This window comes from Dermochelys coriacea, chromosome 1 (genome assembly GCF_009764565.3).
Source record: "Dermochelys coriacea isolate rDerCor1 chromosome 1, rDerCor1.pri.v4, whole genome shotgun sequence".
Lineage (NCBI taxonomy): Eukaryota > Metazoa > Chordata > Testudines > Dermochelyidae > Dermochelys > Dermochelys coriacea.
Window position 1 is genome coordinate 106779641 of NC_050068.2, and position 1153433 is coordinate 107933073.

Consider the following 1153433-nt stretch of genomic DNA (forward strand, 5'->3'; position numbering starts at 1 on the left):
GAATTTATTTCGTGCAAACAGATAAGGCATAATCACAAAGGAAATCCCAGACAGAGTGGTTATATGGTATGAAGGATTATATGATATGATGAGTTAGTTGGAGTCTTTGATGGTCACAGTTAGGAAAGCCCAAGAATCTCTTTTGAAATTCCTGAAAGAGATATTTACAAGAGTCCATAAAACCCTGCAAAAGTATGACCAACTGCTGAGAAGAAAACACAGGTACTGAAGAGAGAAGAAATGTTAATACAATATTTTTACAAATCTTTTAAGCCAAAATAGGTAATAGGCCTAGCAATATCAGCTTCTCTGGAACTGAATAACATAGCAATGTTTTATTAGCGCTCTTTTTCTCCCTCCTCCTCACAGACTGAAAATCCTGCTATAGATAAAGGAAGTTAGAGTCATACAATACCCTTCACTTCAATTTCATTGAAGGCTTTTCATTATATACAGCATAAGTAGATGATGTATATTGTTTTGGTTTTGCAAATGAAGAGGAGATTTTTAGGGAAACTAAACTGAACATGCTGGGTGCAGGGGGAATAAAGATAAGAATGAAATGCAAAGCTACCCGAAGGAGACATATTAGCAATTAAGGAACATAGATTCCTGTTACATTTATCACAGCTTCCTTTGTGTGATCTCTGTAGGGATTTCTGCATCTTTGAAAGACAGTTCTTATCAATAAGGCCGGCTAATCTCCTCCAAGGCATAAATAGATGTCAGGAGATCTATCCCCTGCTCCTTGGAGTCACTATTGGCTTGAAGGTCTATCAAAAAAAAAAAGGAAGATAACTTAGTATGCACATAATTTGCCATTGATTTCATTTGGAAATGTAAGTAAGCATAGGAGGGTGCAGGGGGGAGAAGATGCTTTGAAGGACACTGTTTTAAATGTTGAAGCCTCTCTTTCCTGATTGAAAAGTAAGGGTCAGTTTAAATTACAGCAGTTGGTCCCTATAAAAATAAATTGTGATTGATTTATCACTCTGTCTTACACTGGTTGTAGCTCCAGTGAACTCAGTGGGTTTACACTAAAGCTGAAGTATCATGCTTTTGAATTGGGTCCAATAATTGTAGTTGGTTTGGAGAACTCCCAAGGGACCCACCCCTTTAGCAGAGAGGCAACCTAATCCCCTGTGGAGGCACTTACCTGCAGCAGCAGGGACTAAAGTCAGCAACCGGCCTAGAGCCAACAGGCTACTGCTTGAAAGATCTTCCTCAGGTGCACAGCAGAAGAGGGGGCAAAGAGCAGCTGTGTCTCTACCCCTAAACTGGAGAAGAAGCTAGGGATATTTGTTGCTCCTCTGAAAAAGTGCTGGGGCAACAGAGGAGTGCTTCTCCTCTTCTGCTCAGGTTCTTATACTGCACCCATTCCCTTGGTATCTGAACCCCTGCTTTAGAGAAGCTCAGCACTGACACTGCCCACCTATTTGAACTCCTAATTCAATGACTTGTGCCTCTTGGCAGCCTTTGCTCAGGAGGAAAGAGACAGGAAATAGGGTCTCTGTTTCTTTCAATCCCCCAGGTCATCCAGGAAATAAATTCCCCTCCACTGTGAGAGAGAGGGTCTATGGGAGTCAGAGGCCCTGTTTTTTTCTCTCCAAGCTCCAGGTTTCAGGAAGGGGGGAAGTGGGAAGCTACACAGGTCCCTCTCGCCTGGTCTCCTGCCAACTGTGGCAATCTCAGGCTGCTGCTGCTGTTTCCGATAGTAATAGAATATGCTTTTCAAGCAGGCATTATCCCTCTAAACTGCTGCTGTCCCTGCTGCTTGGTGATACAGTAGGAAATCATGTCAAGAGGGGAAGCAGGGTTTTTCCTTAGAAAAGGGAAGGGATGAAAGAGGGGAGGGAAAACTAACTGAAATGAATGTCAAATTGATCACATATACTCATCCGACCTTCAGCTTTCTTTTTAAAGGACACCAGTGAATCTCCACAGAGCTTTAAGAGCATTCATCTCCTAAAGAACATGTCTGCATCCCAGTTAGCCTATCTCCTTTCATTGAAAATACACTGTATACCTCTAGCACTTTATACTATATGCTCAAAGCAATTTATACACATTCGCTAATCTTCTGATCACCTCACGAGGTGGGAAAGTATTTGATAGGACTATTTTACAGATGGGGAAAGTGACACTCCAAGAGATTGTTAGTGACCTGCCACGTGAGGTTGGGCAAGTCAAAGCCAGGATTATAACTGAGAAATTCCTGAGTCTTCCTTTTGCCCGTGACCCACTAGACTATGCTGTCTTCTCTCTATTTGTTTATATTTAAATAAACCAACTCATCAGTTCAGTTTCCTTTCCCAAGGAAATCTCAGGTAAAATGACACTCTTTGGTAAAGATTTTAAAGGGGAATAATGCAGGAATAGAAGGAAAGAGTGAAGCGAGCCAGGCAGCACATGAACATTTGCTGATCCCTCAGTCCTCCAGTAAAGGCTGCAGAAGCCACTAAAAGGATGGATTAACTGGAAATTTTATGGACAAGAAAAAGGAAAATATGTAGAACAAGATACACTTGGTGTGTTCTATATGTAGACTTCACCAACTCAGTAACAAATGTGAACTCCTAAATCACTGTAACCGTCTTTCCATGGAGTCACAAGCAGCCCCCTTGGGCTTTCCAGTCTATTTTGCCACTCTGGCAAGCTGGACTTAGTGATAAATGGTCTCTTACACCAAAAATCACAAAATATTCTGGTTGCTTCCAGTCCCAAGAGACCAGTCTCTCCCAAGAGAGAGCTGCTGTTCTCTTCAGTGAGGCCAGAATGTCAGGCCAGTTCTCCTGACTCCTACTTTACTGTTCCATGCTGCCTTCTAATGGTAATATTAATGTATCTATTTGAGGAAAAATAGATGTGTTGTCACTACCAAAATATCTTACCTATCTGACTTCCTTCAATTGGCTGCCTGTTAGTCCCTCTTTCAAGAATAACTTTCTTTTCATTGGGCAAAATATTGAAAAACTATACTTCTTTATATCTACTTATATTTGCCTGTACTCTTGCTCTTTACTTTTTTTCCCATTTTGCAAAACACTTGGAAAGTGTGTGTGTCAGGGGTGGGGGAAGCAATTTTACTGAATTCATGTATAGGCAAAAATGAAAGACAGAAAAAAAATGGAAAACTGCTTCCCTGTAAAAAAAAAATTGGATTTACAATATGTAAAACATTGTCAAAGATTGCTTTTTGTATTATCTCCAGCATTTGAATAGCATGTTATCCCCACCTATCGCTAATACTTGAAAGATTTCTTGTAGATTGGAAGACATAGATTCTGTTTGCAAGCTGACAAAGTCTGTTCAACATTCCACTCCAACTATGTGATCAGGTAACTTAAAAGAATTCTGATGCACTTGGCAGCTGTACTATGTTTAAAAATAAGGGCCTGGTAGAACTTATCTGCTTTATGCAGGATCTTTTCCTGTGACAGCTGAAGGCTTGATGCTAGAGAGACTGTTTGAATAGTTATAAATGTTCTTAATGTAAAATCTAATATGCCAGAAATGCATATTAATATAGCTGTTGGGGATTTTTTTTTTGTAAATTCTGTCTGCTATTTGAACTCTTGTAGGAATTTCATTTTAAGATTAAAACACTTACTAACTGGGAAAAACATGAATTTGCATTTTTTGGCTGTACAACAAATAATAATCTAAGAATTTGGATATTATGGATGTATCAGTGTTGGAATGAACTGGATTAGTGACAATAGTTCCAGAAATCTAAGTAGATATTCCAATTAAAAATTAGTGTTCAGTACATGCTGTGGTTTTAGCTAGGGCTGTTGATTAATTGCAGTTAACTCATGCAATTAACTCAAAAAAATGTATCTCAATAAAAAAAATGAATCGCGATTCATTGCAGTTTTAATCTCACTGTTAAACAATAGAATACCAATTGAAATTTATTAGCAATTTTTGCATGTTTTTTCTACCTTTTCATACATATATGATTTAAATTACAACACAGAATACAAAGTGTACAGTGCTCACATTATATAATTATTTTATTACAGATATTTGCACTGTAAAAATGATAAACAAAATAAATAGTATTTTTCAATTCACCTCATACAAGTACCATAATGCAATCTCTTTATTGTGAAAGTCTGACTTAAAAATGTAGATTTTTTTTTTGTTACATAACTGCACTCAAAAACAAAACAATGTAAAACTTTTGAGCAGGGGTCAGCAATCTTCGGCACGTGGCCCATCAGCATAATCCGCTGGTGGGCCGTGAGACATTTTGTTTATATTGACCATCTGCAGACACAGACCCCGCAGCTCCCAGTGGCCACAGTTCCCCATTCCTGGCCAATGGGAGCTGCGAGAGGCTGTGCCTGCAGACAGTCAATGTAAACAAAGCATCTCGCAGCCCTCCAGCAGATTACCCTGATGGGCTGTGTGCCAAAGGTTGCCGACCCCTGTTTTAGAGCCTACAAATCCACTCAGTCCTACTTCTTATAAAGCCAATCACTAAGACAAACAAGTTTGTTTACATTTAGGGGAGATAATGCTGCCAGCTTTTTATTTACAATGTCACCTGAAAGTGAGTACAGGCGTTCTCATGTCACTTTTGTAGTCAGCATTGCAAGGTATTTAAGTGTCAGATATGCTAAACATTTGTATGCCCCTTCATGCTTCAGCTACCATTCCAAAGCACATGCTTCCATGCTGATGATGCTCATTAAAAAAATAACGTGTTAATTAAATTTTGACTGAAATCCTTTGGGGGAAAATAGTATGTCTCCTGCTCTGTTTTACCCTCATTCTGCCATGTATTTCTTATTATAGCAGTCTCGGATGGTGACCCAGCACATGTTCGTTTTAAGAACACTTTCACTGCAGATTTGACAAAACACAAAGAAGGTACCAATGTGAGATTTCTAAAGATAGCTACAGCACTCGACCCAAGGCTTAAGAATCTGAAGTGCTTTCCAAAATCTGAGAGGGATGAGTGTGGAGCATGCTTTCAGAAATCTTAAAAGAGCAACACTCCAATGTGGAAACTACAGAATCCTAACCATCAAAAAAGAAAATCAACCTTCTGCTAGTGGCATCTAACTCAGATGATGAATGTGACTATGCATCAATTTGCACTGCTTTGGATCGTTATCAAGCAGAACCCATCATCAGCATAGATGCATGTTCTCTGGAAGGGTGGTTGAAGCATGAAGGACATATAAATCTTTAGCGCATCTGGCACACAAATATGTTGCAATGCCAGCTACAATAATGCCATGCAAATGCCTGTTCTCACTTTGAGGTGACATTGTAAACGATAAGTGGGCAGCATTATCTCCTGCAAATGTAAACAAACTTGTTTGTCTGAGTGACTGGCTGAACAAGACGTAGGACTGAGTGGACTTATAAGTTCTAAAGTTTTACATTGTTTTATTTTTGAATGCAGTTTTTTTTGTACATAATTCTACATTTGTAAGTTCAACTTTCAGGATAAAAAGATTTCATTACAGTACTTGTATAAGGTGAATTGAAAAATACTATTTCTTTTGGTTTTTTACATCACATATATTTGTAATAAAAATAAATATAAAGTGAGCACTGTACACTCTGTATTCTGTGTTGTAACTGAAATCAATATATTTGAAAATGTAGAAAACATCCAAAAATATTTAAATAGCTGGTATTCTCTTAACAGTGCTATTAATCACAATTAACATTTTTAATCACTTTAACTTTTTAATGGGGAAATTATGCCTCTATACTATCTCTTAATTTCTGTAGGACTTCACTAATTTCAATGGGGGAATGTTCTTTCTTGTTGGCCCTCCATCATGCTAGCTGTCTAGATGGGTTAAAAAATTAACCTAAACCTCTAATATCTATGTTTATCATTTTGTTATTTTAATATGACTCCCAAAGCTAAATGCATGTATTCCATCTTCTCCTTTTTCTGGTTAGAAGAATGTCACAAGAAGGTGAATCTTTCAGAGTATACAGTGTGGCAAAGGTGAGATGTGAGGGAAGAGTACAACTTCCTAACATCTCCTTTCTGTCAAAATGTTGAGGGGCGGGGTGTCATCTTTTAGGAAAATATTAGGAGATATCCTTGCACTATTTTTGTTTTTCACTTAAGGTGAAATAAACACACAATATTTAAAAATATTGAGATTAGACTTTGCCTGTGTATCTGGAAAGTAAATACTAAAGTTTTAAAACACATTAAAATATATTTATTTCTATCTAGCCTTGATTAATCATTTTTTTACTAACTCAATAAACTAAAATGATGCAACTACTAGAAAAAATGTCTTCCAGAGACATCATCAGAAAATAATGTCAAAAAAGAGAGGAACTGTTTTACAGTCCTTAGTAGTAAAATTCTTCTTTGTCTTACCTATAGCTGTTACTCCCATATTCCAAAATAACCAAATCCAGTGTCAAATCAGCTTCTTATCCTGGAGGGTATGAGGTTTTTTATGAGTATCGATATCATACTTGAGAGCTGTGGGTTGGAATTTCTCAGAACAGACCCTTTGTGTAGTTCAGTTAAGATATTATTGGTTATTTACTTAACCCACTTCCAGACTGTTCTTTATTATTGCTCCAAATGCTGCATTTGTGTTTTGAATCACTGTTTTTGGAAGACACAGAAAGAGATATTATGAGTCTCAGTATTTATTTATGAAATGATTTGGGACTTGAGGCCCTGATTCAGAAAAGTAGTTCATCACATGGTTGACTTTAGTATTATTAATATTCTTCAAGTTAAGCATGTGCTTACGTGTTGCAGTAGATCAAAGGCTAAATGACTTGGCACTGTCTACATTTTTAACCACTACAAGGAATTCTCCAAATCAAATAAAATTTTGTCTGTGTCCTAAATATATCTGGCATGTTTGGCAAAAATGCAAGAAATCATACTTACACATTTGAAGATACCTCTTGTCATAAATATAAAGGGAAGGGTAAACACCTTTAAAATCCCTCCTGGCCAGAGAAAAAGCTCTTTCACCTGTAAAGAGTTAAGAAGCTAGAATAACCTCACTGGCACCTGACCAGAATGACCAATGAGGAGACAAGATACTTTCAAAGCTGGAGGGGGGGAGAAACAAAGGGTCTGGGTCTGTCTGTGTGATGCTTTTGTCAGGGACAAAACAGGAATGGAGTCTTAGAACTTAATAAGTAATCTAGCTACATATGCGTTAAATTATGATTTCTTTAAATGGCTGAGAAAATAAGCTGTGCTGAATGGAATGTATATTCCTGTTTTTGTGTCTTTTGGTAACTTAAAGTTTTGCCTAGAGGAATTCTCTATGTTTTGAATCTAATTACCCTGTAAAGTATTTAACATCCTGATTTTACAGAGGTGATTCTTTTTACTTTTTCTTCTATTAAAATTCTTCTTGTAAGAAATTAATGTTTTTTTTCATTGTTCTTAAAATCCAAGTGTTTGGGTCTGTGGTCGCCTATGCAAACCTTCCCCAGGAAGGGGGGTGCAAGGTTTTGGTGAGAATTTTGGGGGGAAAGACGTTTCCAAATGGCTCTTTCCTAATAAAAAACCCAGTTAGACGTTTGGTGGTGGCAGCGAAAGTCCAAGGGCAAAAGGTAAAATAGTTTTTACCTTGGGAAAGTTTTAACCTAAGCTGGTAAAAGTAAGCTAAGGAGGTCCCCACATCTGTACCCTAGAGTTCAGAGTGGGGAAGAAACCTTGACACCTGTAGAGGTACCACAAAGGAAAACCAGGAGATAACACCAAAGCTATGCAAAAAGACTTGATGCTGTAGCAAAAAGTCACATTTTGGCTTTTTGCCAATTTTGCAAACAAAGTAACGTTTCCTTTTTATCTGTGTAGCTTAGCAAGTTTGGCATAGACTGCTCCATCTTCACAGAAACCAAGAAACTGCAGGAAAATTCTATGAAATTCAGAAGATACAATGAATTTACTACAACTGTGTTTTGTTTAGGGAGAAGGGGGCAAGTAATGTTAGTGTTCTGAGACAGATGGCTTAGGTAACTGCAGTTTAGGCACAGAACAAATATAAGGGCACTCGTCTTCCACAAGTTGCTTCACCATTGTTATCCATTTCTGAGAGTGAAAATACAATTGAATCCAGTGGTTTTCTTCTCCAACTGGCTCCTGTTGTCAAGATATGGTATGGTAAGAAGCTGATGTGATATGGACAGTAGTCCCCTGGGACTACATTTAAACTTACCAAACACCTGTCAGATGGCAAGAATTTTTAATCACTGCCAGCCTGGGCTGGATTTGAACTAGGGACACAGATTAAAAGTCCCATATGTATAACTGTGTGAAGCTCTCTAAGCTTGTTTCACACAAGTTTCAGCAAGGAGTTCTAGTGAGTTTATTTCACATTCATGTCTTAGAAAGAAGAAAAGGAGTACTTGTAGCACCTTAGAGACTAACAAATTTATTTGAGCATAAGCTTTCGTGAGCTACAGCTCACTTCATCAGATGCTTTCAGTGGCACTGAATAAATTTGTTAGTCTCTAAGGCGCCACAAGTACTCCTTTTCTTTTTGCGAATACAGACTAACATGGCTGCTACTCTGAAACCTGTCATGTCTTAGAGTTTCAGATGAGGGCCCTTCACTCTCTTTTCATGTCTCCGTCCTCAATCTCAACCCTCTAAATATTAGCAGCTCTTTTCTAATCCTTTCCTTATCTTATCTTATCCATCTGTACTATTCCTGTTTATCTTCTAAAATAAAGTTGTTTTCCTACTGTAAGTTAATTCGCTTTCTATTTATCTACACCTTTGTGTCTCAGCTTTTCATCTCCATTCTAATACTTCCACTTCCCCTCTACTTTACATCAGTGCATTCAGTCCCACCCATTTTCAGATACATTTCCATGACAAAAATACATGCTAGCCAGAAAAAAGTACTTCAGTGGAAAAAAATAGAAATATTAGATTATTTAACTGCAAGCAGTCTGTATTTTTGCTGTCACCACTTTGCTGGAAATGTCTTCACTCTGTCTCCTACTTTGATATTTCAGAAGATAAAAGGTCAGTTCATGATTACAAAGAGATTTCAGCAAATAAAAAGAAAATGCTTGTTGCTTGATCTTGCTAGATACCAGATGAGGCAGGAGCAATGCATGGGAACAAAGCACATGCACTGAACATATGAAATTGTGCTGAACACTTATTTTCAAGTCCCTTTTTGTCACAGGCATTTGTGACTTGTAATTCTACCTTAGGTTTTGGTTTTCCTTATTCGTTAATGAGGCTGGAAAAAAGCATCTAAACATTAATTGTCCCAAACCTGCACAATCTAATAATTGATTTTTTTAAAATTAAATTTAGTTGACTCTCAAATGAGAAAATAAATAGTCACTCAACATTTGAGATGGAGCTGTGATGGGTTGGATCACAGAAATGCCTTTGGGAACTGCCAACTGATGTGCCAAGACTACTTCTGCCCCTACTTTCTCTGCCAGAACCCTGTCTTGCTGAGCCAGACATGCCAGTCTGCTCCAACACAGACCCAGGGTCTGAACTACGTGCCCCAAAGCTGCAGACTTAACTGAAAGCAACTTAGGAAGTGTTCCTGTCTTTAACACTCAGATGCCCAACTCCCAATGGGGTCCAAACCCCCCAAAATCTGTTTTATCCTTTTTAAAGCTTATACAGGGTAAACTCATAAATTGTTCACCCTCTATAACACTGATAGAGAGGTATGCACAGCTGTTCCCCTTCCTCCCCCCCCCCCCTGGTATTAATACATTCTCTGGGTTAATTAATAAATAAAAAGTGATTTTATTAAATACAAAAAGTAGGATTTAAGTGGTTCCAAGTAGTAACAGACAGAACAAAGTGAATTACCAAGCAAAATAAAATAAAACACACAAGTCTAAGTCTAGTACAGTAATAAAACTGAATACAGATAAAATCCTCACCCAGTAAGCTTCCTTTTACAGACTAGTCTCCTTCTAATCTGGGTCCAGCAATCACTCACACCCCCTATAGTTACTGTCCTTTGTTAAAGTTTCTTTCAGATATCCTTTGGGGTGGAGAGGCTCTCTTTTAGGCATCTGAAGACAAAATGGAGGGGTCTCCCAGGGATTTAAATAGACTTTCTCCTGTGGGTGAACACCTTCCTCCCCCTGTGTAGAATCCAGCTACAAAATGGAGTTTTAGAATCACATGGGCAAGTCACAGGTCCATGTATGACTGAATTTCTTACCAGTCAAGCCACATTCTTGGGAAAGCTCAGATGTGGATTGGCATCTTCAAGATCCATTGTCTGTTAAGTGCTTCTTGACTGGGCATTTAACTTTCACATTCCTTTCTCAAGAAGCTGACCAAAGGCTTACAAAGGCTACTTAAAAATCAAGCCAGTACACACCCAATATTCATAACTTTGAACACAAAAATGTCATATATACATTCATAAGCGTATTTCTATAAGCCTTATGGGGGGCACCGTCACCGGAGCTTAATGCAAATCTCAGATCTGAATGCCTTGTGAGAATGCATCAGAATCGGACACATGACTTAGAGATTAATTTTGTGTCTAAGCCCTGTCCAAATCAAAACCTAAAAGGCCATTTAAATTTTCTGCCTTATCCAATTCTTCATTGGAACATGATATTGCATGTGCTCTGATTCTTTAGAAAGACCTTAAAAGGAATGTTCTTGTTCCCTTTTATGATGCTAATGCTGCCAGCTCCCATGGAGGGTGGAGGACTGATGGAAGCAGTTGCATCATCTCTAACATGGAACTTAGTAAATCACTGCTATTCTTCCTATCAGTGAGGCAAGAAGAAAGCCATCATGCTAACAAAGAGGCAAGTGGATTCCAAGAGCCATTGGATTCAAATGACAGGTTTCAGAGTAGCAGCCATGTTAGTCTGTATCCGCAAAAAGAACAGGAGTACTTGTGGCACCTTACAGACTAACAAATTTATTTGAGAATAAGTGGGTTTTAGCCCATGAAAGCCTATGCTCAAATAAATATGTTAGTCTCTAAGGTGCCACAAGTACTCCTGTTCTTTTTGTGGATTCAAATGGATCTTCTCTTTTGGCTCACAGTAGGTCTACTGAGGCATACTGATGATAGAGGATTGAATCTTCAATGGTCCCTTTGTCACGTCATCAGAGAGAATACATGGAAAACATGGAACTTAAAATGGTCTTAAATAAGCTCCACTATTGTCAACACTTAATTTTCTTGAAAATGGCCTTATAACACCATAATTTTGTCATTGACTTTAGGCAAAACCCTTGTAAAATATTACAGCACATCTCGAATGAATTTTTCGTCATGTCCTAGCCAATGTGAAAAGTACAAGTGCTGCCATGTCCCTGCAATGTAAATGAATAAAACCAGGTGTGTATTGCATTTAACCAGAACACTGACAATCATTTCAATATATCCAAAAACTATAGCTTACTACATCTGCTTTTGTCATACCTTCTTTCCCTTTCTGGCTTTACTCCATAAAAGATAAATGGGGTGTCATCCCCGCTCCATTTTGTCTTCAATGTTTCCTTCCTCCCCTCATCATTCAACCAGTCTGTTTCTTTCTTTCTTTTCTTTCTTTGTTCCAATCCTGGAAGACTCTTTTTAGAAGACTCAAAATTCGGAGGCCCACACTATCCAGGGGAAATCTTCAGGTGAAAAGTCCACCTCTCTCCAGTTGCTGGGACAGGGGAGCGTCCTGTGATGTGCTCAGAGGCTCCCTCTTCTGTAAAATTTCAAGCCTTACCCCAAACTCCTTTGGTTGCTGGAAGGAAGAAGAAGCAATCTCTCTCTCCCCTTCCTGGGAGACAAAGTAGCTGGTAGGTCTCCGCTCCTTTATCTTTCAGACAGTCTTCTGATTCCCTCTAGGAGTAGAAAGTTCTGGTGATATCTCTGTTATAGTCTCTCTCTTTTCCCTATCACCATCTTTCACTTTTGGACCTCTCTCCCTAGTGAATAACTCCAATGTCTTTCTCTGCTGCTTTGCCAGTCAGTGGCAGAATGAAATTAACCAGCTTGTTTTCTGTTTCATTGCTGCCTGCAGGGTTCTGAAAAAATGCAGTTTTTATGCTGTTGCAGCTAAGTAGTGTGTCAGCAGAATTAGATAGGTAACATCAGTGAACCTCCCAGACTTAACCAGACTGTAATCATCACAAACATAAGGGCTAGAAGCTTTTGTTTAAATAAAACAGAGAGCTTAGGGTATGTCTACACTGGCAGAGATTTTTCGCCAAGAGCTTCGTCGCTGATAAAAAAGCGCTTAAAGAAAACCGCTGTTGTTTGTTCACATTGTCTTCCACTGGTGGCATGGCCTGTTCACACTTGTGGCACTTGTATTGCCAGTGAGAACAGTGCACTGTGGGTAGCTATCCCATAGTGCAGCTCTCCCCCTTCTGCCGCTAGGTCTTGTGGGAAGGCAGAGGGGATTGTGGTGCATCATAAGTCTGGGCTCAATGCCCTGTGATGCACTGCTTTCTGTCCCAGCATTCCATGTATTTCCATCTTCACTTTGTGGCATTTTTCAAGGTCCCTTGTTTTCTGCTTTCCCTGCCACATCTGTCTGCAGGAATGGATCTCACACTGCTCTCCACTGCTCTGCTATCTCTCAGTAGCACATCACGAGTGGCAGTGGAGTTATTCTTGAAGTTACAAAGGCAACAGCAGTCACAATCACCTGACATGGTGTCCTACATGGAAAGCAGTAACATTAGATTGCTTTTGGAATTCGCAGAGTAGCTGAACACAGTGGAACATCACTTTTGGGCTTGGGAAACTAGCACAGAGTGGTGGGATCACACCCTTATGCAAGTCTGGGATGACAAGCAGTGGCTGCAGAACTTTTGGATGCGAAAAGCCACATTCCTGGAACTGTGTGCTGAGCTTGCCCCAGCCCTGCAGTGCAAGGATACCTGAATGAGAGCTGCCCTCTTGGTGGGAAGGAACGTGGCAATCACAGTGTGGAAGCTGGCAACTCCATACTGCTACCAGTCAGTTGTGAACCAGTTTAGAGTGCGGAAGTCAACCTTTGGGGCTGCGTTAATGCAAGTGTGAAAGGCCATTAATCACATCCTGCTGCAAAGGACTGTGACTCTTGGCAATGCGCGTGAAATTGTGGATGGCTTTGTGACAATGGGATTCCTTAGCTGCAGAGGGGTGACAGATGGCACACATATTCCAATTCAGGCACCAGACCATCTTGCAACAGAGTACATCAATCAGAAGGGGTACTTCTCCATGGTTTTGCAGGCACTTGTGAATCACCGTGGGCATTTCATGGACATTAAAGCAGGGTGGTCCGGAAAGATGCATGACACATGTATCTTTAGGAACACCAGCCTGTACAGAAACTGTAAGCAGGGACTTTCTTTCCAGACCAGAAGATCATCACAGGGGAGGTCAAAATGCCAATAGTGATCCTGGGAGACCCGGTGTACCCCTTAATGCCATGGCTTATGAATCCATACACGGGAAACCTAGATAGCAGTAAGGAGCGGTTCAACAACAGGCTGAGTAGGTGCAGAATGATCATTGAATATGCATATGGCAGATTAAAGGTGTGCTGGCGATGCCTATATGGCAGGTTATATGCCTGAATGAGGAAAATATTCCCATGGTTATAGCTGCGTGTTGTACGCTGCATAATATTTGTGAAGGGAAGGGTGAACGGTTTACTCAGGTGGACTGCCAAGGCACAATGCCTGGCTGCTGATTTTGACCAGCCAGATACCAGGGCTACTAGAGGGGTACAACGTAGGGCAATAAGAATCAGGGATGCCTCGAGGCAATGCTTCGAAGATGAAAACCAGTAATGTTTGTTGCTGTGCTTGGGACTACTATGGTTAATTACATCTGGGCTAGGAAGCAATTGTGATTGTTAAGGCCTAGGATTCAATGTAAGGAACTAATTAAAGTGCCTGTTGATTTGCAGGTGCCATGACGTATCATACCTTGTATGGAAAGAAATAAAGAGTGCTTATAATTCAAAAATCTTTGCTTTTATTGCCAAATAAACCACAACATCACATGGACTTACACACACATACTCACTGTTGGTGGGTGAGAAGGTACTGGGGGGAGGGGGCTGATTTTCATAGCTAAGAATAGGTCCAGCTTTCATTTGAAAAGCTGTCTGCAGGGGTGGAGTGTAGAGGAAAGCGTGAAGTGCCAGAAAGCAGAAAGGAATGCGCAAGGGGAGTTTGGAGAGTGCATGGAAAAGAGTTCTGAATGTGCTGAAGAGGAGGGCGGGCACACATCAGTCTACAGTGTTACGAGAGTTTGGATCATGTCGGTTTGACTCTCCAGAACTTTAATCAGCCTCTCTGTGGCACCCTTTTTGTAAAAATCCTTCTCTTCTCTTTCTTGCTTTTCCCTTTCCCTCAACTTCTTGCATTCAGTGTTTTCTACCTCTGACTGCTGCAGCACTATCTGGAACATATCTTCCTTGGTCCATCTCAGCCGTTTTCTTATCTTGCACAGATGCTCTGCTGCTGTTGGAGGGTTGGTTCTCAAGGTGAAGTCTGGAGAGGCATAATTCACAATAAACAGAAGCGCTGTTGTGAACTACACACAGAGAGAGCATTGAAACAGTAACATTAATACAAAACTGGTAACATACCTATCGCTTTCTCAGTGACCCTAGATAAGCACACATGAGGCAGAAGACCCCAAGAATTGTGAATGAAACCGGGGCAGGGGCCTTCTGTATTGCAGAAAAGCAATCTGAAAAGATGATGGGGCATTTATTGGAGGCAGCACTCTAAACTTTCCCACCGTTTTCCACAGGTGGCAGTCACTGTGGAAGATATCTCACTCCTGAGGGTAATCAGGAAAGCAAGGGTGCATCTGCTACATGCTTGTGGCTTCTGCCCCAGTCCCTATGCTGCTCATTTGTATGCAGTTTTGGTCCCTGCCCAAGTAATTTCAGAGTGGCGTGGGAAAGTGTCTCTCAATGGAGGAAGGAACAAAGCAGCTCTGCCAAGGAACCTCCAGCAGAGGATTGCTGAGTACCTCCAGGAAAGTTTCCTAGAGATCTCTCTGGAGGATTTCCATTAAACCTTGGAGTGCATCAACTCCCTGTTCTGCTGTACTGCCTAGCCGTGCGGGGAAATGCCCATCACACAGAAACAAAGCCAGCCTTCTACATTCTCTGGCATCAACCCATTTCAGAACTTTACAAAGCAAAACCACTTACCGGGGTCTCCTCTCCTGCTTCTGTCTCACCAGAAGGCAACTGCAGACACTGGCTAGACACGTCTGGAGTGGAGAACAGCTTCTGATTGGCCGCATCAGGGGCTCCACATCTTCTTCAGCCTCCACCTCTTCATCAATGACTTTCTCCTCTGGTTAGGTCCACTTTCCACTGGCTCCAGACCCACCAAAGTATCCACGGTGCTCTTTGCAGTGGACGTGGGGTCACCACCTAGGATAATGTCCAACTCCTTATAAAAGCGGCAGGTCTCGGGCGCAGCCCCGGAGTGATGGTTTGCCTCCCTCGCCTTGTGGTAGGCGTTCCTCAGCTCCTTCACCTTTTCTCTGTATGACAACATGTCCCAGTCATATCCCTTTTTGTGCAAGCTGCACGCAATCTGGCCTTAGGTATCAAAATTCCTATGGCTCAAGGGCAGCTGTGACTGCACAGCCTCTTCTCCCCAAACACTTATCACATCCAGTAGTTCTGCAGTGGTCCAAGTGGGAGATTGTTTGCTGCATGGAGCCACCATGGTCAGCTGGGAAGATGTGATGTGAGCTCTGCACCACGAGCAAACAGGAAGGGAAATTTCAAAATTCCTGGGGCTTTAAAGTGGGAGGGGCAGAAGATTTTTTACCTGGCTTCAGGGCAGCAGTGTTGAAACTCTGACCAGAGTGGTCAGGATGGGCATTGTGGGACACCAATAACAGCACTAAAATCAAGCACAGTGTCTACATGGTTACTACAGTCCTAAAGCCTTGGTTCAAAAAGCCGTATGACTCTCAGTGGGGTGCTTTTATTACAGCACTGCAACTGAGGCATTTCGGCGCAAAAAGTGGCTTTGCAGTGTGTACACCTCTGCTGTTTCAGCACCAAAAGGCTGCATTCTGGTGAAAAAACTTGCCAGAGTAGACCAAGCCTTTGATTCCTCAGTGATGAATGGCACTTTCCCCAGGAAAACTTCCTACCCATTATGGAGGAGTGACTGACTGAATTTTTTAAACACAGTACAACAGTATTGATTAGCAGGTTTGGTCAGGAATTTCCCACTCTTTTGTTACATACTACAGATTCATTGAAATGGAAACTGTCCATGGGAAAGGGTCTGTTCTGACAATCTCCCAATATGAAAATTTTTTGAAAAAAAAGTTTTGAAATTGTCAAAATGGGACATTCTGACTTTTTAAAAACAGTTTCATTTTTTGGTTTAAATGTTTTTGTTTTGAAATTTTAATTTATACTAAAAGCTAGCTAAAATATTTCAAATTAGCTAATCAAAATATTTGAGTGACCTGATCAGAATTTTTTTCAGATTATCGGTTTCTGAAAATTTTTGAGCTTGTTGACTTTTTATCCTGATCTGAGACCAGTAAAGCACCTGAAATCTCAAACTCTCATGGGATCGGAACACAGTTTCCTGCCCGCATCTATTAATTAGTCATGGTCCAAAACACAATTGTAAGGTAATAGGCTTGTTTGGTTGGTTGGTTGGTTGGTTTTGTGTTTTAATCTTGGTGTAGTAAACTGATACTGTTCTTTATAAGAATAAAATGTTCAGTTTGGCTTTATTTACAAGAATAAAATGATCAGTTTGACTTTATTTAAATAGAGGTTTTAATGGTCTGTCTTATTTTCTGAATAACTTTCTTCAGATTAAAATCATAATTCAACCCATGCACTATTGCCAATAAAATACCTCTTTATTTTTAAAAGCTATTAGATCTTTAGGTTGTGAACATAATCTTTTCTTACACCATTTTAAAGTAAAAAATGCTTTCTTTGGTTAATTAGCTCTACCTGGCTACCCACAAGAGGATAACTTTGTAACTGTATCCAAATAAAAAGATTCAATTGATTTTTCCATGCCCTATTAAAAATTCATCAAGAGCCTAAAAGATTAAAATAAAAATAGAAAAATTCCCAGACTGGGCTCCAGGTGAGAATGAGAACATCTCTTCAAAGTCTCACTTAATGGGATGGCTTTGCATTCTTTAGTCTTCAATTGCTCTGAAGTAATGATACAGCAGCTAAAATGAGAAATTGCTGTTTAGTGCCCAGTATAGTCCTTTGTTTTGTGTTTTTAACCAAATGCAAGATGAGGTGACTAAGCTGAATGCAGCCTTATACATTATTCATAAGGCTTGAGCTAACACGATCATTCCTTTTTAGTTAAAGCTACTGCAAATAGCATTACTATTCATTTTAGCAATGGTAATACTACGAAGACATGTTAATAGGGAATGTCAGAATCTTAAATCTCCAGTGCTATTTTCACAAATCTATATACATATGTAAAAATATTTTCAATTAGCAAGTCTCTATATTTTCAACCTTGCTAGTCTCAACTTAATTATTTAATAACACAGAGTAAATTCAAATGAAGTACAAAGTGAAATAGCTTATGTACATTTATACAATATACTCATTAGACCCAGTCAATTACATTTTGTTTCTTTCCCAGTCTTGTATTGAAAGAAAGTAATTAATGGTGAAATCCTTTTTAATGGGTGGCCTTTCTGACAAGTCTCCTAAATTCATGCCACTTTCTGCTTGCTTGTGTAACCCACATGCTTAATAGGGAGATATATTTTTAAGAGAGCAATAGCGAAGTGGGGGAGAAATGAGTTGTGTCTGGGTCATTTCACTGTTGCTAGGCTGATGCACCATTAGCACTCCACAACCACAGGGTTCTGAAATTGGGTGTGGTAGTTTGGATTCCCTGTAGCCCGACTCATACTCCATTAGGGGAAAGTAGCTAACTGAAGGTAGGTCTACGCTACAGGGCTAAGTCAACCTAGGTTACGCAACTCCAGCTACGTGAATAATGTAGCTGGAGTCAACGTACCTTAGGTCGACTTATTGCGGTGTCTATGCTGTGCTGGGTCAATGAGAGAAACTGCATAGGTGCAGTGCTTTTGACTCCATGGTGATCAAAGACTCAGATTCAGGTGAACTCAACCTAAGCTTTTGGGAACTCTGAGTTACTTTCCACTTTGTTTCTGAGGGGACTGAGCTGTTGAGATTTAAGTCCACAACCACAGGGTTCTGAAATTGGGTGTGGTAGTTTGGATTCCCTGTAGCCCGACTCATACTCCATTAGGGGAAAGTAGCTAACTGAAGGTAGGTCTACGCTACAGGGCTAAGTCAACCTAGGTTACGCAACTCCAGCTACGTGAATAATGTAGCTGGAGTCAACGTACCTTAGGTCGACTTAGCGTAATGGTGAAGATAATGTATGTGGATTATGAAGGAGCCTTATGTTGTCGAAATTAAGGTATTTGTTGTTTCTTTATCATTATAAGATTTTATAAAGTTGGTACTTACGAACTAAATTCATTCCTTTTGTTCTTTTTGGATTTGATTGTGGAGAGGGTGATCCTGTGTAATCCTTGTTGAAAATCCTCAGTGACTGAATTCTGGGTTTCCATGTGCTTTTTTATAGGAATTGTTTTTAGGCACTAGGAAAAGGGCAGTGAAGTAAACTGTAACTCACCCAAAGGTTACACTTGCAGGCCAAAAAAAATCTCGTTTTTATCTTCTGTATTCAGGCCAATTTGGATATTTTGGATGTTATTCATTATTTGTATTATACTAACACCTAGCAGGTCTAATTAAGATCAGGGCCCTGTTCTACTCAACACTGCATACATGTTGTAAGAGACCTCTCCAGCCCCAAAACTCTTACAATCTGAACAGATAAGACTGATAAAGGAAGAGTGGTTATCCTCATATTACACAAGGGACATTGATGGACTGAGAAATTAAAATGATTTACCCTATGCCATGCAGAGAGTCTGGCAAAGATGGGAATTGAATCTGGTGATCCAGAGCCTTAATTGCAAGACTTCCTTGGGAAGGACTTCGTAATGGGCTGTGAAAAGATTCTAGGAATCTGCACATGGTCAGTTTTAACCTGTTGGATCCTGAGTTATGTTTGCATGTTCACAGAAGAGCAGTGGTCATGAATGGTCATTTTTCTCATCCACACCTGGCTAGGTTGTTGTAACTTAATTTTTCAGGTGCAGAACTTTGCAGACTGACTGCAGACTTGTCAGCTCCCCATTTGAATGCAATATTCTCTATCGGGGCTACACCTGAAGTCTGCTCAGGAAGTTTAGCTATGGCAAAGTGTAGCACTGTGCTTATGAGCAGTGCTTCCCACAGGAAACATGTTGCACCTCTGCTGTCTTCCAGTTAATGTCCATATACTATTCAAGGTATCTATATCTCTCTGAACAGTTTGGGCTTTGTATAGCTTAAGGACTAGCTCTCTCTCCTTGTGTCCTAGCCTAGCAGTTAAGATCCACAGCAACACTCATGAAATAGACTCTAACTGTATTTTGTTTAAAAGTTGGGGCAGGGCATTTTAAATGGAGGATCCTTGTCTCTGCCACTTGCTCAGTTTTGCTCCAGCAGAATCCATATTTGATCTTTCAGGAACACTGTAATGCTTATTTTTCCTCCCTGGGTTTTCGTGAGAGAGAATGAGGGCATGGAGGAGGAAGGGGTTGATCTTCAGTGTTGGTGGTCTAGGAGTTTTTATAGGCTGACATGGCTGTCAATTTGGATAGTTTTGTGGATGTATTTTTATAATGAATGTATGCCTAGAACTTAGAAGCCTTTTACCCTCTATTTATCTTGATTTATACCACACCCATACTAAGTCACTTAGGTGTATTTGAAAATTTTACCTCTAGCCTCATTTCTGGGGTACACTTGTTCTTGATTAAAGGACCTTGTTCTGTCAGGGTAACACCTTAGTCCCCTCTTCCCCTGATCGTATACAACCTACCATTTTCACTGGTACAGACGTGGCAGTGATTAGTTATATGGTTGATTACATTACAGATTCACGAAGGATCATGTGATCCATAGTACTATGATAAATCATCTTTTGAAACGGAAGACCTACCTTAACCCCCTTCATCCTTGACTCTAATTGTCAAGGCTGGGAACAATCATCAACAGCTGAAAGGCAAGACAACTGGGTTATGGGAAGCATGGGGAATAGTAGGGACAGAGTTCCATCCTGAGCAAGGGGGCTAAAGAATGCTGTAAGTATCAAGGAAATCCAGAGTGGCAAGGAACCTGGAGTGAGGGGCACAGGAGAAATAGCTGGGAGCTACAGGGCAGGGAAAACAGAAAGAGGCTTACTGGGGGAGGAGGGCGAAGGGGAAGCAAGTGGGGAATAAGCTAGCACACAGGTAAGAAGCTGCAGTTGCATGACCAGTGGTGCGCAATGGAGTGTAAATTCCAATAACACATACAGACTGTGCAGCTTATTTTAAATCTTCCTTAGCTTTTGATATTTTTATATGAAATGCACTGACCCACATTAAACTATTATTAAAAAAATCAATTCTGTCCTGAAATCAGTGCACTAATTCTCTAGAAATGCCCTGTGCATAAACAGTGAAACTAGATTATCCAGCACAGCTGCAAATCTAGTTAAATGTCATGCTGTGACTTGCTCTCTTCTGAAGATCTCATTTCTAGGGGGACCGGTTCATTTTTAGTCTTCCCACTGGTGCAGCTTTCAGGGGGGAAGAGATCAAGCTATTAGCAATCTTCTCCTGCAGACAGTGCTAATGGAAGGTCTATTGATAGCTTAGCCACTGTGTTTCAGTAATGAAACCTATGTTCTCAGTCAGGCAGACACCACTATTTTAAAAAGTGAAATTAATACATCTCCTTTTTCTATTCAGAGGCTTTTCTTCTATTATTTGAGGTTTTAAACTTCAAATATTAAGGCATATGAATAGGGCCCTACCAAATTCACAGTCATGAAAAACGCATCATGGAACATGAAATCTGGTGTCCCTTCGTGAAATCTTGTGTGCTTTTACCCTATACTATACTGATTTTATGGGGGTGACCAGAGTTCCTCAAATTGGGGAGTTGCATATTTAAATAGCTGAAATCATTAAATTTTCAATTTTTAAAATCCTATGGCCATGAAATTGACCAAAATGGATGTTGAGTTTGGTAGGGACCCACCTATGAATATCTTCTGACTTGCTTTATTATTACCTTTTGAAAACTCAAACTAGGACAAAGTTTCAGTCTAGTGCTGGAGTTCCAAAGTACGGCACGCACTGAAGAACGTGAAATGTGGCTTACCAGTTCACTGTTATATGCTCACTAAACTTGTTTTTTAATCTTAAGTGAAAAATCTGCTGTTCTTCCAGATCTACAGTAAAAGGCATGCTTAAAAACCTCAACATTGCACTGCTCATCATTGAACTGTGAGCCAGTGACATTACTACTAGCCAAAATATTATAAAATGTAAGAAAGACATTTGGGGGGGGGGGAATTTTCATTAAAAATTGTTCCCATTTTCCAGCCAGCTCTAATTCCACATGTGCTAAATCTGTACAGTAATATCAGGGTTTTAGATTCAAATCAAAACCCCATTCTCATAGGAAGGACAAGATTTGCTTTCTGATCTTCCATGAAAATTGCCAGTCTCCCACACTCATTTCCTCCATTTCCATTCTCAAGCCCCAGTTCTGTTCTCCAGTTCACAAGCTCTCTCACTGGATCTTTCCTCTTCCCGCCTGAGAGTATTTTCCCCACATCCTCCTCTCTGCCTCTCCTCCAGGCTCTCCTCTGCCTGCTTCCCAGTCTTCAGCCTTGTATAAGCCCTTCCCACTCTAAAGTGCATTCTATCCTCTGCTTTCTGCTTAGCTTCTGTTGAGTGATTCTTCTAGCCCAAGTGCATTGCATCCATGATAAACACAGGCTGCAGTGACAACAGAGAGACACTCAGCAGTCTCCCTCCCTGCAGCTCCCAGAGGTCTCTCTCCCCCTCTGGCACTCTAATACATGCTTTGTCTTGACATGACATTTCCCACAACACTTAAATGTCACCTGCCCCCAATTCTTTGGTTTGTTGTGCTGTGCATTGCTTGGCTGTCACTCCTGACCCAAGAGGTTAGTTCTCAATACATCTCGTTTGTTAAGCACTTTGGGATGGAAGAAGTCATTATTATTAGTGTTCAGAGATGAGATTGCTTCATATGAGGCATGTGTGTGTGTCCTCAGACCCAATCACATCATAAGGACTGAATGGAAAGAGGAAGTACTTGAGAGCAAAATGAAAGGGAAGCCTGGACAACACAATGGAATGTTGTGAGAATGAGTTAATGTTTGTGAGTCCCTCAGTATAGAGACTGGTTATATACAGAACATAGCATATCTAAGTTTTTTCCTAGAGCTAGTTGCTAGATCCTTAGCTGCAGGTTACAGACACTAGGAGGAAAGGTTTCAGAGTAGCAGCCGTGTTAGTCTGTATTCGCAAAAAGAAAAGGAGTACTTGTGGCACCTTAGAGACTAACAAATTTATTAGAGCATAAGCTTTCGTGAGCTACAGCTCACTTCATCGGATGCATTTGGTGGAAAAAACAGAGGAGAGATTTATATACACACACACAGAGAACATGAAACAATGGGTTTATCATACACACTGTAAGGAGAGTGATCACTTAAGATAAGCCATCACCCACAGCAGGGGGGGGAAAGGAGGAAAACCTTCCATGGTGACAAGCAGGTAGGCTAATTCCAGCAGTTAACAAGAATATCAGAGGAACAGTGGGGGGTGGGGTGGGGGGGAGAAATACCATGGGGAAATAGTTTTACTTTGTGTAATGACTCATCCATTCCCAGTCTCTATTCAAGCCTAAGTTAATTGTATCCAGTTTGCAAATTAATTCCAATTCAGCAGTCTCTCGTTGGAGTCTGTTTTTGAAGCTTTTTTGTTGAAGTATAGCCACTCTTAGGTCTGTGATCGAGTGACCAGAGAGATTGAAGTGTTCTCCAACTGGTTTTTGAATGTTATAATTCTTGACGTCTGATTTGTGTCCATTCATTCTTTTACGTAGAGACTGTCCAGTTTGGCCAATGTACATGGCAGAGGGGCATTGCTGGCACATGATGGCATATATCACATTGGTAGATGCGCAGGTGAACGAGCCTCTGATAGTGTGGCTGATGTGATTAGGCCCTATGATGGTATCCCCTGAATAGATATGTGGACAGAGTTGGCAATGGGCTTTGTTGCAAGGATAGGTTCCTGGGTTAGTGGTTCTGTTGTGTGGTGTGTGGTTGCTGGTGAGTATTTGCTTCAGATTGGGGGGCTGTCTGTAAGCAAGGACTGGTCTATCTCCCAAGATCTGAGAGAGCGATGGCTCATCCTTCAGGATAGGTTGTAGATCCTTGATGATGCGTTGGAGAGGTTTTAGTTGGGGGCTGAAGGTGATGGCTAGTGGCGTTCTGTTGTTTTCTTTGTTGGGCCTGTCCTGTAGTAGGTGACTTCTGGGTACTCTTCTGGCTCTGTCAATCTGTTTCTTCACTTCAGCAGGTGGGTATTGTAGTTGTAGGAATGCATGATAGAGATCTTGTAGGTGTTTGTCTCTGTCTGAGGGGTTGGAGCAAATGCGGTTATATCGTAGCGCTTGGCTGTAGACAATGGATCGAGTGGTACGATCTGGATGAAAGCTAGAGGCATGTAGGTAGGAATAGCGGTCAGTAGGTTTCCGATATAGGGTGGTGTTTATGTGACCATCGCTTATTAGCACCGTAGTGTCCAGGAAGTGGATCTCTTGTGTGGACTGGTCCAGGCTGAGGTTGATGGTGGGATGGAAATTGTTGAAATCATGGTGGAATTCCTCAAGAGCTTCTTTTCCATGGGTCCAGATGATGAAGATGTCATCAATGTAGCGCAAGTAGAGTAGGGGCATTAGGGGACGAGAGCTGAGGAAGCGTTGTTCTAAGTCAGCCATAAAAATGTTGGCATACTGTGGGGCCATGCGGGTACCCATCGCAGTGCCGCTGATTTGAAGGTATACATTGTCACCAAATGTGAAATAGTTATGGGTCAGGACAAAGTCACAAAGTTCTGCCACCAGGTTAGCCGTGACAGTATCGGGGATACTGTTCCTGACGGCTTGTAGTCCATCTTTGTGTGGAATGTTGGTGTAGAGGGCTTCTACATCCATAGTGGCTAGGATGGTGTTTTTAGGAAGATCACCAATGGACTGTAGTTTCCTCAGGAAATCGGTGGTGTCTCGAAGATAGCTGGGAGTGCTGGTAACGAAGGGCCTGAGGAGGGAGTCTACATAGCCAGAATTCCACCATGATTTCAACAATTTCCATCCCACCATCAACCTCAACCTGGACCAGTCCACACAAGAGATCCACTTCCTGGACACTACGGTGCTAATAAGCGATGGTCACATAAACACCACCCTATATCGGAAACCTACTGACCGCTATTCCTACCTACATGCCTCTAGCTTTCATCCAGATCATACCACTCGATCCATTGTCTACAGCCAAGCGCTACGATATAACCGCATTTGCTCCAACCCCTCAGACAGAGACAAACACCTACAAGATCTCTATCATGCATTCCTACAACTACAATACCCTGCTTAATTCACTGCTGAAGTGAAGAAACAGATTGACAGAGCCAGAAGAGTACCCAGAAGTCACCTACTACAGGACAGGCCCAACAAAGAAAACAACAGAACGCCACTAGCCATCACCTTCAGCCCCCAACTAAAACCTCTCCAACGCATCATCAAGGATCTACAACCTATCCTGAAGGACGAGCCATCACTCTCTCAGATCTTGGGAGATAGACCAGTCCTTGCTTACAGACAGCCCCCCAATCTGAAGCAAATACTCACCAGCAACCAAACACCACACAACAGAACCACTAACCCAGGAACCTATCCTTGCAACAAAGCCCGTTGCCAACTCTGTCCACATATCTATTCAGGGGATACCATCATAGGGCCTAATCACATCAGCCACACTATCAGAGGCTCGTTCACCTGCGCATCTACCAATGTGATATATGCCATCATGTGCCAGCAATGCCCCTCTGCCATGTACATTGGCCAAACTGGACAGTCTCTACATAAAAGAATGAATGGACACAAATCAGACGTCAAGAATTATAACATTCAAAAACCAGTTGGAGAACACTTCAATCTCTCTGGTCACTCGATCACAGACCTAAGAGTGGCTATACTTCAACAAAAAAGCTTCAAAAACAGACTCCAACGAGAGACTGCTGAATTGGAATTAATTTGCAAACTGGATACAATTAACTTAGGCTTGAATAGAGACTGGGAATGGATGAGTCATTACACAAAGTAAAACTATTTCCCCATGGTATTTCTCCCCCCCACCCCACCCCACCCCCCACTGTTCCTCTGATATTCTTGTTAACTGCTGGAATTAGCCTACCTGCTTGTCACCATGAAAGGTTTTCCTCCTTCCCCCCCCTGCTGTTGGTGATGGCTTATCTTAAGTGATCACTCTCCTTACAGTGTGTATGATAAACCCATTGTTTCATGTTCTCTGTGTGTGTGTATATAAATCTCTACTCTGTTTTTTCCACCAAATGCATCCGATGAAGTGAGCTGTAGCTCACGAAAGCTTATGCTCTAATAAATTTGTTAGTCTCTAAGGTGCCACAAGTACTCCTTTTCTTTTTGAGAATACAGACTAACACGGCTGCTACTCTGAAACCTCTGATATTCTTGTTAACTGCTGGAATTAGCCTACCTGCTTGTCACCATGGAAGGTTTTCCTCCTTTCCCCCCCCTGCTGTGGGTGATGACTTATCTTAAGTGATCACTCTCCTTACAGTGTGTATGATAAACCCATTGTTTCATGTTCTCTGTGTGTGTGTATATAAATCTCTCCTCTGTTTTTTCCACCAAATGCATCCGATGAAGTGAGCTGTAGCTCACGAAAGCTTATGCTCTAATAAATTTGTTAGTCTCTAAGGTTCACAAGTACTCCTTTTCTTTTAGGAGGAAAGGGAGGTCAAAGGTGGTTCTAAGTTACCTTTGAATGGCCCTAGGATTGGGGCAATTTACTCTGGTCCCCTGACTGGTTTAGATCAGTCTCAATCCAACTCTAAATTATGCCCAATGTCATTTGTTGTCAAGGGGCCATTCTAGTAGCTGGGAATTATGAGGTATAAGGAAACCCTGCTGTGTGTCTCTCTCCAGGAGATATCCTCTATGCCAGAGGCTAGGAAGAAGAAAAGGAGTACTTGTGGCACCTTAAAGACTAACAAATTTATTAGAGCATAAGCTTTCGTGAGCTACAGCTCACTTCATCGGATGCATTTGGTGGAAAAAACAGAGGAGAGATTTATATATACACACACAGAGAACATATATATAAATCTCTCCTCTGTTTTTTCCACCAAATGCATCCGATGAAGTGAGCTGTAGCTCACGAAAGCTTATGCTCTAATAAATTTGTTAGTCTTTAAGGTGCCACAAGTACTCCTTTTCTTTTTGCGAATACAGACTAACACGGCTGCTACTCTGAAACCAGAGGCTAGGAAGGAAATGGTGGTATAGAGTGTCTGCACTCTACACCACCCAGGGATTCCCCTTATCCAGGGGCATCAATAAACCAGGTCTCTGGCTGTTTGGTGCTGCAGGATTGGCCCATAATTGGGCCCATAATATTCAATATGTGAACACTGAGAACAGATAGAAGAGACAGACATCAGGTAAAGTGAGAGCAAAAACAGCATTACTGATATATTTTCTTCAGTCAGTTGTGAGTGGGACAGATTCTGTTCTCACAGTGCTGTAAATCAGCCGTAGTGATAATACAGGCACAAGAATACATTTTTATACTTGTTTTCACCTATTCTCTTAAAAATAAAATAGCATTTTTGGTGCTGTTCTACTACTAGTTTTGGATCTTACTCTGTCTGTTTTTAAATTTACATTCTGTTGCATTAGAAATGGGACCACACTGCTTTGAACTTTCCTTGAAGATTAAAATGTAGAGTTTAGTAGCTCTTGGTGGTATGCTTAATGGACTTGATATTAAACTGCATTCTCCCATACTTGTACCAAAATAAAATAATCTTTAAAAATGGAAGTAAAAAGAGATTTGCAGTAGAGGTCATGAGCTATGGAATATGGAAAATCTAAACATCCCTCAGTTTTGCAAAAGAAAAAACTATGGTCAGTCTAAAATATAAATATCTGCATTATTCTTAGCTTTAAAAAGTGGGGGGAGGGGGGCAAAAGGGGGGTAATGTCTGATTCTGAGCCAGGAACCAGCATCTGCAGTTGAGCTTTTAATAGTAACAATAACAGCACAGGTGGGAAGAATGCCGTGAAACTTTTCCTTTGTATTCTTCTTTGAAACATTAATTAATCTTAGATTATTACTTGCTGCTTTCTGTGGAACTACTGACACTGAAATTATTACTAGTAAATACAACTAAAACTGTTGTCAAATACATTCTTCATCTCCCAGTACTGGTACAAATGCTTACCATAAGCTTCTTGTGCTTTTGCCATAAATTACCATGAGTATTGTCAATAGTACCAATTCCTGGTTATTCTTCACTTCCCTATGCAGTCCATAAGATATATTCCAGTTTCCTCTATAGCTGTAGTCAGTAAAATAAATCCTGTATTACATTAGTGTATTTTTGACCCCTCATGTTCTATTGAAGACCCAATGAACTAATGCACACTGATAATAAATAGGTTTCAGAGTAGCAGCTGTGTTCGTCTGTATTCGCAAAAAAGAAAAGGAGTACTTGTGGCACCTCAGAGACTAATGAATTTATATAAGCATAAGCTTCGTGAGCTACAGCTCACTTCATCGGATGCATTCGGTGGAAAATACAGTGGGGAGATTTATATACACACAGAGAACATGAAACAATGGATTTTATCATACACACTGTAAGGAGAGTGATCACTTAAGATGAGCCATCACCAGGAGCGGGGGAGAAAGGAGGAAAACCTTTCATGGTGACAAGCAAGGTAGGCTATTTCCAGCAGTTAACAAGAACATCTGAGGAACAGTGGGGGGTGGGGTGGGGAGGGAGAAATAACATGGGAAAATAGTTTTACTTTATGTAATGACTCATCCACTCCCAGTCTCTATTCAAGCCTAAGTTAATTGTATCCAGTTTGCAAATTAATTCCAATTCAGCTGTCTCTCGTTGGAGTCTGTTTTTGAAATTTTTTTGTTGAAGGATAGCCACTCTCAGGTCTGTAATCGTGTGACCGGAGAGATTGAAGTGTTCTCCGACTGGTTTTTGAATGTTATAATTCTTGACGTCTGATTTGTGTCCATTTATTCTTTTATGTAGAGACTGTCCAGTTTGACCAATGTACATGGCAGAGGGGCATTGCTGGCACATAATGGCATATATCACATTGGTAGATGCGCAGGTGAACGAGCCTCTGATAGTGTGGCTGATGTGATTAGGCCCTATGATGGTGTCCCCTGAATAGATATGTGGACAGAGTTGGCAACAGGCTTTGTTGCAAGGATAGGTTCCTGGGTTAGTGGTTCTGTTGTGTGGTGTGTGGTTGCTGGTGAGTATTTGCTTCAGGTTGGGGGGCTGTCTATAAGCAAGGACTGGCCTGTCTCCCAAGATCTGTGAGAGTGATGGGTCATCCTTCAGGATAGGTTGTAGATCCCTGATGATGCGTTGGAGAGGTTTTAGTTGGGGGCTGAAGATGATGGATGATGGTGATGAATCCTCAGCTGGTGATTTATCTAAATTGGATACTGTAGAAGTGTCTTTAAGGCTATACTGAAGACATTAGTTTAAATACTGAGCATGAATTGGCCCAATGATAGCTCAGGTGCATGTGATTCTGTTATTATCATCATGTGTGCATGCGGGGATATTTCCTTGATTTAATTGACTCCAAATAAATCAAAGGATGCAGATTAATAACAGTGAGCCCCATTCTCCTGTAGTAGAAGAATTGTTTCAATTTCAGCCAATGGTGCTCTGAGGTACTATAGGTGAGGCATGGAATCTTACTACATGTCTTTAGGACCCAGGCCCTTCCTGGCTGCTGATGTCTTGTGGGGAATCTGTCAATGCCTCTTTAAGGGAGTGCAGACTGACATCTTCTCTTTACGAATCTTCAGTACAAGCTCTGTTTAAAAAAAATCACTTAATTTTGACAATCTGACCAACAATTGCCCTTTATTTCATTTGCATGTGCTATTATGGGTTGGTGGAGCAACTCTCAGAGAATCTGGTGGCCTCAGTTGTCATTGGACCTTTGGCAGTCTAGGTATCAACCAAGGGATGTATTGAAATCTATCTGCATTGGCACAGGTATTCCTCCTGGCAGCGGATGAAGATTATGTGCGCATGCTAATATTAGATATGTCAGCTGCTTTGATACCATTAAGCATGAGATTGTTGTTTGCAGAGGAATCAACACTATGGACTGGGATGAACCTCTAACTAAGCATTCTCAGAGAGCGGAGGTGAGCAATTGCTGCTCGTCCTCAAGAGAGCTCTTGTGGGATTTCACAAGGTTGCATCTTGTTATTTCTAATTCCCCATTTACATGGAGCCATTGCTGGCATTAGAGAGGAGATGGAGCTTCCAGTACCTTCAGTATGTTGGTTACCAAAGCTGGTTGAGCAATCCAAACAGTTAGAATTTTTGATTGTCTTTCATCAAAATTTCAAATTTAACAGGAAAAATGCCATTTTGGTGAAAACTTTCATGAAAATTCCATCCTGTTTGATCAACTCCACTCAGTTCTAGGTCACTGGATACAGCCCAAGCTGTCAGTTGCCTACCCTTGTGTTTTGATGTGACTGGGCTATGGGGGAGAGTGAGCTGGCTGGCTAGCTCTCATTCGTGACTCAGCCCACCGAGACGTTGTTTGAAGGAAACAATGAGAAGAGATGGCAGACCTGATATTGCCCCACTGAGCTTGCCTGCCAGCTGTGGGGCAAATGCACAATCTAGGACTCTGTACTCCAAGCTGCTGTCCAGAGCAGGTAGCAGCTACAGCTGGATCTACCTTTTTATCTAGTTATGGGCAGAAGGTTTCACACACTTCTTTCAGGTGCAGACCTAGCAATGATCAGTCTTTGCATATCAACCTCTAATCTGGCTAAAAAATGCTCCTAATGATGTTCATATCTTAGACAATAGGGTTGTCTAAACTATTTTGAAATCTCAGATACAAACATGTGACTGAGAGCTAGATCCCTAATTTTTATGGATTGTCCCACCTGCCTGCAAGACTTTAATACAAAGATACAGTATGTAGTGCATATGAGTGGTTGCCATTAAAAAGTTGTCTTTGACCAACAGTTGCCACGTAGTGGTCTGGAAAGATGATTTATCTTTAAAACCAGCCTTCAAAACTCTTGAGATAGAGAATATTCAATTTAATGATGAGCATCTGTGTGGGATTTGAACAGTCTTCTCTAACATTGTAGTGATGAGACTGTGGGCAGGAGCAAGACTTTGGAGAAGTCTGAAACCCAAGGGAGTCAGTTTGATTTGCATTCAGAAAGCTAGAAAATTAAAGGATATTTGGCCAGATTCTCTGCTGAGTTTATAGCCCCTTTGCCCCACCCACATGCCATAAAGGGGCTGTAATCTGGGTCCAGGTGCCCTATTCTTCTGATGCACTGAGACTCTCTGCTGCTTCCAAGTGTGCTGCTGACTCCCCCTCAATCCCTCATCCATGGTACAGGGGGCATAATAGAGAAAGAAGGGGAAATGCCTGTGGAAGACTGTGGTAGAGCTTTGCTCCGTTATGTTTATCCTTCTCTGGCATAGAGTCCATTAAGGCCATGTCTGTGGCAAAACGTAGAGCTGCTAATCAGGAGCTCTAAGAAATGTTGGTGCCAGACTCTCAGAATCAGGGATCTGTGACTGGATCCCTGATACACCTTCCCCTCTGCTCCCACACTGCATCTTCCTCAGTGAGCTGAGCACTGGCGCAGAAGAGAATATTGTCCAAGCACCAGTTACCCAAGGTGATAGGTGCTTTCTATTACAGATTAGAGAGAGCTGAATAAACTCATATCCCAGAACAAGAAAGTATTCTTGTGATTCTGACATTAGCACTCTACTTTTGAAGAAGAAATAGGAAAAAAATAGTTTCTTACTTACGTTTCACAAATGCTTTGTGTTCAACTTTAAGTCATGGTGAGCAGTAGCGTATTCTGGGGTAACAGTGTTTTGATGGAGTAAAAGTAATGAATGTCAGACATGACATAACAAATGAACACCTCACTCTATCACACTGATGGAATTTCAAAGCCTTGGTTCCCAGTTCTTGCACTATACAAAATATTATATATTGTTTTTGTTTCTGTGAATTAAACACTAATGGAAAAGGTGCTGAGCAACTAAATACAAGGGGTCTGCAAACTGATTTTCTGCAACTAATAAAAAAATCTATTTTGAGGTTTCAGAGTAGCAGCCATGTTAATCTGTATTCGCAAAAAGAAAAGGAGTACTTGTGGCACTAACAAATTTATTTGAGCATAAGCTTTCGTGAGCTACAGCTCACTTCATCGGATGCATTTGGTGGAAAATACAGTGGGGATGAAGTGAGCTGTAGCTCACGAAAGCTTATGCTCAAATAAATTTGTTAGTCTCTAAGGTGCCACAAGTACTCCTTTTCTCTTTTAGAAAGCTGCGGTAGTTTATGTGACTGCTTTCTTTGCCTGACTAATATATCAAGCATGGTACTTTTTTTGTAGTGTGAAAAACTTTCTCCATTACCATAGTAATCTCTTGCATATTGGCAGAAGCTGATGTCATTCAAGGTATTATTCATTCTTAGTGAATTGGTATTCAGAGTGCTAATAAGTCTCAGGAAGATAAAAAGGACTAAGTATACATTCTGGTTAAACATGACTTAACCCTTTCACTTCACTAAGTCCCTGGTTGTGTATTTTTGTTTGTTTGTTTCTGTAGTTTTGCTAAGGAAAAGGTTAAATTGTCATGTTTACTTAGCACGATTTTATTGTAAAGAACATGCTAAAAGGCAAGATTCCCCCATCTGTCACTTCTTATTTTTCACACTAACTTTTCATTATACTTAAACTTGCTTTTTTAAAGAAAAATTGTTTTTTAAATACATTTCTTATATGTATTTGCCCAGCTGAAGTGCATCCTTTCTGTAATAATGGTAGGTAAAACTTATAGTGCATGTCCCTATTTGTCTTCAGAGAACTTTTATAACTACCGTTAAATGAATCTAAAACTTGAGTAATTTTTTCCATTGACTATTTTCTATAAATGTGTCAGGTACCTGACTATCTATTATTAAACACTTACAGTGTGTTTGACAAACAACAGGGCAACCTGACTGTACCACTGAAATGAATGCAGGGCTTCTCTTTGACTTCAATAGGAGCACGAACAAGTCCATGGAAGGAGACAATCCTTGCCTCAAGGTGCTTATAATTTAGATTCCTTTCTATATGTTTACAATTCCTTCGTGTTAAGAACAGCATGTGTCACAGATAGTACTGGAAGAAGCAAGAAAAGCTTACCTTAAACCTTCTCTTTCTCAGATCAGTTTAATGATTTCTTTATGGAATCTCTCAAATTATTTTGATAATATTAAACTTCAATCAGATTTAAAAGAGGCAGTTTTTTTGTACATTAGACAATACTCTAACATAATCAAAGCCTCATAGTATGGTGATTTAATGGACCCAGTTTTGAAACATTGGTATTCTAATTCATCCCCAGTGAAAATCTGATATATGTATTTAAATACAAATTGAAGGGTCTAAGAGTGTTAGATACCCTATTCCTATTAAAAGGTGTAAGTGCAACTCCTTTTGGCCCCTTAGAACAGAACATCCCAGCACTAAAGATCCAGGCTTTTATGCATCTAGCTCAACACTTGGTACCTAAAAACAAGTATTCAAGTATTTACATGCACAATTATGCATTGAGATTTCTACATTTAGGTACCCAAATTCACCTCCATGAAGTAGCCTGGGTAATATGAGAGAACCATTGCTTTTATTATCATTAAGGTCTAAGTCTGGTGCCATTTTTGCAGGTGAACTAGGATAAAATGCAATGGAAGTGCTGCCCTGGAGGCTGAAGAGCACTGAGCCCATACAGGGCCTCCACAACAATGTGCTGGCAGTGGAGAAGACTTCTGCAATGCTTTCCAAAATGCAGTGTGCAATAGGAGAAGTGAGCATTTTGATGTTCTAGCTAAAGGCTTCGTGCAAAGCATACAACTGCAATGTGAGAGGAAAGCAGATGGCCTTGTTCTCCCTATATTTGACAGGACTAAGCTGCAGCTCATTGTCACAGGTGACATAGCCCTATGAGTAGGTAATTTCCATTGAAACTAACTTTTAACATAAAACTGGATGTTTTGAGTAAACTAAACTTTTTTTTTTAGTGAAGTATCTCCTTTCCATGGAAAGCTGACTTTTTTCTTGAAAAACCCAACACCAAAACAACTGAAAATTTAGCGTGTGAAATGCTGTTGCAGTATCTCATGGGAGTTGTAGATTGGTTGTGTTATGCCCACATCCTTCTCCTAGACCCCCATCTTTCTCCTGTGGGATGGGGTCTCCAGCCACACTACATCTCCCATAGGGCACTACTGGCATGTGACTCCCATGATGCTCTGTAGTAGCTCATCAAGAGGGGAGACCATGGTGTGGGAGATGTAGTCTGGCCAAGGAGTCCATGGAGGAAGAATGGGGGCATGAGGCAGTTTAATGACAATACCCCTGAAGCACTGGGGCAGCATTTCCACATCAAAGTTTTCAGTTTAAAACCCTAAGTTTAAGGTGGGTGGGGTGGTTTGCATGTGTGTGTTTCCCTTAAAAGTCTCTAAAATGTCCATTTTTCTGTATTTGAGGAGAAAAACCTTTTCTGATTAGATCTATCTGTGATAAAATGTTGAGGCTGGCAATTATTTTCTTCAAATGCCACATGGTCCAATATGTTTATCAGAACAAGGCCCTTTTTACTCATTCTTTGCTCAGTTTTACTGGATTTGGCCCTAAAATCTTGGAAAGACACTTTGAAAAGCAGCTAAGATAGGAGTGCATTCAACCCTATTGTAAAAGAGAGAGGTGCTCCTACATCCCTTAACTGGTTTTGAAAATATCCCTCATAATTCTTAGAAAACTGACCACATATTAGATTTTCAGGTCTAGCCAACTGCAATATCTTAATAAGGGCAGAAAATATTATATACATCTGCAGGGAGGAGTGGTTGGATTAGAACTCCTAATGAAACCATTCTCAACAGGTCCTGCTTCTCCCCTGCTGGCATGCTGCACCTTCTCCTGGCCTGCTCTCCCACTCTGCTCCACATTTGCTTGCTCCCAGGTCCCACCCTGTCTCTCTTGCAGAAAGCTGCAAGGGATGGATTATTAAGAGCAGCAGCTAAAGAATAGGAACCTCCTGGCATAGAATTGAGATCAGTGGGAAAGTTCACTGGTGCTACTGTTCAAGGCTCTTTGTGGACTCAGGTGGACATCTACTGCCCTGTATAAAGCTGAGCACAATTGGGCCCCATTCTTGTTTGGTTCCTGGGCACTCCCATGATAAACATAACTAACAACACCTCTGCATCATTACACTCCATGGCATCAAGTTTTTCTTTGGAACCATAGCAGCCAGAGAGCTTTTAATGATACAGAAATTCTGGAGAACAAGAAGGTGAGCTTGGAAGAAGTGCTGGAGTGCCGGCTTAACTGGAGCCCGGGATTTGCTACCTGCTGGTAAACAGGACCCTTTTTTCACATTCACAGCAAGACGGCATGAAGAATAACATGGAGAAGAATATAAGTGACCGGAAAAGATTTTACAGGATTCCCCTACCTTAAAATAATAAGGATGTAGACTAGTTTGTAAAAGCTAAAAACACTGGTCATGGTGTCTTCATAATTTTTCTACTCGTATTTTACTTACTATTTACAGTAGTCCCTTGTAAATATTTAAATTAAAATAATTTCCTCATCTGTCTTGTGAATTATCCATCAGTCAAGGACACTGCTTTGTTGGTTCAGGCTTCCTCATACTGCTACAGCATCGGTTGATGTTTTTTATTATTTTTATAATGTGTACAATTGGATTTTGCACATGGATAAAAGAAAAAAGTAAACCAATGTATGGACCTTTTAATCGTGACAATGTCCCTTTAATTCTACGACCACCACGTTCTCACAGGGATTGTTTTGTTGGCTGCAGTGCCAGTGAGCCGATTCAGCTAATGGAAAGGTCATGTTTTATTATACCTAACGGCTTGGATAAATTGACTGAGGAATTTGTCAGCTCTGTGTATTGTTAAACTCCCTTGTACATAAAGGTTAATTTAACCTAGAGTATGTGTGATTTTTTTCACTACAATAACAGTACATTGCCCTTTTTGCAGGGGGGGTGGTTAATTGAAAGCACTTGCTTTCACATATGCCTCATAATAGATTAAAATATCAGCATTGCTAATGCTAAATGTAAAATATATTTAATTCCTGAAGAGAGAGTTTGTCATAATGTGCACAGTACATATGCGCCTATATCGTGTTTTCTGAATTCTAGAGCTGATCAGAAAATAGTTTTCTTTTCTATGGAAAACTTCAGTGAAAATGAAGGGCTCTTTCCCCCCCCCCCCCCGGTGCAAAATTAAGACAAATTTTGACTTTTAACTGAAAGAAAAAGGTTAACTAAAACCCAAATTTTTCATGAAACAGATCCAGTAAAAAAATGACCTGTTGAAATTAATTAAATCATGCTATTGGAAGTTTATTATGGCCCTTATCCTGCAACTGACTCTGTGGAGGACCCTGACTTAGTGTAAGTGGAGCTAATGATTTTAATGAAATGCCCTCCCAGAATCTGTTGCAAGATGGGGGTTTATCTTTGTAAAGCAATATTATGCAATCCTTTTAAATCCATTAAATGTTCTAGTTTAGTGTTACAATTACTAATAAGTATTATTGTAATAGTAATATGTAGTAGTTATATGCAAAACGTAGAGACTAGAGGTCATAACCAAGATCAGTGCCCCAGTATACAAGGCACTGTGCAAACATATCCTAAGAGACAGTGCTTATAATGAAAATGCTTATAGATAGTAAGACAAAGGGTGGGAGGAAAGTATCAATTCAGTTTTAGATGGGAAACTGATGCACAATGAGACCAAATAATATGACTAAGATCATGCAGGAAGTCCCTGGCACAGCCAAAATAGAATGCAGATCTCCTGACCCACAGGCCACTGCTGTAGCTACAAAACTATCCTTCGGCTCTTACATATTTTTCTTTTTAATTAATTTCGTTCACTTAGGTTGTGATTTTTTTAATGACAATTGCCCAGAGGTTCTCAGACACTGTACACAACCAGTTTTCTTATAAGCTTTAAGAATCATAGAAACATAGGACAAGAAGGGACCTTGATAGGTCATCTAGTCCAGGCGCCTGCACTGAGGCATGGGTAAGTATTGTCTCTAGATGATCCCTGACAGGTGTTTATATAACATGTTCTTAAAAACCTCCACTGACGGCGATTCCACAACCTCCCTAGGTAATTTGTTCCAGTGCTTAACTATCCTGATAGTTAGAAAGTTTTGCCTAATGTCTAACCTAAATCTCCCTTGCTTCAATTTAAGCCCATTGCTTCTTGTCCTGTCTTCAGTGGTTAAGGAAAACAATTTATCACTCTCCTCTTTATAACAACCTTTTACATATTTGAAGACTGTTATTATGTCCCCCCTCAGTCTTCTCTTCTCCAGACTAAACAAACCCAATTTTTTCAATCTTTCCTCATAGGTCATATTTTCTTGTCATTATTGAACTTCATCCTGTTTATTTCAGACCATTTCTCCAGTTTGTCAAGATCATTTTGAATTCTAATCCTGTGCTCCAAAGCAATTGCAATCCCTCCCAGTTTGGTATCATCCACAGACTGTGTAAGTATATACTCTATGCCAGTGGTTTTCAAAGCCGGTCCACCGCTTGTTCAGGGAAAGCCCCTGTCGGCCGGACCGGTTTGTTTACCTGCCCCATCCACAGGTTCGGCCGATCGCGGCTCCCACTGGCCGCGGTTCCCGCTTCAGACCAATGGGGGCTGCAGGAAGAGCGGCCAGCACGTTCCTGGGCCCGCGCTGCTTCCCACAGCCCCCATTGGCCTGCAGAGGCGAACTGCAGCCAGTGGGAGCCACGATCAGCCAAACCTGCAGACGCAGCAGGTAAACAAACCGGTCCAGCCCGCCAGGGGCTTTCCCTGAACAAGCAGCAGACCGGCTTTGAGAACACTGCTCTATGCCACTATTCAAATCACTTATGAAGATACTGAAGAGAACCCAGACCTAGGACAAATTACACCAGGATTCCACTCTATATGCCCTTCCAGCTTGACTGTGAATCACTAATAACTACTCTGTGTACACTTTTCCAACCAGTTGTCCATCCAAGTTATATTAGGTTTGTCTAAGCTATATTTCCCTTATTTGTTTATGAGAAACTGTTGTGTAAGACAGCATCAAAAGCCTTATTAGAATCAAGCCATTATCACATCTACTGCTTTCCCCCTATCCACAAGGCTTTCTACCCTGTCAAAGAAGGATATTAGGTTGGTTTGACATGATTTGTTCTTGACAAATCCATGTTGACTGTTACTTATCACCTTATTATCTTTTAGGTACTTACAAATTAATTATTTGCTCCCTTATCATTCTGGGTACAGAAGTTAAACTGTCTGGTCTGTAATTCCGCAGGTTATCCTTATTCTACTTTTGTATAGATAGGTACTATATTTGCCCTTTTCCAGTCCTCTGGGATCTCTTCCATCCTCCACCAGTTCTAAGAGATAATTGATAATGGCTCAGAGATCTCTTCAGCCAGTTCCTTGCGTATTCTAGGAGGTATTTCATCAGGCCCTGCTGACTTGAAGACATCTAACTTCTTCAAGTAATTCAAAACTTGCTCTTTTCCTATTTTAGCTTCACATCCTACCCCGTTTACACTGATGTTCATTATCATCTGACAGTCACCTGTTTGGTGAAAACTGAAACAAAGAACGCATTTGACACTTCAGCCTTTGATGCTTTTTCTGTTATTGTCTTTCCCTCCTCATTGAGTAAAGGGTCTGCCCTGTCCTCAGTCTTCCTTTTGCTTCTAGTGTACTTTGTAAAATGTTTTCTTGTTATCTTTTATGTCCGTAGCTAGTTTCATCTTGTTTTGTGCCTTGGCTTTTCTAATGTTATCCCTATGTGCTTGTTATATATGTGTGTGTGTATAATTATTCATCCTTTTTAATTTTACCTAGTTTCTACTTATTGTATGATTTCAGGTTGTTCAAGATCTCTTGGTTAACCAGGGTGGTCTCTTACCATGCTTCCTATCTTTCCTATGCATTGGGATAGTTTGCTTTTGTGCCTTTAATAAAGTCTCTTTGTGCCCTTAATAATGTCTCTTTTAAAAAAAGAAACTGCCAACTTCCCGAACTTTTTTCCCTTAAACTTTCTCCCCAGGGGCTCTTACCTAACAATTATCTGAATTTGGTGAAGTCTGCCTTCTTGAAGTCCATTGCCTTTATTCTGCTGCTTCCCTGTGACTGTTCCTTAGAATCACAAACTCTACCATTTCATGATCACTTTCACCCAAATTCTTCCACCTTTAAATTCTCAACTAGTTCCTCCCTGTTTGTCAGAATCAAATCTATAATAGCTTCTTTCTTAGTCTTTTTCTCCACCTTCTGTCTCCAGTGCTGTGACAGAATATATCCATGTGTCCACTTAGTAATAGTCTTCGTACAAAGTATGTCTGTTGAGATATCATTTGAAAACTCATAATTTGCTGATCATTATTGTCCTGGTAAAATGTCTGGCAACATTTTCCTTACTCAGAGACTTTCAGCAGTTTCTGCCTCACATTCTGTCTCAACCTCAGTGCAAGTGTATACATCTTTGATTTACAAAGCAACATCTCCTCCTTTTTTTCCTTGCCTATTCTTCCTGCAACAAACTGTTCCATTCTATACCAATATTCCAGTCGTGTGAACTATCTCACCAAGTCTCTGTCATGCCAACTATATTGTAATTGATTATTCACTGATATTTCTAGTATTTCAAGTATTACCCATACTTCTTGAATCAGTATACAAATATCTCAGATATTCATTAGATTTTCCTTCTATATTCCCTGTTCTTTTGTCCCAGCTGTGTCCCATGTTCCCCCCAGATTCTGACCTTTCATGCAGGTATTCATGTTTTTGACTTATGTGTGGGCTTTTGTCTCCTGTCCCGTCACACCTAGTTTAAAGCCTGCCTCACTAAATTAGCCAGTCTGCATCTGAAGATATTCTTCCTTTTCCTTGATAAGTGGAGCCAGTTCTGCTCAGCAGTCCTTGGAACAGCATGCCATAATCAAGGAAACCAAAGCCCTTCTGCTGACACCATCCATGCAGCCATGCATTCTTCTCCAGGATGTGTGTCTGTCTTTGCTTTGACCCCTACCCTTGACTGGAATACCATCTGTGCCTCTACCCCATTCAGCCCTGTAGTTATGTCCCTGAGCCTACCAAAAATACCTTGCAGTATCAGTAGTCCCCACCTGGATGAGCAGTATGGGGTAGGCAGAGGGCTGGATGATCCTCAGCAATCCTTCCATAATGTCTTGGATACAGGCTGCTGCCAGACAGACCACCTCCTGTGATATCATGTCAGGCTGGCAGCTGAATGCCCCTGTCTCTCTTAGAAGGGAGTCACTAACCCCCCCTCCACCCTTTGTTTCCTTTTGGGAGTGGTGGCTGTCATCCTCCCAAGCTTGGGGGTACATGGATTCTCTTCCTCCACCTTTTGGGGGAGATTCTGCAATGCCAGGGCAGCAAATTGTTTTTTTCTGTCTATGGAAAGTGGTTGGGAGTAGTGGTGGAGCATTGCCTGCTGCCAGAAGTAACCAGCAGCCAGGTTCCTCCTTGTGAAGGATCAGTTTCCTTTTTCCCTGGTGTTGCTACTGACATTCTCCCCAGTAGGATTGCTTCCTTAAACTTGAAGATCTCCATATGCATATTTTGAATGAATTATTCATGTGCATAGATGCTCTTAAGCCTGGCCACCTACTGTAGCTCTCTCACCTGCTTCCTGAGAAATTCTACAAGTAGGCACCTCTCACACTGGATTGTTTCCCCTGACTGGCTTTCTGTAATGAGGAAATTCAGGCCACAGTCTCTGCAATTCCACACGAGGACTTGGGTAGAGGCATCCATAGTTAGGTTCTTTGTCTGAACGCAGGTGGAGAAGCCCTGAGCAGTAGTGGCATTGCTGATGTGGCTTTTCCAAACCATGCAGATTTTATTCTTTTGCCCCCCCCCCCCCAAAACACCCTCTCAAGCTCCCCTTGGTTGCTTAATGTTTGGCTTTTAAGCCTTCGCTCCAAGATCAGCCCTGCTCCCTCATTAACACATAGGGGAAGGATGATCACAAGGATGATCAAGGGTGATCAAAGGACAAAAAGCTAGAACCTTGCTAGTGTGCACTCAGCTAGTAGGTTTCTGGCCTCCACTCCCCCACAGTCCCCAAACACACAATTCCCAGCAGGTCACAGGGTAAACTTTGAGCTAGCCCAAAGCAAAACCAAACACAAAAACAAGCTTGTCCATTCACCAGAAGAATTCATGCTCGCTCCTTCTTCAGCCAGGTAATCACCCTCTCAGACTCCCATTTTGAGTACTAAGGCATATTGGGCCAGATCCTCAGTTGGTATAAATCAGTGAATTGAATACAATGGATCTGTGTTGATTTATACCAGCTAAGCATCTGACTAACTACCTTTACCATATAGAAATATTGCTTTGTTGAGTAGAGGGTGGTGAGAGAGCAAACCTCTGAATATAGTAGAATGATTTAAATATTGACATCTACTCTTAAATTTGCCTATGCTCAGTATTAAAATGTCTATTCCCAATATTAAAATGAATTCACTAACTATATCTGAGCCTGTTTTAGCTCGGAGGCATCACTTTTGTCTCTAGATACCATACTTCCCTGAACTAATCATTTATAGAGTGGGATTAATTTTAATTAGGGAGACTGAAAACATATTTGGGAAATGCACAGAGGACAGTCTTTAGCTGATAGATTTGAAGCAAGAAGGTAATCATAGCAGGATGATGTCTAATTTGAAAAACAAATCTGATCATTGTAATTTGAATTGACAGTAGGAAAGATACTGTGAATATCATCCATATTTGAATGAAAACTAACTTTTTCTCCTTGACTTTCATAATGTTTTATTAAGTAACCTTGGTTAGAAACTCATGTCACTGGTTCACTGGCGCCAGCTAGGGCAGGCTGCTGCTATGTGATGTATATGTAAATAAAGATATTGTATTTTTTCTCTCTCTGAAAGGGCAGTAGCCCTCTGTGTCCTTCTTTCTCATTGCTTGAACTTCTTGCAGTGTTGCATGATCTCTCCTTTGAAAATAATGGAGTTTCCTTGTATTGCATCTTTCAGATGAATATTATACAGCAAACAGAGGTGATCCTGTGATGTGTATATTCTGAGTCCCCTCACCCTTTTTCCTTTACCTTGACCCCCACACTTCATGTGTTTACAGTACGTACCCTACTTGCCCTAATCATCATATAAGGAAAATGTTTCTTTACCTGTCAATTTATCTTCATCAAGACAGCCTGTCTACTGCTCAAGTTGTGTCTAGGTGGGCAAACTGGCTTGGAAACAAGGTTTGAGAATCAGAGGTGCCAGATCATGCACTTTTCCTTTCCTGAAATACTGTTCACCTAGTTCTGCCTTTCTTTATTTCCTTGCCAGCCCCAGCTCTCTCCTTCTCTCCTTAGGACTGTTTCTATACTCTGTGGCCACCCACCCTCCCTGGCAATTAACTCCCTTCCATCCAATCCACCTGAAACTGCCCACCCCCCCAGCCTCCAAATGTCACCCCAGCCTCCAAGCACTGCTTCCCACCTGACCCTATCCTCCAAGTTGTCAAACTGTATTGTTTTCCTTTTCACAGATGATTGCTGCCTTAGGAGGTGATCCATACACACAGTACAAAACACTTTGGGAACCCCTGATAGAATAGGTCTCCATCATCTCTAATTTCTAGGATTCTATGATAAAGGGGCTCCACAGGGAGTGAGATAAGCCCCAAGCAACAGACAGCAGTCGTCACTCCATTGCGAGTAATCCCCCCAGGGCACCAGGGAAGAGCAACAACTCCTGTTTCTCAAACACACAAGCTGGGATGTTATAACCAAAGAAACTGTGATATTTAAGAGTAACATACAAGCTGAATAGACCTTGGAGCAGTCTGGTGTTAGTCTGACTTGATTTCAATGAAAAAGCTACATTAAAGAAAACATACAAGTGATGGAAGCAGGTGAAAAGTTGTACAGAAATATCAAAATGCTGGCTGTAGAAGAACATCCAGCTGAAGAGTAGAAAATAGCCAGGAAAGCCCAATGGGCTGGGATCAGAAAAATGAGCTAATTCATGCCAAATATGGCAACAGGGAGGGTCACAAAAATGGCCTGAAATAGTGTAGCCATGGTAACATTGGGGGCCATCCAGCCACCTTGCAGTCTCAGTGGGCACTGGCAGCCAAAGTCTCACATGTAGGAATTGGCACACCATTGCACTGGAGGCCTGCCTACTGCTGCTGGGAAAAATGTGCTTTGTGCATTAGTATTTTGGAAACAAGCTTCCGGTAGGCACGTGTATCACATAACAGCCTGAAATGACTCCCAGTAATGAGAATGGCAGTTCTCTAGGTAGCAAGACAGGCACTTATTTGGTAACAAAGATTAGGATAGATTAACCAGATAAGGACTAATGACTTTTTTAGGAAAAGTGGCAATCATTTGGACCTGTGAGTAGAGATTGGCAGCAACTGTGAAGGTTGAAGGAAAAATTCCTCTTTCACTTCAAAGCACATGCTGTGAGCTTCAGCGGCAGCATGGGATACAATTTAGACAAGCTCCATGCAAGCTCAAACTGCAATTCTCCTTCAAAATGTAAGGTTTCAGAGTAGCAGCCGTGTTAGTCTGTATTCGCAAAAAGAAAAGGAGTACTTGTGGCACCTTAGAGACTAACAAATTTATTAGAGCATAAGCTTTCGTGAGCTACAGCTCACTGCATCCGATGAAGTGAGCTGTAGCTCACGAAAGCTTATGCTCTAATAAATTTGTTAGTCTCTAAGGTGCCACAAGTACTCCTTCAAAATGTAAGAGGCCTGGGGAATGGTCATGCCAATCTCTGCTCATCTCCTGCCTTATCCTATGTTTGTATGCCCCAAATGTCTGTTACCAACCTCAGAGTGCACACCACAGCTCCCAAGGGGATGTTACTTAGACTGCCATTCTCTAGATCACAAATTTCTTCCATTTCACAATTCTATCTGCTGAGCTACTGTGCAAATGGTATGCTCCAGGGGATAAGCAAGTTATCTTGTGTACTTCTTTGTAGATTAGGTCCTAAGCAAAATAGTAACCTAGATTCACAGCTATCAATAAAGAGTATGTATTTTCAGTAACATCCCTTGGTAGACTGTAGGCTGAATAGGAATCAATCCAAATTGTTGTTAGATTATATTGGAGTCTGATAAGAAAAAAAAATGCATTCAGTTAACATCACTGAGTGATTCCAGCTAACTATTACAATTTTATCCAGAACTGATTGTACTGAAGTCATGTAACAGAAATGTATTTCTATAGTGAACATTACCAACCTCAGATTTATATTTGAAATAATCTTTTTTTTTTTACTTCCTCCTATCTCGTGGGGTTGCAAAAGATGATTAGTACATGTTTTCATGTTAGCAAAATGATTAATACTACAAAATTGGATCTCTTCATATATACTGGAGGTTATGGCCAGTGGGAAATTGGCCTTTTATATCTTGCTGCATGTGAAAGTATCAGCTTTGGGAACAGAAACAATATTGCCTTTTTAATGAAATATTGTCCACTTACTTGTACAGTTCTGATTAATTTGTTATTTGTTAGGATATTATTTCAGTGTTGGCTGCCTGTTGGAAGTAAACTAAAAGTTCACAATTCATACAAAGACATGGTTTTTGTTTTCATTTTATTCAATTTTTGTAATGAGGTTAGTTGTTAATGTTGTCTACTGTTAATATTTTTCACATTTTTATTTAATGGCTCTGAGATTAAAACTTAGACTAGAAGACATTTGGGTACTCTTTTTGACTGTGCCACAAGCTTCCTGTGTAACGTTGGCTAGGTCACTTAATCTCTTTGTGTCTTTCCTCATTTATAAAAAGGGGATAATACTAATTGACTTCCCAGTAGTATGTAGTGAGGCTTAGCTCAATAATGTTTGTAAAGCACTTTGAGATCCTTGCTGATGCTGTAGAAATGCAAAAGATTAGGATACTAGAACGATGTTGGACTTCAAATGACAGTAAAAGTTGTAAGTCGCCGCAACAATGTATGGCCACAAAAAGGAGAGGTAATGTTAAACAATTCTATGGAAATGGGCAACTTCTCTCAGATCAAAGCTTTGTCTTGTTTCTCTGCTTCCAAAAAGCAGAAATATCAGTTCAACGAACTAATATTGGTTTTAGACACTATCATTCTGCTTTTGCTTTAATACTTGTGACTTGATCCTTTTTTGACAAAGGCCCCTATCTTGCAAAGACTTTCTTCATGCTTAAATTTACTCATATGAGTTGTCCCACTGACTTTCCCTATTCCCATCACCTCTTTCTTAGCAGGCCCAAATATACTTGCAATGTACGCCCACAGTCCACGCCTTTCAATTTATGGTCATGTTCGGTTTTGGAGGGTTGTAAGTCTATGGTCTTGGTCCCACCTCTTTTGTATCCCATGGGAGGAGTGAGGAATGAGGTTGTGTTATGGTCATGAACAGGCATTTCTTTGGTCTTTTAGTGTTTTATACCTTCCCCACCCAAGCCCCCTTTGCCCCTACTGACTGGTTGCTTGACCTTGGCTCGAGAGAAGAGCCAGGCCCTTCCAATGTATACTCATAGATTACATTCCCACCATACCCTGTAACACTTTAGCTCCATGCCATATCTTTTATCATTGTACTAAAAGCCCCATCTGGTTGTGGGAAATGTAACACATGGTGTCTTTGTCAGCCTGAGATAGAATTTTGGGTTTGACTTTTTGATACTCTTATATCTTATACTAATATGTGTGAAGAACAATGAACAAACAAGCTTATATGCTAACAGGGTAGTTTAATTATGTTGACAGGAGAGCTCTCTCCCTTCAGCACAGAGCGACTACATGGGAGAGCTTACAGCAGCGCAGCTGCATCAGTACAGTTGTGCCGTTTTACACTTTCTAGTGTATCTATGGCCCAACACACAACTCAGACTTCTACTAGTGTATCTGAGGCCTTGTTTACAGACACTCAAAAAGTGCTATAACAAAAATCGGTATTGCATGTTCACACTCACTCCCTCTGTCAGCAGAGCACATCCACAGTTGGGGCACTAGCATCAATAGTGTGAGCAGTGCACTGTGGGTAGCTATTCCACAGTCCAGCTCGACACCTTCTGCCTCTAGGTCTTGTGGGAATGTGGAGCGGGACACAGCACATCTTGGGACTGGGCTCAATATCCCATGATACATTGTTTTGTGTCCCAGCATTCCATGGGCTTCTGGCTTTCTTTCATGGCATTTTTCAACAGTTCTTGTTTGCTGTGCACCCAGGCACCTTTGTGTGAAGGGATGGATCCCACACTGCTCTCCTGTGCTCTGATAACTGTCATGAAGACATCGCAGATGACAGTGCAGTTAATCGCAAAGTTCCTAACTGAAGAAGACTTCCAGTTGCCTGACATGCTGTGTGATATGGATAGGAGCAACTTTAGATTGCTTTTGGCATTCACAGAACAGCTGCGAGGGTGGATCATCGCTTTTAGGTTTGGGAAACCAGCACTGAATGGTGGGATCATATCATCATGCAGGTATGGGATGATGAGCAGTGGCTACAGAAATTTTAGATGCAGAAAGCCATCTTCCTGGAACTATGTACAGAACTCGCCCCAGCACTCCAGCACAAGAACACATGAATGAGAGCTGCCCTATCGGTACAGAAGCATGGGGCACTTGCTGTGTGAAAGCTGGTGATTCTAGACTGTTACCGTGAGTCGCGAATCAGTTTGGTGTTGGGAAATCAACCGTTGGGGCTGTGTTAATGCAAGTGTGCAGGGCATCCTGCTATGAAGGACCGTGACTCTGGGAAATGCACGTGAAATATTGAACAGCTTTTCAGAAATGGGTTTCCCTAACTGCGGTGGGGTGACAGATGGCACGCATATTCCAATTTTGGCACCAGACCACCTTGAAACAGAGTACATCAATAGGAACAGGTACTTCTCCATGGTGTTGCAGGTGCTTGTGCATCGCCATGGGTGTTTCACTAACATCAGCATGGGGTAGTCCAGGAAGGTACATGATGTATGCATCTTTAGGAACACCAGCCTGTACAGAAAGCTGCAAGTGGGGACTTTCTTTTCAGACCAAAAGATTACAGTGGGGGATGTTGAAATGCCCATAGTGTTCCTGGGAGACCCAGTGTACCACTTACAGCCATGGCTCATGAAACCTTACATGGGAAACCTGGACCGCAGTAAGGAGCGGTTCAATAACAGGCTGAGCCGGTGCTGGGTTGACAGTGGAATGTGCCTTTGGCAGATTAAAGGCACGCTGGCGATGCCTTTATGGCAGGTTAGACTTCAATGAGGATAATATTCACATGGTCATAGCTGCGTGTTGTACATTGCATAATCTTTGTGAAGCTAAGGGTGAAAGCTTTGCTTGGGGGTGGAGTGTTGAGGCAAACCGCTTGGCTGCTGATCTTGAGCAGCCAGATACCATGGCTATCAGAGGGGCCCGGTGGGGGGCCAATTGAAATCAGGGAGGCTTTGAGACAACACTTTGAAAATGAGAACCAGTAATGTATATCTCTCTGATTGGTGCTGCAATGTTATATTACATGTAGTTTTCCTAGGAAGTAATAGCAAAAATAATCATTGCCTTACATTCCAGTAAGCAAATGATTAAACCGCCTGTGTATTATTAGTAGTACCTACTATCTCAATTTGTAGGAAACAAATAAAGATGAGTTACGGTTCAAAAAATTTACTTTTATTGCACAAGAAACAGCACTCACACACACACACACAAAGATGCTTAGTGGGAAAGGAGATACCAGAGAAGGGCAGACTTTCAGAGCTGTGTATAGGTCCAGCTATCATTTTGAAAGTTGTCTAAGGGGGTGGAGTGAAGGGGAAATCAAGAAGTCCTGGAAAGTGGAAAGGACTGTGTGGGTGGAGTTGGGGGGGCACAGGAAAGAGTTTTGAATGTCCAGCAAGGGAGGGCGGGGACATGTCTGCTCAGTCTGCAGCATTATTAAGGACTTCAGCATCTGCATTTACTCCTCCGTGACTTTAATCATCTGCTCAATAGCGACCTTAACAAAAACCTGATTTTCTTTTCTATCCTGTCTTTTGGCTTCTCTCCAAACCTTGTGTTCTCTTTTCTCTGCATTGGAGAAGTGCAGTACCTCCCGGAACATGTCTTCATTGCTTCGTATTGGGCGCTTTCTTATCTGGTGGAGATGCTTGGCCAGTATGTGTGGGGTGTTCCTGAAGGCAGGCCATATCTGCTGATGCAGAAGGAACAATGCACAGAAGCATGATTGTTAAGTTCACACACAACATTGAAATATATCAGTAACATACACTTTTTGTAACATAACAATCACCTTTTCACTGACCCTTGGCAAGCGCACATTTCTGTGAACTCCTAAAACATAGTGAGTGTTGGCTGCGGGGGGGAGGGGGGTGCTCCACCTGGGGAAAAGAGCACTCACTCTGCAAGGGTTGCAGTGAAGCTGACTAGGAAAAAAATTTCTAAAGTTCTCCCACACTTTTCCACAGGCACGGGTCATTCTAGCAGATATCTCACTGCTAAGAGTAAGCAGAGAAGCGAGGGTACATCTACTACATGCTTGTGACTTCCGCCCTGGTCCCTGTGCTGCTCCCCTTTCCCCCAGCACCTTCTGCCTGCTGGTGGGCCCTATCGATCAGCACCTCCCCCTCCCTCCCAGCACCTACCGCCTGCTGTGGGTCAGCTGTTTCGCGGTGTCAGGAGGCACTGGAGGGGAGGGGAAGGAGCGAGGGTGCAGCATGCTTGAGGGGAGGGGGCTGAACTGGGCAGGGAAGGGGTGGAGCGGGGGTGGGAAGAAACAGGGCAGGGCAGGGTCTTGAGGGGAAGGGGTGGAGTGGGGGTGGGGACTGGGCGGAGGCAGGGGGAGTCCCTTCCCTCCTGGCAGATTACAAACTTGGTGCCTGTGTTTTATTTTGTCACCAAAACAGGGCATTTTTGTGGCCAAAAGTTGCATTGCAGTGTTTATGCATCCACTGTTTTGTCAACCAAAGCTGCCTTTTGTCAACAAAACTTTGTAGTGTAGCCAAGGCCTAAGTAACAATGACAATTAGTATAAATCCATTATTTCAATTGACCCAGTATAAAAAGGTGACAAGAGCACAATAAAAATAAGAGTGAGAAAGTTACTGTAACACTTTGGAAAAAGCAGGTGACATGCAAAGAGATATCATCAGTATCTTTGAAGAGCCATTGTCTACTATGTCTACACTACGCAGCTTTTAGCAACAGGGCTGTGCTGCTACAGCTGTGTCGCTCAAAGGCGCACAGTGTAGCCACTGTTTGTCAGCTTTCCTGCAGATAAAAAGCTTCCCCCCCCCAGTGGTGTTACCATTGTTGGCAGGAGAGCACTCCTGCCGGCAAAGAACTGTTCACACTTCACTTGTCATCAACAAAACTTTTGTCTTTTGATGGTGGTGGTGGGGGGGGAGGGGGTTACAGCTCTGAAAGACCAAAGTTTTGTTGTTCAGTTGCCACTGTAGACATAGCCTAATTGTTTGACATGCTCAAAAATAGACTCCTGATAAAAAGGACTATTTTTTGTTAGGCTTCTGCACATTCTGCTAGGAAAGATGCCACTAGAAGAGTGGCTTTCAACTGTTCCAATACTGTACTCCTTTCAGCAGTTTGATTTGTCTTGTGTATCCCAAGTTCCACCTCACTTCAAAACTACTTGCTTACAAAATCAGACATAAAAATACAAAAGTGTCACAGCCACACCGTTACTGAAAAAATGCTTACTTTCTCATTTTTACCATATAATCATAAAATAAATCGATTGGAATAGAAATATTGTACTTACATTTCAGCGTATAGTATAGTATATAGAGCAGTATAAAAAAGTCACTGTATGAAATTTTAGTTTGTACTAACTTCACTAGTGCTTTTTATGTAGCCTGTTGTCAAAGTAGGCAAAAATCTAGATGAGTTAATGTACCCCATGGAACACCTCCGCATGTCCCCAGGGGTATGCGTACCCTGGTTGAGCACCACTGCACTAGAGCATGAGAATGCTGCTTGTAGCATGTGGATGGAGAAATGTAGTGGCATTTTTTTCATAACTGTATATCTTTTAAGAAGTACCATCTCACTGGGCTACAACTGTGATGTTCCCAATGTTTCCCTTTTGTTTGGCATTGTCAATTTGGCAGGGAATCAACCAGTTCTTTGTTGTGCCGAACAGCAACCAGATTGTTTGAATCGGAATGGGTATTTCCCCCCCTCCCTTTCCTTCAAGCAATTGATGCAAAGGGAGAAAGAGACAAGGAAGTTTGAAAAGAATCGTATCTTTGTAATTTGTACTATACATTTGGATAAATCCAAAGGGGAGAAGGGTGTGTGTATTTGTAGGAGTGTGTATGCTGTAAGCAGTATTCTCCGGCTTTAGTGGCATATTTCCTAGCAGAATGTACAGAAGTCTTGCAAAAAAGTCTCTGATTATGTGTTTCAGAGTAGCAGCCGTGTTAGTCTGTATTCGCAAAAAGAAAAGGAGTACTTGTGGCACCTTAGAGACTAACAAATTTATTAGAGCATAAGCTTTCGTGAGCTACAGCTCACTTCACTTCTGATTATGTGGAGTCTATTTGCGCTTCGCTGACTTTTTCCAAGTGTTAAGTACATTAACTTTCTGCCTCGTGTTTTTATTGTGCAATGGTCTTGTCACCTTATTGTATTGAGTCAATTGGAATAATGGCTTTATTCTAATTGCCATTGTTACTCAGAGTGAAGTAAAAGAGGATGTGGTAGGGGGATTGAGACCTGAGGAAATAAGTATGTCTGCACTGCTGCCAGGGCTGTAAATCCACGGATGGTAGCAACTGTGTGAACACCAGTGTAGACAGGCTGTGCTGTTGAAAGGGCCCCTGCAATCTAACCCTGTTCAGAGCAAGTACAGTGATTAAACTGCGGTCAGCCCGTCTCCAGTCAAGCGTCTACCACTGCTGCTTTGGCGCCTGTGGCAGGGACAGTCGGAAATTGTAAGGCAAGGCAGATGGGGGGGGGTGTGTGTGTGTGTGTCAGACTGGGAGGAGCACACAACAATGTGTGTGAGAGCCTGAGAGGGAGGGAGAACTAACAGCCTGTATGTGACAGAGAAGTAACTGGGGGGATGCGGGGGCAGACGTGTGTGTTTGAGAGAAACACTGACAGACAGCGAAAGTGTGTGTCAGAGATCGGCACACGCGGAGCCGCCCGCGCTCACACCTCCTTGTGGGAACGAAGTGCTGCGCGGCTGGGAGGAGAGGAAGCAAAGCCGCTGTTCGCTTCGACTCAGCCGCTGTAATTTGGGGGTGGGGGTGGGGGTCTCCCTCCCGCTCTCGTCTCCCCCTCTCGGTGCTGGGCAGAGTCTCAGCCAGGGGATCGCTCTGCCTAGAAGCGCCGCACCGGCGGAGCCTGGGACTACACGGGCCAATCCCGGGGCAACGGAGAGCGCCTCCCCGCCGGAGGCTGCGGGCTGCTGAGAGGGCCCCCCTCCTCCCCCGCGTCGGCGAGGTGAGCGTGAGGCGCGCGGGCGGGCAGCGAGGCCGGCGCGCGCGGGGGCGGCTTTGTTGCCCCGCGGAAGTCCCGGCGCTCGTTGCCTCGCGGAGCCGCGGGCGGCCGGCGCGCCCCCTTGCGCGGCCGCGGGGCCCCGGCGTCTCACCGGCCGGGTTGGCCGAGTTCGCCAGCGCCTGAGCCTCGGGAAGTGGCCGGTGCTGTGACACGCGTCGCGCTTTGTGCCCTGGGCGAGCCTTGAAGCTGAGGGTAAGAGACGCCCCCCCCCCCGCCCCTGCCCTCCCCGCGCCTTGCCACAAGCCGGGCGGAGAGCGGGCTGGTCGGCGGGAGCTGGCCGCAGAGGGGGCCCCCCGCCCGGAGAAAGCGGCCAGTTGCTAAGGTTACTCGGGGAGCGCTGGAGAGGGTCACACGTGTGGCCCCGCCGGGAAGGGGCTGGCTCCTGTGCTGTGCGGGGAGAGAGCCTCTAGTTTAGAGCAGTGGGGGGGGGGGCTGGAACAGTTTGTCTAGTGGGGGTGCTGAGAGCCATTGAACCAGCCTGTCAGCCCTGCACGTGAAACCACTGCAAGGCAGGGGGTGTGGCAGCACCCCTAGTCCCAGCACCTGTGAAATGAATGGGAAGCGGGTTTCAAAGAAACAAAAGGAAGGGTTTCTTCACACAACGCACAGTCAACCTGTGGAACGCCTCGCCAGAGCATGTCCTGAAGGCCAAGACTATAAGTGGGTTCAAAAAAAAAAAAAAAAAAAAAGAACTAGATAAGTTCCTGGAGGATAGGGTCCATCAATGGCTATTAGCCAGGATGGGCAGGGATGGTGTCCCCAGCCTCTGTTTGCCAGAGGCTGGGAACGGGCGAGAGGGGATGGATCACTTGATGATTCCCTGTTCTGTTCATTCCCTCTGGGGCACCTGTCATTGGCCACTGTAGGAAGACAGGATACTGGGCTAGCTGGACCTTTGGTCTGATCCAGTATGGTTGTTCTTATGTTATGTTATGTTCTTATGGCTGTGTTTCTCAATCGCCCATCCATGGACTGGCGCTGGTCCCTGAAATCTCCCTGGTACAGTTTAGGAAGGCAGTAGCTGGTCCCTGGTATCAGAAAGGTTGAGAGAGACTGCTTTAGGCTATGTCTACACTGAATACCTTACAGCGGCACAGCTGTGCCACTATAGCCCTGCTGCTGTAAGGTATGCAGTGTAGCCGCTCTTTGCCGGCAGGAGAGAGCTTTCCTGCTGGCAAAATCTCCACTCCAAGGGGAGGTAGCTTTGTTGGCAAGAAAGTGTCTCCTGCCGACAAAGTGCTGTCCACGGGGACAGGCATGGAGACGCTTTTATCATTAAAACTTTTGTCAGTCAGGGGTGTGTTTTATTCACATCCCTAACTTGGCAAAAGTTGTAATAACAAAAGTGCAGTGTAGACATAGCCTTAGAAGAAAAGAGTGGAGGTGAGAAAACTAGTCTAGGATCTGCCCCACATATCCTTCCTCAAATAATCTGCTCTAGTTTAATGACATTGCACTGAGCATCCTCCTCCTTTTCCTGGGTGGAGTAAACGGATAAGAGCACAACTTGAAGCAAGCCATCAAAACAGTATACATAGATGACTGCATTACTCCCACACCAGCTTATCAGCTACAAAAGATTATTTTTGTTTTTCTGCCCAGTCCCTGTAGGAAAGGTGCAGTCCAGTGGTGTGAGCATGGCACTCAGAGCTAGGAGCTCCTCAGTTCTTGTCCCAGCTCTAACACTAATTTTCAGCTAAAAGCCTGGGCAAGTCTTTGCTGTCTGCCTCAGTTTCCCCCTGTTTAAAATAGGAGTGATACCAACCTCACAGGGCCCTTGCTAATACTAATTAATTGGATAATGTACAAAAGAATGGCCATAGTGAGTGAGACCAATGATCCATCTAGCTCAGTATTTTGTCTTCTGACAGTGCCTGGTGCACAGAACAGAGCAATTTATGAGTGATCCACCATCTGTTGTCCAGTTCCAACTTCTGACAGAGGTTTAGGGACACCAGAGCATGGCTTGAGTCCCTGACTATCTTGGTTAATAGCCATTGATGGACCTATCCTTCATGAACTTATCTAATTCTTTTTTGACCCTAGTTATACTTTTGGTCTTCAAACATCCTCTGGCAATGAGTTCCACAGATTGACTGTACATTGTGTGAAAAAGTAATTCCATTTGTTCATTTTAAACCTGCTGCCTCTTAATTTCATTCAATGACCCCTGGTTTGTGTGTTATGTGAAGGGGTAAATAATTCTTCCCTATTCGCTTTCTCCACATCATTCATGATTTTATAGACCTCTGTCATAACCCTCGTCAGTCATCTCTTTTCTAAACTGAACAGCCCCAGGCTTTGTCATCTCTCCTCATATGAAAGCTATTCCATACCCCTAATTACTTTTGTTACCCTTCTCTGTACCTTTCTAATATATCTTTTTTTTTTTTTGAGATGGGTTGACCAGATCTGCATTCAGTATTCAAGGTGTGAGCGTACTGTGTATTTATATAGTGGTATTATGGTATTTTTTGTCTTATTATGTGTTAGCTTTTTTGACTACTGCTGCACATTGAGTGGATGTTTTCAGAGGACTATCTGTGGTGACTCCAAGATCTCTTTCTTGGAGTAACAGCGAATTTAGACCCCCATCATTTTGTTTAGGTAGTTGGGATTATGTTGTCCAATGTGCATTTCTTTGCATTTATAGACACTGAATTTCATCTGCCATTTTATTGCCCAGAGACAAGGTGGGTGTCGTAATAGCTTTTATTGGACCAACTTGTTTTGGTGTGAGAGAGTCAAGCTTTTGGGTCACACAGAGCTTTTCTTCAGGTCAGAACTCTATGTGGCTTGAAAGCTGGACTTTCTCACCAAAAGAAGTTAGTCCAGAAAAGATATTACCTACCCTCTTGTCTCTCTAATAGACTGATATGGCTACAACTACATTGCATATAACATTTTGTTGCCCAGTTACTCAGTTTTGTGTGATTCCTTTGTAACTCTTCACTGTCTATTTTGGACTTTATCATGAGCAATTTAGTGTCATCTGCAAACTTTGTGTTTATTTCTTTTCTAGACATTTATGAATATGTTCAACAGCACTGGTACCAGGACAGATTCCTGAGGAGCCCCACTATTTACGTCTTTCCATTGTGAAAACTGCCCATTCATTCCTACCCTTTGTTTCCTATCTTTTAACCCAGGGATTGGCAACCTTCGGCATGTGGCCTGTCAGGGTAAGTCCCTCGCGGGCCGGGACAGTTTGTTTACCCGCTGCGTCCACGGGTTTGGCCGATCGTGGCTCCCACTGACTGTGGTTCGCTACTCCAGGCCAATGGGGGCTGTGGGAAGCGGCGGCCAGCACATCCCTTGGTCCGCGCCACTTCCCGCAGCCCCCATTGGCCTGGAGCGGCCCGCCAGCGGAGTGGGAGCTGCGATCAGCCGAACTTGTGGACATGGCAGGTAAACAAACCGTCCCGGCCCGCCAGGGTCTTACCCTGATGGGCCGTGTGCCAAAGGTTGCTGATCCCTGTTTTGACCATTTAACGATCCACGAGAGGACTTCCCTCTTATCCCATGACTGCTTACTGTGCTTAAGAGCCTTTGGTGAGGGATCTTGTCAAAGGCTTTCTGAAAATCCACATATACTATATCCACAGAATCACCCTTGTCCACCTTTGTTGACCCTCTTTACCTCTTTGTAAAGCACTTTGGACATGAGACGTGCCAAGTATTATCTCCTCAGAGAATATAAATTATTTGGTTTAATTTGGGGATTTATTTTCTCCCCCCCTCCACCTTGTTTTTTATTCCTAGCTTGCTAGGGTGACTGTATTTCCCTATGCTGAATATGGGATACCTGGTAAAATTACTTGTATTCAAGTGAGTTCAACGGCAATCAATCAGAACTATGCAGTACAAATGTTCAAATTAACATCAAGTTGACTGAGCCCCTGTTAAAAATAAATACTGTGTAGTTGGATTCTCTTTATTTACCTTCTTATCTTTAAGGCTTTAGGGTTCACACAGGAAAGGGTGACAAACACACAGTCCTGTACATCTTTCTCACACAGTGGGGGTGACCAACTGACCCTCCCCTCCCTGCCCAGTGCTCTCCACCCTCCATGCCTGGCTGGACCCCCGGGACAGACCCGCTTCTCCTGGTACCTGGCGCCACATCTTTCTGAGGCAACGTGTGGGGGGCATGCAGGGTCACATGCATGCCCCCCTCCAAATTTCTGCCCGGGTTCACACCACAATGTGGCACTGGAGCTGCTTTCAGGCATGGGTGGCGGGGGGGTGGAAGAAGGGATGACCTGGCCCATGTCTTTGCAGAGCCCTCCCCGCACACACTCCTCTGTGACAGAAGCAGCTTGTCCCTTCCGGCCTGCACAGTGTTGAAGGTGAAAGGCAGCTAACACATCCAGGCTGCTGCTGGCCACCAATATAACCCAGCTGCCTCCTGTCCCCTGGCTACAGTGTGGGCAGGAAGGGGTTAAGTCCTAAAGCTGCATTGTGCACCAGGACCCAGGGAACCTGACTGCAGGGGCTACAGCGAACTGGGCCAGAGAGGTAGCTCAAAAAGGGAGGGTGCATAGGAGACGGAGAAGCCCTGTGCTCCCCGGGGGCAGGACCCAGGGCGGGGTGTGTGTGTGTGTGTGTGGTGTGTGTGAGAGAGAAGAGGGTGCTAAGCCCTTGCCAAGGGAGCTGCTGTGGAGCCTGCAGGGTCCAGGTGTGTACAGGCTGGAAATCGTTTCCTCCCCACCACTCCAGAGCTTAGCTGAGGGGTGGAATGGCTGCTCTGCCAGCACTTGGGGCGGGGGTTGGCACATGCAGGGCTTGACTCCCCCTGGCCAGTGCTCTGGGCTGTTTTCCGGGGCACCGGCCCAGCCAGGGGCAGTGGGGGAAGGAAGGAGCCTGCTGGCCAGGCTGTTGGTAAGCTGAGTGCTCCGACCAGGGGCTGGTTCTCTGCACAGCACTGGGAATGGGATGCACCATGTGGGGTGGGGGGGGAAGATATGGAGGAGCAGTGGGACTGGACGAGGGGGGGTGTGAAGGAGAAAAGCAGTTAGAGGACAGCGAGAGGGGAAGCACGTAAAGGGCCGATAGGTGGGAAACAGAAGCGACATGTAACCAGCTGCCACTTTGCGCCTGCCCACACTCACCAGCCACTACAGCATGCAGCCAGTGCCGTCCAAAAATGGGACAAGGTTTGGCATGCAGCAGGGGCTCTGCTGACGGACCATCAAGGGGAGCAGCCGGCCCCACGTACTGCAGCTTTCCCCGCTAACAGCCTTGCACCCCTACTCTCATCATCAGTCATTGAACCCCCGCTCAGTGCTGGTGGGAGGATCCAGCCAGCAGCAGGACCCACAAGTACTGATGGGGCAGAGACAAAAAATACCGGACAATCTGCCCATTTTAAAGAAAAAGTTGGGACACCTGCAGGAGGGCTTAAATATGAGACTGTTCCTTTAAAAATGGGATGTCTGGTCAACCTACCTTTCTCCTTCCTGGCTGACCTGGACCCATTGTGACTTTCCTTTTGCTAAGGAGAGCTGAATAGGACTCCTTTCAAAGCCTATCATTGCTGTCTTGAATTTGGCCCGGGAGGGAGGATGGTGGGGTCACTGCAGAGGCTCCTCCCTTGGGCTAAGTAGGCTGACTCCTCTGTATTCCTATCCATGCTGGCACAGGGAGCAGGAGCCCAGCTCAGAGAACTTGAACTTGTATGGTAGGATGTGCAGAGCTCTTAACTGCACCATTGTGGTAGTGATTTATTTGAACTACAGTAGCACCTAGAGGCCCCAGCTGAGATTGGAGCATTAGGCTCTGTACAAACACATAGTGAGAGACAGTCCCTGCCCCAAAGAGCACACAGTTTAAATAATCAAAGCAGGTAAATTGGTGGAGGAGAAACAAGCCTAAGGTGATATAGGAGGTTAGTGGCAGAGCTGGGGCACAGAACAGGGTCTCCTGACTGCCAATCTCATGCTTTATCCCATAGGCCATGCTGCCTCCCCATTGTAATTGCTCTTCACTGCAAAAGTGAAATTTGTTTGTTTGTGGTGAAACTGTGAAAAAGTGTGTAAATCCTGTCAATAATGTTTGAAATAGAATTTGTGGGATTATACTTAATGTTGAACATGAATGAGTATAATCGCCCATCTGGTCAACAGGTGGATAGACTGACTCAAAATTTTATAGTATATATTGTATGTAATCAAATATAGCTTGAGCTTTCTTGAAATTTGGCTATTTTACACTTGTTTAAGGCAACTGCATGACCAACACATGGCAATGCCTCACTGTGCTTGGAAACCACTGTTCTATTTCAGTCAAGCATGATGTTCCTTAAAATAGCTCCCTGATTTCAAAGCAACACAGTCAAGTGAGGAGTGTGTGTTACATGCTTCTGGGAAACATATAGCACCTTGAAGTGAAAATCAGAAGGCAGAGTGGGAATCCCTGTGATGAAGTGAGCTGTAGCTCACAAAAGCTTATGCTCAAATAGATTTGTTAGTCTCTAAGGTGCCACAAGAAATCCTTTTCTTTTTGCGAATACAGACTAACACGGCTGCTACTCTGAAACCTGTGTAACATGGTGTGCAGACAAGATAAATCTACTTAGTATGATGCTACACCAAGAAACAAACATTGTGGCAAAGCAAAGATGATACAAAATGCTTGTCTTGGTACCAAAAAAGAGGTGTGTGGTCCAAAGCCAATTTGAAGGAGTCAGACTCCAAACAGGGCAGCACAAGTTAAAACTGCCCCTAAGAGCTTGTGATCCACTGTCAGCTCAATGTGTAGTAGATCTCAGTTGCACTTACTAAATGCAGTAGCATAGCTACAGTGGTCCAAGGGGCACACAGTCCATAGGCAATGAGATTATGGGGGCCTAATTAGAGGGCTTCTGTGGGAGAGTGAGGCATATTATGTCTTCGGGGCAGGAGGGCAGCTGGGATGGGAGGGGTGGGGGCTTCAGCTGGGGTGACCATAGGTGTGAACAGCTGGCAAAGATGTGCAGAAAAGATGAGGGTGGGGGAGATTGCAGCGCCAGGGGATGCACAGAGGCATGGAGACACGGGGAAGCAGAGACGGGAGATGTGCTCCCCTTTCCCCCCCCCCACTCCTCCTGAGATAGAAGGTGAAAGCTTTGGCAGCTTTCCACAGGGCATGGTGATGGAATTTGGGGACTAAATCAGAGCTGGAGGAGACCGAAGGGGAGAACTGAAGGAGGGTTTGTGGGGACCTGAACTGTGGCTAGCGTAGGCGCCGACTCCGTGGGTGCTCTGGGGTGGAGCACCCATTGGAAAAAAATGGTGGGTGTTGAGCACTCACCGTCAGCCCACCCCTCCCCCTGATTAGTGCCTCCCAGTGCCTCTCCCACCGCCTCTCCCACCCGCCACGATCAGGGTGGAGTGCGTGAGGGTGGGGTGCGTGTGGGTGAGGGGGTAGGAAGAAGTGGGGTAGGGGCAATACCTAGTGCAGAGCTGGGGTCAAGCACTCCCCAGCACATTTGAAAATAGACACCTCTGGTGGGTAGGAGGGTGGATGAGGGAAGTGGGGACAGAAGAGGACCTGGAGAGCTAATTTAATGAGAGTCGTGGGAGCAGAGGGCTAGATTGAAGGAGGCTGGGATGGCTGAATCACAACTGGAGGGGAGAGAGGGGGGCCATGGAGAATCTGGGGGTCTGTAGGGGAGCCATGATGGAACTGGAGGGAAGCTAGGCAGGAATTTGGGAACAGGAGGGCTGATTGGGGTTATGGGGTAACTGAGCAGGAGCTGGGGGGACATGGGGGCTGGATTGGGGCTGCGAGGGAGATGGAGGGAGGCAGGGGGCTGGACTGGTGCTGGTGGGGGGTCAGATTTTGGAATCAGGAAAGAGGCCCCTAACCTATTGTTGCACTAGAAACTTTTGGGGTCTTGGTACATGATTGTCTACAAGTTTTTCTAATTTGTCTTCTGTCTACAGTTAACTCAGAGATGGTCACCGCTAATGACTACAGAACAATGTTGTAGCCTCTTATGAAATCAGCAATAATTAGGGATGCACTCAGTGATGTTTGGCAGCATCATATCCTCACGTGTTGCCAGCAGTAACAACCATTTGAGATGTTTAACATTGAGTGGTCTAGGCCTGCTAGTTAAGAATCAGTCAATTTAATATTGGAACTGCAGGTCATTGCACCTTTCTGAATGAAATATCGAATGATAAAATATTTCCAGATCTGTAAGATGAAAGGGTCTTCCTATAGTCTACTGCCATATAGCCAGCTCTGCATATTGAGAATCCAGCTTCTTCAATTTGTGAATTCTTATTAAGAATGAAGTACTGTAGTGCCCTAAATTTATACCTATTTCATTTTACTTCCCAGAGAAACTTCATAGAAATCACATGAGAATCCCAGAGTGTACAGCCAAATATTTTATGGTGATGGTCACGTGGTGTCAAGGTTCCTTCCCCACTCTGAACTCTAGGGTACAGCTGTGGGGATCTGCATGAAAGAACCCCTAAGCTTATTCCTACCAGCTTAGGTTAAAAAGTTCCCCAAGGTACATACTTTGCCTTTTCCTTGAACCCTATGCTGCCACCACCAAGCGTGTTAAACAAAGAACAGGGAAAGAGCCCACTTGGAGATGTCTTCCCCCAAAATATCCCCCCAAGCCCTACACCCCCTTTCCTGAGGAAGGCTTGATAAAAATCCTTGATAAAGACCAGTTTGTACAGGTGAATACAGACCCAAACCCTTGGATCTTAAGAACAATGAAAAATCAATCAGGTTCTTAAAAGAAGAATTTTAATTAAAAGAAAAGGTAAGAGAATCACCTCTGTAAAATCAGGATGGTAAATACCTTACAGGGTAATCGGATTCAAAACATAGGGAATCCCTCTACGCAAAACCTTAAGTTACAAAAAGACACAAAAACAGGAATATACATTCCATTCAGCGGAGCTTATTTTACCAGCCATTTAACAAAAGGAAATCTAACGCATTTCTAGCTAGATTACTTACTAAATTAACAGAGTTTCTGAGACTGCATTCCTGATCTGTTCCTGGCAAAAGCAACACACAGACAGACAGACCCTTTGTTTTCCCCCCCTTCCCGATTTGAAAGTATCTTGTCTCCTCATTGGTCATTTTGGTCAGGTGCCAGCACGGTTATCTTAGCTTCTTAACCCTTTACAGGTGAAAGGGTTTTGCCTCTGGCCAGGAGGGATTTTATAGCACTGTATACATAAAGGTGGTTACCCTTCCCTTTATTTTTATGACACGTGGTTAGTCTATTTATTGATATAGCTTCAGTGATGATACTCTGATTCATGTTTCACTGATGAATATGCATTCTTAGTTGATCTTGTTATGAGTACACAAGAGAACAACAGTGCTCTATGACTTTTATCCCCAGCATTTTGGAGGTGAAAAGTTTTACATGAAACCCTGAAATTATTGACAAACTTGACCCAAATTTGGATACTTTGTATGTAGTCATGAACATTTTAGAACATACAAAATAGTGCAGAATATACCTAATAAAAAGAATACTGGGGAGGGGGGCAGCATTATTTGTTTTCCTTTTTCGTGTAACAATCTATCATTCACCTTGCTATACTGTGCTCTGTGTGTTCTTACTTGCTAGTAGTTTTTCAATATTAATTTGCTTTCCTAGCTAAAACCAAGCTGTGATGAACTAGAAAATATCTGTATCATTTTTATGAATATGGCATACTTACTATGGAATGAAATCAAAGGAGGGTTTTAAGGGAGAAAACAGGAAATAAAACAATTGCAAAGATTATACACTTAGGGTAAATGGGATAATACACTTGGGCTTCAAAAGAGTCAAATAACAATGGCTGGGCCATCCATTAGGAGGAACCTACCTTGCTGGCTCCCACCAGAATGGTTTATTGTTCCCTTATCAAAACACAGGATCAAAGAGGATTCTAGACCTTCAAGATGCTAGTCTCGGGAAGGAGGAGGAGGGGCGAGTGGGTAGTCATCAAGTGGAGGCTGACATCCAAATTGACTGAGACACAAAGTGCAGGTCTATACTTAAAATGCTGTAGCACTTAAGTGAAGATGCTCCTATGCTACAGGAGAGCTTCTCCCATTGGCATAGTTATCTACCTCTCCGAGAGGCAGAGATGCTCTCTGCTCAACATAGCACTGTCTACACAGGGGGTTAGGCTGGTATAACTTCGTTGCTCAGGGTTGGGGATTTTTCACACCCTTGAACGACATAGTTATACCAATATACCGGTAGGTCTGGAGTGTAGGCCTGGCCAAAGAGAGAAAGGATCAGAGGGGTAGCCATGTTAGTCTGTATCCACAAAAACAATGAGGAGTCAGGTGGCACCTTAAAGACTAACAGATTTATTTGGGCATAAGCTTTCTTGGGTAAAAAACCCACTTCTTCAGAATCAGAAGAAGTGGGTTTTTTATCCACGAAAGCTTATGCCCAAATAAATCTATTAGTCTTTAAGGTGCCAGACTCCTCATTGTTTTCAAAGAGAGAAAGGAACTGAAGCAAGTAGGTTGGCTTTCCCAACCCAGAAATGAGAATAAGATGGAGTTACTTGAACTATGAAGTTATGCCTGGGTAACAAAATATGAGTATAGTACTCCTTATTTTGTTTTTTTGTTAACATGATTTCTTAACCGTTTATCCCCTTTGGCAATGAAAAACTATTTTGTTTTGAGGATTCTGTTTTTGAGTCACTTCAATCAGCTGCTGTCACAGGCTCCTGGAGAAGGGCTTACAGGTCCCCAGTGCTGCTGGTATGTGTATGTATGGTTCCCAGTATGTATGTGTATGTATGGTTCCCAGTGCTGCTGCTACTATGGTTGACACAGGGGGCTGCTACTCAGAGATCCAATCTAAGAGAAGCCAGACCCTGTGGTTCCTCCCAGAGTGAGGTGCAGGAAGCCAAGCCTGTCATCTAAGGCTCAATTTGCCCAGTAACCATGACACAAATAAATAGCTACATGGTACCATATTGGATACCCAAATTCCAGATGATTGAAGGGTAATATTCCTGAAGGAGGTGGAAATACATAGCTTTTGTGGGTAGTTAAAGATCAAAGCAGAAGGCAAGGCATTCAATAACTGCAGAAACCATTGATGCACTGACTATCACTGTGTATAACAAGACAAAAGAAAGATCAAACAAAATACAACTTTTTTTTTTATGTCTTGAAGATTTGGCCGTCTGTACAGTTGCTCTCTTGAACTCTCCATAATGTAACTTTGAGGCTTGAGTTCAAAATCTTGGGAGAGAATAGCTGCTGCAAAACAAAATAATTTCATTCAATGCATATAGCATAAATATGGATTAAACTGGTAATGAGAGGAATAATATTTAAAATGGACAGTTAAAAAAATTATAACTATTATTATTTGTATTGCAGTACCACTTTGTGGCTTGATCCCTGATTGAGATCTCTTTGTGCTAGGTGCTGTATATACATATAATAAAAGAAAGTCACTGCCCTACAGACCTTACTTTCTAAGTGGCTGAGGTAAGTGGAGAAGGACTGGAAGAGGGAGGACTTGGTAACAGCGATATATATACTGTGTTTGGTGATGAGCAGTCGTTTCAGCACACAAACGCTCCCTGTCCTTTGTCAAATGTTTTGTGGGCATCACAGCCCAAGTGAATTTTTAGGAGGGTTTTGAAGGAAGATAGTATAGTGGCATGTTTATGGGGAACTCCTCACAACCATAAGAGGCAGCATGAATTCCTTCTTTGTTCATATCATTTCCTGTTGTGCTGGAAAGTGTCTGAGAAGCACCGCCATAATCGACTTAACTAAAAATATGGACGCCTCCAAGGAAACCCAGATGACAAAATATTTATTTGGGAGCAGGAAAAGAGAAGCAGTGTGCGCTAGTGCTTGGAGCACAGGAGTGAGCACCACCAACTCCCGACTTCTCCTCCAGATTTTGACATTGATTTGTTCCATGACCTTTCACGTCACTTAACATCTCTGTATTTATCGCTACCTGTAAAACAGGAATAATAATAGTGCATAAAAAAACAAACAAAAAAAAACCACCCAACCCCTTATCATAGTAGTGTGAGAATTGATGTTTGCAAAGCTCTTTGAACATGTTAACCCAGCTGCTGAGTTAAGTTACTTTAATGCTTTACTTTACTTTAACTTTAACTTTACTTTACTGCTAAGATAAGTTACTTTATCTTATGCCTGGCTACCCGTGGCCTATAGGTCATTGCCAGCAGCTGGAGATCAGGCAGTTGCAAGGTATGTCCCTGTTCTCCTGGCTATGACCATTTTGTTGTGGGTCAGGATGGATATGGCATGGGTGTGATGTTGCACTCCATATGTTTTGTGGAAATATGCTTATGAGTGTATATATGATATAACTGGAATATGCTTTATGCAAAAAGTCTCTTGTAAGGTATCATAACTAAGGTTATAACCTACTGAATATATTCCTCCTATTTGTATGTATGTATCATTCTTATATCTGAAGCTAGAAATATGAAGTATAACTCTGAAGTCCTATTGTAACTATGCAAAGTGTGTGTGGGCCATTAATGGTGGTTTAGAATCTTGATAGCTCCCATTGACGAGGACAATTGGTTATAGATGGTTTATTTACCTGCAAGCCTTCCTGTGGACCAGCCTGTGGGTAATGAAGAATGAGTCTTACAGTGACATATGACCATGTCACCTGATACTGGAATCCATCTTAAATCTGGTACTTTTCCTTTTAGAAGGAGGGGCGGGGACCCACAGAGACAAAAGATTCCCACCTTGTGCCAAAGCTATAAAAGGGGGTGGAACACAACAAAGGCGGCTGCCAATCATGAGAACACCCCTGCTTTCCACCTAGGATGTCTGCTGGAACTAACAAGGAATGTACCAGGGGAAAGGATTGGGCCCAGACTAAGAAGGAGTCTAGTCTATGAAAGGTTTCAGAGTAGCAGCAGTGTTAGTCTGTATTCGCAAAAAGAAAAGGAGTACTTGTGGCACCTTAGAGACTAACAAATTTATTTGAGCATAAGCATTCGTGAGCTACAGCTCACTTCATTGGATGCATTTGGTGGAAAAAACAGAGGAGAGATTTATATACACACACAGAGAACATGAAACAATGGGTTTATCATACACACTGTAAGGAGAGTGATCACTTAAGATAAGCCATCACCAGCAGTAGGGGGGGGGAAAGGAGGAAAACCTTTCATGGTGACAAGCAAGGTAGGCTAATTCCAGCAGTTAACAAGAATATCAGAGGAACAGTGGGGGGTGGGCTGGGGGGGAGAAATACCATGGGGAAATAGTTTGACTTTGTGTAATGACTCATCCATTCCCAGTCTCTATTCAAGCCTAAGTTAATTGTATCCAGTTTGCAAATTAATTCCAATTCAGCAGTCTCTCCTTGGAGTCTGTTTTTGAAGCTTTTTTGTTGAAGGATAGCCACTCTTAGGTCTGTAATCGAGTGACCAGAGAGATTGAAGTGTTCTCCAACTGGTTTTTGAATGTTATAATTCTTGACGTCTGATTTGTGTCCATTCATTCTTTTACGTAGAGACTGTCCAGTTTGGCCAATGTACATGGCAGAGGGGCATTGCTGGCACATGATGGAATATATCACATTGGTAGATGCGCAGGTGAACGAGCCTCTGATAGTGTGGCTGATGTGATTAGGCCCTATGATGGTATCCCCTGAATAGATATGTGGACAGAGTTGGCAACGGGCTTTGTTGCAAGGATAGGTTCCTGGGTGAGTGGTTCTGTTGTGTGGTGTGTGGTTGCTGGTGAGTATTTGCTTCAGATTGGGGGGCTGTCTGTAAGCAAGGACTGGCCTGTCTCCCAAGATCTGTGAGAGTGATGGGTCGTCCTTCAGGATAGGTTGTAGATTCTTGATGATGCATTGGAGAGGTTTTACTTGGGGGCTGAAGGTGATGGCTAGTGGCGTTCTGTTATTTTCTTTGTTGCGCCTGTCCTGTAGTAGGTGACTTCTGGGTACTCTTCTGGCTCTGTCAATCTGTTTCTTCACTTCAGCAGGTGGGTATTGTAGTTGTAGGAATGCATGATAGAGATCTTGTAGGTGTTTGTCTCTGTCTGAGGGGTTGGAGCAAATGCGGTTATATCGTAGTCTATGAAAGAAGCTTATTGGAACATCTCTAAGGGTGAGATTTTACCTGTAAACAGTTTCTTAATGTATTAGGCTTAGACTTGCATATTTTGCTTGGTGACTTACTTTGTTCTCTCTGTTATTACTTGAAACCACTTAAATCCTAGTTTTTATACTAAATAAAATCACTTGTTTATTAATTAACCCAGAGTAAGTGATTAATACCTGGGGGAAGCAAACAGCTGTGCATCTCTCTTTATCAGTGTTTTAGAGGGCAATTTGAGTTTACCCTGTATAAGCTTTATACAGAGTAAAACAGATTTATTTGGGGTTTGAATCCCCTTGGGAGCTGGGTGGCTGGGTGCTGGGCTGGAGACAGGAGTACCTGCTGAGTGGTTTTCAGTTAAAGCCTGCAGCTTTGGGGGGCATGGACTAGAACTGGGTCTGTGTTGCAGCAGGCTAGCATGTCTGGCTCAACAAGACAGGATTCTGGAGTCCAAAGCTAGCAGGGAAAACTGGCTCAGAGGTAATTCTTGCACATAAGGTGACAGTCCCCAAGGGGTCTCTGTGACCGAACCATGTGACACTGGGCATCACTATGGTAGGCCCATGCCACCTGAAAGCTCCTCCATGAATGAGCTATTCTCAGAGTGCTAGATACACCAGCTTTCCATCTGCTTTGTGCTAGAATAAGGATAACTCTTAGGGTATGTTTATGCTGCAAACTAAGCATGGGCTCTGACTCAGGTTTAAACCCAAGCACCCCTGCTGTCCCCACACACCAGTCTGAACTGCTCCCCCTTCTACTCTGGTCCAAGCCCTGTCATTTTGCAGTGTAGACATAGGTCAAGCCACAGACCCGAGTCGGAAGGTCTGCATAGTACAGATTCATTAGTACAGCTGTGAGACCTGGGTCCAGCACTTTTAAGACCAGGTTTACAATGCAGTGTGGACATTCAAGCCCAGGCCTGGAAATACCGAGTACACAAGACTGGGACCCCACAGACCTGAGCTTAGAGTACAGTGTAGACATAGCCTGAGATGTCAGATAGCAAGGGAAAATTTGAGCAGTTTGTTATATTTGGCTTATGGATGAATGTGCTATGTGAGCTTTATTTAAAGAGCATTAGTGACTTAACATACCAATCTAATTATTCTTAAGGTTCTTATTCATTTTATGATTTTCTTTGAGCAAGGTATTTTATAGAAAAAGCACCCTCAAGGAAATCAAAACCATGGACTTCCAACTTTTTAATAGACAACTTTATTTCTAGGAGAATATAGAGTAGACATAAGTAATTAGTAACATATATGGATGTTAATTTTGTTCTGTGTTTTATGATCACAAAGATAGATGTCCTTGGTGTGTGTGTGTGTGTATAAACACACACACCCACCCACCAAGGACATCTATCTTTGTGATCATAAAACACAGAACAAAATTAACATCCATATATGTTACTAGAGTCAATCACCACAACCTAACTGAATATGGAGAAGTTGTCTCTATGCCTTTCAGAAGCTGGCAATGTAGGACCAAATTCTCCTGGGGATTACCCAGTGCAGGGGACATTCCCAGGTAATTTTGCATCACACTCTTCCGAGACCTTCTATCCCTATAGCCTAACATGTTAGGGCAACTGCATGTGTATTTCCCTTCTGTGGTCCAGCAATCATTCTAGGTTTATGGCTCCCCAGCTGTTGCCTCTTTTGGGTGAAAACATGTCTCTTTCCCTTCTGACTGGGATATTTCCAGGCTGCACAGTTTCCTGACGACACTGTGAAATCCCCAGGAAAAGATGGGCTGCCTCAACAGGTTTCTTTTGCCTTCCCTTCAGAGATGGTACACCGTGTAATTGCTACAAGTATAGGTTACCACACATCTCTTTTTAAGCAAACACATTTTATCCTTAAGATGAAAACATATTAAAAAACAATAAAAGAACCTACACACATGCTAATAAACTTACCAGAGATCACACCAACTCCACCATGGACTCTGGAAGGAGAGCAGTCCATGAAAACCCTGCACAAAGGTATTCCTGTGGTTTCAAGTTCATAATGCCCTTTTGCAGAGAACAAGAATGCTCATCAGTTTATGAGGCACATATGTCCAATTTGGGCCTCTGAAGAGACCATGAATAGGCATTGAGACAGACAATGGCTTTCTGCTCTGGCACAGCTTCAAAAGGATGGACTCAGATGGGTCATTTGAATTCCACTCTCCCCAAGTATTTCGTGGGAAATCTACTTTACACTTATTGTCCCCCAAATTCCTTGAAGTTCCTAATTCTTCCCAGAGATTGCATTAGTCATGTCTCCTAGGCCTGGTCTACATTAAAAAGTTAAGTTGACCCAGCTAAATTGCTCAGGGCTGTGAAAAATCCACACCCCTGAGCACCATGGTTAAGCCAACCTAAACCCCAGAACAGACAGAACTCAGTTGACAGAAGAATTCTTCCATCAACCTAGCTAACTCCTCTTGAGGAGGTGGATTGCCTACACTGATGGGAGAACCCCTCCCTTCAGTGTAGTCACTACCTATACTGAAGTGCTACAGCAGTGCAGCTGCAGCTGTGCCACTGTAGAATTTCAAGTGTAGATAAGCCCCTAGAGAACTTACATACAATTCATAATAGCACAAACAGTTGCATTTTTAATACAACAGACCCCAAAGGCACTAAATTTAATTCAATAAGGTTTAACTGAATAAGGTTTGGGATATTACAGGATATTGTTATTTCTGTCACAGTGAGCTGGTCTACACTACAAGGGTGATTGATTTAAGTTACGCAACTTCAGCTATATGAACAACATAGCTGAAGTCAACATACTTAGATCTACTTACTGCGGTGTGTTGACTTGTGCTTCTCAAGATGGAGTACTGCAGTCGATGCTAGAGTGATCGGCGGTAGATTTATTATGTCTATACTAGACACGATATATCGACCCCCGCTGGATCGATTGCTGCCTGTTGATCCAGCCGGTAGTGTAGACGAGCCCACTGTGGTGAAGGAAAGGGGGAGTGGTCATGGTTCCTTGGTGTTTCTGCAATCTTTGGCTGCCAGAATAGGTAGGCAAGTAGCCAGGAACAATTCAAATCGGTGATAAGGCTGCTTTAAATTGTTCTAGGCACCATAAAGCTATTTTTACACTTATGTTCACCAATCCTGCTTCAAGTGAAGCTTAGCTGGACCAGAGAATCTGGGCCATGATTTTTATTAGGTAATTGGCATACAGTTTCTCTGAGGGAACCTTACCGATAACTGAAGAGTAATATTTGAAGCTTTATTATAATGCTGCCTTTAGCACCATAAAAGGTATCTTAAGGTTCCTTTAATTTTTTTTAGGAGCAGAATTCTTATTTTCAGAGATTTGTAACTGGACTTCCAGCTGTAAGAGTTAATTCAATCTGAACTAAAACTCAGTCAAAGCCTTAATTCAGGAATGCAGTTCTGTTTTACAAATTAAAAAATAGTTTGACCTTTTAAGTTATAAGAATCACTTAATGGTTGTAGTCAGTTTGGGGTTTTTGTGTGTTTTGCTTTTCTGTAACTCAAAACTATTTAAACTTTTAGACAGATATTGCACATTAATGAACTACAATGTGGACTTGTTTAATTTAACGTATTTGAACAAACACATTGAAAGCGATTGAAAAAGTCTGGGTAGAACAGTAATGTAGGAATCATTTTCAAGTGTGGGATTGTATGTTGGGCCCACAGCCTTGTCACATCCCTCCTGTTCACAGTGAGACAGGCTGACATCACCAGTACCACCATGTAATGGAAGGGTGGCAAAAACTGAAACTGCTCTGCTCTTTGGTTCCACTCCCTACGCCAAACATAGATTTCCTATCCTGGACTGGCCCAACATGTCCCCAGAACCTCTAGCTGTTTCTCTTTCTTTCATTGCTGGCCTTTCCCTGTCTCCCATCTACTCTCATCATTGACTCTGCTCCCATGATCAATAATATTGTGCTAAATTGCCTATTACAGAGACCCTCAGTGTTCCATCCTTCCCATATGTCATTCCAACCAAGAACCTTCCTCTGGGTCCTGCTCCGTCAAGAGAACCTCTTATATCACATAACCCTGGGAGGCCCTGTAAATTAGACTTCAAGAGAGACTTCTTTTATCCAGGTTTCAGAGTAGCAGCCGTGTTAGTCTGTATTCGCAAAAAGAAAAGGAGTACTTGTGGCACCTTAGAGACTAACAAATTTATTAGATGCATCCGATGAAGTGAGCTGTAAAAGCTCACGAAAGCTTATGCTCTAATAAATTTGTTAGTCTCTAAGGTGCCACAAGTACTCCTTTTCTTTTATCCAATTATACCCCAAGAACCTCCTCTCCAATATATTTAATCTTTTCTTGAGTGGCAGGAAGAAGTCCAGGCAAAAGAGAGAGGTAAGTGTGAAAACACACTAAATATTTTCATTAGAATTTCAGCACAGGGCAGCTAAATATTATTTGACTTAGGAGTCCCTATATGGCACCAATCTAGAAGCTCCAAAATCTTTTAAAATGTCACTACATATGATTTTCAAAATAGATAAGGGCAGTTATAGGAAACTGAAAAATAATGCATGTGTTTTGAAATAGATGGTATTAACATACTACACCATAATTATTTCTTCAGTGATGTATTCTGTTTGTTTTCATTTTCCTTGAAAAAAATCTATTAGTTGACAATGAATGCAAGAAAATGTGATGAAATGATCACAAAGACAAATGTAAGCTTTTTGTACAATAATTGGGTTTAAATTTAAGGGATTGGTAACAGTTATTAATTTGTATTACAGAAAAGCATGCACACATGTACACACATGCATATGGAAAAATGTAACAAAAAATGAACAAATCTTCAGAATTTGGATGTGACATACCTGAAATAATTAAAAAATTTTCATGTAAATATTGCAAAGAATTGTCCTTACATTTTTGTGTACAACTAATTTTCATACAATCTTCATAAAGGCACAGCACAGGATTCTGTAGGGTTGCTAATATTCAACAATGGTCTCATGTTACCTCTTCGAAGCCCTGCTTAGTGCTCAGAATTGATCCTATGGAAACAGTGTCACCACCTCTTTCCCCCTTAGTGATAGGTCTGATTAGGAGACTCCCAGGTCCTTATAGTTTGGGAATGAAAAGATGGGCATAATACCTGGTCCCTCCGTAGGAATGCAAGGTGTGTGGGAAGGCTGCCTATGTTTTACCATCTTGGTCTAACTACTGGACCTAATTTAGTAATATAACAGAAGAAAACAATTAGTATTTGAGGTACAGTCGATGCTGATTTATGGGTGATGACTTCAGGCCCAGGAAGCTGATATTTCTAGGTATTAATGTATTCTTCTAAAGAGCTTTCATCCTTGCTTTTTAATTTAAGCAATTCATTGTATTACATAGAGTAGGAAATACTAAATAAAAATGCAACCATTGGAGTTGTAGGGAGATGCCATTTTTACTGGATTAACCAGAAAATATGACAGGCCAGATTGTGAGCTTGTCACATTGCTGAGCAGTTATTGATTCTAGTGAGACTATTGTGTGAGTAATTGCTCACCAGAGAGAGAGAGAGAGAGACAGACAGACTCAAAAGTTACTTTGAGCCAGTTTGTGTATGTGACTCACTCCCTTCATCTAGTCATAGCACACTTCACTGTACACTGAAAGGGATGGTGTTATTGTAGGAGTCAGTCACCAGGTGACACTGTTACATACAAATTCTTTTTCTGAATGTACAACCACTCTTCACTCTTTGAAGGAATGCTTGTATTGTTAATTCTGTGATGTAGTTTCTTTTGGGAGAGCTATGGCAAGCACCAAGGGAGTTTGCTTTTCGCATAATGGGAGTCAATTCTTCAGGTGGCATTCTTCCCTGTGCACATGGCATTAGTGTTTGAGCTAAGAACCCTGAAAAAGGGGATTGCCTGGAAGCCATGTATGACCACTTTTGTCCCAGGGCTGATTTATATTTGTAAATCAAGTTACTCAAGGAATATACACAGATTTTTTTGTTTTTCTAGTATCTTCTCCAATGGAAAACTAACTTGTAAGCTCCCACCATCTGTTACCACTTGGTAGTGGGATGGCAGAATAATACAAAGGCTAACATACAGCAAGAATTGTGGGAGAATATTCTTTCCTTGATGGGGGGAAGTTAAACACATTAATTCTTCCTTGTGTCATGAATAAAATAACCCATCTAGTATCTTACCATTATATCTTCTGATTTGCTCTCACAGTACATCAGTGAAGAACTAGTGCAGTGTGTGTCAATGCTGCCACTTTGTGACATGTTTCTATTTGGTAGATTCTAGGCTCTCTGCCCAGTTTAAGTTATTTGTACTGCTACAATACATGAAACAAAAGATGTTTAAAACACTTGACACTGACTCATAATTTTATACTTCAGCATTTGAAAAGCAAGCCTGAGACATGGGAGGAGATTAACATCAAGAGGCTGTAATATAAATATAGATGAACCCACTATTGATAATAGCAGTGTTCACAAACTGACTTTTTAGACATTCTCGGCAATGTGTGAATGAAACCAAAACTTGAACAGAGTGAAATTTTGTTTCTGCAAAATGTTTATCAGCCCTTCCCCCCAATTTAGGCTTAATTCTGTTGATTCCAAACAGCCTGGCATTTAGGCTGTGTGTGTAGTTGGAAGGGTCACTGGATCCATGCGTAAGAATTGGCTGGTTACCTCATTAAGGAGATGCAGAAAAGTTGCTATTCTGTCTCTATTTCAGCATATGGGCTAATGGAGAGGCATCATTGTCTCACACACAAGGTCCAGTTAACCCAATAAAGAGCCAGTCAGTTGGTTCTGGATATGGAAAACAACTGAACTGGAGATACTCTGTCAGTGCATGGTTGTACTGCTTTTTATAGCTGCTTTGTGATGTTTTTGCATTCTTCATCTTGTTTGTCCTAAAACACTAACAATTCAACGTATTTGGCAAAAAAAAAAAAAAAACCATGTAAAAGTGGTCTAAAAGACAGAAACTAACTACTATTAATTAGCAATCTTATCCACTTCCATAAAATCATAACTACCATATAGAAAATAAGTCAAAACGTTTTTCATGAAAAACAGCTAATATATATTACATTCTGTATTACATTTGTGGTAACTTAACGTGCATGGCATGTGATTATGTAGACTGGTCTTGTGCCTTCCATCACCAGAAGCTTGTAAAATTGCACAACTTAAATGTATAACTAGCTTTTAAACATTTTTATATTAAAGATGTAAATTTTGTAAATAATCCTCTAATTGTAGGAACATTTAAAAATTGCTTTAGAAACAAGATGTCTTCAGTTTCATTTATTTATTTTCTAATTTGAAAAGCTGTTAATCTCTAGCTTTTTTTTTTTTTTTTTTTTTTTTTTTTTACTAGCACTTGTAAATTTGAGCTGCTGGATATTGGCTAAATATTAACAAGTATCAGTTTGCACTCCCAGCTGCTGCTGTTGACACTGACTGCTGATAACTTTCCCTTCTCCATTTTCACAGAAATGAGGACTAGTGGGTGAAGATAAGGTAGGCCAGAGTTAGTAACATAACCAACTTCTGTAGGATTGTGTGGCCAATTGAAGAAGTGAGGCACCTAGGATAGTGGGACTCAGGCCCTACCTGCTTCTCCAAGTCCTAGCCCAGGCAGTGGTGGGGGTGACCACCATCAAGCCAGCAGGGATCCTCCCAAAATATATTGACTGGTTCCCCAGTTCACTCACCAGAGAAACATCTAAGTGCCCAGGACTGCTTCCTACTCTTTCTCCCTTGGTGCAGCTCCACAGTCCCCCCCAGGGTCTCTGGGGTCCTCAAGTGGCATAACTCCTGCTAGCACAGTCCCCTCTCTGGGCTCATCAGGCAGCCCGGAGTCCAGCTGGAGCTCCATGTGCTGTGGGTTCTGTAATCAGGACCTGTAGCAAATCACTGGACAGAGTCTACATCCTACCCCTTCAGCAGCCTGCCCAGGCTGGGTTGGGTTGCTTCCTTTTATACTCTGCCTCCAGGATGAACCTGTGCAGCAGAGTCAGAGGGGTGGGGCTTCCTCAGCCTGCAAAGCACAGTTAACCCTTTTGGCGCTGGTGTGTGATAGGTATACCCCATCACGGTTGCTAAAACACTTATTCAATATATATAAAGTTCTACCAATCACAAAAGATTGAACACATTACCCACCAAGTCAATAAATATTTCAGATCTTACCCAAATACACACTTACAGCCAATTCTTATTAACTAAATCTAAGATTTATTAAACAAAGAAAAGAAAGAGAGTTGCTATGGGGTAAAGATCATTATACATACAGATATAAATAAAGTTCTTAGGTCAGTTTCATGGCAGAGATGGTGAGGTTGCTGATTTGTAAAACTGCTTCAGGAAATCTACTCTTTTGGATCTTACCTCCTCTCCTTAGAGGTCTTCCTATGAAATCTGTGTTACTTTGGCTTCTGGAGTCAATGTTGCTGCCATAACAATGCAGAGCAGCTTCATGTGTATCTGATCTTTAGGTGCTGTAAACTGAGTGTGATGGCATTCTCTGATGCTGCTTTGGTACTGAGTTGTTTAAGATACTGTTTCAAAATAGTCTTACCAGTGTATTTTATGAAGTTTGAGCACTGTTGTTGAGATCCTGCTTGTTCAGGTTAGTATACGCTGGAGGATGTTGGAGAATAATTTTCTATGTGTTCATTTAGTTTTGCTGAAAACTATGACATCAACAGAGGTTTCTCACCTGATTCTCAAGGCCTCAGTAAGGATGTGGTTCTGTTTTTCTTGTCATTAGATTACATTAAATTCCTTCCCTGGGATGTTCAAAAGGAATGGAATACTTTTAAAAGGGGCATAAATGCATCCAAGATTATTTTTTCCCCCATTGTTTATACCTGCTACTAAGGGTAATTAAACTTTCTTTTTAAAATTGGTTTTAAAGGAATTGGAGAAATCAAATTAACTGGTCAGAAATTACCCTTTGAATTCATATGCTCAGCTCATTACATGGTTAAACAATTCATTCAATAGAGCTTTACTTTTTAATAAAATATTTAAAACAATGAATGGTAATTTGTGAACTGTAGATCAGCTACATTGCTGGAAGATTGTGATTAAAGTATATTGCTAAATTCACTTAACCACACATAGTTTAATGCACTGCAACTGCATCATATTTAAAACTGAATGCAGACTATTTTTGGCCTTCACATTACAATAGCAATATTTATAACATTTCCATGAAGAATGAGTTCCTGTGAAAACCATACCCTTCTCTTCTCAAATGGAGATCTGGGGATAGATTGTGGTATGAAGGGGGAGAAAATGGAGAACACAATGTGCCCTGTACAGAGATCAGCAATAATCTTTGTTCTCCATAAGAGCAAACACAAAGTCCAGTGGTGACACTTGATAAATGGGGCCATTATCCCATCCTTCCCACTAATCAGTAGATCTGAGCCAATACAGGGAATGCACATTGCATCCTCTCAAAGGCTGAAGCGTTTACTCGGGCTGCATGTACTCCCCCAATTCTCCTGGGCTTACAAAGACACTAGCAGCTACAACTGTGATAATATAGATACATATCCATCGACCCCTGACTGGCAATTAAAGCCACAGGAGATGCCATAATAGATCATCAAGTCAGGTAACCTGTCTCTGACATTGATCAGTATCAGGTGCTTCAGAGGAAGCTGGGAGCCCCCCTGTAATGTTCAATTAGGCACTAATATGTGCTGTGGAGAAGTTTCTTCCTTGTCCTAGGCGGTGAGGGGTTCTTGAATCTCAATTGCAGAGTACTCCTTTGACAAACTGGAGACTCTTATAATTAATCCAATTAACACCTTTTCCCCATAGGTTCTTCCCTACTTGTTAATGCACTCCAGACCCGTAAGAAGGCACTTCGCATACTCTGTATTAGCCCATACATATACTCAAAGCATTACACTGGGTATATTGTCAAGCACACAACTCTCCAAATGCAACAAAATCTGCCCATACATGCACTTAAACAATTTGGCATTGCTTGTCAAGCTTATTAACTCATTAAATAGCATTTAATAGAGTACCCACAATCTAATTAAATTATACAGTGCATTTATGACTTGTTTAATGAATTTATGCATTAAAATTATTCGGAGCTCCTCAGTGAGTTTAACCCATTTTACACCTTTTCTATATATTTTGTTTGGTTAAATAATGTTTCTTCAGGCTGTCCACATTCATTTCCATTGGCTGCAGTGAGTCACCTTTTGCTTAAAGCATGCCGAGCTAAATGTAGGTTTCCCTTATCATGGATTTCAGAGTAGCAGCCGTGTTAGTCTGTATTCGCAAAAAGAAAAGGAGTACTTGTGGCACCTTAGAGACTAACAAATTTATTTGAGCATAAGCTTTCGTGAGCTACAGCTCACTTCATCGGATGCATTTGGTGGAAAAAACAGAGGAGAGATTTATATACACACACACAGAGAACATGAAACAATGGGTTTATCATACACACTGTAAGGAGAGTGATCACTTAAGATAAGCCATCACCAACAGCAGGGGGGGGGAAAGGAGGAAAACCTTTCATGGTGACAAGCAGGTAGGCTAATTCCAGCAGTTAACAAGAATATCAGAGGAACAGTGGGGGGTGGGGTGGGAGGGAGAAATACCATGGGGAAATAGTTTGACTTTGTGTAATGACTCATCCATTCCCAGTCTCTATTCAAGCCTAAGTTAATTGTATCCAGTTTGCAAATTAATTCCAATTCAGCAGTCTCTCCTTAGAGTCTGTTTTTGAAGTTTTTTTGTTGAAGGATAGCCACCCTCAGGTCTGTAATCGAGTGACCGGAGAGATTGAAGTGTTCTCCAACTGGTTTTTTGAATGTTATAATTCTTGACGTCTGATTTGTGTCCATTCATTCTTTTACGTAGAGACTGTCCAGTTTGGCCAATGTACATGGCAGAGGGGCATTGCTGGCACATAATGGCATATATCACATTGGTAGATGCGCAGGTGAACGAGCCTCTGATAGTGTGGCTGATGTGATTAGGCCCTATGATGGTATCCCCTGAATAGATATGTGGACAGAGTTGGCAACGGGCTTTGTTGCAAAGAAAACAACAGAACGCCACTAGCCATCACCTTCAGCCCCCAACTAAAACCTCTCCAACGCATCATCAAGGATCTACGACCTATCCTGAAGGACGAGCCATCGCTCTCTCAGATCTTGGGAGACAGACCAGTCCTTGCTTACAGACAGCCCCCCAATCTGAAGCAAATACTCACCAGCAACCACACACCACACAACAGAACCACTAACCCAGGAACCTATCCTTGCAACAAAGCCCGTTGCCAACTCTGTCAACGTCAAATTCTGACGTCAAGAATTATAACATTCAAAAACCAGTTGGAGAACACTTCAATCTCTCTGGTCACTCGATCACAGACCTAAGAGTGGCTATACTTCAACAAAAAAGCTTCAAAAACAGACTCCAACGAGAGACTGCTGAATTGGAATTAATTTGCAAACTGGATACAATTAACTTAGGCTTGAATAGAGACTGGGAATGGATGAGTCATTACACAAAGTAAAACTATTTCCCCATGGTATTTCTCCCTCCCACCCCACCCCCCACTGTTCCTCTGATATTCTTGTTAACTGCTGGAATTAGCCTACCTTGCTTGTCACCATGAAAGGTTTTCCTCCTTTCCCCCCCTGCTGTTGGTGATGGCTTATCTTAAGTGATCACTCTCCTTACAGTGTGTATGATAAACCCATTGTTTCATGTTCTCTGTGTGTGTGTATATAAATCTCTCCTCTGTTTTTTCCACCAAATGCATCCGATGAAGTGAGCTGTAGCTCACGAAAGCTTATGCTCTAATAAATTTGTTAGTCTCTAAGGTGCCACAAGTACTCCTTTTCCTTATCATGGAGTTTATCATTTAATATCACACAAGTTTCTGTGGCTGTTTCTGCTTTTTAAGGTGGAACTTGGAACTGGGTACATTGGAGAAAATGTATCCATAATGTAACTCCATTGCCTTCCTTGATTTCACTCCAAGGATGAACTGGTTTATTGTTTTCTCTAGTGAGTTGTAGTTGGTTGCCACGATGTTGCTGCTACAAGTGAACTGGAAGCTCCAGGAACTGCATAGCACAATATGGTGTTTACTGGCAAATATATTGGTGAAGAAATATTTCCTAATGTATAGACAGACTAGTGAAAGCAGACACAGCTGTATTACATATTGTTGTGAATTTTCCTCATGATCCACAACATTTAGGAAAACACAAAATTAAAGTGAATGTGTCTCTTGCTGGCTTTTAAAGGCATAATGCTAAAAGTACTGAAACCATACCAGAGGCCAAGAATTAATTATAGCTTATTATTTAAAAGAAAAGCTTCAATATTTCTTCTTATGTAAACCAAACTGACACACTGCATTCAAATGGAAAATAGGTTTATTCCAAGAATTTGGAAAAAAGCAACATTAAATGTATTTCATGTATGTGATGCCTTAGAAAAAATGATTTCAGACAAATCTATTGATTGGCAAAATGAGCTGCTAAATTGCTACATTCTGAGCTGAGATTTACATGAACATACTCTAAAGTGGAACCATATATGGGTAGGAAGAAGTAGCTGTAGTCTCTGGTTATAAAGATATCTGAATTGGAATACTTTTATATCTTCCAGGGCATGCAAGTTCAATACACCTGTACTCAAATATCCCTCAAAAGGGGCACATTTCTCCTGCATATTAATTATTCACATATTCTCCTGAAAAATGTTAGTTTGTTATATTTCATGAGTTGCAAAATATTTCATGAACTTTTTTGAATAAACACACAGGAACTTCCTCAGCTATATAGTCCATGGGGAAATATCTGCCAATTTATGTTCTTATACATATCTTTCAACTATCTTGGAGATCTAAAAGTAATATCTAGCCTTTGAGGGACAGCTTGTGGATTTTAACTCCCTCTAAAATGTTGTCCATGAATGAATACATAAATTAAATTACACTAATCAATATATGTTGTTTTTAGATGCACTCTTATATACTTAAAAAGAAAAGGACTTGTGGCACCTTAGAGACTAACAAATTTATTTGAGCATAAGCTTTTGTGAGCTACAACTCACTTCATTGGATGCATTCAGTGGAAAATACAGTGGGGAGATTTATATACACAGAGAACATGAAACAGTGGGTGTTACCATACACACTGTAAACATGGGGAAATAGTTTTACTTTGTGTAATGACCCATCCACTCCCAGTCTCTATTCAAGGCTAAGTTAATTAAATTAAATTTTGCAACATGAATGTTATAAAATGTTTGAATGTTATAAAACCAGTTGGAGAACATTTCAATCTCTCTGGTCACTTGATTACAGACCTAAAAGTGGCAATACTTCAACAAAAAAACTTCAAAAACAGACTCCAACGAGAGACTGCTGAAGAATTAATTTGCAAACTGGATACAATTAATTTAGGCTTGAATAGAGACTGGGATTGGATGGGTCATTAAACAAAGTAAAACTATTTCCCCATGAAGAAGAGGAGTACTTGTGGCACCTTAGAGACTAATAAACTTGCTCAAATAAATTTGTTAGTCTCTAAGGTGCCATAAGTACTCCTTTTCTTTTTGCGAATACAGACTAACACGGCTGCTACTCTGAAACCTGTCAATATTTCCCCATGTTTATCCCCCCTTCCCCTCCCCACTGTTCGTCAGACGTTCTTGTCAACTGCTGGAAATGGCCCACCTTGATTATCACTACAAAAGGTTCCCCCCCCTCCGATCTCCTGCTGATAATAGCTCACCTTAAGTGATCACTCTGGTTACAGTGTGTATGGTAATACCCATTGTTTCATGTTCTCTGTATATATAAATCTCCGCACTGTATTTTCCACTGAATGCATCCGATGAAGTGAGCTGTGGCTCACGAAAGCTTATGCTCAAATAAATTTGTTAGTCTCTAAGGTGCCACAAGTCCTCCTTTTCTTTTTGCGAATACATACTAACATGGCTGCTATTCTGAAACCTGTCTTATATACTTAATAAATATTATTTGATGTATCTTCTTAACAAAATAAAATATTTATTTAGTGTCATCCAAACATAAGGTAGTTGCTGTTAGAAAGTGAACATTTACTCTTCTTTACCTTTCAGGATATTTGACACATTGGATATTTCCTATTCTAATTACAGAGAAGAAAACTGCAGAATCTTGATTAACAATATCTGTGGTAATTGTGGTTAAATGTTGCCTTCTTAACGACAACCACTGCTACAAATGCTTTAACTATACATTAAAAAAGTGTTGAATTAACTTTTGGATAATTTAGTACACATGACTGATTCAGTACAATCAAAATACAACTAAAGGGAAGTTGCTTCCAAAAATTTAAAAGTAGACTGAAGCATTTCATTGTGTATAGCAAGACTCTCCAATAAAATGAAAAATGTAGCATATTCTGGTGCATGGATTGAACAATTTCAGAATGTAGACATTCACTACTTGACAAATGACCTGTTTTAACCAGAAAACCACCTTGTGATATGTAATATATTTCATAGCAGAGAAAGTGTCACTTCTGTGACTGATTCTGCTAACCCACAAGTCCAACCAACCTTCAGCCTGTTTCCCGCTGTCTCTTTACAGCTCCCAACATACTTCTTTTTGCTGAACCTTTCAGCTAATGCAGGCTTTAACAGATGGAGCAGCACACCAGAGCAGGGATTTAACCCATTCATTCTCAGGCTGGTTGCCAGATAAACACAGTTTGTAACAGCCTTCCAGAATTGGAGTAAAGTAGCCAGATTATCAGCTGATTACGTTAGTTTAGCTCCATTGAAATTAATGGGGCTACATCTATTTATGGCATCTGGAACATGCCTAGGAAGTATACTTATCATAATGGTATTTATTTTGAATCCCAGTTTCTCTCAAGTTCTCCAGCCAAAAATGAAAAAAGAATTCACCTTTAAAGAAATATATAGAATTTAGGAAAATGTGTTCTTGTGGTAGGTTTCCAACATCTGCTTGGACTGTAACCATGAGTCCTGTAAATCCCCATGTGTATGCAGAATGGCTGCATTCCACAGGTGCAGGTTTTGGACAGTTAAAATGATTCATCTTTTTTCTTAAATCTCCCGTACCCACACAGAATTCAGAATTCAATGCACTGAATGAGGAAGGTGTTGATGACGCTCTTGAGATGCACCCGCCCCAGTGACATTTTGAGATAGTAAAAGACGACAGCCATCTTAATGACTTATGAAAATAGATTGTCAAAGGACAAAATATTCTTTGAAAAGAAGCAGATGAGGAGGAGGGAGTTCTGCAGCTGACATGTTTGACTTCATCAGAAAATCATATAGTTGGAGGTATAAGAGGTAGCATTTGAGCCTGATAGTGGGTGATAGTGGGCACAAAATTGCACTCTCAAAAATGGAGGCAGAGTGAGGCCACATTAAATATCAGCACCTCACTGTAGACATACTGGGCCCGATTCTCTTCTTATTTATGAGAGTGAAAATCAGTAGTAACTCCACTGTAGTCAACTGAATCACATCTGTCTAAAAATGGAATAAGGAAGTGAAGAATCATGCCAGCTCTCCATTTGGCCTCTATGTTTTTAACAGTTCAACACTTTTTTCATTTCTTCCTATACATATTTAAAAGAATATAAAATAGCACAATTCTCATTAAGGATCCATGATACTGATAAATATATTTGAGGGAGGTGCTTTTGATATTTCTTACCTCTGGGAAGAACCTCATAGATTCACTCCGGATTAGCTATCTATCTGCTTAGATAGCCTCCATCACCATAGTATGTGAGCCGCTTACAATCTTTTACTGTATTTCTTACTATTATTTATAATTACTAGTGAAATATTTCAGGTCTGATCCAGCAGTTCTGAGAAAGACGACAAAACTCCCATGGAAGTGGATGGGAGTTTAGCCTGCTTAATGAAAGCCAGGTTGGATCTCAATTTCATAATCATTTAGTGTTTTTTTAAAAAAAGTCAGGATTTCTCCTTGTCCAGTTCTGAACAAAAGTGAACTGGTTTTCATCTGCACATCCTAGACCTCTGAATTTGTATTCCTAAATCATTAGATGTGCCTACATATAAAACGCTGTGGCTCTTACTTCAATTGCATGACATGTATTGCTGGAAATCTCCAAAAGGGAAATTCATTCTCTACATGCCAAATATTGTCATCGTCTTCTCTGAGGGAAGTGTTCTTCCCAGTGGTACTCGCTCTCTGGTTCTTGAAAGAACAAGTGGTTACCTTGGATCCCATACTTGAAAGAAAATAGGACTATACTGTCACAACATTATTGACGTGCTGTGACACGTCACAGATAGGGGACCCACAGTAATAATACAAAATAAATGCTAGTATGCAACATGAAAAAATTAGGAGCACATACTATACCAGATTTGTTAGGTTGCCTCACTGAAATTTCTTAGATAAACACACTTTCCCCATATTGTATATGCTGCAAGAGCCTGAAAGAAATGGAGATCACTGGAAAGGAAGAAGATTAGAATGGCTAAAGAAATACCCCTGCTTTTCCTTAGCCTTTGATCATGTTGTGTAGCACTATATATAACAGTGAATCAGAGATCCACTTATTGTCTTGTTTTCTCCTGCATCAATTCCTGTGTAAAAATGATTAACAGAAGACTGAAAGCAGACATTGTGCATTTGTGGGTCCTACATGAAACCAGAGCAACCATTTGTAAATTGATAATATATATTTTTGTAGATGGCATAAGTGATGTCAAAATAATGAATGAAATACTGTAGATAGAAAGGAATATTAGGGTTGTTACTGTATGTGTAAATGATTATTCTTAAATTGAAAAACAGGTTTATGAATGGTATGCTTACGACAAAAGCACTAATCTGGGATTCTGTTACCATATTTAATAAGTCAGCCATTAAAGATCTATGTAGCTCTGCTATCAAAATAAATGACTATCAATTTTTTTGTTGTGCTGTGTTCACAGCTAGTGAAAGGTGATTGTAGACCTCAGAATGCTAATTCAGAAACATAAATCAATAGTTCATTTTGTCTTTTTGCCACTGTTAATTTTAGAAGATAGAAATGTTTACATGTTTCTGGCCTTGGACATGATTTAAGTTCCCTATATATTTATTTTTTAAAAAAATATTATTTGCCAGGGAAACAGCCCATACAAGTATACAGTAACTTAACAGGATAGTTTTTCCAAGGAAATAGACTGCTCAGAATAGGACATGTTGACTCACAAGTAATGAAATATGTGATATATAATACAATAAAAGCCTGGTGATAGGTGAACTGATGGACTAGCAGCAAAATTTCCTGAGGAGAAGGGCTTATGTAGTAGTGGGAGATCAGCTGGCTGCCTCCAATTTATGTGAATGAAAGCCATCCCTGCAGACATACATTTGAAAACAGAAGTACTGGACTGTGGCAATCACAACAGAAGGCACAAGTGTCTGGAGTGTGCTGTGACCTTGTGTTCAGACATATGTAGTAACATAGTGGCCAATGCAGATGGCAGAAATATAGAAGGGAAACCCAATGGGAAGTTTGAATGATTTATCTTTGATTGCCTCTCTTTTGTCATGTCATTAATAGTGTTCTGAGGAACAATAAAGGCTCCCTTTGATTAACATAATAGTTCAGTAATGCAAAATGTTGATGGCATGATGGAGTTTTGATGTGCAGGAAGACTCTGCATATCTGTATGCTGCTTTACTTATATGGATGAGGTTACTAATGTTAATGTAGATAGTAGTGATTTAGTGTAAAAGTTGCTGTCATAGAGAACTAATCACAAGATCTGCAGAACAGGCAAAATGCTGCATTGTAAAAGCGTTTTTAAAAATGCAATCCTTCATATTTTAGGTACAGTTGGTACATTTTTAAGGATCGCAGATATAATGGGAAGTGCATACAAAATGATTGCAGGGTGGCTCTAGGGCATTCACTATGTTGTTTGAAGCCCTGTGCAGGAACCCCTACAGCTACCCACTTCACTAAGCAAGTGGAGGCCTCAAGTTCATCATGGCACTGTCCAAACCCTGAGGCTGCTGTCTGTAGGGCTGGTTCCTAGTCATAAGTTAGAGCAGTATGAGGGCAACTCTGAAGGCCTTCCGGTTAAATGTGACTGGGAATCAGCATAATGTGGGGAGTTCCAGCCATACCCCATTCCCTCTGGCCATGAGCCCTATCTCTGTAAGTGGCAAGAGTAGCATAGAAACCTGTAAACAGGCTCAATTTGGAGGATTGTGGAGGATCCCCCATGCACAGAAGTGATCACTCTGGGCCAGAAACCCTTGCCCCGTGGTTAGAACCACTTAGCATAGTGGTGCAAAGTGGCTACTGCATGTCAAATTCTGGTCCTGAGTGTTCTACAACTTACTCAGATGTCATCTCTGTTTTGTGCTGTGACATCAATGCAAATATTTAAAGACATTTGTTTTAATATATGCAGAGTCTTTTTTGTATGTGTTAGGTTACCTTGTAGACTATACATTTTTATTCTCTGTTCTTCTTGATATTACCAGGGATCACACATGGTGATGATCACCTTAGAAATATTTATCATCATCATCACTATGGCAAACAGTGCTTGGGAAAAGATAAGCAGTCACCTTGCTTATTCAGCTTTCCATTGTATTAAAGAATTCACACCCTTAGGGCTGTAGCCTTATCTTCCTGTGCAGGACTGTGTATCTTCAAATATCCATGCCTGGATATGAGACTATACCCTTGGGTATAACACTTAAAACTTAGCACATGTGCCAGTCACATCCATGCTCATGATGCCTTGAAGTATCCAGTTCTACAAAACCCAGGTAGTAGTTTGAGCAAGTAGGCTGTGCATTGTTTATTTTGCAATATAACAGTTTGTAACAGTGAATGGGGAAATACTTGGTATATAATATTTTCAAACATTATTTTTTTCATACTGTTATTCTGAGTGTTGGCTACCTGAGTTGAGCATACTGAATTTTCAATGCATTGCCATCCAAAATAGCTTATAAATATTTGATGGTGCCTGGGCTGGTAAGGTGGAAGAAATTATTAAAGCACTACATGCTGTCATGTTGTGCCTCCTGTGTGAATACGACACCTGCGCTGCTGTCAGATGAAAACTGCTGTGTGTAGCAGCATCAGTTCAAATCCTTATTGTAGGGATGCTGCACCAGTGTGAACCAGGACTTGAGCAGGGGAAATTGCACCAGGACAAGGCAGTGTTTATATTAGTGCAAAGTGTCTGTACTAGGGCCCTGTCAACACTGGGAAAATAGATTGTGTTAGAAAATGGCTTAATGCAGTGTTGACATGACTTTCCACCTAGTGTAACATAACTTAAAACCTATTACCAAGTCATGGTTGACCCCGATTTTAAATATGATCTATTTCTGAGTGTAGACTTGCGCTAGAGGTTTGTGCGAGTGCAGCTCACATCAGTGGGACTGTGCTGGTGGCTAAAAATCCCAGTGTGGACAAGGCCTTAGAAAGAGGATTAGTAGGTCCTGGCAGGGAGTCAGACTTTGGCCATCCTGTGGCCAGAGCAAGGGAGTAAAGGGTGCATGGTGCCTCTTGACTCTCTTGCACAGTGTACCATACACAACTTCTTGAAGACAGGGGGAGCAAGTATCTCAGAGCTGCTCCATCCCCCCTCATGCATGAGAAGTGAGAGGGGACAGGAGAAGGAGGTGGAGTTTGGACTTAATGCCCCTCTTCCCCACCCCCAAACACACCCAGCGGTGTAGTTACATCAGTGAGTGGCGTGTATAAATTGCAGTGGTATAGACCTGTGGCAGTGTATTATCTTACTAGAGCAGCAGGGAGACCAAGAGGGAATTAACACAAGGATGACAGCTCCAGGGGTAGCTCAACAATGTTTCCTCTTGCTGTGGGCTAGATCACAAACTGTTGATCCTGTGTTAGAATTTGGTACAGTTTTAAAGAACCCAAGTATCTGATTTCACTTGGAAGTATTCCATGTCATTTGGAAGATGGTTTGTTTTTACCATGCAATGCTGTGCCTTGGTGTCCTTAATTATTATTTCCCAAACCGTTTTTTCCTCACAATAAGTATTCGTAGTGGAGTTAACACCAGCCATGGGGATAGTTAGATTTGCATAGGCATTTGCATTCCAAGATTTGTGGCATGGCCAGAAGTGGGGTATTTCTTTTGCTCAATTTTTCAAAAACATTTTGAGACTGGGGAGAGTGAAAATAGCTTTTGCATTTTCTTACTAGCTCCAGATGCCCCAAAACGTCTGGGCTTGGAAAGCTGGAATTTGGGGAGGAAAACAGCCCTTAGGAAGAAAATGCAATAAGGAACATTGCCTCATTCTCTGCACAGAACCTGCATCCAACAGTGTACAAGCAGCCTTGCTTCATATAGCACTGGATCCTGAAAGATACCGAGTACTTTCAGCTCCTTGTACTAGGAAGTTATTCTGGTCCATAGCTAGGTGCTACAGCAATGTAACTAATAATGATATTCAGCATCTTGCAGGATTGGGCCCTCACTTTGCACGTATATTGTGTAGTCAGTGAGGCAGGACTACTTACAATTTCCTGGCTTGATGCTGCTTTGCAGTAACTGTACACACTTGCCACACTGGAAACATATGGAAAACAATTAAGTTTCCAACATCCATTCTGGGTTTACCTTGCATCTTTGTGTTAAATACTCCATTAGAATATGATCTCTGGAAAAAAACCTAGTTTGATTTTTGTCCTATTAACTTAAAACAATTATTCCTCTTTCACAAATCCTAGAATAATAGGCTGAGTGAAGAGCTTCTTTAGAAACAGACCTTTTGTTAGCAGGAGCAGAGAAACTTTGCTTTGACCTCTGACTGAAATAAAAAACATTGTTGGGTAAAGGTGTTACTATGCTTTCACATATTATACCCTTTATAGAACATCTTGGTAGATCTCAAGTGATAGTTTTAACCTGGAAAAAGAAGTTGAGGACAATGTTGGACTCATTGAAGTCAGCGGTAAAACTCCCATTAATTTCAGCACCAGGATTTCACCTATTGTCTCTCTAATCTCTGAAGATTGTTGGAATACAATTCATAAGATATTTGTTTGATTATCTTACATAATACCCTGATATCAAAACTTCTGCAGAACATATCTTTCCCCCAAATCTGATATAGCATAGGTAATTTATGCTTGAGGGAATATACAATGACTGGAAATTTTAATCACGTTTTGATATTGTCCTTTAAGTTTTTCTAGGAACAAGCGTCTTTCATGGTTTCCGATGCTCTGTTTAAGTAATTCTGCACTTGCATAATTTAAAATTTATGACAATTCCAACTGGACTCAGAATCAGTGCTTTCTTCAGTTACTGCTTGTTGCCTAACATCTTGCTATCACATTGCAGTGGGAGTCTTGCAAATCAGTATATATAGACAACGGCCTATAAAGGCTATGTAGAACTTCTCCACAATGGAGAAAAAAAATCAACTATCTACCCAACATATTTGTCTATATAGTTACCTTTGCAAACTGTACTGAAATAACAGAATATTTTCCTGAAAACCCAAAGTTCTTCAGTTTCCCCACATTAACATTTCTTATTTGATTTCTAATATTTCTGTTATAATGGAAATACCCATATAAAATTGTCACACATATTCATTCTCTGGAGCCTGTGGACAGTTTATTTGTAAACCTTCATGGTATTTTATTTGGTTTCCTGAATCAATGAAATTAAGATTTGGTTTGTCGAGTTTGGAAAATAATATTAAAATCAGGGTATGGGCTGAACAGGGAAGTTTAGCCAATGAAAAATCATCCACAATCCAATGTCTGATAAGGAGGTTTAGATAATGACCAGCTGAGAGAGTTGACTTGGTAACCCACTGCCTTCAAATCAAAAGTCTTGTGGATTGTTTTAAAAATGAAAATCAAAAGAAGTTGAATAAATGCTTAGTGTGTAAATTAACATCACCACAATTAAGCAGCCAATAGTAATTGCAGATAAATCAGTCCCCTACTCATCAAATTCCAGCACAAGTTCTTTTGATGCATCAAGTGGCCAAGTAGACAATTGCTACCCTGAAGCTTGTTTCTGCTCCCATTAAAGTCAATGAGGATTTTGTCACTTCACTGGAAGTAGTATTTAGATCTAATGAAAGAAAAGGTAGAAGCAACATGGGACTGTTAAATAAGAAGCTAGATCATCCCCTTGTTTTCTGTAAATTGAGTGAACCGAGACCTAGTTGATCTGATCCAGAGGCTGAATGCAGAAGGGAGAATTTTCCTTTTCTTTTCTCATATCCTGAAGGAGTCTCCTGTGGTTGCACCATGAGGATCTGCCACTCATGGGGCCTAGCTCAAAGCCATCTTTTGTAGCATATTTATTTTTTCCACTCATGTCTTTGAACACCTGTGTGAATCCTGCATAAGATCAAACTTATTAGTACAGCATTACCTCACAATGTCCCACATCACATGGCAAAAGCCCTTCTAAAGGGGAGTTGCAGGCAGCTACCATTAAGGATGCATTGGAAGTTGTAGCAATCTGCATGGAAGTTGGAAGGAGGAACACAGGATGCAGGTACATGAAACAGCTGCATGACTCCTGGAAAATCCATTCTACTATTATGTAGAATGGGGCAACCAGAAGTAGTGCAGATATAGGGCTTCCAGGTGGATTTTTCTGACTTCTATAGAAGTCCAACAACTCAGGCCTTGTCTACATTTGCAATGATATCTAGGGTTAGTGAAAGGCTCTGGCAGGCAGGTGGCTCTGGCAACTCCCTGCTGCTGACGCCTTTCCGTGTGGTGGAGAAAGGTTCTAGCAACTCACTGCAGCAGGGAAAGACTTCAGCAGGGGGGAGCTGCCCCTCTTCTCTGTATCTGTAGTTATTTATCTTCGCCCCTCCAGTAGTGCTACACAAGTACTTATACCACCACCCAACTCTGAAGGCAGACCAGAGAGCAGCAGCTGCTGGCCAGGTGCTCAGCTCTGAAGGTAGAGCCACCACTAGCAGCAGAGCAGAAGTAAGTATGGCACGGTATGGCATTGCCACCCTTACTTCTCCACTGCTGCTGGTGGCGGCACTGCCCTCAGAGCTGGGCGCTCAGCCAGCAGCCGCCACTCTCCTAAAGCTTCTCACACCCTCTGTCCCTCCCACTCCCCAAATACATGCCCCACGGTTTGAGAACCTCTGGTGTAGGGTATATAGCCTAAGTACACATGTGTGTACTCTACTGACAAAGCAGTTTTCAGAGTAGCAGCCGTGTTAGTCTGTATTCGCAAAAAGAAAAGGAGTACTTGTGGCACCTTAGAGACTAACAAATTTATTAGAGCATAAGCTTTCGTGAGCTACAGCATCCGATGAAGTGAGCTGTAGCTCATGAAAGCTTATGCTCTAATAAATTTGTTAGTCTCTAAGGTGCCACAAGTACTCCTTTTCTTTTTGACAAAGCAGTGCATCACTGTCTGCACTGCTATTCAATCTGTGCTAGGGGGCGTGCAGTGTAGGTGCACTCTGTAGAGTGCACTCTACACTCTGCTGCAAGTGTTGAGGTAGCTTCAGAAGGTTAGAGGACTGACTTTTTCACAGGAAAGACACTTCTCTACTCCCTTGCATTGCCTAATTCAAAAGAAACTTCTACACTAGGAACTGCTGCTGCTGTTGTGTAAGGATGTGGAGGGTGGCCTCAGAGGTCAAAAAGATCATCCTCCTTACTGGAAGGTACGACAATGGGTTACAGGGATGAATGGGGTGTGGTGGTCTGTGGCTATCAGCAGGGTCTGGTTTCTGCTGTTGGAGTTATGTCAAATATAAATAAAATAATGTAATAAATTAAGAGGGTTTTTTGCCTTAATATAAAGAGCACCATAACTTTCTGAGTGGGAACTCTTCAGAATTTCCTTTCCCTTATCAGAGAGAGCTCTTTTGTTAGTTAGAAGGACGGAGATAAGTTACAATTCAAGGTCAACAATAGGTAACAAATACCTCCACTGCATCAGAAAATCTAGAGGAGAGAGAGGAAAAGAATAATCCCTTTGTATTAACACCACAGAAATAAGCTATGTGAGCTGCTGAGCAAGTCTCAATCACTACACAATGGTAGATGTATTGTGTTTCTTGGTCATACATATGAATTGGCTTATCTTTTTGGAGCCTGAAGTTTCAGTCAAAATGAATAGTCTGATTCTGTAACTGCATGAAGTTACAGCATGAAGAACTTGCATTTATCAATCTAATCAATTTTAGGTATTTATATGTATCAGCTGAGGCATGGATCAATGAAATTCCACTGTCATAACACAAATTGTGCTGTGTGATGGATGTTGTGCTGCAATTATAGCACACAGGGATGCAACCAGAGTATTATGAGGGTTTTGTTTGTTTTTAACATAAGGATGGATCAAACCTTAAGATATGCCAGAGAATAAATGAGGTTGTTGTTTACAGTAGAAATAAATTAGCTGAACAAAGTGTGAATTAATAAACAATTCATACATTGTCTCCTTTCTGAAAAATATTTATGTATATTCACTTTGTGGTTTCAGAGTAGCAGCCATGTTAGTCTGTGTTTGCAAAAAGAAAAGGAGTACTTGTGGCACCTTAGAGACTAACAAATTTATTTGAGCACAAATTTATTTGATCTTCCTAAAAACACCATCCTAGCCACTATGGATGTAGAAGCCCTCTACACCAACATTCCACACAAAGATGGACTACAAGCCATCAGGAACAGTATCCCCGATAATGTCACGGCTAACCTGGTGGCTGAACTTTGTGACTTTGTCCTCACCCATAACTATTTCACATTTGGGAACAATGTATACCTTCAAATCAGCGGCACTGCGATGGGTACCCGCATGGCCCCACAGTATGCCAACATTTTTATGGCTGACTTAGAACAACACTTCCTCAGCTCTCGTCCCCTAATGCCCCTACTCTACTTGTGCTACATTGGTGACATCTTCATCATCTGGACCCATGGAAAAGCAGCCCTTGAGGAATTCCACCATGATTTCAACAATTTCCATCCCACCATCAACCTCAGCCTGGACCATTCCACACAAGAGATCCACTTCCTGGACACTACGGTGCTAATACGATGGTCACATAAACACCACCCTATATCAGAAACCTACTGACCGCTATTCCTACCTACATGCCTCTAGCTTTCATCCAGATCATACCACACGATCCATTATCTACAGCCAAGCTCTACGATATAACCGCATTTGCTCCAGACAGAGACAAACACCTACAAGATCTCTATCATGCATTCTTACAACTACAATACTCACCTGCTGAAGTGAAGAAACAGATTGACAGAGCCAGAAGAGTACCCAGAAGTCACCTAACACAGGACAGGCCCAACGAAGAAAATAACAGAACGCCACTAGCCATCACCTTCAGCCCCCAACTAAAACCTCTCCAACGCATCATCAAGGATCTACAACCCATCCTGAAGAACGAACCATCACTCTCGCAGATCTTGGGAGACAGGCCAGTCCTTGCTAACAGACAGCCCCCCAATCTGAAGCAAATACTCACCAGCAACCACACAACACACAACAGAACCACTAACCAAGGAACCTATCCTTGCAACAAAGCCCGTTGCCAACTCTGTCCACATATCTATTCAGGGGACACCATCATAGGGCCTAATCACATCAGCCACACTATCAGAGGCTCGTTCACCTGCACATCTACCAATGTGATATATGCCATCATGTGCCAGCAATGCCCCTCTGCCATGTACATTGGTCAAACTGGACAGTCTCTACGAAAAGAATAAATGGACACAAATCAGACATCAAGAATTATAACATTCAAAAACCAGTTGGAGAACACTTCAGTCTCTCTGGTCACTCGATCACAGACCTAAGAGTGGCTATACTTCAACAAAAAAGCTTCAAAAACAGACTCCAACGAGAGACTGCTGAATTGGAATTAATTTGCAAACTGGATACAATTAACTTAGGCTTGAATAGAGACTGGGAATGGATGAGTCATTACACAAAGTAAAACTATTTCCCCATGGTATTTCTCCCCCCCACCCCACCCGCCACTGTTCCTCAGATGTTCTTGTTAACTGCTGGAAATGGCCTACCTTGCTTGTCACCATGAAAGGTTTTCCTCCTTCCCTCCTCCCCCTCCCCCCCCCGCTGCTGGTGATGGCTCATCTTAAGTGATCATTCTCCTTACAGTGTGTATGATAAAACCCATTGTTTCATGTTCTCTGTGTGTGTATATCATTCTCCCCACTCTATTTTCCACCATATATATCCGATGAAGTGAGCTGTAGCTCATGAAAGCTTATGCTCAAATACATTTGTTAGTCTCTAAGGTGCCACAAGTACTCCTTTTCTTTTCACTTTGTGGTGAGGGTGATAAGTTTTGAAGCAGGGAATTACATTGCATTAATTTGACTGCTTGAGATTTTTATCAGCCCCTCAGATAACTAAATTTCTCCTACATGTTTCATTATTAATTCCTAGACAGTGTTCATTATTCACTTTGTGTAGTTTGACAGCATTTTAGTTGCACAGTCTTTCAGCTTTGGCTGCCTAACTATATAAGCTATAAGTAGGAATTGTATTACTGAAGTAGCAATGTGTACATTTCCTGAAAGTGATTTTAAAGAAAATTATGCTATCAAAATACATTAAAAATAACATGCAAAGCATTTCCAAAACACAAACAATAAACACATTTTTCTTTCATAAATGACTAAATGTGTTTTCTGTGATAAAATTGAATGAATTGATAGGAAAATAAAAAGGTCTGGATACTTCCACCCTTACTCATATTGGGTATTTCATTCACAAGTAAACCCATTGCCTTCGATGGGATTACTCACAGACTAAGGTGCGCTTTTCGTGTGACAGGCTGGTAGATGGGCGGGGAGGGGAGAGGGGTTGCTTGCTCTCAATTGCACACTTTGACCATAGATCTCAGATGAAACCACAGTCAGTAAGTAGTCTTTTCATTCTAGTAAAATATAAATTGTTGTGTGGTGGAGTATACAGATAAAATTATTCTGATGTAATGTTGTAGCACCTGATTCTGGAAGTTGCTAAGCTTCTACACAGAGATGCTGAGAACCTTTCAACCCATTGGGGTTAATGGCAGCTGAGATGCTATGTATCTCCCAGAGGGCAATCAAAGCCCTGCAGGATAAGACTCATAATCCCCTATTTTTCAAATCACATGACTTCAGCAAGTTGTGCTATAGCAAAGTTAACATTGACATTTTGGACTTAGCAAGGTAATAATTCTGTGAAATCCAAAGCACAAATCAAAATGGGTATTGTTATATTTGGTAATTGACAGTATTAAGTAGGCCTCTTTGCTAGATTTACAAAGAATGAAGCTGTAGGGAAACCAGTGATAATTCATGCCAAAGATCCTATTTCTTTTATGTTTCATTGTGTTTTTGAATCCTCTGTACAAATGCTTTTAGAGAAAATTATGCCTGATGATGGTAGTTATTCTTCATGGATGTTTTCATAGTTATTATAGCAACTAATAATTCTTCTGTGTTTATTTAGACTGTGGTAGATTCTAAATATACTCAGCTAATCATTCATGTCAAATTTAAACAGTTTAGGACACACACTTCTCAGAATTACTTTGCATTTATTATTTCCAGATATACACAGCTATGAAATTGTTTTATTTAGATAAAATACTCACTCTTCTTTTCAAAATATATTTTACATCATCAGTTGCTAAACATAAATGTTAACTACTTAAAGGTTTCAGAGTAGCAACCGTGTTAGTCTGTATCCACAAAAAGAACAGGAGTACTTGTGGCACCTTAGACACTAACAAATTTATTAGAGCAAAGGGTTTTGGGGACAAACGTGTTTTCTCTTTGTGATTTGTTAACTGCATTAACATCTAAGTACAAACAAAACTGTGAAAGCAAACTAAATAGAGCCTGATCCTGAAAACACTTAACTTTACATGTGTCAATTTCGAGAACATGATTACAGTAATTTGAAATATAAGAATAAACATAATGCAACAGACCTGAAATCAGCAATAATCATGTTACAATAAAAATCAGCATAATAACGTTAAACATATGCATCTAAATTTGCAGGATTGGACCCCTCCTCCCCAAAGTATTTATTTTTAAAATCATATCCTAACACATGTATGGTTAAAACATGCATTAAAACTAGTTACGTGATGGGTATTTTGATCCTCCTAATCTTAGAAAGTTGAGGATGCTGCACTCCTGGAAGATGTTCAACATTTTGCTGGATTGAGCCCATAGGAAGATATGCTCAAAAATAATAAATCTGTCGCATTCCCTAATACTCTTATTTTATATGTTGATATTTCATTACAGAGGGTCAGTTCTGATTTACATTGTTTATTTTTGTGCTTCAATATGTATGAAATTTCAGCAAGTGGTTATGCTTGCCCAGAGACTGCAATTTTCTAAAAAAACATTTTTGTTAGGAACTAAAAAGGACCAGATTGTGCAGTGATACTCATAGGTAGATAATCACAAACAAATATCTGTTTGCCATCAGAGACAGTAACATTAGTTGAGCTCAATGAACACAGAGTGCAATCAATCAGAATAACAGCTACAGCTACATCATGTTAATAGAAAAGGAGTACTTGTGGCACCTTAGCGACTACAGTCCAGGCCTAAAGTAGCATCTCTATGGAAATCAGTGCCTTTCTGATTGCCTTTGTTGGCTAAGAACTGACTTGAGTTCCCTCTCTTTCTTCTTTCAGAGATTTCCTGATATGACCTGATTACTTACATTATCATCAGTTTACCTACCGTCAGATTATTTTGTCTGTCTGAATTACTCATCCTTCTCACGCTAATTTCCTGTTGTTCCAATAGCACCAGCTAGTGAGAGTATAGCTCATAAAATAGTGGCTGATTTTTGGCTGGCATATTCTTGTCAACTCTAGTATGTGTTTTAGAAGTTGCGGTGAGAAGTTGGAAAGTACTAGCAGGGAGTCAAAACTCAGCATATACAAAACAGACCTGAGACTCATGTCCGTATCTTGAAAAATGATCCATAAGCAAAGCTGCATTTCTGCTGGGAGGATACATGCCTCAGAAAGTAACCTGTTGTAGTGGTTTGAAAGGTAATATATCCACTACTGCTAGCTTTAGATAAAATCGGAGTTCTCATGCTGTCCCAATGGTATAAACTATCAAATAAAAAACATTAAAGCCACGCGTGTTATTTTGCCTAGCCTATTTTAATTAATATTTGTTTGGGCTCTTGAAACTTTAAATTAATGGAGTAGTCTGATAAATAATTCTAAAAAATGGCCTTTTTCCCCAGAAATAATACAACAACTTTATGGTACCGTTTTTAAAGACTGGCAAAAAATAAAGTCTGTGTTTGGGGTATGTGTGTGTGTGCCCGTAACTTAGCTTCTCAGGGACCCCGGACAATTGCCCTGCTGATGCCCCCTAATACCAGCCTTGTGTGCTAGAGAGAAACTGCCCTTCTCCCTTCCCCCGCAGCCCTCCTGCCCTAGAGAGGAAGAAGCTTGTAATAAACCCACATCAAACAAGATCTTTCTTCCATGGAAGCAGAAACTGTGCACACAGAAACAAATTCTCAAAAGTTTGAAAGATAAGAGCTTGTCTGCACAGTCTTAGTGCACATAAGCCAACGGGTAAATCTACAGTCTTCTGGTCTGCCATGCACAAACTGGGCCCTGCTCCTGCTATATAGTGTGTCAGAGTGCACCATGGAACTCTGCACATGGAAGCAGGGTCCACATGGATAGTTAGTGTGCAGCAGGCTAGTGCACTGCTGATTTACACCTGGCTTGCCGTGCACTATCAGACCATGTAGACAAGTCCTAAGGAAAATCATTGGAGCTCTGCACAAGCTCAAGGACTATACTAGCAGATCCAATTACAAGACTGAAGCTTTGAAGTGTAGCGACAGTATTCCTCCTTCTGGAGTCCATGTTGCTGAAGTAGACCTGTGTCATCCCTGGACAGGATGAGACCCTTAAAGAGACTGTTGAATCACACTCACACCTATTTCCTTTGCTTAATCTTCCTTATTAGCATTTTGCCTTTTAATTAGTTCTTCTTGGATTGAGTCAATAAGCATTTGAAGCTGTCATCCACACTGAAGACCTTAGGCATGAAAGGGGAGGTGAACGGTAGAGTTTTAGTGTTATTTCTGAATCTTCATCAGACGAAGACCACTGTTGTAATCTGGATTCCATTCCTGTTGCTTTTTTTTGCATGTTCTTTATCTCTTTCACAAGATTATTTAACCGTGTTCATGAACAACTCAAATTTCTCTTTGTTCTGAGAACGTTAAAAATAAATTGCTGTATATGGAGAAATCAAGTGTTGGAATCCTTTTATCAATTTCCTTTCCTCCCCACCACCATATATCTATAAAAATCCAAGAATCACTGACTTTGGCTATGGGCCTGATGTGGTACATGGAGATCTACCATTTGACTCTTGTGTGCACCCCCTTGGAGAAAGATAGGGGTTTGCAGTCTGCATTAGCCACACTTCCATGCCAATGATAAGGACAAGTGCAATCTCCTGTCAAGTTGTTAATGCCACTCTTCTGCTTTTCACGGCTTGTGTGTTCCTACATTACAATGGTTCTTTGAGGTTGAACAGGGTCTGTCGTCATGAACATTCATTTTAAATTAGGTGCATTCCCATCAGCTATCATCAATTTAGGCAGGGCTGTCAGCTTAGGCAAAATATGGTCATTTAGGCAACATTTTTAAAATTGTTAATTTTGGAAAGAGAAATAAAGAGTATGAATTGAAAATGAAATTTGTTCTGTGAAAGATTTAATATATTGCAAACTGTATGGCAGGAAGCCTGTATTGTAACTTTAGCTGAAAGGAAACAAATCACTTCACTGCTTGCAGTATCATTGTGCTTAATAGTGCTGATTCATTAGGGTTTCTGTTTTTTGTTTTTATTTAGAAGTTTTAACAAGTTTACAAATCCTTGCCATGTAAGTATCAGAAACAAAATAATCATTACAACAGTTACCTTTTGTTTAAGGAGATATTACATAGGAATGTAGTCATCAGTTCTTTCTATAACAGGCTATTACCATGTTCCACAATGAGCATCATTACAACACCTGTTATTTTTAATGATTTTATTAAATTGCATGAAATTACTATATGCACACATTTAACAAAAGAGGTATTTCTTTCAGATGTTAATATTAAAAAAAATTGGATAGGTGTGTTTTGGTTTTTGTGCAGGTGAATGTACTTTGTCCAAGTACTGAATAAAGAGTAACCAAATATCTAAGTATCTATCTATCCTCTATTTTGCTGAGTACATATTTGGTGCATTATTTTTTCCATAACCACAGCCTCCCATATTTTTTCAACCATTCCTCAATGGTTGGGCTATTTCTCTTTTTCCAGTGAGAGGCTACCAATAACTGAGCAGCTACTAGCAGATGAGGATTAATTCGTCATTTTCTTGTGCGACCATTTCTACTAAAAAACCCCAGGAGGATTAGCAAAGGGCCATTTTGGTAATAAATATCCAACAATTTGTGATATTTGGTTACAAATTGCATGAAAATGCTGGAAGGACTGAGCATGTCCACCAATATGCATGAAATCTCCTTTTTCATCACAAGTTCTCCAACGTTTTAAGTCAGTCAGTCTCCCTCCCTCCCTCCCTCAAAAGGGGTGCCAAATTCAAAGAAAGAAACAGCACTAGAACTCAGCAGTAAAGCTGAGTGAAGAATTTATTTTTTCAGTTCAGTGGCCAAACTGAAAAAATCTGGAAGAAAAAAAACCAAACATTTTTGGATTAACCCAAAACAGATTTTTTTTCAGTATTTCTCATTGAAATGAAAACACAAAACATTTCACTCTGCATCAAATTAAATGTTTTGTTTGACCTGATGTGAAATTTCAGTTTTTTAATTTCATTTCCCCCCCAGTTTTTTTAACTAAAAATACATTTTGGAATGAAACATAATTTCAAAATGAAAAGTCAAAACGTTTCAAATCAAAAATTTCAGAACCAAATGTTTCAAGTTTTTCTTTTCTTTTGGCCAGAACTATTCAGAACTATTATCTGAATTTGACCCAATTTTGTGTATAGTTTTGATCTGCCCCAAAGTGCATTTTTCGGCAAATAAAATATTTGTCCAAACATTTTGCCCAGCTCTACTGATGAATTCGTGTCCAAGTACTCAGTCAACACAAGAATTCAGGAGTCCCTGGTTCCCAAGGCCAGGTACAGACCATATGAATGCATTGTGCCACTTGCCTAGTGGGAGCAAACGTAGGATAACTAGTGTACACAGTGCACTGGTGGTTGCTTGCATTTTTGACACCCTATTGTTTAGAATTGATCCAAGCAAGGGTTCAAGGAGGTGGCAATTGAAACGACGAACTGCCCCCACTGGGAGCTGCAGGGGGCCATGCCTGCAGATGGTCAACCTCGACAAAATGTCTCACGGCCCGCAATCAGATTACCCTGATGGACCACATGCGGACTGCGGGCAGCAGGTTGCCCACTGCTGCTCTAGTGATCTTTCTACACTAAATGTTTCTGTTGTAGCTATCATCTGTGAGGCTGCACTGGAAGGAAACAGGGATTTACTAGAGCAGTAGTTCTCAAACTTGTGTACTGGTGACCCCTTTCACATAGCAAGCCTCTAAGTGTGACCCCTCTTATAAATTAAAAAACACTTTTTTGTATATTTAACACCATTATAAATGCTGGAGGCAAAGCAGGGTTTGGGGTGGAGGCTGGCAGCTCGCGACCCCCCATGTAATAACCTTGCTACCCCTGAGGGGTCCTGATCCCCAATTTGAGAATCCCTGTCCTAGAGGCAGTAGATATAGCTCTTGTGTGTCTGATGGGCAGCGGATTCATCAGCTGAAGCAGCTTTTACGGAGATTTCGGTGTGGGGGGTGGGAAAGCTATAGTTTAGATAAACTACAAAGAAAAATGCAGTTTTCTGCAGTTTTCTGCTGCACTGGTAAAGCACATTCAAGCTTTTTGTTTCCAGTCTGTGTGTAATGTTTTGATGATACATCTTAGAACACAGAAACCTAATCACTTAGGGTTTCCAACAGTCTCTTATTACAAGGGATGTCCTTTATTTTTTTATCTCTGTACAGCAAGATTGGGAGTTGCTAAGTGCTACAAAAAGCAGCAAGAAATACCCCTGGAGAATGTAGGTTGTTACTTCTTCTTACTACTACTACTACTAAATAATATCTAGAGAAAGGCTGAGGCGGGGGTGCTAGGAAAACAGTCCCTTATTTTTGAAATACAATGTTGGCAACCCTCATTTCTGTGACCATAACTTGAATTTCAATTGAGACAGTATTGTTATCCCACAGATGCAATACTACACTTAGCCTGAGGCAAACAATAGTATTTAACAACCGTGGTTAAGCAGGGCTTAAATGTGATTGAGACTGCAAAAGTTGTAAGTTAGTTTGGCAGTATAGAATGTTACTGGAATTAAAGATGTATTTTTAGCCCCCAGGAGGCATTGGCCTCTATTCTTCACTTGTATATTTACACATGGCTTCCATTCACTTCAGTGGGAGTTGCTCAGGTGGAAAAACTGAGCCTTTAGGTCTTTTAGAAACAAACTAGCTGGCCAAATTCTCTTATGTAACCTAGTTCAAACACAACTATGTTTAAACTTTGTGTAAATGTATTTGTGTAACATGTTAGCTTGGCTTGTGCAGATAGGCACTCTGTCAGTGAAATATTTTCAACACCCACTCATGCTAGCGCGCTGGTCCGGATCTGAATCTGGGGATGCCCTGATTTGCATATTAATGATGTGATAGACTTTGTGGTAGCCTTAAGGTCTCGTGTTTGTGCTGCAGCAAAGAGTGTTTTGGTCCAGATATTTGTTTTATTTAGGGCTGGATTCAGCAAATTGCACACACCTCATAAGCAGGGGAAGTGAAGTGTCACATTGCTCTTGTGTAGCCAGGAAGACAGAATCCTCTCTGAGCATCCCCTGGCACTCCCTTAACACAGGAATAACTCACCTCTCTACTCCCCTTCAGGGGATGTATCATATCACCCCCTCTTCATGACAGGCCAGTCATTTTCTGCCCAGTCTACAGGAAGGCACAAAGGGAGTAGTCTCTGCACTCCTTTGAGCACAGGGACTACAAATATATCTGGCCCTTCTGCAAGGCACAAAAAGTTGGGTGGGATGGCTCCTTAATTCACACACACCAAAGCAAACAAGTGCCAGCCACAATCTGACCCTTATTTATTTGTTTTCCTGGGACAGCAATATAAAAAACATATAGAAGCCGTGAAATTTGCAAGGGAGCAGAGTTGAGAGATGGAGTGGTTGTGTGTATTTTATTTTTTTCCAGTTATTTGAAAATGGTCAAATGAATTAGTTTCAAATTCACACACAATGTACCCTGGCTTTAAATCTCCTATGGTGAGATTTGATGTAAGTGCTGATGTTTCTAATTGAGCTACAACTAGTGGAAAATTGACTGCTGTAATAGTCATAATGAAAGATCCTTAACTACAGAGTTACAAATGGTGATGCTAAAATAGTGGGTGATTAATAGCAGGAAACAGAAATCAATATATATAAAACTGTTATGCTGCATGTACACCAGACAGCTGTTCACCGTACACTTGGAGGTGAATAGCATAGCTTGGCTAACATGTTACCATGTTGCGGAGTTGCTATGGCAATATCAAACCAATGAATAAACCACATCACAGAGACAGGGAGGTGAGTAAGTGTGAAATTGATTCAGTTGAACACAGGACTAGGTGGGAGACAAATTTGTCAGGATAATATTTCTGGTAGGAAATTGTATTTCTTTGTGCATTGTTTCTTACATTCAAGATCTTACTAGAAAGTTTTCTTTAAATGAAATGCATTTGAGTTAAATAGCACCGGAGGTAATTTTTTCCCCCCTCAGTATAAACACTATATGTTCTTCAACTGTCACTGATTGTATATTTCAAAATATGTAAGGCATTTAAGAAATGTAAATATACAGTAATGAACATATTCAAATGTATCATTTCAAGGCAATACTTTCTATGTAGATCTTTGAAAGAAATCTAGTTTACTATGATTTGTTATTAATATAAAATCTATGTGGAATAAAGTAACTAGACAATAAGTTGTGAAATAAGAGCCTTATTCTGCCATCAGCTGCAAGCTAATATTTGCAAAAGTTGTATTTGAAGACATGTTTTTGAATACCAGTCTTAAACTTGATGATTACTACTATATTTGAATGTGCAGTGACATCACAAAGATTTCCCAAGTACAGGTCCTGTTTTTAAAAACAGGTTTATATTTAGAACACACTGATGTAAGGAAAGGCAAATCTCTCTTTATACATTGATCATCTTGAGGTTGAATGTGCTTCAGTGCACTATGCTGTGATCTTTGTGTGAGTGATAGTATCACATTTCAGGACAGGATCTTTCTCTTTTAAAATTATTTTTAAAATATCTTGTGAAAAGAATGATTAAAATATCACACATAAGATATACTGCCAGCAGGACATTTCTGTTAAGTATGGAAAAGGAAATAAATAGCATACAAGCAGCCTTTTGATTATGATTTCCTTTTTCTAATTTATCTTAATTCAATTGGAACATCAAATGGTGATAAAGACTGTTAGTTTTGGGGAAAGTGTTGTTGCAAATGAACTGCAAGGACAGCATTGCTGTTTGAAGAGAATTCTGTATTATTTTCAAGTTGAATATTATTTGCTTGTATAAAGGATAATGGAATCTGTTTTAGAACATATTTATTTGGCTATCCGTTCTAGTTGTGGGTGGGAAGGCTGTTTGTAAATGGTTCAGTGCTTTAATTTGCCATCTTGCTTGGAATAAGCTGATACTGTGGATGTGCTTTGCTGTCTTCTTTCTTTTTCATTGCCATTGTGTATTTTGTGTACCCAATGTTTTTACTGAAAATGTTATCAAGAAGAAAATACATTTGTAGAATACTAAAACTAAATGAGGCAACATTGAATTACATTTTAAAAATGATTTAAAATTTGGTATGGTCTTATCAAGTACAACCAATAAGCTGAGGACTAAATCAGTTTGTCTAAAGTACTAGCATGTTATATATCCAGCTTATAAAGAAGCCAGCTGTGCTAGTGATCTCAGAGATGTTGGAACAATTTTTATAGTGGGGGTGCTGACAGCCATTGAACTAAACTTCAAACCCTGTATATGATGGAAACCACTTCAAGTCGGGGGTGTTGCAGCACCTCCCACACTCCTAGTTCCAGCACCTATGAGTGTTTTGGTTCCCTACTTAGTTCAACTCACAAAACAGAATAGCACAATTTGTGTTTAGACCAGAAACCAACATTTGCTTGCTTTTACTCCCCTAGGATAGATTTTAGAGAGCAACATTTGCCAGATTACTGGCAAATAACTTTCTGACCGAGCATGTTTTATCGTGGGATGGTACTATGAGTCCAACTAACAGAAACAGAGTCTAGATTTTCTCTTTACTCTTATTTTAAATGATGTTATTTTGCGGGTTTCTTTGGGGCAGGGATTTGAGTAAGAATAAAACCTTCTTACAACTTTGGTCAAAATAACATTCTTAAAAATCTTCTAATCAGAAATTTTCCTAAGTCCCTTTGCAAGAATGGCACTCAGATATAGTGAAATATTTCCAAACTGGATTGATGTTGAAAAGCAGCTGCATTTCTGGAGATTGAGCGTTTGTTTAAATTTGAACAGAGTCCAAAAAATGAATTACCGGTAATTCACCATGATAACTCATGGTTAAACAGGTATGAAAAGAAATATTTTAAGCCAGAATGTAGTTTGTGCTACACTCTATACACCATGCATGTATGAAAGTTTGGCTCTCTTTATTTGTCAGTGTGGTAATTTCAACCCTAGACAACATTTATTAATCACAATATTGAGGAATCAATCCTAAACCCATCTGGCACCCCGAATCACCAAATCCTGCATGGGGAAGGGAGAAAGAGCAGCTGCAACCAGAATGCTACTTCCCCATCCACACGAATAAGCTTGGAGTGGGTAAAGGAGTCAGTAGAGGCTTTGCTCAAGCACTAGCAGGCTGGTCCCCACAACAGAATCTGCATTAGTAAAAGGGCTGGCACAGATTTAATTTTCTCCTGGAGCAAGGGAGAAGCAGGAACCAGATTGAGAATGTCTACACTGGGGCTGGGAGTGAGCCTTTCAGCCCACGTAGACAGACTCATGCTAGCATGCTACAAATAACTAGCCATTAGAAGAAAAAAAATCTTCTTCCCGTAAACTGGGCAAATTTGTTACGGAATTAATGATACACAACAAACATGGAACTTCACTTTGTGACTTGTGCAGAGCCACTTTTCAGAATAGAATATTACTTTAAAGCAGAAGTCATATATGGTTGGGGGGAATGGTGCTCTCCCAAGGTCCATCACACGACTCACATTCCATCCACTCCTGATGCCAAAATGAGATGCCTCACAACAGATTTCTGGCACACAGAAGACATTTGAGGTATTTAGTACTGGAAGAAGAGGTGGTATCTATTCTCCCTCACTTTGGGCATGCAGAAGGGGATTGACTTAATTACACCCCAGCCACCCTTGAAAGCATCTGCTCACCAGCACCCTGCCCCAATATCTGCCACTTTATTCAGATATGAGTGCTAAAGATATTAGCTTGATGTTCTTCTAAAATAATTAGCAGTGGAATAGATATCACTGTTTCCATAACTTCCGGTCAGAGTTAACATCCAATTGAGCTGAATGGGAACCATTTACACTTCTTTTGATGCAATTTTTCAGACTCAGATAGACATGTGTGCATCAATGAGTTTGGTTCGCATTATGAAGATTTTCTTTACTATTATTTTATTCTGGCAGTGCCTAGAAATACTGGATAAGATTAGGGTGCAATTGTATTAGGAACCATAGACATACATATTCAAGACAGTTCCTCCCCAGAAGAGTTTACAATGTAACTAGACAAGACAGATAAAGGGTAGGTGGGAGCAGTAATCAGTTGGATAATTACTTTGAATCGGACTATGCCAGTTGATCAGTCAACCAGCATCTTTGTTTTTGTCCTAGCAACTGCTGAATGTGAACACAAAACAAAATTATAATAGGAGAGTGTTCTGGGTACCTCTACTCACTGCTAGGTGGCATCCTCTCCTCGCTGAATCTGGGGATTAGCTCTGCCAGCCTGACGGCCTCTTCCCACAGTTCCTCAGCGCATCATCTCACTCTCTTGGTTTGCAGCCCCTTTCTTATTCCTTAGGAGCTGCTGCGCCTCATCATCATGGCTTAGCTCTCCAACCAAGTCATAAGAGTCCTCTCTTTCTGGGTATGATCAAAGTCCTCCACATCCTAGGCAGTCCTTAAATCCACTGCCTCTGTGATTGGGACGAACAGTGCCGGACAATCTTGAAGATCACTGACCAGTTTGTGCCACTCATTCATTGGCTTCAAGGGGAACCAGGCCACCCTCAACTCTGGGTTCCACTCCAGGGCCTTATCTCCAGCAGTGAAGGTCTGGGTAACCACAAACCTTCCTGCTACTCCCTGGGATTACTTACTACCTTGCCTATCCTAGGCTCTCATTCTCCTCCCTTCTAGCCAAACCTCTTTCCTCTGTGCTACTAACCAAACCTTCCTTTTGGGTCAAATCTCCTTCTCTTCTTTGTCCCAAGGGAGGTGACTGCAGCTCTCCTCCCTATAGCCCCTTTTCTGCTACCAGCTCCCTGGCTTTATAGAAGCCCTTCCTGTTCCTGCACAGATGAGCTTGCCTTAATTAGGGTTCTTCTCTCAGCCTAAATATCCCCCAGCTTGCAGCCTATGTTAACCCCTTCTGAGTGAGTGTACGGAGAAACCCCATCACAAATATGCAGTGCTAAAAGAAAGTGTGTGACAACAGTGACAACAACTCAATTATATCACAAGTCCCCCAGCTCACAGCTGCTTCTCCCTCTCCCCAGCTGTCAGGCAGGTGCCGGCCAAGCTGTCAATCTGCAGTGGGTTCACAGATGTAAGCCCCTTCTGCCCCCGGCACTGACAGCCCAGCTGTGAGCTGGGATGGGGATAAATTTCACAGCAGGGAGCCTACCAGCAGTGAAATTGATATTCTTGTCAGTTTCATGGCTGCTATTATTTCACATTTCCGCTCCGGCTCCAGCTGTCAGCCCATGGGGGGCTCATAACTAGAGCCCCCAACTCCAATGGAAGCAGAATTGTAGTGTAGACACTGACATGATTAGGTAAATTTAAGCTGCCATACATTGACTTAACTCTGTAGTGTAGACCAAGTCTTTGAATCACATCCACTCTTTCAAAGCTATTTATAGCCTGAGCTTGCAGAATTCAAGTCAATCAAGTTTTGCCAATGACTTCAGTGCAGGATCAAAACCTTACAACAGATGTAATGTATTGGCATTGTATACTATGGTCCTTCCTGATCTTGTAAATCAGGATTAACTGTGCCAGAACTCCTAAAGAACCTCTAGGTATGTCAGGAACTGGTGTTGATCCTTCTGTAGGTTGCTGTCTAAGCTCTTAGAGTTTGCTCTAAATCAGTGGCCCAGCATGGTATTAGAGGACCTTTTGTTCTCTTTTGAATCATACATAAAAGAGAGATCTTGACAGTTTGCTTTAGTTAAAATTATGGTAGTGCTTTTTGAAACAGTAGGAGTTTTGACCATGCTGTCCTGGGCAAATCTCAACTCATGTAATTACATTCTTCCTAATTGCTTTCCCCATACTTTTTCGGTTGGCTACAACAGATTGCACTTGTTGTTCTACTGTTATGTAGTGTTCTGTGGTATTAAGCACTTGTTATGTCTACTTCATTGGTTGGGTGAAGTGATTAAACTTGCCTCTCAGGGAGTTGCAGGACTTAAAATACTTGTAGCCAAATTTTGTGGTCCTAGGTTGAACAAAATGCCATTTAGAGCACCACATAATTCAGGGCCACAGATAATTTACAAAGCATTTTGAGATCATGGGATGAAAGATGCCATAGAACTGTATTATATTTATTTATTGATATTGGAACTCAGTCTAGACAAATTAGCAGGGATGAGATAAAATCCTATTTTAACTCTTAAGGGAAACAAGGGAAATAAGGCTAAAGTCAATTTCTGTAACCGGGGTTTGAAGAAGTATTTACTCTTCATTTGTAAAAAATGTCAGGCATATTTTAAAAAGGGCTCATTTGATGTATAATAAATGTTTACCTTTGTGTTAGTAGAACACAGAGCATGCAGATAGTGGTGAAAAATTGTACACAAATATGTGAGTGGGTGGATGTGCATTTGCTTAAATGTAGCTTTATTTTGCTGGCAGTGAGCAAAAGCCTTAATTTTGCTCTCAGACAAAACATCATGTATACTGATAGCATTATATCAAGTGTTATTTCTGGATCAGATTCATATACAAAGTTTTAACCAAACCGGAATGTTTTAAATGAGCTATAAATCTCTGGAAAATAAAGGTTTGCAATGAAATCCGTGAGACAAATTTCACTGCTGTGCTGTGAGCCCACTATTATAATTAAACCTTAGGTTGCCATGGGTATATATAGATGTTCACTATCACGTTCACTTGGCTGCTATAATGAAATAGGGATGGCAACTTTGAGTGTTAAATTAATTCTATTCTGTCTTGTGTACCAAAGAACTGTAATTCCTCCATTTGTTCAATAACTCTGGGCACAATACTGCATTCCTTGTGCACCTAAAAGTGATTATTGGGTGCCTGAAGAATGCAAAATTGGCCCTTTATTCATTTAATAAAAATAGATTAATGAGCAAATTCTGGATTTTTCCATTTGCTGGCATTTTACATATTTTTAAGCATTTTGTTTGACCCAAAATAAAATGCTACATAGAATTTTTTTAACCTTTTTTCATTTTAAAAAATAAAAATGGTGGAAATTTTCTAAAGAAAAATCAGTTTTGAACCACACAATATCTACATGCTTCATTTCAAAAATGTCAGAATGAAACCTTTTGATTTTTTTTTTAGAATTGTTAAAAAGTTTTTTTTCCAACCAAACCAATTCAGTGTCTTGGACACAAATTCCCACCATATTTCGGTGTTGCTGTGATAGGGTGGACAAACCCCACACTTGGAAGATAGGGAGACAGGAACAATTCTGTGCCTGGAAAGCCCCATTTGGGCAGGCCTACTGGAAATGCTCAAGTTGGAGTAGGGGCTTAAAAGGGAGGCTTATCAGCACAGCTGGGTGGGTGGTGGAGAGAGAAAGTCTTGTATTTGCTGTTATAGAGTGACTACCCCAGGAGGGTGCATCACAGCTGCACAAAGCTGGGACCCGTGGCCTGCAGAGGCCCAGCGGTTGGGTTGCAAGGGACAACCACAGGCCATGACACACCATGAAGAGCAACAGGGTAGTAGGAAGAGACCTGGGGAGGGTGTTCGTGTTCAGTAACTGCAATCTGACATTCCTTATGGTGCTCATGAGGGCCCATAGGTCAGAACTTGGTGGAGTGGGAGGGTATGACCCTAAGCGTATCCCAATGCCTGAGGCCAAAGGGGCTCATTAGTGTCTGGCAGTAAATTTTAGCGGACCAGACCAGTTCAGTGTACCCTGACTCACTAATGTCATAATCTATATCTAATAGGTGTCATGTAAGATATCCTTGGAAAACGAATAACACACTGATTATTAATATTTTTACATAGTGTATGTACGATAAGCCCACAGAGGACTCTATAGTTGTGCTGAAAATATGGAATTGAAATGTGTTCAAACTAGACAAAGCTGGGGAGCTGGTAAAACAGTTTTTAACCAGACAAAGGAAAGGCTGACGCCTCTATCCAGGTGCAATCACAGTCTATTGGTTATTCATTTGCATATTGGAGGTTGCAGAAACAGATCAGTTTGCATTGTAGCAATCACCAACAGGAGAGGAACCAGCATGGAGCCTTATCATGCAGACCTCATGGCTCCTTTACTCAGCATGAACTGGAGGTGCACTTCAGAAGAATACATTTCAAATATTCAGTGGACTCTAAAGAAGAGAGGCAAAGAACCCCTAGATTATCCTTCAGTCTAGGAGACAAAGGAACCAAGAAATTTGATCTCCAAGGTGGATCCTGGTCAGCAAAAGCTGGAAAGGAGACTGTGGGTGAGAGAAACAACCTTGAACAAAGACTGTGTCCTGTCCGATTGTTTTTTCATCTGTTAGATGTGTGTATTCACTTTTATTTGCTTGTAACCATCTCTATCTTTATCCTGGTACTTGGTATCATTTAACCTATGTCCTTTTGTTAATATACTTGTTTTATTTTCACTATAAACCAACTCAGTACTGTGTGTGTTTACCCCAGTGAAGTTAATAAACTGTGATGAACTGACTCTATAAAAGAGGAGTGAACTTAATATCTTCTGTGAATATACAGTGATAGGGGCTGTGCATTGCAGTGAAACATCTCTGAGGAACTCGGGGGCTGGAGTTCACTGATTGTAACCTGGTAGGTGAGGTTTGTGCTGGGGAAGCCTTGAGGGGTTTGCTGGTGCAGGGAACTGACACACAGTCTAATCTCCAGCAAAGCTCACTCTTGCAGAGTCAGAGAGCTCACAGATTTGGGTGTCCCCAACAGCCTATTACAGAGGACCTAGCTTCCCCTACTCCTTACCTCTGGGTGGGGCTGCTGCCATGGACTTTAACCACTTTAACCACTAGGCAACACTTTCCTGTTTCTAGTTGCAGAATCTATGTTTTTCAATGAAAAAAGTTTTGGCCAAAAATTTCACCCAGCTCTATTAATGAGAACTATTGCTGTTGTTTGTAGTTTTTAAAACTATGTAACCTCGTTTGTCCTACTAGTGTCTTCATACCTTAGTTTAGATCAGGGATGGGAGAGTGAATCTATGACAACAAATGCTGTGAAAGAAACTTTGATTGGCAGTCCAGTGATTCAGACAGCTGGAGTGCCCAAGTATATGAGTCATTCAGTATGTCCCAAGTGTACATCTGGTTCTGAGGACCGCGGTGGGGTGGGGTGAGGAGGGAAGGATAGTAAGGCCAGCAGCAGTGCAGCTGAAGAGAACAAGTACCCAATGTGTTATGTCACAAGGTGAATTTGACAGTAGTCTCGAGTTATCATGGGATAAAGTTACACTCTGAGATTCTTTGCTGTTGAGTAAGATCATTGTTTTATTACATAAACCGTGTTAGAGGGCATTCTTTCAACTCCTTCCCTCACACTCTTGTTTTTGAGATTTAATCTTCCATGCACAGAATTATGAATTCTCTCTGGATGTTTTGAAGAACCAAAGAGGAAGTGGGGACAGCTACTGTGGTGATGAGAGTCATATAAAGACATGGGACCAGATTTTGAAAAAGCATTCAGCATCCAGCAGGCTCCATTATGACATATATGGCCAGATCTTCAAAAGAGTTCAATGTGTTGAGTGCTTATAGAGGGTCAGTCTGATAGCCAGCTGGCCTACTGGTCAGGAAATGGCTTCACACTTCTTTTCAATCTGCAACCCTGGCTGGGGTTCTACTGGGTCATATATGGCAGGTCTCAGTCTCTCCTGTGTGTTCCCTCTTCCTCCCTTGGATTCTGTCACAAAAGAGGGGAGGAAACCTTGGCCCTGCTACTCCAATGAGTGCCAACCAAAGGCTCTAAAGGGGTGTTGCAGTGTCCATTCATCGGTCCACCCCAAGTTACGTTTCCCCGGATCACCTCCTACTGGGCTGTCTCTCCTCCATTTGGGGCATGCCAAAGTCTTAGTAGTGTCTGCTTCATCTGTCAAGAGAGAACATCCCATTCTTTGGGGAATCTCGTTGTTTTCGGCACCAAAGGGTATGAGGAAGACAAATATGGATCACTGCTCCCAGAGTGGCCTTATCAAGGCTACAGTCACTCTGCCTGCAGCTCCAGGCGTCAGACTCTAACTCCTTCTCCCTAGTGGGCCCCAGTACCCTTTTAAAATTGTCCCTTCACTTGGAGCATTCCCTGCAGCTGTTATGGGGCAGAGCATCCCTATCATAATATTGCTCCATGCCTTGTTCTGGTTTGGTATGAGGTCCATAAACCCTATCACAGTGCTGCTGAACTCTTTTGAGAAACTGATCACTATATTGATGCCTAAGTGGGAACTGAGCTCTTTTGAAAATTCTGGCCCTAGATACAAAGTAGGAAAATAAGGGTCAAACTGACACGGAAGGAAGGAAGAACAGAGTCCTCTTTAAATTTGGAATCTGACAATAATCTAAAGTGAATACACACAGGAAACTGCCTGACAAAGAGCAAGCACAGCTTATAAAACAAAACAAAAATGGAAGGAGTTATGTGTACAAAGGGCACACTTAGAAGCTTTTACTATCTTGAAAAAAGAAAAGGAGTACTTGTGGCACCTTAAAGACTAACAAATTTATTAGAGCATAAGCTTTCGTGAGCTACAGCTCACTTCATCGGATGCATTTGGTGGAAAATACAGAGGGGAGATTGATATACACACACAGAGAACATGAAACAATGGGTTTATCATACACACTGTAAGGGGAATGATCACTTAAGATAAGCCATCACCAGCATATTTCTCCCCCCCCCCCCACCCCCCCCCCCCACTGCTCCCCAGACACTCCCGCCAACCGCTGGAAACAGCCCACCCTGCCTGCCACCACGAAAGGCCCTCCCCCTCTCCCCCCCCCCCCGCTGCCGGCGACGGCCCATCCCAAGCGATCACTCTCCTTACAGTTGATACTAGCTGGCAGCTGGCATCCTGGGCAGCTCCGCTTTGAGCTTTTGCAAAATCCTCATTAGCTTTCATTAAAATGAATAACTTGGTCATCCACACTGGATACCCCACTTCCCAAATCCAGTGGACCCGAGGACGCCAAGACAGCCGGGCTGCCGCCGCCGCCCGATGCCAGAGAGTGGGCAGCACAGATGCCAACCCCCTGCCCCCCTCTCTCCCCCCCCATGCGCCCCCAGCAGCTGCCATGCTCCATGCTCTGGGGACCTTGCAAAAGCTCAAAGCGGAGCTACCCAAGATGCCAGCCGCCAGCCAGCATCAAGAGCCAGAGCATGGAACATGGCAGCCGCCGAAGACACACAGGAGGAGAAAGAAAAGAACAAAGAACCAACATCTGTGCTGCCCACTCCCCGACACCAAACAACAGCAACAGCCCAGCCGCCCCGGCACCCCCAGGTCCACTGGACCCGGGAAACAAAATATCCAGTGTAGACAACCAAGCTTCTCCTTACAGTGTGCGTGATAAACCCACCGTCCCATGCTCTCCGGGGTGCCGGGGCGGCTGGGCTGTTGCTGTTGTTTGGTGTCGGGGAGTGGGCAGCACAGATGTTGGTTCTTTGTTCTTTTCTTTCTCCTCCTGTGTGTCTTCGGCGGCTGCCATGTTCCATGCTCTGGCTCTTGATGCTGGCTGGCGGCTGGCATCTTGGGTAGCTCCGCTTTGAGCTTTTGCAAGGTCCCCAGAGCATGGAGCATGGCAGCTGCTGGGGGCGCATGGGGGGGGAGAGAGGGGGGCAGGGGGTTGGCATCTGTGCTGCCCACTCTCTGGCATCGGGCGGCGGCGGCAGCCCGGCTGTCTTGGCGTCCTCGGGTCCACTGGATTTGGGAAGTGGGGTATCCAGTGTGGATGACCAAGTTATTCATTTTAATGAAAGCTAATGAGGATTTTGCAAAAGCTCAAAGCGGAGCTGCCCAGGATGCCAGCTGCCAGCTAGTATCAACTGTAAGGAGAGTGATCGCTTGGGATGGGCCGTCGCCGGCAGCGGGGGGGGGGGGAGAGGGGGAGGGCCTTTCGTGGTGGCAGGCAGGGTGGGCTGTTTCCAGCGGTTGGCGGGAGTGTCTGGGGAGCAGTGGGGGGTGGGGTGGTGGGGGGGGGGGGAGAAATATGCTGGTGATGGCTTATCTTAAGTGATCATTCTCCTTACAGTGTGTATGATAAACCCATTGTTTCATGTTCTCTGTGTGTGTATATCAATCTCCCCTCTGTATTTTCCACCAAATGCATCCGATGAAGTGAGCTGTAGCTCACGAAAGCTTATGCTCTAATAAATTTGTTAGTCTTTAAGGTGCCACAAGTACTCCTTTTCTTTTTGCGAATACAGACTAACACGGCTGCTACTCTGAAAACTATCTTGAGAGTTTCAACTATTTTTAGTGATATTCCCATTATATGTACAGGGGATATCTTTCAAACTAGTAAAAAATGTATGGGTGTGTGCTCAGTATAATTATAAGAGGAGAGTATTTCTACTTGATTATGCAGGAGACACCATTCTTGCATACATCATGTCTGAAACCAGAAAAGAAATGTTTTGTTTCTTTGTTTTGTTGCAAAGGAACCTTTCAGAGCACAAGAAACATGCTTTATTTACAGTATTGCAGGCTGGGAATGTGCTGCTTTATTTGGCTACATAAGAGTTAGGAAAAACACACACTAACTAAACAGGAAGTGTGTTTAGGGAAGAAAGGGCAGAAGATAGCCCCAATACATAATACTCTGAATAAACTGTTAACCTTTTGATGACCACTTTGCTACAGTTTTCTACTAGTGCTGTCAAAAACTGTCCATCAAAGCTAATTTTTGATGGAAAATTTGTTGTTTAACTAAACAATTTTTTTCACGGAAACCCGTAAAGTATTTACTGTGAGAAAATTCAGGGAGCTGTAGAAAAATCTAACACCAGAAAACTGAAATCTTTCAGATTTTCATCCCAAACCCAAAAATGTTTAGCTTTTGGCAACAAACTTTTTCTTTTCAGATTATTTACAAAAATACAAAATTTTCTATGGGAGAGAAAAGAGATTTTCTATCAACCAGCTCTATGGTGTCCACAACTCCAGCAGACAAAATCTGTATCTCAGAAAAGAAGCCATCTCTTCCTCCTCCCCCTCTTAAAAAAGCAGAGACTACTGAGTCTGTTATTGTTTTATTTATTTTAGTAGGACAATTTATTTATTGAATCTTCCTTTTACATTCTTCTTGCATACATGGTGCATGTTCCTGCAGTATGAAATTATGGTGATGTGTAATATTTGCATATTTGTTGAGGGTGGTCACTGTAACTCTATTGAAACTTGGCTTTCATAAAACTTGGAAGGAGAAGCCACTAAAGTTCTTTTCTAAAAACCTAAATAAATATTAATTTAACTTATGGGACACAGTTATAATTATATCCCACACAATTTCAGTTTTACATGCTCTTTTGGGACACATTTATGAACATCACAATGCACATGGGTTGCATGCACAGTGAAAGAATAAAATCCCTAACATGCTTTGATGGCTTCCCCCCAGGGTGGCACCTGGAACTGAGGTACAACTGAGCCCCCTGACCCACCAGCCTGTGCTCCCTCTCATGCTGTACTGCTGTGACAAGCTACAAAGCCCTCCAGCCTGCACTTTCACCAGCATACATACAGGTAGGGGCACACCCAGCTGCAGTTACAAGCAGGCTCTCTGACCAGCCCCTGCATGGGAAGGCTACTCCCACCTCCTCAAGCAAGCACCTCCTCTGGAGTATAACTCCAAAATTATACCGTTATGTGCTGCACGGGGAACTGTACAGCGCAAGCTCATAAAATTTGCCCCCTCCTGCAGTGTGGAGAGGAATATACAACAGCCTTTTTCCCTTGAGTTATTATTCCCCACACACTTTACTCCAACTCACTGGCTTAAATAAAACAAAAACAGGTTTATTAACTACAAAAGATAGATTTTAAGCAATTATAAGTTATAGCAAACAGATCAAAGCAGATTATCTAGCAAATAAACAAAAATGCAAACTAAACTTAATATACTAAACAGATTGGATATGAATAGCAGATTCTCACCCTAAGAGATGATACAAGCTGGCTGCAGATTCTTAAGGGGCAAGCTGCACTTGCTTTACAGCTTGGAAACCCCAGGTCTTTCATACACAGGCTAAACATCCATTTAGCCACCAGCTGTTTCCAGGAGTCTTCTTGCGTGGGGTGTGAAGAACATCGGATGATGTCACTCCTTCCTTTATATAGCTTTTGCATATGGCAGGAACCCTTTCTTCCCAAATTTTGGTTCCCAGACCTGTCTGTGGAAAAATATTGACATTCCAAGATGGAGTCTAGAGACATGTGGTCTCATCACATGTCCTTGTAGAGTCATACTACCATTACTCAGAGCATTCTCAGGAATGCTCCCCAGGTGGGAGATAAGCTTCTCCTAAGTCCTATTATTATTTCCTAAATGGCCCATTGCCCCAAATAGGACCTTCCCCACCCACTATCGAGACTGAAAGTATCTTGTCTAGTGGGCGTTACCCAGGTGTAACTACATTTGAAATACTGATACATAGCCAATATTCATAACTTCAGATACATACATACAAATAAGATAATTATATTCAGCAATCATAACTTTTCCAATGATACTTCATGACCCATGTTGCATACAATTCATCAAAATTATGCCACAATCATATCGTAATAATATCACTGTGAAGAATATGGGGTGCAATGTCACACACACAATATATATTCTCTTCCATTCTTACCTTTTATATCTTAGTCTACCAGCTTGAAACCAGCTACATAGCAAGGGTAAGTTTGACTATAACACTACACATGTTTCAGATTATCTAGCTAATGAATCCCATTACAGAAACACTTGTGATGTAACTTTTTGTCAATTTTTTGGTGAACATTTGTACAGTATGATAATTCTCCAGCTTTTTCACTGCTTATTTCTGGTATATTAGGCTGATATAGAAAATAGGTAGACACACTAATTCCTGATGTCAAAAGGGAGATTTCTTAACAACTAATTGTTATATTTCTTATATATATATGTATACACACACACACACACACACACACACACATTATTAGTCACACATTATTAGTTGTTAAGAAATCTCCCTTTTGACATTAGGAATATATATATATAATATAAAACACTTATTCTGGTTTAAAGATTACATGAAATAGGGTTTGCATTATGCCAGGACAAAAAACTTAAACCCCAAATAACCACGTAAAGAGTATGGAACAAAACCAAAATGTTACTTGAAAAAAAACAAATATAACACTGTACTTGAACTTCAGTGTTTCCTGTGGCAAAACAAAGTGCACGGTTAACCTATCATATGGGTATTTATGTATTTATTTTCAAAATTCTATAGTGAACTATCACCATAGGATGTAATTATAGAATTATGAAGATTGGAATAGAAAATACAGATGCTATCTATAAAAACAGTGAACTGCTGACTTCAATGGGATTTGCACAACTATAACGGAGGGCAGAATTGGGCCCGGTTAGTCATATATTCTTGTTGAATACTGACCACCTAATTCTGTCCCCAGTGACACTTACATAGTATACCCATGAGAGTCCCAGGCTCCTGTCCTTCTGGGAAAAGGAGGAGATTCAACAGGGGTTTTGCCCTGCAAAGTTGAAGGGGGTAGACTGAGTTAGGAGTAGGAGGGAAAAGGAATCAGTAAAGGTCCTTTAGATCCTCATTCTCTACACAAATCTGGTGGGGAAGAGAGTTAATATAGTCAGAGGCTTCATCTATTGGTGTTAATGGCAATTCTAACATATGATAAAAAGATTCTCCATTCAGGTTCCAAGCAAGTAGAAAGGGCTGCATTAGAGCTAGGTCAGTGCATGTGCTGAAGGATCCACTGACCCAACAATCAGTGCAAGCAGAGACCTTCTGCCCATCGGTTGGAGTAGTAGTTCCCAAACTTGTTCCACTGCTTGTGCAGGGAAAGCCCCTGGCGGGCCAGGCTGGTTTGTTTACTAGCCATGTCCACAGGTTCGACCGATCGCGGCTCCCAGTGGCCACGGTTCGCTTCTCCAGGCCAATGGGAGCTGCTGGAAGTGGTGGCCAGTATGTCCCTTGGCCCGCACTGCTTCCAGCAGCTCCCATTGGCCTGGAGAAGCGAACCGTGGCCACTGGGAGCCGCGATCGGCCGAATCTGTGGACACGGCAGGTAAACAAACCAGCCTGGCCCACCAGGGGTTTTCCCTGCACAAGCGGCGGAACAAGTTTGGGAACCACTGGTCTAGGGTTTGATCACACACCCATTGAAGTCAATGGGAGCTTTGTCATTGATTTCAGTGAGTGCAGAATCAGATCCTTCACTGTAAAATAGCATAAATAATATTAGAATGTACCATTTAAAATACACATTCTTAGCACATAGGTAGTTAGGCATCCAAATACCATTTTAAGTCAAGTGAGATGTGTGCTTTCACTTCCCTATGCTCCTTTGAAAATCCCACCTATGGATTCAAGGTATTTTACAAGTATTAACTAAATTTTAGTGCAGATCTGTGAAGTAAAGAATGTTAACCTCATTTTTCAGATCAGGAAAAAGAGTCACAGAGAGGTCATGTCATTTGCCTAAAGTCATGCAACAGTTTGCTGGCAAAGGCAGGATTAGTATTCCAGAGTCGCTGGCTCCCACTGGATTTCCCTGCCTCTAATACTGTTATGTGGGAATCCCTTAAATGAGAATCTTTTGAAAATAAAATCCTAACTCAGTTTTTGGAGCTTCCCTCCTATAGATGTCAGGTGAAAGTTTGGAGGTGAACGTGCCTAAAAACAGGATAGAAATAGAGCAAGGACTTTAAGAAAATGATCATCCTGAGCCAGACACCTGAAGTATTGCAATCAAGAAAATATTCTGTTTTTGAGAGGCACAGTATGCAAACAATGTTAAACTGGGCACACTAAACAATTTGGGTTGGAAGTCACAGGATAAAAATCTGTTCAGCCACTTCTTTAAGTTTCATATCTTTAGTGAGATAAGAATCTCAGTGGATAAAAGTTCTGATGGGAACTTATAAAACCTTTCTGGCATATATGGGGCATAAAATTTTATCAAGTTATTCTGGAATTCCGAAGGTTGCTTGACTAGGATGAGTATGATTTCATGCTGCTTAGTTTTCTGGTGTGCTATGAATTTCCTGTTTTTTTGTTTGTTTTGTTTTTTATTGGTCTAAGTTAACTTTGATTGTGTAGTGAATCTGAGAGTGTGCCTGAGAGAAGAAAATACTGATTTAATACTTTAATTTTTGTCATGACTCTCTCTATACATCCACCCACACATTTCTAATAAAACATACACCATTATTTCTATCTATATAAACATTTTCAAGCTAAAAACGTGATTAAAAATTATTTAAATTGAAATACAGAATGCTAAGTAACATGATACTATGAAATAGAGGAGTATGAGGGGGCTTACTTGAGTCACCTGTTAGACAAGAGGCTAAGAATCAATTAATTCACTGTGGTTGATTGATTGACTCCTGGCCAGAGCCCCTTCTGTAAGGGTCATTACGCACCTGGCCTTTATAAAGAAGCTGAGGGAAATCACTAGAAGAGAGACTGGAGCAAAAATAGGACTCTCCTGAGAAGAGAAATCCACAGAGAGAAGATCATCTTAAGAGAGGTGGAAGAGTTGTTAGTTCATCAGAGAAAGGAGAAGCTGGAATGCTTGAGGGAGAAACTAGAAACCTAAGAACCAAAGGGTGGCTGTGCGAAGCACAAGCTATAGGGAAGCAGCACATCTGAAGAAGCAGAAACAACTGCTTATTATGGGGTCCTGTGCTAGAATCCAGAGTAGAGGGTGGTCCTGGATTTCCCTACCAGCCGCTGTAGAAGGGGAGTGCAAGTCCAATGAAAGGAACATAGAGCACATTCTGAGGCTGAAGAATGACCCCAAAAGATGGGCTGAACAATAGCCAAATGGGTGGGGGCGGGGAGTTTGTGTTGGGATGTTTTATGAACTTTTAGACCTTCATGTTACCCTAGAGAAGGACTGAACTTTATGTGACTCAGCTGGAGGGCCAAGCCATGGTATAGCCAGTCGGAGGCAGACTGCCTACAGCAGGTGCTGGAGACAAGGGTCCCTTGCAGCATCATATCCTGACACAAGGGGGTGTTATGGGTGGTGCATACCTTACAAAGGGCTTATTTATGCTCCAAGATCTTCTGTATATAAGGCCTGAGTCCTGCAGTCATATTCACATAACCTGTGTAGGGTCCCATTGAAATCTATGGGGTTCTCTACAGGTGCATGGGTCTACCAAGGCTGAATGAGCAAGCACCTTAGAGAGTTGATTAAGAAAAAGCAGAAAGCCTACAAGGTGTGGAAGATGGGAGGGATTAGCAAGGAAAGCTACCTTATTGAGGTCAGAACATGTAGGGATAAAGTGAGAAAGGCCAAAAGCCATGTAGAATTGGACCTTGCAAAGGGAATTAAAACCAGTAGTAAAAGGTTCTATAGCTATATAAATAAGAAGAAAACAAAGAAAGAAGTGGGACCGCTAAACACTGAGGATGGAGTGGAGGTTAAGGATAATCTAGGCATGACCCAATATATAAACAAATACGTTGCTCAGTCTTTAATGAGTCTAATGAGGAGCTTAGGGATAATGGTAGGACGACAAATGGAAAGGAGGATATGGAGGTAGATATTATCACATCCGAGGTAGAAGCCAAACTTGAATACTTAATGGGACTAAATTGGTGGGCCCAGATCATCTTCATCCAAGAATATTAAAGGAACTGGCACATGAAATTGAAAGCCCATTAGCAAGAATTTTTAATGATTCTGTAAACTCAGGTTATAGTATGGCTGGAGAATTGCTAACATAGTTCCTATTTTTAAGAAAGTGGAAAGAAGTAATTCCAGGCCTGTTAGTTTGACATCTAGTATGCAAGGTCTTGGAAAAAAATTTGAAGGAGAAAGTAATTAAGAACATTGAGGTCAATGGTAATTGGGACAAAATACAACATGGTTTTACAAACCATCAAACCAACCTGATCTCCTTCTTTGAGAAGGTAAAAGATTTTTTAGACAAAGGAAACACAATGGATCTAATTTACCTTGATTTCAGTAAGGCATTGATATGGTTCCACATGGGGAATTATTAGCTAAATTGGAAAAGATGGGGGTCAGTATGAAAATTGAAAGGTGGATAAGGAACTGGCTAAAGGGAAGAATACAATGGGTCACACTGAAAGGTGAACTGTCAGGCTGGAAGGAGGTTACTAGTGGAGTTCCTCAGGGATCTGTTTTGGAACCAACCTTATTTCATCTTTTTATTACTGACCTTGGCACAAAAAGTGGGAATGTGCTAATAAAGTCTGCGGATGACACAAAGCTGGGAGGTATTGCCAATACAGAGAAGATCGTACAGGAAGATCTAGATGACCTTGTAAACTGGAGTAATTGTAATAGGATGAAATTTAATAGTGAAAAGTGCAAGGTCATGCATTTAGGATTTAATAAGAATTTTTGTTATAAACTGGGGACGCATCACTTGGAAGTAACAGAGGAGCAGAGGGACCTTGGAGTATTGGTTGATGACAGGATGGCTATGAGCCGCCAATATGATATGGCCGTGAAAAAAGCTAATGCGGTCTTGGGATGCATCAGGCGAGGTATTTCCAGTAGAGATAAGGAGGTGTTAGTACCACTATACAAGGCACTGGTGAGACCTCATCTGGAATATTGTGTACATGTTTAAGAAGGATGAATTCAAACTGGAGCAGGTACAGAGAAGGGCTACTAGGATGATTCGAGGCAGGGAAAACCTGTCTTATGAAAGGAGACTCAAAGAACTTGGCTTGTTTAGCCTAACCAAAAGAGGGCTGAGGGGAGATATGATTGCTCTCTATAAATATATCAGAGGGATAAATACCACAGAGGGAGAAGAATTATTTAAACTCAGTGCCAATGTGGATGCAAGAACAAATGGATATAAACTGGCTATCAGGAAGTTTAGATTAGACAAAGGTTTCTAAATTCTGAAATTAGACAAAGGTTTCTAACCATCAGAGGAGTGAAGTTCTGGAACAGCCTTCCAAGGGAAGCAGTGGGGGAAAAAGACATATCTGGCTTCAAGACTAAGCTTGATAAGTTTATGGAAGGGATGATATGATGGGATAGCCTCATTTTGGCAATTAATTGATCTTCAACTATTAGCAGTAGATATGCCCAATGGCCTGTGATGAGATGTTTGATGGGGTGGGATCTGAGTTACTACAGAGAATTCCTTCCTAGGTGACTGGTTTGTGAGTCTTGCCCACATGCTCAGAGTTTAGCTGATCACCATATTTGGGGTCGGGAAGAAATTTTTCTCCAGGGCAGTTTGGCAGAGGCCGTGGGGGTTTTTCACCTTCCTCTACAGTGTGGGACATGGGTCAATTGCTAGAGGATTTTCTGAACCTCTAAGTCTTCAAACCATGATTTGAGGACTTCAATAGCTCAGACATAGATTAGAGGTTTGTTACAGGAGTGGGTGGGTGAGATTCTGTAGCCTGCATTGTGCAGGAGGTCAGACTAGACAATCATAATGGTCCCTTCTGACCTTAAAGTCTATGATTCTATGAAAACAGGTGATTGCAGGATAGGGGCTGGCAATTGATGATATGGGCCTGAGTCATGAAATTTGGGTTCAGAATTAGATCCAAAACCCAACTTCCAAAGTTGTGGAGGGTTTTGGTTCTGTTGTTCCAATCTGCATTATTATTGCAACAATTGTATAAATAATAGTAGCCTTTTCATTTAAGCATTCAGATGAGGAATACACTTGTGCTGGCAACTCAGTTTTTGAAGCAATTAAGCCTCTCTTGTGGGTTTTGCCAAAGAAACAATGTAGCCACAAGTGGCTAAACAGGTGGAGAGTGTGATCACTGCTGCTGACCAACTAAGAACTATGTATCTACAATAGTTAATTGAGTACAATAGTCAAAAATAGTCCATTGAATGATTTTTCAATAGAAAATTGGGTTTTCAATTAAATGATTTTTTTTGTGAAAACCGTTTGCTCTGTGGAAAACTTCATTTTTTTAATTGCAAAAGCTGAACATCTGAAAACTGAAAGTTTGTCTGAAAAAAAAAAGTCAATTCAGAAATGCTTCCCCACAATCTCCTGGGATTTGTAGTTCAGGTTCCTCATGCTCCCATTCTTCCTGTGGGTTCTCCATCTAAACTATATGGCTATGGTAAATTGTGAGAGATAGGTTTCAGAGTAGCAGCAGTGTTAGTCTGTATTCGCAAAAAGAAAAGGAGTACTTGTGGCACCTTAGAGACTAACCAATTCATTTGAGCATAAGCTTTCGTGAGCTACAGCTCACTTGCATCCGATGAAGTGAGCTGTAGCTCACGAAAGCTTGTGCTCAAATAAATTTGTTAGTCTCTAACGTGCCACAAGTACTCCTTTTCTTTTTGTGGGAGAAAGACTCCCACAGTGTACCACATGATATACTGTAGTTGCTGATCAAGAGGAAAGACCATGGTGTAACATGGGAGATAGTCTACTCAAGGAACCAGGCCTGTAGAAGACAATAAAGACATGAGTTCTGGTGAGGCACCATGGTGGCATTTCTGGATAAAAATTTCTGATTTTTGATTATTTTTTTGATTGAAAACTTAGGTATTTTCCCCAGGGGAAAAATCTCATCTTCTGCCTATCTGTCTCCTCCATCCTCTGTACATTTTTGCTAATTTTGTGTATTATGCCCATCAATACATTGCCTTGTTCACTTCACAGGACTCTCACCCCTTTCCAGCACAGCTGTGAACTGAATCAGCACAAAAATGCAGAACTGCCTTATCTTTCCTTCAGAAACATTTGTTTTCCCAGCACTCCACCCATGGCATGACCAGCTAGCAACTTTCAGTTTGTATTACAAACTTCCTGGAAGCTGGTTCAGTTAAATCTAGGAGCTCCAGAAACATTCATCTTTCCTGACAAGTAAAGAAGTTCTTGTTTCAGCGAATGGTGCTTATATGTCATTCCTGAAGTTGATGCAATGATGAAATGGTTTGACTTTTTTTTCTCTCTGCTTTTATTCTGTGTTCTTTTTTCCTAATATTTCTGTAGGATTTGAGGCCTCATGTAAATGAGGCGTGCATATTTTTCTTATCTTTCAGATCCAGGAAAGTGCTCAAAATATACTATTGTGACTATTTTTATTGAGTGTATTTGTAAATCATCCTCAAGTTGGAAGGAGAGTTCATATATCAAACTGACAATGCAGATGGGCATATTCTGCATAAATTCCTGTCTCAAGTCATCTTGAGTTTTGGCAAGAAACAGAGATAAAGGACCTCAATGATATTTGATTACTGTACACTGTCCTAGCAAAACATTTCTCCCAAAGGTTAAAAGGTTTGGTATACCAACAGGATTAGAATCTAGTGACCGATTAGATTTCATCAGCCTTAGATAAGATGCTTGTAACCTTTATCTTTGTTCCCTGTAACTGTGTGTATGTATGACCATGCAGTGATCCTGTAACTACTATCATGGGGCTGGAAGAACAGCTAGCAAATGGGTTGCACTCTACATACAAGGTCCTTAACCTACTGAAACCATGATGACTCCAGGGACCAGAAAAAGGGACAAATCTGAGGCCCACCCGCAGAGAGGGGTAAAGATCAGGGTGGAAAGAAAGGGGCTCCTAGGAGCTCTCACTATAGTCAGCACTAAAATTGGCCCAAACTCTTTATGCATCTCTGAGCATGCACCCTACTTAATGCACGCTTCAAAAGAAGGTGTGTGTGGAGCGGGGGAGGAGGGGAACACCTCCCAGATTCAAAGGTGCTTCCTATCAGCTTGCCTACTAGTGCTTTCAGCAGAACTTCATTGGCTATTAGGAAAATTTAAATAGGCCCTTGGAAACTATTACTCTGACAGCCTTATGCTGAAATTTTATCTTGAAAGTGCTACATAATCCAAAATGTAGTAAATGAATGCTATCTGGTATTTTTAAATCTTAGCAGATTGAAAAAAGACATTTCTTCCCTTTCCAATGTTTCTGTATTTGGAAAATGCTTTCTTCCCCTCCTCTTTTTATAGTTTCTTATAGTCAACAAGCCAACATATTTTCTTTTTTTCACTTTTTTTTTTTACTTTTTGCAGAGTAGGGGGATAGTTATTTTAAATCAGCGCTGCAACTTTTTGACCAGTTCTATCAGTTCATTTAACTTTTGTGCTGCTCTTCTTTCTCAAAATGTCAGCCTTTTTTCATTATAATGAGGTTAAAATACCACCACATCTGCTAATTCAATGTGGTTTCTCCAAACACTTATACTACACTAGCAGGATTCTTTGTCTAGGTTTGGTCTAGGAGTCACAACAATGTTTCAAAAGCCAGAACTGTCTTACTTTTCCTTTATCTGACATGACATTATACGAACAACAACTTCTTGCTAATCACATAATACAGTTAGAAATATGCCATAGGGAGTTTGTGGAGTGCTATGAAACTGCTACTTGGGCAGTCTTTGGGTCAAGTCAGGCTTTTTTAAAAAAATCCCATTTTCTTTGAATTTGGTCCCATCTTTTCTTTAAGACAAGATCCAGGCACAAGGCCCTTTTAAGCCAAGTCAGAAAAGTGGTTCCCAGAGGGTATATTTGTGGTCTGTTTAAACCTACTCACTCAGAACATGGTAAGTGGGTCACTTGTAGTACAATTTTTTTTTCAGGATGATGAGAAGATCGCAATAGACTCATACAAGTTATTCCACATTGCCTGTTAAATGTTTTTAAAAGTCTTGCAGGAAGAAAGTGCGGGAGGGAAGTGTGAAGTCTGCCACCTTCAAACAGCTCCATTCATAGAATATCAGGGTTGGAAAGGACTTCAGGAGGTTATCTAGTCCAACCCCCACTCAAAGCAGGACCAATCCCCCAACTAAATCATCCCAGCCAGGGCTTTGTCACGCCTGACCTTAAAAACTTCTAAGGAAGGAGATTTCACCACCTCCCTAGTGGTGGTATTCCAGTGTTTCACCACCCTCCTAGTGAAAAAGTTTTTCCTAATATCCAATCTAAACCTCCCCCACTGCAACTTGAGACCATTACTCCTCATTCTGTCATTTGCTACCACTGAGAACAGTCTAGATCCATCCTCTTTGGAACCTCCTTTCAGGTAGTTGAAAGGAGTTATCAAATCCCCCCTCATTCTTCTCTTCTGCAGACTAAACAATCCCAGTTCCCTCAGCCTCTCCTCATAAGTCATGTGTTCCAGTCCCCTAATCATTTTTGTTGCCCTCCACTGGACATTTTCCAATTTTTCCACATCCTTCTTGTAGTGTGGGGCCCAAAACTGGACACAGTACTCCAGATGAAGCCTCACCAATGTTGAATAGAGGGGAACGATTACGTCCCTCGATCTGCTGGCAATGCCCCTACTTATACATCCCAAAATGCCATTGGCCTTCTTGGCAGCAAGGGCACACTGTTGACTCATATCCAGCTTCTCGTCCACTGTAACTCCTAGGTCCTTTTCTGTAGAACTGCTGCCTAGCCATTCGGTCCCTAGTCTGTAGCGGAGCATGGGATTCTTCTGTCCTAAGTGCAGGACTCTGCACTTTTCCTTATTGAACCTCCTCAGATTTCTTTTGACCCAATCCTCTAATTTATCTAGGTCCCTCTGTATCCTATCCCTACCCTCCAGCGTATCTACCTCTCCTCCCAGTTTAGTGTCATCTACAAACTTGCTGAGGGTGCAATCCATGCCATCCTCCAGATCATTAAAGAAGCTATTGAACAAAACCGGCCCCAGGACTGACCTTTGGGGCACTCCACTTGATACCGGCTGCCTACTAGATATGGAACCATTGATCACTACCCATTGAGCCCGACAATCTTGCCAGCTTTCTATCCACCTTATAGTCCATTCATCCAGCCCATACTTCTTTAACTTGCTGGCAAGAATATTGTGGGAGACTGTGTCAAAAGCTTTGCTAAAGTCAAGGAACAACACATCTGCTGCTTTCCCCTCATCCACAGAGCCAGTTATCTCGTCATAGAAGGCAGTTAGATTAGTCAGGCATGACTTGCCCTTGTTGAATCCATGCTGACTGTTCCTGATCACTTTCCTCTCCTCTAACTGCTTTAGAATTGATTCCTTGAGGACCTACTCCATGATTTTTCAGGGACCGAGGTGAGGCTGACTGGCCTGTAGTTCCCAGGATCCTCCTTCTTCCCTTTTTTAAAGATGGGCACTACATTAGCCTTTTTCCAGTCATCCGGGTCCTCCCCTGATCACCATGAGTTTTCAAAGATAATGGCCAATGGCTCTGCAATCACATCCGCCAACTCCTTTAGCACTCTCGGATGCAGCGCATCCGGCCCCATGGACTTGTGCTTGTCCAGCTTTTCTAAATAGTCCCGAACCACTTCTTTCTCCAGAGAGTGCTGGTCACCTCCTCCCCATGCTGTGCTGCCCAGTGCAGCAGTCTGGGAGCTGACCTTGTTTGTGAAGACAGAGGCAAAAAAAGCATTGAGTACATTAGCTTTTCCCACATCCTCTGTCATTAAGGCCCACACTTTCCTTGACTTTCTTCTTATTGCTAACATACCTGAAGAAATCCTTCTTGTTACTCTTAACATCTCTTGCTAGCTGCAACTCCAGGTGTGATTTGGACTTCCTGATTTCCCTCCTGCATGCCCAAGCAATATTTTTATACTCTTCCGTGGTCATTTGTCCCATTTTCCACTTCTTGTAAGCTTCTTTTTTGTGTTCAAGATCAGCAAGGACTTCACTCTTAAGCCAAGCTGGTTGCCTGCCATATTTACTATTCTTTCTACACATCAGGATGGTTTGTCCCTGTAACCTCAATAAGGATTCTTTAAAATACAGCCAGCTCTCCTGGACTCCTTTCCCCCTCATGTTATTCTCCCAGGAAATCCTGCTCATCAGTTCCCTGAGGGAGTCAAAGTCTGCTTATCTGAAATCCAGGCTCCGTATTCTGCTGCTCTACTTTCTTCCTTGCGTCAGGATCCTGAATTCGGCCATCTCATGGTCACTCCCTCCCAGGTTCCCATCCACTTTTGCTTCCCCTACTAATTCTTCCTGGTTTGTGAGCAGCAGGTCAAGAAGAGCTCTACTTCTAGTTGGTTCCTCCAGCACTTGCACCAGGAAATTGTCCCCTACACTTTCCAAAAACTTCCTGGATTGTCTGTGCACCACTGTATTGCTCTCCCAGAAGATATCAGAGTGATTGAAGTCTCCCCTGAGAACCAGGCCTGCGATCTAGAAACTTCCGTTAGACCTAGTAATTTTGTATTAGAGTCTTATTTTGATGCTGAATGTCTATTTAAGAAATTAATCAAATGTCCTCATGATTACCTACTACATTTGCTCCTTTTCTGGCACTGTTATAATACAGGCATGTTGATATATAATATCTCAGCTGAGTAAACTTTGATAAAGTGGAAAACATTCCCTCATTTTCCCAGCAGGAGTATGCATCCGATGAAGTGAGCTGTAGCTCACGAAAGCTTATGCTCAAATAAATTTGTTAGTCTCTAAGGTGTCACAAGTACTTCTTTTCTTTTAACAAGAATTCAGTAGGCCCAAACATATTGGACAGACAAGCCCATAGTGATCTGGCCAATAGAGAATTCCCCAGATGGAGGGAAATTCCTCAGGTGAGATAAAGCTGAAGTAAAATCTCTCTGCCATCCATAGAGAATAAGAAGAGCAGCCCCAGGGGTTAGAAGAGTGACTGGGAGAAAGGCATGCCCGAACCTTTCAGCACTCTGTTTGTTTTTGGTTTTTGTTTTCCAGTTGCCAGAATCCACCTTCGTGACCATAGGTAGTCAAATAGATAAGAGTAACTGTGAGGCTACTTTAATTCACACTGGTGCCTAGGTAGGTTTCTGATCAAACCAGAATAGGGGAGGTATAGGCATATACCTTTGCCACTTTCACTTTTTCTGCCCCTAAGCACAACTTGACCGAACAGAAAATTGGACCTATTGTGCTTAGATTGTGTAGAATAAAAGTAGTGGGTCAAATTCTGCCTACATTTACAACAGTACAAATCCAGAGTATGTGAAGTAGTCAGTGACATTAATCAAATTTACACTGATGCAACTTTCAGAATAGCAGCCGTGGTAAGACAATTAATGGATTTTCCCCATGACATGGTGGTCTTCATGATATTAAGCACATTCATAAGGTAACCCTGGCATGCTATTTTTTTTGGCGGGGGGGTTATGGGAAGCATATTTGGGGGCTGTCATCTTGTGCAGGGCCCTTATACCCCGTACATTACTGCTGATTGTTCTAGATATGTTCAGCAGAGCTCATCTCTGAAGCTGAATATACTAGATATACTGTAGCATTCCTTTGATTTGAAAGTAATATTAATGTGATATTGATATCAGCATAGCAGGTAACTCAGAGGACCAGCAGTAAAGGTTTCATCATGATTAACTCATTTGTCATTAATGTTGGTATAGAATAATGTAGATGGGAGTTACATTGTAATTTAGCAAAAAAGTATGGTGGAAAATAGTAAGCTACCTGACAACCTAAGATCTATCATCACAAAGGAATTATGACAGGAAAAGCTAATGACACAACTTGCCAACCTAAGGTTCATTCAAGTATCTGAGAAGCAAGATAATCCTAATGCTAATGCAAGCCTTTAAGAGTGTGTTTATGATTATGCATGCTTTAAGTCTTCCCTCCCACATTTTAAAAATATTTGTAATTGTTAGCTTCCTGAACATTATACTGGGACAGCTGCCTGGAGACCAGCTGTGTCATAGGGAGGAAACAGCAGATCTTTGGCTGTTTGACAGCAGATCCTGGTGCGTAAAATTAAATTCTTACAAATGAGAATGACTGATTGTGTCGGAATCAGAAGATCCCACACATTCAGCTTTCATGGCTACAACGTTCTTCTGCTCCCACTAGTTAGCATCTGGCATTGCATTATTCACTAGCTGATGAGTGGTGAAAAAAGTGTTTGCCAAAGCCCAGACTTGAAAGAGTTTGGGCATGGCAGTCATAGGCAGCTGGTGTGCTCTGACTGCAGTTTGCTATACTCAAAATGATTGTTTCACCACTACCTCATTTGACATATCCATCCCATTATCTTTCATCATATACTTTGCTCCAAAGAGCTGACAATCTTATTATGTATGTTTACAGAACTACTGAAGTGAAACTTTTGTCCCTGATTGGGGATAATATGCTTCAGACTTACCATGAGTACTGAAATATATTTTTGCATTTTAGTGTGTTTCTTGTAAATGATGAATATTGTCTCATATTAAAATCAATGGGACCTATGAAATTAAGAAAGTATACTTTGAAATCTCTGAGCCCAAGCAACCCTTTCCCCCCACTTTTGTTCCATTGCTCCAAGATAAATGTAGGTATAAGCTGAATATTATCCACAATTAGCTACCTTTGAATGACTGTGAAATTCATTAGATTAAAGATGTGCAGCACATGCCTGTCCCACTGACCAAACTGAATACCTTTCTAGCTTTTTGCAGTCAATGAGATGGGGGTGGATGGAATTTTGAAATATGTAAAATATAAAGATACACATTAAAGCAATTTAAAGTTAGCTCTGAAACTTACAGGTTAAAATTTAGAAATTTTAAGATGTCTAATGATGTTTATTATATGGAGTGTGCTCATAAGTTACTGGGTTTTGTTAAGAAGTAGGTTACTGGGGAAAAATCTTATGGTGATTTCGAAAAACAGTTGCAATTAATTACACTAAAGAGTTATTAAGATTAGTTCAGATGGAATCTGGGCGACCATATACAATAAAAATCCCAATTTTGTTTTGCAAGCTGCAGAAATTGCAGACAAATATGTACAAAATCAGACTCAAGAAGGAATAAGCCCCTGAGAAAAAACAATCACTCTGCACCACAAATTAAAAAGGATGAAGGGTTTAAAGGGTAAACCTAATCCGAACTTTGTTACTCCCCCCTCCCCCCCGAGTTATCCTAAAGGAAAGCTGGTTATCTGTCACAGTGTGGAATACCATGCCATATAAAGCCAAATTGTCCAAAGATTCAAACTGCCCCACAACCTGCACCCACTATAAGTGCCAATGTTATAGCTGTGAGTGCAGATGCTAACTCTGTAAGCACTAACACTACCACATTAGCCCCAAGAGAAGTTATGGAGGGAGGATACAGTCTCGTAAATTACATTAAATCTGAGTCTTGCGAGGGTAGTGAAGAATTTATTAAGAATGCAAAAGTGAATGGTTGGGAATGCTGCGGTTGGCATGACACAGCATCTGACATTACTATGGTTAAAGGATGGTGGAGGACAAACTGGCTGGCAGAAGCATAACCCTTCTGGCCCTAGCCAAGTTTCCAACTGTCTCTTTGACTAAGATCCATCTGGAATGAGGGGATTTTAGTGGTGAAATGGTGGTAGGCATTAGGGATTGACTTCCTGCAGATATTCTAGTTGGTAATGACATTATAACTAGTTTTAATCTGGTTAATGTAATAACTAGGTCCTATGGAAAGTACTGCTCTGATGCATCTGTCTTGCCTGTTGCCAGTGAGAAGAGCTGGGAAGGGGAGAGCTTTTGCTGTTATTAATACTACTTGTAAAACTTCATGCTGGAAGTGGAGTTTTATAAGGCTGTCAAGGTTCCTTCCCAACTCTGAACACTAGGGTATTGCATGAAAAACCACCTAAGCTTACTTTTACCAGCTTAGATTAAAACTTCCCCAAGGTACAGACTAGTTTACCTTTTGCCCCTGGACTTTATTGCTGCCACCATTAAGCGTCTAACAAATATATAACAGGGAAAGAGCCCACTTGGAAACATCTTTCCACAAAAATCCTCCCAAACCCTACATCGCTTTTCCTGGGGAAGGCTTGATGAAAATCCTCACCAATTTGCATAGGTAAACACAGACCCAAACCCTTAGATCTTAAGAACAAGGAAAAAGCAATCAGATTCTTAAAAAAAGAATTTTAATTAAAGAAAAAGTAAAAGAATCACCTCTGTAAAATCAGGATGGTAAATACCTTACAGGGTAATCAGATTCAAAACATAGAGAATCCCTCTAGGCAAAACCTTAAGTTACAAAAAGACACAAATACAGGAATATACATTCCATTCAGCACCACTTATTTTATCAGCCATTTAAACAAAACAGAATCTAACATATATCTAACTAGATTACTTATTAGCCCTTTACAGGAGTTCTGACCTGCATTCCTGCTCTGGTCCTGGCAAAAGCAACACATAGACAGAGAGAAACTTTGTTTCTCCCCCACTCCAGCTTTGAAAGTATCTTGTCTCCTCATTGGTCATTTTGGTCAGGTGCCAGCGAGGTTATCCTAGCTTCTTAACCCTTTACAGGTGAAAGGGTTTTTCCTCTGGCCAGGAGGGATTTAAAGGTGTTTACCCTTCCCTTTATATTTATGACAAAGGCGGTATGGGGGTAAAAATCTCTTAACCTCACATTTTACCAAATTTCTAGGCTGCAAAAAATTTGAATTGAATTGGCAACACTTTAAAAGTAAGTTTCACCAAGGTCAAATATAAAAATAAATATTTCTGAAAAGTATAAAAGTGAGATGGTTTAAGTGTGGGGCAGTATGTTACTTTTATTTCTGCTAAAAGGCCTGGTTTGCATTAAAAGATGAGCACTCAAACCCATTAAAACTATAGTTTGTTATAGTAATTTTTATGAATTGTTTTGTTTATTTTTCTTCCTGTGTCATTAGTACAAGCACCCTTTGCCTGTGATGAACCAATCGGAATTTTAACTGTTGTGGATTTTTGGTAGGTGTATATTTGGGGGTGTTTGTGGGGGCTTTGGGTGGGCTCATCTTGTTTAGAGCATGTGAGAGGCTATATAAACACAGATCTTGTTTTGTGCTTGACTGCTTTTATATTTCCTTGACCTCAGTTCTCATTGTTCTTTGAACCACATAAAAGTCTTATCAAGAGTGAAGATGGCTTTTTTTGCTAGCATGGTCAGTGATAATTGTGGGTGTGCAGTTTCATTTCACATGCCCTCCTCTGTGGAGGTTTATAAACTATGTTGAAATCCATGGATCATGGTAGCTAAATTTTTTAATCATTGTATTTCTTTTGTAAATCTTTCTTCAATGTTTTTTTTGGCTGCATTCTTAAAATTTGGAAGTCAGTTTTCAAATCTTCTTAAACCAGTGCGAAATAGACGCCATTCCTTCTGGACCTCTTCTTTATTCTGCATTATCTGTTAGAGCAGCATAGCAACATAAAAGCCTTAGACTGCAGCTGCCTGCCAAGCTTAAGGTAGCAGGTACCTTAGATATTACTGAGGTAACTGGTTGTGTTGATGTACACATGATGGTGTATGAGGACAAACAAAGGAGTGGATTTTTAACAGCAGGCTGTAATTTATTAAACTCAATAAGGGAGGAGCGCTACTGCTCTGTCACTCCTATTCTGTATACTCTTCCTATTAGGCACTTTAAGTGGTTCCATTGTAGGACGGTTACAAGGCTCCTTCCATATAACCCTTAACTCAGTGTAGACTCTCCTCAGCCTACCCAGAGGACTCAGCTTGCTCTTCTGAATACTACCATCTACACCCTCGCAAGGGCTTTGGCCTTGCAGCCCAGCTGCGATCCACCTGCCACAGTGTTCCCTCTAATTTTTCCTGCCCATGTGTGGAATGAATTTTATTATGTGCACCAATATGGAGGTGATGTGTGAGACATCACCTCCATATTGGTGCACATAACAAAAGTCATATGGTGGGCGCGGGGATTCAGAGTCTGGGAGGGGGCTCAGGGCTGGGGCAGAGGGTTGGGGTGCAGGGGGGTGAGGGCTCTGGCTGGGGGTGTGGGCTCTGGAGTAGGGCCATGGATGAGGGGTTTGTGGTGCAGGCTGGGGCTATGGCAAGGAGAGACGACTCCTACCAGCTTTCTCTCCCCACAGCAACACTGGGCTGGGGGAGAGAGGTGCCTCTCCCCATCATGGCAGCTTCGGGACTGGGACTGTGGGATAGGCACCCCTTCCCCAACCACTGCAGGTCCAGGTCAGGGCTTGGTTTGGGTCAGGAGATGGGCGCCCCTCCCCCACCCACGACAGGTCGGGGACTGGAAGTTAGGGGAGGGGCATCCTCCTTGTGACTCCAGTGCCTGCAAATCCAAACATCAGCTATGCTTTGGATATCTCCTAGAATCAGAAATAGACAGGATTAGTTACCTATTGCCATTTCCAGTATCCTCTTCCCGGGGTGGGCATAAGTCCTTGAATAATTAGATTTCCAGCACTCCAGAAGGAGCTGTTGACAGATGGCAACTAAATGCCCTACTAGGGGCAATCAGCTGGCATGTGAAGCTTAAATGCAACATGACCACCTTTACTCTTTGACAGGTTTCAGACTAGCAGCAGTGTTAGTCTATATTCGCAAAAAGAAAAGGAGTACTTGTGGCACCTTAGAGACTAACAAATTTATTTGAGCATAAGCTTTCGTGAGCTACAGCTCACTTCATCGGATGCATTTGGTGGAAAATACAGTGGGGAGATTTATATACACACACAGAGAACGTAAAACAATGGGTTTTATCATACACATTGTAAGGAGAGTGATCACTTAAGATGAGATCACTTAAGATCTTAAGTGATCACTCTCCTTACAGTATGTATGATAAAACCCATTGTTTCTTGTTCTCTGTGTGTGTATATAAATCTCCCCACTGTATTTTCCACCAAATGCATCTGATGAAGTGAGCTGTAGCTCACGAAAGCTTATGCTCAAATAAATTTGTTCGTCTCTAAGGTGCCACAAGTACTCCTTTTCTCTTTACTCTTTGAGTGTATCCTTTGTGTCCCTTTGATTGCATTATAAATGCCCTAACAATATCTAACTTCTCTCTGGATAGCATTCTGAACTGTGTTCAGTTCAATTCTGAAGTATACGTTAGCCTTTGTAGGGCCTTCAGTTTTTTCAGGGTCAAGGGGGACCCCAAGGCACTCAGCCAAATCATGGAACACCTTCAGTAAGTAGGTGCAATTGTCTGACCCTAACTTTTCTGCAAATAGGAGGTAATCAAGACAGTGCACTGCATTATGCAGGCCTGTCTCATCAACCCCCTGCAGCATGGAACTGCTACACAAGACACTGAGCACCCCATTGGCATGGCCTTATCAAAATAGTAATGTTTCTCAAACTGAAGACCCAGCAAGTTAAAATCTCTGGGCAGCATGGGAAGTAACTTGCATGCAGACTTGATGCCACATTTTGCTAACATAGGATCATGGTCACACTTTCTAACCATGGCCACTGTGGCATCAAACTGAACATTATTGAGGGTTGATACAGTCATTTACAGAGGAGCCCCAGTTCTAAGGCAAGTGATGGGTAATCCTGTTTTCTCTTTTGGCCTTTTTGGTACCATCCAAGGAAGATATACCAAGTCTGCCATTAGAAGGCTCAAGTATGGTCCCACTACTCTCTTCTCTGCCACCTCTACCAAAATTTTGTCCTACACTTTAGGCTCAAAGCCTTTAATAAACTTCAAGTTCTCAGCCCAAACATAGCACCTCACTCCCTTGTATGGGATTTGGAAACCAGCCAAAAATCCATTCCATAAATAAGCTGTGTCTGTCCTTTCAGAATATTCCATACAAAAGTCCGTAACACTTGTAAGTTAATTGGGGAAGGGACTTTCTCCATAGTGCTACCTCCCTCACTCCCCAGGTCTGTTGAAGTACTGGGCTCTTGTTGACCTGCTGTTCCTATCATATTGTTAGGCCTTTTTCTTTGCCCCTATAGCAAACAAGGGCACCGTACACTTCCTGCTGTGGTGTTTGTACTTGCAGTGGGATCAAAAACACTCCCTGTCATTAATTGCAGAATAAACATTGGATATTATACCAACAACTAGTGTCTGTGGTTTTGGCACTGGCAACCACTGTCTATGAAAGCCAACTGGTTAGGATGATATGCAGTTATACATTCTACCCAAAGGTCCTGTTTTGTTTTACCCAATGGTAATTCTCGCTCTTCTGACTAAAGTCTGTCTTAACCATGCTGTGCCTCTATATGTAGCATGAATGCTTGTTTTTAAGTCCTCATATTTGAATAAGGCAACATTTCTCTCATGGCTTCTCTCACAAATTATACTTGCGTATATGCAAAATGCCAAAGCCCAGTTCTCAAGGGTCTTGGTTACCGTAGGGGTTTGTCATCATCTCTATTTTCCCTCCACCTGAGCATCACAAAAAAAAAAGTTCCCCACAAATTCCCCTTTCCATATTTTTTCCTTTACCCCTTTGATAAATGCACCCCATGAGGCCTATCAGTTCTCATATAAGATCCCAGAGCTTTGGCACCCCTACCCCCACTTATCTTGGCAGAGATTGGGTATGATGTGAATCCCCAGGTGTAGTGCTGGAGCTTCTGTGCGATGCTGCCATCACCCCAACCCTGTGACAGTGTTGCCCCTCTGACTGAACAGGAGAAACCCTTCTTTGGCAAGCTGCCTAGCCTTTGGGCAACCAGGGCCAATGATTTAGCCCAGGGGTAAGCAACCTATGGCACGTTTGCCAAAGGCGGCATGCAAGCTGATTTTCAGTGGCATTCACACTGCCCAGGTCCTGGGCACCAGTCCGGGGGACTCTGCATTTTAATTTAATTTTAAGTGAAGCTTCTTAAACCTTTTAAAAATCTTATTTACTTTACATACAACAATAGTTAGTTATATATTATAGACTTATAGAAAGAGACCTTCTAAAACGTTAAAACGTATTACTGGCACGCAAAACCTTAAATTAGAGTGAATAAATGAAGACTCGGCATACCACTTCTGAAAGGTTGCCAACCCCTGATTTAGCCAATTTGTCCCATATCCCTTGTGTGAGTGTGGTGGGGCAGAGGGAAGATTCATAGCTGAAGGGGGAAGGAGCTGGGCAGCTACTCTTGGCACAGTGCACTGAGACTTGCAGCCTATCCCTTATCCTACTAGTGAGCCGCAGCTAGGGTTTAGACTGGACCATCATCATGCCAAGGGGAAGAGGTGCAGACCCATGGATACTCCATCCTTTAATTCAACCTCAGTTAGGCTGGGACCTTTACTGTCCCCAGACTCAGACTCTGAGTCTGATCCATATACCTCCTCCAAGTGATTTGGGGTCCCACCTGGAGTGGATGTACCTCTCTGTCTCAATATCAGCCACAAAGGGAATGGACCCAGCTGGGGTCCTGGTTCCTCTTCACTGCAATCTCCTTGTCCTAGTCTGCTCCTCAGGTTGGGATGGGGGAATCTCATCTCTGCCTCCCCTCCTCTTGCAACTCTTCATTTGCATAGGAGCCTTGCCTTTGGTCCTCATCTGCTCCAAAGGCCTGAGGAAATTGAGAATCTCATGCCCAATGGGATAGCTGCAATGTCCTGGTAAAGCTGTGTAAAGGAATCCTCACCCCCATCAAACCACTCTTAATGCATCCAAGAAGGCTGGACCTGGTCCCTCCAGGGCATGAGCAAGAAGACACCCCACTGACTCCAGCTGTAACTGCAGAGGGAGAGACTGCTGTCCTGTTCCAGCAGCTGAGGGCTGCCTCGCCTCCCCACCCCACCCCATCTCCTTCAGCCCAGCAAGACAGGGAGCCAGTCCCCACAGTGGCTCCTCAAGCGCATGGTCTCTAGCTCCCTTTCCCATGAGCTGAAGAGTCAGGGGAAGAGGACCCAGCATCTTGCCAGATCCTAGATGAACGGCTCCAGGGACAGGCAGGCAACCAACCACATTGCTGAAAACAGCAGGTGCCCTATGTGTCCCTTGCCACCTCCTCCCATGAGCAAGGACAGGTGGGAAGCCTGGTGACATTATAGCTGGTCCTGGCCACAGAACCCAGGGAGTCAGACATCCCAACACCTGTGGCAGGAGCCCCACATGTTTTTCACCCCCACTCCCACCCCCATGAGCAGAGAGATTTTGGAGAGGAAGCAGTGACATTACAGCTGGTCCAGGCAACAGGGAGTGGCAGCATCCCCAAATGTACCTATCCCTGTGAGCAGGAATGGTGTGGGAGAGGACAAGCGACATTCAACCTTCTTCCAGTAGGACTCCTGATCCTGGAGCAGGCTATGCTGCCCAGGTTGGGGAAAAGGGTATGACCCATAGCTGGAGTACACCACATACACATGAGAAATGGTGGGTCACAGAGCTTCTATCTACCAGCTGGGTATCGCTTCTCCTAGGTGAAGAGCCCACCTCAATTCCTCTTTGTCCTGTCATTCTGGATCTAGGAACCTGAAAAGAATCCAACCCAAAAGCAAATCGTGGTGCTGCTGGAACAATGAAAAAAGTCTCCACATAGCCCAGGCTAGGGTTTAAATTAATGAAAGGAAAGGTGAGGGACCAATCAGCTTCCTTCCTCCCCAGTTTAGCCAATGAGGGACTAGAGCAGGGATTGGCAACCTTTGGCACGTGGCCCATCAGGGAAATCTGCTGGCAGGCCAGGACTGTTTGTTTACCTACGCGTCCGCAGGTTTGGCCGATCACAGCTCCCACTGACCACAGTTCGCCGTTCCAGGCCAATAGGGCCTGTGGGAAGTGGCGGCCAGCACATCCTTCGGCTCACGCCACTTCCCGCAGCCCCCATTGGCCTGGAATGGCAAACCATGACCAGTGGGAGCTGCGATCAGCCAAACCTGCAGATGTAAACAAACTGTCACGGCCTGCCAGAGATTTCCCTGATGGGCCACATGACAAAGGTTGCTGATCCCTGGGCAAGAGACTCTGAAGTGGAGGTGCACTCCTGCATCCCCTCAGTGTGTGTTTTCCCTCCCCATTCAATTGGAGATGTCCCAGTTGCTGCTGGCCCCATCAAGTTTCCCACCCATTGAGGTAGATGCATGACAGGCATTCTACAACCCCTCACATGTAAGTATCGCCACAGTCCTGGTTTGTCCAAGGCAGTCCTCGATTTTCAATAGCTGCCCCAGATCGTTGGTGTACCAGCCAGTGTCCCAGGAATATAGACAGTTCTGAGAATTTCCCCAAGACCTCCAGCAAAATTGTGTCTCAGGCCTAGCAAGGGAGCTGTTTTCCTGGAGGGAAGGGGGTTGTTAGAAAATGATTGCTCCTTCTGCTAGGACCAGAATTGGCAGGCCTCCACTCCTACCTCTCCCCAAATCCTGTGACCATCTGCACACATGTGCCTCCCAAAAAACTAGCAACATCCCCTCAAGCTCAGCAGCTTCCCCAATCCAGCAACCCCTTTCCTGCATCCAGCCCCTCTAATCTAATGAACTCCCTTCCTTAATGTAACCCATCAAGCCCCCTTGCCCTGATCCTCAGGCAGTCCCCCAAACCCTAGCTTCTTAACAAAACTTTTACAAAAAAAATTGTTGAAGTGCCTTCAACTAAATATGAATAACAACAGATCATGTAAGTAAGTAGCTGCAGAATATATTACTCAGGCCCAATATTGGTAATAAACCACTGGAATAATTTGGGGCCTGAGCCAAGATCCACTGCAGTCAATGGAAACATTACCTGCTCCTGACTTCAGTGAGCTTTGGATCAGGGACTTTTAGGAATAATGCATTAAAAATACATTTGGATCAGGTCCTTTAGGAATAGTACATTAAAAATAAATACAGGTTTCAGAGTAGCAGCCGTGTTAGTCTGTATTTGCAAAAAGAAAAGGAGTATTTGTGGCACCTGAGAGACTAACAAATTTATTTGAGCATAAGCTTTCATGAGTTGCATCCGATGAAGTGAGCTGTAGCTCATGAAAGCTTATGCTCAAATAAATTTGTTAGTCTCTAAGGTGCCACAAGTACTCCTTTTCTTTTTTTAAAAATAAATAAAATCCCTTTTTGAAGATTTAGATTCCCTTTTAGCTTATTGTGTTAAAGCATGCTTTTCATTGTAAGGATTAAAATTGACTTAATATTTAGTGAGGACAGCTGATGTGCTGAGTGCTGTCCCAGACCACAGAATGTTATCTTAGAGGCTGAGCCTGCTGTTTTCATTCACACACAGCTCCCATTGATGTTGGTGGGAAATTGACTTGATAGACTTCACCAAATGAGTGCATTTTTTACAGTATGTTCCATTATGACACTTCAAAAAAAATCAAACTCATCTTAAAGACAATACATGAATATTTTTAAAAATGGAAGGCAAAACATTTAGGATTACAGCCATTCTCCTCCCCACCAAAGAAATGTGCAAGGCCTTATGTGTCATTTAAACTGCACCTAATCCTGCCTGGAGTGGATGCTGCCACTCTTGCCTTAAATTCACTGCTATGATTTATTGGATTTAATATTATACAAAATCTAGTCTACTGAAAATAATGCTTCCAGGCATGCTTCTCAAATATATGGTGACTCAATGAAATCCCTACCGATACTTTGTCATTGCATGACAGAAGACTTTTTTTTTGTTACTACTACTATCTCCTGATCTAGCAGCAAAATAGTCCAGCACAGGATAATCCAAATATAGCTTTTGAATCAACAAAGGCAGTATTTTAAACAGTCTGAATCTACTGATAGAAAAAACAAAATCCCTTTCTAGTCCTGAAGGTCATTATTTGAACCAACAAGGGATAGGATTACTCCAAAGGCTTTTGCATCCTAAAAGTCTCCTTATATGTGCCTTCAGCATTTCCTATCAGCTGAACTCTTTCTAATGGTCTGATCTTGTAGTCTTGATGCAATTCACCGAAGTGTAGCTCAGGTGTGTATGTTTTTCCTTCACTCTTAAATCTGTGGGACAACATCTTTTGGGAATGTCAGGCACTACTAGCTCCTCCTGGAACTCTGATTATTCTCCAGCCTGGCAGGGTTTTTGTTGATATCTACTCCTTTGTGTTGCCTTGTGGAACTTTCCTTTTCTACACATAGTAGCAATTTTTTTTGGACCGTACAGATCAAGCACTATTCCTTACTGCTATATACCACAGATATGAGCTGCCTGGTACTCTCACTTTTACCAGTTGCCGTAACACAGCCGACGCATATCAAGTTACACTAGTGTAAAGATTCAGGAATAAGTGAAAGGTGAATCGACCCCCAAATGAGAGCGAATGAAGAAATAAATTTAATCCTAAATCTAAACCCAAAAATGTACAGACTAGGGCCTATGTGTTTCTTTCAATCCTTGTGAATCAAAAGGAACCAAATACAGCTGAAACTAGGCAGGGGATGTTGAATTAAGGAGCAGTGACAGTGTCTCCTCCTTCTTTTACAACTGAAGAAGCTCCTCTGCCTCCACTCTATAGATTGGGATTCCAGGGGTGCAGAAGGCATGTGCTGGGGGCAGTGCTGCCCAAAGGATTCAGGAGGCCTGGGGCAAAGCAATTTTGGGGGCCCCTTCCATAAAAAAAAGTTGCAATACTATAGTATTCTGTGGGGCCCAGGAGCCTGGGAAATATGCTCCACTTGCCCCCCCCTCTGGAAGCAATTGGAGGACAGAGCTATGGAGCAGGGAGGAAATCCTGGCTCTACTGAAGTCAATGGCAAAACTGTTGTTGACTTAAGTTAGGCAAGGATATCCTCCAGGTACTTTCTGTGGTATATTCTCCCCTAAAAAAATATGAATATATATATAATCTATCAACATACTCTATATTTTTGTGTTAAAAATACCCTAGTTTTTTAATTCTGACAGTTACAGAAAAATATAGCCAGTAAATCTGCTACAGGTAGCATATTTACAACTGTAGCAATACATTTGTGAAGTATACAATTTCAGAGATGTGTACATTATTCATGGTGGTAGTACACGTATTTTGAATCATTAATTGACTTTGGGGAGAACAAATCTATTTTTTATTTCCAAAACGGGAGAGGGAGAAATTGAGCAAAAATTTCAAGTCCTATATTTTATTTTGACTATTCATTTTACATGTAGATTTTTTCTTCTTCTCTTGACTATATGTTAAGTATTCATGTTGCTTCAGAGCCTTTGGCTTGGTAAAAGAATCTTTATATTTCTTGGAAATGAAAGCTGCCATTAATATATTAGTTACCCAGCAATTTTAAATAATATTTGAAGCTTCTTGACACCCCGTATTTTTTTCAAATGTACAGTTAACTTTGTCATGATTAATATGTGTGCTCATATTCTGACTCCACAGTCACTTAAATTCATGACTTATATCCTCACTGGATATCATACTGATTTTTCAGTCATTATTTTATGGCTACAATAGCTTTTTCTTTGTAGAAACTTGCAAGAATTTAACTTTTGCTTTTTTAGGGCCATATAATTTCCTCCTCTAGATGGTGGTCATTGAAACAACAAGAGTAGAAATTACATTCTTATGACCCTAGTGGTGTGACTGGGTAACAGCATAGCATCTTCTCCCATACCCTGGAGCCTGTGGATGCTTTTTTATAAGAACAGCATACAATAAAGTTTAAGGGTGGGATGTGGCCAGGTGGAAGGGTTATGGATAAGACATTGTTGTTCTCTATGAGCCTCGTTCCCCAGCAAACTTCCAGGAAAATTCCCACATCCGTTTATGCTTAGTTTTCATCTACAGAACCTTTCATGGAAGAATGGACAGGGCATGAGAGCAAGTAGTGAGGCTATAACAGCATGACCCTGCTCTCAGTGAGTGTGGTGCAGGGAGCAGAATAGAAAAACTATCTATTACAAATGCTTCAGGATGTGTTTTGTTTTGCTTTTTTATACTTGTGGATTACAGGACATTCATACAGGTGAAGAGACACATCACCCTAGAGCAGTGATTCCCAAACTTGTTCCGCCGCTTGTGCAGGGAAAGCCCCTGGCGGGCCGGCCAGTTTGTTTACCTGCCGCGTCCACAGGTTCGGCCGATCGCGGCTCCCAGTAGCCATGGTTCGCTGCTCCAGGCCAATGGGAGCTGCTGCAATTGGCGGCCAGTATGTCCCTCGGCCCGCGCCACTTCCAGCAGCTCCCATTGGCCTGGAGCAGTGAACTGCAGCCACTGGGAGCCGCGATTGGCCGACCCTGCGGACGCAGCAGGTAAACAAACCGGCATAGCCCGTCAGGGGCTTTCCCTGCACAAGCGGAGGAACAAGTTTGGGAACCACTGCCCTAGAGAAATCAATAAGTTACTTTCTGTAAAAGCTGGAATTATTAAAATCAACCAACAGTAACAGATAAACTTCTATATAACTTGCATTTTTAGATGAGAAGTTTTAGGTAGGACAGCAATATATAACACTGCTAACATATCAGGGAGGCTAGAGGGGCACATTCTACAAATTGTGGGTATGTGTATATATTTTATGGCCTTGTCTACACTAAAGCATAGTAAGGTGATATGTCCTAGCTACATTAGCTCATTGGTGGAGTGACATTTGGTCTCCAGTGCACTCCTTGAGGTCTCTTCATTTGCTATATAGTACATTTATCTCCATACCACTTCTGCTCAAACCTTCTAGTAATCATTTGTTATGCAATTAGTGTGCTACAGACCCTTGGTATGGAAATCTCTTTTTAAGTCTCTGTCACAGTTAATGTAAGAAACATAGATCAGCTGAAAGACATACATCTTTTTGACTAGTTTGCCAACAATAGCTACCTTACCATAAACTGTAGTTTAGTTATCTTAGCTAATCTTTAGAGAGACAAGGTAAGTGAGTCTCTCTAATATCAACACGGCTACAACACTGTAATCTAATCTTGGTTGCTTATGTGCTGCCTTTCAGAATCTCAATGTTCACATAAACTCTCTTGATTGACTATTATTACTTTTCTCACTTACATGGTAGTCTGAACAGGAGTTAGAAGGAACATAGTCTTGGTCTTATGCATGCTGATTTTCTTCTCACCTATGTCATACATATAGATGAGAACACTGCAGCTCTTTGTGGGCCTTCCTGCAAGGAGATAAATACAATTAGGTCATCCAAGAGTAGTAGGTGGACCATGACATTACCTATTCAAATCATGGTCTGCTAATGTATGCCAGCAAATCCAGTCTATGCACAACAGACCTACAGTAGAAAGTTACAAAAGACATTTTGTCCCCAGACTTTGTTTAAAAGTCTCCTTTGGAAGATTTATTTATTTATCTATTTATATGAATACTGATAGAAAAGTCTTAGGAGATGCAGCAACTCAGCCACAGATATGTCCATTATTAGATAAAGGGTTGTGTTCATTTAACATAGTAATTACAACAACAGGACAGGTCAGGAGCCTCTCTGCCCAGTACCCATGCAAGCAATGATCTAAACAAAACAAATGCATGGAAGGGTTAACAAAGGTTTCTGATTAAATTACATAGTTATTGATCATAAGCTCTCTGCTTTCCTTGTTCGGGAGTGTGGAGAGGAATGAATAAGAGTGAAATTAGCAGGCCCCAAAGCAGCAGAAGGGAAGTAGTGGGGAGCCATCGTAGGCCGCTGGAGTCCACAAAGGCCATTCCGCCTCCTAATATGGTTGGTGGTTCTGCAGGATTCAGGGGGCATTTTGGAATGGGAAGCTGAGGAACCAGGAAGCAGCTGCCCTACTGTACATATAGAATAATACTGCATAAATAGTCAAATGGAAATCGGATGAAGTGAGCTGTAGCTCACGAAAACTTATGCTCAAATAAATTTGTTAGTCTCTAAGGTGCCACAAGTACTCCTTTTCTTTTTGAGAATACAGACTAACACGGCTGCTACTCTGAAAAGTGACATTGTGGCCAAAGAGCTAATCTGATCCTGAAATACATAAAGAGGGGAATCTTGAGTAGATTAGAGAGGTTAATTTACCTCTGTATTAGGTACTGATGCAACTACTGCTGGAATGTGGTGTCATCTTCTGGTGCCCACAGTTCAAAGCAGGATGTTGAGAAACTGAAGAGGGTTCAGAGAAGAGCAGCAAGAATGCTTGAAGTATTAGAAAACATACCCTATAGTGATAGACTCAAGGAGCTTGGTCTGTTTAGTTTAACAAAAGGAGGGTAAGGGGTGACTTGATTACAATCTATAAATACCAACATGGGGACCAAATATTTAATGATGGGCTCTTCAATTTAGCAGAGAAAGATATAACATGATCCAATGGCTGGAAGTTGAAGCTAGACAAATTCAGACTGGAAATCAGGCATATATTTTTAACAGTAAGAGTAATTCACCATTGGAACAATTTACCAAAGGTTCTGGTGGATTCTCCATCACTGATAACTTTTAAATCAAGAATTAATGTTTTTCTAAAAGCTATGCTCTAGGAATTATTCTGTGGAAGGTTTCTGGCCTGTGTTATACAGGCGAGTAGACTAGACCACAATAGTCAATACTGGCCTTGGAATCTATGAATCTAGAGGAGTGGGGCTGGGAGCTGAGAGTCTGTAACTCTCTTCTCTGCCCCGCTGTTTGACCTCTTCATGCCCCTGATATTTTAGGAGCTTGGCAGAGGAGCAGAGATGACAGCTGAAGACTCTCAGGAGCGAAGTTCCCAACCTGGCTCTGCCTTCAGCTGCCCCACCCTGTGAGCCACAGGGAGTTTGCTAGCTGGTCAGCAGCAACTGGAGTAGGGTTGACAGTTGTGTGATTTTCGTTACCAAGCTGCCTGGGCCACAGTTGATCAGGCTGGGCCACAGGATCTTTTTTGGGGAGGAGATGACGAGGCACACCAAGTGTCTAAATTTTAAAGCTTTATTGGTAAAATAATAAAATAACAGCAGAGTGCTGGGAATGCTCCCACGTCACTCAGGGGAAGAAAGAAAGCGTGAATGCCCCAAGCCCTAACCCACTTTCATACTCATACATTTACGACCCAGACTGGCCAAGTCTGGGTGTAACATCAGAAGAAGGGGGGGAGGGGAAGGTGGACGGGAGTGCTGTCCTGGGCCCAGGTCGTCCAACAATCTGCTGTGCTCTCTGAATTGCTCCAGCTCTCAGGATGGTTTTAAGTCCTGGGCTCCTTTGGGGTGTTCCATTCCATGACCTCTGTTCCTGGTGCTCTTTATGCCAGTCCAAACCAGCTTTCTGTGGTCTCCTCGACTTTCTCCAAAACACACCAGCTACACTTTGTTGTCCTCTTTGTTTTCCTCTGTGCTGGCCTTCGCTTGCCTTGCTTGTTATGAGCTGGCTCTACAGGTCTGTGTCTGTTCAGTTGAATCTTCCTTTCTCATGATTGGTGTGTGGATTCCGGGCCCCCCTCTTTCTTGGCCAGCAGCCAAGAGTCAGATGTGTTGTGTGGCCTTGAGCTGGCTGGAGTCAGCGTCTTATCTTCAGACTGAGCTTGCTAGCTGCAGTGTTGAGTTAACCCGTTCTCTGCTTTCTTCTTTCTTCTCCCCCTCTCTTGGCCTCTCGTACTCCTGCAAAGGAATCTTCCATTCCCCACTCGCACTCCTTTGACCCTCCCCAAAATGCTTTGCAGTGCTAGCAACAGCATTAGCAATATACAATGCTGATCTGCCTTCCCAGGGGACTCCCTGAGAGAGGGGGCCTTGGGGTGTGACAGCTATACCTCTTAGAGCCCTGCAGTTGTTGTCTCTTCCCACTCTCTACTTCCTGGTCTGTTTGGAGGAGCAATAAAGGAGGGCTGCAGAGCTCTTGGAAGCAAAGCTTCCAGGTCCCTTTCTCCTGCATCCTGATCAGGTCAGGCGGCAGCAAACAAAGCAGAGTTGGGAGATGTGTACCTTACAGTCCTGCACCTATCAGCTCCTGCAATCATCAGTATTGCTGACTCTTGATTTTTTGTGTGTGTCTTTTTCATGGAACCCCAGCTCCTGGAGTCATGATAATGTGACAATCTCAGCTTTCATTTTTTAAAAAAGGTAAAAAGTAAGTTTCTAGCCCTCATTATTATGGAGAAAAGCTTGAAAATGGGACCAGAGCACACCCTGAAGGCTATCAAACTAAGGACAAATAAAAATAACCTTTCATTTATTATCATCTTTTTTATCTCATGATTTTTAAGCAAAAAAATTGGGGCCTGGCTCATGCTTTTGAATGCTTGACATTGGCGATAGTGTTTCTTCTTGGACCGTGTGTTCCTCTGATAGGTTTGAGAGGTGAGAGGAGAGGAGAAGCGGAGAGGAAGGGAAGCTGGTAGCTGAATGTCTTTGATGAAAACATTTTCCAGCCCTATTCCTCCTGTTGTGAGCTGGGTTCTGTGTGTCATAGGAAACATGGAACCTAGTAACTTCCCTTAGATCCCTGCAGTTCTCATCCCTACCTACCCCCTCCATGACACTTGCTCACAGGAGCACCACTCTCTGTCCCACTCAAATTGCTGCTGCCTCAGATAATGAAGTCCCTGTGGTTCACAGGCCCTTGGCCAGGTGAAGGGGGCAGGGGAGGGGAGCTCAGAACTTCAATCCTGAGAGGCCTGTAGCTGTCAACTCTGCCCCTCTGCCTGTCCCTCAAACATACCAGGCAGTAGATCTGAGAGCTGCAGGGCTCAGGCTTTTGAGGTGGAAGAGAGCTGGCAGTGACCAGCTCAGCTGAGGAGTTTGCCCAGTGTGGCTCTGAGCAAGGGGTGGCTTGCAGTTATATGAAGGTTCACTACGCAGAGCCAAAAACAAGCCTTAATATTTTCTTTTTAAATTTTAGACCTTGCCATGTTTTGTCTTCATATCTCTTCAAATCCCCTTTTTCTCTACCTTTGTGCACAAAAGCATTCTAGGGCTTGAATTTTAAAATCAGGTCATTTTGGATAGCCTGCATATTAGAAAAACCTTGACTAAATAACCACAAATTTGCACCACAAATTTTACCACATGCCTTGGCCTGATATGTTAATTTTCAAGCCAGTGTAACAGTGCACGTGTGTTTTAAAGAGATTTGAAAATGAAGTGAGCTGTAGCTCACGAAAGCTTATGCTCAAATAAATTTGTTAGTCTCTAAGGTGTCACAAATACTCCTTTTCTTTTTGCGAATACAGACTAACACGGCTGCTACTCTGAAACCAGCTTTACAGAGAAACCCATCTCCAACCTTAATTATGGAATCATTACGGCTCCAGAACCAGAAAAAAGAGAAATTATCGACACACACAAAATATCCCATATCCCATGGTTTTAGTATCTCTCCATAAGTTTGCTTGCTTTCTGCATTGTTCAAGCTTTCATGAGCTCTTTTGTTTAAAATAAGTTTATCAGTTCAGTTTGAAATGTACTGCTGACTTTTGAATTCAGCATAGCATGATACTGTCTCTGGGCAAAGAACCCATTCCCAAAGAAGAACAGTTAATGAACTGTTAGCTTCAAAGCTTATAATTAGGTTAAACAAGTGCTGACATTACTTAGTTTCAGAGATTTTTCCCCTCTAAAAGTAACCTAGGGAAATACATACAAGACTTGTGTTAATGCAATGTTAAATGTGCATAGTTAAAATCACAAAAGGATCAATCCAGGAAGGTGCTCAGCACTCCCAACTCTCATTGACTTCAGTCAAGGCCACTCAGTATTTTCCAGGATTAGACCCAAAGTCAGGAAATGGAAAAAATAAGGCTCCCTTCACTTTATACATTCAAATGTGTCAAATTAGCATTACAAGATCCTATATTGTCCCTGCATGTGACAGAAATATATTGATAATGACAGGTAAAATTGTTTTTAGAACAAAGAAGTTCTGTAGCAGTTGATCAGTGCAGTTTCTAAGTTCATCCCCAAGTTCCACATGTATGAAAAATGTCATGCAAATTACCCTTGGGGTACTGTGTGATTTTTGCTTCTTTTTTAAACTATAGCTTGAGTCATTGCCCAATAATAACAGCTCATTCACTTTAAAGGTCTGGTCTTGCTCCCACTGAATATTGTGGTGCAAATCTAAAAACAGTTTACAATTTGACGTTCAGTGTCTAGTAAATTCCAAGCTATGTTGTGTGGCATCCTCCTCATTTGAGGATTTTCAGCATCCCATGAGGATCTGAGCTTTCTGTATTTTGGTTGGGAGGAGAGGGGATAATTTATGAGCTCCCGGGCATGACTGGAAGGTATTCTGTTACATTAAGCTCCTCAAATACTTGGCCCACTTTCTTGAGGGAAAACACACATATAAGGGAAGGCAAATGAAGCCTCCAAAGCTAGTCAAGATGAAACCTTTCATACCCACTCATATTTTTCTTTTCTGTCACATTTACTGAATTTTGTGAGTGTATGTGTGGACATGCACATTTTCTTCTTCACTTTCTTTTCAGATGTCTATTGATATTTAAAAAGGAAGCTCGGTTATTAATATACTATCAAGAAAATCATAGTAGGAGGTACCTCTGTAATAAACCATTTGAATGAAAGAAGCAAATGACCATTGAAACAGAAGAATTAAAACAGGGGTATCATTCACTATGGGGAAGGGGGACAGTACCCCTCAACCTTTGCTTGACCCCAGAATTTTCTTAGGTCTATATGTTTGAGTATGTCTTCCACTCTCTCTCTCTCCCTCCCTCCCCATTGGCACCCAGCCCCAACTTCGCAGGAAATAATATAATTACATGTAATGTTCTATATGCTGACACCACTTTGCCCTCCCCAGAGTTTTTCTGAAATAATGCCTCTGAAGCAAACACTTTGCTTATTTCTTGAAAAGGGACTGGAACTATTCTTGTAAGAAGCAAATAAGTTTATTTTGTAATAAGAGGTTCCACAAGTTTTCAAAATGATTGGTGAATGCAATGTGTACCATACAGTACATTTTATAATGTATATAAAAATCAGTTTCCATTTCTGCTCCATTTTTACTGAATGTAGGTAGGTTGCTAGTATTTATTACAGCTCTAATGGAGTGTGCAGTAACAGCCTTACTCCTTCCTTGTTCATGTGTAAATCAGCTTTTTGCTATGTTGAGGAATTTGCTCTTTATTTTTATGTCTGAACAAAAAGTGGCCAAACACAGAGAATTGACCTATCTCTATTGCTGCTTGCAGGAGCTGATTAGCCCACCTTCCTACACTTTTCTCTTATCCCTGATTTCAACAAACACTTCAGCTTTACTGAAACTTTCTCTATTATGTTTGAAACAACTACTGTCAATCTACTTTTCAAATGTACTCCCTTCCATTCTTCAGTCACTATGATCTCAGCTCTGACCCCTCTATTCCCTAAAAGATTCGAGAGAAGGTATTTTTTGTCCTCACTTTTCTGATCACCCCTCTCAGCATAGCCCCTATGGCTGCTTTTAATCTGTCCATGAATCCTTTCATAGTACTACTGAGATGGCCTTCTTTGGGTGGTTAATAATGGACTCCTGACTTCTGAATCAGATTCTTTTTCTTATCTTTCTAATTGGTCTTGGTGGTATTTTTTGTTTATTGCTCAGTCTCTATTGCTTGAGTGTCCCCAAAAGCTGGTATCCATAGTCCTCTTTTTGTTTGTCCTACCTCATTACTGCTTCTTTATTTCTCATTGACACTTCATATTTCCCCCTCTTTCCTTCTACTACCAAAGTACCAATTTCTCATCAGCTTCTGAGATACCTCATGCTATTTTCAACATCAGATACTGATTCTATTACTTCCATGCTGATTGCAGTCAACTCTACATCTCTCTCAACTTACTTTTAGCCAAGGCAAGTAGATAAAGGGATTGATGTGTCTGCTTCTGGCTATACTGTACCACAGTATCCTACTTGTGGCAAAAGGTCTTCCTTGTCATATGCATTTGACTTGATTATCATTCTTCTTAACAAAGTCTTTGACCTGATTCTGGGCTGAAAACTGAGTTTGTTGAAGCCCTGAAAGGTTATGGGTGGGGGTAGGGGGGAGTGGAAACGGGGAGAGAGAAAAAGGGATGGGAAAAAAGGTGGCTGTGCCACCTTTCTTGTCGCCCCTCAGACTCTGGAGGTGGCTAAGGACCAAAACAGTCCCCTGCCTCAGGGTGCACTAATGTAACTGCTACCTGCAATCACTCATTTTGGGCTGTTGCAGAAGTCCAGACTAGTTAGAGGCTACCTTTTCTTCCCCACTCCCTTCCCTTCCATAGCCATGCTTCCAGCATGCCGCTATTTCAGGGTCCATGAGCAGGGGAGGCAGAATAGTTTAGAGACAGTCTATTGGCTGTCTGCCACCTGAGGAAGCCCTTTATATCAGGAGGATTCCCAAGGAATTGTGTCTGTTTTGATGATTATCCTTGTATCAGGGTTATGGGGGAAGCCAGAGTCAGGGCCATTGTCATTGTTCCCAAAGCTGATATCTTTAAGTAGCCAATGACAATGAATGCTTTTTCCTCACACATGTAACTTTGTAAATCTCCACTAAAAGAATAATGCTAGAATTCATACTGACTATGAGTCAACCTCTGCTGGATAATAGAAGTTAGAGTTGGAAACAAGTTATTAGGATATCCAGTTCATAATCCTGTCAGTGAAGAAAAGTTTTGCAGTATGTTTGCTAGCCTTTTGTCCAGTCCAGTTTTAAATGGACAAAAGCAAAAAAGGAATTCCATAATTATCTTTTGGGAGACTCTTTGTCACAGGGTGACTGTCCCCTGTAAGAGGGAGCTGGATCCACTGCCACTTGTGACTCATCAGCTGTGCCCCAGTTGAGTTGAAGGCAATGTAAATGGGGAGAGAGTGACAGTGGAAGAGTCATCCAGGAAACGGACAGGTGAGATGTGCCTGTGAGACACACAGAGGACAGTGAGAACTGCCTGAGAAAGAAAGGAGAGACTCAGGGAGAAAAAGGAGCACAGGAAGAGAGCTGATGCAGAGAGCCATGGGGAAAAATAAAAGGTGACGCATGTTGTTGGTAAGGTCTGACTAGAGCTGGGGAACCCCTGCTGATTAACAGGAGAGTTTGGGCAGGGGGGGGGAAATAGGTTGGTGAGATGAAACTGAGGCCCAAACAAGAGGGTTGATGCTGGGGGAGTGGAGGTGGGGAGTGGAGAGGGTCCCAAGCAGCATGGTAAGAGGAAGCTGAGCTCAAAATAAGAGGGTTGATGCTAGAGGGTGAATCCCAGGAACAGGGAGGGATAGAACTCACGGACAGGAAAGCCTAGATGAGTGGAACAGTGTGGGAAGACCCCTGCAGCACGCCTGAGTGGAGGTTGCAGGAAGCTGAGCCCAGAACAAAGGGTTGGTCCTAAACTGATGTTCTCTGAGCAGGGGTCAGAACTAGGGATGCCTGTCTGAGTGGAACACTATAGGGAATTCCCTTGTGGGAGGCCTGACTTGGGGCTACCAGGGGAGAGTAGCAGGAAATAAGCAAATCTGAGAGCTTTCAGGCGAATGGCCTGGAAAGTGGAGCCCTGGAACAAGGGAAGGGAGAGTTTGAGAACAGACTGGAGATGGATTTTTGGAAGGATGAGCACAGAAAACTGCTATAAATCTGTTGTACTTTGGAATTTTGGGGATAATGGCTTTGTCATGAGGGACTATAGAACAGGTATAGAAATCTGTTAAGACCGGAGATGGGCTCTTGAACTGGACACTGAGAGAGAATGTGTTCTTTTTATAACCGGATCAAGGGGAAATTGAGGTAGGCACCTCTCTCATGCTTTGACCTGCCATAGGAGGGTCTCCAGAAGGAGCTGCCTTATCGTACTTTTCTACTGTCATTCCAGGAAGTTTTGCCTGATATTCAGCCTAAATCTTCCTTTTAATTTAATTTAATCTAATCACTCCTAATTAAATCCACACTGACCATCTCAAATACTTCCTTTCCGTCACTGGTTATTTCACCCTTCAAGTATTTATAGTGTTATCAGGCCCCAATTCAAGGTGTTGCTTCATAATATGTTGTTTAAGTTCTGACAGGATGCTTATGTCTGTAAGACATGCAGAAAACTTGGGTTCTCCCCCAAAGCAATTACAGTTTCAATAGACAGACAATAACAAAAGTGCCATATGAGACTCAGAAAGTGCTAGCTTAGCCTGATTTTGTTAAGAATAATATTTTAGTAAAGGATTGAGAGAGCTATTTGGTGTAGCATTTTACCACTAGGAGAGACATTGAGAAAGAGGTGAGTTTGAGGCATGATTTGAATGAAAAGAGGGGTGAGCACAGGTACATGGGGAGAGTTACAGCATGGAAAAAAGAATGTCTAAAGGAGAGAGTAAAGGAAGGAGGAAGAAGGAATGATGGAAATGGTGTTTATTAATAGAGCAAAGGTGGTGAAAGGGAATGTGGAAATGTGGGAATGTCAAATGGAGTTGACATGTAAGCAGTGTCTTGAAAGAGAGGCTGAGATGTTTTCATTTGATACAGAGATCTAAAGCAATCCACTAGAACAGCAGTCCCCAAACTTTTGAGGTCATGCCCCCTTACCGCTGTCCGTGCCCCCCACCCTACCCGTGCCGGGAGCGGGGCCATGGCTCGGAGGCAGGGGGGAGAGGGCGGACTGAGGTAAGAGGGCTGAGACTGGTGACACAGCTGAGGGTAGGTCTGGGGCCAGGACCCAGGCTGTGGCCAGGGACTGAGGCTGGGGTCAAGAGCATACCCGCAGCTGGACTGTGTTGGGGGCCAGCAGCCAGGCCCATGGCCAGGTGCAGCTCCCTTCCAGGCCTTCCCCCCAGCCTCAGCCCCAAGCAAGGAATGGAGCTGTGGCCTGTGGCCAAGGATCAGGGTTGGTGTGGGGTCAGGAGTGGAGCCATGCGGAGGCTGGGGATAGGGCCAGGTGCAGGAACATGGCTGGGAGTGTTAGGAGGCTTATTCCTTCACCCACTTACTTCCCTGATCCTTCTTGCATGAACAGAGAGCAACAATACCTGAAGTCCAAAGGTGCAAACAATTAGATGTTTATTGGGGTGAACTTCCAGTAAGCATGATTCCAGTTTCCTTCCTTAGTGTCCCCCTTCCCAGCTCTGACACCACAGAGCCTTACCTGTGTCCCTGTTCCCATTCCCCCCCTTAGCAAAACATGATTCCAATTTCCCCACCCTCTTTCCCTGTTCCCATTTTCCCCCTTACTTCCTGATTGACTGCAGACTATATAGTAAAACTTGAGTTCTGCTTAGCTATACCTTAACCAATCATTTTCCTGAAATTTAACTAACCAATCCTAACATATTGTAACATGATTATTTAACCAATTATATCCCACAATCTTAATTAGTTTACACCCAGCAAAATTAATTATACCACAGACAGATAGAATCACAGAAGCAGACAGAGAGTATAGAGACAAACAATAGGGAAATGGGGACTACAGTGATAGAACAACACAGAAATGAGGATTTCACAACTACATCTATAAAGACATAAGGGTTTCCCAGCTGTGTCTATTGATAAGTGAGTTCTTGCCAGACAGGATGCTATCAAACTAAGTTTCCCTTTACATCTTCTAGGCACTTCCCTTTCTCTGGAGGCGATGGGCATTATCAGGACAGGATTGTATTCATAACAGCCCAATAGCACCCTATTTCAATGTGACTAGTTTGGAATGTGAGGATGTGACCGGTCGCTTCCCAGCTTATGGCTGCCTCTGCTGCTTAGCCAGAGGCCTTAGCCTAAGAACAGGGCCTCAGACTGTCATAGTAAGAGAAGGACCTTACACCGGCAGACAGTGATTTTGATTCTTTTATACCTCTATAACTAGCTAAGTGATAAGAATACACCTAAATTCTTAGAGTATAGGCCTTTACAGACAGGCCTGAATATCTATATCCTAACAGGGAGAAGGACTGGAGCAGAGCTGGGGGCAGAGAGGGGTTGGGTGGTACTCCCTCCCTCCCTGCTCCTTTGCGGGGCTGGCCCAGGCCCTGTTGCACCCCCCCCCACACACCGGATGTTCCTCCACACACCCCTATGGGGGCATGCCCCACAGTTTGGGTAACTCTGCAGTAGAAGGATTCAGAAAGTAAGAACAAAATAGATCTAGGTTAGGTTATTGGCTAGTTCTATTCCTTGCTCTTTGGGTCATAAATTTGTGTTCTACATAATTTAAGAATAACCTCTCTGGAGATTTTATATATATGTAACTCACACATATTTGGGTTATATTTATAATAATATAATATACTAGTAGCTGAAAGCCCATGCTGTTGCACAGGTATAATTTGTAAAGGTAGGTAGGGGTGTGTGTGTAAGCCTAAATGTGGGCTCTTGTTTCCATGCTCTGTGTTGTATTGAGCAGTGTTGCTGTTCATACGTGTTCCCCAAAGTTTGTGCACAGAGCTGGCACCTGGTTGGAGGCACAGCCACCTCTTTGTTATCCCACATAGTTGTTATTTCCACCTTCTCTGCTCAACTGTTGAATTCCAACTGCCATAGAACCTTTGGACTCCAGCATTCCATCTGGTTCTCACTAGCCCAGTGATGACTGAACTGGCCATATTCTGAACAAAAAGAGCCGTCAGCCTTGACTGTTTTCATTGCTTCATGCTGACTCAACAGATATTCTAGGCTTCATTGTGCTACATAGATGGGGTGACAATCAGCATTTTATTTCTATAGATAATATAATTTTAACCCATAGATATGCAGATAGTTTAAGTTCTCCATGCAAGTGGTATCCTGTAATGCTGATTACCCCAAGAATCGAGCTAGGAATTTTTCATTCTTGAACTGTACCAGATGTGCACAGACATCTCTTCTTTTCAGTCCTTGAAACTAAATGAAAATATTTTCATCTCTACACTTTTCATTGTTAAAAAGGTAGCTCTCTGGAGCTGTAAATATTTCTGACATATAACACTACCCCTCCACCTTCTCTTCTGCTTCTGTCCTATACAGACTATTTTCATCTGTATTGACATTCCAGGTATGTGAATTATCCTGCAAGGGTGACTAAATGCTAGTCACCATCCATTCAGTAGCATTTCTAGTTTCTTGCGGGTTTCTCATGCTTTTTTTTCTTTTTGTACGGGCCTTAAGAATGTGAATTATCTTCTTTGTTTCAGCACAACTCCCTCTATTGCTTTACTTTGTATATTGAAAGTACCCACTCGATTATTTGAGTTAATGCAAAATTATTTTTCTCCACTTTTCTTAGTCGCTTTAAAGCCTACCTAACAGGCCCTGCTATTTTTGAATCTAGGTATTAGAACCTCTTCTGCTAAAATGATTTCTGTCAGATTCAAACAGGATGTCATCCTAAAATGTTTAAATGTTCTGTCAATCCCAAACCCTCCTCTCTGCACCATTAGTATTTCCAGTATCAATCTTTTTCTTTCTTTGTTTGTGCTTAGCACAAGAAGTATCTCTGAAATTACTTGTATCAATCCCATCCTCATTTCTCTCCCCAGGTCCCTGAAGAGACTGATGATCATATCATATCCTTCTTCACTTACTAAAACCCTTGCTGGGTTTTGAAATAATTGTTCCTGCTTTAATCACTTCCCATCTTAACAACTGCTATAGTTTTTCCAAATCTCCACTCTCTATATTTCAGACTGCAGTAGTAATGCTATTCAGTAGCTCAGAGCAGGACAATATCATCCCTGTCTTCCATCACCATCCCTGGCTTTCTGTCCATCTCCTAATCCAATTCATAATTTTTCTCTTATCTTTCAAGACTTTCTAATAAAACATAGAGAAAATAATAAATTGTTACAATCAGGCAGACACCACTGTGGGTCATGAAAATTAAGTTACAAAGTTTACAGGATAATGATGATAACATTCCATATAAAAATGCATGTCTGCACCTTTCTTCTGTCCCCCCACACCATATTTCATAAAGGAAGAACAGCACCTTATAGTCTCTGAGAAGTCAGGTATCTTTTCTTGGCATAGGCAGACAACTACATGGAAGATTTTGTTCTTTTCCCCCAATGCCCAGTAGTGTTGATGCCTGGTGTTTTGTTTCCAATAGGAGTTACTGAGGTATATCTGAACTCATTACTTTCAGCATCTATATAGACTCTTCCTGAACAAAAACACTGCAGATCTTCTTGTTGGTGTCCTTACAGGTAATATCACAAGGAAAGTTGTATACATGCACTGATAACTAATTTATTCAGGTAGAAGCAACATTTGTGGGCTGTGCCAAAGGCATGGCTAGAATCCTGGATCCGTGCTGCAGAGCTGGGAGGATGTGGTTTGTACAGTGGTGGCACTCACCTCCTTTCATCCCCCACATCATGGGATCTCCTGCTTCCATTTGGTGTCTTCGGATACTGTTGGCCTGGCTTTCCCTTACTTCCTTCTGTGCTCTTGTCTATTTGAGGACCTACCACATAGTGTCCCTGTGTCTCCACTTCCCTTCCCATTTCATCTAATAATTGTCATTGGAGATGTAGGAGGAATGTGACAGGATTGTCTTCCCTATTAAGTGTGGTGGCATCTAGGGGTCAGTTCACACATCCCACTCATGTTGCAGATTTTGGGAAGATTTCATGTATGCAAAGACATAAGAAATAAGAGATATTGGTAGAGGGGAAGTGGTCCTGGAATAAGTAATATATGTGAGAACATCAGTTAGTGTTTCCTTAAGGGTTCAGGCCAGGAACCCTGCAGAATGGGTGGGGCAGGGCTCCCTGCTCACCCGGTGAACTGGAAATGAGCTAGGAGAAGGGGACAAGCACATGTGACTCCTGCCTCATAACAAGGTAGGCAGCAGAAGGAGAAGGCTGCCTGGTGAACTTCTGAGCCTGAGGAGTAATATGGGGTGTGGAAAAGGCCAGGTGAAGGAAAAGCTGACTAACATTCTGCAGCTGGCCTAAGTTACAACCCAGCTTCAGAGGGGGGCATTGGGGCACCTAGGTGAAGAGAGAGTGACTGTTTAAAGTGCAACCCCATCTTCAGGATGGGGACTGAGAGGACCTCCTGAACAGGGGCAAGAGAGCAGACTGGGATTCTTATATGGACCTAGAGTGGCTTTGAACTGGGGTGACTAACAAAGTGAGTTAAACTTTGTAGAAAGACTTAATAACTCAGACCCCAAGAAGGGGGTACATGTTTCAAACCAATCTAGTCTGGGTACTTGATTAAAAAAACCTGAGGGGGTGCTGGGCATAATGCACCTGCAGAGCCATGAGGGGCCACAACAGGGTATGCCAGAAGGCAGCACTTATCTTCCCCAAAAGGCAGGCAGCAGCAGCAGAAGTGTTTCTCCTATCATTGCTAGGCCAAGGACCAAAAGGAGACAATACCCCATAAGGCACTACACACTTGAATATTCTTGCTATTACACCAAGCCTTAGCAGATTCTGTCTGCTTCTCTACCTAAGATTAGTAGTATTGGGAGCAGAAGCAAAAGCATTTCCCCACTTCTGTTTTCCTTTGGGGCCTCAGCCTTGGGAGAGAGGAGTGGAAGGAAGATCACCACCTCACTGAATAAAGCAGTCTTTATTATGGTAAGATAGGAAGGGAGAGGAGTGGGTGAAGGGAGGCAGAGGAGAAGAAGAGAATTCCTCTTGGAAGTCTAGGTTTGGTAGAATCCAAACCTTCTGCTGGGCCACAGTAGCTAGCTTGTTTCCAATGCTTTTCAAGGGGTCCTGTTGAGTCAGTTTCATGTAACTCATGTAAATCAAATTGTCTAGGATTTGGTCAGACCTACTTCAGAAACATTTCATAAAATATCATATGTGGTTTGTTTCTTCATCAGGTAGACCATGCAATTAGAGACTGTCTGTGGAGTAATTCCTGGCAAGCGTCTATAGGTGGTGTGGCTCATCCACAGAACGGTTCTTCACTTGGGAGCTTAGTCCTGATAAAGATTATCTGTGGTGTGGTCATCAATGGATAGATAGTGTGGCAAAGGTCTGATTGCCTAGTGTCATTTGTCAAAACACATAAGCAATTTTCATTTTGTTGCCAGGTGAAGCAATGCAGCCTTATACAAATAAGCAATGCAATGCAATTGTAACATGTGAAGGAAAATATCAAGCTTTGTTGTGCTGATTGGAAATGGTGCAAACAGTGTACTTCTGTCATGTTTCTAAAACAGCAGCTATGGTGTTTTCTCATTATTCAAACTGCTTTCAAATAGGTCTGCATATATCCATAAATTTTTACAATCATACACAGTGTATAAAATACTCTAATGTTAAGAGTACTATAAGGTAAATTGTTTGTGACACCAGAAAACACTAAAAGAATAAAAAAATATTTATACAGTACACTATATCAATATTTTAGCACAACAAAAGGTAACAAAACATCATTTTGGACAATGTTTTTGTTTACTACAGTATTGTATGAAATATTTCAAAAGTATTTTTTTTATAAGACAAGGAAGCTGTGACCCTGCAGCTCCTCAAATGAAAGGGAGGCAATAAGAATTGTGCAAATCTGATGCAACATCTGATTTTTCTGTAAAAGAGTTTATATCATAAGTCAAATGTCTGTGCTAGTTATGCCCAGTCATGACACATTTAAAAGATAAAGATAAAAGATTTTAAAAAAATCTCCAGTGCCATTATCAAACTTTGTAAATCTGCATCTGACATGGAATTTGCTCTCAACTAAGCAATCTTTTTTTCAGGAAGGTTAAACACAGTGAATAGCTTCTTAACATGAATCTATTTTTCCACATTTGAAGTAGTTTTTCATCGTTATAAGACATTATCTAAGAAAACTTGTGGCGACTGGGGGAGGTCCTGGATGATTGGAAATAGGCAAATATAGTTTGAGCAGGTCCTCAAGGAATCCATTTTGAAGCACTTGGAGGAGAGGAAAGTGATCAGGAATAGTCAGCATGGATTCACCAAGTGCAAATCATGCCTGACCAACCTGATTGCCTTCTATGATGAGATAACTGACTCTGTGGACATGGGGAAAACAGTGGAGGTGATATACCTTGATTTTAGCAAAGCTTTTGATACAGTCTCCCACAGTATTCTTACCAGCAAGTTAAAAAAGTATGGATTGGATGAATGGACTATAAAGTGGATAGAAAGCTGGCTAGATTGTCGGGCTCAATGGGTAGTGATCAACAGCTTGATGTCTAGTTGGCAGCCGGTATCAAGCGGAGTGCTTCAGGAATCTGTTCTGGGGCTGGTTTTGTTCAACATCTTCATTAATTATCTGGATGATGGGATGGTTTGCACCCTCAGCAAGTTCGCAGATGACACTGATCTTGGGGGAGAGCTAAATATGATGGAGGGTAGGGATAGGGCCAGAGTGACCTATACAAATTGGAGTATTGGGCCAAAAGAAATCTGATGAGGTGAAACAAGGACAAGTGCAGAGTCCTGCACTTAGGAAGGAAGAATCCCATGCACTGCTACAGGCTGGGGACCGATGGACTAAGCGGCAGTTCTTCGAAAAGGACCTGGGGATTACAGTGGACGAGAAGCTGGATACAAGTCAACAGTGTGCCCTTGTTGCCAAGAAGGCTAATAGCATATTGGGCTGCATTAGTAGGAGCATTGCCAGCCGATCGAGGGAAGTGATTATTCCCCTCTATTTGGCACTGGTGAGGCCAAATCTGGAGTATTGTGTTCAGTTTTGGGTCCCCCACTACAGAAAGGATGTGGACAAATTGGAGAGAGTCCAGCGGAGGACAACAAAAATGATTAGGGGGCTGGAGCACATGACTTATGAGGAGAGGCTGAGGGAACTGGGCTTACTTAGTCTTCAGAAAAGAAGAGTGCTGGGGGATTTGATAGCAGCCTTCAAATACCTGAAGGGTGGTTCCAAAGAGGATGGAGCTAGGCTGTTCTCAGTGGTGGCAGATGACAGAACAAGGAGGAATAGTCTCAAGCTACTGTTGGGGAAGTCTAGGTTGAATATTAGGAAAAACTATTTCACTAGGAGGGTGGTGAAGCACTGGAATGGGTTACTAGGGAGGTGGTGGAATCTCTATCCTTAGAGCTTTTTAAGGCCCATCTTGACAAAGCCCTGGTTTGGATTATTTAGCTGGGGTTGGTCCTGCATTGAGCAGAGGGTTGGACTAGATGACCTCCTGAGGTCTCTTCCATCCCTAATCTTCTATGATTCTATGATTTTCATGAAACTGTTCAAGACAGCACATCTGAACCTCCAAGACACTTGAAATCAGGTTTGATTTCAGTTCAGTATATGGTCCCAATCCAGTAAAGCACTTAAGCATGTGCTCATCTTTATGCATGTGTCTAGTCCTGTTGAAATCAACATGTTCTTTAGGACTTTGCTAAATCAGGGCCTGGGTTTAGACACACTGTGTCAATATCCTTGAATATTCAGAAACTGCAGTGTGCTAGTGCATTTAGGTTTGATCCATGTTTGCTATGGTTAGTCACATGGTAGAGCTCTAACTGTTGTTCATGTTTTTCTCTCTGTATCCAGAATTCCCTTTTTCACTGCCTAACTTCAGTCTAGAAAAGAAAAACACCCAATATGAGAAAAGAAAAACATCCAAGATGTCCAATACACCACTTCCTTTGTTGACTAAATGAATAGTTTTGCAAACTCATTAGAATTATCACCTGAAATTTGCCAAGTTTCAACTGCCTGCAAAAATCCCATTGATTCTTTCTTCATTAATCTCAAAAATCCTAATTCTTCCTCTTTGTTTTAACATTTTAAATCCTTGTTTATGCCTGGGTCATTTTCCGCCATGAGTACTGTAACTTCCTCTCTCCAACTGCTCCACCGTGCCCCTCTCCAATAGGGCTAACGGGGAAAAAAGAATTTTGTTTTGAGAAAACTTTTGAGGCTTTGAAACTTGTTTTCATTCTTCATCAGAACAAGACTTTGTGGAATATCTCAAAGAGAGAGAAACCCCATAATAGGCTATAGCCCAGTAATGAGGGTACTCGCCTGGGATGTAAAAGACCCAAAGGTATATCTTTGCTCTGCCTAATTCAGAACAAGGACTTGAAAGTGGGTCTGCCACATCCCAGACAAATCCAGAAATTCCATCCTGGACCTGAGAAACGTTTGCGATGAAAGTTCTATCAGAAATGACATGCTTCTGTGAAAATGTTTGGTTTTGAAGAATCAGCATCTTCTGACTGCAGATATTTTGTTGAAAAATTCCCAATTACTCTCTTATCTATCCAAAGTGCTACAGCTAAAATCATGTTTCGTACTCTCCAGCTGGACCGTGTCACTTCCCTTTTAAAAATTCCTGCCCTGGGTTTCTTTGACCTTCTATCTCAATTTTAGCTTCCACTTCTCATCCTCCAGGCTCTTCACATCTCTACAAAGTTCTTTAGCTCTGTTCTCATTTATCCCCAGTTCCCACCTCATTGCCTTCACTATGCCATTGTGACTCTTACCTAACCACTCCTTTGGGATCCTTCTTTCTTGGTCCTGCCAGGAGTGCAGGGGACTGTACTAGATGATCTCTCAAGGTCCCTTCCAGTCCTACGATTCTATGATTTTTTCACTCTCATTTTTGTGCTGTCTTCCAGACTGCCCTCACATTTATGCCAAAACTCCTCCTCGCCAGCAATGTGGAAGGCAATCAACCTTTCAATTTAAATTCTTCCTTATAAACCTATAACCCTTATAATTCATAAAGTGATAATCATTCAGTAAGCACCTAATACACTAAAAGCAAAACATATGTAAGATTTAAAATGGAAATATCATTAGTGGAGGCTAGTGCATGTTGTGTCTCTCTGTAAAAGGCAAGATTCTGCTTCCAGTTACTTCGAGGTAAATTTGGAGTCATTCAGTTGTTTGCAGTGTGACTGAGTTCAGAATCTGCCCTGTACATTGTATTCTTTTCAGGTAAAGACTGTACCTCCTTTTTTTATTACAGCACAAAGTACAATGTCTATCCTTAGCAGATAATAGCAAGTTGTCCTTTCTATTTTTCTGGCTTGGAAAACATAATATTTATGTAAACGTGTTGGATTCACAAATGTACAAGTTCCAACTAATATTTTTGCCACATTTGGGCCAAGCCATAATCTGATGTGTTTTCACAGCTGTAATTCTTCTGTGTCTCAAGACAAAGGCCTTTTATTGGCATTGCTCCCATCCATCTTGCTGAAGGGTTTACACAGAAACTTACTGCTTTTAGTTAGTGTGGATTGGCAGAGGCATGATGCTATTAGAAAAGACCATCTTTCTACTTGACAATAATACCATGGTTGAACCTATCAGGAATGTCACCACCAAAATCATTGCTGAAAGAGATCTTTTGTCAGATATGTTGCCATTTGCTCATTGGCTATGACTACCTCTGACTCTTAGATAAGATAGATATTTATTTTATAAACAGATATGGACCAAAAATGTCCAGATACTGATTGAGAGTGAGAGAGATACTGAAGAATGAATTAATTTGATTCTTTTGGTCTACAGTTAAATTTTAGGAGGAAAGATTGCATGGTAATGCAATTTCTTTGTTGTTTTTGATTGGACTTATTGGTATTTCCTTTTGTTATCCCTGTTATTATTTTTATTTTATTTTAAAGAAACATATTTTGGAATAAAAGAAATAACGGTAATTCATGGAAAGCAATTGTTATGCTGACAACACCTCAAAGCTGACGTGCAATAGTTAGCCATTAGTCAGGAACTGAGTTTTCACCTAAGGGGCTTGCTAATTGATCACGGGATGTCTGAAGATATATCAGTCCACCTTCTTAGAACTTTACAGGACAGCTAATAAAATTTGAATTAGCAATCATTACTGATTAAGTGGACCTGCTCCCTACTCTACTTATCAGTTAAAAATGGCATATGTGCATAAGACCAAGTAACAATATTTCAGACAAACAGTAATTCTATTTAGGAGTATTTGTGGCACCTTAGAGACTAACAAATTTATTGAGCATAAGCTTTTGTGAGCTACAGCTCACTTCATCGGATGCATTTGGTGGAAAATACAGTGCGGAGATTTATATACACACACAGAGAACATGAAACAATGGGTTTTATCATACACACTGTAAGGAGAGTGATCACTTAAGATGAGCCATCACCAGCAGCAGTGTGGGGAAAGGAGGAAAACCTTTCATGGTGACAAGCAACGTAGGCTATTTCCAGCAGTTAACAAGAACATCTGAGGAACAGTGGCGGGTGGGGTGGAGGGGAGAAATAACATGGGGAAATAGTTTTACTTTGTGTAATGACTCATCCATTCCCAGTCTCTATTTAAGCATAAATTAATTGTATCCAGTTTGCAAATTAATTCCAATTCAGCAATCTCTCGTTGGAGTCTGTTTTTGAAGTTTTTTTGTTGAAGGATAACCACCCTCAGGTCTGTAATCGAGTGACCGGAGAGATTGAAGGTTCTCCGACTGGTTTTTGAATGTTCTAATTCTTGATGTCTGATTTGTGTCCATTTATTCTTTTACGTAGAAACTGTCCAGTTTGACCAATGTACATGGCAGAGGGGCATTGCTGGCACATGATGGCATATATCACATTGGTAGATGCGCAGGTGAAAGAGCCTCTGATAGTGTGGCTGATGTGATTAGGCCCTATGACGGTGTCCCCTGAATAGATATGTGGACAGAGTTGGCAACGGGCTTTGTTGCAAGGATAGGTTCCTGGTTTAGTGGTTCTGTTGTGTGGTGTGTGGTTGCTGGTGAGTATTTGCTTCAGATTGGGGGGCTGTCTGTAAGCAAGGACTGGCCTGTCTCCCAAGATCTGTGAGAGTGATGGGTCGTCCTTCAGGATAGGTTATAGATCCTTGATGATGCGTTGGAGAGGTTTTAGTTGGGGGCTGAAGGTGATGGCTAGTGGCGTTCTGTTCTTTTCTTTGTTGGGCCTGTCCTGTGTTAGGTGACTTCTGGGTACTCTTCTGGCTCTGTCAATCTGTTTCTTCACTTCAGCAGGTGGTATTGTAGTTGTAAGAATGCATGATAGAGATCTTGTAGGTGTTTGTCTCTGTCTCAGGGGTTGGAGCAAATGTGGTTATATCGTAGAGCTTGGCTGTAGACAATGGATCGTGTGGTATGATCTGGATGAAAGCTAGAGGCATGTAGGTAGGAATAGCGGTCAGTAGGTTTCCGATATAGGGTGGTGTTTATGTGACCATCGCATATTAGCACCGTAGTGTCCAGGAAGTGGATCTCTTGTGTGGACTGGTCCAGGCTGAGGTTGATGGTGGGATGGAAATTGTTGAAATCATGGTGGAATTCCTCAAGAGCTTCTTTTCCATGAGTCCAGATGATGATGATATCATCAATGTAGCGCAAGTAGAGTAGGGGCATTAGGGGGCGAGAGCTGAGGAAGCGTTGTTCTAAGTCAGCCATAAAAATGTTGGCATACTGTGGGGCCATGCGGGTACCCAGCACAGTGCCGCTGATTTGAAGGTATACATTGTCCCCAAATGTGAAATTGTTATGGGTGAGGACAAAGTCACAAAGTTCAGCCACCAGGTTAGCCATGACATTATCGGGGATACTGTTCCTGACGGCTTGGAGGCCATCTTTGTGTGGAATGTTGCACAGCTGAGGTTAACCCACAGAGAACTTCCTAACAACACTACAAAAAGAAGGATTCTGGGTGGACTCCTCCTGAAGGTCGAAACAGCAGACTGGACTTCTACATAGAGTGCTTCCGCCGACGTGAACGGGCTGAAATTGTGGAAAAGCAGCATCACTTGCCCCATAACCTCAGCCGTGCAGAACACAATGCCATCCACAGCCTCAGAAACAACTCTGACATCATAATCAAAAAGGCTGACAAAGGAGGTGCTGTCATCATCATGAATAGGTCGGAATATGAATAAGAGGCTACTAGGCAGCTCTCCAACACCACTTTCTACAAGCCATTACCCTCTGATCCCACTGAGAGTTACCAAAAGAAACTACAGCATTTGCTCAAGAAACTCCCTGAAAAAGCACAAGAACAAATCCGCACAGACACACCCCTAGAACCCCGACCTGGGGTATTCTATCTGCTACCCAAGATCCATAAACCTGGAAATCCTGGACGCCCCATCATCTCAGGCATTGGCACCCTGACAGCAGGATTGTCTGGCTATGTAGACTCCCTCCTCAGGCCCTACGTTACCAGCACTCCAGCTATCTTCGAGACACCACTGACTTCCTGAGGAAACTACAATCCATTGGTGATCTTCCTAAAAACACCATCCTAGCCACTATGGATGTAGAAGCCCTCTACACCAACATTCCACACAAAGATGGCCTCCAAGCCGTCAGGAACAGTATCCCCGATAATGTCACGGCTAACCCGGTGGCTGAACTTTGTGACTTTGTCCTCACCCATAACTATTTCACATTTGGGGACAATGTATACCTTCAAATCAGCGGCACTGTGCTGGGTACCCGCATGGCCCCACAGTACGCCAACATTTTTATGGCTGACTTAGAACAACGCTTCCTCAGCTCTCGTCCCCTAATGCCGCTACTCTACTTGCGCTACATTGATGACATCTTCATCATCTGGACCCATGGAAAAGAAGCCCTTGAGGAATTTCACCATGATTTCAACAATTTCCATCCCACTATCAACCTCAGCTTGGACCAGTCCACACAAGAGATCCACTTCCTTGACACTATGGTGCTAATAAGCGATGGTCACATAAACACCACCCTATATCAGAAACCTACTGACTGCTATTGCTACCTACATGCCTCTAGCTTTCATCCGGATCATACCACACGATCCATTGTCTACAGCCAAGCTCTACGATATAACCGCATTTGCTCCAACCCCTGAGACAGAGACAAACACCTACAAGATCTCTATCATGCATTCTTACAACTACAATACCCACCTGCTGAAGTGAAGAAACAGACTGACAGAGCCAGAAGAGTACCCAGAAGTCACCTAACACAGGACAGGCCCAACAAAGAAAAGAACAGAACGCCACTAGCCATCACCTTCAGCCCCCAACTAAAACCTCTCCAACGCATCATCAAGGATCTACAACCTATCCTGAAGGACGACCCATCACTCTCACAGATCTTGGGAGACAGGCCAGTCCTTGCTTACAGACAGCCCCCCAATCTGAAGCAAATACTCACCAGCAACCACACAGCACACAAATAGAACCACTAACCCAGGAACCTATCCTTGCAACAAAGCCCGTTGCCAACTGTGTCCACATATTTATTCAGGGGACACCATCTTAGGGCCTAATCACATCAGCCACACTATCAGAGGCTCGTTCACCTGCACATCTACCAATGTGATATATGCCATCATGTGCCAGCAATGCCCCTCTGCCATGTACATTGGTCAAACTGAACAGTCTCTATGTAAAAGGATAAATGGACACAAATCAGACGTCAAGAATTATAACATTCAAAAACCAGTCAGAGAACACTTCAATCTGTCTGGTCACTCGATTACAGACCTGAGGGTGGCTATCCTTCAACAACAAAACTTCAAAAACAGACTCCAACGAGAGACTGCTGAATTGGAATTAATTTGCAAACTGGATACAATTAACTTAGGCTTGAATAGAGACTGGGGATAGTCTCTAAGGTGCCACAAGTACTCCTTTTCTTTTTGCGAATACAGACTACCACGGCTGCTACTCTGAAACCAGTAATTCTATTTGTGGCTAGCGAATCAGATTGACTTTGCAAGATGATTGCTCAGTGAAACAATAATAATGGTGAGTTGCACAGAGGAAGCAAAATCATTTTCCTCATCTTCAAGTACCTTGATATTTTCCAAGCATAATTTTCTTAAAGTTGCTATTCAACTAGTTGACATTTTAGTATAGGTTCTGCTGCTATAGTATTCGCTAAGTGGTAGTAGCCAGATGTCCATGTTTTGCTTGTGAAAACAGTGATGGAATCTGAGTGTTCATTTAAAATACAATGCAGGTCTGCCTTTTGTATGCCCTTAAACAACCCGGAACATGCAGAGTAATACATCAATATGCGTCAACATGTTATTCAGAGGTCAGATAACTAAATATATAGACATTAATTTGCACTTAACGCAGTTTAGTGTATATTTATAGCTGATTATATTTTCTTAGACATTTTTCTTATAATTAGAATTGTAATGGTTAAAATATGATTAGAAAAACATACATTTGTTATGTGTTCAATTGGTAAACCTTACAGTTCCTTTCTTCTGACTTCCAGTTCGGTCAGAAATAGTCCAACTATAAATACTGATGCAATTCACTACAGTCTTCAAAGAAGTGGCAAAATAAGAGCAGGTTACAGAATACAAACACAAACATTTTTAATTTAAAACAAGCCCACAGACAAACTGGAGAGTCTGGAGGTAGCTGTGAGCTATGTCCTCATTTTCACCTTAGAACAAACTGACAAAGGGATCTGTGTTGCTAAAAGGTTATTTTTGGAAACCTGTATCAATTTCCTATTCACACAGCAACTGGTGGCAACTAAAAACAATCCCATTTGAACACCAGCTAAGAATCTGGTCACATTTGACTCACAGACAACATGAATAAATAAGGTTTAAGATCCCTTGTGCTGCTACTTCACTGGAGCTCACTCATCAAGCTTAGTTTCATCAAGCTGCCATTTGAAAGCTATTGAAAAGCCATTAACTGACAGGACTGTGAGAGCCGCAGTGCAGCAGCACACCTCAGTGCTGGAAGAATGTGGCTGCAAGTGCACGCCAATTAAATTTTACTATTCCTGGGGATGTGGGATTAGGAGCAGTGTCAATCAAGTGTGTTACAATAGCACGTGCAATAGTCATGGTTCAAGACACACAGAGGTTTATCTTAACTCCAGCAGCTGGGTGAGAATGACTTAGAAGCATCTGCAAGATCTTGGAACAGAAGCTACATTAAATAACATATTCTGAGGTAAACTGGATACCTGAGGAAAGGCTCTAAATAATGTATTCTGTAGGCATGACAGTTGTAGCAGAAGAGAATGCTGAAACCTGTAGGAAGACTACAGTCTGAGATGAAAGAATGTCTCATTACCATTTTATCAAGTGCTGTAAGTAACAAAATGATTATTTTGATTTTATAATTGTCTCCGTTTTGTTGTCTGAGGCATCTGTATTTACTGCCTATGCAAAAAGTATCAGGGCAGATACTGCATGATGCCAGTTTGATAGTCATGGAAAGGAATTGTTACGTTGCATGTGAATATATGCAGGCAGTATATACTGTTTCTTCTTTCTCTTGTGTACTGAGAACTTCACTGTGTGACTCAGCTCTGATTCTAGAGCCCATATTATTAGCTTTCCAAACTTATTTTATTTATATATGTAAACAGTCATTGTTTAAAACACCCAAAGACAGGAAACATCTCAGACATAGATCTGTGTCATGGGTACCTTCAAGGACAGCCCAGGACCTGTCTCTGGTACCCAACAGGATTAATAAAAATGAAAATAAAGCCATAATTAAAACACATCATCTACTATACATCAATCCTCTATGTCCCCCCACTAGTATTTCAATCTGCAAAATGCAGCCATTCTGTGGGACAGACTCAAAAAATAAACTTTTACCCTTGAATCATGCATGCTGCATCTCTAAAAGACTCTGTTTAGGATCTAAGGGTATTGGTTCAGTGCAGAGCAATTTCTTATCATCTCTTTTTGGTATCTTTAACAAGGGTGTGCTTTTTCATAGTTCCAGGTTTTTTCTGAGCTAATTAATTTCTTTAAAAAAAGTCTAATGTGTGAATGGAAATAATAGGTGTCACAGCAGACTAAGAAATTATCACTTTACGTTTTGTTCCAAACAACCGTAATTACTTTGCTGGCTCTGGATATTTTCCACTGAAGGACTTTGAAAACTTCAGACTTCTTCTATTATTAATGTCACTGTCTTGTAATGACAAATGGGACAAATGCTGAAAGAGGTTTTCTCCCTGGATTATGGTCTTTGTTGACACAAGTGCACTGAAGGCCATTCCTGGAACTATTTTTAAAATAGTGTATTATTGTTAAGAAATGAAGAATGTTATTTTTCAGTGTTCTTGGCATGGAATTAAGGTACCTTGAAACTATCTTTTGTAACTCAAGGAGAAATTAAATATTCAGGTCTCCTCTCATGTGGATTCAGTGGCATTTATGTATAAGGCCCCCTGTTACTAATGAGACTTACCAACTTAAATTCCCTGCCCATACACATGAGCACAGATCACTTACTCTTTCTGTATAACTCTAATAAAGATTTCTAATAATCAGTTTATGGGTTTTGACATCGGGTTTAATAATGAGACTTTTGCAGCAAAACAAAGCATTTGTAAGATGTCAGAACTATGTTGTTGATTTGCCTTTATTCACTGTGATATTTCTTTACTAATAGCATAGCTGTGGCTTTAATCTGAAATTATAACCTATAATGAAATGTATGGACTATATCACTATAGAAGAGTTCTGAAAGTAGACTTCTAGATTCTGTGACCAATAGAAGTCCAAGAAAACAATAGGGGTTTATAGAGGTAAGTAGGCAAATGATGGATTCTTGGAAGCTTAGGTGTACTGACAAGGGAGACAGCAATGAAGGACTAGAAAATATGGGGTGGGTGGGGGGGAATGTATAACAGTACTGTTTATTTTCTATTATTTTGAATGCCTTGCTGCATTAATAAACTCTCTCTTTGTAAATCTGTATTTTACCGCATAAAATGTTTTTAATTTTCCACCACAATGTTTGACTTTTGAAAGTGATGGGTGCTGTCTGGAGCAGTGATAATGCCTTTTACTATATCAGCTTCTCCACATAGCTTTAGAAATGCACCTTCATCTCTGTCTGCAACTGGGGAGGAGGAGACAAATATAATGACTCTTCACTCTGCAACCTAATATCTCAAATTGTATTGCTGGGGTTTTTTTTCTTTTGATTTGGGTATTTTTGGCTAGGAGACAATTGGGATCAGAGCATAGGTACGGGTTTAGGGTAGAAGAGAGGAGAGGACAGGGTGACAGTACTGATGATGCAATCATTCTCAGGTCCTGGGAAAGCATCCTAACCAATCAGTGGTTAGAGTCTGACTTTGTCCTCTGTGACTTATGTGTTTTATCCATCGTGCTGCTGGTTTCTGTGTGTGAGAAAGAACAAGACAGAACATGTTTGTACAGAGCTCATTCTGAGTTTCTGTAGGGATCGGGAAAAGGGGAAATGTTTTACAAAATGAAAATTATGGATACAGATAAGCCAACACATTAGCAACTGCTCGTGCTGTTTGTTTGGCTTTGGTATTTTGTTTGTAATTTATATTTCTGAACTAAATGTCAAGAGCCACTGCAGACTGAGAGGTGGAAGGAAGAGAGTAGGAGGGCAAATGCTGTTCTGTTCTTACTGGACAGACACAGTAGCATTAGTGTATTTTACTGGCTATTCCTACATTAATTAAATGCACTGTTGTCATTGGGAGACTGTGAAAATGAGATGTAATCCATGATTTCATCCAAACATACACTACATGGGCCATTCACTTCACCACTTTGTTTGTGCATTCTGCCCAGATTGTGCCCAGAGCTGTCAATGCTGATGCCTGCCACTGCAGTTACTGGTGCCTGTCTGCCATCATGCAGTTTTCAGCTAAACTATCATGAGCCCCCACTTCCATAGGATAGGGAGCACATAGCCAGTACTTTAAATAAAATTAACACAAGCACCAACAAAAGCAAAATGAAAAAAAAAACCCACAAAAAACTACACTCTAAGTCCCAAACCCATTATTCCTTTCTGCCTGCTTGAACAGCTCATACTGCCACTACTATTGGCCTTCTGATTTTGTAACCAAATACCTTTGCTGCTTAGAGCTGTCATTGTTACTGCTGACAGTTGCTATATCATTTTCTGCTTGGCTATTTGCTGTTGTGAGCCACATTCCATCCCTGGCAGAGAGAACAGTGTTAGAGGGGAAATACTCACGTCATCTGCTTTCTGCTGGGTGCCATTCTTCTCTCATGCTGAATAGTATGACCTACAACTGTAAAATTAATGTAATTTTGAAAATTATGCAGCACCTTGCTTCTACACTCTTTGATATCGTAGCTCTAACACAAATCTCATAATATACATTGAACTTTGTTTCCTAAATACCAATGAAGTCAATGGAGCTAAGTTGATTTACACCAGCTAAGGGTCTGGCTCAAATCAATATATGCAAATATTATGACCAGCAGATATGAATATCAGAACCTAGTCACACCCTTGCTGCAACATCTCTGTTGTTAACAGTTTATCTCACTTAAGTATGCATGTGCAAGAGAGAGAGACTTCCATTCAGGCCAAATCATGTCAGGAACTAGGAAGAGAACACCCAATTCATTTTCACTGGTGACAAGTTAGGATTTGAACCCAGCTTTCCAAAGGTACAAAGTTAGTCAGTAACTGCCTGTGACATCTAGCCCCCAATTACCACATACTATCTGAAAAGGTGGAAAGAAGCTTCAGCTGGAGAAAGGTAATTACTGTAATTGACATGTTATAAGAGATTTTGCCTTTATATTTGTAAAAAAAATAATATTTCATAATTTGGTGTTTCCCTTCTCAGATAAAATAAGTATTAGCTTTGTCTCCACTGCTAGGAACCTTAGTTGTATATTTTTATGTGTTAAAAAGTTAAGTGTGACAAGTTATGTCTACACTACATCATTTACAGTGACGCAGTTGGAGTGCTTCTAGTGAAGCTGCTCTAAGCCAATGGGAGAGAGCTCTCCTGTTGGCTTAATAACTCCTGCCTCCATGAGAAGCAGTAGCTATGTCAGCAGGAAAAGCCATGTGGGAAAGCTGTGGAAGGTAAGATGGTCTCTGAAATAGTCAGTCCCCAATCCAAAAAATTCTTTGTGGATTAAGATCAGGACCTTGAATTCAGTTCTATAGTGAATGGGGAGCCAGTACAGTTTGTGAAGCATAGGTGTGAGATGTTCCTGTCAGCTGTTGTTGCTTAGGCAGTGTGCTGCTACATGCTGGTTCCATTCAGTAGAGCGAGTTGTAATCCCTTAATTTGAGTAAGTACAAAGTGTGACTCTTGATAGATTGATTTGAAAAGGAAGAGTGTGGCTTCCTAGTTAGTCTAAAATGGAAGGAATTCCTAACCACCAATCTGTGAGTCCAGGAGCAGTGATGACCAAAGACTTCACACTGTGCTGACATTGTGGTCTAATGTCCTTGATCACTGGGGAGGTTAAATAAGTGGAAATTCTTCAGCATTTTTTTCCTGTTCCTACTAATGTGATTTCTCTCTTTCCAGGGTTGAGCCAGAGCCAATATTTCATTCATTTACTCCATTATATCTGATGTGCCACAAAAATGACATGTTCTACATTTTACACACCACAGATGGGGAAACAGAGGACATGGAAATAAAATGACTTGTCCAAAGTCATACAGTTGGTCAATGGCAGATCTGTGAATAGAAGCGAGGTCTCCTGGCTATTAGACTAGTGCTTTACCCACTAGACCTCTCTTCATGGTAGCTTACAATATCATTATGTCAGCTAACTCTAGTGCCACAGTTTATTTCCACAGTAAAAGAGCTAAGTCATGTATACAGTATGGCTATAGGGAAAACTTACTTTTTCTTGTACATGCTTGTGACAGAGTGACCTTTGGAATAAGGTTACGAGTATTATTGAAATGAGATGATTAGCAGGACAGAGAGAAACTGTCAGCTGCTGCTGAAATTGGGAGAGATGGCAGGGGATTCCTCTCCAGGGGTGGTCCAATAAGAAAATTGAGACAAATTCACTGTGTGTAGGCTGCCACCGTGTGTGTATGTGTGTGTTTGTGTGTACAGATACACTCTTGTAAAGGCACTGGAAAAGAAAGAAAAGACTCAGCTTCCATTTAAAAACAAGGCAAATTTCTAGACCTTATGGATGCAGGTTTGAAGATATGAACTGAGCACACCCTAAAGGATCAGAAACCAGATGACCAATAAAATGAATCCCAAAGTTCTTGTTTAAAAACAATTATGATTTTGGGGGATCTGACTCACAGTGTTTGAATCTTCATCTTCACAATATTGGAATGAGCTATTAATTGCAAATTATTTGTTCAGTTTGACCACCAATTATGTGAGGGTAGGAAGGCTGAGGAAATACTGTCTGTTTCATATTTATAAAAAAACCCCTCTTGGTGTCAAGCTAATGCTCTGGGCATTCCGTAGATGAAAAACATTGAAAAGAGATAACAATACAATACAAAGGACTTCTCATCCTACCTTGACAGCTAAAGAAATGTAAGTTTATAAGAAGTGAAAACAATGGTTTAAAAGAGGGGAAAGCTTTAGTCAGCACTAGCATTATGGTAGCATTGTGGGTATCTGATTGAATGAAGCAAGATCACGTTTTAAATTCAACAGAGTCAAACACAAAAGTTCCTCTCTCCCCTAGCCCTGGCTACAGGCAGCACTACACCCACTAACCACTTTCTCCCTCTAACCCGAGCACTTCTGCAACCCAGCTAGGTGGAGGTATACAAGGGAAATTAATTGCAGTGTTGTCCATTCTCACAATTTTATCATGACTCTCACAACATTGGATAATTTCTCCAGATCTTGGATTTATATGACTATGAGAGAATCTCAGATTTCCCTCTTTTTCAGAAAGGAAATTTCTAGCCTTCATGGCTGGAATCATATTTTCTAGATTTTCTCTACATCAGAAATAAAAAGAATCTCAAATTTAATACTTTGAAGAGGTTCTAGCTAATTCAGGATTTTTTAATGCTTTGGGTTGGCAATACTGCCATTATGATACTTGCACTTCTGCAAAACTTCAGATGAAAAGTTTTATAGAAGTGTGGACCACCCAGCAGCTTCCATGCACTTCCATGGGAGCTGTTGGGTGCTCAGTGCTTTTGAAAATCAGAATGCTTATTGAGATGAATATATATGAATTAAGCACACATCTGTGAAAGTGTGTGTGTGTGTGAGAGAGATAGATTATGAGGGTATGTATAACACTTTTTGCCTACAATTGCAATTCATTGCTTAGAAAACGTATTTGCAGATTTAAAAGAGAAGATATTTATTACATTTTTATTAGGCTAAGTACAGCATGAAATAAACAGTAAGGGAAGCAATTTCCACTAGTTGGACATTTGAAGATCACAGGATTTCAAAATCCATACTGAAATAAGAATAGGTTCTATGTGTAACATTTGTCATGCAAACTACAGTCATGACCAGAATAGATTTATATTCTATCATTGTCATTTTGTATTCCCATTGTAAAATCTAAAATGTGCATGAGACATCAGCATTTTTTGTGAAAGATTATACCATGTTGTCATAAATATAAAGGGAATGCTAACCACCTTTAAATCCCTCCTGGCCAGAGGAAAAACCCCTTTCACTTGTAAAGGGTTAAGAAGCTAAAGATAACCTTGCTGGCACCTGACCAAAATGATCAAAGAGGAGACAAGATACTTTCAAAGCTGGAGGGTGGGGTGGGGAGACAAAGGGTTCTCTCTGTCTGTGTGTTGCCTTTGCTGGGACCAGAGCAGGAATGCAGGTCAGAACTCCTGTAAAGGGCTAATAAGCAATCTAGTTAGATATGTGTTAGATTCTATTTTGTTTAAATGGCTGATAAAATAAGTTGTGCTGAATGGAATGTATATTCCTGTTTTTGTGTCTTTTTGTAACTTAAGGTTTTGCCTAGAGGGATTCTCTATGTTTTGAATCTGATTACCCTGTAAGGTATTTACCATCCTGATTTTACAGAGGTGATTCTTTTACTTTTTCTTCAATTAAAATTCTTCTTTTAAGAATCTGATTGCTTTTTCCTTGTTCTTAAGATCCAAGGGTTTGGGTCCTTGTTCACCTATGCAAATTGGTGAGGATTTTTATCAAGCCTTCCCCAGGAAAGGTGGTGTAGGGTTTGGGAGGATTTTTGGGGAAAGATGTTTCCAAGCGGGCTCTTTCCCTGTTATATATTTGTTAGACGCTTGGTGGTGGCAGCAATAAAGTCCAGGGGCAAAAGGTAAACTAGTTTGTACCTTGGGGAAGTTTTAACCTAAGCTGGTAAAAATAAGCTTAGGCGGTTTTTCATGCAGGTCCCACATCTGTACCCTAGAGTTCAGAGTGGGGAAGGAATCTTGACACATGTACTTTTAATATGCTTAAAATCCCATAAACCTCACATTTCTTGGTATTCAGGCTACTTATGTCTTCGTTGCAGGGTAGTGATTCTGTAGACAGCAAATTGATATGACTATCCAGAAGATAAAATGAAAGACAATTGTAAAGGTCAAAGTAACATACTTTCTCACCATATTGCACAGCATGCATGAAACATTAAGATTCTGATATCACATTTTTGAGGCAAAGATTACTACAAGAACAGAAAATGGCATAGCATATCTCCATGCTTCTGAATGTGAAATGGTACAAACATTACCCATTCTTATTACAATGTTAAATCAAGTTTCAAGTTTTATTTTTTGCATACCTAAGATAAGGCACTGTTCAATACTGTTTTTCCCAAATCTGTCAACTGAAATCTGTAATTGGGACTTGCCATTACACAGTATATCTACCTTAAAACCAGAGGAGAATTAGCTATACATTTAGAAAGTAAACAATAGTATAAAAAACAAGTTCTGTGGTATGACCCCAGATATGTAAAACAACTCATACAGTGAAAAAGATTATCTAGTTTGATTCCAAAGAAAATAGCATTTGTGTCGATACTGAACGAGGCAGGTTTAGTGTGGTCAGAACAAAATAAATGGCCACTCTGATTGATGTTTTATGATTACACACATACCTATAAAAGAACACTGTCAAAGTAGATAGCTTCCTGTGTGTGTGTGTGTGTGTGTGTGTGTGTGTGTATTTTAATACTGAAACAGATTTTCTTTTAATATTTGGATGGGCATTTTATATATGTTATAAAGAATATTAAATATTAAAAGAAAATCTGTTACGGTATTAAAATTCCAGCTGCTTGGCATGACACTGTAAAAGACAGACTGTTTGGTCTGTTGTGATTTGCAGATGTACATGTGCAAGTTTGGCCATCACATCCATGTTGTCTGCATGATGGCACATCCATTCTTGCATGGTGGCATGGGTCTAAATTTGACAAAATTCCTGCTCCATAAGGTGATTCAGTGAGCTGGGAATTTGTCAGTTTTAATCTCTTGCTGTTTTACAAGAATGGAACTGGCAGGAAATGTGGACAGGAAGGCACAACACACAAGCATAGGGTTTATTGTTGGATTCCCCAGATGAGGGGCTGGGATGTGAAGATTTCTACCATCCTCCTTTTAGAATGTGTGAGTTTTCTACCATCAGAGAATACTGCAAAACAGAAAACATTGTTTTAGACATAGGCTAAATTTTGGGCTTGACCAGAGATCCTGTTAACCTGTCTCTTTGTGTTACTTTGTGTAAGATCTAAGGTTCAAATTATGTTAATTTATTTGGCTGTAGACAGACAATGAATATGAGGCAACATCTGATATTGTGAGCAGGATCAATTTTCTCTACTATTGTTTCTTTGGTAGCTTTGAGGAATCATCTGTACATTGGCTATTTTCTTGCATAATGAAGGAAATTGGAGTTTCTTGTAGATCAGCACTGATCCTATTGCTTGGATGTGTGCCTTTTTTCAATATACCTTGTTCAATGAGGATCTTCAATTTTTTGGCTTCTTCTCTTTTTCTCTGATAGTTCATGTCTGTTGTTGTTACATCCCTGAATACCTTGTGTATTATTACATATCACTATGAACTGTCATATGGAGATCATCTGTGTCCATTGTAAAGAGGGTCATTTCCTGTCATGCTAGAGAATCATATGCCCATTGGCACACACAAGTTTGAGAAGGAGGATTGAGGAGGTGGTTTTAAGCCATTTTTGTATCCTCTATTATCAGGGTATCTGGAAGCCTGCCTACCCTTGTTATTTAAGTTAGAGCAGCTTAAAGGTTACTATAACCAACAATCATTCATAAAAATCCAAGGGGCAGCTGAGAATAGCCAGACCCCAGCTCCAGCTAATACTCCAGCCAAACCCCACACATCCCCTGATCTTTACACCTAGTATGTACCCCTACAATGCGAGCTGGTATTGAGGAGAGAATAGAGCTCTTCCTCCTACTGAGTGTCAAGTGGAGAATTCCCTTATGCCAGGTGTATTCCCCGGGGTCCGCCTCCATCTGCTGTATGGTGGCATTAAAGGGCCACAGCAGATGAGAACCAGGTTCAGAGAATCTAGAGACTGAAAATTAGGAGGTCATCTTGCCCTTTAACCTACCAGCCCATCATTTCCTAGTGTACCTTTATTAATACTTTTATCCAGTCTGCTTTTAAATGTGCCAAGCAAAAAGGCGTTCACCCCTTCCCATGAAAAATCATTCAACAGGCTAAGAAATCTCACTCTATGGAGTTCTTTTTCTTGACTCATCTTAAAATTTTGCTTTATTAAATTGCACCCATTACTCCTAACTCTACTAATTTTCATTATGGTAAATTACTTCTCTCTCTCTTTGCTGTTCGCACCCTTCAAATGTCTGTTATCTTGACCCTCCTTAGCTAATACTTACTGAAACTATACATATTTAATACTTTCAATCTTTTCTTCATAAATCAGTCCCGCAGGCCGTATAACCCTTTGTGCTGTTCTCTTTGAACTGCCTCCAGTTTAGTACTGCTGCGTAGAACTGAACACTATATCAAAGATAAGTCTTAGACCTTGTGTACACTACACAAGGTAAGGTAAGTCAACCTAAATAACGTAGCTGGAGTCAACATAGCTTAGGCTGACTTATTGTGTCTACACTGCGCTGCATTGACAGGAGACACTCTCCCATTGACTTACCTTACTCTTCTTGTTCCAGTGGAGTACAGGAGTCGACCAGAGAGTGCTCTGCGGTCGATTTTGTGGGTCTTCTTCACTTGACTGTTAAATGACCCCTGCCGCATCAATCACACCAGTGTCAATCCCTAGAAAGAGTAGACATGGCCTTAGACTCATATGCGCATAGCTGGAGTTGCCTTACCCCTGTAGTATAGACAAGGCCTCATGACCATGATTGTCCCTTCTGACCTTAAAGTGTATGAGTCTAAGGCCATAATCATCCTGTGATCACCAGTACACCTCAATCTTTCTCCTCCTCTGTCAGTCCCAACTGATAAATCCCAAACTTGTAGCAAAAATTATTGTTATTGCTCCCTAAATGCATAACCTTACACTTTGCACTATTAAATTTCATCCAATTTTTATTACTCCTGTTCACAAAGTAATCCAGATCTTCTTGTATGATTGCCTCCTCCGTATTGGCAATACCTGCCAATTTTTTGTCATCCGCATATTTTATTGGCATATTCTCACTTTTTGTGCCAAGGTCAGTAATAAAAATGTTAAATAAGATTGGTCCTAAGAACGATCCCTGAGGATCTCCACTAATAGCCTTCCTTCAGCCTGACAGTTCACCTTTCCCATTGTAGTCTCCCCTTTAATTGGTTCCTTATCCATCTTTCAATTCTCATATTAATCCCCATCTCCTCCAAATTAACTGATAATTTCCCATGTGGAACTGTGCCAAATGCCTTACTCGGGTGGGCGGTAAAGAGGCACCTTACTCATTCTGCTGCTCGGGCATTTACTTGCCACCCCTCTCTACTAGCCACCTGCTGGCTGATCACCACACTTCTCTGAGGGCCTCTGTTCTGGCCCTCTCCGCCAGCTGCCCTGCTGGGCACTTGCTGCCAGCTGACTGTCAGTCACTTTCTGATGCCACTTGCCTTTCTGTTGTGACCTCTTCACATCAGTCTCTTAGTAATTTTTAGCTTTTAGCAGGCAGGGCAAGAAAAACAGTCCTACCACAACTGATTTCAGCTCAGACTGAGCATTTAAAATAACAAAGAGGCTCCTAATGAAGCCTATTTAGCTCTTTCTTTGAATAGTGTGTGTGTGTGTGTGGGAACAGGTTAAATCAATCCAGGGAGGAGCCTTGTGAGAGGGTCCTAACCTCCTGGCTAGGACACCTGTCCCCACCCCACTTACTTTCACAGGGCTCTGGTATTCGAGCCCCTGGCTTAACAAGGTCCTTTCAGCTGAGGGTGACCCCCTCACTAGAGACAGGCTAAGCACAGTCCTGCTTCCCTATATTCAAACACTAATGAAAAGGCTTCAGATAGCTTCTGCAACTTTGACTTAAAGTTATTCCAAGCCACCTCCTCATTCAGACCATGGAGTTCTTTGGTCCAGTTCACTCCCCTAACTAATTTTTACTTTTTTAAAGTTAGCTCTTTTGAAATCAAGGACCCTAATTGCAGATCTATTTTTGTTTATCCTTCCATTTAATTTAAACTGAATTAGCTCATGATCACTCAAACCAAGGTTGTCCTATACAACAGTTTTCCTATGAGGTCCTCACTAGTGAAAACTACTCATCGATACCAAATCTAAAATGGCATCATCTCTTGTTGGATCAGCAACTATTTGCTGAAGAAATTTGTCAGCTATCACATTCAGGAAAATCTGGGCCCTACTATTATTAGGCCCCACTTGTCCTATAATCTGGGAAGTTAAAGTATCCCGTAATCACAGAATTCCCATTAGTATTTATTTAATTTAAAACATTAAAGAGGTCTCTATCCATATCCAAATATCCCGGTGGGCTGTGGCAGACGCCAAGCACTATGTAATGGGAATCTCTAGTATCTTTTTTCCCTAAAGTGATTTTGTCCCAAACAGACTCTGTCTTATCCATTCTGTGCCTCAGGCTTGTATATTAGAACTGTCATAGAATTTTTGCCTATGTCTACTGTACTGTTAACTAGACTTTTGCATTGATACTCATCTTACTTTGTAATAAGCTCTCTAAAAGATTAGATTGCATATAGAACCATAATCCATTTGGCACAGGGTTTCCTTTCCTGGGTGCTTGCCAGTCTTCATGTTCAGAATTCGGAACCACAGTTTTCCTTTTGGTTTTCTCTGCTCTTATGTGATGTGTCATACTGAAAATCTTCTTTGTCTTCAACCATATGTGCCTTATTTTGCTGCTTGCGGGCTTCTGTAAAAAAAATGTTTCTGTTTTCCTCCTCCTCTTCCTTATATTTTCTGCAGCTCTTTCCGTGTCCTGGACTCTTCTTTTGATCCCTACCATGCTTGCTGTCTTAATAGTGGCATGTGAGAAGCTCTATGATGAAATGCTTCAGTGCTGATTTTGATCTCTCCTGTGTGTTTTTGTTTGCACGATTGTTTCTTTGCTGGGAAGCAGGTACTGTTTCTGCCTCTTGCTGGCCAGCATTTACTCTTCTTGATTCAACTTTTTCAGTTTCCTTGCTTTAGTGTGGGTTCACTCAGCATCTTAGCCTGGCAACAATATTTCTGGTTCCCATCACCATGCATATTAATTCATCCTTCAAAGTTACAAATTCACCCATGGCAGCCACCTAGCTCAGTGTTTTAGCCTGATTACATATGTGAGTTCTGACTGTCTTCAGCCTCTGTTACAAACCATTCACATGTAACATTCTGAAATGCCTGGGAATATTTCTGCAGTGCATGAGGGATCTGTTTTTCTGAATCTGACAGTGTGCATTACAAATGAATGTGTTAAATCTTTTGTATTTACTGAATGCTAGAAAATATTCCGTATATTCAGTTTAGTTGAAATGTCATAGTTTTCCCAGTGTGACAGCATAACAACAACAACAAAAAGACCAGAGATCTAGCTGATAACTGTGTAGGTTAAAAGTAGAAACTTTCTAGCAGTCACTTTCCCCCTTCTTTCTTATTCTTTAAGATTTCTTACTGCAAGCCCAGACTCTCTGTGCTTCCACTGGAACTTCAGGTTTCAAGCTTCTTAATTTTTATTTGCTGAAGATCTAATTATTTTTAGAGGTTTTTAAAACATTAAAATCCAGCCAGAGCTTCCGAAACCATGTTTCAGCAGAGGCTTTGAAAGTTACAGCAAACGTTGATGTGCTAATCTAATAAATTATGCATGTAATGTCCACTACTTACCTCCTAGAATCCAGTTTGTTCTTGTGACAGGGTGCACTTTCCCAAGAGTAACTGAAGAAAGCTGTAAAAGATGAAAATCTACCTCAAAGAGTCAGCTCACATTCTTTCTTCTAACCATTTTTTTTAAACCAACATTTGAAAAAAAGTGAGGAGAAAAATTAAACTGCCATGATTAATGCAGTTCACCTGACCATTATTTTCTGATCAAATAACTTGAAGTCGTTATACCTTGAACATTCCGACAGCGTTAATGTTTAATTATGAATGTACAGTTCTTTTAAAAATTCTATATCTCTTTTAGGCACAAACATCTTTTCCTTTTGAGATCAGCTACGTTTTTCTTCTTTACTGGTTTTTCTCTGCCTGCTGGTTTGTCTGTTAGGGTGACCAGATAGCAAATGTGAAAAATCGGGATCGGGGAGGGGGAAGTAATAGGTTGTCTATATAAGACAAAGCCCCTAATATCAGGACATCTGGTCACTGTATTGTCTATTGATATACTATGTTTACCACTAATATCTGAGCACTGTATATATGGATATAAATCCGGCAAGAAGAGATGGTGGTGTTTTTTTGTCATTCAGATACCTGTCCAATGGGAATTAGATTAATGCCCATTAAACTCCCTTCATGTAGTTTAGCCGATAATTAGTCCTAAACTTCTCTCCTCTCTGGGTGAAATTTATTGACCTGCAGTACAGTACACTACACCACTTTAATCTCACTGATGGGGGAGAGGGGCCAGGGATACTGGTGGTACGGCCCTCACTGCTTTTGCTTGTTGTATAGGGCTATGTCTATTCTGCACCTTACACCTGGTAAGGTTTGAGCCCAAACCTCCCTTCCATCCACATATACAACATTCTGACTTGGGTCAGGAATTCCTCAGGATCCAAGTCCTAGGACCCTGTTGAGAGAGAGGTTAGAGCCTGAGTCCTGCTGTGACTGGGTTCAAGCCCTATCATTTTGCAGTGTGGATGAAGGTCAAAAGGTCTGTGTAGTGAAGTATGGACACGTTAGAATGGCTGTGATTCCCAGGACCATTATCTGGTTTACAGTGCCAGTGTAGAGATACCTTAAGAGGCTTCTGCCCTTGTCCCAAATAGACTAATTAGATTTGGGCTGTTGGAGATGTGCTTGAGGTACTACAGGATTCCTAATTTAACCATCCAATCGCCCAACACCCCCTGCATATGGGACCAGATGGGTGGAAGTTATAGTCTGGAAGAGCACTGGCAGAGGGGGGCTACATATAATCTTGACGTTGCCAGTGGACTGGGTGCTGAATTCCATCCAGCTTTGTCTCTTGCACAAAGCCCAGTTACATAGGTTAGGTGTAGGGTGAGAGACCAATGGTCTAGTACCTCTTTATGCTGTTACTGGGCAACTATGGAATAGCTTTCTATTAGAAACTCCAATGCTGTCAAACAATCCATGGGGCTTGTTTCCCTTTTGTAGCAGTTTTTGTATTTGGGGGGACAGAGCACTTGAGATTGATTATGCTTATTCTGAGAATCCAGAGTGTGCCTTTGTATCATCATCTAAGAGACTGTGCAAGGACAACAGCAGCAGAGAGCATGTGGAGACAGCAGTTTTCCAGTCATCGGATCAAGAAGCATCAGCATGAGCAGATTGTGCCCATTCCTTTCCTGCATTCATGCAGCTCTGAGCACTGCCCACTGTAATAGGGCTTCCTATTTTAGGAAAGGCAGCATGTGAAACAAACTATTTGAATTTAGACCTCCTCCTGTTTCCATATCATATGTGTGCATATCTGCACATACATATATATATTTTAAAATATATATGTACATGTGTATACATACATTCCCATAGAGAATTCCTTTGCACATATTTGAAATCCATAGTTCATTGCATTTAAGGCCAGTGCATGAGTATATCATTGCATTGTTTTTGTTGGATTGGCTAGTAGACAGTTAATGATTCTTACCTAATGCACACAAAATCCATATGTTCCAGAGGGTTACGTGTCATAGCTCATAAATGAGAGAATAGAGCCCACCATTGTATTGGGTTCTTTATTATTCAGATTTCCTTCTAGCCCTACAAAGGTAGAACTCAAATGGTTGACTCGGTAATTTAAAGTAATAAATTGTTATAAAATGTTCTAGTAACATCGCTGAATCACTGATAGATAGATAATAGAGTCTATTAGAGAGCCTGTAGAGTTGATTAATAGTGTCCGATAAATACTATTTTTCTTGGTATCAAGCTGGAAATTGATTGCAGCTCCTGCTTACCAGTCTAGTCACATCAAAGGGCTTCTAAAGAAAAGCATACAGGAGTAAGGTTTTACAAGGGGACGGTCGCTTGACCATGCTCATTATTCCTCTTCAGCAAAGGCAGAGAAATGTGTTTGGCAGAAAATCAGGAAACTTTGTATATCAAGTAATTGAAGGGGCCTAACTTTGTAATTGCATCTACAAGAGCTCTATAGAACCAAGAACAGGAGAGCCAGATCAACTTTTTTGCTGAGACGCAATGTATTGCTCCGAAGACATGGCTTAATTGAATTCTTTACATGGAGGTAAATAACACTTATATTTATAACTCCTTGTTCATCTGCTTTGAAAAAGGAATAAAGCCATCTCACTACACTGAACACAATGCTGCTGACCAAACCAAAATACTTCAGCTGTTGAAGCGAGGTGAGTGGTTAAGAGCAGCGTGCTTCAGTAAAAGCCTAACAGATGCAACAGAATCGCTCTTGAACTTGTAAGTAATTTTTCCTATATTGACCAAAAGATTTTTAAATACATGTATTTTGATACTGACTTTAACTGTGCAATTTGAGATGGACTTACACTAATCTTGCTGCTTCTGTTGCTAAGAAGCATTTTTTTTCAAACTGAAAGGATATGAAGATGATGTATGATAACTTTTGATTTATAAAGAGGGCACCTATAATCACAGGAATTACTTTTACAGTGCAGGCACTGCAACTTCAGTTGGGCTGTTGCATACATATTACTGATTTTTCCTGCAGCAGCTAAACTCACTTCAGCTGCAGCAACAATGATAAATGAACTTTTAATCATTTCTTTTTGGTAGCAGCAAACCACTGCTGCAGCAAAAGTATGGAGTGAAGTAACCATGTGTAGCAATTATGTGCATTGCTGAAAAGGTGAGTTCGTTAATCTTATGATTAGAATCTGTTCTCTAACAAGGATCATCACCGACCTATATTAATTACCAAGGGGGGCATCTGCTGTGAATTAGCACAGCTCCATTGAACTTGAAGGAGCCACACTGATTTATACCTGATGCAGAGCGGATCCAGTACTTACAATGTCATTTATTGGTTAACTCAGAATTTTCTCACATCCGTCTTAAGTATTTAGCTAGTCACATTTTGGGTATACATTGGTAATATTATATTCCCCCAAATTTATTGCAATATAGAAGTCTAGGTTTGATTAGTTGCTATTTTTTTAAATGAATGATAAACTATTGTTGACAGAACATTGAAGTCAGTGGAAGTTGCAGGGGCTTGACCCCTCTGAAAATCAGGCCACTTTCATTTAGTTGCCAAGATATGGATTTAGATGTTTAATTTTAGGCTCCCAATTTTGAAACTTCTGACCCATGTATTCTGGGTGAACTTGATAGGGCTCCTATATTTAAGTTGCCCAACATTTACCATTATATAGATTCTTGTGACCTTTTCTTCTCAAAGCTTTCACATATCCATTGTTAGCGGCACACCTGGGAATTTGGCAAAGGGATAGCCCTTAAGCTGTGAAAGTGTCTTGTCTTTGTTCAGTGAAATCCATCCAGCTTTTGCTAAGATATAAACTGTCAACATCACAATTTTTCTTCTCTTGCTTGCATTTCTGAGGAAATTTTGGCAACCTGCCAAAATAATAACTAGACAAAAGTATTCTGAAACTGAGTTAGCAGCACTGCCAAATTAGCAGCAGCACACACTGTACTGGAACACCTGGGAGTTTCCTGAGCAGCTGTAGCAATGGCAAGGGGACCTAGCATATAGCCCCAATGATCCATGCCCCACTCTGTGTGCACTATGGGGCAGGAAGAGAGAGCTGAACTGGGCACCCTCTCTGCCCCATATGTAGCCCCATTGGTCCAACCCCCCCCCCAAGCAGATACTACGTGGGGCAAGAAAGATGGGTGAATTCCCTCCCACCATTCCATAGATACAACACATGGCCCCAGTGGCTCATGACATTCTCTGGAGACATCATGTGGAATATGAGCTCTCCTAACTCCCAGGAATGGGGAGGGAACCCCCTATGCTTAACAATCTATCCCTCAAGTGCCCACTTAATTTTAAGTGGTCTCCTACAGCTTGAGTAAGACCCTGCTGCTTAACAATCTGTTCCAATTTGTATTTAGCTTAGATACTCTGGTTACCTTCCCCAGAAGAGCTCTGAGAAGCTTGGAAGCTAGTCCGTTACAGCAACCAATGTTGGGCCACTAAAAGATATTACCTCACCTATGTTGTGTCTCTCATATCCTGGGACCAACACAGAGACAAAAACAGTGCAAACAATGTAAAAGAAAGTCACTTTTGCCTAATCAACAGCTGCACCCACTTCTCTTCTCATTTCAAAGCCACTGCCAGAGTGGGTGTTTTTATTAAGAAGAACCTCTATTGCTGATTGGCTATAATTTAGGAATTTCAAAATGTGCAGATTAACAGAGGATAACAAAACAATGCTTACAATAAAAACCAATCAGAGAGAAATCAAGGCTTTGTAAATTATACCTTTTTGACCTGTGCTGTACTGGAGACCATACAGGTTAACACAGCAGTATTAAGCTTAAAGTCTACAGTCTTTAAGGAATAATTGCACCTATAAATCCTTATTTAATAATTCTTGTATTATCTTTATACAATCTACACTTTTCCCTGTGTACATTTTACATTATATAACAGATGATTCAGTCCTCAAAGTTAAAATTGCTGTTTTTTTTTTTCCTTTTCTTGAATCTACTACTGGGTATATGTTTCACGAGTAATTGGATTTTTCCCAAAGTCTGCTTAGAAAAATTAAGTTTAGATTCATTCCAGATAACAGACATTCCTGGTACATTACTGACTGTATATAATTTTTCTGACTTATGGTGTATGTTTAAAAGACAATCTTTCTTAAAATATTATAACATTTTCCAATATAAACACAGACTATTGTCAATTTGTATCTTAAGCCTCCAGTCCTGCCAACATTTACCAACATGCTTAACTTTTCTCCCATTAAGGCGACTAGTCCCCCTGACTTTAATAGTAGAGTAAAGATAAACATGTCAGTGTTTGCAAGTTAAAGACCAATGTTTTCAATTGCTCTTGTAGTTTTCAACATACTACATTCCTATCTTGTGTCACAACAAAATTCAGATTCTTGTTACTGTAATCAGAAATTCATTCCAAAGGTTTTTATTTGGGGGGCATGGGGAGGCAACTTTGCTGTCTTATGTATGCAGTAGAAAGCATTATTCCCAGATCAGGACAGCATTTGTTTCTGTGTCTCACAGTAGCAAATTTGTGAAATGAGGTGAAAATCTGGATGTAAAATCTGGATGTACAAACACCAGTGGGAAACTGTGTTCTGTTGTGCTTGCGGACAATTCTGCAATGAATCTCCTATTTACTCAGGAATTTTTTGTTTTACATGATCATGCCTATAATTTGTGTTTAAAATTGGTACTCAGGCTTTTGTGAGCAAATTGCTACAATTATATCAACTGCTTATTCTGTAGTCATAATCGCACTCTTCATAAGGGTTTTATTTGGTCCCATGTCCGGTGAAGTAGTTCTATAATAGTGAATATCACTGAAATTGCTTTAGAATAACTGTGGCTTTCTTTTGTCCTGTTTTAGTTTCTAACAAATATAAAATAATATAATTTTGGCCTTTTGTTGGCCTTTCATATTTCCAGGTGGTTTTTCACACTTATAGATTCATAAGGGACATATAGTACTTACATGATGGGTACACATTGAAAGCCATCCTGCACTCTAGAGACTTTGGCATACTGCATCTGAGTAAATAAATCATACCTAATAAGCTTTTCTTAAAGGATTTGATAGCAGGCAATATTGTCAGCACGTTATTAATGTACAATCTTCTAGTGACAGTCATGATGACCTTATCAAACCACTTCAACAAACCGTAGCTTATCTTTATTTCAGATATTTTCTTATCTGATTATTTTGATAGGCAACAAATTACATAATTTATGTGAATTGATCCATAAGGCCCCTCTACTCCCCTGCTTCAAATCCCTTCTGAAAGCCCTTCTCTGCTGTGATGCTTAAATGACTTCAGCCACTTAATGATGGGTAGGTAGAGGGACAGGTGGGAGTAGTTGACTTACTTTCTCTAGTTAAAATAACTCTGTGTATGTGTGTGTCTGTGTATGTGTATGAAATGAAATGAAATGAAAATTATATATATTTGAGTGTTTCCCTCTCTCCCCGCCCTTCATATGTCACTTGTCTTCTTGGGGTATGTCTATACTGCAAGCTAGGGGTGTGTTTCCCAGCTCACATACAGTTATTCATGGTATGTCATAAATATAAAGGGAAGGGTAACCACCTTTCTGTATACAGAACTATAAAATCCCTCCTGACCAGAGGCAAAACCCTTTCACCTGGAAAGGGTTAAGAAGCTAAGATAAGCTCACTGGCACCTGACCCAAATGACCAATGAGAAGCCAAATACTTTCAAAGCTGGAGGTGGGGGACAAAGGGTCTGTCTGTGTGATGCTTTTGCCAGGAACAGAACAGGAATGGAGTATTAGAACTTGTTAGTAAGTAATCTAGCTAGGAATGCATTAGATATCCTTTTGTTTAAATGGCTGGTAAATAAGCTGTGCTGAATGGAATATATATTCCTGTTTTTATGTCTTTTTGTAACTTAAGGTTTTGCCTAGAGGGATTCTCTATGTTTTGAATCCTGATTTACAGAGGTGATTCTTTTACTTTTTCTTTAATTAAAATTCTTCTTTTAAGATCCTGATTGCTTTTTCATTGTTCTTAAGATCCAAGGGTTTGGGTCTGTGTTCATCTATGCAAATTGGTGAGGATTTTTATCAAGCCTTCCCCAGGAAATGGGGTGTAGGGCTTGGGGGGGGGGATATTTTGGGGGAAAACGTCTCCAAGTGGGCTCTTTCCCTGTTCTTTGTTTAACACGCTTGGTGGTGGCAACATAGGGTTCAAGGACAAGACAAAGTTTGTACCTTGAGGAAATTTTTAACCTAAGCTGGTAAGAATAAGTTTAGGAGGTCTTTCATGCAAGTCCCCACATCTGTACCCTGGAGTTCAGAGTGGGGAAGGAACCTTGACACAGTAGTTCACATCTTCCTGGCACTTCCAATTATAAGAGTCTGTATTTGGTTGCTTTGCACCCTCCAGCTTTGGTGTGGGGACTCAAAATGTGACAAGAGAGTGGCTTTTTGTGTCAGGTACGTGGTTTTGTAAAAATTTGCTCAAATTTGGCTAGGTTATCACAGTTAGCACAAAATGAGTAGAAACTTCTTAAATCTTCCCTTAAATTCCCTGAAGATTCCAAAATACTATTTTGTTAGTGTGTGTTGACTTCTGTTTCCCCAGGCAGGTAAAGTGAACCTATTACTTCCCCAGACTGGAGAAATTAATACGGGAAACACTTGAAGTGCCACACCTGGCTGCAAAAGGGTACTTGCAGATGGTCCGTGCTTTTACACCCCATTGTACTGGAGTAATCTAGTCTGGAAATGACAAAGACATTGCAATTATCCATCTAGTTATCAATCTCTTTGCTAAATGGAGATGGAGTAGAGGAGGCACTCTAGTCTACCCTTGTCACTTTGCCATCTAAAAACAGTAAGGGATCAAAGAGAACTTCTAGATTTACTTAATTTTTTTCAAAAGGTTAAACAAGACCCATCAGGCAAACCATTCTGTCAGTTTTTTCCCTGAGCCAACCAACACAGCTTTCATCTTGGACTGAGATGACTATCTCTGCCACTTGTGAACCCAGATGGGTAGATCCTTGGCTGGTGTAAATTGTCATAGTTCAAGTGATGCAATGAAGCTATGATAGTTTATACCTGCTGAAGTCTTCCTCGGAATCTTGCTGCTAGATTTAATCAGCAAAGAGGGGCACAGATCTAAATCACACATAGTTCCCCAGAGGCCTCTGGAACCTCCTCAGCAAAATTATCTGAAACTCAATAGGAAAAGATACTGCACTTGTCCTCATGGAAGCAACCATCTGGTCCAAATTAGATAGATTATTTACATGAAGCAGAGATAAAATGCACAACAAGAAAATCTTAAACTTATATTCACTCAGAACCAATCATAATCACTGGGATATCAACCAACTGGAACAGTTCTGATGTTCAGTGTGTGTGTGGTGGAGGGACAATAATTCTTTGTCTCATTTGACTAGCATTAGAGCATGATTTTCAGCACTGATTCTTCTCCCTCCTGTACCTTATTTCTTCTATTGCAGGCCAAGTTAAAGTTTTAGCACAAGGTGTCTGAAGTTAGGCAAGTGAAAAACTGAGGCAAACAAGAGTAATAATGCTTTTGAAAATTTTGTGTCCTGCTTTGTTTCCAGTTTCCTTCCATCTAAACATTCAATAAATATTTCAAATGTTGATGAAGATTTCAGTTTGTCAACTGGTGTTGACTCCCAACTGTCTCCTTGTGCAGCTATATTTTATTCTTTTTGCTTTCTGATATTTGGCAGCTCAATGCCAAGCACTGTTATACCATTCCATTTTAGCTGAAATGACTGCTAACACGAGTGAGCAAACACTTATCAATAAGAGTGCTAAAAAGTACGTTTTTATGCTTGATGTTTCTGTAACGGTTTCTGCATCTGGGCTGGTTGTCAGCAGTAGGGACTGAACTCTGGATTTAAAACAGAGGTCCCCAAACTGTGGGGCGTGACCTCACTATGGGGGCACAGAGGAACATTCAGGAGGGTGCGGCTGGGATCTGGGCCAGCCCTCACAGGGAGTGGGGAGGGAGTGCCACCCAGCTCCACTCCCAGCCCTGGCCCCGGCTCTGGCCCCAGCCTTGGCCCCCTTGCCCCTGTCCACATCCTCCCCCTCCTGGAGCCACAGCCCTGCTCCTAGCCCTGGGGGAGAGGAGGCACAGACAGGAGTAAGGCGGGGAGTGTAAGGTAAAAAGTTTGGGGATCACTGACTTAAAACTGCAAGCTTTTGCTGCCAGAGCTAAACAAGCCTTGTTAATCCAAAGCCACTGACAGACATACAAACTTCTATGGGGGCTGGCCACTAGAGTGGGACAGAGAGTGGCATCTGGTAAGCATGGATTACTGTACTATCCCTCCCTACTTTACTGTCTGGTAAAAATGGCAGATTTAACCCTGGGGAGCGGGGGAAGGAATCCTACTTCAGGGTGCATAGTGAATGACTGACTGAAACATAGTTACATTTTCAGTTTGTTTCTTCTTCAGTTCCTGCTATCTAACTTTATCAGAAGATTCCACTTGTAGAGCTAAATACAATGCAAAAAAAAAAACTCGTTCACATAGTTATTAATCTATAATGTTTTTTCTGGTTTTAATAGCTAGACATTTGCCTGAGTACCCATAGCATACTAATGAAATCACGATAGTTATGATATTTTGTTTTTTCTTCTCACTGAGTAACAGGAATTTGCTAACCCAAAGCAAGATGAAAATGCAAAGATGGAGGCACAAACATAAGGCTGGCATTTCACTATATAATATTGTCTTGTTTGTAGGCAAATGGTAACCACTCGTATTACATTGAATTATTTATGTCTCATCCGTCTCACATATTTGAACTCTCAGATCTCTTTCTATTAATTTTTGTGTGTATGCATTTTAAAGCATCCATTTAAAGTGAAAATACTTTTAACATGGATGGAATTAATTATGTGTTTCCATAAAGCAGATGATAGCAAAACAGGTGCTTCTCAAATAGCATTAGTCAATTAGGTGAAGCTTACATAATACATACTTCTAAAGAGTTAGATAGGAACCCCCAAGAAGTTTGGTGGGAATTTCATTAAACATTGAAAACTCAGTGTTATCTGACCTTAATTTGTTTATCTTTCATTTCTTGTAGGCTGTTTCCAGCTATGTAATGTTTTTCGAACACATGACATGGAAATTGACCAGTGCTTGCTGGAGTCCCTCCCTTTAGGCCAGCGTCAGCGGTTGGTGAAGCGTATGCGCTGTGATCAAATAAAGGCATATTATGAAAGAGAAAAAGCTTTTCAGAAACAGGAAGGACATGTGAAAAAATTGAAACATGGAAGGAATCACCGTATTCATTTCAACCTCGCTGATATGATACAGGATGCAATCATACATCATGATGACAAAGAAGGTACCACAGGCATTTAGCAGTAGTCTCATGGTTTATTCCTTTGTGTGGCTAAACGTTTCAGAGTAGCAACTACTTTGTGTCTTGCGGCATTATTTTAGACTTATTTTCAAATAACAGTAGCTATTTATAGCTAGAATACTATGTACTTTGCAATTAATATGCAATAGAGTAAATGTGTATTTAATATAAAACATTATGGCATATAATTTATGTCTTTGATGAAAGCAAATAGTGTTTTGGAGGCCTTAGGATGTCACAGTAGGATAAAGGTGTTTACAGAATCATAGATTTTAAAGCCAGAAGGGACCATTTTGATCATGTAGTCTGACTTCCTGCATACTGCAGCCATAGAATTGCACCCAGTTGTTTAGTGATGCTTCGAAATTTTTGTCCCTGTTTTTAAACAAAGCTCTTAAATAAATAAGTTTACTTCAAAGATGTGGCTCTGGTTGGGAGCAATTAAATAGTTATTAGGAATTGGTGATTCTTAAGAGGATGGACTTTAGCCACAGTGCTCAATGAACCCTGACCCCAAAGTGATGGTGGTGATTGTTGTGATGTAACAGCGTTTATGTACAGTTACTTGGCTTTATGAAACACTGAGATTAAAACATTGGCTCTGTCTGCTTCTGGATCCTCTGAGCTGGTCATGTGAGGTAACCTCCTGACAGCATAATTGATCAGATCCTGAGCTGTGTTTGAGTGCTCCGCACAGCTGGAGTGTGTACGTGCTTGTGTGTAGGTGCAAACGTGTAAGTCAAAAACATGGAGACCTGGGAGAAGGGTCAGAATCTGGGGGGAGCATGGGCATAACAGGGAAAAGGGAGAGACAAGAGCAGGAAACAAATTAGTAACATAGATGTTTGTAAACTAATGCAAGTATGGGGAATAAGCAGGAAAAACTAGAAATCCTAGTGAGTGATTACAACTATGACATAGTTGGCATCACAGAGGTTGGGTGGGATAGTTCACATGACCAGAATATTGGTATAGAAGAGTACAGCTTGCTCAGGAAGGATAGGCAGGGGAACAAAGGGAGGAAGTGTCGCCATGTATAACAAAGATGTACTGTATACTTTTGGACGAAGGTTGAGATGGAAATAGGAAGCAGATTTGTTGAAAGTCTCTGGGTAAGGATAAAAGGGGTAAAAACAAGGATGATGTCATGGTAGAGGTCTACTACAGATCGCCTACCAAGGAAGAAGTTGATGAGGTTTTTTTTTTTTTTTAAACAACTAACAAAATCATCCCAAGCACAGGATGGTGGTGATGGGGGACTTCAACTACCCAGACATCTGTTGGGAAAATAATACAGCAGGGCACAGGTTATCCAACAAGTTCTTGGAATGCATTGGAGACAAAGGTGGATAGAAAGCTGGCTACATCGTCAGGCTCAACGGGTAGTGATCAATGGCTCCATGTCTAGTTGGCAGCCAGTATCAAGTGGAGTGCCCCAAGAGGTGGTCCTGGAGCCGGTTTTGTTCAATATCTTCATTAATGATCTGGAGGATGGTGTGGATTGCACCCTCAGCAAGTTTGCAGCAGACACTAAACTGGGAGGAGAGGTAGATATGCTGGAGGGTAGGGATAAGATACAGAGGGCCCTAGACAAATCAGAGGATTGGGCCAAAAGAAATCTGAGGAGGTTCAACAAGGAAAAGTGCAGAGTCCTGCACTTAGGATGGAAGAATCCCATGCACCACTACAGACTAGGGACTGAATGGCTAGGCAGCAGTTCTACAGAAAAGGACCTAGGGGTTACAGTGGATAAGAAGCTGGATATGAGTCAACAGTGTGCCCTTGTTGCCAAGAAGGCCAATGGCATTTTGGGATGTATAAGTAGGGGCATTGCCAGCAGATCGAGGGACATAATCGTTCCCCTCTATTCGACATTGATGAGGCCTCGTCTGGAGTACTGTGTCCAGTTTTGGGCTCCACACTACAAGAAGGACGTGGAAAAATTGGAAAATGTCTAGCGGAGGGCAACAAAAATGATTAGGGGACTGGAACACGACTTATGAGAAGAGGCTGAGGGAACTGGGATTGTTTAGTCTGTGGAAGAGAAGAATAAGGGGGGATTTGATAGCTGCTTTCAACTACCTGAAAGGGGGTTCCAAAGAGGATGGATCCAGACTGTTCTCAGGGGTAACGGATGACAGAATGAGGAGTAATGGTCTCAAGTTGCAGTGGGGGAGGTTTAGGTTGGATATTAGGAAAAGCTTTTTCACTAGGAGGGTGGTGAAACACTGGAATGCGTTACCTAGGGAGGTGGTGGAATCTCCTTCCTTAGAAGTTTTTAAGGTCAGGCTTGACAAAGCCCTGGCTAGGATGATTTAGCTGGGGATTGGTCCTGCTTTGAGCAGGGGGTTGGACTAGATGACCTCCAGAGGTCCCTTCAACCCTGATATTCTATGATGTTATGACAAATAGGGAGGAACAGGTTGAGAATTTGAAAGTAGAAGGCAGCTTGGGTGAAAGACAACATGAAATGTTGGAGTTCATGATTCTAAGGAATGGTAGGAAGAAAAACAGCACAATAAAGAAAACTGATTTCAAGAAGGCAGACTTTATAAACTCAAGGAGTTGGTAGGTAAGTTCCAATGGGAAGCAAGTCTTAGGTGGAAAACTGTTCGAGAGAGTTGGAAGTGTTTCAAAGAGACATTATTAAGGGCACAAGAGCAAACTATCCCACTGCGTCGGAAAGATAGAAAGTATGCCAAGACACCACTCTGGTTTAACCAGGAGATCTTCAATGATCTGAAACTCTAAAAAGAATCCTACAAAAAGTGGAAACTAAATCAAATTAAAAAGGATGAATATAAACAAGCAACACAAGCATATAGGGACATAATTATAAAGGCAAAGGCACAAAACAAGATTAAACTAGCCAGAGACATAAAGGGTCACAAGAAAATATTCTTCAAATACATTAGAAGTAAGAGGAAGACCAAGGCTCACTTTTTTGTTTCAGTTTTCACCAAGTTTTACTAGAGATTGGACATCTAACATAGTGAATGCCAGTGAAAATGAGGTAGGATCTGAGGCTAAAATAAGGACAGAACAAGTTAAAAATTACTTAGACAAGTTAGATGTCTTCAAGTCATCAGGGCCTGATGAAATACATCTTAGAATACTCAAGAAGTTGAGAAGGTACCTGAGCCATTAGCAATTATCTTTGTAAACTCATAGAAGATGGGAGAGATTCCAGAGGAATTCAAGAGGGCAAATATAGTGCCAATATATAAAATGGGAAATAAGGATAATCTGAGGAATTACAGACCACTCACCTTAACTTCAGTACCCGGAAAGATAATGGAGCAAATAATCAAGCAATCAGTTTGCAAACAACGTGAAGATAGTAAGGCTATAAGTAACAGTAAGCATGGATTTGTCAAGAACAAATAGCTAATTGCTTTCTTTGACAAGTCTTGTGGTTAGGGGGGAAGCAGTAGATGTGGAATATCTTGACTTTAGTAAGGCTTTTGATATTGTCTCAAGTGACCTTCTCATAAAAAAAATTAGGGAAATACAGATAATGTGAGTGCATAACTGGTTGGAAAACTGTTCCCATGGAGTAGTTGTCAGTGGTTCACTGTCAAACTGGAAAGACATATCAAGTGGGGTTCCTCAGGGATCAGTTCTGGGTCAGGGTCTGTTCAATATCTTCATCAATGATTTAGATAATGGTATAGAGAGTACACTTATAAAGTTTGCAGATGATACCAAGCTTGGAGAGGTTGCAAGTGCTTTGGAGGGTAGGATTAAAATTCAAAATGATCTGAACAAACTGAAGGAATGGCCTGAAGTGAATAGGATGAAATTCAAAAAGGACAAATGCAAAGTACTACACTTAAGAAGGAGCTATCAATTGCACACATACAGAATGGTAAATGACTGCCTAGGAAGGAGTACTGCAGAAAGGAATCTGGGGGTCATAGAGGATCACAAGCTAAATATGAGTCAACAGTGTGACACGGTTGCAGAAAAAGCAAACATCATTCTGGGATGTATTAGAAGGAGTGTTGTAAGCAAGATAGAAGAAGTAAATCTTACGCTGTACTCTGAGCTGATAAGGCCTCAATTGGAGTATTGTGTCCAGTTCTGAGCACCACCTTTCAGGAAAGATGTAGATAAATTGGAGAAAGTTCAGAGAAGAGCAACAAAAATGATTAAAAGTCTAGAAAACATGACCTATGAGGAGATATTGAAAACATTTTATTTGTTTAGCCTGGAGAAGAGAAAACTGAGTGGGGATGTGATAACAGTTTTCAAGTACATAAAAGATGGTTACAAAGAGGAGGGAGAAAAATTGTTCTCGTTACCTCTGAGGATAGGACAACGAGCAATGGGCTTAAACTGCAGCAAGGGAGGTTAGGTTGGACATTAGGAAAACTTCCTCTTAGGGTGGTTAAGCGTTGGAACAAATTGGCTAGGGAGATTGTGGAATCTGCATCATTGGAGGTTTTTAACAACAGGTTAGACAAACACCTGTCAGGAATGGTCTAGCTATTATGTAGTCCTGCGTTGAATGCAGGGGACCGGACTAGATGACCTCTCTTCCAGTCCTGAACTTCTATGATTCTATATGCTCAAACATACACAGGGGGCTTTAAGCCACTTTTGTGCTGCCCAGTACTGGAGCTCTGCTGGCATTTGTCCAGTCCCTGGTGTAACTGATAGCATTCTGAGGGCTATTCTAAATTGTTCTTGAATCCAAATGCCAAAAGGGGAACATTTCTGGCAGATGAGGATGTCTGATGTTTGAGAACCTGAGCAGTCCCTTGAGCTGGTGGTTGTGAATGGGTGTAACAAAGGAGCTGCTGTTGTCTTTCATAGCTCCAATGCAATGTACATAGGGGGGACGCTCGATTTTGTGGGAAATCTAGCTTTGGGTAACTAGGCATAAAACTGCTCTAAGGCAGGATCTTGGCCAATGAAACATCACTATTTTTTGTATTAGTCAACTCCACCCTGCCGAGTTTGGCCTTACTTTACTACATTTCAGTGTGGTCTGTTGGACAGAATTGAATTCTCGCCTCCCATTCTCTTCTGAACCTTTTGCACAATCCTAGTGATTATGTATATTTGCTATTGTTTGAGAGCATCAGATTATGTATTTTGATTTATAAACAGAAACAGAAAGTTATGGATAGACACTTTGGTAAGTGCTCTTCACAGCATTTAGAAATGCAATTGTTATAATATACAATTCCCTCATTCAGTCCCCTAAACAGAGATGCCTATGATTTAAAAATTAACATCCTGACCACTCTGCATCTTCTCACAGCTCCCTTCTCACCAAAAGCCAGGCAGAATAGTAGATATGCTTTGCAGCATGCCCTAAAGGTCAGACACTTCAGGCTATTTAACACTTTTACTGAATGTATGAGCATACACAGTTCACTCAGTGAGTAAAACAAGTCCATACTGGCCCCTGAAAAAGCTGAATCCAGAGCAGAATAGAAAATCCAGCAGCCACTGAAAGTGAACAGCAGCAACATACTAAAAACCACAAGGCAGGGGGGAGCATGAGATAGGTTAAAAATAGGCACCAATATGGTATCCTGCCCCTTAAGAGGAGCTGTATAAATCTCTAGAAGCAAGGAGCCCTTGTAGCATGCAAACAGATCCATTAGACCTCAGAGGAAGGGCTAGGGCAGGGGTAGTCAAAAGTGGACCACGGTCCAAATCCGGACTGCCAGATGCTTTTGAATGGACCCCCAAATCAATTTATTTACTCATTATTGTTATTGGGGTTTTTTATTGTTTTCTCTGGCCTCTGGACCTTGACTATACCTTAACCAAGAAATATGGAATTTGACAAAAAATAATTGACTACCCTGGGGCTAGGGGTATCCTGACTCCTCATAATCTCAATACTTCACCCCCACATGAGGTGGCCAAGAGGTAAGAAAAGGGATGATGCTTCTCCCTGGCCAGCCCATTACCCAAGAGTGTGTATAGTCAGCAAATCCAGGCAAATACTTTGCTTCCTCCACCCACTTATACCTGAATCACTGTAAGGGGAGGGGGGGAGAGAAGAGGAAGAATGGAATGTCCTCACAAAAGTCCATGGAAACATGCATATTCATGATGCTCATTGTGCATTCTGGTAGTGATACAATTTTAGAATGTGTTACAGGAGACTTATCTGAGTTTATTGAAGTAGTGACATTGTAAACATCTCCCCTTCTCACCCAGAGAGGGCTGATTATTGATTGTGTTTATTTTATTATTGTGTTCAGGTAGTAAATCTTCTTTTATTGTCAGTAATCTGTCATTTTAATGTATGGTGACACTTGAATTTCATTTGTTCTTGAACTACTTTATATTGTGAAAAACCAAAGGCTATCTCTCCAACTTTAATACTCTTTTATTAACAATAATAAAAGGTGTACATGCACGTCTTAGTCCAAAATCTCTTTATTTTTATGGGTTGAAATATGACACAGCATTACCTTTGTAGTGTATATATAAAAGAGAATATCTGTCATACCGAAGAGCAAAAACATTGTGCTGTGTCTCATGTGAGCAGGTCTCAGAGTCCAGGATCCATCTTGAGCCTCAATGGCTGCACTGCTTTTAGCCCCGCAGCGTGAGCCCAAATCCATTGACCTGAGCTCCGAGGTGCGCTGCAGTGTTTTGTTTTGTTTTTGTTTTTGTTTTTTGCTGTGTAGATGTACCCTTAATGGCTCCAAAGAGTTCATTTGAGTGACTCTGGTTAATAGGCCATAATAGAACATCTCTGCCCTTATATGACTGTCTAGAGCCCTGACGTGTCACATTTAACACACAGAGCACCCATGCAGAGCTCATTGCAGTGTGTATGCTTTTAAATTAAGCAGGGTAATCATACATGCACACACATGCAGTATCCTAATATAACCATTAACCAGTTAATTACATGGTATGAAGGGATTTTCAGTGTTTATTTTTTTAATGCAGAATTGAATGTTATCAGAGCCCATGTTTTTCTGAAAATTTATATATTAAAGTCTCACTAAATGCACCAGATTCAGCTGAGGAGTTAGTAGAAACTTTCTTATGTTTTTTTGGGGTGCCCTGGAATCCATCAAACTATATATTTTTGTTAATTAACAAGAAAAACTCAAAAGCAAAACTGCTGAGTTTTGTATATTTTTTTCACCTGAGGCCAATAATTTAGGAGACACTATCCCTCTTCCCAAGGACACCTTTACCCTCAACAGGCCAAGTATTCTCTCTCCATTTTGCTTCTGTTTCAGGGAGCTGGCCCATGATTTGTAAATACCCACCACACACAAACACACTCACGCTCTTCACAGGGATAATCTGTTTCCCCATCTACCATCATTGGAATAGGAGGGGGACACCTATATAGATATTGCCCATTAATTCACTGAGTCCTGCTGCTTTAACAATGGCTGTTTCCTTAATTTTGAGACATGATGTTCCCCAGAATGCACTGAACTATTTGGGAATCACCTGAACAACTGTGACACCCAAAAGTCTCCACAAAAACTGTGGCAATGGCTGCTTGCTTCACTCTCTGGTTTCAAACAGTATCCGGAGTCATCAAAACTTCTGTGAACCCTTTTAAGCAAATGAGGGCTGGGTTTCATGTTGATAAGGAAATCCAGGACTAGCTTTTGTGTTTCATTACGAAAAGTTCACACACCTTTAATGTTTATAAATTGAGCAGATGTGGATAAAATTAATGAAATTCGTGGAAGAGCAACAAAAACAATTAGGGGGCTAGAGGGACAGATTTAATAGGATGAGAGCTAGATGTGATCTTCTTGTTTTTCAATACTTAGCCGAACAGTTGACCGTAGCAATCGTTTGCCATTAGGTCCATTCCTGTGCAGCTGCAATCTGAATGCAGTACTGGCTCTCTGCTGATTGGGCTTGAACAGGTCATTGGCCATAATCATATGGAGGAACAGTGCACACTAACGATTCCAATTGATTGTAGAAATCATCTTTGACTAAATCAGCTGATTCCTCTGTTGGCACATAGACTACTATAACAGCAATTGTTAATATGTGCAATAAGTAGTTGAGAAGACATAGGCATTCCAAGTTATCAAGGAGGACTTGGCCTCGCCTCACGGTAGTAATTCTACCCAGTATAAGTGGTTGGGACCTCTGGAATACAGAAATAAATAATCTTGCATCTCGTGGCACTCATGCTCTATCAGCCTTGCTTCCATTAGGCCGGCGATTGATATGCCAAGATGGTCCATTTTGTGTGAGGCAGCGAGCTGATGACCACACCTGTAAATAGTTACAACATTTCAGATTTCAATTTTGGTGGAGATCCTAGCTATGATTGAATACATTGTCATGATATACTGCAGACATGCTTGCTGACATCAGAGGACACATGTCCCCAGAGGGGCTTTGACATGAACCCATCACGTTTACTCCAGGGGAAGACAGCATCAGCAGGGCATCTGCAGCTGAGAGTAGGGCAGGGGCTTTAAGCCTGGTGCTTAGCGCTAAGTTATTCATGTTGATCACAAACAAGAGCGAATAATTGTCCCAAAGAATACTTTGTCCCACAGGGATAAGATGGAAGCGCAGTAATGCGATTCTTTTCCTGGTCTACCAGTACTGGTTTTACCCTGTGACTCAAGCCACTGAGATTTTCTTGGCAACTTCCTACACCTCGGGTAGCTAGGCACAGCTGCTGCCCTGTATCTTCGCCACTTGTGCTAGCCATCATTTTCAGGGTTCATGCAGGATCTGTCCACCTCACATAATGCCCAAGGTGCTATTTCAGACCAGCCTTCATTGCTGATAGCATAGCTCCAATGAGCAATTCCCTCATTCAGATGTTACACTTCTCCACACGATGAGGAGGTACAGGTCGGCCTCTGGGGGGAGATGTGATATTTACCAAGTGTTAATAATTTACATGTATTTGAACTCAGATTCCTGTAACACCAAGAATATGGACATAAACACCATCTCTTCTCAAAGGCATAGGTGGGTGGTAAGGGAAGTGTGTGTGTGTAACAGAAGGGAAATATATTTTGGGATGTGCATGCTGGGAATGTAGGGAGGTGCAAGAGGTAGGGGGAAATCTGGAGGACAGGAGGCTGGGGGAAACTGGGCTATATACTTCCAGTCTATTTTGTGCTGCTGTGTTGAAACAAAGCTAAAATAATAAACCCAGTTTAACTGGCCAATATGCTGTGAATGCTTTGCACTGCTTTAGAGTAGACTCAGAGCATACCAGTGAAGTGTGAGTCTTTTAGTTAATGTTCATGTATAAACTTTTAATTAAAAAAAAAAGAAAGTCCCAGATAAAAACTGCATTAAAATGGAACTGAGTTTTAGAGTACCTGTTAGTAATTTATTCTGTAGTGATGCCATATAAGGAAAGAAAATACAAAAAAAATCAAATGGGTCTTTAAGAATCAGTTTAATATAATTTTGGACCAAAAATGCTAAAAGATATTGATCAGAATCATGTGTTTCTTACATTGTGTCACTACAGGGCAGATATAAGTTTATCTGGATGCCCTAAATGTGCATTTTCATACCTTAACGTGCTTGGATTTCTTTAAGTTCACTTTAACTCTGAATTTCCTGGTTTTATAATGCTTTGAATTAACTGTATGCATGCAGTAGTGGCCACTGAAATGCCAGTGTTTGCCATTTGGGATACCACAGTTAGTTTCTTTTCTAATTAGAGGAGAAAAATGTGTGTCAGAAACCATTATTTGGTAACCATTGGCAAATGTTGATTTTAAGAGGAACCACTGTAAAAGCAAATGTGATTGATATATATGCATATACACATATAATGTAACATATATGGCCCGAATCCTTGAAAAGAAAAAGAATACATGCTACAGTTCACACATGGTGAGTAGTGAAGTTTATGGGATTTCTCATGGTGTGTAAAGTTATAGATGTGCATAAATCTTTGCAGAATTGAGATCATAAAAAGAAAAAAAATAGTTATACTTTAACTGAATAAATCTGAGGCTGCTGAAACAAATGCATTCTGCATTAGGAAATTATACTTATGTGTAAGGCTAAAACAGCGGACTGTCAACCACACAAGATGTTAGTAACTTAATCCTTTCTGCGTATGGAAAAATGAAGCATCCTATCAACCAGCTTGGGCCACCCATTGACAAAGAGGCTGTTTCAAATGCCCAGAAGGCAGAGGCACCTTTCAAGCCAGAGCAATCGTTCAATCTTGTAGGTCCAGCATGGTTGTTAAAGTTGTTTGGCACGGTGTATGATGAATTCAGCAACACAGGGCATCCTTTTGTTAGAACACTGAGAAACATAAAGCCTTTGGTTATTGGGTAACAGATGTTAAGTAATCAAAGTAACCCATTTCAAAGCAATCATAAAATCACAGGGAGATAAAATTTGAATACATTTGAATTTCTACAGGATTCCATATGTGCTTTTTGTCTTCTGTGCATGGTTTGTGCTCTATAAATACACTAAAAAGGTACAAGATGCACACTATACAATAAGGCACTTTCTTGTTTTGCAAAAAAAAGTATAATTAAAATGTAAAATATTATTTAATTGTAATATGGAAGATATATATTTATGAATTTGAATGTATATGAAAAACACACATTTTAGAAGGAAATAGCTAGGAGTATATAAGTCTGGTTTACAAAACTGGTTAATTATGATCATCTAGTCTGACCTACTGCACATTGCAGGTCACAGAACCTCACCCACTCACTCCTGTGATAGACCCATAACCTCTGGCTGAGTTACTGAAGTCCTCAAATCATGATTTAAAGACTCCAAGTTACAGAGAATCCACCATTTACACTACTTTAAACCTGAAAATGACCCATGCCGCAGAGGAAGGCAAAAAAAAAAAAAAAAAAAAAAAAAAAACAACAACCCGGGATCTCTGCCAATCCCGACCTGGGGAAAAAATCCTTCCAGATCCCAAATATGGCAATCAATTAGACCCCTAAGCATGTGAGCAAAACCCAGCAGCTGGACACCTGGGAAAGAATTCTCTGTAGCAACTCAGAGCCTTCCCGATCTAGTGTCCAATCACCTTGCCTGATAGTTGGAAGACCTGAAATTCAGCCTTTAAAGCTGGCTTATTCTTTTCAAGTAGGCCACACTTGTGTACATTAGGGATAATAGATTATATAGGATAAAATCCTTGTCTCATAAAAGTCAATGGGAGTTTTGCTCTTGATTTCAGTTGGGTCAGGATTTCACCCAGACTTTTTTAAAGACTACTGACTGATCCCCAAATGTGAAGATTATCTAATTTTCTGAAGTGTTTAGATGTTCCCTATCACTTTCATCAGCAATTAAGCTTGAAACTGAATTTGTATAAGGAAACTTATAACAAGAATTCAAATCATTTTAAGAATGTTTTCATTTAGTTTTCCTAAATGAAATTATTAGGATTGCAGCCTATATACTTTCAGATGCAGACTTTTTTCATAAGTGGACTATGATATAATATTTACTTCAATGGGACTACTCAATATCGATAAAGTTAATCATGTGAGTAAGTTTTTATAGGATCAGGGCCTGAATTTGTGTGTGTGTAGGGGTTTTGTGCTGGGAGAGCAGCTGAGCCTGATTAGGAGGTGGAGCTTTGTGCTGAGAGAGCAGCTGAGCCCTGCCTAGGGGGTGGGGCTTCTGACTAGGGGCCCTATAAAGGTAGCCAGCCAGTCAGGCAGCGGCACAGACAGCTGCAGCGGCACAGGAGCTAGCAAACAGAGCTCTAAACAGGGGAGTTTGAGTGGGAGTTTGGCTTGTGGTGCTTGTTTGGGCTTTGCTTTTGCTGGGGGGGTGTTCTTTTTGGTGTGGCTTGTGTTTCCCAGATTAACAGGATTTAGGTGGGAAGGAGATGACAGATACAGAGGAAGCTGTGGGAGTGACTCCTGCAGTGAAAGACACATTGAGGATGACTGGATGTGGAAGCTGTGGTATGTACATGATCCTGGAGTGGGGACCTGGTAAGAGTTTTTTCTGCATGAAATGCCGTCTGATAGAGCTGATGGAGGAAAAGATCCGAGGTTTGGAGATGCAGGTGGAAAGTCTCGTTGAGTTTAGGAAGGGGTTTGAGCAGATGATGGAGCAAAGATATGAGGTATCTGAAGGGAAAAGCTCAGACTCTCGGATGGAAGCAGGGCTGGGGAATTTTGAGGAGAGACTGGATGAGGAAAGTGGTCAGTGGAAACATGTGACTCAAAGAACCAGGCAGAGAAAAAGACGGGCTAGTGAAGGAGAAATAGAGCTTAGGAACAGGTTTGCAGAGTTGGAAAATGAAGAAGGGGCTCAGCAGGTAGTCGCTGAAGGTGGAAGGGTAAGGAAGAAGAGAAGAGAGGCTAGCCCTATAGAAAAAGGGGAAGAGTCAAGGGAGACTACACCAATTATGAGCCCCAGGAGGATACAGGATGGGTTGAAGAAGATTATAAGGGAAAATAGGAATGGAAAGAACTTGCAGCCAGAGGGAACAGGGGAGAGACTGGAGAATAGCACTGTCACCAGGAAAAGGCAGGTCTATGTGATCGGGGACTCTTTATTGAGAAGAATAGACAGGCCTGTAACTAGAGCTGATCCTGAGAATAGAAGGGTGTGCTGTCTTCCGGGTGCTAAGATAAGGGATGTAGACCTGAGGTTGAAAAGGATCCTCAAGGGAGCGGGAAAGAATCCCCTAATTATCCTTCATGTGGGAACAAATGATACAGCCAGATTCTCGCTGGAAAGTATCAAGGGAGACTATGCTAGGCTGGGGAAGACGCTTAAGGAAATTGAGGCTCAGGTGATCTTTAGCGGGATCCTTCCTGTTCCTAGAGAAGGGCAACAAAGGTGTGACAAGATTATGACTGTCAACAGATGGCTTAGGCAGTGGTGCTATAAGGAGGGCTTTGGGATGTATGGCCACTGGGAGGCATTCACGGACAGAGGTCAGTTCTCTCGGGATGGACTTCATCTGAGTAGGGAAGGAAATAGACTTCTAGGATCGAGGCTGGCACAACTGATAAAGAGAGCTTTAAACTAGGAATTGGGGGGAGATGGATGGGAGATGTCCGGAAAATCTCCACGCCAGATTTTAGCATTGAGAGGGAAGAAGATGAAGTAAGAAAGGATACAGCCATGGGTAGGAGAATGTATATAAGGAGCGAGGGCGGTGTGGATACTAGTCTAATAGGTTATAATGGCTGTAGAATGACTGTGCCTAATAGGGTACAAAATGTGAGCGAGGCCAAACAGCAAAAATTAAGATGTTTATACACCAATGCGAGGAGTCTAGGTAACAAAATGGAGGAACTAGAGCTACTGGTGCAGGAAGTGAAACCAGATATTATAGGGATAACAGAAACATGGTGGAATAGTAGTCATGACTGGACTACAGGTATTGAAGGGTATGTGCTGTTTAGGAAAGACAGAAACAAAGGTAAAGGGGGTGGAGTAGCATTGTATATCAACAATGAGTTAGAATGTAAAGAAATAAGAAGCGATGCAATGGATAAGACAGAGTCTGTCTGGGCAAAAATTACATTGGGGAAGAAAACTAGTAAAGCCTCTCCTATGATAGTGCTTGGGGTGTGCTATAGACCTCCGGGATCTAATTTGGTTATGGATAGAGCCCTTTTTGATGTCTTTAATAAAGTAAATACTAATGGAAACTGCGTGATCATGGGAGACTTTAACTTCCCAGATATAGACTGGAGGACCAGTGCGAGTAATAATAATAGGGCTCAGATTTTCCTAGATGGGAGAGCTGATGGATTCCTTCAACAAGTAGTTGCTGAACCGACTAGAGGGGATGCCATTTTAGATTTAATTTTGGTGAGTAGTGAGGACCTCATAGAAGAAATGGTTGTAGGGGACAATCTTGGCTCAAGTGATCATGAGCTAATTCAGTTCAAACTAAATGGAAGGATTAACAAAAATAAATCTGCAACTAGGGTTTTTGATTTCAAAAGGGCTGACTTTCAAAAATTAAGGCAATTAGTTAGGGAAGTGGATTGGACTGAAGAACTTATGGATCTAAAGGCAGTTGAGGCCTGGGATTACTTTAAATCAAAACTGCAGAAGCTATCGGAAGCCTGTATCCCAAGAAAGGGGAAAAAATTCATAGGAAGGAGTTGTAGACCAAGCTGGATGAGCAAGCATCTTAGAGAGGTGATTATGAAGAAGCAGAAAGCATACAGGGAGTGGAAGATGGGAGGGATCAGCAAGGAAACCTACCTAATTGAGGTCAGAAGATGTAGGGATAAAGTCAGAGAGGCTAAAAGTCGAGTAGAGTTGGACCTTGCAAAGGGAATTAAAACCAATAGTAAAAGGTTCTATAGCCATATAAATAAGAAGAAAACTAAGAAGGAAGAAGTGGGGCCGCTTAACACTGAGGATGGAGCGGAGGTTAAAGATAATCTAGGCATGGCCCAATATCTAAACAAATACTTTGCCTCAGTCTTTAATAAGGCTAAAGAGGATCTTGGGGATAATGGTAGCATGACAAATGGAAAGGAGGATATAGAGGTAGATATTACCATATCAGAGGTAGAAGCGAAACTGAAACAGCTTAATGGGACTAAATCGGGGGGCCCAGATAATCTTCATCCAAGAATATTAAAGGAATTGGCACCTGAAATTGCAAGCCCATTAGCAAGAATTTTTAATGAATCTGTAAACTCAGGAGTAGTACCGAATGATTGGAGAATTGCTAATATAGTTCCTATTTTTAAGAAAGGAAAAAAAAGTGATCCAGGTAACTACAGGCCAGTTAGTTTGACATCTGTAGTATGCAAGGTCCTGGAAAAAATTTTGAAGGAGAAATTAGTTAAGGACATTGAAGTCAATGGTAAATGGGACAAAATACAACATGGTTTTACAAAAGGTAGATCGTGCCAAACCAACCTAATCTCCTTTTTTGAAAAAGTAACAGATTTTTTAGATAAAGGAAATGCAGTGGATCTAATTTACCTAGATTTCAGTAAGGCATTTGATACCGTGCCACATGGGGAATTATTAGTTAAATTGGAGAAGATGGGGATCAATATGAACATCAGAAGGTGGATAAGGAATTAGTTAAAGGGGAGACTGCAACGGGTCCTACTGAAAGGCGAACTGTCAGGTTGGAGGGAGGTTACCAGTGGAGTTCCTCAGGGATCGGTTTTGGGACCAATCTTATTTAATCTTTTTGTTACTGACCTTGGCACAAAAAGTGGGAGTGTGCTAATAAAGTTTGCAGATGATACAAAGCTGGGAGGTATTGCCAATTCGGAGAAGGATCGGGATATTATACAGGAGGATCTGGATGACCTTGTAAACTGGAGTAATAGTAATAGGATGAAATTTAATAGTGAGAAGTGTAAGGTTATGCATTTAGGGATTAATAACAAGAATTTTAGTTATAAGCTGGGGACGCATCAATTAGAAGTAACGGAAGAGGAGAAGGACCTTGGAGTATTGGTTGATCATAGGATGACTATGAGCTGCCAATGTGATATGGCTGTGAAAAAAGCTAATGCGGTTTTGGGATGCATCAGGAGAGGCATTTCCAGTAGGGATAAGGAGGTTTTAGTACCGTTATACAAGGCACTGGTGAGACCTCACCTAGAATACTGTGTGCAGTTCTGGTCTCCCATGTTTAAAAAGGATGAATTCAAACTGGAGCAGGTACAGAGAAGGGCTACTAGGATGATCCGAGGAATGGAAAACTTGTCTTATGAAAGGAGACTTAAGGAGCTTGGCTTGTTTAGCGTAACTAAAAGAAGGTTGAGGGGAGATATGATTGCTCTCTATAAATATATCAGAGGGATAAATATAGGAGAGGGAGAGGAATTATTTAAGCTCAGCACCAATGTGGACACAAGAACAAATGGGTATAAACTGGCCACCAGGAAGTTTAGACTTGAAATCAGACGAAGGTTTTTAACCATTAGAGGAGTGAAGTTTTGGAATAACCTTCCAAGGGAAGCAGTGGGGGCAAAAGATCTATCTGGTTTTAAGATTCTACTCGATAAGTTTATGGAGGAGATGGTATGATGGGATAATGGGATTTTGGTAAGTAACTGATCTTTAAATATTCAGGGTAAATAGGCCAAATCCCCTGAGATGGGATATTAGATGGATGGGATCTGAGTTACTATAGAAAATTCTTTCCTGGGTATCTGGCTGGTGAATCTTGCCCATATGCTCAGGGTTTAGCTGATTGCCATATTTGGGGTCGGGAAGGAATTTTCCTCCAGGGCAGATTGGAGAGGCCCTGGAGGTTTTTCACCTTCCTCTGTAGCATGGGGCATGGTTGACTGGAGGGAGGCTTCTCTGCTCCTTGAAGTTTTGAACCATGATTTGAGGACTTCAATAGCTCAGACATGGGTGAGGTTTTTCATAGGAGTGGTGGGTGACATTCTGTGGCCTGCGCTGTGCAGGAGGTCGGACTAGATGATCAGAGTGGTCCCTTCTGACCTTAGTATCTATGAATCTATGAATCAGGAGTTTGTGATGTAAAGGGTACATGTAATTTGGAGTTTGGAGGTGCAATTCCCAGTGCATGTAGACAGAAATGTACTAGCTCAGTTTGAGTGAATGTGCTAAAATTAGCAGCGTAGACACTGTGGCACTGGTAGAAGATCGGGCTACCTGCCCGAGTGCAAACCAATCCAACTCCCTGGTCCGAGGTTGGGCAGCTTAGTTGAGATGCTGCCAGTGCCACAATGCCCACAACACTATGTTTTATTGTGCTATGCTATCTCAAGTTGAGCTAGCACGAGTCTGCCCACCCATATTGGGAATCTCACTTCCCAAGTGTAGTTAGACATACCCATACTTTTTTTAAAATCGTTTTAAAATTTCCCTTTAAAAGTTTATTAGTTCTACTTACAAAAATACAGGTACCATCCATTAAGATCATTATTGGCCTCTCAAGGGATCCAGTTTTGCTAGAGGTATAGAGTGACCTGAACTGATATGAAGCCTAATGCTGAAGTACTGCTTCATAGGCCTTGGTCTCCAACTTCCTTGGCTTCAGCCAATGAGTCCCTTCCATCATTTCATTCTGTTTTTTTCACTGTCATTTTTTGTTTGTTTTGTGTGTGCTTTGTTACCATAATTATAAACAATGTTCTACCTTAGCTTGGTGTGGCAAGGAGAAAGTAAGGGGTCACTTGTGATCACACAAACATGATACTGTGGAGTTAGAACAAACCAAACAAAAATCAATACCTCATATTTGGCAATTTGCCTCTTAACTTTAATGGGAATCTCCAATTCTGCCTTCCTTTCACCATGCAATGTGGTGTGAGGCTATAAACCAGCTGTACTCACAAGTCCACTTATAGATTTCATAGATTCCAAGCCATGAAGGGACCTTTGTGATCATCTAATCTGACTATCTGTGTAACACAAGCCAAAGAACTTCCCCAAAATAATTCTTAGATCATAGCTTTAAGAAAAAAACTTCCAATCTTGATTTAAAGATTGCCAGAGATGGACAATCCCCCATGACCCTTGGTAAATTGTTCCAATGGTTAATTACTCTCACTGTTAAATGTACACCCTATTTTCAGTCTGAATTTGTCTCCCTTCAACTTGCATATTATTGGTTTGTATACTTTTCTCTGTTGGACTGAAGAGCCAATTATTGATTATTTGTTCCCCATACAGATACTTACAATGTATAATCAAATCACCCCTTAACCTTCTCCTGGTTAAACTGAATAAATTAAGTCTTATTTTCTAAGCCTTGAATCAGTCTCATGAATTTTCTCTAAACCCTCTCCAATTTATCAAGATACTTCTTGAATTCTGTATACCAGAACTGGACACAGTATTCCAGCAGTGGTCACACCAGTGCCAAATACAGAGATAAAATAACCTATCTAGTCCTACTTGAAATTCTCCTGTTCTTGCATCCAAAGATTGCATTAACTCTTCTGACCAAAAGCATTGCACTGGGAGCTCACATTCAGCTGGTTATTCAGCTGACCCCCAATTTTTTTCAGACTCACTGCTTCCCAGGTTTGAGCCCCACATCTTGTAAATATACTTATATTCTTTTTTCTTACATTTACGTTCAGCCATTTTAAAATGCATATTGTTCGCTTTCGTCTAATTTATAAAGTTGATAGAAGATGGCATCCATTATTGCTGGCATCCCCTGAATCCTGAGAAAAATGAGAATTATTTTTTAAAAAAGACCCTGAAAGCAGAGTGACCACATCTGTACTTTTGTAATATAAGAGTATGCAAAGGAGGAAACCAGATTTTCATGCACCTTGCCATTGGATTCTCCTGCAATATTTTTCCCTTTAGGACTTCACACTCGTTTCCAATAAAGTGTTTTAATGTAATGGGAATACTTGTCTGTATTAGTCCTTTAATAGCTCTCCCCTTAAGGTTTCTCCACATCAGTGGTGGATTGCTCCATCAGAATTTTGTTTAAATAACTCTGGAAAACAATAGAAATTACAGGGTTTTTTATATAGACTTTTAAACTCTATAGAACGATTTTAAAAAAAACTTTTAAAAAGTTTCAATTTTTCAATTAGATTTTATAGGGCAGGCATGCATTGTGATTTGGGTGAATGACAGTTAAATGGAATGGGAAGAACTGGAGTCTCTGATCCTGGAATGGTCTGTGTGTGGACTCAGGGGTCCACCAGCATGGACTTCATGACAAAATATGGGTCAGAATTTGCTTAGAGGCCACTGGGGGTGTGAGATCTTTCCTTGGAAGCTATGAAGTTAAAACCAAATGAACACAATTTGGTATCAATAGAATGCAATAAATTATTTTTAAAAAGAATATTAGCCCTTTCCTCTTGGGCTTTTGCTGTTGTTATGTTTCTTCCCTAAGCCTTAATTGCAGTACGTCCTCCAGGGATGGCCAGGAAGCTCTGGTGTGTCAGAGGAAAAGACCTAGGACTATGTGTTCAGTGTTTTGAGGGGTTTCTTTAGCTCCTTCTTTAGCTCATTTTGTCTACGTTTTGTTCCCCAATAACAATTCCAAATGCAAAAAATGCAAGGCAGAACTAACATGCCAATATTTTAGTCATCTTCCTCTTTTCTGTCACTTCAGCTGAAAGAATAGTTTTTTAACACACTGAGATGTGTCCTTAACTTTCTGTAAAAACTTTTCTGTACCTGTTAAAGACCTTTGTACATCAAGTTGACAATGTACAACATCTATAGCTATGAGCCTGAGCTGAATAATGTACGTAGGTTATATGGCATAATAAATAGAAACTGGTTTTTTTATTATTGCTATTTGCAGGTTGCAGGTTATTACAGTGGAGGAACAGATGCTGGTAAAAATTCAGTTAATGAATCTAAAAAAATGAATAATTTAGCTTGATTGTTAACATGACTTGCATGTGGGCTATGAGCTGGAGAGGTCAGTAGTGAGGACGACATTGACAATTATTCTAAATATACCCATTTAAACATATAAGCCTCATGTACATAATTCAATGAAGATTTCAGCCAGACAGCCTGAGGCTGCGTATCACTTTTTTACATTGTTTCCTTTTGCTGACTATAATATTACAATATACGATATGTGACCTAGAAATAGTAGATACTGTGATTTTACATGAGCAACAATGAAATGGCTGCAGGAGGTAATTTCTTATGCTGTGCACTGTTTGGGGTTTTGATTAAATTCAGACTCAAAAGGCAAACACGTCAGCTTAATGACTTAATGCTGCAGCTAAGGTCTGTGCTTCACATTTCACAAACACAGCTACTGCTGGTATCTAGTGATAGGTTTTCAGATCTCAACATTTGCCCATAGAAAGTAGGGGAAGTATGACTTTTCATTTCCCTAAAATCAGAAGCATCTGTTGGAGACTCTGTGCCTGAATTCATGAGTAAGGTGACACAAAGGAGGGGTACATCTGGTGCCTTCAGCAAACTGCAGTGTATTTTAGCACAATAAGCCAGATTCATCCCTAGTTTAAATCCATTGACTTCAGTATGTTTACACATGGGATGGAATTGTACAATTTGTCTAAAGAAACATAGATGTATATGAATAGAATTGTAGAGAGTCAGGGCCAAATTCAAAGCAAGTAGAAGCACATGTAGTTCCAATGAAGCTTCCACTAAGCTGCCTGTCTGTGTGGTTCTAACTATATACTGTATCTACTTTGAAAAGGTAAATACACCTTAGATTTAAAAACTTACCACTTATTTTTAAATTCTGTTAATAACCCTGCTAAACCAGTAAGAGTGGACATAGGGCCTATTAGCTTGCAGAGCTTCTGACAAATGCCCCTTTGAAAGGATTGGAGGAAGCAGGGGCCACAGCCTCCAAACCCTGCAAATCCCAGGGATCTGGATGGAGAGGAAGCATCTACCATATGGATGTTGACCCTTTATGGTGTCACGTTGGTGTCTTTTCCCAAATGGTAGCATAACTGCATGAAATGTGCTGCTAATAGCTTTTCGCATCTAATCAGGAAATACAATGCATCGACATGGAAGTAAAATTATCCTCTAAACAACATTAAGTTCCATGCAGATATCTTCTTGTGTGCCTATTAGTTCCTAAGAGAGACATGCCTTGAAGAGCAGCTGTTCCCAGAATCACTCTTCAGCCTTTGGAGTGCCTCCACCTCTGAGCCATGGAACAGTGGCACAAGTTGTCTACAGTTGCATGGGAATGGGCAAGAGGTGGAAGAATCCTTTCAGGGAGATGCTTCCCATTTCATGACCACCTTATTTTTCTCTCTTCCACCTCTGTATGAGGGGGGAAGTGTGGAATCCACCATTACTTTTTACCAGTAGGGAGGAACTGATTGAAACAGAGAGAAATAGGGAAGGTTGGGACCAGCGAGCATGAACAGCTTGAATTGTTTAACACTCACCTGAAAAAAGGACTACATTCTAGGAAATACAGTAGTACAATTATATTACATTTTAGGAGAACAAATAATGGGAATAAAGAAATCTAGTGAGTGAAGTGCATAGGCAAAAAGAGTCTATAATTAAGGAAGAAAGACTGCAAGGAATGATCACTATGAAGTATGGACCAATTCTATACCCTTACGCATGTTGAATAGCACCTAACTCCATGATACTCCCATTAACCTCAGTGGAATGGCTAATGGAACAGTGAGCAAGAGTCTGAAATTCTAGCCAGTTAATGAGGGATTTCTTGTACCCTTAGGTGTTAAATAAAAAATCCTATATTCATAATAGTAAATGGCAGGAAACAAGCAAACAAAAATACTGTGAGCGCTTACTGGGAAGAACTGTGGGTAGTTCTTACAAAGCTTAGGGGGTCTTTCAAATAATATCCTGGAGCAAATAATATTAAAAATAAAGTATACTTGTTAATTTCTGATAAAGGGAATGAAGTGAAAGATGACTTAAAATGGCTGAGGTACTTAATGTTTTAGTTCTGTCTTTAGTGAGAAAAACAAAGAAAAGAAGTTTTAACATGACTAGCAGGTTAAAACAAAAATTAGTTGAGAATACCGTAATAAAATATTTAGATAACATAATACAAAGCAAATGATCCAAGTGATATGCATTCCCAAATATGAAAGTGATTACTTGAGCCATGTCTGCACAAGGAGTCCTTTACTGGTATAGGTATACTGGTGTACTATACCAGAAAAAACACTTCTAATGTGGCTGCAGCTTACACTGGCAAAGCTGTGCTTCTATTGATATAGCTTATTTTACCACCCCTGAATGAAACAAGCTATACCAAAAAAAAGTGAAGTTTTGCTACTCTAACTGCATCTACACTAAGCGCTTCTGCTGGCACAGCTATGTCAGTCAGGGATCACACTTCTTCACATCCCTGACTGACATAGTTACAGAAGTCTGTAGTATGGACACAGCCTTAACCCCTGTATTGGACCAACTATTAACTACTTAGAGACCCCAAGTATGTTAAAATGGGGGGACAGGACACATGGGATGCATTTAAAACTGACTTTTTTAATCACTGAAATATAAAACTATAAGCAAGTTAAAAATTTTCCTATATTCAAAACCAGTGCTTGTGCTGGGAGGCTAACTGACCCCAGAAACAAACACATTTTAAAAAAAGCTACAACTGTACAGGTGTCGGGGTCTAACTGGCCCCATGTTTAGACAATGAAAACAAATACCAATAGCAATATAAAAGGCACAAACACAACAAGATGGCAGTAAATGGTCTATTGCTTTGAACAAATGGAGCAAATAGATGACATATATTCTGAATATACAGATTTTTTACACTCAGCACTTCTTTTCTTCCTCAACAATGAGTCTTTGCCCCAGCAACAGCATTTGTTAAATGTGGGCTTGCCAGAAAATGTATAGGACAGTTGTGGCTTCCCCAGAAACTCTTCCTAGCACGTGTAGACTTCTCAGAAAATCATTTTGGCACTGTTATCTTCAAAGAAATTCAATTTGCTGGACAAATGTGATGAGACTCAAGGCAATTGTTAACTGGGGTCTCTCTTTTGGTAATTTTTTTTAAAAAAAGAAAAACCACGGAAAGTATGATGATAAAAACAATGCTGAAAGATTCATATAATATATCATAACTGCTGCCTCAAAATAAAAGCAATCCAAGGAGTTAGCTGAAGAAATCTTGGAGCCACGGGCAATAATATTTACAAACTTACAGATGATAGGAGAGATCCCGGAAGATGGGAGAAGGGCTAACGTTGTGCCCATCTTTTAAAAAGGGGGGAAAGGAGGAACTGGGGAACTCCTCAGCCTGACTTTGGTATCTGGGAAGCCACTAGAGCAATTTATAAAACATTCAATTTGTAAATACCAGGAGGATGAAGGGGTAATCACTAGCAGCCAGAATGGATTTACCAGGAACAAATCATGCCAAACCAGCTTCATTTCCTTCTTTGACAGGGTAACTGATTGGTGGGTAGGGGGAACGTAGTGGACATGATATACCTGGTCTTCAGCAAGGCTTTTGACAGAGTCCCATATGACATTCTGATAAGTAAACTGGAGAAATGTGGGCTCGGCAGAACTACCATTAAGTGGATACATAATTGGGTAAACGATCACAAACAAAGAGTAACTATTAACGGAATGATGTTGAATAGGAGAGAGATCTCAAGTGGGGTTCCAAAGAGATTTGTTCTGGGTCCAGTTTTGTTCAACATCTTTATTAATGACCTGGATGTAGATATCAAAAGCATACTGATCAAATTGCCAATACCTGCCAATACTTTTGAGTTGCCAATATTTTGGAGGATAGAGCTAAAATTCAGAGGTATCTGATAAATTGGAGAACTGAGCTATAGACAACAAAATTAAGTTCAACAAAGACCAATGTAAGGTGGAACGCTTAGGGAAGAAAAACCAAAGGCACAAATACAGAATGGGGGATAACTAGCTTGGCAGCAGCACTGCTGAGAAGGATCTAGGAGTTGTGGTGGATCACAGCTTCAACACGAGCCAGCAATGCAATGCTGTTGCAAAAATAAATAAATTAAATTGTAGGTTGCATTAACAGAGGCATAGCATGTAAGTCATGGGAGGTGATAGTACTGCTCTATTCAGCACTGGTTAGGCCTCAGTTGCAGTACTGTGTCCAATATTGGTAACCAATGTATAGAAAGGATGTGGAGAAACTGGAAAGCATCCAGAGGCAAGTGACAAAGATGATCAAAGGGATGGAATACAAGCGATATGCGCAAAGGTTGAAGGAACTTGGTATGTTTAGTTTGGAAAAGAGGAGATAAAGGAGGGATGTGATAGTGGTCTTCAACTACATGAAAGGCTGCTCACAAAACCAACACTAGCAGATTGTCTTCATCATAGTTTGAGAATACTTAAAGAAAGAAGAGGCAGTGGTATGCCTATCATGTTTTATTTAAATTTTTGTATGTTTGGTGTCCAAGAGACCCCCAAAGACCTTGGAAATGTAGTACTTTCATTTTCCCCATTGACTGACATTGAGGGGTGTAACTGACCCCATTCCCTTTTAGTGACTTTTTTTCCTACACCATAACCACAGCAGGTAGGATGATAAAACCAATGTGGAGAGATTGATCTCATACTGGTTTGTGAACAATCTATGAAGAGGCACAGGGTTGGCATGAAACTTTGTAATTTACATTTTTGCACACATTGGAATAAAACAGACCCAAAAGATAAAAACTTAAGATAAATCTTACAGTTGCTTTTGAGAAATCATGGAGAACTGGGAAGAAATGGAAAGATACCATATATGTCAGGGATCGGCAACCTTTGGCACGCAGCCCACCAAGGTAAGCCCCCTGGCGGGCCAGGCTGGTTTGTTTTCCTGCTGTGTCCACAGGGTTGGCCTCTCATCCCTTGGCCAGCACATCCCTTGGCCTGCACCACTTCCCGCAGCCTCCATTGGCTTGGAGTGGCAAACTGTGGCCAGTGGAAGCTGCGATCGGCCAAACCTGCAGGCACAGCAGGTAAATAAACCAGCCCGGCGCACCAGGGGCTTACCCTGGCAGGCTGCGTGCCAACACTTGCCGATCCCTGATATATATGATTGCAATCTTTGAAAACCAAATGAAGAATGAGCCTGACAGTTATTCGTAAATCCAACTTCAATCTCTTGTAAAATAATTCTACAAATATTTAGAGAAAAATGGCATAACTGCTAGAGGATAAGGAATCTTGATAAGACTAACTTGATTACCTGTGTATTGTGCGTGCACATGGATTTAAGGTACAATTCTGCTCCATTTGAAATCATTGGAAGTTTTGATGTTGACTCCAAAAGGTGTATGGTTGGAATCCAAAGATGTAGATTGTGATAGATGTAATATATTTGGATTTTATTCAAGTATTTGATAGTTGTATGAAATCCAATGCTGAAAATTGGCCAAATTGGATCTAAGCACTCTTGCAGGGACTGAGTTGTCTGAAAGTGTATAAATGAAGGATAGCAATGAACGGCATTATATTGAATCTCAGAAAGGTGCCTATTCAACTTATTGGTGGTGGGGATTAACATTAGGCCTAGGTTTAGTAAACATCTTTATTATCCACATCATTACTGGAAATAAATTGAAACACTGGATGATGTTTGGACAACAAAAATAAAGTTGATCAGTGAATTGTATGGAATGGCTTGTGAGTGCAAAATTAAGAGCTATAATAAGAATTCTAAGTGACAAGGGAAAGTGTTTATAAGAGTAAAGGTGACTTGATAAGTTCTTTCCTACTCCCATTGAATTGTTAAATCAAAAGATTCTACTGACATCAGTGGAAGCAGGCTGGAGCCCAATAAATCTACAAAATATTTGAAGTGTGTAAATATCAAGAGCATGAAGGAATTATTCAGAGTCAAACAAGTAAGTATAATAAGACATAAATAAGTGCAATTTAAGGGAACAAATTAAGAAACTCTTGGACAATGAGATCTTATTATGTTGCTTGCACTATTTGGAAACCAATTTGTGTAAACTTGACACCAGGTATGCTTTATATGATATGGGAGCAAAAAAAAAAAGACTCCACTCACGTTGGTGTAAATCAGAAGTAATTCTATGAAAGTCACAGGAGTTATATTGGTGGAGAACCTGCATAAATCATAGGAGAATCAGACAGCATATAATCCTTTCAGCTGAAAACTTGAGTAGAGTGAACAATTGTTTTAGCTGAGTTTGTTAACTTGGAAAGTCATGAAAAATCTTCAATGGGTGGCAAAGGAGACGTCTGTAGATTGGAATTTAAGCTAGAACAGGGTGGGGAAATGCTACTACAAACAATGGGTTGTTCTGATGTCTTATTGTTGTCTAAGATAGAAATGTTTTATTGCCCATCATTTAATGAACATGAAAAAGAGAGCTTATTAAATGTAAAGTAAATTGAACAAATATGGTAAAATTCTGTGAATTTAAAGCTTTGCATTAAATTTGCATTAAATTCTATTTGAATTTATAATAGTATATATATGATTGTGACAGAAATGCTTGTCTAGCCATTATAGAGTTGGAGATGGTAATACATGCTAGCAGAAAAAGGAAGACTCATTAATTCAATCAATGCACAAAGACTAACTACTGGTAGGTGTATGGGATGAGATATCTAATATAACAGTTTCCTGCACTCTCTCCTCATAATTGATTTGGCCTGAGTTCTGTCAATGAAGCAGCTAATCCAAAAAGAGAGATACAAATAAGTGACCACACCCTTTGCAAGAGAACTGTGTGTGTACATACATGTGCAGTAACTTTGCCTGAGATAAATGTGATGTATATCTCTTTCTCTCTACCTCAATCAGGATGCAGTCGAGGTAATTTTAAATCTAGGTTCAATGTATGCAGACACAGTCTCTAAGTATTTTTTGAAAACCAGCTATAATACAGAATACAGTAAACTCCCAGAAAGGGATTAATATGAAATATGGAAAATATATAGAGTAACCATTTAGAATATATGTCTGGTGAAAGTTTCACATGCAAATTGTTTGAGTCCATTTAGTTAGTAAATCAATATGCATCAGCTTGTTTTTAAATCCTGTTTCTCACAGACTTATCCAGAGTCCACATTTGAAATTGCCAGCTTCTTTTGCCGTATGCATACCTCTTCTACGTTCAGAGAAGTGGGGGAGAGGGACAACTTTGGCTACCATAACGGAACTCAACTTTGTCAAGTAAAGCAAAACCCAACCTTTGAAGTGAGCTATAGCTCACGAAAGCTTATGCTCAAATACATTTGTTAGTCTCTAAGATGCCACAAGTACTCCTTTTCTTTTTGCGAATACGGACTAACACGGCTGCTACTCTAAACCCCAACCTTGTTATCTCTTTGTAAGGAGATCCCTTAATTTATCTCCCCCCACCCCCTCCCCGTTCTCCAGGCGTTATGGAGTACACTGCACTAATCACAGGGGTACTTCCTGGTCTGTGATGAATAGAGTGTTGGTATTCATCACATTTACTTGCTTAAATACTCAGGGGAAAGACTGTCATTTGCTGCCTGGGAAATAGAGGAGAGGGAATTGCATCGAAGGAAGGGCTCTACCTATAGGGGTTATAAATAAAGTTGAAGCCCAAGTCAGTGAAATTATTCTTTTTTAAATAATTTATTTTATTGTTATAAAAGAAAAAGTGAAATACCATACAGCCGTTATTTCTCCTGATTCAGTTTACATCACAATTTTAAATTCAGGAAAACCAATGTCTCAGTTACACTGAGGCCATCAACATCTGACTCCTGGCTGCATGGGATTTACAAGCTATAAGCATAGGAAAAATGGGGCAGCAGTTTTGTTTTATTTCCAAGACAGTATCCTAGCAGAGATCAATGTTACTTCTACCTCCCAGGCAAAAATTTCTCAAAGTCAATAAACATGGAAAACTGATTTTTTTCCCCCTTTCGCATCCACCATTCTCCAGGAAGTTCATAATTTGTATAACTCTTGTTTCATGTGGGTTCTTTTAATTGTTCATTTTCTTTAATTTATAAATGCATTTGATTAAAGGAAGGGGTTTTTTGTTTGCATAATTCAAAAATTTAAAAAAGGTTGCTTGGTTTGAGAAAGTTTGACAGACATTGCCATAGATCACTGTGGAAATCACATCTCAGTCCCAGGATTGCTGTAACAAGAGATTAAGAAGTCTCAAAAAGGGTGTACTGTGTGTTAATGCTTGCTGTGAATAAATAATAGAAATCAAAAGGTGGAGGTTTGAAAGAAACCATCAGCAATAAGCAATATCACTAGTGGCAATCTGCTGCTAGAGAATGTATGTTAGATTAATAAAACAAATGGGTGAGATGATTTGGATGATTACATCTACTGATAACACTGCCTGAATCTTAAAATTTCTCTAAAACCAATCACAATACGTGTGCCAAAGTAAAAAAAAAAATCAATTCATTGTAGTTTTAGGGCCATGTTCATTAAAGATTTATGACAATTCTGGCTTGATTTCCTTGGCTTTTCAGGGCCTAAGAATAACATATGAAATCAGTATTCATCTGCACCAGAACACATTCTAGGCTCATCTTCATATAATTGGTACAATGTGAAAATTGATTGGTACTGGGGCATAGAAATGATGCCGAGGTGGCATGAATGCAAAAAGAATACTGATTCTGTCTAAGGGTAGGACAGTCACAGGGAGTGAGATTAAGATACCCTCTTAGGAGCCAAGGCCCTACGGCTGTAAATGCTGCTTGCTTGGCTGTTGGAGATGAGAAAGTGCTGGTTTTGGCTGTTTAATGTCACCGCTGATGGTCTCCAGAAGGAGCTGTGTTTCTATACAGAATGTGCAACTAGTTTCTTTCAGTCTGAATTACTTTCTGTAAACTAAGAAGAACAGCAAGAAGAGTTAAAAGCAAAATCTCCATTAGAAAGCCCAGTGTGTGTATTTCCTCTGTACTGTCTCCAGCAACTTTGGCAATAAAAACGGCTGCTGTCTTTCCCGCACAGGAATTGTTCACAGAAAGCTCTATAGCTATTGTACATTCAGCACACCATATGGATCTTACAATGTATACATAATTAGTTAGAATTAGTTAGTTACAATGTATACATAATTACTTCTGATCTCTTGGGCACCAGAGATGCTATCTTCTTACAGATTTGGATGAGAAAAAGGGAATATTCCAATGCCACATTAATACTTTATCCTTGACACATTTGTATGCAGAGTCTCTATTTTTATCATTGAGAAGAAAAAATTATGTCAGAAGATTGGAGGGTCAGAAGACTGCCTATCAGCTGTTTAAAATTTGAAAAGAGTCTTATGGAAAATGAGACCACAGAATCCATGTATTCCCAAGTGCTCCTTCTTCCTAGGTGTCTCTTTTGACTGTTTCAGGTGTCCCTAAGGCCAATTTTGAGGATGGTACATGTATTAACAACATTATTTAACAGAAATCACAATGAAACTCATATAGGCATGTAGGAAAATGAATCACTATAGAAGGAAAGATCAGATTGCTTTTGATCTTGAAGATATTTGGAAGGTTTTGAGGGGAAATCTTGTTTTACAAAAATCCTCCTTATAAAAATTATAACATACTCAGGAAAATAAAACTGTTCTTCAATATTTTTAAAAGATATATTATTTAAGTTAGCAAACAAAATATCCCCCTAGATAAGGAGTGAAATTCTCCTCTGTGCTGTGGGCTGAAAGAGTGCATAAAATCTGGGCTAACCCTGTGTACTCGGGTGAATTTCATCCATAATGAGTACATGTGGATTGTGGTTATTACAGAAAATGAAAGGGACATTGTTTATATCCAGAAAAATTACATTTTCCAGTGAGAACTAAGATTAGCATCAGCTGAGGCAAGAAACATACAATAATATTATCAGTAAAGTTCAATGGACTCAAACACTGAGGTCTAGATGCATAAGGGTTAGATTGTGTAGATGAAATGAATGTTGCCTGAAATTGTAAAGCTTGTTGTCATCATTTACTTCTGTGTGTTTCTCCATAGCAAAAACCAAACAAACAGCTCCCCCCCCACCCCGCCCAAAAAGTCTGCTCTTTGAGCCAGGTACTCAATGAGGAAATGGGAGATTCACAAGGCTGAATACCTCTGGAAAGCTCCTTTCTAATCAAGTAAAAGTGAGGGAGATTCATTTTATTACCTTGATCAGCATTGTCAGATGCCTCTCGGAAAGGTGATGAACATGTTGAATGGTCTTGGGAAACCCCAACATCAAATTACTTTATTTAAATGTTTTTCAGAACTTATGTACTCTTTCTCCTGCGTCTGTTATAATGAGGTTTTAAATTGTTTGGTATTTTCAGGCACTACTATAAGACAAATAATAAACAGAGAATCAAATTATCTGTTGGGGGAAACTCCCTTGAAGTCAATTGAACTGTGCTCACTTACATGCACCAAACAATTAGACAAAATGTGAGGAGGTCTCGTGGATTATTTCTGATTGGAGAAGTAATTGATGGTGGAATCAGGAATTTCTTTCATGCAATCCTGTTGATTTATAATGAATGTACAAAGTCCTGTTTCCCTGAACACAGTAGGACAACAGAAGAACTCTCTTTTCTCACAGTTCTGAACCCCTTTATAGTCATTACTGAGCTCAAAAGCTCTCTCTACAAAAAACACAACCCCTGACTGACAAAAGTTTCACTGACAAAAGCGTTGGTGTGGACAGCACTATGTTGGTGGGAGTGCATCACTACTCATTGGGGGTGGTTTAATTATACCAGCAGGAGAGCTCTCTTCCACCAGCATAGAGCGGCTATACAGGAGACCTTACAGCAGCCTGGCTGTATCATAGAATATCAGGGTTGGAAGGGACCTCAGGAGGTCATCTAGTCCAACCCCCTGCTCAAAGCAGGACCAATCCCCAACTAAATCATCCCAGCCAGGGCTTTGTCAAGCCTGACCTTAAAAACTTCTAAGGAAGGAGATTCCACCACCTCCCTAGGTAATGCATTCCAGTGTTTCACCACCCTCCTAGTGAAAAAGTTTTTCCTAATATCCAACCTAAACATCCCCCACTGCTACTTGAGACCATTACTCCTCGTTCTGTCATCCTCTACCCCTGAGAACAGTCTGGATCCATCCTCTTTGGAACCCCCTTTCAGGTAATTGAAAGCAGCTGTTAAATCCCCCCTCATTCTTCTCTTCCACAGACTAAACAATCCCAGTTCTCTCAGCCTCTCCTCATAAGTCATGTGTTCCAGTCCCCTAATCATTTTTGTTGCCTTCCGCTGGACATTTTCCAATTCTTCCACATCTTTCTTGTAGTGTGGGGCCCAAAACTGGACACAGTACTCCAGATGAGGCCTCACCAATGTTGAATAGAGGGGAATGATCATGCCCCTCGATCTGCTGGCAATGCCCCTACTTATACATCCCAAAATGCCATTGACCTTGGCAACAAGGGCACACTGTTGACTCATGTGCAGCTTCTCATCCACTGTAACCGCTAGGTCCTTTTCTGCAGAACTGCTGCCTAGCCATTTGTTCCCTAGTCTGTAGTGGTGCATGGGATTCTTCCGTCCTAAGTGCAGGACTCTGCACTTTTCCTTGTTGAACCTCATCGGATTTCTCTTGGCCCAATCCTCTAATTTGTCTAGGGCCCTCTCTATCCTATCCCTACCCTCCAGCGTATCTACCTCTCCTTCCAGTTTAGTGTCATCTGCAAACTTTCTGAGGGTGCAATCCACACCATCCTCCAGATCATTAATGAAGATATTGAACAAAACTGGCCCGAGGACCGACCGTTGGGGCACTCCACTTGATACCGGCTGCCAACTAGACATGGAGCCATTGATCACTACCCATTGAGCCCGACAATCTAGCCAACTTTCTATCCACCTTATAGTCCATTCATCCAGCTCATACTTCTTTAACTTGTTGGCAAGAATACTGTAGGAGACTGTGTCAAAAGCTTTGCTAAAGTCAAGGAACAACACGTCCATTGTTTTCCCCTCATCCACAGAGCCAGTTATCTCATCATAGAAGGCGACTAGATTAGTCAGGCATTAGACTTGCCCTTGGTGAATCCATGCTGATTATTCCTGATCACTTTCCTCTTCTCTAAGTGCTTCAGAATTGATTCCTTGAGGACCTGTTCCATGATTTTTCCAGGGACTGAGGTGAGACTGACTGGCCTGTAGTTCCCAGGATCCTCCTTCTTCCCTTTTTTAAAGATGGGCACTACATTAGCCTTTTTCCACTCATCCGAGACCTCCCCCGATCGCCATGAGTTTTCAGAGATAATGGCCAATGGCTCTGCAATCACATCCGCCAACTCCTTTAGCACTCTCGGATGCAGTGCATCCGGCCCCGTGGACTTGTGCTCGTCCAGCTTTTCTAAATAGTCCCGAACCACTTCTTTCTCCAGAGAGGGCTGGTCACCTCCTCCCATGCTGTGCTGCCCAGTGCAGCAGTCTGGGAGCTGACCTTGTTCGTGAAGGCAAAACAAGCATTGTGTACATTAGCTTTTTCCACATCCTCTATCACTAGGTTGCCTCCCTCATTCAGTAAGGGGCCCACACTTTCCTTGACTTTCTTCTCATTGCCGCTGTAAGGTCCATAAGTAGACATAGCCTGACACGCAGATCTCTACTAATACAATACCCAACAAAACCCCTTTGCCCACATGACTCTGTTGCAGGTGCCTTTGTTTTGAGTAAAAAGAAAAGCTCACTAGCTCACGAAAGCTTATGCTCAAATAAATTTGTTAGTCTCTAAGGTGCCACAAGTATTCCTTTTCTTTTTGTGAATACGGACTAACACAGCTACTACTCTGAAACCTTTGATTTGAGTGGTGGTCATATTGTTTCAACTACCTGGTACCATCAAGGACTTTAATGACTCCTTACAACTACCTTAAATGAAGGGCGGCATTTATGTCCACCATCTTTAGTGAGGTTTCACCCAGTTAAAACAATGATCTTCAGTCCTATCACATATGTTTAAAGAATTCTACACAGGATCGTCTGACAAAAATTGGTGGCTCATATTACAACTGGGAACACCACCTATAGTTAAGGTTGCCTAACACTTTACATTATAAGACCCTGTTTTCACTTTCTTTTAACTGTGCCCAACTTTAAATCTTTCAGGTTGAAATTTTCCATGACATGTCTGTTTACAACTGATTTTTTTTTAAGTTTCAACTACAGTTCTTCAGCCATTTCCAAGAATGAGATTAGGAGAAAATACATTATTTCACCCACGGTGAATAAAAACTTACAACCTTATAATCTTGTAATTGAAAAGCTCCAGCACCTCCATGCTTTAAGGAAGAGGGAGGTCAGGGGGTCACCTTGATGTCAGGGAGGGGCCTTTTGCTGTTCCCATGAAAATCCACCAAAATTCATCTGTTATAAACTAAATGAAAAATCTCAGTTCACACAAGCTTAGTAGAGACTTGTTAATTTGGTGGCTAAATTCTCCAAAGATACCATCTTCACTGAGCACGACCCAGGGGCTGAGCAGGACTTTCTTATAAAGGATAAGGCATCAGAACTGAGATAGGGAAGACTGTCTCTTCTGTGCTTTCAGTGCTCCGCTTGCTGGGATCCTGCCAGTGTGAAGGAGAAGGAGGAAACAGCCCGACTGGAATGCAAAGAGTGAGGAGTGTGTGTGTGTGTGTGTGGGGGGGGGGAAATAGGCACAGAAAGGGAGGGGGCACAGAGCCAGTCTAGGAGGAGTGGATAGAAACAGAAGGGGAGTGGAGCCAGAGCTAGGAGATGTGGGGGCAGGAAGCAGAGTGGGAAGGTATGGATAGAAGCAGAGGTGGAAGTGAGCAGAAGTCATGGGAAAAGGCTATGGATAGGAGATGATAATAGTGATTATGTGTTCGTATGTGTAATGTATTTTAATAATATAGTGCACCATATCTAAATTACATCTATGGAAAACTGGATAGACTTGTTGGGACAAATAAGAAATGATCTCAGCATTTACATAAAATCTAATCAAATCTTGATTCTCTTTCAAATATGATTGGTTGACTATATATATGTATCTTCAAGTAACTTTTAACTTCCTGCTTTAGGGCCTGTTCATCTCATCCTTAGGTAATATTCCCAGTAGCTTCAATAGGATTTCCATCATGAGGATTGGTTAGGTTGGCATAGTGCACCCATACAGTATTTGAGAGTCAGAAATCTGTGCGCCACTTATTCTTTCATAACTAGGGCCCTACCAAATTCGTGGCCATGAACAATGCATCACGTACTGTGAAATCATGGCCCACAATCAGTAGCCGCCTCTCTCTGGCCACCCAGCTCAGAAGGTAGCAGCGCAGAAGTAAGGGTGGCATGATAAGATATTGCCGTCCTTACTTCTGCACTGCTGCTGGCAGGATGCTGCCTTCAGAACTGGGCGCTCGGCAAACAGCCACTGCTTCTCTGACCACCTAGCTCTGAAGGCAGTGCAGAAATAAGGGTGCCAATACTGCGATCGCCTTAAAATAACCTTGTGACCCCCCTGCAACTCTCTTTTGGGTCTCCCCCATGAAACGCTGATCTCCCCCGTGAAATCTATATAGTATAGGGTAAAAGCACACAAAAGATCAGTTTTCATGGTGAGAGACCAGAGCAGAATATCCCCAGAGAATGTCGAGTAGGGATCTAACTGAATTACATTGGGATGTTTATTCTTCTTTACTGTGAGGTAAATACCATTTCCTTTACAAAAAAAAGTAGAGGCTTGTCAGTTGCTTTTGTGTGTTGTGGATTGTGACAGTTGATCCTATTTTAGGACAAAGAATATTGACCCAAACTACATGAGAGTTCACATCCACTGCCCTCGCTGTCTTTGTGATGTGAGATCTCTGTAGTACCGCTGACTCTACAGAGCAATAATGAAGAAAAAGAAAGCAAGCTAGATGGATAAAAACTTGAAGTGATTATTTTCTTTAATCTCATTTTTGTACGTGAATCATTCATATATTTTTGAACGTGATCTGCTTAATGTGTATTTTTTACTGGGTTTATGTCTGCAACAGATATATACGTTGTTAGTGGAGTAATCTCTGTAGTTGTTTTCTGCTGAAAAAGCAATGATGGCCATTGTCATTATCTCTGCAGAGATTTCAACTCACTGTGTGGTCACAAGAATCACAGATGTTTCAAAGTGTTTCTGTATTTTGACTCACTGGCAGGAGGGAGAATCCTGTTTTTGAAGTATTTTTTCTTCTTCAACAAAAAAAAATCTTTAGTTCTTCATCAAAAAACCCCTTCAAAAACAGACTCCAACAAGAAACTGCAGAACTGGAATTAATTTGCAAACTGGACATCATCAAATTAGGCCTGAATAAATACTGGGAGTGGATGGGTCACTACAAAAACTAATTACCCCCTGCTGATACTCACACCTTCTTGTCAACTGTTTGAAATGGGCCATCTTGATTACATTGGCCCCATTAGCACTACAAAAGTGATTTCCACCCCTTCTTGTCAACTGTTGAGAATAGCCCACTTCCACCTTAATTGAATTGGCTCATTAGCACTGACCCCCCACTTGGTAAGGTAACTCCCATCTTTTCATACCCTGTGTATTTATACCTCCCTACTGTATTTTCTACTCCATGCATCTGATGAAGTGGGTTTTAGCCCATGAAAGCTTATGCCCAAATAAATGTGTTAGTCTCTAAGGTGCCACAAGGATTCCTCGTTGTTTTTACACACAATGAGTTACAGTTGTAGATTTTAAAAGGTAATAAAAGTTTGTATAATAAGCAGCTTTGCGTATTCTTTGAGGCTGACCCATGCCAACAGCATGAAGATCTCTTGCTTATGTTTCAGAATCTTTGCCCCTCAGAGTCCAGACAGCATAAGGAGACCAAGCTTCTCCTTGTCAAGGATTTTTATCCCTCCTCAAGCCAGAATCCAAGTTGATGGGATAAGTTCATGCACAGGCCTCCCTTTCCAGGGTGGAGTTAGGAGTGCAATCAACAAGGTCTCTGTCCTTTGGTGCTACACAATGCCTCATTTGTCTTCAATGGACCATCCTGAGTACTGGATGAGCACTTTACCTTAATTTCTGCTTCTTTTTCCTGTTGGGTGAATTACACAGTAACACAGGTTTACAATTAAAACACTCAGTATAACTTTATACCACATATACAGATATTATAAGTAAGATTAATACATGCAGCATCCTACAAGCATTCCATAAAGTCTAAACACACTCTTATAACACTAAAATCTATTTTAAGTATACTAACGCACAGGTAAGCCAGACCAGTTTCCAGCTATGCATTTGCAGTGTTCGGCTCTGGGGCCTTGGCATGACCTGGCACCTGGTCTGCCAGAGTCACAATGTGATTTCCAAAAAGTGCTCAGCACTGTCCTAGATCTACTGTCTTTGAAGTCAGAGCTGAAATTCCCCTTGATATCAGTGAGAGCAGAGTTAGGCCAACACTGAGCACTTTGGGGAAAATCCACTTTTAAGGACTATTATACATCACTTTCCTCATTTGCAAATGAGGATTATACCTATATTGGAAGGCTGTAGCCATCTTAGTTCATTTTTGTAAAGTTCCTTGGATAGAAATTGCAACATAAAGACAACTATTAGGTGCCTTAGATACTGAAGAGGTGAAGTAAGAAACTATGCAGAGCATAGAAGCGGGGCAGGTGCCAGGAAGTTTTGGTGGTCTAGCTATTACAAGGCTTCTGAACAAGCTATACAAAGTGTGTGTGTGTGTGTGTGTGTGTGTGTGTGTGTTGAGGAGTCTAGGACTATGGCAGCTATAATGTAAGGGGAACAGTATATCCCCATCCCCCTTTGAGGGTATTCTGTAATGTTCATTAGTACTGATAGGGACAAAAAGTCCAACTTTTGAGCTTTAGCCCATAAGGGGATGTGTTGTGTGGGGGCGGGTGAGTGATTTTTAATCACTGGGTTCCTATAAATGAGAGGAGGAAGAAATAATTTGTGGGGGGTTTTCATAGATTCATAGATACTAAGGTCAGAAGGGACCATTATGATCATCTAGTCCGACCTCCTGCACAACGCAGGCCACAGAATCTCACCCACACACTCCTGCGAAAAACCTCATCTATGTCTGAGCTATTGAAGTCCTCAAATCATTGTTTAAAGACTTCAAGGAGCAGAGAATCCTCCAGCAAGTGACCCGTGCCCCATGCTACAGAGGAAGGAGAAAAAACTCCAGAGCCTCTTCCAATCTGCCCTGGAGGAAAATTCCTTCCCGACCCCAAATATGGCAATCAGCTAAACCCTGAGCATATGGGCAAGATTCACCAGCCAGATACCCAGGAAAGAATTTTCTGTAGTAACTCAGATCCCACCCCATCTAACATCCCATCACAGGTCATGGGGCCTATTTACCATGAATATTTAAAGATCAATTAATTACCAAAATCATGTTATCCTGTCACACCATCTCCTCCATAAATTTATCGAGTTTAATCTTAAAGCCAGATAGGTCTTTTGCCCCCACTGCTTCCCTTGGAAGGCAATTCCAAAACTTCACTCCTCTGATGGTTGAAAACCTTCATCTAATTTCAAGTCTAAACTTCCTGGTGGCCAGTTTATACCCATTTGTTCTTGTGTCCACATTGGTGCTGAGCTTAAATAATTCCTCTCCCTCTCCTATATTTATCCCTCTGATATATTTATAGAGAGCAATCATATCTCCCCTCAACCTTCTTTTAGTTACGCTAAACAAGCCAAGCTCCTTAAGTCTCCTTTCATAAGACAAGTTTTCCATTCCTCGGATCATCCTAGTAGCCCTTCTCTGTACCTGTTCCAGTTTGAATTAATCCTTCTTAAAATGGGAGACTAGAACTGCACACAGTATTCCAGGTGAGGTCTCACCAGTGCCTTGTACAACGGTACTAAAACCTCCTTATCTCTACTGGAAATACCTCACCTGATGCATCCCAAGACTGCATTAGCTTTTTTCACGGCCAGATCACATTGGCAGCTCATAGTCATCCTATGATCAACCAATACTCCAAGGTCCTTCTCCTCCTCCGTTACTTCTAATTGATGCGTCCCCAGCTTATAACTAAAATTCTTGTTATTAATCCCTAAATACATAACCTTACACTTCTCACTATTAAATTTCATCCTATTATTATTACTCCAGTTTACAAGATCATCCAAATTTTCCTATATGATTTCCCGGTCCTTCTCTAAATTGGCAATACCTCCCAGCTTTGTATCATCCGCAAACTTTATTAGCACACTCCCACTTTTTGTGCCAAGGTCAGTAATAAAAAGATTAAATAAGATTGGTTACAAAACTGATCCCTGAGGAACTCCACTGGTAACCTTCCTCCAACCTGATTATTCACCTTTCAGTAGGACCTGCTGTAGTCTCCCTGTTAACCAATTCCTGATGCACCTTTCAGTTTTCATATTGATCCCCATCTTTTCCAATTTAACTAATAATTTCCTTCATTCTTCCACTTTTGCCAAATTTATGGCAAGTATAAATATGCTTCCCTTATATTCTCCATTTCGCTTGGCAATTGTAACACAGTCCATGTAATTCACATTACTCAGTGTTCTGCTTCCCAGTTCAGTGGCAGTGCCAAGAACAACAGTAGAGTCTAAGAGTATTTAGCTTACAAAATTGTGTTTGCCAGAAAGCAAAGCCCTTTTGCAATTAACTAAATTAAATAAAGCAAAAACAAATTAAAAAGCAAATGAGGAGGTATGATGGTTTTATTCTACAGGTTTGAATTTATAGGAGGGTTTAGATTGTCTGTTGATTTTCAAAGCCTGAAATGAAATATGGAGTAGAATTTGTTGTTGTAACTGTCATTTTTTGATTCTTCCAAAATAGATGTATCATTATAGGTGGAGCATGTAGCTGCTCCTATATTTAAAGTTGCCTATCCCTTCCCATTATAAATCCCTGTTTTGATTATAATGTTATTAAACTTTAACTGTTTTAGCTGAAATTTTCTGTTTGGTGTCTGACTCTGATAGATTTTTTTTTTCTGGAAAATTTGATCAAGAATAGCTCAGAAAACATTTCAGAAAACAAAGCTCGTGAAAATTGCCAGTGTTTAAAAAAAATCTACTGAACAAACAAAAAAACACATCTGACCATTTTTGAAAACCTCTAGTGCTTCTGTGGTTTGTAGCAGGAACTTCAAATTACATAGCAGGAGAGCCAAGGCCTAAGTGTTCCATGCAATACCACCAAGATCTGGCTACGTTAGAAACCTCTTGTCAAGGCTGATTCTCCACTCTGGCACTTTGAGTGCAGAAGGTGGGGCCTGCAAGGATTCTAAAAATTAATACTGGCCATTCCAGGCTAGTATTAAACTCCCAAGGTCACAGTTTCTCTTTGACCTTGGATGGGTAGATGCTGCCATCACCCAAATGCAAAAAAAAAAAAAAAAAAAACAAAAAACAAAAAACAAACAAAAAACAAACCTTTTAGGAACCCAGGAAGGAGCACTTGGGAATTCCTTCCCTCAAGCCCTTTCACCCGCCACCTGCCTCCGGGAACAGCTGAGGAAGAAAAGAAAGAAAATTAGCTGTTGCCCCAGCTAATTAAAAAACATATGCACAAACCAATTAAGATACCAAAAATCCAATCCTGTTCTTAAAAAAGGTAAATTTTATTAAAAACAAAAAGAAAGAAAATACATTTGGAACTTAGGTTTTTGCTAGATTTTAAAAACCCACTTACAAAAATTAAACATCAAGAATAACCTTCTTGAGGTCCAGCTTAAAGGTTACAAGTAAAACAAAACCATTTGGGGTTAGCACAGAAGAGTCCATAAGCCAATAAGAAATAAACAGAGATAAACCTAATCACGTCTTTCTAGACATTTTCTGATCTACTTACATATTTGGAGTTCAAATGAGGAGTTTTAGGTATGATCTGATGATTTCCATACCTGACAAAAATCTTTTTGCAGAATAGTCTCAGCCCTGTCTCTGCTCTGTCCTCTCTCTCTGGAGAACAACAACAGCCAGACAAAGGGAAAGTTTTTTCACAATTTTAAAAAGTTCTATCCCTCCCATTGGCTCTTTTGGTCAGGTGCTTACTCCCTTCCTTTTACCTGTAGACTTGTTAACCCTTTACAGGTAAAGCAAGTAAAGAACAAGTACCAAGAGGGATTCTATAGCTAACTGGCTGTCTCGCTGTCCACAAAAGGGAGCTACCCCCCGCTCTCATTTATCACACCTCTAAAAAATACCATTTGCTCATATGCTGTAGAACAGATTAATCACTGACCTGCTAGTTTTGTGAATGCTCCAATGCACTCTGCATGCTCCCAGGTCTTGTTTGCCTGTCCATATCAGCATCTCTTGCATAGTGGGAAGTACACTGAACTGGAGGCCAGGAGACCATGAGTTCACATCTTGCCTCTGTGACAGATGGCAACTTCCTGCAATATATTTGGGAGATCTCACTGTGTTAAGTTTATGTATCATTGTGCACCAGGCATTGTATGCATTTCCATGGGGAAGGGTGACTGTAGCTTTCTAGGAACTAGGAACAGTGGAGGCTGATTAGGCAAATTGACTGAGGTTATAATACCTCCACTGAGGTACCACCACTTGCTGAGGCTCAAATATACTGGTTCAAATTGGAGTCTTCAGAGACTACTGACAAATAAAGGACTTTCAGATAAATAGCCTGACTTTAAACTGACTTAGATCCTTCTTTCTGATATAGCAAATGGACAGAACCTTCTGCCCAAGGGAAGATGGGATGTATTACTTGATGATTACTTGTTCTGTTCATTCCCTCTGGGGCACCTGGCATTCGCCACTGTTGGAAGACAGGATACTGGACTAAATGGACCTTTGGTCTCACCCAATATGGCCATTCTTATGTGGCAACCTTTGGCAGGTATCAGTCCTTCCAATCCTTCTCTAAAGTCCTAGGTTGGAGTTGGGGTGACCTCTGTTAAGTTCTTTAGCATGTGCTTAGGTTATTTTATTTTTAATATCTTTTCTTTGCATTACCTTCACCTTAAGAATAAATGTGCTTGCTTAGAAAGAGCTCTGTGGTAGCTCATAACTGCTGGCAATTACATTATTCATAGCCTTCAGAGAGTTAGCAGTGCACAGAACTTGGCCTGGTTAGGGAGTCTGGCTTGCTGAGAATAACATAGTGTATGCAGGGAACTGTGCAGCCTGGAAAAATCTCAGTCAGGAGGGAGAGAGACGCAGGTCTTCACCCAAAAGAGGTGACTGCTGGGGAGCTGGGAGCCTAGAGTGGGTGCCCTTACTGGACCACAGAGAGCTCACTGTGGAACCTGTGACAGCCTCTTTCAGTGACTGCTTTTAATATTTCTATGCATTTCACAACTCTTATATTGAGTGAGGCACAAGCTCCGGTGCAGAGCAAAAGGGGGAGATGGTTTGCAACTCCCCTGTTCAGAGGCTGAGAGCCATAAGAGTTGTCTTAACTTGTGTGCTCCTCTACTATGGGCCATTGCTGTGGCACAGAATTGCTAAGGCCCCATCATATCCCTAACCCATCATATAACTTCTCTTGGACCAGGGCCTCCTGATGAGAATGTGGAACCAGCTGTGCTTCTATAGAGGGCCTCTATGTTGAGGGTATTTCTCAGGGGTGAGGTCATTGTGGACTTCTTATGCCAGTTAGCCAGCACAAATGGGTTGCAGTTCAGGGGTGAATTCCCCTGATAATGTCTGGCCTTTTCATCATTCAATCCTACCCTGGCATGAACATTAATAGAGTGAGTTAGTCAATTCCTGAATTCCAAGTGAAAAGGTTATAAAAGCTATAGAGACCAAGGAAAAAGAATAAAGAATTATCAATCCTGACTCAGCACCAATATGCAGGGCTATCTTCTGCTCTGAGTTAAATGCCTGGGTTCATTTCAAAGGAGTTTGTTAAACATAACTGTGAGCAGAATGTGGCCCCAAATATCTTTTCAAGAATTATGCTATGTCAGTGATCAGACAATGCACTGTAGAGGTTGAATGGAGTGCAATTCACTAAACAGTGGCATGAAGATTAATTTCAGGCAATATAAGTTATGAACACTAATGTCAATCATTTAGCGAAAAAGCCTCTAGGTCTTGGGGAACTCTGCAAAATACAATAAAATCAGTTAACTGTGTTCTGCACTCACATGAACATGGTCTAATCTGGTGACTTTGACCTTGCTATAGAATATCCTGTGTTCAGAGTTACAAAAACACAACCATACTCTAGAGCAGGGGTTCTCTTTTTCTTTTTGAGGACCCCCTCAACAAGCTATAAAAAACTTCACAGCCTACTTGTGCCACAACAACTGGTTTTCTGCATATAAAAAACAGGGCCAGCATTAGCGGGTACCAAGCAGGGCAACTGCCTGGGGCCCCGTCCCATGCCACAGGAGTCCACACAAAGCTAAGTTGCTCAGGCTTCAGCTTCAGTCCTGGGTGGCGGGGCTCAGGGTCCCAGGCTTCAGCCCCATGTGATGGAGATTTGGCTTTCTGCCCTGGACCCCAGCATGTCTAATGCTGATCATGCTTGGCAGATCCCCTGACACCTGCTTGTGGTCCCCCAATGGACCCCGGATCCTTGGTTGAGAAATACTGCTCTAGAGAAGTCCTTGATATTGCTCATAGTTAGCATAGTTATCAAAGGTCCTGAACTGCCAGACATAGCTATTAAAATAAATGAGACAGGAAATGCTGACATGATAGTTTTACATATGTTATCTCAGAGGTTTGCATATATTATTAAATCTGTTAATGAAGATGATGAAAAATCAGGCTATTAACATCTCAGTGCTGAGTGCATTGGTGCATTAATTCTTTCTCCTTCTCTTTTCTTTGATATTTCAGTGCTACAGCTACTAAAGGATGGTGCAGACCCTCACACTCTTATTTCCTCAGGAGGCTCCTTGCTTCATCTGGTAAGAGTGATTGAAGATTAGTATTCGTGACAGTGGATAAATATGGCAAGATTCTGAGTAGCATATTGAGCATATTAACAACAACAAAGGTTTATCAATAATTTTTTATCTACACTGAGCACCACAGTGATTATAATTGCATCCAGCTGTGTACATGAAATACATGGTGGCATTCAAAAGGCTTATGTAGGGATGCATCATGTAGTAAGGATGGTTACTAGCAAAATCCAGTTAGATGTTTTAGGCATAAATTATCTGCACAGTAAATAAGAGCAAACGAAAAATTGCCTGCTTCGTAAGATGGAGAAATGCAATATTTCAAAACCTTCACAGAGTAGAAAAAAGATAATTTAACCTTCAGTTTAACTGATGTCATTCCTTACTTTTGATTTTTTTCACTGTTGATCTCCTACAAATGGAAATCTAACATAGTGTCTGCATTTAGATCACCATAGTTATTTGTATATCAGATTAAGAGATTAAAGGAAAAGGGAGCAGGTTTGTGTTTGCCATGTAATTAAGGGAGAGAGAGAGAGAAATACAGCAAATACACTGGTGTCCAGTCACTTTTAGTTATTGTGAAGTACAGGATTATAATTTGGGACCCACAATAGAGTTGTAAGAAGCTCTATGCTCCATGATGCATACAATGTTTTCTGTTTTGACCCACATAAATTTGCAGGGCACCTGAGTTTTGCTTTGAGGGTTGTGTCAAATGTTTCAATGCTCAGGAGAATATGACAAGTTTTGCCTGTTTTGAACACAAAATGATTAATTTGCCCAGATTCTTTCAGAAGGTTCACAAACGTTAGTGAAATGTTCATGGAAGCCTGCCTGGTTTTCTAGTGTGTTTAAAAAAGCCAGTAAAAAACATGCCCCCAAAATTAAGGGCAGTATAATTGAAAATCAGAATTCGATCACACATTTCTACTGCTAGCAAACCAAATAAATCTAGTGGAAGCAATCCCATGATTACTGCTGCTACTACTTTATATTCAGACAAGGAAGTTAGTAACTCATGTCTGTAATACCAAAATAAATCATATTCATCTTAATTTATTTTACAGAGTTTACCTGATCCACCCCTGCAGATGTACTGTTCTTTAAACTACATGGGGGTTCTGCCTGTGGGATGCAGCTGTCGGTTATATCTCTCACTGTACATGACCCTGATGCATACACTGAGTAAAAATCAGAATTTCTGTTCAGTGGTCAATTCCAATACTGCAACATTTGTTTTAATCCCAAACCTGCACAAAAAGTTGTCAAAATTTTTCAAGGGATAGAATATTTAGAAAAATTTCAATTTGGAAACAGTGAAATGTTTCATTTTGAGTCAGTTCAACATAAACCTGTGCTGAGGGGAATCTGCATTGCATCATGGCAGATGTAATCTGGCCAGACAGCCCAGTCTAAAGGAGAAAATGGAGGCCTTAATGCCAATGAGGCCATTAGCCACTATACGAAATGCAACTTAATGATGAATTGACTAAAAATTAATCATTTGGGGTCAGCTCAACAAACTGAAATTCATATTGAACCAACCCGAAACAAAATATTTTGTTTAAATTTTCCCAACAGAAATTGGAAAAATTTCAGCAAAATTGAAATTTTCCCACAGAAAAGTTTGATTTCTGTGGAAACTACATTTTCTGTCAAAAGCACATTTTGACTGAAAATTCCCAACCAGCTCTACTAATGTACAGCACACACTCCTTTGCTTCCCTGGCCAGCACCATTCACTTTGGTGCTGGCTGGACGCAGGATCTGTGGTGGAGCATGGGCTGAAGGTGATGTGTGCTACAAAAACCCATTGTCTTATGATATTTCTGCTTGAGAGAGCTCTGCAAAATGGCATTAAGTGATTCAAATTTATGCTGGATTTGAAAATATTTTTGTATTTTTTTGAGCGTTGACAATTTTTGCTTTGTCGACATAGAGGACCACCTGCCTCTGTGTGCCACACGAAGTTCACAGTTTAAGGGCCAAATCCTGTGTGTGCACATTATCCCTTTAAAATGAGTAGGGTTCTTCTTGTGTGAGTAAGAGAGCAGCATCCTTTGTTATGCACAAATAGCACAGTCCAAACATGATGTGCAGGACAAAGGGACAACTTGAAGCTTTGGTTTTGCTTTTTAGAAGTATTCTATATATGTGATGGGTTATCACTGAAAGACCTTACAGAAGAAGAATGCTTTAAGGGGAGAGATGAGTGTAGACAAACAATATGACTCCTTAATCTTTTCAATTTTCAAATGTAAGGTCCATGAAGTAAGAACCAAAATTTCAGCCAACATGCACCTTGACAAAAACATAATTTGAGAATAAGAGAAAGATTATTGAAAAACAAGTTTTCCCACAGTCAATTGGTAATCTCTGTGATAAATCAAGAGAGTTCAGTAAATATTGTACAGCACTTCTTTCTAGGGAAAAAGATCTTGCCTTTTTTGAAGTCAGTTGCAAAATTTCCATTGACTTCAGTGGGGTCAGGATGTCACCATAGGTACCCAGCCTTCATGTTCCCTTTTTCTTGAAGGCTGTGTGTAGCTCCAGGTCAGCCACCATAGCTGTTGGCCATTAGGCTTAGTTCTAAAACATCTAATTTTAGTTACTTGGGCCCAAGTTTGTTACACAAATGTAACCCTGATTAATTCAATATGGCTTCATGAGTATAACAGAGGGCAGAATTGGCCTCCTAAAAGTATACTACTATTTCAGTTTGCTTTAGAGAGACATATGTTTCCCATTTTACATATATGGAACACAGCAGCATTATTACACGGGCATATTACAGATACAGTGTAACCTTACTAGACTCAAGACTCTGACTCTGTGTATGGCATTCCAACTCCATTCCCAACATCATTTTATAATTTTTAGCCTTTCCTGTATGCTGTTGTTTTGTATCCTAAACCCACGTTGCCTATAGAGCAATGCAGTGCTGCCCATCTTCACCCCATTCATATTAGTTGTTCTTATGTCTTATATCTCAGAAGACCAGAAGAAAAAGGAGAAGAGAAAAATTAATTCTCTTCTCTGGCCTTGTAATTCTGTTGTTGTCTTTACTCACGTGCCAGTCACCAACAAAAGTGCTAGGGCAAGATTTTCAGAAGTGATGAGTGTTTTGGAGTTTCCAACGTGAGGCATCTTTGTAAACTATTGAGCAACTACCCTCTTAAAATGATACCCCTTTAAGGTGTGTGAAGTTGGACACCCAAAAAATGAGTATCTCAAAATTGTTAATTAGATCTGAAAATCTTGGCCCTCGTTAACAGCCCAAAAGCAGTATGGCTTGTAAGCAAGCTGTCCCACTCACATTTTAAAACCATAAGAGAACCTTCTCTACAGATTTTAAGTTACTCTATGTGGCAACTGGAAAACTCTTTTTAACTGCAGTTCTCAGTGAACTGTCTTTTAGGTTTTTTGAGCTTAATGCATCATGCCTCATTACATTCAGTAGGTCTCGTGGGGCCTGTCATTACATAAGTTAACACACAATTCCAAGAGAAGTGAAAACTTCATGCAGGCAGAAACATGATATACTGTCGAGTATGTAAGCTACTGACTTGGTTTCGTGAATATTGTTAATTCATTTGCAGCCAAGTTCTTATCCCATTGGAGACAATGGCAAAATGTGCATTGATTTCAATGTGACTCAGATTGACCCTCTTTTAAACACAGTGCCAATACATCTGGGGATCAGTCATGCTATAAACAGAGCAGACAATTTTATTTCAAGATTTTTTTAAATGTAACTTGGCATTTATTTAAAGATTTGCTCACTCAGATCATTTACGTAGCAGTTTTTAAAATTTAACTGATATAATCTGCTTTATGTAAGAGAAAAGGCTGATCCTTGAGGATTCTTTGCCATTAGCATGAGAAATCTGCTAACTCAAGAACTGAATTAAAAATATATTTACCATAAAATGTCATTAAAAAATTACTTACTGTTTCATTTCCTTTTTCCTCTGTGGCTTCTCCCCACTATACCAAAAAGTGATCTATTTCTTTGATAAAGGCTGTGGAAGATGCTGAATTAAGAGCATTATTCACATTTTTCCAGACTGCCATATTAATGTGCTTTAAACCTGCAATTGAGAGTGGGACTTTCAGAAGCACTAAATTTTGACCTAACTCCCATTGACATCAATGGTAGCAGAGTTCAGGCCCTAAGCTTTTTTGAAATTACCACCTAGAGTGTCCATTCTTTTAGGAAGCACAGAATTGTTTCTTTGGTATGTCCAGTCAGTCAACCATCCTCTCTAACAAGGAAGCTAATTACAATTGATTATTTTTGTTGCATGAAGTGTACTAAGAATGCCAATTCATTTCACAAAAGCCACTGAACAAACATCAGAGTGCAATAATTATTTTATTTTTATTACTACACATCTGGGCTGTTTTCAAACTCTGATGAACTATAGGCAAAAGACATTGTAGCCCATTGTTTATGCCTGTAGCTGTGCAGTCCCATCTGTAATTTGTTCCATATGAAAATTCTTAGGAAAGATCAGAGCCCTGGTTTGTAATGATGTAATTTATTCAAGGGTAAATTCTGTTCTCTGTATAGCTATGGAAAGCCAAGCCTTCTGTAAATTTGGATCCTACACTAATAGTATGTATTCCTTGCATGTCACAGAGTTTATTTCCATGGATCCATCAGCTCCCTGCAGAAATGGAAGCTTAACCTTCAATATATTATCTGATCACTTTCTATGTTATGTAGGGAATAAACACAAACTGAAAAAAGTTCCAGGGTAGCAGCTGTGTTAGTCTGTATCCACAAAAAGAATAGGAGTACTTGTGGCACTTAGAGACTAACAAATTTATTTGAGCATAAGCTTTCATGGGCTTATGTTCAAATACATTTCATAGCCCACGAAAGCTTTTGCTCAAATAAATTTGTTAGTCTCTAAGGTGCCACAAGTACTCCTGTTCTTCTTTTGAAAAAAAGTTCATTGATAAATTCACTTGTACTTTGAGTTAAGCCCTCTGTCTAATCTTCTCTTCTCTCTTTCAGTGTGCTCGTTATGATAATGCCTTTGCTGCAGAAATTCTAATTGACAGAGGAGTAAATGTAAATCATCAGGATGAGGATTTTTGGACATCAGTGCATGTAGCCTGTGCATGTGATAATCCTGATATTGTCCTGCTACTGTTAGTAGTAAGTAAAACAATTCAGTGCATTGTGTTCTTGAAAATGAGACATAGTATGCGAAAGTATGAGATCTAAAATGTTTGTGTGAATCCAACATATAATGTAAGTAATCGGATCAGTGAGAAGAATATATCCATATGTCATGGTTTTCTTTCTTTTTTCTTTCTGAGCGCAGCATATTTAGAGAATCTATCATAAGAAATTTTTCAGGTCTGTAAAGTGACTACAGTGTAAATGTCATGTAAAGGGTTTTTTTTGTTTTGTTTTGTTTTGGTTAGGAGATGATGCATCTGGAAATAGGTCAGTCCCAAATGGGACAAGCAGATAATTTCCTTTCTCTTCTCCCCATTGCTTGCTATTAAAGCCCAAACAGGCAGATAGTCCTATCAAAATTGTTTCTCAAAAGCAAGAAATATTTTTGGCATTCAGTTGCACTCAGTATTCATGAAGATATATCTGTGAATGTGATGAAAGTAAGAGCAATTTAATATTGATCTAACCAACTTTGAATCTATAGAAGAAAGAATGTTATGTATAATAAGTGTAACAGACACTACATTCAGCCTATGATAGATGAGCACTTTATTCTTGTTAAGCCTTTTCTATTTCTAAGGCGCCAGACTTTAAACTTGGCACATGGTATTGTGTGGATATTGGTCACTGTTTATTTTACAATGTAGTTTAAAGGGACAATGTCGAAATTGCCCAAAGTGTTATCTAACTTTGTTTTCTTGCTTATATCTATTTATAATATATAGCAAGAAAAAAGTACTCTTTTAATGACCAATTCCTGACCCCAAAGAAGACGAATGTAAAACTCCTGTTGAGTTCTACAGGTCTATAAGTATGTTCACACAAAATCCTGAATTTTAGGATAATAATAGGAATGTTTATTTAGACCCTTTTGAAATTTGCCTATCCCTTGATCTAGGCTATTCTGTATTACAAATACCACTAGAAAACTTATTCTAGAGCAGGGTTTCATAAACTGTTAAAAGCTGACTCTCGCTTAAGAAAAATGAAACTAATAGCGCCCACCCTATAACCCCACTGTGTGGTGTTAAAGGCCTACCCATCTTAATTCACACATATTTTGGACCCCATTGACTAATCTCTCACACCCTCATCCATCCTTTGGAAATGTAGATATGGATTTTCATAATATTATTGTTCCTCTCCTCTCATATATGCATTCAGAAGCAGTGAAATAGTTAACAGCGTTGCCTTAAATTGCCATCAGCATCTGAATTAGCACCTATTGAAATGAATGAGATAGTTTACACCTTTGAATTATTGTTGCAGGCTCTTTTCAAATTCAGGCAGCCATCTCTCTATCAGTTTCTCTTGGGGCAATTTTGAAAAATTTCTTAGCATTGTTAACAGCAAGAGAGACTCACTTTCTTAATTTAAATCTGAGACGCTGAAGAACAATTAAGAGGTCTGTGTCTGCATCTCATAACTAGTGCTTCATGACCCCATCTGGGGGGCATGCCCCACACTACCAGAAACACTACAGAGAATATCACTGTATTAATGTAGAAAATAAACCAATAGTGAACTAACCCATGTAACTCCCCACTAGCTCATCTGCTTCCTCAAATCAGAGCCCTTCTTGAAAGCCAGGAGGACAGATGAGCTTTGCAGTATTTCTTGACAGTCAGCAGAGTCTAAATCTGTCAGACCAAGGTGGAAACAGTTCTTGAGTGCAAGAACTATTTTCTCTCTGTGAAAATATCCTGTCATCAGACACTCCCATTTAAATTAGGGTACATTAGGTTGAGTGACTTTTCTGATCTCAACTGCTTTGGTACCTTCTGAGAAGGGAGGTGGTTTCTTACATAATCAAGACCTAATGTATTTAGAACTTTATAGGTCAAAACCAGCATATTGAATTAGATCTGGAAAAAAGGCAGATTATGATGTACAGGTATAATGCATTTCATGAGAACAACATGTCTAAGCAAGTAGGGTGGTGAAGTTTCCAAATATTCTTCTGACACACTCCTAATATAGAGTATTCTAGTAATCCAGTTTTTAGGTGACAATGGTATAAATAACTGTATTATGAACAAAATGAACTGTATCTGAACAAAATGATTGTAATATTCTTTAGAGGCTCACATGGAACAATGCATTTCTTGCCTACTACCTGAGCTTCCAGAACTAGCAGGGGATCCAGTCAATCATGGGTGACAAAAGTGGGCACACTCCCCTATGTAGGGAGCTCCCAAAGCTCCTGTACTCCTTCCAGTTGCTTTCACCAACCCACCGGTGTTATCTCTCACTGATCTGAGTCTCACCATATCATTTCTTAGAATCTTGGTGAGTCTTAGCCTTTTGTAATTTCTGAATTCATTTATGATTGCTGTTTTCCTCAAGCTATCAATTACATCTGACATCTGATTGTGATTTGTCCCATTAGGTGCAATATGTATTATGTATACTATTTTCTGGTTTTGTGTCTTGACTATATTATTATGTTCTTAAATCACAGCTGTCACATATGATAGAGTGGGAGTTAGCCACTATAAACATTGTCATTAATTTTGCCAAATACTGAGAAATCTCTGGCAGACGGTATTTGCACATTTTGGACCAAGTTCACTCCATCTTAACCAGTATAGGATAGTACTGTTTGTTGTGTATTCCTCCTTGTTTATTCCTCCTTTAGTTTGAGAAGACCACTACATTGGCTAAAACTGAGAAGTTCATGTTGCAGAAGCAATGAGCTGGTTCATGATCTTCAACCATTTATTAACACAAACTTTGACTGTATTTAATGCTTACCCTTTTTCCATAGACTGTTGTGTTGGGCTCTTCAAGTTGAGGGATCATGGCCTAAGACATTGTGAACACGTACTGCCATACAAATAATAGATATGTATTTTCTTTTCTTTATGACTAATTTACAGTATAAGTACAGAAATCTGAGTCACAAACAGTCAAGAGCATCTATTCCCTGATGAAATGGGGTAAAAAAATCCTCAAATATCCTATTCTCAATCTGTTTCATTAGAGAAATTATGTCTTTTTGAAGCAGGCAATATTTTCCTTATTCAAGCCTGCCATTGCTCCCTGGGTGAGATTTTCAAAAATGCTCAGTATTATATACTCCTAATGACTTCAGTGGAAGCAGAATTAGGGCAGTGTTCAGCACTTTTGAAAATCTCACCTCTGTACCCTAGGATTTTGCCTAGAACTGCAATAGAATATAATCCCATTATTTCAAACTGGGTCTATAACCAAAGTTCTTTTGCATCCCACATCATCTGTGCTTTGATCCCTATTTATTATAAATCTTGTTTTTCAAAAGCTTTTGTACATCTTCTGAAACATTGCAGCATATGAGGCTCTCCTATGTGTACTATAGTTGAACAAAACAAGAATATTTCTGTAATTATATATACACATATATTGGCACATTCTGCCCCCTTCCTATGTACTCAGCACTCCTCAGGGCAGAATTTGGCCCACACTACATAAATCACTTATTTTTTCTCCCAGGATTGGGAATAATAAATATAATCTTGTGGAAAGAAATTGTTAGATGAGCAGTAGTTTCTGAACTGTGACATAAATAATATGTTTAGTAACAATTCATCCAAGTGAAAATGGAAGTAGAAATTGTAGGGAAGCTTTTATTTCACATCCCCAAACCATGTTTGTGTGAATTTCTGATATTAATAATTACATTGCCTTGAGGTTGGAGTGTTTCCAGGTCTATGTCTAATGTGTAGTGTGGGATTGGATAATGTCCATGTCAGCTGCCGGCAACTTCTGTTATTCCACAAATTTACTATGCAGTTAAAAGAGTAAATAATACTTCATAAAACCTCATGAATTCCTTCATTTTGTTTTATTTTTTAAAATTCCCTTTTAATTTATTTGAATAAGAAAACAATTGCAACATTTTCTCTCTTAAAGATTGAATATGCAGGACATCTACAAGCTCTACATCTATAAATTCAAAGAAAATAGCCCAATCCCTCCCCACCATGGGCCAAATCCTGAAATTTTATCTTGTGCAAAAATGTAATAGAGGTCAGTGGGAAACTTGCCCAAGTAAGCACAATGGGGCTTCATTCTTGATTGGTTCCTATGGTCTGTAATAAATATGATTAATAATGTATTAGAATGATACACAGCAGCAATCAGTTATGCAGGGGTTTTTTGTTTATAGGCACACGAAAATAGTTGTGTATTGCAGAAACCAATTTCTTTCTAATACTTTCTTTTTCTGACATTACTAGAAAAACCAGGAAATTAATCACTATCTGTCAGCTGAGTGAATGTTGCTTTTGCTCAGCTGGGTTGTATTACTTGGAATTGATGGACAAAATTCAATTTTGGTTTAGGTGGTTAAGATTCTATTTGCTTTAAAGGAGTTGTACTGCGGCTGTATTTGATCCAATATCTTTTTTAAAAGAATTTGGGAAAACTCAGCTACTTGTGAGCATATAAGACAGAGTTCTGCTTGAAACATCCTGCATTAGGTTTACAGGAGCAGGTCTGCAATGTTAAACAAGTTGTCTGAGTTGTGGAACACCAAACAACACTGCAGTTCATTTGGGAATTTTTGAAATGCTCCCTGAATGAATAGGCAGACTTCCAATGTTGTTGACCTCCTGCTCTGAGGATTTCTTGCTTCTGCCATGAGAACAGACCATGTCACTTATGAGTAATGCAGCATTGAAAAGCAAATAGAACGAATGGTGTAAAGAGAATATCAAGTACTTTTTAGGCTTCCGTGAGGCTGGAATATGATTTATCCTCCAAAGAGAAGACTTTAATATATTATTACTTGCTGGATGGTCTCTCAGTTTAAAGGTTATTTTTTACAGAACTCTGATACTACCTGTATGTAGAAATGAACCAAAAAAAAAAAATGGGCATGACATTTGTGTTTGCATAAGCCCATGATCAGATTTGGCATTTTCTCTTATAAAATAGTTTTACAGACAGTTGGCCAAATCAATCCCTGGCACGAGTGAGTGAACTCTCATTGATTACATTGAGAACAATCTGCAAAAAGGAGGACTTGTGACTTCTTAGAGACTAAGGAATTTATTTGAGCATGAGCTTTCATGAGCTACAGCTCACTTCATCGGATGAATTCATTTCCACTGAATACACACTAGGACGTTTTGACACTTTAACTATACTGCTATAGTTAATGTGGGGGGGAGGGGGAGGAATCCCCTTCTCAACAACATAGTTATACTGGTAAAACTTTTACATTTTAAACCTTTACATTGAGGCTCACCATTTTTTCACCACTCTGGTATGGTAAAGGGGCCATAAAATATTAATTTGATATTACATTTACACCCATTTTTAGATCTTCTTAACAACTGGAGTGATGAAAATGAGCATTAGTTTTAAATGATAATAAGGCCCACAGACTATAAATATTAGAATCATTAGCCCATTATTAAAATCCAGCTATCCTCTGCAGTGAAACTCTACAACTTCACAAGAGGAACATTACACAACTGGTTAAAACAATAAGTAAATTATACCATATCTAATTGAAACTACAGAAGAAATTTAGATAGGCAGAATGTTATTATTCAAGTTGAAATTTGGGGAGCACTTTGAGCTTAAGAATCCATTCTTACAAAAAAAGTATTATGGGATATTTAATGATCATAAATGGTCCTGTTGTATATCTCATCTTAAAGGCAGCATCTCCAGAAGCACATTATTCTGAGCACTGTGCTGGAATAGGTTTCAGAGTAGCAGCCGTGTTAGCCTGTATTCGCAAAAAGAAAAGGAGTACTTGTGGCACCTTAGAGACTAACAAATTTATTTGAGCATAAGCTTTCGTGAGCTACAGCTCACTTCATCGGATGCATTTGGTGGAAAATACAGAGGGGAGTTTTATATACACACACAGAGAACATGAAACAATGGGTTTTATCATACACACTGTAAGGAGAGTGATCACTTAAGATGAGCCATCACCAGCAGCAGGGGGGGGAAGGAGGAAAATCTTTCATGGTGACAAGCAAGGTAGGTTATTTCCAGCAGTTAACAAGAACATCTGAGGAACAGTGGGGGGTAGGGTGGGGGGGGGAGAAATAACATGGGGAAATAGTTTTACTTTGTGTAATGACTCATCCATTCCCAGTCTCTATTCAAGCCTAAGTTAACTGTATCCAGTTTGCAAATTAATTCCAATTCAGCAGTCTCTCGTTGGAGTCTGTTTTTGAAGTTTTTTTGTTGAAGGATAGCCACCCTCAGGTCTGTAATCGAGTGACTGGAGAGATTGAAGTGTTCTCCGCCTGGTTTTTGAATGTTATAATTCTTGACGTCTGATTTGTGTCCATTTATTCTTTTACGTAGAGACTGTCCAGTTTAACCAATATACATGGCAGAGGGGCATTGCTGGCACATGATGGCATATAGCAAATTGGTAGATGCGCAAGTGAACGAGCCTCTGATAGTGTGGCTCACAAAGGAGGTGCTGTCATCATCATGAATAGGTCGGAGTATGAACAAGAGGCTACTAGGCAGCTCTCCAACACCACTTTCTACAAGCCATTACCCTCTGATCCCACTGAGAGTTACCAAAAGAAACTACAGCATTTGCTCAAGAAACTCCCTGAAAAAGCACAAGAACAAATCTGCACAGACACACCCCTAGAACCCCGACCTGGGGTATTCTAGCTGCTACCCAAGATCCATAAACCTGGAAATCCTGAACGCCCCATCATCTCAGGCATTGGCACCCTGACAGCAGGATTGTCTGGCTATGTAGACTCCCTCCTCAGGCCCTACGTTACCAGCACTCCCAGCTATCTTTGAGATACCACTGACTTCCTGAGAAAACTACAATCCATTGGTGATCTTCCTAAAAACACCATCCTAGCCCCTATGGATGTAGAAGCCCTCTACACCAACATTCCACACAAAGATGGCCTCCAAGCCGTCAGGAACAGTATCCCCGATAATGTCACGGCTAACCTGGTGGCTGAACTTTGTGACTTTGTCCTCACCCATAACTGTTTCAAATTTGTTGACAATGCATACCTTCAAATCAGTGGCACTGCGATGGGTACCTGCATGGCCCCACAGTATGCCAACATTTTTATGGCTGACTTAGAACAACGCTTCCTCAGCTCTCGTCTCCTAATGCCCCTACTCTACTTGCGCTACATTGATGACATCTTCATGATCTGGACCCATGGAAAAGAAGCCCTTGAGGAATTCCACCATGATTTCAACAATTTCCATCCCACCATCAACCTCAGCCTGGACCAGTCCACACAAGAGATCCACTTCCTGGACACTACAGTGCTAATACGCGATGGTCACATAAACACCACCCTATATCGGGTGTATATATATATACCCTACTGATCACTATTCCTACCTACATGCCTCTAGCTTTCAATGTAGTATATTCTGATACTACAGTTAAGTGCTGTGAGTCTATGTTACCACCTTACTCTTATGGCTCAGAGGCAAACCTGTAGCCCAGCAGGTTGTGCTTTTGAAGGTACATATTAAACCTGTGACTCAAAGTAAATATTACTCTGAGTGCATTGGATAGTTCCTAATATATTGTATTTTTGACAAGAGTGGTTTAATTGCTGGGTTCACCTGCTAATGGACCTTTTAAAACTTTAGAAACCACACCAGTTTTACATAAAGATGGAGAAGATGGGTGAAAGTTTTCAAATTCCACGTAATAGCAATAAGAAAGTAATCCACCAAAAAACAAAAGTGGGATGTTCTGTTACATTTGGTTGGTTTTAACATTGTGGATACCATTGAAAACATAGAATAATAAAAATAATGGTGAGTATGATAAAATTATGGGTAAATAGTTCTTTTAGCCACAAAAGTATGTTGTATTTGAAAGGCAAATCTTTGGACAAATAATCCACAATGAGTATGGCATGGGAGTATGTATCTTAGTCTCTTTACTCAAAAGAAATGAAACACCTTTCTTTCAACGCCCACTTTGTCCTAGGAGTGCCACAGATTTTGAAATTCTTCAATACTTTGGCTTGAATTCTCATTTACATAAAGCTCCCTTCACACCACTCTGGTAATGTAACAGCCTTAAAATGAGTGTAAATTACAGTTGTTACCCACTTTTAGGCCCTGCTACATTGCCAAAGTATCTGAGAAATGGTGATTTTTTTTAAACGGCCACAGTTGTAAAAAGTTATTACATGTAAGCAGCATTGTAGAAGGAAAGACCAGGACAAATAACATCTCATTGATATATTTTGTAAAAATTCAAGGAAGTGTCCTAAATTTTTTTGTTAGTCTCTAAGGTGCCACAAGTACTCCTTTTCTTTTTGCGAATACAGACTAACACGGCTGCTACTCTGAAACCTAAATTTTTCAGAACCCTTTGATAAGATACTTGCAGGGCCTCTCAGTTTTGCCTAAGTACTGCATTTTTATAGCTTGGTGTGTGTGAGATGCTTGTTATTAAAGGTGTATGAAGGATTTAACAATTAGAAATAATGATCAAGATGCTTTTCAATACTGGATTGGCAGAAGGGCTTATTAATGTGGAAGATGTCAAGTGGAGGAAGGATGAAGAAAAGATTTTTGGCCTCTGATAAGTGGTTGGCCTCTGCAGTTCATTTGAAGTTACAGTGGGCAGTAAGGTGAGTGAGATCCTCACTGTTAGAAATGATGAGGTCCTAAACCAGTGGGATCAAAAAGGAGGGGCTTGTGCATCCATACACTGGTATTTAGTTACCTTGTCTTATAAACATCATTAAAAAAGGAGCTTATGCTTATTCTCCTAATGCTTATTCTGTGCTGTAGGCACTCCTGAAAATTTCTTAAATCTGCAAGCATAGATTGTACTGCTTCTCTGTCCCCCTCTCTAACCCCCTCCAACCATTAATCAAGATTATACATAGCAATCATCAATAACTCAGCAATAAATAAACAAAAATCCCACCGGGCTTAAGGTTTTTAAGATCCCTCTTTATTGCCTTCCATTCCACTCATGGCTGGGAACAATGGGGAAATGATATCCAAAGCTGAGGCCCTCACAGAGAATATCTTTGCAGCTTCTCCCTCTCCCTGATTCAAGAGGGGGGAGAGAGATGGTCTTTCAGATAAGTAGGTCCCAGGACATTTACAAGGGGCGATGATCTTGGATTCTTGGAAGAGAGAAGGCAAATGAATATTCATGAATTTTTGAACTCATGAGTGACTGACTACAGGAAAACACAGCAGTGACATAATTTATCAAAAATTCAAGGGCAGCTTATCATGATGTGCAGCCCTAAAGATTGATGTGTAAAGGCAGTGAGAAGAAAACTGCTTCAGCAAAAAAATGGCTTATGGATTGAAAGCAGATGGTTTTGGTAAAGGGTAATAGTGCAGGGTTAATGGAGATAATAAAGAAGGTGACAGAAGAATCATTAAGAAGATCGTGTTTGTTTACGTGTACCTCTGCACTTTCTTCAGTTAAAATAACAGGAGGGGAGAAATGTATAGTCCTAAATTTAGAATAATTGGTGTAGACTTGGTCTCTGAGAATGAGGAGCTAATTTAATTTAGTGGACAACAATGTAAACTAATGAGATTGGGATACAAAATGAAGCATAGGCATTAAAGATTCAAACTGAAGAATAATGGAGATCCGCAAGTAGGGTTTTTTAGGGGGGGTGTGGATAATGAATTTCTTGGGACTGGAGGCTGTTGGTAACTCTGAAATGTTCATAACTCTGAATAAAACGTTATGGTTGTTGTTTCAAAAGTTTACAACTTAACATTAAGTTAATACAGCTTTGAAAATTTACTGTGCAGAAGAAAGATGCTGCTTTTAATAAACATAATTTAAATGAAACAAGCACAAAAACAGTTTCCTTAGCTAATCAAATCTTTTTTAAAATTTCCCTTTTTTTAGTAGTTTATGTTTAACACAGTACTGTGCAGTATTCTGCTACTTCTTTTGTGTGTGTGTGTGTGCTTCTGCCTGATTGCATACTTCTGGTTCCAAATGAGGTGTGTGGTTCACCGGTTAGTTCATAACTCTGGCGTTCGTAACTCTGAGTTTGGACTGTACTTGTAGTAGTTACATTGTTAGGTTAAGACACGACAAAAATAAATGCTGACACCAGTTTTACATCTTTCCTGGAAGCATTGTCTATGGGTTTTTTTTTGTAGAGTACTTAATCTGGAGGCAACTTGATAATATTCAAAACTGTTTTCTTGACCCAGGAGCCACAGTATGCAAATTAGGCACCTATTCTATTGAATGATTTGGTGGTATCAAATTATTACACTTTTAATCAGCAGCACTGTGTTTAGGTTTAAAAATGGAATGCGGCAACTCATGGAAAAAGAAAAGGACTAGCCTATGAATAGTTCAAGATGGATTTATTTTCAGAAAAGGTGTTTAAAAGACAGAACTGTTGACAGACTGAGCAATAAAGTGTTAGGTTCAGGAGAGAAAGGAGACAATGATAAACAGGTTCAGGAGAGGAAGGAGACAATGATAAACAAAAGAGGAAACTAAACATACTTTGGAGATGGGAATTAACTAGTATATGTCCTCCAATCATATGATGATAAGATTGCAATATATGAGCAGATTTGATAAAACCCACGAAAACAACAAATTAACCTACTAAAAATGCATAATTAGGGATAAAGGCCTTGAGAGGCCACATGGTATTCTTACGTCCCTTAAGTATTTGTGTTCTGTTTCTTCCTATAAAATACTTTGTTGCCCTTTTGAAATAGAAAAAAAATTCCGAAGTTTATATGCCTATATATTAGTTGACTAATTCTTTTTTTCATGCAAATAAACTTGTAATCATATAGCTGATAAATATGCAAAATATATGCATACTGATTGAGTGCTATATATTACAGGATCATATCAAATTTGATCAATAAGAAAATAATATATTATCATTTTTCTATAGCAGGATTAGGATATTGTGGTTACAGAAATATGCCATTGCATTCTGTGGCTAGAAAATCTTTTTAGTGTACTGCACTTCATGCATTACCTAGACACAGTAACTTCATAGTTCGAGTCTACTTGGATGGGCTAGTTCTCTAGTTACACTATGTTGTTCTGGAATCCAGTTTCCTTTTGAGTTAAGATGGCATTCTAAGCTTTCTAAGTACAGTGGTATTTCACACAATGACTTGTTTGTAGAGAAAAATAGATTTAATTACCATCCATCAGGAGAGTGTTACTCAGGCTGCATATTAACCTGCTGGACAGCACATAGCTTGAAGTCTTGGAATATCTCAAGGTTATTAATCACCCCTGTGAATCTAAAACATTGCATAAATGCAAATTAGTTGACTTAGTGTTTTGGAACTATTAGCTGCTTGCAGTAGCATAATGCACTTATATTCACAGCTACTAGATACTGTACACAATAATCACTTGTTACATGCCATTTAACCTCTCAGCATTTCCCACATGCAGGGAGACAGCATACATCCTTTTTTTTTTTATGTACATCATCCACATGTATCTGTTCATTTAGTTTTTGTCACCTACACATTAGTATCAAAGTGGCAGTAACCAGTCACATACATGAAACTAAGTCATTTATCCCCATGTGTCATTTGGCACCTTCCCTCTTTATAAAACAAAAGTAATTCTATGAGGAATCAATGAGAAGCAGAATATGCACTGGAGATGTACAACCAGTGCATTTTAGCTGCTTAGCAACTGGAGTTTGAGGCAGAGGCATTGCTTCCTAATCTTCCTGCCTACCCACACCAGTTTCAGCAACTTGAGGGGGAATGGGAAGAAGTCCAGGTTGCTAAACAGTTGCTCAGATTTTGCTACAACTCATTTATTCACCCAGTTAGGTTGTTCATTTGACCCTACGAGCTAGAAACTGCTCAGGAGCAGCTTCTCCTCTTTAGAGCTGTCTCTGGCTACCTTCTTAATCACCCTGCCTGACTCACTCCTGCTAGGGGAAGAAGAAATTTATCATAATCAATTTGAAGATGATATCCCGTTACATTGTTTGGAGTCCAAAATATGAAAGCCATGAAGAAAGAATGCAGTTAAGAACTAGGATCTATCACATTAGATCAGACTTATTGTCCCTTATGTCTGGCAATAGCCAACAGCTGATCTTCAGAGGAAGTTTTCTACCCTCACTTTTCTGGCAGTAATGCATCTCATTTGCAGTGCTGTACATGAGTGACATTCCTTTTTGACCCCTGCATGTGATCATTTTATGCTCTACAACAGCGATTGGCAACCTTTGGCACGCAGACCATCAGGGAAATCCGCTGGTGGGCCAGGATGGTTTGTTTATCTGGAGTATCCACAGGTTCAGCTGATTGCAGCTCCCACTGGCCACGGTTCGCTGTCCCAGGCCAATAGGGGTTGCGGGAAGTGGCGCAGGCCGAGGGATGTGCTGGCCGCCGCTTCCCACAGTCCCCATTGGCCTGGAATGGTGAACCACAGCCAGTGGGAGCTGCGATCAGCCGAACCTACGGATGCTGCAGGTAAACAAACCGTCCCGGCCTGCCAGCAGATTTCCTTGACGGGCCGTGTGCCAAAGGTTGCCAATCCCTGCCCTACAACATGAGTTATGATTGATCTTAGTTTGCATACTTACAAACATAAACAATGGTCAAAAAATAATCTAATCTGGTTTTAAATCTAACTAATGTATTTAGTTCAATGACTTTTTGTGGCAATAAATTCAACAGACAGACTACACTATATGAAGTGAAATGTTATTCCTGTGCGAAATAGAAGTACCTTTTTGGTTCTAAAATTAGCAGGCATTAACTTCATCAAGTGACCTTTTGTTCTCATATTCTGAGACAAAGACTGATCACTTTGTACTGAATCTGTCATAATTTTGAATCATTAAAATTAAATTAAATTTGAAAAGATTGTGTGCTTCTGAACTGTTATCAGAGGAGTTCAGTGCTGGACTTGTTTGGTTTAAATCCCATGTGCACGAGCAGATGGGGAAATATTAGAATTTAGTTTCAGTCACCAATGGTCCTTTGAAGGTCCCCTTGTAATTATTCTCCTTTCCTTGCCAAATAATTCTAGGGTTTACAAATCTCTTGTCATACACGCATCCTGTTAAACTTCCGCCATATTTATCGCCCTTTTCCTGACCTTTTAAATTTCTGTTGTTATATTTTAAGGATACGTGAATAAAACTGAATGCAGCTCCCAAAGATGGTACTGTTTAATATAATGCCATAATAATGTTTTATTAGCTGTTTTTCTATGCTTTCTTCAGTGCATCTTCACATCCTATTTGTTTAACTATTACACAATGGTCAAATGCATTCTTTGAGCTATCCCCAATTATTTTTACAATACTTTGAAAAATACATTTCAATTAAAGAGTTGAGACTGAAAGTGTGTGTTAGTGCAGTCCAGCAAGCACTCTCCAGATAATCACACCATTTACAAAAGTTTTACATCTTTTTTTTTTTAAGTGTGGAAATAAGCAGTTAAAGAAGACAGCCAGGTTTGCTCCTTTGTGGATCTTACATTGTTTCCCACTACCACATAATCCTTCAACACTGTCTATCACTCCACACCCAACATACCTTTGCCTTCTTGTTTGCTTTTGTAATAGAAAAGGAGGGAAGGAGACTAAGCTTCTACATCCCTCCAGGTTTCACCCACTTTCCTGATATCTCCTCATGATATCACTTCTTTACTCACATGTAGGAATTCTCCCTTTCCGCCAAGAAGTTTGAGCAACTTCTCTGGGGTGGGGAAGGCACTTTGCCTAATTCCCTTTGCAAGGCATTATCCCTTTTTTTTCACTTTCCTGAGGGCCAGGATGTGTCCTTGTCTAACATGGCTGTATCCACATCCACTTATGTGGTTTTGTTAGAGCTGCTGTGGTTTTCCAGCCAGGTTTTCCAAATTGCAGGAAGGGGTAGAGTTGGCTGATTGCATAAGATGGGCCATGGCACATCCTTTTAAGGTCTGCAGCACCTCACCTTGTCCTTCCCTGTCCCCAGCACACACTTCTTCAGTACAGTCGAAGAATTGTGCCTCGGATAGGAGTTGCTGAGGCCCAATGCTTCCTGATGTTCTCATGCTCGCTCTGGAGTTCTGAGCCTAAGAAATGGCACTACAGTGTGGGTATGTGCACTCCATTACAAGCTCTTTGTATTATTATATCGCTGTATTTTCCCCACTAGCATTCTTCTCCTCCATTAAATGGATTAAAAGCTGTCTAACTCAGGGATTGGCAACCTTTGGCACGCAGCCCATCAGGGAAATCCGCTGGCGGGCCAGGACCGTTTGTTTACTTGCATCATCTGCAGGTTTGGCCGATCACAGCTCCCACTGGCCACAGTTCACCATTCCAGGCTAATGGGGGCTGCAGGAAGCGGCAGTCAGCACATCCCTCAGGTGTGTTTCTAGTAGGGTCCCACAGCAATTGGTTCTTGTCCCTTTGCTAGTTCACATTTTTATCAATGGCCTGGAAGAAAACATAAAATCCTCCCTCATAAAGTTTTTAGATGATCCAAAAATTAGGAGAATGGTAAATAATGAAGAGGACAGGTGACTGATGTGGGGCAATTTGGGTCGCTTGGTAAGCTGCGTGCAAGCCAGCACTATATGTTTTAATATGACTACATGTAAATATAAAAATCTGGGAATAAAGAAAGTAGTCCATACTTACATGATGGAGGACTTTATCCTGGGAAGCAGTGACTCTGAAAAAGATTTGGGGTAATGCTGGATAATCAGTTGAATGTAAGCTTCCAGTGCAATGCTGCAGCCAAAAATGCTAATGAGATCCTTGGCTGCATAAACAGGGGAATCTTGATTACGAGTAGAAAGGTTATTTTACCGCTGTATTTGGCACTTGTATGACCATTACTGGAATACTGTGTCCAGTTTTGTTACCCACAATTGAAGAAGGATTTTGAAAAATTGGAAAGGGTTCAGACCAGAGCCACAAGAATGATTAAAGGATTAGAAAACATGCCTTATAGTGATAAGCTAAATAAATGAGCTCCGTCAGTGTAACAAAGAGAAGGTTAAGGTGTGTCTTGATTACAGTGTATAAGTATCTACCCGGGGAACAAATATTTAATAATGGACTCTTCAATCTAGCAGAGGAAGGTATAATACCATCCAATGGCTGGAAATTGAAGCTAAACAGCTTCAGACTGCAAATAAGGTGTACATTTTAACAATACAAGTAATTAAACATTGGTGCAACTTACGAAGAGTTGTGGTTATTTCTCCATCACTGGCCGCATTTAAATCAAGATTGGCTGTTTTTCTAAAAGATATGCTCTGGGAATTATTTTGATGTAATTCTATAGTTCTGTGTTGTTCAGATCAGACTAGATGATCACAGTAGTCCCTTCTGGCCTTGGAATCTATGAATCTGTGAAAATCCTCCTCCGCACACATTTCCATCTCTCCTTTCTCCTCCCTTTAATTCTCTCCCTCCCCCAAAGCTTTCTCAGTATGACCTGTGAAACCAACAAAAAAGAGTTTGTATAGCAATCCATTTAGGATATATGATGTTCTGAAAACTGGTAGGAAATCTTTCAAAAAGTGAATGACACAAATTTTTGAAATATCATAACTTCAAAACTCCTTTTCTGTTTTCCCCCCAAACATCCCAGAAAAAAAATCTATCTTATCGTGAAATGTGATATTTAAAAAATTCAGAGTATTGATTTCTTCTTGGTAAACTTGGATGTTCTGATTGAATATCAGGTTTATAATGTGAAATTACTTTAATTCTTAGTTAGCACTGCTCCATAACAGCTTTTGCCTTTGTAAATGCTCATTTTCACCTCTCTCAGCAGTATTACAAAGGCTAAAAAAATGTTGACATATCAAAACAGGTGTAAAGTCCAAGGCTCTTTTAATACATTGTTTAGATAGCATTTGAAGTATAATGACCAGCTTTGGTCATTCTGTTTGTTATAGTTAAGGCGGAGAGAGTACAGAGTTGGACATCCAAGGATATATCTTCACTGCCAAAAATTTTAAAAAGTGTGTTCTTAATTTGGGTTAGCAAACTCATGTTAAAGTAGTAGTGAAGACACTGCACCTAAGCTTTTAACTTGGGTTAGTAGCTTGAGGTAAAGCCTATAGAGTGTCTGGGGTTGAACTTGAGCTGCTAACCCAAGTTGAAAGCTGAGTTGCTGTGTTTTCACTACTGTTTTAACCAAAGTTACTTAATGTGGGTTATCTAACCCAAATTTTAAAAAATAACTTTTTTGGTAGTGAAGACATATCCTATGATAATAAATGGAATAAAACAGCTTGCATATGAGGAAAGGGAGGCAAAAACTGAGGTAACTTATTCTTGAGAGAATGAAAAGATGAAGTATTGATTCCAGCTAAGGCTTATGGTAAAGGTCATATTCTGTTTAAGGTTGTTGGACAACCCTAAAATGGAGAAATATGTAAGTAAGAAAAGAATATATATATTCTTTGTAATATATATATAGTAGAACCTCTATTTTAAAAACTAATTAGCAACTGAGGAGTTCAATCAAAAAGTTCAGAAAATTTAACCTCTCAAAATTACATTATATACAGTAAATAAGTTGCAGTATAGTGCTTCCTTGACCTTCAAACCATTGCAAAGCAATTTACACTGTATTCAAGGTATTCAAATATGAAGGGTTGTCAACTTGTTATTCATCCACATCATTTTCTTTATGTAATTTAATCTTTTTTTTCCTTTGGGGGAAAAATGGTTTGTATAACTGCTTCGTAAGGTTGGTGTTTGTAAAATTAAATTTCTACTGTATAACAAAACAATGTCACTTTCTCCTTTTCTAGAGTGTAACCAGAATAACTAGATTAATTTATAGGGTTTTAGAATTGTGAATGAGTGTGTGTGTGTGTGTGAATGTCGGTATATGAAAGAGAGAAAGACAGAGGAGGAGACCCTATTTATGGAAAGCTAAGTCAAAGAAATTTGTTTTTCATTTAGTTCTGAAAATAGTGAAGAATTTATATTAACTGATAATGACCAACAAAGTTCCGAGGGATGTATTTTAATTGTCTAAATATTAAATACAATTATTAAAGCCAATTTGGTACTAGTTATGTCCCACATGTATATCTATGTGTATACTGAATTAATAGGGTTTTCATGAATTCCCCTGGAAGTAATGGTGCTGAAATGCACTAAAATGTCAATGGCAAGCCTATAATTTTGGAGTTTATATTATTTTTTTAAATAATTATTTTTCTCCTCCTAGGATTGGTGGTATTAACTTTTCATCCTTTGTGTCTGTGATTAGTTTTATTTGATGTATATTTTACCATCAAGGATGTTATTGAAAAGACAGTATACGTCTTCACTGTTATTAGAAGAGTTCAGGGCCAGAACTGAGTTTTTCTGTACAAGCCTTTCAGCTGATGGGGAGAGTTTAAGTCCCCATGGTGCTTGAGTAGAGGTGGAAATGTTAGTCTTCAGTTTTCAGTCATCAGTGCTAATTCTTTTATCTTCTGACTGCATTAGTGGAACAGACCATGCCTGTCAAGCTAGCTGTAGAATGTGCCATGACAGTCTTTTTTTTTTCTTCTCTCTATTCAAATTCCTTCCCATGGCATGGAATTGCTTACAATTAATTGATTTAAAAATACCTTTCCCATAAATTAAAGAGAAATGACAACCTTAAAATAATTATTTTTAAAATAATATTTTATTAACTACATTTAAATTAATACCACAGAAAGTTGAAAGGAAGTGTGTCTTCAAATAAAAATGGGTGTTTCTGTGGAAAATGTGATATTAAATACTTGTATATCTATCGGAGAGATTTTATGAACAGTTATTATATTTGAATATTTATCTGTCTATTCTTACCTGTCCTAATTCATATTTATCAATGCTTTGGTTTGTTGAACTGTAATATTCTTTGCTATGCCTACATAGATATGCATGTGGATCTTAACTTGAAGATGACAAAGATTTTTCTGTTAATTTCCTTGCTTTATAAAGAAATTGTTGCCATTGCAGATCTTATTAGGCACCTGGCTCTCCTTGTCTCTCCCTTACTGTAGTAAATAGGGGACACCAGAGTCATAGGCCTTGTCTAAACACAAAACTTGTATTCCTTTAAAAATACCATATTTATATTATTATTATTATTATTTATTATTATTAAATTGTATTATCATAGTGCCTATGAGCCCTAGTCATAGACCAAGACCCCATTGTACTAGGTACTATATAAACACAGGGAAAAAAAGACAGTTCCTGCCTCAGAGAGCTTATAATTAAGGCTACGATTATGCCACGGAATCCGTGACTTCCATTGATCTCTGTGACATTTTCGGCCTGGAGCTTCCAGTCAGCCCCACCCCCACAGCTCTGAGCCCCTTACATTTGGTAGAAAAGAAAGAAGAAAAGAAAAAGATGTCAGAATTCTACAAATGCCATGCAATGTATTTCTTTATATAATTTTATTTCAATAAAAAGGAGGGAAAAAAAATCACCACTCCCACTCTTGAAAATTTTCCAGGATCAGTACTTAGGCCAGATTCCCATTTATATTCAGACTTCCCTATATGCCACTCTGGAAGTAGAAAAAGGTCTTAAAGGGGATTTAATTGTTTCTTCCCACTGTAAGGCTGTCTTTATTCTGCCTCAGTGGTGTAAAATGGCCTTAGGGTAAATGAAAATCACATCTCTTATCTTTATAATGTGTCTGGAAACCTATACTCCATACTAATTTAGCTTGAAGACAGCAATCGAGTACAATCAGTTTAAAGTTATTTTTATGAGTGAACTTGGTAAAAAATGCATGATTGTTTGATTCCAGCACGAAGTGATGTAATGGGAGACTGTTTCTCAGGGTTTTCAGAACCCAAAGCAGTGGTAACTTACTTTGTTTTTGTTTTTTATATTGTATAAGGAATAAATCAGTGGGGACACAGCTCCTCCATCTGATAAATGATTGTTACAAACCAGAGTGTTTCACCTAAAACTACTTTTTATTAGGTTTTGAGCACACACATATATGTAAGAGGTTCAGAGTATCCCAAAAATAGTTACCCAACGTGTGAGAGGGTTTCAAGTGAGTAACAGCAGGTCGCCAATGGCCAGTCGCCTTCTTGCTGGGGGTTAGGGTGTTAGAGACAAGTCTCCCAGGACTGCTTCCAGGAACTGCTTCAAAGTGTACTTTTTTACTTAATTTTTTATTGCTAACTTAAACAAAGCACGTTACTTATAGTGACTCCTAGTGAGTCGCCAGTTGTTCTAGCTCCAGAAAATTGCTTATTATCTCTTATTAGCAAAGCATTTTTAGTATTTTGAGACATAACAAAAATAAAGCTTATATGTCAGAGGATCTCAGAACCAAGGTAGCTGTCCATTCCCTCCCTTTCATTTTCATGGCCTGTTAACTTTTTTTTCTTCCTCCCATTCTGATTAGCAAAAAACCTGCAAACTGCAGCAATTTGACCTTGCCTATAAGAGCCCTGACAATTATTCCTAGCTATGTGGTGTTCTGCTTTTAATCAATGGTGACCAAAAACACACAAAATGTCTGTGATTTAGTTTGGTCAAATGCTGGGATTTACAGAAAAGATTTTTTTCATCATTCCATTCAGCAGTGTCTCTATTAATAAAATCAAGGTGAAAAAACATCATAAGGGACAAATATGTTTGGAATGTTACAGCAAACTGATAAGTTGAGCCATAATACACAAGTCTGATTTAAACAGGCTGTTAACTGCAATAGATTTGCATAGGTATGAATAAAAAAAATTAAAACAGAAAATCTCAGATAGATAATTTGGGAATATTCTATTTATGTATGAACTGATGATAAATTCCTCCTTCACAATTGTGAATACAAGGTTGCACCACATCTGAAATAATTAATTTGCTTTATATTTTCAATGTATTTATTGGATTTGATTCCTGACCTCAATGACATGATAAACTGGACATTCTTAATATAGCTGTTTTTTTCAAAAATTACTACTGATGCAAATAGAAGCCTTTAGACCAGTGGTTCTCAACCAGGAGTACACGTACCTCCGGGGGTACTAGGAGGTCTTCCAAGGTGTACATCAACTCTCTAAATATTTGCCTAGTTTTACATCAGGCTACATAAAAAGCACTAGCAAAGTCAGTACAAACTAAAATTTCATACATACAATGACTTGTTTATAGTGCTCTGTATACTATGCACTGAAATGTAAGTACAATATTTATATTCCAATTGATTTATTTTATAATTATATGGTAAAAATGCGAAAGTAAGTGATTTTTCAGTAATAGTGTGCTGTGACCCTTTTGTATTTTTAGGTCTGATTTTGTAAGCAAGTAGTTTTTAAATGAGGTGTAATTTGGAGGTACGCAAGACAAATCAGACAATGGATCACGTGATGTGTCCTGAATGGAAGCTGGAGGCGTGTAGGTAAGTATAGCGGTTAGTAGGTTTCCGGTATAGGGTGGTGTTTATGTGACCATCACTTATTAGCAGAGCAGTGTCCAGGAAATGGACCGTTTGTGTGGATTGGTCTAGGCTGAGGTTGATGATGGGATGGAAATTTTTGAAATCATGGTGGAATTTCTCAAGGGCTTTTTTTCCATGGGTCCAGATGATGCAAGATCCATAAACCTGGGAATCCTGGATGCCCCATCATCTCAGGCATAGGCACCTTGACAGCAGGATTGTCTGGCTATGTGGACTCTCTCCTCAGGCCCTACGCTACCAGCACTCCCAGCTATCTTCGAGACACCACTGACTTCCTGAGGAAACTACAATCCATTGGTGATCTTCCTAAAAACACCATCCTGGCCACTATGGATGTAGAAGCCCTCTACACCAACATTCCACACAAAGATGGACTACAAACCGTCAGGAACAGTATCCCCGATAATGTCACGGCAAACCTGGTAACTGACGTTTGGACTTTGTCCTCATCCACAACTATTTCACATTTGGGGACAATGTATACCTTCAAGTCAGCGGCACTGCTAAGGGAACCTGCATGGCCCCACAGTATGCCAACAATTTTTACGGCTGACTTAGAACAACACTTCGTTAGCTCTTGTCCCCTAATACACCTACTCTACTTGCGCTACACTGATGACATCTTCATCATCTGGACCCATGGAAAAGAAGCCCTTGAGGAATTTCACCATGATTTCAACAATTTCCATCCCACCATCAACCTCAGCCTAGACCAATCCACAAAAGCGGTCCATTTCCTGGACACTACGGTGCTAATAAGCGATGGTCACATAAACACCACCCTATACGAGAAACCTACTAACCGCTATACTTACCTACATGCCTCCAGCTTCCATCCAGGACACACCACACGATCCATTGTCTACAGCCAAGCTCTACAATACAACCTCATTTGCTCCAATCCCTCAGACAGAGACAAACACCTACAAGATCTCTATCAAGCATTCTTAAAAATAAAATACCCACCTGCTGAAGTGAAAAAAACAGATTGACAGAGCCAGAACAGTATCCAGAAGTCACCTACTACAGGACAAGCCCAACAACGAAAATAACGGAACACCACTAGCTGTCACCTTCAGCCCCCAACTAAAACCTCTCGAGCACATCATCAAAGATTTACAACCTATCCTGAAAAATGATCCCTCACTCTCATAGATCTTGGGAGACAGACCAGTCCTCGCTCACAGATAACCCCCCAGCCTGAAGCAAATAATCTCCAGCAACCACATACCACACAACAAAAACACTAACCCAGGAACCTATCCTTGCAACAAAGCCCGATGCTAACTCTCTCCACATATCTATTCAAATGACACCATCATAGGACCTAATCACATTAGCCATGCCATCAGGGGCTCATTCACCTGCACATCTACCAATGTTATATATGCCATCATGTGCCAGCAATGCCCCTCTGCCATGTACATTGGCCAAACCGGACAGTCTCTATGCAAAAGAATAAATGGATACAAATCTGACATCCAGAATCATAACATTCAAAAACCGATTGGAGAACACTTCAATCTCTCTGGCCACCCAGTAAAAGATCTTAAGATTTAAGATTTAAGATTTCAACAGAAAAGCTTCAAAAACAGACTCCATCGAGAAACTGCTGAGCTTGAATTAATATGCAAACTAGATACCATTAACTTGGGTTTGAATAGAGACTGGGAGTGGCTGGGTCATTACACATATTGAATCTATTTCCCTAAAGTTAAGTATTACACCTTCTTGTCAACTGTCTAAATGGGTCATCTTGATTATCACTACAAAAGTTTTTTTCTCCTGCTGATAATAGCTCATCTTAACTAATTAGCCTCTCACAGTTTATATGTTAACTTCCAACTTATCTGTATGTGTGTGTGTGTGTATATATATATATATATATTTCTTCTTACTATATGACAGGTTTCAGAGTAGCAGCCGTGTTAGTCTGTATTCGCAAAAAGAAAAGGAGTACTTGTGGCACCTTAGAGACTAACAAATTTATTTGAGCATAAGCTTTCATGAGCTTTTACAGCTCACTTCATCGGATGTATTCTTACTATATATTCCATTCTATGTATCCAAAATGTGTTAGTATCTAAGGTGCTACAAGTACTCCTGTTCTTTTTGCCAATATTGGTATGTCAAGCAGTATGCTATTGTGGTTGTTTATCACTTGTATGTACCCCAAATGGTGTAAAGTCCCTTATAGAGCAAATTAAAAACATGACATGGCCTCTGCTACAAATAATTATCAATCTAAGACACCAGTCCTGCAAAGAGTTGTATGGCTGCTTAACTTGATTATGCATGTGTATAGTTCCACTGAAGTCCATGGAATTATTCATGTTCTTAAGTCTTCGTAGGACATGGGCCTGATTTTAGACTTGACATAGATGAGAGTGACAATTGGGAGAATGGGTAACAAAAGGCCAACATTGACTTAGAAGATCATGAAGTTATTCTCTAGGTATGTTTGCTCACTTTGTTGTTTCCATAACAATTATGTTTTTTTTTAAAATGGGATGTTTAACTATTTGTGAATGACAATGAAAGCTACTGAATATTTTGTTTAAAACATTAATATTTATTCACATTTCTGAAAGAAACTCTAATTGTTCATGAAATATGATACCTTGGAGTCTCAATTATCAACTCTGATTAACTAACATACCTTGTTAATCAAAGGTCTGTCATAGCCCTTGGGGGTGGCAGTGATATAAGCCTCTATTGCAGAGGCCCTTCTGTGAAACTGTAATTCTGTAGACCTGTATTCTCTTTTCTTTCCCAGTCCTTTTATGCTACTCTAATGGAATAAAAGGAGAGGAAACAACATCCTTGAAATAGCTCCTGTGTAACAGGTATCTCCAACTGATGTACAGCTGTAGGAATGGAAGGGGACTAGCACAGAGCCAGTCCCCAGCATGGGAAGTATGACCAGAGCGTTATAAACTAAGCTATTCTTGGCTGCCATACAGCCCCAAGAAGCTTATTAGAGCAGCCCTGAGCTATTGTAATTTATGCTATGGGCTAAATTGAAAATTCAAGGTGTTCAAAAGTGGCTTAAAAACATCTTTGCAACCTCCTACCTGATCTGTTCTTGTGTCAAGACCAGGAAAGAAGGGATTGAGAATTACAGCAGTGGAATTTAGCAGACTTGAAACTCCATTGTAGTCCTCTAGTCCCATATCAGATGAGCCAGCCAGCTTTGGGGAAGAAGACAGCTGTCTCATTGTGGACTTGGCGGTCCCCTCTTCTTAGCCATTCAGACTTGGGAAAGCACCAGCTCTCTCTCTCCTGAAATTGGGGATTATCTGTGTCGTTGATATTCTAAGGATTTGGGGTGTCACAAAAATGGGGCACGGCTATAGAGGTAAAGGAAAAAAACCCAAAATGTAAGTATGTAAATTGGAAACTAAATGCAACAGACACATTATTTAAAAGGTCAATTTATTGTATTTCAGGAAAATACACATTAACTAGATGCATTTTCTGCCATCTTCAATAGAAATATTCAGATCAGATCAGAGCAAAAAACATTATGAGGAGCTCTGTGGCTACAGTTGCCAAATCACATGTGTACATTAGATTTTAACCCACAGTTGATAGAAGGAAAACATGGGTTAAAAGAGAATGCAGTCAGTATAATATACCATTGTAATGGAATAATCTATAAATAGAAACACTAAAGTGTAGGTTTTAATCAGGCCTTCTTGTAGCAAAATGCTGATAACTGTGAAATAGTCTGCCTCCGCAACGCCTGTTGTTGAAATGTGTTGGAAGTAAAACAATCATGCAAAGAGAAGGCAGCTGCTCAATCATTTTTATTTAATGTTCTATTTAATTGTCTTTCTTTGTGGTTTGTCAACATGAGAAAATTCCTTTATTTTTGTGAACCCCACTCTAAGTGCTGGGTGTTGCAGCATGAGCTAGTGAAGAATGATTTTTTGATACCAATGACCTGCATCATGAGAATACATAGGGCAAAGTTGTCCCCTTCACTTTTGCAAGTAGAATGGAGTCAAACTATTGGAGTTTAATCAGGAGCAATAAAAGAGGGAATTGCCCACACTTGCACAGATCAGAGCATTATGTTCTGGCCTCTACAAAGCTTTGCCACTGGGAAGGAGATGGGGTGGAACTATGGAGGACTCTGCAAGTCCTACTGATTTTTCCTATTCACAATTTGACTGGGTGTTAAATATTGCTTAAAGCTTTATCACCCACAGACTCCCCTCTGAAATGCTGCTGAACAGCTTCTGTGGACATCACAAGGCCTTTGCAAATCTCTTAAGATCTAATATGTTAGATCAGTTATACTCAGACTGAGGCTCACAAGCCACAAGTGGCTCTTTAATGTGTCTCTTGTGTCTCTTTGCAGCATATGATATTAAAACACTGTGTGAGCTAATTATTAACCATTCTTAGTTATTAACAAATCAGGATGCTTTTACTATGTTATTAGCTAATTGTAGTTGATAAAGTAATAATACTTGGTCAGTCATTTTGCTATGAGAATTATATATACATATAAATGTTAAATGAAACCATAAATTCACATACTATGACTCTTTTGGGTAATGTTAATCGCTAATTTGACTCCTGAACCACTGAGCTCAGAATAGCACTGTGTTAGACGGTTAGGGACCTTCCACTCATTTTACTATATGTGTGTGTGCATGCACCTACATTCACACAGACACAAACACTTTGTAATGAATGACACTAAAAATATAGGTAAACAGGAGGCCAAAGTGTAAATACATTTATATATTTTTGTCTAGTAACATGTAGTTTTAATAGCTTATGTAAAGAAACATTTTGTCAAAAGATGATGCAATTTTTCAAAAATTGAAAAAAGTGAACAGTGCTACTGAATAAATGCTGTCCTTTACATTTTGAAAACCTGAGTTCTATGTAAATATACTTTAGGTTAGAAGAGAACAAATAGAGTTTTTTTCAGTCTGTTCTGCATTTATTTGTCCATATCATGAAGCCAAATAATTTTTTTCTCTTAATTTTGCACAATGCCTACCATATTCTGGACCATCTGAAAAATAATAATAATAGCAAATAATACCTTGGGAGGGGAATGCAGAGCAGAGAGATTTTTTACTTCAGTCTGAGCTGCATTAACAGGGCAAAACTACATTTTCCTCTGTCCATCCTAATTTCATAGACATTTATATATGTCAGGCTAAATTTTATCCTTGGCTGCAACTATACAACCTCATGAAGCCAGTGATGGTGATCATGAGTAACAGAAAACAGTGTTTTGCTCATGATTATATACAATTATAGACAAGTGTTAAATAACATATATCCACAGGAATAAATTACTCAAAGAATTCAAATATCTAAAGTAAATCATATAGAGAACAATTGAGCAGCAAGGTAAAAATTTATGTTCTGAGAAAAATTGCAGAGGCTCCACCTGTGTATCAGAGAATAGGGACTAAGTGACTTATTTAGCTGTCCTACAGGTGGTTAGGGTGGAGTAACAAAGCATGGCTGGCAACTGAACACCAAGTCAGGCACTTGGAGGGAGGTCAGGGAACTCTGTCGGAAGAGGAGTCAGAACACTACATGCAGTCACTAGAGAACAGGGCTGTAGCCTGACATGGATGTTTTGGGCTATACTGATGCCTTGTGAAACTCTAGTAATGTCAATGGTGTTATACTCAGCTTAAATTTGTCTTTTCTGAAATATTTGTTTATTTTTGTCCAACTGATGTACCTAAAATTTCAAGTGTAAAGCAATGAGGGGCAGAAAAATCACTGGATGAAACTCTTCTTTTGTTGTTGCTAGATAGATGATCAGTGGTACTAGTTTATCTGTCAGGGTCCATCATTAGACATCCACAGTGAGAACTGGCATTCATCTTGGAGGCAGGAGATGTGGATTCAAATCTTCTCTGTGACTGTGGCCTTGTCTACCCTACAAAATTATGTCAACCTAAATTACATTGGCATGCAGCCACTGCAGTTATTACATTGCTTGTGCCTGCGCACACTTTACTCGTTGTGTTGGTGGTGTGTTTCGTCAGAGGTGGGATCTGAATCCATATCTTCTCCCTCCCAGGTGTGTGCCTTTATCACCGGGATAAAGAGACATTCTCTTTTTAACTCAATGATTATTTAAGAATTGATACAATGTGGAACAGCTTCAGTAGGAGAGATTGAAAGTACAGTAGCCTATAACCTAGTGGTTAAGACACTCACTTGGCAGGATTGCGATCTGAATTCAAGTTCCTGCTCCCAAGTGGGGATTCAAACCTGTGTCTCCCTCATGCATGAAAGTGCCTTATATATTAGGCTAAAGGTTATAAAAGAAGGACGGACACCATGCTCTTTTTCTCTCTTGGCCTCTTCTGATTTGCTGACAAGTTCTGAAAATGTTACTATTTACTAATACTGTTAAGTATTTTCTCTGAATTTTTGGTTTGCTGGCCCAACTGCAAAATCAGTTATTTGCCCAGCTGCTGTCTTTATTTTAACTGTGAAATATTTGTATGAAACAAAAACATATATACCCTGTCCCAGAAATTATATCTTGTATAGTAAATTCCAGTATTAAAAATTAGACTACTATTTATAGTACTGGTGCAAAATGCTGGGTCTCGCAGTAACAATACACTAGTGTCTGGGGCAATTACTGAGGCAATGTCAATGGAATTTTTGTCTTGTTTTTGCACTTAGTATAGTAAGTAAGTATGGTATAGTAGGATTATGCATGCAACTGCACAACGTCAGTTAAGTGAAAATGTAGCTCTGACAATACTTACAATGTGTTTGTTTGTTATTTTCATGCCCTGTTTTTTTTTGAACGGGAGATGTTTGCATGAAACATAGTTGATATATTTCAGCCATTTTGGCCACCACTGAAATGCCAAAGTACAGCAGTTAATGGTTTTACCCTTTAGGTCCTATATGCAAGTATAAGTTAATAGGTAGATTATCAGGCACAATGCATACTTCATGCATACAAAAGTATTTGGGAACCAAAAGATGCAGATAGATACTTAGTGGGAACTTCAAAGTGCCAAAGAATGTTAGATGATTTGAAAATCCCACTAGATATCTGTTTGTATCTTTTGGTGCCTAAAAATCTTTGAAACTCGGGCCTTAATGCCTTTCCTAATCTGATCTACAATACAGTGCACACTCTAGAAAGTCCAAACTCGCCATTTCATAAGAGTTTGGTTTTCTTTGTTAAGAAAATAATCAGACAATTTAAAAGGACATCTTATTCCTTATCTGTATGCTTGGCTGCACTAAGAGTTCTCCCCTTAGGACTGCTCACAGGCTCCACAGGGTTCCCAACTTCTATATATCCTGCAGAATTTTGGAACTCCACAGATTCTTTAGGTTTTCAGCCATGTGGAGGGAGGTTTTCATTTCTCCTTGGCTTGGCTCCATACTCTCCCTACATTTAATAAAGCATCAACTTAGCCATACAGATTTTACAGAGAACCACTCAGGCCAAGCAGACTGTATAAAACATATGCTGCTATGGCCAACATTTAAAAAATATTTTAAATAAAACAAAACACTGCCCTTTCATTAGCTAGATTTCAATACTCTTTAACTAGTGTTAAGACCCCTTTTGTCTCTCTGGTGTTTTAAAGGTGCCTGAAAAGAAAGTCAGAAACAGGTCCAATGAAATAGTGTAACAGGGCACTCCCCCTATTCTGTAGCTCTACAGTTGCTGAGTCAATGCTCCTGGGTGTTTCGGGATGGAGAAAGCCGAAGGTAGGGGCTGAGCAAGTGGCAGATGAGGCTCTAGGCTGGAGCACAGTGCAGTTGGTATCTTCTGTTTATTACCCCTTATGGGCCACAGGTTATTTTAGAGTAGCCATCAGTTTTCAAAGGGATCAACTATATTGGTGGTTAGGAGTGGTAGTAACAAGCTAGTTTTGAGCTAGAAGAACACACAGAAATAACATTCATGCCAACATTCCAAATCAGGGTACATTTTGGAGGGCTTGTAATTAAAAAGCATTTTGCCTAATTTTCTTTAACGTTTGCAGAGCAATTCTCCTTGGCCTTCAAAGCAACATTTAGCAACCTGAACTCAGTTGAATTATACTTGAATGTAACTAAAGAATAATTACATGATTGTTTAAGACCATTACATCTTGATATGGGTGCGTAACTGGAGTAACAGAAAGGATAGGTTTCAGAGTAGCAGCCGTGTTAGTCTGTATTCGCAAAAAGAAAAGGAGTACTTGTGGCACCTTAGAGATTAACAAATTTATTAGAGCATAAGCTTTCGTGAGCTAATGCATCCGATGAAGTGAGCTGTAGCTCACGAAAGCTTATGCTCTAATAAATTTGTTAGTCTCTAAGGTGCCACAAGTACTCCTTTTCTTTTTGAGAAAGGATAGGGGAAACCCTGATCCAGGTTTGCATTGTGAGACATGTTGAGGATCATCCAGACCAGTCAGAAGTTCTGTTAACAACTGCCCTGTAACTAGGGGTGTCTTAATGCTGTGTAGCTATAGCTCAGAGCCCTGACAGCAGTAACCTGCCCACAAGCATAAAAGTATCACCCTGACTCCCACCAGCCAAGTTACTCCTTGCAGAGTGATCTCAGGAGTCCTTCAATCCCAAGTCTCCCCCAAATCATCCTTCTCAAGTTCTTTACTACCAGATAGTTGGACTTTTCCCTTCTGGTTCATCACCTCTAAAGGAGTGAAACTAGCCCCCCAGTTATCAATTGACTTTGGCACATACACTCCATACAGTTTTCACACCAGTGACCTGCTTGGGGTAAAAATAATCAATGTTTATTTAATAGAAAAATCACAGATTCACAGATGAAATAGTAAAGAAAGGCAAACACATACAAATTACATAGAAAATAACCATAAAGAGACAACTTCAGGCTTTATACTTCTATATTAGATAAATTCCATCTTCTAGTACCAGTTACGTATTGCCTTTGAATAGTTTCCCAGTGTGCTCCTTAGCTCTAGGGGAGATCCAGAGTTCACAGACAACCCCCCACCTTTGAGACTGTTACCCTCAGTTCTGGATACCTTTCACTTCAAATCTCTTCCTTTTTAACAGGGTTTTCAGGGATTTTTTTTTCCTTTCTCTCAGACTGTGGTGATACATTCTGCAGGAAATCGCTCTCAACTTGATAGTGGGGCTGTCTCAGTGTCTTCCTAATAACTGTAATGTTCCATCATTTGCCTTTTCCTGGGTTGTACCATGGTTTGATATGTAAACGTTTGACTTGAGAGGTGCCCCTCCCTCATGGTGACCAGATATCCCAATTTTATAGAGACAGTCCTGATATTTGGGGGTTTATCTTATACAGGTGCCTATTACCCCCACCCCATCCCAATTTTTCACACTTGCTGTCTGGTCACCCTCCTCTCTCTGTTGTGAGGTACATTTAAAATTGTCATACAGGTCATGAGCACAGTATTCTATAAAGATGAATATATAGATTCATAAACACAGTCTGTATACATATCTCGTAATGACCATCAAGTTCAGATAATTACAAGCTTTCATAGAAAACCTTGTCAAAAAATTTTTATACACAGTAACATTGTATATGATCAATTGATTGTTTGCTTACTCTTTGGGGTTCAGGCCCTCTGTTTTCCCCTTGGGGTGTCAGGACTCACACATGGTCATAAGATGTGTAATTCTCAGGTAGTTGCCAAATAAAAGGTACTACAACTGGGGAAATGAGGAGGCCTTGTCTCCCACAACTTCTGCCATATAAATTTCCCATCAGTATGGGTTCAGGATTAATACAGCAGTCCTCCTTGTCCCTATGTCTCTTCTTAACATGCCTGCATCACTTTATAAAACCAGCTCTACAATGGGATGACCAATACTAAAGAAGGACAGTCCTGGTCTGAAGCTACAGATTTGACTTGGAGTGTCTAGATAGCTCATGCAAATGAGCTCCATGACCTCCAGAGACATGTAGGACTTCTTGATGATCATCTATCTCCCCCTGCTGATGTACTGAGGTGTCAATATCTCTAAAGCTACAGTAACACCCATGTAACAGTTCTTATGTGAAGGAGCAAAGGAGTCAGAGATGAGGTCTCAGTTGTCAGGTCTTTTGTTTTCCAATAATCTCTTGATTGCCTTGAAGGGTTGCATTAAAACTTATTTTCCTTTGGAGCAATCCAATTGTAGCCACTGCTGGGGGAGTGCTTGATTTGATCAAGGGTCAGATTCATCCAGCAAATCCTCTATTCATTCCTATGTAATGTAATAGCTGTCTCACTAAATCTAAATGTAATGGATATTTGGGAATAAAGATTTTAAAATATTATCCATTTCCAGTACCTCATATATGCCTGGTTAGACAGATATGCTTTGTAGTAGGGTAGTCTGGAGATTCTAATTATAAAGGCAAGTACAAAATAAAGGCTGATAAGGGCTCTTCAGTCATCAACTGTAGGACTTGGCTGATGAGCTGAACTTGATTTGGAATATATAATATTGATTAATTTTAGTTCCTTGATGAAAGCCTCTCATTAGGCAACAGTTGTTTTCAGACAGCTGTCATGAAGGGCTTACCCTTCAGAAAATCATGTAAGAGGCTGGAGGGGAGGAGAGAAGTTGAGAAGAAAATTACTACGTTCAAAAAAAGTGAATATTCATATGCCTTCATTTCAACTGTTATCCCTTACAGATAGCTGAAAAGGCACTATTGAAACAAAATTGATCAACTGGACTAGGGATTTATGTTTATTTAGATTTATAAGACATTGACAAAACAGGTGCATATCTCAAGTCCTTGTAGTTATTTAAATACACAGATAAACATAGAAACAAAACAGCCATCTCCAGAAGCAACCAAGTTTATCAAATTTTAGTGCCTGATTACAGGTACTCACTTAATCCTGCAAAGGCACCTGCCTGGGCAGATGATGCTTCTCATAGGGCTGTAGCTTCCTCTTGGGTGCTATAATTGTAATTCTCCTGGAGTCAGGTGAATACACCAGAATATTGGCTTTCATTTTAAAACAATGTACATTTCTAGTCCTTGTTCTGGAGAAAATATTGATAATATAAATCCTAAAGGCTCAAACATCTGAAGGCAAAGAAACAGGCCCAAATTAAAAAAAAATCTTATGATTTCTAAGCCAGTCTCATGTCTTTCTGGGGTCTGATTTGTGATTGTTTGAATCTTGAACCCTTTGTGTGACGGTATACATATACATTCTCTTGTAAGTGTTTGTGCACCCAGTACACTTGAGTTGGGAACTTTTGCCAGCAGTACCACAAGATGGCACATGCACCTTGTCTCTACTCATGCTCTCATGTGAAGACATGGCTGCTGCCTCCTTCTCAGTTCCTTCTCACTGCCTGTGGCAAGAGTTGGCAGTCCCCATTATATTTGATTTGGTTAGCCAGCATCTCTACAACTTTTAGTGTTCAGTGTTAGAATTAGTAGACTAGTTAGTAAGTTATAGTTTAGTTGTTATTCTGAAGGATTTTAGAATGAAAAAATCCCCAGGTATTAAGCAATGTGCCATGTGCAGGGCTGTTATCCCTACCATGATTAGGAACAAGAGCTGCTTGATTTGTCTGGGAGAGGATCATGTGCGGGACAAATGTTCTATTTGTACCTCCTTCCATATCAGGACAGAAAACAGAGGAACTTTCATCTTAAAGTCCACCTCATGTAAGAGGTGATGCGTCCTGCATCAGAGCCAAGTGCTGACCGTGAAGCAGAGGACTCAGCATCAACTAGAAGTGCACTCCAGCTCCTTCTTTTCAAAATGCAAGTCCAGTGATAAATGTCATGCTTCATCACCCCTGTCAGCCTCAAAGTGACCCAGACATTCTGATTCTGATAAAACTTCAAAGTCTCAGACTTCTCTCAGAAAATCTTCTGGAAGTCCTCCAGTTTGAGGCTTCAGAAATTTAAGCACTCACCGGTTCTATCTGAGGTGGCAACACTGTCTCCAGCTCATTCTCCTGTCTGGGTCTGAAAATAAATGTGGATGAATCACAGTTACAACTGGCACAGCACATAACCTTTGCAGGAGCACTGGCATAGCCAAGACAGTATTGGTCACAGATCTTCATCAGCTCTCTTTCTGGTCTCTGATAACTTTGTCCTAGTTGAGGATCTCCTGTCTCAGAACCAAGGCAAGTCTCTACATCTCTACCTTCAATCTGTCCGTGTCATGGTTTGGATGATCTCTTGTTGAATTCTTCTGAGAAATCATGCTCTTGAGAGTTTCCGAACATATTGGTAAGCAACAGAAAGAAATCCACAAGAGCCATGTACACAGCAAAGTGGAAGAGATTTTTTGATTTTGGCACAATCACACAGAGGTCACATGGACTGGACAATCAGTTGCACCTGAAATCCTCAGTGTAGCGATGTGAAGACTCATTGGTGCAGCACCTCCTGCTGGTTGTCTTGGGAATTAGCTTTCCAGCACTCAGAGTGCCTCCTGGTGGCTGGTGGCTCACCTGCCCCAGGTTCACTCCCAGACCCCAGTGCCCCTTTCCTCAGGGTTCTGCCCACAACAGTACCCCTTTACTCTGGGTCTCCCCTCCCAGGGGAACCCTCAACCCCCTCACCCACCTTGCCTCAGTGGCTACTGCCAGTCATCAACTAGACCCCACTCACTGGGGCAAACCGCAGTCTGTCTTGGCCACTCATCATTGGCAAGGAGGTTGGACCAGCTGCCTCTGCATAATCCCAGGCTACTCCTCCCAGCCTCCATACCTGCATAGGCCTCTATCAAGGCCTACAGCCTGGGGAGTTGCCAGGCTGGAGCTCCCTAGCTTTTCCTCCCTTTCCCCAGCACAGCTCTGTCTCAAGTACTCTTCTCTCCCACACAGCCAGGTCCTTCTCTCTCAAGAGCTAGAGAGAGACTCCTCCAGCTCCTGGTCCCCAGCCCTCTTATAAGGCCTGATTGAGCTGGCCACAGCTGTGGCTGCTTCCCCAATCAGCCTAGATTGGCTGCTTTTAACCCCGCCTACTGAAATGGGGCAGCCACCCCACTACATTCAGGATTTGCAATTAGTTCTGTAAGCCTTCACCTGGTTCCTGTTTCTGTACTACATCCACCAATAGATGGGTTTTGAATTTTCTCTCAGCCTCTCATTTTCTCAATTTTTGAAAATTCTACTCAACATTTACCCTCCTGTGTCTGATCCTCTCTAAACTCGTAGGACACCCCTGCCCCCAGTCCCCGCCTATGGAAACAGCTTCATTACCATTACTGTTTATGGAAGATGACTTTTCTAGTGGTGATCACTTTTGCTAGGAGTGTTTCTGAATTTCAGGCTCTTCTGGCTGATCCTCCTTTCCCGGACTTCCATAAAGATAAGGTTTCCTTTAGGCCACACCCTAAGTTTATGTCTAAGGTAGAGTCAGCTTTCCATCTGAATCAATTATTCATTTGCTGGTGTTTTTCCCTAGACTCCAATCTTCTAAAGCTAAGAAACACTTCATATATTGGATGTTCGTAGACCTTTGGTATTCTACTGGGAGCACACTAAAACTTCTCCCAGGCTTTTCATAACCTATGCTGAGAAAGCCAAAGGGCAATCAGTTCCAACTCAGCAAACCTCACATTGGATTTCTGACTGCATTAAGTTCTGCTACAATCTTGTTAAAGTCTCTCCTCCACTGAGAATAATGGCTCACACCAGCAGGGCTCAGTCCACTTCATCAGGCTTTCTGAGCAACCTTCCAATAGCTGATATCTACAAGGCAGCGATGTGGTCATCTATATGTACTTTTTCTGTTCATCCCCCAAACTTCTTGTGACAAAGCCAACTTTGGCAAATTGGTGTTACAATATTCTGAAGTCCCTCCACCTATAAGGAAACTGCTGATGAGTCACCTGCAATGAAATGTATATGAGCACAATCACTCCAACGGGAAAAAAGGTACTTATCTCACAGTGACTGTTGTCCTACCAGATGTGTTGTGCATATATATACATTACACGATGTTCCCACCTTTCCCCGCTACTTTGGATATTATGTGCAGCGGTGCGAAGGGACAGAAAAGGAGGTAGCAGCCACACCCTTTTTATGCCCTCACCTGAGAACACAAGGAGAACAGGGGCACATGCGATGCCTAGCTGTACTACTGGCTAAAGTCTGACTCGGATGCACTGGGCACACAAACGCTTGCAGTCAAATGTATATGCGCACAACATATCTTGAAGAACAACAGTTACTGTATGAATAAGTGACTGTTTTTGTTGGCAATACCAGAAAAAAGAAGGAAAATGAGATATCTGTCCTAAAGAGCTTACCATCTAGGTCCCTGAACCTGCAATTGGATCTGCTAGCACAGACCTGTGTGCCAATGTAGAATGCCACTAAAGTTGACCCCTCAATCAGACCTGCTAGTTAATGTGGTTGTGCACTGGAATAAGGGTCTATGCTAGAGGATTCAGTTGCAGGATTGGGATCAGGAATGAGAGTAGGTGCATGGTGGGTTTATTTTTTACTAAAATTTAAAACGCTCATTTATGATTATTGAAATAAAAAAAATGATCGTCTAACAATTGCAACAACTAGAATTTTTCTGGTGTTTAGCTTATGAAGTATATTGCAAAACCTGCCACTGTTAAATCTAATTTTAGCAGCTACTTCCTTATTGGTCTGCAACAATCAGAATAACCCTGGTAACAGTAATTGATGCTTCTCTTGGTCTTCCCACCCCCTCACCTCCTTCCCCTTCAGAACTGAAGTTGCTGTTACACTAAAATAAAGGTGTCTGATCAGAGGAGTAATGTAAGATTATAAATATTTTTATGTTAAACATGTTCATTGTTCAGTAATTTAAATACTTGTTTTAAAGTACATCTGGGTCAAGTTCTTGTTTTTAAAATGTGCACTGCTGTTCAGAATTACTTCATTATCCAAGTTCTGAAACATCTCTTATCTGTCTACCTGCAAGTTTGACCAAGCTTGACCTCCTGTTTCTGACTGGTTTGTCATAAACGTTTCTTAAAGAGGTGAACTAATGCAGTGGTGTCCCATAAAATGTACGGAATCTGAAGAATTCCATGTTATATCCTTCCCTCTATGAAATTATACTTTACAAAGGGAATGAAATACATTCTTCAGACTAACTTAAATGTCCTTCATTTCCTATTTTGTAATTTGTAGAAGGAACGTTGGTTTCTTAGCTCCAATTAGAAAGAAAATATTTTCTGTATAGATAAATGCTTTTTCTTGTGAATGTTGCCTGACATTGTTTGGATGTTAGTTTCATGCAGGAAAAGATATGTACTTTTAGGTTTTAAATTGTGCTTTTAGTAAATAAGCCCTTTAGATAAGAAAGTGTGCATTAGTTCTACCAAAAACAAAAAACAAAAAAAAATCCAACCAATATAAATGTGCTAAATACAAAATTATTCTGAATAGTGAAACAAGTACAGTAAAATAAAGACAGGTTTGAGAGTAGCAGCCGTGTTAGTCTGTATTCGCAAAAAGAAAAGGAGTACTTGTGGCACCTTAGAGACTAACAAATTTATTTGAGCATAAGCTTTTGTGAGCTACAGCTCACTTCATCGGATCCATTCAGTGGAAAATACAGTGGGGAGATTTATATACATAGAGAACATGAAACAATGGGTATTACCATACACACTGTAACAAGAGTGATCACTTAAGGTGAGCTATTGCTAGCAGGAGAGCGGGGGGAACTTTTGTAGTGATAATCAAGGTAGGCCATTTCTAGCAGTTGACAAGAACCTCTGAGGAACAGTGAGGGGTGAGGGGGAGAATAAACACGGGGAAATAGTTTTACTTTGTATAATGACCCATCCACTCCCAGTCTTTATTCAAGCCTAGGTTAATTGTATCCAGTTTGCAAATTAATTCCAATTCAGCTGTCTTTGTTTGGAGTCTGTTTTTGAAGTATTTTTGTTGAAGAATTGCAACTTTTAGGTCTGTAATCGAGTGACCAAAGAGATTGAAGTGTTCTCTGACTGGTTTTTGAATGTTATAATACTTGACATCTGATTTGTGTCCATTTATTCTTTTATGTAGATACTATCCAGTTTGACCAATGTACATGGCAGAGGCAGAGGTATTTTCCACCGAATGCATCCGATGAAGTGAGCTGTAGTTCACGAAAGCTTATGCTCAAATAAATTTGTTATTCTCTAAGGTGCGACAAGTACTCCTTTTCTTTTTAGTAAAATAAAAGTTAGCCAATCTTTTAAAGTAATCCTCTTCTTCAAATCCATTCTTCGAATGTGTTTTCATCATGTCCCTAGTGCTGATTCACATTTTTGAGACAGTTTAATAGAAATATGTATTTTAATGGAACCAGTTTATAAAATGATCAAAACAGTTCATGCTGTATAAACCTCCTTCCCATTCCCACCTACTTAGATGAATGTCATCCTAACCCAGAAGTTTCAGAGTAGCAGCCGTGTTAGTCTGTATTCGCAAAAAGAAAAGGAGTACTTGTGGCACCTTAGAGACTAACAAATTTATTAGAGCATAAGCTTTCGTGAGCTACAGCTCACTTCATCGGATGCATTTGGTGGAAAAAACAGAGGAGAGATTTATATACACACACACAGAGAACATGAAACAATGGGTTTATCATACACACTGTAAGGAGAGTGATCACTTAAGATAAGCCATCACCCACAGCAGGGGGGGGAAAGGAGGAAAACCTTCCATGGTGACAAGCAGGTAGGCTAATTCCAGCAGTTAACAAGAAAATCAGAGGAACAGTGGGGGGTGGGGTGGAGGGGAGAAATACCATGGGGAAATAGTTTGACTTTGTGTAATGACTCATCCATTCCCAGTCTCTATTCAAGCCTAAGTTAATTGTATCCAGTTTGCAAATTAATTCCAATTCAGCAGTCTCTCGTTGGAGTCTGTTTTTGAAGCTTTTTTGTTGAAGTATAGCCACTCTTAGGTCTGTGATCGAGTGACCAGAGAGATTGAAGTGTTCTCCAACTGGTTTTTGAATGTTATAATTCTTGACGTCTGATTTGTGTCCATTCATTCTTTTACGTAGAGACTGTCCAGTTTGGCCAATGTACATGGCAGAGGGGCATTGCTGGCACATGATGGCATATATCACATTGGTAGATGCGCAGGTGAACGAGCCTCTGATAGTGTGGCTGATGTGATTAGGCCCTATGATGGTATCCCCTGAATAGATATGTGGACAGAGTTGGCAACGGGCTTTGTTGCAAGGATAGGTTCCTGGGTTAGTGGTTCTGTTGTGTGGTGTGTGGTTGCTGGTGAGTATTTGCTTCAGATTGGGGGGCTGTCTGTAAGCAAGGACTGGTCTATCTCCCAAGATCTGAGAGAGCGATGGCTCGTCCTTCAGGATAGGTTGTAGATCCTTGATGATGCGTTGGAGAGGTTTTAGTTGGGGGCTGAAGGTGATGGCTAGTGGCGTTCTGTTGTTTTCTTTGTTGGGCCTGTCCTGTAGTAGGTGACTTCTGGGTACTCTTCTGGCTCTGTCAATCTGTTTCTTCACTTCAGCAGGTGGGTATTGTAGTTCTCCAATTCCTATTGAAGTCACTGTTTGTTTGTTTTTCTGTTGACTTCAGTGGGCATTGAATCATGTCCCTAGCATTTAAGCTCCTCAGAGCATAAGTCATGTCTTCTAGTAATAATAATCCCTCATTAGTAGTATACTTTTGCCACTCAGGTTTAAAGAGAGGCTGTCCTTAGTTTGTAGCTATCACTTTAATAAGAGTAAGAGTAAGCCACACTCTTATCACACACGCTTCAGCTGGTCATCTGGAGGGATAAGGAAGGATTTTTTCCCCTTAATCCACAATTGACCGGATGTATATTCGGTTGTTTATTTTTTAATTTTCCCCTGAAACATTGGGGATTGGCTACTGCTGGAAATAGAGCATCAAGTGAGGGCATATTAGGGCTCTGAGGCGGTGCAGAAAATACTCTTTCTTAGATGCTTGGGTGGTATGTCTTGCTCAGAGTCAAACAGATTACCACATTTGGAGTCAGGAAGGAATTTCCTCACAGGTCAGTTTGGCAGTGATCTTCGATGAGTTGGTGGTGGTGGGGTCACTTTCCTCTTCAGTTTTCAGAGTAGCAGCCGTGTTAGTCTGTATTCGCAAAAAGAAAAGGAGTACTTGTGGCACCTTAGCGACTAACAAATTTATTTGAGCATAAGCTTTCGCGAGCTACAGTTCTCTTCATCGGATGCATTTGGTGGAAAATACAGAGGGGAGATTTATATACACACACAGAGAACATGAAACAATGGATTTTATCATACACACTGTAAGGAGAGTGATCACTTAAGATAAGCCATAACCAGCAGCAGCGGGGGGGGGGGGGGAGGGAGGAAAATCTTTCATGGTGACAAGCAATGTAGGCTATTTCCAGCAGTTAACAAGAACATCTGAGGAACAGTGGGGGGTGGGGGGAAGGAGAAATAACATGGGGAAATAGTTGTACTTTGTGTAATGACTCATCCATTCCCAGTCTCTATTCAAGCCAAAGTTAATTGTATCCAGTTTGCAAATTAATTCCAATTCCATTTACAACACACACTTTGCTTCTCTACAAAAGAAAAAGGCCACTAAGCTATCTAAACTACTACATGCCACAAGGGGCCACAACAGTGGTTCCCGTAACCCACCCAGCAATATTGTTAATCTATCCAACTATACTCTTAACGCAGCAGAAGAATCTGTCCTATCTCGGGGCCTCTCCTTTTGCCCCTTCACCCCCAAGAACATGATGCAGTTCTGTGGTGACCTAGAATCCTATTTTCGACATCTCTGACTCAAGGAATATTTCCAACACACCTCTGACCAACATATTAACCCACAGAGACCTTCCTACCAACACTACAAAAAGAAGGATTCTGGGTGGACTCCTCCTGAAGGTCGAAACAACAGACTGGACTTCTACACAGAGTGGTTCCGCCGACGTGCACGAGCTGAAATTGTAGAAAAGCAGCATCACTTGCCCCATAACCTCAGCTGTGCAGAACACAATGCCATCCACAGCCTCAGAAACAACTCTGACATCATAATCAAAAAGGCTGACAAAGGAGGTGCTGTCGTCATCATGAATAGGTCGGAGTATGAACAAGAGGCTACTAGGCAGCTCTCCAACACCACTTTCTACAAGCCATTACCCTCTCATCCCACTGAGAGTTACCAAAAGAAACTACAGCATTTGCTCAAGAAACTCCCTGAAAAAGCACAAGAACAAATCCGCACAGACAAACCCCTAGAACCCAGACCTGGGGTATTCTATTTGCTACCCAAGATCCATAAACCTGGAAATCCTGGACGCCCCATCATCTCATGCATTGGCACCCTGACAGCAGAATTGTCTGGCTATGTAGACTCCCTCCTCAGGCCCTACGTTACCAGCACTCCCAGCTATCTTTGAGACACCACTGACTTCCTGAGGAAACTACAATCCATTGGTGATCTTCCTAAAAACACCATCCTAACCCCGATGGATGTAGAAGCCCTCTACACCAACATTCCACACAAAGATGGACTACAAGCCGTCAGGAACAGTATCCCCGATAATGTCACGGCTAACCTGGTGGCTGAACTTTGTGACTTTGTCCTCACCCATAACTATTTCACATTTGGGGACAATGTATACCTTCAAATCAGCGGCACTGCGATGGGTACCCGCATGGCCCCACAGTATGCCAACATTTTTATGGCTGACTTAGAACAACGCTTCCTCAGCTCTCGTCCCCTAATGCCCCTACTCTACTTGCACTACATTGATGACATCTTCATCATCTGGATCCATGGAAAAGAAGCCCTTGAGGAATTCCACCATGATTTCAACAATTTCCATCCCACCATCAACCTCAGCCTGGACCAGTCCACACAAGAGATCCACTTCCTGGACACTACGGTGCTAATACGCGATGGACACATAAACACCACCCTATATCGGAAACCTACTGACCGCTATTCCTACCTACATGCCTCTAGCTTTCATCCAGATCATACCACATGATCCATTGTTTACAGCCAAGCTCTACGATATAACCACATTTGCTTCAACCCCTCAGACAGAGACAAACACCTACAAGATCTCTATCATGCATTCTTACAACTACAATACCCACCTGCTGAAGTGAAGAAACAGATTGACAGAGCCAGAAGAGTACCCAGAAGTCACCTAACACAGGACAGGCCCAGCAAAGAAAATTACAGAACGCCACTAGCCATCACCTTCAATCCCCCAACTAAAATCTCTCCAACGCATCATCAAGGATCTACAACCAAATACTCACCGGCAACCACACACCACACAACAGAACCACTAACCCAGGAACCTATCCTTGCAACAAAGCCCGTTGCCAACTCTGTCCACATATCTATTCAGGGGACACTATCATAGGGCCTAATCACATCAGCCACACTATCAGAGGCTCGTTCACCTGTGCATCTACCAATGTGATATATGCCATCATGTACCAGCAATGCCCCTCTGCCATGTACATTGGTCAAACTGGACAGTCTCTACGAAAAGAATAAATGGACACAAATCAGACGTCAAGAATTATAACATTCAAAAACCAATTGGAGAACACTTCAATCTCTCTGGTCACTCGATTACAGACCTGAGGGTGGCTATCCTTCAACAAAAAAACTTCAAAAACAGACTCCAACGAGAGACTGCTGAATTGGAATTAATTTGCAAACTGGATACAATTAATTTAGGCTTGAATAGAGACTGGGAATGGATGAGTCATTACAGAAAGTACAACTATTTCCCCATGTTGTTTCTCCCCCCCACCCCACCCCCCACTGTTCCTCAGATGGTCTTGTTAACTGCTGGAAATAGCCTATCTTGCTTGTCACCATGAAAGGTTTTCCTCCCTCCCCCCCCCTGCTGGTGATGGCTCATCTTAAGTGATCACTCTCCTTACAGTGTATATGATAAAACCTATTGTTTCCTGTTCTCTGTGTGTGTATATAAATCTCCCCTCTGTATTTTCTACTAAACGCATCCGATGAAGTGAGCTGTAGCTCACGAAAGCTTATGCTCAAATAAATTTGTTAGTCACTATGGTGCCACAAGTACTCCTTTACTTTTTTCCTCTTCAGTATGCAGCATGGATTGCTTGCTAGCATAATCTGGGCATATCTCACATAATCAATTCCCTGCCATTGCAGGGGCCTCAGGAATTGGTGGTACCTTGGCCTTTCCTATTCTCTGCCTGTGGCACACAATAATTTATTTTCCTCAGGATTGAAATGTTTTAGTCTCTCTAAAGTCATTGAGTTAAATACAGGGGTATATGGGTGAAGTTCTATGGCCTGTGTTATACAGAAGGTCAGACTAGATGATCTAATGGTCCCTTCTGACCTTCAACTCTATGAAAGCTGCAAGGAAAAGTAATTAAATGTAATAGAAGTCACTTTTGTTTTGCAATTGCTGTTGATATAGAGCCACAGGGAGAAATACTTAAACTGAATAGAATTTATGTTTTCTAAAAGACGATACAGAACCCTTTACTGCAATCAGGCTTTCCTCAGTGATACAATTATATTTTTTTTCATGGAATAGCACAAATCTCTTGTAAAAATAGGATTAGATTTGCCACCATACTGCAACTTGTGACTAATCCTCCTTAACATGGAAAATATGAAATTCTGCCTTGGTTCTTACCACCAAGGAAGTGTGTGGCTTCATAGTTTCTGGCATAATTTCCCCCGACATCCCCTCAAGATAAACAGTCCTGGGCCTCTCTTAAGCAATCTGTCTTTATACCAAATTTTGAGTTGTATTTGTAGTACTGTGGACATCAGTCCTTTAGGGATTTCACTGTAAACCATCAAACTCATGTTCATTGTTTAAACCTTGTGACAAAGGTGGGTTTTGTTTGTTCTGTTTTTATCTGCACTTTTCATTTGGGGCTTCATTTTCAAATGAATCCACAATGTGAAATAAATGCTGTCCAGAACAAAAGACATTTGCCTAACTTCTTCTGGAAACTGTCCAAGACCCCTGAGTTTTACATATTTGCCTACAGAAACAGTAAATTGGTCCTAATATTACTGTACTCACAACTTCTGAAAACTTTTTTTAACTGTAGCTTTTAGATATAAAGATATAAAATGTTCTTAATTATTGCTTTTAGGCTGGAGCCAATGTGCTGCTGCAGGATATTAATGGAAACATTGCTCTTGATTATGCTATTGAAGGGACGGAATCCAGCTGCATCCTTCTGACATACCTGGAAGAAAATGGTAGGTCAGCTCTTATTTTGGATTTTTTACCCTTTCTTTTGGGGGGCAGAGGGAGGTACAAGAGGCCAGATCTTCGGCTGATGTAAGTCAGTACTGAAGTCAAAGGAGCTTTTTTTGGAAGGGGTGTGGGTTTGGGTTCAATCACAATAATGCTGACTACGTGTGAATCTCACACAGCATCTCATTTAGAGAGAGAGAGAGAGAGAAATTGGAAAACCAGCAGATTGTTTCCGATGGTAACCATCTCAGATCTTCTGTCCATTTATATGGAGACACGAGAATGCTAATTCAGTGCAGAGAAGCAGGCCAGGGTACTTTAGATAAAGATAAACCACTTAAATAAACAAACAATTTTGGCATGTCAAATCCAGGTACAATCTGAATTTACAAAATTCAGCAGTAACTACTTGTAGTTGCTATGCTTTCCTTTGAGATGCGAGGAGCATAGCTTCAGGCTGTTGTGATTGTCTTCTTTTACAGACTGTAAAATATTGATCATGCACCTATTCCCAATGGAAATAATGTATATGAAATTTTATGACTTTAAAAACTTTTAATTTTGCATTGATAGAATATTTTACATGGATTTGTATTGTTTAATGACAGATGACAGGAATCATATATCAGGGATACTTTGTTATTCACTAGTTTAATTCCAAATGTAGGTATCAGATCTGCAGCAATATCTGTAGCAATATTTTGGCTGGAATATGTCAGTTCTGTTACATTTACATTCATTCACATTGCAGTGAGATCTAAAGCAATTTATGTATGTGACATGCCATAAAGTATAAGACATATTTGATAAACAGAAATAAATAAAAGGAAATAATGTGAAGATACATTACTTAAATCTGATCTTAAATGAAGAAGTCCATCATAGCTTAAACCAAGTCAAAGCATCCTACCAATGGACACGTGGGAGAAAAGCTGAATTAAACTGACAAGAAGATGATATCCAATGTGTGGTTATACAAATATAATCAGTGGTGTTTCCAATGGTTCACATATCATGATATTTTCCGTCATCTTGTTTTCCTGTTGTTTGGAGAATTTTTTACATTTCAAGAACTTTCTTGTTGGAAAATTAGATTAATGTGTGTTTGCCAGTTGTATGAGCTGCTTGAATCCTCATTGCACTGCAATATGCAAAGAGCTGGGGCTGCAAGAACTTTGGCTAAAGTTGCATTCAGCATCCATATTGTACAGCAGAATGAATTCTATTTATTATAATACCAGTTACAATGGATCTTCATGGAAATGTTCTCTGGCCCCTGTGATACAGAAGGGCCAAGGAGCAGTGGGAGAGTGGTCGAGGGAAAATATATAAACTCTAGGCTAATTAAGGCATGATTCCCTGTAGACTAGAGGGGGTGGCTACAGGTTAATTGAAGCACCTGTAGCCAATTAATTGCCCTGTAAGAACCTACTAAAACCCCCTGCTTCATGCAGTCAGAGAGGAGGAGGAAGGAGAGAGGACTGGAGCTTGGAGGTGTGTTTTGAAAAACCAGAGAACCAGAAAAACCAGGGAGACCCTGCCCCAGCAGGGGAGGGAGACTCCCTTTCCCAGTGTTTAAGGACCGAAGGTACCCCACCCAAGGGGAAAGAGGGTAAGAACCCGCAGGGGCTGAGAGGGGCTGGGACTCAGAGTGAGGAGCAAACTCAGACCCCTCCCCTGCTTCCCTCCTTTACCACCTTCCCGGGCCACTAGCTGGCCTTGGGGCCCCAAGAGCAGGGGCAAGAGGTGGCATCTTAGCCCCTGACAAGAAAAGCACAGGACCCACCATACTAATATTGGCTATCTTGTCACACACCCCAGTCAGGTTGTCTGTGTGCTATTTTGCTTATAAAAGAGAAATACATAAATATAAATGGCAAATATTTTGGTGCTCATTTCAAAGAGGTTTGCTAGGTGCATTCCAATTTTTCTAGATTCAAGGACAACATATGGAACAGTGTCTTTGTATGACAAAATGTAGAGCTGGGGCAGTATTTATCATAAAGAGCATGGTTCTGGATGAGTGGTGGGAGGTTGTTGTAGGGAAAAAAATTAAACAGTGATACATCTGGCTCTGATTGCAACTCGGTGAAATCCTGGCCCCCCCTGAAATCAAACTCCTATTGACTTCAATAGAGCTAGGACTTCTCCCAATGCAGCTGTGCCACTGTACGCTGCTAGTACAGATGCTCTAAGCCAGTGGTGGGCAACCTGCTGCCTGTCAGGGTAATCCGCTGCTCTCATTGGCCAGGAATGGCAAACCACGGTGATTGGGAGCTGAGGGTGGCCATGCAAATGTAAACAAACTGTCTGGTGGGCTACTGCTCTCAGCAACTTAATTACTCCAGCCCCCGCAAGCAGCGGTAGCTGTGTCGGCGGGAGAAGCTCTCCTGGCGACAGTGCTGTCCAAACTGGCGCTCAGGTTGGTGTAACTTATGTCACTCAAGGGGGTGACTTACTCACATTTCAAGTGACATAACTTATTCTGACTTGAGCTGTAGTTTGTACACAGACCCAGTCTGTGATATATTCATCCCAAGGTGCACTCATTTTGCAGTTAGAGATCTTTTATTTTTAATTGTCATCTCAAACTTTTTAAACAGTCCACTGGCTTTATCAAAATGACAAGTGAAAAAAGAAAATATTAAAGAAAGGATATATGGTAATCTGGGAAGCATGAGTCATGCTCAATCACCGGGAATGAAAGTGATGCCAGGTTCTACTCTTTCTGTGAAATGACAAGAGCTGTAAGAAAAGAGTGCATGATTCCTCCTTCCCCACCCCCTGTCATGCTCTGAACAAAAGGCTACTTTTGGAGTAACACTATTCAGGCCCTAGAGAAAGTTGAAAAAAGATCTTTAATAAAAAGCATAACTACATGAATAGGGGAGTTGGATTGTACCCTAACCTAGAGAGACTAGTTAGGATGGCTTTCAGAGAATCTCCATAGCATCTTATTGAGTGATGACTGATTAGGGGGTGGGGCTTCTGACTAGGGGTCCTATAAAGGTAGCCAGCCAGTCAGGCAGCGGCACAGACAGCTGCAGCGGCACAGGAGCTAGCAAACGGGAGTTTGAGTGGGAGTTTGTATTTTGGTGCTTGTTTGGGGTTTGCTTTTGCTGGGGGGAGGTCTTTTTGGTGAGGCTTGTGTTTCCCAGATTAACAGGATTTAGGTGGGAAGGCGATGACAGATACGGAGGCAGCTGTGGGAGTGACTCCTCTAGTGGAAGACACATTGAGGATGACTGGATATGGAAGCTGTAGTATGTACATGATCCTGGACGGGGGGAACTGGTAAGAGTTTTTTCTGCATGAAATGCCGTCTGATAGAGCTGATGGAGGAAAAGATCCGAGGTTTGGAGATGCAGGTGGAAAGTCTCGTTGAGTTTAGGAAGGGGTTTGAGCAGATGATGGAGCAAAGATATGAGGTATCTGAAGGGAAAAGCTCAGACTCACAGATGGAAGCAGGGCTGGGGAATTTTGAGGGGAGACTGGGTGAGGAAAGTGGTCAGTGGAAGCATGTGACTAAAAGAATCAGGCAGAGGAAAAGACGGGCTAGTGAAGGAGAAATAGAGCTTAGGAACAGGTTTGCAGAGTTGGAAAATGAAGAAGGGGCTCAGCAGGTACTTGTTGAAGATGGAAGGGTAAGGAAGAAGAGAGGCTAGTCCTATAGGAAAAGCAGAAGAGTCAAGGGAGACTACACCAAATATGAGCCCCAGGAGGATACAGGATGGGTTGAAGAGGATTATAAGGGAAAATAGGAATGGAAAGAACTTGCAGCCAGAGGGAACAGGGGAGAGACTGGAGAATAGCACTGTCACCAGGAAAAGGCAGGTCTATGTGATAGGGGACTCTTTATTGAGAAGAATAGACAGGCCTGTAACTAGAGCTGATCCAGGGAATAGTAGGGTGTGCTGTCTTCCGGGTGCTAATATACAGGATGTAGACCTGAGGTTGAAAAGGATCCTACAGGGAGCGGGAAAGAATCCCCTAATTATCCTTCATGTGGGAACAAATGATACGGCTAGATTCTCGCTGAAAAGTACTAAGGGAGACTATGCTAGTCTGGGGAAGACGCTTAAGGAAATTGAGGCTCAGGTGATCTTTAGCAGGATCCTTCCTGTTCCTAGAGAAGGGCAACAAAGGTGTGACAAGATTATGACTGTCAACAGATGGCTTAGGCAGTGGTGCTATATGGAGGACTTTGGGATGTATGGCCACTGGGAGGCATTCACAGACAGGACAGTTCTCTCGGGATGGACTTCATCTGAGTAGGGAAGGAAATAGACTTCTAGGATCAAGGCTGGCACAACTGATAGAGAGCTTTAAACTAGGAATTAGGGGGAGATGGTTGGGAGATGTCCAGGTAATCTCCACGCCAGATTTTAGCATTGAGAGGGAAGAAGATGAAGTAAGAAAGGATACAGCCGTGGGTAGGAGAATGTATATAAGGAGCGAGTGCGGTGTGGATACTAGTCTAATAGGTTATACTGTAGAATGTAGAATGTAGGCTGTAGAATGACAATGCCTAACAGGGTACAAAATGTGAGCGAGGCCAAACAGCAAAAATTAAGATGTTTGTACACCAATGCGAGGAGCCTAGGTAACAAAATGGAGGAACTAGAGCTACTGCTGCAGGAAGTGAAACCAGATATTATAGGGATAACAGAAACATGGTGGAATAGTAGTCATGACTGGGCTACAGGTATTGAAGGGTATGTGCTGTTTAGGAAAGACAGAAACAAAGGTAAAGGTGGTGGAGTAGCATTGTATATCAATGATGAGGTAGAATGTAAAGAAATAAGAAGTGATGCAATGGATAAGACAGAGTCCGTCTGGGCAAAAATTACATTGGGGAAGATAACTAGTAAAGCCTCTCCTACGATAGGGTTGGGGTGTGCTATAGAGCTCCGGGATCTAATTTGGATATAGATACAGCCCTTTTTAATGTTTTTAATAAAGTAAATACTAATAGAAACTGCGTGATCATGGGAGACTTTAACTTCCCAGATATAGACTGGAGGACCAGTGCTAGTAATAATGATAGGGCTCAGATTTTCCTAGATGCGATAGCTAATGGATTCCTTCATCAAGTAGTTGCTGAACCGACTAGAGGGGATGCCATTTTAGATTTAATTTTGGTGAGTAGCGAGGACCTCATAGAAGAAATGGTTGTAGGGGACAATCTTGGCTCAAGTGATCATGAGCTAATTCGGTTCAAACTAAACGGAAGGATTAACAAAAATAAATCTGCAGCTAGAGTTTTTGATTTCAAAAGGGCTGACTTTCAAAAATTAAGAAAATTAGCTAGGGAAGTGGATTGGACTGAAGAACTTACGGATTTAAAAGTAGAGGAGGCCTGGGATTACTTTAAATCAAAGCTGTAGAAGCTATCGGAAGCCTGTATCCCAAGAAAGGGGAAAAACTTCATAGGAAGGAGTTGTAGATCAAGCTGGATGAGCAAGCATCTTAGAGAGGTGATTAAGAAGAAGCAGAAAGCATCAGGGAGTGGAAGATGGGAGGGATCAGCAAGGAAAGCTACCTAATTGAGGTCAGAACATGCAGGGATAAAGTGAGACAGGCTAAAAGTCGAGTAGAGTTGGACCTTGCAAAGGGAATTAAAACCAATAGTAAAAGGTTCTATAGCCATATAAATAAGAAGAAAACAAAGAAAGAAGTGGGGCCGCTAAACACTGAGGATGGAGTGGAGGTTAAAGGTAATCTAGTAATCTAAACAAATATTTTGCCTCAGTCTTTAATAAGGCTAAAGAGGATCTTAGGGATAATGATAGCATGACAAATGGGAATGAGGATATGGAGGTAGATATTACCATATCTGAGGTAGAAGCAAAACTGAAACAGCTTAATGGGACTAAATCGGGGGGCCCAGATAATCTTCATCCAAGAATATTAAAGGAATTGGCACCTGAAATTGCAAGCCCATTAGCAAGAACTTTTAATGAATCTGTAAACTCAGGAGTAGTATCAAATGATTGGAGAATTGCTAATATAATTCCTATTTTTAAGAAAGGAAAAAAAGTGATCCGGGTAACTACAGGCCAGTTAGTTTGACATCTGTAGTATTCAAGGTCCTGTAAAAAATTTTGAAGGAGAAATTAGTTAAGGTCATTGTAGTCAATGGTAAATGGGACAAAATACAACATGGTTTTACAAAAGGTAGATCGTGCCAAACCAACCTGATCTCCTTTAACCGATTTTTTAGATAAAGGAAACGCAGTGGATCTAATTTACCTAGATTTCAGTAAGGCATTTGATACCATGCCACATGGGGAATTATTAGTTAAATTGGAGAATATGAGGATCAATATGAACTTCAAAAGGTGGATAAGGAATTGGTTAAAGGGGAGACTGCAACGGGTCCTACTGAAAGGCGAACTGTCAGGTTGGATGGAGGTTACCAGTGGAGTTCCTCAGGGATCAGTTTTGGGTTTAATCTTTTTATTACTGACCTTGGCACAAAAAGTGGGAGTGTGCTAATAAAGTTTGCAGATGATACAAAGCTGGGAGGTATTGCCAATTCAGAGAAGGATCGGGATATTATACAGGAGGATCTGGATGACCTTGTAAACTGGAGTAATAGTAATAGGATGAAATTTAATAGTGAGAAGTGTAAGGTTATGCTTTAGAGATTAATAACAAGAATTTTAGTTATAAGTTGGGGACGCATCAATTAGAAGTAATGGAAGAGGAGAAGGACCTTGGAGTATTGGTTGATCATAGGATGACTATGAGCTGCCAATGTGATATGGCTGTGAAAAAAGCGAATGCGGTTTTGGGATGTATTTCCAGTAGGGATAAGGAGGTTTTAGTACCATTATACAAGGCACTGGTGAGACCTCACCTAGAATACTGTGTGCAGTTCTGGTCTCCCATGTTTAAAAAGGATGAATTCAAACTGGAGCAAGTACAGAGAAGGGCTACTAGGATGATCCGAGGAATGGAAAACTTGTCCTATGAAAAGAGACTTAAGGAGCTTGGCTTGTTTAGCCTAACTAAAAGAAGGCTGAGGGGAGATATGATTGCTCTCTATAAATATATCAGAGGGATAAATACAGGAGAGGGAGAGGAATTATTTCAGCTCAGTACCAATGTGGACACAAGAACAAATGGGTATAAACTGGCCACCAGGAAGTTTAGACTTGAAATTAGACAAAGGTTTCTAACCATCAGAGGAGTGAAGTTTTGGAATAGCCTTCCAAGGGAAGCAGTGGGGGCAAAAGATCTATCTGGTTTTAAGATTCTACTCGATAAATTTATGGAGGAGATGGTATGATGGGATAATGTGATTTTGGTAAGTAATTGATCTTTAAATATTCAGGGTAAATAGGACTAATCCCCTGAGATGGGATATTAGATGGATGGGATCTGAGTTACCCAGGAAAGAATTTTCTGTCGTATCTGGCTGGTGAATCTTGCCCATATGCTCAGGGCTTAGCTGATCACCATATTTGGGGTCCGGAAGGAATTTTCCTCCAGGGTAGATTGGAGAGGCCCTGGAGGTTTTTTGCCTTCCTCTTTAGCATGGGGCATGGTTGACATGAGGGAGGCTTCTCTGCTCCTTGAAGTCTTTAGACCATGATTTGAGGACTTCAATAGCTCAGACATAGGTGAGGTTTTTCGTAGGAGTGGGTGGGTGAGATTCTGTGGCCTGCGTTGTGCAGGAGGTCAGACTAGATGATCAGAATGGTCCCTTCTGACCTTAGTATCTATGAATCTATGACAACATATAAAGCAATGGTACATGATAACAATATTATATATCAAAACACTTTCAATGGCTGAACATACCTTGAGGACAGGGCACTGTAACCTGTCAATTGTTGAAGAGATGATTAACCATTTTGTGGGATTCATACATATCATACTACAACCCAGCTTCCTGAAACTGCAAATTTCACTAAATGAAAAAAAAAATTGAGCAGTATAATCAGAGAATATTTTCATTTTTTACACATTTATCCTAAACTTGTATGTTAAGACCTGGTTGACACAGTAGGATTAATGCTATCCATTTTGTGTTTTCAAAATAATTCACAGTAGGCCAAGTTGGTGCTCAGCTTTCAGTCAGTAAAGCAAAACTCAGGATTTAGACCCACATCAAAATCCTTTACCAAAGATGTATTTTTCCAATAGCCTGGGCCCAGTCACTTGTTAATTAGACTTCTGCAGTTAATTACATACATAAATTAATCTCTCTGCTGTCTGTACTAAAACAGTGGTGTTTACTTGCCATTGCCACAAAGTTTAAAGTCAAATAATCTAGTCTGAGTTGTATGTCATAGGCCACTAAACACCACACAGACACTCTCTCAGTAACCAGAACTGGTCCAAAATATTACAGCCTCAGGAGACTCAACACTTATGTGCCACAGACAGAGAATAAGGTGCACCAATGTGCGAGGCCCTTGCAATAGCAGGGAATTGGTTACATGAGATATACCCTCATGATCATAGCAAGTGAGCTGTGCCCCATGCTACAGAGTGGAAGGTGAAACCCCCCAAAGGTCCCTGCCAATCTGACATGGGGAAAAATTTCTTCCCAACCCACAGAATAGGGATTTGTAAAGAGTGTTTCCAAACTTTACACTTACACACACTTAGCTCCAATATTTACAGTACATTTCATGAGGTTTTTCATTTTTATATTCAAGGTATTTCTAGAAGTCCCTGGAAAAAAAATTTCTGAGATGGAGGGAAAAACTGAGCAAAAAGACTAAAATATCTGAGATCTGATAGAGAGGTTTCTCTTGAATCTATTTAAACAAACTCCCTTCTCAACTGTTCATTTTAACAACAAGATTTACTTTGGGGAAGGCCTGAAGTGCTAAATAACATCCATCGTATTAGATGCATATTCTCCTTCCTTTTTACCTTTTAATATTCCCTGATTTGCTGAAGATACCATGATTTAAATACATTTTCTCCTCTCCAAATATTTTCAAGGTTATGAAAGTTGTTGGCTGCTTTTGATATTCATTGCCTAACATCTGGCACAGTGTCACTAACATGGCACATCTCACTCCCTAGACAGGTAAAATGATTTACTACTTCTAGTGTTTCTTCGGCCATTCTAATGATAATTTTTGGGACACTGAAAATCATATATTTTGTTTTTCCCTTGTTAATGAGCAAAACAGCTTGTTTTCCTGTATCTGCCAAAAGCTGGATCTTTTCTTCCATTAAGTAATGTGTTGAATTAACCAGGACAATGTCATCAGCAAACGCAAGGTAGTCCAATTGTGCTTCATAAAATTTGTCCATAAAATTCCTTGGTTTTCTTTGATGGTTACTTTCTTCACAACATCATCAATGACCAGTGCAAATTACAGGGGACATAATACACATTTGCTTCACTCCAGTGGTCACTGCAAACAATGACTAATGCTGTTACCTTCTCTGGTTGCACATTTGTCATTATCATATAGATGCTTGATAACTATTTTTGCTGGTAGTCCATAGTATGCCACAATTTTCTAAAGACTGTCTCTGTGTATGCGTCAAAAGCATTCTGGAAATCTATAACATTTATCACAAGAAGTGCTTGTCACTCCGCACTGTGTTCTATAATATGTCTGAACAACAATATGGCCTTCACATGGTCTCACTGATCTAAAAACTGCTTGTTCCTTTTTTGAAGTTCTGTTTGTTTCTTGATGATGGTGCATACGATTTCCCCAGGCACTGAGAGTAACGTGATCCCTCTCCACTTGTTGCAGTTGGTAAGGTACTATTCCTTATCAATTTTACTATAAGGTCGCTCTTTTGCTGGGTTGGGTACTTTTCTTCATTCCATATTCTATCCAAAAACACAAGGGAAGTCTGGAGATCATTTCATCACTTGTTTTAAGCATCTCTTCAGTAATGTTATCCTCTTTAGCTGCTTTGCCATTTTTGAGTTTACTGATGGCTTTTCTACCTTCCATTATAATAACTCCTAAATCAATATCAAGCTCTATTGGTAGGTTTTTGTCACGTATACCTAGTAGTTTGCTTGATCTTGGTCTATATAAAACAGCCTGAAAGTGCTCTGCCCATCTTTTTCTTTGATCTCCTTCTCTACTAAGAGTTCTTCCATTTGTACTTTAATGGGGCTCCAGTACTGGTAAAGTTTCCTGTTAACTGTTTGATTCAAGGTTGTAAGATCAAATCTTTGGTTAGCATCTTCAGTGTCGTGATATTTGCTATCAGTACATGCCCTTTTATCTCTTCCAGCACTTCTTTTTACCTCTCTGGCTAGAGCTTCTATCTTTTTGCCACTTGCTACTCTCTTCACATGTGTTAGCACTGGTAAGTTTTGCTTTACACTTCTCTTTTCCACTGCTGCATTGGTAATCCATTTTTCCCTTTTATATTTCGTTGTTATTTGAATGGTCTTTGCACTTTCTAGATACCACTTGCTGATGTTTTCCCACAAAGTATCAATGTCTTGGTTTTCTAATGTTCACCTCAGGAGAACCACTGATCCTGTTCTTCATTTCAAGCTGAAAAGCACTTTTTGTGTTTGTCTTCAAATTGTGCACTGTTGATGTGTGGTCTTCTTTTAACTTTCTTCTTCCCCTTTAACTTGGTCTTTAGTTTAGCAATACCAAGATTATGGTAATTTCCCACACCTGTTCCTGTGTACCCATATACATCTGCCAACAAGCTGTAAAGCTTTCTTGAAATACAGAAGTGATCTACGTGGTTCTTTGTAGTACCATTTGTAGTACCATTTGGGGGAGTTCCATGTCATGTTATGAATTTCTTTATTAGGAAATATTGTTCCATCGATCACTAGATTATTCACACCACAGATTTCTGCTAATTATTTACCATTTTGCCACACTTACACATAGTTTTATCCAAACTATCATTGTTACTTCCAGCCTTTGCATTGCAATCACCCATATTCACTAGGATATCATGTTTTGGGACCTTGCTTAATACATCATATTACAAATTACAAAAAGCATCATTTTCAACATCTAGCTTTTTGTTGGTGCATAGCATTCTGTAACTCTTAGTTTGAAGAATGTAGTCTGAAAGCAAGATCTAATAATTCATTCATTGACTGATTTTCGCTCAGTTAGTGCCTGTTATGCTACATTCAACAGCATTGCTACTCTCACCACCTTCATGTCTATCATCCACATTCCTGGAGATGATGATGGCCTTATTTGTTTCTATAAAGTGTAGTTTGTTCAACTCTGTCCATCTACACTCATGGATTCCAAGGACATCAAGATGGTATCTGTCTGTTTCTTTAATTATCTGAGCAGGTTTAGTAGCTTTGTACATTTTTTTCACATTCCAAATCCAGTTTTCATTACTGATCTCTTCTTGAACAAGGGACTTTTCAGGACATTATCCACTAATGCACAAATATATAACAATGTAGTTCTTATTCATAGATTCATAGATACTAAGGTCAGAAGGGACCATTCTGATCATCTAGTCTCACCTCCTGCTCTATGCAGGCCACAGAATCTCACCCACCCACTCCTACGAAAAACCTCATCTATGTCTGAGCTATTGAAGTCCTCAAATCGTAGTTTAAAGACTTCAAGGAGCAGAGAATCCTCCATCAAGAGACCCATTCCCCATGCTACAGAGGAAGGCAAAAAACCTCCAGGGCCTCTTCCAATCTGCCCTGGAGGAAAATTCCTTCCCAACCACAAATATGGCAATCAGCTAAACCCTGAGCATATGGGCAAGATTCACCAGCCAGATACTACAGAAAATTCTTTCCTGGGTAACTCAGATCCCACCCATCTAATATCCCATCATGGGCCATTAGGCCTATTTACCATGAATATTTAAAGATCAATTAATTACCAAAATCACATTATCCCATCATACCATCTCCTCCATAAACTTATCGAGTTTAATCTTAAAGCCAGATAGATCTTTTGCCTCCACTGCTTCCCTTGGAAGGCTATTCCAAAACTTCACTCCTCTGATGGTTAGAAACCTTTGTCTAATTTCAAGTCTAAACTTCCTGGTGGCCAGTTTATATCCATTTGTTCTTGTGTCCACATTGGTACTGAGCTTAAATAATTCCTCTCCCTCTCCTGTATTTATCCCTCTGATATATTTATAGAAAGTAATCTACCCTCAACCTTTTTTTAGTTAGACTAAACAAGCCAAGCTCCTTGAGTCTCCTTTCATAAGACAAGTTTTCCATTCCTCGGATCATCCGAGTAGCCCTTCTCTGTACCTGTTCCAGTTTGAATTCATCCTTTTTAAACATGGGAGACCAGAACTGCACACAGTATTCCAGGTGAGGTCTCACCAGTGCCTTGTATAACGGTACTAAAACCTCCTTATCCCTACTGGAAATACCTCTCCTGATGCATCCCAAAACCGCATTCGCTTTTTTCACAGCCATATCACATTAGCGGCTCATAGTCATCCTATGATCAACCAATACTCCAAGGTCCTTTTCCTCCTCCGTTACTTCTAATTGATGCGTCACCAGCTTATAACTAAAATTCTTGTTGTTAATCCCTAAATGCATAACCTTACACTTCTCACTATTAAATTTCATCCTATTACTATTACTCCAGTTTACAAGGTCATCCAGATCCTCCTGTATGATATCCCGGTCCTTCTCTAAATTGACAATACCTCCCAGCTTTGTATCATCCACAAACTTTATTAGCGCACTCCCACTTTTTGTGTAAAGGTCAGTAATAAAAAGATTAAATAAGACTGGTCCCAAAACTGATCCCTGAAGAACTCCACTGGTAACCTTCCTCCAGCCTGACAGTTTACCTTTGAGTAGGACCTGTTGTAGTCTCCCCTTTAATCAATTCCTTATCCACCTTTCAATGTTCATATTGATCCCCATCTTCTCCAATTTAACTAATAATTCCCCATGTGGCACAGTATCAAAACCCTTACTGAAATCTAGGTAAATTAGATCCACTGCGTTTCCTTTGTCTAAAAAATCTGTTACTTTCTCAAAGAAGGAGATCAGGTTGGTTTGGCACAATCTACCTTTTGTAAAACCATGTATTTTGTCCCAATAACCATTGACCTCACTGTCTTTAACTACTTCCTCCTTCAAAATTTTTTTCCAAGATTTTGCAAACTACAAATGTCAAACTAACTGGCCTGTAGTTACCCGGATCACTTTTTTTCCTTTCTTAAAAATAGGAATTATATTAGCAATTCTCCAATCATTTGATACTACTCCTGAGTTTACAGATTCATTAAAAGTTCTTGCTAATGGGCTTGCAATTTCAGGTGCCAATTCCTTTAATATTCTTGGATGAAGATTATCTGGGCCCCCCCGATTTAGTCCCATTAAGCTGTTTCAGTTTCGCTTCTACCTCAGATATGGTAATATCTACCTCCATATCCTCATTCCCATTTGTCATGCTATCATTATCCCTAAGATCCTCTTTAGCCTTATTAAAGACTGAGGCAAAATATTTGTTTAGATATTGGGCCATGCCTAGATTATCTTTAACCTCCACTCCATCCTCAGTGTTTAGCGGCCCCACTTCTTCTTTCTTTGTTTTCTTCTTATTTATATGGCTATAGAACCTTTTACTATTGGTTTTAATTCCCTTTGCAAGGTCCAATTCTACTTGACTTTTAGCCTGTCTCACTTTATCCCTGCATGTTCTGACCTCAATAAGGTAGCTTTCCTTGCTGATCCCTCCCATCTTCCACTCCCTGTATGCTTTCTGCTTTTTCTTAATCGCTTCTCTGAGATGCTTGCTCATCCAGCTTGGTCTACAACTCCTGCCTATGATTTTTTTCCCCTTTCTTGGGATGCAGGCTTCCGATAGCTTCTGCAGCTTTGATTTAAAGTAATCCCAGGCCTCCTCTACCTTTAGATCCATACGTTCTTCAGTCCAATCCATTTCCCTAGCTAATTTCCTTAATTTTTGAAAGTCAGCCCTTTTGAAATCAAAAACTCTAGTTGCAGATTTATTTTTGTTAATCCTTCCATTCAGTTTGAACTGAATTAGCTCATGTTGGAATTAAATAGTTGCATCTCTGATAACCATTTTGAAAATGTAGGCATACATTCTGTGGGATATTACCCATTTTTGTGGATTTTCACAAAAATAACAGGACCAACATTTATTTGAAATGTTCTGCATTTCATTCACATATTCTGTTTCCCTGTACAGAAGTCACAATAAAACTCAGCTTAATTATAGCTACTGTAGTATCACTGTAATGCCTAATGAAATTAATCACTGCTTGAAGAAAGCAGCAAGAGGAGACTGCTTACCTAAGGACATCCTCTGGATACCCTAAACATTCTTTACTTTTGGGGAGAGGTGCTTCCAGTTTATTTGAGCCTTCATTTAAGGCACAGCCCTGAACTGAGAGGTGAGATGGTACTCTAGTGCCCAGTGGGAGCTTTGGGAAGCTTTGTGCTTTAAGTGGACACAGTGCCTCCTAGAGCATAGGGAGAATGTGGACTCTGTGCCCTCCTTGAAGAAAGTTCATTATCTGCTCTCTTCTTCCATCATTGGTTAGAGTATAGTGATAGACAGGGCCATGAACTTCCCACCCTGTGTGACTATTTGGGGGAAACTATCACTCTAGAGGCCTTCACTCTGTGAAGTGCTTGTGTTTAGAAGAGACTTGAAACTGCCACTGTGCCTTGTCCCCACACAGAAATTCAGTGGAATGAGCTCCTTGTGTTCTTGTTCATTCCTGGCATGCCCACCACAGTTGCCAACTTTCATGTGATAAATAAGCATCCTGACTTTCACAATAAGCCAAAAATCAAACTTATCCCATTTCAAAACAAGGCCAAAACAAGCCAATCCCTAAGAACCTCAACACTCTAGGTGACTAGATCCCCCCCACCAGCATGCAGTCTGGGACTGTGGTGGGCCTGCTGTGCACCCCAACTCTCTCCCCACACTTGCCCCTGCTTGCCGAGAGCCAATCCAAAAAAAAAAAGAAAAGAAAAGAAAAGCAACAAGCTGCAAACAAGCCAAACAAGCAACAAGTTACAAGTCAAAAACTAGTCAACAAGCAACTCACTAGCTAATTAAGCCAAAACAAGCCCAATTTCTGCATTTTTTTCCCATGGGTTTGGCATGAACTTGCCCTTGTAATATATCAACAGTGCTATATTTGTTCTGCCTCATTATATCTTTTGTACAGTGCATCTTAAACTTCTATCTCCTCTCACAATACTGAGAGGAAAATTGTGCCACTTTAGGAAATTGACAAGGAGGGATTGGGGGGAAAATAAGAAGGGGACAGAGAGGATCATGAGTGGTGACGGAAAATCCAGGCACAGTGTCATATATCACTAGTACTCATTAAAATATATAGCAATAATGATAAGAATGAATGCAGTCTAACACGTCTTTACATTTTCATCCTGTTTATACAATTTTGTTGCCTTGTTACAGTCATTTCTGCTGATCCCTTCCATCTGCTTCTCTTTTCATTCACATCATTCACAATCTGTGCATAGTGCACATCAGTTCCCCTCTGTTTCATATGTATCAGCTGCAGTTGTTCTTTGCACGTACTGAAATAACTTGATTTCTCTGCTTGTCTTCTCATTAGAGGTCTTTTAGTTTTAGTTCTGTCTTGGTAATGTGCATCAGTGGCATTGAGAATGTGGTGCATACAGGGGCACCCCTGAAATTTACCGGGCTCTGAGTGAAGATCAAGATGTATGGGCCTGAGGCAGACTTCTGCAAGCAGCATAGTATATTTGGGTGTTAGGGAAGGTTTGGTAGCTAGGGAGGCTTTAGGATGACTTTGTCATCTATGAGGGGGATTGAGCATGACATTCATCAGTGTGGGTGTCCTGAGGGTTTTGGTGGGGTGGGCTGGTGAACTGATTTCCTCGCCCATGAAATACAACAGGCAGGCAGCCTTCAGTTAAAGGTATGCCTTTCTTCTCAGGAACACCTTTATGAGAACTTATGAAGAGTCTAAACAGTAAGGAATACCCAAACAGCAACTATAACCAGCAGTTTCCACATACAGACCAGTGAGCAGGGCTCCGGCTCACACTCACATGTTTCACCCTTGCTGTCTCCTAGGCAGCCATTTATACTTCCCCTGCTCCCTCTAATAGTTCAGGTGTAATTGGTTGCAGCATTAACTCTTTAGGGTCTGGGCAAGGAAGTGCTGTTGTACCCTGTCACAAATGGCTTGGACCACTGGTCATTGCCAGGGTGGTGCGGGTTGGGTTGCCAAGTTGATCTTTCGGGATTGAGGCATGGGGTGAATGACAGGCTAAGTCTGTGAGGTGCTCAATGTGTTCTGCATTTCAATACTGACAGAACAGATCCTCTGAAAGTATGGGGTCCTGTGTAACCACACACAAAGGGACTCCTGACGTACATAGGACTACCCTTTCACTCCAGAACAGGTTTGAGGTGTCTTGGTTGGGAAGCGTGTGAAAGCTTTCACTGTGACTGTGTCTCATTTTGTTTTATGAAGAGATGACTTCTGTCTTTGGGAATGCCAACATGTCCCCTTTCTTGAGCACAATCTTTATTTAGAATTATGTCAATTTTGATTTTAAAGCAAAACTTTGTGTTTCAGTGGCATGTTAAAAATATCTGGTTTAAAGTTGATTGATAAAATACATTTAAAAGGGATGCTATTATTACTTACATTTCACATACAGGTTCCTTCTGTTTACTTATGCACAATGTTTTCCAGTAAAATTTGTAACAGTAAAACTCTGATATCGTGTATGATCCTTATGTTTGTTTTTCCCTTAGATTGAATTAAATATTAATACTTGGAAAGTGTTACATTTCTTACTTCCTTTCATGGTATTTAGTTGCATTGTCAATTAAAAGACTCAAATATAAATAGATGAAACTAGAATTGAGTAGCAGATTATTATGCAACTTGCTGCTTCCATCTTTGACACATGCCAGACAAACATTTGATATGTAATTTCTTTCTGAAAATAGGAGAATTCTTTTTATATTTCTGTGTCTTGGGCTTGAGCCTTTAAGAGAATTGTGCATTCAAAATGCATCATCATCATATAATCTTAGAAAACAAAGCACTGGTTTGTTAGAACTGGCAACATAAATTTGAACTCTATCTTGTATATCTGAAAACAAACTCGTATCTTTCTGCTTATAGTACAATGAGAATTTATACATACTCAAACTGCTATAACAAAAAACGGAAAAAAACATTTGTTGTGAAATTATTTTTAAAGAAATATCTACATTTATATCATTGTTTTAGCTAACTCAAGACTACTGTTGCGTTATACCTTTCCACACAGTACATGTGCAATAAATGTTTTAGTCTCATTATGTAAGTTTTTCCTAATTTTAACAGAACTTTCTATGCAATGAACAAGCTAAAAGAAATTGTTTGAGTATATTGGCCATTGGATAATATTAGATATTTAATGTACCTAACAAGTCTTTTATTATTACTCCAGGTGTGTGAATAATACATATGTCTTGTACTTTGAATGTTAAGGTAATGGTCTTTAAAGTCCTGCCTGAACTCTGGAAATAAAGACCTTTAAAGGTCACAATGTAAAAAGTAAAGAGCTAAATTCTGATGTGAGTGCTACTCCATTTAAGTAATTTAACTCCACTGACACCAACTCTAAATAAGGTCCAATTTTTGCAAAGAATAGAGTATAATCTGTCAATTTATGATAGCAAACTGGAGTGGTAATTAGTTTATAGCAGCATTCCTCTGGGAGCAGAGAGGATAGAACTGTTGGGTTTTTTTTCTGCTTTGAAACAGCAGGTAGAATCCTAAAGAGAGAAGCTAATAGTATAGAAGTTAGAACTGAAGACACCCTGTGGCATCAGACAGAAAAAGTGAAGCCACAAATAAGCATTAAGGCTTCTTTAAAACCAGCAGTGAACAAAGCAAGATAAGTAATATGAACAAGGAAAAGTGAGTTCAGAAGTGAAGAAGGCAAAGGAGAAAAGACAGATGAACCATGAGATTTAGAAAATGCTCTAGTCTGAAAGGTGACAATGGACACACAATGAAAAAGGTCAAAAAATAAAACCTCTAAAATCGTTCATGAAACCTGGAATTGTCCGCTCTGAAAGCCCTGGAAGACTTGTGTGGGAAAGATACCACACAAGCCCTAGTTATGAACATTTTTCAGACAAATATATTGATTGATAAATATTGTTTTATTCAAAATCATTGTCTTGAAACAAAGTATTCATGCTGGCCAATATGTTCTAATACTAAAATGTGTCTCATTGGAAAGCCCTGTTCCAGCAATTCAAATAAGGAGAAAAAGTAAACAGTATATTATCTCATGTGTTTTCCTGAAAATAAATTGTTGGAGTTGAGCAATTCAGCACCTGATAATACTGCTCTAACATCTTTCATGCAAGGCTCTTGAAGAGCTTTTTATTAATAAAAATGCATCCTAACAATACTCCCATGAGACACATTAGAAATGAATAAAATGTCACCATGTTAGCACTACAGCTCATTGAACTATCAGTTGTAAGTAGAGACTCTAATTTAGATTACTTTTTCTGTGTGAATCATTTACAAACTGATCCTTGATGCTCATCATGTGTTTGTTATCCACAAACATTTTGGCTGAAAAGTTTTCAACCAGGCAGCTGTTCTCAAACTCTTCACTTTGATTATTCTTTGTGGGGTTTGATTGGTTACTTAAGTCACGTGGTATTGTTTCTGCTCTATGACTGGATGAAAAATTTCTCAGACAAGAAGATAACATTTATTGATTAGTGAATAACGAATACAAGAAATACTGCACATGTGGATTCCCTTGTATATATGTAAGGTCCTGTATTTAAATTAAGAGCAGCCATTCCTCAAATATTTATGTGAACAAAAATCCATATGTGAAGAGCAAATAAGGGGTATTGTAAGCCAAACCACAATGCAGAACTCAGCCATGCATATATCCTATTCTAAGCACGTGAGGAAATTAAGATAATCTTCCTTGCCCATTACTCTGACCACATCAACCCATCTTTGAATCTCTCCAATTTCTTACAGAAACATCTATGTACCTCTCCTAAAATGGTTCATAAGGCCACTCTCTTCCCCTCCTACAAGTCTCTCCTCAAGACCTGCCTCTGTTGTGATTCCAATGCAAATAAATGATGACTTCAGATGGAGATAGCTGGCACTTAGTATATAATAAAAAATAGCAAGAGTGCGCGTGGGTGTATATAAAGTATAATACAAACAGAAAACTATATTAAAAGAATGTTAAGATTGCAAAATCAAGCACTCCAAAGTTAGAAAATTCTAGAATTAAAATTGTCCCTGCAACCTTCGTTCACCACCCCCCGCCCCTGTGCATATGATATGGTAAGATGGACTGGCAACTATAATTCTTGCATTTCCTCATATTTGAGTGTTTGAATTTGCAACCTTAATGTCTTTGTGTGTGTGTAATTTCCTAAGTGTTTAAAAAAGCAAACTAAAAAAACCAACAACCAGAAATTTGATCATGTAGATTCATATTGACATCCACATGGGTCATCAGCAGGGTCAGAACCTTTAGATCCACAGCACAGACCTCTGTCACTTGAGCTAACATTTTAGCTGAGAGCAGTAGTAGATTGTCATCCTTTATCTGGACTAGCACTGGAAAGAGGATAAGACACTTTGCCAGTGGATTTCACAGATGTTTGCTAATAGTAGAGGAATGTTGAGACTCGGGATTCTTGGATTCTATTCCAGGCTCTGCAGTAGTATGCTCTGATGGACACAGGCTTTCTCCCCATTTCCCCCAAGTTTCTGACCCCTTTCCTCCCTGTTTCCCTCCAACCTATCCTTGTCTCAGACCTGTCTTCCCCCTTTCTCCACCATGGACTCTTCATCTCAGTTTCCCCAACTCTCCCAGATTCCTCATCCCAGGCCCATTTTCATAAGCTACCTCCTTATCTTTCTTCAGATGTGTCCTTTTCTGTGATGCCAACAAAACACTTGATAACAGTTAGGTCTTTTATGTTCAGAGGCCACTGCCTATCCTCCTACCAACATTGTCCTCCTGTTTCCTTGTACACACCCTTCTGTCTGTCTGTATACATTTGTTGTCTCTTGTATTATACTTAGTTTGTAAGTTCTTGGTAGGCAGGGACTATCTTTTTGCTCTTGTCCATGCCATTGTTCTTGAACACTAAGGTAATATAAATAACAAATTATAATGTTGCCCCTTGGCCCAAGTGGTTAGCCAATTTTCAGGGTGTTGCTGGGTTGTTCACATTAGGGAGACAAATTGATGACCGGGTCAGGTATTTCTTTGTACAATCCTGTTTATTTACAAAGCATGTACAAATTCCTGTTTCCCTGAATGTAGTAGGAACAAACAACAGGAGGCAGTTTTCCCAAAATAAATTCTCTTTTGGCTTCTTCCCAGAGCCATGCTACCAATGCTTTATCCTGGCTTTCTGCTTTTGTACACACAGGTCCACCAATCAATGCCCCACCTCATGTGTTTGCAGTCAGTCGAAGGGAAAATCCCTCTTATTGGCCTTGAATTAGTTCTTGTTTAGCCAGTGAAATCCAGCTCTTTTTCATGAGGTTCAGTGCCTTGGGCAATGCTTTTAATGTTTCAGCTATCTTACTCCATAAAGGAGCTTAATTGCTTTTTCCATTTAGCCTGACCAATAGGTAGCTAGCATACCCATCAGTTTCAGTGAGGTCTGTGATGGCCCATAGATCAGACTTGTTTGCTGGCAGTCACTAACATAACATATAATACCTCCAACATAACAATAATACTAATTTTCCTTAACCAGTCAGTCCCAGTCTCCTCATTACCCATGCACCCATCTCCCAGTTACAGACTCCCCCTCCAAGTCCCTTGGTTCAATTGATTGCCTACATCACCATGCCCCTTTCCCCTCAAGTCCTGCTCTCTATTTTCAGATCTGACTATATCTTTCTCCACAATGCCTGGGCACCAGCAGAGCAGGGGGCAGTGAGACCATAGGAAAGCCAGTCACTGACTCTTAGTTCCTATGCCAAGCTCCGCAGTGGCCTCGGTAAATTTTAGGTAAATGTTGGTAAATTCTTTACTGACTTTTTATTGTCAATCACTGTACACATGTATTTTATATTTTATGGAGGGGGAAGTTTGGGGTGGTGATAGTTAGTGGGTGATAGATTGTTGTAATAAGCTACACATTTTAAATGGGGGACTCATTCATATATCCATCTGAAAGAAGCTTTAACTCAACCCATAACTAGGTTGGACCCAGCTCCTAACACCAATGAAAGTGTTTCGTAGCTCCTTTTGTAAAAATGTGTTTTGGGATGTACCTTTCTTTTTTATAATTTTCTTTCCACCTGTCCCATTACTGATAAGAATTTGGCTCCTCTGTATATGTCAGCTTTGTTTTCTTCCTTTATTTAACCTCATTGACTCTAATCACAACCAAACAGAACGTCTAAATGGTGTTTTCCCTTTGAAAGGGATCATGAGGGTCATTCAGTGAATCAGCCAGTAAATCTTACTGTATGAATAACACAGGTGTTTTTCCCTTTATTATTATTATTATTATATCTATTACCATAGTGTCTAGAAGCCCCAGTCATGGACCAGGACCACATTGTGCTCCGTGCCGTACAAACACATAACATAGAACAGTCCTTGCCCTAAAAAATGTACAGTATAAGTATAGGACAGGATACAGGTGGATACAGTCACACAACAGAAGGATACAGACAGACAGACGGGAGTACAAAGAAACAGTGAGACATTGGTCAGCATGATTGGCAGGGGTCTCAGCACACCAGCAGCCTAACTGTTGTCAAGTTTTTTGTAGGCATCACAGCAAAGGAGAGTGAAAGGGGAAAACCATATTCTTATCCTGTATAACAAGGTTGATCAATGAGAAGCAATTCATTTATATATGAACTTGACTGTGGGGGTCTCATTGTCCCACCCTCATAAAATTGTGCATGCAAGTATATTTTATAAAGGATATTCCCAGCTTCTCCCTGGGGAAGCATTCACTCCTAGCTCTGCAGATTCCCAAAATATTGTACCTTAAAACTGTAATTTTTAAGAATCAAAAAGCTATAGTATGTTGTTTTTGCTTTTCCTGTAAATTGATCCTTCCTAGTTCTGTACAGTCAGACTCATGACAACAAAGGTGCGGGGCGGGAGGGTGTTGGGGAGAAACACTCCACAGTCCTAATAACATTTTTAAGATTCTCAGGCATTTGTAAGATACAAATGTGTGGCATATACAGAAAACACATTGTGGTGTGATGTGGTACAGGTGGTTGGCTGATATCCATTTGTGAAAACCTGCACAATTCATTGATTTCAAGGCTAAAGTGGATCACTGTGATCATCTGATTTGACCTCCTGTGTAACACAAGCCGTAGAAAGTCCCCCAAATAATTCCTAAAATATATGATGATATATTTTAGAAAAACATCCAATCTTGATTTAATCACTTGCTTGTGGATGTGCTAATTGTGACTAATATAGCCATCCCAAACTCATGCTGACTAAAACCTCTGCTGTTCAGCTTCACCATCCATTGGGGAATGTCACAGACACATACAGGTACAATCTGGACAGATGGACTGCTGTGTCCCCTCAAATCTCCAACCTGGGATGCCTTTTAAACTGCTTTGCTCTTTGAGTGACCACTCATGATCCTGCTCACACACAGCCTCTTACATGTAAAATTACAGCTGAATTACATGAATGTTCTGGTCAGTCACTCATGAATTACATACATGGTGACTCCAGAAACTTCCCAGTCCCAGAAATGTGCATCTTTCACTGCCCAGCTCATACTGCCCAGCTCCTGGAAAATACCAGCTCATAGAGTCATTTCATCAATGGAAAATGATGTGCACAAGCCTTGCTATCTCAAGTGGAGATTCCCAAACACTTCAATCCTAATGCACTGGTTCAGATAAAACAATAAAACAAGTGTATTAACTGCAGAAAGATAGATTTTAAGTGATTACAAATAATGAGACATAAAAGATTTGTTACAAAGAAAAAAAATAAAACAAACTAATATTTAACTTAGCAAGCTAAATGGATTCAAGGCAAAGATTTTTCTCACATATGCTTTGTACAGTCTTTACTGGTTGGAAGCCTCCAGGCCAGGACCCCTCCCCCACTTCAGTGTTTCTTCAGTCACCCCCAGTTGTTTTCCATTGCTATTATATAAATTTCTCTCTTACATCCTTCTTCCTGATAAAGAATGGCTGCTTAACTAGGTGATGGTCCACTTGACTTTGTTGAAACCTGGCTGAGGTGTTGATTTGTTTTTTGTTTCCTGGGTAACTGGTTTGGGCCTGCTTTTCTAAGCTTGAACAGGTTACAACGTTATATAGTGAAATCTTATAACTTTGCATACAATATTGGCACACAGTTTACTAGGAAACAATGTTCAGCAGATTGAGTTTTCAAATGATACCTCAGAAGGCATACATTGTACAAAATTTATCATAGTTTTCTAAAAAGGATGAGCATAGGAGTACAGTCTGTCACAATGTCTGTTTTAGAATATGTATAGTTGGTGGTGTATTTTCCTGTTTCTTCCCTCTACAGAGTACTGTTAAAATTGCAGCTGCAAGATGCTTCCAAGGACCTTTGGAAAGATATAAGATTATTCAAAGCATGCCCTGTAAGATATAAGGATAAGGTATTACATTATTAGTATGGGGAGTGAGTATGCTAATGCCTGTGGTGAGCCTCCTGGTATGACAAGTGTGAACTAGGTTTTTCAAAAGGCTGAGGAGACTTAGCTTGCCTGAGTACTTGTAAAGACAAAAAACCATCTGACTTTTTGCCATCCCTAACTTCTTATTGCTTACTAAACATTACATAAGGCAAGAAATTAAAGGCATTATAGTAATTAAACATTACTGTCTTAATATTTTTGTCTGAGGGCCATGAATATTGATGGTGGTAGAGTGGCTGATATATATGTATTCTAGTTTATTGCTACATTTGTTACATTGGCATTGCTACTTTTATTGAGGCTTGAGAGACATGTAACCACTAACAACCTCCTGAAATAGACTTATCATTGTTTGCTGGTGGAACTGAGAAGAGGAAACTAATGACAAAATTCAAATTTCAGTAGTAAACTTAATATTTCAGTCCTCATTATATGTGAACATTCTTCACAATTAATTAATCTCTCTGTACTACAGATCAGTTGCAAAAAAAAAAGCATTATCACTGTCAATCGTGTTTCACCCCTCACCTCTAAAGTCTTTCAGTCTGCATATCTACAGGAGTGTGGAACTGGAGGGAAAAACATTTGAAGTGAATGCCATGAAATGACATAATTGGTGGTCTGGACTTTATTTAGGCCCCCATAAAAGTTTGGCTATTTAAGCCTCGGTGTTTATAAAAGAGTCAAGTCATTGGGATAAGAAGGTGGTTTGGATGGTGAGCAACAATCTGTCACTCTATTGTTAAAAGACAAGAGGAAGAAAAGATGAGAGGAAGAGGGAAGGGAAGTGGAATTGACAGTACGTAGGATACGATTGTACCTGTACATTTTATTGAGGTCTTTTAATCTGTGATTGTGAAATGCAAATCTGGACATAGGAAAAACCCTTGTTCTGACAGAAATAATGCATAGATTCTGTATTCACTGTGTGAAATTAAAAGTGCATTCTTGTCTACAACTGTCAGTCAATAGCAAGTAAGCACATATTGCTCTTCATTGGCACAATATCACCATTAACGGACCAAATGCCTCTTGCCTTATTCATGCAAATAGTCTCATTTACTGCCATAGGACTACTTGCATGAGTAAGATTGGTGTGATTTGTCTCTAGGTGTTAAACCTTATGTCAGACATCACCTAACTCTGATTTATCTCATTCTTTTCAGTCAGTGAGATGCTGCACCAGCCAAAATACAGTACCACAAACATTGTTATATCCTACATGTGAAAATTCATCCTTCACTTTTAGAATTAAAAGGAGTGCATGCATAAACCATTTCTTAACTACCAATAACTCTGATTATGAAGATAACTATAGCTTAGCAAATTATATCAAATTCTGTACAGGAAAACATTACAATTGTGCTGACATCCTGCATATCAAGCTTCAGGCCAATGTGAATTAAAATAGCAGCAGCATAAAACTCTATAAAATGGATATGTGAAAAAGGATATGGTTAAAGATTAGAGCAGTGTTCGAAATGCTAATAAAATAGTACTACATGTGCTGAGTTCCACAGTTACAATGGCTAATACAGGTTTCAGAGTAGCAGCCGTGTTAGTCTGTATTCGCAAAAAGAAAAGGAGTACTTGTGGCACCTTAGAGACTAACAAATTTATTTGAGCATAAGTGAGCTGTAGCTCACGAAAGCTTATGCTCAAATAAATTTATTAGTCTCTAAGGTGCCACAAGTACTCCTTTTCTGATGGCTAATACCTTTGTCAAATCTTTCTTGACTTTCATGAGTAGTCCAGGGCCCTAATCCATAAGCAACTATCCATGAGGGCAAGTTTGAGGCCCATTTGAGCAAAATGGGGCTATTTAAATGAGTAAGGAAAGAAGGGTGGACAATTTATTTTTGTACATTTCATAAACATTGAAAACAAAATAGAAGCTAAAGTCTTCATTAAAATGTGTAGGTAGAGAGAGAGAGAGAGAGAGAGAGAAAACAAGATCAATTTACTTTGATGGTGGAAAATAAACCAAAGGTTAAAATAAAGGCTCCTGTGCAATGTTTAATTCTGGATTTTTTTTTAACTGTACATTAGTTATGTTAATGTAGGAGGACAGGATTTGCCCACATATGAGATTTATTTTCCCAATACAGCAGTCTAATTTTCTCAGTTTAGTTTTATATTTCTTTTTAACAGTACTGTCCTGCAATGGCTATGAGGAGAGAGAGAGAGAGAAATGTATAAAGATATGAATTAGTGAATGTGGCCACTGGCTTTTAATATTAACACTCCTAGCACTCCACACCTGATTTGGAACTATTTGAATATCTATATGCAAATAAAACGTAGAACACGAGGTAGCCTTGTGGAAGAAATTATTAGGAAGAAATAATGGGCCTGATTCTCCCCTGCCTGGCATGTAGCGTAGCCATTTACACTCATGCAAATTGGGTTAAAACAGTAACATTTTATGCTCATTTCATATTTTTGTTTTGTAGGTATAAATGACCATATAGGGTGCAGGTCAGTGGAGAATCAGGCCCAGTATCTTGATTGATTATTGTATTATCAAAATGTAACTAATTGCCAACTTCATCACCAAACAGTTTTGTTGTACCTTGTCATGGGTTCATCTGAACCAGTGGAGTGTCTCACAAAGCTAGCTCCCTTTCATTTTATAGCAGGCAAACTGATACCCAACTTGAGATGGTGATCTGGGCTTGAAGTTCTGCAATATGAACAAAACAGTATTTTGCTGACTGTCAAAAGGGATAGGTTTCAGAGTAACAGCCGTGTTAGTCTGTATTCGCAAAAGGAAAAGGAGTACTTGTGGCACCTTGAGCTGTAGCTCACGAAAGCTTATGCTCTAATAAATTTGTTAGTCTCTAAAGTGCCACAAGTACTCCTTTTCTTTTTTCAAAAGGGACAGTTAGTGTTAGGCCCTGATGAGGCAGGGCTTTTGGGTTAAGATGGGGAAAATCCTTCCTCCCTTCTCCCAGGTTCCCCAGGACTGCCCCCTGGAGGAAGGCAGCAGACAACTCTTTTTACCTTGCGTGCTGGGCCTGATTGGCTTTTGCCTGCTCCTGACCCCTCAAGCCACTGGAGGACCAATTCTTAACAGTTCAGCTAGCAATTGATGCTGGATGATATTTTACGGGATCTCTTAGAGGTCTAAAGCCACTGTTCTCCCCCCCCACCCCATCCCCTTTTGAGTGGGGTGCATGGAGGTGACAGGGCCTCCAGCAGGGGGCAGTAAATGACTGGTACACCCTGTCACACACCCCTTTCCTCCACCCTAGTTTTGCTCTTTTCCTATTGAAAGCCCTTCAGGACAGAGATCAGGCCTAATTCTCCTCTCATTTGCACCAATTTTACACCTTTACAACTTCATGGCCTTTAGTGGCATTATTCATGATTTACACTGACGTGAAGAGAGTCAGGCCCATCCACTTGAAATGAATAATCTTCTCTGACATTATACAACTGAGGCATTTGTAAGTGAACATTTAGATGTGCCCTTCATTCTGTTCATTCAGTGCCTACTAATCAAACGACCAAAACAAAATAAGAATTCATAGTTGAAGGTCTGAATAAATTGGAAGATTTTAGCCTCTCTTTAAATGTTTTATTTTCTTCTGCACAGGTGTGGATCTGAACTCACTGCGCCAGATGAAGATTCAGAGACCTATGACAATGTTTGCAGATGTCAAACGACTTATATCAGCTGGAGGGAGCGTGAATCAGAAGAACGATAAAGGAATTGCATTGGTAAGAACATGTTGGCAACAAGAAGAAAGCCAAGGAAAGTGTGGGCCCCTTACTGAATGAGGGAGGCAAGCTAGTGACAGAGGATGTGGAAAAAGCTAATGTACTCAATGCTTTTTTTGCCTCTGTTTTCACTAACAAGGTCAGCTCCCAGACTGCTGTGCTGGGCATCACAAAATGGGGAAGAGATGGCCAGCCCTCTGTAGAGATAGAGGTGGTTAGGGACTATTTAGAAAAGCTGGACGTGCACAAGTCCATGGGGCCGGACGAATTGCATCCGAGAGTGCTGAGGGAATTGGCGGCTGTGATTGCAGAGCCCTTGGCCATTATCTTTGAAAACTCGTGGCGAACGGGGGAAGTCCCGGATGACTGGAAAAAGGCTAATGTAGTGCCCATCTTTAAAAAAGGGAAGAAGGAGGATCCTGGGAACTACAGGCCGGTCAGCCTCACCTCAGTCCCTGGAAAAATCATGGAGCAGGTCCTCAAAGAATCAATCCTGAAGCACTTAGAGGAGAGGAAAGTGATCAGGAACAGTCAGCATGGATTCACCAAGGGAAGGTCATGCCTGACTAATCTAATCGCCTTTTATGATGAGATTACTGGTTCTGTGGATGAAGGGAAAGCAGTGGATGTATTGTTTCTTGACTTTAGCAAAGCTTTTGACACGGTCTCCCACAGCATTCTTGTCAGCAAGTTAAGGAAGTATGGGCTGGATGAATGCACTATAAGGTGGGTAGAAAGCTGGCTAGATTGTCGGGCTCAACGGGTAGTGATCAATGGCTCCATGTCTGGTTGGCAGCCGGTGTCAAGTGGAGTGCCCCAGGGGTCGGTCCTGGGGCCCGTTTTGTTCAATATCTTCATAAATGATCTGGAGGATGGTGTGGATTGCACTCTCAGCAAATTTGCGGATGATACTAAACTGGGAGGAGTGGTAGATATGCTGGAGGGGAGGGATAGGATACAGAAGGACCTAGACAAATTGGAAGATTGGGCCAAAAGAAATCTAATGAGGTTCAATAAAGATAAGTGCAGGGTCCTGCACTTAGGATGGAAGAATCCAATGCACCGCTACAGACTAGGGACCGAATGGCTCGGCAGCAGTTCTGCGGAAAAGGACCTAGGGGTGACAGTGGACGAGAAGCTGGATATGAGTCAGCAGTGTGCCCTTGTTGCCAAGAAGGCCAATGGCATTTTGGGATGTATAAGTAGGGGCATAGCGAGCAGATCGAGGGACGTGATCGTTCCCCTCTATTCGACACTGGTGAGGCCTCATCTGGAGTACTGTGTCCAGTTTTGGGCCCCACACTACAAGAAGGATGTGGATAAATTGGAAAGAGTACAGCGAAGGGCAACAAAAATGATTAGGGGTCTAGAGCACATGACTTATGAGGAGAGGCTGAGGGAGCTGGGATTGTTTAGTCTGCAGAAGAGAAGAATGAGGGGGGATTTGATAGCTGCTTTCAACTACCTGAAAGGGGGTTTCAAAGAGGATGGCTCTAGACTGTTCTCAATGGTAGCAGATGACAGAACGAGGAGTAATGGTCTCAAGTTGCAATGGGGGAGGTTTAGATTGGATATTAGGAAAAACTTTTTCACTAAGAGGGTGGTGAAACACTGGAATGCGTTACCTAGGGAGGTGGTAGAATCTCCTTCCTTAGAGGTTTTTAAGGTCAGGCTTGACAAAGCCCTGGCTAGGATGATTTAACTGGGACTTGGTCCTGCTTTGAGCAGGGGGTTGGACTAGATGACCTTCTGGGGTCCCTTCCAACCCTGATATTCTATGATTCTATGATTCTATGATTCTATGTTGATTCAGATCCTAATCCTGTGAACATGCATTTGCTTCACTTTTCTCATGTGGGTAGTCTCAATGAAGTACATAAATATTTGCAAGTTGGGGTCTAAGGCTCTTGGCTTCAGAGGGGCTCTGTGCAGGTACAAGGGTCTGTCTATACAGAGACAGTTGCAGGATGGGGGATGATGGCCCCACTTGTGCATCTGTGCAGAGCCCCATTGAAATCAGTGTGTCTGCATGCTACATAAAGTAGGATCCAGTTATTGGTTTGTACAATATTTGGAATTTTAAAGTAGGTTAGTATTGCATCTATTTCATAATGACGTGTTTCTTACTCATAGTTTTGAAAACTTCATCTACATTGCACATATGCATCTATATGAGCCCTTGGACATTTAGGTGATGAGAATTTAAAAAAATCAGAGGCAGAAAAATATGGTATGGCACAAATTTTCAAGCCATGATTATATGACCTCCTGAAAAACACAGGCCCTAGAATTTCACCTCGTGATTAACTTCTGGTTGACCCATAACTTCTGGCTGAGCTAAAGCATATCATTCAGAAAGATATCCAGTCTTGATTTAAAGACTTCAAGTGATGGATAATACACCACATTGCTAGGTAAATTATTCGAATGAATAATAACTGTCACTGACCAAAATTCATGCCTTATACTATCATTATTTTTCAAAATTGCTGCCATTTCAACTGTCCAGTTTCATTGTATCAAAATAATATCAAATTATTGCTTCCAAATATTAAAAACAATAGCACAGCTATGATAGGGTATATCTCCATGTAAGATCTCTGGTATCATTATATACCAGGAGGGAAGATCAGGGAGTTTGTCCTCAGAATCCAAATATGGAATTTCCTGACTTTATATTCTTAGATATTTGTTGCAAATCTAAAATCAGAAAACAAGGGTCTCTGAAATGTTGTCTCATGAATTCCATGGTTTTAAAATATCACTATTGTCTTTAAAATATCATAAATTAAAACATGAATTGAACATGAGTAGCAGCAGGTGTTTACCTTCATGGCTGGGATTATCAAGGAGCTCAGTTATAGTAGTATGTAGCTGGACACAGCTGAAATCCTTTACTTCAAATGTTGGTCTCTATGTGTAGTTTACACATGGGTACGCATGCGTGCCATGCACCGGAGTTTGGAAGTTCTTCAAAGCAGTGCCTGTTGACTTACATGTGCAGTAACTTCCCTCGTGTTCCAACTAAGGCTATAATAGGGGAGGGTAAGTCAATGCCTCTCCAATTCCTTCTTATTGGCTCATGACCTGAGTCAGAATTATGTTCTCCTACAGTAACAACCTGTAAAATAAACTAATTGTAAATAGTTTTTATCTAGTTTATAAGTCATAGTTATTATAGTGTATAGTCTGTATAGGATAGTTCCCCCTTCCACCCCATTCGGACTATACCCAGAGTCCCAGAATTCAGGAATTGCATTGCCTTCCCTCATTCCTTCTCCATCAGTGATGTCAGTGGTGCCTGTACTGCGAGGTAATTCATACATCTCTGCAAAGTGCAGCATTTGTAGATTTTCCAGCCCAGAACTAGAGAGGTCCAAGAGCTCTGACTTAAGTTCCTAATGAAGGAAGCTAGGAGGCCCTGCTCTGACCCGGGCCCAGGAGATTCCCCTCCCCTACTCCCTGTACATTGGACTCAGCCAACTAGCAGCACCCCTCCAAGCACGAGCCTTGGAGTGGAGCCTCTGCCACTGAAGCCTAAAGACTCCTTGCACAGGGCTTCCCGTGAGAGAAGAGGGCACTCTCATGGATGCAAAGACAGATCCCTGCAGAGGACTGTCCATAAAAAATGCATTTCCTCCCCGAGCTGGTCCAGGTCAGTCGAGATGTCATGTATGGATCCCATGAACTGGCACCAAAGACCTCAGGCTCAAGGGCAAGACACAAAAGAAGAGGGATTTGGCAGTGTCAGCGGGACCAAAATGTAATAAGTGCTTGCTGGTCCCATCTTCCGGGTCAGGTAGCATCAATCAGTAATGCCTTATTTAGCCAAAGTACAACTGACTGTGATGGATGAGCTGGGTCCTTCTGGTGCTCCCACGGGAACTCCTCAGACTCTGGCCTGTATTGAGACTTTTGTAACACCGGAGGATATATTTCTCCCCTATCTGCTTTTGGGCCCTTCACTTCTGAGAGAAGTCTTTACCTCTCAGCAGAAACCATTCTCAGTGTCCCAGAAGCAGCTTTCCTCATTGAGCGGAGCACTCCGGTACTGATAGTATCACCTCTACTGACTGAATCATCCTCATAAGTGGAGGAATTGGAGGAGACAGTATCTCCAGGAAGGCCCAGGAGCCCTGATAGACAGTCGAGAAGCTATGCTTACTATCCCTCTGGATATGAACCCTCCATACAGAGGTGATACAGATTCCCTTGCAGGCTGCCAAGACTGATGGATTCCTTCTTCTGGCCCTACCGGGGCCCTTGGCTCTCCAGGGCAGGCGCATAGACTCCTCTCAGAAGTCATTTTCCTCTTCCCTGTCATCATCTGGTTCTCTCAGTGTACAAAGAGGCCAAAGCCAGAGCTGGTACCGCCAGTTCCAGTGGGGGCTTCTTTGTCTTCTCTAGATTATGCAGTTATCTGTAAATCGTCAGCGACAGGGTCCCACTGGAAGAGGTTCAGAACCCCCAACTCCTGTTGATTTTACAGCCACAAAGACTGACCAAAATAGACCTTCCAATTAACAAGACTATCTTGGAACTGGCCAGAATAGTTGGGCATACACTAGCATCATATGTCCCTACACCAGAGAGGCATTATTTTGTTCCTCCTAAAGGAGATAACTTTCTTTTTTCCCCACCCTGGCCCTAATCCTCTAGTGATACAGGCAGCCACAAAAAGAATTTGGTCACGCTACCAGAAGTCCACCCCCTCACAAAGGGCCCAAAGAGACTGGACCTTCTTGGGAGGAAGGTATTCTCCTCCGCAGGTCTGCAGTTTTGCATACGTAGTTACCAATTTCTATAAGCTAAAAATAATTTTAATACCTACACCAGCTGTCAAGGTTACTTCCCCACTCTGAACTCTAGGGTACAGATGTGGGGACCTGCATGAAAGACGCCCCCTAAGCTTATTCTTACCAGCTTAGGTTAAAAACTTCCTCAAGGTACAAACTTTGCCTTGTCCTTGAACCCTATGCTGCCACCAACAAGCGTGTTAAACAAAGAACAGGGAAAGAGCCCACTTGGAGACGTCTTCCCCCAAAAATATCCTCCCAAGCTTTACACCCCCTTTCCTGGGGAAGGCTTGATAAAAATCCTCACCAATATGTACAGGTGAAAACAGACCCATACCCTTGGATCTTAAGAACAATGAAAAAGCAATCAGGTTCTTAAAAAAAAGAATTTTAATTAAAGAAAAAGTAAAAGAATCACCTCTGTAAAATCAGGATGGTAAATGACTTACAAGGTAATCGGATTCAAAACACAGAGAATCCCTCTAGACAAAACCTTAAGTTACAAAAAGACACAAAAACAGGAACATACATTCCATTCAGCACAGCTATTTTCCCAGCCATTAAACAAAAGAAAATCTAATGCATTTCTAGCTAGATTGCTTACTAACTTTTTACAGGAGTTCTGAAGAGTATTCCTGATCTGTTCCCAACAAAAGCATCACACAGACAGAGCCTTTGTTCCCCCCGCCCCAGCTTTGAAAGGAACTTCTCTCCTCACTGGTCATTTTGGTTAGGTGCCAGCGAGGTTATCTTAGCTTCTTAACCCTTTACAGGTGAAAGGGTTTTGCCTCTGGCCAGGAGGGATTTTATAGTTCTGTACATAGAAAGGTGGTTATCCTTCCTTTTATATTTATGATGCCCCCCAAATCACAGATAGCATGAAATGCTGGCTGTGATTTCTTCCTGGAGCTCTAGGAGAAAACAGAGTTAATAAGACACATGCACCTCTAAGTATACTACCAACTGTATAAAGACTAACAATATTTTCTACATCTCAAGGACGATTTTAACCAGTTGATTCTGGGAAACTTTTACAGGAGAGTGCATCAGCCACTTTGTTAGAAGCTCCTGAGATGTGTTGGCTGTCAAAATCAAAATCTTGGAGAGCTAAACTCCACTGAATAAGTTTTTTGTTATTTCCTGTGGCGGTATGAAGCCACTGTAGTACAGCATGGTCGGTTTGCAGGTGGAAATGCCGTCCCCAAAAGTATGGGCGTAGCTTTTCCAGAGCGTAGACAATGGCCTAACATTCTTTTTCACTGACTGACCAGTTGCTTTTCCTCTCAGACAGCTTCTTGCTGAGAAACACTACAGGATGGAATTCTTGATCCGGTCCTTCCTGCATTAAAACTGCTCCTACACCACGCTTGGATGTGGTTACTAGGAACGGTTTGTCAAAGTCTGGGGCCCTTAGCACAGGGTCGGACATGAGTGTTGCTTTAAGCTGGTTAAAGGCCTTCTGATACTCTTTAGTCCACTGAACCGCATTTGGCTGTTTCTTTTTGATTAGATCTGTCAGTGGGGCGGCGATTTGGCTGTATTGTAGTACAAATCGCCAGGATTACCTGGCCAAGCCTAAGAAGAAGTGGACCTGTTTCTTTGATTTTTGGGACAGGCCACTTTTGGATAGCATCCACTTTGACCTATAGGGGGTTGATAGTTCCTTGACCCACCTGGTGTCCAAGGTAAGTCACTCTGTTTAGGCCTATTTGACACTTCTTAGCCTTAACAGTTAGTCTTGCCTCCCTTATGTGCTTGAAGACTTTTTGTACACGTTCCAAGTGTTCTGCACAGGAATCCGAAAATATGACCACATCATCAAGGTAGGTGACTGCATATTCTCCTAATCCCACTAGGAGACCATCTACAAGTCTTTGGAAGGTGGCAGGTGCATTCCAATTAAATTAAATTCATACAGCCCGACATGTGTGGTGAAGGCTGACCTTTCCTTGGCGGATTCATCTAGCAGTACCTGCCAGTACCCCTTGGTTAAGACTAAGGTAGAGATGAACTGGGCCCGTTCCAGTTTCTCCAATAGTTCATCTGTGTGTGGCATTGGATAGTTGTCTGGGCGAGTCACAGCATTCAGCTTACGGAAGTCCATGCAAAAATGTATCTCCCCATCTGGTTTGGGAACTAGAACCACTGGAGATGCCCATGCACTGCCAGAGGGGCAGATTACACCCATCTGTAGCATATCCTGGATCTCCCATTCTATAGCAGTTTTAGCTTGAGGAGACACCCGGTAAGGTTGGGCTTTAATTGGGTGAGCATTACCTGTGTTAATGGAGTGGTATGCCCAGTCAGTCAGTCCCGTGGTGGCTAAGAATGTCGGTGCGTAGGTAGTGCAATTCCTTTATCTGCTGTCGCTGCATACGCCCAAGGGTCATGGAGAGGTTCACCTCTTCCACGCCACCATCACTTTTCCCTTCGTAGTAGACACCTTCAGGCCACTCAGCGTAGTCATCTCCCTAGGCTGTAAACTGGCAAACCTTTAATTCTCTGGAATAAAAGGGCTTTAGAGAATTAATATGGTACACCTTAGCATTTCCCATCTCCTCCAGCTTTGAAAGTAACTTGTCTCCTCATTGGTCATTTTGGTCAGGTGCCAGCGAGGTTATCTTAGCTTCTTAACCCTTTACAGGTGAAAGGGTTTTGCCTCTGGCCAGGAGGGATTTTATAGTTCTGTATACAGAAAGGTGGTTACCCTTCCGTTTATACTTATGGCACCAGCTTTGCAGACTTCAAAGATAAACTCCCCATGAAAAGCTGAGCCCTTTTCCAATCTTTTATAGACAAGAGAAAATTAGTGGTGAACGTAGCTCTTTAGGTTTCAGAGTAGCAGCCGTGTTAGTCTGTATCCGCAAAAAGAAAAGGAGTACTTGTGGCACCTTAGAGACTAACAGATTTATTTGAGCATAAGCTTTTGTCAGCTACAGCTCGCTTCTTTGGATGCATGCATTGGAAAATACAGTGGGGAGATTTAGTTTAGTTTTACTTTGTATAATTGTATACAATTAACTTAGGCTTGAATAAAGACTGGGAGTGGATGTGTCATTACACAAAGTAAAACTATTTCCCCATATTTATTCCCCCCCCCCCGCTACTGTTCCTCGCACGTTCTTGTCAACTGCTGGAAATGGCCACCTTGATTATCACTACGAAAGGTCTCCCCCGCCCCCCACCGCCGCTCTCCTGTTGGTAATAGCTCACTTTACCTGATCACTCTTGTTACAGTGTGTATGGTAACACCCATTGTTTCACATTCTCTGTGTATATAAATCTCCCCACTGTATTTTCCACTGCACGCATCCCATGAAGTGAGCTGTAGCTCACGAAAGCTTATGCTCAAATAAATTTGTTAGTCTCTAAGGTGCCACAAGTACTCCTTTTCTTTTTTCATGACCCACACTGCAATCCCTAGGGATCTGCATTCCAGCCCCCAGGAGAACACCAGAGAGAGTCCTTTAGGCCACAAGCACCCCTTCACATGCTCCATAGTACCAGCATCTACCCAAGCCTCCACGTAAATAACAAAGGACTAAGAAGTCCTCTTTTCCAGCTCCTTGGACTGCCACATCTTCTGCCTCCTCACAGCTGCAGGCCCAGGGCCAATTTTGAGATAAAGGTTGAGACCCATGCATCACCACAGATGCTACCTGCTCCTTCCCCTGTCATCTTTGGACACCATCTTACTCTCTTTGCCCACACCTGGAACAAGATCACCATGGGCAGTTGGGTTCTGGAGATTTGAAAGCTGAAATTTAGGATGATTATGCTAGCATCTATACTCTTCTTCCTGCAGGAAGGAATGTGACTCACAGTTCTCAACATGATAGGCACATATTTTCACATAGATATTCACCCATAGTACAGGAAATTCCTCCACTTCATGGGTTGGTCAAGAGCACTACCAGTTTTGTGTCCTCCCCTTTGGGCTGGCTATGGCACCCAAGGTATTAATCAAAGTGTTTGCCGTGGTAACTGTTCAAATACGACGCACTGGATATATGGTTTTCCCATAGCTGGACAACTGGTTCCTTGTAGGCTGCTCTTTCCAGGAAGTCATGTTAGAAATAAGATTTCTTTGGCACCTCCTTACCACCTTAGGGGTTTGCATAAACAAAGAAAAGTCTGTTTTGTCCCCCTGAAGGACAATAAAATTTATAGGGGTGATGCTGGACTTAGTGTCCATGAGAGTATTTCTCCCCATAGACAAGTTTTATGCAATGAACAACTTGATCTTACACATTACAAGCTGACCGCAAACTATGATATGCAGGTGTCTTTCTCTGCTAGGCCACATGGCTACATGACACCATTCATCAGACTCCAAGCTTGAGATGTCTGCAAGCATGGCTCCACTCAATCTACCAACCAAGCAGAGATCACATTGACTCCAGTGTCACTGTTCCTACCAGAGTTCTCATCTTCCTTGTATGGTGGTCCAACCCACACAAATCATGATAGAACTCCCTTCAACCCTCCCATACCGAAGGCCATTATTCTGACAGACACTTCCGTTACAGGATGGGGAGCTCTCCTGGTCACCACACTGCTCAGGATACCTTGACCCCAAAAGAGACCAGACTATACATAAACTTACTAGAACTGAGAGCAGTATGCCTTGCGTGCAAGGGCTTCCTTCCACTCATGTGTACATAATGTCATACAATATCACCCCAGTGATCTGTATCAACAAACAGGAGTGAGATCTCCTCCTCTCTGTGGGGAAGCAGTCACACTTTGGAATGGAGGTCTCAAACTGCATTATGATACAAGGTGCATACCTCCCTGGGTATTCACAACCGCCTGGCAGAGACTGAGCAAATGCTTCTCCACAGAAGATGAATGGGAGATACACAACACTGTTCTAGCTAACCTATTTCCTTAATGGGGCACTCCCCCCTGTGACCTCCTTGCATCCCAGACAAACAGAAAGCTCCCCATATATTGCTCCAGGGAAGCCATAGACCGCAATTCAAAAGATGATGCTTTTCCTCCCATTCCTCTACTACTACAAATTTCTGAAAGATCTGTCATGGCAGAGCCACCATCATCCTCGGGGTCCCTACTGGCTCAGACAAGCCTGGTTCACAAGACTCCTGATGATGTCTGCATGCCCACCAATCAGAATCCACCCATTTCAGGGTACCCTAACTCATATGGGAGTTGATCAAGCACCCCAGCCCAGATTCACTCCATGTCATGGCCTGGTGTTTGGATGGGTGTCAGACAAAGAATGCTGGTGCTCCACCCCATTCAAAAAATCTTCAACCAAAGTCAGAAGGATTCCACTAGATCCTGCTACTGGGCCAAATGGCAGTGCTTCGTGGCCTGGGCACAATGCCATCAGTATTCGCCTCATACAGTCGGCATCCTGATCATTCTAGACTATCTTCTCTGCTTGAAGAGGCCCTTAGTTCACTGCAAGTACACCTGGCAGCATATTAAAATGCTACAAAATAGTATGCCTTCCCCCTTCTGGGGGTATCACAGCTCACTCCACGCAAGCACAAGTGGCCTCCATGGCATCCTTATTGGATGTTCCGCTACAGGACATCTGCAGAGCGGCTACTTGGAGATCTGTCCACACCTTTGCATTACACTACTCTCTCACTCAATCTGCAGCTGCAGGAGAGGCCAAAGGAGTGGCAGTACTACAAGAATCTCTGCTACTGACTCCCTCACACCCTCCTGCACTCTGAACACTGCCAGCTGGTCACCCCCTTGTGGAATACTCCTAGGGACCAACACTCAAAGAACAAATGGAAGTTACACACTGGAACTGGAGGGTCTTCAAGGTGTGTGGTTCCTATCTGTATTCCACTACCCACCTTCTTCCCCTCTGCTCCGGATCCTGTAGGATTGCAGTAAGGAGGGGTACTGGAGAGATGTCGACCCACACCACCTATTAGACCCCCAGTCAGGAACATAAGAGAAGCTACTGCGCATATGTGGGTCAGACACTATTTTAAAGAACTTCTGGATTTTGGTGCATGCATATCCATGTTTGGAATACAGATAGGTACTACATATCTTGAAGTACCTCCAGTTACAATAACTAACCTCCATTTTATTAAGAAGAACAAATATGCACTACAAAAAGAAGGTTTAGAGAGTCCATCTTTTAGTTTGTTGCACAAACACTGGAATCTGGCTAGCTCTTGAAACTTGGTAAAAGGGGACTGTGAGTGTTTGACTCACCACTGTGGTGCCTCCTGCTGGCCATCCTGGGAATTAGCTCAGGGTTGCCGGTGCATCCTCCTCAGTTGGTGTCTCACCGGTCATCACTCCCGTCTCCGCATCAAGGACCTGCATCGCTCCCCGGACCATATTGTCCTCTTCTGGACACAGCCCTCTGGCTGTGCCCCACTCTGTTCTTTCCCACCCATTCCAGGGGACTGACAGTCCTCAGTCTAACCACTTGACTCAGTGACAATCCCAGTTCTAGCCACTCATCTCAGTGGCAGATTGCAGTCCATGCACTGGCCACTTCCCTCAGTGGCCAGTGGGGGTAATGATGCGTGTGTGGGGGGAGAGTCTGGGCCCACTCACTACTCCAGGCCCCAACCCAGGGATCCTGTAGCTGGCAGCCATGTGCTGCCCCTCCTCCAACTCCACCATCTCCTTCTCTGGGCCACTTCCTCAGCACTTCTCCTCTGCTCTGTATCAGGGCCTCAGTTTGGCAGCCGTCAGACTAGAGCGTTCTCCTACTCTGCTGACCCTGCCCAGCACTGCTCCAGCCCTTTAAGCAGCCAGTCATCCTCCCTCAAACTACAGGGAGTGACTGCCTCTGCTTTGCTCAGCAGCCCCATCTTATATGGGCCAATCTGATTGGCTCCTCCAACAAACCTTCCCCTAATTGGCTGGCACTACAAGCCTTTTCCTTATTGACTGCCTCCCGTGCAGCCGCCCCAGAGTGGCTTTAACCCTTTACATCCCAGTGCGGGGCAGCCACCCCATCACAGGGATATTTGTGTTTGAATGTCGTTTATTTGGACTTTTGATTTCTGAACTGCATTTGTTGTCTGACAGCAAATAGATAGAGTGGACTATTTTTCTTTTGTTGCGGATTATGTTATGCAAAGCCTTTGTTTTGTGATCTGGGAGATAAAATATCCAAAAGGCACGTTTCAGCAACAGACTGTGTTAGACTGATTTCCTCCCTGTTCATTAATATGGAGTCAGCCAGTCTGTTTCAAAAAATTCTGGTAATGGGGTTTTTGCTATAAACCTAAAAAACCTGATAAACCTATCTATACAGAGACACGAGCAAAAATCCCATTTCTGGCTCACAAAAGGAAGCCTGTTTCGTGGTGATATCATCCAGAGTCTCTGTATTTCATGGCTGAGAAGTAACAGTTTTGAAATGCAAGGGAAAACTAAAAAGCTTTTACAGGATGTGAATTAATAAGATTGCAGCAAGTCTTTTTTTTTTGTAATGCTGTTGTTTCCCATACTCTCACTTTTTTTTCTGCTTATAAGCAACTAAATACATTTTATGTTCATTGAATGGTTTTCATGCCTGGAGTTGTAACGTCAGTCATAGTTAGAAGATGGGCACAAATTCCCTATTCCATAACAGGCATACCAAAGAGATAAACCTATCACCAGGATGACAGGCTGCATCAAAACCATGGCCAATTTATCAGAGCAGCCTAGTATAATAGCATCCCAAGAGTGATATAACTTTCTTTTAAATATTCAGTCCACACTTCTCAGCAGCAATGTGAAAACTACAAGTCTGGAAAAAGGCACTATGAGTTCTAGGCAAACCACAGTACACTAGGAAACAATGTGTAGTTCTGCATATTCATTATCCAAATATGTTACTTCCTGATTTGGCACCTCTCTGGCAGCCTGCACTGGTAGGGCTCTCACGGAGTGACTCATGCCATCTAGATATACATGTGTAGGAATATAGATATCTGTGTGCGTATACGTAGAGAAAAAACATGCTGGTTGGCAAAATGAAAAATCTTTGTTTAAAATGTTTCAGTCAAAAAGTGTTGATTTTCCCTAGGGAAGTTTTAAGCCAATTCAGAGTGACAGTTTTCATTCCTAACTGACATTTTGACATACAGTATAATTTTGTTTTGTTTTAACCAAAAGGTCAAAACCACATTTTAAGTCAAAACCAAACTTAATTTTTATGTTCATATTTCCCCTAGGGAAATCAAAACTTTTCATTGGAATTGGCATTTTCCCACCAAAATGCTCTCTGTTTTGACAAAACTGTGTTTTTTTGATGGGAGACCTTTCCACAGAAAAGCTCTGATATAGCTCTATATCTATGATAGTCTCAATGGAAACTATATAAATTATAGACATAGCTGAAGAAGAAATAAGTGGAAAAGAGAGCATCCAGTCCCAGCCCTGCTAAGGGTTGGTCCCTCTGTGCAGCTACTCTGGGCCCACCCGTCCCTAGCACAAGGTAACTACAGGAGCCTTTTTGCCAATAGGCAGCCATTCCAATCCTGAGTGCAGGCCCCTTCCCTACCTGCAACATTTAATGCTGCTTCAGGCAGAAATAACTCAGGAAAAGATATCAGTTGAATATCTATTGCCTCTGTAGAGGACAAGACCACATATAGTAGTTTCTCCCCTTCTCTCCTTAGTCCAGTTTGCTCAGAATCTTTTGGAATCCTGATTACATGGAGGTCTGGCAGAAGTGATTCCTTATAGCTGTGGAAAGGACAGCTATTTTGTACTGCTCTCCTCCCGCAATTCCAGGATAAAGCCCCCTGGTTTCTCTGACATTTGCTTATGGAATCAGAGGTGAATGCTTGGACCCATAGAAAATATCAGATTGAGAACAAATACCACTGATCTGTAATCTGCACCATTTCCTAACCTGAATCATTTGGGACATTTGAAGTACATCCCTCATGATAATACATGTTCTTATTCTCCATGCATAAAAACTGAGTTTCCAGGAGGAATCCCTAATGGCAGATTTTCCCTGATACAGTATCTTCCATTGTACTTTTGTCTATTCATCCATTTAGTTTCTAGTATTTTCATTATCCTACAGCCTCTTTCATGTTGGTTAGCTTTTGTATGTCCGTATATACTTGTCTTGTCTGATTTTATATTGTATTTGTTTTAATTACCGTCCTCCATCTGTAATGAAAATAATGTAGAGATATAAATGCAGAACACACGCAGGAGCCAGGCATTGAAATAAAAAATTGTACAGTTTAACTTCTAGTTTCCAAAATTAACCTTTAACAAGTAAGTCTATTTTCTGAGCTTTGTCTTTCCCTTTCTCCCCCATTCTTTAACACTTCATCCCATACTCTCCTTGCTGCTCAAGATGACAGTGGTTTCACTAGCATCTCCATCTCTCAGCTAAGTTATAATTTTTATTCTTTAATATATCATGGAGCTGGCTGGTCAAGAGTCCCAGTTCTAATCTTTTAAACATTGAAACATGCAGGGAGGTGAGACCAGAAAAAGAGAAAACAATACAGTGAAGTAAAATCAGAGGCTTTGTTCTGTGACTGATTTCCCCAGCATAACCTCGGCAAAGTCAATGAGCTTAGTGTCATTGTGTATTAATAAATTAAATTGGAAGCAGAAAAGCATCATCATCTCCTAAATGAGATTTTAAAACTGACAGAAGTAAATTAGGCCATGGACCAAGCTCTGTTGGAAAGTATGAATTTGCCTGGGCTCATGGAACCTGTGCAGATGCCTAGGATGAGAGCAAGGATAGGAAACATGAAGTAAACAGAAAAGAAAGGATGAAAATTATAAATTATAAGAGCAGAGTCTGGGTCAGACTACATCATTAATGTGACACTTGATGCTGATTGGCTGGAACTCTCCTTTGTTCTGATATTTCCTGTTTTAATTTCTAAACACTGAAAACCTCTGATCAAACTGGTTTTCTGCAGTGTTTGGAATACTGTTGTCAAATACTGGTTTTTCATTTCTCATTTTCATAATTTGCCCTTTTTTTGAAAGAAGAGTATTTCCTCCCCCTGACTTTGAGCAAGTTAAAATGCCTGCTAATCACATATGTCTTGTGAAAGTCTTTAAAATAATACACTGCTTTTGCATTATTCACAGCTGCACATAGCCTGTGCAAATGGGTACAAGGATGTGGCATGTCTGATACTGGATCATGGTGCTGATGTCAATGTTGTGGATAATCAGTACTGGACCCCTCTGCATTTAGCTGCAAAATATGGACAGGTAAAGTTTGATTTTTCTCCTGCATGTCTTTTCAGTGTATGTTGTAGCCTCCTTTTTCAGTAGTGAGCATTTTTAAATGGGAATATTTTAATGTATTAAAGAAGAACATTGTTTGGTTACATAAATAGAGTATAAAATAACAAAAATATATAATAATCCAGGCATCACTTGAAAAAAAAATATCATAAAATGGATACAGGCCATTAAAAGACAACTTGCTGTCCTCAGTTAAAAATAAATAAATAAATCTGCAAAAATTACATTTAAATTGAAATTTTTTTGTGGGGGAAGCCAAAACAAACATTTGTGCTTTATGTTTTGTTGCAAATATCGTACTTCGATGCCATGGACTAGAGTTTAGTCGAGGCAAAGCTACATAGGAAAGGAGCATCCACGAGAGGACTAGCAACACAATTGATGCATTCCAAGCCTGGCTTCCACAAAGCCTCCGAAACTGACATTCAGTGAGCCCTCTATTTATTGAAATGTGGAAAGGTGTTCTGGGCTGGATTTAGGAGTCATCGGAAGTGCCTTGTGTCTTATAGTATAAATCCTTCTGGTCCACTACTGTGCACCTATACCTGTTTGGATTATTCTGCTTCTGCTGGGAGAAATCTTGGCAGTAGCTGTGTCTGGGGTGGGGGTGAGGGTGGGAAGGGTGTGGGGGGAAAGCGGGAAGGGGGGGAGGTATGGCCAGACAGAATATGGTTTGAAATATAGCTGCAAAACCAGATTTCTTTTCTAAATTTTATCCCATTTCTAATGTCCAGTTCTAGCACTTCGGGTTGGAGAGAGCCATGCACTTACATACATAATTCAGGAATTAGACGTGTTTACATTTCTGATTGTTGTTTTTATAAAGTTTATTAAAAACTATAAATAAAAATCCATGTGGCCTACTGGGAGTCAGAAACTTCTTAATTCTAATCCTGGTTCTGACATTGATTCATTGTGTGACTATCAGCAAAGACATTTAGGTCCAAATTTTCAAAAGTGTCAACTAGTATTAGAAGCCCAACCTTTGGACACTTACGTGTCTCTCAGTTTGGGCACTTGAAATTTGTGGACACTTTTGAAACTTGTTTCCTTGGCTACCTAACCTGTAAAATGGAGATAATGCTACTTACTTGTCTAATGGTAATATTGTGAGGCTTGATAAAGAAATATGTGTACAAGACACTGAAAATATAAAGCACTATATAAAAGCTAAGAAAAGAAACTACGAGTATTGTATTACTAAAAGTCAATGGAGATAATTCAGTGCATCAAGTATAGTTTGACCTCTATCCAGTCTTTGATAGAAGCAGTAAACTCTTTTTTTCTGTTTCAGTGTTATGGATATGTCAGTTATTTATATGTACTTACACAGCTAAGCTTATGAGCCATGTGATGTACATTCTGAGATATGAAAGGAGGACAGCTGACTCTTTAGGGCATAAAACTATTTACAATGGGTTCAATTTATTTAAAAAAAACATTCTTCTGGTTTCTAGGCTAGGAAAGCTAGACAAGGTAGCCTGAAAGAATATGATGCCTATTTCATTTAAAAAAGCCCTTTCTGTTTCAGTATTCTTCACATTCAGTACTAGATTTTCAGATTGCATTTTAAGTACATAGCCAATTCCAAAAAATTATAAAGACAGAATTATTTTTGTAAATGCAATTCAAGTACTTATTACAAATATATAACAGAGTTGATCTGACAAACTGTGTACCTACGTTAATGCCCCACTTGCTAAATAATCTATCTTCAGGTTTCCAGAAACATTCAGAGAGAAGATATATTACTCAGAATTACACATTGGTTAGAGTTTTGTTGCTTATTAACTTACAGTGCATGTCCCCTTACTGTTTGTGTACTCCTTTTCAAGATGTAAATGGCTTCTAACATCTCCTTTTCCCTCTTTGTTCAAACAAATAATATCCTTCGTGGCAAGAAGCAAATTAGTAGTCAGGTAAAATAATGAACTTGAGACTAATTCTTCATAAGATAATTTAAGATAATTTAAAATAGTAACCTTTACTTCTGAAATATATTATACTTGTAACTCTGTGACAATAAGTATTAGTAGTTGGATAGTTTTTTTTCCAATACTTAGCCCAAAGATCATTGGGATTTATGTCATATGGTTGCACTATATTTGAATATTTTTGAAAAGGTAAATTCATAGCCAAATTTCCTCTCCCAAAATAAGCCATTTTTCAGCTGAATAAATGTAAATGGGGCACGAATGAGGATTTTGTGTGTGCTAATGTTGATTTGCCTTATTTTGTATTATTTTCTGTTTTCTGATGCCTTAATTTGCCCTGGGTGTATGTGTGTGTGGGGGGGTGAAGTTAATGGATATTGTGCAGAAAAAACAATGAGAACTCTTTCTAAAGAACGAACCCTGCAGTCCAAGTGAGGATCACTGAAAACCATCACCATACTGAAAATGGTGGGAATCTGCTACAGGGAGAAGGAGTGGAGCTAGTTGTGGGAAACCTACATGTTCTCTACAAAGCAGTGCTCTGCAGAGGCTCCCTGTAGGTGAGTTTGGTGGGCATGTCCTTTGGGTCTATGCGATGGCATACACAGCAGGATTGCTTAGGGTATTGAGGGCATTGCACAGCAGCTATGATCTACAGCTACTGCATCCCTGGGTACCTCTACACTGCATTCTAAAACCCATGATGGCAAGTCTTGGAGACCAGGTCTACAGACTTGGGCTTGCAGAGCTCACTACGGTGCTAGAAACAGCTGTGTAGACATTCAGGTTCTGGCTGGAGCTCAGGCTCTGAAGTCTGAGGAAGGAGGTGGGCTTCATTCAGAGCCCAGCTCCACTTCCTCTCCAGAGCCTAAGGTGGAGAATTCTATCCTGTATAGGCCACTGCAGCTCACAGCCCATTTGTTTGGGCTGCGTACAGTGGAAAGAATTTAGTTCTAAACATGTGCTCAGATACAGCTCAGAGTAATTTAATTTATAGACATTGGAAAGAAAAGAAATGCAAACATAATGGTTTTCCAGAATTTCTTAAACTGGAGAATAAATTATCTGACTTTAAGAACACACAATTTGCAGCTCTAGCATTTTGCAAGGCCTCAAATCCTCTCACATATAACTCCAAAGGAATTATTTATTATTTATTATTATTATTTATTATTTATTATTTATTTAGTAGTAGTAATATTATTTATTGTGGTAATACCCAGGAGTCTCACTCAGAAGCGAGGAACCACATTATTCTAAGTACTGTATGAACATACGACAAAAAATGGTCCCTGTCCCCATATAGCTGTGAACAACAAATGAGGAATATTGCACTGACACTCACTGCTGTTAACAAATAAAGTACATTCACTTTTCCCATGCATAGTTAATGAACAAAACAACTTTGAGTATATTATCTTATTAATACCATTCATAATTTACCATTTTGCTTAACAGATAACAATGACCCAGTGTGGGTTCTGTTCATAAGAGGTTACAAGCAAATCATCTTTAAATTGCTTTGTCAAGAAAGTCTCATTAGATGTGGAGGAAAATATTTAACCCAATGGATATGCAATCAGGGTTGGTTTGTTTTTAAAAAATTCATTCTTATAATGATATTTTGAAACAACTTTTACCCTCAATATGAATTTATATGCATCTGATATTTAGAGATCTGTACTGAGTGCTTTATTATAAATGTGGGGTTTTGTCTATGTAATGTGATGCTTTATGAGTATTGATAACCTTTTGAGAAATATATCAGCTTAAGGACAACCCCAGTTAAAATACCTTCCATGATTAATATACCTCAACTGCAAATATTTTTGAGGGGAAATTAGTTTATGATTAGCAATAAAATGTATTAATGGCATTTCCTGGAATGAGCTGAATAAATGTTATAATGTACTCTTTACAACTTCACCCTCTTGGAATGGGCTCTGTAATACATGTTAGCGGTTGGTTTTGTTTAAAAGTTTCACTTAGAAAACTCACGTGAGTGATAAATCTCTGTGTGTGAGCAGCATACTGCTCTTTGATGATCTGTACACAAACACATTTGGTTCTGGCTTGATACATGTTTATTACCATTTGTGTTTACAATGAGAATAGCAATATCATTCCAGGGGGTGATAAATTAATTTTATAGCAGCCTAGAATCTAAATGGATGAGACAGTTCAATTTAGACATGGGAAAAACAAAAATCTTGAAATATGGTAGTGTAGTCATAACGTACATAATTAATCCTTGAATGTGCACACAGAAGTCCACAATATTCTGTGTTTATGATTCTCTCATCTTTTTAAAAATATTTGCATAATCAATCTGAATTTTACCTGTATTAGACTAACATAGACCTGTTACCTTGGAAATTCTTCTTAAGGGCTTCTTTCCATTATGCTTTCTGGGAACATATCAGAATGGACAGATGGACCTTTTAGTTCCGTATCCTGTCTTTGATAAGGGCCAATAACGGATGCTTCAGAAGAAATCTTAAACCTTCACAAAACATCACATTTACAGTACCCTACCATCACCCCATCCAATCATAATATTATGCCTTGAGTCACAGTGATTGACAGCCTGTCAAATTCTCTCCTCACTGTTGTGCTTACAAATGCTATTCTTATTCATAAAACAATGTAATATTTCTTTGAATCCTACTAGCTGTTTAACTCCATAATGTGCTGCAGCAATGAGTTCAACAAGTTAACTGAACATTTTATTTCAAAATATTTTGTATTTTTAAATATGTAGATTTTTCATTTCATTTTCACCCTGCATTATGGATTAAGGTAACTTGGAGGGCTCTAGTCTCTCATTCATTACTTTTTTCTATCTCTATATAATCTTTTCTACATCTATTCTGTTTTTGTTTTAGATCCAGTGACCTAAATTTAATTGCATATTCAAAATTAGGAAACACTGTCCATTGATATAACATTTGAATATATCCTGAAACATTTTCTATGGCTCAATTCACTTTTTGGACCATTGTGCTCTAATCTTTATTACATCTTTATTGTGCTGCCCACAATGACCTAGATATTTTTTTCCTGGCAAGATTGAGTTGAATAATTCGGGACTAGAGCTCTGTATGGGAATGCTGCAGTTTTCTCCACAGTGGTGTTTGTGAACTGAACTCTGTAGGATGGTTCGAGAGAGACTGGCGGTAAACCAGCCCCTGCAGGCTTACATAACAGTTAAGATTTCAAATACTAAACCTCCAAGGGAACATTTCACCTCTTCTTCTATTACTCCTGACCAGGCCCCTGGACTGCTATATATTGTTGCCTTCTTCAGAAAAGTTAAATGATCTTCACCCCTTCACCTCTCTGCTGCCTCCTGGTCTATTAATCCTCTGCCTTTTGTGGCGTGCCACCTAACTCCTGTCCCATCTTCTATCTTTGAAGATGCCAGGCAAAACGATTAACAGAACTGCTAGCCACCAAGCTACTGCTATGCTAGCTTGGCCATGCACTTAGCGCAGAGTAGGTGCAGGGAGGAAAAAAGGGTTTCCATTTCCCTGTTGTGTGGGAGTAGGTCAGCCAGCTTTCTGGCCCTCCAAAAGAGCCTTGTTATATGGGGAAGTGGCTTTGCTTGACACACTTCTCTCCTAAAGACAGAAGATAGATGATTTGCCAGCCAGTTCACTGCCCATTAACAAAGGGCTACCGAGCTTATGAGGCAGTGGAGGATGCTACAGGAGACTACAGAGCCCTCCAGTGTTGGCAAATAAAGGAGACATGAGGATTTTTAAAAGGTATGTGTGTGAGGGTGGCTTTTGGTGGGAGAGATCATTTGAGAGCGTAGAAGGAGGCCAGTTGCCTGGAAAGATTTTCCAGAACCTTTCACAATTTTCTATGCTGTGTAAACTTCCTCTTCTTGAGTATATAACATGAATGGAACTTACAAACCAGGCTCAGTTCAAGAAAGTTCTGGGTTTGATATAAGCTTATTGCCCATTTCTGCTTAGAATCCATACAGCAGTTCAAATTGTTTCTTGTGCTGTATGCTGTTATGTAATTTTTGACACTGTATTTCATCTAAGATCATAAGAATGGCCATACTGGGTTAGACGAAAAGTCCAGCTAGCCCAGTATCCTGTCTTCTGACAATGGCCAGTGCTAGGAGGGAAGGAACAGAGCAAGTAATCATCAAGTGAACCATCCCCTGTTGCCCATTTCCAGCTTCTGGGAAACAGAGACTAGACCCATCCCTAATAAAAGAAAAGGAGTACTTGTTGCACCTTAGAGACTAAGGAATGCATCCGATAAAGTGAGCTGTAGCTCACGAAAGCTTATGCTCAGATAAATTTGTTAGTCTCTAAGGTGCCACAAGTACTCCTGTTCTTTTTGCGAATACAGACTAACACGGCTGCTACTCTGAAACCTATGCTGACTAATAGCATTTGATGGACCTATCCTCTTGAATTTATCTAGTCCTTTTTAAAACCCTGTTATAATCTTGGCCTTCACAACATCCTCTGGCAAAAAAATTCACAGGTTGACTGTGCGTTATGTGAAGAAATACTTCCTTTTGTTTGTTTTAAACCTGCTGCCTATTCATTTCATTTGATGACCCCCTAGTTCTTTTGTTATGAGAAGGAGTAAATAACACTTCCTTATTTACCTTCTCCACAGCAGCCATGATTTTATAAACCTCTATCATATCCCCCCTTAGTCGTCTATTTTCCAAGCTGAAAAATCCCAGTCTTATTAATCTCTTCTCATATGGAAACTATTCCATATCCCTAATCATTTTTGTTGCCCTTTTCTGTAGCTTTTCCAATTCCAATATATCTTTTTTTGAGAAGGGGCAACTGCATCTGCACGCAGTATTCAAGATGTGGGCATACCATGGATTCATATAAAGGCAATATGATATTTTCTGTCTTATCCCTTTTCTGCCATGCTGTTGCCTAATTACCTAGTTTTTTAAGGGCATCTGGCTGCAGAGGATCAGAGAAGGTGTGGAAGTGGGGGGAGACATAAAGTGTGTAAAGGAAAGGCAGAGTCATAGCCACGTTAACAATCTTAAAAACTTACAAGTCTCCAGATATAAAAGTGCTTACAGTTTTCCATGTGCACTGAAGATTCTCCTCATCCCCTCTGTTCTCCTCCACCTTTCACTAACCCCCATCTCACCCAAGTATAACTCCCCACACTGCTCTCATACCTCTTATAGACTTGTCTGTAGGACCAGGCACCTTGCTTTTGTGAGACTCATATGACCTATTGGAGCATAGGACTCCTGCCCTGCAGATCCTACAAGCCAACCCTCTTTAAACTTTTGGCCCTCGCCCAAAAAGCAAACAAAAAACAAAAAGGTAGGTCAGTAAGGTGAATTCTTAAACAAAAAAAAATTCTGTAATTTATTTTGACCCTGGCATATATTTTTGCAAAGTTTAAGGAGAGAAAATTCAGAGGTTGTGTAAGTAGGGTGATGTGGTAATGTATGATGAAGGGTTAAAAGGTAGAAAAAACTGGATGGTTAGTTCATTACCAGACTTTTTTTTTGAAGATAGTATTTTTGTAAAGGAAGAATAAAATTGTTCCAGGGTAATAACTGGTCTCCACTCAAGTATGTTTTCAACCCTAACTCTTTTTTTAAACAAAGAATTATGTTTAGGAATATCATATAACATGCCAGATGGGAGTGAAAAAGCAATCTCTGTTACTTCTACAGCCTTAATAAAATAGAGACTGTGCTAGTTAACCATACTTGAAAAGAAAAGAAAGCATCATGTGGTTTAAAATTTAGAATGAGCAAATTGCATGAGCTTCTGTATGTAAATTTACAGTGCTTAAAGATTAAAAAGACCATGAACCTCATTAAAAATCTTGAGCTGAAAATGGATGAATGCTGCGAGATTACAAAAAAAGGCTTTGAAGCTATATATTATCTATATAATATATAGTATATTATCATTATAACATCAGAACTAAACCATATGAAAAACATGGAAGCGAAGTATTAATTCAGCCATATTAAAGGTATACAGCTCTCCATAGCTGATCTAAAATCTCAAAAAGAAAAGGAGTACTTGTGGCACCTTAGAGACTAACAAATTTATTAGAGCATAAGCTTTCGTGAGCTACAGCTCACTTCATCGGATGCATTTGGTGGAAAAAACAGAGGAGAGATTTATATACACACACACAGAGAACATGAAACAATGGGTTTATCATACACACTGTAAGGAGAGGTTTCAAAGTAGCAGCCGTGTTAGTCTGTATTCGCAAAAAGAAAAGGAGTACTTGTGGCACCTTAGAGACTAACAAATTTATTAGAGCATAAGCTTTCGTGAGCTACAGCTCACTTCATCGGATGCATTTGGTGGAAAAAACAAATACTCACCAGCAACCACACAACACACAACACACACAACAGAACCACTAACCCAGGAACCTATCCTTGCAACAAAGCCCGTTGCCAACTCTGTCCACATATCTATTCAGGGGATACCATCATAGGGCCTAATCACATCAGCCACACTATCAGAGGCTCGTTCACCTGCGCACTACCAATGTGATATATGCCATCATGTGCCAGCAATGCCCCTCTGCCATGTACATTGGCCAAACTGGACAGTCTCTACGTAAAAGAATGAATGGACACAAATCAGACGTCAAGAATTATAACATTCAAAAACCAGTTGGAGAACACTTCAATCTCTCTGGTCACTCGATCACAGACCTAAGAGTGGCTATACTTCAACAAAAAAGCTTCAAAAACAGACTCCAACGAGAGACTGCTGAATTGGAATTAATTTGCAAACTGGATACAATTAACTTAGGCTTGAATAGAGACTGGGAATGGATGAGTCATTACACAAAGTAAAACTATTTCCCCATGGTATTTCTCCCTCCCACCCCACCCCCCACTGTTCCTCTGATATTCTTGTTAACTGCTGGAATTAGCCTACCTGCTTGTCACCATGAAAGGTTTTCCTCCTTCCCCCCCCTGCTGTTGGTGATGACTTATCTTAAGTGATCACTCTCCTTACAGTGTGTATGATAAACCCATTGTTTCTTGTTCTCTGTGTGTGTGTATATAAATCTCTCCTCTGTTTTTTCCACCAATGCATCCGATGAAGTGAGCTGTAGCTCACGAAAGCTTATGCTCTAATAAATTTGTTAGTCTCTAAGGTGCCACAAGTACTCCTTTTCTTTTTGCGAATACAGACTAACACGGCTGCTACTCTGAAACCTAAAATCTTGCATGAGCTTCCTGTTACTGCAAAAGAAATGTCATCAGAGTCTGAATTAGACCTTCTGTTGGTATTGTCTTTTCTGTGTATATTAGCGGGATCTATGAATGTGTAGAGCAAATTAAAATTTAAATACTATTAAACTCCAAAAGGTGAATGCACAGTAACGAGTTACTGTATACTGTGACATTTCCATACAGTGGTACCAAAATCCTAACAAGCCAGATTGTTGGCAATATTTCATGAAACCACCCTCAAACAGTTTACAGTGAGAGCTGTCAGCGGACGCTATTTTCGGTCGCCAAGTTTCAATCAAGATACAAGAACAGTGAGAGTATGGTGTAATGTGTGCCAGCAGATCTAATGTGCCCACCTGTTCCATGTGGTTTAGAATCCATGGCACAGAGAACTTTTATTCACCTTGCTTAGAAATAAAGCAAATGATAAAATAGTATATGCACGCTTGACGAAGCAGGAGTTAATAGCTTTATCTAGTATCACTATTAGCAAAACCAAACATGTTTGTTGCATATAACTTCCAGAGAAGAAATATCAGACACTGATAACTCCATACGTACCTGAAGAATGTCTGATGTTCTTATGGAAAAATAGTGTGAAACATATTATAGTGCTAAACATATTATATAAAATGGATTAAAACAGTGCTTCTCCAAATATTAAAAAATAAGAGAGAAAGGTAACCACTTGGGTACGTCAGTCTGTCAGTGGGTGTATATACAGTATGTGTGGCGCTGTTGTCACTTTTATATAGGAATAAAAGTCATCTGCTGTCTTGGACAGATCAGGATGTTGCAAATTGCAACAGACTCCAGTTACTGCAGTATTGCCAGTCCCCCCACATTCTAAAATTATGAGTAAGGCCCTCAAAAAAAAATTATGATTTAATAAATAAATAAATATGGAGTTCTTTTTAATTGAACTTTCTATTTATTTGACCTCTTGCTTCTGAACCTCTAGGGTTCATATTTTAAAGCTTTCCCCTGCAACTATCAGGGCTGGAAAAATACTTATTTTTGAAAATGCAAGCTGAGATTCTCACATAATCATGAAAGTCCAGGAGCTGAAGCTTTAAGTAATTCACTAAATATCAGAAACTCGTAATAAAGCTGTGAAAGTTGGCAACACTTCTGTGATGTTAAATTAGATTAAATGCAATTGTTAAATAGAAGTTCTCCATACTCTACTGAGAACACCGTCACAAAGTGCACTTGCAAATGAGTTTTATCAGAATAAAGCTTGAAAACTTAGTATGGCCAGCTAACTTTGTCTAGTTCCTCTTTTTTTAGGGAATTCCTAATTTTGTATTATATATATCTTTTTCAAAAGTTTATCCATGAAATAGCAATCCTTTAAATACTTCCCCCCCACCCCTTTGTGCATTCACTATGCACATTTCCCTGGGTTAAATATTGATTCCTGTATATTTGCATCTAAATATCTTTTTGATTAATTTCCATTAATTAGCCTAATCGCATAAATTGAACTGCCGCTTAGTCCCGTCAACTTCAACATTTCTTTTAGGCCACAACAGGGAATGTATCCCTTTCACTGACTTCTGATAGTACAGATTGCTGTACTATCTGTTCATGTTTACTTTTCGTATGAATACAGAGTTATCATCCTATTCCACTATGAATTGTGGTTTCATTCTGTTTGGTTTAACTCCATGCTAACCTCCATATTGAAATAAATGTACATAGATCATTATATTATCATATTTCAACATTGTAACAATAGACCTGACAGTTAAAAAAAGAAGAAAAAAGAGGGGAAAATATACTCAGTTTCACAATGCCAGTAGCTTGCATATCAAAGCAGAGTTTCCCCAAAATTCAATTTCAGAGCTTCTGCAAACACATTTCAAGATATTTTTCACTGAATTGAACCCAAAGGAGTAGGAATTGTTCAGTATTTCAAACTGAATAGAGTATAGTTACTCAGAGAATATATATTTTCCTTGTCAAGAAGTTGGAATCTTTCATTTATGGTCAGGAAATCTAGAGAATATTTTATCCAGGTATAAATCACCTCTTCCCTTTGGTCCTTTCTTTTCAGCAAGCATGATGATCCTCAGATACAGTGTCAGCATTTCCCTTCAGATTATATTCTATTGATTTCCTCCAAGCCAGAGAACCACTGTTGGGTTTCTATGTTTTCTCTCTCTCTTTCTTTCCTTTTTTACTATTTTTTTCAGAAGATTTCAATACATCTTTCAAATGCTAATTGAGACATATAATGCTAAGACAGGCAGAGGGGGTTTAACATAATACAAGTGACATTGAACCAGACATACACTTCTGTGCATTAAATTCAGACTATGTGCAGGCACAGTTTTTAAGAAATAATTTAAGGCTTTCAACTAAATATGTTAATTTGTGTGACATTAAGTTAACAAACACACAGGCTGCATTATGCATTTCTGTTTGACCATCACAGCACCTCAGTGGTCAATATAAGTAAGCTGTCCTTGATATGCTCAATTAATAACTCTCACTTCAACATAGATATTAATTGCACACACACACACACAAAGTTAAAGAACATTATGAAATCAAACACTCAAAATTTCAGATATGTCAAAATTAAGATGGCCTGTGCTTAATCCAACCTCTTTGGACTATGTATTATGATAGTCTTTAATTACATGATCACATACTATTTTTCGCACAGGACACCCAGTTTCATTCAGAGCACAGAATAGATGGTGTTCACTTAATAAGTAGCTATTCAATATTTTGTTTTCTTCTTCCTGTTCAATGGGCAGCCCCATGTTTAATTTACTGCATGCTATTTAACCCTGCTCCAGTGATTATTTTTTCCCCATGGACTTTTCTATGGAGCTCACTACTATAGTATCTGAGTACTTCACAGACTTTAATTAATATATTTTCACAAAATCCCGTGAGGTGAGGGGGTGGTGATATCCCCATTTTGCACATGGGGATCTGAAGCACAGAACAATTAAGGTCAAAATGTTCACTGATTTTGGGTGCCCATTTTGAGACATCTAGAACCTGAGTTTTCAGGTTCTAGTTTTCAGCATTGTAAAGCACAATATGTATTCAAGAACTCAAAGGAACTTGGAAGAAACTTGAAGCCAGAAGGAGGGGGTAGGGGGAAATGTTGGGTTTGACGGAGAATATATGGATTTGGACAGGGAGCAGGATTGAGGAATGGAAGGATTTGATAGTTGGGAACATATGTAAATTAGGTAATGCATAGTCATTGAATATGCAAGCTAGGACATTTTATCATTTGCATAAAATCTGCAGCTTTCTGAATATACAGCTTTAACAAGTGTCTCCCAAAGGGGGAAGGAGGAAAAAAGGCTGGGTGAGAGTAACACTGAAGCTTGGGAGCGTCATTAAGGGAACACTGTGAGGAATAAAGGCCTCAGCCAGAGCTAGTATCTTACCCTGTGTCAGCAGCTGCAGAGGATGTGTATACACCAAAGCTGGGAGTGAGCCTCCCAGCCCAGGTAGACAAGACTCCTGCTAGTGGTGCTCAAGCTAGAATGCTAAAAGTAATAGTGTGGACGTTGCTGCTGTGGCAGAGATGCAGGCTAGCCACCTGAGCTCAGATCCAGGAGGTTGAGTGGCCTTGAGAGCCTGAGCTGTCTACCCATGCTGGGTTGTTTGCTGCCATCAGCAGTGCAGACATGAGTAACTTAAGATCCTGTATACTACTTAGGTATAATGTCTACGCTATGAAATTAGGTTGAATTTATAGAAGTCTTTTTTTAGAAATCGTTTTTATATAGTCGATTGTGTGTGTCCCCGCACAAAATGCTCTAAGTGCATCAAGTGCATTAACTCGGCGGAGTGTTTCCACAGTACTGAGGCTAACGTTGACTTCCGGAGTGTTGCACTGTGAGTAGCTATCCCACAGTTCCCGCAGTCTCTGCTGCCCATTGGAATTCTGGGTTGAGATCCCAATGCCTGATGGGGCAAAAAACATTGTCATGGGTGATTCTGGGTACATGTCATCAGGCCCTTCCTCCCTACCTGTGTGAAAGCAACGGCAGACAATCATTTCACGCCTTTTTTCCTGAGTTACCTATGCGACGCCATACCACGGCAAGCATGGAGCCCACTCAGCTCACTGTCACCTTATGTCTCCTGGGTGCTGGCAGGCACGGTACTGCATTGCTACACAGCAGCAGCAACCCATTGCCTAGTGGCAGCAGACAGTGCAATAGGCCTGAAAACCATCCTCATCGTGTCCGAGGTGCTCCTGGCCGCCTCGGTAAGGTTGGTTAGGAGCGCCTGGGCAGACATAGGTGCAGAGACTCAATTAGGAGTGACTCGACCAGGTCAAAAAAGAAAAGGAGTACTTGTGGCACCTTAGAGACTAACAAATTTATTTGAGCATAAACTTTCGTGAGCTACAGCTCACTTCATCATTCTCTTTAGTCCTGCAGGCAGTCCTATTTTACCATCTTATGGTGAGCAGGCAGGAGATGAGGATGGCTAGCAGTCCTATTGCCCCATCTTCTGCCGAGCAGCCAGGAGATGTGGATGGCTTGCAGTCCTACTGCACCGTCTGCTGCCAGCCAGAGATGTAAAAGATAGATGGAGTGGATCAAAACAAGAAATAGACCAGATTTGTTTTGTATTCATTTGCTCCCCCCTCCATCTGTGAAATCAACGGCCGACAATCATTTTGGTGAGGTCTGTCAGGGGCACCTTGAAAACTTTAATGAAGATTCAGTCCTGCCTGAAATACCAGAAGGAGGAATAGCTTAGTGGGTTGAGCATTGGCCTGCTACACCCAGGGTTTTGAGTTCAATCCTTGAGGGGGCCATTCTGTATGACAGTTGTTTTTGTTTCTCCTTGATGTAAAAGCCACCCCCTTTGTTGATTTTAATTCCCTGAAAGCCAACCCAGTAAACCATGTCATCAGTCGCCCCTCCCTCCATCAGAGCAACGGCAGACAATCGTTCCGCGCCTTTTTTCTGTGCAGATGCCATACCACAGCAAGAATGGAGCCTGCTCAGATCACTTTGGCAATTAGGAGCACATTAAACACGTGCATTATCCAGCAGTATATGCAGCACCAGAACCTGGCAAAGCGAAACCAGGCGAGTAGGCGACGTCAGCGTGGTGACGAGAGTGATGAGGACATGCACACAGACGTCTCTCAAAGCATGGGCAGTGGCAATGCGGGCATCATGGTGCTAATGGGGCAGGTTCATGCGGTGGAACGCCGATTCTGGGCCCAGGAAACAAGCACAGACTGGTCGGACCACATAGTGTTGCAGGTCTGGGACGATTCCCAGTGGCTGTGAAACTTTCGCATGCGTAAGGGCACTTTCATGGAACTTTGTGACTTGATTTCCCCTGCCTTGAAGCGCAAGAATACCAGGATGAGAGCAGCCCTCACAGTTGAGAAGTGAGTGGCAATAGACCTGTGGAAGCTTGCAACACCAGACAGCTACCAGTCAGTTGGGAATCAATTTGGAGTGGGCAAATCTACTGCGAAGGCTGCTGTGATGCAAGTAGCCAACGCAAACAAAGATCTGCTGATATCAAGAGTAGTGACCCTGGGAAATGTGCAGGTCATAGTGGATGGCTTTGCTGCAATGGGATTCCCTAACTGTGGTGGGGCCATAGACGGAACCCATATCCCTATCTTGGCACCGGAGCACTAAGATGGCGAGTACATAAACTGCCAGGGGTACTTTTCAATAGTGCTACAAACACTGGTGGGTCACAAGGGACATTTCACCAACATCAACGTGGGATGGCCGGGAAAGGTACATGACACTCGCATCTTCAGGAACTCTGGTCTGTTTCAAAAGCTGCAGAAAGGGACTTTCTTCCCAGACCAGAAAATAACTGTTGGGGATGTTATTGCAATGTTGAAATGCCTATAGTTATCCTTGGGGACCCAGCCTACCCCGTAATGCCATGGCTCATGAAACCGTACACAGGCAGCCTGGAGAGTAGTCAGGAGCTGTTCAACTACAGGCTGAGCAAGTGCAGAATGGTGGTAGAATGTGCATTTGGATGTTTAAAAGCACGCTGGCGCAGTTTACTGACTCAGTTAGACCTCAGCAAAACCAATATTCCCACTGTTATTACTACTTGCTGTGCGCTCCACAATCTCTGTGAGAGTAAGGGGGAGACGTTTATGGCGGGGTGGGAGGTTGAGGCAAATCTCCTGGCCTCTGGTTACGAGCAGCCAGACACCAGGGCAGTTAGAAGAGCACAGGCAGGCGCGGTGCGCATCAGAGAAGCTTTGAAAACCAGTTTCATGACTGGCCAGGCTACGGTGTGAAAGTTCTGTTTGTTTCCCCTTGATGAAACTCCCTGCCCCTTGGTTCACTCTACTTCCCTGTAAGCTAACCACCCTCCCCTCCACACTTTGATCACCACTTGCAGAGGCAATAAAGTCATTGTTGCTTCACATTCATGCATTCTTTATTAATTCATCACACAAATAGGGGGATAACTACCAAAGTAGCCCGGGAGGTGTGGTGGAGGAGTGAAGCACAGGGAGGGATGGTGGAGGAGGGAAGGACAAGGCCACACAGCACTTTAAAAGTTTAAAACTTTAAAACTTATTGAATGCCAGCCTTCTGGTGCTTGGGCAATCCTCTGGGGTGGAGTGGCTGGGTGGCCGGAGGCCCCGTCACCACGTTCTTGGGCATCTGGGTGAGGAGTCTATGGAACTTGGGGAGGAGGGCGGTTGGTTACAGGGGCTGTAGCGGCGGTCTGTGTTCCAGCTGCCTTTCCTGCAGCTCAACCATATGCTGGAGCATATTAGTTTGATCCTCCAGCAGCCACAACATTAAATCCTGCCTCCTCTCATCACGCTGCCACCACCTTTCAGCTTCAGCCCGCCACTTAGTCGCCTCAGCCCACCACCTCTCCTCCTAGTGCTTTCCTGCACTCTGACATTGTCTGCCTCCACGCATTCATCTGTGCTCTGTCAGTGTGGGAGCACAGCATGAGCTCAGAGAACATTTCATTGCGAGTGCATTTTTTTGCCTTCTGGAAAGGAGAAGATCCTGTGATCCCTGAAACACATGCGCTGGTGGAGAAAAAAAAAAGGGACAGTGGTATTTAAAAAGACACATTTTATAGAACACTGGGTACACTCTTTCACGGTAAACCTTGCTGTTAACATTACATACATAGCACATGTGCTTTCATTCCAAGGTCGCATTTTGCCTCCCCCCACCACATGGCTAGCCCCTCCCCGTGGCTAATAGCAGGGAACATTTCTGTTCAGCCACAGGCAAACAGCCCAGCCCAGGCACCTCTGAATGTCCCCTTAAGAAAAGCACCCTATTTCAACCAGGTGGCCATGAATGATATCACTCTCCTGAGGATAACACAGAGAGAGATAAAGAACTGATGTTGTTTGAATGCCGGCCAACATACACTGCAATGCTTTGTTCTGCAATGATTCCCAAGTATGTGCTACTGGCCTGGAGTAATAAAGTGTCCTACCATGGTGGACGGAATAAGGCTGCCCTCCCCAGAAACCTTTTGCAAAGGCTTTGGGAGTACATCCAGGACAGCCGCAAATGCCAGGGCAAATTAATCATTAAACATGCTTGCTTTTAAACCATGTATACTATTTTAAAAGGTACACTCACCAGAGGTCCCTTCTCCACCTGACGGGTCCGGGAGAGAGCCTTGGGTGGGTTCAGGGGGTCCTGGCTCCAGGTCCAGGGTGAGAAACAGTTCCTGGCTGTCGGTTTCTCCACTTGCTTGCTGTGAGCTATGTACAACTTCATCATCATAATCTTCCTCGTCCCCAAAACCTGCTTCCGTGTTGCCTCCATCTCCATTGAAGGAGTCAAACAACTTGGCTGGGGTACTGGTGGCTGAACCCCCTAAAATGGCATGCAGCTCATCATAGAAGTGGCATGTTTGGGGCTCTGACCATTTGCATCTCTGATTTTCTGGTAGGCTTGCCTCAGGTCCTTAAGTTTCATGCGGCACTGCTTCGGGTCCCTGTTATGGCCTCTGTCCTTCATGCCCTGGGAGATTTTGACAAATGTTTTGGCATTTCAAAAACTGGAACGGAGTTCTGATAGCACGGATTCCTCTCCCCATACAGCGATCAGATCCCGTACCTCCCGTTCAGGTCCATGCTGGAGCTCTTTTGTGATTCTGGGACTCCATCATGGTCACCTCTGCTGATGAGCTCTGCATGATCATCTCTGCTGATGAGCTCTGCACTCACCTGCAGCTTGCCATGCTGGCCAAACAGGAAATTGAAATTTAAAAGTTCGCGGGCCTTTTCCTGTCTACCTGGTCAGTGCATCTGAGTTGAGAGTGCTGTCCAGAGCGGTCACAATGGAGCACTCTGGGATAGCTCCCGGAGGCCAATACCATCTAATTGCGTCCACAGTACCCCAAATTCGACCCGGCAAGGTCGATTTCAGCACTAATCCCCTTGTCGGGGGTGGAGTAAGGAAATCGATTTTAAGAGCCCTTTAAGTTGAAAAAAAGGGCTTCATCATGTGGACGGGTGCAGGGTTAAATCGATTTAATGCTGCTAAATTCATTCTCAACTCCTAGTGTAGACCAGGGCTTAGGGAGAAAATACCAGACCAGAGACCAGGAGAGGGGAGACACTTATCAGGACAGTTGAACCTGCTCTTCTCAGAAGTACTCCAGCTGAGAACAAAGAAACCAAAACATGATCTGGTAACTGTTTAAAGCAGACTTCACATCCTCACCTGCAGTGGTTCCTGAGGAATTTCTTTCTATCACTGCTTCATGCATCCTGTCTTCTATCCTGCCATTGGAGTCTCTTATCTGTGTCAACAGGCCTTACTGGCTACAAACTGGACAATATGTGTGCACCATAACCTGAGGTTTATGTAACTGAGCTATGTAACTTACCTAATCTTTAATGTGTGGTAGACTTTATAATATTAGTCTGCTGCATTTCATTTGTTTATCTGGGCTTATTCTTTAACTGTCTGTTTTCAGTTTTTTACCCCATGTTTCAATAGTTGTAAGTAAAGCTGTTCAGGGTGGATGACCCACCTTCTGTGTTTTCCTGCCCATATGTGCATGCTTTCTTGGCTCCTTGCATCATAAACATTGCTCCCATTAATAGTCACTCTTGATTTTCTTGTAAAATTTCCTGGGAGGACAAATGTCTCCATTCGCAGTTTGCAAACTGTTTTTCCAGGTGGAGGCTCTGCACATGCTTTTATAGGGAGCTAGTGTGCAAAGATGTGGTAGAATTTATGTGTGTGTGTATAGCCTCTATCCTTAACTACACACACTACAGGGCTTGGTATTATGGGTAGCATTTGGATTCAGGCAGATTCAGGCCCTGGCTCAGCCTGCCGAGTGCTGGCCCCTCCTAGGGAAGGGACATAGGGAAGTGAAGGCAGCAGGGTCTGCCTGGGGAGGAGCTTATGAGGGAGGGACATACAAAGCTGTCAATTAGCAGCAGTTTCTCTGACTCCTGCTGTTCCTGTCTATACGTATCGCAGAGATAAGGTGGGTGAGCTAATATCTTTCATTGGACCAACTTCTCCTGGTGAGAGAGATGAGCTTTTGAGCTTACAGAGAGCTCATCTTTTATCTATTACAAGCAGCTCAAACAAGAGCCAGTGTGACACATGCCTGCTTGGTGTGGTGCTCTGTCCCCCTCTAGTGGCACCTAGACCATTTAGGATTGACGAGTCTGCTACAGTCTTGGCTAATACTAAGCTTCAGAGGTTACACCTGCTCATTCTAGTCAGGTATCTCCCCACACTGTACTCAGGACAACAGAATTCCTGTTTGCCTTCCTTGAAGATAGACCCAAGAGTAGAGCTGGCTGGAGTATGGCAATTTTGTTTTGCAGCAACTTGGGGGTTTTGAAATTTGTTTTCATTTCACATTGGAAAAACCCAAAACTTTTTGAGAGGGGTGTCTCACTGTCTGCCCAGATGTTTTAGGGCCCTGGCCTGTTCTTCCTAATTCAGAGTGATCTGGGATGAAAACCTCTCCTCTGCATCAGGTACAGCAAGGAGCTGAACCTGGGTCTCCCTTGAGCTTGAGAGATTTCTCTCTCACTCTCAACTTTTCCATGAAAACTTCATAGAAACAGCATATTTTGACAAAATGTCATTGAATCAAAAATGTTTAGGCCAGCTGTACCTGAGAGCAGTATCTTTATGCATTTTTATTAAACAAGAATGCATAGTAACTCTAGAAGGACAGATAATTTAGTTCTACTGTATCATTAGTTCTTCAAGTGCATGCTTTTTCTACTAGGAGCATTCAGTCAAACTGTCCCAGATGGTAGTTTGTAGCTTGTTCATAATAAGCCATGATGCTAAATAATACATTTTTGACATAGCATTTTTAACTTTGTCTTCTATATGATCATAGGATTAACATTCTCTTATTTATATGTATTTCCTGCGCCTATGAATGATCATGTTTTTTGAAGCATTGCTAATTGACTAGAGGATCACACATGCCATTGCTTTTGTAGGCTGAGTGCATTGCACACACTACAGGCTCCTTGCATTCCTCTATTTCCCCACAAGCTCCCTGTGTTCCTCTTCCCATCCCCGAACCCTCCAACATACATCCTCCCTCATGCCAGGGCCTCTATGTGTGCCCTTTGTTTCCTCCTTTCCCCATTCCAGGGTTCCATGTCTCCTCCAATTTCATCATCTACCACATGCCAGGGGTTCTGTTCCCCATTCTCCCCCCACATGCCAGCAGTTCTGTATGTCCCCTATTTCTCTCTCCCCCGCAAGTCATTCAGAGTGTCAACATTTTAAACTCCATTGAGACAATGGACAAGCCTGAGGTGGGGGAGGGTGGGAGAGTTTTGTGATGGAAGGTGCTGATGGCTGATGTCAGCCGGTTCTTTGATTTATAGACAGTTGACCTGGTTGAAGTTGCTGGGTCTGTAACCAGATGCCAGGGGCTCTGTGTGTCCTCCATTTATTTTTCCTTTCCGATGTTCCAGTTTTCATCAAATCAATAGGGTTCTGTCCACTGATGTTTAGAGTATTCCTTAAAATTTTTGGAATTGATCAGAAGTAGGGTGACCAGATAGCAACTGTGAAAAAACAGGTGAAGGGTTATAGGCACCTATATAAGAAAAAGTCCCCAAAAATGGGACTGTCCCTATAAAAACGGGACATCTGGTCACCCTAATAAGAAGCAGAGTTTAAAAATTATTGCACTACACCAAAACAGAGAAACAGAGAAATGCCGTCAAGTTGAGTGTAGGGCTTTGCTTTGTTCTGCCGATTAACTTTGATGATAGAAAAAGTAGTCTTCCGTATAAAAAAAAGTATTAGTGCATCTGTGACCTCAGATGTATTATTATATATAGTTGAGCACTGAAAAGGAATTTAAGGAAATTAACTTCACATTTAGAAGAAGCAACTTAGTAATTATAGCATTGCCAGGTCACTCCCTAATTAAATTAATTTAGGCTGTGGAAATGGGAAGTGGTAGCTTTCTTCCACTGATCACTTCATTAAACCAAGAAAGGCCTGGTATCATAGCATTGAAAGCATCAATAGAAAATATAGTTTGTTGTCTCTTCAAGGATATGATTCACTATTACTCTATTTCAAATAACACTGATCATCTAATTATCACTACACTGGTTGTTGCTGTTTCTTTTTAAATGTCAGTCTAAGGACTGGATGTCTCTTGGGATGCTTGCCTTGGACAATAAAAATCGACTAGCCAGTTTCATTTTGAAGATTCCAGAGCATAAGAATTGCTTATCCAGTTTCAACCAGTAGTCCATCTCATTCTGTATACTGTCTCTCAGGGCTTGTCTACACTTAAAACTCTACAGCAGCACAGTTGTAGCGCTTTAGTATAGACATTACCTGCACTAACAGGAGGGGTTCTCCCATTGGTGTAGTTAATCCACCTCCCGAGAGGCAGTAGCTAGGTTGACGGAAAAATTCTTCCATCATCTTAGTACTCTCACATGGGAATTTAGATTGGCTTAACACCCCGAGTGACATAGTTATGCCAACCTAATTTTCTAGTGTCGACCAGGCCTAAGAGAAACTAGAGCCAGATGCATCAAAGGAAAGATGCCAGAAACCCTGTACTGGATAATTATGGAATAATCAACTCATAGGAGCTTTTTTTAGTCCCAACAATTTGGTGGTTGGTTTATCATTATGTAAACATGTATTCAATACTAGAACCGTAAAGTAGTATTTGGATTGCAAGTACTATAGGGAAATATTTATTTCCAATTACCAATAAAAATTAAATATATCTTTTAATGTATTAGATTTTCTAAATGTTTCCCAGCTTTTACATATAATTCAGTCCTGAACTATTGTAAACAACGGTAGGACTGTTCCTCTATCTGGACTTAGAGGAACCTTGGAATGAAACTGTTCATAAGCATTATACTGGCTTTTCAATATTATTTCTATAATAGATTTGTCTTCTAAGTTAAATATAACAATACTATACTGACAGAATTTAAAATCACAGATAAGAATGATTTTTTTTCAGTTACATTCATATAAAATGCCTGTAGTTATTCTCAGATCTTGTCAGATATTTTATAATTGTTTTTTCCCCACTATGCAACTGATTAAAACATCATTTGAACAATAGTTTTAGACTTTTCCTATGCTGTGCTTATTCCTGCCTCATCCTGAGAAGCTGATTATTTCCTTTATCACTCCTGGATTAAATTCTTTTAATGCATTACTTACTGATTTGTGAAGCAGGCTAATTACTAAACTGTACAGGATTCTGCTGCCTAGGTATTTTTTCATGCAGGTTAAACAGAAATATATTTCAGTGTCATTACTGCGTGAGTCACATTTAGCATACAGAATGTATTTAGAGATGTTGTTGTTAACCTGTGAGGCTTTTCACCACCAAAGATATAAATATATTTCAAGTAATTGTTTCAAGTAGAGCCAATGACATTGATTACTGTGTTCTCGTATAATAGAATGTAATATTGTATGCCACTTTGGGCTGGCTACAAACACAGTTTATATCATTGTCTCTGCTGAGCTGGTCTGAGTGCTGGGTTGAGTTAAAGGATAAAAATGGGGTGTAGTGGACTTCAAAACTTTTTCAAATAATATAAAACAATATATATATATATATATATATATATATATATATATTTAATTGAGTGGAAGGATGGTTTTAAAGTTAGGACCCACGAAATCTGGGTTTAATCACAGTGCTGCCATAAACTTCCTGTATGACCTTGGGCAAGTTATTTAAACTCTGTGCCACAATTCTTCATCTTTAAAATAAGGATAATAGTACTTTCTTTCTCCCGCATTTTGTCTGACTAGTCTCCTTAGATTAGACTGTAAACTCATTGGGAATATATAGGTATTCGGTGCATAGGCCCGAACTGAGGCCCCAGTTTCATTTGGGAAGTTAGATGCTGTTGTAATATGAATACTAATAATAGACCTCTTCTTAATCATTCTGTATCTAATTTATCTATGCTGTGGTTTATTTACTATTATACAGACATGAAATGGACTGCAGCAGTCCTGTAAAATGTCAAAAATGTTTATGTGGGAGTTTAGCCAGCAAAGGATATCAGAACAGACCTGACCGTTACTTAAAAAATATTTTTGGGATCAGCAGTGTTTCCAAAGTGTTCTAAGGGCTTGTCTGTATGGAGGATTAGTGTGCACTAAATTGAGGTATAAACCTACAGTGTACTAGCCTGCTGTACATGCAGGGTGTGTCTACACAGGGATAAAAAAAACCTTGGGCTGGCCTGGGTCAGCTCACTTGAGCTTTCAGGGTTTGGGCTTGGGGGCTGAAAAATTGCTTTGTAGACATTTGAGCTCAGGCTGGAGCCTGAGGGTGGAGGGTCCTAGAGCTTGGGCTCCAGCTCAAGCCTGAATTTCAACATAGCAATTTTTAGCTCCACAACCTGAGCACCGGGAGCCTGAGTCAACTGTGGCCATGCCACGGGGCTTTTATTCCCATGTAGAAGTACCCTAACCCTAATTCATCATGTGGATCCTGCTACTGCACGCTACAAATTCTGTAGTGAGCTTTGACTTACTGCTGTTTCAGACTAAGCATAGTATCTGAAAGCATAGTACATGAAGGGCTTGTCAACAGTACCACTCTTGTCAGTACAACTTACGTCACTCAGGGGTGTGAGAAAAACACACCCGAGTGACATAAGTGACACTGACAAAAGCCCAGTGTGTACAGCGCTATGTCAGTGGGAGAGCTTCTCCTGACAACATAGCTACCGCCACTCATGGAGCTGGTTTTATGTTGATGGGAGAGCTCCCTCCCGTCGGCATAGAGCAGCTATACGAGACATCTTATGGCAGCACAGCTGCATCAGTACAGCTCTGCACTGTAAGCTCGCTAGTCTAACATGCTCTAAGCCACACTCAGTGACTATAGCAGTATCCAGATAGTTAGTTACTGCACAGCAAGCTGGTTTTGCTGGAGATTTACAACTTAGATTGCCAGCACAGTAGTTCAATGAATAGAAAAGCCTCAAATATTTATATTCAGTAATTTAGAAAAAAAAATTATCCACTCAGATCTACAACATGGATCTAGACTCAGATATTCTGATTTCCCTCAATGTACATACCATTGTACATCAATATAATTGGTAGTATCGTTCATGCATGTAGTGAGAGCTGATTATTAAAAGAATAAATCTGACCTTTAACATTTATAATATTTAACAAAACAACGTTAAAGACTGTGGAGACTGAAAACTGATTTTATTTAGGGGCTTGCATATAGAGAGAACTTTACCTAGCAATATCAAGGCTCTCAGCAGAGCAGAAAACCCATTGTTCCACTGTACCCTGCAGAGCAATGGGTGACTTTGTGCACAGTCTATGTATTAGAAGTGAGATTTGTGTTAGCTGTGTGTTAACTAACATGAAATGGGGGATTGAGGGTGGACCAAGGGAAAGGTTCAGAGGTGTGGCCACTGGATCCACATTGACATTCAGATTCAATAGCCAAATGGTCACAAAGGGATGCACAAGGATTGTAGCCCTTGTTCCTGTCCAGGGACTGGAGTGGTGGTAGAGAAGGGGGTCATAGGACTACCCAGTGTTCTGACTGCTGATTGAGGAACGTATTTTGTTTCCCTTACACCCAAATGCAATTCACTTGCATAGGTGCATGTGTGTGGGTTTCACTTATGCAAGATTGCAATTATTCAGTAAGAGAAGAATGTATATTAGCAAGTTTCAAATTTGGTGTGTTCTGGACAAATGAAAAACTGACTGAATTTGCCAACAAAAGCAATGAAACAACCCTGTCTGCTACCTCACCCCAGGAAGTGTGGGCTGGAGGGGAGAGTCAATTCCCTTGAGGAACTTCGTACTTTTTATAAGTGTACATTTAAAAATAATTTCTATAATAATATTTATTAGCACACAACCATTCGTTATGAAGATATTCTTTTCACATATAGTATTTGGCACAAACACATTAGGAAAAACAAGGGTTAAAATTATTTGATTTGCTAAGGATAGATCCAAAGTTATCTGTCTTTTTGACTGTAGGATCTATAATGTATCATTAGATATTACAATTCATGTTATGTTAATTATCTCTACTTTAGTCATAGTCTCTATAAAATTGACATACCTGCAGAAGGAGGCATTTTCTGAAGACTGTGTGTTTCCTAGGACTGGCATACTATAGCTATTGTAGAAATCCATTCCTTTTTGGATGCAGCCCTATTCTATGAAGAGATATGTAAGCTGCATTTTAACTTCCTGCTTCTAAAGCATGTAAACGAAATTAGTTTCAAACCAAAGCAGCCAGGCATTCACTATCCAGGAGCAGGAGTTATAAAGTAATTGAAATTAGCAGTGATCTGCATAGTTTAGATGTAGTGATGTGCATCAAGGGTTTCCAGATGGGATTATTTCAACAGCAAGAAGCACTGACATTACAGCATGGCCCAAGACCAAAATTTAGTCTAACGCCAGAAGCTGCCGATTCTTCCTGAACTGAAATAGAATAAAATAAATGTTTTTTAGTACTACTACTACTTCTTTCTAGAATCACTGTTAAAGAGATTATGCAATTGCTGCTGAATTAGTTTGCTCAGTGACTAAGCATGTCATTTGTAATGGAAAAACACACAAAGATTTGTTAGGGGTTCTAATTGGTGAGCAGGGCTAATTGGATTTGGAATTCACTATTACAGTTGTTGTCCCTTCTGCTACTACCAGAAAGGAAAACCAGAATTAGAAAGGGGAGGAGCTTGAAGTAGTTTTAGAAAGAAATTATTTTAGCAGTATTCCATAAACAATATTTGCCTGCTTTGTATGAATAGATACTACATTTTATTTTTGCATTTCTCAAGTAATTTCTCATTTTTCTATTTTTTTACTAACTTGTTTGTGTCTTCCTCGTATTTATATTATTTCTTTCGGAACAATTTCCCTGTCATTAGCCTTTTTTACCATCATACTGGTCCTTCCATGACAAATTGCATCTATGCTACTAGCCTTCTACTGGCATCCCATCCAGGTCTCATTTTTCTTTAGATCTCTTCTTAGTTTGATCTAAAGCAGGATTCTCAAACTGAGGGTTGTGACCCCTCAGGTGGTCACAAGGTGGTTACATGGGGGTCGCAAGCTATTAGCTCAGTGGGGATGACATTTCCCAGCCCTCATTAAATTATATTATTCCCCCCATTTTTAATGTATGGTGGGGGGTCACACTCAGAGACTTGCTGTGTGAAAGGGGTCACTAATACAAAAAGTTTGAAAACAAGTGATCTAAAGAATCTTTTCTTTTCTGTCTGATCTACCTTTGTTCATTTAGTCCTCAACTGTCTGGCTGTATTTACGTTGTAAGCATTGTGCCTTTTATCATATATTCTAAGCTGCCCAAAGGACCTCTCTTCTTTTTTCAGCTGTGTATCCATGTGCTCTATAATACCCCACCCCTTCTTAGTGCCATTTCTTACTTCTTTCTTTCTAATCATTCCATTTATCAGACTAGACAATGTACAAGCAGTGTTTGCTGTACAAATATCTCAAGAGGCTACAATACAGTACAATGGCAGGAACTTCAAAAAAACATTTGTTTGCGGCACTCTTGCAAGATGAGTAGAAAAATTATTATATTGACAGTACGATATTGTGTCAAGATAATTTTTACTATTACTATCAAAGGGTCTGATAAACATAAAATATCCCAATTTCTTTTAGCTATGAAGAACAGTTTCCTCTTTGTACTGGTTAGGAGTCAATTCCCTAGTTTGGCAGTGACAGTACAGAGTCAGGATTTGCCTGCACAGGGAGTTTAATGTGAAGCTTTTTGATGTGCATCTGATAACTCACAGTATATACCAGTAGCATACACATGGGATGCCTCTTCCACTTTCAGTTTGCATCATGTGAACGCATGGTGGTGGTTTATGTGAACTGAGGGAGCAGAGTTCTCAAAGGTTTTCCCATGGTCCTTTGGTTCATGGCTAAGCAATATGCGTCATGCGATTGTTTTCCCTGTGAATTGTGGGAAGCCATGTGGGTTCAGGCCTTTTTCAAGTTTCCGTCTCTGCCCCATGCTTCCTTTCTGGGAGGGCTAGCACTATTTTTGAAGTGCTGCCAGCATGGACCAGAAATGCACTGTCCCGCTATGGTGGCAAGCATGAATAAACAAAGGCTGCTTAAGCTGTCTTACAACATTCAGACCTGGACACATTCAGCGTAGGCCTTTGCCTGCTGCACCACTCAGCAGATGGGGCAGGTGCAGAATATTCAATGGCAGCATCCCTGGCTTCTCCAGCAGCAGGAGAATGCTGTGAAGCTGTTGCACCAGGACGAGGATGCCGTGCTGTTGGAACAAGAGGAAGGTTCCTGGATCAGCAAACCTGTGTGGAATGGCAGGAGAGGATAATTCTGCAGAGAACCAGCAGTGGCAAGAGAATGTCAGGTTGGGGAGGGATACCTTTTTTGAGATCTGTGCAGAGCTGCCCCTAGACCGTCAGCAACAGCATACCAACATGCAGTGTCCCATACCTATAGAGAAACAGGTTGCCATTGCCTGTAGCCAACCAGTTCAGCATGAGCAGATCAACCATGGGGGCCATTCTTACGCAGGTCTGCTGTGTCATCAATATGGTACTGTCTCACCATGTTATAAAGCTGGGTAATTAATGCTCAGGGTATTATGGATGGCTTTGCATACATGGGAGTCCCAAAGTGTATTGAGACAGTTGATGGAACCCACGTACTTATCATTTGTCCCTGCCAGGGTGAAGAATTTATAAACAGGAAGTGGTGTTTCTCCCTGGTACTCAAAGGATTGGTTGACCACCCCAGCAGGTTTATAGACAAAAATGCAGTTAAATAGAAATGAGTTCCAAAAGTCCATCCTCAGATGTACCCTTCCAGATCACCTGCATTTTTGCCTGTAACCCTGCTGGGGTGGTCTGGAAGGGTCCATCTGAGGATTTTTTGGAACTCAGTTCTATATAAATTAATGGAGAAAGGACTGTTTGCCCCCAGGATCACTATGGACATTAAGGATATGGAGTTTAGTCTGGTTATTCTGGGAACCCCCGCTTATTCTCTGATGTTCTGTACCAGGCCGCTGGGACAGAAGAAAGGAACATTTTAACCATTTCCAGTGTAGTTGCCTCATGGTTGTCGAGTGTGCATTTAGCTGTTTGAAAGGCAGGTATCATGGCTTAGGGAATGTTTGAAAGCAGCAGAAGAAAAACCATCCTGACCATTATAGCTGCATGCAGTGTTCTGCAATTCAGTATTTGTGAGACCAAGAAGGAAAGCCTTTAACAATGAGGGAGAGGCTGAGGCTGAAGCAATTCAAGCAGCCAGCAAGGCATCTCTTAGAGAATGCTAACCCCTGGGGGAATATTGTCAGGGATGCCTATGGTTCGTATTTTGAGTCTTATGCTTGAACATGTGTAGCTACATCCTGTTACTAATCTGTGGAGGCAGGGGAGGAGGTTGGCATAGACTGTGAGCAATACAGTATTGCTTATGGGTGGTGGAAGCAAGATGTTGCCTATATACTTTTGTAAAACCATATGAATTATTTTAGCTTTATTTAAAGGATTTTAGGTGTTACATGCAGTGATGAGTTATAATGGACCAAAATGGATTTTAAATGTTTTTATTAGAAAACAACAATAACAAAACAAAACAAAAATGAATTGAACTGATAGATGCATAACAATGCCTTTTTTTTGAAAATTCATTTACAAAAAAATCTACCGACTAATCAACAAAAAGCAAACCTTTGAAGAAAACAACAGTGCAAACCAAACAGAAAGTGCAACAATGCAAACAGTGCAAAAAATAAGGTTGAGTGGTGTAGGCTTAAAATTACAGGTGCATATAAATCTTCCCTCTGCCTCGTCTTGTAGAGGGGGTTCTGGGCAGCAATTCAAAAATTTCAGGTGTTTTATGGGACTCAAATGACCTGGACTTCCAGGAACCAGTGTTCTTGATGAGCAAATGTTGGAGCTGAGTGGCGTATGGCCTTTGGAACAAGTACTGTGTGGTACAGTGGGGAGGAATTGCTGCTGGTCCTATTGGCCAGTGTTGGCCGGGAGGCTGAAGGATATGGCCGGGTCCTGTCTCACAGACTACTGGACCTGCTGGCCTAGCAGGAATATGTTTTATAGTAGAGCATCCTGGTTCAGGATAGTGTCCATAAGTTGCTTCTGCATCCCCATCTTTTTTTATGCTTTCCTTGGTCACTTCCATACTGTCCTTGGCCACTGCCATGATCTCCTGGGACAGCTGTATTTCTTTTCTCCCTCAGGGTCATCATGTACTGCCTCCACCTCTAAGCCAGTGTGGTCTTTTTCTAGGACTCTGCCATGAGTTCTCCAAAGATCTCATCCTGTCTTTCTTTTTTAATCCCCTTAGGCTTACCAGCCTCTGAACAGTAGATAGAAGCCTTGTCCTTGTGACTGTGGGAATATGGAAGGAAAAAAACCAGTTGCTTGTTGTTCACATTTTGGAGAGGCCATGATAGAATATTTTTTAGTATGCATATGTGATTATACCTCCCTAAGGTTCTTCCCAGTCTTGGGGAACCTTAGGGATAGTAAGTAATCTGAGTGTGAGTTGGCACGGGGTGCCCCAGGATTTCTGTCTGCTCTATGTGCTATTTGCCGCAGTGTGTTAATAGTTTAGAGGAGTGGGGTAGGTTGGAATTATGTTCCTGTTTTGGTTTGGAACTTTTGTTTGTGCATTCAAGGCATTTCTGTGGTGTCAGAGGAGGTGAGGGCACTATGGGGGGACATTGGGGTTGAACTGGACAGTTACCCCCTCTGTATGTTCTTTAGCCTGTCCTGACTCTCCATGACTTTAGGATAAGGCAGGTGACTAGGAATGATCTTATTCAAAAAGGCAGAGGGCAGATCAGTGAGACACACTCTAATGTTATTGAGCAGAAGTACTGTAGGAGAGCAAGGGGCTTTCAAGCTATACTGCGGTAGGGATGGATGTGCAGCTATTCCTTATAATGTGGGAACCAAGATCAAACAATTCCTCAGTCTTATGTTCTGCTTTATTTCTCCTGCAGAGGTGCAGAGAATGGAGGAAAAAAAATAAATAGGGTCCTGCAATGATTGCCAGCTAGAACATGTGTTAGAGGGCATTTCAACCTCAGCCTTCAACACTACTGGTTTAACTGGTATCTTTTCCGAACACGCAACATCAATGTCTACCTCATGTAAACTATGAAAACTAGCCAAATGTCTTTTCCTCTAACCACTGTTTTTTCCCATTATTTAAATGTGCTGCTGGACGTGGGGTAGGGTAGAGACTGCACTTGCGCCATATGCCAGCCTCCAATTTGGGCTGGTGAATGGACCAGGGCATGGGGTTTGTTCATTGGGCAGGACAGACAAGGAAAGAAGAAAGGAAAATAGGCAGATGGGCAAGTGCTCTCCATGCCACAGTCCTGAAAACTGTTGATAGTTGTGTCATTAGCATGAAACAGAGGCGAATTGACTTGACAGAGCAGCCGTCATTTTAGAAACATGTACTGGTAGGCTGAATGGGCAGCATTGGATGGAGAGAGGCAGGTGAGGGCTGGAAACTCAGAAGGTCATCTAAAATGGCTGTGGCCATGGGGCACCTGGCATAGAAGATAGAAAGGCAATATAGCATAGTAATAATAAATAATAAATTGTAAAACTATGTATTTACATGGCAAAGTTCCCTACAGGAGAATCTGCCTCTTTGATACTGGTTTGAGTTTCTGGCTGGGCTCAGGCTCAGCTGATGCAGGATAGGAATCAGGATGCATTGCAGCAAGGTATAACAGCAGCTGGCTTTCCAGCTGGCCAACATCAGGGTCCTGGATCCCAAAAGGATCCTAGCTCTCAGGGGACTGCTCCTTTCCAGCATCTTCCTGCTCATCCTCTGGTGGGAGTTGCCAGTCTTCTCTGACATGAGGTAGAGTGCAACCAGCAGGCTCCACATGCTGTCTTGGACGAGTTGTGCTATAATTGTGTAGGATCCAGTCCAGCTCATCATGAAACGGACAGGTCACATGGTGCCAAATTGCCTCCTTTTGTCCCTCATTTAATGTATTTACTCCTGAGCTCCTTGCTTGTTATCTGGCACTGGTCAATATCCTGGCTAGTGCCTCTCTCAAACATCTGCCTGGCAATATCCACAAAACGGACTTTATTCCAGTGACTGGCCACAAGAGCTTCCCCAGTTTCATCTGTTTTAACGGTCTTGTGTTGACAAGCCCTTTGTTAAATGTGCGGAATGTTTGGGATCCAGGCCATGGCAGGTGGGAGATGTTAATCTGTCGTTGCTGATGGGGTTACCTCTGCATGTGCAGAGTGTATGTATGCCTGGGATACACTGAAATTTGGAGAAGAAATCCTAGGTTTGTGTAAGAAGTCTACATTGTGTGCACCTCTTAGTTTATATGCAATGGTTGTAGGGTTGTTTGGGGCAGATGGACCATATCACTCTATGGCTTCGCATGGTATGGAAGTACTGACTAAAGAGACCTTTTAAATTGAATTGTAACTGTGATATTCACATCATACTTTTGTTACTTCAAAAATATTTTTGTCCTTTTCTAGACAAACCTTGTGAAACTGCTGTTGATGCATCAGGCAAACCCCAGTGTTCTCAACTGCAATGATGAAAAACCCTCAGGTGGGTGGTGAGCCATTAATGTTATTTATGTGCTAATAAATGTGATAGTCCTTTATTTTTCCCTCTCATCATCTGTATACTGTTGGCTTAGCCCACCATGCAAAGAGTAAGTTGTGTTGTATGGAGGCATGTGAATGCCTCAAAGGGAATTTTATTGCATAATTCCACCACAAGAATGCATCATGTAATTTTAAAGAGACTGACTGAAGAAGTTTTGAGAGGTTATGTGTTCATGAGATGCTGCTGTAATTGGGATGCTTTTCACTTCTCATCTTTGGGTTCTGAAGCTGTGGCATTATGCAAGGATCAATGCCTTAAAGGATCTTCTTAAATTTATAGAATAGGTGATGATTTATTCAAGAGAATTTATGTAGCCCTTCTGCCAGTAAGAGTTGGCAGCAACAAGGGCTGGGTTCAGTATCTAGGGGTTTCTTTTCAACAATACAACACAAAACCAGCTCGAGCCCCCACCCAGTGACCTGGGACAATTACACACCACCCCCTGGGCGCCTCAAGCACAGAGTCTGAGTGTAGCAAAAAAAAATTAATAAAAGGGGGGAAATATCTCAGCATTAATTTGGGAAAACACTGCAAACAGGGCTCGTAAACATAAACCATGAACAAAAGATCACCCCCCAAATAAGTTGGGCAGTGTCCTTTTCCCTCAGGTTCTTAAGTCCAGCAAAAGTCCCTTTAATATGCCTTTCCCTTCTCTGCACCCCACTCACAGTTGTTGTCCTTGATCAGTGCAGACCCAGAGTTCAGAGGTTCATCTGCAGAGTTTACCTCCCACCCTGAGTGACGGGGGGAAGGGGTAAAGAGTCACCTTACACCTGATGGCTGTTTGCTGCGCCTCTCTGCCAGCCACGCTGCTGGTCAATCGCTGCACCTCTCTGCAGGGCTTCTCTTAGGCCCTCTCCACTGGCTGGCTGATTACTGCGCCTCTCCACTGGCTGCCCTGCCAGCCAGTCGCTGAGATGTCTTCAGGCCCCATCTCTTAACACAGCTCTCAGTGATTTCAGCTGTTAGTGGGGGAGCCTCACTGCTGGTACACACTGGACAGTCTCTTGCATCAGAGACACTGTCCCAAAGCAGGTCTAACACTTAGGCCTAGGTATCAGTTATTTCAGCTCTTCAGTTTATAACAAGTCTCTCAATTGAGTCTAAATTAGCTCTTTAATTACACAATGAAGAGATGAAACGTCAAATGGTGTCTAAGGCCCTTAAGCAGGACCCACACCACCAGGTACAAGTACCTGTCCCCACCCACTCTCAACTCACTGGCCTTTGAAACTCATGTCCCCTGCCTAGCGATTACCATTTAGTTGAGGGTGAGTCTCTCAATCAGGATATGCCAAATACAGTTCTGCTGCCCTTGATTCATGCAAGGATAACAACCCTTTATTACTCCTGCCCCAATAACAAGGAGACTGGGATTCAACACCAGCCAAAAATGATCATTTGGGCAAGCAAGCCCATCATGCTGAGCACATAGGCAGGGTGGGTGTACCCATGCAAACGAGATCAGCCCCTGAAGTGCTCTTCTGCAGCTCATCACTAGATGTCAGGGAGTCATTCAGAGTCTGCTTACATGTATTTTAAAATAATAGCATTTCTTGTATACTTTATGTAATCCAAAATCATCCAAAAAACCTGAGAACATAATATAAAAAGATCCATGCATCAAATGTCTTCTTTATAACTTTTAGTATTATTTTTAGCATATATTTGATTTTCTTATTCCTTTGGAGACTTGATTTTGGTGGTTCCTGTCTTTCTCTACCTCCCCATATCCAGAATTAGATGCTACAATGTTGGATGCTCATCTCCATGATTTTCAGAGATGCTCAGGATTGGCAGGCCATAACCCGTGAGCCCTGATCAGGATATCATGATCAGCTCAGTTATCCCAGGGAAACATGTTTCCCAGTTTACTGCAACCCTTTATTTTTGCAGATATGGCCGTCCCTTGTCAGCTCTGCAGCTCCTTTGCAAAAACTGCCTCTACCCCTCCTCTGCGGCTCTTCCTTTTTCCTTCTTCCTCCACCCAGCAATTAGCCCATTGCTCCTCCAGGGTAAATGGCCACATGCTGCTTCTGCTCTTCATATAGGTTGATACAGCAGCAGCTGCTAAATGAACCCTGGATGTTTAATAATGTTGCAAAAGCAAAATGTCGCAAAAGCAGTTTATCCTGCTCCATAGTACTGCTGCTTTGAGGCACCTCTCTAGCCCACTAGACTCAAAGAGCAGCACTGTCATTGTCTCAGAAGGAAACGTCCTCAGAGTAGATGTGAGGAAATAAATTATTTTGAAATTGGACTGTATATAGAATATAGAAAGAGAAAATGGAAGTCTAGTACTGTAAAAAATGGAACAGTCTTATTGGCAGGCTAGGAGATGTAGCGTCCTCAGCATAATTCACTTTATAAATAAGGCAACGATTTTGTCACGGACGTCGTGGAAGTCAAGGATTCTGTGACTTCCAGAGACCTCAGTGACTTCAACCTGTGGTGCCTGGGAGCTGCAGGGTCCTCCACTGCCTTGGAACTGCAGGCAGCGGGGCCCCAGGAATTCTGAGCCACCGTGAGTGGCAAGGGGTGCTCTGCAGCTCCCAGCACCTGTGGGGGGCCGGGAGATCCTGCATCTCCCAGTCATTGCGGGCAATGGGGGACACCTGGAGCTCCCAGGCCCTACAGGCGGCAGGGGCCCTCCGGAACTCCAGGCTGCTGCACTCCTAGCCATGGGTGTCGGGGTGACCCCACAGCTCTGAGCCGCAGGCAGTGCGGGACACGCAGCTCGGAGCCGGGCCTCCCGTCTTCAGCTTGCATTTTGTCATGCTATTTTTAGTAAAAGTCACAGGTTTCCATGAATTTTTATTTGTCCGTGACCTATCCATGACTTTTACTAAAAATATATGTGACAAAATCTTAGCCTTACTTATAAATAAAGTATTAGAGGTGAAGAAGGCAGATACCCTGGAGAAGAGGAGCAACCAAAGCAGGGGTGGCCAACCTGAGCCTGAGAAGGAGCCAGAATTTACCAATGTTCATTGCCAAAGAGCCACAGTAATATGTCAGCAGCCCCGCATCAGCTTCCACCCCCACTCCCAGCCCCTCCTGCCCACTAGCAGCCCCACTGATCAGCACCCTCCACTCCCTCCTTGCACCTCCCGATCAGCTGTTTCGTGGCATGCAGGAGGATTGGGGGGGGGAGTAGCCAGGGCACAGCAGGCTCAGGGGAGGGGGCGGGAAGGGGTGGAGTGGGTGCAGGGCCTGTGGCAGAGTCAGGGGTTGAGCAGTGAGCACCCCCTGGCACACTGGAAAGTTGGCGCCTGTAGCTCCAGCCCTGGTGTCGGTGCCTATCCAAGGAACTGCATATTAACTTCTGAAGCGGCTGGCCACCCCTGAACCAAAGAAATGTCTAGTACATTAAACAAAGCATTATTATTAAAAATCATTCTGTGGAAGTGCAATACCTTACCTTCTGAGGAAAGGTTGCAATGAGTGAACATAAGCCATCCTCTTATCTGAAAACTTAAACCTTAACTCAGAATATTCAGATAGCACAAAAAACAAAGTTGCTTTCAGCACTTCAATTTGTGAAAATCAATATACAATTTTAAGTGTCAGACTGATTTGTGGGGAAAAAATACCAAAATACCATGCTTTCAATACTCTTTTTTGTTCAAAAACATTATTTAATTATTGTTTGCAGTGGTTTTGTTGCCATGTTGGTCCTAGGATATTACAGAGAAAACGTGGGTGCTCTGTGTAGCTCAAAAGTTTCTCTCTTTCACCAACAAAGATTGGTCCCATAAAAGATATTGCCTCACCCACCCCATCTCTCTAATTCTTCAGTTATGGCATTCAATATTTTTATCTTCCTGTAGTTCAAATAATATTGAATAGTTTAGCTCCTAGTAGAATGAGACTGGCTTTGAAGTTTTGTAATCAATGATGATGTAATTTCATACTGAAGGCATCATACATTTATTTTTTCTGAATAACCTAGTGCACTATTTTTGATAAATATCAGGAGCAGTGCTTGTCCTTTTGACAAAATGTTGGTATAAACCTTTGTTAAATATTAATCTGGTCTGGAGTTTTGAGTCAAGGAGGGATTTGCTGTTCTACTTTCTTTTGCCTGATAGTCTTGTTATGCCACTGTCTAGATATTGCAGCTTCTGAATTCATTGAGGAAATGCTGCTGAAGGCTGAAACTGTCTGGGAGGAAAAAATGAAAGACCCTTTATCTGTTTCTACTTTATCACAAGAGGAGCCATATGAAGAGATCATCCATGATCTGACTGCACTTTTCAATAAACTGTAAGGTTTTTTTATTGTTGAGTGTATTAAAGTGATAAAATGCTGGGGCAAGATTTTTCTGTAGATTGCAAGCACAGCTGATGGGCTAATTAGGATCCTCATTTTAGAAAATTGCTATATGTTTCTCTAGTTTTGGTCCCCTCTCTCTACTCAGTTGCTTTAATTTTGTAAATCAATATAGGTTGTAAGGTACAATAAGAAGAACCTAATGTACTGTTATGTTCATCAGTAAAAATTCCTGGGTTATTTTAGGAGAATTACTGTGGGGTACCATTTTAGACTCAATCATGCTCCCATTAAGATAGATGAGAATGAACTGGTAAAACTACCATTGACTTCCATAGGAGCAGGGTCATGTTCTGAGAATAAGAATAACAGAACCACCTATGGACAGAAGTAAAGACGGCTTCAGGTAGTTACTGATTGTAGTCTGAATTGTACCACATATGGTAATTCAGGTGGGAGGTGGAGAGAATGGTAGCATTCCAAAGAATGAACTCAGAGTTCAGTGACTAGGTGGAACACAGATTCAAGTCTCTCTCTTGACAAAAAGTTGGATTTTGATCTTTGTTTGTATTCTTGCAAATCTTAGAAGGGGGCACTCTTAAATTTGGGAAAGGTGGTGTAAACTGGGTGGCTGTGAGGGGTGTTATATAGCAGTGAGCAACACGTTCGGTCTCTTAATTGCTAATTTCCAGACATCATAATGTGTGGATTTTTTAAAAGGTGCAGATCATTTATAAAGAAAAGTGTAAGATTATTTCTGGTTGCTAGCAGGACTCTTTTGTCTGTGTGTTTGTATAAACTTTTCATTTTTTTTCTACATAAAACAACTAAACGCTTATACAAAGAGTAATAAAATAAATAAAGTTTAATGTATATATTATCACTGATGTTTAGTAGTAGTTACCATTTACGTTCTATAAAGAGTTTACAGACTAAATAAGAATCAGGAAGGAACAGACAATAGCCAGGAAATGCTTAACCCTTTAAATTCAAGGTTCCATGTTACACAGTCACATTTAGGAAAGATTCTATATTTAATACATGGTAGATCTGGAGTGTTTATTCCAGTTTGGGAATGTGTCTGTAGCAATCACTAATGTAGCTAGATGCTGGACAATCTTGGGTTTTTTGATTGAACACTAGTTCAGTGTTAGTCTACACTGGCAATGTTAAAGCACTGCTGCGGCAGCGCTATAACGTGGCTTGTGTGATCGCAGTGCAGCACTGGGAGAGAGCTCTCCCAGCGCTTCAAAAAAAACACCTCCATGAGGGACGTGGCTCCCAGTTCTGATGCACTGTCTACACTGGTGCTTTACAGTGCTGAAACTTGCTGCGCTTTGGGGGGTGTTTTTTCACACCGTCTAAGCGAGGAAGTCACAATGCTGTAAAGTGCCAGTGTAGACAAGTCCATCTAATCCTCATGGTGAAGATAGTTTGAAAATCATCTTACATAAAACTTGCATTATTCTCAATGAATAAGTAATCTTAACAATCTTAAAATAAAGTAGTTCAGCTTTCAAAGCGTCAAACATTGGTTTTGCATTACAAACCCTTGAATTTAAGATAGGCTTTTTTGTTTTCAGTGAAAACATTAATAACACCCTTATTGTAACAGTGATGATTTTTCCTTTTGTCATCCTCAATAAACACAGAACTGAAGTGAAAGTTATATACATACCAATCATTTTTATCAAACAATTTTCAACCTGTATCCTGCAGTTTTATGTGATGTGCGATTCTGAAAAGCAGCAAAATGGAGTTGCCTGGCCTGAGGACAACCTTACCTTTAAACCTACCTCTTTAAAAAAATAATAATAATGTGTTTGCTAGTTGGCTTTCCAATGACTCGTATGGTTATCAAAGTATCTCCAAATGCAGCCAATAATATTTTTGATTCTCTGAAACTGAACAATAGCTGAGTTTTAAAACTTGACACATTCAAAATTTTGGAATTTGTTACATACATAGTCTTTAGCAAAGAGTGCACAATATGCTAAATTGGAAGTGAGGGATGCTTTAGGAAAAAAGTTAAACATTGTCATTCTGTGCATGCACAAAAAGGTATATTGCTAAGTTCTGAAGTCATCTCTTTTACTTAGGTGCATGCATGTGAACTGAATTTTTCTGACCATGTGCACTTTTAAAAAGAGGCTAACTAGAAGCTGAAGTTTAGCTGTAGCACGTTGACCTGGACTCTTCCTGCCCCTTGACCAGCTTCCCATTCTTTATTCTCCTAACAGCTTTTTTGTTATGCTTGATCATTAGATTATGCATTCATTTCAGATTTCCTGTACTCTGTAACTTTGTGTCACAGATTGCACTCTGCCTTCCAGAGCTATCAATATTTGAAAGACTTGGTTGGGACACAGCACAGAGGCTGTGTGATCTTCTCTCCTCATCCCTTGCTTCCTAAAATGTAAAGGAAAAGAGTGACTCACTGAGAAATTTCCAATGGTTACCATTTATACGATGATAATGGAAATAACTATTGTGGAATGTGACCTTCATCCAGAAATACCTGTAAAAATTCATTGAAAAATTAAAATAGCTGATTCTGAAGATGAACCATCTGTGGAAGATGAAACTGCCTGACTTTATATTCTCTTTCCCCCTTTCTGTTGATCTATGTTTGCCCTCAGAGGCTCACTCTGGGCAGATCTAGTAATAATTCACAGGAGCAGGAGGCTCGTCCTTTTTGGGTACTGTGACCTAGGCTGTGTAATACCCAACCAGAGGAATTTAGACAGTGCTCTAGACAAGGGTTTCTCAAACTTTCTGATGCCAAGGACTGACTTTCAGCCTTCCTAAACTGTGTCAGGGAGATCTCTGGGACTGGCACCAATCCTCGGGCTGATTGTTAAGAAACACTGCTCTAGATTGATTCCTTCCGTGCAAAATCCATCTTTTGACAAAAGACAAGTCACAGTAGCAGGAGCCATGAGGATAATTACATTTTTCTAAACAAAAATATAATGAAGCTAACCCCAGAAGGGGCAGGGAACATCACACTTTTGTTTGTCCTGTATTCTCTCACAGCATTCAGCATTCACAGATACCATAACTTGGTTGATGCTTATAAGTTCCCAGATACCATAGTTTGGTTGGTGTTGTAGAAGTTTATAGGATTAGAACAAGCATTACAAATACAAATTGTGTCAAATTCTCTACTGCAGCATAAAGGGGCAGGAAAGCAGCTAGAACAGGCTAGCTGAGAATTCCCCTGCTGTGGGAGATCTCTCAGCGGGCACAGAATCAGCATATCTGGACCATGACTCACTTGGCCTTGGCATACTTAGAGCACAGAACAGTCCTTTCCCCACATCCTCCTGTACAGTCCCTTAAGAGACCGTTGTCAGATGGCATAAATTACAGAAGACCCCAGATTGCCCTAACTCAGTGGTGGGCAACCTGCGGCCTGCGGGCCACACGCGGCCCGTCAGGGTAATCTGCTGGTGGGCAGCAAGACATTTTGCTGACATTGACAGTCCACAGGCATGGCTGCCCGCAGCTCCCAGTGGCCGCGGTTTGCGGTTCCTGGCCAATGGGAGCTGAGAGAAGCAGTGTGGGCCACAGGGATGTGCTGGCTGCTGCTTCCCGCAGCTCCCATTGGCTGGGAAAGGTGAACCGCAGCCACTGGGAGCTGCGGGCAGCCATGCCTGAAGATGGTCAACATCAGCAAAATGTCTTGCAGCCCACCAGCGAATTGCTCTGACGGGCCATGTGCAGCCCGCGGGCTGCAGGTTGACCAACACAGCCCTAACCTATTTGCATGTATGTGCCATCAGAATCAGGGAGGTGTAATGGGCTCTTATATCCGCTCCCCTCCATTCTTGCATGCTGAGCAGATCTTGACTCTGGAGAGAATCTGTTTGTACGGCACCTAGTACTATGGGAGCCCTGATCTATGATTTAGGCCTCTCAGGGCATGTCTACACAGCAAAGAAAAATCCATGGCTAGCCCACGCCAGCTGATTTGGTCTCACAAGCCTCAGGCCATGGGGCTCTGGGATCCGGAGGGATGGGATGGTCCCAGAGCTCAGTCTCCACCTGGAGCCAAGAAGTCTCATAGCAATGAAACAGCCCCACAGTCCTGTGAGCCTGAGTTGGCTGGCTCAAGCTAAACACGGGGTTTTCTTTGTTGTGTAGATATATCCTCACTGCTGCCACAATACAAGTAATAATAATCTGGCAATTGTTCCTTTGATCAAGACCAGGGCCACAGCAAATGGTGGGTGAACTTTATCTTTCCCTTCCTGCTTTTGTTGTATGCTCAGTTCTGCACCCTATTGAGTTTTAATGTTCTGATATGAGGATATGTAGTATGATTCAGATGAACTATTTGTAAGACTAAACTGAAACAATACTTTGTAACTGTAACATATAGATATTTCTTCTGTTATAACAGGTGAAGAGTATGTAGTTGAATAGAGCTGTTAAAGTCATATTTTGAACAATATTAAAAAAGGAGTCAGTATTAGAAACCAATTGTCAATTGTCACTGCTCTAGCAACTGAATTTAATTTGTCCAATTTGGGTTTCAATTACAGCATTGATTTTGTCCAGAACAGTATGAACAGATGAATTGATGGTCAATATGTACTCCTCAATTAAAGAGAAAAGTTTTGTTGTCAGTGTGTTTGTATTATGCTAGGTTACCAAGCAGACATGATTTTGATGAGCAATCATTTGGCTCAGCTGACTAAACTCCTGGGACTGTGAAGCAATAATTCCGATACTGGAATATGTTTCTTTTCTTGTTCTTCCGTTGACTAATTTTACTATATGTGATTTACAAGAGTCAGATTAGGAAGCTAAATTACAAGGAATGCCAATAATGATTATATGTAAGTGCTCTTTCCCTCTCCACATATTCAGATTGTATCAGCAACCTCAAGAAGTGAGCTGTAGCTCACGAAAGCTTATGCTCAAATAAATGTGTTAGTCTCTAAGGTGCCACAAGTACTCCTTTTCTTTTCTCAAGTAGTTTGGGTTTTACAAAATGTGTTTGTGATGTACCTTTACTGTTTGCATTACTATCTGATCTGAATTTTTCTCATTGTTCTGATAAAGCATAATCACTCATGAATAAAGTTGAAAGAGAATGTTGGAGCATAACCCAATTAAAAAGATGATTTCACATTGTATATCAGACTTTCATATGATAAATATTTATTTTTGCTTGTTTCAACTAAAAGGCAAAATATAGGTTTACAATACTTGGTATCATTTTACTAAAAATATAAAAATCTTAGGCATGAAGTTCTCTTAAGAAGAAATTCGATTTTTCTTCTTCAAGTAGTGTCACTATTGATGCTGCACTTCCAGTGTGTGTATGCCCCATGTGCATTTGATCAGAGATTTTCTTTAGCAGTGCACATTGGCCCTGCACATGTACCCTAGACATCCTCATGTCCCACACCAAGCCTCCACTCTCAGAACCTTCTCGACCACCTCAGACTGAGACACAGCTTAGCGTGTCCTTATCGAGTCTGCCTTGGCTTCTTTGCCTTTGGTGACTTCAGTTTGCCTTAGTTTAGTTTAAATTAGTTTCATTTTGTCAGTTATTTAATTAATTAGTTGACTTTTATTTGGAAGATTGTTTGTTATTTCCTCCCTCATGGGAGCCCTTTCTCCCTGAGAGGTATACATCCAGTTCAGTGGGTTTTAAACTCTGCTTCACGTGCTGTAAGGCCATCCCAATCAGTGATGGACACTCTACACACATTCACTGTTTAGCAGAGTCACACATCCCACAGAAGTGTAATTTCTGTTTATCCCACAAGTCCAGGGCCAGTCAGAACTGGGAAATTAAGCTGTGGCTGTTAATGATGGAGTGCTCCCTTTGACCTGCTTTGGAATCAGGTCAAGAGAGCTCCTCCACACTTTACATCATTCTCTGCCACTTTTATCTCACTTCAGCATGCCCCCTGAAAGGGAAGGCTTCAGAGGCCTCCTCTAAAGGTCCCCAGAGGGGAGCTCTAACTCCCCCCTTAAGGAATCTACCTTGAAAAGACCTCGCTGTCCAAACAGGTCAGTAGCTTTGGAAGATTCCACTTAAAGCATGGTACAGTGGAGGCTAAGGATTCTTCTGGTATTCAGGGGGCAGAGATATCCCATAGCTCTAAGATCAAATGTTGTTTTATTCAACACCTTTCTCCAGACCAAAGGGAATAGTTCCAGGCTATTATTGCAGAGGGATAGTTACTAGTGTCCTTAGAAGCTGCAGATACTATGGCTTGTTCTATCTCCACAGCAGTGGTGATGGATAGGGCCTCTATCTCCATCTGTCTGGTTTCCCCATAGAAGTCCAGAATAGAATAGGATCTTCCATTTGATGGACTGAAGTTGTTTGTGGAGAATAGCAATGAATCATTCCACACACTACAAGACTCTGGAGCCACATTGCGTTCATTGGCATCTACACCTCTGGGAACAAAGGAAATTCAGTAGATAGCAAATGGCCCAAAGATGCTGTCCAATGCACTTCTCTGGGTTTAAGAGACCTTTCAAACCTCCAAAAAAGAGGCAGAGGTTCCAGAGAAAGAGATCCAGATGTACAAGTTCCCCTGAGGGTACATGGTCTTCCAGGGGGTACATCAACTCATCTAGATATTAGCCTAGTTTTACAACATGCTACATAAAAAGCACTAACAAAGTCAGTACAAACTAAAATTTCATACAGACAATGACTTGTTTATACTGCTCTATATGCTATATCCTGAAATGATTTTTTTAAGTTTTTAAGTGAGGTGAAACTTGGGGGAATACAAGACAAATCAGACTCTTGAAAGGGGTACAGTAGTCTGGAAAGGTTGAGAGCCACTGCTTTAATCCATCTGACACAGCAGGCTTCTTAAAAATGTCAGTTTTGACAAGATGGTCGACAGTTTGAACCCTCTCCTTTCTCTAGACAGTCAGCTGCAATTATTTGCCCATCTGCCCTGTTTGGCAACTGTCTCTCCGATTTCCAACAAGCTTGGGAATGTATCACATTGGCTGAAGTGGTGCTGCAAGCAATAACAATGGGCTCTACACCATCCACTTTTCCTTCCTTCCTCCCTCCTTAGCATCGTCCTTCCCCATTTCCTCTTCAGGGGCCCTTCTCATGAGCTCTTATTACAGTGTGGTCTACACTAGAAAATTAGGTTGGTTTAACTGTGTCGGTCAAATGTGTGAAAAATCTACCCCCCCGAAAGACGTAGTTAAGCCTACATAAGTCCCTGTGTAGACAGCACTAGGTTGACAGAAGAATTCTTTCATTGATCTAACTACTGCCTGTCAGGAAGAGGCGGACTCTTCACCGATGGGAAACCCCTCCCTCCTGGGGGGTGGGGAGGGAGTGCCACCCAGCCCTGCTCTGCCTCCAGTTCCACTGTGGCCTGACCCCAGCCATAGCTCCTCTCCTGGCCTCAGCTCCCAGCCATGGCCCCAAGCCCAGACTTAGTGCTGCCAGGTGCCTGGTTTTCAACTGGAAAGTCTGGTTGGAAAAGCAACATAGATCAGACATTTAAAGTCTGGTTATCTGCAGTAACTGGCCTCCGCCACTGGGGGTGGGGTGGTGGGAAGAGCAACAGCTGCTACTGTTGCTGCTGCTGGAGCCTGGAGGAGCACTCAGGGATAGCTCCAGCAAGAAAGGTACCAGTGCCTCCTCCATCCTGCCCCAGCACAGCTCACTCTCCCCTGCCCTGCCCCATTCACTCTCACCCTCAGAGCATGATTGCCCCACTCATTCTCCCACCCCAGTTTCTGGGGGGGGCGCAGACCAGGTAAGGGAAGGGTGCTATTGAAAAAGTTTGGAGACCACTAACTAAGACAAACCAATGTCAGTTCCACAACAGGTGAAACACTCCTTAGACTCGTGGAAGAAGGATCACAATGCAGGTGCAGGAGTTCCCTTCCTCCAACTGGTGCCAATGGTAACTGTAGCTAGAGATGTATCTCTGTTGGGATAGAGTGCATACGGCCCATATGGTACAGGGCTATGATTGCCCCAAGAAACCACCCTCCCCATCAACCTGCTGGAGCTCAGGACAACCAGAAATTCTTGCCTTCATTTTCTGCCTCTCATCAGAGACAAGTCTATCAAAATCATGACAACAATGTGGCCTGCATGTTTTACATTGACCGGTGGGAAAGGGTCAGATCCACTCTCCACTCACACTGAAGCAAGACAGTTATGGAACTGGTGGATAAGGCATTGCATAAGATTTTTGGCAGTTAATCTCCCTGGCAGACAAAACATCACAGCTGATGTTCTCAGCAAGGCTACAAATGGGAGTTGGACTCCCAGTTTCTTGTTGGCATATTGGGGGGTTCCCAAAAGTGGACCTCTTCGCCACAGCCAGAAACAAAGAATGCTACCTGTTCTGTTCAATTGGAGGCTTAGGTCGCAGATCATTGAGGGATGCATTCTTCCTTCCTTGGGTGGAGAAGCATTTCCTCCTACATCTCTTATTCTCCAGGTGGTGAACAAGATTAGACAGGACAAAGCCAGAGTTTCCTAATAGCCCCGACATGGTCAAGGCAGACATGGTTTCCTTACCTACGTCACCTAGCTCTCTATCCCTGATAAATCTTCCAGTCATTCCTCAACTCTTCTCACAGAGCACCAATCAACTGTTGCATCCCAATCTGAGAACGCTCCACCTCAAGGGGTGTCTCCTCACTAGTTTGTTGGGTTAGAGTCAGCTTGTTCTGCAGAGTACAGCAAATACTACTAACTAGTAGGAAAGAGTCTACCAGAAATACTTGCCTTCAGAAATGGAGAATATTTAGTCACTGGCATCAGCTCCAGAAAGTTGTTGATTCATTTAGTTGCTTTAGCAGCTTTTCATCCCACAATTTATGGGTTCTCAATGTTTGCTCATCCTACAACTGTACCATTCAAGAAAGGACTGGGAAAGCTTTTTCCACAGGTTAAAGTCCCCACTTCAGTTTGGGACCTCAGTTTGGTTCTTAAAATTTCATGAAGCTCTCTTTGAACCAATGGCAACTTGTTCATTATTGAACTTGTCGATGAAGACAGCCTTTTTAGTGGATGATATTGAGCTCTTTATTGCAGACCCTCATTTCTGCAAGGACAAAATTTCCTTATGCCCCAGATTCCTTCCTAAAGTATTCTCCGGGTTTCATCTGAATCAGATTATTTATCTACCAATTTTCTTTCCAGAACCACATTATTTATTTATTTTTTGAGGCTGATTTTGTCAGGAGGGTGTTAGCTTTCTACTAAGAAAGGACTAAATCATTCAGAAAATCTCCTCTAGACTGTTTTGTTTGCAGACAGGTCTAAAGGATCTGTTATTTCTGCCCGGAGACTGTGGAAATGGATCTCTGGATGTATTATTACTTGTTAAGGTGCTGCGTCAATTCCACTTCCTCCTGGTGTATCAGCTCATTTTATGAGGTTGCAGTCTGCACCTATGACTGTTAATTCAAAATGTCCCAGTATCTGAGATCGGCAGAGTTGCTACATGGTCCTTGGTAAATACCTTTTCTAGGCACTATGCCCTTATCAGTGACTCTAGATGGAATGCAGCAGTTGGCAATTCAGTTCTTTCCTCAGTTATGTACTTGATTCCGAAGCTCCCTTCTTCTTTCGGAGGTACTACTCAGGAGAAGACAAAGAGGTTACTCACCCTGTACAGTAACTGCGGTTCTTTGAGATGTGTCCCTATGGGTGCTCCACTACCCTCCCTTCTTCCCCTCTGTTTTGTATTTTCCTTATGAGACTTGGCAGTGGAGAAGGAAATGAGGCAGTTTGCTTGCACAGCCCTATATAACCTCAGTGTGGGACACAAGGATGTCTAGGACCTATGCATGGGCTGAATGGGCACTGCTAATGAAAATCCCTATCAAAGGTGTGTGGGACACACATGCACCTGAAGTAGAGCACTCACATCTCGAAGAACCAGATACTGTACAGGATGAGTTCTTTCTTCATCTAAGGGCTTGTGTCCTGTAATGGTATAGTTAAAGCAGCAAACCTCCCTTCCCCAGAGTGGATGGAATTATACCAGTTTAAAAGAGTGTAAATTGGTATGGCTTATTCTAATTCAGGAAATGAAATAAGCTTTACCAGCATAAGGCACCTTTATACTGATATAACTGCATCCACATCAGGGCTTACACCAGTATAACTGTATTGGTAAAAACCCATACCCCCTAACTAATGTAGTTACACTGATATAATTTTTCTAGCATAGACGAGGCCTAACACTGACACTGACTAGATGATAGATAAATACTCTGAAGTCAGGAAATGGTTCTTAGAGAAATGTTAACTTAGTCATATTGCACATACTGTATGTTTTCTGGCATATATTTTACAGCATAAATATTAAGCACAGTAATGAATACATTTTTAAATCAACACAAGAATACAAAATACAAGAGCTGTAATTTGGCTGAGTCAACATTGCAATGGGAAGCTTTTTGTTTTTTTCTTTAATTTCCTGGTGGAGCATTTAAATTTGTAATTTAAACACTCAAACATTACATTGATATGACAGTATTTTAATTTCTCTGGCATTTAAAAAAGAAAAAATGGAAATTAAGGCTTGAAGACTTTTAAGCTCTTTAAACTTAAATTTATTGGGATTGTGGAGTTTACAAATTCTACTTCATTTTGCAACAGTTTGGAAGAACCAAAATTTGATCAGGCAATGAGGATGATCTAAATTGTACAGACGAGAAATACTCTCCAACAGAGGTTATAAGATATGAGAGTCTGTTTCTACATTTAAATCTGTGTTTAAAGAAACTTTTCTACGCGGACAACTTTCTACCTAGTTAATAGCTATGCTAACTTAGACACTCACTGTAAAACCACTATTATATCTTTGACTGTCAGCCTCCAAAACATCCCTCGACATACAATCTTTTCAGTTTAAAAATGCTAGAAATTAGTAACTCAGGTGATATTTTGCAGCACATTTTAAAAATAAAAATCAACAAATTAATCTAATACACAGATGGCTCATGTAGTTAAAAATTAAGGTGATTATTCTTTGTATAGCTCACTAGGATTTTTCCAGTAATGTGTGCCAATAACAGTAGCACTACCTAGTTCAAGTAGATTACCCTTGATAACTGACCTTCGTGTCCAGTATGCATCTTCACTTTTGCCTCAAGCCACATAACTCCCTTAATGTGGTTAATTATCTGGTAGCAGAGTACAGCATTCTGGAGATGATTGCTCATGCTTAACAACACACCTGCATTAACATGAGATCTTCTTTCTATTGTGCTATAATTGGATTTTCAATTGCACTGTTTTTAACATAGGATTTTGCCTTGTGACTAACCTGCAATTAATTTTTATAGATGTATTTTACTAAAAGTCACTGTTTGGTGGAAAGATTTCTAGCTAAGTTGCCTATCTCTTTTAATGTTCACAGTATCTTTCTAAACCTAAATCAAAGAGATTTGTTTGTATGATGTGTTATCCTGTCTTTCCTTGGTTGGAATTCATGTCACATTCTTGTTGAAATACAAATTATATTCTAGTACTTTTATTATCTAGAGGCTTTTTAAAGTCTCTTAAGTACAAATAGTTTGTGTGGCATTAAGGCATAAATCAATATATTTTACACAGCTTTTGTTTAAGAACCTAGCCTGCGGTTTACTTACTACTCATATGTACTGAATTATCAAAGTATGTTGTTAACGTTAAAAATGTACAGTAATGAACCCTCCACAATTTATTGTGGCAATTTCTTTTTAAACTCAAAATATACCTAATTCGTCACAAAAGGAGTGGAGGGAAGTTTTTCACTTTGCTGCCTGAAGGTGTCTGCTATAGCCAGCTTCTATTTGCAACCCCTAAATCAGTTTCTTTTCATCTGTCTGCCTTGAAGAGCTTACACTCTAATTTTAAACATGATGCTACAAGTGCACATGCTGTGTCTGGGGATGGTTGGGTGTGCTTCAAATGGTAGGGATGGGATGGGATGAGGAAGTAGGAAGGTTACAGCAGAAAGATCCTGGAGCTGTGAACACTTACAAAGGGAATACCGTATTAATATTAATAACTTGCAAATAGCAAATGTTAAGATTTTAATGATGATCACCGTATTTGAGCACAACTTCTAATCAGAATATATTGGGAGCACTTGTAAAATTAGGAAAACATTCATATTATTAAACCAAGGAATTTTGTTTTGTTTTGTTTGTTTTTTCCTAATAAACACCAGAAAATTAGTTTGAAAATCCCTGCAGTCATGTGGCTCAAACTTTCCATTAAAAGTTTAGCTTTTGTGCTGACACTAAGTATTAAAAATTCCAACCCAAAAGGTCCAGAAAAGTTTCATTAAAAGGGAATTTGGCATAAAATGTAATAATATTTTAAAATTACGTTTTGATATTACTAATCCCACCATTCCTTAAAAAAATGTGTGAGACTATCAGCACTAGGAGCATTGCTTTCTGAAAAATAAAAGCTCCTTCAAAATATAGCCTCTGGAAAATACTTAACAAGATTATACTTAGAATTAGAGCTTCTTGGAGTAAAATATAATGTGTCATTTGTGTTGGTGAGCACTGAAGTTATTTGTTACTATAAACAAGGTACTTTTATTATTTACTAACATTTTAATATCACATTACTGCTAAAAATGGTCCTGATTCAGGAAAGCTATTAGTACATGCTTAAGTGCACCGCTATTCAAGACTGCACTTAAGCACCTGTCTAAAGTTAAGCAGGTGCTTAAGTGCAGTCCTGAATAATAATTGGGGCCACTATTAGGGTTGGGAGTCAAACTTCATTCCTTTCTTCTTGGGTAGCCAGGACACAGTCTCCAGGTGAAATCCTGGCCCTGATACAGTTAATGGCAAAACTCCCATTGACTTCAGTGGGCCAGGATTTTATTCTCCATGTCATCTTCCTTCCTCCGTGTTACCTCCACCTTCACTGTGGTTAGTCAAAGGAGACATATCCAGGAAACAGGGGAAACTGGGTTCAGTAACTCCTCTGCTGGATCTTACTGTGGTGGCATTTTTCAAACTCACCTGTATTCCAAGGTGTCTGGTGTTTAGTGTCCTGGGTGCATGACGTATCTGAAATCTTGTGAGAGCTTGCATGTCCAGCATTTTTTTAGAAGTGTGGTGTGCTCTGGAGTGTAAATATGGGGGGGGGGAAACTCCAAGCGCCGGAGTTAGGAATAGAGCTTCAGCTCATACAGCAGAGTGTTTGTACGTTGGCAGTCATTTTAGGTATCAGATATTTTCTTTTTTTCACCTTAAATATTATTATATTACTAATTCTGTAATAATATATATGGATTTTAAAACAAATTAAATATAGCTTATTTGCTTATCAAAAACAATACATTTTTATTTTATTTAATGCAATGACAGTATCTGTGTATCAAATTGTTTTTTAAATATATTATTTTTCAAAAGACTGTTGTGGAGGTTAATCATACATTTAAATTCAGCTTTCAGATTGCTTATTGATTTGCCAACCTAGCACCATCAAATACAACCTCATGCATATTCTATTTGGGTTGCTTAGCTTTTTTCTGAAGCAGACTTGCATAAAAGTGAATTCTAAATCAAAGTGCTTTGCCAAGACCAATGTATCTTTGGCATAGATCAGTGAGCAGTCTGCAGTTCTCATCCAATTTATGTTTCTTTTTGGATCAGGAACAACTGTCTCAAACATGAATTATATTTTAGTTTCACATTCATACTCTCAGTCTTGGCAATCTTCTGTTTGTCAGGCATCTTCAAAAGGAGTCTAATTGCTGTATTGATTCTCTCTGTAGCAATCCCCTGGCTTTGCCGATTGCCAAACAAGACAGTTTGCTGGAGAAAGACACCATGTTCAAAGATGCAACAAAAGGCTTATGTAAGCAGCAGTCTCAAGACACCGCATCTGACAATGTCACAGTGACTGACACAACCAAACTTGAACAGGTATATGTCAAGTTTCTTAAATGTCTTGGATCTAGAAATTTAAAATTGATGAACAAGAAAACACAGAAATGTAATCAATTTCATGCTATAAGTTTGGCTACAGTCATTTTCCAATAATAATTCTCAAAATTATTACACCTGAATGTCTTGGGATCAGGCTACCTGAAAAACCCCCTCTCTCGCTGCATTCCATGGACATAATTGTGATCAGCAGATGCATTTGGTTTTGAATTTTAAGTAATTGGTCAGGCACTCAAAACCTAGGGTCCTTTGCATGGTACCAAAGTGCAAATAATAATAGAAAAATAAAGAAAATATGCTTTTGTTCTCCTCTCTCTTGCTATAATTATATACACAGTGCTTTATTAACACATAAACTATGCAGTCTTTTTACTGGAGAGGTCACAGTTTAACATCCCATAACGAGGTTTCACCCAACTCATAACAATACTGTGAAAATCTGTGTAATCAAATATTAGTGTTTATATGACTGTCGCTAGTTTTACTTCCTTTATTAATACAATGATGGCTGCCCTTGACATAAGGGCAGAAAGAGACAGAAATAGTTTGTTCAGAATCTCTTCCCATTTTCTGTACATTCCAAACTATTTGTTGCTGATAATGTGTCCATGATATAGATCACAAGCAACTTTAAAGAAGGCTATGTGTTTATGAAGCAGTTCTGACTTCTATAATGTACTCAGCACTAATCCTTCTAAATAACATAATTTTTATTGTTGTGCAAATTGAGAACTGAAATTTCTGTTGAATGCAGTTGCTTTTAAGGAATCTTGGCAAAATGTTTCCATAACAGACAGAATGCTTTACGTTAAAAATAAAAGCTTTGAACATAGGACTTTAAATGTGATACATCTAAAAAGGATTCAGTGTAATTTATCCGTAATGTTTGTATCTTAACCTATATTGGAAGTAATCATATTCTGTTTAATTTTTCATTACGATATGCAGAGTCATTACTCAGGTTTTATCTACATATATTATTAAATGGACCAGCATGATATTTCACATGGTGCATGTCAAGCATATCATACATTCATAGGCAATATGGCATGTAGATTAGGCCTTCCTCGGGGGATCTGAGAGAAGATTTTAAACGTATTATGCTTGGAACATACATATTTAATATTGAAAGATATAATACTATTTTTGGTTTTGAAATCAAAAAATTACAATAGCTCAGATTTACACACAAGCACAAAATGTTAATATAGAAAATAACAAAATACCATATCCAATAAAATAAAATTCATATATCATGAAATCTAAGAGAATGGGGGTCAGATGAGCAACTGGGGGCTCTTTATTCTTTTTTTTTGTTTCTAGCTGAAATATGTTTTTTGATCTCAACTAATTTCCTGAACCCAATATGCTAGATCAAGAAGGCAATATGAATAATCACCATAGTTGCATAGTTGGCAATTTCTGTTCTTATCATTTGAGGGGGAGATTTTTCCCAGTACACAATTGAGATCTCTGGCATGAAATGGAGTTGTGTGTTACATTCCACAAGCAAAACTGCTTAGTCTTTTTGTTTGATTAAGCCATTTCTTTTGAAAACAGACTTGGCATAGAACTGTTGTGCCACATATTGTTGGCCACATAATGTGTTGTGGACTTCTAATGTACAATATTCAGTGGTTTCTTTTTTATTGCTGTAATGTTAGAATCACACTTTTAATCACACCGTTAAACAATAGAATACCAATTGAAATTTATTAAATATTTTGGATGTTTTTCTACATTTTCAAATATATTGATTTCAGTTACAATACAGAATACAAAGTGTACAGTGCTCAATGTATATTATTTTTATTACAAATAGTTGCACTGTAAAAATGATAAACAAAAGAAATAGTATTTTCAGTTCACCTCATACAAGTACTGTAGAGCTATCTCTATCGTGAAAGTGCAATTTACAAATATAGATTTTTTTGTTACATAACTACATTCCAAAACAAAACAATGTAAAACTTTAGAACCTACTCATTCCTACTTCTTATTCAGCCAATCACTAAGGCAAACAAGTTTGTTTACATTGACAGGAGATAATGCTTCCAGCTTCTTATTTACAATGCCACCAGAACATGAGAATAGGCATTCATGTGGCAATTTTGTAACCAGCATTGCAAGGTATTTACGTGCCAGATATGCTAAATATTCATATGTCCCTTCATGCTTTGGCCGTTATTCCAGAGGACATGCTTCCATGCTGATGACACTCATTAAAAGAATGTGTTAATTGAAATTGTGACTGAACTCCTTGGAGGGGAATTATATGTCTCCTCCTCTGTTTTACTTGCATTCTGCCATATATTTCATATTATAGCAGTCTCGGATGCCTACCCAGCACATGTTATTCATTTTAAGAACACCTTCACCACGGATTTGACAAAATGCAAAGAAGGTATCTGTTGGAGTATGTAAGGGTTAAGTAAAGACCTGGGTAACCGCTACCATGGTAATAGGGACTGAGGCACAGGCAAGCACTGTTCTTCCCTTGATAGATAAAATTGCCACCCTTTTCCCTTCTCTTCTGCTTGTTAAGGATTGATAAACATTGTAGCTGCATAAGAAATATGGTTGTCTGAAGGATACCCTTTATGTGAAGAAGTGTTATCTGGTCCCCTCCCTTCCTCTCCCAGCTACATAAATGAGCTCGGGTCATGACCCCTTCCTCCTACAATTACTGCAAAGGAATGTGTCTTCAAGGTAAAAATGTCTATAATATGCTTAATGCTGTAAACATTAAATGGGCGGGTATAATTATATTCAGTAATTAGCTATTAATATTCATTATATGGATGGTCATATTATCAAATAAGGGTTTTGGGGGTGTTGGAGTAAATGTGGGTATTTACATATTAACTTAGATAAAAAAATGTGATGTGATTAGTTCGGGGCTTACTCAACAATTGTGTCGAGGGGAACAAGTACCGCAATAAAGAAGCCCGTTTATTCAATATGCCTCTGGGTCCTCCTGCTCCTTCTTTCCAACTCTAACAGAACCAATGTGAGATTTCTAAACACAGCTACAGCACTTAACCCAAGTATTAAGAATCTGAAGTGCCTTCTAAAAATGAGAGGGACAAGGTGTAGAGCATGCTTTCAGAAGTCTTAAAAGAGCAGCACTGTGATGTGGAAACTACAGAACCTGAACCACCAAAAAAGAAAAACAGCCTTCTGCTGGGGGGTGTCTGACGCAGATGATGAAAATGAACATGTGTCTGTCCACACTTTTTTGGATTGTTATCGAGAAAAACCTGTCTTCAGCATGGACACATGTTCTCTGGAATGGTGGTTGAAGCATGAAGGGACATATGAATCTTTAGCACATCTGGCACATAAATATTTTGTGATGTCGGCTACAACATTGTCACACAAACATCTGTTCTCACCTTCAGGTGACACTGTAAACAAGAAGCAGGCAGCATTAGCTCCTTCAAATGTAAACAAACTTGTTTGTCTGAGCAATTGGCTGAACAAGAAGTAGGACTGAGTGGACACACAGGCTCTAAAGTTTTCCACTGTTTTATTTTTCAGTGCAATTATTTTTTGTACATAATTGTACATTTGTAAGTTCAACTTTCATGATAAAGAGAATGCATTACAGTACTTGTATGAGGTGAATTAAAAATACTATTTCTTTTGTTTATTACGGTTCAAATATTTGTAATAAAAATAAATATAAAGTGAGCACTGTACACTTTGTAATCTGTGTTGAAATTAAAATCAATATATTTGAAAATGTAGAAAACATCCACAAATATTTAAATAAATGGTATTCTATTATTGTTTAACATCACAATTAATTGTGCAATTAATAGTTTTAATCACACGATTAATCGCGATTAATTTTTTTAATCACTTGCCAGCCCTGTTTCTGATATGAATAAGATGATAGGTATCTATTGAAAAGTTCTACAGTGAAAGCAGAAATGAGAAAGCATAATTTAAAAATAAATTGGACAGTACTGAACTCCCATCATTGTGAAAAAATAAACTCGATCCTGACATAGAATCTCAAAATCATGATATAAAAATATAAGAACTCAAAAAATTATATCAAACTCTTACTCTGGAATCTGATCTCCACAATTATAAGAGAAAAGGATGACCTGTCTGTGGGTCTGGGAGCACAATATAGCATAACTACAAACTTTCTGGCACATCATTTGGCTTAAAAAAATCCTTAAAACTTATTATTCCATAGGTTGCAGAGAGTGAACAAATTAATCAATATATTTTGCTCCTAAATCTGCTTTGTCTCTAGTCTTTTCATGTGATTTTAAAGAGTCTCTGAGACCAGGAGAGAACAGTTTTTCAAGGTCTTTTTCCCCCCCAGGGTGATCTCCCTGATGTCTAATTTCTTACTAAAGATCCATATGTATCAGAAAAGATTTTCTAATGAGCAGGTTGAAACTGGTCAAACAGTTGCACAGCCTATAGTCTCTGTTCAATAACTAACATATAAATCTTAAAATGTTAATAGTGACAACAAAATTTGATTGAGGTGTCTTTGTCTATCCAGAGTGTATATTTTAGAGAATTATTATGGTATATGGTTTCCTTGAAAGTTACTACTTGATCTAGTTTAACAGTTATAGATGAAGGTCTTTAGGAATACCAGTGAGATATCTGCAATTGCTCTTTTAGGTTGGGTGAACAAATATTGAAATGCTGTTGGTAAAATTCACGGTGTCATGTGCACAAGATGGTTTGCTTAAGGGTAGGGTTGCCAACTTTCTAGTCGCACAAAACCGAACACCCTAGCCCTGACCCTTTTCCGAGGGCCTAACCCTTCCCTGATGCCCCACCCCTGCTCACTGCATTTATCCTCCCTCGGTGGCTCACTCTCCCCCACCCCCACTCACTTTCACTAGGCTGGGTCAGGGGGTTGCGGTGCAGGAGAAGGGGAGGGCTCTAACTGGGCGTGTGAGCTCTGGGATGGGGCCAGAAAAGAGGGGTTCAGGGTGCAGGAGGAGGCTTGGGACTTGGACAGGGATTTGGGGTGCAGGAGGGGGTGAGGGCTCTAGATGGAGGTGCTGGCTCTGGGGCTGGGAATGAGGGTTTTGGGGTGAAGGAGGGGGTTCCAGCCTCGGGGGTGGGGATGAGGGGTTCAGGGTGTGGGAGGGGGCTTGGGACTTGGGCAGGTATTTGGGGTGCAGGAGGGGATGAGGGCTCTGGGGTGGGGCTGGGGATGAGGAGTTAAGAGTGTGGGAGGGGGGTCTGGGCTGGGGAAGAGGGTTGGGGTACAGGAGGGGTGAGGGCTCTGGGCTGGGGCTGGAAAGGAGGGGTTTGGGGTACAGGAGGGGGCTCTGGGTTTGGGGGAGCCCAGGGCTGGGGCAGGGGGTTGGGGCTCACGGTTGGGGTACAGGCTTACCTCAGGTGGCTCCCGGTCAGCACTGCAGCAGGGGATCTAAGGCAGGCTGCCTGCTTGTCCGTCCTGGCACTGCGCTCCACATGCCCTGGAAGCAGACAGCAGGTCTGGATCCTAAGCCGGGGGGCCAGAAGGCTTCACATGCTGCTCCCGCCCACAGGTACCGCCCTTCCTAACCCTCCCCCCCACAGCTCCCATTGGCCAGTGCTTGGGGCGGGGGCAGCGCACGGAGTCCCGTGGCCCCTCGCCTACGAGTCCCAAGCCAGACCTGCTAGCCGCTTCTGGGGCGCAGCGTGGTGCCAGCCAGGACAGATAGGGATTAGCCTGCCTTAGCATCGCAGTACCACCGAACGGACTTTTAACTGCCCCGTCAGTGATGCTGACCGGAGCTGCCAGGGTCTCTTTTTGACCAGGTTGTTCTTGTAAAAAACCGGACACCTGGTCACGCTACCTATGGCTATATCTATACTGCACACTGCTTATGGTGGCATGTGAGAACATACACTACACGCCCCCTAGCATGGGTATAAATAGCAGTGTAGATGGTGAGGCACTGCTTATATGTGTAAAGTAAAGACACACCTGAATCCTGTGGGTACACGGCCATAGGTGCTGGAACTAGGGGTGCTACCACACCCCTGGGCTTGAAGTGGTTTCCATCATATACAGGGTTTACAGTTTGGTTCAATAGCTCTCAGCACCCCCACTGTACAAATTGTTCCAGCCCTCCCTGTATATGGCTCTCTACATGCCCAAGTAGTGCCTCTGTCATCTACACTGCTATTTCTAGCAGTGTAGTGTTCCGCTGCCACCCTGCTGCTGGTGCCTTTAATTGCTGCCTCCCCGTCAAAGCCTTTCACTGTCATGCATAGCTACATAATTCCATAGTGTGGATGCAGCCTACTTTTCATTGCTGTGTGTGGCTACACTTACCCTATATACTGTCACAAGAGGTGTGTGGTGTAGATGAAACCTATGAGTAGAGATTTTCTTTGATCAGTATTTATTGCCTGTTACTAGTACTGATCAAAAAAAAGTGACACATTCGTGAAAAAAATGTCTCTTTTCTTATCAAATGATGTAGAAATTTGGAATCTTATGCCACATATAATTTTATTTTGAAGACTGGAGGGAAAATGATGAGGTGTCAGAGTGAGACTAGTCTTAAAGTGGTTGCTAACACGCTGCTGTATGCTGCCCAAAGTGTGATAGAGTGAGCAGAGACAAAGCTTTATCCCCTTCACACATGTCACTCTATAGAGCCAGTTTGGTGTGCAAGGAATTAAGTGGCACTCTTGAGGCCAGCTATAAATTATTCCACTTCTCACCCCATCTCACCCTAGGGGAGCAAAGCAGGGGAAGAACTGTGAATCTCCGAATCATAAACCGTCCCAGGGCTACTCATGAGGGGGTGCATCTTATGCATTGCCCCTTACACAGAGCTATTCCTAAAGGCACAGTTTAGTCCAAAGACAATATATCCATTATTGGGGTGGCATTTTGTTATAAGTTCTGCTTAGACGTGACCCTGAAAATATGCATGTTGGTTCATTCTATAAAAGTCATGATAGTCATTACGTAGCACACATGCAGCTAAATGCATATGAATACTTTCATTTGTGAGTTCTATAATGTAAGCAGTTTAATCTTAGGAAATGATAATTTCATTTCAAATTAATTTTTTATCCCCAATACCTATTTCCTTTTGGCCTTTAATACTTCCTAATTAACATTTCTCAGATTTTTTTTTGCTTTGAATTGTGGTTTCTGTCAAGTGTATGATTTAAATTGGTGGCTCATTCATTACAAATAGAGCTGGACTTTAATGAAGACAATAATAGGATTGGTTGTGGAAATGACAAGGAACTGAATAGAGCAGTTCACTCTGAGCCTTTGTATGTACTGTATGTGATTGTGCTGTATGCTATCTAAAGGCATAACAAGTTTGAAAACTAGGAAAAATTCTCATAAGAGGTATGTCCTGATTCTAGCAAGCAGTAACAACAATGCATAAAGAAGAAAATAGAAAAAGAGTTTTGTTATTAAATCCGGACTTAGAGAACTGTCATTTCTTTTTGTGCTCATGTCCTGAGAGCTGTCATTTTTGACACAAATCTTGAGTCTGTGAGAATCTTTAAGGTGAACTGAAGTGTAAAGAGCTACATAGTTGATATTCTACAATTCTGAACTTGGTTGTGATGCTAGAGAAAGGCTATATGTTTGTAAGTTCAGTTTTATACTAACAGATGTATAGTTTTTGAATAAAGCTGGTAAACTATTTAAGACCCAGCAGGATTTGGTGGTTCTGTCTAACACCACAATGGCTTGTGTGTTTTTTTTTTGCTTGGCATAAAGATGAAGTCTGGGTGCCTTCAAACACTCTTTCTGTGTGTATCTTAAATCTAGTGCTCCTATTGATTGATTGATTGAGAAAAATATATATGTTCTGTTATTTCCAAAGGTTCACATCTGGGGAAAGACATATAGCATCAAATTCTGTTCATCTTGTTTACTCAACAACACAGCGGGTAGCCTCAGTGTCTGATTATCTCTGCCTTAAGATGACAATTATAATACTTTTTGTATATATATGTATAATCACAGTACCTTTTGGTCAATGATCTGCAAGCACTTTACAAAGGTCCCATTTAGTTCCTTTTCACATATGAAGAGACTGAGGCACATACAGGTTAACTGATTTACCCAGTCACACAATGAATCAGTGATAAATTTAGGAAAAGAACCCAGAACTCTGGACTCCCAGGGCCAGACACTGCACCTATTAAAGTAATTGGCAAAACTGCCATTGACTTCAAGCTTGGACCCTCAGTGTTGCTTCACTGATCACATTGGTCAATTACTGATGAAATAATATTGTGAATGCCATTTTCTTTTTCTTTTTATTAAAATGTGGATTTGCCAGTTGTTCACTTCAAACACACTTCTTCTAGGTGACTATTATCTATTTGTATATGTTCTTCTGGCATCTAGAAACATTAAACTTGTCAGCTGATATTAACAATGATACAACCTGCACTGTGAGCATAGTAGAATTCACTGCACAATGTATCAGTCTTTTTATTGTATTTTATAGCAGTTATCTTATGGTTGATTTATTGTACTTTTATAACATATAAGCAATTTTCTTTTTGGTAACAGAATTTATTTCTATAATATTTAGATTGTACGCTCTTTAGGCCTCTTATTTCCTTCTGTGTTTGGAAAGCACCAAGCACATTTTGGGTGCTACTGTGATATAAATAATAATAAAACATTATGATTCATACATTAGATGCTGAGCACCTTCCACTCCTACTGACAATTTAACTCCCGTCTCTCACTGAGTTTCCTCTGTTATGTTCTGTGCTGCTGAATTCCAAAAGCGTATTAAGTTCCATATGCTGAGAAGGATGAAGCTACAGTAATATGGGAGCGCTGTTTGGTGGCAGCCGATATGTGATTTACAAGTGCATTAACTTTTCAACTCTCTATCATCTTCATCAGAAATAGATAATGAAGAGGGCAGGAGTGTTCTACTTGAACTTGGAGTCTTGTCAGGTTTAGGAATTGCAAATAGCATACATGTACATTTCCATATACTTAAATCCCCATTAAACCCATACAGAATATATGCCTTAAAATTGATAATCTTTCTAATTTACTTCTGTTGCTTAAAATAAAGGATTAAGAGTTATTTGAGACGTATAGACAACTTTTTGGTTTCCTAATGCACAATAAATATGTATATCAATTGTAGTGTTTGGCACTTGTAATTGAAACTAGGATATTACACTGCAGGGTGAGCAGCTATGAAGTTAGATTATTTTAATGTATGATTTGTGTTTTCCAGGTCAAGTTAATGCCTCCAGCACCAAATGATGACCTGGCTACTCTTAGTGAGCTAACAGACAGCAGCCTGCTCTATGAGATTCAGAAACGTTTCAGTAACAATCAGATATATGTGAGTGGCTTTGAAACTGCTTACTGCAGCATTTTTATTCAGTTACCTACAGTCAACTTCAGTCATGAGCAATTAAAGAAAATAGGATTGGACTATTAATAATTCCAGCTAAGCAGAATTACTAGACACTAGGCTGGCAAGTATTGCTGACTAATATTAAGATGAATGAAGGAGTATGTGTGTGTTAAATTTACAACTACTCAAATTTAATTGGAAAGTCTGAAATTAGAAAAAAAAATGCTATAGCAAGTATGCACAGGTAAGCCTATATGTATATTTACTAGAAAATATGTGCGGGTAAAATGTGATAGGGGCATGTGAACTCTTTCCTCTTAAGCTATCAAGAAATTTCTGAGTTTAACTTTATGTAATCATAATTTTCATGCAGGCTTCTGATTACAATAACCGGAATGGAATAGAGATTTGGATAACAAATTCAGAAATCAGTATACAGCATTTGATTCCTTGTTACTTTTTCCTACAATTTACATGAATAATTCTCTTGATATTGTTATGTTAATGATTTAGACACAGTAAAATAATTACAAGATGCTTTACATGCAACAGATTTTTCTGTTCTTGCCAAGTTAAACAGAGGGAGAATCCAGTCAGCCGTAGATTATTTCAAAAGTAAAACCTGCATATGCATATTTCTGGCATCCCTATTCATAACTACTTACCCTTTTCTAGCTTATTGAACAGCTGATTAGGTAATTTGCATGTAAATTTGAAATGTCTGAATCTGCTTTAATCTAATGAATTGACAGAGTGTGGTTAGACCAGAGAAATGCAGAGATCCAGAATGTCACAAACAACAAGACACTGTAAATACACCTGAAATTAAATACAGAAGTTACATTTATAGGGTATTATGATATTGGTTGGTAGTAACAATGCTGTTCAGATGCTGAGATTATATCTATGCTCCTGCCTTTTTTGTTTGATATGTATCCTCCTTTTTATCTCATTTTCAGAGGTATTGAGCATGTGCAACTCTGACTCAAGTCAATGGGAGCTACAGATGCTCAGCATTTATGAAAATCAGGGCCAAGTGTAGGTTTACTCTTAAAATAGTTCACCTGATTTCTCATTCTCAGGATTGACCCTGGGTTTCTAAGGCTCCCCTCTCTTATTTATCCTTCTGGTATAATTAAATATTTTGATTTTGTTCAAGAGCACAATAGTGATCTTGAAGCCATTGATCAGTGCTGTTCTGGTTAACAGCAGCCATTTGTGCAATATGTGGTGATCACCATCGGAACTGAAAAACCTCTCATCCATTATTTACCTGGGCTCCATTATCTCAGAAGGGAAAAAGACCCTGGAGGCCATTTCCAAACCCAGATCTTCCTTACCACAGCACACATACTGCCATGCTCATTGAAGCTGTTGCAGAGAGTCATAAACTACATCTGCCCTATAAACAGGGGATCTAAGTGGGGCTTCATTCTGAGGGCAGGTGATTTTATTGTATCTCTCCTCCATAAGGATGTCCTGTTGGTGGAGAGAGGTGGGGCAGATGGTAGATTTGATTTTATTGTTGCAATACAGAAGTCCCATTTGTGAATGGCTGCTCAGGGGATATGCTAAATCAGCATAGTCTCAGGCCACAGGTCAGTGCTGCCTAGTTTTGTGTTTCATAGACTCTTTATACACTCCCATGCAGAACACTGGGTGAATGTAGCTGCTTTGTAAGGAATATTTGAAAAGGAATAACTGATATCTTTATGTTACTGGAAATATGGGTGCCTTGATAAGCCTAAACTATTTATGTAAATAGATTTTTAGAATGAACTAATGATAGGTGAATTAAACAGAACTTTAATACAATGAAAGTTTCAAATCACTAATACTATTATATTTTTGAATGGCATTAAAAGAATTTTGGAATACTAGTGGTTGCTGGTTTTCTAATGACAATGGGCCGGATCCTGGGTTTCAGTCAAGGAAAATGGTGAAGGTTGTGTGAGGAGACAGAGAATGGATGCAAAGGCATCTTTAACCCTCCCCCATCCCGGCCATGTGCTTTCCTGATCCTGGAACTGACTGGGGGCAGAGCCATTCTTTGGCATACATTAGAATAGCCTTCAGGGTTTACAGTGGGTGCCAACAGTCCCAAATGGCCCTTTTGGCATATGGAAATCAGCTGGTGGTTAGAGAGCCAAGGCCTCACCCTCTTACAGTTGGCAGCTAGTAAAGAGATGGCATAGGACTCACTATAGCATTTCTACAGCATCAGAGAATCACCCTGTGTGGGGGAAACCCTGCAGTGATTGGTTAAGAAACTGTCTGTCCTGGCTTTATGGCAGTTTTCCACAAAGGAAGTGACAGAGTGGCTCCAGGGGCCTGGGCCTAGTGATTTGACATAAATAATATTTTTGCATTTGGGCATCTAAATATTATAAAAAGCAAATGGCAGACTTTGTTGTGACAGATAATTGTTTGGTCCTTTTCACCAGGAGACAACACAAAACACACTGAGACAGTAGAGGAAAATTCTCTCTGAGGCCATTGCGTGTTTCCTTTGTCTTTTTTTATTAGGTTTTTTTTCCCATAGAATCATAGAATATCAGGGTTGGAAGGGACCTCAGGAGGTCATCTAGTCCAACCCCCTGCTCAAAGCAGGACCAATCCCCAACTAAATCATCCCAGCCAGGGCTGTGTCAAGCCTGACCTTAAAAACTTCTAAGGAAGGAGATTCCACCACCTCCCTAGGTAACATATTCCAGTGCTTCACCATCCTCCTAGTGAAAAAGTTTTTCTTAATATCCAACCTAAACCTCCCCCACTGCTACTTGAGACAATTACTCCTCGTTCTGTCATCTGCTACTACTGAGAACAGTCTAGATCCATCCTCTTCAGGTAGTTGAAAGCAGCTATCAAATCCCCCCTCACTCTTCTCTTCTGCAGACTAAACAATCCCAGTTCCCTCAGCCTCTCCTCATAAATCATGTGTTCCAGTCCCCTAATTATTTTTGTTGCCCTCTGCTGGATGCTTTCCAATTTTTCCACATCCTTCTGGTAGTGTAGGGCCCAAAACTGGACACAGTACTCCAGATGAGACCTCACCAATGTTGAATAGAGGGGAACAATCACGTCCCTCGGTCTGCTGGCAATGCCCCTACTTATACATCCCAAAATGCAATTGGCTTTCTTGGCAACAAGGGCACACTGTTGACTCATATTCAGCTTCTCATCCACTGTAATCCCTAGGTCCTTTTCTGTAGAACTGCTGCCTAGCCATTCGGTCCCTAGTCTGTAGCGGTGCATGGGATTCTTCCATCCTAAATGCAGGACTCTGCACTTGTCCATGTTGAACCTCCTCAGATTTCTTTTGACCCAATCCTCTAATTTGTCTAGGGCCCTCTGTATCCTATCCCTACCTTCCAGCATATCTACCTCTCCTTCCAGTTTAGTGTCATCTGCAAACTTGCTGAGGGTGCAATACATACCAACTTCCAGAACATTAATGAAGATTATGAACAAAACCGGCCCCAGGACCAACCCTTGGGGCACTCCACTTGATACTGGTTGCTAACTAGACATGGAACCATTGATCACTACCCATTGAGCCCGACAATCTTGCCAGCTTTCTATCCACCTTATAGTCCATTCATCCAGCCCATACTTCTTTAACTTGCTGGCAAGAATACTGTGTGAGACCGTGTCAAAAGCTTTGCTAAAGTCAAGGAACAACATGTCCACTGCTTTCCCCTCATCCACAGAGCCAGTTATCTCATCATAGAAAGCAATTAGACTAGTCAGGCATGACTTGCCCTTGGTGAATCCATGCTGACTGTTCCTGATCACTTTCCTCTCCTCTAAGTGCTTCAAAATTGATTCCTTGAGGACTTGCTCCATGATTTTTCCAGGAACTGAGGTGAGGTTGACTGGCCTGTAGATCCCAGGATCCTCCTCCTTCCCTTTTTTAAAGATGGGCACTACATTAGCCTTTTTCCAGTCGTCCATGACTTCTCCCGATCGGCATGAGTTTTCAAAGATAATGGCCAATGGCTCTGCAATCACATCCACATTTGTTTTGTTTTGTTTTGTTTTGTTTTGTTTTGATTTGGTAGCAGTGTGTCTGAAGCATTTTTCTTTAAGTAAGTCAGTGTTTGTGGGCAGAATCTTTTAAAAGCACAATAATAACTGAATTATTTGATTAAGAATATGTTGAAAAACACTTTTTGACGTTCTAATACAATGTAAAGCCAACAACAGAAGTTCACGTTATTTTTAAAAAAAGAAAAGGAGTACTTGTGGCACCTTAGAGACTAACAAATTTATTTGAGCATAAGCTTTCGTGAGCTACAGCTCACTTCATCCGATGCATTTGGTGGAAAAAACAGAGGGGAGATTGATATACACACACAGAGAACATGAAACAATAGGTTTATCATACGCACTGTAAGGAGAGTGATCACTTAAGATAAGCCATCACCAGCAGCGGGGGGGGGGGAGGAAAACCTTTCATGGTGACAAGCAAGGTAGGCTATTTACAGCAGTTAACAAGATTATCTGAGAAACAGTGGGGGGTGGGGTGGGGGGGGAGAAATAACATGGGGAAATAGTTTTACTTTGTGTAATGACTCATCCATTCCCAGTCTCTATTCAAGCCTAAGTTAATTGTATCCAGTTTGCAAATTAATTCCAATTCAGCAGTCTCTCGCTGGAGTCTGTTTTTGAAGCTTTTTTGTTGAAGGATAGCCACTCTTAAGTCTGTAATCGAGTGACCAGAGAGATTGAAGTGTTCTCCAACTGGTTTTTCAATATTATAATTCTTGATGTCTGATTTGTGTCCATTCATTCTTTTACGTAGAGACTGTCCAGTTTGACCAATGTACATGGCAGAGGGGCATTGCTGGCACATGATGGCATATATCACATTGGTAGATGTGCAGGTGAAGGAGCGTCTGATAGTGTGGCTGATGTGATTAGGCCCTATGATGGTGTCCCCTGAATAGATATGTGGACAGAGTTGGCAACGGGCTTTGTTGCAAGCATAGGTTCCTGGGTTAGTGGTTCTGTTGTGTGGTGTGTGGTTGCTGGTGAGTATCTGCTTCAGATTGGGGGACTGTCTGTAAGCAAGGACTGGCCTGTCTCCAAAGATCTGTGAGAGTGATGGGTCGTCCTTCAGGATAGGTTGTAGATCCTTGATGATGCGTTGGAGAGGTTTTAGTTCGGGGCTGAAGGTGATGGCTAGTGGCTTTCTGTTATTTTCTTTGTTGGGCCTGTTTTGTAGTAGGTGACTTCTGGTACTCTTCTGGCTCTGTCCATCTGTTTCTTCACTTCAGCAGGTGGGTATTGTAGTTGTAGGAATGCATGATAGAGATCTTGTAGGTGTTTGTCTCTGTCTGAGGGGTTGGAGCAAATGTGGTTATATCATAGAGCTTGGCTGTAGACAATGGATCATGTGGTATGATCTGGATGAAAGCTAGAGGCATGTAGGTAGGAATAGCGGTCAGTAGGTTTCCGATATAGGGTGGCATTTATGTGACCATCACTTATTAGCACCGTAGTGTCCAGGAAGTTGATCTCTTGTGTGGACTGGTCCAGGCTGAGGTTGATGGTGGGATGGAAATTGTTGAAATCATGGTGGAATTCCTCAAGGGCTTCTTTTCCATGGGTCCAGATGATGAAGATGTCATCAATGTAGCGCAAGTAGAGTAGGGGCATTAGGAGACAAGAGCTGAGGAAGCGTTGTTCTAAGTCAGCCATAAAAATGTTGGCATACTGTGGGGCCATGCGGGTACCCATCGCAGTGCCCAGAATCCTTCTTTTTGTAGTGTTGGTAGGAAGGTCTCTGTGGGTTAATATGTTGGTCAGAGGTGTGTTGGAAATATTCCTTGAGTCAGAGATGTCCAAAATAGGATTCTACGTCACCACAGTGGCACTGAATTTAGCCATATAGAGTGGAAATCTGTCAAGTTCATGAAAAAACTCATACAGATACAGACAGACATCATCTTCCTCTCCAAATGCAAACAGACGGACATCATACCAAAAGAACTGAAGGTAAAAAATCCATTACAATCTACATACCACACAGACTATGCTGACAGCTTGTGCCACACACTCTCAAAGAAACTGCGGAACCACCTGATCAACATCCTCTACAGCAAACAGGGAAAGATTAAGAATGAGCTCTCAAAACTGGATACTCTCATAAAGAACCAACCTTCCACACAAACTTCCTCGTGGCTGGACTTTACAAAAACTAGACAAGCCATTTACAACACACACTTTGCTTCTCTACAAAAGAAAAAGGACACTAAGCTATCTAAACTACTACATGCCACAAGGGGCCACAACAGTGGTTCCTGTAACCCACCCAGCAATATTGTTAATCTATCCAACTATACTCTTAGCCCAGCAGAAGAATCTGTCCTATCTCGGGGCCTCTCCTTTTGCCCCTCCACCCCCACGAACATGATACAGTTCTGTGGTGACGTAGAATCCCATTTTCGACGTCTCCGACTCAAGGAATATTTCCAACACATCTCTGACCAACCTATTAACCCACAGAGACCTTCCTACCAACACTACAAAAAGAAGGATTCTGGGTGGACTCCTCCTGAAGGTCGAAACAGCAGACTGGACTTCTACATAGAGTGCTTCCGCCGACGTGCACAAACTGAAATTGTGGAAAAGCAGCATCGCTTGCCCCATAACCTCAGCCATGCAGAACACAATGCCATCCACAGCCTCAGAAACAACTCTGATATCATAATCAAAAAGGCTGACAAAGGAGGTGCTGTCGTCATCACGAATAGGTCGGAGTATGAACAAGAGGCTACTAGGCAGCTCTCCAAAACCACTTTCTACAAGCCATTGCCCTCTGATCCCACTGAAGGTTACCAAAAGAAACTACAGCATTTGCTCAAGAAACTCCCTGAAAAAGCACAAGAACAAATCCGCACAGACACACCCCTAGAACCCAGACCTGGAGTATACTATCTGCTACCCAAGATCCATAAACCTGGAAATCCTGGACACCCCATCATCTCAGGCATTGGCACCCTGACAGCAGGATTGTCTGGCTATGTAGACTCCCTCCTCAGGCCCTACGTTACCAGCACTCCCAGCTATCTTTGAGATACCACTGACTTCCTGAGGAAACTACAGTCCATTGGCGATCTTCCTAAAAACACCATCCTAGCCAGTATGGATGTAGAAGCCCTCTACACCAACATTCCACACAAAGATGGACTACAAGCCGTCAGGAACAGTATCCCTGATAATGTTACGGCTAACCTGGTGGCTGAACTTTGTGACTTTGTCCTCACCCATAACTATTTCACATTTGGGGACAATGTATACCTTCAAATCAGCGGCACTGCGATGGGTACCCGCATGGCCCCACAGTATGCCAACATTTTTATGGCTGACTTAGAACAACGCTTCCTCAGCTCTCGTCTCCTAATGCCCCTACTCTACTTGTGCTACATCTTCATCATCTGGCCCCATGGAAAAGAAGCCCTTGAAGAATTCCACCATGATTTCAACAATTTCCATCCCACCATCAACCTCAGCCTGGACCAGTCCACACAAGAGATCCACTTCCTGGACACTACGGTGCTAATAAACGATGGTCACATAAACACCACCCTATATCGGAAACCTACTGACCGCTATTCCTACCTACAAGCCTCTAGCTTTCATCCAGATCATACCACATGATCCATTGTCTACAGCCAAGCTCTACGATATAACCGCATTTGCTCCAACCCTTCAGACAAACACCTACAAGATCTCTATCATGCATTCCTACAACTACAATACGCACCTGCTGAAGTGAAGAAACAGATGGTCAGAGCCAGAAGAGTACCCAGAAGTCACCTACTACAAAACAGGCCCAACAAAGAAAATACCAGAAAGCCACTAGCCATCACCTTCAGCCCCCAACTAAAACCTCTCCAACGCATCATCAAGGATCTACAACCTATCCTGAAGGATGACCCATCACTCTCACAGATCTTGGGAGACAGGCCAGTCCTTGCTTACAGACAGCCCCCCAATCTGAAGCAAATACTCACCAGCAACCACACACCACACAACAGAACCACTAACCCAGGAACCTATCCTTGCAACAAAGCCCGTTGCCAACTCTGTCCACATATCTATTCAGGGGACACCATCATAGGGCCTAATCACATCAGCCACACTATCAGACGCTCGTTCACCTGCGCATCTACCAATGTGATATATGCCATCATGTGCCAGCAATGCCCCTCTGCCATGTACATTGGCCAAACTGGACAGTCTCTACGTAAAACAATGAATGGACACAAATCAGACATCAAGAATTATAATATTGAAAAACCAGTTGGAGAACACTTCAATCTCTCTGGTCACTCGATTACAGACTTAAGAGTGGCTATCCTTCAACAAAAAAGCTTCAAAAACAGACTCCAGCGAGAGACTGCTGAATTGGAATTAATTTGCAAACTGGATACAATTAACTTAGGCTTGAATAGAGACTGGGAGTGGATGAGTCATTACACAAAGTAAAACTATTTCCCCATGTTATTTCTCCCTCCCCACCCCACCCCCCACTGTTTCTCAGATAATCTTGTTAACTGCTGTAAATAGCCTACCTTGCTTGTCACCATGAAAGGTTTTCCTCCTTCCCCCCCCCCCGCTGCTGGTGATGGCTTATCTTAAGTGATCACTTTCCTTACAGTGTGTATGATAAACCCATTGTTTCATGTTCTCTGTGTGTGTATATCAATCTCCCCTCTGTTTTTTCCACCAAATTCATCGGATGAAGTGAGCTGTAGCTCACGAAAGCTTATGCTCAAATAAATTTGTTAGTCTCTAAGGTGCCACAAGTACTCCTTTTCTTTTTGCGAATATAGACTAACACGGCTGCTACTCTGAAACCTGACATCATTTTTAGTATGTTAAAAAAGTTACTAAACTCTACTGTTCCTCAACAACTACAGCTATTATTTCAATTATTATCAGTTTGACAAAGCACCTCATGATATTAGAATTTTATGAATTAATTAGAAAAGCACTTGCCACCACACAATTCTTTAATGTTTATTTATATTTTTCTATAGAGTATAGTGTTAAAATAATCAGGGCCAATATGTGTTTCAGTTTGCTTGCTCTTATGTTCTTTTGTTATTATTCTTTATAGAAACTACTCTTCAACTGTCCCCATGTATGAACAAGGTTAAAAACTAAATACCATTGTAGGGATCAATGGTCCCAGATTCTGTTAAGGGTAGTCTTTGGTGGGTGAAAAACTGGGGTAGAGGTGGGTGGGAAAGGTGGTTTAAAGTCATCTTTAAATATCCGGGTTCCTAAGGTCATCCCGTCAGTGGTGTGCTTTCTGGTACAAGCTAGAGAAGCCTTGCACTGGCTGCTTGTGGCCCCAAAGAGCTGATATGGCAATCCAGTAAATAGACAACCTGGCCATGCCTCCTGTGTCAGGAACCTGGAGAAGTGTGGAGATATTAGCTGTAGTCCATTGGGAGCTGAGTAAGAAGTAAGGCACAAAGCAGTCAGGATATACTGGAGACTGCAGCCCAGTGGATTCATGTAGTGTGTGTTCTAATATTGCGGGTGAAATCCTGGCCCCATTGTAGAGAACGGAAATTTTATCATTGACTTCAGTGGAGTCAATATTTTGATTTTTATTTATATGTATGTAGGTTGTCATAATTATGTTGATTACTGTTGTTTATCCCAGTAACAATTTTTTTAATACCCATTCAATTTATCTAACTCTGCTAACGCTACTAGCATGGTCTATTCCATAAAAAGGTGATGGAAGAATTGGGTTGTGTAATAGGAACTTCACTCATTTTTGCTAAGTTTAACAAATGGTGAATCACAGATTCATTTAACAAATAATCTTACAATAATATATGCAATGCAATTCCTTTGTTAATCATTTTACTTTATGAAGCACTTAGTATTAATTACACTTTTTATAATAATGCAATCTGAATTGTAAATTTGGATCTTAGTTTTTCAGAGCAAGAATTTAAAAGGTTCTGAATTGTGGAACTATGAACTTGCAATTCGTCTGTTGATTACTGGATTTCAGATGCTTTTGTGAAAAGTATTTTCTGAAGGGAAATCATTAGCTTCCTGAAAGATCCAATTTATCACTTATAAACAAATTATAATTTTTTTCCAGACCTACGTTGGAGATATACTGTTGCTCGTTAATCCATTTAAAGAACTTCCAATTTATTCCATTATGGTAAGTATTTTCTTCTAAAAATGTTATAATGTAGATCCCAAAACACTATTTCAGTAGATCCCAAAGCACTAAAAATAAAAAAAAAGAAAGAAAAAAAGAAATACCTCTGTTCTTTTCATATTAGGAACATCTCATTTGAATTTTGCATTAGTAGCAATACCTTTAATTTTGTCTAAGGCGCTCAGTGTCTTGTTCATATCTTTACGAATGTCTTCTTCAGGCCATAAACATTTTTATTTTGTTTTATTATGTTGCCTGTTACTTATCTTCTTCTCCTTGAATGCTACTAGTATGAAACAGAAATCTTGCTAGAGGTGACAACAAGCAGAACAATATTTCATTCATGGATTATTTGGGTACCAGCAAAAAAAAGAAAAAGGGTACCTAAAAGTGATAGTTCAATTGGGCCTGGGCAAAGCTCTCTTTCACTAATCTTATTTGATGAAATCCAATCCACTTATAGATAAGGTGTCTGTCATTTCAGTATCAAAACATTGCTACTTTTGCAATGTGGGCAAAACATACATTTACATTATGTTTTACATGTCATGTTTCAGTCTAGTCCTGTCATTTTAGATGCAGTGTCAGTGTGAAGCATTAAATATTGCCTATTATTATTATTATTATTATAATATTTTATTTCTGTTATATTGAGATGGGGGCCCTTGTGCTTAGCACTGTACAAACATGTAGTAGTTTTTCTTGAAAGACTTACAGAGAGTTTGTAGTATTCAGAATCACCATTAGCAGACTGTAGGTTGTGAGTGTTTAAAATGTCACATGTATGACCTAATAGTAAACTGGGGGAAACAAATGGTGTAAAGTACATGTGGCAGGGACAGCAGATTAAAATTGGGTCCTTAAATTAGAAATCACCCACCTGGTCTGAATATGGAATTCCTCAAGCCCTTTCCTCTTAGAGCAGGACTGGGCAACCTTAAGGTAGTACAAGGGCACAAAATCCACTAAAACCCTTTGGTGAGCCACACATTGTTTTTAGAGGCTACCCCATTGCATAGCTCAGAAATGTTTGCAACAATACAGCATGTTAACGAATACATAAACATGTATTAACAGTGTAAAATTGAAGTCTCTGCATGTGCTACATTTTCCAGTTTCCTTCTCAGTGGGGGTCCTGCCTTATACATGAGTTGCATTCCAAGAGGCACATGCATGTGCAAGGGGTTCTCTTCCCCTCACTTTGCATTGCTGCATATGGCCTTACTGAGCTGCCATCTCTCCTAGAGTGAGCCTGAAAGAGGAAGAGGTAGAGGAGGCAGAATGAGGAGATGGCAGGGGTTCTGGGAAGCAGGAAGCTGGGTCCAAGACCTCTCCCCTCCCACTGGAGACACCAGAACTCTGAATTTGTAGTAGCTTCTATGGCCAGAGGGGGAGGTGAGGCAGGCCTGGGCATTAGTTATGTATTGAGTTTGTACACTAGGCCTCTGCTTCTGCCTCTTCTCCCAAAACCTGTGAAGTGCACTGCTGAAATTGTGGGGTATGGCCAAGGGTAAAGGGTTAGCCTGTCTATTTTAGCACATAACTCTTTGATCTCCTATGAGCTTGCCCACTGGAATTATTTCCACTTCTTCCAGAGTAAACTGTCTGCATGGTCATTGTGTATTATGCAGGTATTTCTTGTTTGGTCAGAATACAATGGCAAAACAACATGGCTGGTGCTATTTTGTCCCTGTTTTTGAAGTAAAAGTCAACAGGACCTGATTTTTGCCCTTAAGTCAAAATTATCATGAAGGACTTAATCATTCAGGCAGTCCATACTTTGTGTAACTCTACAAACCAACCATATTGTTCAAGAACGTAAACTAATCTCTTCCAACTAGAGAAGAAATAATCCTGGATCTACTTCGGACCTCCAAAGAGGCACTTCCTGAAAATGTAAGAATAAAAGAGAAGCTGGACATCATTGACCACAAAGCACAGCAATTCAGTAGTTAGGAAATAGATTCTCAGAAAGCACCATCATCAGTATTTTGGATGCTAAGAAAGCAGATATGGAGGAAGTAAGAAATCAAGACCCAATACTGCTCTCTTTGCAGGCAATGGGAGCTGTTCAGTTCACTTCAGTAGGAGTAGGTTGGTGTCTGTTCCAAAGCCCATTGAAATTAATGGCTATCTTTCCCATAGGTTTTGTTGGGCTTTGGATCATGATCCTACGAGTAAGGCCAGACAGGAGGAAGCATTAAAATCTACCACTGTAGAAGAAGGCTGGGAAATCCTGGCAGACTAGAGGTGCAACAAGAAACAATTCCCCTGACAAAGAGTTAGGTATACAACAAGAAATAGCTGATGCAGATGGTGGAACAGTCTAAGATCCTTTACTGTATACTGAAGAAGAACAAGGCAATCAAAATAGATTCTATTCCGGGGAAAGAGGAGACCAGACAAAAAGTAGACTATGTTAATTGTAGACATATGGGAATATAAAGAAATTTTACAAACATATCAGTGAAAAACAAATTAATAGAGAAAAAGCTGACCCAATCATAAAGGAGGAGAGAGTGAAATTATTCAATTTTTCAAAAATGTTTGAACCCTTAAAAAACCTGTTATCAATAAGAAAAATAAGGAAAAGTATTTTGAACAAGGGGAAATGAGAAAGAACTTACCATGCTCATAAATACCCTAGTAATATGTGTAGTATAAAAAAACCATGAAAGACTAACCTTTATAAAAATATTTATTGATTCGGTAAATAACTACTTAGACTGTGAACTTCACAGGGCAGGAACTGTCTTTTTGTTCTGTGTTTGTACAGCACCTAGCACAGTGGAGCTTTGATCCCTGTCTTGGGGCCATTAGGCAACATCACAATAGAAATAAGAATAATTAAGAAGCAAATTCTATTTCTTTAAATTTTTCTTGTTTTTGAACTCAAAATATTCAAGAAATACGGGGCCATTTTTTATCTAAATATGCGGAGAAAATATTTTCTTATGAAGATTACTGTGGTGATTTTGAGTGGTAACTTCTGATTGCCATTGCATTTCAAGATGGTAGGTTGGTTGGCACTAATTACAGAAATGTTCTGCATTTCCTTAGCTTATATTACATTGAATCCCATAATTGTTAGATGTACTGCGTATTAAGGTAATGAAAATAGATTGTGTAAATCCATAAACAACTATATATGCTGACATGTTGCACAATGTGACTAATTAGTTACTGCCCTTACTTTTTCAATTATTGTCAGTCAAAAATAGAAAGAAACATTGGGGGTGACAGTATTTTTTTAAAGCCACTGATGAAGTACTGAAAAGATCACGTTCAACAACAGCAATATTTCACATGTACTTTTTTAAAAATCACTTTTCATTATCTTTTAAAGCCTTTAGCTTTAAAAATACTCTAATGACCTCCAACACTTATTTCTAGTAACCTTCTAATTACTGAAAATAAATCATTTTATGAGAAACTTTTCTTTCACAGATGATATAAAGTACATGCTAGTGAACACAGATTTCTGTTATTGCACTTGGTGCCAATGTCAATTTATAATAATAAAGCAATAATAGCTCCTAGGAACCTACAGGTGTCATCTGGGCGGTGTGTAAGTAGTCCCTTGTAAAGGCAACAAGTACTATAATAGCCCAATCTTGCTACCTATATGTAGTATTTCTTTAAGACAATGCTAGGATATAAATAATAAAAAGTCTGATTTATTAGTTGGGAATCTGATCTTGCAAATATTTAACACATGAGTTCAGTAGGACTAGTCATATATATCAAGGTTTTTTTGAGGATCGAGTCTGTGGTTTGTAACTTATTGAAATATTCTGCTATTCATGACAAAAAGAAAAAAGGAAATATTCACTTTCCTGGATAAGTGAGTAGCTCTGTGTTATCTCATATAATACAGAGATACAGTTAGTGAATAACAATGGTACTTAAGTCAGGCTCAGCATTTTTCAAATGAGCTAAACTATAGATATTTACAAGCCAATTTTGCTGAAGGCTATGATTCTAATTAGTTAACAGTCCTTAAATGTCAGGTTTGTCTCAGAGGAATGTAGGCTAACAGTAGGATAACTGCTTTTTGCCATTTTTAGCCAATGAGAGTAGAGCATGCTGCTAATTATGTGTATTGCAGAAGTGTTTCTAAATTGCAAATAAAGTATTACTGGGAGACTGCTGTGTCATATAATAAATTAATTAACTTGTAACCTAATTTCATTGATCTCTGTCTTATTATTTCAGAGGGCAGCCATGCTATTTTTGTTTAATATTTTAAAACCAGGACATTGAAGGATTATCATGTGAACTATAAATAATGTAATTTAATATATTATCTGGTTTTTAACAATTGGTCAAATGTGCATGATTGGCCACCATTATTATAATTAAGTATTAAAATAGAATATCTTAAATAGAATTCTTGTGGTGATATTGATATATTTATTGCTTTAATGAAATGCTTTACAAATAGTTTTAAGGAACCCAAATAGTTTGTTTATATTGTCCAGGGGTCCTAAAGAAGCCCCTTAATGAAGAGATGAAACAATATTGGTTTAGAATTTGCCACCTGTGTTAATGTTCAGTTATTTTTCAGGTCACCCAACTTTACCTAAGTGACTCTGGCAAACTGTGTTCCTCACTTCCCCCACATATATTCTCCTGTGCTGAAAGGGCTTACCACATGCTTTTCCAGGAGCGACGTCCTCAATGCTTTATTCTCAGGTGAAAATCCATCTTTCTATTAAGTGATTTATAACTCATGCCTTTGAAATGTTTCCCCAGGGAAAGGACAAGCTTTCCTTTTTATTTTTCCCCTCCAATTGATTTACTCATCTGTCTCATATATTGCAACATAACAGTGTGAAAGAAAATATTTAATTCAATAAAAAGAAAAGGAGTACCGGTGGCACCTTAGAGACTAACAAATTTATTAGAGCATAAGCTTTCGTGTTCGTGGGGGTGGAGGGGCAAAAGGAGAGGCCCCGAGATAGGACAGATTCTTCTGCTGGGCTAAGAGTATAGTTGGATAGATTAACAATATTGCTGGGTGGGTTACGGGAACCATTGATTTGTTAGTCTCTAAGGTGCCACCGGTACTCCTTTTCTTTTTGCGAATACAGACTAACACGGCTGCTACTCTGAAACATTTAATTCAATGTAAATGTTATTCATTTTATTGGGGAAATATCAGCTTCATTCAACTGCATCTTTAATAACAAAGATTTGTCCACAATCCAAAATTGTTTTTGTTTTAGTTATATCAAACTGATTATGAACTAGGATCCAAACTAGAAAGGAGGGATTGTCCAATGGCTCAGATGTAACCTAGGACTTGGGAGACATGGATTAAAGTCCCTGCTCTGCTATGGACTTGCTGGGTGACTCTGAGCAAGTCTTTCTGTGCCTCAGTTCCTCATCCTGTAAAATAGGGATACAAGTATTTGTAGTTATAAATACTTTCTGGATTGTGGAGCTGCTTGCACTAGGGGCCATATAAATACCTTAATTAGACAGAACTGGCTTATCAAACAGCCTCATGGTTATGAAAATTGAGGTAAGTGAATAGACATAATCACATGTATACATTTCATTAAATTGTACTTTAATAGATCAATGTTTTTCTAATCAGTAGAAGCACTGTATATTCCCTGAGCTTCACTGAATCTAATAAGTAAACATTTGTGTAATATGTGTTCATTTAAAAAATACTGTGCACTTTTAAAAACAAAGCTGTACTTTTATGGAAAAACTAGCTGCTGATTGGCTGAAACAAACCATAAATCTGTTTTACAACATATTCAGAATGGAGATGTTACTGAACTGTGCAGGGAACAGTGACCTTTATGCAGCAGCAGAAGCAGCAGAAAATTATTATCCCGTGTTCACATTCTCTTTATTTATATTTTTATTGAGGTGAAATAATTTGTTTTGATACAAATAAGAAATTTCCTGGCATTCAGTATGTTTGAGGAAGAGCTCCATAGAATATGAACTCTCATTTCATATCCATTTGGGACATAACTGGTAGATTAATAGCATTGAGGGGTTGGCAACAATAGTGTATGAGGTGGAGCCATAGAAAAAATCTCCTTACATTTTGAAAAATGTCAGATACCAAATTAAGATACTAATGTATAATGTTGGCAAATGCTATAAATGGAGAGATATTCAGTTCAATAAAGAACTGGTTTAGTGACAGAGCAGATGATGGTGATAATTTTAGATAAGGAGGGAGGCGATAAGTGGTACAGCAGAGCTCAGGATGTTGAGCCCCAAGCCAGTTCATTCTAGGTTACAGTATATCAGTGACCTGATGGAGGGATGATGTTAGAGTGTTCTGCTGAGATCATTAGAACTTGATGTCTGTATGTTATATCCAATGCAATCCACAGATATACACATTTCAGGCACCTTTTAGTTGGACTCTAATTGGATCCAAAGTTTAGTATAGAACTGGAAGCTGAAGAGAGAAAGATTTGGTGGGTCAGATAAAAATAATTTCTAAAGCTATGACCTACTGGATAGCCTAACACTAAGAGTTAGGATCACTGGACAATACTCTTTCTCTTTTTCTTTAACAATAACTGAGGGTATGTCTACGCTGCAATTAGGCACCCGTGGTTTGCTAATGCCATCTGACTCAGGCTCGTGGGGCTCAGGCTCGTGGGGCTCGTGGGGCTCAGGCTAAGAGTCTGTTTAATTGCAGTGTAGATGGTCAGGCTTGCCTGGACACTGGTCTCTAGGGCCCTATAAGGTGGCAGAGTCCCAGAGCTCAGGCTCCAGCTTCAGCCCAAATGTCTACACCACAATTAAACAGCCCCTTACTTGAGCCCTGCAAGCCCAAGTCATAGGCCAGCTGCAAGTGTCTAATTGCTGTGTAGACATACCTTGAAAGACTGGGGGAATTGAGAATTTTCTGAAGTACTTGAAGAGATATTCAAAAGTTCTTTCCTGTCTGAAATCAGTTTAGATTCTACTATGTGCAACTGTAATATAACCCCCATCATGAATCATTAGCAGGGTTTGAATGCCGAGATTCATATACTTAATTAATGAATGCTCATCTTATTAATTAATTAATTAAATTATTTAAAAATTAAATGCTTTTATTACTTTAATTAGTTAGTTAATTAATGCCCATTTTTATATAAACCAAAACCAAAGCTAAACACAATTATTGTAAGGCCATTCCTCTTGGTCAGAAGTGGTCATGAGAAATCCCTTTATTAGTCTTATTAACATTATTAATAATCATAAAATATCAGTGATGTGATTCCAAAATGACACAGACACAGTGGCTTCTGAGTTAACAGGAATCCTTTATTTGTTCTCCTTGTGATATTTTCTTCTATTTCTGGTTCAGGTGGGTAGTCTGAACTATCCTACGTACCAGTGTAGCAGTAGAGAGTAAAGTATCTGCCCTCCACACAGGCAAGCAGCTAGCCCAGAATCTGAAGCATGCTGATCTTGTTACTCCTTGTGTGGTTTGTCTTTAGTAATTGCTTAATACAGTAAAATCTTGTTAATATGTACTAATGAGCAGGAGAGCTATTGCAGGAGGCCCTGATCATGTAAAGTGATTCACATGGATAGACTGTATCACCATGTGGAGTCCTCTTGAAGTTAAATGGTAATCCATGCTGGCATAAGGGTCTGCACATGCAAAGGGAATTAATGAGTTAGTGAAATGTATTAAGAAAAATAAGCAAAGATATTCATTTGTTTGACAAGTCTAGTCTAGTTTTACAACAAGGAGTTCAGTGCTGTTTTTGTGGTTACAGATTAACATGGCTACCCCCTGATCCTAGTCTAGTTTTAATTATTGATGTCAATGCTCTATCGTCTCAGCACAAAACATTTATAAAAATAATGGTGTTTTAGTAATAGTTCTTACTACAATAATCTTTACTAACAAGTGAAGAGAGGTTGTCAATTTTGAGTGCAAAGTGTGAGATGTGTAGATAAGCAAATTAGTCAGATCCCACAGTATTAATACTTAGCACTTTCATTGCATTTTCAATTGTCAACATGTTGTACTCACATTAACTGCTTACTGTTACACAAGAATAAAGTGACGCTACTATTGTGACCAGATTACCCTTTTTTTAATTCCTCCTGAAGAGTCTGGAAAGAAAGAAAGAAAGAAAGAAAGAAAGAAAGAAAGAAAGAAAGAAAGAAAGAAAGAACACACACACTACAGAAATGCTTTATTTTGTCTGCAGTACATCAAACAACCTAGTACATTTTTGGAAGACACTACGGCAACCTGGAAATAGTGTCACATACTGTACACTCTTTCATCCTCATCACCCTCATCAAGCATGTCATCTTGTTTTATTAGTGAAGTTAGTGTCTATCTTCTATAGCAGTGGTTTAGTTCAATTTTTTTTGAACTAAGCTGCCTGAAGCCTATGTGCAAGAAGGCATTTCCCATGGGTTTAGTGGCCTTTATTAATCATTTATTAATTACTCTTTCATTGGACACACATACTGTATCTAATGAATTCTGCATACAGTGTAACTATTATTGGTACAGTTTTTCTTGGCTTATATAGACATTTTTTTCCTTCCAAGTTTGTCCAAGAAATAGTAACCACCAAGTGTCACATTCAGGTAATGTGTTTTCATATTAGGAGTCAGTTACAATGTCTTTCGTCTTACTGTATTTTCACCCCTAAGCACGTGCTTAACTTTCTCAGTATTATAGTCCCAGTGACTTCAGTGGGACTATTCACATGCATAAAGTTATGCTTAAATACTTTCTGGCTCGGGGCTAGAGTAAGGTTGAGCCGGAATAGCACAGTTCTTGTTGTCTACTAGTGCCCTTCTGTGCGTTATTCTAGCTCACTTTGGGAGGGATGCGGGCAGATCATGGTGGTCTCTTATCTTTTCACCACTCCCTGTGTATGTGAGCTAATACAACCTGTGAAGCACAGACAAAAGGAGATGGTGCACTCTCTCCAAGGCTGGTGGAGTCTACCACTTCAACAAGTGCTTTCTGAGGGCTTGCTGCAGTGCACTTATCCAGACATCATTCAGGGAGGGCTGTGGCTGCAAAAACCTTATGCAGCTAGACAGCTCAATTAGTGCAGATTACTATCAATATATTTCCTTGTATATCAACTTCCCCACCCCCATGTCGCTTTATTATCTCTCCCTGTTGTCTCTAAACTTACACTTAGATTACAAGCTCTTAAATGCAGGGACTGTCTCTTCATTATATGTCTGTACAACTTTGATGGGGCTGAAGCCTCTAACTACTACCACAATACAAATACATAATAATAAATAAAATGGAGAGGAAAGGTCTCCTCCACCCAGCCTGAGGATAAACAGAGGGCTTCAGTGACTCCCATGGCTCCTGCCCTCTGACCTCCCCAGAGGGTAGAAATTTGTGGATCCATATAGTAAGAGATTTACTGTTTTCCACCCCTACCCACAAAAAACAACCAAACAAAAATCCAACACTACCCTATATTCAATCTTACTCTTTCGGTAAGAACTGTGGGCCTTGTTTGCATTTATGCCAAGGCTAATTTATATTGCTTCACAAAAAGAAAAGGAGTACTTGTGGCACCTTAGAGACTAACAAATTTATTAGAGCATAAGCTTTCGTGAGCTACAGCTCACTGCATCCGATGAAGCGAATACAGACTAACACGGCTGCTACTCTGAAAATTGCCTTCACAGTGGGTGTAATTGTAATTTGCATCCACTTTAATGGATCTTTACACTTCACAGAGTGTAGTAAAGGGGCTCTATTGCAAATGAGAATTAGGTCCTATATTTTCATTTTGGGATTCAGTAAAAACTTTTCCCCTGGCCTTTAATGTTCTCTATTGTCTTGCTTCAGTTTACTTCATGCACCTGATCTTCCCCTGTGCCTGGTCCTTCTGCTGATCTACCATCTATTTCCTCTCTTTTCCATCACATAATCTCCCCCAAATTAGCAAAAGAGCCAGTTCTTCTGCAGCTCATCTGCAATCTGTCTGCTTAATTAGCTTTCTGTAACTCCTCATATTTTCTCTTTTCTCATGCAAATATGCTTCTTCAGTCTCTTCCCTGGGGCTTTTGGTGTTATGAGAAAAAAATTTCCATTTTTTCACTCTAGAAATGACCAAACGTTTCCTTAGGTTAACTCGATTGAACTGCATGATGTTACACTAGTGATGCATTTAGCCAAATGTTGTAGGGTTGTGTGTAGATTTTTTTTTGCCATTTATTCAGTGTAATTTGTTTTGTTTTTTTTCTATTCTCTCAGCTGACTTGTAATGTTTAATAGAGGAAAAACAGTGCAGGGTGCAGTTTATGTTAAAATATAGTTAGATTGTACTATGTGCTTATTACAGCCAAGGGGTGGACTTCCCTGTATCAAACCAGTTTCTAATACATTGTTTTATTCTTGCTTGCTTAAGTTCTCCTTCTCCTCCCTTCAAGGCATGCATGGCTTTATAAATGCATTAAGAACTGACAAGATAAGTATTAGAATTATCCAGAAAGCCTAACTACACAATAGTTTATAGATGTCTTGGTGAGAGTCAAGCATTTTTAGCAAATTTAGCCACCCTTCTATGGGACATTAATGTCTAATTTGGTGATTAAAACAAAACATTTAAAACAGATACATCAGAGGAATTATTTTAGTCTGTTACCCATTTTAGCAACCAGTTATGTTAATATCCAATGGCTTAATAGCTAAATAAGCCACATTTATAAACCCAGTGTAAATCTGAAAAGGAGTGAGATTCTCTTCCCTTAAAAATGATAGACTGGGGAACCTAATTTTGTTTTGTTTTCTCAGTATTTCATCACCCCTTATTTTCTACTAGAATTAATCATCAGAAAGCATTAATGCATTATTGGGCATCTTATTTTGTAAAGTACATAATTCTGGTTAAAAAATTTTAGTGATGCATTATTTCCAGTTGCAAAAAAGAATTACATCTATCTCCAATGTCAATATTATATAACAATAAACATGTTTATATAAACACAATAATTGTATAGCTATTCTTAATATTCTTAATTATTTGTATTGCAGTAGCACCTAAGAAGCCCAGTCATGGACCAGAATCCAATTTGTGCTAGGTGCTGTACAAACTCAGAACAAAAGGAGAACTCCTCCCCCAGAGAGTTTACAATCTGCCAGCTGATTTTCTTCAACCTGTATATAGCTTAGTAACAGAATAGATTTTAGCATTAATAATTGGCACACCAGGAAGTGTTTAGAATTTGGGTTCAGAGGAGCATCCAAAAATTTAGTGCATATTTGTAGATTATCGGAATCTCTTGGGGTTCCAAACTTGGTTGGCAGTTCAAGTGAACAAGACTTCTATGACTTCTCATTCAAGTCATGAATGGAAATAGTGCAAGAATAACCTATTTTTTCAGTATTCTGCACTTCTGGTTCTAGTACTTTCTGGTAACTGAAAATAAACAACATTTATCCCAAAACTTCACTCACTAAAAAATCTCTGAGATGACAACTATAGTGTATACCTAATCTACTTTTAATGCTAGTGATGGAAAAACTTTACTGTGCAAAGCCATAGCATTGCATTCCTTTGAGATGTTACTGTTGGCCTGTTGAAATTCCGAAAAGATACTGGTCCTTAGACATTTAGGCACTCTGAGAGGCTCAGGGACACATTGTGCATTTCACCCTGACATGAGGACAAGCAATTGGATAATGAATTATATGGCTACTGCACATTGACTCCCTTTGTTTTCATTCATTTTAAACACTTGCCAATGAAAATGGCATTAATCTATGTGAAATCTTTTGGGAGCACTCATGAAACCTTCATGAAGAGGAGAAACTTGGAAGAGGAACTTCACTGAAAAATAAAAGAGTAGCTTTTTTCTTCACAAGGAGTGAGAAAAGCATCCAGCACCAATGTAGGAGATATTGATAAAATGCTTAGGGATGGTGGTTTACACACATGACATGTTTCACAGGCAGTCTCAAACTCAAAGTAAATAGGTTTCTGTTGAATGAGTGACAGGTTCCAAAAAGTGGTTTCAGTTTTCAGAGAAAAAAAATTGGGGCTCATTTTAGACATTATTTCAAAGCTTTGAATGTTCTGTTTAATATCCAGACAAAAAACCAAAGTTTCCCCAACAGAAACAAATTCAGTTTGTGGTTATGAGCAGCTATTCTACCTTGCATATAATGTAGCATGTAACTGAACAGAAATAAGCTGTACATATGTACTGCTTAGATATGTCGCTTTTCAATCCGTTCTCCTTATTAAAATTTGATATAGCAGTTGCACTACAAAATTTTCTTAATGTATTTCTCCTTTATGAAATGTGAAATATTTCTATTCAAAATGGCATCTTGGTGCCTCAGAGGAGTTGTTTCAGTGCCTTATGCCCCTATTCTTCTCTGTGGGCTGAGCTCATGGTGAAGGAAGAAGGTATATCATAGGTGTCCTTGGCCATTGTGTGTTCTGCCAGAGAGCCCAGCCCATAGAAGAGAATGGGGTATAAGCACCTAAACCACAACTCCCATGAGGCACCTTTCAAGTTTCGGTCATTCTCTTTTTTTTTTTTTTTTTTACAAAATGCAATATTTTCTAAGGAAATCAGAAAAAAATGTTGTGTCAAAAATCCAATTCTCAGTCAAAAACCAGTTTGAATGGAAAATGGTTGACCAACCATAGCCTACATCAGTGTTCACTTCTACATATTTATTTCTTTAAAAAGTCATGACATGTGGTAATAGCAGATTGGTCTATCAGTGTTAATTGCTTAAACCTGTTAACAGTTCCTTGTTTTCCCCCCTATATGACGGTGCTCAAGGTCCCAATATATTTCCCAAATGATGAAATCCCCCACCCCCACTTACATTTGTGAACTGTGGGACAATTCAGATCAACAAAAACATTAAATATCAACACTACAAAAAGAAGGATTCTGGGTGGACTCCTCCTGAAGGTCGAAACAGCAGACTGGACTTCTACATAGAGTGCTTCCGCCGACGTGCACGAGCTGAAATTGTGGAAAAGCAGCATCACTTGCCCCATAACCTCAGCTGTGCAGAACACAATGCCATCCACAACCTCAGAAACAACTCTGACATCATAATCAAAAAGGCTGACAAAGAAGGTGCTGTCATCATCATGAATAGGTCGGATTATGAACAAGAGGCTACTAGGCAGCTCTCCAACACCACTTTCTACAAGCCATTACCCTCTGATCTCACTGAAGGTTACCAAAAGAAACTACAGCATTTGCTCAAGAAACTCCCTGAAAAAGCACAAGAACAAATCCGCACAGACACACCCCTGGAACCCCAACCTGGGGTATTCTATCTGCTACCAAAGATCCATAAAACTAGAAATCCTGGACTCCCCATCATCTCAGGCATTGGCACCCTGACAGCAGGATTATCTGGCTATGTAGACTCCCTCCTCAGGCCATACGTTACCAGCACTCCCAGCTATCTTCGAGACACCACTGACTTCCTGAGGAAACTACAATCCATTGGTGATCTTCCTAAAAACACCATCCTAGCCACTATGGATGTAGAAGCCCTCTACACCAACATTCCACACAAAGATGGACTCAAGGCGTCAGGAACAGTATCCCCGATAACGTCACGGCTAACCTGGTGGCTGAACTTTGTGACTTTGTCCTCACCCATAACTATTTCACATTTGGGGACAATGTATACCTTCAAATCAGCGGCACTGCGATGGGTATCCGCATGGCCCCACAGTATGCCAACATTTTTATGGCTGACTTAGAACAACGCTTCCTCAGCTCTCGTCTCCTAATGCCCCTACTCTACTTGTGCTACATTGATGACATCTTCATCATCTGGATCCATGGAAAAGAAGCCCTTGAGGAATTCCACCATGATTTCAACAATTTCCATCCCACCATCAACCTCAGCCTGGACCAGTCCACACAAGAGATCAACTTCCTGGACACTATGGTGCTAATAAACGATGGTCACATAAACGCCACCCTATATCGGAAACCCTACTGACCGCTATTCCTACCTACATGCCTCTAGCTTTCATCCAGATCATACCACACGATCCATTGTCTACAGCCAAGCTCTACGATATAACCACATTTGCTCCAACCCCTCAGACAGAGACAAACACCTACAAGATCTCTATCATGCATTCTTACAACTACAGTGCCCACCTGCTGAAGGGAAGAAACAGATTGACAGAGCCAGAAGAGTACCCAGAAGTCACCTACTACAGGACAGGCCCAAGAAAGAAAATAACAGAACGCCACTAGCGATCACCTTCAGCCCCCAACTAAAACCTCTCCAACGCATCATCAAGGATCTACAACTCATCCTGAAGGATGACCCATCACTCTCAGAGATCTTGGGAGACAGGCCAGTCCTTGCTTACCGACAGCCCCCCAACCTGAAGCAAATACTTACAAGCAACCACACCCCACACAACAGAATCACTAACCCAGGAACCTATTCTTGCAACAAAGCCCATTGCCAAGTCTGTCCACATATCTATTCAGGGGGACACCATCATAGGCCCTAATCACATCAGCCACACTATCAGAGCCTCATTCACCTGCGCATCTACCAATGTGATATATGCCATCATATGCCAGCAATTCCTCTCTGCCATGTACATTGGTCAAACTGGACAGTCTCTACGTAAAAGAATAAATGGACACAAATCAGACGTCAAGAATTATAACATTCAAAAACAAGTCGGAGAACACTTCAATCTCTCCGGTCACTTGAATACAGACCTGAGAGTGGCTATCCTTCAACAAAGAAACTTCAAAACCAGACTCCAGCTAGAGACTGCTGAATTGGAATTAAATGCTTAGGCTTGAATAGAGACTGGGAATGGATGAGTCATTACACAAAGTAAAACTATTTCCCCATGTTATTTCTGCCCCCCACCCCACCCCCCACTGTTCCTCAGAAATTCTTGTTAACTGCTGGAAATTGCCCACCTTGCTTGTCACCATGAAAGGTTTTCATCCTTCCCCCTCCTTCCTGCTGGTGATGGCTCATCTTAAGTGATCACTCTCCTTCCAGTGTGTATGATAAAACCCATTGTTTCATGTTCTCTGTGTGTGTATATATATCTCCCCACTGTATTTTCTACTGAATGTATCCAATGAAGTGAGCTGTAGCTCACGAAAGCTTATGCTCAAATAAATTTGTTAGTCTCTAAGGTGCCACAAGTACTCCTTTTCTTTTTGCGAATACAGACTAACACGGCTGCTACTCTGAAACCTGTCATTAAATTCAGGGCAAACTTTAGCATTACCCATTGGTTCCCCTGATAAAACCATCTTCTCCTTCTTTCTTAGCATGTTGGTTCATACTAGTTGGGGCAAAAAGGAATTCTAACAAACTGTCTAAGGGATTAACTACCTTATTAATATTAGGTAGTTCCATATTGGTAAGGGACCAGATGCAGTCCATACACGCTTCATATATGGAACTGTTTGATAGCTCTGCCATTTCTGCCTACTACTACAGTAATGAACAGCATGGAAATGCATGTAATAAAAATATATTTCTATTTAAAAACAAAATTAAACTTCTAAGATAGACAGATCAGCAATATTCATTCTAAATTTGCATCAGTTTATGAGGCCCTTCTCTGACAAATACAGGGACCTTTTTCACGTAGACTCACATGGGTCTGAAAATGTAATAATGTAAGACAACTTTATGTCCCATCACTGCCATGGATGACTAGAAAGAAAGCACTGTTGTCAAACATCTCTTTATGTGAGTAGCTTCAATACTTAATTTAATACCATTTTCAAAGATTTTTATTAGGGCTGTCAAGCAATTAAATTTTTTTTGTGATTAATCATACTGTTAAACAATAATAGAATACCATTTATTTAAAAATTTGTGGATGTTTTCTACATTTTCAAATATAATTATTTCAATTACAACACACAATACAAAATGTACAGGCTCACATTATATTTATTTTTGATTACAAATATTTGCACTATAAAAACAAAAGAAACAGTATTTTTAATTCACCTACTACAAGTACTATCGTGTATCTCTTTATTGTGAAAGGTTTCAGAGTAGCAGCCGTGTTAGTCTGTATTCACAAAAAGAAAAGGAGTACTTGTGGTACCTTAGAGACTAACAAATTTATTTGAGCATAAGCTTTAATGAGCTACAGCTCACTTGTGAAAGTTGAACTTACAAATATAGAATTATATACAATCAAAACCTGCATTCAAAAATAAAACGATGTAAAACTTTAGAGCCTAAAAATCTTTGTTCAGCCAATCGCTCAGACAAAAAAGGTTGTTTACATTTGCAGAAGATAATGCTGCCTGCTTCTTGTTTACAATGTCACTTAAAAGTGAGAACAGGCATTAGCATCACAGTGTTGTAGCCAGCATCACAAAATAATTGCATGCCAGATGCACTAAAGATTCACATGTCCTTCGATGCTTCAACTACTAGTCCAGAGGACATGTGTCCAGGCTGATGATGGGTTCTGCTCGATAACAATAAAAGCAATAAAGCAATGCGGACCGACGCATGTTCATTTTCATCATCTGAGTCAAATGCCACCAGCAGAAGGTTGATTTTCCTTTTTTGGTGGTTTGGGTTCTGTAGTTTCCATATCAGAGTGTTGCTCTTTTAAGACTTCTGAAAGCATGGTCCATGCCTCATCCCTCTCAGATTTTGGAAGATATTTCAGACTCTTAAATTTTGGGTAGAGTGCTGTAGCTATGTTTAGAAATTTCACGTGGGTATCTTCTTTGCTTTTTTTCAAATTTTCAGTGAAAGTGTTCTTAAAATGAACAACATGTGCTAGGTCATCATTCGAAACTGCTATAACATGAAATATATGGCAGAACGCGGGTAAAACAGAGCAGAAGACATACAATTCTCCCCCAAGGAGTTCAGGGACAAATTTAATAAACTCATTATTTTTTTTAGACCGTCATCAGCGTAGAAGCATGTCCTGTGGATAATGGCCAAAGCATAAAGAGGCATACGAATCTTTAGCGCAGCTGGCCAGTAAATATCTTGGAATGCCAGTTACAACAGTGCTATGCAAATGCCTGTTCTCACTTTCAAGTGACAGTGTCATTAAGAAGTGGGCAGCATTATCTCCCATAAATGTAAAAAACTTGTTTCTCTTAGCGATTGGTTGAACAAGAAATAGGACTAAGTGGACTTGTAGGCTCTAAAGTTTTACATTGTTTTGTTTGAGTGCAGTTATGTAACAAAAAACCCTACATTTGTAAGTTGCACTTTCATGACAAAGAGATTGCACTACAATACTTTTATGAGGTGAATTGAAAAATACTATTGCTTTTGTTTATCATTTTTACAGCGTAAATATTTGTAATAAAAATAAAATAAAGTGAGCACTGTGCACTTTGTAATCTGTGTGGTAATTGAAATCAGTATTTGAAAGTGAAGAAAAACATCCAAAACATTTAATATATTTCAATTGGTATTCTATTGTTTAACAGTTCAATTCATCTTTTTAATTGTGATTAATTTTTTTTGAGTTAATCACGTGAGTTAACTTCGATTAATCCACAGCCCTAATTTTTATGTGTGCATCATCAGTACTCAGTATAATCCACTGACACCCATTATTAGTCAGCTTGGTTATGTTTGTTATGTTTTCCAAAGTAGCACAAAAATATTTTTCATTATCTTCTTCTTTTTGTAAAGCAGTGTCTTCTATTTTGTTGGTTTTAATTAAAACTCATATTTGGTTTATGAAACTCAAATGTTTTGAAAAATATTTCTGAAGTTTGCAAAACCTTGAACCACATAGAGATTCCTCATTCCTACGAGGCAGCATTATTGTTTGCAACAATGAGGCCAAGGATTGAAAAGGTTAGGAGTGAAAAACGTTGGTTGGGAATTGTGCAGAGGTTTGCATTGTCATTGCTATGTTGCAGCAGTTCTGTGAGTACTTTATTCTCGAAGGATGTCTACCTAGTAGCTTTCATAAGCACTGCATTCAGATAGTTATTTATTTATTTATTTATTTATTTGAAAGAGCTGTATCCTCCTCCCCCCCTTTTTCAAATTAATAGGAGTTTGTCTCATGTGACGACAACACAATTGGGCAGCAGACATTTTTCTGTGTACAGGAGGTTTCCAGTTTTGTATCCAGAAAATTCTTGTTGATGAGAAATTTAAACCCACACATTTAAAATCTAGAACCACAGGAGAACATCAAAAGTAGAAGTAATGCAACTTCTCTTCCAGAGCAGAAAAGTTCCATGTTTAATGTAGCAAATATGCCTCTTACATGCAGGGAACAGTGGTACCCATTATATGACATTTCCACAGATTTCCTCAAAAAGCTTATTTATATTTCTAGGTACAATGGAGTCAACACATAGGTCAGAAATGTGATCTATACACTGGTGTAAATATGAATTAACATCATTTAAATAAATGCAGTATTTTTGGATTTACAATGATATGAATGAAATTACAATCTGTCTCATAACTAGGAAGCAAAGTATTTCACTCAATATTTGCAGAAATTACCCTTAATGTTTTTAACATGTTTTCTAGTTTTCTGAACATTTTTTCTGAACTGAAGTTGCTGAAACTTCTTATTTTCAGACTCAGAATTGTTCCATATCACTTAATTATACTTTGTCTATCGTTTTTTCAAAACAAAATTTACCTTCCATCATTAGTTGTGTCAGAGAAGCACCCAGAGACCACAACCATAATCAAGGCCCCATTGTGCTAGACACCGTACATACTCACAGTAGGAGACAGTTCCTTCCCTCAAATAGCGTGAGAACTAAATAGACAAGACAGACAAAACCATAAAGAGGCACAGACTGTTGAAGTGCTTTGTCCAAGGTCACACAATACATGACTTATCCTGGACTGGAACCTGAGTCTTTGGCCATGCCTACACTAGAAACTTTGGTTGATGTCAGCATTAAGCCACTGCAGTTAGTATTCATACTTGTCTCCTTGCATCTGTGCTGTGCATACTCACCAAGAGTGCTTGTATTGACACAGAGTGCAGTGTATCATGGGTAGGTATCCCAGTGTGCAATCCACCACCGTCCAGCATACTGTATTTGGGAAAGTTTTGGCAATACATACTGGAGCCTAACTGAGTTGCGCAGGGATGACTGGGAGCAAGGGGTCAACCTCCAGTGTGCAACTGTCTCCATCCCATTATGTCACCTATATCCCATAATTTTCGCTCCTTTTTTTAAAATCCCATAAACCCACAAGGCTCTCCTCGCTATCTGCCATCTCTGACTGAAGCATGGAGCCTGCATTGCTCTGCACTATTGTCATAAGCATTGCAAGCCCAGGATGCACAATCCTCTAGTATTTGCAGAGCTGCAAGAATAACCAAATCATCAGGGAACATGATGGTTTCTCAGAGGACAGATTGCAAAATCTGAACAAATTCAAGGTTGTTGATAGCATTCATGGCGCAGCTGCACATGGTGGAGCACTGTATCTGGGCCTGAGAAAAGAGCACTGACTGGTGAGATTGCATTGCAATACAGGCTCAGGATGACAAACAGTGGCTGTAGAACTTTGGGATGCACAAGGTCACATTCCTGCATCTGTGTGCCGAGCTCTCCCCAGCCCTCCAGCATAGGAACACCAGAATGAGAGCTGTACTGCCAGTGGAGAAGCAAGTGGCAATCACACTGTGCAAATTTGCCGGATTGCTATCGGTCAGTGGGAAATCAGTTTGGAGTTGGAAAATCCACTGCGGTGGATGGGGCAGCATTACCATGCAAGTGCGCAGGGCTATTAATCGCCTCCTGCTATGCAGGACTGTGACTCTTAGCCATGTGCAGGACATAGTGGATCGATCTGCAGCAATGAGGTTCCTGAACTATGATGAAGCAATAGATGGCATGTATGTCTTTATTTTGGCACAACACCACCTTGCCACAGAGTACAGGAACAGAAAGGGCTACTTCTCTCTGGTTATGCAAGCATTGGTGGATCACCAGGGACAATTCACCAACATTAATGTGGGCTGGTCAGGGAAGGTGCATGACGCTCACATCTTTAAGAACACAGGACTGTTCAGAAAGCTACAGTCAGGGGCTCTTTTCCTGACGTGCGGATTACCATTGCCAATGTTTCATGGAAATGCCAGTAGTCATCCTGGAGGACTCAGCTTACCTCTTGCTCCCCTACCTTGTGCAACCATACACCAGCCACTATGACAGCCGCAATGAAACTACTGGCTCAGCCTGTGCAGCATGACAGTTGAATGTGCTTTTGAAAGGATGCTGGCTGTGTTTATTCCCAAGGTTGGATCTCAGTGAGAAAAATGCCCCAATGGGTATAGCTGCCTGCTATGTCCTGCATAATATCTGTGGGGCAAAGGGGGAAAATTTGCCACCAGGGTGGAGGTAGAACAGCTGTCTTCTGAGATTGAACAGCCAGACACAAAGACTATTAGAAAAGCTCAGTGCAGAGCTATATGGCTTATGGAGGTTTTGAAGAAGCACTTTAACAGTGAGCCACAGTAGTGCATTATGGTGTATTGAGCTCTACCTGGCCCTGCTATGTTGGGCTCTGTTAGAAATTGTATGTTTTTATGTACATGTATGCATATAACACTGTCAACACACCTATTCATTTTGCTTTGCTTGCTATGAATTTATGATTATGTGTGTGTTTGTCACTGATCCCGTGAGTTGTGTCACACTGCACAGTAACAAGCAAGTGGTTGCTTTCAGAACTCCTAGGCACTCTGCAGCATATCTTTTGTGTACTAATAAAGATGAAATTATGTTCCAAATAATAGAATTCTATTCAGTAACAAAATCAATGAAAAGAAAAATCTGTGCAATGTAAAAGAAAATACATTAAAACTTAATAAATTGATAGAACTTAATTTATCAAAGAACATTTGTGTCCATTTGAGTGACACATAGAGCTATCATAGTTCTTGCAGATCTGTGTATGTGAAGCTCTGGTTGTCCTTAATGTCCCATGGGGTCGAATGATAGGGATTGGGATGTGACCTCAGATGCCGGATGAAATGTTGAGGGAGGGTGTAACGAAGGAGGTGCTGCAAAGGAGTTCTCTATGACTACAAAAGGAGGCAAGGAGGGATTGTTGAATCTGTAGGTCCCCAGGAGTCTGCAGAATCTGTATTTGCTGCCAGAAAAGCCCCATTATGTCCTGGTGCATCTCCCTCTTCTTTTCCTGCTGGCACTCATGGGCCTTTCTCCTCTCTGCTCTTTCCTTTTCCAGTCTGTTTGCAATATTCACTCTCCAGGCCCTGTGTTCACACACTGATGCAACAGTGGATTGCAGGATTTCAATGAACATGTCATTCCAAGTCCTCTTCTTTCTCTTCGTTATCTGACATAGATGTTCCATGGATGTGGAGGGGGAGCCACTCAAGGCCACAACAGCAGCAGCTACAGATAAAAAAACAGAGGTACCATTGTCAGGAGAGTTACAACAGAAAGTGAAACTGAAAATCCTGAAATTACTTCTCTTGCTCCCATAAAGTTGTAAAAAGATGTGTTTATTGACACTTCTGCTTTGGAGTGCTTGTGCATGTTGTCACAGCACCAGCCATGGTGAGTGTGACCTGCCATGGATGGGGGAAATGAAGACAGATTTGCTTGGTAACATGAAACTATAAGTACTGGGCAATGACACTGAATGCTGGCACCATTTTCCATGGGTAATGGTGATGTGAGCTGATACCTTGCTCTTGAGGGTAACAAAGGCAGCAAAGACACAGTTGCTGCTGGCCTCCTGAAGCTACCCAGGTAGTCTGTGTACTACAATGGTGCCCACTGAAGTTATTGCTGACTGGTGTGGGAAAGTGCCCTGTCACTAAGGAAAAAATAAGGCTGCTATCCCTAGAAATCTTTGGGAGAGGATTTCAGTTTCATGGAAGTTTCATCAAGATCTCTCAGGAGGATTCAAGGAGCATCCCTGTGTACATAAACAAACTGCTCCGCATGGCCTAACAACAATTCTCTTGATTTGCCAGTATCCAGCATACTGCTTGCTCAGAAATGAACTATTCAGAGCTAGAATTCCCCCCTTCACCTTCAGATCTTCCTATTGGACATAAATTTGTAGAAATAAACCAGATGATAGGCTCATCAAAGCCTGATTTTGTTAACCTTCAGGGCATGGTGCAAAGTTTATCTGTTCACATTTTTGTCTGAGAGGTAGAGTATGATGTATTTTTGCTTTTATATCATTGTGGTGAAAGTCTTCATTATGCCAATGTTGTATTGCTTGCATGGAAGCATGCACATGGACTTGTAGTGGTTTTTTTGTAAAAGCTGAAAATATATATGGAAGATGTGTTAGTTACATTTTTACATTTCTTGGAATTCTCCAATTCTAGAAAAGACTTGGTGAAAAAGCCCACTGATCCTGGAAAGCCCTTCTTTAAGGAAACTACTGTTAGGAAATGAACTCTGGGATTAAAGAAACTGAATAATAATTTCTTAGAATAGTGTATTCAAATCTCAGGACATAGTCAACCAGCTAAATGTTGCTGAGTGCAAATATTTGGCTGCAAAATGTTAAGGATTGTACCCCCTAAACCAGGATTTGGGATTAATGGATTACAAATTACTTGGGGCCTGATTTTCAGAGGTGCTAACATCTAAAGCTTTGCTTGATTTGATTTATGATTGTTTAGAACTTTGATTTATGATTGTTCAGAAAAACTTTTTGCTCACTAGCATTCTCCGCTATAGAAAAGACTGCAGAGTCACTGCTATCCTATTTCTGATAACTTGATTGATGTTCTATGCAGTGAAGTGAGAGGATCTGTATTTTGTCTTGATATGAGAGAATAACAAGATGATAGAACCAGAGGACAAGTAATGCCTGAGGTTTGCTATTGTTTTTTCTGCTAGTGGCCATAGCATTGAGGAAGACAAAGACAAAGAGGATTTGCGAGGTAGTGCTGTCATAAAGGGAGAATGCTAGTGTTACCACTTAAGTGTGAAGGCAGAAATGTAAGGATGAAACAGAAAATAAAGGGGGGGGGGGGTACAGTACTAAGTGTGCCACCATTACTACAACTGTCCTTAACCAGAAAGGGTGATTATAAAATACTGGATGTTTGTGTAGTGGAGTAGATTCCTTCCAGGTCCAGGCTGCACAAGCTCTTCATTTTGCTGTTTGGGAGCATTCACTAAATGTGCTCTTACTCACTAAATTGGGGTGTCTGTTCTGTAACAGACCCCACAAAGAGGTGACTGTTATGTTAAGTAGGTTTCTATGCTAACTAACACCAAGTACATACATGGAATCGTGGCTTATATAAAACATAATGTCCCACTACTGCTGCTTCTTATCCCCTAAGAACACTGTGATATGGCATTGTTACTGATCCTTTGAAAAATGCCTACTACAAAGATGAGGGTAAAGGAATCATGATTAGGGCCTACCAAATTCACGATCTACTTTGGTCAATTTCACGGTCATAGGATTTTTAAAATAGTAAATTTAATGATTTCAGCTATTTAAATCTGAAATGTCACAGTGTTGTAATTGTAGTAGTCTTCCCCCAAAAAGGAGTTGTGGGGGGGTCACAAGATTATTGTAGGGGCAGTTGCGATATTGCTACCCTTACTTCTGCACTGCTGCAGGTGGGGGCGCTAAGTTCAGAACAGGGTAGCGAGAGAGCAGCGACAGATGGCCAGGAGCCCAGCTCTGAAGGCAGAGCCGCCACCAGCAGCAGCACAGAAGTAAGGATGGCATGGTAGGGTATTGCCACCCTTACTTCTGTGCTGCTGCCTTCAGAGCTGGGCCCTCAGTCAGCAGCCACCACACTCCAGCCACCCAGCTCGGAAGGCAGCAGCGCAAAAGCAAGGGAGGCATGGTATGGTACTGACACCCTTACTTCTGCACTGCTTCTGGCGGGGCTCTGCCTTCAGAGTTGGGCACCTGGCCAACAGCCGCCGCTCTTTTGCCACCCACTTCTGAACGCAGCACAGAAGTAAGGGTGGCAATACCACGACCTCCCTAAAGTAACCTTGCAACCCTCCTACAACTCCCATTTGGGTCAGGACCCCCAGTTCAAGTAACTCTGGTCTCCCCCATGAAATCTATATAGTATAGGGTAAAAGCACACAAAACACCAGATTTTACAGTGGGAGACAGATTTCACAGTCTGTGGTACTTTTTTCCTGGCTGTGAATTTGGTGGGACCCTAATCATGAAGTACCAACATCCCATCACCAGCAGGAACTCACTGAAGGGCTCTGGGAAGACAGACAAGAAAAGACATGAGGGCTCTACCCCAATCTCCAGCAAACCCACCAATATCTTTAGACACATTAGAAAGATGTTTGAGACCATTGAGGCTGTCTTCTAATTATGTAGTTGCTTTGATTCCCTAATGATATCAGTTTCATACACTCAGCTTTAGATTTTTGATGGGGGATGGGAGTGGGGCGGGGAGCAAGGAAGCAAGGATTGGAGAAAGAGTGTTCAGTATGAGAAACAGGAGTGGTTAGAGGTAGAGGGCAAGAAGAAGAAATAAAAAGGAAGAGAAAAGGGAAAATAAAAATACAATGACTGGGAAGAGATGGATTTTATATGTAGATATAGGTATAGAAAAACAAACGAGACATGTGCCAGGTGTCCCTCTGACAGCTTTGCTTATATAGGGTTTTGTATAATTTCCCCCACATTTGTCTGATCCTTGCTCTTTAGGATGTAAGCTCTGTGGTGTAGCATTTGCCTCTTGTGTGTCTGTGCTGCACCTAGCACATTGTGAGCACTACTGAAATAAAATAGGCAGTCTGGGTTATTTTGGAGCTTTTTCAAAAAAGGCAGAACTTTGTTGGGAAGGGGGAAAGAGAGGTTTGGGGTTTTGTTTTTTTTTTACTCCCAGTAGACCTTTTGTGTTCCATGTACCTTATAGTATATGATGCTGCTTGCAACTTCTCCTCTTCTTCTGATGCAAATGCAGTTTCAAAACTGCCGTTATTGCTATTGTGCTTGTCCCTTTGTCCCACAGAACCAGTTCCTGCTACAGTTTGGAGTTCTATTCAATGGTTAACCCTTCCACCCCTTACAGAAATTTCTGCTAAGGGGAAATCCCTCTATGTGATATTTATTATGTTAACATAAATGCATGTGATTAAACTTACTCTCACTAAAACATTTAATGACAGATTTCAGAGTAGCAGCCGTGTTAGTCTGTATTCGTAAAAAGAAAAGGAGTACTTGTGGCACCTTAGAGACTAACAAATTTATTTGAGCATAAGCTTTCGTGAGCTACAGCTCACTTCATCGGGTGCATTTGGTGGAAAATACAGAGGGGAGATTTATATACACACACAGAGAACATGAAACAATGGGTTTTATCATACACACTGGAAGGAGAGTGATCACTTAAGATGAGCCATCACCAGCAGGAGGGAGGGGGAAGGACGAAAACCTTTCATGGTGACAAGCAAGGTGGGCAATTTCCAGCAGTTAACAAGAATGTCTGAGGAAAAGTGGGAGGTGGGGTGTGGGGGGGAGAAATAACATGGGGAAACAGTTTTACTTTGTGTAATGACTCATCAATTCCCAGCCTCTATTCAAGCCTAAGTTAATTGTATCCAGTTTGCAAATTAATTCCAATTCAGCAGTCACAACATTCAAAAACCAGTCAGAGAACACTTCAATCTCTCCGGTCACTCGATCACAGACTTGAGGGTGGCTATCCTTCAACAAAAAAACTTCAAAAACAGACTGCAACGAGAGACTGCTGAATTGGAATTAATTTACATTAATGTAATGTATAAAACTGAGACAAAAAATTAAAAAGTGGCCTTTTTCTCCCTTCCCTCCTTTCTGCAGTGGAGAACATGGTTCTGGGAAAACTGAAGCCTGCAAACAAATAGTGAAGCACCTGACATGCAGATCCAGTTTCAGCAGGCGTACCTTTGATTCAAAGGTAAAACATGTAAGTAGCATTTTGAGCTGTTTCAGAACATAGCATCAATATGTATTTTGACCAAGGAAAGATATTTTTACTTAGAGGGAAATTGTGAATTCCAGAGGCATACTTACATAGGGCTTGATCCTGCCCTAGCTATTGAAATATTTTAGGTGCTTTGTGGATCTAAAGGTGGAGGAGGCCTGGAATTTCTTCAAGTCAAAGTTGCAAAAACTATCAGAAGTCTGCATCCCAAGAAATTCATAGGCAGGAGTTGTAGACCAAGATGGATGAGCAAGCATCTTAGAGACGTGATTAAGAAAAAGCAGAAAGCCTACAAGGAGAAGAAATGGGACCACTAAACGCTGAGGATGGAGTGGAGGTTAAGGATAGTCTAGGCATGGCCCAATATCTAAACAAATACTTTGCCTCAGTTTTTAATGAGGCTAATGAGGAGCTTTGGGATAATGGTAGGACAACAAATGGGAAGGAGGATATGGAGGTAAATATTACCACATCCGAAGTAGAAGCCAAACTTGAACAGCTTAATGGGACTAAATCAGGGGGCCCAGATAATCTTCATCCAAGAATTTTAAAGGAACTGGCACATGAAATTGCAAGCCGATTAGCAAAAATGTTTAATGAATCTGTAAACTCAGGGTTTGTACCGTATGACTGGAGAATTGCTAACATAGTTCCTATTTTTAAGAAAGGGAAAAAAAGTGGTCCAGGGAACTACAGACCTGTTAGTTTAACATCTGTAGTATGCAAGGTCTTGGAAAAAATTTTGAAGGAGAAAGTAGTTAAGGACATTGAGGTCAATGGTAATTGGGACAAAATACAACATGGTTTTACAAAAGGTAGATCATGTCAAACCAACCTGATGTCCTTTTTTGAGAACGTAACAGATTTTTTAGACAAAGGAAATGCAGTGGATTTAATTTACCTCAATTTCAGTAAGGTATTTGATATGGTTTCACATGGGGAATTATTAGCTAAACTGGAAAAGATGGGGCTCAATATGGAAATTGAAAAGTGGATAAGGAACTGGTTAAAGGGGAGACTACAATGGGTCACACTGAAAGATGAACTGTCAGGCTGGAAGGAGGTTACTGGTGGAGTTCCTCAGGGATCGGTTTTGGGACCAATCTTATTTAATCTTTTTATTACTGACCTTGGCACAAAAAGCGGGAATGTGCTAATAAAGTTTGCGGATGACACAAAGCTGGGAGTATTGCCAATACAAAAAAGGACAGGGATATCATACAGGAAGATCTGGATGACCTTGTAAACTGAAGTAATAGTAATAGGATGAAATTTAATAGTGCAAGGTCATGCATTTAGGGATTAATAACAAGAATTTTTGTTATAAACTGGGGATGCATCACTTGGAAGTAACAGAGGAGGAGAGGGACCTCAGAGTATTGGTTGATCACAGGATGACTATGAGCTGCCAATGTGATATGGACATGAAAAAAAGCTAATGCGGTCTTGGTATGCATCAAGTGAGGTATTTCCAGTAGAGATAAGGTGTTAGTACCATTATACAAGGCACTGGTGAGACCTCACCTGGAATACTGTGTGCAGTTCTGGTCTCCCATATTTAAGAAGGATGAATTCAAACTGGAACAGGTACAGAAAAGGGTCTACTAGGATGATCCGTGGAATGGAAAACCTGTCTTATGAAAGGAGACTCAAAGAGCTTGGCTTGTTTAGCCTAACCAAAAGAAGGCTGAGAGGAGATATGATTGCTCTCTATAAATATATTAGAGGGATAAATACCACGGAGGGAGAAGAATTATTTGAGCTCAGTACCAATGTGGACACAAGAACAAATGGCTATAAACTTGCCATCAGGAATTTTAGACCTGAAATTAGCCAAAGGTTTCTAACCATCAGAGGAGTGAAGTTCTGGAATAGCCTTCCAAAGGAAGCAGTGGGGGCAAAAGACATATCTGGCTCCAAGACTAAGCTTGATAAATTTATGGAAGGGATGATATGATGGATAGCCTAATTTTGGCAATTAATTGATCTTCAACTATCAGTGGTAGATATGCCCAATGGCCTGTGATGGGAGGTTAGATGGTTTGGGATCTGAGTTATTACAGAGAATTCTTTCCTGGGTGTCTGGCTGGTGAGTCTTGCCCACATGTGGAAGCCAGCTTTGCTAATATGGTTTTTGGTCATTTTGATTTTCATCCTTGCTTCTACATATAGGAAATGTCTATAGTACAGTGATCTCCCTTAAAAACATTCCTATTGCCTTTGATAACTAAATAAGGTTACATCTGTGTCTGTGGTGTTCCTTATATGCAGTATTGCTGTAGCATTGTTGGTCCCAGTACATTAGAGAGAGAATGTGAGTGAGGTAGTATCTTTTATTGGACCAACCTCTGTCGGTGAGAGAGACAAGCTTTCAAGCTTCCTGACCCACATTCTCCCTCCTGGTATTGCTTCTGGCAATTATAAAAAATACTGCGGTATCTGAAGTAATCTTATAGGAGACAAAATTGGAAGGTTTTAAGGGAAATCACTGTGTCTTGGTGATACATACAGTACTATCATTACTATTCTCTAACAAAAACAACAAGGAGTCTGGTGGCACCTTACAGACTAACAGATATATTTGAGCATAAGCTTTCATGGGTAAAAACCTCACTGAAGTTTGAAGTGCAACTGACACAAATAGACAACCCCTCCATCAGTGATTATTTGGAAACTGAAGTGAAGTTTTTACCCACAAAAGCTTATGCTCAAATAAATCTGTTAGTCTTTAAGGTGCCACCGGACTCCTTGTTGTTTTTGTGGATACAGACTAACATGGTTACCCCCTGATACTATTCTCTAACAGTCACTTGCAAAAGAACTATTAACATTTTTATTTACGTGCTATGTCAAAACCCTTTTAAGCCAGATTACTATAATGTAGATCTAATTTTATTCCTCTAGTATGACTTGTTCGTTACATTTTAAAAGTGATATTATTTTTAGCTATAAATTTAGCAAAATGATTTCTATATGTTCTTAGCCATGTTTTGACATTACACCAAAAAGAATTGCAAAAGCCTACCTGAGGGCAGAGTTATCATCCCTTTATCTGGAAACTGTAACATAAATTTATAAATAGATATATGATGTACAAATTCTACTTAATTTCATATCTGATTTCCATAACTGGATCAAATTTGGTCAGGAAAGCATGGGAATTGGCCACTTCTATCCAACAGCAAAATCTATTTCTGTGACAGTAAATACTAAATCCAAAGTTTTCATTCAACTGGGCAGCACAACTCACCTATCATACTGTTACAGCAGGAACAAGAGGGTTAAAGTTCAGATGGACACTCCAGTCTAAACCACTCTTTTTTGGACTTTTATAACTGTTTCCAAAATGACCTTTTGGGCTAAATGACTCATGCTTAGACTCAGCTCCGCTGCCTACTATATTGACCAATATTGTCTCATTGTTTACGTATACTCCCCCCATTTGTCTGTCTGTATCCATCTGTTGACTCTTCTCTTGGTGTAAACTATTTGCACCAGGGACTGTTCTGTGTTTTTACTGTGCCTAGCACAATGGGATTCTGGACCTATGCGCTATGGGAATACAAATAAGAACAGTCATAGTAATAATATTTGAAATGTTTTAATCTGCAATCCATGCAGTCATTTCTGATTTCTGAATGTTCTGCTTTTAAAAAACTTGTCAGTCTCTCCCTCGCTCACCACCACCACTTAAACTGAGCTCAAACTGTCGTTGTTTTGGAACTCAAACTTGTCATATGCATAATCTTCAATAAAAAATGAGATCTTTGCTAATTTTTAGAGGGGTTTTGCAATAGTATTTGAAACTGACACACAGGTTATTCAAAATACACTATTTTCTTTCTGAAATATTCATGCTGCATTCTAGATAGAGAAACAGTGGCCAAGTACAACTGACACAAATAGACAACCCCTCCATCAGTGATTATTTGCAAACTAGAAGCAACAGATGTGCAGATACATATCCTGTACATTCATATGCCGATGAGTTAGGAGTCCTACTGATGTCTGGTTATTGGAAAACACAGCTGCATTCATATTTCAATAGTTGTGTATTGAAATCTGATTACATTGAAATAAGCACAACTGAATTTACTTCAGGCATTATACATTCAAACAAAGCCACAGTCTGGAAATTCAAATATTAAAGTTCTCGGAGCAGTGTTTACTTTATTGCATTGCACTGTTATCACACAGAGAGGTCTGAATCACTGGCAATACTTTTTAAAATACATGCTTTAAAATAGATGATCAATGAAACTGTGTTAATGTTAGAGTGGGAACTGTAACTTTTCAGTTTTGTGCATTTAAATTCTCCTGTTTGATGTTGTACTAGCATAGTTATATACAAGTAACAAAGCCTTGGTTCATTATGTTAAACACAATGGGTCAAATCTAAAGCTGGTGTACATCAGAATAACTCCTCTGACTTCAGCGGACCTACACTGATTTGCTCCACCTGAGGGCCTGACCCATAAATCCTCCTCCTGTATTTTAACTCAGTTATGATTTCAAAATCAAGATCAGATCTTTTATGGCGTTTCCTTTCCTAAAGTTCAGATTAAATAAATAAGAAGAACTGGAGGACTCAGAGAATAAGTAACTGGGAAAATGACCAGTATGGTCCAGTGACTACAGAACAGGAATAGGACTCAGGAAACTTGGGTTCTGCTCCTTACTCTGACACTGACTTGGTCTCTGTCATTGGGCCAACTTCTATCAACAATCATTCAGGTGCAATTCAGATCAGTTAAGATGCTTTCCATAAAAAGTAAATGAGTACATACGGTAATAGAAGGGCAAATTTGGTTTTCACTTTAATTTACTTTTTAGGAAGTACTGGTAAGCATGATGAGCTAAATTCATATGTGCAGTAGCTATGCATAACTCTATTAAAGTCAGTAGAGTTGTATGTCTTTACACAAGTGCGGAATTAGTCTCACTTGGCCAGATTCATCCTTGATGTAATTCTGCTGAAGTTACAGAACTAAATTAGCCAATTTTCTGCTGCCATCTACTGGACAAATAGCTAATTAAATTTCTAATATTTCAAGGCTACATTTTAGTCACTGGTAGTTTTAGTAAAAGACATGGACAGGTCATGGGCAGTAAACAAAAATTGATGGCCCGTGACCTGTCCGTGACTTGTACTATATACCCCTGACTACTGGCACTGGGGTGGGGTGGGGGTGAGCAGCAGCACACGATGCAGGACACCTGCTGCTGCTGGGGGGAGGGGTTGTCGGGCTGGCAGGCTCCCCTACCTGGCTCCGCATAGCTCCCCGGAAGCGGCAACGTGTCCCTTGGCTCCTAGACGGAGGCTCATCCAGTGGAGCTCTGCGCGGTGCCCCCACCCTGAGCACTGGCTCTGTAGCTCCCATTGGCCAGGAACCGCACCAATGGGAGCTGCAGGGGCAGTGCCTGCGAGTGGCGGTAATGCACAGAGCCCCACTGGCCACGCCTCCGCTTAGGACAGAGCCGAGGACGTCGCCGCTTCCCCAAGGTAAGCAGTGTCTGGAGTCCTCACCCTCTCCCATACCCAAACTCCTGCTGCTGATGGTGGGGGGCACGGTGGCCTGAGACTGCCCTTGTAGCAGCTGGTGCGGCTGGCCCAGGGGCTGCCCGAGCTGCTCAGGAGGCCCACAGGCCTGCTGTACTGGCTGCTGCAGAAGTCACGCTGGTCACGGAAAGTCATGGAATCCATGACTTCCATGACAGACTCACAACCTTAGGCATGATTTTCTCCAGCCTTGCACTTTTGTGTAGTAAAATAGTAGTAGTGCATAATATCCAAGTTTTCCAAGGTGCAAATGACAATGCAAGGTACAAATTAGTTCTGAGTCAGGCTCTCCCTCTAGTTAAAAAAAACATACTAAAAGGATGGTTTAGATAATACTTAATCCTGCCATGAGTATAGGGGACTGGACTAGATGGCCTTTCGAGGTCCCTTCCAGTCCTATGATTCTATGTAACTATATGATATATAGTTACTTAACTTCACAGGGAGTCACATAAATCCCTGCTCAACCAAATGAGAAAATACACTTTTATTGTAAGACTTTTTAACCAAATATATTTTAAAAATGGCATCTGTATGTTATATATGTACCAATCATTTGTTTGTGTGAGAGAAAAGTGAAACTTATTTTCACTCTGCAAAATATGTTTAAAAAAATAATTTGCCCAGTAAGTTGGATCCTGGAAATGCATTTATAGAGAGCTGCCAAAAAAAAAAAAAATACTGAGCTGGATTCATCTCTGTCTTACACTGGTGTAAATCAGGAATAACTCTATTTGAAGTCAATAAGCCAGATCCTCTCCCTCACTCCAGCCCCTTTGTGATAGGGCACAGGGGCCATAAAGCTGCTAGGTTTTCCCATCTGTGGAGGTCCCCAACTGGCACATGGCCAGCATAGCCAGTTTCTGTGGTACCCCTATTGCAGCCCCCAAGCAATCATGTCAGGGATGGGAGGGAACATAGCCGGAATGTTACTGCATGGGGAGCCATAGCCTATTGGTTCTTTAGATCATCTCTGAGGCTGCTCTAAAGCATGTCAGGGCCAAAACTGGCATGCAGCTAAACTGAGGATCAGGAAGCCACAACCAGCAGATACTGGTACATCAGAGAACCTGACCCAATGGAGTTGTGTTAGTGTAAAACTAGGGTAAGTGACTTTTTATTTCTAGGATGTGGCTCTACCTCCTGATCTCTACCACTGTCTGTCAACAAAGGTTTTTTGCAGTGTTGTTGTAGCCTTGCTGGTGCCAGGATATTAGAGAGAGACAAGGTGGGTGAGGTAATATCTTTTATTGGACCACCTTCAGTTGCTGAGAGAGACAAGCTTTCGAGGTTACACAGAGCTCTTCTTCAGGTCTGGGAAAGATACTCAGAGTGTCACAGCTAAACACAAGGTGGAACGGATTCTTAAGCATAAGGAGTTAACATATGTTGCAAGAGACCATTCAGGGTGAAGTGGGCAGTTAATATCGCTGCAGTCCTAGGACAAAGGAGTATTAGAGGGTTACAAATTGTTATAATTAGCCGTAATCTGGTGTCTTTACTGAGTCCATGATTTTTACTGTCTAACAAAGTTGTTATTTTAAGCTCCCAGGCTCACCTTTTGAAGGTATTGTGCAGGTTTCCTTTGAGCTTGTCTCTTTCACCAACAAAAGTTGGTCCAATAAAAGCTATCACTTCACCCAACTTGTCTCTCTTACAAAGGCTTTGGCCTTGAGCCCTCCTTATTTCCCTATGAATCTCGCCAAAGAGTTTCAGAAATAAAAGCGCTGTATAGGCACACAAATAACTGGCCTGATTTCAAGTACTATTCACCCAACGGTTGCCACTGAAACACATTGAAACTCTTTCCTGTTTACTTCCTGTCATATTGTCACTTCACTACCTTTATATTTTATTGCAGGTAAACTGTATCTTGGAGGCTTTTGGACATGCTAAAACAACCTTGAATGATTTTTCCAGCTGTTTTATAAAATATTTTGAGCTGCAGTTCTGTGAGAAGAAAAAAGTATTAACTGGAGGTAAGTATTATTTATATTATGGTTGCATCTAGAGGACTTCCGCATTATGCTAGGCATACAGAAAATGATGGTCCCTGACCCAAAATGTTAATTGTCCAAAAGACCAGATGTAATAGGCAGATGAGACAAGTGGAATTGTATTAGGAGCCAAAGGAGACAAAATTATAAAAATAGTAGCATTTGTGTAATTATTAGCCAATCAGTAGCGGGAATCATAAGTACAGAATTAAAAAGAAGCTATCTGTTCTATTTAACCACTAGAGGGCAGATAAACATAAGGAAAATTTGTGGAATACCTCCTATATTTCGAAGGAAACTATATTTATATATATGTTTATGGTTTAAAAAAATAAGATGATCTATTTACTTTTCTAATGAAATTAAAAATAAGTAAAGGGTCATTAACGTAGATTACAAGCATTGGTAATTAGGGTTATAGTATATACTTTAATATCTCCTAAACCAATGGTTCTCAATCTTTTGCACGGGTGACCCCTTTCACATAGCAAACCTCTGAGTGCAACCCCCCTTATAAATTTAAAAACACATTTTTATATATTTAACACCATTATAAATGTTGGATGAAAAGCGGGGTTTGGGGTGGCGGCTGACAGAGGCACAATTCCCTGAATAGCTTCTGGAGTGGCACAGCCATGTGGCAAAAGCTACAGTCTAGCTTCTGGGTAAATTAGAGTGAATTGTCCTCATGTTTCCAAAATAATCCATTTTTGTAATATTCCAAATTGGTCTGTGCTTTCAGAGACGTCCCCTAAGTACATTCTCTGGGTATATTTCAGTTCACAGAACTAAGGAGAAAAAAATCTCATTTGATTTTCTTCTGGAGAGCTCACTGCACCTTTAGTAAAATTAGATGGTTTATTCTTTTTCCTTCATGATAAAAATATCATGATGTGTGTAACCAAAAGGATTTTTTCCAGTAGGAATATGATACTTATGAATAAAATTTAAAACTAAGACGAGTAAAGCAAGGTTTTTCATTTATAAATCACTGCAGGATGATTTGAAGAAAGAAGGTGATTTAAACATCAACGTGGACTAAAACCACATTTTGACTTGAGGGTGTAAGATTAAAGCTAAAGGTTGTAGAACCCAGGTTTTAAAAATCCTATATTTCATATATCTTTAATTGAAGTCAATAGAGCTACTCCATGTATAACTAACACACAGACACACACACACACAGAAACACACACACCTAGATTAAAATAACATTATTAAGGTTGCAAAGTCAAGCAGTCAGAAGTTAGGAAATGCCAGATTAAGGTTCTGCATTATGCATTATACAATACAGCCTTTAATTACATGATCTGACATCAAATATACCAGGCCTTTGTGGCCCCCTGCTCGAGGCCCCAGCACTCTGCTGCACCCCACGCCAGGAAATAGTTCTCTGAGAGGAAAAGAGCAGCTGGTATTAAATCTACACCCTTGCCTAGAGTGGCATCCCGGGAGCAGCCATTTTGGGAGCCATTGAGATCTGGTCCTCCAGCAGCTAGAAGGTCTAGCGACCAGCACCAGCCAGTCTAGGCCCCGCAGCCCAAAATAAAAGGAGCTGCCTGCTGCTAGCAAGACAGTTCCAGGCTGGAACCTGTGGAGTGAGGAAGACTGCTTCTTAAGTGTTGTGGTGAATGCACACCTCGTCCCCGTTTTGGGAGTGGATCAGGGTTGTGAGGGCACCATGGTACTCAAGATAGTGTGTTCCAATGGCCAGAGTCCATGTGGCTGCCACCAAAGGAAAGTGGCGGCTGTAGTAGGGGAACACTGGCCCACCCGAATCCACTGGGTCCCAGCTCAGGGCCCTGTCAGTGGCAAGTCCACCCAGTCAGCAGGGATTCTACTGCAACACACTGACTTTACATGCGTGGGAGATACCACTCACTCCGCCTCCCTGGGCCCCTTCCTACTGTGTTTCTTGAAGCTGTAGTCCATATGATGTTGGGGTCTCCGGGTTCCCTGGCATGGGTAGCTCTCTGGAACTCTGACTCCCACCAATCAACTTTAGGTAGCAGGTCTCCGGTCGAGTCCTCAGGATCTCTGGTTCCTGCAGTCAGGGGCTGTAGCGGCTCTTAGCCTGGAGCCTCCACCAACCATGCTTCCTCCTCAGTGGTCAGCCCAGACTGAGCTGAACGGCTCTCCTTTCTACTAGCACAACAATTGGAGAATGCCCAACATGTTATGAGGAGTGGGATTTCCTCCACCCATAGTGTGGGATTAACCCTTTCTCGTCTAGTGCAGGGTATGCACATCCCATCACACTAGGCCACAGCCAAATCGAAGGGTTTGTTTGTGGACACAACTGAGCTTAGGGACCCTGCTGACTTGACTGTGGAAAAAGAATTAAGCCCAGAAGGGTAAAAAAAATTTTTAGTTATAGTTGATTGTGAAGAGCAAGGAACTTTTTCTATTTGAATATATTGTACCTGAGAAAGGGTTTGGACTGTGTGACCTGGCTAGAAGGCCAAAGCAGACAAGACCTGCATAGGCTAACTGAAAGCCTGCAAGGGGCACCTGGAGCTGAAGAAGATGGCAGCACTGCTGTAGACACCGGGGGCAGGGGACACTCAAAGAAATGAGAGCAACCCACCACATGATCATGCTGTGCTGTTTTTGTCCACAGGACAAATAATGGAGATGCTCACTGATAAGCAGCTACAGTAACTCCTCACTTAAAGTCATCCTGGTTAATGTTGTTTCGTTGTTATGTTGCTGATCAATTAGGGAAGTTGCGCAATGCTCCCTTATAACATTGTTTGGCAGCTGCCTGCTTTGTCCACAGCTTGCAGGAAGAGCAGCCCCTCCTCGTGGGGATTAGAACCGAACGGGGGGAGGGATCGGCAGCTTTCCCCCACCCCCATCAGCTACCCTAAATTCCCTGTAAGGTACGTGGCTGGGCAGCTGCCCATCAGCAGTTCAGGTGGCCCTCCCCCCACTGCCGTGCTGCTCCTGCCCTCTGCCTTCGAGCTGGTCTCTGGAGCTTCCTGCTTGCTGGGGGAGGGCAGGAGAGGGGTGCTCGATGTCAGGATATCCTTCTGCCTCTGCCCCGCACTCTGTACCCTCTCTCCACAAAGCGAAGGAGCGGGACAGGGCTTCAGGACAGAACTGAGGGAGCTTGCTGGAAGCTGTTGCTTCCTGTGTGAACTGGTTGATCTGCTTAAAAGGGCAACATACTTGTAGTGGCATCACTGTATTTAAAGGGGCAATGCACATCTCTCACTCATGCATGCACCCCCCAGCACTTTAGAAAGTCAGCACCTGTGCAGCCGTCCATATGCTGTCAGGAGGAGGGAGCAGTATGCTCCAGCTGGATATCATGGGCTCATCATCATGATCAGTTTTTGCAACTACCACCCTGCATCTATTGTATTTCTTCCCTCCTGCCTCAGTCCATGCTGCCTTGTAGAGTGTGAGGCTACGTTAACAACAGCATATTAACCCTTAAGGGCTCAGGCGAGTGCTAGCTCATCATTTAGCAGCAAGGCATTCCCTGGGAAATATTCCACCTTCTGACTCCACCACCTCAACCAAGCTTCATAATCATCATTGTTCAATGTGTGGCCTCATGCCTTAAATGTACTGCACACTATTCAAACCCTGCTCTGAAGACAGAATTATTATTTGTTCATGGACTTTCCTATAGCACTCATCGTTACAGTATCTGCGTGCTTCACAAACATTAACAAATTTATTTTCACAACAACCCTATGAGATGAGGTGGTATTATTATCTCCATTTTGCAGATGCAGAATAGACCCACTGAGGCATTAAGGTCAAAAGTTTCTACTAATTTTGAGTACTCAGTTTGAGATGCCTGGGGTCTGTTTTTTGTTTTCTCAGAATACACATTCTTAACTGACTGATCTGGGGCCACACATTGAACCAGCTTTCTCCACCATGAATTACATGCAGCTAAACTTCCAGGCTCTGATTCAGGATTGTTACTTCAATTTTATATCACTTTGTTGATTTCAGTGGTTGGAATAATATGGTGGTGAATCAGGTCCATTAACATATACTAACATGTAATTTACACCTGGTTACACATCACCTCTGAATTTGGCCCAGTGACTCTTACTGAGTCTGAGGGAGTTTAAGATGTCATCATTTACATGCTAAGATTCCAGAAGACAAGGAATGGAGCAGGAAAAGTGGCTAACACGTTGTTAGTAGCTGTAAGTTGAAATAGGCCATCTTACTGCAGTTTTTTCAGTGAAGTTACACCTGATTTATACCACCGTCAGAAGAGGATCAGGCCCATTGTATTGACTTGTAGATTAAAACCCACTCAGTGATTTTGGTATCTCTATGGAAGAGCATTTGCAGCAATATTTACCGTCTCTTGCACTGTTTAAACATGAATGAACAGTGTAAATATCAAAAGCACCAGATGCTCTTGAGATGTGATTTTATAACTGACATTTATGCAAACAGGGACAAATGCAGCTGGTTTGTAAACAAAACTTAAAAAATTAGGTCACGACCGGCAAGATTTTAGGTTGTTTAGAAACCTTAATGAAAGATGTTTTGTTACGAGGTCTGACTCACGTCAAATTATCATAGAAGATGCACACTGAGGTGTAACAAGAACTGAGAATGCTTGACAAAATTACAGCCAATAATTCAGTGTGAAGGAAGTGAGTAAGAGCCTCCAAAGTAATACAGTGATTTGTTATCACAAGTGATTCAACATATGAGAAAGGACCTAAATTTTACATCAAACAATAACATCTCGTATCCATTTTGGCGACTTAGTACAGTTGTGCTTTATACAATAGAAACAGGACTAATTTGCTCATTTCCATGCCCCAAATATTCTGAGAAACAAATGTTAAGGCTGCTTCATGTTCCTTCCCTGAATGTGAATATAATAAGTATATACATTAGAAATAAGGCTGTCAAACTATTAAAAAATTAATTGTGATTAATCATGAGATTAAAAAAATGTGATTTATCGCAGTTTTAATCACACTGTTAAACAATAGAATACCTTTTATTTAAATATTTGGGATGTTTTCTACATTTTCAAATATATTTATTTCTATTGCAATATAGAATACCAAGCGTACAGTGTTCACTTTATATTATTATTTTATTACAAATATTTGCACTGTAAAAAAGATAAGATAATATTTTTTCAATTCACCTCATGCAAGTACATGTAGTGCAATCTCTTAATAGTGAAAGTGCAACTTTAAAATTTTGAATGTTTTTACATAAATGCACTCAAAAATAACACAATGTAAAACTTTAGAGCCAACAAGTCCCATCAGTCTTACTTCTTGTTCAGCCAATCGCTTGGATAAACAAGTTTGTTTACATTTAAGGGAGGTAATGTTGCCTTCTGCTTATTTACAATGTCACCTGAACGTGAGAACAGGTGTTCGCATGGCACTGTTATAACTGGTGTTGCAAGGTATTTACGTGCCAGATATGCTAAACATTTGTATGCCCCTTCAGCTTCGACCACTATTCCACAGGACATGCTTCCGTGTGGATGATGCTCGTTAAAAAAACTGTGCCTTAATTAAATTTGTGACTGAACTCCTTGGGGGAGAATTGTATGTGTGCTGCTCTGTGGTTTTATCCACATTCTGCCACATATTTTGTGTTATGGCAGTCTTGGATGACGACCTAGCACATGCTGTTCAATTTAGAACATTTTCACTGCAGATTTGACAAAACACAAAGAAGCTACCTGTGACAGGTTCCCTCCCCCTTCGGGGTGCCACCTAGGACTGGGGTATTACTGAGCCTCCTTGACCCACAAGCCTAGGCTCCCTGTCACCCTGTAATGCTGTGACAAGCTGCAGACACACTCCCAGTCTCACACTTTCACCAGCACACAGTTAGGGGACACATCCAGCTGCAGAAACTCACAGACACTGACATCAGCTAAGGAATTACCCAATACTGGAGTGCATACCCATCTCTAGAGAGTAAACCCAAAATTGTGTTGTCTTGCACTGCACAGAGAACTGTACAGAGTATGCTCATGAAATGTGCCCTCTCCCTCAATGTGGAGAGGGATATATACAGCTTTCTGTCCCAAGTTATGATTTTTACATGCACTGGTTTTAGACAAAACAAAACAAGTTTATTAACTACAAAGATAGATTTTAAGTTATTATAAGGGATAGCAAAGAAATCAAAGCAGAATACCTAGCAAATAAAACAAAAACTCAATCTAAGCTTAATATTCTAATTAAATTGGATATGAATAGCAAATTCTCACCCTAAATGTTGTTCTAGGCAGTTTGCAGAGAGTCTTGAAGGCAAGCTGCACTTGTTTGCGGCTTAAATCTCTAGATATTCCATTCAGAGGCTAGACAACCCTCTAGCTTGGGTTCAGCCCTTCCCCCTAGTTCAGTCCGTTTGTTTCTCAGGTGTTTCCAGGAGTCCTCTTTCTTGGGCAGGGAGTCAATGAAGAACGAACCATAATAGTTTCACTCCCCTTCCTTAAATAGTTTTTGCATATGGCGGGAATCCTTTGTCTCGCAGGTTGATTCCCCATCCCAAGTCAGTGGAAAAACACTAGTAGTATCATGGAGTCTAGTAGCAGGTGACTTGGTCACATGTCCCTGCAGTCATAACTCAGAGGCTGTTTGAGGCAGGTGGGTGATTAGCATCTTCTGAAACCTATGGTTCTCCCAAATCGCTCTTCCAAGCGAGCCATCTAGACTGATTGTATTCTGTCTAGTGGGCGTTCCCCAAGTGTAAACACATTTGTAATAGATGTATAGACAATATTCCTAACTTCAGATACAAAAATGATTTATGCATACAAGTAGGGTAATCATATTCAGTAAATCATAACCTTTCCAATGATGTCTCACATGCCTTATCTTGCACAAAATACATCATAATTTGGCCATACTCATAATAATATTACTATGAAGAATATGGGGCATAATGCCACAGTACCAATGTTAGATTTCTAAAGATAACTACAGCACTCAACCCAAGGTTTAAGAATCTGCAGTGCCTTCCAAAATCTGAGAGGGATGAAGTGTGGAACATGCTGTCAGCAGTCTTAAAAGAGCAGCATACTGATGCGCTCTGAAGTTTTACATTGTTTTGTTTTTGAGTGCAGTATGGAACCAAGAAAAATCTACATTTGTAAGTTGCACTTGCACGATAAAGAGATTGTATGAGGTAAATTGAAAAATACTATTTATTTTATCTTTTTACAGTGCAAATATTTATAATAAAAATAATCATATAAAATGATCAATGTATACTTTGTATTCTGCATTGTAATTGAAATCAATATATTTTAAAATGTAGAAAAACCTCCAAACATATTTATAATAAATTTCAGTTGGTATTCTATTATTGTTTAACAGTGTGATTAAAACTGCGATTAATCCCAATTAATTTTTTTAATAGAGTTAATTTGTTTTGAGTTAATCGCTTGAGTTAACTGCGATTAACTGACAGCCCTAATTAGAAAGGACATTTTTCACCCTAAAAATGTGCCTTAGTGCACAGCTGAAAAATGGAGACTGATAGTCCTCATAAGTCAGAGTCTTAAAAAATAACAAAATCCTGTTGTTGGTTTAAAGATACAGGATTCCTATTTCTTCTCTTCTCTTCTCTATAGGGTCTTATACCTCCTTCATCATAATAGTATCTGAGGGCCTTCCTGTAGTACATTAAGTAATATGACTAACATCTGCCACAAATGGTTATTCTTTCTTTCATCTTCCCCCCAAGGTAGGAATGGTGTATGCAGTTGAGTGCTTGTATTTGCTAGGGTTATTTATCTTTTTTTATATACATATTGCTATGAATTTATATTAGAGAAGGCAGGCCAAAGAAACACACCGTGGTTTTGGAGCAGAAAGTGGTGAGCTTTCTGATGGTTCTTAGTTTCTGAGGAAATTCAAGGACCATCACAAATCTCACCATCTTCTGATTGAAAATCAAGGTGTATTTCTTTGACCTTGCCTTCTGTAATACAATCACATAGTGTGTACATAATAAATAACCTTACCACATCCAAACATCAACAGCTTCCAGCAAGCCCCTGAAAGAGCTCCATCTGCTTACAGATGAGGTTTACCTTTATAGAAGAAAATTCCATTTTGCCTGAGAAGCGGAGTTGTCAGTCACAGTCTACATAGAATCATAGAAATGTAGGACTGAAAGAGACCGTGACAGGTCATCTAGTCCATCCCCCAATACTGAGGCAGAACCAAGTATACCTAGACCATCTCTGAGGGGTGATTGTCTAACCTTTCTTAAAAATCTCCAATGATGGGGATTCCACAACCTTGCTTGGTAACCTATTCTGGTACTTAAATTTTTCTAACTTTATGGATAATTTCCTAACAGCTAATCTAAATCTCTCTTGCTGCGGATTAAGCCAATTACTTCTTGTCCTATCTTAAGTGCACATGGAGAACAACTGATAACCATCCTCTTTCTAACAGCCCTTAACATGTTTGAAAACTGGTATTGGGTCCCCCCTTGGTCTTCTTTTCTCAAGATTAAACATGCCCAGTGTTTTTTACCTTTCTTTTTAGGTCAGGTTTTCTAAACTTCCTATAATTTTTGTTGTACTTCTCTGGACTCTCTCCAACTCATCCACATCTTTCTTAAAAGTTTAGCTACCAAAACTGGAGACAATACTCCAGCTGATGACTCATCAGTACTGAGTAGAGGGGAACAATAGTATTTTTCATACCTGCATCACATTGCTGGTTCATATTCAATTAGTAATCCACTATAATCCCCAGATCCCTTTCAGTAGTACTATTGTTTAGTCAGTGATTCCCCAACTTGTAATTGTTTGTTTGATTTTTTTTAACTTCCTAATGTAGAGCTTTTAACTTGCCTTTATTGAATTTCGTCTCATAGACCTTTAAGGCCAGAAGGGACCATCATGATCATTCAGTCTGACCTGCTGTACATTTCAGGCCACAGAACCTCACCAACCCACTCCTGTAACAGTCCCATAACCTCTGGCTGATTTACTGAAGTCCTAAAATCATGATTTAAAGACATCACATAATAGATATTCCCCATTTATACTAGTTTAAAGCTGAAAGTGACCCGTGCTCTAGACTGCAGAAAACTTGTGAATTCAGACCAATTCTACAATTTGTTAAGGTCATTTTGAATTCTAATCCTGTTCTCCAAAGTGCTTGCAACCTGTCCAAGTTGGGTGTCATCCACAGATTTTATAAGGATACTCTTCAGTCCATTATCCAAGCTATTAATGAAAGTATTGAATAATATCAGACCCATGACAGACCCCTGCAGAACCCTACAATATACATAGATTCATAGATACTAAGGTCAGAAGGGACCATTCTGATCATCTAGTCCGACCTCCTGCACAGTGCAGGCCACAAAATCTCACCCACACACTCCTACGAAAAACCTCACCTATGTCTGAGCTATTGAAGTCCTCAAATCATGGTTTAAAGACTTCAAGGAGCAGAGAAGCCTCCCTCAAGTGCCCCATGCTACAGAGGAAGGCGAAAAACCTCCAGGGCCTATCCAATCTGCCTTGGAGGAAAATTCCTTCCCAACCCCAAATATGGTGATCAGCTAAACCCTGAGCATATGGGCAAGATTCACCAGCCAGATAATACAGAAAATTCTTTCCTGGGTAACTCAGATCCCATACATCTAATATCCCATCTCAAGGAATTAGTCCTATTTACCCTGAATATTTAAAGATCAATTACTTACCAAAATCCCATTATCCCATCATACCATCTCCTCCATAAACTTATCGAGTAGAATCTTAAAACCAGATAGATCTTTTGCCCCCACTGCTTCCCTTGGAAGGCTATTCCAAAACTTCACTTCTCTGATGGTTAGAAACCTTCGTCTAATTTCAAGTCTAAACTTCCTGGTGGCCAGTTTATACCCATTTGTTCTTGTGTCCACATTGGTGCTGAGCTGAAATAATTCCTCTCCCTCTCCTGTATTTATCCCTCTGATATATTTATAGAGAGCAATCATGTCTCCCCTCAAACTTCTTATAGTTAGGCTAAACAAGCCAAGCTCCTTAAGTCTCCTTTCATAAGACAAGTTTTCCATTCCTCGGATCATCCTAGTAGCCCTTCTCTGTACCTGCTCCAGTTTGAATTCATCCTTTTTAAACATGGGAGACCAGAACTGCACACAGTATTCTAGGTGAGGTCTCACCAATGCCTTGTATAATGGTACTAAAACTTCCTTATCCCTACTGGAAATGCCTCTCCTGATGCATCCCAAAACCGCATTAGCTTTTTTCACAGCCATATCACATTGGCAGCTCATAGTCATCCTATGATCAACCAATACTCCAAGGTCCTTCTCCTTTTCCGTTACTTCTAATTGATGCGTCCCCAATTTATAACTAAAATTCTTGTTATTAATCCCTAAATGCATAACCTTACACTTCTCACTATTAAATTTCATCGTATTACTATTACTCCAGTTTACAAGGTCATCCAGATCCTCCTGTATAATATCCCGATCCTTCTCTGAATTGGCAATACCTCCCAGCTTTGTATCATCTGCAAACTTTATTAGCACACTCCCACTTTTTGTGCCAAGGTCAGTAATAAAAAGATTAAATAAGATTGGTCCCAAAACTGATCCCTGAGGAACTCCACTGGTAACCTCCCTCCAGCCTGACAGTTCGCCTTTCAGTAGGACCCGTTGCAGTCTCCCCTTTAACTAATTCCTTATCCACCTTTTGATGTTCATATTGATCCCCATCTTCTCCAATTTAACTAATAATTCCCCATGTGGCACAGTATCAAATGCCTTACTGAAATCTAGGTAAATTAGATCCATTGCATTTCCTTTATCTAAAAAATCTGTTACTTTTTCAAAGAAGGAGATCAGGTTGGTTTGGCACGATCTACCTTTTGTAAAACCATGTTGTATTTTGTCCCATTTACCATTGACTTCAATGTCCTTAACTAATTTCTCCCTCAAAATTTTTTCCAGGACCTTGCATACTACAGATGTCAAACTAACTGGCCTGTAGTTACCTGGGTCACTTTTTTTTCCTTTCTTAAAAATAGGAACTATATTAGCAATTCTCCAATCATTCGGTACTACTCCTGAGTTTACAGATTCATTAAAAATTCTTGCTAATGGGCTTGCAATTTCAGGTGCCAATTCTTTTAATATTCTTGGATGAAGATTATCTGGGCCCCCCGATTTAGTCCCAATAAGCGGTTTGAGTTTCACTTCTACCTCAGATATGGTAATATCTACCTCCATATCCTCATTCCCATTTGTCATTCTACCATTATCCCTAAGATCCTCTTTAGCCTTATTAAAGACTGAGGCAAAGTATTTGTTTAGATATTGGGCCATGCCTAGATTATCTTTAACCTCCACTCCATCCTCAGTGTTTAGCGGCCCCACTTCTTCTTTCTTTGTTTTCTTCTTATTTATATGGCTATAGAACCTTTTACTATTGGTTTTAATTTCCTTTGCAAGGTCCAACTCTACTCGGCTTTTAACCTGTCTCACTTTATCCCTACATGTTTTGACCTCAGTAAGGTAGCTTTCCTTGCTGATCCCTCCCATCTTCCACTCCCTGTATGCTTTCTGCTTCTTCTTAATCACTTCTCTAAGATGCTTGCTCATCCAGCTTGGTCTACAACTCCTTCCTATGAATTTTTTCCCCTTTCTTGGGATACAGGCTTCCGATAGCTTCTGCAGCTTTGATTTAAAGTAATCCCGGGCCTCCTCTACCTTTAGATCCATAAATTCTTCAATCCAATCCACTTCCCTAACTAATTTCCTTAATTTTTGAAAGTCAGCCCTTTTGAAATCAAAAACTCTAGTTGCAGATTTATTTTTGTTAATCCTTCCGTTCAGTTTGAACTGAATTAGCTCATGATCACTTGAGCCAAGATTATCCCCTACAACCATTTCTTCTATGAGGTCCTCACTAGTCACCAAAATTAAATCTAAAATGGCATCCCCTCTAGTCGGTTCAGCAACTACTTGATGAAGGAATCCATCAGCTATCGCATCTAGGAAAATCTGAGCCCTATTATTATTACTAGCACTGGTCCTCCAGTCTATATCTGGGAAGTTAAAGTCTCCCATGATCATGCAGTTTCCATTAGTATTTACTTTATTAAAAACATTAAAAAGGGCTCTATCCATATCCAAATTAGATCCCGGAGCTCTATAGCACACCCCAAGCACTATCGTAGGAGAGGCTTTACTAGTTATCTTCCCCAATGTAATTTTGCCCAGACGGACTCTGTCTTATCCATTGCATCGCTTCTTATTTCTTTACATTCTACCTCATCATTGATATACAATGCTACTCCACCACCTTTACCTTTGTTTCTGTCTTTCCTAAACAGCACATACCCTTCAATACCTGTAGTCCAGTCATGACTACTATTCCACCATGTTTCTGTTATTCCTATAATATCTGGTTTCACTTCCTGCACCAGTAGCTCTAGTTCCTCCATTTTGTTACCTAGGCTCCTTGCATTGGTGTACAAAAATCTTAATTTTTGCTGTTTGGCCTCGCTCACATTTTGTACTCTATTAGGCACAGTCATTCTACAGTCAGTATAACCTATTAGACTAGTATCCACACTGCCCTTGCTCCTTATATACATTCTCCTACCCACGGCTGTATCCTTTCTTACTTCGTCTTCTTCCCTCTAAATGCTAAAATCTGGCGTGGAGATTACCTGGATATCTCCCCCAAATTCCTAGTTTAAAGCTCTCTTTATCAGTTGTGCCAGCCTGGCTCCTAGAAGTCTATTTCCTTCCCTACTCAGATGAAGTCCATCCCGAGAGAACTGTCCTCTGTCCATGAATGCCTCCCAGTGGCCATACATCCCAAAGCCCTCCTTATAGCACCACTGCCTAAGCCATCTGTTGACAGTCATAATACATGTTCTCTGTTTGATAGCAAACCCTTGATAACTACTCTTTGAGTTCAGTTTTTCAACTAGTTGTTCCACCCACTTATAGTTAATTTCAATTAAACCACATTTCCTTACTTTGCTTATGAAAACAGCATGTGGGACAACGTAAAAGCCTTACCAGAAACAAAATATATCACATCTACTGCTTCCTCTCTATCCACTAGGCCAGTAACCCTGTCAAAGAAGGAAATTCGGTTCATTCGGCATGATTTGTGCTTGACAAACCCATGCTGGCTATTATTCCAACCTTTAGGTGATCTTTTAGATATGCTGGGTCCAAGCCATTGAGTGCCTTGAAGATAAGGACCAAGAGTTTGAACTTGACTCAATAGAAAATCAGTGTAGAAAGCAGAGGACAGGGTTGATGCACTTGTGGTAGCCCATGTTGTTGAGGAGATGTTCTGCAGCATTATGTACTCAGAGTTTCTGAAGGATTAATGGTTCGTGCCATGGATATCACATTGCTATAGTCCAGCTGCATGTATAACGAAGGTCAAGTCATCGTGCTCCAGGATGGTAGGCAGTCTACCAGTCATGTGAAGATGGTAGAAAGTGTTACTCCTAGATCCTGCTCTGTGAGAGTTTAATGTAAGTAAGGAGTCCAGGACCACTCCTAAATTACAGTCTGGTGAGGTCCTGAAGTTCCATAGCTGTCTAATGGACCTCACAGTCTGAACTTCCACCTTCCCCAAAGCAATGCAGTCCCAGAATGTTTCTTCTTGTCCCCCTCAAGCTCTATCTAACACTGAGAAGACCTCCTAAAATTTCTCAGGTGCCCTACTGTTGTTTCTCAGAGCATCATTCTGTGTATTACCTTTCTGGGAATATGCTAACTATAATCTGAAGCGACTGCTATTTCTTCTTTGATGGCTTCAGCATTCCCACTTTGCCGCAAACTTACCATCAATGGACAACTCCCAAAAGTGGGAATGCATAGTGGTGACTCTCAAAGAACAATAGTTTCTAGCAAATTAAATGTTAAATGTTTAATGGAAGTTGGAGCTTGCCTGATAGACTATAGTAGTTGTTTATATTTATTCCTTAGTCACTGAAGAGACTGATTGCACAGAAATGATACCAGATGATTTTAGTATTGCCAGAAGTTAATTGAGACCCAATGTGGACATTTCAGTATGTTGGAGGAAAAAATGTATTCCTGAGTCAGTTGACACCTGGCTGTCATGGATATAAGGAAGTAAGCCAGGGTCATTCAGCTTCTCAAAAATCTGAAAAGAAAGTCAGCAGTTAAGCCCAAAGGAAATCAAGTCTGAAAGTTTCCTACTTCTCTGCTCCCAAGCCTCACTTTCAGAAAGAAAGCCATTATTTCTGAGAGTAAGTGCCATAGCATTAAAGCATAAGGGCATAGCCTGATTCATGAGATGAAGCAGAATTTATTTTCCCCTCAATGTTTGTCATTACAGCATAGGAAACAGTATTTTACAAGTACTGGTGATTGGCTAAAAAACATGGTTTCAGGTCTCAACCACTTTTCAGAGTATTATTTTTTGTTATACAAAAAGTGAAGAGACTGGAGCCAAAACAGCTCTCTGATATATTCTCACAAAATGGTTCAGCTCTAATCTATCAAACATTATTTTGTCTTTTGGAACAGCTCTGCTGAAGACAGCACGGTCTTTGAGAGATAGAGAGAGAGATGCAGTTTCAAAGAATGATTTGCTGAAAAAAGGACCCAATGTCCACACTTACAATACAGAGTCTGCTTGCTGACTTTGTAACTACTGAGTAGGTCAAGTGATCTATGAAAGGGAGTGATAATTTCCTCGCTGTGTATAGGCATAATTTCTACTGGACAAAAATAATACAGTACATCTTTGGTTTAGAACTCTATTATATTTCCTTAACTTTATACATTTTATTTCACACACAGATTAAAAAAACTTATTTCACCTTATAGAAGAATAGTGCACTGTTAGGTTTGTTTCTGAATTCCATTAAGCTGTTTTAAGAGAATGATGTTTTTGATTCATGCTGATCAGAAACCTGATAGTTCTTAACAGTTCTTCCCATATCTGGAGATGAGCAAACCAAGATGATTAATAGGCATATTTATCCTTATTTAAGTGGATTTCTTAAAGTAGTTGAATGAGGTTGGTTTTAGTTTTGACTGCCTAAATAAGGCCTGATAGTGTTGGCATGTACAAGTGTTCGCCATCACTGAATGTTTAACTTATTAATCAATCAAATTGATATTTTCTATTCCACTTTGGTGGAACCACAGTCATGTAATGACTCTGATTCTTGGGCAGTTCTGTTCAGGCCAGATTCCCTGTGCTGTCTATCTGTGTTAGAGTAGTAGTGCTGCAGTAAATGCTGTGCAGCAACAATAAAACGGGGGCTAAAACACAGGCCAGGATCAGCATAATGGTTTTCAAGACACATCTCTTTCTTCCACCGTTGTCCCCTTTTTCTTACTATACCAACAGTAGGCTGGATGACTGACATGCTGGCTCTACGTCCTGCGCTGGCTGTGTGACCCCAGTGGGTTCATCCTCTGTGGAATGATTAAAATCATGGCTTTAGGGCAAGATTATGTCACATGTGGCACAAAGCAGCCATACAGCCCTGAAGTATCTGTCCTAACATCTTTATTTAGGGAAAAAATTGTGATAGTGATTTTGATTGCTAATGGCAGCGTTCGAGACTAAGTCAGAGCTTGGCACTGCCAGTGGGAATTTTTGCACTGAAATCCTTATCATTATAACAATTATGTTTTATATATACAATGGGAAACTTTCAGTGTAAATGACTTTAAAGGAAAACAACAAAAAGGAGAGGGGGAGTTTCCATGAGAGTACAGTGGGCCCAATTTTCCACTGCCTTGCACCTTTTCCAATCATTTACACTTGTGAAAAATGGGTGTATAATTCTTTCAAATCAGAATGGAATCATTTTATAACTACTTTTCACTCTCTTTGCACATAAATGACTACACAAGATGCAAGACAGTGTATGTATGGATCCAATGTGTATATCTTCTATAACAGGTTGTATCTAAATTGAACAGAAATGGTGGCTGCTTCTAGGACAGTGGTTCTCAAGGCCAGTCTGCCGCTTGTTCAGGGAAAGCCCCTGGCGGTCCGGACCAGTTTGTTTACCTGCCGCGATCCGCTGGTTCGGCCAATCACGGCTCCCACTAGCTGCAGTTTGCCACTCCAGGCCAATGGGGGCTGCGGGAAGGGCGGCCAGCACGTCCCTTGGCCCACATTGCTTCCCGCAGCCCCCATTGGTCTGGAGTGGCGAACCACGGCCAGTGGCAGCTGCGATCAGCCGAACCTGCGGACGTGGCAAGTAAACAAACCGGCCTGGCCCGCCCGGGGCTTTCCCTGGACAAGCAGTGGACTGGCTTTGAGAACCATGTTCTAGGAAACAGAAGACTTCCAGAAATGTAAAAGTGCAATACCCAAAACACACAGTTAGAACAGTTACATACACAGCTTTAAATCCATTACAATGCACACTGTGACCAACACCCCACTCTCACCTCAACTCTCACCTCCTTTGACTTTTCCCCATATGTTCATCTACTGCAGCCTAATGGCAACCCAACTTACTGGGAGTAGACACCTTTGTCTATGCTCCTTGATTGAGACTGAGAAGGAAGTGTAGTATCCAGAAATGCTTTACTTTTCTGCACCTCTCTTCGTGGATGTTTGTATGGAACCAACTATTCATACTCCAGTAAGCATAACCAAAACAAGATTTATTAAAAAGAGAGAGCAAATAGAATTCAAATAAAAGAAACAGTGCTTACTGTATTTAGGTTTACACTTCGAATGAGCAAAATAAATAGGCATTCTCAGAAGAAGAATGAGAAGTGAATGAATAGTTTACATCTCATAAAAGCAGTTCTCTCCTCTGACCACTCTTTAGTCAGCCTGCTTGCAGACCATCTGTTTTATCTAATCCATCCTTCTGGGTCAGCTTGCATGTCCAGACATGTTTCCTTTGAACCAGGCCTGCCACACCTCACCCCACACCAGTCTTATCCAGTTCTGTATATGCACAGTAGGGTCTTGGTTCACTGCCCACTCCAGGAGATGGATCAGCAAGGACACAAAGTCCCTCAGTGATGCTCATTGGTTGTCCTCTAAAGGTTCAGTGATCCAGCCCAGATGCTGCATTTCACAGAGCAGTCTGCATACCTCTGCCCCAGCCAATTTCTGTATCATCTTTTCAGACAAACAGATTGGGGTTTTCTTCAACACAACACCCATCCCCACATCTACATGCTAAATTTCTGTTGTGAATTAGGGACCGTACCATCTGTCATAAACACTTAGAGATCCATACCATCTGTCATAAATATTTTATCAGTAGTTATTAAATGCTTATGTTGCACTGAAGTTTATGTTGAAACTAGCTGCATACTGTACCGAATATACAGTACTGATATTATCCTGTATACAAAACATGTTTGATTTAGCGTTAAGGTTTTTTGAGTGCATTTCCTTTGAGTGCATAACCAATACAAAATAATATCTGCATTTTATTTTAACTTCAGTTTCTTTCTTTTCTTATTTCAGGGAAGGTTTATAGTTACATTATACTTGGTCTGTTTCTCCCTCTTTCAAGGGTTTGACTACTGTTTCCTCTGATAAGCAAAACCAAATATATAAGACCACCAATATTACCAATCTCACCAATAGAGAGTTTTGCCATTAACTCTCAGTGGAGCCAGGATTTTACCCATTATATTTATAACCTCTTGAGTTTTTACTGGCAGCGTTTTGACTGTGGCTCTTGCATTAGATTTATGTTTGTCTTTCATCTTGTACTATTAGATCCTTTTATAAGGCGTAAATGTCTATTTTCCATCTTTTGTGATAGCTAATGGTTTTTAATTTACGTCAAAAACAATCCATTTAATGATTCACTTGTTTGTTTGTTTGTTTTAATCAGCAAGGATTTATACGTACATGCTGGAGAAGTCCCGTGTTGTCATGCAGCCTCTCAACCAAAGCAATTTTCTTGTTTTTTACTTGTTGATGGATGGGCTGTCCTCTGAAGAAAAGTACGGCTTGTACCTCAGTAATTTGTCTGCACACAGGTAGGAGACCAATTTCATGTTTGCTATGGAGCTAATATAATTTTTTTTCTATTTAATGCCTTAATTCTCAGAGATGCTGAGCACCTTCAACTTCTGTTGAACACAGAGTCATCATTTTGAAAAGATGTTTGCTTAAAATTATTGTTCTTTTTTAAGTGATTGTCCACATGGATTTCATGTAACCCAGGCACATGAGATTAGATTCTTTTGGCAATAAGTTTATGTGGAGGCCAGGCCTGTGCCCTAGAATTTTTTTGAAAAAGGGGATAACCATTTCTATAGCTGTTTGTTCCAGACCAGAACAAAAAATGCTAGTGTTCTGTTCCAGAGAGGCCTCCAGCCAGGGATTCCTGTCAGATGCCTTTTTCCTCCCCTGGACTCTGGGACTGATGTATGCCTTACCCTGATCCTCATGATACCGAGAGTCCTGAAGAAGCTGAGGCAAGATCTTGCAGGATCTATGCACATGAGAGTCCCAGCAGGGGCCAGGCAGTTATGGCATTCAGATCTGGTGAAGCGCTCAGCGCAGCCCCATGTCATTTTGCCTGCTTTGCCCAACACAGTCTCACAGCACAACAGTCAGATCTGACATTCCAAACATTTGACAATCTGGATGCTGGCTGGCTAACAGTCATCAAAAGAAGCTGTTCAGGGACGTTCAGACCATTCTGCTCCAAAGCAGGAAAGTCTCAGCTAGACTGACTAAGGCCTTGTCTACATGGCAAGTTGCTGTGCAGCAAGCCAAAGTGTGAATCTACAACACCCCATATTGCCACACAGTAATGTTTTCTGTGGATACTGCTACATGGTCCACTGAACATCCCGGAGTGCAGTAGCAAGCCAGACTCCACTCCAGCACATTCAGTGTCCACACTGTGCGGCAAACTGGTACACTCTAGATTCACACCCTGTCTTGCTACAAAGTAACCTGACTTGTAGAGAACCCAAACCAGCTGATCATCTTAGTACCAGATGTTATCCTCAACAACACCCATTTTAGCTCTACCAGACTATTTATTAGCCCTTAAACAATCTGGACTTTCTGTTAATTCCATAAGATTCATATGGCACCAACATCTGCACATTGTTCTCCTATCCAGGGCTATGCTATATTTTCTCACCCTTCAGTGACTAGATTCCTTACAGGCTTTTTTTTTCCTCCCAGTTTGGGATCCCCTTCTTCTTGGCACCTCAGTATATTATTAACAGGATTGATGGGTACCAGCTTTGAGTCCTTAACAAACCTATTCCCTCTACCACGTATCAATGAAGACTGACTTTTTAGTAGCCATTACATCAGCTCAAATGGTAAGGGAGATACAGGCCCTCATGGCAGTGTCTCCCTTATGCCATGTTTCATAAAGACAGTCACTTTAGGCCTCATCCCAAGCTCTGTCTCAAAGTTGTTACAGAATTCCATTTGAACAAATTTATTCATCTCCCAGCTTCCTTCCCCAAGATGCACTCAACCCCAGTGGAAGCTAAACTTCATATACTTGATGTAATAAGGGTATTGTCATGGTACCTTAACAGGACAAAAACACTCAGGAACATACAGTATCTAGACAGTTTATGGCTTTTGCTGATAGACTTAAGGGTCAGGCACTACCCTCACAAAGATTATCAGAATAGGTGTCCATTCTATAAGAATTTATTAGAAGATAGCCAAGTTAGATCCACCTATCCATAATAGAGCTCATTCCACAACCATTGGGGCCCCTGGATGATCGAGATACAAAAGGAGCACTTAACAACAATAAAGTCATCACAGAGAAACTAAATGAATTCTCAAAAAGAAAAGGAGTACTTGTGGCACCTTAGAGACTAACAAATTTATTAGAGCATAAGCTTTCGTGAGCTACAGCTCACTTCATCGGATGCATTTGGTGGAAAAAACAGAGGAGAGATTTATATACACACACACAGAGAACATGAAACAATGGGTTTATCATACCACACTGTAAGGAGAGTGATCACTTAAGATATTCAGTCTTCATGGCTGAGGATGTTAGGCAGATTCCGAAACCTGAGCTATCTTTTGTAGGTGACAGATCTGAGGAATTGTCACAGATTGAAGTGTCACTAGAGGAGCTTTTGGAATTAATTGAGAAACTTAACAGTAACAAGTCACCGGGACCAGATGGTATTCACCCAAGAGTTCTGAAAGAACTCAAATGTGAAATTGCAGAACTATTAACTATGGTTTGTAACCTGTCCTTTAAATCAGCTTCTGTACCCAATGACTGGAAGATAGCTAATGTAATACCAATATTTTAAAAGGGTGTTATTCCTTCACCCACTTACTTCCCTAGTCCTTCTCACATGAATAGTGAGCAACAATACCCGAATTCCAAAGGTGCAAACAATTCAATGTTTATTGGGGTGAACTTCCAGCAAGCATCATTCCAGTTTCCTTCCTTCGTGTCCCCCTTCCCAGCTGACACCGCAGAGCCTTACACCTGTGTCCCTGTTCCCATTCCTGCCCTTAGCCAAACATTATTCCAATTTCCCCACCCCATTCCCTGTTCCCATTTCCCCCTTTAGCAAAACATGATTCCAATTTCCCCACCCCCATTCCCTGTTCCCATTTCCACCCATACACCCCCACCCACTTCCTGATTGACTGCAGACTATATAGTAAAACTTGAGTTCTGCTTAGCTATACCTTAACCAATCATTTTCCTGAAATTTTACTACCCAGTCCTAACATATTGTAACATGATTATGTAACCAATTATATCCCACCATCTTAATTAGTTTACCCCCAGCAAAATTAATTATACAGCAGACAGAAAGAATCACAGAAGCAGACAGAGATTATACAGACAAACAATGGCAAAGTGGGAACTATAATGACAAAACAATACAGAAGTGAGGATTTCACATCCCAGCTATTGATAAGTGAGTTCTTGCTAGACAGGATGCTATCAAACTAAGTTTCCTTTCACATCTTCTAGGCACTTCCCTTTCTCTGGAGGTGATAGGCATTATCAGGACAGGACTGTATTCCTAACAGCCCAATAGCACCTTATTTCAATGTGACTAGTTTGGAATGTGAGGATGTGACCGGTCGCTTCCCAGCTTATGGCTGCCTCTGCTGCTTAGCCAAAGGCCTTAGCCTAAGCACAGGGCCTCAGACTGTCACAGTAAGAGAAGGACCTTATGCTGGCAGACAGTGATTTTGATTCTTTAAACCTCTATAACTAGCCAAGTGATAGGAATACACCTAAAATTCTTAGAGTACAGGCCTTTACAGACAGGCCTGAATATCTATATCCTAACAAAGGGCTCCAGAGGTGATCCTGACAATTACAGAGTGATAAGTCTTACGTCAGTACCGGGCAAATTAGTTGAAACAATAGTAAGAAATAAAATTGCCAGATACATAGAAGAACATAAATTGTTGCGCAAAAATCAACATGGTTTCTGTAAAGGGAGATCATGTCTTACTAATCTATTAGAGTTCTTTGAAGGGGTCAACAAACATGTGGACAAGGGGGATCCAGTGTACTTAGAAAGCCTTTGATGAGGTCCCTCACCAAAGGCTCTTACGTAAATTAAGTTGTCATGGGATAAGATGGAAGATCCTTTCATGGACTGAGAACTGGTTAAAAGACAGGGAACAAAGGGTAGGAATAAATGGTAAATTTTCAGAATGGAGAGGGGTAACTAGTGGTGTTCCCCAAGGGTCAGTCCTAGGACTTATTCATAAATGATCTGGAGAAAGGGGTAAACAGTGAGGTGGCAAAATTTGCAGATGATACTAAACTGCTCAAGATAGTTAAGACCAAAGCAGACTGTGAAGAAGTTCAAAAAGATCTCACAAAACTAAGTGATTGGGCAACAAAATGGCAAATGAAATTTAATGTGGATAAATGTAAAGTAATGCACATTGGAAAAAATAACCCCAACTATACGTACAATATGATGGGGGATAATTTAGCTACAAGTAATCAGGAGAAAGATCTTGGAGTCATCGTGGATAGTTCTCTGAAGACGTCCACGCAGTGTGCAGAGGCAGTCAAAAAAGCAAACGGGATGTTAGGAATCATTAAAAAAGGAATAGAGAATAAGACGGAGAATATCTTATTGCCCTTATATAAATCCATGCTATGCCCACATCCTGAATACCGCATACACCCCTCATCTCAAAAAAGATATACTGGCATTAGAAAAGTTTCTGAAAAGGGCAACTAAATGATTAGGGGTTTGGAACGGGTCCCATATGAGGAGAGATTAAATAGGCTAGGACTTTTCAGCTTGGAAAAGAGGAGACTAAGGGGGGATATGATAGAGGTATATAAAATCATGAGTGGTGTGGAGAAAGTGAACAAGGAAAAGTTATTTACTTGTTCCCATAATATAAGAACTAGGGGCCACCAAATGAAATTAATGGGCAGCAGGTTTAAAACAAATAAAAGGAAGTTCTTCTTCACACAGCACACAGTCAACCTGTGGAACTCCTTGCCGGAGGAGGTTGTGAAGGCTAGGACTATAACAGGTTTAAAAGAGAACTGGATAGATTCATGGAGGTTAAGTCCATTAATGGCTATTAGCCAGGATGGGTAAGGAATGGTGTCCCTAGCCTTTGTTTGTCAGAGGGTGGAGATGGATGGCAGGAGAGAGATCACTTGATCATTACCTGTTAGGTTCACTCCCTCTGGGGCACCTGGCATTGGCCACTGTCAGAAGACCGGATACTGGGCTGGATGGACCTTTGGTCTGTCCCAATATGACCATTCTTATGTTCTTATGTGTAGCTCAGACAGCCTCTGCTGCCTGTTTCAAGAATGTTCCTATTTCTGAAATTTGTAGGGCAGCTACATGAAGCTAAGTCCACACATTTACAAGACTCTATTTTTGGTAGATGCTTTTAGAGCAGATGCCTTTTTTAGTAGGGCTGTCATCCAGTCTTTGTTAAAGAAGATTTCATATACCTACCTCCAAGGAAACAGATAACTGTTTCTTAATCACCAAGAGTGAGATCCATGTGGACAGTCACTCAAAGAAGAAAGAGCAGTGGCTTACCTTACAGTAACTGTAGTGCATCAAGATGTGTTGTCCAGATGGATTTCACAACTCATCCTCCATTCCACTATTACGGAGTCTTACTCTTCCAGGATTCTGTATTGGTGAAGAAGGTGAGGAACAGCTGAGCCTCCTTTATGCTTTATGTCCTTGAGCAGCATGGCACAGGGACATCTAGGACACAGGCAAAACCCCAACTTACACTGCTGCTCAGAATAATCTAATCTTGAGTGCAAGGGGCACATGCAGATCAAGAGTGGAATCCATGTGAACAACACAACTTGAAGAATCACAGTTACTGTAGGCTAAGTAACTCTTCCTTTTTTTCCCTCTTAAATTGGTCATCTGTTCACAGCTTCAACTAGATAACAGCAAAATAAAATAAAATAAAATAAAATAAAATAAAGAACAATAATAATTAAAATAATTAGAAATGGGTCATTTGATGTCTCAATGTTTGAATGTTTCCTTGGCATTTTCTGTCAGTTTGTGCAACTTCCATACTGGCTGACACTTGAATAAAACAGCTGTCTTAGATTTTCAGGCCTGTAAAGAGGCTGATGATGTAATTTTCATTTCTGGTGGAAAACCTTTATCTACACTGATTTTTTTAAGCACAAATATTTATGGTAGCACTGCTTGGTAACACCTTAAGTTCCTTACTCTTTTGGTATTTAAATATGTTGCCACATTTCAGATAGAATGAGCTAGTACAGCAACTTTGAAACAAATATGGAGCTACATTGCTTCCCTAAAAAGATAATTTCAAAAGGGAAAAATCAGTGAAATTTGTCTTCTGATTTTTTTTCTTGTAAACCCTTTGAAGACTTTTAAGACCAAAACAGATTGTTTTGCTGCGCTTGAGAGCATTAATTTATTTCTCTTTAGCAAAAATTGTTTGGAATCACTGAGTTTATTCAGAAAATAGCACAGTTTGCAGTTACTTTGCAAGGAGTTCCAGCAAGAAACAACTCAGCAAAGACCTGGATAATTAGATTCATACGAACAAAGAAGTTATCTCATCAAATAGCTGATCAATATTCAAAAAGAACAAAGTAATATTTCTAAATAGATACATGTGTAACCCACACACTCCTGGGTGTGGTGTTTGATCCCATCTAGTGGCACCCAGACCACTTAGAGAAAGTTAAATGAGTCTGCTCTACAGCCTTAGCTAAGAGCCAGTTGGTTTTTAGCTCATGCAGTAGAGGCTCATGCACTGAGGTCCCAGGTTCAATCCCGCCCACTGACGACTGGGGTCTGTCAAAGTTATACTTGTACATCGTAACTCCAGCTCCAGAAGTAATTTATAGCAGAATATATACATAAAGTTACTTTTATTGATAAAGCTTTGTTTATATACAGTAGATTGTCGTTTGCACTGTTAAGAAACATTTTGGTCTGTATTATGCCTTTGTTACACACGAATAGTTCAGTTAGCCAGGTTCATCCTGGTTGCCAGAGTTACATCAGAGATTAATTTAACATCATGACACTCTTTGCATGAGTAAGGCAAGCAGGATTTTGTCCATCATCAACTTCTTCTTTCTGACTGATACTTTGATGAGATCATATCATTCTGGTAACACCAATGATTGAATCTGTTATGTTTTCTTTAAACATGTAAGCATGATACTAATAACAAATTAAATTAGGTAAAATCCCCTTTGAAACTGAATTTTAGTTCATGCTCAGCTGGTTGAAATGGTTTGTGTCTGACTTTTGTTCCTTTCTTAATTTGTTTAAAATTGCAGCCATTAGAGAGAAGACTGAACAGTCTCAAGATTATGCATGGTTTGTTAAGGTTACTGGCTATGCCTTTGTTCCCATTGAGATTTAATCAAGCACGTTGAGTAGAAAAGGCTTTAAAACAACTCTTATTTGTTCCTGATTTTCAGTATAAACATGAACATTTTTATTTAAAGAAATAAAAAATATTGTTATTATTATTAATAATAATAATAATAATTAATAATTTGTTTTAAGCATCATCATCTGGAATGGATGACATGTTGTTGTCCCTTCTCTGAGAAGTTGACTTATAAGATTAATAGATAGTACAAACAAGAAACTCTGGGATGAAATGAGACTTTTGTCATTGATTTCAACTGGGCCAGAATCTCATGCCAAATGACTAGAGAAGAAATTGGCTATGAACCAGCTTTTAAGTATTGTAGATTTTCACTTCTTTAAAAAATATATATGTATTTTGATCACTTTCTCCTTTCATTCTCTCACTACAATTGATGGAGAGACGTTGAAAGGTTCATGAAATGTGAAAGATGTATTTTTAGGGATGGCTTTGAATGATAGTAGTTTTGTACCGGAGGGGAGACTATTCCAGTCACAGGTTACTACATGTCAGAAGGTACAAAGCTGAGTGTGGGAGGAGACAAAAGAAGCAGATAGGCAGGAAGATCTGACATAGTGGAAAAAGTGAGATAAGGAGTCAGAACAATAAGAGCTGTGATGTAGCCAGGGCTGGAATTGTGCACCAGTTTAATTGTCAGTGCTGGGAACTTGGAAATGATGCATAGATGAATGGAAGCTAATGAATAGATTAGAAAATGGGAGTGATGCTTTGATGAAGAGGAAGTGAGGAAGATGATTTTGTCATTCACATTTTTGATGGACTGAGTGGGTGGGAATTAAGAGAGAAACGGGAGGCAAGATTTGAAAAGACTTCCATAGGCAATGTCAGAGATGACCAAGGCATGGACAAGGATTTTATAGGCAGGAATGCTGATGAAAAACAATTTCTGGAAATGAAAAGCATGAACTGTGGAAACAGCTTGGAAGGTGGAGGGGAAGGAATAAAGGAGGCAAGTGTGACACTGAGATTGTGAGTCTAGGTGACGGAGATGAAAGTGTAACTAATAGCAGTGATAGAAAAGGGAGGGACAAATAAGGGGGAAATAAATTCGGTTTTTAACCAGATCACTTTCAACTGGTGGCAGAATGTCTATGCTGAGATATTGGCAATAGTATTAGAGATGCAAGACCGAACAGAGAGAGGAGAGTCAGGATTGAAGAGAGATTCTCAAGATGGTGCTACTGGGTGAATAAAGGATGTTTGAATGACCTCATTTGCATGCATTTGAATTAGGGGAGGGGGCTGTATTTGGAATTTCCAGACTCTCTGTTGGTATTGTGTGTTTTAAAAGAACTATAGAAGTTTATTAAGGTTTTTAATGAAAATAAATGATAAATGGTTTAAAGGTTAATTTCAGGTTGTCTTGTTTTGTGTTTGCTTTTGTGTCTGGGTATGGATTGAATTTAGATTTATTAAGAAAGTTATTGTACTGTGAGTTAAAATAAATGTACGCTAATTATTGTATGTATTTCTTTTCTAGTGCTATGGATGTGCATGACCCTTTTTTCAATCTCATAGTTAAGACAGGTCCTTTCCTTGAGGGACATGAAAGTTACATTGGACATTTACAGAACAAAGAGACATGGTGTCGGGGCAGATCAGCATGTATTTGATCTGCAGTGGGAATCTTGGTGAAGGAAGTGCGTTCTAAGGAGTGAAGGGAGAAAGTTTGGCTCATACTGAGGGGGAAAAGGTATGATTATTGTGGACAAAAAAAGAGCATTAAGGAAAGGCCTGGAAAGAAGCTTGAAACAGGGTGTAGATAGACATGCACTATGATTTAGACAGAGTCAGAGCTAATTATAGAGTCTCAATGATCAAAAAGAAGATAATTGTTAAATATTCATGGGGTAATAATTATATTATTATTTTCATATTGAAGTTATTAAATGATAATCTACTTTAAGTGATCGGGTATATTAGCATTTAGAAATTGACATATTCCGTTTAAATATGTATATTAGAATCATCCTTTGAAGGGACACTGGATGGATTAGGGACTGGTGACAGGTTTGGAAGCTATTCAACTCTAGATCACCAACTCCAGTCTAAACCATGTTGGTAATGTCCATACTAGTTACAGTTTTATGGCTGTTTTGGTAGTATGTGTGAGTTGCGTGGGTGGCCTCAGTGGAATGCTTGCTGGACAGCTGTTTTTAAGTCCTCTCCTCTGATGTCTGCTCCTTCACCCACCTTTTATCTTTTAAAATTAGCTACACTACTTGTGCAAAAACTATATGTGCAATAATAAACAATTTACAGGCATTAAAGAGTGGGAAAATGCATATACGCTTACACTCACTCACATTAGTAACTATGCAGTTCACATCTATCAGGAAAAGACATATCACTATGTGGCATTTCCTAACCAGTATTTCCTCTTATGATTTTTTGGTGCCAGTAAGAAAATCTCACATTAACTTCATGTATAAAGTAGCTACTGCAATGAAGTAATTGGATTAGTCATTAAAATCTGAATTGATCTCACTTCTTTGCTTGATCACTGAGAATATCATTCCTCCAATTTAAATGATAAACTTCATTTGTCAAAAAGGACAATGAAAAAGCAGTGAAGGAAAGTGAGTGGCTTAGAAAAGAGCACAAGAGACTGTTTTCAAAGTGCTCTGTTTTGGCTGACCGAATGTCTCATGCCTCAAAATTTTTGTGTATATTCGGCACCCTTCTTTTCTAAAGAATACTAAAACAATGTGAACTTAAGTGGTGATTATTCTAGAATTGCCCATGAGAATCCCTATTCATGGGATAAGTGCATCCCTATGGCACACAAATTTGGAATCTTCTAGAAGACAGTGCTTTTGGAGCCACTCAGCCCAACTTTCCATGATGCAGGACACTCTGCGGGTATAAAAAGTGGCCATCCTTCAGGTTTCAACCACTAAGGGTACAGCAAGCAAGCAAGCAAGCAAGGCACCACCCTAAAAATCCTTTTTTTCTAATAACTCTTTTGCCTCTAAGCATTTAATAAACAAACAAAACTCTTTGTAATAGTCTGCCCAACCCACTTTTTTCATGCATCAAATTGCATAAATCACTTGTTAACCCACCCGCCCCATATATTTTAAACCATTTTCCCTACACCTGAATATCAACCAGCCCTCCTAGTTTTGTGTCCATTTACATTTTGTATGTCTTGCTGCATGTCCCATGACCCAGGTGGACACACTGCAGTTGCCTACATTATTTGTCACTTCCCTTTTCCCTGATTTGAATCTTAGGTAATTGACCATTTTTATCCACCTTAGAACTTTGCCAACAATATAGTATTTATTAACCTTTGTCTTAGTCTTAGATGTGTATACATTAAGATAAATGTTTTAGTAGGTTTTGCCTGAACTAATAGCATGAATAAACCCAAGTACACCTAATATTTCAACCAAGATAAGAATTATTTTTAAAGTAATGTGACTTATGTGGGCAGATGTACAGAAGCAATTGTTGAAATCACATCATTCCCCCATTATCCCGAAGCAGCATACATCTTCATCTACAAAATGGCCATTAGAAATTTCATTTTAAAAGTGAGATATCACTGGAATCATTCTACAAATCATTCCACCTTGACTGGAATTATTTTAGAGAACTGTGTTAAAAAGTCTTCTCCTTGACTTTGTGTCCAAGATAAATGGAGTTTCTGACTCCAATCTAATGAAAAATGTAGCTTTTAAATTAGTTTATCAAACTATTATATGGAGGGTTTTTTTATATATATAGTGCTACCTATGAACATTATGTGTTACAGTTGTTGGAATTAAGGATGAAGGTTCTGTATCTCAGAGAATTAGAGATTTTTATGAGACTTTATAGGTTTCACAATTTGCTAGCTCTTCCTTTGTATAATTTAGTGCTGTAGAGTCTCACTGTATTTTCACTCATGCTGATTTCATTTCAGTGTAGCTTCATTGTCCTCAGTGGAGTTACTCCTGATTTATACAGATGTTTTGGGGAGAAAATCTTTCTTTCGTTCTTTTGTTCTTTCTGTGTGACTCAGTTTAAAGAGCAACATTTATTTTTCTTAACTAAAGACCACTGTATTTTGCTGGTGGACACTCCCTTGAAGCTACACTGGCACAAAAAGTGTTTTATATATAGTGTACATATTATATACATTTACTATATATAATATATATGCTGCATCTATTTTTGATAAAATTGTCTCTTCCCCAGCTCTGCTCCTTTCTTCATAGTCTCTCTTACGTTGAATATAAACGTTCAAGTTCTGACTGAACTCTCAAACCCCCATTTGTTTGTTTCTGTCTGAAATCAGGCAAACTAAGTTTTCCCAGTCCTCATTAGAATACACATAATTAGGGCTCCGTGTCTGTTACGGAGGTCACGGAAGTCACGGATTCTGTGACTTTCTGTGACTTCTTTGACTTCTACAGGGGCCAGTGTGGCTGAACCCAGGGCTGCCCAAGCATCTGGTTCCGGGGCCAGTCGCTGCTCCAGCGGCCCCCAGCAGCGGTGTCGGGATGGTTGGAACAGCCGCGGTCCATGGCCCCAAGCAGTTATCCCTGGGAAGGCAGGCAGAGCAGCCGCAGTCTGCTGGCCCCAGCAGTTGGTGCCGCTGGCCCCGGCCACCCTCTCCCAGCAGCAATCCCCATGGTCCCCCAGCAGCAACCCCCCATGCCTCCCAATGCCCCACCCCAAGATTTAATCACAGGTATTTTTAGTATAACTCATGGATAGGTCACAGGCCATGAATTCTTGTGTATTACCCGTGACTTGTCCATGACTTTTACTAAAAATACATGTGACTAAATCGTAGCCTTACACATAATACAGCCCCTTCCGTAAAGACCTTGCAATTCATTAACAGTTACAGTACAGTGCAATGATACAAGTCACAACAGTGGAATTAGGTGTGTTTATTAGCACCCACCTGCTTTGCACAGCAGGTCGGATTTTAAGATTGATTTGAAATTATTCAAAATATGGCAAATATTTTAAGTGTTGGGGGCAGAAATGGAAGAAGTCACAGAAGTAAAAGTATGCAGTATTTTGGAGCAAGTGGGAACGAACCTTCCGGCTCCCTGCGCAGATCGAGAGACTCATGCTAGCACTCTAAAAATAGTTGTATAGATAGTGCTTTGAAGTTGTGGCTCAGGCTGGAACTCTAGCTCTGAAGCCTAGGAAGGAGGGTGGGCTTTAAAGCCTGAGCTCCAAACCATGCCACAACTTCAAAGTGCTGTCTATGCAGCTATTTTTAGATGGCTGGAAGGCTTGCTCCTGCTAGCTCCCAAATGCTGTGTAGACATACCCAGAGTCAAGAGTGAAGTCCAGATCCAGATTTCAAGTGCTCTGACATTTGGGGATGTTAAGATCTGGAGCTTTCATTGTTCTCATTAGAAAGACAAATTTTACAAAGTTCAGAAGAGTTCTGATTTTTATTGATGACCCTCTCACCCCTCCCCCCGCTGCCAGTTTTTGTTTGGTCCCATCATAAGTGATGGGAGAGGGTTGAGCAGAGCATTGGGAACAACAGGAGTGAGGAAGGAAGAATTTAGATCAGAGAGTTAGTTGTAGGTGGCAACGGAGTTGTGCAATGCTTTATAGATGGGAATGAGAACAGAATATGAACAGAATACCGAAGAGAGGGGACAAAAGCAAAGAGGGAGAGATTATAAGGGAGAGAAAAAGTGGAAGGATGTAAAAGAGGAGATTATACTAGTCAAGGTGCGAAATTACTAAATCTAACTAAATAGGAAAAGCTAGTAAAGCACTGGATGCATAAAACTGCATATAGATTCATAGATTCATAGATACTAAGGTCAGAAGGGACCATTCTGATCATCTAGTCCGACCTCCTGCACAGCGCAGGCCACAGAATCTCACCCACCCACTCCTACGAAAAACCTCACCCATGTCTGAGCTATTGAAGTCCTTAAATCATGGTTCAAAGACTTCAAGGAGCAGAGAAGCCTCCCTCAAGTCAACCATGCCCCATGCTACAGAGGAAGGCGAAAAACCTCCAGGGCCTCTCCAATCTGCCCTGGAGGAAAATTCCTTCCCGACCCCAAATATGGCAATCAGCTAAACCCTGAGCATATGGGCAAGATTCACCAGCCAGATACCCCAGGAAAGAATTTTCTATAGTAACTCAGATCCCATCCATCTAATATCCCATCTCAGGGGATTTGGCCTATTTACCCTGAATATTTAAAGATCCATTACTTACCAAAATCCCATTATCCCATCATACCATCTCCTCCATAAACTTATCGAGTAGAATCTTAAAGCCAGATAGATCTTTTGCCCCCACTGCTTCCCTTGGAAGGCTATTCCAAAACTTCACTCCTCTGATGGTTAAAAACCTTCGTCTGATTTCAAGTCTAAACTTCCTGGTGGCCAGTTTATACCCATTTGTTCTTGTGTCCACATTGGTGCTGAGGTTAAATAATTCCTCTCCCTCTCCTGTATTTATCCCTCTGATATATTTATAGAGAGCAATCATATCTCCCCTATATATATATATATATATATATACATATATATATATATATATATATATCATATCTCCCCTATATATATGATATAGCATCATCTCTAATATTTGCAAGTACCTAGTGCTCTGCGTTGGTGTGTGTAATTTGCACATATCCAAGCTAAGTAGTGTGCTCTCTCTGGAAAGATAAGAAAACATTGTAAATGGTATTTCTGTGTACACCAGTTGCCCAAAAGTTAGTTTCACAGACAGAGCTCATTATAACTCAGAATTAAGCTACTAATAATGTACAGCCTGAAATCACCAATATTTTTTCAAATATAACTATTTTTTAAAAACTTCCAGCCTAAATTTTTAAAAGTGATGTATGATTTTGGTTGCTCCATTTTGAGACATTTAAAAGGGACCTGATTTTCAGAAAATGTTGAGTACACACTTGTCAAAAATCAGCCTTCATTAAGACCTCTCAAATTGGGCATCTAAAATTCATCAGTCAGTTATGAAAATTTAGGTGGTAATGTGCATATATTATATACATCTGTCATGATTTTAAAGTTAGTTAATAAATACTAAGTTTCCTAAGTATAGTTTCCCTGTACTTAGCAGGCAATTATGGTATCTTAGATTCTGTGATGCAGTAACTTAGTAAATGTTGACTTTTTAAGGGAAACCACTGTTTATGTGACCAATGTGGTTCTGTGTCTCATACAGGGTCAATCCTGAGAGCTGTTGAATGCCTCCTGTGAGGTGCACAATACCATCAACTCCCACTGAATTCACTAACACAAGTACTGTAGTGTAATCTTTTTATCATGAAAGTTGAACTTACAATTGTAGAATTATGTACAAAAATAACCACATTCAAAAATAAACAATGTAAAACTTTAGAGCCTACAAGTCCACTCAGTCCTACTTCTTGTCCAGCCAATCACTCAGACAAACAGGTTTGTTTACATTTGCAGAAGATAATGCTGCCCGCTTCTTGTTTATAATGTCTCCTGAAAGTGAGAGCAGATGTTCACATGTCACTTTTGTAGTTGGCATTGCAACATTCGTATGCCCCTTCATGCTTCCAGGACACCATTGCAGAGGGCATGCTTCCATGCTGATGATGCTCGTTAAAAAAAATAATGCGTTAATTAAATTTGTGACTGAACTTCTTGGGGGAGAATTGTATGTCTCCTGCTCTGTGGTTTTACCCGCATTCTGCCATATATTTCACGTTATAGCTTTTACTGCAGATTTGACAAAACACAAAGAAGGTACAAATGTGAGATTTCTAAAGATAACTAGAGTGCTCAACCCCAAGTTTATGAATCTGAAGTGCCTTCCAAAATCTGAGAAGGATGAGGTGCGCAGCATGCTTTCAGAAGTCTTAAGAGAGCAACACTCTGATGCAGAAACTACAGAACCAGAACCACCAAAGAAAATCAACCTTCTGCTGGTAGCATCTGACTGAGATGATGAAAATCAACATGCATCGGTCCACATTGCTTTGAATTGTTATTGAGCAGAAGTTATCATCAGCATGGACGCATGTCCTCTGGAATGGTGGTTGAAGCATTAAGGGACATTTGAATCTTTAGTGCATCTGGCACATATACATTTTGCAACGCCAGCTACAACAGTGCCATGCAAACGCCTGTTCTCACTTTCAGGTGACATTATAAACAAGAAACGGGCAGCATTATCTCCTGCAAATGTAAACAAACTTGTTTGTCTGAGTGATTGGATGAACAAGAAGTAGGACTGAGTGGACATGTAGGTGCCAAAGTTTTACATTGTTTTGTTTTTGAATGCAGTTATTATTTGTACATAATTCTACATTTGTAAGTTCAACTTTCATGATAAAGAGATTGATTGTATTAGATGAATTGAAATACTATTTCTTTTGTTTTTTACAGTGCAAATATTTGTAATTAAAAAATAAATATAAAGTGAACACTGTACACTTTGTATTCTGTGTTGTAATAGAAATCAACACCTCTACCCCAATATAACGCGACCTGATATAACATGGGTTCGCATACAACGCGGTAAAGCAGGCCTCCCGCCCTCCCCAGAGTCTGGGAGGCAGGAGCTGTGGGGGGCACTTTTGGGGGCCCCGCAGGCCCAGAGTGACCCGGGTGATTAGCAGGGGGCTGGGAGCAGCCCACTCTGCTTCCCTCGCCCAGCCCCAGCCATGTCACTTGGGGGAGAGGGCTTGGAGGAAGGGACCCCCCTCCCCGCACTCACCCACAGTGGCAGAAGCGGAGCAGCCCAGCCCCAGCCCGCTCCACTCCGCCAGCTCCCAGCCTTGGCGCGCCGCTTCCCGCCTCTGGTGAGTGCTGTGGGCGTCCTTTCCCCAATCTCCCCACACTCACTGGCGGCAGGAAGCGGAGCGCCGCGGCTGGGAGCTGGCGGAGTGGAGCGGGCTGGGGCCGGGCTGCTCCGCTTCTGCCACTGCTGGTGAGTGCCTGTCAGGGGGCGCGGTGTGGATGGGGTCGGGGCAGTCAGGGGACAGGAAGCAGGGAGGGTTGGGTAGGGGGTAGGGTGCTGGGGGTGATTAGGGATGGGGGGGTCTCTAGAGGGGGCGGTCAGGGGACTAGGAGCAGAGGGGCCAAAGCAAGTTCGATATAACGCGGTTTCACATATAACACGGTAAGATTTTTTGGCTCCCGCAGACCGCATTATATCGGGGTAGAGGTGTATTTGAAAATGTAGAAAACATTCAAAAATATTTAAATACATCATATTCTATTATTGTTTAACAGTACGATTAATGGCACAATTAATTTTTTAATGGCTTGACAGCCCTAGCAGGAGCCAATTCAGTAGGCCTGCTAGATTGGGTTCCATTCAAAATCTGGCCAGAGAAGGAGGAGGTGGTACCCATATTACACATTTAGCCTTTGGATATGGGAGACCCAGGTTCAACTCCCCACTCTGGCTGAGCGGGAGAAAGGATTTGAGTTAGGGTCTCCCACCTCTCTGGAGCCCCACTGACCTGTGGGGTATTCTGATGTGGGACTCCTTCAGTCTCTCCTATTTAAGCTGTTCTGCTTTGGATAAATGAAGAGTCATTGCAGTAGGGGGACTGGACCATTGTAGCAGGGGCACCGCTCCCATCTTCATTGTGGGTGCACTAACAACCAGGCTACAGAGTCATTGTCAGTCTTTTTCTCTCTGGCCCAATGACTCTGTAATTATTTACACGCAGTGAAATAGTTTCAACTGGAGATATTGAGGGACCCCATATCAGAATATTACATAGATCAGTGGTTAGAGCACTCACCTAAGACATGGGAGACCCCCATTCAAATCATTTCTTCCCCTAGGGAATTGAACCTGGGTGTCTCATATCCCAAGTGAGTGGTGTAACCAATGGGCTAAAAGTTATAAGGTGGGTAGCACCACCACCTCCTCACCCCTACCCCCATTTAGTGTGGAGTGAGGCAGGTATGTGATTCATTCTTACAAGAAACAACTTCCCTGTTGTATACTGCAAGCCGAGATAGGCGCCTCCCTAGAGCCATGACTTGGGGTACGGCTACACTGCAGCTTGGCACCCACAATTGGCCTGTGCCAACTGACTTGGGCTCCAGGGCTCAGGATAAGGGGCTATTTCATTGCAGTGTAGACTTCCGCATTTGGGCTGGAGCCTAGATACTGGGACCCTGTGAGGTGGGAGGATCCCAGGGCCCGGGCTCCAGCCTGAGACTGGAAGTCTACACGGACCAGCCGTGGGTTGTTCATTGCAGTGTAGATATACCCTTAGGCACCTAACCCTGAGAGAGGGGCAGGGATTCATAGATTCATAGATACTAAGGTCAGAAGGGACCATTCTGATCATCTAGTCCGACCTCCTGCACAGCGCAGGCCACAGAATCTCACCCACCCACTCCTACGAAAAACCTCACCTATGTCTGAGCTATTGAAGTCCTCAAATCGTGGTTTAAAGACTTCAAGGAGCAGAGAAGCCTCCCTCAAGTGACCCGTGCCCCATGCTACAGAGGAAGGCGAAAAACCTCCAGGGCCTCTCCGATCTGCCCTGGAGGAAAATTCCTTCCCGACCCCAAATATGGTGATCAGCTAAACCCTGAGCATATGGGCAAGATTCACAAGGATTAGGACATACCCCTCTGGTTGGCATCTCTGTTAGCTAGATAGATGTGTGGGGACTTTTGTGGATCACATTCTGAGGAACCTGTCTCTCCCCATTCATTGTATAGGGAGCTTAGGTGCCTAACCCAGGCTTTGTGGATCGCTGTGTTGTTCCTGTTATTTTTCTAGGTTACTAAAAGTTAGGCATTGCAAAACTGAGCATAACAATGACTTAATCCCTCTGTGGATCTGGGCCTGAGACATTAGAGACCAAGAGACTCTAGCCAGGTAGGGCTGAGAGTGGCCTGCCAAAAGCAGATAAGAACCAGAGTGCAGCCTGAATCCTGTCATGGGAAAAGGGAGGATCCCATGGAACTAGTGTTAACATTTTTTCCCTTTCCCATTGTAGCTCCTTATTATATTCTTTTCCAAAATGTAGCATTCATTAACCACTTGGAGCTTTGTCATCAAGCATCTCACATATTCTCTCGCTTTACTCCTTCCACCAGAGGCAATGCTTCATCCCAGTAACTGGCCAACAGATATGATTTATTTGTCATTCAATGTAGCAATAATCATGATTAACTCATTTGGCATCATTGGGGTTATGGCAGGGAAAATGTATTTTATGTTGTATTAATAAATATCTTCATATAGTAAAGTGCTATTGATTGACAATACTAATTGTATCTGCATTTGGCAGAAATATGAACATTTTTACATCTTTCAGAGTAGCAGCCATGTTAGTCTGTATTCGCAAAAAGAAAAGGAGTACTTGTGGCACCTTAGAGACTAACAAATTTAATTGAGCATAAGCTTTCGTGAGCTATAGCTCACTTCATCGGATGCATTTGGTGGAAATTACAGAGGGGAGATTTATATACGCACACAGAGAACATGAAACAATGGGTTTATCATACACACTGTAAGGAAAGTGATCACTTAAGATGAGCCATCACCAGCAGTAGGGGGAGGAAAGGAAGAAAATCTTTCATGGTGACAAACAAGGTAGGCTATTTCCAGCAGTTAACAAGAACATCTGAGGAACAGTGGGGGGTGGGGTGGGGGAAGAAATAACATGGGGAAATAGTTTTACTTTGTGTAATGACTCATCCATTCCCAGTCTCCATTCAAGCCTAAGTTAATTGTATCCAGTTTGCAAATTAATTCCAATTCAGCAGTCTCTCGTTGGAGTCTGTTTCTGAAATTTTTTTGTTGAAGGATAGCCACCCTCATGTCTGTAATCGAGTGACCGGAGAGATTGAAGTGTTCTCCGACTGGTTTTTGAATGTTATAATTCTTGACATCTGATTTGTGTCCATTTATTCTTTTACGTAGAGACTGTCCAGTTTGAACAATGTACATGGCAGAGGGTCATTGCTGGCACATGATGACATATATCACATTGGTAGATGTGCAGGTGAATGAGTCTCTGATAGTGTGGCTGATGTGATTAGGCCCTATGATGGTATCCCTGGAATAGATATGTGGACAGAGTTGGCAACGGGCTTTGTTGCAAGGATAGGTTCCTGGGTTAGTGGTTCTCTTGTGTGGTGTGTGATTACTGGTGAGTATTTGCTTCAGATTGGGGGGCTGTCTGTAAGCAAGGACTGGCCTGTCTCCCAAGATCTGGGAGAGTGATGGGTCGTCCTTCAGGATGGGTTGTAGATCCTTGATGATGCGTTGGAGAGGTTTTAGTTGGGGGCTGAAGGTGATGGCTAGTGGCGTTCTGTTGTTTTCTTTGTTGGGCCTGTCGTGTAGTAGGTGACTTCTGGGTACTCTTCTGGCTCTGTCAATCTGTTTCTTCACTTCAGCAGGTGGGTATTGTAGTTGTAAGAATGCATGATAGAGATCTTGTAGGTGTTTGTCTCTGTCTGAGAGGTTCTAGCAAATGCGATTATATCGTAGAGTTTGGCTGTAGACAATGGATCGTGTGGTATGATCTGGATGAAAGCTAGAGGCATGTAGGTAGGAATAGCTGTCAGTAGGGTTTCTGATATAGGGTGGCGTTTATGTGACCATTGCATATTAGCACTGTAGTGTCCAGGAAGTTGATCTCTTGTGTGGACTGGTCCAGGCTGAGGTTGATGGTGGGATGGAAATTGTTGAAATCATGGTGGAATTCCTCAAGGGCTTCTTTTCCATGGATCCAGATGATGAAGATGTCATCAATGTAGCGCAAGTAGAGTAGGGGCATTAGGGGACGAGAGCTGAGGAAGCGTTGTTCTAAGTCAGCCATAAAAATGTTGGCATACTGTGGGGCCATGCGGGTACCCAGCACAGTGCCGCTGATTTGAAGGTATACATTGTCCCCAAATGTGAAATAGTTATGGGTGAGGACAAAGTCACAAAGTTCAGCCACCAGGTTAGCCGTGACATTATCGGGGATACTGTTCCTGATGGCTTGGAGGCCATCTTTGTGTGGAATGTTGGTGTAGAGGGTTTCTACATCCATACTGGCTAGGATGGTGTTTTTAGGAAGATCACCAATGGACTGTAGTTTCCTCAGGAGGTCAGTGGTGTCTCGAAGGTAGCTGGGAGTGCTGGTAACGTAGGGCCTGAGGAGGGAGTCTACATAGCCAGACAATCCTGCTGTCAGGGTGCCAGTGCCTGAGATGATGGGGCGTCCAGGATTTCCAGGTTTATGGATCTTGGGTAGCAGATAGAATACCCCAGGTCGGGGTTCTAGGGGTGTGTCTGTGCGGATTTTTAGATATGGGTAGACATCTATAAATATAACTAATTTTAACAAAGTTTGGGCCTTTTTACACCTTATATTGACTTTCTGAAAGTGATTACTTTAAGTCGCAGTTCACTGAATTCCCAATTACGCATGTGCTTAAGTCCATTCCTATTCAGCAGAACATTTCAACATGCACTTAAATGCTTTGTCGAGTCATGGCTATAGGGAAGGACTCCCAGTAACTCAGAGGGAGCAGAATCAGGCCCCTAAGTAGCATATTTGTGTACAAGTAGTTTAATATTTTAATATTTACTTCCCAAACCTTCACCAAGAGTTGGCATTTAATCAGCTCTTCTTTTTTCATCCCTCCATTTGTGTGTGCTCCAGTATCTGAGTAAATTTGAGAATGTACTCTGAAGAGCCAAATTTAGGTACCAAACTCTGGAATATGTTTTTCCAATACTGCACAGATCATTACTTACATTCGTCTGCAATAATTTTTGCATAATGCCTTGGTTAAAACAATGATTATGATCAAAACAGGATTAAGATGCTAATGGGCTCTCTTTGAGCTACTACTGAGCAGCTGAGTGAAGCTGATAATCAGGCCCAGTGAGAGGAGATGCAGGCCCATTATTTTCTTAAGTGATCTCTCATATTTTCTGTATGACTTGCACATGTCACTGCTTAGACCAATTGCTCTCTTTCCGGTAAACTCATGACTGTATGGTTATATGTATTATGATAGCACTAGGGGCTCTCGTCATGGACCAGAACCCCATTATACTGTGTGCTATACAAACACAGAGCAAAAAGACAGTAATACCTAGTGTACAAAATTAAAGATAACATATGTCTCTCTGAAAATTTACCTAATAATCCTCTACAGCAGTGGTTCTCAAAGCTGGTCTGCCGCTTGTTCAGGAAAAGCCCCTGGCAGGCTGGGCCGGTTTGTTTACCTGCTGCATCCACAGGTTCAGCCGATCGCAGCTCCCACTGGCGGACATGGCAGGTAAACAAACCGGTCCGGCGCGCCAAAGGCTTTCCCTGAACAAGCGGCGGACCGGCTTTGAGAACCACTGCTCTACAGACCATCTTCTCCTGTGAGATACATATTGGTGGTGAAATCCTGGAAGAAATGTCAATGGATCATGGCATTACTCTATTAGTGAGGAAAGGCATAAACGAGTTACATTGGGTATTATAGGTCAAATATGCTTTTCAAAATTAAGCATGTGCCATTGTGTGCATACATTTGTATGTGTCTAACTTATTTGCAAAGATAGCCATACACTGGGTCAGTCATGCTCCTAACTAACCATATGCACATGCTGATGCCTGATATGTGGCTCCTTCATGAAGCCATGAGCATGGGCGTGTTCACCCCCATCCCTGATGCCTGTCCATTTTGCGGTGTGAGGGAGACCTTGGCGTATGCCTATCTGAAATGCACCAGGTTGCAGCCCCATTCTGGCTCCTCCAGAATCTCCTGTTGAGATTCTGGCTTCACTTTGCCCCACACCTCTTCATATATGCACACCTGTCCGTGACCCCACAAAGTCGCAAGACCGCCTCGTCAGCCTGCTCCTGGCACTGGCCAAAGTAACCATTTACAATGCCAGGAGGAGGATGCTAGATGGGGAGGTGCTCTGTGACTGTGGGGCCTATTTCTGTTCCTCCCTTGTCCCTCCTCACATGTCCAGGCAGAGTTCCTCTGAGCGACATCCACTGGCTCCTTAGACAGCTTTGAGGAGCAGTGGGCACTGTCCGGAGTTCTCTGCTCGGTGTCCCTCTCTGGATCCCTAGTTTTGAACCTTTGATCTCCACTCCTGACCCTGTTGCTCTTTCATTGTCCCCCATATTCATTTGGATCCTGAGTCCAGTGGCTCCTCCCACAAGGCTGGGGAGGAACCTTTTAGACAGGAGCAGGCTTGTGCCCGCCCACCTCCAGGAATTCAATCAGGCCTGATATGCACTTGCATATAGTGTATTCAGATACTTTTAACTAGGATCACATAAATATATGTGCATAGTGCCATGTACCCAATTTTGAAAATCAGGCCCTGAAAGCGGCAAGACTTTGGCTCATCCTGCTTCTAGGGATTATATATTCCATATGTCAAGAAAGTGGTATATCATTTTAAAGCTGAAGTGCCTTAGCTTTGTTTTTTTGTTGGGTTTTTTTATTCCCTTAGTAATATTATATTTATACTTATGCTACTTCATTACTACTTTAGTCTTGAAGGGAGTCTTTAACAAATAATAGCTCTTCGGATAGGTGGAGCATTACTTTATATGAAGACCAAGAACAAATTTTATTAAACAAAGTCTATGTAGTAAAATAACCCTGCGACTAGTTTGGCATCCTTGTCCTTGGTCCAAGTGGACTTATTATTTGTCTGGCTTTCAAGATAAATTATATAGAAATTCTGCTTTGTTTGAAAGTCTAAATCTGTAAGTCTTGTTCCCCTGACTATATTCCTTCATCTTATATCAACAATCCTTTCTACAAACTGACTGAACAGAGATAGTGCTATGTATGACACTCCCCTGCAGGCTCTAAGATGTACAGAAAATCATTTCTATTACCTCTCTTTTTGATAAGTAAGTGTTTTCTCTCTCTCTCTCAGAATTCTGATGAGTTTAAGATCTAGAACTACATGTAATGAACCAATGAACAGTTTTCTTTGGATTTAATTGTATTTATGGAGAGGTGGAGTGTAGGAGATGGGGAGCACAAAATCCCTATAGTTTGGTAGGTTTTTGTCCCTTCTATAGTATCCTATAAGAACTCCGGGAGCTGGTAATCTCTTATACTCTCTATTCTGTTGGTGACTTTTTGCTCTTCAAAATGAGGGAAATTATGTTGGATAAGATACACAGTCTTTGTGTTAATTGCAAGATTTGCCACTAACTTTTCTATCCTATCACTTTGTACGTTCTCACCCCTCTGTATCAGCATGTTTTGTTTCACTCCATACACATGCCAGCTGCTTCATTTGGCTTGGAATGGTATCATTTTCTGTTTCTTTGATTCAGAGACCCTTTGTTTCTCTTTCTCTCTTTCTCTCAGCATGATAGGGGAAACACATGCAGAAAATAAGAACAGGATAATCTGGCTGTGGCATAAAAGACAAAGGGAGAGAGGTAAAAAAAAGAAAATATGTTTAACTCAAGAGGGAGAAAACACAACTCAGTAATTAAGTTAAAAAAAAAAAGAAGAATTCTGTTCAAAGAACCAGTGCTTGTACAGATGCTAGGGTAGACCATGTGTTTAACAGAACACTAAACATATAATGAAGTATTATTTGGAACTGGTTGATTGAAACAAAGAAAGAAAAGTACAAAAACAAATGTAACATGAACCAAATGTTTTTAGAATTTTCTTTTTCAGGAGATTTGTTTGAATATCTCATAACTTGAATTATCTGGCCCAAATTCGGCTCTTTGTAAGAGAGTGATCCTGGAGGTCAATGGAAGTTAAACCCACTTATCCTGGGGCTAAATTTGGTCCTTAGTGTTGAAGAAATCAAGACATGAGAGTTATTCAGCAAGAGTGATGTTTCAGTCATACTTAGAATGGGTCTAGCCCCAAAGGTGGTTTTGGAGGCAAGAGGGATAGCAATGAGATTTACTTTACATTTAGTGTGAAAATACTACAAAAACCTCAACTGAACAGTGAATGTGATTGTTCACTTATAAAAATGTTAAAGTACCTATTTTTGCCATTACTATAAGTACAAAATGTGTCTCTAAAAGTTATTTAGATGCTAACTGTCTCACATTGGGGTCAATTCACATGTGGACTCAGCATCTGAACCACTTATGTATTGCATTGTGTCAAACCTAAGGCAACAATATAATTCTGCAATTTATATTATGAACAATATTCTTAAAATAAGTATGATATAGTTATTTTAGATCTATTTCTCATATGGAGTAGGTTGCCTAAGATATTGTTATTAGCATAAAAGGCCCCAGTCTTTGGGCCTTGCTGAGCTCTATAGAATCATAGAAGCATAGATGATTAGAGTTGGAAGAGATCTCAGCAGGTCATCTAGTCCAACCTCCTGCTCAAAGCAGGACCAAACCAAACTAAATCATCCCAGCCAGGGCTTTGTGAATCCTGGCCTTAAAAACATATAAGGATGGTGATTCCACCACCTCCCTAGGTAACCCATTCGAGTGCTTCACCACCCTCCTAGTGAAATAATTTTTCCTAATATACAACCTAGACCTTCCCCACTATAACTTGAGACTTCTTGTTCTGTTATCTGCCACCACTGAGCAGAGCTCCATCCACTTTGGAACCCACTTTCAGGTAGTTGAAGGCTGCTATCAAATCCCCCCCTCATTCTTCTCTTCAGCAGAATAAATAAGCCCACTTCCCTCAACTCTCCTCTTAAGCAATGTGCCCCAGCCCCTAATAATTTTCGTTGCCCTCTGCTGGACTCTCTCTAATTTGTCCACATCTTTTCTGTAGTGATGGGGCCCAGAACTGGACGCAATACTCCAGATGTGGCTCACCTGTGCCGAATAGACGGGAATAATCACTTCCCTCCATCTGCTGGCAATGCTCTTATTAATGCAGCCCAATATGCCGTTAGCTTTCTTGGCAGCAAGGGCACATTGTTGACTCATATCCAGCTTTTCGTCCACTGTAATCCCCAGGTCCTTTTCTGCAGAACTGTCATTTAGCCAGTCGGTCCCCAGCCTGTAGCAGATTCTTCCATCCTAAGTGGATGACTCTGCACTTGTCCTTGTTGAATCTCATCAGATTTCTTTTGGCCCAATCCTTCAATTTGTCTAGGTTATGCTGCACCCTATTCCTATCCTTCAGCATATCTACCTCCCGCACAGCTTAGCATCATCCGCGAACTTGCTGAGGGTGCAATCCATCCGATCATCCAGATCATTAATGAAGAAGTTGAACAACATCCACTTGCTACTGGATCAGGAGAGGGGGGAATCTCTCACCATTATTTGTACTCATCCTGTCTCCAGATCTGCAAAGACCATTTGGACCTCTTGATTAAGTTAGAAGAACCTTAGTGCTGCTGTAATATACACTGACTAGTGAAGTCAGCCAGGATCACCAGAGCACAGCATGCTCTGACCCTAACCCATCCTCTGGGAACTCCCTTTCCCCATCATGCTGTCTACACTGAGATTTGAGTGGTGGGCATAAAGCCAGCTATGTCAGCTCTTTGCCATCTAGGGATTCCCCCTTGAATCCAGTTGAAATTGGCAAAAGATTTTGTTTAGTCATAATATAGTTACCTAAGTTGGACTTTGGCCAGGACTTAGGTTTACCAACCATATACTCGTGAAAAATGCTATGAGAGTGCTAATAACCACAAGTAATTTTAGCTGTCTTCTAAAAGATTGCACGTCCATCGGCCTTGCCCTTGTATGCTATTTTGGGGTATCAGTTCAATACAGCCTCAGAGCGTCACATACTGAATCACCATCACCTAGGTGTTCTTTGGAACTCCTCTATCCCAAATATTGACCCTGCTCTTCTCTGCTTAGCTTGAGGTATCTAATGGGACCACACTATAATGTGGTATGACTGTAGGCTTTGTAATTTGGCTTACTTCAGAACAAAATCAATCATATAAAACAGGACATTTAAGAGCAGACAGCAACACTCAACAGTCATAGTTTCAGTTCACTTTGGCTCATAAGCAGAGGCAAAATGGCTCAGAAGGCTTGGAATGCTTAAAGTGTCTTGGCACATAAACAACAAGGACTCTGGTGGCACCTTAAAAACTAACAGATTTATTTGAGCATATGCTTTCATGGGTAAAAACCTCACTTCTTCAGATGCCTGAAGTGAAAGTTACAGATGCAGACATAAATATACTGACACATGAAGAGAAGGAAGTTACCTCACAAGTGGAGAACCAGTGTTGACAGGCCCAATTTGATCAGGGTGGATATAGTCCACTCCCAACAATAGATGAGGAGGTGTCAATTCCAGGAGAGGCAAAGCTACTTCTGACATTTCATGTGTCAGTATATTTTTGCCTGCATCTGTAACTTTCACTCCATGCATCTGAAGAATTGAGGCTTTTACCCACGAAAACTTATGCTCAGATAAATCTGTTAGTCTTTAAGGTGCCACCGGACTCCTTGTTGTTTTTGTGGATACAGACTAACTCGGCTACCCCCTGGTACTTGGCACATAAAGAGTCTCTTAAGCCAGGAAAAAATACAAGTCCTTTGCCAGACAAGTACAGATGTCATTAGGGGCTCTGACTTGGGGAAGAAGCATATGGGGGAGAATATGGCTGGAAGGGGTGGAGACTGTTCTGGAGGAAGGCATGTCTGCTGCCGTCTGTGCTTGTTAGTATGCCATCCTGGTCTGTGAGCTAGCTCTGTTGATAATACCTGTGGTTAGCTGATTTAAAGATTCAAAGTTTCTTGAAACTGGACAACATGGGGAATGATGGGAAACAGAAGTAATTTAAGATGATTCTAATTTCCACAATGAACTGTTCAAATGAAACAGATTTCCCTAAAATCAGAAACTTAGTGGCAACGTATATAATGGTTATTCTGTTCTGAACGAGATAAGAGAATTGGGGACTAAAGCACTGTATAAGTGTCAGCTGATGAACAACCAGTATTTATAATAGCAATTATAGAGAAACATAATTTATGACTTATGACAAGGACTGGCATCTTTTAATTTCTGCTTTAATATTTGGGAAATGTCTAATGTAACCAAATCATTGGGTATATGTCTCCACACTGGTGTGTTACAGCTTAATATTAAACTCCCACAGTAATTGCAATGTTTATTTTGACACCGGCTTACATGGATGCCAGATTCATGACTTGTTTTGCTTGGCTAAACTGGGGATTGCCAAGACTGAGAATAGTGCTAGACACATTAAAAAAAAAACTATGTTGTCTTGTCAGGTTAAAAATAAGTGATAAAAGATACCATTCAATAGGAAATTTTAGCTAGACATTAGAAAAAATTTGGGCACTGACTTTAGTCATTAATATTTTCTGCTACTCAAAGAAGCACATAGGGCAGGAATCGGCAACCTTTGGCACGCGACCCGTGAGGAAAATCTGCTGGCGGGCCGGGATGGTTTGTTTACCTGCAGTGTCCGAGGGTTCAAGGGATGTGCTGGCCGCCGCTTCCCGCAGCCCCCATTGGCCTGGAATGGCAAACCACAGCCAGTGGGAGCTGCGATAGGCTGAACCCGCAGACGCTGCAGGTAAACAAACTGGTCCAGCCCGCCAGTGGATTTCCCTGATGGGCCGCATGCCAAAGGTTGATGATCCCTGACATAGGGTATCTGTAGCAATCCCCTCTGATTTGATGGGCCATTGAAGTTCAGTGTTGCACTTTCAGGATCTCAGTAATGATTATCTTGGACATAATTTTCTAATCCTTTTATCTGCATGTTGTCTGACGTACAACCTGGTTAAGAACTTCTGTTGCTATAAGAAACATGCCTTGACATCCTATTATTTTTGAGCGCTTCTTTGTTCTTGGTTTTGTATGATTAGGGCCCTACCAAATTCACAGCCAAGAAAAACATGTCACAGACTGTGAAATCCGGTCTCCCCCCATGAAATCTGGTCTTTTGTGTGCTTTTACCCTATACTATACAGATTTCATGGGGGGAGACCAGTGTTTCTCAAATTGAGGGTCCTGACCCAAAAGGGAATTGCAGGGAGGGTCACAAGGTTATTTTAGGGCGTCATGGTATTGCCAAACTTAATTCTGTGTTGCCCTCAGAGCTGAGCAGCTGTTGGCCAGATGCCCAGCTCTGAAGGCAGCGCCCCGCTAGCAGCAGTGCAGAAGTAAGGGTCCCTGCACCGCAACCCGCCAACAATAACCTTGTGACACCTCCCCACCCCCGCACAACTCGTTTTTGGGTTAGGATCCCTACAATTACACCACCATGACATTTCAGATTTAAATAGCTGAAATCATGAAATTTACCATTTAAAAAATCCTATAACCATATGTTTGAGTCAGCTGTCCACTGTTCTCAGTTACACATAAAAAAATCAAATTTGTTTTTAGAAATCCATTTACTTTTTATTTGTTACCGTCTCCATACTACCCCTGTGTGCCCTGATGCAGTCTGCCCTTCTGAGATCAGCTTGTTTTAAGCAGTTGCAGGTATGTTTGCCATATTTCCACTTCTGAATTTCCTGTTTCAACAACCTTCCTGATTCAAAATGATATTAAGATGAACAGAGCACCCTGAAAACTCATCTAACAAAAAAGACTTATCCTAGTGAAAGTTTATTTTTAAAACTATGTTATGAGATTAAGTTGATCTCAGTGGAGAGGAAATAAACTAGAATAATAGGAAACAAACTATCATATTATGTGGTTGTGGAGTTTATTGTGGAGCCTATTTTGTAAACATGTAATTATAATATTCTCTCTTTTCTTCCCATTCATCTAAGTAAAAGGAAAAGGGCTTCTATGAGGCATAATTTATTCTGTCCTCATCTTTCTTCTTCAGTGTGTGTCATTTTTTTTCCCCAAGAAGACAATGCAGTGTGAGCCAAACCTGGCCTCTCTACAGAATTATAGAGTACACCGGGTAGCTGTAGTGATCCCCTCCTATTTTTTTAGTTATTGAAGTTAGTTATTGAAATTAAATTTTGTACTTTGAGGATTTCAGTCACGATTACCTCAGACTCAATTTTCTAATGTTTACGAAATACAAATCCCTGTATGTAAATACAGTATCAGTTATAACAGTAAGACGCAACAGGGCATGCCTTTGGTAGTCTATTTGTTCAGTTGTCAGTGCACCACTTGAGAAGAGTACCAACAAACTACCAAGCTTTGATTCAGGAAAGTCCATTCCCCTTTATGCTGGTGTAATTCATTCAAAGTCAATGGGACTTAAGAACATGCTTCTTAAATGCTTTCCTGAATCAAGGTCCCAACGCATAACCGGGAATGGTTTATTTCTGGTAGAATATAGCTCACTGATTGTAGTATTTTGCCCTTTATATAAAATTATTTAAGGGTGGGGTGCTGCAGAAGGGGTGATTTAATGTCACAGACCTTCTTCTATGAAAAGTAATTGTTTTGGAAGGATGAAACAAGTTAAAAAACATCTTCAGTGTTAAGAAGAATTATCCTTGCTTTGGAGGTGGTGGGGGTGGTTCTATTCAGCAGTGGTGAGTTAATTAATTAATTACAGTGAAAAAATATCACGTACAGGTTTATTTTTGAGCCATATGTGAAGTTCATTATATTTACTGATGTATTTACTAATGATTGTTAAATAAGTCTGTTATATTATCTGCTTATTTGTGTGTGTAGTATGTGTACAGTTATCAGATAGTACACGGTTTAATTTAAAAAAGAATCCACTATAATTGTGCATTGAAGAAAGTTCTGACTAGAGTATCCTACTCACTTTTGACTTTAGATGTGGTACACTAGTTTTGACTCTTAGAACCATTATCCTAAATATTAATAACTAGTGAACTCTGAAGAGCCTAATAAACTTAATTACGTCTACTGGGTAACCTAATGAAAAAGAGAAACCTAAACAAAAAGTACAAAGCAACTCGAAGCTGAAGCAGAAAGTTCACCAGTTTCTGAAACAATGCTGAACATGGATTGGTCCTGTCTGCACTTGCAGGCACTAACCTGTTTTCTGCACCTGCTGAGCAGCATTCATTGCATATTTCCTAGTATGTATCAGGTTTTTCAGTAGGGCCACAATGGAAAGCATATATTTAATATAAGCGTCCATTATATAAATCTGGAGTAATTTTATTCAAGTGTAAAATTGAGTGACTAAAAGCAGGATTTGGTGTAATAATATCATTCATATAATGATTATAAAACTTCTATGGACATGAATAGGAGTTACACACAATTGACAGAGAATCCTGTAGGATCTCTCTCTCACTAATGCACATAATTTTGTTTTTTATTTCATAGATATAATCGCACTTCAAAAGAAGATCATGATGCTGTGGTCTGCTTCTGAAACAATATTACTTTTCTTTGGGAAGCATTGTTAGCACCATTCAAAAACTTGATATATACAAAAAAAAAGATTTCTGCCTATATTCTTAGGAACATAATAGTTATTAAAAATAGAAAAGACTTATCCAGCAACTGGCTCCCTTCTCAAAGGAAGATACAGCATCTGTTAAACTACTAGTATGCTTGGCTAAAATATCTTAGCCTAGGCATTTGATATTTTGTACAAAAATAAAGATCAAACCCAATGTCTTCAGTTTACATGTGGCTATAGCATCTGGTTACAGTACATAAATCCAGCTGTAGTTAAGCATTAAGCAATAATCTCTTACAGTAGAGTTAACATAAATCCACAGTAATGGAACACTTCTTTTAAAGATTTACTGGAGGTTTTAACTGGTGAATTTATCAAGGCAGAACTTTATTGACTGAACAGTGCACTGGCTATCTGCGTTAAACCTTCTTTACTGCAAACAGATGTTTTATCCTCTTAGGTGCTGATTTTAGAATAATAAAAGCAAGAGCCATGCATTGGACATCACAAAATTCAAAAAGTTTTCCATGATGCTTAATTTATTAATTTTATCCTGAGTTTTTGCTAACATTGACAGGGTTATATTAATTTTAAAATGACAGCTTTGTGCAATAGCATATTATTCTAGTAATTAGCTGAGATTTGCATAGCTGAACAATTTGTAATAATTTCACCTCAGTGCTACAAGGTAACTTGGTTCAGAGAATGTAAGATTTGTTTATATGTTAGGTTGGAAAGATGACAACAAAGGAAGAGACAGTAAAAATATTCCCCCTTCCCTGCAAGAAAAAAGCCAGAAGCTGTCCATTATCATGTTCTGCAACTGTTGTCGGCTTTATTGATGTCAACTGTTTTGTTTTGTCCTTATCTCGTTTCTGTTTACATATCAAACAGTACTAAGTGCAGGGCAGCTTTTCCCCACAAAACAGAGTACATTGTCCCCTCCTGTTCACATGATAGATTTAAAGAAAAAAAAACTGTTTGTAATCTGTTATCCTGTGACTTTGTGAATGCGGTGTGGATTGGTAGGTTGTTGTTTTTTTAGATATATCATACACTTACACAGTACCTTTTATCCTAGTATATTTGAAAACACTTAACAAATGTGTGTGAAACCATGAAGTGGTTTGTCTTACTCAGGCAAAACTGCCATCAAGTCAGTCTCAAAGTCAGCTCATTTTTCCATCATAAAGGTCTTCAGGATTTAGTAAAAATATATATGGGAATAACTACACTCGCAGCTAAAATGTGCCAGAGAGACACATAGCAACAGCCTCGTGGCATTCAGCAATATTAGCCAGCTGTTTAGGACAGGAGATAAGAATATTGTATCTGCCTGAAACTGCTTGCCTTCCTCTTAACATACTGTTTGTATAGTGGTAAGCATTAAAAAATTATAATTTGCCATGAGTTGCCACATAATGAGATATTCCATTTTCTCTTCACTTTGAATAGAAATTAAAGATGCTAATTGTGGAATAATATTGCATTTTTTGTTGGTAACCACTGTATTTAATAGGAAATAAAGTCAAATAAGATCCACAACACACATTTTTCTTGCCCCAAAGAGGGTGTCTGCTTATTTAATTATATGTTGCACTTTCATAGTACAGGTTTTTCTTGGAGATTTCAAAGCAATTTATGAATATTAATTAATGGAGACTAACAAAACCTCTATAAGGTAGGTAGCAAAAGTATTCTTATTTTTAATGGATGAAGAAAGTGAGGTTAGATAATTTGCTCAAGATCACCTTGGAAATCTGTGGCAATGTTGGGAATAGAACAAGCTCTTCTTACTCCCTGTTTCCCTTTTAACTACAAGATTTGCTTTCTTCTCTCTCAATACTGAGTCAAAGGAAATCTTAGTGTCTCCTGTCATGTATAATATGCAGATGAACAAAAGTTGTATATTGGCAGCACAGGCATGTGAGACTTCCCATTTTACCCACATAAGCACCAAGCATGCTTAACTTTAAGACCCTGCTTAAATCCCATGGATTTCAATTGCCCATTGAAATCCATAAAATTTAAGCAGGGGCTTAAAGTTAAGCACATGCTTAAATGTTTTGCTGAATCAGGGCCTGATTCACATGTGGAATGAACACAAAGTACTAGTTCACACTGTAGAAATATGTCATGAAAAATAATCTTTACTAGATCTGTTTCATTGTCCTGGTGACCATGTATCATGTATTCTGTTGTATCATTACACACACATTGTATTTGTTTTTAGAGCAATCAATGCAACTAGCTGCAACATTTCATGGAAACTAGCATAGGTAGGATATGCTTGTTACTGACCCATTTTAATTAAGATCAAGTTGTAATAAAACCCCTTTCAAGTCCACATGTGCATGAAGGGATTTATTTAGGCTAATCTGAACCCATTTAATCAAAGAGATATGCTCTTCTCTAGGATAACACATCGATGTTTTTTATTAGATGAACTGCAGGTGCACTTTCCTACCTTTGGCCTAAAAAGCCAAGAGACTCATAAACTAGGTTATGCTAAACAAGCAATGAACCAATTCTCTTATTTACTGTCTGTCAGCAGAATTTCAAAGAATTTGGGTACCCCTGTGTGTTGGGACAGCTTCTCAGGAAGTCTTATCAAGGTCAATGAAGATCTTCTGAAAAAACAACAAAACATTACTTCATCCTGTCCTGTGAATTTCTGTGACAGGGTAGTGTAAACTGTCTTTGGAAAATTATTGTGTGACAGAGATTTGCATGTGGTCACAGATGATATGTAGAAAAACAAGTGAAATTTTCTACCTTGTACAAAAAAAGATAGAGATCCCAGCTTTTACGACTATTTTGAATTATTGAAAAAACATGATTACCTTTATGTGTCACATTTAATTTTGTTTTACACAAGATTTTAGAAATTTACAGTAAAGATTTTGACAGGACATTTTAGAAAGATTTCAGATTTGGAAAATTATGATTTTAAAACCTATTTGTCATTATATGATTAAGATACAGCATCAAATTTATTTTATTTGTTTACTTTCAATTATTTGTACCTTCGCTGTCTGCAGATAAAATTCCCCTGCCTGCCATTTTTGACCATTTGTTAGCAAAAATTGGACTTTGCCTGAGTACTAGATCAAAAACCAATATTATCCCATTTCCGCAGGGAGCTCTGGCAATCCATACCAATGGATTTCCACACATAATTGAAAGGAGGCAGATGAACCAGAAGACAGAATAAGTTCTCACCACAAGGAGTCATAACTCCCCACAGGAACCAGTTTACACTTTGCCTCAGTGAGTAGCAGATGCTGACAATCATCAGACAACCTTTTTTTCTTCTTCAGGAAATGACAGAAAAAAATAGAGAAAAATAGCATTGCCATTTCCAACTACTCCCTCATCCCCTATCTTAGCACACTCAGCCCAGCTGTGGAGATCTAAACAACACAAAATTAATAGAACTCTTATGCATTAAGTTCTCCACACTTATGCCAGGCTGGCAGACCTTTTCGGTAAAAAGATATCCAAGCATATCTCCCTTAAGGTTTCTAAGGGAGAAGTGTCCATCTTCATCTCCCTCTTTTGGAGTTAGATTGAGGAGTTTAATGAAGAGAACATGAGCCACTTAATCGAACAACTGAGGAAGGTCATAGATTTTACTGAGGATGCTGTTCCATCTGCTATCTTAAAAGCTTTTTAACTTGACTCCCATAAAAATGAAAGACTTGTTTCTTGTCAAAGGAAAGAATCAAAGGTATTTGGAAAGTCTCTGATGATAAACCTTCCATGACAGCAGTCTAATATGTTATCTAAGCTTTCTAAAGAGACATGGTCTATTTTGGAGCTCATTAGCAAAAATTTGCTTCCCAGATTCAAGGTAGGAAGGCTGTATCCTCCCATTAGAAGAATCAGATTGTGCTATTTTAGCTAATGCCTTTCTAGATGACATCGCCTTTAACATTTTCAAGGTTTTTCCTAAATCTGTGGGTTGGCAGGTGAAGTAGTGACCTGAAAAACTCTCTTACTTTGCCCAGAGAACAATCAAGATCTAGTACAAACTAACAGTTCTGACCCTACTATTTTGGACAGACTTTGCAATGGCCTTGATGCACCAATTTAAGATTATTACTTTGTTAAGAGTCTCGCCTCCCCTCAGGCATAAACAAGACAGATTCTTAAACTCAATCCACTTCCACCCAAAACATTCAAAGCTTCCTCCGAAGATCATAACAACCATAAACATCTCTTTCTTGTAGCTCAAGAATATCAAAGGGACAGGAAGAAGTTCATGACCCAACAAATCAAAATCCTGGTTTCCCTCAGTCACCACTCCAATTCCTTTGGGAGGCAGAAATAGTCATTTTCTCAGATTGGGAAAACATATCTGAGAGATGGGTTCAATAATTTAAAAATGGTTACTGGTCAAAGTTACTTCACTTCCTTCAAGGAACACTCACCTAAAATAACCCTCTGACTCTTCCCATCTAAATAAACAGGCCTACACAACTGCATTCAATACCTCCAAAATAGTCTTCTTACTATTCTAAAGGTATTCTTCTTGTCACTTCATATCACCTGGATAAAGGCATTTTTCCTGTTTTTAGTCCTCATATGTTCAAGAAGCATCATAGCAGTTTGAGATCTCAAATGGCTAAACTGTTTTTTTGAGTACAAGAAATTCAAGAAAGAATCTCTTTAGTCTATATCAACAGCTGTGTAATCTTCTTGTTCAGCATTTATTGAAGCATCTGATCAGAAATACTGAAGCTTCAAGACAAACAGCCTATGTTTTCAGTATAGTTACCTTCAGTCTTTCCATCACCCAGCAAGTTTTCTCAAAAATTCTGATTGTAACAGCTGCCAGCCCTCAAGGAAAGTCTCCGGAACAAGCTCCTGCACCAGCTCTGACCCTCAGTTCTGATATCTGGCCTCAGACTTCAGCTCTAACCCTTGGCTTCAATTCCTGACTCCTGCTCTGACCACTAGGAATGACCACTCAACATCCTGTTCACTGACAGAAAGGATAGGTGTTTGGCTAGGGGGGAAAATCTCTTCTAAAGGTCCCATGTTTTGTTTCAGACAGTTACCCTGGAGAATCATCTCCTTGTGGTGTTCTAATAGAGTTGTTTGCTGGTAGGAATGCTAAATATAATATTTTCTTAATTTTCTGCAATATTGCTAGACGGATATCTGGACAAAATCCTCAGCTCCTACTAAGGTCTCTTTGTACCATTAGCCAGCCCTTTGAATCGGGTCGTCTCAGGTGAGTGTGACATGGAGGTAGAGATGAGAACAGCAGTTATTTCAAATTCAAATCCCAGGCTCTGGACCAGCTCTTCCAGTTTTAGTTTTGGTTAAATCCAAAATAGAAGGGGCTTACTTTCTGATTCTAGTTCACAAACAGGTGAAATTTCATGATGAAGCTGCTCTTGAAAGCTGACAGTTCAAGGTGGCAGAAATATGAGATCATTTGCGCTCATGAGATTTCTGCCATTTGGAGCTGAAGAATGATGAGACTGAGACCGTACATTACTGGCACCACTAAATATGATCCCAATCCTAAATCATATTTCAGTCTTGAACCCAAATTCTTGCCTAAACTTGATCTGGACACACCTTTCATGCCTAGTCCAATTTTTTGTCCTTAGGCCTTGTCTACACCTACAGAGGTGCTATTCACTAACTTTGAGTGCACTCACAATACTCGTTCTGTTCATTATTTGATTGGCTTATGCAGATGTGCCCTTGAGGACCAACTCCTACATACCAATGGAGAGCCTCCATCAAATAAGGAGGCAAACCAGGAGGAGTAAGGAGGATATGTTTCAAGAAGTGCTGCAATCAACAGATACAGCAGATAGCAAAGCAAGAGCATGGGGGGAGACAGTTAATGAAAAACTAAGGCTGTAGAGCCTGGAAAGGAGACAGGGCAGGAATGGATGATAGATGTACAGAAGTGGATAATAAAGCTACTGGAATGCCAGACAGAGAGCTTATGTCCCTCATAACACTGCAGTCAGAGCACATCCGTGCATGACTCCTCCTGCAGTCAATACAGAATGCCATTCAATGCCCTCGCCAAACTCCCCCAAGGCATTCCACTCCTGTTCCCCTTTCACTCCACATCTAGAGACTGGTTTCAAGATGAAAGCAGAAGTTACACACAACTGTAAGAGGCTTAACCGAGAGACTGTTCCTAATTGCCATGTCCCCTGTTTGCAACCCCCCCCCCCACGTGTTTTATCCTTTAATTAAAGTGTTGTCTTTGAAACAAAATGAGTCTTCATTTATGTCATGCACACAGTAGTTGCTGCTAAAATTTGAACACAGTGGCTATAGGTAGGAACATTTGCTCACTATAATTAAAGCTCAGGAAGCAAGCATTACAGGGGTCATTCAAGGCAGCAAGTAAACATTGCCTGGCCGAATGTATCACATAAAGATTTGTTACTGGGACTCATTGTCAAAATGCTCCTTCCAAACCTCCCTGATATGAGCCCCTCTATTTGCCCCTGAGTCTGGCTGCTCAAAATCAGCAGCCAGCCTATACACCTCAGCACTCCACCCCCGGAAACTTTTGCCCTTCACTTTACAAATGTTATGCAGAGCACATCAGGCTGCTATGGCCATCAGAATATTTTCCTCATTGAGGTCCTACCTGCCAAAAAGGCAGTGCCAGCAGGCTTTTAAGCTGCCAAAGATACAGTCAATGTGTCATTCTGCAACTGTTAAGCCTGTTGCTGGAGTGATCCTTGCTGCTGTCTATGTTCCCAGTGTAAGGCTTCATGAGCCATGGGAGTAAGGGGTAGTCTGGGTATCCCAGGATCACTATGGGGATTTCCACATCCCTAGTGGAATCTTCTGGTCTGGAAAGAAAGTCCCAGCATTCAGCTTTCTATACAGTCCATTGTTCCTAATGATGCATGCTTCATGAACTTTCCCTGAGCAACCTGCATTGATGTCAGTGAAAAGGCCCTGGTGATTCACCAGCACCTGCAAGACTAGGGAGAAGTAGCCCTTTCAATTGATGTACCCTGTTGCAAGATAGGCTGGGGCTAAAACTGGGATATGTATGCCATCTATTGCCCCACCACAGTTAGGGAATCCCATTGCTGCAAAGCCATCAATTATTTCCTGCACATTACCCGAGTCACAGTCCTTCATAGCAGGAGGTGATTAATGCCCTGGACACTTGCATCATCATAACCGCTGCCCCCCTACATTTTAGAACTTCAAACTGATTCGTGACTGACTGGTAGGCAGCCTGGATTTGCCACACAATGATCGCCATTTGTTTTTCCACTGTGAAGGCAGCTGTCATTCAGCTTTCAGGGCAGGGGCAAGTTCTGCCCACAGTTCCAGGAAGGTGACTTTGCGCATCTGAAAGTTCTGCAGCCACTGCTCATCATCCCATATATGGATCACGATGCAATCCCACCTCTCGGTGCCTGTTTCCTGACACTGAGCTCAGTATCGATGGTCCACCATGTGAAGCTGCTGCTTGAATGCCAGCAGCAATCTTGAATGTTTCTTCCCATTACATAGAGCAGGGCAGGTACTACAGATTCACTTTCTGTTTCCCAGTTCTTGAAATATTGCAGGACCAGCCACGTTGTGTTCATAATGCTCATCACCTGACTGGCAGCAGCTCAGGATCCATGATATCAGGTAGAGATGGCAGGTGCACAGTTTACAGGTGTTGTTCAAAAATGGCAGGAAATGAAGTTGGAAGCCCATGGAATGATGGGACAGCAATATCTGCATCACAGGATGGTGAGCACATCCCCATGATGCACTGCATAATGCAGTGCAATCCATTCTCAGATCTCCCAGCAGCAGAGGGTGGCAAGCTGCACCATAGGATAGCTACCCACAATACAATGCTTTCTCTGTTGATACAAAAGCACTGGTGGACGTGCTCTGCTGACACAAAGAGCATTGTGTGGGCGTGTACAACCAATGTAATTATAGCGGCATATGATCATCAATGTAACTTGAGTTAATTTAGTAGTGTAAAAAAGGCCTTAGTTTCTACTTCTTGATATTTGCATTTTCAACTTATAAGATTATAATAAATCTCTTTTCTTAAAGTGTTACCTTAAAGGGAATTAACCAGTATTGTGTCACCTACTCTTTTGGAGTATTTGGTGCAAGTATTCAAATGCATGCAGTGGATGTGTCACAAAAATCCATATTTGCACTGATAAATTGGCCTTGTCTATGTGTCTTCTCTGAATTTAGAAAGCACTTATACTGCAATATAGGTATTAATAATAACTAAATTATCAGCTTATGCATGCATTTCAATTTATGTGTAAGTGCAAGCTTTAAAGACATAACAGATGTTGCATATATTTATGTGATCTCTTGTTGCATCTTTATCTGAAAATTTGAACCCAGAAATCCAGTTCTCTCAAATAAAATGTGGAAAACTATTTATGATAATTTATACCTAAAAGTAGCAGCATGGAATATTTCTGAAATAATGTGAATAGCTCATTCTACCTGTTATTTGGGAGCATGGAAATAGGTTTGAAATTATTACAGAGTAGATCCATTGTATTAGAAAAGAGATTAGAAAGATAAAACTACATGTATAAGTCTTTTCAGTTTTCAGGCAACTGTTTTAGTCTAAAGCAGCACCATATTTTACCAGTGTCTGTGCTGTAGTACAATTATTGATCGGTTTATCTTCTTAAGCAAACCCCATTTTGTGGATCAGCTAATTTCTTCTTTTTGAAATAAACAGTTGATCACATGTTCTTAAATTAAAACTTTTCTGTGTGCTGATAATCTCTCTGGTTACACTAGTCCAGGGCAAATGTTGACATGATAGCATTTAAACAGATGGTCAGACTTTCAGTGGAAAGTAGTTAATTAGAAACTGCACAGACTGGATTTGAATATCACTTGTCTGAGCAGCCACCATCAGCCAAAAGGTTCAGTTTAAGAATTTCTAAATCTATCACAATGTGTTCAGCCAGTCTGAGACCCGTTCTGTAAACACACACATAGATAGGCAATGAAACTATATTAAATAATTCCACATATGCAAGACGTTAGAAATTTCCTAAATGTAGCCTGCATACATCAAACATTACAAGGAAACTTCAGTGCCAGTGCTGTATCTGAGTAGTATTCTCAGTATTATTCACCTCTCTCTCTCTCTCTCTCTCTCAAAGATTTTCAGTAACAATAATAAGAGGGAATTTCTCAGCTAATAGGTCAGGAGTCACAAGGGTCACACTGAATTTTTTCTACTAGGTATTCATGAGGGCCCCATCTCCACATTGCCTGAGAGCCATTCCAGGTAGGAATCTGAACTCAAAAGTGGGCTTTACCACTGAATTTTGAAAACTCAGTCTGGTGCCAAATATGAAGTTTCGACAATGTTGCAGTTCAGAGCAGGATCATCCACTTTAGGCTCTCCATTCCTCAGCTGTCACCTCTCTTGGGCAGAGACCCATGTCTCTCTCCCTCTTGATTAAAAAGAAAAAGAGTACTTGTGGCACCTTAGAGACTAATAAATTTATTAGAGCATTAATAATTTGTTAGTCTCTAAGGTGCCACAAGTACTCTTTTTCTTTTTACGGATACAGACTAACACGGCTGCTACTCTGAAATCTCTCTTGACTGGGTTTTTTCCAGGCTGTGAGGTTCCGTGCCTACACTGTGCTATTCCCAGTGTTTGCACTTTGCTTCTTCTTTGAAGGTTTATGAACAGTTGTAATTGCCCTCAATATCACAGTGCTCTTTCTAAGCAAGCACACTTATTTTTAAGGTGAAAACATTACAGAAAAAAACATTATCAAGCACACTTATTTTTAAGGTGAAAACATTACAGAAAAAACATTAAAAACACAAAAGAACCTACAGATACTTTTAAGTTTACCAACTCCGGCAAGGGCTCTGATAGGAGTCAGCCCTTCAAACCCCACAAAGGGTATTTTTGTGGTTACCAGTTCAGAACAGCCTTAGCTCAGAAGTAACATCCTGCCTCCCCGCCATGAATAATTTAGTCTTTCATTTATACAGCTTGGACTTTTGGTCTTGAGACTCTGGGAACAGGTAATCAGCAGACAGTGGCCCTTTCCTCAGGGTGTAACTTGAAAAGGTTGGGGTTTTTGCATAACCAAAGGTAGGGAATTTGTATTCACCTCCCTCTAGAGATTTCTCAGGGAAACCACTTGATACCATTTGTCCCAAAAGTCCATTCTTGTCTGGCACATTGTTCAATATAGTCCTTTGAAGTTCATAACACTACCCAGGATTTATATTACATCTCCCCTCTAGAGAGATTGCATACAATCCGAGCCCATGATAATACATAACTTTTGCATCTACTACAATGTACTCCAAAGATACTTAAACTTAATTCAATAAGGTTTTTCAAGGATATTGCAGTAAATTGCCACATGTGTCACAGGCAGTTAATCCTATTTAATGTACTGAATTGGCTAAAAAATATACATCGACAAATTCCATTAGGCCTCAAAAGCGGGACTCCCAACCCCCACATAACAGATCTATTTTAAAAAGAACTGTCCCTGCAGGGGGTGACTGTCCCTTTCCCTGCCTTCCTTACTCTCACCAGATGGGCCTTGCTATGATATCAGGCAAGACCTAATTAGGGCCTGGTGGAAGGCATTAACTGTGATTCTTCAGCAACTCACACAGTAAGCTTTGGCAACAATCAAAGTTGTTGATAATAACAAAACCAGAGGGGTGGCAAATGTGTAGTGACCCTCAAAGAAGGGAACAGTGGGAGGTCTTGCAATGAGATGACATTCTGTACTCAGAAATGCAAAGTCGTGGGCACATAATTATCTCTTTGTATTGAAGCCAGGGATTACCCTTTTTCCTCTCAGGACAGGGGATATATTTTATTGGCATATGTAGCCTAAGACTGGAAATCATTATTCCTTTTGGAAGCATATTCCATGTATGCAGTCAGGTATTTGAAGACAAAAGTACTTCAATTTCTGCCTGCAGTGAGCTGTCAGCACAAATTTTGCAAGCTGAAATTGTATCCACAGGAGAGAGTGTCCCCTCTCCCGTGAAAAAAATGAACTAAAACTGACATCGATGAGGGAGGAATTGCCCAATGGTTAGAGCACAGGGCAATGATTCAGTTCAGCATTCTGTCTCCAGCACTATTGCTGACTCACTGTGCGACCTTGGACAGATCAATTCACCTCTCCTTGCCTCCTGTTCCTCAAGTTTAAAGTGGTGATAATACTTGTCTCTAGTGGGTTATGATGCTTTAATTTGTATAAAGCCTCTTGAGATCTTTGGATGAAAGATACTATGGATAGAAAAAACTTTATTCTTCGTATTCAAATTTATGAGCGAGATCCTCAGTTGGAGTAAATTGATATATCCCCATTGACTTCAAAGAAGCTATGCCAATACAACAGCTGAGGATCTGGCCTAAGATTTACTTACTGAACAAATATCTACTTATTTCCTAAGATTAATATGACCTATTACATTCAAAGGAAACTGTTGTTGGAATACATAAACACTCTAGTATTCGTGAAAGGTTTAATAAATGTATGAGAGCTATAACAGAGTGTAGTTTATAGTAACAAAAAGGCAAGTAAGGCTAATATCTGAATGCTATATGGCAGCCTGTAGTGGAAATTTGTATTCATTTATAATTGTAAAGAGTCCTCTTTATCAGCAGTAATTCCATCCCCGTCACTGAAATGTCAAAAAAAAAAGTTTTCTATTAATGAGAATGATTGTAAATATTCAAAAATGTTAACATTTTTATGAAATAATTATGTATCTGTAGTGTGAGGTATGACATTAACAATAAGGGTTTGATTCATTACCACTTTACTTCAGTTTTACACCAGTTGTAGCTGTGTTGTTTTCACTGAAGATACACCAGCTTATAATTGGAGTACCATAGTGATGAATTGGCCCTAAGTCTAATTATGTGGTAGAAGTGATCTGCAAAGTGTCTCAAGACATTTGCATCCTGAATCCATCTTTAGCGGGGGGAGGGGGAGTGGGGGGAGGGGGAGTATTTTTATAACCAGAAGAATATCTTTTCCAGTTGTCACTGTTTCTCAGCTGGGGCAGGCTAAAGAATATAAAATGTGATTTGTGACTATTTTGGCAAGCAAACATAGCAGGCTCTCTCTGCTGTTTGGATTTATATAATGTCCACCCAGGGCTGTAAGTCTTAACACAATTTTAAAATACTGTCTGACACTTAAAAATAGTGACTACAGCTTTGTGATTTTTTTAAACTAAAAATCCATTCCTTCCCAACAATTCTCATCTTTCAATCCTCCTTATATCTTGGGAAATGGATGGGTCTTGCATCATGTTCTAAAAGTTAGCAAATTGGCTATTTTAGGCCAAAGAAGTAGAGGAGTGAATTCCAGAGTTCAGCACATCTCAGAAAATGTCCTGCCTGCAGCTGCCCCCCTTTTTAAATGTAGAGGGCTCCTTATCAAGTGCCTGTTCTGATCACAACTGTGTAAGAACCTTAGTGGGAGAGTGGCAGTCTCTCCAGGCTGGCAGGTCCCAGTAGGTACCTAAGGTGTCATTTTGAAAAGCACTCGCCATTGGCCTAACCTTGTTCTTATTGAAGTCAATATGATTTTTACCTTTGGAGTCAGTGTGAGCAGAGTTTGGCCAACACTGCACTTTGGAAAATCTCACTCATAGGGTACTCAACATCTGATTAACTCTCAGCAAACTGTGTGATCATGGGAGATACTGAGCACAAGTCAATGAAGATTGAGAAAACTCAGCCCCTTCCAAGACTGGACCCTGAGTTGGCAATTTTAATTAAAGTATTTGTGTGAAAGCTCATATATTAACTCTTCAAAAACATTAAAAAGAGCTGATGAACCATATTGCCTGAATGTGTAAAGGCATATGATACCATTCTGCAAAAGAGAGAAAATAAGGGGCCAACCATGCAGAAAGATATGTAATAAATTCTCAGTGAGGACTGCTGGGTGATCCCTTTTGAAAACCTGGCTCTAAGGACCCAGTTCTGTAAGATGCTGAGTACCTCAGGAGGTGTTAAGTCAGTACTTCACAGAATCCAGTCCTAGTGATGTAAGGTCTGTTATACATTAGAAAGATCTACTGGTCGATCTATCCTGTGATGAGCTGCCAAAATCTTAACAACCGGTTCCCTATAAAAAGTTCTGATTTAAGGGATGTGCCCCAGTATGTTTTTTTGTACAAACAGGGTTACCATACATCCATATTTTCCCAGGAGGAATTTTTAAAATTTAAAAATTCCTCCCGGACGGTGATTTAAGAACCAAAAAGCCTGACCTGTCCGGGAAAATACGGATGTATGTTAACCCTGTCTAAAGTTCTTTTTTAAAAAGATGGGTCTGAACTAGAAATGAGCTCTGTTTCACATGTGTGGGTCCCCACCACTTCCTGGGGTGTGCTAGGGTGACCAGATGTCCCGATTTTATAGGGACAGTCCCGATTTTAGGGTCTTTTTCTTATATAGGCTCCTACTCCCCACCCCGTCCTGATTTTTCACACTTGCTGTCTGGTCACCCTAGGGTGTGCACGTGTGTGGGTACCAGCTGCTCCCTGCCCCCTTCATTGAAGCAAGTGTGCAGGGTTACTGCCCTGGGAACTTCAGGGCACTAGTGGACATGGGGCCAGCTGCAGACAGGGGTGTGGGACAGGGCTAGCTGGAGGCAGGGGGTGCAGGGCTGGCTGCAGGCAGGGCAGGGGTTGCAGAGCTGGCTGGAGACAGGAGGGTGCGGGGTTGGCTGGAGGCAAGGGGGGGTGGGGCTGGCTGGAGACAGGGAGGGGCTGACTGGAGGTAGGGGCTGGCTGCAAACAGGGCAGGGGGGTGCTGGGCTGGCTGGAGACAGGGGCTGGCTGAGGGCAGGACGGGGTGCAGCAGGGGCTGGTGCGGGCAGGGCAGGGGGTGCGGCAGAGGTTGGCTGTGGGCAGGGGGGTTCGGGGGTGACTGGAGACAGGCTGGCTGCGGGCAGGGCAGGGGGTGTGGCAGGGGCTGGTGCGGGCAGGGCAGGGGGTGCGAGGGTGGTGGAGGCAGGGCAGGGGGTGGCTGGAGACGGGGTGGCTGCGGGCAGGGGGTGTGGGGCTGGCTGGAGGGGCTGGGGAGGGGGTGCGGGGGTGGCTGGGGGCTGCGGGAGGGAGGACGGGGTGGGGGGGCGGGGGTGGCTGGAGAGGGCTGGCTGAGGGCAGGACGGGGTGCAGCAGGGGCTGGGTGCGGGCAGGCAGGGGGGCGCAGCGTTGGCTGCGGGCAGGGGGGTTCGGGGTGCTGGAGACAGGCTGGCTGCGGGGCAGGCAGGGGGTGTGGCAGGGGCTGGTGCGGGCAGGGCAGAGGGTGCGGGGTGGCTGAAGAGGGCTGGTGCAGGCAGGGCAGGTGGTGCAATGTGGCAGTGGTTGGTGGATACGACAGGGGGTCGGCAGGAGCTAGCTGCAGGCATGGAGTGCGGGGGTGGCTGGGATGGGCTGGCTGCGGGCAGGGGGCTGGGGCTGGCTGGAGACGGGCTGGCTGTGGGCAGGCAGGGGGTGCGACGGGCTGGCTGCAGGCAGGGGGTGCGGGGTGGTGGAGACAGGCTGGCTGCGGGCAGGGGGCTTGGGGTGGCTGGAGAACGGGCTGGCTGCGGGCAGGCATGGGGTGGGGCAGGGGCTGGCTGCAGGCAGGGGGCGTGGGGGTGGCTGGAGGCAGGGCAGGGGGTGACTGGAGACGGGGTGGCTGCGGGCAGGGGGCGTGGGTCTGGCTGGAGACGGGCTGGCTGTGGGCAGGGCAGGGGGTGCGGGGATGGCTGGAGACAGTGGCTGGCTGCGGGCAGGCAGGGGTGCGGCAGGGCTGGCTGCAGGCGGGGTGCGGGGGTGGCTGGAGGCAGGGCAGGGGGTGGCTGATATGGGTGGCTGCGGGCAGGATGGTGGGTACGGGCAGGGGGTGTGGGGCGTCTGCGGGCAGGATGGTGGGTTTGCCCACTGGAGAGCATCAGGACGCAGCCCGGCCCAGCAGAGCACCGGGACCCCAACCAGGCAATCAGCGGGAGCCCCAGGGCCAGGGGAGCACAGCAGCACCAGGGCTCGTGCTCAGGGCCAGGTGGAAGCCCACATGGCTCCCCGCAGGGCAGCGCCCCCGGCGGCTGGAGGAGGAATTAACATCACTTCCTGTCCGGAGCCCATCAAAGCCTCAGCACCCCCTGCAGGGAAGCGGGTTAACAACAGGTTCTAAAAACTGCTTCAAAATTAGCAATCGGTTCGCGTGAACCGGTGCGAACTGGCTCCAGCTCACCACTGGATTTATCCTGCATTGGGAAGTACTGTGCCTCCATACACATTTTTCTCTTCCATTCATGTTTCTCGGTTTCTCGGTCTTCGGTCCGGCGCCGGGGGGCCCATTGAAGCAGTTATCCCGATTTCCATTTAGGGCAAGGGTTCCCAAACTTGGTTTGCGGCTTGTTCAGGGTAAGCCCCTGGCAGGCTATGAAACGCTTTGTCTACCTGTGTCTGCAGGTACGGCCACTCGCAGCTCCCGGTGGCCGCAGTTCGCCATTCCTAGCCAATGGGAGCTGCGGGAAGTAGGGCCGTGAACCAAGTTTGGGAACCCCAGATATTGGGTAAATCTGCATTGCTATTACATCCGTATATTTCACCATATCATGCTTTCCCATAAGTCTTTTCATTGTCTGTCATAACCCCCAGTGAGATTGGTTAGAGAAGCGCAAATAATGCTTACACCTAACTGTAAAAGCTGTGTACTCATGCAAAGCACAACTCTTGTGAGAGCTCTCTAAGGACATGTCTGTACTACAAAATTAAGTTGACCTAACTTATGTTGGCATACAGCCACCGCAGTAATTACATCACTTGTGCCTGTCAACTCTTTGCTCCTTGTGTCAGTGTTGCACGTCCTCACCAGGAGCACTTGTATTGATTGTACTGTCTGTGTGGGGGCATTGTGGGGTGACTCCTGAAAGCCATAATAGTTGACATAACCACAGATCAACTGTGTTGACCTAACTACTGCGACCTTGACTCCGTGCCTCTCGTGGTGGTGGAGTTATTAAGTTGATGTAGCAGGGCAGTTGCAGGAGCAAAATTTAAGTATCGATACTTCCATAGTCAGGGGGACATAAACTGCCTTGTGTTGACCTAACTGAAGTGTAGACCAGACCTTGGTAGTAGTCTGATGACTAAATGGGGAGTCCATGATGAGACTTATCCATCCCAACTGGAATAGGAATGTGATCAGGAATTGTCAGAGCTCAAACCACCACCAGGTCTGTTTTTATGGACATGGGACAGCTCAATGTGAAAATGCAAACACCCATTCTCACTCTCTCCCTTTCATTTTGCAGTGAGATGTGATTAGGTGTATTGCTATGCATGTTGCAGGAAGGCCACAATATGTTACTGCTAAGAACATTTATTAGCTTGCTATTCTTGTGTTAATATATTGTACTATATTTCAGTTGTCATGTGGCATAGTCTGTCTTGTACTGTATGTTGGCTCTTTTGTTTTCTATTGTCTGCTTTTACACCAGAATGTAGGTAGAGAGGTGTGTGTCTGTGTAACACATTGCAGGGATATTTGTAATTCATTAACACTTCCTTTCAGTGCATATGGTATATTATAGTGGGAGCTTATGACTCAGTACATTTAACACATTTACAATTTAAGTGTGTACTCAGCACCCCTAAGGATCAGACACTATCCTGATGGGTGGAAACATCAGGCCACAAGAAAATTACGCAGTCTTACTACATCACCCATTTAATTCAAGTGCTCAGTCCCTAGGCATTCAGTGAACTTGGGATCAGACTGATAAGAGTTGAATTCTCTAGTCCTCCAAATGGCACAAAGTGAACTTAAAGCCGTCAGAGAGTTATATTGGAGAATTACCCCTTTGTAGGGGAGTCTCTGGCAGCAAAAAAGCTGGAAGAGCCAGGAATTCCAGAAGCTGGCAAAAGGGGAAGTAGGGAGGCACTCTAGATAAGCAGGAGTGTGTCAAGGGAGGGGAGGAGGAGGGCAGAGTCCATTCTCCACTGGCAGAAGATCTTAGTGGCATACATTAAAGCTGTCCCCTTTACCTTCAACTTGCATTGGGGCTGTCTGTGGTTATCTAAGAATTGGGAAGCCACAATCAGCTCCTTGTGAGCCTCTCTTTTTCACTGTGCCTGAGTTCTGCTTGGCTACAGATAAAAATCAACCCTACTGAATTTTGAAAGAGAACAAATGAGGGGGGAAACCATCAGGCCACATGAAAATTAAGCAGTCTTACTTGATTCCTCAGGAATGGCAGAAATGCACCTTGCAAGTTCTAGCGAAATACACACAAATGTCACAAGGAAACCTTGTGAGCTAATAGCTGCATGTAATAATGGGTAGTTAAGCAAGTGCCTAGGGAATTGTAGAACATAAACACATTCTGTCACAAATGCCTTTCCCTCAGAGAGGTGAGAGAATGATTCACTGAGTCTCCTGTAAACACTTAAGAACATTATGTACAGGTGTTTGTGTATGACATCCATGATTGGAAGGCAAAAGATGGCTTTTAACCACAGAAGTTTGATTGCGTGCCAACCTCATAAAGGCTATATGTTTCCCCCTCCCCCCCATGCAGGTATCTGAACCAGACTGTACTGGAGGAGACATCAATAACAGTGAACATTCTCAACAGAGAGAAATTAGCTGTCCTAAAACAAGCCCTAACTGCTTTTGGATTCAATAACCTGGTAAGTTATGCAAGCCTATATAGTTCATGACTTTTACTTAGTTAAAAGCAGGTCATAAGAAACTCATATTGACAGACCCCCCCAGAAAAATATAGGCCTGGCCCTTTTTTGTGCCAATGAAACAAAGCGATAGTTCACTCCAGGGAAATTATTGTAATCACTTTTAATTAGACACTGGACCAACAATATAAACATTTTTCATTCTTAAAGATTCACAGAACAGCTGCAAGTTATAATCCTGTGAACAATTAAATTACATAATGTCTAGATAGCAAGAAACAATCAAATCCCATATGACAAAAAATTATAAAAAACCCTGAGAATATTTCCCTTCCTGATTATATCCCTGTCCCTTTTAATTTTATGAAGTATACATTCCAAATGCTGTCTGAAAAAGGCATATACATAATTAGACATGCAAAATTACAGGCAAGTGACATGAAAGATTTGACTTCAACTAACAAAAGCAACAAGGAGCAGCTAGTCCTAGAACCCACAAGGAGAGAGACAATTCTTCATTTAGTCCTAAGTGAAGCAAAAAATATGGTCCAAGAGATGAGTATAGTTGAAATGCTCAGTAATAGCAACCATAATGAAATTACATTTAAACATCCTTGTTGGGAGAATGGGGGAGGAGAGGGGAATGCCAAAGAAACCCACCCCAGTAACATTTAACTTTAAAAAAGGTAACTACACAAAAATGAGAACCCAGGTAAACCGAAATGAAAAGGTACTGTCACAAGGGTGAAATGCCTACAAACTGCATAGGGACTGTTTAGAAACACCATAATAGAGGCTCAAACTAAACATATACCCAAAATGAAAAAAAAAGCCACTGTAGCTAAATAGCAGATTAAAAGGGGTGGATAGAGGCAAAAGCCATCCTTTAAAAATTGGAGGTCAAGTCCTACTGAGGAAAACAGAAAGGAGCATCAATTCTGCAAGTCAAGTGTGAAGATGTAAGTCAGGCCAAGAAAAAATTTGAACAACTAGCTTAAGAAACAAAAACTAGCAGCAATTTTTTTAAGTACATCAGAAGCAGGAAGCCTGCCAAACAATCAGTGAGGCCACTGGATAACTGAGCTTTAAAGGAGCACTCAAAAAAGACAAGGCCATTGCAGAGAAACTAAATTAATTCTTTTCATCAGCCTTCACTGCAGAGGATGTGAGGGAGACTCCCACACCTGAGCCACTCTTCTTAGGTGACAAATATGAGGAACTGTCCCAGACTGAGGTGTCAATAAAGAAAGTTTTGGAACAAATGTATAACTTAAACAGTAATAAGTCACCAAGACCAGATAGTATTCACCCAAGAGTTCTGAAGGAACTCAAATTGCAGAACTACTAACTGCGATTTCAACAAGTTCTTGTGGCACCTTAGAGACTAACAAATTTATTTGGCATTTATTCAGTTTGTAACCTTTTGCTTAAATCAGCCTCTGTACCAGATGACTGAAGGGCAGATAATGTAATCCCACTTTTTTTTTAAAGGCTCCAGAGGCTATCCTGACAAATATGGGCTGGTAAACCAGGCAATTTGACTGAAACTATAGTAAAGAACAGATTTGTCAGACCAATAGTGAACACAATTATTGGAAAAATTCAACATGGCTTTTGTAAAGGAAAATCATACCTTACCATTCTATCAATTTTTTGAGGGTGTCCACAAAAATGAGGACACGTGTGTTACAATCAATAAGGTGTTCATCAAGGCTTTGATAAGGTCCTCACCAAAGACCTTTTAAGCATAGTAATCAGTCATGGGGTTGGAGGGAAGGTCCTCTCATGGATCAGTAACTGGCTAAAAGATAGGAAACAAAAGAGTAACAAAAATTGGCAGTGTTCAGAATGGAGATAATTAGCAAGTTCCCCCAAGGATCTATACTGTGACCAGTGCTGTTCAACATATTCATAAATGATCTGGAAAAGGGGGTGAACGGTTCGGTGGCAAAATTTGCAGACAATACAAGATTACCCAAAATGGATAAATCCAAAGCACATTAAAAGAGCTACAAATGGATCTCATTAAACAGGATGCTGGACAGCAAAATGGCAGATGAAAGTCAATACTGATAAATGCAAAGTAATGAACACTGGAAAATATAATCCCAACTAAGCATGCAAAATGTTGGGGTCTAAATTAGCTGTTACCACTCAAGAAAGAGATCATGGAGTCGACATGGATAGTGCTCTGAAAACAAACACTCAGTGTGCAGCAGCAGTCAAAAAGCTAACAGAATGTGAGGAACCATTAGGAAAGAGATAGATAAAACAGAAAATATCATAATATCACTAGATATATACATGGTACACTCACACCTTGAGTACTACACGTAAATCTGGTCTTCTCTTCTCAAAAAAGTTATATTAGAATTGGAAAAGGTACAGAGAAGTGATTAAGGGCATAGAACAGCTTCCGTACATGAAGAAATTAAAAAGACTGGGATTATTCAGCTGAGAAAAGAGGCAACTAAGGGGGGATATGATGGAGGTCTATAAAATCATGACTAGTGTGGAGAAAGTGAAAGAGAAGAGTTATTTACTCCTTCACATAACACAAGAACTTGGTGTCACCTTATGAAATGAATAGGCAGCAGGTTTCAAACAACTATAAGGAAGTACTTCAGTACTACAATGCACATTGAATGTGTGGAACTTGTTACTAGGAGATGTTGTGAACGCCAAAAGTATGACTGGGTTAAAAAAAAAATTAGATAAGTTCATGGCAGATAGGTCCATTGATGGCTATTAGCCAAGATGGTCATGGATGCAACCATATGCTCTGGGTGTCCCTAAACTTCCAACTGCTATAAACTGGGACTGGATGACAGAGGATGGATCTCTTGATAATTTCCCTGTTCTGTTTAGTCTCTTGGACACATCTGGCACTGGTCACTGTCAGAGGACAGGATACTGAGCTAGATGAGCCATTGGTCTGAACCCGTATGACCGTTCTTATGCTCTTAAAGAGACAGAAGCTCAAAGGCTGTCTTTAACTATGTAAACCAGTCAAGAAGGAAAACAGAAATGGGAAGAATGAAATCTAGGGGTGATAGGTGGTTGGATTTGGGAAAACTCTTGCATTCCATGTAATCCCCTTTCAGATCAGAAGCATGCTCAGATGACTGTGACACTCTCTATATATTACACATTGTACAGTGCCTAGCACAAAGAAGTGGAGTCTCTAGGCATTACCATTGTACAAATAAATAATAAAAATCCAGTGAAGACACATAAAAAACAAATACACAGTACCTAGCAGCATCCTGGAAAAGCTGAGAAAAAGCTAATGTGACAATAGTCTGGATTGTCATATGCAGTCACAGGTAGGCAACATTTCTAACAAAAAGAGACAAACAGTTGTCAGCAATGATAAAGAAATAAACTGGTGAAACCATGGTGAAGCTGTTACATAACTGGGAACTAGACTGAGGCTCTTGTGATGGAGTATTATGGTATTGCTTACAACTCCTTAGTTAAGTTAGCAACTATAGTTCCACAATCAGCTATAATTTGACACCTACCCAGACTTTCAATATGAAGAAAGTATTTCTGTGAGCATTTGTGTGGTTGCTACTAATAGTTAGTGCTTATGTGGAGTATAATTAATTGCACTTTTCTTTATTCTTGATTGGCCAAATCTTGGTCTTAAAGAAATCAGTAGCAAAATTTCCACTGACATCAGTGGGCCCAGCATTTAGCCCATTGTGCAATCCTAGAATATGTTGCACAGATTGCTCTGGATCTGTCACTAGAATTCATTTTTAGTAATATGAATCCTGAATAGCAAATGTGTAGGGAAATCGTCAGGAATAAGCAGAATACTGTAACTGCTTTTTATAGTTCAACATCTTGGCAGATTTTAAATTGTATAACTTTGTTTTCAACCCCAAAATTAAACATTGTATCCTAAAAGTTCAGGTTATCAAATTAAAATCCTGAAAATTCTATTAAAAACAAAACACACGTTAACATATGAAGTTGAGTTCCCCTCTGTTTTTACTCTCCTTGCCTACCATTCTCACTAGAAAAAACACAGTGCCAATGTCTGAGCAGTGTAGGACTCCTAGTCTGAGTTAAAAAAAAAGACAGCTACTTCTACAGAGATGATATTTGTAGCTGTATTGGACAGAGAAATTATGAAGTAAAATGGCATGCTTTCTGTGCACACTGGTTGTCATACTAATCCACGAAGTGCTGGGTCAGCTCACAGCTACTTTCTAGTAGTATTGGTGTTTTGAGCTCTGGAAACAAACCAGAATGTGGATGAGTTTCATTAGCTCTTTTGTTTGGTTAAGGAGGGGAGTTTCAGCCCCTAAATACACAGTTACAGACAAACTTTTAAGAGCAGTAGAGGAAATTTGAGAGCACCTTATTATCCAAAGCAGAGTTTTCCTCAGAGCCAGATCCTCAGTTGCACCATAGCTCTACTTGGAACAGCTGAGGAACTGGTCTCTGGAATAATTTAGAGCAGCCTCAGGCTTCTTTAGTTTCACTTGGCTGCAGTAGCCCCCAAGGAGCCATTCGGCCAGTTGGGGATCAGTGAAGCACAGCAGCACTGTACACATGCCTCTTATGCTGGAGGTCATATGGTGGTTAGTATAGAGTCAGCCAGGCCCCATAATTTAACTCTACACCACTTTCGATATGTGTGGAAAAACCCAGGTACAGTGATCTCTGGTCCTTCTAGCTGCAGGAAACAGATAAGAGTTACTGACATAGCGCTTTATCTTTTGAAGAACTACATAACATTTCTAATTAATCCTCAATCATCCTGTGATGCAGGTTAATATTTATTAATATCCCTGTTTGAAAGATGGGGAATCATTATTGTCTAGGGACACTGCAAATAAGTATCTGATCCAGGACTAGAACCCAGTCTCTTGATTTCCAGAGCCACGCAAAATCCTCTTGATTTAAAGTGTCTACCAGTGTCCTTGTGTGTTTGTCAATCTTTCTGAGTCATAGTTTTCCCATCTGAAAAATAGGCTAATAAACCTCTTCAGTGATATCATGCTTTTTCCATCTGTAGATTTCAAATTATATCAGAAAGCATTATTAGTTTTTTATAGTAGCATATCTCCTGCGGATGCAACAGATAAACAAACCATCCCAGCCTGCCAGCGGATTTTCCTGATGGACTGCGTGCCAAAGGTTGCTGATCCCTGGTTTAGGGTATAAGGCTTGGATCAGCTGCATAAGAGATCTGTGTCCTTACTCTGCAAACTCTATTTTGTATCCTGTAGCAAGTCATGTAGATTCTCTGTGCCTTATTTATCCAATCTGAAAAATGGCAGTAATGATATTTGCCAACTTCTAAAAGACCTTGTGGTGCCTCATTATGTTTCACTAAACATAAGGAAATTAGTCAGATTGTTCATGGAAGAGGTAAGAATACAAATTATAGCCTTGTTCATTTTCCAGGATCATTTTGGTAGAGAAAGCAGCAATAGGGAGAAGCACCTTTTACTAGCGTTGCTGTTTCTCCAAACATCTGGAAAGCTGTCTGGGGTTAATTTCAAGAAATTTTAGAGTTCTGGGCAATTTTTTGCAAAGCTAATTTGGTCTCTGCTGCAGAAGATGCTCTGGTTAAATGTTTACATGTTGTAGTGCATATTTTGGCCATGAAGATACTCACTGTGTGTGAAGGAAAGCACATGTGTAAGTCTTTGCAGGTTTGGATTCTAAGAATTAATTCAATAATTATTTCAGCTTTATCAAATAAGTTCATGATCAGTTAATCTTTCTAAGTAATGCAATGTAGCTCTCTCGAGCAAATAAGGTTTCTTTGCCACATAATTTAAATCCAATCTGCTGAATAATACAAAGGGCCTTGACTGTAGGGCTGCTTTTTGTTGTTGTTGTTGTTTGTTTTTTGTTTTTTTAAAGATTCACAAGAATGTTTTTATAATGGGGAAGCTGTTGGTTTTTCTTTTTTCCAATCCAGTTTCCTGGACTATCATTTGCTTAATTTTAAAAAAAAATTTACAGAAATCACAGAAACTATATCTGGAAAATTACAATCAAGAGATGATTGTTTTCCAAAGTTATGAACATCTGAAAACAGAATATCATAATGGATTTAACAAACAAACAAACTTAACTATAGCTTTCACTGCCTCAAAACTGGTATAATTTAAAGCTAGACTATTTGATTGTGGATGTGACTGGCTAAAAGGAAAAAAGTGCTTATTCACAGATGTAGAATTTATCACTGTTAGAATTCTCAGTAGGCAAGAAATGCTTATTTCTTGCAGAAATAATACTTCCATTAAAGACATTTTATTATTTCTTCATGATATTCTAAATACATTTCTTATCTCATCAGTTAATTTGATTTACATAAATGCAAAAGTAAAAGCATTAGACAATTGTTGTTGTTCTATATACTGTATTGGCCATGGTATGATTTCTAAACCCTAAATCCTCACATAATAAATGAATAGTTTTTAGTTGAACAAGTGCTACTTCTGTATAAAGCATCTTCTTTCATTTGTATGCCCAGCCAAACTTTTCTTTATATTTGTGTATAAAATGTGCAGGAGGTAGAGAACCTGTTTATAATTCTGTCAGCAATTCTACATCTTGGAGATATTCGGTTTACTGCTCTGACAGACGCTGAGACAGCATTTGTGTCAGACCTGCAGCTACTAGAACAAGGTCAGTAGAACATGACCTTCTAGTATTGCCTACTTTGTCTCTTATAATAAGGTGATTTCACTGATTCACCAATAGATGGAAACACTGTTCCAGGCAAACAGAGATCTGCATCCTGGAGACTGATAAATTACTGGGAAAACACTGTACCCTATTGACTCTGATGCTTTATAAATTACAGATTTTTATGGGAATAAGCAAAATGCTATTGTAGCAAATTATCAAATTCAGTGTCATACCCAATGGTGCCATTTGCCAAAAGAAATTGCACAGTGTACTTTGGTCTTTTTTTATCTATCTATCTATCTATCTATCTATCTATCTATCTATCTATATCCACTTTTACTGCATGTCAACATCTAAGCAATTTGCATTTAATAGAATTCCTTACGTTCAGAAATCCTTGCCTTAAAAGCTTCCCTTGCTTTGAAGTTGCCCTGTTGGTCACTTACAAATCTCCTCTAAGTGGCTTATGAATAGATTACCAATAAGCAGCATACCTTAACTCTAATACCAACGAGATCCTGCCAAGCCCTAGTGAAAGTTCTGTGTAATCTGTATGACAGAAAAAAGCTGTAATTTAATATACAGATACATTCAAACTTTACAAAGTCCTGATTATAGTAAGCCGATTTTACATGTTCATTAATTTTGATTACTGCTATGACAGCTCACTCTGCATTAATGTGTAGGTTTTAATGTGTTTACAAAAAATAGCATTGAAATAAAAAAATCTATTTATATATTGAAATACAGTAATGCTGGTTCATATGTTCCTCATATGAGGAACACGTGTTCCTCTCTCTTCAAAACAACTCTTTCCTTTTAGTTGCAGGAATGTTGCAGGTATCGCCAGATGAACTTGCTTCAGCCTTAACAACTGATGTCCAGTATTTCAAAGGTACTTTCTTCCAAGTCCACATTCTAATAAATCAGACTTGGTAGCTTTTAGATCCTTCTGGTGTCTGTCAGACCTAAAAGAGCTAAAACCTAATGGTTTGTTTCTCATTTTTTATGAACCAGCAAAGAGACACTCTCTAGAATATCTTGGTGGAGATCAAACTGGGCCTGGAACTACAGCAACCTTTTGTAACCTTTTATAACCTTCAGTAACAGATCAGAGACTGATGCTGATAGACCTGAACTGTGGTGAACCTTACAGGAAGGTCACAGACCCGGTCTTAGCGCTAAAAACCAATGTCAGCAGGAGTGTCCTTAAGAAATTCCATGCAGATAAGTCATCTGCAATAAGAAAGGAGCCTGTATGCCACACAAATTATTTTTTGTCTCTGTTCACTCCTGACCTAAGAATCTTCCAAGTATGTTAGTGGGAGCCTTTTGTTATTTGACTCACTAGGTCTTTCTGCACAATTAGAACACAACAGGGGCATTGGAAATGGGACAAGTGAAGAGGCTGGACAGAGAGATTATTATGAGAAAAAGTATTTTTAAAGTATTTTATACACTTTATAATCATGTTTTCTTCTCCTTTTTGTGTTTACTTACTTAGGAGACATGATCACGAGGAGACACACTATAGAGATTGCAGAATTTTACCGAGATCTTTTGGCAAAGTCACTGTATAGTCGTTTATTTAGTTTTCTAGTGAACACAATCAACTACTACCTCCAGAATCAATATGAGACCAGCAGGTAGGAGCTCAGGTGCTAACTAATCCCATTGGTAATCTTACATCCTGATGCCCTATTTAAAAAAACTAACGTACAAAAGATACATGGGCAATGCAGCCATCATTAAAGCATTTCATTATAGCATTCCCCAGTTATGCTTAGTGATGTTATTGATCATTCATGGAGTGTTCCAATTCCATCACTGCTTGATGAAAAAATGTACATTGTGTGCTTGTATGCAAATGAATTTACAGACCAAAGAGAAAGGTTATTATTTCTACACCAGTCAGTGTCTAATATTTATGTATCTAGAAAGTTAACTGCATAGAAACCAAATCTGTAACTGCTCTAAGCTGAGTCCAAAGTTGATCAGCTCTGATATGACACTGCTTTACGTTAGTAGGCATGTTATTTTTTGCATGTAAATTATTGGTGTTAGTCTGTATATTCTTCTATAATGGTGTTTGTTACTACTAATATTTTAAAAGTTGGCATTATGGCATCAGATACGATATTTAACAAGTACTGGTCTGGTTGGCATTTAGTTGATGCAAAGCTCACTTATTATTCTTCTCAATATCTCATGACGTTGAGCAGGTTATTAAAAACAAAATTCAGCTCAAAAGCCTTCAACTACATGTTTAAATGTCACTTCTCTTTGAATGAAATCCTAGGAGTATTTTCTACATGTCTGTAGGTAATCATCTGCTAAACTCGAACAAATTACATCTGACATGGTTTCTTGGAAAACATCAATGTCTATTAAAATGCATTAAGGGAACCATTCAGAAACAAATAAAAAAAATAAATCTCAGCAGAATTCAGACAGAAACCTAAAACAAGAAATCTAATTATACTGTAATATGTATGTGTCTTAACTAAGATTCAAAATGTGACATGCACACTGATAAATACCGGCTTTTTCATATTTACCAAATACATGCTGGTTTGGCATTATTCACAAGTGGTAAACCACAAGTGAGTTCTGTGGGTCATCTTTAACAAGTGCCAATAATCCCTTTATACCACAGTCCGACAGGCTGCCCAGGCCATATATTTAGCAGAAATACTATTTTAGAAATATTAGTTTTTGTTTTTTAATCCATTTGTAAAGCCATTGAGCCAAAATTGCTCTGCATCTCTTTCATACAGGTTTAATATCATAAAAGGGCTTTAAAGCTACCATAGCTGGGCATCAGGGAATTCCCCCAATATAAAGGGCTTCCCTGGCTAGAATAGAGCTGCATACCCAGCAGCTCTATGCACTGGAGATGTACTGGAGGCAATCCAAGGGGGAAGGTGACTTCGCCTGGGATGCTTCTACTGGACCAGTCCCTTAGCGCCACATGCAACCAGGCTCAAGTTAGAGCAACTGCAGATTGCTCTAAACTGTGCCAGAAGTTGTCCTTGGTCTGTTCATGATGAGGGAGGCACAATGTGGCACAGAGCTATATTTTGCCCTTTCCTCCTCTCTGAGCTTCTTGGGCCAGCTCAGCTCTGGCACAGAGATGAATTGGGCCCATGCTATGCCTACACTATGAGCTGGGATGTAATTCCCTTGCTCATGTACACATACTTGCACTAGCTCTTGTTGAACTAGCTCAGATATAAATATCAGTGTAGCCATGGTCTCGCAGGTAGCACAGTAGAGGCACAGTTGAGTTGTGCTGAGTACATATTCCCCAGTTGCAGATGGGTTTGTATTCGGCATGGCTCAGCTGTTATGTGTACCAGTATGTGTACACAAGCAGGGGAATCACACCCTCTGACATACCATGGCAGAATCCAGACTAGTGGGGGATTGCGCCACCCTTGCAATCTTGGGTGCCTTACCATGCTCTTCTGTAGTAGCGCCCAGCTGGGCCGCTTGCAAACAGCCTGCCAGCATGCAACTCACATTCTAAGGGTCTTCACGTAACTGCAGCCTGTCAGCTATACCCTGGCTGCCACCAACCTTAGTTATACTGCAGGGTGACCCCAGCCCATTCCCAGTCCTGGATCTTCCCCCAGAAATATATGACCTGTACTGCCCAGCTTTCTCTTGGACAGTGCAAATATATTAAATTTGTTATTTCTTTAGGGGAATAATATGCCATTTTATTACCTTAAATAATTACCCAGACACTTCAGTTTAAACACACCGGATTAGATAACACAAGTTATAAGTTTATTAACTACAAAGAAATAGATATTAAGTGAGTACAAGTAATGAGGCATAAAAGTCAGAAATGGTTACAAGAAAAATAAAGAAACAAGGCTCACTAATATCTATTTAAGAAACTATCTTAGTTGCAAATCAAACTTTCTCACCACATGCTCCAGCAGTTTACTGCCCAAGCTTTCGGCTCAGGACCCTTCCTCAAGGGTCCAATAGCTGTTTGCTTTTGTCTTCTCAGGTGTGGAGAATGAGGTGGACAGAGGGAGAGAGAGAGGGAGAGGGGTACCTAGGGGGAGTTTGTCCCTCCTATTTATGGTTTCGGTGCCTCTCTTGAAAAACATTTCCAGCTGAGAACTAGGAGACAAAGTCAGTATGGGAGGATATTCTCTGCTGATTTTTCGTCCTGTTTGAACATCCTTTGTTATCCCCTCCTGCTTGGTGACTCTGTTTACAGCTTAAATGCCAATTAAGGCAAACAGACACTCCTTTGTTCAAGACAGGTCTGTTTGACTAGTATGGTACTACATGAGACTTACCATTTTTTTAAAAGCATACAGGGGAATCTTATAACTTCACATACAGTGTTGCCTCACATTTTATCAACAAATTGAGTTTTCAAATGATACCTCACAAGGCATACTTTGGACAAAGATTATTATAATAGTGTGTAGGATGTGAATACTGGGGTGTATTCCATCACACACCCTTAACTTGTAGTGTAGACAGCCTTAGTTACCATGAGTCCAATTATGAAGGCTTTGGAGGGAGAGAAAAACATACAACACATTTTAAAAACCTCTAAAATTATTGGAAATAGCTTTTTGTATACATCATAATCTGTGATTTTAAGGTTTGATATTTCAGGACCTATTAAAGCTAGGAGCTGGTGTCTTTTATACCCATTGCCTCTTTTTTCTAGCCCTAACACAATCTTAAGATATTAGACCTTAAACTGTCACTTGTACGGGACTCATCCTATACTTCATCCAGTTGTAACTGAGTATGCTTGGGGAGAGTTCTACATTTTGGTGGGGAGGATATATTTATCAAATTGTTTCTAATAGTCAGGCTTAATGACAGTGCTACCTATCTGGACTATAATATGGCAGCTGTTTGAAGATGCTCAGAGGTTTGGAATCTTAGAAGTTGTCTTGGTGGAGCTGGGCAGAGTGCAGGCGAAGTAATCAAAGACATAGAATAAATGCAATTTATCACATACAGTAGTTTATGGATCAAATTTTACTTATTTACATCAGGGCAATCAGTGGGATTGCAACAGTGTGCTTTGGAATAAGACTTGGCCCAAAGTGCGTTACAAAGTTCTTTTAACAAGACTTTATAGAACAATGAAATTAGATGCTAACATGCTAGAAACATCTGACTCAATATATTGAAAATCAAAGTGCATTACTAAAAAAATCCTGGGCTTCACTTTCTTTGTGGAATTACTAGAATTTGATCATTAATATTGATTTTTTCATTTACAATGAAACAGCTAATGGCTGGTTTACAGGTTTCAGAGTAGCAGCTGTGTTAGTCTGTATTCACAAAAAGAAAAGGAGTGCTTGTGGCACCTTAGAGACTAACAAATTTATTAGAGCATAAGCTTTCGTGAGCTACAGCTCACTTCATCGGATGCATTTGGTGGAAAAAAACAGAGGGGCTCAAAACGGGTGATTGCCATTAGATCTAAGGAGAAAAAAGTTTACTGAGTAGATGCAAGAACATAGCTATCTAGGTGCAAAGTGGATAAAAGCATTGCCAGAATCTGACACACACATTAATGGATAATGCCTGTTAAATCAATGTACAGCAGCAGTTTTAATGACAATGTAATGATAGAGTTATTATTCACCTTCAGGAAAACTGAACTTGTTCATTCATAGTGACTCACAATTTTGTCTAATTAAAGCACCATTTTTATATTAACCAGCATAACTATAACCATTAATACAAATGTAGGCTGGTTACAAGATACTTCCATGTTCACAGCTTTGTCTGTCCTGTATGATATTGTTTTTAAGGAAGGCACTGTGACAGAAAACTAATTTTGTGTAATTAGAGTTCTAAAATGTGATGAGAGAAAAATAACTCCAAATACTTGTTAATGCTCATCATTGTTAAAAATAATATTTATTAACTTTTTTTAGTTTCAGGTATATTAGATGCTTCTATCTACTGTATTTTACAAACCATATGCATGAGGGTTTTTTAAGACCTTGTATTGCTAAGGTTTATTGTATTGCTAACAAACTTGCTGATTGTGAGTCTTGGATAACAGAGCCTTAAACAAATATCACTGACTGCTGCAATTTCAATTATTTGATTACCCTTTGGCAGTGTCAGGTCTAGAGCGTCTGACCATAGTACCAATATACAATGTATTAATGTGACATATCAGGAAGTCCTGACTTATAGCTGAAAGAGGGCCTGTTCACAGAGTACTTGCAATGCCTCAAGAGGCTCAGGAAATGTTTATCTTTTCTAACTGATGAAAAAAATATTGAATTGGTATGTTTGGTTTGGAAAACCTAGTTTTTTATCTGGCCTTGCTACCTATGCCCCTTACAAAGTAGCAGGTACTATGTTCATAGTAATTTGTTAGCAAAAGAAAAAGTCTCCCTGTTTCCTGACCTGAAGATGTGGCTAATGCCAAAATATTTGAGGCACTGAAGACTAGCAAATGAGGTTAGCTTTTGATTATGGCTTTGTATCCATGGTGTCAAGTCAGCCATAGGCAATTTCCCTTTCAAATATCATCTTCTGAATATTTCTGAAACCATATTTTGCATCTTTGAACAGTGTAATTTTTATCTATAGTAAAATCTTTTCAAATATTGACAGAATATAGCACTGGTAACATTTCTTTTGGCACAGGAAAAATACTGGATATCTCATTCACAAAATTCCTTTCCATGCATTATGCATCATTTGAGTTCTAATAAGATCACATGCAAGATAGTTTTGAGATATATAGCTATCAGCCTTAGAGAAGAAATCAGTAGGATTTTTTCACTTCTTGACAAAAATTTCTATTCATCTGTCACTGAGCTCAGCAATAGGAGGGGATCATAGGGGGACTCTTCAACTGAAAACACGAACCCACAGCATGAAGCAACATTCCCCCACATGATTTGGAAAATAAAAATCCCTAATGCAGTATGGGGCATAATGTCATTTTTTGGGCTTTGGCCCAGTATGCATTGTTGTTGGGTTTTTTGTGCTTACTCATAAAAGACAAAAACAGATTTTTAAACTGCAGAACAAATCTAGCCTTTCAAGAGATGGGAAAGTTAGCCCTTCCTAGCACTGAGTGAACTGTGAAAGGTTTTGAATCAACCTGGATACTGTGGTTGAAGAAAATCTTCACCACTCAGTACTAGTCATGCACGTACCTGCAGCATCAGATGTTGAGTCTGTGATTCCTTCCTCCTCCTCCACTCCTCATGTCCAACCTGCATATACCAATGAGGCCTCAGACGAGTGGGGAAACAGAAAAGTCAGTGCCTCCACAGTGTCTCAGAGGGATAATCAAGAGAATTAGAGACCCACTAAGTCAGTCCCATCAAACTTTACTTTTTAATACGTTTTAATACGTTTTAATAATTGTTGTAGGCAAAGGTGAACTGTTCTTCTGGCAATGGATGTGTAGGAATATAGGCCTACACTAGGCCTCAGTTGGAGAGGTTATATACTGTATCAAATCCTCATAGTACTTCCCCTTGTTAATCAGTATCACTTCTACTTTATCCAGATCAAACTTAAACCAGCTGGCTTTCATCCTGGTCACTGCCAGATGTTGGAGGAGCAGGGAGAGGACTGTGTCTGGGTCAGATGAAAAGGAGATGTAAAGCTGAGTGCCATCATAGTGATGACATGTTAAGCCATACCGCCTCACAGTCGCACCTCATTGCTTTACATAGATATTGAACCAAAGGGATGATATGACTGAACTTTACAGATTTCCATAGCTGAAAACCTTCAGGAGCAGAAGAGTAGTTATTCAGTATCGACCTGTAAGACTGCTCTGAAATGAGCATGCAGAACCATTGTAAGATAATTCTGTCCATCTCTCCCAGGAATTGCAAATGGGTCAACTGCACCTCATGATCACTGATACGATATCTGCCATGACAATATCAGTCAGAAAGCCTGGTTCTATAAGTTGCTCTTAGGAGCTGGCAACTGTTTTTATGTGGTTTATTTTTAATGTAGCTATTCAGTCTCAAGGACAAAAGGTGTTGCTAGTCTAACTGGGAAAAATTACAGAGAACTCATTCTGGAAAAAGGCAAAACTGGGGATGTTTCAAAGCATTATAGTTGAGGTATTATTTTGTAAATTGAAATCTCAAATTGAAATCTCAGGTGTGGTTCAGATCTGTGTCATATTTTAATCAATTCCAAAGTTACAGGGTAATCGGGGAGTTGCAAAATTTTTTCCAATATTGGCTCATATTCTATAAAGTGTGTGAAGCCTGAAAAAATATTTCAATCACAATAGTACTAAATAATCAGTTACTACTGTCCAAAAAGTATCATTAATACATTGTAACTGAATTTCAAATCCATCCAGAATCCAAATACAAGCACTGCTTTCTTACCTTCATTAAACATGGCCTGGTAATATAGAAGCACGCACTTTGCTTATTGAAAGAAAGAAGTGTTTATAGCCAATATTCCTATATTGTGATATTGGTTTTACTTCACATTAAGTTTGAAAGGCTCAATATTTACATTGTCTAAGTGTCAATATTGTTGAGCAATCCTAAAGAAGTAAAGTAAAATAAGGACTATTGAGAAAGAAAATTCTTCCTTTTTAATATGTATCCCTTAGATTTCTGGTGGCATTTCCCCTTGATTTGTAAACATGAAAGAACAGATCCTTCTATTTTGCTGTGGAAATCTCTGTTATGATTAATTTAAGAAAAGTAATTTTGCTGGAATTAGTATGATTGACAGCTAAGCAAGAAAAATATGTCCCAACCCTCTCCTTGGAGGGAAAAGTCTTAGAGTGGGATAAGGACACACACACATAAATGTAGTGAAGTAATTTATAGCCAACTATAAAATATTATTTTAATTAGTGTATTACATTGTCTGTTGAAATATAAGTTAATGAAAATTGGCAAAAAGTTAACAAAGATAATTACTGGATTTCTTAATCAAATCCATTGTTCCAGTTCTACGCTATGATTACAGGAAGACAGGCTTAAGGACCAGTGTGGGGATGCAGTTATTCTGATGTAGCCTCTTGTAGCCAGACTAGGTGGCTCTTATTAAAAGGGAAAAAAATCTAGTCCGATTTATGTAGTGTGACTGCACTGCATGCGGGTGTGGAGAGAGAGAGAGAGATGACCTCACTGAGGACACAAGGGCCAGGAATCTCAAGTAGAGCTGAACAAATTATTTTGACAAAACTTTTTTTCTGTCAACATGTTTCATGGAAATGTGTCAATTTGGACATTTTTTTTTGTCAAAAATAGACAGTATCCCAATGGTTAGGGCATGCTTCTGGGATGTGGAAGAAACAGTTTTCACATTGGGACTAATACTACTTTCACAACATCAAAAATTTTTGTGAAACAAAATTATTATTTTCTGGCCAGCTCTATCCTCTGAAGATATACTATGCCAGTCAGGCTAGAAGCTGGACTGGGATAAGGCTTAGTGGTTTTCAGGTGTGTCCAAATATAAGTGCAAGTTGATTTAGTTAAAACTATGCTGCTCAAGACAGCAGACCCCATTTGTCCTTGGGGATTTCTGGAGATAAGGTACAGCAATGGTCCGTGGATAGGATGCCTCAGATGGGGATATGCTGATCATTACTATGGCCAGTTGTTGTAGGGACCTACCATCCTGCTGGGGTTAAGGAAGTCATGGAACTCTCTTATTCATCAGAAGGAAAATCTCATAGGCAGTTACAAGGCTCTGTCTAATAGTATTAACATAGGACTTGAGGAGAGGGAGCCTTGAGGAGAGGGTTACATAGGGGTGAAACAAGGAAAGCATGCCCCCGGATATTGCTCTGAGAGGAAGTTACATGGAAAGGTATTAGGCTTTCTGGTAGAGGTGAAGAATTATTTTATCTACTTTATCTGTCTTGAAATTTATAGAGGCAGGGTGGGTGAGGTATATCTTTTATTAGATCAACTTCTATTGGTGAAAGAAACAAGGTTTTGATCTTACACAAAGCTTTTCTTCAGGTCTGGGAAAGATACTTAGAGTGTCACAGCTAACTACAAGGCGGAACAAATTGTTAAGCACAAGGAGTTAACACATGTTGCAAGATACTATTCAAGGTGAAGTGAGCTGCTGACACCTCTGCAGTCAGAGGAGAAAGGAGGGTTAAAGGTTGTTGTAATGAGCCATAAATCCAGTGTCTTTTTTGAGTCCATGATTTTAAACTCTCAGACTTGTCTTTTGAAGATATTGTGCAGGTTTCCTTTTAAGGACAAGGACCAAGAGATTATATATGGAGTGATTGTTTTCTGAAAAGTGTTCACCTACAGATGATATGGTATTTTTGTCTTTATCATTTTTCTATGTGAGTTCATTCATGAGTGTAGTGATTGTTTCATTTCATCTACATAACTGTTCTTGGGGCAGTTAGTGCACTGGATGAGGTCTACCATGTTTTGATAGTCTTGCATAGGACCCATGGATTTTGAAAGATGTGTTGTCGGGGGTATTGATCATTGCATCAGTGGAGATATATCTACAAGTTTTGCATCTGTTGTTCTGGCAGGATCTGGTGCTACTCTGAGTTGTGTGTTCTGGTCTGTTGTGAAGTTGTGTGGCTTCTGATGATAAGCTTGGCAAGATTGGCGGTTCTGTGAAGGCCAGAAAAGGGGTTTGGAAAAGATTTCTTTCAGGATGTGGTCCCCATTTAATAGAGGATGTAATTGTTTAATGATAGCCCACATGGGTTCCTGTGTAGGCGGTAGGTGACAACTAGAGGTGTGTGGTCAGTGGTTTTTTTTTTCCTTGTATTGAAGCACTTTCTTTCGGGATATTTGGGTGGCCTGTTCCATGATGTGATCTACTTTTCTGGTGAAGTCTCTTTGTTAAGGGAAGGTGGTTTTAAATGTGTTAGGGTGTATATCCCAGACTTTCTCCTCAGAGTATATTCTGTGGTATCTAAGTGCCTGGCTGTAGACAACAGATTTCTTATTTGGAGTGGTTACTGAATCTGTGAAGGTAGTTGTGGTGATCCTTGTGTTTATTACATATAGTTGTCTGTAGGATTCCATTGCTGAAAATCCTAGAAATAGGGTATATTTTGGACAATATTGTATGTAGGTTAACTGAGGGAAAGGCACGGGAGAACCTATCTTTTTGCAAATACTATAAAGGTAAATCAAAGGATGTTTGACAATCCACAAATAACAAATGCATTCTGGTGTTCATCCAACTTTCAAATGTGTTTACTAAAACAATAACATGCTAAGTATTTAAAAGAATAGACAGTATTTTCAAGGAAGACGGTAGATGTTCCTTTTGAAAATGACTATGGTCCAAATTCTGCCTTCTATCAGGTGTGTGTAACTCTCCCTGGGTTTAATGTAGACCCATGTTGTTTGCTGTTATAACTTGTGAATAAATGCAAAGTATAAAAATTAGGGATGATTCATCTATTCCTCTTGAAAATGCAGAGAGTACAAGGCTGGTGTATCTCTGCTCAAATGGAGACTTGAATCATGAGTACATGAGACTGAAGCTTACATTTTTTAAGCAAAAAATTAAAATGAGTTGCATTATTAAAAATGTAGCCAGTGGTATTTCTCTGTTTCTTGGTGAAGAAATTTCCTCATATGCTAATCGATCTCACGATAACCTCTCCCACCCAGCAAAGTCAGTCTAGTCTAGATTTATTATGCATCTCTCTACCCTGCATTTGAGAATATAGTCAATCTTGCAATGATCAGCAGAGTATTGAACTACTACTCCTCAGAAATGAATGGGAACTTTTTGGGGTATGACATCTGAGGAAGGCTTTTAAAAATGCCTTGCCTATCTCTGAGGAAGGCTCAGAATGTTAGCAAGGAGGTTGATAATTCTGCTGTTTTATTGAATGTAAGAGGTTTTTTGGGGAGTGGATTGAAGTAAGGAGGTGCTGTTTTGAAATTTAGGGCCAGATCCTCCCCTGTGTGAATGGATGCTGCTGAATTGGCTTCAGTGGAACTACACCAATTGAGGATTTAGTATTTTATACTTTATTTTTTGGCTTAACTACCCTGATATACATATTTGATTAATGGGGATGATATGCACTGCTGACAAGTAGCTTTATGTGAGTGTCAGAGCCTGGATCTATAGACTTGGGCTTGCAGGGCTCACTCTGTGGCACTAAAATCAACTAGGTAGACATTTGGGCTTGGGCTCTGAAGCCTAGGGAAGGTTGGTTTCAAAGCCCAAGCTCCAGCCTGAGCTGCTACACTGCTGTTTTTAGTGCCTGAGCATGAGACTCACAAGCCTAAGTCTGTAGACCTGGGCTCTGAGATTTGCTGCTGCAGATTTTAAAATACAGTGTAGATGCTAACCCTAAAAGAGGGTTCCTAAACCTAAGAGCCTAAGGGTTAAAGACGAGCTTCTCTATGGGTAGGCAGACCCAGCATTAAATTATTCAGGAATTCTACATTATGATGAACTTACCATCTGTACTGGTCCCTGTGTATGGTTCACACTTCCTTCAGACGGGACCAATGACAGGAAATGCAATCAATAGAAATGAAAAACACACCTGTGCTATCAATATGACAGCTGTATGCACCAGGGTTTATGGGTTTGGTAGCTAGATCTGGTGTCATATCACAACTCTTACATATTGCCATTGCCCCTATTAACTGTTACCTGGTTTACACCCTGAGCCCACAGCTTCTGTTTTACGTTGCCACACACAGCAGGTGGGTGCTTGCCTGGCAGTATGTCCACAAGAGTTTGGGGGCTTTTCTTTTGTTTGTTTTTATAATGGTGTTGTCAATGTCTAGATCTGTGCAGTTGAGTTTCCTAGTCTGCACTGTCATTAGCACCAGACTAAAATTTTATAGGTTTGGGTAATCTCCAACAGTGGCTGAAAATGATGTTTCACCAGCTCACTAGATGTCCAGTGCCATTAGCATATATAAATTGAGAATTTTCCTAGGCTAATATGCATCCATTTGGCATTTCCACTCTGCACTGAGCACACAGGAAATAGGTACAGACGTTTTGGAAAAATCCCGCTGAAAAATGGATGCTTGGGCAACGGAGTGCATCCAAACACCTACCCATTCCCACGAGATGCCCATCTCACATCTGAGTTTTCAGATGGGCTCCTGAATGTTTGAAAATGTTGGTTTTAGTGTAAACAAGTGAAACATTTTTCGGACTTATTTTATTCTATATTTAAATGGTGGCTGTTGAAACTGCTTAGAGCTTTGGAATATTTACAATCCCTGTGTAAGATGGGTCATGGGGTAGGGTGCTGATGAGACAGTTAAAGTTAGTGCAGTTTGTCACAAAGCTTTATCATGTATGTGGAGTGTTTATGTACACCATACCAACTTGTAGTGGGTGGAGTACTTGCATCCTCGAACAAAACTTATATGGACAGGAGCAATAAATGTTCCATTTGCTTGAATACCTGTAACCTGTACTATCTTATTGTTTCAGTGACCAGGTATTTGAAATTGGAATATTGGATATCTTTGGGTTTGAGGAATTTCAAAAGAATACATATGAACAGGTAAGATGCTTTATTTTGCTGGATTGGTTGCAAGTATAAATGCTGTTTATCTGCTTTTGGTTTTTTTGAGCCAAAACAAGCATTTGCCCCAACTGAAAACAATGTCATACACAGGAGAAAAATTGCTTTTAAAATAAATTCCTCTCATTCTACCATTGTGGCTCTGAATTAAAATTCAGACTTTGCAGAGTTAAAAGAATCTTAATAAACATCTAACATAATCACTTTGGAGAACAATAGTATCTGCTTTAAAAATATTTTCAGAGAAGTACTTATTGTTGTCTGGTTTCTTGCTTATGGAACTGATACTTCAACTAGGTCAGTGAGTGGGAGGATAGTACACTGGATTAGAAGCAAGATCAAGAGGTCTGCAGACGCTTTGGATAAAGAATAGAATGAAAAGATCACATTATGTTCAGTGCTATTATTGGCAGATTCACCTCTGTATGACATTACAGCACTTGACTTTTTAAAAAGCTGAATTAAAACCATTGAAAATAAATTAATCTAGCCCTCTGAATGCTTAAAAATCCATTTAAAATCAAACACTTTGTTAAAATTGTACAACTACGTGTTCACCTTTTAGCATCACTTGTTGGATCCAAAGATGTTCAGAACTGAATGTTTTACAAACCATAATGACCTCTGCCTGCAGAACTGAAAGAAGATGTCTGTTATTGTTCAGTTGTTCATGGTGTACTGCAGCCGCAAAGGAAAATTAAAGAAGTAGCAGGAAGGGAAGTGACTTCAGTAGCAAGACAAACCAAAGGGTTTATTATGCTGTGAAATGAGTGGAAATGTAGAGGTTGCTCTCTTTCCCCCACTAAATTCTTTATTTTATGGGTGGCTCAACTTTCTATCCAGCTCTCTTTGATTCCCTCCAATTTGGCTTCTGACCAGTTCATACTCTCCGCCCCCCATCCCTGGTCAGCAATCTCTGCTAACCAGCATGGTGGAACCATGACTCAACCTACTCCCCACCCTTCCCCAACCTCAAGATGACATCTTTGGGCTCAGTATGCCTTGGGGAGTTATTAGAAAATACTTCCTGAGCTTCTCTAAATGCAGGGATTAAAACTCCCCCCAATTCTTGTGCAGACTGGACAAGAAGAGGTGGTCCTTCTTACTCCCTTCCATCTCTCTAACCCACTTCACACTTGTTTAAGGGCTGGGCAGAATCTAGCCTTTAACCTTTATCTGTAAGCACAGTCCATACTATCAAGTCAAATGGACACTTGAGATATTAAAATTGAAGGAGACAGAATTTTAAAGAGATTCTAATAAACATAAGGGATACATTAATTAAACACAGGTTTCAGAGTAGCAGCCGTGTTAGTCTGTATTTGCAAAAAGAAAAGGAGTACTTGTGGCACCTTAGAGACTACTAATTAATTTAATTAAACAGCCTCTATATTAATGTATAATATCTAAATACTCCAATCTATTGCTTTTTCTACATAATACACAAACTTCAGTCATATGAGAATTGAAAACGCCTTGTAGGTTTTTCAACCCAAGTAGTGATTTCTAGATGTTGTATGTTTTGCTTTGTATACAACAGACATAACATGTAGGAACCATACTGGCACACAGGGATCCAAATAATTGTGTTCACTAAATATACACATCAGGCAAACCTAAGCTACATATGCCCTGCTGCCCTGGATAGATACTGACAGCTTCTAAACAAACACCATGGTGACTGCTACTGAAAGGCCATAAACTATTTTAAAGGGGTACTGTTCTACTCTTGTTCACTATAGTAAGTGTTCAAATCACTTAGTCAGACATGATTATTGCAAGAAAACACTGGCACACATCCCAATGTGACTTTTACAGCTCTTGAATCCTTTAAGATCAGAGCCTGCTGGGAGTTGTAGTGTGTAAACAGGACTCATGATGGCAGGTCAGCTGGAGAGTATAAAAAGGAAGGTTTCTGGGTTGGTCTTGGGAAGATGAGGGTTGAGGAAATACTCTGAGGGAAATCCCTCTGTGGACTGGGCAGGAGCCCTAGCTATGAAAGACTATCTAGTGGGAAAAAAAGAAAAGGAGTACTTGTGGCACCTTAGAGACTAACAAATTTATTTGAGCATAAGCTCTCATGAGCTACAGCTCACTCCTATTTAGTGGAAAGTGTCTGTTCTCTACTTATCCAGCTTGTGGAAAGTGTGGCAAGCGTCTGTTACCCACTGTTTTGTGTTATTTTCAATCTTTTTGTATTTTCTGTCTGTTATTAAAACTGGCTCTGAGAAAAGAGATGTGGAATTGAAACTGAGTTTGGACTTTGTTTTGACTACCCTGGCTGGTGATCCACTTACAGTTATATGCTCACAACCAATTATGCATTATACCGTGACAGTATTGCTGTTTGAATCAATCTCCAGCTTCTTTATGCTACATAGTAATTTATACTTCTGAAAATACCAACTTCTTCTATAAAAATTGAGACATTAGAGCAGTAAGCAATTCAAGTAATTATTTTAAAAGACATGGACCAGATCTTCCTATCTAATTGTACAATGGGGGCTTGATCCTGATTGGAGCCGCTGGCCATGACAGCAAGATGCAATCCAATTTAGAGATCCATTCAGTAGCAGGCTAGTTACTTGCCTTCAAAGGATCATCTTCTCTGAGATCAGGGAAAATGTTCTGAAAATGGTTTCTGGCCTCCTCGTCAACTCAAGTATTTCTCTGGTCTGAGAAAAAGTGGGAAAACAGCTATTGATAATGCCTCTAAATATTAGCTTCTAAGATCTTAGCCCACATAAGAAGACTCAGATCCAGGTAAAAATTAATTATTGTAATTACCTCAAACTAGGATTTTTTAAATCAGACTTCACGACTCTCCCAGTTTCTTGATCCCACAAAGTATCTTCTTTTGGTTTAGTTCCAGGATTGGGATGCATCGTTAACTCTATGGGCCAGAGGAAAGAAGTCACTACTTCCACTACATTCATAATTTGAAGGACACACAGTTGTGCTGTGCCTTTATCGGGCTATTTCTACTTTCAGAGTGTGCCAGAGAAGAAGGGAGACCCTGTCTTCCTCCTGGCTGACGTTCATACTTGTAATAAAGTAGCAGTTTCTTAGTTCTCGGGTATCTAAGCTACAGTCCCTACAGAATCCAGGAAATGGTGTTGGTTTCAGACAAATGCTTTTGTGCAGAGCTAGTCAGCACAAGCAGAGAAACTACAGTTCTGATTTCCAAACATCCTTGGACTATATTTCTCAGGGTTAGTAAAAAGGGGTTTTCAAACCATTTTCCCTTACTTTTAGAATTTTCCAATGTGGTAGTGCAGGGATCGGCAACCTTTGGCACGCGGCCTGTCAGGGAAATCCGCTGGCAGGCCGGGACATTTTGTTTATCTGCAGCGTCCGTGGGTTCAGCCAATCATAGCTCCCATTGGGAGTTTGGTGTTCCAGGCCAATGGGGGCTGCGGGAAGCGGCATGGGACAAGGGATGTGCTTGCTGCCGCTTCCCGCAGCCCCTGTTGGCCTGGAATGGCGAACCACAGCCAGTGGGAGCTGCGATCAGCCAAATCTGTGGATGCTGCAGGTAAACAAACTGTCCCGGCCTGCCAGCGACTTTCCCTGATGGGCCGCGTGCCAAAGGTTGCCGATCCCTGTGGTAGAGTCATGGTTGGAGCAGCACTCCTTGTGGACCTTTCAGCACCCCAACATGACCAGAGGTCTCCCCAGGAGGAAGAAGTCTCTGTCTCCAGTGTTCACTGAGGCAGACTCCAGCCAACTAGCTAACTGTCCCTTCCCTCAGGGGGCCTGGAGGGGTTTAGCCCTGAAATATTCTAAAACAAAAAGCAAACCCAATACTGGGCCTCCCACCAGTCTTCCCACTCTGCCATTTCCATCAGGCTTGATAACTTCTGAAAGCAAGACGATTATGACTGGGCACTAACTAGCAGATGAGTTTTACAGATCACATAAAAGAAGAAAGCTTCAACGTTAAAATCAGTATTGGGTATGCTGTTTCACTTTTATTTGTTTAGCATCAATAGATTAAACCACATAAACCTTCTCAATAGTAGGTCAAGTCATTCTTTCTGGAACAATGTTAGCAAAACAGTGCACATAAATAACTAACAGTAACTGCAGTAGAGGTTGATAGTAGAAAACCATTGCACCACAAGTTCAAAAACTGATAGTGTAATAATAATGCAAGAAGACACAGGCTAAGAGCATTACTGCTCACTGGAAATTACATTTCCAATATAAGCTCAAGAGAATCATGGAATAATTTGCTCTATAAACTTAAAAACTCCTTTAAAAATATCCCGATGCATGTTTTTAGCTGATATGGTCATGTGACCCTCTCTGTCAGTATCAGTAGTCTGGCAATAACAGTAGCAGCACTTTTAGGTGAAAGGTAAGTGAATCTCATTTTTCTCTCACTTCTACAGTTTGTCCTTTTATGTTTTGTTCTATTCTGTTTTCATTTTACTCCCTCTAATTATTGGAGGTATCCACTTTTGCCCTGGGGGAGTTTAATATTATCTTATTTATTATGCCTGTTACCCCCAAAAGTCCCAGTTAAGAGTGAGACTAACTGTGCTACAAGCTGTACAAGCACATAAGTAGAAATTCTCCTTGCCCAAAAGAGTGTGCAATCTAGAAGACATAGCCAATGATTCTAAGAAGCAATGGGAGGGAGAGTGGCTGAGGTTATCTGTTGTTGTTATTTATGCCATTTTCCCAAAATATTTGTTTCCTACAATGTTGCCAAGAAGCCCAAAAAGCTTCAGGAGAACCAAGCATGGTGCTCCAAGAATAAGATTCACATTACCTGTTTAAAGTTTGAGTACCAGCATTAGCGATAGGTTTGGATAATTTTTGGTGGTGCCCAGAACAGGTCCAAGTCCCACCCCCCACCCTCTGCCTAAGGCTCTGGGAGGGAGTTTGGGTGTGGGGTGTGGGCTCTGGGATGGGGCAGGGGTTGAGTTGTAAGCGGGGGTCAGATTGTCAGCACTTACCTCGGGCAGTGCCAGCTCCCGAAACGACCCGCACACCCCTCTGAGCAGCGCCACAGGGGCCACAGAGACCTGCTGGCCGCTTCCAGGAGCAGCATGGAGTGGCCGGGCAGGAAGCTGCCTTAGTCCCGCTGCACTGATGGTGGTGGCAGCGGCAGCTGGGTATCCCCAGTCTGGGCCCTTTTAAATCACCTGGGGGCAGCAGGTGGGGGCAGGAGACGCTCTGGGGAAGTCACGCAGGGACAGCAGGTGGGGCCAGTGGAGAGACCCGGCCCCCAGAATTGGTGGAGCCGGGCCCCCGGGCCCTGAATATTCCTGGAGCCCGGGCACCACGGGCCCATATAACTCATCGCCCCTGAATACCAGGGCTTTATACAGAGGTTGGAAAGGGTGAAATCCTCATCCACAATCTGAGATTAGGACAAATGTATTGTACCACAGACCTTTCTTTCTCCTGCAGCCACTAATCTAGGCAATAGACTGGAATAACAATGGTGTTTAGTTGTTGAATAGCACTTTTCATCTGCAGATTTCCAAATGCTTTACAAAGGAGGGTATGTATCATAACTTTCATGTCACTGATGGGAAAGTAGAGGCACAGAGAGGTTAAGGAACGTGTCCAAGGTTATACAACAGGTGACAGAATAAGGCACAGGATCCAGATGTCTTGACTCTCGGTCCCATGCTCTATCCCCTGGACTATGCAGGACCACCACTTGGGTGGAGCATTAGGGTCACAGGACAATCATGGATCCTGTGACTCCTCCCTGGATCATGCTGCACTTTTCATCAGCCTGTGTGTTTGGGGTTGGTTCAGAGCCATCTTCAGGCATGCAGGAAATGCACAGGTCTACCTTCATGGTTGCTCCATTCAGGTTCCCCCTTCATAGTTAAAACATGGAATTTAAGTGGCATAGAAGGTCTTGCACAGGCAAATTGGAATTTCAAAGGAATTTCACCATAAATTCACCAGTAAGTGGGGAATAAAATTACATTTCTCAGTGTGTTTCCTCTTCAGTTACAGCTTGCTGAGACTTTTGTGTTTTAGGATTCAATCATGTGACCTATCTTAGTCAATACAGTCATTAAACCTATTTTAGATTACATCTCCGATTGCCTCAGTAGAGTCCCACCAGGATCTGTTCTGGGTCTGGTTCTGTTCAGTATTTTCATTAATGATGTAGATAATGGCATAGTGAGTACACTTATCAAGTTTGTGGATGATACCAAGCTGGGAGGTGTTGCAAGTACTATGGAGGGTAGGATTAAAATTCAAAATGATCTGGACAAACTGGAGAGATGGTCTGAAGTAAATAGGGTGCAATTCAATAAGGACAAAGTACTCCACTTGGGAAGGAACAATTAGTTGCACACATACAAAATGGGAAATGACTGCCTAGGAAGGAGTATAGTGAAAAGGGATCTGGGGATAATAGTAGATCACAAGCTAAATATGTGTCAACAGTGTAACACTGTTGCAAAAAAAGCAAACATCATTCTGAGATGTATTAGCAAGAGTGTTGTAAGCAAGACAGAAGAAGTAATTCTTCTGCTTTACTCTATGCTGATTAGGCCTCGACTGGAGTATTGTGTCCAGTTCTGGCACAACATTTCAGGAAAGATATGGACAAATTGGAGAAAGTCAGAGAAGAGCAACAAAAATGATTTAAGGTCTAGAAAACATGACCTCTGAGGGAAGATTGAAAAAACTGGGTGTGTTTAGTCTGGAGAAGAGAAGACTGGGGGGAGGGGGTTGGGGGGGACATGAGAACAGTTTTCAAGTACATAAAAGGTTGTTACAAGGAGGAGGGAGAAAATTTGTTCTCTTTAATCTCCGAGGATAGGACAAGAAGCAATGGGTTTAAATTACAGCAAGGGCGGTTTACGTTGGACATTAAAATAAACTTCCTTTCAGGGTGGTTAAGCACTGGAATAAATTGCCTAGGGAGGTTGTGGAATTTCTGTCATTGGAGATATTTAAGAGGATGTTAGACAAACACCTGTCCAGGGATGGTCTGGATCATACTTAATCCTGCCTGGAGTTCGGGGAACTGGAGTAGATGACCTCTCAAGGTCCCTTCCATTCATACGATTTTATGTTTCTGTGAAATGGCAAATGACACCACGAGCAACATGATTTCCTAGCAAGATGAAATGTTTCCCCAAAGGACTATAAGGATATTGTTTAACATGGGAGTTGAATCTGCACACAAGAGAGAAAAGTTTTGTTTTGTAGGGGGTTAGCTTCTGTTGAATCTCTGGGTGCAAGCTACTATTAATTATTTTGTTTCTATAATGTGTCTGGGTGGGATAGGTGCCTCTTTATTCTATTTTAGAATATTCTATACTACATCCATAGTAACAGTAGGATTTAAAAACCCTTTATTTAAGGATTTTTTGTGACAAATAAACAAACCTAATGGGATTTACAATGCAGAGAAATATATCTTTCTCTTATGCCACCAGGCATAGAGTCTGGTTTTGAGATCATAATAGATTTCTGCCATTGGCATCAGTCGGAGCATATGCTTACTTACTGCAATAAGGTATTAATGATGCGTAATATATGGTTGTCTGAAGGCAGATATATTTTATTTCATTTGAATATAAGGAACAAACTATTATATAGGACACTACTGCTGTATAAAACAATAATAATGAATACAAAACTAAGACAAATGCATAACAAATAAAGACTAATACAGGAATTCCAAATAAATGATTAGAAACTGATTCTATTAATGGAATAGATAAAATATATAGTTAGAACTGGCTGGAGAATGACAATTCCATTTCCCGACAACTTTTGAAGATCACAACAAAAAATTAATTCCACATAGGACCAAAAATAATCTGATTCAGCTCTCTCTTTTTCGTTCTCTCCCCACTCCTATATCTATTTATATATTCAAAGTTACCACAGAGTCCATCCTGGACTTCAGAAACCTTCCTGTCAAAAACTTGGTCAAATTTTATATATATTCATGAAACATTTCAGACGAAACCGTGTATTTCAACGAAAGTACATTTAGTTGAAAATATTGCAGCTAGTTCTATACATAATGATGTGGACGTCTCATCAGTGCCAAGCATAGCTCAATGAGGAGTCTTTGCACTCAGCTTCTTTGTTTTGTTTTGTTAGAGTGGCCAGAACAAGAGAAGAAATCACCAAAATATTTTCTGCAGTAATGAGTGATTGTCTGCATTCAAGTTCAAAATAACTTCTCAATCCATGCTGAATAAATAGAAGAAGATTCTGCCTTGTATCTCAGGATTACATTTTTAACTCAAGCTAGATCACACCTTTCTCAGTTAGACTTGGCAGGGGAGCTTCCTCATCGAGGCCTATACCACAAAGCTTGATAGATGGGTTGATAAAACAGCCATAAGCTTTACTCAGCATGCTGTATATGCATTTTCAGAGACGGTAATCTTCTTGCATGACCAGAGAATACGAAAGAGATTTTCAAGTGGTTTACATCTACAGCATTATAGTTGATTGACAATCATCAAGTTTTCTTTTTACAGTCTCCAAGTTATTTGGCAATATTTTTCAAATGTTATCTTATATAAAATAAAGAACAAGTGATTGGGAAAGTTTTAATTAAATTATAGTGCTTAGTTGAGGTCCAGAACCATTTCTATTTCCCACTTGCCTTTGGATTTGGGGAACGCTTATAGGTTGTGCTATTTAGTCACCTTAATTGCCACCAAAGTAGGGTTGTGAAACTTTCCAATTAGGTTACATTTTTAATGTGGTGATGAGTTGAGGATTTACTTTACCAAGTATCATCAAATTTTACCAGTTACTGAAAAAGACATAGAAGATACTTGTTGTGGTTTAATAGTGTAGAAACAAAGAGTTCCATTCTGGTTTCCTATAATTCTTGCAGTACTTAACCTTCTTCCCTTTGTAAGTTTTCCAACTTCAAAACGAAGCCACAAACTTCTCCTAGCAGTAGAAGTGGACAGCTAGTCTGATTCAGTAAAAATGTCTGGGCAATAGATAGTATATTTGTTCCGAACTTTAAGTGATCATTATTAAAGATTATAGAGGGTGCAAACTTGTTATCTACCAGGAGACTCAGAGAAGATACACTTCAGTTGGCCTTGTCTATACTATTGCGGTAAATTGACCTAAATTATGCTACTCCAGTTACATGAATAATGTAACCAAAGTTGACGTAGCTTAAGTCGACTTACTGCGGTGTCTACACTGTGCTGTGTTGACAGAAGATGCTCTCCCACCAACTTCTCTTACTCTTCTTGGAGAGCTGGAGTACCGGAGTTGACCGGAGAGCTTCACTAGATCCGCTAAATCGACACCACTGCATCGATTGCAGCAGTGCCGATCTACTGGTAAGTGTAGACATGACCTAAGTTTGAGACATCTGGTCTTGGATATTTGATGAAAACAGAGTAACTCAATGATACTACTCATGTGGCCCTGGAGTCTCACATAGATCTTGATGCCACCTATATAGAAATGGGCACTCTCATACTGAAGAGGCACATGATGGAACCAAATAGAAACATGTAAATAATAAAAGAATAAGGTTTAATGAAAAGAAGCACCATAGTTAATGTTAAGTGGCTTAGGCAAAAGTGAAGCAAATCAAGAGCACTTAAAGGTGTTTATGTAGTATTTACTGTATGGATAATTTTAATGATGTTAGTTTCTCATATTATTGTTACATTTCCTTCTAAGTTTGATGCAGATGTTTGTATAATGTGTGCTCTTACATGGTCTGTCATTGCTGTGTACTTGACTAGAAAATATGTTACTGTTTAGTGTTGTATTTGATATGGCACTCAGTAAGAGAGGCAGGGTTAGCAGAATTTGTTTAGTATAATTTAATGTTAGTGTATTATTTACATTTTACCTGTTTGAATTACATTAACTGTCAAATTGCACTCTGAAACTTTTCAATTAGTATTCTCCCTACACTCTCTGAAAGAGACATATTGGGATGGTAGGGAGCACGATTTGAGAGCCCTTCACTTCAACAATCGCTGGCTGGCCTAATGGTCCCTTGGTAGCTGTCATTAGACAGTGTAATATAGAGGAGCCTTTGCACTGCTCTAATTTATGCTGGCATGAGTATGGTGGAAAACCATTCTCAGTATAAGAGAGCTGAAAACTAGACTTGGAAAAAAAATTTTGGAGAATAGTAAATTTGCCTAAAAATGCAGTTGTGAACTGACTGAAAATATTTGGGAATTTGAGTAGAATTCAGCAATTAATTTTGGCCAAATAAAAAATTAGGAAAAAACTTTGAAAAAGTCAAAACCCCTTTGTTTTGACATTTTCTGAATTAATCATTTTGATGTTTTGTTTCTAACTGAATTATTTTGTTTCAAAAATGATTTGTTTGACCCAAACTCTTTCTTCCCCTCCCCCGCCCCAGTTTTTCACGTTGGTAACAAAAACTGAAAAAAAAATCAGTTTAAGTTCTAAACAAACTGATTTTTCCCCAAGTTAATTATTTGCTCAGCTCCAGTGCCATCAGCTCACTTGCAGCCCCCCACCTCCTCTCTCTTATGTCACCACAGAACTGTATCATGTTCGTGGGGGTGGAGGGGCAAAAGGAGAGGCCCCGAGATAACAAAGAAAATAACAGAACGCCACTAGCCATCACCTTCAGCCCCCAACTAAAACCTCTCCAATGCATCATCAAGGATCTACAACCTATCCTGAAGGACGACCCATCACTCTCACAGATCTTGGGAGACGGGCCAGTCCTTGCTTACAGACAGCCCCCCAATCTGAAGCAAATACTCACCAGCAACCACACACCACACAACAGAACCACCAACCCAGGAACCTATGCTTGCAACAAAGCCCGTTGCCAACTCTGTCCACATATCTATTCAGGGGACACCATCATAGGGCCTAATCACATCAGCCACACTATCAGAGGCTCGTTCACCTGCGCATCTACCAATGTGATATATGCCATCATGTGCCAGCAATGCCCCTCTGCCATGTACATTGGCCAAACTGGACAGTCTCTACGTAAAAGAATGAATGGACACAAATCAGACGTCAAGAATTATAACATTCAAAACTAGTTGGAGAACACTTCAATCTCTCTGGTCACTCGATTACAGACCTAAGAGTGGCTATCCTTCAACAAAAAAGCTTCAAAAACAGACTCCAACGAGAGACTGCTGAATTGGAATTAATTTGCAAACTGGATACAATTAACTTAGGCTTGAATGGAGACTGGGAATGGATGAGTCATTACACAAAGTAAAACTATTTCCCCATGTTATTTCTCCCCCCAACCCCACCCCCCACTGTTCCTCAGATATTCTTGTTAACTGCTGGAAATAGCCTACCTTGCTTGTCACCATGAAAGGTTTTCCTCCTTCTCCCCCCCCCCCAGCTGCTGGTGATGGCTTATCTTAAGTGATCACTCTCCTTACAGTGTGTATGATAAACCCATTGTTTCATGTTTTCTGTGTGTGTATATCAATCTCCCCTCTGTTTTTTCCACCAAATGCATCCGATGAAGTGAGCTGTAGCTCATGAAAGCTTATGCTCTAATAAATTTGTTAGTCTCTAAGGTGCCACAAGTACTCCTTTTCTTTTTGCGAATACAGACTAACACGGCTGCTACTCTGAAACCTAAGGAGTCAGAATTTACTTTCTCTGTGCTTAGTGTGTGTACCAATTGAATGCATCTACAGCAATCAGAGCTTGCTTCTTGATATGTAGTCAATTGAATTACTTTCCTTTTTGATTTCTGTAGCAGAATCCACTCTCATAAGTTCAGGACTGAGGATCTGAATGACACATTTCTACTTGCAATGTCTTACTATTGAAAATTGAACTGTTGCTGTAATATGCTGCAATGTATTGATCAGTAAAATTCACAAGGCATGCATCTGATGAAGTGGGCTTTAGCCCACGAAAGCTTATGCTCAAATAAATTTGTTAGTCTCTAAGGTGCCAAAAGTACTCCTCGTTCTTTTTGCTGACACAGACTGACACGGCTACCACTTTGAAACATTGCAATATATTGTTTTCCTCTAATAACCTCCAGTGTTCTGTGGAAATATGGAAAGCCTTCACAGAATAGCATGTTGGGTTTTATGATTGACTCAAGTATTGTACATCAGACATTTTGTTGCCCAGTCACCCAGTTTTGAGAGTGGTCCAGTTTAAAAACTGCTCTACAACCTTTTTAATGTTAAGTGCCAGCAATCTGGTTTGATTTTGGTTTAGGTGGAGCCCATCTTTCCTGAATAGACTCCCCCTTTCCCAAAAGTTTCCCCAGTTCCTAATAAATCTAAACCTCTCTTCCCTTCACATCGTCTCATCCATGCATTGAGACTCTGCATTTCTGCCTGTCTAACTGGCCCTGCACATGGAACTAGAAGCATTTCAGAGAATGAGACATTAGTGATTATCTTTGGAAAGTCATGGAAGACGGGAGAGATTTCAAAAGACTGGAAAAGGGCAAATAGAATGCCAATCTATAAAAATGGAAATAAGGACAACCCAGGGAATTACAGTCCAGTCAGCTTAACTTCTGTACTCAGAAAGATAATGGAGCAAATAATAAAGCAATCAATTTTCAAACCTCTAGAATATAATAAGGTGATAAGTAACAGTCAGCATGGAGTTGTCAAGAACAAATCATGTCAGGCCAACCTAATAGCTTTCTTTAACAGGGGAACAAGCCTTGTGGACTGGGTGGAAGCAGTAGACGTGGTATATCTTGACTTTAGTAAAGCTTTTGATCTTGCATGATCTCGCATGACCTTCTCATAAAGAAACTAGGGGAATGCAACCTAGATGGAGCTACTATAAGGTGGGTGCACAACCAGTTGGAAAACAATTCTCAAAGAGTAGTTATCAGTGGTTCACGGTCATGCTGGAAGGACAGAACAAGTGGGGTCCTGCAGGGATCAGTTCTGGGTCCGGTTCTGTTCAATATCTTCATCAATGGTTTAGATAATCGCATAGAGAGTACACTTATAAAGTTTGCAGACGATATCAAGCTGGGAGGGGTTGCAAGTGCTTTGGAGGATAGAATTATAATTCAAAATGATCTGGATAAACTGGAGAAATGGTCTGAAGTAAATAGGATTAAATTCAATGAGGACAAATGCAAACTATTCCACTTAGAAAGAAAGAACGAATAGCACACATACAAAATGGGAAATGACTGCCTAAGAAGGAGTACTGCGGAAAGGAATCTGGGGGTCATAGTGGACCACAAGCTATAGATGAGTCAACAATGTAAACCTGTTGCAAAAATGCGAACATCATTCTGGGATGTATTAGCAGGAGTATCGTAAGCAAGACACAAGAAGTAATTATTCTGCTCTAATGTATGCTGATTAGACCTCAACTGGAGTATTGTGTCCATTTCGGGGCACCATATTTCAGGAAAGATGTGGCCAAACTGGAGAAAATCCAGAGAAGAGTAACAAAAATGTTTAAAGCTCTAGAAAACATGACCTTTGAGGTAAGATTGAAAAAATTGGGTTTGTTCAGTCTGTAAAAGAGAAGACTAAGGGGGTCATGATAACAGTTTTCAAGGACATAAAAGGTTGTTACAAGGAGGAAGGAGAAAAAATGTTCTTCTTAACCTCTGAGAATAGAACAAGAAGCAATAGGCTTAAATTGCAGCAAGGGAGGTTTAGTTTGGACATTAGGAAAAACTTCCTAATAGTCAGGGTGGTTAAGCAGTGGTACGAATTGCCTCAGGAGATTGTGGAATTTCCATCATTGAAGATTTTTTAAGAGCAGGTTAGACAAACACCTGTCAGGGATGGTCTAGTTAATACTTAGTCCTGCTATGACTGCAGGGGAATGGACTAGATGAGCTCTTGAGATCCCTTCCACTCCTATGATTCTATGATTCTATAATCTTGAACTCGTGACAAGTTATTTTAGCAAATTAACTTTTTTAAAAAAATATTCTTGTGTAAAATTAAATGGTGTCTGGTCATGAATGTATAGTGGCACAAATTTTTTCTCATGATGAGGATTCAGATACTCTGTTAAACAAAAGATAGATTTTTTTAATGTTATAGCTGTCTCTTAAAGTAATGTTAAGCTTTTTCTAGAAGAAGGATTCTGTAATTTGATTTAGAATTCTGAAAATGAAGGATAAAACATATTATATAAAGTTATATAAAAAATTATCTTTTCCTAAATGTATTGCTTGTTTGTGTAATTCAGTCTTCTAGTTTCAATTTTAAGTGTTTGAGAAAAAGTTGTGAAATTGATTAATTTTGAGAAATATCACTAAAAATAGATGGTTGCATTTAAGACTTTTATTTTGTATTATTCTGTATTTGGATTAATTAATATTTTAAAATATTTATTATTAATAAATAATTAAGTACTCAATTAATTATAAAAATTATTTTTGTTTTGTTTTGGATTTTTTTATTGGTCATGCTACACAGCTTCACTGAAAAGTGACTGCAAGCAGAGTGCATTAGTATGAGAAACACTCTTCCATGAAGTAATCGGATATTTATTCTTCCATAGGCTGATATCTCTATTTTTTAAAAAACAGTCTTGGAAAATGTCCGATCAAAAAAATTACATCTCAGCTATTTTTCAGTTGAAATTTGGCTTCTCAGCTAGACAATTTTTTTTTTGCAAAATGTGTGTGCTTTCTGAAGAAAATATTTATTTCTTTGTTTGTTGTCAAAAAGCTGTATACTTGAAATTAAGTTTTCTATTTTCTGCCAAAACCAAATCACTTTCACATTTTGATGCATTGCCCGGTCGGAATTACAGTTTGGCTGCCTCATGTCCCCATTCTCCTCTATTTGCTGGGCTCTCCAGCCAGGCTTCATCTCCCATAATGCACTATGGCCATTGGAGTCCCACGATGCACTACTACCCCTCACTGTGGTGTCTTATGTAAATGTGGTATAACTCCACTTTAATAAGTGGAACTACTTGAGATTTACACCAGTATATCAGAGAGTACTGGTAAAATTTGGACAAACATGTAGAATTCACAATAATCGGTATAAACAGAGAACTGTTTCCTCTCAATTTAGTACTAATAATGTACATTTCCCCAGTGCCTTCCTAATCTCTGGTTTCACAAGAGATCACACGTATATCAACGTTTCATCAAGTTTGATATTTGACACAGAGTAAAACCTGTATCGATAAATTATTTTGTAAATTTCTATGACTCATTTTTCCTTCTTTTTACAATAGCTGTGTGTCAACATGATCAATGAGAAGATACACCAGTATATCAATGAAGTGCTTTTTCTACAAGAGGAAGCAGAATGTGTACAGGAGGGAGTTACTATGGAAACAACATATTCTCCTGGTAACCATACAGAAGCCTTGGACTTTTTCTTTCAGGTAGTTTTCAAACCCATTTACACACAATTTATATTTATACACATGCTCTGTGTGTTAGGCTAATAAAAATCCAGGCTCGCAGTTTCTGATTTAGGTGTCTCTAGAGAAGGTGACAGGGGCAAAGAGTTCAGAGAAGGAGGCCTTCAGAACTGCCCCGTGCACCAGTATGGGGGAAAGGGTTTGGCAGAGGTTAACTGCATATACTGATCCACTGGACCCCACATGTAGGGTCTATATAGCAGTCCCTAGATACTACCGCAGAACTCTGACTCCTGTTGTGACAATGGAGATTTCTTCTATCCTTGGAATTGATTTCTGGAGTATGATTTCTATGAAATAGCATAATCTCTTGCTTTTTTCTTTCGAGATTAGTGATAATCACAATTTTAGAGTAAATCAAATGTGAATCTTTGCATTTTTGTAGATGTCCATCTGATGTGCTTAGCAGACTTTAACCAAAAGGTTTTTTTTTACAGTGATACACAATTCTGTTTAATAAACAAGACATTTTACTGTAAATGGAAGAATAGTATTCTGCCGATGAGTAAAAACAGAGAAATCTAAGATCATCCTTTTTTCATTTCAGAAGCCATCAGGTTTTTTGGCAATGCTGGATGAAGAAAGCCAATCCATTTGGTCAATAGAACAGAATCTTTCTAAATGCCTTCAGTCGTACCTGGAAACCTCAGACACAAATGCAGTATATTCTTCCACAAAAGATGGAAATGGCAATGTTGCACCAAAGGATCAGAGTCCTACCTTCACTGTTATGCATTACGCTGGACGGGTAAGTGAGTCGAGAGAAATGAGTAATTAATCATATATAGCTAAGGGAAAGGGCAATAAGGACAAAAGAGATTCCTCAAAGCTTCTGAACTAACAACTTCTGACAGCTAACAGAAAGAGCTGAGTTCATTACAAACAAATCAGTTTATCTGACAATACATTGTTAGAAAGAATCTAATACCTCAAAATTCAAAGGCTGTCAAATAAATGATTTCGTTTGTACTCCTTTACATAGGTGCTGACTGCGTAGGTGTTCAGGGTTGGAACACCCATGGAAAAAAAAATAGTGGGTGCTCAGCACCCATCGGCAGCACCCCGATCAGCTCCTCCCCTCCTCCCCAGCATCTCCCACCCACTGGTGGGCCCCGCTGATCAGCTCCTTCCCTTCCCTCGCAGCACCTCCTGCCCTCCACAATCAGCTGTTCAGCGGTTTGCAAGAGGTGGGGTGGAGGAGGAGCAAGGGCGGGGCACACTGGAGGAGGGGATGGAATGGGGCTGGGCGAAGTGGGCCGGGGTGGAGGTTGGGGTAAGGGATGGAGTGGGGGTGGGGCCTCAGGCGGAGGAGGGGTTGAGCCACTTAGAAAGACGATCCTCTGCTCCTTTATTTTCTCTTGATCCTTAATATGCCACAGTACAAGGTGATGATTGGTAGAGCCACTATGAGAATTTCTTGGCCCAAGAGAAGTTTTGAAAATCCTTACCATGTTGCACAGGTCTAGATAAAAAAAATAGGATTCTTTTTGTGAAAATGTTCACCAAAATATTGTGCTTTTTTGAAATTTCACTCCAGCTGGTCAAAAAACAGGATGAATTTTTGGCAACTTTTGTGAAAAATACATCACATTTTTTCCAACCAAAAATCATAATTTGGAAAATTTTGACTGGCTTTGAAATCCAGTACTCTTTCTCCCTCTTCTTACATTAATTCTCTTTCCCCATTCTCTTCCTTCATCTCTGTCTGCACACTGTCCCTCTGTCCCAAGAATCAAAATCAGATTTTTTTAAAAAAAAGTACAGGTAATATTCTGACAGTGGGACAATCACTTTTCTCTTTTTGCAGATATGGGAAATATGTTTTATACTCCTTTATGTTTTCTCTTGGTATTTAATATGTCACAGTACAAGATGGTGATGTACAGGGCCAATATGAGAATTTCTTGGCCCAAAGGAAATTTCAAAAATTCTTCTTCAGGCTCATTCTGATATGCTGCTGATGCTCTGTGCTCTGAATGTAGTGTATAGAATCAATGGTTTAAACCATACAGTCATTATCAAAACTCCAAATGAAGTCATCGTGTAAGGACACAGAATAAGAATTGCAGGATTTGGTCTTTATGTCTAATTAGATTGGCCTTTTCTCTCTCTTTCCCTTTCTTGCCATTGACGCTGCAAACCCATCTGTTCATGGAACTCACATAGCAGTTTCGTGCCTTGCAGGTTCAGGCCCTATGTTTAAAGATAGTCTGTATAAACTACATTAGTGTATGTAGAGTGTGTGTGTGTGTGTATGTGTTTAGATATATAAGCTTTATATCCTAGGCTCTATACGCCCTGTGTTATATCAGACAACTATGCCCTAGGTTCTTTCCTTTTTGGACAGGGAGAAGACAGGAAAGATAAGCTTGGTAAACAGCCAAGTTGATCAATGATAAAAACTGATCAAAATCTCAATTTCACTATAATTAGTTAGGCTACCTGTACCATCATGGTTAACTGGGATTTCAGATTACTGTACTTAATTACAAATGATGTTGAATAGATAACTGTTAGAACATATACACTATATTGTGCGTGCATCCCCCCTCACCCCCAAGAGAAATGAAGCTTTTCACCAAGAGTGTATAACACATAACTCTTCATCATGCCAGGTAGTTAGAGCAACATTATCCTGCAGTACTGCTCAGTGTAGCAAACATATTGGGCTTAGATAGTGTGGTGACATGTGCTATATAACTATGAGATCTAGATAGACTGCATGACACAGTGTTCTATTGTAATGATAAAGGTATGTGAGAATAGTGCTAGAATGCTGCCGCACCCCAGAACAATATACAAGTTGGCATGAAAGAGCAGCAGTGAAGCAGTTAAGGAATGAAAATTAAACTCATAACAAGAACAATAAGCACATTGAAAAAATCACATGGGGGCAGAGGGAGGGAGGAACATGCTTGTGGTATCCTCTTACAAAACACTCAATAGGACCATTAATTAAGATCAAAGCCTCAGGTACCTAGTTCCAAAACTTAGGACTTGAGTGGTAAATGGTATACCTTTCATTCATTTGTGTTTTATCCTTAGAATTTCATTTTATTAAAGAGACTTTTGGTTTGACCTTTCCCCAGTACCATTAATGATGTTTAATCTAAAGCATGAACAATGGGCCACTGCCTCTGCTGATATAACTCCCCATAGCTCCATTAAACTCAGTGAAGATACTCTAGAGTGTACACCAGCTAAGGAGTTGGCCCCGTGTATGCAAGACTTGACAAGCTGTTGATAGAATCCTGACTGAGGGTAAGAGGCTCTTGTCTTGCAAAGATAGAAAGATCCTTTTGAAATGTTAAAGCTTCCCTATTTGAATAGTGATTGAGCATTTTTCAAAAATAAATTTGCATTTTTCATTTCTCGTGGGATCATTATGTCACTATCACAGGGTATCATTACTAAGAACAGAAGAATAGTTGTTTAATAAGTAAGTACATAAAATGCAGATTTTTCCAAACTAACATACCCTAATGGGTTCATTTAAAAAATAGATCACCCTCTCTTCCACACTCCCCCAGGAATTTTTTAGGGATTTTACATTTGCTGATGCTGTTCTTAAGCTTGTGCTGTTACTATATTTTGCTTTATGGTGTAAATTGCTAGCAAATCAGACCTTTAAATATATTGTGTTTTAATGGCAATCCAAAATAAGAATTTCATACAAAAAGAATCAGAATAGTTTGGCAGGTTTTGATAGCCCTTGTTATAGTCTTCAATTAAATGTGTCTGAAGTAAATGAAGTGTAAAGCAATACTTGGATGACTCATTGACTTTGGAGATCCGGACATTTAAAACAAGGGGGCCTGATTCTGATTTCACTTATACCAGTTTTATTCTGATGTAACTCCTTTAACTTCAATGAAGTTTCTCATGATTGACATGAGCATAAATGATAGGTGAATTAGGCTCAGAAGGTAGAAAATGAATGACCAGTACAAAGGCATTTTGATAATTGAATATGGAGCTTTCAACTCTAAGGTTACCCATTTAAATTCAGTCAGTGTGTCTAGAAACATTGTGTATTTGGTAGAAAGTTACACTGGATACAAGTCTGTTAAACAATAGAAGGCAGACAGCCTGATGTCCTCAGGTAGCTCAAATTATTGTCGTCACATATTTTTTAGTCAGCGTGAAATGGCTTCTTCACACCCTGTACAGAACAAACAAATCGTGCTACATTTCACCTTGGCCCTCACAGGGAATCGTTATGACCCGTGGCCCTAGGTGGCAGGTGGCTTGGCAGCCCTGGTGCCAGAAATTCTGAGTTCTTTTCTTGGTTTATGCATTCAGTGTATTTGTTATGAGACTGTTGGGCTGATTTCAGTGAAGAAAACATTGCCGGATGCTACATGGGTATTGACAGATGCGTGTCTGATATTGCAGAAAAAAGTGCAGAAGCAACCACTTATAATAATACAATATAAAATTACATTTGTTCATTTATTTGATTTGCAGGGGGGGAGTCTGTTAGTCTTGCTGATGGAAGTGATTTTTTTAGGGCGAAAGGATAGTATTCCATTTCTGAACATTTGCCAGGGCTCAAAATATCTTTTATTATAAATGGTGTTAACGTACCAGTAAGTAAATCTGAAATATATCATCCTAGTACTGTGCTAACAGTCACAACATAAACCATCAGAGATATTTAATATACTGATACTTGAGAGATTCTGTCAGCATGTTATTCATGTTATCTGAACAATTTGTCATTATAGCTCAAGCTTTATGCAGACTAAATTTACGAACACATTAACAAATTTGATAGACCTCTTGATATTACATACCTTACCACAGTTGTGACCTACAGAATTGTAATAAACTGATCAGACCAAAAGACCAGCTTCTTTGTTCTTTAAAGCTGTTTACATAATGTCCTTTTAGTGCAGATCAATGTCTGTTCAATTTCCCAAGTATGTGTGTGTCAAAAATACCTCTCTCAACTATCAACTCACCTTCACCAATGGGAGCCTTGTCTGAGACAGTTTTACAGCCCAGGAAGACTCTGAAACTGAACCTTTAAATCAAAAGACCAAATAGAGGGATTAATCAATAGGGAAGCTTTTATTTTCTTTATTTTTTCCCCAGGCTGAATCCCCAGACATAAAAATCAAATCAGTCTACTCTAAGTTATACCTGAGCCACTAAAGGTTATTTGACAAAGATGTTCTCTTTCACAGAGAGAAGTTAGTTGTGTTTTTTTATATCAGACCTGGTTTTGGAGGTTCATTTACAGGTCTTCTCCCCCCCCCCCAAAAAAAAAGAATCTCCACAAAACCCCTAGCCAATTTTTGCTGCTAAATAGATTTGCCTCTTCATGGTCTATTATTTCTATCAGTGTGTTAGAATAAATCATCATAGAATACATGAAGAATGTTCATTTAACAAGGGTTAGGTTCTAGAAAGAAAACAAAAGAGATTGATAGGTGCAAGCTTTTAAGTGATCTCACTGTTTCATCAAAGACTTGATAGCTTCTTTTAACTACATCTTTATGTTCTGGCAGGAAAGTAATAAATAAAGTACCAATGAGGGCCCAGTGTGTTGATATCTGCACTCAGTGTGTTCATTTAAATTATACAAAATGATAAATGTTTTTTTTTACCATTAACTGAATTTAAATGTTTTAACTGCAAATTAAGATTAGTATCTACATCTTAAATGTCTTGCAGAGTATCATGGCTTTATCAGCATGAAATGTTAAATTAATTTTACATAATGTGGATAACCCACCACAACAATGTAATACTATCAAAACAATGCAAAATATGTTTATTATACTATATCTCATTATTAAAACAGTCAGTCATTATTTTTAACTGATTTGAATGCAGACGCACTTTGAGCCAGATCAAAGTTCAAATGCTGATCTTCTTTCCCAATTATCTTTGGGGTTCTGGTTTGAGTCCATTAAAGGCCTGGGTCATAAATTCAGATATGTACTTTCCCTAAATTTTTAAAGAGGCTAGTTCCCAGGTTCTGCTTTGGCCTATTATTGATTCTGTGGCACTAAAAATAGTGAAAACCTTTAAGGGTAGACTAACTGGGTTGAAGAAAAGAAAGAAAGAAAAAAAAACCTCCCCTCTGAACTTAACCCACTTTAAGACATAAACTCAACCCAAACATTTCTTTTTACTGAAACCAGATGTCATGTGGTACTCTACGTATGACTGTTTTTAATTTATATTGTGTTAGCACCCAATGGCCCCAAACAGGGTCTCATCCCCATTACTTTAGGTGCTGTTCAAATGTGTAAGTAGATATAGTCTCTTCACCAAAGAGTTTGAAATAAAATGCAACAACTGTAATAAACAGTAGAAGGGAAGTGGGGAAGGTGAAAAGGTGTTAGAAGGATGGGGGCATGCAGTTACGTAGATTAGCTATGTACACAGTTCAATGGTTCTGAATAATTTACAATTATTTTAAAAAATATTAGCTGTGCTTGACAACAATTCAGTGTAGACATTTCTTGTAGGCATCACAGCGGAAGTTGATGCTGAGGAATGAATATGAAGAAGGAGTGGACTAATTTTTTATTAGTCTAGGGAGGATATTTCATGCATAAGTAGTATAGAAATTTGAAAGTGTAGAGATTTATGAGAGAAGTGGACAAATTGACATTCAAAGCTAGCAGCACTGTCCAAGTAGATGACTGACTGTACAAGGCTGGCAAAAAAGTAGAACATCTTTTTACTTATGAACTGAGCACATATGAACTAGAATCACTGTGAGATAGTACATATAAGCCCCACAAGACCACTTTTACAGAATCACTCTTTAGTGAGTTGAAGCACTGACTTAATTTACCATGTCAGCAAGAAAAAGTGTGGGTATATATATGCACAGCAATAAAAAACCTGCAGCAGCATGTCTCAGAGCCCAGGTCAACTGACTCAGGCGTGCAGGGCTAGTACTGTGGGGTTAAAATATCAGTGTAGACATGCAGGCTTTGATTGGAGCCTGGGCTCTGAAACCCAGAAAGGGGGGTGGGTCTCGGAGCCCAGTCTCTTACCTAAGCCCAAATGTCTGCACTTCAATTTTTAGCCCTGCAGCGCAAGCCCTGCAAGCCTGAGTCAGCAGACTGGGCTTTGAGACTTGCTATCACAGGTTTGTTTTTGCTATGTAGACATACCCTGGAAAGGAGAATAGTAATATCATCATAAATAAGATTCCTAATAATTGTTTTACGTACCACAGGTAATATAAGAGATGTCTTATTAAATAAAATCCATCATTTAGTACTGAATTAAATCAGTACCCCAGGTTCCCAAATTTGTTCACTTCTGTGCAGACGTGTAATGATAATTTATTATCTCCACCTGCTTTACTTACTATAACCTCGGATAACTCTTCTTCTAATTTAGTTAAAGCCTAACATTCTCAATTAAGAAATGATGTTATGGATTTGTAAAATAAATTCTGTAAATTATTTTTCATGGAGAAATATGCTGGAACATTTATGTTAAGAATACTAAAAGCATTTAATAGTGTACATAAATTATACTAATAGTTTAGTAAATATACTGCTTGTTCATAAGAGGTGCCATTGGAGAATTACTTTATATTGTCATAAAAAAAAAAGAAATGGCATGCAGTTATATTGTCAGGCCTTTTCTATGATTGTCAAATGATGTAATTAATATAACGTGTTATATAGATCCAAGTCATATAATCTTTTTTCATGAGTAATACAGGCAGGCAGTCCTCAACTTTACGACATTCAAATTAAGTTTATAAATTGTCATTGTGTTTTGACTTTACAATGTCAGTTTTGACTTTACGATGCTCGATCCGACATTGTTCCTACGGAAAATTCGAGTTACATTTTTGACTTAAGATGTGACTTTCAGGAACCAATTGTGTCATAAGTCTGAGGACTGTGTGTGCAGCAATACATAATTGTCAAATGACCTAATCAAAGCAACTTATTTTACTGATCAGTATTACTAAGTGCCTAAGTACCATAAGAGCCTAAATTTCTTTGAATGACACTGGGACTGAGACTCTAAGTGTCTATGTAATATTAAAAATGGGACTTAAGCTCACATTAAGCACCTTTCAAAATTGTACCCAAGGTGTATTGTTAATGCAGGCCTTGCTTGCAGCCTTAGTCATGGTTTGGCATCTACTTACAATTGTTAGATATGAGAGAAATCATTTTAGCATTTTTAACATACATGTAATGTGAGATGAAATATTAAAACTGATGTTAATGCAAAATTAAATTTGGAAATTTGAATACAGAAAATCAAGAAATGCAATTGTTAAGGTTTCATTGAGAACCACTTTGGGTTCAGTTTACCCACCAGCATGTACAACTGTGCTCCAGGAGTAATGGACCCACTCTGGAGGGAGGGAAGGTGATGTTTGCATCACCATCCTCCGGTTTGTTATGCTATTCCAGAGTCTTATACTGTGGCTATCTATCACTGTGGTATCTGAGTGCCTTCCAGTAGTACATTAAGCATCAAGACCGGCATCATCACATGTGGGTCTTTCCTTTTTTCTCTCTTCCTCCTCCTGGGGGAATAATAGTGTGTGACTGGTTTTGTTTTGGTTGGGTTTTGTATTTTGTGGGAGGTGGATGTCTGCAGTACTATGTGTTTTTCTTGTTGATCACTCAGTAAAAGAAGGTTTCAGAGTAGCAGCCGTGTTAGTCTGTATTCGCAAAAAGAAAAGGAGTACTTGTGGCACCTTAGAGACTAACAAATTTATTAGAGCATAAGCTTTCGTGAGCTGTAGCTCACGAAAGCTTATGCTCTAATAAATTTGTTAGTCTCTAAGGTGCCACAAGTATTCCTTTTCTTTTTTCAGTAAAAGAAGTACATTTTGTCCTTGGAATAAAAAGCGGGGAGGTTTATTGTGGTTCTTAGATCCTGTAGGAGTTGCTCCTAGAGTCTTGGGCAGGCCACAAGAAGGCTCTGTCTCTTGCACAGGAAAACTTTTCCTATGCAGTAGACAACTCCATTGTGCCAGAGGAGTGAAACTGTTGTCTGGGGTCCTCACCCCAGCACTTCTAGCAGTGTTTTAGATAATTGGCCCAGACCTTTGAATTCCTTGAAGAATAGGACCAAGATCTTGAATTTGATCTAGGTATCAATGGGGAACCAGTATAGTGACCAAAGGAGAGATCTGAAGTGCTCATGGTAACTTTTGTTGCTGAGGAGAAACACTGCTGTATTGTTGCAATTTCCTAAGGTCTGTGAGTTTCATGTCCAGGGAGTCCAATTCATTTCTGTAGTCCAGTTATGAGGTAACAAATATGTGATACCAGAGGCCTGTTGTGCTGTTCCATCACATAATGTACACAAACAATATGTTTCAGAGTAGCAGCCGTGTTAGTCTGTATTCGCAAAAAGAAAAGGAGTACTTGTGGCACCTTAGAGACTAACAAATTTATTAGAGCATAAGCTTTCGTGAGCTACAGCTCACTTGATCTGTAGCTCACGAAAGCTTATGCTCTAATAAATTTGTTAGTCTCTAAGGTGCCACAAGTACTCCTTTTCTTTTTACAAACAATATGGTCTTTTTCCAAAATTCACTTTTTTACTAGAGGTGATCTTTACGCTGTATCTTTAAAAATGTGACATAAGTAAAAAGAGCCTGAAGCAGGACTGTATTCATAGTCAATTCTCTGTAGACTCCCACCTGTAAAGTGGAAATCATACTTACAATGTCCTACCTCATAGTGCTACTGTGAGGATTAACTAATGACTGTGAAGCACTTCGTAAATTTAAAATGCTGTAGCACGGATACAATCACTGGGCAAGTTTTCTCTGTCATTCCACCTAGCCTCAATGAGCTCATGGACTCGTTAGTTCTGATGACTCTAACCTTGTCTGGCTATCTAGCATGTCAACAGAATAACTCTGCATCTCCCCACAAGGTCTCAAAGCTACACACACACACACACTTACTTACAATTACATGCAAAAGTACAAAAGATATTAACAATAGTGCTTTATTCAAACTGTTTCCTTCAAATGCAGCCTACGCGCTAGTCGTCAAGGGCATTAACTCTATAGAAAGCTTGAAAGCATAGCAACAAGCTGGTTTTGATCTATTGGGACACAAAGAAATGATAGATATCAGTCAAAATCCTGAATCTGAATAATTTTAAAGTGAATGTATCTCAAAATCAGTTTGACTTCATTTCAACATGCTTTGCAGAAACGGAATAAATAAGTCCAAACTAACTCTAATTAAAGTTATTGGTGAGATTCGGGGAAGGGTAGAAACAGGGCTTATCTGGTTGCAACCATAACTATGCAGCTACAACTATAATTTTATATTTGACTTTACAGATAAAAGATTTTTAAAACCAGTTTTAAACATTACTAATTATGCCATTATATTTGATTTCAGGTGACTTATGAAATTGTTGGAGCTGTTGAAAAAAATAAGGATTCCCTTTCACAAAGTCTCCTATTTGTAATGAAAAGTAAGTGCTTTTTTGTTGTTAGAATGTGCCACATTATGCTTTAACTTTCTAATCATTACCATAGTTTTATAAAATATGTCATCCACAACTTAATAATTGAAAGAAACTTTTAATTTTAAATACCAGAAATAATAATACTCTTACTATAGTATACATTGTGTACAAGTTATTTTGAAGCCCAATCAAAACTTTAATTGAAACAGGCTTTTAGCAGCTGTACATGTAAAACACATTTCTGTGACATTAAGGGTATGAATTTTGAAATGATTTTTTATAAAGACTAATGAAAACAACTAAGGTTTCTAAGGTTATACCAATTGTAGCAGAATTTATTTAATTATTAAAATGATTCAAGAACTGCTACTAAAATGGCATTTTGTGGGTGTGCTTGTATTTTTCAGTAAATAGACACATAGTGTGTCTAGGTGAGTAAAAGGATTCTGTAAATTTGGTTCAGTGTGCCTATCCTATAATTGTATGTCTAGTAATAATTGTGTAGACATCCTAGTTTATTCATTAGCGATTTATAATTAAATAGTTAAAAATTTCTTGTCATTTTATGTTTACCTTTGTATTTTAAAAAAATCCACTTTCCTCCAGGAAACATGACAGTTTATCTTCCCGCAGATGTTATCTTTCTTTCCCTAAACCGCTGCAGAGTATTTCAGCTAAAATATTATCTATTATATTTTATGCCACAGAAATAGAGGTCTTCTGATGTAACATTTGCCTTCAGAATCAACACTGCTAGTAGAATATATTGACTTCCTAGCAATTATACAGTGAAATTAGCTAAACTCTCTGATAAAGTCATTGCTGCATTTCAAAGGCAAACAGTATTGACAAAAATATGAGCCTTTAATAATATTATGGATGAAGAAAGAAATAAAGAACTGATCTTGAATATATTCCTATTGATTATAGTTTTAGCAATATTCTAGTTCTTTGTTGTTTGAACGTATTTTGTATTACACTATTCCATGTCCTGTATGATGATCTGCTATACAGTGAGTATAAGAAATGCATTTAACATACAGTATATTTCAAAGGTAAAAGAGAGCGAACATTATTCCTTTCTATCATATAGTCTCTCCTTGCATTTTCATTATTACATTAGGGATCCAGTTGAGGCAGTCCTTTTATAGGGAAAAAGGGGAAAGTGGATTTGATATAAACTCTTGGATATAGTTAATGTGAGTATATATAATTTAGCAAAAAGAAAAGGAGTACTTGTGGCACCTTAGAGACTAACAAATTTATTAGAGCATAAGCTTTCGTGAGCTACAGCTCACTTCATCGGATGCATTTGGTGGAAAAAACAGAGGAGAGATTTATATACACACACACAGAGAACATGAAACAATGGGTTTATCATACACACTGTAAGGAGAGTGATCACTTAAGATAAGCCATCACCCACAGCAGGGGGGGGAAAGGAGGAAAACCTTCCATGGTGACAAGCAGGTAGGCTAATTCCAGCAGTTAACAAGAATATCAGAGGAACAGTGGGGGGTGGGGTGGGGGGGAGAAATACCATGGGGAAATAGTTTTACTTTGTGTAATGACTCATCCATTCCCAGTCTCTATTCAAGCCTAAGTTAATTGTATCCAGTTTGCAAATTAATTCCAATTCAGCAGTCTCTCGTTGGAGTCTGTTTTTGAAGCTTTTTTGTTGAAGTATAGCCACTCTTAGGTCTGTGATCGAGTGACCAGAGAGATTGAAGTGTTCTCCAACTGGTTTTTGAATGTTATAATTCTTGACGTCTGATTTGTGTCCATTCATTCTTTTACGTAGAGACTGTCCAGTTTGGCCAATGTACATGGCAGAGGGGCATTGCTGGCACATGATGGCATATATCACATTGGTAGATGCGCAGGTGAACGAGCCTCTGATAGTGTGGCTGATGTGATTAGGCCCTATGATGGTATCCCCTGAATAGATATGTGGACAGAGTTGGCAACGGGCTTTGTTGCAAGGATAGGTTCCTGGGTTAGTGGTTCTGTTGTGTGGTGTGTGGTTGCTGGTGAGTATTTGCTTCAGATTGGGGGGCTGTCTGTAAGCAAGGACTGGTCTATCTCCCAAGATCTGAGAGAGCGATGGCTCGTCCTTCAGGATAGGTTGTAGATCCTTGATGATGCGTTGGAGAGGTTTTAGTTGGGGGCTGAAGGTGATGGCTAGTGGCGTTCTGTTGTTTTCTTTGTTGGGCCTGTCCTGTAGTAGGTGACTTCTGGGTACTCTTCTGGCTCTGTCAATCTGTTTCTTCACTTCAGCAGGTGGGTATTGTAGTTGTAGGAATGCATGATAGAGATCTTGTAGGTGTTTGTCTCTGTCTGAGGGGTTGGAGCAAATGCGGTTATATCGTAGCGCTTGGCTGTAGACAATGGATCGAGTGGTATGATCTGGATGAAAGCTAGAGGCATGTAGGTAGGAATAGCGGTCAGTAGGTTTCCGATATAGGGTGGTGTTTATGTGACCATCGCTTATTAGCACCGTAGTGTCCAGGAAGTGGATCTCTTGTGTGGACTGGTCCAGGCTGAGGTTGATGGTGGGATGGAAATTGTTGAAATCATGGTGGAATTCCTCAAGAGCTTCTTTTCCATGGGTCCAGATGATGAAGATGTCATCAATGTAGCGCAAGTAGAGTAGGGGCATTAGGGGACAAGAGCTGAGGAAGCGTTGTTCTAAGTCAGCCATAAAAATGTTGGCATACTGTGGGGCCATGCGGGTACCCATCGCAGTGCCGCTGATTTGAAGGTATACATTGTCACCAAATGTGAAATAGTTATGGGTCAGGACAAAGTCACAAAGTTCTGCCACCAGGTTAGCCGTGACAGTATCGGGGATACTGTTCCTGACGGCTTGTAGTCCATCTTTGTGTGGAATGTTGGTGTAGAGGGCTTCTACATCCATAGTGGCTAGGATGGTGTTTTTAGGAAGATCACCAATGGACTGTAGTTTCCTCAGGAAATCGGTGGTGTCTCGAAGATAGCTGGGAGTGCTGGTAACGAAGGGCCTGAGGAGGGAGTCTACATAGCCAGACAATCCTGCTGTCAGGGTGCCAATGCCTGAGATGATGGGACGTCCAGGATTTCCAGGTTTATGGATCTTGGGTAGCAGATAGAATACCCCAGGTCGGGGCTCCAGGGGTGTGTCTGTGCGGATTTGTTCTTGTGCTTTTTCAGGGAGTTTCTTGAGCAAATGCTGTAGTTTCTTTTGGTAACTCTCAGTGGGATCAGAGGGTAATGGCTTGTAGAAAGTGGTGTTGGAGAGCTGCCTAGTAACCTCTTGTTCATACTCCGACCTATTCATGATGACGACAGCACCTCCTTTGTCAGCCTTTTTGATTATGATGTCAGAGTTGTTTCTGAGGCTGTGGATGGCACTGTGTTCTGCATGGCTGAGGTTATGGGGTAAGCGATGCTGCTTTTCCACAATTTCAGCTCGTGCACGTCGGCGGAAGCAGTCTATGTAGAAATCCAGGCTGCTGTTTCGACCTTCAGGAGGAGTCCACCCAGAATCCTTCTTTTTGTAGTGTTGGCAGGAAGGTCTCTGTGGGTTAATATGTTGGTCAGAGGTGTGTTGGAAATATTCCTTGAGTCTGAGACGTCGAAAATAGGATTCTAGGTCACCACAGAACTGTCCTATCTCGGGGCCTCTCCTTTTGCCCCTCCACCCCCACGAACATGATACAGTTCTGTGGTGACCTAGAATCCTATTTTCGACGTCTCAGACTCAAGGAATATTTCCAACACACCTCTGACCAACATATTAACCCACAGAGACCTTCCTGCCAACACTACAAAAAGAAGGATTCTGGGTGGACTCCTCCTGAAGGTCGAAACAGCAGCCTGGATTTCTACATAGACTGCTTCCGCCGACGTGCACGAGCTGAAATTGTGGAAAAGCAGCATCGCTTACCCCATAACCTCAGCCATGCAGAACACAGTGCCATCCACAGCCTCAGAAACAACTCTGACATCATAATCAAAAAGGCTGACAAAGGAGGTGCTGTCGTCATCATGAATAGGTCGGAGTATGAACAAGAGGCTACTAGGCAGCTCTCCAACACCACTTTCTACAAGCCATTACCCTCTGATCCCACTGAGAGTTACCAAAAGAAACTACAGCATTTGCTCAAGAAACTCCCTGAAAAAGCACAAGAACAAATCCGCACAGACACACCCCTGGAGTCCCGACCTGGGGTATTCTATCTGCTACCCAAGATCCATAAACCTGGAAATCCTGGACGTCCCATCATCTCAGGCATTGGCACCCTGACAGCAGGATTGTCTGGCTATGTAGACTCCCTCCTCAGGCCCTTCGTTACCAGCACTCCCAGCTATCTTCGAGACACCACCGATTTCCTGAGGAAACTACAGTCCATTGGTGATCTTCCTAAAAACACCATCCTAGCCACTATGGATGTAGAAGCCCTCTACACCAACATTCCACACTAAGATGGACTACAAGCCGTCAGGAACAGTATCCCCGATACTGTCACGGCTAACCTGGTGGCAGAACTTTGTGACTTTGTCCTGACCCATAACTATTTCACATTTGGTGACAATGTATACCTTCAAATCAGCGGCACTGCGATGGGTACCCGCATGGCCCCACAGTATGCCAACATTTTTATGGCTGACTTAGAACAACGCTTCCTCAGCTCTCGTCCCCTAATGCCCCTACTCTACTTGCGCTACATTGATGACATCTTCATCATCTGGACCCATGGAAAAGAAGCTCTTGAGGAATTCCACCATGATTTCAACAATTTCCATCCCACCATCAACCTCAGCCTGGACCAGTCCACACAAGAGATCCACTTCCTGGACACTACGGTGCTAATAAGCGATGGTCACATAAACACCACCCTATATCGGAAACCTACTGACCGCTATTCCTACCTACATGCCTCTAGCTTTCATCCAGATCATACCACTCGATCCATTGTCTACAGCCAAGCGCTACGATATAACCGCATTTGCTCCAACCCCTCAGACAGAGACAAACACCTACAAGATCTCTATCATGCATTCCTACAACTACAATACCCACCTGCTGAAGTGAAGAAACAGATTGACAGAGCCAGAAGAGTACCCAGAAGTCACCTACTACAGGACAGGCCCAACAAAGAAAACAACAGAACGCCACTAGCCATCACCTTCAGCCCCCAACTAAAACCTCTCCAACGCATCATCAAGGATCTACAACCTATCCTGAAGGACGAGCCATCGCTCTCTCAGATCTTGGGAGATAGACCAGTCCTTGCTTACAGACAGCCCCCCAATCTGAAGCAAATACTCACCAGCAACCACACAACACACAACAGAACCACTAACCCAGGAACCTATCCTTGCAACAAAGCCCGTTGCCAACTCTGTCCACATATCTATTCAGGGGATACCATCATAGGGCCTAATCACATCAGCCACACTATCAGAGGCTCGTTCACCTGCGCATCTACCAATGTGATATATGCCATCATGTGCCAGCAATGCCCCTCTGCCATGTACATTGGCCAAACTGGACAGTCTCTACGTAAAAGAATGAATGGACACAAATCAGACGTCAAGAATTATAACATTCAAAAACCAGTTGGAGAACACTTCAATCTCTCTGGTCACTCGATCACAGACCTAAGAGTGGCTATACTTCAACAAAAAAGCTTCAAAAACAGACTCCAACGAGAGACTGCTGAATTGGAATTAATTTGCAAACTGGATACAATTAACTTAGGCTTGAATAGAGACTGGGAATGGATGAGTCATTACACAAAGTAAAACTATTTCCCCATGGTATTTCTCCCCCCCACCCCACCCCCCACTGTTCCTCTGATATTCTTGTTAACTGCTGGAATTAGCCTACCTGCTTGTCACCATGGAAGGTTTTCCTCCTTTCCCCCCCCTGCTGTGGGTGATGGCTTATCTTAAGTGATCACTCTCCTTACAGTGTGTATGATAAACCCATTGTTTCATGTTCTCTGTGTGTGTGTATATAAATCTCTCCTCTGTTTTTTCCACCAAATGCATCCGATGAAGTGAGCTGTAGCTCACGAAAGCTTATGCTCTAATAAATTTGTTAGTCTCTAAGGTGCCACAAGTACTCCTTTTCTTTTTGCGAAAACAGACTAACACGGCTGCTACTCTGAAACCTATATGATTTAGAAGTCAAATATCAATAGATCCAACTAATTGAAGAGGACTAAATGTAAAATTTTCTAAAGCACCTTCTTGTCATTTTCAAAAATGACTTAGGCAATTAGGAGCCTAAATCCTATTGACTTTCAATGAAGCTTAGGCTCCTAAGGCCAGATTTACAAAGGTATTTAACCAGCTAAAGATGCAGATAAGTGCCTAGTGGGATTTCCAAAATTGCTTAAGTGAATTAAATGCCAACTCCCATTGACTTTCAGTGAGTCTTAGGCTCCTCAGACACACACACACACACACTCCTAAGAGCCTAAGTCTCTTCTGAAAATGGAACTTAGGCTCCTAAATCACTTTCAGGCTTTTGAAAATTTTACCCTGTGCCTAAAATAACAAACACACAGAAACAAACACAAAGACTTGTTAGCATAGACTGTTGATTCTAATTTTGGGGGATATCTTGTTACTGCTTCTGATGATGGCAGTGGACACACCCTTATTTTACTGGGGCTACTGATCATCCCCTTGGATCCCACTTTGCATAGATGATGGTCTTACTGAGTCAAGGGAGTTGTTTTAGCCTCTATTGGTCCTTAATTATATGATTACTGTTATGTTAATTATAATAGTGTCTGAAACGAAAGGGAAACAGAGCCATTATCCTGTTAATTTACATAGTCTGTCATGAGTAAAGAGCAACCTCTAGAACTACTGCTTGTTATGCTAAATATTATGATTTTACTGTTACGTCATCTTTCCATTCCTCAATCAGACATCCTATTGCATGTTTGTCTGTTTCATTGACACGTTAGATCTTGTCATAATCCTAGATTGTGAGTTCTTTGGGCAGTGATTCCATTTTTATTTACTTATTTTTTCTTTGTTTGTATAGCACATTCAACAATAGGCTCCTGATTGGGTCTCCAAGGTGCTACTGTAAAGCAAATAGCACATGATAATAAATATAGGGAATCTATCACCGTAGCACCTGAAAAGTATTTAAATAAATAAAATAAATAACAGCAATGAGGGAAATTAATAAGAATTAGCAGTTAGTTTTTATTTTGGTATTCTACTACATATATATATTCCTGTATAAACTATCCTCATGTCACTTTCTAAAATCTTAAACTAGATTTCTTGCAAAGTTCCTTCTTCTTGCTCCCAATCCACATGCTGCCTTAAGAATTAATAATGCAATCATTTTCTAGCCTTCCATGTTAGTTCTGCAACCTGACCTATCATTTGTCCCATGGAAGGACAACTGAGCTTTTATTCTAAATTTTCAACCCTCAGTCAGCTCACAGATTAATATGGTGCTTAGTTTCCATTCCAAGCAAAGCCATTACCAAGTCTACCAAGCTGACTTCTTTTCCTTATAGGAGAAATTTTAGAATATGAATCTACTCAGCCTGTGACTAGCATAACACTCACCAGCAGACGTTCACTAGAGTTCAGTGTTTTCATTGTTTCTTTGCCATATTTTGTTCATGTTTTGTCATGCCAACCCCCTTTATGGAACATCCTACTCTTGCCTGCTAAACCAGTACCCTCTTGTTTAAATCTCCCTTGAAAATTCATCTCTTCTGTGCTAGCTGCAATAAATGAGTCAAAAATAGAGAGTACCTTATTGCTCTTATTTGGTACACATATTAAAAACCACCCAGCAGCTCTATAATATGTACATGTTTAAAATGAACAACTGTGAAATCAGATTGCTACAACTCTCTGTTCTCTTTCCCATCCCTTATTGTTTGTCACCCATCATAGTTTCTGGGTTAACTGACCTTTGACACCTTCCCCCTCTTTGGTTTCCTCAAAGGCACACTTTATGTTTCAGGCCCTATCTGTCACCTCTCTTAGGTAGAAATGTGTGTCTCTCTGTCTCCAGGAATTTAGGCTTACAGTCACTCTGCTTCTCACAGTGATTTCTCCAGCAGATCTGACCAGAGTTCAGCACGTGTGGTTTGCTCTTTCTCCAGGGGTTGCAATAGTGTACTACAGCTACCAGCCAGTCTTCACAAAGCATGCTACATTTATTCTTGGGGCAAAAGTATCACAGAGAAAACATAAAAAACCAATAAATGATTCTATACACATGGTAAAAGTTTACCAGAGGTCACCCACCTCTAACATAGGTGTCTGGTAGGAGCCCATCTTTCAAACCTCTCAATAGGTTGCTCTTTGGATATCAAGTTTCAGATCAAGAACAAGAACAGTCTTGGACAGTTCAGGTGGTTCTTTATGCAGTTTAGGCCTTTGATCTCTGGCCTCCTGTAACAGGCCCTTTTTCAGGGACCAAAGTTTCAAAAGCTTGGTTTTGGCATAACTGTTGTTGGTAAATTTTGCATTAAGCATCACCCAGGGATTTCCCAGGAAACCAATTAAGCTAAGATCATGGAAACACTTATTGTCTAAAAAGTTCATGCCTTTCTGGCATAATTCAATATAATAGTCTTTTCAGGATTTTCTGCTTCCCAGGTCTCACATCTGTCACAACTCCCACTTTTGTTATGTCAGATTATTTTTCTTTGTCTCAGATACGGTGTCTTTATCTGACTTTTGTGAAATGCCTAGCATACATATGGATGCTACAAAATATCATACCATTTTTATAGCATATGTTCATTTTACGCTATTTAAGTCATATAAGTGCAAGCTACAGTAACTAAATAGGAGTCCAGAATATAGCAAAACATCCAAAATAATCATCACCCAAACACTGAAGTTTAGACAGACTTGTAACACTAAATTCTAAACTTTATTTGGTGTGGCTTAGTGCCCCCACTCAGTTCAATTTAAGCATATTTTGACTTAAGTACATTTTAAAACCATCACTGATGACTGACAACCTGGATAACTGAATGCCACTGGACTTGGATCAGAATAACTAACAATGCATAAATGCAGAACTTAATGGGCTGTTCATCTGAAACAGTTTATGCATCGTCTTGTTTAATACTGTCTCCTGCTGTGTGTGTCCTGTTCCTTTCACTGTGTATGTGATTTTCTCACCTGTATCTTATTTCTGTGCATTAATTTTCTTTTTCTCCCAGCTAGTGAAAATATAGTCATCAATCAGTTGTTCCAGTCTAAACTGACACAGACAGGATCCCTTGTCCCTCCATATCATTCTCTTAAAATTAGAGGATCCAAAGCAGCCTGGCTCAATAAGAAAACATCAGTAACCTACACAAGAGGAGAAGCAAAGAAATACATGGAGTTCAGTAAGGTAGGAGTTTGGAACTTTTTTCACCCTTGAAGAACACTAGAGCAAAATCTTTCCTCATTGACTACAATGTCCAAGAAATCTGGGTATTTCAGAAAGTTCCATAAATTCCAGGCAACATTCTACATTTTACTTGTTGAAATAATCAGGCACATATTTTCTGATTGCAAAGCAACTAAGGAAACTATACAATATTATTCTTGATTGAAGGATCTCTGAAATCTACTGTCTTCCCTGGACAATATAGCAGTGAGTTCAATATTACAGCCAATAAAATTATTATGTGGAACACTGGATGCTTCATCTATGTGGCTGTCATAATGAATGCAAAATAACTTAAGGGACAGTAAACTTAGAGGGATAAATTCATCTTCCTTAATCTGTTGGTATTCATCACTTGAGAGGTTTATGGTTGACAAACAATAATTTAATGTTCATGCATATATGTAATATATTGGTTAAACTCTCATTCTCTGCCTGATTGTTGATACCATAAAAATTAAAGATGAACGGAATAGTAGATAATGTTAAGGTATGATTGGAGTTGGCAGGAGAACTGTGTAGTGTACACCTTTGTATATATCAATATAAATTTATTGAGCTGAAATTAAAATCCCTCAGTATCGGAATTGGTCTTCACTTCCATTACCTGATTTCAGCCAAAACTAAAAACGAAAAAAGAAACCACAACCATTGGGAGGCTGTCAAGAACAATCAATTGTTCAACTGCAACATTGTCCCTTGCATCTTCATCACTGAATCAAAATATTTTGTAAAATTATTGCCATTTTATAATAGTGAAAATTAATGAAAACAAATTATGTTGAAGGGTTTAGTGGACCTAAGAACTTGGAGTATTACCTTTAAATAGAAGTCACATAATTGCTAAATCCAAGTTTGATGCTATCATGGAATATTACCTCTTTCTAGAAAAGCAGGGAAGGTGCTCCCCAAACGTGAGCAGGTGTATCACTAGGCCTATTGAGTTGCACAGTTTTGTCTTTTTACATACAGCTGTAAAAAATCAATTCCAGCCCCAGGATTACAGAGTTTGCTATCACATCTATTTGTGGGAAGGGCTATACAGGTAACGCCAATTAATACTAAGGGGAGTTTTTCATATAAATGCCCCTGGAAATGAGTATGACAACAGTATACTCCTACTCTCAGTAAAGTCAATAGCAATATGGCCATTGACTTCAATGGTGCTGGTTTGAACCCTAGACCCTTAAGAATGTGTTATAATACCATAATCTCCTCCTATTTTCCAACATTCAGCCTACAGAATCTATGCAGAGAGAGTATTAATTAATTATTATTCAGAATAACTGGACATAGTAGTTATCTGTATTCATTAATTAATTATTATTTAGAATAACTGGGCATAGGAGTTATCTGTCTCCTTACAAACAAAATGACCCCATTTTGAAAGCCATAACCACAACATCTTTCTTAAGTTTATCATTGGGGTGAGGATGGTGGTCTTAGAAAGCAGAAGAGGCCATGCAGGAGAAGGGAAGAGGGAATGCTCATAAGGTTTTATTAACTGGAGAGGGGTGATTTCCTCATGTGTTTGGAAGGGCTTTGGCAGCTGTTTGATACTTGTTTCATTACAGTAGGCAGTGGGAAGAGATGAGCTAGGAGATGTCCATGTGTGGGGATGGATAGTGATGGAAGATGTAATTCAGATAGGAATGGTTTGAAGTGCCCATGTCCCTGACTGGTAGAAGGAAATATGGGTGGGTTGTGGTTTGGGAGGAGAGGAGAGGTAGTAAGAGGTGATATTTTTAGGTAGGTGATGTCTTTTGAAGTGTGTTAGTTTTGATTCCCATTCCCCTGCTGCTTCCCACTTCCTCTCTACCTTAAAGCTCATTTCAGACTTAGCTCTTTCACAGGCTTAGCTAATTTCCTGTGTTTCTAAACATGCCCATTCACCTGCCTATATCTGTATGCCCACAAGCAACATTTCCTCATTGATTTGGAGCAGGCTACCACAAAATGAGTTTGGGGACATCTGTGAAAGTCATGTGCTCCTTTGCAGCATTATCTGTGGTGGTGGTGAAGAGGATAGTGCACCAATCCAGTACACAATTGGATCTGAAATCAGGTCATAATTCTGGAATGTACAGTAGGTCATGGTAGACCTGATGTCTGGTCATCCTCCTCCCAATGGGTCTACAAACAAATTATTCTACAGACTGAAGGCTGTGAAACTCCTACAGGTTGTGTGGCCTCCTGGCACAAAAGAGACAAATAAGGCCAAAATAGGAAGTTATTATTCATACTCTCACAACTCTCATGTATTCACATCAATTCTTCTCCTTCTAGCCCCTTGGTAGCTTCCTAATGCAGACTTTTTTGGCTTTGCTCTACACACTGACCTTTCTCTTGCATGGATCAGCCTTACAGCAGCTTTTATGAACCAGAAGACTAAATATATAGTATTTGACTAGCTAAAGCTTTTTTTATCACTGTTGACTCTTCATTTTTACTTTTCCAGATCATTTTGCTTCATTTAACTGTTGGTCTGCAAATAGAATCATAGAAATACAGGCTGGAATAGACCTCAAGAGGTCATCAAGTCCAGTCCCCCTGCACTGAGACAGGACCAAGTAAACCTAGACCATCCATATGCAAGAAACCCCAAGCAAGAAACTGTAGGCATATTTGCGATAAATACACCATTTACAAGGTTGTTGGGATTTAAAACTTTAAAATTTGTGGAAGTAGAAACATATTGTAGGTTTCTCCTTCTAACAGTAATTATGGAGATAGACACCCACACTTTCTCTTGTAGATCTTACAGAGGTGCAAGATTTTCAAATATAAAACATTCTTGTCAAAGCCAAATTTGCTGTCTGTGAAGAGCTGAAAGGAGATTTATGATGTATGTGGAGAATTAAGACATAATTTGATACAACCCTTATTTCTGAATCCAAAGCAGAAACTGTTCAAGATTAGGATATTTTGATAAAACTCATCTTCTGTTCCTGCCTCCCTGTTCTCCAGTAGCCCTAACCCCAGAGGGAGGAAGCAAAGCCATGGGTGTAACACAACAGACTGGGAGTTAAGCAACCAGAATTTTGTTCCTGGCTTTGCTACTGAATCAGTGGAGTGAACTTGAGCTAGTCACTTAATTTGTGTGTGTGCCACAGTTTCCCTTATCTGTAAAACTGAGATGACATCTGCATAAAATTGAGTTAATTATCCACATTTCTAAACCATTTTAAGATCTAATGGATGAAAAACATTATAGAAGTGCTAAGTGTTGTTATTAAGAGATCAGTGATCTACAGATCTCCAGTCTCTGTGTGAAGATGGAGATGAATTTTTTTTTCAAATCTTGTTCCACTCTGTGTGAGATTTAAAAGAATAAACAGCTGCAGTGTCCAGCACGGTGATTAAGTTGTAGGGCAATGCAATTCTTCTATAAATGGGATTTGATCTGGATGTGATTAGATGAGTATGTACACATGCATTTTGGTACAACTGGATAGTATGGGAGTTGGCTAGAACATACCAACTCTGAGACACAGGGAGTTATGGGCTAAATGGACAAGAAAAACAGAAATGAAAGAGGGTCAAAGGATAAAAGATTGTCACAGATATGTATAAGTATCCATGGATGTGAATAAGTATCTTAATTTCTATATTCTTGGTGAAATATTAGGAAAAGTCTACAATTAAAATGCTTCAGTGGCGCAGCTACATTGGTGCAGCTGCACTGCTGTAGCACGTCAGTGAGGATGCTACTATGCTGACAGGAGAGCTTCTGCCATCAGCATAGTTATTCCACCTCCAAAGAAGCATTAGCTGTGTCAATGGGAGAAACCCTCCATAGCACTGTCTACATGGGGAGTTAGGTCGGCAAAACTGTGTCGCTCAGGGAGGTGGATTTTTCACAGCTCAGAGCAACATAGTCATACTGATGTAAGTTTCTAGTGTAGACCTGGCATTAGAACAGGGGTTTCCAAACTTGGTTCGTGGCTTGTTCAGGGTAAGCCCCTGGCGGGCCGCAAGACACTTTGTTTACCTGAGCTTCCGCAGGTACGGCTGCTCACAGCTCCCAGTGGCCGCGGTTCGCCGTTCCCGGCCAATGGGAGCTGCGGGAAGTGGTGGCCCAGCCCACGCTGCTTCCCTGGGCCACCACTTCCCACAGCTCCCATTGGCCGGGAATGGCGAAGCACAGCCACTTGAAGCTGCGAGCGGTCGTACCTGCGGACGCTCAGGTAAACAAAGCGTCTCGTGGCCCATCAGGGGCTTACCCTGAACAAGCCGCGAACAAAGTTTGGGAAACCCTGCATTAGAATCTAGTTGTCTGTCAGTCCTAATTTAGAAACCTCAGCAGGAAGAAGCCAGCTTCTTGTGGCTCTTCTTAAGATAATTCATCTTTACAGTATTCTCTCAAAGATACAAAGTGGACACTATTAAAAGGTTTTGTTTTCCCTGTTTCTTCGTAGATATTACTGGTGGTACAGGAAACACCTACTCATACTAATCATATTGTACATGATTTTAAAAAAAGAAATGTTTTAACTACATTCACCTGTAACAGGAGAAAAAAATAATCCAGACATGAATATTGGGACTTTTTCATTCATAATTGACCATTATCCCTGGGTATTGTTGATTGCATACACACAGCCATTCAAAAACCATCTAGTGATGAAAGGGGTCTTTTCAGAAAGAAGTATTATGATATGCAATTTGTATGTTATGCTAAATCTAGAAGCTCTGATGCCATAACAAAATTTTTACTTTGCCTCATTCTGAGAAGGAATGATTTTACATATGCACACATACTCATCTTCAGTGTAACAGTACATTTATACGCTGTCTTCAAATGGAATTTTGCACATATAATCGTACATGTCCACTTTTGAAATCAAAACTTTATTAATAGCCTTGGTTGTGCAGTTTTCTGTGGGCATTTAGCTATTCTCCTGGGTATTTTTGAAAATCTAGCCTCAAGTGATTTGTTGCTATATGACATGATTCAAACACAGCTTTATATTTGCCTCTATTAGTGAACTGCCTTACCAGGGAAAATTATAATACTTGGCCTGTATTGGGAAAACAATATTCTGTGTACACTTTTCTCGCCCACAGTTGTTGAAAAAGAAAGGAACTTCCACATTTCTTCAGAGACTGGAACGAGGGGGCTCACTCACTATGGCCACACAGCTCAGGGTTAGTAAATGTTTTCTGGACAAAGATGTATAGAAGAGTTTTAAGCACAGAATGAAACTACAGATTACAAGGACAAGCAGAAGTATGATTTGCCTGCGTATACAATGTATGCATTCAGGTCAAGCTTTTTAAGAAAATTATGTGATACACATTTTTTTAAAAAGGTAGATATGTCTTATGTTACACAACTCTTTCACTTCTGACAAATGAATGTTTGAGAATCTGTTGGGTTTTATTTCTCTCCACAGAAATCACTCTCAGATATTACTGGAAAGCTTCAGAACTGCACACCTCATTTTGTTCATTGTATCAAACCCAATAACTCTAAGCTGCCAGACTCTTTTGATAATTTTTATGTGTCTGCCCAGCTGCAGTATATTGGTGTCCTAGAGATGGTGAAAATCATACGGCATGGTTATCCAGTACGCCTCTCTTTCACTGACTTCTTGTCAAGGTAAATTCTTTTGAGTTTGATAAAAGCTTTTTATTACCTACAGCACAGTGCCTTCTGTCATATTGTGTAAATGTTTACACTGTTGTTTGATTGATGAGCCTTTCAGATTTTCTGTAGAGAAAAATTACTTGAGCTGGCATAGAGCAGAGTTCTTTAAATTAAAGGAACCATGCACATGATGCATAGATAAATCTTATTTATGAACTACTGATTGATGAAATATGTAAATGATTGAACTGTAGTAGCATCACTTTATAGCGTAAAACATTAGCATAGTACCTCCATGTAATTTCTGTTTTAAATTGGTTAAGAAGAGGAAATGGTCACATCACTTTCATCATCATTTTCTAGTTTGTTATTGGGGCTCTTGTGAGATCTAGTATTCATATCTCAAGTGCTGGTTTATTTTGGTGCTCAGTGTGGTTGGGGGGTTACAAGTGTTTATACTGTAAATCCACATTTCACTGCTGCTATCAGGAAAAAAAGGGAATATTTGAAAAGGTGTGGCAAAGGGGAGGAAAGCAGAAATGTACCATCACTTTTGGGGCCAAACCATCACTTTTCTTCCTCCCTTTTAATCATTGGTTTTTATATATTTCTCTTTCTGTTACATTTTCACAAACTTCTTTTAATACTGCAGCAAGATTAAATGAATGTTGTTGGATCAAATGAAATACAAGAAAAGAAATCTGACATCTTTTCATGTGTTTAGGTAGCATATTATTTCTTACTCAGAGAAGGGAGTACATTTAAAATAATTATTTTGAAACAATTATTTTGATTACAGTAACTGCTAGTTTGATGATACTCTGCAAGCTCACCCAATAGGAGAAAAAACAGCCCAACACTACTCTCCTGCAGAAATGTGCTGCCTGCTAACCTCAGTGTTACCAACCTGCTGTGTGGGAGGGGGGGAACTGAGGGAGAGGGAGCCGCTACCGTCAATTGAGTGCATGGAGTACATGTCACAGGCTCATGCTTAATCTTCTTTCCATGCTTTGCGCTGTTCTATTGTATTTAGATTTTATTTTTTGGAAATTGGAGGAGGAACATAAGCTCCTTAGATCAGACCTTGGTCTTCATTTACCTTGCTAAAGTGTCATGTGTATTCGTCATCATTTGCATTTGTACCAAATCACCATGGTAATATCCATGGGTAAGGCTGTGATTTAGTCACAGAGGCATGGATTTAGTCACGGAATCCATGACTTCCAAAGACCTCTGTGACTTCAGCCAGTGCCGGCTGGGAGCTGCAGGGAGCTGGGGGGTACCCCTGCAGCTCCTGATCACTGTAAATGGCAGGAGGAGCCCAATAGCTCCCCACTGCAGCTCCTGGCCACCCAGCTGCTGTGGGTGGCAGGGGGGACCCGGCAGCAAAGGGAATCCCTGCTGCTCCCGACCCCGTGGGCAGCAGGGAAGACCCAGTGGCAGGGGAAATTCCCATTGCTCCCAGCCACCACAGGTGGCAAAAGGGACCCCCGCCGCTCCTGGCCGCCACGGAGGGTAGGGTGAATCCCCAGAGCTCCCGACCACGGCAGGTGGCAAGGGGGAATCCCCTCTATTCCCAACCCTGCGGGCAGCAGGGGGGACCCGGTGGCAGGGGGAATCCCTGCTGCTCCCAGCCACCCCCGGTGGCAAGAGGGACCCCTGCTGCTCCCAGCCACCATGGAGGCAGGGGGAATCCTCAGAGCTCCTGACCACAGCGGGTGGCAGGGAGGATCCCCGGCAGCTCCCAACCACAGCAGGAGGTAGAGGGGATCCCCAGCACTCTGGGCTGCCATGGGAGGCAAAGGGGAGCCCCGCAGCTTGAAGCCACCAGTAGAGGGGGACCCTGTAGCTCCCAGATCTGCTCTTCCCCCTCCCGAGCCCCGCCGGCTACCCATTTTGTCATGGGTATTTTTCGTAAAAGTCACGGGCAGGTCACAGGCTTCCATGATTTTTTCATTATTGCCCATGACCTGTCCATGACTTTTACTAAAAATATCCGTGACAAAAACTTAGCCTTATCCATGGGGAAACACTTACTTCTCCATATCTACAGGGTTCTTTATTCTGGCTATTTTCTACTTAGCATGGGACAGGTAGCTCTATGATTTTGGTCCCTCTGGGCAACAATAGTGGATTGGGGTGCAATCTGGGATGGTGTTAGACCTTTAGGACCAGCTCCAGAGCATGCTCATTCTTCTATGGAAGGTTTTTTACTGCAGTGTCATTGGATCAGGATGTTGGGAAGGCATCTAGGCCTCTGCGTGCAACTGGCCTCAGCTTCGTCTGCAATGGGTTTAAAGGCGCATATATCGGATCACAAATGTGTGTTCTCCTTCATGTTGTAGGAGGTAAAAATCAACTTGTTATATCTAACTAGGACACTCTTAATCCAAAATAAATATCTATATACAGGCTTGCACTTAAATAACTAAAGTTGTGCATTACAAACAATGTAGCTATTGGTTCCAGTTTCTGTGCAGAGAAGTCCAGTATGTCTGCAGCTTTTAAGGAACCAGGCTGAGAATTTGGGGGAAAAGCCTTCTGTTCTACACTGGGGTACCGTGTAAGCATCCTATGTAAAAGAAGGATAATGAGCTGGAAGAGGTCTTGAGAAATGCTGGAGATTTGTTGGTTGCCACCCCACAAAGCCACAATAACTAGGGTGTAATGATTGGTAGATAGGCCTAAAAGCAAACATTTTAACTGGACATTTCAAACTCAAGAAGATCTGTCATTCTCAGAGGCCAAAGGGATGAGAGATTAACGCATCCCCTACCTTCATTCTTAAAGAGTGCATGCAGTGACTCTTTGATTGGCTGAGTTGTAATGAATATAGTTGTGTGTTCAGCAGCAATTGTTACCAAATGGAGGGATTCTCCTTCCTCCAAGGCTGAATCTGATATCTCTACAGTGCTCCCAGCCTTTGCCAGTCCAAGGAGCAAAGGATAATTGAGGTAGATCTCAAAGCACTTTACAAAAAAAGTAACTGAGGGCAGGATTCCAACTTGATGGTATATCACACCGCTGGTAGACTACTTGTTCAGTCCCATTTTAGGGGGACTATTTTTTATGTTTTATTTAATTTTTTTTGTTAGTCTCTAGTAATGTAACCTGGGTGATATGTCCAGGATAAATAATTGGTTAAATGGTAAGTTTAAAAAGTAAATGCTTTTCCAAAGGCAAATAAATTGGTTGACTGAATGAAGTAGTGGCCTTTGTGGAAAAGGAATGGTGTAACAGGACAAACGGGTATCATATTAGCAAGAAGGTACTGTTCAATTTTTCTGGGCTGCATTTAGATTAATTTGTTTTACTGTTTATTAACTACAAATAAATATAAGTAGTCTCCAATGTATGTGATGAGTCGTTTTGTAATATTTTTTTTTGGCTGAAGAAAGGAAATTGTTAAAGAAAGTTGCTCTACACAAGAACATTGCTTCCTGAGCAATGATACTTTAATCAGTCGCTGTAATACTATTACTTTTTTTGGCTTAATCACTTCAGCTTCTGGAATATAGAATTAAAAGTTAACTGTTACTCAATAAACTAGTGAATCACCAAGGATCACTGACCTGGACAGAAATCTGGAAGTTCTGGGTAAGTGGAAGTAGTGCCAGTTACTGCCAATGAATATGTAATAAAAATGTGAATTAATAAGGTTAGATGCTATTAAATGCTGTGAAAACAGCATAGGTATAATTGTCAAATGATAAATATGATTACTGTGGGATTTGCCAACTCTTGCTGCAGTAGTTCTGCTGAATGTGCCTGCAGTGTTGGCTCAGTTTCTAAAGCTTATCAAGCAGCCTGCAGTAAAACAAAAGTGCCTACAATTTATTTAAAACTTTTGAAAAATTATATCCACAGCTTCTGCTTTAACCTCTTAAGCATTTTGCACATCTTGGGCTAGATTTTGAAATCCTAGCCTCCCTTTTTATGCCTGCACTTTGGCATATACAGTCACTGTCACACAGACATCAAAGGTACCTGATTTGTAAGCAAAAATCTGATATGCAGAAGAAATCTATAATCTTTTCACTCATGTATTTTTCTGCTGGAAAGAAAACACATAGCAACAAAAATAAAAAAAGAAACTGTGTTCACACAGCCCTCCCAAATCATTGTACTTTCTAGTTTTTGCATTAACAATCACAATGTACCATACAATATACGGACAGATGATGTCCAACCAGACTTTCACTGGGAACTGAATAAAAGACTTGATGTGTGTTGGTCTCTTATGCAACTTCAGAACATGCATAATATCAAAGAACCACTAGAGTAAAATCACAGGGACAAAAAAGCTTTGAGGCACTGAAAGAGTCCAGTCATGTTAGCAGCACTCCCTAGGCCCAAACCTCTCTGTATCAATTAATGAAATGGAAGCTGGCTGAGCTTCATGTCATTCACCTCACTTGAAGCTCAAGGCAAACCTATAAAAGCCATTTGGGGTATAAATGTTTTAAAATACTGATGATGTTCAAGGACCTATCCAAAGTAATGAGTCAACCTTATGTTTCTTTCTCACTGAAGCAGAAGGATACAGCTGTTAAAGTACGTTCAGCTAGGATGAGGCAGTAACATGCTCCTATTTTCTCATTAATTATTTGAAACTAGTTTATTATGGCCCCATTTTTCTCAAATTATTTTCTAAAATGACATTTTGCAGTTTGGATTAGAAACTAACAAAATTAAAGCTAAAAGGGAACCTCCCTTCCCCAGGTACAAATTTTATGTGGCGCTTTTATAGCCTAATACAAGCCTGGATGAGCACCCCCTTGTGGACATTTGCCAGGCTTTGTACTGGATATGAATTGTTCTTGACAAATCCATGTTGACTGCTACTTTTCACATTACCTTCTAGCTGCTTACAAACTGATGGTTTGTTATTTGTTCCATTATCTTTCTGGGTGCCAAAGTTAAGAAATCCCTGCCTCTGTTTCTTCACTACTCCAAGAGGCCTTTGGGATTTGGTCAGTGTCTTTTCACAGTTCCAGGACTCAGTTCTCCTCTTCCTGCAACCCATTCAACTGTTAAAGATGGAGTGCTCCCTTCACCCTGCTTCAGAGTCAGGTCAGAAGAACGCTCCCATATATCCGTCTCCAAGGTTATCCAGCACCTCTTCAAGCTTGGCGCAACATTCTCCTACAAAGGAGACTTCCTCTAAAAGAAAAGACTTTGTCAGAGACTACCTCTAAAGATCCTAAGTAGAGGCATTCTAACTACCCTCTTAAAAAATCCACTTCAAAAAGGCCTCGCTCTCCAACGAGGTCAGGGCATCAGAGACTTCATTCTCAAGCTCAGTACCGTAGAGGCAAAGGGCTCCTCTGGTACCAACAAGTCATGAAAATCCCATAGCTCCTCTAAGAGTAAGCATAGCACTGAGAAGTCTCCAGTACCAGCTTGCAGAGATGGTCAGAGCAAACATAAAGATCAGTACTGTTGGACTTAACCGTTTTCCCAGTACTCCACTGAGCTCTTTGGTAACGTGTAAGACTAGCCTTAATCTATGTCAGCACTGTCTGTGAAGCACTCAAAATCCTCAGTACTGTCCTGTAGGGACAAATGTACTGGGCCATTAGTACCACGACTCAACTCCACTCAGGACGGCAAGACTTTAGGTACCTAAAGGACTTATCAATGACGGCTGAACCACAGTCTCCATTGCTTGCAGGTACCAATTCTCTCAGTAATGAGAATCACTTGGTCTCCAGACACTTATACACTCCTTGTACCGTCACCTTCCCTTTCAGTTGGAACTCCCCCATTAGAGACAAAAAGAGGACAATGATGGAGACCTACCTTCAGTATTATCAATATCTGTCCAGTATTCTTCTGTGTACCCATGCAGAAACCCACTGTCTCAAAGAGACATGGAATATGTGTGGGAACCTCATCAGTCTTGGTAGGAGCAAACCTGGATGCCATCCCCTCCCCCATATGGTCCTCAATAGCTATATTGGGATCGATAGGCAGCATATTGCTAATAGTTCTCAAAGGCCCCGCCCCTCTCCCATTGGGATGACAGGGACATTCAAGTTTCTCCTCTTCAGCAACAGGAGGAAATGTTCAAGGATCAGGAGGCTAAGATAGACAAAGAAGTTACCCCTCAAACAACAATCTTTTCCTTATCACCAGATGAGGTGGTAATGCCTCCTCCTCCATCTATGGCTGATAATTTTTGGCAGTTTCAAGACCTCATTAAATGGGTGGCAGACTCCCTACAGATACCTCTTGAGGAGATTAAAGAATCTTAACATAAACTGTTGGACATTCTTCACTCTGTGACACCTCCAGAGTTGCCCTTCCTATCAGTGAGGCTCTGCTGGAACCTGCAAAAAACATCTGGCAAACCCTGGCTACAGTAACATCTACAAGTAAGAGAGCTGATAAAAAGTATTAGGTCCCACCAAGGACTTGGAGTTCCTATTTTCTCACCCTCCACACAACTTTCTGTTGGAAGATGCAGTGAACAAATGGGGCAAACACTAGTGGTATAAGCCCACCCTGTATGACAGAGACTAGAAGGGATGTTCTGGGGAGAAACTCTTACTTATCGGTCGCTCTGCAATTCCTCATTGCAAATTAACGAGTGCTGATGGCCAAATAAAACTTTACAAATTATGCAGAATTTGTTTCCCTTTATTCAACACCTTCCTCCAGACCAAATGGAACAATTTCAGGATACCACTACTGAGGGGCAGTTCCTGGCCAGAATATCTCTTCTGGTGGCTCTCAGTGCTGCACATACCTGCACAGGGCATCCTGGTTTTCCAGAATATGGTAGAGGATCTCCTGTTTGATGGACTGAAATTGTTTGCAGATAATACCATGATGGCTTGCACTTTTGTGACAGAACATGTGAAATTATGCCTTTGCTGGTTCTAGGGATGGTTCAGATCAGTTTACTCGCCAAACAGGCACAACCTAGACAAACAGATGTCAGTTCCTTAACAGGGAAAACACTCTCTTTAGACTGTTGAAAGGCTCATCACAATGTAGGAGAGGGTGTTCCCTTCCTCCAACCAACACCAATGATATCTGTTGTGAGGAAAACTTGCAGCCAGCCCAGTGCTGTTCATTCAGCTGCCATGACTACTACTGACCGACTCCAGCCCTGCATCCACCAACTGACCCTCAGACTCTCGGACTGACTCCAACCTGGCTCCAACCGTTAACCTGCATCTGGACTCTGACTACAATATTGATTTGGTTTATCTACAGATTTGGATAACCCTGCTTCAACTGTGGCCCGCATCTGGACTCTGATTATGACACTGATTGGGCTTGCCTATGAATTCTGACTCGGTTCTGACCCAAGGTCTGTTCCCAGACCCCAGTTTCAGCACAGCCCCCAGCCTATTTCTGACCCTCTGTATGGCTTCAACCACCTCTCCAATCACTAGGCCTGACTGCCTGGAACCAGAGCCTAACAACTATACCCATGGATGAATCTCTGTTAGGATGGAGGGTACACCTCAGTGCTCTCATGGTACAGAGCAGGTGGTCACCCCAGCAAACCATCCTCCATATTACCTGTTTGAGCATAGAGAGGTCTGAAATGCCTCTCCAATCTCCTACCTTTCATCAGACACAGGTCTATCAAAGTCATGAGAGACAACGTGCCCTGTATATTTTATATCAATTGGCAGGGGAGGAGCAAGATCCCTCTCCTTCTGAGCTGAAGCAATTATGGTTTGGAACTGGTGCATAAAACATTGCATAGGAATCTCAGCAATATATCTCCCGGGCAGGTAGAATGTCACAGACAATGCTTTCAGCAGGTGTTTTTCCCCAGAACTACAAATTGGAGTTGGATTCCCATGTTCTTCTCAACATACTTCAGACTTGGGGGTTTCTGGAAGTAGATCTCTCCACCCCAGCTATGAACAAAAAAGGCCATCTATTCTGTTCAAGGGGGGATCTAGGTCACAATTCCTTGGGGGATGCCTTCCTCCTCACTTGGATGAAGATGCTTTATGTGTTTTCCCCCAGCACCTTTCATTCTCAGAATGGTAAACAAAATCAGACAGGATAAGTCCAGAGTTATCCTAATAGTCCTGACATGTTCGAGGCAGATGTGGTTTCCTTACCTGCTTCACCTAGCTCTTTGTCCAGCAATGAATCTTCCAATCACTCCTCAGCTCCTCTCCCAGAATGATAGTTATCCCAATCTGAGCATTCTCTATCTCAAAGCATGGCTCCTTGAGGGTTCATGGGGTTAGAGTCAACCTGTTCTGCAAAGATACAACAGATATTACTAAATAGAAGGGAAGATTCTACCAGAAATACCTTCAAAAGCGGAGAAGATTTAGTCACTGGTTAGAGCTTCAGAAAGCTGTTTATTTAAAAAAATAAAACCTATTCAAGAGGAGTTAACACTTTGATTATTTCATTCTTAAGGACAATTTTAAAAGATGTCAAAACGAATTAGTTGTTATTGCAAATATTGTGATGAGGATAAAATGTCACAATAATAGGTTCTTGTGGTAATCATGGCAATAGGTAGAGGGGAATACATACAATGACTATTTCAATTACAGTGTGATGTTTTTAATCTGACTGCAATTTTGAAGTTCCCTGCAGAAGTCATAATTCATTGAACTTACAATCTGCAGTTCTGTTCAGATTCATCTACAGCCCTCACTGGTGTGGTATCTGATCACCTTCCAGAAGAGCACTCAGGGATCTGACTGTTAATCTCTCATACACAGTTCTTTCTTTTTTCCTTTCTCCTTTTCCTCAGAAGGAAATTATGGGGGTATTTTTTTAAAAATATATTGAATGTGCAAAAAGTGGAGAAGCTATCATTGTGTTAGCAGGAAATGTTGATCTAAATATACCCCAAACCTTCTATGAAGAAAGAAAACTGCAGAACAGTCTGCAGACACTAATGAACAGTTAGGCAGGACATTAGTAAGAATTATGTAGTAAATACACTTACAAAGTGACAGGTGATCAGATTGGCTGGCCTATTTTAGCCTTAGTGTATGATGTTAAAAATAATTCTGATCATAGACTAGTGCCTTGATATATACTAAGACACCATTAATCCTTATGAGAGAAATTGATATTGCTCCATTCAAGAAAATGAAGCAATGCAAAGTTACACCAACTCTAGATTTGGCCTATTATGTAATATGGTGTCACAGATTTAGAAACTGAATTGGTGTTTCTCATTTGTGTTGATATTAGATTCATTTTGGTTTGACAAAATAAAATAAGCATTCTTCTCTGAAATATAGCTTTCATATACATTTTTTTCCATGAGATCAGTGTTGAGTCAGCAGAAAAGATAGAGCAAGTCAAAAACATTGAAACAGTCATTTTGAGGACACTGCAAACACAAATTAGAAATGTGACAAAGACAAATTTACCTCGACTCTGGATGCCTTTTGCAAAGCTAAATCTGAGAGAGTCTGGAAGTGAGAGTATTTCTTTGTAAGTAGACAAGGAAGTTTCAGGAAGCAACAAACTCTACCAAAATGCCTACCTTAGTGAAAAGGGAAAACAATTTAAAGTTGGGAGGCCTCACAGAGAAGGTGCATATTGTCAATGTATAGTCATGGGCTCATCGGGTACCAATGTACATTAAAGAGAAAAAAAAAATCTCATACAGAGCAAACTGAGAAATAGAATAAAAGGTGAAAATCTCTAGCACCCTGGACAGATCCAATGAAAGTCTACATTTATTTGACTTTGGCACAGTACTTGCATTTGTATGGCCCCAATCCTCAGATTCACCAAAACTGTGCTTCTCGCAGGACTTGAGGGGGCAAAGTTGGCTGTATGACATCTTAGTGCTTCCCCACCCAATCTGTGTGGCACCAGGAATCAGTTTGACTCTGGCATAATTCTGAGCAATCTTTAAATTATTCTGAATTATCAGTGGCTTGTTAGAGCCCTCTGACTATTACCCAGACAGGAATTTCCACAACTGAGTACACTCTGTTTTTCCTGATATGCCCCTTTCACTAGGATGTGAGATGGGAAGTGATGATGGGTTTACACTACTCAGATATTTGATCAGGCCAGGGGAAATCCCTAGATGCACCGCTTTGTGCCAATGGAGCAATGCCAAGAGGCAGTAGCAGAGGTTGGGTTCTGGCCCTGTAACTGGGTTCTGGCCCTGTGAGCACACTTAAAAAGTCAGTTAAACATATAATGCTTCTGAGATTAAAATAACCTCAGGATCTGGTTTTATCCAGTGTGAGGGTCTTTAAATTAGCTGTCTCCCACATTCTCTCTTGCTCCTGTATAACCCCCAAAATTAAATAAATGTAGTAACTAGGTGTTTGCAACCCAAATAAATATTTTCCCCAAAGGCCTGAATATGGGCTCTTATTTTGTCTGTTTTGGTTTCATTATAAATATTTTTCAGATCCCCAATTACAATGTTTGCAGGGAAGAAAGGAGTTGATGTTTGATGAGGGAGGTGCACATGTGTAAATAGTGTAATCAGAAGACTATCATGTCATCAGATTACACTAAAGCTACACTACAAAGTTAGGTCGATGTACAGCCACCGGTGCAATTAAACCGCAGTTGCATGTCCACACTCTGCTCCCTGTGTTGGCAGAGTGCATCCACAGTAGCAGCTCTTGCGTTGATCCCACTGTGCAGCTGGCCACACAGTGTTTTGGGAAGGTTTTGCGGTGCCTCATGGGGGACAGGTTCAGGTCACATGATGCATGTTTCTCATTCCTATCATGCCATGGGCATCCTATTAGGTTTCCAGCCACTTTTCAACTGCCCTGGTAACCTGTGAGCCAGCCACCTGTGTAAGAAAGCATAGAGCCTTCACTGCTCTTCAGTATTGTGCTGTGCGTTATGAACACAAGGCTATAAGAGGAACTCAATGGCGGGGCTATTCACCACCAACCTGATCCTAGCCCCGTCATGTCTATGGCTCTGCACCAGAGGCGACTATTTGCCTCCCTGGCCTTCTGCTATGCCTGTCTCAGCTCTTTGAGTTTTACATGGCACTGCTGCATGTCCCTATCATAGCCCTTCCCCCCATGCCCCAAGCAAGTTCATGGGGCTGGAGGAGAGCCATGCTTGCACAGCCTCCTCTCCCCCAAGACGCAGGAGATCCACAACCTCTCATGTACTCCAGGTAGAAGCATCTTTGCTGTGTGGAGCCGGCATGCTCAGCTGCGCAATTGCTATGTGATTTCTCCACAGCAAGCAAATAGGAAGAGCAAGTTCAGTAATTCCTGGAACTTTAACAGAGGAGGGGCGTTCATCAGTGTTCCTGGCTGCAAGACAGCAGAGTTCAAAATGGTGACCAGAGCAATCATGGTGGGCACTGTGGGATACCTCCTGGGGGCCACTTAGGTCGATGTAAGCAATGCAGTGTTTACCATGACACTGTGTTGCTCAAACTAAATCATCCTAAGCTCTACATCTCTTGTTGAGGTGGTATTATTATGCTGGCGTACTAGGCGAGTTAAAGTGACAGTGTGTACACCTCCATAGTTAGGTCGACATTAGCTGCCTTATGTTGGCAAAACTGTGTAGCATAGACATGGTCTAAGTAAACATTTCTCTCAGCTACCCCTGTCACTTAAGTATCTGGGGTGTCTCTTAGCTTCAGTCAATAATTGGAACCAACAGCAACCATGAAGAGGAATTCTCCAGTTCTTTGGGGCTAGAGCTGCCTTCCCCCCCGAAGACTTGTATTGTTTTGATGGACAGTGACTTACACCAGCAGTTCTCTGAAGACAGATCTAAGAATCAGAACTTACTCCTTTGTGTGGGTATTTGACAATATCTAGTTATATGCATTTATAACTGTTGTGACAGGGTCAGGCCAGATGGCTACAAGAGAGTGGTCGAAGATAGAAATATTAGTTCCAGGTTAAGCAGGTCCCTTTTCCCTGGGTAAGATAACAGGAACTATTCCAGAACACTCAGGAACTTTCTAGAACTAATTAAGGCAGGCTGTAGCCAATTGGGAAGCTGCTAGAATTAATTAAGACTAATCAGGACACCTGGTTTAAAAAGACTGTCACTCCAGTTAGTGAGGTGTGTGCGTAAGGAGCTGGGAGTGAGAGGACGTGCTGCTGGAGGACTGAGGAGTACAAGCGTTAACAGACATCAGGAGGAAGGTCCTGTGGTGAGGACAAAGAAGGTGTTGGGAGGAGGCCAAGGGGAAGTAACCCAGGGAATTGTAGCTGTCATGCAGCTGTTCCAGGAGGCACTCTAGACAGCTGCAGTCCACAGGGCCCTGGGCTGGAACACGGAGTAGAGGGCGGGCCCAGGTTCCCCCCAAACCTCCCAACTCCTGACCCAACACAGGAGCTTCCACCAGAGATGAAGGTCTCTGAGCTGGTCCCCAACACACATGGTGGATCAGGAGAAACTGTGGGGATTGTTCTTACTCTTTTTTCCCCATGCTGGCCAGTGATGAGGTTATCTGAATGAACGGCACATTTGAGCCATAAAATGGGGGCTGCCGTGAATCTCTGAGGCGAGCAAAATCCGCCAATAAGCACAGGACCCACCAAGGTAGAGGAGGAACTTTGTCACACTATGCTAAATCCCCATTTGAAGTGTCAGATTCTCCTATGGCAAGGAAGAGAATTAATGGATTTTAACATAGGCTAATGCAATAGAGGACAACATTCTGGGACTGGAGCAACAGAAGCAGCTTTTGAAGTCAGATCATGGAATCAGCAGTTCTCAAGGTCACAGAGCAAGCAGTTCCACATCTTTAAAATTGCAGTGATAGTATGTCCTGATCTCAGAGATGTCTTGTCAGGGTAAATTCGTTAATATTTGTGGGGTGCACAGACATCGCAGAGATGAGCGCATATAAAAACGTACAAGGAAAATAAAAAAAATTTCACTGCAGATTTTGATGGTAAATCAGGAATGGGGCCAAACACAGAATGATAGAGATCAAAAGAAATATTAAACAAATATCTTGTTCACTGAGCTCTTTCTAGCTTGTGCACTGAAGCCTTGACCCAGCAAAGCACGTACATGTGCATAACATTAAGCAGTCAAGTAGTTCTGCTGAAGTCAATTAAACTACTCACATGGTTAATGTTAAGCACACGCTTAAATGTTTTGCAGAATCGGGGTAATCATACAAAAGCCTGTATTGTAATACATAGGCACAGGGTTTTACAGGCAACTTCAGTTTTGTCAGTTCTTAACTTCTGGGTGTTTTACTTCGTAACTTAAATAATTTCAGTGTTATTTTTATTTTGTTTGGTATGAAATGTATGTGTAAACTTACTTAGTTGAGTATCTCACAGGGAATATATTGCATTTATGCTCCAGAGAATGCACTGGTTTCTAGACTATTTCCAAGAGCAATTCTAGATATTAGTTTCTCTCTGCAAACCTAGTGGTTCTGAGGAAGAAATTTTATATCCTTACATTTTCTTTCCTAATAAGGATCATGTTTTATTGGATTGCACATAGCTCAATCCAGTTCTACAGTTATTACTGTTCTAGAGGTTTTTCACTTTTTAAATACAATCTTTCTGAAAACCTTTAAAAAGTTCATTTCAGTTACAGAGTTATTAAGTGCCAACCCTGATATCTCTGGACTGACATCCTGGTCCAATTCCCATATATCCACTAGAAATTGACTTTTCCATCTCTCAGGGTTAACCAAATATTTATTAAAGGAATAAATAATTTCATTATCCTGCTGTATCCTTATAATTTCCATGCATTTTGTGCATGCATGAATTTTAATACTCATGCTATTTCCAAACAGAAGGACACAGCACCAAGATAGCATGGGAATATGTGCCGTATGAATACCTAGATTAGAAAGATAGGTTTAAATTTGATTAGTTTACTAAGACAAATGAATCAAAAGTTCTTGACTCATATCCCAAAAAGCTGCCCAAATTCTGTCAGAAACTAGCAACGAACAAAATTAAAAGATTTTTCAGCCCCCTTATGTTTCTACCAAGATAATATGATTCTTAACTACCTCATAATTTGTGGGCAGCAGATAATGACAAAGACAAATGCACAGAGAATTATATATGGTAGTAAGAAGCTTCGTTAAATGTCTGACATGGGAATAAGCCTTTTAAAAGAAAGTATTGTCAGCCACTACTATCTCTACAAATCTGTATACATTAAAATGCTTCTAAGCAAATTCCTGTAAAGCGAATAAACTTCTTAAATTAATAAAAACACAGACCAGCTAAGAGAAAAACATTTTAAAGAAATAAATCCATTTACATTAGTTTATGCAATGCAAATATGTAAGACAGCAGAATTACCTGGTTAAGGAGCAAATTTTGACAAGAATAGATTAACTTACTTAAATAATGGAGCTTTAAAAGAACAATTGTGCAGTCATTGATTAAGTCAATATATTTCCTCATGGCCAGAACAAAATACGCTGGTTTACTCCCAGCTTGACTGCTAGTACTTTCCCAGCATGTGACTCAATACTAACACACATAACTACAACCCTTTCCAAGGCTATTCCACCTTTCAGTCTCTCCTCCTCTTTCATGCCTCCCTGGTATTGCAAATGCTAGGCTCTGCTCTCCTGTCCCCTTAACACAAACAGATGTTTTCTTTCTCCTACACCACCTCCTGAAGATTCTGACATCCTGATAACCTTCACCAGAAGAAGCAGATACTAGTGGAGGCTGTTTAGGGCCTGATTCCCAGTCTGACTGAATGATAGGGATGTGAGTGAGACAGTGTTGTTAGTGACAATTGAAAGCGAATACAGAAACGTGATACACATTTCAATGTGCAGGTTCCATTTACTTATAGGGAAAGGACCCACTGGGCCTTAGTCTGCTGTGTCTTACACCAGTTTAACTCCATCAATTTCAGCTGAATTACTCCTGTTATACACCAATGTAACCAAGAACAGAATCTGGCTCATTGTTTCTACAGAAGTCTCGGGCAATGCCCCAGGGAAAATACTGGGATGTGTACAGACTGCATAAGCTATAAATGCTATTATAGCTTTCACAGGTAGAGAAATCTTAATGAAGCTGGAATTTCAAGCATCCTTATCATGGAGGATAGGTCCATCAATAGCTATTAGCCATGGGGGGCAGGGATGGTGTCCCTAGCCTCAGTTTGCCAAAAGCTGGGAATGGGTGACAGGAGATGGATCACTTGATGATTACCTGTTCTGTTCATTCCCTCTGGGGCACCTGGCATTGGCCACTATCGCAAGACAGGATACTGGACTTGATGGACCTTTGGTCTGACCGAGTAGGGCCATTCTTATGTTCTTACAAACTCTCCCTCCAATGTTATTGAAGTGCACAAAGAGAAGCCCCCTCTGGAGAGAACCACAGATAGACTTCAAGAGAAGCCTTCTTTGCTCTCAGAGTCTCAGAAGGGCCTAAAAAGGATCTCCTCATTGCCCTGAACTCCTTGCTACCTGAACCACCAGTTGCATTGGAGAGATTATCTGCATTTCTGTGTGTAGCGCCCCCTCTCCACCTGGTTACCTCCTTTAATGCCAATCCGCATACAGGTTTTGATGGACAGGTCTGGGTTCTTTTGGATCCCACCACCCACTCAGCAGGGTGTATCTTCTTTCTTTTTTTTCTATGAAATTATTTGGCGGTGCCTCCACCCCCCTTGCTCCTCCGTGGCAGGGTCACCAGGGCAGCTTGGGCAGAAAATTCTAATGACAGAGTAATCCCCACTTACTTGCCAGATAGTTGGAGACTTCCAAGAAATAATACAAACACATAAAAATATATTCAACACAATAATTATATTAAACAGGAGACAAATACAACGTAACAGGGTAAAACACTATTTTTAGTCACCAGTGCCCACACTGCAAATACCCGTGACTTGATGTAGCAAATGTAAAATTAGTGTCCCGCTGGTACACGTATTTTACTGGGACCCTTGATGACCTATAACTACAAATTCTTCTTTGCAGTGGTTTAGCAGTGTGGCTGACTGGCTTCACTACAGCCCAAAGGACTCACAAGTGGAAGAAGGTGGTAAATCCCTCCACAGATGTAATATGCAGCAGGTTATAAAATCCTCAAACCCTTATTCCCTGGCTTGAGGACACAGTTCAGGGAGTGGGGATCCCCAAAACAAATTCCCTGACTAACTAACCAAACGACGGTACACTCACAAACTCCATGAATGATCCTCAGGTTCGAAGATGACTCTGGACTCCTCAGTCACTGCAGAGGGGCTGCTCTCTGCTGGCTGGGATCCTCCTCAGGCAGGAATCAGGCTGCGCCAGTCCCAGGATTTCCCCTCACCACAAAGGGGTGCAGGGTTCAAGGTGTATGTTACACAACTACATTAACATCCAAACTATAGCCTCCTAGCCCAGCCTCCAGACACACACTCTGCAGGCAGCTTCCCTGGACTAGCAGCCAAAGCAGAGCTGAAGTGACTAGTCTCACCTAGGGAGCCGGAAGGCAAACTCAGCCTTGCTGGGAAGTTTCCCAGCAAACACTACAAACTGGGAATCATCAGTGGGGAAGGAAAAACTCAGCTGAGGATCTGCTGTCAGGTCCCTAGAGGCCTGTTCTCAGGGGGAACCCTGCATGCAGGCCTGGGAGTCACCAGCTCTCCGCACAGCCAGTCCTGCCCTTTCCTCCACTGGTTCCAGAGTGACTCCAAAATGACTTCTCCTTGGGAGGGCCTCTCACTCCCTATTGGGGTTGCTGGGTGGACTCTGAGTCTGCCTTGGCTCCCCCTCCCTACCAGGGACCGCGTGCCTCTCCCTGAGCTGCCAGCAGACAGGGTCCCAGGAATCTATGTAACCTCCTTGGGAGTTACACGTGCTTATGGGTGAGTCAGCCTTGCAGCACTAGAGGCTGATATATGAACCATTAGAGCAAAAGGGACCGAGCAGTGGAGAACAATAAAAGTAGAGAAGAAAAGGGAACTCAACCCAGACTGAACACAAAGCTCAATCCTAAGAAACAATATTTTTTGTCAAGGTCAAGGCCTCCCTCCCTCTCAGTGCTTTTGCTTTTTGCTTTTGATACACACAAAATCTAAGATGTGCCTGCCTGAGCCTGCCAAATTGACTAGGCAGTGCTTACCCTGACAGCTAATGAGCTGCTACTAGTGGGGGTGAGGCTGCACATGGTCTGTCCTGGCTGGGGAAATGTACATGGATGGACAGAAAAGAGCTGATCAGAGGGACAGATGAGTATCTGGAGGCACAGTGTCAGCTCAGATCAAGCCCGATTCTTCTGTGGCACAGTATAATAAATAACAACTGATAAAGGGCCAGATTGTGGTCCACTTACTCACATGGAGTAGTATCTATCTCCTCAAGTAGTCCCACTGAAACCAGCGTGTTCACTCACAGAGTGAGGTGCCACTCAACAAGAGTCAGAGCTGCAGATTCTGGTCCTAAGTAAGGCCTGTCTTTTACCCATTGTGTGTTGTTATGAGGCAGCATACAGTAATGAAGGAGAGGATTCAATGCACAGGTTAGAATGAATAACCGATGTGTGTTTCTATGTTCTTTGCCTTCTTGAGAATATAATTGTGGAGCAGAGAATAGTGTGATGAGCCTCATTACACACCACTTCACATCTGCCCCATGCTATACAATATGAAGTCTAGTGGATTGACCGGAATCCTAAATTTGTTCTACAATCTGTGTATTTTGGATAGCAATGCAGCATTCTGCTGCTTCTTCACTGGTATATCTCCTGTGTGGGGTGTGCACACGCACCAGCGAAGGTTAGCTAAAGGAAAGGTCCATCTATCTGGGGTTAAATCTCAGTGTTTACAGAGCTACAGGTGAGTTCCTTTGGAATAGGGCTGGTTGCAGGGTGAATTCATTTAAGTCAAAGCGATTAAAATCATGTTTAAATCCCCAAGTGCAAAGGCTAGATTTAAATCATGGATTTTAATCAACTTTTCCATTTGTACTTCAGTTATTTTCTAAAGAAAGGTGAATTCTTGCAAATGATATAACCATTAAAACATGTTGATTTACAACTAAATAGAGCCTTTACCCTAGACGTGGTACATTTTTTTTCTACTTCGGAGGGTAAACTATAACTATATCATTTTTAAATCATTAATATTTTCAGATTCCTATTAATTGCACATTTTAGAATGTTAGAAAATGATCCATGATATTATTTTTTTACTAGATAATTAAGTTGTTGCTCAAGATTTGTGTCAAGCTGCATTAGGATTGTAACTGGAATTTAATTAAACACACAAAACAGCATAAAAACCTTATTTTTATTAAACAAAACCATCTTAAATGTTCTGGATACATAAACTTCTCTTATCAAAACATATTTCACATTTATAATTAAATGACTTATTAAATGGAAGGATTAACTTTAGTCAGTGAATTAATTGATTATGTCAGGTCAGCCTCAGAAAATGTTCAAATATGCCTAAGTGAAAGCAACTTGAGCTTAAATTCCTACTTGTCTAAGTCTCTTGAAAATGAGACAGTCGCCTAAGTTACTTAGGCTGTCAAAATTTTAAAATTAGTGGATCTCATCCCCTCCCTCATAATTTTTTATTGATAGACTGGAAGAGAAAGACAAGTTTCCTGCTTTTTCAACTTCCAATCAATTTCTCAAAACTGAAGGACTTAGTCCAAATGAAGAAAATGTTCTTCCTGCAGAAGACGCTACTGCTGTGAAAAGTTGTTTTGCACTTCAACAAACGCTAATTCCAGGTGCTTAGCTAGGGACTTCCACCAGTTTAGTGTGTGGCTTTCTTTAAAACATCCTCAGCAAACATATACTGCTTCACCTCCAACCCTGACATTTGTTAGTTGTTTGTTTGTTAACAGCATCTTTTTCTTCATCAGCTAGGCTCCTATCCTGGTCCTTTGGGTTGAGAATATTGGCAAGAAAATGAGGTGGAGTAAGTGCTTGATCCATCCACGTCTTTACTGCCTGCAATGTAACTTTGTTGTCGGGTATTTCTTTCTTTAATTTCTCTTGAAGTTCTTTCCAAATTTCAACAGCATCAGCAATTCAGCAGCAATCTTAATGCAGTTTGTCCATGGCTATGGAAATAAGTTTCAGCATATTCAGCATATCTTCTACACTTCTCATTAGTCTGATGTTGACCACTTTGGCTGTGATAGTTCCATCTATTTTGTCACAAATTGTCATCAAACTAGGCCAGTTCTTATATAGCTCAAAACAGTCAACCTACATTTTGAGGGATAGCAGGCTCTGCAGGTCTTGAACATGAGTTCATGGGGATTCTAAGAGTCATCACACTCCAATCCTCCACTCTGCAGTTCACAGGCAGCAGACTGGGGCACAAGATCCACCCATATGTTCTGAATGGGAGAGCACCACTGCTCCTGATTGGACCACAGCCCCTATTTAAGTCAGATAAGGAAACAGCAAGTTGTCTGTCCGATGGCGCTCCACCTCATGGATAGTTGGCCTGGTATTTTACCTGTTCCTGTCTTCTGATCCTAACCTTTTGCTATTCTGACGTGGCCTGACTTTTGGTAACTGGCTCCTCATTCCTGCCCTCCAGTTCTGTCTCATGATCCTGACCTTGCGGTATCCTGACTCAGGCTGATTCCTGGTAACTGACTCTTGATCGCTGCCCTCCAGTTTATTTCTTGATTCTGAATTCCTGGTATTCCAATCTGGCCTGATTCTTTGGTAATTGGCCCCTAGACTTTCAGCCTGTGCCTGACACTAACCCCAAAGCCAGGTGTGGGTGGGAGGCAGAGTCTCCATCCTAGCAGTTAGGGCCCAAGGCAGCAGTTACACCCAATGGTTTGTCTCCACTGACAGCCTCATCTAGTGGGTACAGTTCTGGGCAGCAAATCCACCTAGTGGTTTCAGCTTCTCGCAGCAACTATGCCTAGCAGATACAGTTCATAGCTGGCAGATCTGCCTAACGTGTACTGTTCTTTGCAGCAACTCCTCCTTGTGAGTGCAATTCATGGGTGGGGTAGGGAAACCTCGGCCGGGTTCCAACCCAACGCCCTGGGAGGCTGGTTTGACTTTGCTCACCGAGTGGTGCCTTGTGTCAGTTTGAGTGACTTCCTAACTCCATCTGCATCCCAGCCGTCTGCCGTCTGTCCTTGAAGAGTGCTGCCTTCCGGGCTTCCCGCTCTGGTCGGCTGGTCCCAGTTTCTGGATGCTGCAGCTCCCCTGTTCCCGGCCTGGGTGTAATCTCAGCTCACCTCCATCCCTGGAGCTCCCAGAGCCCTTCCTTCTTCCTGGCCTGCCAGTCCTTGGCCCTGATTGAGCTGTCTGACTGCCTTTCAAACCCTGCCTCCAACCTAAGCATGCTCAGCACAGGCAGAGGGGTAGGGCCTCCTTAGCCCAGAGCTGCTCCTTAATCCCCTCCTGTCCAGTGAGGGGTTTATACACCCTGTCACACCAGGCTACCCACACCCCTGTCCTGATCAGGGAGAATTAATTTGTTCTCTTTAGTAAAACTGAAGCAACACGGCTGTTACAGAAGCATTTTGCAATTTCAAGAGTTTTCTTTATTCCTGGAATTGTACTTAAGTCTTTGGATAAAAGGTGCATCACATGAGCACTGTACCTATATAAGTTTCAGTTCCCTTAATTATCTTCTTCTAGATTTCTTCTCACCCTAACTTCATGTGCAGCATTTTGACAAAGCTATGCACTTGACACTTGAATTTTTGTTCACAGTTTGTTATAGCTTTTCCTGCTATTTCTTTGAAGTATTCTGCTGTATGGGCATTTCCTGATGTATCAGTTGTTTCTGTAATGTAACCCCATCTTCTGTTGTCACTCAAGCACATATTACCAGATCATTGTGTACATTGCTGCACCAAGGGTGATGGATTCTTCCTAAAAGTGGGTAGGCCACGAGGCCACGTCCCCTCCATGGCCCTGCCCTTCCTCTTCTCCCTAAGTGCCAAGCTAAAAGCTAGAGCTGGATTGGTGAGCGCAGGCCCCTCCACCTGCGGGGGCGGGAGTGGGGACCAAGAGCAGCCCCCAGTCTGTGGCATTCCACAGCTGCTTGTGCAGCTCTTACCCCGACCCAGCTCCAGCTTTCGGCATGGCCTGGGGTCAGGGCCTTGGGGGCCAAAGAGCTGCAGCGGGCCATGGTAAGAGCCTTCCGAGGAGCATTTTTCATTATGTTATTTCATTCTGAGAACCGGATTTGTATCTCTTTGTAGAACTGTTTACATTTGGCATTTGTTTCTTTGTTACGTAGAGGTACAGGAATTTCTTGAACATATTCCCAGATTGGGTCTTTTTTTTTAAATGACATGCAGTCATGGCAGTTTCTTTCCTCCAGTTCCCTGGTGTTGAAATTAATATTAGAGGCTGCACTCCAAACAGTGTTGTCCCTTCTTGCCACAGTGTCCTGCTTTGACACTAGTCCTGCTCCTTTCTGGTGGCACACTCTGCTTCTTCTCCCTTGTTACATAACTCCCTTACAGCCCTATCTGCTCCTGTAATCCACCTGCATTTTGCTCTGCAGTATTTTATTTGATTAGAGACTGAGGGAAGCAGTTGAGATTTTCTGTTTGTTTGTATTGCTGTCTGTGTACACATGCCAGGAGACAGAGCCAGGCCATTTACTTGAAGTGCCCAGAACCATCTAGAAGCAAGGGCTGGTAGGGTCCTGAGCAGATCACTGTTCTTCCATGAGCTGGAGAGTAAGTTTCCACAGTAGCTGGAGTCATAAATATTCATAATTTGAGAAAGGAGCCAATCAGAGCTCAGGTAAGGAGAAGCTATAAAATAGGAGTATGTGACCACCCAGGTGGGCTCAGTGGATGATCCTGATAAGATACATGTGATGGTGTCTTTTGCACTCAGCAATTGGGTCCCATGCCTATGGTGACTTTGTCAGTCTCTTGTACCCAATAGGACTGCCCCTGGATCCCCTACAGGATCCAGCCCTTAATACAGTACATTTTTTAAAGCCATATTTATAAAGCTTGGTCTCAAAAGTTATACATTTTTCCCCTCATTCTTTCTTTATGTAGAAGAGCAGCCTTAATTGAGAGTTTTTGATAGAGTCTGGTCCATTCAACATACTTATTTTTATGTACATATTTTAAGAGATTATAATAAGTTTAGGCCTTAACACTTTTGTATTATATTCAGATTTCATTTTAAACAGGTTTATTTTTAAAAAGAAAAATTTATTACAATTTAAATAACACCACCAAAGAAAAAAATCTGATTTAAAAAAAATCTGATTTTTTTTTCAAAAAATCACTGATTTTTATTCGTCCACCTGATTGTATGTATGTTTTATGCTAGGACATTTCTGATGTAATGTGTCATTTTTGCCAATCTGTTTAATAAATATAATAATTTATATTGCATTATCAAGATGAAATGGGAATGTCAGCTTTAAGTAAAAGGACGTGAAAGTTTTATAATGCAAATTTTTAGCAGATGTTATGGTTTCATTTTTATTTACAAAGTTGAATTGACTAATCCCAAGAGCTGAAATATAATTTAGAATTCCATTTATTATTCTGCTGTCACATTGCCTGAGATGAGGAAACCCTTGCTTAATTACATGAAGTGCATGAATAGATGCTGTATGATTAAGACACACTTCTTAGTTATTTTTTCTCTCCAGAGATTGAAATTCAGCTGTCTTGTGATGGTTGCTGATGGTGAAGCCTAATATAAAATTATAAAAATTAGAGATGGAAAAGGCCATGAGCCACCCCACACCAGTGTATGATTATTTTATTACGTAATTATTTGCTATATTTTTTACTTTTCATCCAGTTGAGATTAAAATGTCCCAAGTGACTATTTCCCTTGGAAGACTACTTCAGACTAGTCAATTTCATAGGCACCTGAGCTCCATGTGTATTCAGGAATGGATCTACATGAAGGTCATTGCAAGACAAGGGTCATAGATGGAAAGTTTGTTCTGACAGTAGTCTTATTATTTTTGTCTTAATTTTTTCCTTAAATTTGAACCATTATCCCAGTGATGTCCCATTTATGCCATCCTAAAAAATTGTTCTCCATCTTTAATAACACCTCAAATACTGTTAGATGTTATCAGATATGCCCCTCCCCCTTTTTGTAGTTAAAAAAGAAACAAAATTTGGACTGCTCAAAGTTGATAGATCAGACATTTCAGCTGTTATAAAATACGTTTTTCTGTGATATTGAGAAATCATATGGAAAAACATCAACATCATGATAAAACTGGGATATCTTGTCAATTTGCCTAATTGTCTCTTTCAGCATTACTGCTTTCGAGATATCTTCCTCCCATTGAGTATGTGTTAACACAGAGTAAAATAGGCTGCAGTCTTTCCAAATAGAGCCCAATTTTATGTTCTGCCCTTAATTTTAACTTCTCTACAGGTCTTTCTTTTTAATCCTATGCAGTTCAGTACCAGTCCAAACCAATAACTAAAATATTAAAAGCCTAGCACCAATACAAAAGGTATCTCCCTTCAAAACTTTATTACATTGTCATTTGTTATTACTCTTTGTTTCCAGTCTATTGGGCAGATTGCAATTCATGTATGTGTATGCATCTCCAAAACAAATTAACTATTTCTTTAAGTTTTCCTGAATCAGTCTCAAAACAAAATGTATTTCATCTCTTGTATTCCCTTCATCTAATATTTTTGTAATTCTATCAAAAATCAAACAAACAAAAGAACAATAACAAAGCAATTGGGTTTATCTGGTATGATTTGTTCTTTTTGAATTCATGATGCTTTTTTCTCATACGTCTATTAAGCCCCAAGATCTTTATTTGTTCTTTTAATTTATTTTAATATTTATTCCAGCAATATAATTAGAGATTGATGTTAGATTTGTCAGAAAGTAATTGGCAGAATAATTGTTCTTTCCTTTTCTGGGAAATTGGAATACTATATTTACATTTTCTACTCCAGTTCTCCATAAATTTTCAAAAATTAGATGGTTAATTCCTTTAACATCCGTGGATGAATAACATCAGGACCCAGTGATTTTTTTATTTTTATGATTAAACTTCACTAAGGTTCCCTCCTGTTTCTTATTGGGAGCTGTTTTTACAAGGTCTCTATTACCTCCTGATTTTTCCAAACATCTTTTCTATACTATTCCTTTGAAAGGACAGGTCTAGAATAGAGGTTCTCTTCACAGTAGAAAGGTCACTGAGAAATGCCAGCTAATCCATTATAGATTTTCCAATACAAATCCTATCCAGCCGTCCCATCTTCCAAAATAAATAAATAAACAAATAAATAAGACTCCTGAGGTCTGAGTGCACATTGAAAAGTTTTACAAACAAAGACCGTATCTTGCTCATGTCTGACAGAAAAATAGTGTGTTGACTGTGAAGAATGTGCTAGTTAAACAAACAAACTAAAGTAATTCAGGCATGTGATACATCAATCTACTGCCATCCACTGATTTAACAAACAGGAAACTTTATTAGATTTGCAAGCTGTGAGACAGCTTTAGGATAAAGTGGAGTGTATATAGGGATAGATCCCTCCTCCCTCTGAGTACCTCATTACCATTGGCCAGGCAGAGAGATGCAATCCGACTGGCTCTCTTCCCACAACCATTCAACCACCTAATGCCTTGGTGAGAATAATGTTGGAACATGCTTGGGACTCAGTTTAAGCATTAGGATTCATAGAGATGTGGAATTGTTTATGCAATCATAGCCAAATAGAAGACTGATTTGATTGGAGATGCTTGCAAGGTGAATTTGGCAGGCAGCTGTCAACCAAGCCTGCATGGATAGAGCATACAAGAATGTGATCCATAAGGTTACCAGAGTTTTTATGAAAGCCAGTGGTTCGGTGATGAAGAACAGGGACATATGGTACAATAGGCCTGAGTTTTTCCGGGACGATGGAGAGCACTTGTCAGGTGCTGGGGCAGACTTTGGCTTCAGAACGTAAAGCATTGGATTAGGTAGGGTTTAGATTAAGTAAGCATGAGATACAAGGTCATGTGGGTGGGGGATGCAAGCAAGCTATTCACTGGCACCTCCAGTGTCCAGTGTGGATAAAAGTCTGAAGGGCCAGCAACCAGAAAATACAAGACATGGGATTTTGCTGGTGGATCTCAGGTCTCGGGCAAAAAAGGAGATGTGTAGATCTGGCAGACCAGAGTCTTCGATAACTTCTGTCCCTTTCGGGAGGGAGGAAGGGGGAAGGTGAGAGGATTCAGCAGAGCAAGCTGAATCCTTAGGGTAGGCAATGGGGAGTCTACCCTCAGTTATGGGATATATGATTGCCTTGTAAATCCCACACTGGACCCATCTAAATGTCTGGTGTGGGGAGACAGGGCAGATAGTGCCAATATTAAATTTTACTAAGATTGCAGTCTGGTGCTTAAAATTCATCCCTGCATCTGTCCTCAGTCACTTGGGTGTCCAGATCAATACTAGCTGTGGGAGAAAGAGTGTGCCCTGGGACGGGATCACTGGAATTCAGCAATGCAGCACTACCTGCTTTTCTTGTTTTGTAATGGTAATTCATTCTTTTAAAATGCAATTAAATGTAAACATGGGGAACAAATTCATTTTGATTGTTTTTCTGCAATGATTTATCTTTTGAATAGAAACGTTAGAACAATGCCATGTTAAATTGGCAAACAGAATATATTAAACCAAAAAAGAAGAGAGAATGAAATGGCAGCTTGAAGAACTGGAGTGGCAGCTTTGCCTCTCCCCCCCCCGCCCAACTGTATTTAAAAAGACATCACTTAACTTAGCTACCAGGTAGCAACTGCATGCCATGCTGGAGTTTCCTTATTTAAATCACAAGAAGGAAATAATCTAGAGAGTTGCTTTGAAGCAACTTTTTTATAATTGAAACCTTTGGATTGTATTAATATGTGTAGCTATAACAGAGAAAACTGACAACTTCATCACTTCAGTTCCACTTTTCTTAGCTATAAAAGAGAAGGAAGGGGGGGAAGTGGCACAAAGAATTGTCCTTTTGTAAGTGAATTCTTACTACATATCCATCTTTTAATATGAGATTTGCTGGAATAATATTTTCCCCTCCCAGGGACCTGATCCAAAGCACACTGAAGTTAATCAGAGTTTTTCCACTACAGTAAGTTTTAGATGAAACTCCAAGAGAACATGCAAGAAGTAAATGCTACTTTTAATGTCACCTGATACACATCATTATTGGGAGTTGATAAGGGGATGCATCTAGCAATTTAAAACTTGTGTACATAGACATTTCTGCAGATCTAGTAAATGGATTTACAAAGGCTGTAGAGACATTTTCTATTCTAGCATTTGAACTCAGGAATACTGGCTGCAATTTCAGTGCTTAGAATATTAAACTATGTGGAAACTGATATAGCAACTGACAATTGCAATAGACAACATTTACAATTCTCTGTAACTTTAGGATACACCTGTGAACTACCTGCTTGTGCAACTATCCCTTTGCTGATTTTTGCAGGTATAAGAACTTGTCTGATACAGCACTGGGAGAGAAAAAGAAGTTATCTGCCAAGGAGAAATGTCGTCTTGTTCTTCAGCAGTGTAAATTACAAGGGTGGCAGGTTTGTGACTTATAAAATAACTAAAATATCAGTTTAGGTCTTTAAACAACCAAGAGGAGTAATTTCCATTGTGGGAGTCACCAGATTCTTTGCAAAAATATATCCTTTTGATGTTTTGCTGTGGGTAAGACATTACATGTATTCTTTGGAATGAAATAATCTGATTTACTGAGTTTAGTGGAACATCATTAGTTGTGATCACTGATATGTGTAGAAAAATCAGTAAGCACTCTTGTTGGGAGTGAGGGTACTCAATTAAGTGCATATACTTTGTAAATTAGTCTTTATTGCTTAAAGCTTTTCCAATTACTTAAAAATGTCCATATTCTCCCATCCAATGTCTGTGCATGGCTGCCACCAGAGCACAGTATCTGGGCTAGATTCACAGGTTATAAGGCAAGAAGGTTATATGATCTGATCTCCTATATAAGAAAGACAAAAAGGTAGAAACATGACAATAGACAAAGACATTTCAATAGTTTCACTTTCCCCAGACAGAAAAGGAGTACTTGTGACACCTTAGAGACTAACAAATTTATTAGAGCATAAGCTTTCATGAGCTACAGCTCACTTCATCGGATGCATTTGAGCTGTATCTCATGAAAGCTTATGCTCTAATAAATTTGTTAGTCTCTAAGGTGCCACAAGTACTCCTTTTCTTTTTGCGAATACAGACTAACACGGCTGCTACTCTGAAACCTTTCCCCAGACAGATTTCTTAGCTTCAGCCTGAATGTCGTAAGTGCCTTTCTGGGTTATGCCCAGCACCCTTACGATAGGGATCTCTATTAAAGCACCCTCTAATGTGTATGTTAGCTGAGTGTGCCACTAACCTTCACAACTTCATTTGGAGCTTCAAGTGTCAAGGTGGGAAAATGCTGAGGAATTGTAATTATATATTGTAGTCCAGTCACAAAGTGCACTGCATGGTGCCTGTGGAGTTGAACTCCACGGGAGTCAGAAATAGTGCTAAAACAAGAGAATTTAAAAAGCAGTTGGCCAGCAGTAAATGCCTGCAATTCAAGAACAATGATCTTGGCATTTGAAAGCAAACCTGAAAGATAGGAATGCAAAAAGGGAATAAAACAGGATCTCTGCTGTAAAAGGGATGGAAACATGTGATCTCTAAAACATTGTTGATGTTCCAGCTATAAGGTAATGTAACATGCTGAAAAGTGAATTGTGCAAAAATACAACAGTATACAATGCAATGTCCTCCAAACCAGAAAATCACAAAACACTTGAGAGATGCAGACAATAAGATCCAGGGATAAGAAGATTTTTAAGGTGAATTTAAAGAGAAGTAATGACTCAGTGGCTTAGAAGCACTGGGAAGGAAGATGCGCCGAGTCAAATAAATGACCTTCCCTCCATGCACATATCCCAAACAATGGTGAGCTATGGGGAGTAGACAGAGAGGTGTCCATGACTGAAGGGGAGAAATAACCAGAGTATAAGGTTAAAATGTGAATTTGCTGTAGGTGAAGGCCCAGTAAGTACAAGAGTTAACCAGCACAGTAGGTGACATAAAAGCAAGAATCCACATCTCCAGCATCAGTGAGTAATGTGTGCCACATAATCCCTCTTTTTATTTTTTGACTTGTTTGACTAATCATGAAAGTTGAACTTTAAATAGCAGTCTAAAAGAGGAAGCTTATACAATCAGCAGTTGTCATGGATGTCCTCCTCTGTGCTACAACAGTAGAGGAATCTTTAAAAGGCAAGGGGGGGAAGCAGAAAGAAAAGAAAATGAAGTATTAATAATACAGAATGATGCCAGTGAACAAAGCCTTGAGAAAAGGAGTCATCTTGTACTGCATCACTAAAAAAATCACACCAGAGGTAGGGGGTGCATGTATAACCAATTTAGTCTGTCCTATTGTCAGCAGTGATTACTTCAAATGAATCAGTGTTGGAATAAAAAATTTATTTGATGTAGGAGTTCATGAATAAGTCAAAGCAAGTCCGGCATTCTTGCCTGTTATTCCCTGAAGAGCACTAGCAGATTGATTGATAAATGTATAATCCAAATGAACTATGAAAAAGTAGAAGAAAGTGATGGAAATCTGAAATAACCCCCACTTTATATGGGGGTTTATATACACCACAAGAAAAAGGGTTGCCTATAAATTCAGTGGTGGAGGAAGAATAAGCATACTCTGGACTACTTTTTTCAGAGCAGAAGGGTGAAAAATTGTTTAACCTTATTGCTATAATGCACCATGCCACCCAATTTGAGTATGCTTGATTCAGCATGTTGAAAGGAAAGTATTTGTTAGAAAAGTGTTGATAGTTTTATGAAAGGTTGCTTGTTATTTGGGTAAGTTGAGCTGGAGATGATTATAATAGGGCAAAAAGGAGCTGATTTATTAAAGCTGGCATACAATACAAAGCACTTCTACTGCTGCACTTAGCTTAACTGCTGAAATGTGAGTTGTAAAAGTGCAGTCTTATTAACAAAAGACATTTTCACATCATTTTTCTTGCCTTGATAGGGCTTTCTTTTCAATTTAAATGCATACTTGAGCAGTATGCAGCCATACAACAAGCTGTAGCTGCCTACTGCAAAGGAAACATTGTTAGCACACTGATGTATCAAGTAAAAAGAATTAGAGCTGTCAAGCGATTAAAAAATTAGTCGCGATTAATCACACTGTTAAACAATAATAGAATATCATTTATTTAAATATTTTTGGATGTTTTATACATTTTCAAATATGTTGATTTCAATTACAACACAGGATACAAAGTATACAGTGCTCACTTTATATTTATTTTGATTACAAGTATTTGCACTGTAAAAAAACAAAAGAAATAGTATTTTTCAGTTCACTTAATACAAGTACTATAGTGCAATCTCTTTATTGTGAAAGTTGAACTTACAAATGTAGAATTATGTACAAAAAAACTGCATTCAAAAATAAAACAATGTAAAATATTAGCGCCTGCAAGTCCACTCAGTACTACATTTTGTTCAGCCAATCACTCAAACATTTGCAGGACATAATGTTGCCTGCATCTTGTTTACAATGTCTCCTGAAAGTGAGAACAGGCATTTGCATGGCACTGTTGTAGCCAGCGTTGCAAGATATTTACATGCCAGATGCGCTAAAGATTCATATGTCCCTTCATTCTTCAACCACCATTCCAGGGGACATGCATTCATGCTGATGACGGGTTCTGCTCGATAACAATCGAAAGCAGTGCGGACCAACACATGTTCATTTTCATTATCTGAGTCAGATGCCACCAGCAGAAGGTTGATTTTCTTTAATGGTAGTTTGGGTTCTGTAGTTTCTGCATCGGAGTGTTGCTCTTTTAAGACTTCTGAAAGCATGCTCCACACCTCATCCCTCTCAGATTTTGGAAGGCACTTCATATTCTTAAACCTTGGGTCGAGAGCTGTAGCTATGTTTAGAAATCTCACATTGGTACCTTCTTTGTGTTTTGTCAAATCTGCAGTGAAAGTGTTCTTAAAATGAACATGTGCTAGGTCATCATCTGAGACTTCTATAACATGAAATATTTGGCAGAATGCAGGTAAAACAGAGCAGGGGACATACAATTCTCCTACAAAGAGTTCAGTCACAAATGTAATTAACGTGTTATTTTTTAATGAGAGTCATCAGTATGGAAGTGTGTCCTGTGGAATGGTGGCCAAAGCATGAAGAGGCATACGAATGTTTAGCATATCTGGCACTAAATACCTTGCAATGCTGGCTACAAAAGTGCCATGAAAAGCCTGTTCTCACTTTCTGGTGACATTTTAAATAAGAGGACAGCATTATCTCCTGCAAATGTAAACAATCTTGTTTGTCATAGGGATTGGCTGAACAAGAAGTAGGACTGAATGGATTTGTAGGCTCTGAAGTTTTACATTGTTTTGTTTTTTAGCACAGTTATGTAATAAAAAAATCTACATTTATAAGTTGCTCTTTCATGATAAAGCGATGGCACTACAGTGTTTGTATGAGGCGAATTGAAAAATACTGTTCGTTTTGTTTATCATTTTTACAGTGCAAACATTTTTAATAAAAAATATACACTTTTCAATTACAACACAGAATACAATATATATGAAAATGTAGAAAAACATCCAAAATATTTAATAAATTTCAATTGGTATTCCATTGTTTAACAGTGTGATTAAAACTGCAATTAATTGCGATTAATTTTTTTAATCGTGATTTTTTTGAGTTAATCGTGTGAGTTAACTGCAATTAATTGACAACCCTAAAAAAATCTCTAAACCAATATACACTATTTCTACTTCTTTGAGATTTCAAATGATGGGCCCAGTCCAACTCCCAGTGAAGTCCAATGAAGATTATGTAATCCCCATCACTTGAGGTTTTTAAGAACATGTTGGACAAACAGCCTGTCAGGGATGGTCTAAGTTCACTCTGTCTTGCCTCAGATCAGGGGGTTAAACTAAATGACCTCACAAGCTCCCTTAAGCCCTACATTTCTATGATTCTATGGAAGTTTTGCCGTTGACTTTAGTGGGAGCAGAATCAGACCCAGTAAATTCAGGGACAAATTCAATAAAAGTACCCCGGGGCCATTGAACTATCCACTTTAGTGGAGCACAACCAACTGGTCTTCAGCCCTTAGTCACATTCCACTAGTAAGATTTCTAACCCTCACATTCTCTTATCATTTTCATTTTTTTTAAAAAAATCAGTTTTTAAAAAATATTTCACAATATTTACTAAGCAAAACACACTACTCCCACAATACACAGTTTGAGATTGTTAGCAATATTTGGGACAAATATATGGCATAAATAATCTTTTACTTCATAATGACAGAAGGAAACTTTCATTTATTTGGATTATCATTCCCCACACAATTGAACTTGCAAATATAAATTTAATTAAGGTGGAGTCAACCTAATAACTTATTGAGTTTTCTAATCAAAACTCTCAACTTTGAATTTTGATTGGCCGACATCAGTAGCCTGCAGTTAATCCTTTTTCTGTCATTTTATACAGACCTTGTTTGCATCTTTGCAAACTCCATCCTAACTTTTCATTTTTATTCCCAAAAAAGTATTTTATGATTTAAAACTGCATGGTGTAGTTATCAAAGGTTAGTCCAGCAGGGTAAGATGAACTTTCTACCTTTGAATATTAGAAATACTATTTTGGGTAAGAAACAGAAATCATAATTTTTTTGCTTTTTGGGAGCATTGTTTTAGCTTAATACTTTAACCCTTGGTGTAACTTCTAGCTTACCTTCTCCAGAGCCCTCAGCGATTCTTTCTTTCCAACGGCCTTAAACACTTATACCATTTAGATCTCATAAACTGAGGAGAATTGAACAGGATTGGTACTTGGGTGGGTGAACTCAGAGGAATGTTAGGTCGTGCAGGAAATGGTACTGGTAGTTCAGTATGGTTGATTCTCTTCCTTCAGAGTCAGGTACTGAACAATTGCCTAAGCATGTTGCCTGAAGTTCAGTGCTGCTGGAGGTTTACTCATAGAAATTATTGGGGGTATAACAGAAACCCACAGTGTTCCTGAACATACCACCCTCTCCAGTTTGGAAGACCTATAAATGTTATGGTTCTCAGCCTTTTTTAAAAAATTAAATCCTTATGCAAGTGGAATCCCCCAGTGCCTGTTTAGGATTGCTTTAAGTCCACTTTGCACCAGCAGAGTGGCAAAAGAGGAATTTAAAATAATGCAGGATTTGGTCCATGACTCTTATCAGGTACAAAGAAATGCATCTTTCATCACAACAACCTTAACACCACCTGGTCTTGGTGACTTATTACTATTTAATTTATCAATTTGTTCCAAAACCTCTGCTATTGACCTCAGTCTGGGACATTTCCTCAGATTTGTGACCTAAAAAGAATGGTTGAGGTATGGGAGTCTCCCTCACTGCCTGTGCAGCAAAGGCTGATGCAAAGAATTCATTTAGCTTCTCTACAATGCTCTTGTCTTCCTTAAGTGCTCCTTTAGGGCTCAGACATCCAGTGGCTCCACTGATGGTTTGGCAGGCTTCCTGCTTCTGATGTACTTTAAAAATTGTTGCTTAGTTTTTGTGTCTTTAGCTGATTGTTTTTCAAAGTCTTTCTTGGACTGCCTTATACCTTTACACTTGACTTGCTGAGTGTATGTTCCTTTCTATTTTCCTCAGTTGGATTTTCCTCCAATTTTTAAAGGATTTTTTTTGCTGCTACCTACCTCCTTTACTCTGCTGTTTAGCCACAGTGGCCTTTAAAAAAAATTGGGGTATACATTTAGTTTGAGTCTCTATTGTGGTGTTTTTAAATAATTTCAATGCAGTTTGCAGGCATTTTATTCTTGTGACTTTTCCTTTTAATTACCCTTTTTTCCATTTATTTACGCCTGGCCAGCCCTATTGACTGCCTGGCCTGAGCCAACCTGCTCCAGGAATCCTGGAAGAGCAAGCATGGCAAGCATTACTGCATCCCACCCTCCAGATGGACTTCTCACAGCAAGATTCTGCTGGAGGAACCCAAGGAGTAAATTGGACCCTTATTTTGCCAACTAAAAAAGTATTTGCATTGTGTGACATAAATGGACACAAACAAAAATGTTAGTCACAGCCTCTTTGGACTGAGAGATCTTTAAGGGATGGGTCTTTCATTTTAACCTAGGTGTGCACATGTGCTCTTATGCTCTATCTACTGAGGTTCCTATTTTTAACTTTTTGCTTCTTGAACATGTTTCTGTTCTGTTCCTTTCTTCTTTTTTCCTCTCTTCCTTATATATCTGGTTAAGACCTAAAGACTTGAAAGTTCTTTATTTGTTTTATATTACACTTGTGTCTAAATCTCAGCCCATATCTTTGTCCAGGCCTAACTCTTTGCTCCAGAAGTTGTTTTCTCTGATTACATGTCCCATGACCCTTTCCTCCACAGCCAGACTTTTGCAATCCTCCTCTTTTAGCCTCCTTTCTCCTCTGCGTACTTCTCATTCCCTCTTTATCTCTTTCCTCCCATGCAGCACATACCTCTGTAGTTGCTATTTTATTTATCTGGCTTTGTCTTCCAGGCTTTCAGCTCCCAACTGTTGCTGTCTCTCATTGTCTGTATGTCTGTCTCAACACACATACATATTTTTTCTTTTTGGTTCCTCTGCATATTTCTAGCATTTTCAAGTAACAGAGCTGTCGGTCTGTTTTGTAGCACTTGTAATTATTGGGGCTACTCAGTCCTGAAGTAAACCAAACCCTCAAGGTGTCAGTAGCACACCTGGTTCAGAGGTAAACACAGTAGGTGCTTCAGCAGCTAAGCCTTTTAGGGACTAGCCCTGGTGTGTCCCAATAACCCCTCAGACACAAGGCTAAGTGAAAGGGTATTTTACTAAGGCTGGCAGGAAATGGAAAGGTTGCAAATACCCTTAGTACAGTGGCTTAAACTGTTAGAATTTAAAGTAAGCAACAGTGGTTCTTGTTTAGGTCCATGGGCAGTCCAATCAAGAGTCAGGACTCTTCAGGCCTGATGCCTGGAGTGCCCTCTCTAGTTCAGTCTCTATTCTAGCAAATAGGATCTTGCAGTTTTCCAGGCCAAGCTCAGTTAGCTCCCCACAAGTCCCATAGAGACCTGCGCCCAGATGTAATATCTGGTAGTGAAAACCTGTTCGGCATTCAGTTCCTAAGGGTCCCTCTCTGCCTCCAGCTTCTGTGTATCTTCTGGCACACCATGCAGCTGCTGCTTCCCAACAAACCCCAGCCATTTCCTGGTTCAGGACCTTTCCTCTTACATGGCCAGAGGAAACAGAAATGCAGCAAGGAGAGGACACTCTAAAGCCCCAATTCTTGAGACACTTACACATGCTTATTGTTATTCATGTGAATATGGGCCTATTCGTGTGCTAAGTGCATACATAAGCATTTGCAGAACTGACATCTTATTTGGTTCATGCCAGAATCAGAGGTCATTAGTATGCCAGACTCAATGGAACAAGGCCTTAAAAATGTGGAAGAAAAAGCTCATAAATAAAGCAGAAGTTAGTGCTTTTACAAATAATGGTTCAGTTCTTATATCTGTGCCCTGTAACTGTGTATGTCATTATAATGGTTTTACAGACATTAATACCACAAAAAGACAAATTTTACAATAGCTTTAGGGTTTTTTTCACATTTCATTAATGTACTGCGAAAATGCATGTTGTGTAAAATATCTTTATATTATAACTGTCTGTCTTTTCTGGGTAGCTATTTTGAAAGTACTGCCAGAAACACATAGCACTCCCACAAATTGCCTTTTTTAAACTAAAGAACAGCTTCACAGGTTCCCTTGACACCTATTAAGTATGAACTAATACTGCCTTTATACCACCTACACTCCATCTCAGCGACCATGCCGTAATTTTGAATGTCTGTACTTCTGCAGCCTGCACCTTTTCTTTAAAAAAAATAGTAATTGAAGATTTGGTAGTCATCAATGACAATTTTACTTAATCTTTAAAAATGTATCATTTTGAAAAATAACATTAAAACCCTAATGATTTTTTAATTAAAATAACTATGACTATAATTCACTGATGATTTTCTTTTACAAGAGTCTGAATATCATTAAAATTTCAGTCTCAGATGAGAGCACTTTGTAGTCCCTAAAGTATTGAGAAGTGAGTGTCTTGAAGAACATTTTAACCTTTTTCTCCCCCTTGACAAGCAAGAAACTTTATGTGATTAGAGAGCAGACCAAAATGAAGACAGGCTGTAGTTTCAAAACTGGTTTTATATGAGACACATAACTGATGTATGAAATCCAAACATTTTCATTATTCTTCCTCTCACGGAGCATCAACATTGTACATTGTGGAGTGAGTATAGATGTTCTAGATTAACTTCAGAAGATTCATTTCAAAGGTAGATCTATACAAAGCTCAATTAAAACTAAAGTAATCTCATGTTTCATGCCAACAATAGATGTTGTTTAAAGGTGTACTGTCAGTAGAGCTGTCACATGTTGCAAAATATTGTAAATTGTGTTTACGCAAATTTAAAAATTAATTTGCTTCAGTCATGATTGTGTCCCTTTTGGGTTCACTTATAAAGCTCCATAAACTTCTTTGAGCGTCCCATATAAACTCATCCAGTCAGGGAATATCATCGAATCATAGAATATCATGGTTGGAAGGGACCTCAGAAGATCATCTAATCCAACCCTCTGCTCAAAGCAGGACCAATCCCCAACTAAATCATCCCAGCCAAGGCTTTGTCAAGCCTGACCTCCCTAGGTAACCCATTCCAGAGCTTCATCACCCTCCTAGTGAAAAAGTTTTTCCTAATATCCAACCTAAACCTCTCCATTGCAACTTGAGACTATTACTCCTTGTTCCATCATCTGGTACCACTGAGAACAGTCTAGATTCTTCCTCTTTGGAACCCCCTTTCAGGTAGTTGAAAGCAGCTATCGAATCTCCCCTCATTCTTCTCTTCTGCAGACTAAATAATCCCAGTCCCTTCAGCCTCTCCTCATAAGTCATGTCCTCCAGCGCCCTAGTCATTTTTGTTGCCCTCCGCTGGACTCTTTTCAATTTTCCACATTCTTCTTGTAGTGTGGGGCCCAAAACTGGACACAGTACTCCAGATGAGGCCTCACCAATGCCGAATAGAGGGGAATGATCACGTCCCTTGATCTGCTGGCAATGCTGTGTTATACTGTGTTTCTTATGAGACTAAGTGCAACTAACCAACAAATTTGATGTATAAAGAGTTTTAAATTCTCAAAGTGAATTTTTCATGTTCAATCCAAAGGCTAAAAGAAAAATTGCAAAAACAAAAATGTGTTGAATAAATACAAGTGATGTACAAATTTGAGGAAGCTTTAGTCCGCTCATTCAGTCAGACATTTGCATGAAAAAAGAGAAAAAGAGAGTAAATCATTTAGCATCAGCTGTTGGTAATACTCGTCTTTTCAACAAAAATATATCCGCTAAAGTGAAAATGATAAACACAGGAAAGGGTCTATATTTTTGCATTATTATTTTAAATATTTTGGTATTTAGGATCCTGTACATGTCATGGTATTTTAAAATATATCATCTCTGCCCAGAGGACTTTATAGCAGCATGGAAACAGGAATGAAAAGAGTGAAAGAAAGATGCTTAGAGGGTGGTTAGGAAGAAGAGTTGTGTGGAGCTATGGGGGTAATATGCAGAAATCAGAGCAGACACAACTCTGCAGAGCCTTGAAACTGAGAATGAAAAGCTTCAATTTGATACAGAAGGCTAGTGGAAACCTTAGAAAGAAGGTAAAAAGAGGAAGTAACATAATCAGTAAGTTCAAATTCTACTTTCTAAGAGTAGAAGGAAAAGATGATTTTAAGAGATGTCATCATGCCCAACACTGGGGCCTCTGAGAAACACTCTAATACAAATAATAAATAATTATAATAATACTAACAGAAGGATTTTGAATGAGTGGAGTCAAGTAGTGAGAAGCAGGGAGACCAGAGAGAAGGAGGTTGCAGTAGTCAAGGGAAGAAATGAGAACAGCATGGTAAATGTGTTGCCCGTAGGGACAGAGAAGAAAAGAACAGGGGTTTGGGGCGGTGGGACTTGGTGGGGTGGAGTTTGAGAAGCTGATGATGAAGAACTTAGTGACAACCCATAGAACTTAGTGACAAACTTGATGTGGTGGGAGAAGAGAGATGGAGAGAGATATGTGGGAATCAGTGTCATAGAGATGATAGTTGAAGCCATGATAACATTTGAGGTTATCCAGCAAATAGTAGAGAAAAAAGAAGAGGGTACCTGAGGACAAAGCCCTAAGGAAAGGCAGTAGAGATGGGCCAAGGAGTGATGAAGAAACCAAAAGAGACATGAAAGGTGCAAGTCAGAGAATTAAGAGAACTAGGCAGGTATAGAATGATGAAAGTTTGAGGAGGAGGGAGAGACCAACTGTGTGAAGTCAGCTGATAAATCAAGAAGGATAGCCTCATAGAGGAATGGCCCCATAGACTGCAGTATAAAGAGGTCACTAGAGACCATGGTAAGATCATTTTGGCTGAGTAAGGAAGTGGTGGTTGGATTTCTGTGGCTCAAGGAAATGGCAGTCTTGCTTGTATAATCAAGTATACTTGTATAGTAAAAGGCAGGGAGAAATGAGTCTGCAAATTCTATTGCAAATGAAAAGTAATTTTATTCCGCTTTGTGAAAGGAGTAACTATTCCAGAATAAAATCACTTGTATTCTGCAGTAGAGTGTCCATATGGGAAAATTATTCCAAAATAGCTATAGTGGAATAATTATTCCAGAATAGCTATGCTGAAGAATTTTCCCATGTAGACAAGGCCTAAGATTCTCTGTAGGTTTCTACTAAAGCAGGTTTAGTGAAATGTAGTTCCCATCTCCCTCAAAAGGCTTAATTTACTATGATGATTGTGCATGAGAATGAAACAGATAGAAATTTTAGAAAATAGTCTTTGCTTTTACAATGTCTATCCATCGCTGGTAAAATTAGATGGAAGACTAACATTTATATGCTCAAATCATAATTTAGATAACTCACCTATCATTTTCATCTGCAAAATTAGGGAGCTAAATTACTGAAGGCCACTTTGAACATTTGGTCCGAAACACCAATCTCCATGAAGTCACAGGAATGGAAGAATGCCCTAAACCATTTCTGAATTCGGTTTTAAGTTTCTAGACTTGATTTATATTTAATAGTATAGCACAGTTCATTATTATCAGTGACATATATCTGTGAGTAGTGGTCAGATAGATAACAGTTAGTTGAAGAAAGTGTGCACATTTCCTTGCTAATACCTGTGTCTCAGGTTTATACTACAATGAGTAGCTATTGTATAAAGTGTCACACAAGTTTCCTGCCAAAAATTGTGAGCAATTTCAAAAATGAAAGACATCACACTGTGCAGTAATAAACATTGAGCAACCATCCTCTGAAACTTTCTGGGAATGCAACAAACATAATGAAACAAAACAAATGAATAGAGAGACGGTATCTACAGCATGAACAGTGAATCTTGACAATTTTGGACCTCCCTTTCCCACAACACAAACATAAACCAAAGCAAGCAACATAGTATAAGTTAATGAAGCCAGCACAACTGTAAATTTGATTTTGTGAATGTCATATTCTTCCAGATATTTAGGAATTTTTACAGGAAATATCATACTGGATTACATGGGAGATTTGAAACTGTAGGTTTGTTTCATCATTGCATACTGACATTTCTTTACTCTGGTTTTAGGCATGTCCAGCACTGAATCATTGATTAAATTATTTAATCAGAGTTTTGCACATGCTTTTATTAACTGACTGTAGACTTTGTTGACATCAAACAGCAGTATAGTAATATGTTAATTCTGTAACCATGGCTGCGTATATGGGGTATTCTGAAGAAAGCAAAACATAAGTTGCAATATCTTCTGTGTTTTATCAGCTTATCATGATTTGAGCTTTTTTGTCCATCTGTACAGAGGTTCTTTTTTCAAATTCTGCTGTCAGTCACACAAAGGCATCCCACAGAAAATATTTTCAGTGGGGCTGCACTGGTGTAACAGAGCAGAATCAGGCCTTTAGGCTTCAAGCAAGTAAAATTTGGAATAATTTGTGCAATTATTGCCAGACTTGTACAAATTAGTCAATACACCTATTAACCATACAGATTGAATAGGAATCCCAGCAGCAAAAGGAGTTATGTTCTTCATCGTTAAGCATAGCTCACTGAGTGTTTGTGTCTTCTTTAAAATTCTAAGTAGCAAAGAAATGCTTCTTCCACAAAAATCCTGAGAAGAAAATAGCATATGAGGCAACTCTTACTTAATCATTACTCCCGTTTTCTCAGTAATCACTGTTTGTAAAGATGCAGGTTTTTTAAGGCTGCTAGAAAGAAATGTCTTTGAAAGATGTACATAAAAAGAACTCCTAAGGATTTTTGTATTGTCTGTGCATGTTCACAAAGTTTCAAAAGCAAGGTGTTTCCTTGTGATCTTATAAATGGAAGGGAAAAGCACCAGATACAGGTATTGTGACGTATTTTACGTTTCTGATCTCGTCTCAACCATTTGCTACATGCTTTATGTATGATCATTATTTATCTATTATCATCTTGCCTTTTTCTCTTGATGGTAAAGGTTTCTCTGCTGTTTGTATTTTAGATAGGAGTCCAAAAAGTATTTCTAAAGTACTGGCAAGCTGACCATCTCAATGATTTGTGCCTTCAGCTGCAGAGGAAAATTATAACTTGTCAAAAAGGTAACAATTACAGAACAAATATTTCTGAACTATAATTTTTGTACATTGAGTGCAAGAACATTTTGTGATATGGGAGTTTTCTCTTCCCTGATTAGTTATTGCATTTGATACATTTCCAAACAATTCCACCTCCAACTAACCAACTACAGATTTTTTAGAAGTCCAGACTAACATTGTTAACAAGTACACTTTTTGTCTGACAAACCCAGTTTGAGTTCTGGTTGTTGGCTGCAATTAAAACTAAATGCTCCTTTATCGGTTCTTTTTTACCAATGCTTCTTGTTTTTTAAAGAACAGACAATATTTCTAGGATTTGAGAGTTTTTAATAGCACTCTTAATTCCCCCCTATAACAAATAGAAGATGCAAACTTTTTAAATATTTACGTATATCTTTCATCCATAAAACAGCTACTTTTAATGCTACTAATTTAGGGTGTTGGTTGTCTCTATTTTGTTCTCATTTGCTGTATCTTGCATATTTTCTTTTGGCTTGTTTTTTTTTTCTCTTTGACTTTTATGTTGGTGTCTTTACTAAGGTCATTTTGACATTTTTGGCACACTTTTTGAAGGAGATACTATCCACTGTCTCCTGATTTCCTGTAGTTTCTGTTCTATTTCCCATCAGAATCTCAAATAACTATTTCAAATGTGAATATTGCTTTGTATAAAGCAGCTCCCTTCACACTATACATTATGTATTTAGTTGGCTTGTAGCATCAACAATTCACATTAACACTTTTTTTAAAAAAAAGCTGACTCAATAGACAGAAGTATGTCTTGATTTTACAGTTGTCACGTAGTTGGCTAAAAAATGCCCTGTATATTTATTTATTTTTTAAAAAACCTGTCACTTTAACGATTTGTTCTTCACTAAATGCGGGTTGTAGAGAGAAAGCAGGGGAAAGAGAAAGCACACTTGAAGCAAGGGGAACAAAGTCATCTGTGTGGAAATAATAATAGGAATTAATAACATTTCAGGTTTTGGAGGATGTTAGTTTACACAGGTCCCCACTCAACAAGGTATGGAAGCACATGTCTAACTTTAAATGCAATTAGCCCGATTGCCTCCACACATTTATCTGCATTAGAAAAGCAAAACTGGTTCATTCAGCTTTCTCTCTCATGCTGACTACCAAGAAAAGTTGAAAATCTTCACCTTCTTGCATCTAGTTTAAACTTAATGACCATTAATATTCCACTTCACCACAAACTAGGCCTTCCTCAGCTGCCATAATACTGAGGTTTACAAGACATCTGCAAAGTTTAATCCTAAATAAGGAGGATGAATGCTTCCTTAGCTCCCCACAAAATTCAGTTTCTTGGCTTCTTGTTTCCAGCCTCCAGATTTGACTTCCATTTTAAAATTCATTTTCTCAGGAACAGTATTTAGAAAGCTCTCACCTATTACGAGGCAGATTTTGCCTGTCTTTACATAGGTGTGGAGAAGTCTGAGGAAGCTGATGGAATAAGGAACATTCCTGTCCCACACATGGCTTGAGTAAGGCCCAGGCAGACTTCCCCCATCCATGCATCGGTCTGCAAAGTAAGCTGTACTCCACAAATAGGTGTAGTTGCAAGTATGTAACAACTGCAAGCCCTGAGCTTTGAGAGGTTTGGAATGCCTTCTGCTCCTCCCCAAGAGGCAGTATGACTCAACATGACCTTACATAGGCCATTCTACCCCTAGAATAAATGCATCCCACCAAGTATACTGACAGCAATGCAAGGGGTAGGGTAATCTTAGGCTGATGGACATCAGTCTTGTTGTACTTCAAGCCAGAGATCTTTTGAAGCTAAAGACATGTCTTTTTCTTTATGACGTGTTGATTAAGGGCATAATGCAGTGGCATCAAATACCAGTCATGATATCAGATTGTCCAGAATAGACTCAAATCTGTAGATCTGGACAATCTCTAATAGGTAATCTAGTCTTGAAATGGGTAAAATGAAGTTTTACATTTATTTATTCAAATGTAGTCATTGTGCCTATCTCAAATTCAAAGCACAGTATCAAATGTATATCATTTTCATAAAATATTATAACAGAGCACCTCAAAGTTCTCCAAAAGAAAAACAGCCCTTATACAAAAATCTTATCAACCCTATACATCATCCACCCAAACCTTTCCAGTCATCCCCTCAGTAATTTTCCACCCTGCCTTCAACAAAGGCCTGAGAAAACAGGTAAGTCTTTCATTATGTGTTGATAGGTCATCAAGCCCTGACAGTAGTGGAGAAAGGAGGTAGACAACTTAAAGAGCCAAGTATCCCTCCCTGAAAATTGCCCACCATACCCATCCCACATAAACCAGAAGCTGTGAGCTCAAGTACTTCAGATTATGACAGTATGCTTGTACTTCAGTGTCCAAGTATGGCAGCTACCCAGGAGCAGTACTGATCATTCTGAATCAACTACAGAACTGATTGGGGGACTGAGCTAATTATCCTTTAGTTATTCCATCATGTTCCAGTCAAAATATGAATTAATGTATCTGTGTATGGAAGCCAAATCCACAACCTCCCACAATTTCCACAACACCAATCTTTGTACCAAAGGGAACCCTCAAGAATCAGGTACACCTCTGGCCTTGGGGATTCAGGATCTCAAATATTTTAGGTGGCCAACATAAATGAGGAAGGCAATGCAGTAAGGACTACATTATGAAGAGTAGAGTCTGCCAAAAGATGACACTTCTATTTTGCTTCCAATTGGAGGTTTCAAAATTTGTTTTCATTCTGCATTGGAATGAAAACAAAAACTCTCAAACATTTTAATGAAGACAGAATTTTGTTGAAATGTCCGTTTTTGGATTGAAACCAGAACTGTTCTATTCAGAAAGTTTGTGGAAGGCTGTGGGGGTGTGGGTGGAGAAAGTCTTTCTCTCTCAATCTTCTCAATGAACTTAGTCAAAACTGATACATCTCTGCCTCAGTGAAACAGCATATGTCATCAAAAATATTATGACCAGCATATCAATTTCAGTTTCCCATCCTCTGTCAGTCCTGCTAACAATCATAATGGAGATTTATCCAGCACAAATATATTTCTTATCCTCTGCCATTGGTTCACTTTTGCTTTATTTATCTTTTAAAAAAACAAAAATATCTAAAACAAAGTTAAAAAGATTTCAGAGCTTTAGAAATATGGTGTTTTCTTCAAGGTGATTTAGGATTTTCTGCTTAAATGTTTAGCAAATATCCCATTTGCTCTGAAAATATGTTTCAGAAAATACAGCAGGTGAAGGAACAATTCTATATCATTAAGCTCTTTCAATATTGTGTATTTGAGAGCAGTGAACTCTCCTAGATTATGTTCGGTGCATGTATTCATTACCTCCTCAACACCAGCATTTTATGAGTTCAGATTCAGTAATATGTGTGTCAAATATGAAGCCTCTCATAAAATTGTCAAAAGAAAAATGCACTATTAATTTCCTTTTGAACTAAATAAGGTTAGTGCATTAATATTTCTGATGTTAAAGAAGTCAACTTTTATTATAAAATGTGGCTAGAGAGATTGAGACATGGTTGGCTACAATAATGGAAATGTAAACCCTCAAATTCCTCCATTATAAACATGCTTGAAATAGATAAGACTGGGTCAATTCAAACCCAAGTAAATTTTGGACACAGAGAATATTGGTATATTCACATTAACCTTTCCTGCATTTCAAGCAATTAAACACTGAGCATCCCTAAGAAAATCTAATTATAAATATATAAACAAGGACAAGGAAGGTGATAGCAAATATCTTATGTTGCTCTCAGCTTTATCCTCTTTATTTTATTCAGTAACATTCTACATTCCTGGAAGACATTTTTTCTTTAGATTAGTCCAGCGTGACTGTTTTCTATTTCATTTTATACTACAGCATTCCTAAGAGCTAAATATTCAATTGTGCAATTAAAAAAAAAAGCCTGATGCTTTTTAGATTTTTGGCATGTCTTTACCTTAAAACCTTAATATCATATTTTTCATTGTTTTGATGTTTTTTCCCTTGACCTCAACATTGAATAAAGGCTGTGGTCAAATTTTGCTCACCTTACTCACAGGTGGCTGTAATGGGACTAACTGGATGAAGGAGATGAGTGAGATTTGGCTCAATGTGGATATGTGTTCTTACTAGATGAAAGTCAAAGTAATAAAATCACCTAAATATTTCTCGCATCACTTAAATAATCACAGAATCATAGAATATCAGGGTTGGAAGGGACCTCAGGAGATCATCTAGTCCAACCCCCTGCTCAAAGCAGGACCAATCCCCAACTAAATCATCCCAGCCAGGGCTTTGTCAAGCCTGACCTTAAAAACTTATAAGGAAGGAGATTCCACCACCTCCCTAGGTAATGCATTCCAGTGTTTCACCACCCTCCTAGTGAAAAAGCTTTTCCTAATATCCAACCTAAACCTCCCCCACTGCAACTTGAGACCATTACTCCTTGTTCTGTCATCTGCTACCACTGAGAACAGTCTAGATCCATCCTCTTTGGAACCCCCTTTCAGGTAGTTGAAAGCAGCTATCAAATCCCCCCTCATTCTTCTCTTCCACAGACTAAACAATCCCAGTTCCCTCAGCCTCTCCTCATAAGTCATGTGTTCCAGTCCCCTAATCATTTTTGTTGCCCTCCACTGGACTCTTTCCAATTTTTCCACATCCTTCTTGTAGTGTAGGGCCCAAAACTGGACACAGTACTCCAGATGAGGCCTCACCACTGTTGAATAGAGGGGAACAATCCTCTTTGATTGATTTTACAAAAGGTAGATCGTGCCAAACCAACCTAATCTCCTTCTTTGAGAAAGTAACAGATTTTTTAGACAAAGGAAATGCAGTGGATCTAATTTACCTAGATTTCAGTAAGGCGTTTGATACGAAGTGAGTTGTAGCTCACGAAAGCTTATGGTCAAATACATGTGTTAGTCTCTAAGGTCCCACAAGTACTCCTTTTCTTTTTGTGAATACAGACTAACACGGCTGCTACTCTGAAATGTGCCACATGGGGAATTATTAGTTAAATTGGAAAAGATGGGGATCAATATGAACATCAAAAGGTGGATAAGGAATTGGTTAAAAGGGAGACTACAATGGGTCCTACTGAAAAGCAAACTGTCAGGCTGGAGGGAGGTTACCAGTGGAGTTCCTCAGGGATCAGTTTTGGGACCAGTCTTATTTAATCTTTTTATTACTGACCTTGGCACAAAAAGTGGGAGTGTACTAATAAAATTTGTAGATGATACAAAGCTGGGAGGTATTGCCAATTCAGAGAAGGATCGGGATATTATACAGGATAATCTGGATGACCTTGTAAACTGGAGTAATAGTAATAGGATGAAATTTAATAGTGAGAAGTGTAAGGTTATGCATTTAGGGATTAATAACAAGAATTTGTTATAAGCTGGGGACGCATCAATTAGAAGTAACGGAAGAGGAGAAGGACCTTGGAGTATGGGTTGATCATAGGATGACTATGAGCCGCCAATGTGATATGGCTGTGAAAAAAGCTAATGCGGTTTTGGGATGCATCAGGAGAGGTATTTCCAGTAGGGATAAGGGGGTTTTAGTACCATTATACAAGGCATTGGTGAGACCTCACCTGGAATACTGTGTGCAGTTCTGGTCTCCCATGTTTAAAAAGGATGAATTCAAACTGGAGCAGGTACAGAGAAGGATGATCCGAGGAATGGAAAACTTGTCTTATGAAAGGAGACTTAAGGAGCTTGGTTTGTTTAGCCTAACTAAAAGAAGAATGAGGGGAGATATGATTGCTCTCTATAAATATATCAGAGAGATAAATGCAGGAGAGGGAGAGGAATTATTTCAGCTCAGCACCAATGTGGACACAAGAACAAATGGGTATAAACTGACCACCAGGAAGTTTAGACTTGAAATTAGACAAAAGTTTCTAACCATCAGAGGAGTGAAGTTTTGGAATAGCCTTCCAAGGGAAGCAGTGGGGGCAAAAGATCTTTCTGGCTTTATGATTCTACTCGATAAGTTTATGGAGGAGATGGTATGATGGGATAATGTGATTTTGGTCATTAATTGATCTTTAAATATTCAGGGTAAATAGGCCTAATGGCCTGCGATGGGATATTAGATGTATGGGATCTGAGTTACCCAGGAAAGACTTTTCTGTAATATCTGGCTGGTGAATCTTGCCCATATGCTCAGGGTTTAGCTGATCGCCATATTTGGGGTCGGGAAGGAGTTTTCCTCCAGGGCAGATTGGAGAGGCCCTGGAGGTTTTTCACCTTCCTCTGTAGCATGGGGCATGGGTCACTTGAGGGAGGCTTCTCTGCTCCTTGAAGTCTTTAAACCACGATTTGAGGACTTCAATAGCTCAGACATAGGTGAGGTTTTTCGTAGGAGTGGGTGAGTGAGATTCTGTGGCCTGCGTTGTGCAGGAGGTCGGACTAGATGATCAGAATGGTCCCATCTGACCTTAGTATCTATGAATTATGAATCTATGAAAACAGCTTCCCAGTGGGACACAGTGCACTTCTAACCCTGGAAAAAGACAATACATGTGATTTTAATTTGTGACATTTTCATGAATGTAAAGAAAAACTTTATTTGGTGATTGTAGGGGTGTATTACATTTAAATATATGTATTTTATTATATTTTTTTCTCCCTGAACCCTTTACATTTTTACTAAGGGGAACTAACACACATGATTTTGCAGGCAGAAGGATTTATGAAATAGTTCAAGCACTTTTTTAAATTCTCTAAAACATTTCTGAAATTGTTTCTTGTAAAGTATGACATGCATGTAGAATATACATTATAGTGGTGTAGTATGAACATTTCATTAACATAATTTTAAATAACTTGTATAACTCACCTCTGGCTTCATCACTCATGTGTAATCTGATCATCCCAAACTCGTGCAAATAGACCTTATACACACTACGCTATCTGTTCCCTGTACTGTGAGTGGGTGTATATATACAATTTGATTTAGAATAAAATACCCACCCACAAACTCTGAGTATTCTGTTGATTATTTAAAATTACAAGTAAAGTACAATACAGTTAGCTCACTCTTCCTACTAAGCCACAGCACATACTCAATTATTACTGCCCCCATAGGTAGGCCAATAACTCCATCCACCCACCTCTCTTGGAACAGCAAATATCTAAAATAACAACTGTATCCAGGTGTCCATATGAAAAACTCCAGTATTCAAAGGCTGATACTGTTACATTACAATGAATGTAAATATATATTCTTTATAATACATGGAACCCAGAGACTCTTTCCCCTTAGACAGTTTTTATTTATCTCTTGTCATAGGTTGGGAGACTAAGAGTTTACTTTTTGTACGTAATAAGGACAGAAACATTGAATGAATGTAAGAAAAGGCTATCATCTCTTTTACAATCGGACATGTACCAACATTCTTTCCCACTATGAGAAAGTTGACAAACTGTACATTCTATCATATAGAAAATTAGAATATTGTGAGCCAAATGATGTTTTAAATTTGTGCCAAAATATTATCCTCTCACATTCCCTAGCGTAAGCTTCATAGTGTGATATAAACAAAGGGGAGAAAAATTGCCAGTGAAACTAAATAGTGAGTACTGGTAACTCAAACTGGTAAATGAGTTGACTACTATGCCTCAGTTTAGGAATTGTTATTAGTGAGCAAAAAATGCATATTGTCCATTTTGGTATGCACTTGGTAGAGAAAGCCTAATATTTCTTTCTCCTTTTATAAAAGATATTGCTAGATATTTATTCACACTATCCATTTACAGCTGAATGCACAATAATATTAATTTATTCATTGTTGAATTCTATCTCTCATTGATCTATATCTTTTTTTCTTCTTCCATTATGGCAGTTGTAAGAGGATTTCTAGCTCGCCAGCGTTTGCTACAGAAGATGAACATCAAACAGCAAGAGGTCACATCAATCAAAGGCTTTCTGCAGAATGCAGAGGATATGGGGCTGAAAACATATGATGCTTTGGTCATTCAGAATGCTTCTGACATTGCTCGGGAAAATGACCGGCTCCGCAATGCAATGAATCCTGCTTACTATAGGGAAAAGTTAGAGGTTAGAAACAGGCAAGAAGAAGCCCCCAAAAGGTAAGGATGGAAAGCAACTTCTCTAACTGTAGGAATCAGTTTTCCTAAAGTTCTCAGTGCAGTCCATGCTAGTCATGGCAGTAATAATGCTCATATGTAAACTTGACTCTGGCTTCTTTAAATGTATGCTTAAATGACTCTTGAGTCTTCATTAAATACTTTTCTAGTTTGTAAAGCCAAATCAAGTAATTAATTTTAGCTGCATAAAACAACAATGTACAAGATAACTGATTCAGGAGGCACCGACACATACAATAACTATTGTTTAACTCTCTCAGACATGTTAGCATTTAAAAATAAATAGTGTTTCAATATAAGTGAAATAGATTTTAAGTGAGACTTTAATAAATAATAATAATAATAACTCTAACTTAGAAAATTCAGCTGGATACGTGCCAAGATAACAGGAACAGCTATGAAGGCATAAAAAAGGCCGTGAAGTCCAGACTGAGAAATGTGCCTAATAGACAGATTGCCAAGAGGATCTTTTCTTCTCATTTAAAAAATCACCTAATGTTTAGCTTTAATTGGAAGTTTAATGAACCTATTCTAGCAAATCTAGCAAATATTCTAGCATCCATCCCTGTATGTTAAGTACAGATTCCTGCATGGAGAGGTGGTTTTTGTAATAGAAACTTATTATCTGTGTCTATAACTCACTGATCATAGGAATGTTTATTTTTCCACAGGAGCTTGATTCCAGCTCATTGTATCTTATCAGAAACAGCTCCCCCTTGCCTCCATTGACTGTGTCAGATGATTTTTATTGAAGTAAAAATGACAGTGGGTCTGTTTAATTAACTTCAGATATCCCAGTGATTATATACTGAAGGAAATGCCTTTGTAGGAAGGACTGTAATTAAACATTACACTGAAAACAAATTATCCACTGAGCACCAAGCTTTCATCTTTAGCTATTTCATGTACTATATGGGCAGCTGGCTATATCCTGTAGTTGAATCCAGCTCTGCTGGTGATCTGCCATGCAGAAATACAAATATAAAAACAAATGCTGGAGAGCTTGTTTGTAAAGTTATTGTATTGCTATCTTTTAGTTAGTACAGTTCATTACTACACTGTATTACAAGGCTGGTTTTAGACATCTGGAAGGTGTCTTCAGTTACTTTTAATCTAAGTAACTCTTGCTTTTTAAGGTTGAAGGAATTTGGTGCGGGGGAAGGGGGTGTCTCATTTTCACCAGCTTGTTGGAATTGATCTAGCAACGTTATTTTCCAGTATATATTGGAAACTGCAAAGATTTTAAGTACAATCACTACAATAAGTTAGAAAAATCCACACTTGTGCTCAAAATGATAATAGAGGAAAGCTTAAACAAGAAGACTTGTGTTGCTGTTTTGGTAGGATATAACACAAAGCCAAATTCATCTGTTAAAAGGTTATAATATTTTAAAGATCATAAGTAGAATTTCTAGTTGTCGTTTTTAGAAAACAGTGATGAAAGTTCAGCATTTGCTGCCTCAGTAACTTTCTATTAAAATGCATTTCCCAGAAATGATCATTCAGATTGAAATCCTAGCTCTTGATTGTGCTTAACAATCAAAGTGTGAACAATTCATTCAATGAATGTCTGATCAACAATATGAAAGTGCTTGAGGAAAGCTGTATTTGGGTGAAAAAGATCCAGTGTCCTCTTTTATCACAACACAGGAAATGGAAGAATGCTAGCAGCTTGATCTGGATTTGTTTGTCAGAAGATTACTACACACTCTCTAGGCACACCAGGGGTGTTGGAAGATGGTTTACCAAAAAGCCATTGTTATGTTTGCATGAACAGGTTCATTGTTATCATTTGAATAATGCATCTGGGCATCTTTTCTGTGTTTTCAGAGCTGAAGACAGGGGTGGGAAAGTCTCTGAGGACAGCTTTGCCGGCTGCCGAATGCCTAAGCATTTTCATTCCAGTTCTGTGCCTGTCCCCATGGCAGTGGATGGCTTGGTACATTCTGTGGCTGGATCATCCATCAGATCCCCCTCCCTGCACTCTGTGTTCAGCATGGATGATAGTAATAGCCTGCCATCACCAAGGAAACAGCCTCCTCCCAAACCAAAGAGGGACCCCAACACACGACTGAGTGCTTCATATGAAGCTGTTAGCGCTTGCCTGTCGGCAGCTTCTAAGGAAACAGCTAATGAAGGTTAGGCAGAAAGGGAGTAACCCACACAAACATTGATCTTTTGACTCTGAATCTTTAAAACATTTTCAGATGCCTTCATAAAGTCTCATTTCCTTAGAATATCTTCAGTGGCAGTAAATAAAATTGCCAATTTATCAGTAATTTCTAAATCAGAAAATAACTATTCATTTGTTCTAATTTCCTAGTTTGTCAACAACAAAAACCTATTTACAGAATTCTCCCTGGAGATAAGTGAGCTGTGTCAATTTTAGCCATTCTGCCCTATTAACTATTTTATTTCACCTTTTAAACAGTGTTATAATTCTTTTGACAGCTAAAGTAGAACATTTTGAATGTTGAATTTTACCAGGTTAGCTCTAAATTATCTACTCTTTCTCTACACATTAATATGAAGGCACAAGAATAAACCACACCAAAGAGCCTCACTTGAGTTGCGAGTTAAGTGACTTATATGAGAATTCACATGTGGTGAACTTGGATGTAATGGTACGCAGATCATACTGAAATAGAATGAAAGTCTACAAATGTTTCAAAGCATTCAGTGTGTCAACTGCAATTCTGATTAAGTAGTCTTGCTCCCTTGCCTTCCTTCAAATTAAAGAGGAAGAAATGCTTTTCACTCTCCCTTGTTAAGCCCGAGTAATCAGATTTTGCCTAGAGGCTAGCAGATCCTTCCTCTGCTGCAATTGGGGTGGGAAATAATATACAACCACTCTGTAGCCACTAGTATGGTGGCTAGAGGCCCTGCATGTCCTCTTTGCCTGATAATTTAGGTTGATGTATCTATGTCAGATCTATTTTCATCTTTCCTATCCTCCTTCTGGTCCATCCACCCCTGAAACCGCTCCTTGTGCTCCAGAGGAGAGAGAAGCAGTTAAGGGATGGAGAGTTCCAGTCCATGTTCTATCCCAGTTCAGTGAAACTGCAGCAGTTGCACAGTGTTTGGGCCTTCTGCACCACAGGCTGTGAGGAGGGTAACTACAACCTGGTTATGCCAGTTCTAAACCCTTTGAGAGAATGTCCTTCAGGAATGTATGACTTCACAGCAGGGGCCTTGTGTGTGGTTTCTACTTTCTTTGTGCTGCTTCCCTCCCTCATGTTCCGGTATTTCTGATTACTTTGATGACTAAACTTTAGTACTACTGATAGCAAGGCAACATTCCATCTCTTCACCTCCAATGATAGAGGCCAGTGGTTTTTGAAGCAGAAAGTCCCGAGTCTTATATCTTACTCCATATGTGTGCGGGTTAGCTTTTGACCAGAGCTCATTACAATATCTTGAATGCTATCGAATTAAGGTTTAAGTACAAAACCTTTGTAAGCCATTATCTTGCAGAAGACTCAAGACCTTGATCTGTTGTTAATATATATATATATATATATTTCCCTTTCAGTATTGACCCGACCAAGGCCACACAGTGATGACTATAGCACCATGAAAAAGATTCCTCCCAGAAAGCCAAAAAGAAGTCCCAACACAAAACTCAGTGGTTCTTATGAAGAGATATCTGGCCAAAAGCCTGGGGATGTGAAACATTCAAATGTAGTATCTAAAACAGGTGGTCATGACATTATGACAATACAAAGAGCAGCTTCTGCTGATAGGCCACATCACAGTACGTTGAGTTTGTGTATGTCACAGGAAGAGGAGGAAACTGAGCCAGTGTATATTGAAATGGTAGGGAATGCTATGATGAATAGTTCTGCTGAACCAGAAAGCCCAGACCAAGGAGAGTCTGTTTATGAAGAGATGAAATATTTTTTACCGGACGAAGGCAGCAATGGTAATGGGATGGTTCCATTAGTGACTGGATCTCCTCCGCTGTTGTTTGAGAGCAAAAACTCTGTACCAGTTGAAGAACTTGATGCAAATAATCAAGCAGCCTTGGTCTATAAAGACTCTTATGACATTCCAGCCCCTTTCCCAAACTTGCTTCCCCATAGGCCCCCACTTCTTGTGTTTCCTCCAACCCCTGTAACATGCTCACCTGCTTCTGATGAATCACCCCTAACACCACTAGAAGTGAAAAAGCTTCCTGTCCTGGAAACAAATCTAAAATACCCGGTGCAGTCAGAGGGTTCAAGTCCTCTATCCCCACAATATTCCAAAAACCAGAAAGGGGAGAATGAAAGGCCTTCATCCCCAGGTTTGGCTGTATTTAATGTTTCAAGCAGAGTATCTCCTCCTTCAACTCCTCCTCCACCTCCTCCTATGCCCCCATCTGTTTCCTATCGACCTTCTTCACATTTTACTTTCCCCTTAGAGACTTGTGCTACTTTTCTGGTTAATACAGGGAAAACAGGAACAAACTCAGATCCATCAAAAGTACCTCAGAGACCAAATCCTGTTCAAGTTGGAGGTTCATCTTCCCCATTCTCCAAGCTGCCTTACTACCCAGTAAAGGTGGCAAGAGCTGAGAACAGGAAATCAAACTCCAACTCATCGTCTACACTTCCATATAGCCCAACAAACTCAAGACCCTTGACCAGTCCCCTTGATGAGTTAACTAGCTTGTTCAACTCAGGACGGAGTATGCTTCGAAAGTCTGCGGCAGGAAGAAAGATTAGGGAGCCTGAAGGTAAGCTTGATTGGAATACTTCACCTTACTATGTGTTCTTTCTGCACAAACTCAGTTGATAATATCTGTACCTCAATATTTGTGCCAGTTCTCTTGGTTGTGGTATTAAATTTAAAAGTGAACTGAAAAGCACTGGTAAGTAAGTAACGCTTCTGTCACACTGTCAGAACTGCACCTTCACCAACTATGCCAGCCTCCAGCATCCACTTCCCCCATAAATGTCCTCATGCTTTCTTCCACACTCATGCTTATGCAGTGAATACACTCCCTTTGTTCCATCAGCTCCCTCTCCAAGTCCCACTCTGCCACCACCTACATGAACTCTGCTAACTGATTGTGGCTAAAGTAGGCTAGGTAATGATTTTTTTCTTGGGGCAGTCTGAGATATCTGATACTTTTTTTATTCATATAGTACAAAGCAAAGGAGGAAAATGTATATTTTTACATAAACATTGCATAGATTTTTGTGTTTCCTGCTCTCCTGTCCTCCATGTGCCACTTATCCTCTTGAATGTAAATTCTTTGTAACACAGATATTGTCTACCTTTGTGTTTGTATTGCACCTAGCATAATGGGCTCATCTTCCTGATGGAGGCTCTGGAAAGTATGGCAATATAGGTATTTAATAATAATAACTAGATTTTTTAAGATCCCAACTATTAAGAGAATATATGTATAAAATTAAATTACAAAAATATTTACATTTGAAAACAAAGACCACAAATAGATCTACAAATTACTCAGCATAACATCTCTGGAGTACCAGTATGTTCTTTTCAATTTGTTGGCTAACTGCCAGACTGACGTGTGTGTGTGTGTGCGTGCGTGCGTGTGAGAGAGAGAGAATGTGTTCACTGGCACTGTTCTTCAGAAGTACTACAGTCAGGAGAATCTCTGTTTTTCATTTTCACAACTTTTTGCAAACAATGCCTGTTTTAAAGCAAAATAATGCCAAAATAAAACATTATGCCTACCTCTTCAACCACCTTTAAAAGAAACTATTCATAGCTCAGGTTCAAAGAAATGTAAAAAATCCATACACAACCCCAAGTTGTAATGCTTGGTAGTTTGCGGATTCCTTGTGGGCTGTTTTAAGGTATTCCTTCCAGCTCAGGTACCTATTTTATAACAGTCATTGGCTATGTTGCTTCCTCAATAAACAGTTATAAATATGGAACATTACCCTGAGATCACAAAGGGAAGATAGGGTTTTTTTATTGCTTACTTTGCTATTGCTCCAGTTTCACAGAGAAACTGGCCCACAAAATAAAACAACCTGTGTCAGAAGCAGATGAATTAGAAACAAATGGCCTGTTTTAATAAAATATATATCTTGTAGTTGTGAGAAATAAGGGAATAAAAATGCAGAAAATGTATGAGCAGATTATGCAGTTCCTCAAGTTTTCTCTGAAATGTCTACTTTTCTTCTACCAGTCAGTTCTTACACTACAAATTTAAATGTTTTTCTTCACATTCCAATAGTTTAAACAAAATGACTAGATAGTACATCATATGAAGAGTTTACAATGTCAATTCAATGGCAATATCTTGAATGCAAAGCTGTATTTTGTATATTTCAGTAGGTTAGCTATGTCGTAGAGCAAATTTACTTTCATTTGAAGACTTCAGTTCAGAGTTTCATTATTATATTTTCTAGAAGACATGAGTTTGGATAATGCAACCATGTTTCTCAATTTAGAAGAATTTAAGTCTCCAATCTAATGCAAGAAGGGTTGCAACGAAACACACACACAATGCCTAATTGGTGACCAGGTTTTCAGATTGCAGAGCAAAGTCCATTTTACCTGATGCAATTGAGCCAGAAGCTTGTCACTTTACATACATATTTTTGAGACCATAATATTTTACAGATCCTTATTCAATCATTCACCTTGTGCAAGGAGCAAAAAGTTTAGGATATTTTGTTAATGTATTATTATTGTACAGAATAGTGATGCTCCAGACTGGTGCGCATGCAAATTATGAATTCTTAGAGTTCATTTTGATGTCAGCAGTTACTTTAGCTATATTAATAATGCAGCTGGCAGGTCTTTTAATGTCTGATTCAAAAGTGGAGTCTGGTCATCTGGTTTAATGTTACTTTTTTAATTTAATAACGACCATACCAAAAAAAATATGCAGTGCACTATATCCAGCAGCTTCTGTCCAGAAAGAGTAGTATGCCAGCTGTCCTTCTTGGATAGTCCTAGTCTGTAGGAGTGTCAACAGTTTGTCTGATACCAGAATCTGTTAATTTAAAATCTGGGATTACTGAATGGATGATCCTATTTTCCAACTTTGAACCCATATCTGGCCCAGTAATTAGCTTTGTTTGTGTAAATATTCATGGCATATTTAAATTGGGTCTGATTTCCTATTTTCAAACATAATGAAAAACTATGTATAGTTGGCTTGATTATCCTCTCACTTTTTGTATATTGCATTTTCTATGGGCACAGCTCCATTGACTTCAGTGGGGTTAATTTATGCAACTATAATAGAGCAGAATCAAACTAAATTAGGAGATATTAAGTAAATATATTTAGTAATTTTCATTAAAGTGGATGTCACAGAGTCTTTACACACATTTGACAAAATACATTGAAAATATTTTGGCTTTTTTCATATATGGAGAGCAAATTTATTTGGTTTCTCTCACCGTTATGTCTTTGGCTCAGAAGTGGTTTTTAGATTGAGAGTGGAAGTGCATTCTCAATGCACCTAACCATTTCCCTTTTAGTGCAGCATGGTAGGCCCACTTCAGCAGAGACTGCAAATTGGCTTTTATGATCCACACAAAAGGTTGTCTCAGGTTTAGAGATTTCTACAAACTCATTTTTCATCACCTGTGATCAGAAGATGGAGATCAGCTCAGGTATCCTGTGAACCGACGCTAGTGTATCAACTAAGCCTACCAACTAGCGGCTCTGAATTTACCTTTCACATGGAAAATACTGGACTCCTAAATATTTCATCAAGACAGCACTAAGTATGAAAGATCAAAGTTCAAAGAAGATATACCATAAAATTTAAAATCAATATTTTATTAGATAAAAGCTACTGTATAAATTTAAGTGCAGTTACATATGAATTGTTACATATAAATTGTTGATGAGAAAAAGGATCTATTGCATCAAAGAAACAGACAAATATACAGTGTGTTTTTACAGCTCACATTTTAGTTTACTGCACATCTTCAGTTCCTTTCTCTTGTAACAGCCGTTATAAATATTACCTTTCATTTAACCTCTGGTGCATTTTAATAAGATAGCAACATAAGAAAGTGGATTGCTTTTTGCAAAAATTGAAGTACTCTATTGGAAAATGCATGACTTCTTGGCTTGTCTAGTATTTTTATAATATCTTATTCTGTTTAGTGTATTTTAAGCTCTTCCAAGGTTCCTCTCTTTCCCCAGATTCTCTTTATTTGAAATGATTTATCTATAGTAGGTGATGCTATGTGTGCATGGAAATTAAAAGGTTTGTCCAGAACAGTGTTCTTCAGTTTACTACTATGTGATTCTCTTCACTGAAGAGAATATAATCCAATCAATGACTTCAGCTCAAAATAGAGGGTGAAATTCAGGCCCTTTTGAAGTCAATGGACATTATGCTATTCAGTAGGGCCAAGACTTCATCCAGAGTTCTCACTAAAAGTAAGGCATGTTTTTGGAGCTCTCCATAGTAGTTAATTTACTTTTTTAAAATAAAGTGTGAAAGATACTAGTTTACAGCCTTGGAGACTAAAGTTCTTTCTTTATTCCCAGAAGTACAATAGAGACAGAGCAAGCAAATCTCAATAGTCTGCCTCAGTCTTGACCTGGAGGAACAATCTCAAGGGGTGAAAAGACTCTCCTGGTCATTCATTTCTTGACCTCTTTGTTGAAATTACCAATCAGGATGCTAACCAGTGGTTTTGTGGGACATGGATATTTGCCTGCTGTGTACTGGATTGAGACTCCACCCGCTCTTTTCACATAGACCACATAACACCCAGCAGATGGGAATAATTTTCAGGGACTACTGAACTGGGCTGGATTTATATTAATGTTATTATTATTATTATTAATGTTATTAATGTTATTGTAGCACCTAGAGGCCCCAGCTGTGATCAGGGTACATTGTACTAATTTATGTACATACTATTTACATATCAAGAGACAATTCCTACCCCAACGAGTTAACAATCTAAATAGACAAAACAGACAGTAGGGAACTGAGGCATGGGGAGGTTAAATGACAGACCAGAGAGTAGGGTGACAACCCCTTTTTAAAGGCAAAAGCAGGACACATGCAGGAGCCCTGCCCTCTCTGAGGCCCCATCCCTCCTCTTCCCCAAGGCCCTGCCCTGCTCTTCCTATTGCCCTGAGGACCCACCCCCTCTTCAGGCTGGAAATCAGAGCCAGGCCATGGTAAGAGATGCCCAGGAGTTCAGGCCGCTGTGGGGAGTCCCAAACTCTCCATCTGTCCTGAGTGGGCAGCTGGAGTGCCCGAGAGCAGCCCCCAACCCATGTCCCTGCCTCCTGAGAGTGCCACTCATTGCAGGTGGAGGGTCCTGGCCTCCCTGAGCAGCTCTTACCACAGCCCGGCTCCTTCCAGCCTGGCCAGGAGGTGGGACCTCTGAGAGAAGAGGAGGAGCAGAGGCAGGGCCTCATGGCTGGATGGGGGGCTAAGGCCCACCTCTACCCCCATGCTGGGAAGAGGCAGGCTACCCTACCCTCTACCCCGAGCCTTGGGCAGGTGCGGAGCAGCACTGCGGGGAATTCGGGACAAATGCTATCCCAGAGTCATTCAGCCCAGGACCGGGACTTGAACTCTGCATTTTGGAACCGGTGGTCACCCTACCAGGGATTTGAATCCAGCCCTCATGAGTCCCACTTCAGTGCCGTAACCACAAAACCATCACTGCTATCTAGATTATGCTACTGATTTCAAAGGTAAAAGTTTCAATACCTATTGTCACAGTTCCAGACTAGCTGCAACTTTGACTCCCTCTCAGGTCTCTTCAAGTGTCCTCATCCAGGTGACAGGCCTCTTTTCTTCATCTGTTTTGGGGAGAAATCCCATGATTTTCCCCTTCTCAGAATGGGACCCAGGCTCAGTATCCTGATCATGATTCCTCAGCAAGTCCTACTGGGTTTGAGCCCCAATAATCTTACCTTTGGGAGCTAATGATGAATACAGTGACCCCAAATAGTCTTTCAAAAATAAAGTATTGGTTAAACTCAATGGTAGGACAGAGCATTACAAGAGCAAACAGTTTTAACACAACAGTCTACACTGATAACTGTCTTACCTAAAGTTAAGGTAATCATAACTTATCAAGGCACTCCCACTTCTAGGAACTGGGGTGCAGTCTGCTTCCACTCAGTTCCTGTGTCTTCCCCTTGTGTTTCAAGGCTGTTCATTTATTAGTCCCAAAGCTCTTTTATCTCTTAAACCTGGTTAAACTGATTTCTGCAGCCCCACCAGAAATGGGTTGGGGATAGATTTCAATGCAGCTGGCTCTCTGCATTGTCCTTTAATTACCAATAAATGGGGGGCAGAGGGGGCTATCAGAAGTGTTTGTCTGCTTTTCTGTCTGTGTGCAAGCCAGCTCATGTCTGAGTTACCCCCTTTGAAATCATACAGCAAGCAACACAATAACAATCAGATAGATATGTAATATTCATAAAATGTTATGGGCATCTCCCACATCCGTTACCTATTTTGGGTCCCTTCTTTACCCGCTTCCTGAGTCAGACATTTCCCAAATAATCTTCCATGCAAATGAGCAACTCCATGTTATCCAATATAATTATCCAATGATGGTCAGAAAGCTACTAATGGCCCCCAGGTATTGCAGATATTTTGGCATCCTAGTTCCAGCTAGATCTTAGCAAACAAACATGCTTTATATGCTAGGTAGAGCTTTGGAAAATAGCAACTTGGTTCTTGTCTCTGTAAAGGAAAGTCCTGTCAGAGGAGGGTATTTTTTTGATAGCTTGTAAATAATTCCCCACTATGAGCAGATTAAAGTAAACTACTCTTGGTAGCTAACATAGCTCTATACTGGAAATTAAATTCCCCCTGGGGTTTGAGAGATGAAATCCCAGTACTTTATCCTCTAAGCTACTCAACCCTTCCTCTTAAGCAACTTAATAAAGATAATATTCATATCTGCATCTCATTATTCCTACATTATAATATAATAGATTTCCTTCTTTTGTAACAAAACCCAAGAATTTACAAATAGTGAGCACTATAGAAAGATATACTGTCACCTTTTATCTTCTTTTATCCAGGAGTACTGAGGAAATGATAATATGATACTTTGCACTTATATAGCATTTGTTAGCTCAGGATCTCAAAGCACTTTTAAAATATTAATGAATTAAGCTTCAAAATACTTCTTTGGCATAGATCAGTACCTGCTTATATAAATCTGCTTAATTACCTGACACAGTTCAGTCTGACTCAGATATTTTCTGTGACTAATCCTCAGATTAAATATGTGGATACCGCTGAATAATTCACAAGTGAGTAATTTACTCTACAAATTTAGGGCTGTGCCCAATTTCTACTAGATACAGCAGAGTAGGGGAAATCAAGAGAGCTGCTCTTAGCTCTTTGATGCTGGAGTCACTTCTAAATTAGCCTTGCACTGGTTGGCCATGGACCCCCTAAACAGGGGATTACTGAGGAGGTAGCATAGGAGCTAGCAACACCAGTTCCATGCTGGAAATTCCTTCATGCTACGGGAGTTCTCTAGCTAAGTAGTAGTGTTGCCTTTGTGTTACTAGAGCAGCACAAGGGGGATGAAGTTGGCCAAAGAAACTTGCTGCCTAGCCTCTTTTCTTGCTCAGAGAATTTCCCTGAACCTTTTGTAATTCCAGAAATATATTTTATTAGCATTAGTAGTAAATATTTATATAGTGACAAGACCAAAAGGCTGCAGTTGGGATTGGGGGCACATTGTGCAGGGTGCTGTGCAAACGTAGAGAAGAAACATTGTCCAGGAGAATCTTCACGTGAAAAGATGCAAAATAGACAAAGCGTTGGGGCACAGGGATGTAACATACAAGTGAAGATGGTGAACAACTGGCATCGCATCTTTAGTTACATATTTTCTCGTTGATGTTGGGTTTTTTCTTGTTGTTTTAAATTGGGATAGCGGTAGGGTAAGGAATGGGGAAACTAGGAAGACTATAAGAATGAGAAAGGAAGGGAAAGAGGGATCCTCACAGCTCTATACCTGTCTAATTTACCCTTTATTTGATTTATTTTTTGTATTTTTTCTCTTGTTTTGATCATAAACAGATCACTCTGAGGATCTGATAGTCTGTATTTAAAATATTTAAAATTAGAACTGTTAGCTACATGCAATAAGTCACATAAATCCCAGGGTATTTTGGTGTTCCCTGACCTCCAGTGTTTCTCTTTTAATCTGTAGAAGGTCTTGAAGAAACCAATGGAGAGAGGTAACATTGTGATTTGGGAATTTTAGACAGTGTTATGCTTTTTATTTTTCTTTTTGGGCCATGTACAGGCCTTTATCAAGGCATCATTCCTAGAAAAAATTAGGCCATTGTAGCCTAATAGCAGAATTGAATTGAATTTTCTCTTGTTCGTTTATACAACATATTAGCATATTCCTAACTTTAAAGGATGCGGGCTGTCTTGTTTAATAGCCTCTATGGAAGGGCAATGGTGATGGGTATAGGGAGAACTTTCCTCACCTGCTGTGTCAAGCAGTGTCTATCACAGATAAAATATTTCACTTCTGAGATTACTGAAAGTTTAGTGTGAACATTCTTGCTAGTAATGCTCAATAGGTGCAATAGTCAAAGAAAACAAACTCCTAAAGGGTGTGTGTAAATGCTCCCAAAACAAATTGATTTTGAAATTTTTGAGTATTTTTGCAGTAATTTCTCAGCTCCATATTAAAATACCTATATGTTTGTATGGTATTCCACATTCAAATTTACCTAATTCCAGTCACATACTTAGGTCAACATTTTTAAAAGTGATTTTGATTATGAGTGCATCAATTTTTGGTTGCCCAACTAGAGGAACCTTTAAATGGCCTGATTTCTAGAGGGTGGGTACTCAGAACTTGATCTTGCTCCTGAAATCTTCACCCCCTCCTCCAGTTTGACACTAGATGTCAGGGGAGAGCTCATTCAGACCCGCTTATATCATTAAACTTGCATGCCTAAAATTAAACATTTGCATAAATCATTGCAGGATTGGGGCTTTAGAGATTTTTCCATAATTATTGTCTCAAGAGGAAGAAGTTAAGGGGGGAAGACTGCACAATCTTTTCTAATCACTTTTTAAATTGTCCATTCCAAGTGAGTTTCATTCAGTTCCTCATGTTTCATATAACACTTAACCTTTCTTAAGTTTCTCTCTGTTTTGAATTATGTTGTTTCCCTTAACTCCCACATGCATTCTACGGCAGGAGCACAATAACTAAGCTGTACCACCGCATCACAGTGTATCGCAAGCCCATAAACTGTAATAACATTCAACATGTAACATTGAATTCAGTTGGCAATCTACAAGCCTGTTATTTTCATAGGAAAGTGAAACTAACAGCCTGGAGTACTGTTCCATCCTTATTACTGGTAATTCTGGAAATCACCTTGTAACTGAGAAGCATGAGATTGGAATCTTTAAAATGTAAACAACATATTTTCAAATAATCAATAATGTAATGGCAAATGGAGGTAGTCTTGAATCCAAGATGCAGGACCAGTGAATGCATTGTTCAGGAGTCATACACTTGTTGATCATAGCAGAGGTGCATTGATGTCGCCTGCCAGCAACATCGGGGAGGAGAGAACAAATAAAGAAAAATGAACTGAAACAAGCTGTCATTTGTGGCAGCAACGTCAGAAAGTTCTGACACTTATACATATAAAATGCAATTATTTAGTCATAAAAATGGCATGACTTCATTGCTAAGGAATTAAAGTTATTGTAGCACCATTATTAACTTGATCAGGACACGAAGGAGAATGAAACAGTGAAACAGATTTAAAGTGGCAGACCACAACTTTATTAACTTTTAAGTTTATTTTTGCAGGAGGGCATGCTAGGTATTTACATGAGCCTACAATGGTGTTAAGTGGCCTTGTGCCATATAATTAGTCCTGGGCAGAGAATGATAATTCTGTTTTGTGGAGGATTTTGAGATTTCAAAATGTGTTTTAATTTTGATTTGAAATGAAATCTCTACATTTTGAGATTCTCCATAAAACAAAAAGTATGAGGGGAGGAGAATTTGTTTCTGAGTTATTGAAACGTTTTTGTTAGAAATGTTTATGAAACATTTCTATCAGAAATATTGAACAAAATGTTTTAACCCTTTTTGACCCAGAACAGGAAGTCCACTAGAAGGCATTTTCTACACAAGTTTCAATAAAAAGAATAGGAGTACTTGTGGCACCTTAGAGACTAACAAATTTATTAGCGCATAAGCTTTCGTGGGCTACAGCCCACTTCATCGGATGCATAGAATGGAACATATAGTAAGAAGATAGATAGATAGATAGATTAGATACTGTGATACAGCATGGCCAGAGAGCAGCAGGAGAGTGTTAGAAGGGAGCCTTATTCCCTGTAGAGGGAAGAAAGTTTGCTATAGATTAATTAAAGCACCTGAAGCCAATTAAACCACCTGAAGCCAATTAGAGCACCTGAACCCAGTCACTGCTAGTTCAAGCGGTTTACCGCTATCCCTAGGGCTCCTGGGCTGGCACCCGGAGTAGAGGGCGGGCCCAGATCCCTCCCTCTCCACTTCCCTCCTCTAGGACACTAGTGGGGCAGTTAATACCCCAGTTCAGGGGTGAGAAACAGTGCCTTGAATCCTCCCCAAGAAGAGAAAGTGTGAGACCCATCCAAGTAGTGCAGGCAATTTGCCACAATACATTCAGAAAAGGTGGAAGTTTCCATACAAACTGTAAGAGGCTAATTAATTAAGATGAGCTATTATCAGCAAAAAAAAAAACGTTTGTAGTGATAATCAAAATGGCCATTTAGACAGTTGACAAGAAGGTGTGAGGATACTGTGACGGGGCAAGGCCAGATGGCTATATAAAAGTAGTCTTATTGGGATCCGGGAAGTGGGTGGGCAAAGCCTGTCCACTGTTAAAGGATCCCCCACAGCCTAAAAGGGAGTTCCACAGGACCTAGATGCCCAAAAAAATTCCGGGGGACAACTAATAAAATAACAGGGACAGGAGTGCGGTCAAAGGGTCAAACGAAGGGAACCGGATGGGGACACTGAGCAGAGAACCCCGGACAGCGCCCACTGCTCCTCAAAGGCGTCAAGGGAGTCAGAGGACGCTGCCCAGAGGAACTCTGCCCGGATACGTGAACGGACCGAGGATCGGAAATAGGCCCCAAAGTCACAAGAGACTCCATCGGCCAACCTCCTCACTCTGGTTTTGTAGATGGCCATTTTAGCTAGGGCCAGGAGGAGGTTGACCAGGAGATCCCGTGACTTTGTGGGGCCACGGATAGGGAGTGCATAAATGAGAAGGTGAGGGGAGAAGTGCAACCAAAAACATAATGAAATATTGGTAAGGAGCCGGAATAGGGGCTGCAGCCTGGCACACTGAGGTAGACATGTGCCAGGGTATCCCTCATGCCGCAAAAGGGGCAGGTGTCTGGGATTGAAGTGAACTGTGCCAAGTACACGCCCGTGCTCACGGCTCCGTGAAGGAGCCGCCAACTGACATCCCCGGCAGGCCTTGGGACTAAGGTGGAATATAGGCTGGCCAACGGGGCTCCTCACCCTCCAAAGGTGGCAGGAGGTCCCGCCATTTTGTATCGGGGTGGGACACGAGGGTGCGGGCGTGAAGGGTGTGGAGCACAAGCGTGTAGAGATGTTTTCTTGCTGCGGTTTGAAAGCAGACTGGCTGCATCTCGTGCAGCCGGCTTCTAGTGAAGGGGTCAGTTGGGTCCACGGGGCAGGGGTCAAATTAAAAGGTCCGGTGGGCCTGGGGTAGCGGGTGGGCGGGGCGTGCCCTCGTGCACGACCCGGTTGAGATAAACCCGAGCAGCGGGCAGCAAAGCGGCCTTCACCTCCTGAAGTATGCGCCGCGGAGTACAAGGTCTGGAAAGCCCCATGCGCTGAGCGAAGGTTAGGGGATCCAGCCAGTCTCCCCGGTCATAGTCCAGGAGGTCTCCGACTCTTGTGACCTCTGCCAGGACCAAACTCTGGCGCACCGAGCGGGACTCCGCCACCTGCAAACGGAGCTGGGGGTTGTGTAGCAGGGGCTCCGCGAGGAGATCTGCCCCCTCGGTGGCCGCCACGGACCTGGTCGTTGTAAAGAGTTTCCAGGTCCGGAGGAGGTCCTGGTAGAAGACCGGCAGCCCGGAGAGGTCTCGCGGAAGACCTGTCGGATGGAGATAAAGGAGCTGCCGGTCGTATCGGAGCCCTCGGAAGCGGCGCAGGAAGGCGTGCGCCAGTATGCTCCACGCCGGACTACCTGCACCATAAAGGAGCCTCTGCAGGGTCTGGAGGCAGAAGACATGGACCTGAGTAAGAAGACATTTGAGGCCCTGCCCTCCCTCCTCCACAGGTAGATGGAGAACCCCTGCAGGGACCCAGTGCAGTCCTGACCAAAAGAACTCCAGAATCGATGTCCGCAGGTTGGTCAGGAAAGCCGGGGCCGGGACCAGGGTGTTGAGCCGGTACCAAAGCATGGACAGGACTAGTTGATTAAGCACTAATGCTCTCCCTCGAAGGGAGAGGCACCGGAGTAGTCCTGTCCATTTCCGGAGCCGCTCTATAACCCCGCCTTCTAAATTCTGCCAGTTCTCCGGCGGAGAGGGATGCGTGGCAGAAAGGTAAATGCCTAGATAGAGCAGCGGACCCGTGCTCCACCGGATGGCTTGAAGCGCGGGTGGGCGGGGGCTCGCCTGCCGCCAGTCCCCTACCACCAAGCCAGAGCTCTTGACCCAGTTGACCCGTGCAGAGGAGGCTGCTGAATAGATGGCCTGGCAAGCCTCCACTCGCACCAAGTCGCCCGGGTCCTGGACCATGAGGAGCACGTCATCAGCGTACGCCGACAGGACCAGCCGCAGCTCCGGCTCCCTCAGCACCAACCCTGTCAACCTTCTTCGGAGGAGACAGAGGAAGGGCTCGATCGCCAGAGCGTAGAGCTGGCCTGAGAGGGGGCACCCCTGCCGTACTCCTCGCCCGAAGTTGACCGGTTCGGTCAGGGTCCAGTTGAGCCTTACCAGACACTCTGCGGAAGCGTACAGCACCCGGAGAAAGTTCACAAACCTGGGTCCGAAGCCAAATGCCTGCAGAGTGCTCAGGAGATACCCGTGATCCATCCTGTCGAACGCCTTCTCCTGATCTAAGGACAGGAGGGCGAACGACAGACCATCCCTACACCCAAGTTCCAATAGGTCCCGGACCAGATATAGGTTGTCGAAGATGCTGCGGCCCGGGACGGTGTCGGTCTGGTCTGGGTGGACCACGTCCGCCAGCACGGACCCTAGCCTCAGGGAGATGGCTTTTGCCACGATTTTGTAGTCCGTGCTGAGGAGCGAGACGGGACGCCAATTTCGTAAATCGCGGAGGTCCCCCTTCTTCGGCAATAAGGCGAGCACGGCTCGCCTGCACGAAAGAGGGAGGACCCCGCTCTGCAAAGACTCGGCCCAGACGGTGACTAGGTCTGGGCCCAGGATGTCCCAGAACACGCGGTAGAACTCCACGGTCAGCCCGTCCATGCCCGGAGATTTATTGGTGGGCATGCGACGGAGGGCTTCCGAGAACTCAGCCAGAGTGAGAGGCAGCTCTAGCCGGTCTCGGTCGCCCACGCTGACCGTCGGGAGCTCCTCCCACAGCACTCTGCAAGCGTTAGGATCGGTCGGCTCCGGGGAGAATAGGCTTGCGTAGAAGGCTCTCGCCCTCTCGCACATCTCCACCGGATCCGTGAGGGGGGTGCCATCTTCTGCCAGTAGGCAGATGATATGTTTCTTAGCCCCCCTCTTTTTTTCCAGGGCGTAGAAGAAGCGGGAGCCGCAATCCATCTCCCGAAGGAGACGGATGTGGGATCGAACAAAGGCACCCCGGGCCCGATGGTCCTCGATGGTCCGGAGCTCCTCCCGCTTCTCCCGGCACGCTTCGCAGAGGGGTGGATCCTCGGGGCTGGCGGCCAGACGCCTCTCCAGCTCTAAGACCTCCCGTTCCAACTGCTCTATCGCTGCATCCCTCCGTCGGCTGGTGCCCCGGGTGTAGTCACGGCAGAAGAGCCGGGCGCGCACCTTCCCTACGTCCCACCACCGCCGTGCCGAGGGAAAGGCACGCCGCTGCCCTCGCCAGGCCAGCCAGAACTCCCAGAAGGACGCCATGAAGCCCGCATCCTCCAGCAAGCTGTTGTTAAAATGCCAATAGGCCGGCCCCGGCCTCTCCGCGCAGAGGGAGGCTGTCACGGTGGCTATGTGATGGTCAGAAAATGGGGCCGGCCGGATGCTGGAGGAGTGGGCTCGTGTAAGATGAGAGCGTGATAAATAAATGCGGTCCAACCCGGAGTGGCACGACCGATGGGCCTCCACCCGGACAAAGGTGAACGTGGAAGTGTCATCCGGGTGGTCGCGCCAGACGTCCACCAGGGAGTGGTGTTCGACTATCTCCTGGAGGACGGCGACGGCGGCCGGGCTCTACTCGGTTCCCGAGCGGTCCCGTTCCTCAAGGGTGATGTTAAAGTCCCCTGCCAGGACCAGGCACTCCTGAGGATCCAAGGTGCCGAGGAAGGCGGATGCCTGCTGATAGAATTGCAGCCACTCCGGGCTCGCTGCTGGGGCATATATGTTGACGAGGTTGACTACGAGCCCCTCCATGTGGACCCGGAGGTGCAGCAGGCGACCCGGCACAGCCTCGGCGACCCCCAGCACCTCGGGCCGTAGGTCGGGGGAGAACAGGGTCGCCACTCCACCCGTATGAACTGTGAGGTGGCTAAAGTAGACCCTGTTCCCCCAATCCAGCCGCCAGCTGTCTTCGGCGGTCGGATCCGTATGGGTCTCCTGCAGGAAAACCACAGAGTACCTCCCCTCTCGAAGGAAGGAGAGCACCTGGGACCTGCGGAGACCCATCTTACAGCCACGGGTGTTCAATGTTGCGATGGTAAAGGGTGCCATGAGGAGGGCTGGGGGGGATCCTCGCCGGCAGGGATGCTCGTGGCTCCCGGCGGGCCGCGCAGCAGTCCGTGACCCACCCCGTAGGTGAGTAAGGAGTCACGGAAGTGGCGGACCCGCTGGTAGGCCGCGGCGCCCTGTCTCCCGGTCCTTTTCCCCTCCCCCATGAGGGCCCTTGCGGCCCGGAGGATTTGATTAAAGTCCCCCCATCGCTGGAGGGCAAGCTGGACTTTGTTGCGGGAGCCATGGACGTCTTCTAGGAACTCCCGCAACTCCTCTCGCAGCGCATGGGGGGCTGGGGTTATGGTCTGGTTGCTTCCCGATGGGGCCCTTGGTACAGCCCCCTGGCCCAGCGAGACGGGCAGACAGGGTGCGGACCCCCGACGGGGCTCTTGATGAGTTGACCTTTATGTTCGGGTGATAGGGGGCGGCGGAGGGAGGATAGCAGCCCCTGGTGGGTCGGGACGGACAAACACAAAGGCCATTCCCTGGGAGTCATCTGTTGGAAAGGGGAAGGAGACTGTCTCAGGGGTGGCAATAATATCTCGGGAGGTGGGCGGGAGAAGGGCAGGGGCAGGGGTAGAGGTGAGAGTCTGGGTCGGGAGAGGGCTCTCACTGATGCCGGGCGCAAGCTGTCTGGTGGATTTGGCAGCCACGGCATCAGGAGGTGGACTTTCTTCTGTAGGGTCCTCTCCCGGAAAGGAGGTCGAATGCTCCTCACCAGCGAGGGATGCCCCTGGTGGCTCAGGTTCCAGCCGCGTGGCACTGGCCGTCGCCTCAACTGGCTCGGCGGCTCTCAGCGGGGTGCCCTCTGCAGCCGGGTTGATGGAGGAGTCCAGGGGCTCCTCGGAGGTGGGAGCAGAAGCAACGGTTAGGGGGAGGGAGTATGGGGAAAGGGAGGCTGGAATGAAGTCGCCCAGATCGAGGCCCGCTGGCATAGGATCGTCCTCCCCCTGGGTGACCGGGGTCAGACCCAGGGCCTCGATCTCCTCATATATAGAGGGGAAATTATTTTCCGCTACCCCGGGATTCTCCCTGCCGGCACCTGACGCGATGGTTACTTTGGGGCACACTGGGGTTTCAGATGGTGCTTCAGGGGTCTTGGAGGGGAGGGACTCCCGTGGAGGGGAGATACCGCCTTCCAGTGCTGCCACGTTTTCCCCAGCCGGCTCTGGTGGGTGGAACACACCCGTGGGTAGAGCGGAAGGCTCGGCATCGGTGCCCCCCTTCCTGGTCTTCCGGGGGGCCTCCGCATCAGATGGGAGGAGTGGAGCTCGAGCCTTCCGCTTGCCTCGCTTCCCCTGGACTAGGGCCCAGCCCTCCATGGCATCATCCGGGGGCTGGCTAGCAGGGGTTGTGTCAGGGGGCAGAGGCGATGGCTCAGGGACTCGAGGGGGTAACGGTGGGGCAGCACAAGGGAGGGAAGATTCCCCTTGGGGTGGGCCCTCTCCCATGCTTGGTGGTGTCCCTGCCGCACCCTTCTCCACAGGCCTCGCCAGATTGCAAACAGTGGGGCGGGGTTCTCCCGCTCGTCTGGGCATAGTGGGGGAGGTGCCCCTTGGGCCTGAGCGGGAGCAATGGTGGACTGGGAAGGAGGAGGGGCGGTTTCGGGTGCCGGGCAGCCAGGGGCGTCGGCGATGACGGGGCCGGTGCCCTGCCGGGGCTCGGGGGTCCTGGGTGCCTCTTCTTCCCGGGCCAGGGGGCAGTCCCTCCGGACGTGCCCCATCGCCCGGCAGAGGTAGCACCGGGCCTCCCCCGTGGAATAATGCACCCTGTAAGGGGTCCCCTGGTAGGGGACTAGGAAGGACCCCTCCAGTGCCTCTCCGTCGCGCGCCGCCGGCGGCAGTTGAAGCTGCACTTGCCTGCAGAAGGAGAGGACGTGACGGAGGGCGGGGTCTTTGCAGCCCAACGGGAGAGGGCTGATGACAGAGATGGGCTTCCCCAAGGCAGAAAGGGCGGGTAACAGGGCGGCATTGGGGAGAAAGGGAGGGATGGAGGTCAGGACCAGGCGGACGCCCAGGTCCTCTAGCGGCTCTAAAGGGACGAACACGCCCCCCACCGCCAGGCCCCTCTCCACCGCCTCCTGGGCGGCGGCCTCCAATGCTAAGAAGAAGATGACCTTGCCATACATTTTGGAGGCCGCCACAATGGCCGTGGGCCCCACCACCCTCGCCAACGCCCGCACATAGGTCTCCACGTGGGGTGAGGCGGGCACCAGGAGGCAACGGACGCCGTGCTTCCTGGTCATGGTGGGAAAGGGGCCCCGGCCGCTATAGATGGTAGCGGAGGCGGTGGGCTGGAGAAATGATGTAGCGGCAGGCGGGGGGGCTGCCGCCACCTGGGCGTATGCTCTGGGGGCCGGGGGGAGGGACACCTGCAGAGCTGGTGGAGGGAACAGCGGGGAGAGGCGCCCCAGCTGGAGATGGGGCCGGGGCATCGGGGGCAGCCCCTGCCATGGAGGGCCTGGTCTTTTTAGCGGGGCCCTTCCCCTTCTTCTTCCCCTGGCCCTTCCCTTTCTTCTTCCCCTGGCCCTTCCCGCCAGCTGGGGGGACTCCTCCCAAATCTGAGGGGGTGATAGACGTGGCAGCAGTGGAGGTCACCCCGGTGCCCGTCGCTGCTGGTGCCCCAGCGGGGGCGATGGCAGATGGTTTGGCAGCGGAGGTAGAAGCTTGGGGGGGAGACAGAGGGGCAGGCGGGGGAGGGGGAGCTCGGGCTGCTGGAGGGGTCTCACCCGTCTTATCCCCCGCCATCATGAGCAAGGATGGAAGGGGGGACACCAAAAGGAGGAGGGGAGAGGGGAAGCAGGTCGACCACTCCTCCCCGCTAGGCTGCAGGCAGGGGAGGAGGGCGCCAAAAGGGGTGGGCTGGACGGGGGGCAATCAGGGGTTAGCGGTCAGTCACCGACAGAAGGTGGTATTCCGGCTCCTCTTGGTGCACTAGGGGAGGGGGGGATATAACAACATTGCGGGTGCAGTGAAGAGGGTTGCAACTAAAAAGGGGAATTGCACAAGCGCATGGGAGGGGGCATGGGCACACGGAGCGAGGGGCTAAGCGGTCTGGGGTAGAACAGGGAAACCAAGGGGCTAGCTTCAGAGGCTGGGGCGGGGCAAACAAACAAAGGCTGCAGAAGGAAATGGGCGGGGCAGGCAAACAAACTGAAGCTAGTAAGGGGGGCTGGAGCAAAAGAGGAGGCAAAGCAAGTGGCAAATGGGGCAGGTAGTAAAGGGCAAAGCTGGGGGTTAGGCAGTCCGGGGGGGGCACATGTGCCCATGTGCACTTGCACAAGTCTTTTTTAGCTGGCTGCTGCTTCTGGCCCAAAGGGTGGAAATGGGCGTGGCAAGTCAAGCAAGCAGCTGAGTCCAGAGGCAGGAGCTGAGGCAGATGGTATACAGCCAGTGGGGGTGGTGGAGGGGGCAGCGGTGGTGGTAATAGTGGTGGGGGTTGGCGGGGGACACACAGATGGATCAGGGGGCAGCTCCACGCCACACACCCTGTGTCCCTACAAACACAGTCAAGACCCCCACCACAAGAGCACAGTTTGAAAATTACTCAGTCTTAGGGCCCCCTCCACGGTGGTCTGCAAAGTCTCGAGGTGCTGCCCCACTGGCAGATGATCTCTTCTTCTCCTCCTCGGGCTTCAGCAGCTCCAGGCAGCGGCCTCTGTAGCAGCAGCAGCTCCAGGAACTCCAGGTGGTCGTCCAGGCAGGCAGAAAGGACCTTCTCAGGTGGTGGTGATGGTGGTGATGTCCACAACAGCAGTGGCTGGGGTCCCTCACTCCTCCTCTCTGGGGAGTGGGCTAGCAGCCCCCCCCCCGGGGCTGCAGTTGGAGCAGTAGCAGCACCCAAGAGTGGGGGGTCCAGTAGCCAAGTAGCAGAGAAGGGCGGGGTGTCTGGCCCAGCCAGGGGAGCAGCTGGAGCAGCAGGGAGAGCTTAGGGCCTAGCAGGAGGAGTAGCAGCTTCCAACCTCCCTCCAAGCTAGAAGGCTATGGGAGAGCAGTCTTATTGGGATCCGGGAAGTGGGCGGGCGAAGCCCGTCCACTGCTAAAGGGTCCCCCCCAGCCTAAAAGGGGGATCCACAGGACCTAGATACCCAAATAATTCCAGGGGACAACTAATAAAAGAACAGGGACAGGAGTGTGGTCAAAGGGTCAAAAGAAGGGAACCGGACGGGGACACCGAGCAGAGAACCCCGGACAGAGCCCACTGCTCCTCAAAGGCGTCAAGGGAGTCAGAGGACGCCGCCCAGAGGAACTCTGCCCGGATACGTGAACGGACCGAGGATCGGAAATAGGCCCCACAGTCACAGGAGACTCCATCGGCCAACCTCCTCACTCTGGTTTTGTAGATGGCCATTTTAGCTAGGGCCAGGAGGAGGTTGACCAGGAGAATCCGGGGCTTTGTGGGGCCACGGATAGGGAGTGCATAAATGAGAAGGTGAGGGGAGAAGTGCAACCAAAAACGTAATAAGATATTGGTGAGGAGCCGGAATAGGGGCTGCAGCCTGGCACACTCCAGGTAGACATGTGCCAGGGTATCCCTCACGCCGCAAAAGGGGCAGGTGTCTGGGATTGTGGTGAACCGCGCCAAGTACACGCCCGTGCTCACGGCTCCGTGAAGGAGCCGCCAACTGACATCCCCGGCGGGCTTTGGGACTAAGATGGAATATAGGCTGGCCCACCGGGGCTCTTCACCCTCCAAAGGTGGCAGGAGGTCCCGCCATTTTGTATCGGGGCGGGACACGAGGGTGCGGGCGTGAAGGGTGTGGAACACGAGCGTGTAGAGATGTTTTCTTGGCGCGGTTTGAAAACAGACCGGCTGCATCTCGTGCAGCCGGCTTCTAGTGAAGGGGTGAAGGGATCAATTGGGTCCACGGGGGAGGGGTCCAATTAAAAGGTCCGGCGGGCCTGGGGTAGTGGGTGGGCGGGGCGTGCCCTCGTGCAGGACCCGGTCGAGATAAACCCGAGCAGCGGGCGGCAAAGCGGCCTTCACCTCCTGAAGTATGCATCGGGGAGTACAAGGTCTGGAAAGCCCCATGCGCTGAGCGAAGGTTAGGGGATCCAGCCAGTCTCCCCGGTCATAGTCCAGGAGGTCTCCGACTCTTGTGACCTCTGCCAGGACCAACCTCTGGCGCACCGAGCGGGACTCCGCCACCTGCAAACGGAGCTGGGGGTTGTGTAGCAGGGGCTCCGCGAGGAGATCTGCCCCCTCGGTGGCCGCCACGGACCTGCTCGTAGTAAAGAGTTTCCAGGTCCGGAGGAGGTCCTGGTAGAAGACCGGCAGCCCGGAGAGGTCTCGCGGAAGACCTCTCGGATGGAGATAAAGGAGCTGCCGGTCGTATCGGAGCCCTCGGAAGCGGCGCAGGAAGGCGTGCGCCAGTATGCTCCACGCCGGACTACCTGCACCATAAAGGAGCCTCTGCAGGGTCTGGAGGCGGAAGACATGGACCTGAGTAAGCAGACATTTGAGGCCCTGCCCTCCCTCCTCCACAGGTAGATGGAGAACCCCTGCAGGGACCCAGTGCAGTCCTGACCAAAAGAACTCCAGAATCGATGTCCGCAGGTTGGTCAGGAAAGCCGGGGCTGGGACCAGGGTGTTGAGCCGGTACCAAAGCATGGACAGGACTAGTTGATTAAGCACTAACGCTCTCCCTCGAAGGGAGAGGCACCGGAGCAGTCCTGTCCATTTCCGGAGCCGCTCTATCACCCCGCCCTCTAAATTCTGCCAGTTCTCCGGCGGAGAGGGATGCGTGGCAGAAAGGTAAACACCCAGATAAAGCAGCGGACCCGTGCTCCACCGGATGGCTTGAAGCGCGGGTGGGCGGGGGCTCGCCTGCCGCCAGTCCCCTACCACCAAGCCAGAGCTCTTGACCCAGTTGACCCGCGCAGAGGAGGCTGCTGAATAGATGGCCTGGCAAGCCTCCACTCGCACCAAGTCGCCCGGGTCCTGGACCATGAGGAGCACGTCATCAGCGTACGCCGACAGGACCAGCCGCAGCTCCAGCTCCCTCAGCACCAACCCTGTCAACCTCCTTCGGAGGAGACAGAGGAAGGGTTCGATCGCCAGAGCGTAGAGCTGGCCTGAGAGGGGGCACCCCTGCCGTACTCCTCGCCCGAAGTTGACCGGTTCGGTCAGGGTCCAGTTGAGTCTTACCAGACACTCTGCGGAAGCGTACAGCACCCGGAGAAAGTTCACAAACCTGCGTCCGAAGCCAAATGCCTGCAGAGTGTTCATTAGATACCCGTGATCCATCCTGTCGAACGCCTTCTCCTGATCTAAAGACAGGAGGGCGAACGACAGACCATCCCTACACCCAAGTTCCAATAGGTCCCGGACCAGATATAGGTTGTCGAAGATACTGCGGCCCGGGACGGTGTAGGTCTGGTCTGGGTGGACCACGTCCGCCAGCACGGACCCTAGCCTCAGGGAGATGGCTTTTGCCACGATTTTGTAGTCCGTGCTGAGGAGCGAGACGGGACGCCAATTTCGTAAATCGCGGAGGTCCCCCTTCTTCGGCAATAAGGCGAGCACGGCTCGCCTGCACGAAAGAGGGAGGACCCCGCTCTGCAAAGACTCGGCCCAGACGGTGACTAGGTCTGGGCCCAGGACGTCCCAGAACACACGGTAGAACTCCACGGTCAGCCCGTCCATGCCCGGAGATTTATTGGTGGGCATGCGACGGAGGGCTTCCGAGAACTCGGCCAGAGTGAGAGGCAGCTCTAGCCGGTCTCGGTCGCCCACGCTGACCGTCGGGAGCTCCTCCCACAGCACTCTGCAAGCGTTAGGATCGGTCGGCTCCGGGGAGAAAAGGCTTGCGTAGAAGGCTCTCGCCCTCTCGCACATCTCCACCGGATCCGTGAGGGGGGTGCCATCCTCAGTCAGTAGGCAGATGATATGTTTCTTAGCCCCCCTCTTTTTTTCCAGGGCGTAGAAGAAGCGGGAGCCGCAATCCATCTCCCGAAGGAGACGGATGCGGGATCGAACAAAGGCACCCCGGGCCCGATGGTCCTCGAGGCTCCGGAGCTCCTCCCGCTTCTCCCGGCACGCTCCGCAGAGGGGTGGATCCTCGGGGCTGGCGGCCAGACGCCTCTCCAGCTCTAAGACCTCCCGTTCCAACTGCTCTATCGCCGCATCCCTCCGTCGGCTGGTGCCCCGGGTGTAGTCACGGCAGAAGAGCCGAGCGCGCACCTTCCCTACGTCCCACCATCGCCGTGCCGAGGGAAAGGCACGCCGCTGCCCTCGCCAGGCCAGCCAGAACTCCCGGAAGGACGCCACGAAGCCCGCATCCTCCAGCAAGCTGTTGTTAAAATGCCAATAGGCCGGCCCCGGCCTCTCCGCGCAGAGGGAGGCTGTCACGGTGGCTATGTGATGGTCAGAAAATGGGGCCGGCCGGATGCTGGAGGAGTGGGCTCGTGTAAGATGAAATCGTGATAAATAAATGCGGTCCAACCGGGAGTGGCGCGACCGATGGGCCTCCACCCGGACAAAGGTGAACGTGGAAGTGTCATTCGGGTGGTGGTCGCGCCAGACGTCCACCAGGGAGTGGTGTTCGACTATCTCCTGGAGGACGGCAACGGCGGCCGGGCTCTTCTCGGTCCCCGAGCGGTCCCGTTCCTCAAGGGTGATGTTAAAATCCCCTCCCAGGACCAGGCACTCCTGAGGATCCAAGGTGCCGAGGAAGGCGGATGCCTGCTGATAGAATTGCAGCCGCTCTGGGCTCGCTGCTGGGGCATAGATGTTGACGAGGTTGACTACGAGCCCCTCCATTTGGACCCGGAGGTGCAGCAAGCGACCCGGCACAGCCTCGGCGACCCCCAGCACCTTGGGCCGTAGGTCGGGGGAGAACAGGGTCGCCACTCCACCCGTATGAACTGTGAGGTGGCTAAAGTAGACCCTGTCTCCCCAATCCAGCCGCCAGCTGTCTTCGGCGGTCGGATCCGTATGGGTCTCCTGCAGGAAAACCACAGAGTACCTCCCCTCTCGAAGGAAGGAGAGCACCTGGGACCTGCGGAGACCCATCTTACAGCCACGGGTGTTCAATGTTGCGATGGTAAAGGGTGCCATGAGGAGGGCTGGGGGGGATCCTCGCCGGCAGGAATGCTCGTGGCTCCCGGCGGGCTGCGTAGCAGTCCGTGACCCACCCCGTAGGTGAGTAAGGAGTCACGGAAGTGGCGGACCCGCTGGTAGGCCGCGGCGCCCTGTCTCCCGGTCCTTTTCCCCTCCCCCATGAGGGCCCTTGCGGCCCGGAGGATTTGATTAAAGTCCCCCCATCGCTGGAGGGCAAGCTGGACTTTGTTGCGGGAGCCACGGACGTCTTCTAGGAACTCCCGCAACTCCTCTCGCAGCGCATGGGGGGCTGGGGTTATGGTCTGGTTGCTTCCCGATGGGGCCCTTGGTACAGCCCCCTGGCCCAGCGGGACGGGCAGACAGGGTGCGGACCCCCGACGGGGCTCTTGATGGGTTGACCTGAGTGCTGGGGCGATAGGGGGCGGCGGAGGGAGGATAGCAGCCCCTGGTGGGTCGGGACGGGCAAACACAAAGGCCATTCCCTGGGAGTCATCTGTTGGAAAGGGGAAGGAGACTGTCCCAGGGGTGGCAATAATATCTCGGGAGGTGGGCGGGAGAAGGGCAGGGGCAGGGGTAGAGGTGAGAGTCTGGGTCGGGAGAGGGCTCTCACCGATGCCGGGCGCAAGCTGTCTGGTGGATTTGGCAGCCACGGCATCAGGAGGTGGACTTTCTTCTGTAGGGTCCTCTCCCGGAAAGGAGGTTGAATGCTCCTCACCAGCGAGGGATGCCCCTGGTGGCTCAGGTTCCAGCCGCGTGGCACTGGCCGTCGCCTCAACTGGCTCGGTGGCTCTCAGCAGGGTGCCTTCTGCAGCCGGGTTGATGGAGGAGTCCAGGTGCTCCTCGGAGGTGGGAGCAGAAGCAACGGTTAGGGGGAGGGAGTATGGGGAAAGGGGGGCTGGAAAGAAGTCGCCCAGATCGAGGCCCGCTGGCATAGGATCGTCCTCCCCTTGGGTGACTGGGGTCAGACCCAGGGCCTCGATCTCCTCATATATAGAGGGGAAATTGTTTTCCGCTACCCCGGGATTCTCCCCGCCGGCACCTGACGCGATGGTTACTTCGGGGCACACTGGGGTTTCAGATGGTGCCTCGGGGGTCTTGGAGGGGAGGGACTCCCATGGAGGGGAGATACCGTCTTCCAGTGCTGCCACGTCTTCCCCAGCCGGCTCTGGTGGGTGGAACACACCCGTGGGTAGAGCGGAAGGCTCGGCATCGGTGCCCCCCTTCCTGGTCTTCCGGGGGGCCTCCGCGTCACATGGGAGGAGCGGAGCTCGAGCCTTCCGCTTGCCCCGCTTCCCCTTGACTAGGGCCCAGCCCTCCATGGCTTCATCCGGGGGCTGGCTAGCAGGGGTTGTGTCAGGGGGCAGAGGCGATGGCTCAGGGACTCGAGGGGGTAACGGTGGGGCAGCACAAGGGAGGGAAGATTCCCCTTGGGGCGGGCCCTCTCCCATGCAGGGCGGTGTCCCTGCCGCACCCTCCTCCACAGGCCTCGCCAGATTGCAAGCAGCGGTGGCGGGGTTCTCCCGCTCGTTTGGGCATAGTGGGGGAGGTACCCCTTGGGCCCGAGCGGGAGCAATGGTGGACTGGGAAGGAGGAGGGGCGGTTTCGGGTGCCGGGCAGCCAGGGGCGTCTGCGATGACGGGGTCGGTGTCCTGCCGGGGCTCGGCTGTCCTGGATGCCCCTCCTTCTCGGGCCAGGGGGCAGTCCCTCCGGACGTGCCCCATCGCCCGGCAGAGGTAGCACCGGGCCTCTCCCGTGGAATAATGCACCCTGTAATGGGTCCCCTGGTAGGGGACTAGGAAAGACCCCTCGAGTGCCTCTCCGTCGCGCGCCGCCGGCGGCAGTTGAAGCTGCACTTGCCGGCGGAAGGAGAGGACGTGACGGAGAGCGGGGTCTTTGCAGCCCAACGGGAGAGGGCTGATGACAGAGATGGGCTTTCCCAAGGTAGAAAGGGTGGGTAACAGGGCGGCATTGGGCAGAAAGGGAGGGACGGAGGTCAGGACCAGGCGGACGCCCAGGTCCTCTAGTGGCTCTAAGGGGACGAACACGCCCCCGACCGCCAGGCCCTTCTCCACCGCCTCCTGGGCGGCGGCCTCCGATGCTAAGAAAAAGACGACCTTGCCATACATTTTGGAGGCCGCCACAATGGCCGTGGGCCCCACCACCCTCGCCAACGCCCGCACATAGGTCTCCACGTGGGGTGAGGCGGGCACTAGGAGGCAACGGACGCCATGCTTCCTGGTCATGGTGGGAAAGGGGCCCCGGCCGCTATAGATGGTAGCGGAGGCAGTGGGCTGGAGAAATGACGTAGCGGCAGGCGAAGGGGCTGCCGCCACCTGGGCGTATGCTCTGGGGGCCTGGGGAGGGACACCTGCAGAGCTGGTGGAGGGAACAGCGGGGAGGGGTGCCCCAGCTGGAGATGGGGCCGGGGCATCGGGGGCAGCCCCTGCCATGGAGGGCCTGGTCTTTTTAGCGGGGCCCTTCCCCTTCTTCTTCCCCTGGCCCTTCCCGCCGGTTGGGAGGACTCCCTGCAAATCTGAGGGGGTGAGAGACGTGGCAGCAGTGGAGGTCACCCCGGTGCCCGTCGCTGCTGGTGCCCCAGCGGGGGCGATGGCAGATGGTTTGGCAGCGGACGTAGAAGCTTGGGGGGGTGACAGAGGGGCAGGCGGGGGAGGGAGAGCTCGGGCTACTGGAGAGGTCTCACCCGTCTCAACCCCCGCCATCATGAGCAAGGAGGAAAGGGGGATACCAAAAGGAGGAGGGGAGAGGGGAAGCAGGTCGACCACTCCTCCCCGCTAGGCTGCAGGCAGGGGAGGAGGGCGCCAAAAGGGGGGAGCTGGACGGGGGGCAATCAGGGGTTAGGGGTCAGTCACCGACACAAGGTGGAAATTCCGGCTCCTCTTGGTGCACTACGCGGGGGGGGGGGATTCAACAACATTGAGGGTGCAGTGAAGAGGGTTGCAACTAAAAGGGGAATTGCACAAGCGCATGGGCGGGGGCATGGGCACACGGAGCGAGGGGCTAAGCGGTCTGGGGGTAGAACAGGGAAACCAAGGGGCTAGCTTCAGAGGCTGGGGCGGGGCAAACAAACAAAGGCTGCAGAAGGAAATGGGCGGGGCAGGCAAACAAACTGAAGCTAGTAAGGGGGGCTGGAGCAAAAGAGGAGGCAAAGCAAGTGGCAAATGGGGCAGGTAGTAAAGGGCAAAGCTGGGGGTTAGGCAGTCCGGGGGGGCACATGTGCCCATGTGCACTTGCACAAGTCTTTTTTAGCTGGCTGCTGCTTCTGGCCCAAAGGGTGGAAATAGGGCGTGGCAAGCCAAGCAAGCAGCTGAGTCCAGAGGCAGGAGCTGAGGCAGATGGTATACAGCCAGTGGGGGTGGTGGAGGGGGCAGTGGTGGTGGTAGTAGTGGTGGGGGTTGGGGGGACACACAGATGGATCGGGGGGCAGCTCCAAGCCACACCCCCTGTCCCTGTAAACACAGTCAAAACCCCCACCACAAGAGCACAGTTTGAAAATTACTCAGTCTTAGGGCCCCCTCCACGGTGGTCTGCAAAGTCTCTAGGTGCTGCCCCACTGGCAGATGATCCTCTTCTTCTCCTCCTCGGGCTTCAGCAGCTCCAGGCAGCGGACTCCACAGCAGCAGCAGCAGCTCCAGGAGCTCCAGGTGGTGGTCCAGGCAGGCAGAAAGGACCCCTCTCAGGTGGTGGTGGTGGTGGTATCCATAACAGCAGTGGCTGGGGTCCCTCACTCCTCCTCTCTGGGGAGTGGGCTAGCAGCCCCCTCCCCACCCCAGGGTTGCAGTTGCAGCAGTAGCAGCACCCAAGAGTGGGGGGTCCAGGAAGCAGGTAGCAGAGAACGGGGTGGGGGTGTCTGGCCCAGCCAGGGGAGCAGCTGTAGCAGCAGGGAGAGCTTAGGGCCTAGCAGCAGGAGTAGCAGCTTCCCACCTCCCTCCAAGCTAGAAGGCTATGGGAGAGCAGTGGGAGGGAGGGAGAGAGAGAGAGTCGCTCCAGGCTAAACAAATCTCTGGTATCAGGAGAAGTGAAATGGCAGCTGCTCCAGGTCAATTAAGACACCTGGGGCCAATTAAGAACTCTCCAGAAGCCAGGGAGAAGGCTAGGTTGATTGGGACACCTGAAGCCAATCAGGGCCTGGCTGAAACTAGTTAAAAGCCTCCCAGTTAGTCAGGTGGGTGTGCATGTCAGGAGCTGTGGGAGGAAGTTGCGCTGTTGGAGAGGCTGAGTAGTACACACCATATCAGGCACAACGAAGGAGGCCCTGAGGTAAAGATGAAGTGGAGCTTGAGGAGAGGCTGAGGGAGCTGGGATTGTTTAGTCTGCAGAAGAGAAGAATGAGGGGGGATTTGATAGCTGCTTTCAACTACCTGAAAGGGGGTTTCAAAGAGGATGGCTCTAGACTGTTCTCAATGGTAGCAGATGACGAGGAGTAATGGTCTCAAGTTGCAATGGGGGAGGTTTAGATTGGATATTAGGAAAAACTTTTTCACTAAGAGGGTGGTGAAACACTGGAATGCGTTACCTAGGGAGGTGGTAGAATCTCCTTCCTTAGAGGTTTTTAAGGTCAGGCTTGACAAAGCCCTGGCTGGGATGATTTAACTGGGACTTGGTCCTGCTTTGAGCAGGGGGTTGGACTAGATGACCTTCTGGGGTCCCTTCCAACCCTGATATTCTATGATTCTATGATTCTATGAAATGAGGGCTGCTGTGGGGGAAGTAGCCCAGGGAATTGTACATGTCATGTTTCTAAAAGCTCAGCTACCATAGCTGATTCTATTAGGATCCCTGGGCTGGAGCCCGGAGTAAAGGGTGGGCCCGGGCTCCCTCCCCCCCACCTTTGCCCCCTGATTAATCACTGAGACTGGGAGACAACAGAGACTGTGCAAGGAAGGATAACTTCTCCTCACCTCCCTCACTGGCTTATGATGAAAATGGCTCAGTAGACTGTGACCCTTGTCTCTAGAGAGAGAAGGGTTATGTGTAGGGTCACAGTGAGCCTCTGAGGCTAGCGAAATCTGCCAGGAAATGTGGGACCCATTGAAGCAAGAACAGAGCTTTGTCACAATACTTAACATGGGGAAATAGATTCAATATGTGTAATGACCCAACCACTCCCAGTCTCTATTCAAACCCGAGTTAATGGTATCTAGTTTGCATATTAATTCAAGCTCAGCAGTTTCTCATTGAGTCTGTTTTTGAAGCTTTTCTGTTGCAAAAAACTCTCCCTCCCTTCCCCCCCCCCCCCCCCCCCCCGATAACACTTCACTGTGGTCTGAGTGATGTTGCTGTACTTAGCTGATGAAATCATGGAAAGCATTGATGGTGTCATCCTCTACTCAGTAGTAGACCCCGGTGCCTGTTTGCTTTTCTCTTGAGATAACCTCTTGCAGCATGTTTCCTTTGTGATGTGTTGATGTGAGTGACTCAGCATTTCTGATGTCCCAAGCACTTTCAGGTCATGGCTCCAACTGTTCGTATATCTGAAGAGTTGCCAGATGGCACCGGTACTGTCTGCAACATCAACTTTGAAATGTTGCCAAACCCAGGAGGATGTCTATTTAATGTGTTTTCCAGGAGGGGTTGGAAGATTGTATTTGCTTGGGCTGGAGGACAGTTCCTTCTGTGAGAAATGCAGTACACCAAAACTATATCCAGCAGAGATGGGAGAATGCGACCATCCCCTCTATCTAGGAGCTATGATTAACAAACTCCATCCTTTCCAGAGCTGAAGTAGTAGTGGGGAAAACTTTTTTAGAAGGAGCTGATGGTGTCCAGACAGTAGCTTGCTGAGGGATCAGTCTCTGGATCAGAATTTGGAGTAACTGGTGCTGTGCTAATCACAGCTTCCTCCTTCTCACTATTATCATTGTCTCCTGCCCCCTGACTGGTCGATTGTGCGCCAAGAAAATATTGCTCTCTCTAGGGGCAGCCAAAGTGGTACCTGCTGACTACAGTTCTTTATGGCCTAGTTTCCCTTACTTCACTTCCTGGTGTTCATGCTACTAAGCTTCTGCAGCTGCTTCTCCAATGAGCAAGCCAGACGTGGTCTTTCTTTTGCCCACCCTAAACTGCTCCGTGGAAGAACCACCTCACTCTGCAGTCTGTTTCACTGACAGAGCTATGAAATGGGGACTCTGGGAGGGATGATGCAAGTTCATTGCTGCTTGTCCTCGGAGCAGCAATGGGATTTCCCCCCCCCCCCTCAGATAATTGCTTTAAAGTCCCTCCTTACAACTTGCAGGATGGGTAGTAGGGGGGCAGTCAGGCTTCATGAGGTGAAATAAATCAATTAATCATTAATCAGCAATGGCAGCTGCGAGGTTTAAGAAGACAGTACCTTCTGATATGCTGGGGGAATCCTGTCCTAACAGTCCTCAGCCTGCTATGTTTCTTTCAGAGATTAAGATGTATCAGTCTGCCTGCAGCTTCAAATGGACAAAGGTATAAGCATGTGACTAAGTCTTCCTCTAAATCCACTTCAAAGAAGTTGGATTCTGTTGTAAGAAAGCCCATCAACTCAGTTCAGGAGGACTTCGTATGCTCTAAATCCCAGAGGCATGACAAGAAAGACCATAAGCATTGGGCTCCATCAGTACCAGACCGTGTTCCATTGGTGCTGTCATTTCCGGCTCCTCTAAAACCCACGGATCCATCAGCAATGATGAAGTTTGATCCCGTCAACTTGGAGTAGCTCCCTCCTCACTGGATCCAGTGGCTCAAACAAGCAGAACCCCTCCCACACCAGGGAGATTTGAATCCATTGCTATCTCACAGGACATTTGCAGTCTCCTGGATCTGGACCCCTCCTCCATTGGGTCTCTCTATTTCCAGGGAACTAACATCACTTCTGAGGGAATCGACCACTGGAAGGAATTTATCACCTATCCCATACACAGAATATACCTTCCCTCCAATGGCACTGACAGTACTTCCCCTACCACCACCCAAAAGACCAGCACTGGTTTGAGAGAAAATTCTGCATCATCTGCCTTGAAGTTGCTGGAACACCATGCCATGGGGGACCCCCGTGACCATCTGTTGACTCCTCGTACTGGCCCTATTATTATTGACTTCTCCTACTGGCCCTATTATATTGGGACCTGGGGACTAATAACCCCCTTCAGAGTCAATCCGATCTACCAGGGAGTCACCCCTTGCCTCCCCTTTAAGGGGATGCTCAGATCTGCCCCTGGATCCAGCAGAAGAGGAGGAGGAACATTACACTCTCAATCCAGTGGTTCTGCTGGAACCAGCAAGACTGCAATCATCATCCCCAGACAAAGCAGTGACTTCTACGCACCCCCCCCAATCCCTGATGACTTAAGGCAGTTTCAGGACTTGCTCCACAGAATTGCTGGAGAACTTCAGATTCCTCTCAAGAAGATCCAGGACTCCCAGCACAATTTTTTAGACATCATCCCAACACCTGGACACAACGGAATAGCTCTCCCCATTAATGAAGCCATAGTGGAGCCAGCTAGGACAGTTTGGCACACCTTTGTCACCTGTGCTCCCACCCTGAAAAGGATGGAGAAATGCTATTACGTGCCAGCCAAAGGAGTGGAATTTCTGTTTTCTCACCCAATTCACTGGTGGTCTATGCAACTTCTGAATGTGCTTGACCTCAAGATTTCTGGTCTACTCCTATCAATAAAGAGGGCAAATGCCTGGATATGGTGGGGAGAAAGGTCTTCTCATCACCTCACCCAACCTCCAGTTCAGCATAGCCAATTAACACACGCTAATGGCTAAATATGATTTCCTGAGCGACGTCTATTTTGCAGAGTTTACTGACAGCCCTCCGCAGCGGAACAGAGCTCATTTTCAAGCTCTGATAGACAAAGGCAAACTGATAGCCAGGACTGCTCACCAATCTGCAGGTAATGCTGCTGATACTTCCTCTAGAGCTATGGCTACTGCCATCGTCCTGCACAGGGAGTCATGGCTCCATGCATCAGGGTCCCTAGGGAGATCCAGAATAACATTGAGGACCTACCTTTTGATGAATCTCACCTCTTGAACCAGAAGACAGTCTAGTCCCTCCATGCCCTTAAGGACTCCAGGGCTACCCTCTACTCCCTGGGGATATACATGCCTGTCGCTAAGAGTAAATTCCACTGCCCATCAGTCAGCTCTAGACATATTGATCAGCAGTTTTTTACATCAGAGGCCCTGGGAACCACCACAGAAGAGACAGAGATTCAAAAGTCCTGCTTCCCTATACTCTCTGCAAAAGGCTCTGCATCCCAACCTCAGCCCCTGGCTTGACATTATTCAGGGTTTGCATCAGGTGTATATCAGTCTGAAACGCCTTAAAGATCTTGCCTATTTCATACAGGCTAATAGAGTCCACCAGTTATCTCCTGAGTCTCTTCCTTATGTTCACTTCTGGCAGTTGGCCCCACTGAGCCTCTCATTGCACTGGACACCAGCCACAAGTTGCAGTGAAATTACACTTATAAATTTACAACTTTAACATTTCTGTCATTACACCTTCCTAGCCTGAAAATGGGCCTCTAGGAAGCTAAGGCAAACAAAAACAAACCACTACTTGACACCTTGTCAATCTTGCCCTGAGGGGAAACAGTTTCCCAAACTGGAAACACAGTTCAAAGTACAACTCCAATCTAGGGCAGGGCAGCAACAGCAACAGGATGGCTGCTGCATTCCTGTGAGAGATTTATATTCAGCAAAGGGCTGGAACCATTTGAATTAATCTTCTTTCCCCCTGGAGCATGGCCAATGCATCATTTCCATGTACGTTCTGGGAGAAGGAAGGCTGTGAAAGAGACAAGCTTGACCCTTCCTTTCCCCCTCCTCCTCCCAGGGCTCAGGTTGCTTTTCCCTTAGCCAGTCTCATCAAATATCCTTCCCACTGAAACATGGAACAGAGTAGGGCATTTTAATATCAGCATTAAATGATATTTTTGTTAGAGAGCGAACTTCTGCCTCCAGTGTCGAGCATTTCACCATTATATGTTCTATATTCATCATGTCTTTACTTAGCTCAACCACAGCCATACTTATTCTTTAGCAGTTTTCTTCTTGGGTTACATTATTTTGTTAATATTTTCAAGGTCAGATACAAATGGTAGTAAGATGGCTCCTTACTCTACAGCTTACTGTACTATGTTTCAGTAGGCCATGATGATCTTGGCACATAAGGAAATAGTGCTCTTTCTGTATCAAATTGCTATATATACTCAAATATATGTTGAGAGAGAGAAGGTTTTAGTGGATAGCCATTACCCATAGGGTTGAAAGATGAAATGACTTTTGGCTGTTATGGCCGACAGGGCCAAGCAGGTGCTTGGGGCGGCATTCAGAATGGGCAGCAGTCCGTGTCCCGTGGCAGCAATTTGGCGGCAGCTCCACTGCTCTTCCCACTATGGCAGCTTTTGGGCTGCAGCTCCGCTGCTGTTGCGGCGGCAGCAATTCAGCAGCGAATGCTTGGGGCGGCAAAATTGGTAGAGCCACTCTTGATGGCCGAATCTGCAGACTGAAAGCATTACTGGACTTTGGCCATTTTCTATGAAAAGGAAAACAGTTTTCAGTATAAACTACTAATCACATTTATTTGAATTATTCTTTTCTTTTTTTTAAATGATGTTAGTCTTTCTTGACCTTCTCCAACTGAGGGCAGATCTACATTAGAAGTGCTCCATTGGTGCAGCTGCATCAGTGCAGCTACACTGCTGTAGCGCGTCTGGTGAAGGTGCTCTGTGCCAATGGGAGAGTCCTCTCCCATCAGCACAATTACTCCACCTCCGTGGGAGGCAGTAGCTATGTCAGCAGGACTGCATCTCCCGCCGACGTAGAGCCGGTTTGGACTTAAGTGGTAGTATAGACCTGCCCTCAGAGGCAGATTTTTCTTTTCTTTCTGAGCTGTGGCAGTGGGTACTGAAAGGTTCTGCCTAATGACCCATATTACAGCTCTCATAGCACTTTGGCGACATGCAGCAGAAGTATGAACCTGACCCAAAAACCATTGAAGTCAATGGGAGCCTTCAATTGTTTTCACTGGGCTTTTGATCAGTCTGTAAAAGAGCTCTGAACTTAAGAACCACTGCCATGGAAAGATAAAAAATTGGAAAGAGCAGGTGAGTTATGGGAAGGAAGGTAGCAATACGTTTTTAAAGAGAGCGCTAGAGGGAGGAATAGGCAGTCATTCCACGAGAGAGTAGTTCTGCAGGAAAGATATGGATTCAGAAATAGAAAAACACAGTCAATTAGCTAAGACATGAGTATGTGAATCTTGCTAGCATAATGATATTCTGTGGAAATCCCAATACATGTTGACACTTACATTTGAGCTAAATTCTGGTTTTGATTTTATTTAAGTAAGAGAGCAGACTTAATTTGTTTTCTCACTTAATTATCATATAGTCTTTCAATATGTGTCAATATACAACTTGTGTCTGCAGGCCAATGGGACCGTAGGTTTTGTTCATCCATTTTCCATGAAGGATGTGTGGTTAGCTATGTAAGCTGATGGTAAGAATATTAATTTAAGAATGTTTCTACTCATAAAACAAATATAGTGTTTGGAAATTCACATTTGTGCTCATACAAAGAGAGTAAATGTTTTATAACAGAATATTTTGAATATTTACAGATCAACTAAAATAGGGAAATTTTTTCTTTGTCAAAGAGAGGATCAATTAGCCGCCTGGTGTTTTGACTCATAGGAATTCACATTAAAAAGGAAAGAAAAGAAGCAGTAGTAGTTAATCATTTCCATGATTGACATATTCAAACTTTTTTTCCCCAATATGAGAGTGAGTGTCTTTATTACATTCTCTGTCTCATGATTATGTCATGAGCTCCAAATGTCATCTCTTCCAGGAACTCTGAATATAACAGGTGAATGGGGAATTCATAAGTTAACTCTACTGTGTATTGTATTTGTTACATTTGAAAAAATGCAGTGGTTTACAAACATACAGAGTGTGATAATGTTTCTGACTCTCCACCATGCCACAAGTAAGTGCCAAATTGTGTCCCAATTTACAACCCATTCAATCTCTTTGACTTCAGTGAGATTTTGCCAGGTATAAGTCAGGACAGAATTTGACCATCAGAGTTAAACACTCAGTCATATTCCTGGCAAAGTCTAATTATGTTCAAAATATTCTTATTCAACATAGAACCTGGGAAGTTTTTCTTTTAAAATCTTCCACTCTTAAAGCCTCTGATCCTGCCTGCCTGCCATAAACTGCCTATTGGCATGCTTTCACCCCACACTTCTTCCTAACTGGCTTCTCCCAATATCAGTGTCAATATCACTCTTCATATAAGCTTTTATTTATTAGTTATCAAGTTCAGATGCTGCCAGTCTCTGCTTCAGTGTACTTATGGTGAGGGCAACAGAGTGAGTTTGAACAAACAGCCAACACTCAACAGTGCTGACTAGCATAGTGACAGCTGTAGAAGCCATATATATTTTTTATTCTTTTCTCTTAAAGAAATTTTTTTGATGTTTTTAAATAGTTGATGGGTGGAGGAACGATGCACAAGTATGTTTGTGTCAGGGATTCCTGACAGAGGAAAGTTGATAGTAATATATATAGAAAGTAGTTTCCAAATTACTGTACGAATGTATCAAGATGTTGTGAAGTTAAAGTGAGTTTCAACCTAATATTTAATTGTGCATGATGTGCAGTATACCCATCTCAAGATTCCACTACACAATGCAACAGCTTATGTAATAAATGTATTTTGGGAAAAAAAAGACGCCTATTTATTATGCTATCCATAGAATGACCTTATTGAGAAAACTCATCTAATTCCACAGAGCAGGAAATAAGTCAACAATATATGTCCAATATTTATGCACTATAGCTGTTCACTGTAGGGTTTTATTTCCATTACTAGCAATCAGCCAATATACTTGGTGGTGTTTTTTCTATTGGATCACTGGACCCTACTACTGAGAACTAATATGAACTTGACAAGCAGGAAAGATGTATACATGTATAAAATAAACAGAAGTTCAGTTATATAACCCAGACTTCTGTGAGGTAAAATCTAGGTTTGCTTCCCCTCACCTAGGCTTGCAGTAGAGAAGACAGAACTACTTCAGATACGAATGTGGTTCGCACTAGCTATGTCTACACTTACGGCAGTGTGTGGAATACAGACACCTAGCATGGGTATAAATAACAGGGTAGACAGTGAGGCATTGCTTAGTGAGCAGAGTAAAGACATGTTAGAATCTTAGGGTATAAACCCTATGTAGCTCTCTACATGCCCAAGCAATGCCTCCCATGTCTACACTGTTATTTTTAGCAATGTAGTATCCTGTTGCTTTCCCGGTGCTGGAGCCTTTCCCGATCACAGAGAAAGGCTCCAGCAGTGGGGAAAGGCTCTGACTGTGGGGAGGCAGTGCCTTTCACTGCCACATATAGCTGCACATCACAGTATTGACACAGCCTGCTTTTCACTATAGTGTGTTTCTATACATACTATCCACACCACTGCCAGTGTATACAAGGCCTAAGAATTGTTTCTCTGTAGTTTCTCTTTAATATTTGCCCTAAAAACAAAAGGAGTACTTGTGGCACCTTAGAGACTGACATCCGATGAAGTGAGCTGTAGCTCACGAAAGCTTATGCTCAAATAAGTTTGTTAGTCTCTAAGGTGCCACAAGTACTCCTTTTCTTTTGCGGATACAGACTAACACGGCTGCTACTCTGAAACCTGTCAATATTTGCCCTGTTAGCAGTTAAAGGCATACATTTGCTACCTTGAATGGAGCACATGGAACAGTTAATTTGTGTCTAAAGAGGTCTGTCCCAGATATACTTCATATCTGTCCACCGTTTGCTTCTAGTTAAAGGTGGTAATAGAATATCCATTTAGCTGGATAGTACTTGTCTGTAATGCTTTTCAGCATTTCAACTTTAAAATATAAAACAAAAAAATAATTCCTCTTTTTCAAGAGCATTGCATTAGTCAAAGGAGACATGTGCCTCTGAAAGAAAAAAAAAATTTGCAAAATAGGTATACAAAAATCCATTGTCAACTTGAATTTCTCATATGAATTGCAGATGTTGGGGCACTCAATAAATATTCTGGGTATCAAGAAAAATAAGGACCCAATTCAACCACTTTCTACTTTTTATGTAATAGGAGGCATAGTAATTATGTAGGTGGTTTATGATGATCTATAGCAGAATTGGCAACCTTTGGCATGCAGCCCATCAGGGTAAGCCCCCGGCGGGCCGGACTCGTTTGTTTACTTGCTGCGTCCACAGGTTCGGCCGATCGCAGCTCCCACTGGCCGCTCCAGGCCAATGGGGGCTGCGGGAAGTGGCACAGGCCGAGGGATGTGCTGGCCGCCGCTTTCCGCAGCCCCCATTGGCCTGGAGCAGCAAACCACGGCCAGTGGGAGCTGCAACTGGCCAAACCGGTGGATGCAGCAGGTAAACAAACCAGCCCCGCCCGCCATTGGGCTTACCCTGGCGAGCCATGTGCCAAAGGTTGCCAATCCTAATCTATAGGCAACTGTACTGACTATTAACAGCTCAAGATTTGTGGAGTTTCTCTTTCAGACAAATTTTATATAAGCTATAATATGTAGCTGTACTTTACAGCCAACCTGCTACTACCAAGGCTAAGTCAAGTATTAACTTCACATTCTTTAATGTTCTACTGTATGCAAGTCAGAATCTGCTGAGGCTCTAGCTCTTTTCCTAAATCATCTAATATGGGAGGGTGCCAGAGACATATCTGATGAACAGAGAGTTAACTTAAATTCAGTTTAGCCTTCCCTTTACATAGGGGTTCAATGTGCATATGTGTTATAGACATAATTTGTCTTTTGGGGAGAAATGAAAGTATCTGTGGGAAGGCATGGTTCCATACCCTTGGGCTTTAGAATTATGTTTAACTATCAGAGCCAGGCTGTCTTATGGACCTAGATCATTCCGGGTGGGGCTCAAGCTGTAAAGAGGCTATGTCGCTTTGGGATTTGCCTTGATGAGGAGGAGGACAAGGAGGCTTATGATGTTACACTTTAACTATGTACACTTATTTTGCTCTCTGGTGATGGTGGTTGTTATTATGGTAGCGTCTAAAGGACCAAATTCAAGATCAGTACAATGCCACTGCACAAGCCCATAGTAGGACATAGTCCCTGCCCTGAAGAGCTTACAGTCTAAATATAGGTTTCAGAGTAGCAGCTGTGTTAGTCTATATTCGCAAAAAGAAAAGCAGTACTTGTGGCACCTTAGAGACTAACAAATTTATTTGAGCATAAGCTTTTGTGAGCTACAGCTCACTTCATCGGATGCATTCAGTGGAAAATACAGTGGGGAGATTTATATACACACACAGAGAACATGAAACAATGGGTTTTATCATACACACTGTAAGGAGAGTGATCACTTAAGATGAGCTATTACCAGCAAAGGGATGTGTGTGTGTGGGGGGGGGGGAAATAACATGGGGAAATAGTTTTACTTTGTGTAATGACCCATCCACTCCCAGTCTCTATTCAAGCCTAAGTTAATTGTATCCAGTTTGCAAATTAATTCCAATTCAGCAGTCTCTCATTGGAGTCTGTTTTTGAAGTTTTTTTGTTGAAGAATAGCCACTCTTAGGTCTGTAATCGAGTGACCAGAGAGATTGAAGTGTTTGCCAACTGGTTTTTGAATATTTTATAATTCTTGATGACTGATTTGTGTCCATTTATTCTTTTACGTAGAGAATGTCCAGTTTGACCAATGTACATGGCAGAGGGGCATTGTTGGCACATGATGGCATATATCACATTGATAGATGTGCAGGTGAACGAGCCTCTGATTTGTGGTTGATGTGATTAGGCCCTATGATGGTGTCCCCTGAATAGATATGTGGACAGAGTTGGCAACGGGCTTTGTTGCAAGTATAGGTTCCTGGGTTACTGGTTCTGTTATGTGGTGTGTGGTTGCTGGTGAGTATTTGCTTCAGGTTGGGTGGCTGTCTGTTTGCTGAATTGGAATTAATTTGCAAACTGGATACAATTAACTTAGGCTTGAATAGAGACCAGGCCAGTCCTTGCTTACAGACAGCCTCCCAACCTGAGAGTGGATGGGTCATTACACAAAGTAAAACTATTTCCCCATGTTATTTCCCCTCCCTTCCCCCCCCCACACACTGTTCCTCAGACGTTCTTGTGAACTCCTGGAAATGGCCCATCTTGATTATCACCACTAAAGGTTTTCTTCCTCCCTTCCCCCCCCACTTTGCTGGTAATAGCTCATCTTAAGTGATCACTCTCCTTACAGTGTGTATGATAAAACCCATTGTTTCATGTTCTCTGAGTGTGTATATAAATTTCCCCACTGTATTTTCCACTGAATACATCTGATGAAGTGAGCTGTAGCTCACGAAAGCTTATGCTCAGATAAATTTGTTAGTCTCTAAGGTGCCACACGTACTCCTTTTCTTTTAGACTAAATATACAAGAAGTGAGACAAGGAAATGTAACCATTCTTATCCTCACTTTACAGAGGGAACTGAAGCACAGATGGATTAAATGACTTGCTCATAAGCACGTAAAATGTTTGTGGCAGCAATTGAACCCAATTATCTTAAGTTCCCGTCCAGTGCCTTGACATTATTTCCAGACAGTACCTATGTTTGTTTCTGCAGACCATAGTTGAAAAAGCAGAATGATAAAGATGAGACACCTGACTCTCCACTGCCTTGCACCAGCTTCCATCATCCACATTGGGACAGCAGGGCTACCATTCTGATCTGGTAGTACTTGTACCTCCTTTGCACAGTTGTCAATGGCTACAAAAGGTAGTAGGCAGTGGAGCCTTATATCCAGGATGTGAGACTTAGAATGATATTAGAAGGACAGTCTCAGAACTATGTCTGTGACAGTTTTGTATCTACTTTTTTAAGGTGCTGGATTTTCGTGCATTTTTCTTGGTTATCTTAGGAGGAAGAATTCTTAAAGAACTGTCATGGCAGAAAACGGGTATTTGCCGTTTGTTTGGGTTTGTGTAAAAGATCACCGAAATTCCCCCCTGGGAGAAGGTGAGAGAAAGACGAAACCACATGTGATAGTTGTTAGTCACCTCACTTAATGCACTAGTGCAATATACTGAGATTCTGCAGTAGTAAGGACAGTATAAGAACCTATATAGAATAGAGTCGAATCTAAAATATAGGCAGTATGTTTGCCATGAACTTTCAGAGCAAGAGATTATCATATATTGTAGAAGGAGGAAAGCTTGTTTTTGATTTTTGTAAACTGATATTTGCATGAAAAGAAATAGCACAAATGAAACCCAGTTAATTCTTCGCTATTATAAAGTTTAGATTGCATTTGATTATTGTCTTTGCCTGAAAAATCACTAATAGAAACCCTTTTCTATTATTTCATCAGTTTTCTAGTGGGTTTAGTGTTTACTTAACATTCATTTTAAAATGCAGTTTGATTAGTAGATACCAGGTTTGTGTGTTTGTGTGTGACTGTGTGTATGTGTGTGTGTGTAAGAGAGAGAAATACACTATTCAGTGAAAAGCTGACAGGCTGTTTATTTATATCAGGTGTTGAAACTAATATGAACTTGACAAGCAGGGAAGATCCCAACACATCAGAAATTGGATCAGAAACCCAAGATAAAAATGCAAACAACCATGGAACTCAATCGTCTAATCCACTGTCCAGTTCCGTAACTGCTGAAAATGGAAATTCAGTCTCAAATGGTAAGCAGTTTTTAATCTGAAAAACATTCTAACATAAAATTGCTGATGTGGTTTTCTGAATGAGCTTTTTAAGATATAGTCAAACTCTAGAATGTTTTGAGTTGCAAAATATCAATCAAAAACTGGCTTAACTTTGTATTTATGAGTTGGTAAGCCTGTCTCCAATAATAACTGAGTGTAAATGATACAGAATTGCCGTTGTTGAGGAATTTGTAGTTAGCTCACTAACTCATATAAGTGGCCTGAGCAACTGAGAATTGATATTTCTGCTCTTCTAATCAATGTAAAGTGGATTGAAAATGGAAAACATACTCTTCTCTTGGTACAGGTTTTCCTGCTAATGAAAGCTGAGTAACATGTGGTTGTAAGAGGCACTGAAGAAACAATACAAATTTACAAGCACCAAGGCAGCGAGGGCCAGGTCCTGCAAGGCACTAATTGCCCCCAAACCCATTCATTTTAATCTATTTAGGACTTGTCTACATACAAAAGTTGTACCTGATAGTTAAATCAGTACAACCCCCTTAGTGTGTACACAGTTATATCGTGATAAAGGTGCTTATACCAGTATAGCCCATTCCCATATGGAAAGGAGAACATACTATATCACTGTAAGGCACCTCTATGCCAGTATAAATATCCACACTGGAAGTTTTATCTGTATAAATATTTCAGGGGAAAAATCACACCCTGAGCCAAAATAGTTATACTGATACAAAATCTATGTGTGGACTAGGCTCTAGATTCTCAGGGTTTTAGTAGTATTTTCTAATGGCCTGAAGGGTTTGTAGTGGTCAGCACTTTGCAAGTTTGTGCCCTAAATCCCCAGATCTTTTAAATGGGCTTTTAATTTTGCTTACTATTGACAGTTAAGAAATCTTATATATTAAATTTACATGTCTGAATAGTTTATAAAGGATTAATAAATTATTAAGAATTTCTCTAGTAAATGGTTAATCAGTTGTTACACTTTGCTTGTAACCATTTATAATGTCTTTTGCTGGGCTATAACCATCAATAACCCATACTACTCACATTGGTAACATGCTTATAACGTCTATTAATAATTTATCAACCCTTTTAAAATTATTAATAAACAGAACCTTAATATATAGTGTGACCAGAAAAGTGTAATGATTAGAGCGGATTGGGAATTTTCCAACCAACTGTTTTGTTCATTCAAAAATGCGGATTTGCTGAAACTGAAATTTTTTGCAGAAACAAATCAGTTTTGACAGAATGTTAATCAGGAGAGATGTGGAAGCTCCAAGCTCTAGAGCAGGAACATGAGCATGGGTCTCCCACATCCTATGTGAGTACCCTAACCCCTAATCACAGAATCAATCTCTAGCATTCTGGTCCAATTAATGCTTGATTATATATACAAGATGGAACAGCTCCAGCAGAAGAGAATGAGAGAGAGACCCATCCCACTAGAGAATAGCCTGTTGCTTATGACACTTACCTGGGAGGTGGGAGACACATATTTAAATCTCTGCTCTGAATCAGTGATGAGTGCCCAAGTTATTGGCTATTACAGGATGGGATGGGTGGGTCTCTCTGTCTGATTTTTTAATGAAAAAAATGGAAAGGTTTCAGTTTCTTTCCATACTGGAATGAAACCAAATTCCAAAACCTTATTTTTTATTTTTTTTTTTTACAAAACAGAATTCGTGTTTTCCAGCCAGCCCTAGTAATGATGGTTACATCAGTTAACAAATTGAAAAACCTTGGAACACTTTGGAAAAAGGATTAAAGGAATCCATTATTCCAAAGATGATCTATTTTTTAAAAAAAAATGTAGAAAAGTCCTTCAGTTATATCAGCTTAGCTTTTTCAATGTTTTAAACTCTGTCTTTTCTTGGGTATCTTTGGAGAATGATGACATTTGAGAACATGCCCATAAGAATTATCCCATTTTAAAATATGGACTTACTCTTTTTTTTTACTGCTCACCAAACTCTGCTAACTTTGTGGAATATGAGGCGTAAAATGCACTATTAAATATATGATATTTAGACTATAAAACTACAAGTACTGAGATGTACCAGCACTCTGACTTCCATAATTAGAAGTAGAAATCCAGATGAATACATTACTCATTTAATCATATACTGAAGCAATTTCTTAAATAAAATCTTGTCCTTTGCTGTCATGAAGAGTGAAGTGACCGTACCATTAGTCTGAAGCATGTAGTATAATAAAAGAAATTTAAAGTTATTATACTCAAAAGAACAATCATTTTGCAAGACTTTAATCTTACTTATGAAGGAATCAGATGAATTCCTTAGAAAACCATTACTAAGCAGCTAAAAAGTTGACTGGCACAACCTCCTAACAAACTACTGCTGTATCACATTCAGAAGCTAAGTTGAATTAGTATGAAATTTTAATGGAAGTTTTTCATTTTTATATATTGTAATCCTCTTCCTCCTTAGTTTGTCTTCCTTCAGTGTTTGCAGTAACAGCATGGAACAGCAGAGTACCGCAACAGAACTGTGACATTTCCTAAAGCACTAACCCTCCAGACCTACGTTCTTAGTTTAACAGGAAGAACCACATAAGTGTTTCTCAACACATAGACAATAAGCAGAAATTCCATCTTGCACTTTATGGCCTACAGCTGAAAGGTGCCAGGCCCTAACAATAAAAAAACAGAGTTCATGGAAGAAAGCACTCAAGTACTGAAGAGTGGGCTAATATTTCCAGGATCTTGATAGACTTCAGTGTATGGACTTGATAGACTCTCAGTGTATGGCACTTTACTGTTCATCCCTTCCAAATATTAATTAAAATGTGGTAGAAGAGAGCTGGGAATAACAAATTAAGAAATATGATTAACTATAACCACTATGAAATAAACTGACTATACTGGGTGGGACATTCAGGTCTTTTTGAGAACTCGGGAGACAAATCCCCAAACTATGTTGCAGTCTGCCCCACCACTATGTTGCAGTCTGCCCCATCCTAGGAAGAGGTCCCTCTGATGGTTTGTCTTCGCTGGAGAGCTAACTCGAGTTATAACACCAGGGTCACCCCTAATTCAAGTCCTAGCCACACACAAAACACATTAACTCGAGTGCAGTGGTGTTGTTAATTCAAGTTGGCTGGCTCATCAGCGAGTGTAGGCAAGCATTCAAATTAGCACAGTTCATAAGCTGCTGACACAACCACTCTATGCTGCTATCACAAGTTGAAGTGTTATTTTGCAGTATGGCCACTCTTGAGGTAGGCTAACTTGAGAGAAATTAACTCAAGTGTAGATAACTCGAGTTAACTCTGCTGTGAAGACGTAGCCTAAGCTAAACAATAGCGTGGCATGTCAAGTATTAATTTCCAACCAGGATGCAGTGGCAGCTCCAGAGGTTGCCTATTTAGGCCTGATCTACACTTAAAGGATTTGCCAACATAGCTGTGTGATTAGGAGTGTGAAAAAAACCGCATTTCTAACCGACATAACTATGCTAGCAAAAGCCCTACTGTAAACTCAGTTATATCAACAAAGATGTCTTTTTGCCAGAATAGTTTATTTTGTTCAGGGAACTGGTAAAAGCTATTTTGCTGCTATAAGCTGCATCTGTACTAGGAGGGTTTACAAGTACTGCTATAAGAAAAAATCCTTTCCTGTGGAGACAAGACCTTAGAATCAATGCCATACGACAGGGAGTCTCTAGCTCTTTTTGAGTCACACTAGATTCATAGATTCATAGATACTAAGGTCAGAAGGGACCATTCTGATCATCTAGTCCGACCTCCTGCACAGCGCAGGCCACAGAATCTCACCTACCCTCTCCTACGAAAAACCTCACCTATGTCTGAGCTATTGAAGTCCTCAAATCATGGTTTAAAGACTTCAAGGAGCAGAGAAGCCTCCCTCAAGTCACCCATGCCCCATGCTACAGAGGAAGGCGAAAAACCTCCAGGGCCTCTTCAATCTGCCCTGGAGGAAAATTCCTTCCCGACCCCAAATATGGCGATCAGCTAAACCCTGAGCATATGGGCAAGATTCACCAGCCAGATACTACAGAAAATTCTTTCCTGGGTAACTCAGATCCCATCCATCTAATATCCCATCACAGGCCATTAGGCCTATTTACCCTGAATATTTAAAGATCAATTACTTACCAAAATCACATTATCCCATCATACCATCTCCTCCATAAACTTATCGAGTAGAAACCAGATAGATCTTTTGCCCCCACTGCTTCCCTTGGAAGGCTATTCCAAAACTTCACTCCTCTGATGGTTAGAAACCTTTGTCTAATTTCAAGTCTAAACTTCCTAGTGGCCAGTTTATACTCATTTGTTCTTGTGTCCACATTGGTGCTGAGCTGAAATAATTCCTCTCCCTCTCTTGTATTTATCCCTCTGATATATTTATAGAGAGCAATCATATCTCCCCTCAACCTTCTTTTAGTTAGGCTAAACAAGCCAAGCTCCTTAAGTCTCCTTTCATAAGACAAGTTTTCCATTCCTCGGATCATCCTAGTAGCCCTTCTCTGTACCTGCTCCAGTTTGAATTCATCCTTTTTAAACATGGGAGACCAGAACTGCACACAGTATTCTAGGTGAGGTCTCACCAGTGCCTTGTATAATGATACTAAAACCTCCTTATCCCTACTGGAAATGCCTCTCCTGATGCATCCCAAAACCGCATTAGCACTCTCCCCTAACCTTTTTTTTTTCTTGAAACATCCTCCCCAATATGGGACTTCCCAATGCAATCTAGATGAACAGGGGCCACTAATACATTGATTCCAATAAAGGAGATTCTACTTGAAATAAATCACACCTTTGATCCTGCTGTCTAACTGTGAACAGGCTAGGAAAAGCACATACATTTAAAAGCACATACTGTAATATCCATGACGTTTTCAGGGCAGTATTTCTCAATTTCATCATTGAAGAGTGCTAATGAGCATTGCAACTGTGCATACCAGCTCGCAACCCCACTTCCTGAAATTTAGCCCAGGCAACCCTCCATCACAAAAGAGAGGTGACTGGGCCAAATTTGAATCAGTGGCATTGTGACCTCATGAGTGAGTGAGAAGGCTCGCTGCACTGCCCTAGATAGTTTGATGTGACCCTCACTTTCTCCCGGTTGAGAAACACTGGCATAGAAGAAAGCTGTGTTGAGAGAGAAAAGAGAGCTGTACTAACCAGAAAACTAGGGCAAGGAAGTCTCAGGAAATATAGGAGCCAACCTGTATAGATAGCCTTCTGGGTTTCATATTTTTGAATTTAACACCTGTCAAAGTGTTTGGAAGGAGACAAATCCGGATGCTTTGTCAAGCTGGTGTTAATTTGGGTTAACCCAGAAGATCCTCAATACAATCCAAAGCAGAGACCAGGATTTGTCCTCAGACCTGAGCCTCTGGTTTAAGCAACTTTTGTTCTAATGGCTGTGTCTCTGCTAAACTGATGTTTCCAACTTTGTGCTGAATTAAGCAAAGGTCTTATTCAGTGCACAGCTGTGGTGTCCTAATATTTACCCAAGTGTATGTAAAGGAAACCTTTCAGAATGTAATCTACAACTCCATTAATCTTTCCAAACTCCACCAGCTCTCTGCTTTCCATGTCCATGCTGACGTACTTCTTTGAACTTTAGTGTACATGGAAACTGTGCTTATTTGATAAGACATCTTATCTAAGTACCTTACATAGAAATAAACAGATGAATCACTGATGCCTGGGACTTAGATCAAGGCTATCCTTTAACAGTGTCCTAATGTGTAAGATATACTACAGTATTATTTTCAAAAAACCATTAGTGGCTAAGAAAATATTTTTAGTTCATTTTGATGATGTTCTTGAATCACACCAGTATTTCACATTAGTTCTTAGAGTGCCCACTCGAAATAGCATTATACATTATTAAAAGAATGTGGATGATTCTTTAATCATATGCACTGAGATAAATCTGGAATAAATCCCCTTAAATCATTGAAGAGCCATCAGTATAGAACTGGTGTGAGATCAATATAGAGTATAGAATATTAGCTAATTTTTTTAAAAAAAATCTGATAATTTATCAATTACCTCTGTTTCACAAAAATTAATATCCACATACAAAACAGTTGTTTTTTATCTGTTTAAAAAAATCACCTCTAGTGATTGGACAAGTAGAAGTTTGTAAGACAGAATGGTTCCCAGGCCATTTACACAAGCAAAACGCTCAATGTATTGCAAGTTCTCATTTTAGTTTATGCTTTATTACATTTTGGACCTCTGATTATTTCTCTAAAGATACCATGCATTTTATGTACAATACACAAAAATTTGCAAAGAGTGCAGTGTACAAGCATCATTTAGAGCTTGATTCTGGAGGAAAGGATGTTCTTATGGTGAAGACACTGGACTGGGGCTCAGGAGATCAAGGTGCTAAGCCCAGCTCTTCCACAGACTTCCTACATGATCTTGTGAAATTTATTTAGAGCCAGGTCTTGGCCCTCTGCTCTGTCCCCTTTGCACTGTTCCAGTGGCATAAAGGGGATGGGAAATTGTTCTAAAAGGGAACCAGGGATTCCTCTGACATAGGGAGAATCCCTGGCTGGTGTAAAAGCAGCATAATCTATATTGTAAGCTTTTCCAGCATCATTGTTCTCTCTGTAAAGTGGCACATACACCAACAGTATTGTTTGTAGCTGATAAGTTATAACAATAACTTACCTTTTGGAAAATTTCAGTAAGCCTGGGTATAGTAATATGTCATCATATTTGTGTCTTTTATACTCATTTAGTAAAAAATGTCAAGCGTTTTCAGTCTCTGGCTGAAAGTCTGGCAAAATATGAATGTTAGGCTATAAGTTAGTATTATTTTGCTTTAGGTTTACTGGAGGAAAATGAATATTCAAGACTGTCAGCCAACACTACAGCGAGCTCATCAAATCAAAGGCACAGGGAGAGCCACACTAGCCAGGTAAATATTTTGCAGATGGTCTAATATACACTGCTGAAATGAATAAGAATGCTCACAGAGATTGCATACTGAAAGCATTCCCTATTCACATGTTTGTGTTGGTTTTGAAAAATACAGGTTTCCCTTAAATTATTCTCTTTATATTAAGCCAAATACAATTATGAGTATACTTTTCAAGTTTTTTCATTGCAGAGATGATCTTCCTGGAGATTTCTAATGCCACAATTCAAAGTTTATATCACTTTAAATTGCTGGTTTGTGAGGGCATAATTTTCAGGAAGACAATCTGACTCAGCAACCTGTGGGAAAGAGGACACTGATCTTTCCCAAGATATTCACTGTCGCACCAGAAAGACCTGAATAATAATCAGCTTCGTAAGACAAAATGAATAATTATATAGTCTCTTCATGCAAAAGTATTGAAGTCACTGAAAATATCATTAGGTACAAAAGGAATATAAATATTGCACCTTAGTTACTTTGATATTTGTGTTTAATTAATGAAAATTAATATAAAGTATTACCAACATAAAATTAACTTTAAAGTACATTAAGTAAAACAAATGAGGGGAAAGAATGGTGAACTTTGAGTAATGTATTTTCTTCATTATTTTCTTCAGTATTTTATACAAAACCTGAAACACTTTGCATTCCAGTTATTCAATTCTATTCAGGCATTAGGCCTTCAAGCCATTATTTTTACCTTACTTAACAAATAGAATTAGTGTTTTCCATTTGTAATCCTCATATGTTTCATCCTGTCTTTTAAAAAAAAATAGAATTGTGAGCCATGTTTTATTTGTGACTGTAAAAATCTTGCTGAAACTGCCAAATGAAGTCCAAGGGGAAAATATGTTAGAGCAGAGAGGAATTTCCTCATTAGTAAGATCTGATTAGATGATGCAATTTTCAAAATGTTATACTAGAAGGTAAGGGATATGCTTTCTCTAAATGTATAAGATTTTTTTTGTTAGTTTGTTTTTTATTTTTGGCAATCCAAAACAACTGTGTGAAATCCTGGCTCTACAGTCAATGGGAGTTTTGTCCATGAGTTCAGTGGGCCCAGCATGGCTGGCAGGTGGACCCCGCCTTAGGGGAAGCTAACCCCCAGCTCTGCCTCTTCCCCCGCCCACCCCGCAATCTGGAGCCACGAGACCACCTGCCCCTCCCCTGCAGCTGAGGCCATGAATCCCCTCCTGCCCGAAGGACCTCCGCGCTGGCCAGAGGCCTGAGTGCCCCCCCTCCTGCCCTTGGTCAGAAGAGTTTTGGACCAGCCGAAGCCCCGAACCATTTGGCCCACGGCCGCCAGGGTAAGCCCCCTGGTGGGCCAGGCTGGTTTGTTTTCCTGTCGCATCTGCAGGTTTGGTTGATCACAGCTCCCAATGGCTGCGGTTCACCGTTCCATGCCAATGGGGGCTGTGGGAAGTAGTGCGGACCGAGGGATGTGCTGGCCGCCACTTCCCACAGCCCCCATTGGCCTGGAACGGTGAACCGCAGCCATTGAGAGCTGTGATCAGCCGAACCTACGGACGTGACAGGTAAACAAACTGGCCCAGCTCGCCAGGAGGCTTACCCTGGCGGGCCGCGGGCCAAAGGTTGCCAATCCCTACGCTATATGATCATAGCCAGCTGCCGGATAACATAGCAACAGAGCGGGAAATGCTCAGTTCTGTGCTCTCAGGGTAGCCACCTACCTCACCGTCGGCCACAGGTATTTCTCAAGTCTCCCCCTTACTGTCACAGTTAAAATCAAAACAAAAGGAAAAAAGACAGGAGGCCAGCCTGCTGCCTGTCCGCTTTTCTCTCTTCCTCGCCCCTTGACCAGCTGCCACCACATTTGTCTGAGCAATTGTCCTCATGCCCTTGGCCAGAGTATTTCCCTTGGTGACGCTGAAACATGCCCCAACGTGCAGGCCTTGAAGCTGGGCCCAGTGGCAGAAGGCGATGTAGAGGCTTTCGCTAGGGCATGCAGGCAAGGGTGGCCTTGCTGGGGTGAAAATCAGCACTGTGGGGCGTGAACAGAAGTCGCCACAGAAGGAGGAGGTGAGGAATGCGCTGGCCAGACAAAGCATTTCTTTCTCCCCATTCAGAAGGCATCGCCTTCCCCATCGGGGAATCGAAGTCCTGTCTCCCGCATGAGAGGTGGGGATACTCATCACTATAGTGACAAGGAATGGGGCGGGGCAGGACAAGGCATGACACTGCTATGTCCGGCTTACACCACACCACAGGCTCCACCGGGCAACAACACCCCTTGCTCTCTTCTCCTTCCTAAAGGCTTTGGCTGCAGCAACAGCCCTGGGAAAAGCCCTGTCCCTCCTCACATGCAGTTGCCCATCTCACTGTGGGCCGAAGAAGTTTTTGATATGCCCTATGCAGGTTCCAGGGCCACTGAGGAGGCTGTATGTGCTACTCAGCTTCCTGGGTCCATCGGTAATCTCCCTGGAGTCTAGAGAGACTACTGATGAACCCAGGAAGTTGAATAGCACATACTGCCTCCTCAGCCGCCCTGGAACCTGCATAGGGCATAATAAAGCAGAAACTTGCCCCCCAAAATCCCGCAACCAGGGGTCCGGTGGCAGCGTCGGGGAAGGCAAGCCTCTCCTGGCCTATTTTACCCGCTGCCCCTGGGGGCCAGGATTTCACACTCAGTATCACAGTCAGTCTTGAAAAACAAGAGGTTCTGGCAGGCCCTGCATAGGTATGCAATCTGGGTGGTCCAAAGATCCTCATTCTTTTCCATTCCCTGTGCAAATGCTCTGGCAATCACAGTATTTAGTCTCAGAGCACAAAAACTATGGCATGCTGGCACTCAAAAACAACATTAGCATCTCCAAAAGTGTTGCCTAGGCTCTATCCTCCCCCACCCTGAGCAACCACCAGAGTTACTCTGGTACAGGTGGCCACATACCTTGCACCCTATAATAAGGTTGTGCAATAGCCACAATCTCCAGAGCTTCACAATATATTGTAGTTGCTTGAGGGACAAAGCCACAGATCCTCAAAGATATTTAGGCACCTAACTCCCATTAATTCCAGTGGGATTTAGGCTCAGAAATACCTTTTGCAGATCTGGGCCAAAGATTGCAGTATGCCTCCATATTGCCTACAGCAGAAGTCTGTGCCTTACAGGTATAACCAACTCCAAAAAGAAGAAAAGAGATAACCAAAATCAAGATTGTCATCTTTTTAAAAAAATCAGAAGAAAACTTTCTTCTTACAGCAGAATATCTCCAGAAACCATATATGCTGATTTGTCAATAGGAAGTAAATTCTTGAGTGGTTACTCCAGATTTTACTTCTCTTTCCCTTTCCTTAGTTGGCATTCCTAAAGATTTATGTAAGATAAATTCATAAGGACATATACTTGTAAGGAACACAGATATCATTTTTAGAGCAGTGTCGACCCCTGCACACTAGACCATCTCTTTGTAAAAGCTTTGTTATTTGTTCATGTAACAGTACAGAAATCACTGTAAATATCAGTTGTTACAAAAGGAGAGTAAATGTTGCACCTTGTTAACTTTGAAATTATTGTTTAATTTATGCTACTTCATGTAAAGTGGTTAAGGAAGGTAAAATAATGTTGCTGAAGTGCACTTCCTATAAACAAAAACACTAAAAATCAAGGAATTCAGAGGTTAAAGCAATGTTTACATCCACACCAAACACAAATGCCTTGCCACCCAAATATAAACTTGAACATACTCACAGAAGTCTTGTCTCCAAAATAAATTCCATTTCATGTTCTCAAAACTCATACCTACAAGTGCAATCTTAAATACAACTTCAGTAAGTGAAGATATCTTACCTCTACCACAGAAAGTGGGCTTGCATTTTATGCTTTTCCAATATAATCTGCTCTAATGAATACATGGTTTCAGAGTAGCAGCCGTGTTAGTCTGTATTCGCAAAAAGAAAAGGAGTACTTTTGGCACCTTAGAGACTAACAAATTTATTTGAGCCTAAGCTTTCGTGAGCTACAGCTCACTTCATTGGATGAATTCACTGAATGCAAATATGCTGAAATAAATTTGTTAGTCTCTAAGGTGCCACAAGTACTCCTTTTCTTTTTAATGAATACATGCATCCCAAAATGTCGCTACAGTTTTGCTACCAAGAAAAGAACTCCTGAAAGAAATCTGTGTTCATTTTTCTCAGCAGAGAGATGAGAAAATTCACATTGTGAAAAGCATTCTTCATTATGAGTATGCTATGAAATGTATTTGACAATGATTTGTTTTAATTACAATTGGCATTTCTTAGCACACTGGTGGTGACATTAGCAATATGAGAGCCTAGGGTAAGTCATTTTACCATGCTTCACTTCATTAGCCTCACTTTATCACTTAACAGCTATTATTTTACAGACATGTAATCAGACAAAGTTTGTTGCACAGATCTGTAAAGATCCTAATTGCTATATAGGAAGAGGCATACATGGGACTGAAACAGAGTCTTTGGATTCCTTGGCAGATGCTCTGTCACTTCAGCTAAAGGAAACTGATTAATTAGCCTGCGGGGTCTTTTTATACGTACGCTTTTTTAATCTCTTACTGAGAATTGCTTCTAGAGGTGAGAAGAATTAATTTCACTTATGTCACACAATCTCATGACTCTGATATATCACTGATGAAGTTATAGTAATGTGGCTCATGATACATTCTACACTCAGTGCAACAAAAACACACATGTACACACATTAAAGAGCAAATTTCAAGTCCTTTTACAGGAGCATAACATGTAAAGCACCAGTGGCTTTTAATTTTAAATAATAATGAATTTTTTATTTAATTCAGAATTAGCACCAAATATCCCATAGAATTAAAATCAGTTACTCAGATGATTATCCCTAGTGCTGGTTGACAATTTTTGACAAAAACTGTTTTAATTGAACAATAGGGTTTTGACAATAATTTCATTTTCATCCAAATATTTTGGATTTTGTCAAAAATTTAAAATGAAAAATTTTGACAGGCCATTTCACATTTAAGAATTGTCAGAAAAGTCCCACTCTCTCTCTCTCTCTCTCTCTCTCTCTCTCTCTCACTGGAAAAGAGGGAGAAAATTTAAAAATAGGAGAGTGGAATTTTTCCCATCAAAAGAAAATGAATTTCAAAGTGAAATTTTGTTTCAAAATGTTTTATCAAAAATGAATTTTCTTCAAAAGAAATGAAAAAACTTTCTTTAAAAAAAACCTCACAAAACATACTTACCTTTTTTCAGCCAGCACTAGTTAACCCTTTACTGCCCATTTATAGTTCTGTGACTGCGTGGTCATAAGTTTCCAGGTTCAGTAGAATATATACATAGCAAGTGGATGCCAGATAAAAACAAATGGCTCGTGCCTTTGCATTGGGTCTGGTGCTGTAGCATTAATCTCATCCTTCTTGCATCCCTAAACAATATGGTGAGCTGGATTGGGTGTCATAGATCTGAGGATCAGTGGTCCAAAGGAGAGGCTAGTAACAGACTGGTGAGAAGGTGTTCCATGTGGGTGAATCTACTCAGATACTACATCTTTTAAAAAAATATGTGTTAATGCACAACTATGAGGATTTTTTCCCTAATTGGGGATTCAAGATTCCATTTATTCTAAACTTTTATTTAATAGAAAAGCTTTCTAGCCCATTCTGTTGCAAAGATAAGCTTTCAAAATATAAACTAAAGTTGTACAATAAATCTACTCTTGAAGGAAATGATTTTTTTCATTATATCCAAGTCTGCCATTCCAACAAAAGTTTTCCTGTGCTCAAGCTCATCAGAAGATGGGACCAGATCTGTCAGTCACAGAAGGGAGATCTGCCTCTCCCTGCTAGGTAAAACCCTAATTTCCTTCTGGGGAAAAACCTAATTTATTCTGCCTCTTGGCAGCTTCAACATGCAATCTCCAGTCACTGATGTTTTGAGACAGAGCACTGGAATCTCTTCCTTTCTCAGACTTACCTCAAAATTTCTTTATCTTAACCTATTCTCCTTTTCAAGTGAATTCTTGGTAGATATTTTGGGCCTTTCAGTGGTGCGTGGCTCCACAGTATACAGCTCCCATCCTACTCTAGGCACCTTGGCAAGGGGCACAGAAGCTCTCCAAAATGGAGGAGAAAGCCAAAAGATGCTTCCTCTTCTCAGTTACCTTACAACCTTATTTAGATGGGAAATATTGCTGCCTCTGCGATAACATACTATGAGGGACCAGCCCTGCACAGAGCAGCATCATGATCAGGGGTGTCCAAAGTGAGATTTATGTATTCTTTTCAGTTTAGTCACATTCCAGGAACTGGTCACAAAGCACAGTTATTTAAATGTTAACATTATTAAGCACAGGGAATCTAAGAAACAAACATTCAAAGTGGGAGAACTTCAACAGGAGAGTCCCCCCATAAAATGTTGGCTGGGTTTTTAGATACAAGAGTCCACTGCTATCTCCTGCTCCGTGAATGATACCTAAGTTCCCCTGTGAATCTAGCTCAAAAAACCAAAATACTTAGTTTTGATAATGTCAAAATGGTTCATTTTAATATTTCCGAATGTTTTTCATTTCATTCAAAATAATTAACCAAAATGCACATGAATTCACAAAATGTTTCAGTCAACCTAGATCTGCATTTTTCTGCACACACACAAAAAAAGTTTCATCCAAAAACTTTTGCCAAGTACTACCAGGCACCCTGCATTAAAATGAAGATGGGCTGGCCTTTCTGATTTTTTTCCCTATACAATTGTGAATTGTTTGTCTGTATTTTTAACACAATTGTTATTACCATTTTCTATCTGTGGTTTGGGAGAGAGAAGAGAAGCGAAAGAGACACAGTGGAGAGCAAAGAGCAGTGGCTAAGAGTTCCATAAAAAGCAGCATGGACAGTCTGTAAAGTAGATGAGGTGGAAAACTTGGAGATAAAGAACAGATGGAAAGTGATGGGCAGGGCAAAAGCAGTGGGGAAGTAATTGTGGGGATAAGCTGGGAACCAAACAAAGGATGATTCAAACAAGGTGGCTTGTAGCAAGAACAAAAAAGACCGAGAAGGAAGGCAAAGAGAGAGGCGGGAAGAGATGTGGGGATATGGATAAGAAGATTAGGAAAGAAGAAAAGGAGGAAGAGAGACAGAGCAAGAATAATAAAAAAGAGATCAAGAAGAGAAAACAAAGGGGAGATTAAAATGACAGAAAAGGGAAATGATATAGGGATAAACGAGAAAATAAGGAGACTGGAGGACAGAGAGAGACAATGAATCAGTAAGATGTTTCACATAACTCTGAGGTGAGTAAATTATTTTATTTATTCATGCCTTTGTATTTTTGGTATATCTCCCTGGAAGACAAATAGGATTTGAAAGAATTTTATAATGTACCTAATATGCATATATTTATAATATGACTTACTATGCAAATTAAATCTCAACCCAGTTGTTACTCGGGTTATCTGAACCCAAAGCTATAGTAACTAGTCCCTGTTTTCCAGACGGTGTCAGGAAATAAATCAGTAAGGGACACAGCACCTCCGTCTGATAAATGATTGGTACACCAAGAGTGCTTCCACCCAAAAATCCTTTTTTATTGAGTTTAAAGCACACATTAAAATCTAGCAATAGTCAAGAAGCATCCCAGATAGATATAGGTACCTATAGTCTGAGGCAGTATCTAGTGGTTCAGCAGCATGGTTCAGTGGCCAGCCTTTCTCCTAGCCACTGGGGTGTTAGATGTCAGTCTCCTAGTTCATAGAAATCCTCTCGAACTTCTCCCAAACTTCTCCAAAGTGCACACACTCACTAAACTCTTGTATAGGTAACTCAAAACAAAGCACTCATAGTAACTTTTAATAGGTTGGGGTTTCCTTAGCAACAACAAAGAACTCATAATTTCTACTTATCATCAAAGCAGCTTTGAGCAAGAAACTTACAAACACAGGCATCCAGACTCAAGCTCAGCTATTCACATTCCTTCCCCCCCCGCCCCCACCACCAACTCTTTTCATGAATCTGCTCTTGTTAGTAACACACGGCAGCTGCCATTGTTCTGTCTGCCTAAACCAAGGCCAGATTGGTTGCGAGTTATGTCAGATGTAATTCTCTCATAACACAGAGGCTCCTAGAAATGTGCCACAAAGTTTGGGTGCTCCACCATAGCAGGGGAAAAGTAGAAGAATTGCCACCAAGAGCTGTGAAACCTCTTTTGGAGATTGGTTTAAGCCCTGAGTATTGATTCACTTGACATCAGTGAGTACTGAGGGTACTTATCAGTTTCCAGTATTGGATCCATAATGATACATTAAATAAAACAGCTATTAGTAGCCAACCAGCCTGCTACATAGAATAATGTCTGGGAAGTCTACATCCTACCACGAGATTTTGGATTACTCCTTTCTGAAATGTCTGGTTCTTCTGTCACCAATGCTCAAGGCAGTGAGACCAATAATGATGGCTGCTTTTTTACCAATTTCTGAATTAGAGAATCTACACTCCTACTCGTCTATTTAAAAAACAAACAAACCTCACAGCACTATTTGGCATATAGCAGTAAAAAAGCAGCCAACATCTGACAATGAAAAATGGGAAAACATATTTTCACATTTGTTAAGAATGTATTTATTGTTTCATTATAGCTTAAGCCATAGCTCTTATTTTGTGAAATCTTATTGCTTTCAGCAGTCTAGCCTCTCAGAAAGAACTGCATATTCATTATAGTTTCCAGGGCCCTATTTGTTCATACTTGATTTAATATTTGTTGTCAATCACTTCTTTTTGTTGAATGTTCAGGAGTTAAAAAAAAATTAATCCTGGATACTGCTGTGAGTTGTTACCCTTAGCCTGTTGTCACTGCTCTAAATGAAAGGCTCTAAAATTCATTATTAATGTCTGTCAAGTTCAACCATTAGCTGGCAGAAAACTTTGATCATCTTTGAAGAAAAATGTGGCAATCGAGCAAGTCTGGTCTGTAATAAAAAAATCACTAACACCTTTATAGACATACAACATTCAAGAGATGACATATAATACCCTATGTATCATTGATCTGAATCAAGAAATACCATAAATTGTTTTCAAGTTTGTTGTTTTGACAGTAACTGCAAAGAAATCTTTTTGTAATCTCACACCCAGATAAAAATGAAGAGTTATAACACACTATAATTTTATTTCTTATTGGGCTTTTCAGACAAAAATATATTGCAAAACGCTTCAGAGAGTTAAATAAGGCAGAGTATGTTATATATGAATCACTGATGTACACACATCATGGGAAATGTCATGACTATTAAGCCACAGTACATGTTGAGGCTTTGGGAGGGCAGGATATGGAGAGTCTCCTTGCCAGCAGGAGTCCCTGGAAGCAACAACTGCTACATCCTTTAACAGAGAAAGCTCTGCACTTCCAGTGCTTGACTCTTCTTGTCCTCACGTTTAGCGAGTGGAATTGCGGTTGTGCTGACGTGAAGATAGTGAAGAATACTTCCTCCTTCTTCTCTCCTCATATATCCATGCAGTACTAGCTACATTCTGTGTCTATATGCAGAGATGGATAAAAGTGCAAAATTCAGTCCAAATATGTTGTAAATGTAACCCACTGGTGAGTGTGAGTTACAGGGCCCCTTCTGTGCTGATCCACAGAGGATTTGAGGTGCTACAGTTGCCAGTTATAGAGCTTTAACTCAAGCTGTAACAGCTTATGTTTTAGCTCTGGAGTGCTCCAGGTTCAATCCATGGTTGTTGGCGAAAAGGGCACTCATCCACACAAACACACGCAAAATTCAGTGTTTGATTCTAAACTTTTGCTCCAGTCCATTATATAGAAATGCATTACAGACAATGGAAGCAAACTTGAATGATTTCTTCTTCCTCTTTTTCTCCTTCTTGTCATTCTTCTTCTTATTATTATTATTTATTATTAATTTATTTGAATTACTGTAGGGCCTAGGAGTCCTAGTCATGGGGTACCTCTTGTGCTAGGTGCTGTACAAACACAGAGCAAAAAAACCAGTCCCTGCTCCAAGGAGCTTACGGGACAGCAAATGGATACAAGTACAAGTAAACACTGAGACAATATTTGTCAGCATGGTATGTTAGGATCTCTGCACACCAGCAGCCTAACTATTGTCAAATTGTTTATAGGCAAAGAAGAGTTTTGAGGAGGGCTTTAAAAGTGGCTAATGAGGTAGCTGTGTGGACATTGATGGGGAGTTCCTCCCAAGTGTGTGGAGCAGCATGGGAGAAAGCATAGAGGGTCTTGTTTGGAAGTTTATTAAGTGGGCAGTGAAGGAAGGCATTATGAACCGATCAGAGGTGAGTATCAGCAGTGAATGAGAGATGATAGGCAGGATAAGGAATGGCCTTGAAAGTGAATACAAGCAGTTTGATGCAGTGAAGAAGGGGGAGCCAGTGCAGGAATTCAAAGAGGGGGGTAACATAGTCAAAGCTAGGAAAATGATCTTTGCATCAGAATTCTGAATGGATATGAGCAGGGCAAGATTGGATTTGTCAAAGCCAGAGAGAAGGACATAAAAATGGCCATATTCAGTCAGAACAATGGTCCAACTAACCTAGTATCCTATCTTCCAACAGTGGCCAGTGCTAGATGCTTTAGAGGAAATGAACAGAACAGGGCAATTTATCAAGTGATAAATCCCCTGCCATCCAGTCCCAGCTTCTGGCAGTTAGAAGCTTAGGGACACTCAGAGTATGGTGTTGCATCCCTGATTATCTTGGCTCATAGCCATTGATGGAGCTATCCTTCATGAGCTTATCTACTTCTTTTTTTTGAACCCACTTATACTTTTGGACTTCACAACATTCTGTGGCAATGAGTTTCACAGGTTGATTATGCACTGTGTGAAGAAGTACTTCCTTATATTTGTTTTGAATCTGCTGCCTAGAATTTCATCAGGTGACCCCTAGTTTGTATGTTATGTGAAGGGGTAAATAATACTTCCCTATTCACTTTCTCCACAATGTTCATGATTTTATAGACCTCTATCAAATACCCACTTATGCGTCTCTTTTCTAAACTGAACTGTCCCAGTCTTTCTAATCTCATCTTGTATGAAAGCTGTTCCATACCCCTTATCATTTTTGTTGCCCTTCTCTGCCTTTATTGCCTTTCCCATTCTAATATATCTTTTTTTGAGATGGGGTGACCAGAACTGCACACAGTATTTAAGGTGTGGGTTGACCATGGATTTATATAGTGGCATTATGATATTTTCTATCTTATTATCTATCCCTTTCCTTGTGGTTCCTAACCATTCCAGTAACTGAGACAGAGATGATGAGAAAAGGAGTACTTGTGGCACCTTAGAGACTAACAAATTTATTAGAGCATAAGCTTTCGTGAACTACAGCTCACTTCATCGGATGCGTTTGGTGGAAAAAACAGAGGAGAGATTTATATATACACACACAGAGAACATGAAACAAAAACCCATTGTTTCATGTTCTCTGTGTGTGTGTATATAAATCTCTCCTCTGTTTTTTCCACCAAATGCATCCGATGAAGTGAGCTGTAGCTCACGAAAGCTTATGCTCTAATAAATTTGTTAGTCTCTAAGGTGCCACAAGTACTCCTTTTCTTTTTGCAAATACAGACTAACACGGCTGCTACTCTGAAACCAGAGATGATGAGAGATGTTATAAAGAAAGAATCAGCATGATTTACACATAGCCTGGATATGAGGACTTAGGGAAACGTCCAAGTCAAAGATGACACACAGGTTACGGATTGTAGCTAAATTAAAGTGTCTGATTGGATTTTTGATGACATAACAAGAAAATCAATGGCAATGAAAATGGGGTCCATTTAGTTGGGATACCTTTGAAGGGTTCCTTTGAAACAACAAGATGGAGGTGATCAATTAAGTAGCAAGGAAGAAGCATCCAGTTAAAAGGAAAAGAAGAAAAAGAAGGTTTTAAAAAATGAATAAATGGCAATGGAAAAATGAATGAATTCCACTTTGAAGAGATAAGGATTTTTAAGTTTATGTACAAACAAGCAGCAGTATTTTTATGCCATTTACACTGAAGTCATTTGCAGGAAATGATCCATTTACCCTACTCTGGTTGAGAAACAAGACAGTTGTTGTCCTGAAAAATATGTTTCCCTCAAGAACCGGGCAATATGAACTATGAGCACATTACCGACGTTTTTAAAAATCACTACATACCCAAACAAATATTCTAGCTGGGATAAGTTTTACCCCTGCAGAAACAAGAAGGAAACTGTTTATCTGATATTATGTCCACACTCTGACATTTTGGTGACCACCTGCAGGAGGCCCTTAGGACCATTTTATATTGGGATCAGAAATCCAGCTTTGAGGAAAGTGGCTGAGAAAGGACTTTAACCTGGAAGGAGAAGTGTATATTGCATTGGTGTTTGGGTTCACCTTGAGAAACGTGCTGGGATTTGAGAGGACCCCCCATGTGAAGGGAGCAGGGCCTAATCACAGACAGGGAGACAACAGAAGTTGCTGCATACAGCAAAACCTCAACAAACTGCAGGGGATCCATGTTTCAGTTGTTTGGGAATATCACATCAACCATAGCATTGTTTTTTCAGTAGGCCAGAGTTCACGAGCTGTGGTAAGAAAGAATATGTACCTCATGGAACTGGCTCGTGACTACAGAGTATACATTGACTAGTCATTCTTACAATATCTTGGTTTAAATCTAGCCACCAGATATAACTTCTAGTCAAACTACTCATTTTCATTGAATTCAATGAGCATGTTAGCTTTTATACTTATAACTCATAGTAAGTAATAATTCTCCATTATCAACTCCATTTTTTTCCCTAAGAGTCAGGAACAGTTTGGCCCAACATTTTTGTAATTGTCACATGCTTTCCCTCTTTCTGATATTCTTTGTACCTGGTCAGGGAATACAGCCTGGCAGTCATACAAATAAATATATACTTGGATCTTCTGGTTTTTATCACAGCTGTAATATTCCTGGAATTTACACATCACTTTTTTTTTTTTTGGTCAAAACAGTGTCATTGTTTGACCACTGAAAAGACTTTCACTCTGTATGGAAGCTCTCTGGGTCGAATGATCTAGGTTATAGGATGAGACTATAGGTGTAAAATATAGGTTCACAAAAAGCACCCTAAAAATTATCCTTTTGAAAACTATGTTCCTTTATATCAAGAGCCAGAACCTCAATGATGGTCCGTTGAAATCAGTGGTGCGTTTTGCCTGATCTTTTGATTGTGTATGATTTATATTTATTACTTAAGAATTCCCAATTAACACTCTGAGCTTTGGAAAGTTCTTATCCCAAAATCAGGCCCAGTCTTATTAGAATTATTGTTCAGTTGGGAAACCCGACATGCACGGTTGGAAAATTCACACTTAGGAAATCCTTCTATATTTGTAATAGTTTTATTTACAGTGTTAGCAAAGTTACAAACATTCCAACCCAGCAAGGTAGATGGAAATAAGACAGGATGAGCATCTGACCATCCATATACTCACCACAGAAGTACCTGAAGTGTTAATCATTATTTTCATCATCATCCTCTTCTTCTTCATCGCCATCATCCTGGCAGCTCCCAAGAGTTATATCTCCCAAGGCACACAGGCATACAACTTTTATAATGTTACACTGATGCCACTATGCTTAATGCATTATTCAGTAGGGGTTTCATCCCCTTGTCTTTTTTTGTATTTCCTTACCCTCAGGTACCCTTCTCCCATAGATAGCATAGATGTCAATTAGTTGCCATGGTATTCTTGTGGTCGGACATCTGCTGATGTTCCTAATTTTAAAATATCTCAAGCTGGTATAAACTAGCATTTTGTGGTTACCTGTCAGCAGTTTAATCATTACAGCATTCTATCTTGCCATATCTTATGATCTAGGGTTGTGCTGGGTTAGCTGCTTATGCTAAGGCTTCTGGGGCCTCATGCCTTGATTAGTTTAGCTAAGCTATTGCCTGTGGCTGCTATGCTCATTGCTTTACTGCCTATACCTATATCATAACTAGACAATACCTATCCCCATAGGCTACAAGCTGTCCTGCTTGACACTATATGATGGGCTGGCCCACATAGTCAGACAGTCTTTTACCTGAGAAATAAAGAGGAAATATGTCAAAAGCAACACCACCTTTTCAGTGGCTTGAATTTCTATTATCCTCGCATGTCACAGATGAACTCTGTATCAGCCCAGCTGTAACATAAACGTTCTAGAGTGAAAAGATGAATGATATCCATGACTTGGATAGTTAACATTTCTTCTGGTGTCTTGGATATTGTGGTTTATATTCCAAACTATGAACGTTCTTTGTAAAGGGCGTCATAGGGCAGGGAGAGGGTTTATGTGGGACTGGGATGTGGAAGATAAAGTTAATCAGAAAGAGCAAGAACATATGCAGGTGACAATTATGAGTATTTACTTTGAGCTAGACTGCACCTTGCGCTTCACAGGTGTAGAATAGGGGAGAGGGGCCCAAGTTTTTTTCTTTCTTCTCTATCCTCCCACCCTTTGCAGCCCATGTAAGGGCCAGGAAGAACTGCATATCCTTGTTTCAGAGAAAAGCAGAGAGACTGCTCCATCCATACTCCCTTGGGGACATGCAGTTCCCAAAAGGAAGTAGGAGAGGGAGCCATGACATGGTGCATATAGGGGAATATGCTGCAACTTGTTCAGGGCATGCGCCCCTTTTATATCCTAGGAGGTCATTTTGTCAATATGTGTTATCATTCTCTGTGAGGCAAATTGCTTCTCAGTGCCTGTTTCCAAAAGTGTGTGTGCGTGCTTGTGTTAACAATATATTTTGTGCTTTTTTATCCAATTTTCCAATAAAATATTTAAGGCAACATGGGAGCCTCTTGCTAATGAATGAGAACAAGAAAGTGAAGCCAACTAAAATCAAAAGTGAAATTGATTAGTATATTTTTATTGTCCATCATAGATGTAATGCAGAAAGTATATAGACAAATGACTGAAAAATCAGATCCTTTTGTCACTAAGTTCAATGGAATTGCAGAGCCTCTTAGGATCAGACATGGAGTGAATACAGCCAGAATAAGAAAATTATTCATATTAAAATTATTTTATAATGTAGGGTTTGATCCCTCATGATGCTGAATGCTTTCACTACTCATTTTAGTCCCAGTATAGAAGGAATTAATTGACTAGTAGTTACAGAGAGAGATTAACATTAAAGCAATACAGTCCAGAAAAGGATGAAAAAAGAAATTCAAACACATTTTCTTCATAAGCAAAATTATGTTGTTTTCCAAAATAAATCAAGCTAGTTTAGTCAAATATATTTTATGTATGAAAAAGAACAAACGTACTTCCATATTAAAGTTTTAACACTTCCAAAGTACCAGTAAGAAAATGAATAGAGACTCTTTATTGTGTAAAATTGTTATAAGATACAACTTGACATAAAATTGTACTGGTAGAGAGGCTTTGTCTTAAATTTATATTTTTACTAATTGTGTTCCTGTGAAACATCACCTGTCGGAAAACTTTTGACACCAGAATCTTGATTATTTCTTTTATACTAAACAACAGATGCCAACTCAACCATTTTATCTGTTAGTTTTTGATGCAGTAAGAGTCGCCACTTGCTGTACTACTGTTGACCAAATTCATTTTGAGCAAACAATCTTATAGCGTGCTTTCACTAGTCAGAGACCAATTTATATTTAAAAGTACACTTTTTAAAAATATATACAAATGTATTTAAAATAAAATATTTGGATCATTCATTGATATTAAATTATAATATTTGAACACTGAATTGTGAATTTCACTGGTGACAAAGGATCTGATCCAATACTCACTGAAGTCCAAGAGAGTGCATTTCTATTAACTTGAATGGGAGTTAATCAGACCCAAGGACAATAACAGCTGGAAGCAGGGAAGAATAGTTATTTTCTGAATTTAGGACAGGACATGGGATTTGCCGTGTTGGAACTGGCCTCTAGAAGTGACCAATAGTTGGTACTTAAAAGGAAAGAGAAAACTGCCATAATACACCCAGACATATATGAGATGGTGTTCATATGTGGTAGTATTCCTTCCTGCTCCTTATAGCAATCACTTATTCTCAGAAGTATATCATGTTGTTATCCTTATTTTAGACTGCATAAATAGAAAGTTTGTTACTGTTCAGAAGATTATTCAGTGCTTTTCGATATCCAGCTATGTTATGACTTCCTGTGATAGTGATTTATACAGTATTTGTTTGAAATCTAGCTTACTATATCTGGTGTATGAAAATAATAGTGGAAAACATTCTTATGTGATTTAATAATATGCAATTTAAACAGGGACAGATTTTGCTGTCATTCACAAGAAGGTGCATACAGTCTATATTAATTCTGCCCTGATTCTCATCTCACATTGGAGTTAAACTGGCATAACTCCACTGATCCTTCCAAAATTATTCCAGATTTATACCAGTGTAAGTATCCAGTCTCAAGCGTTTGGCAGTTATTCATGCCTTTTCAATTAATACATTTATCATTTATGATTTTAAATTATGAGGAATCTTGTATATTACAAAATATGTTGTTCCAATGAAACCATTGAAAGTCATCAACAGTTTGTGGGAATGATTAACTGAGATCACTTCTCCGATGCAGATCCAATATCAAGTTATTGAGTCCAAGGGGACAGTATTTAAAAAATGCATGTCCCAAAATTCACAAGAGAATTGTATGATTCAGCTTGCGTCCCAGTGGCACATTTCTATTTGAAATGGAATGCTGAAGCATGTAAACTCATTTATCATAGCTGATCTCTGCTCCTCACTGTGATCTTAAATTACCAATGCTGGGTTCCCAGTGAAACCCAGATTAACATATTGATTTGATTTACTTAAAAGGGATTTTAACATATCCTTGTTATCTTGTGAGGGTGGGGGGAAGGGGGTATTTTTACTTCTGTTTAACTTTAAATGCAGTTTTTAAAATTATTTAACCCATAGTTTGGTTCCTGTTTTCCAGGTTAGTAACACCTGGGCAAGAAGGGCAAGACCTAGTTCTTGGACAGGTTGCAGTGGGTTCCGCAGCTAAGGCTGAGATTGGGTTTCTGGAAGTAGATAGCAAAGGGTTTCTCAGCTGGAGGAGGATTTTGGGAAATGTGTCTGGAGAAAAGAGTTCACAGGAGTGTTTCCCACCTGGGAGGAGAATCAGAATACTTCTTTGGGGATATTGTGAAAAAATTCTGCAGCTTGAAACCAGAACCATGAGCAATTGAAAGGAGGTCAAGTATAGATAAGACAGGAGGGTACTACAGTCTGGATATAGTCAGATCAGAACACACATGAGGTTTGCAGGCATATCTGGCAGTTGGAGAGGGATTCAGGGCACTAAGGGTATGTCTATGCTGCAATTAAAAACCCATGGCTGGCTGTACCGGCTGACTCGGGTTCTCAGGACTCAGGCTAAGGGGCTGTTTAATTGCTTTGTAGATGTTCAAACTTGGGCTGCAGCCCAGGCTCTAGGACCCTGCAAGGTGGGAGGGTCCCAGAGCTCAGGCTGCAGCCTGAGCCTGATTACAGTCCCTTTATCCAAACCCTGTGTGGACGTAAGTCAGCTGGCACAGGCCAGCCGCAGGTGTCTAATTGCCATGTTGACATACCTTAAGGAGGATGATTAAGGAGAAGGAGTTGGAAACAGGTGCTTGTGAGAGAGAGGCATGACATGCAAGATTAAACCACAAGTTATTCCGCTCAGTAGTAATCACTTACATAGTAGGGAGAATAATTCCTTTAGGAATAATAATTTCTGCAGGAATTACTGAGGGAAATCCTATGGCCTGTGTTACACAGGAGGTCAGACTAGATGATTGCAGTGATCCCTTCTGGCTTTAAATCTACAAAATATCTGTCAGGGAAATTCAGTGTTTTAAAAGTTAATTATAATTTCTTACTATAAAACATGTTTAGTGTTTTTTTTGTGAGTATCTTTAAAAACTAATCAGATGTAAGGAGGGAAAAAAGCCACCCTTAGATACTTCTGCTATTTAATCCCCCTTGTGGCTTCCATTATGTGAGTTTGACTTTATTAATAATGTAAAAATTCTCGTGGAGGAAGAACAAAACTATGGTAATTGCCAGAATCTGCTGATGGTTAGTTTAAAGGAACACCATGGTAGATAAAGTCATTAAATGAATATAATCGGTAATGTATTTACAGAAGCAAAATAAGCTGTAGTTACTTTATACAAATGTCTATGGAGCACAGGTTTACATTCAGTATTGACTATAGAAACTACACTGTGGCAAAATGCCAGTTTCTGTAATGGTTATGTGTGTTAATTAATGTATTTTACTAGCCCCATACAAAAATTACTGAAATTAAATTTGCATTTCAGAACTGAGCTGTTATTATTTGGGCATGTAGAATTATTTGTCTGTTTTAATTATCATAAATGTCATTAAATGCCTCTTTTTACCTTCAGGTGAATAGTCAATAGAAAAAACAGTACAATGACAAATGACCAACAAATTGATTTACATACTGTGTTAATTATTTTCAAAAACGGAATTCTTCGAAAGAGAGAGTGACACAAAAAAATCTGAATTTTGTTAAATGAATTTTAAAAAACAGAATTACGCAAATGAACAAAATTGAGCTTAATAGACATTTATGTTTATTATGGAGGCACTGGCCATGGGTTTATAGTTAAGGCTGCATTGAGCTTGAGACTTAAAGCAAGGATTCAACCTCTTTGTTATTTATGGATAATAAAACTTATCCCTAATATTAAAGCACTTGATCTTTGAATACAGAATCAAGTATCTGATAATTTACATGTAAATTCTAAATTACTTGAGTTAAAATTAAATTTAATTGGGTCCTTGAAAAAATTTTGCCCTCAGTGGCACCTTTATTATTTTTGTTTTGTTCCAAATTATCTTAATGATAGAATAACAGAATCCTCCACATAGTTAAAACTCACTAAAGTCTTGTGTGTAGACTATCATTTGAAGATTACAATTAAGATAAACTATCAAGTGTTGTTATAACTGCTAATCATGATTATAGACAGACAGAACCAAGTCATTAGTTCTGGTCATTCTTAATTAAGGCCTTTTTGCTGTTTTAGGAACACAGTCACTCATTACCCTTCCTCTACATTTACTTTGTGTGTAATGACAGGTTTCAGAGTAGCAGCCGTGTTAGTCTGTATTCGCAAAAAGAAAAGGAGTACTTGTGGCACCTTAGAGACTAACAAATTTATTTGAGCTTCAGCTCACGAAAGCTTATGCTCAAATAAATTTGTTAGTCTCTAAGGTGCCACAAGTACTCCTTTTCTTTTTGTGTGTAATGAGTCAGTGAGATAAGAGAGACTGGACTTGTGTTAAGATTTCTCATTGGTGGATGACTTGGCCACAACTATCACTGCTTCTTGAAAGTTGTTGGGCTGCACGCTAGTCTGGGCATGAATGCTTGAAAGGGTCTTCATGGCATGACTGTCTTGGCTCCGCTGTCCAGTGAGGCAGCACTGCCAAGGGAACTGAGTTCAGGAGTGCCGGGGGAGATTTTAACGGACAAAAAGATTGGGACTCAAGGACTGGGAATCCTTCCCCTAGGTCCCACTCTTCAAGTGCCATTTGTCTCCCAACACAGTCCCCCTCCAGGTCTAGAAGTATCCTTGTTTTCCTTTTCCTCTACCCTTCCCCCTCCACACACACACACATCCCCACTCTCAACCCCCAACTCTCTCTGTTAAGATGCAAAGTAGGTTTACAAAGGGCCCGAGAGACTAGGTTGCCAAACTCGCATTGAGTTTCAATGGGAGTTGAGTACTTAACTCCTTAGGTCCTGTTTAAAATCCCAGTCTAAACTTGGTACAGTCTCTGTCCTGCCAATAGATATGCCAGGCTTTCTCAGTTCAATTTTCATGACAAGCTCTATATTTATACACAATAATAAGGTCTTACCCATCCCCTATGTCTTCCTCTGCTTATCCTTAGCAAAATATGTATTCTGTCATCACTGAGAAGCACAGCTTGCATTTTTAATGTTATGCTACAGGCTAAGAATCATTCACAGAAATGGTTCAGTAAATCTCTTTATATAATGAATAAACTTGAGAAAACTGTTAGCTTTTCATAAGTCAATTCATGAACAGAAAAGAGGAAAATGTATCCATTAGATTATTCTCTTAATTTTCACCCAAATCTAAGTATATTAATGAATCCATAAAAAGATGTAATGTTCCTTGTGTATTTTCCTCACTTCCTGTTGCATTGCGTGTTTGTCCATACGGTTAAAATACTAATACTTTCCAGGCTACTAGCCAAATGGTTATTCAGACCATTTGTATACATGTATACATGTTTCAGTCTCCCAATGGTTAAAGATTTGAGAAAGATAACATGTACAATTTTTAAATGGCCAAACAGATTTTTTTTTCAGTTCTGGTTTTAAATAAATAAATAAATAAATAAAAAGATGTATATCCGTTTGTAACCTGGACCAAATGTTTATGTCCTTTGTAAAGTGAAAAATGGGCTATATAATGAAAATGCTGACACAACATTAACTACAATGTGCACAAGTGGTGCCAGTATCATAAAGCTTCCACAGTTTCTACATGCTATAAATAGGATGCATTTGTCAATTTCTTTGTGCAGTCAGATTGTACTTACTTTTCACCCTGCACCTGTGTGCCTTTGTTTCTCAGTTACAGAATAGCAACAAAGCCTTCTCAGTTCAAACACTTCTATGTATCTTTCAAAGATGAAAATTCCTTACTATTTCATTAAAGTAATGCAATCAAATTTAATAATTTTAACACAGCTGATAGTACCTTAGGAGGAGTTTTTAAAGGATCCACTTTGACATTAAATACATTTAACTCTCACCACTTATGTACAACTTTATTTATTTATTGAAGCTCTTTAAATGAAAGCTTTTAGCTGACATTCTAATTCAACTTCCTCCTCAAATGTACTAGCACTAGTTATAGCATTATGCTCAACACTGATCTAAAAGCCTTTGCGCCCTCTTTACCTTCCTCAGTCCTTAAAAGGGGACCTTATGTGATATAGCAGAAGTGCTTGTTATTGTCTTCAGAGATATGAATGGTAACAGTAAATAAAATAAAATGTACCCTTGTCTCGTCAATTTGGATTTTGACCATGATCCAAAGCCCATCAATGTCAATAGGAATTAGTGTGAATTCCTTATGTGAATATCACTTCCAATCCTGTGCTACAGTGATACCAACTCCTGCATCTATATGACCTACACAAAGTTTAAAATGTGCTTCTTTTCTCCCAATACACCCATCCCCACAGAAAATGGAAGGTAAATTTGGGTACCTCAAGGGATTGGCAATATCCTTTTAACGATATATGTTAAGCATTTTATTTTCCAGTAAATCATCTGGATTCAATCTTTAGCTGGTTTTCTGGAGTATATGAGAGTGGAGGAAGGTATAGTCTCTGTAACACTGAGACAAAATATTTATTGAGTTTATAGTGTTATTTAAAATGTCCTCTAGTTAATTTGGGTAACTTTGCTGTTCTGGCTAATGTCTTCCAGTGTGGACAGGGTGTAACTTAAAAAAAAAAAAACATTGTTGAAAGCTCCTCTTTAGCCAGGTAGTTGTTTGGGGTTGGTTTTTTTTTTTTCAGAATGTTATGAATAGACTTGGAAGGCTTAGATTTTTGTCAGTAAATGTTGGTAAACGTTGAGTTCACCAAACACACATAAACAGATTAAAAGAATATTTCTTTAGGTGATCATTGAAAATTACAGATAGGCAAAGAAAAATGCTGCCGAGAATTTATTAGAGTTTAATTTAAGGATATTTACTTTGTATATTTTGACATATGATGTTAGAACACAAGATGATAAGAATGGCCATTCTGGATCAGACGAATGGTCCACCTAGCCCAGTATCCTGTCTTCTGACAGAGGCCAGGGCCAGCGGCATGTGGGAATGAACAGAACCAGGCAATTTATTGAGTGATTCGTCCCCTGTTGTCCAGTCCCAGCTTCTAGGAATCAGAGGTTTAGGGACATTCAAAACATGGGGTTGCAGGTTGCCATTGATGGGTCTATCATCCATGAAGGTATCTGATTTTTTTTGTGTATCCACTTATACTTTTGACCTTCACAATATCCCCTGGCAATGAGATCCACAGGTTGACTGTGCGTTGTGTGAAGAACAATTTCTTATGTCTGTTTTAAACCTGTTGCCTGTAAATTGCATTGGGTGACCCCTGGTTCATGTATTACTTGAAGGGGTAAATAACACTTCCTTATTCACTTTTTCCACACTATTCACGATTGTATAGACTTCTATCATATCGCCCCTTGATTGTCTCTTTTCTAAGATGAACAGTCTGAGTTTTTTTAATCTTTCCTCATATGGAAGCTGTTCCATACCCCTAATTATTTTTGTTGCCTGTCTCTGTACTTTTTCCAATTCTAGTATATCTTTTTTGAGATGGGGTGACACAACAGCACACAGTATTCAAGGTGTGGGCGTAATATGAATTTATGTGGTGGCACAGCAATATTTTCTATTTTATTATCTATCCCTTTCCTAATGATTCCTAACATTGTGTTAGCTTGTTTGACTGCTGCTGCACATTGAGGAGATATTTTCAGAGAACTTTCCACAGTGACTCCCAGATCTCTTTCTTGTGAGGTAACAGCTAATTTAGACCCTATCATTTTGTATGTATAGTTGGGATTATGTTTTGCAATGTGCATTATCAACATTGAATTTCTGCCATTTTATTGTCCAATAACCCAGTTTTGTGAGATCCCTTTGTAACTCTTTATAGTTAGCTTTGGCTTGAACTATCTTGAGTAATTTTGTATCATCTGCAAACTTTGCCACCTCCCTGTTTACCCCTTTTCCCAGATCATTTATGAATATGTTGAAGAGCACTGGTCTCAGTACAAATTCTTGGGGGAACCCCTCTATTTAGCTCTCTACACTTTGAAAACTGACCACTTATTCCTACCCTTCATTTCCTATCTTTTAACCAGATACTGATCCAAGGGTGTACCTTCTCTCTCTTATCCCATAACTGCCTACTTTGTTTAAGAGCCTTTGGTGAGGGACCTTGTCAAAGGCTTTCTGAAAGTCCAAATACACTATAGCGACTGGATCACTCTTGTCCATATGCTAGTTGACAGTTTCTGTTTAAACCGTTATAAAGCTTTCACTTTATATATCTCAGTGTCTACTGTCTGTAAATATTGTCTGACCCTTCATAATTTCCCACAATGATGAACATTTAAATAGATAAAAATAAAAAAAAGCTTAAAACCCATAATTTTGCTCAACTGTGAAAATGTAAATATAAATTAAAAATGAAAAATGTTTAAACATAAGCATCAATATTACCTGTCCAAAAAAAATTGCAATCTAATTCTGCTAAGCCTAGTTATGAAGCATAGGCAAAATCTTGAGGTCTTTACACAGGTCATAGACAAGTAAAACTTTTGTTGATGCTCATGAGAGTTGGGACTGAGTAAATCTGTGAGATTTGATATACTGATATTATAGTTATAGCTGATTTAGGCCTAATATGATTGAAAGAGATTATAAGGCTAATACGTATCTATGACAAGTAGTATTACGGATCACCAGGGAACTAAGCAGATTACATGTTCTTCAGGCACCTATGATTAGGGGCAAATCCCGCTCCCTGGGCAGCTGCAGAGGGCCATGACTGCAGAAGAACTGCTGTGAGCACAGCTATATTGCCTGATAACATTTTAAAGACAAGTGCTTAAAAATATGGTCCATTTCCCAGTGAGGACAGGCCTAAATATTTTGCATGTATTCCTGGATCATGTATACAGTGTTTTTTCAAAGTTTCTTGCTGTTAATGCAAACTTGAGTTCTGTAACTCTCAAATTGGACACTCTTGGGAGACAGATGCCAATGCATGTCTATTTCTATATTATAAATTGTTTCATTTTCTTTTATTTCCAATGTAAAATATCTATTCTTAAAGCTTAAGGTGAGAAGTGTCTTTGGGAGAGACATATAGTTCTTATGAATAGAAGAGAGATGGCAGATGTCTCTCCTATTTCAAATATAGCATGAAGAGTATCACCTTCACCTCCAGTAGATCACCTCAATACATTTCCTACGAATCAAGGTGCCCTTGCTATAAGTGGTTTTATAGAGAGTTGCACATTGTTTACAACAGGCTGAATTTGTCCCAAGGTGATATGCTTTGCCATTTGGGGAGGAAGAACTACCATTTTCCACATTCACTGGTAAATCTATAGATTCACATCAGGATGGGACACCAATTTACCCAGAATGATTGGTGGCGTTTGATGCTACCTGAATCAAATCCAACAGATACCGGCTCACCCTCTTTTAGCAGGCTCAGTCAATAGCATCACTAGGATGTAAAACAACAGATTAACAAAACTTTAGCATCCAGAATTTATCAGTGTGAAAGATCGCATCTAGGTAGCAATGAGCTACAAAACAGTTATGCATTGAAATGTTAAACTTTGTTTAAGCCTAAAACTGTTGGGGGAGTGTCAAAGGAGGGACTCTGGCTGTTCTGTACATCAAAACGTCTGAGGATTGTTTGCTTTATGTATAGCAAATGTTCTATGCCACCCATCTGTTCAGTTGGGTATATAATGAAATGACAGCAGTAGCCAGCTACTCATCATCTAGAAAGACTGAGCTTGGTCACATTGAAGCAGTTTTAGAATTTCCATTCATGATGTGAGGATAAGCTTTTAATCCCCACCTGTGTGTGTGTACTCAGCAAAAATTGATAGAATCTGTATCGTGGGGAGAAGTTACCTCATAGCACAGGGTCATTCAATATAACAATAACAATTATGAATCCAATTCCTGGCTATATTTTGAAAGTCATTATTCGTACAATGCCATGTGTGCATGAGTGCTTTACAGACCAACAAAACACATGGGGCCTGATTCTACTCACTTCTACTGATGTAAACCTCTGTAATTCCACTCCAGCCTCATTTTCTCTGCCTGGTCCAATGACTATTTATACATTTTACCCAAAATGGAACAACTTCAATAGGAGATAGCGAGGGAGCCCCAGCCCAGAACACCCCATAGCACTCATCTGGGATATGGGAGACCTGAGTTCAAGTCCTGCTCCAAATCAGGCAGCATGAGGATTTGAACCTGGTCTCTAACTTCCTGGGTCAGTGTTCTAACGATTGGCCTTTGAATAAAAGAGGTGTGGGGGAGCAGTGGCACCACTAACTCCTCCTTTTGTCCAGATTAGCTGTGCTCAGAGCATGCCAACTGGATCAGGCTTGCAAGCAAGATAGGCAGGGAATGCTTAATTTGTGAAATCTGCCAATGTTTAGGTGTGTGCACTGGCAGAAATTTAGGCATCTCCAGAGTTTGGCTACAGCTAAGTGGAGATTTTGAGGATCTCAGTGGCACCTAAATGTTGGACTTAGATTCCTAAAGTGGCAGATAGTTAGGGACTTACATCTCTTTGTGGATCTAGCAGCAGGCCAAGAGTTTCTGTTCTGAAAAGCATCCAGCGTAAGCTTTATGATTTTACATTATCAATATAATTGACTTTAGATGCATTCTTCTTTCCTTGCCCTTCTCATTAACAGGTTATCCACCAGCTCAGACTTTCAGAGAACGAGAGCGCTGCGCTGCAGGAACTCCTGGACTGGAGGCGAAAACTGTGTGAAGAGAGAGGAGACTGGCAGAAAATCCTGCACAACACTGAGCAAAGAATCACAGCTCCTCCCCCACCTCCCTGTAAAAAGCCAACTCTGCTGAAGAAAGCAGAAGATACACCCTGCAACAGACTGTCTTCAGGGATCTGGGATACCACTATGTGATGGCAATTGGTTTGTGTATGGAGTATTAGAAGTAAAACCATCTAATGATTTCAATCTGCAGAGTCAGCAGGTTTCTGCCCCTGCAATGCGTGCAGGATTCTCTACAAACATCCATTCAAGAGCACAGGAAACAGGAGTGACATAGATCTGTTGTGTGTGTGCGTTGTGTGTATATATGTGTGTTTATTTCCTTTTTTATATATGGGGACAAACTGCACTATAAGTACATAGGTTAAAAATACAAGATAGTTACCTACTGCTCTCCCCTGGACAATGAACAAATTCTGTGTTAAGTGAGTGAGGATAGGAAGATGTAATTGGCAAACAATTTGGAGAGATTGGGGAAGTTTGTGTGCACACTGTACAGCTGTTTTATATAATCCAATAATATAATGTTTCTTGTATCTCAATGAATGGTTTTATTATATTACCTATACATATATAATAGTTCTTTGTAGATGTCTGTGTTTTATTGGAATTGCAAACATGATAATTATGTACATGTTTATTACTGGTATTTTACAACTTTATGCAATTGGTGCTGTTGTTCTTTCCTCAGAATACAGGTAATAAATACAGTACTGGTATTATTTTTTCATGGTTTATCCTTAATAATGTACCTAAAGTTTCAACACTGTGGTGGCGTTCTAGCATTGGCAATGTCAACCTTAGAGTCAGATCTTGAAACCCTTGCAAAACTGTCATTTGCCAGTGATGGTTAATGCTGTTCACATTCAAGAATTAGAGAGCTCTGCTTTATTATGCCCCTATGTTTCTGAATGAGTGGATTCTCTTAATTTCATCTTGAAACTTATTGCATCCTGGGTTATGTGAAAAAATGATATACTCATGTAAACTTTAAGTCTGGTTATAATTCATAGCTGATTATGTATAAGGTCAGGAGTCAGTGGAAAGATATATAATAGTATCTTTTAACTAGGTATGAAAGTACAACTTTGATTTACTGATCTAAGCCACAAGGCTTCATGGAGATGGGTGTATTAAAGGATTATGTCCATATAGTGGTACAAAGCATGGTTCATTTATACCTTAGATTTCATGTAATAAAATGGTCTCATAAATTGGAGATTCTGGTTGGAGGACATGAGTTCTCTGAGCAATGATACTAATATGAGAATAACATTCTGCTGGAAGCTAGTCAGCTATTGTATGGCAGTCTCTGAAATATTTCTTTGCCATTAAAATGGCATAATTATATATCAACACACACATATATAAAAAACGCATTTTGTCAGGGGCGGCTTGCTTTAGGTCCTTGGCCTATCTAGAGCTAATGTGAGACATTCTTCCTGCTGGCCTGCCTTTCTCAACCCTATGAGGGAGACAGGGGAAAGGGGATGTATATTTTTTTAAAAAAATATATTTTAAACTAACATTTTAAAATTTAAGCTAAGTTCAAAATTGATCTCTGGCTGGAGGTGTTTTGACAAGCAGTTTTTAATTTGGCTGTGGGGGGAAATGCTTTTCTCTCCACTTGACAGAAATTTCAGATTAGCTGAGAAGCTAAAATGCAATCCCATGTTTGCTTTTGTTTGGTATGGGCTTTTTAGGGAGGAGCTCTTAAAATTGTAGCCCTAAGCCTAGCCTGTTGTCCAGCTGCCTAGGCAGAACTATGTCTTCGGTATTACTAGAGATTCAAACATTCCGGATAATCAAGGAAGGGTAGAAACTGCAGTTATCCCTTAGGCCAGTTCTGTGTGGACTATACTGTAAAACTTAGCTGGGCCTATTTGCCCCAGCTGAGGATGTTGCTCATGACGGGATGTGGCAATGACATGCAACCACAGAGCAATTATGCCAAAGCCAAAATTATAATGCAGAAATCCTTGGTTTTTGCTTCCATGCTCAAATTACTAAGGCTTATTGCCCCTCTGATATGTCCTTCAAATACCTATGCCTGAAATTCTATCCATACTCTCAACTTAAGACAGGAAAATACATTTATTGAATGTAATTCAAAATGGTGTTATGTTATGTCACATGAACTATGCGACCCCATCTACAAATCTACCTAAAAGCTGTCTTAGAGCTGTGGTCAATCTCTGTTAAAGGAGCAGAGATGGGATCAAAGCAACACTCTTCACCCTTGAAGAATTTTATAAAATGCTAATACAGAGCCTGGAAAATGAAAAGATGCTAGCCTAGCATTATAAGCTGTTTCACGATACAGTTACATTTGAGAAATTGATACAAAACTGATGTAATCATTCTGCAATTGTACACAGGGTAATAAAAGCATATTACTGCATTTCTGTTGGATGCAGAAGGTTCTTGATTTCATTTTCAGGATCTGAAGTCAAAGGTAGCTTCTGGGGTTCCTCCTTAAAGCACAGTCTAAAACTGCAAAACAAACCACAAATAAGATGGAGATATTTTGATTGATAGTGAGCCCAGTATCAATAATGAACAGCTTTTAATGTTAGTGAAGGCTATCAGACTATGCATTTAAAATGCAATAAAAACATGTTTAGAAGATTTCTCTAATTGCATTAAGATACTCCAGAGGGTGAATTATAAGGTAATAATTCACACCTACTGTGTCCAGTAGTTCCATGGCCTTTGGCCTCATGCCTAACAATACAGTTGGTGTGGAATTATTAGACCATAATTCACACCCTACCGTGTCTTATTGCTTAAATAACCACAGCCCCAGAGGTGTCTTAAAACTAATATTAAAGTTTATATGATGGATCAAAATATGTTTACAGGGCTGGAAAAACATACTATTGACATTTTGAAATGTCGAGAAGTAGTTTTAGCAGAACTGTATGGTGCTCGTAAACTAATCCCCCCTGTGGAATAGGCATCAGCCAATTAGAATGGTTTTTGAGTGTATGTAGTTCTCTCTTGTACTTTACAAAAGTAGCTTAGACAAAAAAAGCATTGTGAGTTCAACATTCTAAAGGGATAGATTGAACTCTGTGAACATTCTTGTGCCGCCAGTTTTTAGTGAACCATCTGAAATACACTTTATACTGCAATAAAGCAAGTTATCTCCACATTGTGCCTGATTGTTTTATGTGTGAAACAATTACGCAAACTGAACTTCATGCAAATTGGCAACTGGTACAGTACATAATGCTAAGAATTAAACACATGCTTTACAGCTTATGAAGTTCCCAGCGTGGGTCTAAAGTCAACAAGAGTGAATGAAAATAAATAAATAAATAATGGTGAAAAAACCCTATTGGCATGAGAGAATTTTTAAAGCTTATGAACCATTCCTCTTTATTCATGAAATGGCATTTAGTGCTTCTTTATTTTCTATAGCTACAGTCCTAGTATGGATTAAAAGCAATACCTCGTTTCCACTTTTTAAAATTGGATGTAGATGTCCAGAAAAATACAGGCACAAATCTTTCCAAAAGAACTGTGTATAGCAAGAAATGATAAGCATTTTAAAACTTTGTATTTTTTTTTTACAAAACAATAACATTATTGTTGAATAAGTGAATTAAATTCTCCCTTCTTTGCCAGTGATCCCTTTTATATCTTCAAAGAAGTTGACTAATGTTCATTAATAAGTTTATTACATTGCAGGTCTTTTGTGTGTAGGACAAAGAATTTCATTAACTAGCTGAGAAAGCATAATAGAGTGTAGTATAGTACTGAAGTGATAGTAATAGCCAGATTCATTGTAGTTTTTAATTCTGCTCTATACAATATTCAGGTCCCCAATAATCACCTTATTTTCCTCTCTATAAAGCTTGCTAATATCTGAAATGTTCTGAAAATAAGTTTTCATTTGCCTGTTAAATCTTAAATCCAATAATTAAAGAATTAAAGAAAAGGAGTACTTGTGGCACCTTAGAGACCAACAAATGTATTTGAGCATAAGCTTTCGTGAGAGAACACTTCGGTCTCTCCAGTCACTCGATTGCAGACCTGAGGGTGGCTATCCTTCAGCAAAAGGACTTCAGAGTCAGACTCCGGCGAGAGACTGCTGAGTTGGAATTGGTTTGCAGGCTGGATGCAATTGACTTGTGCTTGAGTGGAGACTGGAAATGGATGAGTCATTGCACAGAGTAAGACTGTTTCCCCATGTTATTTCTCCCACCCCCCACTATTCCTCAGACATTCTTGTTAACTGCTGGAAATGGCCCACCTTGATTATCACCACAAAAGGTTTTCCTCCTCCTCCCCCCCCAACCCCCCGCTGGTCATAGCTCATCTTAAGTGCTCACTCTCCTTACAGTGTGTATGATAAAACCAATTGTTTCATGTTCTCTGTGTGTATATAAATCTCCCCACTGTATTTTCCACCAAATGCATCCGATGAAGTGAGCTGTAGCTCACGAAAGCTTATGCTCAAATACATTTGTTAGTCTCTAAGGTGCCACAAGTCCTCGTTTTCTTTTTGTGAATACAGACTAACACGGCTGCTACTCTGAAACCAATAATTAAACTCTGTACCTATCAGTCATAAGAACATAAAAATGGCCATACTGGGTCCATCTACCCCACTATCCTGTCTTCCGACAGTGGCCAATGCCAGGTGCCCCAGAGGGAATGAACAGAACAGGGAATCATCAAGTGATCCATCTCCTGTCGCTCAGTCCCAGTTTCTGGGAAACTGCATCTCTACACATCCTGGCTACTAGCCATTGATGGACCTATCCTCCATTAATTTATCTAGTTCTTTTTTTAACCATGTTATAGTCTTGGCCTTCACAACATCCTCTGGCAAGGAGTTCCACACATTGACTGTGCATTGTGTGAAAAAAATACTTCCTTTTGTTTGTTTTAAACCTGTTGCCTATTCATTTCATTTGGTGGCCCCTAGTTCTTGTATTCTGAGAAGGAGTAAATAACATTTCCTTATTTACTTTCTCCACATCAGTCATGATTTTATAGATCTCTATCATATCCTCCCTTAGTCATCTCTTTTCCAAGCTGAAGAGTCCCAGTCTTATTAATCTCTCCTCATACTGCAGCCATTCAATATCCCTAATTATTTTTGTTGCCTTTTTCTGAACCTTTTCCAATTCCAATATGTCTTTTTTGAGCTGTGGCGACCACATCTGCACACAGTATTCAAGATGTGGGCATACCATGGATTAATATAGTGGGAACATGATATTTCTGTCTTATTGTCTATCCCTTTCTTAATGATTCCCAACATTGTGTTCCCTTTTTTGACTGCTGCTGCACGCTGAGTGGATGTTTTTAGAGAACTATCCACAATGACTCCAAGATCTCTTTCTTGAGTGGTAAGAGCTATTTTAGATCCCATCATTTTATGTGTATAGTTGGGATTATGTTTTTCTGATTTGTTTTATGTTTTATGATTATGCACTACTTTGCATTTGTCAACATTTAATTTTATCTGCCATTTTGTTGCCCAGTCACCCAGTTTTGAGAGATCCTTTTGTAGCTCTTCGCAGTCTACCTGGGATTTAACTATCTTGAGTAGTTTTGTATCATCTGCAAAATTTTGCCACCTCACTGTTTACCCCTTTTTCAAGATCATTTATGAATATGTTGAATGGACTGGGCCCAGTACAGACCCCTGTGGGACACCACTATTTACCTCTCTCCATTCTGAAAATTGAGCATTTATTCCTACCTTGTGTTTGTTTTTTTCCTATCTTTTAACCAGTTACCAATCCATGAGAGGACCTTCCCTTTTATCCCATGACTGCTTACTTTGCTTAAGAGCCTTTGGTGAGGGACCTTGTCAAAGGCTTTCTGAAAATCTAAATACATTATATCCACTGGATTCCCCTTGTTCACATGCTTGTTGACCACCTCAAAGAATTCTAGTAGATTGGTGAGGCATGATTTCCCTTTACAGAAACCATGTTGACTCTTCCCCCAACAAATTATGTTCATCTATGTGTCTGACCATTTTGATCTTTACTATAGTTTCAACCAGTTAGCCTGAACTGAAGTCGGGCTTACCAGCCTGTAATTGCTGGGGTCACCTCTGGAGCCCTTTTTAAAAATTGGCATCACATTAGCTATCCTCCAGTCATTTGGTACAGAAGCTGATTTAAATAGGTTATAGACAACAGTTAGTAGTACTGCAATTTCACATCTGAGTTCCTTCAGAACTCTTGGGAGAATACCATCTGGTCCTGGTGACTTATTACTGTTTAGTTGATCAAGTTGTTCCAAAACCTCCTCTAATGACACCTCAATCTAGGACAGTTCCTCAGGATTTGTCACCTAAAAAGAATGGCTCAGGTTTGGGAATCTCTCTCACATCCTCAGACCAATGCAAAGAATTCCAGAACAGAACTGTTCCAGAACAGTATTAAATATTTCATTGCCCTCTCTCTCTTTCTGTGTATGTGTATACACACACATTATATATATATATATTTTTGAGAAAAACATCATCTGAGCTTAAATATTTTACAGTTTCCAAACAAAACTAAAGGATGTATGAAGAAATATTTTTCTTCCATTTTTGCTGATCTTTGTGTACTCTGGGGGTTGATTTTCAGAAAAAATAAAGAAATCCCCTTGTTGGTTTATCATGTGATTGTGAGAAATAGATCATTAGCATAAGTTGTCTTTCATTCCACATGTGGATAAGCCTTTTAGTGACACCACAAATGGCTCCATGAATGAATGTTTTCTTGGTATGTCAAAAGGGCTGATGTGATCCTAGGATGGAACAGCAAGTTGGAGTAGGGGAATTATATTACCTCTGTCTTTGGTATTGCTGCCACTGCTACTGGAACACTTTATCCAGTTCTGGTTTCCACAGTTCAAGAAGGATGTTGGTAAATTGGAGAGGGTTCAGAGAAGAAGAATTGGAAAACATGCCTCATTAAAAGACTCAAGAAGCACAATCTCTTTAGCTTATCAAAGTGAAGGTTAAAGGGTGACTCGATCACAGCCTGTAAGTAGCCACATGGAGGAACAGAAATTTGGTAATAGAGGGGTCTTCAATCTAACAGATAAAGATATAGCACGATTGACTGACTGGAATTGGAATCTAGACATATTTAGACTAGGTGTAAGGCACACATTTTTACCAGTGTGGGTAATTCACCATTGGAACAATTTACCAAGGGCTGTAGTGGATTCTCCATCAGTAGAAATTTTTAAATAAATATTGGATGCTTTTCTAAATGATACGCTAGTTCAAACAGGAATTAACTCAGGGAACTTCTTTGGCCTGTGTTATGCAGGAGGTCAGACTGAATAATCACAATGTTCCCTTTTGGCTTTATAATTTCTGAATCTATTAATCTATGCCATGCTTTAAATTCAAGGGAATATTAAATATTTCAAAGAGACCCAAAAACTTATTTTCATCTGATGTTTCACTAACAAATCAGTGTTTTGTTTTCATAATTTTAAAGGGAATTGGAGAGGTTGGCATTTCTGTAAACAGAATAAAATAATCCTGTGATTGGATTTATTTTAGTTTGTTCTAGAAGCATTTGGCTTTTTCCTTTAAAATATCACCAATTAAAACCCAAGGCCTCCTGACTTCTTTTGAATGTCTATTCAGCAATTAGCTAGAGCACAATAATCATGATGTATTTTATAAGTCATATTTATTGTCCCTGTTTATCATTCACTGTACTGTTTATTCTAATTTGTTTTACTATCTGCCATACCAATGCAGACTATATCATTGCTCCATTAAAATTAGTCCGTCTTCAAATTGTAACAGGAAAAAACATTTTGTCCAATAGCTAATTCAGTTTTTCTAACCTTCTTTATCTCTGTTCTATTTAACTGTACACATAACCAAAACGTTTGCATTTTCTATGCAGTGTTATTTATACTGGTGAAAACTACAAATGGTTATTGCCCAATCCCAGCACAGGTCGGCAGGACAAAAGACAGTTTACATCAGAAAACTGAAAGGTTTCTGAAGAAAAAAATAATGAAAGTGTATTCCTTGTACTAATTCTTCCTCATTAAGAAAAGTAACTGATTCATCTGAGGAAACTGAATATAGGACTGGCTGTATGGAGGGGTATCAATCAAAGTGTGGTTCTAGGGCCTGTTTAGTTTAAAGTTCTTCCTTGGTTCAAAGATTCTTCCCTGTTTCTTCCTTGGTTCCAAAGTCTTTCAACTTTTCAAGAAGTGTGTGTGATGTTTTCAGGTTAGGGAGATACAGTGCAGAAGGTAACATCTGTTATTGGACCAACTTCTGTTGGTGAGAGAGACAAGCTTTCAAGCTTACACAGAGCTTTTCTTCAGGACCAGCATAGCTACAACAATACTGCATACATGTTTTAAAATTGATTATTAGGGAATATATTCCTGCCTGACCAGTTACAGCTAGTTCATGTTGAACTAACTGCCCCTGGGCTTGCTATGTCAATGGGCTATCCCTTTGAAATCAAAACTACAGTACCAAGGGCAAAGAAACAGACTTCTGTAGACCTTGTGCAACCCAGTGGCAATGTATAGTGTGCATACACCTAGCTCTTTTTTATATTAAGTCTCTAGCTTAAGTTAGAGTAGTTTAAGGTCTCCCCTAATTTGTGCTTGCCTGCAATGTCCCCAAGGAGCCATTCTGGCTGCTAGGGTTCACACAGCAATTCTCCAGCTACACCTTCTGTCCCCAGGAATGTCCTCCATAGGACCACTCGTGGGGAGGAATGGGGGCTTGCTGGGATAAAATAGATACAGCTTGGCTAGCCCTACACTACCTGTGGATTCTCCTGCACTGGCAGACTCTTTGATTGGTCAGCTAACCCAGCTTTGTGGCTGTTTTGCACTAAGCAGCCTCATGGGGGGGGGATGCCCGGCACTAAAATCTGATAAGTCACTTGAACAAGTTTCTTCCCCTAAATAGCCTTATTTCCTACAGTTGGAATACTCAGAGGGTTAAATGTACTCCTGCATAAGTGTTTGCAGGATCAACCCCTTTGCCCTTAATATAGGTTTAAACCTATTTTTGCATTTTAACAGAACACAATGAAGATTAGATAATCAGTAAATTGGACACTCACCTATTGAGGCCACACTGTGATCTGAGCTTCCTGTCCCTCCCACTTATCAATCCTTAGTAAAAGCTTATGTCAATGAATTCATTACCTTTGGCAGTGACCCAAGTAGTTCATCTCAAATGAGGCCCAAAGGCTCTTTATTGTTGCCTGCTTTTCCCCTCTGTATAATTCTATTTTCCTTCCCAGACCTCAGCAGTTGCCATGGACACTCACCATGCACCTAGAAAAACAAACAGTCTCCTCTCACTAGAGATTACAATGTCACTCTCTGACCAGCTGCTAAGAAGTAGGAAAACTACTTGCATTTAGTTCAACTGAGATAGGAGAATTCTAAGGACTTTTCTGACACCAGGAGTCTTAGGTAGGAGCTCACACCTTCATACACCAAGTAATTCTATACATTTTCAGTTTAGAGCTCATTCATGTAATGTAGACACTGATTTTCATACATATAATATAATTTTCACACCTGGAAAACTGGACTAAATGCTCCAGTCCTTGCTTTTGAAGCACTCCCACTAGCTTCAGGATTTAGCTCCTGCTGAAAGTTCCATTGCCTACAAAACAGTCACGTAACGCTTTCCACGTGAATAAGTCTTGCCTAACCAACCAGTTATATTGTAAGGGAAAATAAGAAAAGTAATAAAATCATAAATGAAAAGAAAAAAATATTAGTCAACTGTCAAAAAGCAATAATAATAAAAAAATTCCATCCAGAATTCTACGTCTCTCAAGCAAAAATGCTTTCCACAACTAAACAAGAAATGAGGTTAAATTTCTGGAGGATTATAAATTAGTTTTTTTAATCATATTTACACCTATTATCCAGATATTGTTAATAGGTTAATGTTATGCTTTGCTGGCACTGAATTAAATGAAGATACTTTGAAATCTTTAGGTTCTTGGTCACAAATTTGCAGTGGACTAGATACGTATTCTATAAGTTGATCATGAGTTGCCAAGCCAAAAGGAAGAATATATTTTAAGTTGTGACCTTGGTTTCATGGCACATGCTAATGTTATGTTTCTCACATGATGATGTAATGTAAAGCTTAATGTCATACAATGTAGAGTAAATCTCATTAGCACTGCTATTTTCAGATTAGGTATCATCTAACAATTCCAACAGCAAATATCTCAGATCATAATTTATTTTAGGATATAGTAATAGTGTAAGAAATGAGTGCAATACTCATGCAAATGAGCTGATACTGTGGTTTATTAATCCTTTTAATCTCTCTGGGACATATTTGCTGAGCACTATTTTCATTTTGATTAAAGCATGTTGCTGTATTATTGGTTTAAAAGTAGTTTAAATTATCCTTTTAAATTTCTTGCACAAATCCACTGGGCACTATCTCTATGGGATGAGGTGGACAACAGCAGCACACGAGGATAACTGGGGTATGGAAAAAGAAAAGGAGAACTTGTGGCACCTTAGAGACTAACAAATTTATTTGAGCATAAGCTTTCGTGAGCTTACATGATGCTACAGCTCACGAAAGCTTATGCTCAAATAAATTTGTTAGCCTCTAAGGTGCCACAAGTTCTCCTTTTCTTTTTGTGAATACAGACTAACACGGCTGCTACTCTGAAACCTGTGGTATGGAACTATCACTGCACACCAGCCATGTATGTGAGTATGCTAGTGACCAATCACACTTGGTCAATAACAAGTATTCAAAGAGATCAGTTGCCAAAGGCTGTAATTTATTTAGACAAACAAATATACAAATAAAATAGTGACTCATGCACAGATTTGGGGAATTTGTGATTTGTCCATGGAAAGCTCCCAAATAGGAGTGGGAAGGGGGAAAATAGTCTATTCATCTAATAAAACTGTTTGTTATGCGATCCCCCAGCTCTAGTAATGTCACACCATGAAATGCTTTGTTTCAAATTGTAGGAGATCTAAACTGGTTGTCATGATATTAAATATATTAACTGTTTGTTTCACTAGTCTAAAAACATGTAGCTTGCATCCGGCAAAATGATACCTGATGGCCCTGGCTGTTCTCAAGCATTGTTGGAAAAAGATGATCTCACTTTAAACTGGCCTGGCCTCTGTGTATGCAAAAGGTTCTGACAGAGTAACCTAATTCAAAGTAAATGTTTCTATTGTACATGACTTGTGAGTTCACTGACCCAGGGCCTAGTCCTATAATGTGCACAGTGCCTTTGTGGGAGGTCCTGAGCAACTTCAATGAAGCTAATGGATTTGAGGGCACTTAGCACCTCACTGAAGGTATTTACAACTCTTCTAAAGATGAGGTTCCCCCAGTCACTTTTTCTTTGCCTTTCCCATCCCCTCCCCTTGTCTGCAATTTATTAAATCATTAACTAACTTTAGCCTTTTAATGGGTAAAGTAATTGTTGCCTATGGCCATAATAAATGATACAAAGAGAGTTTCTTGAATTAGAATTAGAAATGGTTTCCCACCCTGATACAGAAAATGACCTTCACTGTATGGACAGTATTTCTTGCTCTTTCTCCATCCTCAGGGTACCACTTCCTTTTATACAAAAAAGAATACATGCAGTTGTAATCACATGGCTACTTTTAAGGCTTATCCTTTATGATGTACTGATGTGAATTTCTATTTGAATTACACCCAGATTTAATTCTGGAGATTGATAGTGTGGGCGGTCTCTTATGTGGGTACCTTTACTACAACTCCAGTGAATGTGCTTAAACATGAGACAATCTTGTGAAAATAAAATTAGTACCCGTGATTATAAAGTGCACTTCTTTAAACTACAGTGCTCAATAATTTAGAATATTTACCACCCGTAATAACTACACCCACCCCTTGTGTGGTGATGGAAATAGTTTTTGTGTTTATTCTTTTGAATTATTAATTGTAATAAAAAATTCATTTGGAACCATGAATATTATGAGGAAAATAATTTATTCAAAACAAAGTCTTTTTTTGTGTTCTAAAATGTCTGGATGAACATCTGACCACAGTTATACCATTATAAATCCAGATTGTCCTTTGATTTCAGTGCAGTTACTCTGGAATTATACCAGTGCCACTGAGTGCTGAATTGGCCATCTAAATATGTAATTATTGTTAGTGAGAAAAGTATATTAATACCTTGCAGCAATCATTGATGTGATTATGGCATTTTAACAGTAACAGCCTGCATGATTAAGTGTTTTCACTGCTTACCAACAGATGGTCACTGTGTTACAGAACAGCCTCCAGTAAACAATGACCAATCCAACTGAGAGATGGAAAATCATTTTCCATTGTATGGTACCTTCTTCATGGCAGCAAAATAATGAGACGAAGACAGGTCTTCTGTTCCATTTTATACTGATGCCAAAAGATTACAACTCATTAATTGGAAGTGAAGGTGAAAAGAAAATGAAAAAAGAGAGTGAGTTTTTACAAACACATTAATCCTACATTTGGATAATCAGATTGCTTCATGGTAAGCAATTCACACTGACATCTATGGGCGTTTTTCCTCAAAGGTCAAGAATAAAATAAGGGCAAAGATTTAGTTTTCCAGTTGCACTGTTCTGCTGAAAAAAATCTCTATTTCTCCTCACTGTAATTAGGGTGACAGAGCATCCTGGTCAGCTGAGCCCTCAGGGAGATCTCCTTATAACAGGCCCATAATGCATTCTAACATTTTATGGCACTCAGATTCATAAATGACTAATAGCCACTGTTCTTGGAGCTGCTTCTCCTGTTGTCAGGAAGAACCTGGGACTCACTGAGCATATTCAGTGGACTCCTCAAAATGTCATTAATATTATTAGAGTATGAATAGCATAAGGGAAGTAGGAGTATGGAAATATGCTTCCAGTCACCAAATATTTTGGGGATGGGGTGGACAGGATTTCTTGGGCTCAATTATTTGTTTAAGAAACCAAACCAAAGGAATTAGTATTTTTCTGCATAGATACTGAACCAACGAAGCCCAGCTCACCACCTTTGCAGAATATAATTTAATTTATGAAGAATAAAGCTCTGATCAGTAACTAAATACTTTCCGTCAGGGGGAAGACAATTAAAGAAAAGTAAAAAACCACCCAGACCGCAGATATATTCAAAATGCAGGATAGACGTTACACAAAGTTCACGTTAATCATCAAAAGAAAAGTAGTAACTTCTGCATTACTGAATGACCCATTCTAGTTGTAAATACCCCAGGTCCATAAGATCATGTGTATGAGTCTCTTCTTTGCGTTTAAATGAGGAATCTGTGGTGAGTTAACTGTTCATTAGATGCAAGAGAAGTTCTTTCATTAGAGGTAATAATGAGTTCTCAGAGTTAGTCACTTGACCCCAACAAGTTGTGGGAAAGATTGACTATGTTTGTTCCCATTTCTTTCTGATATTGAAGTAGCCTCTTCAGGAACCTGTATTTTCAGTGCAAGGTGGAGACATTCTTGTTTCTGAATTAGCCACACATATTTGAGACTAACGTTTCTGAAATGTGCAATATACAATCTATGTCATAACATTCAATTCTGCAAATACATCGGCATATATTAATACTATTTCCTGGCTGCTTGGAGGTCTACGTGAGATGGGTTAGTAATTTCAGTCCACACATGTTTAAAAATCCTTCACAATGGTCATCCCTCACTGGAAGTCTCACCAGCAAGCTCAAAGATTGAAAGGGCATGAAGATTGAACATGACACCTTTTAAAGGAGAGACAAGGTGTGTGAGGTAATATCTTTTATTGGACCAACTTCTGTTGGTGACAGAGAAGTTGGCCCAGTAAAAGACGTTACCTCACCCACTTTGTGTCTATAATATCTGGGACTGACATGGCTACAACAACACTGCATACAACCCTTTAAAGGAAGTATTTTCAAGTCATGGATGCAGCACAGCATGGCAAAGATTATGCTTGCCCAGTCTGTGCAGTAAACAAATGACTTCAGGTTGCAGTTTGGGATGCTGCCCATAGCAAAACATTGCTTTTATTGAAATATTTTAAATCAATGCATCTCCCTCTGAACAAGCAAAAACTCTGCAAGCTGAGAACAGAGTTATATATTGTCAACTCTTTTAGAATTATGAGGACTGTGCACAATTCTCCAGCAAAGGTGCTTCATTGTCTAACGCTATCTTTAGATTACTCCCAATTCCCATTTCCATTCTTACCCGCATGGGGCTAAACCCTGCTTGATTTACTCACAAATTCCCACTGATTTTGTATTAGCTCGTCTGAGCAATCTGGGAAAGACTTGTGCCATGACAAGCAGTGTGTCCCCAAATAACAAGAATATATAGATATCATATAAGGAGTGTAATTATGCCCATCTTTAACATCTTTTCAGAAGCCATATTATGTAATAGTAATTGCTCTTCATTGTTAAGACTGAAGTTGGCTCCTCAGCATATGCCTGATTTTAAAACCCACTTCCTAGGTTCTTCAGGTAGAAATCAGTTTTTCTAAAAAAAAAAAAAAAAAAGCTCATGCAGTATCTCATTTCAGTATAGTTTGGTACAACTCAGAAAATGCAATTAAAGTTAAGAGATTAATTCTTCTCTTACGCCACTCTGGCAGTGTAAAAGGACCTTTTAAGTGGGTGCAAATGTAAATTATGTTAGACCAAAATAAAGGAGCTTTAGTGTAAATGAGAACTAGGCCCAAAATGTTTTATTTTATCTGAAGTTTTTTTTAAAATACAATAGGGGAGAAGGGAGTCCATCTTGGTTCCTAAGTGGTTTGACATCAAAAGTCCAAATTTTGTTTTACTGATCTTCTTAAGAAGTGTCTTTTGAAATATAGGGAGGGGTGGGTAATGAGGGACTTAAAGATTAATAATATAAACAGCTTTAAAACGAGAGTGACCATATTTCCCTATGCTGAATACAGGACACCTAGTAAAGTTACTCTTATTCAAGCGAGTTCAATGGCAATCAGAACTATGCACTACAAATGTTCAAATTAACATCAAGTTGACTGAGCCCCCGTTAAAAAGAAATACTGCACAATTGGATTTTTTAAATTTACGTTCTTATCTTTAAGGCTTTAGGGTTCACATAGGGAGGAGTGAGACACACACACACACTCCAGTACCCCTCTGTCACGCAGGGGCGGTGACCGACCAGCCCGACTCTCCCTGCCCAGGGCTCTCCATGCCTGGCTGGGCCCCTGGGACGGACCCGCTTCTCCTGATACCGGGTGCTGTGTCTTTCCAAGGCAACACTGGGGCGGGGGGGGCCCACACAGAGTCACATGCTCCCCTCCCCAGATTTCTGCCTGGGTTCACACCAGAACATGGCCAGCAGCAGCCTTTTCGCACTGTGCGGGTGGGAAGGGACAGGAGCTACTTCCAGATGCAGGAAAGGAGGACCTGGGGGGAAGAGATGACCTGGCCCATGTCTTTGCAGAGCTCATCTCTTCTTCCACCTTCCCCACACCATGTGGCTGGAAGCAGCTTTTCCCTTCCTGCCCGCACAGTGTTGAAAGGCAGCTAACACCTCCAGGCTGCTGCTGGGCCACTGACATAACCCAGCCACTTCCACTACAGCGCAGACAAAAGGGGATTAAGCCCTAAGGATGCACTGTGCACCAAGGCTCAGGAAACCCGACTGAAGGGGCTTCAGCGAACACGGCCAGAGAGGTAGCTCAGTAGGGGAGGGTGCCTATGGGACGGAGCAGCCCCGCGGTCCCTGGGGGCAGGACCCAGAGCAGGTGGAGCAGGTGAAGATGGTGCTAAGCCCCTGCCCCAGGGGCTGCTGTGGAGCCTGCAGGTTTGGGGCATGAACAGGCTGGAAATCGCTCCCCCCCCACACACATACACACTCCAGAGGGCCAGAGAGGCTTCTTGTGCCAGTGCTGTGCAGGGCTTTGACACATACAGGACTCAGCTCCTCCTGGTCAGTGTCCTAGGCCACAGGGTTTGGGGCTCTCCCGGGTGCTGGCAGAGCCACAGGCAGTGTGGGAGGAGGGAGCCTGCCGGCCAGGCTGTTTGTGAGCTGAGCGCTCCAAACAGGGGCTTTTTCTCCCCAAGGCTAAGGAAGTGGCACGTACCCTGACAAGATGGGATATGGAGGAGCAGCAGGGCTAGGGGGAGGGAGGGCAGTGACAGAGCAAAGCAGGGAGAGAACAGCAAGGGGGGAGCACATAAAGGGCTGATAGGTGGGCAGCAGAAGTGACATGTACTCACCAGCCACCGCAGCTTACAGTGCACAGCTAGTGCCAGCCGGAAACAGGACGGGGGTCTGGCCGAGAGCCGGCACGCAGCGGGGGCTGAGCTGACAGATCATCTGAGCTGAGCGGCCAGCCCCGCGTGTTCCATCCTCGTGTTCCCGCCACCAGCCTTGCACACCCACCCCCATCATCAGCCACTGGACCCTGCCACTCAGTGTTGGTGGGTGGCTGGCTGGCGGGCGAACAAGGATCCAGCCAGCAGCACGCCTCATCAGTATTGATGCGGGGAGAAAGGAAATACAGGACAATTTGCCTGTTTTTAAGAAAAAGTCAGGACACCTACAGGAGGGCTTAAATACGTCACAGTCCCTTTAAATATGGGACATCTGGTCACCCTATTTAAAACATAATAAATAGTAACAGGGATTAAGTAGATGCTCATTACAGAAGGATATAAAGAGAAAGCAGGGATGGGGGAAGAAAATTACCATGTGCTTCCTCTCTTTTCAAGCCATGAAACAAGGAGGAGCCAGGAAACTGGCCATCTTGTTCTTCCATTCTGATAGTGGTAGCACTAAAATGTGGGTCTCCTAAGTGCAGCGAAGGAGGAAAGAGCAGCAAGTTTCAGAAATCCACTACAACAGCAATTACATGTGATTTTTAACTTAAGTTCTTGTAGGAAGCATGTTAGTTTAAGTTACAAAAAAATAGTAGAGTTTCATAAGAAATGAATGCACCTTTACAAATCCCTTCATTAACGGCAAGGCAGCTTCTAACAGTAATCCGACTAGCTGTCAAGACACAAACAAGCTCATGAGCTAAAATTCCAGACTGGGGCAAGATTCTGAGGTACCCAAAACTTCTAAACAGGAATGAGCATCTCAGCTATCCTGGCTAATACGAGCTCCTGCACTCTACCACATTTCTACACTAGACTACTCACCTTAAGAAAAAAGCAGACATTCAACTGCAGTAAACTCTGAAACTGGAGAGAGTGCTTAGGCTTTATGATCTCTGAGCCCCAAACCTTGGTAGGTTCTAGCCAATCAGTGCTCTCCACTTGACCCAAAATGGAGTTTCACAGCAAGCATCAAACAGTGCAGCTTTTTTCAGCTCCAAGAAAACTCCTTGATTACCATTACCCCAAGGTAAAATTACCTAAATCACTATTATTTCAGGCCAAAGGTAATTAGAAAAGAGAAATTAGCTTTGCAGTTAGGTTCTTCCTTTTGATCTCTCCCAGGACTCAGTAGTAAGGAATTTTAATACATATAGCCCCTACTCTATCCTTTCACAAACTCACTCTCCTAGGTCACCGTGTTTGGGATGAATTGTTGCATTTTACACTTAAAAGAGACTTTTTAAGTGACCCAGAGCAAAACTATACTGATTACTTAACACTTCTCTGTTGTCCTTAGTACTTTTCTTAAATAAACATTTAAATTTCTCTTGTCTAAGCAAACCCTGAAGTCCATGTTTAGTAAATGTTGGGGGGATGCTTTTTCTAAGCATTTTCAAGTAATTTCATGAATGCTTCTGTGAATATTTCTTATTTTTACATCTAAACAATTAAGCTTTTGTTTATGAACAGATGGGTATGGTTGGTAAGAGGAGTAGAATATCAGCAGAACTGAAATTAGGTGTTGGGTGGGGTCTCAGGGACCTCTGCAATGACCAGAGGAAGGAAGGGTGGGTAAATGTTTGCTAATTCTAAGGGATCCTGTTAAGGCTAACTATGTGTTATAATCTGCTGGGTTGCAAGTAAGTGATGAAGGGTTAGAGGGTATTGAGAACAGACTCGGTTCCATAACTTGTTATTTCCAGATGTGGCACACAAGTCTGTGGTTTTAACAACTCTAGAACATGTAGTATTGCTTTGGGTGTTTACCTGAACCACACTTAGCTCTTTTTATTAAAGCTTTTTGTTTGTGAAGATTTTAAAGATCAGTAGTGGTGATTGTTGTTTTTCCCCAAGCTGCTTCAAGCATTTCTCAGGCTCTCAGCCATATACTGATGTTTCAAAAGTACTAATCTCACTGAAGCAATGTCCTGTTTATCATCATTTAGAGTGTATAAAGTGATATCTACATTGTCTTATTGCTTTTCATAGATTCCAAGGCCACAAGGGTCCACTGTAATCATCTAGTCTGACCTCCTGTATAACTCTGGCCATAGAACTCCCGTACAATAATTCCTTTTGAACTAGAGTATTTAAAAAAATAAATCTGTGATGGATCAGATAGCTTGCTCCCTCCTCTCCCAGTGGCAGGAAGAGGGCTAATGAGAGCCTGTGAAACCAACTGTCCCACTACACCTTCAGCAAATGTCAGGCATGGAGAGAGGGGAATTAAAAGGAGGAAACCTAGCCCAGTTCAGGGGTGCCCAGGAAGGAGACTAAAGCTCTACTTCACCTGATGTGAGAGAAGCCTGGTTGCAGCCCAGGCACTGAGCTAGTTTGCTTATTGGCAGAGCCCCTGCTGGGGGGATGACCAGGAGATAGCTGGAAGCAGAGACTGTTTGGAGGCAAACCCTGAATAGAAAGATGGGATCCCACCAAATGTTCATGGGATGACTAAGATAAATCAATTTTTTTTATTTACAAGTGTCATGTAGGCAACTGAGGCATTTGTGTGGATTTCTTTACTTCATTATCATATTCTGTAACCACAAAAAGTATATGAAATCTAGTATTTTAGTAATCTAATGAGTTCATGGAAGTATTAAGTGAATGAATACTTCTTAATAATGTTTAAAGAAACTCTCAGTCCAATCTATACTGGGGCACTCTTGCCAGCAAATATACACTACACTAAAATTTAAAACCCATGACTGGACCATGCCAGCTGACTCAGGCTCACGAGGCTTGGGCTAAGGAGCTTTTTAAGTGCAGTGTAGGTGTTTGGGTTTGAGCTGCAGCCTGAGCTCCTGGATGCTCCCACCTCACAGGGTCCAAGAGCTTGGGTTTCAGCTTGAGCCTGAATGCTTGCACCACAAATAAAGATCTCCTTAGCCCTAGCCTTGTGAGCCCAAGTCAGCTGGCTCAGGCCAGCCATGAGTTTTTTGCAGTGTAGACGTAGACTTAAGATCTAATTTTATCAGATGTTCTTGAATTTCTAATCTCAACACATCTTTCACGTTGACTGGAAAGCTAATGAAGCTTCAAAGAAAATGAGTTACAATCACTAAGTAAATGAGGCAGAGGAACAAGATGATATTATAAGGAATCGAAGGGCAACTGGTCTTATTACTGCAGTAGCTTTTTTCAGCCCTTTCATTCTTTTTAATAATTTTTGCTGAATTATCTTACTTAAGGGCTTCTGGGCAACAAATACTCAAAAGGTTAAACTATCATCTTTTTAATCAACTTATCTGATATAGGGTCAAATACTAAGACTTAACATCTTTTATATTTTCTTTAAAATAAATGCCAACAGGTAAACAGAACATGTTAAACATACTCTAATTATTGAGGTTACTCTGTACCCCAAATCCTTAGGTTTCAGAGTAGCAGCCGTGTTAGTCTGTATCCGCAAAAGGAACAGGAGGACTTGTGGCACCTTGGAGCCTAACACATTTATTTGAGCATAAGCTTTCATGAGCTACAGCTCACTTCATCGGATGCATTCAGTGGAAAATACAATGGGGAGATTTATATACATAGAGAACATGAAACAACAGGTGTTGCCATACACACTGTAACCAGAGTGATCACTTAAGGTGAGCTATTACCAGCAGGAGAGAAAAAAAACCCTTTTGTAGTGATAATCAAGGTGGGCCATTTCCAGCAGTTGACAAGAACATCTGAGGAACAGTGGGGGGGGGGAATAAACATGGGGAAATAGTTTTACTTTGTGTAATGACCCATCCACTCCCAGCCCTGGAGCACCCAAGGGAAAAAAATTAATGGGTGCTTAGCACCCACTGGCAGCCAAGCTCCCCCACTCTTCCCCCTGCACCTCCCACCCGTCTCTGGTCCCGCCGATCAACTCCTCCCCATCCCTCCCAATTGTTCCGGGGGTTCAGGAGGTGCTGGGAGGGCGGGGGAGGAGTGGGGATGGGGCTCACTTGGGGGGAGGAGGGCGGGAAGAGGAAGGGTGGGGGTTGGGTTTTGAGGGAAGGGGTGGAGTGTGGATGGGGGCAGGAAGAGGTGGGGTGAGTGGTTGGGGAAGGATTGGAGTGTGGGCGAGACCTTGGGGGGCAGAGTGGGGACAGGAAGTGGGGGGGGAGGGGTGGAGTGGGGAGAGGGGAATAGGCCTGAGATGGAGAGGCAGGATCGAGCACCCCCTGGGTAGTGAGGAAGTCAATGCCTGTGATGGGGAGGGTGCTGGTGAGAGTTGTAGTCCCCTGCTTTGCAAATCCATCACCACAAATTTGGAACTCACTCAATAGGCATGTCTCTTAGCACTGATTGAAACATTGTAGATGAAATTGTTTTTCAATAGAATATTGGATTTTGACAAAATAATTTTTCACCAAAAGCGGCCCCAGGGGGAGGAGGGGCAAAGGGGGGCAATGACGGTAAAGCACTGCCTTGGCAGCGCTTTAAGCGGTGTCCTTTGCCGCGGCAGCTCTCTAATGTCGGCTGCGTACAGGCCGGTACTGGCGGCCACTTTTTACGGTATGCCGTACCAGCCGACTTTTACCCCTGGGCAGAAGCCAGAGGAGACATGGGGGGTGGGGGGCATGTGCCCCCCCTCCCCAGATTTTTGCTTTGCAGGCCCCACTTGGTCACACGGTGCCGCTGGGCCCCCCTCTCTGCACAGCAGCTGCTGGAGCTAGCAAGCTGGGAGCTGTGGCCATGGGGAGAGGCAGCAGCAAACAGCTGGGCTCCTCAGAGAGAGCTGCTGCTTTTGTGGCTGCCTCTCCCCATGGAGCTAAAGCATCGGCCCTGCCCTGCAGCTCCCAGCTGTTTGTCACTGCCTCTCCACACATCTAACACCTGGGAGCTGCAATCAGGGGCTGCTGAGGGTAAGAGAGGGGGTGTGCCTGGTGGAGTGTGACTCAAGCTGTTGGGGGGGGCCTTTAAATTGTGCCCCTCACTCTCAGCAGGCACCAGTTGTCTCTGGCAGAAGCTCCCAGCCCTCCCTTTCGCCCCTCCCCTGCTGCAGGGCAGAAGCCTCAAGTTCGCCCCCCTCTCCCCAAACTTGGTGTGCAGAGAATGGTTGGGAGCATGGGGGGGGAGGGGGCTCTGCAAGCCACACTTTAACTGTAAAAAGCCATGGTTTGGCCACCCCTCGATGACTCTGACTTTTTTGCCTCCTCCCGAATCCTAAATAGCACCTGGCATATTTTAGAGTGGCCCATAGGAAGTACTGCCACATCAGCTAAAAAATCAGGCAGAGAGGTGTGCACTCCACTCTGCTCCCTCCTGCACCTGGCATTCCCTCACTGCCATTTCCCCCACATCCAATAGGGAGACAGTACTGGGTAGGTGGTGTAAAGCCAGCTCGTCATTGCTGATTCTGCGCCACTCAAGGATTCACCTCTGTCTAAGTTGGCAGCTTTCTAGTCGCACAAAACTGAACACCCTAGCCGCACCCCCTCCCTGAGGCCCTGCCCCGCCTCACCCCATCCCCAAGGTCCCGCCCCCCACTCACTACATTCCCCCTCACTCACTTTCGCTGGGCTGGGGCAGGGGGTTGGGGTGCTGGAGGGGGCTCTGGGTTTGGTGAGGCTCAGACCGAGGGTTGGAGTGCAGGAGGGGGTATGGGCTCTGGGCTGAGGATGTAGGCTCTGGGGTGGGGCCGGGGATGAGGGGTTCGGGTTGTGGAAGGAGGCTCTGGGCTGGGGCAGGGGGTTGGGGCATGGGCTTACCTAAGGCAGGTCCCGGTCAGTGGCAAAGCATGGGGGGCTAAGGGAGACTAGCCCTTACCTATCCGGGCTGGCACCGCGCTGCGCACGCCCCGGAAGCAGCCTGCAGGTCTGGGTCCTAGGTGGGGTGGCGGCCAGGAGGCTCCACCCGTCACTCTCGCCCACAGGCTTCACCCTCCGACCCCACTCCCATTGGCCAGCCAGGACAGGTAGGGGCTAGCCTGCCTTAGCCCCGCAGCACCGCCAACCGGACTTTTAACGACCCGGTCAGTGGTACTGACTGGAGCTGCCAGGGTCCCTTTTCGACCAAGATACCTAGTCACCCTACCTCTGTCAACAGAAATCCTTAAAGTGTCCCTATGGATAACCTGGCCTAAGAATCTGGTTCTACATGTTATTGGTGTATAGAGTAATCTTGTACAAATATTATACCTGTAAAGGGGAGGGGAAAGGAAAAATAAATGAGTCAGAGAGTGAATGATTGAGACAGAGACTTAAGCATGCAGCTGGTAATGGCAATGTCTTCTTCAATGAGCGTGCGGAGCTATGCAGATTCACCCCAGCTGAAGATCTGGGCCACAGTTTTTTCCTATAGATTTTGTGTGTGTTGAAAGCTTTAATGGCTACATTGAATATCAAGATGTATAATACAGTGCCTCCTGCTGTCCTGATCTCTTGCTGCTCACCTGCTGGCTGCCTGATATTGACTTGCCTGTCATCTTGTCATTCTAAATGTAAAAGGAGGAAGAGGAAAAGGGAGTAGAGAAGGACGAGTGAAAGGAATACCCATCCTGTTATTATGCCAACCCCAGTGGCAGCTTCTGGTTACCATGGCCTGTACATGATAACAATATTTTGTAAAGGACAGATAAATATTCAGGGCTAGTTAATTAGTCTACCCTGATTCTATCTCAATTCTCTGGATTAGCACTTGCTGAAGCTGTTTCTCCACAAGTAGCCTCATGATGATCCCACTGCCAAGACTGAGCCATTGTGTGTGTATTTATTTGCTGGAAAGTACCAAGTAAAATTTCACTTCACAAAAACAAAAAGGTGTCCAATCTCCAGGTAAATATCGAATGATATCATAATTGAAACATTTTATTGTTGTATATGGGGTTCTTTCCCCAGCTAGTCTGATTATGTAACAGGGAATTGTTTAAGTTAATTTTAAATGGCAAGCGACTCACTAAGGCATTGTCTACACTACAGACCTTACAGCGACAGAGTTGTACTACTCTGCAGCTGCACTACTGTAAGGTCTCCCATGTAGCAGATATACACACCAGTACTTTTGTTGGTTAATCTTATGTCAGTCAGGGGGGGTGGTTTTTTCACAGCCCTGACCGACAAAAGTTTTACCAACAAACGTGCTAGTGTAGACATAGCCTAAATATATTCATTGTCATGTATGAAGACATCATTACTCATCACACTGACAGGACTGAGCCATGCAGGAGGTCTCCATGAAGTGAAGTAAAATTTTAAAAAAGCGGTATTTTCTCTGGTATGTAGCAGAAGAGATTAACTCATATCTGCATTTAGTAATCTTAGTGATGTATGGATTCCTGGTTGATGATTCAAAAAAAGATGACTAGATGTTCTAAATTCTTTGGGAGAGCTGGCAATTTTTTAGAGAGACATTATTAAGAGCAAGCTATCCCAAGGCATAGGAAAGATAGGAAGTATGGTAAGAGACCACCCAGGAGATCTTCAGTCACCTGAAACTCAAAAAGGAGACATACAAAAAGTGAAAACTAGGTCAAATTATGAAGGATTAATATACAAAAAAAAATCCCACAAGCATATAGGGACAAAATTAGAAAGACCAAGCCATACAATGAGACTATACTAGCTAGGGACATAAAGGATAACAAGAAAACATTTTACAAAGGTGGTAGAAACATGAGGAAGACCAAGGACAGAGTAGGCCCAATACTCAATGAGGAGGGAAAGACGATAACAAAAAATGCAGCAACGGTCGAAGTGTTAAATGCTTTTTTTTCAGTTTTTACCCACAACGTTAGCAGTGATCGGATGACTCACATAGTGAACATCAGTGTACGTAGGGTAGGGTCTGAGGCTAAAATGGAAGAGGAATGAGATAAGAATTACTTAGACAAGTTGGATGTTTTCAAGTTGGCACGGCCTGATGAAATACATCCTAGAATATTTACAGAACTGTGTGAAGAGATCTCTGAGACATTAGCAGTTATCTTTCAGAAATTATGGAGGATGGCAGAGGTCATAGAGGACTGGAAAAGGGCAATATAGTATCTATCTGTGACAGCCTGTACCCTCATGTTCATCCTTTTTTCATAACTTGTTTTTAAGAACAAATTAGACAAACACCTATCAGGACAGTCTATATCAGCATTTTTAAAATTTCGGGTCGCAATCCAGTATAGGGTCGCAGCATGTCAAGCAATGGCTCGCTCTGGTCAGCACCGCCAGCCAGGACATTAAAAGTCCCGTCGGCGGTGCTGCCCAGCTAAAGCAGGCTAGTGCCTACCTGTTTTGACACCGGGTTGCGCCCCGGAAGCGGCCAGCAGCAGATCTGGTTTCTAGGAAGGGGGGCCACGATGCTCCACGCTCTGCCCCCGCCCCAAGCACTGGCACCGCACTCCCATTGGCTGGGAACCTGCGGGCAAGAGTCCCGCAAAGCTACTTAAGCACCTCCACCGAGGAGCTGGACCTGCTGCTAGCAGCTTCCAGGGTGCAGCGCGGTCCGCGGTGCTAGGACAGGCAAGGAGCCTGCCTCTGCACCCCGGCTGTGCGGCTGGAGGTAAGTCCGCACCCCAACCCCCTGCCCCAATCCCCTAAGGCCCCCCAAACCAAGAGCCCCTCCTGCACCCCAAACCCCTCATCCCCCGCCCCAGCCCAGAGCCTGCACCCCCAGCCCAGAGCCCGGACCCTCTCCCACACCCCAACCCTGCCCCAGCCAAGAGCCCACACTTTGTACCCCTCATTCTTGGCCCAGTCCCCCATTGCAGCCCTCATCCCTGTACCCCAACCCTCTGCTCCAGCCCTGAGCCCCTCTCACAACGCGAACCCCTCATCCCCAGCTCTGTTGGGTCATGGACATCAACAATTTTCTTCAATTGGGTCCCCAGAAAAAAAGTTTCAAAACCACTGGTCTCGATAATACTTAGTCCTGCCTCAGTGCATAGCACTGGACTAGATGACATATTGAGGTCCCTTCCAGTTCTACATTTCTATGTTCTATAAAGTGAAGTCAGCCTTATTAAGAAAGTGCTGTCCTCTGAGATTTTATCGTCTACATAGACACCAGAAATTACTGAATCTTTGAGTGCTTCAAAATTTGTGAGGTCCTTCAAGCAATTTGAGATTTCCTGTATTCCCTCCTAGACAGGGAACTGAACTAGTACATTGGCTCTGCATCCCTTAATATTTTGGGATGGTTCAGCTCTGCACATCAGCTGATATTTTCAAAGCTGCCCACTGGGAACTGGGCATTCAAATCACCACATTGGTATCCACGAACCTGCCTCTTTGGTCAACGATGGAATTAGTACCCTTTCCAGTTTATCTACTCATGCATTCTTTGCAATGGGCACAAGTCCAATTGATAGCTCCTGGGCATTTTGGGAAGCCCATTCCCTCACAGCTGTTAATTATTTCAGGAACACTGCTAATGCCCACCACCTTTGGGTAAGCCACAGTCCTGATTGCCTCAACAACCACCACTCCCACAACCCCCAGAGTTGACTTGCCAACTGGTTAACCTATAGCAGTCTTGGGTAACTAGTTTCCAGATGGCTACAGTGACCTGCTTTTGGACAGGGATGGCCTCCCTCGTACATGTGTCTTGATGCTGGTGGGCCGGGCAAGCTACTCATACAGCGCAAGAAATATCTGCTTCTTCATGCAAAAAGTTCTGGAGCCACTGCTGGTCAGCCCAGGTCCATATGACAATGCAATCCCGGCAGTCTTGTGGCCCTGCTCCAGAAGCGCTGGTCTACATAGGGGGGAATTGTGGTTTTGGCAACCGCCATAGGGCACTATCAGCTGGGTTGCTGATGCCATGTCTGTACACCCTTCAAAAGGTGCCTTCAATAGGACAAATAGTGCCACTGAAATGTCCACCTGCATCTCTCAGATGGTGTGGCGGATTCCAAAAATAGGAGTGAAAGTGTGAGAAGGAGAAGGTCTTCCACTAGTGCTGGTCCATGTTGCTAGCTTTGGTTGCAGGAAGCGCACACGCTCCAGAAATGGCTCAGCTGGATGTGTTGGTGGTCAAGTGCTGCGGGATGGACAGAAGAGTTCTCCCACAACACACCATGAAACAAGCCCTAGAGTAGCTACAGCTCACAAGGGCACTAAGATCTCTGGAATACACCTCCCCAAAAAGCCACAGCATCTGACTCATGTCAGCATAGCTCTGTATGGATGCACTGGTATGGGTATGAGGCTCGCAGTGTGGGCACTGAAGTGTGAGCTTGGCAACAAGTCTGCAGGTATGGGTCAACAGGCTCTGCTTTAATATGCAGAGTAGATATACCCTTAGGCAGGTCTGCAAATTTCCACCTTTGTTTCTCTGGCCTGTCATTCTACAGAGAAGTCTGCAGGAGAATATCAGATGCAAAACCCCTCACCTGTTGGGGGAATTGAGCTCCAAATTCATTGCTTGGGCCCAATGCTAATTTAAATGGCAAAACAGTATATTCCTAATGGAACAGCCTTACAGGAAACATAAATGCATCGTTTGTTAAATAAATCATGCATAGGGGGCCCCTCGGGGTGATTTCACAGTGGGAGTTAGTACAGTCATAATAAAAGACTCAAGTGACTGCTTTAGGAATATGGAAGCTCAGAATCTGTAATCTTCTGCTGTGCTCAAGAATGAGAATCTTTGGTTTTAAAAGAGCAACTATAAAACACTTTAGTTTTTAAAAATTATGCTCTTTAAAATCAAAGTCAGTCACAGAGCAAGGGCTCAATTTTCTCGTGCTAGAGGGGGAAAAGTAACAGGGTATTTGCAAAACTGTACTTGCGCCCACAAATATGCCTTTTTATGCATCCACATAGGTGTTTACAGACACAAAGCCAGGTATAAAACACTTTTTACTTCATTCAACACTCTCTCAAAACTCAGCCCTACAATTTCAAACATAAAAAGTATTTGTTTCTAGGTTTAAAGGGGAAAAATAATTTGTTCCTTCCATACATTTTTGAAATTCAGGCTTCTAGTTGGAATGCCTGCACTAAACTCCTTCTGATTTATTGGCCACTATTGTTTTGTTGACTTAACTCAGTGGAATCCAGTACCATTTGTAACCCTTCCTGCCTAGATGTGAGATGCTAATTTAAAGACTTACAGAATTTAGAGAGTTATTTATATTTAGATTAAAAGAAACAACAAAACAAAACAGAACTAACGGTCAAGTCTCTATTAGAGAGTACAGTGTATGTTGCCTCTTTAATGTGCTGCAACAATCTACCTCACAAAATGGCAGCTGCTCTGGAAACAGCAGTATCCTAGAAATTTAAACAAAATCATTGTAGTTCACTTGCTACCAGTGCATGCCCCACAGAGAGGATAACTATTAAAAGTTACTGTAACTATTGCTTTATCTTAAGTGATGGAGATTCCACTTTTATATCAGGGTTGGTGGTTCAAAGCTATAGTACCACTTCTGTGCCAGGAAAGAGAACTAATGTGTCAGTTAATTCACTCCCCTTTAAAAACAAACAAACAAACACCCCATTAAATATATTCTTTTCTAACATATATTTAATATGATCAGTTTTTCTCTACTTTCTCTCTTTGAATTTGAACACCCATCCCCAAATTGTTTTAACTGAATCACTTGTAAAGGGATTCACTTTTCACTCAAGAAGAGAAACCTACTGGTATTTTTTTGCTCTGGATTAAGTCTAGTTCAGTGTTTGATCTGGAATGGAGCAACCCACAGTGCATCAGAGGAAAGTTTGAAACTCCCATATTATACCTCTTCTTGTGTGTTTTGGGTTGGGAAGGGAATATCTCTTGAAATAATCATGAAAATTGTTACTAGCAAATGAGTTCCAAATAGCTTCTTGTGGAAAGGATCCGAGCAAAGAAAAGGTGACGTATACCATGTTGGTTGAAATATGAAGTCCTGTCTCAACATGCTAATGGATGACACCTGCTTCTACCCAGAAGAAAAGGAGATTGTGCCTGTAAACATTAAACCTGGAAGGGGTGCTGTACACACTGTGAAAGGATTCTCACCTGACTCATTGAATCTGTCTCGATGTTGCAACAGACTGTTAGCTTCAGGGAACAGATGGACAGAATTGGGGCACCAAAGAGTCTGAACGCCAAAAGTTGTTATTAGAGACAATGGTTATTTAATGTTATCAATATTTAAATTGTTTGAAATTGAGTCCTATAGCAGAACTTTACACATCACCGCTGGGTCAGAGACAGCAGACATTCTCCTCTTTGTCTTCATGTTTCTTTTTTTAAAAAACATTATTTTGGTTGTTGGTGTGGCTGTTAGTGGAGGAAGAACTGTTGACCAAATATCCTGAAGATGAGAGAGTTTTCATTCTTGGATAAGGAAAACGAAATAGGGTTGATAGATCAACAAGATCATTTAGGGGTGCAAGTCCTTATCCATCTTGTACCATAGCTATCAGACAAGGCAAGGTCTGTAAAATACAGTAAGTCATCAGATTTAGGAAATATCGGGACACTGTGCCCCATTGCTCCATGTGTTGTACAGACGATGCATAAAATATTATGTTTAGAATGCAATGCTGAATACTTCAAAACAAAACAAAACAAAAAACCTCTCTGAACTCTCTGACACACAGATGGAGTATACCTACAATTACATTTCTTCATGGGTGGGGGGTCAGGGCCCTTTTGTCTTGCTGTGTATTCCTTGAGGAGGCAAGATAGGAGCAGTCAATGAAGTCCTCTGAGTACAGGGACTGCAATTATGTTTTGTCTTTCTCAAGCTATGCAATAGGGGGAATGGATTTCTTCTTTCTTCTCCACCCTCCTTTTCCTCATTGTACTTCTGTGTAAGAGTCAGACAGAAGTTGGTCTTGAATATACATTTGATCAGGTAATTAAAGACCATATTATAATGTACATGCACATGGGGAAGAGAGAAAATTGCACACGCAGTGTGGCAACTTCTTAGTATATCTAGAGAACAAGAAGAGTTATTTTCCGGTTTGTAATGGCAACCTTAACTTAGCACCCAGCATAGCTGCAGCCACAAGTTGTCAATATTCTTTGACTTTTTTCCACCATTTTGCAGTGCTATTATTGCTCAGCCTAGAGACAGACAATCTGTTGTCTGCAGATAGGCTACATATGCCAGGGATTTTGTCAAACTTCTTTCTGCTTTGCTTGACAAAAGATTTGGAGGAGGATGGTAGAAATGAACCAGGCAAAGAGTTTATTTTATGTTTTTGGTGTTCATTTGATTTTGCAACTTTCCCAGTCTTTTGTGCAGCTTTGTGATGTATTACCATTGCCATTTTGAAAATTTTATCTTATGGCACTCAGGTATAATGTTCATGCAAAAAAAGCAAGCACAAATATAGTTCATTGTTTATATTTCTAGATTTCTAAAGATTTCACCACCATAAACACCAGAATCTGTGAAATATGTCTGATAAAACTATATGAATAGAAGTTTACCATGCTCTTGTAAAGCTAAGGGGGGTGGGCAACATTTTCAGAAGCCTCTTAGCTACTTGGGAGCCAGAGTTCTATTAGTTGCTTTTTTTGTTGCTTTACTCTATTACTATTTACTCTATTAGTTGCTTTACTCATAAAGTTTGTCCGGGGAAGACTTCCCTTATGTGTTAATTCAGTGGTTGCTATTTACATTGGTACTTACTACAGTGTGGTACCACAGATACCATGATCTATCCCTATGAAATAACTGTAGTACCAGGTAGTGAGGTTAACTCTAAAGGCCATCACTCTAGGAGCTAATAAAGTATAATGAAGACACTCAGTCCTTCATCTTTGAACAGATCAAAATGAGTACACATGCACCTGCAAAGGGATCAATGTTGGTACACATGCATCTATATTTTGAAGGACAAACAAATCTGTAAAAAATCAAAAGTCAAGACAATTCATGGCCATTGTTACAGAGCTGGATATGTCTGGGTCAGACAGAGAACTCCATTTTGTACTGTAACCTCCATTTTGGATTAGGAACTCCATTTTGTGCTGTGTGCTGAACTCGCATCTAATCTTGCCCAAGGCAAAGTTATTATGTTGCATTCCAGTCAGCTATGCTTGCCAAGGAAAGTGGTCTGACACCTCACTGATGACATCTCAGCTTCCTCCTTCAATATAACAATCTAGGGCCATTGACTCTGATTGTTCCATTGGGGTGGGCTGGTAACTGAGGTAAAATGGACTCTCTATGCAAGAACCCAGAAAGGGGGAAGGGACAAGCATGCCAGTGCTGCACATGGCAAAAAGCAACAGACAGTATTTAAGAAGGAGTGCTTGGCAGGGTGTGGGAGGGTGCAGCATTCATTGCCACATGCACAGAGATTGGTCTGGAGAGTGTGAGAGAAGTCAGCAGGGACTCCGCCTAGCCTGAAACACTGACAAGACCTTTGACTCAGAACATCTGAGATCGGACTCGGGAGTTAAGTCTCAGGACTTTTGTATTTTGCATAGATCTGTAACTCTGGTGCTTTTTTAAGAGTAAAACTTCTGTAGTTAAGAAATTCCTTTGCGAAGCCTGTGTTCCTTGCCTTCCTGCCACGTTGTCACTGACGGGTTTGAAATAGAAGACAGAGAGCTCACAGCTAAGTGAAACTCTGAGAGACTATGTGTTGGAGACTAAGGGGCTTACAAAGTCTGAAACACTGGTTCCAGGGTCTGGGGCAGCTGGACTGCAGACGTCCATGACCCAAGGCAGGGCTCAGATAAGACATTTGTACCTGGGACTGTGCCCTAGTGACACGGAGCTAGGAACACGACTAGGCTCGGCCCAGACCCACTTGATTTGGAAGCATGTGGCACCCATCATTTGGATCTACTCATAACAGATTGGTGATCATACAGCAGGTTACTAGGCCAGGTTGTAATAACAATTAAAAACAGAGATGTTCTTTTCTGCCTAGGTTTCTAGACCAGGATCTTCAAAGTATCTGACTTCCTTTTAGGTGAATCAAGTATTCACTACAAATAGTTCTAATAATTAACTTGTGAAAGCCACAGCTGAAGGATATTATTGATGCAAACCATGTAGCTTAATGAGATCTACATGAAAAGGATTTATATGAACATGTAATATCAGCAGTTATCCAATTAAGATAAAAAATTAAGCCTATCAATATTCATACTTATTGGCAAAAAGTGATCACCAACTGGGCGAAGAAATGTAATGCAAGTTTTAATCCTTCATATAATGTATCATTGGCTGCTGTTACTCATAAAGGACAAAATATTGGATTAAATGGGCCATGATCCTGAGAGGAAATTCTTGTTTTCCTCCTCTTGAGTAAAAAGTGAATCCTTTTTTAAAGTGATTGCAAAAGCACAAAAGGACAGAAAGATTTAAGAAGGAGTAAATAAAATAGAACAGTGCAGCCAACTCACATAGTTTCCATGTCATATTCTCACAGTCTAACATTCTGTTCTCTCCAAGTAGGAAATAACAATATAATGTACAGCCCTGTCATTCCTGCTATTAATATCTTGGAATGCTTCCAGAAGCACATGGGTACAGAGGAATATGCTGTTCCTGGTAATCACATAAATGTTTAGCTGTTTTTCTTTACAAGATTGAATCTAGATCTCTTTTGTATGCCACATGCAAAGGTCTTAATTTTCCTTCTGCCCAGGGTCATGACCAACCACACTGCAGTTTTAAAGCAGAGTTATAGTGAAGCAGAGTACTGTATGTTCCAAAACAATGCATGAGCTATTTTAAGCACACTAGTCTTTAAAAAAAAAAAACACAGAAAAAGGAAAAGAAAAAAAACAGAAAATCAAACTGGAACATGTTGGAAACAAGTCGTCTTTCTGTAAACAGAAGGTGCATGTTTAATTACCCTAGGAAATGGCTAGTGGTTTAAGATTCTGGTTTTAAATCCCCTAGATTCCCTGGTAGCTTCTAAAGTACTAATGGAGTGCTACACATGTCTTTTGGTGCTCTTCAGGGGGCACCGCACTGCCCTGCTGCACCTTGCCCTAGTGCTGCCCCGATAATGAGATCTTAGGGTATGTCTACACTACAGGCCAGATCGACGGGCAGCAATCGATCCAGCGGAGGTCGATTTATCATGTCTAGTATAGACGCGATAAATCGACCGCCGATCACTCTAGCGTCGACTCCGTTACTCCACCTCAACAAGAAGTGCAAGGGGAATCGATAGGAGAGCATCTCCTGTTGACATACCACAGTGAAGACACCGCGGTAGGTAAGATCTAAGTACATCGACTTCAGCTACGTTATTCACGTAGCTGAAGTTGCGTAACTTAGATCGATCTCCCCCCCATAGTGTAGACCAGCCCTTAGTCAACAGCCTCGGTTGTCTCAGTGGGGGGCATTCATGAAGGGGTACAATCCCAGCTCATTAGTTGCACCTGAGCCCAACAAAGTTCAGCACCTTAAAGATGGGGTGGGTTACTCTCTTGTAGAAGGGAGAAAGGGACTTTATTGAACAAAAGCCAGGCTGTGTGTGAATATGGGTGCTGGAACTAGGGGTGCTGGGTGTCTTCAAGTGGTTTCCATTATATACAGGGTTTACATTTTGGTCCAATGGCTCTCAGCACCCGTACTATATAAATTGTTCCAGCAGCCCTAGTTGTGAAACTCCAGGTAAATATCAGAGCTGTCCTGTTTGTTGTTGTGGATTTTAAGGGTTTTTCCTCTCTGGTTGAAACTAGATGTGGTTTTAGAGGTTATGGGAAAGCAAAGTGAAAGAGAAAGTGCCCCTGAGGTGAGGTGCTGCCCGTAGCCATCTCTCAGGGAACAGGCACTTGTGATGGGTCTGGCAGCATTAAAACAATGGTCGAGTTTTATTATAATGTGGTTTTGGCTCATTCATTTGGATAGCCCCAGAAGTACAATAGCTCTATTTACTGGCCGTATGGCTTTATGGAAAGGATGCAGCCAAGGCCTTTTTCCAAGCTTGTATTATTCTGATTACACCAGGACACGTGAAAGCCCAGCAAAGATCTGTGTTCAAACTTTAGCCTCCTCTGAGCTCTCTAGCTCCTCAGCATGCACAGCTGCCAAATCCTGTGCCATGCCATTCATGACAGCAAATTATTTAGTGAACTAATTTGAATATGACTAGAAACTTTGACTCATGATCAGCACACCCTGGCCCAATCATTGGTGGTCTAAGAATCTGCACAAAGTTAGTTAGCTTTGGCTGAGGAAGAGAGGAGGGTGTTTGGGTTCCCTAGGTCTGAGTGGGGGTGCTGGGTTTCTGTAGTTGTCTGGGACAAGTAGATGGGTGCTGAACTAGATCTGTGCGATGGGCCTGCCAAATGCAACAGTTTCATATAAGATAAATGATATTTGACAGCCCTGCAGACTATGCCACTGTCCCATGTACTGAATGATTCACAGTGTGGCAAGTTTGGCCAAACCTCTGTTCTTTATGAAAAGTGTCAGAGGATCTTTCACGGCCATGCTGAGCCAAACCCTGACCAACCACAATTCTTAAACAGACAAAAAAAATCCTTTACAAATCCCCATCCCAGACATGAATTATAGCATTTATTTTATAGGATTTTTAACATTGTTCAAATGCTATAATAGCTATCTAAATGGGGAAAAGTAAACCTTTTTATTACTAACATAAATGATCACAAGAATATCACAAGGCAACAGAAGTGCCTTGGGCCAAATTAATACTTAACTCCACTGACTTCAATAGACTTAAGTTAGGGGTGAATTGGAGACACTGTGTGAAAGCTTTTGACTAAAATAAAAGATTGTGTGTGTTATTACATTGCTGCTGACTGAGTTTGTTTGGGAGCATATGAGCTGGGGAGGTCACAGATATATGACTGCCCAAGGGAGAAGACTTGCACCCAGCAGTTAAAAGCTTTTTATTGGGACAGTCCCAATTTTGGGGTATTTTTCTTATATAGGTTCCTATTACCCACCTCCCCTATCCTGATTTTTCACATTTGCTGTCTGGTCACCCTATAAGTGACAAATGATTTAAGAGCAATTTCCCTTCTAAGCGTTTGCCACAAGAGGAATCGGATGGGAGTGTGTTTTCCTTTCATCAAATCTTTGGTTTTCAAATGTCAGTATTTGTATAGAAGTGTTATTCGTTATTAATTGATGATAAATTATGGGTTAGATTGTGGCCGGTTCTTTCTACCTACGTAAAAATAGTGGAGATGGATACAATCAATCTTCCCCACCATGTGCCAATGATAAGATGGTCAGCTACAAGGGCAATCTTTATGTTTTCCAGAGTGTAAAGACTGCTCAGAGCTATGGACAGGGTGGAGATGGGGGTAGAGCTGTACAAATAACTGATTTGCTGGTAGTTCCAAAAAAGTTTTAAAAAATTGCTTCAGATTGAACCAAAACCGGAATTTTTCAGAATTTTTGGCAAATCGATGTGTGAGAAAAAAATAATTTTGGGTTGAATTAAATGTTTTGCTTTCAGGCATTTTTAACCTTTTTTAATAAAAGGAAAGGAAATGAACATCTAGATTATTAAAACCAAAGAGGTGGTGGTGGTGACCCCCACAACCACCGCAAATTCCTAAGACAAAAAAGATTAGGGCACTAAGATGTGATGTGGGAAACCCAGGTTTGACTCTCTGTTCTGGAGGGGCACTGAAATCCGAGTGTCCGCCCTACTAGGTTATCAAATCATTCTCTCTCTGGCTAGTCAAGTATTTATACAAGTGTCAACAGGAGAGATCCATGTAATGTGGTGGCAGCAGAACTATAAAATGTTCTCACCCCCCCCCCCGCCACTCCACAAGAAATAGCAATTTAATTGAATAAACTCATTTCTCTGGCTGGCCATCTTCTGTTCCATAAGCAAGATTAAAATCAGTTACTCTCACCACCACATTTCGTTCTTTAAGAAGTTAGTGGGTCACACTGTAACTGACCAGAACCAGCTGTGCAAGAACTGGGTCAGCATCCACATCCAGCCAAGTCTTACACAGGCCACATCATCATGACAGGCCAGGAAAGAATTGTGCAGGCTGCCGATGGTAACAACTAGACCAGCACAAAAATTTACAATTACATTTAAAAACAGTAAGGGGAGGTTTGCACATTTTTATTTCTATTTAGAGAAACTGTTCCAATTTCATGGAAAACCTGCTTAGATCAGCAAGGTCACAAACAAAAACAGAAAGGGGAGGGAGCCAGAACACCCTTGCTCTCCGTCCCAGTCTTCACTCCAGGCAGATTGCCCCTCACATACTACAAACCGCCAAAAACAACTAAGAACTCTCACAACTAAACAACAACAGAAAAGAAGTGTGCACTCTCCCAATCTGTCCTACTGGACAAAACAACAGAAGTTGGCTCAATAAAAGATATTACCTCACTTACCTTGTCTCTGTCATATCCTGAGACCAACATACTACAACAGCACTGCAAACAACTACCGAACAAAAACATGAAAGCCTTATAACAACATCTATACAACTCCCCACTCTCACACTGAACTCACACTCCTGAAAATACTTTGAGAACACAGCCTCTAATGGGGGGAAGGAGAAGGAGAAGGGAGGGAGAGGAGTAAAGCACAAAATACTTATGCTTAACCCAACTTACAACTTTCTGTCACAAACCTTCAAGTAGCTGTTGGCCTTAGAAACAGCTCTTGTTGCCACTGAAAGCAGGTGAAATTGACATATAAAGGTGTACTCAGAGCTAATTAACAGCAGCAGGTAAAGATCATAAATGTATCTGGTTGAAAACATGGCAGGCAATCTTGCTGGCAAGAAGACAAGAAACACTTGCCTTCACTGCCGTTGTTAAGAATCTGTACTGGGCTAGTTTAACGACTTAGGCTGAAAGAGAATGGTAGGTAAGCACTTATCCAGTGCAGTAAGTCAGAACCCTGGGAGAAGCTAGGGGAGAAAAACCGAGTCAGAAGGAGAGGAGCTCTATCAAGGAAATACACTTTTGTAATAGTGTGATATTGGATGCCTAGAAAATCACTGGGATTCAGAAAGCCTGAGTTAGGTGCCTTGGCACCTATACAGTGCATGGGGAAAAATAGGCGCCTCAGAATGGGATTCACAAAAGTCAGCACACTAGGCTGGTGAGGGGTCTTCATTGTATAACAAGAAAATCATTGGGCCAGAGGGAGAGCATGCACAAACATGAGAATGACTCTGTAGCCTGCTGGGTAGTGTATTCAGGTGGGTGAGAGACCCGGGCTCCTGTCCTGCTGCTCCAATAACTTTTTAAAATTATTTACCCACAGTGGAATAGCTAGGGTTGTCAACTTTCTAATCGCACAAAACCAAACACCTCTGCCCTGCCCCAAGGCCCCGCCCCACCCCTTCGCTGAGGCCCCACCTCTGCTGGCTCCATCCCCCACCCTCACTCACTTTCACTGGGCTGGAGCAGGGGGTTGGGGTGCTGGAGGGGAGTGAGGGCTCCCTCTGGGGGTGCAGGCTCTGGGTGGGACCATGGATCAAGGGTTTGGGGTGTGGGAGGGGGCTCCGGGCTGGGGCAGGGGGTTGGGGTGCAGAGAGGTATGGGCTCTGGGCTGAGAGGATGGGCTCTGGGTGGGGCCAGAAATGAGGGGGGGTTCAGGGTGCAGGAGAGGGCTCTGGGCTGTGGCCAAGGGGTTTGGAGTGTGGGAGGGGGTGCGGACTGGATGGGGCTGGGGATGAGGGGTTTGGTGTGCAGGAGGGGCCTGGGACAGGGGGTTGGGGTATTGGGGGGGTGAGGGCTCCAGGAGGGAGTTTGGATGCAGGAGGGGACTCGGGGCTGGAGCAGGGGGTTGGGGTGCAGGATAAGGTTTGGGATGCAGGGTCGCGGCAGCGCTTACCATGGCTCCTGGGAAGTGGCTACCAGGTCCCTACAGCCCCTAGAAGCATGGGCGACCAGGGAGGCTGTGTATGCTGCCCCCATCCCAATGGCCAGCTCCACAGCTCCCATTGGCCATGAACCATGACCAATGGGAGCTGTGGGGGCAGCCAGGGAGGCTTCACATGCTACCCTTGCACCCACAAGTGCTGCCTCTGCAGCCTCCATTGGTTGTGGTTCCTGGCCAATGGGAGCAGTGCATGGAGCCTCCCTGGCTGCCCATGCATCTAGGGACTTCAGGGACCTGGCGGCCACTTCCAGGAGCCACGCGGAGCTAGGGCAAGCAGGAAACCTGCCTTAGCCCCAGTCCCTGGCTGCACCGCCGACTGGACTTTTAATGGCCCAGTCGGCAGTGCCAACTGGAGCTGCTGGGGTCCCTTTTTGACTGGGCATTGCAGTCAAAGACTAGACATCTGGCAACCCTAGGAACAGCTTGAACAGGAGGGACTGAGGGAGTCCCCATATCAGAACATCGCATAACCCAGTGGCTAGAGCACTCACCTGAGTTGTGGCACATCCCTGGTCAAATTCCTTCTCCCCTTTAGGTAGTGTGGGGACTTGAACTGTTGGTCTCCCACATCCTAGCTGAGAACCCTAGCCATTGGACTAAAAGTTATGAGGAAAGTGTTCCTCCTCCATTGGTTTTGTGCAAACTCGTCTGTATGGTCCTGATCCAAGAGGCAGGCTCCGAGCATGCTCGACCAGTTTGGGCCCTGCAGACAAGTTAGACAGAGGAATTCCCGTCTTTCCATGGATCATGCATCACTCTGAGGCTTAGGCGTGTGGATACTTGATGTGAGGCTGCAGTATGTATGCACAGAGGCAGGCACATAGGCAAAAATTTAGGCACCTACAGGTTCACCAGCAGCTGAGCAGGAGCTTTGTGAATCCCAAGTGGGGCCTGATTCTGGGATTTTGGTGCCTAAAATGGCCGTTTTATGCCTAAATCCTTTTGTGAATCGAGCCCAAAGAGTTCAGCTGCCAGAAGACTCTAGATTGTGCTGAAGCAGCTCGTTATTGTGCTCATTAATCTTTTCTAAAAAGGAAGGCTTTTAGACACAGGGTGTTTAGCTAGCAAGCCTGTCAACATCAAGGAATGGTTTCCTGAGCATGGACATATCTGCTTCCTTTCGGGAAGTGAACCCTTTTTCCTCCGGCAATGAGACACTGACATTCTAACAGTGGAGTCAATAACTAATATAACAACTGGCTACATACTGACCACTGGTCCTACACCAGCTTTATTTTCCCGTGTTTGACCTTAAGCATATCTTCTTGCTTCCAGAGGGCATAACCTTTTTTATTGTGTTTGTACTGTTATTAGGCAGCATCCAGTTGCCTTATGGGGACAGGGGCTGTTTTCTTTTGAAAAGGAAAATATTATTATTTGTATCTATAGCAGATTTTGTGCTATAAGGCTGAATTTAGAATGTGTTAGTGTAATTCCTGGATTAGTATAATGTTAGTCTAGCAGACTTTACATACAGGAAAATGTGCATCTTTGCTATGCTAGAACTCTTTGAAAATGTTAGTACAACAGTAGCGAAAGATGACGCAACCTAAATTAGTTGGGCTTTTAAAATGCTGTTGATGAGCAATCAGAGAGGTGATTAATAAATAAATGAATAATCATTGGATAAACAACAAAGGCTCATAAAGGATTAAAAATTGCTTAGTTTATGAGGGTAAAAAAATTGAATTCTGCAAAAATTGTGTGAAAAACTTTCCCCATTTTTTCTCCAACCAGCTTTACTAGTTAAGCAATAAGAAGTGAGTAGCTGTAATGACTAGTTGCTGCTAAGTGAATAGTGATTAATCCTGAGGAATGATGTTGGAAACGGTGTATTTAATGCTTCACAGGAGGGAATGGCCAGTGAATTTAAGGCCCAAATCCTTGGTAGGTGTAAATTGGCAAATCAATGGAGCTACAATAATTTACACCAGTTGTAGATTTGGCCCCATACTTGGTATTGATGATATGGTTGGGTCAGTAGGGGTCATGAAAGAGGGTGAGAATCTCCGGACAGACTTAAACGCATTAAAGGACTGGGCAATACAGCAACGCATGAAATTCAATTTGGATTAAGTATATAAAAGTACATTAGTGAAAATAATCTAATTTTTTCATATGATTTTATTGTTATACAAATTCAGAGCAACATAGGACCAAATTATGGCTGCCCTTTTGCATGTGTGAGGTAATGTTACCTTTAGGTGTTTTTTCACCAGCAAGGGAAAAGATGACCTCTGCAACATTTGTTTAGTATGCAACAATCACAGACTGTGCTGTCCCTTTTATATAAATGCTGTAAGCTGCTTCAGAGGAAGAGGGGCAATAACATACATGCAAGAAATCAGAGGGAAATCTAAACAAAGATTTAGTGTGGTTTGTAAAGTTGAATTTCATTGAAACGTATTTGTATGTGCACAAAATCTGAATCTCAGGAAACTTTCTAGCCCTTTATCCAGTGAGTAAATAGTAAAGGTATTTTATCTTCATGCATTTCTTTATACTGCTCCACAGAATAATGTAATGTTTGACAAGACCATTATATATTTTACACAAGAAAAAATCTGTACAGGAACTTAATGGTGGTAGTTTTAAAAGTGCCACTGAAGTCAAAATGTAAAGCTCCTATTGACATTAATGGGTGTGACCAGACCAACACTCAGTGCAGTTGAAAATAACATCCCAAATTTCTAATTCTAGTGCAAGGATCGGCAATCTCTGGCCCGTGGCCCACCAGAGTAAGCCCCCTGGCAGGCCTGGCCAGTTTGTTTACCTGTCACTTCCGCAGGTTCGGCCGATTGCAGCGTCCACTGGCCGCAGTTTACCGCTCCGAGCCAATGGGGGCTGCGGGAAGAGGTGGCCAGCATGTCACTTGGCCTGTGCCACTTCCCACAGCCCCCATTGGCCTGGTGCAGCGAACCGCAGCCAGTGGGAACCGCGATTGGCTGAACCTATGGACACGACAGGTAAACAAACCAGCCTGGCTCGCCAGAGAGCTTACCTTGGCAGGCCGGTTGCCAATCCCTGTTCTAGTGGATGAAACTAATTCAAATGGTATTCATTCATATACAAATACTCCCAACTTCTTAATAAGAGTTAGGACTTTTCTATAGACAGGGACACTCAGCAAAATTAATCCAAATTAAATGAAGATGTGACTTTAAAGTGGATTAGTTAAACTGCATTAAACCCCTGTGTGTCCACTTTCATTCAGAATGAATTCAGATTAAAATTTAATTCAGATTAATTTTCCTGAGTATTCCTGCATAGGCAAGCCCTTACTAGCTCAATTAATATCCTTGATACATCATGCTTAACTGCCTAGCTAACAGTAATGGGGCCCAATGCCTTCTTTCTGAAATACATCCTTTCTGGGGGATCTGATCCAAAGCCCATTAAAGTCAGTGAAAAGAATTCTATTAACGTCAATGGATTTTGAGTGTAATACAGGCATTTTTCCCTGCAGGGGTAAAGTGAATAATATACATTATGGATTTTATGGTCTTTACAACATTCTGTGAGGTCTGGGTTTTATAATCCACCCTCAGTAAATATACCATTTTGTCTGGGCTGTCCTTTGGTAAAGAGAGACAAGGTGGGTGAGTAATATCTTTTATTAGACCAACTTCTGCTGGTGAGAGACAAGTCTTTGAGCTACACAGAGCTGTTCAGTATATACATTTTCATATGGCATTACCAGAGTTAGCAAAATCATATTGGACGCATCTATCAGATGAATTTCACCATATTTTTAATAAATTATTTGATTAATTGTTTTCATTATTCATCCAACACTTCATGCTACTGATGTTACCAAAAATCCAGAGTAGACTTCTATTTTCTCATGTTTACTGAGCGGGAATTGCTTGAACTGCACAAAGCAAAATGAATGTTTTGGTATAACAGTTACAATAGATGCTGTATTTTGTTAACATAATAGGTATTTTATCATAGCATTTTCCTGAATCCTTGTGATTGCTAATCACAAAGGCCATACTAGCAGATGGTAAATCCTTCTTAGTAGATTTGATTATCTGAGTCTTTTTCTTAAGAATGATTCTTTGAGTTTGATTTCTTTCTATTTTAACCATGTTAGCAAAAGGTTATGGAAAGGCATGCAACTAGCAAATCCATTTGATTTTCCACTATACGTTACCGGGATGGGATTTGTGGGTTTACTTTGCACAAATACAAGCACATAATGTGCTTGACTGTTTAAAAGAAGGAAAAATTCCTCAGGTTTCCTATTTACCAAACTTCATATTCACCAAGTGCAATTTCCACACCCTTAACTATGCATCCTAGTGGAGTGCACCAGAGAGGAAGGAGGAGAAAGAGCTTTTACTCCCAAGAATTAATTGTCATGAATACAAACTTTAAACAGTTCTTAGGGAAAGTAGTGCCTGAGCTGAAGTCAGATTTAACTTGCTTGACTGACATCCTCTGACAATTAAAGAAGATGTATGATTTTGGCATTTAAAAATAGTTAAGCATGCCTCTTTTTGCAGGTAATTATTTTTCTCTTTGCACAAATCACTTTGCTGGTTCATGTAAAGGAAAACATTCACTGGTAGACTCCCTAAATGAAGAAAGTACAATTCCTGTTGTGAAAGTGTACTCTTTTGAGATGTCAATACATTAGATACCTTTCTAATTCTTTCTCCTTCACTTCATTTAAGGATCCTATTCAAAGAAACTCCATCTACACATCAGTACCAGAAAATAAGTGCATTTTCTCTCTAAAAGATTTAAAAGGTATCTTATTCCATACATAACCAAGTGGCTGCCAGAGTAGTACATATGGATATCAATAAACAGGTTTACACAAATTGTAATTTAAAAGAATCAAAACCATGTTTGCAAATAGACAAAAAATATGCACAGATTAAAATGTGACTCCAAAGAAAATGACACCCAAAATACTAGCACCTGCAATTTAACAATTGAGACACACCTACAGAATTTCAGATGTTCTAAATAGATAAGATTAAACAGCTTAGATGAGGTCAGAGTCTCAAATACAACACATTTTGAGGGACATTCTGCATTTCAATTGTATTGGGGGATGCAAGGGAATGTCAGCCTAACTAGCTACACTGGGGCAGTGATTCTCAGGGGGTATTCAGAGGTCTTCCACGGGGTACATCAACTCATCTAGATATTTGCCTAGTTTGACTACAGGCTACATAAAAAGCATGAGTGAAGTCAGTACAAACTAAAATTTCATACAGACAATGACTTGTTTATACTGCTCTATATACTACACACTGAAGTATAAGTACAATATTTATATTCTAATTGATTTATAAATATATGATAAAATGAGAAAATAAGCAATATTTCATTAATAGTGTGATGTGACATTTTTGTATTTGTATGTCTGATTTTGTAAGCAAGTAGATTTTAAGAGAGGTGAAACTTGGGAGCAGACATGCCAAACCCATGAAAAAACACAGAAATTGGGCTTGGTTTTGGCTTAATTAGCTTGTGAGTCACTTTTTGACTAGTTTTTGGCTTATTGTAGCTTTTTTTTGATTGGCTCCTGGCAAGCAGGGGCAAGGGGAACAAGCAGGGGCAAGAGGGGGAGAGAGTCAGGGGAGCACAGCGGGTCCACCACAATCCCAGACTGTATGCTGGGGGGATCTAGCCGGGGGGGTTCTTAGGGATTGGCTTGTTTTGGCCTTGTTTTGAAATGGGATTAGCTCGATTTTTGGCTTATTGTGAAAGTCGGGATGCTTATTTACCGTGTTAAAGTTGGCAACTGTTCTTGCGGGGTACGCAAGACTCCTGTAAGGGGTATAGTAGTCTGGAAAGGTTGAGAGACGCTGATCTAGGGTGCACCAGAAACTTAAAGAATAGCAAGACTGCTCAACTCTGCTGAGGACTACACTAAATCAAGTTGTTAATGAAGATATGAGGGCCCACCAAATGTCCATAGCTGGGAAATTTGTTTGACATCCTGGGCCCTGTGCTGTTGCCATGCTGTGAGAAAAGGCAGAGATGGCAAAGCTCCACTTCAGAGTGATGGGAAATGGGGTTGCCATTGGGATGAACCAAGTATGGGAAGGGGGGGATGGTATTGTAGCATCTCTCCTCATGGTGCCTAGGAGTGGGGGAGTGGCTCTGCTCTTCCTGTTGGAAAAGGAGAGAGTGATGCTGCTTTCTGGGTCATCGCTTCAAAGGTCTCAAAGGAAGGAAGTGTAGCTGCTGAGTTGGTGCTTGGCAATTGCAATGGGGATGGCTGTGTTCCAATCTGTGTTGAATACCGCTTATTGATGAATCAGCCAATAGAGGGTAACAGGACATTCATTAAAAGGAAGAGGGATCTTTGTTGTTGTTTGTTTGGTGGTGAAGGGATTTATTTTGCCTTTAACCTCACAAAAGTATTGAGCCTTTACATACCCTCTATCCTAAAAGTTCCCACTGTGATCCTAATTCCATCTGTAAAAGTAAAAACAAAGAACCTTGGACTATACCTTAATTGGCTGCCTTGAAACCTGATGTTGAGAGATGGAGTTTCAATATTAACAATTTGTTCATTCTGAGACATTCCCTTGGGAGAGGGTTGTTTATTTCATTGTGGGACTCAAGCCAGCTTGATTAAAATATTAAATGAAAGCAAGATAATAATCTGTAACTCTTTACCCCTTACAACCTACTTTGGGGAATGGATACTTTTGTGGTGTAACTTCTTTCTCATTTCAGTGTGGGTGGACTTGATAAGCTTGTGTCCCATGACCGTTAATGGGAGGTGTTCTGTTATGGTTTTTAAATGATCTTGGAGGGAGCAGAAAACAGCTGTAACTTGTGAGAATCTTTAATCTTGTACAAATATGTCCTGTTCCTAGACCTTCCCTCCCCCAGCCCCTTTTGCTGACAGCCTGTTGGCCAACAAAGACACAGACCCAGGGACAATATAATATTTCAGTAATAATCTGGTCTATAGCTTCTGCCAAATGCTTTATAATGGTTCATGATAATTCAATAAAATGTTGAATTTTTAGTTGTGTCTTGGTCAGGGACCGAAGGGTGGGGGAGGTGGAAGAGAAGGGGGTGACCTTCTAGTCCTGCAAGCAGCCCCAGAGATAGAGGTAGGTGCTTAATTTACCAGCCTGAGGTTCCATTTCCTGATGATTTAACAAAAATAAATCTGCAACTAGGGTTTTTGATTTCAAAAGGGCTGACTTTCAAAAATTAAGGAAATAAGTTAGGGAAGTGGATTGGACTGAAGAACTTATGGATCTAAAGGTAGAGGAGGCCTGGGATTACTTTAAATCAAAGCTGCAGAAGCTATCGGAAGCCTGTATCCCAAGAAAGGGGAAAAAATTCATAGGAAGGAGTTGTAGACCAAGCTGGATGAGCAAGCATCTTAGAGAGGTGATTAAGAAGAAGCAGAAAGCATACAGGGAGTGGAAGATGGGAGGGATCAGCAAGGATAGCTACCTAATTGAAGCCAGAACATGTAGGGTAAAGTGAGACAGGCTAAAAGTTGAGTAGAGTTGGACCTTGCAAAGGGAATTAAAACCAATAGTAAAAGGTTCTATAGCCATATAAATAAGAAGAAAACAAAGAAAGAAGAAGTGGGGCCGCTTAACACTGAGGATGAAGTGGAGCTTAAAGATAATCTAGGCCTGGCCCAATATCTAAACAAATACTTTGCCTCAGTCTTTAATAAGGCTAAAGAGGATTTTAGGGATAATGGTAGCATGACAAATGGGAATGAGGATATAGAGGTAGATATTACCATATCTGAGATAGAAGTGAAACTGAAACAGGTTAATGGGCCTAAATCGGGGGGCCCAGATAATCTTCATAAAAGAATATTAAAGGAATTGGCACCTGAAATTGCAAGCCCATTAGCAAGAATTTTTAATGAATCTGTAAACTCAGGAGTAGTACCGAATGATTGGAGAATTGCTAATATAGTTCCTATTTTTAAGAAAGGAAAAAAAAATGATCTGGGTAACTACAGGCCAGTTAGTTTGACATCTGTAGTATGCAAGATCCTGGAAAAAATTTTGAAGGAGAAATTAGTTAAGGACATTGAAGTCAATGGTAAATGGGACAAAATACAACATGGTTTTACAAAAGGTAGATCATGCCAAACCAACCTAATCTCCTTTTTTGAAAAGGTAACAGATTTTTTAGATAAAGGAAATGCAGTGGATCTAATTTACCTAGATTTGAGTAAGGCATTTGATACCGTGCCACATGGGGAATTATTAGTTAAATTGTAGAAGATGGGGATCAATATGAACATCAAAAGGTGGATAAGGAATTAGTTAAAGGGGAGACTGCAACGGGTCCTACTGAAAGGCGAACTGTCAGGTTGGAGGGAGGTTACCAGTGGAGTTCCTCAGGGATCAGTTTTGGGACCAATCTTATTTAATCTTTTTATTACTGACCTTGGCACAAAAAGTGGGAGTGTACTAATAAAGTTTGCAGATGATACAAAGCTGGGAGGTATTGCCAATTCAGAGAAGGATCGGGATATTATACAGGAGGATCTGGATGACCTTGTAAACTGGAGTAATAGTAATAGGATGAAATTTAATAGTGAGAAGTGTAAGGTTATGCATTTAGGGATTAATAACAAGAATTTTAGTTATAAGTTGGAGACAGTAACGGAAGAGGAGAAGGACCTTGGAGTATTGGTTGATCATAGGATGACTATGAGCTGCCAATGTGATATGGCTGTGAAAAAACTAATGCGGTTTTGGGATGCATCAGGAGAGGCATTTCCAGTAGGGATAAGGAGGTTTTCGTACCATTATACAAGGCGCTAGTGAGACCTCACCTGGAATACTGTGTGCAGTTCTGGTCTCCCATGTTTAAAAAGGATGAATTCAAACTGGAGCAGGTACAGAGAAGGGCTACTAGGATGATCCGAGGAATGGAAAACTTGTCTTATGAAAGGAGACTTAAGGAGCTTGGCTTGTTTAGCCTAACTAAAAGAAGGTTGATTGCTCTCTATAAATATATCAGAGGGATAAATACAGGAGAGGGAGAGGAATTATTTCAGCTCAGCACCAATGTGGACACAAGAACAAATGGGTATAAACTGGCCACCAGGAAGTTTAGACTTGAAATCAGACGAAGGTTTTTAACCATCAGAGGAGTGAAGTTTTGGAATAGCCTTCCAAGGGAAGCAGTGGGGGCAAAAGATCTATCTGGTTTTAAGATTCTACTCGATAAGTTTATGGAGGAGATGGTATGATGGGATAATGTGATTTTGGTAAGTAATTGATCTTTAAATATTCAGGGTAAATAGGCCTAATGGCCTGTGATGGGATATTAGATGGATGGGATCTGAGTTACCCAGGAAAGAATTTTCTGTAGTATCTGGCTGGTGAATCTTGCCCATATGCTTAGGGTTTAGCTGATTGCCATATTTGGGGTCGGGAAGGAATTTTCCTCCAGGGCAGATTAGAGAGGCCCTGGAGGTTTTTCGCCTTCCTTTGTAGCATGGGGCATGGTTGACTTGAGGGAGGCTTTTCTGCTCCTTGAAGTCTTTAAACCATTATTTAAGGACTTCAATAGCTCAGACATGGGTGAGGTTTTTCATAGGAGTGGGTGGGTGAGATTCTGTGGCCTGCGCTGTGCAGGAGGTCGGACTAGATGATCAGAATGGTCCCTTCTGACCTTAGTATCTATGAATCTATGAGTTTGGGGGTCCTGCACTGGCTCATCAGGAGGGGCTTGCTGAGCCAGCTTCTCTGGGTAGAGGTGCAGGATAACTTGCTCTTTTTCCTTCAGTTCTTCAGAGGCTACCTCCTCTCTGTTCCCTGCTGCTACATTGTCCTGACCTTCGTCGGCATCCAGCAGATGACGAGTCTGGTGGGATTGAGGAGAAGGTTACAAATCATCTCAGGATTGGTCCTGGGAGCCCTAGAGAGCACACAGTTCAGCTCCTGGAAGAAGGAACTTGTTGGAGGACCTCTTCTGGAGTGACTGCTTCCGTCCTTTGCCCTCCAATACCAGAGCCTCCGGTGCCTTATCCAATCCCAGCACTGGGCCAGAGTCCAGTAAACCAGCCTCTCTGAAACTCCCTACTACAGGTGCAAGTTGCTAGTGCTGCTGGAGAAGTCATGGAGGACAGTGAAATCCAACCACATGTTGATTAGTACCCGGGTGTGCTTGACTGACCAGGCAGCAGCTGGCAGAGCAGGTTCGATGTTTACATGTAGTGGTAAAAAGAATGCAGTGGAATACAGTTGTGAAGTGGTCAGTGCAGCTCACTTCTACAGGTGGGAGAATGGGGGGAGAGGGACCTTTATAGATTTGGAGAAGGGTCCTAAAGGAAACGGTCAGTACGTTGTGGGAACGAGGCTGGAAAATTATTGAACTTGGGACCTGATACCCTTACCCCCATCCACATTACGCACTGGAACAGATACAGGGCCATGCCACAGTCCAAGGTGTATTCATAATTGCACCCCTTGGGTGTGCTAGTGTTCTTGCCCCATACATGCCTTGTAACCTGTGCTTCTGGGAGAGCAAATCTAGCATGACCACACACTTGGACCTGTGTCTGATCACCAGTGTAGATGTAGCATATTTGTCCCCCGGGATACAAGACACTCGAAAGGGAGAGGTGTGGAGGAAAGGCCATAGGCTCTGCATTCTTCCCCCTGCACCCTTCCTCCCAAGGGCGTGTATGGTACATCCCTTGAAAGATTATAGCAGCAAATGTTCTCTCCTCTGTAGAAGGGAGCTCAGGCTTCCAGAAATAGAATGTGTCCCAGTGCTAACTGTGGTGTGGGACTGCTGCATCATCCCCTGTGCCTAAATGATTGAGTCCAGAGGAAGCTAAAAATAAAAAAACCCTCACAAAATAGGCTAATGGAGACATTGTATACTATCGGAAATTGGTTTTTGTCCAATGTACAATCCACTTATAATTAACACACACAAGCTGAAAAAAGCACATTTGGGCACGTTAACAATCGATCCAGAGTTGAGACCAACATTTGAGCATCCTTTTACTGTCCCAATTTGTATGAGGGGCAGAGGTTTTGAGGGGTTTATATTCAGATGTATCCACTTTTCTTCAGAAATCCTAGTAGGAATTTTTGCTATCATATCTGTCCCATTCTGTAGTGAAAATTTTACCATCTCCACTCCAAAAGAAAAGAAAAGAAAATCCCTACCTGAGACTTGATCAGCTCCTTTTGAAGTCAATGGGCGTTTTGTGATGTATAGAATGAAATGCCCATGTATGAAAGGATACATTGAGGAAGATGCAAGAGAATTTAAAATAAAGATTATAGAATTCAAGAGCTCTGAGAGATGTGAATTCCCCTGAAGCAAGACATTTTGAGAGGAAAAATTAGCCATCATCTGCCTGAGCTGCATGGGAACTGAGAACCTTCTGAGTTCAGAGGGAGCAGAGTAAAAGCAAGTAAGCTGTTTCAGAAAAGGGATGAGGGAGTCTCTTGGATTTCTACTTTCCAAGTTTTAGCACCTAATAGTTTAAGTGAAGATGCTGCTTTTATATCATTCTTTACTTGTAGGTATAGGATTGGGGCATATTCTTGCTTACTTATGTCTACCAAGTTTGGTTAAATTTGACTCAATAGTGAATCCCACATACTGTTTACATGGTACTGCTAAATTGTAAAGTATGAAATGCTAATACTTAGTATTATGACACTCTTGATTCTCTTCTAAGGATAGAGTGGAGACGTGATGTAAGAACTGACAAAAACAAGCTGTAGATTCTGTTAAAGCTTGCCAAATCTGAGCACTGCTAGTTATCTGTTTTATGGATAATTGGTGCATCAAATGTCTTTGTGACCTGAAAAATAATTGGAAACTAGATAGGAACAGGTGTGTAATGTCTTTAATTAATAAGGTGGGATCTATACCATTTTCTGTCTGTTGTAAACAAGTAGAGTAAAAAAACCAATAGTTGTAATCAATTTGGAAGAGAACGAAGATGTAAGCTACAAGTCTGTTCCCCCAGCCAGGGTAAAATGTTAACCCCTTCTGTACTGTGCTGATTTCTCTCTGTTTGATAACTCAGCTCAATTGGTTTATCAGATACCTTATGAATAAAAGAACTGAACCCCTTGGTATCAACAAAACAAACTGGAAACAGTGGCAACTTCTGTTGGGACAGACTTTCCCTGGACATTACAGAGAGCAGGAGGGGGGCAGGAAGGAGCCTTCCTAACTACCTCTTGCCCTCTGTGCAAGTGTACAAGTAAGCTTTGGCAGAATTCAATTTTTTATATTCTTACAATTTCAACAAAATATATCAATGTTTATTTTAAGCCTTTTTAAAAAAATTATCCATTTTTCAATGTTCACAGTTGTAGGAAATTAAGGGGAGGCCAGACTATAGGGAATCAAACAATAATTATTTAATGACAGTAGCTATTGAGATTTTAAAAGTTAAAGCTTTATATCTGTTAAAACGCAAACTGTGAACATTACAAGTCAACATATACAAAGTAAATATCCTTGAATCAAACAAAAATTCTCAAGCAGCATTTTTCTTTCTTTTTCTATCTGTAAATTTGGATTATTATTGATGGAAATAGTTGTTTATTGGTTTGTGTGTGTGGTGAAATTGACATTTACTGGCATTTACCAATAAACGTCTAATCCTTACAAGCCTATGTATAAGAGACAGTCACAGGGACTTCTCTCTCCTGTGGTAAAATCTTAGAATCTAGCCCATAATCTGGATACATATTACGAGTTAAATTTGCCACCCTTACTCACTTTAAATAGTATTTTACACTGCAAATAGTGTGCTATTCAATTCTATTGATTTTCTGGGTGTTGAATCAAGCCCCAGAAATATCTGACAGTAGTGAATCTATCCTCAGAGGGATTTAAGAGCAAGTTTAAATGTATATGTTTGGCTTTGCAAATTTATGTTACAGATTCCCCATCAGTGAATGTTCTGAAAAAGTAGACAAAATTGGGTAGTGATATTTAAATCCTGGATTGCGTTGCTTTCTCTCTCTTTTGTTTTGACATACTGAAATGTAGTTGTGTTCTGTAAAAATACCATCTGTTCTGATTGGGAATATATTGAGTTATCTATCTACCTTTTGTCTTATTATATCACTCTGCATTTTTAATATTTATCTATATAAATATATGTTGGGAACTTCACCATGACAAACTCCAGCTTGGATATAATTCAAAATAATAGATAGAAATCGGTAATAGAGTTATTGCTACGTGACTGAAAGAATTAGTTAGCCATTATATATATTTTGCTCTGGGATTTAATAATAAACATTAAAATAATTATATCCCACTGTTTTATCTTTTATTTTTCCCATTATGTTTAGAAACAGAAGATTTCAATATTTTTCACAATGAAACTTAGTTGTAGTTTGCTTTTTGTGAGATGTGAACAGGATATTCTAAACTGATGTGGATGATGTATTTTAGCAGCTAGAATGACCTAAATTTGAATGGAAAAAATACCTTCTGATTATATGCAATTGTTGTAGGATATCCTGATGACTTCATGGGCTAATCCATAGGAGTAAGTAGGATCATGAGAATTCTAGCTGTACATGAAAGGCCTATGTCCCTTAGGTTTGAAAATCCCAGCTCTATATAGATCGATATTTGTGCATTGGTATCACTAAGTGATAATATATGGCACTGCACCTTTAAAAGAAATGAGGGCCAGAGGGAGTCAGCAGGAAAGAAAGGGGTAGGGTTAGGGGTGGGGGCGCTGCATATGTGGCCGGGAGAAGGAATGTGACAGTGACAAACAATTGTTTGAATGTGTTGGGCTCAGAGATATAATATGAGCGAATAGAGTTCAAATGTGGTTACAAGTAAAAGGATCTTAGTTCATTTGCCTTGTTCCTTTGGAGTAGTTTAATCTGACTAGACATTTAGTAAAATTACATAGTTATTGTCCTGCATTCAGTCAGGTCCCAGGGATGAAAAGGGAGGAAAGAAAGAAGGTGTAATGTGCTTTATGCTCCTGCTGCTGAAATAAACCTTTGATCTTTTCACTGCAGTAAGTTACTCCTCTTAGTAGTTTATAAGGTATATGACTTTTTGTCTTTTGCCGTGGTGGCTTTTGTATCTTTTGTTTTTTTAAAGGAGCTGCCGTACTCTTCTTAAATCTTCTGCCTTCAAATGCTTTTGAGCTTTCTTTTTCTTCTCTCTGGTTATGCTGATGGAATTGCTATTTTTTTTATGCCTCCAGAAGTGTTGCCAGCAGAGTCTACACACAGTTTATAGTCACTGAACTCCTAGGGTGACTTTCAGGTCAGGATGAGTATTGGAACCTCCTCTCAGGAACTGGGAGTCCACAAATTGGGTTGGGAATGTCTTGAGAAATTTTTCTTAATGAAATTGCACTTGTATGACTGTGGTCTGAAGAATCAAACCCATTAAGTTATTCTGCAGCATGTTAGAAAAACTGGAAAAATCATTTGACACATTTATTTGATAATTATATTCAGCAAAGGATCATGGTCTATTAGTCTTACTGATTGTACTACACCATCTGTGCTTGTAAAAGCAATAAATAATAATGAATTGCATATGCCATCTGTACTCAGATTTTTAATAATAATTAGGTAATAATAATCCCTGAGAAATCCCTTGTTAACTGTGATAATTGATTAAAAGTAATAATTTTGTAATAAACCATAATCAATGGTTTATAATAGCAATAATCTTTTTTTAAATGATAGCAGACTGTCTGAGCAGCTGTTCTGGAAAATTAGTAATTTTGCTGAGTTAATGACAGATTTTCTACCAATCAAAACCCAAGACATGATCTGCTAGGTTTCTACCAGTGTTGATAATAGTTTCCAGTAAGTAAATATTCATCAATTTAGTTCCTATTAAAAATAAATTACCTTAATAAAAGTTCTTGTGAGATTTAAAAGTGAGAGATAGTTAGTGGTATAAGTAAAAGGTAGGACTGTTTGCAATGGACTGTAGTGCAGCAAGGGACCTTTCCCACAAATCCTGGTGTGCTCAAGCATTCTTTATGCACACAAGTACTGTAAGTCCACAGATTTGTATGTGAATAGAGCCTAGAGTCCCAGTCCTGTAAACACTTAGGCCCCAATTCAGCAAAGCACTTACTCATGTGCTTAACTTTAAGCTTGTGCCTGAGTCTCGTTGACTTAAAGTTAAGTATGTTTTTAAATGTGCTGTGACTTAGTGCCTTCTAGGCATGCCCTACTCTTCAAATGCAAGACAGTGTTACGTTTGTACAATAAACTAAGATAAGGGGGACGGCAGGGGTGAAAGGGGCAAATAAAATCCTATTTGTATAATTAAATCAGGTGCATAGCTGTTACAAATTCTTTGGAAATACATATATTTCTTTATAAAGATTAATAAATTACAGGAAGAAATATGAGATCCACAAAATCTATCTCATAGGAGTAGAGCTGGGCCAAATTTTTCCATACATAATGGGGTTTTGGCACACACACAAAAAAGGCGGGATTTGGTGACACCAAAGAATGTTGTGCATTTGTGTTGACTTTGCTGAATTGTTTGTTTCAGAAAAAAAATTCTGAAAAAAATCAAAACATTTTTGTTTTATTTTTTTTAAACAAAACCATTTCCATTTCTCAGTTTGAAATGACTTTTCAAAATGTTTTTTAATTTTATTGTAAAGATTCATATATATTTCAAAATGGTCAAAATCTAAAGGAAACATTCTGATTTTTGTAAAAATGAAGATTGCATTCAAAAAATTTTCAGCTCTTTGAAATTGCCAGTGAACTGAAAAATCCATTATTTGCCCACCTCTATGTAGGAAAAACATAGAGTCACCAAACATCCACTAGATGGGAATGACCTTCACTCCCTACAATATATTGCCTGGATTCAAACTGTTGGCTATGGGTAAAAGGCATCCAGAAGCATTCATCCCCATAACCTGTGCTAATGTAAGAGGAAGTCATGTATTTTTTAAAAATCTAATACACCAAGAGGAGGGAGAGTAGAGCAAGTTGAAATTTTGGGAGATTTTTGAAAAAAAGAAAAAAGTCTTTTCTACAAGGTAATTTTTCATGAAAATGTTTCTGTCTTTTTTCAGTTTTTGCAGAAAAATTAAATTAGTCCATTCTGAACACTTCGGAATTAAACCAACATTGATTTTTTTCACAAAAATAGGTTTTCATTTTTGACCAGCTCTGTAAAGATGAGTTTTGTGAATGCCAATTGCAGCTCTTGTATCACAAACTCTCCACCAGGCTTTGCACTCATTGGTGGACTCTGCAGAAAGGCCAAGAACAGGATGACCACAAGACTTAACTACTCTTGTTATGCTTAGAGGAAGACCCTCAGATCAGGGTTGAGGTATGCTGGCAGAGCAATGTGAGGGGGAAGTTTGACTTACTGCTGCCCTATATGTGATTGGAGGACTTCATTGACCAAGATTCTCATTCCAATGCTTTCACTAGTACTAAATTCTCACACAGGTTTTTATTTCACAGAATTTTAAGATGCAATATAAATTATTTCCAAATATGCAAATTAGCCCTGTAAAATTTACATAAAAGTGTAATGTGACAGCAGCTAAATGTCTTTAATTTTTTTCCCCAAAGGATCCTTGATATTTGTGTGTGTGTTTTGTGTAGATTTCAGGTTGAATTTTCAACCCAAAACACAAATGCATACACATGAATTGGGGGCTTCTGTCTAAGAATTTAAAAATCTATAGACCTGACCTGTGTGTGTGTATATATACACCTCCTAACTTGTGTGTGTGTTTTGATGTAACCCATGAATATTGAATTCATGGGGATGGCAATATTGTTTTGTTCATGCCAATAATTATCTTATACAACAGGTTCACCAAAGCAATGTGAACCCTAAAACAGACTCAAAAAGAAAAGGAGTACTTGTGGCACCTTAGAGACTAACAAATTTATTAGAGCATAAGCTTTCGTGAGCTACAGCTCACTTCATCGGATGCATTTGGTGGAAAACAGACTGATTTCAATTCCCATCCTTTTAGTTCAGGTAAAAGATTTCACTCAACTGTACCTAAATAGCCCAGTGTTATAAATAGGATCCTGCTATAATGCTCATTCAATATTTGAACCCACTAATATTTAAAAATGCTTTTATCTTTTTTTGGGGGGGGGGAGAGCAGGGATGAAAGGGGCAAATAAATGTTATGTTTATAAAGATTGCTCTTTGCCAAGATGACAGACTTTATTTTTGATAACATTATAAGAATATTGTTGCTGGATTAAAGTACAAATCTCCCAAATAAAATGTAAGATTCACTTCTTTATAAAAGCTTTGGTAACCGCCCTAAAGACTGGTCTGGTATCATTACCAGGAAGAGAAGTAAGAAATATTCTAACAACAAATAAATATATATAACATAACAAAAGGAAGAGATATGAATACAGTTATATAGATTGTATGTTGCTTTACATAATTTTGTCTAGATACGACAGTGAGTTAGTGCATAGGAAAGAGCTAGAGAGCAATACCCAGAGAGATACAAGTGTTGCTTTGGAGAAAGTTTTCACAAGTTGGGAGAAATTAAGGCTCTTGACATCAGAGTCCTTTATAACTTTTATCTCACCATGTGTAAAACACTCAAATTCCAAGTTGTATATTTGCTGTTCGTATCTACAAAGTCTATCTCTTAGGAGTAGAGCTGGGCCAAATTTGTATAAAGTAAGTAGGATATTAATATTTTTTAAATGCCTTCATGGGCAGGTACGCCCTGTCACCCTCGGGGGGAAGGGGGGGGGAAGGGCATGGTAGCCCCTGGTTAAAGTCAATATGGCTGCCCTCAGCCTCAGGGCTGTGTGGCCCAAGGGCGGGGTCATAGTGCTCCCCGGACTACCCTTGGTTGCATGGAAGCATGACCTAATCTGTTCTGTTGCCTTATCTGTTCTGTTGTAAATAAAACCAAAATATGAGTGTTTTCATGTACTGTAAAACTCTGTGTCTCAGCAAACTGCCAAGAGAATGAATGATTCCCTCTCTTCTAATAGCAGGAGCCAGAATATTTATCAGCATATCTGACAAGATTAGAAGAGGCTGAAAATAATATACTCAGGTTTTATACAGAATCCCTAATATTCAATAATAATATTGGAAGGTTAGTGGAAGAGAATTGTGCTCAGTAACTTTGTTGTAGATGTACAATTCTGTTAGCAAATGTACAGTACTCAGTATTTAATCGGACATGATGGTACCAATTCTAATCAGTTTCAGAATTTTCTTACATTGTGTTCATCCCTATGCTGTTGGAGTACCTGCATAATTAAACACTTAGACACATACTCAGCTCTTGAATTCAAACGCTGGTTCTTAATGAAGTGAAAAAAAGATTATATTTGACCCTAAATATTCACAAAGAAACATCAACCATCTTGAACCTTTTGTGACACTAAATACAGCTATGAGGTACTCTACTGTGCTAGGTTCACAAAAAAACAACCAGACTCCCTTCCTTCCCCTGAGCCCAAAGGAAAATGTATCCCTGGCATGATTTATACAGTGAAGACACTGCAAAGGTTTTTTAAGATAATGCTCTGTTTCTATGCCCCTATTATTATTTGTACATTTAGGTACCTTGTAATGTAATTGAAATGCCAGGGCAAAATTTTTCAATCAAAACTTTTTTTTTTTTTACAAAAAATACTGATACACTGAAATATTCTAGGAATTCATATCCATTTTAGCCAATTGTCTCAGTTGAAAAGGGGGAAAAATGTAAGAAATGTTCATTTCTACATTAAAAAAATATGATTTTTTCAGGCTAGATTTAAAAGGAGACTCGGGCACCATTCACAACACCAAGGTGGAGAAGGAGGTAATGGTAAATAATTATTCATTGGAGCAGGGACTGGCACCCAGGTGTTCTCTCCCCACCCCAACCCCAGCTGAGTGCCTCCAGGCTATAGAGTAGGGGTGACCAAACTGTGGCTCACAAGCCACATGAGGCTCTTTTACAGTTACATGTGGCTCTCTGAGCTCCCCCGTGCCCACCCTTTCTCCACCTACCAGTTTTGGGGTGTGAGGGAGCTCAGGGCTTCTGCCCTGCGGCGGGGTAGGAGGGCTAGGGGCTTCTGTGGCTAGTTGACCCACCACACCGCCGCAGGGCAGAAGTTCTGAGCTTCCCTCCCCAGTCTGGTAGGCAGAGAATGGGGTGGGGTGGGGCATCAGAGGCTCTGGGAAATACTTCAAGAGAATTTAAGCCCTGGTGAACCTGACAGTTTGAGAATGAGATGGATAGAAAGAGAAGCTCGCACATGCGCACTATATCAGGAAATTGCATTGTTTGGTATTCAGACATTGTGCTGTGCAGACCTTGTGTGCTCACAATCTCCCTGCATTTTGCAGAATATAGGTTGTGTTTACTGTTCATAAGTCACATTTGAATATTTTAGATTTAAGTGTTAACCCTACATTAATTTCATGGATGGCATCTTCAAATTGTAAGAAATGCAAGTACGAAGAAGAAAACTGAATTTTTAAGCCAGAATGGGAGGAAGATTTTGTATTCACTGTTAAAGGTGGCAAACCCCTGTGCCTTATCTGCAATGCGTTGTTCACTCACTACAAAGTAAGCAACGTGAAATGCCACTACAAAATGAATCAGAATAACTTTTAATCTAAATATCCTCCTGAATCATAATTAAGGAAAAACAAGCTAACCTCATTAAAATTACACCTAAACAGTCAATAGACACTACTTTTGGCATTCGATAAGGAAGCTAACACAACGACTGAAACTAGTTTTGTTATGTCATGGAATATCGCTTGTGCTAATCGTGCATATTGTTCTGGAGAATTTGTTAAGAGGAATATTGCAGAAGTTGTTGTAATTTTAGGTCTAAGTAATGCAAAACTTCAACGATTCCAATTTCATACCACACTACAGAGAGGTATATCTCCCAAACCAGTGCTGTTATTGCAAGCAAGATGCAAAATGATCTAAAGAATTTTCTAGCATTCAGCCTAGTAGATATGCAAGATAAACCACAACTAGCGATATTTGTTTGCTATGTTTCTGTGGACGTAATTGCAAAAGAAGAAATGTGATGTTGACATAAAAAATGCACTTGACAAAGCATGGACAAACACCAGTTTACCGCTGGATAAACTTGTCAGTGTTGCAAAGGATGGAGCACCTGCAATGGTGGTGGTGGGGGGGGAAGTAGCCTTATTAGATTCTTGAAAAGTGATCCCAAATTTCCAGAGTTTCTCCCTTTTCACTGCATCATCCATTGTGAACATCTCACAGACAGATACTTCAAATATGGAAATGATACGAAAACAGTCCTAGAAATTGTCAGTTTCATCTGAATGGGAAAACTCATGAACAATTCAAAAATTTCATCAACGAGCTGGATCTTGGAGACAAATTTAACATCTCTTTTACTGTATTGTTATCAACCAGAAATGTCTTAAATAGGTTTGTGGGACTGCTGGAGCCTATCAGTGCTTTCCTTGAAGAAAAGGAAAAGTCCTATCCACAAGTGAAAGGTGAGCAATGGATGCAAAATTTGATGTTTTTTACTGATATTATGCAACATGTGCAAACTCTCAACTTGGTACTCCAAAAGAAGGATAAGATTATTTCTGACCTTACTCAGATGTGCTTCAGCTTCCAGAACAAGTTAAAGCTTCTGCAAAGAGACAGTGTCAAGAGACTTCAACCACTTTCCCCATCTCAAGAGTAAGGCAAATCCATTCTCTGGATTGAAGTAGAAGATCACAAACTCAAGGAATACAGAGGTAAATTACAAGGACTGCTTGATGACTTTTGGGCCAGATTTAAAGACTTGCAGAAGTTGAGATCCTGCTTTGCCTTTCTTGTAAACCCATTCATGGTTGATGTGATCAATTATGACTGTCCGATTCCCCAAATCATAATTAAGGAAACATTTACTGTAGAAATGGAACTATTGGAACTCCAGGAGGATCAGGTTCTAAAGATGATGCATAAATCACAGTCTACAGTTGAGTTCTGTAAGCAAGGGGCAGGAATGAAGTATCCTGAACTCAAGAAGACTAGTATGTGACTCATTTCAATTTTTGGCATAACATACTGCTGTGAATCACTGTACTTCGTGATGAAGTTCATAAAATCGAAACATTGCACAGTCCTTTCAAATCAGCATCTGATAGAGCTCCTCTGTATCACCTTGACAACATATTGACCTGATTTTCAAAGACTTATGACCATGATTGAGATCCACAAGGCCTCTAGCTTTAGCAGTAATTCACAGTAATACAGTAAGTAGGATATTAATATTTTTTTAAATGCCATCATGGGCAAGTATACCCTGTCACCCTCGGGTGGGGGAAGGGCATGGTAGCCCCATGGTTAAAGTCAATAGGGCTGCCCTCAGTCTCAGGGCTGTATGGCCCAAGGGTGGGGTCATAGGGCTCCCCGGACTACCCTTGGTTGCATGGAAGCACGACCTAATGGCCAGAGTCAGTAGGATTCCCCTTGGCTGCAGGGAAGCGCGGCCTCATGGCCAGAGTCAGTAGGACTCCCCTGGACTCCAGCCACAGAGTCAATTATCTCTGATAATGCTCAGTTAACACCACACTAACAAACCTGTGGCCAGCTGCAGTCTATGATTAAAGTTGTCCACCCTATCTGGTTTCCCTAAGGCAGCAGTTCTCAAACTGTGGGTCAGGACCCCAAAGTAGGTTGTGACCCCATTTTAATGGGGTTGCTAGGGCTAGCATTAGACTTGCTGGGACCCAGGACTGAAGCTGAAGCCTGAGCTCCACCCCGACCTTGTGAGATGGGGCTCAGGCTTGGGCTCCCTCTCCCTCCGCCCAGAGCAGTGGGGCTTGGGCTCCAGATCTCTCTACCCCCAGCCAGGATCACATAGTAATTTTGTTGTCAGAACGGGACTGCAGTGCAATGAAATTTGAGAACCCCTGCTCTAGGGGGACAGGAAACAATGGAGTGGTTTTCTGGGATACATCCTAGGACTTAGGTGAAATGGTCATGCTTATTTATGAGTAGACGTCTCTTGACCTGCCAGTGGCTCCTTCTATGCACGTACACATATGTAGGAAAGCAAGCACAAGGTAACCTTCCTTATAGTAGGGGAATTGTGCAGGGTGACATTTAGAACTAGAATATATTGATGCTTATATGGCAGCATTTATTGGTGTACCAGGCCAGTAAACCCATTTCCACAATTTTTCCAAAAAAGATGAAGCAGCAGGGAGTTTGAGAAGAGGCCAAAATTAGCAAAGTGAAGTGAGAGAATGGGAAGACAGAGATGAGGTAAAAAAGGAACAGAGGGAATATGGCCATGAAAGCCTTGAAAACAAGGAATGTGTGGACAGAGAAGGATGAGGAGGAGCAACGGAGACCTTCTCCATAGATGTGAACTGACTGAATATGAGCCAGTTGGAGAGGTCGTTGGGATGAGAATTGCAGCAATAGATCAATGAAGTGACAAGTATGAATGAATGATTCAGCAGGGAGCATGAAGGTGGGGCAGATGTTGGCTTTTTAAGTGACAGTGGTTAGGCTGGCAGAGTCTGCTATTTTTTGGAAAGTAGAACATAGTGCTGAAGATAGTGGAGTAGAAAGGAAGACAAGTGAGACAGAGACACCACTTGCTAGGTTGGGAGATGTCTATCTTCGAGGTGTTCCAGAGAAATTTAAGATGAAGGAAAGGTACTGTGTTTTAAACAAGTGAAAAGGAGTCCAGGGAGAGGAGTCAGTCAAAGATGTGAAGGACAGGTGTCTGTTGTCATAGTGCAGGTAAAATTGTGAAATGATTCACCCAATTAAAAAGAGGGAGGTAGAGAAGAGCATGGAGCTGATTAGCTTATTTGGTAGGGTCGTTTTTCTGCTTCTAATTGCTTCTTTATTAAGTGGTCAAAAATGGTTTTAAAAATGAGTTAGTTATGCAGAATAATGAATGAAAAACATTAAGTTAAAATTGTAGTGTTAACAAGTCTTGGGGAACAAAGTCTTAACATGTATAAAATGTCCTAACTCCACTGAAGTCAATGAAGCTATTACAGTTTACATAAGCAGAGGATCTGGCCCTAGATCTTTCCAAATGTTTACAAAAGTGGCATTGGACAACTGTTTTTTTTTAAAGTTAAAGCAGTAAACAACTGATAAAGTAGGAGAGAAAACCTATATTTTTCCCTTGAATGCTCAGTTGCTTTTTGCAGGAAATGCAGTTCTTGGTCAGTGATTCAGATAAATGGTTCAAGGAATGAATCTCAAAACCAACATACTTGGGAGGAAATTTGTGTGGGGGATGGTGAACATGCAGGGGTGCTGAGAACATAGGTGCCGACTTCCCCAGTTCCCAGGAGGTGCTCAAACAATGTTCTGCCTCAGGCCCTGCCCCCACTCCACCCCTTCCCCAAACCCCACCCCTGCCCTGCCTCTTCCTGCCCCCACTCCCCCTTCTCCCCATGGTGTCTCCTAAACAGCTGACCATGTGAGCGGGAGGTGCTAGGAGGGAGGGGAGGAGCTGATCGGCATGGGTTGGAGGGCTGGGAGGGAGGGGGAGGAGCTGATCTGCAGGGATGCTGGTGGGTGCTGAGCACCCTCTATTTTTTTCCCGTGGGTGCTCCAGCCCTGCAGCACCCAGGGAGTTGACGCCTATGGCTGGAAACGTGGCAACACTTATAAAATGTAAAAATCTTGCGGGTAAAAACAAATATCACATAGAAAATTAACAGTTAGTGGAAGGTTTAATTAAATTAAATTTAATTAAAAATGACATTAAAAATAGTCAAACTTTCTCAACCTATCGACTAAATGCCTAAATCCTAGTCAGATTACATTTTGTTTCTTCCTGGTATTGCAGATTAGGTGTAATGTTGTGGAAACTTCTCTCCAAAAAATGAAGTCACTCTTTAATTTTACATCAAACTACATAACCGGTATAAAATTGTTTGATCCCTAAATACTAAAATAAACTCACCCTAAAGCCCATAAGATTAATACATAGGGTAGTTCAGCTCCTTATAGACTAATTACACAGAGAAAGCAACAGACTTACTCCTTATGTCTGATTCTATGACTAGCTATATCCAGTTATTGAAGTCAACAGCAAAAATTGATATTTATGTAGCATCCTTCTTAGCAATGGTGTTTTCCCTTCTTTTTCTCCCCTACAAAATAAAGCGTAATCAGTTCACTAATATCCAACAGGATATTAATGTTCAACAATCAAGACATTTAAAATGATACCTCACAGGGCATACTTTGTGCAAAACATATCCTAATCATATCACCCTGGTGAATATGTCGGTTCCAGGATGCTACTTTTGAGGTAGAGAGTATCACAGTGGGGTCCTGCAGATTGTTTTCCTTAGGAGGAGAAATTGATGTTAGAGTTAGAAATTGATGTTTGATGCAATTCTGCTTATTTTCAAGGATTGTAAAAAGTTCTGTTCCTTTGAACACAATAGGACTCAAACAGCAGGAGACAGTTTCTTTGCTCACAGTTCCAAGCCTCCGTCAGCTAACACTCTGCCCAAAAAGTTCTCTATAGGCATTTTCTGAGAGCCATCTTCTTAGTCCTCTCCTGGCAGTCTTCTAGCTTTCTGCTGCTTCTATGCGTGCTTCTGATGTGTTTCTGCTCTTTCTCTTGTGCATTTGCGTGCATGCGCACATACACACACACACAACTGCAATCCAATCAATCCCCTGCCCTTGCATTTGTTCTCAGACCCGTGAGAAATTATTTGGACCACATGGCCTACCACTGCCCAGGCTTGCGTGTGGTCTTACTTCCTTTGCTTCAGCTATCAAAAGATCATTTAATTGTTCCTTCATTTATCTTGAAAAGAAAGCACCTATCACAACCAACAACTTCAGAGGGGTGCTTCAGTTGCCCAGTGTGCAGCATAACAGCATGAACTTAATGCAGAGGACAATTAGCATCAACTGTAGCTGGGAAATGATTAAGCTGTGAGCAAGTAGTCTACATGCAGGGACAGAGAAAAGGATGAATTTAGGAACAGACAAACTTTAATAATAGCTTGGAAATTTGTCAGAGGGCCAGTTCAGGCATACATTTTCAGATAATGTTGCTGCCATGTCATATTTCTTCCCTCTTGTTTGCCCTAGTCCCAAAAATATCTTGCTGACAGGGCTATTTGCCTTGCTCTATGAACTGGGCAAAAGATCATGTCATGATTATGTCTATACTGGGGGAAAAGGCATCATGCTAGAAAACATGTTGACTAGCATTTGAACTACACATGCTGTTGAAAATGACTTCGGAACTAGGATAGACAAGGACAGTTGTGTTTAATGTGTTAGCTGGGCCTGGCTTAGGACAAGTTCATGCTAAAGGTAAAATGATATTTAACATTGTGCTAATTAAAAATTGTTAGTTAACTTTTTCAAACACATGCTTTTCCCCAATATATACAATGCTTATGTGACAGAAAATCAGAACCACCATCTATTGACCCACACTTTAGGGAATTACCATTCATGGTTACATGTAAATATTTCCCTATATATATGCAGAGTGTGGAGAGCTTACGTGGTAGCATTATATCAATGACATATAACTTTTACATTACTATTGTTGTTATGGAGATCTCTTCAGTTCTCAATTCAGCTCATTAACTTAGCAGGATTGGCACCACAGGCCGAATTCATCTTTGCTATGGCTTTTACCAAAAGTGTGTATCAGTTTCTGAGAGAACATGTAGTAGTAGCCCCAATGGTTTGCTCTGTTAATTCAAATGGCTGACCTTACTAAATCCAACTCCTCATTGGGCTGGTTCCAGAGCTATGCAAAAACTACAGATTGAGTAATCAATGCTTGGAAACTACCTGGAAAACACCTACAGAATCTGGATTCTCCTAAAAGACCTTTGGCCAGTTAACTTCTTGAGGGCTATATCCACATTCACCACTTACAACTGTTTTATGCAAGGGTTCCATGAACTCCATAATGTTAGTTTGAGGGCCAAATAGAGAGCTTTCCAACACTGAGTTCTATAGCACAGCTTGCTTCTGCTCATTTTTGTTCCTTGTGTTCCAGTTTTTGCAAAAGCATGTATTTCCCTATCCTCTGTGGACGAGAGCAGTAATGAAATCCTATGCAAAATTCAAACAAGATTGATTACAGGGCTCATCAGGTTTGGGACATTTGGACCAAGTTTAGAATCACATCTATGTCAGTTCCCTACCTCTCATAATCTATTTACTTCTTAACCATGTGATGCTCAGTTACCTATTAATCTTATTATAAATTTTCACATTTATGCTATGGCTGACAGGATTACCTCTGAAAAGCTCTTATATTTTATCAGTGATCTGAACAACTGCATGAATACAAAACACTACCTACTAATGTTTAGCTGAAGTTAACAAACCTTCTTTGTAGTTCATGTATGGGATTTCAGGAGCAGCCTGTATCCCTTCTGTGAAGATAAAATGCTTGTCCCATGCTTGGATACTCTGAAAAAACAAGCCAGTCCTCTCAAAGCCATTTTTAACCTTTCAAATTTGAGGTAATTTGAAACATTGGTGAGGAAAATCCTGGAGGAAACTATAAGATTAGCTAGGCATTCTCAGCTCCCTCCCCACATGAATTTTCAACAACAGACTGATTGAACAACTGGTGCTAGTGTAGCCGTTCAGCATCATTCTCTAGAGACTGCCAGGCACACAGGCAGATGGAGGTGTTTTTCAACCACTATGTCTAGTTGTCTATCCAAAAGCATGGGATAATTTTACAGATTGTATATTATTGTTGTAACATTTAAACTTTTTGGAGAAAAGAATTGATACTAACTTCTCATGAACAGAGAATGCAATTTAAGAAACTGTTGATTGGTTATGATTACAATAAATACGTGCAACACTGTATCTAGCTTGTTTTAATAAGCTGGAGAAGTACCTTCTGCTAGGGAACTGGGGGTTCCATTTTCCTGGGATATTTTTTTTGAAATAGTGATCTCTGTCTCTGTCACCTGACATGTAACTTGATATCTCTGATGGTCATAACAGAAATCATCGGTCTAACAATGAAAGGGATCATCCACCATGACTAGAGCAATTTGATCATGCTACCGTAGCAAAGTTTCATCTTAGTTATTGTTACTGTTGCCCTTTACATTTATTACCAACAGCATGTTCTTCAACTTTAACCTTAATACACAAGGTGGTAAGTGTGCACGTGTGTGAATAGTATTTTGGGGGTTCCTGTGGCAGGCTGTTCTAACTAAGCCATTTTTTCTGCAGAGCTTGGATCCACAACCTTGTGGAGCTTCCATGGCTGAGAATGCTGAGGCTATTTGGGGTTTAATGTGCAGCATCGTATCATATATCAGCTGGGTCCGTAGTTCAGATGGGTTTTCGGTAATATATTTGAACTAAATTTGTAGTCACTGTCAGCTATTCCTAGTGGAGAGACAGGCATGTTACAAAAACACTAACTCCTCCAGCAAGGTTGAGATTTGGGATTACTCTGTGGATAAAATTAAGATTAATGCCATTCAACCTGAATTTCAAAGATTCAGGCTGCATGACAATAATACAAGCACAGAGTAAGTATTTTCTTTCTTTTCTTTTTTTTTTCCAAAAATCAAAACAACTGCCAACAAAATCAAAGCCAAACAAAGCTGGTGATTTGTCACTCACAGATAATTGACAGGGAAAATAGTGATGCACCAAAATGTAAAAAAAGGTTTTAAATCTTTTAAAAATGGCAAAACTGCATTTTCTTTAAAGTTTCCATTTGTTTCTTTAAAGGTTTACTCTCTCTATAAGATATCAAAGTTCTGCCTGTGGTACAATGGCCCTTTTTGTATGAATAAAAATATATCACAGCAACCTTACCTCTGCTGCACAGGCAAAACAGGTGGTTGCCTTGGGCAGGAAAATATTTGGTTTCTCTATGGTGTGAATGACTTGTAACTTGACAGACATATTCTGCAGCTTGCCTAGGGCAAGTTTTAACCCTAGCACTAGGACTGGCTAGCAGGTAGCATTTACACAATTACATTTACATCTCTTACTTTAACTGAGGATTTTGTTTTCCTACAGATTTTTGTGTTTCTAATGCAGGTTTTAATTGTCAGGCTGTTTTTGCAGTGTTGCCAGTGAGACACCTCATTGAAGATGACTGTGCCAGCCTCTCCATAAAGGTGAAACCAATGTCATTCTATGACTGAGACAGTGCAGAGTAAGGGGACAGCAGGCACTCGTCACCAACCTCATCCCCCTATGGAGAATATGTATATCCTCACTACAATATGCTAAGCCTCTGAACTGAGTCCATTCCTGCACCTGGTTCTCACAGCTGCCAACACAATATGTTCAGGCTGCCACACCCGTTCAAATTGTGCTGTGTGTGAAGTGGTTCATACTGAAATAACTGTAAACTCTCTGGATACAGCTTGATATTCCTGGTAAGGTGGAATGCTCTCCTTCCTTGACATGTATTTCAAATCTGCCAGAATCAACGATATAGTGAAATGCAAGAATTAGAACCAGACTTTCTGCTTCATCCGTCTTTTTGCTGGGCTCAGCAGAGAGGGGGAGCTGTCAGGGAGTCCGTTATGGATCCCTTACTTTCTCTTGGGTGCTCGTTAGAGCAACCATAGGGCTGCTCAAAGCTGCATCAGATCACTATGGCTCTGATCACTATGGTATGATATGGGAACACTGCTCTGGCCACTCCCCATCCCTACCCTATGTACCTATGCCAGGGGGTGCAGAGAAGGAAGCATAAGAGTCAGATCTATTAGCGTTATACCCACTGAGGACTCCCCAGGCCAGTGAAGCATTCCTAATAGGAGACTGGAAGGAAGTTTCCATTCCCTTTGCTATACTTGAGTGACACAAAGGAAGCTGAGTGGGGCTGAAAATCTGATCCTCAAAATGAATGTCCAGCAGTATCTGTGCATGCTCACAGCCCTTGAAAAGGCCTAAGCCTTAAAATAAATAAGTAAATTATATAAATAAACCTTGTGAAGTATTTACACATGCACAAGAATAATGGAATATCTATGAGAAGTTGAATCCACCAGTGGACAACTAGCCATCAAAGGAATAATGAACATTCATGTTTCAATGAAGGAACCCAGTTCATTACTTATCTCATTTCAGATTGTAGAGCTCTAGTGATATTTTTTACTTTTATCTAGCAATCAGATACAACAGCGAGGGGACCACATAAGTACTTAGATTGATTTATAGAAAAACAGTGCTTTCTAATTAACAAATTGTGTTGCAGTATCTAGTGATTACACAGGTATTCTATTAAATATGCACTCATCCTCAAGAAACTCTTTCCCTATAAAAGGCAAGTATGATATCAGAAAAAACCTTAATTAATTAATATGTATTTATTTACTGTTTAATTGTTTTAAAATACACATCTTTTTACTATTGTTTGATTTTAAAAACCAGAATTCATAATTATTGTTTCCACAATAACTCATCCCTCTTGTCCATATGAATTATTTAGCATTCCCACAGAAGTGACCTGAGCAACACCTCAGTCCTTGGAGGTACTTCCCACACAGACATTGGCCTTGATATTTTGACACTTCCTATAGACACCAGAAACCAGTAGATGTAATATAGAAATGACATACAGAGAACCAGGAATGCAAATTATTCAAATTATTCAAATATCTAATCACTGAAATAAATGTATAGAGTTACAAAGATCAAGGCATACAAATGTAAAAGGTGAATATATCTCTATCTTCTATGTTTTCAGCTCTGAACTTTGTTGGAATTTTAAAAAGGTAAGAGAGAGCAAAATTATAGACAGGTATTTGGTTTGAATCATTTTTGTCAGCTTGGAAGAAATTCCTCTCTGGCTCAATTTAAAAAAAAAACAGATATATTTCATAATATTTTGTCTGGCTTCTTAGGTGTTTCTTTGAAAACAAAAATCATTCCAATAGGTCAAAAACATTTTTAAAGGGGTCTCAATTGATAGCGCTATGAAGTCTTTTAGAAAAACCTTTTTTTTGATTTACCTAACCTCCACATTTCCTAACTAATAAGAAAACATTATATTTTCACATGGAGGTATCTGAAATCAGCCCAAATTATTTTTGCCAGTTTTCCTTAAAATAAATAAATGTTGTACGGAGAATTAGCATGAAAACTTTCAGCCCAAGTAGTCATTCTTTCAGAATGTTATAGCTTCCCAGAAAATAGAGATTTATAATGGAAGTGGCTTGTCAACTGTAATGATAGTGTTGGTATTATGGTGTTAAAACACGGAAAACAAAAATTATCACTATTTAATAAAGTTTTAAATGCAACAACTAATGATTAAGAATGTCACATCACTAATAAAATTCTGCAAATGAAAACCATCTGTCCATTATCCCTTCAATGAATCTAGCTCAGTGTGTCATTTTGTAAAATGTTCTGTTAAGCTACATCAGTCACAGCTTGTTGCGCTACTCCCATAACATACTGAAACATGACAGATACAGCATTGAATTGTATCTGGACAAGGCTCAGTCTATCCACATATTTTAAATGGTCAACTTTCTGTTAATTTTCAGTTCATTCTAAATTAGGGGCCTGGTCTTACAACCCTTCTGCACATATGCTGTTTGTGAGACCACACTGTATATACCATCATTAATAAAGCAAACTCCCCTTGACTTCCCAAAGGGTTTGTTTCAGTGAGGACTGATTAAACATTGAGTAAAAAATTCAAGATTTAGTCCACTATCTTCTGCGGGACTAATAAGAACTAATCACTTTAACAAAAATAGTAGATTTGCAGGGCCCAAACCTGCAAACACAACCATGCGTAGTCCCCATGACTTCAGTAGCACCACTTGCTTAGTAAGTGCGCTCTTTTCTTCTAGTTCCAAATGCTGTGGTTCTGTTCTTAGAACCCAATTTATAGAAAGCAATACATTTGTAAGGAATTTTAATAAACTGTACAGAGTTCCTTTTTCATAATAAAATTGCAACTCATTAAACTCCATTTCCAAACATATAAGTTGCTATTCTGTCTATACACCTGCACTATCTTGAAATGCAAACTGGTAACATAAAGCCCAGAGTATATATCTCTTAGCATTAACATAGCAAGCAAAAAGTGTTCTTATTGCAGTCCTTAGGTGGATACTTTAACCTCAGATAAGTCAAGATATTATGTGCTGTGTGCTTTCTTGCTTGCATTAAAATATGGGGTAGGCAAAATAAAAACCAATACAAACCTATGAATATGCATTACAGTTAGGAGTGAGTGGGTCAGTTTGATAATGTATACAAACCTTTTGGCCATCACTTCAAATTACTTGAATGGGATTGCTTGGTTAACTTCTCCCAGGGCTTTGGTTAGCAGGATTGTAGCTTGCTGTTATTGCTTTTCTCTAGGCCTTCCCTAGATGCAGTTCCCCATACTATGCAGCACTCCCAGATCCTCAAATGTCACTCAAGGATCAGAAGCAAATCTTTCTTTTTTTCAAGCTGAAAAAGAGAACCTTACCCAGGTGGGCTCCATTCAAAAAATAGTCAGCTTTTGCAGGGTCTCACTAGGTCACATTTATAGAGGCAGCTGTGCAAGATAATACAAGAGAGCAAGCATCAACACAATAAATGCAATCTGTTTTCTCCTCTGTAATACAAGGATGCCAATATGTATGTACACATGCCTGGCAATACTTCAAATCCTATGTGATTTTGGATTTTACGTATGGTATATCACTTATATCACTGTACGGATGGGGATACTAAATGACAGATTGTCAGCTATCTGGAAGGCACTTTGGCCTAGTGGATAGGCCATGATTCTGGTACTCTAGGGAACCTGGCTTATTTGTGCTTGCTATGGCACCATCAGCCTTCAGGGGGGTAGAGGGAGGAGAGAAGTGAGAGCATGTCAGGAGCCAGTGCCAGCCACAGCCTTTATGTAGCTTAGAGCAGCTGCTGATATGCTCCAAGTTGTGCTGATGGCATATGGTCCTAAATGGAGTCAACACCAATGGAAGATTGCGTTGCAGACTTCTGTTCCACTCCATTCCTCCTTGCTCTTGACATGTCCCCTCCTCCTCCTGACATAGCCCATTCACAGGGTGTGGGGGTGAGGTGCAGGATCTGGCTAGTGGGTATTTGTACCAGCTAGGAGTTCCCTTCTGACAGGAACTCTCCGTTGGGTGTTTGTGACAGCAAAGAATTTGACCCCTAAGATCCTGGCTCCCACTCCTGTATCCATATGGCCTCTAGAGAGTCACCATTGCTGCTTCATAAAATGTCCTTAGTCTTCAAAAATTCTTGTAATGAAAATCTTTTGTAAAATGCTGCTTTTCCACAAATTCCACCAGCTTAACACCTGGCATATTTTGTCTCCATTTTCTCATGAGTATTTCACCCAGATCTGATAATGACACAGTTTGAGGTTTGAAACATCTCCCTTTCAATACTACCCAACTATAGCAGATTATAGGAAGGAAGATTTAATTGTTTTAGAATCAATGATTACATACTGTATGGTCTGTCACTTATTTGAAGAAAGGACTTCGATTCTTGGAAAATAGCACCATAATTCAGACTTGAAGGTACTTCCGTTCAGCTTTTTATTTTTCTTCCTTTTTATCTATTTGGCTATTTTGTTAATTTGTTTTATTTACGTTTGAAGGATTTAAGTTAATTAAGTTTGCTGTTGCTTGTTTTGAGAGTTTATAGTTATACTAGTTCATTTAGTAATAATGAATAACACAAATAATACTATACAGCCATCAATAGATGGAAGTGTAACTTCTTTACTCTTTTCACTGTCCTTTGTATCTCTAATATTATGAAAATCAGAGTGTTATCACCTTATCAATTATTCATGACCTCAAAGATAAAGTCCACATAGATAAGGGCTAGGGAGTGCTGTGCATTTAAAGGACACATCAGCACAGGGCAACAAACTAAAGAATGTTACTTTAGGCACTGGTATTTCAGAAGATGTCAACAAAGCACATGCAGCCTCTTTGTGCAGTGTCTTTTGAATATCTGGCTGTCAAAAGCACTTGCTAGGTATGTCTTTTTATTAATGAAGAACACATAGGATATAGTTTTGTAATGGAGCATGACACTGATCTGTGCTGAGATTGTGATATTCTTTAATTTTACCTACACATCTGCTGACTCCTATTCGCTTACTTGACAAGAAGACATTGGCAGATGCACAAAATAAGAATAAATATCAAATTAATGTAACTTTAAGGCCAGAGGAACCATTATGATCATCTAGTCTGACCTTCTGCATTACACAGGCCAAAAAAATATCACCCATAATTTCTGTATCAAATTCATAATTCCTGGTTGAGTCATAGCGTGTTTTTAGAAAGAGACACATTCCCGATGTAAAGACTTTAAGTGATGGAGAATTCACCAGGTAAGTTGTTCCAATAGTTAATTATTTTGCTGTTAAAAAAATGAAGTGGCCTTTAAAAGGATAGCATCTTTGCAGGCCAGATGAGGGATGGGTGTTCTATGTATTGGAGTGATGTAGAAGAAGGCACAGTGAACATTGTAGGAGAATCTGATGAAAGGGTGCATCGAGGAGGGCATCTTTGGCAGAGCAGAGTTGGTGGTGATGTGCAAAGAGATGCTGTGTAGGCCAAGATCCTCAGCTGGCATAAATCATCTATTGGATATTGAACTCACTTATGCCAGTATAAATCAGGAATAATTCCACATACATCAGGGGAGTTACCATGATGAAAATTGATGTAACTGAGGGTACGTCTTCACTACCCACCGGCTCGGCGGGTAATGATCAATCTATTGGGGATCGATTTATCGCATCTCGTCTAGATGTGATAAATTGATCTCCGAATCAACGTCTGTACTCCACCTCGGCAGGAGGAGTAAGCAGAGTTGACGGGGGAGCCGCTGCGGTCGACTTGCCACCATGAGGACAGCCAGCTAACTCAAACTAAGATACTTCAACTTCAGCTACGCGAATAGTGTAGTGGAAGTTGCATATCTTAATTCGACTCCCCCACCCCAGCCTAAGATCAGAATGAGGCCCTGTATTCAGCAGCACCAGTGGATCTCAGTTTTAAATGTTTCTGCATTCCCTCCCTGCCCTAACAAGGAGAGAAAGATACAAGACAGACTTATTGGCTGTCTAGCTAACTTTACATTAAATAGTCTCATCACATTCCACCAACCAACAGCTGTGGCCCCACTTCTCTTCATTCTTGATGATGATGAGGTTGATAGCTCTCCACTATTTGACTTTATTCTGGTTGTTATGACATCACATTCAGATGCTCTCCAGAGGGCAGTTGTACTCGGAGGCTGATCTTACACCTCCTCAATATATGAAGTACAGATCATAGAATCATAGAATCATAGAATATCAGGGTTGGAAGGGACCCCAGAAGGTCATCTAGTCCAACCCCCTGCTCAAGGCAGGACCAAGTCCCAGTTAAATCATCCCAGCCAGGGCTTTGTCAAGCCTGACCTTAAAAACCTCTAAGGAAGGAGATTCTACCACCTCCCTAGGTAACGCATTCCAGTGTTTCACCACCCTCTTAGTGAAAAAGTTTTTCCTAATATCCAATCTAAACCTCCCCCATTGCAACTTGTGAAGATATCTTGCTTCACATTCTGGAACTGGAATATATGCAAAATATCACCAGGAGAGGGAATTTTCTTCTGATTGAGCATTCCCCTTTGTATCTTTCTACCTCTCCTAGTCGTTATTGCTCATGTTGATTGATCACTCGGGTACAATTATTTGTTTGAAAGCCAATGGTATTCTCATTCTCCACTTTCTCTTCCAGTCTGTAGAAACATCACTCCCAAACACACACAACGAGCATGTACAGGTTGCCCAGATAAGAGCTCCTAGTATGACTGCAGTTGTTTGCACACAGATATATGTGTTCATGCATGAATATCCATATTCAAACAAATAAGAGCTCCTCTCCAGTCATGTGAATAAAAACTGGTTGGATTAATATTTGTAGAAAAGTAAAAGAAAAAAGCAGAAGTATGTTTGTATTAAATCACAAATTGGATTTCACATGTATGTTTGGACGTACATTTTCCACTTGAGATGCTGATAATAAAATCGTTGCAGACCTGTAGATATCAATGGTAGAAAAGATCACCTAAGTTTTCTGCCATATATCCTACAGATCTACCTACCACATTATTCCCACTATCTGTTTATTTATCTTTCTCCCATCATCTCCATAGTATCTGATACATTAATAGTTGTGAAATGATCTATTCATTTAATGTGTTTTAGAATAGAAATATTATTAGTCCTGTTTTTTTAGATGAGAAACTGATAAATTAAATGGCTTTCCCAAGCATAACTCAGAAGTCTGTGGCAGAGCAGGGAATTATGCCCCCTGTCTCTTTAGTGCCATACCAGAGCCTTAACCAGTAGAATCTCCTCCCACTCCACTCATCTCTTATGTAACCTGATTGGACTTCTTCACTGGTAGTGTTTCAACCATCTCTTTTCTGCCAAGGGAAGCAAAATAAAGTGTATTTTAAACAATAATATGTCTATTGTTCGTGTGTATATCTGGGACACTTCATTAGTATACCACAGGGATTTTTAGACATGCTGATCCATTAAAAATCTTAGTAAGAGAAGTGTGCACAAACAGGTAGCTGTACATGCCCATTTTGAATGCAAATAAATGTATTTTTATCAAAGTCACTGCTCTCATGAGTAAGGACGTGACTTCATGTACACTGCGACAGTGGTGCAGCTGTGTGCTGAAGCACTTTTGTGAAGACTTTACTATGTTGACGAGAGAATGTCTCCTGTCAGTGCGGTTAGTCCACCTCCCCAAAAGGCAATGGCTATGTTGATAGGGGAAGCTCTCCTGCTAATACAGCGCTGTCTGCAACGGGGGTTAGGTTGATACAAGTACGTTGCTCAGTGTTGTGGATTTTTCAGACCCCTGAGCGATGTAGTTATACCGATACAGGACTGTAGTGTAGACTTGGCCTAAGTGTTGGCATAGGCAGGCCCTTAACTTGTACACTCCATGGGAACAGACAATAAGCTTTTGGGTAAGTTGGATTGTAGCTTTTGTAAACCCATTGTCTATCTCTGTTACTCCTTTCCTTTCCCCCACATCATTCATTCTTCCCTGTGATTTGAAAAGCAACACTGTACATTTGAATATGGAAAAAGCTGCACCCACAACTTGTCCACACAGTTGTGTATTAAGGATTCTAACCTGCCCCAATTAAAATCAGTAGAACAACTCCTATTGAGTTAGGTGAGAGCAGGTTTGAAGCTGTAGATAAGTATGCTTTCCTACCAAATAGTATATATTCACACGAGAGCCAAGTTAAACTTGCTGTGCCATTCAAGACTTTGCATTTCATGACTTCGTGTGTGTAAAATCTCAGACATAATATAATATTAACAAACGTTTTTGCATGTAATTTCTCATTAATTTAGAGAAACGGAGTCTCTTGTGAATAAATTTGTCATTGTGTCCCTGCTTCTTCTGTTTTAATGGAAGAACCAAGTGGGCCAGTGAGCTTCCTTGCTCCATAACCCTGTTTCCTTACAACCTCTGAGAAATGTATGGAATTAGTGGATTGGCTTCTGCACAATACTTGTTCCCGAGAAAAGTCCTTCCTCACATAAGTCCCATATAGGAGTGTGAGTGTGAGTTTGAAGGATCAGGTATTTCACAAACAGGAGGCATTTACTATTAAAGCATTAGTGTTTTGTGTTAGCTTATTGACAGCTACAAACCTGGAGGATTACAACAAAATTTCTAAAATTGGAGTTTGCATTTGGTTGGGTTTTATTTTGCAGTTCAATACTTAAGAATGTTATGAATGCAATATTTTAAAATAAATACATGCAAAACTTAAACTCCTCAGCTCTTATCTTCTCTTTCCACTAATTGATTTGTTTTAACATGATGGATTCAATAATAAATAGATAGTCTTTATGACAGGTTTCAGAGTAGCAGCCGTGTTAGTCTGTATTCGCAAAAAGAAAAGGAGTACTTGTGGTACCTTAGCAACTAACAAATTTATTTGAGCATAAGCTTTTGTGAGCTATGTTCTTCTATGAATTCAGCTCCATGGGCTGCACTGGGCAGATGCTTTCTACTGCACAGTGTCGATGGGAATGCTGAAAATAAAATGTTAAATTAAGAGCAGAAAAACTGTATTTTTAATATATTTCATTAATAGTACTTAGAGTTTATTTTTAAGCTCCTATATAATACCTGAATCCTTTTTTTAATAGATGAAAGTGACAGCTGCACATAGTGACAGACGGCTGCAACATGCTTCTATTGAGGGAGGCTAGTATATTAAATAACTTCCTGATAGATATTTTTTAACCTGTTCAAACTGCCACAATAAACAATGATCTGACTCTTTGAAATAATAACCTAAAGTGAAAAGGCATAATTTCGGGGTGGGGGAGTGGGATTCAAGTATTGCTTTTACAGATAATATTAAGAGAGGTCACCTCAACTGTTCTTTACTTGTCTGAAATAATCTGTTTAGAATCCATTATGGAAAATGCATGACCTGTGAACTAAACACAACATGCAGTAAAAAGATCGGGATGTGTATTAATGTAAATTAGCCAGCAGGAATATTTTCTTGCACAAGGGTCAGCCTGAAACAGTGTAATCTAATTACTCTTCAGTTTCAGATACGTGCGTAGATATTTGCTCCTGTAACAGGGAAGACTGTTTCTTTTGGCAACATTTACTATGTGGAAGCCTATAGTATTTGCAGGCTGATAATAGGACTAAGATGCTGGCACTCTGACAGAGGGTACAGGAGGGCATGCTATTAGATAAGTGTTTCTGCTACATTACCCAGACAATGTTGCCCTTCACAGAATGTTCCAGCCATTGTGCAGCTTTGATATCACACAGCTATAGAATGTTAATGCCAACATAATTATATATTTTTGCTTCCGTTTTGGCAGGAGACTGTACTTAAGCAGAATTTAGTACCATCTTAAGTGTTCCTACAGCTGGATAATTAAAGGGCATTTCAGTTTTCAGAACAGGAAATTAATGATATGAAGATCAGTGGCTATTTAAGGACAGTTATTCTGGGCATGTAGGGAGTCCTAACAATGAGATGCATTTGTAGACATACACACACACACACACACACACAGAGACACAGAGTTTGGTGAGAAAAACATATATATCTTGTGCAATTTAGCCAAATTTCCTTCTTTTAGGTTGATCCATGTGCCAGATAGGCTTGCTTTTATTATTCTCCAGCAAACAGTACTTTACTGAAGTGAAGTTAAGGTTGCAGACACATCTCTGTTTTGATTGCCTTTTAGAATGAAAAGGTTAGAATTAAAAACAATACATGGTAGAACTTTAAGTAATTCATAGTTAGAGTTGCACTTCCATAAGGCATATCATCTCACTCACACAACAATCACAGCCCTAGCCTTACTCCAGTAGATTTGTTATATTTTACAGTGTGGTTTAAGAGTGTGTGTGCAATACCTGACATCTTTAAATGAGATTTATTGGGCTCAGAGGGTGAAATTGACTTCATTTATGGACCAACTGTCCAACTGTGGCTCATGGACACCTGTCTTGGAAGGTTATTTTAAACCTTTTTTTAGTTTGCAAAGTCTACAGCAGAGATCGGCAACCTTTTGCACATGGCCCATCAGGAAATCTGCTGGTGGGTGGGATGGTTTGTTTACCTGCAGCATCCACAGGTTCAGTCAATCACAGCTCCCAATGGCTGCGGTTCACTGATCTAGGCAAATGGGGGCTGCGGAAAGCGGTGTGAGCCGAGGGATCTGCTGGCCGCCATTTCCCGCAGCCCCCATTAGCCTGGAATGGTGAACCGTGTGCCAAGGTTGCCGATCCCTGGTCTACAGCATACAACTATGAACATCTGTAGTTTAATATGTACTGAGTAAAGGATTGTCACCGTGATCCATTTCTATCTTGACATAACTTAGCCATGAACTTGTACATCCAAACCTAGGATGAAATCCTGTCCCATTGAAATCAATGGTAAAACTTCCACTCCTTGTTTCAAAATGCTTTAATAATGTAAGACCCCCTTAAAATAGTGACTGATATAATAATGCATTAGAATTTCTAACTTCTGAAAGAGTAGCAGAGCACATACCTGCTTTGAAACTGAAATTTATTTCCTCTGGGTGAACAGTGACAAAAGTATGTAAGGCTAGTGTTTTATATAAAAGTAAGGAATCCACAGCCATCTGCAAGTAGAGTTGGTAGGGAATTTTCCAACAAAGTGCTCATTTTGTTGAAAATTAAACTTTTTGTGTGTGTGTCCTGCATAGCCAATAACCTGGGATGTAAGAGACCTGGTTCAAGTCTCTAAGCTGGTTTGCCCTCATCCCAGGAGAGTGTCTCAGCCAGCAGGCTATTGGCCACCCCTTGCTTGCAGGTTTTATTCAGTCACCCACCTAAACTTTTAATCAGAGAATTTAAAAAAAAGAAATTTGAACCAAATTTTGGGCCTCACCATGTAGTGTATTAATGTTCTTTTTGTGCTATTTTTAAAAGGGAAATGTATTAATAGGCAAAGTAGAAGAATATGATGGGGGAATAGTTAAGGCTCCTCAGGAGGGGCCTGAGATGGGGCTCACAAGGAGGAGCTTAGGTGCCCTGCCACATAGTGGAATCCACAGCCTTGAGTTAGGTGCCCAGATTCCCTACACAATGCATGGGATTCACAAAAGCCAGCACACTGAGTGAGGAGCTGTCTGTTTGTTATATGCTTTTGTATAGTAACAGGATAGGTGGGCTCATAACAGTTCAAATTTAGTGGTTTAGCAGACCTCACCCCTAAAGACAGGATCTTCACCACTCCAGCATCTATCATCTGTGGTCACTTAAAATAAATAGGGAGATAATGATAAGGGTGCAAAACAGGTAAGTGGTTTATTGAAGGGTTATATACAAAAGTGGGAGAGGGAAGCAATGTATATAAAACAGAACAAAACTGAATATAACAGCTCGATGGTTTATATCCCAAGGCAGGCTTGAAGCCCAGATCCCACAAACCCTTACAATAACTATGAGCATATAACAAATAAGACAGTATTACTGCTCTGGAGAACAGGAACCCTGATGGTATGATATTTAGTGGCTTGCTTCTCCTTCTTGGCTTTCAGACCTGGACCTTCAACTGTGAAGCTCGATGGAGAGAGCCTCACAGGGAACACGAACGTGCTAGATCAATGGAACTGGAACCAGGTAAGACCTAAGGGATGAAGGTCTTCGGTATCTCAGGCCTGGATGGTGTCTTGACTCTCGGAGACCACACAAACCAGAAGAACATGGGCACACAGCACTAAGGGGAGGGTGACACCCCCTTAAATAAATTCACTATCACTCTGCAGATTAGTTTAGAGTCGGGGTACTTTCCCATCTTTCGGGTTGCTAGGTTAAGCCTGTGCAGCAACCAATCAGGAAAATTACACAAGAGAACAGACGCCAAACTAACTAACTAGGGAAGAAGGACACAAATATGGAGGACAAACAACAAGGTGATAGAACTAATATGGCGAAAATGCTTCCAACAAATTAGCCAATAACAAATGGCAAATCGAGGATTGTGGCCTAAGCCCTGCCCCTCAAAGGGAGCTAGACACCTAAGTCCAAACTAGAGGGAGATAAGCCTCTCCACTCGGGATTCCCAATCATGAACCCTCTCCTGGAGGTAGGTGCCTAAGCCAGTTCAGTCTTTTGCAAGAAAAATGGTTGTGGTAGTAGTGCCATCTTCTTATAACTTTTAGCCCAGAGGTTGTGGTGCTTACCCAGACAGAATGTAGGAGACCTAGGTTCAGTTCCCTCCTCTGCTTGACGTGGAGTAAGAATTTGAACCTGGCTCTTGTACCTCGCAGGAGGATGCCCTGACAACTGGCTCATGGGGTATTCTGGGGCAGGGTGTTCCAATCTCTCTTGCTGAAGCTGTTCCAAGTCAAATAAATAATTAAATATTCATTGGAACAGGGGGACTGGAACCTGGATTACCACCCTCCCAGGTGAGTGCGCTAACCACGGGGATTTACAGACATCCTCATTCTCTCCCTGCCTTCTCCCACCCCCCATTTTCTGTGGGTTTGTCAATGCTCTGAGTATGCCTACTGACTCAGACCACAAGGGCAAGACAGACGGGGAAACACCTAGTTTATGAACCCTGCTGTGAGTTAGGCACCACGCTGCTGGGCAGTCAGGACTAAGGTGGCTGTGTGTGTATGCCCAGCCACCAAAATGTAGGTGCCTTGGGGACTTAATTGGTGGAAACTTAGGGCTTGTCTTCACTACCAGGGAGATCGACGCTGTTGCAATCAATTTAGTGGGTGTCAATTTAGTGGGTCTAGTGAAGACCCACTAAATCGACAGAAGAGCGCTCTCCGGTCGACTCCAGTACTCCAGCTCTCCAAGAAGAGTAAGGGAAGTTGACAGGAAAGCATCTCCCATTGATGCATGGCAGTGAAGACACTGGGGCAAGTTGACCTAAGCTACGTCAACTCCAGCTATGTTATTCTCATAGCTAGTGTAGCATAACTTAGATCAATTTAATTTTAAGCCCTTATTAGTTGTCTCAGGGTTTTAGACACCCACGGTGTTAGGCACCAGCTGAGTAGGAATTTTATGAATACCAATGGTGCCTAAATGTAGGATTTTGCCACCCAAAGTGGCAGTTAGATGCCTAAATATCTTGTGAATTCCACTCCTAATGATTTTAAATATAAATGGCTGACTTGATACGGTGAGGTACATTTCCTCTGCTTTGCACATTGCACTTGGTAGATGCAAACACTTGTACAGATACTAAAAATTCTTGCTAACCTGAGTAGTTTCTGGGTGCCCAACTAGAGATACCATAAAAGGGCTTGTTTTCAGAAAGGGTTCTTAAAATCAGTCCCCTTTAAGGTGTCTCAAGTTGGGCATCCAGAAATCACAAGTCACTTCTTAGTATTTCAACCTCTGTCTCTTGTGCACAGGCTTTATATACTCCAACACCTGTATGCACACAAATGTTAGACTCTAAACCTGCAAAACCAGTTGGCCCTAATAAGTTTTAAAAGGGCAAATTCTAACACTTGCATGCACAGTTGCTACACAGTTGGAAGTGAATATGCAGGCAAAGCACAGGCATGTAGAGAAAATACAGTCTGAAAATTTACCTCAGTGTATATCTCTGAACTAATACTACATTCAGAGCCAATGGTACATCTGTAATGACACTATTAGAAGACCCAGTTTCATACAATGCATTATACTGCACTATTAGTAGTGTCTCTAATGGCAAGTGGGTTTTAAAGTAAGAGAGATTTATAAAGATTTTCCTATGTATCATGAAAAGCACATCTAAAAGATGGAGATACTATATTTGTCTTCATACTAGTTGAAAACAAAAAAGTATTAATCTTAAAATTGACAGAAATCAGTAAGGCCCTGTCTCCCCCAAACCAACATGACATTGGACACTTTAAGGACTAAACTCTCAACAATTTGATATATATTATCTCATTATTACTATTTTATTATTTTAGTTGACTTTGTTTCATGAATTTATTGGTATTATATTTTATGTAATGACTGTAGATTAATGTAAAAGTGCTATGGGTTCAAGTTATTATTGCATATTTTCCTCAACCTGAAGACCATAAACAGCACTGAAGATAGTGACACGACATTTGTAAAAGCAGAACTCACACCTGTCACCCAGTTGAAGCTGGGAGCAGTTTGTTCTTAGATTTATTTTTGAACATGGATAGCATGTGAGCGGGTGCCTGTAAGAGCCATTACATAGTAGCTACTAGAGTGATTAAGTGATTCATTGGAGTGCCTTTACAAACTGAAATTTAAAAAGCTAGAAGTCTCTTTACTAAAAGATAAAATGAATGTAAAAAGAGTCAAACAACTGTTGACTACTCTGCTCCTTTTTTTTTTTTTTGGAGCTGAAATATATTCAATGACTCAGCAATATTTTCCTTTATTGCCATCCATCAGCTGTGCCATTGAAAGCCTCTAGGAAAAGTTCAGAAAAAGCTTATTTCCACTACAAATTTGTTCCCTCCTGCTTTCAGTTCTGCCGCCTTACATGCTGAACAATACTTCTCCACCTTCTTTGGCTTCCAGTCACAATTCTCATCACCTGTTTTCAACCTCTAACTACCTTGTTAAACCCTTCACCCTTTCAGTTCTCAGCTCCCTGGCTGTGCAGGACCATGACAACTTTTCAGTCAGAAGGTGAACAAAATCTGCTTTGATATCTCTCTCTCTCTCTCCCCTGCTCCTCAGTCTCCCCAACTTCCCCTCAGTTCCTTCTTCCCCTCCATCACTGACACTGAGATTTCTCACATGCTTGTCGCCACATATCCCTGTAACCTTACCTTCCTATTTACCACTGTTACCTTGATTTCTTCTTGTCAGTCTGGGTTCTGTCCTTTTCATTCCATTCCAGCTGCTCACACCAACATCTCTAGTGACCTCTGTCATTAAATCACAAGGAACCTGCTACATGTTCAAGTTCCCTGACCGCTCTGCTGCTTTCAGAGGTCAGTAAGACCCTCCTTGAAATCTTGTCATCTCTGGGCTTTCAAAATATTGTCCTCTCCCGGTTCCCGTCCTATCACTGTGGTCATTCCACCTCTTCCCTCCCCTCCCACTTTGTATGGGCTGGCACAGAACTCTGCCCTTGTTCCCCTCCTCTCCTTACTTTACACTTTTTTCTTTGGTGTATCTCACCCACTCACATGGCTTCAACTACTATCTGTACACATCTAACCTCACAACCCTACCATTCTTCAATTAGTGACACAAGAGCAGCAGCAGAAGAAAGAGAAAAGGGATCCCCAAACATAGGGGTCATTTATTAAATGGAATTATAAGGATCTTGAAAGATCATGAAGTCCAGTCCCCTGTGCTGAGGCAAGACCAAGTAAACTTAGACCATCCCTGACAGGAGTTTGTCCAACCTGTTCCTAAAAATCTCCAATCAGATATGACCCGTACCTGCTGATCTGGGGTGGAGGGGAAGTAAAAGGTCAGCCACCCCTGGAACAACTCAAGTCACTCCACACCCCTCCCCTTGCCCTCAGTCTCCCCTCCTGGAAAGCAGCAGCCCCTTCCTGCAGCTCCCAGCTGTTGCTCCTGCCTCTCCCTGAGCTTGTAGCTCGTAGGCTGTGGCATCTGCCAGGCAGGGAGGGGGCCTAGCCACACCATATGACCAAGAAGGGATGGCAAACCCTGGCAGAAATCTTTGGGGGGATGACATAACCCTGTGTGCTCCCCCCATGCATTGCCTCTGCCTCCAATGATGGGGATTCCACAACCTCCCTTGGAAGCCTATTCCAGCGCTAACTACCCTTATAGTTAGAAAGTTTTTCCTAATATCTCCCTTGCTGCAGATTAAGGCTATTATTTCTTGTGCTACCTCCAATGAACATGGAGAACAATTGTTCAACATCCTCTTTACTAACATCTCTTAACATATTTGAAGACAGTTATCGGGTTCCTCCTCAATTTGCTTTCCTCAAAACTAAACTTGCCCAGTTTTTTAACATTTCCTCATAGGTCAAGTTTTCTAATGTGTAATGTGTAGTAGTCAATAGCAGTATTGTATTTATTTATTGTGATGCACAATATTAGTTTAGTATCATCTATACATTTGTTGGCTATCATTGTTTGTCAGAACCATAACTTTATTTCATATTTAATCACCACAATCTTTGTTTGAAAATACTTCCTTGGTTATAATATATTTTACATTTGCCCTACAGATCAATACATTTTTTGCTTTTTGTTTTTAAACTATTCTGGTCTCAATGGCAAAATATAACAAATTATTGTCTGTGTACCGCTGCTCTCTACTGGACAGAGTCAGACCTGCTCAATTGTGTATCCTAGTTCCTATAATGTTAACATTTAAGTAATAACACTTGAGTTATAGCAAGTGGCAGGTGCTGTGCTTTGAGGCCTACTTCTGCTCCCATTTGTGTCAGTGGCAAAACTCCCTACTCCGGTAATGCAGGATTAAGCATTTGGCTGAAATAAATGATAACAGTATGAAACCCAAAACCACAATGGGTCATTCAGGACTCTTGAACAACTTTCATATTAATGCTATGCTAAGGAGAAAACTTGGTAGCAAATTTTAAAAAATAGCAAGAAACAGTGATTTGAACATATTTGTCTTTCTTTTTCTGGAAAACAGTAAGATTGTTTTATTCAGTTCAGTACTAGTGACTTTGTTTTTCATTTGTGTATTCCAGGGAGTAACCTTTTGTGCCATAAAAAATAGACAAAAAATATTGAGAGAGAGAGAAGGGGCTAAATTCTCAGCTGGTGTAAACAGATATGGTTTGATCGACGTTAATGTGGGCGTGCCAATTTACAAATTTACATTGGCAGCAAATTTGGCTCACAGTGAATGTGTAAGTGTGTTTAATTGGTCAAGAAAAAACCTCTCTTATTGAAAAATCTCCATCTGCAATGAAGACTATAATATATAAATATAGAAATGGTTGTACAAAGCACTCTCATATATTCTATAGGTAACAAGCTTGGCTGGCAGGGTCATAGATTACATGATCTACAATGTCTTTTCCATCTATATCTATTATACACAGTTATTTTAGTGTCTATGTTTCTTTTCTCCTCTGCTAGGTAATAGCATTAAGAGTGGATCTGCAAGAGGAAACCATGGCTCTCAGACAGTTGTAAAAATAGAATGATGAATTCAGAGCACGTGGGTCGAGCGCCTCAGAATCCAGGCTTGGAGCAAGTTAAAAAGAGGGATTTAGACAAGGCTGTAATCTCTTTCGTGGATAACTCTGTTCTAGGGCTGTTGGTCTAATCATGCTGAGAAAGGGGAGGTTCCAGAGCTGCATGTGCACTTGTTTACTACGGGCTGTAGGCACTACCCTGCTCTGTTGCCTTTCTGATTTGCTCTCATTCATTATTTCCTCTGCTTGTTTATTCTGCAGCATTTCTGGATCTCCCTATGGGGATCTGAAGAATCACATTAATGACTCGTCTATTTTATCCTGTCAGACAAGACTGATGCTCCAGAGGCTATCTCCTTCAGGCACCTGAAACATGCAGCAAGGCCCTTGTGTAAAAAACAGTAAACAATCCCAAGCAAGCACTGAAAATGGTTTAGTGTAACCGTTTGCTTGCTGAAGACTTTTCAACAGAAAAGAAAATAGCTGCTAGCCAATGCTCCCATCACTGAACTATCCTGTGAGTTTGAAAGCTGGGCCACTTTTTCACAACGTGCCATCAAAAAACAGAGCTTCTGAAACTTGTAGTCACTGCAGTGAGTTTGGGAGATCTCAGGCAAATGCAGCTCTCTAACCTGAATTAAGACCCACATGAAATCCTGGGGTCAGATCCCCTGTTTAGTTCCAGTTAAGTACCTGATTTACACTTGAAAGAAATATATGTGTGGCTGTTAGCATTCAAGCTAAGCCACCTCTCATCTTTATAGAGGGCTTTTATCAGTATATGCAGGATTATGTGGGAAGCTTACACACACAAACATACACCCACGCACAGCCTGTACTATGAACTATAGAGCATAAAGCAAGCACGTTAGCTTTCATCCATCAGAACTGCTAAAAGAAAAACAGATCTTTAACCTTCAGCTCTTAAACAGCATAGCAGCTTTTTGGGGCGGGGAAGGGATAGTTCACTTTAAGAAAGCTAAAAGAAAAGGAGTACTTGTGGCACCTTAGAGACTAACAAATTTATTAGAGCATAAGCTTTCGTGAGCTACAGCTCACTTCATCGGATGCATTTGGTGGAAAAAACTTAACTTTAAGAAAGCTAGCTGTGAGTTTCTTGTTTCACATAAGATCACACTATGTTTTGAAGGTGTGGGGAAAGCAACATCCAAAGTCTCTTTTGAAAGAGTCATTCCCTGTATCTCAGAGTATATCTGTTAAGTCAGTGCAGGATAGGCCCACTTGGAAAGCTGTATTCTGCTGCTGCTAGCTATGGATTTTCAGTGGGCATCCTGAGACTGAAGCCTTCAGACCAGAATCCTGCCAGGTTTTGAAAGGAGAAAACAGAAAAAAGCTTAAACCATTCAGTTATTTTTTAAATCTAAAATAGCATCTTATGTGATAGCTGCATCTGTGTGTGAAGCAGGACTTGTCCCTTAGTATATGGTTTGTATTACATTACAGATGGTTTATCTGATTTTTAAATTGTAGTTTGTTTTGGTGAAACAAAGTGCAAGCAATACAGAACTCATTACAAAATGAATCTTTTGCTCATATGAAGCTAGTACGATAATGGTCATGAGAGCTATTATCTTGGTGTAGGGGCACATTCATGTATATTCATATATTTTTCTTCCCCTCTCATCTTGTTTCTAAGAAAAGCCAGTAAGGTAGCACAATTACTGTGCACCCCAGAGACTTACTGTGGTTTCAATTGCACTGGAAAACATGCTGATTCCCAAACTGTGCTAATAGATATCCCTTTACAGTTACAAGAGGTCAGGACGGTTATTGCTGTCTTTGCTGATTTACAACCTCTTTCCATAAACCCCTAAACAAACATAGTTTAATTAGATCGATAACTATCAAAGTAACTTCAGGCAGAAACAACTCTCAGTTCCTTTAATAACTGTGAAGCCTGAATCCTCTGCCTCCAAAAGGGGGGAAGGGGGGAGAACACAAAAGAGAGACCTTGGGATTTTTGCCAGCCAACACCATTTTAAAATGGTTTTGTTGTTCTTCCTAGTTCAATATGCTCAGTACAATCACAATATGTCTTTGATATTGGACACTGATATTGATCTGGATGCATCTGTCTCTCTCTCAGCAGCTGATAATGACAGCACATGTGATTTCCTGTTATTGAAAACCCACAGACATTTCTGGAGCCAGAGCTTGGCAGCTCTGGGGCTCCTTTCCCATCAGCAGCCCAGTGTCCAATGCTCTTATTGCCTTTCAGCTGATATAAGTCAGATTCACTGGCAGCCCTGCTGAGTTGTAAACAACTTGTTTACCTCCTCAGTGTAATCTCTCTCTGCTCCGATTGGTTCCAATAGCATAAAGAGAGCATTAAAATACCCAGAGCTCATAGGCTGTTATACAGAAAACAACCCTAAGCAAAAGCGCCTTATCATGCTCTCGCTTTCTAAGGCAGATGATTTTATTTATACTTGTTGTTTGCACTTGCAGCCAAGCAGCTCTGCCATAGTATGTGGTAGCTTTGAAGAAAGCATCAAACTTTTCCATCTTCTGGCATGAAAATGTATTATGGGCCCACTCGTCTTACAAGTCTGTATTTGGGACAGGCAAGAAACCCAGCTTTCTTTTGATATGCAGTTGATATTTTAATATAAAAAGTGATAGGTGTGTGTGCATCATAGAGCCTGAAATGCCCTGCAAGTAAAATCAATGCTTCAACATACGGCTGGGGGACAGCGTGAAACCCTAAGGATAAAATCATAATGAGAGCGCTCTGGAATCTGAATGGACAAATCTGACCTGTTTTGTCCTCCAGTTCCTGACGAGGACTTCGGAACAACCACAAAGAACACTGGCCCAGTTAAAAAAAATCCCAGGTTTTCTATCCCCACCAGTGAAAGCTAAGGGGCTAGTTCACCATTGCCTGCATGGGGGAAATGGCTGTGAAGTGGTAATAGAATGCCTTCACTTTGCACTGGTGTGAATGACTACAGGAGATGCAGAGCAAAGGTGAAGTGAGCTCCCAGGGCTTCCTCCTGCTCCAGTTGAAATCGATGGCAAAAATCCCTTTGAGTTCAATGGTGCAGAGTCAGGGTTTAAGAGAAGATTTGGGGAGTTTGGTCAGCAGTGGCTGCTCATGCAGTACAGATGTAATGTTGTATATCCCAATACTGAGTCTCTGTGCTTTGATTCCAGGAGCTGCCAGTAATCTGAGACCCAGTTTATCCCTAGAGATGGTGATACCATTCCTGAAAGTTACTCTTCTGCATTGCAGTGTGGAACAAGTACCAGAGAGTCATTTCTTTCTGATGCTGTGATACTGTTTGCTCTGGTACTGGTTTTGAAGCACTTGTGGAAAAGATGTTATGGCAGGAAGTAGTGTGGGTTCAAACATAATTAGATATAATGTACCAATGAATTCCCCACAGAGTATTCTGAAAAGTGCTTGCTGACCTAGTTTGGCTAAAGGTTTGAAATGAGATAAAGTAACAGTTATTTTTGGTGCTTATGGATGAACCTAGAAGTATGCTTCAGATGAGTACCCGAAAGTTTAGTTGATAATATGAACTTCATCCAAACTTTTCTCAAACCTTTGATGTTGACATTGAACTAGAAATCAGATAAGCTCACGCTTGCATGAAGTTTCTAGTATTTCTGATCTTGGCCTGGATGGAAATACATTAAGAACAGTCTCTTCTCTCTTGCTATGTTTTGGTACCTTTGCTGCAAGCTAAAAGTGAGGAGGGAAATAAGCAATTGTAATGTTTTGGTTTCAGTTTTCTTTTAGGCAAAGGTTTTGGACCTTTTGTGGTTCACCTTACCCTATTTTTTAGGATTTTTGAATCCAATTAATAACGGTCATCAGAGCTATAGAGAAGAGCATGACTGAACGTTTGAGCTAATGAGAAGCAATGTGGTCTAGTGGCAGGGGACCAGGAATCAGAACAACACCCAGATTCTCTCTGTACCTTACATGTGCTTATCATCACTGTGTTGGCTGTACGCCTACTGGGGTCTTTTTTCCAACTCTGCTACTGGCTTGCTCTGTGACCTGGAGTATGTCACTTAACTTCTTTGTGTCTCACTTTGCCCATCTGTAAAAGGGAGGTAACAACATCTATTTTTGTAATGTCGACCTTTGATGCAATTAATTTGATGAGATTCATATGAGGGTCACTATATTGTTTTTTTTTATTATTATTGGCTGGAAGACTATTTTCCTGCTTCCTTTTTTCTGCTTTCATCAGGGTCATTTACTCATAAAAGAGCAAAAAAACACTGCAAAGCTAGAGGTGGAAACATTAATAACACTTTCAATAAGCCCATAAATATATTCTTAAGGGTATAGTACAACTAGCTTTTAGGTAATGAAATCATTTGTTGCTCCAATCTAGAGTAGTGAAAAATTAGTTTCTCACTTGTAAATAATACTTTGCCTTTTTATGCTCTAGTAAGTCTACCCCTTTAACAAAAGAAAAACATCCAGCTATTGAGATTTCTTTTTCCATGTTGCTTGTAGTGATATGGTTAGGAGAGGTACATAATAATTAATAATAGGAAAATGGAGAATAGATAAGTACAGGTCAAGATCACATCGTGCATAAATGGAGGTCTAGGAACTGTATATTTTTTTTCTCTCTGAGGAGAAAAAAAGGAGGACTTTAATAGATTTTTATTTGATTAGTGTGTTCTACCTTTGTCTCAGTTCTGATTCTTAATGTTCTGCTGAACATATAGCACTTTCATGGCAATAACAAGGTACAGTTAAACTTTCATAGCTACCTTCAAGAGCCAGTGGTCATTTTAACTCCATCAAAAAGGTCTGTTAGAGAAATCAAGGCGAGTTGTATAACAATGGACCTATGTGAAGAGAACATAGAGCAGATAGAGGGGAAAGGGAATTCCAGAAAAATCACCTTTATCTTTTTTCTGAATCAGAGGCATGACGCTAGTGACACGCAGGTATCTAGCCAATGTTTGTTAAAGACAATTAAAATGTTTTATACAATTCCGGTCAGAGCATCTACTATAAAGAAGAGGAAAAATGCAACATATTAGAGATTCTTTTATGTGATTTAAAATTAATTGATCAGCTAGGATTTACTCTTGAGACTGACACAGAAAGAGAGTTTCTAAGGTCTCTGAGAATCTCTCTAGAGTTAGTAGTCTCCTCACTGACCGCAGCTGGAGCTGTATTTTAAAAGCTCCATAGCTGCCTCTTTCCCTGTGGGGGGAATCAGGGAGCTGGGATATGCTGAGTGTCACTGGACCCATTTGGTTGTATATGATGGAAAATAGAAGATGAGTCATAGTTTGAGGCTAGACGGGACCACCAGACCATCTGGTCTGACCTCCTGTATATCACAGGCCACCAACACAACCCGCACTCTAACCCTAACAACCAAAATTAGACCAAAGTATTACAGAGCACAGGAGACTAGACCATTATGTGCCACGGGCAGAATAGAAAGGACTGAGGTGCACCAGTGCTTCAGGCCCCTGCAATAGCAAGGAAAAGATTAAGTGAGATATACCTAGATAATCCTGCCAGTGACCTGCACTCACTCACTGAAGAGGAAGGTGAAAAAACCCCAAGGTCAGTGCTAATCTAACCTGGGAGAAAATTCCTTCCGACCCCACATATGGCCATAAGTTAGACCCTGAGCCTGTGAGCAAGAACCTGCCAGCCAAGCACCTGAGTGAGAGAACGCTTGGTGCCACCTCAGAGCACTGGCCCAATGAGACCAGTATCCCACCTCCAGCCATGGCCATCCCTGATGTTGCAGAGGATGGAGATTTAAACAAAACAAAAACCCTTTAGAATACATGGTGGGGGAGAATCTCTTCCTAACCCCTGCTGGTGACTGGCTGAAATGCCGAAGAATGAGCTTTTAAGAACATAAGGCATAAACTAGAAGTGAGCCCCAGGGATGCTGAGCTCTGCCCTCTACCATCACAAGCAACCCTTACAATTGGACTTCTACATTTGTCCAACTTGCTCTCAAAACAAAGTTGTTTACCCCCAGCCTGAATTTGTTCATGGCCAATTTATATCCATTTGTTCTTGTGCCAACCTTGTCCTTTAGCTTAAAGAGCTCTTCACCCTCTCTGGTATTTACCTCCGCTCCCCCCACCCCTCCAATGTATATAGAGGGCAGTCATATCCTCTGTCAGCTGTCTTTTTGTCAGACAAGCCAAGGTCTCCCAATCTCCTCTCATAAAATAGGCCCTCCATTCCTTTGATCATCCTAGTAGATCTTCACTGCACCTGTTCCAGTTTATATTCATCTTTCTTGAATTTGGGTGACCAGAATTGTACAGAAGATTCCAAGTGAGGTCTTACCAGTGCCTTGTACAAAGGCATTGATATTTCTCTATTTCTGCTGGAAAGTGAACACCTAATACATGCTAGGATGTAATATATCCTTTAGCCATTAGATTTCACAAAGTTCAGATGGCTAGACTATGTATAGGTGCTTGGTTTAGAAAAATAAGATTATTTAGAAATGTGAGGAATTCTGGATACCAAATGTACAGATTTAGCCCTTCAGTACACCCATTTGTCTAAACAGACAAAGTCCACAATTAGTGTAAATGGGTGCCAAAATCCAAATCATTTTATTCTTTTCCGAGCTCACAAAAACATCCAACTGTTACTGATCTTCTACATGAAAACAGAGAGACATCTCAAATGAAAAGGTAGTAGTTCATAGCCTAGAACATACTTCTTCTTTATTTCATTTTAGAGAAATGTAGAAAAATATATGTGCATAAGTAGAACGGGTCAGGAATTTTTGGACAAAAGATTTTTTCATCAGAAAATGATGATTAATCAAAACTAAAATTTTTCATGAAAATGTACTGGTTTTGACTACATTTTCATCAGGGAGGTTTCTCAGGTCAAAGTGAGAGACAGAGATCACCCCAGAATAGCTAATAGCCCAGAAGTTAGGGGAGTACACCTGGGATGTGGAAAACCCAAGTGCAAATCCTTGCTCCAAATCTGACACAGTAAGGATTTGAACCTGTGTCTTCCACACCCCAGAAGAGTGGTCTAATCACTGGCATACAGACTATCCTAGACTCTGTTTTTCCTTCTCGCTGTGGGGTTGGGTTTTTTTGTTTTGTTTTGCTTTATTTTGTTTTGTGAAAAATATGGAAAGGTCTTGTTTTCATTCCAAAGCAGAATGAAAACAAATGTGAAATCTTAAATTCTTTTTCATGAAATAGAATTCTTGTTTTTCAGCCAGTCCTATGCATTAATCATTTTGCTTTCAGGGAGGGTCCAAGCATTGGCTACTGGCCAACTCTTCATTTGACCACTGTCTGTTCTCTGCATTATAGGTATAGCTCTCTTAATTGCCCTTAGCAGCATCAGTTTGACTCTTTCTTGGGTCAAAAAACGTTGGGAAAAAATTCCTTCCCAACACCAAATATGGTGATCAGTGCCCTGAGCATATGGGCAAGACCCAAAACCACATCAGACTGTGGTTCCCTAAAAAAAGAATAGACATGTACCTTACACTTACATGGTGTGGCTTTGTGTCCCCCTCTAGTGGATGGATCACAAAGCAGTTTGAGTTTGCTACTTCAAAAGCTAGGTCTTTTAGCTCAGGCAATTGAGGCTCATGTTTTAGATGCAGGCATCCATAGTTCAGTCTCCACTACTGACAGCCCACCCCTGGTATCCTGTTACCGAAGGCTAAAGAAGTGGCTGAAAAGTAGCTTCACAAGAGGCTGCTCAAAAACCTAAAGGTGTTGGGGAGTGGGGAGGGAAGGAGAGAGAAAAGAACTTTCACTGTAAATGGAGACTAGAGGAGGAAACAAACGGGAATATACAGTCAGTGAAGGCTGAAAGGTGTGGAGTTAAAAGGGTAGTTTTACATTGTTGGATGCCAAGTAATTTTGTTTTAAAAATTACTAAAAATATTTAGTTTAGAAAGAAGAAATGGTAGTAGGCCAGCTGGCTCTGACTAACTGTTTCTCTTATTGCCAGCTCAGGGATGTGACTCCCACTATTTAATCACAAGGGTTTATTTTACATGCCATAGGGGACACCATGATCAAGACCAAGCAAAATAATCACAATTATTAAACCAGGCTTATTTTGTTGTTATTAAAGAAAAGAAAATATGAAATTCCACAAATGACCAAACACAAATTATTTTAGGGGAGGTGGACCTGTTTATTAATAAAAAAAAAATAAGCCAGTTCAGAGCTGTCAAACTAAGCAATCTTCACTATGAAACCAAAGAAAATATATAAATCAGTTACTGAAAAGAAGCCATTTAACAAGCTGTCTTGAGACAGACCAATTAGCCAACATTAAGAATTTTAAATCCAATTAAATCCCACTATTTCTCTGTATATACTCTGTCTCCTCCCCAGGTCTAACCACTTGGTGATTAACAGGAGAAACTGTTAGTCTTTTAAGTTACAACCGCATTTCAATATCCCAACAAAATCATTACAAGGGTTTTAACTCTAATCTCTTGCCAATATTTTAGCTAACTTCCTCTCCCCAATTCATGTTGAAGTCTTGGAGAAGTTTTCCTGGGGTGGTTTCTTCTTGAGGCTTCTCTGTTTTTCTTATCAGTCACTGGCAGCTTGCTTCTAGAGATGGAAGGAATGAGTTGTGAAAGTGCTTGTTGTCCAAGCAGAATAGCAGAGGGTGTGAGTTGGGGTGCTCACTTCAGAGTCTTTCTACCCTTCTTCTTATTTTCATGAAATTGTAGGAAAACACACCTCTTTCATGATTGATAAGATTCAAGTTGGTTGCTGTCATTCTTTCACTGGCTCCGTTCCTTCAGGGTTGGCTTACGTGACAATTTTAGCCCCTGAATGTGTAGTCTGTTTAATGAATATCCAACATTTCTTTAATTGTCTTTGTTGTTTTTGTGGCAGGAAAGATCCAGATAACTTTTAAAATTAGTTTTAATGCCTTCTTTTTATTCAGTCCACTTTCTGAGGGTTTTTTTTTAATTTTATTACAGCTTGACAGGAAATGAAATTATATTTTCAAAAAGTCCAAACACTCCTCTTCTTTATATAAGAGTTTTTAGTTTTCAAAACAGTCTGTTAAAAGTAAGTAAGTCTTACAAAATTGTGAGCCTAAGTTGTTCACTATACATGGCAATTTTTGGAAAGATGATTTTCCTGTCTTCTTGTGTTGGGTGAGGCCTTGCTTGAACGTTGCCAGTAATTAATTCATTAATTCCCCACTAGTATAAATATTCTATGTTTAAATATCTACTTACATTAGTAATTAATCTAGCATCAAATAACCTTGCTATACTTTTATATAATACCTCTTACTAGTCAAATAACAATATCAGAGAGTTATTATATGAAGGCTTGCATTTATAAAGATATATAAAGAGAGCTTTAAACTAGGAATTTGGGGGAGATGGTTGGGAGATGTCCAGGTAATCTCCACGCCAGATTTTAGCATTGAGAGGGAAGAAGATGAAGTAAGAAAGGATACAGCCGTGGGTAGGAGAATGTATATAAGGAGCGAGGGCAGTATGGATACTAGTCTAATAGGTTATACTAGCTGTAAAATGACTGTGCCTAATAGGGTACAAAATGTGAGCGAGGCCAAACAGCAAAAATTAAGATGTTTGTACACCAATGCGAGGAGCCTAGGTAACAAAATGGAGGAACTAGAGCTACTGGTGCAGGAAGTGAAACCAGATATTATAGGGATAACAGAAACATGGTGGAATAGTAGTCATGACTGGACTACGGGTATTGAAGGGTATGTGCTGTTTAGGAAAGACAGAAATAAAGGAAAGGTGGTGGAGTAGCATTGTATATCAATGATGAGGTAGATTGTAAAGAAATAAGAAGCGATGCAATGGATAAGACAGAGTCCGTCTGGGCAAAAATTACATTGGGGAAGATAACTAGTAGAGCCTCTCCTACGATAGTGCTTGGGGTGTGCTATAGAGCTCTGGGATCTAATTTGGATATGGATAGAGCCCTTTTTAATGTTTTTAATAAAGTAAATACTAATGGAAACTACGTGATCATGGGAGACTTTAACTTCCCAGATATAGACTGGAGGACCAGTGCTAGTAATAATAGGGCACAGATTTTCCTAGATGCGATAGCTGATGGATTCCTTCATCAAGTAGTTGCTGAACCGACTAGAGGGGATGCAATTTTAGATTTGGTTTTGGTGAGTAGTGAGGACCTCATAGAAGAAATGGTTGTAGGGGATAATCTTGGCTCAAGTGATCATCAGCTAATTCAGTTCAAACTGAACGGAAGGATTAACAAAAATAAATCTGCGACTAGGGTTTTTGATTTCAAAAGGGCTGACTTTCAAAAATTAAGGAAATAAGTTAGGGAAGTGGATTGGACTGAAGAATTTATGGCTCTAAAGGTAGAGGAGGCCTGGAATTACTTTAAATCAAAGCTGCAGAAGCTATCGGAAGCCTGTATCCCAAGAAAGGGGGAAAAATTCATAGGTAGGAGTTGTAAACCAAGCTGGATGAGCAAGCATCTTAGAGAGGTGATTAAGAAGAAGCAGAAAGCATATAAGCAGTGGAAGATGGGAGGGATCAGCAAGGAAAGCTACCTTATTGAGATCAGAACATGTAGGGATAAAGCGAGACAGGATAAAAGTCGAGTAGAGTTGGACCTTGCAAAGGGAGTTAAAACCAATAGTAAAAGGTTCTATAGCCATAAAAATAAGAAGAAAACTAAGAAAGAAGAAGTGGGGGCGCTAAACACTTAGGATGGAGTGGAGGTTAAAGATAATCTGGACATGGCCCAATATCTAAACAAATACTTTGCTTCAGTCTTTAATAAGGCTAAAGAGGATCTTAGGGATAATGGTAGAATGACAAATGGGAATGAGGATATGGAGGTAAATATTACCATATCTGAGGTAAAAGCGAAACTCAAACAGCTTAATGGGACTAAATCGGGGGGCCCAGATAAGGTTCATCCAAGAATATTAAAGGAATTGGCACCTGAAATTGCAAGCCCATTAGCAAGAATTTTTAATGAATCTGTAAACTCAGGAGTTGTACCGAATGATTGGAGAATTGCTAATATAGTTCCTATTTTTAAGAAAGGAAAAAAAGTGATCCGGGTAACTACAGGCCAGTTAGTTTGACATCTGTAGTATGCAAGGTCCTGGAAAAAATTTTGAAGGAGAAATTAGTTAAGGACATTGAAGTCAATGGTAAATGGGACAAAATACAACATGGTTTTACAAAAGGTAGATCGTGCCAAACCAACCTGATCTCCTTCTTTGAGAAAGTAACAGATTTTTTAGATAAAGGAAACGCAGTGGATCTAATTTACCTAGATTTCAGTAAGGCGTTTGATACCGTGCCACATGGGAAATTATTGGTTAAATTGGAGAAGATGGGGATCAATATGAAAATCAAAAAGTGGATAAGGAATTAGTTAAAGGGGAGACTGCAACGGGTCCTACTGAAAGGCGAACTGTCAGGCTTGAGGGAGGTTACCCGTGGAGTTCCTCAGGGATCAGTTTTGGGACCAATCTTATTTAATCTTTTTATTACTGGCCTTGGCACAAAAAGTGGGAGTGTGCTAATAAAGTTTGCAGATGATACAAAGCTGGGAGGTATTGCCAATTGAGAGAAGGATCGGGATATTATACAGGAGGATCTGGATGACCTTGTAAACTGGAGTAATAGTAATAGGATGAAATTTAATAGTGAGAAGTGTAAGGTTATGCATTTAGGGATTAATAACAAGAATTTTAGTTATGAGTTGGGGATGCATCAATTAGAAGTAACGGAAGAGGAGAAGGACCTTGGAGTATTGGTTGATCACAGGATGACTATGAGCTGCCAATGTGATATGGCTGTGAAAAAAGCGAATGCGGTTTTGGGATGCATCAGGAGAGGCATTTCCAGTAGGGATAAGGAGGTTTTAGTACCATTATACAAGGCACTGGTGAGACCTCACCTAGAATACTGTGTTCAGTTCTGGTCTCCCATGTTTAAAAAGGATGAATTCAAACTGGAGCAGGAACAGAGAAGGGCTACTAGGATGATCCGAGGAATGGAATACTTGTCTTATGAAAGGAGACTCAAGGAGCTTGGCTTGTTTAGCCTAACCAAAAGAAGGCTGAGGGGAGATATGATTGCTCTCTATAAATATATCAGAGGGATAAATACAGGAGAGGGAGAGGAATTATTTAAGCTCAGCACCAATGTGGACACAAGAACAAATGGGTATAAACTGGCCACCAGGAAGTTTAGACTTGAAATTAGATGAAGGTTTCTAACCACCAGAGGAGTGAAGTTTTGGAATAGCCTTCCAAGAGAAGCAGTGGGGGCAAAAGATCTATCTGGCTTTAAGATTTTACTCGATAAGTTTATGGAGGAGATGGTATGATGGGATAATGTGATTTTGGTAATTAATTGATCTTTAAATATTCAGGGTAAATAGGCCTAATCCCCTGAGATGGGATATTAGATGGATGGGATCTGAGTTACCCAGGAAAGAATTTTCTGTAGTATCTGGCTGGTGAATCTTGCCCATATGCTCAGGGTTTAGCTGATCGCCATATTTGGGGTCGGGAAGGAATTTTCCTCCAGGGCAGATTGGAAGAGGCCCTAGAGGTTTTTCGCCTTCCTCTATAGCATGGGGCACGGGTCAGTTGAGAGAGGATTCTCTGTTCCTTGAAGTCTTTAAACCACAATTTGAGGACGTCAATAGCTCAGACATAGGTGAGGTTTTCGTAGGAGTGGGTGGGTGAGATTCTGTGGCCTGCGTTGCGCAGGAGGTCGGACTAGATGATCAGAATGGTCCCTTCTGACCTTAGTATCTATGAATCTGTGAATTTCAATACAAAATATTTGCAAATAAATATATTAAAAGAAACCCATCTCATCTTAAGCATTTGAGAAACAACAAATGTTTTCTCCTTTAAGTATAAACATGAATTAGAAGTAACCAGTATTTTCTGTACAACATTTCTCACCATAAATGTTTTCCAAGTTTAAAGAACGAAGACTTTAGTGTGTTTACAAACGATCAGTTTCAATAAGGATATTTATAACATTCTTTGTTTTTTCTTTTAAAGGAAATGGGAGGATGGTATAGGTCCACTTTATCTGTAGATTTATGCTAATACAACTTAGCATTCCTTTCACAGTTCTGGTTTCTTCCTACAAGTGTTTACATGGTTTGTCTGCTTGTGGTTGGGCGCTAGAAACAGAAACCTTCTTTAATTTCTTTGATTAGCTTTAGAGAGACAAGGTAGATGACAATAATATCTTTTATTGGACCAACTTCTGTTGGTGAGAGAGACAAGCATTGGAGCTCTTCTTCAGGTCTGGGAACCATACTCAGTATCACAGCTAAATATAAGATGGAACAGATTGTTTAGCATAAGTAGTTAACACATATTTCAAGTGACTATTGAGGCTAAGGAGTTGTTTGAAGGTGAGAAGAGGGGGTTCAAGGAAGATTTTTTTCAGGACCATTTCCCAGACCTGAAGCAGACCTCTGTGCAAGGTTGAAAGCCTGTCTCTCTCACCAACAGAAGTTGGTCCAATAACAGATTATTACCTCACCCACCTTGTCTCTCTAATATCCTGGGTCCAACATGGCTACAACATCACTGCAAACAATGCTTGATTTGCTTACAACTTACGTTGTAACATAATTAGCGTAACCATGTGTAGTGTTATAGCCAGGATGTTTGGAAATACAACTACAAGAATGTTATATCTGAATATGCAAACAAGTGAAGTAATGACTTTAAAAGTAAAGTAAAGATGCAAACAAGTTTATAATGACTTTAAAAAATAAATTATAACAATTTTACTGATATAATTTTTGTATCAATATTGAGGTCTCTCTCTCCAAAAGCGGGAAAAGAGAAGGGTAGTTTTAAAAAAATACCGTTAAAGGTTAGTAAAACAGAATGAGTTCATAGCAGCTAAGGCTAAATAAAAAGAATGGCCTATACAAATATATCAAGGCAATAACAAATCTACAAATGCAGCAAACCTCAAATTCAAGCCACAGGTTTGAGACTTAATACAAAAATATATACCCATTCAGTGACGGGGCATACTTGGAAATCAGTATTGCTCTTTGTGTTTCCATTCATACATTCATTCATACATTCATGCATACATTCATTTGTGTTTCCCAGAGCATAAATTCTCACAGAATATTTCCTGGAGCTCAAGGCTTCTGCCCTGCAGGTTTGAAAATATTTACCAGAGCTCTGCTCCAGACAGCTCCAACTGAATTTAAGCCCTGGTGTCTCCTCTCGGTGCCCTTGCTTCACCCACTGCTTTAGCTCAGGGAGACTTTCCCAAACACTTAGAATTTGTACTTGTAAATAGGATAGGGTTTTATAGGATCAGGCTAACAGGTTAACTAGGGTTTTACAGGATGGACTAACTGGCTCAGATAAAATAAGAACCAGACTGAACTTCTGCCAATCCCTTGAACCAAATCCAATCTGAAATTTACTTAAGGTTTGAAAATCTTTGGCTAATGTGTTGCCAGCCACACAATTACTTCTCCAAAGGCAGTTTTTCAGTGAACCCACTCTCCCACTTAGGGTATGCCTACACTGCAGATGGGAGCAAGCCTCCCTATTTGGGTTGAAATTTGCTTTAAAGGGCTCAAGCTCAAGCTAAAATTAGCAGTGTGGACATTGCAGCTCAGGTGGCAGATTGGGCTGTCAAGCCCACCGGACCTCCTGGGTTTGAGCTTAGGTGGCTAGCCCAAGTCTCTGCTGCAGCTGCTCTCTCAAGCCCCGGTAGCATGAGTCTATCTACCTGGGCTGGGAGGCTCGCTACCAGCTGCAATGAAATTGAGTAAAGGTAAATATCTTCTAAAGCTGAACATCAGGAAAGAGTGATGCTCTCACATGGTGTGAAGATATCGCAAGGAAAGCAGAAGAAGCTACTTAAAACGAGAATGAAGAGCCGAGTGAAGTTTTAGATAACAAATTCAGTTTCAGACATAATTTGGCCATTTTGGATTTGGATAATCCATTAATTTTGTTTAAAAAATCATTCATCCATTTGAATAACTTGTGTTGACATGTCTATTAAAGATATAGCATTTGGATATTTGAATACTGGATATTCCCAGAATTCATACCAATGGAATTTGGATAACCAAAAAGTAAGCAAAGCACTTTTTTTTTTTTAATGTGATATCCAGAAAGAAATGCTGACCTCTTGTTCACTTCCTCTCCTCGGATATGGGCAAAGCACTCAGGAACATAGTGGTTTTGGCACAACCAGTATTTGTAGGGTGTTGCACAGGATGATAAAATAGAATCTAGAGATGGAAAAGGTCTGTCTGCCTGATTCTGATCTCAGACGGGTTTTAGATTGATGTAACTCTGTTGACTTTGGTGGAGTTCCTCGTGATTTACATCAGTGTAAGAGCATTCAGAATTGGGCCCAATGACTCTGACACCTTGAGTCAGGACTTGGAAGAGGCCCCCAATTCAAATTTCGTTTACACTGGTATAAGTCTGCAGTAATACCACTAAGCCAACTTTAGGCCGAAGCTATTAAGGAAGAGGCACTTAGCCCAGAAGCAAGTTTTTAAAGAATGGCTTTATTACTTTTGGATTCTCTCTCCTAAAAAGATGGAAAAAATAATGTTTTTGTTTAGGTGGAAAATGATTAAATTCTGCCATGAGCTTGGCAAGCCCATTGCATCTACCCACAGCATTTCTATGGGCACAACTACACTGTCGTTTTATTGCAAAGCTGCTTCCAGGCAAATCATCCCCTTGGACAAGAGTGCAGCTTCTACTGCTGAATAGCTTAGGCACTCCACGGGATCTAATTTGGAACAGAGAGATCCTTCAGACTTAGGGATCCTCTGTTGGATGTCTTCATATAAGGCAGAGTTAAATGAAATGTTACCTTGTGCAAATGGCATTGTGTGATTACATAATAATTGTCTCAGTGAATTTTATATCAAATGTGTTCAGTTTATAAATACAGAGATTTTTTTTTTCTAATTGATGGTCCTGCATATTTAGCCTGGGGTCTGAAAGTTCAAGCTGGATTTTTTTCCTGCTCATGCTGAGTCATTCAGGAAGGTCCTGCAGACTGAATTACACCTTTAATGGTGGGCACAGATATAAATGACAGGAAATAAATAGCTAATTATGCTGATGATGCACAAAAATGAATGGAATCTAGCTTACTCTCTCTTAGCTGTGTTGACTGTACAGTGCAAAAAAAAGTCAAAAGCATCGTGCAATCCTTTGAACTACTAAATCATTGTATTTCATAAGTGTAACTCTGGGCAGAATCTGGCTAAAGTCAGTAGCTAAGGCACAGGATGTACACAGAGAATAGATCTGTTTTTACACAGCTGTTTTTCAGAGAAAAATTACTCTTTTACACTGGTATTTTTTAAAACTATTTGTTTATAAGTTTTTAAGGGTCCAAGTGTTCATTAGAAACATAAAAGACTTGTTTGTTATTGCATTGTTTTGCCACTATATCATGTTACTAGAATATTTTTGTAACGGATGTTGTAACTATAGTAACATTCTTTAATGAATAGATAGCACATTAGCAACTGGGCCTAACATGGGTTCTCCAGAAATCGGACTCAAGTAGACCAATTTGTCAATTTACTTTTTTATTAAATGGATATTTATTTTATTAGAAGAAGCCATTTCTTGAACTCGTTGTTTGCTGGTTTTTGACCATTCTTGTTTGCTGGTTTATGTTTTGAACATTCACAGCCATATTTCCAAGGCATCACAAAACAGCACCAGAGTTGGCGGGGGGAATCATTTTTTATTTATAGACACTTAGTTTTTAGATTTTTTTTCTTACATTTTGTCCTATTTCAAAGTAGCTTTTTTGACAGTTCATATAAATAAAAGCTAGTTTTTACATGCACATTTTACTAGATATTTAAATATCTCAGATAACGAGTCTTAAAATATTTATTTTATTTAAAATATTTACTTTCTGGACATCATGCAAACTAAGTGGGTGATCTTGCTTCCACTGAAGTCAAGGTGAGTTTTGCCATTGACACCAGTGGAAGCAGGATCAGGCCTTAAGGAACTCAGAAAAAATTATCAAAGTAAATATATGCTTTTCTTTTTTCAAATAAAACTGTGACTAAACTACAGTTGCTTCAGTGCCTGTCTCAGGGCTTGTCGATACTTGAAATGCTACAACTGCCCAGCTGCAGTGCGGCCATTATAAACCTTCAGTGCAGACACTACCTATGCCGATTGGAGGAGTTTTCCAGTTGGTGTAGGTAATCCACCTCCCCAAGAAGCAGTATAGTTAGATCACTGGAAGAATTCTTCCACTGATCTACAACTGTTGATGTAACGGCAACAGACTCCGGTCGGCAGCAGGCAGGATCGAACCTGGGATCTCTGGAGCATAGTGCATGAGTCTTTACTTCATGAGCTAAAAGCCATATGGCTGTTAGCTAAGGCTGTAGAGCAGACTCATTAATCTCTCTCTAAGTAATCTCCATGCCACTAGATGGGACAGAACACCACACTGAGGAGGTGTGTGGGTTACAGCTACACCAGGGGTTAGCTCAGCTTAACTATGTTGCTGAGGGGTGTGAATTATTCATACCCCTGAGCAATGTAAATGGGTCGATCTAACTTTTCAGTGAAGACCAGGCTCCAGCCTCTAAAGGGAGTCCAACTTGAATTTTTCAGGAGTTAATATGAACTTTATTTTCAGTGTGGCAGAACCTAAGGGCCAAGTTCTGGGGCAAAGCATACAGCTTCAATAGTCTGTGGACACAGGACCAAGCATTCCATTCTCACTAGGCTGAGGGTCAGCATCCACAGCCCAACCACCTGCAGTCACTCATGTAGGCAGAAGCGCCGCATTGGGGAGGGGTATGCAGGGTCATGTTGCTTGGTTTGTATTTAGCATGTTCACACAGACTGAGCATGCTCATTAACACTGCTGAAGCTGGCTGCCCTCACTCTGCCCTTCCCCCCCTCACTCCACTATCAGCCGGCACAGGTCATCTCTGCATGTAGGATATGAGGAAAAGTAGGGAATATGACTCAATGCTCTTCCACTAAAAAGGGTTTGGGACTATGGTTGGACCCAGTGAGTACAATCCCATCTTGCCCCCTTCCCTCCCCTTTATGTCTCAAGGAAAAGAAAGCCCCCATCTGACTATCATAAAAATTATCAGAGTAAATATGTGCTCTTCTTTTCACGAGTGGCTGACAGAGTGGTGCACTACCAGTGGGGCTCTGTGTCACAGTGGGTATATTTGATTATAATGCAAACACTTTATTTTTAGGTATTTTTAGGCCCATACTTGTCCATTTTATGACCAGAACTCAGCAAGCATCCATGAAAGATAAATTGGTTTCTATTGAAATTGTGTATGTTCAATCAATCACCACACATTTCGCCAGGCATACAAAATTCTTTCAGTCCTTAAGATTCCCACACCAAATTAATACATGTTTTCTTTTTCCTTGGGATGCTCTGAGTCACAAAGAGCCTACTCATCTGTTTCATCTATTGTGTGTCAGTTTGCTCAGAAGAGGATGAAAAGAAAAGAGGAAGATGAGAGGCAATTTGAGAGAGAAGAATCATGTCAAAACATTTCCACCAGTCCTTAAAATCCAACCCAGCTCCTAATGCCATTCTAATTGGTCTTAAAGGGTCAAGAAAGAGAAAAATGCAGAAACAGTCAATGTGAGGGGAGGGAGTGGCAGATAGCAATCTGGTGTCACAGCAACCTGGAATCTATGCTCAGTTCTCTGTCCTGCAAGTTGGCAGAGGGTGGCTATACATCAAGTCCTGTGAGGTGTGGAAACAAAGAGCTGCTCATGTGACCCAAACTAGCCAATGCACCGAGAAAGAAGCTGTGATTGGCTCCAAATGGAGACATCTCCAACTCTCCTCATCGGGACTGAAATTCACCATGCTCTCCCATCTCCTCTGATGCACTTGCTCTGGTGGTGGCCACATGCCCTCAGGCTCTAGGTGGCAAGACTCTTCCCAGCGTCAGACCCCCCGGTCGGGGTTATGATCCCCCTTCAAGTCTGGCCCACAAGGCCTCTTGGCTGGGGGCATCTCCCTGTACTAGGCCCGCTGCCCAGGGTCTCCCCTCACTCTCTCCAGCTGCTCACCACACCTGGTTCTGGACTGTTCTAGCCCCAGCCCCCACTCCAGCCCCAGCACTGCTGCTGCTGCTCTGCCTCCAGCCCCCCGGGCTGCTTTTCCGGCCCTTCTGCCTCTGGTTGCTGCAGCTCTGCTCCCAGGATGGGTCTGCTCTGCGGGCTGCTTCTGTGACTCTGCTCCCAGCACTGACCTGCTCCCTGGGCTGCTTCTCAGGCTTTTGTTGCTGTGGCCCTGCTCCCAGCATAAATTTGCTTCCTGGGCTGCTTCTCTGGTTCTCTCTGGCCAGCGCAGCTCAGCTCCCCAGCTCAGTTCAGGCTTCTACTCTCTCCTTAGCTCGCCTCGCTCTGGTCCAGCAGCTCCAGCTCACATGGAGGAGGACACCCCCCCCCCGGCACCAGCCTCTTGACTCCCTCATTAGACTGTCAATCAGGCTGACCTGTAGCATTGGCCTCTCCCTATTGTTCCTGGTGACTGTCAGCCTCAGGGTCCTGACTTCCCATCGACCCTTCCCCTTCTTCTTGGTACTGGGAGCTGGCCACTGAGTGTTAGTAAGGGGCCAAGAGGCCCCTTATGTACCATTATTTTTTGTGGGAGAGAGGGTGGTGATTTGTATTGCTTCCTGGTATATAGAAAAGGAGTACTTGTGGCACCTTAGAGACTAACAAATTTATTAGAGCATAAGCTTTCGTGAGCTTACGAAAGCTTATGCTCTAATAAATTTGTTAGTCTCTAAGGTGCCACAAGTACTCCTTTTCTTTTTGCGAATACAGACTAACACGGCTGCTACTCTGATTCCTGGTATATGACTCTCTGTGTTGTTTGTGTTTTGACATTATATTTACCTTAAGGCAATAATGATTACTGAGTCTTTTGCATGCTGTGGATAGAGGTTTTAGAGACTGAGAAACCCATGTTTGAGGGATGTTTTCAAGTGTCTGATCACAGTACATCTGTGCTGTTGAAGTTGACCTCCTCTGCAAATGGGTGTGTTTTCATTAAAAAGAGAGATGTGCCTGTGCTGGGGGTGTTTTTTGTTTGATTGTTTGTTTTAAAAAGGTGATAAAGCAACATAATGGAGAGATCATTGCTGGGATATTTATTTGGCACAGTTCTTAAACATCTGTGGAAAAATCATTGTCTGTTTTCTAAACTTGGATCTCACTAAAATTCTCCAACTGGAACCCAAAATTAGAATTAAAGAATCACTTGTAAAATAAATGATGCTTCATGGTGATAAAAAAAAGAAAAGAAAACTTTACACTGGTGAGAAATGATGATCCTTTACAGCAGCTTTATATCAGCGTGAATACTAAGCAGCCCATTTTCATCTCAGCACACAGGTATTTACATGGATTACTCCCACGACTTTTACTAGCAGTGATGTGCATAAATCCCCACACATCACATTGAGATGATACCCTGAAGAATGTTTTTATTACTGGCAAATCAGAAAATACACTTATTTCATCACTAGCTACTAGATTTTTTGTATAGTTCTCATTTTCAGTGATTTTTCTATCTGGAACTGAACCATTAAAACAAATGCATTTTGCTGTACATGCAATGTTGAATACAGGATTGTTTTTTCATAAATAATATGGTTCTGACAAACAGAAAAAAGCTGAAAAAGAGACACAGAGGGTCAGCCAGCCAAGGAACTTTACAGATTTTCAATGAATGTATTCTCATATTTACTGAGTAAATTATTTTGAATATGGCAAAATAATGAACAAAGTTATTGTTTTTTTCATTTTAAGAAATACGTTGGTGCAAGAATTATTTGCTGTATTGCTTTATGTGCTTTTGATTCATGTGGAACTCTTGAGATAGTGAGTGGTGCAGTTCTAATCCTTATTTCCTCTCTCTCTCTCTCTTTCTGCAGCATTGGCTAGCAAATCCAATCCGTATTGTGCTAATTGTCATGCGGGCACTGCAGTTGTTTCCCTGTTTTGCTCCCTATCACTGTCATAGCTTGGAACTCTCAACAGTGTAGTGCTACATGAATAGCTTGGCCTGTGGGGACCTTTCTGTCTGGGACAGTACCATTCTGTCCAGACAGGGAGAGACTGGGATTTTTTGTTCTTCAGCACAAAAAATAGAAAAGAAAGACCAACCTTGCTGCAGCCCTTCACTTAGGATTCCTCCTCAAGAATTCTAATTCCAGCTGCATACTCTGAAAGGGCATCTGGCAGCGATTATTCCAGGGGTAAATCATCATTCACCGCCTCATGTTCATTCTTCAGCTCTGTAGGGATATTTTTTCTTCATATATTGTACTGCAGCCTGACAGTAAATGTTCTTCCTCTGGCCACATCAGTTATCTTAAAAGAAGGTGTTGTTAGTTTGCGTGCAAATTGTAACCTACACTATCAATTGTTGGAAAGAATCAGGAAAAAGTAAATTCCATGTTTTAAAATCATTGCCAGTTTAAAAAGTGGCTTTGAGAAATGATTTGCAGCGCAGCTGTCAGCAACTCTAATTATTCCTGTATTGGATTGGATTCTTTGTCTTGTTATCAACAAGGCTACATCTTATTTATCTGTTTTACATCTCCTCCTCCAATGTAGCCACCTCTCTATGAGCAATTTTGTTTATTAAAAAGGAATTTGTTTATCAAAAAACAAACATTCAAGGTATGGTTTATACATGTGGAAACCTGGATCCCCTGAATTCTGGAAATCTGGATCTAGAGGTGTATCAGAACTTTGTGGCTTGGTTCTATTTGATAAAGGGCGTGAAACACAATCCCAGATCTGAAGTGCCCCAATCCTTGCAAATGCTCTAGTCAAATCTGGATCCAGATTTCATGGCCCAGACCTTCTATATATTTTTTTTCTCTAGCACCTACACAGTGCTCAACTCATATTTTAGTTTAACCTACATTTTGTTAGGAAAGTTGATGCTTCACTTAATCAGACTTGTAACTGTCTTCTTCTTCTTCTTCTTCTTCTTCCTTTTTGGTTAGCAAAGAAGATTATTCCCTTGAATTAAAATCCTTCATTTCCATAAATACCACACATATATCCTTGATGTAATGTGCTGTTCTTCGTTTGCCTATAATCAAATCTCCATAAAACTAAAAATAAAATCCTGTGATAAGCAGTTCTGCCAACTGCATCTTACAGATTAAAAACCAAAGAGCAAATAATTCTTGCATTGCTATTTATTAAAAGGAAAAAGATTGCTGCATGAAGAAGAATCTGCTGGTGCACATTTGTACATACTGTAAGAGCAGTAATATCTTTTCTGAGATGTAAGGTAATGCACCACATGTGTCTGATAGAAAAATTTGACCCATAAACCTAATTTGCTCACTATAAACTATGGACAAAGTCCATATTTTTCTCAAAGATATTTTTCTCATTTTTATGGGAACAATTCTTTAAATAAGTTTATTAAATCGTACCTTTTTTGGGCATAGAAATGATACCATACATATGAAAAGTGTATTATTCACCATTCAAAGAGAAAGTTAGATAAAACTGCTAGGCTCAGCTCATTGCCTTTGAATGGAGACTGGGGTGCTGACAGGGAGCTAGCTGCAGCTCCTGGAGTCTCGTGTGCCTGGCTCCAGTGTTTCTGTTATAGCAGGGTACCCGGCATTGCGGCTACTTACCTGTTGGGCTGCTTCAGAGCCAAGCTCCAGAGGAGCCTGAGGAACCAGAGAGCGAATTTCATTTTGGAAACACCAAAAGGTTTCCATTTCAGTGTTTCCAGAATGAAATATTGTAGAATTTTACTTACACACACACACACATACACACACACACACAGAGGAGGTTTTGGCTTTTTCTTATGATTTGGGAAGAAAAACTTTCCAAAACCTCAACATTTTTCACAGAAATAAAATTCAGCCATCTCTAGTTTCTATTTAAGGCTTTGTCTACACCTAACACTTAGGTTGACCGAATGACATTGCTCAGGGCTGTGAAAAATTTCATGCCTTGTGTGATCTAGTTAGATTTACCGAATCCCCACTATAGATGCAGCTAGGTCAACAGAAGAATTTTTCCTCAATCCCCATAAATGCCTAAATTTCCCCCCAGTGGGCATGCACAACCACCTCAGCCCTGGCCCTGCCAAGGAGCTCGGCGCCCTTGTGCTTGTCTAACCCCTGAGCTACTGGCTATAATGCAGCTGGGGTCTTTCTCTTTTTTCATGAGAAAGGGCTGACCTGACTTAGGCTAGGGTTACCATACGTCCATATTTTCCCGGACATGTCCGGCTTTTTAGTTCTTACATCGCCATCTGGGAGGAATTTTTAAATATCTAAAAATGTCCAGAAAAATAGGGACGTATGGTAACCCTAGATGGGAGCTGCAGAGCAGGGCTTGCAGGCGCCAGCAGCGCGCAGAGAGCCCTCCAACCTGACCCAACCTGACCCGACCCTAAGACCCGGAGGGACCTGCCAGGGAGTGAGGGGGGGAGTCTTGGCGGTGCTTCCCTGGGGCGGCTCCCGGCAGGTCCCTCTGGCTCCTAGGGTAGGGTCAGGTCGGGGCGAGGGGCGGAGGGCTCCGGAAGCTCCCATTGGTGCTTTTCCCAGCCAATAGGAGCCATGGAGCTTGCGCTTGTGGCGGGCACAGGACGTGGAGACCCTTCAGCTGTCCCTGATCCTAGGAGCCGAGGGACCTGCAGCAGGAGGGGTGAGTAGGCAAGCAGCGGGGGGGAGGGTGTGAAGAGGCGAGTGGCAAGGGAGCCAGTGGCTGGCGGGTGGGCAGGTGAGTAGGCAAGTGGTGGGCAGGGAGGGTGAAGAGGTGAGCGGCAAGGGAGCCAGCAGCAGGAAGGAGGGTGAGGAGGTGGGTGGCAAGCCAGTGGCGGGGGGGGGGAATGTGAAAAGGCCAGCGGCGGGCAGTGGGGGTTGAAGAGGCGAGTGAGCCAGTGGCAGGCGGGTGGGCGGGGGTGAGGAGGCAAGCAGCGAGCCAGTGGCAGGCGAGGGTTCTCGGGGCGGGCATGGGGGTTTCTGGCAGGGGAGTGAGGAGGTGAGTGGCAGGTGGGAGGAGGCAAGTGGTGAGTGGGGGACTGAGGAGGGATGCAGCAAGCCAGCGGCGGGCCAGGGGATGAGGAGGAGTACGGTGGCGGTGCTGAGCGGGGAGGGGGCGGGACTTGGGGCAGAGTGGGGGCGGTGCTGAGCGGGGAGGGGGCGGGACTTGGGGCAGAGTGGGGGCGGAGCGTGGGAGGAGCGGAGGTGGACTGTGGGTGGGGCCGACAGCACCTCAATGTGAAGTGTCCTCTTTTTTGAATGTTCAGATATGGTAACCCTAACTCCAGGACAGGGTTCATAGCTGAGACTCCCAAGTGAAGATAGATACCTCCATCCAGCCTGCCATTCAGGGGCCCAATGCCCAGATCAACAGGAGTTAGGTAATAAACTAACCCACCACTTTTGTGGAGCTGGGCCCTAAACCCCACCCCTTTCCACTCCATTTCATTCCTGGCTACCTTAGGCGGCTTCCCACTCACCATGCTGGCTTCTAATGATCCCTTTCTTTGGTATCTGGTTTGGCCACCTAACTCAGGGCTGTGAATTCCACCAAGCAGCAGAGTGCCTAGGAATCTAATCCAAAGTCACATAGGAAAGCAAGGAATTGACGTAGGTCTCCTGAGTCCCATGCTAGGACTCAAACCACTATCCTTATCCTTCCTCCCACAGAGAGTAACTTTAACTTTTGCCACTGGTGTTAGGTCCTTTAGGGACATTACAGCACTAGGGAACAGGCTGTATTGGAACCTTGCTTCACCATGAGGGCTGCCCTCCTTTCTCCTCCTCAGACATGCTCCTGTACTAATTCCCTTATGTTTGGCAGTGCAGCTTCTTCATAGGAGGTGGCAAAGCAGAGCCATCTTTGCCAGCCCTACCCCAGCATGCGTGTAGAATTCTCCATCTAGTTTAAATTTGCTGTTTATGCATTGCTTTGCTTAAACAGCTCAAAGTGAACTTGGCAGATTGGAGAAACCAGCCCACACTTTTGAGTTCTAATGTAAAAATCTCTCTGCGTGTGTATGTACATAAGTGTATATCTTTTAAAGCGCTGCTTAATGGAAGATGTCAAAGCTACTGAAGACCTGGATGTATTGTAATTGACAGCTGTTACTTTCATGCCAACATACACAAGTTTATCATGCTAACTTACGTAGCTATTTACTTTCCCATTCAATAAAAACTGAGTAGCAATCATAATAATGGCCACTTCAGACAGAGGAACGGAGAGATTGAGCTATTCCTTTTAGAATAGAACACACGTCATCCGGAAAACATTAATGTCTCAACAAAAATATTAATTTAACTGACAATAGCTTTCCAGATTTCAAAGCCATACATTACAAGTTGTTAGAGAATTTCAGGGCAACAGTTATTTCAACAGTTTTGCATTATGCAGAAATGCAAAAAATCCTCATTCCCCAGACTACGAATGGAAGGTCCCTTTATAATTATTCTTTTGTGTATTGTAGGCATCGAGAGAGTGAAGGAGATAGAGGAAAAATGATCAATGCTGTTATTAAACCCCTTCTTCCTGTCCATTTTTTCTCTATCTAAAACTGAACCCATGGGTGCTCACTCCTGTGTAGTCTGGCTGATTCAGAGGCTGTGTCTATTGTGAGGAGAAATGCCTCATCCATGCTGCTCCACATGTCTGCTAATGAGATTTGCAGTAAACTGAGCAGCTCATTATTCCACCTTTGCATTCAGCAAGAGGGACTTGGGCTGGATACAGTGAAATTTTGGCCAGGCAGACAAGACCCTCAGCAGCAACCACCGCCAGTAGGAGATGACCTAAAAGATTTGGCAGAGGTTAGAGCAGAAAGTACACAATTTCACACACAAATGACATCTGCAGAAGGATCAGTGTTAGAACCAGCAGCAGATAAACTGGCCTGCTACCTACCATGATCCCACAGTACCGCCAAACTTTTACTAATTCTTCTGACCTATGAACTGTAGGCAAACAGTTACTAGAGTAATGATGATCCCTAAAAAGTACTGTTATGAGCTGGGTGAAACCTTGTTGTGTGCTGAGTTAAAAACAACCCAGTGAGGTGGAGGAACATGAACACACCCTTCAGTTGGCATAACAGTAAGGTAAAGTTAATCACAAACCCCCACCTAAAACAAAAGGGTTATGTGAACCTGCACAGGAGTTTTAGACTAGGGCTGTGCCTACGCTACAATGGAAATTCGATCTAAGCTACGCAATTTGAGTTACGTGAATAACATAACTCAAATCAATGTAGCTTAGATCTACTTACCGCAGGGTCCACACTACATGATGTTGACGGGAGACGTTCTCCCATCAACTCCCCTTACTCTTCTCGATCTGGTGGAGCACAGGAATCGACAGGAGAGCGACCTGCGGTCGCTTTAGCAGGCCTTCACTAGACCCACTAAATCAACCACCAATGCATCGATCACTGCTTGTTGATCCCCTGGTAATTGTAGACAAGTCCTGGGTGGGTAGAGGATCTTTTGCTGAGTATTGTTGTGGGTAAAATGCATGTGTTTGGGGGAAGGGAGAAGAGAACAGAAAAAGAAAGACAGAAGCAAAATGCAAGAAAGCCAAGTAGCAGCCTGTTAGCTCAGTGTCTGACCCTGGAAAAAGCTAGAGAGAGAGAGACTCTTTGGGTCTGATGTTGGCTAATAAGGCATGGGGGTGTAAGCTAAGCAACTATTTCTTTTTTTTTCTGGTTTCTCCTGGGTTTGGAGACACAAAACCTTATACATTCCCCTATAAAAAAGCAAGATTGCATCAAAGAAAAAACTAGACTCCATCGTCAGTTTCTACCTCCAAATAAAATATCCCCAAAGCCCTGAACTTTGACTAGTCATTTAAGTTGAACAGGGGCAACAATCTAATTACAAAATTAGTTAGAAGCAACCGAATTAGACATACTTCTAGGCCTGGTCATCCCCTTTAAATAATTGTTGAAAGGAGTAAACAAAGAAATGTGCAAACTGCTGCATGAATGCAATGGAACCCAGATGAATGCAACAAACTGCCCTCACCAGCTCAAAGCTACATCTGAATATAACAATGGGGGAACTACATAAAGTTCAGTTTGATAACTATCCAAAGCCTATGGAGGAACACATCAAGCTCCAAAATCTTTGCGCTCCCCCTTCCATCAACAAGCCCCAGTACCCTTATCTGATGTGCCCATCCTCCTTCTGTGACTCTGGCATTGATGATAAGCCTGCCCACCTTTTTAGGGTCTGCTTTCTCCTAATCCAAGAGACAGGTAGCCCTTTGCCTTTCATCACATCCCCCAGGAGGATCAGCACAGAGCCACTCACTCACAAGGATTTGGGGTAGATGTTGAGCGCTTAAGTCTTGGCAGACGGTTGCTAGGGAAACCCCATGCCTTTGGAATGTGACAGACACCAGACAAAAACCTGCTTTAGTTTGATTTTTTTTCCAGCAGCGAGGGTGGGGGGCTTATCAGTCTGCCTGACTCAGAGAAAGCACATAAAATGCAGCAATTCCTCTGAGACAACAAATCAAAAATGGTTTCTAATGAGCCTCCTGAATACATGGGACAACTTCAACCAGTCAAGTAGCAGAGGAAATACTATTCGACTTCAGCTATTTGATTTCCACCAGGTAAGAAATCCCAACTCAAAATTCAAGATTCTAGTTACTAATTTTTGGTTAACGATAAAAAACATTATTCACGATGCCATTTTGTCATATAAGCATTACAAGAGATGATGACAAATATATACAGCAAGGGAATATAGCAGGTTTGAGATAGCATAGGGCTCACATATATCTGAGGTTCATACGCTACTGCACAACCAGTCATGCACTGGGGGAGACAGAAACTGTGGCTGGAGTCAGCCCCTGAGAGCCAAGAGACCTATTCTCCTCCTCCAGAAGGTCGTGGGAGCGGAAGCAGCCAGTGTTAGCAGCAGTGGCGGCACCTTTGGAATTTCTGGAATTTTGACCGACCTTTCTTTTCCCCTTTATGTTTTGCTTCTGGATATTTTTTCCTCCTTGCTGCCTAATTGCTTTCGCCAATGTTCTGCCCCTCCTGCCCTCACAGCCTCTTTGCTGCAACTACATGCTCTCTCCCCTCCATCCTCTTCTGTCTGTTTCTACTTCACTCCCTTCCTATTTTCCTTCCTTTCCCACTCCCATGCTCCTGTTAACGCCCACACCCTCCCTCTTCCCCTTGTTCACATCATGTCTCACTATAAATGTTATTAAAGGAACTGACATGATGTCTGCCACCCATTATTCTGAGTATATGTTGCATCCTCCCCCCACCATGCTTTGTCTTGGCTATTTAAACTTCAAGCTCTTTGGGCCAAAGACTGTCTTTTATAAGGTCTTTACACAATTCATAGCACAATGGAGCTCCAGTCCTGATTTGGGACCCTGACTTGCTACTGCAATACAAATACCTAAGAATAATAAGCATAGGTTGAGCGATATACACATTGTTTTCATAAAAGTTATATGAATTTTTTTTAATGAATTGGCCCAGCTTTTCTCAGACAGTTCAATTGTTAATCTAACATTCTGCTATGCTAATGGCGATGCTGCCTCAGCATTTTCACAGAGATCCAGGCAGTGCCAGAAATTCAGTGTTCAACTGATGAATGTTTTTTTCAGTATGATACATTTTGTAGAAAATATACATTTCCATAAGCCCCATAAACTGAAAGCCAGACAAATTTGGAGGTTTTTATTTTCTTTCAGATTCAATAGCTGTCCCAGGTCTAATAACTGTAAACTTCGTTTAGATCTATGCCAGTTTATTTTTAATCTCCTCTTGTTTTAGAACTTAATCTTTTAATAGAAAAGGGTAGACAATTACAATTTGAGAGACAATGAGAGGTGTAGGTCAAGGGAAAATAGAACTGTAAAAACTTGTCGACACAAACTTACACTGAAGTACCTTTTATTTCACACATTTTATTATTTTGGTGGAAGTCTGTATGTCAGCACTATTTTGGAACAAAAGTGTCCTATTTTGGTTTTGTTTAAGTCACTAAAAAGTCAATGTAAGCTAAATACAATAGTTATTTTGAGGTTGTAAAGTACCGCTGGTCAGATACTGCATTCCTTTGCATGCAAAAATCCCATAGATTGCAATGAAAGTCAGGCATACATCAAAATTGTGAGATCAACTGAGATGTCTGTCTTTTTATTTTAATGGATGCTGCTTGTAACCAGCATGCTGAGATGTTACTGACTAGTACTATTGTATTCTAAAAAGAATCTGAGTAAATATTAGTTCATCGCCAGATGATCAGCTCATCTATGTGCAAACTTGTTTCATATAACCCTGCCACATGCCAATCTGAATTGTCTTAAATCTTGAATTTTATTTGACTCCCATTTGCTAACATGTTCCCAATTCAACAAAAAATGTCTACTCCAAAGTCAAATAGTGTCACAGCAGTGTTTTATTTTAGCAAATAAACATGCCCATTATTGGCCTGCTTCCAGCTGCTGTTATGAACTATTTAATACCGAATTATGGAATAGTATTTAATAGCAACTCAAAAGGTATTCAGAATATGGGTGCATAAAAAGAAAAATTACCTTTACATTTATAACTGAGCAATAAACTCCTAAAACCAACATTGCAACTGGAAATGCTACAATACATTCAATAATGGCAATCAAAATGGAAATCCATAGCAATATACAGAATAATATACAGTATTTCCAACTACAATATAATTCCATCAAAGGGATAACAGAGCCTCCTTGATGTAAATTATAGGTACAGTAAAGTGCATTTCATGGTTGATAAATATAGAACTTGGTGGGATGTTGGTAGTTGTCATACATGTTTTTCTTTCAGTATAGAAAAAGGATTATAATAACCTTACTTTATTTTTTTTTCCTGAAGGAAGCCAACTTTTAAGGGAAAGACCAGGCCAGTTGTCTCTTTTTAATTAAAAAGCAACAACAATGACAAAAACTCTCTTCCCCCAAAAAATCTGAAAATGTGAAAGCTACCAAAAAATAGGTTTCTATTTGTTTTTTTGGCTATAACATGTAGAGGGGGCAGTTATTGTTCAATGCTGACATCAGTACTGAATATTAATAAGACTGCAAACTGCAGGCAGAATTAGGCTTCCTTGTTGCATAATGAGGTTCATTATAAATGCCATGCATAATTCCAATCATGTTCTATGTCGATCAGGCCTTTTGTTGTCAAGACAGCCTATTATTACGTACTGACCTCACCTCACTGAGCTCAAATAAAATTTTTAAACCAAACATTTTCTAAAGTAATTTCTTTTTTTCCTACACTGATTCAGGTTACACCTTAAAACATAAATACTCTGACATGTGATGTGTTTCCTAACAAAGCTAACAAAGCTAGAAAACCCACTGTGTGATAAAGCATATTCTTTCCTAAGTGAAGAAAACAATTCTTCAAGAGACAAGCCCACGAGATGATTTCATGACTGTTCTTTCTGTCTTGTAGAAGAGGAAACAACAAAATAAATAAATAAATAAAGGCAAGAGTGGATCTCCAATATGCCCATCCTTGATGGGGATGGCAATTAGCATAAAGTTTCACCGCAGTATATTTCTTAAACATACCCATAAAGGTTACTCGGGCATCCTAATTCACAGAAAAATGGCAAAATCAGAAGGCTTGACTTTTACAACTGCTTTATATTTTATTGAAGAGGGAAAAAATGGAGTTAAACAAAAATGTTTTTACAAATGGATGTGAAACAAGCTCACTGATTTCAGTCCAGCTCCTTTTGGACAATTTTTCCCCCCAGTGGAATTAGCAATAATTGATGTCTTTGGGGGCAGCTTCAGCCAAGGGTGAATGGGCTTTGGCGAGTTACTTACCTTTTGACCCCTAGTGGTAGTCCTTGAGCATAAGGGTGAAGACACATTGATGGTGCATTCTGGGAACACTTTCACTCAGCTCTTTTGTGCCTCTCAGTGCTTATTTAATTAATTAACAAAAACATGAATCCATTATTTAGCCCAATTGGTGATTTTACATCAGTTAAGACCACAATTTGAAACCAATAATATTCTGTCAACAATTGAAAGCTAGTCCTCAAAATCATTTAAAACCAATACATACAATTCCCCCTACAGAAAGCAAAGACAACACCCAATTTTATTCATTTATACATAGCTATAACCACATCCAGCCTTCCCTAATTAAAGACCTGCATAAAGAGATACATGCCCTGATGGTCAATAACCTTGGCTTCTGGTCAACCAATAAGGGAAACGAGTTCCAGAATTACGAACCCTCCACCACAAATGTCCTGCCACTAGGCCTCAGTTGTTCAGATGTAGGAACTCTTAGCTAGAGTTCCTTAGCTGACCTTAGCTGTCAAGAAAGAACACAGAAAGACGGGTAGTTTCATAGCTATCCACGATACAGACTATTTTGGACTTCATAACCCCAACAGTTTAAATTACACTTGAAAATGAGCAGGCAGCCAGTGCAGCATGCAGAGCAGAAGGGAAAAATTCCCAATGCTGTGCAGACCACTGAGGAAGCAGGTCATTGTGTTTTGCAGCTGATGAAGCTTCCAGGTGGTTTTCAAGAATTATCTTGTGTGAATCACATCACAATGCACCTTGCACTAAAGTGGCAAATGTGACAGACTATACATGTCCCTTCCAATTTAGTCTTTCTTGTTCTCTCTACCTTTCCCTCTTCATTCCACCAGTAATGGCATCCTTGGTGCCATATGTGTCTACTTGTCCTGGAAGTGTCTGTCTATTTGCCTTGTCTTTTTAGAGTGTGAGCACCTCAGGGTAGGGATTATGCTTTCTCTTGTGTTTGTATAGCACTTAAAATGTTGTGGGCACTACTGTCAATAAATAATAACAATAATAATGAAGGCCTGGAGAAGTATGCTGAAGGCTGCATCACAGAGAAAAGAATGCCACAGATGGAATTTGGGGGTGGAATTTTCCTACAATCTTTGTCACTATAGTTACTTCAAAAAAGCAAAGAATCTTAAAAGGACTTCTAGATTCAGAATTTCCTTTTCCACTCTTAATAGAAGAAATAGACGGGATCTCTGCCAGTTCCAGTAGAGGCTTCCCCCTACATATTTGCACCATTTCTGGCTAATGATCTGTCTACAATGATCTAAAGCCAACTTTTCCTTATGAGAACCTCTATCTCAGTGCAGCACCAGGAAACTAGAGATTGCACTATCCAGATTGGATAAAAGAGTGACATAAAACTGAATGTTGTCAGAATACTGATTACACTGCAAACCATATCTCTGTCCCTTAGCGACTTCTAATATAAGTGAACAGGCCATTTTACAGAATATTCCTGAGGGAATTCTGCACCACTGAGCAATGCAGAATTTTACAGAAATTAACATTGTGCGTGCAGAATTTCCTTTCCCACACAGAAATGGGCTGCAGTGCTGCTAGCTGCCACTGGTGGCCAGTGGACTAGGCAGAGCCTAGCTTGCACATAGAAGACACTGCTGGGGGGAGGGAGAGGGAGCTAAAGCAGGGGCAGGCAAACTTTTTAGCCTGAGGGCCACATCTGGGTATGGAAATTGTATGGTGGTCCATGAATGCTCACAAAACGGGGTTGTGGTGTGGGAGGGGGTGAGGGCTCTGGGGTGGGGCTGGGGATGAGGGGCTGGGGTTGCAGGAGAGTGTTCCGGGCTGGGACCAAGGGGTTTGGAGGGTGGGAGGGGGATCAGGGTTGGGGCAGGGAGCTGGGATGCAGGAGAGGGGCAGGAGTGCAGGGTCCAGGCATCGCTTACCGCAAGCAGCTCCCAGAAGTAGTGGCATGTCCCCCTCTGGCTCCTACACAGAGCCGTAGCCAGGCAGCTCTGTGTGCTTCCCTGTCCACAGGCACTACCCCTGCATCTCCTGTTGGTCATGGTTCTTGGCCAATGGGAACTGCGGGGGCAGTGCTTGGGGCGGGAGCAGCATGCAGAACCCCTTGTCTGCCCCTACGTGTAGGAGCTGGAGGGGTTACATGCCACTGTTCTCAGGAGCTGTGTGGAGTGGGGCAAATCCCCAACCCCGGGCAGGAGCTCAAGGGCCAAATTAAAACATCTGGAGGCCCTGATGCAGCCCTCAGGCTGTAGTTTGCCCACCCCTGTAACTGGTTCCTGGCAGCTTCAGTTCCCAGCACTGCTAGGCTCGGGGCAGGAGGGGTGAGGAAGGGTGCAGTTATGTGGGCTGGGGGGGGACTGTGATTGGGCTCTGGGGAGGAGGGGGTTCAGCTTTATTGGGGGGCCCACAAGTGTGGGGAGGGGTTGTGGGTGTCTGGTCCCTTGTCTGGACTCGTGGAGGAAAGGGGGCAGAGAAACAGGAACTGGGTTGTAATAGGGATTTCTTTAACTCTCTACTCCTGGGGAAATTTTTGTGTGTGTCTGTATTGTTACAAACATACTTGCTGACAGGTATTTTGAAATAAATTACCAAAATAATTGAAATTGGTGTGATTATATAGTGTTATAGTGACAAATAAAATTTGCAGAATTTTAAAATATTGTGCACAGAATTTTTAATTTTTTGTTGCAGAAGTCCCCCAGGAGTAACAGAACAATAATCTGCAGATCTTCACATAAGAGAGACATCACAGAGGATGAACTTAACATCAATCTCTGGGATATTTTCTATCAGAGGGAACAAGGCTACTAGAACAACCATCCCCTCCAGCCAGGGTTTGTAGGTGAGTCAACAATTTCAGTGCTATCAAAACATATTTATAGACAGAATAGAGGCAGATTCTTGTCCATTGTCAGGAGCAGGAGGTCAGACAAAGAAACCAATGCAATCTCCAAAACACACCTTTAAAAGACTGATAGGGAACTAGGAAATAAGAAGATTCCAGAAGAATGATCAGAGGCGGTTACCCACTTAGGGAATGTTTGAGATTTGCCAATATTGTGTGACAGCTCATTTGTGCCTCTTTCTAGGAGGCATTGACAGTAGCCATCAATAATGTATCTTGAGTAGTATTTTCAAAGGTATCTAAGGAAGTTAGGCACCCAACTGCATTGATTTTCTGTCAGAGATGGGCACCTTACTCATTTAATTGTTTTGAAAATTCCACTGCCAATCCTCCTCTACTGACATACTTCCACTGGCTTTCATCCATCAGAAGGGATGGTCCTTATACTTCTTGCATCTCTCTACCTTCTCCAGCCCCGCTCCTCTAGAAATGCTATAGGCAAAAAAAATGACCAAATTATTTGCACTATGAGCAACTGCCACTTAAGGAGAGTTATTCTAATTGGATGATATTCTAGCCTGGACAAGTAAAAGGGGTCATATGCCAATAGTTTCTTCACATAATAATGGAGACAAACAATAATTTATTTCTATTGAGCTAAGAATAAAAAAAAAGTGGGGAAAAAAAGCCCAGAACCACACCCTATAAGTTTAAAACCACAGCTTGGGGAAGTTATGGATACAGAGAAGGGTTTGATACGACTGACACTACAAGTTAACTAGGAAAATGAAAATAACCTGACTTTAGTCAGTGAATGTCTAACTGCCATAATGCAAATTAATCAGCCCCTCTGTAAAGTGACTTTCTGGTACTTTTACTGCCACTAAAATAGGTATTGCTGTTTGCAAAAAGAGAGGGTCTCTACCATGTGCATTAGTATGGAAACTGAAGCTCTGAAGGTAACAACTAAGAAAGAAGAACATTGTTATTCCTTATTTTGCTAATGGTCTTGATTAAATGTTATGAGTTTCTGTACTATCAAGGGAGAGAGGAGGAGACTTCAAGAAGGAATAGTGCCTGAGGAAATTAGGCTTGGTATCCAAAGGTATAAAGGAAAGTCTTTCTTTCTTGGCTGATCACCAAGGCATCTGTTACATCCTTATTTTACAAAAAGAAAACAAGTACTTGTGGCATCTTAGAGACTAACAAATTTATTTGAGCATAAGCTTTCGTGAGATACAGCTCACTTCATCAGAATGCATCCGATGAAGTGAGCTCTAGCTCACAAAAGCTTATGCTCAGATAAATTTGTCAGTCTCTAAGGTGCCACAAGTACTCCTTTTCTTTTTGCGGATATAGACTAACACGGCTGCTATCCTTATTTTACTAATTCTTTATTTACAATAGTGATCAAACTGAGGTGGCATAGTGAGCCAATGTCTAGAGTCTGTGGTCCAGAATCCAAGCAGTCATTTAAAAAAAATTAAGTCTCTAGTTCAGGGGTGGCCAACCTGTGGCTCCAGAACCACATGTGGCTCTTCAGAAGTTAATATGCAGCTCCTTGTATAGGCACCAACTCTGGGGCTGGAGCTACAGGCGCCAACTTTCCAGTGGGCCCAGGGGTGCTCACTACTGAAGCCCTGGCTCTGCCACAGGCCCTGCCCCCACTCCACCCCTTCCCACCCCCTCCCCTGAGCCTGCTGTGCCCTCGCTCCTCCCCGCCACCCCCCTGCACGCCACAAAACAGCTGATCGGGAGGTGCGGAGATGGAGCAGGAGGCCCTGATCGGCAGTGCTGTCGGTGGGTGAGAGGTGCTGGGAGCGGGGTTGGGGAGCTAATGGAGGACTGCTGACGTATTACTGTGGCTCTTTAGATACGTACATTGGTAAATTCTGGCTCCTTCTCAGACTCAGCTTGGCCACCCCTGCTCTAGTCCTTGGGACTGTGAAGAAAGCCTTCAGAATGTGAATTGGATGGAAATCAATGCTTCTCCCTTCATATTTTTGTTCTAAATGCTAATCATGCTTTGGCCATGTGGTTCAGAGTATTGCATAAGAGGGTTGTCCCCCATTGTCCAGCTGCTGTTCAAACAGAAGAAAGCTTACTTAAGCTCAATACATGGTACAGTATTAGCTGTAGACCTGATTGGAAAATGGACTTTCTGTTCTGAAGAAATTTGACATTTTGAATTGATTTTTGTTCATAGTCAGAACAAAATGTCTACATTTCTAAATTCCTTGAGGAACGGACATTCTGAAACATCAAAATGCTTTGTTTTGATCATGTCAGATCATTTCACTTGAATAATATCATATATTTTTGTGTTTATAATGTCAAAACATAAAATAATACATATTAAATATAATATATAATCATATTAAAGTAATATATAATATAAAGTCTATGTGACGGGTTCCCCCCCACTGGGTGCCACCTGAAACTGGGGTACCACTGAGCTTGCCTGACTCACCAGCCTGGGCTCTCTTTACACCACTGGTGAAGCAAGCCTGCCAAGGCCTTTCCCAGGCCTCAGGCTGCACATTACCAGCTCACTTACAGGTAGGAACACACCCAGCTGCAGCTATACACACAGATGCTGAGATCAGCTCTGTGTGGAAAGGCTCAGCTAAGGAACTGCCCAGTTCCAAGTGCATACTGCCTTTTGGAGGGTAAACCCAAATATATTCTGCATGCTTTTTACAATAATTGACTCAGGTATCCTATTAGAAAGTATTACACCTAATATTTGTGCCTATTTATAAAAATCTGTATTTTTTCCATTCTCATCTTTAACTACAGTAGCAGAGAAGCTTTAAGTTTTTAAACTTTACCTATTTATAGTATAAACAATAAAGTTCCAGGCAGTTTCTGTTGATCCCATTAATTTTGTACACCGAACCAAATTGTTAAATTTTCCCTGGCTGCATTTTTTAAATTAAAATAAACTCATAAGCTATATCCCTGGAGTAACTTTTCACCCCAAATCCAGTTTTGATGCTTTACACAAACTTTTTATTTAAAAAAAAATCTTGTTCTCAATCAGCATCCATCCATCCCCAATATTATTCTATGCAACAAACTGTTATGGTGCTATAAATGCTCTATTCTCCGATTAGGATATGAGTAAATAGCAGCGCTTTCCACAGGGACAGCTTACATTAATAACTGAGGACCTGATTCTCATTTACACTGAGGCCCCTTTACACCACTCTGGCAATCTAAGGGGATCTTATGCTTAGAGTACAGTTATACTCACTTTAAGGCTCTTTTATATTCCCAGACAGGTGAAAAGGGGCCTTGAGATAACTGAGAAGCTGGCCCTTTCTCACTACACAAAGGGCCCAATCTTGCAAGGCGATGAACTCCCTTCACTTCGATGGGAATTGAGAGCACTTGGCACCTTGTGGGTAGGAGCCTTAATTTCAGTTTAAATATCATCAGGTATTTAAAATGCCATCTATGACTATACAGCTAGGGTACTTAAAAATGCTACCTGTGCTATGGTGGTGGGGGGACAAGAGGCACAGTCTCCTGCTCTGTAAGATGAATTACACTAAATGCCACCGAGTTCCTGGGAAATAATGTATGTGTGTTATACATTTTTACACACATCCCCCCTTCTTTTTCTGCAGGACAAGTGGAATTTTAAGGCTACAGGCCTGCTCTTTCCCTAATGGCTCTCTAAATTACCCACACACTCCTGAACCAGCCTTAATTGCTGCTTGATGATAATAGTGGCCTTATAATAGTTTCCATGGAAAGAATTCCAAGATCATAAATAGTGAGTTTGTTAGCTACCAAATACACACATTCCAAAAGTACATGACATTTAATTCTAATCTATTTTTAGAAATTGGAGGGAAATGAAGACCAGAATAACTTTTTCCAGCATAAGCAGTCTCTGACATTGTATTTCCAAGTACAATTACAGAAGAGTAGGGCTACTTGACTGTTCTTCGAAATTATATGCTTTAAGATCTTCTCCTGAGCATGGTGTTTTAAAGGCAGCATTTATGATTGACTAAGGCTACGTCTAGTCTACATTAGAGATCTTGCAGTGGCACAGCTGTACTGATTTAGTTGCGCCGCTGTACAATCTACCGTGTAGCTGCTCTATCAGCTGTCCTATCAGCATAATAAAACCACCCCCAATGAACAACATGTCCCACCAACATAGCGCTGTCCACACTGGCGCTTCTGTCAGTGTAACTTATGTTGGTTAGGGTTGTGTTTTTTTCACACCCCTGAGTGACATAAGTTTTACCAACAAAAGTGGTAGTGTAGACATAGCCTGAGTGTCTTGAAAGTCTGATTGCCATGCATACATAGATCAGTGAGGAAGCATGATACAGTTGTTAGGGCACCAGCCTGGGACTCAGGAGAGCTCGGTTCAGTTCTCTACTTTCCCACTTTTCCAAGACACGGTGTGATCTTGGGCAAGACACTTAAGATACAAGTTGCGGCAGTGTGTAGGGTTCATGTAGCCACACGCCACAATGAAAAACAAGCTGCCTCCACACTCACATCAATGTGTAGCTACACATGGCAGTGAAAGGTTCTGGTGGAGGGGAACAGTGGAGAAAGGCTCCGGCAGGGGAAGCTGCCAGAGCCTTTCCCCACTTCCCTGATTTGAGGAAAGGCTCTAGCAGTGGGACACTACACTTCTAAAAGCAGCCATATAAATGGGGGGGGAAGGGGGTGGGGTGGGGGAGGAGGCACTGCTTGGGTGCAAGGGGGGGGTGTAGAGATAGGCACCAACTCCGTGGGTGCTCTGGTACTGGAGCCCCCAGGGTGAAAAAATGGTGGGTGCTGAGCAACCACTGGCAGCCTCCTATCAGCTCCCCCGCATCCCTGAGCTCCTCCTGCCCGCTGGTGGGCCCTGCAGGTCAGTGTCTCCCACTCCATCCCCGTGCCTCCTGCCGCAATCAGCTGTTTCACGACGTCCAGGATGCTGGGAGGGAAGGGGCAGGAGCGAGGATGCGGCACGCTCACGAGAGGGGAAAGAACTGGGCAGGAAAAGGCCGGGTGGGGAGGAGCCTTGGGGGAAGGGGTGGAGTGGGGGGGGGCGGGAAGCTGGGATGGAGCCGGGGATCGAGTACCCCCTGGCACTTTGAAAAATTGTTGCCTGTGGTATAGAGAGCTGTGTAGGTTACATACCCACAGGGTTCAGGCATGTCTTAACTCACCTATGCAGTGCCTTGCTGTCTTCACTGCTATTTATACCCAAGCTACTCGGGTGTGCAGTGTATGTATTTGACCCTCCGCCATCAGGCGTGTGCAGTGTAGTCTCTCTTGGCCTCAGTTCCCATCTGTATAACAGAGGGAGATAGTATGTCCCTGCCCCACAAGGGTGACTGAGGCTAAACTAAGGATTATGAGTTACACCTGGCCAGATTTTTAAAGGATTTTAGGAGTTGCTCCAATGAGTGAGTTAGGCAGCTATATGCTTTCCAGGCTCCCCACAGAGTTCCTGGGAAGAGTCAAGTATCTAAAAAAAGGGATTTTCAGAAGCCAACCGCTGTCTAAACTAGCCAGGAGTGAAATACTGAGGAGTTTAGGTACCTAAGCAGTTGAACTGTTGCCACTGATTGACAGGCCAGGGATAGGTCCCTCTCTCCAGTCAGGATCCTCAACCACAACTAGCCTATGCCCTCGCAGCTGAAACAATCTCTCTCCTGCTCAGTCTTACCCTAGATTTCCCTGTGTCTCTGGCCTTTTTAGTGTAGGTGCTGTGCTTGCCCCTCCCGCCCCCCGTCGGCCTGCCTGCTGTGGGGGCTGACAGATATCAGGTCCTAGGCATGCTCAGAGCACACCTATGGGACCAGGCCCTGCTAGAAAGACAGATATTTCCCCTGCCTAGTTTAAAAAACCTGATTTGAGGCCTCTGGGACTTCAGCTTGAGATAGGATCTGGGCAGCTTGTTAGCTGTGCGGTGGCAGCAGCGCTTTGTCACTTGAAAATGTGGACCATTAGGGCCAGATTTTTTAAGGGATTTAGCCATCTAAAGAGGCAGATAAGCACCTAAGTCCACCTTGTAGGTGTCGCTGTCTTTTTCAGAGCTACCACTGAGGCCCCATCTTGTCCCCCCTTGGTGTGTACATTTCTGCCAGGCATTGGAAAATATAGGTTGAGCATGAGATAGGTATAAAGTGTGCGGCGCACATGTGTGAGAAAGAGAGAGATAAAGAAAGTGTTTCAGCTGTTAGGACATGGGCTGCCTAGGTATCTAAGCCAGGTCAGCGGCTTAACTCCAGAAGAGAGCTCAAGGTGAGGATCCTGAGAGAGGTACCTACCTTTGGCCTGTCAACCAGACACACCAGGTCAGCTGCCTAAGCACCTAAACCCCTCTTCTCTACCTGCCCCTCCTCTCAGGATTTCACTCCTGGCTACTTTAAGCAGCTCCCTGCTCGGCTGACTGGCTTCCGAACATCCCTGTCTATTCTCATGAATGTTATAGGCACCCTAGGCTGCACAGAGCTGCCTAACTTGGAGCTGAACATTTCACAAGGTGGCAGACCTCCTCAGGGTTAGGCATTATTCTGCTCAGCTGAGCAACACCTAAATCCCTTTTAAAATCTGGCCCTTAGGCACCACGGGTACTTAGGTACCTATAGGGTTAGATGACAACTGAACTAAGGCTTTGAAAATGTCAGTGGTGCCTACATGGTGGACTTAGGAAGCTATCTGCCTGTTCAGGTACATAAATCCCTTTACAAATCTGGCCCTCAGATACCAAAATGATGGGGACACATAAAGACCCAAGATTGCTAGGAACTATTACTGTAAAAAGCATGTAATGTGTTAAAGTTGAAACTGGCATTTGCAGAACAAAAATATGTTGGAGGGGCATGTACTTTTTTAATATTACCTGATTTTATGTAAAATGCAGCCTCTGTGTATCATGCATGAAAGTATTAACAGTATAGCAAAAATAGCATTTGGTATGAAACAAAAGGACTAAACCTTGCATAGGGATTTGATATCACCAATGATTTCTACAATTACACAGGGTTGAGAGGACTACTGAAACTTAAAATATCAATGAGGAAGATAGAAACAGTAATTGCTAAAACAGACTATTGCACCTTCTAGTCCAGTAATCTTTCTCTAATGGTGCTCAGTACCAGAAGCTTCAAAGGAAAGTGCTAGAATCCCTAATATGGAAAATTAGGGAAAATACTGCTTCTTCTCAGTCTTCATCAATTAGTGCTTGTTTTTTGCCATGAAGATTAGCATTTTAGAGTAGTAATGTTTTCACAGAGAATAACACAGACAGCTTTCTTTGTATTACTGAGAGTATTCAGCTAACTTAATGAGAGCTACTGTAGTATATGTACACTAAAATGATTTACAGATAGATGACAGGCTGTAATTGTTAAATGATTGCTGCTAATGTTAATAAACAACTTACTATATTTAATTTCCATAACAGACACTGGAAATCACCTGTATGAATTAACTTATGGATTTTCCTAAGAAAAAGGTTATTTCCCTGCTGCTGCTGCTGCTTTTATTGCAATGACTTATTTGGTACATTTAGATTAGTTTAAAGTGCAGAGGATTTAGCAGGTCTAGTACAGTAAAAGTAAGTGAGTAAAGTACTGGAAGTTTTGGAGTAAGTAAATAAAGTACAGGAAGCAGTAAAAGTACTGGAAGTTTTGGCTGTTTGCTTGGTTTTTAAATAGTGAAGTGACTCCGTTCTCTCTTAGTGTTATTCACAAAAATATCTAAAATTAAAAGATGATGGGTCAGAGTTTGGAACACCTGACTCAAAGAGAAGGCAATGGAACTACTCATGGTGCAATGTGCTATCCAGAGTGCATAAGGGAATCTGGCCCAGTGCTGTCAGGGTTTAGTAATAGACTAGTGTATGTAAACAGGTCTTTGGAAAGTACCACACTGTTTATTATAATTGTACTGATATAGATGGCAACACTTGATGGGGAATATTCTAGTTTGTGATTGTCATAAATATAAAGGGAAGAGTAACAACCTTTCTGTATACAGTGCTATAAAATCTCTCCTGGCCAGAGGGAAAACCCTTTCACCTGTAAAGAGTTAAGAAGCTAAGATAACCTTGCTGGCACCTGACCAAAATGACCAATGAAGAGACAAGATACTTTCAAAGCGGCAGCGGCAGCGGCGGGGCGGGGGACAAGGACAAAGGGTCTGTCTGTGTGATGCTTTTGCTGGGAACAGATCAGGAATGCTCTTCATAACTCCTTAAGTTAGTAAGTAATCGAGCTAGAAATGCGTTAGATTTCCTTTCGTTTAATGGCTGGTAAAATAGCTGTGCTGAATGGAATGTATATTCCTCTTTTTGTGTCTTTTTGTAACTTAAGATTATGCCTAGAGGGATTCTCTATGTTTTGAATCTGATTACCCTGTAAAGTATTTACCATCCTGATTTTACAGAGGTGATTCTTTTACCTTTTCTTTAATTAAAATTCTTCTTTTAAGAACCTGATTGCTTTTTAATTATTCTTAAGATCCAAGTGTTTGGGTCTTTGTTCACCTATGCAAATTGGTGAGGATTTGTATCAAGCCTTCCCCAGGAAAGGGGGTGTAAGGCTTGGGAGGATATTTTGGGGGGAAAACGTCTCCAAGTGGTCTCTTTCCCTGTTCTTTGTTTAACATGGTTGGTGGTGGCAGCATAGGGTTCAAGGACAAGGCAAAGTCTGTACCTTGAGGAAGTTTTTAACCTAAGCTGGTAAGAATAAGCTTAGGGGGGTCTTTCATGCAGGTCCCCACATCTGTACCTTAGAGTTCAGAGTGGGGAAGGAACCTTGACAGTGATTGTAAACTCTAATTGTTTCAGAGCAAAGGTAGCATTATTAACGGCTTGTCTACATGGAGGGTTTTTTTGCACTGATGTAGCTGTACCTATGTAATTGCACTGATATGAAAGCCATCTTTGCACTGCTCTGATTCTGGGAAGCCTCTTTAAAAGACCAAATCTTTTAATTTATAGCTGACTAAAATGGAGATTAATTTTATATTGACTATTACTGTTGGTGGGTACTTTTATGGCATTTTATGTAACTTATGAAGGACCAGATTTTTAAAGGTATTGAGGTGCCTAAAGATGCAGAGAAGTGTTTAGTGGGAGGTAAGCACTTAGGTACTTTCAAAAATCTCATTAAGTACCTATTTGGGCATTTAAATACCTTTAAAAACATGGGCCTAGGTGCCTCTTTGAGGTAGTTTAACATTCTTAAATTATAAGTTTCTTGGGGCAGGGACCATCTTTTTGTTCTGTGTTTGTACAGCATGTAGCACTGTGGAGTGCCAGCCTATGACTAATAATAATACAAACACATACACACACATGCAGACACATCCATAGAATTATTTCAGTATTGTCATAATCTTATTCTCATTATTTAACAAACTTGTGTAATGTTTTAATCAATTGAAAGAAAAAAAAGTTCCCATCAGTCAGAACATAGCACTTCAGAATTGTAGGAGATTTGAAGACTTGATTGGAAGACTTACCTTTATTCTGTAAGACTTCTAGTTTACCATAAAATAACAGACTTATCAGTTCTTGCCAGCCCTATCAGTGCATTTCTAATGGTTGAACAGTTTGGTACTTTCTAAAGAGCTAAATGCAGATTGCTCTAACTTGTGCTGGCAGCAAATGGACCCAAATGAATTTCAAGGGGATCACTAGGGAAGCTGGCGATCTCTAGGGCAAACTTTTTGATGGGAAATGCATAAATGACTCTATGCCACTGGAGAATCATTCTCTGTTGGCCAGTTGCATGCCACAGGTAACATTTAAATGTGTTGGAATGTGGGAGAGAAGCTGGGCTGCCAAATATATCTTTCCATATGGGTTTGAGGACCTGATACTCCAATGGCATGCATAGACATTTGTACCTGTGCAAAGGGGGTGAAAAACGCTACCATTCTGAATTAGTCGCATATAACACTGGCATTGCAATCATAGGTGTGAATGACAGGTACAAGGCAGTGAAGAATTGAGACCTCAATAAGACCTTTCATAAGACTGAGGGCTTGATTCTCCTCTTATTTAAATCACTCCACCTCTTTAAGCTTCATTTTCCCCATCTATAAAACAAGAATACTGATACTTACTTTTGTTTGTAAATTTCTTTGAGATCTGTGGAGCTAAATATGATTAATATTATTTATTTTACTGTGCTGGTTTCACACTTGTATAATACCGTTGACTTAAAATGAGTTACTCCTCATTTACATTTGTGTAAGAAAGCAGAGAATCAGGCACAGACTTCAGATCACAGGTTCAAAATCAGAATTCCAGATGAGGTCCATTTAATCATTATGTATTATTTAACAACAGTATCTGTCAATTGATCATTCCATTTATAGCAAAACGGAAGAATTCCACTGTCAGTTATACCAGCATAAAACAGACTAATTCCATTGTCTTTGATGGCATTATTCCTCATCTGAAATATTGTAGCTGAGAGTTGAATTTAGCTCCATGTTTGGTGGTTGCTAATTTTTTTTTCTTTTTTAATGGAGATGATGCATTCTGTGAGCCTGATTCTGACTGTGATGGGTTAGACCCCCCGCCCCGCATCCGAAATGCCGCCTGATGTACTGAGATTTAACTGAGCCTCTTCTGCTCTACCAACCTGGGTTCCCTCTCCCTATTTTGCTGAATTAGGCTCTCCGGCCTCTTGGAGCATGCATACACACACACAGGTAGGGCCACACCCCACTACAGACACAGACAGAAGTCAGCTCTGTGTGAGAGGACTCACCGGGCCGTCATGTGCAAACCTCTTTTGGGAGATAAACCCAGAATAATACCGTCTTGCGCTGTATAAAAAAAATCTGCACAGCACAAGCTCATAAAAATTCGCCCTCTTCCTCAATGTGAAGAGAGATGTGCATGACTTCTCCCCCCACCCCAGTTAGAAATTACATAAATTGTGTTTAATAATAAATGAAATAAATGTAATAACTATAGAAGGCAGATTTTAAATGGTTAAAGAGATAGCAGATAGAACAAAGCAGATTACTAAGCCAATAAAACAAAACACGCAAACTAAGCTTGTTTCACTAAAGAAATTGTTTACAAATAGTAATTTCTCACCCTAGATATTATTACAGGCAGATTAAAGAAAGTCTTGAAAGGCAGCTGCATTGGCCTGCAGCTTGAAACCTCAGGTATTATAACTCACAAGCTAGACGCCCTTCCAGCTTGAGCTCAACTCTTCTCCCTCAAGTTCGGTTCTTGCTTCCAGGTGTTTTTCTGTGTGTCTTTGGCTGGGGAGGCAGAGGAGAACCACGATGATGTCAGTCCCCTGCATTATATAGTTCTTGTGTAAAGTGTCAACCCTTTGTCTTCCAGTGGAAAAACACTGGCATTCAAACAGGGGGGTGGAGGTTGGGAGGGCTCCAGTACCAGGTGATTCAGACCCTTGTCTCTGCAGAGCTGTGGCAGCCATTACTCGCAGGCTGTCTGGAGCGTCCCCAGGAAGACAGCCCTTTCACAGTCTATTGTCTTTGCTAATGGGCCATTAGCCCTGTCTGGCTTTTCATTGTTGTACCTGAAGAACTAGCTGTAGGTGATACTCAAAGTAACACATTTGAAATACAGATACATGGTCAATATTTCTAACTTCAGATACAGGAATGATACATGCCCAATGACATCTTACATCAGCCTTCTTGCACAAAGTATATCTCAGATATGTCATATCCATATCATAAGCATATTTTCATAAAGAATATGGAGTGTGATGTCACATCTCCCTCTGTGATTACTGCCAGAGGGTTGGTCACTGACCAATGCAAAGGCAATATGCCCAATTTCCCCTTTTCTAGACAGAGCATCTGCTACCATGTTTTCTTTCCCTTTAATGTGCACAATCTCCATGTTAAATTCCTGCAGGACCAGGCTCCACCGAAGCAGTTTGGAGTTTGTGCCCTTGGTTCTGTTCAGTCATATCAGGGGCGAATGGCCTCTTAGAATCTTGAACCTCCTATTACAGAGCTAAGGTCTCAGTTGTTTAACAGCCCACAGTATGGCTTAGCACACCTTGTCTATGACAGAGTCATTCTGCTCAATAGGCAGCAGCTTTTTGCTTAGGAAGGCAATGGGGTGCTTCTTGCTGTCTTCCCCTGTTTGCATCAGCATAGCACCCAGTCCAGTGTCAGATGCATCAGCACACAATTCAAAAGTCTTATCAAAGTCAGGGCTGGCCAGCACAGACTCTGCAGACAAGAGTGCCTTTACCTTATCAAAACCCTTCTGGCACGCCTCTGACCAAATTGCCTTCATAGGTTGGTACTTTTTACACAAGTCTGTGGTTGGGGATACAACACCACTGAACCCCCCCCCCCACACACACACACACCCAAACACACACAAACCTCCTGTAATAGTTTGCCACGCCTATGAAGGATTAGACCTGCCTTTTAGTTTGGGGCACAAGCTACTACAATGGCTTCCACCTTAAGAGAGTCGGGGGATATTTTGCCACCCCACCCAACCCCAATGTCCTAGATAAGGGACTTTGGCTGCCCCTATCTTGCACTTGCAGGGGTTTATGGTTAGACCAGCTTCCTTGAGTTTTGATAGCACAACCCCCAGGTGCTCCCAGGCGTTGCTGAATACAGCAATGTCATCTATGTATGCCCTTGCATAGTGCTGTAAACCATTTAATACTTTGTTGATCAGTCTCTGGAAGGCTGCGCCAGCATTTACCAAATCAAAAGGTAACACCGTGAATTCATAGAGCCCTATATCAGTGATAAAAGCAGATTTTTGTTGTGCCTCCTCTTTCAAAGGGATCTGCCAGTAACCTCTAGTTAAATCAAAAGTACTGAGGTATTTGGCTTGGCTCAGCACATCAATTCTTGGGATGGGGTACGCATCTGCTACTGTAACAGCATTAAGCTTCTTATAGTCCAGACAAAATCTTACAGCGCCATCCCTTTTGGGAACCAAGACCACAAGGAATGCCCACGAGCTGTCACATTCCTTAATTACTCCCACGTCCAATATGTTCTGTATCTCTGTACGAATTTGCTTTTTCACCTTACGGGTGGAAAATACCTCGCTGTACCCTTGCAGCACTGACAACACCTCCCACTTTTTAACTGGTGTTAATTCATTACAGATTTGAATACTTTCCAGAGATGACCCATCTTGGCATTCACCCATCATATCAATGAGTGGGTGTACCTCAGTTTCCCCTTTGACATAACAGATCATGTTTACCCTGGCCTCTCTACTATGATAGGCTTTAAGCTGGTTCACATGTACCAGTTAGGGAACAGTATCATCGTGGGGCATTTTAACTTGATATGTGCCCTCATTTTCCACTTCTACCACCTCAAAGGGCCCCTTCCAGGAGTTTTGCATTTTGAACCTTTTCTCAGGGCTGAGTACCATCACCAAGTCGCCTATGTCAAAAGTGCATTTACAAGTATTTTTATCCTACCACGCCTTTTGTTTGACCTGACTGTCTTGGAGGTTGTTTTGAACCACTTCCATCATGTCCTTTAACTCCCTCCTGAACCTTTGAACATACTCAGTCACTAGTTCTTCCCTCACCTCATTGTACCCTTCCCATGTGTCTTTAATGAGATCAAGAGGTCCCCTCACTTTTTTCTTCCATATAGAAGGTCAAATGGAGAAAATCCCATGGACTCTTGGGGTACCCCCCTCGTCCCAACTTTGGCCTCTTTTCTAGGTATACATTCCCAGCATGGATTTTAGGGTCCCATTGAACCTTTTCACCAACCCATTGGCCTGGGGGTGATAGGGGGCAGTCATAAGTTGTTTCACGCCACACACCTTCCAAAGCTCACTGAACAACTGCGACATAAAGTTTGCCCCCACATCAGACAAAATCTCCTTAGGGAAGCCAACTCTGCTGAATATAGTGAGCAGGGCTCTTGCCACTGTCTCAGCTTTTTTATTGGACAGAGCAGCCGCCTCAGGGTATCTAGTGGAAAAATCCACCACCACTAAGATATACTTGTTTCCCGTCTGAGCGGGGCGTGGCATGGGACCCACAATGTCCATTGACACACTCAGGAATGCCTTCTGTATGACAGGTAAGGGATGCAGGGGAGCCCTCTGGGGTCGTACAGGTTTTTTCCTCTCCTGACAGAATTTATTCCAGAATTTTATGCCTTTTGGGTCTATATTTTTCAGGCTTTTTCTCTGTCTGAGAGTATTTTATTTTTGAAAATTTTGAGGGGGAAAATTGTTTGCGGTTGAAAAAAGCCCTCACATATGCAATTTAATAAAATAAAATTGAACAGATCCATGGAAAGAGAGACTGGGATTAATAGCCTTTACTGAAAAATGTTTCTGAGAATTCTTATGAAAATTGACAGTTATGAGTCTCTGAAAAGCACATACCCAACATGCACAGATAATGTTGCATGTGTTTTCTCATTCAGATAGTACAGGAGAAGATAAAAGAAGTTGTGATATTACACTGTATTATTTTATAAATAACATGTGATCATGCAATGTACACACGAGAGGGCAGAGTTAAGGTTGTACAAGCAACCTTAACTTTGGTAGTTTCTGACTTTTGACTGTATAATCGTGCAGTCCTAACAGCCTCTTAACATAGGTTGTTTCTGAATTCTCGTAAAGTCTAATCAGTTTGTATAGTGCATTTGCATTCTTGAATTTATTGTGTGCCCTGATACAAATATATATAATACATTCACATATATAACGTTTGTGCCACATACAAATCATGCTGATAAAGAAATGTAATGTAGTATTCAATATGCTATTCACTTCAAAAGGGTTAGGGTGGAAATTAGATCAGGTTATGTCATATTGCACAGTGTTATGAGATGTGAAAAATAAAAAAAATCCAAGCAAATAGGATTAGGCAGTGCTTTATTGATAGTTTTTGTCTTTCCTTCTCTATATCATTTTAACAAAATTCAAAACAAAGTTTTAAATTAACAAACTAAAAGGGGATAGAGGATCATCATCATTTTAGGAACTCCACAGACACTGATTAAGAGCTACCTATTTAACTCTAAATAAGCATCCAGCAAAGGTGAACTCACTTTTTAATTTTTCATTTTTTATGTGGATGACTCTGGGAATTAGTATGTGTACTAACTTTCATCCCCTTTTTGTTTGTTTGGGAAGACAAACAGATTTTGAATTCCTATTGGAAATTATCTTCCCCGGTTTTAACTTTAGAAAGACGTCCCTTCTAAATAAAAAATAGTTTGGAGAAAATATTGCCTAGTTTCAGGCTTGTTGTATTGCAGTAAGTGTGGTTCATGCTCTGACAAGCTAGGAAACTTAGGTTATGAATTAGCAGCAGGAAGTGTATATGTGCTGTTCAGCAATAATGTGAACAGCCGAGAAACTCTTCAATTCATAAATTTACACTGAATGTGGAAATGCAAAGCTGCAGAAGTAGATTTCCCAGCTGAACTGGTCTGTAAATTTTCAGCAGATAAGAATCTAGTATGGTTATATCATTTCATTCTGCCATGTTTTAGCATTGTTTGAAACCATCTATAGATATGTAGAATAGAAAAAAACTAATTCACAAAAGAAATTGTAGGAGATTTAGTTGTGTATATTTTTCTGAGAAGAAAGAGCTTTTATTCAGCCAGATTTCAGAGTAGCAGCCGTGTTAGTCTGTATTCGCAAAAAGAAAAGGAGTACTTGTGGTACCTTAGAGACTAACAAATTTATTTGAGCATAAGCTTTCGTGAGCTACAGCTCACTTCATCGGATGCATTCAGTGGAAAATACAGTGGAGAGATTTATATATACACACAGAGAACATGAAACAATGGGTTTTATCATACACACTGTAAGGAGAGTGATCGCTTAAAATGAGTTATTACCAGCGGGGGGAAATGGCCCACCTTATTTATCACCACTAAAGGTATTCTTCCTCCCTGCCCCCCTCCCCCCCGCTGGTAATAGCTCATCTTAAGCGATCACTCTCCTTACAGTGTGTATGATAAAACCCATTGTTTCATGTTCTCTGTGTGTGTATATAAATCTCTCCACTGTATTTTCCACTGAATGCATCCGATGAAGTGAGCTGTAGCTCACGAAAGCTTATGCTCAAATAAATTTGTTAGTCTCTAAGGTTCCACAAGTACTCCTTTTCTTTTTGCGGATACAGACTAACACGGCTGCTACTCTGAAACCTGTCATTATGCAAGGCACTGAATTTAGCCGTATGGAGTGGAAATCTATCAACTTCATGAAAAAACTCGTACAGATACAGACAGACATCATCTTCCTTTCCAAATGCAAACAGATGGACATCATACCAAAAGGACTGAAGGTAAAAAATCCATTACAATCTACATACCACGCAGACTATGCTGACAGCTTGTGCCACACACTCTCAAAGAAACTGCGGAACCACCTGATCAACATCCTCTACAGCAAACAGGGAAAGATTAAGAATGAGCTCTCAAAACTGGATACTCTCATAAAGAACCAACCTTCCACACAAACTTCCTCGTGGCTGGACTTTACAAAAACTAGACAAGCCATTTACAACACACACTTTGCTTCTCTACAAAAGAAAAAGGACACTAAATAATCTAAACTACTACATGCCACAAAGGGCCACAACAGTGGTTCCCTTAACCCACCCAGCAATATTGTTAATCTATCCAACTATACTATTAGCCCAGCAGAAGAATCTGTCCTATCTCGGGACCTCTCCTTTTGCCCCTCCATTCCCACGAACATGATACAGTTCTGTGGGGACCTAAAATCCTATTTTCGACGTCTCCGACTCAAGGAATATTTCCCACACACCTCTGAACAACATACTAACCCACAGAGACCTTCCTATCAACACTACAAAAAGAAGGATTCTGGGTGGACTCCTCCTGAAGGTTGAAACAATAGACTGGACTTCTACATAGAGTGCTTCCGTTGATGTGCACTGTCTGAAATTGTGGAAAAGCAGCATCACTTGCCCCATAACCTCAGCCGTGCAGAACACAATGCCATCCACAGCCTCAGAAACAACTCTGACATCATAATCAAAAAGGCTGAAAAAGGAAGTGCTGTCGTCATCATGAATAGGTCGGAATATGAACAAGAGGCTACTAGGCAGTTCTCCAAAACCACTTTCTACAAGCCATTACCCTCTGATCCCACTGAGAGTTACCAAAAGAAACTACAGCATTTGCTCAAGAAACTCCCTGAAAAAGCACAAGAAGAAATCCGCACAGACACACCCCTGGAACCCCGACCTGGGGTATTCTATCTGCTACCCAAGATCCATAAACCTGGAAATCCTGGACGCCCCATCATCTCAGGCATTGGCACCCTGACAGCAGGATTGTCTGGCTATGCAGACTCCCTCCTCAGGCCCTATGCTACCAGCACTCCCAGCTATCTTCGAGACACCACTGACTTCCTGAGGAAACTACAATCCATCGGTGACCTTCCTAAAAACACCATCCTGGCCACTATGGATGTAGAAGCCCTCTACACCAACATTCCACACAAAGATGGACTACAAGCCGTCAGGAACAGTATCCCCGATAATGTCACGGCTAACCTGGTTGCTGAACTTTGTGACTTTGTCCTCACCCAGAACTATTTTCACATTTGGGGCCAATGTATACCTTCAAATCAGCAGCACTGCGATGGGTACCCGCATGGCCCCACAGTATGCCAACATTTTTATGGCTGACTTAGAACAACGCTTCCTCAGCTCTCGTCCCCTAATGTCCCTGCTCTACTTGTGCTGCATTGATGACATCTTCATCATCTGGACCCATGGAAAAGAAGCCCTTGAGGAATTCCACCATGATTTCAACAATTTCCATCCCACCATCAACCTCAGCCTGGACCAGTCCACACAAGAGATCCACTTCCTGGACACTACAGTGCTAATAAGCGATGGTCACATAAACACCACCCTATACCGGAAACCTATTGACCGCTATTCCTACCTACATGCCTCCAGCTTTCACCCAGATCACACCACATGATCCATTGTCCTCAGCCAAGCTCTACCATACAACTGCATTTGCTCTAACCCCTCAGACAGAGACGTACACCTACAAAATGTCTATCAAGCATTCTTACAACTACAATACCCACCTTCTGAAGTGAAAAAACAGATTGACAGAGCCAGAAGAGTACCCAGAAGTCACCTACTACAGGACAGGCCCAACAAAGAAAACAAGAGAACGCCACTAGCCATCGCCTTCAGGCCCCAACTAAAACCTCTCCAACGCACCATCAAGGATCTACAACCTATCCTGAAGGACAACCCATTGCTCTCAGAGATCTTGGGAGACAGGCCAGTCCTTGCTTACAGACAGCCCCCCAACCTGAAGCAAATACTCACCAGCAACCACACAACAGAACCATTAACCCAGGAACCTATTCTTGCAACAAACCCCGTTGCCAACTCTGTCCACATATCTATTCAGGGGATACCATCATAGGGCCTAATCACATCAGCCACACTATCAGAGGCTCGTTCACCTGCGCATCTACCAATGTGATATATGCCATCATGTGCCAGCAATGCCCCTCTGCCATGTACATTGGTCAAACTGGACAGTCTCTACATAAAAGAATAAATGGACACAAATCAGACGTCAAGAATTATAACATTCAAAAACAAGTTGGAGAACACGTCAATCTCTGTGGTCACTCAATTACAGACCTGAGAGTGGCTATCCTTCAACAAAAAAACTTCAAAAACAGACTCCAGTGAGAGACTGCTGAATTGGAATTAATTTGCAAACTGGATACAATTAACTTAATTTTACTGTGTATAATGACCCATCCATTCCCAGTCTCTATTCAAGCCTATTTCCCCATGTTCCGCCCCCCCCCCCCCCCCCCCGCACCGCCCACTGTTCCTCAGACGTTCTTGTCAACTGCTGGAAATGGCCCACCTTGATTATCACCTCTAAAGGTTTTCTTCCTCCCTTCTCCCCCTCCCCCCCCCACTGGTAATAGCTCATCTTAAACGATCACTCTTCTTACAGTGTGTATGATAAAACCCATTGTTTCATGTTCTCTGTGTGTGTATATAAATCTCCCAACTGAATTTTCCACGGAATGCATCCGATGAAATGAACTGTAGCTCACGAAAGCTTATGCTCAAATAAATTTGTTAGTCTTTAAGGTGCCACAAGTACTCCTTTTCTTTATTCAGCCAGATGGGTGTCTCTGTTGCAATGAAGACTCTGAAGTAGCACAAAATGAACTTTTATTATTGCAAATAGCATCCTACTATTTGCAGATCAGAAGCAAACATGAACAGTGGGGAACCCAGACCCATTGCTATACAAACAGAGCTTTCCCACCAGATTTTTTTAAAAAGATTTTCAGCAAGGAGTCAGCAGTTTGTCAGCCTGTCACGTCATTAATTAAAAAAAAATCCTTTGAATTACCTGCTATATTTTAAAAAATAATAAACCATAAGCATTTTTCTTTTTCAGGGTTCTAATTCCATTGTCCACTTTATATATCGATGTAATTATATACGAATGAAGTCACAGTCACATAGAGGACAAGGTCAATGCAGATGAAAAATAGACATAACAATCATCTTTTTAGAAAGAAATAATGGCATTCATATTCATAATGGCAAATTTTAATCAAATGGCACAAAAAGGCACAGGAATACAAAGGCTAGATGGCTAATGTAGAACTCCTCACGCCACTCTTCTCTGTGAAAGTAATGACAGCATTCATCATTTTCTTTTTAATGTCTAATTAATTTAATTAAACTGGAACGAATGCATGACACAATCTTCAGCTTAAATAAAGAAGAAGAAATGGACTGAGTTTCACCTGTAGTCTTAAAAAATGATTTAAAAAAGGGTAGGTAAATGATGAGACCTTTGAAAGCAGATGATTGCTAGTCAGCTAACAGGAATGTGTTGCCATCAAAACTCTCTCAGACACATTCAGAGGGAGTGTTGATTTTCCAACTAAATGCTCATGGTGTATTGCAAAATGATGGGCCATACTTTTATCTGTTACACTAGCCCAGTGCCATTGACTTGTAAGTGGCGGCCTGGGTGTAATTGACAGCAGATCTTGGCCCATTTCCAATGTGTTGCAATGTTTTAAAATGTTCACTGTAGCTGTTGCTGGTGTACTTTCCCATAGGTATTTATAGTGGCTAGAGTAGAGATTTACTGCTAGTTGAGTTTTTACTATTGTTTTGGTTTTAACTGCCAGGAAAAATCTGACCTTTCATGGCCTTGAGCAACTCTGGCTTGTGTTTAGATGGATGATCAACTACGCTTCAGTTTAAATAAAAGTAACTTTTTTTGCAGAATTAAGTTAAACCAGGGGCACAATCTAGCCCTTCTGTGGCTGTGCAGTGGAGGGTGGGAAGGAGTAAAAAGCTTCCACTCACTCTCCTTTGCATGGCCAGCATAAAGAAGATCTAGAGAATCAGCCCCTGCACATCAGGAGCACAGGAACTGCTACAGGGTTGCTTCCCCCAAGAAATGACTCACTGGAAAGGGGGCTAGGCGTGATGGGTAATAGGTAGGTAGAACCATAGCTTTTTCTCTCCCTCCATATACTAGACAAGGGAGCTGGTTTCCTGCACAGGGGAGAGTGTATAGCATACTTTAAAGGGCTGCAGCAAATTATTTGCATTCCAGTACATATGTGAAATTCTGGGAGGCACTGTACCTCTCTAGTGGAGAATGATTCCCAATGCTCCCTTTAAGGCAGTTCCTCTTTGTACTTCCCATTACAATGGATCTTCTCCATGCTTCCCAAGGTACACAAACAAGGGAATCTAGGCAGATCGATCATATCCAGCCACAGCACTCTTACTGGTGGCTAGAGTAGAGGAGGAATATTGGGACTCATAAAAATCACCCTCCAACCACTTGACTCTGCAACATTAACGACCTCCCTCAGAACACCATCCTTGCCACCATGGATGTCACCTTCCTATACACCAATATCCCTCACAATGGCAGCATTGCTGCCAGCCTCAAATATTTACAAGACAGCCGTCAGATATCTACTCCAAACACATTGCCAAACACATCCATTTCATCATCACACATAATAACTTTATATTCAACAACAAACACTTTGTCCAAGCCATCGGAACAGTCAGAGGTACTGAGATGGCCCCCTAATATGCCAATCTCTTTATGGGCCACCTTGAAGAAGAATTTCTGGACAAATGCACCACAAAACCAATTATATTCCTGAGATACGTTGATGATAACTTAAACTCCTGTAGTGGAGTGGTCACCCACTCCAGCCCTGAAGGGGTTAAAACAGCCCTGGGAAAGTTCTGCCCCGGGGAGCCAATAGGCTAGGTTGATTGGGAAAAGCCCTATAAAAGGACTGCTAGCCAGGAACTCAGGCAGTCTCTCTCTAGCTGTGGAGAGAGGCAGACCTGGCTGCCTAGGAGCTGAGCAGGGTACCTGAGTAGAGCAGTGCTAGGGAAAGGTAAGAGGGGTTGGGGAGCTCCTGCCTGACAACTCCCCAGGCTGAGGCCTTGGATAAAGCCCAAAGTAGGTACTGAGGCTACAGAGGTGTAGCCTGGGGTTAGGCAGAGGCAGCAGGTCCAAACCCTCCTTGCTGATGATGAGTGGTTTACAGACTGCAGTCTGCCCCAGTGAGCAGGGGCTAGTTGCTGACTGGCAGTAGCCACTGAGGCAAGGTGGAGATAGAAGGTGGGGGTTCCCCGAGAGGGGAGACCCAGAGCGAGGGGGCACTGCCAGGGGGCAGCACCCCAAGGTAAAGGGACACTGGGGCCAGAAGCAGGCGAGACACCAGCCAGCAGAGGGTGCTGTGGGCTGGAAAGAGCAAATTCCCGAGACTACCAGCAGGAGTCGCAGCACCGGTGAACGATTGCCTCGCTACACTTCCTCATTGATTTTCACCACAACTTTAACAACTCTTTCAGGGACACTCCCTGGGACAGCACCAACTTCCTGGACACCACAATGAGCTTCATCAATGGAATCCTACAGACAACTGTACACAAGAAATTTACATACCTTCATAGATCCAGTAACCACCACCCCAAACACACCAAGGAATCTGTTATCTACAGCCAGGCACTCAGAGTATGACAGAATATGCTCTGAGGAGAAAGTCCAGAATTTACACCTTAACATACACAAAACCACCTTCCCTAAACAAGGACACACCACCAGCGAAGTAGATCACATCATGGAACAGGCCACCAAAATACTCTGAGAGAACCTGCTCCAATACAGAAATAAAGCCCCTCTAACCACACACCCCTGGTTGTCACCTACCACCTCATATTGAAACCCATACTCAATAGGGGACCCCTTCCTTAAAGAAATCTTTCCTGAACTGCCTCTTCTGGCCTTCAAATAACACCTCCCCCTGCCCAATCTCTTGAAGCTCATCATCAGACCAAGCTCCCCACAGACCAGAACACCCCAACTCAAAGTAGCACCAGACCCAGCCAGAACAACAAATACAAAATCTGCAGATATATGTCTGGTGATACAATGATCAACACCCCCCACAACACACCTTTCTAGATCCATGGGTCCTACAAATGCCTATCACAAATTTGGTGTACCTCATCCAGTGCACTAAATGCCCCAATAACAGCTAAATGGGTGAAACCAGACAATCTCTACTCTCTCTCGCATGAATTCACACAGGAAAATGATAAAAGACAAAAACACCATATCACTTCTGGTTGAACACTCTTCACAAAGTGATAACTCGATATCTGACCTATCCGTTCTCATCTTGAAAGGAAACCTGCACAACACTTTCAAAAGACAAGTTGGGAGCTTAAACTCATAACTTTGCTAGACACTAAAAACTGAACTGAACGGAACTGAATAGAGACACCATTTATGACTTATTACATCAATCTACAGCCCACTAACCAACTACCCCCACCCAACTTCCTTTCCTCCCTATGACTGTAGGGTTGTTTACAGACTACTTCACCTTGAATGAACCCTTGAAATATGTTAATACTTATGCTAAACAATCTGTTCCGCCTTGTATTTAGCTGTGAAAATGACACTCTGAGTATGTTTCCCAGACCTGAAGAAGAGCTCTGTGTAAGCTCAAAAGCTTGTCTCTTTCACCAACAGAAGTTGGTCTAATAAAAGACATTACCTCACCCAACTTGTCTCTCTAATTTACCTTAAAGGCACAATCTAGCCCAGTGGTGGGCAATCTACAGCCCATGGGCCACATGTGGCCCATCTGGGTAATCTGATTGCGGACCGTGAGACATTTTGCTGACATTGACTGTTCGCAAGCACAGCCCCCCACAGCTCCCAGTGGCCATGGTTTGCAGTTCCCACCATGGATCTAGCCCTATTGAGGAGATACTGTGTGAGACAATATCAGAGGTAGAAGCTTTCTAATTGGATTGATGTCGAGTTTTGCATACACATAAAACAAAACAAGCTCCTTATGTGTAAACCCAGGCAGGAGACCTGATTGTCCTTTGCCTGGCCCTTATGTAACTATTTATCCCTGTGCAAAATGAGTGTAAAACTTTGCTGTTATCATTTAGTATCATTTTACACTCTCTTTGTACTCATTTTACTCTGGTGTAAGGCAATGGAGAACCAGACACAGAGTCTTTACTCAAACCAAGACACTTGAGTGATGCCCTTGCTGTGACCAGCATTTTCCCTGACTGCACAGCCTGGTCATTTGAATAGCTCCCTCTGATGCCTTCTACAGCCACTCAAATCAATTAAAAGGGAAAAAATGCCCTTTTAATGTTTCATGTTAAACTTCAGAATGTAGATACAGAATACAGTGATAACAATGCATTCTGACACAAGGTAAAACAAGGGAGAGATTTTATTGCAATCAACCTCTCCAAGAAGCTCTTCCAGTTCATGTATTTTAAATGAGTTAAAAGGTCTCTCTTTCTCCCCAGAGTAGGCAGGTATGAACTCTGGTGATCCCCTTTTGGGCAATCTAGTCTCCAAAGGCAGTTGCATTTAACCCTCCTCAAGTGAACAAAGGTTGCCAGGACAAATGATTAGCAGAGAAAAAAATTAAATCTTTCGCAGAGTACCTTAAAGAAAACTAAACAACCCCTATCATTGTAAAAGGCAAAAACAGTTTCTAATATAAGTGTATGAATGTATGTGTACAAATGAATGAAACTGTACATTTTTAGTACACTCCTAAAAGTGAAAAAATATTATGATACTGGTACACCATCAAATTATAATTACTGTATCCAAGAACTTAATCCATGCACGTATTTAGGGCAAAATTGTCCTGTCCGATCCACACTGGAAGCATTTATTGCATTTTCTGAGCTCGTTTCATTGGTAAAATTTTCTTGGATATCAAAATGGAAGTCTGAATGCAGAAAAAGTGAAGAATACACCTATGCAATAGATATCCACAATGCAGATTACAGAGGAGAATTTTGCCCATAACTATGTGCTAACTCTCCTCATAAAATCTTTCTCCAGATTGGGTATTACATGCAGGCAGCAACTATTTTTGCAAATAAAATAACCTGTTCCCCTTAAATCATCTGAAGGCACGAATTCATATTATGAGATAGTTACTTTCAAAGTTTAAATCTAGGAAACACTCTTGGTTTATAATCTGAGAGCAAAAACACCTAGCCAGAAACCACTATTAATTTTGTTTTATCCCTTAACTTAAAAAATCAAAGGAAAACAGTGTGCTCACCAAGGCTACTCTCTTTGTTGCTAAGTTTTTTACTCTGGAAAAAAACTTTACCATAAAGTTATAAATCTTGTAATATGTTAGCTTTGGAATGCAGCTGCTGACACAGCCTTCACAATAGTGCTCACAATGACAATACATGTGGGTTGTGCTTTTGATTTATACTGGAATAGGGCGCTGATCCAGTTCCCACTGTAGTCAATGGGAGTCTTTCCATTGTCTTCAGTGGGAGCTGGATCAGAGCATAAGTGAGAGGATAATCATGCCCAATGGACTAATTTCAGAGAGAAACCTAAAGGGAATCTAAGATGATGGGAGAAGAAAAGAAAGAAGGTATTCCACCTACTGATATTTCCTCTATCATCACATAGGCTTACCTCTAGATTTTGAGATACATTTAAGATGTATTTGGGAAGTTAAATTGTGTGATGAATGAATCAGCCCTGGCCCTTGCATCTGTATCTTCAGAAACACTTACTTGAATTTAGCAGACAGAAAACCATTTTACTGTGAAAGTTGGCATCTGAGGATTGTTACCGTCCTCAGAAGTGTATGATGACTAGAGAAAAAGGATGAAGTACTGGCAGTTTAGGTCATGAATGAATCACAATTGTCAACACTATCTTTCAGGCAACTCAATTTCAAATGCTGAATGCAGGCCAAGACCAAAAAGGGTGTCAAGATAACTGATGCCAGTGTCATTACATGAGGAGAGGGAAGGTAAACAAATGGAAATTTAGCACCAAATAACGGACTTTTCTTGTCATCTTAGGTATTAGAAATTAAATTGCCTAATCTGAAATCAGACTGTACTCACTGAGGTAATGCTGGGACCAAGAGATACAAGTCAACGGCCAGCTGCTACCTTCCAGTTTGTGCCTGCATTGTTTTGCATCAACAATCACCTGTCAATTTAACAACAAAACTAACTTCTTGTTGACTGATAAATTATCAAAGAAATTCTTTGCTTCATCTCCTATTTCTTCAGTCAGCTTTTGCCCTCTACATACAGAACAACACAGGCGTAGTGGTTATGTAATCGATGCTTGGAGGTAAATATGTCGCTCCTCTGCTAATTTCACCAGTGTGACAGAATGTACCCATGCCCAACCCCATACACTATTTTTGTACAAAGTATGCCTCCCTCGCCCACTGCATTTGTGGCCTCTAAAGGACACAGGAAGCAGCATTGGACTGGAGAAGGGGTCCTGGCCTATGAAATAAGACTTCTGAAAGCATATGATGAGAAACTTAGCTTGAATCTGATATAGTTAGGTCCAGTACCTTTTTAACTTTATTTTCTTGTAATCATTTTTGACTTCTGACTTTTATGTCTCATTACTTCTATTCACTTAAAATCTAGCTCTTTGTCATTAATAAACTTGTTTTTGGTTTTATCTAATCCAGTGTGTTTAAATTGAAGTGTTTGGGAAACTCCATTTGGAGTGGCAAGTAATGTGCATATTATTTCTATTAAATCAATAACAGACTTTATGGAAGCTTGTATTGTCCAGGAGAGGGCTGGACAGTACAGGACATACATTTCTGGGGGGGAATCTAAGACTGGGAGCGTACTGGGGTTACTCTGCAGTATAACTAAGGCTGGTAGGAGCCAAGGTGTGGCTAGCTGGCTACAACACACACAGAGACATAGCTGGGAGTGATTTGCATGCTGTAAACTGTGTGTGAGCAATCCAGTCTGAAGGCTACAACAGCAAAGCAGTGTAAAGGGCACCCGAGGATAGAGAGCAGGAGTGACACAGCTGCTCATTAGTCTGGATTGTACCTCGGTATGTCACAACCAGAAACTCCCAAACCCTTTAAATACCTACAGATTTCTCATGAAAAGTACTCCAAGCAGAAAGTGTTGCTTACATTGGAGAGACAAGGTAGGTGAGGTAATACCATTTTAATGAACCAACTTCTGTTGGTGAGACAAACTTTTGAGCTACACCCAGCTCTTCTTCAGGCTGGGAAAGGTACTAAGGAGTGTCACTGCTAAATACAAGATCGAACAGATAGTTTAGCATAAGCAGTTAGCACATATTCTAAGGGACCTTTCAAAGGAAGTAACAACCCTGTAGTTATAGGACAAAAAGGGTGATTAATGGGTTACAGATTGTTGTGATAAGTCGTAAATCCAGTGTTTTTATTAAGACCATGATTTTTAGTGTCGAGCAAAGTTATGACTTTACCAAGCTTCTTCCTTCCCAAAGGACCTCATCTAAAAGAAGAGTTGGACACAATTCTTCACCTAGAATTCAGGAAATCTACCACATAAGGCCCTATATCATTACTAAATTACCTAACCCTTCCTAAGCAATTAAATACATTACACATATGGAAATTTCCTTCAATGAAAAGATCTACTTCAGTTTGCTAATTGCATAAATCTCTCTTTGTATTTGCTCTCAGGCTTTGATTTTAACAGCTTTCCACTAAATTCCCTTCTTTATGACCTGATGCAAGGTATGTTTTTCAATTCTATGAAATGAGCACCCAGTTGCTGTCCAAAAGCTACACTTCTATTACAGCTAGCTAATAACAACGTGCTTTTGTGGATAGAGTATCCTGGGAATAATTCCAGGAACACAGAGCCCAACTCTCACCTTTTTTTTTAAAGCAACTTTATTTACTTTTAAGATTCTCAAAGGAGCACAAATGACAGTTCCATCACTTTGCCTCAGACATTACTTTTCTGCATGCTGATAAACACCTCATAAAATATTAACTTAGTTTGTGCCTAGGGTAAAATATACTATAGTGATGTGACAGTGATCCATGTAATCAACCCAAGGTTTCCATTCTGATGCTTGAAAAGGTGCAAGCATGGCAAATCCTAGGCTTTCTCTTATAGGATTGTTAATATTGGCATTAATATTATTCAATTGTTAGTTAATAACAGAAATACTTCCCCCTAAGTCTAAATCTTCTTGCATGGTTTAAAAGAGCAAAGAAGTACATACATTCACCCAACATAAGCTAGTTAACAGTACTTAAATTATTACTAAAATAATAATAATCACTATAAGTCTAAATTTTTCAACTTGGGTGTCTACAGTTAAGCAACTAAATCCTTATTTAGGCATCTAAATAAACCTAGACTGATTTTCACGGGGGCTGAAGATAATGGAAGCTGAGTGTTCTTAGCGCCTTATGAACCTTAGACCACTTTTGGTGCCTAAAATGGACCCAGGTGCCTATATATGAAAAAGTGTTTACAATCCTTAGCATTGACATAGTTTTTCCATTTTCAAAGCACTTACACACTTTTACTAATTAATTGTCCTATCACCACTGTAGGGTTGGTAAATACATATTTTGGGGTGGAGGAACTGAGGCATAGAAATTAATGTGACATCACTCAGGCACAGAAGGAGCTGGTGGCAATGTCTGCATGCAAACTCAGACAGTCTTGGTTGCTAGTCCTGTACCCTGATAACTAAGGGACCTTAGTTCAACTTCTTCCTTTGAAAAAGAGAAAAAAGATACTTGTCAAATCTAATGGCTGGGTCCATTCTGATAGAGACACATATATTCTGATTAACTAATATTCTGGGGTTATGTCTTAACTGCATATTAATTAGGCTTTTATCTGGGCCTAACCCTTCTCCTGTCCACACACAAAACTCTCTCACCTAAGTTTGGTGGTGCTTTCAACCCAGGCTATCTGGCCCAGTTGCCGCTTTCACTCAGGCTGGTAACCCAGCCACTTTGCAGTGAGAATGCAGGCTAAATCACTTGAGTGATAATCTATTTTATTCTTAAGGTACAAAGCATTTCAGAAAAAAAACCTTAAAAACAATAAAAGAACCTACACACATGCTAATAAGCTTACCAGAATTAACCCCAAGCCTAGCATGGTTTCTTAACCCACTACTCAAGGGGATTCCTTATGGTTACCAGTTCATCACATCTCCAGCTAAGAACAAACACCCAGTCCTTCCAGTCATTCCCAAAGGACTAGGGACCTCCATCGACCAGGGCTCCTGTCTATTTGTTGGATCAGAAAGAAGGCTATGAGCCACTTTAAAAACAGGCTATGTATCCAAAACCCCTTTCTTTGTCTATTGGTCCCTGGAAAATCCAGTTTGAACTAGTCTATGCATATATTCCTGGGGGGGAAGTGGGGGGGCTTCAAAGGGTTGATAAAGGAGAAGTACATTAGCATCCCCCTTCCTACTAGAAAAGGTACATACAGTGCCACAATAACACATATGCAATTGCATTACAATACAGTGTATCCCCAAGGTGTTAACCCTTATTCAGTAACCTTAACTCAATTAAGTTTATCTTAATTCCAAAAGGTTTGTTCAGGATAATACAGGATATTGTCAATATATCACACTAGCCACTCAATTTAACTTTGCAGTGAAGACATACCCTGCAAGTAACATACTTCCTGAATTAGCAGAACATATGCAGAGTTTGAGTTTTCTCTCGCTTATATTATTTTTACATGGATGTAACTCCTTTAAGGGCCCCATTCTGTCGGTTTAAGTCTGGAGTTGGCTCGGGCCATATAAGAACAGTGAAGGGTCACAATGCATTTCCTCTTAAAATGGATCTCAAAGAGCATTATCAATTTATGAGCCAAATCATGAGCGCCTTACTCTACTCTTATTCAGTCTTTTCTCTGTTAAATTCCTTGTCTGACTAAATAAAAACTAGGGGCCAGGAAACTACACGAGATTCCCAAGAGGAGTTTCCTTTACATTGGTGTGGGGGCAAGGTTTAACTTGTCAGAAATAGGGGAGCTGGCTTCCAAATCCTATAAACCCTGGTCAACCAGTGGGATGCCATGGCCATCTATGTGGAGATTGTATACCTTCATGTCAACTCTGGGTCTCGGATGCCTCTCTCCTCCTGCTCCCTGAAAATGGTTCCACTGGAACTATACTGACCCACATTCCAGCTGACCCTGGTACCCCTAGTGTGGAGGTACATTCTTCTTTTGCTCTGATCTTTGTGATGCCTGCAGGGGACAAAGCCCTACCCAGGGTCATCGACTTCTCCCTCAGCCTATCGACTGCTCACCACTTTCCTTTATAAAAATCCCTTGACACAGTGAGGGCCCTCTGTAGGGTCTGGGTGAAAGGAGAACGTTGTCACTGATGCCTCCTTCCAGGCAGGAGGGATTGCATATGGGAGGTCTTTCTGGATGCAGGTCTTGGGTGGAGGGAGCATCACCTGACCCTGAATAAGGACATCAGGATAAAAACTTTAGTCATCACTGAAGGGGTGCACCCATTGAGGTAGAACCTTGCATCTTCTGAGCAGCACACATCAGCACAACCCAACGGTCTAGCACAGTAAATTAAGAAAACCATTTCCAGATAAAGCTGCAGAGGGAATTTGAGCAGGAAGAATATAATAACCCATTTGGATCATTTCAAACTGAAATTTGGCCTGAACAATGAGATTAGCATACTAGTCTCACAGAAAGTACCAGAGGCTCTGCAGTCCTACATGCATTCAGATCCTCGATTTTATATCTCATGAATCAAAGATTGTTAATTCCACTCTTTAAAACATTTGGAATATTCATACAAAAACACTCCTACTATATCTTTAATATGGCAATAATCTCTGAACCCATTTTCTTTAGCTATGCAAAATTTGTTTTCCAAACAAAGAGTTTTTAATTGGGAAAAAGAACAGGAGTACTTGTGGCACCTTAGGGACTAACAAATTTATTGGAGCATAAGCTTTTGTGAGCTACAGCTCACCGCATCCGATGAAGTGAGCTGTAGCTCATGAAAGCTTATGCTCAAATAAATTTGTTAGTCTCTAAGGTGCCACAAGTCCTCCTGTTCTTTTTGCGAATACAGACTAACACGGCTGCTACTCTGAAACCAGTTTTTAATTGGAGACGTATGTTAATTTCCAAAGACAATCCAATGTATCTGTGACAGTCCAGTTGGGAGTCAGGAATGCAATCCAGACCTGGAAAGGATTGTCACCGCCTGCCCTGTAACCCTTGGGTGCCTCACAGTGTGTTGCTGCAGTTGCTCCCAATTAAGCCACTCACAACCAGCCTCCTAGCATGCAGGTCACACCCTGAGCGTCAGTGTATAGCCGCAGCCCTGGTCCAGCAGCTCTGACCCCTGCAGCCTGCCAGCAACACACCAGTCACACTCTGGTTTCCAACAGCCTTGGTAACAACCAGTAAGATGATTCCCAACACACTCCCAGTCCTGAGTTTCCCTAAAACAATGTGCCTTGATGTGTCCAGCCCTTTCCTGCGCTGCTCAAAGAAATGATAAGGTTTGTTGATCCTGTAAAGAGACAAAACCAGATCACAGCCTAGTAATTTAACTAACTGGGGTAAATACATTCTTCCCTTTAAACACAGTACTGAGTTGATTTACAGTAAAAATAAAACTAATTTATTAACAGTAGGACATTGGTTAAGTGATGCTAAGTAAAAGGAATGAAGTTAGAAAGGATTACAAACAAATAAAAGCAAAAATATACATCTAAAAGTCTAAAACTTAATCTTGAAAGATACAGGCTTTGTTCAAGATGGTTTCTTTCACCAGTCCTTCTTCTTCCCAAACACGGCTAACTTTCCTTCAGTCAGGACCTTCCACAAAAGCACAAGATGCTGGTTTCCTTTGTCCCTTGTCCCAAATGTCCACCAAGAAGCTGACCTCATGCTCTTCTCCCCTCCCCCCGCCCCCTCCCATTGATGTCTATGGAAACAGGGCTTCTATTATTTTGATTCTACCTTGTTTAATTTACCCAGGAGACAGGCAAATAGCTGCCCCCCCTCCTGTCTGGGTGGGAATTGTTCCTTCCTTTGTTTGGCCACACACTTTAAAACATAATATCAATGAGTATTCATAATTCCTCCTGTAGTGTTAATACAGACATTTTGCAATGCTATTAATCATCAGCATGTTACAGACATACATAAAAGATCTTATACGATACATTAATATAGTAGTTAACCAGTTGATTCAATTGCTTATTATTTGAGGTTTACACCTCTGTCTTTATAGCTCAAATAAAGTTTCTTTTCACTGCTGGGGTGTAGCCAGGCTGACTCTTTCTCTTGCCTCCCCCACCCCCAGTTTGTTACCTTGATAACTTTGTGTATCTGGCATGCCAATCTGCCTTCATTGTCCTGCCTGATGACCAAGCTGGTCCAGACAAACCAATACACAGTCCTTTGTTTAAGTTGGGTCACTCCTGTTTGACTGGCAAACACATTTTAAGAATTATAATTTAAATTTATGTCCATAACTTGTAATGCATAGCCCATACAAGTTATGGACACAAATTATATGCCATGCATACATTACAAATATCACACAAGAATATGAATGACCAGTGGAGTTACGAGCTTTCCAATGATATATTACATGTCCCTTTTTAGGGCTTCTCTTCACTGCCAGGGTTAGTCGACCAAAGTTACGCTACTCCAGCTTAGATCGATTTACCCCGGTGTCTTCACTGCACTGAGTTGACAGGAGACGCTCTCTGGTCGTCTTCCCTTACTCTTCTTGGGGAGTTGGAGTACCGGGGTTGACCGGAGAATGCTCTGCCATCGTTTTAGTGGGTCTTCATTAGACCTGCTAAAATGATCCCTGCTGCATCGATTGCAACAGAGGGACCAGCCCTTCGATTTGGACCATAACAATAGTGAGCTGGGGCACATTAAACTAGTGAGGCCAGCTGAAACTCATTACCTGATACCAGTGAGCCCCTTGCCCACTGGCATTGGGATGCTCAGTGTCCTAGCATCACAGTACGTATTAAATAAGTGACTGTATTCAAACCTGCCCTCCTCCCAAAAAACTTCAATCTTTCCTTTTACTGTAGGTAGAGTGCACCAATCAATACCTTTTCACTAACTGAGAATTTCTTACTCACACTGGTCAGCAGTTATTCACCTTAGAAAGCCTATTCACTTCAGTGGTCTTCTAAGGTGAGTAATTGCTCACCAGTGTAAGGGGTTTACAATCTGGCCCATTGACATTTATGTTTCAAATTTGGGGAATTTGTCCTAATACACTGGCAGGATACATTTATGTGCCCCAACTCTGAAATATGTGGGTGGTTTCTTTTACTATTTCTGGTATAATTAAAGAATAGATTCATCATATATAGAGCCTAAGATCTTCCTTGTGCATCTTTGTATAGTGTTATTGCACAGTGTTTTGAAACCATCACTTTTTCACTTTATAAGCATCTCTACACTGATTTTCGAATGGTTACCAAGATCATTATGGAGAAAATATAATATTAAATATACATTTCATTTTCCAGTAGTGGATAGACACAGATTCCTAGTTATTTCTTAATCCAGATAAATATATCTGTTCAAAGGGGGTTTCTTTCTATAGAATAATCGACACATAGAGCTGATATGTAGTACATGATATGGTACAATATTTTGTGCAGAGTCAACATATAAATTGCATCTCCAACATTAAGTGCTACAACTACTCCTTTGTACAGCCTCCTACTCTAGCTATGGCTGTTTTACATCTGTGTGCATGTGCGTTAGCAGGTGTGTGTGTGACAGAGAAACAGACAGAGACACTTAACTGATACACAAGTTTTGCACTGGCCCTTTGGATGGCTGAATTTCACCCACAGAGACTTACTGGGCTTAGTAGCATTCCAGGTTTTTACCCTGGAGCAATCCCAATGCCACTAAAACAAGTGATTGTTTGGAAATAACATCTTATAAAATAATATTTGCACTGGTTACCTGCTATCATTTCAGAAATTGTAAAATCCTGAAGGAAAGAAAAACAGTGAGAAAGTGATAAAAATATTAGATACATGAAGGACTGTTTTTTAAAATAGACTGTTACATATGCTGCTCAGCAATACTATTATTATTAGGAGTTGCTCAGGGTTTCCACTCACAATCACTTTTTACATCATTTAATATCCTAGGTGTTTTGGTCAAATTCGATATACAAGGCATCTACAGTCTCAAACAGACACTTTTAATGAATCTAAATATATTTACACTCAAAACTTTTCCCCCAAAAAAACTACGGTAAATCTAAGTACTCTTCTTATAAAAGGGAGCAGAAATAGTACATGTATACGCACAGGAGAAAGTAAGAACTATTTTTTCAAAATCAATATAAGTATGTCTGCTTACCAGTGATGGACAAGTGAAGTGCGGACAGTGAAGCAAGGACCTTCTGATCTGAAGGATCCCACCCTTAAGTGTATTTGATGGATTGACATGCTAGAGGAAGACATGTCTCTCTCAGAATCAAGCAAAAGGAAAATTAAAAAAACAGGTAACCCCTCTGGAACATTAGTCTGGTTGAAGGGATGGAAGGAATTAAACAGAGCTGTTTGCATTTTGGCTAATGGAAGTTTTTGGACTGGAGACAGACTGAAAACAGATCAGGCTCATTGAGCTTTAGCAACCCACTCTATTGATGCAGATGATAAGCCCCGTGCTAATCATCTGTCTACATAGCTTTGATGACAAAGTTAGAATCTTGGATGCTGTTCATCAGAGAGACTCCCATGAGTTCCAAGATGAGAGAGTTATTCAGTGCAGCCCCAGCACATTGGTAAAGAGTTCTGGAAGACTGAGAGACAGACTGTGGAGTAGAGCTAACAGAATAGAGAGCACTTACATATTCTCTATTGTTGAAGATATCTATGACAAGAAGTCCCACCTTTTGGTTTGCTGCAGAGGCTGGGAGAAAAAGAGACAAAAGGTAGTGAGTGATCTTCTACAGTAGGTTTGCTTTGGAGCATTGTTTATATGACATTAATTTAATTTCTTGCTGTACATACTCTGTACTGTGTGTAACTGCTCTACACTTGTACATTTATTACTATGAAATGTATACTCAATAGCTTCTTCAATGCTTGAATTTGGGCTTTGGCTGATGTCAGAGGCTATGAGGGGTCCTCAGATTTCATACTGGGAATCAATTTGTTTTTGGGCTATATACCATTTTGCTATTGTTTGTGCACTGTGTCTTATTATTTTGAAACCTTGCAAGAAACTATTAGGAAGAGAAGAACGCACTATTGTACTGCAGTGTATTGTGGATAACAGAGAGAGGACTTATGAGAATGTTCGTTTATCCACTGTTTCAATCATTTCTGCCTACTACACCTGGTCCACTGTTAGATTAGGATTCCTGGTCTTCCTTCCTTTGAGTTTTAGTTATTGTTAAGCCAGGTATGTTATTTGCTTCTTCTGTTTATTAAAGCTCAGATTTATCTGAGATACTTATATAGACCCTTATTATCAGAGTATCTGAGTGCCTCACAATCTTTAATGTACTTAATCTCACAAAAACACCCCCATGAAGTAGCAAAGTGCTATTGTCCCCATTTTACAGATGGGAAGCTGTGGCACAGAGAGACTAAGTGACTTGCCCATGGTCACATAAGAAGCCTGTGGCAGAACAGTGAGTTTAACCCAAGACTCAGGCTAGAACTCTATCCACTGGTTCATCCTTCCTACTTTGTACTTCCATAGCTCTTTCTATCTGAGGAAGGTATTTTGCAAACATAGTAAGCTTCCTGAAATCTCTGTGATGTAGAAAATTAGTATTCTAATTTTACTGTTGGAGAAACTGAGGCACAGAGAATGGTTCACATAAAGTCATGTAAAAAGTCTGGAATAGAAACTGTGGTATGCAAAATTTACTGGGAGTTTCAGTTCACCTTCCCACTACTCTACCACACATCAGCCCTTCATGCCTTTGGGCTGTGGACATTTCCTTGTCCAGCATCTTAACTAGGGATGTAGGCCATTCCAGAGGGTCTTTGTACCTTAGGCCCATTTAACAAACTGTTTTCTGAGTAGTTGACCTTCCTTTTCTTCCCTTGCCTCCAACCCAAGCACATTCCACTTTTGTTTTGATAGCCAAAGCTATTGTTAATGGCTGGTTTGGGGGATTTGGGGTCATTTTTTTTATAAGTACCAACATTACTGCTGGAATGTGAACCATGCTAACTTAACAAACACCTTTTTGTTGATGTGTTGGGTATGTTGGTGTTTGTTTGATGCCTTTGAGATGCTGAAGGAAAATGTTATGTTTCCTGACTGATATTTGGGGTCTGATCCAAACTCCAGTGAAGTTAGTTGGAGTCTTTTCAACTGGGCTTTGGATCAGGCCCACATGGATACTTATATTTGATGATTCTCACAGAGAGATTGATATCCACTCACTGCTGCCACCGCTGGGTGGCCTTATTTTTATTTTAATGGTTGTTGATTCCCTAATAAAATAAAGTGCATGCTGTTTTTATTGATTTTTGTCCAAATCTAGACTCATGTATTGCTTGTTTCTACAAGGAACTCGTCTCTCCCCATAGCAACATGAGAAATTGCCCTGGGCCTGGGTTGGTAAGGTCTTTAATGTGGCATATAATTTTAAAATCAGGGAGTAACTATTTTAATCTGTAAAGACCACCTCCAGCTTCTGGCCAGCTCCACAGAATCAGATCCCCTGGAGTCCATATGTTATATTTTCCAGTGATCTCATTTTCGTTTTTTTTAAATCTTCATCAGAAAACCTGTCTCTTCTGCTGGGCTTCAAGATCTTGTTGGGAGGGGAGTTCAATATTTTTCTTTTCTTCTCCTGAGATAGGCTGCAGTCTGCTACTGAGAGGAATATTCTTACCTCTGTGGCTACAAATGGTTACCCTCTTTGAAGATCTTGTTCACGGCCCATGACCTATGGCAGTAGCTTCACCCAGAGAGATAGAGACTTTCCTATTTATTCAGACCCTCCTGGCATTTACAGCTGAATCAATTTGTTTTTAGGTTCTTGTCTTTTGACAGGCGCTTATTCCTGCGGCATTCTTCCTATGAATTCTCTTGGAATCTTGCCCAGGATGATTTATTCCTTCCAAATTCCATTGCACCCGCACTAAACCAGAATTTTAATCCTTCCCTGCTGGCGATGATGGGCTTTGTTAGACCACTGGAGATATATATTAAAGGGTTTTTCCCATTCTGCTGTCCCACTTCTCATCCCTCTGTGGTAATTTGTGGAGATACTGCCTTCATGATTTACTCCATGCTGACTAGGTTGGAGGCAATGCCTCCCATGAAACATCCAGACACAGAGAGAAAGTGTATTTATCCTCCCTGACTGGATGTTGTCCAGTTCAGAAACTGAGAGAAGAACTTGAAATTTAGAATGAAAACTTTTGATTAACATGAGGATGTGGCTGGTAAACTTTTGATTCATTGCAACCAAACACTGTCTATTTAGCTAATCTAATTCATCTAGGCATTTATAATGCACTCTTCACTACAGTATCTAGGCACAATATCTATGTATCCATGAAGACCATACACTCCACTACTAAACTGATTTATGCCTGTTTCTTAAGTAAGATTATCCTGTTGATTACCTCTAGGGCAAACAGTGCCAGGCCATTGTGCAAACACCAGTATTACAGGAAGACTTCACAAAGAGATGAGTCTTACATTTTTGCCCAGAAAGTGGCAAGATATAGATTTGTCTTGGTCTCTGATTTTAGGGAGCTCCATGGTTGAAGGTGTTTAGCCTTGGTCCCAGAGAGTATCCCGCCAGTGCTTCATCAAGGTTAGACTAGATGATCACAAGGGTCCCTTTTGATCTTATGATCTGTGAATCTATGAAAATTACAGAAGTTAGTTATATGGTGCAGTTTGACTTATCAGCTTCACCCAGCTGGCTTTATGACTTGCTCAATTAACCAGGAAAATAGGTGGTATGTTGAGTATGATCTTACTATGTATAAAACCCTTTCTACATGTCTTTCCTTCATCCACATTTTCTCAGCTATATCACGTTACTAAGATTTTCTCACACTACTTACTCTGGAGATGCATGTAGGCCTCTTTTTCCCTAGTAAGACTGAACCATGACCCCTTCTCCTCACATATAAATAGTCCAAGAAGTGGAAGGAATGTAGCATTTTTCATATTCACCAGCTGGCCAAAGATAGCAGCATCTTATACCTTGACTCCTTGAGCATGTATACTTTGGAAGTGAGTTCTTACAGTGCAGTACTACATTTTTCAACACAGGATTTTGTTTTTCCATAGACAGACAGAGCTTGTGGTCCTGAGGACCTTAAAGAAACTGAGGAAGCTATCACTTATTAAGGAGCTGAACTTTGCATAAATTCTGCTTTTTTTAGTCTGCTGTGGAATGGGGATAAACAAGCAATTAAGTTTGTGTCTGATAAATGGAACAAAGATCAGGGCCGGCTCTAGGTTTTTTGCCACCCCAAGCTCCGAGAGCGCAACTGCCCAAGCAAAAAAAAAAAAAAAAGGATGTCCGGAATGCCGCCCCTGGAATTGTGCCGCCCCAAGCACGTGCTTGCTTTGCTGGTGGCTAGAGCTAATTCTGACAAAGATACAGAAACACAGTACAATTGTGCATTGGGTTGGCGTAAGGGCTAATAGAGTTTATATTTATACTAGGAGATCGTGCTTTTTATCTGCTTACTCCATTGTCCTTTTCCATTTTTATTTTAGAGGTTAAACAGCCCAGTCTATCCTAAAGAGTCAGGTAGAGAAAATTTCTGGTGGAATATGTCTGGAAGCCTCATTGTTTTTATTCAGGCAGTGTCCTGATTCACAGCTCTCATGCCTCAGGCCAAACTCATTAGCCACCTAAATCAATTGACTAGAGAATCTGTATCCTTATTATAGAATGGATGGCAAACAAGATTTTTTTGCAGTCCTAGAGAGGCTTACAGCTTTCCTTCACTGAGGTCCTAGAAACAGGACTCCATTTAAAATTGATTTGAGAAATTTGATAAGTGAAGCAGAGAGATTTTAATTTTAATTTAATTTTAATTGACTTTTGCAACCTTATTGCCTGCTCTTTTTTCTTTCAGAAGGTACATTTGCTTTCATTCTTCACAGTTTATTTCTCTCCCCTTTTAGAGCATGGTGACAACTCAGTCTCGAATCTGTTTTTACTATGATTCTGAACTATTTAGACTTTTGTTTTTATGCATCTACCCAGAAAACCCTTGCATTGCAAATCCATTTATTACTGTTGTTAAATACTAGTGGAGTTTGATTAGCCAGAGACAGTGAACTCTTTGTATATAGCTATACCACTATATAGCTTGTACGGTTAACTGTATAATCAGATATTTCAGTATCTAATATGGGACTTACCTCTGTGGCCTTGGTTTATTTTTTGCATCTTTACATACAGCAATGGTTCCCAGCTGGTGGAACCCCGTGGGAGCACATCATCTCCAGCTGTATATGACCACACTCAACCTGCAGCACACTTTGGGTGGAAAAAATCAAAGGGGGTCTGAGTTTCAAGGGTGGTCACTTTCTTTGTGCTTGTCTCTGATTGGCTCCCAGGAAGTGGAGGGAGAAGGTGGGTTCAGCAACTGTAGTGGCCAACAGAGACTGGAGGAGAAAAGCAGCAGCAGAAGGGGTGCGGCTAAAGCCAGCAAGCAGAGAACTGGCCACAGGAACACAAAAGCAGCACAGAGGCACTAAGGGTACATCTACACTGGAATAAAACACGGCTGTGGGTGGCCCTGATCAGCTGACTCAGGTTTGTGGGCTCGGGCTCTGGGGATGTTTAATTGCAGTTTGGACTGAGGCTGGAGCCCGGACTTTGGGACCCTCCCTCCGTGTGGGGTCCCAGACCCTGGGCGAGTCTACAAAGCAATTTTTACAGCCCATAGCTTGTGTCCTGTGAGCCCAGATCTGCAGACTCAGGCCATCCATGAGCATTTAATTGCTGCGTAGACGTACCTTCTGAGATCCTGCCACAAGTCTCCTTACCTCCTACATTGATAGACCTATTAAGAGGGAGCTGAGGCAGAGAAGTGAAGCCACCAAATAGCTGCCAGTACTTCTTGTTGAGCTGGGACAGGCCAAAGTTTTGGACTTGTTCCAAGGAACTGATGCCCTGGTCAATGTCCCCAGACTGTGTGATAGGCAGCTGCTCAGTGACTCCTGCCCCTACTCACTACCAGCTCCATTCAGCCGCAGGCAGTTGGCACTCTCAGCTTCTGCCACCTGCAGTTGTCCTGGGAGTTGTGCTCAGCACAGCGGAGAGGGGAATCTGGGAACCAGAGGTAGAGAGACAGCAAACAGGGAGTGAGGGAAGGGGAAATGAGCAGTGAGGAGAGGTTCCGATACTCAGTGTGTGATCAAAAATAGGTCAGCCCAGGACCTGCTTTAGACATAAGTCACATAGGCAGCTGCCTAGAGGCTTGTCTATGCTTAAAATGCTACAGTGGCACAACTGTGTTTCAGTGTAGACACTACCTGTGCTGATGTGAAGGATTCTCCCATCGACGTAGGTAATCCACCACCTCAAGAAGCAGTAAGGTACAGGGAAAATTCAGATGGATGGGGAAAATGTAAGTGGGATATGTGTGAACTCAAACATAAGGCAAGGCATTTTTACAGAACAGAGAAGCTGCTTCTTAGGTAACTCAATAAGGGCCAATGCTGACACACACACTTTTCCACACACTAGTAGAGACCCATTGGAGGGCCTTTTACTACCAAGGGCAGAGAGGAGGAAGATCAGAACTTGGACAACTTGCAGGATGAATCAGACTGGAAGCACACTTCTCAGCCTGTGGGACACAGGCACAGACAGCAGACATAATCAGTCAGCAAGAAATGAACAGGCCAGGACCTAAAATATGTGGTGCTTAATTACCATATGGACAATGTTGTACTCACAAGTGCTCTCACAATGTTAGAGAACACAGTTCTGCTTCTTATATCTCCTTATATATTCCCCAATTAAAATCTAAGGTAAAATCTTCACACATGATTTTCTTTTTACCTTCCTTTATTGTCCAAAAGTTGTTCCTGGTAATATGTGGCAAGAGCAATCACTAGGCCTGAGCTGTATTTGTGTATATATGTGTCCATCTGCTTAGGAGAACAATCTGAATCTCCAAGCAGCTCAACAGGGTGTAAATTCAACCCACAACTCTGACTGCCAATAACACACACCTAGGGAAATAAGTGTATAATAAAGAGTTACTGAATCCAGTCATAGAAAGAACGCACTGATTTGATTAGGGTCCTGGCTTAAGAGAAAGTGACTGTTTAAAGTACAACCCCAGTTCCAGGAAGAAGGCTGGAGGGACCCTCCTGAATAGAGGCAAAAGATCAGACAGGGAATCTTATATGGACCCAGAGTAACTGTGAACTGGGATGACTAATGATGTGAGTTAGTCTTTCTAGAAAGACTTACTCAGACCCCAGGAAAACGGTACATGTTTTGAAGCAATCTAATCTTGATAACTGATTGAAGAAGAGGTGCTGAATACAGTGTATCCGCAGGGCCACAAGGGGATATGGTAGCTGGAAGTGCTCCCATGACACTGTTCCTCTCCATTTTCTGTTTTTCTTCCCTGAAATGATGGTTTTGATCAAATTGAAAACATTTCCTCTCCTTGGGGTGTCATGAGTGCCATAATGTGCATGTGTTGTATTGCCAAGTATTGCTTAGCAACAGGACCATATGTTCTGCCAACTTTATTTTCATGTCAATCTGAATTTTACTGAAGTTGTTGTGTTGTGTGTTGGAGAATTAACTGCATGTCAGTAATGTGACCAATGGAAGTTCCATATTCGCAGACAGAAATTGCCACCAGCGCTACTTATTTATTTGCATATTTGTGGTGTTTAAGATGTCATACCTGCATGTTGTTAAATGAGAAATTATTTGCCATCACAAGAAATTAATCAAATGAATATTCATCAAGAAGCTGGCCATTTTGAGGATATAAAAAAAAATCATAGAAAAAGATCACTCTCTCAACTGTAAAAATAAACCTAACAACAAAAGAGTATATTGCTAGCATTAGCAGTGAATAGGGATGTCCATACAGTTTTCAAAATTTAAACCATGTGATTTTAGGGAGAGATGCAATTGCCACTAAGTGCAAAATCCCGCCCGCAGATGTGCACTGCTGCATAGTCCTCAATTGATCCAGTAGAACTCCAGCATATGCTGTACAAAGGGTGAACACAGAATATGCAATAAACATCTGAGATTTTTCACATAAAAGTATCATGTCAGATCCTCAGCTGGTGTAAACTGCTGTAGCCCAAGCCAAGTGTCATCGGAGATGCACTTATTTATGCTTGTTATTAGGGCTGTCAAGCAATTAAAAAAATGAGTCACAATTAATCGCACGATTAATCGTGTTGTTAAACAATAATGGAATACCATTTATTTAAATATTTTTGGATGTTTTTTACATTTTCAAATTTATTGATTTCAATTACCACACAGAATACAAAGTGCACAGTTCTCACTTCATATTTATTTTTGATTACAAATATTTTCACTGTAAAAAACACAAAAGAAATAGTACTTTTCAATTCAACTTATACAAGTACTGTAGTGCAATCTCTTTATCATGAAAGTTGAACTTAAAAATGTAGAATTATGTACAAAAATAACTGCACTGAAAAATAAAACAATGTAAAACTTTAGAGCCCACAAGTCCACTCAGTTCTACTTCAGCCAATCACTCAGACAAACAAACTTGGTTACAATTTGCAGGAGATAATGCTGCCCGCATCTTGTTTACAATGTCACCTGAAAGTGAGACCAGGCATTCGCATGGAACTGTTGTAGCCGGCATCGCAAGATATTTACATGCCAGATACATTAAAGATTCATATGTTCCTTCATGCTTCAACCACCATTCCAGAGGGCATGCATCCATGCTGATGATGGCTTCTACTCGATAATGATCCAAAGCAGAGCGAACTGACGCATGTTCCTTTTCATCATCTTACTCAGATGCCACCAGCAAAAGGCTGATTTTCTTTTTTGATGGTTCGGGTTCTGTAGTTTCCGCATCTGAGTGTTGCTCTTTTAAGACTTCTTAAAGCATGCTCCACACCTCGTCCCTCTCAGATTTGGGAAGGCACTTCTGATTCTTAAGCCTTGGGTCGAGTGCTGTAGCTATTTTTAGAAATCTCACATTGGTACCTTTTTTGCGTTTTGTCAAATCTGCTGTGAAAGTGTTCTTAAAACAAATGTGTTGAGTCATCATCTGAGACTGTTATAACATGAACTATATGGCAGAATGTGGATAAACAGAGCCAAAGACATAGAATTCTCTCACATGGAGTTCAGTCAGAAATTTAATTAATGCATTATTTTTTAACGAGCATCATCAGCATGGAAGCATGTCCGCTGGAATGGTGGCCGAAGCATGAAGGCACATACAAATGGTTAGTATATCTGGCACATAAATACCTTGCAACATGGGTTACAAAAGTGTCATGCGAATGCCTAAATTTACTTTCAGGTGACACTGTAAATAAGAAGCAGGCAGCAGCATCTCCTGTAAATGTAAACAAACTTGTTTGTCTGAGCGATTGGCTGAACAAGAAGTAGGACTGAGTGGACTTTTAGGCTCTAAAGTCTTACATTGTTTTGGTTTTGAGAGCAGTTATGTAACAAAAAAAAATCTACATTTGTAAGTTGCACTTTCATGATAAAGAGATTGCACTACAGAACTTGTATGAGGTGAATTGAAAAATACTATTTCTTTTGTTTATCATGTTTACAGTAAAAATATTTGTAATGAAAATAATATATAAAGTGAGCACTGTACACTTTCTATTCTGTATTGTAATAGAAACCAATATATTTGAAAATGTAGAAAAGCATCCAAAAATATTTAAGAAATTTCAATTGGTATTCTATTGTTTAACAGTGCGATTAATCACGATTAATTTTTTTAATCAAGATTAATTTCTATATTTCTATTTTACTAAGATTTGGATTTCTGAAGTGATGCCCTGGGGTCCATCACACAGTGCACAGGTCACAGAACTACATGTCGTTCTGAGAGTAACTTTTTGTTATGAAGACAAAAGGAAAATAGGTTGGCTTTATTTGAATAGGACAAAAAGAAAAGGAGTACTTGTGGCACCTTAGAGACTAACAAATTTATTAGAGCATAAGCTTTCGTGAGCTACAGCTCACTTCATCGGATGCATTTGGTGGAAAAAACAGAGGAGAGATTTATATACACACACACAGAGAACATGAAACAATGGGTTTATCATACACACTGTAAGGAGAGTGATCACTTAAGATAAGCCATCACCAGCAGCGGGGGGGGGGGGGAAAGGAGGAAAACCTTCCATGGTGACAAGCAAGGTAGGCTAATTCCAGCAGTTAACAAGAATATCAGAGGAACAGTGGGGGGTGGGGTGGGAGGGAGAAATACCATGGGGAAATAGTTTTACTTTGTGTAATGACTCATCCATTCCCAGTCTCTATTCAAGCCTAAGTTAATTGTATCCAGTTTGCAAATTAATTCCAATTCAGCAGTCTCTCGTTGGAGTCTGTTTTTGAAGCTTTTTTGTTGAAGTATAGCCACTCTTAGGTCTGTGATCGAGTGACCAGAGAGATTGAAGTGTTCTCCAACTGGTTTTTGAATGTTATAATTCTTGACGTCTGATTTGTGTCCATTCATTCTTTTACGTAGAGACTGTCCAGTTTGGCCAATGTACATGGCAGAGGGGCATTGCTGGCACATGATGGCATATATCACATTGGTAGATGCGCAGGTGAACGAGCCTCTGATAGTGTGGCTGATGTGATTAGGCCCTATGATGGTATCCCCTGAATAGATATGTGGACAGAGTTGGCAACGGGCTTTGTTGCAAGGATAGGTTCCTGGGTTAGTGGTTCTGTTGTGTGGTGTGTGGTTGCTGGTGAGTATTTGCTTCAGATTGGGGGGCTGTCTGTAAGCAAGGACTGGTCTGTCTCCCAAGATCTGTGAGAGTGATGGGTCGTCCTTCAGGATAGGTTGTAGATCCTTGATGATGCATTGGAGAGGTTTTAGTTGGGGGCTGAAGGTGATGGCTAATGGCGTTCTGTTGTTTTCTTTGTTGGGCCTGTCCTGCCCCCCAATCTGAAGCAAATACTCACCAGCAACCACACACCACACAACAGAACCACTAACCCAGGAACCTATCCTTGCAACAAAGCCCGTTGCCAACTCTGTCCACATATCTATTCAGGGGATACCATCATAGGGCCTAATCACATCAGCCACACTATCAGAGGCTCGTTCACCTGCGCATCTACCAATGTGATATATGCCATCATGTGCCAGCAATGCCCCTCTGCCATGTACATTGGCCAAACTGGACAGTCTCTACGTAAAAGAATGAATGGACACAAATCAGACGTCAAGAATTATAACATTTAAAAACCAGTTGGAGAACACTTCAATCTCTCTGGTCACTCGATCACAGACCTAAGAGTGGCTATACTTCAACAAAAAAGCTTCAAAAACAGACTCCAACGAGAGACTGGTGAATTGGAATTAATTTGCAAACTGGATACAATTAACTTAGGCTTGAATAGAGACTGGGAATGGATGAGTCATTACACAAAGTAAAACTATTTCCTCATGAAGAAAAGGAGTACTTGTGGCACCTTAGAGACTAACAAATTTATTTCCTCATGGTATTTCTCCCTCCCACCCCACCCCCCACTGTTCCTCTGATATTCTTGTTAACTGCTGGAATTAGCCTACCTTGCTTGTCACCATGAAAGGTTTTCCTCCTTTCCCCCCCCTGCTGCTGGTGATGGCTTATCTTAAGTGATCACTCTCCTTACAGTGTGTATGATAAACCCATTGTTTCATGTTCTCTGTGTGTGTGTATATAAATCTCTCCTCTGTTTTTTCCACCAAATGCATCCGATGAAGTGAGCTGTAGCTCACGAAAGTTTATGCTCTAATAAATTTGTTAGTCTCTAAGGTGCCACAAGTACTCCTTTTCTTTTTGCGAATACAGACTAACATGGCTGCTACTCTGAAACCTTTGAATAGGACAGTGAGTACAGTGAAAAGGGTTGTTGCTTTTTTTAAAAAAATCTGTGTAAGACTGTTCTCAGTAGTTCCTGTGATGCTGCAAAATTACACCTCCAAAGCACTTCTTCTGCTTTTAATAATTAAACATTTCTGGGTATTTGTTTCACAGGCTGGCACTGCTGTAAAGAGATATGAACAGGGTACAGAAGAAAGATATTCAAAACAAAGAACACCTACAATTTACTGGTTTAGCCATTATCGAATGTCTCAATACCTTTAAGTGCCTGTTTGTGCCATTAAAGTGTGAAGTTCGAAAAAGACATTCTCTGATTGAAATGTGTTGGTCAACTTGCTGTGCTTAGTCCAGTGCATGCATGAAATGTTTTCCTTGAATCAGTCAACACATGCCTGTTAGAAATGTGGATGCTTTAGGTAACAATGTTTTGCTCTGTCTCCATGCCTTCTTAGAACTGTAAAGAGAAGCAAAAAGAGGTGGTCCCATTCTTCCCACATTTAAAGTCTTTACAAGGGTTGAGCAAATAAGCAGAAGTGATCAAAATCACCATGAAAATAATTCTGTCTTGTTGTTTATGGAAATCATTGTGATGGTTTATGTGTAGTAAAAGCAGAGCTGACTTGAATAGTGCTGATGGGGGGGGTGGCGGAAGGGGCAGAGTCAAGGCAGCTGGATTCAGTAGTGTTACTGAGATGCTCAGTCCATGTGAGCATGCTCAGTACAAGCCAAGCTGCAAATCTGGGGGGAGGGCAGGTAATCCCGCATATTCCCACATGCATTGCCTCTGAGTGAAAGATTCATAACCACAGTACTTCACCAATGTAGTAGAAGAGTGGTTCTCAAACTTTAGTAACCTGAGGATCCCAATTTTTATTTAAAAATTTTCGGGGACCCTCAAACTCCCCTGCTCAGCCCTTGCCCCGCCCTTTTCCCTGAGGCCATGCCCCTTCCCCAGGCCATGCCCCTTCCCTGCCCCCTTCCCTGGGGCAATGCCCCCATCACTGCATTCCACCTCCCTCCATCGCTCACTCTCTCACACCCTCACTCACTTTCACCAGCGGGCATGGGTTTGGGGTAGATGAGGGGGTGCAGACTCGGGGAGGGAGTTTGGGTGCAGGAGGAGGTGAGGGTATGGGCTCTGGGAAGGAGTTGGGGTGCAGGAGGGGGCAAATTTACAAATTTACTTTTAGTAAATTTACCAGCATCCCAAAATGGAAATAATGCCCATTGTTTCCACTGGTGGCATGATAGATATTGGAACCACATGCAATATCTTTGGGGACTATATTGTATGAAGTTTATGTATCTCTGTGGGCCAAGGATTGTATGCAACTCCAGGAAGGAGAGTTAGCACAGCTCCTCTAGGAACCAAAAACAGTGAGGCGTGAATATGGTGAATCATTTTGGGGATCTCCCTTAGGGGAGATTTGCATATACCAGTTCAAACTGGGTTTTCCAGAGACCAACAGAGAAATAGCTTTTGATATAAAAAGGCTGAATTTAAACTGACTCAGGGCCCACTTTCTGATCCAGAAAATGGACAGGACTCTCTGCTCAAGAGATGGGGCCCATCCCTTTTAGAAGCGTTGGAAAGACAGGTTACTCCTGGTATGTATAGTGTGTGTTTAAACTTGTTTATTGTTTCTGTGTGCTTCTTCTGTAATGCTTTTACATTAAGAATATATGTGCTTGTTAGAAAGAGCTGTGTGTTGACTTGTAACTGCTGACAACACACTTTTCATAGCCCTTGGAGAGAAAGCAACACTCAGGCTCTAGCCTTTGGGAAGACTGTCTTGTTGGGGATATCACAGTGTAGAGCAGGGAGCTGAGCAACCTTAAAACCCTGGTCAGAAGGGAGTGGGACAAGGGTCTCTGCCCAGAGACAGGTGATGACTGGTGACCTGAGACCTGAGTGGGTGCTCCTGGAGTGACCACAGAGGAGGGACACAGATTCAGTTACCCTGAAACTGTGACAGGTGGTACTTCATTATTTGCTTAGATAAGTGGATCTCTACTTTGCAACTGCTCTCATTCACTCTCACCTTCTAATCCTACCTCTCCCTGTGCCACACTCCCTGGTGGCCCCTACAGTTACTCCCTCTTTCCCAAAGCTCCCATCTTTGGCCAGGCTTAGTATTTTCTACGGGTTTTATTTTCAAGGACCAAGTCACTGGTCTCTCAGCTGAATTAATAATATTTGAGTAATTAAAGAAAGTCTGTCTGTACTTGAAGGAAATGAGCTCAGGACAGAGCTGAAATACTTGGGTACTGAGGATGCACAATGTTCAGAAGTAGAAATGATGAGCTCATTGAATTCCTGAATTCCTGCCTAACCTCACAACATTCTAAGAAGCCTGTCTGATACCGATCTATACCAGAGAACTATATTAGACTCTTAATATAAGTACTAGTAACCTACCAGTAATAAGATGGACCTTCTATCATCCTCTTCGTCCCTAAAAGTAGTTGATTAGAATATCTTTTCCCTATAGTTTCTCATGCAAATTTCTGTCTTTTCCTCTTCTATCTGCCACAGCATCCTCTTCCATTTTTTACATGTGCATTGGTAGAGGACTAGATACATCAGGTCTACTGAGCAATAACCCCACCACACTTAACTGTAACTGAGGGTGCTATGAGCCAATCCATTAATGCTAGAGATGAGCCTAAACCAACTCCTTAGATCTCAACACTCTAGAATCTTGGTAAAATTTTCATTCTGATCTGAAATTCACAGCTCTCTAACATCTTTATAATAAGCTGTAGAAACACCAAGAGTTTGAATATCCCTCAATTGTGGGGAAGTTGGTATTCAGGTCAGAACTTTGTGACTCAGAGCCATTTCTAGTTAGTTCTGGGAGTGGAGAACATACTATTTATTTTACACAGTTGTGTGATGTTCAGATAGAAGGATAGAGACCCCCCACTTTCCTGTGACTGATATGTAATGAAATACAAATGAAAGCCAGAAATTAATAGAAACAGAATTTAATACAGTAGTTAAAGCTAAATCAATACGCTTACATATGGTTTGCTATTGTGATCTAAGAAGGTAACAGTAGGGCAGCAAACTGCCAGCTAGTCCTTCAAAACCAGTTTTAAAGGAACATTCAGGTTGCATGGTTAAGTGCTCAAAAATTAGGAAATGAACAGGTTAAGCTGGCATGTGATAGTTAAACCCTTTCCTCTTGTGCATATATAGTACATATTAAAGGATACTGAGTGTGATCCCCCTAAATACTTTGACACTTACATCCCTTCATGGATCTCACCCACTGTAATATCACACTTCAGTCTGAACCCTGGTTCCTACTATCATTACAAGTAACATCCACGATTATAATCAATGAAAGAACTGTAGAATGTGCCATAGGCTGAGCAGACCCTCAGCTGGTCTAGAGGCTTAGGGCCACCTTTGTCTCCCCCCATCTCTTCCTGCATCTAGTTCAGAAAAGAAAGAATGCAGAATCTGGCATAGCCACTAGATAGATTATGTAATAGTCTGTAATAATTTACAGGTATTAAATTAGCCACATGAGGTTCCTTTTATTCCCAAAATGCAGTAGAATCAGTAAGAATTGCAAGGAAAAGGTGAATCAGAAAGTGAATGAGTTCAAATATCTTGCATCCCTTTTCATAGCAAGCTCTACATGCATGAAAAGATTTAAACCAATCCATCTCCAGTTTACTGAATGCTTTAATTAATCTGCAAACTAGTTGGGTAAGGGGAGAAAGCACTTTCCCCCTACATTTTAGCTTTTGATTTCTCCATATGTGGAGGATCTGCAGCATCAAAATTATGTTGATATGCGAAGTTAGAACAATTTGGTTTGTGAAAAAACACAAAGTTAAAGATTCATCACTATAGCCTCAAATCCAATCCTGTGTAGAGAGTAAAGCTCTGTTTCTAACTTGGCTTGAATCACTATCATGACTCAATATGAAATTTTTTTCAGATCCTGTGTCCAATCATTTAGCCAGTAATTTGGAATGAGTCAACCTTATTTGCTTTTATACAACTAGTTCCTGGTAGAAGAAGGGTTTCCCACTGTCTTATCTGATCTGCATTAACTCTGTTCAGGGGCAGGGCAGTTAATTCCTTAGGCTACACACAAAAAATTAATTTGAATGTTCTGTTCCAGATAGATTTGGGGTAAGGATTTGAATAGGACTAAAGTTTAGATATTCTGTGGGTAAGGATAAGCTGCAGGTATTCTGTGTGGGGAAAAACACAGTTACTCACTGCTCTGATCATTATCCTATAGCAGGACATGTATGTTTTCACTCACATGGGAGGTTTGACTGGCATGACAAGAATCAATCTCCAAGCCGCTGAATGCTGGGTACACTTAACACACAGCTCACACTTGATCAAGTCAGTTTCTAATGAATACATAATCCAATCAGAGACGGAACATTCTGAGTTGGTTGGATTTACACAGTCTATGTGAGAAACGTTATTTAGAAACTTCTCTCTCACCACATAAATATCATATGTGGTATATTTAAAACAAAGTTTAGGAAAAGAGAAACTTTTACAGCTTGGGGACTTCTCTGTAAGCCAATTCAGTGATTGTAAACTCTTTCACAGAGTCTATAATACAACATCTATTTACCTGAAATGTGAAAGATAGCCAGTCTCCTTGGCAAATTTGTAGCTACATAATTGTTTTTAAATTTAAGGGCAGGTCGATATTTAAAATACTGCATGAGCACAGCTGCATCAATGCAGCTGTGCTCCCGGAGCGCTTAAGTGAAGGTGCTCCTATGCTGGAAGAGACAGTAGCTAAATTGGCAGAAGAAGCTCTCCTGTTGACACAGCATTGTCTACATGGCTTTTTCACACTCCTCATGGTTATACCAATATAGGTCTGTTAGTGCAGATCTGGTCTAAGTGGAGGTATGTTAGCAACAAGAAGAAAGTCAAGGAAAGTGTGATCCCCTTAGTGAATGAGGGAGGCAACCTAGTGACAGAGGATGTGGAAAAAGCTAATGTACTCAATGCTTTTTTTGCCTCTGTCTTCACAAACAAGGTCAGCTCCCAGACTGCTGCCCTGGGCAGTACAGCATGGGGAGGAGGTGACCAGCCCTCTGTGAAGAAAGAAGTTGTTCAGGACTATTTAGAAAAGCTGGACGAGCACAAGTCCAGGGGGCCAGATGCACTGCATCCAAGAGTGCTAAAAGAGTTGGCAGATGTGATTGCAGAGCCATTGGCCATTGTCTTTGAAAACTCATGGCGATCGGGGGAGGTCCCGGACGACTGGAAAAAGGCTAATGTAATGCCCATCTTTAAAAAAGGGAAGAAGGAGTTTCCTGGGAACTACAGGCCAGTCAGCCTCCACCTCATTCCCTGAAAAATCATGGAGCAGGTCCTCAAGGAATCAATTCTGAAGCACTTAGAGGAGAGGAAAGTGATCAGGAACAGTCAGCATGGATTCACCAAGGGCAAGTCATGCCTGACTAACCTAATTGCCTTCTATGATGAGATAACTGGCTCTGTGGATGAGGGGAAAGCAGTGGAAGTGTTGTTCCTTGACTTTAGTAAAGCTTTTGACATGGTCTCCCACAGTATTCTTGCCATTAAATTAAAGAAGTATGGGCTGGATGAATGGACGATAAGGTGGATAGAAAGCTGGCTAGATTGTCGGGCTCAACGGGTGGAGATCAACGGTTCCATGTCTAATTGGCAGCCGGTATCAAGTGGAGTGCCCCAAGTGTCGGTCCTCGGGCTGGTTTTGTTCAAAATCTTCATTAATGACCTGGAAGATGGTATGTATTGCACCCTCAGCAAGTTTGCAGCTGACACTAAACTGGGAGGAGAGGTAGATACGCTGGAGGCTAGGGATAGGATACAGAGGGCCCTAGACAAATTAGAGGATTGGGCCAAAAGAAATCTGAGGAGGTTCAACAAGGACAAGTGCAGAGTCCTGCACTTAGGACGGAAGAATCCCATGCACCGCTACAGACTAGGGACTGAATGGCTCGGCAGCAGTTCTGCAGAAAAGAACCTAGGGGTTACAGTAGACAAAAAGCTGGATATGAGTCAACAGTGTGCCCTTGCTGCCAAGAATGCCAATGGCATTTTGGGATGTATGAGTAGGGGCATTGCCAGCAGATCGAGAGACGTGATCGTTCCCCTCTGTTCGACATTGGTGAGGCCTCATGTGGAGTACTGTGTCCAGTTTTGGGCCCCACACTACAAGAAGGATGTGGAAAAATTGGAAAATGTCCAGCGGAGGACAACAAAAATGATTAGGAGACTGGAACACATGACTTATGAGGAGAGGCTGAGGGAACTGGGATTGTTTAGTCTGCGGAAGAGAAGAATGAGGGGGGATTTGATAGCTGCTTTCAACTACCTGAAAGGGGGTTCCAAAGAGGATGTATCTAGACTGTTCTCAGTGGTAGCAGATGACAGAACGAGGAGTAATGTTCTCAAGTTGCAGAGAGGGAGGTTTAGGTTGGATATTAGGAAAAACTTTTTCACTAGGAGGGTGGTGAAACACTGGAATGCGTAACCTAGGGAGGTGGTGGGATCTCCTTCCTTAGAAGTTTTTAAGGTCAGGCTTGACAAAGCCCTGGCTGGGATGATTTTAGTTGGGGATTGGTCCTGCTTTGAGCAGGGGGTTGGACTAGATGACCTCCTGAGGTGCCTTCCAACCCTGATATTCTATGATTCTATGAGTCATTGAATTGGAATGGCTCCTTTTGCATCTCTTTAGGAAAAAGACAGAAGTTTTGCAGAAGCCATTTATCAAAATGATTAGACTACATTAGCTACTAATGGTTTCCCAGTTCCCACTAAAACCCGAATTTGCAGGGGGGGATAGACACAGTTATCTGCTAGGTCTTTTTCAGTCTCTGTTTTGTCTGATCCTAAAGTGTAACAACTATCTATTTTATGTTTAATAGCCTGAAAGCAACCAAATCAAACTTTGTGTTCAGGTTTGGGAAAAGACTTGAGAAATATGTCAGCAACTGATTTATAAACTCAGAAAAACAAAGATTCATAATGAAAAGATTGTGACAATTCAGTTTTTCAGATGTGACTTGTTTGCTTTTTTTATTATCAATAACATAGTGTCAGGTTTAGTAATGATGGGCAGGAGGGGGGCAAGGTGGTTCAGTGCATTAGTGCCATGGAGAGTTTAACATAATGGGGTTTTTGTTTGTTTGTTTGGGTATGCTTTTTTTAGGTCATCATCCTTATTCCAATAATAGATCAGAAAATCTGGTTTCTTTTTTAAAAGAGGGATTGTCAAGGATCTATCCATGGCCTTGAGGAGAAAATTGCTTCAAAGACACTTGAGTAAATTATAGCACCAAAGGTTGCCAAAAGTGCTAAAAATAATCATACTAAGCACGCTGTGTGTATACTAAGTGCACTTCTCAAAGGCTCAACATTTAAGATTGGTGCTACAGTATCATAATAAATGAAAAAAAAGAAAAGGAGTACTTGTGGCACCTTAGAGACTAACAAATTTATTAGAGCATAAGCTTTCGTGAGCTATAGCTCACTTCATAAGGTGCCACAAGTACTCCTTTTCTTTTTGTGAATACAGACTAACACGGCTGCTACTCTGAAACCTGTCATAATAAATGAACTAAGTCAAATCAAAACAAGCGTCCACCAGAGAAGATTCAAAGGCACATCTCCTCAATGAGCCTACGTGACAAATTACAATTTTCTAACCCCAGTTTTTTCATCACTAGAGCTGTTCAAAATCATGTGACAATAATAATATTTTTTTAAATAATGGGAATGTTCAAGTTTACACACTGCTCATACTCAAATGTAGTTGAAAAATTTTTGCTCAGACTTTCCAAAAATATTCACCTTTGGGCAGAAACTGAGCATTGATATTTTAGCCTTTAAGCATAAAGCTACAAATGCCACCCACTGATTTAATGAATGGGAAACCTAATTGGACCTGCATGGTGCCAGATAGATTTCAGATAAAAGGAGGCGCGTAGGCAGGGGTAGGCCCTCTGGGTGCTATGCCAGCTAGAGAGAGGCAAGTTGATGGGCTTTTGCTTCCCAAAATAAATTAATTAACCCTTGAACCAGGGTTTATCAGGCCTTTTGGCCAAATTTTTGCTGAACCCTCACTCCCTCTGGTTAGTAGTATAAAAACTGTGGTTTTAGGTTGCTTTGGGTCTGACCGATCACTATTTAAAGGGCCAGGGAAGAATTTTTCCTACCAGGGCCAAATTACCGATGGCCTAATGGCTTTTTCACTTTCCTCATAGTATCATGGAGACACAATTAGTTTAAATAAGTATAGAATTTAGGAATTTTAATGTTAGGAATTGTATGAATGTTCAGTCATCGCAATTTGTGGCCTGTATCCAGTGTGGAGAAAAGGCCAAAGGGCCAGCAACCAGAAAATAAAAGAAATGGGATTTTGCTGGTGGACCCCAGGTCTGTGGAAAAGGAAGATCTAAAGTTCTTGCAGACCCTGGTCCCTCTTTGGTACCTTCTGTCCCCTTCACAGTGGGGAAAGTGAGAGAATTCAGCAGAGCAAACTGAATCCTTGGGGTAGGCAATGGAGAGTCTGCCCTGGGTTTATGGGTTTTGTGATTGTTGCCTTGTAAATCCCACACTGCACCCTCCTAAATGCCTGGTATGGTGGGAATGGGGCAGATAGTGTCCCTCTCCACAATGTTACATTTTCATAAAGTTGCCATTTAAAATCCACCCCTACGTCGGTCCTCACTCGCATGCGTGTCTTGATCAATGACCAAAAAATGGAAACACTGGGGCATCCATAAATACAGCTGTTGCTAGGGATGCAGGCATTCACCCCTCTGTTAAATGGACGTAAGTTGTAATCTTAGAACATCAGGTCTGGGAATATACAATGCTTTTTAAAAGGAGAATGACCTTATTACACAACTGGTTGCCTCTCCCACGAACAAGAGAGAAGCCTGATTCTATACTCCTAAAGTCAATCAGAGTTTTGCCAAGGGAGTTTTCAATGAGAGCAGAATTGAGCCCCATGTTGGCACCTTTGCCTGAAAATACTCATTTACTAAACTTTCCAGTTAGTGACATGGAACTAAAACTAGTGTACTACATATCCAAAAGGGAACAGGAGCTAAAATGTCAGCTGGGTAATTGTACTATTCTCGTTGATAACAGCAAATGGATTTCTTTGGGTACCTTTTATGGAGAGAAGCGTGGGAGTGGCAGACTGTGTGTGCCTTTAGTAGCCTGTTCTTGGGAACAAAGCATGGCACAATAGATCTGGGAATTAATGAGAATAAAAAAGCCTAGCAAAGTCATGGTTAAGAAACGTTTAGGCCATTATACTCTCCACAGTGCTCATGTATTGATTCATATTAAAAATAATGGCAGATACATGCACATGCTGACAGTAGAATAGACTCCTAAGATTATAACGCCAACTAACTAATGTCTGGAAGCTTCAAAGCTGAAACTGACAATCTTGTCTTAACATTGAATCTCACAATTTGTATTAGTTTATGTAATGAACTAAATCTTATTGAAATATGCTTTTGATATTTAATAATTTTGAAGAGGGTAATTTTGAAATATTTTTCATACAAAGGATGGTTATTTACCTCATGAAAGAAAACCAAAGAAATGATGCAGGACTTTTGAGTTAGACTCCATTATGGGATAACCATTTACTAAGCCTAATTTTTGAAATCAAAGTTATCTTAAGTCCCTGGGATACATGCAAGTTAGCAGATTTCATTGATTAATTAATTATTATTGATTACTATTATTATTATTATTATTTTATAATAAACTACAGTTTTAACTTTTTTAAAAATTGTAAACACATTAATAGCCACTATAAAGTGTGCATAAATTATAGAAAAAGCCACATTATTTAATTGCTTCCAGCCCTTCCCCTCTTTAACTGCCATCCCTTGCCTTGACTAAACTTGTCTGTGCTTAGATTGCTTCTCATTGGAACAGTCACCAAGGGTTTAATTTAGGACTGTCATCCGATTAAAAAAATTAATCATGATTAATCGCGTGACCAAAATATTAATCTTGATTAATCGTGCAATTAATTGCATTGGTAAACAATAATAGAATACCATTTATTTAAATATTTTGGGTGTTTTCTACATTTTCAAATATATTGATTTAAATTACAACACAGAATACCAAGTGTATCATGCTCACTTTATATTTATTTTTTATTACAAATATTTGCACTGTAAAAAACAATTTGCCTAATACATGTACTGTAATGCAATCTCTTTATCATGAAAGTTGAACAAATGTAGAATTATGTACAAAAAAAACTGCACTCAAAAACAAAACAGTGTATAACTTTAGAGCCTATAAGTCCACTCAGTCCTACTTCTTGTTCAGCCAATCGCTCAGACAAACAAGTTTGTTTACATTTGCAGGAGATAATTCTGCCAGCTTCCTGTTCCCAATGTCACCTGAAAGTGAGAACAGGCATTTGCATGGCACTGTTGTAGCTGGCGTCACAAGATATTTACATGCCAAATGCACTAAAGATTCATATGTCCCTTGATGCTTCAACCACCATTCCAGAGGACCTGCGTACATGCTGATGATGGATTCTGTTTGATAACAATCCAAAGCAGTGTGGACAGACGTATGTTCATTTTCATCATCTGAGTCAGATGCCACCAGCAGAAAGTTGATTTTTTTTTTTGGTGGTTCAGGTTCTGTAATTTCCACATCAAAGGGTTGCTCTTTTAAGACTTCTGAAAGCATGCTCCACACACTTCAGATTCTTAAACCCTCGGTCGAGTGCTGTATCTATCTTTAGAAATCTCACATTGGTACCTTCTTTGCGTTTTGTCAAATCTGCAGCGAAAGTGTTCTTAAAACAAACAGCATGTGCTAAGTCATCATCCGAAACTAGTATAACATGAAATATATGGCAGAATGTAGGTAAAACAGAGCCAGAGACATACAATTCTCCTCCTGTGAGTTCAGTCACAAATATAATTAATGCATTTTTTTTAACAAGTGTCAACAGCACGGAAGCATGTGCTCTGGAATGGTGGCTGAAACATGAAGGGGCATACAAATGTTTAGCATACCTGGCACGTAAATACTTTGCAATGCTGACTACAAAACTCCCAGGCAAATGCCTGTTCTCACTTTCTGGTGACATTATAAATAAGAAGTGGGCAGCATTATCTCCCGTAAATGTAAACAAACTTGTTTGTCTGAGCGATTGGCTGAACAAGTAGGACTGAGTGGACTTGTAGATTCTAAAGTTTTACAGTGTTTTGTTTTTGAGTGCAAAATATATATATATACATTTGTAAGTTGCACTTTCACGGTAAAGAGATTGCACTATGGTACTTGTATGAGGTGAATTGAAAAATACTATTTCTTTTGTTTCTCATTTTTACAGTGCAAATTTTTTACTCAAAAATAATAATATAAAGTGAGCACTGTACACTTTGTATTCTGTGTTGTAATTGAAATAAATATATTTGAAAATATAGAAAAACATCCAAAATATTTAATAAATTTCAATTGGTATTCTATTGTTCAACAATGTGATTAAAACTATGATTAGTCGTGATTAATTTTTTTATTTGCAATTAATTTTTTTTGCACGAGAGTTAACTGCGATTAATCGACAGCCCTAGTTATATTCTAACATCACTCACGCTGTTTTTTACACTGGCATAGCTCAAGGTACTTCAGTAGAGTTATTCTTGATTGTCACAGCTGTGAGATCTGTGTATTTTACATATTCCAGAAAGCACCTAGCATATAGTAGGTGCTGAATACAATTCTATAATAATTAAATTAATTTAAAAATTTGCTCCTGTGCTCTTCTACACCAAATTCCACCCTATGGAAAATAAGTGGCTGTAATCGAATACAGTGAAAACCAGATTTATATTGGTACAAACAGACACGATGATAAAAGGCTGCTGTCACATGTTGTAAGAAGATGTTGTGAAATGGCTTGAAAATTCTGGTTACAGTCGACAGTGCAGAGCCACTGAACAATGTCACACCTGTGTCTATAACCAATTCTCACTAAATACAGCTAGCAAAGGAGGAGGCCAGGTATAATGTTCGCCCCCAAAACCCCAAAGTAAGTGGTGGCAGCAGCATTTTGATTGTAACATGGAAAATCCAGTCGAGATGAAGCATTTGATAGCTGTGGCACAGGAAGGAGAGGCAGGGAAAACCTAGATTAGTGGGGCTGTCAGGGTTCCTTCCCCACTCTGAACTCCAGGGTACAGATGTGGGGACCCGCATGAAAGGCCCCCTAAGCTTATTCTTACCAGCTTAGGTTAAAAACTTCCCCAAGATACAAACTTTGCCTTGTCCTGTAATGGTATGCTGCCACCACCAAGCGTTTTAAACAAAGAACAGGGAAAGAGCCCACTTGGAGACATCTTCCCCCAAAATATCCCCCCAAACCCAACAACCCCTTTCCTGGGGGTGTTTGAGAATAATATCCTAACCAATTGGTTACAAAATCGTCAAAGACCCAAAACCCTGGATCTAGGAACAATGGAAAAATCAGTCAGATTCTTAAATCAGGTTTTATTTAAAAAAAGAAAGGTAAAAATCACCTCTGTAAAATTAGGATGGAAAATACTTTACAGGGTATTCATATTCAAAACACAGAGGATCCCCCTCTGGGAAAAACCTTACAGTTACAAAAAACAGGAATAAACCTCCCTCTTAACACAGGGAAAATTCACATAAGACAGAAGATAAACTAATCCGCCTTGCCTGGCTTACCTATACTGGTTGCCATATTGGAGACTTGGATTAGGATGGGTTGGAGAAGATGGATTTCTGTCTGGCCTCTCTCAGTCCCAAGAGGGAACAACCACATAAACAAAGAGCACAAGCAAAAGTTTCTCCCCGCCCCCAAGATTTGAAAGTATCTTGTCCCCTTATTGGTCTTTTGGGTCAGGTGCTAGCCAGGTTAGCTGAGCTTCTTAACCCTTTACAGGTGAAAGGTTTTGCCTCTGGCCAGGACGGATTTTATAGCACTGTATACAGAAAGGTTGCTACCCTTCCCTTTATATTTATGACAGGGGCTCTGTAAGTAGATGCTTTGGTACAGAGAGAGGAGGCCAGAGACAGCTTTGATGGAAGATGGAAAGAGAGATGGAGTCAGGGAGAAGTTCCAGGTTGCTGATGGATCAAGAGAGAATGAGGTTAGCAAGTCTTGAGGGTCCAGTGGTGTTCAGAAGAGAGAGCACAGCAACTACTCACTGCAGTCTATGGAAAATGAATGGATAGAGACATGTTGGAATGAGGGGTAAGGAGAAGGAATCAATAGTTTAGAAGAGGCATTTAGTCGCCAGGGCCCCCAGAGAACGTGAACAGTCATTAAGTGGATAACTATCAAGACTAATATTAAAGATGAATATTCAGGGGTGTTTCGCTCAAGAAACTGAACAACTAGTACTACAAATGGTTTAGATTTGCCATATATAGTGTGCTGCGCTGTGCTGCAGCCAAAGACCTGAGCAGTTGTTGTTTTTTTTGCCATTGGCTTCTGTTCCTCCTATTTCGGTTTGTGTGCAGCTTGCTTGTTTGGATTGTATGAACATGTAGATTTGTTGCTGATCTCATCTGCATACGTGTTTCTCCATTATATTCTGTGCACTGCTCTTTTTGAGTGTTCTCCAGGGTTATTCTCCAGCTTATTAGCCTGGAAGCAGATTTATGTAGAACGGGTATGCAGCAGCTGTGAGCCAAAGTGCTCACATGAGTAAATCTGACTGCACTGTAAAATGTTAAGTGGATTGTGCTTGTCCACTAGCTCCACAGCTAACTAGCAAAAGACCCTTAGTAGATGGGCCTTTGAGGATTAATAAGGGTTTGGAAACAAATACAGCTGCGTGAAATTTTTTCAGATGAAACTCTTTTTTTCTCTGAAAAATGCATATTCTGGTCACACAAAACAGTTCACAAATTCATGTCAAGTATGATATGTTGTTTCATCCGGAAAAAGAAAAAAACCTAAAAAAGTGAAAGCATTTAATTTTGACATTTTTGAAATGAAAGATTGTGACTTTTGAGTCAAAATGATTTTTTTGTTTCTAATGCTACTTCCATTTTATTTACATAAAAAGATCTGACTTATTTCAGGTCAAACTAAATGTTTCGTTTCTTGGTAATTTTTTTACCTTTAAAAAAAATAAAATGGAGTTACAATTTTTAACAAATGTCATTTGGAAAGTAAAGTCCTTACTTTAAATTATCTTAATTGCTATGATCATTCTCAGTGGGCCAAACCTACAAGCTGCACATAGAAGAATTCACACATCTGTAATAAATATAATTAGGCACAGGACAGAAAGACAATATGATCAAACTAGACTGCATCAGATCGTTCCATTATTAATATCTTGTTTCATTCCTGATGGGACTAGCTCAAGTAGTACATTGTCACACTTAAACCACTTGCAGAATGTTAGCAGTAATCTTTGATTCCTTTAGTTATCTTTTACTTGTATTCTTGATGTCAATCCTAGCTTTCTTCCTTTCTTCACAAGTTTTGCTCTCTTGTTAAGATGTTTCCCCAAATTGTAGTCTGCTCTAATACAAGAGGGGATATACATGGGTTCTTTCTTGTAAGCGTGAGATTCTAATAGCTATTACTTCATGTGGAATCCACTGAGATTTGTTCTACTTCTTCAAAAGTAAGTCACATTGCCAGCATAATGATCTCCGCCACCTCTCTGAAATATTTTAATATTTCCCCTGTGTGTTATACCCTCAAAAAGAAGTGAAAATTGCATAGTAGAAGACTGTACTTATCTGTGTTGTATTTATACAGTGCATAGAATAATAAACATAGGGTCTTAGAGTGAGGCTTCTAAACATGATGGCAATATATACTGCTACTACTAATAACTACAGCCTTTTCCTACCTGCTGGTAGACCTTCTTTTATTCATGTACCTACCTACTATGCTGTAACATAATTCCAGGAAGTAGTAGATAATATGGAGATGGTCCTGTGGCATAGCACAGATAGGGTCAAATTCAGTGGGACTTCAAGGGTTTAATTAAGAGTAAAGTTTGAGCTGTTGTTGGGCATAAACCCACACAATTTCCATAGGTTTACGCAATGGACCTGATTTTCCATGGCTTTGTGCCTTGTGAATCTCTTTACATCTACGTAAAGTGGGTATAAAGTACAACCAGATCACAATGGTAGAGCTTTACAACTATTTTGCATTCATTTTATAAACGTTAATAGTTGCACTAGGAGAAAGACAGTGGAGAATCAGTATCAATGTCTCCATTGCACTTAGCTTTTCAGGAAATGTTATCTAACTCCAGAAAGTGCCTTCTCACTATTGCCTGTCATTAAATAATAGAACAGCTCACAATCATGCCAACATTACACTTTGTGAAGTCAATGTCAAAAGTCAACATTGCCATTGGGCTGCACTAGCCCTTCTGTTTTTTTAATCTTGCAGGATCATAGACAGTAGTGTTCATCACTGGGAATAAAACTTTATCTTGAGGTGAGCCTAAAAGTGAGGTTGAAACTATTTGTTTTAAACCCTACCCTGTCATCCATAATTAATAGCATAACCTGATTCTATAGCGCTTGAAAGGACTCTGTACATTTTCAGCTGAAGTTCTGGCTTTTTGTCTGAGGAGTAGCCAGACTCTTAACCTTATATCTTTGAATAAAAAAGAGGTTATTTCCTGTGATTGAGCACTTGGTTTATTTTGATTGTTTTTTTAACGGTTTTCATCTGCTGTGAAGCTTAGACATCTGTTATTTAAATGAGTTGTTAAACTGAGATATCTAAAATGTGTGTAGTTTGTTTTAGTGAGGACAAGTTCCTAAGAGCTCTTCTTTCTTTTTCCATTTCCTAATTTTGTCTAAAAGTCGTTTGTGGCAAAGCTGATAGTTGTCAACTTTTATAGAACTACATAAGGCCATTTCTCTTGTGATAGATGCATGGGAGCATTGTACAACAATTTTACTGTTCCTCTGTAAGTCACAGATTCAAAAATAAATGAAGGTCTAGCACTGTACTGTAACTACATATTTTGCAATTAAGATAACATTTTGTGGTTGGAAGAAATGCCATTATAATTAGATAATTGTAAGAAAAACTCCTTTTTTTTTTCATCTGTGGCTGAGAAGATGATTGGCTCCCTCAACAGATGGATTTGGAATTAATCCGGGTTAGCCATAGATTTGTGGGCAACAGGCTTGTTTGTTATAATTCTGCATTAAGGTATGAAACCACTGACCTTAAAAAGGCAGCAATTATTTCAAATACTGACATCTCAGTAATACCAGCTCCTGGGATCACATTGCCCCAAGCATTAATGTCTTCACTGGCTCCCTAAAGAAGAATAGGTCAAGTTCAAGGTTTTGGTTCTCCTCTTCAAAGCCTTATATGGGGGTGGCCCAAATTGCCAGAAGGCCTCCTCTTGATGATCCCAAATTCGTATGTCACCTGCGTTCCAGTGAGACAATGGGACAGACATCTAGAGCTGGTCAGGAAATTATTATTTTTCCCTGACCAAAAAAAATGTGAAATTGATTTTTTTTTAATTTAAAAAACTCCATTAAAATTTTTGGGTAAAATCTATCCAAAGAGTTTGACTTAATTAAACTCTGAATCCAAGTCAAAGAGGATCTGCTCTTTCTCAGAGAGGAAATCCATGGGACATTGTTTGGGCAAGAAACCCATGGCATAGTCCCTAGGATCGTAGATCCAAATCAGATTTTGAGCCCTTGTTTGAGAGAAAAAGGCCTCCTTAGTTCTTCTGACCAGCGGTCTGATGACTTTGGTTTAGACAACATTCAGGTGGGACCTAAGCAAATGTTTTAACCCTGTAGGGAAAAAATATGAGTTCTGAGAGGACTTCCTTAGAATCCTCCCTACTGAAGGAACATAAGAACGGCCATACGGGGTCAGACCAAAGGTCCATCTAGCCCAGTATCCTGTCTTCTGACAGTGGCCAATGTCATGTGCCCCGGGGAATGAACAGAACAGGTAATCATCAAGTGATCCATCCCCTGTTGCCCATTCCCAGCTTTTGGCAAACAGAGGCTAGGGTCACCATCCCTGCCTATCTTGGCTTAGCCATTGAAAACTGGGTTTTCTACTGCACCCTACTTGCCATCACGGCTGCTGTGGTCTCTGAACACAAATCTCTTTATCAAACTGCTCTTTTTCAGAGCACCCTGGACAAGAGGACACTTCACACTGTCCTGGAACCAACTCACAGAGTCCCCACAGCTGCTGGATTGGACTTCCCCCTGCTTGTCCATGTTTGGTACAAAAATTGGGGGCTTCAATGAAAAAGTGGGGGAAGAGACATGATGGCATCAGTTGAAATAAGCCTCACGGAGGGAACACTAGTTATAAGGGTAGCCACTGCTTCAAAGAGACTGCTCGGGTCCTCCTTGGTCCCCAATTCAAGGTCAGAGGGAAGAAGACTCATGACTGCACAGGCCATGGAGGTGGGGGGCAAGGAGTCCAGGTGATAGGATCTGATGACCAGTATCTGGACCATCTTCTGGATGGAATTGCATCACCCTGAACTGGGAAAGAAGTAGAAACTTTTTCTCTAATCTCTAACCTATTCCTCAGCAGTTGTCTGTTACTGTATCTGTAAAAGGAAAAGTATTGCAGAGATTAAAATCAATCAGCAGGAAAACATTCACAAACTCACTAACCAGCAGGGTCTTGGTCCCAGCTCTGAAAATCCTGGCTTAACAAAAAATCCTAACAGCCAGCCCAGAGGAAGTAACTGGGCCAGCAACTTCCCTCCATTAGGGAGACAGATGTGACCACTGTCCTATCTCCATCTTCTGGAAGAGAGGATTATATCCACTTGCCTGAAGTGCCACAAGAAAGCAATGGGAAATTGCCAGCTTTTACAGAAATATCCTGGAGAACAATAGGAGCTAGAACAAACTTATTTGATTTATTTCACAGTGCAGGAAAATGTAAGATGCTAGAAAAGCCTCTTACTCAAACACACAGTATGGCTATTTTTAGTGCCAGGTTTGGCTCTCATTTAAAAATACACCTAATTTGATGGAAAGAAATTAATGTAATTCCCTAATCTTCATGCAGCCCAAGGGCCTGTCAAGTCACAACAAAGCTTGAGAAAAATACCAAAATATTGCTATTATTATCTCAGTAGTCCTATCGGGAAAAAATTAAAACAGAGGTAATTAGTGCATGTAATTAGATATTTAGTGTATATGTAAACTACCAACACTTGTTAATTCCATTGGAAAACAAAATAGTATTCAGGGAGGAACACATAAAACCAGAATTTATGCATGTTTATTCTGTGAAAAATTCCCACATACAGATCATAATTTTGTTGTCTAGGTTGACTTTTGCAGGTAAAGACAATATCTGTCCTTGGTGTTTTACCAAAGACTACACAAGACCAGTACTAAATGCCAAAGAAACCCATCATATTTTCCAAGGGCGCTAATGAGGTCCTTCATGAAAGCACTGCCTCTTAACAGTTACTAAGGCATCAAGCTGAAAAAGAAGGCACGTGTTTTAGATCTAAGAAACAAAAAACAAATGAAATCAAATGTACTTGGCCTTGTACTGGAGAAAGCTTTTTACACTGAATGCTAACACCTCTGTGGGAAAGGTCAGGCATGAAGCATAAGCCAAACACTTGTATTATTGAGTTACTTTTAGTGCCATTTGAATCCAAGAAGTGATTTTGGTTAGGCTGTTTTTCAATTATGCAATGGAGGTAAAAATTGATTTTAAGTGGTCTGAGACTCAGTCTTAATGAAACTGTCTGATAAAATTGGCTTTTTATCTGATGGGGGAAGGAGATGGGAAGGAAGAAAGAGGGATTTTTGACAGTTATTCTTATTTTGCAGAATATTGGTATTTAGAACTGTTCTTTAATGCTTTCAGACAATGTTTGTTTATTTTTCAGACTTATTAAGTATTTTTCTCTATGACCTTCCAGATTCTAACTGCTACACCACATTCATTTCTAAGGTCTAGGCTACACAAGGAAAATAGGTCAATATAACTATGTTGCTCAGGGGTGTGAAAAATCCATACCCCTGAGCAACAGTTAAACCACTGTAACCCCTGGTGTAGGCAGTGCTAGGTCAATGGGAGAATTCTACCACATCTCAGGGAGGTGGAGTACATACCCTGCAAGAGAACCTCTCCCATCAGCATAGGAAGCATCTTCCATGAAGTGTAGACAAGCCCAAAGTATCCTTGCGATCATTCATCATTTTTACTGACAGGAAGCAGACAATGATCTCACAGAACTGTACAAATTACCTCACAGTGAAACACTTATTTCTTGACATAGTGACAGTGAACTTTATAAAACCTTTGGATCATCTTTGGAAATAAGGTGTTGGGTGCAAACCTACAGTAAAGTGACTTTCACTCATGGGCAGCCTTCTCAAACAAGGTAGAGAGTATGGTTTAGTGGTCCAGTCCTTGGGTTGGTCTCCCAAGTTCTTGGCTGAATAGGTTTGTATGACCTCAATGTTCACTGAATTCTTCCTTCCAAGGTAGATAAATTGAGTAACTTACAGAGTTACATATGGACATATTGTCTGTCTTTTCAGGGCCTGATTTTTCTCCCATTTAGCCCAATGGAAAAACTCCCATAGACTTAAGTCATGCAGATTCATGCCCCAGGTCCACTTGGTGAGAACATCAACTCCCTGAACTGCTGTGCAGGTGATCTCTTCTGCCCTCCCAGGGCTGTGTTGTGAAGGAGAGGCTACAGCATATCTTGGAGGACAGGGGCAGGAGAGAGAGAGCACTGAATGAGAAGAGCAGCAAGTGGCTATAGGAGAAATGTCCCATGGGGAAGGGAGTAGCAGAAGAGGATGTGGAAGGCCAACATAATAGGAGAGAAAGTAGGAGGAAAGCAAGAGAGAGGAGAGGAAATGGTAGGGTTTGTTTTTGAGTTTCCTTTTGTTACCAGTACATTCAATTATTACTGTCAATTAGATCAGTAGTCAGAATAAAATACACCCTTCTCCCTAACATGTTTTAATCCTCATTTGAAAAGATTTCTCCCCTCCCCCAATATAAATAAATCAATCCCTGATCCAGCTGAAAATGATGAGGGATTTTTAGTTAAGCAGAATGTAATTATTGTGAGAGATAAATTCCTGCATAGTTCTACTTTTGCTCAACCAAATGAAACATCTACCTGATATTTCATCACAATCTATATCTACATCACAATGGATACCTCATTATACTCGAAATCTGCTCTTGCTTTTGGACCAGATCCTCAACTCATATAAATTGGCATAGCTCCATTGAAGGATGTGGCCCATTATGTCTATACTTGTTTTTCAAATATTCCATGCTAGAATTAATTCTGGATATTTTAATGTCTTCAAAAAGACATAACTAATCCAATTAATTAAAAACCTATTCAGCATAGTTCTGGTCTCACATACACCACACCATTGTAACTTCTTTGACTTCAGTTGAATCGTTCCCGAATAACACCCCTGTAAATAAAAGTAGACTCAAGCCCATCACATGGTCAATGCTTATAGTTAAATGGGATTTTAATTTAAAATAATATATTAGCCATTTTTTCTGCATTGTCAAATTGATAGTGCTTTGCACTTATAGCATATAGCATGTTTATCTGAGGAACTCAAAGCACTGTACCAATAATAACTGATGATGCCTTACAACGGTCCCATGAGGGATGCATTGCTACCATCATTCTCAGTCACATATATTTAAGGTCATGTCATATCTGGCTCCAGTGATTGTTGTGGTATATTGCTCTTTGTTTTTAATTCAGAATGGAATGGGTTGCCTTTGTGGCAAGTAGATGTGGTCAGAGTTGCAGTAAATAAGGATTCTGTGTTTTAATATTTTCCATTCTTCATTTTAAACAATGAGCACCAACCATGTGTTCCTCCTCCATGCACAAGCAGGACTACATCCCTAACAACTATGAACAGAGGAGAGGGAGGCCTGCTGCAGTAAAAGCTCTGAATTTTACCTCTTCTCTTTATTCTGGGCCTGCCTTCCAACCTCCTTCAATGAAATTCTTACTGCTCCCTTGCTTCTTTGGGAGCTGGACACATGACATTTATAGCTTCTAAAGGATTCTTAAGAGCAGTACAAGGCTATAACGTCTCCCTGGAGACCAAATCATCCCATCTGTAAAAAATTCAGCCTCTGTCAGCCTAGGGACATTGAAACAGAGGCATTTTCTAACCTGACTCTCCCACGTGTCATGCAAGGCATTGCCACTAAGGCATTAGGTTTATGTTAAATGTGTACTTTAAATGAGTTGCAGTGGCAATACCTGAGCAAAGCCCACAGAAATAGTTCTTGCACAGGTTATGATGTCTCAAAAGCTGATTTAATTTAGATGCTTTCCTTTAAAAAAATATTTGCAATAGACTATATATTTATTGCTCATGGCAGAGTGAGTAGCTTTTTAAAATTTGATCCTACTTATTTAGCAGTTCCCTGCGTGCCCCGTAACTGGGTCACAAGATTCAAATATTTTCTAAATAATATAGGAAAAGAGAAATAGTCTGTTTAACTGATGTCTTAACAATAATACGATTGCATGCTTGATCCTGCGCTCCTTACTCACGAAAAACTCCCGCTAAAGTGTCGAGGAGTTTTACCTGAATAGAGACTGCAGGATTAAGTCCTTTTAAAACATGCAAATATAAAACAAAATGCAGGAATCCGTTCAATGATTTACTGGTACATAGAAAAGGAAGCAGAAATAAGCCATAATCTTGAATGCACTCTTTCACCTTGCCCATCCCCCCATGTCACCATATGTACTAGTCCTCGTAGCCTTCTCTATAACAAAATGCTGCCAACTTAGGCTATTATTGATCCTCCACTCTTTCCCTCCGCCTTTCTTTTGTCTGCTGGGTTACAAGCTAGAAAGTTATTCCTTCCTGTTTTCGTGGCAATTCCATTCCTAATGCAACTAATGGTACTGGGAATCATTTTAGTGAACAAGAGAAGAGATTATAGGCTGAATTCTGATCTTTGTTACACTGATGTAGATCTGTAGTAACACCATTTACTTAACGTGGAATTACTTTAGATGTACACTTTTGTCACTAAAATCAGACTCTGGCCCTATGTCATTAGATTTTCTGCAATTCTGAATCTTAACTTCACAGGTAATGAGGAATTCCCATTAATTTACATCCAACCACAAAAAAACAGTAATATGGAATGTTATCTCTCATCACTAATAATTACATTGCATCATTTGCATAGTGCTATTTTTAATTGTATAGAATGTGCTTTTGGCATAAAGCTTTGTATATAAATACTTTTCTCTTAAATAACCTGTGTAGGTTCATGAATTTACTTCATTCCTTTAGTGTAAACAATTATTAAAGATGATATGGTTCTATATTTGGAATCTACATGCTCTTTTCTAGAGCAAATTCATTTATGATTTCTAAATAAATTCATTTATTAATACACTGTTAATCTGCTATATATACTGTAATTTATATGTTAAAGCTAGTAGTTTCCTTCAAAAAAATTTAAAAAGCAACTGTTTGTGCCTGCTGTACTTGTTTACTGGTTCAGATGGTCAGTAGCAATTTCATGTGAATGGGAATCAAGGGAATATTTAAGAAAAGAGAGTTTTAGTAAATGGAGAAGTGGGAACTAAGGCTCAGGGTCCCTCCAGCAAGCCCAGGGATAAAATTGAGGAGAAAGGGAAGGAGCTGCCAATCGCCATCCACGTATCACACAGAGCCCAGGTTGTGAATGTTATGGGCCAGATTTTGATTTCAAATACACACTAATGTAAATCTGGATTAGCTGTGATGAAGTAAATGGAATTATTCTAGATTTACCCAGGTATACCTGAGATCAGATCCTGCCCCAGATTCAGCTGCTTTGTGCCAGCTACCATCCTCCCTCTTTGTATCCTGTGTCAACTCTACCAAAGGACTAAACGCAATATCTCTATTGTGGACATAATGCAAACCCTAAATCCAAACGCTCACTAACCTGGGGGTTTAAAATCCAGCTCCAAATCTGAATATTCCACAAGTGGAGGGTGTTCCAGCTGGGTGTTCGGAATCACCTGTTATTGAGATAGATATGAGCTTGCAGCTCAAACGTAACCTGCTTTTGAATGCCCTGAGTCTGGTTCTAATCTGATGCACCTTGATGCAAAGTAGGAGTAGTTTAGTTACACCAGTGCAAAACTGGTATAAGTGAAATTGGAATGAACTCTGGCTCTAGTTTGGACATACAATGAAAATATTAATATTTTAGTCACAAATACACTCTTCTTCTTTATTAACAATGCCTGTATCATCTTACATGTCTTTTATTATATTCTATTCAGGTTCTTATGCCACTTTCATCACTGATCACTGTCGTATCTGAGCTTCAGAACCTGCTCGTGCTGCATGTTAACTCCAGTTTCACGGGTCTCTTAACTCCTGAAACACAATATACTAAACCTCATTTGTTTTGTTGAAATTAGAAAAAAAGAAACAGAAGTAAAATGAAAAGCCAGCCTCAGGGTTTGGAAGAGCACAAAGATAACAAGCTCTCAGCTGTGCATGCCGAGCTCTGAGACAGCTGAAGACCCATCCATGAGGCATTTCACTGACTGCCCTTTGAACAACATATTGAGTTTAAACTCATGGCCTGGATTCACCCAGACACTGCCTATATCTTTGTCCAGGTCTACTTCCCCTTCCCCCTTTCTCCATGCTGCCAAAGATGTGAATCTGTATCACTTTCAGTTCCTCTCACAAACATATCAGTGCCTCCTTCCACGCTGCCCTTTACACAGAGAATGTTTCCCAACCAGTTCACCAAGTGACCTCACTTGCCTCATTCGAATCCCTCCAAAACTCTCACTTCTGCTGTATCACCCAGGAAAAATGTCTGTGGATGAGCTGGTAATAAAATTAACACAGCTCTCAAGAGATGGGCCTGGCCCATTAGGCTGAGTAACATGTTACTCTTATTATTGTCACCCTTCCTCCCCAAGCTGTCCCTGTTTATGGCCCTTACTTGTGTCATGTTATATTTAGATTGTACAATGGGCTGGGCAGGAACTGGCTCTGTAGCTGTTTGTGTGATATGATTTGGACACTTGAAAACTAAATAATAACAATAACAACTGAGAAAAGGGCACCTATCGCTGAAACCCTTTGATCACACAGCTGACCCTTTCATCCAGCTCTGGAGCTCCTCCGTTTCACATGCATCCCCTTACCTGCAGACAGCCTACCCCAAGCACATGCTAACAGGCACATCTGCCTCTCCCCTCATCAAATCACTAGCACAACTGCATTAGCTCAACACCTGCCAACTAGTCACCTCCCAGGTTCCCTGCCTGCCCAGTGCCTCCTGCTGGATCTTCTCCTCCCTGCTCACTCCTTCTCTCCCACATCTCTCTCCCTCACTGTTTTGATTCCCTCTCTTCCATTTCTCTCCCCTTGCTCCATCTCGCTCTCTCCTGCACCTGCTCCCGGCTGCCACTGTTTTTCTTCCCTTTTTCCTTTACTCCTGATGAAAAATTCAGAAACAAAGGAGTTAAAAATTTTTATCAGCAATGACAGGTTTATATCAAAAGGTGAATCCATGTAGGTAGCTATATGGCCCATATCACACCATTGAACAGAAGGAGAAGTGATGTGTGGGGTAGATTAAATGACTTGCCCAGGGTAATGCAGGAACTCTGTGGCAGAGCTAGGGACTAAATCTAGGTCTTCCACCTCATAATTAATAGATTTAGGGAGAAGCTCTTATATTGGGAACATATTTTAAACATCAAACCCAAAGCTTGGAGCCTGATGTGAGCATCCTCAAAGTTCAAGACTCTTCTTATTTGGCAGTTTTGTCTTAGAACCATTATGTACATAGGGGCAAAGTTCAAGTTGTTTGAGACTCAAACTCCCTTCGGATTGGGAGGTGCTTAGCTATGGGGATTTGGTTTGTGCCGATCTCCAATAATAACCCAAACACCTTTACAAACCACTATTTAACAAAGGATCTCTTTTTTTTTAACTAGATATTTTTTTCATTCCTGTTTAGTCATGTGACAGCTCATTTGAGACTTCATAGGGCTTTTATGTTGGGTAGATGTTTCCCTTATACCGTATTTATTAATGAGGTGATAAACAAAGCTGTTTACTTGTGTCCCTTTCAACAGAGTCTAAAGTTTTTTGCTGTTATATTTTAAGGCATGAGATTATTATCTTTGGCACAGGGTCGACAGAAATTTTTGTCCACCTGTCCTCAGAAATCACCTCTGAAATGCCTCTACATTCTAGCTAGTGCTCCTATGCATTAGTCCTACACTGGCTATCTGTTTTCATATCCACCAAAGAGAGTTTTCAAAAAACATTTTCTACTGTGTTAAAAGACCACACATTTATGATTCACTTTCAGACTTTCAGAGTAGCAGCCGTGTTAGTCTGTATTCGCAAAAAGAAAAGGAGTTCTTGTGGCACTAAAATTTGTTAGTCACTAAGGTGCCACAAGTACTCCTTTTCTTTCAGACTTTGTTCTTCTAAATGACTTGTTTGTGCACTATGCCACAAAACAAGAGACTTCAGAAACTTGCACACACATCAGTATTCTTGTTAATGCCTCTTAAGCATATAATACATGCATGCACAAATAAGTGAGGGAAGGGTCAAGCTATCTTTTTATGGGTTTTTTTCCACCAAGTTAAACATCCTCTGCTGTGAAAAGCAAATGTAAAGATATAAATAAATGAAGTCTTGAATGTAAAGGGAAATGATCCAAACTGTCTTGAAATCCAGACTTCCCATCTGAAAGGAAAGTATGATGGAATCTTTCAATTGTTTTAGGCACCAAAAAAATGAACAAATATTTAAGTCACATTTTACTATGAATGGGCAGACTAGCTCCCATAACAAACATTGCCTCCAGCCCTAACCTTCCTGTAACTGTGTCTTAGTGGGTCATAACTGAGAATACCAAATCCAGGACAAACTGCTGAAAAATAGGACCAACACAACTCAAAACTGGTGGTTATTATTTTATAAGATATACCAAACCAGCCACAAAAATAAACTCCTGTTTCACCACACTGGATAACAAGAAAACATAAAGGTAGTTTCCTCAGGCATTCCAGTTCTTATAACACCACCGAGAACACTGGATTCAGAGATGAGTGGTTCTTTACAACCAATCTCATCAAATAATAGGTTCTTCTGATCCCAAAGGACTAGCCACACACCCAGGTCAATATATAACTTAGATCTTACCCAAAAAACATGCTGGTGCCAATTCTTTAGTATCTAAAATGTAAAGGTTTATTCATAGAAAGAAAGAAAGATGAGACTTAAAATTGGTTAAAGGAATCAATTACATACAGTAATGGCAAAGTTCTTGGTTCAGACTTGTAGCAGTGATGGAATAAACTGCTGGCTTAAGTCAAGTCTCTGGAACACGTCCACAGCCTGGATGGGTCATTCAGTCTTTGTTCAGAGCTTCAGTTTGTAGCAAAGTTCCTCCAGAGATAAGAAGCAGGATTGAAGACAAATGGAGAAGATGCAGCTGCCTTTTTATAGTGTTTTTTCATGTGGGCGGCATCCCATTGTTCTTACTGTGGAAAATTACAGCAATGAGATGGAGTTTGGAATCACACAGGCAAGTCCCATGTCCATGCATTTCGCCTAGTCATAGCAGGACATTCCATTAAGTGTAGATGGACGTCTCCCATGGTCCACTGTCAATTAAATGTTCTTTTGATGGGCTACTCCATTTGCATAGTCCCGCCAAGATGTGCTGGCTAATTACTTTGTGAGCGTTCCCCCAGGAGCAAACATTTGAAATCCAAGTATAGAGCCAATACTTATAACTTCACATACAAAAATGATACATGCATACAGATAACCAGCAAATCAAAACCTTTTCAGAGACACCTCCCTTGATGAACTTTGTACAATATTTGCTGCAAATATATAACAGTGGTTGCAACAATGATCTGTATGGTCATATTTTAAACAGATAACGTCACACTTCCCCCATTTCTAGCCCTGAACTCAAAACACATTTTTTTAGACTGAATTGGTCAGATCACTGATTGTTGAGGAGGGAGGGGGAGTTTCTTTCATTATTCTGCAACTTTGTTTGTGGGTTTCATCCTGCAGAGGTCAAGGAAGAGCTAGGAATTTACAAGACAGTAGTTTTTTATTAGGAGATTTCCAGCTCAAGTTTACATAGTTTATATAAATTTCAGAGAAGCATCTAGACTTTTGGGTATTTATCCAGACCTAATCTGACAGTTTGTCCATGACACTAGCGCTCTCTCTCTCTCTCTCTCTCTCTCTCTCTCTCTCTCTTTTTTAACATATACTTATTTGCATCAACTCACCCAAGAAAGTTCCAAGGAACTACCCTCAGATCTGCCTTTACCTATGCTTCCCATTTGAAGATCCTTTTTTAATTCTAATTTGTCCCTCATTACATTCCCTTCTGTCTACAACCTTTGTTCTGTTCTCAGGCTAATCACAATAATCAGAAGAAGTTGGGGAGCAGGATCAAGCAATTGGGAAGTATAGGGAGATGAACTCCACTCTGCAATGTCAACTGATTGGGATTAGGGGTAAGGAGGTGGGATAAAGTATAAGGGCTTCAAGTAAAGATATGGGAATCTTGGTAGGAGAAAAATAAATTTATCTTGGCATGGACTTGGCATGGGATAGATGAACTTCAAAAGGAGTGTTTAGTTCTATTACAGTAACACAGAGCATTACTGTAACACAGAGAAGCCCCAACAATCTGAGTATTGAGAAATAATAAGAAACAGTAGTTGCCACAAAGGGTTGATAATCTAAAATACACAAGGACAGACAGGAGAAGTTTTGCTGTTCTCATTTTGCAGAAGGGGAACTGAGACACAGAGAGAGAAAGTGACTTTACCAAGATCACTCAGAAAGTCTGTAGCAGAGAGCCAGCAATTGAACCCAGGTCTGCTAAAGCACCATCCAGTGCCTTTCCCCAGGAACCTACCCTTCTTCTGGCATTTGTGTCCAATTTAGAGAAACATAAAGTCTGGCTGTGTGTCTGAATTATAGCCAGAGTTCTTGAGTGATTTCTCCCTGAAATTCCATCCTTTGCACAAAAGGGCTGTTCCCATCACCCTGCTTATGCATCTTCTTGAGGAGAGGCCTAGCAGTCTGCAATCCCCCTTCCAGTACTCAGTATGGATCCAGCCAGGAGACTTGCACTTTCCCTCTAAAATTACCAGTCTCCTGGGCTCTCGTGAAAATGGAGAAACCAGATTTGACTGTTGCATTTCGGGTATTTTATCCCAGAGTCCATTAAGTTTGAAATGGGAAGGGCCACTGTGTAGTTGCCACAGAGGGACTTGTTGGAACATTGGGAGGCAGGCAGACTCCAGCCATTCTCAACATACTCTGCTCATATTACAAGAAGACACTGTGAGATTTGAAAATCTGTGTCGATCAGGAGCTTCCTGTTCAGGCAAAAGCTAACCCAGTTATGTAAGAAGGTGTTAAATGTACATGGAAAAATTATGCTTTTCCAAGAACCATACAGTGATTACATTCACTAAATCATAGCCTGCAATCATTTTCCAGTAACAAACACAGTACATTCTGTGCAAAAGTCTGCACTAAAAGAGGCATTTACAATCTCAAGTCAATAAGATGCAGTTCCTTATATTTTTTTATGAAAAATAATAACCCGGACTCCCCACAGAAGGCAGTAGTTTAGCTGTTTGTTTTTATACTCACTCATATCCTCAAACGTCTTCCAGAGGAGATTTGTGGATAGACAGGTTTTTTTATGAAAAAAATCTGTTTCTAATTATATTAGCTGTATCTGTCGCTTTTTTGTTTCAGATTAAATTGAACCTCAGACATTTGTTTGTTTAAAATTAGGGGGATGCACAGCTTAGGGGATAAAAGCGGAGGACGAAAGTGAAAAGGGGGATGCTCAACAGCTCACTTTCGAGTAATCCTTTCAAATCTGTAGTCTCATCCTGGAGCAATTCATCTTAAAACCCAGTAAAAAATCAATAAACATTAAATATGTAAACCCATTTTTGTTCTTCCTGCTTTCTATTTTATTCGACTCAATTCCAAACGACGATTGCTTATATTGTTTGCACAAGGGCCTCCTCCCACTCCCCATATATTTACGGAGCACTGGTAAGGTCTCCCTTGAAGCAACACTTTAAATCCCACCTGTTTTCCAAATATTTTCATTTGTTTCAAAGAATGTGCAAGTACCCTGTGATACTGGACCTTTTTCTGTGTCATGTTTGTGATGCAGACACTACCTCAAGTAACCATGTTGATTTGCATCTAGGATTGTATATTGTATATTTTGCCTATCCTGGAATGATATGTCTAAATAAATAATGTAACTCATTTTGTATAAAGATGATTTATTTTTATTTCCATGATCATGGTGAGGCAGTGAATGGAGGAAGGGGAGACTTGACAAACAGTAGTGTGCAGATATCTATGCACAAGTGACAACTGTGTAAATATGCTTTTTAGAAAAGGTGCTACATGTCACTGACTTGACATAGAACAGCTGTGTCCAGACAGCACTAAAAAAATTCCACCTGCTAGACGATGTATTCTTTATGAGTAACAACTATTCTTTGGAAGAGCAGAGCTGTTACTGTCTCTGTTTTATTGATGCATGATGGCCACCCATGGAATGATCATGGTGTTCTTTTGAAATAGAAAGCAACTAATTCAGCTAATGAGCATGCTTATCCTCTAGATGGGATGAGCAGAATTAAAAGTCAGAGGACAGTTTTTAGATTAAACTTCTTCACATCGCTAGTATAGTTTTTTTTTCCAAGTGGGTTTCTTTCTACCTCCCCTAATAAACCAAGATTCCCTTCATGGAAATGGAGTAATGCAAATTACTCTTGCCCCACAAGGTATTTCTCATCAATTATAGTGACAAGTGAGAAAATGATCAAAATGTAGCTGAAAAGGAATATCAGCTCCGTCTGAAGACAAAAGGGTTGGAGGATCTCAGGCAAAGGTCCTCTCCTTATAGCAGGAGAGCCCCAGGTTTCAATGTCTATTCAAGATGAGTTGATTTTGCAGACTGCAGTGAGCAACCTCTTTGGAAAAAGAGGTTAAGCTGAAATCTTGTCTTGTGACATCTACAATCATCTGCTGACTGTGAGAAGCAGCTAATCACAAGCAAATATCCTTATATGGTACAACCTACATAAATTCCTCTTTTCTCATGCACAGTAAAGATCCTGTTATTATCCCCACCCCTCTTTTATGTTGTCTTTTGAATTTCCATAGGATGGGGGAACACTATTATTATTTCCCCTTTGGCCATTTCCCACTTTACGGTTCCCATCACATAGGCCTCCTTTGGTGCCTTTTTTCTTTCCTTGCCTTCTGTTCAGGCTGCAGTGCAGAGCGACATTTCTGACTTTCCTTTCACTGTTCATTTGCAACTTCATATATTTTATAGTGCAAACTTTAATTAGAAACCACTGCCCTCCTTTTAGATAACCAGGGTAAGGGAGAATCCATTTTCAATACACCAGCTCGTTCCTTTCTAGAGTGCAGAATATTTATCTAGGGACACAGAACAGTCCATTAACCAGCATGTAACTGTTCTCCCGTTTTGTTTTTCATTCCCAGAAGGGAAGGCAAAAAACAAGAATAACAGTCTGAAGAAAATAATTTCTTTGCCTAGCTCACTGAAATTTGAAATGGTGCCTTAGGCTAGCTGTTTCTGTTAGGAATAAGTGTATTCTGGCTTGCTCAGGAACCTGGTGAATCCATGTCCTTAACTATAGTTAACAATCCATTTGATTAATCTGAAAGTAAATTCATATTTATAGTGCTCTAGTTTTTGTTTATATAATAAGGGGTTGCTTCTGAACTCACTTAAACCAGTTTTACACAGGTGTGACTCCACTGACTTGATTTACATTACTTATAAAGTCATAATCAGTCCCTATGAATCTCTCTCGCTCCTCATGTAAACACATACATAAATAGCATTCATGTAAGATTAAGAGTGCAAGATCAATCACCCCAAAGTCAAGAAATTCCAACAGCTAAGGCAGCTCCATTGTGCTGGCAACAGTAATGCAGCCCTGTGGTCACATTCTGTATATTTTATGGTCTCTATTAAAAAAGATGTTTTATGTGCCAATTCATTTATTAATAGATGTGAATTGTAAACTGTGGATTTTAAATTTCATAGCTGTTCAAGTAATTTGAAGCCATCATAGCCTAATATTAGTACTGTAAAATCCAAATAACTAAACAAATTAATAAAGTTGTTTGCAATGTTGTTGTAGCCATGTTAGTCCCAGGATATTAGAAAGAGACAAGGTGGGTGAGGTAATATCTTTTATTGGACCAACTTCTGCTGGTGAGAGAGACAAGCTTTTGAGCTTACACAGCTCTTCTTCAGGTCTGGGGAAGATACTCCGAGTGTCACAGGGCTTGTCTACATTTAAAATGCTTCAGTAACGTTACTGCAGCTGTGCTACTGTCGTGCTTCAGTGTAGACACTGCCATAGTTAAGATGACCTAGACTCCTGCATAGACAGTGATAGGTTGACAAAAGAATTCTTCCATTGACCTAAATATCACCCTGGGGAGGTGGATTAACTATGCTAACAGAAGAACCTCTCCCTTAGCTGTAATGAGTGTCTACACTGAAGCCCTACAGTGGCACAGGTATCCACCCCAAAGACATCTGATATGTATTTGTCCTATGACTGCAGAGGTGTTAACTACCCACTTTACCATGAATGGTCTTTTGTAAGATGTGTTAACTCTTTATCTGTTCCACCATTGTATTTAGCTGTGACATTTTGAGTACCTTTCCCAGACATGAAGAAGAGCTCTATGTAAGCTTGTCTGTGGTCCAACAAAAGATATTACTTCACCCACCTTGTCTTTCTAAGGCCAGGTCACACTACAGACCTATGGGAGTATAACTACGTTACTCAGGGGTGTGAAAAATCCATACCATGAGTGACGTAGTCTTACTTATCAGCTCTGTGTTCTTGGGGAACCAGGGCGCAGTACCCATCCTGACTGACCTATGAAAGACTTCCCCCTCCCCTCGCTCCCAGCCTCTGCTTGAACCAAAGCCGATCAGAAGAAAGACTTACCAAAATGAAAAGGTAGTGGGAGACACACCTAAACCCCCCCGGACAAGGGTGACAGGATTAAGGAAACTCCCCTAGCCTCATTTTTATCAAAGATGGGACAGGGAGGCATCCCTATTAGCATACAAAATGGAGAACAGAAATTCCAAGGCAAGAACTCTGGGACCAGGAAAGCACTGCATGATGGAGAATCTCTGCTCCAGATGTTAATGAACCCATGCCTGCACACACCCAGCTCAGTAGTTATCAGACCAATTCTAGTAATAAATCCTTTATTGGTATACAAAATACTGAAGCTGCCGAATTGTATTTGAGCTCCCTCGAAGGAACACCGCTCATAGCCAGGAGTAATCCTATTGCATATAGCCTGAACAAAACAACTTTGGTATATCCCTTGAGCCATCAGTTTACCCACAAATAAATCTATTGTTCTCCCTTGAATCACTGTTTTTTCCCCTACAAAAATCCCTGCCCATGCTCAAGTAAGTGCTCTGGTGCCTGGATCCAAAATCTGCATCAGTTCCATTGGGACTTCATTTTCTCCTGACTGATAGTGCTGGGGGCTCTGCCTGTCTCCAGCACTCCGGACCCTCAGCTACCACATCACCTGGGAACTGCAATCGATTTAAGCTTCATTGAGTGGTGAGAACCCATCTCTCTCTCCGTAGGTATAGCCTTCTGAACCCGACTTGTGTGATCAGTTATAGTTTTCTAAACCTTACTTTTATAATCAAATATAAGTTAGATTTAATATTATAAATGTTTTGTTTGTTTGGCTCCCCTTTTATGGTTATTACCTGGCAATAAATAACTTTCTGGTTAAGCTGGTTGCTTCTCTCTCTCTCTCTCTCCCCCTCATGGATGTTTTTTTGGCTTACCCATTCGTTCTTCAGCAACTCTCCTCGTACCTAAGCTAAAAGATCCCTGCAGCACCCAAAAATCCTGTGGGGTTTGCTCATCAAGTGGGTTACTACCAGAACAATTGCAATGTGCAAGTGGAGATAGGGATGTGCTGAACCTGGGACATCTGAGGGTGGCAGCCTGCTCAGGCATGCTCTATTCAGGTGCAGTACCCATGGCATATGAGGGTGACAGCTTGGAGATGCTGTTCAACCTAGCCAGGGGAGGTGGTATGGGGGACAGGGCCATGATTCAGGCACCCTTGACACCCCCCCACACACACACACACATTTAGAGAGTCTCCGTCACTCCTGAACAACATACACTCTTTGTTCAAGATGGTTTCCCTTACCCACAGTCTCCTTTCCAAGCTTTTATTGGCCAGCCTTGTCAGGACCCCTCACAGAGATCAAATTGTGTAGTTTCTTTGCCTCTTAAGGTGAAGGATAAAGATGGAGTCACTTATTTGCACTGTAGTGTTCCTTGTATTCCCAAAGGAATTGTCTTTGTCTTATGAGGCAAGAAGGCCTGTGTCTCTCTGGGGTGCTGGAGCCATGTTAATTCTGTCTCTTGAGTTCTGAAGAGTATAACCCCTGCTGGTCTAGCTCAATAGCTATGTTAACTACTAATATGTAAACTGAGGTAAACCCATATTCTTTGACTAGGATAGATCTATTTATCACCTTTACCCAGGTTAAGCTAACTGGTCTTCAACATGTTCTAGAAACATCATACAGAGGGAAATCATAACTTCACATATAGCATTAACATATGCATTTTACAATTATATTAATAACCAGCATATCAAGTATCAGAGGGGTAGCTGTGTTAGTCTTTATCCCTAAAAACAATGAGGAGTCCGGTGGCACTTTAAAGACTAACAGATTTATTTGGGCATAAGCTTTTATGGGTAAAACCCCACTTCTTCAGATGCATGGAGTGAAAATTACAGATACAGGCATAGATATACTGGCACATGAAAAGGAGAGAGTTACCTTACCAGTGATAACAAGGCCAATTCAATCAGGGTGGATGTGGTCCACTCCCAATAATTGATAAGGTAGTGTCAATACCAAGAGAGGGAAAATGGCTTTTGCAGTGAGCCAGCCACTCCCAGTCCCTATTCAAGCCCAAATTAATGGTGTGAAGTTTGCAAATGAATTGTAGCTCTGCAGTTTCTCTTTAAAGTCTGTTTTTGAAGTTTTTTGTTGAAGGATGGCTACTTTTAAATCAGTTGTTGAACGTTCAGGGAGATTGAAGTGTTCTCCTACTGGCTTTTATATGTTACCATTCCTGATGACTGATTTGTGTCCATTTATTCTTTTACATAGAGACTGTCCAGTTTGGCCAATGTACATGGCAGAGGGGCATTGCTGGCACATGATGGCATATATCACATTAGCAGATGTGCAGGTGAATGAGCCCCCGATGGTGTGGCTGATGTTGTTGGGTCCTGTGATGGTGTCGCTAGAGTAGATATGGGGACAGAGTAGGCAACAGGGTTTGTTACAAGGATTGGTTCCTGGGTTAGCGTTTCTGTGGTGTGATGTGTAGTTGCTGGTGAGTATTTGCTTCAGGTTGGGGGGGCTGTCTGTAAGCGAGGACTGGCCTGCCTCCCAAGGTCTGTGAGAGTGAGGGATCATTTTCCAGGATAGGTTGTAGATCCTTGATGATGTGCTGGAGAGGTTTCAGCTGGGGGCTGTAGGTGATGGCTAGTGGTATTCTGTTATTTTCTTTGTTGGGCCTGTCCTGTAGTAGGTGACTTCTGGGTACCCATCTCGCTCTGTCAGTCTGTTTCCTCACTTCCCCAGGTCGGTATTATAGTTTTAAGAATGCTTGATAAAGATCTTGTAGGTGTTTGTCTCTGTCTGAGGGACTGGGACGAATGCGGTTGTATTTTAGGGCTTGGCTATAGACAATGGATCGTGTGATGTGTCCTGGATGGAAGCTGGAGGCATGTAGGTAAGAATAGCAGTCAGTAGGTTTCTGGTAAAGGGTGGTGTTTATGTGACCATCACTTATTTGCACGGTAGTGTCCAGCATGTGATTAGCTTTCATATGCTGTCTCACAAGACATATTGTGTACAATATTGTGTCAGTAAGGTGTGAATATAGGGGTGTCTAAGGTTACAATATGAGCTAGCAGCACTAAAATTATCAGTGGAGATGCAGGATGGGCGGGCTACCTGCCCAGGGTCCTGGGTGGGATTGTACTCTGGATGTCTATCCCGTCCCACTGCTGTTGTGGCTGCCCAGCTATCTTTAGCATGCTAGCTCGACCAAAACTAAGCTAGAAAAACACTTCCAGATCAAATGGAGACATATCCCTAAATTATCATGCATGGGAATATTTTGACTACGTACATCAGGGCAAACCTCTAATTTACAGAAAGTGTCCTGGGATCTTTGGTGGCCATGTCAGTTTTGAAGGTCGCATCTGAAAGCCTTTCCCCAAACACACACACATAAATCTACATGCTACTTAACTTATCTGCTATAATTGTTTTGCCTTTGATCCATAAATAATAATAATTATTTTGACTGTTGGTTCCCAACCAATTTTGATGAATGTGGGGTCCAAATAGCATTTCTGCTTAGGTCTGAAACCTGGTAGCGGCAAGAATTTGCCTGCTTCAGTTTGCCAGTTCACTTTCCTGCCCAGCTCCACTACCTACATTCATAGAGAATTTGATCCCATAAAATTTGACCCCTGAACTCTGCCATTTCTCATTCTGACTGTACTGCAGTGGGCAGTCAGCCAGACTCATTCAGAATTATAGACTGTTCTTTCTCCACAAACAAACCTGCAGAAGTAAACATAATATTTTTGGCGCATGATGACGGTGAGTCACTACTGGTTGATGGGTGGTGGTTGAAAGTGTTTGATTATAGTAAGGAAATGTTTTCTTGCAAAAAGAAACATAATAACCCTACTTAGCATTTTGAAAGCTTTGTACAAACATTAACTAATCCTCACAACATTTCTCTGAAGTAGATAAACATGGTTATCCCTGTTTGAAAGATGGGAAAATAGAGACATGGAGAAGACCATTGTAGTGAGAACGTCTAGTGACCAGTTGGCTTAGTGGTCAGCTTGTGGCCTTACAGATTCTCCTGGCCTAATCATCCCAGAGGCCCACTATCATAGCTGTGGCATCAAATCACCCCCTCAATCACCTCCAATTGTCCCAGAGCTCATCACTACAAAGGAGGGGGAGGCAGGCAATGTAGGGGGATCCAGGCCCACCCATTTCACAGGATCCCAACCCAGGGCCCGAGGAGTCTCTCAAAGTGTCCAGCCCAATCACTGAACTACCCCAAATTACATTACCCCACTACCTACTAGTCTGGAGCTCTTCAGTTTGCTGTTTGGTCGTGGGCTTAGCAGACTCCCCTCAGTCTCTCTGTCCAGTTCAGTTAGACCATTTCTCTCAGGGCTTCATCTCCCAAAGAGGGGGAACCCAAGTCCCTACTGCTATCACAGTCTTCACAAAGTGGCTGCCACTCTGTGAGCAGCTCTCATCTTCAGCCTTGCTTCCTGGTACCACATACAGTTCATTTCCTTTTCTCCTGAGCTACCAGTGTCCTTTTAAACTATTCCTCCACTGCGAACATGCCCTGCACCTGTTGAGGAGCTGGGCCTCTAGGGTGAGCAGATGTCCCTATTTTATAGGGACAATCCCAATATTTGGGACTTTGTCTTATATAGGCGCCTATTCCCCATCCCCATCCCCATCCTGATATTTCACACTTGCTGTCTGCTCTCCCTAGCCCAGTATTGCACTATTCACCTTTTTGGTTCCATGGGAGGCCTGTAAACCCCATCACATCCATGCTGTGGGTTTCTGCGGGAGCCAGGATTAGACACTAGGATTTCCCGGTTCCCATCCAAGCATGTACTGTACAAGATTTTTTTTTGTATTGTTTCTCAATACCGTTTGTAATTATTCATTAAAAAATAAATAGGAAGGGAAACCAATAGGAACATAATAGCCTAGCAGTGACCAGAATGCCAGCACCTTCAAGTTAGGGGTCTTTTGATTTAGAGCACTAGCTGTAGGTTTCTCCCTGGTGTTTTAGCTTCTGTTCAGATTCTGTCACAAGGGACTGTCAGGATTTGAAGAGGAAGAAATACAAGAAAACATTGTTCTTATGTACTTTCTTCTCCTTTCTTCGTGAGCTCTGATATGTCCCTATTCTTATTTCCCTTTTCTGCTTCCCAATGCATCCTCTGTCACCTACTGACCTCCCTCCTCTCTAAAACAACCCTTCCTTCTCTCACCCACTCTCTCCTCTCTCCCCTCCACCTGAAAGACCCTTCTAACCACTCCCATCTGCTCCCATTTTCTTCCCTCAAGAAACTAATGTTCTTACTCAGGTCTGCGTAGTGCAGTATGGACACGCCAGCATGGTTGTGAGGCCTGAGTGTCCATAGAAGTGTGAATACTCAAAGCACGGGCTTGGAAATCCAAGCCAACAAGACAGGTCCCACAGATCCATGCTTAGCATTTGTATTCACTTTGTGTTCCTAGAAACAGGACCAGGTTATTTGCAGGGGAAAGCTTGGAATTATTGCAAGGGGAAACTTGGAAAGTGTAAAATAGCCCCTATTACTTAATGCTAATAGCTTTTAACCAAACTTGAGTGTGATTTTGTTTTTGCCAATGGAAAGGCAATTGAGGATTTGCCAAAAGCAGAACTTGGCCATCCTGGCCCACCTCTAATTAAAACTGGCAATGTCTTTCTCTGTAGCATTATTTTTCATGTGTCATTCTTTCCCTTAGTACTAGGAAAGATTATTTTGTTTTTACAATTTCTCTATGCAAGGTTGTTTTATACATTTAACTCCATAGAAAAGTGGTAAATTCCCTTGAATTTACTGTTACCTGCACATAGAGCCTGGCAAATTGTACTGGAGAGAAAGCACATTAAAATATAAGGAAAAGGTTAAAAGCTACATTAACATTACACAAAGATTCATTGACTTCTTTTTTTCATTTTGCAAGCAACTTCAGAAAGGAAACCTGCTATTTTTTCTATATTGGGAACATATATAGGACATTTGTACCTTATCTTCAAAGAGATACTCTTGACATAGACTTTGAATAAGTAATTTCTTCTACAACCCTCTCTTCACAAATCATAAAGCAAATCATCTTTCAGTTGAGTCTTTTCAGCTTTCTCACTTAATCGTGAAACTGAAACCTTTCTCTGCACAGATATTATCCTAGCAATGAATAACAATTCACTCATCTCTGGGCATATCAAGGAAATTTAGCTGCCATGTCTGTGTTTCCAACTTGTGGCCTGAATTTTTAACAAGCACTTTTAGAAATGGGTGATTGCTAACGAGATGTGGATGTCGTCTTACATGCCTAGGTCGTTGGTTTGACTCAAGTCCTAGTCACTAGTGACAATTATTATCATCTGATGCCTATTTAGTGGCTTTCATTAAATGAACTGATAGCCTTGGTTTAGTTCCTAGTGAGCAGGTAGATGTCCTCATTACACAAACGGCTAGTAAAATTGACATACTGGAATAGTCAGTAAAGTGTACAAAGGATTGATTGGACATGGAGTCTCTCATCAATGTAGAAGGTCAACCCAGTTCAGGACTGATGCACAGTATTGGAGAGAAGTTGGCAGCATAAAGAAAGAAACGTATACTGTTGTGGCCTCTGTTGTACCAGTTCTGTTCTCCAGGACTGCCTGGCCAGCAGTTTTCACTGTCCCTAATTTAATTTACTCAAACTAAAATGATTATGAACAATCAAGAGTCTGAATTCCACTGCATTTCATACCATTTCCAGGAAGGAGAACAGTTCCTATGGACTCTAATTTTCTTCTGATTTTTCATGTTTTTTATCCCACTAATAACCTACTCTACTAAAAGGTTCTTTGGCTTTGATTAGCAAGAAGACAAGGAACTGTTTCACTGTTCAGTGCAATGGGAGGGTAACTGATGGTGCCCCAGGAAAAGCCACTGCAGTCTGGAATCCACCTGTGAATTAGACAAGAGCTTATCTGAGTTTGGAAATCCCTAAACTTTAAGGAAATTTTCATCTGACCCTAAATTAACCATGAAGAGGAAAAAGCGAGGCATCACTGAGCATAGCTCAATGAAAACCTCTGCTCAAATGGATTGGTCAAAAAAGCAACAAGCTCTTAGAATACACAAGGAATAGGATAGAAAGTTATACTGGAACTATTATAAAACCACTGTGTACATCAATGTATACTCTACCCTGGGATTTGGTCCTTTGGTGGTAAAATTAAATAGCAGAAACAGAAGGTGTTCAGAGACAGAAGATGAGAATGATTAGAGATATGGATAGCCCCTGCAACGACTGCCTTATTTAGTGATCTGAATAAGATCCACCGACACTCCAGTGTTCTGTTGTAAAGAGCCAAACAGGACAAAGAACAAAAGGAGGGAGAGGGAAGGGGTAAAATGTGCAAGGGAAAGAAGCAAAGTGAACATGAGATTATGGAGATGACCAGGTTGTGAGAGAACGGAAGGACACTAGGAGTGAAAGGGATTGCTTTATTTGAATTTGTAATTCAGAGCCATTTTTACATAAAACATTTTGAAAGGCACATTTTAAATGTGGGAGCTATAAAGCCCTCTTGACATTTGGTTGACTAGTTAAACCACTCAAGTTTTTGCTCTTATTGTCTACGACTTTGTTTTGTTCATTTGTTCAATAATGAACCAGTACTATAAAGGAGGCTGTTGTTTATTCTCCCTATGAAGAGTACATTGCAGATAAAGTTCCCTTTGCATACTAAGTGCTATTACATTGCACTGTATCAGTAATAACTACTTACCTTTTACACAGGGATTAACATGTTCACAATGCTGGGCAAACATTAGCTACTAAAGGTTAACAGCAACCTGTGTAAGGTATTAGCATCTCCATTTTACAGATGGGGATGCTGAGGCAGAGAGGTGAAGTAATTTGCCCCAGGTTCTAGCATCAGAGATGGGGGTAGAACTAAGGAGTTCCTAAATTCTCCAGCTCATGTTGCTGCTCTGTTTTACAGATCTGTTTACTAAAAATACAGAACATTTTTGTTTATGACAGTTCAGGATTAATAATTTACCAAGGACATTAGGACCTTTGTACCTGTCATACAGTAGCACGTGTTTTGAAGTGTATGAACTTTTCACAAACAACTTACAAAGTTTAAATTGGCCCACAGTACAGCAGGGCTTGTTGGAATCAGACATGACTTCCAGCTGATAAATACACACACAAGCTGACAGTACATGCAGAGGGGCATTAAAGAGAGAGCTCAATCTTCATTTTAAAATGTTTCCTGTTCCACGTAGTAATGGTAACTGTAAGCTAGTTACTTTGTGATCTGTACTATGTGATATTTAGCTATGCCTGTCTTGTGGATAAAGAGGATTATGAGCTTATAAATGCAGCATCCTTCTGCTTTCTTCTGTTTTTTAACTGAAATATATGCAAATACACATAATAATTATATTTATTTCTATTCTGCTGTGATAAAAGTACACTTTTATGTTGTATATCAAATGCATTAACAGTACACGACTGCTTAATTACCAGGAGTTTTTCTGTCTATATAAAATAGCTTAGGTCAGAAGAATACAGTTTTTGATTCCTGTGTCTTGTTCAAGCATTTGCCATAGTGAGGTCTGAAATGATTCCAGTATGGAAGATGGTTTCTGTATTAAACACTCTTTCAAACACCAATACATTCCAGTCACACAATTCTGAAATGCTGTACATGGAAGAGTTCCAGGTAATATTATTTTGGTGACACCTTACAAACTGATTCTAAAATTTTCCTAAGAAAAAAACATTTTCATTGTTATATGTTGGCTCACAAAAAAGTGTTTTAGTAGCATAATTTGTTCAGGTGCTTAACCTATTTATTTAACAAATCTTCTGATTTCTTTTCAGCTGGAGTTTGCTTTCTCACCTGACCCCAGATGTTTCAGATCCATCTGTTCAGTGTCATTCAGGTGCCTTTAAAAATCAATAGTGCTGAATAGACCTTGCTTCATGTTTTAGGTCATGCTCCTTGACCTCTAAAAACCAAAGAACAGATGCTGACAGACATCTTACATTATACTGAATATGAGTATTTGTGGCAGTAGTCTATCTCTCTCTAAGAATTAGAGTGGCAAAGTCATGTATTGACCTCCTGTATTTTGCTAGTAAGCAAATTGGTGACAATTTCTGTAACAGATTCTGGTATTTTTAAATAACACACCTCCAAAAATTTATCAGGTAACAGACTTCTGGTTTATTTATTTGAACACAAAATAAATATCTAATGTGGCTAGGACCCGAGCGTTAGGATGACAGTATCTTATTGATGATAATCATTTGCATCATTGTTTATGGATGGTAGAAACATGCTATTCGGGTACATTTTAAAATAATGATCCCAAGTCATTATAGGATTAGATTGTGTATTCTGGCCCCAGGACAGCAAAGCACTTAAGCATATGCTTAAGTAACCTAAAGACTCCCAAGCCAGAAGGCAAACAAAAGAACCCCACATTTCTTCTTTGGCTTAAAAAACAAAAGATTTTTAAGTTCTCATTTCTGAGGGTCTGAGTGCTGATTTTGGAATGTTTGGGGGTAGTAATGCTGCAAGGGGACTACTCCCATGCTTAAAGTTAAGCATTTGCTTCAGTATTTTGCTGGATCTGGGCATCCATGTGCATCACTGAATGAGAGATGTTGCATTTGCTGAGGAGGAGCCCTAGGGCACTCTGGTTGCACTTGGGGAAGTCATTTATTTTAGGTCTTTTCAGAAGGCAGCTTAATTCTCCCGCATAGACAACCAGCTCCACAGGCCAGCACACTGGGAGGGGATCCTTGCTCTTTCTCCAATCATAGAATATCAGAGTTGGAAGGGACCTCAGGAGATCATCTAGTCCAACCCCCTGCTCAAAGCAGGACAAATCCCCAAATTTTTTTGCTCTAAATGGCCCCCTCAAGAATTGAACTCACAACCCTCGGTTTAGCAGGCCAATGCTCAAACCACTAGGCTATTTCCATGTCGGAAGATCATCTGGTTCATGGGTCTTGCCTTTTCCCAGAACCCAGAGCTAAAATCCAGATAGCCCTAATGCAGATGTACAAGTGAGGGGTGGTGGTGGGAATCTTTATTCTTTGGTGTTCCCCTGCACATCCACATCAGGGCTAGTTACAATATTGCTCTATTAGTTGCTATCAGTTATTTATAAAAAAGCATGAAAGCCATTTTACAGATAAAGATACATATGAGTCATATGCATGATTGAAATCCTGGAAATTCACAGCAGTACTGGTCCTTTGGGTTTTCCATTGGTACTCACTGTTCCATCTCATAACTTTAATATGAGCTTGTGCCTGCATGTCACATTCATCTGTGCGTGCTCTAACCAATAACGGAGTGCTGGGGTTTAGAGCAGCCCAACCTCCATTACAGGTAAAGCTCCCACAGTAAACCAGCTGGCACAGTTAAGATCAGAGCCCCAGATCCTGCAGCCAGAGCCACATAGGCAACTTCTGCACACATGCAAATCTCCAGGGGGTTCCACATAAATACAGGGCTGCATCTGTGGGGATCTGATTGATTTATCAGGGCTCTAACCCGATAAATAGAGCTGGCTGAATACTGAATACATGATTTGGTTAGTATTGCTATAATTGATGGGAAAATTGGTTCAACAAATAATTGTTTATGGTAATTGAGCAACTCTATAGCTGGTCGAAAGCTATTAGCTGAATACACTGTTTGATGAATAACAGCAGTATATGTCAAATCATTTCTTAGACTAATATTTCTGCAGTATTTGACTGTATCTGCCGGTAAACTGGTGCAGTTGCTTGATTAATGGTATATTTCTTTCAAACTATTCATAAATATTACAAGAATACACTCGTATATAATATTTTGCCTTTGTTTTCAATAACAAATCTAAGGGCTTGTCTACACTGGGATATTCAGGAAAGTTAATCTGAATTAATTTTTCAAATAGATTAGTTAAACTGAATTAAACCTCTATATGGACACTCTTATTCAGAATTAAAATGGCCTTAATGCAAGTTAGTTAAATTCACATTCATAAATTTTAGGCTTTCACCTCAAGTAATTTGGGATAAAGTTTATTTTAGGCCTTTCCAAGTAAATCAGATTTTACTTGAGAAACTTGAATTTTTCAAATTGTAGCATAGTCTCAATTACATACCTCATAAAACCGCCTCAAGTTTTTTCATATTTGCTCACTATTTGCGGGGGAAGGGGTGTCTAGCAATGAAAACAGAGTCAGGATTTACATGAATCATGTGAGCGCGGAGGTCCTCATTTCCTTGAGCAGAAAAGAAATATAAACATGGAAAGAACAGACAAAAATGCAAGTCTCTTCATGGTGCAGATTCCACAACTACACGCAAGGTTTTTTTCACCTAAATTGTTAATTTAACTTAGTTTATTTGAATGAGTAAGTCTTTCAGGGCCTGATTTCCATGGGAAGATTTGCTTTCAATTTCAATGGGCTTGGGATCTGGCACTAGAAACATTTATAAAGTTTGACAAAATTAAACAAGCTAGGATTTAAATAACATGCCATTTATTGAAGAACTGGTCTCTGATTACAGAGAAAGCTGGGTGTGAAGACTACAACACTTACATAAAACAAAATCTTCTCAAAACTTTTGAATGTATATTTTAGCTATCAGCCCGCAGATTCCCAATCTCTTCTATAGCAGAAGATCTTAAGTGCAGAAAAGGCTAGAAACAAATGCCATTAGTGTTTGCTATTGAAATTGAAGTATATTTAAGTGAATGCAGTGAGCTGGATGCTGAATTCCTGGGGAGAAAAAAGAGAGAGCTGAGGAATTCTCCTTGAGGCCACAGAAGGAAATTAGTTCATCTGCATAATTCGAAGCCACCTGCAAATGAAAACAATTCCTCGCATTAGGCTGTCACTCCCCAGGAAAATAAGCCATGCTATCTATAGTACATGGCTTCAGATAAATATCATCCTGAAGAGATGAAGCATTATTGCAGAATGTGTAATATCATGCTGCAGGTTTTTGCCTGCTGCCAGATGTCTGCTGCATACTGTACTTGCAAAATATGTATCTCCATTTTCATGAACCCACTCATAAAGGTTTTGCCTGGCTGATTTTTCAAGTTAATGATAGTCAAGGCACTTGGGGGAAAGATTTATGTCAGTGATACAGAGGTTCAGCAAATTGTCAAAGACTTTTGCAATACAATTAATCTTTTTTTCACCATTACAATTTGTAGGTGTGGGCATGTACGCAGAAGAGCTGTTATAATGTAGAGATCACAGAGATGTAAGTGCTATATGAATCAATTAGATATTAAAAAATACAAAGTTAACTTACTGCTCTGCAGATTTGTACATCTTTCTCTGCGTCAAATGCCCCCACCAAGCATTGGGGAGGCTACTGCCCTGTATCATGTTCAACTGTCATCAGTTTCACAGCATTTTAAAAAGAGCTACAGCAACTGGGATGATATCTCAATTATAGCTGCTGCTTTCCAAATTGCTTCACCTAGAGTTATGTACATTTTTTTTCCAGAGGACACTCTTACCAGCCTTGTAGAGAGAAGAAGAGATCAGGAACAGAAAGCAAAGCTGTTCCAAGAACAGGGAAGGAGCCTGGGCACACCCCAGAGCAGTGTTACTCCGTGAGATTTCCCTGACACAATTTAGGAAGGCAGCAAACTGGTCCCTTGTATCAAAAAGGTTGAAAGACACTGCCCAAGAGGACTATGATCCAAACCCAAATAATGCTCCAGAGAGGAGAAGAAACTGAGACATGCGAGGGGCATAAAGTATGTTACTGTTTTGTCTAGATCTGTGTACTGTGCTTTCTAAAGTACAGAGTGATTGGTTTGGGAACCTTTTGCAAAGCTTTTGTGTTATGTACTTCAACTATCACATGTTCCTGGAGAGGAGAACTGTAAACCAGAGTGTCCGTTGGGTTAGAGCTCTGGAAAACGATGTCCTTAAGCTACTAGGGAATCTGGAGGAGGTCAGCTCTGGCGTCAGGGGCCTAGGATGACTGGACCACAAGGTCCCACTTCTGAGAAGAGGTAACAGACACAGAGTCTGTGCCCAGGAAATGTGCCAGATATGCCAAGGAAAGAGATACTGCTAGAGCCTACCCAGACTCAGGGGAGCGGAAAAGCATGAACATGGGTCCAGAGCATAGGTCCAAACATAGCAACCTGGTGAGTGTCCAGTAGGGGGAGCTCAGTTAGGCCTGTGACAGAAAGAGCTCTTTATGAATTATGCTGAGGGGCCAGTGTTACATATGGAAGCTGTATGGTTTGAGAGCTAGCAGACTCAGCTGGCATTCCTGAGCTCCTTGGTAACACTCTGAACAAGGTCCCTCCAGAAATGTGACCAACTTTTTCCTTTTCCATTCATCATGTTACAGGCTTGGACCCAGCTCCATGAGTAGTGCCATTGACTTCAGTGGGATTCTTCACAGAGCAAAGTGTGGTTCAGCATGAATTAAGGCATGCAAATGTTGCTGCATTGTCACGCCTCTGTATCTGGCCCTTCCATGTTCCTTCATTCTCTTTCCTTTCCCCACACTATCAGATAACATCAGGAAATTATCTGAGAGCCTGCTTGAAAAGCCTACGTATGTGCTAGATGTCAACATGGTTTTAGTAAAGGGAAATCAAGCCTCACCAATCTACCTAGAATTCTTTGAGGGGGTCAACAAGCATGTGGACTAAGGGGATTCAGTGGATATAGTGCACTTAGATTTTCAGAAAGCCTTTGACAAAGTCCCTCAACAAAGGCTCTTACCCAGAGTAAGCTGCCACGAGATAAGAGGTTCTCTCATGGATTGGTAACTGGTTAAAAGATAGGAAACAAAGGGTAGGTATAAATGGTCAGTTTTCAGAATGGAGAGAGGTAAATAGTGGTGTCTCCCAGGGGTCTGTTCTGGGCCCAGTTCTATTCACCATATTCATAAGTGATCTGGAAAAAGGGGTAAACAGTGAGGTGGCAAAATTTGCAGATGATACAAAGTTATTAAAGATAGTTAAGACCCAGGCAGACTGTGAAGAGCCACAAAAGGCTCCAAACTGCGTGACTGGGAAATAAAATGGCAGATGAAATGTAATGTTGATAAATGCAAAGTAATGCATACTGGAAAGCATAATCCCAACTATACATATAAAATGATGGGGTCTAAATTAGATGTTACCACTCAAGAAAGAGATCTTGGAGTCATTGTGGATAGTTCTCTGAAAACATCCACACAATGTGCAGCAGCAGTTAAAAATAGCAAACAGAATGCTGGGAATAATTAAGAAAGGGATAGATAATAGGACAGAAAATATTGTGTTATCATAAGAAACACTGCCCAATAGGACTATGACCCAAACTCACTGACTCTGGTAGTTACTATAACATGAATAAGTATTTCAGACTTTAAAAATGCACTATTTATATAATTAAATTTAGAATTGGCATAATGAATTTAATGTATTGTAGCTTGGTTCTTGGGATATATGCTTCTTGGGATATTTAGTTAGTACTTGATTTTTTGAGTTGCAATGAAAAGTTTTTATTTTTAAACAGGAATTTATAATGTGCCTGGCTGTTAAAAAGCACAAAGCTCTCATTAATAGAGAGAAGCCTGAGAATGCCGTATCTCTTTCAGTCTTGTTTGCTTGTTTTAAAAGGAATAATTCTGCAGGTTTTTTCCCTTTCATAAATATTAAGATAAATATAAAAATCTTACTATTTTTATATCAGAAATAATAACATTCCGATTGTTATAGAAAACCCTCTATACAAACTATCACAAAAGGCTATACACTACTTTTAAAAAAGCAATCATTTGATCTTCACTACTATTCCAAGACAGTCCTGGCTGGATTCATATTGATTCCATTCTCATTACAACAGAACAATTAATGCAGAGGATGCAATTCTATTTGTAAACAACTTCAGACGAGGAAGTTATACATTTTAAACTCTGTGCTCGTTCCTTGGTGAGTAAATGCACCTTTAAAATATTTCCATTGATAGACAGTTTTGTCAAATAAAACTTGCTTAACAATAGTTTAAAGCAGACACTTATTTCAGCACAGCCTTGTGAGGATGTGGTGGGTCAAAGATAAGCAAATAGACTGTAACGAGACATAATCCCGGGCTAATGGCACATGTTCCCTTAGATGTACTTCATGCTAGTCTGTCAGGGAGCAATGGAAGTCAGTCATCAACTATGTTTTCCAGACATTTCTGCTAGTGCTTTAAGAGGGAAGACATCTGTCAACATCATCAATTTTTAATTGCTCTAGAGTTGTTGCTGTTTTCCCTTCATGAAGATTACATATTAGGAGTGTTGTAAATATACATAGAGTGGTTGCTTTCTCCCACTTGCTGCTTGAACAAATGTCTTTGTCACAATTTATTCCTAGAGTGATAAACAATAAAGACTGTACCCTTGTGGGATTTTGCCCTAATTATCTTCCCTGTGCATAGCTTGTTGGCTTTGTTCTTTCCAATAATTCTGTTCCTTACACTGTTGCTTCCCTCAGACATCACGGAGAAAATGTTAGCCAGTGCATGTGTCTGTGAGTCAGAGGATTAGAATGTTGTGAGCATTGCAACAAATTGTGTCCTTTCTTTCTTTCTTTCTTTCTTTCTTTCTTTCTTTCTTTCTTTCTTTCTTTCTTTCTTTCTTTCTTTCTTTCTTTTCTGACACAGGCATTTGTCATAGTAGCTGAGCCTTTCATTTCTGGGGACGTTTAATTTAAATTAATACTGATTCTAGTTTCTTGTTGAAAATTAAAAATGTATCTATTGCAATAGACCCTGACTCAGCAAGGTACTTAAGCATGTGCCTTCCTTGAAGCAGTTCTTAGCTTATATGATCTTCAGGGCAGGGACTGTCTTTATTATATCTTTAAGCGGGGAATCACCTGAACTGTCTGAGTTACATCAGTGGTACTGCTCACATGCTTCAGTAACTTGCTAATCAGGGCCATATGGCCTGATTTTGACACCCTTGCTCAGGATGAAATCAATTGGACTACCTGAGAAGCATTACATGTGCTCAAGATGAATGTGAATGGCAGGATTTGGCCTCAGTTATGGATAAAATTAAATAGGTCACTGATTCATCCTCATAATTTCTCTCCATTAGACAGGTCTCTTTCATTGTCTGTGGGGCTTTTTAATTAATTGTTCTAATTAGGTCTCTTGTTATAAAAGTTGCATTCAAATATATTGCATTCATCTCCCATTCTAAGATAAAAAGAGGTTTGTGAGCCCCATATATGTTCTGGGCAGATTTCAGCTGTGTGAGCACCATGGGCTTCTGGATTCAGCACCTGCTGTAAAACCTAAATAAGAACGCAGGAGAGAAACGCTCCATGCCACGTTACCCCTCTATACTTCCAATTCTAAGCATAATCTCAGCACTTCATCGGAACAGAACTTCACCCTCTGGATACAATATGGGATACCACATCTGAGACAATGATTTTCAGTGGAGGCTGATGACATCTGTAATGGTCAGACTTATTTTTGTTGAGTAGTGCCTCTTTCAGGAATTGCCCCATTAATTTCAGTGGGACTACTTGGGGCATAAGATACAACTCAGCATTAATAAATGTATCAGACGCTAGACCAATGAGAAGGCAAACCTGACATGTAAAGGCAGATTCAGAGCCATGTTGCAAGAGCAGATAAAGGTCAAATTCTGACCCAAGAAAAGACAAGCAAAGCCTACCTGAGGAGCCTGCACTGACGGCCCACGTAGCTAGCGTGTTCCTGGTGACATGCATGCAAATATTAGGTTTAAGACCTCATAGGCTAAGCAAATGACACCACTAAAGAGTCCTTTAAGGAACTCTTAATACTTTTAAATTCCATATGAACAACTGGCTGAATTGAAACATTTTCAAGTTCATCCTCTTGATGAGGGCTTGGATTTCGGTAAGCAAGCCTATTTACATTCCTTGTGAATTCTTAGATTCATAATTATGGGATATGTCTGTATCCTTTTTGACTCCCCCCTCCTCTTTCTTTTCTGCCTACATGATCCAGGCCTTTGATAAGCTCTCTTGTATATCCCTTTACCATATTGCTAAAATTCATCCATTTTCATCCATCTCCACTTGCTTCGGGCATGCCTACGCTTGCAGATGTAGAGTGCTGGGAGTTAAACCAGCCTTTGGAGACCATGGCAGAGAAAATGCTGCCGTGTATTTACACTGTCAGCTGCAAGTGCACTGGCGTAGCCACATTAGCAACTCTTGCAACGCCACAAAGAGCAGTGCATTGTGGTAGCTATCCCAGTGTGCAAGGGGCTGCAGCGTGCTTTTCAAACGGAGGGAGAGAGTTGAGTGTGACAGGGAGTGTGTTGTGTGTACGTGGGGAGATACAGTGTGTTTTGGGGGCAGAGAGTGTGTTAGCATGCTGTCTTGTAAGTTCAGGCAGCAGCAGACCCCCTTCCTCCCCACCTCTCTCTCACACACACACTCACAGCAGCAGCATTCCACAGCAATGGTTTGCTTTGTCCCGGAGCAGATACGCATGCCGGCTGTCAGAAACGGAGCTTGAAAGGGGATAGCCACATGCCTGCAGCCGAGTTCAAAACAATGACAAGAGTGGCCACTTGACTTCAGGGGATTATCGGACATTTCCGGAGGCCAATCACAGTGCAGTAATACAACACGTCATCCACACTGACACCTGGACATTTCAGCTTTATGCTTCTCATGGAGGTGGATTACCAGGAGCGCTCTAGCTGCAGAGTCCAGGCACTCTAAGTGCCTTGCCAGTGTGGACACCTCAGGAGTTAGGGCACCTGGGGGTGATTTAATGCGCTCTAATTTGCAAGCCCCCTTACTAACATTCAGTGGGGGAGTTTTGGTTGGTTTGCTCCCAGTACTAAAAGGGAGGGAAGGGTCTATGGGAAATCAGGACCCTGAGACTGATAGACCCAGGAACAATGGGGAAGAGGCCAATGCTCCAGGTCAGCCTGAATGACAGGGTGGGAAGGCTAATCAGAATCAGGAGGCCAGGGAGGTCCCGTCCTCCATGTGAGCTGGAATTGTCTGGGTCAGACAGAGTGGGGCTGAGCTAAGGAGAAAGCAGGGGGCCAATTTGAGCTGTGGAACAAAGCTGTGCTCCAGAGAGAGCAGACCCTGTCCTGGGAGCAGAGCTGCAGCAACCCGAGCCAGAGGGGCCAGAAAAGCAGCCAGGGAGCTGGAGGCAGAGCAGCAGAGACGGAGTGGTAGAGCTGGGGCTGGAGCAGTCCGGAGCTGGGTGCGGTGAGCAGCTAGGGAGACCGAGGGGGACCCTGGGCAGCAGGCCCAGCACAGGGAGACGCCTCAGCCAAGAGGCTCTGCAGGTCAGGCTTGGATCGTAACCCCAACAGGGCAGGGGCGACACTTGGAAGAAGGGTCCTACCACTTAGAGCCTGAGAGCGTGTGGCCACCACCAGAGCGAGTGACCAACCCACAGCATCCCTACAGCACAGCCAGGGCCTGAGAAGAAGGCCTGGGACTTACAAGGAACAGACTGGGAACTGCCCTGACATTCCAGAGACACTGTTTGTGATGTTCCCTGCCACAGAGTGGGGTGATGTGTTTCCTTTAACCTTTCCCATTTTTCCTTATTTTTAAAATCAATTGTTGATTAAATAACTTGCATTTGCTTTAACTTGTATGTAATGGTCAGTGGGTCAGAGAAGTGCCCAGTGCAGAGAGAGTACCCCGAAGTGGGGACACCCTAGCCCCTGTCCTAGGTGACCACGGCAGGGTTGGGGGTCGAGCCCCCCAGGAATCCTGGGCCCAGCCTTGTTGGGGTTACGAGGACTCTGCCAGACAGGAGAGCGGAAGGGGAGCCCTCAAGGGCGGGGAGGCCACTGGGTAAAGGAAGTGGGAGCAAGGACTCAAATCCTTTCGCTAGCCCGCTTCACCGGGGGAGTGCAGAAGCCAGGAAAGTTCCCCACAATAGCGGGACTATTCCCCCACTTTCACAAGTTTAGCCAAGCCCTTTGGTACTGCTGTGACCTCTTTCTCTTGGGCATCGTCTTCCCAGTCTTGTTTCTTAACTATTTCCTTCATTTCCCACTCTCACTTCAGTGCTTGAAACTGTTTCCCACTTCTTATCCATAACGCACCTTCAAATCGACCCATTAAACCCACTTTTCACAAAGCTTTTCAATGCTGGTTCTCCACTCTGATCTCCTCTAGCTTCTGTCTGTGTGGTTTTCCCATGTATCACATTTGACTGTAAATTCAGCAGAGCAGAGGCTTTGCCTTCTTGTGTTTGCAGACTGCTGTTTACTGGTAGAAATATTTATTACTTTTGCGTGTTATTTATTCAGTATCAGATGTATGGTCAAAAACTTCTGCATGGGGCAACGCTGTTAGGCCTGTGGTAACATATGCATGTCTTATAGATCTCAGTTAAGCCGTCTCAAAACCATAATTTCTGACCCACAGGAAAATCTACTATTTTGAAATTTGGCTTTGTCCTGAATTGGATTGAATAGTCAAAATATAAAACATTTTCAAGGAACAGAAAGTTCCATTTGGAAATGTCAAAGTGTTTCAAAATCTATTTGCATTGTTTTTACTTTCACTTTTCATGAGTCATGAATATCTTCCAAGTGACTTAATGGTTACTCTTCATATAAATGTTCTTGAATACTTCACACACACACCCTCTCTCTTCCCCATCCCCAGTATTTTCCTAAGACCTGTCTACACTGCCGCTTTAGATCGCTGCAACTTTCTCACTCAGGGGTGTGAAAAAACACCCCCCGAGCACTGCAATTTCAGCTCTGTAAAGTGCCAGTGTAGACAGTGCACTGTGCTCCCAGTGCTGGTAGTTACTCCCCTCATGGGAGTGATTTTTTTACAGCTCTGGGAGAGCTCTCTCCCAGCGCTGGTGCCGTGACTACACAGCCATGTTAAAGTGCTGCCGCAGCCAGCGCTTTAACGGTGCTAATGAAGTCATACCCTAACTCTAGTGGGATGAAAATTCATTGACTTTAAAAGAGGAACAGATAAGATAATCAAGTGCAACAGTGAAAAATGTCAGCAGGGTTTGTTTGTCTGTTTGTTTTTGTACTTAATCGTCTGTGTTAGAGTCTTTCAAGAAAGAATAAATGTATAGCACATTATCATTCTTTGGTTAATCAGAAACATTTACCTTATTTTCTTGATGTTCAGGATAAAAAGCCATTGATGATAATCCAATCCCCACAAGATTTAAGAGAAGTGCTTCTTCGTTCTAAAACATGTGGACCCAGTTTAGGATTGCTTGGCACCAAGAGGAATTTCTTGAAGCTAAAATGACATCTGTAGCATTTTGCTAGCTATCTTTCTAAACCTATATTTGGTTGATACCTATGCCCTCTTAAAATTGGTATCAAATTTTATGAGTGGGCATAATGCCACGCCAACTGATGGTGATAGGCCTAGGCATGTCAGAGAACCAGTGTGTGCATCACATTTGAGCATTAAGGGATGGATTTGCATCCAAGAATGTCAAAAAAGCAGTCAACGCAGAACAGCTGAGTCTATGGTTAAGAGGATAGGCTATTCCTCCTCCTGCTCTGTGCTGGATTAACTTTGAAAATGATCATTAAAAAAAACTTCTTGTGCTGTGAGATTTTGGGCTCTGGCAAATCAAGATAAGGAAGAAAAGCAAGTATTTTAATGAAATCTCCACCCTTAACTGTTATTTACATCACCAGGCACCTGCAATCTCTCCAAACAAAGAAAAAAAGGCTCCCATGCCCTGGCAAAATTTCTTGCTGAAGAGCTTGGCTGAATGTGGAAGTGAGACCTGCAGACTACACCGTGTGGAAGCCCATGTCTGCTTTCTGCTAAACAGAGCCCAGTCTTTGTTTTGAGTATTCCACAGATCCCATCAATTCAAATTGGCATACACCACTGAATAATAACTTCTTGGTGCCAACGAGTTTTAGTGCATCCGTTGCTGGCAAGGAACATTGCACTGGGAAAATTAAACTCCTAGTGCAAGAAGAGTAATTCTAAATGATATATTTTACATTTTCAATTAATTTTTTTTCTTCTATTTATATACAATAGAGCTAAACTTTAGGAAAAAAACAAGGCAAGCATAACCCTGTAGTTTCCTTCAACCGGAACAGAGGTAACATCCACATTTCAGGAACAGTTACACATCTCCTATGAAGAGAAAAAATCAAACAGTTCTATGGATATAAGAGAGAACTAATGAGTCTCCTTGACTTTTCTAAGCTTGAAATGTATTTGCGGATTACTGAGGAAACACACGTTTCATCTTTTATAGTATTCAGGGCTTGAAAAGTTTACTAAACTTGAGAGTTTCCTACAAGCCTAAGGCCATCAATGAGCACCATGATGAGAAGAAGCTCAGTCCACCCTCCACCAAGTCCTGCAGTTGCTTGGAAGATGAAAGATGCTGGAATTCCTACCAAGGTGCGGTCCCTGGATGTTTCTTGACTGGGCATCTGAGACACTCAGTGTTTAATAGTCAGAACCAGGGGAGCCACCCAGGCCATGGTCCAACCAGTTTGTGGCTGGGCCAAATTTGAGTGGCACTGCGACCCTGTGTGCCAGGTCCCAATGTCACTCAGTCAGATTTTGAGGGGATGGGTGTAGGGGCTCATAGCCTCAAGGGGATCAGGCTGCTGGGCACCTGAGAGGGGAAGAGGATGGTTAGGCGAGGGAGGGACTCAATGACTCCCCACTTGAAATGGCACTCCACAGCCTCTATGGTACAGGTAAGGGATGCTACATACATAAGAAATTATTAAAATACACCCCTCATATGGAGTGACAATTGGTAAGGGCTCACCAGTAAGAAATTAAGGAGGTGGGTTTTTTTCCATTTCTATTAACTAAAGCTTTGGTCCTAAGCACTGTGTTGCACAGTGTGCATGGTAGCTCCACTCCAGTACAAACAAAGTATGAGTGCAAGTAAAGTCTAATCTTAGGTGTACTCCTCCATTCTGGGTGGCGTTAAGTTTCAAGCTCTTGTATGCCTGCTCCTTCATTCATAAGTGCAGAATGTAAGCTGGGTGTAGCTCATGAGTAAAAAACCCAAGTGTGACCAAGGAGACAAGGGCTTTCATGAGACCCTCATCATCCTAATGAGGCCAGGAGTAACTTGGCAACTATACACCAGTGTGCTCATTGAGTTCCTCCATGCTCCCTTCTTTCCACTTCTTAAATTGAGCAAATTTTCACTTATATGTTCAACACTCCACCCCTGTGCTGTGCAGGATCAAGCCATGTGAGGCAGAAGCTCAGAGCCAATAATAAGAGGCATCAAGTAGGAATGTTACGCTGTCAGCAACTCTCTTTGAATTGCCATGATCAAGCCCCTCCAAATTCATGGGCTGGCTAGCACTTGTCCACAGGGCTAATGTTGAAGAGAATCAGATCCTGCACTGTGTTAGGACAGCCTTATTCTGGATGAGGTAACTGACTACTGGTCTACATTACTGCTTAAACTGATCTAACTTGCGTAACTTGCGTAACCTAACTTGCTTAAACTGATCTAACTTGCGTAACTATGCCATTACAGCTGGCATAGAGCTTGAGTGATGTAGTCATGAATGAGACTGGGTATATTTATTATAAGAGAGTATTAAAGATTTAGTAATAGGGCTGTGCAAACTTTAGAGGATATTTCTTTTCCATTAAATTTTCCCAAATTTTGTTTCCCATATTTCAGTAAATTCCTGTTCAATTAAAATTTCACAAAACAGTAATCTGCCTGCAAGGTTAAGAAAAAATTAAACTTGAAAATTGGTCCAACTTAACTGAAAATGGTCCTATTTTAATATGAATATTATGTGAAAATGGGACCCATTTCAAACTTGCAATGACATGCAAAAATGCTCATATGTTGAGGTTTTTCAAACTGTACTGCAAATATTTTGCACAACTCATACTAAGTGAGCGTAAACATGAATCTTTCTGCTAACATATATACAGCCCTTGCTGTTCAAACCTTGATCTTTGTACTTTTCATACCTGATTTCTCCAGTGCTTCCCTGCACCTACTGGAGTTTGTTTGTCACTGGGAAAGAGGGAAACCACACTGGACCTGTGCATTGTGTAGGTGAAAAGATCATACAATACCAACTAAAATACTCAATAAAAGTTGAGTGTGCAAGATTTTTATCTCTGTGGCTGGCAGTTTGTAATCCATTTATACTGTAATCTATTTGTAGTACAAGATCATAGAATCTAGGTTCTGTAATATGAAGCTTCTTTTCTAAAGGCTCTAGCTAGCTCGTGTGCTCTGGATGGGGAAAAGCAATGTGTTTTTTAGGTTTTAGATTTCTGGGTTACTATGGACTTTTCTGGGTAATTTCTTTGAGTTTAATATTTAGTCTGTCTCTCTCTGTCCAGCACTATGTAGCTGTTGCCAGAAGCATTTGTATGCTGTGAATTAGCAGGCATTTATCATTTCATGCATAATTCATAGCTTGCTACAGTGATTCCAGCACAACACCTAGCCTACATTTGCATTAACACACAACATTTAAATTAATATTCTTTTTGTTTCTGGAAAGTGTTTTGTTGTCTCAGAGGCTGGGCATATTTTGGTCAGGAATTTACACCATAAAACTTTTTGCAAGATTATGTGCATTTTCTTACCTTATGCTCTAGTTTATACCATTATACCAGGCTGCTTCAACTATTAGTCTGGAGCCATTCCCTGGTCTGTGGCCAGGACTCTTTTCTCCTGCTCCTCAGGTGTCTCTCTAGCGGTAGCACTTAGTCCAGTTACTTGGCTTAGATGCTGGTGTCAGGATTTCGGCCTTAAGGAACCCAGCATTCAGCTAATAATCATAAACATCTGCATTTTGTGAGCCTCTGCTGAAATGAACTAAATTGCAGAACGTTTGAGGCTTACTCATTGCTATATTGTGTTCCCTCATACACAAAAACCTCCTGCACATACACAAAGTGACAAACAAAACTGAGCAAACCTCAAGGCAACGGCAAGATCCAGATTGAAATCCTGGCCCCATTGACTTTAATGGAATTTTTGACATTGACTTTAATGGAGCTAGGATTTCACTTAAAATACGGGTGATATGAGCAAGTTCGGAAAAGAGCTAGAAATACAGAAACAAAACTTCTAAACCTTTCTTTATGATTCATATCAGGATACTGGAAAATGAGATCCTTGCAGGGTGGAATAGGAAAAGGAAAGGCAAAAAAACCAAAAAAGCCCTGGGTGAAATTAATATTTACTAGCGAAAGAGAAAACCCGAAAACTATGCTGTCCTATAATGGGGCAGAATATTTTAGATGACCTCCAGATTAGGAGGCAAAATTGTATTAATTTAGCTTAACTCCGAACCAACAGACTCAGAGACCAAATGAGGACTATCCTGCTGTGTTAAAGCAGATCAGTTCTCTAATACAGACAACTTGCTAAATTCACAGAAGGTTCCAGAAGACAGAAAGTGAATGAGTCTGGTTTCAGTAGTCAAGAAGAGAGAGAAAAATAAATTAATGTAGAGAAAGAACTGCAGATCTGTCCCTCAGCCTAATATTTGCTGCCTGCAAATGAGGGTCAATTAGAAGAGATGGGGCCTTATTCTCCATTTGCACTGTGTATAGTTTGTACCAAATAAAAATGGTAGCCTTTTACACTTATTTTTCACTTTTGCAATGCAAGGTACAGGGCAATGAAGACTCAGAGCCAGACTGTGCAATTTTAATCTGAAACTAAACACCAGGATTAGTTGAGTGTTTTTCCCTTCCCCACCCTGTGGTTATGTCTACACTGCAATCAGACACCCATAGCTAGCCCATGACAGCTGATTTGGGCTCACAGTGCTGTTTAATTGCTACATAGACATTCAGGCTTGGTCTGGAACCAGGGCTCTGGGACCCTACAAGGTGGGAGAGTCAGCTGCAGCCTAAGCCTGAATGCCTACACCGTAATTCAACAGCCCCTTAGCCCAAGCCCCATGAGCATTAGTTAGCTGGCATGGGCCAGCCACAGGTGTCTAATTGCAGTGTAAACATACCCTGTGTTTCCAAGAGAGAGGTTTTGGGTGGAAACACTGAAGTGTTTTTAGAGTAGCAGCCGTGTTAGTCTGTATCCGCAAAAAGAAAAGAAGGACTTGTGGCACCTTAGAGACTAACAAATTTATGTAGCTCAGGAACTCTTATGCTCAAATAAATTTGTTAGTCTCTAAGGTGCCACAAGTCCTCTTTTTCTTTTTGAAGTGTTTTTGCTTTTCATGAGATCTTTTGATCTGTCAGATCACTGTAACTGCGAGATGCTCAGAAGACAGGTAGTAAATAATTAAATTGACTTTTATTTAATTGTTTGTTATTTATTTTGATTAAAATCTTTTCCACATTGTACATGGACCAGATCCTCTTCTCAGTTACACTGCTGTTAATCTGGAGTAAAACAACTGAAGTGAGTAGAATTACCTAGATTGCCATGCCAATGCACCAAAATTAATGCCTAAAAAATGGTGAACTTTAACATCCTTGTAAATTTGGTGGGGAACAATTGAGTTAAATCATACTTTTAGTCAGAATATGCAGAGATTTGTTTTGGAAATTCAGCTATACAGGAAGAAATTTACCTACATTGTTCTAAAACTGCTCACTGGAACAAATAAGATTAACTCAAACCAAAAAGTAGTCAGTTGCACTATTATTCTCTTGAAAATAATAACTCATACAAGCTAGTTAGTAGTGCGTGTGAAAGTGACTCCAAAAATTAAAATAAACCACTAAAATAGCATTCCAGGCCGGTACTCTCTACGTCTAAAAATGTGATAATGATGAGAATAATACATTTCTCTGGGTAGGGTTCCACTTAAAACATAATGTTCTGTTCTTGTTGGCTCATATCAAATAAGATATTGTAAGCACTTGAAAACATATAGAGAAAATGCAATGAACAATGAAGACAAAAACAACAAGTAAATATATACTGCCTAAAGAGAAAGTTAAATATGTAACATCTTGCACAGATGTACATTTAATTTGACAGGTGTGTATTTATTTATGTTATATGTGTGTACATACATCTAAAAGTGCTACATAGATATAGGCAAAGACATTAATACCAGCTATCGTTAAGGTTGCTTGACACTTTCCATATAAGACGCTGTTTTCGGTTACTTTATTTATAACTTAGCAAAACTTTTAATGATTCAAGCTGAAATTTTCCATGCTGGGTGTCTACCCCTTCTTTTAAGAACATTTCAGCTAAAATGGTTTGGCCACTTCCAAAACAAAGAACATGGATATAGATATAGATATTGACCGTGTTGTCCGTTTGTTTATTTAACAACCATTTTACTGAGAAGCTCTAGTGCCTCCATACTACAGAATAAAGGTTTGAAATTTGGCAAGAATGTTGCCTTGGTGTCACAGATACAACTTTTGTCATCCCTATAAAACATTCATGCAGATTCAGCCACATAATAAGCCACTGAAAAATTGCAGTTCACACATGCTGAGTGGAATCATTATAGTTTAGCAGGTTCTCTGAAGAGTCTATCCACACTGAACATGTTCCATCCCCTCCGACCTTTAACTGAACTGTTCAAACACCATCCCCAAACAGCTACTGAGCATCCAAGAGCTGCAAGGATTGAATAGGGTTTTCCCAGCAATTGCTGCTCTCAGTTTCTGGGAGCTGCACCAGGACTGAAGCAGTGAGACTGTCACGTCTACTCTCAATGCTCCTGCTTTTGGAGTCTGGGCAGTGAGAAAACTACATAAAAAACGTACATTAAAAGAACGTTAAGGCCTGGGGACCACACACTGAATAAAGATAAAAAGAAGCATTGAATAACACCCATTAAGGGGGAATGTCCCTGGATTTTTTTTTTAAATATTGTTATAATGCAGTAAAGCCCAAAGGCCCCAATCAGTATCAGGGCCCGGATGCACTAGGTGCATGTATGAACACATACAGAGATAGTCCTTATGCTGAAAGCTTATAACCAGTGACACGTGAAGGGGAAGGATACAATCAAATATATCCAATAGTAATCCCAAAAGCCCATTCTAGTGGATAAAACACAACATTTAGCAGTAGCACTTTAACTAACCACTTAGCTCCGAAGTTGGGCCCACTATCCACATGTCATTTTAAATCACACATTAAAAGGTCCACCTCTAGAACACTATTTTTTGTCCAGTCTTATCCAAATAGCTGTATTGACAACTAGATCTGGTATTCAGCTCTAATAAAGATTGCTGCAGATAAGTGAATCTATTTTAGTGGAATAGCATGTGTGATTTTTCATAAATGCTTTACAATAATGACCGCCACAGCACAGAAATGTCCCCCCTGTCCCTGGGGAACAATGTATGAACAATACTTAGTATTTAATCTTTTCTATAAATGTGAATGAAGCAAGAGTCAGACATAAGCAAGAGCCAATGGGGAAATTGTATAATCAAACACGTTTTCCAAAAATGTCACTCAATTATTTTTCCTGAATTTGTAGTTTGTTGTAAAACTGTTTAATGACAATTCCTCAAAATAACTAAATAAATAAAGCTGTGTTTCACTTTCATTGCCATATCAACCTTGTATTTAGCTGTGACACGCTGACTTAATTGCCCAGACCTGAAGAAGAGCTCTGTGTAAGATCGAAAACTTGTCTCTCCCACCACCAGAAGTTGGTCCAATAAAAATATTACCTCCCCCACCTTGTCTCTCTAATATCAACCAAACCATTACCTTGGCTGAATCAAAGCAGAAAGCTTACTCTGAAAGGCCCTTTCCCTACATATTGAAAAGTAAGAATAACCGTTTTGCATGTATACTACCAAACGTATAGACAGAATTTGCATGTATATCTGGCTAGACAGGAGCCCATCTGGCAAAGTACACATCATGCTAGGGTTTGATCCTGCACCACGGAGGTCCATGGGAGCTTTGCAACTGATTTCAATTGGTGCAGGATAAGTCCTGTTGTGTGCATGCAAAATAGCATATGCAAAATGCCTGGCTCTGAACTTTCTAGAAAGGGATCAAGATTCATTTGCTGTGTGCTATGTATTAATGGTCTTTTACCTTTAAAAACAGAAGCGGATTCTCTAATGAGAATACTATTCCATTATTAACTCATTACTGACCATAGTCCTCTGTGACTGGAAGGAAATTTTACAGCAGCAGTGGGACTCGTATCCAAGACCTCAGTGCAGTAAATGACTGCTGCTAACAAGTTTTGCCTTCTTAAAAAGCAACAGCCATATATTTAACATATTAAAAATACATATCTCATGTCCAATTTGATGTTGAAATTGTTGTAGTCATTGTACAGGGGATTTTTATGTCATTATTATTATTATTCTTAAGTGCTAGGCAGCCAAATGAGAACATAATTACTTCGTCAAAGTCAATAACAGCAAACAGCCTCTATCAGTTCTTGCTGTGCTCAGCACTGTTTCACAGGAACTGCTGGGGAGCTCTTCCGCCACCAAATCCATTTGACTCCATTTAGGAACTGAGTACAGGAAGGTAGTTATTGTACAAGATTAGTTTCCTGTATGCTGCAAATTGCCAGTAGAAGAAAAATACAGGAAGAATTTATTAGCTTGTGAGGTCAGCTAATAAAAAGAAAACTGTGTAACTTGGTCTGTTACTTGTTTTAAATAGGATCACTTATTAGACTTCATACAAAATGAAAAATATCCTTTCACTACTTAATTACTTTCCAGGGGGTCTTCAGCAAATTCTACAAAGACTAAAATTACAGAGTCCTAAATGTTTTTATGTAAAAATTGGTCTGAGAATTTACTTTCAAGGTAGTTGCTAAGATTAGGCTATCTGGCTTCGACTAACGCTGTATTGAAATACACCCTAATTTTGATCTCCACGAGCAGTCTTTACAGCTATGTTCTGAAGTCATCCCAGGAAGTATGTCAAAGGATGATGTTATAATATTGGTCAGTTATAAGTGAAGTTACTGCTGGTATCAGAATTCATGTTCAGAATTTCTTGAGGCTATTAGTGAGATTAACAAAACAAATTTGGGCTGGAAGAGAAATCTAGAGATTTGAAGATAATACTAATGCCATGATGTTCTTAGGGAACACTATACAGTATAAACCCTAAGGCCAGATCTACACTACAGCTTTTGCCAGCATAGCTATGTTGGTCAGGGGTGTAAAGAGGTGTGATCCCTGATTATAGCCAGCAGAAAACCCTAGTTTGGATGCAGCTATATAGTTGCATTCATACTAGGAGCATTTTGCCAGTATAATATGCCGGTATAGCTATATTGGCAAAGCAATTTTAATATAATAGACATGGTCTTACTTAGGGGTATTGTCACCGTGCCTCAGTCGGTCACTGCTGAGGATACCAGATTCAGGACAAACGGTTGAGAAATAGGGCACACTCATCCCAAACTCATGGCTATTCTTTCATTTGCTATACCAAGCCAGTACAAAAATAAACTTCTGTCTCACCTCATTGGCTAACAAGAAGTTAGAAATGCAGCCTCCTTAGGCATTCCAGTACTTGCCTCACAACCCAGACCCTGGATTCTATGATGGGTGGTTACTAAAAACCAATTTCATCACATATAGGGTCCTCTAATCCCAAGAGATCAGCCACCTGGTCCACAACAGCAAACCCACAACAGTCTCCAACACTCCAGCAATCTTTCATGCAGGCGTAGTCCTCTTGGAAATATTTTATGAAGAAGTAACAAGATTCTTCATTGCAGCTGGGCAGTTGACAATATTTTACTTTTTTATTTTTATTTTGTTTTATTTATTTGTTTATTTTTGCTGATTGCCTGAATTTGGGCAAGTCTAATTAAAAGCAGTATAAAATGTGAGTCTGTAAAAATAAATAAATAAACATAACAAGGAATAAGAAGTTACTTCAGCATCCCCAGAGAAGACCATAAGATCTGATGCAAGTTTCATTTTATCTTTGCAGTTCACCTTTTAGAAGAATAAAATACATAAGTTAGTTTGCATAATGTTTTGCTAATCTTATTGCTGAACTTGCAAAACTTTACTTCCATGTGTACTCCTCACACAAGTTGCCCTTTGAAAGTCATTGGGACTACTCACTTAAGGTTTATTTATTTACAGTATGTGACCAGGGCCACCCTTACGGGTGGATGACGCGGGCGACTACCCAGGGTGCTGTGGCCAGGGAAAGGCGCCGTGATCAAGGATCAAGGAACATGGCAGGCCTGGGGTGTGAGGATGCGGAAGAGAACTTAGGGTAAAGGAGCGGGGGAGGCAGCCAGGCCTGGGAGCAATGGGGAGATGTGGACCCAGGGAGACAGCAGGGGCAATGGATGGGGAGGCAGTAGAGGCCAAGGGCAATGTAGGGATTGTTGGTGGGTTGGAGGAGGCTTGTGGGAGCCAGGGGCGATGCAGGGATGGATGGGGAGCCCAGGGAGCCGGCAGGAGCCGGGGCAATGGGTGGTAGGTGGGGAGCCCAAGGAGGCAACTGGGCCTTGGTGGAGGAGGCAGCTGGGGCCAGGGGCCATGGGGGCAAGGGTGGAGAGCCTGGGAAGGTAGCGAGGATCAAAGGCGCCAAAATATAGGTTGTTCCAAGGTGCCATTTTTCCTATGGCTGGCCCTGTATGTGACTAGGCAAGAATAGGGAGGATGTAAGGCAACTTCCTCTAGAGCAGTCACTGGCTCTGCTCATGCTCCCTAACCTGTGTGCAAGGCTGAGCCCTGGCAGAGCCGTGTCGCCAGCCTGGGGCCTGGCCCTTCCCAGCGCTAGGGGGAGAGAGGGCACCTGGGGTTAAGGCTCTCATTAAAATTGCTAATCACCCGTTGTACCCGCTAGAGGGCGTTTGGAATTTAAACAGACTCATCCCTGGCCAGGGTTTCTCTGTGGACGAGCCAGCGTGCTGAGCTGCACAGCCGTGGCTCTTGGGAGGCCTCGCTGAACATGGCACCGACTCGGGGCACTGCTCAGGCCACTCACGGGCCTTTGCCGCACACAGGCCTGACCTCTGCCCCTTGGCTGTTGACAAACCTTTGACCCTGGCACAGCTGCCTGGCTGTGGGAAGGAGGAAAGGCCTCCGAGAGCCCCCAGTGGCGGCGACCACCCTCTGGCACTCATGTGTGCTCAGCCCCACGGGACTGGGGAGTCCCAGGCTGGAATTCCAGCAGAGGCACCTGGCAATGCACATTTTTCATAGCTGCTGATGAAATGATGGCCCTGTCATTCACACATGGGTTTCAGATTACAGTGGCCAGCTTTTATTTGACCCTGTTCTAGTCTGTAACAAAGTTTTCACTTCACTGAGCAGCTCACTGGGCCCTGGGATGGTGCAGGAGTAACTCAGGGAGGTTCTGCTCTGTTGTGACAGTTCCACAGCCTGTGGGAACCGCCATGTGTCATTGTGCTACACACAACAGCCTTGGAGAGCTTCACAGCTGTGGCTGGGGCAGAACCCCCGTCGCCTGCACCAAAGCACAGGAACCTGATGCCTGAGCTAACGGAGAATCTCTGCTATCTGTTAGCAGTATAGGGCCCATGACAGCCAGGGGAACCATGAGCGGTACAGAGTGCACATGCACACCACCTTGTTCATTACACACTTGCTTAGATAGACGTAGCTTGCCTCAGACCCAGCTGTTCAGATCTTACTTCTGACATCAGCGTAAGAAATCTCTGTGCACCAAGTGCTTCCACACCATAACTTCCACAGTCTTTGCTCGGGCTTGTTTGACATGGGATCTGTCATTCCCAAATCCAGAATTCTTCCCTGAGAGCAACACGCCCCTCAGTGACTGCAGCACCCCCTCCTCATATGGGACTTTATCCTGACCATGGAGATTGAAATGGACTCTCCCATTCCCAAAGCACAGGCTTCTGCCCTCCACCAACTGAGCTGAATGAGGATCTTAATGATTTAATGGGAGGACGCTGACTCCACTTCAAGGTTTGGGATTGGTAATATTTTGCTGTATTATCTCCTGATTGTTCTAAAATTACATATAAATTTAAAATATGGCTTTCATTTGTGTTTCTATATTTTTTCTTTCTTTATATTGGAATTAGATATAGTGCTCCTGTCAGCTAATTTCTAAGTTATCAAAAAAAAAACAAAAAAACAACAACCAGTTTTCAGGTGTCTAAGTCGCCCCTGGAATTGTGTTAAAGTTGCTCTCCCCTACCAAATCTGAAATGGTGCACCTGAGAAAGACCAGTCTGGCAGGGCACCTCCCTGAGTCCTTTTCCTTCCTCACCTGCAGCACAGTTACTTGTTCGGCAGTTTGTTACTGCTCTGGCCTGTGCTATGCCCGCAGCGGGGAGATGATGGGAGACGTAAGTGGGGAAGCAGCTGTGAGGAGAGTGGGGGCAATGTGGTGCCGGCTTGAAGCAGGTGTGAGAGATGCTGGGGGAGTGGGAAAGGGGCCAAAGGTGACACGTAGAGAGGTCACATGCCCTCCCCCGCAACCTTTAAATTATGTCCCACCACCACCACCATCAAGAATTACAGGTCGTCTCTGAAAACTGTCTCTGGGGGGCCATTCTCGACAACAAAGAAAGAGCAGCTGCCTTTCTTTTTAACCACCCCTAACCTGACAATTAACACCAGGAGAGGTTCCCTTGAGGCATGCAGTAGAGTATTTAGGATATAAATATTGTACAAAGCTCTAACCCATGCTAACAGGTATTCACTGATCAACTGAATGCTTGGAAGAGAGTGTGTATGATGATGCAGGATAAATGTATTATCTGTGCAGTAGAACTATTATATCTTTCTGTGTTTATTCTATCATACTGTTTGTGATGATATAGAGGTGTCATATTTTCCTTGAAAAGTATAAATAAAATTAACATATACAATGTACTGAATGTTTAATTACCTGCTTGCACACATATAGATGGATTTTACTGGTGCAGGCTATGTACCTGTTTGAAGATCTCTATATGTGTATAAATAATGTACATAATAAACTTTGCTGACAGCATTCTGACCTCCGTTATTATTCTCTGAATACAATATAAAGATTTATTCCTAACCACTAGTACAGAAACACAGATCTAAATGAATAAAAGAATGAATACACACATTTTGGAAAACATTCTCCCCTCGAGGCAAGACTTAAAGTCTGGTTAAACTGTTCCGCATGAAGTCCATCATGCATGACTACATGCATGATCTGTATACAAAGAAGACAGTCATTTTATTGTAGCAAAGATGGACCTGCACCATAAAGTTAGGATCCCAGTCACATCCAAGAATTGTCAAGTCTGGGGCCTTCTCTCCCATTCCTAACCAGCCAGCCTAACAATCAGTAGTTGCACTGTGAAGTGGACATCTCTTAGGAACAGAAGAACAGCTATACAAAGTCATCTTTGCACTGAACAGCTGATTTGTTGATGGAGAACAGTCAGAGAGCTGCTGAAGAACAGTGTTACTGTTGTCCTGTCTCTTCTGATCAGAGATCATGTAAGCACCCCGTCCACCTCTGAAGATGGAGTGCTTAGAACAATGTCTTTTTGGGCCACCAAAACAGGCAGCTGCCAAAAAGCAAGGACTAAGGATAAGGGGAGAGATACAAAGAGAGGGAAGGGATAAAGAACAGAAATTGAGTGATAGAGGGAGCTGAGATTAAAGGGATAGCATGGGGCGAAAGAAAGGTGCTTTAGAGGACTGAATAGGGGCAGAAGCAAAAGAAAGGTGTTGGTTGAGGTCAAATATTTGGAACTGACAGAGACTGGGAGAAGAGGAGTCGGAAAATTCCTGGAGGACTGCGGAGGACGACTGGTGAAAGAATGAGAGGGAAAGATATAAGATGTGGGGGAACTAAGGTATTCTGTCCTCTTTTCTATCCTTTTTCTCTTCCTCCGCTTCCCTTCCATTTTTCTTTTTTCTCTTTTTCTCCTTTTCTTTAAAAAAGTGTCCAATAAATCATGGATGTAATGTGAAGGTCCCAAATTTAAACAAAAAGCCAAATTTAAACAAAATATCAGTTAGTTAAGGACCAACTATTTTCTGTGGAAAATGATGTGGAAGGTAACAAATTAATCAAACTGGCCAATGGCACTAATTGTGGGGTTATCGACCCATACACTTGAGTCTGTGTAAGAGGGAACAAATTGGCTGGAGCAGGTTTTCCCTGATTCCTCCTTCTCTTCCTGGCTTCTCTCCTGAATCCACAGAGCCATTTTTTCCCCCTGAGAGACAAGGTTAGAGGCATCCATTCAGAATGTTGGGGAGAAACTTTTGCTCAAAGCCACCTTTCCCTCCTATGCACCCTCATTGCAGCTGTATCCAGTTTGTTTCCCTTCATGGCATGCAGCAGCCATGTGGGTTATACATATCGTACAAAGCTCTAACCAGGTACTAACTTACAGGTATTAAATGATCAACTGAACTTTGGGGAGCACAAGTGTCAGACAGCTAGAGAATGTGTTGCCATTAGCTACCTTCCTGTGTCCTGATGAATTTGAAGTGTAACGGCAGTATTTATTCTGTACTTTGGCAGGCATGCTTTCTTGTTTCCTCCAGTGCCAGTAGCTCTGGTTCACTGTCATGGGATGTGCGTCAATAACCTCATGTTGCTTACACAGAGCTCGGAGTTACTGAGAATTTCAAGAACTTCAGGAGGGAAGACATAAGAATGGTAGATTCCCCAGAAAAATTGTACAGAGAGATAGATCTAGCTTTAGTGTTCACTCTTCTCTTTATTTTTGGTGTCTTCCAGGATCTAAATATTTTCCTTCAACCTGCAAACACACCTGTATATTTCCAGTACAGACAACAAATATTATTAAATGTTATTAAAATTCTTCACCAAGAACCCACATTTATGTTGAAATAACAAAAAAGAAACAGCGGATCATTATACCGCCCTACCCTGAACACATTCGAGTGTAGGATAAACTGTTCTTCTCCTTTAGTAATACATTTTAAATGTTTGCTTTGTAAATCACTTTTTTTAAAAAAAAATCTATGATCTGATATTTTTACTTCATTCACATTTTCTATCACACTACTTCACCTCTTCATTCCTGATTCAAACAGAAAAAGAATGCTGTATATTATTTAAAAATCTTCAGAATAATAAAATGTGTTCCACACAATGTCACTAAATGCAGCTACATCTGAATATTTTTTTCAAAGTATCCATTAAAAATGTGAGATGAACTAGCATATTTCCCTCAGCATTTGCTGGAAGCTTCATGATCATCTGCTTTCCAAAAATTATCCCCAGATGATAATAATAAAACAAAAAAAAGAAAAGCCTGTAAAAATCTGCTGAATTTATGAGACATGGTCCTGCTGCGCGATTTCATGGATATGGGCTTAAGAAATTCCTGCAGCACTCGATTTGGAAACACTGCATAAGACTGAAAATGTTTTGTAACATTGTATGAAGAAAACAGGAGCCCAATTCTGCAAACTTGAGAGGACTAGCATAACCAATCCCAAATTGAGTACATATATGTTGCAAAAGCAATGATCATGTGAGTATGAGTACTAGTGGCACCTTAGAGACTAACAAATTTATTTGAGCATAAGCTTTCGTAAGCTGCAGCTCAATAAATTTGTTAGTCTCTAAGGTGCCACTAGACCTCCTTTTCTTTTTGCCAATACAGACTAACACGGCTGCCACTCTGAAACATGTTAGTATGCTGTCTAACAGCAACTCCATGTGCATCCTGTTTGCATAGTCTACTTCTACTAAGAATGCATAGTGGTCTTTGCTAGGTGAAAAAAAGCAGGTGTATTCTCAAGCAGAGCATATTCCCTGTCCCCCTTGACGGCTTCACTACCCTGTTCCACAGCTTTTCTCACTGGGACACACAGAAACAGCATCTCTGCATTGCAGAGCTGGCCAGAATCTGAGGTGGTAAATTCTTATCTTGAATTTCCACAGTTAGCTACAGGCTTGGTAGCATGCACATATGAGCCTTACCAGCCGGAATTTGGGTCTCGTGTGAGGAGAGTGAATTGCCAATTTTTTAAGGATTGACTAGCATAGTTCATTCAAATTCCACTATTCATGAGTTACGCAATCATCCCTTAACCACAGATTAATAAAACATATGGACTGCATATGTACAGTGAATGCTAATCCAAAGCCCACTGAAATCAGTGGTTGTCTGTGTATTGAGTTCACTATGTTTCAATCAGGTCCATAGGGGAGGATGACAGTTTTGTCACTAAAGCCTAGGAGAAGGACTCAAGATAGTTGGTTTCTGACACAATCCTCGTAGAGGTCCCCCAGCCCAGGCACTCATCAGGCTGCTGCATTTGCGTCCCAACACACTGACTAGCCCCATGTGCTGTTAAGTTTCCCTTGGTCTCAGTAAGCAGCAGCACCATTTGTTTCCTTGGCCTCTCTGGCATACTTCCTAAATTGTAAATGGTTAGCCAACTACAAAAGCAGTTTCTCCTCCCTTGGTGTTCCCACCTCAACTGCTAGAAGAGGGCGTCATCCTCCCTGATTGAACTAACCTTGTTATCCCTAGCCTGACGCTTACTTGCATACATATAGCTGCCTCTGGAAATTTCCACTACATGCATCCAATGAAGTGGGTATTCACCCACGAGAGCTTATGCTCCAATATATCTGTTAGTCTGTAAGGTGCCACAGGACTCTTTGCCACTTTCCTAGACACAGGCTCTTACCCTTTCACAGAAATGGGTCCATGCATCCCAGTTGCCCTAGGCCCCCAGGACCAGTGCTTGTACCTTAAGCACACCCCTTCCCAGAGCTCCAATCTTTTGCGCACTCTGGGTTTACAATTCACCTCTTCAGGGACATGAGAGCATGAAAGCAAACAGACACCCAGACTTTGTAAAAGTTCCAACCACCAATCACTCTTTACTTTAGCTAGGACAAGAAATGCACAGTTCTAGACAAAATAATAACACACCTGTGCACATTTCCCTGCCTCAGTTTCTTCACCACTCTTGGGTGTTCTTTGGGCTTTGGTCAGATTCCACTAAAGAATCTAGGATCCATCCACCTGCACATGGCTTCTCCTCCAAATCATGGAGTGCTTCCCTCTCCCATGCAGCCAGTTTCCATCTTCCTCAGCTGCTCCTGCAGTTAAACAGGACCCCTCTTCCACAAAAGTATGTTCCTCTCTCCTGCCCAAGCTTCCTGTAAGTCCCTCTGCGTTCCCCCAAGTTTCTCAGGTGCCGTGGTGTCTGGACAGAGTAATGGGCCTTTTGTACGCTCACCCTTATACCCCGTACCCAGGCTGTGTCCCCAGATATGCTGTGTTGGACAAGGGTACGCATTCTGGACCTGAATATACTCAGTCCCACATTTCCCTTTTTGGTACATGAGGTTAGCACTAACATTCAGGTGTGATATCAAAGGGTTCTGTGTATCAAAGGAGATACTCTAGGATCCTCCTTGCTGTGCGTTGGTGGTACTGCAGATGCCTTCACACATCTGGTGATGGCAGCTCCCGCTCACTGCTCCCTTCTGCCCAATTTGGTGGAAGCCATAGAGCAAGTGTCTGATTATGTGGTTCTGCTCCTGCTATTTCTTGCAGGACAAACATGTCTGCACTGCAGTACCTGACCATCTTGTACATGAGAATCTTGGGTGAATGGGCTCGAACCTTTCTCACAAGCCAAAGACAGGTGATCAGGGCCACTGACACCTTATGACACAAAGACACAGGAGACCGCTGGTTTTAGGACTGTATGTCCATGGGTGAACTGCTGCATCTGGACCAGGAGAAGCAGTGTGGTTTGATGGGATCACATCATCTTGGAATCCTGAGTTGACAATCACTCACTGGAGAACTTCAGAATGAGGAAGCAGACTTTCCTGAAGCTCTGTGAGAAACCGGCCTCAACCCTACAGTGGCAAAACACTCAGTTCTGGAGATCCATACTAGTGCTGAAGTGGGTGGTTATTGCTGGCAATGCTGGACAGCTACCAATCAGTTGTAAACCATTTTGGGGCAGGGAAGTTCACTGTTGGGGTTGTGGTGGTGTTGATGTGCAAAGCTATCCACACATGCTCATCTACCCATGGTTTGTCACCATAACCAAACTTCTGGAAATTATAGCTGGGTTCCAGACAATGGGATTTCTGTGTGGGTGCCATTGATAGCACCCACATCTCCATACTTTTCTCTCTGAGAGCATCAGAAAGGGTACTATTTTCTCATTTTTCAAGGACTCATAGACCACAAAGGTGGGTTCATGAACACTGACATTGGACACACAGGAAAGGTTCATAATGCCAGGTTGCTGAGATCACTACTGTACCTGAAGTGGGAGGAAGGGACTTTATTCCCCAGAAACAATGTGGTGCTGTACAGTGTCTCTGTGCCCATGGTTATTCCGGGGACCCCGCATCCCCACTCCTACCCTGGCTAATGAAATCCTACCCTGACACCAATGACCCAGCAAAAGGAGAGTTCAGCTACAAACTACGCAGCTGCAGGGTGACAGTGGAGTGTGCCTTCGGATGCCTACGGACCTGGCTGAATGCCAATGCTGAATTGTTGTGGCATGATATACCCTTCATAACTTTTGAGAGACTAAAGGCAAGTACTTTAAAACAGAGAGGGCACAGGACAGGACTGGCTTGTAAAGCTTTTAGATAGCCTGATCCAATGAATGCTCATACTGGTGCTGGATCACAGTGAGCCAGGAAAACTTGGGATTCAATTTGTGCCTACATCTTGTGGATGGGCAGGGGGTGACTTTAGCCTGGTCCCAAACAAAGTGCCACCCCGTGGGCAGCTGCAGTAAAACCACAAGAGGGAACATTCCTTCTCACTTGTGTTTCAGTTTTTGGTTTGTGTTTTTTCTGAGGAGGGTCTGTGCCCAGTGCTAATGCTCCCAATTGTTAACCAGACCACAGTTTACTCAGTGCTTGAAGGATGTAAAGAACTGTTGATGAAGGGATTGGGCAGGGCTTTTACAAATGGTTTCTGGTGACTATGCTTGGGTGAGGGAATAAGGGCACTTACCAGCTGTTAACCATGATACACCCATGGTTCAAAGTGGGCATCATTTTTGGAGCGGGGGAAGAGGGTGTCGAATGGGCCGTGTCAGCACTGTTCAGTATGTGATGGCACAGTAACTTCACTTTGTTTTCCTGTTCTCTGTTTTGTCAAACCCAGAGGGATGTTTATCTGCCCTTTCCTTTCCCTCCCTTCCCCCCGGCCACAGTTAATAAAGTTACCTGTTATATCCATGTACACTGCACTTTCATCGTGTCTCTGGCTTACCTATATCCACATGTACCTGGTGCCGGGAGTGGTTCTGGGACGGACAGAGAGAGCCTTGCAGTTCTCTACCCTGGAGAGTTATGCGACTCAAGGCACGGATTGGTGGGGTCCAAAACCAAAGTGGGGAACAATCATGCAGCCTTTCACCACAGTGGACTGCAGCTGCAGAGGAGGTGTAGCTGGAGAAGGAAGTACCAGCTCTTGGATACTGGCACTGGCTATTGCTGCAGGCAGGACCTGAATCTCTTCCACTTGTATCAGGGACGGCTACAGGACATACTCCCAGACAAGTTCCCATTCCCTAAAGTGTGAGTCCTGCTCCAGGGATCTGACCATTAATCTCTCCTGCCTTTGGAAGAAACATTTCTCCCACTGCATACCCCATTGCTCCGACTCAATAGTCTGCTCAGAAAGTCAAACTGCTCTTGTCTCTTTCTGTGGATGCCAATAAGCAGGTCCTCCAGTGTCCTTCTTCATCTGCCCCTACTGTCCCTGTTCAGCTGCTCCTGCTCCTCAGGCAGAATGGGTTCGCTCCCCTCAGCTGATGGTCCTGCCAGTTCAGTCACAAAAGCAGCATTCCCTTTTTTTTATTTCCTTGGAAAGTGGGTAGGAAATCCCCCACATAACATAACTTTGCTGTTGAAGGGCACGAGATAGATACTTTTCAGCATTTCAGGAATGTGGTTGTTTCATTATCATTGTTTCTTCAGATGACTTTCACGGCCCACCCAGAAAAGAGTACCTGCCCAAAATGTCAGGTAGGATGAACTAATGTTTTTTTTAAAATTTATTATCTTAAAGTGTGTGACTGGGCTGGTTGGCTGTGAGGTGAATTTACTTCAGGGGCAACATTAAGGATTCTCTATTTCTTCTTCTCAGGCTGGCCATCAGTTGGAGAACATTGTAGTTTTGAAACTACCAGCCTGCAGAAAGGAGGTGGTTTCCAGTTCTGTAGTCTATGCCTGAGAAATGTTTTTGCTTCCTGTCATCCCTCTTCTTATTGCTAACTGGAGAGGCTTGGTGAGCTATGATGGTGGACCAAGCACATTTTAACTGCTATTGAACCTTAAGAACCAGCTGGAGTTTCTGCTGCACCAGAAATTTGCCGACATATGCTGACAGGACTGGGAGGGAATTTGAATGGATATAGACTATATTCTAAGCTAGCAGACTGAGCCTGCATGGAGGAGGAGAAGTGAATCACTGCAAATGACCACTCATTTCCAAACCAGGCTGCTCAGCGTCAAGAAACCTAGCTCCTTCATCCAGCAAAGAGTGGGAAAGGAACAGGGAAAGAGAGTCACATCATAGCTGTTCTGTGTTCCATGAACTTTCTGATCAAGGCCGTGAACCACCTGCCTCCCCACTGGAAAGAGACACCACATTGTGTCTGTGCAGCTGCCAGAGCAATCCCTGACCCACTCACCTTTCTCCCGGTTTCTGTGGCATGGCTCGAAGCAGGGAGACCCTGGCCACCAGGCAGTGAGAATGCTTAAAAACTTTTGTACTGTCACAGAGGACCACTGTGGCATTCCTTGGAGAAGCAAAGACTCCCCTTCTCCTGATACTAAAGCCATCCCTGCTTCTGCATGGTTCCCTTTTGAAAGAGGGGGTGGAGGTTACACTGCAATAAAACACCTGCTGCTGTCCTGTATCATCTGACTCGGGCTTAGCCTGCAGAACTATACAATTGCAGGGTAGACATCTGGGGTTGGGCTGCAGCCCAGCATCTGGGGCCCTGCGAGCGGTGAGGGTCCCAGACCCCAGCCCAAGCCCAAATGTCTATACTGCGATTTTATAGCCCCACAGTCTGAGCCACACAAGCCCAAATCAGCTGACATGAGCCAGCTACAGGTATATTATTGCAGTACCAACGTACCCTTAGAAACCTGGATACTTGAACATGTTATTTTGTCCAAAATGTATATAAAAAGTCTTCACAGAAAAATTGTTTGATCATTTCCATCTTCAACTCAATTCTCTTTGACGTGAAAAGCCCCAGAAAAAAACGGAGAAAATAAGCTGTGGCAACTTGGACTTTATTTACCCTTTATTTATATGGATTAGCTGTAAAATAGATTGCTATTCATCTTTAACAAGCCTTCAGACTGAAGACAGCGAGTTTATGAGAGCTGAACCTTGTGAATTATACTGAACTTCATAACCTAATCAGTACAGTAGGAGTAAAATGCTTTATTGGATCTTATTCATGAGAGATTTCTATTATCATGCTGATGTCTTTGGTTCCACTTAATCACTTCTATGTACGGTGAGCCCCCACAACAAATTGCTACCAGAGATCTTAAATTCTAAGTGATACTCCACTAAGGCTTCAGAAAGTCCCTTTGTTCTGAAAAGACCCCACTAAATTACTGATCCACCTCCTCCTATTTAGATATTTTCTTATTTATTTTAGACAGCATTTGTCTTCACACCTTTTTGGGTGGCATGCATTAACATACAGCTATTGCTGAAATGTATCTATCAGACATTTATGTTACAACAGCCCCCCATTGGCTTTAAATAACTCAGCAATGCAGTATCATTTATGTTCACTCACAGCATCTCATTTAGTAATAGAGTTTTGTAGCCTAGGTGACTTTACATTAATACTTTTATATTTTAGAGATATAACGCCCATCACTGTCAGATCACTGTCCAGAATCAGCAATCAGACCCCTGGACTAACTCTTTTGACACTTGCCTCTGAAAAAAACAGACCCTATTAAGGTGTTTCAAATTGGGCGTACCAAAACTGCGATACCCCAAATCATTAGTCACTTTTTAAAATCTTGTCCTTGGTCATTTATGCTCAGATACCATGGGGATAGGTATGTTAAAAATACCAGAACTGAAGAGAGAAGAAGGATGAACCAGTGGTTTGGGCACCAGCCTGGGACAGGGGAAACCCAGGTCAATTTCCTGCTCTGTCACAGACTTTGTGTGCCCTTAGCCTGTCCCTCACTAAAATGGAGATAATAGTCCCATCTGTAAAATGGGGACAATAGCACTTACCTACTTCACAGGGGTGTTGCCAGGACAAATACATTCAAGAATGTGAGGTGCTCAGATGCTACAATAATTGAAGCAATAGAAGTATCTGCAAAAGAATAGGTTAGCCTTCTGGTAATACAGAGCTGCAGTGCACATTAATTTCCAATATGTGTATGAAGGCAATCCAAACTAGCTAGAGTACATTAGAGTCACAAGGGAAATATTTTATGCAGTGCACCAGTGCTGAGATTTTATTTCTCATTGTAAAACAATAAGAAAAAAATGTATAAGAAAATGTATTTACTGACATGTAGGTATACATTCGGAACTACAGCACCTTATCCATCAACATATTCATTTTCAATTGGCTGTTAATAGTCTTCCTCCTCAGACAAAAATAAAAATGTGTCTTCTCACCGACAGCAAAACTGCTTCTGTTTTTATTAATTGATGATGTTATACAAGAAAGTAATTAGAAATGCCATAAACCCAAACATTCCAGCTCCCCCTTTTATTACAAGACATTATTTCTGTCAGTGTGCTGACATTAACTGTTCCACCGAAATATATAAACAATTGTAGCCCACCACCCTCTTAGCAAGGGGCTTTGCCCCAACAGAAGGGGCATGTCTTTAGGCCCCTGCGGGTCACAACAGTCCTGCACTGTTGACTGGTCTAGCAAAAGAGGGAAGAGTAGGGGGATGCACTGTTGCCCCCACCTCCGTCACCCTGGCAACCCTCATTCCTCAACCTGTGGGAGGAGGGGAGACAACAGCAACCCCCAGCGGCCAGTTAGAGAGCAAAAGACAGCCAGGCAGACTGCAAGCATTTTAAGAATATATGAATGGACACACTGGGTCAGACCTAGCCCAGTCTCCAGTCTGCTGACAGTGGCTGGTACCAGATGCTGCAGAGGGAATTAACAGAACAGGGCAATTTATCAAGTGAGCCATCCCCTGATGTCCAGTCCCAGCCTATGGTAGTCAGAGGTTTAGAGCTATTAGTCAGGATCGGCAGGGTTGCAAAACCACGCTCTGAAGTGTCCCAAGCCTCTGTTTGCCAGAAGCTAGGAATGAGAGACGGGATGGTTCACTTGATGATTACTTGTTCTGTTCATTCCCTCTGGGGCACCTGGCATTGGCCACTGTCGGAAAACGGGATATTGGGCTAGGTGGACCTTCGGTCTGACCCAGTATGGCTGTTCTTATGTTCTGACATACTTCTAAAAAATGACAGGTTTCAGAGTAGCAGCCGTGTTAGTCTGTATTCGCAAAAAGAAAAGGAGTACTTATGGCACCTTAACAAATTTATTTGAGCATAAGCTTTCGTGAGCTACAGCTCACTTCGTCGGATGCATTAAAATGGTGTTTGTTTTTGTGTCTTTTGCTAGTTGCTCTTCAAAAAAAATGTTTGGTCTACCTAATTATACCTTTACGCTTTCTGGAATTTATGTTCCTTTGTATTTTTCTCAGTAGGGTTTGACTTCCAGTTTTTAAAAGATGTCTTTTTTATCTCTAACCACCTCTTTTATTCTGTTGTTTAGCCATGGTGGCATTTTTTTGGTCCTCATACTGGTTTTTATTATTAAGTATTAAATATTATTATTTGAGGTATACATTTAGTTTGACTCTCTATTATGGTGTTTTTAAAAAGTGTCCATACAGCTTGCAGGCATTTTACTCTTGTCCTTTTAATTTCTAACCTCCTCGTTTTTTTGTAGTTCACTTTTTGAAGTTAAATGCTACTGTGGTGGGTTTCTTTGGTATTTTCTGCCCTACAAGGATGTTAAATTGAATTATATTATGGTTGCTATTACTTAGCAGTTCAGCTATATTCAATTCTTGGACCAGATCCTTTGCTCCACTTAAGACTAAATCAAGAATTGCCTCTCCCCATGTGGGTTTCAGGATTAGCTGCTCCAAGAAGCAGTCATTAATGGTGTCTAGAAATGTTATCTTTGAAACCAGTCCTGAAGTAACATGTTCCAAGTCAAGCTGAAGATAGTTGAACCCCCCCCCATTAGTAGTGTATTTTCTATTTTGGTAGCCCTTCTAATTTCCTTGAGCATTTCACAATCAGTCACCATCCTGATCAGGTGGTCAGTAGTATATTCTTACTGCTATACGCTTATTCTTCAAGCATGGGATTTCTATCCATGGAGTTCTATGGTACAATTTGATTCATTTAAGAATTTACTATATTTGACTCTGTGCTTTCTTTTACATATAGTTCCACACCCCCATATGCACGCCGTACTCTGTCATTCCTATATATTCTATACCCTGATATTACCATGTCCCGTTGATTATCATAATGCCACAAAGTTTCTGTGATGCCTATTATATCAACATCTTCATTTAATACCAGGCACTCAAGTCCACCCATATTAGTATTTAGACTTCTAACATTTGTATTAAAGCACTTATAAAATTTGTCAGTATTTAGGTGTCTGCCTTCATGTGAGGTAATTAAATGGGATTCTTTTTTGTTTGACTGTTTCCCTTCAGTTGGTCTACTTTATCTACTTCTATCCTCTCCTTTTTACTAGATATAGAGTATCTCCTTTAACAAATTCTCCCCCAAGTAATGTGTCTATCTGAACCATGTACTTGTCTGCACCTGTCAGCTTTCCCCCAGCCCTTAGCTGAAAAACTCCTTTTAAGTGACCCTGAGCAGAGCACTGCATGCCTGGGAAAGCAGGAGCTAGGCTATGAACAGTCCTGCTTTCCCTCCCCTCAGCAGAGACCCACCAGGGAGTGGAGATGAGAGAAGATCTCTCTACAACCTGCCAGTACAGCATTTCCAAGCCCACCAACTGGCCTTTCTAACCTCAGCCTGCAGAAAAGCCTCAGGAGGGGACAATCCACTCTGCCTGCCACCAGCCTGCTAGCAACAGGAGGAGACAGCCTGTCTTTCCTGCCAACGCCTACAGACTGCTTGCCCTGCCTGCAGCCAGCCCAGACCAGAGCTGGGATTTTGGATCCAGAAACCCAACCTGCTTCCAACTGAACCTGTGGGTTCCAAGCTTTAAAGACTGTCAGCTCTGCTCCAGAAGGGGGCAGGAGCACAGGTGCTGTTTTTTTTCATTTCCCTGGGGGTGCTCAACCCCCAATCTGCCCAGGCCCTACCCCACTCTACCCCTTCCCCCACGGCCCCACCCCACCTCTTCCCACCCCTGCCATGCTCCACCCCCACTCTGCCTCTTTCCCCTCCCTCCGTCTCCCCCCCGCCCCCAGCACCTCCTGCACCCTGCTAACCAGTTGATCCATGGCAGGAGGTGCTGGGAGGAACTGGTCGGTGGGGCTGCTGGTAGATGCCCAGCACTCACCATTTTTTTTCCATGGGTGCTCCCGCCCCATAACACCCACGGAGTCGGCGCCTATGGGCAGGTGGCTAATCCCTCTTCCGCAATCCCCATGGAGGAGCTGCTTGCCTGCATCAGTCCCCACCCTCAGCCAGAAAAGGAACCTGAGTGAGTAACCTGTATTATAGTTAGATAGATAGCTATGGTTTAATCATGCGCCATTAAGGCACGTTGTCACTAAGGTCTTTCATCTGCCTGGATCATCAAGAACTACACTGCCAATTCCCAGCATAATAAAATGTGTTTCTAATAGCATCTCCATACAGGCCTGCAACGTGTCTCCACATGTACCAACTAGTACCTGAGACGTGGGGGACAGACAGATCTGAGGGGGGGAGACACATACGTTTAGGAACATTGGGAGACTGTGTTGTCATGTGACCTAATGTGCTTGCCATCATAGCCTTTAGTAATTAAAAACATTATTAATATTTCTAGTCATTTAAAATATGTAATATTTGTAGGTTTCAGAGTAGCAGCCGTGTTAGTCTGTATTCGCAAAAAGAAAAGGAGTACTTGTGGCACCTTAGAGACTAACAAATTTATTAGAGCATAAGCTTTCGTGAGCTACAGCTCACTTCATCGGATGCATTTGGTGGAAAAAACAGAGGAGAGATTTATATACAAACACAGAGAACTTGAAACAATGGGTTTATCATACACACTGTAAGGAGAGGGAATCACTTAAGATAAGCCATCAACAGCAGCGGGGGGGGGGGGGAAAGGAGGAAAACCTTTCATGGTGACAAGCAAGGTCAGGTTCCTGGGAAGGATAGGTGCCTGGGTTAGTGGTTCTGTTGTGTGGTGTGTGGTTGCTGGTGAGTATTTGCTTCAGACTGGGGGGCTGTCTGTAAGCAAGGACTGGCCTGTCTCCCAAGATCTGTGAGAGTGATGGGTCGTTCTTCAGGATAGGTTGTAGATCCTTGATGATGCGTTGGAGAGGTTTTAGTTGGGGGCTGAAGGTGATGGCTAGTGGCGTTCTGTTATTTTCTTTGTTGGGCCTGTCGTGTAGTAGGTGACTTCTGGGTACTCTTCTGGCTCTGTCAATCTGTTTCTTCACTTCAGCAGGTGGGTATTGTAGTTGTAAGAATGCTTGATAGAGATCTTGTAGGTGTTTGTCTCTGTCTGAGGGGTTGGAGCAAATGCGGTTATATCGTAGAGCTTGGCTGTAGACAATGGATCGAGTGGTATGATCTAGATGAAAGCTAGAGGCATGTAGGTAGGAATAGCGGTCAGTAGGTTTCCGATATAGGGTGGTGTTTATGTGACCATCGCTTATTAGCACCATAGTGTCCAGGAAGTGGATCTCTTGTATGGAATGGTCCAGGCTGAGGTTGATGGTGGGATGGAAATTGTTGAAATCATGGTGGAATTCCTCAAGAGCTTCTTTTCCATGGGTCCAGATGATGAAGATGTCATCAATGTAGCGCAAGTAGAGTAGGGGCATTAGGGGACGAGAGCTGAGGAAGCGTTGTTCTAAGTCAGCCATAAAAATGTTGGCATACTGTAATGTGATATATGCCATCATGTGCCAGCAATGCCCCTCTGCCATGTACATTGGCCAAACTGGACAGTCTCTACGTAAAAGAATGAATGGACACAAATCAGATGTCAAGAATTATAACATTCAAAAACCAGTTGGAGAACACTTCAATCTCTCTGGTCACTCGATTACAGACCTAAGAGTGGCTATCCTTCAACAAAAAACCTTCAAAAACAGACTCCAACGAGAGACTGCTGAATTGGAATTAATTTGCAAACTGGATACAATTAACTTAGGCTTGAATAGAGACTGGGAATGGATGAGTCATTACACAAAGTAAAACTATTTCCCCATGGTATTTCTCCCCCACACCCCACCCCCCACTGTTCCTCTGATATTCTTGTTAACTGCTGGAATTAGCCTACCTTGCTTGTCACCATGAAAGGTTCTCCTCCTTTCCCCCCCCTGCTGCTGTTGATGGCTTATCTTAAGTGATTCCCTCTCCTTACAGTGTGTATGATAAACCCATTGTTTCAAGTTCTCTGTGTGTGTATATAAATCTCTCCTCTGTTTTTTCCACCAAATGCATCCGATGAAGTGAGCTGTAGCTCACGAAAATTTATGCTCTAATAAATTTGTTAGTCTCTAAGGTGCCACAAGTACTCCTTTTCTTTTTGCGTAATATTTGTAGTGATTGTGTATTTCTCTTTAATCAGATCCTTACATGAAGTTTATGATTATTGGTTTTCATTTGTTTGCTTGTGTCAGTGTGAATTAGTTGTGAGTTCAAGTGTGGTAGCCACTGCCTTAGTGTGGTAAAGTCCTTGTCTCAGTGAAGACACCACCAAGCTTTATTCTTTCGCACACCAAGAGGAGGAGGTCAGGCACCTACCAGCAGCACCATGAAATGAGCCCAGGCAACAGAAACTTTGGAACTGCCCAAAGATTGTGAAGTACCCCCTCTCCTGTTCGCACATCATACAGGTACTAAGCCAGCGCCAAAAGGAGAATTACATAATGTAAACTGCAATCAGTAACATTCTAATCGGCTAGCAGGAGTTGCCACATGACAACCAGTCTCGCCAGCACTTAGACTGAGCAAGCAAATTACTTGCATCAGACTCAGGCGAGGTGATTAATACTGAACATTTAGCACTTGTACTTCTTGCTTTTCCCAAGCAGGGACAGAGACAGCAATTAACAGGAAGAAACAAAACATAATGCTGCACAATGCTCATTGCTGGAATTATTTCCAAATCACCCAGCTGGTCAATTCAAGCGTGAACATACAAGGGTTTTAGTACTGCCTATAAGGTGCTGGCTATCTTGCAGGATCAGGTCCCATATACTAATTATTTCACGATGAAATAATTAGTGAAATTGTTGAAACACAAAGAGTCTGATGATTATGAAAAATATATCAACAAAATGCTGATGGCAGCGCTTGTGTACCCAGTTTGTGAACTGTGTTTTCCATTTGTTTTCCCTTTTTTTCTTGTTGGCAGTAATCCCATTACCTGCTACAACTGATCATGGGCACTCTGAGGCTGCCCAGCTGATTAGCTATTTTGTGTGTCAAAATGCTCTGTAAACCTCTCTGATCTCCTCTTAGTAGTGATGCCATGGTGATGACACTCTCATTTGAATATGGTCGAACACATAACTGTGAGAACAGAACAGCATGTCCACCAGGATCATTTTCTGTAGGGATTTCATTCTTCCTTAAATCAAATACCAGTCCAGTAAACAGCATTCTTTACCATTAAGTTTCTAAGAGAGAGTGGATCTTACCAGCTAATGGATCTTAGGCTATGTCTACACTACGCACCTTTTAACGACACAGCTGTGCTGCTAAAAGGTGTGCAGTGTAGCTGCTCTTTTTCAGCGGGATAGCTTTCTCGCCCTCAAAAAGATTCCATCCCCCAATGAGCGCTATTCATACCAGTGCTTTTCGTTGGTAACTTTTGTTGCCCAGGGGATGTGTTTTTTTCATACCCCTGAGCAACAAAAGTTTTACCAACGAAACTTCAGTGTAGACAAAGCCGTAGACAGAATACATCTAATAGCAATGTGTCTCCCTGAAAGTTATTATTGAGTGACTGCCTATTTGGGGCTTTTCCTAATCAACAGAGATGATAGTAATGTATATAATATATATTTATGCTAACACTTAATTTAACAAAACCTAGCCTTTATAGGGCCAAATCCTCAACTGGTGCAAATCAGCATAGCTCCACTGCAGTTTACACCAGTGAAGGCTCTGGCTCTAAAGGGAAAAGAATTAAAACTGCTGGCAAAATGAGAAAAACTCAATGGCATCACAAGAACAGAACACTCTCCCGCCAACATAGCACTGGCCACACCGATGTTTAGGTCGGTGTAACTTATGTTGCTTAGGAGGCTTGTTTATTCACCCCCCGAGCGACATAAGTTCTGCTGACATAAGCTGTAGTGTAGACAGTCTAAGAAGTTGCTTGCCTTTCAGAAACCCTCAAGAAAAATTTCTTTAAAAAAACCCCAACAAAACAGTGATGGTATCAACAAAATGCATAACAATAGGCTGCAGTTTAAAGCAATTAGTAGTTGCTCCTTCTAAATGAAGGACCATTGCCATGTGTCCCAGTTTTTAAACTAAGGTCTTATCTACATGGTGGGATAATGGATTCTACAGGGTGTGATTGCTAAAGTGAATTAATGTGGACCATCAGTTGGTACATATAGGCCCTGCTGGTGCACACCAAAGATTCCCTAGTGTGCTTTAACTCACTGCTGTTTCAAACAGCACTATGTGAAAGCACACTAGCAGGATCTACACCAGCATTTCTCAAATGTGGCCACCATGGCTGCATGCAGCCATCAGGGATTTTTATTGCAGCCACAGCCTCCAGGGCAGTGACTGAAGGGGGCAGGGGCAGCAAAGCATTCACCCCTTTCCTGGGCCATGCATGGGGGTTGGGCCTTCCCCCCCTGAAGCCACAAACACCAGAGGAACAGGCAGTCAGTGTGAGTTCCCCTCTTTCCCAGAAGCAGTGGGGCTTGGGCTTCCAGCTTCAGCCCTGAGAGGTTGGGCGCAGGCTCCAGCCATGGGGCTTTGGTTTCCAGCCGCAGGGCTTCAGGCTCCTTCCCCGAGCCATAGGGCTTCGGGCTCCGGCCCCAGCCTCAACCTCCCCCACAACATTGCCCACGGCCGCTGCCTTCCCCAGCCCTCCATTGGCCCTGGCCCCCGCTGCCTCCCTATCCACCTCTCCATTCAGAGCTTAATTTGTCCCCCAGCTTGCCAGGGCTGAGTAAGTCTGCTGTGAAAAGTGATATTAACAACCCTACAAATATCAGTTTTCACAGAAGCAGACTTACTGGCTAGCAAGTCTGAAAAAAAAAACAAAAAACAACAGCAACCAAAGAAACAAAGAAACAACAACAAAAAAGAGAAGACTGTGCAAAGCATCTGTTTAGATCCAGTAAAGAATAGAGAAAACTGTACATTATTTTTATTATTGAGTCTGAAAAAAACCCTATATAAATAAATGACAATGATTTGGACATGGATATGTGCATATTTATTTGTTTTTTCCTAAAGTTAATTAAGTATTTTAGGAAAAATTGTCAGAGCAGCCACCAGCAAGAGTTGGTGGCTGCATTCTAAGGCCACGAAAAAATTTCTTGTGAGAACCCATGATCTACCCATGACCACATAATGCACAACACATTTGTGCACTTAGAACTCACACTCCTTTAGAGTGCATTGCCCAACGCTGCAGACGATCCCTAGGTGTCTTTCTTATTATCACTGAATTTCCTCCCCCGCATGGCCCAGTAGAGGAAATCTGTGGAAGACAACAGTTTGAGAAACATTCCCTCCTGATAACTGGTTTCGTTAGGATACAGGGTGCATATCAGAAGTTTCAGGAAGGGTTCCTTAATGTATAGAAATAACTAGGATGAACAGAATGAAATTAGAAAAGGATCCATAGGCTCTAATGTGTTTACAGGGCTCAACCTTGAAAATTACTGAGCATCCTGAATTCCCACTGTAACTGAGAGCACTTAGTATCTTGCAGGACAAAGCCCTTAAGACCCAGCTCCACTTTGGAAGCAGTATTGAGATACTCTAGATTGTACAGCATGGTGCCTGAGGCAGGCACAGTATCTCCTGGAGCTCTGGGGAGTGGAGGAGCACAGTAGGGTTACCATATCTGAAGATTCAAAAAAGAGGACACTCCACATTGGGGTGCTATCAGCCCCTCCCACAGTCCACCCCCATTCCTCCCACTCTCCGCCCCTACTCAGCCCCAGGTCCCTCCTCCTCCCAACTCAGCCCTGCCACTGCACCCCTTCTCACCCCCTGGCCTGCCGCTGGCTTGCTACATCCCTCCTCAGTCCCCCACACACCACTCGCTTCCTCCCACCTGCCACTCACCTCCTCACTCCCCTGCCAGAAACACTCATACCTGCCCCGAGAACCCCTGCCTGCCGCTGGCTCGCCACTTGCCTCTTCAACCTCTGCTGCCCGCCGCTGGCCTTTTCACACACCCCCAACCTGCCACTGGCTCCTTGCCCGCTGGAGATCTGTAAGGGGTTGTTCTATAACCCGACCTGTTCAATATGTATGTGACGCCATGGGGGGTGGGGGTATTACAAAGTGTGCCATGTCAGCAGTATGTCGAATCCATAGCTCTATGGTTCTTTTTTATCTGATTAAAATAGGATGGTGTCTTTTCTTTCCTGGGTGCCTAGCCAAAATTGGGATAGGAAAATGAGCTACCTAAGGGCTCAATTCAACCAAGGAGGAGGCAATAAGAAGCTAAATGGAAGGAGGGCAGGAAAAGCAAAAGCAAAAAAAAGAGATAGCTTTAGGGTTAGTCAAATATATGTTATTTATTCACACCAGTATATTGCTCATTGCGACACTAGGGGAATACAGATTGACACAAAATTCATGTAAATTTATGTAAATGCATATATAAATGAGTTGCAGCCCTCAGACTCCTGGCAAGTTGCCATGATGGCTCTCAGTGCAGCAGAGGTTGGGCACCTCTGTTATACAGTAAGTGTGGTATTGTGAATTGGAGAATGGCTTTCTGAGAAACATTAGCAACTCCATTGGTTTCTATATTGAGTTTGTCATAAGCCATAGAAATACCAGTGTGTGAACTTTATGAACTCCCTTAGCTTCTTATCAGAGTTCATAATAGCTCCAAGTCTAGAGAGAACTAGCTTGTGACCACTGCAAAGTCTTTCAGTTTCTTGGAGGAGTTTATAATTACTGCAAGACAGAAATAGCCAGTTCATGAACATGATAAACTTCACTGGCATTTGTCTGGAGTTGTAAGAGCCATGAACCCAGAACGAGCTGATTCATGACCATTAAAACTCCTTTGGCTCCTCTATAGAGAGTCGTTCATAACTGTGAGCACAGAAATAACTGGTTCACAACCATTAAAATCTCTGTCAGAATGTCTGCACTATTTATGATAATAGTGGTTGTCATAAATATAAAGGGAAGGGTAACCACCTTTCTGTATACAGTGCTATAAAATCCCTCCTGGCCAGAGGCAAAATCCTTTCACCTGTAAAGGGTTAAGAAGCTAAGGTAACCTCGCTGGCACCTGACCCAAAATGACCAATGAGGGGACAAGATACTTTCAAATCTGGAGGGGAGCAGGAACAAAGGGTCTGTCTGTCTATGTGTTGCTTTTTCTGGGAACAGATCAGGAATGCAGCCTTCCAGCTCCTGTAAAGTTAGTAAGTAATCTAGCTAGGAAATGCGTTAGATTTCCTTTTGTTTAATGGCTGGTAAAATAAGCTGTGCTGGAGGGAATGTATATTCCTGTTTTTGTGTCTTTTTGTAACTTAAGGTTTTGCCTAGAGGGATTCTCTGTGTTTTGAATCTGATTACCCTGTAAGGTATTTACCATCCTGATTTTACAGAGATGATTCTTTTACCTTTTCTTTTAATTAAAATTCTTCTTTTAAGAACCTGATTGATTTTTCATTGTTCATAAGATCCAAGGGTTTGGGTCTGTGTTCACCTGTACAAATTAGTGAGGATTCTTGTCAAGCCTTCCCCAAGAAAGGGGGTGTAGGGCTTGGGGGGATATTTTGCAGGAAGATGTCTCCAAGTGGTCTCTTTCCCCATTCTTTGTTTAAAACGCTTGGTGGTGGCAGCATAGGGTTCAAGGACAAGGCAAAGTTTGTACCTTGGGGAATTTTTTAACATAAGCTGGTAAGAATAAGCTTAGGGTCTTTCATACAGGTCCCCACATCTGTACCCTAGAGTTCAGAGTGGGGAAGGAACCTTGACAGTGGTAATGCTAGAAATAGCTAGTTCACAATTATTACAAATTCTGTTGTTTCCTACATAGAGAAATAATAGCTCTGGAGCCAATAGCTTAGAAAATAATAAATAATAATACTATAATATATACTCTCACTGAGGCATTTAGGCAATTACGCAACTATTCATTTATGCTGATGGCAGGGGGTTCACAATGACTGCCTCTTATATCACCTGATTTTCTGGAAGCTTTTATCTAGTTGTCATGACTGTTGGGGCCTCCTGGTTTGGCATCCATGCTATTAGGACTACTGTAAATTCGCTCCAGGCTACCAGCTGTTAATCTAGCCTCCAGATACAAGAGGACAAGACAGTTCAAAAAGGGAGCCACTGACAACAAAGAAAACAAAGGCTGGGGTCCAGGGAGGCAGTAAATGCAGTATATAGGGAGAGCGTTGTTTATATTTTTTGAAGAGGGTGGTGCTCAGGGTGAATGTGAGATTTGTAGGGTTTATGCAGGACCATAGCAGTGTCCATTTGCTGGTCATTCTATAGATGAAATTGGTGTTTGTTTGTGACTGTAGATATTGTATACTGAGGTCTGGGAGTGGGGAAAGTTGAGATTCATAGATGCCAGAGCCAGAAGGGACTATTGTAGTCATCTAGTGTAATTTTCTAAATTGCACAGGCCAACACACTTCACCCAAATAACTGCCAGAGCATATCTTTTAGAAAAACATCCAATCTTGAGATGTCATGGTATTGCCACTCTTACTTCTGTGCTGCTTTCAGAGCTGGGCGGCCAGAGAGAGTCGGCTGCTGACTGAGGGCCCGGCTTTGCAGGCAGCTGCACAGAAGTAAGGGTGGCAATACCCTACCATGCCATCCTTACTTCTGCGCTGCTGCTGGTGGCAGCTCTGCCTTCAGAGCTGAGCTTCTGGCCAGCAGCCGCCATTATCCAGCTGCCCAGCTTTGAAGGCAGTGTCACTGTCAGCAGCAGTGCAGAAGTAATGGTGGCAGTATAGCAACCCCCCCCACCTCCCCCTACAATAACCTTGCAACCACCCGATCCCCACCCCACAACTCCTTTTTGGGTCAGGACATCTACAATTATGACACCATGAAATTTCAGATTTAAATAGCTGAAATCATGAAATTTACAATTTTTTAAATCCTATGACTGTGAAATTGACCAAAATGGACCATGAATTTTGTAGGGCCCTAGCTATCAGTCACTGCCTCACCCACTGCACCGTGGACCCTCCCTTCAGAAGTCCTCTGAGACAACTCTGTAGGAAAACCTACTGGTGGCATGGCTCCTACAAGGGGTAGGAGAAGCCCCTGACCATCTCTGGATCTCCCCAAGAACTGGGTGTATTTTCAGATATCGGCAGGTGACAGGGGTGGAGCCTCTGGCTTCTTCCCCACTGGATGAAATATATTATTGTCTCTTCTCCCCGCTGACAAAATGCAGAGGAAACTTTGTAACTGCTCCCTCTCCTGCTCCTCTCTCTACTTTTTGGCACCCATGTCCCCCCTCCACATCCCCAGTCCCCTGCATCTGTCCCCACCACATTGCCAAAGCTCAGGTCTGACCTGCCATGACTCCCCAGTGGAAGGCTCACCACAGAGAGGAGTTTTCTCAGGAGCTACAAGTGTCTCCTTCTTGCTGTCCACTCCGACCATAAGATGGGACACAGTGAAGGCCTTGAAGTGTGAAGGCCTTGAGAAATGTATGATATTCTACTTACTACTATTGGGGATTTTTTTATTTTATAAGAAAAGTTCAAACATTAAATGTTAAATAGTAAATTCCCTTCCCAGGACTAATTCTGATATATTTTTTTCAGGCGTATTGCCACTGAACTCAGTGGCCAAATTCCTACTGACTTTGGTTGGCACTGGCCTTTGCGGTTACTTCTGTATTTGCACTAGGGAATGTGATTTGTTTTCTTTCACGCTCTGACATCACATGATGCAACCTGATGCAAAAGGGATGCCCATGGCATATGGAAGATTTAAAGAAACAGAAAAGCAACACTACAGTGGTAATTATAATTCTCAATGGCGCAATGGGAGTGGGAATTGCAGATTGGAAAGCCTGTGGGAAAAGCATGTGTTAACACACCAAGCTTCAGAGAAGAAATCACTGTCCAATAATTAAACATAAAAGGAATAAATCATTTTAATTAATTAGAGCTGGGTTTTCGTTGTTATTAAAAAACAGCCTTTGGGAAGGCAAAGGACAGGCTGGACAATCAACAACAGCTATGAGATGAAAAATCATGAACAGGCAAACTGATAGGGAAAACCATCAAAAGTGTGATCAATAACTGTGTTATTATGCTGCTACCAGAGAAGAACAGCAGCAGCAAGAGCAGAGCTGAACAGAACAGGGGCCTGATCCCGTCAATCCATATTTAATCATGTGAGTGACATTACTGACCTCGGCGGAGCTCCCCACATGAGAAAGAGGTTCCCAGGGTATCAAAGCACAAGCCCCAACTCATCTGATGCCAACTATACAAACATGCAGCGGGAGGATAGATTAGAGAGAGAGAAGAGTTATGAATGTTATGAAGAGTATCTGAAATGGAGAAAGCAAGAGGGATAGAAATATCTTCCCATGTTAAAAAGAATGGTACCAAAGCACTGTCATCAGATCTGCTGGCAAGTGGAAAATCCAGTTAGTTGTTTAAACATTCATTTTTTAAAAAAAAAGATATTGCTCCTAGGTTGAGGTTTACTTTGGTCAATATTTAGCCCAGGGGAAAGTTTTACAACTAAGTTATATAATCCTGGAAAACAAGATTCTAGGGGGAAAATGTTGATATAAACTTATATATTGTGGTGTAATGGCTCTGGCTGTAACTCATCAGTATATGGCACTAAACTATGCTGTATGATGAAATTCCTCATAAGTAAATGCCCACTAAGGAAATAAATCTGTGCAATGAACACATGTTGTGTGTGTTTATTTATTCATTCATTCATTGGCATTGCTCTGGCACTCATCTCTGTAATAGCTGAGCACCTAATTCACAATTCCCTACTCTCTTTCCCCTAAGAACTCATTTTCCTATTGAAGCTGCTTGTTTTCTTCTTTCACTGTACTTAGAAGCACATTAATAATGGACATTAATATAAAAGGCTCATTAAGAATATTTTCCAATGCAAGAAATAATCCTTTCCTCCAAATGGCTGTTTGCAATAAGCTAAAAGTTACTACAACAAATGTTATTTATGGCAATTGAATCTTCTCCAGGGCCACTGATCCATGTTTATCATCAGGTGTCTGTGACTTTCTAAATGCATTGGTAAGGGGTTGCTGCCCTTGGTGACAGGACAGGTTACTTTACTATCCCAGTGAGAAAAGGAGAAATAGTCTGTGCAATGTCTTCTGTTATTGCATAACTTGCTGCTTATCACAGAGCAGCTTAATTGTCACAGTTAAGAAAGCTCATGTTTTCAACCCTGGCATAATGGGCACTCTTGCTGGTTGGAAAAAAGAAAGGAAAGGATTTCTAGAGTTTAAAAAACATTTCAGAATTAAATTATAAGGAAGTTATGTTACTGTTTGGCTAAAACAAAATCAAAAAACTGCTTTATTTTACTGTAGGATCCATGCAAAAATACACCGGTGCAGAGGGGATTGTTCCAACCAATCATTAGTAAGAATTTGGAAAAATAACTACTGATCTTAACTCTATCACTTAGGTTAAAAGTCTTGAAAGTAAAGAAAGCTCACCACTAATTTCCTGCCATTGTACATGGCAGGTAGGTTGATAACTAGAATGGTGATTTCTATTAGGGTGTACAGCAGTATAAAGTAGATAGTTTTTCCCGTTTTACAAGCAGTTATTTTTAGTGTTAGAAAGGAAACAGCATGCCTGTAAAGATAGAGAATTTTGTTCTTTCACCATTTGACCCCTAGATTAATCTGTTTTAGGTCCTAAGGCCACAGACCTATTCTTAGCAAAGAATGCTAAATAACTTTCCTTCCTTTAATTGATGTTATTGGACCAATCACTGGAGAGGGTACATTGGGGTACAGTGTCTTATAAATTATGTTGTAGTAAATATAGACAGTCTTGGCTCAGCGGACATTTAAGTGTGTGTCTGTGTAGGGCTGATTCTGATCTCATGGTAGTTTTATGCCAATGGGTTTAATGGAGTTTCTCCAGCCGTACCCCAACATTAATGAGATCAGAACCAGACTCTGTGACTCATAGTTTTAAGGTGAACACTTGCTTCTTCACAAAGAAAATGTAGCTTCTTTCCCCCCCCCAACTTATTTTGTGATCAAATGTCTTCCCTGAGGTAAGTATTAAGGGCCACGCATGGAGGATTGACACAAGGTGCTGCAGTGTGCTATGTGTGATACTGTATGGCATCTGGAGGACACTTGAGGATATTATGAATATTAATATTGTAAAATTGCAATGAATTGTGCCAGATATGCCACGTAAGATATCTGCAAAAATGTTGTGATTTGCCAAATATGATGATCTCATTTATATGTTTGTATCACCTCTGTATTATGAGTTATAAATATGTATGTATGTCTGTATTTCAAACTTGGGCTATGCTTCTGGGTGACACTCCCAGACAGTTTGGTCATCAGCACTGCCTGCTTGATGGCCCATTAAGGGCCATCACCTATACAATTGACCCATTGAGAGAAGGCAGAGGATAACCTTATGACTCAGCAAGGCATGCATGGGCATGCCTATGGACAGCAAAGGCTTCCTAGGGCTTGGCTACACTTGCGAGTTACAGCGCAATAAAGGAGCCCGGGCTGCAATAGCTCACTAGCCATCCAAACTGGCAAGGCACGCAGAGCACTCTGACTCCGCGGCTACAGCACTGCTGGTACTCCACCTCGGCGAATGGAATAACATTTGCTGCGCTCCTCCTGGAGCGCCGTGGCACCAGTGTGGATGCCCTGGTCTGTTAGTGTGCTCTGATCGGCCTCCAGAAGTGTCCCACAATGCCTGTGCTAGCAACTCTGGTTATCACTTTGAACTCTTCTGCCCTGACCTTGGGTGACCAACCATCAGACCCACCCTTTAAATTTTCTGGGAATTTTGAAAATTCTGTTTGCTCAGCCAGGCGTGGAATGCTTTCAGTGAATCCTTCCAGGTGACCATGCCTCCACATGCCAGGCGAGCCCCAGTATGGAGCAATGGCGAGGTGTTGGACCTCATCATTGTTTCGGGGGAGGAAGCTGTCCAGTCCCAGCTGTGCTCCAGCTGTAGGAATTATGATACCTTTGGGCAGATATCCAGGGACATGATGGAACAGGGCCATGACCGGGACGCACTGCAGTGCAGGGTTAAAGTGAAGAAGCTGCAGAATGCCCACCGCAAAGCCTGCGAGGCAAACAGCCACTCCAGTGCTGCCCCTGTGATCTGCCGTTTCTACAAAGAGCTGGATGCAATACTTGGGGGCGACCCCACCTCCACTCCGAGTACCACCATGGACACTTCAGAGCCCAGTTCAACAAGGTGGGAGGAGGAGGAGGAGGAGGAGGAGGATCAAAGTGGGAGCGAGGGTGCTGAGACGGAGGAAGACACCCCAGAATCCCTAGATGCATGCAGGCAGGAGCTGTTCTCAAGCAAGGAGGAAGGTAGCCAGTTGCGGTGACCGGTGCTTGGGGAAGGACAAACACCAGATGAGGTTCCCGGTAAGTGGCTTTTATTTTGGGAAGGAAGTTGTTCGGTGTGGGCTCTTGGGGCGAGGAGAGTTATGGCTGCATGCATGCCTAGATGCGGAATAGGGTGTGGATGTGCTCTCTCACATCGCGGTAATCAGCCTCAGTGATCTCTTCAAAGGTCTCATCCAGAACTTGGGCAATGCGCTTGCACAGATTTCTTGGGAGAGCCACTGTGTTCCTTGTCCCAGTAAGGCTAACTTGTCCACACCACTGTGCCGTGGGGGGTGGGGGGACAATTGCTGCACACAGGCAAGCTGCATATGGGCCAGGGCAGAATCCGCATTGCAGTAGAAGTCCCTCCCTTGCTTCTCAGGTCACCCTCAGCAGCGAGATATCTTCCAGGACGAACTCCTGTGGAAAATGTGGGGATAGTGTTCAGTATGGGGCCCCCTGCCGCTATTGGCTCTCCCCAAGGCACAGAAACCCAAAGGACAGTACAGCCATGAAACAATCAGTCACACTTGACCCTGTGCTTACTCACCATTTTGGGGCTCCCGTGGGTTATGTGCGCTCGCTTTTGGAAGGGCAAATTATGCTATTGTGTAGACTGTGCTTGCTCTTAAGTACAGAGGAATCATTGTTATGTCTGGTGTCAACAATGCTGCCTCCTTTAAGTGTTGCATTTTGCCTTTACAGATGCAACCTTGAGATCTCAGCTGTCCTTGTTATCACCAGCCGAAAGACTCCAAAGAATCAGAAAGAGGCCATGTAGAAGCAAGGAAGACATGTTGGGGGGGAGGGATAGCTCAGTGGTTTGAGCATTAGCTTGCTAAACCCAGGGTTGTGAGTTCAATCCCTGAGGGGGCCATTTGGGGAAAAAATTGGGGATTGGTCCTGCTTTGAGCAGGGGGTTGGACTAGATGATCTCCTGAGGTCCCTTCCAACCCTGATATTCTATGATTCTATGTTGCTTGAAGTAATGCAGCATTCAAGTAATGAAAATCAAAAGTGCGGGAGTGGCGGGATGATGAAAGGAGGATCTGCCAGCAGAATGAGGAGCGCTGGCACAAAAGCACGGAGCTCCAGCAGCAAAGCACAGATCAGCTGATAAGCATAATGGAGCTCCAAGCGGACTTAATCCAGGTACTCGTAGCCATGCAGGTGGAGCACTACCGTGCCCGCTGCCCCCCCTACAGCCCTTGTCCCAAAACTCTTTCCCTTTTGCCCCCATCACCTCCAACCCACTTTCCCCAACATCTGGGTTCTTACCGCCACTAGCTGCCTCCAACAGCTGTAGCTTCACCATCTAGCCCTGAAAACTACGACCCTTACCCTCTGCACTCACCCCCCATCACCATTCAGCATAGCCATTCTGAAGTGCAGCACTCTTGCACAGGAAGGCTGAGTATGATAACAGGACATACGCAAATCTGTGATTGTACTGTTCCTCACCGCCCCCCTTCCCCTTTCTGTTTCCCAAGCAGTTGTGTTTCTTTTCAATAAATGGATTTTTTGGCTTTGAAAACATTCTTTATTATTGCATAAAGTAAAAGATACCTTAGCCCAAGAAAGAAACAGGCACTGCAAGTCAGCGTAGCAAACACAGATTCCTACAAACATTGGAACCACTGCAATTCACTCCTGTGCAGGGCACCAGACATTACTGGTGGCTTTCAGCCTCAAAATGCTCCCTCAAGGCATTCCTAATCCTTGCAGCCCTGCGCTGGGCCCCTCTAATAGCTCTGCTCTCTGGCTTTTCAAATTCAGCCTCCAGGTGTTGAACTTCCGAGTTCCATACCTGAGTGAAACTTTCACCCTTCCCTTTACAAATGTTATGGAGGTTGCAGCATCTGGATATAACCGGGGGGATGCTATCATCAGCCAGGTCCAGCTTCCCATACAGAGAGCACCAGTGGCCCTTTAAACGGCCAAAAGCACACTCCACAGTCATTCTGCACCAGCTCAGCCTGTTGTTGAACTGCTCCTTGCTGCTGTTAAGGCTCCCTATGTAGGGTTTCATGAGCCATGGCATTAAAGAGTAAGTGGGATCTCCAAGAATCACAATGGGCATTTTGACTTCCCCTATGGTGATCTTCTGGTTTGGGAAAAAAGTCCCTGCTTGCAGCTTCCTGAACAGGCCAGTGTTCCAAAAGATGCGTGTGTCATGCACCTTTCCGGGCCAGCCTGCGTTAATGTCAATGAAACGCCCACTGTGATCCACAAGCGCCTGGAAAACCATAGAGAAACACTCCTTCCGATTAACATACTCGGAGGCTAGGTGGGCTGGTGCCAGAATTGGGATATGTGTGCCATCTATCGCCCCTCCGCAGTTAGGGAAACCCATTTGTGCAAAGCCAGCCACAATGTCATGCACATTACCCAGAGTCACGGTTCTTCTGAGCAGGATGCGATTAATGGCATCAACACGATTCCAACGGTTGACTTCCCCACTCCAAACTGGTTAGCAACCGATCGGTAGCTGTCTGGACGTTGCCAGCTTCCAGGTTGCAATAACCATCTGCTTCTCCACCATCAGGGCAGCTCTCAATCACGTGTCCTTGCCAGCTTCCAGGTTGCAATAACCATCCGCTTCTCCACCATCAGGGCAGCTCTCAATCGCGTGTCCTTGCGCCCTTGGGGGCAAGCTCCTCACACAGTCCCATGAAAGCAGCTTTTCTCATCCGAAAGTTTTGCAGCCAATGCTTGTCATCCCAGATTTGCATGACAATGTGATCCCACCACTCAGTACTTGCTTCCTGAGCCCAAAAGTAGCGTTCCACGGTGGTGAGCATGTCCGTGAATGCCACAAGCAAACTCATGTCATATGCATTACTTGAGTCGATATCATAGTCGGAGCCCTCACTGTCACTTTGGATCATAAGGAATAACTCGACTGTCAAACGTGACATGCTGGCGAAACTCATCAGCATACTCCTCAGCAGTTCGGGCTCCATTCCCACAGACCGAAAGGGAAGACAGACTGTGCAGTACAAAAAACGTTGAAAGATGGTGCCAAATGTGGACGAAGCAAAGGGAATGCTGGGATGCGAACCGACGCATCACGGGGCATTGGGACAGGACCCAGAATGTCCCTCACTCCCCGCCCCTTCCCACAAGCCACAGCACCAGAATGGGAAGAGGTGCTCTGTGGGATAGCTACCCATAATGCACTGCTCCCAATGCCCCTGGAAGTGCTGCAAATGTGGCCACACCAGTGTGCTTGCAGCTGTCAGTGAGGACAGACTTCAGCGCTTTCCCTACTGCACTCTCCGAAGGCGGGTTTAACTCACAGAGCTCTACATCTGCAAGTGTAGCGATGCCATGAGCTGGGCAGCTTGTGCTGGAAACAAAGGCCACATGGCAAAAGACTATAAAAGGCAGCTGCATTTTCTCCATTTTGTCTTCAATCCTGCTTCTTACCTCTGCAGGAACTTTGCTACAAACAGAAGCTCTAAACTGAATGACCCATCCAAGCTGTGGACATGTTCCAGAGGGACTTTCAAGCCAGCAAACTCACCAATACTGCTAGGAACCTGATATATGGACTTTGAAGTTTTTGTATGTATGTGACTGTTTTACCATTTAGCATCTCTCTTCTTGTTCTTTCTTTTTTCTTTATAATAGACCTTTAGTTTTAAACACTAAAGGATTGGCTGCAGCATGGTATTTTGGGTAAGATCCAAACCTACACTGACGGGTAATGTGGCTGACCCTTCGGGTAGGGGTGGTGAATTGTATGGGCCCGTTGTGCTCATGCTCCACCAATATGAGAGCACTGGAGCCTGACTCCCCCAAAGTTCGGGATCTGGTCTATCCCCTAGCCCAGCCTGCCACCCCCACATGCCTCCCCTAGAGCATCCCCCTCGGGCCCGCCTGCCTCCCCTGGGAGATTTAAAAGGGCCCAGGGCCACCATCACCACCACCGTTAGCACAACAGGTGGCTTCCTGCCTGCCCACTCCAATTCCAGAAGCTGCTGGCACATCCCTGCAGCCCCTGGGGGGGGGGGTGTCTCCACATGCTGCCCCCCTTCCCGAGCGCTGACTCTGCCAATTGCGGCCAATGGGAGCTGCAGGGGCAGTGCCTGTGGGCAGCAGTGCACGGAGAGCTGCTGCCAGAGGGGGGTGCAGCTTGCTTTCAGGAGCCACCCAAGGTAAGTGCCGCACTCAACTCCCTGCCCCAGCCCAGACCCCGCACCCAAACTCCCTCCCAGAGCCTTAGGCAGGTGTAGGGGGAGGGACTTGGACCCGTTCTGGGCACCACCAAAAATTATACAAACCTGCCACCCCTGCCTTCGGGGTCAGAAGAACGCTTTGTATAAGTCAGTAGTGTTTTAAAATAACTGGACCTAGGTGGTGATTGGGAGCCAGAGAAGTAGAATGCAGTAAAGGGGGCTCTTTTTGAGATCTCTCTTTTGCTTCTTGATAACCAGTGTGGGGGATCAGAATTTGTGACTGGTTCAGAGGCTTAACTTCAGTTACCCACAAGTCTTGGGAGTATCTGCTCTCCCTTTTGCAGCCTGCCCTGACCTTGGGATTTCCAGTGAGGGCTTCCCTGGGCACCACGGGTCACATTGTGCCCTACCTCTCTGCCAGACAGTCCCCTAGATGGGGCTGCACTTCGGTGGTGCTGTATTCAGGATACTCTTCATTAGCTATTTTATCTATTATTTGTACTCAGTGCCTCAAATTCCACTTTCACAGCCTTTCGGGTGAAGGTACAATCTGGCCCCTAATACAGAGTGGCTCGGACCCCTTGTGAGTGCACAAGAAATGAGACACTACAAAGAGCCTGCTCCTCCCAGCCCCCATTAGCACCCTGCTAAAAGGTGGGGGGAATCCTTCTGCTCAGGAAGCACAATGACTGGGTAGGACTAGTAAGAGGATGAGGACAAGACAGAGCCATGGCAACAGAGGAGCTTGCTATGTACCCTCTTTAAAGTGGTGCAGTGACTGTACATCCCTGGAGTTCTAAGCAGCAAACTTCATAGGGGCCCAATTTTACCTAGAACTCCAGCTGTGGTGGGTGGGTCTGCACTTCCACCAGCACAGGTTAATGTGACAACTTAGCCCTCTGATATATTGCCACCATCAGGAGCATCACCACCGTTCTTCCCTTTCTATTGAGAAGGGGACAGGTCATGGATGAGAAAAATAGAGTGAAGATGTTCATAGGCACAAGGGCAAGATACTGATTTCCTGTCCTGACCACAATAGGTCTAGACCTATTGAATCCCTGAGCTCAGAAGTTATGCCAGAGATTAATTTGGTTAACAGAGGTCAGCACCAGCACCTTTGCTGTGTAAATAACTTGGTCTACATCCTGAAAGGCATTTAGGCATCTAACCCCCATAAAATCAATGGGAGTTAGGCACCTAAATACCTTTGAGGATCTGAGCTCTTACTCTTAATTCAAGAGCAATTACATACAAACAAAAATCCTATGGAAACGTAATAGGTCTTTAGAATTTAATACCTATAAAACCAATATCAAAATGTAACAAGATTCTAAAGAAATGACTGTAAAAACTCCTAGAATATTTTCAAGCCATCCTATAGAATTCTATATCAAAGGTACAGTATTTTAAGAGATGGTCCAAAACAAGTGTAGAGACATTAATATTTTCTATAGAAATTTTCAATAAGGGAATGGATGCTGAGCATTGAAGTTTTACTGCAAGGACTGGGAGTAAGGAAGACCACCCACAGCCAGACCTCTTCTTCTTTACACACTATTGACTATGATAGGTTCAGGATTTCACCCTACAGATGTACAGTAAACAGGACAGAAACTTAGTTGCCTATGCAAGGTTGAAGAATGCTCTCCCAACAAAGGCACGTTGTCCCATGTAGATTCACACTGCCTAGCAAGGTGTACATCCACATAGCTCTCTGCAGGATCTGGCAGTTTAGCTAGAAACATGCCTGTGTACATGACAGAGAAATAGATCTAAAATGTATGATCAACAATGTGGCCAGAATCTACATGGCTTCTTTAGAACATGGAATTCCTCTACAAAAATATTTGTATCTACATTCACACTTAAAGTCCTTGAGCTGAAGTCATGTCTAATGTTACTCCTCCACCAATTCAGATAGAATTACAAGCATGAGCTTGGCCTCTTCAATTAAAAATGTCTCATTCTCTCTGTATGCAAATCTGACATGCATATTAGGGAATATCTTATGTCAGTTTCAAGCTGAATTGTATACTGTAAATAGCCATAAGAATATTTGTCAGATAGCCAAATTACAACTCCCCCAGTTCAATTTCCTTAGAAAAGAGATATACTAAAACACTAGTTTGCGATGTGGTACTGAACAAATTGACACTTTCATTTAAGATTTTATTATGTCTAAATTATATAACTTATTGCGACATATTAAAGTCAATCAAGTATGAATCTGAACTCTGGAACAAATTATAACTGCACCACTGGTTTGAAACCTGTTAATTATCCAGAAAGAATTGGTTTGGAGATTTGCTGTACAAATAGAAATATACCATGCACCTGATCTGAAGACATTCATCTGTTATTTAAAATAAGATTAATATCTTGAATATATATACATGAGTTCAGATCATAAATCTGAATTAAATTATTCTGATGCAAAGTCATAATGAAATTAGAATCCAGTTTATTTTTCTAGGGGCCAAAATGATAAGTAGACTTGCTGTCAGGCTTGATGTTTTATTTAATCAGTTTTAAATAAAAACTCACCAACATTCGCAGACAAACTGACTACCAGCTCAGAATTTGTGCTGGTCTAATTGGTGTATTCACATCACACCCATAAGCAGTTTTTGACGTGAGTAGCTTGTAGGGAGATGCAGGTTGAAAGGGAAGAGGGCAAAGCATTCTTGTATGGAATCTAGAGATATTAACCCACCCAGGAAAAGATTTGAAAATACCTGCCATCTGATGCAACAACCCAGTACACTCAAAAGCAAAATCACTGCAGTGAAATCCTGGCTCCAGTTAAGCCAGTGGAAAACTCTCATTGACTTCAATGGGCCCAGGATTTCTCCTTTGCTCTTAAAGGATATGTCTACACAGACTGCAAGAATAAGACCTCGTTGCCCATGTTGACAGATTTGGGCTTGGAAGCCTCATCCTAGCGCTCTAAAAATAGCTATGTAGACAGGACTTTGAAGCTGCAGCTCAGGCTGGAGCTCGGGCTCTAGCCTACCCCCTCCCTCTGCTTCAGAGTCCAAATGCCATCCTGAGCCACAATTTCACATCCTGAGCCACACAAATTTCATCCTGAGCCACACTGTCTACACAGTGTCTATTTTTAGAGCACTAGCACAAGCACTACTGGCCCAAAACGATTGACTCAGGGTGGAAGGATTACTCCTGCAGGCTGTGTAGACATACCCTTGAAATATCTTTGGGGCCAATTATGCAAGGTACTGACCAGCACCTCCCCTACCATCACAGTGACGGGTCTCTCAATGATTACTGTCATCATGACTGAAGTTCAGATCAGGTATCTAGTATATATCATGACTTCCAGGGGAGCTCAGGATGCTCTGTACTTTGCAAGATCAGGCTTTTTATAAACTAGCTATAAAAGTCAGTAATCCCTACCAGGAGATTTTTTTTTTGAAAAAATTCAAAGAGGGAAATGAACGCAACTAGGGGCAGGAAAGTCCCTTGCTCTAGTGCCTTCCATCCAGACACTGTCTAGGAGCAGGTTTCAGAGTAGCAGCCGTGTTAGTCTGTATTCTCAAAAAGAAAAGGAGTACTTGTGGCACCTTAGAGACTAACAAATTTATTAGAGCATAAGCTTTCGTGAGTGAGCTGTAGCTCACGAAAGCTTATGCTCTAATAAATTTGTTAGTCTCTAAGGTGCCACAAGTACTCCTTTTCTTTTTGTCTAGGAGCAGTGTGACTCTTTGTTCCCTGTCAATTTAAAAACAAACAAACACACACACACATTTTGAATTTCTCTTTGACTAAAAGAAAAATGCACCAGAAAGATGACTGACTTGGTTAGTTGTGTTCATTTAAAAAAAAAAAAAAAGGCCATAGGACTGGAGACAGTGAGAAACAAGGAAACAAGGAAGTAAAGCAACCCTGCAAGGAAAAACAAGCAATCAACTGTTCCTATTGATTCCATAAAGTAGCCCAGATTATTAATAAGTAGATTATTTTTGGAACCTGCTTCAGGTCAGTGGTGAGTTATGGGAAAGGACAAAAGGACAAAAGTCCTAGTCACAGATAGAAAAGTGCTTAAATACAGTCTTTGGCGCCTGGGAAGAAAGGCAAAAAATATTCTTCAAGCTGAGAAGACAATTATGCTTTTACTTACAGGAAAAATATTGTGCACCGGGCCTCTTTCATTTTTTACAAACTCTTATAGAACAGTCCAATTGATTTTTAAATTGGGATGAAAACAAATAGGGTTCTAGAGCTTCTCTAAACACATATAGAATTCAATACAAAATGTGGATCTGATAGAGAAACCTTTGGATTGGTTTAAAGTTTTTGTGGAAATATTGTCGATTGTTCTCTGGTAACCCTCTCCTGGAAGAAGCTGGCCATCAATTTTCATCGTTCTTTCCCCCCCACTTCTCTCTCTGCCCTCCTTTCCTAACATCTTATCCTATCGGTCTTAGGCTATGTCTTCAACAGCACATAGTTCCCCCCAGCCCAGCCCTGCCCACACACACAGAGCGAGATAATTAACATGCAATAGTTAACTCGCTGTAAAACCCTAAGTGACAAGGCATTTGTGTTGTTTTTCACAAGGTAGCTAGGAAGGTCAGCACTATTCCCCCAACCCATGGTTGATCCTGCATAGTTACCCCATTATGAAACTACAGGGCCATGTCTCCACTATGTTTTTACAGAGGTACAGCTAATGCACAAAGTTATCCTGTGGTAAACAAGTTTAAATTATACAATTCTTAGAACTGGGAAGCATACCATTGTTGTGTATGATGACTTGTATATTTCTGGGTGCTTGAATGATAAATCATCATAATAGAACAGGCATTTCCATCAGCTCAGACCAGTGGTCCATATAGTCTACTATATATCTGAGCATGGCTAATACCGGGTGCTACAGAAAAAGGTGCAAGACAGACATGAAATAATCTGCTTAAAGGAGAAGTCTCTTCCGAATTCCAGATACATATTGGTAAACCTATATCCTAAAGCCTGAGGGTCTAGATCCCTAATGTTTTTATCTTTTCTAACATAAACATTGGTTTCAGAGTAGCAGCCGTGTTAGTCTGTATTCGCAAAAAGAAAAGGAGTACTTGTGGCACCTTAGAGACTAACAAATTTATTAGAGCATAAGCTTTCGTGAGCTACAGCTCACTTCATCGGATGCATTTGGTGGAAAAAACAGAGGAGAGATTTATATACACACACACAGAGAACATGAAACAATGGGTTTATCATACACACTGTAAGGAGAGTGATCACTTAAGATAAGCCATCACCAACAGCAGGGGGGGGAAGGAGGAAAACCTTTCATGGTGACAAGCAGGTAGGCTAATTCCAGCAGTTAACAAGAATATCAGAGGAACAGTGGGGGGTGGGGTGGGGGGGAGAAATACCATGGGGAAATAGTTTTACTTTGTGTAATGACTCATCCATTCCCAGTCTCTATTCAAGCCTAAGTTAATTGTATCCAGTTTGCAAATTAATTCCAATTCAGCAGTCTCTCGTTGGAGTCTGTTTTTGAAGCTTTTTTGTTGAAGTATAGCCACTCTTAGGTCTGTGATCGAGTGACCAGAGAGATTGAAGTGTTCTCCAACTGGTTTTTGAATGTTATAATTCTTGACGTCTGATTTGTGTCCATTCATTCTTTTACGTAGAGACTGTCCAGTTTGGCCAATGTACATGGCAGAGGGGCATTGCTGGCACATGATGGCATATATCACATTGGTAGATGCGCAGGTGAACGAGCCTCTGATAGTGTGGCTGATGTGATTAGGCCCTATGATGGTATCCCCTGAATAGATATGTGGACAGAGTTGGCAACGGGCTTTGTTGCAAGGATAGGTTCCTGGGTTAGTGGTTCTGTTGTGTGGTGTGTGGTTGCTGGTGAGTATTTGCTTCAGATTGGGGGGCTGTCTGTAAGCAAGGACTGGTCTGTCTCCCAAGATCTGAGAGAGCGATGGCTCGTCCTTCAGGATAGGTTGTAGATCCTTGATGATGCGTTGGAGGGGTTTTAGTTGGGGGCTGAAGGTGATGGCTAGTGGCGTTCTGTTGTTTTCTTTGTTGGGCCTGTCCTGTAGTAGGTGACTTCTGGGTACTCTTCTGGCTCTGTCAATCTGTTTCTTCACTTCAGCAGGTGGGTACTGTAGTTGTAGGAATGCATGATAGAGATCTTGTAGGTGTTTGTCTCTGTCTGAGGGGTTGGAGCAAATGCGGTTATATCGTAGCACTTGGCTGTAGACAATGGATCGAGTGGTATGATCTGGATGAAAGCTAGAGGCATGTAGGTAGGAATAGCGGTCAGTAGGTTTCCGATATAGGGTGGTGTTTATGTGACCATCGCTTATTAGCACCGTAGTGTCCAGGAAGTGGATCTCTTGTGTGGACTGGTCCAGGCTGAGGTTGATGGTGGGATGGAAATTGTTGAAATCATGGTGGAATTCCTCAAGAGCTTCTTTTCCATGGGTCCAGATGATGAAGATGTCATCAATGTAGCGCAAATAGAGTAGGGGCATTAGGGGACGAGAGCTGAGGAAGCGTTGTTCTAAGTCAGCCATAAAAATGTTGGCATACTGTGGGGCCATGCGGGTACCCATCGCAGTGCCGCTGATTTGAAGGTATACATTGTCACCAAATGTGAAATAGTTATGGGTCAGGACAAAGTCACAAAGTTCTGCCACCAGGTTAGCCGTGACAGTATCGGGGATACTGTTCCTGACGGCTTGTAGTCCATCTTTGTGTGGAATGTTGGTGTAGAGGGCTTCTACATCCATAGTGGCTAGGATGGTGTTTTTAGGAAGATCACCAATGGACTGTAGTTTCCTCAGGAAATCGGTGGTGTCTCGAAGATAGCTGGGAGTGCTGGTAACGAAGGGCCTGAGGAGAGAGTCTACATAGCCAGACAATCCTGCTGTCAGGGTGCCAATGCCTGAGATGATGGGGCGTCCAGGATTTCCAGGTTTATGGATCTTGGGTAGCAGATAGAATACCCCAGGTCCTGGCTCCAGGGGTGTGTCTGTGCGGATTTGTTCTTGTGCTTTTTCAGGGAGTTTCTTGAGCAAATGCTGTAGTTTCTTTTGATAACTCTCAGTGGGATCAATGTGATATATGCCATCATGTGCCAGCAATGCCCCTCTGCCATGTACATTGGCCAAACTGGACAGTCTCTACGTAAAAGAATGAATGGACACAAATCAGACGTCAAGAATTATAACATTCAAAAACCAGTTGGAGAACACTTCAATCTCTCTGGTCACTCGATCACAGACCTAAGAGTGGCTATACTTCAACAAAAAAGCTTCAAAAACAGACTCCAACGAGAGACTGCTGAATTGGAATTAATTTGCAAACTGGATACAATTAACTTAGGCTTGAATAGAGACTGGGAATGGATGAGTCATTACACAAAGTAAAACTATTTCCCCATGGTATTTCTCCCCCCCACCCCACCCCCCACTGTTCCTCTGATATTCTTGTTAACTGCTGGAATTAGCCTACCTGCTTGTCACCATGAAAGGTTTTCCTCCTTCCCCCCCCTGCTGTTGGTGATGGCTTATCTTAAGTGATCACTCTCCTTACAGTGTGTATGATAAACCCATTGTTTCATGTTCTCTGTGTGTGTGTATATAAATCTCTCCTCTGTTTTTTCCACCAAATGCATCCGATGAAGTGAGCTGTAGCTCACGAAAGCTTATGCTCTAATAAATTTGTTAGTCTCTAAGGTGCCACAAGTACTCCTTTTCTTTTAACATAAACATTATTATTCATATAATTTTCTTGTAAATCCTCCCAAGCTCTTGGTTTCTGTCGGAATAAGCTAGATAGGTCTAGCTAGACAGAGAAAATGAATACTGAATTCTATAAGCTAAATATTTTGCATTCTTTTTGCAAAGCAAGAACATGTGATGATGATGATGATGATGAACACTTATTCATCCCAAATCTTGGAAGAGCTTCTGCACTATAAGAACAGCTTAGCCATGTTTAATTAATGCAGCCAGTGCACCTCTACAGTAAAAGAATATAAATGTGGTTGTTATCCCATAAAGCTTGATCCTGGAGGTGCTAAACACCTCCTGAGTGATACTACTATACCTTCAAATCATGCAATGGGAACTGAAGGCACGGAGCACCATGCAGTAGTAGGCCTTTGTAATCATATATAAAGACCACTCCTGTACTTAGGTCTAAGTTTAATATGATTGTGATGAAGTGGGAATTTTCTGTCATGTTTTTATTACCCCTATGTGTGTCTCAATTTACCCTATATTGTGCATGGCTACCCAGTGGGAGAAAAAAGGACTGTTAGCTCAAAAGGCAGGTTAAGAGACATTGGTGGGAATGTCATCTAGTGTCTGAGCCTGAATGAGTCATTCACATGGACAGGCCGAGGCCAACCCCATATAAATGGAGAATTTGAGAAGATAATGGAAAACCTAATCACCAGGACATTCAGACCTCACACCTACAACCCAGAGGGAGATAGATTTCCCCACTGCTTAGTAGGGAAGCTGAGCAAAATCCCCCAGCTAGAGAACAAAGGACTGGGAAGGTGTGAGGTGGGGGGGATAAGAGTTGCCTACTGGAACGAGTCGGGGCTCTCACCTGGGAACTGACTGCAGAGGTCAGGCTGAGGGGAGAGCCTGAACATGGAGTTCACTATAGCTTGGCTGGGCTTTGTGCTAACCAGAATGGACTTGGACTATGCTTTAACCTTCAGTTCTTCTTGCTAATCTAAGCACTTCCTATGCTGTGGTCCAGTTGACTAATAAACATTACTATTTTGACAATGCTGTTTGAGTGTCACTGTGAATGCCTGCTGAAGTGCATTAATCCCAGAAGATTAATGTCTCTACCAGAAGTATATCTCATTTGGACTCACTGACCAAAACTCAGAGCATGAAGCAGGATTGCTGAAGCCGCAGAGATTCAGTCTCAGAAGGCCCCATTAGCTGCCCTGGAGGAACAGTTGGTGGGGTCTGGCACTCAGAAAGGACTCCTCCAAGAGACTGTTCTGAAGCTGGGCTGTAGCTGTAGCTCCATGACAACAATTACTACATCTACTGCTGGGCCTCACTGAAGGCTGCTCACTATGGCATTCAATAACAACAACAAACGAGGAGACTTTCATTAGTAGAGATATCAATGAGAGCTAACAGAGAATGAAACTGCATCAGAGTCTAACCAATGGGAAATTATTCACATGCATTTAAGACTTCTTGTTATTAAGACAAATATGGGGAATGGAGTCTGATTGATCAAAAATCTCAGTGTGTGATGTGGTCGGTGTCAAAAATTTGTGTTCACATTGCAATCTGGTAAAAATTAGGGGTCAGAAGCTAGACTGAGCCACAGGGGAGCAGATAAAAGGTGGTAAGTCATCTTTCTGCTCTTTGGATCCTTGGTCTGAACAACAAGTCAAGCCACCCTCCGGCATAATATAAAACAGTATTATACTAGCTAGAGCAGTCCCCTATGGGACCATTCCACCCTCCAGATCTCTCCAGCACACAGCGTGTACTGCATCCACTGCCTCCTAACCCCATCTCACCCAGCAATGTCCCCTGTGCGTGAGGATGGGGCAGGTGGCACAGAGCTAGCTACCCACTGCCCCCCAAGGCTTTCCATTACATTAGGGGAATTCCCAACTGCCTTGTTCAGGCAGCTCTCTGTCTCCTTGACACCTCCAAAGTGAAGAGAAAGAGAGAGAAGGGGCCAGGCTCTGTCCCTTGGATAATAACATGACTGCTTAGGAACAACAAACAAACAAAAATCTCAGAATAAAGCAATAAGAAATGAGTATAATTATGTACCAAAACACCCATCTGATACATACCAGCATAGATGCAAAATGGAGTGCTTTCATATTTTGCCATGTTCTTCAAAAAGCACCTGGCTTTGATTGTCACGATGTCCCTTTGTGTTACTTTGCACTGGTTTTGTTTACAACTTGGCATAACAAAGGTTAACGGAACATAATGTAATTTAGCACAGAGCTCAGGAACCAAAGATAAATCAGAGAATCTGATCAACTCAGGAAAGGAAGATGAAGGTTAATTTCCAAGCAGCAGGAAAATACACATTAGTGGGGCCAGATCCTGCCATTTGCTAAATGCGCTTTGACACGACCGTGCAAAATAGCTTTATTAGCGGGCAATATCAAACTTGCCAATGGGTCTAGAGCTTCGAACATACTGCTTGTTAATGGTAATCCAGGAGTAATTCGTTCTGGTTACTGCATCATCCTGACACTGGGCTGGATCCACAGAGATGCTGTGTACCCACAGCTGCTATTGATTTCATGGCAACTGTAAATGCTTAGCACCTTTTTCTGAATCCTGCCCATAATCTGGATTGTAGTAAAAACGTTTTTGCAAAGAAAGCTGCATTTTTCACATTAACATTTTTAGGGAAAAAATTATGTGGAAAAAAAGCCTGTAGCCTTAAAACCCCATTTCCTACTTTAAGAAAAAAACACACAATTTCCTGTTTTAGGGGATATACTTTCATAATCTTCTCTTTGTCAGCATGCACCTGACTTTCTGCTGTGGCTAACAGAGATAGCCTTTGCTCTGTTTACTTTAAAGAATGAGCCACTGCTGTTTGATTTGATTTTACCTTTTTAATACATAAACCCTCCCTTGAGCTAACATTCCAAGGGGGAAAGGAACAAAGTATCTTTAAAATATGAGGGTGGAGGTCTATGAAGCACAGAGCTGTAGATGCAAATCTTCCCAGCAATTTTTATAACAGATTTATAGAAAAATATATGAACCTCATGCAGCGCTGATGTGACAGGTATACCTCAGCCAAGCCAATCACTTTTCATTTATCTGTCAGCCCCTTGTTTGGTACTCCTAGCTGCATTGCATCAGTATTGCGGCTTATTCTAAAGGTCAGTCACCCATACCAGAGTTCAGAAAATACTTTTTTTAAAAAAATGCAGAGGTAGCTTTGATCAGAGCTGCCTTGACCCAGCTAGGGAAGATGAATATCACTAATAAGCAAGTTCCAGATTTTAAGGAGAACTTGGGAAATTCTTGCTTGGTGCATCTGAACTGCACCATGAATATATACAAAGGACCAAATCTACCCTCACATCTGTGCTAACCCACCTAAGATAAAGGTAATGCACAGGGCAGAGTTAGTGGATAGGATGGCTAAAACTGGGCAGAATTTTACTCCATTCTCAGGGAAAAAATAAGGGCCCCAGGTCTCCCTGATCCTGTACATCTTTCATCAGAGGATTTCCTATTTAAATCAGTGCAGGTTCAAATCAATTATCTATTTCCATGTATTCTAAATCTCCAGTGCCAAAAAACAATTATCAGAGGCAGTGCTAGTTCATTGGGGGCCTAAACAGGGGGCCCCCATCACACAACACATACTAAATAAAGGAAAAAGGGGGGCCCCCCCTTGAGCTGCTTGGTGCCCTAACCAATTGCTTAGTCTGCTTACGCCTCGCTCTGGCTCTTTTGATGCAAAAGATACCAGATACTTCTTCACTGACAGCTCCATTTCTTATGCACTGAAATTGGGAATCTTCTTTATGGAGCTATTGCTCCACTGTGGTTCCTTGACGCACCATTCAGCTACACACAGCTGCTGATGTAGATCTGTATCTAAGGGTATGTCTACACTGCATCAAGAATTAGTTCAGATCCTGGAACAGGAAAGCCACAGCAATACAAGCCCATTGGGAACTCTGGATAATTACTGGGACAGCTAGCCCACCCTGAAGCCTGTGCTGCTGTGGCTTCCCTGCTCCAGCTAAGTGTGTAGTCATACCCAAGATAGCATTCAATCTGCAATCATATCGCATAGCTGCAGGGCAGACATACTGTAAGAGAGCAAGAATAGATTCTTGGCCCCATTCTCCACTACCTTGGACCCTGCATAGTCATTTATACCTGTGCAAAGTAGGTGTAAAATGCTACCATATCAGAATGGGGAACAGTCTGTAAAGGAAGCCCAAAAGGTTAGGAATATCTGATATGACCATTACAGCTGTGAAGAATCAAGTCCTCTCTGTGGGAATGATCATACCAGGTATTCCTAACTGCCCAGGCCAGCTTTATACATCACAAAGAAAAAAACCCCACAAACCCACTGTCATAACAGCTCCAACCTGGAGCAACCTCCTGCAGCAGGCCACAATGACAGGAACACCTGTCTCAGTTTCCCCTTTCAGAATTCCCACTAACTCTATGCAAGCTTATCTTCTAGTCCATCAATATGGTTTATTACTCTTTTGCTCTCCCTGTTTCACTGCTTCTCTTGGTATCAGCCCTAACTCTCCAGCTTGGAGATGCCAACCACCAAATTCCGCTTGCTGCTTGTCTTCCCTTCAGCTTTCCTCAGGAAGCACCTCCTCCAGGCTCCCTGGTCTCTAGCTGCACTGCTCTGACCTTCCTGATTAAACCACTCTACTCTGACTCACTGGGTTTCTCCCTGGTCTTTTATAGCCTGCAAGTGCTGCCCCGCCCTTTTAATTGGCCAAATGAGAGCACCTGCTCTGGCACAAGGGCCCTGGATCTTGGGGCCAGCCATTTTTCCCTCTTTTTGTGTCACTTTTACTTTGCAACTAAGGGCTTGTCTACACTTACAGCACCACAGCGACACAGCTGTGCCTCTGTAGCATTTAGTGAAGATGCTATCTATGCTGACAGGAGAGCTTCTCCCATCAGTGTAGGTATTCCACCTCCCTGAGAGTCAGTAGGTATGTTGACTGGAGAAGTCCTCCCATCAACAGAGCACTGTTGACATTGAGGGTTAAATCGGAATAACTACATCACTCGGGGGTGGATTTTCTGAGATAAGTTTGTAGTGAAGACCAAGCCTAAGAGTGGTTAAAAAATGGTATTTGCTATAAAAAAGTCATTTTATTTGAAATTTTTCATTGGATTTGTTTTTGTCAAAATTAAATAAAAAATTAAAACAAAATAGTTTTAGTGTTCAGTTTTGCTTTTTTTTTCCTCCCTTTTTTCCATTGGAAAAGGAAGGGAAAAAAATCCAGAAATAGTGAAAACCAAATTTTTTCCATTTTAATTTGAACTGAAACTTTTTTTTTTCATTTCCTTTGGACAAAAGGTTTAAAAATGTTTAATGATGTACCATTTTGGTATATAGTTTGAAAAGCCATTTAAAAATAATAAAAACACTTTGCAATGAAAAATGTTGACCAGTTCTCCATGTAACCCTTATTTCTTCATACACTGCAAACAGAAATATGCACACTGAGTCATATTCATACTATGGATTCCCTGGTCACTGGGATTATTTATGGTCTTAAAGTAAGCACTGTGTTTAAGTGATTTGCTGTATCAGGGCCCCTGAGAGCTTGGTGGCTTTATGCATTATAGTGGTGATTTCAAATATACAGGCAGGAAGTTAGTTACACATGTGGCCTCTTGCTACAGATAGAAAATAATACTGGCTTCTTGACCAGCATAGAAGCAAGCTTTTCCCTGAAATCTAAAGGCATAAATTAGTGGCTATCAGCACAGGCAAAGAAAGAGCAAGGAAAATGATGGAGAAAGTGAGAACCACAAGAATAATTAGATGCCATTCTTCCTGTAATTTTTTCCTGAAATGTTTTCAAATGATTGCCTTTGCACCACGGAGAATTCTTGAGTGATTTTGCAAAATGTAATTGCAAACAAAAAGTAACACTTTAAAAAAAAACATTTCCTTTGATTGCCAAACACAAAACTAGTAATGCCACTTCGTGTGTGCGTAAGTAAGATGCAATGTTGTTGTAGCCCTGTTGGTCCCAGGATATTAGAGAGACCAGGTAGGTGAGGTAATATCATTTTATTGGACCAACTTCTATTGGTGAGAGACAAAAGCTTTCGAGCTTACACAGACCCGAAGAAGAGCTGTGTGTAAGCTTGAGAAGTCTCTCTCTGACCAATAGAAGTTGGTCCAATAAAAGATATTGCCTCACCCCCCTTGTCTGCGTAAGTAAGAGGTCTTTAGAGTGCCAGGAGAAGCCGTTCAAAAATAAAAGTACTTGTATTCCTTTAGCAGGAATACATACAGTGTCCCAGTATTTCACAAGCTCTGTGCTGATCATAATGATGGGGCTTATAAATTAATCTTATTTTAACTTATTGCTGTTGCTTTATATATTAAAGTGTTTCCCTCATATCTGGGATGCCTGTAGGCTAGTGCAATTGTGCAAAACCAGCACCGTTCTGATGTTCTACATGATGTCCATAGCTGTCCACACAAAATTTAACTCTGTGATAGAACTTGTCAAATATGCAGTGGACATATTCCCCTCTCACACCTGTCAGACAGTGCTAAGACTTCTATACCTCTGACAAACACAGTTCATTTTGTTACCATACCTCCCACCCACTCCCCCATCAATCTGTCTGTTTTGTCCACATCCTGCCTGTCACCTAGACTGTAAACTCTCAAGAACAGGGACTGTTTTCTTTGTTATTTGTCAGAGCCGTTACTTGAGTCCATAAAGTCCCTGGTAACTTCCCTAAATACAGGACTGTTGAGGTTTTTTTAAGTAATAGATTGTGCAATGTTTGGAGAGTTTCCTTTTTTGTGCAGAGTGACACATATTGTTCCTTAGAATTAGTCTCCAAGTCCTTGCCTCATATGCAGTTACCTCATTCACAGAGGTATTGTGTAAGCTGCTCCAGAGACCCATTCTACAAACACAAAGGGGAAAATAAGTTTATCACAGTGTAAACGGCACCTTTGCAAATAAAGCCAATTTATGAATAGTGTCAAATTGTAATCTTTCTGGTCCATCACAGTATTACCTCAGACACTTCTGCTAACCTGATTTCATTTCTGAAAAGAGAGAGAGAGAAGTAGGAAGCTCTAATATTAACAGGGTGGTTACTCCAGGGGAAATTTACTGTTGCCTTACAGCCACATTATAAAACCCCACTCACGAGAAATATCCACCTATATCAGCAGCACAGCAGGTATAGCCAGCTCTTCACCACCTCCTTTAGAAGCCTTGTGAGAAGAAAGAATCATATCCAGATCATGCCTTTGACCTGGCTATTCCCCCATAACAGAGAGGCCCATATAAGTCATTGCAGCTGGAGCTCCAGTTTTGGCAGTTCTCAGGGTTGTCATTTCAACCAGGGGCCAGCATTCCTACAATAGGGGAGGCACAAGCCATCCCCATCCTAACTCCATGCATGAGGCTTAGTCCCCAGTAAATGTTCAAATCTGTTGCTTCACCAGGTCAATGCAGTCCTATAAAAATGTACTAGGACAGATATGAATGCTTGTGGTACGTGCGCTAGAAGAGAATGAAAATGGAGTGCAAACAGGCCCAAACTAGAAAGGGTTAGCCCTATTGAACCATTATACAAACTACTGTATCAGGAGCATGTAAATAGATTCCATTCCAATATATATCATGTAATATATCCCATGAACTTGACTGGATAAACAATGCATATGAGCCACCTCAATGAGTTGACCATAGAGAATTCTCTGCCACTCTGTGATTCTGTAAATATTTTAACTACATTAAATCAGAGATCCAAACCCAGAACTCGGGGATATCATGCCTTGCTGTAGTCTACAACTCCCATGATCTCTCTTGGAACTACATCCTCCAGAATGCCTTGTCATAGCTGGTAGACTGTTAATCACATGTTGTTGGCTGAAATAAGAAGATGACAGCACTGGACCTTTAAAGGGCAAGCGTAGTATATATTTTACATTTGCTGTGCAAAGAGCAACAGATACAACCACCAGCATGCTGTTACACAGGTTTAAAGTAGAAAAATGGTGGTGGTAATGGGTTCAGCTGAATTGCTGCTAAACAAGTGTTGGATGAAACGCATAGACAGAGATAATTGTACTCAGTGCCATTTCCGAAACTGAGGTAAAATCTGTTTGGAAGCATATTTGTTATTCCCAGCTAAATTCTGAATAATATTTAATAAGATAAAACATACATTTTCTGGGACCAGAAAGCAAGAGATAAACTGCTGGAAAAAATATGTGTAGAGTGTACAAAACGAGAAGATGAGGAATTAGGCTTTCATATTTAAAAGGCTGTTTTCATTGATTGCTACTTTGTTCCCTGAACTGTGGCACACTGACACTAAATGATTGTGCTTGGTAAATGTTCACTTGATTATCAACACTATTTTTTTGTAAATCTCTTGACTTTGATATTCTCTGGGATGTGTTACCACAAAGTATCACTACAACAATAGAAATAAATATTTGCAGTATAAACTTTCATTGTTTTCCCTTTTTCCCTGCCTTTCATTGGACTATAAATATTTTGTGAAATATAAGAATTTATTTACCAAATTGATTATTTGTTGCTGGGAAAGACACTTAAGAAACCCTTCCTAGGGTGGTCTAGCCCGGGTTCCAGCCAACTATCTGATTTTCCCACAAATACAGACACGCACTTTTGGGTGTTTTATTTGTTGTTGTTTTTTAAATCTTCTATCTATCAGCGGCTCTTTATTTTCTCTTCTACTGAGCAAATAGTAGCTATAGTATTATATAAGGCTGTGCCCATAACTAACAATTAGGAGCACTACTTGCATCACTGTAGGGAAAATATCAGCCAACGAAGAAATACCTTTTAGAGAAAATGGCAGGGGCTGTCATAGAGATACCAAGACCAGGATCTTAAATCTCACTTGCTCACCTGTCTTCCCTGCACTAAGACCTCAAAGGGGAGGGTATTATCTTGGCATCTCACTCTGCCACAATGCACTATGGCTGTATTAATGACAAGGAAGACTCCACAAATCAGCCTGCTTGTATTTTAATATTGATGGCATTAACTATGAACTTTCCCTTCTCTTCCTCTTGTCTCTGAACTGCCAGCCATTTCCTGTATTGCAGGAGACAATTTCAACATTCTATCCTTTTTTGCACTTCTGTTTTGATTTCTCTGCTATTTTGCAACTTTGTCCCAACTATCCCTCAACTCCTCACTTATGCTTTGTTCCAGAATTGTTGTCCCTGGCTTTTGGCCTTTCTTTTTCTTTGCTTGGTTCTCCTCCCCATTCCCTTTCTCCCCCCAACCCCTTTAATTCTTCCATTCCCTCTCCCTGTCTCCTATTTTTCATGCATTTACTCTACTCCTCCTTTCATTCCTCTAGCTGAACACTAACATTCTCTGCCCCTCCTAATCTCAGCTCTGAGCCAGAGCCCACCACCTCGTGATCATATCATCGTTTGACCTAGACAGACCCAGATTCTCCAGACACTCCAGTTGGGTCCTGTATCCTAGTGCTTATCTACACTTGAAATGCTACAGCCACACCACTACAGCAAGCTGTAGTGCTTCAGTGTATACAATACCTACGCCAACGAGAGAGGTTCTCTCATCAGCAAAGGTAATCCACCTCCCCAAGAGGCGGTAGATAGGTCGATGGAATAATTATTCCATCCACCTAGTACTGTCTATACAGGGATTAGGTTGGTATAGCTATGTGTGGATTTTTCACAGTCCTGAGAGACACAGCTATGCTGATCTATGTTCCCAGTGTACACCAGCCCTAAGTCTAGTGTGACTCTTTAAACCTGATACAGTTCTTTTTTCTTCCATGTTCATGGACTTTGACCTTCCTTATCAAACCAGTCCTGTAGGTCAGCAGGAGATCCAGACAGTCCTCACAGCCAATTGTTCTGGCATTGCCCCTTCATGACTTTTAAGTGTCAGTTGATAGAGGGCTATCTGGAGCCATCTTCTCCTTCCTGCTAGCCCTCTATTGAGTCCAGACAACCCTCTATTGAGTTAACCCAATATATTTGTACAATCAACATCCCAATAATCAGGACAACATACAATATTCATAAATTATTACAGGGCAGCTTCAAATCCGCTGCACTTATGTTCCCTGCCCTGAAACCTGTGGTGATAATTTTAGGATCCTCTTCTTCTCCTTTTGCTTTCCACCTTTCCCCACACCTTTTCTTTCTTCAGTGTCAACACCATCAACTCTGCTATCCCTTCATGTTTTTGTCACCTGACATCCTTCTTGATCTTCAGCCTCCTCCTTCCTAGACTTTGATGTCTAGCCTCTTCCTCTTGCCTCAGTCCCCTAACTTTACCCTAGGCGACTCCAGGCTTCAGTGCTGATGACCCATCTGACACCAGTGTCTTATTTCCTGACCTCAGCTTACCTCCAGCTCTGAACCACCTTCTTCATTCATTCTATGGTTACTCTCTTGACTGGTATTCACCAAACACTGCTCAGTTTCTGCTCTCTCAATCTCTGAGTTCCCGCCTTCTGATAGCTGCCTCATCTCCTTTTATCTCAGCTCATTACCCCCTGACCATCTGCTCATCAAAATGGGTGAGCTAATATCTTTAATTGAACCAACTTCTATTGTGAGAGAGACAAGCTTTCAAGCTATACAGAGCTCTTCTTCAGGTCTGGGAAATGTACTCAGTGTCACAGTAAATATACATTTCTCAGGCCTCAAGAAAAGTTCTGCATAGCTCAAAAGCTAATTTCTCTCACCAACAGAAGTTGATCCAATCAAAGATATTACCTCACCCACCTTTTCTCTCTCATATCCTGGAACTAACCTGGCTACAACACTGCATCTATCTGCTCAGCATACATTCTTCCTTGATTTCCAATCCATCCATCCAATCCATCCCCATTCTTTTCTCTATATGCTCTGCAAACTCCATAGTCTCCATCTTCAACTCCAACCGTTGCCTTCTTTGTCATCCCTACTAACTCTAGCGGTGGCTTTCCTCTGGCATCCAAGTTTTCAATTCTGCTCCATGTTGCAGAGTGCTTATACATTTTCTCTTTATTTAACACTGCCCTTTTCCTTCCAAAATAATTCTACTTAATCCTTCTGATCAATTCCTGTGCGTCCAGTACCTAGCAAATTTCCTCTGCCTTCTGTTCTCCTCAAACAAACACTCTGGGAGTTTCTTCAAGAGGTAAAAGTGATGTGATTCAGATGGAGTTCTTCTCCCACTGCTCACTTTCCCATCCACATATCCCCCACCTTCAACTGCCTCTTGTCATTCACCAACGTCTCAGATTCGGAGGGTTCTCTCTGACTACATACTTCTAACCTCTCTCCAAACTCTTAACTTCCCTCATTAACTCTCTCATTCTGTTTTTCTCCTTTATCTCTAACTGCTCTCTCTCTCTCATCTGGTTCATTTCTCCATCATACAAGCACTATCCCTTATCCTTATAGTGCAATTAGGGTCAGAAATGGTACCTTTTTACTCAGTAGATCAGGTTCATAATGTATTCCAGGTCATTTTAGTGACAAAAATAAACATGTCACTCACTACTTCATATCTCTGTGAATACTGTAGAACACCTATAGGAGTGACTTGGGTTCTTTTCTAGGCTGTGCATCATAAAATAGATTATTTCAACTCAATTCTAGTTGCAGAGTTTTTATTATTAGAGATAGTGCATGAACCAAGAAGAATACAACCTAAGCCCATTGATTTTCAATGAGATTTAGATGCATAAATACTTGAGTCACTTTTGAAAATGTGACTTGGGCTCCTAAGTCACTTTGGAGGTTTTGAAATTTTTTCTAGGTCATGAAGCACTTTCAGCAAGGTGCTGAACATCCTCAACTCCCATTGGCGTCCAGGCGAGTTGTGAGTACAGAGCACCTGAAAGTGTTAGGCTGCAGTGTGCTGTTTCTCTGGCTTCCATTTTGACAAATTCCCACCCACCACCATGAAGTCACTTCTCTTCTGATACCTAAATATAGAGGATAGCTCAGAATTATGACAATAAACCAGATCCTCCACTGGTATAAATGGGCACAAATCCAAAGCCTGTTAACCTGAATTAAAGGAGCATGGTCATAAAGAACATTAAGAGACATCATAGTTGGTCTCCCAAGTAAGACATCCCCACAGCTGATCAAACTGAAGCACATACATATGGCACAGGACTGACAGAATTCATGTGTCTGGCATTTTCAAGATCTGGGTGACAATGATTAATCCCACCACTGTGTTAATCTACTTCATTACACCTGATTATAGCTAAGAGAGAAAAGATCTATTTTAGGTGTTCTTATCTTTGAATCTATACCCTGAATAATCAGAAGTATTTCCCAGGCAGAACAAAAATGCAAAATCTTGTATAGATCTTAAATGTAAAGGGAGTGTAAATCCCATTATTAGCCTATTCAAGTTATGTCCATTCAGTTGACAGCTCAGTTCTCAGTGCAAGTATACCATATGTCTCAAGTTTTCTGAGATTCATCCTGGTGCTTGTGCTGTGGGCTTTTCTTCATACAGAATAACCTTATAGTACATGCCTTTTGGAATGGATTTCTCAAGATGAATACTTGCAGACACCCAGCTTGTTTTAAATGTTATGTGGGTAACAACTTCATGACTTCCTTTCTTCTGCTTATTGTAGTCTTTTCTTGGTACATAAGTGTTAGCAGAGGCATCTGGGGTTCTTGCTGAAGCAATTCCGTAATGTTATGCAGGCTTCCCTTCTAAACTCACATTCCCTTGGCTTTTATGCCCTAATTTGACTGACTTGTAAATGGGCATAGAATCAACCCAACAGATGGGCATGATGGCAGGCAAGCAAGACGCTATTAATGTGCATTGTCTGAACATAAAGAGCAGAACTGACATCAGGAATATCCAAATGGCTGCCCCATCACAAATTGATGTGACTACAGTACAGAGATATGCCATTCATAGTCTGCTTTCACAGGAGATAAAATGTTCAGGAATAAAAATTTCATTGAAAAACTACATTGAGATGGTGACAATATGCATCAATAATTTAGGGTGAAAAACATGACACAGGCGAAGGAGAATAAAGACTAGAACGAAGATGAAGAATAAAAATAGATGAGAGGATATCTTCCATAACTATGGAGCTGTCACTGGATTCTCCATAATGCCTTCTGTGATCATACAAAAATATTTTTTCCTGTTAAATGTAATGAGGGAAGAGGAAGCAGAGCTGAAGTCTAGCTTCTGTTTCTCTGAAGGCCTTCACAATATGGACCAATATCTGGGTAGGTCTAATGTATTGCAAAACAGCTCTGTAGCCTTTGGACCATATTCAGAGGACTCTGAGTGTGTTAGGGGACTAGCACTTCTAGTTACCTAGGAGGCAGCTTTAAAAAAAGATGACCAGATAGACATAGCTATTTTATATATTTTTGGAACGTTTATTATTTTATTTATCAAAGTATTCCGGATTTTCTTGATAAATTAAAATTAATGTGCTAGTCATCTTGGTTGTGGAACAGGTTGGAAAATACAATATTTTTATCATTCTTATATTTCTATTCATAAAAACTGTTTTGGACTCTATCAATCAAATTAGATTATGAAAGACCACAATATGTCACCACGTCATGGTTTGCTACCTTAAAAATAGAGCAAACAGACATGATAATTAGATGAGCCTTTCTTCTTGTCAAGGGAGCCACTCAGTTAGGATTTTTCTGTCCCGCATGAGGAAATGTTGTTGATATAAATATTAGAAGTCAGAGTACTGTGGCTGTATAGCAAAAGGAGCTTTATCGCAGAGCCTTTTATTGATAGTGCACTGCACTTAAATATAATTCTTTGTTAATTTATTCATCAGCGCTCTCTCAAAATCTGATGCTGAATGTATTTGTGAAAATAATTAAAACAATTTCTTCCCAAGATGAAGAAGATGGGCTGGGGTAGGGGGTTGGGTTGCAGGCTCTGGGAGGGAATTTGGATGAAGGAGGAAGTTCTGGGCTGGGACAGGGTTGCAGGAGGGGATGATGGGTGCAGGCTCTATCTGGGAGGCGCTTACCTTGGGCGGCTCCCCAGCGGCAGCACAGTGGGATTAAGGCAGGCTTCCTACCTGACCTGGCCCCGCACCAGTCCCTGAAATGGCCAACAGAGGGCTCCACACACTGCCCATGCCCGCAAGTGCCGCTCCCTGAAGCTCCCATTGGCTGCAGTTCCCAGCCAATGGGAGGTGCAGAGTCGGCACTCGGGATGGGGGCAGCACATGGAACCCCCTGTCCTCCCGCAGAGGCTGAAGGGAAGTGCTGGCTTAGCCGTGCTGCGGCGCTGGACTTTTAGCGGCCTAAATCTTCTGGTTTGGCTTCAGTAGACTCCAGGAGATAGGGCCTGATTCTGCGAGACTCCTGGCAAAACCAGGAGGGTTGGTAACTCTATTCTGTGTGTGAACCTATTCTTCTTAAACAACCAAATGAAAGCCACTGTAATTCTTTGCAATATGCTGACTATCTGGCCTCAGATCTCTACTTACCTGACCGACTTACTAAAACACAGGGAGCTACAGGTTGCTTTTTAATATGTTGCATAGGTTTTCCAGGTGTCCAGTTTTCAACCTGAAAGTCCGGTCGAAAAGGGAACCTGGCAATGCTGGTCAGCACTGCTGACTGGACACTAGAAGTCTGGTTACCAGCAGTAACTGGCTTCCACCACCATGAGGCAAGAAGAACAGGTGCTGCTGGCTGGAGCCTGCAGGAGCAGTGAGCACTCAGCAATGGCTCCGGCGGAGAGAGGTACTGGGGGCTCCCCCATCCTGCCCCAAATGCGACTCTCCCTCCCTGTCCCTGCCCCACTTCCTCCCCACCCCCAGAGCATGGCTCCCCTTTCCCTTGCCCCACTCATCCTGCACTCCTAGAGCCCTACTCAGCTAGCAGGGGAGGGTGGTGGAGAAAGCAGCCAGTGATGGTGGGGGGGGTGAAGAGAAGTGGGGGGTAGGGCCTCAATGGAAAGAGGTGGAGCAAGGGGCGGGGCCTCGGGGGAAGATGTGGAGCCGGGGGAGGGTTCAGTGCCCAGTGTCCGGTTTTCACAAATTAGAAAGCTGGCCACCCTAATGTTGCATACTGCACAAATCATTACTTCCTGCTCTAAAACAAATCCATAACCCAGAGAGGGCAAATGCAGTCCTTTTGATACTTGCACATCTGGGAAGTTTGTAGACAAAACCATGGAGAACATTTTTCAGAAAAACACTAGAAACAAAGAAAGAGTCCTGCTATTTTTATTGCCAAGTCATCATTACACAACAGTTTTGTGCCCTCTGCAGGTAAAACAATAATATAGGTAAAGGTTTTGCAAACTACTAGAATCTGATAATACCTTATTACTATATTTGATTAGCCTTTCAGGCCTTATCTACACTAGCAAAAATCAGACCTGTAATTCTCCACAAGAGCAGCTCCACTGGTTATAGCAACAGTGTAACTGTTCTACAACTATGTCAGTCTAAACCTGCTCAAGCGATCATGTTTTTGTGACCTGGTGTGGAAATGCCTTGGCCCAGTCTACAGCATTAGTGCTTATACTGCTGCTAGTCCTATTGCAGTGTCACCATGACTGGCAATTACTGAGATAAAAAGTACTAATTTTGCCAAAGTAAACATTTCTTTTTAGAGAAAGCTTGAGGATAGAATCAATGACGGTGGGTTTACATCTGTTCTCGGTCACAACCATGCAATGTCATTGATTTCAACAACTATAAGCAAAACTTGGCCCAGTGATTTAAAAATAAAAAACCTTTAGGCTATGCCCACACTAGAGACCTTACAGTGGTACAGCTGTACTGTTGCAGCTATATTGCTCTAAGATCTCTTGTGTAGTCACTCTATGCCAACAGGAGAGCTCTCCTGTTGATATAATTAACACCCCCCACCCAACAAGCAGCATTAGCTGTGTCGATAGGAAAAGCTCTCCCATTGACATAGTGCTGTCTAAACCAACACTTATGCCAGCTAAACTTATGTTGCTCGGGGGGGGGAGGGGGGTTTCACACCCCTGAGTGACATAAGTTTTGCTGACATAACTGGTAGTGTAGACATGGCTTTAGAGAACAAGCAATAAATTAGAGAGACAAGGTGAGTGAGGCAATATCTTTGACTGGACCAACTTCTGTTGGAGAGAGAGACAAGCTTTTGAACTACACAGTGCTCATTTTCAGGTCTGGGAAAGCTACTGTGAGTGTCAAAGCTAAATATAAAATTGAACAGATACAATATGTGTTGAGTTAAGGGATCGTTCAAGGTGAAGTGGACCATTAACACTCCTGCAGTATTAGGACAAAAAGGGAGGTTAGTGGGTTACAGATTGTTGTAATAAGCCATAAAACCAGTGTCTTTATTAAGACCATAGAATCATAGAATATTAGGGTTGGAAGAAACCTCAGGAGGTCATCTAGTCCAATCCCCTGCTCAAAGTAGGACCAACACCAACTAAATCATCCCAGCCAGGGCTTTGTTAAGCCAGGCCTTAAAAACTTCTAAGGATGGAGATTCCACCACCTCCCTGGGTAACCCATTGCAGTGCTTCACCACCCTCCTAGTGAAACAGTGTTTCCTAATATCCAACCTAGACCTCCCCACTGCAACTTGAGACCATTGCTTCTTGTTCTATCATCTGCCATCATTGAGAACAGTTATTTATTTTTTCATAAATAATGCCCAATGTGTTTCTCCCCTTTGGCACACACCCAAAAGCAACTTTCCGTATTCCAAAAAAATGCCTCCTCTTTCACGGTGTTACAACACACATTTAATCTAAAAAAAGCTGCCTTTACCACCGCCATTCGAGTGGGGCATCTATGCCAACAAAAAAACATGTTATGCTATATTACTAATAAAGCCAAAGCCACTACTGGCTAGTGTATGCAATTATTGGGGTGGGGGTAGGAGATGACAGAGCACATCAAGCAACTGAGTTTTAAAGCTTTATTGATAAAATAATAAAATAACAGCGGAGAGTAATGGGTGCTTCCCATGTTACTCAGAGGAAGGAAGAAAGCATTAGTGCCCCAACCTCTAGTCCACTTTTATACTTATACCTGCACTACCTGAGGCTGGCCAGACCTGGGTGTAACGTAAGAAGAAGATGGGTAGGGGGGTGGACGGGAGTTCTGTCCTGTGCGCACAGGTTGTTTAGGGGGGTCCACTGCCAATCTTCAATTTGATTTAGCTTTTGGGAGGGTTTTAAACCTTATGGTTTTTGGGGGGTGTTTTAGTCCAGGACTTCTGCCCTGCCGTGCTTTTTGTACCAGTTCGAGCTGGCTTTTTTTTTTTTTTTAAATATCCTGGCTTTAGGGATGCTGTATTAGTTGTTGGTGGGTTTTTTTGTTGGCCTTTACTGTTTTGCTCGGTTTTGCAGCCGCTGCAGGTTTATGCAGTTGAATTTATTTTTGCGGCTGGTCGGAGTTGGAATCCAGGCCCCCCTTTTTCTTTGCCAGGCTGCCGAGCGTCGCTTGTGTGCTGTGGCCTTGAGCTGGAGCCAACGTCTTATCTTTGGACCGAGCTAGCCAAAGTGTTGAGTTAACTTGTTCTTTGCTCTCTTCCTTCCTTTTTGGCCTTTTGCAACCGGCAAAGGAACCTTTTACTCACACACACACCTTTAAACCCTTCCCAAAATACTTTGCAATGCCTACAACAGCGTTAGCAACATACAGTGTGAATCTGCCTTCCCAAAAAAAACGTTAAGGGGGGGGGTGGAGGTGTAACACTAGCTCCATCCTCCTTGGAACCCCCCTTCAGGTAGTTGAAGGCTGCTATCAAATCCCAACTCACTCTTCTCTTCTGCAGACTAAATAACTCCAGTTCCCTCAGTCTCTCCTTGTAAGTCATGTGCCCCAACCCCCTAATCATTTTCGTTGCCCTTCCCTGGACTCTCTCCAATTTGTCCACATCCCTTCTGTAGTGGGGGGTCCAAAACTAGATGCTATACTCCAGGTGTGGCCTCACCAGTGCTGAATATAGGGGAATAATCACTTCCCTCAATCTACTGAAAATGCTCCTACTAAAATAGCCCAATATGCCATTGGCCTTCTTGGCACTCTGCTGACTTATATCCAGCTTCTCATCCACTGTAATCCCAGGTTCTTTTCTGCAGAACTGCTGCTTAGCCAGTCGGTCCCCAGCCTGTATCAGTGCATGGGATTCTTCCTTCCTAAGTGCAGGACTTTGCACTTGTCGTTGTTGAACCTCATCAGATTTCTTTTGGCCCAATTCTCCAATTTGTCTAGGTCACTCTGAACCCTATCCCTACCCCTCCAGCGTATCTACCTCTCCCCCCCAGTTTAGTGTCATCTGCAAACTTGCTGAGGGTGCAATTAATCCCATCATCCAGATCACTGATAAAGATGTTGAACAAACCATAACTTTTAGTGTCTAGCAAAGTTATGAATTTAAGCTTCCACTCCCAGGTTCATCTTTTGAAAGTGTTGTGCAGGTTTCCTATGAGGATGAGGACTGACAGGTCAGATATAGAGCGATCACTTTGTGAACAATGTTCACCCACAGCTGATAGGGTGTTTTTCTCTTATTTTCCTGTGTGAGTTCATTTGAGAGCATAGTGATTGTCTGGTTTCACCCACATAATTGTTATTGGGGCAATTTTTGTATGGGATGAGGTACACCGCAAGTTGTGAAAGGCATGTGTAGGACCCATGGATCTAGAAAGGTGTGTTGTGGGAGGTGTTGATCATTGTAGCAGTGGAGATATGTCTGCAAGGGCGTTAATGGGCCACCTCACTTTTAATGGTATCTGAGCGAGTTTCCGATACCTGAAGAAGAGCTCGGTGTAGCTCGAAAGCTTGTCTCTCAGGGCTAGTCTACACTGGCAATGCTAAAGAGCTGCCATGGCAGTGCTTTAACGTGGCTTGTCTGGTCGCAGTGCAGCACTGGGAGAAAGCTCTCCCAGTGCTCTAAAAAACCTCATCTCCATGAGGGGTGTAGCTCCCAGAGCTGGGGCACTGTTTACACGGGCGCTTTACAGTGCTGAAACTTGCTGCACTCAGGGGGGTGTTTTTCATACCCCTGAGCGAGAAAGTTGCAATGCTGTAAATTGCCAGTGTAGACAAGCCCTCACTAACAGAAATTTGTCCAATAAAAGATATTACCTCACCCACCCTCTGTCTTTCTAATATCCCGGGTTGGAGATGGCTACAACAACACTGCATAGAAGCAATAAATTACTTATTTTTAAAACAAACAATCAAAAAGTCACCAATATAATAGTGATAAAACCAACACATCACCTACCCCCCATGTACTAGTAAATCAAAATTGTTTACACAGTATAAATGATACCAAAATAAACTAGAAAAGAAAATATTAATAAATTTTATTTTAAGAGGTAAACAAACTCTTGATTAAGGACTAAGGAGGGACAAATTGAAATTAAGCAAGGGATCCTAGAAAGCACAGCAAACCAGCTGATAAAGCCGCTTTAGTGCTGTAAATGAGGCAGACACAATCTAAATGATTGCTGTGTGACACACATTAGCAGCAAGTGACCTGCCTTGGAGCTGCACACAGCAGGGGAAGTTATATATGCAGCCTTGTCTTTTCTCTCAGCTAGACTAGAACTGTAAGTGGCTGGTTTACTTTAGCAGTTTCCTTTGAGGAATGCACTAAAATACCTCATGGATTCTTTTCTTGCCCTTTCAGTGGGTAGAGCACAGTGGCAGAAAGAATCAGCAGAGGTAGAGTTTGGTGTTTTGTGACAAACCCTACTAATACAGCTCATTTAAGAGCAAGAGACTTGAGGTGAAACAAACAGATGATGCATGCCATTATCTCCTGAATCTCAGTGGCTGGAAAACACAGGGTTTGTTTATATTATGCTTCTGTATCCACCAAAATACAGGCTAAAGGGGTTTCTTGTATAATGATGCATTCCACTCGATTGTTAGCCAGGCGTTTTATTTCCTCTATGGAAAGGTTCATGAAAAATCTAAAATACAATATAGGGGATATTAAAAAACAAACACACACACTTTCTTTATCCAAATTGTTCACACCATAGTACCACCTTGTAAATTAATGCAGTTAGACAGCAGTTCAAAAAGACCTTTATGAATATTCTCACTCATGTACAACATACTAAATATGATTCAAATGGACTAATGTGATGCACTAAATGAATATAACTAGTAGAGATGCCACAAGAAGTACTTTAGTTCTGAGGCATGAAGATAAGTACTGTACTCTAAGAGGTGTCAAGACTTAGGGGTCTGTTGTGAATTTCATGTATTCAATGTATTTTTTCCCAGTGGATCTTCTATTTAAGGGGATAAGTACAAGAGAGTTACATTGGGATTGGCAAAAAAGAACACCCAAATATATGACATTCTCTACACTGACACCTGCCAAGATGTACCTGGCTGCACATGTGACTATGGATGTCATGTGCAGAATCAAGTCTAATTAAGCACTTTGCATAATATTCACCACAAAGAGGGAGCTTTCTCCACCATGATTCTGTCATGGTGGAGAAGACAGGAACTGGTTAGTTCAACAACAGCTTGGGAGAACTTTACCAACAGAGTGCTCATCTCACTAACAACATCCCATATACTGACAAGGCACCTTGCTACTTTATGTGCCAAGATTAAGAAAATAAGTTACAGTCATCAAAAGATAGGTTAACTGGGGCTAATAATCACTAGCAGTACTGGTTAATCTATGGCAATAGAGCGCTGAAGGAAAATCCAAACAGACATATGGTTTCTGAACATTACCACCAATCTGTAATCCTGTAGGCTGGACAGTGAGGAATGCAGGTATAAACGGGCAATGGGGTACTCCTTGTACTGTGTCCACAACACAACAACAAAAACAACTAGTGGAAAGAATAAACCATGCAGGTTTTCCCAGGGGGATGATGTATTATCTTGCGTTTCTTTGAAGTACAACTATTCTTAAACATGCTTTGCCATATCTGCCGACTCCTGTGATTTCTAGCTAGGGAAGCTGAATCCTCCATTGTCCTTCTTTCTTTAGAATTGACGGATCCTGGGTTTTGTTGCCTTGCAAGATAAATGAAGCACAGATATGGTTCAATTCTCTCCTATATCCAGTTAGAACAATTACTGGTAAAACCTGAAGGGAGTTAATGCAACCAACAGAGATAAAAAGAGGTTATGCCACCTTGGAAGGCTTAATCCTAAAATTCAATGAAAGTAGACTACCTTCAACATTCTCACTTTTGAAAAATCAGGTGAAATTTGAATTTTCATATATCTAAAATCTTTAAGGACCATCTAGAGTGGAAGTTACTATTGGATTGCTTTACTAATTCATTGGCTAAAGGCATTGTTGGAGATTTCACCACATTGACATGGCAATTCCTTGATTGCTGCACTGAAACATTGAACAGAACTGCCAATTTTATGCAGGTGCACCAGAGTATCATATAAAAACAGTGCAGCTTTGGAGACAATGGACAGCCATGTCAGGTTCTGCATCTTGACGCAAAAGGTTCTGAGTATATCCCATTTAAGAACAAGGATACTTAGAGACTTTTGATGTGTAATGGAATAGATTGACAGAAGAAATAAATCACGGGCTGAAGTTAATTTTCTCACTTATTTCAAAAAGGTCACCCCATAGCACACAACCAAAAGCCTTTTCTTCATCTATGGATTAAAAAAAAAAATACTTCTTCTGGGTCAGATCTTCAGTTAGAGTAAATCAGTGTAACTCCAGTGGACTTTTACTGATTTATGGCAGCTCAGGATATGGACCTCAGGGTTTACCCTTTTGCAGCAGTGTATGATATTTAGAGTTCTCCTGACTTGTGCTTTGTTGATCTGCCACATAGAAAGATGAATATGAATGAATGATGGCAAGATCAATGACAGGTGTTTGGCAAGAACCTTCACAAGTATATTGCTGTACAGGTTAATTTGCAAAATTGCTTTACCACCCTCTGCCACTTGTCCTTTTTCAGTGCTTGCCTCTTGACATGCATTTGGAAGTTTGCCTTGTCCTGGAAAATGCTGAAACACCTGGAGGATACAATGAGAAAGGACCTCCCTGAAGGTTTTATAAAATTCACCACTAAGACCAGTGGAATGCAGGTAGTCCCACTATTGTAGGTAGTCCCACTATTAGTTTCCATGTCATCTACTCACATTTCATCTTTGAACTGGAATTTGTGTTCTTCTGTAATTTGTAGGAGGCCTAGTTTTCTTTAAAAACAACAACCCCAAAACCAAAAAATCCTGCATTTGTGTATGTTGGAATTTTCTATTGGGAATGACAGGTTTCAGAGTAGCAGCCATGTTAGTCTATATCCGCAAAAAGAAAAGGAGTACTTGCTAGAGACTAACAAATTTATTTGAGCATAAACTTCAGCTGTAGCTCACGAAAGCTTATGCTCAAATAAATTTGTTAGTCTCTAAGGTGCCACAAATACTCCTTTCCTATTGGGAATGACATTCTTAAAAATCTGAAGAAGGCTGTCATAACACTTAACCTTTTTTGTTATAATGTATAATTGCTAGTGCTGAATTAAGAGTATGGAACGGTCAGCTTTATTTGGCTAACAGTTGCTTACCTCTAGTACCAAATTCAGAGAAGGGTGGTTGAACATAGGAGCTGAACTTTAGTTGAGAGTAAGTAATCTAACTGAATTGAGGTCTCTTAAATATCTGCTTCCAAGTCAGGTTGTCAAAGACTGATGTTGTAGAGACTTTAATTTCTTTTCCAATAGCTGCTCTGTCAAGGAGGATTTTTTAGATCATGTAATGTATTTCATTACCATACCTTTAATGCATGCCTTTAAGACATCCCAGAAAATGTCTGGGGAGACTACTATTGTCATTTAGTTCAAAACATTGTCAAGAAAACTAGTACAGCATTTGGGGAGGGGATATTATTTTAAAAAGGAATTAGGAGGATTTGGACAAGTGCTAACTAACTTTAACTTCACTGGATGAAGACTGTGGGCCAGATTCTCAGGCCTTCTACACTCTCTTCAAGACACTCAGGTAGCTCAAAAGAAGTGGAAACCGGCTATAACTCCCCAGCTGGGAAATATCCCTGCTGTAATGGACCACAAGTAGCTATACAGCTGGTGTAGCCACAAACCCCTAAGCAGACCAAATGTTCAGGGTGAAGAGAGGCAGAGAAGATTTGTAGCCAGAGTGAAATCCTCTCCAGTTATACCCAGCTGGCAAATAGCCCCTCAGGGACTGTTGTCACATAGTGCAATTAAGAGTGGTCCCGAGGCAGCTCTGAACTAGCTAGGGTCAGAGAATCAGGGGGACATAACCAGCTCATTGACAGATTCCCACTGTGTGTGCACAGCAGAAACTAAGCACAGCAGAGAATCTGGCCCTTGGTGTCTATACTGATTTTATGGACTAAACCCATAGCCCATAAAAGTGGAAGGGGCTTCTCTTCAATGGCTCTGCTTCTTCCTTGCTGAGCATTCTCAGAGGCTGGAGTAGTTCTTCCAAGGATGCTGCCATGGTGAGTTTCACAAGGTTCCATCTTCTCTCCCTTTTGGTTCCATACATATGGTATCATTAGAAAGGTTAGAAGGACGAGCTGTGGTGTTTACAGTATTCTGATGAAATCCAGCTCTATTCTCTCTCTCACCTGACCCTGCTGGTGCCGCTGAATACCTGGGCCAGAATTTGGGGGGGATGTTGGGGTATGGATCAGCACTAGCTGGCTGAACCTCAACTCACATAAGGCTGAGATGATGCTTCTAGGTGAGAAGACATGACTAGAAATTATAGCAGGTTATCTTTTGGGGAGCGTGCCCACTATTTGTAACTCTTGTTCACCATTTGGGGGTTGTATTGGAACTCCAGTTGCTGCTGGATGATTTCATTTGCTTGCAGGCATTGCTATCATGATCCCTGCCTTGGCCACCTCAAAAATGGGTTGCTCTAACATGCTCTAGCTGACTTCCAGCCAACTCAATATTTAAGGTAGTGGAGAAGGCGATGGCCTATTTCATAAGTGGTATGCCTTGCCAGCAGGACACCAGGGGTCCAGAATCCGCATTAGCTGGCTAGTGGTTTCCAGATGGAGCTTAAGCTATTATTTCTTTTAATCTATAAAGCTCTAAATGGCATGGGACCTGCTTACTTGGGAGAGAGTGAGAGTCCCCCAGGCCATACTGCCACCACGCTGGAGTCTCTTCAGTTGAAGAGAGGGAGCGCTTACTGAAATGTTCTCTGAGATGGGCCTTCAGGCTTTGGACCCTGCCTCCCACCCTTAATGTAAACCAGCCCATGTTCGACTTTCAGGGCATGCTCTGTTTACTTAGACTTTGGGGGAAGGAGGGGCAAGCTGGGAACTGACATTTGTCAAGGAGGAGAGTTCTTGTTTGCTGGGGAATGCTGGTGGGTTAGCTGCTAGATTTTAAAGCAGCTAGTTTGACTTGATTGATATTTTTTATAACTACATCTAAGGCACACAGAGATAGGTACTTGTTTGAATATTGTATTAGAAATCTGAATCCAAGCAGAAAGCAAGTGGAGTTCTCACCCTGTACTGTGGTTAAAGCACTGCAGTGAGACTAGAAATCTAGGCTCATTTCCTAGTTCCACTAGATTGCCTCACCTTGGGCAAGTCAGAGTCTCTTTGTACCTCAGCTCTCCTCTATAAAATGTGGATAAGTTTTTCCTTTCTCCCTTTGTCTATATTTGGTTCGTAAGCTCCTGAGGATGGAGACAATCTCTCAGTAAGTATATGTACAGTGCCTAGCATAACAGAGCACTGATCTCAGTCAGTTTCTCTAGACACTACTGTAATACAATAAATAACCAAGAATGTCCTGCCACAATCCCCTTGCTATTTATGGGTCAGAGCATCATAGCAGGAACCTTTCCAATCCTTCATGCTCCCACCTGCCCCCAAACATGTGCTAGTTGTAATCCCCTCAGACTGCTCCCTCCATACCAGTCTGCACAATATAGAAGGGACTATGTAGAGCGCAGCCATTATTTGGCTGCATAATACTGGAGAGCAGAAACCAAGGAGGACAGCCAGTACTGCCAGAGTGGGGAGTCTTACCGTGTTCCAAAGCCCCTGCACGCAAGAAAGCAAAGAGACCAGTTCTAGATAGTGTTTTATATTCACTGACCACACGTGTAGACAACTACATGAGGGGTATGGCAGGGGATAAATCAGCGTATGTCTGCTCCTAAAAGGAAACGTGGAGGGGCTCCCATAGTTCACCAGCTTCCAGTGAGCCTCATGCTCTTTGAGCATTAACAGAGAGCTCAAGGGCTACATGCAAAGTTAAAACATTCCCTTCTTGCAAATTAGTATGTGTTCAGTTGCTTTGAAAATGTTTCAAAACTTAATCAGTTTTTAACTCCTGTTATAATCTAAGGGCCCTAACTTACACTTCTGCTGAGGGAAAAATTTGTTCCTTAAAAAATGATACAGGTTTTTAAAAAAAAAAAAAAAACACCCTGTATAATTCTAAAAAAAAAAAAAAAAAATTACTAAAAAAGTCATTTACTGGTTTTCATTGTTATTATTTCTGTTAACAGAAAGGCAAGTGAGCGTCTGTAGAGCAGTAAGATTTATTCATAGAAAGCTTGATTCACGCTAAAGGAACAAGAATAAAGTGATTTTATCCCAATAACCAACAAAAACCCTGCAGAAAGCAGGCCCTCAAAGACTTTATTCCTTTAATAAATAATTATTTTATTGCATATGGCTATTAAGGAGAGCATCCATGATCAATACAGACTAAATACAATACACTACTCTAGTTCCATTTATTCTTGTCTCCAGCAGCATCACATTTATCCTTATATACAGCGTGTACATTGGAAGACACAGCAAGATAAGTTAAGTCTCTTGTCATATCACAATAGCAAGAAATATATTTAACATCTTGATATCCATAAACAATACGTAACCAAAAAGAAAACACTGCTTAATAACTATAGAGGTTATATAGCAAAAAAATATTTTAAATTTAAGGTAAGTCAGGCAAAATGTACAAAGACCCAATATACATTGTGAAGTTTTAGCAAACATAACATTTATACATTTTGGTTCTATTCTGTAAACTAAATCAAGAATGTAAATATTGCATATGCCTTTTGTGAAATATGCAGGATAGAGGAGAACTGAGTACATCAAGTTTTTTTTTTTAAGTTGATGTATGAATATTAACCATTTGTTATAGTGGCATGATTTTACAATTGGTACAGAGGGATACTTCAAAATAGAAGTTAAAACATTGCATTCAGCAGGTATCACATTCAGTGCTATTGTTAGGAGATGGGGGTTCATAGAGCAAACATCAATAATTGTATGTGTTTCAGTTTCAGAACTGAACAAGTACTAACTTAGAACATTTTAGAAACATTTAACGGGTTTCAAAAAAAAAACAAAAAACAAATAAGCACATTTAAATTGATCTTAGACCAATATTGTACAGCCTATGCATTGCTGTGTTGCGAGACCCCTGAAAATTACACAGGGAAAAAAAAATTACACCCTGTGTTGCGGGGTGGAAAAGGAATTAGTTTACATTCATCTTTGTCTTGTAATACAATCCTGTGTTCTAAAAGTTCAGCATGTATGCAGGAAGACTTTGCATTGCCATTATATTTGTAAGACATTGACTCTTGTCTTCCTCAAAAGAAAAATATATAGAGATATATATAATGCATTCTGTTTATAGTGATGTATAGGTTCTCCACTTATCACAGAGAATTAAAAAAAGAGAAAAAAAATCACACACAACTCAGATGACTTAGTGTAATACTTACATGACTACCAGAGCAGGCACTGGGGAGGTACCCTTAAAAAAATTGTATATGAACTCTTCATTAAATTTATCAAAGGAGCAACAAGGTGGCAGAACATTCTGCTAGTCTGGTGCAACAACTGTAGGTGACATTTGTGATAATAGCCACCACACATCACTAGTATTTTCAGAATACTGAAAATGTTAAAAAAAACAGGGGTATTCTGGCTAACTTTTATTTTTCCCTTTAATGATGCCTTTAGCTGGAATGCTACTTTTCTGGTAAGAGGCAAATATTAGGACTTTCTGGATGGCATAGTAATATATTAGAATTAACATATCAATCTGCCCAATACTTATTATCATCCTTGCATGCCTGTGTGGATTTTTGGTTAGGAGACATGCAGCGAAGATCAGGGTTAATTGACAAGTATGAGTTTGTAAATAGCAGAAAAGGCTTTTGCAATTTGAAGTACCTACATAAACACCTACTTAGAGAGGATTAAACAAGTGTGTCAAAGGTAAAAAGAGATACCCCCCCAATGCAGTTTGATTATTTTAACTTACGTTGCTTAAGTTACATACTTTATAACTATTCGGAATCTTCCGTCAAAGTCCAATCCACAAAGTTTCATTTCGTTTTAGACTTTTCAGTGCCCACATTGGGCTTTGTCTGATAAGTAAACACTGCAGCTAGTGATTTAGAACCAACCAGCAGCTGTATACTTTAAAAAGTTAAGTAAGGCTGAAGACTGTTCTTGAGAGATACTCAGCATAGTGATAAAGGAGGTCCTGTTATACACCAACAATACAAATCCGGCTTTACTTTGAACTGAGGTAGTACTGTGGTAGGCTTGAATTTATGCCAGTAAATACCAGATTTTACTGCTTTTGCAGGTGTTTGCAGAATCTCTTAATATGCTGAAGAATAAATACAGTGCGTCTTTGCAGAAAAAGGAAATGAAGGCATTGGCCATCAGTTAAAGAGGCCGGTTGAAAAGTTCCGAATTTCTAGAGAATATCTTGAATAAAGTCTGTCAAAACAACAGCACAATGATACTGTAGATGTCAATGACAGGAAATGAGCGAGGCAGGTTGCTCTCCCTTCCTTGCTGATTTGTTGTCCAGTATAGTCCATAACTGTTTTGAAAATTAAGTAACCTTTCGGACCAACAACAAAAAATAAAGTAAACATTAAGCAGCTTCGATTTAAAAAAAACAAACAAACAAAAAAACCCCCCATAAGCCAAGCAGCTTCTTTCAATGTTGTACTCTGTTGTTTGAGGTCATGGTGATAAAACTAACTCCTTCACTCTGGAGGGGAAAACAAAATGAAACAAAAGTCAATAAATACTGTTACACATATCAAGTTACTGATTTAAAAACCATCAAAAGATTGTTTTACCTTTATGTCAGGCTTTAATGACAACAAAAGTATCATCAAAATGAGAATTACCTATAAAAATATGCTTACATATCTTACATGGTATTACACAGAGGAAAAGGGGATAAGGCGCATTTTCTAACCTACTACTATTTTGTTTTCATGACTACCAATAATAACTGTTCAAGACATCAAACGAGATTTGGGGAGGAAAATGGGAGAGGAAATAGCAAAAATTCATCCCTCCTCCCCCCCCCACTCCTTCTGAACAGGACTGGTTTGTATTAATAGCAAGGTACAAGTTCTAGAAAATATATAGAAACAAAAGTTTTCAATTAGTGGAGTCTACTTCCAAACACTGAGAAACAAGGCTATTCAGACACTATGTTGTATGAAGGGCAAGTCTTCTCAAAAGATAAATGAGTATATAATGGATAATCATATGAATTAATTATTTCAGTTACTAAGAAATCTACTGTGCGTGATGAAGACCAAAAACTCTGTAGCTGGAAAGGAAAATGGCCATCTTGCCCAATCCCCAAACAAACAAAACCAACCAACCAACCAAAAAACCCTTATCCTCCCCTTTACCTTTTACAGAATGAATGGCTGTTGCCTAAATAGCTACCTGAAACAGCCAAGCAAAATTATACTGTATTTTTATTTTATGCTGTTTTAAAGAATCTAGCTGAACTGTGTCAGGTTCTTTTACTATAAAGAAATAATGAAAGATATGTACCACTCAAACACAGCAACACTGTCATATTTCTTAACTCACAACTTTAGGAGGGTTTGTTATTGTGGCTGTTAAAAAAAATAACAAAACATTTCCTTGATGTGTCACTTTAAATATAAATTGTTCTTAGCTTGTTATAATTATTTATAGTAGCTGAGCATATATAACAAACAACAGATATCAGAGACCTTGTAAGTTCTACATGCAAACAAAATAGTGTATGTGTAGCACAATATCAGATAATATGAATGCAAAATTGTATTCACATTAGGTACTCCTTATGGTGCCTGTTTTTTAAAATTTATTTTTAGTTTTAAAACCTCAGAGGAATCTGTAGTTTGAAGGTGAACTGCAAAATTTTTGCCAAAAATTAAAGGGTGCTTGCACATTGCCAGGAAGGAACAATTATATAGCTGTTCAGAAACATAGGCCTTGATCCAGCAATCCCCAAGGCAAAAAATCCATGTTAGCTTTCCTGAGTATGGACGTAAGATCAAGGACATAGTGGTCAGTGTACTTTATCATGCATTTATTAATTTCGGCATGTAAAATAAATGTAAAACCAAATTCAAAGTCAATGCATAACAAGTTATACATGAAACCTGGATAATTAACAAAAATGTAAATACTGTATAGTATTCATATAATTGGATTTTCTCTGTATTGATTCCTGATTAAACACACACCATGGCTTGTTACAAAAGTACACAGATCAAAGGCTGACACATCTTTGCATATGCATGAATGATAAAACGGCTGTGGAAACCTACTTCCACCAATTTTATCCAAGAAAAGCGACCTGTTGAAATCAATGGGAACTACTGAGTGCTCAGCCCTTTTGAAAGTCAGGATTTTTTTTAGGTGTCCAGATACAGACTTGGAGCCTAAGTTTATGTCCCCATATTCAAAAATTTTGACCCCTGCTTCGAACCTTAAAAAAAGCCTAGTACAGTCTAGCTTCTAGACACAAACAAAACAAACCCACACACATTCTTACTATGGAGGAAGACGACCAATCTGGGTGTGGATTACAACTTTTAGAAGGGACATGCAAATTAACGATTGGTAAATACAGGATAAATGAGGAGCTCTTATTTATACTCTCTCATAGTACAAGAACAAGGAAACTTTGAATTGAAAGATAAAAATGATTTTTCAATATCATGCATAATTAACCTGTGGAACTCATAGCCACAAGAAAATGTTATGATCAAAGTGAAACAGCTCACCTTCAGTGTCTTGTAAGCAAAGATGTTCACAGACCTTATTAAATAAAGTAAATGAGTGTATTAAGAACCCACATGAAGCTACTCTGTGTAGTAAAAACAGCTGCAGCCAAGGAGGCTGACACCCAGGGCCATGTGGCAAGCAGCTTACAGCGGTGAGAGTATGGAGCTACCAGGGTTTCCTACATTTCAAAATCAGGGCTTGGGGACTGGAACAAAACTGTTGTGCAGGCAGTCAGCATGAGTGTGCTGCATTTTGTTGCAAGTCTGTGTGGTTCTATGAGGAGAAACGGAGTCAAGAGAGTCACTTCTTGGGATAGGGCATAAGGGCTTGATCAGATGCTTCTGCAAAGAGACTGTCTTGCATGCTGTTTTGTTCCTACAATTGTTTAGGGAAGTAAGAAGTGTTGTGTGTACACTTTGTAAATAAACAAACTATGCTAAAAAAATAGCACAACTCTGTGTCACTGATCTCTTATCTGAGCAGAAAACATCCTGCCAGGCCTGAATTTTGGCTACTACTCATAGGGGCAACAATATAACTAAGGCCAATAGCTGAAAAGGATTCAAAATGTCTACAGTCTATATGGATAAGAAGAATATCCCTGGTTACAGTAGTTAGGAATTTTGTACACAAAGGAGCATATACACTCATATTTCAGGATATATGTACACCAATGATGAAGAAACTTCTGCTTTGGGCAGATTATTCCAAAAAACTGTCCATGAGTTTTCTTGCATCTTCCTCTGAAGCATCTAGAACTAGCTGCTTCTAGACACCAGATGCTGGTCTAAGTGGTCAGATCAAATACAGCAACTGCTGTTATTAAGAGCTAGAAGTTATCACTGTCTAGATTTTGTACTACTTGAAAAAAATATTGCTTTTAAATTTTGTACTTTTTAATAAACCTTTGTAAACTACACTTTAGTTTACATGTATTAAGGAATATCATAATGCAAACGGCGAGTAAGCTGTATATCCGATTGCCCTGTTAAGGATGCTTATTTAAAAGCATATTTAGGAATTTGACCCAAAAGAAACTGTACTTGTACAATGATCTGAAGTGCTTGTAGGCCCTGATTCAACAAGGTACTGAAGCGTGACTAATGATTCTACTCACATGCTTAAAGTTGGGCACATGCTTAAGTATGTTGTTCAACTGGGGTCTTAAGGCCTGATTCAAAGCTCAGTAATGTCAGCGAAATGGTTTCCATTAACATCAATGGGCTTTTGATCAGGTTTTCAATGAGGAAAGGAAAAATAATCACTGCTACTTGTTGCAGATTCAGAGGAAGCCATTTACCTAAAATAAAGGTGCCAGTTCCTGACAAGTACTATCTATTAAATTTAACTTTGGCCACTAATATGCTGTATGTAATCATAGGCTCCAATTCAGCAGCACTTAACTATGTGCTTAACTTAAGCATTTATAGAATTCCATGAGACAACACAGGTGCTTAAAGTTAGGTGCATGTTCAAGAACTCTGCTTACTTTGGGCCAAAATTTGCAAGCTACAGGATAGGTTCCTGATTGCTTCCAGAAATAGAAAATGTTAAACACCTTAACCAAAGCATCATAGATATGGTCCTCCATAAGTAACACACAGCAGGAGGAGCTGCAAGTTTTCTAGTGGGGGGGGGGGGGGGAGAAATCATAATCAGTGACAGTAAACCAAACCAGGGCATGTTGCATAAAGGAAAATCAATCAATCATGCATGTTTAACAGACCAATCTGTGTGTCTATATATGTATTAAACAAATATAATATTTGGGAGAAATAGGCTGATAAACCCTATATCCAGGGCCACACGAAAATCTATCAAAATACAAAATCTGATATAATTCCTACTGTCTTTATCTAAATTGTTTACTTCAAATGGTTTTGGGGCACATCAATAAGAGATCCGCAATTACAGGATCAGAGTTTCCAAAACTACCAAAGGTAAAACTCATTCAAATTGCATTAATGCTTCTCTTGAGTGCACAAAGCCATACATAAGATGAAATTAGCTAGAAAAAATTCAGTATTGCAATTTATCAAACACCATGTGTACAGAAATAATGGTTTGCCAATTAAAACAAATTCAATCTGCTTATTAATTTGCAGTCAGTGAGCAGTGAATAAGAGAGTGTACTAGGTCTTTAAATTTCTAAAAATAACTATAATTCTCATTTACTGATATGCATAGAAATGAACAATTATTGATGTGGCTCAATACAAAACACGCTGTTGGTCATTTACAACCTATAAATTAACTCAAGAGGCAGTGTGATCTATTGAACAGGACCCTGGATTGGGAGTTAGAACATCTGGGTTCTATTCCCAACTCTGCCACCGGTTTCATGTGCGACCTCTGACATGTCACTTCACCTCCCTGTACCTTTAATTCCCCTCCTATCCTTCAGCTGTCTTGTCAGGTATGTTGCAAACAAATAACTTTTCCACCATAAGTAGTCCCCTTGAAATCATTGAAATTTCTCATGATAGTGTAGTAAAATTAAGCACATGTGTGTTTGCAGGATCCAAGCCATAGACTGTAAACTCTGTGGCCGGATCTGTCTCGTAGTCTGTGGTTGTATGATGCCTAGCACATCAGGGCCCTGATCTGAATTGGAGCCTGTAGACACTACTATAATACAAAATAAAAAACAATAAATTAAGGACGGACACACTGTATTAGACTTCCTTTGAAATAATGTAAGGGTAGGACAAAAATGAAAACAAATGTCTAAACTTTCTGATCAGTATTTATCACTCTTCCCCCCACGATATTAATTCATAGAAATATAGATCAGGGGCCAAATCCTGACCTTCCTTCAGCCCTTCTTCAGCAAGTTACTTAGGAACATTTTTAACTTTAAGTTAATTCAACAAGACTACTCATGTGCTTATAGTTAGACACACTTAAGTGGGGGGGTCTCTGCAATCTGCATTGGATTTAATGAGACTACACGTGGAAGAAAAGAAATTTTGGCCCCTGATTAAACGAAAAGGTTTAAGACTAGAGCTTAACTATTTGCCAAAGCAACATACATTTCCCCAGTGCAAAATATTTAAAGTGTCCACAACTACCATCAATCTGATGTTACACATATATATGTCAAAGGAAAAACAATTTAACTATGAAAGAGGTGATATACTACTTTTTTTTTTCTTCTTCAAAAAAGTTGTTTGGACATAATTTGAGGCAGGCTGCTCAAATGAACACACTTTTGGGGGTTTGTTCTCCTAAGAAAGCAGTAAAATATCATTTAAATATGGACTTTTTAAATTTAGGGAAAAAATGGGCACTGTGTGAATACAGGCTATGACCCACTATAGCAATCAAAATATAGAATTTGTATCTATAACTATACACCAATCAGGCTTTTAAATAAGCAGAGCAGGGTTTATGTAGATACAGGTATCTACATTAAAATGAGTCTTATAAGTACTTTAATCAAAACAAAAACCTAATTGCTTGACTATAAACACAAACAAAAGAGATTCTATCTTCTAAAGTGGGAAACGCATTGCTGCACAACTTGGAAAGGTTGCTGTGTGCTGCCACCTGCAAGTGCACTACAATTATTTTCAGACACTTAATAGTTGACACTATACATTAGAGGCTACGATGGGTACCAGTATTCTTTGAGGCCATGCACACATTACAATTCACTCTTAGTGCTAAATTCTACCCACAGACACTAAAGTAATAAGAGTTGTACACAGGTATCAGAGGACAAATTTTGGGTCTTAGTTTAATCCCCCCCCCATACAAACTGGAAATTTTAAACATTAATTTCTTTAACTAAAATGAACTTTCTCTGCTCAAAAATTTACATGCCTCACTTTGTTGAGAATACTAAGTGATTGTTTTCACTCGAATTTTCTACTGCAATATAATGGGTCGATCCTGCAATGGAAATATACACGTAGTAGAAAGTGCTACACTTAGGTTCTTGCAGAATCTGGTTCTAAGTTTGGTATAAATGGTATTTCAGCATCCATTTGTCAAGAAGTTCACAGACTTCCAAGTATGAGCATCTGTGCATTAAAATATAATTCTATATAAATTATAGAATTTTTTAAAAATATCATAATGAATTTATAGCTAACATATTGGGCCTTGATAGGTACTTCTCACATCCATTAAAAAAAACAATAGATGTAGATTTAACAAAACAAAAAAAAACCCTTACATTTGTGCTTCTCATATTAGTTAAAAAAGTTCTCTTACTATATCTCTCAAATTCAAAGATTTTGCTATTTTCTATTACTAAATAACTTGGAATAGATGTAATAAATTAGGCAAAATAAGCCTACTTAGTACAATAGGAAGTTTGTTCCGTTATTTCCACCCTCTCTCTCCTGCAGCTTGGATATATGCCTGCTTAACATATTAAATGAAACTGAATAAAATCAAGTCACTTCTCATACAGCAAGCAAATCATCAGAAAAATCTTTCAAGTATTTGGTCTTGAACTGGAAACAACCACGAAGCAGGGACAGAACATAAAGAAACAGAGGTGGAAACTATATAGGAAATATGCCACCAAAAAGATTAACACATGGCATCCAGCCAAAGAGACACCGTCTCTACAGTATTTAGACATCAAAAACAAACAAGAGAGGTTGATGATCATCGCTACTGCATTTGCTTCCCACCTTACAAGCTACCACTCAATTTTATTATCACTGCAGATATAAAAACAGGACACTGGAAAAATGGTTTCAATTTTATGTCAGTTTGGTTTCCACAAGTCCTTCTGTGTCAACCCCAAAGAGATGGTAGCAATAACCTCAAAAGTTGACTGAAGGGGGGGAGGGAGGGGAAGAAGCAAAATTCTATAAAACACAGAAGCCATATAGGAAAGGGTAGTGGAAGAGGTACTCTTCATTTTTCTGTCCTGTCCTTATATTTTCTTCAGATTGGGATTGAAAATAGAAGAGTGAAGGAGAGAAGAAGCTGAGCATGAGGTTGCAGACTACATGTTTCTAGGAAGAAGGGGCAAAGAAAACCTATAGGGAACTGAGCAGACAGAGCTTATTTACAGGGCTGACAGGTACAGACATAGCAATGTATGTCCTTGTATTTTCTTCTTCTTCCAATCTACCTATAGGGAGTCAGAAAAAGGGATTGCAACCTCTCCTCAAAGGTATGTGATCTAGAATCAAAGTGCACAAAGGGGAAGCTAAACAAACACCTGGTTACTGTAAATTTCTAAACAATTCTGCAGATTTGGGTTGAAAATCTCTAAGTTGGCCAATATTTTTTGCAGAATTATGGAGGCACCAAACCCATATAATATATATTGAAATGAAAAGGTTTCCATCAGTTTACTAAAAACTCAATTATACAGGATGCAAGATGCCCCACAGCATTGTGCAAAAGAGGGGGAAATGTCTACAGTTTTCCAATATGTCTGGACAAAGCTTACTACTTTGTTTATTTTGCCCATGAATTCTTCCCATTCTATTTTCCACCTAAAGCCACTCCAGTTAAACCAATCTCAGAATTTACTTCACTCAAAATACAGTGTTTCTCAAATTGTAAAGCAGGCTTCCCAGACCAAGTGTAAGGAAATTAAAAAGAAAGTGAAAACTAAATGTTTTATTCCTTGCTATATCATTAACACATAAGTTTCAATTACTGATCTATCTAATAGGTTCTCAGTACTTGGTTCATATATTGAATATTCAGTAAATTGTTTTATCTTGTGATACCTTCAAATATAGAAACAATGAAGCAAGAAAAAACGTTGAGGCCGCTTTGTCCAAATGTTTAAGCATTCTTGCAAAATGCTCTTCCCCTTGTCAAGATGACCCCTGTAGTGCTTCAGTATAGATGGCTTACCTATACTGACAGGAAGTGTTCTCCAGTTAGCGCAGGTAATCCACCTTTCCAAAAACCAGGAGCTAGGTCAACGGGAGAATTCTTAACTTTTTAGTGTGCGTTTACTTAGATCATCATCATCTTCTAATAAATTTACCTTACAAGTGCTGAATCTAATCCACACCACTCAAAATCAAAAGTTAATAAGTTCTACTCCTATTATTAAACCACTGGGAGACAGATACTAATAACACTTTAAAATACAGTACTCATAAAAGAGGACTTGAGCCAGATTTTAGCCTCAGATGCTAGGTATCCAATTTGCTTGACCATTACAGTACCTCCTCAGTTTGAATTCACCCTAAAGTTTCTTTCCTGCCATCAGATGCACCATGGGGCTCGCAGAGTCCTCTATTTATAAAAAGCATTCCTGACCCAAACAATTGAGGACAAATTCTATTCTCATTTACAGGTTTGCAATGTCATTAATTTCTACTTCAATAAGGTTGCACACCTATAATTGAAACAGACTTTGACTCTGTGGTTATTGGCCAATTTTCAACAGTGCTTCAGATCTCCATGAAAATATCTGAAAACATCTACTCACCTGCTCTCCAACCTAATTCCCAAGTAGGCATTAGTCCTGTTTCTTTCTGTGAACAGGTAAATAAAAATGTATTGTATATTATCAGAATTTATTTAAGATTAATAATCAAAGCAATTGTATATCTGATGAGTACATTTTTTATTTCTGATTTACAGTATAGATCCCCTTATTCCCTGCCCCCACCTCAACTGTATTTTTTCAAAAAAAAAAAAAAAAAAAAAAAAAAAAAAAAAAGTGTTCTGGAGTCTAACAGTATGCCAGCATTTAGGTCTTATATTTAAAGCAATATTTTGTTAAAGGAATATCAATAATTTGCTTATTGATAATCATTCATGATTCTACAAGAAGAATCCACAACAGATGAGAATCTCTTCTGAAATTTATATACAATAGTATTGTATACAGCAGCATTATATTGTTAAGGGTTGAAAGGTTGTCACATTAATACCATAAATACCCTATTACATGTCACACCTGAAGACAAACTGATATACCCTTTAAAAACAGAGGCAACAAATTGGTAAGTAGTTTAGAAATGCAATACCAATCTTTAAAATCTTAAAAAAGTCTTACCCACAGTCCACTATCTCAAGCAAAGCACACAAGCAGTATTGAAGGAATTAAGATTATTCCTAGCTGCACTGCATGCATCTCGAATCCTCTTACCTAATAGCTTCCTGAAGAGACAAAGTGAAGCAAACCCATATTCATTAGCTCTGCTAGACCGAACTGACTCCAAAGCCTCACTTTTACAAAGGTAGTTAAGGAATGAGAATATAAAGTTGCCAAGTTACCTACTCCAAGGAGCAATAATGTCGGAGTCAAGTGAGGAATCTCAGTTTAAACAACAACAGCAAATATTCTATGTGCTAGTTTTCAGCTGCGAGATCAGGATCTAAAAAGTCCAGTTCCTTTAAAAAAAAAAAAAAAAAAACAAAACACCATTTGTTTAACTATGAAAATACCTACTTGACTAAAGTAATCCTCTCAAAACCTGAATGTTATTTGAGAAAGGGAAGGACATTTTACTAACGTTTAAGAACCTAGTATTATTTATGTCCTGAAGTACAAATCCACAACATAGTGCATTTTCTTCTGTAAATACAGGATTTGTCAGTGAATGTTTACCTAAAGTACAACCCAAAATAGAGCTCTGGGGCCATGTAATGTACTATTTCACGCATTTCTTTCTATACTTAAAAGGTTTTCTAGTTTTTTGTTTTGTTTTTTGGCTACTGTAATTTGCTCCAGAGCAAACATGCTTGTAAGATATCAGTATCTTAAAAAGATCCACTGATGCCTCACACAATGCTTTGAGAAAATGATTCTAGTTAGCAACAAATCTGATTATGGTGCGGGAGGGATAGCTCATTGGTTTGAGCATTGGCCTGCTAAACCAGGGTTGTAAGTTCAATCCTTGAAGGGGCCATTTAGGGAGCTGGGGCAAAAATAAGGGACGGTACTTGGTCCTACTGTGAAGGCAGGGGACTGGATTCAATGACCTTTCAAGGTCCCTTCCAGTTGTATGAGATAGGTATATCTCCATATTAAAAATTAAATAACTAAATGTTTCTTTTTAAGATTTTATTTCATTGGCAGGATGAGATCCAAAAAAACAAATAAAAATAGGATCTTTGTTACATAAGAGTTCATGTCCAATCCCACAACCACTCCCTCCACTCAGAAAGAACTCCCTGAGATTTCAGTGGGAGTTCCCAATACAGAGCTCTTATAAAAATGGATCAATTTGCAGACATCCTACCCTGTCACAGTAGTTTGGGACACCATGACTGGTTGCCATGAAAATTATTGGGATGTCACATCAAGGGACTATAACTTCATGTGCGGAAATAAGCAGTAGATGAAGTCTCATAAGGCAAGGATTGGGTTTCATAAATGCTCATAGCGACAAGAGCATACAAAAAAGAGGAATAAAAGCCACTGAAAATATATAGCAGGGGATATCTTGCAACATACATGTTTCTCAGAATTTTTCTGGACGTCAGAGGGTCTTTACAGCATAAGGTTCTCTCAAAGGTCTAAGAGCCGGACACCCTTGCAAACTTTATGTATTGCATTGACCAGGAAATATAATCTAAAAGAATGCACACAACAGTGCAGGCAGCGGAACAATACACAAATCCTTTTTAATTTCACATTTACTGAACAAATACAGTACATCATATATACTAACTAGACACAGTACAGTCCAAGTCAAGCAGAAGTATTTAGCTATCTCCAACTGATGCAAATAGGCAACAAGCGGCAGACCAACTTCAAGTCTGTTGGCCAAAAATAGACACATTTGCATTTAAACTGGCCAATCTTATTACAGCTGGTGAAAATTAAGAGCACAGAACAATTAATTCTGACACAGTAGCAGTGTGTTCCTGAGAATACTGTTCAGGTATTAATAAAGCAGGTACATAATACTAAAATCTGAAATAGGAGTATACTAGGCGAGGTAAGTTAATGGATATTAAACAGTCACTGACTCTCTCTGGCTTCACAATTCAAGACTTAACCAAAACTGAAGTAATTAAGTGATGTTATTCAGTTCTGTAATAAACGCTATCTCACTTGTAGAAAGCCTACATTAGGATTCACAAGGATTTTAAGGTCACTTGGTCATTTAGAAAGTTGGCTAGGAATAGGAAATTTCCACCCATTTATTGTATTCTGTGTTCATGAGCCCCAAATACAGGCCCATGAGTTTTCTCCCATTAGGTATCCCAAATATGGTTTGTCTTCCAGAAGAAGACCTGTTAAGAAAAGTGTAAATAATTGTTACTCTTGTAATGTTCCCATCTTATGTATAGAAACCCCACCCTGTCTCTTGCTGCTTCCCCCCCAACCCCACAGCAAAATATGTCAGCAGCAGTCTCAAGATGCCTGTTCATATGCAGAGGAGTAAGCTGGAGCACCAAGAGGCAGGCCAATTCTCCTTACACAGAGGGCGTAGCAATTCTGAGCACAGCTACTGGATGAATGCCTCCACCTAACGGACAGGTCATCCAAAACAACCAGGACAAGAAATCAGTCTGTATTTCTGGCAACAGATCACAGAAATGCCTTCCTGCTCACCTTACTTTTTACAAATACAACTGATAGAAAACTTGGATGAAATCCATCTAGTGCAAAAACATTCCTCAAAATCATACGTAATAACGTATGAATACGTGTCAACTACATTAGTTCCCATTCCTCACAATTTCCCACATTTATAGCCCACAGACCACACAGCCGATGAAGTGAGCTGTAGCTCACGAAAACTTATGCTCAAATAAATGTGTTAGTCTCTAAGGTGCCACAAGTACTCCTGTTCTTTTTGCAGGCCACACATGGTGTACTGAGAGCTGGCTGGTCACATGGTGATAGCTCTATTTCCAGTTGCTAAACATCATTAAAATACAGGGACAAACAGAGACACAAGGTGGCTGAAGTAATATCTTTAGCTGGACCAATTTCTGCTGGTGAAAGAGACACGCTGTTGAACTCCACTGAGCTTGAGGCCTCAAGAAGAGCTCTGTGTAAGCTTGAAAGCCTGTCTCTTTCACCAACAGAAGTTGGCTCAATAAAAGATATTACACCACCCATGTTATCTCTCTCTCAGATCCCAGGACCAACATGGCTACAGCAACACTGCATATAGGAAAATAATGCCAGGAGAGTGAGGCATTGCTATAGCTCCATGGGGATGTTGTGTGACCACAAATGGTCTGAGAGATGGCCTCAGTCAGTCAATCAGGAATAGGAGGGGAAATGGCCCATGTTCCTTATCAATCATTCAGCCCATGCTATGAAGAAGAACAGAAACCCCCTGTCCTAGATGGATTAAAAAGACTGTGCAAAACTGTTTAAATTAAGGAAAAAGTATAAGAAAGGTCCTACAGTCCATGAGAAATTCACATGTTCGTGACGAAAAGTTCCAGAGGCAGCTGTGTGAACGGCATCTGACCCAAGTGGCTAGCATAACTCTAGGATTAAAAATCAGAAGACATATGCATATGTGGTCCATCCTGATACTTAAGTATCATTATGCTAAATTCTGCATTGATTTACATATCACATTCTCATTGACTTCCACAGAGTAAACAGAGTAGAATTTGGCCAAGTATTTCCTGTTAGCTGACAACCACTTAACATAATTTGATCTGACCATTGTTACATTGTATTTATCTCTCTTATTACTTGAATACTTTTTATGTACTGACAATATTTCATTTCTTGTTTCTGGATAAGAATTTGCTTTGTTTATATATAATGTGAATTATAACTTTTCTGATGACCACAATAACCTTTTTTTCAAATCTGCCAAATGTGGCATATATTTTAAAATAAAGCAGCAAAACAATTGAAACAGTAATAATGTAACTAACAGATCAACAAATAAAACATAACTTAGAGAAAACATAACAAAAGAAAAAACTCCTCTCTGTTAGCTGTGCCTAAAGGCATGACCGCCAGTACTGTCATTCTCACAGAGCCCTTCTGTCCACATTCCTAATAATGTAAAAACAGCTGTTTTCTCTTCTAACCCTTGTTCCTGTCGCATCTTTTTTAAGAAGGCATACAAGGCTTACCTCTATCACTTATGTGATGAGCAAAGAATAACTGTCAAAGATACTTAGAAAGTACTCTGTCTTTTAAAGTTAATTTTACAATAAGAATTAGAATACATTATACCTGAGTAACATACAGCTATTCTTCTACTGAAGAAAAAGCAATTATTTGGTTCAGGGGAAAAAAAGAGGATTCAAGGAAAAGATTAAGGCTTCTACTTATTCTGTGCCTAACTAAGAAGGCAACTAGTACACTGTATATGTATGTAACTGTATGAACTCTAGTAAGAAGTAGTCACAGAAGTAGTCACTCTTATTGAAGGTCATTAAGTGGAATTCAAGCCCAAGTCTTGGAGAATACAAGACAAATGCAGATAATTCAAAAAAGATTTTCAAAAATACTATGGGTCAAAACTTCATCACTGTGCTAAGACAGAGCAGATGGTGAATAAGAACTGTGTATAACGAAGGGTAGATGTGAGAGAAACAGAATCCGCTCTCTCAACTTGGGGACAGAGCACTGGCATAGCCACTACTGCAGCCTAAAGGCTGCAACAACATCTTTGATGCAGTGTGCAAGCTCTTGCTCTTAGGATCTACTCTCAGATTCACCAAACGCTGCCACGCTGCCTTTGCTCTTTCTCCTCTTCCCCATAAGTGATGTTTAGGCTGCCATGGAACAGCACAAGGGTACAGAAATACCTTACACAGGCTCACCACAAGGTGCCCCTCCCTATGTACAAAATCTGCATGAGTTTTGCTGCATTTAGGCCCCTTCACCGCTCTTTCACAGGCTGCAGGATTTTATCTATTTTTTTTTTCTACAAGTCAGGTATAAAATTATTTAAATGTTATACTTTGTCCATTTATTTATTTAGGGCCACATTACGGCTATATTGAAGTCCCACATTAGAGCTATACTGAAGTCAATGGCACAACTCCTATTGACTTCTTTTGACCATGTTCTGACCCCCTTATAAAATGTATGGTCATTATTTTTACAACACACATTTGACATAACATTCCCATATATTAAGTACCTTTCATTTTATTGTCACTACAGTGTTCATGCTAATGTACAACCACAAATGGTTAAAATGAGACTTGTTCCATAAATGACTTGCAGTGTTGAATCAAACTGTAGTGTGTGTGTGTGTGTGTGTGTGTGTGTGTGTGGAAAACATCCTATTGGTCAACATTCAACAACTGATTACTAGCAATTTTATTTAGTTTAAAGTTTTCATTGGAGCCCACAACTGTACCTCTGTCATCAAATCATAAAAAAAACTATTTAGCTACTTTGGTAGGCATTTAATTTGATATTAATGATTCAAATAAAATTGTAATTACAAATTTCCTTTTATAAGAAGTGAATACAGTGAGGAAAAAATACCATCCTATAGTTCATTTCTGCATGCTTGAATAAAGTTCTTAATGCTGTACGAGTGTAGCTACTACAGTAGTGGCACTATTAAGTTTATAAATGACTCCATAAAGATAATTGTTGAAACTGTATTTGCTTCAGTGCAGCATATTTATGTTCATTCACAAACTTTTCCCTCCATTTCTCTATGATACCTGCTAGCACTAATATTAAGACTGTATGCTTTTAACAAACTTGATTTCCATCAGTTTTTTAAGAGGAATTCCCCCATTGACTTCAATAGGAAGAAACATTTAGGGGGAGGAGGAATCAAAGCCACCCAACACTTAAAAGGATTTTTAAGTGTTGGCCTGTGTAAGAAGTCCAGGCAGTTCACTGCTGACTCAGACTCCTTCATGAAGTGTTACAAATTTTGAGTCTATAAGCCGAAATACAGGCTTAAATGGTTCAAAACTATGAGTTAAATAATTAATACTTTTAAACAATTTCATTCATAAAAACAATTTTACCTTTCTCATCATTTCATACACGAGTTAATTTTAATCAACTAGAGCACCATGGCTTTTTTGTAAAATGAATCTGAGTTTTGCATTTTCTGCTATGACAAACCCATGACTTTTCCTTCTTGTCATGCCAAGCGGCTGTAATCATCATAACTAATATTTAATCAGTATATCTGTTATATATTCAGAATTTTAGAGGATTAAAATGTGGACAGAAATATTTTCTCAAGACTGAAACTTGGCATGCAAAGTGTGGGTCTACCTCCCCAATAAAGCAATTTCATCATTTTAAAATCTGTATGTGTACAAAGAGTTAAAATGGTACTATAATACAATTGAATAGGTGCCTTTCATAAGGATTACTACTTCTCATGAATCCCATACTTCTCATGTAGGAAAACCTTCTTTTCACCTTAAGTGGAAAAAAATCTGCTTGTGTAAGGAGTTTGAGTCCATAGCCTAAAGTGTAAACAAGAACTCAAAAAAAAAAAATAATAAAAGACAAAAGCACCCTATCACCCATGGGCAAACATGCGTCACAAAACAATTACTCCATATCTTATCTCTTAAAACCTCGTCCTCAAAGGAAACCTGCACAACACCTTCAGAGGATGAACTTGGAGCTTAAATTCATAACTTCACCATGACTCAATAAAAACACTGGATTTATGGTTTACTGCAACAATGGGTAACCTCACTAACACTCCTCTGTCCTAGGATTGCAGAAGTGTTAACTGCCCACTTCACCTTGAATGGTCTCTTGCAAGGGTGTTAATTCATTATGCTAAGCAATCTGCTTCACCTTGTATTTAGCTGTGACACACTCATGAGTACCTTTCCCAGATATGAAGACGAGCTCTATGTACACTCAAAAGCTTTTCTCTTTCATCAACAGAAGCTAGTCCAATAAAAGATACTACCTCACCCACCCTGTCTCTCTAATATCCTGGGACCAATACAAATACAACACTGCAAACAACAAGAATTGTTAATCCATTGAAACAGTCTACCCTGAAACGTGGGCCAGCAAAAGATACAAACACCATGAAGGACTGCATAATGGATATTTACTAGTACTATCACATAAGGAGAAAGAAAACAAAGCTTTCTCACCAGCCTTTTTGAAAAAGGTCCAAGTCACGAGATAGAAGAGATTGTGTTAGGAAAAAACATCACTGCCCCTCCTCTAGAATTACTTAGATATATAACTCAAGCACTGCAGAAAACATAATAGTTTGAATAAATCCAATACTGTTGTGAAAGTATTACACAATACACTGTTAACATAAATCATATCAAATATCATATACTGCCATGAGACAATTTTGGTTTTATTCTTGCTGTTTAAACAACAATCAAGTGTCATGTGGCAAATTATTATACTTGCTTACTTTTCACAGTTTCACTTGTCTTGAACTACAAAAGGGCGAGGCATCCGATGAAGTGAGCTGTAGCTCACGAAAGCTTATGCTCAAATAAATTTGTTAGTCTCTAAGGTGCCACAAATACTCCTTTTCTTCTTACTTTCTGGTATGCAAGCAATAGCACAAAAGTAGTTTGTGTCTTCTCCATTGGACAATTAATTTTTACTGCCCCCAGAAAGCGTTTCATTGGATTTTTTTAATCTATTCCTATCAAGTTGCATACAACCTTTTGTCAAAAAAGGCCTCTAAATTCTCACCTTAATTAGTTTGACAATATATCCTTTAAGAACCAATTTTAAGAGGTGTTAAACTCTACAGAATGACTGCATTAGCTATTATTTAAAAATAATACACTCCCTGGAGAACTGAATCAGAGAAGCAAACCTAAGATTAATTAAATTTTATTCTATCCAATTTAACAGTTTTCATTTACATGATTTTACAACTGTTACTGGAATTACTTATTAATGTGTTTATGTCTTAAGTCATATCTATAGTATTATTGCAGATCAACTTCTGATTGCCTATATCTCTGAAACAGATTTAGAAATTAACACCAAGTGAAAGCGGAACATTTCATATTCTATACTCACCACCATAGCATTTAATCACATAAATATTGTTAAAGCATCACTTGAAGAAGTTGTATGAAATGGAAAGTCTGCCATTATGTTCTACCATTTCTAAGACATTTCTGCTGTTTCTGTTATCAGCAAATTTGCTATATTGGCATTACATTAAAGCCTCCATTTCTGAGCCCTTCAAACAAAAACAAAGCTTCTCAACAATGTCTAATCTGTGTGTCATATAATCCTGTTTAATACTATACAAACTCAGGGTAACATTTGGATAGTTTTTAAATTTAGCAAGAATATCCTGGCCTACTAAAAGGATACCCTCTCCTTTGGAAAGCCTTCCACTAAAACTAAAGATATCCTCCGTCTTCAAAACAAAACAAAAAAAATTTTAATGCATAAGAGAAGTTAATGACGGTCAAATTAACAGAAGATGGCCCCAATGACATGGTTGTAACAGATGGCGTTGCAACTCAAATGACTCAGATTCCGCTGTATTCTGCAGCCACAAATACAGCATTAAGGTATAATGAAATAGACATTCTTACTTTTTGGTACACCTTTTGGTGGATCTGTATAACAGTATCAGAGTGGACTGTACATAACTATTTCAGCCTCCTCACAGCCACAATAAGTTAGAGAATTCCACATGGAAAACCCACTCCTCTTGAAAAGAATTCCACTACAGGTTACTAGACAGACAAGGTGGTGAGGTAATACAGGTTACTGACGGATGCATTGCAAAAGCACGTTTCGCTAAGTTATGAGAGTGTTCTGACTGCCTAGATAGAGCTAATAAATCCATCGTGGGAAATCACTCTATTGGATAAGAGAACAGAAAATCCTCTCCCTGATGACACAGTTTATGATCTTCAATCATAATTTGTCTTAAAGTGGCTCACTACACACTTCTTCTACAAGGATATTTTAGACTGTAGTACAATTCTTTAGTGTACCATCTCTATTGTCTTTCCTAAGATATTTCAGTCCCTTGTGGAAGGACAAATATGTTCCCTATTCTCTTTAGGCTGTGAGCCCAACAGTGGGCTGACAACCCCTTGTCAACAGCGAGGCTGGGGTTGGTTACTACAGCGTACTGCTTGTAATAGCAGGTGCATGGCCCTGGGGCTGCCATCTGCCAGGAAGGAAGTATTCTCTTCTAGGATGCTGAAGCGACTGTAAACAAAAACACTGACTCACTCCTAATCTATGGAATCAAACTATTACATTACTGGGTATTTTGCAGTGTAGATGTTATATGGGTTTTTCTTCATCTGTTTAACTATTTCTATATGCTGTTTATTAGAATAAAATACATTTATGGGTCACTTATATGGGACAGCTATTCTGTGTTTATTGTATAAGTGTACGCGCCTCCCGCACACAAAAACACGAGCTACTTTTTTAAAAACTGTAGAGCTTGTTAAATTATGAACTCCAGTAAAGACACTATAGCTCCAATGACTGAACTGTTAATTACCTATGCACAGGCAAATCTAAGTGTCAGCTATTTAAGCCATTAACTCAGTTGTAGATAAATTCATTATTTCTTAGGAATGTTATTGGAATTAGCCATGATGTGGCAAGAGTACTAATACTTCACGAAAACCTTTCCCCCACACTTTGTCTGTCTAGTTGGTTTGATTGTATGCACATTGGGGTAGGAATTCTTTGGATATCTATATACAGTATCTGATCTCAGTTGGAGACTCTAGTCTAGGCACTACTGTAATACGAATAATAAATAATAATCTAACACAGAAAATATCTTGAAGGACAGTGAAAACTATCTGAATTCCAAGCAGAACATACTAGTGCAACATCTGTAACTGAAAAAGAAAATAATTTATCAATAGTTTTTAAAAAAATTCAGAGGTATTTATATTCATTTGAAAAGTATTTCCTCACTTGAAAACTTGAAATCATAATCTGCTTCCTTAAAAGAAAGACAAGGTGAATGAGGCAATATCTTTTATTGGACCAATTTCTGTTGGTGATAGAGATGAGTTTGAGCTTAAACAGCGCTCTTCTCTAAAGTCTGTCTCTCTCACCAACAGAAGTTGGTCCAATATTACCTCACCCACTTTGTTTCTCTAAAATCCTGGGACCAACAGCACCACAACACATTCAACAATGGAAGCTATCGATCCTTAAAACACATTTACCCTTCATTGCATTCAAACACTGGCATTTTTTGTACATTTCCACATAGCACAGGACGACTGTCATTTCGCTAGAAAAATTTTAAACGTTTGTTTTGGAAAAAGAATTATATGGACCTAACAAACTGATATGGGGGAAAAAACAAACAGGATAAACTGTGGGCCTGTTATCCTTGACTGTATTCCTTTAAAGGTATTTCCAACCAGATTGTTGCCCATTAGATTCAAGTTTAAAACAAACTTCTCCACTTTTGATTAAATCAAGCTATTTTTATCAGTACGTTTTCATCTACAATACGAACAGAAACACATTTGCATGTACATGAATAAATATGCAACTTAGCAGACTAGTCTCCACATAATCATGCATATTGATTAGAAACTATCCACCAACATGCTAAGCACCAGTGTCTAGCTGTCTACATATTGGGGGCAGGATGCACGTCTACTTTTCAGTAAAACTAAAAAGTAAATTACTATACATGCTATCACAGTTTACCAATCAATTATTTTATCCTTATGCAGACAAAAGGAAGAACTGAGGGGGAATTTCCATTTATTTCAGTGAGATTTAGATCAGGCCCTTAGAAACTAATCCTGCAACTCTTGCTCACACCAAAAAAAGAGACACTAAATTCATTAAGAATTTTGCTTTAATAGAGCTGCATGGTCAGCAAGACTACTATTCATGTGAATTTGGGTTTACCTAGGGCAAGTCTGCCCCTGGTGACCACTTTACAAACACATACAGAGAAGCTACTATTAAAAAAAATAGCTATTTTTTTTAATGCAGAGAAGCAATGTGAAACTTAGAAAAATAAGCACTCAGATACCAGGGCTGTGGGTACCAAAGTGAGAACCTAGAGCTTGATACTGCACTACTGAAATCAGTGAATGCTACTGACTTCAATGAGCATAGGATGAGACCCAGAGATAAAATTCAAGAGTTCATTTTCAAGCAAATGCTATGAGGAATTAAAGAATTACAACTAAATATTAAATGAATCTACATAGAAAAGTCTATTTGATAAAATTTGTCTATTTGTTTTAGATGGTTTATTTTATGCATTTTGCCAATATACTGAAAAATCTACCAACTCAGCAAAATGCTGTCTTCACAATTTCAAAACCACAAAATAGGTGCACTCATGGACACAAATACAGTCCATAAGTGAAGTATGTATATGCACACACATACATTATACCACATGATGGTCTTTAAAAAAATTAAATAGTAGTTAAACATTTCTTTAGGATTTGTCTGATAGATGGAAAAGACAGACATTTTGTTAATTGCTCTTGTTGCTTTTGAGAAGATCTGGCTTAAACTGAAAATACCTGGATTATATATACACAATACTTTAACTTCCTAATGGGAAAGGAGATCCATTACTTAAATTGACTACAGTGTACACATGCCGTGTTTCAACTTTTAAACCAGCTTCAGTATTTCAATATAATGATATTTTAAAAAATGGTAAAACCAGAACAAAGTATCCAACATTATTTTCTCCGTGTAGCGGAGGGGGGAATGCATACAAAATATGTCCTAATACTCTTTCTGGTCAACATTCCTTTATGTATTTTACTTACAACACAAGTGAATGTTAGTCTCCGCAGCTATCTTGAAAGAAATCAAATTATCAGAAACAATCATCAACCTAAGCATTTCCTCTGCCTTGAGCAATGACTACACTGGTTCAGGTTAGAACAAACCCACCATTCAACTTACTCTATAACTATTTATCTTAAATGATTCAAAGTAACCATGACAATCTTCAAATGTTTACTGCAACTAAACTATAATAGGAAATAAAAGCCAAATACATGTATGGGTTTGGGTGTTTTATCTCATTTTTAAAAATCTGAAATCCATATAATGAAAACAATTGAAAATGAATTTTTTTTAAAAAGTAAAAGTTGTAATTTAATTTTACAAAACTTATAGTTTGCAGTTTGTATTTAATAGGTTATGCTGCCAGATTTGATACCTAATCATTTCATTTTACCTCTAACAGAATGAAATCTGAAAGAGCAGTACCACATTTTCCAACAAGCATCTAAGGTGAAACTTAAACTTTAACTGTGAAGTGATTTATAATCACAGCCATATCAGATATAAGAGGTAGGCCAGTTCTTGAATCTATTCATTCTGAAGTATATAACCCACTGCATGGCACTAGATCAGTAAGAGCAAACGCTACATTTAGTACTAATTTATACTAAAAAAAATTAGGCTTTTAAAAAAGATGTACAAAGTTGTATTTGAATGTTTTCATAAAATTAACAAGACATTTTGATTAGAAGATTATTTTTATACAGATAATTAAAACATTTCCATGCAGTTTCTGAACCATACTTTGTGGCAATCAGTATATGAGAACCAAAAAGTGAAACTGACTTCTCTATTGTCCAAGCTGAGCACAAAGGAAAAAGTAAATCAGAGTTTCAGTTTTAACAATGTGAGAATTTTCTTTAGATATGACTTTTGTACTGTTTAAGTATATTCATAAAATCCTTACAAGAATTATGAGCTAGTGAGACAGCATTTTACCTATTCTCAAAGACCACTATCTTGCTTTATGATCATTTAAAATTGATGTATCATAGGTTATAATTGAAGACCTTTTTTAATAAATCAAGAGGAAGTAAAATGGGGGGGGGAGGGGGAGCCAACAGACCTCAATCTCATGTATTTGCTGTCGCACTTTGGAAAACTAAAACAGCACTAGTTGGAAAAACTTTAATATGTTCCAGAAAACATGTTGCTTTGGGAATAAAACAAATATAATGGCCCCGATTGTAATCTCCTTAACCAGGCAAAAAACTTCCAACTAAGTCAAAACTCAAGCACACTTACTATTGAACTTAATGGGAATTTTGCTTAAGGATTTCAGGATTTAAAAAAAAAAAAAAAAAAAAAAAACCCACACACCACAGGGTGAAATCATGACCCTATTAAAGCCAAAATTACTAGTGATTTCAATGGAGCCAGGGTTTCACCCAAAAGTCAGATCCTCAGTTGGTGTAATTTAGCACAGTTCAATGCAATAAACAATTTACACCAAAGGAGGAATTGGGTGAAAATGTTTACATAAGCAAGGAAATACATAATTTTGTCTGAATTAATGTTCTTTTGCAAAGAGGTGTTATTTCATACTTAGAAAGCTGAATGCTAACTGATAATCAGTGTGCAACAAAAGAGTTTCCAGCTGTCTAGTAAAGGCACTATTTTATTTATATTTCAGAAGAAGGCAAGTACTTGTTAGACTCACAGGGTACTTGTTAGACTTTCACAGGCCTGCACACTTTCAGAGTGAAGCAGAACTGATAAATTCTGAATGACCTTTTTATTTTTCTGTTTTCAGCTATTTTGATTTTGTTAGTTTGCTCTCATTGTAACAGGATGATACTGGTTCAAAATTCCAAAAACCACACTATTCTTTAAAGCAGACAGGCAAGTTACTGATGAAAACCAATGCATCTTTATTTTTAAAGTCACAGGATTAATTTTTTTTTGTTCAAAGGACAAAAACCTCAAACAATTATTTACTTACATAATAAAATATATCTATAGATATGGGGAAGTATTTGAGCTGACTATGATTTTACATTGAAATATTAATTTCCAAATAAACCAAATAGAATGAACTTTGGGGGTTTTGGGGGGGTTTTTTGGTTTGTTTGGTTTTTTTTGTAACAAGATACAGGTTTGTTTGTTTGTTTTACAAGAGTTCTTCACGTTACTTCTTTCTAAAGAAGCATACATTGCAGTTTTAAAATTGCTCCAAACTGTTAATTTCTCCTTAGCTTTGAAAGGATAAAGCTAGCTCCCACTCAGTGGCTTTAGTGATTTAGTAAACAATTAGTACAAATAGAAAAGTAAACAATTCTCATCATATCTAATACAGGCTACCTCCATGGTAATCTGTATATAGCAACATCAATTAAAAATCTTCAATAAAGTTTAGCCAAATCATTCTGAACTGCCACTGACTTAAAATAAGAAATGAGAGTTAAACCAGTACCTAGTATGCTTAATACATATATTTCTGTAATTCTGTATGTGTACTTCATCATAAAATATGAAAATCCTGTTAATCTTACAAATTAAAGTTCTTAGAACCTCGAATTCTACTGTGAACAGTACCCGTGATCTTAAAGTGGCAGTAGTAATACGGTAGTAGTACTGTAAACTTCAATGTGGTTATGTAAACAAAACCAAAATAGAACTCAGGAGTTGTAAATATTAATGGCTCCGCTCAATAGCCCACTACTGTACTTATGCATTCCGTTACTAAGGTCATATTCTTGCACTTTCCTAATCACAGTGCTCTTTCTGTTCAAATTAATTCACTAAAAATATCTGTAACATACAGCCTCCACTTTAAAATATGACCTGAAACACTGATCAACAGTTATGCAAAGTGTTTCCTATCTTTGTCCTGAAATTGGCTATAGTTCTTCCTGAATAGAGTGAGTGTAATTATATGCAACAGGCACGCACGTGTGGGAAACAAGGAAACCTCAGGGAAACAGAATGGCTGAAACAGTCATCAGCTGTGCCTCCTTCATTCAGCTCAACACCCAGTGATGCTGATCTTCACTGCACATTTACATGCATATAAAAACAGGGAGGAAAAGCCCACACGTGAAAGAAAATATTAAAACAAGTATCTGAATAATCTTCAGATATTTTATAACTACTAGAATTAAACTGTTCCCACCATTCTCTAAATTCATTTTGCTATAATTATACTATCTTTTTGTCAACTTTATCAGAGATGCAGCACCAGTTTCCCCCTATTAGCTAAATGAATGGAATTTCCACAGTTTAATCCAATCTGGATGCTGGGAACATTTTAATCCAGTCCAGGTTTTCCCCCGAGGCAGAGTTCCCTTCCCCTCACCCTGGTCCCTTAGGGTCAGCAGTTTGGAGGATACTGTAGAAGTGGTGCTTGCCCAATATGGGTTTGTTATGCAGTTGGGGGCTGTAGGTGGGTCAAGCAAAACTCAAATCTTGTTAAACTCAATTTACAATTAAATACAAGAGAGCTCATGATGTTACTGGAACGTAATTCCAATGTACAGGCTACAGCCAAACATTCTTTATATAAGGCAATGGAACCAATAAATTGTAGCATTCACACTGATTTATGCCAAACCATGTAAATCCTGAAGCCAGTTTAAGCAAAGCTACAGATAACTGACAATGTCCTTAACAAAAATTTATACTCAAATAAATATGTTAGTCTCTAAGGTGCCACAAGTCCTCCTTTTCTTTTTGCAAATACAGACTAACACAGCTGCTACTACTCTGAAACCATTCAATGTGTTCATCTTGTAAAAATTCTAACATTTCACTCAACAATCCTCTCAATTAGGTTCAAAGCTTTCTCCACTTTCATCTCTTCCACCTTTCTGCACTTCCTATAAAAAAAGAACATTATCTTCAAAATCAACAAGCCAATAATAAATAATAAATGGAGCAAAAATCTCTACAAGTGGCTGTCAGAAATTGACACTTTTTACTTGAAACTGATTATCTGTATGAAAACTATATAAAATATAGTAAAACCTAGAGTGGGTTATTCACCCTTGCCATTTCAGAATCTTATAGACCGATAAACACATATTACAGTTTATAGGTACATACAGGTTAAAAATGCCTCCGTGCAATAGCAAAGAGGATCCCTATAGTGTCTCAATGATAACTTTTAAACCTTCTCATATTGTCTGTTCCTGGCCGCCCCCCCCCCCCCCTTTATAACATAGACTTTCCCTCTTGCTAGGAAGAGTTTTCTATAGCACAACTAGCACCTGTGGAAAGGAACAGCTACATGATTAAAACACAAATTCTCTCTTACATTAAGCTTTAGGTTATTTAGGGTTCTTTTTGTCTTCAAGCAGCCTGCATTTGCTATCCATTTCAAAAGCAAACCAACCAATTGGCCATTGATACTGCGATTCAACGGGCAGCTGCAGTGTAGTTACACGTAGCTGTTGGGTAGGCCTTTGGACAACATTTGCAAAACAATAGGCCACCCTCATAGTGTTTTGACTCTTTCAGATAGATGGCCAAGGATCTGTTGGTAATCTGATGTGCTCCCTCAGTGTCTTTCAGCTCCAGCTTTATAAACTCTTAAGCAAACACTGTGAACAATGTTCTAACTGCAGTTCTGTAGCATGTCCAAAATACGGACCCGTGTACTCACTGGTCTGGGCGCCTGTGGAGAGGACACACTCACCATTTAAGCGTTTCCTTGTATACAGATATTTTATTTGGAAAGTTTACAAAGCTGAGAAAGAAAAGAAAAGAACCGTGCCCCGCCCCCCTCCCCAAACGGCAACATTGCCTAGAAATACAAAGCAAGCACCTTGGGAGAGCGACCTGCTACTCACCTTTCACAGCACTTGTTTCTTTCAGGTTGTGGGACAGGAAGTCTATGCTGGCATAGGCGCTGGTCTCCACGCCACCGATGTCCCCATTCATGGCGCGCCTGCCTTTGCGCCTGCCTCTGTCGCAGTTTGCCAGGCTCCCATCCACCACGTCTATGGCGATGTAGTTGAGGCCGTTCTGGAAGCCGGCGGAGGTCTCCCGGCACATGGGGCTGCTGCCCTGCTCCTCCTCCAGGCCTTCGCTTTTCCTGAGGGACACGTTCTCCACCGAGGCCGAGTTGTGCCGTTTGGGGTTATGCGCAAAGGAAGGGGACACGGGGGTCACAGTGGTGGTGGAGGAGAAAGTCTCCGAGCTGTGCCGCCGGCGCCCCTGGGGATCCGCCCGGATGACCTTGGCCCCGCGGTTGGGGTCCGGGGGCGGGCTGGAGAGGATGAAAGCCTCCACCCCGGCCAGGGGGAGTCTCTTCACCCCGGCCGTGGGGCTGGTGAGCCGGGCACTCTCCGGCTTCTGGCCGATGGGCTGGGGCGGGGTGGCGGCCAGGCCGAAGGCCATGTCGGTGTAATCGCCCCCGTCGGGCGGGCTGGGCCGGCAGGCCGCCCCCACCGCCGCCTGCAGGTAGAGCCCGGCGGGCCGGCCGCGGCTGGCGCAGGACTCCGGGGAGCCCCCCGGGACCGGGCCCGCCCGCGAGCCGAGGTCGATGTTCATGTAGTCGGAGAGGGGGGAGCGCCTCCGCCCGGCGCCCGAGCCCAGCGAGGAGGCCGGGCTGTCGGCCGGCAGCGAGGGCGGCGAGTCGGCGGCCGCCGGCTCCCCGAAGTCGATGTTGATGTACTCGCCGGGGCTCTGCGGCTCGGGCGGCAGCGGGTGCTCGTGGGTGCTGGGCAGCAGCGTCCGCAGGGCGGCCAGGGCCAGGCGGCTGGGCCGGAGCGCCCGCGGGCTCAGGAAGCTCTCGGTCCGCCCGTGCCGCAGCGGGGAAGGCACCGTGTGGCTGGAGGGGGCGGCGGGGCGGCCGCCGCAGGCCGGCTGCTCCGGGACCAGCCCGCCCGGGCAGCTCATGAAGACGTACTGGTCGCTGTCCTTGGCCGGCTGCTGGGGGGGGCAGGCGCGGGGCAGGGAGCTGCAGGCGTAGGCGGCCTTGGGCGGGTCGCCGGCGCCCGCAGCCGGGGCGAAGAAGAAGTCGGGCGGGGTGAGCGAGGCGGCGGGCGGCCCGTGCGGGGACATGTTGATGTAGTCCCCGCCGCTCAGCCTCCCGTCCGAGCTCTCCACCGACAGCCGAGAGCCGCCCCACATCCGCATGTAGCCGCTGTCGTCCGGGGAGCTCTCCCCGCTCTTGTAGCCGCCGCTGCCGTTGCCCGGCGAGCCGCCGCCGCCCGCCCCGGCCCGGGGCCGCAGGATCTGCTGCGGGGCGGACACGCTGGTGGGGCTCATGGGCATGTAGTCGGCGCCGCCCCGGCTGCCCGGCCCCAACGCCGCGGCCACCCCGGGGCTCATGGGCATGTAGCCGTCGTCCCCTCCTCCTCCGCCGCCCCCTGCCGGCGGCCCCAGGTTGGGGCCGCCGCCGGAGCTGCGGTGCGAGCCGATCTCGACGTCCCCGTAGTCCTCGGGGTAGGGGGCGTAGGTCACTTTGGGGGAGGCGGCGGGGAAGAGGCGGCCGGAGCTGCCGGCCAAGGTGGCCCGCATCAGGGTGTACTCGTCCAGGGAGGCGGAGGAGACCTGCGGGGGAGCGGCCCGCTGGCGACACGGCGTGGTCAGCGAGTAAGTCCGCTTCCGGGGGCCCTTGTCCCCCGCCGAGGCCGGGCAGGGCCGGTAGCAGAGCCGGCCGCTCTGGGGCCGCTCCATGGCCATGTAGCCGTACAGGTCCGCGCCGCCCCCGGGGTCCCGCACCGGGGGGGTCTCGGCGATGGACTCGGGCGTGTTGCTGCGGTTGCTGGCGGTGGAGAAGGGCCGCAGGTCGCCGCCCGGGCTGGAGCCGTATTCGTCGAAGGACATGAAGCCCGGGTCGCTGGGGGAGCCCGACACGGAGGCGCTGCCGCTGGACAGGCGCTGCGGGTGGGGGGGCTCGGAGCCCAGCCCGCTGCTGGAGGAGAGGCTGATCGGGCTGGTGGCAGAAGGGGGCGAGTGAGATACGGGCATAGACATGGAGCGACTATTTTGCAGGCCGCCCCCGGGGGGCACCGGCCCCAGCCTTCCCCCCGACTTGCCGCCGCTACTAAGTGTGTGCGAGCGGCTCAAGGGAGTCCGCACCGGGCCGGGGCTCATGGGGCTGCCGGCGACCGAGCCCGCTCTGCAGCCATCCCCTTCGCTGGCCGTCCGCACCCGGCCCGGGTTGCCCTTGGAGCCGGCGCTGGCCCCGGCCCCGGCCCCGGCCCCGGCCGCCAGGCTGTCTGTGCGGGAGCGGCGCAGCAGGCCGGTCTGGCTGGGCGGCAGGTTGACCAGGTGGTGGTGCCGGCGGCCGGGCACGGTGATGGGGTGGGTGGAGGAGGCTCCGGGGCCGCCGGCGCCGCCGGAGGAGGAGGACGAGGAGGACTGGCTCTTGCTGCGGGGCCGGAACTCGGACAGCTCCTTCAGCGCCTTCATGGCCCCCAGGATGGTCTCGTGGATGTTCTGCGCCACCACCGAGTCGTCCGCCTGCATCCAGAGCTCGCCGGGCCCGGTGGCCGCCGACCGGCCCACCTCCATGAAGAAGAAGCTGTCGGAGTGGCCGCAGCGGCGGATGTTCATCAGCTGCAGCGTGACCGAGGGCAGCTCGCAGTTGAGGCGCACGAAGCCGATGGTGCGAGCGGAGAGGCAGAGCCGGTGCACCCCGGTCAGGTTCTTACTCTGCCCCAGGCCCTTGGGCTTCAGCGTCACCTGCCAGACCTCCCGGTAGACAGCGCTGGCCGGGGCGAGCAGCCCGTAGTTGAGGTCCTCGCAGCCGCCGGCCAGGGAGGACCCGGCGGCGCTGCAGGAGGAGAAGGGCGAGGAGAGGTGGCGGAGCGGGGAACCCTGGCAGGCGGCTTTGCCCTCGTTGAGCAGGTCGGTGAGGGCCCGGTACCAGCCCTCCTGCTCCTGCTCGTTCTCGGCCGCCACGGCGAAGTACTCGTCCTTGGTGTAGAGGGCGATCAGGTACTTGTGCTTGGCGTCCGCTCGCTTGTTGATGTTGAGGCAGGAATCCAGCGCGATCACCCGCTTGGGAGCCCCCGACTTGTTCTTCCATTTCTTCTCGTTCTCGTAGTACTCCAGCCGGGCGCCCCCCGCCGCCGGCGGCTCCTCCCCGCTGCCGCCGGGTCCCCGGAGCACGAAGAAGCGCTTGTGCCCGTGCTTCTGCTTGCGCAGGTAGCCGCATTTCCGCACGCTCTGGTGGTTGTTGTTGTTGTTGAGGTTGGGACCAGGAGGGGAGTTCAGGGGGGGCAGCAGCCCCAGCAGCGTGGGGCTCGCCATCCCCAGCCCAGAGCGCAGGGCAGGGGGCTGAGTTCTGAGCGCCCTGGGGCGGTGGGGGGGGGGGCTAATCCCCTGGTCCCCGGAGCCGCTGGGACCCCGGCTCCCGTATAAAGCGCGGCGGTGACGGTGCTACTGCCGACCGGGCTCCTCCGTGCAGGCGAGGCTTGCTGCTGCCCGACGTCCTTCTAGACCCCGAGCGCTGCTGCTCTCCGGATCCTCGGAGCTGGGCGCCGCCGCCGCCTGCCTCGCTAACAGTTTCGCGGGAAGTAACACATTGCGCACCAAGGGCTGAACTAAAGAGCAAAACAACACGTGACCCGCTGAGTTGCCGAAACGCTCACACGCCGAGCCAGGGGGGAGGGGGGAGCCGGAGAAAGCCCGAGCCAAAGGGGGCGAGGCCATCAATCCGCGGCCAGCTTCCTACGGCATTGGGTGCCGCGCCGGGGAAAGGACAGCGCCATGCACCAATGGGGATGAGGGGGAGGACGCCGAGCCAAGGGAGGCGGGTTGTTATTGGGTGGTTCGCGCGTCCCACCCTCTTCTCTCTCAGTCTCTCCCGCCGTTTCTTTTCCCGCCCACCCCCTCCCTCCTTCCACGCACGCTACCTCCCGCCTGCCCCTGGGCCCCGCCCGGCACAGACGCACGCGGGAGCTTGCGGAAAACGCCAGTCTACGGGGAAGCCCAGCCGGGAGCGCGAGGTGGCCGCGGCTGCCGAGCCCGCTGCCACCCAGCGGGCCCATGAGCGGGCCACCTCGGCAGGCGGCAAAGGGGGGCGGGCTCCCGCAGCCTCGCGCGCAGCGCCGAGTCGGCGACCGTACGCTCGGGGCGGACATTAAGGAAAGGGGGCAGGGGGCGGCACGGGGGACCCGAGCGCGTGACGGAGGAGACTGAGCTGGGCTGGTGTTGACTGCTCCGGCCCGGACAGGGGAGGGGGGAAGCCTGGCGCCGGCGGGTCAGGAGCGAGGGACAGGGGTCCTCAAAAGCGAGACGCTGCAGCCTGGCCCAAAGGAGAGAGGGGCCAGAGCTGGCCCTCTCCCCGTCTAGCCGGCCGCCTCTTTAGGGGCCGCCCGCCCTGCCGCCCCGCATCACGCTTGAAGGCGGCTCACGCCGAGGGGCCCGGGGTCAAAGCGCAGGCAGTAAGAAGTCCTGCCCTGGGCAGACGGACGGATACCAGCGGAATCGTGCTTCGGGAACGTTTGTGTAGCTTGTCATGGCAATCAAGCTCTGTTGCCTTTGCCTGGTCCTCCCCTGTGTCCCCCGGGCAACAGAGCTTGCCTGTGTTTCTCTCCCCTCCCGCTACACACACCGAAGTTTGCCGTCCTAGCGGGCGTCTCCGCCTCCACGCACCCCCGCCTGGGGCCCTCTGGGGCCCCAGCCAACCTCTCCCTCTCCCCCGCCCCCCGTCGCGCTCTCTGCCTTTTATGCGTGCCGCAGACAGCCCTCTGTGCGGGCCACCACATCCGGACTTGCCCGGTCTCCCCGATCCCTTCTTGCCTCCACGCTAGAGAGTGCCTGCTCCCCTACGTACACTGCGGGGCTTGCTAGTTCAGCCCCCGCCTCACCCACGTTGCACGGGCTGGGGCCCCCCCGCCCCCGCCTTCTCCCCTCCCGGGATCCAGAGCCTTCTTAGCCGCCTCCCCTAAATCACCAGGCATTCCCTGCCCAGTCCTCCCCTCCAGCTCCCCCTGAGCCCATCCAGACCTCCTGGGTCCCCCTCCCGGGCGTTTGCTCTTGGCCCCGCACAAAGTAACGGAGAATCGAGGGGGTGGCGGGGTGGCCAGCCGTTTCTGCTAGTTTGTCATTGAGCGGGGGCTTGTTTGCCTTCTCCCCGTAGTTGCTGGGTCTGTGCAGCGAAGAAATGCCACCTGGAGAGTGAAGAACGAGGAGTGGGGGGGGGGGGGGAAGCGCGGTTCATTTGGTAATTAAGTGAATGAATTGATCGCTGTGTTTTGCGTTGCTGTGTATCAGGGCAGCGTTCGTGTTTTCTTGCGAAACAAAGCCAGCCGCACTGGGGGATTAGAGCACATCGAGGCAATTAAGTAATGAGTCGTAAAGGGGGAGTGTAGCAGCCTCCCCCCCCCCCATGTTTACACTCTGGAAATCTGCCGCGGCTGCAGCGTGTGTTTGCTTTGCAGGCGGCTTTCCTTGTGGCGAAGGTGCGCGCACGAGTCCATGTTTTTCCAACCATTACAAATCCCTCTGCCTATGTTGGGTGGCTCTGTTTTCACGGCTATGGTTTACGGTTCATCTGTGTGCGATGGGATCCCGGCTCTAGTCGCCCTTGTTTGTGCAAAGCCCCAGTTGATGAACGGCTTTCAATGAGCGGAGGTCCTGCTTGTTTACGAGAACGAAGATTAGTCATCTCACTGGACTTTACACGCACAACTGACAACAAACGCCGGGATCAATATGCCCCTGGCTTGTACAACAGACACGGGAGGGAACGGGGGGGGGGGGGAATTGTAGAAGCGGGAGGTGATTTACCATCCCATGTCCCCTTTCTGTTGCACCCCTTTTGTGTGTGTGTGTATGGGAGGAGGGGTGGCCGCACGAAGACCCGTAAAGATCTCAGTTCTCTGTGTGGGGAACGGGGCGGGGGGGACCTGACAAGCTCTATGATGCGTGTATGTAGGGAGGGGGCGGTCGGGGACGGGGGGACCTGGCTAGCTGTACAGTGTGGGGTTAGGGGTGGAGAAAGAGTGGGAACCAGAAACGATCTGTGATGTGTGTATGGGGAGGGGGCGGTGGGAACCAGAAACGATCTGTGATGTGTGTATGGGGAGGGGGCGGTGGGAACCAGAAACGATCTGTGATGTGTGTATGGGGAGGGGGCGGTGGGGACCAGAGAATATCGGTGATGTGTGTAATGGGGAGAGGGGGTGGGGAACAGAGTGGGAACCAGATAATATCGGTGATATGTGTAATGGGGAGGGGGCGGCAGCGGTGGGGAACAGAGTGGGAAGCAGAGACGATCTGAGGGGCCGGTGGGGAAGAGGGGGCTTGGCGAGCTGTACGGTCTCCGGGTGTGTAGTGCGGGGTGGGGAAACAGGGGGACCAGACAAGCTCCGGTGCTGGGTGGGTGTACGTAGAGCCCCCGTGATAGAGGAAAACAAAATCATTGCTCCTTCTGAAGCATGCAACATAAAACACACCGTGGTGGAAAGGAGAAAAGTTATCATAAGAGTCTTGGGATAAAGAAAAAAGTATTTATTGAAAACCTCTAGTCCAGGTTGTTTTAACCACAGCCGCATCTTCTCTTTTCCTAGACCCACTCACAAAGCTTGTCTCCCTTTTGCATATCCTTGGGAGGAGAAGGGAGCAGGAGGTCAGACAAACATTCTTGTTTTTAATTTTCTGTTCCGAATGCCATCGGGACATTCATGTGTCTGTATATTATGCAGCTGAAGTCATCTGTTTTAAATGTAAAGTTGAAAAAATATAGTTTCCATAGTGCAGGGCAGAGGGCGGGCGCAAGCAGCGAAAACAATCCAGCGTGTTGTTCCTCTAGCAGCTTGTGATCCTCTCCACCAGTCTAGACCCAATCCTACACGTACACACACAAGAGTACATACAGCGTATAGCGCGAGCTACACCATACACACGCCGTGCAAGAGAAATTTACGGCAGAGTCTCTGTCCTTTAAATTCTCTTCGGTTTCGGTCATAACTCATTTAGAAATCAATACCTGTACCTGAAATAAGGGAGACTCAGCTATACATTTCAGCAGGCTCAGGTTGCAGTAGAGAGCTTTTTTAAAAGAACCGCCTTTTCCTCGGAGACTAGGTGTTCACGTTTTAAGTATTAAGGTACTTACCTGTTTGCTTGTTGTTTTTTACTTAAATTGATACATGTTTAACACAGAAAAAGGGAAGGGCAACTGCTGGAGACCTGAGATACTACCTTCCAGGAGAGAGAGAGAGGGATGGCCGCTGAAGTCTCTGCTATTGACTCACCATATGATCATTGGCAAGAACCAGGAACCCCTGGGCTTCATCTACTTTATTTGGAAAATGGAGATAATAATACTTGCCCACTCTGGCAAAATAATTTGAGATCTATGGTTTAAAGTGCTTTAGAAGTGCAAGGTAACATACAGTCCTTAATGAGGAAAGTTTTTTTATGCAAAGTCAGGAATGGTTGGTTTTCTAATTTTAATCTTTATGAGCCAGATTATGAACCCTTTACTCAAATTGGTACTTATCTGAGTAACTCCACACCAATATGAGTATGAGGTTTACAGTTTAAATCTATAAAAATACAGAAAACAATTTCTCCGAAACTGTAGAACTTTTTTTTCAGAAAGTTATGAAATATTAATTATTTGGGGGTCTCAGACAAATCTTTAGAGTTGGCATTTGTAAAAGAGTAATAATTATGAACATATTTTCATAATGAAAAATGTAATTATAACAGCAGAATCAATGTTTATTAAACAATTTAGATGCAACAAAACCAATAAAACGAAGGAAATTTCCTTTTATCTCACACTTCCGCATAACAAATTGCTACTTTTTTGTATTTTTTTTTTATAATTATGTAAGTGGGAGATGTCAGTAATAACTTCTAATTTTCTGGTGCTGATTGACTTGTGACGTGCAATAAATATTTTTTCTATTTTAATTATTTTTGCTTTCTGGATTTTAACTTTGTAGGTTTCCAAAAAACAGCAATATATATCTTTGATGCAGGGTATGGGAAGCATTGGTCTAAGAGTCCATGAGAAAAATATGATATAATTGGTACTGGCTTCAAGGAACAAACTCTAGCAACAAACATCTCTGCTTTAAAATTACATGGGTGGTCTTCATTTCTTTCTCTGCAGAATTCTGAGCCTTTTCTTCATGCCACACTTTACCTCTTAAGAACATAAGAATGGCTATACTTGATCAGGTCAATGGTCCATCTAGCCCAGTATACCATCTTCTGACAATGGCCAGATGCATCAGAGGGAATGAACAAAATGGGGTAATTTTGAGTGTTGTCTAGGCCCGGCTTCTGTCAGTTGAAGGTTAAGGAATACCCAGAGCATGAGGGGACATCCCTGACCATCTTGGCTAACAGCCATTGATGGACCTGTCCATCAACTTATCTAATTCTTTTTTTAACCCAGTTATACTTCTGGCCTTCACAACATCCCATGGCAATGAGTTCCACAGGTTGACCGTGCACTGTGCAAAGAAGCACTTCCTTTTGTCTGTTTCAAACCTGTGGCCTATTCATTTATTTGGGTGACTCCTAATTCTTATGTTATGTGAGGGGGTAAGTATCACTTCCTTGTTCACTTTATCCACACCATTCATGATTTTATAGACCTTGATCATATCCTCCATTAGTCATCTTTTTTTCTAAGATGAACCGTCCCAGTCTTTTAAATCTCTCATCATATGGAAGCTGTTCCATATCCCTAATCATTTTTGTTGCCTTTCTCTGTATCTTTTCCAGATCTAATATATCTCTTTTAAGATGTGACAACCGGAACCACACTCAGTATTGAAGGTGTGGGCTTACGATGGATTTATATAATGGCATTATGATCGTTTCTATTTTATCTATCCATCCCTTTCCTAATGTTCCGTTAGCTTTTTTGACCTCAGGAGGACCCTCAAAGCAGGACCAATCCCCAATTTTTGCCCCAGATCCCTAAATGGCCCCCTCAAGGAATGAACTCACAACCCTGGGTTTAGCAGGCCAATGCTATCCCTCCCCTCAAGATCTCTTTTGAGTGGTAACAGTTAATTTAGAACCCGTGATTTTGTGTGCATAATTGGGATTATTTTTTCCAATGTCTATTACTTTGAACTTATCAACATTGAATTTCATCTGCTATTTTGTTGCCCAGAGTCTCCGAGTTTAATGAGATCCTTTGTAATTTTTCACAGTCAGTTTTGGATTTAACTATCTTGAATAATTTTGTATCATCTGCAAATTTTGCCACCTTGCTTTTTACCCCCCTTTCTGAGATCATTTATGAATATGTTGAACAGCATTGGTCCCAGTAGAGATCCTTGTGGAACCCCACACTTTGCCTCTCTCCATTGTTAAAACTGACCATTTATTACTTCCCATTGTTTCCTATCTTTTAACCAGTTTCTGATCCATGAGAGGATCTTCCCTCTAATCCCATGACAGTTTGCTTTGCTTTAGAGCCTTTGGTGTGGGACCTTGGCAGAGACTTTCTAAAAATCCAAGTACACTATATCCACTGGATCACCCTCATCCACATGTTTGTTGACATCTTCAAATAATTCTAATAGATTGATGAGGCATGATTTTCCTTTACAAAAGCTGCATTGACTCTTCCCTAACGTATCATATTTATGTATGTGTCTGATAATTCTATTCTTTACTATAATTTCAGTTTGCCTAGTATTGAAGTCAGGCTTACTGGCTTGTAATTGCCAGAATAGCCTGTGGAGCCTTTTTTTTTTTTTTTTTAAAAGTGTTACATTAGCTACCCTCTAGTCATCTGGTAAAGAAGCTGATTTAAACCATAGTTTACATACCACAGTTAGTAGTTCTGCAATTTCATATTTAAGTTCCTTCAGAACGCTTGGGTGGTTTTGGTGACTTTTTAGTGTTTAATTTTAGCTTGTTCCAAAATCTCCTCTTTTGACACTTCAATCTGGAAAAGTTCCTCAGATTTGTCACCTAAAAAGAATGGCTCAAGTGTGGGAATCTCTCCCACATAATCTGCAGTGATGCAAAGAATTAATTTAGCTTCTCTGCAATTGTCTTGCCTTCCTATAGCTTCTTTGTGTCTGTGGGTTTGTCTATATGGGAAAGTTTCAGTTATACCAGTATAATTATACAAGTAGTTAAAACACTATAGTATAGCTCCCTGTGAGGACAATCTGTGGACTTGTCTACACTATAGAGCCTTGGCTGGTGTAGGTATGCTGGCAGTGTCCCTTGGTGGAGATGAAGTGTAAGACAGAAGGAGGAGCTCTGCTGGCATAGTTACCCCACTTCTCCAAATGACATTAACTTTGCCAGCAGAAGCACTCTTCTGTAGGTATAGTTGCATCTATGCTGTAGGTTTTGCCAGCGTAATTATGTCGTCCAGAAGGGGGGATTTTTTTTCACACTGCTAGCTGATACAGCAATGCAGGCAAAACTTTGTAGTACAGACCATGCCTAAGAGGGTTTTTTTGGCTTAGTTTTAACCACTGCCAAATCAATACAAGCTAAACCAGAAAAAGCGCTTATGTTAGAATAAGAGTATCCACTTGAGGAGAAAAGAAAAGGAGTACTTGTGGCACCTTAGAGACTCTAAGGTGCCACAAGTACTCCTTTTCTTTTTGCAAATATAGACTAACACGGCTGCTACTTTGAAACCTGTCACTTGAGGAGTTATACAACTATAAGTGTTGCACTTTAAATTCACACCATACATGATACCATATACTTTCCATGGGAGACAACAGTAAATATTATGTACCCTCTCTACAGGCCCTCAAAACAGGAGCTTGTTAAAATGTAAAAAATATTCCCTGAATTTTTCTGTTTTTAATTGAAATTTCAAAAATGTCCAACCAGCTGTTCTCAAAACTCACTTATTTCAACTTGCTTTCAACCAGCAATTAAATATTAACTATTATTTGTACTCTGGTAGTGCCTAAGAGCCCCAGTCATTGACCAGGACTGCATTGTGTTAGACACTGTATAAACACAGATCAAAAAGACTGCCCCTCCCCAAAGAGCTTACAATATATGTATAAGACAGGAGACAATAGATAGACAGACAGGGGAGGACAAGGAAACAATATGTCAATATTGATCAGCATGATAGGCAGTGCCACTCCATGCATGTTAATTACATTACTTACATTTAAATAAGAAAAGAAAATCTGTGAGCAAGGCAACTCAGTGGCAGTAATTCATTGCTAAAGAAAGAAAAATTGCACTCCTCATTTCACCTCTCCCTTTCCCCTTCTTTTGTCACACCTGTCCTGCCCCATCCCTTAACCCCATGATAACTTCATCTAAATGTAATAAGGCCAGGTCTAGTGTAGGAATGCTTTGCTGGTGTGACTATCCCTGTATACTACACCAGTGAAGCACTCCTTCTGTGGACACTGTTTATACCAGCAAAACTGCACATTTGCTGGCGTAGCTTATTCCATGCATCTCCAAATGAAATACATTATACCAGCAAACGTGCAGTTTTGCTGGTATAAGTGCATCGATACTAGGGGCTTTTGCTGGCAAAAGCTGTTATCGGTCACAGATCACACCTCTAATCTCACCCTAACTGACATAGCTATGCCAGAGAAAGTTTGTAGTGTAGACCTGGCCTAAAAATAGTGGTCCTGTTCAGTTCAGACTTAACTAACATAATCCCTGCAGCCAGACCCTTGTGCCTGCCCCAGAGCCCCATTGACCTCAGTGGTTGTGGAGCACGGATTTTGGGTTCTCAGTACAGGACTGGAACTTTATATATTGTGAGCTATTCAAAGCAGAGATCTTGGGTGAAATCCTGACTCATTAAAGTCAGTGGAAGTTTCACTATTGACTTCAGTGGGGCCAGGATTTCACCTTTTGCCTTGTTATATATTTATAGAATACCGGGCAGTGGTATTCCATTCATAATGAACAAATCTAATCAGTTAACTTGGTACTGATTTTTTTTTAAATTTGTACTTTCCTTCCTTGATTCTGACCCTCATATTAGGATTCAGTAAAATTTCCTTAGTCTATCTATGGTTGTTGTACCAACCTGATACTCCAGAAGTAGAAATGTGACAATTCAATTTTAAAAAAATCTGTTTGTATTCCAAATACAACTATTGCACCTGTTTAGTTATAGCTATGAATAATAAATAATGACAAAAAGGTCAGCAACATCTCATTTTGCTGACAAAACTCCTTCTGAAGTGAGTGGTGAATTTTGCCTGTGCAGATTGTTTAACTGTATAGCAATTAAATATTGATACATGTATTTAATTAGGTAAATGACATTAGCTTTGTCAATTTTTTTTTTAAAGTATATACAGCTACACTGACCTACCTATGAAAGAGCTTGATTCTGCCAGGCCACTGCAGCAGAACTCAACTTTGATTAGAGTTCCACCAAAGGGCGGTTCGTAGGTTCTCAGGCCCTAAGTAAATGTAACTACATTTAAATATTACCCAAGGGTCACAGCCAGACTATTGCAAACACTTTCTGAAAGACTGGTTGCATATGCATGTTGAATTTCAATCCAAATAGATCTCATTTTTAAATACCTGTGTATTCAAGGATAAGGAGCAACCCTTGTAAGGGGTGTTGGCTTGGCTGTTGCCCTCCCACCGGTTGCCAGGATCTTAAAGCAGATGGTAGCCAAGCTATGAGAAAAAAGGTTGAGAATTATTATGTGCATCAGTAACATTCGCTTATACTACCAGAACCACAGTTATCGGTTCCAACAAAAGAACAAACTGATTTCTATTTTGATGTCCTTGAACTTTTATATAAATGTGTGAAGTCAACTTCAACTCCCCATTAAGAAGTTTATCTCTACATTTTCTGACTTAAGGCCATTCTTCTAATAAGTTTCAAATTTGTGATCTTCCTCACACAGAGATTGTGTGTGTGTGACAATTCTTTCCTCCTGTTCCAGTGATTATATTATAATAGCTTTGTACTTTAAGCAACCACTACACATTTTTAATTAATTATTTGTAAAATTATAAAAAATAATCACAAATTAGGTAAAAATATATCTGTCTGAAATTCTCATACAGAAAATCCATATTGGAAAAAGGAAACAAAATTGAGAAAATCATGATCATGTATTATTTCTCTCTCATTACTTTTCGTGAGTAGGAATTTTGACACTGTTTTGTATTTGCATATTTTCAACCATAGTTTTATTTTTTTTAAATAGTTCATAACTCACTTCGTTGGATGCATGCATGACATGCATCCGACGAAGTGGCTATTCACCCATGAAAGCTCATTCTCCAATACGTCTGTTAGTCTATAAGGTGCCACAGGACTCTTTGCCGCTTTTACAGATTCAGACTAACACGGCTACCCCTCTGAAGCTTCATAACTCAGTAATTCATACATGGATGCATTTGACTATCCAGAAGAAAACAAAGAAAGAATATAGTTCCATGTTTTACAGCAATACAATTTGGTGCAATACGTGGTGAATTTGTATAGGAGAAGATTGTTTTGAGAATATATTTTTATCAACACATGACCATTCTCGCATACATAAATACATATTCTCACAGGTTTTGACCCAAAATCCATTAAGTCAATGGAAAGACTCTCATTGACTTAAATAGGGTTTGTATCAGGCTCCTAGTGCAACTGGGAACTGTTGTTTGGGGGGCATCATTTTCTACGGGGGGGGCGGCTGTCCCCCGCAACCTCGGTTTGTCCTCCTCTCCCTGTCCTTTTCGTAGGTCTGTATGCTCCATTATGTCTTCCTCTCCCCCCCCCCTTCTCCTGACATAGAACATATGTGATTATACTGTGTGCTCACACAACTTTGCCCTCTTCTCAGAATTTGTCTTGAAATAATGTGTGTGCTTGTATTCTATCAGGTTAATAAATACGGTGTGTTACAACATAGGCACTGGAAAGGACAAACTATATAGCCTAAAAATGTGTGTTTATTTTCTCAATTCAGTGCAGTTTCAGTCTCATGTGTAAATAATTCATTTTATAACCTTCCATGGAGGATTTTTGTTTGTTTTCACAAATAAAGAAGTAAAATGCAAGTGACCTAAGGAAATTCACGGACTCTAAGAACAAAACAAACAAGCAAGTAAACAAACCAAAGGACAATAGATGTGAGCGACTAGAGAGACGAAAGAGCTTTTTTTGAATGCTGTGCTATAAAGGACCTGTTCCTCTCCAGATCCTCCAAGGCTGATGTGAAAATTACACACTGGAGCCAAATCCACGTCAGTTAATCGTAACACCAGGATTTTCTTCCTGGAACATCTTTCTTTTCTTTTCGAACACACGTCCTCTTGCAATTTAATATGCTCACGTCTTGCATGACCGCATCGATGCCGTGTGTGCTTCTGTCGCTGAGTTGGAAACTGGCTCTGTGTGCCGGCTCAGCCCAAAATAGCTTTCGCCTGCCCCTCAAACTGAAGATTGTCATCACACGAAACTAAATACGCCTCGGACGTAACATGCGGCTAGATCTGCCTGCGGCTAAGGGGGTGTAATAGAAGCAGCCACGATTGTTAGTGGAAGGTGGGAACCGGAGAACTGCTATTGGTGCACCGCCTCCTCTTTTGTGTCTGATCACGACCATCCCTCTCCCCCTCCACGGTTTGCCCACACTCAGCGTGGATCAGGTAAAGAGCAGGACATGCGTCCTCTTGGCTCTTGACAGCTGCCTCGCCGTGTGTAATTGAACTGGGCTGCAGGTAGCAGGAAACCTTTAGTTGCTCAGTAGGTGTTCACGTGGAGTTCCCAGACGTGTTTTACGAGGTAGCTGTTTTCAAGGGTTGTTTTTCTAATCTGACCTAAAGATAACAGAGAAAACATGAACCACTCTTGTGAATGCTGCCACCAGCTGGCAATGAGTCTTCCAAACGCCCTGCTTCAGCACTCTTTATTTACAGGAGTCCTTCCAACTAGTACAGGTGTGATTTGTGTAATAGAGTCTCTTTCTCAATATACATTTTTGTAAACTAGACATGAATATGTAGGGAAGGGCTGGGAGTAAGGAAAGAGATTAGCCTCTGTTTAACCCTTCTGTTATTTATGAAGAACTATATATCCCTACACTGAAAAGTGTTAACAAATTACTCTTCTGAAAAACAATAGTTGAAATTCCTAATATATAGGACATGATCATGCTTCCATTCAAGTCAGCAGGACTATTTCCACATCAACAAATAATTTTTAAACATTACTTACTTTTATACAAAAATAAATACAATATTCACAGACCTAGGAAGTTAATATTGTTACCCCTTTGGACCTGAGGAGTTGTGCAGCATTCGGAGTCTTGAGGGTTGTTCTGATTAGGAGGAGAACTCCATGATGGAGTCAGGCATTTTTTTGATGCAAGCCTGTTTATTGACAAAGAAATGTACAATGTCCCAGTAGGAAGCAAATGGGAGGCAGTTTCTTTCCTCACAGTTCCAAGCTTCCTTCCAGCCAGCACTCTGCTCCAAAAGCTCCTGCTCTTCCTTTCTCTCAGGGCATCTCTTCTGGGGCCTGACTGCCATGTGCTTCCCTCTGCTGGCCAAACATGGCACTGCTGGCACTGCCTGCCTTAGTTTCTGTCTCCTCAGCTCCATGCACCAGTGAGGTGTGGCATAGCCCTTGCTGGTGTAGCAAGAAACAAAACTGAAAAGTCCCAACAAACAAAAAAGGTTCTTCTGTTCATTGGAGACTTCTCTTCAGCCTGCCCTCTGGGTCTGTTCCCAGATCCTTTCTGGGGTACCTGTGTAGATCTCTCTGACTTTGATATAGAGGAATGGGCCCCCCACTCTGATTCCCTTGGAGTACCATTCTCAGTCCCTACTGGAGTCTGTTCCTTGTGTCCTTCCCTGCTCTGGTACAGAGCATTGAGCACCCAGGCTGGTTCTTCTGGAGTACCTAGCCTCCTGCAGACCCTACTCAGGGCCTTCCCTGTGGTATCACTGGCAAACTGATCTCTCTCAGCCCTTTTCAAAGGCCCAGGTGTCCCTTAAACTATCACCTGACTCCATTAGCCCCACCCCTTCAGGCTTGGAAGCAGCTAATTAATTATGGCACAGGTATGCTGAGCCAATCTCCCCTTAAAGGGGCCAGTCACCTGTGACAGCTGCCTTACCAGTACTCCTCTTGCTGCCTGCTATGGTGGCTGCTGCTCACAGACACACACAATACCCAGCCCTCTGCATTTGCATTCAGATTCCACTGAAACCCCTCTGTCCACATAGCTCCACTTCTGACCAGCCTTGAATATGGCCTGTGTTTTGGGTGGTGGCTCTTATTGTTTCAGCTGTCTTATGTCCAAAAGGAGCTAACTGCTTCATTTGTCCTGAATGTCGTGCCCATCAGCTTCAATGTTTCACCCATCCTCCATCATTACAGTAGCAAGTTTTACACATTTTTGATCTCAGCATTTTTATATAAATGCTGTGTTTTGATATTTAAATAATCCTTCAATTGCATCTAAAATTTGAGATGTCCCATCTAAAACTTGAGTCTGGAAAGCCTGTTCCAAACATCCACTTAAAAATTATTCCATTTCTTCCCTCAATCTCTATGTGCTTTCTCTCATACTGCCCCCTATTCATGGGAAAAATTCCTTGGCAAAATTTGTAAGGCTGCCACCTTCTTTTTTAAGTTTCTTCCTAAAACCTCACATTGCCAAGATGCCTACAGAGTGATGTCTGTGGCATTTGTTAAGCAAGTGGTGAGCTGTGACCTTGGCTTTTCTGCTACACACTAATTGTTTTATTGTGTAGTCTCATCCTCCCGCTATTCCTCCACCCCATTTATCAGCTTTGTCAACCTCTTGTATCATGTTCAACATGCAGATACAAACTATCTGGAGCACAGGCCGGCCTTTTGTTACGTTTCTGTACAGTGTCTAGCACAATGGGACCCTGAAGCTTGAATGGGGTTCCTAGACGCTACATAACAAATAATCTAATATTGGAATCAGTTGGCCCAGTCCTGAGCCAACTTTGCTCATTTTTTCACACTAAATTTCCATGGTGAGTTTTGCATTGAAAAAGGCAAACAGGATTTGGCCCCTACATTCTTTATGCCCCCGTAACTTCCATTTATCTCAATGGAAATCTTAGGTGTACAAGTAATACTATATTTGACCAATGAGAGTTTTCTATGATTATGGAATGCACAATAGAACTCCAAGAACTGATATTATCACTAGTAGAGGACAACAAATAAATAAATAAATACTAATGCATGCTTTATTTTGTGGCCAAAAAGCAGAAGAAGTACCACTGACACAAACAACTGCACCAAAAAAACAAACTGAAAAAAAGAGAAAACGGTTTTCTCTAATCTCTTTCGGGTATCGTAATCTTAGGTGTTACTTGAAAAATGTGTATATGTACAATTTTCAGGCAGAAATGTGATTTTTACATTGACAGTGTTGCTTTAAACATAAATAAAAATATTGATAAAATATACTTGATATTTCCACCAGCAACCCCCAAAGTATTATATTCATACTGTCGATTATTACAATTTTCTTTCTATGAGTAATATTTTGTATATTTGGAATCTCCCCACTGTATTTTCCACTGAATGTATCCAATGAAGTGAGCAGTACCTCACAAAAGCTTATGCTCAAATGAATTTGTTAGTCTCTAAAGGTGCCACAAGTACTCCTTTTCTTTTTGCGGATACAGACTAACACGGCTGCTACTCTGAAACCTGTCATTTTGTATATAGTAATAAATAATGAATACGTTTGTGTAACGTGCGATAAAAATTATATTTATTTGTTAGATTTACATAAAGTACATAATTTTGAATCTTGACAACAAATGCCTTATGGGTGGGAGTCACAAGGGGACTTGGGCACCTAACTGCCCCTTTAGGCACATAAGTCCCACATTTAGGTACCACTGTCATTCACAAAACCCCGGCTCAGCAGCTGCCAAACAATATAGGCACCTAAAGTCCCTAGGTGCCTCCATTTCTGCTGATGGGTGTGTGCACAACCAGCTCAGTCTTGACAGCACCAAGCAGCTCAGAGCCTAATATCTGCCTATTTCATTCGTGGGGCCCATTCTAGTAGATGTGCTCAGAGGCTGCCAAATAGTTTGTCTAACAGATCAAACACTGCACAATAGCGTGGCCACTCACACATCCCCAGAATATTGGACATTCCAGTACTTCTGGGCATAGAGTGGGCCCACCCACAGCTGCGTGGGCCCACCCCCCACTGGCATGACCTTGCATGCCACATGCGGGACACTATTTTGAAGAGTGCACTATGGTAAGTTCACACATTCTTCAAAATAGTGTCCCCCTACAATACCACATCTGGTTTTGTCTCAGTATTGGACAGAGACAAGCCTTAGAAAAGCAGGATTGTCCAGTTTAAAACTGGACAAATGGCCTGACTACAACACAAGATGGATGCAGAGGATGACATGCCCCTTACACTCCACAGCCCAATGGTTAGAGCACTTACCCAAGTTCAAATTCTCACTGTGCCTGAAACAAACAAGAATTTGAATCCAGGTCTCATACCTCCCAGGAGAATGCCCTAATCTATTCTAATGTGAATCTCTCTCAATTTCTCCTGTTAAAAGCATTCCACTTTGGATAAAATAATTAAATATTCAGTGGGCTAGAGCAAGATTGATTTTATAGCCTGGTGGTGTGGGTGGTACCCTGGCATGTGGGACACCCAGATTCCAGGCCCTGCTGTAATGAATATCTACATATTTTAAGAAAAGTGGAACAGATTCAACAGGAGAGACTGAAATAGCGCCCTCCTCCCCATAATGCCCCATAACTCACAGCTTAGAGCACACACATGGGGAGAACTGGGTTCAAGTTCCTACTGCAGTCAAGCCAAGTGGGGGGTGGGTGAACCTGGGTCTCCCACATTCTTGCGGAGTGTTCGATCCACTGGGCTGTTGGGTATAATCATGGTACTGCCTCCTCGATTTTTCTTGAGAAAGGACTCAACTGGCTTAGGTGCCTAACTCTAGGACAAGGTTCATGGCTATGAATCCCAAGTGCAGGGAAGTGCCTCCCTCTGGCCTGGACTTAGATGTGTAAGTAGGGTGACCACATTTCCCAAAGTAAAAATGGGACACCACCTAAATTCCCTGTAAGCTGCCCGGCCACGCAGAAGCCTATTTAGCACCACACAGGCGCTCAGGGAACCTGCCCAGGTACCAGTGGCGGCTAGGGACCAAGCCGGGGAGGGGTGCTCCTCCCACCTAACCTGGTCCCCAACCTAACCTGGCCCCCAACCTGTCGCGGCCGGGGTACCCCTCCCCCGGCCCCAACCTAGCCCAGTCCCCAACCTGCTGGAGCCGGGGCACCTGGCTCTGCCATTGCTGGGGCGGCCCAGACCTAGGCACAGCCGGAGTGGCCTGGCCCGGGCCCAGCCATGGCTAGGGAAGCCTGGACCCAGCTATGGCCGGAGCGGTGCAGCCTGGCCCACACCCGGAGTGGCACAGCACGGGCCAGACCCAGGCGCGGCTGGAGTGGCCCATCCCAGACCCAGATATGGCCAGGGCAGCTCGGCCCAGCCAGGACCCAGGCGCAGTCGGGGTACCCTTCCACTGGCCCGAACCTAGCCCCACCTGGACCTGCTGGGGCCTGGGCCAGGGCGCCTATCCTTGTGCCCCAGCCCCAGAGCTGCCGCGGCAGGGTGAGGCACCTCTCTGCTGCAGACTCTGTCCCTGCCGGAGCGCTCTCCCACACTCCAAACCCCACATTCCTGGTCCCACCCTAGAGCCCTCACCCCCAGCCAGAGCCCTCACACTCCTGCATCCCAACCCTCTGCCCCACCCCTGAGCCCCCTTCCACACTGCGAACCCCTCAGTCCCACCTGCAACAATGAATTTTGTTATGTGCACCAATATGGAGGTGCACATCACCTCCGTACTGGTATGACACATCACCTCCATATTGGTGCACATAACAAAATTCATTCTGCACATGGGTGGGAAAAATTAGAGGGAACACTGGACACCACTCTGGGCTGGCCTGAGTTCCCCCCACCCCAAGGCAGGACTGGCCCGAGTCACCTGGCATCTCTGCTTGCCCGAGTCCTGCACTGGCCAGGGTTGGAAATGACTGTCTGAGTCCTACACCACTGGCATGTGACTGCCTGAGCCCTGTGCCTCCTGGGGCTGGAGCTGACTACCCAAGTCCCACACCACCCAGGTCTGACTGCTTGAGTCCTGCCACCTTGTATCTCATGTCACCACTCGCTCCCCCCTGAAATTTCCTTCATACCCCAGATGATCAGTTGACAAGAACAAAAAGGACAAAAGCTTATTTTTGCCAAAAAAAAAAAAAGTCAGGATGTGCAAGACAGGGCTTAAAAATGGGACTGTCCCAGCCAAAATGGGATGTGTGATCACCCTATTCCTAATCCTAAATCTTTTTGGTGGATGGGGCTTAAACCACATCCCTCTCCTCAGAATTTCCTATTTGTTAGCTTATGTGGCTCCCTGCTCTGTTTGCTGGATTCTCTGAATCACTTTTTAAGTACCTGTCTCTCCCCATGCATTGTATAGGGAGCCTGAACCCCTAACTCAGGACTGTGGATTTCACTTAGTGGCAGGGATGCCTAAAGGTTATGTGCTGCAGCACTCAGCCTAAGTCCCCCTTGTGAATCCAACTCTATATTGCTAAATATAAACCACAACATTTGACAGTTGTTATATTAATATTATGAATAAGTTTTAATAAAGAATATTTTAACTTTTTTTAGATTGAAGCCTAATACACTGTATTAGGGTTCAACTATTTTATTGATAAGATGTCGGATAACCTATGTTTAATCAGGGTATTAATCAAAGATAGATCAGCACAATAAAGAAAGGTCAATACATTACCAACCAGTCTGGAAGACAGTCATGCAGTGCTTAGTCTTTGTCTATCCCAAAGGGTGAGCTAAAACTGTATTAAATATCATATTTGTTAATCATTGATAGAACAGTTCATGCATTACCAGTTCTTACCAGTATCCTATCTTGTTTTGAACATAGCATACCAGAAGTCAGCAAAGCTTAGAGATGTACACTAGCCATACATGGTACAGAGTGTATGTCTTCTAGCATCAACTAGATCATCTATCTTATCTTGTCTTTTTGATATGTTTCTGCCCATAGCAATGAAATTACAACACTTCATATTTCCCCTTGGTTAAACAACTTAGCAAAAATAAAAAACATTCTGGGAAAAGCTTAACATGAATGCAATCCATGGTTATACAACTTAGGATGAATACAAAACACTCTGAAAAGATATGATATATCCTACTTGTTCATTACTAGCTACTTTGTTATCTGCACAACACACCTTATTCAGTCACACTTGTAGTTACAGCAAGAAAGCAGTTTAACTAGTTTTGATGGATACATCTGTTTGTGAGAGCCAGTTTCCCAGTCTTTAGTACAATTCCATTTCTTATATGGTAAAACTACAACTGCAGCATTAGCATTACATATAACCATAACTTCTCAAGGAGCAGTTTTCCACTTCACCTTTGGTCTAGCCACAGAGCATTATGGGACTCTGGTTCAGTTTGGTCAACAACTGTTTGAGGAAAGGATGTGCACACAGCATTAGTGCTGGGGACAAATAAAGTCTATGGCCCATCTTTTCATACTCTTGCTGCCAGATCAACCTTGGAAAATAGCCTATTATTATTATTATTGTAACTGATTTTTTGTACAGACTACAATGCAGGATGCTGCAACTAGTTTAGTCATAGAGCAACTAAGTAATGATGTGCATTCACAGAGTCTCAGTTCACAGCATCCAACCTCGTAGGTCTCTTTAGAACACATTTAGGACTAGAGCTGGTCAAAAAATGAGGTGTGGATGGAGGTCAAAGGTGGGAGGGTGGATTGCAAAATTTTCATACATTTTAAAAAAGTATTTTAGTTTAAATTTATTTTTTTTTAAACATTGACCAATTCTATCTACGAGTACTTTGAATATGCCCTTGAGGACATTGAAGGATGAAAACAGAAGTTACAGGAGATGTCAATGCAGGGGAAGATAATGAATTACATCAAGCCTGAAACATAATTGCAGCACACACCTCAGGTCCAAACAGAGCAACTGTCCCATAATTAAGCTTGGCAGAATTCGATTTATATCAATATTTGTCAGTAAATGTCAATTTCAGCTGACATGCTGAAATCAATTAAAAAAATATCGATCAGTAATGGTTAAGAGCGATCAGGTGTCACCGGCCTTGTGGCACCACATGGAGCCCTCTGCAGCCATGCTGTCATGGCTCTGCTCCCTCACTCCCATGATAGCAGGGCTGCAAAGAGCTTGCTATGCTTCCACAGGACTGCTGACACCCAATACCTGTAGGTGAAAATGTGGGGAAGGTTGTGGGCCTGGCAGGGCAGAGCAGAGACCCTGGCCAGGACAGCAAGGAGCAGGAGGAGGTCGAGCCCCCGGCATCAAGGGACGCCATCCCACTGCTGAACGGTTTCATCCCAGGGCAGGAACCATTCATTAGTGGGGTGGCTTCCTCCACAGCCAGGACTTGTCCTTCTCCGAGCAGCCCTGGCTGGAGGCCTCTGCTGTGCCCCACCAAGACTGCAGTCTTCTCCACTCTGTGCTTGCAGGGATTGCATGTCACTGGCAGTGCAGGGAGCCCTCTGCAGCTCCACTTTCCCTTACTCACCAGCCAGGAGTGTGGGAGGGGAGCTGTCCCTGGGAGGAACTGTTCAGCAGCACCCCATGGCTGGGGGCTCATCCTCCCCCTTGCAGTCCTGGCCAGGGGTCTCTGCTTTGCAGGGCCAGGACCACAGCCTCCCCTATACTTGTGCACGAGTGTCTTGAGCCCCTTGGCCATGCAGGGAGCTCCCTGCAGCCCTGCTGTGAATGCTGCCCTAACCTCAGCCCCAACTCTATCCTCCTTAATTTCCTGCAGCTTTAAAAATAAAACTAAAAAAATCCTTAAAATAAAAATCAATAAAAATGGGGAAAAACAATTTAAAAAATCAATATTAATAATTGAAATTAGACAAAAAATAAAAATGGAATTCTGCCAAGCCTGCCCATAACATAGACTACTTGTGTGACAAAGCAAAAAAACAACTTTGCTTTGCAGGACAGTTGGTTGTTCAGGGAAGCCACGTGAATGATGACTTTACTACAGAGCCTACTCAGTGACAAGAAAAGGAGTACTTGTGGCACCTTAGAGACTAACAAATTTATTAGAGCATAAACTTTTGTGAGCTACAGCTCACTTCATCGGATGCATTTGGTGGAAAATACAGAGGGGAGATTTATATACACACACAGAGAACATGAAACAATGGGTTTATCATACACACTGTAAGGAAAGTGATCACTTAAGATGAGCCATCACCAGCAGCAGGAGGGGAAAGGAGGAAAACCTTTCATGGTGACAAGCAAGGTAGGCTATTTCCAGCAGTTAAGAAGAATATCCGAGGAAAAGTGGGGGGTGGGGGGAGGAGAAATACCATGGGGAAATAGTTTGTGTAAGGACTCATCCATTCCCAGTCTCTATTCAAGCCTAAGTTAATTGTATCCTGTTTGCAAATTAATTCCAATTCAGCAGTCTCTCGTTGGAGTCTGTTTTTGAAGTTTTTTTGTTGAAGAATAGCCACCCTCAGGTCTGTAATAGAGTGACCAGAGAGATTGAAGTGTTCTCCAATTGGTTTTTGAATGTTATAATTCTTGACATCTGATTTGTGTCCATTTATTCTTTTACGTAGAGACTGTCTAGTTTGATCAATATACATGGCAGAGGGGCATTGCTGGCACATGATGGTATATATCACATTGGTAGATGCGCAGGTGAATGAGCCTCTGATAGTGTGGCTGAAATGATTAGGCCCTATGATGGTGTCCCCTAAATAGATATGTGGGCAGAGTTGGCAACGGGCTTTTCCTGGACACTACGGTGCTAATAAGCGATGGCCACATAAACACGACCCTATATCGGAAACCTACTGACCGCTATTCCTACCTTCATGCCTCTAGCTTTCATCCAGATCATACCACACGATCCATTGTCTACAGCCAAGCTCTACGATATAACTGCATTTGCTCCAACCCCTCGGACAGAGACAAACACCTACAAGATCTCTATCATGCATTCCTACAACTACAATACCCACCTGCTGAAGTGAAGAAACAGGTTGACAGAGCCAGAAGAGTACCCAGAAGTCACCTACTACAGGACAGGCCCAACAAAGAAAATAACAGAACGCCACTAGCCATCACCTTCAGCCCTCAACTAAAACCTCTCCAACGCATCATCAAGGATCTACAACCTATCCTGAAGGACGACCCATCACTCTCACAGATCTTGGGAGACAGGCCAGTCCTTGCTTACAGACAGCCCCCCAATCTGAAGCAAATACTCACCAGCAACCACACACCACACAACAGAACCACTAACCCAGGAACCTATCCTTGCAACAAAGCCTGTTGCCAACTCTGCCCACATATCTATTCAGGGGACACCATCATAGGGCCTAATCACATCAGCCACACTATCAGAGGCTCGTTCACCTGCGCATCTACCAATGTGATATATGCCATCATGTGCCAGCAATGCCCCTCTGCCGTGTACATTGGTCAAACTGGACAGTCTCTACGTAAAAGAATGAATGGACACAAATCAGACGTCAAGAATTATAACATTCAAAAACCAATTGGAGAACACTTCAATCTCTCTGGTCACTCTATTACAGACCTGAGGGTGGCTATCCTTCAACAAAAAAGCTTCAAAAACAGACTCCAACAAGAGACTGTGGAATTGGAATTAATTTGCAAACTGGATACAATTAACTTACGCTTGAATAGAGACTGGGAATGGATGAGTCATTACACAAAGTAAAACTATTTCCCCATATTTTCCCCTATGTTATTTCTCCCCCCCACCCCACCCCCCACTGTTCCTCAGATGTTCTTGTTAACTGCTGGAAATAGCCTACCTTGCTTGTCACCATGAAAGGTTTTCCTTCCTCCCCCCCTGCTGCTGGTGATGGCTCATCTTAAGTGATCACTCTCCTTACAGTGTATATGATAATTCCCATTGTTTCATGTTCTCTGTGTGTGTATATAAATCTCCCCTCTGTATTTTCCACCAAATGCATCCGATGAAGTGAGCTGTAGCTCACAAAAGCTTATGCTCAAATAAATTTGTTAGTCTCTAAGGTGCCACAAGTACTCCTTTTCTTTTTGCGAATACAGGCTAACACGGCTGCTACTCTGAAACCTACTCAGTGACAAACACTATTACAAACACTGGCACAGAAGGGTGAACTATGATGACACTAGAGGAAAAAACTGTTATTTCCAAACACCTTATTATACCAACCATTGCAATGGTTAAGTGGCAATTTAAATGGCTAAATACTACTACTACTAATAATAATAATTAATATAGTACAAAACAAAACCAACTCCAGCCCCTCCTCCCCCCCTAAAAAATCCTACCAAAATGAGATACTCCACTGCACATGCTTTTCCCTTATGAAGAGGATGAGAGAAGAACCAACATGTGACAGATATGTAGTCACGTTGCTTACCGCTCTCTTTGAAGACACTGTATATATTTACAAAATATAGTATTACTTATTCCTTAACTCTACTGGTCATAGATTTTTATTGCTACCTTTAGCTTCCTCTATCAATTGAGTGCATTTTTAACTTATAAAATATATTAATTGATATCAACTTCTCCTTTTTTTGTTTGTTGTAAAAAAACTGGGATGGTTTTTTAACCAAAGTAGCCTTTTATAATACTAATTGGGAATATATTCTGAGCACACATAATTAATGTAATCAGGTCATGATCACACGTATCTAAGCAATCACTAATTTTAGTTATGCAATCAATTAATCTTTATGCATCAGAAGAAACAGTTGCTTACTGTAACTGTGGTTCTTTGAGATGTGATGCAGACATGTATTCTACTTAGGTGTGTGTGTGCCCACTGCACCAGAGCCCGAAAATGTTCCAAGCAGTAACCACAGAGGGGCGGCGCTCACCCATCATGGCCATAACCCCTCCCCTTACTATCTGAGGTGGGGTTATACCGACCCCCTCATTTCCTTCACATCAAATGCTCAGAGGCTAGATTCTGATGCCAAGGGGACAGAGGGTGGGTCGTGGAATACAGGACTGCATCACATCTCGAAGAACAAGTGTGACAGTAAGTAACCATTTTTTCTTCTTTGAGTAGATGTAGCTGTGTATTCCACTTAGGTGACTTACAAGGCTAGAGATCATCTGACATCTAATGTACAGAGATGCTGCTTCCCCCTGAGATGAATGTGGCTTAGAAACAACCTGGGTAAATATACTGCCTGGTTCAAATGAAACCATGAGACCACGTTAGACAAAAATTTTGGGTGCAGCTGTAAAGTCACTTTCTTCTTGGAGACGTGTGTATAAGAAGGTTCTGCCATCAGAGTCTGCAACTCACAGACTCTCCCTGCAGATGTTAGCGCAACTAGGAATGCCATTTTCTCAATGATGGCTTATCCAATGGGCCTACGGGGTCCGTGCTCAGGGACCCCTGACACCTGGGGGGCCCTGGAAAAATAGGTGCCTCAGCAGAAATCCACCATGGTGCGGTAGAAGCACAGAGCCCTTGCAGAAGCCAGGGGTGGACAGGGGAAGCCCCAGTGCTCTGACCACGGCCCCGGCAGAAGCGCCAGGCAGGTGGCAAGAGGTGGGGCCCAGGGTGCTAGCCACCCATGGGTGTGACTGTGATTCTGTGTGATTAGGTTGGGATGGAGAGAAAGGGGATATGGGAGACTGAATTGAAAGCATGAGAAGGTCGGAGAATGAACACTGTCTCAGGCAATGAGGATGAGCTTGACCCGATCTGCTTTCAACCTGAGGATGACCTGTGTATTGATTGGGATGACATGTAATGATCACTGCAAAGATGACCAGAGGATGCTTGTCTCTAGGGACCACTTGTGACTCAGGGAAAAATTCCTCCTGAGATGGTCCGCAAGATGATTCTGAGCCCCAGGTAAGTGATCAACTATCAGAGTGATACTCTCCTCCATGTAGAACAGCCATAATCTGATTACCTCTTGGCAAAGCACTCTGGACCATGCTCCCTCTTGCCTGTTATTGTACGGTATGCAAAAAAGGCATGGCAAGGAATAGAAGATGGCCTGAAGCTTCAGTATGTTGATATACAGAGAGATCTTTTGCTCTAACCACAGACCCTGAACTTTCAGCAACCCCACATGCGCTCCCCAGCCCATCAGGGAGGCATCCATGGGTGGCAGGTATAATAGGCCAGGGGAGGCTTTGACAAGAGGTAATCAGATTATGTCTGCATGGGACATATCATGGGACAGATTATGTCTGCATGGGACATATCAAAAGTGTCTTCTAACAGACACTTTTCCCCTGGGTGGGTTGGGTCCGGGGAGAGGAGGCATGGCACAGCTGCAACTGGCCCAGGGCTCCTCTGAGTGAGGGCACTCAGGGCTTTGGCCAGCCCAGGGCCTCATCTGGGAGTGGAGGCTCGGGGCTTCTGCCAGCCCGGCGCTCCTCCAGCTGGGGGGGGGTATGCTCCAGGCAGCAGCTGGCATGGGGATCCCTCTAGGCAGGTGGAGGGGGGGTTCGGGGCTTTGGCCAGCCTGAGGCTCCGCCAGGCAGGGTTGGGTGGGTAGGAGGAGAGGCTTGGAGCTTCGGCCAGCCCAGGGCTTCTGCGGCCGGGAGGGGCAGCACTCCTGGCTTCTCTAGGCCGGGGTGGGGAGGAGGAAGATGCAGGAAGTCTTGCAGCTTCGGCCATGGGGAGGGCTCAGGCCCCAAAGGGGGGCTCCACTCGCTGCCCCTGGAGGCATCAGTGACAACAGACCTGGTTGGTAGGAGCCAGACTAAGGGAACACTCTGATATTCAGTTTCCAGAAATGACCACCACTGTAAGGAGTCCAGAACCAGTGGAGGGAGACAGACCAGCCAATCCAAGGAGTGAAGAGTCTGACAGTAACCTGTCCTGAGCCACATTTGAAGGGGGTGAAAAGGCAAACTTGGAAACTGGACCACCTGTGTCCCAGCAGACTGTGATGCTGGCAAACCAGGAGCCAGCAGTTGCCAAGCCTTTAGACCTCAGCCAAGCACTGACAAATTTGTTACTGGAAACCAGTCTGTTTCACCTGTTAGTATGATTAAGATAGGTATTGAACTTATAACAATGTGTTTATGCTTCTAAATTGCTTCACACATTAATCTTACTTATATCTTTATCACATGCTATCAGGTAACATTTAAGTTTTGTTTTATATGGACTAGTCTACACTGGCAACGTTAAAGTACTGCCACGGCTGTGCTTTAACGTGGCTTGTGTGGTCGTGGCACAATGCTCTCCCAGCACTCTAAAAAACCCACCTCCACGAGGGGTGTAGCTCCCAGCACTGGTGCACTGTCTACACTGGCGCTTTACAGCGCTGAAAATTGCTGTGCTCAGGGGGGTGTTTTTTTCACACCCCTGAGTGAGAAAGTTGCAACACTGTAAGGTGGCAGTGTAGACAAGGCCTTAGGCAAATACTGGGGTGGGGGGGCAGAGGGAGGGTGTGTGTGCGAAGTATTCAAGAACATTCATATGAAGAGTAACCATAAAGTCACTTGGAAGATATTTATGGCTCATGAAAAGTGAAAGTAAAAACAATGCATTGGGGGGAGGGGGGAGCTGAAAGGGCGGCTGCCGGTGGGTGCTCAGTATTCACCATATTTTCTCCATGGGTGCTCCAGCGGAGTCAACGACTATAATTTGGCCCCAATGCCAGCTCTACCTGTTGGTGCTATGATTCAGCAGGTGCTAATTTAGCCCATGTGCTCTGAGAATACTCCTACAGCTGTATATTTTGGGCAGAACCTAATTGGAAAGTTATTTTTTTTGTATAAAATAAAATAGTGTTACAAGCTAAACATGTAATTTTAAACCAATGGATGTTAACTGGAAGCTGAAGAAAGCTGAAGAACTTATGGCTAAGCAGAGCACTAATAATTGCTGAAAGACTAGTGCTACAATAATGGAAAGCCAAAAAGTGACCAACAGCTGAAGACTGGCGCATATATATCATAAGCTAGGCCACCATGGAAAGAATTATACACCGTAACAGAAATATCCAAGAAAAATGATCAGACATATGGGATGCTATGATAGGGATCCTGCCTCATTATCCACTTCCTTCCTTCCCCTTCTCTGTCCCTGAATTTTGCTTCTATTCTTTATCTTAACTTAATTTTTCTTTAATTAGTTGGATTTTTATAAACAAATTTTGTTTGTAAATTGTGTAATACAAATAACTGATTTCTACTTTAGACATTCATAATATATATATATATATATATATAAATAAAATCAAAAGTTGCAAGTATAGCTTAGGTTAGGCAGCAATTAGTTAATATATTATGAGAAGTTTATGTATAGTTTTTTATGTGTATATAAACTATATAGATAAATAGATAAATAAAAAGATAATAGAAAAAAAGCTAACAATGTTAGGGACCATTAGGAAAGGAATTGATAATAAAACAGAAAATATCATAATGCCACTATATAAATCCATGGTGTACCCACACCTTGAATACTGCATGCAGTTCTGATCGCCCCATCACAAAAAAAGATGGATTTGGAAAAGGTGCAGAGAAGGTCAATGAAAATGATTAGGGGAATGGAACAGCGTCTATACCAGGCGAGATTAAAAAGCCTCAGACTGTTCATCTTTGGCCTGGTCTACACTGCGGGGGGATGATCTAAGTTATGCAACTTCAACTACATGAATAATGTAGCTGAAGTCGATGTACTTAGACCTACTCACCGCGGTGTCTTCACTGCGGTGAGTTGACTGCTGCCGCTCCCCCATCGACTCTGCCTGCACCTCTTGTGGCGCGGGAGTACAGGAGTCGACGGGAGAGCGCTCGGGGGTCGATTTATCATGTCTAGACTAGATGCGATACATCGACCCCTGCTGGATCGATTGCTGCCCGCCAATCCGGCAGATAGTATAGACATATCCTTAGAAAAGAGATGACTAAGGAAGGATCTAATAGAGGTCTATAAAATCATGAATGGTGTGGAGAAAGTGAATTGGGAAGTGTTATTTATCACTTCACATCACACAAGAACCAGGGGTCACCTGATAAAATTAATAGGCAGTAGGTTTAAAACATACATAAAGAAGTACCCCTTCACACAACACATATCAATCTGTAGAACTCATTGTCATAGGATGTTGTGAAGGACAAAAGTATAACTGGGTTTAAAAATAATATGTTAATGGATAGGTCCATCAATGGTTATTAGCCAAGATGGTCAGACATGCATCCCCGTACACTGGGTGTCCCTAAATCCGCAACTGCCAGAAGCTGGGACTGGATGACAGAGAATGAATCACTCAAAATTGCCCTGTTCTGTTCTTTCAGCATCTGACACTGGCCGCTACCAGAGATATGACACAGGGCTAGATGGCCCATTGGTCTGACCCACTATGCCCATTCTTATATAATTCCCATCACTGTTAAAAATGTATACCTTATTTCCAGCTGGAAATTTGTCTAGCTTCAACTTCTCATCATTGGATCTTGTTGTATGGGGATGGCTGCCCAAGCAATGTTTTCACAAATATCCATGGATGCTTAACAGCTGCTGCAGGTATTCAAAATTTATTACAGAGGCATGATTAAGTCAGGGGCACAAGTGAAGAGCTTCTAGAGTGGCATCCTATCTGTGAATCTCCTAGCCCATATCTAAACTAGAAAAATAAGTTGTGTTTAAAAACATGCTAGCTAAAACATCTTAACTAATACTTCTAAAAAGGCTAGTATACGCAGTGTTAAACACCTTTAAAAGTGGGTTAACTGGTTGTGGTCAACTTTAGAGGGGAGAACTTTCATAGCCACTTATTTCACCAGTACAGAATGGTCATAATCCCCCGCATATTATTTACCCTTTTATGTGTAATAACTTTCATTCTTGCACAGTGCTCAAAATCCTACTGCTACTGAAGTCAACAGCAAAATGGCTAGAGGTCAGTGAGTGCAAGATCAAACACAAAATGTGCATCTTAAACGATCTGCATGCTGACTTGTCACTCAGTATTTACAGAATAGTCTTATATCCTGGTATACACACAAAACATATACATAATCAGGAACTAAAAGCATGAAACTGAAAAGGAGTGGTGGAGGAAGAAGGACATGAAGAAAGTGTGTGTGTGGTGATGGGGAGAAGACAACTGAACATTTATTTTGTATAAAATAATATGGAAGATGTGTCCACACTGTTTGTGTGACTAAACTTTTCTTGTTTCTAGTAAATTTCCTTTAATGAAAATTTTTATTAACAATTTGCTTTTCATATGTAAAAGTGAAGGCTCTGAAAATATATTTAAACAAGCGTTATTTACAAAGACAGGTGGGTTTAGAAGTCGGAGACGTAATGAATCCAAATAGATTTATCCTTAGCTCAGTTCAATGTTATTTTCCAAGCCTCTCTCTTCACATGCAAGAGTCATGCATTCAGAACAGGCTGCCTGAGGTCATAGACAGGATTTAACAAGTGTAAGCCTGCTTAAGAAGGCTGATTTGAACTGAGTGGATACAGAGCCTTATTTATGACACAGACATAATCTGAGTGAAATTGGTTTATGTCTGGTTTATGTTTAAGAGCACTGTGTTAGCCTTATGCAATGTTTGCATTGGAAAATAAGAGGTCTACATGGGAGTGAATAACTAAAATTATTCAGGTTTCAGAGTAGCAGCCGTGTTAGTCTGTATTCGCAAAAAGAAAAGGAGTACTTGTGGCACCATAGAGACTAACAAATTTATTAGAGCATAAACTTTCGTGAACTACAGCTCACTTCATCGGATGCATCTGGTGGAAAAAACAGAGGGGAGATTGATATACACACACAGAGATCATGAAACAATGGGTTTATCATACACACTGTAAGGAGAGTGATCACTTAAGATAAGCCATCACCAGCAGCAGGGTGGGGGGGAAGGAGGAAAACCTTTCATGGTGACAAGCAAGGTAGGCTATTTCCAGCAGTTAACAAGAATATCTGAGGAACAGTGGGGGGTGGGATGGGGTGGGGGGGAGAAATAACATGGGGAAATAGTTTTACTTTGTGTAATGACTCATCCATTCCCAGTCTCTATTCAAGCATAAGTTAATTGTATCCAGTTTGCAAATTAATTCCAATTCAGCAGTCTCTCATTGGAGTCTGTTTTTGAAGCTTTTTTGCTGAAGGATAGCCACTCTCAGGTCTGTAATCGAGTGACCAGAGAGATTGAAGTGTTCTCCAACTGGTTTTTGAATGTTATAATTCTTGACGTCTGATTTGTGTCCATTCATTCTTTTACGTAGAGACTGTCCAGTTTGACCAATGTACGTGGCAGAGGGGCATTGCTGGCACATGATGGCATATATCACATTGGTAGATGCGTAGGTGAACGAGCTTCTGATAGTGTGGCTGATGTGTTTAGGCCCTATGATGGTGTCCCCTGAATAGATATGTGGACAGAGTTGGCAACGGGCTTTGTTGCAAGGATAGGTTCCTGGGTTGGTGGTTCTGTTGTCTGGTGTGTGGTTGCTGGTGAGTATTTGCTTCAGATTGGAGGGCTGTCTGTAAGCAAGGACTGGCCTGTCTCCCAAGATCTGTGAGAGTGATGGGTCGTCCTTCAGGATAGCTTGTAGATCCTTGATGATGCGTTGGAGAGGTTTTAGTTGGGGGCTGAAGGTGATGGCTAGTGGCGTTCTGTTATTTTCTTTGTTGGACCTGTCCTGTAGTAGGTGACTTCTGGGTACTCTTCTGGCTCTGTCAATACTTAAAAAAAAAAAAACTTAGGCTTGAAGAGAGACTGGGAATGGATGAGTCATTACACAAAGTAAAACTATTTCCCCATGTTATTTCTCCCCCCCACCCTACCCCACCCTCCACTGTTCCTCAGATATTCTTGTTAACTGCTGGAAATAGCCTACCTTGCTTGTCACCATGAAAGGTTTTCCTCCTTTCCCCCCCCTGCTGCTGGTGATGGCTTATCTTAAGTGATCACTCTCCTTACAGTGTGTATGATAAACCCATTGTTTCATGTTCTCTCTGTATGTATATCAATCTCCCCTCTGTTTTTTCCACCAGATGCATCCGATGAAGTGAGCTGTAGCTCACGAAAGCTTATGCTCTAATAAATTTGTTAGTCTCTAAGGTGCCACAAGTACTCCTTTTCTTTTTTTAAAATTATTCACAAGGCATTGCATGGTTTTACTGTGGATCTTTCAGAAGGGAATCAGAATGGGTATCGTGCAGCCGATTTTAAAATATCATCTTGCTGTTGCGTGCACAAGTTTGCTATCATGTTGGCATCCTGCCATCATTTTTAATAACAACAGCTACCAAAAAAATCTTACATTTACATAACACTTTTGTTCCAAAGCACTTCCAGTCTCTATACCAACCATGCTATGTAAATGAAGCCACTGAACATGGGGAGGAAAGACCTAGGCAGAAGAAGAAATCAGTGGTTGGTGAGAGAAATTTGCAGCAGAGATCTGGTCAAGAGCACACAGGCCCCTTGTTTGGGGAGTAGGAGAGGAATGCACAAAAGTACTTAGGTGCCTAAGTCCCTGTTTTAGGTGCTTACCTCACAATTTTGGCTCCACTGTGATTCTGCCAAACTTTGTAGGTGCCTAAGCTCACTCACCACCCAAGTTTTTCAGGGTAAAAGTTCCGTGGGCAGTGCACCTATGTTTTGTCTGTGAGCCCGTGCACTGCTGCCTCCCTCTAGGCATCCAAATTCTTATGTTCTCCCTAAGCACCAGAATGATTCTCGAACCAAGACAGGTGTGTTCAGCTGCCCAAGTTGTGTGTGGGGCCTGATTCAGAAGGGGCCTACAGAATCAGGTTTCTGTGGGGGAATCTCTGCCATTTTACCACCATCAGAGAGTTCCTCTGTGCAAGGGCAATTTTCCACCAGCTATATGTGGCCATTTTAAGGCTATTTTGAACTGTTTATGCAGCATAAAGTCACCTAAACAGACTGGGGAATCTGTCTCCTAACTCCAACCTGAGCCTTTTGAACGTTTTTGCCAAAGTGATTGCTGGATGAAGTAAAAAAAGTTCTCTACACAGTGAAATTGTATTTAAATGAGTCATGTATGGCTCATCCATTCCACTGTAGTTTTGTTGTAGAAGGATATAAATTAGTCACATCTTAAATCTGCAAGAAGAAATTGAAACTTTAAATATTTTACATTTTTTTTGTGTTTGCAATGAGATACCCTATTAAAACAAGCCAAACAAAACCCATTTAAACAATGTTCTAGTTGTATTTTAATTTCATTAATAATTGTATGATTTGGAGAATAATTTCTTTATGTGTAGTCTTAGATTATTAACTGTTTAATTTTTTTGTCATACTGTTACCTTAAAGTACATTCATTTGTAAGTGCAATAAATGTTTGAGTGTATGTAAAGCCATTTCATTACAAACTTCAGATTTTTGCATTAAAATAATTATAATTTATATTATGTACCCATAGTCCAGCCTTGCAAAATTGTCAAGAAAATATAATAGCCTTAAATTCCTGTTCCTGAAAGATTCTGAGGCTCAGCTGCTTTTCCAAATATCCCCCTTGGTTATAAGAGTTATGTTCATCCAGAAAGGAAAGAGAAATAATACCATGTAGCTTTTGTGACCAAAATCAATGAATGAAAGAGAAAGAAAAATGGTGTTATGGTGTGGATTTCTATCTGGGAGACATGCTGGAAGTTTCATTCTGCCTGTAGTAAAATATTCTTGAAGTTTTTACAAACTACAGATTATAATTTGCTGTCACAAAAAGTACTACACTCAATGTTGGGTAGTTCTGTATTAAGCCTTATTTTTCTGTAAGTAGATGCATCTGTGTATTCCTCTTAGGTGTGTGCTCACCCATGGCACCAGAGCTGGAGAATTTTGCTTAGTAGTATCCAAGAAGGGTGGTATTCACAAGTTGTGGCCACAGCCTCTCCCCTGGCTATATGAGGTTGCACTTCCCCAACCCCCCTGATATCCTTCTTAACACCTGTGGCTGTAGTACAGAGCTCTGTGTGGTTCTCAACCTCACTATCATTTAGTGTTTTTCAAGTTGTGTATAGTTAGTGGCCTTAGTGTTAGCTGGATTTAGTGTTAGTTAACTATTTCTCCCTCCAGGGAGGAAACCTCACCAGGGTTTAAACATTGTCTATCATGCAGGGGAGCGATCCCCAACAATGATCCCCACATGCAGTGCTTGGGCAAGGTCCACGTCAAGGAGAGGTGTGGAATTTGTAGATTGTTCATGAAACAGACTCAGGAAGCTAGGGACCTTCGCCTAAAGCAGCACTTGCTTGAACAGGCCATGTGGTCTGCTTTGGCACCAAGTCCTTCGCCAGATCAGAGGTCACCCATGTTGCTGTTTCATGCTCTGGAGCCAGTGCCTCTCTGAGGAAATGGAGGAACCCTTCCCTGTCCAATGCACTGAGGAAAAGGTCACATAAGACCAATTGAGACCACTCAGGTCTAGTGGAAACTTTTCTGCCTCCTCCACAACCAACCAAGATACATGACCCATCAATAGGGAAGCTCCAGCCAATTCCCCCCCAGCTCCCCAGTCTTGCACGCCAGAACTGTACAATCTTGCACTAGTCAGAAGCCTGACCAGTTTAAGTTCATTACTTATTCTCCACTTCTTCATAGGAAAGTGGACATGCACCAGTCTTTGTAACCTGAGCTGAGATTTCCCAAGCACTTCCAGCAAAATGCATAGTTTTAGGTAAAATATGAAACAGATTTATTAACAACAGAAAGATAGATTTTAAGTGATTATAAGTAGCAGGCATACATATCAAAGTTGGTTAACTAAGAAACAAAAATACATTTGCAGTCTAATTCTAACTTTAACAGACTAAGCAAGACTTGAATCAAGCAATGTCTCACTCTAACAGATGGTATAAGCAAGTTACAATTCCTCAATATGCAGGCTGGATACCCTTCCAGCCAGGGACCCCACTTCCAAGTCTTTTTCTTTCAGACAGTTGTCCAGGTGTTGAGATTGTGGGGGTTGCAAGTGGGGAAGGAAGCCAAATGATGATGATGTGACTGTCTCTTTTTATACCTTCTTCCAGCTGCTTTGATGTAGGGGTGAGTCAGTCCCTGTTGGTCAAGCAGTCTCCACTGCCTATGTGCCTTCTCTAAGGATCCTCTGGGGTAGTGGATTGTTTTCTTGATAGGGCAATAACACTGCCTGGGCCCTCCTTTGTTGCAACTGAAAAGCTGGCTGTGGGCGCTTGTCAGCCTCACAATATATTTCACTAACACATATAGCAATACTTCATAACTTCCCATACAATGATAACACATACAATCCAAGAGGATATTAATGTTCAACTGATCAAGACTTATAAAATGATATCTCACAAGGCATACTTTGTACAAAACATATCATAATTATATGACAGTGGTGAATACTGGGATGCCAGGGTGCTTACTTTGAGGTACAGAGTGTCACACCATCAGATCAGGCTATGCTATCCAGTTCCTGTGCACTCCTTCTCCCCATTCCCTCTCCTTCCTTAGGGACCCCCTCACAAGATATTGCTCCTCAAGCAGGTCCATTCTCTAGGGCTTTGGGAGCAAGGGAGGAAGTTCCTGAAGAAAGTCAGGGTTGGAACTTCTATTCCTGGTACTTTCTATTTCCCAAATCCAAAGAAGGGGTAAGATCCCTTCTCGACCTTCTTGGCCTCAACATACATATCCCTTCTCGACCTTCTTGGCCTGAGGTTTGAATGGTCAACCTATCAACTATCCTCCCTGAGTTGTCTCAGAATGACTGGATTGATGCTCTGGACCTTTAAGATGCCTATTTTCATGAGGCGATTTTGCCAAACCAAAGAAAATTCTTCTGGTTCATTGTGGCAAAGTGCCACTTTCAGTACATGGTGCTTCCTCTGAGCCTCTCTTCTTCCCCCAGGTTTTTAACCAAATGTATGGTCATGGTGATAGGGTACCTCAGAAAGAAGTGAATTCATATCTGGACACCTGGCTACTAAAGGACAGATCCAGTGAAGAACAGTAAGCTCTTTCTCATGTGCACACTACATTGCACTGACTGAGACCATCTGAGTTTCATCCCAAACACTGGGAAATTTGGTTCACACTCACGAAATTGAGTTCACAGGGGCCCTAACAGACTCTACAAGTTTGAGAGCATTTTTGTCAACTGACCATTTTCAGGTAATTCACCACCTTTCCCTCAGTCTGCCATCTCAGCCTTCCATGACAGTTCAGATGTGCCTGAGGCTCTTGGGCCACAAGTCTGTGTCATGTTGTCTGGAGTCATTCATGACCAAGAGTGCCAACCTCAGGCAGACGGTCAAGAAGCAGGGCAGAGATCCGACACTGGTTGTGTGTTCTATAATTGTATTTCACCAACCCACTAACAAATGTGAACTCCTGAAGCAGTATAACAGTCTGACTATTGAATCACCGACAGTGCAGTCAATCTCCCCACTCAGGCAAGCTGGACTTAGGGATAGTTGGTAGCTATACACCAAAGATTACAAAAGATTTATGTTGCTCCCAGTCCCAAGAGACCAATTACTTAGCCCAGGACAGTTTGTACCTCAGATCTCACACCAGGGACAACACTTGTAGTCAATCCTATAGTAAACTAAGAAAACAAATGAAAGAGTTATTACAAGGTTATAAAGCAAATTTATACACACAAATGAGCTACAGTCCCTGGTTTGAAATATGCAGTGTGTATAATAGGCCAGGAGAGGCTAAGCCTCCCCTGGCGCAGCCACTACCACGCCTGCTGCTGGATGCCTGGGCTGTGGTAGCCTCTCTTCTTCCCCTCCCTGCCGGGAGTGGGCTTCAGCAGAAAGTTTCTGCTTATTTATTATGCACCATGCAGGCTCCCAGATGGCTGAGGAGGTGGTATCTGATAATTAGCTTCCCTGGTCCCTTGGACTCCCCAGGGAGATTACTGATGAACCGCCGGAAGCTGGGAACCTGCGTGGTGTATATAAAAGCTCGGCATTTTCTGCCTGGCTGCTCCTCTCCAGCACTCTCCACCCCTCTCTGGCGAGTGACAGTGGGCTCCAGCCAGAGCCAGTCAAGGGCTCTACAGCAGGAGGGAATGAGCCACTGTGGTGCTTGGTAAAGAATTATTGCCTGATGGTAAAGTTTTAAAGTTGGGAAATCTAAAACCACCTGTTCTGATAAGGAGCTGTAATCTTTGTAAGCAGATTCTGGGTTTGTTACCAGCACCCCACAAGAAGTACCTGAACCTGTTGTTGATTTTAGTAAAATAAAAGAGAGGAATATGGATATGGCGGGAATTCCGAATAAAAAGTCTCCCAGGAAGGTCATTGTGTTTACTTTTCCACAAAGGGAGTGAGCTAGTGCCTGCCATCTACTTAAATAATTTGCTAACTGCATGATTAACCTTGACTATGTTTTTAATTTCCTGGGGGAACAGGATGCCAAGATATCTGAGGTTTATCTGTTGCCACCTACATGTCCCCATAGGAGAGCCACTTCCAACTAAATCCAATGAGCTTTTCATTGCTTCTGACTTATCCAATTTATCTTATAGCCAGATAATTTGCCAAAGTAATCTATTCTTTATAGGATATTTGGAATAGATTGATCTGGACTTTTAAAAAATAGGAGGATATCATCTGCACATAGGTGGATTTTTGTCTCTGAGACTCTTATCTGATCCCTTGAATACTTGGTGTTCCCTAAATAATACTGAAAGTGGTTCTCATGCTAAATTGAACTGGAGGGATCATCCCTGTCCAGTTCCCCGAAACAGATCAAAGTGAGGAGGGATATTGTGCTATTTATTAGGATCCGAGAGTTGGGATTGGAATATAACAGCTTCAACCATTAAATAAAGGATTTCCCCAACCCAAATGTATCCAGGGTAAGAAACAAATATTGCCAGTTCACTCTGCCAAAGGCTTTCTCTGCATCAAGTGAAATGATTGTGTGGGAATTTCTAGAATGCTGGTGGAGTGCCATAACAATAATAGACTGATGTGTGTTAGCTGAATCATGCCTTTTTCAAATAAATCCCACTAACTAGGGCGTCCCTCATTGGAGGCAAAGTACCTTTCTTTAAGGCATCTTCATAAATGAATAACAACTTAGGAGCCAGAATTTCTTTGGGACTTTGATAGAATTCAGTAAGCCATCAGGGTCAGGGGTCTTCCCCAGACTCATTTTCTCCATGGCCCTGATTATTTCCTCTGCAAGGGAGAGCCCAGCCTGGCATGCTGCTCTTTTCAGAAGTTAAGAGTTTTCAGAAAATTCAATTCTTCTGGGTCAGGTGGTGAATCATTATTGTAAAAAGCCTGATAGAATTTCAAAAATGGATCACTGATCTCTTTTTGGTAAGTAATAACCTGTCCTTGTTCTGTTTTGAATGATACTATCTGGGACTTTTGACCTCTCGCTTTTAATCTATATGGAAGAATTTTCCCTGCTCTCTCTCCCCGGCTGCCACTATGTTTGAGTCTAAAAAAAGTAATTTTTCTTTGTGCTGAAGTCAATCTATTTATTTCATACCCAAGATTGATTAATTTTTTTAGATTTCATTGGGAGGAGTAGTTTGCACATTCTAAATCCCTAGCTTAGTTGTTTGGTTTATTCCAGGAGCTGAGCCTGGCTAGCCTCTTCCTATCCCTTGAGTAGGAAATGATCCCACCTCTCATAAAAACTTTAAGTGTATCCCAGCATGGAGTGGGGGTTCTCTGGGATGTCGTTTGTTTTGAAGAAAAAATTTCTTTTGTGACATAGTTCAGAAAATATATATCTTTCAAAAGAGAGGTTTCAGAGTAGCAGCCGTGTTAGTCTGTATTTGCAAAAAAGAACAGGAGTACTTGTGGCACCTTAGAGACTAACACATTTATTTGAGCATAAGCTTTCATGAGCTACAGCTCACTTCATCTGATGCATTCAGTGGAAAATCTCCCACTGTATTTTCCACTGAATGCATCCGATGAAGTGAGGTGTAGCTCACAAAAGCTTATGCTCAAATAAATTTGTTAGTCTCTAAGGTGCCACAAGTACTCCCTTTCAAAAGAGAGTTCAGTCTCCATCTTTTACAAGACCGATCTGTCTCAGAAGGGGAAAACTCTTGTAGCACTGGTGCATGATCAGAGATCATGATAGTGCTCAATAATAAAATCAAGTCTGAGTCCACCTGTTTCATAGAAATCAGAAAGAAATCTATTCATGAATGTGTCGTTTGTCAAGGGGAAAAAAGTAAAATCCTTCATTGTAGGGTTCTGCAACCCCCACACATCTTTTAACTTTAATTCTTCCATATAATCTTTTATAACATTTCTAGCACGTGATTGTGTGTGCTGGGCTGATCTGACTTGTCTAAATAAGTTCCAACACCTCATTAAAATCTCATGCTATGATGATTGAGTCTAGTAGGATATTAATTTGGAAAAAACTTATCTAAAAAAAGGGGTCAATATATATTCATCAGGTTATATGGCGAGTCAGAGATCTTAGTCTTCACCAGCCAAAAAAAAAAATCTACTTTTGTCATCTTTATTTATATCTAGAATTTGTAAACTGAGTCTTTCGAGAAACAATACTCCTACACCTTCTGCAGAGGAGAAATTGTTAAACATCCCTCCCTTCCCCTATCCACTCCATCCTAAATTTCTCTGCTTCCAAGTCATTAAGGTGGGTTTCCTGTAGGAAGATATTATCTTGCTTTTAGATAGGTGATAAGTATTTTCTTTTATCAGGTGATTCACCCATCTGATGTTCCAGGAAACCCAATTTATAGTAAAAAGAAAAGGAGTACTTGTGGCACCTTAGAAACCAAAAAATTTATTTGAGCATAAGCTTTTGTGAGCTACAGCTCACTTCATCGGATGCATTCAGTGGAAAATCTCCCCACTGTATTTTCCACTGAATGCATCCAATGAAGTGAGCTGTAGCTCACAAAAGCTTATGCTCAAATAAATTTGTTAGTCTCTAAGGTGCCACAAGTACTCCTTTACTTTTTGTGAATACAGACTAACACGGCTGCTACTCTGAAACCAATTTATAGTATTAGTCACAAGAAGTGTTTAGATCAAATATCTCTTTATCAGGCTCCTGAATAGTGTCATTGCTTGGGCCACTGGTAGCTCCAGATTTAGGAATGGTATATCTGGGTTTCCCCTAACTGTCCTGAGGGCAGCAGTGGGAGTGGAAAGGGGAGAGGTTAAGGCAGGTTAGGAAAGGCAAAAGATAAAGTATAATATGGGAAACAGATAGAAAAACTAAGAAAAGGAAATGAAGTGGTTAAAACTGACCAAGAATCACAAAGAAAATAACAGAACGCCATTAGCCATCACCTTCAGCCCCCAACTAAAACCTCTCCAACGCATCATCAAGGATCTACAAGCTATCCTGAAGGACGACCCATCACTCTCACAGATCTTGGGAGACAGGCCAGTCCTTGCTTACAGACAGCCCCCCAATCTGAAGCAAATACTCACCAGCAACCACACACCACACAACAGAACCACTAACCCAGGAACCTATCCTTGCAACAAAGCCCGTTGCCAACTCTGTCCACATATCTATTCAGGGGACACCATCATAGGGCCTAATCACATCAGCCACACTATCAGAGGCTCGTTCACCTGCGCATCTACCAATGTGATATATGCCATCATGTGCCAGCAATGCCCCTCTGCCACGTACATTGGTCAAACTGGACAGTCTCTATGTAAAAGAATAAATGGACACAAATCAGACGTCAAAAATTATAACATTCAAAAACCAGTTGGAGAACACTTCAATCTCTCTGGTCACTCGATTACAGACCTGAGAGTGGCTATCCTTCAACAAAAAAGCTTCAAAAACAGACTCTAACGAGAGACTGCTGAATTGGAATTAATTTGCAAACTGGATACAATTAACTTAGGCTTGAATAGAGACTGGGAATGGATGAGTCATTACACAAAGTAAAACTATTTCCCCATGGTATTTCTCCCCCCCACCCCACCCCACCCCCCACTGTTCCTCAGATATTCTTGTTACTGCTGGGAATAGCCTACCTTGCTTGTCACCATGAAAGGTTTTCCTCCTTTCCCCGCCCTGCTGCTGGTGATGGCTTATCTTAAGTGATCACTCTCCTTACAGTGTGTATGATAAAACCCATTGTTTCATGTTCTCTGTGTGTGTATATCAATCTCCCCTCTGTATTTTCCACCAAATGCATCCGATGAAGTGAGCTGTAGCTCACGAAAGCTTATGCTCAAATAAATTTGTTAGTCTCTAAGGTGCCACAAGTACTCATTTTCTTTTTGCGAATACAGACTAACACGGCTGTTAGTCTGAAACCTTAAAAATATGTAACTCTCATCCAGCAGAAACAGAAGGTTTAGAAGGGGGTGCCTTTCACTCATTCTCCCCACCTCACCCTCAAAAAGACTCATTTTGGGTATAAATGGATTCTCTCTAAATTTGTAAAGAAATAGTCTAAAGTTAAGGGAGGGCATGGTTTCTGCACTATTCACAATAACAGAAAAGGGGGAAGGAGGCTAGTGTATAACTTAATAACAAATCTGTAGTTGATATATAAGTTATACAAATTGTTTAAATAACCTTATTCTAACATAACTGGATCATTTTGCAGATAAGGGTTCATTGGCTGAACAGTTCTGCATAAACTTTGACCCATAGAGTCTTGTCCAGGCAGGATTATAGTATGAACACCATAGCCCAATCGTAACATCAGCAATGCAAATCGTAACATTATGTAAAGCATAACATGTATTTCAACAAATTTAACAAAAATAAAATCTAAAGAAAAGCTCCTGAACTAGTATTATTGAAAAAACAACTGACAGTCCCATACTAACACATTCTCAGTAATCTGGTGAATCATAACCAGCAACAATAATTATTCTTGGATAGGATTTTAGCAGATCAGATTTTGTTACAGTTGGGGAATTGAAAAGATTCATTATTAAACTGAAAGCTTCATTACCCTGTTTAGCTCTTGTATCTCTTATAAGTATATATTTAGGGCAAATGGACTGCGTATTTCTAGATTTTTAAATTCACAGAGTTTTTAAAGAATTAGTTTCTTAATATTATATTTTAAAAAAATCTTACAATTATGGCCTGCGGCTTTGCATTTGGAGGAGGGTTTTTTGGCCACAGAGCGGTGGGATCTCTCAATATCTAAGTTCTGATCCGGGGGGCAGAGACAAAAACACTGGCTGCATGGTGGATAAAAATTCCACAGGTTCCCTTTTTCCAGCCCCTCTGGAAGACCCACAAATCTCAAAAAGAACAGGAGTACTTATGGCACCTTAGAGACTAACAAATTTATTAGAGCATAAGCTTTCGTGGGCTACAGCCCACTTAATCGGATGCATAGAATGGGACAAACAGTAATAAGATTATATGTATGTATGTATGTATATACATACAGAGAAGGTGGAAGTTGCCATACAAACTATAAGAGGCTAATTAGTTAAGATGAGCTATTATCAGCAGTAGGAAAAAAAACTTTTGTAGTGATAATCAGAATCTCAGATTGTTCCCTCAAGATCATTAACCTTCTCCTGCAGTGCTTTAATAGTCCTTTCCTGTTGCTCTGCAGTTATGTTCATAGGACTCACTGTGTCTTCTAGCGAGGATATTCTGCTTATGATTTGGGTAATTTACCTCAGAGGTCTTCAGAATGTAGCCGTTGAAGCATTTGTAGATGGCCTGCAGAAATGCTTTTGTCACAGTAGTGACAATTTCCCTAGCATACTATGTTGTATTAGAACGTGACTTTGGATTTGTGCTAACCTACACAATCTTAACCACTGAGAGTACACAGGGATTGCCATACTTAACATTGTGTCAGCTGCCTCCTCTATCAAAGCCTAATTTGTTAGTGAAAATGTGCCTTGTTAGTCTTCAAGCCTTGACTCTTTCTGTAAACTGTAGACCAGGCTTGGATCCTCTCAAACCCTGTGTAAGTAAGGGAAAGACATTTTTTAAAAGCCATGTTATGTAACGTTTTGATTCAGACATTTTAAAACACCACTCAACACCGAATGTAGACAGAATTTAAAATTGTCTCAGTCTTTCTTAAAGGTAAATCATGACCAACAAAGGTCTTTTTAAAGTTCCTAAAGCCTGTCTACCCAAGATGTTAAGTGGTGTTTAAAAATGTGGAATCAAAACATGCTTCCTCCAATTATAACATGTTTGCTAACACAGTTGGGGGAGGTGGGATCTGTTTTCCTACACTACATAGGGACTTAGGAGTTTCCAAAAGCATTTTTGGCCATTTAAAACACAACAAAACCCCACAATACATCCAAAATGCAGCACTTAGAATCTCTCTCTTGCTCAATAATCTGACCATAGCACCCTGGACTTTGAATCCCTTTACTAGCTCATATTTAGCTAAGCTGCCAATTTTAGATGATTTGGCTTTGCTTTCAAAGCTCTGCATAATTCTCTCCCATCTACCTCTCCAATCTACAGTCTTTTGTTGCATTCCTCTTCTAGCTTCATTGGTAATGCCAGCCTTGATGCCCTTTTCCCTGCTTCTCCCACAACTATCTTCATTCTTTTTCCCGTACTGCCTCCATGGATGGGAAAAGAAGGGAATAAGTGTTGCTGGGCTGCCTTGGCAACTGTGAAGTTAAGACATGGGGTTTAATGGTTGGCAAGGGGAAAATTGGGGACTAGGTAGTGGGTGACTGTGTCTGTATGCATGTGTGTGGGATTCTGTGGCTGAAAGGGTGTAAGACATGGAGACTGAGGAGAGGGTTGTACCTTGCTTTCCCCTGATCATGGAGTGTAGTTTCTCTCTTTCCCCTCCCCCCACACAAAAAGGTGGAAGGAAATTTCCTGGTGGAGGATCTCCTCTTTTATCACCAACTTGGGGATAGAGTTTCTAGGTGTGTGTGTGTGTGTGTGCGCGCGCGCGCGCGCGCGGGGATGTCTCTTTCCTCCCTCACATTAGGTACATGATGCTCCCTCTCTTTACTTATGTGCGGGATTGGATTCTCTGGATTGAAGCTTCATGTTCTCCCTCCTCCCTGGGAATTTGGGGGGAGGTGGGGATCCTTGAGTGGCAGTATCCCCCCTTCCCCTCCCACCAGCCATCCACTTTGAATAGTACAGTTCAGACTGACTAGCTGGAGATATCTTCCTTTGTTGTATGCAGTGTTGTTATGGCTGTATTAGTCCCAGGATATTAGACAGACAAGGTGGGGGAGGTAATATCTTTTATTGAACCAACTTCTGTTGATGAGAAAGACAAACTCTTCTTCAGGTCTGGGAAACTCACTCAGAATGCCACAGCTAAATACAAGGTGGAACAGGTTGTTTAGAATAAGTAGTTAACACATATTTCAAGGGACCATTCACGGTGAAGTGGCCTGGAATATACACCTTAGCACACTGAAAGCCACCTTCACCAACAATGACATTCTACCAGAGAAGTAGATCACATCATGGAATGGGCCACCCAAATATCCTGAGAGAACCTGTTTCAATACAGAACTAAAATCCCCTCCAACCACACAGACTTAGTTGTCATCTACCACCCTACATTGAAACCCATACAGGATATCATCAAACAACTAACCCAACTCCATGTGGACCGCATCCTGAAAGAAATCTTTCCAGAACCTCCTCCTCTGGCCTTCAGACAACCTCCCCCCCACCCAATCTCTCCAAGCTGATCATCAGAAACAAGGTTCTCACAGATTAGAACACACCAACTCAAAGTGGCTCCAGACCCTGCCAGAACAAGAGATGCAAAACCTGCAGACCTATTTCCAGTGCTACAATGATCAACACCGCCACAACACACCTTTCTAGATCCATGGGTCCTACTCATGCCTATCACACCACATGTGGTGTATGTACCTTATCCAGTGCACTAAATGCCCCAACAACTACTTTGTAGTTAAAACCTCTGGAATGAACTCACAGGAAAATAATAAAAGACAAAGACACCCTATCAGCTGTGGGTGAACACTGTTCACAAAGCGATTGCTCTATATCTGACCCATCAGTCCTCACACTCTGTCATAAATATAAAGGGAAGGATAAACACCTTTAAAATCCCTCCTGGCCAGAGGAAAAACCCTTTCACCTGTAAAGGGTTAAGAAGCTAGGATAACCTTGCTGGCACCTGACCAAAATGACCAATGAGAAGACAAGATACTTTCAAAGCCGGAGGGGGGAGAGAAACAAAGGTTCTCTCTGTCTGTGTGATGCTTTTGCCAGGAACAGAAAAGGAATGGAGTCTTAGAACTTAGTAAGTAATCTAGCTAGATATGCGTTAGATTCTGTTTTGTTTAAATGGCTGATAAAATAAGCTGTGCTGGAGAGAATGTATATTCCTGTTTTTGTGTCTTTTTGTAACTTAAGGTTTGCCTAGAGGGATTCTCTATACTTTGAATCTGATTACCCTGTAAGTAATTTACCATCCCGATTTTACAGAGGTGATTCTTTTACTTTTTCTTCAATTAAAATTCTTCTTTTAAGAACCTGATTGCTTTTTCATTGTTCTTAAGATCCAAGGGTTTTGGTCTGCATTCACCGATGCAAATTGGTGAGGATTTTTTATCAATCCTTCCCCAGGAAAGGGAGTGTAGGGTGTGGGAGGATTTGGGGGGGGAAAGATGTTTCCAAGTGGACTCTTTCCCTGTTATATATTTTTTAGACGCTTGGTGGTGGCAGCAATAAAGTCCAAGGGCAAAAGGTAAAATAGTTTGTACCTTGGGGAAGTTTTAACCTAAGCTGGTAAAAATAAGCTTAGGGGTTTTTTCGTGCAGGTCCCCACATCTGTACCTTAGAGTTCAGAGTGGGAAAGGAACCTTGACACCCTCAAAGGAAACCTGCACAGCACTTCAAAAGATGAGCCTAGAAGCTTAAATTCTTAACTTTGCTAGATGCTAAAAATCATGCACTGAATAGAGACACTGGATTTATGGCTTATTACAACAATCTATAACCCATTAACAACACCCCCAGTTCCTCTCCCCCTCCCCGCCAACACACATACTTTCTTTCCTCCTGGTGACTATAGGGGTGTTAAAAAACTACACCCTCCTGGGTGACGCAGTTCTACCCACCTAACCCTCCCCCCGCCCCCCCCCATGTAGATAGTGCTATGTGAAGAGGAGAGTTTCTCCCATTGATATAGCTACCACCTTCGGGGGGAGACGGATTAACTTCACCAATGGGAGAAGCTCTCCCATTGACATAAGAGCATCTTCACTAAAGTGCTACAACAGCACAGCTCCACCAGGGCAGCACTGTATGTGAAGACAAGCCCTGAGTAAGTTTCCCAGATCTGAAGAAGAACTCTGTATAAGCTTGAAAACCTGTCTCTCTCACTAACAGAAGTTGGTCCAATATAAGATATTAACTCCCCCACCTTGTTTCTCTAGCTGGAGATACAGATAGACAGACAGAACCAAGTTGACTGCTTGTATACAGACCAAGTACTACGAGCTTCTACAACAGAAAGTATATAAAGAGAATAAGATTATTATGGCAAAAGGTGCCAATGGTATGCACATTAGAGATCATTGATGTATTAATATTCAGGATGAAACTCCCCATGGAAAGAATGAAGATGTCCTGCAGTAACCACTCCCAGAATCAGTATGGGTACTGTGTAGGTGAAAGCATTTTCCTTTGTCTGTAACACCACCAATGCAAGTCTTCTTTGTCTGGCAGTTGAACCTCTGAGGCAAGGTCTGCACTAAGGGGGCTACAGCAGCACAGCCGTATTGCAGCTATGCTGCGGTCGTGCGGTGGTATAGATGCTTGCTACATCAATGCAAGGGTTTTTCCATCAAAGTAGGTGATCTACCTCCCTCAGTGACAGTAGCTAGGTTGACTGAAGCATTCTTCTACTGACCTATCTGCGTCTACACCAGGGATTAGGTCAGCACAGCTATGACGGATTTTCACATCCTCAAGTACCGTGCCTATGTTGATCTAAGTTTTAAATGTAGACCAAGCCTGGGATTCCTTTGAGAGTGGTACACAAGGAAGGTAAAAATCCAGGCTCACTCTTCTTGGCCATGTGGTCAACTCTAGGTGAATAGCCTAAGACTGGGGTTTCCCAGACATAAAAAGCAGGAGCTGAGGGAGAAAAAGGAGCACACTGAGGTTATTAACCAATAGGACGTGTTCAAGCTGGTAGTGATATAGAGGTCCAAGGCAGTTTGTGGGGACAGGACAATGGTGCCTGACCTGAGGTTTCTGCTAAAAGGAGTTACCCACGTGAAGTCTGATAACTTCTCTTCAAGGAAACAGGACTTATGTACAACATATAAACAAAGAAATCACTGAGAGAATCCCTAAATCTGGGTCACAAATTTTGTCTCCAAACAGGAAACTAACCTTCAAGGCTACTAATTCTGCTACTGCTCAGCAAAGGGGCAAGACGACTATATGTTTACATATAACATATGTTACTTTTAAATGTATATCAAATAACAAAGTGGTGAATCAAGCCCCGTTTAAGGGATTGTCTATACTGGAAAATTTACCAACATATCTATTTTGGAATAATTATTCTGGAAAATCTATTTATATAGATTTCCAAGTGTAGACAAGCCCTTAATACTAAAATGCTCATGCTACTACATCAGCCACTCCACCACAACATTTTAGGAACAGTATGAAATGAACTACTGTATCATTCCAGCCATTGGTGATTCAAAACAGAAATAGATATATCAAAGCAAAATACAAAGGGTGAAAAACCTGGAATTTATGAAATCTCTTGGATCTTTTTCATAGTCTTTGCTGCCTACTCCTTAGCTATTGGGTTCTTTATTAGGTTGGTGATTTGTAAGGTCCTGTTCTCTGTAAGGTTTAAGGTACAAGGAATGAAATCATGTCTCCACTGAAGCCAAGGGTATCCCCATTGCCTTCAGTGGGCTAGGATTTCACCAAAGGAGTAGCCAAATAGCAGGTATGTGGAGTTGGAGTGGCCTCTTGGCACTGCATGGGGCTGTCTCAAGAGATTTTAAAATAACCATAAATTGTTCATCGTTTTAATTTACATGGTAAGGAAATGGGCTAAATGCATTTAAATTAACATTGCTTTTTAATAATGGGTTTAAATTACTATTTAACAGCCCAAAATAATTCAGATTCTAGTCTGTTATTCAGCTACTGTTGCACTGTAATTTAGTTTGTCATCATTGCCTTGCCCTAGAATCTTATAGAAACACATTTCATCTACTTGTCTGGTTATCTTAGTTAACTTTTGTTAGTGTCAAAACTGGCTATGCAAGCTGTCTGAATTCTTGAAATGCAGCATCTTGCCGTATGTCACCCAGAAGATGTTATAACATTCATATTTGCTGTCATTAGAAGTATTAGTTACTTGCCACTCTTTTCCTCACTGTCATTTTACTGAGGTCAGTTTGAGCTTTAGTTACAAGAAAAGATAATTTAGGTCTCAATATTCATAGATACTAAGGTCAGAAGGGACCATTATGATCATCTAGTCCGACCTCCTGCACAACGCAGGCCACAGAATCTCACCCACCCACTCCTGCGATAAACCTCTCACCTATGTCTGAGCTATTGAAGTCCTCAAATCGTGGCTTAAAGACTTCAAGGAGCAGAGAATCCTCCAGGAAGTGACCCGTGCCCCATGCTACAGAGGAAGGCAAAAAACCTCCAGGGCCTCTTCCAATCTGCCCTGGAGGAAAATTCCTTCCCGACCCCAAAGTGCTGTTCCAAAGTAATCAAGGAGTGTAAGAGGCACCGAGCTCGTACAAAAACAGGGCTTCTATAAAGATCTTCCAGATTAAGGCACCTGTTCTGCAGCCTGTTCCACAAATCCACTGACTGACCCCTGATCCACTGATCCCAGCAAAACAATTAGGAAGAAATCTCTCCAGGGAAAACCTCATGGAAATTTGCTTTGTTTTCTCCTCTTCTGCACCATTTCCCATGGGAGGGGACAATCAGGCCTTACTGTTGGTATGGCTCTTTTTGAGATCCTTCCATGAAAACTAGTATGTGAGGACAAAATATTTATTACTAAAAGTAATAATATATGAATACAAATATATTCACGTAAGTAACAGATTAGACACATTATTCGGTCCATAGCGGTTAAATGTCAGTAAATATAGACTAGTATGTATGAATCCTTTGGTACTTATGTAACTAAATACTGTCAATTGACCACATCTTTAAATATCCATTTTACTAAATTATATACTATTTTAGCCAAACTGTCCTAGGAACAGCTGATGGGATGGATAATAGTCATAAAGGCTGCCTTGGGTTAAAATCACTTTTGACACATGATACAGAGATACTGTAAAATAACCCTCATAATCTGGTGTTAAAATCCATGCTAATTTCACAGGTACATTTACAAGTGACTTATCTTGCTACAATTAACTCAAATTAAGACATAATGTACTTGTCAACAGATATTTTAATTACTGTCATAGTTAAATTATTGCAATAATGTTACAAAAGCTTCAGAATTAATCAAAACAATACATTCTGCCCAGTTCCCCACCAAGTTATCTCTACTGAAAACCAATGTAAATTATGTGTGGCACCTGATGATTTAGATGTTTTTCTTTCCTAATGCAAGATTGAATTTCTCATTATTAAATAGTAGCAAACCAGGATAATTGGTGAGATAATGGTCAATTACATTTAAAATGGATTTAAAATATTCATTATTTCCTTTATACTTTCAATAATTTAACAACTAACCCCTTGAACCATTAAGTAGTATTTTGTGTTTCACTGTACCTGACCTCCAATATGATAATTATTTATGAGACTATCTTTTCTGCAATTTTTAAAACACCTTTTACTATACATAATCCATTGATGAATGGAGATATTTAAAATTGTTTAAAATTAAAAATGAATTATATATTCTCGCTTTTATAAGTTAAAAATAATAATTTTTTTTGCATAGTAGTGCATTAAAATTATTCTAGAATATTGCCAAAAATTTGTATTTGGCACAAAGAAATACACAAAAATATATTTCTGTAAAGTAGATTTTGTTTTATGGCTCTAAATGAATGTGCTACTGTATGATTCAGAAATTAAAAAGTGTTACATTTTTTAAAGAAGACTTTACTTTGAAACTGGACATTTTTATATACTGCAGAAAGTAGTTCACATTTATGAAACCAACATTTTGTTCAAGCTATGTTCTAGTTCCAAAATTAATGCAAAATGATTTCTTATACAATTATCATATATAATTGGAAAAATTCAGATAAAATTAGAATTCAGTCAAGATGAAAAACTACTTAACATGCACAAAAAGGGACCCACAATTAGAGACTGGAGGAGGATTAGACACAATAGCATGAATACATGATTCAAAATGTCACTCAGAAATGTACTTTGGAATAATATTAGCTGTGTACTGATTCTCCTATTAGGCAACTAAGCATTTGTTTTGGTTCAACATAGGAGGAAAACAAAGCTTCCTTCACATAGTCCATTACATAGCCATAGTCACTAGAAACAATGTGGAACATTGTTCTAGTTGTTTTGGGGAAAGAGAAACTGTATAGAGATCAGACAACTCAGTAGATTCAGTTCATAAGGATTCCTTCAAAGATCTTTGAACTGGTAGAATTCTAATCCCTGAGTTTTGCCTTGAATAAAAATGTTGCTTTTCACCTGGTTTCCACTCTATAAACAACAAAAAAAAAAAAAACAACTCATCCTGTTGACTCAAAATTGGCCCAAGGTTTTTGGAAAGCCCTTCATGAATCTGGCTCAAAATTTTAACAGGTTTGTTAACCCTGGTTAACATGACTAGGTTTGGCGTTTTGGGCAAAAAGTTTCCCACGGTTCTACTGTACAGTAATCAGTGTTGATGAAAAGAAAAACACATTATGGAGTGGCTGAGAAACACAGCACAAACAGGAATGGAAAACTATCAGATCATGGCAGGGGAGCCAGTCAAAGAGTGAGACAACATTAAAAAAAAATCAATATTAAGGTTATGGAGCATGGGGTAGAACTTTTACCTGCTAACCAAAATTGTTTATTTAATTTTGATTTATAACTGTGTGTCATGAATCTCAGCTATAGTTACCCACATAATATAACATTTCTTTTCAATCCAGAACTTGCCAGTAAAGTGTCTGAATTTCAAAACAACCTTTTAGATGGGGAATATCATAACACACAGGAGTGATAAGTAATTATCACAGTATATTAAAATAAATAATTGAATCCATTTATTCTGTCTAACATAGTTAAGCACAGTTTAGATCATTGTTTCACTGTCAAAAGTTAAATAATGAACTGATCAAAAATATTTCACATATTTATAAAAAGCTAGACAACAAACAGCTCAGTCACACAGACATGTACCTTATCTAATTATCATTCAAATATTTTGGCCCATTCACATGAGCAGATATCATAGAAACAGTGATGGCAAATAGCGTTACCCTCTGTGACTGACCACTGTCTTCTCTAGATAGTAAAAGGTAAAAAACACCTAGGACCACTATTAGCACAGAATGGCAACTCCTTTAATAAGAGCAAACTAACACCTGCCCTGAAACTTGCAATAGTTCAACCTCAGAGCCCTCTACCCGTTACAGGGGATGGGGATCAGAGAACAGCAGCAGAATGCAAAGGAATGCAAACACGAGTCTCAATGGCCTGATCCAAAATAAGTCAAAGTCAATGGGAAACTTTCTACTGACTACAGTGGATTTTAGATAGGACCCTAAATCACCTCTGCCCACTTCCCCCTTGACTTGTGCTCTGTGCAGTTCAGGCCCATGGTATCTAAAGCAGTCTGAACTTCAAGTGATACACAGGTAAAGTTTGAGACTTGGGCTGCAGCTGAAGCCATTACTTATTTTATCTAAATTAGATTGCTAATTTTCCCCGAAGAAAAGGGATTAGAGATGAGTCCCTGCTTTGATATCCAAAGATTCTCTTCCCAAGAAAGTAGAAAATCTGAATTATAGCGGGAGCAGCTGCAAGCTACATTTGTATATGTTTCCATTCTCATCTTCTGTTTTCATTTGCTCATAACATTTTAAAAGGTTCCCCTTTTTGGGCTGTTGGAACAGGTGGTCGACTGCCCCGTATCCCGTGGAGTCATTTATACTGCAAAGTGGGAGTAAAATGCTAACATGTCAGAATATTGTAGTAGTTTCCTTCTCCTCTGCCAACACTTTGCAGAGGTGTAAAGGCAGTGGAGAATAAGGCCTTTGGTGTGTTCTTGAAGGGGAAATATTTGGAATGTTTCAGTGAAAATGATTCATCCTTTTTTTCACTACAAGGAGAAGGAAAACAATATATTCCCTAGTATAAACCTTTCTTGAAATATTATTTTGAATAGTTTAACAGCAGAAGTGAATGGGGTGGAGGCACAAAAATAGCTGTCAGTGATAAGAGAGGTACCTTTGGGTGTTCCAGTCAATTTGGAAAGCCACTTCCATGGTCTCTAGGCCATCATGATCACATCAAGCCTGTGCTCAAGGCACTCCTCTGGCTCCCAGTCAGTGTCAGATGCCAGTTTCAGACCATGGTCTATCATCAATGCATTTAAGTGGATCAAGCATCAGCTATATTAAAGATTGAATTTCAATCTATGAACCACCACCACCACAACTGGGACAATGCACATCACAAAGCCCAAGACGACTTGCATGAGAGGTGGAGAAAAAGCATTCTTGATTGAGGGTATCCAGCTATGGAACAAACTTTCAGACAAGATTAGCTGAATCGATTCTGGCCATCTGCAGGAAAAACTGCAAATCCTTCCTCTCTGAAAAAGACTTCCCATCGTAGTAAGAATGACACAATATTGACTCTCCCTTTCAACCCAAACACATCCCTTTCCTCCCCCAAAGAAACCCCCAAAAAAACTGAGACAAAAACTAAAAATAAACCCTACCCCAAGCAGAATTTGGACACCCAGAAAGAGAAGAGCCCACTAGTCACTTCTCTATCACTATTGATTTTACATGAAAAGTGCTCAGATACTACTGGGTGACAGTACAAAACCTTGAGAGAGTTCAAATAAGGAAGATTATGCTATGCATGCACATATGTCTACTAGAGGTAGATAAGGGCTGTGGAAAGGGCTCCACAGGAGCCTTTGGCTTGCTTTTTGTAAACCAATTAGCCTCCTAAATACATATTAAGGTCATGGCCTGAGTTTCAAAAGCATTGAGCATCTAGCAGCTCTCTTTGGAGTCAGGTGATTCATCTCTTAGGATTTTTTTTGGAGTTTTTGCCATTTATTTTCAGCCTTGAGCATGGGTTGCTGTAAGGCTGCTCAACATATTCCGGGGCTGATGTATTTGTATAATTGGGTCCTTGGTCCCCCAAAGCGTTTGGTGAAGGAAGGAAAGAAATGAAAGGAAGAGTCTAGAACTGCAACCTTGAATTTTTGTTTGAAAATAAAATATGGAACTTTAGCTACCAAGAGAGTTTTCAGGAATAAATATTAGTATTAGGAAGAGAAGTAGGGAAGATTTGCATTATGCATGCAGCTTGTCCCCGGAGTGCAGAAACTGAGACAGATTTGTGACTGCATGCCTACACAGACTAAAGCTAAATTTTAATTGAAGATGACTGATTGTTGAGCATTCTATGAATTAACCTTTTCATTTTGCTTTTTTTCTGAAAAAATCTAAAATACCTTTTGAAACTAAAACTGGCAATTCTTCAACAAAAAATCTTCAAAAACAGACTCCAATGGGAGACTGCTGAATTGGAATTAATTTGCAAACTGGACACAATTAACTTAGGCTTGAATAGAGACTGGGAGTGAACGGGTCATTACACAAAGTAAAACTATTTCCCCATAAAGAAAAGGAGTACTTGTGGCACCTTAGAGACTAACAAATTTATTTGAGCATAAGCTTTCGTGAGCTACAGCTCACTTCATCGGATGCATTTGGTGCATTTTCCAGTTTCCTAAGTTTGCCAATTTTATTGGAAATGAATAAGGACATGGGACTGAATTCACAAAAGAGACCTCTCTAACATAAAGGTACCACAGACAAAGGTACTAATTATCAATATTATAACAATGGATTGGAACTCAGAACAGGCTAATTATTATTAATTATTCAGAAGCTAAAACCCATACCTCAGAAGTAGAGAAGTAATGGGAGACTCAAGACCAGTGACATCCACTCATTGAGCTTTATGTCATGAACAAGAAAACAAATGAATATAAATAAATAAATAAAATAAATAACACAAGCAAACACTTTATCCCATGAAGGCTTATTTTCTTTCAATTAAAAAAGTTGATATTTTCTTGGATTTAAAAAAATTCAAATACAAAAATTTAATTCTGCTTCTGATTCCATAATTTTTGACAAAATTCATTTGATTTCGCATCTTAAAATAAAAAGAAAATCAGATTGTCATGCAAATTACTATTTGGCACATAACTATTTGAACACTTATTAAACAGCATGATGGTTTTTTTTGGTGGAAAATAGCCTCTTTACAAATGCATGTGTCTTTTCCAAAAGATCAAGTGAGGTAGCTTTTTACTTAGATCAGGATGAGGAAAAACAATTATCCTCCCTATACAAGTAGCTTTTTACATCTAATCTGATCTCACTCCATTTCTTTCCAGCTGTCACGAGTGGCACTTTCTCTTTGAAGCTGCTTATCATTAGTATTGTAATGTTAATTTCAGTACCTACATTAAACCAGTGTAGGTTAGATTAGGAGTGATAGAAAGGTATGATCTGGAAGTAAACTAAGGTACTTAAAGTGTTACAATAACACTCCATTGAGATTAGCATGTGTTGCGTGGTATGCACACCCCGTCCTCCTTAGGGGTGGGTTGGGGTAGCGACAACACCCGTTACAGTCTATTGGACTGTCTTTAGGCTGAAAGCAGCACAGCTCAGAGGTCGGAGTCAATATGGCGGCCCTTGAATACAAGGCTGTGCAGCCTAGTGGCCAAAGTCTATCCAATTGCCATTGGAGTCAGGGCTGTGCAGCCTAGTGGCCAGAGTCTATGTGGCTGCCCTAGGAGTCAGGGAATTGGGCCACCACCTAGGGGTGGGTGGTGGCCGGGTAGGGGGACCTGGGCTTTCCCTCTCCACTGGGTCCCAGCTCAGGGCCCTGTCAGCAGCAGAAGTAGTCACCACACAGTCAGCGTGGAATCCTACTGCAACACACTGACTTTGATCGGGTGGTAGATACCACTCCCTCCACCTCTCTGGGCCACTTCCTTCTGCATCTCTTGAAGTAGCAGTCCATACAGCACTGGGGTCTCCAGGTTCCCTGCAGGAGGTAACTCCCTGGGGGTCCAACTCCAGACAGTCTGCTGGAGATAGCAGTTCACCAGTCTGATCCCCTGGTTCTCTAGTTCCTGCAGTCTGTGGCTATAGCAGCTCCTGGCCTGAAGCCACCACCAAGCGTCTTCTCCCCTTGGTGGTCAGCCTAAAATAAGGCTGGGCTGCTCCCTTTTATACTGAGGCAGCAGTTGGAGCATGCCACGTAAGGACTGAGGGGCAGGACTTTTGCCGTCCATAATGTGGGGTTAACCTTCTCTTGTCCAATGTGGGGTATGCACACCCTGTCACACACACACACCCTTAAGAGGGACCCTGGTGGAAGGTCTGTCTCCGTCTCCCTCTTCCCCTCCCCCCCCGGCGCAGCCTGGAAAAGAAGTCCATGTTGGCGTGAGCCTTACCAGGTTGATGACACACGCAGAAGTCATATGGTTGGAAGGAGGGGTACCAACGTATAATCCTGGAGTTGGTATCCTTCGTGCTGTGTAACCATTGGAGGGGAGCATGATCGGTAATCAGCGTGAAAGTGCTACCAAGCAGGTAGTAGTGTAGAGCATCGATGACCCACTTTACCACCAAGACCTCCTTCTCAATCGTTGAATAGTGTGTCTCCCCAGGGAACAGCTTACAGCTCAGATATAAAATGGGGTGCTCTTTCCCATTGATTTCCTGGAATAGGACAGCACCTAGTCTCACTTCTGAGGCATCTGTTTGCAGTATGAAGTCTTTTGAGAAGTCTGGATGTACGAGGACTGGTTCCTGGGCTAGCCATTTCTTCAGGGTCTGGAATGCCTCCTCACACTTACTGGACCACCGCACTTTCCGGGGTTGGGAACTTTTGGTCAGGTCAGAGATGGGGGCTGCTATTGTCGCAAAGCCAGGCAGGAAATGCTGATAGTATCCAGCCAATTCCAGGAATTGGTGTACCTGCTTATTCATTGTCAGCATCAGGTATAAGTTAGAGCTTGCACCTTATCAATCAGAGGCTGTAACTAGCCTTGTCCCACTATATACCTGTAACCCTTCTGCCCGTCAGAGTTGGCAGCAACAAGGGCTGGGTTCAGTATCTAGGGGTTCCGTCCCAATAACAAAATTCAAAACCGGCTCGAGCCCCCACCCAGTGACCTGGGACAAATATATACCACCCCCCCACCCCCCCAGGCGCCTCTAAGAGGCAATACTTCTTGTCTCGCAAGCACAGAGTCTGAGTGTAGCAAAAGCCTTTTAATAACAGAGAGAAACAATGTGGCATTATGTTGGGGAAACACTACCACCAGGATTCATAACACAAACCATAAGCAAAAACCCACCCCAAGCAAATTGGGCCATGTCCTTTGCCTTTGGTTCTTGAGTCCAGCAACCCAAAAGTCACCCAAAGTCCCAAAAGTCCAGCAACCCAAAAGTCTCTGTCTCTGTCCTTGGTGAGTCCAGAGTTCAAAAGTTTATCTGCAGAGTTTTAACCCCCACCCAGCCTGTGTGGAAATGAGAGGGGGAGAGTAAAGGGGTACCTCACATGCTCCGACAGCTGACTGCCCCACCTCTCCGTGGATTTCTGCTGCAGCCTTCACCGCCAGCTACTCCTCTCCAATAGTCATCCAGCGAGCTGCTCCTCCAGCTGTTCCTCCCCAGTAGCCATCCTGCAAGCTACTCCGCCAGCTGCTCCTCTCCGGTAGTGGTCCTGCAAGCCGCTCCGCCAGCTGCTCCTCTCCAATAGCCATCCTGCAAGCCACTCACCAATATAACTTCAGGCCTCCTACTACTTAACACAGTATTCACTGGTTTCAGCTCATAGTACCAGAGCCCCAGTGCTGGGGCACCCTTGGCCTAAAGTGAATTTAGCTCAGCAATCTATAACCAGACTCATAGCAGAATCCAAATTAGCACTGCTATTACAAAGTGGAGTAAGGAAAAGGTGCATTTAGGGCCCTCAGAACAGGCCCATACCACACGATACAAATACCTGCCCCCAACCTCTCTCCATTCAGTGAGTTTTGGAACCCATGCCCCTTGCCTAGCGAGTGCTACTTAGTTGGTGGCGAGTCCCTCCATCATAATAAAAAGCCAAGTAAGTTCCACCTTCCTTGATTCATATAATCAGGATAATAACACTTTATTCTTCCTGCCCCAATAACAGAGAAACTGGGGATCCCACAGCAGCCAAAGTGACCATCTAGGCAGGGTGGGTATGCAAATGAGATTATCCCCTGAAGTTCTTTTCTACAATCCTCCACAACTCATCACCAGATGTCAGGGTAGAGCTCATAGATTCATAGATTCATAGATACTAAGGTCAGAAGGGACCATTCTGATGATCTAGTCTGACCTCCTGCACAGTGCAGGCCACAGAATCTCACACACCCACTCCTATGAAAAACCTCACCCATGTCTGAGCTATTGAAGTCCTTAAATCATGGTTTAAAGACTTCAAGGAGCAGAGAAGCCTCCCTCAAGTCAACCATGCCCCATGCCTACAGAGGAAGGCGAAAAACCTCCAGGGCCTCTCCAATCTGCCCTGGAGGAAAATTCCTTCCCGACCCCAAATATGGCAATCAGCTAAACCCTGAGCATATGGGCAAGATTCACCAGCCAGATACTACAGAAAATTCTTTCCTGGGTAACTCAGATCCCATCCATCTAATATCCCATCTCAGGGGATTTGGCCTATTTACCCTGAATATTTAAAGATCAATTACTTACCAAAATCCCATTATCCCATCATACCATCTCCTCCATAAACTTATCAAGTAGAATCTTAAAACCAGATAGATCTTTTGCCCCCACTGCTTCCCTTGGAAGGCTATTCCAAAACTTCACTCCTCTGATGGTTAAAAACCTTCGTCTGATTTCAAGTCTAAACTTCCTGGTGGCCAGTTTATACCCATTTGTCCTTGTGTCCACATTGGTGCTGAGCTGAAATAATTCCTCTCCCTCTCCTGTATTTATCCCTCTGATATATTTCATAGAATCATAGAAACATAGAATATCAGGGTTGGAAGGGACCCCAGAAGGTCATCTAGTCCAACCCCCTGCTCAAAGCAGGACCAAGTCCCAGTTAAATCATCCTAGCCAGGGCTTTGTCAAGCCTGACCTTAAAAACCTCTAAGGAAGGAGATTCTACCACCTCCCTAGGTAACGCATTCCAGTGTTTCACCACCCTCTTAGTGAAAAAGTTTTTCCTAATATCCAATCTAAACCTCCCCCATTGCAACTTGAGACCATTACTCCTCGTTCTGTCATCTGCTACCATTGAGAACAGTCTAGAGCCATCCTCTTTGAAACCCCCTTTCAGGTAGTTGAAAGCAGCTATCAAATCCCCCCTCATTCTTCTCTTCTGCAGACTAAACAATCCCAGCTCCCTCAGCCTCTCCTCGTAAGTCATGTGCTCTAGACCCCTAATCATTTTTGTTGCCCTTCGCTGTACTCTTTCCAATTTATCCACATCCTTCTTGTAGTGTGGGGCCCAAAACTGGACACAGTACTCCAGATGAGGCCTCACCAGTGTCGAATAGAGGGGAACGATCACGTCCCTCGATCTGCTCGCTATGCCCCTACTTATACATCCCAAAATGCCATTGGCCTTCTTGGCAACAAGGGCACACTGCTGACTCATATCCAGCTTCTCGTCAACTGTCACCCCTAGGTCCTTTTCCGCAGAACTGCTGCCGAGCCATTCGGTCCCTAGTCTGTAGCGGTGCATTGGATTCTTCCATCCTAAGTGCAGGACCCTGCACTTATCCTTATTGAACCTCATTAGATTTCTTTTGGCCCAATCTTCCAATTTGTCTAGGTCCTTCTGTATCCTATCCCTCCCCTCCAGCGTATCTACCACTCCTCCCAGTTTAGTATCATCCGCAAATTTGCTGAGAGTGCAATCCACACCATCCTCCAGATCATTTATGAAGATATTGAACAAAACGGGCCCCAGGAATGACCCCTGGGGCACTCCACTTGACACCGGCTGCCAACTAGACATGGAGCCATTGATCACTACCCGTTGAGCCCGACAATCTAGCCAGCTTTCTACCCACCTTATAGTGCATTCATCCAGCCCATACTTCCTTAACTTGCTGACAAGAATGCTGTGGGAGACCGTGTCAAAAGCTTTGCTAAAGTCAAGAAACAATACATCCACTGCTTTCCCTTCATCCACAGAACCAGTAATCTCATCATAAAAGGCGATTAGATTAGTCAGGCATGACCTTCCCTTGGTGAATCCATGCTGACTGTTCCTGATCACTTTCCTCTCCTCTAAGTGCTTCAGGATTGATTCTTTGAGGACCTGCTCCATGATTTTTCCAGGGACTGAGGTGAGGCTGACCGGCCTGTAGTTCCCAGGATCCTCCTTCTTCCCTTTTTTAAAGATGGGCACTACATTAGCCTTTTTCCAGTCATCCGGGACTTCCCCCGTTCGCCACGAGTTTTCAAAGATAATGGCCAAGGGCTCTGCAATCACAGCCGCCAATTCCCTCAGCACTCTCGGATGCAATTCGTCCGGCCCCATGGACTTGTGCACGTCCAGCTTTTCTAAATAGTCCCTAACCACCTCTATCTCTACAGAGGGCTGGCCATCTCTTCCCCATTTTGTGTTGCCCAGCACAGCAGTCTGGGAGCTGACCTTGTTAGTGAAAACAGAGGCAAAAAAAGCATTGAGTACATTAGCTTTTTCCACATCCTCTGTCACTAGCTTGCCTCCCTCATTCAGTAAGGGGCCCACACTTTCCTTGGCTTTCTTCTTGTTGCCAACATACCTGAAGAAACCCTTCTTGTTACTCTTGACATCTCTTGCTAGCTGCAGCTCCAGGTGCGATTTGGCCCTCCTGATATCTTTCCTACATGCCCGAGCAATATTTTTATACTCTTCCCTGGTCATATGTCCAACCTTCCACTTCTTGTAAGCTTCTTTTTATGTTTAAGATCCGCTAGGATTTCACCATTAAGCCAAGCTGGTCGCCTGCCATATTTACTATTCTTTCGACTCATCGGGATGGTTTGTCCCTGTAACCTCAACAGGGATTCCTTGAAATACAGCCAGCTCTCCTGGACTCCCTTCCCTTTCATGTTAGTCCCCCAGGGGATCCTGGCCATCTGTTCTCTGAGGGAGTCAAAGTCTGCTTTCCTGAAGTCCAGGGTCCATATCCTGCTGCTTACCTTTCTTCCCTGCGTCAGGATCCTGAACTCAACCAACTCATGGTCACTGCCTCCCAGATTCCCATCCACTTTTGCTTCCCCCACTAATTCTACCCGGTTTGTGAGCAGCAGGTCAAGAAAAGCGCTCCCCCTAGTTGGCTCCCCTAGCACTTGCACCAGGAAATTGTCCCCTAGGCTTTCCAAAAACTTCCTGGATTGTCTATGCACCGCTGTATTGCTCTCCCAGCAGATATCAGGAAAATTAAAGTCACCCATGAGAATTCAGGCATGCGATCTAGTAGCTTCCGTGAGTTGCCGGAAGAAAGCCTCATCCACCTCATCCCCCTGGTCCGGTGGTCTATAGCAGACTCCCACCATGACATCACTCTTGTTGCACACACTTCTAAACTTAATCCAGAGACACTCAGGTTTTTCCACAGTTTCGTACCGGAGCTCTGAGCAGTCATACTGTTCCCTTACATACAGTGCTACTCCCCCACCTTTTCTGCCCTGCCTGTCCTTCCTGAACAGTTTATAACCATCCATGACTGTACTCCAGTCATGTGAGTTATCCCACCAAGTCTCTGTTATTCCAATCACGTCATAATTCCTTGACATCACCAGGACCTCCAGTTCTCCCTGCTTGTTTCCAAGGCTTTGTGCATTTGTATATAAGCACTTGAGATAACCTGTTGATCGCCCCTCATTCCCAGTATGAGGCAGGAGCCCTCCCCTCTCAGACATTCCTGCCTGTGCTTCCTCCCGGTATCCCGCTTTCCCACTTACCTCAGGGCTTTGGTCTCCTTCCCCCGGTGAACCTAGTTTAAAGCCCTCCTCACTAGGTTAGCCAGCCTGCTGGCAAAGATGTTCTTCCCTCTCTTCGTAAGATGGAGCCCGTCTCTGCCCAGCACTCCTCCTTCATGGAACACCATCCCATGGTCAAAGAATCCAAAGCCTTCTCTCCGACACCACCTGCGTAGCCATTCGTTGACCTCCACGATTCGACGGTCCCTACCCAGGCCTTTTCCTTCCACGGGGAGGATGGACGAGAACACCACTTGCGCCTCCAACTCCTTTATCCTTCTTCCCAGAGCCACGTAGTCCGCAGTGATCCGCTCAAGGTCATTCTTGGCAGTATCATTGGTGCCCACGTGGAGAAGCAGGAAGGGGTAGCGATCCGAGGGCTTGATGAGTCTCGGCAGTCTCTCCGTCACATCACGAATCTTAGCCCCTGGCAAGCAGCAGACTTCTCGGTTTTCCCGGTCAGGGCGGCAGATAGATGACTCAGTCCCCCGGAGGAGAGAGTCCCCGACCACCACCACCCGCCTTCTCCTCTTGGGAGTGGTGGTCGTGGAACCCCCAACCTCAGGACATCGCATCTCATGCCTCCCAACCAGCGGAGTCTCCTTCTGCTTTCTCCCCCCAGACATATCATCTGGTCCACTCTCCGCATTGGTACCTGTGGAGAGAACATGAAAGCGGTTAGTTACCTGTGTCTGTGTTACTGGAACCCGGACATTCCGCTTACCTCTTCTGGAGGTCACATGTTGCCAAGCTTCTTCACTGGCCTCTTGGCTCCTCTGTGCAACCTGCTCTATATCTTTAGAGCTTTGTGCCCCTAGAAGGCTATCCTGAGTTTGGTCCAGAAAATCCTCAGTCTCTCGTATACAACGCAGGGTCGTTACCTGTTGCTCCAGACCTTCAATCTTCTCTTCCAATATGGAGACCAGCTTGCACTTTGTACAGACAAAGTCGCTTCTGTCCTGTGGAAGAAAGACAAACATGGCACATCCAGTGCAGGTCACAACAGCTGAATCCCCCCCTTCCATATCACCTACCTACTACGGAGCTTCCTCAGAGACGTTGGCAAGATGTAAGCCTCACTGGGCTCACTCCAGGCGAACTCCCAGGCAAACTCCTGCTGTGAGCTGCTCTGCTGTCCCCGCTGCTCCGCTGCCGCTCAGCTGGTTCGCGAGGCTCTGGCTATTTTTAAACAGCCAGGCTTCCCTGACGCAAACACACAGACACCCTAATGCCCGCCCCCTGCAGGCTAGCAGCCAATCGGACACTCACTCAGGCTCCCTCCCAGCAAACACACGCTCGGATACTTCCTCAGCAAGCAAACACACACACTCGGATACTTACCAGTCCCAGGCAAACTCCTGCTGTGAGCTGCTCTGCTGTCCCCGCTGCTCCGCTGGTTCGCTGCCGCTCCAATGAGTCCCAGTGTCAGGGATCACCTCCTACAAACTTGCAGATCATCGACTTGAGGGTTCCGTTAAAGCTTTTGACTAACCCATCAGTTGTGGGTGGCACACTGAAGTTCTGAGGGTTCGAATGTTCATGAGGTGGCACAGCTAAGGTATCAATTTGGAGCACATATTGGTGCCCTGATCTGTTAGGATTTCTTTGGGTATCCTAACCCGAGTGAAAATCTTCACTAGCTCCATCGCGATGTTAGGGGTTGTAGCTGTGCATAAGGGGATGGCTTCGGGGTAGTGTGTTGCATAATAAACAAGTATGAGGATGAATTGGTTTCCTGTCTGGCTTTTCTCTAGTAGTTCCACAAAATCCATGCCACTCATTCAAATGGTATGCCAACTATGGGGAGGGGCAGGGGTGCCCCTTTTGGTCCAGTCCTCTGGCACTCGGAGCAGGAGACACAATTATCCCTTACCTCCTGGTGTATGCCAGGTCAAAAAAAACCAGTGTGCTATCCTCTGGAGGGTCTTCTCTCTACCCAGGTGCCCTGCCCAGGGTACTGCATGAGCCAGCTGCAGGAGGCTCCAGCGTAATCTCTGGGGAACCAAGAGCTGTCGGATAACGTCATGTGTTTGGGGTTCCTGCACTACCCAGTAGAGGCGGTTTCCCCAGATCTCAAACCAGGGACTCTGAGGAGGTTGTGGCGTATTGTCCCCTTCTTGGTCTGGGGTCACTGTCTGTTCCCAGGCTTGACTAAAGAACTGGTCCTCCCTCTGCTCTTGGATGAAGTCCCTGTCACTCTCATACTTCACCTGGGCATCCTCTACCGGGTGCTCCATGCCTGGATGGGACTCGGCAGGCAGGTCAGGGGGTTTAGATAGCCCTTCTCTGGGGTCAGGTTCAAAAGGGTGGCCAAATAGTTCCTCCCTCATTGATCCTGCTTCTTCCCCTCCCAAATGTTGTTGGCCATGGTCCCGAAGGATCTCCTGGAACTCTGACCAGTCTCTCCCCAAGACCACAGGGTAGGCCAACTTGGGCGCTGGGTACAAAGAATGTACACAGCTGAGATTTCTTCCCAGCAGAAGACCTCAAGTCTTATCCAGGCGGTTGGGTATGGCCGTATATCCCCATTGATACACTGTAGGTATATCCTTGTCCCAGAGAGTTCAAGGTCGGTACGAGTCTCCCATCTCTCCTTTTAACACTTTCTCAGGAGCATTATATTTACTCATCTTCCAACTTGAGCAACATGTGGCAAGAGTCCTACAGAGAACAGACTCCTTCACTATACAACCCTGAATCATTCCCAGAGCATGTCTGTCCTGTGCTCCAAATGAAGCAAGGTCCTGTGGAAAAATAGTATGAGATCATGTGGATAAAGACCATCAAATAATGAATACGCACAAAGGGGCAGGATTAAGGTTGCACAGGCAACTTTAATTCTGGTATTTCATAACGTAACATAACGTTTGCAACCTTCACAGTGTTCTAATTCCACCCCATTGCTCCTCTCCCACATGCACACAGGTTTTGTGATTATTCCCCCTCAAATTATTCAGACCCCTTTTATTTTCAAATGGCTACAATTGTAAAATTCAGTTTCACAAAATTAATGAAAACTTTGAGGGTAACATAATATGCAAGACCGTGAGGACACTTTGTATAAAAACACAAAGTGTCAGATTACAATCCCCTTACTCACACTGGTGAGTAATTTCTCACATGAGTGGTCCCACTGAAGTCCATATGAGTAAGAGGGTAAAGTCTGTATATGGGGCAGGGCTGCAATGTTGCTCAAAGTACGGACTAGCTTGTGCTGGGATGCACTGGCCTGCTCTGGGGGGCAGGAGGGAGGGAATGTCAGACCCATACTGTAGGAACTATTTTAGTAGTAATAAATAAGTTGGCAGGAAGGCAGAGAAAATAAATCTTTATTAAGTATTATTAAGTTATGCTGCATGGACAGTGTTACATGCTGAGGCTCTACAGTTTGGTATCAGCTTGATAGCTGCTTGAAAAATCTATGAGCTCCCTGGTAACACCGAAACTAGGTCCCCCCTGAAACCTGAGCCTCTTTCTCTCCTTCCACTTATCACACTACAGAAACTGAGGGAAGGCATGCACAAGGAGGGTGCACAAGTTGTACTGTCTTTTAGGATGGTGCAGGCTGCTTCTTCAGTCAGCTAACCGACCCGTTCTTAGGGCCAGTGGTGTGGAGAGAAGCATGGATGCCCAATAATGATATACCTGTTCTATGTTCCAATATAAATTTTAGCAAAAGAACGCTTTCACCTTTAATAAAAGAGTTACAGAAAATCTCTGTCAGAAAGATAGAAAACATTGAATTGATTTATACTCAGTAGGCCAAATTCTGTTTTCATTTATTTGAACAACCCTCCCACTGAAATCAGTGGAAGACACGCACATAGACATGAAAACAGAATCTGGTCAACTGTGTTCATGCAGAAATAACATTAACATGAAGAAGTAATTTTGCTTTTCTGAATGTTGCAAACATATAGTATTGCCTACACTGTGATATTGGATGTTCTTCTTAATGCCCGCTTCCTGGAGTCAAGATGTTTGGAAGTTTGCAGAGCAATGAATGAGCACTTGCTGCTCTCAAGCACTGACAATAGGACGATACCTTGTGATCATACTGTTGCCCCTTTTAGCCTGAGCAGATAGCCAATATTCAGGGCCTTGCTGGCTTGTCTATTAGGAGGAGAAACAGACGATATGAGCCAGATATTTTTTTGGTGCAATCCTGTTTATTTACAAAGAATGTACACAGCAGAAACAAACAAGAGGAGGCCGTTTCCTTGTTTACAATTCCAAGCCTGCTTTTCCAGCCAGTACTCGGCCCCAAGCAGCCATCTCTCTCTTGGCTTCCTGCCACAACCACATTACTAGTGATTCTCCAGCTTTCGCCTGGCTTTTCTGAGACTGACTGCTTTCTGCTGGCATATTGCTTCTGACACCCACACACACAGCAGTAATCCAACCACATCAACTTATGCATTTGCAGTTGGTTCCCAGGTAAACACCTCTTATTCTCTCTGAGTTAGGGCATGGCTACACTAGAGAGTTTCCAGTGGCGCAGCTGCATTGTTGTAAGCTCTCTAAGGCCTTGTCCACACTACACAGCTTTGTCAACACAAGTCAGCATTCGTTGACAAAACAGTGGAGCTGTACATACTAAAATGCTCCTCCTGCCGATGTAACTCACCTGCTATGCCAACAAAATAAAACCACCTCGATGAGAGGCAAAGAGCTTTCTGCGACGTAGTTAGAGTGACACAGTGTCAGTGTAGACACTGAGCTAGCATATGTTGCCCTAATTGGCCTCCAGGAGGTGTCCGACAATGCCCATCATGACCACTCTGGGCAGCCGTTTCCGCTCCGCTGCCCTGCAGGTACCCAGGCCAATGCCCCTCCGCCATTTAAAGGCCTGGAAATTTGTGAAATTTCTCTGCCTGTTTGCCGGACATGGACTGTTCACACAACATCTTCCCAGCTGACCATGGCGGCTTTCTGCCACAGATGCCCTCCCGTGTGGAGTATGCTGGAGCTGCTGGGTCTGTGGGGAGAAGAGGTTGTGCAGTCGCCCCTTTGCTCCAGCCGTAGGAACTTTGATATCTACAGGCAGATTGCTCCTGGCATGCAGGAGAAGCAACATGCAGCAGTGTCGTGCTAAGATCCAGGAGCTGAGGCAGGCGTTCCAGAAGGCAAGGGAGGCCACCCATCACTCTGGGGCAGCACCAAAAGCATGCTGCTTCTAGGAGGAGCTGCACCCCATCCTCAGTGGCAACCCCACCACCACCACCAAGAGCCTATGGATACTTTGGGGGGACTGGAGGCAACAGAGTCAACCCTGAGGATGAAGTGGCGGATGAGGAAGTGGAGTCAGAGGAGTATGTGGGATATGCGATACAGTCGTCCGGTGGCATGGCAAGCCAGGACCTATTTTTGACCCCAGAGGAATCTAGCCAGTCCCAGCACTCTGGCTCAGGCAAGCATGAAGAAGGAGAGGCAAGCTCTGGTAGGCACACATTTTGCTTTGATACTGCACAGTGATAGGAAATTGAGGTCTCATTTGCTTTGTTATATGGTAGAGGAGGGTTACGGGATAGAAATTAAGAAAAGAACCTATGCAGCTACACAGTGGAGGAGTTTGTTAATGCAGAAAAGTTTGTTAATGCACACTGGCTAGTCCCAAGAATCCTCCATAGACATCTCTAGGAAACTTTCATGCAGCTACTCTGCAATCCTCTGCCAAAGGTTCCGTGGCAAAGCTGCCTTGTTTCTTGTAGGAAACTGTGCTGCTCCAACCGGCAATTATTTCTGCAGGGACCAACCGGCACACAGGTGAGCAGCGTACAGACCTGGTTTGAAGCTGTATGCATGCAGAAGATGCACCCTAGGTTACCCTCAGGAGTGAGATATCGGGTTTGATTACTCCAGCCTGTGGAAAAGGGTACCAATATTCAAAATATTGTCCCCTCTTCACAAGCCACGCAGACCCTTTGTCCCTTCTTGCCCATTCCCCCTTCCAAATCCTCACTTCCCCATCCTCCCACTGAACTCACCATATTTGGGACTCTTGCTGACCTGTGTGCTAGCCAAGGGACACTGGGAAAGAGTGTATGAGAGTGTGTGATCACTCTCCTTACAGTGTGTATGATAAACCCATTGTTTCATGTTCTCTGTGTGTGTGTATATAAATCTCTCCTCTGTTTTTTCCACCAAATGCATCCGATGAAGTGAGCTGTAGCTCACGAAAGCTTATGCTCTAATAAATTTGTTAGTCTCTAAGGTGCCACAAGTACTCCTTTTCTTTTTGCGAATACAGACTAACACGGCTGCTACTCTGAAACCTGTGTAACTTTTGTCATTCATGGCTTTGAGTGCACGCTCAATACCGTCTCTGTTCATTTTTTCTTTGCCTTATTTAGATGTGCCCTTGAGGACCAACTCCTACACACTGGCAGAGCACCTCCGTCAGATAAGGAGACAAACCAGGAAGAGTAAGGATGATATGTTTCCAGAAGTGCTGCAGTCAGCAGATACAGCAGATAGCAAAACAAGAACATGGAGGAAGACAGTTAATGAAAAACTCAGGCTGTATAGCCTGGGAAGGAGACAGGGCAGGAAGGGATGAGAGATGGACAGGAGTGGATGATAAAGCTACTGGACAGAGATGCTCAAGTCCCTCATAGAATGGCAGTCTGAGTACATCAGTGCACGACACCCCCCGCAGCCAATTCAGAACACCATTTCATGCTTTCGTCAAACTCCCGCAACACATCTGTCACAGTACTCCTTGCCAGAGGTGATGTAAGGTTTCATGGGGCCCTGGGCTAGCACTCTCCCAACCTGTTCTGCCTACAGTCCCTCCCCATCCCGCCCCTTCTGCCTGCGGCCCTGCCCACAGCCCCATCCTGTTTTCCCCCTTCCCCTATTGGCCCCACCCCGTTCCATCCACAGTCCGACTCCATTCCTCCCCACCCACTGTGGCCCCACAACCTGTTTGCTCCTTTCTGCCTCCCCCCACGCCCCACCCCAAGACTGGAGAAGCTCTGTCCCCTCCATCATGTCCCCAGGGCTGCAGCAGGGAGTGAGAGCTCCCCCAGCCCTGAGGCTGTGGCAGAGAATGAGATCTCCTCCGGTCCCAGGGTTGCAACAGGGGTCCAGGCACTGGGGCATCCACACTCATGCAGTGTATAACTACAATGGCAGTGAAAGGCTCTGGTATGAGGAACGGGAAGGCAGCAAAGAAAGGCTCCAGTGGGAGGAGGCAGCAGGACACTGCACTGCTAAAAATACCAGAATAGCTGCAAGAGGCACTGCTTGGGTGTGTAGAAAGCCATGTAGTGTATATCCCCTAGGGTTCAGGCATGTAGAGAACTTTACTCTACTCATCTAAACCAACTGGTCAATCACAATTGACTGGTCGATCCTGGACACTCTCCCAGTCAATCGCGTTCTCTGGTGGTGCAGCAGGACGGCTGCTAAGGCAGGCTCCCTGCCTGCCCCAGCTCCACACCACTCCCAGAAGTGGCCAGCATGCCCCCACGGGGTCTCTGTGCACTGCTCCTGCCTGCAACTCCAATTGGCCAGGAACGGGGAACTGTGGCCAATGGGAGCTGCGGGGGTGGTGCCTACAGATGGGGGCAGTGTGCGGAGCCACGTGCCCCCTCCCCAGAGGCCGTGGGGGCACATTGCCCCCTTTAGGGAGCAGCGTGGAGCCAGAGCAAGCAGGGAGCCTGCCTTAGCCCCATTGCACTGCTGACTGGGACCACCTAAGGTTAGTGCCAAACGGCAGGAGCCTGCATCCCAACCCCCCTCCCAGAGTTAGCACCCTATACCCACTTCTGCACCCTGAACCCCCTTCTGTACCCCAAACCCCAGCCCTGCGCCCCTCCCAGAGCCAGAAACCCATACCCCTTCTGCACCCCATACCCACTCCTGCAACGCAATCCCTGCCCCAGCCCTGACCCCCTCCCAGAGCCAGCACTCTATACCCCCTCCTGCACCCCAACCCTCTGCCCCAGCCCAGAGGCCCCTCCTGCACCCAAACTCCCTCCCAGAGCCTGCACCCCACACCCCCTCCTGTACCCCAGTACTCTGTCCCAGCCCGGAGCCCCCTCCTGTACTCAAACTCCCCAGAGCTGGAACCGCTCACCCCATCCTGCACCCCAACCCCCTGCCCCAGACTCAACCCAGAGCTCTCTCCCGCACTGCGAACCACTCGGCCCCAGTCCAGAGCTGGCACCCTAATCCCCTGCCCCTTCCCAGTGACAGTGAGGGAGGGTGGGGGAGAGCGAGCAATGGAGGTGGGGGGAAATGGAGTGAAAGGGGCGTGGCTTCAGGAAAGGGCCAGGGCCTCAGAGAGGGGCTGGGTAGATCCTGGGTTGCCCTTAAATTCAAAAAGTGATCTTGGACATAACAAGGTTGGAGACCACTGATCTAAGCTGTGCCTCCTCGTCTGCACTGCTATTTATACCCGTGCCAGGGGGTGTGCAGTGTCGGTACTATACATACCGCTGTAAGTATAAACCTACCCTATATTCAGCTGATGGCTGTATTTCTCTCTCCTGTCTTTCCTTTCCTCAGCAATTCTTGTATAATCTCAGACGCTGCCATGTTATTAAAGAAAACTGGTTTCAGAACAACAAATGCATTTTACTATTTTATTTTGAAAACAGGCCTCTCTGTGTAGAAAAAGGCCAAAATCAACTTTTCTGAAAGTGTTCCTGCCAGAGTAATAATTTTTTTCAAGGACTGTCGTCTGTCCAGGCTGCATGCCAGTAGTATACCAACAAGAACCTAGTGTGGTAGCTGAATAAACCCTTTTATTTCCATAAAATGCAATACCACTAGTAAAATAGAAAAAAAGATATTGGTCTTTAATAAGAGCAGTAAGGAATATAGTTGCATTTATAGCTAAAATCATCTGTCTGATTTTAAGTTTTGTTATGGCAAATTAATATTGGGAAAAATAGATAATCTGCAAAAGTTTTGACTTCTAAAGTTAACATAAAAATTATCAGTGCATAGGATATTCATTACTGTCCAAGACAACGAACTTCTCAACTTAAAGATGGGATGAATCAGAGTCACTTAATCATCACTTTTTGTCCAATCACTCCGAGATATGGAAAAAACATTTTTTATTCGCTTCACTGATCATTGTTACTGTTTGAACTTCCTACAGAGCCCCTTGCTTCTATATTCATGCTTTTAATCAGGCTGCTTTGTGTGCAAAACTGTGTGAAGTAATAGACTTGACACTGGACTGCCTCTATCTCACATCCCCTTCTTTAGCTCTGCATTCCTTAGCCAACAGATGCATTATCTGGAGTCACTTTAATCTGGTTTTGACACCAAAGATACAGAAGTTTATACATGGAGTTCTGTCCTTCTACATAAAAAGCCTACTTCATAATGTATAACAATTTACAGTACAAAGTTATTAACAGTAAGTATAATGCTGTTTAAAGTACAGCAAAATCCCATGGAATTGCATGCTTTGTTAACACCAAAAATTTATATGGTTCCATGTTTTTTCATTGAGTGCCCAATAATGAATAAAGCAAGCCTTTCAGCAAGCACTAGACAATCTTGTAGAAAATGAAAGGTCACAACTGTTCAGCGTGTGCACTGAGAAATGAGTAAAATTAATTTACAAATGGCAAAGTCAATAACTGCAATATTTGATCGTATTTCCTTTCAGGTTTTAATATTGCTTTTTTAGATAAATATTGAGATCCTTTGAGTGAGTGACAGGCTAATTTTATGAGTTTTGGCTTGAGTCATCATGGGTCCTTGTCCTTCCAGTTTTACATTGGCTTCATAAAGATGGGGTGGAGGGAAGCATTTAGGGTCCACCTCAACTAGCTTACTTGGTTTTAAAGGTGCTAAATTCCATCTACAGTAGGCCCGTGGTGTTTCAAATGGAGTTAGCTAGTGCAATTTTTTTAAAATAACACTTTTTGTTCTAGTGTAGCCAAGTTTTCAGTTTCAGGTGAATCCAAAAAGCACTCAGTGAATTTCAGGGCTGACCTTCAATGATTATCCCTTGAACCTGAAACCATGCAAAAAGATGAATTTCACATACATGTCTTAGAAAATCATCAGCTAGCCCTGATCTGATTTTGTGGTTCACAAACCTTGAATGTCCACTTCCTCTATAAAAACAACTGTGCAAGAGACCTGATTATAACACTGTTCTCCCCTAGCACAGTGAAAACATGGTTTGGTCTTATCAGGGAATAATTGTGTTTTATCCATGTTCCCAAATCATGCATCAGTCAGCATTAGAAGTCATGTCGGCTCTAGCATTTTTCTTCAGATTGCCAACTGTTGCACTATCCCTGATGCAGGTCCACTGGGAGTACTTGTGTAGAGAGGCAGCCACCAAAGTTTTTTAACCAATGTACTGTCTAGACCTGCTTTGAGTACATAAGAACATAAGAGCTGCCATGTTAGGTCAGACTATCCTCCATCTTGCCCTGTATCCTGGCCCGTACCAGAGCCTCAGGGCACAGAAATTATGGTGTGATCTACCCCGTCTTCCACTGCTGGCTTCTGGTAGTCAGAGGTTTAGCGTCCCTCTCAGCATGGGGCTGCATCCCTGACCATCTTGGCTAAAAGCCATTGATGGACCTATCCTCCATGGATTTATCTTGTTCTTTTTTTAACGCAGTTATACTTTTGGCCATCACACCATTCTATGGCAATGAGTGCCACAGGTTAGTTGTGCATTATGTGAAAAAGTACTTCCTCTGGTTTGTATTAAAAACTGCCAGGGTGACCCCAGGTGACCCTTCCTTTTTGTATTGTATGATAGGGTAAATAACACTTCTCTATTCACTTTCCCCATACCACTCATGATTTTATAGACTTGTATTATATCCCCCCTTAGCCATTCGATACCCTGGATCATCTTTGTTGCCCTTCCCTGAACCTTTTCCAGTTTCATTCTATCTCTTAAGATTGGGTTGGAGAACACAGTTAAAATGCAGATGGCTAGTCTACTCTCGTACTCACACCATTGCTGCCACCAGTGATAGAGCAGCAGGGGGACATTTGAAGAAAAAAGTCTAGTGTAGTGTTATCTAGAATGAGCAGTGCTATGGTATTTTCCTGGGAAACAGTTAAAACATGGGTTGGTCCCATTTATGCTGCAAGACCAAACCGTGTTTAACTAGGTCCCTGGACAGAGTTTTTACTCTGTGGAACATGCCCTTAGTAAACCTGGCCTGACTTGTTCCCAGATGTGTTCTTTAAAATATAAACCTGCATGCTATAAGATTGCACACATTTCTTATTAGGGCTTGTCCACACACAAACTTGCACCAGTTTAAGTAAACTTATATTGGTCATTTATCAGGTGAGCATGTCTAAATGTACAAAGGAAAGCTAACCCACACCGAAAGTTACACTAATGTGATCTAAGTCAGTATAAAATCACATTTTAGTTAAACCAGTGCAATTTTGTGTGCAGACTATTCCTTGAACACAGGTATTCTGAAGTAGGATGGTCTTGTAGTAACAGGTCTGGACAGGGACTCAGGAGAACTAGATTCTGGCCCCAATTCTGCTAGATGTCCAATGTGACCTTGGGCAAGTCTCTTAAATTCTCTGTGCCTCCGTTCCCCATCTGGGGATAGAGGGCCCCAAACCTAGGGATGGGTGACTCCCACAATGGGAGAGGGCAAAAGAACAAGATGGCCTAGGTGCTGTGAGATTTCCAGCCCCCAGAGGACTTCTGGGGTAAGCTAGAGGTCTCACGGGATTTGGAGCCATAAGGTTTTGCAGGATTTGGCATGAGATTTGGAACCATGATAAGAGCCATGTGCTCAGAGCCATGTCCTCTTTGCTGGTTTCCAGCATTCTACTCACTCTCTCTCCCTTATCTCGGTCACTCAGGCTGTGCTAGTAGCTTTGTTGGGGCTGGGAAGGAATTTTTCCCCCCTACCACCAGATTGGCTGAGGCTGGTTGGGTTTTGGGTAGCTGGAGGGCTGGAATTCTCGTCCACCCAGAGGTCACAGTTTGGACCTATATGAGAGTCATTTAGTTGTTGCAACTTTTGGCAGGTGCCCAGGGCAGGAACTCTCTGATTTAGGCTCCAGTTCCAAACAGGTAACATAGTGGGCATCCCAAGGACATCTCCTTAAGACATGGAGGCATCATGCCTAACCCCTTGGGGGCAAATGTAAACCTGGGTCAAGGCACTACCCCAGGGGCCACCCAGCCAATATGCTTGATGGCAGTGCTGGCTGGGAGTCAAGGTCCCCTCCTGCCTCAATCCCAGATAGGGGAAACAATGTTAGTGGAGGCTCCCAGAGACCCTCCCAGTGTGATGATTGGCTCCCTTGCTGTGGAAGCCCCCAAGAATTGGCAAAGGATCAATGGGGTGCAAGTGACTGCACTGGGCTGTCCCCCCAACAGGAACCCATGATGCAATTTGACTGATAAAGTTGCGGCCCGGTTGAAACCCATACCAAGTGTCCTTGCCTTCTTTTATGCAGCTGGCATACCAATAGTACTTTCAAAACCTCACAAAGGTGCTGTGAATATAATTCAGTAATGTCTGTAAAGCACTCAGCTATTACAGTGATGTATGCCATAGGAAAGCCTAGCAATACTTCTCAATTTGTAACAAACACAAGTGAGTTGTCATGTGATTTCTGGTTTGACTGTGAACGCTGTGCCTGGCTGTCTAATTTGCAGCAGCCTTCCTTGCATTAGCCTTTTAAAAGTATTTTTCCCATTTATGATAAGTTTCTTTTGCTTACTTATTGCACCACACTTTTTTTGGCTACTGCTTTCTTCTCTTTAGCTTGGGAGTGTGAAGCTAACTGACATCTGAGAGATGAGGGCTTGAATAAATAATCCACCATGTTTATGAATTGCACAATATTTACATATACATTCCATGGAAATATCCATAAAGGGTGTATTCAGTCTGTGGCTGGGATTCCAACAAAGAAACAAGAATCGTACAAACAATTCCTTATTCAGAGAGCAGGCAGCCAGGGCTCACCTACTGTAGTAAGATGTTATTTGTCCTTCCCACTGCTTTTTGTTAAGCACTCCTTAATGATAACATGGTTTTAACTTGCCTTGATCGCTATTCCAAATACATGCTTTTGTTATGCTTAGTTTTTTGTGGCACTGTACTGAAAGAATGGATTTCTTTTATATACACATTTAAATACAGCTCTCTTCGGGAGTTGCTACTTTACAAATAAGTATCTGAATGACTTTAGATTAACCAGTCCATTTATAAAAAGAAAAGGAGGACTTGTGGCACCTTAGAGACTAACACATTTATTTGAAGCTTACAAAAGCTTATGCTCAAATAAATTTGTTAGTCTCTAAGGTGCCACAAGTACCCCTTTTCTTTTTGCAGATACAGACTAACATGGCTGCTACTCTGAAACCAGTCCATTTATAGTTGACGGGGGGTCGGACGGGGCGGACAACAGCCTCAACAGCGTCCCAGCAAAATTAGCAAAGGAAATGGCAAGGAAAAGGAAACAAGTTCAGCTAAGCCATCAAGCAAACAAAGAACAAACATTCTGTAATGAAGATGGCTTGCTGTGATTTGTACAGGTACAGAAACCAAGGACCAAATTCTATGCTCAGATGCAGCCCCCAGTGACTCAGTGGAAGATCCATCTAAGGGCAGAAAGCCATAAGGGTTCCTCTGATCTGGGGGAGTTTTTAAATCACTTTTAAGGGAGTTAAGCCTAACTGATTTTCAGACTGGTTAGAGCCATAGTGTAGATTCAGATTTAAATGTCCTGATGCATTTTTACTGTATCAATGTGAAGACTTAAGATTCCTAAAATTAAGTCTATACTGCTGTTTTAAGTAGTTTGAAAATCAATTTAGCTGAAACTTCTTTTAACACTGGTTAGAAACTTCCTCCAGTGTAGACAGGCCCAAAATGGAAGCTGGGCATAGTGGGTTAATTGAGTAGCTTTTCACCCCTGGAGAACTGGGAGACTCTATGATCACCAATGGGGGGAAAAAGCATTGTGGTCTTAACAGTTTGTTATATTAAATGTTATTGGTCTTTCATATAAAAGGAAAACCATTTTCGATGCCTATAGGTCTGTGAAAACTAATCAGCATAAAAATATAGCAACCAGTAGGTGCACAATGATAGAAACAGAAATCTGCCATGTTAAGTATGTAGTTTTAAGGCCTACTCCAGCTCTACATATCTGGAAGGGAATCTGATCTACTGTCAGAAAATGTCCCAGAAGAATTTTAGAGTCACAGTTACATAGGAACATAAGAGCTGCCATACTGGGTCAGATTGTGGTCCATCTTGCTCAGTATCCTGTCTCTGACAGTGACCAGAACCAGAGCTTCAGTGGGAGTGTACAGAACAGGGCAATTATGGAGTGTTCTACCCCTTTATCCCACTCCCAGTTTCTGATAGTCAGAGGTTTAAGGTTGCCCTGAGCATCCTGTCCATCTTGGGTAATAGCCACTGATGGACCTATCCACCATGAGTTTATCCAGTTCTTTTTTCAAACCAATTTTACTGTTGGCCTTTGCATCAGTTCTTGCAAATATGTGTGTATTCAAGTCTAATGCTCATGTCTGCTCCCTGCTCCCAGTGATGTTCCTGGTTAAAAACAAACAAAAAGAACTAGAGCCGATACTTAACACTTTCCTTGTGAGTGGTTCACCTTATCTGCTGGACCCATGTTACCTATTAACACATCACTCCTAGGTGACCTGAAAAGGAAAGTATTGTGTGTCCTTTATCTTTTTATGAGGAATAAATAAAGTCTTTCATCATTATTTTTTAATATAGAGGGGATTCTGCTTGTATTTTACATTAAAAATTCAGATCTTGTCTCCTCTGGAAGACCCTATGGATGATGGGAGAACTAATTGAATATTTATATCACCTGTGCTAAGGAAATCAAGCCTAACTGAGAGGGGAAGGGATTTTCATCTAGATTATTTAAAACTCCTGTTGTCATTTTTATTAACACCTGATTAATTAAATCTTAAGGGCAACACTCTCTGCATGTAAGGGCTAAGAAACTGCTAATACATGCTTCTGAGTCATCCAAGTCTCCTTCAACAAAACAACAACCAAAAAAAAGGGGTGTGGGGAGTGAACTTTACTTGACATTCCTGAAATTTCTAATGGATAAAAACAGACCAGAAAATGTGCCTCTTGAAAGCTGAAGGGGAAGTGGAGATGCCTGCTAGAGTCAATGATAATGCTGCCAAATACATTCCCTTTCTTATTTTTGTCTGCTGTGTTTTGTACATTTGTGAATGCAAGGGAGACGGTTCCCACCGGGAGTGGATAGAGGAAGCATAAAGGGATGCTGCACGACCAGCTATCAGCAGAGCAGGAATAGTCCATTTGATGGCACATCAATGCCACTTTACTTAAAGACGATTGTAAATTACCTTTGAACACAAATTTGCCTCAGGAGAGGGCAGGAAGACAGACATCAGCCTCTCTTGCAGTTCACAGGAGAAGGTGCCTCCAGCCCAAGCTAAGGCAGTGAGTGCGCAGTGCACCAAGCTGTACTTTTCCTTTGGGATGTGCTGGTCCTCCACTGGAGAGTTTTGGCTACTTTCTACTGCTACACCTCCTCCTCCCTCAGCAGACTCTCCAGGATGAGGCTCTGCATTTCAGTTTAAACCTGTGGAATTTTAAACCCAAACCCTGGGAGAAGCTAGGCCATTCATAATTTAGTTTTTTCAGTTGTACTTTCTGAAAAGGGACTGCCAAGTACTTTTTAATTTAAATTCCATTGTGGTTTAACACTTGTTCTCCTGTTTTTCAAAAAAACGTTTGGTTTTGTCCGATGCTTCTAATGGATTAAGAAAATTAAGACTGCATCCTCCCCTCCCCCCATTTACTTTCTTGTTTATATGATCACATCAGCTAGTGCTGCAATAGGAGTAGTAGCCCTGATTCTGAGCCCTGGCTGAGATGAGTTCAGTGCTCCTCAGAGTGGGGGAAAGAGGACAATACACTACATTTGCAGTTTCCCCAGATTCTAGACCCTGCTGGGAATTAGAACAGTGCCCAGCATAATCTCTAGAGCAAATCGAGGGCTGCTCTAATTTATGTTCCTTATGTTTTTTGCAGCAGAGAGCCTAAAGAAACATTCTGACCATATTCCCACCCATTTTTGTCAAACACTGGCAGGAGTGTTGCAGCAGGTTTGGCTGTATCAGCTCTTTGTCACCTGGGGAAGCCATCCTATAGAAGAATGTGACAGAGTGCTAGGAATCACTGACTGGACCAGCCCTCTGGTCACTGTTTAACCAATTAGGCCCCCAGGGAGGGCCTGAATAAGGAGAGGAGTTCTTAATTACCAGATCAGATTGGGGCTGGGCAGCTAATGAGCTAATTAGCCTATTAACAAGGAGACTGGATAAAATAGCACAGGAAGGAAGTGCAGGGGGTGTGGGTGCAGGAACCACTCAGAAGCAAGCAAGCAAACAAACAAACAAACAAACAAACAAACAAACAAACAAACAAACAAACAAAGGGAGTTCTGTGCATGGAGAGACCTTTCCCACCCTTTGGGAGAAGGGGTAGTTAAGCTGAATGACTCTGTAAATAGCATGCCTGCATGAGTATGTAAAAGATGATGAGGTGAAGTCCTGTAAATAAATTATAGTGGTATCTACAAAAGGAAGGTCTCTCAGTGGCCTGTGTAAGAGCAAAGAAGACAGAAGCAGAGAAGTGGTGGCTTGTCCAGAAGCCCGCCTTTATTCATACAGACAAAGAACCTGAATGGGAGCCGGTGTAAAGGTTTAGCAGGCCAGGAGATGGAGGAAAAATTACAGTGGCTGGTTGAACAGCAGAAGGACATGCAAAAGACTATGCAGACCTTCCAATAGTCCCACCACTTGGAGAAAGATCCTTGCAGGCCGAGCAACAAAAATGCTTGCAGGACTTTGCTTGAGAGCAAGTCCAGGTGCAGCAATGACTGCTACAAAATACATCTTGCAGTGAGGATCGGCAATTGAATGCAGGGTGTGGCATGATGTGCTTCAAAGCAGCACCCTGGAACCCCCATATTCACCAATGTGATATAATTATGATATGTTTTGTACAAAGTATGCCATTTTAATAGTCTTGATCTGTTGAACATTAATATCCTGTTGGATCATGTGCGATCTCATTGTATGGGAAGTTATGAAGTATTGCTACGTGTGTGTTACTGAAATATGTTGTGAGGTGGGAACACCCACAACCAGCCTTTCAGGTGCAAATCCACACTCCCAAAAGGACTAGCCCAGGAACCTTTACAATGGAGACTTCTCAGAGATAGCACATAGACAATGGAGACTGCTTAGCCCATGTCATCTCAAGGGATCTTTCCAGCAAGCTGAAAGAAGCTATAAAAGAGGGAAAGTGACATCATCACTGGGCCTCAGTCCCCCAAACAACTCAACACCTGGAAACAGGTCTGGAGGACAAAGGCTGAGCTACAGAGGTGATCCAAAGCTGAAGGAGAGTTCCAGCCTGTGTATGGAAGAGCTGTAGCCTGCTTGTATTATCTATCTGAGTGAGAGAATGCTTGATTCAAATCCTGTCTAGTGTGACAAAGTTCCTGCTCTACCTTGGTGGGTCTTGCGCTTATTGGCAGATTTGCTCGCCTTGGAGCTTCACGACAGCCCTCAGTTTGGCCGTATTTCTGAATTCACAGTCCAGGTCAACTCCTCCTGAGTCTGACCGGGAGTTGGGAGGATTTGGGGGGAACCCGGGCCTGCCCTCTACTCCAGCCCAGGGCCCTGTGGAATGCAGCTGTCTAGAGAGCCTCCTGGAACAGTTGTGCGACAGCTACAACTCCCTGGGCTACTTCCCCATCGTCTCCTCCTAACACCTTCTTTATCCTCACCATAGGACCTTCCTCCTAGTATCCGATAATGCTTGTACACCTCAGTCCTCCAACAGTCCGTGTTCTCACTCTCAGCTCCTAGTGCCTCTTGCTCCCAGCTCCTCACATGCACACCACAAACTGAAGTGAGCTCCTTTTTAAAACCCAGGTGCCCTGATTAGCCTTCCTTTATTGATTCTAGCAGCTTCTTGACTGGCTGCAGGTGTTCTAATCAGCCTGTCTTAATTGTCTCCAGAAGATTTCTGATTGTTCTGGAACCTTCCCTGTTACCTTACCCAGGGAAAAGGGACCTACTTATCCTGGGGCTAATATATCTGCCTTCTATTACTCTCCTATAGCCCTCTGGCCCAACCCTGTCACACTAGCTTATAAAACGCAGATTGTGATTTTACTTTTATTTCTTAGGTAACCAACTTTAATCTCTATACTTACTACTTTATAATCACTTAAAATCTATCTTTCTGTAGTTAATAAATCTGTTTTGTATTTTACCTACAACAATATGTTTTGGTTGAAGAGCTTGGGAAATCTGCTCAGGTTGCAAGAGCTGATGCACATCCACTTTCCTTTGTAAAATTGGTGAACTGGGTAATCACTGACCAGTGTAAGTTTCTGACCCTGGGCAAGATGGCACAACTTTGGGGTGCAAGGCTGGGGATCTGAGAGGGATCCCAGGTTGGTAAGCCGGAGGGCTCAGTTGTACCCCAGTTCCAGGTTGTGTCTTGGGGAACCCATCACAAGGGCGACCACAAATGATGCATTTTTGGTCATCTTTGAGAGAATGGCTACGGGAGCAGGATGATATAAGGGAATGTGGACCCTATAGCTAGCACCCTATTTAACAAGGGAAACTCAGGCAGCCTCCATAGCTCTCAGTGAGAAGCAAGCAAAGGACCATAACGTGGTTAAAATGGCCATCATTGACCAGGAGGTTTTTTGCAGAAAAGTACTGGCAAAAATGTTGAGAAGTGAGCTTTCCTGTTCTAGGACTTTGACAGGCCAGATCTTTTTGGCAGCTGATTTTGTTAGGAATTTTGGGGTCATTCTGGGATCCATATGTTTTTTTGTTTTGTTTTGTTTTGAACCTAACCATCTGCTTGAATAAACATTCAATGATGATTGCTTTTCCCCTGGGAATCTCATGAAAATGAGGTGTTTATCTCATGAACAAAATTGTAAATATAATTGTATAATGAAGCATATTACTGTCAGTGCAATCTGAGCTATTCCTCAGCTAGAAACATGGGTAGGGTAGTCACCCTCTTTAATGGATGAGTGATTCAACTTCCATACATTTACCACAGGTAGACTCAATTACTGCAGCTGCCAATCTGCTGTCTTCAATACTATTATGTGACTGTGCTAGAGAGAAAGTGAGACTGTGGCCTCTTACCTAGGTAAAAGGTATTGGCCATGTTAATGAGTTTGCTGCACTGTCTGCCTTACCCTAACATTTTATTCTCCAATACAAAATGTTTTCTAGGCTGTCCCATTTTACCAGAAGGTGATTTCCACATATATACCATTATAAATCTACAAGGTCTCTTGCTCCACACCTGCTCTGTCTATCCCAAAAATGCTTTGATTTTGATCTGTTGATTACAATGTCATGTGTATTATCATCGTGTCACAGGCTCTTAGGAAAGGCTATGTTAGGGACATATATATTCCTATCTCATTGCATGGGGATCTGTGAGTATCAGTCCCTTCAGCAGTGAGTTATGCATATAAATCTTCTTTCAGATCAAGATGAGAAAACACCACAGTGTTATAAAGAAGTTTAATGTTTTGTTTTAAAATACAGCTAAGTTGAGTTTTCTAGAATTCTGCATATTTGATTTTTTTACTTTTTAAAGATTTTTTTTATTGTATATTGTGCTGGATCACAAAAAATACCTAAAATTTTATCTTCTCTCAACCAAGGAACCAAGGAGGAACCAAATAGACTGCATGTGAGCCCAAGTGATATCTTCTATTTTTTGCCTGTATAAAACTGAATTTTAGACCAGGATTTGCAGCAGAATGACAGACAGTTATATTTACATACTTAGCATATGGAACACTGCGGTGGGCAGGAACCCATACGCAAGCTTTCCAGTGCACAGTACGTAACGTTGGGCATTGAGAGTAGAGTCACATGGGGGACCCAGGTGCCGAATTGACTCTTAGGTGCCTAAGTCCAACATTTAGGCACCACTGGCATTCACAAAACTCTCACTAAGCTGTCACCTAACCCTTTAAGAACCTGAGATCACTAGGTGCCTACATTTCCATTGGTACAGTCCCCTAGGTGCCTAGATTTGTGCCGATGAGCATGCATGCAGCTGCCTAAGTCCTGATGCAACCTAACTCATGCCTAAGCCCCATCAGGATTCACAAACTAGGCATTCCCCTGCCTATCTTGCCTGTGAAGCCTGATCTGGTAGGTATGCACGGGCTGTGTGTGACTCCCCCATTTGGTGAGGCTGGACGCGAGTGCCGGAAACTCCCTAGAAGTGGGGGGCCATGCTCCCTGCTCTGCCCCGTGGTCCACCCCTGCTCAGCCTCCTCCCACCGAGGCCCCACACATGCTCTACCCCCCACTCCACCCCAGACCCCGTTCTGCCCCCTCCCCCGAGAGCCCCCCTGCTGCTTGTGCCTCTTTGTCCCGTCTTGCAAGGCCCCCCCTGCCCATCAGGGGTGGAGAGGCATGAGCAGCAGGTGGTGGGGGCTTTGGAGGAAGAGGTGAGGTGGGAAGAGGAGTAGCATGGGTGTGGCCACAGGGGAAGAGGCGGAGTGGGAGCGAGACCTCGGGAGGAAGAGGTGGTGCCAGGGCAGGAAGAGGAGCAGTGTGTGTGGGACCATGAGCAAAGAGGACGAGCGTAAACAGGGCCTCAGAGCAGAGTGCAGGTAGCAGCACTCCAAAGGCAGTGGCCTGGCGTGCCTCCAGGGGGAGGTGCGCTGCGTCCTCTTTGGATAGGCCTAGCCTCTCCTGGCCTCTTCTACCCGCTGCCCATGGGTGTGCTCCATATATGCCTACCCCTCCACAAAAAACAGCTGGAGGAGATGTCCCTCTTAGACCTAGTAGCCAGTTTCCAATTCCAATGCTGCCTGATTCAAAGCAGGTGCCCAGGTCTCCCACTTTGAACCCAGGTCTCCCACCTTATGGATGAGTGTACTGACCAGTGGCTATAAGAGGATATTTTGGGGTGAGTCTTTCACAGTGTTTCCTGTTCAATCTTCTCCATGTTGTATGAAGTTCTTGTGACACTCTCTGTGTTGGGGAGTGCCCTGTAACCCCCATATTTATCATTTATATATAATTGTGATATTTCACATAAAGCATGCCACGTGAGGTATCGGGGAATGGTTATGATCTGCTGAAAGCCATTGTTCTATCTAAATATGTACATGCAAAGTGCATACAAAGTTATGAGATTTGTTGCATGTTTGTCACTAAATATGCTGCAAGTTGGGGAATTGCCCAGATATTAGATCCCCACAGACAAGGACAAGAGAGCTAATCAACACCAGGGCGGGTGTTGAACAACCATCAACAGCCATTGTCCAGCAAGGGAGTTATAATTCAATAAGAACATAAAAACGGCCATACTGGGTCAGACCCAATATCCTGTCTTCTGACAGCGGCCAATGCCAAGTGCCCCAGAGGGAATAAACAGAACAGATAATCATCCAGTGATCCATCCCCTGTCACCCATTTCCAGCTTCTGGCAAACAGAGGCTCGGGACACCATCCCTGCCGATCCTGGCTAAAAGCCATTGATGGACCTATCCTCCATAAATTTACCTAGTTCTTTTTTGAACCCTGTTATAGTCTTGGCCTTCATAACATCCTCTGGCAAGGAGTTCCACAGGCTGACTGTGAATTGTGTGAAGAAATATTTCCTTTTGTTTGTTTTTAACCTGCTGCCCATTAATTTCATTTGGTTACACCTAGTTCTTGCGTTATGAGAAGGAGCAAATAACACCTCCTTACTTACTTTCTCCACATCAGTCATGATTTTATAGTCCTCTATCATATCGCCCCTTAAGCATCTTTTTTCCACGCTGAAAAGTCCCAGTCTTATTAATCTTTCCTCATATGGCAGACGCTCCATACGCCTAATCATTTTTGTTGCCCTTTTCTGAAACTTTGCAAATGCCAATACATCTTTTTTGAGATGGAGTGACCACATCTGCATGCAGTATTCAAGATATGGGTTACCATGGATTTATATAGAGGCAATATAATATTTTCTGTCTTATTATCTATCCCTTTCTTGATGATTCCCAACATTCTGTTTGCTTTTTTGACTGCTGCTGCACATTGAGTGGGATGTTTTCAGAGAACTATCCACAGTGACTCCAAGATCTCTTTCTTGAGTGGTAACAGCTATTTTAGACCCCATCATTTTATATGTATAGTTGGGATTGTGTTTTCCAATAGGCATTACTCTGCATTTATCAACATTGAATTTCATCTGTCATTTTGTTGCCCAGTCACCTTTTGAGAGATCTTTTTGTAGCTCTTTGCAGTCTGCCTGGGACTTAACTATCTTGAGTAGTTTTGTGTCATCTGCAAATTTTGCCACCTCACCGTTTATCCCTTTTTCCAGATCATTTATGAATATGTTGAATAGGACTGAGCCAAGTACAGCCCCTTGGGGGACACCACTATTTACCTCTCTCCATTCTGAAAACTGACTATTTAGTCCTATCCTTTGTTTCCTATCTTTTAACTAGTTACCAATCCATGAGAGCACCTTCCCTCTTATCTCATGACTGCTTACTTCGCTTAATAGCCTTTGGTGAGGGACCTTGTCTAAGGCTTTCTGAAAATTTCAATATACTATATCCATGGGATCCCCCTTGTCCACATGCTTTTTGTTTCCCCTCAAAGAATTCTAATAGATTGGTGAGGCATGATTTCCCTTTAGAAAAACCAGGTTGACTATTCCCCAACAAATTATGTTCATTTATGTGCCTGACAATTTTGTTCTTTACTATAGTTTCAACCAGTTTGCCCGGTACTGAAGTTAGGCTTACTGGTCTATAATTGCTGGGATCACCTTGGAGCCCTTTTTAAAAATTGCATCATATTTGCTATCCTCCAGACATTTGGTACAGAAGCTGATTTAAATGATAGGTTACAGACTACAGTCAGTAGTCCTGCAACTTCACATTTGAGTTCCTTCAGAATTCTTGGGTGAATACCATCTGGTCCTGGTGACTTATTACTGTTTAGTTTATCAATTTGTTCCAAAACCTCCTCTAATGACACCTCAATCTGGGACAGTTCCTCAGATTTGTCACCTAAAAAGAATGGTTCAGGTTTGGGAATCTCCTTCACATCCTCATCCGTGAAGATCAAAGCAAAGAATTCATTTTATTTCTCCGCAATGGCCTTATCATCCTTGAGTGCTCCTTTAGCATCTTGATTGTTCAGTGGCCCCACTGGTTGTTTAGCAGGCTTCCTGCTTCTGCTGTACGTAATTTTTTTTCCCAATGACTCACTTGCACAAGGCCACAATAGGGGAATCGCTCAACCTTGCGTGGTGACTCATCAATGCCCACCAGACATGCCTAGACTTATGTTCTCCAAGCACATGGACTAAGGGTATAAAACAGAACACAGTGGTCCCATGCTCGACCTTTTCTCCTTCCCCACCAACAAAGAGACGGAAAAGACTGAAGACTCCAACAGAAGAGACTGGCCCAGGTTTCAAGGGTGAAACCTATGTATTATGAACTGTAACATCCAGTGGGGTGAGAAAACTGCTTAATCTAAATACTGCCTAGTGTCTTACAGGTTTAGGATTTAGATTGTGTGCTTATTTTGTTTTCTTTGTTAACTGTCTCTGACTTTTTGCCTATCACTTATAATCACTTAAAATATAACTTTTGTAATCAATAAACATGTTTTACTGTTTATCTTTTCCAGTGAGTTTGCCAGAAGTGTTTGGTAAATCTGCTCAGGTCACAAAGGCCAGTGTATGTCCACTTTCCATTAATGAAGTGGTGAACCAATTAATAAACTTGCATTGCTCAAGAAAGGGTCGTGAGCAGTGCAAGATGGTATATCCCCAGGGTACAAGGCTGGGAGCTAGGGGAATTTGGCTGTTGCCTTTCTCTGTGTGATTCATGAGTGGCTCTGGGAGCATTCATGCAATCAAGCTGACTGTGGGGCTCCACAGGCTGTTGGCTGAGTGATCACAGCACCTGGAGGGCTTTGCTGCTTGTCAGTAGCAAGGCATTGTGAGTGACAGCCCAGGCTGGAGAGATAAGGGGGCACAGCAGTCCCACCCTCTCGGGTTGTACCCCAGGGATCCTATCACAGTACTTAAATAATCATTGGGACAGAGAGGTGCTGGGACGATGCTAAAATATGAATTACGGTGGCTGATATGAATGAATGTGGTAAGCATGAGGTTGGTATGGCTTGGTACATCTGAATTTTTCTAAAGGATTCTGGGAGCGGGATTCTCTTAGCATTAGATAGATAGTGTGGAAATTTACTGGATGTGCTTAGCTGGCTCGATTTGCACATATGTTTTGACATCTAACTTTGGAATATATCAGCAGGGGGACCAGCTTACCAGATAAAGAAAACATAAAAACATGTGATCAGTGGGCTTGCTACAGGCTGACCCAGGTCAAAATGACCCTTTCGGATGGCATCACACTAAGAGCTCAAGTGAGTGACTGATGAGAGAGTAAATGTTGATTGAGCTTTGGTCTGTCTCCATTTTGCAGCCCCCTTCTAAAATATTAATTAGAGAAAACCAGTAATGAACGCCCACAGGGCATATTTCTGGGACATGTGACTCCTTTGCGAACAAAAGATATAAATGCTAAGCAGAGTAAATTAGTTAGTTAGTTCCCCAATTAACATCTGAAGAGGTCCATAATGCCGTGAGACAGAAGCCTTGGGGTAACCAAGACCCTGCTTCGGGGGACATTTGACAGACCAAGTGCCTGAGATGGGGAAAGAAAAGAAGAAAAAAATAAGTCTCCATCTAGCACTGGTAGCTATACCTGCTTTGTCTGTCAATCAGGATACTGTATAAGGCCAGCATAGTTACTGAGGGTTGATGTTTGGGGAATTGAGGCTTATCAGGGAGATGCGTATTATGTAACCTTTACTGCTTGTGTGATTCTTTCTCAAATAAATTACTATGCATTAAGCATATTGTTTCTGAATTTTCACTGGTACCACTAACAATCTGCCTAGCTGTGGGCCATTAAAGATCCGTTTCAACAAGAGGGAGTGAAAGTGACTTTGCAGCCCAGTGGTCAGGGCCCTCACCTGGAGGAGGGTGCTGACGTCCCCCTTGTGCATCTAGCTGTTGGTCTTACTGCCTTGAATTGACAGTGCTCACCCCAAAAAGAAGTTTGAGTACAGCTCATTCCTAATTTTTGTGAAATGAGTTGATTTTATCTTTTTGAACAATAGTGAATTTTAATGCTATCTCTATGGTTCCATAGCAATAACTTAACAGAAAGCGTTTATTTATAGACATTATTCTCATGGTACCTATGGCACTATCTTTCAACCAGCCAAAACTAATACAGTATTTATCTTGCTTTTGAGATTAAACCAATAGCTGAAATTTTCAAAGCCCCTGTAAGAGATTTTGCACTCAGTTTCCATTAAATATAATGCAACTTGGGCATCCAGCTTCCCTAAGCAGCTCTGAAAATCATAGCCTATAGTATGTATATTTCATATAACATTCATATCATACAAGTAGACCCAGTCGTAAACAATGCACTAAAGACCTGATCCAAAGATCACTTAAGTCATTGAGAGTCCTTCCATCAACTTCAATGGGCTTTGGACCAGGTCCTAAAATCAGAGGGCCAAAAGAATGCATTTGTGCTTTTATTTCACACAAAAAGTAGCAAGCATCTCAAATGAACGTGTGGACCTTTAAATGTGTTGTGCTTAAAAAAGATCTGGAACTAAATGAATTCAGGGATTGAATTAGCAACTAACTCAATAAAGAGATGAGTCGTCTTTGTAAAAAGTCTACATGATTACCCAATGATCTGGACTAATCATTTAATGACATCAGTATTTAAAGTAAACAACTCCACCACCCAACATTTGAGTGACCCATCTGTAATTTCTTTATTTAGCACAAGTATCAACAACACATAAAATTGTAATTCAAAACATGTACTCATTTACTATATTAATCATACAGCTGTAAAAATCTTTGGTAAAATGTCATTAGCTTACATTATGCTTTTGTCATCTCTTATAGACTTGCAAACAGATTATTTCATCTATTTATGTTAGCTTTCTCATAATGAACAGTCATGTTGAAAGTGTCCTATAAATCCACAGATAAAGACTAATGAGTTTATTAACGGTATTAATTAGGATGTAGTTAGAACTATGTTGTCCAAATCCTTTGGGGACTGGGCCTTATGCAGAGGTTCTCTGGCTGACAGAAAAAAGCTATCAATTCACATCCTTTCGTGAGGAGAATCAATGTCAATAAATTACTCATTTCTAATTGTCCTGGTACTTCTTCTATTACAGGCTGAGGATAATTGTATTTTTTGTGTGACCAGGCATGAGGAGATATTACTATTCACAATCTAGCTGTTCTGTGGGGAGACTCTTTATGTCTTTCTCTATATCCCATTTGGGAATAGTGTCTTTTTGGACCTATCAAAGCTATTCTGAAAAAAAAAAGTCAAGATTTATGATTGGTCTAACTGTAGCTTTAGTGTTTGTGAATGGGGAGGAGATGACATAGCCCTAGAAACTGAAGTCCTTTATTTAGCCAAAAAACAGGTACAGCATGGACAATGGCAGTTCGAGACTCCCTGTTCCCCAGATTACCCTGCCAGTGTGCCTCAACAACTTGACGGAACAAACTCTCCTTATAGGAGAGTGAGACACAGTACAGAATTTCAGCCTTCATGCCTATTCAGGGCCCGTTCCTAAAAAACACTTCCTAGCACAGTGCTTTCTAATTTCAGAAGCCACCTTGACTTCTATAGCCACTAGTAAGCAGTCACAGGATCAGACCCACCCTCCACCCCAATATGGACACCTGCCACTGGAAAACAGACTATCTACTATTTGTACGCTATCTAGAACAATGGGACCCTGATCATGGTTGTGCCGAGGCACTAATATAACATAACATGATTAATTATATGATAATTATTGCATTAGCATCCAAAGGCCCTGAAGTTAGGCAATATACATGCATATAACAAAGAGAGGATTCACATCCCACAGAGTTTACAATCTCAAATCCAGACAGCCAAATTAATTTCACAAAGGCACCCACCAGGTACTAACAAATGTTGATCCCTATCATTTTTAGTTTAATCTAATCCCACTGCTAAGGGATGAAAAGTTCTATATTAACATTACCAATTCACTGATCCTGCCAGCCCCTTCACAATTTATCATTTCTAAACTCCACGATCATAATTATAGGGGAAACCCCAAGAACATTTGCTCTAAAACTATGTAGTGTAGTGGGACACCGAGTTTAAAGATCAAAGTTTATTTGAATATTGATGGAAAAAAACAGTGCAAGATGATCTCCAGAATGCTAGAACAATGAGACCTACATTTTCAGAAGTGACTAGTGATTTTGAACATCTCCGTTTCCAGGTGCTTGACTTGAGACAGCTTACAGAGCCTGATTTTCAGAAAGTGTAGAAGGTTCTTCTCAAAATCAGGACCCTTTATAGGTGTCTCAAATTGAGCACTCAAATGAAGACACTGAAAATTACTTGTCACTGAAAAAAAGACAGGTTTCAATATATTCAGCTCCAGAAGTTATTTCTACAACTCCCAGTGATCAGTTATGCCAACCAAATGGGGCTAGAGGTTGGGTTTAGGGCCATTTCAGACAAAATAGTTTGTTTTAAGTACACTGTTGAGAGAGAGAGAGAGAGAGAGAGAGAGAGAGAGAGAGAGAAATCTGTAGGAAAGTAGAGAGTTCCATAAATAAACAAATCAATTGCCATCATTGGCAATGTTGACTGCATAGTTTAAGGCTATATCTAAACTTATGTAGAGAACAACTGAAGCTAATGTGAAATAAATTAATTGTTTTGTGGAGGCATTTGGCAGAAATTCTGCTCCCTGATACACAGAACAGCAGCAAGAGAATTATTACTAAAGTACATAGAAGCTGTGGATTTAAGCCAGCTTTCCAACAACTTTATAAGCTGTAAAGTTTATAAAAAGCATAGGCTGTCCTATGCATCTAAATTTATAACCAGGAAAATCAATAAAACTGTCTAAATAGATGTACGTTCACTACAACTTGTAGCTATAAAATAATATTAGCTCATGCAGATTCAACACAAGATACACAATGTTTAAAAAAAACAACATTCTGAATGTGGCTCATCACTGCCCATGTTAAAATACTGATGAAAACTCTCTATTTTATTAATGGTCCAGGGCAGTGTTCACAGCTTCCCCAGTATGAGTCACGAAGCTAACAAGGCATAAGGTAAGAGCAAGTTACTAGTAAGTATGGAATGGGCCATAAAGGGGTAATTTTAGTTGCTAAAACATAGGTTCAGTATTCTGAGGTGCTGAGTGCCCTTAGTTTCCATCAACAACAGTAATAATTGAGAACTGTTTGTATTTCTATAAACAGGACTATGTGGTAGTGTGAATGTTTACAGACACTATGCAGTGTGGCCACTAGGGGACATTGAGCAAGAAGGTAAGAGTGTGAACAGGAAATAAAGGCAATTTTGTGTTCACCCCAACCACTGTGTTCTCTCTCTGTAATCTTTATGGTGTCAGAGTGGGATTGAATAAAGACCCAACTGACCACAGACCACTAGTCACTCTTCCAAGTTCAAAGAAAACCTAGGAGTTACCATCTAAGATAGAGAAAGAATGAGGAGTACTTGTGGCACCTTAGAGACTAACAAATTTATTTGAGCATAAGATTTTGTGGGCTAAAGCCCACTTATTTGAGCATAAGCTTTTGTGGGCTAAAGACTCCTAGTCTTTATTCAAGCCTAAATTAATGGTGTCCAATTTGCAGATTAATTCCAGTTCTGCTGTTTCTCATTGGAGTCTGTTTTTGAAGTTTTTTTGTTGAATAATTGTGACTTTTAGGTCTGTAATTGAGTGTCCAGGGAGGCTGAAGTGTTCTCCTACCGGTTTTTGAATGTTATGATTCCTGATGTCAGATTTGTGTCCATTTATTCTTTTGCGTAGGGACTGTCCAGTTTGGCCAATGTACATGGCAGAGGGGCATTGCTGGCACATGATGGAATATATCACATTGGTAGATGCGCAGGTGAACGAGCCTCTGATAGTGTGGCTGATGTGATTAGGCCCTATGATGGTGTCCCCTGAATAGATATGTGGACATAGTTAGCAACGGGCTTTGTTGCAAGAATAGGTTCCTGGGTTAGTGGTTCTGTTGTGTGGTGTGTGGTTGCTAGTGAGTATTTGCTTCAGGTTGGAGAGCTGTCTGTAAGCGAGGACTGGCCTGTCTCCCAAGATCTGTGAGAGTGAGGGATCATCCTTCAGGACAGGTTGTAGATCTTTGATGATGCGCTGGAGAGGTTTTATTTGGGGAATGAAGGTGATGGCCAGTGGCATTCTGTTACTTTCTTTGTTGTGCCTGTCCGGTAGTAGGTGACTTCTGGGTACTCTTCTGGCTCTTTCAATCAGTTTCTTCATTTCAGCAAGTGGGTATTGTAGTTGTAAGAATGCTTGACAGAGATCTTGTAGGTGTTTGTCTCTGTCTGAGGAGTTGGAGCAAATGTGGTTGTATCTTAGAGCTTGGCTGTAGACAATGGATTGAGTGATGTGGTCTGGATGAAAGCTGGAGGCATGTAGGTAAGAATAGCGGTCAGTAGGTTTCCCGTATAGGGAGGTGTTTATGTGACCATCGCTTATTAGCACTGTAGTGCCAAGGAAGTGGATCTCTTGTGTGGACTGGTCCAGGCTGAGGTGGATGGTGGGATGGAAATTGTTGAAATCATGGTGGAATTCTTCAAGGGCCTCCTTCCCGTGGGTCCAGATGATGAAGATGTCATCAATGTAGTGCAAGTAGAATAGGGGCATTCGGGGATGAGAGCTGAGGAAGCGTTGTTCTAAGTCAGCCATAAAAATGTTGACATACTGTGGGGCCATGCGGGTACCCATAGTAGTGCTGCTGATTTGAAGGTATACATTGTCCCCAAATGTGAAATAGTTGTGGGTGAGGACAAAGTCACAAAGTTCAGCCACCAGGTTTGCCGTGACATTATCGGGGATACTGTTCCTGATGGCTTGTAGTCCATCTTTGTGTGAAATGTTGGTGTAGAGGGCTTCTACATCCATAGTGGCCAGGATTGTATTTTCTGGAAGATCACCAATGGATTGTAGTTTCCTCAGGAAATCAGTGGTGTCTCAAAGATAGCTGGGAGTGCTGGTAGCGTAGGGCCTGAGGAGAGAGTCTACATAGCCAGACAATACTGCTGTCAGGGTGCCAAGCACAGAGATGATGGGGCATCCAGGATTTCCAGGTTTACGGATCTTGGGTAGCAGATAGAATACCCCTCGTCAGGGTTCTAGGGGTGTGTCTATGCAGATTTGTTCTTGTGCTTTTTCAGGGAGTTTCTTGAGCACATGGTGTAGGTTTTTTTGGTAATCCTCAGTGGGATCAGAGGGTAATGGCCTGTAGAATGTGGTGGTAGAGAGCTGCAATGTTTTCTAATGAGTCTTATGACTAATGAGTCTAATGAGTTTTCAGTTGCTCATGTACCTTGGAAGAATCTCACCAAAGCTGATGCATTCTCCACCTCCCTGATCCCAGACACACACCGCAAAAGCAAACAGGAGGAGTTGCTTTTAGAAGGTTTTGTAGATGTAATATGCAATGCTGTACCAATCACAGAAAAACACCTTCCAGAACTGAAAAAGAAGCAAAGAGGCAGATGAATTATTTGAGTTAAGTCATGACTTGCTCCAAAGAGGGCTTGATAAAACAAAGTTGGAAACTTTGGATTGTTAGAAACATCTTGGGCTATTTCTGAGGATTTTCCCATAAACCATGGTCTATTGTTGAAAGGATCTAGACTTGTTATCCCTGCATCAGTGCAACAGAAAATCACTGAGAGACTGTCTGAGAGATTACAAAATGCAGGGGGAGAGCTAAACAGTCTGTTTGGTGACCTTGGCTGAGCAAACAGTTCCGGCAGAGTGGAGAAATGTGATGTTTGTGCTCTCATAAGAACCATCCACCTTAACCGTTACTACCCTCTGTTTTACCAGACAGGCCACGGCGGAAAGTTAGGACAGACCTTTTCTAACTGAAAAATACTATCTTCTTTTGATGACTGATTATTTCTCAAGATTCACTGATGTTGCCAGCTTGCTCAACACCACATCAAGTGCACTTGTGGAGATGATAAAACCCACCTTTGCCTGTTTTGGGATTCCAGAGCAAGTCATCTGTGAGATTAGTCATCAGCTTTCCTCTGAGTTTTAAGAGGTTTGTGGGTACCTACAGTTTCCCACATCCAATGCCTGGTTTCCCCCAGAGAAATGGTGAAGCAGAACATGAGGTAAAGACAATAAAACAACTCCTTTCTAAATGCTCACATCTTGATTTTCCCCATTGATATACCAGTCAACACCTCTAGCAAATGGCTTCCACCCTGCAGAAACGTTGATGGGAAGGCAGTTGAAGTCCACTGTCCCAACCATTCCTTTTTACCTAAGCCCTCGTTGACAGACTTTGAGACTACAAAAGAAAGAAGATCAATATAAAATACATCTGAAGAGGGACTTTGACAAGTACCATAGTCAGATCCTTGAGAGTTCTGAATCCAAGAGGTTGTTTGGGCAAAAGATTATTAAGAAAATGAGAGAATGCCAAGATGTGCCAGAACCCCATAATCCTACGATGTTAAGGCACCAGAAGGAGGGATAGCTCAGTGTTTTGAGCTTTGGCCTGCTAAACCCAGAGTTGTGAGTTCAATCCTTGAGGGGGCCATTTAGGGATCTGGGGCAAAAATTGGAGATTGGTCCTGCTTTGAGCTGGGGGTTGGACTAGATGACCTCCTGTGGTCCCTTCCAACCCTTGTATTCTATGATTTAATTATTGTCAGAACCAATTTCATCTTGTGTCATCAGATGGACATTTAATGCACCTTGGTCAGTAGCCTGTGACTGAATCTGAGAACAACACCTGGTGGATATGTCCACAGAGAACCACCAGTCTGTTCTCCAGATCCTCTCCCTGCAAGGAGATATCCAGCTAGAAACAGCCTCCTGAATTCCTGGAGGATTACATAAGATCTTGAGAATTCAAGAAAGTAGGACAAGTAGCAGAATGTCTTAAAAGGGCAGAATATATCCCTAACACAAGGCTGAACATTCAGGCAGTCACTCCTGTTCTAGATAGGGCTGTTTATTCTTGTTTTGTGTTGATATGTCATTTCTGTTATATGTTGTGCTTTAATGAAACGTTTGCATAAAAGTTTTGTCCCCCATCTCTTCAGAAAGGGTGATGTGGTATTAGTTGTCAATTAGAGACACTCTTCAAAGTAGCCATTAGGGGAGATAAATCAAGGAGGTAAGAGTGCATAAACAGGAAATAAAAACAGTCTTGCACTAATCCTGACCATGGTGTCCAGGGTTTCTGTAATCTTTATAGATTGGGTTTATTACAACTAAATGGCCAGAAGCTAATAAGGCACCTTTAGAACAAAGAAAATATTACCTTATAGGGCTGCATCCTCCACTGGTGTAAGTTTGCATCAGCTGACATATAAAGCTCTTTGACTAAACAGCCCCCTAAAAAAGCCTATAAGAATTATTTTTTCAATAGCATATGTACAAATTTCTATTCAACTCCTCCATTCCCTACCAAAGAGGACCTGCAGATTAAGATGCTACTCAATGTGAGTAAAGGTGGCAAAACCTAGAACTCATGGAAGGGAATTATTTCTGGATTTTGTTGTACTGGAGGACTTACCTATTAATCATATTTCTCTAATCTTCAAGTTGTGATGCTTTCTGGAGATATCTAGGTTTGTGGGGCACCTTGTTACCATCTGCCCTTAGTGTGAGGATGCCTTGTCAGCCCACAAACACTACCAGCCTTTGGCAATACAAACACTACCTTCCAGGCCTCTGCAGGCCCCATTCTCTCATTAAAGTTTAATGATCGGCACACACTAACTCTACCCTCGCGGTATTCACAAATCTGCTACTGCCAAAGAAATAATACACAGCTTACAAGTTGCACCTCAGGATCACTGCTCCACTCAACACATAGCACTTGGATATGTTTACATTAAATACAAAAAGTATATTTAACAAAGAGATTCGAGAAGCAAGTAGAAATAATGGAAACAAATGGTGGCATGTAAAATAACTCGCTTTCTAGAGCCTCAGCTTAACTAAAAAGACATTGTCATGTCACAGAGCCAAAGCTCACTCAAAATCCTGCATGTTACAGCTAGGCTTGTCTGTGACCTTCCATTCATGGGATAAATCACACCGTCTCCTCCTCTCTCAGTGGAAAGATACAGAGTGAGTCTGGGCCTCCAGTCATAGTATAGAAATCCATTGTCATCACTTGTAAAAAGGATAATCCCCTCTGCTTGTGTTTTCCTGTCTAGAATCTCCCCTAGAGACTTTGCAATCACATGAATAGCATTTGGGTCAGACTGTAAATGGGCACCTATTGTGAACCATACAATAGTCAGGTTACATGTAGCCCGATAAACATCTCTTCCCTGAAAAACCTGTTTCTGATCTTTTGGTGACCAGCCCCTAGTCACCGATCTCAAGAACATAATTTTCAATATATACACAACTCCCTACATATTATCTGTACATAAACTTCACTGCGATTATGAGGACCAGCGTGGCACTGGCTTTCAGCAGGAAACTTTACATGATTCTCTTTGATGAACTACTATGTAGAGACCAGATCCAGGGGATCGCTGTAGCCCTTAGGCACGCCCATGCCCTCTGCCAGTTGGTACCAAGAGGTCCCACAGTTAGTTTATGAAAACTGGCACTGTGACTAGGATTCCCTGACAACAAGCATGTCATTTCTGCAGAGCCTTTTTCAGCTGATCTGTCTGTTACCTCACTCTAAATAGCCAGGCTTAGTTTGCTGATAACTATGAGCTAGTCTATTAGAAAGTGCAAGCTTGAAAAATGTGATAACCAACGAGGCAATCTCAGAAGGCACTAGTCCATTACTTTTGCAAATATGTTTAAAAGGATCATGGGGGGAGAAATAGGCAAAGAAATATGGAACCTTTTTATGTAATTGAGAACAAATCCTTCCTCAGTACCATCTTTGGGAATCTTGTAGCAGGTAACAAATAAATCCAGCTTCAAAACCTATCTTAAACTCTTAGGGATTGATGAGCCATTTTGATATTACTGTTTAAAATCTTAATAGCTTTTAAATGAAAGTGAATTCAATTACTCTTCAAACTGTGTTAGATCTCAGCTAGATTAGTCCAGTAAACTAACTTTTATCACTCACCTTTTTTGCTAAAAACGGACATAACTCCCCCACCCTTTGAATTCTGGTGAACATTTCTATTTTTATAGAGTCCATAATTGAAGGATCACCTGTCCGTTTCCCTTAAAATTTGGTAGGAAAAATGCCACAGACCTAATATAGCAATCTTGAGGTAGATATTATTTGTCATGGATTTTAGAATGGGCAAAATTGGGTTCATCATAGAAACTCAAGTGCAACTGTAATAAGGGCATGGCACACAGGACAGCTGAAAGACTCTTTCCTGGACTCAGTCACATGACATAGGCCAGGGCTGTAAAAGGTACACGCCTGTCAAATGGCAAGGGTCAGTTTCTTCTTCAGTCACAGCAACCTTAAATGTGAAGTGGTTACCCCTGCCACTTCAGAGTAGCAGCCATGTTAGTCTGCATCCTTAAAAAGAAAAGGAGGACTTGTGGCACCTTAGAGACTAACAAATTTATTAGAGCATAAGCTTTTGTGAGCTACAACTCACTTCATCGGATGCATACAGTGGATGCATACCCCTGCCACTTCATAATCCTGTTTTAAAACACTTTTGTGTTTACTTATGAAACCTTTTCTGGCCTCAGAACTTTTGCTACTTTTACAATCCTTGGAACATTCGTGCTATGTTCCAGAATTCTATCCGTAGAGAACGAATCATTTGATATTAAGTCAATTGCTTACTATATTACAGCATGTCCCATGCCTATAGACTCTTTCACTGCCCAAGTTAGAACAAAGGAATCAGTTACACATTATTGTACTTAAGCATTAAATCTGAAGGTATACCCAGTGGATAGTGCTTGATTGCTTTGTACTAAACTGTGCTATGGTGCCCTCAAAAACCCTACAATAGGTAAGTAATTGATTTCTCTTTTCTGAAAACTGCAACAAAACCTCACATGGTTTGCATGCAAGATTTTAAGAAAGTGAGAGTATATCAGTATATTGAAATATATTTGTGTATCACAACATAGTCTTTAAACCGCTGAAATAGATTCATGTTCTGCAGACTATAGACAGTTACTATGAATCACAGAGACTGGTCCTTTAACTTCAAAAAACCACAGGCATTACCATTTGAACTAAAGGATATCACCACTAGCCAACAACAGTAGTAAGTACCATTAGCTTAACTGTGGGGCAGCCATGGGAAGGAAAATACATCAGGTTTTCAGAAATTGGTACCTGTTGTTCAACTTCTAAATCCATATTTATGCACCTAAGTAAATGGCCTAATTTTCAGAGGTACTGAGGACCCAGAAGCTTCCATTGATCTGAATGGAAACTGCTGGGTGCTCTGCACTTTTGTAAAACTGGTCACTTACATATGGATTTAGAAGCTTGACTTCACACTGCTAGTTTCTGAAAAAATTAGCCAAAGTTAGCATATTATACTAGGAACTCAGATAATATACCCAATTGTGAATGTGTTTTTTCTTACAGGCTGCAGTTTCTCTCTCTCTATAGATATACACATAGTAATATTATCATGAGCTAGTGAACCTTAAAAATGAATTATTGCAGTTAGTTGAAAAATTATTTTGGAGACTTACTGGAGATACATAATGTACACAAACATATTCATGATACGAAGCCAATCAAGGGAAGTTTAAAGGATCAGTATCAGTAAATGTTTTTAGAATTCTCTAAAATATTTACAAACTAGTCTTCCTATAAAACATTCATCCTGTGCTTTAATAACAGATTTATTGGCACTCATTTGGGATGATCTACAAACTACTTGTGTGGCTTTGCCATTTGAAAGTAATGTAATCATCAGACTCTTGCCAATAAATCTTTTATATCACATTCTCATTCAAGAGATATAGAAAACTTTTAGCCTATTTTTTACACAGGTCTTCTTGACCCAATTTCCATGGAGAAAATGAAAATCTTTCCATTGATTTCAGTGGGAGCTTATTTGGGCCCATTCTTGCTTTATGACTTATATCTTATAGATCATTGGTTCTAAGGCCACAAGATAGCATTGTGATCATCTAGTTTGACCTCCTAGCACAGGCCATAGAAGTTCCCAAAAATAATTCCTATAGTATATCTTTCAGAAAAACATCCAATCTTGATTTTAAAATGGTCAGTGATGGAGAAAAACTTACTACCTTGATAAATTGCTCCAATGGTTAATGACTGACTCTGTTAAAAATTTCCGCCTTATTTCCGGTCTGAACTTATCTAGCTTCAACTGAAAACACACCAACTTGATGACAATTCCCCATTTGCAGTTAAATTTTGAGACCTATCAGTTAGCTAGCTTTTAATCCATTTAATGTGTGCCATGTTAATTTTATGTCATTTTAGTAGGGCTGTCAAACGATTAAAAAATTAATCACAATTAATCGTGCTCTTAAACAATAATAGAAATACCATTTATTTAAATATTTTTGGATGTTTTTACATTTTCAAATATATTGATTTCAATTACAACACAGACTACAGTGTACAGTGCTCACTTTATATTTATTTTTGATTACAAATATTTTCCCAGTAAAAAACAAAAGAAATAGTATTTGTCAATTCATCTAATTCAAGTACTGTAGTGCAATCTCTTTATCATGAAAGTTGAACTTACAAATGTAGAATTATGTACAAAAAAATAACTGCATTCAAAAATAAAACAATGTAAAACTTTAGAGGCTACAAGTCCACTCGGTCCTACTTCAGCCAATCACTCAGACAAACAAACTTGGTTACAATTTTCAGGAGATAATGCTGCCCGCTTCTTGTTTACAATGCCACCTGAAAGTGAGACCAGGCATTCGCATGGCACTGTTGTAGCCGGCATCGCAAGCTATTTACATGCTAGATACAATAAAGATTCATATGTCCCTTCATACTTCAACCACCATTCCAGAGGGCATGCATCCATGCTGATGATGGGTTCTGCTCGATAATGATCCAAAGCAGAAGGCTGATTTTCTTTTTTTTTTTTGGGTGGTTTGGGTTTTGTAGTTTTCACATCTGAGTGTTGCTCTTTTAAGACTTCTGAAAGCATGCTCCACCGCTCGTCTCAATCAAATTTTGGAAGGTGCTTCAGATTCTTAAGCCTTGGGTGGAGTGCTGTAGCTATTTTTAGAAATCTCACATTGGTACCTTCTTTACATTTTGTCAAATCTGCTGTGAAAGTATTCTTAAAATGAACATGTGTTGAGTCATCATCCGAGACTGTTATAACCTGAAATATATGGCAGAATGCAGGTAAAACAGAACAGGAGACATACAATTTTTTTCCCCAAGGAGTTCAGTCACAAATTTAATTAATACACTATTTTTTTAACAAGTGTCATCAGCATGGAAGCATGTGCTCTGAAATGGTGGCTGAAGCATAAAGGGGCATACAAATGTTTAGCATATCTGGCACATAAATACCTTGCAATGCCGTCTACAAAAGTGCCATGCGAATGCCTGTTCTCACAATCAGGTGACATTGTAAATAAGAAGCAGGCAGCAGTATTTCCCATAAATGTAAACAAACTTGTTTGTCTGAGCGATTGGCTGAATAAGAAGTAGTACTGCGTGGACTTGTAGGCTCTAAAGTTTTACATTGTTTTGTTTTTGAGTATAGTTATGTAACAAAAAAAAATCTATATTTATGAGTTGCACTTTCACAATAAAGAGATTGCACTACAGTACTTCTATGAGATGAATTGAAAAATACTATTTCTTTTGTTTATCATTTTTACAGTGCAAATATTTGTAATCAAAATTAATAATATAAGGTGAGCACTGTACACTTTGTATTCTGTGTTGTAATAGAAATCAATATATTTGAAAATGTAGAAAAACATCCTATTGTTTAACAGTGCGATTAATCACAATTCATTTTTTTTGAGTTAATCGAGTGAGTTAATTGCAACTAATTGACAGCCCTACATTTTAGCTTTTTAATCATAATGTTGTGTGGTACCAAGTAAAATACCTTATAGAAGTCTAAATATATTACATCAGCACTATTACCTTTATCAACCAAACATGTAATCTCATCAATAAAAGATATCAAGTTAGTTGGACATCATCTATTTCCCACAAATCCATGTTGATTTGCATGATTACATTATCCTCCTTTAGTTATTTATTAATCAAGTCTCATAACAGTCGCTCCATTATCTTTCCTAGGATCAATGTCAGGCCTATAATATCCTGGTCAACCTGCTTACCCTTTTAAAAAATTGGCACAACATTAGGTTTCTTCCAGTTTTCTGGAACTTCTCCAGTGCGCCAAGACTTATTGAAAATCAACATTAACAGTCCAGCGAGCTCCTCAGCCAGCTCTTTTAAGACTCTTAGATGCAAGTTATCTGAACCTGCTAATATAAAAAATGTCTAACCTTAGTAGCTTCTGTCTAACATCCCCCAGAAATAAGTGTGGAATGGGAAAAAATTGTTATGACCAGAGGATGGAGCCTTTATTATCTGTTTTCCCCCAAATACAGAAAGTATTCAGCTGAATATTGTTTGAGTTCATTAGGGAATGTATGTGATACAAACTGCATAAATTAAACTTTCATGATGCATATTCATATACAGCTATTGTTACTAAGAACTGTACATTTCAGGTTCAAATACTACAATTTAAATACTATGTACATTGAACACGGAGTCTTGTTTAAAAAAAATAATGAAAGCAATTGCCTAAAAAAAGTGAAAGATAGTTTTATTTCTTTAGATGACATGGGAGGTTAAAAAAAAGATAAAATATCCAAAAAATTCTTCTCTAGTGGTTTCCATTCCTGGGATGCCTGGGATCACAAACTCCATTGTTTACATTTTTGTTGCTAAATTAACAGAAGGTCAGCATGCTGCGCTGGTTTCTAATTCAGACAAGCCAACTGGCATATGAGCATTAGTCACTTCCATGGCTATCATTCACAGCTTGCTAATAGTTTAAAATTGAGAGGTGAGGTTTCTAAACGTGAAGCCAAAATTCCACGTATACTGATGGAAACCCGGAGTAACTCCAGTGAAGTTATGGACATATGACCTTTAGAATAATAGTGTCATAGAAATGTAGTGCTGGAAGGGACCTCAAGAGGTTATCAAATCCAGCGATATGTAGTGAGACAGGACCAAGTAAACCTATTCCTCCCTGTTGATGAGAATCAAGTCTAAAATGACTGTTCCCCTAGTTACTTCTCCCATTTTCTCAAACAAAAAGTTGTCTTCAATACAGTCCAAGAATTTATTGAAAAATTTATGTTTTCCATATTTATATCCCAGAGATGTCTGGGTAGTTATACGTCACCCATATTATTTTTTTTATAGATACTAAGGTCAGAAGGGACCATTATGATCATTTAGTCTGACCTCCTACACAACACAGGTCAAAGAATCGCACCCACCCACTCCTGCGAAAAACCTCACCTATGTCTGAGCTATTGAAGCCTTCAAATCATGGTTTAAAGACTTCAAGGAGCAGAGAATCCTCCAGCAATTGACCCATGCCCCATGCTACAGAGGAAGGCGAAAAACCTCCAGGGCCTCTTCCAATCTGCCCTGGAGGAAAATTCCTTCCCAACCCCAAATATGGCAATCAGCTAAACCCTGAGCATATGGGCAAGATTCACCAGCCAGATACCCAGGGAAGAATTTTCTGTAGTAACTCAGATCCCACCCCATCTAACATCCCATTATAGGCCATTGGGCCTATTTACCATAAATATTTAAAGATCAATTAATTATCAAAATCATGTTATCCCATCATACCATCTCCTCCATAAACTTATCGAGTTTAATCTTAAAGCCAGATAGATCTTTTGCCCCCACTGCTTCCCTTGGAAGGCTATTCCAAAACTTTACTCCTCTGATAGTTAGAAATCTTCATCTAATTTCAAGTCTAAACTTCCCAATGACCAGTTTATATCCATTTGTTCTTGTGTCCACATTGGTCCTCTCCCTCTCCGATATTTATCCCTCTGATATATTTATAGAGAGCAATCATATCTCCCCTCAACCTTCTTTTAGTTAGGCTAAACAAGCCAAGCTCCTTGAGTCTCCTTTCATAAGACAGGTTTTCCATTCCTCAGATCATCCCAGTAGCCCTTCTCTGTACCTAGGGATTCATAGATACTAAGGTCAGAAGGGACCATTCTGATCATCTAGTCCGACCTCCTGCACAACGCAGGCCACAGAATCTCACCCACCCACTCCTACGAAAAACCTCATCTATGTCTGAGCTATTGAAGTCCTCAAATTGTGGTTTAAAGACTTCAAGGAGCAGAGAATCCTCCCTCAAGTGACCCGTGCCCCATGCTACAGAGGAAGGAGAAAAACCTCAAGGGTCTCTTCCAATCTGCCCTGGAGGAAAATTCCTTCCCGACCCCAGGGAAACTCTGCAGCCAACATGGCTTAGCCATGCTCAGGCTTTGCCATGCAGCTGATTGCCTTGGGTGGTTTCTGTTGTCTCTAGCTCTCCTGCTCTATGAAGGAACTTAATTGCTCTGTTCCCGTTTGAATTCATCCTTCTTAAACATGGGAGACCAGAACTGCACACAGTATTCCAGGTGAGGTCTCACCAGTGCCTTGTATAACGGTACTAAAACCTCCTTATCTCTACTGGAAATACCTCGCCTGATGCATCCCAAGACCGCATTAGCTTTTTTCATGGCCATATGACATTGGCGGCTCATAGTCATCCTATGATCAACCAATACTCCAAGGTCCTTCTCCTCCTCCATTACTTCTAATTGATGCGTCCACAGCTTATAACTAAAATTTTTGTTATTAATCCCTAGATGCATAACCTTACACTTCTCACTATTAAATTTCATCCTATTACTATTACTCCAGTTTACAAGGTCATCCAAATCTTCCTATATGATTTCCTGGTCCTTCTCTAAATTGGCAATACCTCCCAGTTTTGTATCATCCGCAAACTTTATTAGCACACTCCCACTTTTTGTGCTGAGGTCAGTAATAAAAAGATTAAATAAGATTGGTCCCAAAACTGATCCCCGAGGAACACCACTGGTAACCTCGCTCCAGCCTGACAGTTCACCTTTTAGTAGGACCCACTGTAGTCTCCCTGTTAACCAATTCCTTATCCACCTTTCAATTTTCATATTGATCCCCATCTTTTACAATTTAACTAATAATTCCCCATGTGGCACGGTATCAAACGCCTTACTGCAATCTAGGTAAATTAGATCCACTGCGTTTCCTTTGTCTAAAAAATCTGTTACTTTCTCAAAGAAGGAGATCAGGTTGGTTTGGCACAATCTATCTTTTGTAAAACCATGTTTATTCAGAGTCTTTCAACTGGTTTACCTCTCACCTCCTTCTGCACCTTTTGACCTGCCAAGTCTTAGAAGTGGGACATTGTGCAAGGCAAAGACTCAAATGAAACCCAAATTGAGGAGCAGAAAAATATTAAGGTAGGAAACATGATATTGGATTCATTCTTTAGCATAAACACCTTTCTATAACCATCTCATAGTTCTTTATTTCTGTTGTAAATAGTTTTCAACAAAAAAGCAAGGAGACACTAAATTTGTGTGGAACATAGATAACTTTGGGTTTAAAACAAATGCTGACATGTGTGATGGGTTGTACCCCTGGGGTGCAGTGTGGGAGCTATTGGAACCGCTATGCTCCCTAACAATTCAGCTGGGTTGGCCTTTCTCACACTGCTCTGCTTACAGCCAGCCTCTCTAGGGACTGTTATCACCCAACACAACAACAGGGTGCCACACACCTAACTGAGTTACATGAGTGCTTTACCGAAGCCACTCATACATAGATCAGCAATGGAACACTGTAGGGGTATTTTTCTTTCATTTTCACTGTTAACCTAAACACCCATCTCGGATTCCCATTAATAACAACTCAGAATCCATATTGGGCATCCTTCTTCCCCATCCCTTTTAGTTTTGGCACCTTTTCTCATCCAAAGGTGGGAAACTGGCAGGCCACCTGACTGAGAGTCTGCTCAGCAACTGGAACAGTATATAAGATCAATTCACCAGTCAGGTGGGGCTGTCCGTCTTGGAGGTAGCATGTGCTGTGGCTGTCAGATAGCTAGTGCTGCTATTGAATAGATAGGTAGGCCATAGTACCACACCAGGGTTGTTGGGAAGGTTACTTACTTTGCACGCACAGACAGCCTGTCATCTGCTGTCCTGATTCTTCAGCTCACATTCACCCACAACGGCACAGAGAAAGAAGATCTACAAAGAAGAGAACAGAGTGGTCATCTACCTGACCTGAGGTCCTGTTTCCAATACCTGTTGGTAACATCTGGATCTGGAGTCCAGCCTGATGTAAGCTGTCCATCAAGCTGCAAGAGTATGGTAAAGGAGCAATATCTTTTCCTTTACTAGCCTAAGCTGGGTTGGGGTGTTCTTGGGTCTGGGTTTCAAGGCCTTTGTCCTGTTACAGCCTGGCCTATTTGTATTTGGTCCCCTTTTCTGTTATAATTGGGAGTCCTTATAGGTTTTTATTCTGCTATACTTACCTGTGTTTAACTGTTGCCTGTGTGTTAAATAAACTGTTCCTTTTTTCTTCACCTTATCCCTTGTAAGTTTTTCTTTGGGGTGAACAAACCCATGGATAGACACAGGGTAGGGAGACGAACCTGAGACTGGTTCCCCTGGCCAAGGTTTAAATCCAGTCAACAGCACCAGCCAATTTCACAGCTCCCCAGCCTTAAACCCCCTGCAGGAGTATAAACCCAGAATTACACTGTCTAGCACTGCACAGGGATCTGTATGCAGCAAGTATATTAATGTAGTTTGCTTCTTCCTCAATCTGGGAAAGATGTGCACCAAGTCTTTGCTAGCTGAGCTGCGATTTTCCCAAACTGTTCACTCAAAAACCCACTGGTTAAGATAAAACATAACACAAGTTTATTCATTACAGAAAGATAGATTATAAATGATAGCAAACAGATCAAAGCAGAATACCTAGTAAATAAACAAAATTGCAAACTAAGTCTTATACAGACTAGATAGGATTTGAATCAGCAATATCTCACACTGTCTGATGATACAAACAGGCTTCCAGATTCTTGAGGCACAAGCTGCATCTGCCTTGCAGCTTGGGTTCTCCTCCCCCGTTCAGAGTCCTGTGTCTTCCAGAGCTTCTTTCAGGCGTTGAGTTGTGGGGGAATGAAGACAAGACACAATGTCACTCCCCACCTTATATAGTTTCTCCATATGGCGGGAACCCTTTGTTCCACGCTAAGTTTCTAGCCCAGTTTATGGAAAGGTACCAAAGATACCAAAATGGAGTTCAGTGTCATGTGATTTGGTCACATGTCCTTGCATTTCTTGCTCAGACATAGCAGCCATAATTCATAGGCTGGCTGAAGCATTCCCAGGTGAGGACAAACTTTTTCCATGGTTCATTGTCTTTGCTGATGGGCCATTAGTACCATCTAGCTTCTTCATTGTTGTACCTGAAAGGCTAGCTGTGGGTGTTTCCAACTTCACAATATCTTTCAATAATATATCCATAGCAAAATGTCATAACTTCACATACAATGATAACACATACAGTCCAATAGGATATTGATGTTCAACAGATCAAAACTTTTAGAATGATACCTTACAAGGCATATCATACAAAACATATCATAATCATATCACCATAGTGAATATGGGGTGCAGAGTGTCCCTTTGGGGCACAGAGTGTCACAGTATGGTTGTGGATTTACACTGGAGCCACTGAGAGGAGAATTTGACCCAGAGGTTTTCATCTGTAATTCTGATTATCTGTTGATAATAGATTTAAATCAAGGTTAGAACTGCCATGGATTCTGCAGTTAACTCGCTGAGACAGACCAAACATGATGTTTCTTAGAGAAAAGAGAAATGCAGACCCTGGTCAAAGCCAACTGAAGTCAGTGGAACTACTTCCATTGACTTTAATGGGCATTGGATGAGTCTCTCAAAGAACATGTATTAGAAGAAGGGAGAATTCTAGATAATTCTCTGTCTATGATATCCTGTTAATAGTCCATGCATGGAAATCCCATTAAAACATAAGAATTTTGTCTAAAAATCAATGGCAATATATGGCCTTTAATCTTCAAATTCACCATTTAGATTTCTTGTGATACACCAAACGATTCAAATCATGAATATTTGGACCAGTTAAAAACTGAAACTATTCTTCATTTAGATTCCAGTGTTAAGACAGATCCCATAATTTGGGGGGGGGAGAAAAATTATATGTATAGAAAAACCCATCACATTTGCATAATTGTCTCTGCAGATCCTCAGTGCAGGGAAGAGACAGAACCCATTTTGAGGCAGTTAGCCATTGTGGGATTGTTCACTTGAATCCTAGAGCCAGCCACCTGTCTTTCAGCCCTCTCTTTGTTCTGCCCTGGGCAGACATGAAATCCAGTATCTTCCTAGCAGCACAATTTGAATTAGGATAATTAGTGTATTGTTTAAATTAAAGTATTTATAAAGTAATTTCATAATGTTAGTACTGCTTACACACTAGGAGAATGTCATTTTCAATACTACTACAAAACAGAAAATTCAAATAAATAAGACATAAAAAATAAATATTACCAACCCCAAGGACACTGTTCATACAGAATTGCAAGTTACCTATGGGTTTGTATCCCATTCCCCTTTAATTTGAATGAGCTGTAGCTGTCTTTCATGTGTCAAAAGATTGCCTATAGGCTATAACTGTACTTTCTGGAACTTGTTGTCCTCATCTCACATGTCAAGATTATCAACAGGAAGGAATAAAAAAGGGTAATTATAATTACAGTGCCATGAGAATACCAACAAGAACATGAGCAATTTAAAGCTGATGCATTTACTGAACCCATATAAACCCTGTCAACATGTCATAACTTAGATTTTAAAAGGAGAAAGGTGGCTAATAAAGTGTAAGAGTTGAAGAATTCTTTTCATTACGGAGATAAAATAATAACCACATCACCTGCACTGTTAAGGAATGTCTTATTGGATTACAGTTTTCAGGTTCTGTATTTTTTTTTTCTTAAACTGGAAACTGAGCCAAATTCTACTCTCACTTTTGCTGGTTTTATACCTGTGTTCCCATAATAGTAATAAAATAATACTACCTAGCTCTTTATACAGCAAAGTGCTGAACAAAGGAGGTCAGTATCACCATCCACATTTTAGAGATAGTGAAGTGTAAATATAGGTCTCATTCCTGCAGACTTTGACTCGGCAAAACTCTCAGTAAGTGCTGCAATAGCCAATCCATAGTGACTACCATTCACAATTATGGGCCTAATCTCACAAGGTGCTGAATGCCCTCAGCTCCAGGTGAAGCCAATGGAGATGGAGGGCGCTTAGCACCTTGCAGAATCAGGCCCTCTGTCTGCTAATACGACAGCATATATGTGAGAGGTAAAACATTCGCTTGGGAAACAAAGGTTTTCTTATGGTCATATATGAAGTAGCAGCAGCCAGTTTGTTCTGCCAGATGTCAAATAAAAAATAAATATTAAACTGTTCAAGGCCAAAACCAGATCAACATCACATTTTAGAAAAGACAAAAAAAAAACCCTATGAAAGTGCTGAAGTAGGTTTTTATTCTTAAATCCTAACAAATAATTGGCTGCAAATGTCCCACAATTTATACTAGGGAATTAAAATATACATTAGTGTCTGTTGACTTTGAATGCCATGGTCACTGAGGAGCAATTTACATATGCCAACCAGGGGCCAAACACCAGTCTGGACTTGGCAGAGTCCTCATCTAGTGGCAACTCACAGTGTGCATTATCTCGGTCAACAGTTAAACTAGGACCCTCAGTGAATCATAGAATGTCAGGGTTGGAAGGGATCTCAGGAGGTCAAGCCCCTGCTCAAAGCAGGTCCAACCCCCAACTACATTTTATTCTTAAATCCTAAATCTTAAATCCCCAGTGCATCTACACCGTTACAAAAAACCTGCAGCACCCAGTCTCAGAGCCTGAGTCAACTGATTTGCACTCACGGGGCTGGGGCTGCAGAGCTAGACATTGCAGTGTAGATGTTTGGGCTAGAACCTGAGCTCTGAGACCTTCCCACACCATGCCATAGGTCATTTATTGCAGCATAGTCGTAGAGTCCATAGACAGCAGTTCTACCAGGTGAGCTAAACAAGACGCATCTCCTTGTCTGGTCTAGTAAGAGTTGTGCCACGCTTGTATCAGCTGGACATTGCTCGCTCTCTGCACATTTCACAAAGCTATTATGTGATTTATCATACTACTGACTAGAGGCTCTTCTGTGGTAAATTTCCCTACACAGAGCTCTAACAGAGCTGGCTGTGACATTTTGCTGCCCCAGGCAAACTGCAATCTTCTAACCTATGCTTTACTATTTTATAGAGTTATTTAATATAACATTTTGGCACTACGTTTTACAATTAATTATGTAACATTTTTAAAAAAACCATCATTGTTCTAAATCCTCCCCACACAGCAGATTTGCATTGCCCTGGCAGTACAAAAGAGCCGGAAACATTGGTGGATCCATCTACCTATGGACAGATAAATTCTCAGGTGACAGGTTCTAATCACCCTTCTTGCAGCCCCTGATGTAGGCAGCTTTTCTGGGGCCAAGGGCTCAGCTTACTCTAGCTGGTGCAGTTTCAGAATAATTAGGTGCTGAGCACAGGTTCTGTTTGGGTCTGTGCTGAGACAGGCAGAAGGTGTTGCAGTTGGGAGGCTGCAGGGAGTAAGGCTGTGCAGTGACTACCCAGGACGGAGGGAGGACAGAGAGGAGGAAACAGGCAAATGCCAGAGAAGGGTACTCCTACTGAGAGGGGGAGATACAGGAAGAAGTTAGTTTATTTTTCTGCCTTCTGCCACTCAAAACACCGATAGTGTTTGTGTATAAGGTAAAGCTGGCACTCGACCCCACACCCATTGCCTCCACAACAGGCTTGTGCCTGCTGAGGAAAATGTACGAGCTTAATCTACTTTGCTATTTTTAAGGATGCTTTTTAAAGCTATTTTTATATATCTATAAATCAACTTTAAATGTTGCTCATGGCCCCTTGAAGTGATTCATCAGCATATTTATGAGCTGAAGCAATCACAAATCTCAATATACATTTTACCGGGAAATATACAGAAGCCTGCATTTTAAATCTGTAAATGTGAGTTTTCTCTTCTGTCAACAGATGTGAAGTATATCATAACATTGACTATGATGGACATATATTTGCTTCAGTCATTCAATAAATTGATTCTAAGCAAACCTGATTATTCAAAAGGTTGTGGTGCAGACAGTTTTATGATTCAGAAGTGTGAATTATATTTTCTATTTCAGAAATGAATTATGAAGGGAGCAGCCAGTTTATAGTTCAGATTGTGTCTTTTCATTCCGTTCTGATTTTTGGACCCTTTACTAAGATTCCCAATGAAATTCGTTTCAGGTTCAAATGTGCTAGCAGACATTTAAAAAAAAATCTCTTTGCCTAGGTTATTTGAACAAGTTCTTTGGGATATAGGATATGAAATATATGTGCTCATCAAAATTTAAAATTCTTTTTTTTTCTTTTTCTTTTTTTTGGTAAGGTTTAGAGGCACAGAGAAATAGACAGTACAGGACTAAATTTGAGATGTTTAAAGGAATTTTGTACTTTGGACCTTGAAGAAAAAAAGTATCAGCCCTTACTGTTTTAGGGTTTCATTGTTGCTTCCAGTGTCTGGGAAAGAGTGATACCTTTCCAGAGTCTGGAGTGGGCGTGTACTTCACATTTATAGTGCATAGGAGAGCTTGTTGTCACCTCAAGCTCATTGGGAAGAGGCTACTAAAACCTACTTCAGCACTTCTGGCAAATGGACATGCAAGGCTTCTTCTTCCCCTGAGGAAGCTACATTTTGGACAGCCAAGGCTAACTAAAAACATCTGCACTACTACCTAAAGCTGGAGACCCTTTGCTTTATCTAGGGGTTGGCACTACCAACCTGAGCAGCATTCAAAAAAATCATGAGTTAGCCTCTTAAATTCTAAGACTGGCTTAAATATCATGATATTTTTAAAAATGATAAATTTGGGGTTCTTTTTATTTGCCTTCTGGTTTTCAAGCATTTAGGGGATAACATTTCCAAGCTTTTTTTCTGCAAACAAAGTCTAGAAACTTACTTTCTTAAAAAATAAAAGCTGAGCTTCTCATGTAATCAGCTGTGTGGGGGAGATGGGATTTTAAGAAATATATCAAATATCATCAGACTCTGTATGGATTAGCACTCTCTCTGGACTTTTGGATCTGGTCACCAAAAAAAAAAAATCAGTGGAAAATTTCAACTTTTCATCCAAAAAAACCCCAAAAAACCCTCCACAACACACACAAATTTTTTCATTGTTTTCAGCCAAAAAAATTGGTTTTCAGTTTTTCATTGAAAAGTTGAAAATTTTTAAAGGAAGGAAAGAAACTTTCTGCAAAAATGTTTAGTTGAAAACACAATTTTCTGTTAAAAAAGTTTCAATGGACAGTTATTCACTAGCCATACTCAGCACAACAGGATGGAGCATTCAAGAGCCAAGTTTCTATGGGTTGCATAGATTAAGGTAACCTTTAGCAATAGAAAGGTTACCTCAATCTATGCAACCCACTTCCTCATAGAAGCAAGAATTCTAAGTGATTCCATGAGAAAAGTCCCACACATCGAATGTAGCACTCCTCCTGCACAACTTAGGATCATGCAAACTTCCAGATCTTTTCATGACCCTTTGGTTTGTTGCCTGTCCACATTATAGATATCATAAGTTCCGCAGTAGAGAGCCGCTGGCCTCGAGGAACACAAGGAACATGGGAAATTCCACATTGAAATTCTGCAAGGAATTTCTGAGGTCCTCAAGATGTGATCTGCAGAGATGGGAACACATGAGGATTAAAAACTCTGCATGCTAAATAAGGAGTTTCTGCATGGATCATCACTTCTCTTCAAGTCTGAATCCTGACTGTTCCTACAGCCCTGCATGGCTCCTTAGCACCTGTGACAGGGTATTTCTGGCCTTTGCTGCTCCCTACAGGAGGTCCTGGGATCTTACTATACCCCACGAGAGGAAAGGAGCAATGAAGGTGGTCTTCCATGCCTAACTAGAGAGGCGTCACAGAAGCAGCCAATCAGAGCCTTGCAAGCTAAGATAAAAGGGGTTTAGCAGGGGTTTAGCAGCTCAGTTCCTGACTTGAACTGGGGCTGCAAGCCAGGAACTGGGGATCAGGGCCCACACCAAAGGAACTCAAGGGATAACCACACTTTGTTTCTGGCTGTATTTGCTTATACTGGGAGAGAGAAGACTTGAGAACTTCAACCTTGAAGCAAGGGGTGAAAGTAAAGGGGCCAGGTGTGAAGAGACCCAGGGAAGTAGTAGCAACAAATTGAAGTGAGCAGTATGTGGCTGCTGTTTATAGGGTCCTGGGTTGGAACCTGGAGTTGTGGGTGGGCCTGAGTTTCCAACACCGGGCACCGGCAAAGTGGTGTAAATCCCAAGAAGGGGGAAAAGGCTCATTGGGAAGCCCAAGTGAAGGTCTGAAGACCCTGGTGAGGGCAAATAAACAGTTTTGCTGGAGTTTCACTACCTTGGAAGGAGCTAATTTCTGACTGCATGACCCAGCTAGAATGTTGAGTCACTGAAGGCCTGTCAAGTGAGGTTGACAACCTACAGGGGGCACCAGAGTGGCAAAAGGCCTGCAGTACTGCATGCAGCTGTAGGAAGTGCTCAAGAGGTGAGTACCCTGGTTACAGTGTCACAAGATTTCCACCCCCAGCATATGAGAGGAAGCCCCATGGAGTTTAGAAGCTGCAATAGAAGTGGGGCAGCTTTCAGAGTGCAGGACTTCTGCGTGCGCTCTGAATCATTGGGTGGGTGAGTAATTTTGAAGTGAGTAGTTAGTGGGTGGGTATGAAATGGGCATGGTGTGGATGAGTGATCAGCGAATGAATAAGCAAGGAAGGAATGAGTGATCGGAGTGGAATGAACAGATATAGCCCAGAGCTATTACCTGGCAGAGTTAACAAAGTTTTATGGGAAAATATAAAGCAAAGCAGGGGGATGGGGAAGCATGCACTTTGGTTTCTTATAAATTTAAGGTTTCAGAGTAGCAGCTGTGTTAGTCTGTATTCGCAAAAAGAAAAGGAGTACTTGTGGCACCTTAGAGACTAACGAATTTATTTGAGCATAAGCTTTCGTGAGCTACATGCATCCGATGAAGTGAGCTGTAGCTCACAAAAGCTTATGCTCAAATAAATTTGTTAGTTTCTAAGGTGCCACAAGTCCTCCTTTTCTTTTTATAAATGTAACTTCACCTCAGAATTTCCTAGATTTTACTAATTCATTGCTGATAGCTACATTTTTTTGTAAAGGTTTTAACAATCAGGTCTCTGATATGTATTTTCAACCTTAATTCTAATTTTTCTTTTTGCTTGGACTCTTGGAATCTATGTGAATTTGCTTGCACTGCGCTTCCATTTATAAACTCATAGGACACCTGTAGACTCAAAGCTTCAGTGGAATAAACTAGCACTATAATTCCTAGCAATTAAGTCATCTTGCTTAATCTCAGGCTGTTTTAGAGCCTTCTCAGTCACAAATTACAAGCAATCACAATATGTACCAGCTAGAGATTTGAAGCTAAATATTTTTAACAGGGTATTCAAATGGTATTTACTCTATAAAGTCACTGTAATAATGGGATTTTGGGGATCCACATTTATTGTGCATCAGTGATTCCAGATCAAACATGCTCAGCTTTTGATTTCTCTCTCTAAATGCCAGTCCTGCAAATAGTCAAGCTGGGCTCTTTCTGGCTTATGCATCATCAGTAAAAAAAAAAAAATTGCAGCTCATGTGCTGCCCCGGTTCACATGTGTGCAAGCCAACTGTCTGCTAATTCTGCCCTCATTCACACTTGTACAGATCTATTGTCTTCAGTGTTGTTGTACAGGAGTAAATAAGGGCAGAATTAAAGGCATGTCTACACTAATAAATTATGCCGACCTAAGGTAGGTCGGCACACTGCCACTGCATTAATTAAATTAAATAAATTATCCACGCTATGCTCTTTGTGTCAGTGGTGAGCGTCCTCACCAGGAGCACTTGTGCCAATTGTACTGTCAGCGTGGGGCATTGTGGGGAAGCTTCTGAAAGCCAGTAACAATCAATGTAAGCAGCGTAGTGTCTATACTGACACTGCATCGACCTAACTACATCGACCTTGACTCTACGCCTTTTGTGGCGGTGGAGTTAATTAAGTAGGTAGTGGGGCAGTTACATTGGCAGGAGCAAAATTTTAGTGTAGAGACGTACCTAGTGAGGTCAACATACCTTGCCTTGCATCAACTTAACTCTATAGTGTAGACCAGGCATGAACTGGACAGTTCTGTCACTGATTTCCAAACCAGGAAAAATAAAACCAAACAAACAATTCATGCTGTCAGATCTATGTGGCTTCTGCAGGGCTGACAACAGAAAAATGTAGGAAGAGGCATTTTTAGAACTGAATTTTAAGTTGGATCTGTAAGATATGCACCTGCACAACCAGCTGGGTTTTTTTTCCACTCACAAGTATACATTTGAACACAGTTATGTTTTTGCCTACAGTGTACTTATTTGTTTTCATGAACAATCTCTTGTTTACACGTGCATATTTTATGGGTGCAATTTAAGTACATTTTGGTTTTTGGTTTTGTTTGTTTTTTTAAAGAAAATAGAGCCTGAAGATTAATAGTAGTGAAAAGGTACTGAACTAAACCCTAAGATAATGTGTACTTACTCACTGGTAAGTGGGAATAATGGAGCCATACCTTAGTCCCACTGAAGTCGATGGTGATTTTGCCATTGATTTAAATGGGAACAGACTTTACCACAGGAAGTCTAAAGGCATGTCTACGCTGCCCCACAGGTCAGACTATAGGGATGTGCGATTAGCAACATGCACAGGAGTGACCGAAGTGTGGACACTGCAGGTGTGGACACTGCAACTTAAGTGTCCCAGCTGCATTAGTGCAAACTCAGGACCTTTACATTTGTGCCTACAGGATCCAAACAAGGGAATTAGAGTGAAGCATTTTTCATGCACCTGGCTATTCACACTTAGTTTGAAACATGGAGCAGTATAGACTTACCTTTAGGGTATGTCTACACTAGAAACTTGACAGTACTGGGCCACAACAGTGATGGAAGCGGTTCTTCTGTCACTACAGTAAATCTCTCTCTGAGAGGCAGTAGCTAGATTGACGAAATTCGTTGACCTAGTGGTGTATACACCAGGGCTTAGGTCAGCTTAATTACATTGCATGGGGCGTGAAACTTTTCACAGCCCTGAGTGAGATAGTTAAGGCAACTTAACTTTGTAGTGTAGACCAGCCCTTGGAGTGTGGTGGTGGTCTACCCCCGTGCCCACTGACTTGCATCTGTGTAGTCATTTACACTAGCACAAAGTGGCTGTAAAACACTCACATTTGGATTTGGTAGTGCTTTTGCACAGGTGTAAGTTAGTACATAAGGTGCAAGGGGGGGGGAATCAGGCCTTAAGGTGGTGCAACTTAGAAATCAAGGGCAGCGCTTTAGTGAAGAGAAAAAATCCACCTCCCCAAGAGGCAATAGTTATGTCAATGGGAGGAGGCATCCTGTCAACATAGGGCTGTCTTCACTGGGGGTTAGTATAACTAAGTTGCTCAGGGGTGTGGATTTTTCACACTCTTGAGCAACATAGTTAAACTGATGTAAGTATGTAGTGTGGACCTGGCCCAAGAAGCCATACAAGAAGGTAAGAAGTTGCTATTTAAAGTATGGAGTGGTCTACTTAATATTTATGGAGAAATTTTTCAAAAGCACCTAAGTGATTCAGAAGCCTAAATCACACTTTTTAACTCAGGCTCTTAAGTCCCATTGACTTCCACTGAGGCTAAGGGCTTGTTCACATGGTGAGCAAAGCATGCCAGAGGGTGTAAAGTGCTGTGTGGTAACTGCCCCATGTAGACCCTGAGGGATTAGCACAAAGTAGGTAACTTTTAGCTGTCAGTGGAGCATATATAGAGCAATTAGAGTTAAAAACTTTAGTGTGTTTTTCCATGCTTGTAGACAAGTCTTTAGGGTTCTAAGCATCTGTCACTTCTGAAAATGGGACTTGGCTCCTAAGTTACTTAGGTGCCTTTTGAAAATGTTCCCAACACCTTTCGTTAAAGCAATTTCAGATACATCAGCTGTCCCTGTGTACCCCGGTCAACTTTTGTAGTTTAGCAACCACATTTTTCTATTTAAAAGGTTTTTTTTTTTTAAAAAAAGACTGCCTCCCCTGGTTGCTATGTGAAAGACTCTCAGACAAGAGGAGAAACTAAGCCCTGGTCTACACTACGGGGTTAGGTCGCATTTAGTCACGTTAGGTCAATTTTAAAATGAATGTGCGAAGAGCAAAGGCAGGAGGCAATGCTGAGGCTAATGCGGGATGGCCCCAAGCAACAGAAGGCTGTCATTCAAACAGTTTTGATTTGTAGTGTGGCTACAATAAGCAATGTGGCCTTTTCCTTCCCTCCTCCCGCACTGTGTCCCATCCCACCCCACCCGGACTACCTTGGCAGTTATCTCTTTTTTTTTTATTAATAAAGAAAGAATGCATGGTTTCAAAACAATAGTTACTTTATTTCCTTTGCCAGCTGTGATTGAAGGCGGGAGGGTGGTTGGCTTACAGGGAATTAAAATCAACAAAGGGGGCGGGTTTGCAGCAAGGAGAAACACACACAACTGTCACACCATAGCTTGGCCAGTCATGAAACTGGTTTTCAAAGTCTCTCTGATGCACAGCGCACCCAGCTGTGCTCTTCTAATTGCTCTGGTGTCTGGCTGCTCAAAATCGGCTGCCAGGCAACTTGCCTCAACCTCCCACCCCGCCATAAACGTCTCCCCCTTCCTGTCACAGATATTATAGAGCACACAGCAAGCAGCAATAACAATGGGAATGTTGGTTGCGCTGAGGTCTAACCTAGTCAGCAAACAGTGCCAGCAAGCTTTTAAATGTCCAAAGGCACATTCTACCACGATTCTGTACTTGCTCAGCCTATAGTTGAACTGCTCCTTACTACTGTCCAGGCTGCCTGTGTATGACTTCATGAGCCATGGGAGCAAGAGGTAGACTGGGTCCCCAAGGATATTGGCATTTCAACATCCCCAATGATAATTTTCTGGTCTGGGAAATAAATCCCTTCTTGCAACTGTTCGAACAGCCCTGAGTTCCTAAAGATGCGAGCGTCATGCATCTTTTCTGGCCATCCCATGTTGATGTCAGTGAAATTTCCCTTGTGATCCACCAGTGCTTGCAGCACCATTGAGATGTACCCCTTGCGGTTTACGTACTGGTTGGCAAGATGGTCCGGTCCCAAGATAGGGATATGCATTCCATCTATTGCCCCATCACAGTTAGGGAACCCCATTGCAGCTAAGCCATCCAGTATGACCTGCACATTTCCCAGAGTCACTACCCTTGATAACAGAATGTCAGTGATTGCATTGGCTACTTGGATCACAGCAGCCCCCACAGTAGACTTGCCCACTCCAAATTGATTCCCAACTGACCGGTAGCAGTCAGGCATTGCAAGCTTCCACAGGGCTATCGCCACTCTCTTCTCAACTGTCAGGGCAGTTCTCATCTTGGTATTCCTGCACTTCAAGGTGGGGGAAAGCAACTCACAAAGTTCAAGGAAAGTGGCCGTATGCATGCAAAAGTTTCGCAGCCACTGTGAATCATCCCATACCTGCAACGCTATGCGATCCCACCAGTCTGTGCTTGTTTGCTGGGCCCAGAATTGGCATTCCACTGTATCAATCAGCCCCACTGCTGCCATGATGTCCCAATTGCCACAGCCTGTGCTTTCAGGAACGTCTGTGTCCATGTCCTCATCTCAATTGTCCTCGTGCTGGAGTCTCTTAGCCCAGTTCTGCACATACTCCAGCATAAAGCACGAGGTGTTTACAATGCTCACAACAGCAGCGGTGAGCTGAGCAGGCTCCATGCTTGCCGTGGTATGGCATCTGCACGGGTAACCCAGGAAAAATTGCGAGAAACGATCGTCTGCCGTTGCTTTCACAGACAGAGGGAGGACTGACGACATGTACCCAAAACCACCCTCGACAATGTTTTTGTCCCATCAGGCATTGGGAGCTTAACCCAGAATTCCTATGGGCAGCAGAGACTGCGGGAACTGTGGGATAGCTACCCACAGTGCACCGCTTCGTAAGTTGATCCCAACCACAGTATTGAGGATGCATTCCACCGACTTAATGCGCTTAGTGGGGACATACACAATCGACTGTATAAAATCAATTTCTAAAAATTGACTTCTATAAAATCGACTTAATTTCATAGTGTATACATCCCCTGTACAGTCATTTAGGGTAACAGCAAGACTAACTATCCACAAAGAATTGTCAAATGCTCCAAGTAAAAACACTGGTGGGGGAAGGGGGAAAACAGAACTCTTCTTTCTTATTTCAGTTATACAATGTATATCCACATTCTAATGAGTTTGTAGCAGAGTCTGGTTCTAGTGCACCCTTCTGAGACTCTGAAATCAGATTTGCATGGGCGTGGGGGGAAACTCTTCAAAAGACTTTGTGTGTGTTCATGGAGCCACCTGCATGGATCCAACAGCAGGATTAGGACCTAAATCCATTAATGGTGATGTGAAGTAGGTTTGCTTTGAGACTGTGATTTAACCTTTTGCAAAGGCTTAAGGGTATCCTTGTGAGAATGGTTTTACACGGTGGTATTAAGCTCAGAGGATTTAAGTTTTACGGCTGACTCTGTGGCCTTTTTGCAGGGCACATGGGGGTAAGAATGGGGATCTCCTTGAATCATCTTCCATACCTATGGCAAGAACCAGGCACAGTCTGCACCCGGTAAGGCTGTCTTATCATACTGCCCTGAAAGGAAGGATGGGCTAAGATTTTGTGTTTAAGGCCCTGAGAGGAAACTGCAATTCCTGCTCTGCTATAGTCTTCCAGTGTGATCCTTTGCAAGTCACTAAGGGTATGTCTACACAGCAAGCAGAAACCCTCAGCAGCGAATCTAAGGGTCTGCAGACTGGGGCTCACACTATAGCACTAAAAATAGCTGTGTAGACATTTGGGCTTGGGCTAGTGCTCTAGCTCTGAAAGTCAGGGAGTGGGGTGAGCATCAGAACCTGAGCCAGAACATCTACCCAGCTATTTTTAGCACAAGCCCCAGTCTGTAGACCTGGGCTCTGAGACTAGCTGCCATGAGTTTTAAAACACAGTGTAGATATAACTTTAGTCTCGCTGAGCCTGATCTCCCCAACTCTAAAAAGGGGATGTAGTATTTTCCTATCTCACACTGGTGTTGAAGATAAACAATGTTTGAGATGCTATAGTAATATGGGTCTCATAAATACCTAAATGAACTAGAAGCTGGTGTAATAATCCATAATATGTGTCTGGATTGTGAAGGCGAGAAAGCTTCTGTTAGGGCAAAGAAAGAAGAAATGTGAGTACCTGAAGGGCCATTTTTGGTTAGCAGCACTGACTGCAGGTTGAGTTGCATGCCCCAGAATAAGGTACCCAAGGATAAACATTCTTTTCACAGTTTTGTCTGTGAGTGAAAGAAGAAAATTCACTTTAAAAAACTGTGGGTGGGGAAAGAATTGAGAGGCATTTTCCCCTCCAAAATGAAACTTAAGAAAATGTCCAATATAAAATACCAATTAAAATAGCAGCTGACACAAGCACCCAGTAAAGAAAACCAAAAGTGCAAATAGATTCTGGATTGTCATAAGGCTGAGGGGTTCCAGCAGCAGAGTGGCTTTGCAGTGGTTAAGAGCCGGAACAATGGCAGGTCTCCAGTGACAGGGCTCCTCTGTAGGAAAACCAACAGCAAGGTAGAGTGGGGAAGTTAATTTTCTCACATTGGTCCGTTAGCCTTTTTTTTTTTTAAAGAGACATACACGAATACAGTTGTCAGATCCAAAAAAAAAGGGTTTTAATTTAAAAAAGGATTTTTCTTTCTCTACTGTTGTAATTGTTTTGTCTCTGATATTTACATGGCAAGGATATGTAAACTTGTTAACTCTTCCTAAATAAATAGCTTAAAAAAACCAACCACCAAGAACCCCTTTTCTCTGATGTTGATTTTTATGACCTCATTACCTTGCCTGTGCTTACAGTAAAGAGCACTGTTTACACTGAAGTTCTTTTCTAGGAATAACACAGTTACTCAGGTGCAGTGTTTTCATAAGAAAGCCAGTCACCTCATATTACAGTACATCCAAGTCAAAGGGAATGGAAACCCACAGCTCACAAAACTGTTTTTGCTGCTCTCCTTCCCTCAGCAAGTAACGAAATACAGTATGAAACAACACTTCTGGTGATGCACAACTCGATATAGCTATAGTTTTGTGTTACTTGAGTCATATCTGACAGAGTACCAATATTACATTTGTTCGAGCAAGCAGATCAGCTTTATATTTCTATGCAGTTATGTAACCTTGCCATTACTTAAAGGATTACTTGTACTAATACAAGAACAGGCCATCTACCTTCCTGTTACACCAAATACAGAAATATTTACAGATTTCAGATTTCTATATAAACTCTATGTTTTAATTGACAAAGCCAATGGAAAACTCATAATATATATTTACTACTAAACTTCAGTCTCAAAGCAAGACATCCTCTCTTCTTTTCAGAAAAAGTTAGCTATGCAGTACACCTAAATCTTCATCAAGTATCTTCATCTGACAAGATGAAAGAGGACTGTGTAATGAAAGCTCTCATCCAGTTTAATACCTTCTCTGATCTTACCTCTCAGTAGGAGTTGCAAACAGTAGTGTAGAAATCATGTTTGTTGTTTCCAGGATCTCATGGTGATGACATTATAATTTAGCTCTTAACTACATTATGCTGCCTTTATCACAGCCACCTTATTCATGCTGTCCAAATTGGCCTTGTGGATGGCTGTGCATTGAGGGCAGCATGCCCCCACCCCAAATATTCTTTTCTAATGTTTAGCAGACAGAACACATTCATCTCAATACCATGGGGTCATTATTTACCATATCCTGTATCCACAGAGTTCCTTTTATATTCTTAGTCCCATGAGCAGAAGCTGGGCTATGGGCTTCCAATACAGAGGCTGCTTGAAGGCTGGGGGGTTACCGCAGTGCAAGCTGAGGAAAACTCCTGCTCTGCTATAGGGGCCTGAAGATAGCCTATAACTCTGCTTATGGAGCGTGTGACGAGGGCACCCAGGAGAGAGGAGACATGCTGATTCAACCTATCACCTACGCAACTTCCCCAGCAGGGCTCCAGCTGAGCCTCCCTTTGGCCAAAATGCCAGGAGGGCTGGCAGTGGACATGTTGCCCACCCACCTAATCAGTGAATGCCCCTGCTGATACCATTTGCCCTCATTGCCTTCCTTTCCCCCTCTGGACTGAATGAAACTGTAAATATTTATTGTAGCTAAGATTAACCATCTAGCCACCCATTAATTCAGTGGCTTTTCTGAACAAGATGTGTTGTTGTTGAGGTACCTTCTCAGGTGTGGGAATAATTATGGCTGCCACTTACACAGCCCCTTTGCCCCTGAAGGGCTTGTTAGACTTTACAAACTGACTACAGACTAGGCTCCGGGGCTTCCCTTGGCTGGGAGGCTGAGGGCAGAAGAAAGTAAAAGAGGCCACAGCAGCCCCAACAGAAGTGGAAGGAAAGAGTAGAGACAGCATGACTTGCTACTCCTTTCCCGGAAGCCCCCACTATGTCATCTTTCTGTAGTCCTGGCTCCATATCCCATAGGGTTGGGTAGGGGAATAGGGACAGCTGCAGGAATCAGGGGCAAAGTGCCAGAGAGCAACTGCTCTGAAGTATGCTCCCTTCTGAAACCAGTGCAATTAGTGCTGGCAACGTCACCAAAAGTTAGTGCTCCCACGAGTCTGAGGTGATCTGTCTATCCATTTCCCTTTGTACCGGAGCATACCAAACCTTCCCTAGTACAAACAGTACTCCACAACTGTGGTATCATCTTTCCCATTGGAGTAAAGAAAGTCTTTGCATGGCTTGAACCCTGGCCTCCTGTGCAAGGGAGGAATAATGGCAAGAATGAGTTGCCAGGTTACTTTCACAGCTGCTACTACTGGGCTGTTGCAGAAGCTGTTCAGTGCCTTCACCTAAAACAAAATTCCAGATGGGAGTGGAAGGGAGGTCTACACAGATCTAACTTAAATCCAATCACTGAAATGCAGCTGCCTCCGGGGGTAGAAGAGTAGCCTTTCAGCAGCGCACAGTAACACTGTCCAACAGTTCAAAAAAGGAAAGGAAAAATGTCCATATCCAATTGCAACTATCGGGTAATATACAGGCTGTGTGCAACTTACTCCATTTTTGCTTAGCCAAGAGACACAGTATAGCCCTTATTCTTGCAAACATAAAATCCTTAAAGAAAACCCCATTACCTTACACTCTCACAGGATGATGCAAGATATGGGGAGAAAACCATCCCTCAGACTGTTTTCCTATTTGTAATTTTGAATGCAGTTAGATACCATAATGCCGGTTGCATGATACAGACAGGTAATCAGACCGTCTCTCTTATTTGATACTTGGGTGATCTCAAAAAACCTCCGCAGTCGTACTGAATCCACTGTAGCACACTAATGGATTACTTTTCCTTGCACTTTCTCCATAGTAATGTCTTAGCCTTCAGATTATGTTTTGCCTTTAGCGTTTAGTACTGTCACCTTCTGCTAAGCAGCAGCAGATTCCAGGGCATTGCAGGTTGGCTCTCCATTGGAGGACAAATCAGTGATGTAGAGTCAGAATATATTTTTAGTGCAATTTGTTTAATTTTCACTGTAAACAACATTCTTTGCTCAGAATTGGGCACTAACTGCATGCAGGAAATCCCCTATTTCGTCAGTCTCAGCCAAAAGCCAAATGCCTAGTTCCCAGGAAGCAGCTGTGTCCGAAGAGCTGACTCTGTTTAAGAGACCTAACTCTTCAGCTGCTTGCAACAGCTCTCCGCACAAGAAAGTGTATCATAAAACCAACCACTCAGCATTGTTCCAAAGTCAGACCATGCTCCGGCATTAAGAAATAGAATTTATAAGACTGTGTAACAGTGCCGTCTGGTGACTCATCGTAACAGTATAAAACATTGCTGCCTTTAACCAGGACTGTGTGACAGGGTGACAAAGGATATGTGGGGGACTCAACAAATATAAACTAGGCCTTTCCTCCTGCTGATTACTGCTATTACAATAAGCAGAACCAGTTGCCATATTTAAAACAGAACAACAAGATTTCTCAGTCTGGGACTCACCCAGTCTTAGCACTTGTCTGTGAAGCCCTGCCTTCCCACATGCTATCTTTTCCTTGTCTTTCCACCAGCCCTTTTTAGTACTCCTTCTCCTCATCACCTGTGGAAGGCAAACAGAAAAGGCAAACATCCCCTTATGTTCTGGGGACAAAGTAGTGCCCTGGTACCCTGCCACAGGTGACTAGTGACAAACCAAAATGTGCCCAATACCTTAGCCAAAATTCTGGAAGACATTGCATATAAGCATCCACCAGAAACCCTATGCCAAGCAGGGACTGTGCAGGCTTAAAGTTGGCTTCCCCTTCCTAGAAATCCCCAGCACTACACAAAGCAGAAGCCATAAAGGTGATTTCCAGGCAGAGTTTAAGATACAGAAGCCTTGATTGCCATGTTCTTATATACCCACTCTTACTTTGGAAATGGCCTGTATACAGATCCCTGCATTGATTATTTAGGCTTCCAGAAAGAATAAATTATACAAGATAAAACAGGAAGGTCTGCTGCTTTCCAGAATATGGGAAATCTTAAAGCTGGTTTGCAAACCTGTGTATGCACCTGTTTGGAGCTAACTGCATACTGAAACAGCATTTGGTCTTTAGGCAAAAAATAAGTGAATTGCTGCCTGCAGTAATCTAAAAATATGACTTAATACAGTGGTGATATTACTATTTTTAATTTGGCTTCTGTGTGTGCTCAGTAATGATTTTTCATAACAATTTATTAGCCCCAGGCTTTTACTCGGCTCTTCATTAAACTACTTTAGCAACCGTAAAAAGCTACAGGTCTAAAAATCTATGGTTTCATAGCTGTCTTCCTCACAGTGAAATATTGAAAAGTGGCCTAGACTGTCCAATTAGTTTGGCTTTGGCTTTTCTGCTTGTCTTGAGACTTTATTGCAAGACACTTTCACTTTCATCTTGCTGGAAATGTAAAAGCTATATGTTAGAAATCTGGTAGATGCACACAGATGTGCACTGACAATCACAAAAAAATTGCTAAATATTATACATGTGTAACCTTGTTACATTGGGATTTTCTACAAAAAAAGCCTCTGCTGATATTAAATTCCCTTTGGGCCCAAGCTGCCATCTTTATTCACTGTAAAAATGAGTAAGGGTGGATATATGCACCACAAGAGTTTAGCTCAGAATCCCTATTGATCTCAGTAGGAAGTGTTACTTAAAAAGTATTGGCACAATCTGGTCTAATATTTGAAATTTACGGCTTACAATGAAAAAATACCATTGTAGCATTCGACCTTATTTATGATCCAACTAAGCACCAAGTTTTGAAATAATCAGATGCAGAATAAAGGAATTTCAGCTCTGTACAAAATAAATTTATTTCCCAGGAAGCCTGAAATATTTTCTATTATGGCCTTGTAAGAATACTTTGTCTCTCGACACTTAAAATACTTGAAATTAAGATATGTGCTATAAAATGTTGAAGAAAGAAAAAGGGGGTGGGGAAGAGGAGGTACATGGTGTATATAAAAAATACATCTGGCATCCATTGTGTGGATCCAAATATCACTAATTTGATCAGCAAGCTGATTAAGTTCAAAACATGTTTTTCTCCTGAACATGGCATCTACATTGTTCCTGGCTGATGCTGATAAGAACTAGATGAATTAACTGGGGATTTCAGCAGAAGATTGTAAAGTAGGTTTTGTAGGAACATAGATGCACAGGCTGATCAAGGCTTTTTAGTAAGGTACAAAGATAAACACATCATTTATAAATATAAAATTACAAGGCTTTATGTTCTGTGTCTCCCTGGATTCTTATCATATCCTAGATCACACCCTCCCATGGGAATCTGTGGGACTGGACACTGTGGGGAAAATGTTCTACATGGATCCCACTATGGAGAACCCCTCACATCATCTCATCAGAAGAGTAGGATAGGCAGCAGAGCTTGTGCCAAACCTGGCCCATACCCAGATTACTCCTGATTTACACTAGTAAAAATGAGAGGAGAATCCAGACCTATATAAGTTAGTTATTACACAATACATTTAAAAATAAAAGTTTGCAAGGTGCTCATTTACTTACATGGAGCTACAGCACCATATAATTAACACATTCCAAAACACCAAACAGATGAATCATTCCAATTCTATTCATAAAAATATTCTTCTACTCCACCAACACATTGCATTTCAAGAACAGAGAGAGTGCTGACATAACTTAATGTGACCTGGGAATATGTTCCTTCCAAAATCTTTTCATGCTTAATATATATAAAAACAGTAATTACCCAACCAGATATCTATATTATAGGGGGGAAAAATACCAAAAGTGGGCAAAGGTAGTTATACCTATATAGGTCTATAGCGTAGACCAGACCTAAGTATAAGGCAAGAGAGAACAGATGGATTCAGAGAAACAGAAGGGAGAGTATAAAGAGACAATGAGACAATATGAAAAGGAGTACTTGTGGCACCTTAGAGACTAACAAATTTATTAGAGCATAAGCTTTCGTGAGCTACAGCTCACTTCATCGGATGCATTTGGTGGAAAAAACAGAGGAGAGATTTATATACACACACACAGAGAACATGAAACAATGGGTTTATCATACACACTGTAAGGAGAGTGATCACTTAAGATAAGCCATCACCAACAGCAGGGGGGGGAAGGAGGAAAACCTTTCATGGTGACAAGCAGGTAGGCTAATTCCAGCAGTTAACAAGAATATCAGAGGAACAGTGGGGGGTGGGGTGGGAGGGAGAAATACCATGGGGAAATAGTTTTACTTTGTGTAATGACTCATCCATTCCCAGTCTCTATTCAAGCCTAAGTTAATTGTATCCAGTTTGCAAATTAATTCCAATTCAGCAGTCTCTCGTTGGAGTCTGTTTTTGAAGCTTTTTTGTTGAAGTATAGCCACTCTTAGGTCTGTGATCGAGTGACCAGAGAGATTGAAGTGTTCTCCAACTGGTTTTTGAATGTTATAATTCTTGACGTCTGATTTGTGTCCATTCATTCTTTTACGTAGAGACTGTCCAGTTTGGCCAATGTACATGGCAGAGGGGCATTGCTGGCACATGATGGCATATATCACATTGGTAGATGCGCAGGTGAACGAGCCTCTGATAGTGTGGCTGATGTGATTAGGCCCTGTGATGGTATCCCCTGAATAGATATGTGGACAGAGTTGGCAACGGGCTTTGTTGCAAGGATAGGTTCCTGGGTTAGTGGTTCTGTTGTGTGGTGTGTGGTTGCTGGTGAGTATTTGCTTCAGATTGGGGGGCTGTCTGTAAGCAAGGACTGGTCTGTCTCCCAAGATCTGAGAGAGCGATGGCTCGTCCTTCAGGACAGGTTGTAGATCCTTGATGATGCGTTGGAGAGGTTTTAGTTGGGGGCTGAAGGTGATGGCTAGTGGCGTTCTGTTGTTTTCTTTGTTGGGCCTGTCCTGTAGTAGGTGACTTCTGGGTACTCTTCTGGCTCTGTCAATCTGTTTCTTCACTTCAGCAGGTGGGTATTGTAGTTGTAGGAATGCATGATAGAGATCTTGTAGGTGTTTGTCTCTGTCTGAGGGGTTGGAGCAAATGCGGTTATATCGTAGCGCTTGGCTGTAGACAATGGATCGAGTGGTATGATCTGGATGAAAGCTAGAGGCATGTAGGTAGGAATAGCGGTCAGTAGGTTTCCGATATAGGGTGGTGTTTATGTGACCATCGCTTATTAGCACCGTAGTGTCCAGGAAGTGGATCTCTTGTGTGGACTGGTCCAGGCTGAGGTTGATGGTGGGATGGAAATTGTTGAAATCATGGTGGAATTCCTCCAGGGCTTCTTTTCCATGGGTCCAGATGATGAAGATGTCATCAATGTAGCGCAAGTAGAGTAGGGGCATTAGGGGACGAGAGCTGAGGAAGCGTTGTTCTAAGTCAGCCATAAAAATGTTGGCATACTGTGGGGCCATGCGGGTACCCATCGCAGTGCCGCTGATTTGAAGGTATACATTGTCACCAAATGTGAAATAGTTATGGGTCAGGACAAAGTCACAAAGTTCTGCCACCAGGTTAGCCGTGACAGTATCGGGGATACTGTTCCTGACGGCTTGTAGTCCATCTTTGTGTGGAATGTTGGTGTAGAGGGCTTCTACATCCATAGTGGCTAGGATGGTGTTTTTAGGAAGATCACCAATGGACTGTAGTTTCCTCAGGAAATCGGTGGTGTCTTGAAGATAGCTGGGAGTGCTGGTAACGAAGGGCCTGAGGAGGGAGTCTACATAGCCAGACAATCCTGCTGTCAGGGTGCCAATGCCTGAGATGATGGGGCGTCCAGGATTTCCAGGTTTATGGATCTTGGGTAGCAGATAGAATACCCCAGGTCGGGGCTCCAGGGGTGTGTCTGTGCGGATTTGTTCTTGTGCTTTTTCAGGGAGTTTCTTGAGCAAATGCTGTAGTTTCTTTTGGTAACTCTCAGTGGGATCAGAGGGTAATGGCTTGTAGAAAGTGGTGTTGGAGAGCTGCCTAGTAGCCTCTTGTTCATACTCCGACCTATTCATGATGACGACAGCACCTCCTTTGTCAGCCTTTTTGATTATGATGTCAGAGTTGTTTCATGTTCTCTGTGTTTGTGTATATAAATCTCTCCTCTGTTTTTTCCACCAAATGCATCCGATGAAGTGAGCTGTAGCTCACGAAAGCTTATGCTCTAATAAATTTGTTAGTCTCTAAGGTGCCACAAGTACTCCTTTTCTTTTTGCGAATACAGACTAACACGGCTGCTACTCTGAAACCAATGAGACAATATAGATCAGAATTATAGACAGCGGTCTTAGCATACCAACAGCCTAACCATAGCCAAGTTTTTGTAGGCATTACAACAAAGGTGGGTTTTAAGGAATGATTTGAAGGAGGACAAGGAAGTAATTTTGTGTGTGTTTGCTGGGAGGGGCAGCATGGAAGTAAGTATGAAAGTGCTTGAATGAAAACTTAACAAGTGGGTGATGAAGGCTGGAATCACTGGCAGAGTGAAGACCAGAGGCAACATCTTGCTAGCGTATAATAAATTATAGGTAGGGTGAGGATGGGCCATGAAGGCCCTCAAAAGTGAAGACAGGTGGTTGTGTGTAAGTTAATAGTCCATAGGTTTTTGTCCTGATGATGAATAAGAGTTGAAAATGTGGGTAGTAGTTTAAATTCCATTGAACTTAATATCAAAAGTAATAACACAGGGACTCCTGCACTGATTGATTAAATCTGAAAATAATGCAATTACAAACCACTTTGTGAAGTGACACTGCCTTAGAATTTCTAATCTGCTATACCAGAATGCTACAAAGTCCTCAAGTCTTGCTCAGGCCTGCCACCGGGGGGGGAGGAGGGGCAAAGGGGGCAATTATCCAGGGACCTAGGTGATTTAAAAGGGCCAGGTGGCCCCAGCCACTGCCACAGTAGCAGCAGCAGTGGCCGGGAGCCCCGAGACCTTTTAAATCACCCAGGTGGGCCGCAGGACTCCTTGGCATGCGAGACTGCTCCAGGTCCCATGCTTTGGGTGGCCCCACGGGCTGGCGCGATGGCCTGTGTGGGAAGTCCCAGAAATGACGGATTCATCACTTCCGCCCGGGGTCCCATCCCTCCAGGGACGTTCTGGCCCTGGTCCTGGGGCCCAGGATTTCTGTCACCGGACCTGGTCTTGCTACAGAATTTAGGTCCAGTTTGCTGCATAGTGCAGAATATAAAGCATATTGGCCAGGGTTTAGTTGTTAAATAGCTATAGACATTATTGTTTTACTGTTGTACTAATCAAGTGATAGCTATCTTTTGGTAGCAACTATTCTCTTTCTAAAAAATGATTGACTTAAGAAAAACATTGTTCCAGTGACACTTTTTTGAAGGCATTGCCTATATGGTAGTTACTTTGCAAAATGTAAGTGGGGGAATAGTCCCGCTATTGTGGGGAACTTTCCTGGCTTCTGCACTCCCCCGGTGAAGCGGGCTAGCGAAAGGATCTGAGTCCTTGCTCCCACTTCCTTTACCCAGTGGCCTCCCTGCCCTTGAGGGTTCCCCTTCCACTCTCCTGTCTGGCAGAGTCCTCGTAATCCCAACAAGGCTGGGCCCAGGATTCCTGGGGGGCTCAATCCCCAACCCTCTGTGGTCACTTAGGACAGGGGCTACGGTGTCCCCACTCCGGGGTACTCTCTCTGCACTGGGCACTTCTCTGACCCACTGACCATTACATACAAGCTAAAGCAAATGCAAGTTATTTAATCAACAATTAATTTTAAAAATAAGGAAAAATGGGAAAGGTTAAAGGAAACACATCACCCCGCTCTGTGGCAGGGAACATCACAAACAGTGTCTCTGGGACATCAGGGCAGTTCCCAGTCTGTTCCTTGCAAGTCCCAGGCCTTCTTCTCAGGCCCTGGCTGTGCTGCAGGGATGCTGTGGGTTGGACACTCGCTCTGGTGGTGGCCACATGCTCTCAGGCTCTAAGTGGTAGGATCCTTCTTCCCAGTGTCGCCCCCGCCGTGTTTGGGTTACGATCCAAGCCTGGCCTGCAGAGCCTCTTGGCTGAGGCGTCTCCCTGTGCTGGGCCTGCTGCCCAGGGTCCCCCCGGTCTCCCCAGCTGCTCACCGCACCCAGCTCCGGACTGCTCCAGCCCCAGCTCCACCACTCTGTCTCTGCTGGTCTGCCTCCAGCTCCCTGGCTGCTTCTCTGGCCCCTCTGCCTCTGGTTGCTGCAGCTCTGCTCCCAAGACAGGTCTGCTGTCTCTGGGCTGTGCCTCTGGCTTTGGGGCTGAAGCTCTGCTCCCAGGACAGGGTCTGCTCTTTCTGGGCTGCTTTTCTGGTCCCTCTGGATCTGGCACAGCTCTGCTCCCCAGCTTAGCTTGGGCCCCTGCTTTCTCCTTAGCTCGACTCCACTCTGTCTGACCCAGGCAAATCCAGCTCACACTGGCCTCCTGACTCTCTGATTAGCCTGCCCACCCTGTCATTCAGGCTGACCTGAAGCATTGGCCTCTCCAGGTCCTGATTTCCCATAGACCCTTTCCCTTTTAGTACTGGGAGCTAGCCAACCAAATCACCCCTACTGAATGTTAGTAAGGGGGCAACAGTCCCCTTACAAAAAGTTATAAGGTTATTTTCAGTGATTGTTTGATCTATATGCTCCAACTGGGCCTTGCTGTATTCTCTGTGTAATTGTTATACATTGTTCAACTCATAAAATGAATTAAAAAACTAGATTATTAGCATATGGCATACTAGTGTCCTCCATTTTTAGAAGAAACAAACAGTACATAAACGAGACATGTGGTAAGAACCATGGATTACAATTAATCTTACCTTCTCAAATATAATGAAATATAATTCTTATTCAATAGTGACACAGCTACAGGGTTTATGAAATGGCACATTCTTTAGTGCCACATGTTCATACAGCGAGGGTGTGTGGTATATCCCAAAGATATCATTTAGGTGCCTAACTCCTGTTGATTTCGGTGGAATTAGATGCCTAAATAACTTTGAGGATCTGGGCCCAGAATGCTAAGAGCCTGATGCACGACTGACATTTATTTTGTACTCACATAAGATGCAATAAAAATGGGCCCTATATTTCCTTAGTTCAGGTTTTCTTTCATCATTTTCATAGGGTAGCAGAAATGAATTGGGCTACTTGATTTGACTCACCCTTGTAAAATATTGTACATTTTGTTATGGCTTTGCTATTGAAATATTGATCATGACAGTGAACATTTAGGGGGGATTATAAATGGAAGAATAGTTTAAGTAACCTTATCCTGAGGGATATTTATTAGAACAGAGCTGAGATGGCATCATGCCCCATTACTATTTAAAAGGTGAAGACAAGTCTAAACTGGTGGATGATATGTGCCAGCAGCCATCTCCCAATTGAAATGGATGAGCTACATAAGAGATTGGATAGCTATAGTCACCGTGATCACCTGCTGTGCAAACAGAAAGCTTACTCAATTTTCACTACAATCCCTCCACTTTCAAAGTACTTTAATGCATTTCTACAGAATTTTCCATACTGGAACTTCAGTAATTTCAACAGGAGACCTGGGTACTATTCCCAGCTCTGTCACAGGTCTGAGGGTGACCTCAAGCAAGTTACCTTGCAGTTTAATCTTTGTGCTTCAGTTTCCCCATCTGTAAAATGGGGATAATGATACTGACCTCCTTTGTAAAGTGCTTTGAGATCCACTGGTGAAAGCACTATGTCAGAGCTGAATGGTGTCCTTACACAGTGCAAAACAAATTTAAAGCGATCAGAGAATTCTGTGTGTGTGTCTGTGTGTGTAATTTCTATCAGTGAGTTCATTGGGGCCAAGATTTCACCCATAGGTGAGATGAAAAAAAGAATAAAAACATCCTCACTAGGACACTCACCTTTGCATCCTGGCGTATAAATTTACATTTGCAAAAGTAAACCATTAGCCACAAACTCATATTTAATAATAGATATTTGTTCATAACCAGGAAGTCAAGATGAATCGATAAATAATCTTCAAGACCATCTTCATTAAACAAGTCATCCTTTTTTACTCATTTGGTTTTAATTTAAAAAAAGCATCATGACATAATACAAATGTGCTTTTAAAAATCTTTAATATTTAAGTTTTTTGCAGGGAACAATACAGGCACTCAATAACTGAGATTTAAGAGTGAAGCATTAGAAGTGCCTTCCTCCGTAGTTGGGTAATCTTACTAGCGTGTGGAAATATAAAACCTTTTTTTATTCTAAGACTGAATGTTTCCTTTCAAATTTCTTTCCAGATAATGCACATATTTGATCCCTATCCCACAACGACACTAGAGTAACAATCATAGTTTCTGAAGAACTAAAGGTAAAAAATCCATTACAATTCATACCAAAAGGACTGAAGGTAAAAAATCCATTACAATCTACATACCACACAGATTATGCTGACAGTTTGTGCCACACGCTCTAAATTTGTTAGTCTCTAAGGTGCCACAAGTCCTCCTTTTCTTTTTGCGAATGCAGACTAACATGGCTGCTACTCTGAAACCTGTCATAGTTTCTGTAATTATAGAAAAATCAGATGTAGAAACTTTAAAAAAAACAACCCTAAGTGAGATCTGAAAAATCTTCAGAATTGGAAGGGGCGAGGGTTATTCTGCTGAATTCAGATTCATGGTATTTGACAAACTGGTTGCATGTGTGTGACAGAGGGGAGACGGAATCCAAATATTTATTACAGATTTTCTTTTAAAGGGAGGGGTTTTAATTAAATGTTTGTTTGATAAAGTCTAATGACATACAAGGACCAATAATTGATCTATATGATTTAATGATAAACAAATAGATGATACTTTACCAATCTAATTTTAACATTTATCTCCAGTTTCAGTATTGTGATGTTTGACTGTGTTCAAACTATCAGAAATGTTTAGGCAAATGGGCAACTGCACAGAAATTTGCCATTTATTATTCAACACAGAAATTTCCCCCGCCTGTGAAAAGCAATACTGGAGACTGCTTCTTATACCTATTATGCTGGCAGGTATAAATGGTTATCATCAGTTACAGACGTGGGTAAAGCTGATGGATGTCCTAAGCACCCTTCATTCAGGCTACATAGAAGCAGCAATTAAATTGCCCTCTGTGTATAGCTGATATAATAGAAGCCCTCACCCAAAGCACTGGTCAGAATGTGAAGGCCTGAGCAGAAGTTAAGCCATGAGGGCTGAGGGGTTTCCCTGAGGACTGGGGCATTGAGTGTGTGTGCAGGAAGGAGGGTGAAAGGGTGGGGCAGAAAGGCAAGAGAAGCAGTCATATTTGTGACCCTGAGTGGAAGGTCAGAGGCAGACCTTATTTTGGGCACAATATTTGCTGGAAAAGCAGACTCAGATTTCTGAACAAGGAAACTGCTTCCTGTTCATTCCTGTTGTGTTTGGGGAAAGCAGGACTTGGTGTCCACTCTTTATAATTAAACAGGATTGCACCAAAAGAAATACTGACTCCATCATCAATTTCTCCTCCTAATGGAAACAACTGGCAAGGTCCCAAATACTAGCTAACTTCTCAGGCCAAAGGGGCAACATGATCTGGGCACCATAGGCCAGGTATTATGTGGATTGGCACAGATTACTGAATAGGGTTGTGCCAGTAATGCTTTCCTCTGGCTAGTTCCCAGGGAGTATGTCCTGGAACCACCTGATTTATTCAATCTTTCTCTAGCACACAAGAGGCATGGGTGTATTTTCTTCCCTTAGGCTAATTTAGAGACAAGACCAGGAAGATGAAACTAGGAGGATTTCACAATTTTTAATTAAGGAACTAGGAATCTGTATAGCAGCCACAAAATGAATAAGCCACTGAGACTCAGAAGGGTGTATGTTTACACAGCACCTACAATAATAAAAAAGATCCCATAGAAGGGCACAGGTACATTTTTCCAGTCTTCCACAGACTAGTATATCACAGACCTTCCATAAGGATATCATATATTACTTCTCATTGATCTTTCATCTCATTAGTGCTTTCTAGTATTCATGAACATAGACCTTTAATATGCACCAGCATGATCCCTACTAGGTTTACCAACAAAGCTAAGATGCATAAGACTGCAAGTGGACACAAATTATTCCCCACCCCCTCCCTCCACTGTCATAAACTATATACAATTTGAATGGCAAATACATTTTCTGTGAAATTAAAAAATAAAGACCATCACTTATTGCGAAGTTATACCACAGTATACTCTACACACTTCCACAAACACACACAGAGAAATGCAACTGTCTTGTAACTTAATGGTTCTTTTTCGTACAGCACAATCTGCTTTCGAGAACCAGAATATTTCCAAAAAAGAAAAGGAGTACTTGTGGCACCTTAGAGACTAACAAATTTATTTGAGCATAGTCTCTAAGGTGTCACAAGTACTCCTTTTCTTTTTTGCGAATACAGACTAACACGGCTGCTACTCTGAAACCAGAATATTTCCACAGAGGGTTTTTTTTTTAAAGGAACTTTACCTCCCTGCTGTCCAAGTGCACAATTTGCCAGTAACTTACTAGCCTATAAAACTCCGTTGCCTCAGGGCAAGGCAAAGCTATATAGCTGACTCTAACTGGATCAGGGTGGGACCAGCTATGCTGGGACAATTAGATGACTGAAAATAACCGTAATCATCTGTAACAAGGCAACAAGCTGTACATTACAGAATTGGCTAATTAACCTTTGCTTCTGACAAAAAATAGTTTTCATTAGGAAAGGCACTCAAGTGGAATCATGGAAGTAAAATGATCTTGATTGTTTATTTCTGTAGGAGACGTAAGTCAACTATAGTTCTAAGATATATCACATACTAACCAATGAAAGTGAAGAAAAGAGCTTTGTGCTGTCATCTGAAAAGTCAGAAAATGGAAAAAGTTTATGCAAACAGAAGAACTTAATAGCCAAATTAATCCAATATCTTTAGAAGTGTTATAGGTAGATCTTGAGGAGGTAGAATTGAAAATGCATTGAAAAAATATTATCTGTCTTTCGGTATTAAATAAGGTTATTTATTGGACTGAAACCATTCAAACATAGAAGAATTGATCTAATTATGACAAGACAGCACATTGGAGAGTCGCTACTGCCCTCTTCCTAGTTTGTACCTCCTAGTTCCGCATCTGTTTTTCCACCAGATTCCTCTGCTCATGTTAATAGGAGAATGCTCATGGGTAGGGCTCTACCAAATGCCTGGCCATGAAAAAGACGTTGTGGATGGTGAAATCTGGTCTCCCACCATGAAATCTGAATTTTTCTTTGCGTTTACCCTATACTATACAGATTTCACTGGGGAAACCAGCGTTTCTCAAATTGGAGGTCCTGACCCAAAAGGGAATTGCAGGGGGGTTACAAAGTTATTTTGGGGGGTATTGCCACCCTTACTTCTGTGCTGACCAGAGCTGAGCAGCTGGACAACGGCAGCTGTTGACCGGGTGTCCAGTTCTGAAGTCAGCACCCTGCCAGCAGCAACGCAGAAATAAGGGTGGCTATACCATACCATGCCACCCTTCTGCGTTGCTGCCTTCAGAGCTGGGTGGCTGGAGAATGGCGGCTGCTGATTGAGGGCCCAGCTCTGCAAGCCGCAGCACAGAAGTAAGCATGGCAATAACATACCATGCCATCCTTACTTCTGCACTGCTGCTGGCGGTGGCTCTGCATTCAAAGCAGGACTCCTGGCCAGCAGCCGCCACGCTCCAGCTGCCCAACTCTGAAGGCAGTGTCACTGCCAGCAGCAGTGCAGAAGTAAGGGTAGCAGTACCACAACTTCCCCTACAATAACCTTGCAACCACCCCCTTCTCACAACTCCTTTCTGCATCTTGACCCCTACAATTACAACATCGTGAAATTTTAGATTTAAATATCTGAAATCATGAAATTTATGATTTTTTAAATCCTATGACTGAAATTGACCAAAATAGACCCTGAATTTGGTAGGGCTCTACTCATGGGCCTACATTTGGGTAATCAATACGATAAAGGAATAGTCAGAAATGGATGGAGTATATAAACAAGAGGGACATCAATAAAACAAAACAAGATAAAAGGATATTTTGAATGGCTTAAGAGAATGAAAGACATTTTAGAAAATAAGTGAACCAAAAGATTTAGGTCCTTACTCATAGTGAATGGGTCAACAGGATGACTCACAGGTCATGTGCTACACAAATGCTATTGAAATTAGGCCATTTGGAGAAATTGTGAATGGTTTGAGTCTTATGAAATGCAGTACTACTACTAATAATAATAATAATGCTTAACTCTTTTAATCCTCAAAGGGGATTTACAAGAAGACCAGAGAACTTGCAAAAAGGACAACTTGAAAAAGATTTACTGGTGAGCAAAACCACAACTGTTATGCATTGTATCTGATCAAAAGACAGCCCTTAAGCTAGATTCTGAATTCCATTAAAACTGGTGTAATTCTGGAGTAGTCCCAGTGTAGTAGGTCTAGATTTACATCAGTGTAATTGAGATCAGAATCTAGTCAATTTTGAATTACATCACATTACTGCTTAACAGACGTGGACATGTTCATTCTTTTCTTCCAAATGCAGCACTAGGGACTCAACTGGGGTAGTTAATACTAGTTTATATAGCTGCAGAAGCAGACACCACAATAACTAAGGGTAGAACATGTCCAAAAATGCAGAAAAATGTTCACACACACACCCTCAATTTTTCATGAAACGTTATCAGCATTTCAAATTTCCAAAACATTTCAGCCACTATAGCTGGTAAAAACAACAAAACTATCTGAAATTTCAAAATGTTGATTAGCTCTAGGAAAAGATTGCAGAGGGGTTTCCATTCTAATTTTTTTCAGTCATTTATAACTTCCTGAACATGTAAGTTGTGGTTAATTTGTTTTTCTTATTATCTGTCTTGCATCACAGGGCAGGTGAATTTTTAGGAGTTCTTTGAAGGAGGAATGTGGAAGCTCTCCACAGAATAACTGAGAATTAGTTCCAGGTATACAAAGTGGTGTAGAAGGTGCCACAAGTTGAAGAAGCAGAAGAAGCAGTTACGAGTGATGGAATAGACGGAATGAAAGAGATTGAAGGAAAATGAGGAGGGCAGAGTGTAGATATAGATCAAATTACTAAGTGCCTTGAAGGTGAAGCGGAAAAGTTTAAACTTTATGCGAAATGAGATGGATCCTGCGAGAGATTAGCCAAAAAGTGGAGACATTGTCTAAGTGATAGGAAAGGAAACTGGATTGTGGATGCACTCAGTTTATAGAAAATTATTTATTATTAAACATTCAGCACCTGGATTTGATTAAAATATTACATGATGCACCTTCTCAGTAGTTAAACTGAAAGTTTCAAAATCTCTGAAAGACTGAAAATTGTGACAAAGTCTCAGATAAGGCAATAAAAGTTTTATAGCAAAAAAACCCCCAAAACAGGACAATATAAAAAAATTGAGTGCTTTCTTACTGGGAATGGAAACAATACACTAGTTGCAATTGAAAATGAATTCTCTATTTTAGCTTTTGTTGAATATTAGAAAAAAGATCAATAATTTAACCCAGGTTGTTGTTTTTTAAAAAAAACAAAGGTGAAGGCATACATTGCTGTGTGCCAAACATCTAGGGCAGGGGTTCTCAAACTGGAGGTCAGGACCCCTCAGGGGGTCACGAGCTGTCAGCCTCCACCCCAACCCCGCTTTGCCTCCAGCATTTATAATGGTGTTAAATATATTAAAAAGTGTTTTTAATTTATAAGGGGGGGTCGCACTCAGAGGCTTGCTGTGTGAAAGGGGTCACCAGTACAAAAGTTTAAGAACCACTGATCTAGCGGAAGTGTTCTTCCTTTAGGAAGCAAAATAATACCAGAGTATGAGAAGGTGCTCTATTATAATGCATTGTGTGTGCCTGTACATATCTCACATGCATCACTTTGGAAGTTTCCACCCAGAAATGTTTGGGTTGCTCATTTACCAGAAAGTATACCTTTAGGTCACAGATATCTTTTGACATTTGCTCCTGTTTTAATTACTCCCAACTAAAACAGAGGGACCTGAAGTTAGTGAACCACATAATTTGTAATTTAATCATATGAGGTATTCTGTATTTTGTTGCATAGAACAGGTTTTTGACTCTCTACCTGTAACAGAACTTCTTTGTTTTCCAATCACACGCTCCTATGCACATATAGTGGAGTTTTGGAAAATGTAAGCAAGAATACCAAACTCTCATGACCTTTACATGATGATGATTTGATAATCTGGAGGAAGTACCCAACTTTTAAAAGTTTTGCTGAAGTTTAAACATGCTGTAACGATGCTGGTTCTGGTGGGACACTTCTGAGAGTGCCAATTCAGGACAAATTGCTTAAAGCAGGGCAGTTACAGCCGAAGGCTGGGTTTCCTTTACTAATAAGGCAAACCAAACCAGCCAAACAGAGAAGACTTCGGTTTTATCCCACTGGCTAACCATAAGTCACACAAGTAATTCCCTTAGACACTCCAGTTTCCCAGTATCACCACCAGTGCCACTCATTATGGGGATAAATGATTATGAAAACCAATACCCCAGAAAAAGAAAAAAGGTTCTCTCAATCTCAAAGGACCAAGCCCCATACCCAGGTCAATATACAAATCATATCTTACCCACAAATCACGCTGTTGCCAATCCTTTAGAACAGTGGTTCCCAAAGCCGGTCCACCGCTTGTTCAGGGAAAGCCCCTGGTAGGCCGGGCCGGTTTGTTTACCTGACACGTCTGCAGGTTTGGCCGATCGCGGCTCCCACTGGCTGCAGTTCACCGCTCCAGGAGAATGGGGGCTGCGGGAAGCGGCGTGGGTTGAGGGATGTGCTGGCCGCCCTTCCTGCAGCCCCCATTGGCCTGGAGCAGTGAACTGCGGCTAGTGGGAGCCGCAATCGGCTGAACCTGCGGACGCAGCAGGTAAACAAACCGGCCCGGCCTGCCAGGAGCTTTCCCTGAACAAGTGGCGGACCGGCTTTGAGAACCACTGATTTAGAATCTAAAATCTAAAGGTTTATTCATAAAAGGAAAAAGATATAGATGAGAGCTAGAATTGGTTAAATGGAATCAATTGCATACAGTAATGGGAAAGTTCTTGGTTCAGGCTTGTTGCATTGATGAAATACACTGCAGATTTAAATCAAGTCTCTGGAGTACATCCACAGCTGGGATGGGTCCTTCAGTCTTTTGTTCAAAGCTTCAGTTTGTAGCAAACTTCCTCCAGAGGTATGAAGCAGGATTGAAGACAAGATGTAGATGACAGGTTTCAGAGTAGCAGCCGTGTTAGTCTGTATTCGCAAAAAAGAAAAGGAGTACTTGTGGCACCTTAGAGACTAACAAATTTATTTGAGCATCAGCCTTTTATAGTCTCCTCCCGGTATAAGAACACCTCTTTGTTCTTACTGTGGAAAATTACAGCAAAAATGGAGTTTGGAGTCACATGCCCATGCATGACTCAGTTTTTACAGGCTGCAGCCATTGCCCACATGCTATCTTGAACATCTCCAGGAAGACTTCTTATGTGGATTGGAGTCTCCCAAGGTCTATTGTCAGTTAAGTGTTTCTTGATTGGGCACTTAACTTGCAAATTCCTTTCTCAAGAAGCTGACCAAATGCTTTTCTAAGGCTACTTCAGAATTCAAACACATGGATATACAAGTACATAGCCAATATTCATAACTTCAACTACAAAAATGATGCATGCATACAGATAGAATAATCATAATCAGCAATCCATAACCTTTTCATAGACATCTTACTGAACAACCTTTGTGCAATATTCGCTGCAAATGCAACAATGATTTATACAGTTACAGATTCTGTCAATAACATCATACATACATGACCTAGTATTTCAACAATATTTTTTTCAGGGAGGCATCAGAAAAGGACATTTGTTAAATTCATATGCCTAATAACAAAAAACAAAGATTAAATTTTAGGTACAGAAAAGTCACATCTACCTTTTAGTTTACTATTCTAGAAGCTGCAAAGTTCTTATATATAAAATAGAAGTCCTGATCTACATATGAAAAGTTGAACCAGTTTAATTTAAGGTCCTATGTTAGTTAAATCAGTGCAACTTTGTGTGTGGATGGTCTTAGGTTTGATACAGGCTAAGCTGATGTGAGCCAGGTTTAAATCAATGAAAGAGGGTCCAGCACACAATTATACCAACTTTAGTTAAACCAGTGCCACTTCTGTGTACAGTTGTAACAATTGTGTAACACAGTGAAATTCTTGTCACCTGCTTTTAACAGCTAGAAGTTTGACGCTATCATGAACATTGGGAGCGGCAACAGGGGATCCATATTTCATTGGAATTAGCCAAGAAAATATCCTTTAAATTATTTCAATCATTCAAGTAATTCCAGGTCAAAGTATTTGCTTACATCTTTAAATGTGCAATGTATGTTTCACTTAGATTTACTTAAGATTGCAGAATGCCTAGGGTAAAAGAGGTCTCTTTGTTATGCATATGTAATGCCACAAGCAGGGCTTTGATCCCTATTAAGGCCTCTAAGCACAACACAAATATTACATAATTTGTTTTATCTTGGAATGCTACTTTGAGGCTTTTCACCAGCGAAAGACTGAATTTTTCACATGTTGCATACTCCTGTAAGGACAATATTAAAACACTGGAGTCCATGATTTTAGAAAACATTAGCAGCATGTCACTAACACAAGCAGGGTAAAAACAGAACCATATCCAGCATGGTCAAACACTAAACCAGGAACCCATCCTTGCAACAAAGCCCGATGCGAACTCTGTCCACATATCTATTAAGGGGACACCATCATAGGGCCTAATCACATCAGCCACACTATCAGAGGCTCGTTCACCTGCGCATCTACCAATGCGATATATGCCATCATGTGCCAGCAATGCCCATCTAAATGGACACAAATCTGACATCAGGAATCATAACATTCAAAAACCAGTAGAAGAACACTTCAACCTCTCTGGCCACTCAGTAAAAGATCTAAGGGTGGCAATTTTGCAACAGAAAAGCTTCAAAAACAGACTCCAAGGAGAACATGGGTTTGAATAGAGACTAGGAGAACATGGGTTTGAATAGAGACTGGGAGTGGCTGGGTCATTACACATATTGAATCTATTTCCTTAAGTTAAGTATCCTCACACCTTGTCAACTGTCTAAATGGGCCATCTTGATTATCACTACAAAAGTTTTTTTCTCCTGCTGATAATAGCTCATCTTAACTAATTAGCCTCTCACAGTTTGTATGAAGAAAAGGAGTACTTGTGGCACCTTAGAGACTAACAAATTTATTAGAGCATAAGCTTTCGTGAGCTACAGCTCACTTCATCGGATGCATTAGCTCACGAAAGCTTATGCTCTAATAAATTTGTTAGTCTCTAAGGTGCCACAAGTACTCCTTTTCTTTTTGCGAATACAGACTAACACGGCTGCTACTCTGAAACAGTTTGTATGGTAACTTCCAACTTGTCTGTATGTGTGTGAGTGTGTATATCTATATCTATATCTATATCTACATCTATATCTTACTATATGTTCCATTCTGTGCATCCGATGAAGTGAGCTGTTGCTCACGAAAGCTTACGCTCTAATAAATTTTTTAGTCTCTAAGGTGCCACAAGTACTCCTGTTCTTTCAAAATAGTATTGTTGCCCCTTTTTGATCCAATCTGCTAGTCAAAGTTAAGGTTCCTGGCATTGTTCGTGCTAGAAGCAGTAATTGATGGCCCCTGATATTTTCTTTGACACAGTCTTGTTTATCTACAAGAAATGTACAAAATCCTCCCTCTGAATGCAGGAGGAACCAAGAACAAACGGAGCCATTTCTGAGCTTACAGCCCCAAATCTCTTAAGAATAGATCAAAAAGCTGTCTCTCAAGCTTTTCCCAGGGTCATACTGTGCTCGCTGGCTACTGTTTTGGCTTTCTTGCCTGTCCCTCTCTCACTGTTTCTGTATGTTCACTCACACACACAAACCTGGTCACAATACCCAATACCCTTCTCCCCCTGCCCACCTGGTGCTAGTTTTTGAGCAGACTCTCTTAGGCCTAGGGTGACCATATTTCTGAAAATAAAAACTGGACAGCCCGGAGTTCACCTGAGCTCCTCTCCCCTCCACCACGCACAGGTCTCGTCAGAACCACCCTCCCACGCCGGTCAGGGCTGGGGCTGAGCACCCAAGCCCCGTACCACCTGCAGCTGGGGCTGATCTCCCGAGCTCTGCGCCACTTGGGGGGGTCAGCTCTGAAGGCAGTGCTACCCACCAGTGTCAAATTTCTCCACTGCTACTGGCAGGCAGCTCTGCCTTCAGCTGACCCCCAGGCAACAGCCACCGCTCTCCGCTTTGCCTTGCAGCTGGGACAAACACCCAGTTTTGGTGAAAAAGTAGGTACAGCTGGGACAGAGCTGAAAAAGGGGACTGTCCCAGCCAAAACGGGCCATATGGTCCCCCTGTTTAGGCCTTGCTTTAAGTGTGGCCCCTGAAGTGTTTCCTGCAGCTGTCTAAAGTGAAGGGTATATTCGCGCATCAGTTTGAATGAGGTTTTAATGCAACGCATAACAAGGTTTCACCTAGCTCATAATGGTATTAATCCTTCAGTGGTATTTACAATTAGGATAAAACACAAACTGTCAAAAACACACCCTAGGTTTTAATTGATCACAGTCTGCTCTTGACCATTCTGGATGCATCCAAGTTTAGATAGTGACAACAGTTCAGCATTTTTTATTCTCACTGTTTTTCTATCACTGTTACCAAAAGCTACTTAATTTCTTTGGTCTCCTACAAAAGATGACCTTCCAACCCATTCTTTAACCCAAGTGACAAGCAGGCTTAAGGAAAGTGGGTCTGTTGGTTACCTCTTTTGGTTTTTTTGACAGACAGATCTTCATAACGCAGGTGATAGTAGAAGAACCTATATATAAATACCTAACCTCCTTGTAAAGTCTCTTGTATATAAATAAATGGATACTTTTGTAGAAATTGTACATTTTCTCATTATTGGTATAAGAGTCAAATCCTTTTTTGAATCCTGCTAAGCTCTTGGCCTTAATAGTTATGCATTTATAGTGTAGTATTCCCTTTTACTAGTTTTAAATGTGTTAAGTTTCAATTTCACAGAACATCTCCTTGCTTTTGTATTTCAAGAGCGGATAAATAGAAGCTCCTAATTTTCATTCTATTTATTCTCTCTAAAAAAATCATTATTTTATACATTGCTATAATGTCTCCTTACTCATTTACTCTGTTCATCTCCTTAGCATACAGAGGTCTTTCAATGCCTCTGATCATTTTTTCCACCTTTCTGTGAACCCCTATTTCTGCTATTTTTAGATGTAATGACCAGAGTTAAACATAGTACCCTCTAATCTGGGATACTATTGATTTACATCATGGTTTTATATTATTATTTTTTCTATCCCATTCCTTGAGCATCCCTAACATTTGTTTGCTTTTTTGACTCCTGTTGCACATTGAGCAGATGTTTTCATTGTGCTGCCCACAGTGACACCCAGATCTTTTTCTTCAGTAGTTACTGCTTGTTTTAAATCTGGAAGTGTGTATGAGAAGTTCAAGTTATTCCTTCCAATAGTCACTACTTTGTATTTGTCAACAATTTGTTCCCTTTCTATTGTGCTAGCTTAGCTTTGTTATATCCCTCAGAAGTTCCTCAGTTCTCTATTCTTCGCTAACCTAAATATTTGTATCATCTGCATATTTTGCCACTTCACCTTCTCCAGATCACAAATAAATATATTAAATACCACAATACAGAACTTCAAAGCACCTCACTGATAACTTTCTGTCATGTTGAAAACTGACTCATTATTCCAATAGTTTACTGCATTTTAGCCAGTTTTTAACCCATTACAATAGCTATTCTCACACAATATCTTAGTTTTACTGAATATCTCGTTAGAGACTTTAAAAGAAGCTTTTCAAAGTCCGAACAGTTTTATATCAGATGGTTCTCTATCTACTATTTTGTTGATATGTACTCAGAAATCTAGCAGATTGGAGAGAGAGAGACCATTTTCCTTCACAGAACCATGCAGATTTGTTCCTGTTATCATTCCCATCAACGTGTTTCATAATTCCAATTTTGATTATTGTTTCATCCCATTTACCTGGCACTGACTCTCACCCCTTGTGCCTTTTATTAAAAGAGAGACAATATTTACTACCCTCCAGTTCTCTGGTACAGTAAAGGATTTAGTGAGAGATTGCCCATTTGGGTTAGCACCTTCACCACTTTTCCAGAGTTCTTAGTTGACTATATCAGACACAAACTATTTCAAGCTATTTTCTAATTTTGCCTTTTTGTACCCCACCGCAATGTACATTTTAAACTGTTACTTATTGCAAGGGCTGAAATGAATAATGATGTTTTTTTAAGTTTTTAATTGGAGAGCTGACATGCTACTTGTAATCTGGGCCACCTGTTCGGAAGAGCCCTGGTGTAGCAGAGAGTCATTGTACAGCAAACAGCACAGTGCAAAATATTTGCTGACTCCCTGCTGCTACTTCATGACTGAGAATGGTGAAAATGCATCTTGGAGTCATGGTGCCCCATCAGTATTTCAGGTCATGCCATGATGTCTCCTGAAGAGAAAGGGTAGGAGGGGGCAAACAGCTGCTGAAAGGCAAAGGACTGCAACTTGACTGGCATGTGTAGTTCATACTGCCAGCTGTCTGAGGGTGGCCAGATTTTGGTGACTGTTGGCCCAGTAGAGATTTAATTCACTCCTGCTAGCAATCATGTAAACACTAACTATAAGCTTAAAACAAAGGAACTTTTAAAATGTTTTTGTTGTGGTGAATGCCACATGCAGAATCCTTGACACCACTGTGAGGAGTGCTATATAAATACCTCAAATAAACAGATTTGATAGGATCGAAACACCCCGACACCCAGCATCTGCCAAATCAGTGTGCACATTCTACATCCAACAACTTTGCAGAAATAGCACCAAGACAGTTAGTAACGTTACTAGCTAAAACATGCAAATAGAAGCATTTTACGCCCACTCTGCCCTCAGTCTTCGCAGGAGTGAATGACTAAACAAGGGGCAAGAAAGTGGAGAACCAGCCCTCCCCCCTCCATGTGTCATGTACACCAGTTTATTTCACTCCTGAGTTGTGCTGTAGTGCTACCACAAGTGTTGGATCCTCTTACCCACAGTCTTCGCTGAGCTCCGTGCATGCAGCAATACAGGGCAGTGGATAGTTCATGTTTATTCTGCTCCCAGGTTCCAACACTTGTTAAATGAGAATGAGTTTATTTGTTATTCAGCTCCAGCATGTCTGGGCAGTGCCAGCTTAAATGAGGCCCTAAACAAAATAATCTGTACGGGGGGTTCATTCAGCTCCCTCCCAGCTAATGATTGGATTCTCAACCATCTTTTGACAAACAATATCACTCCCTGACTGACTAGCTGCCTGGGACACCCTGCCCTCCAGACTTTAGCAAAGCCCCTCCCCAAAAATGTTTGCCATGTCACTAACCCATCTAGATGCACGCAGAAGCTAGAAGTTTCTGGAGGGAAGCCGATGTGCACAATTAGGGAGTTAAATCTTTGCTGTGGCCTGCTGACACGGGAATGAGAAGAGACCCTGAAGAAAGGAAAGCGGGATTTTGCTCTCACCTAGGAGGCGGGAGTCTTGGGATATGGTCACACAGCAAAGAAAAATCCATGACACCAAGGCTCAGAGCCCTGGTCAATTGACTCAGGCTCATGGGACTAAGGTTGCAGGGCTAAAAATAGCCAAGTAGACATTCCCACTCTTTCTTCTCCCTCTTTTTTTTGTGAGAAAGGGCTTAGGTCAGAGGTGGACAACCTGCAGTCCATCAGGGTAATCTGCTAGTGGGCTGCCAGACTGTTTGTTTACATTTGCATGGCTGCCCACAGTTCCCAGTGGCCGTGGTTCACCGTTCCCAGACAATGGAAGCTGCAGGAAGTGGCGGCCAGCACATCCCTGGGGCCTGCGCCGCTTCCTACAGCTCCCATTGGCGGGGAATGGCGAACCGCGGCCACTGGGAATGGTGGGTGGCTGTGCAAATGTAAACAAACTGTCTCGAGGCCTGCCAGCAGATTATCCTGACAGGCCATGTGTGACCCCCCCGGACCACAGGTTGCTCCCACTGGCTTAGGTGCCTAACTCCAGGAAAGGATTCACAGCTGTGAATCCCAACTGGAGGGAGGTGTCTCTCTCAGTAGGGTTTAGGGCCCACCCCTCTTTTCAGTATTTCCTACTGGCTGACTTAGATGACTCTCCTACTCAGCTTGCTGGCTTTTGTGAACCCCCTTATACAGGGCCTGGGTTCCTGACATGGAACTGTGGAGTCCACTAGGGGGCAGGATGCCTAAATGTTAAATGCTGCAAGAATGAGTCTAAGTTCCCCTGATGGATCTAGTCCTGTGTGCCTCCATAGGTCTCATAGGCCTGACACCACTATTTCTTGTGCTACACCCCACAGTATAATGTAATGTGAAAATTGAGTTTTGTCAAAGTGGATAAGAAATCTCTGTAACAACCTGGCCCCCATCCTCCTCTGAATAGTCACTAGTCTGTTGTAAGTGGACCCAAACTCTGGGTCCCATGTGGTCCTAAGAAGGGCTGGCCAGAAAAAGGCATTAATTACCCTTCTTAACTGTGTCGTCCCAGTGGGATACACCTGTGAACCTCATGCCTGAGACCAGAGAATTCTCACAAGTAGCATCTGTTCTGTACTGAGAGTATAAGGAGAGTATAAGGAACTGACACCTGTCTAGTTCCTCCTAACACAAATCAGGGAGGATTTGAAGCAGAGGTGAAGGAGGGCATGTAATGGAACACAGATAGGCACCACACATCTCAAAGAACTCCAGTTATGAAGGGTAAGTAACTTCCCTTTCCTCTTTGAGTACTGGTCCCTATATGTTTTACACTGTTGATGTCTGACAGTCAGAGAGGAGGAGGAGGATGCAGGTGGTGTGGCTGCTTGTAGAACCAAAGGATGCATCAGCAGAGGAGGTTTGAACCCAGCATAATGTCTTGTGAACGTGTGGATCGAACTCTATATTACTGCCTTGCAAAAGTAAACTGAGGTGGTTCTTGGAGTGATGCCACTGAAGCTGTCTCTGCTCTCATAGAATGAGCCCATGTGTGCCAGTTAATAAAGTAGGATGGCGCCAGAGATCCCTTTGGAGATCCTCTGAGACGAAAGGCCTTGCCCTTGGACTCATTCTGCTACTGCCAGAAAGAGCCTAAGTGACTGATTTGTTTTGTTGTCTGTAGAGAAAAGGCCAAAGCTTGTCTCAGGGCAAGGAACGAAGTCTCCTTTCTATGCTGGAGGTGTGGAGCTTGTGCAAGAAAACAGGTAAGTGGAGAGTCTGGTTTATGTGAAATTCCAGAACTACTTTGGGGATGAATTTTGGGTGCAGTCATAGTGAGACCTGGTCTTTATGAAATACAGTGTAAGGAGGGTCTGCCATTAGAGACCCTAGCTCACCAATCCCTCCAGCTGAGTGATGGCAACAAGGAAGGCAACCATCATAGATTCACTGAAACATAGAACAGGTAGCCAGGAGGTTCAAAAAGTGGCTTGGTGAATGTAGAAAGCACTAAATTAAGGTCCCATTAAGGGGCTGGTTTTATTACTGGTGGAAAAGTTCTAACCCTTTACTCAATCAATCATCTCCAGATTCTTAAAGAGAAAGTAGCCATCTATTGGTGGTGGCATGTGTTGATTGCTGCTAGGTAAACCTGTATTGAGCTAAGGCAAAGTCCTGACTTCTTGAGAGTAAAGAGGTAATCTAAGCTATCAGGGATACCTATTGACTCAGGAGAGATATGGAGTTGCTAGGTCCAGACAGAAAAGCACTTCCACTTGTCAAGATAACATTTTCCTCATGGAGTCCCTTCTACTATTAGAAAGGACAGCTTGCAGAGGAACATTCTAAATCTGATGACCATCCAGATATCAAGATGGGAGACAAAGAGTTTCCAGGTTGGGATATCTGATCTTACCATTCTCAAGGCAAGAGCTCTGGGAAGAAAGGAATGCTGATTGGTTATGGGACTGACACATGCAGAAGACCTGGAAACCAGAGCTGCCTGGGCCATCTATGAGAATGACGTGTTAAATTTTCCACAATAGTCGAGGAAGAAGAGGGATGGGAGGAAAGGCATAGTTTAGGCAGTCTGACCAAGGAAGTAGGAGAATTGAGCTCCCCTGGAACAGTATATGCTCTACTTCCTGTTTGTCAGAGAGGCAAATAGATCCCAGGTAGGAATTCAGCATTGAGCAAAGAAGCGGTTTCACCAGTGAGCTGTGTAACTCCCACTTGCAGTCAGTGCCAAAATGCTTGCTGAGGCTGTTTGCCAGTGAATTATGGGTTCTTGGGAGATTCTCAGTTGAGTAACCTGGTTGTTGATACTTCAGTTCCACAGACTGACCACTTCTGCACACAGGTGAATGGATCTTGCTCCTCCCGCTCTGTTTATGTAAAATATGGTTTTCATATCATCTGACATTCTCACCATGTGGTGAGATTGGATTTATGATAGGAATGCCCTGCATGCTTCTTGGACTGCTCTGAGTTCCAGGAGGCATACATGGATCCTGCTTGCCTGGGATATCCAAATGACCTGTGCTGTCTGACTGTCCATGTTAGTCTCCACCCTAACAGATTGTTATCTGTGATTGTTGTTGGGTGTGGAGGGAGAGCAAAGCACTTGTGCCAGATCCCTCCACCAGGTTAGAGTGGTCCTCATCTTGATGGGGATTGTCACTACAGCGTACATGCTGTGTTTGCTTGATATACGTACACTGTTGCCTGCAGGCAGCAGAGGTGGAGTCTGGCAAACAGCATTACTGACACCATGTGACCCAAAGAGTAAGGCAAATCCAGATCAATGTCCAAGGACTGTGTATAACCTGCTTTATCAGTCTGCCCGTGACTTGGAATCTGTCCGTAGGGAGATAAGTCTTTGCCCTGACTGAGTATAAGGTCATGCCCATGAAGTCTATAGTCTGGGTCAGAGTCAGAATGGACTTCTTTATATTCATGCTCACGAATGCTAGGAGATGGAGCAGTGATAAGGTCGATGCCATGATTTCTGGAAATGCCTTGCCTGTGAAGCCAGTCATCCAGAAACAGGTATATAGTGAAACCATCCCATCTGAGATGTGCAACTACTACAGAAAACACTTTTGTGAAGACTCTGGGTACAGTTGCAATGATAGATGGGAGCATTGATCGTGATGTGGCCCACCACAAATCTGAAGACTCTTCTCTGGGAAAGGTGGATATTGATGTGAAAGTAGGCATCTTTCCTATGGAGAGCTGTGAACCATATGTGTTTTTTTTCTAGAGATGGAATAATTGATGCCAACATAGCCATGCAGCGTTTTATCCTGCAAACACAAATATTGAGTCATTGTAGGTTGAGGATGGGTCTGAAACCTCCTGTCTTTTTGGGGACAATGAAATATGTGGAGTAAAACTCTTTTCCTTGATTTTGAAGGGGGATTCACTTTATTGCTCCCTGTTGTAGGAGGGATTCTGCCTTCTGAAGGAGGATCTCTCTGTGAGAATGGTTCCTGAAGAGGGACAAGCCAGGGGTTTTTGGAGGGGATGGGGAGAGGAACTCGATGGTATACCCACAGTAGATGATATCCAACACTCAGTTGTTATTGCCCTCCAATTGTTGGAAAATCATGCTAGGTGTCCACCAAAATGGATCTGGGAGTTGGGTGGAGATGGCATCAGAACTGGTTCTCAGCTCAAGTACCTTGTCAAAAGTATCTTTTGGTCAGGGAGGGTGAGGTTCGGTTGCTGCAGTAGAGGTGTATATGAACATATGGGCTTTTGTACCTTCTACCATTGGCCAGGTGGCTCATAAAAGCACTGGGATAGAAAGGCTGCTGTAAAGGCCTTGGCTTGTAAGGTTGTTTATTATATTTCTTTTTGGGGGTTGGTGTACATGTAGCCAGGGAGAGGGGGGTTGCCTGCAGTCCTTTAGCAAATGTAAAGATTTGTCTGTCTTCTGATGGAAAAGATTGATTTAATCAAAGGGCAAGTCCAGTACAGTGTTCAGTAGATCCCTGGGGAGGCCCAAAGAGAATAGCCAAGATTCCCAGCACATCATTATAGTGGTCACCAGGGATCTTGACGTGGTGTCTGCAGAGACAGCTTCAGTTTTAGCAAGGTTCTTGTCACCAATCTGCCTTCATCAATGAGGTCTATTAATTAGGCCATATCCTCCTGGGATAACTTCTCTTTAAAGTCCACTAAGTTAGAATAGTTTTTAAAAAATCATTTTGCCAGGAAGACCTGATTGTTGGAGATTCTAAATTGAAGGCTGGTGGAAGTAAATACCTTTCTCCTCAAGATGTCTAAGGGTACATCTATACTGCAGTATAAATCCAGGGTTAATGGACTCAAGTAAGCTCACCTGTGTTAGGGAACCTTGGGCTTGAGCATCTGCATTGTATTTAAACCCTACATTAAGACTTTTCTAATCCATGCTCAAACCTATGGCTCTGGCATCCACACTGCAGCGTGCAGATCCAAGGGAAAGTAATCACATCCCAGAACCTCTAGCATCCCTCTCCCAGCCCTGAAATGTGGCCTTTCCGGCCCTAGGACCATCGTGCACTGTGGGAAAACTATTGCCTGCCCTGCACGTTACGGGAAGTTTGAACAGCCCGCCGACCCAGAAGGCTGTCCGATAGTGTGCTTTCAGATCAGTGATCAGAAGAGAATGGATTATCACTGACCTGAGTTGCTGCCATTTACCAAAGGGTGATAGCTTCAGTTTTCAGTAGAGTGGATTGACAATTGTTGGGATAGAGAGGACTAAGGAAGTTGTCCCATGGAATTGTGGGATATTTCTGGATGACTCCTGGGACTTAAGTCAAGCAGGGCATTCAAAGCAATATGACTCAGACCCTGGGTCCAGGATTAACTTGAGCTTGAACCCTCCAGCTCTGCAGCGTCCTAAAATCCTGGATTAATACTGTGACGGGTTCACTGGGGTGCAGCCTGGGACGGTGGGACCTCTGTGCCCCCCTGAACTCTCTCCAGCCTGGACTGTCTCTCACAATGCCTTTCTAGTGACCAGCATCAAACCCCTCCAGGTGCTGTTATCACTCAGCACAACAACATGTGGAGCCCCATACCCAGCTATATTATGTGAATACTTCCAGAGCCACTCATGAAATACACAGGGAAAAGCACCAGCCCAACCCCTGTCCCAGCTCCCAGCCTTGCACCTCAGGAAGATACTGTCTAGCACTGCTCAAGATGAGCAATGCAGATTTATTAATTGATTCACCACTTCATCAATGGAAAGGAGACATACACAAGCTTTTGCAAAACCTGAGCAGATTTGCCACACACTTCATACAAACTCACTGGTAAAGATAAACAGTAAAACAAATTTATTGACTACAAAGGATAGATTTTAAGTGATAATAATTGTTAGGCAAAAAGTCAGAGTTTTAGTTACCAAAAGAAATAAAATATCAGCATGCAGTCTAAACTTTCAACCCTATTAGACTGGGCAACAACTAGACTAAGCAGTTTTTCTCACCCCACTGGATATTGCAGTTCATAGTATACAGATTTCCATCTTGAAATCTGGCCCAGTCTCTTCAGTTGGAGTCTTCAGAGTGTCCTTATTGCTTGCAGCTTAGCTGGGTGAAGGAGAAAGGCCAAACATGGACCCCCTGTTCAGTTTTAAACCCTCAGTCCATGTGTTCATAGGACACAAGTTCAGGCATGTTTGGGGGGCATTGCTGAGTCCCTAGGTAAGGTTGAGCAATTCCCCTGGTGTGGCCTCGTGCATCTGAGTCATTGAATTGTAGCTCCCTTGCTGGACAACGGTTGCTGATGGGTTATTTGACACCCACCCGGGTTTGGTTATTTTCCTTGCTGTTGCCTCTGGGGAGCTAATATCTGGATGATTCCCCAACTTACAGCATGTTTTAGTGACAACCACACAACACAATTCTCATAATTTCATATGCATTAATGATACACATATATGAATAGAGAAATGACTTTCAGGAGATCATAATCTTTCCCCTGATACCTTACAAGGCATGCTTTATCTTTAATATCACAATTATATACAGAGGAGGAATATGGGGGGTTACAGGGTGCTCTCTCAAGGTACAGAATGCCACAAGCACAATTGCAGTGTAGAAACAAAGGGGGATTAGGCTTGAGCTCAGGATCAATTATAGGCTTATGGTGCAGTGTAGACAAACCCTTAGGAGTAGGAGTAGGAGTAGAAGTGGCTGGAATGTACCATACTGTTCTTTCCTGTTCTCATCTGGTCTCTTTGACTGGGAATGCTATTTGGCTTGACCCAGAGGCAGCAGGACATCAAAGTGCTTGTGCTGTAAGTCCTGGACCTCTTTTAAGGAGAGTTGATGCTCTGAGCACTGGTTATCCAGAGGAGACTGCAAGTCTGGAGCAATTGCTTCATGGGGTGATGAAGAAAAAATACCTGATGGTACCAGTGGACCAGAATATCTGACTCTCCAGAGGATGAAAAGTTTGGGTCTGGTCCCATTGGTGGTCAGGAAGCCACGCTAGTGGATCAAATGGGAGATGAGCTTCTCCCCAGCATTATAATTGCCCTAGTGAAGTCATTCCCGACAACAGCGGGGACTGCAAGTCCAGAATTATGAAGATATCTTCACGTGTGGTATGGTGTGTTGGCACCTCAGACTGAGTCTCATTATCCTGCACCACCAGAGTAGGTGTAAAGTAATTTTTGGCAGTTGGTGGTTCTTTCTGGGGCTGTGGCAGTACTGTGATGGAGCCTCTGACTGCATGTTTCAGAGTAGCAGCCGTGTTAGTCTGTATTCGCAAAAAGAAAAGGAGTACCGGTGGCACCTTAGAGACTAACAAATTTATTAGAGCATAAGCTTTCGTGAGCTACAGCTCACTTCATCGGATGCATTTGGTGGAAAAAACAGAGGAGAGATTTATATACACACACACAGAGAACATGAAACAATGGGTTTATCATACACACTGTAAGGAGAGTGATCACTTAAGATAAGCCATGTTTTCCTCCTTTCCACCCCCTGCTGCTGGTGATGGCTTATCTTAAGTGATCACTCTCCTTACAGTGTGTATGATAAACCCATTGTTTCATGTTCTCTGTGTGTGTGTATATAAATCTCTCCTCTGTTTTTTCCACCAAATGCATCCGATGAAGTGAGCTGTAGCTCACGAAAGCTTATGCTCTAATAAATTTGTTAGTCTCTAAGGTGCCACCGGTACTCCTTTTCTGACTGCATGGTTATCACTGGCTCTTTGGCTCTTGGTGCTTTGTTTTTTAGTTGGTACCAAGGTCAGTGTCAGGAATTCAGCTGCCTCTGGGCTTGGTTGCCTAGCAACTCAATGAGCTCAGCTGGACCCAATAAACCCTGACTAACTATCAGTGCTCCCTGGTTGTTCAGAAGATCCCACAGATCACCATTTAAACCCTGTAGCAACAACAGCACAGTGGCTGCTCAGTGCATTCTATGCCTGCAGCTACGCCAGACCTGCTTCCTGTCCAGCACTTGCTCCATCCCTCATCTGTTCTGCTCCAGCCCTAGTCCCTGCCTATCTCTGAACTCCTGAACTCCTCTGAACACTTCTGGCTGTGCCCACTGGCTTGCATCCTGACCATGACTCTGTTTTTGCCCTCTGATTTTGCTCTGACCTCTAGGCCATACTCCTGCTCCAACCACTAGGTTACACCACCTACACCTCAGGGTTTGACCATCAGTGATGATGATGATGATGCAGGAAGTATACTAATGGAGCCTTGCTCTTATTCATCTTTTGATCATGGGCACAGGGCTTACAAGGACCTAACCCTTTGTGCCCTCCGCCCAAAGACTCATCCAAACTGGATGGGGTTGGGAGGGATCCCTTCTAGTAGAAGATTTAGGAAGGGATATTCTCTGACATTTGAGAGAATCCTCTGACACTCCTGAGAAGGCCCAGACAAAGGGTCTTTCACTCTACCTGTACCCACTTCTGAGTTAGGCATCAAAGTAGGAGGCACACTCCTTGATGTCTCAGGCCCATGCACCTTTCCCCAGCTTGGATCTAACTAAGGCCTTATTAGGTGCTTCCGAAGTCAGAGTTCATGCACCTGCAGTGTTTGACTGGGAAAAGGACAGAAAATACTGACTGCATTTAGCAAAGATATGAGCTTCTCTGATGCAGTAAAGTCAGTGCTAGTGATAGTTGCTGACCAAAAAGGAGGCAGGACACTCAATTCTTTAAACCCTGGGAGCCTGGGCTTTATCTAAGTTCCACTCTGAGGGCCTGAACGATTTCCAAGGACATGGATCCTAACTAACAATATATAACTTAAATATCCAGGAAAAAAATGTGAGAGAATCAGTTCTGGACACTCAAGGATTCCCACTGAGGCCATATGGCAGTAAAAAGAAACTGGAGAGGCATCAATCCGCACTGCCCTTGATACCATCAGTACTGTGCACAAAGGGAGCAACAGCACAGGCACAGATCAATGCATGCTACTTGCTAGCAATCTCCAGTCTCGGGTGCATGGAGCACATGCATATCCATGTGTGGAATACAGATAGGGACCAGCACTCAAAAAATTCCATTTCATGAAAAATTGCAAGTTTTTTGGCATTTCCATGTTGGTTTCTCATGTTCAGGATGGAATTTCTAGTCAAAAAAGGGAGGAGAATCCCACCCCAGCATAGTCAATATTCCACCCACCCCAGCATAGTCAATAGCCTAGTGCCTAAGGTGCTCATCTGGGAAGTGGGAGACACAACGGAGACCTGAACTTGGTCTCTCACATCCCAGAAGAATGCCCTAACTATTGGGCTATTGGCTATTCTGGAATGGGTCTTCCCTTGCCTTGCCTTTTGACCAGAAGTGTCATCCTGGACATGAGAAACATTCCTAGTGAAAGGTTCAGCAAAACTGATAAACTTCCACAAAAAACTTAGAATAAATTCCACAACAAAAGTTTAGTTGAAAAATTCCTGATCTGACATACTCAGACAATTGGCTTTGGATAGGGTCTAGGAAAAGTCACTGTTTATAGCTCTGGTATTCTATGGCATATGCCCAGGTTCAAATCTCTTGTCTGAACCCTACCTTGGGACATGGAAGCCCAAAGTTCAGCCACACAACTTCCCCAAACCAGTGCCTCAGGCCTCCCAAGGCCTAGTTGCTTACACACACTCCCTCAGAGTTCCACCTAGCTGTGGGTACTCTGCTTATAATTTAACCCCTTCAGGGATAATGTGACAGGAAAACAAGGAATACAGACTTAGCAAAGGAATTTCTTAACCACGTATACATTACTCTTAAAGTACTAGAAAGTTACAGATCTTTACACAATGACAAAGTAGTGAGACACACATTCTTAGTCTGATCTCGCCCCTTCTGTGAATCTGAGGTTTTGTCAGCCTTTCAGACTAGACGGAATCCATCTTTTCTTTTTTCTTTCCAGCCAATTCTTCTTGCATGTGGCAATGAATGGCAGGCACTCCTACTCAGGGACGCCCCCTCCCACACTTTTAAATACAACTATCTCTCCCTTTTACTGGGTACCCAAGCTGAAAAGCTGCAAATCCATCAGCAGTGCTGGTGCCCCATATAAAAAATCCATTGTTCCATTGGGCTGGGCTAGCATTTAATACAATAAGTCAATGGCTCCAGATTACTCTGTGATGGTATCTCAGTGATAAAATTTTCAACTAGGTGTCAAGCACCTTTCCTGGGTAGGGCAGCTATCTGGAATCATCACAATAACTTTGCACTGGGCAATGTTTGATATGAGTTTTGCACATACCACAAAATGGAGTTTCTAATACATAAGAGGGTTACAGTACAAAATAGCGTTCACAATTTGCCCCAGTTATATCACAGTCGGTCACATCTAGTATCTCAGGTAAGTCAACTAACTGGGTTTCAACGCCCAATGGAGGTTCTAATTATATACTTCAGATACAATTGCTGCCTAATTATCAAAATTTAGGTTACCTGATTCTTTTTCCCATTCAATGCAAGAATATACCAAAACGGGAGAAGGCTAACCAATACTGTGACCCAAGGAGTTCCTCAGTGCCAATGGCAGAGGGCACACTATACCATAACTCACACCAGGCCTGACACACTCATTGCTCCAACAAACTGTTGTCATAATCTGTATCTAAAAGGTGTCATGTGAGGTATCATATGCAAACTGGTAATAAATGGGTCATTAATATTGCATGATGTATGTATAGGCTGTATATAAAGAATTATAGACATGTGATGCAAAAATGTTCTTAAAAGGTGTTTTGTAAGCAGTGCATAAGCCCAGCCTATCCTAGAGAAACAAATTTTGTTTTCCTGTGTCTCCAGTGTAAATTAAGAGGGGTAACACTTCAGAATACAAAGAAAAGTACATCTACTTAAAAAGTAAACAATGCTATCAAGCTAAATGAGCAACTGGGGTGTGTGGGAAGGGGAAGACCACTTAATGATCATGATGAGGAATACAGCCTGTGTAACACTGACATACCGCGGTCACTGGTGGGCAGAATCAAACCTGGGACCTCTGAAACTTAATGCATGAGCCTCTACTGCATGAGCTAAAAGCCATATGGCTGTTAGCTAAGGCTGTAGAGCAGACTCATTAATCTCTCTCCAAGTGGCCTTGGTGCCACTCACTAGGACAGAGTGCCACACCAAGGAGGTGTGTGGGTTACACCAGTACCCACAGGAAGTCTTCCTGGCTCTTGAAACAGAGACAAGAGACTCTGGGAAGTATAAGCAAAGGCAGAAAACCATTTTGGTAGCAATCATATAGGGAACAAAGGGAGAGCAGCTCCCTGTAGCTCAGGAAAAGTAGATCATCCTGGCCTGAAAACCAAGAATAGCTGGAACTGACTATAGGTGAGAAATCTGCTTAGACAGAGATTGTAACTTTCTGGAGTTCAGTTTTAGTCACTAGGAAGTGTGTTTTGTTTGAATTGTAACTATTCCTGTGTCTTCTAATCTTCTATATCACTTTGATACCTGTTCTTTGTTAACAAACTTATTCTTGTTTCATTACAAAACATCTCAGTGCTGCATATCAAATAATCAAATATGAGGCTGCTGTATGCATTGTCTCTCTGGAGGCAGGCAACTTAACTTCTGTGAGTATCCAATGAGAGGGACTGGACACTGCAAGGGAGACTCGGCACTGGAAGGGCTATTGGTGTCACCCAGCAAGGAGTAACCAAGCTGCTGGAAGCCAGTGCAAAGCCATTGAGCTATGAGCATTCTGCACATGGCCAGGCTCTGAGCCAGAGCTGCCCAGCACCCAGGGTTCCAGGGCAGGCAGTGACACACCTGTGACAGGTTGGCTCACAGAAACTCCTTCAAGACTGTCACTAGATGTGCTAGGATACCACTGAGAACAAAACTCTCTGCCAGAGAAGGCTTCCCTCCAATCCCATCTTGCTGAGATAGAGACACCAGTTGGCTACAGCACAGACCAAGAGATTGGGCCACATCCCCCTGCAGTTCACAGAAACTAAGATTCACTTAGCCCAGAGGCTTCTCAGTTAACTGGGACTTTCCCAGCACCAAGTATTCAGTCTTTCTGGGAGCCTAAACCCCAGATGAATCTGTTTTACTATGTATAAAGCGTATACAGGATAAACTCATAAATTGTCCGCCCTCTATAACACTGATAGAGAGATATGCACAGCTGTTTGCTCCCCCATATATTAATTACTTACTCTGGGTTAATTAATAAGCAAAAGTGATTTTATTAAGTATAAAAAGTAGGATTTAAGTGGTGCAAAGTAATAACAGATGGAACAAAATAAGTTATCAAGCAAAATAAAACAAAACACACAAGTCTAAGCCTAATACAGTAGGAAACTGAATACAGGTAAATCTCACCCTCAGAGATATTCCAAAAAGCTTCTTTCATAGAATAGACTCCTTCCTTGTCTGGGCCCAATCCTTTTCAGACCAATGTTGTGGTTTATGGCCTGGGTCCAGCAATCACTCACACCCCCATAGTTACAGTCCTTTGTTTCGGTTTCTCTCAGGCATCTTTTTGGGGTGGAGAGGCCATCTCTTGAGCAGCTGAAAACAAAATGGAGAGGCTTCCAGGACCTTTTATATTCTCTCTCTTGTGGGCAGAAACCCCTTTGTTCTTCTGTGAAAAATCACAGCAACAAGATGGAGTTTGTAGCCACCTGGGCAAGTCACATGTCCATGAACGATTCAGCTTTTTGCAGGCCGATGCCATTGTTTACATGTTAGTTTGAACATTCCCAGGAAAGCTCAGATGTGGATTGATATCTCCCAAAGTCCATTGTCAGTTAAGTGTTTCTTGATTTGGCACTTACTGAGAATAGTCCTTTCTCAAGAAGCTAATCAAATGCTTCACTAATGCTACTTAGAATCAAACACATTGAAATACAAGTACAGAGCCAATATTCATAACTTCAAATACAAAAATGATACACACATACAGACAGCATAATCATAATCAGAAAATTACAACATTTCCATAGACACCTTACTTTACCTCCTTTGTACAAGATTTGGTTCTACTATAGGACCATGGTTGCAACAATGATCTATATGGTCTCAGTTCATGTAAATAATGCCACAACAGCCCCTTACCATACTGGTCTGGGTGAAACACCAGAGCATCACAAATACTTCATTATTATTTGTGTCAAGTAGGACCCACAATTGCTAGGTGCTTCTCAAAGAGAAAAGAAGGGTATGGGTCATATAAATCCATATGCTATTTTAAACACATTGGCTTCCATTGCACTTTCAGTAGAGAACAAGTGATTGTGCTCTAAGCCAAAAGTCTTACTCTCCATTCAGACGTCAAAGCTAAAATATTTTCTTATAGTTTTACTTAAGTATAAAAATAGCTACATGGTGTTAAATTACACAATAGTAACTTACATTTGTCTACCAGCATTTCTCTGTAGAAATTATTATTAATATGCAAAAGAATTAATAGTTAGAATCTTTGTTACCTGCACACACAACATCCTCAAAATGATTATAGGCAAGAATCTGATTCCATTTGTCTGGCTACAAATAGATTTATTGGCTTCAAACAAAGTCAACAGTTATCATACCTACCTAGCAGAGGCTCCCAGTCACAAAAGACACAAAAGGTGTCAGCTCGCAAAAGACAGCTGCATCTTCACTTTTTTGGTCAATCAGTGAAGTTTTTCTAGTAGCTTTTGCTTTAGTGTTTTAATTGGTTGGTACAGGATGTATTCAGAGATGGAGACTTGAAACCTACCCTCCCTAGAAGTTGGGTATTATCTGGTTTGGAAATTTCCTTAACTGAGGAAGTACGAAAAGGGTTTTAATATTTCAAGATAGCTTCATGGCTTTCCCATATATAAAACATAATCAGCTATATTTGGATGTTACAGTCTACCTGATTTATTCAAAGAATTATGACCCCAATTGCTCTTTGTTACATTATGACAAACATACAAACTCTAGAAATGATAGCAAGGCTGTAATAGAGTTTAAAGTACATGTAACTTTACACTGTTTCCAGACCTGGGTGGTGATCAGTGGGGTGTTTTTTCTCAGGCATGTCTATTAATTGTTGCTTGAAGCCTTGGAAGTCTTATTCATTAAGTAAACACATCATAAGTCATTATTCTTTATATTTATACACACATATATATCCTGAACAGCAAGGATTCTAAAGACTTCTAAACTATAAACATTCATAATTAATTTGCTTTGGCAACTACCTAGACTATTTCCTATTAAGCTTCTCATAATATATCACAAATACCTCCACACAGCTTTCCTTGTCAATGGGAATTGTTATTTTAACACACACACAAACTGCAAATGGAAAATATCCAATTCAAGAAGGCAGCCATGGAAATAAATTACTAGCTCATTAATCAGGGGTGAGAAAGTCAACTTACTCTATGCTACAAAATAAAGATCTGTTCCAACCTGTTTTTTGCCTGTGTTTATTATGTTAGAAAGACATATACATGTTCAGTGGCAGAAAACTGTGTTAATGCACACTTAAGTTTGCTGGTGGTATGTCATCCCCTTGCAGAATGCTGAATTTAGCAAAAGTCAAACTTCTGAAAACCAGGTAAGGTATCTCTGCCCTCTTTCAGCAATGCCCCCAATCCACCCTGTTAACACACATACCTTTACTCTGCCAACCCCACAGTTGGTGAAATGTACAAGCTCTTCATCTCCATTTACAACCCATCCTCTCTTAGCCACAGGATTCCATCTAACACTATTACAGGACAAAAAAAAAAAATGTTGCCCATGCCACCTACTCTCTGTTTCCCTGGAGCCATCAGTAGCAAATAGTAATTATTTGAGTGCATTCCAGATGCAGTCAGTGTGTTAGGTGTACTTACACTAAGTGGTGAAGGCAGTAGTTGGGACTGCTTGGGATGTGTGTGATATGAGGACGTGTGAATTACTTTGAGGTGTGTGACAGAGCTGTGATCATGATATGAGGAGGGCTATGTTGTGCATCCTCCATTGTGCATAAGCAAACAGAAGCGATGCACGTGTACCAGGGCTGTGCCTAGACATTTTGGTGCCCCTGGGGAGAGGGAGGGCTGGCTCCAGGCCTCTGCTTGGGGGGTGACTATGCCCAAGGTCTATTGGGGGCAGGAGCAGGCTTGAGGGGCAGGAGGGAACCCGCCCTCCAGCACAAGCTGGCCGAGCAGAGCAGGTTGGGGCCAGATCACTCCACTTCCTGCCACCCGATAATTGCAGGGTGGGCCCGACCCCGCATTCATAGGACGGTGGGCAGTGGAGTGACCCGGCCCCAGCCCGCTCCACTCTGCTCCCCTGGCTCCCAGCCTTGGGACTTGGAACCATCCCCCAGCACTCACCAGCAGCGCAGAGCGGGCTGGGGCCAGTCATTCCACTTTCCGCTGCCCGGTGAGTG

General features: G+C 41.4%; 2 protein-coding genes and 4 long non-coding RNA genes across 13 annotated transcripts; 2 read left to right on the forward strand and 4 right to left on the reverse strand.

The window, feature by feature from the left end:
- Nucleotides 1–13966: 13966 nt before the first annotated feature.
- LOC122457664 lies at nt 13967–40765 on the reverse strand. Its single transcript, XR_006277318.1, has 3 exons — nt 40595–40765; nt 15144–15378; nt 13967–14476 (listed from the first exon to the last, which is right to left on the reverse strand). It is a non-coding gene; the product is annotated as an uncharacterized LOC122457664 (long non-coding RNA).
- A 9775-nt stretch (nt 40766–50540) lies between these two features.
- MYO16 (myosin XVI) lies at nt 50541–677939 on the forward strand. Of its 5 annotated transcripts, XM_043509217.1 has the most exons (36): nt 165012–165402; nt 188458–188721; nt 230890–230960; nt 235984–236127; nt 278648–278756; nt 306013–306137; nt 321011–321136; nt 352395–352470; nt 356643–356796; nt 370569–370719; nt 379968–380078; nt 390232–390297; nt 394865–394992; nt 416087–416192; nt 423632–423749; nt 441605–441752; nt 489499–489610; nt 496153–496270; nt 497097–497168; nt 497778–497919; nt 509708–509780; nt 524967–525119; nt 525706–525906; nt 535532–535607; nt 544811–544986; nt 550093–550173; nt 550422–550627; nt 576972–577074; nt 590187–590283; nt 598133–598379; nt 600228–600535; nt 601930–602682; nt 602830–603114; nt 641875–642033; nt 648861–648952; nt 674517–677939. In XM_043509217.1, exons 1-36 carry the CDS (start codon nt 165375–165377, stop codon nt 674748–674750), a joined length of 5613 nt encoding a protein of 1870 aa, XP_043365152.1. In that variant the 5' UTR covers nt 165012–165374; the 3' UTR covers nt 674751–677939. The 5 variants fall into 5 exon arrangements, with proteins under 5 accessions (XP_038242992.1, XP_038242990.1, XP_043365152.1 ...); XM_038387064.2 differs by lacking the exon at nt 165012–165402 and adding an exon at nt 50541–50884 and having other exon boundaries at nt 601930–603114; XM_038387062.2 differs by having other exon boundaries at nt 164836–165402; nt 601930–603114.
- On the reverse strand, nt 675947–684391 carry LOC122459053. Its single transcript, XR_006279548.1, has 2 exons — nt 683784–684391; nt 675947–677111 (listed from the first exon to the last, which is right to left on the reverse strand). It is a non-coding gene; the product is annotated as an uncharacterized LOC122459053 (long non-coding RNA).
- Nucleotides 684392–686587: 2196 nt separating this feature from the next.
- LOC119849825 lies at nt 686588–693021 on the reverse strand. The gene is made up of 3 exons (XR_005290598.2): nt 691769–693021; nt 691314–691415; nt 686588–689117 (listed from the first exon to the last, which is right to left on the reverse strand). It is a non-coding gene; the product is annotated as an uncharacterized LOC119849825 (long non-coding RNA).
- Nucleotides 693022–723592: 30571 nt separating this feature from the next.
- LOC122459253 lies at nt 723593–741984 on the forward strand. The gene is made up of 2 exons (XR_006279859.1): nt 723593–723892; nt 739742–741984. It is a non-coding gene; the product is annotated as an uncharacterized LOC122459253 (long non-coding RNA).
- A 223223-nt stretch (nt 741985–965207) lies between these two features.
- IRS2 (insulin receptor substrate 2) lies at nt 965208–996782 on the reverse strand. Of its 4 annotated transcripts, XM_038386064.2 has the most exons (3): nt 993069–996781; nt 976057–976102; nt 965208–967599 (listed from the first exon to the last, which is right to left on the reverse strand). In XM_038386064.2, the coding sequence occupies exons 1-3, from the start codon at nt 996481–996483 to the stop codon at nt 967572–967574; spliced, it is 3489 nt and encodes a 1162-aa protein (XP_038241992.1). In that variant the 5' UTR covers nt 996484–996781; the 3' UTR covers nt 965208–967571. The 4 variants fall into 4 exon arrangements, with proteins under 4 accessions (XP_038241992.1, XP_038242002.1, XP_043367018.1 ...); XM_038386074.2 differs by lacking the exon at nt 976057–976102; XM_043511083.1 differs by lacking the exons at nt 965208–967599; nt 976057–976102 and adding an exon at nt 984016–986333 and having other exon boundaries at nt 993069–996782.
- Nucleotides 996783–1153433: the final 156651 nt, after the last annotated feature.

Coding starts and splice junctions, on each gene's coding strand:
- MYO16 (XM_038387062.2), top strand. CDS start 165,375: ATGTCTCATTACCATTTTATCAAGTGCT. Junction 236,128..278,647: donor TTGTCCTGCTACTGTTAGTA/GTAAGTAAAACA, acceptor TATTGCTTTTAG/GCTGGAGCCAATGTGCTGCT. Junction 497,920..509,707: donor AATCAATATGAGACCAGCAG/GTAGGAGCTCAG, acceptor TTATTGTTTCAG/TGACCAGGTATTTGAAATTG.
- IRS2 (XM_043511083.1), bottom strand. CDS start 996,483: ATGGCGAGCCCCACGCTGCTGGGGCTGCTGCCCCCCCTGAACTCCCCT. Junction 986,334..993,068: donor AGAAACAAGTGCTGTGAAAG/GTGAGTAGCAGG, acceptor TTTCTTTTTCAG/TTACAGATGTTGCACTAGTA.